The sequence below is a fragment of the Schistocerca piceifrons genome, chromosome 4, assembly GCF_021461385.2.
Source record: "Schistocerca piceifrons isolate TAMUIC-IGC-003096 chromosome 4, iqSchPice1.1, whole genome shotgun sequence".
Lineage (NCBI taxonomy): Eukaryota > Metazoa > Arthropoda > Insecta > Orthoptera > Acrididae > Schistocerca > Schistocerca piceifrons.
In genome coordinates, this window is record NC_060141.1 from 385190790 (window position 1) to 386288210 (window position 1097421).

Consider the following 1097421-nt stretch of genomic DNA (forward strand, 5'->3'; position numbering starts at 1 on the left):
CAAATCGCGCAATGATCACCATTCAAAGGTAAGGGAAATTAGAGCTCGTACTGAGGCGTTCAGACAGGCAATATGACTTTGGCGCGAATTGTGCCCTCCGCCACACACTGCTTGGTGGCTAGCGGAGTATATATGTAGATGTAGACCGATCTCCGATAGATCTTCTCTAATCCTCTGTTAATCCTATATGTCAAGTGTCCCAGACTGATGAACAATAATAAAGCATCGGTCGAATAAGTGTTTAGTGTGCCAGTTCTTTCGTTGATGAATTACACTTCCTTAAGGTTCTTCTAGTAAACCTCAGGCTAGGTTCTGCTATTCCTACAATTAACTTCATGTGGTTATTGCAATGTCCCTCCCTCCGGACTCTTACTCCTCAGCATTTGTCAGTTGTTCCCGTTTCCAGTGATTTCTCATCATTCGAACAGTACTGAACATCTATTTATGGGCAATATATTACATTTACGTTCAGAGTCAATGTCAGCCCCTGCATCAATCATCGATCCTCAGTAGGTCTTCTTGGATTTTGCTTGAGTGTTCTGGAGCTGTAACCTTCCTGTAGCCAATAGGAGCGTCTACAAAAAACATCATAGAACTTGCGACGTTTTCCACGATAACGTTTATCTAAAGAGTGGTTACAAATAGTCTGAATGAGTAGCTGGTAAGGATGTTGCAGGGGAGGCTGTGCTGGGGAATAACTGTCAAGAAAAAATTTCGATCCCTTGTGCCGTTTCCGAGTTATTTAGCGTGGAAGTTAGCCAATCAGGTCACTAGGCGAGCAAATTTAAGAAGTCTGCCAAATTCAGTTAGCGTCAGTTTTTCTCATAGCATAGATGATAGCGTACGTGACTACTCGGGTTCCAGCATTACCAGCGTTTCATGTCCAAATTCTGTATCGCTATCTTGTTCGCTTTTAGGAAACCAAACGAAGAGCACGTTTGGGGACACCGTCTCTGGCAGACAGCTTAAATTTGCGCACGCAGTTAGCGAATTTCAATGCTAATTAACTCGGAAACGACGCGAAATATCGAATTTTATCTTAACAATTTGTTCTATGTACAACCTACCGTGCAACACCATTACTAGTTTTTTAGGTGGTTTCTGAAAACCAAGTATGTTCTAAACAGTAGTGGCACTATAACACTCCGTTTGGGTTCTCCAGAAATTACCCTTACACCTGTCACTTCCATCCCGTTCAGAATGTACTATCGCGAGGTCTTGAATACAGCCTCAAATCTGGTCCGATATTCGGTAAGCTCGGAGTTTGCTCACTAGACGACAGTGAGTACCTACATCGAACGCATTCAGAAAATCAGGCAACGTAGTATCTATCTGGGCGTGTTTGTCTTTGGAGCTCCGGATTTCATGGACTAACAGAACGAGCCGCGTTTCGGAAGATCTCTGTTTACGGAATCCGTGCTGGTTTTTACAGAGGTGATTTTCGTAATACCGGAACGTCGTAGTGCGTGAGCACAAAACATGCTCTATAATTCCACAACTACTCGAGGTCAGCGATTTAAGTCCACGACCGTTTTTCGAAACTAGAATTAACTATGATTATATATTTATCCTACTCTCGACGTTCAGGTTTTCCTTTCATATCCCATCTCATAATCTATGAACTTGTCCGCCCCCGGTAGCTGAGTGGTCGCCGGCACGGTAGCTCAGCGTGTTCAGTCAGAGAGCTGGTTGGCCTCTGCAATATAAAAACTGAGTGAAAGGATCAACAACGATGTCATGTCACGTCCGCAACGACCAAACACAACAATCATCAACGAACAAAATAAAAAGAAAAGTGGTCAGCGTGACAGAATGTCAATCCTAAGGGCCCGGGTTCGATTCCCGGCTGGGTCGGAAGGGACTGGGTGTTGTGTTGTCCAAATCATGATCATTTCATCCTCATCGACGAGCAAGTCGCCGAAGTGGCGTCAAATCGAAAGACTTGCACCCGGCGAACGGTCTACCCGACGGGAGGCCCTAGTCACACGACATTTCTTCTTATTCATCTATGAACATGAGATGTCAGACAGAGTGTACAAGAAGCTTTTTCATGTCCGTCCTTTTGACTGGAGGTCTTTGGGACCACGGCCGTTCACTACTGTAAGAAAATGAAACGTCTACAACCGTCCTCGTGATCTTACTTATTGTGTAGCTACCGGTTTCGGTGCTTCAGTGCACCATCATCAGGCCTTCAGCATCAACTAAAGCCTGAAGATGGCCCACTGAATCACCGAAACTGGTAGCTACACAATAAGTAAGATCACGAGGACGGTTGTAGACGTTTCATTTTCTTACGATTGTACAATTTTTTTCGTATTTTTCTGAATTGTGTTCAGTGCCGGTTATTTCCACCCGTGTCAGTTTTAGCTGCTTTTTTACGTAACGTATACAGATCTTGCACTTGGACGCCCCACTCAGATTGGCGCCCCAAGTGGTCACTACTGACTGTGGTGTGTCCTGCACAGAAATCTTACAGTTATGGCACCTCTGGGAACCCTCTCATCTTAACGCCCCAAGCGCCGGCTAGTACCGCTTGCGCCTTAAATCGTCCCTGTGTGTGGTTTTCATGGCAGTGGAAGAGTACAGCGTCTCTGATAATCAGATGCTCCATTTCGTACCTGCAGTATTTCAGACGTTATTCAACTGCTTTTCCAGTTCCTGTAACTACAAGTGAATTCAGAAACTCAGAAAATATATTTACCTTCCTTGTAGTTTTAGGCTGAGTCTGTCAACAGTCTATTAAATTTAGACAATATGGGTAAATAGGGACAAGCATTGTATAAATCACAGTCTTCTTCTACTCCACTCGGAAAGTGTCCATGTGAGGTACGCTTGGCACTTTTTTTTTAAAAAAAAGGTGTTTGTGTTATCTTTCTGTAGCTTTTCTCTCTCCCTTGTCTTCAGAGATATCTAATGAAACTCTGTCCTTCGTTGTTGGCTATTGCCACTGTTAATCTTCTCCACTTTCATTATCGCGTCCGTTTCTGATGATAGCAAACACGGGGTCGAATGTACTATACTAATAAATGTCATTGTTATTCTTAATGTACTCTATTATTAATGCAAAATTTCGCTTGATAGTGCGAGATTCGCTTGATAGTTGGTTCCTCGATATTGTCTTTATCACTAGAACTCACGAGAATGACACTGAACACAATTGAAACAATTAGACAAGTTTAAATCTTATTACTGTAACTGTCAGAAGATCTAAGATCCACAGTGAATTGAGAAACTGAGAATAGCAGACACAATAGTGTAACTCCCAACTATACAACTACAGCTGACGACAGGCAGACGTCTCCACTTACAGCTGGAACTTCCGCTGCTACTTACATGATTGCTATGAGAATTAGGAATAACACCATTTGTGCTGTTAACAGTATGCCACTTACTGAACACTTTACCACCTTTATTTAAAAAAGTAAGAAAAAGTAGAGTACACTACTTGGTCCTTAACAGTCATGAAAATGATCGTTTCTAAGTTTTACCCCACGTCGCTGACTCCGTTGTGCTACAAAAATAGTGCCTGGTGGTAATAAATAAATGCTCGACCTAAATTTAGATAGCGTACATGACCCTGTAATCAGGTGGTGGCATGATCTCGTTATGTTACACTGATTGAAATGAAGTATCTTAGTCAAAAGTGATTAATTCCACGTGTGGGATTCTGAGTTAGTGGGCATTAAATTAAATTCTCTGTCCAAGACAAAATCAATAAACTGGTGCCTTATACGCGTCGTGAAACTTTACTCAAACATTCAAAAATCAGGATTAATAAAATTAAATAAGCACCATTCTCTAATATTAGATTTTCCACAAGTATATACTATCAATATTGTTGAATAATGAGTATGCATGCATCAAGAAATGCTCTCAGGCACTCTAAATACGAGTACTCTTAGTACACTGAGGAGCTCAGTCCCTACATTTTCTGCAGTATTGTAAACAAACCAGCCCTAAACACGTGTACATCAGCTGGCAAATTCGAATACAGCGTCATTTTGGAGCTCGACCAGTCTGTATAAAGAACATCTGTTATAGTTTCGCACACACGCCATATGATGTCGGTTTGCAAATCCGTCCACTTCACTATTCAAATTCTTTAACACATGATAAGTCAGAGCGGTTCTAGGCGCTTCAGTCTGGAACCGCGCGACCGCTACGGTCGCAGGTTCGAATTCTGCCTCGGGCATGGATGTGTGTGACGTCCTTAGGTTAGTTAGGTTTAAGTCGTTCTAAGTTCTAGGGGCTGATGACCTCAGATGTTAAGTCCCATAGTGCTCAGAGCCATTTTTTTTTAACATGAGAACTCAGAATCTGCGCAACGTGCCAAATATAGTGAATGACTGGCAGCGTGTGTACAAAATAACTGAACAATTGGATGAAAGGATGTGAAACAAACACTAAAGCTATATCTTAGTATTATTGTAGCGATTAGTGACAACGCTCTCGATGAAAGACAATATTACAGGTGGAACAAAATTTTATTTTGAAAAGAAAACACATAATATATATTTTTTGCAGTTGAGTCCCTGATCCTGTTTAGCAGTCTATTCAAAAACTTTGCGCTTTGGCTGTGTCTCACTTCATGGTACTGTGGCGACGACGACGCGAGATGCTATTTGACGATTCTGGGCTGTAAATAATGTCTCCAGATCCGTTATGTATCTGTTCCGAGAAATGATTTGCTTGATGTAGTGCTGCAACTGTCGCCGGGAGCTAGATTCGGTGGGATTGCAGTTTATGAGTGCACCCAATTTGAAACAAGCGGCTCTTACGTCCAGGGGATGGACAAAAGTATTGAAACACCGAAATCACGACACATGACCAAGCCTATTACGGTGTAGGAAAACCGCTGGCATTCAAAATACCTTCCATTTGTCTCAGAATGGGTAAATACAGGTCCTGTATTGCTTTTCAAGGGAATATTGTACCAGTTTTCCCGAAAAATAGTGGCAAGTTCAGGTAATGATGGTAGAGGTGGAAAGCGATTACGCACCCTTTTCTACAACGTAGAACCCAAAGGCTCTGTAATATTGACATTCTTTGACTCTGGTGGCCAGGGCAGATGCCACAGTTCATTCTCGTGCTCACAAAACCTGTAATGTACCTCAAGATGAGCATTGTAGAGGAATGTATTAAAACTTGTCCCAGTTTCCCAAGTGATTTATTATTTCCAGCTACAGTGCCCCCATTCCTCTCGGTCTGCATCACTGGGTCCTGCAGTGCTGAGGACATCACTTCGCTGTCTGCGGAATGGCTGCCTCAGCGGCCCGTGCAGCACACTGCTGTGTGTCGACCTAGAACGGCCACAGAGTTGTGACGACTTCAGGATGTGCCGGCAGCCGCCTCTGCGGCGCCCACTATGAGCTACAAGGCAGCCCATGGCGTGCTTCCTCACCGGCGCAGCTAAGATTGCAGCGACAATAAGCGCCTGCGATCCGGCGTCTGAATCTGTGGCCCTCACCTCGGGATGCCACCGGCGTGTGTTGGGAGCCAACAGGACTGCCCGCGGTAGCGAGCCGTGGCGTGGCCCGCCGCTGGCTGGCTGCGGACCCCACATTGGCCTCAGAGGGTCGAACCAGCGACCCGTCGTGGACTGGAATGCTGGCGCCCCTTGTGCTGCTGTGTGTAGCTGGTGGTGTAACACGCCCTGCCATCCAGGAGAGCTGTCACAACTGAATGCCTTGTTAGTGAACTGGCGGCGCCTATTTATACGCGGCTGTGTGCCTCTGTTTTGCTGACGTGCTGCTCCAAGTCATGTACTCATAACACCTGGGTTGCGCCAGTAGGGCCCCTTCTGCCTGTAACTTGCGCCATGCAAACTGCTATGTTTACTCTTTTCAGCAGACCTATAGCCCTGTGTCTTCTATTCTACTTACAAGGGAACCTCCCCATTGCACCCCCCTCAGATTTAGTTATAAGTTGGCACAGTGATTAGGCCTTGAAAAACTGAACACAGATCAGTCGAGAAAACAGGAAGAAGTTGTGTGGAACTATGAAAAAAAATAAGTAAAAGATACAAACTGAGTAGTTGATGTGCAAGATAGGCAGCATCTAGGACAATTTGAGTTCAGGAGTGGCGTGGTCCCGGGTTAGCGTGAGCAGCTGCGGAGCGAAAGGTCCTTGGTTCAATTCTTCCCTCGAGTGAAAGTTTTACTTTCTTTATTTTCGCAAAGTTATGATCTGTCCGTTCGTTCATTAACGTCTCTGTTCACTGTAAAAAGTTTAATGTCTATGTTTTGCGACCGCACCGCAAAACCGTGCGATTAGTAGATGAAAGGACGTGCCTTTCCAATGGCAACCGAAAACGTTTGATCGCAAGGTCATAGGATTCCTCCACAGGAAAACACGTCTGAAATATTCTATACGGCATGTGCGTCACATGACAGGAATATGTTGTCGACCCATCTAACTTGTACACTTGGCGAATGGGTAAAAAGATTCTTCTACCTTGCCCGACTTAGGTTTTCTTGTGGATGTGATAATCACTCCAAAAAAAGTGATGAAAACATAAGAGTTTGTCACATAAACTGCAACAAATTAACTGTCTGAAATTTAAAAAGTTAAACTTTTCACTCGAGGGAGGACTTGAACCCAGGACCTCTCCTTCCGCAGCCGCTCACGCTAACCACGGGACCACGGCGCTCCTTAGCTCACACTCTCCTTGATGTTGCTTATCTTGGGTATGGACTACTCAGTTTGTACATTTTGCTTATTTTTTTCATAGTTCCACACAACTTCTTCCTGTTTTCTCGATTGATCTGTGTTCATTTTTTCAAGGCCTATCCACTGTGCCAACTTATAACTAAATCTGAGGGGGGTGCGATGGGAAGGTTCCCTTGTTAGCAACCGCTGGTAGAGTAACTCACTGTCAACAGGCCCGCACCTGTCTGTAACTTGTGTGCTCAGAAACATTGCCCGAAGCTAACCTTTTCCCATCTTAAATGGTGGTGCTACTACAGTATCAACAGGGGCCCTGTCCTCTTGGAACGCAGTATACCATTAGGGAACAAACGTTGCCCCGTGGGACAGATCTGATTAACCTAGATGGTGACATAATCCTTGGCAGTAATGTGACTTTCCAGAGTAATCATGGGACTCATGAAATACCAAATCGTCACCGAGCCCCCGTCGTCTTTCAATCTTCGGACGTATACCCTGTCAGAATTTGGAAAAAATGTGTAAGATGACTCACCCGACCAAATGACTTCTTTCAGTTGTTCCATAAGCCAGGTTTTATGGGTTCGGCATCATGTTTTCCTGTTACGGGCATCACCATCACTGACGAGTGGTCCTGGAATTCCAGATTGCCTTGCAGTTCCCTTCTTATGGAACTCCCTCCATGTAGATTTGGTGCAAACAGAGTTCGCGAGTGTGACATTGAGTTCTGCAGTGACTTATGCAGCTGTCGTCTTCTCATTTTTCATCACAGTCCTCTTCAGTGACCAACTGTCACGATCACTCAACACACACTTTTGGCCCACGTTGCTGCTTAGTGGACGATATTTTACCGCTTTTCCTGTATGTGGTACAAGTCTTTGATATGGTGCCTCTTGAAACATCAAACACTTCGGCTACCTTGATTACGAAAGCAACCTCCATATGAGCACCAACAGTTTACCTACGTTCTAATTCACTCAGCTCTGACTTGCAACGTGTTGAGAGTATTGTTGTCACAGAACCTAAGCAGCACAGTCACCGTGGTCTAGTGGTTATGATACTAGACTGTTGCATAGTCGCATGGGGGGGGGGGGGGGGGTCGTGAGTCCAAAACCAGCTGGCACGGTAGCTCAGCGTGTTCAGTCAGAGAGCTGGTTTGCCTCTGTAATAAAAAAAACTGAGTGTAAGGATCGACAGCGAACTTAAACAGACGTCATGTGACGTCCGCAACGACCAAACATAACGATCAACAACGAACAAAATGAAAAAAAACCCTACCTGAACTTTAAAATTTCAATTTCTGTATTCGGTTCGAGTACATTCTAGAAGTAACCACAAATGTCAAGAATCATTGTACTGGAATGTTCTGTAACTGTATATATACCGTATGTGTTCTGGCCGGACGCAGTTCGCTCCGCGCTCTTGTATGTGCAAGTGCTGAATACACATTCGTTAAGTGAAGACAGTGTTCGTCATTCATCTAATTACACCTTCTACGTGACAATATTGTACAGGTGCCATTCGTGGTCAGTTACAACAACGCTACCTGCAGGCTTGCCTAGCATCTGCATTATGTTCAAGCATCTGTTTCACAGGGTGTTTCCATATTTTTGACTATCCTCTGTATTCAGAGAACGTATTAGTTCGTACGATGTCCAGCTCCGTGCCACCTGCTGAATTTCTTCAGTTCATTAAGAGACACGACACAGATCAAAGATTATTCACGTCAATTCGCAGTGCTTGTAATGTTCATATCTAATATCGTGCACAAGCGTTGTTTCACCAACGGCGCACTGATGCGGCTCCCTCACACACGCGGTAACTCATTAGTTCATCCACGAATGAAAGCGCAGTGCACAGCTCGCAGTTTACTCCGTAGTAATCACTGCCTTTCTGCAGTCCACATTGATATGTTGCACGTACTGGTATTAATTTAAATGTTTTGTCCGTTCTTTCAGTGTAAGCTTCCACTGCTGGTACTGATATCATTTAAAACTTCCGAGCTATTAGGACGCGGTCGAAGTACAAAACTGTCTCCTAACATTTCCGCTCCGACAGCTGGAGTCATCTTCAGAGTTTAAATGGCTAACTGCAACCAAAACTTCCGGGAGCGCCGATCATATGGACGCTGTAGAGAACACCAGTCTCTATCACGTGACGTCGGCTACGAGATTATAGCTAGTATCGCAACATTCTCGATAGAAAGTAATCGATCGTCATTCTTACCTTGCAATGTTGACATCCAAGTTTTGTCTATTTAACACCTTCCTCTTTTCTGTTAAATTTATTATGGTGTTTATAGATCTCAATAGCCTCTCTATACATACGCGCATGCTAATGGGATGTTCTCGATATGACACTCGTCTCAAATGGTACAAATGGCTCTAAGCACTACGGGACTTAACATCTGAGGTCATCAGTCCCCTAGACTTAGAACAACTTAAACCTAACCGACCCTAAGGACATCACACACGTCCATGCCCGAGGCAGGATTCGAACCTGCGACCATAGCAGCAGCGCGGTTCCGGACTCAACCGCCTAGAACCGCTCCGCCACAGAGGCCGGTGACACTCGTCTCAGTGGATTTTATTTCGTGACCACCCTCTTGGTAAAGATGTTCTGCTACGGCAGATTTATCGGTATATCCCAGGTGGCATTTCCTCCTGTGTTCAACGAGACTGGTGTTAACATTTCTTTTTGTGGTAACAATATAAACCAGCCCACAACTACAAGGAATTACATACACCCGGTGTAGCCAAATATGTCGTCTATCTTTTGCCGATCTTAAATATTCTTTTATCTTCCTGGTAGTCTGAATGTAGTTTCCACACCGTACTTGCTCAACACTTTCCCAAAGCAACCTGTAATCGAACTGATGAACGGAAGGAAAGCTTCCCCTTTGGGCAGCCGTCGTTCCTCATTGGTCTTGATTCCCTCCCTAGGCCGAAGTGTTCTATCTCTCTCCTTGTCACAATAACCATTCTTCATGAACGTCGACCGTAGATGTTCAAGCTCGTCTTTTAAGTAAGTCGGCCGGCCGCGGTGACCGTGGGGTTCTAGGCGCTTCAGTCCGGAACCGCGTGACTGCTACGGTCGCAGGTTCGAATCCTGCCTCGGGCATGGATGTGTGTGATGTGCTTAGGTTAGTTAGGTTTAAGTAGTTCTAAGTTCTAGGGGACTGATGACCTAAGATGTTAAGTCCCATAGTGTTCAGAGCCATTTGACCTTTTTTCTTTTTTTTTAAGTAAGTCGATTCACAAATTTTGTGCGCTGTATCTACCAACGTTGTAATTACTCCTCTTTCTGTCTAGGGTGGTGGTTGGAAACTTTATGCAGGTAACGGTCAGTATGACTGGATTTTCTGTGTACCTTATGGCCACCGTCCCGTACACTCGCTTCATGACAGACACATTCAAGAAATTCAGCTGTCCGTTATTCTCCGTCTCAATAACAAATTGTATTTTCGGTATGATACTACTGAGATGTACCAAGAAGGCATCCAGTTCTCTACACCGTATATCCATATTACCGAAGTATCATCAACGTGTCGGTACAACCTGCTGGTCTTTTTCTAGCAGTCTGCAACGCCTGTTCCTCAAAGTTTTCGATATACAATTTGGCAACAGCTGGACTAAGAGGACTACCCATAGCCATAAAAAGCATTATTGTGTTGAAAATAGGTCGTGGTGAGGCAGAGTGTAAATAATTCCACAATATGAACTGGAAAAATATCAGCCATACATGAGACAGCTTCGTTCACTGGAATCGTGGTAAATAACGATACAACATCAAAACTAACAGGAACATCACCTTGGCCTTTGGGCATTTCTTTTAATTTGTCAGTGAAATGACATGAATTTTTAATATGACTGTCCGTTCCCCCAACATAAGGTTGCCCTTTCAAGCGAGAATGTTGGCAGTATCAGCGATAATCTCGTAGCCGACGTCACGTGATAGACTGTGGTGCCCTCTACAGTGCCCATATAATCGGCGTGTCCTTGAGATCTGGTTGCAGTTACCCATTTTACCTTTGAAGATATCTCTCGCAGTCAGAGAGGAAACATTAAGAGGAAGCTATATACACCGACCACGGCCTAATAACCCGAAAGTTTTAAGTGAGGAGAAACGTTGCTACTTAACATCTCGAAAAATACTGATCGATTTACTGCAAAGTCCGATATACTTCAGATTGCTACATTCAGATGAAATAATGAAGAAAATTAATGACAAATTAAATGTCTCACACTCGAAATATATCCTGGTAAACTGACTGTAATTCCTATCGCGAGAATAAATTTCAGCTGCGTTGCCTATCTTGGAGATAGTACCGTCAGACGTCACTAGGTCGCGGAACGAGCGAAAACTCGAGAATTTGACAGAAACATGATTGAAAACTCTAATTTGTTGATTGGTTGCTGTTGTTACGTATCCAGCGCAAGGCTGCTCTTGAAGAACCTACTGGTCAACGTTATAGAGAGCACTATCACCACGACGTATGGCGCAGGTGAAGACGTATTCATTCATTGCATTCCGTTGATACCCAGTGATTTCAATAGGCCCTTCGATATAAAGTGATTGCAGTCTCCCATGTGCCTTGCATTCGCTATGAGTATCAACGAGGTACAGGGCCAATCACGTCGTGTGGCAAATACTAAACATCACGGGCAACGCCGGGTACTGCAGCTAGTAAATTATATTCACAAACGTTTCTCGTTGACCAGTGTTTTTAATAGTGAAAACCATGTCTAAATGCCTGCGATGGTTCCTAAGATTAGCCTTTACATACACACAGAAAACACGATATGGGAACTAATTTAGTAATATGTATAGATACACAAAAATACACTGAAACATCGCACAGATATATGGATTTGCAATATTTGAATGTTGATGTTGTGGTCTTCAGTCCTGAGACTGGTTTGATGCAGCTCTCCATGCTACTCTATCCTGTGCAAGGTTCTTCATCTCCCAGTACCTACTGCAACCTACATCCTTCTGAATCTGCTTAGTGTATTCATCTCTTGGTCTCCCTCTACGATTTTTACCCTCCACGCTGCCCTCTAATACTAAATTGGTGATCCCTTGATGCCTCAGAATATGTCCTACCACCAGATCCCTTCTTCTGGTCAAGTTGTGCCACAAACCTCTCCTCATTAGTTATGTGATCTAACCATCTAACCTTCAGCATTCTTCTGTAGCACCACATTTCGAAAGCTTCTATTCTCTTCTTGTCCAAACTATTTATTGTCCATGTTCCACTTCCATACATGGCTACACTCCATACAAATACTTTCAGAAATGACTTCCTGACAATTAAATCTATACTCGATGTTAACAATTTTCTCTTCTTCAGAAATGCTTTCCTTGCCATTGCCAGTCTACATTTTATATCCTCTCTACTTCGACCATCATCAGTTATTTTGCTCCCAAATAGCAAAACTCCTTTACTACTTTAAGTGTCTCATTTCCTAATCTAATTCCCTCAGCATCACTCGACTTAATTTGACTACATTCCATTATCCTCGTTTTGCTTTTGTTGATGTTCATCTCATATCCTCCTTTCAAGACACTGTCCATTCCGTTCAACTGTTCTTCCAAGTCCTTTGCTGTCTCTGACAGAATTACAATGTCATCGGCGAACCTAAAAGTTTTTATTTCTTCTCCATGGATTTTAATACCTACTCCGAATTTTTCTTTTGTTTCCTTCACTGCTTGCTCAATATACAGATTGAATAATATCGGGGAGAGGCTACAACCCTGTCTCACTCCCTTCCCAACCACTGCTTCCCTTTCACGTCCCTCGACTCTTATAACTGGCATCTGCTTTATGTACAAATTGTAAACAGCCTTTGGCTCCCTGTATTTTACCCCTGCCACCTTCAGAATTTGAAAGAGAGTATTCCAGTCAACATTGTCAAAAGCTTTCTCTAAGTCTACAAATGCTAGAAACGTAGGTTTGCCCTTCCTTAATCTAGCTTCTAAGATAAGTCGTAGGGTCAGTATTGCCTCACGTGTTCCAACATTTCTACGGAATCCAAACTGATCTTCCCCGAGGTCGGCTTCTACTAGTTTTTCCATTCGTCTGTAAAGAATTCGCGTTAGTATTTTGCGGCTGTGACTTATTAAACTGATAGTTCGGTAATTTTCACATCTGTCAACACCTGATTTCTTTGGGATTGGAATTATTATATTCTTCTTGAAGTCTGAGGGTATTTCGCCTGTTTCACACATCTTGCTCACCAGATGGTAGAGTTTTGTCAGGACTGACTCTCCCAAGGCCGTCAGTAGTTCCAATGGAATGTTGTCTACTCCGGGGGCCTTGTTTCGACTTAGGTCTTTCAGTGCTCCGTCAAACTCTTCACGCAGTATCGTATCTCCCATTTCATCTTCATCCACATCCTCTTTTATTTCTATAATATTGTCCTTAAGTACATCGCCCTTGTATAGACCCTCTGTATAGTCCTTCCACCTTTCTGCTGTCCCTTCTTTGCTTAGAACTGGGTTTCCATCTGAGCTCTTGATGTTCATACAAGTGGTTCTCTTATCTCCAAAGGTCTCTTTAATTTTCCTGTAGGCAGTATGTATCTTACCCCTAGTGAGATAAGCCATTAAATCCTTACATTTGTCCTCTAGCCATCCTGCTTAGCCATTATCACTTCCTGTCGATCTCATTTTTGAGACGTTTGTAATCCTTTTTGCCTGCTTCATTTACTGCATTTTTATATTTTCTGCTTTCATCAATTAAATTCAATATTTCTTCTGTTACCCAAGGATTTCTACTAGCCCTCGTCTTTTTACCTTCTTGATCCTCTGCTGCCTTCACTACTTCATCCCTCAGAGCTACCCATTCTTCTTCTACTGTGTTTCTTTCCCCCCATTCCTGTCAATTGTTCCCTTATGCTCTCCCTGAAACTCTGTACAACCTATGGTTCTTTCAGTTTATCCAGGTCCCATCTCCTTAAATTCCCACCTTTTTGCAGTTTCTTCAGTTTTAATCTACAGGTCATAACCAATAGATTGTGGTCGGAGTCCACATCTGCCCCTGGAAATGTCTTACAATTTAAAACCTGGTTCCTAAATCTCTGTCTTACCATTATATAATCTATCTGAAACCTGTCAGTATCTCCAGGCTTCTTCCATGTATACAGCCTTCTTTTATGATTCTTGAACCAAGTGTTAGCTATGATTAAGTTGTGCTCTGTGCAATATTCTACCAGGCGATTTCCTCTTTCATTTCTTAGCCCCAATCCATATTCACCTACTACGTTTCCTTCTCTCCCTTTTCCTACTACTGAATTCCAGTCACCCATTACCATTAAATTTTCGTCACCCTTCACTATCTGAATAATTTCTTTTATTTCATCATACATGTCTTCAATTTCTTCGTCATCTGCAGAGCTAGTTGGCATATAAACTTGTACTACTGTAGTAGGTGTGGGCTTCGTATCTATCTTCGCCACAATAATGCGTTCACTATGCTGTCTGTAGTAGCTTACCCGCATTCCTATTTTCCTATTCGTTATTGAACCTACTCCTGCATTACCCCTATTTGATTTTGTGTTTATAACCCTGTAGTCACCTGACCAGAAGTCGTGTTCCTCCTGCCACCGAACTTCACTAATTCCCACTATATCTAACTTTAACCTATCCATTTCCCTTTTTAAATTTTCTAAGCTACCTGCCCGATTAAGGGATTTGACATTCCACGCTCCGATCCGTAGAACGCCAGTTTTCTTTCTCCTGATAACGACATCCTCTTGAGTAGTCCCCGCCCGGAGATCCGAATGAGGGACTATTTTACCTCCGGAATATTTTACCCAAGAGTACGCCATCATCATTTAATCATACAGTAAAGCTGCGTGTCCTCAGGAAAAATGACGGCCGTAGTTTCCCCTTGCTTTCAGCCGTTCGCAGTACCAGCACAGCAAGGCCGTTTTGGTTATTGTTACAAGGCCAGATCAGTCAATCATCCAGACTGTTGCCTCTGCAACTACTGGAAAGGCTGCTGCCCCTCTTCAGGAAACACACGTTTGTCTGGCCTCTCAACAGATACCCCTCCGTTGTGGTTGCACCTACGGTACGGCTATCTGTATCGCTGAGGCACGCAAGCCTCCCCACCAACGGCAAGGTCCATGGTTCATGGGGGGGAGTGTAATAACGTATATTACCAAATACAGGGAGAACATTAATAAAACCGACAAACTGCAGGGGCGGATTCCTGACTGGAAATACAGCAAAATATGTTCTATGAACATGTGTCCAGAAATGCATCGTTGCCACGACTGATGGCACTGACGAACGAAAGTTCCTCCGACCACATACCGTGTATTGCTTGTGTGTTGCATGTTGCAGGCTGTGCGATTGACACAGCGTACTGTAAGCAACAAAATGTTCCCTTATTCTTGTCGGAAACAAGCCTGTGTACGGCCAAGCAGATGGAAACACTCGAGTGGCAGCACGACTGTACCAAAACACCACAGACATCAACCACATCACACAACGTTTCAAGCCCTTTTTAGGTGTTTGTGCGATCATAGATCCTTTAAGACAGGTGAACGCGCAGTGACTGGCGGTCAGGACGTACACCAGATTTGGAAGTTCGGGTTCTACAGTATACTGAGACGATCCCAAGTACAGATCCAGGCAAGTACCCACCAACATGGTGTAGGCCAAAGTAAAAATGGTTCAAATGGCTCTGAGCACTATGGGACTTAACATCTGAGGTCATCACTACTTAAACCTAACTAACCTAAGGACATCACACACATCCATGCCCGAGGCAGGATTCGAATTTGCGACCGTAGCAGCAGCGCGATTCCGGACTAAAGTGCCTAAAACGCTCGGTCACCGCGGCTGGCATAGGCCAAAGTACTATCATGTATATCCTGCGTGACATCCGCTATTATCCCTATCACCTGCAACGAGTGCAAGCATTGTCAGCAGCGGATTTACCTCTGCGGGAAGGATTTTGTAGACGATTTTTGTTCCATGTCGTCACAATTACCTCCTTACCAACGAAGCTACCTTTACCAGAACTGGCATCATCAATCTGCAAAATCGTCATCTGTGGGCAACCGACAATCCTCGGGGAACGGCTGAGGCGTCCCATCAGGATCGGTTCAGCACCAGTGTTTGGGCAGGGATTCTTGGCGACCACATACTTGGAATGGTTGCTACTCTACAAGGCCTCGACGGAGGAACGTACCTTGACTTCCTGCGGAATACTTTGCCTGGGCTGCTTGAGAATGTGCCTTTTGCTATACGACAGATTATGTGGTTTCTGCATGACGGAACACAACCCCACTTCGGTATTACAGTTCGCCGACACCTCAACATCTTCCCAGGACATTGGTTGGAACGCGAAGGCCCTACAGCATGACCTGCTAGATAACTGGTCTTAAACCCCCCGGGTTTTTATCTCTAAGTGCATCTGAAAGGCGTTGTACATGCTGAACCGATCCTAACTTGCAAATCGTTCAACTGTGTTCACGACGCTTGTGATATTTTTCGGAGAAAGGCCAGACCGTGGAAAAGAGTGTGGCAGTCCATGAACGCATACATTGCATCCCATGGATACCACTTTGAACGTCTTTTGTGACGTGTATGCTATTCAGCTCTGTACTCTGTCCCAGGACGAATTTTTTCCTCGTTCCACGCATGCCGTCCGTTTCCAGACACATGTTCATGGGACCTTTATCTTCGATTTCCAGCCAGTAATCTGTCCCTGCAGTTTGTCTGTTATGTTAACTTTAACCCTGTATAATGGGTAAAACAAAATAATGAAAGGAGATAAAAGTTTGCGTAGATAGTTACATGCTGATGATTTTTCTAACCTCAACACCGCAGAAAGTAGATGCAAAAGACAACTGCGCACACGATGACATTAATAAAAATTGGCACAAGCTCTGATTCTACCACAGGTAATACTGATGCAAGATTGGGTTTGGATTGTTTGGGGGGGGGGGGGGGGGGGAAGAGACCAAACAGCGAGGTCATCGGTCTCACCGGATTAGGGAAGGATGGGGGAGGAAGTCGGCCGTGCCCTTTCAAAGGAACCATCCCAGCATTTGCCCTGATGCAAAGTGCTTGACGCCTGCTCTGGGCAGCAGAGTTACCTAAAGAAGACGCCCTCTAAAACACTTCGTCGTGCCAACGATCCCACTTTTTAGTTCTCTGCCATCTCATTACGGTGTACATATTTTGTCTGACCTTGTTGGCCTCTTGGCAGGCAGCTTGCCGCGGGGCACAGCGGTCCGCAGCGGTGTAACTGCGTGCATCGGCTGTCGTGTCAGTGGCTGCCAAACGGGCTCTAACCCGCAGGCAAAGTCGGACGAAATCCGCATGGAATGTGGTGGCTATGTATCCGAATCCATTCGCTGCCATGGACAATAAGTAGAGGGCAGCGGTGGCTTTTATCGGTGATTAAAAAGTGGCCTCGTGCGTCAAATAGAGATCAAAAACGGAGGGAGTTCGAGTCTAGTGTTGAGGGTTGCATACATTAAAAATCGAGGCGCTGCTTTCTGATTCAGTGCTATGCTGGTTCAAATGGCTCTGAGCACTATGGGACTCAACTGCTGTGGTCATCAGTCTCCTAAAACTTAGAACTACTTAAACCTAACTAACCTAAGGACATCACACACACCCATGCCCGAGGCAGGATTCGAACCTGCGACCGTAGCAGCAGCGCGGCTCCGTACTGGAGCGCCTAGAACCGCACGGCCACCGCGGCCGGCTTCTATGCTGGCTTCCTGCTTTCCACTGCAGTGTCGCGAGTATGACGATTCCAGGAACGGTGGCGCTATGGTCACATCCTACTCATCGCCTTGTTCCCTCTTACTGAAGTGTGCTGGAGTGTGAGGCTAGTCATGACTTACTCGCAGTACGGAAATTGAATGTACGATCTTACTGTACTTACATAGCCCTGACACGGTGCAGATGACCGATTCCCGGGATCCAAATATGGTCTTTATGAAAGCTGTCTGCTGTGAGAATGTGGACGGCTAAAACGAAAATACAGTGGTGCAGCGCATACAATTGCAAATATGATGTGATATCTGGAAAAGAATTCGATGCTATAGTCCACGCTTAAGGCAGGTCGCGGCCAGAGTGGCCGAGCGGTTCTAGGCGCTTCAATCTGGAACCGCGCTACCGCTACGGTCGCAGGTTCGAATCCTGCCTCGGGCATGGATGTGTGTGATGTCCTTAGGTTAGTTAGGTTTCAGTAGTTCTAAGTTCTAGGGGACTGATGACTTCAGCAGTTAAGTCCCATAGTGCTCAGAGCCATTTGAACCATTTAAGGCAGGTCGCCCACTGACATTGGATGACAAGTGACGTGACCTATGACGTAGGAGATACATAGCAGCAGTGTGGTATTCACACAGCTCTACGCATTTGGAAGTAAGGTGACATGTCTTCTTCGGACGATGACGATGTTCCGACTTTCGTCAATTTAGCTCATATTTTATGTAGATGAAACAAAGCTTAATCCACTTCTGTAGATAGTAACTTCGTAAAACATTTACTTTCCACATAAAAAGTTAAAACCTCTCTTTTCGGCTTCGCGAGTGTTATCCGCTATTCATTTTCTCATTCAATTTTGAGAAAGCTATTGGATAAAAAATTTCGATTCCTTTGTACCTTGTAGTCTGATATAGCAAGGGTATGTTGATAATTTCTATGCATGATCCTTTGAATTTGTCCCTCTTGATTGTTGCTTGGTTGAACTTTGATGGGCAATTCGCATAGTTCCAGGGGTCAGAAATACACAAACTTTAATGTCAAAGTTGTTATACAGTATACATAGACATGACATGCAAGAATTTTAAAACACAGATCAAAGAACACATTAGGCGTTGGAAGTATGAAACAAAGCATTCCGCATTTGCAGAGCACTTAAAACCACCATCCCATAAACATGCAGTAAGAAATGAAAATAATCAGAATAAACAACCATAACAAATACCTGTACAAATGCAGGAAAACTACCACATCCAGATAGCCATTGTTGAGAAAAAACATGTAATAAACGAACAAATCCACAACAGTAGGAACTGTCTACTAAAGTTAATAAAAGAAACGATAAGATAAAAATTATTCCACATGTACAGCCATATTAAAAACAATACATATTCTCTCTCTCTCTCTCTCTCTCTCTCTCTCTCTCTCACACACACACACACACACACACACACACACACACACACACAGGTAAAAAAGACTCACTCACACCTAACAATAGTAAAGCCAAAGGCAGTTCACACACATACACCATTAAATAAAAATATTATCACCTAATAAAAGCAAAACACTACCATTACTCTCATAAATAAAACACACACACACACACACACAAGCAGATCACAGATATTACAAAAGCACTTTCAATAGTTGACAATAGCATTAGATATTTCAAATATTAAAAAATGTGTGTGAATTTCTAAGGGACCAAACATTAGATAGTTGGCAATAACATTCGACAGTTGGAAACATCAGTAAGAACAAAACATCAAAACGAATGTTTAGTTGCTAGTATTGTGAAGTCTGAAAACAAAATTTCAAATGGCAGTTATAAGAAGCAGAACAGCGATAACAAAGGAACAAAAACACAACATATAGATCAACATTCACGAAATATGTAAGGAGAACCATAAATTATTCCTACATCACAGAAAATCAAAAAATGCTATAACTGTCTCAACGTATAAATATATACAACGTCCTCAATGTAAACTAATTAGCCTAAACAAAAATATGTAAATATTTCAAACCACTGAAGACGCTTTGCGAAGAACAAAGGCTAAACACGTGTGACACAAAAACTGTGTTTCTTTCAGTTGCATTTAGAGGGCCCCAAAATAAAAATTATGAACATGCAGTAATATTATACGCAACTGAGGACGGCAGGACTACAAATGGGGTTTCAGGCTACAAAGAACCACGTAAAGATAACTGTTTATTTCTCTTTTCCTTCATCCTTCTCCCAAACTCTTTCTTCTTCTTCTTCTTCTTTCGATTTCGGCCATCTTTGGACCACGTTCAACAATTCACTTGCCCGGCTTTTTGATCTTTTTTTCTCTCTTCCCAATATTTCCTCATCATTTTCGAGTGGTTCCTCCTCCGCTCTTCCGACCATTTCCTGTTATTATTCTTTAGTTTCGTTTCTTCTGGAAAACACTTAATTTCGTTCACTATTTGTCTAAACTTTTCCCTGTCCCTGATTGACTCACGGGTGACATTAAAATAGGCCAAATCCTTTTTCACCATCTGTATCCATTTATTGTTGGTTTTTTCGTTCCTGTTACTATGTTCAAACACTTTTCTTGTTAGTCTGTTTCCATCCATCCTCGACAGGTGACCATAAAACGTTAGTCTGCGTTTACGCATTGCCTCACTCACTTTCTCAATAGTTTTGTATATTTCCTTATTACTCTTTAGCTTGTACTCTTCTCCAATCTTTCTCGGTCCTAATATTTTTCTCAAAATTTTCCTTTCTTTCTTTTCCATGTTTTCTATTTCCCCCTTTTTGTTAAGAGTTAGGCACTCCGATGCATACAGGCATTCTGGTCTAATGACAGTTTTATAATGTCTTAATTTAGCTTGAATCGAAATGTTTTTTTTTGTTATATATGTCTTTGGTTTTTTGAAAAGCAAATTCCATTTTCCTTGCTCTCGCCTGGTTTGCACTCTTGTCTAAACCATTCACTTGAATTATTTCACCTAAATACTTAAATTTTTCTACTCTCTTAATATTGCCGTATTTAGTAATAAGATTTTTCTTGTTATTTCTATGATTAGACATATACACGGTTTTTTCAAATGAAATCTGCAGTCCAGCTCTGGCCGAAACTTCTTGTAGTTTCTCCAGGTAGTTCTGAGCTATTTCTTCGTTTTCTGTAACTATTGCCAGATCGTCTGCAAAAGCTAAACAGTCCACTTCTATTTTTTCTTTTTTTGTTCCAATTCTGATGTCATTCTTGGTGCCTTTGAGTTCTTCTTTCCATATTCTCAATATCTTTTCCAGTACGCAGTTGAAGAGGATTGGGGATAAACCATCACCTTGTCTAACACCTGTTTTAATTTCGAACTTCCTTGAAATTTCACCCATAAATTTAACTTTGGCCTTACTGTTTGTTAGCGTCTGTTTGATAATTTGAATTGTTTTCTTATCGACCCCAAATTCTTCCAATACTTTCAGTAATGTTTCTCTATCTACCGAGTCGTATGCTTTTTTGAAATCTACAAATACTATTGCAAATCTCTGGCCTCTTGAGATTCTGTAACGAATTAGTGTTTTCAGGTTAAATATTTGTTCAACACAGGATCTACCTTGTCTAAAACCTGCTTGATATTCACCTATTTTTTTATCCAGAACTGGCTCCACGATTTGAAGTAATTTCCTTGACAAAATTTTGTATCCTACTGGTAGTAGCGAGATCCCTCTATAATTATTAACATTCATCTTATCCCCCTTTTTGTGTAGTGGGTGTATCAGGGCACACTGCCAGTCTTCAGGAATTCTTTCTTCGTCCCAGATCTTCTTAAACATATGTTCCAAAACTTGTGGGAGGTTGGTATCCATTATTTTTAGGATTTCTGGTACTATGGAGTCTTCACCTGGGGCTTTATTGTTCTTTAGACTGTGTATTATGTGTTTTATTTCTTCAGCGTCTGGAGGTTTTGACTCGGTATTAGTATTTCGGTGGTTTTCAAAACTCATTTTATCTTTGGGTGGTTCACAATTTAGTAGATTCTCGAAATATTTTGCTAATATTTCACAATTAGTCTTGTTTGTCAAACCTAGCTTGTTCTCTTCATCTTTGAAACATAAATTTGGGGATTGGTATTTGGTTAGCTGTTTTCTAAAAGTTTTGTAGAAATCTCTAGAATTATTTCTTTTAAAGTCTTCCTCAATCTGTTCTAGGTTATCCTGAAATTGTCTTCTTTTTTTATTACGGAAAAGCTTAGCTGTTTCTCTTCTCTGGATTTTAAAATTGTCAAGATCTTGAGGATCTTTTGTGGAGTTCCATTTCTGCCACAATTTCTGTCTCTTCTCCAGGTTCTCATCACATTCATTGTCCCACCATGGATGTCTTCTTACTCTTTTCACGAGACAATTTTCTTTTGCTATTTCAACTATTTCGTTTTTGATCTCCTCCCATCCCGCTTCCTTATTTATTGTGGATATGCCATCGCTATCTTTGTGCAATGCTCTTTGAAACCGTTGTTTAATTTCTTCATTTTTTAAAGTTTCTGTGTTATATTTTGGAATTTTGTAAAAGGTTTTCTTCTCTTTTCGAAATGGGAGTGGTCTGAATTTAATCGTAGTCAAATAGTGGTCTGAATCAACATCAAGGCTTTTCAGCACTTTAGTGTTTTGAATTTCTTCTTGACAATGAAGTGAGATAGCCACATGGTCAATTTGGAATTCTCCGAGAAATGGATTTGGTGATCTCCATGTTTTAGTTTTTCGGCTCAGCTTTTTGAAATGTGTTGTCATTATTTTCAAGTTGAAATGCCTACATACCTCTATAAGCCTTTCTCCATTTTTTGAAGTTCTTTTGTGACCTGGGAAGAGGCCTACTGTTCCATGGTATTTTTTCTCCCTTCCTATTTGTGCGTTAAAATCGCCTACTAACATTTTTATGTTCTTCTTTGAGCATCTATCCAGTTCCATTTCAAGTATCTCCCAAAATTCTTCAACTTTCTCCGGGTTATTTTTGTTGTCCTGGTTTATGGGTGCATGACAGTTGATTATAGAGTATCCTTTGTTTTTACATTTAATCTCAAGAATGGATAGTCTCTCAGAACTCGAGTAGAAGTTAGTAACTGAATCTAAAATTGAGTGATGTACCAGAAATGCTGTTCCCAGGTATGGCATTTGTTTCATTAAGATTTTACCTGGTTTTCCTTTAAATAAACGATAGTTTTCAAAATCTAAAGCAGTTTCATCTAAAAACCTTGTTTCTTGTAATGCACATATTAAAATTTCTTTCTGGTTCAGCTTTTCAATCAATAATTTCAATTTTCCTACTTTAATTAGAGAGTTTACATTTAGGGTTGCAAACATAGTTGCTTTCTTAAATTTCAGTGTTGAGGGCTGCATACATGTTGGTTGGGGTCCTCCAAAATCCTTTGACCCCTTTGCATTGTTTCTACGAACAACGGAGGATTTGCCATTCGGTCTACCTCTTGGAGTAGTGTCTATCTTTGACGACGTTCCCATCATGCTTTGCAGTAATTGTTGGATAATAAATTGGGGGATCGGGTTGCCCCGAATCCGAAATTAAAACCAAGGTAGTAAGCCCTGGAGTTAGCTCTTCCGCTCTCTCTGCCGTTGGGAAATTGTTCCTCTTCCGCCATTGAGACCGTTGGCTGGGTTTCACCTAGTAACCCTAGGCAGGGGCCCTATGACAGGGTGCTACCATCTGGAGCCGGACGGACCCTGGTTTTTTTACGAGGTTGTTACTCCTCCCCCTCCACACTTCCCCATCCTCTTGTTTTTAGATGGGCCCGGGCTTGGGACCGGCTTGCGGCGGTCTTTCATTTTATCTGAATGAGCTCTTTTCCTCTCGTCCGACTGTTTGACGCCAGTTGTTTTCCTGTCTGATTTTTTTCTTTTCTTTGAATTTCTTGACTTCTCGCCTGAATTTGTCTCCATTGAGTAAGTCCACAGTTCAGTCTGCACATTTTCTAACTCGTTTTTTGTCTGCCTCCCCACCCAGTTTGCAATATTTATCACAAAAAGTCTTATCAAAGCCGTGGAACATAACCTAAAGAAAAATTCAGAACAGGCTTTCTAAGACTCAGGTTTAAATTAGATGTTAAAATATTTGTCTTTTTCAATGACGCTTTTCTTGCTACAGCAAATCTGCGTTTCATATCCTCTCTTCTTCGGCCATCGACTATTACCTTCACTCAGCTACTACTTTCAGTGTCTCATTCACAATAATCTAGCAAACGAATCGTTTGTGGATCTGTGTTTACTGTCTTGTTTTTTGTTTCATTGTCGTACCCTTTAACCTTCTACAGATTTCGCTATTAATTATGGTACACCCCGTGCACAAATTTTGTATCCCCTCAACTTTGCATCCTAGGCGGTCGCTTGTGTCGCTTGGCCCTCGAACCAGTCCTGAACAGTGTAGACGCTGCCCCGCTCCTGGTTATGTTCGCGTCCTGTCAGCTTGGAGAGAAGAGAGACGTTGCTGGGAGTGGGTTGGTGCGGCGCGCTCTCCAGGCAGGGCGTGACGGCTGGCTGACCAGGGAAAGAACACGCCGGCCCGGCACGCCTCCTGCTCCACAATCGCCACTGCGCCTTCACCTGCGGGCGATGACGTACCCAGTTCCGCACTGCAGTCCTGAGCACTGCTGAATGCGTTGGCCTAGTCAGTCGTCGTCATTCGGTTCTTCCGTGTTTTTCTTGTGGGGCAACAGAAATTGCTGGGTCTCACTCCGTTTACGTCGCGTTCATCTCACTCAGCGCGAGTAGCGTACCTATGTAACTGACGCCTGCCAAATAGGCTTTGTAACACACAACACTATACACTTCCTACGAATAAAGCAATCGTTTAATTTTTTTCTTGTTCGTCCTAAAACGATTGTCATTAGTTTTAAATAGTTGTTTAAGGTATCTGATACTGCTAATATTACACTGAAGTGCCAAAGAAACAGGTATAGGCATGCGTATTCAATTACAGAGATATCTAAACAGGCAGAGTACGGGGCTGCGTCGACAGCGTCTATATAAGATAACGAGTTTCTGGGGCAAATGTTAGATCGGTTACTGCTGCTACGATGGCAGATAATCAAGGTTTAAGCGAGTTTGAACGCGGTGTTACAGTCGGCGCACGAGTGATCGGACATAGCATCTCCAAGGTAGTGATGAAATGGGGATCTTCCCGTACGACCATTTCAGGAGTGTACCGTGAACATCAGGAATCCGGTAGAATATCATATGTCCGACATCGCTGAGGCCGGAAAAATCCTGCAAGACGACAACTGAAGAGAATCGTTCAACGTGACAGGAGTGCAACCTTTCTGCAAATTGTTGCAGATGTAAATGCTGGGCAATCAACAATTATCATCGTGCAAACCAATCAACGAAATATCATCGATATGGGCTTTCGGAGCCCGAAAGCCCACACGTGTATCCTTGATGACTGCGCGACACAAAGTATTCCATCTCGCCTGGCCCCGTCACCAACATTGGACCTTTGATGACTGGAAACATGTTGTATCGAGCGGACGGACGTGTACGGGTACGGAGACAACCTCATGAATCCATGGGCCCTGCATATCAGCAGGGGACTGTTCAAGCTGGTGGAGGCCCTGTAATGGTGTGGGGCGTGTGCAATTGGAGTGATATGGGTGCTCTGATGCGTCTAGATACGACTCTGACAGGTTGACACGTACGTAAGCATCCCGTATGGTGACCTGCATCCATTCATGTCCATTGCACATCCCGACGGACTTGGGCAATTCCAGCAGGACGATGCGACACCCCACACGTCCAGAATTGCTGCACAGTGGCTCCAGGAACACTCTTCCGAGTTTAGACACTTCTACTGGCCACCAGACTCCAAGACGTGAACAGTATTGAGCACATCTTTAATGCCTTGCAACGAGCTGTTCACTCCCTCGTACTGTGACGGATTTATGGACAGCCCTACAGGATTCATTGTGTCAGTTCCCTCCAGCACTACTTCAGACGTTAGTCGAGTCCGTGCCATGTCGCGCTGCGGCACTTCTCCGTGCTCTCCGGGGCCCTATGCAATATTAGGCAGATGTACCAGTTTCTTTGGTTCTTAAGTGTAGTTTACTTTGAAAAGTCCAACCGTGAATGTTTTTTTTTCAGTCGTGCCTAGTTCAGGTGAGATACACGTTGTACCACATAGCTATGGCCAAAGTTTCAGGAAATATTCCTCACACACAGAGGAATAAAATGTATTACGAGGAACATTCAATAAACAGAGCAGCACATTTTTGTCTCCGACAATTTCGGTTGGAAAAATGCGGAATCTGTTGTGGTACATAGTAGAATATTCTCGCTTCAGCCCCTATAGTTTCATGGAGTTCCGGTACGTGGCAGCGCTACACGTACCCTTCAAAATGACGTTTGTAACGAAGGCACATTCCACGCAGAGAGATACCACTGAGTTTCTTTTGGAGGAAAACCACAGCATCACAGCTGTTCATAGGCGCTTGTAGAATAACGGCGAAGACCTGGCAGTTAACAAAAGCAGGATGAGTCATTGGGCGAGGCGTCTGTCATCATTGCAACAAGGTCGCGCAAACCTGTCCGATATTCCACGTGCCGGCCGTCCATACGCAGTTGTGATTGCTGCCGTTTTGGAACGTTCGGACACTCTCATTCGAGGTGATCGACGGATCACAGTCAGACACCTCGCTGCTCAGCTGGACGTTTCTGTTGGTAGTGCTGACACACTCTTCCACCAGTTGTTTTTTTTTATGAGGCTTAACATCTGAGGTCATCAGTCCCCTAGAACTTAGAACTACTTAAACCTAACTAACCTAAGGACATCACACACATCCATGCCCAACGCAGGATTCGAACCTATGACCGTAGCCATCGCGCGGTTCGAGACTGAAGCGCCTAGAACCGCTCGGCCACACCGGCTTGCCCTCCAGTTGGTATACTCAAAAACGTGTGCCCACTCGGTTCCTCACTGCCTAAAGGAAGACTATAAAGAACAATGAAGGACCATCGGTGCAATGAAGGATGCACTCGGCCGGAATCAGTACGTAGATGTTGGGGAGGTTATTGACGCAGCAAGACGTCGGCCAGTACTGTGGTACAATACCGGCATACAGGCCCTCCAAGTAAGATGGCTTAAGGCCATGGTCTTGAACGAAGATTATATTGGAAAGCTGGTTTTTGTACCTAAAAGATTGGAGGATGATATGGTGTATTGGAATCCTGTATAAAACCATCCTGTTTTCAGAAATAAAAGTGCTGCATTACCTACTGAAATCCCCTCGTATACGGACATGGATCCAGAAACTCTTTGTTTCCATGTTAGAGCTCATTTCATACCTCTCTTTATAAACACTTTAATCGTGGTATATATACAAAAACAGAATGTGCCAATTTTACGTGAAACGTTTCCTTACATGAAATGTACAGAATACTCTCTTGGTTACGTTTGCTTAGAATGTAGGGCCCTACGGTAAGTTATAATTCATAGGTTCACCGCCAGTGTTCCAATTGAACGAGATAATGTCGACATGTGACGCACTTCATTGTTTGTGTTGACATGCAGCTAACTTCATCTCTCTATTAGCAACAAACGTGTAGCGTCAATTGTTGAGTGTTCGGAGCGGACTTGGTTTCCTGTACAGTGCAACGGATGTGTACTCAAATGCGGAGTTGCCAGATAGCTGTTTTCTGTACGGATTAGCAGGTGGTAACGGCCGTGGCGCTCAATGTCTGTTCTGGGAGAGATTTCCAGAACGACGTTGCCCCATCAGGAGGACGTTTGGAGCAAGTGGTCATCGTCTTAGGAAGCATGGGACATTTAAGCCCACTACGGGAGAAGGGCTAGAAGGACCAGTGGAGGGATGATAAAGGATTCAATGCCCCGTCTAAGGCGCTCCCTCGGGCATGGGTGTGTGTGTTTGTCCTTAGGATAATTTAGGTTAAGCAGTGTGTAAGCTTAGGGACTGAAGACCGTAGCAGTTAAGTCCCATAAGATTTCACACACATTTTAAGATTCAGTGCCACAACGAGTTGATGCGTTTATCCTAGATAACAGAGGGCATTTAAACATCTCATTTAGAAACTTGTTTGATAATATGCTGATACCGTGTCTTCCTATGTGTTTCCCATGATTAAAGCGTTCAGGAACTGCATAAACTGAACCCTGATATGGAAATAAAGCATTTTAGGACCAATGTCCATGTGACATATTCTCTTCCTCTATGTGTTAGGAATGTTTCCTGAAAGTTTGGCCATACCTTTTTGTCACAGCCTATGTAACAAACTTGCACCACATAATTAATCTCTGAAAGACAGAACAGACAGACGGAGAGAAGCACGTACCTCAGGGTAAGTTGGCAAGGCGCTGCAAGCAGTCAGGTCCAGAACAAATTACCGGACAGCAGAACTTGAACGGAGCTCTCCCAAGCGCACCAGTGTTTTTATTGTGAAACTGGTGGAATGGTTCAGTATTTAAGGCCCACAGATACGCAGTGGTTCAAAAATGCTACCATTACATAATCTTGTTGACATTGCTAAACGTATCTATGTGTATGAGCGAGCGGAGAATGCTACAAATGCAGCTCTGAGTCGGGCAAAATTTACGACTGCCTGGTGTAAATCATCGCAACCAATGGTACTGCGACTTCTTTAGTTCTGTAAAAGGACGGGATTGGTGCATCATATTCTCTGTTAGTACAACAGTTAACTGAACTAACAATTAACTGAGCTTTTTAACGAGAATCGCTTTACTTGTATGAGGTTTCTTACCTGGTTCTTAAATGAAATGACGGTCTATCAAATTAATGTACCCGATTAATGATACACATTTCAAACAATTTGATGAGAGCAGTCGTTGCTATGGTACATTCAGCCTTGTAGTAAATGAAACGGTAAGTGTCTAAAAAATTGATACTTAATAATTTTTTCATAATGCGAGACCAGAGTCATAATATATTTCTTTAAAGTCAGTACCGCCATTATACTGTTCTTTATTTGCAGTGTTACATTTACAATTGCACAATCATGATTTCGGCCAATAGTGTATTTTAAATACGAGAGTATGCCATCTTAGGCACTATATAACACTTAAAATACTTGATAATGGCACTTTGAAGCCGAAATTATGATTGTGTAAGTGTAAATGTAACACTGCAAATAAACGACAGTATAACGGCGCTACTGACTTTAAAGTGATACTTATTAGGTTCTGCAGCTGTTTACTCACTACATGTAATTCAAATTCGGCATTTTTTCTGGTCTGGTGTGATGTGGAAATGTATCGAGGTTCTTTGTTGTTTCTTTTCTTATTCGAGTCAGAGGTACACTAAAATGAACACATATCCAATACATACAAAGAAAACAGTACAGTATTCATCCAGAATTGGGCAACTTTGATAGTACTGGGTGCTACAGCTGGTTGGGCATGAGTTACATTTGAAGAGATGCCGAGTTGTTTGCAATTCACAGTATTGTGTTGGCAGTTGGCAGTTGGAAGCTCCATTTAAGGGGATTGTCCGCCGATCTTGCGACTTCCGTAGGCTGTTCAAGGACTTCCAGATGACCCACTTCTCCATGTGTCCAGGCGGCATCTTTCTTTCCACTTGGTGAGTCGGGTAGCCGCAACTGATCATTCTAAAGGCTGTGACTTCAGTCTTGGCTTGGCAGGTTGTTATCCAAAGAGTGGATGTGAGGTCACTGTACTTGATTTATGCCTCTCGATGTTAGCGGCGACCTCTCTTCTGATGTCACATTGGGGGTTGGCCTTAGGCAGCCTGTAACAATCCTACAGTTGTCATTTAAGGCTACATCAACCTGCTTTGCATGTACTGAATTGTACCACACTGGGCTACCGTACTCTCCTGCAGAATAGCAGAATAGCTGTTCGTTCAAAATGGTACAAATGGCTCTGAGCACTATGGGACTTAACATCTATGGTCATCAGTCCCCTAGAACTTGGAACTACTTAAACCTAACGACATCACACAACACCCAGTCATCACGAGGCAGCGAAAATCCCTGACCCCGCCGGGAATCGAACCCGGGAACCCGGGCGTGGGAAGCGAGAACGCTACCGCACGACCACGAGCTGCGGACAATAGCTGTTGTTCTTAATGTTTGTGTATGTGTTCATAAAACAAATATTAGAGGTGAGACACCCCTTAACGTTTGTAAATGAAACTTCATTACAGTAAGTGACACTGCAGAAGTCTTATCACACTCATTAAATGACATGACGAGTAGTTGTTCGCGATCCGAATTTGAATCTACTGTTAACCGAACAAAGCTTGCACGTCTGATCGAGACTCGACTAGGCATAAAGAGACGTAAAATATCGAAGTGTTCACCAGTGTCACTTTACAAGACCGTATGTCCGAACCTGGAAATAAGTGACGTTACGTTTAGCACTGCACCAAGAACCCCATGAAGCTTATGTTGCCCTGAGAAGTAACCACTAAAGGTATGTAATAAAGTGCAAAGCACAAGTCTGAAATGCCATGAAGCAAAGGTGTGGTGGTGAACGAGGAGTAGAACCTAGTATCTGTATGAGTTGTTAATTAAGCACAGTCATATGTCAGATGTAAAATACACTGGTGTCGAAAATTAAAGCAACAAATCGCTATTTCCCCGTCCTGTGTCTATTCACAAGATAATCATCCAACTTTTCCTATGACGACATGACGAGTGTGTGTGTGAAATCTTATGGGACTTAACTACTAAGGTCATCAGTCCCTAAGCTTACACACTACTTAACCTAAATTATCCTAACGACAAACACACACACCCATGCCCGAGGGAGGACTCGAACCTCCGCCGAGACCAGCCGGGACAGTCCATGACTGCAGCGCCTTAGACCGCTCGGCTAATCCCGCGCGGCCGACATGACGAGTATTCTAGTATTTATGATGAGAGAGACGAATGGAAAGTTGCACTGACTACCGCAGTACATATGAATCCACTGAGTTGCAGATCCACGTCATTGATGTCGGCATGTAGCAGGACGTGTGAACTAATGCTTTGTTCGAACGTTATGAAATAGCCAGAAATATATTACTTACTGACATCAAACCAGCATGGATTCGGAAAGCGTCACTCTGGCGAGACTCAGCTGACTTTATTCGCACTGCGTACTGCGTCCAGGGACTCGCAAATTGACTCTGTATTTATAGAGTTCTAAAAAGGCTTTCGATATCACTCTTCATAAGAAGCTTCCAACTACATTACTTTCCTATAGACAATGGTCTCAGTTGTGCGACTGGATTCGTGATTTCCTGTCTGAAAGCTCACAATTCCCAGTAATGTCGGGACGTCACCTAGTGAAATGAAAGCGGTGAGAGTATTCCGCATGTAGAGTGATGTAGACCTGCTACTTCTAATATACATGTATAAAATATTTATCCTACAATCACAACATTTGTCTTAGATTTGAGGCATGTAATGCTGCAGTGTAGTAAACTCCTCAGAAGAGGAAAGCGAATTGCAAAATGATATCTTCACACCGCAAAACGTGAAAATTGGCACTAAACAATACAATTTGTGAGGTTCTCCACTTGAATACCAAAAGAATTCCCTTAAAGTTCGCTTACGCGATAAATCAGTCACATTTAAAGGTTGTGGATTCAACTTAACGACTTGGAGCCACGATCACGAACGACATAAATTGGAACCGACATATGAAAAATTTTGTGGGAAAGGAAACCCAAAGACCCTGTTTCACTGATGGAATACGTAGGAGACGCAACATATCAATTAAAGCGGCAGCCTACAACACATTTGTCCGCCCCTTCGTGAACATACTTGCGTGGTATGGGATCCGTACGAGGTGGGACTGACGGAAGATATCTACAAATTTTAAAGACGGGCAGCTTGTTTTGTTTTATCACGAAATAGGGAGATTGCGTCACGGATATGGTAAACTAGTAAAGATAAAATTATTGAAATGCAGGCGTTTGGTTCAAATGGCTCTGAGCACTATGGGACTTAACATCTGAGGTCATCAGTCCCCTAGAACTTAGAACTACTTAAACCTAACTAAACTAAGGACATCACACACATCCATACCCGAGGCAGGATTCGAACCTGCGACCGTAGCGGTAGTGCGATTCCAAACTGTAGCGCCTAGGCGTTTGACAACGCGGCAAGGTGTTTTTACCAAATTGTTTACCCCGACATACACACTAGACATGACCATTATGATAACTGACATCAGTGCTTGGACGGTAAGGTTTAGTTGTTCACTACTTCCACGCACATGTTGAGAGTGGAAAGGTAGAGACTTAATGTGACAGTGGTTCAAAGAACCCCCTGCGAAGCTCTTAATTGTGAATTGCAGAATATTCACTTAGATTTGGATTCAGATGTCAAGGAAGGGGTAACAGGAAGGCGGGAGGGACCTAAGAATGGATAGCAGAAGTGCAAAATAAAAGAGTGGAAATCTTGCAAAGTATTCCTTACTTAGACGAGTGCCACAGCTCGTTTTATCTTAGGACAGAGGGAAAAGGAAGGAATGTTTTCAGAACGAAGAATGAGGTGAGTGAATATAAAAGAATATGGTTTCATAGATTTTGAGAGGAATGGTAGAAGACAGTAAAGAAAGCAGAAATTAAACGAAAATGTATAGTTTCAACAGAAACCGCTAGACTTGTTTATAACGTTTTGGAAGAATGGAGTAGAAAGCCAATTGTAACATAAGAGAGACAGGAGAGAGAGAGAGAGAATGGAGGAGAAATTGGCAGTAAATAAATGTTCGACGACATCGTTTGCACAATTTTTGGAGGAAGTGTATTAATGAATGGAGGGGAAAAAAGAGAGCCGGCCGGAGTGGCCGTGCGGTTCTAGACGCTACAGTCTGGAACCGCGTGACCGCTGCGGTCGCAGGTTCGAATCCTGCCTCGGGCATGGATATGTGTGATGTCCTTAGGTTAGTTAGGTTTAACTAGTTCTAAGTTCTAGGGGACTGATGACCACAGCAGTCAAGTCCCATAGTGCTCAGAGCCATTTGAACCATTTGATTTGAAGAAAGAGATGTATTTGAAATAACACAAAATACTTTTAAAGCGTACATCTGAACTGATTACTTTGAAGTATCTAGACAGGGGTATAAATGAAATAAAAACAGCATACGTAACAAACTGTGCATTCAAAAGAAACTCACTTCAATTAAAAAGGTAAGATAAGAGAAAACTAACTCAAACTGTACCTATCTGTTGCCAAATGATCCTCCACTGGTTCTCAGTGAAGAAAAGGAAGAGTAAGGCGACAACATTAAATGTTTTAAGGCCTCTAATATTTTATGCAGAATCCCACACTATTTTGTACTTCTATTATGCGTCATGGCATAGAATCTATAAGCCATCAAACGTAACAGCCTGAAAAAGCATTTTCAAAGAGCGTCAGCTGTAGTTGATTGGTTTCGTGGCCAGTTATCTGTTAATGCTGTGGCCGACCACAGCCCAAATCTTTTCCATATGGTTCATATCAGCAGCCCTTAGTAGCCAGTCCGTGACGTTGACGTCAATTGTGGAAAGCTTCTGCTGAACGATTGCGTACAATGCTGTGGCCGACCACAGCCCAAATCTTTTCCATATGGTTCATATCAGCAGCCCTTAGTAGCCAGTCCGTGACGTTGACGTCAATTGTGGAAAGCTTCTGCTGAACGATTGCGTACTTGTGCACAGGAGAATGGTCCTCTTGCATTTGGAGTTCCCCTTCTCCGTACAGCTTTAGGAAGCGTCACATTTTCCAATATGTGGACGTACTGCTCGCTATCGGGAGTTCCTTCTATCCTGCTTCTGTCGCAGAAATACATCCCCAGCAGGAAACAGATAGCTGTCCATTTCTTCTCGTCAAGGTTACATATTCGCGTCGATGGCGGGTCCCTTGCTGTCTGTAAACGACTCTGTAATCGTCGTTACTGGTTTCCCACGCCGCACTCAAACGGAGCTCCTCAAATGCCAACCAGTATAAAACATCATATCTCTGAGCTCTTTTTTCATTACAGATCGTCGTGAGTGCAGTCCAGCGTCTCTCAGCCTTCAGCGAATCGTGTCACTGGAATCGAGGAACTTGGTCTCCCACCACAACTGCTTCACCTTCAGAAAGGGATTTTCTCTGCTCTTAGATACATCTGCATCTACATCTACATCTACATGGATACTCTGCAAATCACATTTAAGTGCCTAGTAGAGAGTTCATCGAACCACCTTCACAATTCTCTATTATTCCAATCTCGTATAGCGCGCGGAAAGAATGAACACCTATATATTTCCGTACGAGTTCTGATTTTCCTTATTTTATCGTGGTGATAGTTCCTCCCTATGTAGGTCTGTGTCAACAAAATATTTTCGCATACGGAGGAGAAAGTTGGTGATTGGAATCTCGTGAGAAGATTTCGTCGCAACGAAAAACGCCTTTCTTTTAATGATGTCCAGCCCAAATCCTGTATCATTTCTTTGATACTCTCTCCCATATTTCGCGATAATACAAAACGTGCTGCCTTTCTTTGAACTTTTTCGATGTACTCCGTCAGCCCTATTTGCTAAGGATCCCACACCGCGCAGCAGTGTTCTAAAAGAGGACAAGCAAGCGTAGTTTTGGTTAGCCTTCCCCATAACATTTTCTAGGTGTTCCTTCCAATTTGTTCGTAATTGTAATACCTAGGTATTTAGTTGAATTTACGGCTTTTAGATTAAACTGATTTATCACGTAACCAAAGTTTAACGAATTCCTTTTAGCACTCATGTGGATGACCTCACACTTTTCGTTTTTTAGGGTCAACTGCCACTTTTCGCACCATTCAGATACCTTTTCTAAATCGTTTTTCAGTTTGTTTTGATCTTCCGATAACTTTATTAGTCGATAAATGACAGCGTCATCTGCAAACAACCGAAGACGGCTGCTCAGATTGTCTCCTAAATCGTTTATATAGATAAGGAACTGCAAACGGCCTATAACACTACTTTGGGGAACGCCAGAAATCACTTCTGTTTTACTCGATGACTTTCCGTCAATTGCTACGAAATGTGACCTCTCTGACAGGAAATCACAAGTCCAGTCACATAATTGAGACGGTATTCCACGAGCACGCAATTTCACTACGAGCCGCTTGTGCGGTACAGTATTTGCTCCCTGTCCTGCTGTGAGTTCACTCTCTTCCTGTCTGATCCAGAAACTCTGTTGGTAGCGCGTCTTTCAAGGTACACTACTGCTCATTAAAATTGCTACACCACGAAGATGACGTGCTACATACGCGAAATTTTAACATCAGAAAGAAGATGCTGTGATATGCAAATGAATAGCTTTTCAGAGCATTCACATAAGGTTGGAGCCGTTGGCGACACCTACAGCGTGCTGACATGAGGAAAGTTTCTAACCGATTTCTCATACACAAACAGTTGACCGGCGTTACCTGGTGAAACGTTGTTGTGATGCCTCATGTAAGGAGGAGAAATGCGTTCCATCACGTTTCCGACTTTGATAAAGGTCGGATTGTAGCCTATCGCGATTGCGGTTTACCGTGTCGCGACATTGCTGCTCGCGTTGGTCGACATCCAATGAATGTTAGCAGGATATGGAATCGGTGGGTTCAGGAGGGTAATACGGAACGCCGTGCTGGATTCCCAACGGCCTCATATCACTAGCAGTCGAGATGACAGGCATCTTATTCGCATGGCTGTAACGGATCGTGCAGCCACGACTCGATCCCTGAGTCAACAGATGGGGACGTTTGCAAGACAACAACCACCTGCACGAACAGTTCGACGACGTTTGCAGCAGCACGGACTATCAGCTGGGAGACCATGGCTGCGGTTACCGTTGACGCTGAATCACAGAGAGGAGCGCCTGCGATGGTGTACTCAACGACGAACCTGAGTGCATGAATGGCAAAACGTCATTTTTCTGATGAATCCAGGTTCTGTTTACAGCATCATGATGGTCGCATCCGTGTTTTGCGACATCGCGGTGAACGCTCATTGGAAGCGTGTATTCGTCATCGCCATACTGGCGTATCACCCGGCGTGATGGTATGGGGTGCCGTTGATTACACGTCTCGGTCACCTCTTGTTCGCATTGACGGCACTTTAAGCAGTGGACGTTACATTTCAGATGTGTTACGACCCGTGGCTCTACCCTTCATTCGATTCCTGCGAAACCCTACATTTCAGCAGGATAATGCACGACCGCATGTTGCACGTCCTATACGGGCCTTTCTGGATACAGAAAGTGTTAGACTGCTGCTCTGGCCAGCGCATTCTCCAGATCTCTCACCGATTGAAAACGTCGGGTCAATGGTGGCCAAGCAACTGGCTCGTCACAATACGCCAGTCACTACTCCTGATGAACTGTGGTATCGTGTTGAAGCTGCATGGGCAGCTGTACCTGTACACGCCATCCGAGCTCTGTTTGACTCAATGCCCAGGCGTATCAAGGCCGTTATTACTGCCAAAGGTGTTTGTTCTGGGTACTGATTTCTCAGGATCTATGCACCCAAATTGCGTGAAAATGTAATCTCATGTCAGTTCTAGTATAATATATTTGTCCAATTAATACCTGTTTATCATCTGCATTTCTTCTTGGTGTAGCAATTTTAATGGCCAGTAGTGTAGTTTCTCCACCATCTCGTTGCAGCGGTGCATGGCACACCGTATCTTCTGTCATATTCTCTTATGAAACATCCTCCTTGTTCAACAAGAGCGACAACTCTACCTCGAGTTGCTCTCCCAGTGAGCCAGTGCAACAGATGGCCTGAAGTGAATTTCTGGTTGCCGATGCTATTCTGAGGCCAGGAGAGGAAGTAATCATATTTATGTCAAAACGAGTGGCAGAGGCAGCGCCATGCGGTGTGGCCGTGCTGGCCCGTCCCGGGCAGGAGGCCTGCGCCTGCCCCTCCCCCCCCCCCTCCCCCCCTCCGCTGGCTTCGGTCATGCGTCGGCACCAGGCTGTAGCTGGCCGGCCAGCCCGTCTGTTTCTCGCGAGCCGTGGCTAGTACAGGCCCAGGCTGCAAAGCCATGCTCACCCTTTGAATGATCAAACCCAAGTCTGCAGTTTAAACTCGAGCAGCTAGAGTTATTTTGCTGTAACATGAGCAGGCACATCTGCTTTTGACGTTTCATTCAAATATTTAACGAAAAATACAAGGTGTACAACTTTGCTTCCGCCGTTTTTCCCCAACATTTGAGGCTTTAATGAAACGAATTAGTTACACATGTATCATTCAAAGTATTTTCCATCGCTGGTCACTACTTTCTCCCATCTTTTGGGCAGTGTACGAATCCCGCGTCGAAAAAAGTTGTTCATCTTTTGAAGCGATCCACGAATAGTTCCAATTTGTGACTTCTTCGTGAGATCGGAAGTGTTGGTCAGCCAGGCCATGCGCCATTGATCTAAACAAGTGACAGTCAGAGGGAGCAATGTCTGGAGAATACGGCGGGTAGGATAGGAGTTCCCATTTTAACGTTTCCAAGTACTTTTTGATCTCTTTTTCAACTTGGGGTCGAGCGTTGTCCTGCTGCAAAATCACTTTATCGTGCCTCTCGCTGTATTGCGGCCGTTTGTCTTTTGATGCTCTGCTCAAACGCATTAATTGCGTTCGATAACGAGCACCTGTCATTGTTTCACTTGGTTTTAACACCTCATAGTACACGACGTCGAGCTAGTCCCACCAAATACAGACCATTATCTTGGATCCGTGAATATTCGGTTTGGCAGTCGACGTGGAAGCATGGCCGGGATATCCCCATGATTTATCGTAATGAACTGAGTTTTCATCCCCGGTCACAATTCGATGCAGAAATCTCTTCCATTTTTGCCTCTGAAGCAACTGAAGCAACTGTTCACAAACACACAAACGCCGTTCAACGTCTCTTGGTTTCAGCTGACACCGGACCCAAGTTCCTTCTTTCTGAATCATGCCCATAGCCTTGAGACGTTTTGAAATGGCTTGCTGTGTCACTCCTAATAATCGTGCCAGTTCTTCTTGAGTTTGACGTGAGTTTTTACTCAGCAGTGTCTCCAGTTCTGCATCTTCGAAAACATTCTCTCTTCCACCACTATGCTGGTCTACGACGTAAAATCACCGTTCTTGAAGAAAACTATTATTTCTTGTAAGCGCTCTGCATTAGATCCACCTTAAGAAAATATGTATTCTACCCAGATAAAGAAGCGTATTTTAAAAGTAAAGAGTTTTGGTGGCAATATTGCCAAATAATTTTGTGTACGTACTACATTATTCATATTTTGAGCACTTATAAAGTGTATTCAATGTCTTTGAAACAATAAGTGCTGCGCGACGGCAATTACGTTCTGCTGAGGCACTTTACATCACAATGATACACGATTACTCCGAAATTCACAGTTAAGTATTTCGTAAAGGGTTCGCAGAATCGCCTCAATTTCTCGACCATTCAATTCACGTACGAAGCTCGAGAAGGACGAACACCATATTCCTTATGTGCGAGTTCTAATTTCTCTTATGTTATATCATCCTTTCTACGACGGTGGCAACAAAACTGTTTGCATTCGGAGGAGAAAGATGATGGCTGAAATGTCGTGCAAATATCGTCGACGTATCACTGTCCTATAAGGGTGCCGCGGATGTCAAAATGGTCCTACTGTGAAATGAAATGGTACCCCAAACCATCACTCCTGGTTGTCGGACGTACGATGGGCAACACTCAGCTGACTCAATGAGTCAAATTTTACAGTCAAAGTGTGTACATGATTTACGACAGAGTATTTCACAGCGCACAGATTACCCAGTTTATTTCCATCCAATATTTCATAATGAGGGCACTTAGCAAATTCCAACAAACTTTACAGTTAATTCCAGATCTTTACGAAACCTTCTCATGGTGACATCCCATACAAAATGATGAAACGGAAACACATTTTCGCTGTTCATCCAGTAAGGCAATATCATCCGGCATGACATTTAATTATTACTTCTTCGCTACTAACTCTATTCACAACACATTTTTTAGGCGGTATCCACACAAACCACTGAATTTGCCTGCAAAATTATATCACTGTACGAAACATAATTCGGCAGATATCACGTTTTATACCCGGGATTTCGGTTCTTTAAAGAGTCTGGGCTGTTTCCTAAAACCAATGGTAGACGGTGGGCAACACTCAGATTGGTATCCCACCGCTGTAGGGGGCGTCTACAGACACGCCTTCGCTGGACATTGGGGCTCTATTCGAAGCAGGACCCAACACTGAAGACAATTCTACCCTAATGAGATTCCAGGCCGTAGACGAGTCTGATGGCGCCCCCGACAGCGGTGGGATACCAACCCGACTGTCCGACAGCCAGGAATGATGCTCTGGAGTACCTTTTCATTTCATAGTAGGACCCTTTTGATTCTCGTCCACGGAACCCTTACAGAATAGCGGTAGGACTAAGATATTGTGTGTCCCCTTCTGTTGCCCAATATGCCAAGTCATCCTGGGCTTACATTTCAGCAAGATAATGCCTCCTCACACAAGGCGAGAATTTCTACTACTTGTCGTGCTTGCTAAAACCTCCCTCGGCCAGAAAGGTCGTCAGATATCTCCCAAACTGAGAACATTCGGAGCATTATGAGCAGGGCCCTCCAACCGAATCGGGAATTTGATTACGTAACGCGCCAACTGGACAAAATTTGGCACGATATACCTCAGGAGGACATCCAACAATCAATCAATTCCAAGCCGAATAACTACTTGCATAAGGGCCAGAGGTGGACCAACGCGTTATTGACGTGTACAAGTTTTGAAGCTCCTTCTCTTGAATAAATCATCGTGTTTTTCTAAAACTGTAATTATTTGTTTGTCTGTACATGTAGTACATCGTATCTACCGATTTTCATCCCATTCGGATAATTTCTCCGTGGCTAGTCTTTTCCTTTTTTCTCTTACAGTCTATTAAAATGAGATTGGGTAAAAATATATCCCTGGGTTTATGCTTTGCTCATGCTTGATCATTACTTTCCGTCTTTATGCTTATGTAAGGCATCGATTCAGCCTTATCCTTAGGTAAAATCACGATTAAATATCAACACGGTCAGGTTAAGCAGAAAGACTGAAGAGCATTATAACTATCAACCAGTTTTTTATATATTCTTCAAGCCACTCTTCCTTTCAGTCTCCGTATTAGTTTGCTGTATTTGAATGCGTCAACAGTACAAGGGTAATTTTATTTCTGGAAATCTTTGGTTACCTGCTTCGACAAGAGGTCATCAGACTTCAGATTCCAAACTCCAAACCAGTCAAACTGCCCATGTTTGTAAGTTCATCATTATCCTGTGTATAAATTAGGCTTTGCTTGTTCCTTCTAGTTACACATATTAGTCTAAGTCTTTCTGTATGGATTTTGGTCTTTTTATGTTTCAGTGTGACTCATTAATTAGTTACTGGATTCTCTGATAACGGGAAACCTTAACATTTAAGGACCTTAAAAGAGAGAACTCGATGACATTCTATTTGTAAAATCTAATCATCACAACACAAAGAACGTAAAGTGAAAACTGATTCCTCCGTCGCTTCTTCGTAGAAAAATTTTACAATTAAAAACAAAAAGGACAACATTGCCATTTTCTACAGTTTTATTTTATTCTGTTAATAGGTTTTCAGCCTACAAGGTTATCTTCATATTATCATCGTCAAAGAGGATACAATATTGGTAAATAAGACTGGAAAGGGATTTACAGAGGGACAGCGAGGTACAAACACAGAGTAAATGTCATCTTTAATAATTCAGTGCTAATGTAACTGAAAATGTAGACAGAAATTAAATATAAAGGAAAGAAACTAGAATAACATAAACACTAAAGCTGAAAAAAAAGGGTATGGGTGCGGACGAAGATGAGGTGGAAAGGAGGAGGACAAAATTACCAAAGAATTACACTTAACAAAATCAAGGATCTACATACGGTAAAACAACTTAACAGCTTATATAATAATTGAAATTAAATTAACAATCACAGCAAAATAAAAGTTGGTTGGTTGATTCGTGGGAGGGGGCCAAACAGCGAGATCATTGGTCCCGTAGGATTAGGGAAGGATGGAGATGAAATCGGTTGTGCCTTTTCAAAGGAACCATCCCGGCATTTGCCTGGAGTGATTTAGGGAAATCACGGAAAACTAAAATCAGGACGGCCGGACGCGTGTTTGAACCATCGACCTCGCGAATGCGAGTCCAGTGTGCTAACCACTGCGCCACCTTTCTCGGTAAAATAAAAGTGATACAAGACAAGAGTACTTAACAGTAGCTTGAAGAGGTATTACACATGGAAGATGATGCAGAAACAGAGTAAAGGATAGGTCTAACAACTGCAACAGTGGATACGTGAGTTAAATATGTTTATCAGGAACGGGAAGAATGTTTCTTACTGTAGGAAAGTGTACATATTACAAAACAACAGGATGTGTGGAGCGGGTAGACAATAATACTAAAATAAATAAATACAAGAAAAACTGAAGAACAGAATCAAACAGATAGTATGGAAAGAAACAGAGAAATGTAATGATTATGTAAAATTTATGAGAAGTATTGATCAGTGTTTGGTCATTTAATATTTAAATCACGACTGTGGGCCAATCTTGGATTTCCAGTGCTTGAAACAGGTAAAATTTTTGGCGTTTGTTTACTAAGTGGAGGACATAGGACTGTGGCTGGCACCTGTGGCTCCGTAAGTGTGGAGCAAGAATTCTGCAAGCTACAGCTGCGTTGATAATCAGCCAACCTAGTTGCTATGTCTCCGAGTGATTTAACACTATAAAACTTATTTCACTGAGGCCAAGCAATTTTGTATACGCAATGTTGAGTAGTAACTGGCTCTTATCTTTGCTGCTGAAAGTACGCTCACATAGTAGGAAATCTTATAGTTAAAGAAGTGTTTTTCCTACGGTCTGTGATAACTGTTCTTGGTATGGTATAGTACACCACTTCCTGGAAACAAAGGAACAGCACATAGAGCATAGAGGAGGAATATTAATTTTCAATTTTTGTTTTCTATGTAAGATGTGGTCAATCAGACTGTGTTATTCATAACCACTGGTTGAGACAATAAATTTTATAGTGTTAACTATGATCTGAATTCTCTTTTCTAGACTGGGAACAGATACCAGACGGTGCTCCGTTGAGTGGAGTGTTGCACGTTTATTTTGTATTACATATTGTGAGAAAGATGTATCTGAAGTTGTAGTCTACAGATATCATATTCCGCAAGCCACCTGTGGTAGAGCGTACTTTTGTACCACTAGCTAAATATTCCAACCCTGTCACACTCGCGAATGGCGTGTGGGAAGAATGATTGTCGGTACCCCTCCGTATTGGCTCCAATTTCTCGAATTTTCTCCTCGTGATCATTACGCGAGATTTATCGAGATTTATGTGTGTGTGTGTGGGGGGGGGGGGGGGAGGGGGGGGCGTAATATGATGCCCGACTCTTCCCGGTAAGTGCTCTTTTGAAATTTCAATAGTAAATCTCTGCGTGATGCACAACACCTTGTTTTGTACCGTCTGCAATTGGAGTTTGTTGAGCAACTCCGTAACGCTCTCGCGCCAACTAAACGATCCCATGACGAAACGTGACGATCTTTATTGAATCTTCTCTATCTCTTCTATCAGTCCTACCTGGTATGGATCCCAGATAGATGAACAATACTCAAGAATCGGTCGAACGAGCACCTTATAAGCCACTTCCTTCGTGAGTCAATAGACGAGGTCGGCCTGTACGCTTTTGTGCTGTACGTGTCCCTTCACGTTTCCACTTCACTATCACATCGGAAACAGTGGATCTCGCGTACAGACATATGACACAAGTGACCCAATCACCTGACCACGTCCGAAGTCCGTCAGTTCCGCGGAGCGCCCCATTCTGCTCTCTCACAATATCTAATGACTACTGAGGTAGGTGATATGGAGTACCTGGTAGTAGGTGGAATCACAATGCGCGTAATATGAAAAAGTATGTTTTTGGGGGTGTCCGGATACTTTTGATCACATAGTGTAGATCTCAATACGTCTTAACTATATTGCTACATGACACACGACACAGGAAATAAAACTTGAACGAAACGGAAACTCGCTTTGTTTTTATGGAATTTCAAATCGATCAAAAGTATTTGTGTAGTTTTTTTGTGACTGAAAATTTCTTCGAGTCACTGTCTGCAGAATAAAACTATGAATCATATACCAAAATAGCGTCTTATTTTTGTCTTTTGCTCCTAGAAAATGCCACAAATTTCCCCAAAGTCAAACATACAACACATACATGTATTTATTCACATTAACTCACCTGGCGATGGAGATTTATACCTCTGAAATGGTAGCGGAAATAAAATAATTCGTGACTAGTAATAGTAAACTTGTTGTTCGAATCGATATCGATGAAAATCATGGTGAAGCCAAACCTAAAATTTTGGCATTCAAACTCACCCGCATAAACCGCATCATGAATCAACCCTACAAGCACAAATTAGAATTGTAAAACTACCGTAGGCTACCGTAGACCGTGATAGGTAAGGGTAGACTAAAGTAGTTTTCCTGGTAGCCTTTGTCTGTTAAGATCGTTATCATGTTAGCTGTAAGTTAGGTATGTTGCATACCTATCGGGCGTTACCCCCACTTCGATAGCTTTGTTTGCGTAAGCAATCGGTGTCTTACTGTAAGTATGAGTAGATTCCCCTAGAAACCGGAAGCGATGAACCATCTAGAAACATACTGAGGATATATAAAAGGCCGAATAATCTATGGAACATCTTTGTTCTACATAGTTATCCTCCTGTCGTTACTCAAAATTAAACACTATTTGTAGGAAAATTGAAATAGTCAGTGTACAATTCAAATTTTATTCGAAAATGTTTGATTTGAAACGTGAAGCAGAGCGACGTCGTAACAGAAGTAAAAGAATACACAGATTTAAAGCTAGAAAACGCAATTTTCTAAAAAAAATAAAATTAAGAAAAAAAACGCAAAAGAAAAACATATCAAACGTCGCTTAATACTTCGTCGAGCTCATATGAAACATGTTTCTGTTAGACGTAAACAACTTTCACACTTATCAGTAACAACGGGAAATTCTTGGCTTTGATCATGATGAAGTACGTTGTACTGAGTACAAAATAACAACAATAATTATATAGATTGTTTTATTTTTGTGCTTCCAAAATGTACATACATCAGAAGTAACTGCTTCGGTTACATAAAAGCGGAGACGTTAAACGTCAACTATTTTTTATTACTTATAAAATGCAGTTTATATTTTATTAGGCTATAAAATATGCAATGGACTTACATTGAACGATGTGCAGCTCTTATCATGTGAAAAACATACAAACAAAAAACAAAGTGAAGCCGTCGGCTTTCAGTTTTTCTCTTTCACATTTATTTATGTTTCTTTTCCTACCAATTCTACCAATACTACCGGTAATACTACTGTTTACTACAGCACTTACGTATTGTAACCGTAGTTGTGGTAAAGTGCAATTGTACCACAGATTCAATTTACGCGTAGTTCTTGTCAAAGAACAACATCTCTGGCGCTTGTGTGTTTGTGACCGCATACGCAGTGGCTCGCTCCTCGTCTTGACAAGGACGGAACGAGTGCTGAGAATCTATCGGGAATGGGATACGGCCGAAATATCAACTGAAAAAATGGGCCTACTGTAGTTCTATCCCCGAAATATAATGGATTATTCACTGCGGCCAGAAAATATGAAGATGCACATATAACTTATTTCATCTTCATCTTCAGCTGCAATCATTTCGTCAGTTCGCAAACAATAGACTACAGATGCTCTCATTTATTACTCGTAGCTTTTGAGTGCTACAACCATATATATTTTGAGAAACCTAAGAGAGATATAACGGCCTCGACTACCAGTGCAGGAGGGATCCTGTTCCAGATAATTCAGGCGTTGTGAAGAGTGAGTTGAGACGGAAGAGGACAAGTCGTTAAGCTGAAGTGTATCGATGAATATTTATAGTGTAGTAACAGTGTTGTCCAGAAGATTTCTGTATTTGCTTATCTGCAAACTGTTCCCCCGGAACAAACATGATCATTAATGAGCACTCTGACGAGCCGTTTGTCTCATCAGCTTATGTGTAACGATGACCAGAAAACTGTAATATCGACAGAGAAATGATTCTTTTTAAGAATTTCTCGTTGGTTTTAAGCCAGTCTCTGAATAAATCTATTGGCTACTCGTGTATGGGCAGCATCTGAATTTTTTGAAGGCAACTGTAAAACTAAATTACCTATGTATCCATTAAATGCTTCCGTAGTAATTATGAAGCCGATTACAAACATACGGTGAGTGTGTCACTCCGTGGAGTAGAAAATTTGAAGACTCTGATCTGAGTATTATTCATGACTCGAGTACAGCTTTGGTTTAGCTATCCTTCATGTATTCTGTTTGTATTGTGTATGTGGTTCATAGAATTTTAGAATATAATAATGTACTTTCAGGAACTTATTTCGATTATGAGAGTTCTATTTCCCGTCTGCACATGTTGTCAGGTCGTCTGTTGTCTACAGGGCGACAACGTATTACACCTTTTTCACTCTACTGATCCAGCCACGAATGCTATACTAATGAGATTACAGGTAAGTGGAAATTTGTCCCCCTGTTCCTCGTAGGCCTAATTGAACGTTTCACACGTGGTCACATAGGCAACAATTGAAGCAGAATTATTAGGGGACAATTTCATGCTGTCAGAAAAGTTGTGCAGATTAATTTTTTTGCTAAAGAATAATTAAATAATTCAGCTGCGACTCAACTCATTATCCTTAGTTGTTCCTCACGGCGAATTTTCCGTTTAGTGGTTAGTATTGTGTATTCTCTTGCGAACAAATGTGTACTGTACACGAGGTGACTAAAGCCACGAACAGCGATATACACATATGCAGATGTCGGTAACATCGCGTACACAATGTATAAAAGGACAGTTCACTGGCGAAACTGTCATTTCTTCTCAGGTGATTCATTTGACAAGCTCTCCGACATGATTATGGCCGCATATCGGCAATTAACAGACTTTGAACGCGGAATGGTAGTTGGAGCTAGGCGCATGGGTCATTCCATGTCGGAAATCGTTACAGAATTCAAGATTCCGAGATCCACAGTGTCAAGAGTGTGCACAGAACGCTAAATTCCAGGCACCACGAACAGGGCATTGGCCGACAGTCTTTACTTAACACCAGCCGGCCGCTGTGACCGAATGGTTCTTCGCGCTTCAGTCCGGAACCGCGCTGCTGCTACGGTCGCAGGTTCGAATCCTGCCTCAGGAATGGATGTGTGTGATGTCCTTAGGTTAGTTAGGTTTAAGTAGTTCTTAGGGGACTGATGACCTCAGATGTTAAGTCCCATAGTGCTTAGAGCCATTTGAACCGTTTTTTCTTTACTTAACGACTGAAAGCCGCGGCTCTTGTCAGTGGTAAGAGACAAGCAACACTGCGTGAAATAATCGCAGAAATCAATGTGGGACGTAAGACGAACATATCCGTCGTTTTGATGACAGCATGCAGCGCCTCTCCTGGGCTCGTGACCATATCGGTTGAACCCTATACGACTGGAAAACCTTGGCCTGGTCAGGTGGGACAACATTTCAGTTGTTAACAGATGATGTAGGGTTCGAGTTTGGATACACAGTGTTAAGAACTCAGTCCTACTAACTTTCAACACTGGAATCGAAAGCAGCCAACAACAATCGTGCGGGGAAAAAAAATACGGTTTCATGTTTAACCTGTAAGAGAGATGCTGGTGTAAAATTTGTGATCGTCTAGTTTGCTTTTGTTCTGGTTGATACCCAAATTTCTCCGCAGTGTCTCCCGGAACAAGGGCAAGTGACCCATCTGCTCGGGGACGTTAAGCTAGGCGGTTCCTTGAGCATCCTTCGTGACAAGTAGGCTATTTGCTGGCTGCAGCTTTCACCCTCTCTCTTCTCTCATCAACATAAACAAGGCAAACATGCTGGGACTCTATAAGCACAGCCACACGCACGAGACATTACAGGTAATATACGTGACACGCAAGCCTCTCACCTGGCGTCAGCCAGAAAGGTTTACACTACGCTGTGGGCCATTCCACTAAATAAAAACCCATCACGGCAGTGGTGCCCATTTTGCAGGTAAAAACAATCATTAATGTCCTTTTATCTTTCTAGCACATTTAATTTTTGTGTTACAAGTTTGCCGGACCTTGTGACCGAGCGGTTCTAGGCGCTTCAGTCTGGAACCGCGCGACCGCTACGGTCGCAGGTTCGAATCCTGCCTCGGGCATGGATGTGTGTGATGTCCTTAGGTTAGTTAGGTTTAAGTAGTTCTAAGTTCTAAGGGACTGATGACCTCAGATGTTAAGTCCCATAGTGTTCAGAGCCATGTTACAATTCTATTCACCATAAAGAAATGAGCAATGGACTCTGTGTGCAATCCTTACACCAGGTTCACTTGCTCTAGATAATCCTTGAAGATTTACTAATCACATAGTGGATGCATCAACTAAGCCTACAAAAGGAGTCACAGATTGTATGGTTGGGAGGCTCGGAGAGATCAGTTTAGTCGCCTCATATGACAGGTTTCTTCCTTCGCGCAGAATATCTTTCCTTGCCAAGCAGAAGAGTTGTTGCTCAAGTGTTAATATGAGCTGAGAATGAAAACGTGTTCCAAGTAGGGCGTATTCTTTTACTAGCTGTGCGATCAGCCGATTTCAACCTTGGATTATTTTCAAGCACGTGCCTTAAGCTTCCGATCATATTATATTGTAATACATCACTGATACATGATGACAGAAATACGCCTTTTTCTGTGCGTATGTGGTGTTTTTGTGCCACACACACACACACACACACACACACACACACACACACACACACACACACACACACACGCACACGCACACATACACAGTAGTAAGACGTTTTTATGTCCACATCTATCATAAGTGTATTAAAATTTAAAATGAAGCTGGAAGCTTAAGATACGCGCTTGAAAATGACCCAATGTTGGAATTGGTCGATAGATAATAAAAAGAATACAGCCTAATTGGAACATGTTCTCATTCTCAGAACACGTTGAGGCTGTGGACCGCCACGAAAATAAAATTTTAAAAAGTTAATGTGAGTGTAGGTGTCATAGACTTCCATCCCGACTCGCCATATGTTTAAATGGATGTGTTCAATCACACATTTAATTAAAGGCAAATCGAAGGCATGGGAGGGAAGGGCGGTTGGAGAAAGGAAAGAACTTATACAGGGTGGTCCATTGATAGTGACCGGGTCAAATATCTCACGAAATAAGGATCAAACGAAAAAACTACAAAGAACGAAACTTGTCTAGCTTGAAGGGGAAAACCAGTTGGCGCTATGGTTGGCCCGCTAGATGGCGCTGCCATAGGTCAAACGGATATCAACTGCGTTTTTTTTTAAATAGGAACCCCCATTTTTATTACACATTCGTGTAGTACGTAAAGAAATATGAATGTTTTAGTTGGATCACTTTTTTCGCTTTGTAATAGATCGCGCTGTAATAGTCAAAAGCGTATAAGTACGTGGTATCACGTAACATTCCGCCAGTACGGACGGTATTTGCTTCGTGATACATTACCTGTGTTAAAATGGCCCGTTTACCAAATGCGGAAAAGGGCGATATCGTGTTGATGTATGGCTGTTGTGATCAAAATGCCCAACGGGCGTGTGCTATGTATGCTGCTCGGTATCCTGGACGACATCATCCAAGCGCCTGGACCGTTCGCCGGATCGTTACGTTATTTAAGGAAACAGTAAATGTTCAGCCACATGTGAAACGTCAACCACGACCTGCAACATATGATGATGCCCAAGTAGGTGTTTTAGCTGCTGTCGTGGCTAATCCGCAGATCAGTAGCAGACAAATTGCCCGAGAATCGGGAATCTCAAAAACGTCGGAGTTGAGAATGCTACATCAACATCGATTGCACCCGTACCATATTTCTATGCACCAGGAATTGCATGGCGACGACTTTGAACGTCGTGTACAGTTCTGCCACTGGGCACAAGAGAAATTAGGGGACGATGGCAGATTTTTTGCACGCGTTCTATTTAGCGACGAAGCGCCATTCACCAACAGCGATAACGTAAACCAGCATAATATGCACTATTGGGCAACGGAAAATCCACGACGGCTGTGACAAGTGGAACATCAGCGACCTTGGCGGGTTAATGTATGGTGCGGCATTATGGGAGGAAGGATAATTGGCCCCCATTGTATCGATGGCAATCTAAATGGTGAAATGTATGCTGATTTCCTACGTAATGTTCCACCGATGTTACGACAAGATGTTTCACTGCATGACACAATGGCGATGTACTTCTAACATAATGGATGTCCGGCACATAGCTCGCGTGCGGTTGAAGCGGTATGAATAGCATATTTCGTGACAGGTGGATTGGTCGTCGAAGCACTTTCACCGGATCTGACGTCCCCGGTTTTATTTCTGTGGGGAAAGTTGAAGGATATTTTTATTATCGTCATCCACTGACAACGTCTGACAACATGCGTCACCGCATTGTCAATGGATGTGCGAACATTACGGAAGGCGAACTACTTGCTGTTGAGAGGAATGTCGTTGCCAAATGCATTGAGGTTGACGGGCATCATTTTGAGCATTTATTGCATTAATGTGGTATTTACAGGTAATCACGCTGCAACAGCATGCGTTCTCAGAAATGATAAGTTCACAAAGGTACATGTGTCACATTGGAACAACCGAAATACTGTAAAATGTTCAAACGTACCTATGTTCTGTATTTTAATTTAAAAACCTTCCTGTTACTACCTGTTCGTCTAAAATTGTGAGCCATATGTTTGTGACTATTACAATGCCATCTATCACAAAGCGAAAAAAGTGAGCCAACTAAAACATTCATATTTCTTTACGTACTACACGAATATGTAATAAAAAATATATCCGTTTGACCTATGGCAGCACCATCTAGCGGGCCAAGCATAGCGCCATCTGGCTTCCCCCTTCAAGCTAGACAAGTTTCATTCTTTGTAGTTTTTTCGTTTGATCCTTATTTCGTGAGATATTTGGCCCGGTCACAATGAGTGGACCACCCTGTAAACTAATAAGTATTGGAAGGTTAAAAACTGAGACAGTGTCCATAAAATGGTGCAAATGGTTCTGAGCGCTATGGGACGTAACATCTATGGTCATCAGTCCCCTAGAACTTAGAACTACTTAAACCTAACTAACCTAAGGACATCACACAACACCCAGTCATCACGAGGCTGAGAAAATCCCTGACCCCGCCGGGAACCGAACCCGGGAACCCGGGCGCGGGAAGCGAGAACGCTACTGTCAATAGATTACCTATATTTAAATAGAGCTTCATTATTCATTTCTTTTCATATAGATAATAGAATACTTTTTGTTAACATTATTCACGTGAACAAAGTATGTAAATGTAGTTACTGGTTGTCAGACAAGCATATGAACCATAAAAGTTCCAGCTCACAATCACGCTCATCACTATCGTTACAGTGTTACTTTCATTCCAGTTAGTGTGAAAAGGGAGTATTCCCATTGAGAAACATGAAAATTTGGATGAAACTTCATATGGAACAGTTACTGTTTCTACTCATCAAGTTGTGATTGTTAACTTTAACTACTAGAGCCACTTTAAAACCGAACACTACTAGTTTAATAACTCCTTATTGTCATCTTTTCCTCTACGTTACTAATTGATTGTCTTCATTGTACCACGTTTCCCCTACTTACCCGTCGTCGTCTGCATTAATTTCTCTTCTTATATTCGTTATTATTCCATGTAATCCCGTTCCGCAAATTTCTGACTGGCTCCGCTGATTCCAATGACCCATTTACTAGATGAAAACACACGCACTCGAACCCTAGATTTCCCGTTGTCAGTCATACAATCCCCATGGAATGTCCGTCCGCCGAAGAAGATGGCGCTGGTGGGTATGGCACGCATAAAGTGCGTCGTGTTGTGTCATGCGTTGTGCTGTACGGCGACGAGAGAAGGCAGGTGTCGGCAAATAGCCTACTCCCTCGAACGGCACCATAGGGGCCACCAACCTTAACGTCCCTATCCGACAGACATATGACGATCAAAACTGCCACATACCCTCAGTCCATGACGCATGCCAAAGTCTGGTTGCCAGAAACTGGATGCAACCTCCTCTCGTTCCCTTGCGTGCCAAATGAAGGCAATGAATATTCTTGCTGCCATCAGGATTCGAATCAGCCACAGCCGCGTACGAGCCTTGCATCGACACACAGCCGCGCTGCTGCAATTGAGCGTTGGCAAACACCATCAGTACGCACTCACTGAATGACTTTAAAGACTGAAACACGGAAACCCAACACCTCACTGGTGACGGACGTTCAGAACATACTCAGAGATGATACAGTACAAGCGGAAAACAAGACAGTAATTACCAGCAGAAAAACGTTCTATCAGAGCACAAAAAATGCGAAGATGTTCCTGTTTATTTCAAAGACTCTGCTTCATTCAACCTTACTCAGCGCCTATAAAAATTTTCCGAAAAATTGTCGCATGTAAACGTATTAGACGTATTAGCGTCTTTTTGACCAGGCAACTCACCCCAAACTGCCACCAGCTCCCCTAACTGCAACTCACTCACACTCACTAGTCCATCGCTGTAAGTTGTTCATACCCATCCACACGCAGTTGCTCTTTGTGTCTCTCTGTTACTGTCTTCTGTAACAGAGCCACAATCTCCTTCGTTCTGTCCTTCTCACTACAGTCTCCTCTCGCTGTCTCCCTCTTGCACTCTCTTACTCCTAATATCCCATTCTTTCCTACTGCTGCTGTCTCTTATCACTGGCTCTCACCTACTTCTTTCTTTGTTCCTCTCTCCCGCCACTTCCACCCCGCCCTGGCACCGACTCCTTCACTCTTTTCCTAGCATAGTTCTTCACTGCCAGCTGTGTTTCACTGCCACTGTGTCCCTCCCTTTCTCTCACACTGCCATTCTTTGTATAACACAACCACTGTCTACTATCTTCCAGTATTTATTACTTTTCCGTCTCCCTGCCATTGCCACTGTATTATTCTCTTTCAGCATAAGCAAGCACGAAAATGATCGCATGCCAAAATTTCGGGGAAAATTTTTAAAGGTGCTGAGGAAGGTAAAATGTGACCGCTGGTACCTCATCGGTCAGAGTCTTCTAAATAAACAGAAACAAATTTGAGTTTTTTTTGTGCTCCGATAGAAGCATTTTTCCGCTGGTTCCCTTCTTTTCCCTGGTGCAGCATGGTACGTAACTCATATGAAAAGAAACGTGTCAGTAAAATTTAGATAGTTTACTTGTGGAAATTGAAACAACGCAAAGTTAATCAAGCATCTTTCGCGCTCCACTGTTTTTCTGTACACTGGTTTACTTTGGTTAATTGTATGTTGCGAACAAATGAGATTAATTATCATTATGCTGGAACTGGCTTCTTATTAAATGAACAGTTTTGTTACTGTAACTCAATAGAATGCACAACATATCCATCTCTGCTACAACTATCGTAAAAATGTTATGAGATTATTTCTGTTACCAAAAATAATGAAGTTACCGTACACAATGCTTAAAGAACATCAAACCTTGCAGTGGATTTTTCGTCAACATTAATTATTAATCAGTGCCACGGCTAACACTAGAGCATGAGACTATCATTATTAAACAGAAAATGAATTTTCCATAACTGTTACCAGTCCAGAAAGTTTTCATAGCAAGGTTTCCTTTTGAAACATGAAAGTATTTTAACTCTGACACTGTTAAAGTTTACAATATTAGCAGCCCGCGTCCGCCTGTGAAACACAACGTAAAATCTGCTGCTTTGTACGCCGATCTCAAGCTGCTGTAAGAAATAATTTTAAATTCACTTTTTACCTGACCCCTTATTGCGGTATGATTGCCCTTATTATCAGATTTGAATCTGCCGCGGCGGCGGCTCGCATCGGCCGTGTCGCAGCCCTGCACCACGAACACTACTTAAAAAGCTGAAAATGTCTTAAATAAATGGGTAAAATACCAGGCAAGCTTTCAAATAATACCATACGACTTCTCATTAAATAACTATATTTAAAACTCGAATAATAACAAGTTCACACACCTTTCTTTATAATCAGCGCCTAATGGCGTCCAGCTTACAATCTTGACAAATGAAAGCTACCTATGCGTTAAACATAGCGCCACAGGTTCCTCCTCTCTGCGTGACTCCAAGAAGACGACAACGACATTATTATTCTTACACTACTGTTTATACAGTGGCGGTTTCAGAACTCGCCGACACAGATATTATTTCACAAATCCACTACTGAATCCTTTACAAATACAAAATATAACATAATTGTCTCTATTCTATTATTATTCAGAGTCCACAGACGTAATCAGTGCATATATATAAATAAAATCGTAATTGCATAGCTATAAAGCGAGTTTTACCGGGAAACGTTATACATCTCATACCGGAGTTAACGTGCAATGAATTTCTGCATGTTCGCTTTATAAACTATGTTTTTGCCTCACTCAGGATCTTAAGTGTGTATGTTACGGAAACCAGTAGGGTAACTTTGGACCCCTGCATTTTGGAAACAAAGATTTGTAGAAAATTTTCAAGATTGTTCGAGATCGGGATCCTAGGAAGACATTATAAAAATTGCAGCCATTTGCCGTGCATATCATGTCTCGGATTCAGTGGCTGGGATTTGGTACCCAAAAAAATAATTTTGGGGTTGTTTCTCGATAACGGATAAATAGTTTTGGAAACGGGGAGATGGCTTTTCTAGATAAATGCCTAGAGAATATAAAATTAATTTGAGCAATTTGCTGGTGTTATTTATTATTTAGATTTAATCTCCTACCGGTTTTTACATGTAGAAGTATCGTAGCTTTGAACCTCTGTATCTTGAGAAGCAATAAAGATATCAAGAAATTTTCGAGGTCGTCTGAGATAGGGATCTTAGGAGTATATGGTAAAAATTTCAGACACTTCTGTGTTTAGCCGTTTTGGAATCCCTGGATGGGTTTTGGTACGCTGGTGATGGCGAAAATATCGCAAAAATCACTTTTTTGGGGTTTTCCGGGAAACAATTAACGAACCAATGGTGTGGGATTTTCCGGGAAACCATCAACGAACCAATGGTGCCTCCATAAGTCCCATCAAGCCCACCGTAGACCACATCACATGCAAAAAGACCCAACCGATTGGCTCCACTTGCCTAAGCAGGAGGAAGTGTGATTTATTCATACTTTGACCGTCACTGTAGAATAGCGACACTGAGAGATCCTTTTGTTGGGTATAAAAATGGTCCCTAGCCAAAGGGCTATCCAAAACACTAGACCCTACCTTTCTATCACCAATAGAACCCGAAGTATGAGCACCGCAAATTCCCGTTTTTATCCACAGCGTTTTGGAACATAGTAGGTACGCCTGCTGTCGCATGTATACCGATAGGTAGGATAAGAGTTCTGCACCGGAGGTAGAAGGTGGAATGCTTGACCTGATGTAAAGCGCATAGTGTATTCCGACTTGAGAGGCGTGAAAGCAACAACACAAAATCGGTCGTGCTAGTCTAACAACCCACTTTTGTTTTTTCCTCTTTATATTCAAATTTGACCTTGAAAACGGGGCCGCGCTGAAGGGATGCCGAGCTACGCCCCCGTCAAGGTCACAGGCACAGAGAGGGCGAAAAAACCAAAAAAAGCAGAAAGAAAGACGGTTTAACAATTATCAGGGAGAAGCACGTGAGTTCTCCCACCCCTTGTGTTCCTATTCTCTGCCTACGAAATGATGCCTTTTTGTTTTAATAGGGCAGCTCGACAAGTCTAATTACCCACTGAGGTTTTTTATGTCTTTTAAACGTGACTTCCCGTGTACTCAAAACTGTTTTATATCAGTACGTTGTTTTAAATTTTTCTATTGTATTGATGTCTTTGATGGACAAGATCAATTGCTGGCTTCTGAATACTTTCGGCTATTACATTCCATTTATTTTTATTTTAAATGGCACCACGCAATGTTCTTAAAATGTTGACAATGGTGTTTGCCTGCTAAGAGATTAACACGGACGGCAGCATATGAATTTAACAGCTGTTATTTCAGTAAATTCGTTTTATATTTTGCTTGGTAGTCCAAAGTTTTGCTAAATTGGCGTCATACCATTTTCAAAGAAAACTTTGCATTTTTCTTTGTAAGCCAATCTGAAGATACCTTAGACAAGGCGAAACGAGTCATTGGCAAAATATAAAATGATAATGTCTGTTTTGCAGCCAAAGCTATTTATTATCTCAATTCATCAATCGAGTTCTTGCTGCTTGTTTGGTTCAGTGTAGTTGGATCTCAAAGGTCGTCGGTGGAGAGGGTGCAGAAGCAAATACGCTGATTGGCTTCTGACTTTTTACCGATTTCTGCTGAGCACTGGAGCAAGACGAGACAGTGGAGGAAGAAATCAAAAAGCCTCGGAGAGGATACATTATTTACTTGTGCCTCCAGGCAGTAGTTTTGCTGCTCCTATTTTCAATTGGTACCATCTGCTGTCTAAATAAAAAAGAATTCTGTGGCTGATTAATAACATTACGAGAGTTGTCAGTCGTTGCGCCTATAGACAGCCATACTCTGTTCAGCTAAGTTGCACTCTCGTGCCAATATCGACGTGTCGTTCGTATGTGCATATCTGAGCGGACCACATCGAGGTGGGCTGTGCTGTTGCAGGGCAAATACGCCGGCAATTAGCGGTTTCGTTCCATCTCTGCGTAATAAACATTAACATACATGTTTTGTTTTACATACGATTTTTACATAGTTTACTCAATTTGTAATTTATTTACAGTAATTATACATTTAATTCGTTGTGTGCAACATTTTTTATCAATGTAGTTCATTTACGTAATATTTTCAATAATGCATCATTTTTGTTAAACCTTCCAACAAAATTAGCTGCATTTGCACAGAACCAATTGCAAAAGGGAAGGTTTACGTTGAGGGGGGGGGGGGGGGAGGAGGGGGAATTCGCAGATTTGGCAGTAGTCCCAGGTGCGATGGATGATCGCTGACTGAAAATAATTATGGAAACATCTCAAGTTAGCTCGTAGGAAGGTTAAAATTGAATTCCCCGTCCACATATAAGTCTTTAGATCTGGGGGACTAGCACAACTGTACGATGAGGACATTAGAAAAGATTGAAGGAATCATCCCAGCATTTTTCCTAGTTTTCACACCACGCCAAATCCCAGCCTGAATTCCCTGTTCTGAATCGATGTATAGCGGATTTTCGTTCACTGAAGATCATAAATGAATTTGATGATAATATGTACAAAGCCAGTAACCCAAAATCTAAATAACAATACGGTATTAGAAATGCCACCGAATTATTGTGTACTTCTCTAATGAAGGAACAGCCATGAGATACGGCAAGCAGAAAACAGAGAAGTTAGTCAAAGTAATTAAATGCCTGCTGCATTTATATTACTCGAAGATTCGAGCGAGCAAAAGAATGTGTGACCTGTGAGAATGAAGCATAGATTAAACTGTCGAAGCAGCGCAGCTTCCTGCTGATTATTGCTGACATATCTAGACAGAACAGTTGCCGAGATGAGTGGTTTTTCCTTGCGAAATTTCAGAGACTGATGGAATGCCAGAAGAAAGTGCGCTTGGTGGTCCAGTTACGTGCTCAGCAGTGCACCAGCGTCAAAAACAGAAGCAAGATGTTAGTACGGTATGGGGTCGGCCGCGGTGGCCGAGCGAGGCGCTTCAGTCTGAAACCGCGCGACCGCTACGGTCGCAGGTTCGAATCCTGCCTCGGGCATGGATGTGTGTGGTGTCCTTAGGTTACTTAGGTTTAAGTAGTTCTAAGTTCTAGGGGACTGATGACCTCAGATGTTAAGACCCATAGTGCTCGGAGCCATTGAACCATTTACAGAACGGTATGTTTACAAAATGGACTGCCGACAGTGAAGCGTCAGAACGGGATGTGGCACTGCACTGAGTGTTTCACTATAGAACGAACGTGTGTTACCTAAAATTTTTTGTGATCATTCGTTGTGGAATATTAATTCAGTTTGTGTTTACAACTGTCAAACATTTTATAAAATATTCTCCGATTTTAAGAAATTTCGGGGCACCTGTAACGAACTTTGTCAGACCCTTATCTGTTCCAGTAAGATGTTATGCCTCGTTTTTGTTTCAGTGTAAATTCCTTTCTCACTTATTGGTTGGAGGACGTTGGCAGTTTACAGCTGGAGTGGAAGTACACAGTGTTAATCGTTTATGAAATTTTGTAAGGTGGAAAAGTTGTGGAATAGTGTTTGGGCGATGATTTGCGGACAAAAGTGTTAAAATAATTTCTTTAACTGTTTAGGATAATGTAGAGCTGGATTTGAGAGATGCAGAGTGATAAAAATAAGTATTGTGTCTTTGTGTAAAGGCCGTGTGTTAGCGCTCTTTGGCGAATTTTTATTAAACTGTCTTTTACTTGAAACATACAAGGACTTTGGATGTTTAAAGAAAGCCAGAGAAGAGGACAGAGAAGGTGAAGAGCGAATGCAGATATTTAATGCCAAAAATCCAAGAGCGGGAAGAGAAGAGCCGAAGGCATTTTGGAAACTTTCATTGCCGGATATCGTCTGCGTCAAGAAATGTTTAGATGCTAATAGGCACTGAATTAACAGGTGGATGTGGAAATGTGTAAAGAAACAGTTACCGTCAATCATACTGTTAGTGGGACACCAAACGTGCCTGTGAATGAGCTGTGTCACTGGCAAGATTAAAACACTACTTGAACGTCTGAGTCCGAGAACATAATTAGAACTGCTCAATAACAAGAAGAGCGTAGCTCGAATTTTGTCTGAATTCGAGTGTCGGCCCGGCACACAGTTTAATATGCCAGGAAGTTTCGATTAAACTTTAATAAAGTGTGCACTCCTTTGAACAAAAAAGAATACTGCAAGGCTTGTAGTTTTTACTAATGAAAAATTGTGCTTTCGTTTGAGTCCCTCATCTGTCCATAGGTTTCTCGCGGGGTTGTTTAACACTTTTATTTACGTCAAGTTGTGAACAGACTACCTTGCAGAGCAAGATTTTTATTGGATGATTTTATTTATCTTGGAGAATCGTGGGCAGCCATCTGTAGCAGATACCGACGATACGCAATGCCGTGAGACCACACAGCATCCAACTGTACCCTGTGACGTAAGAAAGCTACGATAAAAAATCGTTGGTGATGGAAATAGAAACAAAATGCACATACAAATGCGAAATTCGTGAATTCTATACAACCATTGCATTTGGTCACACTAGTGAATGTTACAACTACATCATATATATATATATATATATATATATATATATAAACAGAAAGTATTTTGACGAAATAGACGAGTGTCCTAACGCGATAGATTTTTAGAGTTGAAATCAAGGAGACCGTAATGAATTGGCATGTTCATTTCGATACAGTGAAAACGAGAAACATTCTCTCGGGCAGAGCTTTTATAAACCAATTTTTTCGGTCGGAAAAATATTTTTTGATTGGGAGAGGTCTAAAATTAGCCTAGTGAATTTTTTCGACTTCACAACTTCAAACTGACTTCCAAGCAGACATTGCAGAAACACCTGACTTAAGTAACACACGGCAGTTCAATAAAAACAGCAGCAGTTGGTTAACAAGAAAACTATACAAATGTCAACTGTTATTACAATTTGTTCAACGTTTCGTCTACTGACGGTTGACTGGACAGTACCAGATAGCACTGTAGCAGATTGCTATCTACCACTATGAGCTATGTAACAGCAAGAAAATGGATTAGAACGGTTAAAGATGGCCGTTCACCATGAAGCACGAAGTGGGTCACCATCTGGTATCACAGAAGACATGGAGCAGTAGGTTGACGAAATGTTCAGCGAAACAGATGTTTTATGGTGTTTTCCTTATCTAATGACTATCTCAAGTTTCAAGAAATGTTCTTTATGTAATTTTTACGGATTCCAAAAACTTGTGGAAACGGTGCTAACGCTGAGTGGTTGAAAAATAAGGTGGCAGATGCTTGTGAGAGTGGAATTCAGAAATTTGTTGATCGTTACTATAAATACTGTAATACTTTTTTATCAGAGTGAATACGCTCGTTCTTTACATAAAATGCCTTAATATTTATTTTTATAAGAGTGAAATAGTGGACCTAGCTGCGGTAGGGTGACTTGCGATCCTCGACGATACTGACAGTTATACTGTAGAAGTAACCAAACAGAGGGATATACATGGGGAGGCCAAACCAGCATACGGTTCCTGTAGAGGGGCAGCAACCTTACCAGTAGTTTAGGCCTAAGGGTCCAGATGACTCATTGATCTGTTCTTGTAACATTAGCCAACATGACCTTGCTTTTTTGACGCTGTAATCTTTCTATAAAACTTTGTTTGTAAATGAAAATATTCAAAACTCGTCAAAAATTTTTGGCCTCGTGTCACGTTTGCTTCAGATACCGTATTCAGGCGTTGGCCCTATGTTGGGCATGTGAACAGTGCCGTAAAACAACACTTTAAACTTAATGAAATACGGAAATTGAAATAATGAATACTAGTCTAATTAAAAGTCAAAAGTAACTAATTTTGTGCTCAGTGAAAACTATTTAACTGGAACTCTATTCTGATGTACATTATGAAAATTGAGTGACATGAAGTTCAATTTCCGACTTGTAATGTCCACAAAAATAAAATACCGCTCTATTCGGAAGAAAAAAACTGTTAAGATTATCTACACTGTTCACTGTTAATTAATTTGCTTGCTTAGCACAATACCTTATAATTCTGATTACGAACTATTTCCTCATAAGAATGTAAAGTGAGATTTTCCCTGAAATAAAAGTAACTTACCTCACGTTTAGCGTGTTGTTTTGTGTCTGGTGTAGTCACGTTCTCGAAAGCAAATAGAAATCAGCAGATGCAGCAGATAAAGAAAAAAATAAACTACTCACAACTTTTTTTATCAGAACAATCCGTGGATTCGTTTGGTGTAAGATAAAACGCACACACGACAAAATATTAAAAACTTTACTAAGAATGATGGAGAAGGGTTTTACGTTAAGGGAAGTCGGTCATGTAAAATTAAAATCTTTTTATTGCCAAAAAAGATTGTACAACATAGGAAGACTCTAACAATTACGGAATTCTCTCCGTCCAAAAATTATAGACATTCCAACCAACTGCGTTGTTTATGACATAGTGAAAACAGAGATCAAATTAACACTAATCATAAATGTTATTAGCTATCTGAGGAACAAAGATTTACTCCAGTTAATAGTTCTGATAAATAAACATTTAAATCTTAAGCGTCGGTTGGTTGCCTTGAAAAGTTCCTCCAAAAAATCTTCTCCGTCAATAGCATGAATTACATCTGTTTAAATGGATGTACTTCAGCTCCAACTCTGTTCAAAATCTATATAAAGGGAGCTTCACAAGAATGGAAAGTTACATGCCATTGCAAGTGAATTCCAGCTGGAAAGGAGACATTGTATGCATTACTTTCTGTGGACGACCAAGTGATCATCACAATAGATACTGAAGATGTGAAATGTATGTTTCGTAAACGCAGAGAACAACATGTGCAACGAGGTCTTTCAATAAATCTTGTCAAAACTGAATATCTCGCAGTGGGAGAATGTGAGGCAATGGATTTGGAAACTGAGTTTGGCAAGATATAAAAATTAAAGCTCTTAAATATTTTGGTATAACCTTATCTGTTAGTGGACAGATCACGTAAGAAATAAAAAATAATGTTGGACAAGGGAAGAAGGCAATCCAACAGTTAAATTCTGCTTTATGGAGTAAAAAAGTAATAGTCAAAATGGGAACAGTAATACATCACACAGTGAAACGTCCCCTTAGAAAAATTAATGAATGACTGTGCTGATAAACATCTTACGTTATTTGATTTTCAAACAGCTGAGCAAAACTAAACGTACTCAGACATTCACTAAAGTGACACACAATATTTTTAGCGCAACGCAATCTGACTTTCAGTAATCCCTACAAAAGAATGGCCCTGACTAACAATAACCTATACCTTTCATGAATTCTTACCTCACAAAAATCTTTGTTACTCGAACTACTGCAATACAGCGAGCGACAATACTGCCAGCTAAATAAAAGATTCTAACTACTGAAGGCACTAACTACTGATAGGCATAGTTAGCTAATGAAAGATTTTGATAGAGAACAAACAATGTATTTACCTTAATAGTGTTCAAAAGTCATAATATATATATCAGTTCATGGCATTCAGTCTTACAAATTTACTGTCTCTGTCCATATCATCGGCTCTCAAAACTCCGCCATCTCTCTCCCCACATCCACCACTGCGGGCGGCTCACCTCCAACTGCGCAACGCTACGCGCTGTTCACATCCGGCTGCCCAACACTACAATAGCAAACAACAATACAAACCAGCCACAGACTGCACCCAGCACAGACAGTGATTTTCATACAGAGCGTTACGTGGCGTTACCAATAAAAAAACCTGAACAGCCTACTTACAACAGTTGTGAAAAGTATTGCAACGTATGGGTCATAAACGTGGTGAAATTAATAAGAGAGATAAACAAAGGCTTATTGCAACGGAAATGGACTACTGGACAGGGAGTAGCGGAATCTCAAGATTTAATCGCACAATAAATGAGGAAATACGGAGGAAAATGGAACCCGAAAAGACTATTTTAGACACAATCGACACAACGACCAAATTCGACTGAAGAGAAACGAAGAGAATCTGCGAAGCCCATGCAATCCACGCGAGCGAAACAGCGGACGCTAAGCTAGTGAAAAATATATAATAGTCTTGAATACACTCCAAGTCACCGTCTAGTCCACATAGAATGCGTTGGGTTGGGTTGTTTCGAGAAGGAGACCAGACAGCGAGGTCATCGGTCTCATCGGATTAGGGACGGACGGGGAAGGAAGTCGGCGGTGCCCTTTCATAGGAACCATCCCGGCATTTACCTGGGGTGATTTAGGGAAATCACGGAAAATCTAAATCAGGATGGCCGGGCGCGGGATTGAACCGTCGTCCTCCCGAATGCGAGTCCAGTGTGCTAGCCACTGCGCTACCTCGCTCGGTTCACATAGAACGCTCCCTCTTACTTCTCACATTCAATTTTATAAATTTCAAAGTAAACAATCATCTTGCGTAAACGGCCAGAACGGTGAATTGGGGTGCTGGACTCGTCGCCGTGCACCGAGCTGCTTTCGCGCGAGAGGTCAGAGGCCGGCGGAACGGGACAGTGTGATTACTCATGACCCCCCACGTCCGTCGAGACGTGCAGGGACGCCAGAGTGGCACGCGCGACCCCAGAACCGCAAGCATCTGCGCGGTGTGCTGTGGTGCTGAGTGTGTGTGTCGCGAAACGGAAACGGCGCATGCAGGACCGTCCGCCTTTGCTGTATTCCCTTCACACGGCGGTAGTTACGCGCCACACGCCAATCACTGCCCGCTACCCAACAGGTCACCCGCTAACCAAAGGCGCCATCTCGACCTGCCACGGTACTTGGTGCCAGACGCCGCTATCGCGGGACAGACTTGCGACTGAGGTAGAGAGACGGAGAGCAACAGTAATACCGACACTGATTGACTGAGAACTAAGGGCGCCATATTTTTACCTGTTGTTGCGATCCGACGACTTCTTTAATGCAGCTTGTAAGGTTTCAGTTTATTTTTGGTGTTCAAAAAATGTGATGTGAGCTCTATATTTTCGTTTATCTATATCTGCATAGATACACGCAAGATACGATACTGTGCGTGGCCGAGGGTACCCTGTACCACTACTTGTTATTTCCTTTCCTGTTCCACTTGCAAATACAGCGGGGGAAAAACGACTGCCTATATGCCACAGTATGAACCCTAATTTCTCGTATCTTATCATCGTGGTATGTATGTTGGCGGTAGGAGAATCGTTCGGCAGTCAGCCTCAAATGCCGGTTCTCTAAATTTTCTCAGCAGCGCTTCTCCATAAAATCGTCACCTTCCCTCCAGGGATTCCCATTTGAGTTTCCGCAGCGTCTCCGTAGCACTTACGTGTTGTTCGAACCTAGCGGTAACGCATCTAGCAGCCCGCCTCTGAATTCCTTCCATCGCTTCCTTCAGTCCAAAGTGGTACAGATTCCAAACGCTCGAGCAGTACTCAAGAACAGATCGCATTCCTCTATACGGTCGCCTATACCTGTACAGGGTGTTACAAAAAGGTACCGCCAAACTTTCAAAAAACATTCCTCACACACAAAGAAAGAAAATATGTTATGTGGACATGTGTCCGGAAACGCTTACTTTCCATGTTAGAGCTCATTTTATTACTTCTCTTCAAATCACATTACTCATGGAATGGAAACACACAGCAACAGAACGTACCAGCGTGTCTTCAAACACTTTGTTACAGGAAATTTTCAAAATGTCCTCCGTTAGCGAGGATACATGCATCCACCCTCCATCGCATGGAATCCCTGATGCGCTGATGCAGCCCTGGAGAATGGCGTAATGTATCACAGGCGTCCACAATACGAGCACGAAGAGTCTCTACATTTGGTACCGGGGTTGCGTAGACAAGAGCTAACAAATGCCCCCATAAATGAAAGTCAAGAGGGTTGAGGTCAGGAGAGCGTGGAGGCCATGGAATTGGTCCGCCTCTAGCAATCCATCGGTCACCGAATCTGTTGTTGAGAAGCGTACGAACACTTCGACTGAAATGCGCAGGAGCTCCATCGTGCATGAACCACATGTTGTGTCGCACTTGTAAAGGCACACGTTCTAGCAGCACAGGTAGAGTATCCCGTATGAAATCATGGGGGTGAATCGAGGAGTACAGTACATACTGACGAAACTAAAATGAGGTCTAACGTGGAAATTAAGCGTTTCCGGACACATGTCCACATAACATGTTTTCTTTATTTTTGTGTGAGGAATGTTTCCTGAAACTTTGGCCGTACCTTTTTGTAACACCCTGTATACTCTTTCCTAAAATTTTCCTAATAAACCGAAGTCGTCCATTCGCCTTTGCTGCCACAGTTCTCACATGCTCATTCCACCTCATATCGCTTTACAACGTTCCGCCCAGATATACAAACTACTTGACTGTGTCAAGCAGAACAGTAGTAATACTGTATCAGTACAGGTCTGATCTTCCTCTTCATCAGCATTAACTTACATTTTTCACATTTAGGTCTAGCTGCCATTCATTACACCAACTGAAACTTTTGTCTAAGTCGTTTTGTGTCTTCCTAAAGTCACTCAGCCTCGACACCTTACCGTAACCACAGCATCATCGGCAAACAACCGCAAGTTGCTGCTCATCCTGTCCATCAAATCGTTCATGTTTATAGAGAACAACAGTGATTCTATCACGCTTCTCTGAGGCACTCCTGACTACACCTTTGTCTCTGATGAACACTCGCCGTCGTGTGCAACGTACTTAGTTCTATTATTTAAGAAGTCTTCGAGCCACTCACATATCTGTGAACTTATTCCAAATGCTCGTACCTTCGTTAACAGCCTGCATTGGGGCACCGTGTCAAATGCTTTCCGGGTTGGGGATGTTTGTGTTAGACTAGACAGCGAGGTCATCGGTCTCATCGGATTAGGGAAGGACGGGAAGGAAGTCGGCTGTGCCCTTTCAAGGGAACCATCCCGGCATTTGCCTAGAGCGATTTAGTGAAATCACGGAAAACCTAAATCAGGATGGACGGACGCGGGATTGAACCGTAATCCTCCCCAATGCGAGTCCAGTGTGCTAGCCACTGCGCCACCTCGCTCGATCAAATGCTTTCCGGAAATTTAGAAATATGGACTTTGCCTGTTGCCCTTCATCCATAGTTCTCAGTATATCATGTGAGAAAAGGGCAAACTGAGTTTCGCATGAGAGGTGCTTTCTACAACCATGCTGATTGGTGGACATAAGCTTCTCAGTCTCAAGAAAGTTTATTATATTCAAACTGAGAATATGTTCAAGGATTATGCAGCAAACAGAACAATTTCTGTAGTTTTGTGGCTTCGTTCTTTTACCCTTCTTATATACTGGAGTCACCTGCACTTTCTTCCAGTCGCTTGGGCCTTTGTGCTGCGCGTAAATGCAAGCTAGGTAAGGGGCCAATGCCGTAGAGTACTCATTGCAAAATCGAACAGGGATTCCATCCAGTCCTGATGATTTATTTGCTTTCAAATCGTTCAGTTGTTTCTCTACGCAAGGCATGCATATTACTATGTCGTCCATACGGGAGTCTGTCCGATCGTCAAATGACGGTATGTTTGTACGATTCTCCTGTGTGAATGATTTCTTGAACGTGAAATTTAAAACTACAGCTTTCGTTTTGCTATCTTCAACTGCCACCAGACTGGTCAACAAGGGACTGAATGGAAGCCTTAGACCCCCTTAGCGATTTTACGTAATACCAGAATTTTCTCGGGTTCTCTGCCAGATCCTTTACTGTGACAGTGGTAGTTGTTGTGCGCTTCACGCATAGATCTTTTCACAGGCACACGAATCTCTGCTAACCTCCGCTTGTCGCCATTTGTGCGTTTCCATTTGAACCAGAGTGCAACAGCCTCTGCTTCCTCAGTATCCGCCGAATTTCGTTATTAAACCATGGGGTGTCACACACCAGGGTGACAAAAGTCATGGGACACGTCCTAATATCTTGTCGGATCTCCTTTTGTCCAGCATAATTGTCGTTGACTCAACAAGTCGTTGATAGTACCATGGAGAAATGCCATCCTCCGGCCGGCCGGAGTGGCCGTGCGGTTCTAGACGCTACATTCTGGAACCGAGCGACCGCTACGGTCGCAGGTTCGTATCCTGCCTCAGGCATGGATGTGTGTGATGTCCTTAGGTTAGTTAGGTTTAATTAGTTCTAAGTTCTAGGCGACTGATGACCTCAGAAGTTAAGTCGCCTAGTGCTCAGAGCCATTTGAACCATTTTTTTTTTTATTTTTTATTTTTTATTTTTTTTTTTTTTTTTTTTTTGCCGTCCTCCGACCGATAATGCCGCCATAACGGTAGCATATTGGCGAGACAATCGTCTTCATGGACGACAATTCACGCCCCTATCTTGCACGTCTTGTGAATGACTTCCTCCAGGATAACGACATCGCTCGACTACGGTGGTCAGCATGTTCTCCAGACATGAGCCCTAACGAACATGCCTGGGATGGATTGAAAACAGCTGTTTATGGACAACGTGACCCACCAATCACTCTGAGGGATCTACGCCGAATCGCCGTTGAGGACTGGGAAAATCATGACCAACAGTGCCTTGATGAACTTGTGGATAGTATGCCACAACGAATACAGGCATGCATCAATGCAAGAGGACGTGCTACTGGGTATTAGAGCTACCGGTGTGTACAGCAATCTGGAACACCACCTCTGAAGGTTTCATTGCATGGTGGTACAACATGCAATGTGTGGTTTCCATGAGCAATAAAAAGGGCGGAAATGATGTTTATGTTGATCTCTATTGTAATTTTCTGTACAGGTTCCGGATCTTTCGGAACCGAGGTGATGCAAAACTTTTTTTGATGTGTGTATAATAGCAAAAAACTCTCCAATTGTTATGACATAAAAATTTAACACAATATAAAATCGGAGTGTATTTTAACCATTTTCAGTATTTTACATATCAATACGCTTGTGAACACAGTTCTCCAGACTTTGGCTATGCGGGCAAATAAATGAAGGGTATGCCACGTATTTCTTTCAGTCATTTCTATTTGCATTCAAGAGGCGAGACTTTCGGCAGGTGTTTCTTAGTGTGTGTGCGTGCGTGTGTGTGTGTGTGTGTGTGTGTGCTGTGAGTGTGTGTGTGTGTGTGTGGTGTTTGGGTGAGGAGGCAGGGTATTTTCCTAACTGCCTTACTGAACTTACTATGATTTGACGGTTCTACCCGTGTTGTGACAAACTGCGTCGGGGGGTCGTTGGTGACAGAAGGTACGGGTCAGTCTGCGAATGTGGGATTTTACCTGGCTGAAATGTTCAATGTTCTCCGTAGGCGGCTAGGACGCAAGTAGCCTGCGCTAAGCTCCGTTTCTAATTCCCTATAACTCCATGCCATTTTCTAGAGTCTTAAGTTTTGCGCTACTACACATCCGGAGGGAAAAATTTCAGCATCCTCAAAGACTGTGTTCAGTGCATATGTACATAGTGAGAGGCCGCAGTGTTAGAGGTTCATTTTTCACCGTCATCGGCTGCCATATGTCGCTCAGGAGGCCTGTGTGTGGGTTCTCTGTTTTGACTCTGCAGGCAGAGGATACAACCACGCCCCACCGACGAATACGTGTTCATGTTAAAGAGCTTCAGCCATTTGAGTGGGGTCGCATATTGAGCCTACGGGAAGCTGGAGTGGACGGATCGATGGATTCCTGCAAAAGACGGGCGCAATGTATCGGTGGTGTGTCGCTGCTTCCAACAGTGGTCTGTGGGACATTCCCACACTCGTAGATTAGGTTCTGGACACCCGCGTAGTACAGACGCACGTCAAGATCGATACATGGTGCGAACTGCTGTAGCTGACCGGAAATCACCCAGGGATAAAATCCCGGGCACATTTTGCACCTGCTGCATCATTAAGGACAATCGAGGATCATCTGCTTGCGCAGGATTAAAATCATGTGTGCCTCTGACCAGGATACCACTGACACGACGACATCTCCAAAGATGGCTACTCTGGTGTCCTGAAACAGTCGACAGGAGACTGGAATGGCTCTCTGTTGTCTTCAGTGATGAGAGTAGGTTCTTTCTGTATGCGAGTGATGGACGCACAAGTGTATGACGCAGACCTGGTGATATGTCTATTCGCCTACGGCCCCACCCCAGACGTCACGGTCAAAACTCGTGGTCAAATTATCTGTTTTTTGCGGGGTAAAGTAAACAGTGCTCGCTAGATTGCACAGGCTGATGTCCCAGTGCTCCTGTCGTTTCTTCGACAGGAAGGTGATGCGCTTTTTCAACAGGCAGGTCACGTCCACCTACGTCTGCCCTCTGTGTAGTACATAAACTGTCCTGACCAGGTGATGTCTTTAGGTTAGTTAGGTTTAAGTAGTTCTAAGTTCTAGGGGACTGATGACCACAGATGTTAAGTCCCATAGTGCTCAGAGCCATTTGAACCATTTGAACCATTTGTCCTGGCCAGCAAGATCACCGGATCTCTCGACAATTGAAAGCGTATGGGGCGTGATGAAGCGGGAAATACCTCGTTCTCCAGAACCTGCAAGGACCATTGCCGAGCAGCAACGAAAGACGCAAGATACACTACTGGCTATTAAAATGCTACACCAAGAAGAAATGCAGGTGATAAATGGGTATTCATTGGACAAATCTATTGTGCTAGAATTGAATGTGATTACATTTTCACGCAATTTGGGTGCATAGATCCTGAGAAATCAGTACCCAGAACAACCACCTCTGGCAGTAATAACGGCCTTGATACGCCTGGGCATTGAGTCAAACAGAGCTTGGATGGCGTGTACAGGTACAGCTGCCCATGCAGCTTCAACACGATACCATAGTTCATCAAGAGTAGTGACTGCGTATTGTGACGAGCCAATTGCTCGGCCACCATTGACCAGACGTTTTCAATTGGTGAGAGATCTGGAGAATGTGCTGGCCAGGGCAACAGTCGAACATTTTCTGTATCCAGAAAGGCCCGTACAGGACCTGCAACATGCGGTCGTGCATTATCCTGCTGAAATGTAGGGTTTCGCAGGGTTAGAATGAGGTAGAGCCACGGGTCGTAACACATCTGAAATGTAACGTCCACTGTTCAAAGTGCCGTCAATGCGAACAGGAGGTGACCGAGACGTGTAACCAGTGGCACCCCATACCATCACGCCGGGTGATACGCCCTGTATGGCGATGACGAATACACGCTTCCAATGTGCGTTCACCGCGATATCACCAAACACTGATGCGACCATCATGATGCTGTAAACAGAAACTGGATTCATCCCGAAAAAATGACGTTCTGCCATTCGTGCACCCAAGTTCGTCGTTGAGTACACCATCGCAGGCGCTCCTGTCTGTGATGCAGCGTCAAGGGTAACCGCAGTCATGGTCTCCGAGCTGATAATCTGTGCTGCTGCAAACGTCGTCGAACTGTTCTTGTTGTCTTGCAAACGTCCCCATCTGTTGACTCAGGGATTGAGACGTTACAGCCATGCGGATAAGATGCCTGTCATCTCGACTGCTAGTGATACGAAGCCGTTGGGATCCAGCACGGCGTTCCGTATTACCCTCCTGAACCCACCGATTCCATACTCTGCTAACAGTCATTGGATCTCGACCAACGCGAGCAGCAATGTAGCGATAAGATAAACCGCAATCGCGATAGGCTACAGTCCGACCTTATCAAAGTCGGAAACGTGATGTACGCATTTCTCCTCCTTACACGAGGCATCACAACAACGTTTCACCAGGCAACGCCGGTCAACTGCTGTTTGTGTATGAGAAATCGGTTGGAAACTTTCCTCTTTGTGTGAATGCTCTGAAAAGCTAATCATTTGCGTATCACAGCATGTTCTTCCTGTCGGTTAAATTTCGCGTCTGTAGCACATCATCTTCGTGGTGTAGCAATTTTAATGGCCAGTAGTGTACTTGGGACAGTCTATCGCAGATTGAAATTTAGCAACTTTATGCTCGTTTGGATGCGAGCATACACATTTGAGTACCCACCAGAGGGGGTACACTGAGTACTGATGAGACTGTTCGAGCGCCCATTCTTGTGTGTCTTTCATTTGATTTGAATTTGCTGTTATATGCTCCTACCCATCACCTCACTAATCAATAAAATGTCCTTGTGGGCGCTGAATTTTTTTTTCCGGCTGTGCGTATTCTCTGAAAGTTGGCTGATAGATTTGGAGGTTTACTGATGTAAAAGTATAAATACTGTCACTATAATGCTTCTCTAAATTTTTTTCTTTTGGTCTGTGTATAAGCCTAGAGACAACGTTGAGTTGAAGACTGCTGTTATCAGAATAAAGTTGAAGGCTGTTATTGATGGACCATGTGTATTTTTAGGTTGTCGATTTGATTTTACTACAAGTCGGCCTGGTGCTACTCCGCCTGGCAACCGTAGTGGTTGGTTAACTGCTGTGTTTGCTAGATGTGGAGGCATAAGTGAGTGCGGTGGCCTTGAGCGTTTTACTCGTTGAGATGTAATTTGTTATCGCACTTTTCATTTTAGTGAAGTTGTAGGTTGTAGTAGTTCTTATTTAGTTCCTGTGCAAGCTTGATTTACACATACTCTTTGTCGCAGGAACATATGTAACGTCCTCTTTGGAAAATCATAAATGACTGTGCTGGAAACCTCTTACGTTATTTGATTTTCAAACAGCTGAGCAAAACTGAACGTAATCAGACATTTCTCTCTTTACTTATTCTGATCAACACTAAACTGACACCATTTTTTTTTTGCTTTTTAGCGCAATGCAATCTGACTTTAAATAACCCCTACAAAAGAATGGCCCTGACTAACAATAACCTATACCTTTCATTAATTACTTACCTCACAAAAATCTTCGTTACTCGAACTACTGCAATACAGCGAGCGCCACTACTGCCAGCTAAATAAAAGATTCTAACTACTGAAGGCACTAACTACTGATAGGCATAGTTAGCAAATGAAAGATTTTGATGGAGAACAAACAATGTATTTACCTTAATAATGTTCAAAAGTATCAGTAATATGTTTAACATCAGAAGAGGCACCAATGTTAGCACTGAATAGGGGATCATGGAGGAAATTTATAAGGGAGCTATGCTCCAGACTGAACGCTGAAAGGCATAATCAGTCTTAAATCATGATGATGATGATATCAGTTCCAGTCTTACAAATTTACTATATCTGATGCACACACATCCAGATCATCCGCTCTCAAAACTCCGCCATCTCTCTCCCCACATCCACCACTGCTGTCGGCTCCCCTCCTACTGCGCAACGCTACGCGCTGTTAACAGCCAACTGCCCAACACTACAATAGGAAATTGCAACAATGCAAACCAGCCACAGACTGCACATAGCACAGTCAGTGATTTTCATATAGAGCGCTACGTGACGTTACCAACATAAAAACCTAAACAGCCTATTTACAGATAGATGATGATGAGGCTGTATACTTTTGGTGTAATGGACTTGGTTGCTGTGAACATGAATCGCTTTTTAGTGACTTAGCTCTGCATTGTCTAAAATAAAGTTTTGACCTTGAATAAAAATACTACACACTGATCTTGCCAAAAGCGAGAAGCGATTCTTCTTGGTGTTGTAGCTCTCTGGGGCACTCTGGGATGCTCTCTGCAACGCCCCTGTGCCTCTGTGAGAGTGTGTGTCTCTGTGAGCCGTAACTGGACATCAGAGTTAAAGACGTGTTTGGTTAAGTGAGGAAGCCGCTTAAAGAAGCTGTTAAGGTTACTTAGTTTCTGGCGAGGCTGGGCGTGGCACGGGTCCTAGTATTACTAGGCCCGTGACGGAGGAAAATTCATTTCCGGTTGTGCAACGGCAGGAGGCTGCGCTCTCCACGTGCCGCAAGAACACATAGCTGCACTGACGATGAGATTGGAAGAACAGTTCTCCACATTTACTTCAAGTCTTTAACAATATTCTTTCATTGTAACGTGCAGCTCAACAGTAGCCGAAAGCTGCTGGAACTGCCTGAATGCGCTGGTCATTCTTTGTAAATGAACTATTTTGATCCCTTCAGCATTGCCCTGAGTCCTTTGCTGCGTTGTGACAATTTTTTCAGCATACACATCCCCTCTTAAAATAAACAATAACACTGTATCTACAAAAAGGATTCGACAAAGTTTCAACGGAAGACTGAGCGAGACTTCATTGATAATCTCTAAACTGCAATAATGCTCCACTACAGACTGTTAACGAAGGTCCGAGCTTACGGAATATGTTCTTAGGTACGTGAGTGGGTTGAAGACCTTTTACGTAATTGAAACCAGCACGTTGTCCACGACGGCGAGTGTTCGTCAAAGACAAGAGTGACGTCAACAGTGCCCCAGGAAAGGGTGATATCAGTGCTCTCGTTCTCTTAACACATAAACGATGAGACACGTAGGGTGAGGAGCTGTCTGGGACTGTTTCCTAATAACACTGTAGTGTATAGGAAAGTGTCACCGTTAAGTGACTGGGGGACGATATAAGAGAAGCTAGACAGAATGTCCACTTGATGTGATGAATGGCAGCTTTCTGTACAAGTAGAAAAACTTAAGCTAGTGCAGATGTGTGATAAAAACAATCCTGTATTGTTCCAATATAGTATTAATGATGTGATGCTAGACACCATCAATTCCATTAAATATCTAGGGGTAACATTGCAAAGAGATATGAAATGGCCTCCCCTCATGAACCATGGACCTTGCCGTTGGTGAGAAGGCTTGCGTGCCTCAACGATACAGATAGCCGTACCGTAGCTGCAACCTCAACGGAGGGGTATCGGTTGAGAGGCCAGAAAAACGTGTGGTTCCTGAAGAGGGGCAGCAGCCTTTTCAGTAGTTGCAGGGGCAACAGTCTGGATGATTGACTGATCTGGCCTTGTAACACTAACCAAATCGGCCTTGCTGTTGTGGTACTGCGAACGGCTGAAAGCAAGGGGAAACTATAGCCGTAATTTTTCCCGAGGACATGCAGCTTTACTGTATGGTTAAATGATGATGGCGTCCTCTTGGGTAAAATATTCCGGAGGTAAAATAGTCCCCCATTCGGATCTCCGGGCGGGGAGTACTCAAGAGGACGTCGTTATCAGGAGAAAGAAAACTGGCATTCTACGGATCGGAGCGTGGAATGTCAGATCCCTTAATCGGGCAGGTAGCTTAGAAAATTTAAAAAGGGAAATGGATAGGTTAAAGTTAGATATAGTGGGAATTAGTGACGTTCGGTGGCAGGAGGAACAAGACTTCTTGTCAGGTGACTACAGGGTTATAAACACAAAATCAAATAGAGGTAATGCAGGAGTAGGTTCAATAATGAATAGGAAAATAAGAATGCGGGTAAGCTACTACAGACAGCATAGTGAACGCATTATTGTGGCGAAGATAGATACGAAGCCCACACCTACTACAGTAGTACAAGTTTATATGGCAACTAGCTATGCAGATGACGAAGAAATTGAAGAAATATATGATGAAATAAAAGAAATTATTCAGATAGTGAAGGGAGACGAAAATTTAATAGTAATGGGTGACTGGAATTCAGTAGTAGTAAAAGGGAGAGAAGGAAACGTAGTAGGTGAATATGGATTGGGACTAAGAACTGAAAGAGGAAGTCGCCTGGTAGAATTTTGCACAGAGCACAACTTAATCATAGCTAACACTTGGTTCAAGAATCATAAAAGAAGGCTGTATACATGGAAGAAGCCTGGAGATACTGACAGGTTTCAGATAGATTATATAATGGTAAGACAGAGATTTAGGAACCAGGTTTTAAATTGTAAGACATTTCCAGGGGCAGATGTGGACTCTGACCACAATCTGTTGGTTATGAACTGTAGATTAAAACTGAAGAAATTACAAAAAGGTGGGAATTTAAGGAGATGGGACCTGGATAAACTGAGTAAACCAGAGCTTTTACAGCGTTTCAGGGACAGCATAAAAGTACAATTGACAGGAATGGGGGAAAGAAATACAGTAGAAGACGAATGGGTAGCTCTGATGGATGAAATAGTGAAGGCAGCAGAGGATCAAGTAGGTAAAAAGGCGAGGGCTAGTAGAAATCCTTGGGTAACAGAAGAAATATTGAATTTAATTGATTAAAGGAGAAAATATAAAAATGCAGTAAATGAAGCAGGCAAAAAGGAATACAAACGTCTCAAAAATAAGATTGACAGGAAGTGCAAAATGGCTAAGCAGGCATGGCTAGAGGACAAATGTAAGGATTTAGAGGCTTAGCTCACTAGTGGTAAGATAGATACAGCCTACAGGAAAATTAAAGAGACCTTTGAAGAAAAGAGAGCCACTTGTATGAATATCAAGAGCTCAGATGGAAACCCAGTTTTAAGCAAAGGGGGGAAAGCAGAAAGGTGGAAGGAGTATATAGAGGGTCTATACAAGGGCGATGTACTTGAGAACAATATTATGGAAATGGAAGAGGATGTAGATGAAGATGAAATGGAAGATACGATATTGCGTGAAGAGTTTGACAGAGCACTGAAAGACCTGAGTCGAAACAAGGCCCTGGGAGGAGACAACATTCCATTAGAACTACTGACGGCCTTGGGAGAGCCAGTCCTGACAAAACTCTACCATCTGGTGAGCAAGATGTGCGAGACAGGCGAAATACCCTCAGACTTCAAGAAGAATATAATAATTCCAATCCCAAAGAAAGCAGGTGTTGACAGATGTGAAAATTACCGAACTATCAGTTTATTAAGTCACAGCTGCAAAATATTAACGCGAATTATTTACAGACGAATGGAAAAACTGGTAGAAGCCCACCTCGGGGAAGATCAGTTTGGATTCCGTAGAAATGTTGGAACACGTGAGGCAATACTGATCTTACGACTTATCTTAGAAGAAAGATTCAGGAAAGGCAAACCTACGTTTCTAGCATTTGTAGACGTAGAGAAAGCTTTTGACAATATTGACTGGAATACTCTCTTTCAAATTCTGAAGGTGGCAGGGGTAAAATACAGGGAGCGAAAGGCTATTTACAATTTGTACAGAAACCAGATGGCAGTTATAAGAGTGGAGGGGCATGAAAGGGAAGCAGTGGTTGGGAAGTGAGTGAGACAGGGTTGTAGCCTCTCCCCGATGTTATTCAATCTGTATATTGAGCAAGCAGTAAAGAAAACAAAAGAAAAATTTGGAGTAGGTATTAAAATCCAGGGAGAAGAAATAAAAACTTTTAGGTTCGCCGATGACATTGTAATTCTGTCAGAGACAGCAAAGGATTTGGAAGAGCAGTTGAACGGAATGGACAGTGTCTTGAAAGGAGGGTATAAGATGAACATCAACAAAAGCAAAACGAGGATAATGGAATGTAGTCAAATTAAGTCGAGTGATGCTGAGGGAATTAGATTAGGAAATGAGACACTTAAAGTAGTAAAGGAGTTTTGCTATTTGTGGAGCAAAATAACTGATGATGGTCGAAGTAGAGAGGATATAAAATGTAGACTGGCAATGGCAAGGAAAGCGTTTCAGAAGAAGAGAAATTTGTTATCATCGAGTATAGATTTAAGTGTCAGGAAGTCGTTTCTGGAAGTATTTGTATGGAGTGTAGCCATGTATGGAAGTGAAACATGGGCAATAAATAGTATGGACAAGAATAGAATAGAAGCTTTCGAAATGTGGTGCTACAAAAGAATGTTGAAGATTAGGTGGTTAGATCACGTAACTAATGAGGAGGTTTTGAATAGGATTGGGGAGAAGAGAAGTTTGTGGCACAACTTGACTAGAAGAAGGGATCGATTGGTAGGACATGTCCTGAGATAACAAGGGATCACAAATTTAGCATTGGAGGGCAGCGTGGAGGGTAAAAATCGTGGAGGGAGACCAAGAGATGAATACACTAAGCAGATTCAGAAGGATGTAGGTTGCAGTAGGTACTGGGGAGATGAAGGAGCTTGCACAGGATAGATCAGCATGGAGAGCTGCAATCAAACCAGTCTCAGGACTGAAGACCACAACAACAACAATGAAATGGAACGAAGGACAGTTGTAGGGAATGCTAATAGTCGACTTCTGTTTAGTGAGCGAATTTTGGGAAGTGTAGTTCATTTCTGTAGATGGCCGCATGTAGAAAACTTGTGCTCCATTTTTGAGTACTACTCCAGTTTTTGGAACCCCCAACAGGTTAGATTAAAGGAACGCGTCAACGCAATTTAGAGTCGTTTTGCTCCATATGTCACGGGTAGGTTTCCTGGAAGATGGATCAGCAGAAATGGTTACGTTTCTTGGACACAAAAGTCCCTGGACCTTACCTTCTAAGATGTTTGCCTGCAGGGATGATTGAAAGGTGAAGCCTAAAATAAAAAGTAAATAGAAGAGAGGACTTGATTGTTTGGATTATGAATACCGCAGCCCACGCAAACCAACGCCAAGACGGTGTCATAAGATTTACATGTGTTCTTGTCAAGAAAATTGGAAACTGTGTTGAAAGTGGAGATGGAACTGATGAAAATCAACTTTGAACTTAATCATTTGTCTTTGCTTAACACCTTATGTTCGTTTCTTATTTACATTCTAACAGCTATATCTCTATAACCAATAAAAATTTGACAGACAGATGGTACATGAAATGTTTTATTCAAATTATTCAACCTGCACCCGTCTTTGTAGCCAAGATCTCTAACAACTACCCGTTCAGTAGTGCTCGACTCAGAGGTCAACGAATTCCAAACTTGGCACTTCTGCTCATTCCTTCTAGATTTGCTTGTGTGTGTGTGTATGTGTGTGTGGGTGTGGGTGTGTGTGTGTTGGTCTGGGGTTGGGTCCAGAGGTGGAATCACCAGCGTTAGATCCAGGGTAGTCTTCATAGGTGGACTCACTTCGTTATGTTCGTAATAGAATTCGGAGATTGATCTTCACGCACTAGGTCTGGAGTAGTAATCAACTACGTTAGGTATGAATAGTGTTTGGAGGTGGATCCACAAGCGGTACGTCTGGGATAACGTCCTGAGGCGGATCCATCAACATTAGGTCTGTATAGGATCCGAGCTTGGATCCACCAGCGCTAGGTCAGTGTTGGCCACACACATCACACACACACACACACACACACACACACACACACACACACACACACACACGCACACACACACTCAACAGTGCAACTGGGTTTGTAGTTTACACTTGGACTGCATCAACAAGGAAATGTAGAAGATGTGGCCGGAAGTGACATCATGATAACATAACTGAAAGTGACACCATCTTGGATCTTCAGAATATATAAAAAGCTTTGAAAGTAAGTCTCTGTAACATAGTGGATGTCTGGCGTGTGGTGAGATAAACCTGTGTTACTAGATCTGTGATGAGTCAAATATTATACTTCGAACTGTTTCTTGTGTGATACTTGTAGCCTGTATAGAATGAAATACTTCTGCCTTTACCTCGTAAACCAAAGTCATAGTGAAGTTCAACGCATGATGAGTGAAACATTGTGTAATACTAAAATTAAAACTGATGTTGAATATTTGTAATATGGTGCAGTATGTCAAAAGACCTACAGTCTGCGCAGCGGGACAGCATGACACTTCCAGCGTGGCATTTTACTGGCCTGTTATAGAGTAACCGCCCACGTCATAGAAGCCTCCTCGCTTGCTCTTGTCTAGGCAGACCTGCACCATATATGGTAACACGAAATTTCCTTTGATGTGATTGGCTAAAATGCCCGACCTATAAGCTCCCTTGCATTGTCAGCAGAAACTGAATTCCGAGGGCCAAGTTGGATGACCGCGTCGGTTATGACTGAAAGGTTATTACGAAATACTGTTTTAAGAAAGATTCAGGCGCGGTTCGGATCTGAGTGCGGCCCCATACGAGAACAGTTATGTCGTGAGATAGTGTTAGTCGTATCTTAGAAGGAGCTGCGTGAACAGTTCATGTCGCTGCTTACAAGCTGTGAATCAGGTTAATAAATTGATACAGGCACAGGCCGGATATAAGTGCGTTCACGTAAATATTAGTAATAAACAGAGTTGAATTATCGTTATTTATGAGTGTGTGATACAGGTCAAACTAAACGAAATGCTGTGCAAAGATCATATGTAATGTCGAACGTTCAGTGTTTAAAATCGTAGCACTTAATAAAAGGCATCTCTTGCAACAATAACCGTGTTCTCGTTACTTAAAAGTGGTTAAGGATTTTCCTACGATTCTCGCGGCTACAGCGCTACTTCTAAGCGAGACCACAACCAAGGATATCCAGTGCAGCGAGAGGAACTTCTTTATAAGACACGAATGCCCCACAAAGATATACGCAGTTTACTTCCAAAGACAGCCTTCGCATCTACAACCATTCCGTTACCGTCGTATTCCATGGCATTTTACTATAACGAGTGCAAGGTGTTGTAAGTGAGTTAGCTCATCCTAAATGTAGAACGTATGATTCAAGGCTAGCATACTTCTACGGCTAGCTGTTAGCTATTAAGCAACATCCAGCCAAACTAAATGAAGCTCCATTGCAGTAGACGGTTGAAAGCTTGGGAAGAAATGCGCAATCCATGAGTTGAAGATGCTGAGTGGTTTTCCGAGTGTTTGTTTGTGATTCTTGTGAGGATTAAACTCTTTCAGAGAGACGGAAGAATTCAAACAATGCAGCTAATATTAAATCTTCAGAAAGCTGCTAAAGTTGTTATCCCAAAAGCATCATCGGAAAATCTTGTGACTGTCAGCGCTTTCTACAAAGTTTTCCTTTTTTTCTCAAACTTCTCCAATTTTTTTTTTCAAATCTTACTTTTAAACAGCGCTGTAAGGGTTGTAAAAGGAGAACAAATGAAATAATTTTTTCAGTGTATTGTGTGTGTTTCTCTTTCTTAAAATCCTTACAAAAATGCTTTATCAGTATAAATTGTCCAGTTGTCCAGATGGGTAGTAATGGGACTACTCTTTTTTGTGTAAACTTTTGGAATTACGGTAGTGGTTCACCTACAATGACTGGGCATCTACATAAACATCAGAAGTAAAAAAATTACCATGTTGTGGGAGGGGGGAAATAAAACAATTACATTGTGGAATATCAAGTGCCATCATTAAAATACAGTCTCTCTTCTTTCTCTTACATCAACACCTAACGCCACTTCGGTCAACAGTATGAGCATGAGATTACGATTCTTTTGAAAAAAAAGAAAGAAAAGGAAAAAAACTGACCAACATTAAGGAATCATGATTTTAGCATCAAAATATAGAACTGTCTGACACAAGTTGCGCAGTGCCACTGTCTGACGACATAGACAGACTTCCACAGGCTTAGAAACATCATTTTATTCCCTTCAGAGTGCTATTATTAAGACACTTAGACCTGTAGTGCACAGTTACGAATCATCCAGTAACGATTGCTTTATGATGTAGGAACAGCATGCCAAAGGCAGCCTGTGTACTCCGCTAATCTAGTAATCCAGTAATAGCTCAAGGTTGCAGCGAGACGCACCACACAACCACTCCATTGGATAACAGCAGGGTGTATCCAAATAATCACCGATTTAACACGTCTGTATTTCTGGAACTAATAAACATATACAATGAAGATTGTTTTTTGATAAACTGGAAACTCAAAAGGTTTTTTTAATATCTTTTCATAGGTGTTCAATACCCCCCCCCCACCCCTTTGCAGTGGGCGCACACTGCTGCTACCTAGCGGGAACCATGTAAAACTCGAGAGTTTGCTTTTTCCAACAGTACGTTGTTCACGCACATATCTCAAATAACATAATAGCTATGATTTTTTAAAATCGAATGATTGTTTTTGATACACCTTGTATTATTCGTTGCCTACACCCTATGTCAGAATCTTTCACAGTTCATACTTTTGTGGCAAACATTTAAGACAAAAGATTAAGACAAAAGAATAATCTCTTAAAGAAAGAGCCTGTCTATCATATATTATGTCTTCTTACAGCTAATGATAACTAAGGCAGATATTTTTTAATACATATTTTAACATCACATTCCTGACATGAGGTGAATTTGTAAATTTGGATTATATCACTGTATGTTGCATGAAAACTAAGCATCAATGGTAAATGCATGATTTAAAAAAAATAAGTCAGCATCACTCAGTTTCTTTGAGTAAGGGAGTCATAACTGTTTTTATAAACAAAAGGAATCAGTAGCATGATGACAATGCTCTTAAGTAATACAGTAGGAATGGTTTACTCCAGTTTCTGTAATTTTAAGTGTCTTACACAGTCTGGGACACTGATCTCTGACATTATACTCCACATAGCACATGTTCTGTAATGGTTCAAATGGCTCTGAGCACTATGGGACTCAACTGCTGAGGTCATTAGTCCCTTAGAACTTAGAACTAGTTAAACCTAACTAACCTAAGGATATCACACACATCCATGCCCGAGGCAGGATTCGAACCTGCGACCGTAGCGGTCTCGCGGTTCCAGACTGCAGCGCCAGAACCGCGCGGCCACTTCGGCCGGCGTTCTGTAATGACTGCACTATCCAGGAACACTTCACCCATCAGTCAATGGTCTTGTATGTGAGAGACATGTTTTGTCTACCCTCTGTTTATAAGATCAGTAAGATGGTTACCCAATCGTAAACAGGTTAGAGCCTGTGTAATCGATTTCGACATAGTTTAGATACAAGTTAATCACTTTTGAAAACAAATGATAGTTAAATATAGTAACAGGACGTTCTTAAAACTCAGCGAACTGTTTCCCAGCTTCTACAGCATACTATAGTGTTCTTGACACCCCAGTGGAAACTATTTCTGACCATTCCACACTCGCATATCATGTGGGAAAAAATGAAAACCTAAATCTTATGGTGTGGAGTCTGAGTTGTCTTATTCTATTACAATGTAGGAGGGGACCACCAAAATATTTACACATTGTTTTACTGATTGTCATCCAATTGAAATCTCTTCCCTTAAATGTACAGATGTTATTTGTACATTAGTAAGTTGATTATCATATTAAAATGTATTATTATGGATGGTTATTGCAGACCAAAAATTCCTTTAAATTTTGTATCAAAGTAATCAGTGTTATTTCCATGTTATTTTGTAGAAAAATTGGTTCTGCTAAAAACTATATAAATGTCTCCCATACTTTTAGTGACCCCCATGTAAGGCAAAGTACCGATGTTAACAGTTGGCTGTCATTATCTTGCTTTTTACTTTTGTTGTTGTATACAGTTACCTGGGTGTGACGTGGTGCCCACTTGAGAGAGAAATCGCAAATTAAAAAGACTTGAAACTTATGCTTTAATGAAGATACACCACCAAATTTTGTCCATAAGTAACGGTGTAGTCTAACACTATGCATAAAAAGGGAACTCGCATATTGCTTGCCATAATACAAGCCTATAATCACGATCTCTTATTGTGGAACACAATCGTAGGTACTATGACGGGTTACGGAAAGCGCTTACATTGAGGAAAGAAAAAGAGGTTCTCATACAATGCTATAAGAAACAGAATACCTCAAGATTCTGTTAGAAACAACTGAGTGAAATACCACCAATGGAGAATGAGTCAGCAGAAAGTTTTGTCGACAGAGTAAGGAAACTTAAAGCAAGTAGGTAAGTGTTGACAGAGAATGACGAAGCAAACAAGATGATTCTCCAGGAAGCGGAACACAGTGCATCAGATGCTTTTCTTGTGATACGATGGGGAGGGTATGAAAAGGAAACCTCAAAGGGCCTGGCTGCTGCCACCATGTTAGCTATGGAGCTTGAGCGGATAGATGTAGCAACAGCAGTACGTGCTAACATACGCGTCTTCTCAGTTGATGTAAGGTGTTGAAGATGTGGACGTTTGGGCCACGTACAGAGGTAGTGTATCAAACAATTATGGAGGAAATGTGGCATGCTTGGGCAACAGGAGTGCAGGAATGCAAAACTAAATGTGCGGAGGTAGAATAATCAAACGTTAAACATCAGCAGGACTCCAAATCCGCCAACGGACATTCCCAGTAAGTTTCATTGTCGCGAAAATGTATGTAGATGTTGTAAATGGTAAGAAACATGAATTTTTACTGGACACATGAGCATATATGTCAGTGGAGAGACTGGACCTCTTGGGTAAAAAGCTGTTGAATCCTCTATTTTATAGGATACGTGGGTTAGAGGGCAGTTTTGTGGCACCACTAGGTTCAGTATTATTAAGTTTTCCGGTTGGAAGTTGTGTCCAATGTAGCGTAAGAGTACTGCATGATTCTAGGGTTAGATTTTCTGTTTGATAACTGTGCTAAAATTGTCCTTCAGCGACTCACATTAGAACTAGTGACTTAATGTCGCAACATTTGTCCATCATGAACGACAAACAAGTTACATGACAGGAAAAATCACAGAGACTCGATTCAGATGATAAAGTCCTGCAAGCCACTAGTAAATTACTTTGGGTAAGTGTGGGAACAGAACTACCTGTTGACATGTGTATAGAACCACAAGAGGCGAACTGTATACTGAATGCGCCATGAAGATTTATACACAATAGAGGTTCCCAACAGTGTGGATAAATGTGGCGCCAATGAAGTAACTTTGTTAAAGGAGTTGTTAGTTGCTAATTTAGAGGTGCTAGACAGGTCAAGTAGAGGTCATAGACAGAAGCAACACGGCAGTACATCTGCTATATCTGCATAAAGGGGTGCATTTGATTGGAGCCAAGAAGGTAGCTGTGGAGAAGTTGTTGTTGTTGTAATTACGGGACCTGTTTCGTCCTCATGCCCTGTTGCTGGCGACACCAATAACACAATACAGAAATCTGACTGGAGATAAACGATATGCATAACGGAAACTGTATTGAATCCTCCATCACTTATAACTGATTGTGAGAAAAATTTGCCATCCCACAACTGTACGATTTCATCATGGAGCCGAGCACTAGTCACAGGGGAACTGCTACCATCATTGTACCAAAGAAGACACAGACAGATGGAGAAGTGTAGATTTCTTGCCGTTATTGCTACTTAAATATTATAATTTATAGAATAAGACGTTCGTTGCAAGTCACATCTACCACTAAAGGGGTAGATCTTATGACGACCACTATTAGACTTAGGCCTAAATTAACGGATTAAGTTTACCTAAAAAAAATTGTACTTTTCAACTCTGGTAGATGAAACAATAATAATTTTTATCAGAATTTTATAATATGAAATACCAATCTAAATTAAAATAATCACCAAAGGTGAGTGAACAGTATTCCCCCCACCCCGCTTTTCTCCCGCCCTTGGTACTGTAAAAGTTAATATGCGCCATCTTAATATGTTAAATAGTTTCAAAATGTAAGTGCAAATGTAGAAGTTTTTCGCCAATACAGAAGACGAAAGTCATGTGGTCCCTAGGTCTATCTCATTAATCCCGTCTCAGGTATAGTTCATCTCGTTAAGTTTAACAACTGTGTCGTTCTGTCACTATTGGGTGAAAAACAAGAAAAGCCCATATATACGGTCCTTGAAAATGGATCTGTTGCTCCGAAACGCTATGGACAGCAATTACAAAATGAAATTTGTGACTGACGACGGAATATTAGTAATTAATAATCCTTAACCTGTTAGTTGCAGAACACTTTTTTACTGTCCATTGTCAGTGACATATTGGCCCTAGCTGCGGATACCTGCGGTAGCAGCGAATCAGAACGCCACATACAAAAATTTGTGATCCTCTGTTGCTAACTAAACCGTCACGCAGATTGGCAGCGGGTCACCGAGCTGTACATGTTCTTGTAAAACGATTGTAGTACTTCCCTGTACCCTTGGGACCCAAAGAAATGGTCAGCTGCGTTCTCTTCTGCTCCAAAAGTCTAAAAAGGTCTCTCTACGATGTGCAGCCTGTGAAAAAGTTAATAGAAAAATCTGTGGATAAATCTGAGTCTGGCTATTAGAGACGCGAGTTACCTAGGCACTGAATTTGTATGTGATTTTGTGGAATACGGGAGAAAATGTAATAATAAAATAACGGAATGTAGTCAAATTAAGTCGAGTGACGCTGAGGTAATTAGATTAGGAAATGTGACACTTAAAGTAGTAAAAGAGTTTTGCTATTTGGGGAGCAAAATAACTGATGATGGTCGAAGTAGAGAGGATATAAAATGAAGACTGGCAATGGCAAGGAAAGCGTTTCTGAAGAAAAGAAATTTGTTAACATCGAGGCTAGATTTAAGTGTCAGGAAGTCGTTTCTGGAAGTATTTGTATGGAGTGTAGCCATGTATGGAAGTGAAAAATGGACGATAAATAGTATGGACAAGAAGAGAATAGAAGCTTTCGAAATGTGGTGCTACAGAAGAATGCTGAATATTAGATGGGTAGATCACATAATTAATGAGGAAGTACTGAATAGAATTGGGGAGAAGAGAAATTTGTGGCTCAACTTGACTAGAAGAAGGGATCGGTTGGTAGGACATGTTCTGACGCATCAAGGGATCACCAATTTAGTACTGGAGGGCAGCGTGGAGGATAAAAATCATAGAGAAAGACCAAGAGATGAATACACTAAGCAGATTCAGAAGGATGTAGGTTGCAGTAGGTACTGGGAGATGAATAAGCTGGCACAGGATAGAAAAGCATGGAGAACTGCATCATACCAGTCTCAGGACTGAAGACCACAACAACAACAACACGGGAGTAAAGAATCACCGAGTAGGAAATGTAGTGATTTTGTTCCCTATCAGTAGAAACGAAGTGGTTCTACGAGGAACGTTCATTTTTTTCTGAAAGCAGGTTGGTTTTATTCAAGGTCCAAATATACCATATTATTCCCCACTTTTTTTCTACAAACACTATTTTTCAGCATAATCTCCATGCAGTACGACGGCCTTACGCCACCTTAATGTGAGGGCCTGTATGCTGGCATGGTACCACTGTACTGGTCCACCCCGAAGCCAATGTCTTGCTGCATCAATGAACTCCACTTCAACCACCTATTGCTTCCCGCAAAGTGTATCCTTCATAGTACCAAACAGATAGAAGTCGGAAAGTGTGAGGTCCGGGCAGTAGGCTGGGTGAGGTAGAACAGTGGAATGACGTTTCGTAAGCTCCTGTCCTGTGCGCGCAACTGTGTGAGGTGTTGTTTTGTCATGGAGCAGGTGAAGTTTTGCGTTTTTTTGGGACGAACACACTGATGTCGATTCTTCAGTTTCCCGAGGCTAACACAATAGACTTCAGAGTTAACCGTTGCACCATTGGCGAGGACATCAAAAAGAATTTTCCCTTCAGAGTGCCAGAAGTCTTTACCGGCTGAGGGTACAGCTTTGAACTTTTACTTCGAAGGAGAGGTGGCGCAGTGAGACTCTGTGGATTGACGTTTTGTTTTCGGTTCACAGGCTGTGACGATGTTTGACAAAAAATTATCATGATCAGCCTCTAAGCACCAGTAATTCCGCACAGATGGTCCTTTGTTGCTCTTTACGGTCTTCTGTTAGGCGGTGAGGGACCCAATAGGGACACACGTCTGAGTACCCCAACTGGTGGATGAGTCCCTCAGCCCTGTCAGCAGAGAGTGGGGGAGATTAGCGTTTAACGTCCCGATTACAACGAGGTCATTAGAGAGAGGCCACAAGCTAGGACTAGGGAAGGACGGGGAAGGAAATCGACCGTGTCCTTTCAGAGTAACCATCCCGGCCTTTGCCTGAAGCGATTTAGGGGAATCACGGAAAACCTACACTACTGTCCCTTAAAATTGCTACACCACGAAGATGACGTGCTAGAGACGCGAAATTTAACCGACAGAAAGAAGATGCTGTGATACGCAAACGATTAGCTTTACAGAGCATTCACACAAGGTTGGCGCCGGTGGCAACACCTACAACGGGCTCACATAAGGAAAGTGTCCAACTGATTTCTCATACACAAACAGCAGTTGACCGGCGTTGCCTGGCGAAACGTTGTAGTGATGCCTCGTGTAAGGAGGAGAAATGCGTACCATCACGTTTCCGACTTTGATAAAGGTCGGATTGTAGCCTATCGCGATTGCGGTTTATTGTATCGCGACATTGCTGCTCGCGTTGGTCGAGATTCAATGACTGTTAGCAGAATATGGAATCGGTGGGTTCAGGAGGGTAATACGGAACGCCGTGCTGGATCCCAACGGCTTCGTATCACTAGCGGTCGAGATGACAGGCATCTTATCCACATGGCTGTAACGGATCGTGCAGCCACGTCTCGATCCCTGAGTCAACAGATAGGGACGTTTGCAAGAAAACAACCATCTGCACGAACAGTTCGACGTTTGCAGCACCACGGCTGCGGTTACCCTTGACACTGCATCACAGACAGGGGCGCCTGCGATGGTGTACTCAACGACGAACGTGGGTGCACGAATGGGAAAACGTAATTTTTTCTGATGAATCCAGGTTCTGTTTACAGCATCATGATTGTCGCACCCGTGTTTGGCGAACTCGCGGTGAACGCACATTGCAAGCGTGTATACGTCATTGCCATACTGGCGTATCACCCGGCGTGATGGTATGGGGTGCCATTGGTTACACGTCTCGGTCACCTCGTCGTTCGCATTGACGGCACTTTGAACAGTGGACCTTACATTTCAGATGTACCCGTGGCACTACCCTTGATTCGATCCCTGCGAAACCCTACATTTCAGAAGGATAATGCACGACCGCATGTTGCACGTCCTATACGGGATACAGAAAGTGTTAGACTGCTGCTCTGGCCAGCGCATTCTCCAGATCTCTCACCAACTGAAAACGTCTGATCAATGGTGGCCAACCAACTGGCTCGTCACAATACGCCAGTCACTACTCTTGATGAACTGTGGTATCGTGTTGAAACTGCATGGGCAGCTGTACCTGTACACGCCATCCAAGCTCTGTTTGACTCAATGCCCAGGCGTATCAAGGCCGTTATTATGGCCAGAGGGGGTTGTTCTGGGTACTGATTTCTCAGGATCTATGCACCCAAATTGCGCGAAAATGTAATCACATGTCAGTTCTAGTATAATATATTTGTCCAATGAACACTCGTTTATCATCTGCATTTCTTCTTGGGGTAGCAATTCTCATGGCCAGTAGTGTAAATCACGATGGCCGGACGCCATTCCAGTGTACTGATCACTGCACCACCTCGCTCAGTCTACCAACAGAGACGTTCAGTTTTTCAGCGAGGTTTTTGATTGTAATCCTTCGATGACTTCGAATGGGAGTGTTCGCACTTTTTTAACATTGCAGGAGTCACAACAATGTGCTGCCGGCCGGCACCCGGGGAATCGGACAGGTTTTCGGACCTTGTCACGATGGTGCCAGACGCCTCAACCAAAGATTCACCACGATTTTATTCACTATCAGATCTCCGTAGATATTCTGCAAGCGCCTGTGAATATCTGCGATGTTCTGGTTTTCCGCTAAAACAAACAATGACACATCTCTGGAACGCACCTCCGTCACAGACGCATTTTGAAGTTTACGTGCCGGCCATTGTGGCCGAGCGGTTCTAGGCGCTTCAGTCTGGAACCACGCGATCTCTACGGTCGCAGGTTCGAATCCTGTCTCGGGCATAGATGTGTGTGATGTCCTTAGATTAGTTAGAATTAAGTAGTTCTAAGTTCTAGGAGACTGATGACCTCAGATGTTAAGTCCCATATTGCTCAGAGCCATTTGAACTTTTTTTTTTTTTTTTAAGTACACGTATAGCACCGCCACCAATCGCAATTTCATGAAACTCTATGAGCTGAAGCGGGACTATTCCAGGATGTCCCACAACAAATTCGGCGTTCTTCCAACCGAAATTTGCCGAGAGAAATATTGACATTACTTACTGACGGCGCCTCATAGTATCGTAACAGTTTCCGCAGTCATGATATTCACCGCTGTTGTTATCTTGAATAGCCCAGACTTCTGCAAACATGATATACAATACACGCTTGCGACAGGGTCGCTGGTTCTGGTACCGTCAGTATAGACATATCCGGATATTGCTTTAAAAACTGTATAATTGTGAATGTTAGCTTCGTGGTCAAAGGAAACGCCAATTATTACGTTCATTTTAGACAATTTAGGTGGGAATGAGAAGCTAACACTATTTATCTATGTGCTATAATGATCTTCCTTGAAATCTTCTGAGTATCTAAATATGCTTATACTAGGAGTGAAAGAGCTCTAGCACCTGAATTGAAGCATGTTCGAGTACCACTGTGTAATGATATTTGACCTGCATGGATGAGGTAAAATGATTCACGTACCTTTACCTCTGAATTTGTAGAACCATCTTTTATTACTTGAACACAATGAAAGAGTTGACTTGACTGATCGAGCTCAGTAAATTTCCGCTTTTCCTTTCCATTTACATTTTTCCTTTCTTTCTCGTTCTCTCCGTCGTCGGGGGTCCCAGGGCTTTGCAAGAGGTTCCCCAGCCTAGTTGCGCCCTGGTATAACGCTGGATAATTATCTTAATAAGCTATAGTAATTTTCCGCACTTTCTCTAACAATAAACAGCGAATCGCGAAGAGCCGCATTTTTCAACAATAAAGGAGTCCGTGCAGCGGCCCACATCGTTGCGTAGCAACAGTTCGAGACGAGACAATTGGCGAGCAACATCAATGAATCAGAACGTAGTCACCAAAATCCTAAGAAGAGCGTATAGTGAAGTGAGAGCATGGAGCAACAACGACAGGCGGAAGGTAAGGCATCGAAAAACGTCTGAGTTCTACCGATTCGTCCGCACCTCGTGGTCTCGCGGGTAGCGTTCTCGCTTCCCGAGCACTGGGTCCCGGGTTCGATTTCCGGCGGGGTCAGGGACTTTCACCTGCCTCCAGATGACTGGGTGTTGTTGTGTCTTCTTTATCATCATCATTCATCACCATTACAGTCGGAGGAAGGCAACAGCAAACCACCTCCATTAGGACCTCGCCTAGTACGGCTGTGCGGGTCTCCCGCATCGTTCCCCTACGCTCTATCAAGAAGCATGGGACTTCATTTCCATTCCATCCTACCAATTTGTAGCACCCAAAACACAAATCCATTGTACCTTTCAGCGAGCGAACAATATAAATTCTAATAAGAATGTATGCGTAATGAATATGGATATCTTCCATATGGCAGTTATATTCAGAGAAATATGTTTTTGCAAACCACTCATTCGCGCTTTGTATCACTGGAGAAGCCTGAATGTTTATAAATCTTGTAAGAAAATCGGAATTCTACAAATTGAGCACTCTCCTGCTCTTATTCCGTGGTAAGGGAACTCCTGCATTCGCTCGCATTGGGAATGTACAGTAAGTTGATCGTATCAGCATGGTGTTTTGAAACGACGTTTTCCGTTAAGTATGTAATAGCAAATGATGGGTCAATGGATCGGTCTGATTCCACCCATCGGCTTTAATCCATGTCATCCTATGTGACGACAGGAGTTTACCATGCGAAGGAAAGAAGTGGCCTGTTATTAAATGTTATCTGCGGTTGTCCTAGCAACGCCGTAAATATTTCCTGTTTCTTTTCGTACTTGGCACTACTTACGAGGGCGGGGTTGGGCTGGAACTTAAGAGCATAACTTAAATTGTTGTGAGTGAAACGATTAGTGATTATAATTACAATGTTGTTTCTTATTATTTGGCTGTTTCTATAATGTGGCACGTTTGTTGAGGGTGAGGTTAGGCAGAACCCAAGTGCATAGTTCAAATGGCTGCGAGTGAAACGAGTAGTGATATTTTTCATAATCTCGTTGCTTACAAATGTTTGGCTACTTTCTCTCGAATGTGACATCTTGGAGGCGTGGTGTATTTGAAATGGATTCTTTTTCTTTGTGGAGGTCGTGTTGTTGTTAGTGATGGTCCACTTATTATGGTGGATGTTTGTGTTTTTGATATGGTTTTTAATAATGGTTCATTTGGATGGGATCGAGTCTTTGCTATTAATTGATTATCTATTTGTTTTTTATTTTTGAGCTGTTAGTTTGCTACACTGTTTGTTAGTTTTTTAGACTGAATGTTTGTGATTGTCGTTTGCTTTGGAGTTGTGTTTGACTATTTTGTTGTTTGCAATTCGGATTGTATGTGTGTGTGTGTGTGTGTGTGTGTGTGTGTGTGTTTGTGTTTGTGACTAGCCTTTGATTAGTTTAAAGTTGCCTGTGGTTCGTAAGTTTGTCTGTATGAGCTTTAACATTTATTGTGAGATTATAGTTCGTGGAAGCGAAATCTCTTTGAAACGACGATTTTCAAGTTAGTGACAGGCCAAGCGAAATATTCGATTCCAGTTTTTTTTTTTTTTTTTTTTTTTTTTTTTTTTTTTTTTTTTTTAAATCCTGGAGATTGCTCTGTGTGGTGTTTTTCGATTATGTGGTTTGACCGTGTGTGTGGGTGGGGGGTGGTGGAGGGGGGGGAAGGGGAGATGAGGAGGATTGTCAATTGTTTGCCTTCGTTTGAGCTACATAGATGAAGTGTTTTTGCATTTTTTCGTTCAGTTTATTCTAGAGAAATACGTGTGCATAATTTTTCGGATTTTTGGGTAATTTCAAATAATCTTAGATTTACTGTCGTTTCTTTAGTTTCTCTCCGCCCCAAATCACCTAATTCTTGCAGTTGTTCCGTTAACTTCATTTCATTAACTGCTCGAAATATTACCGTAGTGGTCTATCTTGTGCTCCTCATCTTGAAGGATCTAATCGGTCTGTTATTAAATGTTATCTCTGGTTGTCTTACACGTGTTAGTATCTCGCGTAGAACGTCTCTGGAGTGAGTATTGTGTTCTGTGCATGTAGTTAACATTCAACTGGAATTGTCACGAGGTCTCTGGACTACGCTATTTGTTTAAGGCTAACTAACGTTGGCCATCACGTCACTTCAAAACATTCTACACTGCATTCCACATGACGGCATTCACACAGGTCGTCAGCGGGCCTTCATGTCACATCACTGCCCGACATGTCAAGGTTTCTTGGGAAGAAATTATTGACGGTATCGTCATATGCTAATATTATAATTTAATCTATTTTCACTGCGTTCATTCGTGTTTTAGTAATAGATTGTGCTTTCGAGTTTTCATAATCTTTATTATTATGCTTTGTTTTCGCGACAAATTGCAAATGTTCCATAACGACTTGGATATTTTTTCCGTTGGTTATTCTGACTCATGCGAGGTCCGACATCGAAACTCGAAAAATTATTTAGGTTTTACAATAACAGAACAGAGCTGACGCACACAATGTGTATAAGTAACAACGTAAGTCCACGAAACAGTTTCTATTACATAACATTTTATTGAACAGGTCAGCTTTAATGAAGGAGACAAATGCAGTTGTTTATGAAGCTGTTAGCTGCATAAAAAAAGCTTAATGTTTTCCGTGTTTTTATGTATACATTTTCGCAAGCAGGTAAATGCCGATGTTTTAAAAGTTGTTTCACTTCTCAGCAATTTACCAAACAAAATTGATCAAGAATATTCGTTACGAAGTTTGCTTTGGCCATCAATATCAGTTCCTATACTCTGACTTTTTCTATCACGGATGGTGACTTATCGCCTCACTTTCGCACTTCGGTACTGGGCTACGCGAACTGACGTGACTGACTGACGTGACGAAATATGATGGACAATGTGAACAAACCGTGACGTGACGGCACCATGACGTGATGTCCATTCATTTTGCTCTTCAAAGCTAACATCCCAGTTTATTCCAGGTATCAAATGCAAAGTGTTACGATATCTACAAAACGCCAATATCAAATCCGTAGCACCTACGAAGGGAATCTGTATGTAGTAGCGATATGAAGACATTCGAAATTGATAGAACGCATTACAGACAAACCAACGCCATCCCGAGATCACGTTATCATCGAGGCAATGCATATTGATGACACAAAATCAATTCTGCGCATATGAATGCTCACTGCAGAGATATTTCCACTCTATGAATCGCGGCGTGCCGCATTTTCAATACAGGAGACCCTGCAGCAAGAATCCCTACAGTGGCCCACAGCTTTGCCTAGCAAGAGTTCGAGACGAGACGATTAGTGAGCAACATGAATTTATCAGGATCCAGTCACCGTATAGTGGAGAAGAGCACGAAGCAACGATAGAAGTCAGAGGGTAAGGCTTCAACAAACATCTCAATTCTGCCAACTCGTGGCAACCAAAACACAGATTCATAAAACATTTCAGCGGACTAACAATGTGAATGCTTAGAAGTTCACATGTGTAAAGAATATGGAGATCTTCGACGCACCAGTTACATTTAGAGTAATTTGATTTTGCAAAACACTTTTCCAAACTGTGTATCATGCCTGTGTCAAGCAATTTATGTTGGAGAAACCTGAATGTTTATAAATCTTGTAACTGCAGGAAAATCGGAATTTACAAATTATACACTCTCCTACGAATTTACCGTGCTAAGAGCACTTCTGCATTCTCTCATATTGGTAATGCACATTATCGTAAGTCGACTATATCAGCATGGTGTATTTAAACATACGTTTTCCGTAAATATACTATGACAAATCATGAGTCATGGGCACGATCCTGCTTTGACTCCATGCCGTGTGATGACATGAGTTTACGATGCGAAAGAAGTAAGCGGCCTTTTATTAAATGTTATCTGTGGTTCTCTTACTAACTGGTGTAAGCTATGATGTTTGTAAACTATGCTGTTTATTCCGAATATGTCGTGATTCATTAGCGTGTGGTTAAGGTGGAGCCCGAGAACATAGTTTAAATTGTCGCTAGAGAAATTAGTAGGCATTACATTTATAATCTTATTTCTGACAAAAATTTGCCTGTTTATTTCGGTATTTTGCACGATTTCCGAGCGTGAGATTAAGCTGGAAGCTAAAGCACAGCATAATTAAAAAATTGTTTCTCGTTATTTGGTTCTTTCCGTCACGTGGCAAATTTGTTAAGTATGGAGTCAGACAGAAGCCTAAGTGCGTAGCTCAAACGTTTGCGAATGAAATGAGAGTAATTTCCAAGAACACTTTTCGAAAGTGCCGTCGAGGAGGCGCGGTGTATTTGAAACGGACTTAAAGCACACTGCCATCTGACACACGTGAAGTGAATATCAGAAAATTGGTAAGACGAATTTTCGTGAATGTTCATATTCACAACGTAGGCCTACAGCGCAGATTAAGTCTGACGAACAACAACATCCACAAATGTCCGGAGCGTGAATATATGATACAGTCCCAACATTGGTAATGGCGTGCTTTAGGCCCTTATGGTTCACAGTGCCTCGATTAATTTTGTAGGAGTCGTGTTGTTGTTAACGGTTGCTCACTAATTGCGGCGGATGTTTGTGTTTGTGATATGGTTTGTAGTAATGGTTCAGCTGAATGGGATCGAGTGTTTGGTGGTTTGTGGTTTTTGAGCTATTAGTTTTCATTGAACTTTTTTTTTTTTTAGATTGAATGTTTGTCATTTGCTTCGAGTTGTGTTTGAATATTAGCTCTTTGCCGTACGGATTGTGTGTGTGTTTAATAAGTTTCGCGGGCGGCAGTCTTAATTTGAAGTTGTCTATGGTTCATAAATATGGTTTTATGAGCTTCATCATTTATTGTGAGATTTTAATTTCTTTGTGGAACGGGAATCTCTTTGACATGACATGAGGTTTTCAAATTTGTGTTTTGTCAAACTACATATTCGATTCCAATTGACCCTTTTTTATTTTGTTGTTCCGTTTATCCAGGAGGAAGTTCTGTGTTGTTTTTCGATTATGATGTTCCTGTGTGTGGTGGGGAGGGAGAGGGGGGAGGGAGAGGGCTGGTGTCGCTGTGTTCGTTTGAGCTGTATGGATTTTAGTTGTATAGATTATGTGAAATATTTGATTCCAATTTTGTGTTGTTTGTATGTTTTCGTTAGGTTTACTCTGCAGAAATTCGTGTGCGTGATTTTTAGGATTTTTGACTACTTGGAAATAATTTTAGATAATTGTCGTTTCTGTAGTTTGTATCCACCCAAAAGCTCCTAATCCTGCTGTTGTTCCGTTACTTTCATTGAGTCCTAAAAACTGTAGATATTAACGGCATGAAATGCAATTTGACACTTGCGATTTGAAACTTTTTTTTTTTTTTTTTTTGCTGACGTAGAATTAAACTTCGTTAATCAGCTTCAGCTTTGTGACACTGTAGTTCCTCAAACTCACTGCAGCGCACCCATATAGACCTGTAGTTGGTTCCTCGTCTCCCTGGCACTGAATCCGTTGTGGTTGCTGTAAACCGCTGTCCTAATATTTCGATTCGTCTCGCTGCCAATTTTGGGGATCACGTGATATGTTCGCAATACACCTTATAGTAAATTTTGATGATAAATTATTAACAGCTGTAAATATCACTTGCACATGACCTCTTACGAACTTGTGTGCCTGGTCTGACACATCCAATAGTCCCCTCGACGACGGGTTCATTTAAGAGCCAGCAATCGATATATCGCTGACAGTTTCGGCAACAACCGGCCATCTTCATCGACATCGCTACCTTCCAAGTAATTTAAACTATTATTTTGAATGTTCCGTGTCAGTAAGTTGTGTTATGGAACATTTACTGCTATCATGGAAAGCAAGCTTTCGGGGGCCGGTATTTTGCGTAACTGAAGATACTTCCCTCAGAGGCTATGATGACTGAGAAGGCAGTTACAGACGTATACTATGGAACTTGTAGAGGAAAGGAGTTGGAGGTGTTTCTTTTACTGAGCACTAACAGTAAGGTCAACAACCTAATTTTAGTCCTTCCTCTTTTTTGTTGAAACTGCTTTGAATTTCTTTAGAGTCTCTATACATCCTAGCGTAGAAATTATCAGATCTTTCTATAACCACATTATCTGAGAAACGATTTTGGTGATTTCCCAGTCCTAGTTGATGATGTGCTACTGCTGATTTAGCCTAGGTGACAATTGCTCTTGTATTCTTTAAGGCGGCTGTTACTGCTTGCTTCTTAATTAGGTGATGTCAAATGTGGAAAGTATTTTTGGAAAGGGAGTCGTAGATCTCTTTAAACATTGTCTGACATCTACTTACTTTCAATGGGACAACAAATTCTTTGAGCAGCCTCATGTGTATGGCCTTGGAGAACACACTGGGCGCAGTTGCTGCGAATTTTTATATGGAAAAATTTGAAGTCGCCCTTCAGACGACGAAGGAGAAACCCTCATACTTTCGTTAATGGCCTCATGGAGGAAAAGAAATCCCTGAATTCCTAAACTTTTTGAATAATATTAATTGTAATTGAAAGCACACTATGGAGAAGGAAGGTCAAATTTCATTTTTGGATGTACAGATACGTAGAAAACCCGACGGAACTTCAGGGCATAAAGCTTACGGAGAGTCCACCCACACGGATAGATACCTGCTCAGAAATTCCAATCACCATCTCAGGCAGGAAAGAGGAATGATCAAAATATTAGCGTACCAGTGTAAGAGAATCTACGAACCACAGTACTTGGAGAACGAGTTCGTCGTTTAAGAACGCCTACAGAAGAAACGGCTACTCTGACAAAGAGTTCAAACAGGGCATTACAAAGGTTTCCTTCCATTTCTAAAAACTGTCAAAGATCGCATCAACAAAGTATTCACAAAACACGGTATTCAGACTGTGTTTAAACCAACAAAAAAGATGTGTAAATATTTAAACACTGCAAAGGATTTACTCCCGTCGCTTGCCACAGCAGGATCATACAAAAGTCCTTGCACCTGCGGTCAAGTGTACATATGAACTACAAGAAGAAGTACACTGCTTAAAGGAATAGAAAATCAATTGTCGCATAGGCAAGAAGGATAAATCAGTAGTAGCAGATCACGCACTAGGACCGGGAAACCACCAAATTCGTTTCACTGGAACTGCGGGTTTAGCAAGATATAATTACTACTCTAGCATGAACGAAGAAACCATAACAATTCAAAAGCACAAAAACAATTTCAACACAAAAGAAGAATGATTGAAATTGGACAATTAGTGAGCCATAGTGGTAAATAAAACAAGCAGGGCCAATTCTTCTCCTCTTCAAGCTCCATAGCATACGTCGGCTCGGCTCCGCGATCTGGGTAGTGGTCTGATGACGTCACGAACCGAGCGTTGCGTGGATTGATATAAACCGTTCGGCTTGCTGAGCCTGCTCAAATCCTACCTAAGTGACCGCACCTTTCACGTTCGAGAGGTCGGTTTCAAAACCACAGCAAGACGAATCCGGGCGGGATGCCGCAGGAGTCCGTTCTCGGCCCCCTGCTGTACACTGTATACGTCTGACATGCCGAAAACTCTCAGAGTAGTGCTTGCACTTTATGCACGCGACTCTGTGTACAGTCTCAGCGCCCACATAATTAGGCGTCGTCTGCAAGAAGCAAGCGACAACCTTGGATCTTGGGCGACCAAATGGCGATTCAAGATGAATGCGGCTAAAACCCAAGCCCTGGTCATCATCAGGAAAAGCTTCCCGCGGATTTAGTACCGTTTCGTATCATGGTAGGCCCTATCCCATGGTCACGTACCGGAAAATACCTCGGCGTGGGCCTAGATCGGCACACGACCTGGGGATCATACGTCCGCGAAGCAAGACGAAAAGCGTTGGACCGCCTACGCCCCATCTTAAATCCAACTACGGCGCTATCCATCCAGTGTGGATTAACACTATATCTGGGACTTATTAGGCCCGTTGTAGAGTACGCTTCTGTGGTATGGGGCAATGCTGCCAATATCCACGCTGAAAAACTACAGAAAGTGCAGAACAAAGCTCTTCGCCGTGTCCTGCACCTACTCAGACGCTTCCCCACTTGGGAGCTTCACGGACAGGCTTTCCAGTGCTAAAGGACCGCATCAAACACACCTCCCACCAATTCTGTGAAAAGTCGCAGCGATCTGAAAACCCATTAATCACCAATCTGGGCAACCAGATACATTGGCGTCCGATCACAAGGTGGCCAGATCTACTGCGAGCATAAAGAGCGCAATAAGAGCAGACACATCGGAAAGAGAAGTATAAAAAGCCAAACAAATAGAGCAGTAGGCAAGGCACTACAAGTGCCAGAACTATGAAAGAGACGAGATCAAGAAATCTTCTAATGTAAAGTGAGTGAGTGAACGTGTTCAAATCTGAAAACTGCTTTCTGAGTCGTTAAAGCCTCTGATAATACCTGCGGCACTGGAAAACGAAATGTTGGGCAGAAAATTATGTCTTGGAGCACGACCTTATGCCCACAAACAAATATCAGCAATTACGTACACACCGGCCGTGAAAGTCTTCATTCAATGGTTAAACGCCTTTCTGGGGAGGACTCGTCGAGAAAAGGTACTTTTGGAAGACACATGGAAGATGAGGTCTCGTTTACTTATTTCTCTCACCTTTTTGCTACAATACGGAGACACCTCAACAACAAAGAATACTCTGAGGATGAAGAGAAACTTCATTTGGAAGCTGCGCATCGGATCTACGATTGCACAGAGTCAGCGCTTCTTCGAGCACGCATGTATTGCAGGCGACGCGAGCTGGCCGCTGTCTACTATAAGTGAATGGAGTCACAAAATCTTCACAGTAATAAGTTGTGACACGATATTTGTTACAAGAGCAATAGTTTAACTTACTGAAACATAGAAGTAGATTATGCCAAACCAGTTAATAGACAGAGGCAGAAATTCAACAGATTGCATGTGACGAAAGAAGTATTCCTGCCTTCAGATATGAGTCATACTGTCTGGCGGGGTCCTGTGTAAGAAGGAAATAGGCGTGCTGACCAAAGGAAGAAACTATGCTGTTACACCTTCTAGAATGCTAACGGAAGACATTGTTTGCTAATATCGGAGATGAAAACTGTTTTTTACCTATTCTAACTGCAGTAGAAATACGTGCGTAGCCAAGTCGGTCAAGTGCTCCGGCTTCCCCATCACTGCGCTATTTCTAGAAGGAGTGCTGGCGAAACGGATCTATTCTGAAAGTTGTACTCAAGGGAAATTTAGGAAGATGTGTTTGCAACACGGTGCCGCTACTTCCAGGAGGCGAATATGGCAGCATGCTCGTATAAACAGGATTTTATCACTAGAGTTTATTTTCATCATTTTATTTTTCTGCCAAATCAATAACTTTCCTACTTAATTTAAGTACGTTAGATAGTGCTAATACTGCGAGGAAATCTACAAGCATTATACACAGGTATTTAATATTATGTTGTGAAGTTTATAAATTTATACACATTTCGATTTTAGAGTCTATAATATGAGGGAGACCAAGAGATGAATACACTAAGCAGATTCAGAAGGATGTAGGTTGCAGTAGGTACTGGGAGATGAAGAAGCTTGCACAGGATAGAGTAGCATGGAGAGCTGCATCAAACCAGTCCTAGGACTGAAGACCACAACAACAACAACAATATATCTCGAACTATGGCTCGTAAAACAAAAACACACGGAGTTATGCAGATTAAAATCTGTTAAACTCGAACACTGACGGCACTTTGTCAATTTCGTAACAGAAAAAAATGTACACACACGTATGTTGAACCAAATATTCTGTTAACTTTAGTGGCTTGTCTCTGCAGTCGAAGATATTGCTCGTGGGGTAACATTTTATAAAAATGTTGTAAATTCGTGGATTGGGCAAATAGTTCGCTGGGGCAGATTCTACACTGTACACCTATCGCCTCAAGTTGGAAGTAATGAGGTACGTCAGCAGCCAAAAGCGAAGACCGTCTGACAAATAAATCGAAATCAGTCTTCAGTCGTGCAGAGTCCTGGAATCTTTTGAGAACTCACGCTGAAATGTTTGAAATACTGAAACTTAGTCAGTGATGTCTGGGCTACAAAGAGCTGTCCTGCGTTCCGGGAATTGTTCCATGTTATGAACCTGAAGCTGATTTTTCCATAGGATTAATTTTTGTTTGATAGCATCAGTCTTGTCCACCATATCTGTTACCAAATGATCCCCCCTTCCGTTAACAGATGCAGCGAGTTTAAACAATTGGTAATGTCGACTATAAAAGATTTTGCTACCACTATACTTACCCTTAACTGAAATTCTTTCTTAATGGCCGTTTTCAGCTTAGCTAGCGTTCACTCTCGATTGTCAGAAGGCAACTGCATCATATCATTTTTGTTGTTTGTAAAATATGTGCAGTATCAACACTATTGACTCCTGTTCGGATAACCGAGGGTTCAGATCACCCTCCGACTATCCGTACTTAACGGTTTGTTCTAATTTTCCTAATTCGCTTAAGGAGATCCATTTCCATTTTAATGTGTCTTTATTTTTACCTTTTTTCTCTTTACCTTGAGCGCCAGGGGGCCGTTATAGTTGGGTGGACCGTAGCTTTGTCCCAGCCTAGTTACTCCATTGTGCTCCATATTCTTGTGTGTATGTGGAACATCGATATGCAGAGAAATTCTACGTGTACTTGTCGAAGGAAGATCGCAGCAACATGTTGAAGAAGCAACTCTCATAAAATTACATTATCTGAATGTACCATCAACTTCTACTCCTGAAATTAAGTGGGTCATATATTCTCTCAATAATAAAAACTCTTCTAGTTTTGATGGTGTTTGCAATAGAGCACAGAAGATTTGTTCCCATATAATAAGTCCGGCATTATCCGAAATATGTAATGCATCACTAACTCAAGGTATTTTTCCAAAGTGACTAAAGTATGCCATTGTTAAACCCTTCCTTAAGAAAGATGATAAGAGAGACGGCAGTAACTACCGACCTATTTCACTGGTGACATTATTTTCCAAAATTTTTGAGAAGGTGAAGATTCTAGAATAGCACCTCGCCTTGCCAACAATAATATCCTCAGCAAATCACAGTTAGGGGTTTCAGAACGGTTGCTGTACTGAGAATGCCATTTACATGTTCACACACCAGATATTACAAGCATTAAATAACAAAATAGTACTGGTAGGTATTATCTGTGACATATCCAAGGGATTTGATTGTGTAAATCATAGTATACTCCTAGATAAACTGAAGTTTTATGGGATTGATACACTCCTGGAAATTGAAATAAGAACACCGTGAATTCATTCTCCCAGGAAGGGGAAACTTTATTGACACGTTCCTGGGGTCAGATACATCACATGATCACACTGACAGAACCACAGGCACATAGACACAGGCAACAGAGCATGCACAATGTCGGCACTAGTACAGTGTATATCCACCTTTCGCAGCAATGCAGGCTGCTATTCTCCCATGGAGACGATCGTAGAGATGCTGGATGTAGTCCTGTGGAACGGCTTGCCATGCCATTTCCACCTGGCGCCTCAGTTGGACCAGCGTTCGTGCTGGACGTGCAGACCGCGTGAGACGACGCTTCATCCAGTCCCAAACATGCTCAATGGGGGACAGATCCGGAGATCTTGCTGGCCAAGGTAGTTGACTTACACCTTCTAGAGCACGTTGGGTGGCACGGGATACATGCGGACGTGCATTGTCCTGTTGGAACAGCAAGTTCCCTTGCCGGTCTAGGAATGGTAGAACGATGGGTTCGATGACGGTTTGGATGTACCGTGCACTATTCAGTGTCCCCTCGACGATCACCAGTGGTGTACGGCCAGTGTAGGAGATCGCTCCACACACCATGATGCCGGGTGTTGGCCCTGTGTGCCTCGGTCGTATGCAGTCCTGATTGTGGCGCTCACCTGCACGGCGCCAAACACGCATACGACCATCATTGGCACCAAGGCAGAAGCGACTCTCATCGCTGAAGACGACACGTCTCCATTCGTCCCTCCATTCACGCCTGTCGCGACACCACTGGAGGCGGGCTGCACGATGTTGGGGCGTGAGCAGAAGACGGCCTAACGGTGTGCGGGACCGTAGCCCAGCTTCATGGAGACGGTTGCGAATGGTCCTCGCCGATACCCCAGGAGCAACAGTGTCCCTAATTTGCTCGGAAGTGGCGGTGCGGTCCCCTACGGCACTGCGTAGGATCCTACGGTCTTGGCGTGCATCCGTGCGTCGCTGCGGTCCGGTCCCAGGTCGACGGGCACGTGCACCTTCCGCCGACCACTGGCGACAACATCGATGTACTGTGGAGACCTCACGCCCCACGTGTTGAGCAATTTGGCGGTACGTCCACCCGGCCTCCCGCATGCCCACTATACGCCCTCGCTCAAAGTCCGTCAACTGCACATACGGTTCAAGTCCACGCTGTCGCGGCATGCTACCAGTGTTAAAGACTGCGATGGAGCTCCGTATGCCACGGAAAACTGGCTAACACTGACGGCGGCGGTGCACAAATGCTGCGCAGCTAGCGCCATTCGACGGCCAACACCGCGGTTCCTGGTGTGTCCGCTGTGCCGTGCGTGTGATCATTGCTTGTACAGCCCTCTCGCAGTGTCCGGCGCAAGTATGGTGGGTCTGACACACCGGTGTCAATGTGTTCTTTTTTCCATTTCCAGGAGTGTAGTATAGCCAACCAATGGATCATATCATATCTAACCAAAAGAATGCTGAAAGTTGTGCTTAGTAGTAATTTAACCAAATGAATCCAGGGACATAATTCTGACTCAGGAGAAATCATGTATGGGGTTCCCCAAGATTCAATCTTAGATCCACTACTGTTTCTCATATATGTAAATGATCTACCGTCTAATGTACAACAAATAGAATTAGTTCTTTTTGAAGATGACACCAGTATTGTAATCACTCCCGGCACACACACAGAAATGGAAGAAATGATGAACAAATGTCTCAAAACCATCATTGACAGGTTATCTGCGAATACTCTCACTCTGAAGACACATCATACTCAGTTCTGCGCCCCTAGGGGTACTGCACCAGTGATAAGTGTAACATGGTGATAAAATAATACATAGGGTAGAAACTTCAAAATTCTTAAGTGATCCTATTGATGAGAATTTAAATTGGAAAAAACACATTTTGGAACTCCTAACACAACCTAGTTCAGCGACATTTGCAATTAGATTCATAGCAAATTTTGGGAAGAGAGAAATCAGTATGTTGACATATTTTGCTTATTTTATTTCATTATTTTCATTCAGTAATGTCATATGGAATAATGTTCTGGGGTAACTCACCTTTAAGAAAGAAGGTTTTCATTGCCCAAAAACGTGCTGTAAGAATAATATGTGGTGCTCACCCGTGACCATATTGTAGACATCTGTGTGAGAAGTTGGGCATTCTGACTATTGCTTCGCAGTATATTTATTCCCTCATGAAGTTGTAAATAATCCACTACAGCTCAAAAGGAACAATGAGGTACATAATTACGATTCTGGAAAAAGAAATGATATTCATTACTCAATATTAAGGTTGTCTTTAGCACAGAAAGGGGTGCACAATGCTGCAACAAAATTTTTTAGCCACTTACCTAGTGACATAAAATGTCTAACAGACAGCAAGGTAAAATTCGAAAATAAATTGAAAAAGTTTCTCCTTGACAACTCCTTCTATTCCGTAGAAGAATTTCTGTTTGTAATGTGTAAAAGATGGTGTGTGGCAATTGCTAACTCAATTTATATATTTTGTTTTCATTTCGGAAAAAAAGAAATTATATAGTGATGTTTAGAGTGCATACAGATATACAAATTCATTAGCAATATGAATGTAAAATGACTTGTTCCTCATCATGACTATTTATTGTGCAAAATGATCCATGGAACATGAAAGTAACTAACTACGTTCTATTAGCTGAGTAATGTCTCCTGCTCCATCCAGAGTGTTGTTTAATTTTAAATATATGACATGAAAGAAATAATTTTTTTGTCATTTGATATCGGACATCTGACTTGAAATTAAAACAGTCTGAAAAGCCTTAGAATCCCTGGGACTGATATCATGCCAGTATCAATGTCGAAAACATACAAAAATCGCGGAAATTCTTGATTCCCGGAATTAACGAAATGTCTGTTACATAATTTATTTCGCACGTAACCCTCAGTGCGACAGCCCTACTCGCAACCTGGCCGGTTTTTTTATGTTTCACATTGGAAAAAATAAACTGTGGGGGAAATGTAAAAGACAAAACGATCTATTAGTGTAAATCTATAGATTAAAAAGATAGCTAAAACTTTTAAAATAACTTCTAGTACACAGAAAGATTAAATGGAAATGAATCGGAATCCAAGGTAAATCTTATTTTCTCGAGTTGTCGAGTAAAACAACGTGACGGTGGTGCTCGTCCTGTAAAACCTGATCTTATCCATTTCTCTTGTTTCATATGGGTACGAAATGGAGAGTAGAAGATTTGCTAAATGCAAAACCAGTAATTTATTCAGGTTTATTGATTAAGCAGACGGATAAAACTTTAAAAGTACCACCTGGCACAAACTGAGACTGATTCAAGAATGAAAATTAATCAGATTCGAAAGTAAGTCGCACTTTCTATCATGTTGTTGCCAAGTAAAAGCAAAAGTTGTAAAAAGAAATAATATTTTTTTATGTTTCAGATGGCTACAAAATATGCTGCAGAAGATTTGCAAAACTAAATTAAACTATTACTGCAGTTTCATAGATTACATAGGCAGCTAAAACATTTAAAATACCTTCCAGGATACTGCGAGACAGATTAAACGTTGGAAATGAATTGGACTTGAAGATTAGCCCCACTTTGTGTCACATAGTTGCTGAGTAAACCGACGAGGCAGCTTTCATCCTGCAAGAACTAATCTAATATCTTCTTTATGTTTTAGGTGGGTACAAAATTGCATGCAGAAGATTGGTTAAAGGAAAACCGCCTAGTTCTCCAGGATTATGACTTAAAGCCACCTACAAGTATTAAAATACCGCGAAGCACACTTTAACAGAGACCAAGGATTGGAAATCAATCGTACTTAAGGTAAATCCTACTTCGTATCACATAGTTGTGCAGTAAAGCACGTGTTGTTGCTCTTCCTGAAAAAACTGATCTTATCCATTTTTTATGTTTAGTATGGGTTGAAAATACACTGAAGAAGATATGCAAGTTGTCGATTAAATAGACAGGCTGAAAATTTTTAAATACCTCCTAACTCACTGTGAGTCAAATTAAACATCTAAAGTCAATGGGACTCGTATTTACGTCCAATTTTAAATCACATAGTTGTCGAGTAAAATTACTTGGTGGTGATACTCCTGTGAACAATGATGTCAACCATTTTTTGTGTTTCAAATAGGCATAAGTGGACTGCACAATATTTGCGAAAGGTAAAACAAGCAATTTCAGTAGAGTTAATAAATAAAATTGCAGCTGAATCTATTAAAATACTGCCAACTCACAGAGATACAGATTCAAGAGTTATATAAACCGAACTCAAAGATAAGTCCTACTGTGTGGAACATTGTTGACCGGAAAAATCACATTGTGGTATTCATCCTTTAAAAATTAAACTTATGTTATCAAAAAGGAAGGCAGAAGATTTATGGAATCCAAAACAAATTATTTCTGCAGATTTATCGATTGAACAGGCAGTTCAAACTTTCAAAACACCTACTAGTACAGTGTGGGACCGATTTAGTAGTGGAAATAAATCAGGGCGGAAGGCAAGTCAGACTTCGTGTCACAAAGTTCTCGTGTAAAATAGCGTGGTGGTGTTCGTCTTCAAACAACTAATCTGATCTATTTTTATGTTTGAGATGGATCAAAATGGATTGCAGAAGCTTTGCAAAACGTAAAACAAACTACCTCTGCAATTTATCCATTAAAAAAGCAGCTCAAACTTTTATAATACGTCTTAGCACATTCCGAGAAAGATAAAAAATTGGAAATGAATCTGACTCAGCGGTAAACCTATTTGTATCACATAGTTCTCGAGTAAAGCCATGTGACAGTGCTCATCCTTTAAAACTAAACTTACTTATTTTTTATGTTTCATATGGGTACAAAATGGACTACACAAAATTTCCAGTATACAAAACAAGCTGTTTCTACAGGTTTATCTGTTAAAACGGTAGCCCAAACTATTAAAATAATTCCTAGCCCACTGCGAGACACATGGAAGCGTGGAAATGAGTCAGAATCAATGGAACGTCATATTTTGTGTCACATAGTTGCCGAGTAAAGCCTCATCCTATGAAAAGTTATTTTATCCATTTTTTGTTTCAGATAGGCACGAAATGGGCTGCAGAAGATTTGCAAAAAGCAAAACAGGCTATTTCTTGAGGTTTATAGATTAAAAAGGCTACTCAAACATTTAAAATACCTCCTAGAGCATTGTGAAACACATTAAGATGTAGGGATTTTACTTTGTAGCACGGAGTCGACGAGTAAAACCACATTCGGTAAAAATTAATCTTATCTAGTTTTTATGATTCAGGTGTATACTAAATCAGCATTATGCGTAAGGTAACAAGAGTGGAAACAAATTGCATCCGGAGGTGAGTCCTGCTTCGTATGAAATAGCTATAAAGTAGAACCACATGGTGGCGTTCCTCCGACAATTAAGGATCTGAATCATTTTTAAAAATTTCAGATGGGTGCAAAACGGACTGCAGACCATTTGCGAATGCAAAGCATACTATTTCTGCAGGTTTATCGATTAAAAAGGCAGCTCTAACTTTTAAAATGCCTCCTAGATAACTGTGTTATCGATTAAACAATGGAAATAGTTCGGAGTGAAAAGTAAGCTCTACTTTGTACCACATAACTGTGAAGTAAAACAACATGGTGGCACTCATTCTGTTGAAACTTTTTATATTTGAGATGGCTGCGAATTACAATGCAGAAGATTTGCAACAGCCAAAACAATTTATTCCTGCAAGTTCATAGACTAAAACGACAGCTAAAACTTTTAAAGTACCTCCTAGCACATAGCGAGAAAGCTTAAGGGACTGTAATTGAGTGGACTCGGAAGTAATTCCTACTTTGTATTACGCAGTTGTCGAGTAAAACCAAGTGGTGGTTCTCATGCGTTAAAAACAAGCACCATCCTATTTGTAAATTGCATGTGGGCAAAAAATGAAATGCAAAAGATTTGCGAACGCAAAAAGTTAGTTCTACAGGTTTATCGTTTAATAATGCAGTTAAAAAGTCTAAAATACTAACAAGCGCAGTGCGAGGTCGAATAACGAGTGGAAATGAATCGCAATCAAAGATAAGTCCTTTGTATCCTAGAGTTACAGAGTAACACTGTATGGTTTTGCCTATCCTGCAAAAACTAATCGCATCCACTTTTATGTACCACATTTTGTTCAAAAAGAGCTGTAGAGAATTTATGGAAGACAAAAGAAGGCACTTCTGCACTTAATTACTTTACAACGATGTTGTTGGTGTTGTTGTCTTCAGTCCTGAGACTAGTTTGATGCAGCTCTCCATGCTACTCTATCCTGTGCCAGCTTCTTCATCTCCCAGTACCTACTGCAGCCTACATCCTTCTGAATCTGCTTAGTGTATTCATCTCTTGGTCTCACTCTACGATTTTTATCCTCCACGCTGCCCTCCAGTACTAAATTGGTTATCCCTTGATACATCATAATATGTCCTACCAACCGATCCCTTCTTCTAGTCAAGTCGTGCCACAAGCTCCTCTTCTCCCCAATTCTATTCAATACCTCCTCATTAGTTATGTGATCTACCCATCTAATATTCAGCATTCTTCTGTAGCACCACATTTCGAAAGCTTCTATTCTCTTCTTGTCTAAGCTATTTATCGTCCACGTTTCACTTCCATACATGGCTACACTCCATACAATTGCTTTCAGAAACGACTTCCTGACACTTAAATCTATACTCGATGTTAACAAATTTCTCTTCTTCAGAAACGCTTTCCTTGCCATTGCCAGTCTACATTTTATATCCTCTCTACTTCGACCATCATCAGTTATTTTGCTCCCCAAATAGCAAAACTCCTCTACTACTATAAGTGTCTCATTTCCTAATCGAATTCCCTCAGCATCACCCGACTTAATTCGACTACATTCCATTATCCTCGTTTTGCTTCTGTTGATGTTCATCTAATACCCTCCTTTCAAGACACTGTCCATTCCGTTCAACTACTCTTCCAAGTCCTTTGCTGTCTCTGACAGAATTACAATGTCATCGGCAAACCTCAAAGTTTTTATTTCTACTCCATGGATTTTAATACCTACTCCGAACTTTTCTTTTGTTTCCTTTTTTGCTTGCTCAATACACAGATTGAATAGCATCGGGGAGAGGCTTCAACCCTGTCTCACTCCCTTCCCAACCACTGCTTCCCTTTGAAACCCCTCGACTCTTATAACTGCCATCTGCAATCTGTACAAATTGTAAATAGCCTTTCGCTCCCTGTATTTTACCCCTGCCACCTTCAATTTGAAAGAGAGTATTCCAGTCAACATTGTCAAAAGCTTTCTCTAACTCTACAAATGCTAGAAACGTAGGTTTGCCTTTCCTTAATCTTTCTTCTAAGATAAGTCGTGGGGCCAGTATTGCCTCACGTGTTCCAACATTTCTACGGAATCTAAACTGATCTACTCCGAGGTCGGCTTCTGTCAGTTTTTCCATTCGTTTGTAAAGAATTCGCGTTAGTATTTTGCACCTGTGACTTATTAAACTGATAGTTCGGTAATTTTCACATCTCTCAACATCTGCTGTCTTTAGGATTGGGATTATTATATTCTTCTTGAAGTCTGAGGGTATCTCGCCTGTCTCATACATCTTGCTCACCAGATGGTAGAGTTTTGTCAGGACTGGCCCTCCCAAGGCTCTCGATAGCTAAACATATTATAATATCGCGAGAAGGATTATAGAGTGGAAAAAAAACTGCATCCAAAGATAAGTCCCTCTTTGTCTCAAACAGATACTAAGTAAAATCACTTAATGTCGTTCGTTGTACAAGAACTGAACTTATTCATTTTTTATAATTTAAGTGGTTACCAAGTAGATTGGAGATGGATAGGAAAAGGAAAAGAACCCATTTCTGCGGCCCTGATTAAATAGTGATTTAACCTCTTTAAAACTCTGCCCAGCACTTAGTGAGACAGATTAAAAAGTGAAAATGAATCGGACTCAAAGGTGAGGAGTACTACGTAAGAAATAGTCAAGTTGGACCACGTTTTGTTGCTCATGCTGTAAAAACTAATCTTACCCATTTTTATGTTTCACATGAGAACAAAACTGACTGCATAATGTTTGCAACAGACAAAACGCGCTCTTTTTGAAGATTTATCGATTAAAAAGACAGCTAGGACTTTCGAAGTACATACTAGCACAATGCGAAATGGTTCAAATGGCTCTGAGCACTATGGGACTTACTGCTGAGGTCATCAGTCCCCTAGAACTTAGAACTACTTAAAGCTAACTAATCTAAGGACATCACACACATCCATGCCCGAGGCAGGATTCGAACCTGCGACCGTAGTGGTCTCGCGGCTCCAGACTGTAGCGCCTAGAACCGCTCGGCTACCCCGGCCGGCCACAATGCGAGACTTGTAAACAAGGAGAGATGATATTCTCGAAGGTAGTCCCTATTTGTATCACGTAACTGTCAACTAAAATCATCTAATGTTGGTCACACTGCAGATTATAATATATTCATTTTTATATTTCATATTGGTAGAAAGAAGAGCACAAAAAATTTGTGAAATGCAATAGAAACTATTTCTGCTGGTTTATTGATTGAAATAGCAGCTTGAGCTTTCGATGTAACCGTGGCCCACTAGAAGACAAATTAAAGAGTGGAAATCAGTCGCAGTCGAATGTAAGTCCTTCCTTGTCTCTAAAAGCTGTGAAATAAACAACGTTGTGTGGACCATCTTCAACAAACTGACCTTATCCATTCTTTATAATTTATATGGTTACAAAATGGACTGCAGATGGTTTTCTGAATGCAAATGAACACATTTATGAGTCCTTGTATATTAAAAATGGATTAAAAAGTCATTTAAGATACTACCCAGCTCAATGGTCGATTTATTAAAAAGTGAAAATAAGATGTAGTCGAATATAAGTTCTATTTTGAAAGGCATTGTTGCCAAGTAGAATCACGTGTTGGTGCTCAGCTGTAAAAACTAACCTTACCATTTTTATTTTTTAAGGTGGGTGCAAAATGAACTGCGCAAAGTGTGTGAACATAGCAACCTAAGTTTTTCCTTCAGAATTATGTATAAAACATTGTTACTGATCAAACAGTCAGCTGCAACTTTTAAAACATGCCCTCCCACACGGTGTGTTCCATCAAGGTATGAGAATAAATCAAAGGCAAGTGTTGCTTTCTATTACATAGTTGACAAGTAAAAGCCCATGATGTTGCTCATTCGCTAGAAACAAATTTATCTATTTTTTGTATTTCAGATGAGAATAAAATTGACGGCAGGATATTTCCAACAGGCCAAACTAGCTATTTTTGCACGTTTTTTGATCCAAAAGACAGTTACAACTTTTAAAGCACACCCAGGACAGTGGTTATCGAAGGGAGTCCCTCTTCATATCGTATAACTTCCGGGGGTAATCACCTATTGTTGCTTGTCCTGTCGGCACTAATTTAACCATATTTTGTTTTTCAGACGGTTACAAAATGGACTCCAGAAAATTTGCGAAAGGCGAAAGAAGCTATTTCAACTGATTGACGGATTTAAAAGGCAGCTTAAACTATTAAAGTACCTCTAGAGAATTTCAATACAAATTAAATAGTGGAAAACAATTACATTCGGAGGTAGGTCCAAACACCTGAGTAAATTCACTTCATATCGTTATCCTCCAAAAACTGGTATTATTCGTGTCTTGTAACTAAGATGGCTACAAAATGGACTGGAGATGGTTTGCGAAAGGCAAAATAACACATTTCTGCTGTATTTTGATTAAAAAGCGATTTAAAAATACTACTCTGCACCTTGTGAGCCACTTAAACAATGTGGCCGTGCGGTTCTAGGCGCTGCAGTCTGGAACCGAGAGACCGCTGCGGTCACAGGTTCGAATCCTGCCTCGGGCATGGATGTGTGTGATGTCCTTAGGTTAGTTAGGTTTAACTAGTTCTAAGTCCTAGGGGACTAATGACCTGAGAAGTTGAGTCCCATAGTGCTCAGAGCCATTTGAACTTAAACAATGAAAATAAATTGGACTCGAACGTAAGTACTGTTTTCTGAAGAACTGTTCGGAAACAGGACCATATCTTCTAGCTCATACTGTAAAAACTGATGTTATCCATTCTTATCTTACAGATGGGTACAAATTGGATCTTTGATTAAAAAGGTAGCTACAACTTTTGTAATAGCTCCTAGCACACTACATATCGATTAAAGTGTGAAAATAAATCGGACTAGAAGATTAGTCCTACTTTGAATCACATTGTATAGCGTAAAAGCACGTGATGTTGCTAATGCTGTACTAATTTATCTATTTTTTAAGTTTCAGATGAGTAACAATTGACTACAGAATATTTGCAAGTAGCGAAATATGCTATTTTTCAGGGTTTTGGTTCAAATGACAGCTACTACATTTTACGTACTCCATTGCACAATGCGAGAAAGATAAAAGAGGAGAGATGGGTTATTCTTGAAGAGAGAGAAGCTTCGCATCATATAGCTTACACGAAAATCACTTGCTGTTCCTTATCCTGTGCATACTTATTTTTCCATGCTTTATTTTTTGCATTGGTTGGAAAGGAATAGCAGAAGATCTGTGAAGTGTGAAAGAAGCTATTTCTGCCACCTGATTTATTTAAATGAAAGCTTATACTTTTGAATTATTTCTAGCACACTCCTTGAGTTATAAAAAGTGGAAACAAATCGCACTGTAGGTACGTCTGAAACACCTTAGGAGTAAAACCACCTAACCTGGATTTGATTAAGAAAGCCAAAAGAATACATTTATGCTAGCTTTTTGATTGAAAAGGGATTTAAATCATTTAAAATATTACGCAGTACATTGTGAGGTAGCTTAAGCAGAGAAAATGAATTGGACTTCAAGAATAACTCATCTCCCTCTTTTATCGGTCTCTTGTCGTGTCATGGATTACATAAAATGTAATAGCTGTCATTTTAACCAAAATCCAGAGAAATAGATTGTTTCACCACTTGCAAATGTCCACCGCCAATTAATGTTCACCTGATACATAAAAAGTAGAAACATTAGTATGTTGCTTTTAATTGACAACTACGTGCTTTTTAATCAGAAATCCATACGAAATTGTTTCCTTGATCTTTAGCGCATCTTTTCGGCAGTCCATTTTGTACCTGTCTCAAAACTATAAGAATGGATAACATTAGTTTTTACAGCATGAGTACCAACATGTGTATCTGTTTCACAACTACTCTTCGCAAACAGGTCTTACATTCGATTCCAAGTAATTTTCATTGTTTAAGTGGCCTCTTAATGTGCTGGATATTATTTTAAATGACTAAATCACATTTTAATGGAAAAGTCTGCAGGAATGTGTTCTTCTACCTTCCGCAAATCACCTCCAGTCCGCGTATACACCCTGAAAATAGCTTCTTTCGCCACTTGCAAATATTCTGCAGTCAAGTGTTACTTATCTGAAACATGGAAAAACAAATAAACTAGTACCTAGTGCATGAGTAATATAACGTGCTTTTACGTAACAATTAAGTGATTGAAAGTAGAGCTAACCTTAAAGTCCGATTTATTTTCAGACTTCAGCGATCACGTAGTGTTGTAGGGGCTATTTTAGAAGTTGTGGAGGCGTTTTTAGTCACAAATGCTGAAGAAGGTGTTTGTTTGACCCTTTGAACATCATTTCCGCAAATCACCTCCAGTCCGCGTATACACCCTGAAAATAGCTTCTTTCGCCACTTGCAAATATTCTGCAGTCAAGTGTTACTTATCTGAAACATGGAAAAACAAATAAACTAGTACCTAGTGCATGAGTAATATAACGTGCTTTTACGTAACAATTAAGTGATTGAAAGTAGAGCTAAACTTAAAGTCCGATTTATTTTCAGACTTCAGCGATCACGTAGTGTTGTAGGGGCTATTTTAGAAGGTGTGCCGGCGTTTTTAGTCACAAATGCTGAAGAAGATGTTTGTTTGACCCTTTGAACATCATTTCTCAGCTCGATGTGTAGCAATCTGTAACATAAGAGTGGATAACATTGGTTTTTGCAGCACGAGTACCAAGACGTATCTGTCTTTCACAACTTTTCTTTGCCAAAAAGAACTTACCTTCTGGGCCAATTAATTTTAATTGTTTAAGCGGCCTCGCAATGTGCTGGGTAGCATTTTAAATGATGTAATTCACTTTTTAATAAAAAGGGCAGCGGAAATGTGTTCCTTTGCTTTTCGCAAACAAGTCCCAATTCATTTTTTAACATTAAAATTTAAGAAAGCACCAAATGGGTTTTAGGGGGATGAGTGGTTAAAAAAGGCTTTAAACCCCACCTCTTCGAGACATAGTAGGACTTACCTTCGTGTGCGATTGGTTTCCAGTTTTTAAATTGTCTTACAGGGAGCTAGAAATAATTTACATATTAAAGCTGCCACTCAAATCAATCAACCAGCAAAAATAGCTCCTTTCGATTCTGCTCTCTTGTTGTGCGAAGAATAATTGTGATATAGAACAATATGTTGCTACTCATGCTACTAAAACTAATGTTATCCATTCTGATATTAAATAGGTACAAAAGAGACTGGAAAAAATTGTGCGAAAACGAAAGAAACGCTTTCTCGAGGATTTCTAATTAAAGGGGCAGCTACAACTTTCAAAATAGTCCGTGCCACACTGCATGATCGATTATTGTGTGAAAATAAATCGGACTGGAACGTTAGTCCTACTTTGTATTCCATCGTTTTCTGTAAAAGCACGTGATATTGCTCATGCACTAAATACTATTTTATCTACATTGCTAATTTTTCAGATGAGTTACAACTGACGGCAGAAGTAGCGAAACAGCCTATTTTTCAGGATTATTGTTTCAAACGACAGCTACAACATTTGACGCACTCCATAGCACTATTCGAAACTGATAGAGGAGGAGAGATAAGCTATTCTTCAAGGTAGTATTGCATTGTATTACATAGCCATCGCTAAAAATCACCTGCTGTTGCTTATCCTGTTTTGTGATTAATAGTTATGAAATAGAACCACGTGTTTGCACTCGTGCTCTAAAAACTAATGTTATCCATTTGTATATTTCAACTGACTACAAAAGATATTGCCAAACGATGTGTGAAAGGCCAAAGAAACACCTTCGTCAGGATTTTTTGACTAAAAAGACCACTGTTGTTGTTGTGATCTTCAGACTAGAGACTAGTCTGATGCAGCTCTCCATGCTACTCTATCCTCTGCGAGGTTCTTCATCTCCAAGAACCTACTGCAACCAACATCCTTCTCAGTCTGAATACTGTATTCATCTCTTGGTCTTCCTCTCCGATTTTTCCCCTCCATGCTGCTCTCCAATGCTAAATTGGTGACCCCTTCATGCCTCAGAACATCTATTCAGTACCTCCTCATTAGTTACGTCATCTACCCATCTAATCTTCAGCATTCTTCTGTAGCACCACATTTCTAAAGCTTCAACTGCTCTTCCAGGTCCTTTGCCGCCTCTGCCAGATTACAATGTCTTCGGCAAACCTCAAACTTTTTATTTATTCGACATGGATTTTAATTCCTACTCCAAATTTTCTTGTGTTTCTTTTACTGCTAGCTCAACATACAAATTGAATAACGTCGGGGATAGACTACAACCTCGTCTCACTCCCTTTCAAACACTGCCCCTCGACTCTTATAACTGCCACCTGGTTTCTGTACCAAATGTGTAGCCTTTCACTTCCTCTATTTGACCCTGCTACCTTCATAATTTGAAACAGAGTATTCCAGTCAACATTGTAAAAAGCTTGCTTTAAGTCTACAAATGCTAGAAACGTAGGTTAGCCTTTCCTTAATCTACCTTCTAATATAAGTTGCAGGGACAGTATTGCCTCATGTTACCTTATCCTGTAGATTCTACTGTGACCCTGTTTTACTTTTCAGAACTGGTAGGAAATACTTTCCAAAGTTTTGTGTAATTCGAAATAAGCCGATTCTGCTGGTTATTTGATTTAAAAACCAGCTTTCACTTTCCATCTCATACATTAATGGGGATTTTCGCCTAGTTATACGCAGTAGGTTACACTTACTAATATTGAGAGATAACTGCCAGTCATTTCACCACGCACATATTTTCTGCAAATCCTCATTTACTTGTTCACAACTTTCGTGTGATACTACTTTCCTGTAGACTACAGCGTCATCGGCAAACAGTCTAAGGCCGCTGTCAATACCATCAGCCATATCGTTTATATAAATCGTAAAAAGAAGAGGACCTATTACGCTGCCCTGGGGCTCACCTGAAGTTACTCCTGTTTCTGTTGAAGTTACCCCGTTCAGGCTAAAGGCCAAATCGACACGTTACCTAGGACTTTGATAAAAAAAAAGACCGCAGCTACTTACAGCACAACCGGACATGAATAAAGGAGGTGAGATGAATTATTTTTGTTTCGTATAGTTGTCAAGTGAAATCAACTATATTTGCTTACTCTATTGATACTATTATATTTCTGTTTTACTTTTCAGAACTGGTAGGAAATACTTCCCAAAGTTTTGTGTAATTCGAAATAAGCCGATTCTGCTGGTTATTTGATTTAAAAATCAGCTTTAACTTTCTATCTGTCTGCTGCATACTGCAAGACCAAAATAATGTGCAAATGAAACACAATCGAAGGTATGTTCTATTATACCTCAGTTAGCAGATATATATTGGCCTTTTTCCAAATACTTCCCTTTCTTTCTCTTCATATTTCAGATAAGTACGGGATGGATTCGAGATGCTTCCAGAAGACAAAAAAAGACATTTCAACTACTTTTCTGAATGGAAAGAGATGTAAATGATTTCAAACACTATCCTTCCCACTGTGATTCCGCACATACATTGAAAAAAATTTCACTCGAAGGTAAAAGCTATTGTAGTGAAATTGGATCTCATAATTGAGCCCATGTTGTATAAACTAATGTGATCGAATCTTAACTTTCAGATAGGTACAAAAGATACTGTCAGATGATGTGCTACATCTACATCAACATATATACTCCGCTAGTCACCAAGCGCTGTGTGGCAGAGGGCACAATTCGCACCAAAGTCATATTTTTCCTCCTCTGTTCCACTCGCGGATCGCACGACGGAAAAAGGACTGTCTGAACGCCTCAGTACGACCTCTTATTTCCCTTATCTTTGAATGATGATCATTACGCGATTTGAAAGTTGGTGGTAATAATATATGCTCTACATTCTCGCTGAAGATTGGATGTCGGAATTTAGTGAGCAGACCCTTCTGTTTACCGCGTCGTCTATCTGCAAGTGTGTCCCACTTCAAACTTTCTGTGAGATTTCTAACGCTCTCGCGATGGCTAAATGTACCAGACACGAATCTTGTCGCTCTTCTTTGGACCTGCTTAATCTCTTGAATCAGACCCAACTGGTAAGGGTCCCATACAGACGAACAATACTCTAAAAATGGACAAACTAGCATATTGTAAGCTATTTCCTTTGTTGAACGACTGCATCGCTTCAGGATTCTACCAATAAAACGCAATCTAGAGTTCGCCTTGCCCGTTACTTTTGTAATCTGAACATTCCATTTGAGATCATTTCTATAGTCGTATCCAGATACTTGACTGATGTTACCGCTTCCGAAGACTGATCATTTACTTTGTACTCATACATTAATTGAGAGATAACTGCCAGTCATTTCACCACGCACATATTTATATAAATCGTAAAAAGCAGAGGACTTATTACGCTGCCCTGGGGCACAACTGAAGTTACTCTTGTTTCTGTTGAAGTTACCCCATTCAAGTTAAAGGCCAAATCGACACTTTAATCTAGGACTTCGTTAAAAAAAAGGCCGCAGCTACTTTTAAAATAGGCCCTTCTACACTCTGTGTTCGATTAAAGTGTGAAAATTTATCGGAGTATAAGGTCAGCGCTACTTTTTCTCAGGTCCAGCGTAGCAGTGTTTACTATTACTGATGCAGTATATACTTATTCATTTTTTCTTGTTTCAGATGAAAAGCAATGGACTGCAACGTATCTGCAATTGGTGAAACAAATTATTTTCTTAGGATTATTGGTTCAGGAAAGAGTTGCAGATATTTTGCGCACCTTGCACAATACGACACCAACAAAGGAAATGGCATCCGTTGTTCTAGAAGGGAGTTCTGCTTTCTATCATATTGTTGTCACGTTAAATCGCCTGTGTTTGCTTACTACGTATATTCTAATATATGCATGTTTTACTTTTCAGACTGGTATTAAATACTCTCGAAGTTATGTGTAATTTGAAAGAAGCTCTTTGTGTTGGACGTTTGACTTAAAAGCCAGCTTTTACTTTTAATGATTCTGAGCACACTGCGTGGCAAAAGAAAGTGGAAGCCACATGCACTCGAAGGTGCTTTGTACAATCTCCCAGTCAGCTTATATTTACACCAGATTATATTCCTCATGTTGGACCCCTTCTCTTACTTTCTCATCCTGTTTGAGATAACTAAGAATTTGACTGGAGATAGTTTCCAGAAAGCAAAAGCAGACATTTCTGCTAATTTTTGATTATAAATGGATGTAATGTAGTTCAAAAGCTACCTCTAGCACGGTAATACTGCTGCAACAGTACAAATGAATTTCACTCGAAGGTAAGACCAATCTTTCTGAATCATAGTTATGAAATAGGAGCATATGTTTGATCCCAATTTGTATAAAGTAATCTTATCCATCCTCATATTTCAGGTGGGTACGGAATGCGCTGTCAAAATAATTCTGAAGCCGAAAGAAACTAATTCCTTTGGATTTCTAACTAAAATTCCTCAAGAAATTATAAAATAGCCCTTTCTACACTTTGTGTTCGGTTAAAGATTGGAAACAAATCGGCATGGAAGGTTAGTGCTGCTTTGTCTAAGGAGTTACGTAATAGCGTGTTATATTGCTCATGCACTAAACAGTTATTCATCTGCTTTTTGTGTTTCAGGTGAGGAGCAACTTACTGCAAAGTATTTGCCAGTTATGAAACAATCTATTCTTCAGGGGTATTGATTCAGGAAAATATTTCAGATTTTTCGTCCTCTATAGCACAACCGGAGATGGATAAAGGACGTGTGATGAATTATTTTTGAAGGGAGAACCGCCTTGTTTCATATAGTTGACAAGTGAAATCAACTATATTTGCTTATTCTATTGATACTATTATATTTCTGTTTTACTTTTAAGAACTGGTAGGAAATACTTTCCAAAATTTTGTGTAGTTCGAAATAAGCCGATTCTGCTGGTTATTTGATTTAAAAACCAGCTTTAACTTTCGATCTGTCTGCTGCACTCTGCAAGACCAAAAAACGTGCAAACGTAAAACACTCGAAGGTATGTCCTACCATAACTCAATTAACAGATATGTAGAAAGAAGTAATATTCCTCATCTTCCAAAGCGTTCTCTTATTTTCTGTTTATGTTTTAGATAATTACAAGCTTGACTGCAAATGTTTCTCAGAAGTCAAAGAAAGTCATTTCAGCTACTATTCTGATAAGAAATGGATTTAAATGGTTTCAAACACTATCCTTTCGACTTTGAGGCCACTTAAACTTTGAAAATTATTTCTTCTCGTAGGTAAACAATTTTTTTCAGTAATTATTGTGAAATATGACCTCATGTTTGATACCATGTTATATAATCTAATGAGATCGAGTCTTATCGTACAGATGTGTGCCAAAGATACTGCTAGACGATGTGCTAAAGGCCAAATGGACACGTTAGTCAGGACTTTGACTAAAAAGGCCGCAGCTAGTTTTAGAATATGCCCTTCTACACTTTGTGTTCGATAAAAATGTGAAAATTTATCGGATAATAAGGTCAGCGCTACTTTGTCTGAGGTGCTACGTAAAAGCGTGTAATATTGCTCATGTACTATGCACTTAATCATCTTTTGTTTCAGATGGAAAGCAGTTGACTGCAATGTATTTGCAAGTGGTGAAACACATTATTTTTTAGGATTATTGAGTCAGGAAACAATTGCACATTTTTTGAGCTACTTGCACAATGGGAGACCAGGGAAGGGGGACGGATGCGTTTTTTTTTTAAGGAGTACCGCTTTGTATCATTTACTTTTCACGTAAAATCACAACATCTGCAGATTATTTTCATTCTGATATATCCTTGTTTTACTTTTCAGGCTCATTTTAAATCCTGCCGAAGTTCTGTGCAATTCGAAAGAAGCTGTTTCTCCTGGATGTTTGATTTAGAAGCCAGCTATAACTTTTAATAATTCTTAGCACACTGCAGACAAAAAGAAGTGGAAGCCGCACTCATTCGAAGGTACTTCATACAATGTCTCAGTCAGCTGATATGTAGAACATAATTAAATTGCTCATCTTCGAAATCCTTGTGTTATTTTATCTTTATATTTTAGATAATTAAAAATTTGACTGGAGATTGTTTCTAGAAAGCAATAGATGACTTTCCTGGCAAATTTTGGATTAATAATTGATGAAAACGGTTTCAAATACTACCTTGGCCACGGTGATGCTGCTTAAAGAGTGAAACTGAATTTGACTCTAAGGTAAGACCTATTTTTGCGAATCACAGTTATCAGTGGGACCACATGTTTGATCCCATGTTGTTTAAAATAATCTCATGCATCCTTATATTTAAGGTGGGTACGAAAAACACTGCCAAATGATGTGTGAAAGTCCAACGAAACTAATTCGTAAGGATATCTGTCTAAAAGGGCCGCAACAAATTATAAAATAACCTTTTACACCCTTTGTGTTCGATTAAAGTGTGCTAATGAATCGGCATGGGAGGTTAGCGCTACATTGTCTCAGGTGTTATGTAAAAGCACGTTATATTGCTCAAGCACTATATATGAGTACTTATTCTTCTGTATTTTGTGTTTCAAAAGAGTAGCAACTGACTGCAAAGTATTTGTAAGTGAAGAAAAAAAACTTTGCTTCAGGATTATTTATTCAGGGAAAGGATGCAGGTTTTTCGTGCTCCACAGCACGACGCGTGACCAATAAAGGAGGTGGGATCTGTTACTTTCGAAGCGAGTACCGCCAGGTGTTATATAGCTGTCGTGTAAAATCTACTACCTTTGCTTATCCTGTAGATAATCATATCCCTGTTTTAGTTTAAGAACTGCTAGAAAATACTGGCGAACTTTTGAATGATTTGAAAGAAGCTCATTCTGCTGGTTGTTTGATTTAACTTTCAATATGCCTGTTGCAAACTGCAAGCCAAAAAGAAGTTCAAATGAAACGAATTCGAAGGTATTTCCTACTCTATCTGAGGTAGCAGATATGCAGAAACCAATAATACTGCTCATGTTCCAAAGCTTTCTACTATTTTCTATTTATGTATTAGATAATTACAAGTTTCACAGGAGTTGTATCCCGGATGGCAACAGAAGGCATTTCAGCTACTTTTAGGATTAGAAATGGATGTAGATGATTTCAAATACTATCCTTCGCACTGTGAGGCTGCTTAAACTTTAAAAATAAATTTCACTCGAAGGTAAAACTTATTTTCGTCAATAATTGTTACGAAATAGGACCTCCTGTTTGATCCCAAATTGTTGAAACTAATGTGATCGAATCTCATCTTTTAGATGGGTACCAAAGATACTGCCAGACGATGTGCTAAAGGCCAAATGGACACCTTAGTCAGGACTTTGACTAAAAATGCCACTACTACTTGCAAAATAGGCCCTTCTACACTTTCTGTTCGATTAAAGTGTGAATATGAATCTTAGTACAATGTCAGCGCTACTTTGACTCAGGCGCTACGTAAAAGCGTGTAATATTGCTCATGCACTGTATACTTATTCATCTGTTTCTAGTGTTTCAGATGAGGAACAATTTACTGCAGTGTATTTGTAAGTGGTGAAACAAACTGTTTTTCAGGATTACTGATTGAAGAAACAGTTGCGAATTTATTGTGCTCCATTCACAATGCGAGATAAATAAAGGAGAAGGAAGTCATTATTTTAGAAGGGTGTTCCGCTAGTAACATGTATTTGTCACGTAAAATCACTTGTGTTTTCTTATCCTGTAGATGCTAATATATCTCTGTTTTACTTTTCAGAAGTGGTAGAAAATACTGCCGAAGTTTTGTGTATTGCGGAAGTATATGATTCTGATGGTTATTTGATTTAAAAACCAGCTTTAACTTCAAATCTGTCTACAGCACACTGCAAGACAAAACAAAAAGTGCAAACTAAACACACTCGAAGGTATGTCCTACTATAACTCAATGAACTAAATGCAGGAACAAATAATATTGTTCATCTTCCAAAGCCTTCTCTAATTTTCTCTTTATATTTTAGATAATTACAAATATGACTGGACATATTTCCCAGAAGCAAAAGAAACATTTCAGTTACTTTTCTGATTAGAATTGGATGTAAATGATATTGAATACTACCCTATCCTTTGTGAAGACGCTTAAACAGTAAAAATAAGTTTGAATCGATAGTGAGACCTATTATTCTGTATAATAGTAGCGAAATAAAATCACATTTTTCATCTCATGTTGAATAAACTATATTTCACTTGTGTACGTAAGATACTGTCAAACGATGTGTGAAAGTCCAAAGAAACACCATCGTCAGAATTTTTTACTTAAAAGGCCGCAACAACTTTTAAAATAGCCCCTACCACATTTCCTGTCGATAAAAAGCAGAAAATAAATCGGACTCGAATGTTAGTCTTACTTATGTATCAGAAAGGTGTTACGTAAAATCATGCAATATTGTTCACGCACTATGTACGTAGTCATGTGATTTTTTGTGTTTCAGATGCGGTGCAATTACCTCCAAAGTATCTGCATGTAGTGAAACAACGTATTTTTCACGATTATTGATTCAGGAAACAATTCGAGATTATCCTTGCACATTTCGGGTCCAATAAAGCAGAAGGGGTGAGTTATTTTTGAAGGGAGTATCGCTGTGTATCATATAGTTGGCGCGTGATATTACCTTTGTTTGCTTATATTGTGGATACTAATATAGGCATGTTTTACTTTTCAGACTAGTAGAAAATGCTGCTGAAGTTTTGTGTCATTCGTAAGATGCTGATTCTGCTGGTTATTTGATAAAAACAATGTACAGTTTTTTTTAGTACACAGAAATACAAATTAAAAAAGTCTCATTGTTAGGCCGCTTAACCACTGAAAATGTATTTGACCTATTTTGGTGAATAACAGTTATGAAGTAGGATCACATGTTTGAACCCATGTTGTATAAACTAATGTGATCTAATGTCATCTTTCAGATGAGTACAAAAGATACTGTCAAACTCATCTGTCAGTTCTAGTGTCCGATTACACTCTTCGGCTTTGAGCAATGACGTAATACCTATGGCAGAGATGCTACATAGATGCTATCTTTGATAGGAACTGATCATATTCATAAACAAACGAATGTAGCACACGATAAAATTACAAACACAGCTCACGTCGGCTAGTCCCGGCAGAGGTTCGAGTCCTCCCTCGGGCATGGGTGTGTGTGTGTTTGTCCTTAGGATAATTTAGGATAAGTAGTGTGTAAGCTTAGAGACTGATGACCTTAGCAGTTAGGTCTCATAGGATTTCACACACATTTCCACATATTTGAACAGCTCACGTGATTAATTGCTTGGCCACAATTTATACCGACAAGAAAGGTAACGAAAAGAAATAAGAACGGAAAAAGAGAAATATACATGTCTCTACTATGGTAATTTATGCGAGTAAGAAAAGTACAGAGAACTTTTAAATCTAGTAGAGCATAGCGCATGGCGAAGTCATAATATTTTGAATTAGCGTTAACTTTTAAGACAAACTGTTAAATCTAACGGAACGAGTACACATGTAACGAAAACTGACAGAAATTAGCGTCTAACAAATACTAGAATCGGTAACTGTAACTGACCTATATAAGTTAATTCTAGTTACCGAGACCAATCATTCGATGGTTCATTATTCAGATCGTTTTAACAACCAATGTATGCACTAAAGTCTTACAGAATTTCTATATATGGTATCACTATCTTTATTACTATGAAAATGAATTGGACTCGAAGGTAAGATCTATTTTTGTGAAAAACAGTCATGAAATAGGATCACATGTTTGATCCTATGTTGTATAAAGTAATTTGTCCTTATGTTTAGGTGGGTGCAGAGAATACTGTCAAACGGTGTGTGAAAGTCCAAAGAAACACCTTCATTGAGATTACTGACTAAAAGGGCCGCAACAACTTTTAAAATAACCCTTTCCACACTCCGTGTTCGATTAGAGTGTGGAAACGAATCGGTGCGGGAAGTTAGCCCTACTTGTATCGGGTGTTACGTAAAAGCATATAATATTGCTTATGCACTATACAGGGTGAAGCGAAATCCGAGCACTCGGAATTAGCAGCACGACTCCTCACATGCCAGAGATGAAAAAACGTCTCTCACAAAATTTCGTCCGGCGAGTACATCCAGCAGAAAAAGGCCGTTAAGGAGTGGCAATCTTTCAACACTGTAACCACATGTATGTTAACTACCTTTGTCATCATATTTTCTTCGTGCTGTGTAGTTGGTGTTGTGGAGAGAATTTTGGGTTCGCATGCAAGCGATGGTTCAATCCTGGGTTGAGGCATGTGTGTTTTATTCGTTAAATCTAGTCCAAGTGCTACGGCATCTGGCATATTAACCGTCAACAGCGATTGCAGTGGGTCCTATGGAAGAAGCATTTGCACTTACATACTACAATCGTAGAAATGGAAGATTAGTCAGTTTTGAGAACAGCCCTTTCCACATCGTATGCGTGAATTTATTCGCACCACTGCATCTACTAGATGCGAAACTTGTTTTCATATACCCTCCTCCAATGGACTGACAGATTAGGTGCAACTATTATTCGTGCCTCGTTCATGTCCATTACATTTCGTTAGGTCCCTACGTTACGAATAGGACTAGTAACGTGTTTTGCGAATAATGTCAAACTCGGTTACTATTTGTATGTGTTATCAACATGGTCCCACTAATTATGCCTTTGAACATTGAGTCTGGTAACTACATGCTGTTTAGTATGTTTATTTTTTATTTTATTTATTTATTTATTTATTGTTCCGTGGGACCAAATTAAGGAGAAGTCTCCATGGTCATGGAACGAGTCAATACATGAAATTATAACACGATAGTAGAAACAGATAAAATGAAATATAAGTAACATATTCAGGCGACAATTCGTAAGTTTAAATAAAGAAAATCAACAATGTAACACTTGAATTTGCTTAATTTTTCAGCTCTTCCAGGAGCTCCTCGACACAATAGAAGGAGTGAGCCATGAGGAAACTCTTCAGTGTAGACTTAAAAGTGTTTGGGCTACTGCTGAAATTTTTGAGTTCTTGTGGTAGCTTATTGAAAATGGATACAGCAGAATACTCCACTCCTTTCTGCACAAGAGTCAAGGAAGTGCATTCCACATGCAGATTTGATTTCTGCCTAGTATTAACTGAGTGAAAGCTGCTAACTCTTGGGAATAAGCTAATATTGCTAACAACAAATGATATTAAAGAAAATATATACTGTGAGGGCAATGTCAGAATTCCCAGACTATTGAATAGGGGTCGACAAGAAGTTCTCGAATTTACACCACACACACCTCGAACAGCCCGTTTTTGAGCCAAAAATACCCTTTTTGAATCAGAAGAATTACCCCAAAAAATAATACCATATGACATAAACGTATGAAAATATGCGAAGTAGACTACTTTTCGTGTTGAACTGTCACTTATTTCAGATACTGTTCTAATGGTAAATAAAGCAGCATTTACTTTCTGAACAAGATCCTGAACATGGGCTTTCCACAACAGCTTACTATCTATCCGAATGCCTAGGAACTTGAACTGTTCCATCTCGCTTATAATATGCCCATTCTGTCTGATCAAAATATCGGTTTTTGTTGAAGTGTGAGTTAGAAACTGTAAAAACTGAGTCTTACTGTGATTTAGCATAACATTATTTTCCACAAGCCACAAACTTATTTAATGAACTACATTATTTGATACTGTTTCAATATTACACACAAGATCCTTCACTACCAAGCTGGTGTCATCAGCAATCAGAAATATTTTTGAATCACCTGTAATAGAAGAAGGCATATCATTTATATCAATAAGAAACAGCAGTGGCCCCAGCACCGACCCTTGGGGAACGCCCCACTTAACAGTGCCCCATTGGGACTGAACATCACTACCACTCTCAATATTGCGGAGAATTACCTACTGATTTCTGTTCTTAAAGTAAGAGGCGAACCAATTGTAAGCTACTCCCCTTACTCCATAATGGTCCGACTTCTGCAGTAATATTTTGTGGTCAACACAGTCAAAAGCCTTCGTTAAATCAAAGAAAACGCCTAGCGTTCGCAACCTTTTATTTAATCCGGCCAAAACCTCACAGAGAAAACAGAATATAGCATTTTCAGTTGTTAAACCTGTAAGTAGGCTGTTTAGGTTTTTTTACTGGTAACGCCACCTCTGTATGAAAATCACTGGCTGTGCTGTGTGCAGTCTGTGGCTGCTTTGCATTGTTGTAATACTCGCCATTGTAGTGTTGGGCAGCGGCAGCTGGATGTGAACAGCGCGTAACGTTGCGCAGTTGGAGGTGAGCCGCCAGCAGTGGTGGATGTGGGGAGAGAGATGGCGGAGTTTTGAAATTTGTCATGAACTGCTATATTTATATATGGTGATATCAAGGTAAATACACTGTTCTTTCTCTATTAATATCTTTCATTTGCTAACTATCCCTATCAGTAGTTAGTGCCTTCCATAGTTTGAATCTTTTATTTAGCTGGCAGTAGTGGCGCTCGCTGTATTGCAGTAGCTTGAGCAGCGAAGATTTTTGTGAGGTAAGTGATTTGTGAAAGTTATAGTTTAATGTTAGTCAGGGCCATTCTTTTGTAGGGAATTTTGAAAGTCAGATTGCGTTGCGCTAACAAAATATTGTGTGTCAGTTTAAGGACAGTCATCTATAATTGTTCAAAGGGGACGTTTCATATGTCGACCCTTTGCCGAGGATACCTCACTGGAATCTTCTGATTTTTTCTTGTAGTTTGTGTAATTAGTGTAGCTATTGTTTATTGATAGCGCGTAATCATAGAGAGAATTTCCTTTGTAGTTGTAGTTTTTTCATTGTTGTACAGTAAAACAGTTGTGGCATGCATGTAGATTTGCACCAAGTATTTCGCAGCTGCGCTGGCAATTAAGTAGACATTATTTCCATTGCTATGTTATTTTATTTTGCTCTTCAAATTGCGCTTTTCTGTGTTATCGTGTGAAATATTGTGACAATTATGGCGTGTGAAAAACGTAATACTAGGCTCCAAAGTAAACTGAGAAATGACAGTGAAGACGAAAGCAGTGTGTTAGCGCCGCAGAGTAATGAATTAACTAATGTTCAAAGTAGTAATTTGGTAATTGCGCATAGGGAAATGGAGCGGGCGGCAAACAGTGGTGTAGACAGTGAAACAGGTAGTGAACAGGGAAGCGTTATCGATCGATTGGTCGGCAACAGCTCGCCTCAGGAATCGGGAATGACAGAACACAATATTGCAAATACTGCAGACTCAGGTTTTGGGTTCCCACCGTTTTCTCAAATGAGTCAAGACACATTTTCCACTTGTCAAAATGTGAATGTTGCCGGTGCAACTTCACAGCCGAAAAGCACAGAGGAACATGTTTCAGACACCAGTGCATTGTTATTACAATTAATGCAACAAATGGGACAAAAGCTTGAAAAGTTAGACACACTGGAACAAAATCAGAGACAAACACAGCAACAGCTTCAAAAGTTAGACTCATTGGAACAAACTCTTGAACAAACGCGTGAAGATTTAACTACTGAGCTACATAACATTGAATCGAAATGTCAAAAAGTCTGTAATGACGTAAAAGCTCAAATTTGTGAGCATTTTCAACCTATTTTTTCGCGGCATGAAAATGCATTACAGAATCACGAAGCAGCGATAAAAGAACTGTAAATTATTGTTCATGAAAATCATGAGACCTTGCAAGCTAAATTTGACTCAGTTGCATCTACCGATTCGGTTACGCAACTTGCAAAAACTCAGGAAAACTTTAAGGACACAGTAGATACTCTGAAACTTGGTTCAGAAAAACACACTGAAGAAATAAGTACACTATCGGAGAAAGTAGCCGAACTTTCGGATCAGGTCACTAACTTATCTACAAAGGTAGATGATGATCTGAATGACACAAGACCCGTAGCCTTCACTGACACAGAAGAGTATGAACAAATAAGAAAATTCAAACAAAATCAGAATCAAATTAATACACAACACCAAAGAGAAATCCGGGAAGTACAAGATCAGCTGACACAGGTAATACAAGAATTACGTATTTCAGAGGACACTCGCGCTCCAACACGGAAGAGGGACTTAGAAACACGGAAAAGCCGCAAAATAATAACACAGGGCATTTTGGAAGTTATGAAAGAAATTGGCAATGTGCACCAAATTTTGAGATGGAACGGCCGACACGACCTAACAATGACCGATATGCGACTCGCCGACATGATGATTTTGACTATAAGCTGTTCATTACTACACGTAAATTCAAAACATTTAAGAATTCTGGCAACGACATTCATCCACAAGCATGGCTCCATCAATTCTCTCATTGTTTTCCTCCCAACTGGTCGTTGGAACACAGATTAGAATTTATGTGTGGCTACTAAGAGAATGAACCAGCTGTGAGAATGCGATCGGTCATTCACGATTGCCACAGTGAAGGAGAATTTTACCATGCCTTCCTCTCAGCATATTGGTCTCAAGCCACACAAGACCGAGTAAAACATGGTATCATAATGATGAAACATTTCGAACAATCTGAATTCTCCAGTCTTGTGAAATATTTTGAAGACATGTTGCACAAGAATCAGTACCTGTCAAACCCATACAGCCCCTCAGAACTCATCCGCATTTGCTTAATCAAATTACCTGAACATTTACGGCATATTATTTTAGCAGGACGTTGCAAAGACGACATTGAAGCTTTTCAGGGACTGTTACAAGAACTAGAAATTGACACTGATAATCGCGGAACGCGAAAACAAGAACATAACAATTACAGGTCACATCCGTCACAATTCCGTGACGACAGAAACAATAACCGGACACGACTGGTCTATTCTTACAACGCAAATCGTGACCAAAATAGACACCACCCGTACGACAACCGTTGGCAGAGTAGTAATAATTACAGGGAAAGATCACTTCTCCGCGGTAGTGACTATCACAGAGACAATCAGAGAAACAGACAATATGGGAACCAAAATAATTATTATCAAGGGAGACAGAATAACTTCAGACGCAACAGTTCAGTGTGCAGTTACGATTCAGGGAGAAATTCTCCACCACTTAACCGACAAGAAAGAAACTACAGGAACTACCGACATGACGACGGACGATGTGATCGTAACGACAGACCTGAATTGCATCAGAACTGGCGGGATTCAAACAGAGCAGGGCCCTCTCGAGGAGGTGAATTTGTAGAAGTTAGGTCTCCAAATCCCAATAACGACGCGCGCCAACAAAGAGACAATAGGCAATGACTCACACCGCTGGCAGCCACAAAACGTTCTTATGACACTAACGACGCAGCTGCCGTAGCTAGTAATTACGTAAAAATGGAAGACATTAGGGACATGTTACTCCAAGAACACGACGTAAAACATAACAACATTGCATATCCGGTGATTCAAATTACAGTAAATGACATAAAATTTACGGCAGTACTTGACTCTGGCAGTCCCATTTCAGTAATCAGTGAAACAGCCTTTAGCAAATGCAACAAATCGAACGATTGCCCCACACTTCCGTTACGTAAGATTAAATTACAAGGTGCAATCTTTGGAAAAAGTGTAGATGTACGCCAACAAACCAATTTAGAATTCTTTTGTCAAAGCCACACCTTCTCTATGAACTTTCTCATTGTTCCATTATTGTCGACGGAAATTATATTGAGAGTAGACTTTTTGAATGAATACAAAGCAATCTTAAACTTTCACGATGCTGAAATAAGTTTAGAGAAAGAAGGTAAGTCAATAGCTTTGAAATTTGAAGATTGGCTCTCAAACCATGACGAGGAAATTAATCGGCTTTACCTTCTGTTAGACAACAGTTCGGACTTTTCTACGGAACTAGACACTAACAATCACTCTGCAAGTACTGACAGGGATGATATCGACGGCGCAATTGACACTAATAAGTTAATTCAGAATAAAATTCAAACAATTGAGAATTGTAATGACACTGATAGGCAGGACCTTTTTGAGATTTTACAAGCACATTCCACAGTTTTTACTCACAAAACAGGAACAATCAAGGGATTTCAATACCAATTTCGTGTTCGTGAGCATACTAAATTTTGTGTTAGACCATACGTAATTCCAGCACATTATAGGGACCGTGTTAGAACAGAAATACAATCTATGCTTGACGAGGGCATTATTGAGCCTGCAGTAAGCTCATACAACAATCCGTTACATGTTGTTGAGAAGAAAAATGGATCGATCAGGCTTGTCTTAGATTCGAGACAAATCAATACTATCATTATTCCTGAAACAGACAGGCCGCAGACGATGGAAGAACTTCTTCAAAATTTTAATGGTGTAAAAGTGTTGTCTTCCATTGATCTCAGATCCAGCTTTTATTAGATCGAACTTCATCCAGAATGTAGAAAATACACAGCTTTCCTTTGTTTCGGCGTTTGTTATCAGTTTCGGAAACTTCCTTTTGGTTTGAACATTTCTTCAGCAGCATTCATTCGCGGGCTAAATTCCATATTACCTGAATTCTTAAAACGTCACATCACCTTATATGTAGACGATATTCTGATAGCAGAAGCATCATGGGAACAACACAATCGCATCCTCAACAGCGTGTTACATATTTTTGCAGAATCTGGAATTACAGTTAACTTGGAAAAGTCTGAATTCGGTAGGACAAAAGTGAAGTTTTTAGGACATATTATTTCTTCTGAAGGCATTCAGCCGGATCCTGAAAAGTTAGAAGCAATCAGAGCCATTCCAGTTCCATCTACAAAAAGACAAGTCCGCAGTTTTCTAGGTCTCGTAAATTTTTACCGTCGTTTTCTGAATATGCAAATTCTTGTTACACCAAAACTTTGTTCTCTCACTGGAAAAAATACTATTTGGAACTGGGACGAACAAGCACAGTTGGAATTCAATTCTTTGAAAGAATCGCTACTTACCGCGCCAATACTAGCTCATCCAGATCTGTCACAAGATTTCTGCCTTAGCACGGATTCTTCTAAAGTCGGTCTTGGTGCCCATTTATTTCAAGAAGCCATAGAAAATGGCACTACCACTCAGAAAACCATTACTTTTGCTAGCCGAGTGCTAACAAAATCAGAAAAAAATTATTCCGTTACTGAATTAGAAGCTTTAGCTATCGTTTGGGCATTTAACAAATTCCGTTTCTTTCTTTCTGGTAAGCACGTAAAAGTATACAGTGATCATCGTGCATTACAATTTCTTATGTCTTCAAAATTAAATCATGACAGGTTAAAACGTTGGGCATTGTTTCTGCAAGAATTCTGCTTCACAATAGTCTACATTCCCGGCAAGGAGAACATTGTTGCGGACGCACTGTCACGCGCACCGGCTGGTCTTGAGAAAAGTACCACAGAAGGCAACCTCGAGAAAAATTTCAGTATTCTTTACATTCAGAAAGTCGCCTTTGAAAACTTCATCACCACATCTTTAAAGGACATTGCTCATGAACAAGATAAAGATCCGATTTGGAAAGACATCAAGAGCAAATGGCATGAAAAGACACACACACAGATTCGGCATTATTACCTGGTTAGAAACAGCATACTCTTCAAACGCTGCACTGTTGATGACAAGCTATGGGTACTTTGCATTCCAGAAGATTTTGTTAATAAGCTCATTTGGTACATTCATTTCAGCTACGCACATTTTGGTCCACGAAAATGTTATCATATTCTTCGAACGACTTGTTATTTTAACAATATGGAAAAGAGAATTCGAAGAGTCTTGTCTATTTGTAAACTTTGTCAAAAGGCGAAACCATCTACTGTCTCACATCGTGCTCCGTTGTTTCCTATCATTCCTTCTAAATTAAAAGAATTTGCTGCTGTTGATCTCTTGGGACCGCTTGTCAGAACATCCAATGGATTTTCGTACGTTCTAGTCGCTGTTGAACTTACTTCAAAATTTGTTTCTTTCACTCCGTTACATAAAGCCACTGGACGATCTGCATCCAACGCCTTTGTTAAAAATTTCTTACGTGAAGTTGGCCACGTTGCTAAAGTCATTTCAGATAACGGACCGCAATTTAGATCTGCTGTTTGGTCACGCACGCTTCGGAATCATAAAATCAAACCTGTTTTTATTTCATTGTACTCACCACATTGTAACCCGTCTGAACGGATTATGAAAGAAATCAATAAGCTTTGCAGACTTTATTGTCACAGAAAGCATCAGCATTGGGACAGATATTTACACTTATTTCAAAATGTGCTGAATGAAATGCCTCACGACTCCACTGCTTTACCACCTACTCTTGTACTAAAGAATGAAGAACCACCGAACAGAATCAGAGAGCTGGTACCTTTTCCGAATATACGTAAACTTCGACACAAAGACATAATTGATTTGGCTATTAAAAATATAAAGTCTGCAGCAGACAAAAGGAGAAAATTACACGGTAAAGCAAATGCAAAGAAATTATACATTGGTCAGAAAGTTCTCATTAAAGCTCGTTCATTGTCACATAAGAAGAAACACTTGAGTCACAAATTCTTTCTAGTTTACAATGGACCATACAAAATCCGACGTATACCACATGATAATTGCGTTGAAGTTGAAACTCTGCGTACTAGGAAGAGTAAAGGTTTACACCACATTTCACATGTAAAACCATTTATTGAGAGATAATCTGCTTTTTAACTTATTCTTTGGTATAAAACTTTTCACTTCACATTTCTAGTATGCTTTGTCAGACTTAGAATCTGTTAACATACAACAATGTTTGAAGTTAAATATCCAATCAAGAACCAAGAGAACTTATTTAAACAGAAATGGCGAATGCATTGTTATACTGAACAGACGCCGCAGTGTTATTGTGTGTGTACATTCTTGCTTGTTAGTTGCACGATTATGGAACGACTATAAGGCTTACATACTTAGAACATTTACCGGTACTGCTAATGAGATTTTAATGCAACATTTTGGTTGACCTGAAAATATATTCTGGATTTAAAGTACTTTCTGTGAGATACCAGATGACACAGTGTTAGTTTATGTGACAGTTACACGATTTTATCACGACGCTACTAATGAGTGACAATTTACAATGTTGCTTTTGTAGTGTTTCTGTTTTATTTCTGCACAGTTTTTCTATTTTATTCTGCAAAGTAAAACATGTTTTAGTAGTAACTTTTGTGGTATAGCTACAATGAGATTGCCTTTTCCGTAGCACAACAATACGTTACAGCACAGTACTTTCTTCATCATGGCAATAAGCGTAATAACTAAGATATCTATACATAAAGCATTTCACTTTTGTTTATCATGAGGTAAGTACATTGACTTCTGCAGAACTTAGCTTTCGGAGGACGATAAGTACGACACTTCCACAGAATTATCTTACAGCAAGACGCACATTTAGCGCTACAGGACACACATTTGAGTGATTAATTTTGTACTTAAAACATTTATTTTTAAAGATATTTGAAGTACAATGATACAAAGGTTTTCAGTGATACATTTCATTTCATTGCTGTAATCTGTAACACCTGAGGGTATAATTACATTAATCCTCAGGGGGGTACACACTTACTTTGTGTACCATGTGTGTGGCAACCACAAGGATCCCTAGCTAATATGGTATTTGCTTATACAACTTTTCACATCGGTACCATATTTCTCTAACACACAAATTACATAGCTATCTGATCATGTAACTGAGAGATAAACTTTTTTTACTACATCAGTGACAGATGTTTACGCAATTACACAGTTGGATAACTTCACACTTATGAAATTGTATTTTCTCTGTACTTTGTAAACTGTTCATATTTTTTTTGGAACCATTGTGATACTATGAGAGCTTTGAATGATGTATTTGGTATGAATTCATGATTTTTAAAGTACGTTTGAGGCAGATGACACTTTTGACATGAGCAGAGAATTTTTTTAATTATTGGAGGAAGCTACGACGATTTTGAGATTTGACTGAGGTGTTATGATGTTATTTTTACGACGACGATGTGTATTATGCTGCTGAGGTATGTTTATGATTAATAGGCTGAGGCTATATGAGTTATTTGATTATGCTTCATATTTATAATGACGAAATATTGACGAGTGTCGATGGATACGTATATGTGTAATAAGGTAAGGAGTAATGAATAGTGGGTAGGGACTCTTGACTTGTGAAACAGGATGTTAGAAACCAAGAATCGTACTTTAAGAGTTATGAAATGTGTGTAAATGCGTGAATGTATCACAATGCCGGCGAAAATTTTTTTGGACACTTATATTTATACGATTTTGTTTCTACAGATTTGCAACGCTAATTCTTGACCTGTGAAATATTTTTATGTGAGACTGTCACTGTAGCGGAAACTGCTGTCGTAAATATTTCCGTAAGAAAGTTAAGTGACCACCTGCACGTAATGCGTCGCGGGCACCCACCTGGGCGACAGCCGCCCGAAAAAAAAAAAAAAAAAGCCATTAGCCTTTCAGCGGCACAGGTAGAAAAAAAAAAGGGGAGGCCATTGTCCGTGCTACTGACATTTCCTTGTTGAAAGCATACTGTGGAGCTCGTAATTTATGATATTTACTGAAATGCCTAATAAAATGACAAGAAATATTTTTACATCTGCACACCTGATTACGACAAGCGTCTTTCTATGAGAGTTGAGAGAATTTCTACTAACTTATGAAATGTCACATGACTACTGAATGATATTTTTATGCTTTGCTTTTCATAGTTGCTTATTTCATTTGATATCTGGTTTCCAGCTGTGTTGCAGCATTGCTTTTATAAAATGAAATGCATTTGCTAATGTGAACACTTTCTGTCAACAGATCTATTAAATAATTATTTTATGATCCACATTCTTTAAAAAAGGAGCACTTGGAAAGGAAAGAACAATAAGAAGGAACTAGTAACAGTAACACATAATTTTCTTTTCAAGTACATGGTAATATTTTTTTTACAATAAGTTGTTGTGGTGCACCACTTTAATTACATAGACATTAAGATGTGAATATACATTTCCCTTATCTGCATTGTTGTGTTTACTGTAATATTTTTCTGCTTGAGCTATGTCATGTTTAGGTATAAGTTACTGCTGTTTGCCAGGCATAGTGCTGCTAAATTTAACTTTGTATTACTCTGTTAAGCTTGTTGCTGCACATTGGCTCACATTAGTTGTAATTTTGCATTTTTTCTGTTATTTAGATTTACTGTAGCTTGCTTTGCAATTTTCCATTTTTTTGGTCATTGCTGTTTGTGTTACTTGTTTTGTGCTGCTGCATTGCCTCGTCCCTTAGTTTAGCATCTGAGCTCAGTAGATTTAAGTTAGCTTAAGAGGGGGTAGCCTATAAGAGAATGAGTTGCGATGAATTTGAAGAAATGCACTGAGAGGCTATACGAGAAAAGTACAGAAAGCAGGTTTAGATAGGACTTTTGGAAATAATGAAGAACAAAGGGAGATCTCCGAGAAGTAAAGAAAGTTTTGTTTGCAAAATACTGCAGTAAAACAAACCCTGTCCTTTCCTATTGGTGTTATCCCACTATGTGTTTGTGTACCCTTGTGTATTTGTTTTCTTCCTGTCTCTGTGAAATTTCATAGAATTTTTTTCTTCTTTTAATATTAAGCTACATTCACTATGATGAGGAATACTGTTATCCTCGAATATAATTGGCATTAATAATATGTTATTTACTTTGTAAAGATGTTAGATATTATTAATTCTGTTCTGTTTAATGCTCATGTGTGAAGTTGATGTTTCGAAAGTTACTCTGATCTTTTATGTATGTACTCATGTCATAATTCCTGTAACACTGATGTATATGTTATTTCGATTCTTTTGTAAAGCCCATATTACTACAAATGTTATCTGTACTATTATGTTCTTTAATGATGTATTTGTACCTTTGTAATTGTATTCTTATGTTATTAAATTGTAATTGTCACCAGTTCATGATATTATTAACTTGTTAGTTACATTTCACTGCACATGTTTCTGTTGGTCATAGTATATGGACAATATGTGAGAAGTAGGGACTGTTAGTGTTTGCACGTGTGTTAATAATTCAGCAAGGGACTGGATAACAGCATTGCTGGTTCTAAGGACAATTTCAAAAACTTTGTGAGTGCACAAGTGGTGGTTTATGGACTTGCTATATCATCCGCAAGACTCTTCAATGGTGATTGTGCACCTGCACAGTCACAACAGATGGCTGCTGGCTATCTCTACAAGGACTACAGTGGGTCTGCATCTTTGATGACCCACTAGTACCATTATCTCTACAAGGACTACAGTGGGTCTGCATCTATGATGACCCACCAACGCCATTATTTCTACAAGGACTACAGTGGGTCTGCACCTCTGGTGGCCCACCAATACCACAATCTCTACCAGGACTCCAGTGGGTCTGCTCTGTGATGACCTACCTACCAATATTCTTCAGAACTTCGAATGACTCTGCTGTGGGTTTGCTCCATTGTGGCCCATTACCTGTCAGCATGTCAAGAGTCAGCACTGTCTTTCCATTGGAAGGACAACACTACTTCTTCAAGACTGCATGGAAATCCACTGTGTGCAATTTCTTTTACTAATGAGACTTTGCGAAAAAAACCTGTAATTACTATTATGATGAATGATCAGGACTATCTTTATGGACTGTGAGAAAATTTGAGCTTTTGACCAACATTGTATCAATAAGTGTGTGCCTTTGATTTCTTTGTTATTGTAATTGTGAAAAAAATTTTAACAAATATGTATTGGCCAGTGCCCAAAAAAATTTGTAAAATTTTTTGCGGGGAGCATGGGGGCTATGTAAGTAGGCTGTTTAGGTTTTTTTATTGGTAACGCCACCTCTGTATGAAAATCACTGGGTGTGCTGTGTGCAGTCTGTGGCTGCTTTGCATTGTTGTAATACTCGCCATTGTAGTGTTGGGCAGCGGCAGCTGGATGTGAACAGCGCGTAGCGTTGTGCAGTTGGAGGTGAGCCGCCAGCAGTGGTGGATGTGGGGAGAGAGATGGCGGAGTTTTGAAATTTGTCATGAACTGCTATATTTATATATGATGATATCAAGGTAAATACATTGTTCTTTCTCTATTAATATCTTTCATTTGCTAACTATCCCTATCAGTAGTTAGTGCCTTCCATAGTTTGAATCTTTTATTTAGCTGGCAGTAGTGGCGCTCGCTGTATTGCAGTAGCTTGAGCAGCGAAGATTTTTGTGAGGTAAGTGATTTGTGAAAGTTATAGTTTAATGTTAGTCAGGGCCATTCTTTTGTAGGGAATTTTGAAAGTCAGATTGCGTTGCGCTAACAAAATATTGTGTGTCAGTTTAAGGACAGTCATCTATAATTGTTCAAAGGGGACGTTTCAAACCATTTCTAAAACCAAACTGTACATTTGACAGCAAATTATATGAATTTAAATGCGCCAGTAACCTTGTATATACAACCCTCTCGATAATTTTAGCAAACACCGATGGCATAGAAATAGGTCTATAATTGTCAACATTATCCCTGTCTCCCTTTTTATAAAGTGGCTTCACTACGGAGTACTTTAATCGGTCAGGAAACCGACCAGTCCTAAAGGAGAAGTTACAGATATGGCTAAGTAATGGGCTAACATACATAGAACAATACTCCAGTATTCTGCTAGATACCCCGTCATATCCATGAGAGTTCTTGCTCTTTAGTGATTTAATTATTAACTCAATCACCCTCTTGTCAGTATCATGGAGGAGCATTTCAGGTAACAGTCTCGGAACACTTTTTTCTATGAGAGCTATATGATTCTCTGTTGGGACTAGGTTTCTATTTAGTTCACCTGCTATATTCAGAAATTGATTATTAAATACTGTACATATATGCAACTTATCAATAACACGGACATTCCCACTAAGCACTGATTCTACATCTTCGACCTGTCTGTGTAGACCAGCCACTTTCTTTACGACTGACCATATGGTTTTAATTTTATCCTGAGACTTAGCTATTCTATCTGCATACCACATACTTTTTGCCTTCCTAATAACTTTTTTAAGCACCTTACAATACTGTTTGTAATGGGCTGCTGCATTTAGATTTTGACTATTTCTAACGTTTTGATATAATTACCACTTTGTACTACAGGATATTCTTATCCCTCTAGTCAGCCACCCAGGCTGCCTATTTGTGCTAGTACCCTGTTTTGAACGTTCTAACGGAAAGCAACTTTCATAGAGCACGAGAAAAGTCTTGAAGAAAGCATTATATTTATCGTCTACTGTATCAGCACTATAAACATCTTGCCACTCTTGTTCCTTGATAAGGTTCACAAAGGTCTCTACAGCAACTGGATCAGCTTTCCTAAAACGTTGATAACTATATTTAACATGTGTTGCAGCACAAAAATCTTTTAGAGTTAAAATTTGTGCATCATGATCTGAAAGGCCATTCACCTTTTTGCTAACAGAATGCCCTTCTAGTAATGAGGAATGAACAAAAGTGTTGTCTATGGTTGTTCTACTGCTCCCTTGCACTCTCGTTGGAAAGAATACGGTTTGCATAAGATTATATGAATTAAAGAGGTCTACCAGCATCCTTTTCCTTGCACAATCACTTATACAATTAATATTGAAGTCACCACAAATAACTAACTTTTTGTATTTCCTATAAAGTGAACCAAGAACCTCCTCTATCTCATTGCATTATTATTATTATTATTATTATTCTATGGATGGGACTGTGGAAACATCACGCCTATTACCATTAAGGAAACAGTGTAATTCGAAACCGAACATTTCACAGTCAATGGTGTCGGAATGGCTCATGCAGAACAATATCTGTCAGAGGGGTACTGCGCTTTAGGTGGAATAGCGCGCAGGACGGTGTGTTCATACTATACTGGCAGTGCACCAGACAGGGACTACTTGCGAGTGGAGTAACGCGCCCATGACAGTCTCCAATGTTCATGTGTACACGTATCGAATTTTCTCATTGTAAACTTCTAAACCAGTGTGGCAGACGTATGGCATAGGCAGCCTTGAATAGGTGGATACGCTTTTGGGCTTTGGTGCATCTGATAACCGAGCTGACGTTGCCTCTCGTGAATATGCTGCTAGATATCCTCGTCGACACCATCCAGATAAAAGTGTGTTTTGTCGTCTGGAGCTGCGCCTATGGGAATCAGGTTCTCTCCTTCCACCGTCGCGTGACAGAGGTCGTCCACGGACTCGCCGTACTCCAGCTACTGAGGATGCTATACTGGAGGTCATACACCAAGAACCTCAGCGTAGTACACGTAGCATAGCAAGGCATCTGCGTGTCTCGTAATGGCCGGGCGGAGTGGCCGAGCGGTTCTAGGCGCTTCAGTCTGGAACCGCGCGACCGCTACGGTCGCAGGTTCGAATCCTGCCTAGGGCATGGAAGTGTGTGATGTCCTTAGGTTAGTTGGATTTAAGCAGTTCTAAGTTCTAAGGGACTGATGACCTCGGTTGTTAAGTCCCATAGTGCTCAGAGCCATTTGAACCATTTTTTTGTCTCGCAATGCATGGTCGTTAACGTGCTGCATGATCATAGGCTGCACCCCTAACATTATGCCTTCACGCATCACCCACATCCTGCAAATCGCCATCAGCGGATGGGATTTTGTGAATGGTTCCAACAACAACAGGAAGCCAACGATGACTTGGTGAACACCGTAATATGGTCAGATGAAGCAGCATTCACTCGTGACGGTATCTTCAATGTGCACAATGCCCACCATTGGTGTGAGGTTAACCTGCACTTCACCCGCGACAGTGGATATCAAGTTCACTTTGGTATCAGTGTCTGGGCCGGAATATTGGGCGACAGGTGTTTGGAGCCTTACATGTTGCCTGACCGGTTGACTGCACGAAGGTATCATGCATTTCTCTCAAACTATGTGCCTGATGCACTGGAATATGTTCCACTACATGTTCGGCAGAGTATATGCTTCCAACATGATGGCGCACCTCCATACTCTGGAATTAATGTGCGACAGTATTTGGACAGAAGATTTCCTGGGAAGTGGTTCGGACATAGAGGTCCAGTTGTATGGCCACCACGTTCACCTGATCTAAATCTCCTGGATTTCTTTCTGTGGGGACACCTGAGCGAGTACGTGTACTCTACTCCGCCGACGAATGTGGAAGAATTGGTAGCGCGTGTTCATGCTGCTCTTGTTACTGTGGATGCAGCATTGCTGCGAAGGGTCCAGAGCTGTATGATCCGGCGGGTTGAGCAATGTTTGGACGTGCAGGGAGGTCGCTTTGAGTATCTGTTAATCTGAGGACAACATATTCTGTTGTGAAGGTCATTTAGTCATTAATATGGACATTATTGTTGTCAGTGGTTGCTAATGTGCGACATCTGAGCGCTCATATTACATTAGTATAAATGATAAGTAGATGTTGTGTTATTGTACTGTGCTATGATCTTTAGCATCTCGAAACTGATATTGTTTTTGTAGTTATTCTGTCGTATGACAGGTCATTTGTTTGAACTGTCTATTTCTTATTTCTCTAACCACGTATTTCTTACGTTCAGCGTTACAAAATGTTGTAAATTTAGGATACATGTGATCTAAGAAACGGTGTATATTACAGTATGAAATGTCAGAATGAAATCGGCAAATAGAAAAAAAGCGCCCCAAACTAGGATCGAATCCTTGACCTCCTGTATGCCAACCCAAAAAGTCATCCACTGTCCCAACTAGACAGCAGAACTAGTAAGTGCAGACAGAGGTAGTTTGTGTATATGTGGTTACAGTGTTGACATTGCAACTCTTTAACATCCTTTTTCTGTCGGATGTACCCGCCAGACGAAATTTTGTGACAGACATTTTTTTATCGCTGACATGTGAGGAGTCGCGCTGCGAAGCCCGAGTGCGCGAATTTCGCTTGATCCTATATACTGGAAAAATTGTAAAAACGCTCTCATCCAGTGCTACAGGAAAAAAAAAATTGTTAAGATATTCGCTAGCACTCTTACTGCTGACAGATTCTTGTTTTCCTAGTTATTAGTAATAGAGTGTAAGTTAAAAGTACTTGTGCATTGAAATCATCGTTACGACTCAATTACATGCGTTCATCTTTTATATACAAATGTAAACCTGTTTTTACTAAATATGACATGCTCCCACTATTATTCTAATCTTTTTACAAGAAGGTGGTTTTACGTCTGGCATTTCGTGGGGAGCCAATATTTTTCGTAATTTATGACCAATTATGTGCTTGAAGTCCTGCAGTATATGTTAATGACATAAACTTAGTCACTTGAAAACGCCATAAAAGACCGAAACCTGGGTCGCAATTAAGAAAACAACGATACAGTCAAATGGCGGTGCGCTCATTTAAAAATTATTGTATGACTGTTGCTCAGTAACATCAAAAACTGTTTACACATTAGCATCATAGATAAAAAAATATATAGAATGGTTGCATGGGATTCCGCTTATCGTGTAGCATGAATTGGCTTATGGGAGCAGGAGGCATGTGACTGTGTCTGCTTCCAAAGACATATAGCAGATATGTCTAAAATTATATCTCCTGTGCTTGAAGAAAACCACAGACACAGTGTCAAGATATAACTGTATAGTATAAAATTGGGAATAGGGTGTAATCAGTAAAAAGAGTACACACGTATTATGAGATAAAAATTAATTTATTTCTCATACAACTTAAATGTAATTTTACATTTTCGTAAGCAGACACAACAACGCTAGTTTCGCATTTCTTCTTGAATCGATGGAGAGCAAGACACCCATAGAATTCCAGGTCTTGAATAGCAGCAAATTTGAAGATTCGATGCATCCAAGCAATTTTCTGCTTCCGCTTCACGTAGATGATGGTATCCGTGTGGTCGAATAATCGAAGCGACGTCACCATATCTTTATAGGATAGACAAGGATAATCCCAGTGAATTCTGTGGTAGAAATGTGTTAACCACTTTGCACTCTTCCGTGTTTTAACACACTTCACATCTTTCAAAGACCTCAATGATGCAATGTTTGCTGATACTCTATTATTCCGGCATCTTCTGTGTATGCTACGAATGCAACATCTTTAAATATGAACTGTACGCGCTCATCATCATAGAAAACCTGAGCCTCTGCAATGATATTCACACTTTGGGATGCCATTGTGCCATGCTCTGAGTATGGTGGAGCACCTGTTCATTTAGACAGTTCGTTGCACAACACCAATGAGTGGACAGTAATTAATCACATAGGCATATAGGACAAGATCATACGTTACAGTGTGTTCCGCGAAATATGCCGAAGATTCAGATTCAATTTGTACATCTATAGGTTTAGATTTAATTATCTTGTTCTTATTTGAGCAGTTTATTATGATGGCTGGCGCCAGCTCCTTGGGTTTCTGTGGTGTGAATAGACACCCCTCCTCTTCATTGTATGAAGCACAAATCCTCACACACACGCTGTATGCTAGACTGTATACATTTTCATCCCACTGCAGGTGTAAATTATCGTAAGGGTAGAATTCAGAGTTCAGATAGACTCTTGCATTAGGTAACTTGGACTTATCAAATTTGGTGGAATCATTTGCTATATATTCCTTTCGTTGGTTTGAAACGCAAGTATGATGATCCTGGGCGTCTCCAGCTGAGAGGAGGTTTCAGTAGACCACCTTTGTCTGCTTGCAGGTGTTAACAGTTTGTTGCAATGTTACACTCGATACGGATTGTACTGACAGGGTGTACACCCACTGACTGGTCGGATCTGTAGAATGTATTAGGATCGTTTTTTCAAAACCTGTCCTTTTGTGAAACCAAGTAACCGCCCTAGTGATCCTTTCTGATTAAAGTCAATCTTTCCACTCGTTGTCTTTATTTAAGATTTACGTGTACTGATGTTTGCACGTAGTACAAGCCCTCTTTCAGACTGTCTTAAAACATTGTTTAAATCGTCAATATCATATGCACCAGAATCTATTTCCACAATTTCTTTTCTACCATTAATTTCCAGATGAAGTTTATTGTTAGCCTGTGTAGTATTCGGAATGCTGTTGTAGATCTCCAGCCCAATCAGCGCAATACTCCACTCCCAGTTGCTTAAATCAATCTGTGGGAAGTAGTTCGATCGTATTACTAAGGATCGTTCTTTTAATGCCAGAGTATATTCGACTGACAGGTAGATGCTTAAACTATCTCCTTATATATATGCTTCTTCGTAAATGTTAGGAGGAACACGATGCACAGATGCCCACATAAGAAGGTATTAAAGCGATGAAAATTGTAGAACCCACATCTTCTGTCGATGAAGTATCGTTGTAACTCTCCCGGCGGCTACAAGTCTCCAAATGAGTCGAAATAGTAGACTTGATTTGTATTTTTCTTAACATGTGTCCCCAGCACCATCTAAATCCACAATTCCACATCTTCCGGATTTCCATTTACTCTTCAGTAACGTATCCCTCATAAACACACCACAGATTCTTGGAATGCTGAATTTTTTCCTGGCAAACTCGAGCTGATCTGTATTTGCAAGCGATCTACCCGGTAGGAAAGCTAGCAGGCTTTTCTTTTTGCTTGTGAAGAGACCTAGTCCTTTCTTGTTTGGTTTCAGAATAGTCCTTTTTTTATGGCTGCTGCTTCCCTCATGCGGTTATGTATTCTTGCTTTCTCTAGTTGCTCCTTGGAGTTGTGGTCACCCAGAAGGAATGGTGGACAACTAGTAGGGGAATGGTCGTAACCTAGGAGAGGAATGGTAGACAGCCTGTAAAATAACCATCTTTGTGTGTGTGTGTGCGTGTGTGTGTGTTTGTGTGTTTAAAGGTAAAATGATGTGCACATACGAACACACCCACATACATGCACATGCGCGCTCATGCACACACACCTTCTACTTTCAAAGAAACCTTGTATCTTGGCACTATTTGTATGCATCATAGTAATAATTTTGCACAAGAGATACATAAAAATATCTTTTAGAAATAATGAATATCTTTGACTTTAAAGGAAATAATGTTTATCTTTCACTTGCAAGTTGAAGTTTCGTAATTTTTTTACTGCGTATGTGGCGCATCATTTTAATACTACGCTTTGACTGGTTGGAGATAGGGAGGAGAAAGTATTACGTATAAAGCACAATTGATACCGTTCCATTCTCTTGAATTTTTTCATTTTAATAGTGCGCTATGATTGGCTAGAGATAGCGAAAGGCGGTTGGGGAGGGGAGAGTGTTTTTAATTTTCCACTAGCACAATTTTGTTATTTTCTAATACTATTTCTGACTGGATGTTAAGAGAAGACAGAGCGGTGTAAAGCACAATTGGTCTATTTCCATCATCATGTTTTTCTTTTCATTTGAATACTGAACTATGATTGGCTGGAGATAAGAGCAAGGGGGAAGAGAGAGAGCTTTTAGTTTTCCATTAATACATTTGTGTTAGCTGCACCATCTTGGATTGTTGTTCCTTTGGTTATTTCATTTTGATATTGTGATACAGGAGACAGGAGAGATGGGGGATGAAAGGGAGAGGGGGAGGGGACGTACTTTGCTTCTGATAAGGATGATGACTTCACTTATAAGAGTCATTATATTCCTGATAAGAGCGATGTTACTGATGAGGATGATAACATCACTGAGTCAGTGACCTCAGTCAAGTGACGTAAAGAGAGTGCTCCAAAATGTCCAAAGTAAACAAAGTGTTTCATGTTATATGTCATTCTGAGAATGAGATGCCCCACTTCCTTGCTCTCCGTTGGCCGATGAAAGATGTTCGCGAGTTAAGACAGTTAGTTAGTAGGAAGGGACCCACTTTCAAGTTTTTTATGGTCTGTGCAGATTAGAGTTGTGCCGATCCTGTGCTATCGACGAGGCGAGCCACTACGGGCGTTTCTACTTGCTGACTGGAGTCATCTGCTCCCTGGCGACGCGGGTGAAGGGGATGGAGAGAATATGATCTCCGTGACATAAGAGAAATGCTAGCCAAGGGAACAAATGATGTCTCAATATATTTATACAGGTTGTTATTGTCTTGATGCACTCTTGGTAGACAATACAGTCTCTTGCCTGACTGGAATACATGCAGATGTAGCCGATTTGTCATCATCTAGAATTGTATATTTGGGCAATACATAGAGTTCAAACTGTCTTGGTACGTTATTCCACTGGATACATCGAACAACAGGAATTTCTTTCAGCACCTTTAGACGCAAAAGGAAAGGTCCGCTGAGCAGAGATGATCCACGATTAACGAAGCACTGATTTGCAGGACCGTTTCAGCACAATAAATATGGCGGCCGGTAAATATAGTCTATTGCACGTACGTTGGAGAATTAACCTATGAAAATTCTATAGGCTGACAAATGAACTGACCCTTCGACTTACCTGAGAAGAGAGACCTACGTTTCTAGAACTTGTAGTTTTAGAGAGAGCTTTAACAGTTTTGACTGGACTACACTCTTTGAAATACTGAAGGCAGCAGGGATAAAATACAAGGGGTGAAAAGTTATCTACAACTTGTACAGAAAACAGAGTTGTAAAAGTCCCTGGGCACGAATATGAAGCAAGTTAAGAAGGGGACGAGAAAAGTTTGTATCTTCTCCTCTATGTTATTCAGTCTGTACATTGCGCATGCTGTGAGGGAATCCAAGCAGAATTTGGGAAGTGAAATTAGAGTCCACGCAGAAGAAATTAAGACCTTGTGGTTTGCCGATGACATTGTAATTCTTCCGGAGACAGTAATGGACATGGAAAAGCAATTGAACGAACGGATAGTGTCTTCAAAAGAGGTTACAAGGTGAAAACCTGAAAAAGTAAATCAAGGGTACCGAAATGTAATCGACGACGCTGAGGGAATTAGATTAGGAAACGAGGCACTAAAAGTAGTAGTTAAGTTTTACTTTTTGGGCAGCAAAACAACAATTGTTGGCTGAAGTTGAGTGCATATGAACTGCACATTGATCACTGATAGAAAACATTTCTGATAAAGGAAAATTTAATAACATGGAATATAACTTTAAATGTTAGGAAGTCTTTTCTGAAGGTATGTATAGTAACTTTATGTGGAAGTGAAAAACAGTTCAAAATGGAGGGAACAGATACGTTTGAAATGTAGTGCTACGGGAGAATTTTGAAAATAAGATGGATAGAACGAATAACTAGTGTAGAGGAATTGAATCGAATTGGAAGAAAAAGAATCTTCTGACACAACTTCTTGATCCGACAGATCTGATGCATCAAGGTATCGTTAGTTTGGTACTGAGAGGAAGTGAGGGTGAAGGGAGGGTGGAATAAAAATTATAGGAGGTGACCAGGGGACCAGTAAGCAGGTTCCGATGCACGTAGGTTGCAGCACTTACGCATATATAAAGAGGCTTGTATAGGATATACTAGCATGGAGAGCTGCATCATATCAGCCTTCGTTTTGAGTTTCACAACAAAAATACTTATTTACAGTCCAACATCTCAGAATTAAATAATCTATTAGACACACAAACGCAATTCCATTTTCTTATCAAAAACGGAATACTGAATGGTGGTGTGACGTTGAAAGCAATTCATTTATGAGGGTGGCGGTTATCTGTGCTGTTATTTCGCCTCCAGTGTACGGCACAAGTTTGTAAATGGCAGTATTTCACATGCCGGTGACTGCAAAGTGCAGGGAGGTACCGATACAGCGGTAAAGTACAAACAGGAGACGGAGTAGCTTACGTGGGTACAACATACGACGCGACGATTAACGGGACCTTCTAAGACGATACACCAGTGAGGAAGAGCGTTGCGTAAGCTCATTACGCAAACCGACGTTGCGATGAGCCGGTTCTCCAGCCAGGACACTACTGTTGACTTCATTATCTTAGCGGCCGTCCTGCAGGCGCCATTATAGCTGTTCCCAAAACGGCTATCAGATCGTGGGAACTTCCTGGTTGCTTCCATCTCATTATGGCTCCTGAGCTGTAGGTTCCTTATTTATTAGCTATGAAGTTCCGCTGCTCGCCCCACCAAGCAGAGTTAAATGTTTTCACTTAGCTTTCGACGATCATGTGTCACGTAACGTTGTTGTGGAAGAACGAATAACTCAGAGCGAAACATTCTAAAGGATTAAAAAGTTTTGTAATAACAGGTCCTAGAAACCTAACAACTTTTTAATGTTACCATCTGTTTGCAGTATTATTTAATCATAAAACAAACAATTATAATTAAAAGTTCTTGGGTTTTCGTACAGCGTCATACTTTCCAGATTCTTTCGATCCGATGTTTCGGCCTTCTTGCCGTGTACATCTTTTGGGACGTGACTGTACCCAAGAACTTAATACCACATCGACAACGATCGCAAAGGGTTATGTTCTCATGAAACATATATGTTACACGTCTTTATCCTTCTGCTGGTAAGGTAGTTAACTGAATCGACCTATGTTAAGTACCAGTTTGCGTGCGCACTTAACATTTGTACGCAAACAGTGGATAAATGCGCAATTAAACCACAGGGTCGTCATCAGCTCGTGTCCTTCCTAATACACAAGAAAAGATTGAACTGGAAATCATTGGACTACTTGTTCGAAAGAAAGGGTAATAAAATTTGAATTGGATAAAATAAGGGAACGCAATATCGTTAAATAAACTCAAAAATTAACCAACGGCTTGTTTTTGGGCAGTATGTGAAACCAGACTAGTATTTTAGAGAAAAAAGGCACTAAAAGCGTTAGCTTAAACATTAGGTAGTTATTTGGTGAGCTACAAAAAAAGGTAACAGGACACACGATATGAGCTTTCACTGAACGCAGTTACCCGCAGATAGCCACAAAGGTCCGCAGCTCGCGGTCGTGCGGTAGCGTTCTCGCTTCCCGCGCCCGGGTTCCCTGGTTCGATTCCCGGAGGGGTCAGGGATTTTCTCTGCCTCGTGATGACTGGGTGTTGTGTGATATCCTTAGGTTAGTTAGGTTTAAGTAGATCTAAGTTCTAGGAGACTGATGACCATAGCTGTTAAGTCCCATAGTGCTCAGAGCCATTTGAACCATTTTAGCCACCAAGAAACGTGGGTGGACGTTCTATCAACATTCTCAATTGATGCCTGAGCGTGAAATAAATGAATCTAAATCGCTAAAATGAACTTACACTGCCCAATTTAACTAGGCGTACATGAGGGGGAAGAGACGAAAAGGAACAGGAAACACAAGACTTCATTCGTCCAATCTAGATCCATACGAAAAAAGACGAAGTTTGGAGGAACAAACCACCATCATTACGTCCATGCACTAACAACAAAGAGGTTTCAAATCGTTCAAATGGCTCTGAGCACTATGCGACTTAACATCTGTGGTCATCAGTCCCCTAGAACTTAGAACTACTTAAACCTAACTAACCTAAGGACATCACACACATCCATGCCCAAGGCAGGATTCGAGCCTGTGACCGTAGCGGTCACGCGGTTCCAGACTGAAGTGAGTAGAACCGCACGGCCGCAACGGCCGGCTCAACAAAGAGGTTTATGCCGTTTGGAACATCTTGTCAACAAAAGTACACGCGGTGAGAATTCGCGTACACAACGTAGTATGAACCGAATGGACCACGTGGTGGACTAAGTCACACATTTTAACTGTTTCAAATTAAAATTAAAGAAAATCACGAAATATATAGAATCACTGAGGGAACACGGCTACAAGAACGAACATATCATGAATAACTGCGAACTGACACCAAACCCACCAAGGTGGAAGACCTCAATGGTTCGAGGAACACATGCTCCGCACTAAACAAAAGTGGTTACCAATGGTTCCCGTAAAACACGAAAATACGATAGCTCAGTTAATGCACCCGGCACTAGAAGAGACAACACATAGAGATGGAATAACGGAACAGAAGGCTCACGCAATAAAGAACAAGTGGGACAACACCAGAACAAGCACGCGGTATTACAGGTGAAATAAAAGTGCAATAAATGAATAAAAATATCGCACACACACGAAGTCATAATTACTCTCAAATTAACGCAATATTAAAGGCACCCTAACTCAGCCTGACCATATTCTGTGGAGCGCACTCCACAACGCCATGTTCCAAAAGAACAAAGCAAACTTCGACAATGGATAAAATCAGCAATACATAGTACATTCCGAAGAACTGACCGGAACACTTCAGTTAGGCTGAATACGTTAAGTGTCCTGACCGACTCAACACAAGAAGACCGCTGTTAAAGCGATGACCAGTCTCATCCCTGGTAGCATAAGGCTTACTTAAGAGCTATAAACCACACACATATAATTCGTTATAATGCCAGTTATGCAGTAGGTAGCAGAATATTGTTTTATTGTGTCCTGAAAAAGGCTTGAATATCAGTGAAATGTGAGTAGGTATTGCAGAGAATGATTAGAGAGAAAACTGTCTTAATAGTTACACAGTATTTTAAGATTCTGCTAAACGCTATAATTAATTCCTCCGCCTCTGTGTTAGAACAATTCATTGTGCCCTTGGACATAAATACCTCACACTTTTTGGAAACTGTGGCCGTACTATGTTCGAAGTACATTAGAAGGGAACAAGACCGTTGTTTTTCATGGACCAGATTATCCAGTTTTCGGTTACCGTTCTTTATTTGTTTAACAGTTGCCTACTGATTAGGTACGAATACACTAAATGGAGACATCCCGCAGAGAATACCCACCAGGATCATCGCGGGAAACTTCATCCGCTATAAATCCTTAAAATATACAGTTCTATTACATGATTTAATGATGATGGCAGCCTCTTAGATAAAGTACTTTGGAGCCAAAATTATTCCCCTTTGGGCGTTTGGACAAGGAAAGCTCAGCATTTTCCTCTTATCAGAACAAAATCTGGTGTGCTATGGGTCGTAGCGCGCGATGTTTAATCTTTTAATGGGGTAGCTAGATTAGAGAATTTATAAAGAGAGGAATTTGAAGTCTGAAGTCGAATATAGTGGGAATTACTGAACTGTGGTGACAGGAAGAAAAGGACATCTGTTCAGGTTGGTACACGGTTACTAGCGCAAAATCAAATAGAGGTAATGCGGAAGTACGTCAAACGATGGACAAGGATGTAGAGAAACAGGCAAGCTACTATGACCAGCGGCAGCATTATCGTAGGCAAGACTGACACTAAGCCAACCCACCACACTTGCACAAACGTACATGCATACTAGCTCCGGAAATGACGAAGAGATTGAAAGAATTCATGATAAGCTAAAAGAAATAATTCGGTCAGTTCAGGGATACGAAAATTTAATTGCGGCGAGGGATTGGAATTCAATAATAGGAAACAGATGAAAAAGTAAAGTAACGGGAGAAAACGGACTGGTGGAGAGGACAGAAAGGGAGAGCCACCTGGTAGACTTTTGCGCAGAGCACAATTTAATCACAGTTAACTTTTGCTTTTAGAGTTGCTAACGAAGGTTTTATACGTGGTAGTGACCTGGAGACACCACAAGGTTTCATATAGATTATATAATGGTAAGGCAGAGATACAGATTTTAAACTCCAAATATTTTCCCCAGGCAGAGGTGGACTCTGACAATAATTTATTAGTTATGCATTGCAAATTAATCCGAAGAAATTGCAGAAACAAAGGACGTTAAGGAGATGGGACCTGGATAAATAGAAGGAAGCAGAGGTTGTTGAGAGTTTTAAAAGGGAGCATTAGGTAACAATTAACTGAAGCAAGGGAAGGTAATAAAATACAGGACAAATGGGTACCTTTAAAATATGGAATAGTGAAGATAGTGGCTAAAATAAGCAAAAAGACACCTTTCTGTAGAAATCACTGGTTAAGACTCGGGATATTGAATTAACTGACAAAGGCGAAAATGAAAAATGTAACAAATGAAGCAGAGAAAAGGGAATAAAAGGGGGAGGTGGGGTGGCGGTGTAGTCATAAAGTCATAATTATTGCGAAAAAAATGAAGCTGCGACTGTGGAAACTAGAGGTGCTATTAGTCTTTCTTTATACGTTCACCCTCCGAGACTTCAAATTTGCCCCAAGAATGGATGACTTGGCGGAAACATTGGTTGCAGAAGTTTGCATTTGGTTGTTCAGGAAACGTTACACATAGAAAATCACCTTGCTGTCATACTGAAAATGCCTGCCATGGAACGATTTCCTCATCTGAGGAAAGCTGAAGGAATCGATGAGTGTCATGTCAAGAGATTACAGGGATGAGGCAAAATTTGATTGCACAAAGAAGCAGCGAGTGTGACCATGTTCTATGCACATTGATCTGGGTCATCATTGTGGAGCAAAACCACTTCCTTGGAACGCAATATCCGTCTTGACAGCCTCTTGTAGCCTTGGCAGGAGATTTCGGTAGTATTCTCCTGTGGCAGTTTGGCTCTTAACGAACATACTCTGTTGGCATCACACCATGTCAGTCCCCAAAAGCAGTCTGTATCACCTTTCCAGATGATAGTTTGGTCTTCACGTTTTTCATTGGTGGTGGATCCACATGTTTGTACTGCTGTCTTTGCTCCTTCGTTCCAGGGTCATAGTGATACACCCAGCATCCGTCCATAGCTGTTAGGTGGCTAAAGAAGTCTTCTCGATGCTATGTACAGGCCATTCGTCCTATAGACCAACAGCTCCCTCTCACAGCTGTGGTGTGCGAGTGGCCTAACCTGGTAGGCGCTACGTCAGTGAATGGCAGAGGCAAATGATGGAGTCACGCTGAAGCATGCTGACGTGGTCAGCAGGTAGCTGCATGAACACCACTAGAGGACACTGGCCCTGTTTGCTACTGTCGGCCACATGACTCCAAATAGTTCCTCTAGTACTGCTGTGCTGCCTGAATTTTTAGGCTGGTGCAGAGCCACTCTGATTGGACTTCCATCAAGTTTCTGGACCAGGTTCTGACACCACCTGCAGTTCTTCAATTAGAGTCTTGGTGGAAACTTAGCAACCTGGGACGCCATACCACGTGTCAGTCGACACTAACCAAGGAGGTCACTAGCGTCTGTCTCCGCCATCTCCAGGGTGTGGCCTGTACATCAGGACTACAAGGAATTTTTGATATACGCAATCGACCATACATCACGTTATATTTTTCTGATATCAAGTGAATCTCAAACTTGATTTATTCTGCACTAGGGCCATCAGCCTAGTTCAGACTAGTGTAAATTCAGTGCATGTTATGAACTTTCACAAGTAATTGTTATGATAACTTTTTCTCGAAGGAGGCATTTTTGGGTTTGTTTATTTATTTCTCAATAAAATTATTCTACATTGTTTACTTGTGCTGAACCGTTGTAACACTTATCACTTGACTGACACGACATAGCTGCAACATTTCTACCGTTGTCTCGATAAGGTAGGTTTGGCATATTCAAACTGTCGCACAAGATGCTAAAACTGAGTCAAGGTGGACCTTCATTTTTTCCACTACCCCTCGAATGTGATATGCTGATCTTCGAACACCAGGGCCTCCTCTTGAGATTCCGTTTCTTCACAGAGAGATAGTATGCCGCTTTGTCCACCATTCAGACTTGTTTGACCAGACTAGTAGCTTCTGCGTCACATAATCACTGTGTCACATGACGATGCGTTGTTGCCTTACACTTCCACAAACTCAGAACAGATATCAATTTGATTGAATATATTGGTCTGTAGCATACATCTTACAGCCAGCTTTTACTTCCATAAAATATGCAGGTATCGATACAAGATTTATGTTAGAATATTTGTTTATTTGAATTCCTACGCAAACTGTAGGCAGAACACACATAGTTACAAAATATTAGTCACAGAAGACTTTTGTGCAGTCCATTGTCTGTGACATGTTGGTCTTAAAAGCGGGTATTTCTGGCAACATTGAATCTGTACATCGCGTAAAAATGTCTGTGTTTCTGAGTTCCTAATAAGGCCGTCACGCAGGCTGGCAACAGATCACCAAGCTTCACAAGTTAATGTACAGGAATTGTAGTACTTCCATGTAGTCGGGGAACCCGAAGGAAAGGTGATGTGCGTCATCTTCTTCTTCACAAGAGCAGAAACGTGTCTCTAAGATGTGTAGCCTGTGAAGATGTTAATAGAAGCATGGCTAAATTTTGATCTGGTTCGTAGAGAGACGAAACAACTAGGCTAAATTTGTGTGGGATATCACGGAACAAGAACCGTCAGGTCAACTGTTGCGTAATTCTTGCCTTCGTGTTTTGTTGTTTCCTCACATTCCCACTGCCAGTTTTCTATCATGCGCATGTAGAGAACAAATCAGTAATAGAGCGTTGCAGTATTGTTATCCTTGGAATGCAGTAAACGAATTACCACACGATACTCTGCTTATCAATGGGCTGGACCATTTTGTTTTGTTTCCTCTAGGTGCGTGCTGAGGTATTGTGGGGTAATGATTTAAGTTTGTACCAGGGCTCAGACGTTTACGTGGAACCACCAAAAAAGTTTTACTTAAGTTAATTTTTGCGAGGTGATAGTTAAAACTTTATAACCCCCTTCTAACAGATGTCCAAAAAAATGGAATTGACGGGAAGACCAAACGGTAAACGAATATGGCTAAGAGAGAAATACAAAGTTGGAGTCCCGCGTGACTATAGGAAAGATCTATGCTGCCTATAAGAAAATTAAGGAAATATTAGGAGGGAAAGAAAACGGCTTTGTGAGTATCAGGAGCACAGCTGAGAACCCAGTGTTATGAAAACGAAGGAAAGGCTGAAAATTGAAAACACATATTGAAAACAGACTAAGTAAACCAACTTGAAGACAATGTTCTGGAAACTGAAAAGGAAGTAAATGAAGAAAATTTTATTGTATGCATGATATTGAAAGAAAAATTTGACAGAGCACTGAAATAGGTCGAGACAAGGCATCTGGAGTAAGGGTGACATTCTCTCAGAATTACTGAGATCCTCGAAAGAATCAACCATAAAAAAAACTATTCTATCTGGTATGCAATATGTATGAGACTGGCGAAGAATTTAATAACACCAGTTATAAAGAAGGGCAACAGATAATAGGTGTGAATACTACCGAACCATCAATTTATTAAGCCATGGTTGTAGAATACTGGCATTTAATGATCACGGAGGAATGGAAGGATTGTCAACAGCAAATCTCTGGAAAAATCTGCTATATTTCCGGAGAAACGTAAAAACATGCTAGGCAGTGCTGACACCAGACATCTCTCATGACATAGACTGTAGAATGTCAAACGAATACATCTTGGAAGTTCTGAAGATATCATTGATGAAATACAGGGGGCGAAATGTTTTTTACAACTTGCACAGAAGCCAGATTACAATTGCAAATGGTTAAGGGCATGAAAATAAAGCACTAGTTGAGAAGGGAGAGAGAAAGTGGCGTGGCTTATCCACAATTGTACAGCAAGCACGAATAGAAATTAAAGGGAAACTTACAAGGACAATACAGTTTCAGAGGAGGAAAAAATGAGAACTTTAACGTTTGTCGATGGTATTGTAATTCTGTAAGAGGCAGCAAAGAACTTGGAATATAAGTTGACCCAGAGGATAATTTCTTGAAAAGTCATTTTAAGATGTATATCGACAATGGTAAAACAAGGGCAATGTAGTGTAGCAGATCGAATCAAGGAATGTTGAGGGATTATATTTGGGAATGAGACACTAAAAGTAGTAGATGAGTTTTTCTATTTGGGGAGCAGCGTAACTGACGAGAGTAACAAAACTTTTTCTGAAAACGAGAAATTGGGTTACGTAGAATGTATCTTTTAGCACTAGGAAATGTTTTCCGAAAACAGTTGAGGTGTCGCCTTGTACGAAATAAAAACGTGGACCCTAGACAATAGAGACCAGAAGAAAATTGCAAGTTTTTGGAATATGATGCTACAGGAAAATGGTGAAGGTGGAATGGATAGAGTTGATAATTAATGACGAGCTAAAGAGCTTCACTTGGAAGAAAAGAAATGCTTGGTACAATTTGGCTCAATGAACAGATCAGATGATAGAACACATTCTGAGGTGTCGAGAAATAATAAATTGTAAAATTGTAGATGGAGACCATGGCTTGACTATGGTAAACATGTTCAAGTGGAAACAGGCTGCTGCACTTACGCAAGGATAAAGATGCTTGCACAGAAAAGACTAGCGTGGAGCACTGTAGGAAATCTGCCTTTAGACTGAAGACCACCGCAACAACAAGAGAAATGTTAAGTAGTAGCGTTCACACGACTACTTCATTTGTGCACAACAGTCGAACTATTACCTTCCTACATGATCTAGCCTCGGAGAGATCTACAGATCTGTCACTAGAACCAAGATGCTGCAGTTCTGATGATGTCATTAATGAGAATTACAATGTATCCAGTGAGAGTAAGAGTTGAATATGAAAAGTTTAATATGAGTTAAACGTAGAGGATGAAGTAAGCGACGACCACGGAATGCGAGTAGTTCACATTTCCCAGCATATGGTCGTCGAATGGTTGAGAGCTTGTTGTGGCTAGCACGTACCATCTTCCATTTCGCTACCAGCAACGCGACATGATGACGCATTGCTTTAACGTCTGCTCCCCAAATACTGCCCGTGGTCACCCCTTAGCAACATTTCCCAATATGGCATTTCGGTCTGTAGGCTCTTGTCAAGCTTACTTTAAATAATACAGTTACAATTAAGATATCGGACTCGCAGACCATTGAAGTAGGGTAGACCAGAAAGGCTTGCTGCGAGGGTTGCCCAGAAACTAATGCACCGCATTTTTTGCTCAGCCGAAAACAAGGTACGAATGCGAAACGCTACGTATGTATTATTTGAAGTCTCCTGAGAGAGCGCGCGAAGTTTCCGTTATTTACGACAGATAGCGTAGATGCAGTAGACTTTCAAAATGGCATCTGTAGGTGATGTACGTTACAAGCAGTTTAGTTTAGTTATGTATTTATATTATTATTTTATCGATATGATGTGGAGCAAGTCAGATTATGCTAATATTAATATTACTGAAATTTTTAGTTCTACACATGCAACTATATTTAGAGGTACAATTTTTTTATTATTATTTTTTTTACCAGTTCTGAAACAGAAATTCGTCCATGAAATAGAAGGAGTTGTCCAACAGAAATGATTTTAAGCTAGATTTAAAACTTGATCTGCTACCTGCCAGACACTTTATGTTGTGAGGCAAATGATCAAAGATTTTTGTTGCTGAATAATGTACTCCTTTTTGAGCAACTGACAGCTACAATAACGGATAGGAAAGGTCATTTTTCCCTCTACTGTTGTTCATATAAACATCACTGTTCTTCGCGAATTGAGATGGATTATTTATAACGAATTCCATTAGCGAATATTTATGTACTCCGATGGTGCAGTTAAAATACCTAACTCAATATGCTTCTTCCAGTTGAAGTTGTCATCAATGTGAACACTCAAAAATTGGGAGAAATCTACCCTGTTAACTGAGCCCTGTTCATATGCTACAACAGAACTGGATATAGTGAGTTTTTTTCAAAATTAAGGGAAAGTCCATTTTCTGAGAATCACTTAATAATTCTTTGAAAGAGATCCTTAACAATATCTTCAGCTTCTTTTTCTGGAATAGTATTTATTATAACACTCGTGTCATCTGCAAAAAGTACTAGTTCTGCTTGTTGAACATTAAGTGAGAGGTCATTCACGTGAATAAGGAACAGCAGAGGACCCAAAATTGAACCCTGTTGGACTCCCTTTGTGATAACTCCCCATTCACTAGAATTTGCCACCCTCCCAACATTATTTGTGTTATTCAGCACAACGTTTTGTTTTCTGTTCGTTAAGTATGATTCAAACCAGCTGTGTGTATAGCCTTCAATTCCATAAAACCTGAGTTTTTCTACGAGTGTGACATAATCCAAACAGTCAAATGCCTTGGAAAGATCACAAGAAATACCAACTGGCGATAATTTGTTATTTAGGGCTTGTACTATTTGATGGGTAAATGTGTAGATAGCATTCTCAGTCGAGTAACCCTTCCAGAATCCGAACTGTGACATGCTGAGTAAATTATTTTCACTTAAATGGGGGACTACTCTTGAATACATAACTTTTTCGAATATTTTAGAAAATGAAGTCAGCAATGAGATTGTTCTATAATTATTTAAGGCACTCTTGTCCCCTTTCTTATGAAGAGGTTTGATAATTGCGTATTTCAATCTGTCTAGAAAAATTCCCTGTGCCCGCGAAGCATTAGATATATCACTAAGGACTCCACTTATTAAATTAGTACAACACTTCAAAATTCTATTAGAGACTCCATCAACACCACATGAGCTCTTGTTTTTCAGTATATTTATAATTCCCTTAATTTCAGTGGGGGATGTTCTTGCTATTTCTAAAGGTCTAAAGTCCTGGGGAATGATGACATTTTCTTCATTTTTTTTTTTTTTTTTTGCTTCTTCAACTGAACCCTTTAACCCTATTTTGGTTGCTACATTCAGAAAGTGATTGTTAAAAATACTTGCAACTTGTGAATTATCACTCAGAACATCATCATTTAGCTTTATTGCTATTGTATGCTGTGCACTGTCAGGCTGCCACGTCTCCCGTTTGACAATATTCCATATAGTTTTAATCTTACTATCGGCGTTATTAATTTCTGTTAGAACACATAAGCCTCTCGACTTCTTAATGACTTTTCTTAAAATATTACAGTACCTTTTGTAGTAAGCTAGTAACGTCGGATCCTGACTTATTCTGGCCTGTCCATATATAGAGGGGTCCAAAAAAATGTATCCACTATTTAAAAGTCTATAACTTGCAAACTAATTTACGGAGTTGCCTCATTTTTGGTGAAAGTGTAGCTTAAAGTACAACTTAAAGATATCACTGTAGGTGTTCGAAATGGTCACCATTAACATCCACACACAAACAATGCCGCCGAACTGCAGCACGAACTACTGACTGCAACGTGTTCAGCTGGATATTTGCACATGAATGTACGATGAATTCTCGAAGTTCATCCAATGTGCTTGGCTTTTGTCGATAAAAGGCGTCCTTTAGTGTTCCCCACAGGTAAAATCCCAGAGGAGTTAGGTCAGGGGAACGTGGTGGATACTCCACAGCACCTCTACGGCCTATCCATCTTCCTGGTAGATTTTCGTCGAGATACTCCCTAACACGATTTTGGTAGTGGACTGGGGCACCATCTTGTTGCAAGTAAACTCTTCCGTCTCCATACAAGTCTCAGCTGGCAGGTAAAATGGATGTCTGAAGCTTCTCAAGGTACACCTCACCAGTAACTGTGCCGTCGAAGAAGAACGGCCCAATCAAGCCCCGGTAAGATAACCCACAGCGCACATTTACTCCTGCCAAATTCACGGCTTTGTCTACATGGACGATCGGAGTTTCGGTGGCCCAGTAGTTGCAAAAAAAATGGTTCAAATGGCTCTGAGCACTATGGGACTTAACTTCTGAGGTCATCAGTCCCCTAGAACTTAGAAATACTTAAACCTAACTAACATAAGGACATCACACACATCCAAGCCCGAGGCAGGATTCGAACCTGCGACCGTATCAATCGCTCGGTTCCAGTAGTTGCAATTGTGGCGATTTACTGTACCATTGAGTTTGAACTGTGCCTCATCAGACCACACAATCATCTCTGCAAACTCTTCATCGTTGCGCACCATGTTAGTGAACCACTAGCAGCACTCCATTCTAGGATCTGGGTCGTCGTCGTTCATTGGGTGTAGCAATCGTGGGATGTAGCACTTCCACTTTGCTGTCTTCAAAATTCGCCGAACACTTGAGTGACTCACTACAGTTTCACGAACACACTGTGTCACAGACTTCTGTGGTGAGCGAGTGAATTGTTGTAAAACACGACGGGAGTTAACTGGACTTGTTACTGTTACAGGTCGTCCAGATCGTTGTTTGTGTACATCTTTAACATAGCCTTCGGCTTCAAATTTGTCTCGAATGCGACGAATCGTTAAACGTGTCAGTGGCTCTGTTTGATACTCATTTCGCCATTGCCGTTGAACCTCATAAACATTTTCGTACTTTAATGAAATTAAATTTAAATAAAAATGAATGAATTGATTTGGGAATGTTGGGGGGATTGTAAATGTTACTTTTAAATTGTTTTTTGTTATTTTGCTCTTTCAGTACGAACTTTGTTGTAGAGCCCCTTATTTACGTGTGGTAATAAAAATTCATTTAGACAGAATTAAACACATTTAAAATTACGTGAACTTAGTCAACCCTCTCATGCTGATAAATTCATAATAACTGATTAAGAACATTTAGTTGAAAATTGTATAAATTAAATCTTTTTTACGTATTTCGGCCTTGGCACACATTTTCTAAATGCAGTGGTTTTTCTAAAAATATTTACTGAATCCTTTCCCGGCGTTAGCTATGAAACACAAGACTGTCTCTGTTAGCAGAAAATGGTTAAATGTTGCCAAGCCGACCTGAATGTTTAATTATCATTGATAAAACACACTTCACTATACGTTTAAGTTATTTGCTTTAGAAATTGAAAGAACCAACAGATTGTTAAACTTCAACGTTAATTATCCGCCTATGAATGCACAAATGTGAAACCAGTAATAAATTCCGTCAGTCTCAGGTCTGCTGTAAAAGAAAAATACACTCCTGGAAATGGAAAAAAGAACACAATGACACCGGTGTGTCAGACCCACCATACTTGCTCCGGACACTGCGAGAGGGCTGTACAAGCAATGATCACACGCACGGCACAGCGGACACACCAGGAACCGCGGTGTTGGCCGTCGAATGGCGCTAGCTGCGCAGCATTTGTGCACCGCCGCCGTCAGTGTCAGCCAGTTTGCCGTGGCATACAGAGCTCCATCGCAGTCTTTAACACTGGTAGCATGCCGCGACAGCGTGGACGTGAACCGTATGTGCAGTTGACGGACTTTGAGCGAGGGCGTATAGTGGGCATGCGGGAGGCCGGGTGGACGTACCGCCGAATTGCTCAACACGTGGGGCGTGAGGTCTCCACAGTACATCGATGTTGTCGCCAGTGGTCGGCGGAAGGTGCACGTGCCCGTCGACCTGGGACCGGACCGCAGCGACGCACGGATGCACGCCAAGACCGTCGGATCCTGCGCAGTGCCGTAGGGGACCGCACCGCCACTTCCCAGCAAATTAGGGACACTGTTGCTCCTGGGGTATCGGCGAGGACCATTCGCAACCGTCTCCATGAAGCTGGGCTACCGTCCCGCACACCGTTAGGCCGTCTTCCGCTCACGGCCCAACATCGTGCAGCCCGCCTCCAGTGGTGTCGCGACAGGCGTGAATGGAGGGACGAATGGAGACGTGTCGTCTTCAGCGATGAGAGTCGCTTCTGCCTTGGTGCCAATGATGGTCGTATGCGTGTTTGGCGCCGTGCAGGTGAGCGCCACAATCAGGACTGCATACGACCGAGGCACACAGGGCCAACACCCGGCATCATGGTGTGGGGAGCGATCTCCTACACTGGCCGTACACCACTGGTGATCGTCGAGGGGACACTGAATAGTGCACGGTACATCCAAGCCGTCATCGAACCCATCGTTCTACCATTCATAGACCGGCAAGGGAACTTGCTGTTCCAACAGGACAATGCACGTCCGCATGTATCCCGTGCCACCCAACGTGCTCTAGAAGGTGTACGTCAACTACCCTGGCCAGCAAGATCTCCGGATCTGTCCCCCATTGAGCATGTTTGGGACTGGATGAAGCGTCGTCTCACGCGGTCTGCACGTCCAGCACGAACGCTGGTCCAACTGAGGCGCCAGGTGGAAATGGCATGGCAAGCCGTTCCACAGGACTACATCCAGCATCTCTACGATCGTCTCCATGGGAGAATAGCAGCCTGCATTGCTGCGAAAGGTGGATATACACTGTACTAGTGCCGACATTGTGCATGCTCTGTTGCCTGTGTCTATGTGCCTGTGGTTCTGTCAGTGTGATCATGTGATGTATCTGACCCCAGAAATGTGTCAATAAAGTTTCCCCTTCCTGGGACAATGAATTCACGGTGTTCTTATTTCAATTAACAGGAGTGTATTTTCTTAATTCTCTGCTAATTTTTATCTGCTCCCGATTTACGGGTTTGGTTAATTTTTCAAAGCGGAACAATTTTTTAAATGTGCCGCCGCTGCAAATCGTTCGGTCGCGGCACAGCCCAGCAACACCAGCGATAATTGCTAAAAATGCTGAAAATTCTTTATAAAAATATTATAGATGACATGGGCAAGCTAATTTACATTAGTAATACACAATTTTGATAAATTATAATGTATTTAGACCATAACAATAATTCAACTTACATTAGTTTGTAATTTCTCCTCTAATGGCGGCTAAATCTAGATACAGACAGATGAAGTCTACTCATTCACAAAGTGCTACGTCACGGGTTCCTCTCTCTCTCAGCTCTCGAGGAAGACGACAAAGAATGCACACTATGTATTCCTATTTATACCACTCCCAACCGTTAATGTCTCTTTGCAATCTGCGGCTGTATTTTTCATTTTTCTTATCGCAGATATTGACACATTTCGTAATTACATTATGAGTATAGAAATATTACAATCATAAATACATCGAGAATATTATTACAGAAAATATTACAATAATAACGAATGTCCTTTATACAAAATTAAATAATATTTTTTGTTAAATAATTACAGTATATACAATTTGTTTCATAGCGGTGTACATAGTACAATTAAATTTTAGTTTATTAATAGTGTGTGTGCTGCCAGGGAACGTTACATTGCCCCCTGGCAGCATTTGGCAAAGAGTTTCTATACTTTGACACAATGGTGCCAGTAACGTTCTTTACAATTCTGTATTTTTTTTATGGAATGGCTCTTTTAATTAGTCCCAGGGTTATATATGTTCATGGCTCCCCCATTTGGGCGAAGGCAGACAGGAAACCTGGGCAAAACTGTGCCGGAGCCCAGCCATCCCAGTTGGTTCATGATTAATCTTGTCTCTTTAACAGTCATTCTTTTGAATTGATTTAGCAGTTTGTCATCAATGGTTACATAATATCACAGTCACATACAGTTCAACGAAAGTTTGTTGTGTGTGATTAACAACTCGTAATTATCATCTTTGCGATATACTGCAAGGTCACTTGTCCTAGGATATATCACTCAGTTTTTTGAAATCCTTTAGCACAACGTCACTTTTCATAATGTTCCCACTACCTACGTGTTACAAATCCACCTCCTACACTTGTTAGTGTTCATTTTCTCTCGTCAATTTACGGATATACATAATAAGTGTTCAATGTTTATCAAAAATGGAGTCATTGACATGTTATGCAGTTCGTGTAAATATTTTGGAAAATGCCAATAATGCTGTAGTTGGTGAGCGGTGCGGAGTAATTGTTGAGCGGCGCTTGGCGCGGCGCGTCGACTCCGTGTAGGTCACCGCCCCCGGTGTTGACAGCTACGGCGCGGAGAGGCGTGTGGCTGTCTGGTCTGCTACGGGCTGCTGCGGCCGCTGCATGGCTGAAGTTGCCGGATGCGCGTTGTATATCAGCTCGCCCGTGTGACATCTTCTTGCAGTGCTCCAGCAAACATGCAACAAGTTCACAAACAGTGTACTATCCTTATGGGCATTTTTCCTGCTGTGGAAAAAAACGCACACAGTTATTGGCAGTTATTATTCAGTAGGCCTTCACTAGTCTGATTTGCACAATGTTTCGTTGTCAAAGTAACACGTTTTATGGGCACACAATATTTTTTCACCATGTCATGACTTGTCATTAGTCACACGCAAATTTTCACCTTAGAACAAAACGTATCTCTGTAGTCAATGCGCTTTCCTGGCGTCCCTTGACACACAAAGAGTTATAGTTTGACACTAGCTTGGTCCACCGTCTGTTATCGGCTCACTGTTCGTGTAGTGCTAGTTCCTTGTCCACTTGCACACACGGCAATGATTCAGTTTCTTATTGCTTGTTCAAAACAACCTCGTGACGTATTGCTGCAGGTTTAACAGTCACTGTCTGTCTCTGCCACACAATACTGCACTTTTGTTTAAGTTTTTTCAGTTACAATGTCCGTTGTGTAATTTTTTGTAACAGCACATTCGTAACTTCTTTGTTCGCTCTTTATCAAGGTGTGTGATAATTGCGTACATGGTAACAACTACTAAAATTTCGTGTTAGTTTGCCCAAAAATCATCTATATTTATGTTCGAGTAGATTTTATTTGTGCATTCCAGCCGGATTCAGGCATATTGTTCAATAACTCCTTTGAAATTATGTCTCACTTTATTTGCAAGGTCCTACGTAACTACAGTGTAGTCTCTGTAGGCTAAAATTGACTTGGACTGTATCGGGCTAGTTCTTTTTTACTGATTGGATCTGCACATGCTTCAATTGAAGCTTCTTTGTGCGTAACTTTGCGTTACTTAAATTTGCAATAAGTTTGCCTCCCATGGTGCCCTCGGGTCACTACTGGGTGCATTATTCTCTTTGATAACACTGGTTTGAAAATAAAGTTCTCAGGGTCTCATATTATTGATATTATTCTGGGTTCGAATCTGTCAATCTGACAGCTCTATATATATATATATATATATATATATATATATATAATAGAAAAGACTGTACCAAGAAATATTTCAAGTGTGACACACATATAGAATATCATGCAGTACACAAACTAATCACTACTAAAATGTTCCTCCTGACTGATCTCTGTCACAATTTACACTATAAATAATTGCACTAATCAGGTTATTGGTGCAGACATTTAGAGCATGTTTAAGCTAACACTAATTAAAAGAAGATATAACACAAATATTCACAAACAAAAGAGAAAGTCAATCATATTCTTATAACTAAATACTTCTACACTAGTACATTATCTCTACAGATCACACATCATTAATGTTCATTCATTTTCAAAAGAATGGTGTCCCTTTTTTTCACACATAACACATAGGACTATTAGTCATTTACTGTAGGAATATTTTCACATCCTTACGCGGATACAGTCCCGTACTCTCCCTGATTGGGGATCTGCTAAGAGATAGCTACTATTTTCTTCTTGGACCAAGGAATGGAGTATGAGGCTCGACAGTAGGTTTTGTGAGGCTTCACCTCGATATTGTATTGTTATCCCTTAACAATTCCTGTTCGTTCTAAAAATACATCTGCATAGTTAGATAATAACTGTACCAAATCCTGCTGTTGCATTGAATTCAAATTTTCGGACTGTGATACTTTGTTCACAAGTGCGTCCACATTTGCTTTTAATTGATCACCTGGATAATAGAGATTTTTCCCTAGAGAATGATTGTCTAAATGTAGTATCCACTGATTCCTACATTTTATGTTAATAGCGTTACAATTAGGCACAGGTACCTCTTCAGATCTGATCATGGACAATTCTATCCTCCTACCCGCGTTCATCAAACTAAATTTTCCCCGAGAAAGATCGATTACTGCGACCCTTTCTCTCAAAAAATCTACCCCCAAAATGCAGGCTACCTTTAAACTCTTTACTACCAGGAATGAGCACGCTATGGCTTCTCCCCCTATATACATCTCTACCCGCACTTGGAGTTTAATTATTTGTCGCTGTGCACTGATGGCTCCAGTGACTTTGCAATTGTTCACAGGAAAAGTCAGCATACGCTTTTCTTTCCCCAGTACTCTGAATAAGTCCATACTCATGACACTGATAGTAGCACCTGTATCTACGATTGCTTGCACATCAGTATTGTTAATTTTGATCTCTATTATCGCTTGTATTTTGTCTTTGTGCTCCTTTATGCACGTGGGTGGTTCAGTTATTAATTCATGTCCCATCTGTACCCCGTCATTATACCTGAGGATACAGATTCCCGATGTTTTGTTCTGTGTCGGGCTGCTCTCACTCCAAACCTCAGCCGACGATGGAGAGCGTATCTCGGCTGAATCTAGTTTGTTGGATTATTACTGGTGGATGGGTGTGGCTGCGCTGTGTCGCTGATCTCCACTATGTGTAAGTTGTGTTGCGTCGGCCGCCACGGTTGCGCAATAGGCGCATTTTGTGGTGGCCGTCGGTTATTGTCATATCTTTCACTGTTTTGCCGGTCCGGACTGGGCCTCTGGTTCTGTGGCCAAGTTCGGTTTGCATCGTTATAGGTATTAGTGTTCCACGGCCACCTGGCATTTTTCCATCTACTATTGCTTGGTGGGCCTATTTCATATCGGTCATCGGACCTCCTTTTCCGGTCATTATTCACCGGCGGACTATTGCCGTTCCGGTCTCTACCTCTATTCCCGTTTTGTACATAATCTTGTCTCCTATTGTTACCTCCGCCGTTTCCATTATTTGGTGGAGGCGTGTTATTTCGACCATTTCTGTAACCGTTTCCGTTACTTCTAGCCTGTTCAGAGGCTGCCTTAACATCCTCCTGAATCAGGTCAATTGAGTCCAGAACAGACAAGAAATGTTCCATGTCGTTCTCCGGTACGTGTATAAGTTTTTCCTTTACGTGTATCGGCAAGTGTGATTTCAAAAGTCTGATCAAATCCCGGGATGAAATCCGCTCGTCCCAGTAACGGGTCTTATTAATGTATTTCTCAAAATATTTTCGCAAATTGCCTAATCGTGGAGAATACGGCTCTGGACTATATACCTCTTTCCGTAATCTCTCCTGAATACATGTTGACCAATATTTGGCCAAGAATGCCTTTTCAAATTGCTCATATGTGTCGCAACTGTCAGCTGCTTCGGTTGCCCATAATGCAGCATCTCCTTGTATGTATGACATAACGAACTGTATTTTCTGTGTATAACTCCAAACGCTGGGCAAAATGTTTCTAAATCCCTTGATAAATACTACAGGGTGAACAGATTTCTTCTCCGTTGTAAAGATCTGAAACTGTCGGTTTTTAATCAGGCTTTCTTCAGTTACTACACTCCTGGAAATTGAAGAAAGAACACATTGACACCGGTGTGTCAGACCCACCATACTTGCTCCGGACACTGCGAGACGGCTGTACAAGCAATGATCACACGCACGGCACAGCGGACACACCAGGAACCGCGGTGTTGGCCGTCGAATGGCGCTAGCTGCGCAGCATTTGTGCACCGCCGCCGTCAGTGTCAGCCAGTTTGCCGTGGCATACGGAGCTCCATCGCAGTCTTTAACACTGGTAGCATGCCGCGACAGCGTGGACGTGAACCGTACGTGCAGTTGACGGACTTTGAGCGAGGGCGTATAGTGGGCATGCGGGAGGCCGGGTGGACGTACCGCCGAATTGCTCAACACGTGGGGCGTGAGGTCTCCACAGTACATCGATGTTGTCGCCAGTGGTCGGCGGAAGGTGCATGTGCCCGTCGACCTGGGACCGGACCGCAGCGACGCACGGATGCACGCCAAGACCGTAGGATCCTACGCAATGCCGTAGGGGACCGCACCGCCACTTCCCAGCAAATTAGGGACACTGTTGCTCCTGGGGTATCGGCGAGGACCATTCGCAACCGTCTCCATGAAGCTGGGCTACGGTCCCGCACACCGTTAGGCCGTCTTCCGCTCACGCCCCAACATCGTGCAGCCCGCCTCCAGTGGTGTCGCGACAGGCGTGAATGGAGGGACGAATGGAGACGTGTCGTCTTCAGCGATGAGAGTCGCTTCTGCCTTGGTGCCAATGATGGTCGTATGCGTGTTTGGCGCCGTGCAGGTGAGCGCCACAATCAGGACTGCATACGACCGAGGCACACAGGGCCAACACCCGGCATCATGGTGTGGGGAGCGATCTCCTACACTGGCCGTACACCACTGGTGATCGTCGAGGGGACACTGAATAGTGCACGGTACATCCAAACCGTCATCGAACCCATCGTTCTACCATTCCTAGACCGGCAAGGGAACTTGTTGTTCCAACAGGACAATGCACGTCCGCATGTATCCCGTGCCACCCAACGTGCTCTAGAAGGTGTAAGTCAACTACCCTGGCCAGCAAGATCTCCGGATCTGTCCCCCATTGAGCTTGTTTGGGACTGGATGAAGCGTCGTCTCACGCGGTCTGCACGTCCAGCACGAACGCTGGTCCAACTGAGGCGCCAGGCGGAAATGGCATGGCAAGCCGTTCCACAGGACTACATCCAGCATTTCTACGATCGTCTCCATGGGAGAATAGCAGCCTGCATTGCTGCGAAAGGTGGATATACACTGTACTAGTGCCGACATTGTGCATGCTCTGTTGCCTGTGTCTATGTGCCTGTGGTTCTGTCAGTGTGATCATGTGATGTATCTGACCCCAGGAATGTGTCAATAAAGTTTCCCCTTCCTGGGACAATGAATTCACGGTGTTCTTATTTCAATTTCCAGGAGTGTATTTTGGAGTGACATTTGTTTGTTTCGCTAACATTGGTTGCCTGTTCTGTCTCGCAGTCGCAATTTTTCACTGCTATTTTTATATGCCTATCATTGTTGGACCTGGGTGGCGTGACACACGCCTGTGCGTCTCCGTGCAACAAGCTGTTTTCCAGCTCCGCAAGACGACGGTTGACATTCCGCTGCCACAGCAGGATGTCAGTGTGCACCGCCTTTTTTAGGTCCTGCACTTCCGCACTGGAGCCCAAGTCTTGGCCTCAATAGTGGCGTGCACCTTCTCGTCTATTTTTTTTTATAAATTCGTTTTCAATTTTGTGCACTTGTTCGGACATTTTCTGCTCAATTGCTTGACTTGTGTCAATTTCTAATTGTTCCATCCTGTTAGCCAGTACACTGATTTCATCTACGATACTGGCGTTAGCCACCTGGATATTATCTACTCTCTCGCTCAGTTCTTGCACCGCTTTGGGTATGGTTTCATAGTTTTGTCTCAAACTAACAATCTCACTTTGCATAGCTTCCAAAGATTACATTAACTGCAAGTCTCTCTCATGCTGGTATCGATCACGCTCTGCTTACTTAGCATCACGTTCAGTTTCTCGTTCTGCATGCATAGCATCACGTTCTCTATCGCGTTCTGCTTGCATACGTGCAAATTCAGCTACCAATCTCTGGTCACGCTCTGCTTGTTCATGCACAAATGTAGCTTGGAAATTGAGCATGCGCTCGAACATAACTCTTAATGATTGCACTTCTGACATCTCACCACTCTCTGGTCCGTGTCTAGTGCTTGTAGGTGGCACAGTATTTCTACTTTCAACTGAATCACTGGCTGGCAGTGGCAACATTTCTTGTCCATCTGTCCCCAGATTCTCACATTGTACTTCCTGAACTACGCCACTAACATTACTTTGTGCCCCACTTTCTAACTCGGTATCACTGCTTGCTAACTGTTGTTCATTATCCATGTTTATATTTTTCTGACTACGCAATCTAACCATAGTCAACAAAAGAAACAAAATCTGAACTAAATATACTAACACTCAGGTTTCACTGACATAATCACACAAGAAATGGTCATTTGTTGAAACACACTTATTATATACTACGATGACTAACTACTCAAATGTCCTGTTATTTTAAAACAAAGCACTAACAACAAGCACACCACTAATGATCCGAGAACACTGCACTGAGGCTACTTTACTACCCACAGGACAACTACACTGTAGCTTTACCTTTTGGTGATCTATCTTGGGTGCAGCTGCCCCCTGATATTGTGGTAGGTAATTAATTTTTCGAAATATTGAGCTCTCTTCTTCAGCTTCCCTCTGGGTATATAGTGTTCTCATGCAAAAAATCATATACAGGTATTACCACACAATATTGGTTAGGCAATACATACAATACATGAAAAAATTGTTAATTGTTCTCCAACAAAGTTCGACTACAATAATTCCCTAGTTATCTCATGGGTATTTTGTGGCCACTGCATATTCGGGCCACACGTTGGACGCCAATTTAATGAAATTAAATTTAAATAAAAATGAATGAATTGATTTGGGAATGTTGGGGGGATTGTAAATGTTACTTTTAAATTGTTTTTTGTTATTTTGCTCTTTCAGTACGAACTTTGTTGTAGAACCCCTTACTTACGTCTGGTAATAAAAATTCATTTAGACAGAATTAAACACATTTAAAATTACGTGAACTTAGTCAACCCTCTCATGCTGATAAATTCATATTAACTGATTAAGAACATTTAGTTGAAAATTGTATAAATTAAATCTTTTTTACGTATTTCGGCCTTGGCACACATTTTCTAAATGCAGTGGTTTTTCTAAAAATATTTACTGAATCCTTTCCCGGCGTTAGCTATGGAACACAAGACTGTCTCTGTTAGCAGAAAATGGTTAAATGTTGCCAAGCCGACCTGAACGTTTAATTATCATTGATAAAACACACTTCACTATACGTTTAAGTTATTTGCTTTAGAAATTGAAAGAACCAACAGATTGTTCAACTTCAACGTTAACTATCCGCCTATGAATGCACAAATGTGAAACCAGTAATAAATTCCGTCAGTCTCAGGACTGCTGTAAAAGAAAAATATTTTCTTAATTCTCTGCTAATTTTTATCTGCTCCCGATTTACGGGTTTGGTTAATTTTTCAAAGCGGAACAATTTTTTAAATGTGCCGCCGCTGCAAATCGTTCGGTCGCGGCACAGCCCAGCAACACCAGCGATAATTGCTAAAAATGCTGAAAATTCTTTATAAAAATATTATAGATGACATGGGCAAGCTAATTTACATTAGTAATACACAATTTTGATAAATTATAATGTATTTAGACCATAACAATAATTCAACTTACATTAGTTTGTAATTTCTCCTCTAATGGCGGCTAAATCTAGATACAGACAGATGAAGTCTACTCATTCACAAGTGCTACGTCACGGGTTCCTCTCTCTCTCAGCTCTCGAGGAAGACGACAAAGAATGCACACTATGTATTCCTGTTTATACCACTCCCAACCGTTAATGTCTCTTTGCAATCTGCGGCTGTATTTTTCATTTTTCTTATCGCAGATATTGACACATTTCGTAATTACATTATGAGTATAGAAATATTACAATCATAAATACATCGAGAATATTATTACAGAAAATATTACAATAATAACGAATGTCCTTTATACAAAATTAAATAATATTTTTTGTTAAATAATTACAGTATATACAATTTGTTTCACAGCGGCGTACATAGTACAATTAAATTTTAGTTTATTAATAGTGTGTGTGCTGCCAGGGAACGTTACAGTACTTAAAATACCACTTCAACTCCGTCAATTAGTTTGCCAGTTATGGACTTTTAAACAGTGGATACATTTTTTGGACCCCTCTGTATTTCCCTCTTCCTCTTACACGATATCTTAATTCCCTTAGTAATCCATGGCTTACTTGACTTTGTAATGGCTTTTTTGGATAACATTTCAGGAAAGCAACTCTCAAATATTGAGACAAATTTACGGTGGAGTAAATTGAATGTGGCATCAGCATCATTTTCTGTGTATACTTCATCCCATTCTACCTCTTCTAGGCTGCTCTTTAAACTCTGTACACTGTTCGCATCAATAAGCCTCCCTGCCTTGTATGAACCCGCCTGAAGGTGGTATATATGTTATTTCCATTAACTGTGCTTCATGATCAGATAGCCCATTAACAACTGGGTACACATTAATTGTTTTCGCCTGAGCACTGTCTATGAAAATGTTATCGATAAGTGACCTACTATCCTGCTGCACACGACTTGGAAAATTTACATCAGATACTAGAGTGAAACAACCGAACAAAGATTCTAGCTCATCTGTGCTATCCGTATCGTTTAAGAAATCTACATTAAAATCACCACACACCACTAACTGCTTCTTTTTGTCTGAGAGGTAGCTCAATGATGCCTCTATATTTTTCGTGAATAGCTGAAAGTACCTTGAGGGGATCTGTAGATTGTTACAATTACTATAGAAGTGTATTGCATTAGCAACTCATAAGCACATGCTTCAAGGATCTGATTTACACAAAAACTATTTGTTTCAATATTCTTGACTTTTTGTCCAGTTTTTATATAAGTAGCAACTCCTCCTTTTTTCATGTTGACTCTACATGAATAAGATGCTAATCTGCAATCCCTTAAATTTAACTTCTCCATCCCTGCGGTTACATGGTGTTCAGAGAGAGACACAAAACATATATACCTTCAGAATTTACCCCATTTTCTAGGGATACAAGGAGCTCATCTATCTTATTTTTCAATCCTCTAATGTTCTGATGAAATACACAAATTGTATTTCTTTTGATACTGCTACAGACATCGTGGCACTGTTCTGTTTTAATCTCTTTCAACGCTCTCTGTCTGTAATCTGACTCTAACCTAAAAAATGTGTCCCTCTGACTCCAGTAATCACAGGTATTTTGTCGTCATTGAATTTCTCACTGCCGAGAAAGAAACTATGGAAATTTTTCACAGATGCACAGTCTATGAAGCATCTGCTATCCACAGAAGTACTGTTAGTCGCTGGGGACGAAGGGTGTCATCAGAAGGCGGTTCGGCGGAGCTCCACGATTTGCAGCGGTCGGGGAGACCATCCACGGCTGTCACACCTGAGAGCCCTGACCTGACACCCTCGGACTTCCACTTGTTTGGGCCAGTAAATGATGCCATCCCTGCAAGACATTTTAAGGGCGATAAGGAGGTGATTCACAGAGTGAAGCACTGGCTCCGCCATCAGGACAAGGACTGGTACCGACAGGGCATACACTCCCTCGTTTCGCGCTGGTGGAAGGCCATAGAATGGGATGGATATTAAGTGGAGAAACAGGGAGTGTGAATAAAACACCATTCTTTTGTGTGTGTTATTGTTATTATGTTCAATAAAGAAATGCTGAAGAAATAATGCGGTGCGTTACTTTCTGGGCAACCCTGGTATATTTCGTGAGTTGCTAGATATAATCAAATTATCCTTCTGCATGCATAATCGATTCTTCCTGTATTTTTCTGCTAACCTGAGAACTACGCTAACGGCGACGTAGACTCTGTCTCATCACCCTTTGCAACTTGATGGAGAGCTGTAACCTACGAGGCAAGCGACTTGTTAGCATAGTCGTAGAGCCATTATTTCTGATCTTGACTCAGTTTAGCGGCGCTCGTGGACAGGCGATGACGGAGGTCGGCTGTGGGCGTAGCTTGGAGGCTTGTGGTCCGGACAGGTGGAGCAGAACGGGGCCGAGGTCCGAGAGGTCCAGAGTCCAGCAGTTCGGACCAGAGGCCGTTGCGACGCAGATATGAACATCCGTCCCGTCCTGCATCATATCTTTGCTCGGATTTCCGGAAAATCCTATGGCATACTGTCACCTGACCAACAGCGTACCGTATTTCCTATTATAACAATCAAAAAACAGTATAATCAGTTTTGGTGTTTATGCCACAAAGCGCGTCGTAATTTACACTACTGGCCATTAAAATTGCTACACCACGAAGATGACTCGAAATTTAACCGACAGGAAGACGATGCTGCTATATGCAAATGATTAGCTTTTCAGAGCATTCACACAAGGTTGGCGCCGGTAGCGACACCTACAACGTGCTGACATGAGGAAAGTTTCTAACCGATTTCTCATACACAAACAGCAGTTGACCGGCGTTGCCTGGTGAAACGTTGTTGTGATGCCTCGTGTAAGGAGGAGAAATGCGTACCATCACGTTTCCGACTTTGATAATGGTCGTATTGTAGCCTATCGCCAGTGCGGTTCATCGTATCGGGACATTGCTGCTCACGTTGGTCGAGATCCAATGACTGTTAGCAGAATATGGAATCGGTGGGTTCAGGAGGGTAATACGGAACGCCGTGCTGGATCCCAACGGTTTCGTATCACTAGCAGTCGAGATGACAGGCATCTTATCCGCATGGCTGTAACGGATCGTGCAGCCACGTCTCGATCCCTGAGTCAACAGACGGGGACGTTTGCAAGACAACAACCATCTGTACGAACAGTTCGACGACGTTTGCAGCAGCATGGACTATCAGCTCGGAGACCATGGCTGCAGTTACCCTTGACGCTGCATCACAGCTGCTGCGATGGTGTACTCAAAGACGAACCTGGGTACACGAATGGCAAAAGTCATTTTTTCGGATTTATCCAGGTTCTGTTTACGGCATCATGATGATTGCACCCGTGTTTGGCGACATCGCGGTGAACGCACGTTGGAAGCATGTATTCGTCATCGCCATACTGGCGTATCACCCGGCGTGGTGGTATGGGGTGCCACTGGTTACACGTCTTGGTCACCTCTTGTTCGCATTGACGGCACTTAGAACAGTCGACGTTACATTTCAGATGTGTTACAACCCGTGGCTCTACCCTTCATTCGATCCCTGCGAAACCCTGCATTTCAGCAGGATAATGCACGACCGCATGTTGCAGGTCCTGTACGGGCCTTTCTGGATACAGAAAATGTTCGACCGCTGCGTTGGCCAGCACATTCTCCAGATCTCTCCCCAATTGTAAACGTCTGGTCAATGGTGGCCGAGCAACTGGCTCGTCACAATACGCCAGTCACTACTCTTGGTGAACTATGGTATCGTGTTGAAGATGCATGGGTAGCTGTACCTGTACACGCCGTCCAAGCTCTGTTTGACTCAATGCCCAGGCGTATCAAGGCCGTTATTACGGCCAGAGGTGGTTGTTCTGGGCACCGATTTCTCAGGATCTATGCACCCAAATTGCGTGAAAATGTAATCACATATCAGTTCTAGTGTAATACATTTGTCCAATGAATACCCGTTTATCATCTGCATTTCTTCTCGGTGTAGCAATTTTAATGGCCAGTAGTGTATTTTCAGTGCACAATTACACTATCTGATCAAAAATATCCGGACACCTATTGCTGCATGTTAATATGGGTCTGGTCACCTTTCGTCTTTATGACGGCTTGAACTCCGCAGGGGATACTTTCAATGGGATGTCTCAATGTCCGTGGCGGAATGCCAAATCATTCTTCCTCAAGATCCGAAACCGGGAGATGTAGTAACGTATGATGTGGTGTGACGGAGCGAAGTCGACAATATAATTAAACCCAAAGCTTTTCAGTTGGGTACAGGTCGAGACTCCTGGGAGGCCAGTCGATTTCATGAATATTACCGTCTGCAGATTATCACTGCTTTATTACAGCGTGCATTGTGATGTTTATAAGAACAACCACCGTCTTCGAATTGTTCCTTTACTTTACGGTACACAGTGCTGAAGCACAACCCCCCCCCCCTCCCACCCTTCTCTAACACCACTTCCAGTGTACTGCACTGTGGGCATTTACGCTTGATGGCAGGTAACTTTCTCCAGACATTCGCCAAACCCAGAGTCTATAGCAAGATTCATCACTCAAAATTATTCGTTTACAGTCATCCACTATCCAGCGGCACGACTTTTTAAAACACCTCAAGCGTCGCTTAGCATCGATTACAGAAACATGTGGTTTATGAGTTGGTTCTCGGTCACTGTATCCCATTCTTTTCAACTTCCTAAGGACAGTCATTGTGCTGGCTGGACTGCTGGTTGTAGTTTGGAACTCACGAGTGACTCCTGCTGATTTCATGCGACTATAAGCACTTTGCATTATGCTCTACGGTCCCTGACGGTACACGAGGCCTGGCTGGTCTTGCTGTAGTTGTGACTGTTCATTCACGTTTCTGCCTCAGTCACGTCACCGACATCTGCTTTGGAAGGGTTGACATGTCCATGATGGATTTGTTTTACTCAAGTGATGTGACATACTGAAGTGATGTGACATATTGAAAGCTTCAAAGTCATTGAGATCTCCGGGCCGATATATTTTGTTGTTAACTGCCTCTCTGTTGACAACACAATACTCCTCGCCTCTCTTTGTTCCGGCGGGTCCGTCTCTTTGACATCTAGTGGTCAATTCAACATTACACAGAGGTGTCCGGACACTTTTAATAATAATAATAATAATAATAATAATGTTTATTTGTCCGTGTTAACTTGACAGTCTTGGACATCGTCATTTTTTGTACAATTATATCAATATCATGTCATTCCAAGAATGAATATATACATCAAGTGACACATTGTATAGCATTCCATGCAATAATGTTATAAACACATTAGCACATTATATATCACTCCATACATATAATGATTATATATATCAATTAGCCAATTATAACAATACCACCACTAATATACTGCAGTATGTAAAAGGATAAACTAACAGTACTGCAGCTCAGAATTCTTTTAGTGAGTCTAATTTTTCTACTTGCCCTTGTAAAGATTGCTTTGGAGTTGCTTTATATTTTTTGGCAACTAATTATAGAATTGTCTCCCAGTTACATATGGACTGTGGTCTGTAGCTTTATATTTTTTGGCAACTTATTATAGAATTGTCTCCCAGTTACATATGGACTCTGGTCTGTAGCTTCCTTGTTAGTCCGTATCCTATGATAGTCACTTTTGGCTCGAGTATTGTAATTATGGGTGTCTCTGTTCTTTACACTATTTTCCTCGTTTTCTTTTACAAACATTATGGCCTTAAATACATACAATGAGTACACAGTTAGTAATTTATAATTTTTGAAATAGTCCCTACAGGAATGGCGTTTGCTCATACTAGCAGTTATCCTAACTGCTCTCTTTTGAAGCCTGAAAATGCGATCCATATAGACAGTGGGTGCCCCTCCGCAGACCTCGATCCCATATTGCAGATGTGAGTGTATTAACCCATAATACACTTGTTTAAGGACAAGGGGAGCTATTATATTTGCAAGACTTTTAGTAAGTAAATATTGCTAGAAACCTTTTTACAGGTGGAGCCGATATGCTCTTTCCAAGAGAGATGTTCATCAACTAATATGCCTAAAAACCTATGTTTGTCAGATGTTTCAACTGTAGAAAGTGACTGAGTATGAGTATTATTAAAATGTAGCAAGAACTTTATTACTACAGTCTTGTCCTTATTCAGCGTAAGCTTATTCACTGTTAGACATTCTGTGATCATTTCAAAGTTCTCTTTGTTGCTTTGGAATGCTGCCCGCTCTGTACAGCCCCAGCTAATAAAAGATGTATCATCAGCATAGTTCACTAGTTTGGAGTTTTGTGGCTGTGTTATATCATTAATATATACTATAAACAAGAATGGGCCAAGTATACTTCCTTGAGGAACTCCACAATTGAGAGTTCTGTATGCTGACTTTACTGTTTGGATCTTACTTTCAGTCTTATAATTTAGTTTTGTGCACTGTCTTCTATCACGGAGATAAGAACTTAGTAATTTTAGACCTACTCCTCTTATCCCGTAATTTTCTAACTTGGATAACAGTACTGCATGGTTCACAGAATCGAATGCTTTAGACAGATCTAGGAAAGTCCCTATAACTTTGTTTCCTTCATCCAGGCTGTTCAGTAGTTCATGGAAAAAAGTTGCTAATGCTGTTATGGTAGATCGTCCGTTTCGAAATCCATGTTGTGTTTTGTTTAATAGTATGTATTTACAGAAGAAGGATTGCATTTGATCTAGAATTATTCTTTCAAGCAGCTTGCCAAGTGTTGAAGTCAAAGAGATTAATCCGATGGTTTATATTCACTGCTGTGGCTTTGCATTTCGGAAGAAATAGGCATGTCAAACAGTCGACTGTGACAGATGATCAAGAATATGGATCTGCAGAGTGAGAATGTTCGAGTCGGTAGGGGACTCTGTCCTTGAGTTACGGTACACCGTAGAAACTCCTTTATAAAAATGGCTGTAATGGTTATTGTTTCAAGTGATGGTAAGAAATAACCAAACTTATACTGACGTTACATATTTGCAATATTATTTATTGAAAAGGACTTTCGGATGGTAAACAGATTAATGAAATTAACATTACGATTGTCGGCGGAGATAGTCAACCTCAAACGCGGACAAGTGAGAAACTGCTTAGTCATTAAGCAGCCTTGCTCGGTACTCGGTTATAACACACAACTCCCCGTCGAACGAAAGGGTTATAGTTTTGTAGTAAAAAATGTTATAAATATTAAAGAGGCCTCTTAAATTATCCATCTTAAATGGCTTTCAAGAAAAGACAGCGGTAGGTTTAATAGTTAAGAAGCTCAATATTGTGATTAGATATCGCGATCGTAACATCGACTTGTGGATTTTTACCAGCGTTGATTTTATCACATCTCCAGATATGAAAGTTTCCTTATTTCACGCAGTTGGACAAATAAATAAAGCGGCATTCTTTTTTTCTCAAATGAAAGACTTTTAATATTGTTGGAGTGACAACAGAAGCGATGGCTATAATCACACGAACTTTCAGTAATGAAAATAGCTATGTTAGAAGCCACTACGTGCGGAGAATAATTCCAGTGGAGACAACGAGACATCTTCAGAAGACTTCAAATAAACATCTCTCTCTTTCAATAACCAGTGACCTATCGATTTCAGCCTATAAGAATTTACTCTCGCAGTTAGCCAACGTAACCTTTGCTACGTCATCTCACGTAGGGAACAGCGTACCGAGTTCGTAAATTCAGTGGCAGCAATGTATCGTGGCAGGCAGATTCCAGTTCTTTTATGAGCCCAAGAATCGCTACACAATTTGTGACAAACATGTAACTCCAAGAACTCACTTGTGACTCCAATAATTCACATGACAGTACTTGAGAACTTCGTGGTGAGGCAGCAAGTCTGAAGGCTGAAACTGATGTAACAGCCATTGAGAACAACGTAAAGCACGTTCTTGCTATATGACTGACTCTGGAGTCCACACTTAGTCGTACGCATTATTTTTTGGTTCACATTTCTCCACTGTGATAACTTTTTCCCGTCCTACATATGGATCACGTTGGTGCAAAATCCACAACTGTAGTGTTACTTGAAATCAGATGACAGCACGAACTGTTCTTTTACTTTAATTTTTGATTAATACGACTGGTTTTCCAATAGTTATCTGAAAAGTGTTGAGAAACAAGGTACGATGCAATAAGTTACATAAAAAAGTAACCAAAAACATCGTTGTCCTACTCATTCATGTACTCAAATTATTATTATTATTATTATTATTATGGCGGTCCTGTTGCTTCCCGTCTGTAGCCGTAACCTTAAAAAGCCCCACACGTGACCCCTGCGTGGTACTAACCAAGCGACAACACTGGCTGCTAGACAATCCTCGTGATCTCCTAGCACAACACATCACTATGGCTCCTAACACCAACAACGGTTCTTTTAAGGACTTTCGATCGAGTACTTGGATTTTAAAGACTTACGTAGAGAATAATAGCAGATCTAAATGGCAATATCAGTCGAATCTCTACCTGGAAAAAAAATTTTTTGACGTGATCGCTTTTCAAGAAATACATGCAAACGATGTAGAACAACTCAAGAGAAGGGCTAAATTCCAAGATACGACCTCCTCGATGTAACCTACCAATCACATCGCGCAATAACCACATATCTGTGTAATACAATAGATAATGCTTTCTTAATCTGAACGGGAACTTTTAATGGTATCTACTAAGGTGATGTAGAAACTGGAGATTTAAACTGAGGTGAGAAGAGTCATGGGATAACGATATATACAGATGGCGGTATCGTCGCGTACACAAGCTGTAAAAGGGCAGGGCATTGACGGAGCTGTCATTTGTACTCGGCTGATTGATGTGAAAATCTTTTCGACGTGATTATGGCCGCACGACAGGAATTAATAGACTTTGAACGGAGAATGGTAGCAGGAGCTATACGCATGGGACATTCCGTTTCGACAATCTTTAGGGAATTGAGTATTCCGAGACCCACAGTCTCAAGAGTGTGCCGAGTGTATCACATTTCAGGTATTATCTCTCAGCACGAACAATGCAGAGGCCGAAGGCGTTCACCTAACAACCGAGAGCAACGGCATTTGCGTAGAGTTGTGAGCGGTAACACACAAACAATACTGCGTAAAATAGCTGTAGAAATCAATGTCGGGCGTACGACGAGCGTATCCTTTAGGACAGTTTGGCGAAATTTCGTATTAGTGGGCTATGGCATGTGACGTCTCCCGCCAAGACATTTACAGAATCGTTATAATATATAAAAAAAATAATAAAAATAAACATTTATCTGTATTATTATTATTTCATTACTGTTTATGTATAAAAGGAAATAACAATTTTTCGTTTTTACGTTTGTGCAATATTTATGTATTTATATTTCACAAATAACGTCTGTGGTCGGCGAATGTATGTATCGAAGCAGTCAATGATAATTAGAAATAATTACAAAGATGCATATTAAATTGCCTATAAATAGCGGAGGTTAAAACATTATTCTCTCTGTCCTCTTGTAGCCGTTAAAGTTGAAAGAGCCTGTGACGCTCGCTTAAATGCTTATGTAGCCTTCGTTTGTCCTTTGATCGAGAAAGACGCCATTGGAGGCTGATATTTGTAAAAGCTGTGTACTTTCAATTTATGTTGATTTTTTGAATATAGAAATGGTCAAAATTATTACCTCTAATAATTTATTGCTACCTTGCCCAAAATTTCATTCCACACTCTTAGCCGTTTTCAGCATATTAGGAATTTTTCATGACGCAGAGCCGTGCAGCGATCGCGGTTGCCGCTGCCGCGGCAAATTCAAATTAAACTGAATGAAAGCAGTTTTCCAGAAAAATAGCGGGCAGGTAACGGTGCATTAAAATTCTCTCTTTCAGCTTCCTGGAGACTTCAGAGGGGAATTGTGGATATTATTATGTCATTCTCAGGTGAACATGGGCAGCTGCTATTATGTTATCAGTTACGTAAATAATTCATTAGTGACAAAATTTTACTTGTGTGTGATCAAGGACTGCTGTGCAAAACGTGTTCTGGCTAATAACATAAAATTCAGGTATCATCTTTTTTTAGTTTCATGCTCTGATGTTAGTCGTGGCAGTTCATAGTGTTCATATATTTAAAAAAAAAATCCACTGCAGCTTTTACGTTTAGTGAAAATGACATACTGTAACCTCCGTACAGGTAACCAGGTTAATTTTCAGTGCATTCAAGAGATGAAAGTAGCGAAGGGTACTTTTTCTTATTCCATAATTAGTTGCAATAATGATACCATGTTCCATATATAACGAGCCAGATCAGTGTTATATAGAAATAGTTTCCAAATTAAAGATCGTACGTCCACATCAGGAAATCTTTCATTGTTGTGCGTATCCCCACATAATAGGTCAAAGTGCGAAAAGCTAAAATATTTTCAAGTGCAGAAACTAATAGTGAGAATCGTATTTTATCTGTCGTGCTCGCAACAATAAGCAGCATAAAATTAATTAAAATATTATGACATATAAACTGCATATAAAGTAAAAAGGATGTGCGGTGGGGATTACGTGACAGGCAGAGGAGACCAATGCGAGTGCCTTTGCTAACAGCACGACATCGCCTGCAGCTCCTCTTCTGGGCTCGTGACCATAACCATTGAAAGGTGGCTACACTGAGCCACTGCGTCAGAGATTGCGCCAAAGAGTATTATTAAGCCGCCTCCACAGTGCTTGGAAAGAACTCGTAGAAGTCAGTGCCTGTTAAGAACTCGTAGAGGACAGTGCTTGGAGAGAACTCGTAGAAGTCAGTGCGTGGGCAGAGCTCGTAGTAGTAGTCAGTGCTTGGAAAGAGCTCGTAGAAGTCAGTGCTTGTCGACAGCTCGTAGTAGAGTGAGTGCTTGTGGAGAGCTCATTGTAGTCAGTTTGTGCCGAAGGGTGCTAGTGGGCACTGCTTGTCGTGAAGTCGGAGTGAGATGTGATAGTGGAGAGTGTTGTTCCATGTTTTATGCAGTTATTTGATGGGAGAGATAGCAGATGTTATTCTAATGGAAATACTGTAACGATCAGAGTGCTTTTCGTCAATATATATGAAGGTAAAATATTGCTTGTTTTTTTTCATTAATTCCATGTTTTAAATAATGCGTCATTACAGGTTCAGTCAACAAAGCATCTGGCGTGTGTTCTTGTATTAGAGTTTAATTCTGGTTTCCTTACGCAATTGTAGTATTTGTAATTTTCTTTTATCACGTCAGTATAATTGGTATTTAAAAATTCTTGTCTTATTGGAAAAGGACCGTGCCAGATGTGTACGTTGAGTCACACTCCCACATACAGAACAGTTATACTTGTGGTTTGGTTTCGTAGGTTTTATAGTTGCTGGGGACTTAATTAATTAACTGTGTTTACAAAAATTTTCTTTCATTGTTTGTTGCAGTCAGATTGCGTAATAATTCTAGTCAGGGCCAACCGTTTACGAAACAGCGTAATCGGACATACAGCTACTAAAAACTAAAAAACCAAAAGTATTTTCAAAGATATTTAATTAAGCCCCCATGCATGTGGCGACCGCTGCTTCGGATCGTCCCTTGGAATCTTCTGATTGTGAAAATAGTAGACTGTAGTATTGTTGTGGTAATTTGTAGTTCAGTAATTGTAGTCTGTATTGAATGTGTGGATTCGGTAACTGTCATTCTTCTAATGGTATTTTTTTTCTCAGAATTTGATTTGTTGTCTTGTTTACGCGTTTGACAGTGCAATTATGTCAATTGTTTGTTAATCGTGTTTGAGGGAAACATTTCATGTGAATGGTATTGTTGGAGATAAGGAGTCATTGTGTGTAATTTTAGTACAGTGACGAATTTTTTTATGTTTTGTAAATGATTACGCGATCAATGAAAAAGGCAAAAATGATGAATAGTGAGAATGACGAAATTGTTAACATGGCGAACTCGCCAACAGAGGAAAACAGTGCGATGAATAATGAAGTGGAAAACAATGTAATAAGTCGGGAAAATAGTCCGGAACCATTTCAAAATTTTTCTCTATCAGAAAATTCACAGGATACGAGATTAACGATAGAAGATTCTGAAATAGTATCGAACACAGATAGCTTTACAGCTATGACGAGGGAAACTGGTTTTGCGGGAAATGTTAGGGGCGAAAGGAGTTTCGAATCAGTTACCATGGGGCAGTTGATGAGTGCTATATTAAAAATGGAAACACGGTTTGGATCTGAGTTAAAAACAGAAATGGGAACAATGGAGCGGTTTGGATCTGAATTAAAAACAGTGGGATCAAGAATAGGAACAATGGAAACACGAATGGAAACTTTGGGATCTGAAATAAAAACAGATGGGGGAATAATGGAGCAGTTTCGATCTGAGTTTAAAACAGAGATAGGAACTTTGGAAACACGGTTAGATTCACGAATAGGGACATGTTTCAAAAATATGAAAGATGAATTAAAGAAAGAAATCAGAGAGGAAGTACAACCGATTCTGAATTCTCACAATAATAGATTAATTGCAGTAGAAATCAGACTAAGGGAACAGGATAGAGAACAGGAAGAAAGAGATCGCGTGATAGTACAGAATTTTTCAGAGTTAAATTTACAACGTGCAAAGGATAAGGAAGAAATATTTGAGAGAATCGAAGGATCCGTACCAAATGACAGATTAAATAACCTAACACAACAATATGAACAGCTAGCTACCAAATGTGTTAATACTGAAACCCGAGACACTTACGGAAGACGTAAATAAACAGAAAGAACAATTAGGTGACTTATCAGAAAGAGTTAAGGAAATTTCAGATAAATTGACAAATCTTAGTTTACATGGGGACAGAGATTCGGATGATACAGCTCCATTACCATTTGCAGAAACCGAAGAGTACCAGAACATAAATAAGCATGTTGAAAATCAGGGAAAATTTAATGAACGCGTTAAAAGGGAAGTTGAGGCATTACGAAAGCAAGTCAAACAGATCGAAGGCGAAATTGTAGGAAAAGACAGCAAAAGAAATTTAGAATCACAGGTAGCAGAGGGGCTTGAAGAAAATAATTTGTTTCATTTACGGGATGCAACAAGAGAGCGCCAGGCGCGCGAACTTTACAATAATCGACATTCGGACTGGGACAGACGCGGTAGGTCTTTGTCGCCACGAGGCGAAAACTTTGACTATAAACACTTTTTGACTGTCCGGAAATTTAAGATCTTCCGCAATTCTAAGAATGAGATACATCCATGTGCATGGCTAGATCAATTTATGTACGCACTTCCACCAAATTGGCCATTAAGTCACAAACTTGAAATTATGTGCGGCTATTAAAGTCCTCAGGGGATTCACTACTCTAAGTGAATATGTGCTGTAGCGAGCATAGGGCCCCGAGCTGTAGTGGTGCTATTTCTCTTTTAGTTTTCTGTACCGCTGCCTACTCTTTTACTATTCTTTGCATCTGTCAAACCAACTCTTCGACTATCAGTCTATCTAGTGAGTAAGTACACAATAACCGGATTTGACTAATTTACCCAAAAGTGATTTCGGAAATTACCGTTTGGACTTACTGTATTTTAGGCAACATTCATTCGTAGCTTAAACGAAATTTTACCTGTTTATCTTCGTGACAACATCACTTCATATGTTGCCGATATTCTTATTGCTAAACATTCTTGGAGTGAGCACAACAAAATTTTGGATTCATTATTACGTATTTTTGCACGAGTTGGCATTACAGTAAACTTGGAAAAATCTGAATTTCGTCGTTCTCAGGTGAAATTTCTCGGTCACATTATTTCTACAGAAGGTATTCTTCCTGATCCAGAAAAATTAGACGCTATTCGTAATTATTCTGTTCCTACCACAAAACGTGATGTTCGTAGTTTCCTTGGTGTCTGTAATTTTCTTAGACGCTTTGTTAGATTGGACAATTTGGCAACACCTTGTTTTTGCGATCTATCTGGAAAGTTCTTTTTAAACGAAAATCGGTCGACAACTCCGTTTGGTTAGTTTGTATTCCTGATGAGTGGGTTAATAAGCTGATTTGGTATACGCATTTCAGTTATACGCACTTTGGTCCCAGAAAATGCTTTCGTAAATTACGAGAAAATTGTTATTTCAGTAATATGGAAAAACGTATTCGATCTGTTCTGGCCAAATGCAAATTATGTCAAAAGGCTAAGCCGCCAACAGTTTCTCACAGAGCACCGTTGTTTCCTATCATTCCAGCGAAATTAAAGGAGATGGCTGCAGTCGATTTGTTCGGTCCAGTGGTTCGATCTACTAATGGTTTTGCGTACATTTTCGTAGCAGTGGAACTGACGTCAAAATATGTGTGTTTTACACCTTTACGCAAAGCAACAGCTCGTTCAGTATCTAACGCTTTCATCAAACATTTTCTTAAAGAAGTTGGTCATGTTGATAAGCTTATATCAGATAATGGATCACAGTTTCGTTCTAAAATTTGGCTTCGTACTCTACAGCGTCGTAAAATTAAACCAATCTTCATTTCACTTTTTCACCCTCAATCTAACGCTTCAGAGAGATGGATGAAGGAAATCAATAAATTGTGTCGTCTTTATTGTCATCAGAATCACAGAACGTGGGATCAGTATTTTCATATTTTTCAAAACATTCTGAATGATCTCCCTAATGATTCAACTTCTTTACCGCCTATATTGACATTAAAAAATAAAGCACCGACAAATCGCATTTCTGAAATCGTTCCTTTTCCGCCTTCACGGAAACTGCGGCATTCTGAAGTTGTCAACCTGGCTCTACGAAATATTGCATCTGCGGCTGCTAGAAGAGAGAGATCAGCTAAGCGTCCTGGTCGTTCAAAAATCTTGTCAGTTGGTCAGAAGGTGTTAATTAAGTCCCACCGTTTGTCTCACAAAGGAAAAGGCTTGTGTCGCAAATTTTTTCTGCTTTATAACGGTCCATATAGAATTCGTAAAATTATTCATGATAACACTGTCGAAGTAGAAACTCTTAAATCACGACGCTCTAAGGGAATACATCACATATCTAACGTAAAAATTTTTGTGGAATGACATACTTTTGAGAAACTAACAGCTAGATGTAAACATGCGGAGAGTACAAGGATACCGCGCTGTGTTTTGGCGGCGGCACATACTCAAAGCAACAGTCAAGTCTGCGCGCCGCACAAGGCAGTCTTTGACCGCGAACAATTGCTTCCTACGTCACGCGCCTACAGCTGATCGAGCGCTCAGTGCGAATGCACTGACAGCCGTAAACAAATACACAGTTTAATTTCTCCGATTAAATTCAGTGTAAAGCTATAGTGACTTGATGAATTATGTTATTAACATTCAGTATTTTTCAGGATACGGTTCTATAAAATATTTAAGAACTTCAGGTAAATTCTGTGTGTCTCCGACGTTAAGAGGACTTGCTATCGAGAAATTTTCAGGAAGAATGTCATTTCGAAGAAGAAACTAATAAACTAAAAAGGGTAACTATTAATTGAGTTCATTTTTGAGGTAACATATTTCCACTTAGGTACGTACTTTAGACGTAATTTGCTGCTCGCGATTACGTGATTCATACTTTGTGCTAATTTCATGTTCTATGAATTTACGTGTGAAGCGACGTGCTTGCGTACATTTGCTGATTTTTGTCAATGTTTTATTAATGAACAGGATTGTTATTTGTATATATTATGCATCGCTTGGCTGCACTGCTTTTTCACTGATGTCATATTTTTTTTATTATGTGCCTGCTGTGCTTATTTATTTAAATTATAATTGTCACCTGATTAATTGTGCTGATGTGGTTAGGTATGTAAGTTATACCTTGTGATTTATCTGCTTGCGCCTTCATGTTTACTTATTAAGATTACATATGAACATTTATTTGCTTATGCTGATATGATGCTAATGACCTGTTTGCTGCTATGCGTATGGATTGCATATTTATACATTTCTGTTTTGTTGTCATAACTACTCTTTAATTTGGTATATAGAAATGCTGATATACTGTGTACAAACATAGAGTTTAGGTCACACTATTGGATTAATTATAGATTGTTCGCTTGGCAGAGCCTCGTTGTAGGATTTGTGCTGCATCCACTTTTTGACATTCTGTTCACTACTGGTATATTTACTCGCTATTGCTTGTTTTGCTTACGCTCAGTGCCTTATATTTCTAAGATAAGAAAATGAACTGCTATAATTCGACGAACGACATTGGTACAAAGAACTTCATAGAAGTCACATGAGCTGGAGGTTTTATGGAAGCTGTATAACTTTATGCTAATAGGAAGGAAGCTAACGACATGACATACCATTACTAGGTTTAGATCATTAACAGTTATTACACTGCTTTTTTCGTGAGCAATTGAAATAGGAAGTGACACTTGATACAAGAAATACTCCACATGTTTGCTTCTGCCATAATTCTTGAAGTGGTGTACACACTGTGAAATATTGTGATCATTCACATTCCGTAATCGTACTTAATTACTGAGAGTTATTCGAACTAAGTCTGTTAGAGGTCATGCATGCATTTCTTTGTTTATAATTCATAATGAGTAGAAGATTGGGCTCAGATGGATTACACAGAGGTTGTGTGTTGACAATGTGTCTTCGGATTGTATGGGATGATGAGGTTTGCATTAGGATTTTATCTGTACTTGTTCGAGGAGACTGACTAGAGGAAAGAGTTGTGTTGGAAGTGAGATGATATTGGCAACAAGGTTCATATTTATCGACGTATTAAAGAAGTATTATTGAGGTATAGAGATTATATGAAGTTGATGATTATTGGAGGTTTTGTGGACAAGAGGTAAGGTAAATGATATTGATGATAAGAGTTATATGTATCGACGTAAGAAGTATTAGTGAAGTATTGAGATTATGTGATGCTGATGATTATTGGAGTTTTGGTGTATAAGAGGTAAAGTAAGTGAGGAGCATATTTTTTTTGTTGGTCTTAATGGAACAAGGAGGATGAAGATAGCAGACTAGAACACTGAAGTAGAAGGAAGATAGTCTATACACACACTTTGTTAAATCACTAAGCAGTATATACTTTTTTTTTGAAGAGAGGAAGTATTTGCATATCTTGGCTCACTGACAGTTGTTCAACAACAGTACATTTGATCTGGCTTCGCAAACATTGGTCTTGACGTGATGACTATGACGTTGACCTAACTATTATTGACTGTTGTACATTGTTGCCACTATTACTTGATACACATGATGAACATCAGATTTTGACAGAATTACATTTACACAGTTAACACCATTCAATTACACAGTAGTACTTAATGTGGATGAAAGATGAGTGAGTGTGTTTTCCTTTCCTAATCCTACCCACCTATCTCCTGAATATTATTTTATTTGTTTGTAGTGGCTTGCACTGACACCCATAAATATTATAGGTTTACTGATGTTTGTGTATTTGTAATAGTTACTATGACAATTATCTGACATTATTTGTGTGTTTATTAGAATTTGTATGTTTAGTGTAAGAGCATTGTAAAAGCATTTGTATGTGTATTCAAACTATTGTTCATGCCTGAACTGTCTGATTAGTGAAGGTAAATATTGTGAACTGTTACCTGCACTTTTTCAATATAATGTGTGACACTTAGGAATGATTAATTTCTGCTGATGAACTGTGTGATCAGTGATAGTGAATATTATGGACTGTTACTTGTATTTTTTCTATATGATTGGTGTCACTAGGACATGTTTAATTTCTGCTGATGATCAGTGTGATCAGTGATAGTGAATATCATGGACTGCTCTCTGGACCTGCTCATCATTGCTAGGTGCAACTGATGGACTACTTGTATGGAAATGAAGTCACTTCTTGCTGTCTGCACCTACTCAACATTGCTGGGTGCCACTGATGAACTGATTCTACTGAACTAATGTGACTTGTTGCTGTGTGTACCTCTTCAACATTGCTAGGTGCCACTACGAGCTCTCCACAAGCACTCACTCTACTACGAGCTCTCGACAAGCACTGACTTCTACGAGCTCTTTCCAAGCACTGACTACTACTACGAGCTCTGCCCACGCACTGACTTCTACGAGTTCTCTCCAAGCACTGTCCTCTACGAGTTCTTAACAGGCACTGACTTCTACGAGTTCTTTCCAAGCACTGTGGAGGCGGCTTAATAATACTCTTTGGCGCAATCTCTGGCGCAGTGGCTCAGTGTAGCCACCTTTCACCATAACGGTTGGACCATAGAAGGCCGGAAAACATTGGCCAGGTCAGACAAGTCCCAATTTCATTTGGTAAGAGCTGACCGTAGGGTCAGAATGTGGCGCAGACCCCACGAAACCATGGGCGTCGCAGGTTCGAATCCTGCCTCGGGCATGGATGTGTGTGATGTCCTTAGGTTAGTTAGGTTTAAGTAGTTCTAAGTTCTAGGGGACTGATGACCACAGATGTTAAGCCCCATAGTGCTCAGAGCCAAACCATGGGCCCAACTTGTCAACAACTAACTCTGCAGTCTGGTGGTGACTCCATAATGGTGTGGGCTGCGTTTACATGGACTGTAGTGGGTGCGCTGGTTCAACTGAACCGATCACTGACTGGAAATGTCTATGTTCAGCTACTTGGAGACCATTTGCAGCCATTCATGGACTTCATGTTCCCAAACGAGGATGGAATTTTAAACGATGACAAAGTGCCAAGCCACCGGGACACAGTTGTTCTCGACTGGTTTGAAGAACATTCTAGACAATTCAAGCGAATGACTTGGCCACCTACATCGCCCGACTTGAATCTCGCTGAAAAATTACACGACATAATCAAGAGGTTAGTTAGTGCACGAAGTCCTGCACCAGCAACACTTCCGCAATTATGGATGGCTGTAGAGGCGGCATGGCTCAGTATTTCTGCAGGGAACTTCAACGACTTGTTGAGTTACTGCCACGTCGTGTCGTTGCACGACGCCGGACAAAAGGAAGCTCGACACGATATTAGGAGGTACTCCATGACTTTTGTCATCTCAGTGTACGTATTGTACACATCTACGAGCTTCCAACAGGTCAGTGGCCATCTCAGTCCTTCACACACGCCCCCACAATCTGTTTTGATGGCTGATTTCAAAAATCACCATGGACAATTAAATATAACTGCAATGACTCCAATGGAGTAGCTTTAATTTCATAGGCAGAACTAAACAATCAGCGCCTAATTTTTGATGACAAGGACCGACACACATTCAGCTCAGCTGCGATGAGGTAAGAGTACAATCCTGATCTGTGTGTTCTATCTTCAAACGATAACCTCCAGCCATTAGCAATCACACGGAGAGTTCTGTCTGACTTCGCACACAATCAGCACCGCTCAGTAATACGGGAAGCAGGCTTGCAAAACCCACTGGCAAATTCCGTTCCCGGCCCACGCTGGAACTTTCAGAAAGCAAACTGGTCCGACTTCTCTAAAAGCCTTGATAAGATCTTGGGATTGATACCTCCCTTAGCAATTACTGTGGAAGATCTGTGGGTTGGAATCAAGAAAAGCAAGGGAGTTTATTTTCAGAGGTTACCAGAAGGAATATATTCCTGGATGGTCTGAGGTCAGTTAGAACCGTTTCCCCACTGTTGAACAACAAATGGCAGACGTTCTGCTATATAGTTTTGACGCCACATGCTGACAGGAATGGCTGGAAACTGTTGAAAAACGTGACTTCAAAGAAACAAACAGAAAAGCCTGGTCCCTGCTACGCAACTTGAGAGGTGCAAATCGAATAACGTGGAACAACAAACTCGTTAAATCGAATACAGTTAGTGCACACATCGTCTCAACATCAAAACGATATATTTCCCGACCTCTCGCCATCAAAGTGAAGCGAGAACCGAGAACCACGATGGCAGAGCGTTTACATCATAGCCCATATTCTCTACCATTCACTCCTGAAGACTTTTCGGCGGTTTCACAAGGCATTAAACCAGGTAAAGATCCAGGTTTTGATAGCATACACCCGGAATTCCTTCCGCACTTCGGTAAATATGCTACAAGACGGAAACCCCAATGTTTCTCCAACATTCTGAAAACAGGATCCAACCCACGACTTAAGAAACAGAAGAACATAATTGGTATATTAAAGCCAGGTAAACCCAACAACCTCATAATTATTGGTCTATTGTCATTCTGAGTAAGATGTAAAAATTGCTTGAGATACTATTTTATAACAGAATACGTATCAAGATACTTGGAAAGATTTCTGTTCAACCGACCGGGTCCCGATGAGACAGTAGCTGTGTGGATCAAGTAAATATGCTGGCTTCCAGAAACAACAAATGATATCTGATGTATTTATTTACCTGTCTGCGGTTTATGATATGTTGTCTATCAACTGTTCCGTGTAATACCCAGCAGAAGAGTAGCACAACTTTTAACAACATGCTGACTGACAGACCCTTTCTGACAATTAAAGGCAATACCACTAGAGATCGGAAGACACTCAACAATGGAATCCTTCAAGGCTCAGTCCTAGCTTCGCTACAGATACGCCAGCCGCTCAGTCCAGGAAGGTTGTTATGCTCAAGCAACATAGCGCAAACGACACAGAGGTCACTGAAGATATCTTAACGAAAGACCTAAGTACAATGCGACAAAACTTTCGTAAATGGGAACTCCAACCAAAACCTAACAAAAGTAAATCCACTTGCTTTCATCTGAGTAATATACTTGTCAACCGAGAATTGGACATAATTTTCGAGGGTAGCCGCCTGGACCATAACAAATATCAGTAGTACCTTGCAGATATACTTGGCGAACACTGTCATTTAAACTGCATCTAACGAAAGACTACAGCTCAATTGAGGTCAGGAAATAATATTCTGCAAAATTTATGTGGTTCTACGTGGGGTTCCGCAGCTTCACCTTACAATCATCTGCCGTTGACTTTATCAACTCAGCGGCAGAATATTGCGGCCCTATCTAGATAAACCGCAGCCACACGAAGCTGGTAGATGAGCGACTAAATCAAACCATGCGGACTGTTACTAGCAAAATCAAGTCTACTCCAGTACTCTGGCTATTTGCCCCGAGCCGCAATGCACCACCTAACTTGAGAAGAAAGAACATCCTCCTGAGGGAATATAATAAAATCTGCAACAACCAGGAGCTGCCAATTCACTAGGACATGCCTGCCATTCAAATCAGCAGACTCCGCTCCAAACACCCTGCACTCAGACCAGTTCTACCATAACTCCAACCTCTACGTAGCTTGGACGAGAGAAAGGCATAATAAGACACCACCAGAGCTTCCAGAGTAGGCGACAACAAATCATGGGAACTTGATATGACCCGAAAGACTTGGAGTGCACTTAAAAGGATCCGACCCACATGTGGGAGATGCGATGATGAACTACGCGGTTGGGGTAGGGCTACCTCTGCGGAGTGTACTTGTACGTTCCCAAGACAGAGTGTCAGACACATTGTGGAAGAAAGCCCTTAAAGTTCTTACCCTGGAAGCCTTAGGATCTCCCGGGTAATAGAACGGATGTGATAAACTGCATAAATAACATGTCTGTGAAATTGTAGGTTATGTACATTTTGAATTCGTTTGTCTAAAGTTATGAGTAACTGCCATAAGATTAATAATCACCATTATTTCTCATTGAAATATTTTATACGTTTCATAGAAATTAACACATTTATTTTTACTACATTTAAACAATTTATATACTTTATTATTATTATTATTATTAAAGTCATATACGTATTAAAATCATATATGTATTTAGCATTAGCATGTTAAATATGAGAATAACAGAAAGTTATATTTGGATGGGGGGGGGGGGGGGGCAAAGATAGTAACGAACTGTAACCCCACTCCCGGAACCCGAACCTTGGATCCACACTGTTCTAGCTACGAGCAATTGTGCAATTAACATTATTTACGAAAGTACTGACGTGTGTTTCACGTCTAATATCAAGTTGTATACTATCGGCTTAGCGCCAGCCATAGCTGTCCCCAAGGAAGGGGTTGGGTCGCAACAGGGGATACTTGTCCCATCTGGAATCAGGGGTACGGACTTTTCACACGGGCTGTTACGAGAAACGATGCATTTCGTTTTACACGCAGTGATTTCAGTGTTGTACTGCAGCCGGCCGGAGTGGCCGAGCGGTTCTAGGCGCTACAGTCTGGAACCGCGCGACCGCTATAGTCGCAGGTTCGAATCCTGCCTCGGGCATGGATGTGTGTGATGTCCTTAGGTTAGTTAGGTTTAAGTAGTTCTAGGGGACGGATGACCTCAGCAGTTAAGTTCCATAGTGCTCAGAGCCATTTGAAGCATTTTTTTGTTGTCCTGAATCCAAGACGGAAGTGTGCCAAATTGGAGTCGCCACACCATTGTGTCCCCTCCCCACAGACTCCTTGTCGAGTTCCAGAAAGAGACCAACACGCTGGCGCGCGATTTCTGAGGCCCGTTTCCAACATTAACGCAGCTGCAGTATACCTGCCCAAAGTCCATCCCTAATTCACACATGGGCGCCCCCTCCTCCTACCACTGAACATCTTACACACAACAGGAGCTTACCATTCGTCCGCGGTCAAAGAAGACCTGCCACGGCTTGCTGAAACAACATTCAGTTACACACTGATGTGGTGAAAGTTGTGGGACAGCTATATGCAGATACGCAAATGGCAGTTGTATCGCGTACACAACGTATAAAACGGCAGTACGTTGGCGAAGCTGTGATTTGCACTCAGATGATTCAGGGGTGAAAAGGTTTCCTACGTGATTACGGCTGCATGAAAGGAATTAACAGACTGTTAGACGCGTAGGACAGTCCACTTCGAAAATCGTTAGAGAATTCAATATTTCTAGATCCACAGTATCAAGAGTATGCCAAGACTGCCAATTTTCAGGCATTACCTCTCACTGGTCGACGGCCTCCACATAACGACCGAGAGCAGCGGCGTGTGCACAGACTTGTCAGTGCTAGCAGACAAGCAACACTGCTTGAAATAACCGAAGAAATCCACGTGGGACGTACGACGAACATATTCGTTAGGACAGTGAGGCGAAATTTGCTGCTGCTGGTGTACGGCAGCAGACGACCGACGCAAGTGCTATTGCTAACAGCAGGACATCGACTGCAGCACCTGTCCTGCGCTCTTGACCATATCGGCTGGACCCTACACTACTGGATAACCGTGATCCGTTCAGATGAGACCGGACTTCAATCGGTAAGAGCTGATGGTAGGATTAGAATGTGGTGCAGACCCCATGGAGCAATGGACCCAAGTTGTCCAGAAGGCACTGTGCAAGCTGGTGGTGGCTCCATAATGGTGTGGGCTGTGTTTACATGGAATGGATCGGGTCCTCTGGTCCAACTGAACCGGTCACCAACTGGAAATGGCTATGTTCGGCTACTTCGAGACCATTTGCAGCCATTCATGGACTTCATGTTCCAAAACAACGAAGCACCATGTCACCGGGCCACAGTTGATGGAGATTGGTTCGTAAAACTTTCCGCTCAGTTCGAGCGAATGATTTTGTAACCGAGATAGCCCGACATGAATCTCATCGAACATTTATGGGACATAATTGAGAGTTCAGTTCGTGCACAACATCGTGCACCAGCGGCTTTCGCAATTATGGACGACTATAGAGGCAGCATGGCTCAGTATTTTTTGTGGGGCTTCCAGGAACGTGAGCCCATACCACCTCGAACTACTACACTATGCCGGAAAAAAAAAGGTCTGGCTCGATATTAGGAGGTATCCCACGATTTTTGTAATTTGGGGTACGAACGTAGAGTGACTGAAACAGACTCTGAAAACAAATGGTTCAAATGGCTCTGAGGTCATCAGTCCCCTAGAACTTAGAACTACTTAGACCTAACTAACCTAAGGACATCACACACATCCATGCCCGAGGCAGGATTCGAACCTGCGACCGTAGCGGTCGCGCGGTTCCAGACTCAAGCGCCTAGAACCGCTCGGCCACCGCGGCCGGCCTCTGAAAACACTGTCTCGCTATACGGTACTGCATGTATATTAATCTGTACTTAATCGATGGACCCAAGTGCATCAGTTGTACAGAGGAAACGCCATTTTTGGCCAAAAAGTAAGGACAAAAGCTCAGAAAAATCAAGGTGGAGAGGATGTCCTACTCAAGAAATTGTATCTTCTCAAGTGCCATGATATGCGACACCACAGAGTATGCTGTCATACTGGTTCAGCCTTGATAGCTAAGCGTCGACTGTACCGGGCAATCTGTGATTGTTTTAGAAGATTTCCCACATTTATTCGTCGAATAGTAAAATTTTATGGAAGCTAACCAAAAAAGGAGTTTTAAAAACACATATTAGAGAATTTTAACTATGTCAATCAACTTTAAAGACTAGAACACATATACAAAAAATCTATCAACATTTTCAGATTTGAAGTTGTGTCAACATACAGTGTCATACGCGGTATAAGTTCAACAAACGTTTTTAAAAGTTCATTTCCTGTTTATTCAGTTTGAGGAGGGTATTTTTGTTCGTCATTTTTGTTAATAATTGACAGAAATTTCTCAAGATTTTTGGTATCAACAATGGCAATTTTAAATTTTTCTTGCCGCCTCTTGCAGAATTTTCTGCTGACGCCCATGGCGCCAGCTGTAACTAGCACGTTGGAGAAATACTGTGCGTGCACGAAACTGATATGAATCTGACAGCGTCCCCCTCACCAGAATGGGAGAACGCAGATCGCACGGTGCCACATGCGGGCGCGGCGACAGCTGCGCCGGGAAGTAGGCTTCAGCCGTCCTCCCTCCGGTGGGCAGGTAGGTGAAGCGCAGTGCGCATGCGCTCAGGCACTGCGCGTGGGACGCCGCGGCAGCTACAGGTGGCAGCGCGCCTCAGTTGTGCGGTGCACTCCAAAGGGTCAGCACGCGTCACAGGAGCGCGGGTCAGACCGGCGTCACATCACCAGCCAGCCGACATCACGACACGCGGCGACCCCTCGGCCGACCGAGCGTCACCTGCAGGTCAGTGCAGCGTGCCGGCGCCCGCTGATGCTCTGTAATCGACGCACGTTACGCCTGCTCATTGCTACACCAGGACAGTTGGTTATTTTTTCCCCTCTACTTCGTACAAATGTGTGCTACCTGGGAGAGAAGTGTGCATATCTAGGCAGCTAGTGGTTCGGATCGAACATTTGTGTGTAAATCTATTTCAGCACATGTGCGCCGACTTGACTGACGATAGCCGTACCACCTGAATACCTGCACTACTAGTTCTGTTACCGCTCTGTTGCCCAGGCGTGGTCACTGTATCGTTACACGTGACCTCCAGGTGACATCTGATTTCACGTAAGGATTCGAATCCATCCAAATGGACCAGAAACAGTTTATTACTAATATCTTACGAAATGTTTGTTGAAGAATTAGCACTGCGAAGTTCGACGATTTTTACCAGTATATTGCTAAGATCACCATCGTTGTCATTCGGACACTGTTCTATTAGAGGCAGCTTCATGCATATAAATCGCTACAACTCACACACATCTGAATCGTTTGGTACGTGTTTATAGTTATTTTGTTTTGTTTTATCTTGTAAACCTTAGTTTCCGTTAAAAACAAAAGACTTCTATCAACACGAAGCCGGCTTTTGAACATTACGCTGTTTTACAAGGCATAGTCATAATGGAAGTGGACTTACTTCCGACCCATAAATCATAACAACCAATTAGTTGTGAATGAGGTAGTTTAAACTTTGAAGTGTAACCTGAACAATTGCACTGCACAGTGCTTTTGCGCCCACGGGTAACAGCTAAGGTTTTGTCATACTAAGCAGCAGAAAAACACCAAAAGGTCTAATTCCATTTGAAACCAGTATCCTTAGATCAGAAGTACGATTTTTTAAACATGCCTACACGAAACTTATGTCCATTTAGCCGCATAAGAATTTCGTCATTTGCACTAAAAGCAATCGCATTTCCATTCACGTTTTGTCGTAATTGCCGTATTACGGCTTTATTCATTTCTGACGAGAATAAGTATATCGAAGGTAGTAACTTATTGCAAACTGTTCGCATAGGTCGGGTGTATAACAAAAAGTGTAATCGTTTAGCTGCAAGTTTGAATTCGATAAGAACTTTCTTCTAAAGAATCAGATTTTAATGCCGTGTCTGCTGCATTGCTACAGCCCAACTGAATCAATGATTGCTCTAGAAACTTTATCGATGTCGTTGCAGGGCACTATATCATACTTCATGCAGTCGCCCGTCGTTGAAGTACACCGACTGCCACAATTACGATAACGCTGTTCGTTCCTGGAGCTTAGCACAGTTTGCTTCACGGCACCTCGATTGATGACATTAGAGGGGGAACCTTCACTGTCGGATCTGACTAATGCTTAAACCGCAGCCTCACCGGTACCACTGTCTTTAGGAATTTAGAAGAGGGACGTGACACGTATACTGGTTTCGCACTGAGCAACTTCCGCATATTTGAACCTCTGAATTCATCGATCAGACGCGCGTTACTGTGTACTCTGCACGACTTCCAGTTGCCTGATGAGGCAATATCGCATGTGTGGTTGTTCCGGCAAAGATGAGCAAATACCAGACCCTGCAGTGCGTGTGGTTATGTGGTCTGCATTCTAGTGGATTACACGCTCGCCTTTGGTTCAGGGGGACACGAGGACGCGGGAGAGCTTCGTGTCCTTCGACGGACTGGGGCATCTGCCGGCTGACACTTTCACCCCTTACCGACTATCAGGCCAAAGCGAGGAGCGGTATGCATAATCAGCCGGTGTATCCACTGGCGTTCTCCAGGGTCAGAAGTTACCCATCCGGTCTCCTGCTTGATCATATGAGTAATTGCCACTGTATGTATAAATAGCGCCATAACATGCTCTGTCATTTTTCATGTAAATTTTTGTATAATTTCAAGCGTCCACTGGCTGTCGTGCGTATTACGACTTTTATCCGTAGATACTCCGTTTCATTCGAAGAAATACACTGAGGAAAATAGAAAGTATGGCACTGTAAAGTACAAGTAGGGGATTTATCAAACTTTGTGAATATGTATATAACATAACGGGAACTAATTGATTAAACTTTCGTTCCATTTGGAAATGATGTACATCATCAACATGAGTATGAAGCGTGAGACTCCACCTCCCTATGGGTCATGAATATGCTCTCTGATGTGGCAGCGAACACCCTCTGAACGAGGAATTTCTTACCATGCCGGTAACATACGCTGGGTCAGTCCATGAAGACTGATGACTGGTATGGAAGTTAATCTTTCCATTACATCCAAGACATGCTATACAGGTGACAGATCAGGGGACTGAGCAGGCCAGGTAAGGATCAGTACTTTCCTCAAATCAAAAAATGGTTCAAATGGCTCTGAGCACTATGCGACTTAACTTCTGAGGTCATCAGTCGCCTAGAACTTAGAACTAATTAAACCTAACTAACCTAAGGACATAACACACATCCATGCCCGAGGCAGGATTCGAACCTGCGACCGTAGTGGTCACGCGGTTCCAGACTGAGGCGCCTTTAACCGCACGGCCACACCGGCCGGCTTCCTCAAATCATTTGTGGTGTGAAGTGTGGTACAAGTTCTTGTGTTATAATGCTGGAGTATGCCATTTGGTATCCTGATGATGGAGGGAATGACATACTTTCCACATGCTTGCGAGCATTCAGCCTTTTTTCAGAAATTGCTACATCACTCCTTTGTCGTATTCTGTGCAGCAGTGATCCATCTTTCCGTCAGAGTCAGTAGAACGATCCTTCGATCGTCTCGTGGTGTACATCTTCAGGAAAGACCTGAACCTAGTCTTCCTGCAACGTTGTTGTCTTGACTTCATCTGGTCACACTTGTTCTGTATTTATCGCGCTACGGCCGACTGTCTTTATTCCCATGCCCCTCGACTATTCTCAGAGTCCGAAAGATAGCAACAAGTTGCACGTTGTAAGTTTTCTGCTTTACGAATCTCTCTCTCTCTGTGTAGTGTAGTGTAAGTGCACGAAACTCATTACTGAAAAATGTGATTACTGAAGCCTTGTATTGCTCAGTCGAGTTGGTTCAAATGGCTCTGAACACTATGGGACTCAACATCTGAGGTCATCAGTCCCCTAGAACGTAGAACTACTTAAACCTAACTAACCTAAGGACATCACACACATCCATGCCCGAGGCAGGATTCGAACCTGCGACCGTAGCAATCACGCGGTTCCGGACTGAAGTACCTAGAACCGCACGGCCACCGCGGCCGGCCTCAGTCGAGTGAATAGTGGTGTGTTGCCTGATGTCACAGTGATTGAACATCTCAAAAATACACCGAAATAAAACCAATAAAAATTGCACATCAAATGAACTACTTAACTTTGTGTCTGAATAAATTATCAAAATTACTTTAATAAAAGTTCACTGCTGATTTACGTAGCTAACTTTCGAAGCAAAACTCAGAAAACGAATAATGTTTCAGCCACGGATTTATCACACTATTCACTAAAATGTACTTTGTATACAAGAAAATAACTTCCAAACTGAATGTAAAGTATATGGCCTAATCACTGAAATGACGTTTTTCTGAATGTATATTGTAACTGTTCGGCCCTGAACTACACTGGCGGGAAAAAAAATCGCAACACGAAGAAACAAGTAATGTAGAGTAATGAAATTGTGGGAATTAATTTGTCCAGGTAACGTCTAGCTAACTGCCTTGCCGCAGTGGATACACCGGTTCCCGTGAGATCAACGAAGTTAAGCGCTGTTGGGCGTGGCCGGCACTTGGATGGGTGACCATCCAGCCGCCATGCGCTGTTGCCATTTTTCGGGGTGCACTCAGCCTCGTGATGCCAATTGAGGAGCTACTCGACCGAATAGTAACGGCTTCGGTCAAGAATACCATCATAACGACCGGGAGAGCGGTGTGCTGACCCCACGCCCCTCCTATCCGCATCCTCCACTGAGGATGACACGGCGGTCGGATGGTCCCGGTAGGCCACTCGTGGCCTGACGACGGAGTGCTAACGTATTTAAAAGATTAACGTTCCAACATCACAGGTTAATGTAAGTGCAAGATAAGCCATTGAAAATGTGAAACGCTGGTATGTGAATAACTAGTGCAACTGCCAAAATCTTGAACGCAAGCATGCAAATGTGCATGCATTGCGTCGTACAGGTCCCGGATGTCAGTTTGCGGAGTGGTGTTCCACGCCTGTTGCAGCTGGTCGGTCAGTACAGGGACGGTTAATGGTGGTTATGGATGAGGCTGAAGTTGTCGTACGATGATGCCCCATATGTGCTCGAGTAGGAGAAGGCAACATGACGACACTCTGTAGAGCATGTTGGGTTATAACAGCGGCATCTGGGCGAGCGTTATCCTGTTGGAAAACACTGTGTAATGCTGTTCATGATTGGCAGCACAACAGGTCAAATCAACAGACTGAGGTACAAATTTACAGCCAGGGAGCGTGGGATAACCACGAGAGTGATCCTGGTGTCGTACGAAATTGTACCCCTTCCATAACTCCAGGTGTAGGTCCAGTGTGGCTAGTCCGCAAACAGGTTGGTTACAGGCCCTCAACTGGCTTCCTTTTAACCAACACATGGCCATCACTGGCACCGAGACAAAACTATCTTTCATCAGAAAACACAACAGACCTCCATCCTGCCCTCCAATGAAATCACGCTTCACGCCAATCAAATCTCAAATGGCGGTGTTTTGGGATCAGCGGAATGCACGCTACATTGCGTCTGACTAGGAGCTGTCCTCGAAGAAACCGACTTGTAATGATCCGTTGTGTCAGTATGGTGTCAACTGCTGCTAAAATTGCTGCTGCAGATGCAGTACGATGAGCCAGTCGTACGGCGAATACGATGGTCTTCCCTCTCGATCGTACCACGTGTTGTCCGGAGCCGGTCTTCCCTCTCGATCGTACCACGTGTTGTCCGGAGCCGGTCTTCTTGCAACCACACATTCCCGTGACTGCTGTCGGCAGTCATGCGCAGTGTCTACATTCCTGCCAGGCCTCTCTGCAGTATCGCAGAAGGAACATCCATCATCCTTCTACTCGTAGCCCTTGTACGTGACCTCGTTCAGGCTCAACGAGGTGCTGATACTGGAGTCGTCGCCTTAAAGACATTCTTGACTAACATTAACTCACAACTTCAGGTTTCTAAGATAACTAGCGCTCATGACTGGTAAAGCGGTCATTTAAAGCAACTTGATCTGCATCCTCATAATGACGCTACAAGCGCCACTCTTATACGACTGGTACGAAATCTGAATACACATCATTTTTCAGATGTAGAAACACACCTACCAACCTTGGTTTATGTTGCACAACTGATTCTTCCGTCAGTGTATAAGACAAACAATAACATATGTGAAACTTCCTGGTAGATTAAAACTGTGTGCCGGACCGAGACTCGAACTCGGCACCTTTGCCTTTCGCGGGCAAGTACTCTACCAACTGAGCTACCCAAGCACGACCCACGCCCCGTCCTCACAGCTTTACTTCTGCCAGTAACTCGTCTCCTACCTTCCAAACTTTACAGAAGCTCTCCTGCAAACCTGCTTGGGTAGCTCAGTTGGTACAGCACTTGCCCGCGAAAGGCAAGGTCCCGAGTTCGAGTCTCGGTCCGGCACACAGTTTTAATCTGCCAGGAAGTTTCACGGTCCGCAGCTCGTGGTCGTGCGGTAGCGTTCTCGCTTCCCGTGCCCGGGTTCCCGGATTCGATTCCCGGCGGGGTCAGGGATTTTCTCTGCCTCGTGATGACTGAGTGTTGTGTGCTGTCCTTAGGTTAGTTAGGTTTAAGTAGTTCTAAGTTCTAGGGGACTGATGACCATAGATGTTAAGTCCCATAGTGCTCAGAGCCATTTGAACCATTTGAAGTTTCATGTCAGCGCACACTCCGCTGTAGAGTGAAAATTTCATTCTAGAAACATCCCCCAGGCTGCGGCTAAGCCATGTCTCCGCAATATCCTTTCTTTCAGGAATGCTAGTTCTGCAAGACGTAATGTTGTCTTACCGATGATCATGATGATGACGGAGGGGATAAAATTAGCACTTCCTTTCTCGAATAGCACCAGCAGGGAGCAGAGCTTAACCTCCACAACTTTCCTCTCGGTATTAATCAGTATCTGATGAATTTTTTTTTCCCACAGGATTCGAACAGGCTACCCCGCGTCGAATGTCGCAGTGCCATTATCTCAGCGACGTCGGCTGCACAGGTGAACAGACAGAGAAGTTGGCCGTTACTGATACTGCTCAGTGCTCGCGGTGCAGCAGCTTACAAACGTTATCATATCTGTACAGATAATCAATTAATCCACGAGCTGAAGGAGATGAATCGAGACGATGTGACTAATGTGATACGCTGTTTCCACGTCGTTCTAATTATGAAGCAGCAGCCGCCGTGTTAGCTTGCAGTGTCGATCCGTTTTGCTTGACAGGCATAAATCTGGCGTAAGTGTGTCACAGACCCTTGCTGCACTGAGTTAGGCATTCACGGATGGAATGTGAAAGAATGACTGCTTATACACCTCTATGCGAACTGCACGATCTCTACAGGACACTGACGTAGCGGCTCAAGAATATTCGTAGTCCCTGCCCGAAGAATGTTTCTTGAAGTTCATGAAACGTATTCGCAGTTGCGAATACAAACAACCGTCAGCTGTATAAGGGAATGCCGACAGTGAAAATTTGTGCTGTACCAGGTCTCGAAACGTAATTTATCTTTTTACGTGAGCGCTCGCCTCAACAGTTTTGGCTATCAAATGGCTCTGAGCACTATGGGACTTAACATCTGTGGTCATCAGTACCCTAGAACTTAGAACTACTTAAACCTAACTAACCTAAGGACATCACACACATCCATGCCCGAGGCAGGATTCGAACCTGCGACCGTAGTAGTTGCGCGGTTCCGGACTGAGCGCCTGAACCGCTAGACCACCGCGGCCGGCTTTTGGCTATCCTCGCACGAGTCACGGCCAGACCAAAACTTCTATATGTCGTCGTTCCAGCGTCACAACCTGTACTTTTACACACATTTTGTAATTCCCGTACGAGGGAGGACATTTTCATTGAAAGTCGCTGCCCGGTATCGGCTGATAAATATAATATTACAGTGCCTGTGTTATGAAGAAGAAGGATGCAATCTTCCTTCGGACATATATAGGCATCGCAGTATCGTTACGGTTCTTAAAGTGTTTAAACAAGTGGAACTCCTCTCAGATTTCGTGATAAAATGGCCCAGTGGATGGCCTGTCAGAAACTAAACTCATATCAAGCATCAAAACAGGAAGAAGGTGAACTGAACTTTGAAAAAAGAAGCAAAATACAATATAAACAGTGAACGGTCCAAGCTCAAGATGTGTAACATTGAGCGTATTCGGATAGTGTTGCCGTCGTGATTGTGTGCTCACGGTGTTTGAGTCTGAACGGGCAGATACGTGTTCAAATCTCACTCGTACCCATTATCTTTTTTGACAAATTTATGAACTGTCCGTCTGGTCATCTGAACTGTTCACTGTGTTAAATTTGTGTCTCTTCGTGGTCTAACGTCCATTTGGAACAGCGAGGTGTACCTAACGGTCCTCCAGAAGTTCATACCTCCTACTTCTTCCAAACAAGTACCACATTTTACGACTCGTCAGTTCCGATTTTTTAAGTTTTGACTCTTGAATTTCTTTATTGTAACATATTTCACACCCATTTATTTGTTGTATTCATTTATGTTAGAGGGCTATGCGGGACTCGTCCGTCCTGACTATTCATCACATTGATGCGACGGTATTACACTGAAGCGCCAAAGAAACTGGTATAGGCATGTGTATTCAAACACACAGATTTGTAAACAGGCAGAATACGGCGCCGCGGTCGGCAATGTCGATACAAGACGACCAGAGTCTGGCGTTATTGTTAGATCGGTTACTGCTGCTACAATGGCAGGTTATCAAGGTTCAACTAAGTTTGGACGTGGTGTTATAGTCGGCACACGAGCTATGAGACACAGCATTTGAGGTAGCGATGAAGTGGAGATTTTCCCGTATGACCATTTCACGAGTGTACCGTGAAAATCAGCAATCTGGCAAAACATCAAATCTCCGACGTCGCTGCGGCTGGAAAAGAGATCCTGCAAGAACGGGACCACCGAAGAGAATCGTTCAACGTGACAGATGTGCAAACCTTCCGCAAATTGCTGCAAATTTCAATGCTGAGCCATCAACAAGCGTCAGCTTGCGAACCATTCAATGAAACATCATCGATACGGGCTTTCGGAGCCGAAGGCCCACTCGCGCACCCTTGTTGACTGCATGACTCAGGGCTTTACGCCTCACCTGGGTCCGTCAACAGCGACATTCGACTGTTGATGACTGGAAACATGTTGCCTGGTCAGACGAGTCTCGTTTCAAATTTTATCGAGTGGATGGACGTGTGCAGGTATGGGGATAGCTTCATGAATCCATGGACCCCGTATTTGAGCAGGGGACTATTGAAGCTGGTAGAGGCTCTGTAATGGTGGTGGGGCGTGTGTATTTGGAGTAATATTGGATCCTTGATACGTCTAGATACTACTCTGACATGTGACACGTACCTAAGCATCCTGTCTGATCACCAGCATCCATCCATTCATGTCCATTGTGTATTCCGACGGACTTGGCCAATTCCAGCAGGACAATGCGACGCTCTACACGTCCAGAATTACTACAGAGTGGATCCAGGAACACTCTTCTAAATTCAAACATCTGGGATGCCTTGCAAAGTGCTGTTCAGAAGACATCTGTACGCCTCGTACTCTTATGGATTTATGGACAGGCCTGCAGGATTCATGGTGTCATTTCCCTCCAGCACTGCTTCAGACATTAGTGAAGTCCATGCCACATCGTGATGCGGCACTTCTCCGTGCTATCGTGGTCCCTACACGATATTAGACAAGTTTAACAGTTTCTTTGGCTTTTCAGTGTATATGTGCATACTGACTGCAAAATGCTTAGGAAATACAGTTAATAGTAAATAAATAATAAATTATAACGTCGTGCCTCATGCAGTGCTTGTACTGCATGAATAGCGGAATAGTAGTAAGCGATAAACTTTTCCTGTCGTCATTTTGTACGGATTGTCAGCGAGAAAAAGTTTCGTATAGGTTTTAAATTATGTGTAAAGTTTGTTACAAGACGTTAGGTGCTCCCGTTCTTAAATACTGGATAAAGTCTGTGAACTTACGCGGTACCGGCTACGCTTCTTTTTCACCGCTATCCTGACGTCTTTGATGGATGGTTCTTACGCTCACAACGACTCTTGCCTGACAGTAAAGTACACCAAGTTTTGTTGACATCGTTCCAGTGGTTTAGATGGAGATGTGGAACAGACACACACACACACACACACACATATCAATTTTTCTAGTACTCGTACGCATGGACTTGTTCATGCCGATCACGTTGAAGAATAGCGCATCTCCTGCAAATGTACTTTAACGGTATTAGCTTTAAAATCTGAAGAAAATTGCGCACAGCAGGAACATTAATCGTTAGACAGCTTCTTTAACCACGCACTAATTCGTTTCGTTCATTACACTGTATTTGTGAACCGCAGAATGAAAATGTTCGAAGCGAAGAGATCTCTGGCACCAGCTATAGGTTAGAAACCCCTTTCTTTGACACAATGGTTCAAATGGCTCTGACCACTATGGGACTTAACATTTATGGTCATCAGTCTCCTAGAACTTAGAACTACGTAAACCTAACTAACCTAATGACATCACACAACACCCAATCATCACGAGGCAGAGAAAATCCCCTATGACACAATGGACAAAGCTTGTTAACAACTTGAACACAGTAATGTGGTCGTGGCTTTCTTGTGTTTCGAACAGGTTTTTAAGTTAGATATGTGAATGAGTAACAATCGAATTTACCAAAACTACACTGGACTCACATCCGGGAGGACGACGGTTCAAACACGCCTCCGGCCACCCTGATCTAGGTTTCCGTGATCTCCCTTAATCGCTTCAGGCAAATGCCAGGATGGTTCCTTTGAAAAGGACACAGCCGACTTCTTTCCCCATCCTTCCCTAATCCGATGGGGACGATGATCACTGTTTGGCCACCTCCGTCAAATCAACCAACCAACGATCAAAACTGGATATACTTGTCAGTAGAGAGACATAAGCGATCCTTATTTATGGAAAATTCACTTATCTTCAATCCGTCGATCACTGTTCCACTATCTCAAAATTCGCACAGTTTCGCTCATCTTCCCATTTGTTAAAAAAAAGTAAATGACAGTTGAGTTCTATCCTGTGATTATAGCGTTACAAAGCTAAAAAGAATTTTCTATCTGCTTAGAATACAAACTTGGTATTACGTACCGTTCTTATAGTGACAGAGTAACCATTCTTAATAGAAACATTATCAGTTTTACTGTCATAAACTAAGAACGAACTTCTATCCTTTCACTTTGAAACATACCCTTAGAAAAATTAAGAATGACAGTGCTGGTAAAACTCTTGCAATATTAGATTTGAAAACAGCTGAGCAAAACTCAACGTACTCAGACAGTTTTCTCTTTACTTATTCTGATCATCACTAAACTGACACACAATATTTTTAGCGCAACGCAATCTGACTTTCAATAATCCCGACAAAAGAATGGCCCCGACTAACAATAACCTATACCTTTCATCTTCGTTACTCGAACTACTGCTATACAGCGAGCACCAATACTACCAGCTAAATAAAAGGTTCTAACTACTGAAGGCACTAACTACTGATAGGCATAGTTAGCAAATGAAAGATTTTGATAGAGACCAAACAATGTATATACCTTAATAGTGTTCAAAAGTCATTTTATATATATATATATATATATATATATATATATATATATATATATATATATATACATGTCAGTTCATGACATCCAGTCTTACAAATTTCCTTTTTTGGACGGACACACGTCCAGATCGTCCGATCTCAAAACTCTGCCATTTCTCTCCCCACATCCACCACTGCTGGCGACTCACCTCCAACTGCGCAACGCTACGCGCTGTTCACATCCAACTGCCCAACACTACAATAGCAAATATTCCAACAATGCAAACCAGTCACAGACTGCACACAGCACAGTCAGTGATTTTCATACAGAGCGCTACGTGACGTTACCAACATAAAAACCTAAACAGCCTACTTACAACTTTATATAAAATATTTAAAAAGTTTAATTCGTATAAAAACCCTGTAGTGGTTCTAAGTGCCCTCTTCGCGTGCTAACAGATTTAAAAATACTATCTTGAAATAATTAAGGTATAAAACATTCCAGAGCATTAAACATAAAAGATAACAGAGGATTTCTCAAATTAACGAATATATTTCAGTAAACTGAAACAGTTGTAAATTTTGTGAGATGTTCCCATTCCTCTTTTCCACCAAATCGTCGTACAGGAGCTGCTTTTCAGTTGCACAGCTTTTGTGGTGATTACCGGTTTCGGTCCAACAAGACCATTTTCAGACCTATACAACTGCCTATGTAGCAAGTTATAGCATATTGGTGACAGAGTAAACTCCGTTACAAAGTTTAAAATTTTAATGTACGTTGTAAAAGGATGTACTCAGTCAGCAACATGAATATGACTGAGTGCATAGGCTGCTGCGGAGATCTGAAGGTGGTCTTGTTAGTCCCAAACGAGTAACCACCATAAAACTTGTGCGACTGGCACACAGAAAATACAGAATACACTGCTGGCCATTAAAACTGCTACACCAAGGTGAAATGCAGATGATAAACTGGTATTCATTGGACAAATATATAATGCTAGAACTGACATATGATTACATTTTAACGCAATTTGGGTGCATAGATCCTGAGAAATCAGTACCCAGAACAACCGCCTCTGGCCGTAATAACGGCCTTGATACGCCTGGGCATTGAGTCAAACAGAGCTTGGACGGCGTGTACAGGTACAGCTGCCCATGCAGCTTCAACGCGATAACAGTTCATCAAGAGTAGTGACTGACGTATTATGACGAGCCAGTTGCTCGGCCACCATTGACCAGACGTTTTCAATTGGTGAGAGATCTGGTGAATGTGCTGGCCAGGGCAGCAGTCGAACATTTTCTGTATCCAGAAAGGCCCGTACAGGACCTGCAACATGCGGTCGTGCATTATCCTTTTGAAATGTAGGGTTTCGCAGGGATCGAATGAAGGATAGAGCCACGGGTCATAACACATCTGAAATGTAACGTCCACTGTTCTAAGTGCCGTCAATGCGATAAAGATGTGACCGAGACGTGTAACCAATGGCACCCCATACCATCACGCCGGGTGATACGCCAGTATGGCGATGACGAATACACGCTTCCAATGTGCGTTCACCGCGACGTCGCCAATAACGGATGCGACCATCATGGTGCTGTAAACAGAAGCGGGATTCATCAAAAAAAAAAAGTCGTGCACCCAGGTTCGTCGTTGAGTACACCATCAAAAATGGTTCAAATGGCTCTGAGCACTATGGGACTCAACTGCTGAGGTCATTAGTCCCCTAGAACTTAGAACTAGTTAAACCTAACTAACCTAAGGACGTCACAAACATCCATGCCCGAGGCAGGATTTGAACCTGCGACCGTAGCGGTCTTGCGGTTCCAGTCTGCAGCGCCTTTAACCGCACGGCCACTTCGGCCGGCTAGTACACCATCGCAGGCGCTCCTGTCTGTGATGCAGCGTCAAGGGTAACCGCAGCTATGGTCTCCGAGCTGATAGTCCATGCTGCTACAAACGTCGTCGAACTGCTCGTGCAGATGGTTGTTGTCTTTCAAAGGTTCCCATCTGTTGACTCAAGGGTCAAGACGTGGCTGCACGGTCCGTTACAGCCATGCGGATAAGATGCCTGTCATCTCGACTGCTAGTGATACGAGGCTGTTGGGATCCAACACGGCGTTCCGTACTGCCCTCCTGAACCCATCGATTCCATATTCTGCTAACAGTCATTGGATCTCGACCATAGCGAGCAGCAATGTCGCTATACGATATACTGCAATCGCGATAGGCTACAATCCGAGCTTTATCGAAGTCGGAAACGTGATGGTGCGCATTTCTCCTCCTTACACGAGGCATCACAACGACGTTTCACCAGGCAACGCCGGTCAACTGCTGTTTGTGTATGAGAAATCGGTTGGAAACTTTGCTCATGTCAGCACGTTGTAGGTGTCGCCACCGGCGCCAACCTTGTGTGAATGCTCTGAAAAGCTTATCATTTGCATATCACAGCATCTTCTTGCATCTTGCATCTTTCGGTCTGTAGCACGTCATCTTCGTGGTGTAGCAATTTTAATGGCCAGTAGTGTAGTTTTAATAGAGCTCATTTCATTGGCGAAGAAAGTCGGGTGGAATTTCCTTTTAGGATCGAATTTATTGCTGGCATGGTTGTCTTTCAGAAACAAGACCGAAGAATGGCAAAACGGATACATTCAAGTGCCTCGGTAGATGTTGTCGAGTATCTTGTTGCTGCGTTGAGGCTGTGCTGCCAGAGAATCTCGACAGGCACTTCTCGGTGCAGCGTCTAGAAATAGCTCGCCGTGGGCGCACCCACAGCACAGCACCGCACCGCACCGCCTCCCGAATGTTGACAAAACACTTTGTCCCGTTGCCCCGTGTACAAAAAGCCGGCAGGCAGCTGCTGCAGGAGAGTGCTCGCAGCGTCCTGAAGTCCAAGCCTCCATTACGGAGGTTCCACGTTTACTTTCGTGTCTGTCACAAGCGCTGACACGTAAGTGGCACTGCTCGAGAGAGGAATGACGGCGCCATATTACCGGCTGAGGCGTCAGGTGTATATACCGCTCTCGTGTTACGACTGTGCGTGCTGATTCGCGGAAGTAGTCGTACTAGCCGAAGGTAGAGAGCTTTTTGTCACAGTTTTGTGCACTGTAAGACAAAAAAACAACGCACTTATAACGAATTATTCGAATGGGACAGAAATCGCCACATGTGATGTACAGGTACAGACACACATATTACAATTTAAGAAAAAGTGGAATATTTATTCAAGAGAATGAGCTCCAGAAAATGACTCTTAGCACTATGGGACTTAACATCTGAGGTCATCAGGCCGCAGCCGCGCGGGATTAGCCGAGCGGTCTTTGGTGCTGCAGTCATGGACTGTGCGGCTGGTCCCGGCGGAGGTTCGAGTCCTCCCTCGAGCATGGGTGTGTGTGTTTGTCCTTAGGATAATTTAGGTTAAGTAGTGTGTAAGCTTAGGGACTGATGACCTTAGCAGTTAAGTCCCATAAGATTTCACACACATTTGAACATTTTTTTCATCAGTCCGCGAGAACTTAGAACTACTGAAACCTAACTAACCTAAGGACATCACACACTTCCATGCCCGATGATGATGATGATGATGTTTGGTTTGTGGGACGCTCAACTGCGTGGTTATCAGCGCCCGTACAATTATCCAATCTTTGCTCAGTCCAATTTCGCCACTTTCCTGGATGATGATGAAATGATGAGGACAACACAAACACCCAGTCATCTCGAGGCAGATGAAAATCCCTGACCCCGCCGGGAATCGAACCCGGGACCCCGTGCTCGGGTCCATGCCCGAGACAGGATTCGAACCTGCGACGGTAGCAGTCGCGCGGTTCCGGACTGCAGCGCCTACAACCGCTCGGCCAACGCGGTCGGCAATGAGCTCCACAAATGGAGCAAATCGGTAACGCGTAGGTTCACCTCCGGCCCATATGCAATCAGTTATTCGGCTTGGCATTGATTAATACAGTTGTTATATGTCCTCCTGAACGATATAGTGCCAAATTCTGTCCATCTGGCGTATTAGATCATCAAAATCCCGAGCAGGTTGGAGGGCCATGCCGAAAATGCTCCAAATGTTCTATTGGGGAGAGATCCGGCGACCTTGCTAGCCACGGTAGGGTTTGGCAAGCACGAAGACAAGCAGTAGAAACCCTCACTGTGTGTGGGCGGACATTGTCTTGCTGAAATGCAACGACAGGATAGCGTGCCGTGTGGGGCAACATAACTAGACATACATCGTCGATTTAATGCAGTGCTAGCCCGCCCGGCTAACTGCGCGGTCTACGCGCTGCTTCCCGACCCGGAAGGTGTGCCGGTCCCCGGCATGAATCCGCACGGAAGATTTGTGTCGAGGTCCGGTGTGCCGGTCAGCCTATGGATGGTTGTTAAGGCTGATTTCCATCTGCCTCGGCGAATGTGGCTGGTTGCCTTTATTCCGCCTCCGTTACAGTATGTCGGCGATTGCTGCGCGAACACTGTCTCCACGTACGCGTACACCATGATTACTCTACCACGCAAAGATATGGGGTTACACTCGTCTGGTATGAGACGTTCACATTTTTAAAACCAAACGAGGTGTCAACGATGTAAAATAGTGTGGTTATTCGGGAGAATGTGACGGATACAAGGCTGATATACCATGTAGCTAGGATGATTCGGTTACCTTTTGAAAAGACATCGCATTTACGAAAAAAAATCAGGACGGAGAGAATAGAATTATTTTACGCTCTATTTGAGATGCTGGTTTCTAAATATATTCTACGTCTTTTTGTGAGACAAACATTGTCCTACTGCAGACAATTCGCATTTGTCCTTTGGGATCTCCGTAGCAACTTTTTGATAGTCTAGGCCTCCTGGCAACAAAAATAGTTGGGTTCTTGAATATAGCAAAGTTGTTAAGACTGTATTGACATCAAATATATTGTGGCTCTCGGAATGCAGGAAGGAAAAAGTTGAACGTTTGTCCGAGATCGCTACCGTTAGAGAAAGCACAAGGTAGAAGAAGAAAATCAGCAATAGTCCATTCGAATGAAGTATCCAACCAGCTACTCGTTGGTGTGTTTGACGGAAACCACGAAAAGCAAAAAGTAATTCTAGTCGTGTGATTGGTGTGCTGCACCAGCACGTTCAGTTTCCCGTGCTTGAAAACGTTTTCGTAACAGATTGTGCGGCTGTTAACTGGTACTTAGACTTACTTCCGTATTACCATTCACAAAATATGGTGCAGAATACTAGCTGATACGTAGACTAAACGAGGAGCTTCACTCTATCACCCAAAATTAATTATTTGACTTTTACTTATAGTGACACTCAAAAAATATTCACATTAACTGCATTTTCAGACTTTTACTACGAGCATTTTTCTTCATTGCCTCTAAGTAACGTCAGACACGATTATAATTATTTACTCGTATGGTACCGCTGTAGTTGTTTAGACTATAATGATACCAACCATGTGCAAGCTTTCCCCAAGGGATCGCTCGCTAGCATTGAGAAATCTATTATTTGCTGTTTTTCCTGTTGAAAGATGTATTTTGGAAATCGTATGTACAATAACTTCTACAAGTGATCCATTAACCCGGATCTATAAGGGGCGACTGAAAGGTGATATAAAATGACTTTTTTTAATAATATCAATATTTATACATGTGTTTGGAAAGAGAGAGAGAGCGAGAGAGAGGGAGAGAGAGAGAGATTGATTTTTGATTGAGATTTTTACTTTAAGTCGTAACTGGTACCTGAATTTTGGTTGCTGCCTCCTTGAATGATCAGCTTCTGCATCAGTTGTTGACGTATTACAATTTGGAGGAAGTTATTGTTCTTTAAGGTTTAAAATACGACTCTGTTAGTTACTTGGCCGTATTGCGGATAGCTTTGAGCCCAAGTTTTCGTAGCTTTTCATACCTAAGGGACCACTGTTATAAGTAAGTAAGATCAAACAGCAATCTGCTTTTCGTGAGAAAAGGAGATTGCTTGGCACACAAACTTCCTTCAAACTACACGCCCTGCTACATCAAAATTGGTCAGTGGAGTTCAGCACCATACTATTGTACAAGAACATAATCCAATTACTGTAATTAAGAAATTATGAGAGGTTGTTACTCATTGAATGAAAACTATAGAGAATGCGTTTCTTTTCCGGTATTTTAGTGAACTTTTTACACTTACAATTCTGTCGATTGATAGACGGCAACGACAATGAAGTTTACCTCCTTTCCCAAAAACAAGATATTTCTATTGTTCACTTCCAGAAAATTTGTATACATAAATGTTTGGCAACTCTTACACATACTTCACTCGGTTTTATCACTAAAATATCAATTTTCATTAAATGTAACAATACGTTCTGAGCGACGGCCTAGCAGCACGTCCTCTTTCCACAAGATTCAGATTAACAGTCCTTTTTTTTAATAAATCAATTGTCTTTATTTTTAGAGTCCATACTCAAAGATTCACAACTACTATCGTTGCGGGGATTGCGTGCTAAAGAGTTTCTTGCTCTCCAGCTGCGCTTCACTTCACTTCAAGTACTTTTTGAAACACATTTACATTTACGGTATTTAAATACATTACTGAGCTTCTCAGAATAAAATCAGGCACAAATCAGTTAAAGAAAAAAAGCAGTGAGGCACACATAACATAACAGTAACCGTTTGAGTGTGTTGCTACAGCTTATATGCAACATAGGGCAACTACGATGCGGGTATATAAGCACCGACAAGTAGTCTTGCATTCGTGCCTTTCCGACGTGCGTGCGGTAAATGCAGAAACGTGAGCTATGACGAGTTATTACCAAATGCGTCGAAACAGGACCAACATGCTGTTATTCTTTTCTTGGCTGCTGAAGGGCCGACACCGGTAGATATCCATCGGAAAGTGAAGAGTGTGTATGGGGCAGCATGTGTACCGAAAACCACCGCTGTGGAATGGTGCGCCAGGTCCCGTGCTGGTCGCGGTTCGACACAGGACGCCGGTCGATTCGGGAGGCCGCCCTTATCGCCAACTCAAGCGTGGGACACTCGAGCGCCCACCCTACAGTCCTAATCTCCATACGATTATCACGCCTTCGGTCCCTTAAAAAAGATCTTGACGGGACGACGATACCTGTAGAACGGGGACGTGCAGCCGGCAGTTACGGAGTTTTTCATACCGAATCAGTATCTTCAACATAGTGCGTCGGTGGTATGATTGCCTCAATGCTTATAGCGCTTTGCCTGACTGACATACCGATCCTGGACTGTACGGCCTTCGAACGGAAACTTTTTGAACGCCAATTACAGATACTGTGAGACCAGTAAATTTTTTTCCTTGTCATCCAAATTTTTAACAGAAAACGTTTTGTGGCATGTATGTCAGGGCAATAAAACCATGATCCTGGGAAACGTACCAACTTTTACTGTATCAGCAACACGGTCAAAGGTATATGTATTTCGACATACCGCCAAAGCCGAGCTAACCCCCAACGTTGCCCACGTGCCCTTTGACTAAATATAAAGAAAGCACTATTATACGCCACTTTTTCAGCCATTATTCTGTTACCACACTCCTCTTACATTGCCTGTCCCTTCATTGTTTTTGCAGGCATTAATTATTTGATTTCTCCAACTGTCCTCAATTTCATTTCCTTTTGTTGTTCATAGTTATTTGCAAATATGAATGTTCGTGTTACGCTGCAATAGCTGAACATTATGCGGCTCGGCGGCTCAGTGGCTAAGTATTACACTGAGAAATGTTCGATGGAATTCATGTCGAGCGATCTGGATGGCCAAATCATCCGTCGAATAGTCCAGAATGTTCTTCAAACCAGTCGCGAACAGCTGGAGTCGTTCTTTGGGAACAAATGGTCTGCAGGTAGCCGAATATAACCACTTCCAGTCGAACATCGGTTCAGTTGCACCAGAGGACCCTTTCCATTCCATGTAAACAATAATTGACTATGAAAGCTTGGATTACGGAAACCATTGCATCTTCAAGAGCAAAATACAACAGAAGGTAGCCAAAGGCGTACCAATCTTCGGCATTGCATTTCTCGAACACAGATCTATCATCAACTACGTCAAAGAAATCACACCCATCAACAATCAAAAGCTTCAAATGGCTCTGACAAGGGAACCTCCCCATCGCACTCCCCTCAGATTTAGTTACAAGTTGGCACAATGGATAGGCCTTGAAAAACTGAACACAGATCAATCGAGGAAACAGGAAGAAGTTGTGTGGAACTATGAAAAAAATAAGCAAAATATACGAACTGAGTAGCCTATGGGCAACATAGGCAACATCAAGGACGATGTGAGCGTAGGAGCGCCGTGGTCCCGTGGTTAGCTTGAGCAGCTGCGGAACGAGAGGTCCTTGGTTCAAGTCTTCCCTCGAGTGAAAAGTTTAATTTTTATTTTCAGACATTTATCAGAGTTCAGGCACTCACAAATAATCAACTTCGCTCTCCAAAAATCCAGGACATGTTCAGATTTGCTTGGACATATGCAGGATTTGACGGTCTACACACGGAAAAATCTGAAAACGTTAAAAACATATGTTTTGACAGAGCACAAAGAAAACTGTACGACTGTGAAACTGTTGCATTCATTTGTTGCAGTTTATGTGACACACTCTTATGTTTTCATCACTTTTTTGGAAGTGATTATCACATCCACAAGAAAACCTAAATCGGGCAAGGTAGAAGAATCTTTTTACCCATTCGCCAAGTGTGCAAGTTAGGTGGGTCGACAACATATTCCTGTCATGTGACGCACATGCCGTCACCAGTGTCGTATAGAATATATCAGACGTGTTTTCCTGTGCAGGAATCGGTTGACCTATGAGCTTGCGATCAAATGTTTTCGGTTCCCATTCGAGAGGCACGTCCTTTCGTCTACTAATCGCACGGTTTTGCGGTGCGGTCGCAACACACAGACACTAAACTTGTTACAGTGAACAGAGACGTCAATGAACGAACGAATAGATCATAACTTTGCAAAAATAAAGTAAGTAAACTCTTCGCTCGAGGGAAGACTTGAACCAAGGACCTCTCGCTCCGCAGCTGCTCACGCTAACCACGGGACCACGGCGCGTCTGTGCTGACATCATCCTTGATGTTGCCTATGTTGCCCATGGACTACTCAGTTTGTATATTTTTCTTATTTTTTCATAGTTCCACACAACTTCTTCCTGTTTTCTCGATTGATCTGTGTTCAGTTTTTCAAGGCCTATCCACTGTGCCAAATTATAACTAAATCTGAGGGGGGTGCGATGGGGAGGTTCCCTTGTGAGCACTATGGGACTTAACAGCGGAGGTCATCAGTCCCCTAGACTTAGAACTACTTAAACCTAACTAACCTAAGGACATCACACACATCCATGCCCGAGGCAGGATTCGAACCTGCGACCGTAGCAGCAGCGCGGTTCCGGACTGAAGCGCCTACAATCGCTCGGCCACATCGGCCGGCTGCCACGCTTAGTAAAGCATTCTGCTTTTCATAGTTAAACCTTCAGAATTATCACGGCTTTACCTCAATGCATCCTGATTGATGATAAGCCAAAGGGTGAAACCGGGCCAGCATCACGTTTATAGGTTGAGTAGCCGTGTGTCCAACCTCAATGGAAAAAAAGAACTGAAGTAACACCCGTTTTCGAGAAATGTCACAAGCGGATACTTGGAACTATGCAAGTAGACCCACATCGTTGATGGTAGTATGATGTGGAGTTGCTGGGCATTTTTGTTGTCGAATGTGATGATTTTCCTTGAGATGGAGCAGCTCCTCTGCTGAATTCAACAAGAACTTTGAGACGATGATCGTGACAAAACGAAGTGATTGTTTTATTTACGATATTCAGAAAACTACACAGAATACTCTACGAGAAAATTCTACTGGGTCTATGATTTCTTATCTCTCAGAGCCTCATTTATAGTCGCATATGAAAATGCACTGTTTTTTAGCGGTTGCTATACAATGAGTACAGTTGTAGATTTCAAGCCAATACTTAAAAAATTTAACTCTTTCTGCTTATAGTGGGAGTTCTCTCTAAACATAAGTAAAGGGAGTGTAATGCCACCATTTTCTTTATGTTAGATTCCACAGTCGACAAGAATTTATTGACGGTTAAAACCGTGACTCCACAAAGACTGTAGAGTTTTCTAAAAATTTATTAATTCATCAACATCCTCTAAAGCCTGTTTTGGCTTTTAAGTCATTGTCTGCCGCGATGGCAACATTTCTGCTTGACAACGTATTGGTTTTGCTATACGTATCCATCAAGATAGACTTTTTCGCACGTACTTCAGTGGCATTTCTGCTACTAAGTTTTGACAACGGCTTAAAAGCAGAACGGGGTGAAAGCTATCTTTTTTTAAAATCTTGACAGAAGTTTACAGTTCCTGAGGAATCATAGTTTTAACCTTCAACAGCGTAATGCCAACAAGTAGACAAAATTCCTATGTTATTAGAATGTAGAATCAACGATAAATTATTGGATGAAGACATTCGAATGACTTAGAGTCTTTTGATGTAATACCGAGAGAAATAATGCTCAGCTATCGTACATTGGTCGCTTCTGGGCAAGAGTATATCTCCCTGTGAAAGCAGTGGCTTACAAAATAGTCATCTCCGTCCTGCATAACTTGGGAACGACGAAGAAAGTAAAATGTTCAAAGAATTGTAGAACTGTGTGAGGCGAGTGTACTTGGTCGAACCGATGACGAAACAGAAGCTTATAACAAACCAATGGAGAAGCATACTGGAAAGGCGTGATCATATCAAGTGCTGTTCTACAAGCAGTTGTCACCTAGCTTCACAAATCATGTTACGGGTCTATTACCATCTCAAAATCTGTATCATACAAAACCATAGTCATAAAATTTACTTACATCATATTCAGTAGCTACTCCGTAACCCCCCCTTCCTACAATAATTATAAAGGGGTAACGCAGAGGGATCAGTCCACTGAGTGCATAGACATCCTCTGCCATGCTCTGCACCATAGGCTTAGATTCAGCGAGTATAAAATTCTTTTATTGAGTTGTGCCCAAATAATGTGAGATCCCTGTAGAATATAGAAGAGATAACTTTAGTTGACGTTTCAACAAGCAATAATTGAGAATCTATAGGAACACAACTGAAATGTTTGCAACAGATATTTCCTCATTTCTGACACTGTGGTAGGACAGTATCTGGCGAACACCGTATCGATCGGAGATCGGCAACATGGCTATCGAAAGCCCCCCAAAAAGCAGGGCGATAACCCACTTATCCGTACTCCGTGGTGATAACATAAGAAATCCTCAAACAGACGTTACTGTGCTCTTGAGCTTACACACTGAGGCACTCTAAATGCTGTTGGACTAACCTGTTACAATTTCATGTTTGGTGTGTCTCTCGCTGCAATTGCGTAGTGTGCGAGAAACTGATCGGGACACAAGGAAAGAATATAAGATGACAGAAATCGAACACTATCGAATAGCTTATTTGAGGAAGATGATGATTTTACCAAGAAATATGGATGAGCGACACATAAAATTACGTGACTATCGAGAACAAATGAACTTATAATAGATGATGCTTTCTTCGAGATTTCTTCATTTGTTGCCTGTTGGCGCTAGTCTCGCAATCTACGGCCGACGGTCGTTTAGTGTTTTTTCTGGAGTTCCTCTAGCACAGCTCAAAGATTTACCCTCTGTTGCTGGTGGCGTATTTATGCAACTAACTTGGTCAGCAATTTCGCTTCAGAGACTAAAGAAGCTCGTCGCCAGTCGCAGGGGAATTTTCTTCGTCTGTGACTATCAAGGTCAGAATTAGCATCGGACTGAATGGCTTCTGAGATGCGCATGCTTTTCTGTAGAGATGATGAATCACGCCAGAAGAAAGTAGAACGTGCCTCTAATAGTTAACACAACAGGTCGCACCCTACCACACACGCAAACAGCACCCCAATAACCGCCTCCCCAGTCGAATAGCCCACACGAACAAAAACATTAGGCCACCACATAGCGTGACTCAGAAACCTCTTACCCGATCCAGTTTCCATACATGAAACTCCACGCAGCAGCAATCCACCGCTAACTGCTACGTACACTATTAAAGCAAATGTTTCTTTTTGAAGTTTGGGTCCCACAGCTCTTCAGAAATTAAAAAACGTCATAGGTCTCCACCAAGATCTGCTAAGAACGTTGTCAGTTACATTTTTGTTAATGACAGTGTAAAAGGGGACTTCAAAAAGTAGGTTTCACATATCGTTCCACAGTAGGATCATTGCGCAGCGAGGGTGGAGCATTTTCAGAAGAGGGTACACGTGCAGAATTTCCTGCGGACACACTTCTACTGCGGTACGAGTAATCCGTGCACCATAGTGTGGGAGTGAAATCGCGCAGCAATTGGAAACGTATTCCTAAGTTCTGGTTCGCGGGACATTACGATTCTTGTGGCAGTAATGTCTGAATTACATACAGGTTCACCGTGAACTTCTAGCGGTATATGGACCTAATGTAGTGTCGCGTTCACCCGTAGCGAAATGGTGCCAACAATTTGACCAAGGCTGCATAGACATGGGTGACGCCGATTGCGAAGGAAGGCCAGCGACGTCAACCTCATACGACAATGTCCAGCCAATCGAAGAAACGATTCGCACCAGTGGCAGATTTTTCAGAGACGAAGACGTTGATACAGTTGTCCTCGAATGGCTCCGTAACCGAGGATGAACTGAGCAATTGCTAGAACGTTCCAATCGTTATTTACGGACACTTTGTCACTTTGTTGAAAAATAACATCGTGTATCTGTGTCACTTTCAAGTATAATGCAGAAGCCTATAAAATTTAATTGTCCTGCCGTTGAAGTATGTTACTTACTTTGAAGTCTGCTCGTAATATAGTTTACTACTTGACAACAATGACTTTAGATGGATTTTGTGTTATGAGACGCCATAGACTTTATATCGCCATCGAAGATGGTTCAAATGTCTTAAGATATCATGGTGTGAGGACTGAAACCACTGGAATAAAGTCGTATTTATTAGCAGTTCCTGGCAGTAAAATAATGATATTTTTTTAAAGGAAAAGTCTTACAGCGCCCATCATTCCATTAAACATGTGAGCACTTGGAGGACAAATGTGGCAAAACAAACCGTAAATAAACGACATATCTTAGTGTGTTGCAACGCTGACTGCCATAGTACACATACACGTAACTTTGAACGTGAATGCTCAACAATAAAAGTTCAAGTCTGTAAAAAAGACGTAATTGTCGTTTTGGAGAATTCTTTGGTTGGTGTAATAATTTTGTTTTCCTTATTTAAATAATAAGGGAAACTTTTCCGAATTGAATTTGTGGTAAGGTCTTATGGGACCAAACTGCTGAGGTCATCGGTCCCTAAGCCTACATACTACTTAATCTAACTTAAACTAACTTACGCTATGGACAGCACACACACCCATGCCCGAGGGAAGACTCGAACCTTCGAAGGAGGGGGGGGGGGGGGGGGGGGGGGAGGAAGCACGGACTGTGGCAAAGCGCCTCAGCGAAAAGTTTTCGGGATAGTCTGACAGGAGAGTAGCATCAGCGAAAAGTTTTCGGGATAGTCTGAAAGGAGAGTAGCATCACTTTCTCCGTAGATGTTTAGAGCACAACGAAGATGAAATACAAAAGAATGGTCAAAAATACGAATTACTTAAATTCCTACGAGTGACCTTGATGTGGCGACGGATTGCTGCTGTGGTGTTGGAACTGGTTTTGTTATACAGCTTACATTCATGACTCAGGAGCTGTTGTGGTTCGGCTAAATGTTGTCTTCCGAGGTTTGATGCCCAACTCCAAGTAAATCGTGGGTGGAATGGTTGTGTAGGACGGAAAAATGGAGGGGCATTATTGGTGGGCAGCTGGTGTGGGAGTACAGTTTGGCGAATATTGTTTTTGAAATGAGTATTGCAGTAATGGGCTAGGACCTGGACGTGCTTACGGCTGTGGAATGTGAGCAGGACTCTAGGGGATGCTGCGCGGGGTTAGGCACGACTGGGGATTAAACATGGGCATCAAGACTGTAATATTTAGTGATTCTTGCAGTGTTTGCCCGTTCCAGATGTTATTTCAATATCATGTTACTTTTTGCATTCTTCACTAGCATTTAAAAGATGTTTCCTTTTATTTTATCGGAAGTCAGGGTTCCTGTGAACGTATGGCTCAGATTTTGTTCTAAGTACCGAAAAACACGCGTGTCTGCATAGAAGTCCTTTTACATGCTATGTTAACCCTACGTTTAGCGGTAATAAAATCTTTGTTATAATTACAATTTTCTTAACAGAGGTACAATCAAATAACGTCAAGTTAACGTAAGTGCAAGCAGTCGTGGAAAAAATGCTTAACAGTACTTTCATGGTCGCTTCACAGAGAAATCACTGATAAACTGGAAATTGCTCGCGGTTTGTGGTTCGCAGTATTACTCAAACAATATCCAATGCCACATATCTGGCACACCCATTTGGTAGACTACAATGTCGGTGTTTCACTGTGCAGCACAGTGCGCATCTTCCTGATGTTGCTTCTGCAGCTTCATCTACCAGTTTGCCTTGCCGACAGCATAGTTTGTCACGTCTGGTGCGTAGCGCTTTACTTGTTCTTGTAGGCGAACATACTGATGCTCCCACAAGTACTGCAATGACACCAACTCTAAACTGCTTCCGACTCAGTCTATCTACTGTATTAATTTCGGTGAAGATTACGCTTCCATTGCCTACAGCCACACCAAGCAAATGTCACATTATGTAGTGCCATCATATCACTTTCATTGGCGCGGTCGGAGGTTAACTGTAATTCACTCCGTACAGGGTGATTCAAAAAGAATACCACAACTTTAGGAATTTAAAACTCTGCAACGACAAAAGGCAGAGCTAGGCACTATCTGTCGGCGAATTAAGGGAGCTATAAAGTTTCATTTAGTTGTACATTTGTTCGCTTGAGGCGCTGTTGACTAGGCGTCAGCGTCAGTTGATGCTAAGATGGCGACCGCTCAACAGAAAGCTTTTTGTGTTATTGAGTACTGCAGAAGTGAATCGACGACAGTTGTTCAGCGTGCATTTCGAACGAAGTATGGTGTTAAACCTCCTGATAGGTAGTGTATTAAACGTTGGTATAAACAGTTTACAGAGAATGGGTGTTTGTGCAATGGGAAAAGTTCTGGACGGCCGAGAACGAGTGATGAAAATGTAGCACGCATCCAGCAAGCATTTGTTCGCAGCCCAGGAAAATCGACTCGCAGAGCTAGCAGAGAGCTGCAAATTCCACAATCAACTGTATGGAGAGTCCACATTGGCACTTATCTGTCCGTAACTACCTGAACGTCAACTACCCGAGGCGATGGATCGGCCGCCAGGCAGCCCGTGACAGAGCACTGGCCTCCAAGAAGCCCTGATCTTACCCCCTGCGATATGCCACAGAGAGTGTGGAACGAGTTGAAGTATCGGGTTGATATTGCTCGAGTGTCTGGAGGGGGCCATATTGAACATCTCTGAACTTGTTTTTGAGTGAAAAAAACCTTTTTAAATACTCTTTGTAATGATGTATAACAGAAGGTTATATTATGTTTCTTTCATTAAATACACATTTTTAAAGTTGTGGTATTCTTTTTCAATCACCCTGTACTTTATAAAGCACGACACTGGTCAGATCAACGGCATGCAGCTCCCGTTATTCCATGGATGGGTTAGAAGAGATGAATATATTTTTACTTCGCGTTGGCTGTAGACTGAAACCATAGACGATTGTATTGTTCAGTACGCAGCAGCGATCTACCCCGGCTTCGCACGGGTAGCACAAAGTATCTACGATCAGACGACTTCTCCGGCACAATGGCAATAAATTATATACACAAACCTTCCTCACGAATAAGTCCGTCTATAAGTGAAAAACGTATTCTAATTTACGTCTTACGCTAAGGAGAAAACACACACCTATGCCCGAGATAGGACTCGAGCCTCCGACGGGGAGGGGGGGGGGGGGGGGGTGAACCGCGCGAACCGTGGCAAGGCGCCTCAGCTCAGACCTCCCGGCTACTCCGCACAGCGGAGGATTTTAGTTCAGTAAAATGTATAGCTGTGAAGAAGCTTTCTCATACCAACTACTTGTGGCACATAAAACATAAATTTAAGTTAGCATCAACAGAAGCTGAAGTTCTTTCAGCTGTGTAATCATAAACAGGTAAAAACTTTCAGGCTGCGAATAACAGAAGGAGCATAAGCAACAGCAGTAACCCAAAGCCAGGAAGTTAAAATATGAGTGCTTTTCAACATCAAAAACAGGAGGTGACCTCTGAAGCTTAATAGTAATAAGTTTATTGCAACCAAATAGCCGTACAGATTCAAAGTACAATGATAACAACAAACGAAATTAGAAATTTTACATATTGTAATTTGTATAGTCCTTTTGGTACAGAGTTCTGTATGGTAACTTTAGATGATTTGATGACACAGTTTAGACTCACACAATGCGTTTGATTCATGATAAGACCTGTTGGCCGCCCGCTGTGACAGAGCGGTTCTAGGCGCTTCAGTCTGCAACCGCGCGACCACTACGGTCGCAGGTTCGAAACCTGCCTCGGGCATGGATGTGTGTGATGTCCTTAGGTTAGTTAGGTTTACGTGGTTCTAAGTTCTAGGGGACTGATGACCTCAGATGTTTAATCCCATAGTGCTCAGAGCCATTTGAACCATGACGTGTTGATGCAAATAAGGTGGATGAAACCATGGACTGCCATTGTGGTGATCACGTGTCTCATTTCCAAGTTTTCCTTTGTCCATGCTCGGTCAATCATGGCGCCCGTGCTGTAAAGTTCTGGAGGTACGTCTTCCCTTCTTTCCTTCAATGTGCTAAGTAGACTTTCCAAAGCGTTGCTGTTGGGTAGCATCAAGTTTGGCCGTAGGTCCTCAGTGAGGAAGGGTTCCCTCGCCAGCAGGTATCGTGCTGTTTTGGACACTTCTATGGCTTTCTTTATACAGGTCGCCTTCACTCTTTCTAGTGTCGCTAGGTTTTTCATTGTAAGATGTAGTCCGATAATCTGTGTGCCATATTGGGAAGATTTTTGCTCTGAATAGTGCCATTGTTGTATCTAGGTTAAGGGATCTGGTGTATTGCCATTATTGCTTGCATTGCTTTCTCTGTGACATGTTCTGTGCAACATTTTACAGTTGTTTGTATTGTGACCCCTAGGGCTACCAGTAAACCAGGTGGTCCGACTCTCACGCTAATGGTAAATCAGGTGGTCGACCTAGTAAAGGTGGCCATGCACCGTAACCAACAGTAACCGAAAACAATTCAAAGGATGCCTACTCACAAAACATCAAGATTTAAGTAAGGAATCATGGAATATACTGAAACCACCTAATTGATTTCGTAGGGATACCGAGCACAAGATTGGACTGCAGCGCGCACAGGGGCGTCTAAGCAATCATTCTTCCCACATTTCGTGTGTGAATGGAACGGGAAGAAGCCCTCATAACTACCAGAGTATGGACGTAGATGTACACTCCTGGAAATGGAAAAAAGAACACATTGACACCGGTGTGTCAGACCCACCATACTTGCTCCGGACACTGCGAGAGGGCTGTACAAGCAATGATCACACGCACGGCACAGCGGACACACCAGGAACCGCGGTGTTGGCCGTCGAATGGCGCTAGCTGCGCAGCATTTGTGCACCGCCACCGTCAGTGTCAGCCAGTTTGCCGTGGCATACGGAGCTCCATCGCAGTCTTTAACACTGGTAGCATGCCGCGACAGCGTGGACGTGAACCGTATGTGCAGTTGACGGACTTTGAGCGAGGGCGTATAGTGGGCATGCGGGAGGCCGGGTGGACGTACCGCCGAATTGCTCAACACGTGGGGCGTGAGGTCTCCACAGTACATCGATGTTGTCGCCAGTGGTCGGCGGAAGGTGCACGTGCCCGTCGACCTGGGACCGGACCGCAGCGACGCACGGATGCACGCCAAGACCGTAGGATCCTACGCAGTGCCGTAGGGGACCGCACCGCCACTTCCCAGCAAATTAGGGACACTGTTGCTCCTGGGGTATCGGCGAGGACCATTCGCAACCGTCTCCATGAAGCTGGGCTACGGTCCCGCACACCGTTAGGTCGTCTTCCGCTCACGCCCCAACATCGTGCAGCCCGCCTCCAGTGGTGTCGCGACAGGCGTGAATGGAGGGACGAATGGAGACGTGTCGTCTTCAGCGATGAGAGTCGCTTCTGCCTTGGTGCCAATGATGGTCGTATGCGTGTTTGGCGCCGTGCAGGTGAGCGCCACAATCAGGACTGCATACGACCGAGGCACACAGGGCCAACACCCGGCATCATGCTGTGGGGAGCGATCTCCTACACTGGCCGTACACCACTGGTGATCGTCGAGGGGACACTGAATAGTGCACGGTACATCCAAACCGTCATCGAACCCATCGTTCTACCATTCCTAGACCGGCAAGGGAACTTGCTGTTCCAACAGGATAATGCACGTCCGCATGTATCCCGTGCCACCCAACGTGCTCTAGAAGGTGTAAGTCAACTACCCTGGCCAGCAAGATCTCCGGATCTGTCCCCCATTGAGCATGTTTGGGTCTGGATGAAGCGTCGTCTCACGCGGTCTGCACGTCCAGCACGAACGCTGGTCCAACTGAGGCGCCAGGTGGAAATGGCATGGCAAGCCGTTCCACAGGACTACATCCAGCATCTCTACGATCGTCTCCATGGGAGAATAGCAGCCTGCATTGCTGCGAAAGGTGGATGTACACTGTACTAGTGCCGACATTGTGCATGCTCTGTTGCCTGTGTCTATGTGCCTGTGGTTCTGTCAGTGTGATCATGTGATGTATCTGACCCCAGGAATGTGTCAATAAAGTTCCCCTTCCTGGGACAATGAATTCACGGTGTTCTTATTTCAATTTCCAGGAGTGTATGTATCCGTATCAACGCAGGCTTTTATCTGCAAAGTAGTTATTACTGGGAATATCCCCTTTTGCTTAAGACATCTAACAATAGATTACTGCTGGAAACGGTAAGCGCGTAAGTTCTCGTATAATGGACAGCGAAATGAAAAGCAATCACTCTCCACAATGGGACCAAGGAGTGAATCCATTCAAAAGTAATCACTATATACACGCGTTAAGTTCCTGTTTCGTAGAACGCGGTCTGCCGCTAACGGACCCCCAACCGCTTCCACTCCCGCATCTCCTCGTCCGATTGAAGCCGTCGTCCAACCATGTCTTTCTTGAGGTAACCAAAGATGTGAAAAACGCACACCAAGAAAGACCTGGGCAGTGTTTCCCAATCAAACCGCTGAACCGTCCGTTTGGCGGTGAGGGAACCGGAGTTTTCATCGTGTGATTTTCACATCTTTAGCGACCTGAAGAAAGGAATTCGTGGAGATGGTTTAGGTCGGACAAGGAAGTGTAAGAATGGGTGCGATTGTGGATCCGTTTGAGACCGACTGCTCTCTATGAAACAGGGGTTGATTGCCACGTCTCCCACTGAAATAAATGTCTTGACGCGTGTGGTGATTAATTTTGAATGGAAACATTCCATGGGCCCGTTGTGACTGGTGTTCGGTTTTGTTTTGGTTGCCTCTCGTAAATACTCTAACTGACATCTGGTTAGAGGAAACTGAAAGCTTTTTGGAACTCAGCCAACCGATTTCCTGTACAGCAACATTACTGACTGACTCTTCTCTCCAGTATATCGTCTGTTATACGACTCGATTCGTAATTTCCTGTCAGGGAGTTCCCAGTTCGCACTAAGTGACGGGAAGTCATCGAGTAAAACAGAAGTGATTTCTGGCGTCCCCCAAAGGTTGCGTTATAGGCCTCTGCCGTTCCTTATCTTTACAAACGATTTAGGAGACTATCTGAGCAGCCGTCTTAGATTATTTGCAGAGGATGCTGTTGTTTATCTTCTAGTAATGTCATCAGAGCCAACGGCCTTGCCGCATTGGTAACACCGGTTCCCGTCAGATCACCTGCCGGGCTGGGCTAGCACTTGGATGGGTGACCATCCGGTCTGCCGAGCGCTGTTGGCAAGCGGGCTGCACTCAGCCCTTGTGAGGCAAACTGAGGAGCTACTTGACTGAGAAGTAGCGGCTCCGGTCTCGGAAACTGACATACGGCCGGGAGAGCGGTGTGCTGACCACATGCACCTCCATCTCCGTATCCGGTGACTCCTCAGGGCTGACGATGACATGGCGGCCGATTGGCACCGTTGCATCCGCCAGGGCCTGTGGACAGAGTTTACGTTTTAATGTCATGAGAAGATCAAAACCAATTGCAAAATTCTTTAGATGTGTTATCTGTATGGGGCGAAAATGGGTAATTGGCCCCACATAATGTAAAATTTGAGTCATTCACATGAGTGCTAAAAGGAATGCTTTAAACTTCTGTTATACAATAAATCAATCAAATCTAAAGGCCGTAAATTCAACTATGTACCTAGGAATTACAATTACGAACAGCTTAAAATCAAAAGAACCCATAGAAAGTGTTGTGGGAACGTGAACCAAAGACTGCGTCTTGTTGACAGAACACTTAGGAAATGCAACAGGCCTACTAAAGAGACTGCCTACACAACGCTAGTACCTCCTCTTTTGGAGCACTGTTAAGTGGTATGGGGTCCTTACCAGATAGGATTAACGGAGTTTATCGAGAAATTAAAAAAAAAGGGAGAACGTTTTGAAATACCGAGAAATAGGCCAAAGAGTGTCACGGATAGTCGATGGGCATCATTAAAACAAAGGTGTTTCTCGTGGTGGCGGAGCTTCTGGCGATATTTCAATCACCAAGTTTCTCCTCCGAATGCTAAATCACTACAGGCCATTAAAATTGCTACACCACAAAGATGACGTGCTACAGACGCGAAATTTAACCGACAGGAAGAAGATGCTGTGATACGCAAATGATTAGCTTTTCAGAGTATTCACACAAGGTTGGCGCCGATGGCGACACCTATAACGTGCTGACATGAGCAAAGTTTCCAACCGATTTCTCATACACAAACAGCAGTTGACTGGCGTTGCCTGCTGAAACGTTGTTGTGATGCCTCGTGTAAGGCGGTGAAATGCGTACCATCACGTTTCCGACTTTGATAAAGGTCGGATTGTAGGCTATCGCGATTACGGTTTATCATATCGCGACATTGCTGCTCGCGTTGGTCGAGATCCAATGACTGTTAGCAGAATATGGAATCGATGGGTTCAAAAGGGTAATACGGAACGCCGTACTGGATCCCAACGGCCTCGTATCACTAGCAGTCGAGATGACAGGCATCTTATCGGCATGGCTGTAACGGATCGTGCAGCCACGTCTCGATCCCTGAGTCAACAGATAGGGACGTTAGCAAGACAACAACCATCTGCACGAGCAGTTCGACGACGTTTGCAGCAGCATGGACTATCACCTCGAAAACCATGGTTACGGTTACCCTTGACGCTGCATCACAGACAGGAGCGCCTGCGATGGTGTACTCAACGACGAACCTGGGTGCACGAATCGCAAAACGTCATTTTTTTGGATGAAACCAGGTTCTGTTTACAGCATCATGATGGTCGCGTCCGTGTTTGGCGACATCGCGGCGAGCGCACATTGGAAGCATGTATTCGTCATCGCCATACTGGCGTATCACCCGGCGTGATGGTAAGGGGTGCCATTGGTTACACGTCTCGGTCACCTCGTCGTTCGCATTGACGGCACTTTGAACAGTGGACGTTACATTTCAGGTGTGTTACGACCCGTGGCTCTACCATTCATTCGATCCCTGTGAAACCCTAAATTTCAGCAGGATAATGCACGACCGCATGTCGCAGGTCCTGTACGGGCCTTTCTGGATACAGAAAATGTTCGACTGCTGCCCTGGCCAGCACATTCTTCAGATCTCTCACCAACTGAAAACTTCTGGTCAATGGCGGCCAAGCAACTGGCTCGCCACAATACGCCAGTCACTACTCTTGATGAACTGTGGTTTCGTGTTCAAGCTGCATGGGCAGCTGTACCTGTACACGCCATCCAAGATCTGTTTGCCTCAATGCCCAGCCGTATCAAGGTCGTTATTATGGCCAGAGGGGGTTGTTCTGTGTACTGATTTCTCAGAATTTATGCACTCAAACTGCGTGAAAATGTATCAGTTCTAGTATAATATATTTGTCCAATGAATACCCGTTTATCATCTGCATTTCTTCTTGGTGTAGCAATTTTAGTGGCCAGTAGTGTATTTTGTTGATGCCGACCTACATAAGGGAGAAACGATCGTCGTAATAAAGTAGGGAAAATCAGAGCTCGCGTGGAAAGATACAGGTGGAACAATAGAGAATTACTGTGGAGGTGATAGAGTAGCCATGTAGATGTAGTAGCATTTTGTGAATCCGTAGTTTACTGCTCTATCACGACTGGGTTTTGAAGCTATTACGTCCGGCTTATATCCAGTAGTATTAACCTGTACCACAAATTTAACTGTTCAGATCGAGATCAGTGCAAGAATAGTAGACGTGTAGTGGCCATGTAGCCGAGGGCGTATCTCATCTCATCCAGCAGTGCCGTCGTGGACGCTGTAAACAGGTTACGGCCTGAGAAAATGCGTTTGTAGTAGACTACGCAGGTCTACAGAGCCCGCCTGGGCACTCACCATGATTATACGACAGTGCGTCGTAATTCTGCGCTACGAAGGCGACGCCCTGAGCAGTTTGTTTACGTCACGGTGCGCGATCGTCGCTTCACGGACGATAAAACAATGGGTCCGCAGCTCTGCCCGCGGTAGGTCTGTTGGACTAGTTGTAGTGGCACTAGCGGGCAAATCGTGACGCATGGCCCGCTGCGGACCAGTGGATCGTTACCTTCGGGACGGCGACCGAAATAAACGGCGAGGGCGGGGCGAATGCACTGCGACCAGACAGTGGCCCCGAGGCCGCCGTTGCATGCAGATCTGCGACAGCAGCCGAAAGTCATATTCGACAACTAATACTTTTAGTTAACTGACGGAGAACAGCTTTATGTTGCGTTGTGATACACATTTGGTAGAGCATACGAAGTTGGGACTGCAGGTTCAAAGCTCGGTTCAGTGCAAAGTTCCTTCTTCTGCTCTTGTTCTTCTATAGCCTTACATCTAATAGCGTTCCTTGGCCATTCTAACAATTTTCCGCCAGTCATCACGATCCAGCCCTCGACCTTTCATCCCCTCAGCCCATTTTATGTATGTTGTATCACTAGCGGTACAAGTCCGACCCTTTTTATTAGGTACGATACCTAGAACCTAACTGCTGCTGCCATTCTTTAATACGCTGCCACTGTATGACAGTGATTTCTATAATATCCACTGACTGACCTATGGAACAATAGGACACCCTATGTATCATTTGACGTATCTGCCCACATTTTCCGCTGAAGTTGCAGCCTTGTATTGTTTCTTTCCACCTGCCGTGTGGTGTCTGTCTTGTGGTTCCCTGACCTCCTGGGGCTCTTTCAAACTATGTACGAGACTGTCTTTGGTTGAATAGTTGGCTATTCAACATACTTAATACAGCACGCTTTTTCTGCACATAATAGGCCTACTTTCATTCAGCCTTGTTTCTAGTGCTGAAGGCAGTTCAGAATTGATCAACAGTCACAAAAGACACGGAATCGGCACCATCACATTACCAGGGTAACGTACATATTTCTTCACCTAGCTTTATTCACACACATAGGGCCTATTCAGACCAAGTTGTGTTAAACTGACCGACATACACTGTTTGTGGAGGACGCAGTACGACTGCATTGCATCCTACATCCGATCCCTTTGGAGGCCACCTCTCCACTGCTTGAAGATTGATATCGTTACAAGTTTGAACTGAACGTTGTTCGTCTATGTAAGCTCGCGTGGGTGATCGATATCACAATAAGATCTTCATTCATTATGATACGTTCTATTTATTATGAATTATTATACCACTGTCGCGTCTTTTTATGATTACTGAGACTTTCACTGCGTTTTGGGTTTCTAAAGTGTTAACGTTTTTTAATATAATTGTATTTATGTCGCTAGCTGTTTTTAAGCTACAACAACTGTATGTGTTACGATCAGCGCTTGTTCTCCCAACGAACATTACTAAAGGGACCATCTGTTATCCAAGCCACTGCTACCTACCGCTCCACTGGCATTGATAGTTCTTTCCGTGCGAGACTTTTAAATGACTCGCTTGCTTGCGCTGAAGGAGACTTGACCCAGTGCGATAACTTTTAAGAACTATACTCGGAAAGGAACCCGTCGCTTCCGATGGAAACATCACAAGATCTTCCATCATTCCATCGATCCATCTGGTTCTCGGTCGACCCCGCCTTCTTTCGCTCTCTGGATTTCCATCTAATATCCTTTTAGTTACTTACGTAACGGCCATCCGTACTGCACCACGCCCATTTCAGTCTGGATAAAATAAATCTCGTGTGACTAGTGTCTCCCGTCGAGTAGACCGTTCACCGTGTGCAATTCTTTCGATTTGGCGCCATTTCGGCGACTTGCATGTCGATGGGGATAAATGATCATGATTAGGACAACACAACACCCAGTCCCTGAGCGGAGAAAATCTCCGGGAATCGAACCTGGGCCCTTAGGATTGATGTTCTGTCGTGCTGACCTCTCAGCTACCGGGGGCGATCTCAGTGTGGATGATTTCGCTATTCTTGTAATAGCGGAGCCTTATAAACATTGCACACCTCGTGAATGTACCTCCTCGTCCTATTCCTCTCCCATATCTACGTTCCTCTTTCGCAGGCTGGGCCGACGAATCCGCGAAGAATGCAAAGTTTCTGCACATGAAGAATTAGTGCTTCAGTATGGAGTCATCTTTTCATAGAAGTAAACAGCAAATAACATATTGAAGTTGTGGTATGTGACACCTTCTAGACAACTGTACATACTATAAATTTTATAGAACTTAGAAATTGCTGTAATGAAATATTTACGCATCCTGACTCTAGGAAAAACTTCTCTAAATGCGAAGATCATTAGTCACTGCACCACTTGAACTCTAGAGACCAGATGTGTTGTGCATTGTCAGTTACCATCTGATTGCAGTTCTGCATCTGGAACACAGATGGCATATCCTAGACGCTCTTCTGTGGAGAACTACGATCTGCTTACTTATTACTTTTACCTCGATTTTAACATGATTTTTTTGAGTTAAACACTGCCAAAAAAATTTAAAAAATGAGAGACAGTACTGAAATAAAATGAGAGACAGTACTGAAAAGCGTACTAAGCAGAGGGATATATCTTGTTGCAGTTTAGATTTTTTTCTAGTTTTGACAATGGTATTGCAAAGGTTTTAACTGCTACCTGTACATATTAAATAAGATTAAAAGAAACAGCTGTGTTTCAAATATCTTACTCAACGTCCTTGTTTGCCATCCCGCAGACGAACCAGCAGCCTGAATATAACGGCATTATTTCTCGTTTAACAGTTTACAGCATCTCGGAGGTAGTCCCAATATCATTCAGCGCTACCTCTGTTTCGTTTTAAACAGTCGCAGCCACTGGTTGTAGAAATATGCGTCCAATAAGAGGAACATCCGCCGACAGTCGTCATCTGCTGCAGTGCTTCCAACCAGCTTTCCATATTTCAGAAACATCTAAGTTTTGTGTCGAAAGAGAAATAAAAAGGTATTGCTACAAATTTCCGTCGTACGAAACGATTTTCAGTGCTGAAATGTGTAACGAGTTAACACAACCGTCAACATGTACGATAGAAGCTGTCGGCGTATAAAGCAGTTATCGACAGTGGCTGGTCAAGTCGTAGGTGAGGAAAGGTACAGTGCGGAAAATTTATGCCTAGGAGGATACTCTTAACTAATCTGTTATCGGACTGGACTCCACCTGTTGGTGCAAAACACAAATTCATGTTTTTTTCTGCCAAATATGTGTCAACACGTCTTTTGCCATCAACCGTGGGTTCTTATTTTATTGTCACTGGATTTACATGATTTGTGTGATAGTATTTGCAAATGAAAACGACACCTAAAACTCTTTATCTACTGCGATCTCTTACTTTAATTACTAGTTAGGGTTTGTCTGGCATTTATTGCCAGTAAGATAAGTTTTATCTGCAACAAAATGATGATTTTTGTGAAGGTAAGTGACATAACAGATGGACAGATACAAAAATAATTTCATGTCTCATTTTTTTCACAATTTTTTAACTTAAGCGTGTTGTATATTCAGATTTCAATAAAATAGGAACTCACTACAGGTGGTACAAATGAGCTGAAAGATGATTGGGCGAGGAAAGAAACATAAAAAAATTAGTGTTTTGCATAAACAGGCATAGCTCAGTCTTATAATATGTTTTGTAAACAAGGTTAATGTTGGGAAAAAAGAAACAGAAAAGGGATGATTAACCGACGGAGAGCCTCACTTTGACTAAAGGATCTGACTAGCGAAAGGCCACAGAAGTGTGCCAATGTCTCCGAGTATTTCCGGTGACACTTGACTTGTGTAATAGGCATTGTCCTGCTAGACAATGCTTCTGGAGGTCGCGTCATAAAAGACAACCCAGAGGATGTCCTCCTCAAGTCATTGAGCTCTCACCGTCACACGGAGTGCTACTGGGGATTGTTAGGAGTCATATACCATCGCTCGTGCCACCTCAGCAGTGGCTCTGTCAGAAAGAGGAAGTTGTTGGGTTTACGCCCTGTTGACATAGACGGAGGAAGAACAGAAGGAAAGGATGTTAAGGTTAAAGGCGCTACAGTCTGGAACCGCACGACCGCTACGGTCGCAGGTTCGAATCCTGCCTCGGGCATGGATGTGTGTGATGTCCTTACGTTAGTTAGGTTTAAGTAGTTCTAAGTTCTAGGGGACTGATGACCACAGCAGTTAAGTCCCATAGTGCTCAGAGCCATTTTAATGTTACGGTGTAACGTGCCGTCGACGGCGATGTTAGCGTGGAACACAAACTCTGAATGGGGAAAACTGGGAAAGGAAATCGACCGTCCACCCTGGCATACGACTCGATAGATTTATAGAATCCACGGGAAACCTAAACCTCGATTCGAGCCGTCTTCCAGCCGAATGCGCCACCTCACTCGGTGTAGACGGAGCACAAGCTGGGGTTACAGAAGAGCGGGGAAAATATTTGAAGGTGGCCTTCGTTAAGGAATCATCCGGCGTCAGAGATTTTAACCTCGCCTCACTCGAGAATGAGTGAAATGTCTTAACCACTGCGTCTTATCAGTTGGTGGTACTTCCCCTGAGAAGAAACAAAGGACTGATGTGCTCACGACAAAGCCTGCAGATATACATACAGTCACCACCAGCGCCCAGACAGAACTTATGTCTGCTTCTGAAGTCAGAAGTGGATCGCATTTGTAGCAGAACAATACATCCTGTTTACAACAGCACTTCAAATAGAAGCGGGGAAGGGAGGGAGGAAGAGGGCTTTGTCAAACCTACGTTTGATGAAAATACGTTTTACTGAGGCACCCAAACAATTAAGTTGAGCTATTTCTGTTTTTCGTATATAATTACGGGTGTAGCGAATCAGCCGTCTAACATATTTTGCACATTTTATCTCAATAATCTCTTACGGAAAAATTTTCTAGGGTAACTCATCACTTAGGAAGGCCGTATTGATTGCATAAAAGCGAGCAGCAAGAATAATATGTGGTGCTCATACGAAGTCTTCCTCTAGATACCTCTTCAAGGAGTTGGGCATTTCAACAGCACCTCCACAGTACATTATATTCACTAACAAAATGCCTCATAAATAGTCCATCGTAATTAGAAGAGAATGGTGATATCCGTACCTACAACATAAGAAGGAAAAATTATATTTATTACTCATTATTAATGCTGTCAGTGATTCAGAAAGAATTTTGTTATGCATCAACAAATAGTTTTGGTCATTTGCTAAATAACGTTAACTGCCTGACAGGTAATAAGGCAACTTCTTTCCTTCCATATACGAATTTTTGTTTAAAAACTGGTAGCCTGTAGAAGAAACTATGTTACTGTTAAGTGTTGTTGTGATATAAAATGCCAATTTCAATCGAACGTCAAGCTACAATTGACGAATCTAACAGTAGATGTATGTCAACTTGCGGAATGTTAAAAGTAGGAACTCTCACATTAGATAGTTTTTTGTCTTGTACTTAGCTGGTTTTGTATGTAATCTTCGTACTGTCCTGTACGAAGAAATCCTGGATTGCAAAAGTTCGATGAAGAACTAACTACGAAACAATTAATATTCACACTTATAACTTGTGTATTCTTGAACACTTCCGACAACTGGTTGACAGACCTAACTTCTGTCACTCCATGAGCTACCAACTACAGCTAAATACAAAACACGTCTATCTTCCACAAACGACTTCACACGACTATCTCTTACAACTACTCTTTCCACCAAGCGAGAAGAAACAGCGATTACATGTGAATGCAAATAATCTAATTATTTATATCACTGGCAAAGGCAGTATTTAAATTAACTCATACACATTCTCTACGTAAATGTTAACAAAATTTATTGGAAATGTTGTAAATAACTTTATAAATTAACTGTTATGGTTCATATCAAATGTAAGAAGTAAAACATATTATATGACACTGACATGCAAGTAGTTTTATATCAGAGTACTCTCGTACAAATGAAATTACGATACCCAATGGTATCAAGAGAGGTGATAATGTGCCTTAGGCTTAATTACGCCACGGTGAGTAGGAATGAAAAATAATACACTCCTGGAAATTGAAATAAGAACACCGTGAATTCATTGTCCCAGGAAGGGGAAACTTTATTGACACATTCCTGGGGTCAGATACATCACATGATCACACTGACAGAACCACAGGCACATAGACACAGGCAACAGAGCATGCACAATGTCGGCACTAGTACAGTGTATATCCACCTCTCGCAGCAATGCAGGCTGCTATTCTCCCATGGAGACGATCGTAGAGATGCTGGATGTAGTCCTGTGGAACGGCTTGCCATGCCATTTCCACCTGGTGCCTCAGTTGGACCAGCGTTCGTGCTGGACGTGGAGACCGCGTGAGACGACGCTTCATCCAGTCCCAAACATGCTCAATGGGGGACAGATCCGGAGATCTTGCTGGCCAGGGTAGTTGACTTACACCTTCTAGAGCACGTTGGGTGGCACGGGATACATGCGGACGTGCATTGTCCTGTTGGAACAGCAAGTTCCCTTGCCGGTCTAGGAATGGTAGAACGATGGGTTCGATGACGGTTTGGATGTACCGTGCACTATTCAGTGTCCCCTCGACGATCACCAGTGGTGTACGGCCAGTGTAGGAGATCGCTCCCCACACCATGATGCCGGGTGTTGGCCCTGTGTGCCTCGGTCGTATGCAGTCCTGATTGTGGCGCTCACCTGCACGGCGCCAAACACGCATACGACCATCATTGGCACCAAGGCAGAAGCGACTCTCATCGCTGAAGACGACACGTCTCCATTCGTCCCTCCATTCACGCCTGTCGCGACACCACTGGAGGCGGGCTGTACGATGTTGGGGCGTGAGCGGAAGACGGCCTAACGGTGTGCGGGACCGTAGCCCAGCTTCATGGAGACGGTTGCGAATGGTCCTCGCCGATACCCCAGGAGCAACAGTGCCCCTAATTTGCTGGGAAGTGGCGGTGCGGTCCCCTACGGCACTGCGTAGGATCCTACGGTCTTGGCGTGCATCCGTGCGTCGCTGCGGTCCGGTCCCAGGTCGACGGGCACGTGCACCTTCCGCCGACCACTGGCGACAACATCGATGTACTGTGGAGACCTCACGCCCCACGTGTTGAGCAATTCGGCGGTACGTCCGCCCGGCCTCCCGCATGCCCACTATACGCCCTCGCTCAAAGTCCGTCAACTGCACATACGGTTCACGTCCACGCTGTCGCGGCATGCTACCAGTGTTAAAGACTGCGATGGAGCTCCGTATGCCACGGCAAACTGGCTGACACTGACGGCGGCGGTGCACAAATGCTGCGCAGCTAGCGCCATTCGACGGCCAACACCGCGGTTCCTGGTGTGTCCGCTGTGCCGTGCGTGTGATCATTGCTTGTACAGCCCTCTCGCAGTGTCCGGAGCAAGTATGGTGGGTCTGACACACCGGTGTCAATGTGTTCTTTTTTCCATTTCCAGGAGTGTATATTCATTAATGTTACCGAGCGAGGTGGCGCAGTGGATAGACACTGGACTCGCATTCGGGAGGACGAAGGTTCAAACCTGCGTCCGGCCATTCTGATTTAGTTTTTCCGTGATTCCCCTAAATCGCTTCAGGCAAATGCCGGAATGGTTCCTTTGAAAGGGCATGGCCGAATTCCTTCCCAGTCCTTCCCTAATCCGATGGGAACGATGATCTTGCTCTTTGGTCCCCTGCCTCAAATAAACCAACCAATCAGTAATGTTAAATTTGGGTCAGAGAGTCGTTTAGAAACTTGTAAATGGCCAGCACGTAGCCATCTACTGAAACTAATCACTTATACATATCTTGCAAACAAAATCGTCTCTATCATTTCGATGAAAAAGAATCATTCGAGTGATGTCTAGAACAGGTAGCTAATAAACTTGCTGCAGTGACGTTCCACTACTGATCTGAACGGTCATTCCATACAGCTAACAGTGATAGCAAAACGCTATGTACAGGTATCCAGCTGCCGTAAAAAGGCTTCCAGGAGACATTTCCCAGCAGGCAATACACTGCCGCAAACACGTAGGTTATCATGGAATGCGTCTGTAGCATTTACATCCTCCAGTGGTGTGCCAGGTCGCTCAGCCAACAAACAACCCAGCCCGTGTACGATCAGGTAATGCGCAACATGCGGCTACCCAGTTTTGTACACTATGTAGAGATCCATCTATAGCAAAATAATTCAAATGGAAATTTGCAAGCTATCATACAGAACTCAAGTTACTCTGTGCCCGTCCGGAGCAGACACTGTATCGAATGAAAAACATTATTGTAACTTACAGAGTAAAGTGTCACGCTATAGAATGAAATTTCCCATAATCAGCAATTCGTTACCTGTACCTTTGCAGTACGCGCAGTACGTCCTCTATAAAGTTCAAGCGCTACTGACTGCTCTTAGGTGTCCAATGTTTAATTTATCTGTCTTGGCAATGAGTGTACTAAACTTTATTCGAAGAAAAAATACGACTAATAATCTAGCTGCTGAAGAAAATGTGGCGAATAAAGCGAGGATTGTTATCGGTGAAGGTATCTGGCGGGCTCTCGGTTAGTACATTTTGTAGCCTGACCGCTAAATACAAAAAACTGAAAATGTGAAAAGTAGTTAATTCAGTCAGTTCGTCAGTTGCTCGTTAAGCATGGCAGAGTAATACCACTTTTATTGGAAGGCTGTTGCTGCAATAGACACGCTTGCGATTGAGCCATAACACGTATTAACGCTGTGTTCATTAGATGAAGCGTGGGACGTACAGACCAGACTCACAATGGGTCGAAGTTGCACTAAGCCAATTACCACTTGTCATCCACAAAAGGGAAGCTGACACAGAAGTAATAAAAAGAATTGTATTTTTTGTTTATCCCCTTACTCGTGACCACGGCCAACTGGTTAGCCGTGCACGCTAAGGCGAGGCCTACGTAGCAGAAGGTTTGAGTCCTACTGTGGAACTCATCAAGTATGTGTACTAGGTGGCTGTCTCATCCTCTTCAGATTACAGAGGCTGCAGCATGTTTTCAGCTGCAATTTCGCAGCCGTGGGAGATGATGAAGTCAGTATGGAGAGACTACCAACTCGGACACGACAAGGTATTCGACTGTGTCCTTTCAAAGGAACTATCCCAGCAGTGACCTTAATCCGTTGCTGTTCGATTACCTTATTATCGATAAACCATGGGAACAGTGGCAAACGCAAAATTCCGAGGAGCGACTGAAAGTGAAATGACCACTAACTACACTCATGCTCATAAATTAAGGATAACTGCAGGATGTGGTGCCACACAACGTGGCACTACACAAAACTGGCGCTAATAGCATAGGCACAAAGGGAACATACACGACAGAGATCTGTAAGTTCACGGTATTGGTGATAAGTTGAGAAAATCGTCCCGAAACACATGTGCTACAAAACGCAACTGTTTCCTGCGCATGTACCCCGACATCAATATGGGATATGATCACCATGCACACGTACACAGACCGCACAACGGGTTGGCATACTCTGGATCAGGTGGTCGAGCAGTTGGTGGGGTATAGCCTCCCATTCTTGCACCAGTGCCTGCCGGAGCTCCTGAAGTGTCGTAATGGTTTGAAGACGTGCAGCGATACGTCGACCGAGAGCATCCAAGATGTGCTCGATGGGGTTTAGGTCTGGAGAGCAGGCAGGAGACTCCATTCCCCTGATATCTTCTGTTTCAAGGTGCTCATCCACGTTGGCAGCTCGGTGGGGCCGTTCGTTATCATCCATCAGGAGGAAGGTGGGACCCGCTGCACCCTTGAAAAGGTGGACATACTGGTACGAAATGACGTCTCGATACATCTGACCTGTTACAGTTCCTCTGTGAAAGACATGCAGGGGTGTACGTGCACCAATCATAATCCCACCCCACACCATCAAACCTCCATTCAGGTCCCTTTCAAGGACATTAAGGGGTTGGTATCTCGTTCCTGGTTCACGCCAGATGAAAACCGGCGAGAATCACTGTTCAGACTATACCTGGACTCGTCCCTGAACATAACATGGGGCCACTGTTTCAATGACCATGTACTGTGTTCTTGACACCAGGCTTTACGGGCTCTCCTGTGACCAGGGGTCAGTGGAATGCACCTTGCAGGTCTCCAGGCGAATGAACCATGTCTGTTCAGTCGTCCGTAGACTGTGTGTCTGGAGACAACTGTTCCAGTGGCTGCGGTAAGGTCCCGAACAAGGCTACCTGCAGTACTCCGTGGCCGTCTGCGAACACTGATGGTGAGATATCGGTCTTCTTGTGGTGTTGTACACTGTGGACGTCCCGTACTGTAGCGCCTGGACACGTTTCCTGTCTGCTGGAATCGTTGCCATAGTCTTGAGATCACACTGTGTGGCACACAGAGGGCCCGTGCTACGACCTGCTGTGTTTGACCACCTCCAGTAGCCCTAGTATTCTACCCCTCATAACGTCATCAATATGTGTTCTTTGAGCCATTTTCAAACACAGTCACCGTTAGCACGTCTGAAATCGTCTGCACACTTACTCGCTGCACCGTACTCTGACATGCACCAACACACCTCTGCGTATGTGGACTGCTGCCAGCGCCACTGCGCGAAGACCGTAGGTCAGATGCACCGAGCATGTATCAGAATTGTATCAGCATTATCCTTAATTTATGAGCAAGAGTGTAGTTGTAGGAAAACCAGATGACAGGCTGATTCACTGGAAGAATCTTAACGAAATCTATTCTATCCAGGAAAGAGGTCAGTACTAAACATTCGTTCGACCGATGCATTAGTATTGCTCGTCAGCCTAGGACCCTCACCTAGTTGAACTAATAGAATAGATAGAGAAGAACGGCACTTTCCATCTGTGGATCATTTAGTAAGCTTGGATACGCTCAGCAAACTCCAGTGGCAAACGCTGCAATACAGGCGTAGCGCATCACCGAGAGATTTATTGCTGAAATTCCGAGAGCGTACGTTCCAAGAAGAATTACCCCCCGCCTTCCTCCACATGTCTCACAAACTGCACGACGAGAAAGTGACAGTAGAACTTATACGGTTGCTTAACGAAGGTCGTTATCCGCTTGCACCATTCGCGAGTGGAAAAGGAAAGGGAGGAAATGATGTATCGAAAGTATCTTCTGCATAAACAAAAAGATAGCTTGCTGAATATACGAGGTGTGGCTAGAAAAAACCGGACTAGTACTGGTGAAACAATAAAACGAATGCAATAAGGCTGAAAGTCGCGTGGCCTGTCACGTGACTCTCGCTCCGCCTACTGCTCGAGTTTCATCTGCCTCCTGCACTCAGTCTGCCCGTGGCGTCTGTTTTAAGTAGTTGACGTTTTGTCTGTGCGTCGGAAAATGTTGAGTGTACAGAAAGAACAGCGTGTTAACATCAAATTTTGTTTCAAACTAGGAAAATCTGCAAGTGAAACGTTTGTAATGTTACAACAAGTGTACGGCGATGATTGTTTATCGCGAACACAAGTGTTTGAGTGGTTTAAACGATTTAAAGATGGCCGCGAAGACACCAGTGATGACACTCGCACTGGCAGACCATTGTCAGCAAAAACTGATGCAAACATTGAAAAAATCGGTAAACTTGTTCAACAAGATCGCCGTTTAACAATCAGAGCAGTGTCTGAGTTAACAGGAGTTGACAAGGAAAGTGTTAGGCAGATTCTTCATGAAAGTTTCAACATGAACAAAGTGTGTTCAAAAATGGTTCCAAAGTGTCTCACAATTGAACAGAAGGAACGCCGAAGAATGATTTGTTCTGACATCCTGGAAAACATTGAAAGTGATCCCACCTTCTTACAAAATGTTATTACTTGCGATGAATCGTGGTTTTTTACTTACGATCCCGAAACTAAACGCCGATCGATGCATTGGAAAACTCCTGGTTCTCCACGACAAAAAAAAAGCACGAATGTCAAAATCGAAATTCAAGGCAATGATGATTGTTTTTTTTTTTTTGACATCAAAGGGATTGTGCACATTGATTGGGTACCAGAGGGACAAACAGTGAATCAGCACTACTACATTAGCGTCCTGGCTACCCTACGTGAGCGAGTACGGAGAAAACGGAACGATTTGTGGAGAAAAAAGTCATGGATCCTTCACCAAGACAATGCCCCAGCTCACAGTGCGTTGTCAGTGAAGACGTTTTTGGCAAAACACTACATTCCCATCTTAGATCATCCACCCTACTCACCTGATTTGGCCCCCTGTGACTTTTTTTCTTTTCCCTAAAGTCAAGTCAGCTTTGAAAGGAACTAGATTTGAGACTGTTGAAGCAGTAAAAGAAAAAGCGACGGAAGTGATGTATGGACTTACCGAAAATGATCTGCAGCATCGCTATGAACAGTGGAAAATTCGTATGGAGCGGTGTAGAGACCGAGGAGGAGAGTACATTGAAGGAGATAACATGAAATTGTAAATAATTGTAAATAAATATTTTTTCCAGCATCAGTCCGGTTTTTTTCTAGCCGCACCTCGTATATGTAGAGAAACTGTGAAAAAAAAGAAGTCCTACCGGATGCGAGAATGGTTGGCTAACTGTTTCTACTGCCATGGTATTTTGATGCAATGTACCACTACATGAAGTGAGCAGATCTGTGTGCCACAATAGAATTCCGAGACGCCTTCCAGGTTGCAAGCTGTCGTGCCGTCGCTAAGATGCAAGACGGAAATCCCGCGCAGGCAGTTCGCGGTAATGGAGCAGGCGTACTACGGGGATGTGTGTGCAGTTGCTTAAACGAGTCGCTGGGAAATGCAGGACAGTGCCAGACCCCGCTAGAACGCAAGATGGACTGGGGTCGGCGCTGCGACGTCACTGGCGGAGAAGCGCCAATCTAATAACAAAATTGCTGTCGGACGGAAATTGTCTGTTAAGAAACGGGGGACCCGAATGTAATCTCTGCCCGTTAATCGTATTAAATGAACGACGCAGCCGCAGCGTTGGGCAACAGGTTAGCATGCTCCCTCTTCCTCCTCCTGAAATGGCAAGTTAATGTGCCAAAATTGCCGTGAATGTAGATGCCCAACTCGTAACTTGCTTTAGAGCGTTATCATCTAACTGTGAGTCACAAACTGACAGAACTTAAAATCTACAACTCAAATCGCTCGCTGCTGTATGCATTCGTCTTCGGTGCAATGAAATGTTGGACATACTTATGCAGTCGATAAAAAAAAGCAACGGCTTGGGTTAGACCAAATTGTTGAGTCACATTTACATGGCCATAAAAATTGCATATTGTCGACTATATAACGCGGAAATACTGTCCGGCGACTTCGCGGCCACAAGAACTGCAGCTACATACACAACATAGCCGACCACTGTTGTCTGGCAATGTTTGCGGGCATACATTTCCGAGCTGGAAGTGTTCACAAACCTTTTTGCCCATTGACGGAAATGAAAGGAAATTTACTCTACAATTCCTAGACTGCTGTTTCAGTTCGTAGCTATGTTGCAGCTTGTGAAACTATGCGACAGAATCAAAAGACTCGGTAACCTGAGACAACGAATCAGCACCGAAATCTGAAGATTGCTGGCCGAAACCGGTAGTCTAAGGACCACAAAATTTTGAGATCGTTAACAGAAATAAAAAGAAATGTATTCTAAAAGCAATTCGTCAGAGAAGTGGTGAGTGGGACCTGTAAATCAGGTTCACTCAGGTCGCCGATCAGCCTTCAGTTTTACCTAGTGGTGATTCATACAGGAGTTTAATGTGCGTCTTTACAGCGCATCTCTCATCGATACGTCTCTTGGAACAAGGCGCTTACATGGCTTTCGTGTAAGGAGCCAACGAATTCATTCAGGCAAATTGAAATAATACTCCAGTGTTCATTAATATTTTTGATGATGTTCACCAATACATTGAGATAAGTATTAATTTCATAAACGCGATACAACCAACTACTACCAAAGTTAAGGGGTGCTGAAAGTAATGTGTACAAGCACCACGATAAAAAAAAGACATTTGGGAAGTCGGTGCCCATGAAACTTCAAAAAATTTAGACGTCAAAAATGCTATGTCGCATAAAATAATGGCGCATTACTGCAAATCTTCAACTACGATATGGAAGCAGAGATAATGTAGTTTTCCAGATTTTGGTTTTTGCATTTACGGAATGAGTGGCGTAAGACGTAACACCCCTTTTTTTCATGAACGGTTCCCGGCATCGAAACGATGATTTTGGCAAATAATAGTACGCTAAGGGTCATGTACTTTGGTACGTGATAAAGTGTCTTACCTCCTGTATTGATCGAGATACTGAAGTAAACACGATTTTTTAAGTACAATCATGTACTTTTATTAACGGCATCCGAAAGTGCTTGATGGGAAGGGTGAAACTCTTCGCAAAATAATCCGAGAAAGGTACTAAAACTGGAAAGCATTGTGGGCAGTCAGCTATTGCGGCGTAAACACCGCCAAGCAGTCTTCATGCGACGCTGCCGGCCGGAGTGGCCGAGTGGTTCTAGGCGCTACAGTCTGGAACCACGCGACCGCTACGGTCGCAGGTTCGAATCCTGCCTCGGGCATGGATGTGTGTGATGTCCTTAGGTTAGTTAGGTTTAAGTAGTTCTAAGTTCTAGGGGACTGATGACCTCAGATGTTAAGTCCCATAGTGCTCAGAACCATTTGAACTATTTTTTTGAGTACCTCTACGCTCGTGCTCCAACTTTCGAAATGAAGCGAAATAATATTGTTTCACATGATTTGGCACTTCTGCGCTGACTTGCGAAAGAGGAAGCAACGCTAATTGTGTGAGTGAGACGGAAGGAATATATCGGCAACTACATGCATCAGCCTGTTCCGTCAGCAATATTGCCCTGTCGTACTATAGTACTGTTATATATGACCGCCACGTTACAGAAATGTTGACGGCAACACTATTGTCACCACACATTGACGTAAAATCTGGCCCTTGTAAACGCTACCTTTACTAAAACAAGGTCAATAGAGCGGCCAAAAGCCAAAGAAACGCTTGACCCATTTGAAGATGTGCCGAGTAAGACGCCCGAATGTCGCCGCTATATGCGGCATATCACGCTACTGTAGACGCAATATCTGGACAGTTTGTTACAGAAAGGTGTGTAAGTGAACACGACAGCACGATGTCCTGAGTTAACAGACTTCGGACATGGGGTGATAGTCGGTCCAAGGCGCATAGATAATGGCGTATCGGAGATTACGGCCGGTGTCTATGGAGGATTATGAGCATCACAGAGAAAATGTTTCCATGGAGGCCGCAGTTCAGTACGACTACATGTGATCGCGGAGCGATCAGCGGTCTACTGAGAGTCAGACAGCAGCCAATTTGAATGCCAGACGTCGGGAACGCCTTGTTGACAGTGCTACGCGGAGACAAATTTACCGCGATTGCTTCAGCATGCGACAACGGAAAAACCATTGAGCGCCGCTCAGTGTAAAAATATCGACTACTTGCAGTTTATTATCAATATATTATGGTATATGTTTCAGGATTCAGATCTTCATCATCAGCTATAAGCAATATCTGCGATTTTGTTTTCTCAATAAGAACTGAAACGGCAGAAACAAATAAAGCAGCGCAAGAGTATTTCAGATTTTTGCGATTTAAAAAGCCGTTGCACATCACATGTTATAGACCTACGCTTCAAACTGTTTTACGCTACTTGTGCTCTGTTTTCAGTACTGAGCATGAACAGCGTACGAGACCTTGATCCATTACATGCAGCGTTTACGACGTCGGAGATCCGATTATACGAGACGTTTAATCGTTCTAGACGTCGTCTTATGACTCATAATAATATGAAGTTTGTCTAAGTGGGCTAGCTATTACGTAAGTTGTTGCAGTAAAGAGCCGCTGTGCGTATGTTGTTATCGCTGCTACACTTCAAACGTTCGACAATTCCTTACCAAAAAAAGGAAGATATTAAAGAGTTGCTAGGTCTTGGTCTTTCAATAGAGATAGACACATTCACAATTAGAGGCGTCTATCACCATTTTGTGAAAATGTATTCGATTTATCTGGACAATTAATATCTGACGTGCTAGTTGTTCACCTACACTGAAGACGGGTGGAATAAAACTGTGGTGAGACTGATTTAGGCCATTAACTACTTTTCTGGAGATTTTTTGTTAAAATGTGCGTGAATTCCTAAGGGACCAAACTGCTGAGGTCATCGGTCCCTAGACTTACACACTTCTTAAACTAACTTACGCTGAGAACGACACACACACACACACACACACCCATGCCCGAGGGAGGACTCGAACCTCCGGCGGGAGGGGCAGCGCAATCCGTGACATGGCACCTCAAACCGCGCGGCGTTTTTAATCTGAGCATCAGTCCTTTTTCCGTTGTATAGGATTGTTTGCGCGGTACGGTATAAGTTGCCGGTTTACGGTAAATGCCTTAGGGCCTGCATTTTCAAAGACTATTTCATTTCGATTTCTGTTAGTAACGACTTGAAACTTGGCGCTAAGCATTAGTTGCGCAACCATACAAACATTGCACCGCACGTGAAATCAGCCACCAACCGTAAGATCTGTCTTCGAATTAAAACGTAATAATAAAAGAAATCATACCTTTGATTGAAAGTGATTTAGGAGGCAATGAATTTTTGTCAGATAATTTACTCGTCATAACAGTTTTAGCTCTGGTCAAGAGTCTACTGGTGCTTACATTCATCCCATCATGCTTTGAGCATGGAAATAGCTAACAAAGTTTCGTATTATATATTGTATATTCTTTTGAAATTGTTCCTGGCGTATAATCAACGTCAACGCAGTGACTACGGTGGTAGCTAGTAAACAACGGATGTGCATTCTTCCAGTCATTTGTGAGCAGGTAGTGTTGAGTAGTGGATATGCGGCCGTAGCGTGTCAAAGTTCTTGTGTCACAAATCACAATGGAGCGACATCTCTCAGTCAAGCGTTCAAGACATTCTCCAGAAGAGTGTGTGCAACGTTTGTCCCGCACACTTTGACCTCGGAACAAGAAAGAACGCATAGACGCCTGCCACGACTTGATTGAGATACAAAACGCAGAAAATTCTTCTCTGTGAAAAAAATCATCAAGAGTGACGAAGCCGCCGAAAAACGACAAAGTGCAGAAATTCACTTGAATGATTAACACTCTGATGACATAACTGACATTCAGGACAACGTGACCGCGAGATGAACACCATCCCAAAGATGGACTTTTTCTGGCAGCTTCACCTGGTTGTATGAATGTTCTGTGCGATATATTGAAGTGGGAGGGGGGGGGGCGAGTGGACAAACTATGTAGAACACACTGAAGCACTGAAACAACCATCTTAATTTTTCTCTTCTATTAATCCAGTCACGAAACTTTTTGGGCTGACGTATGTTGATGGTGACAATCCTTTCTCAGATATTCACCCTTCAGTAAGAGATTTTTTCCCCCAGCAGTGGATGACTTTGTGTAGATAGTAGTGGGAGCGTTCCTTTTGGCTGTTCAGGGAACGCTTCACCTCGAAAACTGTCTTGCCGTCATTCTGGAATCCCGGCGAAGAGGTCAGCGTCATTGACATGTGACATGCTGAACCATGAGTTACGGCCTCCAGTCTGGCTCACGCCATGTTTCATATAAATGATACAAACCTCTAAGCTGTAATGTGTGAAACAGTACTTTTCCTCAAGATAAAAATGTTAAATTTGTACGACAAATCGTGGCCGCCGTGTACAATGGGACTACACCTCAAACCAATTGCTGTGAAATAAATCAGAAGTATGTTTGACTGCAGTTTTGTCTTCAATGATTTTTTGTCTGTTGTTTTTCACGTCCTACATCTGTTAGCTATTGTTTATGTGAAAAATGCCAAGTTGTTTCGTGGTTCGGAGTCTGCATTAACTGATGGTCCCCTATAACTGTGTCGGTAAGTCATCTCCAATGGAACCATACCTAGTGAAGCACCGTTGTGTTCAAACCAACTCCATCTATTATGCAGGCAGATAACGCCTCTTTTAGTAGCGTAGCATTATTGGATGCCCCTTAATGTGGCCTTCTCTTAGCAGTGTTATGTTGGCCTGCGGTTCGTCAGGCAACGGGATCACGGACGCGAGGCTGCGAAACTACTGTGGGAGCTGCCGAGTTACCCAAGGTGGCGGGAGCTCCTGTAGCGTAACGCTTCGTAGTCGTGGATGACGAATGGGGAAACTGGCACACGCGGAAGTGAGAAGTATTCTTTCCTCGTTATCAGCGACCGAGATTTTTCTGGCCGGCACCTGGAAGATGCCAGGCCTACTAAATGGATCACTGTCACGGTTTAGGTCTGCATAATTTTGTTACATCCATATAAGCACTATATAAGGTTGGTTTTAATCCCGGACTCATTGCGTATTACTGTTAAAAACCTGTCCTTCTTGGACTGAAATCAGTCAAAAATTACGTCCAAATACGTAATCGCTGGCATCATTTCGAAGGCGGAAGCGCGTATGAAATTCGAATCTATAAACTGCGTCTGGCAGCGGCAGGTGTTTTTCGATGTTTCTTCACTACTAATCAAATAAAAAAATTATTTATTAGTCGGCCCCTGGTAGCTGAGTGGTCAGCGCGACGAAATGTCTTGCCTAATGGTCCAGGTTCGATTTCCGGCTGGGTCGGAGATTTTCTCCGCTCAGGGACTGGGTGTTATGTTGTCCTTATCATCATCATTTCATCCCCATCGACAAACAAGTCGCCGAAGTGGCGTCAACTCGAAAGACTTCCACGAGGCGAACGGTCTACCCGACGGGAGGCCATAGCCCCACGCCATTTCCATTTCCAATTATTTATTCTCTCAAAGGAAGGAAAATTAGAGTTTAACATCCCGACGACATCTAGGAAATTAGAATTTGGCAGCAACTTCGAATTATGAAAGATTGAGAAAGGAAATCGGCAATGTCTTGAGACATTCGGGCATTTACCTTAAGTGCTTTAGTCAAAAAAAAAAAAAAAATGGTTCAAATGGCTCTGAGCACTATGGGACTCAACATCTTAGGTCATAAGTCCCCTAGAACGTAGAACTACTTAAACCTAACTAACCTAAGGACATGACACACACCCATGCCAGAGGCAGGATTCGAACCTGCGACCGTAGCAGTCCCGCGGTTCCGGACTGCAGCGCCAGAACCGCTAGACCACCGCGGCCGGCTAAGTGCTTTAGTCAAACCGCGGGAAACGTAAATCTGGATGGCCGCTCGGGGATTTCTCCTCAATGCGAGTTTTGTGCCTCAGTCACTTCTCCTCCTCACGTGGCCATTTGCACGAACATACATTTTTTTTAAAAAGTCTTTTAAACACTTCTTGCAAATTGTTAAAAGTCTGGTGTAGACCTATTCCGCTTATTTTACGGCTTATGACTGAGTCTTTTTACAAGACATTCTGATTTTTCAAAACTTCTGATTAATGAAATCTGAAAATGATCATTAAGTGACCGACACTAGTAATCATTGGCGACCGTTAGCAACAAATGTTTAAAAATACAGTTGTGGCGCCTCTCATTATTACCAACGTTCATGTCGTCTATAAAGTGTAACAAGAAGACACCAGCAGGAAAATCTTATTAGCTGGGATATCCGCAACTACTTTTCAGTCGCCTTAAAGGGATTTTACAGACACACGTACTTGATGTGTCTCCTTTAACCGGTAAATATTTACATTGAGTTTCAAATGGACGTGTTCACATTAATTAATTGTTATGTATGGATATGACGTTTTGTCGAAACATCCTGGCAGATTAACCCTTTGAGCGGGCTGTTCCCACTCTGGACTCGCATTTGGGAGGACGAGGTTCAAACCCGGGTTCGCCCATCCTGATTTAAGTTTTCCATGATTTCCCTAAATCACTTCAGGCAAATGCCGGGATTGTTCCTTCGACGAAGGGTACGGCCGATTTCCTTCCCCATCCTTTCCTAATCCGAGCTTATGCTCCGTCTCTGATGCCCTCGTTGTCGACGGGACGTCAAACACCTCCGGTTTGTCCCTTGCGCCACTATCTCTCTCCGCCCACTGTGTAATTTTTTCCCGTGGCTCGCGGCGCTTTCTTGCAGCGCGGCGTAATCTGACATGTTTCAGTGTAGTCTGACACGTTTGAGTGGACTTTTCTCAAATAAAGTGATTGTTACCGGCCGGGTCACCCGAGCGGTTCTAGGCGCTACAGTCTGGAACCGCGCGACCGCTACGGTCGCAGGTTCGAATCCTGCCTCGGGCATGCATGTGTCCGATGTCCTTAGGTTAGTTAGGTTTAAGTAGTTCTAAGTTCTAGGGGACTGCCGGCCGGTGTGGCCGAGCGGTTCTAGGCGCTTCAGTCTGGAGCCGCGTGACCGCTACGTTCGCAGGTTCGAATCCTGCCTCGGGCATGGATGTGTGTGATGTCCTTAGGTTAGCGAGGTTTAAGTAGTTCTAAGTTCTAGGGAACTGATGACCTCAGATATTAAGTCCCATAGTGCTCAGAACCATTTGAACCACTTTTTCTATGGGACCGATGACCTTAGAAGTTAAGTCCCATAGTGCTCAGAGCCATTTGTTGCGATAGTAAGTTGTCAACACTTTGAAGCTTTTGGCAACAAAAATTGTACTATTAAAATAAGCAGGATACAATTTATTTATTCTGGCAGTCTCATAAATGTTTTTACTGGAGGGTCGAACGCACAATACTTTTCGGAAAACACATGTTTCAAAAAATCCTTTTCTCGAACAACACATGTGAAAATCGTGATACTGAACTATGCGTTGTAGGAATAACATTGCGAACAAAGAACACAAATCTCACCTGCTGATTGGTCCCCACCTGTGCCTAAGCGATCGCGGTTTCAGTGCACCCATACGTGCAATTACAAACTGTTCAGTATATTTGTTACTCTCTTTAATTATTGTTGCTAACAACCTGTTGTCAAAAACGAATGTGAAAATATCAGATGGACCCCTACGTCTGGTGTAAGACTCTAAATACACTTTGTAGAGCCTCTTGAACGTTGCCAACTGCGGGCCCGTGCGCCGTTCGTCGAGCACGCACAGCAGCGCCACCAGCCAGGCCGAACTCAGTTCGCTGAGCGCGGTCGAGGGGTTAAAACTGTGTGCCTGACTGGGATTGGAACCTGGGACATTTGACTTTCGCGGGCAATTGCTCTACTGACTGAGCTACCCCAATGCGACTCACGACCCACCCCCACAGCTTTTCTTCCGCCAGTATATCTCCTAGGCTCCAAACTTCACTCAAGTACTCTCGCATACCTTGCGGAACTTGCACTCCTGGAGGAAAGGATATTGTGGAGACATGACTTAGCCACAATCTGCGGGATTTTTTGCCAAATGAATTTTCATTCTGTAGCGGGATTTCAAACCAGCACACACTCCGCTGAGGGCAAAAGTTCACTTTGAATGAATTTTTGTTATTTTATGTTACAGATGGTACAGATGGAAGATATGATTGGTGCTGTGCTGACATGTAGCAGTTTTTCTCAACAATGAAACACACACGCACACACACACACACACAGACAGAGAGAGAGAGAGAGAGAGAGAGAGAGAGAGAGAGAGAGAAGGGAGGAGTTTAATCGTCGTCCTACTCACTAGAGATGGAGCACCAGTACACTTGTGGAAGAAAGGGACACAAGATACGTCGTAATCTGTTCTAGGAACCATGCATTCGTTGAGGTGTCTTTTACTAAACATGAATATCAAATGACTGTCGATCTTTTGAACTCTACCGTTCTCAAATATGTCCACCCTTAGTCCTTGCACCATCTTGTTTGACTGGAAAAAAAAGCTGCATTATCTTACGACCTCCCGCAATATTTGAATCGTCACTAACCGTGCCGTTTTGCCGTTACCCTCGTAAGACCTTTCATGTAGTTTTGACACTCATAGCACTACCATAAAGCTAATCTTAACTTCCTCATTTTTCGATGGATTTTTTGTGCGGGGATTTGTAAAAGCTTTGGTGCATTCCAACCCTGTTGACAGGGGTGATGAACTCTGGAACGAACTGTGGACAGTTGCAGTGCCTTGGGAACACAGCAGGGATTTTTGTAAAGTGTACAGGCATCGCTGAACCTGGCCTGACATCGCCGGCCGTGTGACCGAGAGGTTCTAGGCGCTACAGTCTGGAACCGCGCGATCGCTACGGACACAGGTTCGAATCCTGCCTCGCACATGGATGTGTGTGATGTCCTTAGGTTAGTTAGGTTTAAGTAGTTCTAAGTTCTAGGGGACTGATGACCTCAGAAGTTAAGTCCCATAGTGCTCAGAGCCATTTGAGCCTGGCCTGACATGAGTGGTGGCCATCTAAGACACTTGCAATGTATTTATTCTCTGCAGTTTGGGTCCTCATGGATTCTGATTTCCCCTTTCTTTTGTACCAATAATAATCGAACACACTTATTATTGCACGCCGAGTGAGATGGCGCAGTGGTCAGCACATTGTACTCACATTCGGGAGGACGACGGTTCAAACACGTGTCCAGCCGTACTGATTTAGGTTTTCCGTTATTTCCCTAAATCGCTTCAGGCAAATGCCGGGATGGTTCCTTTGAAAAGGCAGCCGACTTCCTTCCCCATCCTTCCCTAATCCGATGGAACCGATGACCTCGCTGTTTTGTCCCCTCTCCCAAATGAACCAACCAACCAAAAAACCAATTATTCCACATCTTTACATGTGAGACCAACATCCACCCGAGGCTATAATTCCGTGATTATTCTAGCCTCGCTTCCAAGCAGCAATGTGCACAGTTTGGATAACTACCGACTGGTACTTTGTTTTCAGTTGGTGCATTCTTCTCGCACTCCACTTTTTTCATTGCTACAATTTTGTCTCCCTAACATGGACTTCCCTCCAGCTTTCTGACTTATTGACTCTGTAGACAGTACGTGAAATCGACTGATGGCTCTGTAACTACTGTGGATCTGAAGATGCTCCATTAAGAATGCAACCAGTGATGAACATAATACGAGGGTGAGTCAAATGAAAACTTTAAATATTTTTTAAAAATATTATTTATTGTGCAGAAGGGGTACAAAGCTGTATCACTTTTCAACATAATCTCTCTCACGCTCAATGCAAGTCCTCCTGCGCTTACAAAATGCATAAATTCCTTTAGAAAAAAATTCTTTTGGTAGTCCGCACAACCGCTCATGCACCGCGTGGCGTACCTCTTCATCAGAACGGAACTTCTTGCCTCCCATTGCGTCTTTAAGTGGTCCAAACATATGGTAATCACTTAGGGCAAGGTCTGGTGAGTATGGTGGATGAGGAAGAGACTCAAAATGCAGGTCTGTGATTCTTGCAACTGTTGTACGGACAGTGTGGGGCCTTGCATTGTCATGTTGCAGAAGGACACCTGCTGTCAGCAATCCACGTCGCTTTGATTTGATTGCAGACCGCAGATGATTTTTTAGGAGATTTGTGTATGATGCACCGGTGACAGTGGTCCCTCTAGACATGTAATTCTCCAAAATGACGCCTTTTTCGTCCCCAAAAGAGAGTCAGCATAACCTTCCCTGCTGATGGTTCTGTTCGAAACTTCTTTGGTTTTGGTCATGAGGAATAGCGCCATTCCTTGCTCGCTCTCTTCGTTTCCGGTTGAACCCAGTTTCGTCCCCGGTAACGATTCTTGCAAGGAAGCCATCACCTTGTCGTTCAAAGCGCTGAAGAAGTTCTTCACAAGCATCAACACGTCGATCTCCCATTTCAGGAGTCAGCTGCCGTGGCACCCATCTTGCAGACACTTTGTGAAACTGGAGCACATCATGCACAGTGTGGTGTGCTGACCCATGACTAATCTGTAAACATGCTGCATTGTCGTTCAGTGTCACTCGGCGGTTTTCCTTTACTACGGCTTCAACTGCTGCAATGTTCCGTGGAGTCACAACTCGTTGTGCCTGACCTGGACGAGGAGCATCTTCCACCGAAGTCACACCATTTGCGAACTTCCTACTCCATTCGAAGACTTGCTGCTGTGACAAACATGCATCACAACACTGAACCTTCATTCGTCGATGAATTTCAATAGGTTTCACACATTCACTACTCAAAAACCGAATAACAGAACGCTGTTCTTCCCTGGTGCAAGTCGCAAGTGAGGCAGAAATCTTTATACTGATACTGGGACGGTATGTGTGCATCTGCACTGTGCTGCCACCTACAGGCGATTCTGCACGCTGTTTGTAGCACGCTTACCAACTTACAGGATAACGGCGTGAAATTTCGATTTGTTATTACAAATTTAAGGTTTTCATTTGACTCACCCTCGTAATAACAAGAGCGACAACAAGCTGCATTAAAAGACGTCTTATAATTCGGTTGTCACGGATTGTCTCCAATTGACACTATGTCATGCTTGCATAAAACTGCCAGAAAATACGCCCTTTCGTATCATTCCCCATCCGGAATCTGCTCACCGTTTCTAACGCGCTCGTCATTGGCTGGACGTTAGGCACCAGTGTTGCTTTCTTCCCGTTAGTGCGGTAGTTTCGGAGGCCCCGATGCACGTTTGATGGAAAAGAACAGGTATTCGCTACACGGACGCTGGCTACACACACTGTGGCAGTGACCATTCGGCAGGTGAACCGGTACCTCGCTACCTTTAATTGCAGCGGCGCGGCCGCGTCCACTGAGTCCCAACCCGCCCTCAGCATAGCTCCTTTGTCATACATAAAGGCTCACCGTCTCCGTTCAGGCGGCGACCCATTCACGCCGCCTTCTTTGTTTCCTGGATCGCCGCTGGCGCTCTGTGCGGGAGGAGCGCTATTGTTCGGCACACTGGAGCGAAGGCAAGGAACGTGGGAAGGAGGCCGTCTCAGACGGCGTCGGGTCGCCGTTCTTAACAATTGCGCTACCGGAACGCAATGCGGAAATTTGTACTGCCAGAATACTGCTTTTTAAGTGAGTTTGCCTTTGGTAGTGTGAAAGGGAACGTGACTGCAGGATTGCACGACAACAGATTCTCGTATCACCCTGTCCTTACGTTATCCATCACAGCTGGATCAACTGACTCAGCCTATTATGGCTTAAACTAACACTACTCCGTAGCTCCGATAGCTAACACGCGCTTGTGCAATGATGCTCGACTCCTATGTTGGACAAACGCACTGCCTGACAAAAAAACTGTAGTAGCCAGAAGGCATGGTCGGATGTCAATATACGAGGGTAAGTCAATTATTATCCGCTAAGTAGTTGACTCGGGTAGGCGCGCCGGCCCCGGATCGAATCCGCTCGGTGGATTAATGACGACGGCCGGGGTGCCGGCCACCCTGGATGTGGTTTTTAGACGGTTTTCCACATCCTACTGGGTGAATACTGGGCTGGTCCCCACGTCCCGCCTCAGTTACACGACTCGCAGACATTTGAAACTTTCACACTATTTCACGATTTACACTAGACGCAGACAGCTGGGGTACACTAATTCCGTCCTGAGGGGTATGGCGTGGCGGCAGGAAGGGCATCCGGCCACCCCTTCAAACTAACCAAGCCAACTCCGTTCTTAAGCCTGCCGACCCTGCGCACAATGCGGGATAATGGCAGTAGGAAAAGAAAGAAAGAAAGATTGTAATCAATCATTTTTCGACATAGTGTCCTTGCGTTTCAATGCACTTTGGAGGATGATCCAGTGCTTCAAATTTGAGTTTCTGGAGCGTTTCAGCAGTGTGGGCAGCAGTATGCGGACGGGCATTGTCGTGCAACAACACAACACTTTTTGACAGCAATCCTCGGCGTTTCCTTCGAATTGCAGGATTTAGCCTGGCAGTAAGCATCTCACTGTAACGTGCACTGTTTATTGTTGTGCACCTTCCCCATAATGTTCCAGTACTGGACGTTGTGCGTCCCAAAAACCCGTAAGCATCAGTCTTCCTGCGGACGGTTCGGTCTTGAACTTTTTCTTGCACGGCGAAGTTGGATGTTTCCATTCCATACTCTGCCGTTTACTCTCCGGCTCGTAATGATGGATCCATGTTCCGTCACCAGTAATGATCCTGTCTAAGAAGTTGTCCCCTTCGTTACCATAGCGATCCAAATTCTTTTTTTTTTTTTTCAGATGTCCAAGTGCGTTTGTTTATGCAACTGTGTGAGTTGTTTTGGGACCCATCTTCCACAAAGTTTATGAAACCCAAGTCTGTTTTGGATGATTTCGTAGGCTGAACCGTGACTAATTTGCAGACGATGGGACACTTCGTCAATACTTAATCTCTGTCTATGAGAATTATTTCACGTCAACGCTCAATGGTTTCTGCATTTGTGGCGGTAACGGTCGTCCGGCTCCTTCGTCGTGCGTAACACTTGTGCGACCATTTTCGGAATTTTTCGATTCATTCGTAGACACTCCGTTGTGGTAAAACACTGTTCCCGTACTGTACCGAATGTCTTCGATGAATTACGGCCCTGATACGCCTTCCGACAACAAAAAACGGATCACAACGTTGCTCTTCTTAGGTGCCAATAGACAGTGGAACAGCCAAATGGTTCAAATGGCTCTGAGTACTATGGGACTTAACATCTGAGGTCATCAGTTCCCTAGAACTTAGAACTACTTAAACGTAACTAACCTAAGGACATCACACACATCCATGCCCGAGGCAGGATTCGAACCTGCGACCGTAGAGGTATCGCGGCTCCAGACTGAAGCGCCTAGAACCGCTCGGCCACAACGGCCGGCCAATTTTAAGACTGTGTCAGTTTACGGTTCCCGTCAGATCACCGAAGCTAAGCTCTGTAGAACTGGGCTAGAACTTGGATGGGACACCGTCCGGGTCTCCCTAGCTCTGTTGGCAAGTGGAGTACACTCAGCTCTTGTGAGATCAATTCAGGAGCTACTTGACTGAGAAGTAGCGGTGCAGGTCACGAAAACTGACAATGGCCGGTAGAGCGTGACGACCAAGGACTGAGGATGACACGGCAGCTGGTCGGTACCGTTGGGCCTTGAAGGCCTGTTCAGACGGTTTTTGTTTGTTTTTATTGAACGAGCACACGTGGACGATCAGTGTATTTCCCCTGACGTAAACTGACACAGTCTTAAAATTGGCCGGCCGTTGTGGCCGACCGGTTCTAGGCGCTTCAGTCTGGAGCCGCGATACCTCTACGGTCGCAGGTTCGAATCCTGCCTCGGGCATGGATGTGTATGATGTCCTTAGGTTAGTTAGGTTTAAGTAGTTCTAAGTTCTAGGGAACTGATGACCTTAGATGTTAAGTTCCATAGTGCTCAGAGCCATTTTGAATCTCAAAATTGCTGATGCTACCGTCGAACGCTTCGAGATGTAGAATGTGTAGTGCTTCACTCTACATAAAAATCGCGCCGCAGCTGAGTTGCACGTGTTAAAATGGAGAGCGCAAAACGGCTTTCTTTGCTGTGTTACCGCCGTCTCGACTCTAAACACACGTCGGATAATGAACGAACGACCGAGGGACAGCGCTAGCTGCACCACGGAGACCCTTATCGACAAGCACATGAAGCGGAAACTTACAACGGGCTACAAGGTAAACGTTTAGTTAAAATTTACTCCAAGCTTCTATCTTCACTCAAGTAGAAGACACAGTCTTGTGAAATCGTATCAAACGCTTTGAAACACCCTATACATTATTCCTGATTCTAGTGCGTATTGCGTATATCCAAGAATGGTTTATTTCCGTGGAAATCCATACTACATACACCGAAAAAGAAAGTGCTTGACAACCGCGTATGATAGGGCACTTTCTCCCTAACGTTTCTTCATTTCACGAATGATTTCCATCGCGGACATCTACCTTGGCCGTTTATTCTCTGAAATAAAAATATCTGTTAATACCGTGTTCCAGAGCGATATTGACAGGCACGGAACCAAGAACTGTTTCCTGCAATATCCGAAAATACCAGCCGTATAGTAAACGCAGGGCGGAAACTGGTGGGGGAAGCTTGAGGTCTTTGCTTGTGGAATTCAGCTGTATTTTGTATTTCCGCGCATATACGCCAACGCAGCTTCACGTCTAATATGACTTATCGACAGTGTCGCAACCTCTTGCAGGGCGAAGGACGCCAGGTTGAGTTGCTGAACTATCAGAGGAAAGCAGCTGGAAATGCTTTGTGACCACCAATGCGTGTATGACAGTGGATACTAAGTGACAGCTACATGGATAATCTTTGTAGATTATCCACATTTCGTCTCACGCACGTTGTCTCTACGCTATGCTCAATAGAACTGACGACCGATCAATCACAAGGGTGAAGTAGTACTGTAATCATAATCTCAAATAGCATTCACCGATTTGGTGTTAAAAACCTCAGGACTGGATTTATAAAAAGGTAGTTAGTTTACAGTTGTTGCAGTGCAGCAAAAACCCTAAAATAGTGCACCGGTAGGATTTCCTACTATATGAGGAAATTTATTTTCAGTAGTAAAGAGAGGACCAAATTATTAGCCAACAGGAGGTACACTAAATTACTTGTTCTGATTGCGATAAGTGTTATAATGGTCAATCAGGCAGAGACATAGCCGCTAGGTTGGCTCAACCGGAATGCAGCTGGAAGTTGCATAAATATGATTCCACATTTGCTCAGTATGTCCTTAATGAGGGTCACAGCTACCAACCGCAGTCCACTTAGAAAACACAGGCCAAAAACTTAACCTGTTGGAAACACTGGAAATCAACGAATATTCGGTCCCCTCTGTTAACTTTCACTTACTCCTGCTTTACAATGTTTCCCACACTGTCTGCTACATTCTATTCCTCCGTTTTCACTGCATGTGTTAATTTTTTTTTTTTTTTATTTGTGGTAAGATCTTATGGGACCAAAGTGCTAAGGTCATCGGTCTGTAAGCTTAGACACTATGTAATCTAACTTAAACTAACTTACGCTAAGGCCGACACACACACCCATGCCCGTGAGAGGACTCGAACCTCCAACGGGGGGAGCCCCGCGGACCGTGACAAGAACCCTAGACAGCGCGACTACCCCACGCGGTTTAATTTTGTTGTTATTGAATGTGTACTCCATATACTCCATTGTTACATACCTCCATTTTTTACGGTATGTATTAATTTATTAATTTTATTGTAATTGTCTGAGTACTTCATGTACTGTATTGTTGCAATTGGTAGTTCCATCTTTTACTCTGTTTTTGTATCAAGATCCAAACGTAACATCTCTTGAAGCTGTTCTTCAGTATTCATATCAAGTGCTAATTTTATTTTATTGAGATTGTTAATTTAAATTAAATTGTAATACGTGTACTGATTTTCGAGTTTAGTGATATTTTTTTCTGATTTGCTACCTTTACATGTATTTACTATTTAAACTTCTAATCTTTCTAATTGCATTACCACTGCACTGTCAAAGATGACATTCACTCTTTGTTCGTGGGTCACTCTTGATGGGTGATATCTTATTCAGTGTTGTTCAGCCGGCCGCGGTGGTCTCGCGGTTCTAGGCGCTCAGTCCGGAACCGCGCGACTGCTACGGTCGCAGGTTCGAATCCTGCCTCGGGCATGGATGTGTGTGATGTCCTTAGGTTAGTTCGGTTTAAGTAGTTCTAAATTCTAGGGGACTGATGACCACAGATGTTAAGTCCCATAGTGCTCAGAGCCATTTGAACCATTTGAATGTTGTCCACAAATATTGTACCTTCTTTGACCACGAGATTCTGTTAAAATACACTCCTGGAAATGGAAAAAAGAACACATTGACACCGGTGTGTCAGACCCACCATACTTGCTCCGGACACTGCGAGAGGGCTGTACAAGCAATGATCACACGCACGGCACAGCGGACACACCAGGAAACGCGGGGTTGGCCGTCGAATGGCGCTAGCTGCGCAGCATTTCTGCACCGCCGCCGTCAGTGTCAGCCAGTTTGCCGTGGCATACGGAGCTCCATCGCAGTCTTTAACACTGGTAGCATGCCGCGACAGCGTGGACGTGAACCGTATGTGCAGTTGACGGACTTTGAGCGAGGGCGTATAGTGGGCATGCGGGAGGCCGGGTGGACTTACCGCCGAATTGCTCAACACGTGGGGCGTGAGGTCTCCACAGTACATCGATGTTGTCGCCAGTGGTCGGCGGAAGGTGCACGTGCCCGTCGACCTGGGACCGGACCGCAGCGACGCACGGATGCACGCCAAGACCGTAGGATCCTACGCAGTGCCGTAGGGGACCGCACCGCCACTTCCCAGCAAATTAGGGACACTGTTGCTCCTGGGGTATCGGCGAGGACCATTCGCAACCGTCGCCATGAAGCTGGGCTACGGTCCCGCACACCGTTAGGCCGTCTTCCGCTCACGCCCCAACATCGTGCAGCCCGCCTCCAGTGGTGTCGCGACAGGCGTGAATGGAGGGACGAATGGAGACGTGTCGTCTTCAGCGATGAGAGTCGCTTCTGCCTTGGTGCCAGTGATGGTCGTATGCGTGTTTGGCGCCGTGCAGGTGAGCGCCACAATCAGGACTGCATACGACCGAGGCACACAGGGCCAACACCCGGCATCATGGTGTGGGGAGCGATCTCCTACACTGGCCGTACACCACTGGTGATCGTCGAGGGGACACTGAATAGTGCACGGTACATCCAAACCGTCATCGAACCCATCGTTCTACCATTCCTAGACCGGCAAGGGAACTTGCTGTTCCAACAGGACAATACACGTCCGCATGTATCCCGTGCCACCCAACGTGCTCTAGAAGGTGTAAGTCAACTACCCTGGCCAGCACGATCTCCGGATCTGTCCCCCATTGAGCATGTTTGGGACTGGATGAAGCGTCGTCTCTCGCGGTCTGCACGTCCAGCACTTAGGCGCCAGGTGGAAATGGCATGGCAAGCCGTTCCACAGGACTACATCCAGCATCTCTACGATCGTCTCCATGGGCGAATAGCAGCCTGCATTGCTGCGAAAGGTGGATATACACTGTACTAGTGCCGACATTGTGCATGCTCTGTTGCCTGTGTCTATGTGCCTGTGGTTCTGTCAGTGTGATCATGTGATGTATCTGACCCCAGGAATGTGTCAATAAAGTTTCCCCTTCCTGGGACAATGAATTCACGGTGTTCTTATTTCAATTTCCAGGAGTGTATAATGATAGCCTTGTAAGCCGAAAACCTGTTTACAAAATAATGCTGTAGAACCCACACGGTATTGTCCTTTTCATTTATAATTATGTTTTTCTACGAAGAAACGACGGAAAAATCAATTAACATTTAGTTAATTTATTCTCAGAACGCCACAGGTGGTCACAAGCATGGTGTTGAAAGAAATATGTGTATTATTTGCTCAGTCTCTTTTTCTTAAAGTTTATAGGTGGTATCTTGAAGCACCTTGCATATGGAGAACTTAATCAGGAAGCTTAATGTAGTTACTCGCAGGCAGTGCAGTTATCTAGAGGAAGCTAGCAACACCAGGAAACTATAGCGAAATGTCGCAAGAACTGCAAAGTATCCGTGATTGGAGCGAGTACTGGCAGTTTATTGTGAACTTAAATTTCAAAAACTGGTTCAAATGGTTCTGAGCACTGTGGGACTTAACATCTGTGGTCAGCAGTCCCCTAGAACTTAGAACTACTTAAACCTAACTAACATAAGGACATCACACACATCCATGCCCGAGGCAGGATTCGAACCTGCGACCGTAGAAGTCGTGCGGTTTCGGACTGAGCGCCTAGAACCGCTAGATCACCGCGGCCGGCGAACGTAAATTTAATGTAAAATATTACACCTACCAAGATAACCATTACTGCTCGACTGCGCTATTAACGAAAAGCTACGGGAAACAGTAACCATCCTGAGCGACCTAAAGTGGAATGACCACAACAAATTAACAGTAGGAAAAGCAAGCACCAGGCTGAGATTCATTGGAGGAGACCCAAGAAAATATAATTCTTCCACGAAAGATATGGTGTTCGACCAATTCTTGAGTATTGCTCAAGCCAGCGCCTTTTACCAGGTTGGATTAATAGAAGGGATAAAGTAGATACAATGAAAAGCGGAGCATTTCGTCACGGGATCGTTTAGTCAGCCGCGGGAGCATTACAGAGTTGCTCAAGAAACTTGGATGGCAGACGCTACTTCGCAACACTGCCTTCACGGAGAAGGTTAATGAAATTTCGAGTGATTACGCTCTAGAAAATGTCGCTCGAAATATTATTTCCTCCCATATACGTCTCATGAAAAGACCATAACCAGAACAGTCAGAGAAATTAGACGACATAAGGGCGATACAGAAAATTATTCTTTCCATACGCCATTAGCGAATGGAGTAGGAAAGGGGAGAAAAGAGAGTGCTACCAGAAGTACTTTCCACCACACGCCGTAAAGTGGCCTGAGATGACAAAAGTCATAGCATAGCGATATGCACATATACAGATGGTGGTAGTATCGCATACAAAAAGTGTCAGAGTGCGGCGCATTGGCTGAGCTATCACCTGAGGGTGATCCATGTGAAAAGGTTTTCGACGTGATTATGGCCCCTCGACCGGAGTTAAAAGACTTTGAACACGGAATAGTAGTTGGAGCTAGACGCATGGAGCATTCCATTTCGGAAATTCTTAAAGAAGCAATTATTCCGAGATCCACAGCGTCAAGAGTGTGCTGAAAATACAAGATTTCAAATATTACCTCTGACCACGGACAATGAAGTGACCGACGGCCTTCACTTAACGACCGAGACCAGCGGCGTTTGCCTAGAATTGTCAGTGCTAACAGACAGGCAACACTGCGTGAATTAACAGCAGAAATCAACATGGGATGAATGACAAACGTATCTCTTACGCCAATGCGAAATTTAGCGTTAAGGGGCTATGGCAGCAGACGACCGACGCGGATGCTTTTGCTAACAGGACGACATCGTCTGCAGCACTTCTTCTGGGCTCATGACCATATCGGTTGGACCTTAGACGACTGGAAAACCATTGCCTGGTCAGCAGAGTCCCCATTTCAGCTGGTAAGAGCTGATAGTAGGGCTCCAGTGTGGCGCTGACCTGACGAAGCCATGGACCCAAGTTGTCAACAAGGCACTGAGAAAATTGGGGATGTCGTTCGCGACTGGCTTGAATAACGTTCTGGAGAGTTCCAGCTAATGGTTTGGAGATCCAGATCGCCCGACATGAATCCTATCGAACATTTAGGTATATAATCGAGGAGTCAATCCGTACACAAAATCATGCATTGGCGAGACTTTCGCAATTATGGACGGCATTGCTCAATATTAATGCAGAGGATTTCAAATGACTTGTTGATCCCATGCCACGTTGTGTTGCTGCCACTATGCCCGCCAATAGGAAGTCCGACACAATATTGGGAGGTATCCCAGGCCTTTTGTCGCCTCAATGTAGGTGTAGATCCAGACGACCGGGTGACTACTACAGCGCCGTTACTCTGAACGCTCCACTGACACAAGCGCATTGCCACCTCTCGCCTACGAGGTCCCAGTCTCGTCGACTGCCGCATCACAAATTGTATGAGAGCGCTGCAGAAACGGCCACACAGGACAAGGAGAACTACTCTACAACTAAAATTTATTCCACTGGGTGCAGAATCGTCAGAAGAACACCATCTCGTTCTCTGTAGACATTTATGAAGGCTAGTCTTCATGTTATACTTATCGACTGGAAAAAATTGAGTTACGTGATTACTTTTTTGTTTGTTTGCAGTCGCATGTCCACACTCCTGGTACACATCATTGAATACCCACGCCGCGCAGATAGAGATACCAAAAAACAAAAAGTTCACTTAGCATGTTTTCTCGAGTTGACTTGTGGTATTAGATATTGTATCTTGCAACTGGCGCATCATAACGCCACGGATAAGCTGCTACTGAGTGCGTAGGCTAAGGTAGCGCGGAAGCAGCCTGGGAGCGTGCCGTGAGCCCGCCAAGGCCAGCTGCTGCTGCCTGCAAGCGTGGGAGGCGGACCCGGCTCCGGCACCAAACGCGCCGCCATCTGCACTCGGGCAAACACGAGCCATACTTTTGGCAACTAACACACCAGGTGCGGGTCAGGAGGTGGCGGTAAGAGGTCGTACACTCTGACACCAGTCTCCCTCTCCTCCCCCTTCTCCCCCCCCCCCCCCACCCAAAAAATAGTAGACGCATCCCTGACAAAAAAGTTAAGCATCCAGAAGACTTGGTCAGATGTCAGTGTACCTCTGTACATGTACACATCATGGGCAGATATGTAAATGACAGGAGTTGTAATTCTCTGGGACAGGTAGAACGGCCGCCATAGTGCATTAGTGTTTTGACCAGGGCTGGTGGGACATATAAGGGGCGGGAACAGCGTCAGATCTTGAGTGATGTGACGTATACGGAAACGCCGAGTACTTGTGTGAGACAGCGTTATCAGCGTGCAACACAGTTTGAAAAGGGCCCCATTGTAGTCCTCCATTTGGCGGGCAGGTCTAGTCGCCCAGTATCCACATCTAGGGGCTTACGGATGTCAGAGTGACCCGACATTGTACAGCATGGAAACATGATGACAGGCTCAAGGTTTCGGCTGACCATGCCTGACCATCACACGGCAGGATCGCTGTATTGTGCACCAAGCAAAAACACCTCCACATCTGCGCCTGCCATCCGAGAACAAGTGATGGACTCCCTGCTGAAAATGGTTCAAATGGCTCTAAGCACTATGGGACTTAACATCTGAGGTCATCATTCCCCTAGACGTAGAACTACTTAAACCTAACTAACCTGAGGACATCACACACATCCATGCCCGAGGCAGGATTCGAACCTGCGACCGTAGCAGCCGCGTGGTTCCGGACTGGAGCGCCTAGAACCGCTCGACCATCCCTGCAACATTCTGTATCATCCTATCCCATTCATCGGACACTAACAGCACTCGGGCTGGGGAATTACTGCCCCAAACATAAAACCACAACAAAAATGCCTGAGTTCTGAGTGGTGCTGTGACTGGGAAGCACGAACTGCTGCTGAATGGCGTGGCTTTGTGTTCAGCAATAAATCGCGGTTCTGCGCTAGTGTGAGAACGTTGGCCACCTGTCAGTTGCTCACCCTTGATGGAACCACTGTGATGATTATGTGGGTTCCCGGTCACGTCGGCCTGACAGGAAACAAGGCCCCTGACGCTGCTGCCCAGGCTGCGGTTCTCCTCCCTCAGCCCGCGTGGTTCTTATATTCCCTCCAAAGATCTCTGTGTTGCCGCCTTTCAGCAGGTGGTCTTCCCTTCATGGGAACAAGCTGCGGGTTATTAAACCTCTCCCAACGGCTTCGACGACCTCCTCTCGGCCCTCTCGCCGCCAGGAGATAATTTTAACTAGATTGTCTTTTAGCGATCGCCATTTGTTAAGTGGTGCTCCCCCACCACTTTGTGCACTTTGCGCCCAACTTTTGAATGCCCGTTATTTAACCGCTTACGTTCCCATTTCTGTTTGCCGTGTGAGTTACCGGCCGTTTTAAAGAACGACGCGCGGGCTCTCGACCGCGTTTTACTTTTTATCCGTCGTAGCAATATGGCGAAGTCCATTTAATTTTTAGTTCTGGACCTCCGTATCTCTATGGTGTATTTTATAGACCTTTCTCCACGTCCCTGTTCTTAGCTGTCTTCTCTTCCGTCGATTGGGATTGACGTGTAGCCATGTTTAACTCCTCTCTTTGTCTTCGTGTTCTACAGCTTTGGCATTGGCGCGTATGACCCTAGTTGTTTTTTGTGTCTTAAAACCAAACTAAAACTAAAAAAAATTAGGGAGACATCCCATTGTACCAATTTTTTGGAGAGGCACAGCTATGTTACTGTTGGCGTCACGGTGTGGGAAGCCGTCGGGTATGACTTCATATCACGGCTGGTGGTGATTCAGGGGACTGTGATGGCACAATGGTACATCAAGCGCATCTTGCGTCTTCATGCGTTACTTCTCAGGTGGCGGTATCGTGGTGCCAGTTTTCAACATGGCTGTGCTCGTCTTATGTCTATGATTGTCTGTGTGACGTTCAGATACTCCCGTACTCAGCAAGGTCCGCAGTTCTGTTCCTGGTAGAACATGTGTGGACCAGCTCGAACGTCAACTCTGCCCCAGTGCCAGGATCGAGGATGTCAAGAAACATTTACAACAGCTCGGGAGAGGATGCGGTGGCTGTATGACAGCCTTCCCAACCGAATCAGTGCAAGCACCAAGGCCAGAGGCGACGCGACATCATACGAATAAGTGGGCTCATACTGGCAAGTATGACTCGATTTTGTAATTCTTCTGGGTGCTTCAATGTCTTATCACTTTCAAAATTTCACAGCTAATTTTCTCAGAATAAAGTAGCGTGGAAACTAAGTCTCGAAAATGTTAAGCAATTCTATAACTTTTTCATATGGACGGATTTGTGGCTTGACCGGTAGCATTCTAGCCGGGTAAAAATGTATAAGCCGGACGTGTACAAATTCCCCTTCCAGCCTGCCTGCCCATATCGCCGCCGCAACTATTAAAGTAACTTACCCTGCCGCAACGGAGATATTAGAATACGTGTGTACCGAAGCACAGTGGTTAAAGCAGTGGATCACCCGTTCAGCCTTCTGCACCTGGCAACACGTTGCACTACCAGTGCAACGTGGCTAGCCAGGTATATGTTTACGAAAGTAGTTTCAGTGTGGCTCATTTATCAACACGGTGGGATCAGCAGAATGAACAAACCAAAGTTAAAGGAGATTGAGGACAAATTAAGAATTGGAGAATATATACCATTCACGAAACAGAGCCCAAGTCCAGCAGGGTTAAAGTGATCGTGTGCTTATGAGGCAGTTTCAAAGAAATCGGTAGGTGCCCCGCAATGCAAATTGTGTAAAAAGTTATTAAATCTCATTCGGGAGCCTCGAATGTGTTACATGTTTGTAAATTTGACCTTCCGTTTTCTCACTCCCTAAGTATTTTGAAAGAAGACAAAAACTAAGTGGCTGACAAACGTGAGGAAGTGTGTGCTAGGGACTTGGTACCATTTAGCAGTACATAGGCTTTCTAAACTTAGCGTAAACATTTATTGCAACACACAAAAAATCTGGCACAGTGGCTAATAAAAACCACATTCTGGTGGTATGCAACGTCGTGCGAAGAAAGTTTAGTATGAAAAAAAGCTTCTTCTTTCAGACATGTACTTTTCAGATAAAAATAATATGAAAAACAAACTTCACGCTTGTTAAATTGCGTTTGGTGAATTTAGAATGAACTGTTTTGACCACTTAAAATGAATTCAACGAACTCACAATACACATCCTGGAAAAGGTGATTAAAATTGGTATATCTGAGGTCATATTTGGCTTAAACACTATAAGGTCACAAAACAAGACTTCCAAAACCTTAGCCGGCCGTTGTGGCCGAGCGGTTCTAGGCGCTTTAGTCTGGAACCGCGCGATCGCTACGGTCGCAGGTTAGAATCCTGCCTCGGGCAGGTTAGTTAGATTTAAGTAGTTCTGCGCTCTAGAGGACTGATGACCTCAGATGTTGTCCCATAGTGCTCAGAGCCATTTTGAACCAAATCCTTACCTTAGTTGGCGTTGCAGTATAACAGGCCTCTTCAGATTCTCAAGTTCAAAGGATCTCGACTTTCAGAGGTGATTCTGCTTAACACAGAGGACATATATTAGAGGTTGCCTGATGATGGCTCGAATTGAGAATAGCTAGTGTTAGTGGTAAGTGAGTGAAGTTGCAGAGAAAACCGTTCATATGCAGAAAAGGAAAAAAGGGCAACAAAATCCACAATTTTCTGGTCTGTAATGAGTCAAAACGAATGCATGTTAGATTGGGCCTTGTCGTGTAATAGTCGGGAAGAAGAAGGCTTTTCATCAACTTCCTAACCTTATTCATAACACTACAGTGAAAGCGTACAGAATAAACTGCTACGTAGCATAGAACCGCGGCAAGACGAGTTGGCAAGCAAGATACTTACAGACTGTTTGGGTTGAGCGTAGCTTGTCTTGCATGTGAGTAAAGCAGCCTGTCCCTTCGGCTAACATCGTGCGGCAGCTCGCCTGCCTGGCTAAAAGGCAAGCAGGGGCAGGTTAAAAGTGGAATGTGTACATCTCTGGTATATGCACGGGCTGACCTACCTGCTGCCAACAACAAATCCGACACGGTCGTGAATCCGCAGGCAGAAACGGGAAACCGCGTTGAGTGCAGGAAGACAGAAGGGAAAGATCTACTACCAAGAAAACAACTGAATATTTAATTTTATCCATATTTTGCAGCTGAAAAAGTGACTGTATTCAGTACACTGGAAGTATGAATTAAAAAATTCCTTCAGACACAATTTTTTTCCTGCTTTATGAAATAGACGATGCATTCGGACCACGTCGGTTCATCATCGGGTGTAAATCGTCTTAATACATGATTTATTTTTGCTCTTCAATGAGTTGAAGTGCATATTCCTGTCATGAAAACGTTTGATGTTAGGTTAGGAATTTCGTAAGTCAAATGTGGAAAATACGTGCAAAAAAGTGGAAAAATAAACGGTGTAAACTTACCACACAGTCCAAGGAAAGTGTTTTTAACTTTTTAACAGCATCGTACATTGGTTTCTCTATCCTGTACATGAATGTAACTTCACTAACAAGGGAACCTCCCCATCGCACCCCCCTCAGATTTAGTTATACGTTGGCACAGTGGATAGGCTTTGAAACACTGAACACAGATCACTCGAGAAAACAGGAAGAAGTTGTATGGAACTATGAAAAAAATAAGCAAAATATACAAACTGACTAGTCCATCTGCAAGATAGGCAGCATAAAGGATAGTGTAAGCTCAGGATCGTCGTGGTACCGTGGTTAGCGTGTGCACCTGCGGAACAAAAGGTTATTGGTTCCAGTCTTCCCTCGAGCGAAAATTTTACTTTCTTTATTTTCGCAAAGTTATGATCTGTCCGTTCGTTCATTGACGTCTCTGTCCACTATAATAAGTTTAGTGTCTGTGTTTTGCGACCGCACCGCAAAACTGTGCGATCAGTAGACAAAAGGACGTGCCCCTCCAATGGGAACCGAAAACATTTGATCGCAAGGTCACAGGTCAACCGATTCCTCCACAGGAAAACACGTCTGATATATTCTATACGACACTGGTGACGGCATGTGCGTCACATGACAGGAATAGGTTGTCGACCCACCTAACTTGTACACTTGGCGAATGGGTAAAAAGATTCTTCTACCTTGCCCGATTTAGGTTTTCTTGTGGTTGTGATAATCAGTCCCAAAAAAAGTGATGAAAACATAAGAGTTTGTCACATAAACTGCAACAAATGAATGCAACAGTTTCACAGTCGCTCAGTTTTCCCTGTGCTCTGTCAAAACATGTTTTTAACGTTTACAAATTTTTCCGTGTGTAGCCCGTCAAATCCTGCATATGTTCAAGCAAATCTGAACATGTCCTGGAATTTTGGAGATCGAAGTTGATTTTGTGTGAGTGCCTAAACTTTGATAATTGTCTGAAAATAAAAAATTAAAATTTTCACTCTAGGCGAGACTTAAACCAAGGTCCTCTCGTTCCGCAGCTGCTCACGCTAACCACGAGACCACGGCGCTCCTGAGCACAGAGTCTCCTTAATTCTGCATATCTTACACATGGACTACTCAGTTTGTATATTATGCCTATTTTTTTCCTAGTTCCACACAACTTCTTCCTGTTTTCTCCATTGATCTGTGTTCAGTTTTTCAAGGCTTATCCACTGTGCCAACTTATAACTAAATCCGAGGGGGGTGCGATGGGGAGGTTCCCTTGTAAGAGGCACTTTGGTATGTACATTTTTGTAATTACTTCACAAATGTTGCTCATCGTGGAATGATCAGAGATGAATAACTTTGGTATTCCCTGCATATGTCAATTGTTTAATAAATATATCTCTGGCACTACGAATAAATTAATCTTTGATCACACCACGTTGAACAACAGCTGGGAAGTATTTACAAAAATGTGCACACACTCTAGAGAGTGCATACACTCTAGAGAGTGAAGTGACATGCATGAATAGTATGGAGGAACCATTGTATGATGGTGTTAAAAAGTTAAAAACGTTTTTCTTGGATTGTAAGTGTGGTGTCCCCGCCAGACACCACACTTGCTAGGTGGTAGCTTAAATCGGCCGCGGTCCATTTAGTACATGTCGGACCCGCGTGTCGCCACTGTGTGATCGCAGACCGAGCGCCACCACAAGGCAGGTCTCGAGATACGGACTAGCACTCGCCCCAGTTGTACGGACGACATTGCTAGCGACTACACGGACGAAGCCTTTCTCTCATTTGCCGAGAGACAGTTAGAATAGCCTTCAGCTAAGTCCATGGCTACGACCTAGCAAGGCGCCATTAGCTTTACATAGTTTGATAGTTATCGTATGAAATGTCTCATCAAGAACGATGTATACAACAAGGATAAAAGTTAAGTATTAAAGCAGCTACGTACTTTTCTTGCTACCATTCATTACGTATCCTGTTTCAGACCTCTATCTAGCCTACGTGAGATTACGCGTGCCTTTCGGCTACTTCAGTGTGGCGTAGCAGTCTTGTTACGCCACAACAGTAAGTTTACACCGTTGATTTTTCCGCTGTTTCGCACATAGCACATTTTCCGCGCTTGACTTAGGAAGTTCATAACCTAACATCAAACCTTTTCTTGACAGGAGAATGCATTTTACCTCACTGAAGAGCAAAACTGAATCGTCTATTAAGACGATTTACACCTGATTATGGACTCAAAGGGTTCGAAATGTATCGTGTGTTTAATAAAACACGAAAAAAATTTGTAACTGAAGGCGTTTTTCAATACATTTTCAATACATACTTCCAGTGTAATAATAGAATAACTGGCTTCCCGAGCGTAGGCCGAAATGCCTCAGAGAAGCAGCATTCTCCTTACTCGCTCATACAGCCATAGTCTGTAGACCAGCGTTCCCAATAGGAGTGTACTGGTATGGTGAAATACTGATAATCCTAGATCCACACTTCGATTTTGTGTTGTGTCAATTACGAGATATCAAAATTGTCTGAGTCAGTTGCTATCACAGTTCTCAAATTAATTGCATGAGACATCTAGTTCTCAAATTTTCCGACTTCCGTTTCTCAAAGGCTATATTATTTCTGTTGGCCGTGGTGATCTAGCGAATAGAGCACTTATAGATGGCAGTTCTGGAGGTCCTGGATTCGATCGTGGGTGAGGGCGGGGATTTTTCCTCGTTCCAGTCCCTCTAAGACAACGCCAGCTTCACTCATTCCGCTGTCACATGAGTACCGGTGATCTTTTCCGGGTATAAAAGGCTGCCGCGGCGAGGGGTTCGCCACCCTCCCCTTCGTAGTGGCGCTTGCAGTTAGGCCAGTAGCCTTCTCACAGACTTCGGCCATAGACTAACTTTTGTATTTTTGTGAACAGCCCTTTCTCGGAGGATATGCTAAAGCAATGGTCAATTCAGTTATAAAAAATTATTACCTACATTGAAATTTTTAAAATGTTACATGATGTTAAAATTTTATTACTATTATATTAAAATATTTTAATTGATGTTATTATTAAAATGGCGCACATCTATGTAGCGTTTAAAGTGGTTCTGATGGCATGTTATAACGATGGCGGAGGTGGACAGAGAGTGTTGCACCCTCTGCCCTGAAACCACTCCGCAGAATCGAACCCTGTATTCACGTCCATAGCACACTGATTCTCAGCTTAATATCGGAAACGAGGTATCAGAGCACTGTTGTCGCTCACTTTTAGCAAGGTTGCCAAGAGGAAATGATTTCAGCCTACACCAAAAAGCAACGATTTAATCATTGGCTTATCTGCGGAATAGGTCATCAATCCTAGAACATGAAAACACAATCCATGGCCTCATTTACACTGTGACGTACAAATGTTGCACACTAGTCCCTGTTCGTCCCACATGCAGTAACTATGTAAACCAATAGCTCCTGATCGAGACGGTATACTACTTATGGTTCTGCAACATGCAACAGAAATTGCTGTTAAAAATGTCATCATGCCATCATGGTCCGTTCGAAAATCAAAACAAAGAGAATCGAGGCGTCTCAGGGGTGATGTTACAGGAAAATGCTGAAAATGAAGTGAACTGAGAAGATAAGAAATGAAAATTTTCCTCTCAAAGTCAGTGACAAAAGGAATACGTGGAAAACAAAATTTTAATCATCAGAAGGTACAGTATGAGAGAACATATAAAGACAGCAAGGAATAACATCCCTGGTGCTAGAGGGAACTGTAGGGGAAGACAGAGATTTAATTGATGACATTGGGTTTCGGTGCTAGAGAAAGATATTGTCGCCAGAGAGGAAATCGTGCTGCGCCATATTAAACCAGCCGAAAGAAGAAATAAATAAGGCTGTAACTACCTTTTTTGTATGGTTACAAAATTTGACCTTTGCAGAAGATATCCTCTATGCTACGTTTGTCGTTGAGAGCTCCACTACGCAGTGTTCTCATGGCAATAGCCGATTTCTGACGCCTTGCTTCTCAGATTCAGCTTATTTCTCGGATATTTTTGCGAAAAGTTTCAACGTCAACATTAACAAATTTTATATCATTGTGCTCGATTTTTCAAGAGCTCCCGAATGATGTACAATATTGCGCTGTTTCATTAAAAGCATGCTTGCTTCAGTATCTCGGTTGATGCAAAAGTTAAGTGGATCAAACTTACAACAAGATTATGTGCCCCTCTGCGTGCTATGATCTACCGAAAACCTCTTTTCGATATCTTGAAGGGGTTTCGTCTTACGTGACTCACGCTGTATAGCGCTATTTCTAGCAGCTCATCGGTTCCTCCTCCATTGTACAGAACAGTGCTCATAGTCAGCACTGGGTTCAAATGGCTCTGAGCACTATGGGACTCAACTGCTGAGGTCATTAGTCCCCTAGAACTTAGAACTAGTTAAACCTAACTAACCTAAGGACATCACAAACATCCATGCCCGAGGCAGGATTCGAACCTGCGACCGTAGCGGTCTTGCGGTTCCAGGCTGCAGCGCCTTTAACAGCACGGCCACTTCGGCCGGCCATAGTCAGCACTGTTGGTGTATTTACAACATTTACAACCTTTGTTTTCAACTCCTAACTCTCTGGCTGCACGAGGTGCAGTTTACAAAATGTCGTACATCAGTCGATGGCAATTACGAGGGCTATTCGGAAATAGAAACCACTGTGAAAATCAAAAATGTTTCATTTGAAATAGCTAGCTACACCTTCCAGCTACTTCTCTACACAGTCGACGCTCGGACTTGGACATCTATCGTAGCGTTGTACCAACTTCCCTAAATCCTCGTCATAGAAGGCAGCCGCCCGTGCTTTCCTCCAGTTCTCCACGCTGGTCTACAACTCGTTATCTATGCCAAAATGCTGTCTTCATAGCCAGCTCTTCATGTGGGCCAAGATGAAACTCAGAGGGAAGCCAATTACGGGCTGTACGGTGGGTGGCCAAACACTTCCCATCGAAAACGCTGCAGGAGCATCTTCATTGCCCGTGCAGAGTGCGGTCGAGAATTTTGATGAAGAATGAAATGCAGGACAGTTACGTTATGTGGGGTGGATGACATCAGGCGAAATCTCTCACCAGGTCACATACCAAGCGGGAGACAGTATTTTTCTAGGCACCTTTACGTGCTCATTGTGCGCTCAGAACTGAAAGAACGACGTGACACGATTGATGGGCATACTACAGACACTGCGCAACACATCTGTGCAAAACTTCGTCGGATTTTCATTTTGGTTTACATTTTGCACCCGATCGGACCTTACTTTCCGAATAGCCCTGGCAGCTTCTTAGTGCTACTCAAATACATGATCATTTCTTTGGACATTGCAACTTTTACTAGGAGTACCATTAGTGTGATCTTTATATAAATTGATTATGGTCGGCTTCAGACTGAAAACGGTAGTGTAACATAGTTTATTTCATCTGAACAACTTACTGACACTACCAAGACGTTAAAAAATTATTTAACAGCTCTTAACCACCGCCAATTACGATTTTTGAGGGTATTAATGACTCTGTGGATTCTTTCTGGAGTTAATCGACATGGATTCGCTTAAAACTAAGCTGTCCATTTAATTTGTAAGCACAGGCTGAACTGAATACGTCATCATCTGCCAGTGAGGTCATCCATAGGCTATGCTAGACTCTGCACGACATTTACTTGCTGCCGCCTTCCACGTCGTGATGTGAGTCAGCTATCACATCACTTGCCACTGCGGTCGCTGACATGTAATGCGAAGATGCAGTTCGATGCAAGGCTTTGCTAACGGATTATAATCAGCTTTTGGATGAGCCGGACTGTTTAAAATCATCAGTAAATTTTAATCACTATGAATTTTCTTTCATAAGAGTACTCAATTGTTTACGTATAGTAGATCTGTATCCGACACTACGTTTCTATTTTATCTGGTAATCTTAAATTCCATCCTGTGTAAGAAATGTTCGTTTCTCGAGTACACAACGAATGTGCAAAGAACACCAAATGTATCACATCACGAGCAAAATATTTCTTTTTACTAAATCCGTCAAAAGTGTTATGCAGTCAAAGTGATAAAACATTCTAGATATTTCGACATCGTTGGTTTCCCAGTTGCAGTGCAGCTCTGAGTTAATCATCTTATAATGGAGCAAAGCTCCCGAAACGCATCGTACATAAAAAAATTAAAATTTAATGGCTAGTTACGCGGGGTTTTAATTTATATTTGAAACAAGAGTCCTGAAAACAGCTTGTCAAACATGTTTGTATGTAAAGTAATTGTATATGTAATGAAAAGGAATGGGCGGAGCAAAAAACAAGGTGACAGGTTCGTCAATGGACTGAAGAAATACCTAACTGGATTACAAGAGATTAAAAAATGAATAAAACGACCAAATAGAAGGTGAGTACATGACACTGAAAAACATACTGGAGTAACAATGATCCGTGTAGATGAATACCGTAAAGTGTAGAGCAGTGTGTAATCCTTTATAGAGCCACGGATGTCAGATGGATGATGATGACTTACATCGGCGGTAGGTTTCAGTATTATGAATTGTATGAGTAAACGATTGCAGAACAACGAGTGGAAGTAGACACCGTCCATAAAATACATAGGAGTACGCTTACAGAGCGATTTAAAGCGTAACGACCGCATAAAAGCACAAAACCAATCACAGGTAAGACGGGTGCCATGCAGAGCTTCACAGGTTGAATTCGCAGGAAGTGTAGTCCATTCACGAGGGAGGTGACTTACAAAACCCTCGTTCAACCAATACTTGAACACTGCTCGTCAGTCTGCGATCCATGCGAGATAGGATTCATAGAGCAGCGCATTTCGTTACAGGTTCCTTTACACTGAAGCGCCAAAGAAACTGGTATAGGCATGCCTATTCAAATATAGATTTATGTAACAGGTGGAATACGACGCTGCGATCGTCAACGCCTATATAATCTGGCGCAGTTGCATCGGTTACTGCTGCTACAATGGCAGGTTATCAATATTTAAGTGGAGTTTGAACGTAATGTTATAGACGGCGCACGAGCGATGGGACACAGCATCTCCAAAGTAGCGATGAAGTGGGAATTTTCACGTACGATCATTTTAAAAATGTACCGTGAATATCAGGAATCCGGTGAAAGGTCAAATCTCCGACATCGCTGCGACTGGAAAAAGGCCCTACAAGAAAGGGACGAACGGCGACTAACAGAATAGCTCAATGTGACAGAAATGCAACCCTTCCGCAAATTGCTGCAGATTTCAATGCTGGGCCATCAGCAAGCGTCAGCGTGCTGATCATTCAACGAAACATTATCGACATGGGCTTTCGGAGACGAAGACCCACTCGTGTAACCTTGATGACTGCACGACCCAAGGCTCGCCTCGCCTGGGGCCGTCAACACCGACTTTGGACTGTTGATGACTGGAAACATGTTGCGTGGTCGGATGAGTCTCTTTCAAATTGTATCGAGCTGATGGACGTGACCGGGTATGGAGACAACCTCATGAATCCATGGATCCTGCATGCCAGCAGGTGACTTTACAAGTTGGTAGAGGTTCTAATGGCGTGGGTCGTGTGCAGTTGGAGTGATATGGGACCTCTGATAAGTCTAGACACGACTCTGACATAAGCACCGTGTCTGACGACCTGCATCTATTCATGGCCATTGTTCATTCCGCTGGAGTTGGGCAATTCCAGCAGGACAATGCGACACCCCATACGTCTAGAATTGCTACCGAGTGGCTCTAGGATCACTTTTCTTAGTTTAAACACTTCCACTGGCCACCAAACTCCACAGACATGAACATTTTGAGCATATCTGGGATGCCTTGCAGCGTGCTGTTCAGAAGAGATCTCCACCCCGTCGTACCTTCATGGATTTATGGACAGCCGTGCAGAATCCACGGTGTCAATTCCCTCCACCACAATTTCAGACATTAATCGAGTCCATGCCACGTCGTGTTGCGGCACATCTGCGTTCTCGCGGGAGCCCTACACGACATTAGACAGTTGCACCATTTTCTATGGCTCTTCAGTGCAGTAAGCGCGAAAGCGTCACGGAGATACTCAAGCACCTGCGTTGGAAGACGCTACAAGGAACGCGTCCTCCGTCGCGGTGTGGTTTAGTGTTAAAATTCCGAGAGTGTACGTTCGTAGACGAATCAAACAATATACTGCGTCTTCCTACGTATGTCTAGCGAAAAGACACAGAACGTAAAATTAGAGAAAGTCGAGCTTACACGGGGCTTTCAACAATCGAAGACTGGAAATGGGAAATGGTGACCGTGCCAAAATTAGATATTTTTATTTTTCTCGAGTAAACCGCGGAATGAGTCATGGATAATAACTTGAGATAGGTTGGAAGTACCACAGAAGCATTCTTGTACTCCAGCATAGCTTGACTAGATTTAGCAATGCGTAAGTTCCCTCGTTCGTGACATGAGAAAGCCAAGCATGTCAGGCCGCGGTAGTAAACATGTTATAACTTGTTCCTCACTCCCTTCCTAGAAGCAAGTATCAATTGTACTTCTTCCTTCATCTGAGTTGTTTTCGACTTGAATCTTTTGTGTCCAGTGCTTTACAATGGAAAGGAATAACAAGATTGAAATGTATAGAAGAATACCGAGCTAAATTAAGTGCTGGAGAACAGAAGGACCTATTAGCCATGATCGATTTCTCTTGAAGAAGATATACAGGAAATTTTAGCTCTCCTTGTGTCAATGAAATCAACATTTTATTCTCTGCTATTGTTCACAAATAAGTGAGGTGATGCTGGGCACATGCACGGTGTTTCAGTTGCACCTGCTTAAAGGTTTTATGTAACCTGCATCATCAAAAATTACGCTCGAGATTTTCATATTCCCTCACTCGCTACACACAAACTGTTAGTCCCAGAAAAAATGAATGGAACCTTTAGGTAGCATATTTAATGTAAGATACATATTGTATTTGGACATGTTTTCGCTGGACGCAACGGTTTTCGAGCTATTCAAGAAAAACGTTTGAAGGTCACTTTGTATATTTTTCTTCAACAATTCGAATACTACGGACTCTAGCGAAAACTTATCCCAGTACAAAATTGAACTACATTAAATTTCCTACTTAAAGATTCTGTTCATATTTTCTGTAAGACTAATAGTTTGCACGTATCGAGCAAGAGAATATGAAAATTATGCGCATGGTATTTGAAGGTATTAGCATAGCATAAAACTTATAGATAGGGGCACTTGAATCACCCTGCATTGTGATTCCTTGGAATGGAACCATCGCACCTCCGTCTTAAAGTTTAAATTTTCATCTTGTTTTAAATTCTAAACCTGATACACTGTTGCAATACCATTTATGTCAGATGTTACAAATGACGTCAAACGACCATAATTTGCATTCCTTCGAATAAAATGCTATGTAATGTGTTTATGTCATAATTTTCTCCTGTTTTCTTCCACTTTGACGTTGCACACATTCGGCGTTTCCTGTTTTCAGTCTACATATTCGTTCTTCCCGCGCACCATTCGCAACTGGAAGAGGAAAGGGAGTGACACTTCCTAGCGGTACACAAAGTATCCTCCGCCCCACACCGAAATATACTTGCGGATTATAGGCGTAGACGTTTTCTTGAGGTGCAGTCTCGTACTGAATAACGTCGGGATTACTGCCTGTCAGGTGTCTCATGTAATCTAGTTTCACCGATACCTAGCTATAATCTTATCAGATACGCGCTGCATTCAGTGACGTAATTTTATTAGACAATGACATGCTGTCAGCTGTAGCTGATTAGATTGTTTCCAGTAGCTCGCGGCGCCAGTCAGTAGTTACCGTTGCTGCTGAATGTGCGGTTGGTGGGCGTCCCAGATAAGCTGTACCTGGAAGGTTTTTTCTCTCTTCTCCTGCGCTCTCTCTTTCCTTTGTCGACGCTCCCACCTAAACCTCTCCCTGTAACAAAACTGGTAATCATGCATCGTAGGATTAATGCTTGAATCATAGTTTCTGGTTGTATGTGAATCTTGTAACCTTCATTTCATGTTGGGATTGTGCCCTGTGTTTGTGCAGTGCTGGCTGATCGTAAGGCTGTACGATACGTGTATGGTATGCATTGCGTCTGTCCTTATGCAATCTAGAAGCGTTACTTAATGTTTAAATCTTCGAGCTGAAACCTGACGTTTGCGTAAATCTCTGAAAAGTGGTTGCGTCTGTAAACCTAATTCTGCAGATAGCTCATATTTGATGTGTTATTCTACACAGAGCACAAAAAACATACGTGATTCCGCCACTCACTGTTTACATAAATCGCATTGTCAGATTACACTTGTTTTCCTGGGAAGTTAAGCTATCAACTAAAATAAACCCCATTTCCCAATTTTCTTTGTGTCTCCGAGATGAGAGTGATACGGAAATTTTTCGAAATTATTTCCTCTAGACTGGTTCAAATGGCTCTGAGCACTATGAGACTTAACTTCTGAGGTCATCAGTCCCCTAGAACTTAGAATTACTTAAACCTAACCAACCTAAGGACATCACACACATCCATGCCCCAGGCAGGATTCGAACCTGCGACCGTAGCGGTCGCGCGGTTCCGGACTGTAGCGCCTAGAACCGCTCAGCCACCCCGGCCGGCTTATTTCCTCTGCATAGGAGTAATATTAATGGTGGTCACAAATATGGTTGTAAAAGTTAGGGAAGCTCCTTAATTTGAAGAAGGAAGGCAGATACGCAGGGATACATATGTGACAGGAAGTTGGCGGTTAGTACGAGCCAGGTAATGTAACCGCTCTGAAGAGTTTCCACAGAACTCGCAGATAAGATAGACATTACTTTACAATAGAAACGGCCGCTTAGGGTGACACCATGAAATGATGCCTATCCTGATAGCCTGCCTTTCTCTTGCTGGAACAAAGTTTTTAAACAGGGCTCAATTCAGCTTCGCTTTTGTCGGCGTCGTGGAGTACTCTACACGTAACGTCCGTGTGCAACACAGAGGCCCTGGTGGACAACCGCCATTCGCCATTAGGACAACACCGAGAGATGCTACCGCCTACAGGCTGGGTAACGCGCCATATGCTCCATTGTTGCCAACATTTCTCTCGTTCGTCTCACCCTTATTGATTACATTTTTATAACGTTTTTTCAACTGACGTTTGATAACACTTGAACTTGATATTGAACACTAGCGCACTCTTTTCCTCCCGGTTTCACTACTTAATTTTCCTTTTCTGTTTCTTTGAAAATTTGAATGCAGAGTATAACACATCAAAGGAATCCAATTTGGTTTCTTCCCATTGTTATGATTCGGGCACTGCACTTCCTGGTCATCTACACCCCATGATTGGATTCGATTAGCCCGTGTTCAAAATGACTGCTTGATTCACACCTACAAGAAAGATCGAATCACATGCTTCCTAGGCAACCTGTATGGCATCACCTTCATTGGATTCCATTTATTAGCGGAAACGATGGGCAGTCGAGGTGCAATACCGCAGCTTCTGTCTATGAGAGTCTGCCTCCATGTCTCAAATCTACAGCGTTCTGCCACATAGAGAAACACAGTGTAGGAAGTCCACGTAGCGAGCTTCACCTCACAATGGTACGAATTCTTGCTACAGTCGTTTTACTGTCTCTGACGTGGAGCTTAATGAGGTGTCTTGAAACAGCGCACTATGCTACCGTGTCACGTACGTTCCCTGAGTCAGCAAGTTGTCGTTAGAATGTCCAAGTACTAACTGCTTCTTACGCTACACGCCATACCAGCTGCAAATTACGATATATGTTGCTGCAGTGCATGATAAAACAACCATTCTGACTCCACTGGCAGTATTACAACTGACGGTAGTTGTTTCTGCAACTTGCCAAACTAAAATCCCACTTGGCGGTCCACACGTACAAACCGAACGAGCCGACGCAGTGGTTAGAAACACTGTTCCCAGTTGTTCTGCAGGCCTTTGTGACCGAGCGGTTCTAGGCGCTCCAGTCTTGAACCGCGCGACCGCTACGGTTGCAGGTTCGAATCCTGCCACGGGCATGGATGTGTGTGATGTCCTTAAGTTATTTAGATTTAAGTAGTTCTAAGTTCTAGGGGACTGATGACCTCAGAAGTTAAGTCCCATAGTGCTCAGAGCCATTTTGAACCAGCCGTTTCCGTAGTTCACATAAGCCAAATGCCAGGATGGTTCCTTTCAAAGAATACGGCCGAACTTCTTCCCATCATTTTTTAATGTTTTGGAAAGCGTACAGGAAGCAGATGATGATGAGATTGGGAGGTATAATATCGCGAGAAGAATTTAACACTGTGCTGAAAGAAATAAAAATGAAACAGAGCTCCTGGAGTAGACGACATCGCTTGAGAATTATTGAGATCTCTGAAAGCCACAAATGAAAAAACTAATCGTGCTGGTGGGCAAGATAAACTGGATTTAAGAAGAACTTAATAATCCTATTTACAAAGACGTTGACTAGGGTCAATGTTTTGAAGTCAGCGGAGATAAAATATAACAATCCAGAATTTGTACATAAAACATATTTCATTACTAAGAGTTAAAGGTCATGAATGGGAAGCAGTAGCTGAGAAGGGAGTGCGATAGGATTTTAATCTATCCTAGATGTTATTTAATATCTACATTGAGCAAATTGTGTAGGAAACAAAACAGAAATTTTGATTGGAAATTAAAGTTCAGTGAGAAGAAATTAAAACTTTGCCGTTTGCCGATCAGTTCTCTCAGACAAGGCAAAGAACTTCAAATAACAAGTGAACACAATGAATTATATCTTGAAAAGGATTTATAAGATAGATATCAACAAAATCAAAACAAGGGTAATGTAGATAGGAGAATTCAGTCAAGCTGTGTTGAAGGAATTAGATGAGGTAATGAAGCACTAAATGTAGTAATGAGTTTTACTGCTTGGGTGTCAAAAATATCTGCTGGTAGTAAAAGTAGAGACGATAACAAATGCAGACTGGCAGTAGCAAGAAAAACATCACATAAAAAGAGAAATTTGCCATCGTTGAAGCTAAATTTTAGTGTTATGTATTCTTTTCGTCTGGACGGTAGCCTTGTACAGAAGGATTAAATAGACACTATGCAGTTCACACAAGAAGAGTACAGAAGCTTTTGATGCATGGTGCTACCGCATAATACTGCCGATCAGACGGACAGATCGAATAAATAATAAAGAGTTACCGAATCGAATTAGAGAGAAAAGAAATTTATGGCTCATCTTGACTAAAAGAAGGAATTCATCTTGAGGCTTCAAGGAGCCGCTGTAGAAGGGGTTGGGGTAAGGGGCGGGGGCAACGTTTGTAGAGAGAGACTAAGGCAAGAATCCAGTAAGCCGGATCAAGTGGGTGTAGGCTGTGTCAGGTACACAAAGATGCATTGGCTTGTACAGGGTATACTAGCGGGAAGGCCAAACCAGTCTTCCAACTGAGGACATCAACAACAAGAAAACACAGTAGGATAGGAGCTATATTATACATTTTGTGTAGTGTGCTGTAGTCATAAAATTTACTTGTATACAGTCGTAGGTCTTTTTGAGAATGTTTTATTTTGATGTAGCTACTGATGACACCTTTAAGTTGATATTGAGCAAAGAATGTAAAGAAATAGTGAGTAAACGGAATAAAAAGCGCCGAAATTGACCTAGAAAACACGTTCCTCATACAAGCATCCACCTCTTAAAAACGGTTCTTTTGTGATATACAGGGTGTTACAAAAAGGTACGGCCAAACTTTCAGGAAACATTCCTCACACACAAAGAAAGAAAATATGTTATGTGGACATGTGTCCGGAAACGCTTATTTTCCATGTTAGAGCTCATTTTATTACTTCTCTTCAAATCACATTAATCTTGGATTGGAAACACACAGCAACAGAACGTACCAACGTGACTTCAAACACTTTGTTACAGGAAATGTTCAAAATGTCCTCCTTTAGCGAGGATACATGCATCCACACTCCGTCGCATGGAATCCCTGATGCGCTGATGTAGCCCTGGAGAATGGTGAATTGTATCACAGCCGTCCACAATACGAGCACGAAGAGTCTCTACATTTGGTATCGGGGTTGCATAGACAAGAGCTTTCAAATGCCCCCATAAAAGAAAGTCAAGAGGGTTGAGGTCAGGAGAGCGTGGAGGCCATGGAATTGGTCCGCCTCTGCCAATCCATCGGTCACCGGATCTGTTGTTGAGAAGCGTACGAACACTTCGACTTTAATGTGCAGGAGCTCCATCGTGCATGAACCACATGTTGTGTCGTACTTGTAAAGGCACATGTTCTAGCAGCACAGGTAGAGTATCCCGTATGAAATCATGATAACGTGCTCCATTGAGCATAGGTGGACGACGAAACTAAAATGAGCTCTAACATGGAAATTAAGCGTTTCCGGACACATGTCCCCATAACATCTTTTCTTTATTTGTGTGTGAGGAATGTTTCCTGAGAGTTTGGCCGTACCTTTTTGTAACACCCTGTATAGGGTGTGAAAAATCTTCGTCCACAAAATTTTAGAGTGTTATGAGAAGAGGAAAAGAAACGCTTTTTTTATTTCACTGATGTAGCATTTACTCGCTAGGAGGTCCATGAAAGTTTTGGCATTGGTGATACTCAGGGACGGTGGTCTAACTTCCGTGTGATGAAACTGTTTTAGACGTGTTTGCTGGAAATGTAGTCCGTGTACATCAGTGCACAAGTGCCATCTGCTTGCCAATGATTGTCTAATACTGATAATGGCTTCAGGTTCAGCCAAACGGACAACCAGCTCTTTCGCGCCTCGTACACCAAACGCTTCATCTACCCCCACAAAAAGGAATCCATAACAGGTGAGCATCTCGAAACCAGTATTCTTCACACAATGGTCTGAATATCGTTTCTCCTCAAAACCTTCGTGGATCGCTAGTGGGGACATGTTAACGCTTAAGAGATTTTTATCCCATAAAAGTGTTTCTTTTTATCTTCTCTAAATAATATAAAACTTTATGTACATATTTTTTTACACACGACATGTACTTCTTACATATTTCTCCATTCTCAATGAAATTTTTTCAGCATCTTTCGTCATTAGTTTCATGATGATAGAATCGCGCGTATCTTGGTAGAATCATCAGGACTCAAAACACATTCAAGCTGGACATACAAATTTTATAGCTACTGCGATATAAAAGTATGTGCAGTACAATTTTCAATCGAACGTCTTGTTTTTTAAAGGTAGTCAACAGCTAGTGAAAAAGAGTACGTCATATAGTAGTGAAAAATCTCGCAGGTATTAAGCCTATAAATGTGGTAAATGTGAAGCACTGTTGGCGTGCTCTTAAACTGTGTATACATGGCAATGGAACGAAACTACACCATGCCGGCAGACTTCGATCTCATATTAGAACTTTTCGGGTTATGTTGTGAAAAGTTTGGCTGTAAATATTGTTGTCTTATCGGTGCGCCCTCTTTTACTTAACCAAGGAATACTTCCAGTGGAAGTAAAACTACATTTGCTTCTCTGTCTCGTGAAATAACGAAGTTCCTTGAATGAATATTACAGCAAAGCTCTCGTTTATTTGTACACTACATTTGCCGAAAAGCACATGGTGATATTGTGAACCGATTGTGCAGTATTAGGTATGTTGAGAGTTAAGTACATGCAGTAGAACGTCAGCATCACGCATCACGTGTCAAAGTACGACTTCTTTACTACTAAATCCATTCGCAACAGCTTTTGCAGACAGCATCCACATATTCCACTGACTGTACCTGCAAAATTATATCATTTTATGACAGATACTTCAGGTGACATCGTGTCATAAACACTGAGCTGCGTGAAAAACTAGTTTTTCTTAAAAGGGAGCGCAAATTATCCAAATTACACTCATCCAGTGTTTGATAATGAGAGTATTTAACGATTTCCAACGAATTTCAAAAACAATTTCAGACCTTTCCTGAACGTTTCCTTGCTTTGAGCCCCGTAAAATAATGAAAGTTGTTAAATCTGTTTTACAGGTGCTATTTAGATCCGTTACAGAATCAGGATGGTGGGGGAGGAGATACTGATTGACATTAGCTCGATAAGCTGAAAATTTAACTGGTGTGGGTGTTCATATTAATACGTTAGCGATTGCTATTCCTAAACTAGCCGCGTGACTATAATACTTTCTTTACGTTGCTGTCGAAAATTACTAAGTCGAATAATCTTGGGAAGTCGATCATCAGTAAGAAATGAAATGGACTATTCATAACAGCCTCAGAGTGAGCTTTCTAAAGCGTCTCTATCTCATACACACGATCACTGACGTCTAACTTAATTTCTGTCTTACACATAAATCCTCAGGAAGTGCTTTTTACTGCTAACTCCGGAAACAATTAGTTCCTCGAGGCCAAGACGCTCACATCTCTGAAACATAATTGCTGGGCTTTTAGTACCGCTCTAGAGCAATTTCCTGATTCCCACGGCACAAATATGCACTTGACACACATTACGTTAAAGAAGAGCAGACGACTCTTCTCTAAGGCACACAGCTAAGTCTGAATTTTCGAAATAACTGCAATCCCTTTTCGAAAGAAAGCTCAAGAATGGAATTTGATGGTTTATGAACCTTGAATAATCAGAAAGGAAGAAAACACTTTAAGTAGAAGCAATATTTCATTTGGAAGAAAAATATTGTGGGTGATTAAGTTGTGGCGTTTCCTTCTCCTACTTCTTCAAGAATGCAACATGTCCTACCCCCCCCTCCCCCCCCCCCTCCCTGTCTGAAATTACTTTGGTGTCCACGGGTGACTGAGCATGGTCGAAAGCCCCATTCGCGTTCGCAAGGGTGATCTCCAGCGCTTTCTCCGAAGGAGGAGGATTACTGGATAAAAGTTTCTCAGGCTCTCTCTTATAGGCTCATTGGTTATGGAACGATAGCAGCGGTAAGAACGGGGAATGTTTCCATAACACGTCAGTAACAAAAATATTATTAATGAGTTGTAGAAGTGGCTTCCCGGAAGACTTTTAAATTCCCTTCGTGTCACGTCCTGTGCAGAAGCGGAGGAGGACACGCAACTTCACGGGTTGAGAGGGAATGTGATGTTATTTCAGTGATTACAAAATCGAATTAAATTTACAAAGAACCTGGAAATATGAGCCCATGTATCAGTATGGCGTTGCACCCCATTGGCATGGACGCATGCATGGTTCGTTTGGGAAGTGTGTCAAAAAGCTGTAGTATCCTTTTCTGAGGCAAGCTGACCCTATACTATCGTAACTAGTCCTTGATATGCAGGATACTGGCAGCTCACGCCCAAACTGGAGCCAGCTACGTCCTATTGGGATCAGATTGGTGCTGGCCGTTGTGGTCGAGCGGTTCTAGGCGCTTCAGTCTGGAACCGAGCTGCTGCTACGGTCGCAGGTTCGAATCCTGCCTCTGGTATGGATTGTGTGATGTCCTTAGGTTAGTTAGGTTTAATTAGTTCTAAGTCTAGGGGACTGATGACCTCACATGTTAAGTCCCATAGTGCTCAGAACCATTTGAACCAATCAGATTGGTTGGTTGGTTGATTTGAGGAAGGGGATCAAACAGTGAGGTCATCATCGGTCCCATCAGATTAGGGAAGGATTACCAAGGAATTCTGGCGTGCGCTTTCAAAGCAACCATCCAAGCATTTGCCTGAAGTGATTTAGGGAAATCACGGAAAACCTAAATCAGGATGGCCTGACGATGGTTTGAACCGTCGTCTTCCCGAAAGCAACTCCAGTGTATTAACCACTGTGCTACCTCGCTCGGTTATTGGGGACAGTTCTGGGGATCTTGATGGCCATGGGAGTAGCTCTAAATCACACAGTGAGCTTACAGAGAAACGTGCAATGTGTGGACGAGTATTGTGTTGTTGAAAAATGGCACCACTGTACTGTCACATGAGAGGTAACACATGAGGATGCATGAAGTCCGTGGCGTAAAGTTGTGCCGTCAGAGCTCCCTCAACCACTACCATCCGTGACCTCAAGTCTTATCTTATGGCTTCCCACACTATGACACCAACACCAGCATCGCCGTATCTCTCAAAACACTGGAAGATGGGATTTCTCTCCAGGTCGCCGCCATGCTAGCTGAGGAGCGTCATCCGTGGTAACGCAGAACCACGAATCATCGCTGAACGCAATGCGACGTCATTCATCAGCTGCCCATGCTTCCCGGTCATTCCATCATTCCATACACAGCCGTTCGTGTTGTGGTGTTAACGGTAGCTTACGCAAGGGACGGGCACTGCTTAGTCAGGCTGGTGCTTGTCTCCCACTAATGGTGCGGGATGACATAAAATGTTGCCGAGAATCCATTACTTGTTCTCACACGGCGGAAACAGATGTAAAGGGTTTACAATACGCTTGGTGCTTAAAACAGCAATCCTGCTTTGTGGTGGTGATACGTGGTCAGCTGCAACAATGTCGAAGAGTGTGCCTGGCCTCACGTTGCCGTGCTGTCCAACATAGGGCGTCAGAAAGCCCCACAAATCTGGATCAGCACAATTCGACCAGCCTGCCAAATGGAGACCAACAATGACGCCCCTCTCAAACTCTGTTAGGCGCTGATTACGCTGTCAGTCTAGTACGCCGCATCTTCTTGTCCTTGAGAGTGATCATGTAACCTATGACGCTGTTCAAGCTTCTTTTGTACCATACCAGGCCTGGTTACAACACTAAAAACCACCAAAAGTAACGTACTCCGATGGCGAGTATGGCCGTTCTTCGTGTCAGTGAGATCTGCAACTCTGATCATTTACATATCTCCAATGCTGAGGACATGTACGTAGGTGCATTGACATCGGACCATGTCTTCTGGGGGCTTCATTTTCTCTTTCTTTCTTTCTTGGCTGTGTAGCATGCCACCCCTAAAATTTCACTACTCCTGACAACTCCTAGAATTCCATGTACCCTGCCTCGCTTCCCATAAACGCCTTCCTTCTCCTACAGGCATTCTCGAACAGCCTATAGAATTCATCTTTTCTCGTCATCTTCTTCGATCACCACTCCAAATAGTTTGTAATATTACCCTTCCACACATCACTGTTAAATTCACTGCCTTAGTATCTTCACTATTTTCAAAAGCTTCGAGAGGAGTCGAATTACAAAATAATAACTATTTTACTTATCTTGATTATCTCGTTGTTGTCGTCAATATCTCAAAGTCTTGTCTCGGGGTAGATTCTTGCTGCTAAAAATTTTGATTTAAGTTACGGGTTCTTGTTGCAGTAAATAACTATTGAAGATTTGCCTCTTGCTGTAAATATCTTTTTATTTCATCCCATTCTTCTAAATCACACCGACTTTATAATTTCCACGTTAAAAAAACCATAATTAATATTGTTGTTGACAAGTTTAGCAAAATACGTGCGTTTCCATCTGAGGCATGCCCACCAATAGTTACATTTTGCGCCACTAAGCACATTCCAAAGAGTTTACAAAACAAAAGAGTTTACAAACTTTCTTTACAACAGGAGAATCATCACCAAGATATAACATTATTTTACAGCTTAGTCCGGAAATAAATGTAATAATTAGCGTTAGATTGTGCAATTAATAATATGAATTTTAAGTATGCAACCAATTTTGTAATTTCAATTATTCTTAATGGAACAGTAATTTTAATTGTTAGTACATATCGATTGTAAAACATTAATTTCTTTTTTATACATTTTATCCTGAAATATAATACATCGTATAAAAAATCATATGAATTATTTTAATGAAACAGGTGAGATAATTTTAACCTATGCAAGAATCGATAGTTTACATGGTATCGGTTTCTCTATAAAAAAAATGTAATGTTAGAGGAGGATGATTCATGCAAGTTCACATCCGGCAATATCAAAATCTCATTGTCTCCTATATACTCTTCCGATCATTGGATTCAGTCGCGCCTGTACCAATATGTCTCTCTTGGACCGTTGCCCTCCATTATTTTGTACCACAGAAATTTCGTCAGACTCTTTCTTCTGGAGTCGGAGACCCGTCCTGAAATCTACCCTTCCCAACCGTCTCTAGCCCCCTTGTCTCTTCCTTAGATCAAGGCTCCAACATCCCACTCAGTCTCCTGACCACCATAAATCTACTTTAGCTCCATCGTGTTCTAACTCACTCTACCGATCGCACCTCCCAGCACTACTTACCGAGCGAGGTGGCGCAGTGGCTAGCACCCTGGACTCGCATTCGGGAGGACGACGGTTCGATCCCGTGTCCGGCCATCCTGATTTAGGTTTACCATGATATCCCTAAATCGCTCCAGGCAAATGCCGGGATGGTTCCTTCGAAAGGGCACGACCGACTTCCATCCTTTGCTAATCCAATGAGACCGATGACCTCCCTCTCTGGTCTCCTACCCCAAAACAAAATGGTTCAAATGGCTCTGAGCATTATGGGACTCAACAGCTGAGGTCATCAGTCCCCTAGAACTTAGAACTACTTAAACCTAACTAACCTAAGGACATCACACACATCCAAGCCCGAGGCAGGATTCGAACCTGCGACCGTAGCGGTGGCGCGGTTCTAGACTGAAGCGCCTAGAACCGCTCGGCCACAGCGGCCGGCACCCCAAAACAACTTACCCCCAACCTCTCCCCTTTCCCTCCTCTCTCCTAACCACCTGCTGCTCCCAGACCGATGCATCCAAAAGTATTACCCCTCATATCGCCATCATCTTTCCCTGCCTCTCACGCATTTACTGAGAACTGATCAAGTAATTGCCTGAAGCAGTGTCGTCATCCACGTCACACCACCAGTCTCGATATCGCCATCTGCGATTTTTGTAGTATATCATCTAAAAAGTCACTTTATAGTATTTTAATTATCTGGTTGAAGAGTGGCAATAGAACCGGTGGTAGTCCGAAATGAAACCTTGCTTACGCCAGCTTTCAACCACCTGTGAACACCAGAAGTTTCCTGAAGTAGATCCCAGCAAAGGGATCGAAACTTCGAGGTGTTGAAGAAGCAGAAGTAGAAAATGACGAGATCTGCTCAACCATAAGATTTTGCTTTGATTGTTAACGGCCAGGGAAGCCTGCAAACATATTTCACTGTTGTTAGCCCCAGTGTGCCCATGAGAAAGGCGGTTAACAACCCGTGCGAAGGTGACACGTGTCGGCCAGTGTCCGAGAAGGTGTAGGCAGCCGTGAGTGGCGGTTAGTGCTCCTCGTGGAAGGCTAGGCCGCGACCACACCTGGGAGACAGCCCCGCCGCGGCGCTCACGTCACCCAGGCCTACGCAGTCTCGCTACAATTGGAAGGGCGCCCGGGTGGGACTTAATGAACACTCGTACTTGTGGCGCCCATACGCGATCGCTGACAGTACTGTACGGCGTCCACTTGCTGTCCGCTCACACCAAGCGAGGAGGCGATAGGTGTGGGATATTATGACAAACCTGTCACTAAGTTATCACTCTTTCTATATTAACGCAGTTCTGGATCTCCTTCTATTATGTGCTTATCTTTTCATCGATAAATATCTACTGCGCTGATTCCAAATTTTGTCTCCTCCACAGTTTCTTCACAGATTCCTTAGGTGCCTCAGTCACCTTCTCAAGGTAAAGGTTTTCCCTTCTATAATATGTTCATTTCGAATTATATCATTATCATTAATTTTTCTTGCCCTTCTGTAGTCCCTTATCTCTTCTCCAGTCTGCAGCTCGTGGTCTCGCGTTAGCGTTTTCGCTTCCCGAGCACGGGGTCCCGGGTTCGATTCCCGGCAGGGTCAGGGGTTTTCACCTGCCTCGAGATGACTGGGTGTTGTTGTGTCGTCTTCATCATCATCATTCATCCCCGTTACGGTCGGAGGAAGGCAATGGCAAACCACCTCCATTAGGACCTAGCCTGGTACGGCGGTCTCCCGTGTCGTCTCCCTACGCTCTGTAAACGAGTATAGGATTTCATCATCATTTTCTTCAGTTTGTCTTTAGCTTTCATTTCACATCCGTCATCACCACCATCACACTGAGTAATGTGCCGCATCGGTAAGACATGGAACTCACAGTCGATGACTCACATCTTAGTCTGGCCATTAAGATTAAAGTTTTTCGGGATTTTCCTGAATATCTCAAGGTGCGCGCTGGGAGGTCTCCTTCAAAAGGGCACGACCGATTTCATTCCCATTCTTCCCCACTCTGAGCTTGTGTCCGCCATTAGCGACATACTTGAAACTTCCTGGCAGATTAAAACTGTGTGCCGGACCGAGACTCGAACTCGGGACCTTAGCCTTTCGCGGGCAAGTGCTCTACCATCTGAGCTACCCAAGCGCGACTCACACCCCGTCCTCACAGCTTTACTTCCGCCACTACCTCGTCTCCTACTTTCCAAACTTCACAGTTGGAAGTAAAGCTGTGAGGACGGGTCGTGAGTCGTGCTTGGGTAGCTCAGATGGTAGAGCACTTGCCCGCGTTCGAGTCTCGGTCCGGCACACAGTTTTAATCTACCAGGAAGTTTCATATCAGCGCACACTCCGCTGCAGAGTGAAAATCTCATTCTAGTGACATACTTGTCGATTCAAGGGTAATCACTAACCTTCCTGTAGCACCTCAAATATCCAGAGCTTTCCTTAAACAATAGTATCATTCAATTAATAAAAATTAAAGGGGGTAGTCTTAAAATTTAAATTTTGGTGTGCTGATTAGTTTAGTTTCAAGAAAACTTTACGGTCAAATGTTACATGTTTAATTACGTTGAAATGAGCAAGGAGAGCTATCAATAGTATCCCTGGGTACTGAGTCACTGTATCCAAAGTTCCAGTCTGATGAAATTAGTCGTTAAATCATTAAAAATCACAACATGACTACTAACGTGAAGCAGCCGTTGCTCGTTTGAACGCAGCTACTTCGTTGAAACTTCCCTCCGCCACGCACAGTGATTACCAACAGAATACAGTTGCAGCAGTCTCTCCCGGGTCCGGTGAATGGTTGTGAGTGCAGGTTCCATCGGCGAACATGGAGAGTCTCCTCTTTTGTGGAAGCCGAGCAAATGAAACTGCGCTTGCACCTTGCCTCACTATCATTCTGTACCTACGCTTTGTTCGGATTATATCTTTGTGCAGACGAGTCGTCCTGTGTAGCATAAACAAGATGAGCTGTTTGTAGAAGAACATTTAACGTAGGGCGTGCATCGTGGTCTTTTTCCGATACAGACTGATGGGGATGCAGGCATTCGTCTGCACATTAAGCCTTGTTTTATGGAGTATTAATTTTATCAACCCAGTCGCCGTAGCTGTCGTAACACCTGATGCTGCCGCCTAAACTCAGACTTTGCAGCCAAGCCAGGTAAAGGCTCTACGTCGGGAGCTCAATTCTCCGTATGAGTTCTCAACTTTGCGACGCCTACCCTTGCTCTTACCAACCACTTATCAGTACTTGAGAACTGGACTTGCTGTGTGTTAAAGTGTATTCTTCATGTCAGTAGTACGCTGTGGCCAGAGGCAATATTTGTTCTGCTCACTACCTTGCGCACGATAGTAACATACTTTTATTAACTATTGCTATGAATCATTGAGATGCAGTAAGTATTTTGTGCAGTAAACTGTAATGTATTTTATCAGTGTTTCCCTCGTTGTTTATGGAACAATACAAGCGTATTGCTTTCCGTGTGTCTGGCCTCATTATGTTAGTCTGGTGAACCAGCTGTCCTGGTGCTCCCTTATATCTGCTGTTGCCCTACATTTATTCCAACCACGGTCATATTCTGGGACAAAACACCCGCGCCTGTAAGTTCGTAATGGTTCCGACTGCCAATAGCCAGCAGTTTTACTAATTAACTGTAACTGCCAGCTGACCTAGCAAATTACGCGGGGTGCTCGAGCTGTACCTGCCGCTGTCGTTTTATGCAGCCCATAATGTTTAAAAGGGCTTCATTAACCATGCGCTAAGTTTTTAAATTCACTCGCTCGGTACGTATCCGTAACAGTCCGTTGTCGGTGTTGACGGGCCCAGGCGAGGTGTAAAGCTTTGTGGCTCCGAAAGCCCACAACGATGATGTTTCGTTGAATGCTTCGCTCGCTGACACTTGTTGATGGCCCAGCATTGAAATCTGCTGCAATTTGCGGAAGAGTTGCACTTCTGTCACTTCGAACGATTCTCTTGAGTCATCGTTGGTTCCGTTCTTGCAGGATCATTTTTAGGCCGCAGCGATGTCCTGATATTCACGGTACACTCCTGAAATTGTCGTACTGCAAAATCGCCACTTCATCGCTGCCTCGGAGATGCTGTGTCCCATCACTCGTGCGCCGACTACAACACCACGTTCAAACTCACTTAAATCTTGATAACCTGCCATTGTAGCAGCAGTCACCGATCTAACAACTGCGCCAGACACTTGTTGTCTTATATACTCGTTTCCGACCGCAGCGCCGTATTCTGCCCGTTTACGAATCTCTGTATTCGAATACCCATGCCTATACCAGTTTATTTGGCGCTTCAGTGTAGATGGGCAGCCGATCGTTGTGGCCGAGCGGTTCTAGGCGCTTTAATATGGAACCGCGCGACCGCTACGGTCGCAGGTTCGAATCCTGCCTCGGGCATGGATGTGTGTGATGTTCTTAGGTTAGTTAGGTTTAAGTAGTTGTAAGTTCTAGGAGACTGATGACCTCCCTTAGTGCTCAGAGCCATTTTTTTTGTAGATGGGCAATGTTTACTGGCATGCTGCTTTCAACAGTATCTACGTCCACAGTCAGCTGGGCAATGGTACGGCTTATGGCGGAGGATGCTTCGTGCAAAATTGTCACTTTCTCCCCTTTCCTGTGCCAATCGCTAATGGTGCAGGAGAATAAAGATTGTTGATACTCCTCTGTATGAACTCTAATTTTACCTAATTGCTCTTTGCGCGAGATAGAGGCCTAGACAGTTTCGGTTGACTCTTCTAGGAACATACGTTCTTCAACATAACGGAGACGTCGATAAAACGTAGTAAAATTATAATAATTTGTCACGGATATTTTTCGACTTTGCATATCAAGCTTTCATGTATGCCACTGCTTCGTGCGATTGTTCGACAATCGTATAATCAAACAATAACGAGGTTTTCCGCCCATGTATACGCAATACGCTACTTTTGTTTATGTTGAGGATCAACTGCCGCTCCCTGCATCCAGCGTCGGTCCCCTACAGATCTCCCTGCTATTCGCTACAGTTCTCTGGAAGTGCGACTTGTCTCTAGCGGCAGCACGCGCCACTGGTAATGAAGCACTAGTTACCAGAGAATCTGGCCGCTCGCTACGTGTGGTGGCTCACGCACTGTCGATTAGGCGGGCCTAAAGGAACTTCGGCGCGCTCCAAGTTCGGGAGGGGGTAGCGCGTGCACGCACTCCCACGCACAAACGCAGTGCACGCACAGTAAGGGCCACGCGCAGGTGAACGGCGCTCCAGTCGATGCCAAATTCGGGCATGTGGGTTACCGCGCGCCGCCGTCTGGATTTCTCCAGCCCCTGGCCGGATGTCCAGCCACGTGCAACAACCTGCTATACACATCGGCCTGCTGGGTGTCCATCTGCTGCGAAATTTGAGCGCGAGGGAAGCATTTCTCGGCCTGCGAGTGACATCTTCCTAATTTAGGCCTAAAAGAATTTTGTGCTCCACATTCTTCACGTCTGATGGCGTGGATATACAAATTAAACAGTATGTGAGTCGGGACTAATCCTTATGCACGCTATTGTTCGAGGTTCTCCGTCTGCTAGCTTTTCCAAGTTTTTCATTTTCTGAATGGAGCAACTAGCAAATGAACAACTCTGAACAATAGTCTACCTCAAGGATCAGTCATGACTTGCATTCTGTTTAATTTTTATACCCACATTACAGCACCCATCTCCAAGAAAATCTAATAAGCAGATGACGTGGAATTAATATGTTAGAACAAAGACATAGTGCTTTGTGAAAGAACTGTGTGAAGTTACCTCATTTCCCTACGTAAAATACGAATCTCTAAGGTGTAAAAAATAACGGCCCATAGCTGTCGAAACTTTTCATTCGACATAAACTGTTTTCTATCCATCAATTTCTTTAGGTATGGCAATAGGTGAAAGTTACAGATTGCAAATATGGTGAATGTGGCACCTTTTTGTAACTGTCGTTAGCTACTCAGCAATTTATAGGCGGATCTATAGTGTAACGTCGACTCCGAACGAAGGTGCAGGTGGCCGTTATTGGGCGCAATCAAGAACAAGCGTATTACATATTTACAGCTTCAGTGCTTCTGATGGGGTTGGACTGTCACAAGCACATCTAAAAATGCAAGTATACAATTTCTAAATCGAAAATGTGAATTAAATGCTGTCAGTAAAACAGCTGACTGGATTATCCAATAACAGCAAGCGAAGTGTGTGAGAAAAGTAAGGAGACTGATTTTTATCTACCAAATTTTTTTGGAACATTAATATTATTCCCTTCGGAGTAGTTCCTTTCGGCAGTTATACACCGGCGGAATCGCTGTTCCCAGTCTTGGTAGCAGCGCTGAAAGGCTTCAACTGATAGCGCCTTTAACATTTCGGTCACATTCTTTTGAATGTTCTCCAGAGTCCAAAAAGACATCCTTTTCAGACTTTTTCAGTTTCGGGAAAAGAAGTCACAAGGAGTCACATCAGGTCAATTGGGGGGGGGGGGGGGGGCGGAATGCCCTTTGAGATAAAAATTCCGTACTGGAACTGGCCGAGTGGCATGGAGCGTTACCATGAGGCAGCATCCACTTGTCTTCAATGTCTCGTCTCACTCGATTCACTCTTTCCCTAAGCATCTCAACGACATCTTTGTAGAACTCTTGGTTACCAATGTGTCCTGAAGAAACAAATTCTTTATGCACTATGCCCTGCTGTAATAAAAACAAATCAGCATTGTTATCATCTTAGATTTTCACATTCGAGCTTTTTTCGGTCGAGGAGATGTCTCAGTGTGCCACTCCTCGCTTTGCCGTTTTAACTCAATCGTACTCAAAAATCCATGATTCATCACCTGTGATTGCACGACTGAACTATTTGTGGTTATTGGCTATCCTCCCAAGATCAACGTACAAGTTTCGTCGATTGTCCTTCTGCTCAGTTGTGCGGTTTTCCGGCACTATTTTGGCTCACCCTTTCCCATGTGCAAATCTTCGGTCGAAATTTGATGTACGGTGAAACTGTTTAAATTTAACAGGTCATCCATCATCCTTATTGTTAAACGTCGGTCTGATCGCACAAGAGCACGCACAGGTTCGACGTTTTCTTTGGTTTCTGAATATGAAGGTCTCGTTGAGCGACGTTCATCCTCATATTGTTCTCGACCTCCCAAAAATAACTTCTGCCGCTAAAAACTTCTGCTCTTCGTAAGCAATATTCCCCATAGTCCTGTTCCAACTTTTCAAAAGTCACACACGCGGATTCCACAAGCTTGATTGCATAACGTTGATCTAAACTCCGCTATTCGATTTTCGTAACACACATCAAAAACATAACTTCATTGCCGACTTAAGTACAAGAAGACTGACTCTTCCAATTTTTTGTGGTTTGCTTTGAGCGTTTCCTGGGAGACCAGTATTAGATTCCGATGCACCACTGCAGCTTTACTGTATCCCTTGGACCTTCACATTGACGATGAAACACAGAAATTGCGTCGGGATTTAACACAAAAGGCACAATGCCGACTTAAGTACAAGAAGAGTAGACTGACTCTTCTAATTGTTTGTGGTTTGCTTTATGCGTTTCCTGGGAGACCAGTATTAGATTCCGATGCACCACTGCAGCTTTACTGTATCCCTTGGACCTCCACATTGACGATGAAACACAGAAATTGCGTCGGGATTTAATACAAAAGGCACAATGCCGACTTAAGTACAAGAAGACTGACTCTTCTAATTGTTTATGATGGCTGCATAAACTTAAATAATTACAGTGGCTCTAAGCACTATGGGACTCAACTGCTGTGGTCATCAGTCCCCTAGAACTTAGAACTACTTAAACCTAACTAACCTAAGGACATCACACACATCCATGCCCGAGGCAGGATTCGAACCTGCGACTGTAGGGGTCGCGCGGTTCCAGACTGTAGCGCGTAGAACCGCTCGTCCACTTCGGCCGGCGCATAAACTCAGACTGAGCATCTGGAAGGGGTCAATACACCGATCTACTCATGTAGAACAACACCTCATTGCCAGATCGCAGTGCTGTCAATCTCATTACTTTTCCCACATACTTCGTATTAATTAAAGAATCTATGTACATTTCATGTGCCAATTATAAGAAAAGCTATTTCGTGTACCATGAAAATGTGGAAAGGAAGGAAAGGAGATTAAGAGTTTACCGTCCCATACATTACGACTTCATTAAAGACGGAGTAGGGGGTGTACCGTGTCCTTTGAAAGGGCCTAAACGAAGGGAAATCGCGGAAAACCTAAATGTGGAGTGCCGAATACGAGTTCAGTGTCTTATTACTGCAACATTTGTTTCGCTGAATGAAGATGTGATGCATAAGGATGAAATACAGTACTTGCGGTGTACTCAAGAACCATGGACTCAGAGAGAAATTGTGCAGCTGCCGCTATCGATAGTACGTACGAATTGAGGAAGGCATGCTTGCATACCATCTGCATTCAAATGAACGGACAACAGACTTCAAAGTCCTAAATACTGTTTGAGGTTAAAAATGGAAAAGTCTAGCACTTCCATTTGGTGCCAAAGAGAACTGCTTAAGATAAGCAAGTCTTAATTGTGGTGTACACAGCATATATATCACGGTCAAATAAAATGGTTTAAGGAAAAGGCGTGTGGAAATGACGAAGGATGGGAGCAGCATACGAAAGAGACATACAGAGAAGTTCCTCAAGGACGTGGGAAGCTCCGAATTCAAGGCTAGCGCTATCGCGTGCGTGAAGAATGATCGTGGGTGGCTGAACAATTACGAGCTACCTACGTGACAGTACTGCCTAAAGGACAATACAGTTATACAAGCGTTGTGTAGCGCCCATTCCCTACGGAAAACAAAGACGATATTTAAGTTCGAAATGCCGGTTTTTCTGGATTCGTCGTATTCATCAGTTATTCTTCAGGTGAACTTTCGATGAACGTTACAACTTCTGGATGCCACGAGGAAGCAACTCACTCTCTGAATCTAAGCTGCAGATCGGCTTCCTTGGGCGCGAAAGAGAATCGCTGCTTCTAAATCAGGAGTGCCCAACCCTTTAGCATACCTGGGCCACATTGTAAAGAAGAAGAGTATTTATGCGGCAGCACATAATATACTCAACACTATTAACAATAACAGCTGAAAAAAAGATAATGATGGAAGAAGGATGGGCCTATGGGAGAATATCATCGCGTGGTGGGAGTTTCAGATTGAAAATATTCAGTTTCTCATAACTTTTTCTACGTTCTTGTGATACATGCTCACTTCTTGGGCCACAGTGACGGTTGCTTTGGGGCCGCGTGGGTCCGGCGGACGCGGGTTGTGCACTCTTGCTCTAAATGCAGAGGTGCCGGATTCGAATCGTGTCTCTGACAGTACTGTGAGTTTCAAACGTTACATCTGAAAAGTTAATTTCGCTGTCTATTCTGTAGTAAATGCAACTTTGTACGCATGTCAATAAATTTTGCATCTGATGTTCTATTTCAGTATTGATCCCTCATAAATAACAATAGAATCGCCAACATATTGTTTGTAACTGGTTATGTTATCTAGGATGTCATTATAGACCCGAAACAAATGCGTTATCAAGATGGTTAATATAAATCTGTGATAAGGTTCCGGCTAAGTATTGTCCCATGGTTAGGCTTTCATACTATCTACAACACTATATATTATTGTAGACCGGAACGAACTGTAACGTTTGATTTACTGAACCGTCCGCCCCGGTAGCTCAATAGTTGCCGGCACGGTAACTCAGCGTGTTCGGTCAGACGTTTAGCTGCCCTCTGTGATAAAAAAACTGGCTTAATGGATCAACGACGAACTGAAACGGGTGTCTAGCGACGTCCGCCCCGAGCAGATACAACGAACGAAAACGAACAAAATAAGATTTAAAAAAATTAAAAAAAGGCAGCGTGACGGACTGCTGTACTAAGGAGCCCGGGTTCGATTCCCGGCTGGGTCGGGGATTTTCTCCACTCTGGGACTGGGTTTTGTGTTGTCTTCATCATCGTTTAATCCCCATCCGGCGCCCAGGTTGCCCAATGTGGCGTCAATGTAATAAGGTAATAAGACCTGCACCAAGGCGGCCGGATCTGCCCCTTAAGGGGCCTCCCGGCAATGACGCCAAACGCTCATTTTCCAATTTTTTTATTTTTTTTATTTATTTTTCTTTTCTTTTTGCTGAACTCATGTGAAACTCAATTTACTCTTGCGTTAAAGGCATACTTGGGTCATAACTTTCAAACGGTGTTGGTCTTTGTCTGAAAAATACAAATTCAAGTTATCTGTTTTGTTATTTAACTGTTGTGTCTTGGTTGGATTTTCCTTTTTCCAAATTCTTTTCTTTAAAAAAATATGTTTTTCATATATATATATATATATATATATATATAACGCTCGTCGTCGGCTACAACAGATATTCGTTTCTTTTTCTTTTTTAGTTCTGATGATGAGCAATAGTGGCCAATACCGGTTAACTGTACTTGGTGAGTGGTTTTATACAGCCTGCAACGCCTTCAAATACTATGTACAGGATTATCATATTCTCTCGCTTACTACGCGCAAGCTATTAGTCCTACAGAAAAAATGAACATGACCGTTCCTTAATTTAATCACTTTTGTATGTTTTTTTTAAATAATTCGAGAACTACTGTCTCTAACGAAAACGCATCCCAGTACAACATTTAACTATATTAAATTCCTCACAAAAAGGTCGTGCTCATTTTTATGTGTGTAGCAAGCGAGAGAATATGAAAAACTTGCGAGTCATATTTGAGGGTGTTGTGGGTTGCATAAAACGCAGTGGTAGGGTCAGCCAAATCATCCTGTATAAAACATTTTCTGTTATTGCGTCAAAGAAAATATTATGTGTCCAATTAAAAAGTTACTCACTATCAAAATGACGAAATTTTGTTTTTTCCCAAAAACTTGTAGGGGTAGGATCTGAAGCAAGACCAAATTTAAATGAAAAACCTCTTAGGGAAGACTATCCAGGAGTGACAGTTAAAGTGGTTTGGATATATTCAGCGAATGTCCCAAGGTCGAGTGCTATGGTTAACAAAGACGGTAAGGATAGGTAGCAAGATGGTAAAAATAAATTTAGAAGAATGAAATCGAAGAGGCAGTGCATCGAAAGGTACTGTCGATGACAGAGGTAATAACAGCGACGATAGACAGCAAGAGAGTGGTAGCTTTCGTATCCTCTTCAATCTAAGTAAGTAAATACTTTCAAAGCGTTTTCTAAATTGATGCATAATCGCCTGCAGATAAATCCATTACGTCCTTCCTCTGCCCCTCCCCTTCTTGCTCTGTCTTCACCTTATGTTTACACGTAGTAACACAGGGAACTACACGTGGACATTACCAAGACATCATGAACTGTCGCATACTTCTGAAACACAGCAAGCTACCTTCGAATGAACTAATCGAAATCTTCGTAAACATGTACAGAAATAGGTTTCTGCAGGTAACAGTACTGACGCAGCATTCATCATCTTTGGTCACGCCAAGGACAACAGTAAAGCAATGACGGTTTCAATGTGATGCAGACACAATTGCCTCAGAAAAAGAAGGTTAATACATTCGTGTCGCCAAAGTGTTGGGGCTTGCAGAAGCGTAACAGGTACCCCACGGCTCGTTACTGAGCGCACAACAAACTATACTACAAGGTTACCATAACGGAAGGAAGTCTCAGTGTGGAACTAAAGTAGCGTGCGCATCGCGAGGCCAGTAACCAGCAGCTCATCCGGTGAAAGCGTCGTAACGCCACGTCGAGGATACGCCTATTTCATCAGACGGCTATTCGGTACGTAATCCACTATCGACTTTCTCTATATCACACACTTTCTAAAAGGTTTCACTCCCTTGCAATTATCGATAGATTATTCCGAAGTCACTTGCACGTCTATTTTTGTACGCTGTAAATCACTACTTTGTGTTTCGAAGGATACTTTTATCCAATGTGATCTCGTTCTCCTTTTGCTCTATTCATCACGGGATCTTGTGCACCATGTCTCTTCAAATAGTCTTCTCCCATTCACATTAACAACATCTGTGCAGAAAAAACAGGAAAGGAAAACAACTTTTGATTATTTTAGAGTTGAAAAAGAGAAGTGAACTATTGTTTTGATAGAGGACAGTTCCTGCAGACAGCAAAATGCCTACGCGAGCAGACCAGGGAAAATTAAAGACGGTCTGCAATATTATCTTTCTTCAGACGTGTTATGGTTTTTTACTGGCATTCCTCCCGGAATAACTGTTTACTGAAATTTCTTTATGATACTGGTCTGTAAGATAAAAACTGTATCAGTTACAAATCATCACACACATCCATGCCCGAGGCAGGATTCGAACCTGAGACCGCAGCAGCAGCACGGTTCCGGACGGAAGCGCCTAGAACCGCTCGGCCACAGCAGCCGGCTGTATCAGTTACCACGTAGCCATTCTTTGTTTATCTGAATGAAAAGAGGAATATGAGAATGTGACGTGTTGGATATATTAAGACGAACAGGGAAACATGTTCATATGGTCAAGACTATAGCAGGATACTGATGGCAGAAAACTTAGATCAGAACGTTTGGTCGACGACTTAAGTGTCGCTCTGCCGAAAAACGTATCCACTGTCTTAACCTATGCGTCAGTTTGCCCGATTTTAGCCGTCTGCTCTGTTAGACAACGATCTCTCGGTAATGTTTACCATCTTTCTTTTCTCTTGAGGTAAGCTGTCCTAAACCCGAAGTTTGGTTTGAAAACCACAGAACTTGCTTGGCATGGTCATATTGGAGTTACTGAGACATTGTCTCTTCCGACCTTTGAAAATTTGAAGGGACTTTTAGTTGAACCTGAACTCCGAAGAACGATGCCATTAGGTGTTTTTCTTGTCAAAAAACATTAGCATTGGTGAATGAACTGATAACTGACAGTTAAAAAGCGTAGAACTAACCAGGGATCCCACCCGAGATTTATGGATCCGTAGACTGGCGCTTACATACTGATCATCATTCCATACCTTTCTGTCTTGTGGCCTAAATACATTAAACACTGAGCAACGTCAATTGCTGGGTTAGTCACTGTGTCAAGTCACAAAGTTCTTGTAACTCAGTTATAGTCACGAAAATTACACCTCAGTGTCAAATTAAAGAGCATTGCATTGTGCAGCTAGTACATCAGATAAACTTGTTGTAAATACAAATTATACCACCAAGGATACTCTACATTATTCTTAGTAAGAATATCCTTGGATTTATTATTAAGATTTACAATAAACTGCACAACTTTTTAAATGACATCATATTCACCGACGGCTGCAGTATTTATTACAATTTCCACGACCGCAATTTCACCCTGAGGTGATATTCAAGTGGTTAGATGCAGTCAGTGTGTACACCAAAGTTAGACATACCACTGACAAAAACACATACGTGTTTCACAGTACACCCGTGAAAAATCTGTCTTAAGAATCAATCAAAACTTAATCACGTTCTGAAAACGTAGCAGTAATCCAAATAAATAAAATGGATGTGAGGCTCTATGGCTTTTGTTAGCATTCGACATATAAACCATCTTTATAAAAAGCACCATCTCCTTACGAGAACATGTCATGAAACAAGCAGGTAAATGCAGCACTCTTAACTAATTTTACCGGTACATAACGAATAGGATTAAAGCTCTTGAAACTGGATTCGTGCATATTCCACATGTCAGTAATGAACACTGTACTGATCAAAAATAGCCGGACAGTAATTGTTAATAAAGCAGAAAAATGTTGTGTATTCACTAAGAAAAAACTCTGTTCCTGTAACTTGAAGGCTTTCTGTAAGCACGTTAAATCACCACGTATAACTATGAGCGATTCTGCCAGAACTGAATTCCCACACGTCCATCGTGACAGATTTAGAACTGCTCCGGCACAGACTGCTTGCTATTACAAGTTTATTCCCGTTGCTGTGGTCACCGCAGGAGGCCAAAAATATTGAGTGAGGCAACCACACCTGTCTCGAGGCAAACATTGACGCAGAATGTAGCCGTGTAAGTTGGGAGCGACGACATCTTTGACCTCGATCTTGTCGCATCCTATGTATTGGGCAGTCACTGTACTTCGTTTTGCTTATACACTGAAACTACGGTTGACAGCGCTTGTTGCCGTGATGGTTCAGTACTTCGCCATGTCCAGATTTAAATAAATGCCTACTACTTTGTCTCATGTGTTGTGTTTTGTGGTAATCTATTTTTCCGTGGAAGAAACGAGAGCTCTATAAGGAACGAGTTCACTCAAAACACAGCTCCTCTTGCACGTTGCTTAGGATTGAGAAATTAAGTGTGGGAAGAGCTCACTCATGTGTAAAACCGGTTCATTATTGGCTCATCTCTTGCAGGTGTTGGGAAATAAATGAGGCGTACATTTTCACCACATTTTCTAAACACCTGAAATAGGCTTGAGGCTGCATAAAGCACACCACGCGATTTACCCAGGCTATATTCATCCATTATTTGACAATGAGAGCACTTAGCAGTTTCTAATAAGCATTACTCAAAATTTCAGCGGCGCGGTTTGGCCGCGCGGTTTGAGGCGCCATGCGCGGATTGCACGCCACCTCTGCCGGAGGTTCTATTCCTCCCTCCGGCACGGGAGTGTGTCTTGTTCTTAGCATAAGTTACCTTAAGTAGAGTCTAAGTCTAGGGACCGATGACCTCTGCAGTTTGGTGCTTTAGGAATTCACAGACATTTGAACATTTTCAAAATTTCAAAATTTTTCTCGCTGGCATCCTCCAAAGAACGATGGAAGGAAAAAACTTCATCTCTTACTCAATTTTCGCGGTTAAAGCAACAAAACTTCAGCATCAGGCTTGGCGTTTTAACTTGTTACTTGTTAACTATTAAGGCTTCTCGCAGCACATTTCGAACAGAATACTTACTTCTACTACTGAATGTACTTGTGAAGTTACACCTTTGCACAAAGCATAGTTCAGGAGGTATGACGTAATAAACATTGAGATGCGTGAAAAATTAGCTTTTCTTGAAACGGAACACAAATTACCCAGGTATACTCATCCAGTGTTTAATAACGAGAGCACTCAGCGATTTCCTACGAAGTTTAAACATGCTGCTGTCTTTAAAGAATCGGGGGTGCAGGGCTGCTCGCTATACCCAGAATAGCGTATATTAAGAGACATAATAAATCAACAACTGCGTCGGCTCCATAAGATTTCCGCGAAATTTTGATTCAGCCCTTCGTAGTACAGAGGAAGGAAACAAGACGTGTTTCTTGGAGCCGAAGGCGGCGCCTTTGTGGCAGACTGTGATGTGAGTCGGCTAGCCGTGGATTCTCGGCGGGGCGCTATTTTGTTGGCGCTCTACTGCAGCGCCGACGTTGGCTCCTTTCCAGACTGGAAATTTGGCGCGCGAAGCGCTCATCTGTTTCCTCGCGCGACGTCGTTTCTTTGTATTGCCTCCCTACACTGCACACTCAAGCATGCCGTTACTCGTGGCTGGGTGCTCTGCATATGCAGTCTGCGAACCGCTGACAAATGTCTGGTGCAGTGTACTTATTATTTGAATTAACTATCGTGTGTTCTCATCCCACGTACTAACGTGAGAACATGAAGAAGAACGATAACATAGGCTCCTTCGCGGGTACTTTTTGTTTCTGTAGTTTTCTCCGGCAGCGAGAGACGCGATGTCTCGTTCGGCCGCCGTTCATGAAGACTGAGCAGCCCTGTTCTATCAAAACATTTCCTGGAGTGTACCAACAAGGAGAAGGTGATTGTGGTGCAATGGGTCTATGCAGTAGAACAAGTTATTATTCAATGCCCAATAATAAGATTTCAAAGGGACTGGTTCGATGTGAAGTCTGATGCTTAGTTAAGTTCCCTGGACATTGAGCCATTTTTGAGCGTAACCGCAGCACCTAACATCGAGCCGGGTTTCCACGTGCAACAAAAATGACGCCACTTGATCGCCACTCCAGTTTCGTCACCAAAGTTGCGTGTGGAAACAACCAAGTTCCTGTAACGTCGCTGCTAGCCATACCACAAAAGATAAACACGCTTCAACTTTGTGACTCGATTATCCTTCTCCCACCACTGATTAGTGTCAGAAGGGACCGACACCATCGAAGCTAACACGCCGTATCTGATGCTTTTCATATTTATACTTTTGTATTACGAAAATATATGGTTTTATTGATACACCAAGTTAAGGGTCTCTTCAAAATGCGTTGTTTTGAGTATGGTTTGTTATGCTACAGTAGTAGGATTGCGATTTTGGTGTATACGGGCTGTACCATTGCGAATACGAGCACGTAATGGCTAATTTACGTGGTGGAAGGGTGTGTTGCATAGATATGCATAGATAAAATTTGTGTCTGAGCAAGCAATTATTATTCAATTAGTGAAAAGTAATTTGTGGTTTCAAAGCATCCATTACTCCAAAAATAGTGAAAATTAAAGCAATGATAGCAGTTTATTAACATAATCAGATTCTTGCACAGCAAACTTCAGTGCTCTTTAAATATTTACCCATTGGATTTGAGAAACAAAGTAACGAAGTTTCTGGTAAAAGTATTGTTTCAGATTGAGTGTAGCTTTTAGTAAAGGAAATCAACTATGTTAAAATGTCTTTTAGTGAACTTGCATGAAGCGTGGCTTCAAGATTAGGTATTGAATAAATTTAATATTTCGTCGTATTTAACTGGTGGGAGGTACAAGTGTGAGAATATTAGCTTTTAAATGAGCCTTTAGCGTATCATTAATAGCGTCCAACATAACACACAAAAACTTCGAAACAGTATTTTTGAGAACGTTGTACAGGCCTAAATATTGGAAAGATGTAATCACCAAATGTCAGATATCAAAATGTCACTTCTAGTTTTAAATGGTTCAAATGGCTCTGAGCACTATGGGACTTAACATCTGAGGTCATCAGTTCCCTAGACTTACAACTACTTAAACCTAACCAACCTAAGGACATCACACACATCCACGCCCGAGGCAGGATTCGGACCTGCGACCGTAGCAGCAGCGCGGTTCAGGACTGAAGCGCCTAGAACCTCTCGGCCACAGAGGCCGGCGTCTAGTTTTAGTTGAGCCAAGACTGCACCTGTAATGTGAATAACAAAGTTTTAATTGAGCTCGAATCATATCTCTACAAGTACTCAAAATTAATCATCGTTATCCGAAAGTGTTTCACGTATGGATCTTAGTTTACAAGTCGTACGTCCGTTCCTTTTTTATAACGTCATTGTGCTACCTGTGGGTGCATTCTGCTTCCAAATGCAACATCTGTGCTTTCTCTTCGTCTTATTGAAGTCTTGGATTAATTATAAAACCGTATTGAAAGCAGTGCCACGATCATTTTGACAGGAGCGTGTGAAAAAAGCAGCACAAGGCACTACAGCCGTTTACTTGTTATGTGTCTCGGTGTGGCGTCACTTTTGTTGTAGGTGGAAGCCTGGCTTTGACTCGTTGTCTCCGTAGTTACGCATTCCACTCCATTACACCAACCGTAATGTACCCTACAGTGGATAAGTAAATTCATCATACCTAAAGATGATGCTAAGATCGATGCTAAATGTTCTAGGCCCACTTCGCAACGCGTGCAACGGACAGACACGTGAGAATGACGCTATTGGCTGGAGAGCGACGTGATACACTGCCTCTTGCCACTGAATTTCGCTGACCAGCTGCCGTCTTACATGTTTCGTTCAGAATGTTCGAAGACTGATTTTATTCCTCGCGTGTAAGCGATGTCAGCGCAATAACTACGGCAGCAGCTTGAAGTAACAACCGTAAACAACACATGTGCATTCAACGAATGTGTTCTGAGCAGGCAGCGTTACGCAGCGGACGTGCGGTCCAGTGTGTCAATATTGTTGTCTGAGAAATGGCAATGGAGCAACTGCTCTAAATCAAGTGGTCAATACATTCACCAGAATATTCTGAAGAAGAGAAAAATTTGCGGAAAGTTTGCCCGCAAATCTTCAGTCCCGAAAACAAACGACGGGTTGACGCCTGCTGCGACTTGACTGAAAAGCAAAACGCAGTCAGTTCCTCTCTGGAAATATCATCACAGGTGAAGAGTCATTGTATTATTAATACGACCTTACCACAAAATGACAAAGTGCAGAAATTCAAATGAAGCGTCAACGCTTTGACGACATAACGGACATTCAAACCACTGTATGCGCAAATTGAACAGCAACATAGGGAAGGACTTTTTCGGCAATTTAACATAATTCTATGAACGTTCTGTGCATTGTACGCAAGTGAGGAGAGGCTGTGTGGAACACCTGAAGATTTAATACCACCATCTTGACTTTCCTCTATCTTTTTTAATCAAGTCTCGTAATATTTTGGACTGAATGTGGTGCATTTCGCTGTTGTTACATACGAGAAGCTTTTATAATTAAGGATTTATAATGTCGGGAGTGCAAACACAAGCATGCATCCCTTTCTAAAGTTAAAATTTTTTAAACAATGCATGGGTATTTTAGATGTGACAACCAAACAAGTATACGATTAGTTCATGTAGTAATTCCATTTTTTTTCTCTTTTGCAGGTATGTCTCGAATGTAGCTGCTGTAAAGGTAATATATTGCGTCATTTTGCTACTTAACTAAACAGAACTCTGAAAAGGATTATCAAGTGATGAAAACTTGTAATTATAATCAAATGCCGGTTTCCTGAAATTTTTGAATAGTGTTTCGCGAAAAGAACGTCTTCTTCCTCCATTAATCCCCATTTTAGTTCACGGGTGTTGGGCGAACCTGGTGCTAACAAATCGAGCACCATGCTTCTGAATTACTTCGACGTCTTCCTTTAATTATTTAAAAAATAAAACACTGCACCAGTCACTTTTCTTTTTTCTTTTCTTCATGCATAGCGCAGTGCGTTTCAGGAATTTATTCCTACATTCAGTAGCAGCTATTTACATTGGTAGACTCCGTGTGTGTTGTTCTGCCTCTGTTGTCCCGCAGACGTCACATAAAATACCAAGGTAAATACTTTCACCTCAATATATGAGTAAATTGCTGAAACGCATCCTGCTAAGCCCGAAACGGAACGTATCTTGCAAAGTGTTCTATTATTTAAATCATTAATACTGCATTTCTAACAACATCGACGATGATGACGATTGGCTTCCTTTAATCACACCTTGTGAGGAATCCAAACACTCCAGCTGTACTCAAGGATGGGTTTGCGCGAGTGTTTCTTAGGCTGTCTCCTCCCGTACTAGATTAACTACACTTTCCTAGAATTCTCGCGATAAACAGAGTCGAACATTGGCCTGGTAAGTTCAGTTCCATGTCAGTTGTAACGTTAAGCCTAGATACGAGGGGACGCCACAAAGTAAATTACTCATTATTGTGGCAGGTCAAATAGCTGTTGTTGAATGCCGCACTACTCTTCAAAGTGACACAGATGTACGACCGTAAACAGAGGTCGGAACGTTCAACCAGTTTTTCTATTCCTCAATGACAGAAATCCGTTCCTTGGTCGCGGAGCCATTAGAGAACCACTGTGTGAACGACGCTACCGTTGGAAAATCTCTTTGCGCCCCAGAGGTGCTTTTCACTTGTCGACAAGAAGGAAACCGCATGGTGCAGCGTGTGAGTGGCCTTGGTCAAATCGTTGGCACCGTTCCACTACGCATGGGCGCGACGTTCCATTGGGTCAAATGGTTCAAATCGCTCTGAGCACTATGGGACTTAACATCTCTGGTCATCAGTCCCCTAGAACTTAGAACTACTTAAACCTAACTAACCTAAGGACATCACACACATCCATGCCCGAGGCAGGATTCGAACCTGCGACCGTAGCAGTCGCGCGGTTCTGGACTGAGCGCCTGAACCGCTAGACCACCGCGGCCGGCATCCATTGGGTCATATACCGACAGAATTTCGTAGTGAATTTGTGTGTAGTTTAGACGTTTTGGCCACAAAAATCGTACTCACCCGCGTACTTCAAGTCTGGAGTACATTTCCAGTTACCGCACCAATTTACTCCCGCACTGTGATGCTCATGTCATCCGTTTCTTGGAGTCACAGTTCTGCTCGAACTGTGACTCCAAGAAACCCTTTTTGGCAATGAGCCACTGTTGTTGTGCAGAGGTCTTAGCGTGGGACAATACGTGTGGCTTACTTTCCGAAGTCACCTTTATCATAGCATTTCCTAGTCGTACACGTGTGACAGCACTTTTCGGTATTGCTGTCGCTTCAGTGAGTTTCTTGCGGCAGGCGGAAGGGGTTTTTATTCGGCTTGAAGACGATGGGTTGTATTTTCCGTACTCAGATGTATACGGTTGAAGTCGACAAGTCTGAGAGAATGGGCAATTATCTCATGACGGCTATTCCAGAAAAAATTCTTTATGTCACGCCAGGAGGTAGCAGCTTGCAGAAGTGCTGTGTGCAGGAGCAGGAACTGTCCAATGATAATGACAATGCTCACATTCCGCTCGCGATACTGATTTGTTGTAAAGCCTATAATATGTTGAATAATTTCGTGGACCTCTTGAAAAGGAATCGGGCGGCAGTCCTGGTCATATTAAAGTAGCAAGTTGTGAATCCTCTGGAGCGCAGTTTGTGTTTTAAAGTAGTGATCATTTCGGAAATCTGGAGTTACTGATCCTTCGGGATCAACAAATAAATTTTTCCAGTACAGAAGTCTACGAAGTATTCGAAAGTGTTTCTGTCCTGCTTAGGCACCTTTTTGCTGTTATCTGCAAGTGTTGCGGGTTAATGAGTGTGGAGATATTGGGTAAAAGAAGAGCTTCCAGAAGAGTTACAATGACCGTAGGGGCTAGGCGCCGAACAGCAGTTTGAGGAAGTGTTGCACTTCTGTCACTTTGAACGATTCTCTTCAGTCGTCGTTGGTCCCGTTCTTGCAGCATCTTTTTTTCCGTTCGTAACGCTGTCGGAGATTTAATGCTTTACCGGATTCCTGATATTCACGGTACGCATGTGAAATGGTCGCACGGGAAAATCCCCACTTCATCGTTACATCGGAGATGCTGTGTCCCATCGCTCGTGTGCCGACTGTAACACTTACGTTTAAACTCACTTAAATCTTGATTACCTGCCGTTGTAGCAGCAGTAACCGATCTAACAACTGCGACAGACAGACAACTGCGATGACTTGAAACATGTTGTCTGGTCGGACGAGTCTCGTTTCGAATTGTATCGAGTGGATGAATGTGTACGGTTATGGAGACAATCTCATAAATCCAAGGACCCTGCATGTCAGCAGGGGACTGTTCTAGCTGGTAAAGGCTCTGTAATGGTGTGTGGCGTGTGCACTTGAAGTGATATGGGACCCCTGAGACATCTCGATACGACTCTGATAGGTGACACGTACGTAAGCATTCTGTCTGATCACCTGCATCTCTTCATGTCCATTGTGCATTCCGACGGACTTGAATAATTCCAGCAGGACAGTTCGACACCCCACACGTCCAGAATTGCTACAGCGTGGCTCGAGGAACATTCTTCTAGGTTCAAACGCTTTCGCTGGAGACAAACTGTCTCGGCATGAACATTATTGAGCTTATCTGGGATGCCTTGCAACCTGCTGTTCAGAATGGTTCTCCACCTCTCGCACTCTTACGGATTGATGGACAGCCCTGCAGGATTCATGGTGTTCCCTCCAGTACTACTTCAGACATTGATCGAGTCCATGCCTCGTCGTGTTGCGGCACTTCTGCGTACTCGTGGAGGTCTTCACGATATTAGGCAGGTGTTCCAATTTCCTTGGCTCTTATATGTATGTGTGTGCGTGTGTGTCTACATTTTCGAGATTTCTGTAAATATACAACCATTTTGTTTGCATTCGTCTAAAGGGTGCCCTATAGTACCGACCTTTCACCAGACCACGCTCTTCCTTTTGTACACACTATTACTTAATTTTCGTCGAACACCACCACCAGCCCCTCCAAAGTCTTACAAAGCACAGCTTCGTTAGAGGGTGGTCCCGAAGATCGGCCACGTTAGCCGTGTGACTGCTTCACTTCAGCATCAAGATCGTGTGCTCAACTTCCGCGTCACGTCACGGCTTTACGTTTCTGCACGCTTTTGTAACAGAAAACGCGTCGATGACTAAGCAGCGACCGCAGCACCACCGTTCCCAGACTCGTCATAGTCGCGGAGCAGCAATGGAAAGGAAGGAAGCCACTAGAGTAATGACGTAACAGCGTCGCCTTGAATTCTAATGTATGCAACCCTCACCATTAGACTCGTAAATGCGTGGACAAAAATACCGAAACACGAAAAACACAAAATATTAAAGTGCCTAATACGGTCGAGGAAAACGGTTGACATGCCAAACAGATATCACTCGTTTCGAAATGGATACATTCAGGTACTGTATAGTTTTCTAGGGAATCTTACATCGTTCTTCTTGCAAATGAGTGGTAGCTTCAGGTAATTTTGATGGAGGTGATTAGCGATCAGGCATACTTCTGTCCAAATTGGACCATATAGACTCAACAGCTGAACAATATTGAGAAGTAGTGACTGTGGTGGCCTGGGGAGATGCTGCAATTCATCCTCGTGCTCCTAAAACTAGTCCTGCACGATGCGACTGTCTGAGCAGGGCCCCTGCCGTCCTGGAGCACAGCATCACCACTTTCTTTCGCTTACGCCATAGTCCCGCAGCGATCGCAGGGTCGGCGTGGTTACAACGCATTTTACAGTGTTAGTGTTAGGGATGGCCGGATGCCCTTCCTGCCGCCACCCCGTACCCCCCAGGACGGAATCAGTCTGCGTCTAGTGTAAATCGTGAAATAGTGCGGACGTGTTCCAAATGTCTGCGACGCGTGTAACTGAGGCGGGGCGTGGGGACCAGCCCGGTATTCACCTAGCGGGATGTGGAAAACCGCCTAAAAAACACATCCAGGCTGGTCGGCACACCGGCCGTCTTCGTTAATCCGCCGGGTGGATTCGATCCGGGGCCGGCGCACCTACCCGAGTCCAGGAAGCAGAGCGTTAGCGCGCTTGGATATCCTGGAGGATAGCACAGCATCACCACTGGAGAACAAATATTGTACCACGGGCTATAAATGTTCAGCAAACTTGGTCAGATATCCTTGGCAGTAATGCGACCATGCAGAGTAACCATGGGGCCTATGGAATACCATTACATGGCTGCCCAAATCATCGACGAACGCTTGGCAAGTAAACTGGACCAGAAGTAGGAAACAGCGTGAGACAAGACTCATCCGTCCAAATGTCTTTCTTCCATTGCTCCACAGTTCAGTTTTCATGGCTGCGGCACCACGTTGTCCAGTTAGGGGCATTTTAATCGCTGACGTGTGATTTTGGGATTGCACCTCACCGTGCGATTCCCAGCTTATGTAGCTCCCTTCGTGTTGTTTTGATGCTCACATGGTTTGCGAGTGCGACATTCAGTTCCGCAGTGCCCTTTGCAGCTGTCATTCTCTTATTTTTCTTCGCAATGCTCTTCAATGGCTCACCGCCGCTATCAGTCAGTATACAGGGCGGTCCATTGATAGTGACCGGGCCAAATATCTCACGAAATAAGCATGAAACGAAAAAACTACTAAGAACGAAACTCGTCTAGCTTGAAGAGGGAAACCAGATGGCGCTATGGTTGGCCCGCTAGATGGCGCTGCCGTAGGTCAAACGGATATCAACTGCGTTTTTTTAAAATAGGAACCCCCATTTTATTACCTATTCGTGTAGTACGTAAAGAAATATGAATGTTTTAGTTGGACCACTTTTCTCGCTTTGTGATAGATGGCGCTGTAATAGTCACAAACGTATAAGTACGTGGTATCACGTAACATTACACCACTACGGACGGTGTTTGCGTCGTGATACATTACCCGTGTTAAAATGGACCGTTTACCAATTGCGGAAAAGGTCGATATCGTGTTGATGTATGGATATTGTGCTCAAAAAGCCCAACGGGCGTGTGCTATGTATGCTGCTCGGGATAGTTACGTTATTTAAGGAAACAGGAAGTGTTCAGCCACATGTGAAACGTCAACCACGAGCTGCAACAAATTATTATGCCCAAGTAGGTGTTTTAGCTGCTGTCGCGGCTAAACCGCACATCAGTAGCAGACAAATTGCGCGAAAATCGGGAATCTCAAAACGTCGGTGTTGAGAATCTAAATGGTGCAGTGTATGCTGATTTCCAACGTAATGTTCTACCGATATTAATACAAGATGTTTCACTGCATGACAGAATAGCGATGTACTTCCAACATGATGGATGTCTGGCACATAGCTCGCGTGCGGTTGAAGCGGTATTGAACAGTATGTTTCATGGCAGGTGGATTGGTCGTCGAAGCACCATACCATGGCCCGCACGTTCACCGGATTTGACGTCCCCGGATTTCTTTCTGTGGGGAAATTTGAAGAATATTTGCTATCGTGATCCACCGACAACGCCTGACAACATGTGTCAGCGCATTGTCAAGGCATGTGCGAACATTACGGAAGGCGAACTACTCGCTGTTGAGAGGAATTTCTTTACACCTATTGCCAAATGCATTGAGGATGACGGAGCATTTATTGCATTAATGTGATATTTACACGTAATCACGCTGTAACAGCATGCTTTCTCAGAAATGATAAGTTCACAAAGGTAGATGTATCACATTGGAACAACCGAAATAAAATGTTCAGACGTACCTACGTCCTGTATTTTAATTTAAAGAACCTACCTGTTACCAACAGTTCCGTCTAAAATTGTGAGCCATATGTTTGTGGCTATTACAGCGCCATCTGCCACAATGCGAAAAAAGTGGTCCAAATAAAACATTCATATTTCTTTACGTACTACACGAATATGTAATAAAAATGGATGTTCCTATTTAAGAAAAACGCAGTTGATATCCGTTTGACCCATGGCATCGCCATCTAGCGGGCCAACCATAGCACCATCTGGTTTCCCTCTTCAAGCTAAACAAGTTTCTTTCTTTTGTAGTTTTTTCGTTTGACGCTTACTTCGTGAGATATTTGGCCCGGTCACTATCAATGGACGACCCCGTATACTTTTGTACGCGTTGCGACTTAACGGATGATGTTTTCCCGCTTTTCCTGTATGCGGCGTCAACCGCCGATACAGTGCGCCTTGAAACACCAAACACTTTGGCCACCTTGGTTTGTGAGGCACGAGCACCAAAAATTTGCACAGAGTCAAATTCACTTAGCTCCGACATAGTGCACTCGCAACTACACAGAACACTTGTTCTGACTACGATGGTCACTTTTGACGTATTGGGAACATTGCGCAGGTGCAGTTGGTGGTCAAATACGGCAACGCCACCTGCAAGCTTGGCTAGCATCTGCATTTATGCTCAAGCACGCATTTCTCGCGGTGTTTCCGCATTTATATCCGACCCCTGCACTCGCTCCGTTTCCGGGCTGTAGCCGGCAGTAGCCGGCGCGGTCCCGCGGGCACCTGCGGCGTCGTGTCCGCTGCCGGCAGTCGGCGCCGCTGACCCACTAAGCAGCGCGTGCTCGCCGTGGTGGGCCCGGGCCGAGCTGTGGAGCGCGCCGTTACCCACCTGCCAGCCGGCCGGCCAGGCGCGGGACTCGGGACCCTTATCGCGGGTCAGGGGGTCGCCTCTCGTTTCCGGAGCGCCCCTGCAAACAAGGAGCAGTCGACCGCGAATGGCAGCCCCGTCAAGTGGCCGCCAACTTTTATGGTCCGCAACAGATGCCTACGAGGCCTCTTTCTCTTGCCCCATTTTCCATGCACTCGGACCAACGGCACTCGCAGCAGGGTAACGTACATACCGCTAGGGATCCAATTCTTCTACGCAATGACGTGGCTCAGCTGTTAACTCTACGGTCGCAGGTTCGAATCCTGCCTCGGGCATGGATGTGTGTGATGTCCTTAGGTTAGTTAGGTTTAAGTAGTTCTAAGTTCTAAGGGGACTGATGACCACAGATGTTAAGTCCCATAGTACTCAGAACCATCTGAACCATTCAGCTGCTAATGCACTGGGTTCGGATTCGAGAGGAGCGTGATTCTGTTCTGCCTCCAGATTTGGGTTTCGCATTTAGCTGCAACAGCACTTCACTTGGATAGTGGACTGATTGCTCTGAAAGGGTCGCAGGCAAATTACCTAGCATGTGCTACGTCTCTATTAACGTCGTTGTCGATGGAGTATTAAACTCAAAGCTCCCTTCATTCCTTTTTGTCTTACTCTTTTCGTAGAAAGGGAACTGGTGGACAGATCTGGAAGAATGGCCAGTGTCTACTGTGCCCAGTAAAACGGTCGTGTGTAATCCAATTCGTTCTGTTAGTCTGCGAGAATCATAAAGCAGCAGATACCGGTACCCAGGTTGATGCTGTGTGCCTTGACTTCCGGAAGGCCCTTAATTAACAATATACAGGCGTACGGAATATCAGACAAAACTTGTACTGAAAATATTGCGGAAATGGAAAGTGCTGTTGAAGTGCGGTTTTCGCTGAATGGATTGGTAGTCAGGGGCTCATATAGTTAGCTAATCAACAGATAGTAATAATGCTTAGAAAATCTTTTTGTGCAAACATGCCCCTTTATAAATGGAACAATGCCTTCTGACATTAATAACTAAAAGTATGGTAAATTAGAATGTCAGTGGACTTTGTTGCAGGATCGTAGTTTGGAAAGTTCCCACACCAACACTTGAACAGTATACTACCGGTATGCTATATCTTGTAAAGGAAGATAAAGGCCAAACATCCCGTCGTCATCAACGTATATAGAGACGGGTCTCTAGTGAAACCTGCCTGAACTGTAAATAAAATGCAGGCTCTGAACTGCGGATCTTCGACAGCCCTCATCTCAACGGGTATTGGTTCCCAGACATATCATAATACTAACTTTTCTTTTAGTTTATACTTCTTTTTAAACATCCTGTATATATAAATGACCGATTTCATAACGTCGGACGTTCCATCTGACGTTTCGCGAATGATGCTGTTACATACAGAGACGTTTGCAACGCTACAAAATTGTAGCGAAATGTAGGAAGAAAATCATAGCTTGTTGCAAGGATTGGCAGTTGACCCTTAGCATAAACAAATGTAAACGTAATGCACGTACATACGTAGATAGAAAGACTCTGTATTGTATGATTACACAATTACGCAACGATCATTGGGAGCAGTAACATACAGTAATCATCTATGACTTCGCGTATGGAGTGATTTAAAGTGGAACGCCCACATAAAACAACTACAAATAAGGCATATACCAGATTGACATTCATCGTAAGAATCCTCAGAAAACGTACCCACAAAGGAGGTAGCTTACCAAAGCCTCGTTCCACCAATATTTGAATACTGGTCGTCACTCTGGGAACCATACCAAATAGAATCGATAGCGATATTGGAGAAGATCCAAAGAAGAGCAGAGCGTTTAGTTACAGGCTCATTTAATAAGCGCGAAAGGGTCACGAAGACGCTCAGCCGACTCCTGTGGAAGACACTATGAGAGAGGTATTCCGCATCACGGTATGCTTTACTGTCAATATTCCGAGAGCGTGTTTTCCTAAAAGATCCAATCAACACATCGCTTACTCCCACGTATATCTCATGAAAAGATCATGAAAGTAAAATCAGAGAGATCTGAGCCCACACGGAGGCTTACCATCAGTCGTTCTCGCAGCGGACTATTCGCAACCGTGACAAAAAAGGGGAGGACGTGACTGTGGTAAACGAATACCCTTCGCTACGCAAGTGGCTCGCAGAGTATATATGTCGATTTACGCAGTTGTCCGCAGGAGACGAGTCAGATGTAACAGGCTGAGTTTTGACGTAACTGTTCATTCTCCAGGAGGTTTGTACCACTCAGCCACTTACTTCTTTGTGGAAAGGAAGACAAGAGACGAATAGTGAGTGGCTAATTAATTTCTTTTTTGCATTTCGTTCCATACCCAACTGGACAGCGCAGGCTGCTATAAATAGAGGACATGAGAACTATTTTGACAGCCTAGGGACGTGTTTCCGTGTGCAAGACATCAGAGATGCGAATGAGTTCATTGGAGCGCACCTATGTTACTGAATCATGAACAGTCTCCAAGACAGTGACGGTGTACAAGTATCGCCACACACGTTGTTGTTTTGGAGATTTGACAGCGATGTAACTGAACAGTTTCATCAACTTTTCGTTGGGAGTGGGCTTCATAGACAAGAAAAGAGTTCAGGCCAGAAAAATTGGGGATTTCATAATGGTCGACCCAACTTTCTAACAGATGTTCTCAGTTGGAGTGAATTCACTCGTTCAAAACAGTTATTCGGTCGTCTTCTGTATAATTCACGCGATGTGCTGAAACCATTTTACAGTGGGCTTTTTCCATAGCACTTTATTTTACTATAGTTCGGTTACGTCACTATGGACGTGGAAAGAAAATTTGCTTTAGATTCCATCTTCCTGGGTCAGTCCATTACTTGTTCACTCTTCCGGAACTGTTTTTTTTTCGGACGTTTGTTTTCCACATCGTTTTTTCCAGAATTCCAAGGTTTCGTCGCTACTATTCCTACAATTTCGTGTGTTGGTCACTGGTTGTGCCCAATGTTTTTTCGCTCCTTGTCCTTGAATTTCTTAAAGTTATTAATGTGTCTTTATCTTGCTCTCCACCTACTTCATAATTCTTGTACTCATTGCCTGGCCAAATTCTGACATACTATCCAGAGAAGCACATTCTTTTCTTAAAGAATATTGTGATTTTCATGTATTTTTAAAAGTTCATCAGCTGATCTCAAATCACAGACTTGTTACTTTTATTTTCTTTTTTCTTCATTTTAAATCTAAGTAGCCGAAAGAATGATGAATGTTATAGTTAGATTCGTACACGTGAAATGCGGTGTTTTATGTTTGATAATGTAAAATATTCAACGAAACATTTAGTTGGATTAGCTCTTCTATGAGCTGAGCCGACAATGTATTCTGCTACTAATTACTGCTCTCTACTTTTATATTGCATAAGGAGACCGAGTGAGTATGTTATACATTAGAGCACCCACTACTATCAGTGCAGGGCTGCCAACGGTCGGTAAACAGCGTCGACTGCCCCTTTTAGCTGCGCCCATTAGCTGCTCCCCGTCGATCGGAAGTCCCTTTCTCTTGTAGCCCGCTGTGGCATGCGATAGCAGCTGCTCACACAGCTAGGCAAACACTCGCCGTTCGTGGCACGCAAAGTGCACGTATAACGATGTCAAATGAACGTAAGTAGTATTTGAAAAACCTTGTACTACATATCCTAAGCCTCGGTTCTCTGACTGTATTTGCTGAGCGAAAAAGCACAGTTCTTATGACACTAAATGTGTAGGACGTAAAAGTAAACATTTGAGTATCTGGTTCTGTCGGCGTCAGTGTCAGGGATATTAAAATATTTGTTGCATAAGTATGGGACAGGATACTAGATGTGGTCTTTCTGAATACACCAAACCAAGTTTTCTCTTTAACAACTTAAGGTAACCAAAGAGGACCAAATGGCTCTGAGCACTATGAGGCTTAACATCTGAGGTCATCAGTCCCCTAGAACTTAGAACTACTTAAACCTAAATAATCTAAGGACATCATACACATCCACACCCGAAGCAGGATTCGAACCTCCGACTGTAGCAGTCGCGCGGTTCCAGACTGAAGCGCCTAGAACCGTTCGGCCACATCGGCCGGCACAGCGGACCAAAACCGGCATTACGTAATGGAGAGTTGAAACTTCGACCAATCCTAAAACGACTCCAGCACCTCAACCGTGGAGCCACACTGATCGATCACTGGACACTCAGTCGGGAGGAAAGAGTTTCAGATCTGCTTATATTCATCCTGGGTTACTTCTTCTGTGGTTTTATTAAATCACTAAATGTCGGTGCGATTGTATAACAAGTTTACGGGCGGCATCTATCTACATTTTTAATGACCTGTGTGGTGAAACTGGTCTCTTCTAGATGTATTAATTGTCAGCAGAATGAATTTTACTCCACAGCAGAGATTGCGCTCATTTGAAGCTTCGTGACAGATTAAAACTGTGTTCCGGACCAAGGATGGAACCAGCGATCTTTTCCGTTCGCGCCAAGTGCTGTACCGACAAAGATATCCAAGTACGACTTATGAGTCGCTCTCGTAGCTCGATTTCCAGCAGAATCTCATCAGCTACCTTCAAAACTTCGCAGAAGTTCGCGTGCATAACTTGCGGTACTAGTACCCATGCAAGAAAGAACTGTATTGATAAACATTCCACAAGGAAATAAAAATGAGGAAGTTTGAATATTAACTGTAACAGAAGACTCACGTAAAAAATAAAACAATAATTGGTAAAGTATATGGACAACAACTGAAATTTTGTTTTAATTTTTGTGCTTCAGTTACTAATAAAGTATTTATAAGACATGAGATCTAATTTTGTAAAATATCCTGACGTTATGGAAAAAAAGGAAAGTAATTTCCAGAGTCAGCACTATAAATTGATGTAAGAACATCAGGTTTTGAGAAATTCTCTAACAAAAATTTTAAAAACGCGGGACCGTCATTACCATCATTCTTCGTTTCCGAAGAAATATATACTGCTGTTTGTAAAAAGGAAAACACTGGTCTACAACACGCCACGATAAGAGGACGTGTAGAACAGCGGAGCTATAATAAGTCATTTAAATGGAAGAGATGTGGCGTACAAGTAGTCCCAACAGCGCCCTCTTGTGTGACAGGATAGGTCATTGTTACTCAAGGCTCAGTCGCCGCGGAGCCGTCATACGAAGTGGAAACATGTAACCAAGTAGCCGGCCGAAGTGGCCGAGAGGTTATAGGGGCTTCAGTCTGGAACCGCGCGACTGCTACGGTGGCGGGTTCAAATTCTGCCTCGGGCGTGGATGTGTGTGATGTCCTTAGGTTAGTTAGGTTTAAGTACACTACTGTCCATTAAAATTGCTACACTAAATTGCTGCAGAAATGCAGTTCATAGACGAGTAATCATTGGACAAATATATTATACTTGAACTGACATGTGATTACATTTTCACGCAAGTTGGGTGAATAGATCCTGAGAAATCAGTACCCAGAACAACCACCTCCGGCCGTAATAACGGCCTTGATACGCCTGGACATTGAATCAAACAGAGCTTGGATGGCGTGTACAGGTACAGCTGCCCATGCAGCTTCAACACAATACCACAGTTCATCAAGAGTAGTGACTGGCGTATTGTGACGAGCCAGTTGCTCGGCCACCATTGACCAGACGTTTTCAATTGGTGAGAGATCTGGAGAGCGTGCTGGCCAGGGCAGCAGTCCAACATTTTCTGTATCCAGAAAGGCCCGTACAGGACCTGGGACATGCGGTCGTGTAATATCCTGCTTAAATGTAGGGTTTCGCAGGGATCGAATGAAGGGTGGAACCACAGGTCGTAACACATCTGACATGTAACGTCCACTGTTCAAAGTGCCGTCAATGCGAACAAGAGGTGACCAAGACGTGTAACCAATGGCACCCCATACCATCACGCCGGGTGATATGCCAGTATGGCGATCACGAATACACGCTTCCAATGTGCGTTCACCGCGATGTTGCCAAACACGGATGCGACCATCATGATGCTGTAAACAGAACCTGGATTCATCCGAAAAAATGACGCTGTGCCATTCGTGCACCCAGGTACGTCGTTGAGTACACCATCGCAGGCGCTCCTGTCTGTGATGCAGCATCAAGGGTAAACGCAGCCATGGTCTCTAAACTGATAGTCCATGCTGCTGCAAACGTCGTCGAAATGTTCGTGCAGATGGTTGTTGTCTTGCGAACGTCCCCATCTGTTGACTCTGGGATCGAGACGTGGCTGCACGATCCATTACAGCCATGCGGATGAGATGCCTGTCATCTCGACTGCTAGTGATACGAGGCCGTTGGGATCCAGCACGGCGTTCCGTATTACCCTCCTGAACCCACCGATTCCATATTCTGCTAACAGTCATTGGATCTCGAGCAACGCGAGCAGTAATGTCGCCATACGATAAACCGCAATCACGATAGGCTACAATCCGACCTTTATCAAAGTCGGAAACGTAATGGTACGCATTTCTCCTCCTTACACGAGGCGTCACAACAACGTTTCACCAGGCAACGCCGGTCAACTGCTGTTTGTGTATGAGAAATCGGTTGGAAACTTTCCTCATGTCAGCGCGTTGTAGGTTTCACCACCGGCGCCAACCTTGTGTGAATGCTCTGAAAAGCTAATCATTTGCATATCACAGCATCTTCTTCCTGTGGGTTAAATTTTGCGTCTGTGGCACGTTGTCTTCTTGGTGTAGCAATTTTAATGGCCAGTAGTGTAGTTCTAAGTTCTAGGGGACTGATGACCTCCGCTGTTGAGTCCCATAATGCTCAGAGCCACTTGAACCGTGTAACCAATTACCACCATGCCTCGCCGACATTACAGGATCAAACATCGGCATGTGAGTGCTTTCGAAATAGCCAGAATGATTGGTCTCCGGAAGGCGGACCTGTTATTCCGTGACATTATCGTTCGTGTAGGGCACGCTGTTGCAACAGTGAGGAGTATGTGGAACCAGTGGAGAGAAGAGAGCCATACACAGCGCCGAGAGGGTACTGGACGACACAGTATGACCATAGCACGATATGATCGCTATTTGTCCGCTTGGCCGTAACGGGATACGGCGCGACGCTGGAACACTGCGAAGAGTGTGGACATGTCTACGTCGACGGTTGGACGCCGTTGGAGTGATGGCACTCATGCCATTGCGTCGACTTCCATTGACCAGAACCCTCGAAAGCATCAGACTGCAATGGGAACGCGATCACCGACACTGGCATGCTGAACGGAAAATGTAGTGTTTTAGGACGAGTCCCACTTCAACTTTTTCCTACAGCCATGGTTGCATATGCGTTCGACGCCGTGGTGAACGCAGTCGGGCAGACTGTATTGTTCAGCGGCGTAGCGGACAAACGCGAAGTGTGATGGTTTGGGGCGCCATCGCCTATAACTCGCTATCTCGCCTCCCACGTCTTCAGGACAATCTGAACAGCTGCTGCTACATCTGGGAGGTTTTACAGCCCCAGGTAATGCTCTCCCGCAGGTCATATTTCAGCAGTACAACACCTGGTCGTATGTGTCGAGGAATATGCAAGCCTCCTTCGAAGAACGACGGGTACCACTGATCCTAGGCCTGCCCGATCGCCTGACACGTCGCCCATCGAACATGTCTGGGATGTGGTCGGTCGGCAACTTGTTCGTACAGGTCCTCCTGTTGTCGGAGTTGATGGTTTGTGAACGCGGCTACAAATCGGGTGGCAGAGTATTTCCCAGCAGCACATTCAGGGCACTTTGATTTCAAGCCACGACGTCTAGTGGCTCTGATTGTAGCACATGTGGAGCTACTCCATACTGAATCTCCACAGTCACAGTGCATGTACAGACCAGTAAATTTAACCATTAGTGTAGTGTCATGACCGTAATCGGTGGAATAAACTTCATTGTTATCACATCTCTCGCTCTTGATGTTTCACTTTCTCCAAACATGGTGGAAGTTTGAAAAAATGACGTGACTCGAACGAAGTACGAGCAGACTTCTACTCGCTTCTTCCGGTTGTGGTAATACCGCCGTCAGTCAACTGGCGCTCTGATATACACTGAAGCGTCAAAGAAACTGCGTATTTAAGTATAGAGATATGTAAACAGGCAGAATACGGCGCTGCGGTCGGCAACGCCTGTATAAGACAACTAGTGTCTGGGGCATTGTTAGATCACTTACTGCTGCTACAATGACATTATCAAAATTTGAGTCTGAACGTGGTGTTATAGTCGGCGCACGAGTGATAGGATGCAGCATCTCCAGCTAGCGATAAAATGGGGATTTTACCGTAGGACCATTTCATGAGTGTACTGTGAATATCAAGATTCCGGTAAAGCACCAAATCACAGACATTGCTGCGGCTGGAAAAAGATCATGCAAGAACGGGACCAACGAAAACTGAACAGAATCGCTCAACGTGATAGAAGTGCAACCCTTCCGCAAATTGCTGCAGATTTCAATGCTGGGCCATGAAAAAGTGTCAGCATGCGAACCATTCATCTAACCATCATCGATATGCGCTTTCGGAACCGATGGCCAACTCGTGTACCCTTGATGACTGCACGACACGAAGCTTTATGCCTCGCCTGGGCCCGTCAACACCGACATTGGACTGTTGATGACTGGAAACATTTTGCTTGGTCGGACGAATCTCGTTTCAAATTCTATCGAGTGGATGGACGTGTACGTGTATGGAGACAACATCGTGAATCCATGGACCCTGCATGTCAGCAGAGGACTGTTCAAGCTGCCGCACGCTCTGTAATGTTGTGGTGCGTGTCCAGTTGGAGTGAAATGGGATAAAAAAAATGGTTCAAATGGCTCTGAGCACTATGGGACTTAACATCTCAGGTCATCAGTCCCCTAGAACTTAGAACTACTTAAACCTGACTAACCTAAGGACATCACACACATCCATGCCCGAGGCAGGATTCGAACCTGCGACCGTAGCAGTCCCGCGGTTCCGGACTGAAGCGCCTATAACCGCACGGCCACCGCGGCCGGCGATGTGGGATCCCTGATATGTCTAGATACGACTGTGACAGGTGACACGTACATATGCATCCTGTCTGATCACCTGCATCCATTCATGTCTATTGTACATTCCGACGCACTTGGGCAATTCCAGCAGGACAATGCAACACCCCACACGTCCAGAATTTCTACAGAGTGGCTCCGGAAACACTTTTCTCAGTTTGAACACTTCCGCTGGCCACCAAACTTCCCAGACATGAACTTTATTGAGCATATCTGACATGCCTTGCAACGCGCTGTTCAGAAGAGATCTCTAGCCCCTCGTAATCTTACATAATGGACAGCTCTGTAGGATTCATGGTGTCGATTCCCGCCAGCACTACTTGAGATATTGGTCGAGTCCATGCCACGTCATGCCGCGAGAGCCCTGCACGATATTAAGCAAGTGTACTAGTCTCTTTGGCTCTTCAGTGTAGTACTCAAGAGCATCCGAAGTTTGAAGTCCGATTTCTTGAAAACTCTTGAGAGCAGAATCGTGCTGGAGCAGCAGTCTGTATATTAGAACCGCGCGCAAAAAAAGCTAGATTAATGGGTCTTTGTATGTATGGTTGCGTTCTACATCTACATCATACTGCGCAAGCCACCAAATGGTGTGTGGCGTAGGGTACTTTCGGTACCACTATCTGATCACTCCAACCCTATTCCACTCGCGAATTGTTAGGCCACTAGAGTAGTCGCTGTCTGGTTACGTAAATGGAGAAGCGTTGGCAGGGTGAGGGCGGAAGCTGGGCAGCGGCGTTCCCAGCAGGTGCCGGCCGCAAGACACCCAAACCGCCGCCGGCTAGTGGCGGGGGGCGTGTGTATTCGCTGTCGTGTGAACGCTTCCACCGTGCCGGTAATTGCGGCCGTCCTGTTTCCCACAGCGACGCACGCATTGGCCAAGCAGCCGTCGTGGCCGGATGTATCAGCTCCGCGGTAGCGCGTCCACCATTCGCTGACAGAAAAAAAGTTCGTTCCCCGCTGGATTCCTGTTAATTAGACTCGCTACGCAGAGCAGCAAAAGGGACTGGAGCGAGTGAGAGCAGCTACGATCGATAACGCGACACGTAAGCACGAATGTAGCTCCATTACATCACTTTCTCAGGTTGAAATTCACTTAGGGAGGGGTCAAACGTTATGCTAACTGTTCGCTCTGAAACAAATGGCAAGAAGAACAGGTTAAAATCGATCCTTTTAGTTTATGAACCGACCGTGTGCTGCCCTGTCTCCACCACAACTTCTTCTGATATTTAATGCTTTTTGACTGTATATCGTTGATGATATGAATGTTTGCCACTTTATTTGAGAGTAAAGCTGTAAAACTACTGTAGGCTGTTGTAGACTATCATAAGTAAGTATCGACTAACGTAGCATTGGTCAGTTAAGTCAATAAACAGCATTACTTGTATGTTAGGTGTGTTGCATACCTATCAGGCATTACTTCATTTCGATCGCTTTGTTTGTGTATGTAGTCAGTGTCTCACTAAACACCCCTAGAAACCAGAAGCGATGAACTGTCTAGAAACTGAGGATATATAATGGGCGACTTAACGTTCGAACGATTTAGGACTTCATAATTACGCACTAGTCTGTTACCTAAAAATAAACAGTATTTATAGCAAAATTGGAATTTTCGATGTTTGGTTCAGATTTTAATAGAAAAATATTGACTTGCAAGATGAAACAGAGCCATGTTGTACTAAAAGTAAAAAACGATACAGGTTTATCAAATAGCGGAAGAAAATGCAATTTCCACAAAGAAAAGATGAAATTAAGAAAACGCACAAAATAAATACGTATCAAATATCGCTTCAAAACTTGGTAAGGCTTTTAAAAAAAAGATTTCTGTTATTCATAAATTACTTTCGCACTTAATAGTAAGAGCTAACTCTTGCCTTTGATCATAATGTGATAGGCACAAAGTAACAACAATAATTATATAGGTTTTTATGTTTTTGCATGTAAACCAATTTCTTTGGTTACATAAAAGCGCAAAAGTTACGTGAGCAACTAATCTAATTACTTATAAAATGCAATTTATATTTTATATTTTGTATGGACATGAAATACACAATGCACTAACGCCGAACGATGTGCTCTTCTAATTGTGTATAAAACAAACAAAGGGAAGTGGTCGACTCTCAGTTTCATTTACATTCATCTTGGGTATTAATAAACCGCATCAGTTGTATTTAGTCATTTGTAATTGTATCACTACCGGTTTCACGGCACCAAAAGTCACATCTTCAAGTGAACATATAACTAAATCATTAGAGCGGAAAAGCTCGGAACTTTGTACCCAACATTCGTTGTCCGTCAGAACAAAATACCGCTATGCCATAGGATAAAACAGCCGGATTTCAACATCTCGGATGGGTCCGCTTCTTCGATCTATACGGAACCGCGAACAGGGATCGCAGCCGCATCTGATGGACAACGAATGTTGGATACAAAGTTCCGAGCTTTTCCGCTCTAAGTTGTAGTTGTATGTTCACCTGAAGATGTGGCTTTTATTGCCACGAAGCCGGTAGTGCCCCAAGACTAAATACAGCTGAAGCAGTTTATTAATACCCAAGAAGACTATTCGTACCTGTGGTTGCCCTACCTGCAAGGTTACCATTTACATTAGGTGAACCGCTGGTTTCTGCGCTAGCAGTTACGTTGTACCGTCTTCGAAGTAGAAAGCTTACCATGAAGTTGCTTGAAGATGTTTAATTGCCTTTCCAAAAGCGACTAATATGAGTCAGTGGAAATATTTTCGATACATTCACGATGTATGTATTTGCACTAGTCCTAACGTATTTTCCGTCTGACAGTGTCACAACGGTAATTTGGGTAACCAACAGAACAGGCTATTTTATAACGGGTCGCTGGGACCAAGGACTCCATTATGAAAACATGCAGCAAGCAACCCTGATCAGTCTCAGAAAGTTTATCCGTATACCTCAGACTCAGATATCGTAAAACTGAAATATTGTAATTTAAGCCATAATGTCTACTGGGTTGTAGCGAGCGATTTTTTAATAAGTTAATGCAGTACATATAGATATATCCCCCAATATTGTAGTTTCATTACAGAAAACTAGCAACTACCCCAGCTTTTCAAGGGTAACATTCAGTATCTACAGCCAGGCGACCTCTCTATAATATGTAATGATGTACCCAATCCTTCCTCGTGAATGAGTCTATATATTAGTGAGAACCGTATCAAAATCTCTGCGGTAGTGCCTGGGACTAGCCTTCACATACAGAGAGATAAACGTGGCAGAGGACTCTATAATATCTACAGATTCTCTATAATATGTAATGATGTACCCAATCCTTCCTCGTGAATGAGTCTATATATTAGTGAGAACCGTATCAAAATCTCTGCGGTAGTGCCTGAGACTAGCCTTCACATACAGAGAGATAAACGTGGCAGAGGACTCTATAATATCTACAGATTCTTGTAGTGCGTCAGCTGTTTCCGGCAGATACCGCCTCCTCTTTAGCTAACCAATTCGTATCTCCGATCATAGCTAAACACCCATTAAAAATGGAACAGATAACAATACATTCATCATACACTCATTATTACTGTAAACAAACCCTATATGTAAAATGAAATGTCATGTTTGACTGACTGACTGATCGTCGGTCAGACCAAACCGCTACGGATAGGAACTTGAAATTTGTAGATGGTGTTAATCTTATACTGTAAGCAATGTTTACTAGGGGATTGTTTGAAATTCCACCTCCAAGGTGGCGAAATAGGGGATGAAAAGTTTTTTTGAAAATATGTCGTTCTTAAGGCAATCTTGAAGCTGGAGCTATGAAAAGTGTTATTTGGTTCCCCGGTCAGCAATAGAGAAATACATGTTTCAGCACTTTTGGTAATTCAACGCCTAAGTAGCTGAATTAGTGGATCAAAGTATGTTTTGAAAATAAAGCATTTTTTAAGCTACATCTATGAAAAGTGGTATTTGATTTCTCGGTTAGAAATTTGAAAAAATGCGTTTTTCAGTGTTTTTAGAAAATTCAATAGCTAAGGGGGTGAAATAAGAGATGAAATTTTTTTTTTTGAAATATTTCATTATGAAAGCATTTCTTAAGTTAAATTTATGAAAATTTCATTTTCCTTCTCGGCTGGAAATAAAAAATTACGTGTTGCAGTGTTCCTGGAAATTCAGTCCCTAACGGGGCGAAACAGGGCCACACTGATTCACTGACTCAGCATTTCCCAGTTCAAACTGCTAAGGACAGAAACGAGAAATTTGGAGGGGGTGTTGATCGTATACTGAAGGCATCGTTTACTGAGCGATTGCTCGAAATGAGACTGCTAAGGCGATGAAGGAGGGGATGAAAGGCTTCTTTAAAATATGTCGCTATGACGAATATTAGCTACGAATATTAGTACTTAGTTTCTAGGTCAAAAATAAAAAAATGTGCTTCAGCGTTTTTGGAAATTCTGTCACTAAGGTGGGTGAAAGTTTCTTGATAATAAATCATTACTAAATTACTAATTAAGCATTTTTAAAGCTACAACTATGAAAATAGGTATTTGACTTCTCAGTTAAGAGTAAAAAATTACGTGTTTCCGTTTTTCGGAAATTCAGCCCCTAAGGGGATGAAACACGGGATGAAAATGTTAATGAATATCTTTTGTTACCGGTGTATCAAAACATTTTTACAGCTGAATCTGTGAATATTGGTATTGCACTTTTAAGGAACTGTCTGTTAGAGGATAAAAGTTTCTGTGGAAATACCACCACAAGATCTCAAAAGGCAGGATTAACAAACATCTCGGACTCCAGCTACCATAATTGCTTTCTGTTCAGAAGTAGATTCAGAAAAGACCATACTTCTATGGCCTTAATCAGCGTGAAAAGTTTAGAAAATGTTGCAATTTGTAAGCAACTTAAAAATTCGATTAAAGATAAACAAAGAAACTGTGCAGACCATATAGTTAAGCAGCGGGCACTAAACTAGCAAATTATACGAGTATACACAAAACTTCCCCGTGAATCAGTCTGTGAAAACCATATCAAAATCCCTACAGCTGTCCCTGACATTAGCCATGACATACAGGCCGGAAAACGCAGCGGGGAACCGTAATTCATAATACGTATAGATACTGACCCACGTTCAATCAAAGAAGGGAGTCAAGAGGTCTATGAATGACTGTAAATGTCGTATGCGTTCGTATTGGCTCGCTGAGGAACCTTCACTGCCGAGGTCGTAAGGAGTCCATTCACCGTCAGCGCAACCCGTGCGGAGTGCGCGACGTACAGTAGGTACGTACCCCTGAAGGCCAGCCGCAGCGTGCTGCCACTTTCGCCGTAACACAGACATGGGCGAGGAATCCCGTGAGGGCGGTGCCCACCCACAGCAGCCGAGCCGCTGCTGCTAGTGGGACTGTTACCACATCGCGCTCGCCACACCCACATACCACTGGCGGCTTCTGAAGCGGCTTACTAGGCTATCTGTGAGCTCTATGTGTTTTTGGGGAGGGCCGAGTGAGTTCAACCAAAGAAAAACCTGTTGCACTATTTCGCTATAGTGTCTGTGTCCGTACAATTAAAATTTATATTTATGGATTCCAAAAGACATGCTAGTGTGTGGGAAACAAAACATTAGAAACAGATACTATCGACACACGCAGAATATTTGCCAATGACATTAAGTGAAAAATGTCAGACTGAGAGCTCGTCACCCGTGTCGTGCAAGAAGTACACTACTGGCCATTAAAATTGCTACACCAAGAAGAAATGCAGATGGCAAACGGGTATTCATTGGACAAATATATTATACTAGAACTGACATGTGATTACATTTTCACGCGATTTGGGTGCATAGATCCCGAGAAATCAGTACCCAGAACAACCACCTCTGGCCGTAATAACGGCCTTGATACGCCTTGGCATTGAGTCAAACAGAGCTTGGATGGCGTGTACATGTACAATTGCCCATGCAGCTTCAACACGATACCACAGTTCATCGAGAGTAGTGACTGGCGTATTGTGACGAGCCAGTTGCTCGGCCACCATTGACCAGACGTTTTCAATTGGTGAGACATCTGGAAATGTGCTGGCCAGGGCAGCAGTCGAACATTTTCTCTATCCAGAAAGGCCGTACAGGACCTGCAACATGCGGTCGTGCATTATCCTGCTGAAATGTAGGGTATCGCAGGGATCGAATGAAGGGTAGAGCCACGGGTCGTAACACATCTGAAATGTAACGTCCACTGTTCAAAGTGCCGTCAACGGGAACAAGAGGTGACCGAGACGTGTAACAAATGGCACCCCATACCATCACGCCGGGTGATACGCCAGTATGGCGATGACCAATACACGCTTCCAATGTGCGTTCACCACGGTGTCGCCAAACACGGATGCGACCATCATGATGCTGTAAACAGAACCTGGATTCATCCGAAAAAATGTCGTTTTGCCATTCGTGCACCCAGGTTCGTCGTTGAGTACACCATCGCAGGCGCTCCTGTTTGTGATGTAGCATCAAGGGTAACCGCAGCCATGGTCTCCGAGCTGATAGTCCATGCTGCTGCGAACGTCGTCGAACTGTTCGTGCAGATGGTTCTTGCCTTGCAAACGTCCCCATCTGTTAACTCTGGGATGGGGACGTGACTGCACGATCCGTTTACAGCCAAGTGGGTAAGATGCCTGTCATCTCGACTGCTAGTGATACGAGGTCGTTGGTTCAAAATGGTTCAAATGGCTCTGAGCACTATGGGACTTAACATCTGAGGTCATCAGTCCCCTAGAACTTAAACCTAACTAATCTAAGGATATCACACACATCCATACCCGAGGCAGGATTCGAACTTGCGACCGTAACGGTTGCGCAGTTCCAGACTGAAGCGCCTAGAACCGCCCGGCCACCACGGCCGGCTTGTATGAATGCTCTGAAAAGCTAATCATTTGCAGCATCTTTTCCTGTCGATTAAATGTCACGTCTTTGTGGTGTAACAATTTTAATGGCCAGTAGTGTATATTAAATGGCAGTGTTAAAACTACAATTTAAAAGACAAAGTATACAGAGCGATTTTGCTAAGTGGGGACAAACTTCAGGAAAGCGTCACTCAGAGAATAAGGAGCAAAAATGGTCGTGCGGACATATGGCCCAAAATGCTTTCCAAGGGAGGTACACACTTGAAGACGGAGATAAAAAGTCTTTGAGGTTTCAGTTATCCAAAGCACACATTAAACACTCCAGACAGTAGAGAACGAGTCACTGCGACAAAGGGGTCCTCTTCCAAACTGTTCAGCAAACAACCCTGATAAGACCGAGCAAGGTGGCACAATGGTTATAAAACTGCACTCGCATTCAGGACGATGACGGCTCAATTCCGCGTCAGGCCATCTTGATTTAGGTTTGTCATGCTCTTCTTAAATCGCTCCTGCCAAATGCCGAGATGGTTCCTTTGAAAGGACACAGCTGACTTCCTTCCCCATCCTTCCCTAACCCGATGGGACCGATGACCTTGCTTTTTGGTCGCATCCCCACAAATCAACCAACCAACCCTGATTAGCCTCTGACATTTTATCCGTATATATTACACTCAGCCGCTGTAAAAGGGAAATTTTGTGATCAAGTCATTATGTCCATTAGGTTGCAGCCAACTGTTTTAATTCTACGCTCGTATAAGTAAGAACAGACGGTTACTATGCAGTCAACTACCCAAACTACTTTTCAAGGTCACGCAACTACCCACTTTCAACCACTTTTCAGCGTTACCCTGACAAAGATCCTACAAAAAGGCTCCTGTTTATTAAAATCTGCATGTGTCTTTTGGACGTTATGTTCTTATGTGTGTGCCGCGCGGGATTAGTCGAGCGGTCTAAGGCGCTGCAGTCATGGACTGTGCGGCTGGTCCCCGTGGAGGTTCGAGTCCTCCCTCGAGCATGGGTGTGTGTGTTTGTCCTTAGGATAATTTCGGTTAAGTAGTGTATAAGCTTAGGGACTGATGACCTTAGCATTTAAGTCCCATAAGATTTCACACACATATATACTTCTCATGTGTGCTTTCTACCTGCACTGTCCGCCTTCAAATGGGAGTACCTCCCTTGGAACTCACCTCCGGCCATATGTCCGTGTGACTTTTCTTGCTCCTTATCCTCTCAGGGATGGTTTCCTGTAGTATAGCAAATTACCCACGGTACAACGAAAATTCACAAAACTAAAGTACTCAAGTTATATGAATGTACTGCTGAAGGCTGTAACGAAAAAGCAAGGTATAAGAGCAAATCAATTTTGGTACAAGTTTGTGAACATCTCCTTGATGCTCTCCCGTGAGTCAGACATTGATTTTAGCTTCTTGTTACGTACGTTACTAAATACAGAACACACACTGGGGTTGAGGAAGGAAGGCGCAGGAAATAGCAGACGTCCTTTTCAAAGGAACCGTACCGGCATTCGCGTTAAACGATATACGGGAATCATGGAAGGCTTCAATTTGGATGGCCGGATGGGGATTTCAACCGAATAAACATCCAGAGTCTCACCTATGCACCATATAGATTCGTCAAAGTCTGCACCTACATCGTTACTCCGCAATCCGCCTTACAGCACGTGGCGGAGTATACCCCGTATCATTACTAGTCATTTCCTTTCCTGTTCCACTCGCAAACAGAGCGAGAAAAAAACGACTGTCTATATGCGTCCGTATGAGCCCTAATTTCTCATATCTTCGCTGTCTTTAGGCACAATGTATGTTGAAGGCAACACAATCGTTCTGCAGTCAGCTTCAAATGCCCGTTCGCTAAATTTCCTCATTAATTTTCCCCGGAAAGAATGTCGTATTACCTCCAGGGATCCCCATTTGAGTTCCCGATGCATCTCCGCAATAGTTGTCTGTTGTTTGGACCTACCGCTAATAAATCTAACAACCCGACTTTCAACTGCTTCGATGTCTTCCTTTAATCCGACCTCCAACGGATTCCAAACACTCGAGCAGTACTCAAGAACAGTTCGCAATAGCGTCTTATATGCGGTCTCCTCTACAAATGAACCACACTGTTCTAGAATTCTCGCAATAAACCGAAGCCGACCCCTCGCCTTTCCTACCACAGTCCTCATATGCTCATTCCATTTCATATCACTTTGCAACGTTACGCCCAGATATTTAAACGACGTGACTGTGTCAAGGAGCACACTACTAATGCTGTATCCGAACATTTCGAGTTTGTTTTTCGTACTCGTCCGCATTAACTTAGATTTTTCTTCAGTTATAGCTAGCTGCCATTCATCACACCAACTAGAAATTTTGTCTGGGTCATCTTGTATCCTCCTACGGTCACTCAACTTTGACGCTTTGCCGTAGACCACAGCATCATCATCAAACAACCGCAGATTGCTGCCTACCTCCCTCCGCCAAATAATTTATGTATGTAGAGAGTAACAGAGCCTACTACACTTATTCTTAATCGATTTGCAGGACACCTTTTACTGTGGTTCTACTGTATTCTTATTTGATTAATAATGTGCAGAACATCAGTGTGTGTGGCGGGTGTGGCTCAAATGTTCAAATGCGTGTCAATTCTGAAGGGACCAAACTGCTGAGGTCATCGGTCCCTAGACTTACACACTACTTAAACTAACTTAAATTAACTTATGCTAAGAACAACACACACACCCATGCCCGAGGGAGGACTAGAACCTCCGGCGGAAGGGGGCGTGTGACTGTGTGTGTGTCTGTGTGTGTGTGCGTGTGTGATTGTGAATATGCGAGCCCTTTCACAGACTATGCTGTTGCCTGTACGAAAGATGCAACGCCAGAAGACTGTTACGAAATGCTGATGATGACCTATGGAGGATCGATGACTGGTGCAGTGACCGGTAGTTGGCTCTCAGCGTTAATGTAAACGCAACGTATGCCCATAAAGAGGCGAAGAGGTTCATCATTGCTGCTGTATGCTATTGGTGAAAAATCGCTAAAAACAGTAGCTACCGTAAAAAAAAAGAAACTAGGAATAACAGCTGTGAGCAAACTAAAGTTTTTTACGTACTCGTTCCTCATAAAACAAATTGTAGGGAAAGCAGATGCCAGGCTGAGACCCATGGAAGAATCTTAACTAAGTGTAATTCGTTCACAAAAGAGGTGGCTTCCGGAACAGTTGTTCGGCCGCTTCTTGAGAGTTGCTCATCTGACTGGACTCTCATCAGGCTGTATGAATGCAAAAGAGAGAAAAAATCCAATTCAGAGGTGCACATTTCGTCATGGAATAGTTTAGTAAGCGGGAGCGCATTACAGAGATGCTCAACATGTTCCAGTGGCAGACACTACAAGAAAGGCGTTGTGCATTACGGAGAGGCTTGCTGTAGAAATTCAGATCGCGGCCGTTCGAAGAGCTTCGGGCAACTTATTACCATCTGGCCCATACGTCTCGCAAATTGACCGCGATCGTTCAAGTATACTTACTGGATGGCTATAATTAAAGTGCAGCTATTCACAGTCCAGCGTCAGTTGTAATTATCACATGGCAGCAAAACTTGGTAGGTATTCTCATGTGTTAAATGCGGAACAGGGTTACTCTGTTGATTAGTTCCACTTTTGACCACCTGGTGCTAATCCGACGTTGTACAGCATCTCGTAAATGTCTCTGTTGTTCATATTGAACAAACTGTGTACTTGGCGTTAACAGTAAGTTAAACATTATGTCTTTCCCACTTGTTTGACGTTTTCTGCTCACGTCCCGTTCCTAATCCATTACATATGGAAATACTACTGTACATGATTCTTGCATTCGCAGCGGCAGAATTACACCTGGTGGTCAAAATTGGAACTAATTTTTCTATCGTAAATCGGTTCCGCATTAACGCATTAAAATATCTACCAAGTCTCGCTGCCACACAGTGGACGTCCGTGAGTACATTTACATGTACCGGGTAATCAAAAAGTCAGTATAAATTTGAAAACTTAATAAACCACGGAATAATGTAGATAGAGAGGTAAAAATTGACACACATGCTTGGAATGACATGGGGTTTTATTAGAACAAAAAAAAAACACCCCTTATTGCTAGACGCGTGAAGGATCTCTTGCGCGCGTCGTTTGGTGATGATCGTCTGCTCAGCCGCCACTTTCGTCATGCTTGGCCTCCCAGGTACCCAGACCTCAGTCCGTGCGATTATTGGCTTTGGGGTTACCTGAAGTCGCAAGTGTATCGTGATCGACCGACATCTCTAGGGATGCTGAAAGACAACATCCGACCATAACTCCGGACATGCTTTACAGTGCTGTTCATAACATTATTACTCGACTACAGCTATTTTTGAGGAATGATGGTGGACATATTGACCATTTCATGTAAAGAACATCATCTTTGCTTTGTCTTACTTTGTTATGCTAATTATTGCTATTCTGATCAGATGAAGCGCCATCCGTCGAACATTTTTTTATCGTTTGTATTTTTTTGGTTCTAATAAAAGGCCATGTCATTCCAAGCATGTGTGTCAATTTGTACCTCTCTATCTGCATTATTCCGTGATTTATTCAGTTTTCAAATTTATACTGACTTTTTGATCACCCGGTACATCTGTATGGATACTCTGCAAATCACATTCAGGTGGCTGGCAGAAGGTTCATCGAACTACCTTCACAATTCTCTATTATTCCGATCTCGTATAGCGCGTGGAAAGAACGAACACCTATATCTTTCCGTACGAGCTCTTATTTCCCTTATTGTATCTTGGTGATCGTTCCTCCCTATTTAGGTCGGAGTCAACAAAATATTTTCGCAGTCGGAGGAGAAAGTTGGTGATTAGAATTTCGTCGCAACGAAAAACGCCTTTCTTTTAATGGTGTCCTGCCCAAATCCTGTGTGACCCTATCTCCCACATTACTCGATAATACAAAACGTGCTCGGACGCCGAATAACAAATAGGACGTGTCCACTCTTGTCTTATCTTGCTGAACGTGAGTTCTGGATGGTCGTGAGCCCCGCCCTCCAGCCAGCGAGCGGCCAACGCCAAGTGTGCCGCTACAGAGTGACCGCAGCGGTGACCCAGACCCAGACCGCGAAACGAAAGCCCGGGCCGCCTCCCGCCACGCCCTCACGCGCTTTCTCACGCCAGCGGCGAAAGTGAGAGCCGTGCGACGAAAAAAATAAAAAACCGCAGACTGGCGCCAAAAAAACATGCGGCGCCGCCCGTCGCCACGCACCGCCGCTGCGATCGGCACGCAACCCACGGGAACTCCAGAGGTGCTGGTGGTGTCGACCCACCACTTTGCGAGCGTTTACACCTGCCGGTGACGAGCTGCAACCGATTGAAATTGTTCAGCCCCATCTAGTTCTACTAGGGTCATTCAATATGTAACCCCCCCCCCCAAATACCGGGTGATCAAAAAGTCAGTATAAATTTTAAAACTGAATAAATCACGGAATAATGCAGATAGAGTGGTACAAATTGACACACATGCTTGCAATGACATGGGGTTTTATTAGAACCGAAAAAATACAAAAGTTCAAAAAATGTCCGACAGATGGCGCTTCATCTGATCAGAATAGCAATAATTAGCATAACAAAGTAAGACAAAGCAAAGATGATGTTCTTTACAGGAAATGCTCAATATGTCCACCATCATTCCTCAACAATAGCTGTAGTCGAGGAATAATGTTGTGAACAGCACTGTAAAGCATTGGCGTCGGATGTTGTCTTTCATCATCCCTAGAGATGTCGGTCGTTCACGATACACTTGCGACTTCAGGTAACCCCAAAGCCAATAATCGCACGGACTGAGGTCTGGGTACCTGGGAGGCCAAGCATGACGAAAGTGGCGGCCGAGCACACGATCATCACCATACGACGCGCGCAGGAGATCTTTTGCTAGTCTGATAATACAGCTTCACTAAAAGCGCCTTTTCAGGTAACGTCAACATGCGGCGACTGCTGGCGCATCTGATTCTCTTTCACATTACAGCTCCTTTTATACAAGATTGTCATGCGCAGTCACTGACGTTTTGCTGTCCAGCGCCATCTGTCGGGCATTTTAAGAAATTTTTTTTTATCTAATAAAACCCCATGTCATTCCAAGCATGTGTGTCAATTTTTACCTCTCTATCTACATTATTCCGTGGTTTATTAAGATTTCAAATTTACACGGACTTTTTGATCACCCGGTATTTTCTGCAGCCCTTAATACACTGAAGAGCCAAGGAAACTGGTACACCTGCCTACTATCGTGTAGGGACCCTGCAGGCACGCAGAAGTGCCGTAACACGACGTGGCATCTGTTCAACTAATATCTGAAGTAGTGCTGGAGGGAGCTGACACCATGAATCCTGCAGGGCTGTCCATAAATCCATAAGAGCATCCCAGATATGCTCAATAATGTTCATGTCTTGGGCGTTTGGTGGCCAGCGGAGGTGTTTAACCACAGAAGAACGTTCTTGGAGCCACTCTGTAACAAGTCTGGACGTCTGGTATGTCGAATTGTCCTACTGGACGCACAGTCGACATGAATGGATGCAGGCGATCAGACTGGATGCTTACGTATGTGTCACCTGTCACAGTCGTATCTAGACTCACTCCAACCGTACACCACACCATTACAGGCCGTGCAGCAGCTTGAGCAGTCCCCTGCTGAGATGCGGGGTCCATGGATTCATGAGGTTGTCTCCATACCCGTACACGTCCATCCGCTCGATACAATTTGAAACGAGATTCGTCCGACCAGGTAAGATGTGTCCAGTCATCAACAATCCAATGTCGGTGTTGACGAGCCCATGCGAGGTGTAAAGGTTTGTGTCGTGCAGTCATCAATGGTGCACGAGTGGGCCTTCGGCTTCGAAAGCCTATATCGATGATACTACGTTGAATGGTTCGCACGGCCAGCATTGAAATCTGAAGAAATTTGCGGAAGGGTTGCACTTCTGTCGCGGTGAACCATTCTCTTCAGTCGTCGCTGAAGGATCTTTTTCCGGCCGCAACGATGTCGGAGATTTGATGTTTTACCGGACTGCTGATATTCACGGTAAGCTCGTGAAATGGTCATGCGGGAAAATCCCAACTTCATCGCTACCTCGGAGTACCTGCGCCCTATCGCTGGTGCGCTGACTATAATACCACGTTCCAACTCACTTACGTCCTGATACCTGCCATTGTAGCAGCAGTAACCAATCTAACAACTGCGTTGTCTAATATAGGCGCTGCTGACCGCAGCGTCGTGTACTGCCTGTTTACATATCTCTGTATTTGAATACGCATGCCTGTACCAGTTTCGCTGGTTCTTCAGTGCATATACTTTGAGACAACCAATATCACGAAAACCACGCATCGTACGAAGAAAAAATTCTAGGTCAAAAGTTAATATTAGTAAATGGGCATCCGTGTGTGCTACAACTGGCCACCTCCTAAACACGCCCCCTCGTGGGCGGGTCAGCTTGGTGTTTTCAAATGATATTCCCCGTTTTTAATGCATATTCGTATTCTACGCCAAAAAAATACCTACTGGTTACCAAACCATTGTTTTCCATTCTTAGTAGATGGTGCTGTAATCGACAAATATCAAGTGTGCCTATTTTTGCAATTCTCCATACCTTGCAAATTGAAACATTTGTGTTCTGACGATTGACATTTATGTTCGAAATTTACTTTACTGTTGCATATTTGCTTTACAGTACAATATGGCTATCCATTTCAATGTCTGGCTACAAACTGCGTTAGCATGATCCAGGAACAACGGTGTGAATATAGTGCTTTTCTGTTCCATCGGTACGCTTGATTGTCGTTGAGCCCCTTGTCTCTCACCTTTGCGGTGCTTGATTTTGGCGAGTATCCACAGCAGATCCGCCTGTCACTATCACTTCAAGGGCACTTTACTTTCTTACAGTGGTTGTGGTTTGTATTCCGCCGGTAGCCGCGTAGAGGCCAGCGCGAGAGTTACCGCTGTTGGATGGAAATTCACAGCGAAATCAGTCACCCTGATGTGCTTGTACTCAGTTTCTAATGATCTTGATGTCGGTCAGACGTTAAACCCCATCTTCCTTCCTTCCTTCCTTCCTTCCTTCCTCCTTCCGTCCCTCCCTTCCTTCCTTCTTTCCTTCGTTCCTTCCTTCCTTCCCTGGATCAAAGATTCCGATGGTTCGACATAGGGAACAGAAAACTACGTTACCATACAAGTAGCTTGTTTGCCAGAAATATTAATGTGTAACCATATTATTTGTACTCTACAGTCACATTTGTATCACTCAAGTACCGTTTGAACATCAGTATCGGCCTCAAAACACAAAGGTTTGCATTTACACTGTAAATGGAACGTAGAATGAAATGCGTCGACTCTTAATTGCAAAAACATGCTCACTTGATATTTGTCGATTACAGTTCCATCTACCACGAATGGCAAACAATGGTGTGGTAAAACATACGTATTTTTTGGCGAAGAATCCGAATATCCAATAAAAATGGGAGGTTCACATTTGAAAATACAAAGTTGACTCTGCCCACTTAGGCTGGCTGGTTGTAGCAGAGATAGATGTCCACTCTACTAATATTAACTTTCCACCCACAACAGTTTTTACGTACGAAATCTTTAGCAGTCTGAAGTTAAAACAAACTCAGTGTACATAAAACGACTTTTTACGTGCTTTTAATGTTTCTTCGACTGAATTTTCTCATTTTGCGAGAACTGTAGGGTTATTTTTTTAATTGTTAGAAACCATTCAACAGACAAAATCGCATAAAATATTTTTTTGTTTACGACAACTGGTTTCAGCAGACTATGCTGTCATCTTCCGGTCTTAAAATCTTTTGTCGTAAAATATGTTCATTTTGCTCCGACCTTAGCTGTTAAATGATTTTTAATGTTTCTTCCTCACATGAGCGAACTTTCCGACACTTCCGACAATGGCAGACTTGTAGTGAATCATCAGAATGGTGTCTAAGCAAGACCTTCGTTACAAGCAACGTGCTGTAATTGAATTCTTGGCTGCGAAAAACAGCAATCATGGCGAATGTCCATTAACTTTTGTGTGCAGTGTTTGGTAATGATGCAGTTCACAGGAGCACTGTTGGGCGATGCGTAAAGACTGATAACGCGTCAGGAAAGGTAAGCCTATGCTCTCTCACCTTCGGGACGTCCTGTCACAACTACTGCTCCCGCCATGGTGCTTCCACAAATACACACACATATGATGTTATTTTGTCTAGCCCTGCACAAAATTGATTCGCACGCTCAAACATGTAGTTTTTCCATTGCTTGTGAAAGGTTGTTTTATTGAAAAATCTATGAAACCTCATAACGCATCCACATTTCAGTTGTGCAAAACTGCTCTACACATGCTGAGACAAGCTCCCGCACAGAGATTCATCGTGCACGCTTTTCGTTTTTCAAGGTTGTCAGTTGCGATAAACGTTCTGTCTCCTGAAGCGGCTGTCGCCCGCTTTGTACATGCAGCTGCTACAACCATGCCTCACGCGACATTGCTAGCCGACAAAAGTGTCATCACCTGAAATAAAACAGCCAGCGGAAGACTGTTTGTACTCACGAACCAATTATCATTCAATGCGGCTCGCGATTTACGACTGGCGACATGTATGCGACTGGCAGAAGCCATGCAGGTGTCGTGCTGCACAAAGAGTTATTTTGGTGTGGCAGCACTGTCGCGGCATTGTCCCAGGTACCAACTGCAAGACCTAGACGTCAAGCTGAGGAGCCACAATAAGTATGATGCACAACTTCCGCGACCTGTCTTCACGGTACAGGCACACAAAGCTCGCAGTATCTATGACGGATGCTCTCTCATAAAGTTTGTGGTACAAACACACACCTATCCACGATAATTTAAGCTGCAGCAGTCATGCATTTAATTATATCCCCCACCCTCCCCGTCTGTGGAACACAGGTATCGCCTTCTTGTTGATTGTTTGTGTGCTCATATCGCAAACAAAGAGACATGAAACACAGCACGTACAAAAATATTCTCATACGTACCAGGCCAAAAAACTGTCTGCAGTTGTAGCTGGTTTCCCTCTTCATTTTTGTACGAAATGCGAGCCTATAACTATAAATAAATCACTATGTATTCAGGCTTGTGGAATGATTTTAAACATTTTGACAGCAGTAATGGACGGAAAATGCTTTTCATGTTCATAAATTGTTCTTCATTTCTATTTATTACATGCAAGCACTTTAAGAAGTGTTACTGGAAGCAAAACATGGTCGGTTCCCGAAGGAACAGTTTCGCATATTTTAGAGCCGTGACATTTCGCACTTGAGGTTAAATATTGGCCATTCTAAAAACGAAACGTTAGAATCTGTAGAAGCATAATCTACGTCACTTATTGAAAATGTAGAGCAGAACTATTTCCCCTTCCGGTGCTAGAAACAGGGATACACGAAAGTTCCCGAACGAAATGTTGATGCTGTTACTGAGAACTGATCATATATGCTACGCAGAACATATCGAATATCAAAGTTAGATTAGGACACACAACAACGCAGTTTTATAATGTAATTTTGTAGGTTTCCTGCAGTCCACTTTGCCGAATGATAGCAGTGATCTTAATGATGGCACTGGTGATGCTTACGTTTTCCAACACTCTTTCTTGGTAAAAAAATGAAATGGTTGTGTGACATTGTTGTCCGGGAGGCCTCATCCGGGAGAAGTTCCGCCGCTGTATTGCAAGTCTTATTTCAGGTAACACCACATGGGGCAAGTTGCGCGTCGGTGATGATGATTAGGACAACACATCACCCAGTCCACAGGCGGAGAAAATCTCCATCCCGGCCATGAATCGAAGCCGGGCCCCCTGCATGGTAGGCAAGCATGTAACCAGTCAGCTAAGCAGGAGGACTTTCTGTCTCACAGACATTGCTGTTCACACCAAGGCTCTGTAACGTGTCGGGCTGAATCCTTGTATTAGTGCCACTTAAAGTTCACGTCACAACCGGATGTAGTGAAACATTTCCTCACCCAGTAGATAGTGCGCAGTGTTCCTGATCTACCTTGCTTTGCTTATTCAATATTGTCTTCTCGGTAGCTGCGTCCGTCTCACCTAAATCACACTGCAATTAAGAAGCCAGGATCCTAGATTATGTTTTCCAAAATGGAAAGTCAAGACCGTATTCATTGTTGAACACTTATGACAACCACAGTGCGATTTATTTGTTATCACTCACACACACAATATTCATGTGACCAAGCCTCTTACATATAGCCGCCAGAGTGGCCGTGCGGTTCTAGGCGCTACAGTCTGGAGCCGAGCGACCGCTACGGTCGCAGGTCCGAATCCTGCCTCGGGCATGGATGTGTGTGATGTCCTTAGGCTAGTTAGGTTTAATTAGTTCTAAGTTCTAGGCGACTGATGACCTCAGAAGTTAAGTCGCATAGTGCTCAGAGCCATTTGAACCATTTTCTTACACTTAATAATCGTCACATTAGGTAGGTCAAAAACTTCCAGTCTTTAACAATGTTCACAATACGCATTAAATGTTCAAAGCCGAATACAACTACACTTTTTTGGTAACGACCGGAAAAGTTAAGCTTCTGTTTCAAGTATTATCACATCACATTCCGGCACCGACTTGCCCCACTTTTGCTCCATGAGAATCTGACCGAGAACCAACTGAGAATTGCACCAGCTCGGACCTTATATAGACGAGTGCTTGAATATTTATTTCTGTTAATACATTACAGTTTATAATTTCCCAGAGTTAAAATGATTCTTTCTAATTGGTTTTGAAGTTAACTATTGGGTTTTATTACCTAAATAACATGAGTGAGCTGTATCAGTTTAAATACGCAGAACTAACTTATGCATCCGCAGTGGGAATTCCCGACTTATAACCATGGCAGCCCTCTTGAACAATAATTTTTACTTATTCAAATTTACTTAATTCTTAATTAATGCACTTACAAAGTTGAGACTGGAGTCATTTTACGTAGAAAAATACAGGTAGCAAAAGTATCAAAACAGATCTCTGGATTATTCAGTAGTTTGGTCACAATTGGCACTGAAAGTAATACAGGCTACAGATTTCAAGTCTCAGTATCTATTTATCTAATAGACTTTAGGTTAATTTAAACAGTAAAATTTAGGCTTTCTTTTGGATGCAGTCTTATAGCTCAATTCGATCTATTAGTTCACTCGAATTTTACTTAATATGTATTGCACAATATACGTCATTGTTCATAACTTTTAATAGGATGCATTTCCAATAAAACTAATTAGCTCATTACTTTCAGAATAGACATTAGAATGTACTGAAATAATAGATTTTACTAGGGGAATTTTATTTAAACTATTTCTGAATTCTGTGCTATGAAGCTGAAGGCCACAGAATCTGTAGTCGGAATCTGAGTAGCGAAAATAAAAAAAAAGTTCATTGCTTAACTAAGTTACTGAAGGAGTGTAAAACCAAAACAGGATAGCAGTGGGCAACTCTGCTTCGTTACAACTCACTCTTCCTTAAGTGATTGCTCTAACGGAAACTCCTGTCAGTGGCGAAGATTTACAAGTATTCGAATATTACAGCCGTTAGTCTCCTTTCTTGTGAACCATTAAAGTAGATCAATCATACATAATGTTCTGTATTGATGTGAAAACGTCTATCCTCTCGTAGGTCAGACTTCCTAGTATGGCAAAATACCGTCAGATTTGAGTCGCTAATAACTACGAAACTGATAATGAGCAAACAATGGTTGGACACGCGAGGGCTAGATGATATCTGTATGTCTTTGTCGCGCAGTATTTGTTTTGCCTGTTACGTCATCGTACTGGCGCAGGCACATGCGCGTGATTGAGACGAATTAGCTTTGTGTATTTGCAGCTACACGATTCCGCTGCAATTCACAATCAAGTGCCCGGCAGAGGGTTCATCGAACCACCTTTAATCTACTTCTCTGCCGCTCCATTCTAGAGCAGCGCACGGGAAAAACAACGTTTAAATCCTTCCGTGCGAGCTCTGATTTCTCTTCTTTTATTATTATGATCATTTTCCCCTCTGTACGTGGACGTCAACAAAAAATTTTCCCACACTGTTGAGAAAATTGGTGATTGAAATTTCATGAGAAGATGCTCCCGCAACAGCGTTGCTTTAGTGATTGCCACTCCAATTCGCGTATCGCATCCATGGCATTCTCTACCCAATTTCACGGTAATACAAAACGACCTGCCATTCTTTGGACTTTTTCGATTCCCTTCGTCAATCCTCAATTATGCTGATCGCACACTGCACAGTAATACTCCAGAAAAGGGCGGAAAAGCGAAGTGTAAACAGTCTCTTTAGTAGACCTGTTGCATCTTCTGATTGCTCTGCAAATAAAACACAGTCGCCGGCCGAAGTGGCCGTGCGGTTAAAGGCGCTGCAGTCTGGAACCGCAGGACCGCTACGGTCGCAGGTTCGAATCCTGCCTCGGGCATGGATGTTTGTGATGTCCTTAGGTTAGTTAGGTTTAACTAGTTCTAAGTTCTAGGGGACTAATGACCTCAGCAGTTGAGTCCCATAGTGCTCAGAGCCATTTGAACCATTTTAAAACACAGTCTTTGGTTTGCTTCCATCCACAACATTTAAGTTATAAATTGGTGTAGCAAGGATACGCGTTTAGGTAGGACATTGATTGGGGTGTCACTGTAAGACCATGCGGAGAGCACTGCTAGAATCGAAAGTGAAACAATATAAATATTCGCCAGAACATATGTGAAAATCGGCATTAAAATAAAAATTACAAAATAAAGACGACGTCTCATGTATCTCGTAAATACTCTCAGAACTGTATAAAACGCTGCTCAGAGGAAAGCTCGCGTCGATAGGAATGCAAAGAGGCTAAAATGTCCAGCGGTCAGCGACAGTCCAGATTTGTGATTTTTCCTTTGTATAGCCCTTATCCTATTATGTATAACCATTGTATTAAAGAGTTTGATAATTAAATTACGTATTAATACGAAATGCTTGTTGCGCGTTTATTCCGATGTTTTCACGAGAAAAAAAACTACAGCGCAGACCCGAACCGCGCAAAGCATTTTTTTTTTTTAATGATCAGTGCTGAATAACATCTTTCAAAAGGTAACTGGTACCGGTTCCAGAACTTTTAACCCAGTGATCTCTTGAGTATCCCGTCTGGGTGACTAAGCTCTGAAACAGAACCGAAAACCTACATTGATGGTCACAGATGAAAATTAAGTATTAAGTGCTTATCAAAAATTTTTCGTTATACTTCCTAGAACCGCCCATTTTAATAAAACTTTTTCGTACTCTGTGGTCGTACCCGCATGTCAGACTCCACATGAGATCGGCCGGCCGGTGTGGCCGTGCGGTTAAAGGCGCTTCAGTCTGGAACCGCGTGACCGCTACGGTCGCAGGTTCGAATCCTGCCTCGGGCATGGATGTGTGTGATGTCCTTAGGTTAGTTAGGTTTAATTAGTTCTAAGTTCTAGGCGACTGATGACCTCAGAAGTTAAGTCGCATAGTGCTCAGAGCCATTTGAACCATTTTTTCCACATGAGATCATGTAATTTCTCGTGAAACCGACTGCGCCTGTAGAACGAGTTGAAATAATCGTATAACATAGGTCGACTGAGTTCACTGTAATAGGAGCCTTGTGCATTAACTGAAACAGAACTGCTCTGAATCAAAAGGCGTTGGTTCCATCCTACTCGCAAGGGTAGACATCAGTATTGTGACTATGGGTCGATTGGAAGGCAGCAAATGAATGGTCTATTATTTGGGGTGGTCATGTAAAATAATTTATAAACACAGGTATCATGGTAAAAATTGCAGATATTTCCAAGACATTTCAAAAATGGTTCAAATGGCTCTAAGCACTATGGGACTTACATCTGAGGTCATCAGTCCCCTAGAACTTAGAACTACTTAAACCTAACTAACCTAAGGACATCACACACATCCATGCCCGAGGCAGGATTCGAACCTGCGACCGTAGCAGCCGCGCGGTTCCGGACTGTAGCGCCTAGAACCGCTCGACCAAAACGGCCGGCAATACAGTTCAAAGTACAAGTAAGTTGCAGTGATAAAAATGCACAGAAATCCAATGAACAAGGCACGGAAAGTTTACATGCAATACCAAAACTTTGTTTGGTGCTGCTACAGTGACCTCACTGGCGCACGGACATAGCATCGGAGGCACAGGCTTACCCTTCATGGAGACGGCTGCGCATCTCATCTCTAACACCGTCCATCTACGTGTGGTCTCTTGTACTTTCCCGATAGCCGTTGACCTTTCTTCGGTTTCTTAGTTTAAGAGAATCTGCTGCAGTAGACCCCCCACCACATTCCCTCTCCCCCAGCCCCCACAATACGGGTTGCCAACCCTATTTGTTACTTGAGCACGTTCCTCCCACAGGCACGAGCAAGGAACTTCCCTCTGTAAGATCGGTTTTAAAGGAGGCGTGATACTAACAATATATCTTCTCCTCTGAGTTTCAACATAGCGGCCACGCTCTCACTCCCTGACCCAAGAAGGGGCCGTTGTAGAACATTCCACATAACACACGACCGTGAGCCATGTCTCGCTAATGTGACTTGTGCGCCATGCTGTTCTTCTGTTGTCTCCGTTGGTCACGTCATAGGTAGTTTAAAACATACTCTAAGAAAAAAAAATGTAAAGAGCACCAAGAAGGAAATATCCGAATGAGACGAAAATCAGTAGATGTGATACACATGTACCAGACAAACAAGTGATTATAATTTCAGAAAGAAATGGATGATTTATTCAAGAGAAAGAGCTTCACAAATTGAGCAAGTCCACAGAGCGTTGGCCCACCTTTGGCCATTATGCAAACAGATATTCTGCTTGGTATTGATTGGTAGAGTTTTTGGAACGTCACCAGACACATCTTCGTTGGTCGCCGTTACTCAGTTCGAAGTGGGAGTCGTCACTGAAGACAGTTCTATTTCTGTCAGTGGGATTCGAGGCCGAAGACGTGTCGGGAGATACGCCGGGCAGCGGTGGGTTGCCAATCTGATTGTCGCCCGCCATACTCCCCGACAACCGGGAGCGATGGTCTGAGGTGACATTTCTTTTCATAGCATGACCCCTTTGGTTGTCATCCGAGGCACCCTACAGTACAGCGGTATGTCGACGATATTCTACGCCCCGTTACGTTGTCCTTCATTTGAATCCATCTTGGGTTTATATTTCAGCAGAGATAACCCTTCCCCGCACACGGCGAGAGTTTCCACTGATTGTCTTCGTGCATGCTAAACCCTACCTTGCCCAGCAGGGCCTCTCCCCAAGTGAGAACGTTTGGTGCATTATCGGCAGGGCTCTCCAACCAGCTCTGGATTTTCATGACCTGACGCGCCATTTAGGCGGAATTTGGCACGATATCCCTCAGGAGTATATCCAACAACTCTATCAATCAATGCCAAACCGAATAAATGCTTGCATATGGGCCAGAGGTGGACGAACACGTTATTGACTTTCTCAATTTGTGAATTTTTTTCTCTAAGAATTATGCAATTTTTCTGAAACTGTAAACATTTGTTTGTCTATACATGTATTTCACGTCTACCGATTTCCATCCCACTCGGACGTCGTGGTGCGTCTTAGATTGTACATGTAACTACGTAACATTGCTTCAGTATCACACGAAATATTCGCATCTGCATGGTCGTTCGCCACAGAGACCACACCAAGCGTGTCTGTTCGTGGAATGAAATTTTCACTCTACAGCGGAGTGTGCGCTGATATGAAACGTCCTGGCAGATTAAAACTGTCTCCGCAATATCCTTTTTTCCAGGAGCGCTAGTTCTGCAAGGTTCGCAGGAGAGCTTCTGTAAGTTTGGAAGGTAGGAGACGAGGTACTGGCGGAATTAAAGCTGTGAGGACGGGGCGTGAGTCGTGCTTTGGTAGGCCCCAGCTCAGTTGGCAGAGCACTTGCCCGCGAAAGGCAAAGGTCCCGAGTTCGAGTCTCGGCCCGGCACACAGTTTTAATCTGCCAGAAAGTTTCATATCAGCGCACACTCCGCTGTAGAGTGAAAATTTCAGTCTAGAAACATCCCCCAGGCTGTGGCTAAGCCGTGTCTCCGCAATATCATTTCTTCCAGGAGTGCTAGTTCTGCAAGGTTCGCAGGAGAACTTCTATGAAGTTTGGAAGGTAGGAGGCGAGGTACTGGCGGAATTAAAGCTGTGAGGACGGGATGTGAGTCGTGCATGGGTAGCTCAGTTGGCAAAGCATTTGCCCGCGAAAGGCAAAGGTCCCGAGTTCGAGTCTCTGCCCGGCACACAGTTTTAATCTGCCAGAAAGTTTCATATCAGCGCACACTCCGCTGTAGAGTGGAAATTTCATTCTAGAAACATTCCCCAGGCTGTGGCTAAGCCGTGTCTCCGCAATATCCTTTCTTCCAGGAGTGCTAGTTGTGCAAGGTTCGCAGGAGAACTTCTGTGAAGTTTGGAAGGTAGGAGACGAGGTACTGGCGGAATTAAAGCTGTGAGGACGGGACGTGAGTCGTGCATGGGTAGCTCAGTTGGCAGAGCACTTGCCCGCGAAAGGCAAAGGTCCCGAGTTCGAGTCTCGGCCCGGCACACAGTTTTAATGTGCCAGGAAGTTTCGTGTCTGTTCGTAGTTTGTCGGCTGTCACCAGAGATTCCTAATACCGCCGCGAGAGGCAGCTACACGGCAAACACGGCCGCCAACGGACTACCGCCCTGTGGTCGCGTACCTCTCGCCCGGCGCAGGCAGCGCCGCTATCGATGTGGATAAAAGGCCACCGCAGACACCCATCAGGCCCTCGTGAGTATTGTGATCGACGCCTGCGAAAACACAGACTCTCTTAGTCGTGACTACAGTACTACGGCTATGGACTGTTCCTCAAAACTGCACCTTGGATCTGATTGCGTTTGTGTTCAGCAACTCATGAAGTAGAGTAAAAGATTCTTATCTAACACTTGTGTCTCTCGATTCTCTACTTTTTGACTTTAGAACCCGTGCATCGCTACAGGATTCAACAGTATCATTACATGGTGACAGATTCTCTGAAGTGAGTTATTTTCGAGTTGCAGTCGATACGACAACCAGTCTCACCGAGTGATAGAGAAACCAAGGTGAAACCCATTCCGTTCTAAGACCAGAAGCCTCGACTAAGAAGTAGCACGTGTCACGACGTCGTCGCCTGCGGTTGCGCGGAACTGGAGAATCCAGTCGCAATTGCCAGGAGCGAAAGCTGTGGCTAGCGATACGAACACAGGCTAAGAGGATGAGCCGTGAGCAGGTGGGAAACGGGGACGAACGTCAGCTGCGGCTGAACCGAGAACTGCAAGTGGCACACTGTTGGCCGACTCTTACAACACGACAATGTTTACCCGTAATCACCTGCGTAATAATACGGCCGGTTTCAAGTGGTGGCTGATTTCCAAGAACTCCTCGAATTCACAGTATAAAATTAAATCAGACGCAGAAAATTAAGCATCTACGTCGCCTACATAGTAAGATTCATTTAACACTAAAGCAGCGTGTAAAAATTTGAATATTTGTATACCATAAATATTTAAGAAATATTTAGCCTATGTCTGTCCAAAAGTTTATTAGGGTATCATGTAGAAACAGAAATTAAATCGGTAAAGAACGTTTCGAGATTTTTACTAACAACGATTCACCTCTATATATTCGCTATATATTTGTGTACAATGTAAAAATTTTGAGCCCATTTCAGCTCCAACGTTTATTAGAGGATCGTGTAAAAAAATGAAGAAAATGGATCAAAACTTTTTCGAGTGTTTGCAAACAACGTTAACTCTCTACGTACTATATATAGATTCATACACCACCTGTATTAAAAAAAAAATATTTCATCTATGTCCAGTAGAAGGTATGTAGAGTATCATGTAAAAACTTGAAATGAATTGGTCAAGAACTTTTAGAGAGTCTTGGTAACAACATTCCCTCTTTCTGCATTGTATATAGATTTGTATAGCATATATATTAAAAATTTGTAGTCTGTGTCTGCCCGAACGTTTATAAGAGCTTCGTGTAAAATTTTGAAGGAAATCAGTCAAAAAGTTTTCGAGATTTTTGGTAATATCCTTTGATATTTGTATAGTGTATGTACATACTTATTAAGATATATATTATAAATGTGTATACTAAATATTTGTATCCTATGTCTGTCCAAACGTTTATTACAGGATCGCGTAAAATTTTGAAGTAAATCGGTCAAGAACATTTAAAGACTTTTGTTAATGATACTTGTCTTTTATATGATAAATGCATATTTATATACCTATGTATTTTAAAAAACGTAGAGTATCTCCCACTGTGCGTTTATTAGACTATTGTGCAAAATTCTGAAGTAAACCGAGTATCAACTTTCCGAGATTTTTGGTAACAACCTTAAACCACGACTTCTCTTCATATAGAAGTATAGACTATATATATATATATATATATATATATATATATATATATATATATATATATATATATCGTACATAAAAAATATGTAGCCTATGTCTAGCCGGATGTTAATTAGAGCATTTGATATAAATCGGTAAATAACTTTTCGAGATTTTTGGTAACAAAGTCAAACTATGACCTGTCTTTATACAGTAGTATAGATTTCAAATTTATTTCGCTGGACCTGTGAATGGCATCATGTCCATCTTCAGCTGCACAGTTTACGTTTTAATACATACAGTACGTACTGGAACAGTTTTGACACGATAATTATCATATTTAAAGTCTCTTATCGTTTAGATACTTACGCAGTCTATACTGCATGTAATTATCTTGACCATCTTGAGATCCAAGGCTGATTCTGGTCACTGTTACTAACATCAACCACAGCTGTATTGATACACATTTATTATGTCACGAGGTTTCGTTCAAAGGAGCGTTGTCAGGTTATGCTGCCAACACTCTTGATAAGAGTCATGGCTAAAGAAGTCTAGTTGTCTTGCATAACATTAAAGGCAAATCAGCACTCCATCGGCTAACGTTACGTAAGGTAACTAGACATATTAAGCCTTAATACTGGCACAATTATATATTAATTACTTTTGAATTCGTTCGGATTGTTAATAACAAATTTCATAAGTGAATATATATATATTGTGAGGCTACAGTGAAGACTTCTAGCTCTTTAAATAAGTGTCTGCAGGATGATCTTGGATGAGCTCCAGCAATTATTCTGATTACACGCTTTTGTGCAATGAACACTCTTTTACTCATTGATGAGTTACCCCAGAATATGATGCCATACGCAGGCAGAGAATGAAAATAGGCGTGGTAAGGTAATTTACTCACATGTATGTCGCCAAAATTTGCAATGACCCTAATAGCATAAGTAGCTGAACTCAAACGTTTCAGCAGATCCTCAGTGTGTTTTTTCCAGTTCACCTCTCATCAATGCACACACCTAGAAATTTTGAATATTCTACATTAGATACCGATTTTTGATCGAAGTCTATATTTATTAATGGTGTCATTCCATTTACTGTGTGGAACTGTATACACTGTGTTTTGTCAAAGTTTAATGAGAGCCCATTTGCAGAGAACCACTTAATGATTTTCTGAAAAACATCGTTTACAATTTCACCAGTTAATTCTTGTCCATTGGGTGTGATAGCTATACTTGTATCATCGGCAAAAAGTACCAGCTTTGCATCTTCATGAATATAGAATGGCAAGTCATTAATGTACGAGGGTTATTCCAAAAGTAAGGTCCGATTGATTGCCAAATTGAAACCACAGTGAACATCAGAAATGTTTTACTTGTAACAATTAGCTACACCTTTCAGCTACTTCTCTACGTAGTCGCCGTTCTGACTTAGACTTTTGTCATAGCGTTGTACCAACTTTTCAATAGCCTCATCATAGAAGGCAGCCGCCAGTGCTTTCCGCCAATTCTCCACGCTGGCCTACACCTCGTTGTCTGTGTCAAAATGTTGTCTTCAAAGACAGCGGTTCATGTGACCAGAGATGAAACTCAGGGGGAGACAATTGCGGACTGTATTGTGGGTAATCTAACATTTCCATTTGAAAACGATGCAGGAGCATCTTCATTGCCCCTGCAGAATGCGGCTGAGAATTGTCGTGAAGACGAAACAGCACGACAGTTATGTAATGTTGGCTGCATAGCTTCAGGCGAAATGTCTCACCAGGCCCTCGTACTTGGCGGCAGACACTATTTTCTAGACATCTTTACGCACTCACTGCGAGCTCAGAAATGAGAAGAGCGACGTGATGCTAACTGGGGTTATACTAGAGACACTACCCAACAATCTGTGCAAAGCTTTATCGGATTTTCATAGTCGTTTCCATTTCGCGACCGATCGGACCTTACTTTTGGAATAACCCTCGTATATTAAGAACAGCAGAGGATCCAAGACCGAACCTTGCGGCACCACATTCTTGATTGTTCTCCAGTTTGAGAAATCACCATTTTTTTTTGCATATTATGTGAACTGTTTATTTCAATTAAGAGTGTATGGAAACTGTAACTGAAGTGGATTCAACCACTGACTAATATGAAGTATCGGAAAGTGACCGTAGAGGAAAGGAAGCTTGGGCAAAATTGTACGTATTACGAGGAAACAACTAGTATTGGAATATATGCAGGTCACAGGTATGATTGGTGGAAGAATTGTAACAAGCGACATTCATACTAGTTATATGGCGCCGTAAGCTTTACTAAGACAGTGCCGAACTGGTGCAGGGATGTCCACAGCGTCTTAGCAGCAGATGCGGCAGCGCAAAGAGCGCTCGTGTTGCACACACACACACACACACACACACACACACACACACACACACACACACAAATACTGCAATTGGTCAGGCTGCACGTGACCGTTCCCCTCCGTCACGAAGCAGTCAACTGCGGTCTGGCGTGAGTGCAGCGTGAAGAGGACATTGTACTGCCACTTCTCCCAGTCATTGAATTCTCCTCCAACCCCCCCCCCCCCCTTCCCCACCACCCGCTCACATTCCGTCCTCCTCAAGCAACAGCGTCCGAGCAAGTCACTGCCGCTAAGCACAAAGCGGCGGTACCTGCCTCCCTTTTTGCCTATTGGTAGCCAGTGTGGATGGCAACAACATCTCTTTCTTATTTTGTTTTATTTTTACGGAGGTGATGCGCTAGGGAAATCTCATTAGGGCGAGCGCCCGCGGGCTGCCTGAGCGTGGTCCATCGCCATCGCCATCGTCGGCGGAACGCGTTTCCCACGGCCGTGTTGTCTTTGTTGCAGGTGAGTCACGGCACGCATCCGACCTTGGCGCCAGTGAGTCACTCCAGAGGAGGAGCGCCCACCACGCCGCACGCGGAACCTTCTCCAGAGCTGGACCCCTCTCCTGGAGGACACCGAGTTCGTAGCGGCGGAGTATGTGCGCTCCACCCTTCTTATGATGCGTCGAGTGGGTTGCAGTGAGTCTTGACGCGTGTAGTGGTGACGAAACCTTCGGAATGAGAGCGCTGGGCTATCTACCCACTGTTGACTTCCGTCAGTAGTGCTAAAATTGCACTGCACAGCCAATGTTACCACTCGCGATATTTGATTATTTTGTTTGCAAACTATTTCGGCCAATTGGCCTTGTTATATGGACTCTTTTCGAAGCATCTCGAGTGCTACTAAAGCAATGTGTCCTTTCAGAATAACATTTAGTCTTCAGCTGCAGAATGAGTTATTTTGCGTTACAGATTTGGAGATTTGTGGTATATTCCTGTGGGACCAAAGTGCTGAGGTCATCGGTCCCTAGGCGTACACACTACTTGATCTAACTTTAACTAACTGACGCTAAAGACAACACACACACCCGTACCCGAGGGAGGACTCGAATCTCCGACGGGGGGAGCTGCGCGAACCATGACAAGGCGCCATTAGACCGCATGGCTTTACCGATTTCAACAGATTAATATGTCGCCTTGAGAAGCCAATACAATTTATTTATTTATCGTCTGGCAACACATATACAAAGATCACGAAACTACTACATGTCAACATTTAAACACAGCTCTCCAGCATAAAGTAACACAAATGACAACAACTGTACACTGATCAGCCAGAACACTATGACAACCGATATACTATCGATAGAAACCCGTCCATGCGATAGTAGCAAGCAGCGCCACTTGGCGCGGAATGACTGCTAGTCAAAGACACCTACTATGCATGTAGTATCAGTGAGTGTGCTGTCCGTGCGTAGAATGGGGAACGCGCGCGATCTATCTGCGTTTGACCGAGGGTAGATTGTGATGCCCGGAGGTTGCACGAGTTGTCGGCGGGTGTTCGAGGAGTGCAGTGGCGAGTATCTTCAACATGTGGCGAAACCAAGGTGAAACCACGTCCAGACGCAATGCGCTTGGGCGGCCGCCCCTCATTACAGATGCCGGACATCGTAGGCTGGGCAGATTGGTAAAACAGGACAGGCGGCCAACGCCGGAGGAAATTCGGAGGATTATCAAGTATAGCAAACACACCTCACCTGGAACAGATAGAATCAGCAATTCGGAATTGAAACACCTACCGAGAAAGCCTATTGTGCTTCTCACCCGGATAGTGAACAGCTGCCTCAGGACTGGATACCTCCCAGAGGCATGGAAGATTGCCAGAATAGTGCCAATACCAAAACCGGGCAAGGATCTCTCACACCCTGACAGCTACAGACCCATAAGTTTACTGCCGACGCTGGGAAAGGTACTGGAACGTGTCCTACTGAAACGCATGCTGGACATCCTTGTGGCACACAACATCATCCGACCAGAGCAGTTTGGCCTCCAGGCGAAGCTATCGGCTGAGTTACAACTACTGCGCATCACGGAATCTATCCAAGACAATTTCAACAAGAAAAAACATACCATTGGAGTCTTTCTCGATATAGAGAAGGCTTACGATAAAGTATGGCGACGCAACTTGATCGTCAAGCTCCGACGTACCACTCCCCTACCAGACTGCTATTTGAAACTTCTCGACAATTTTCTTCAGGATCGCCGATTATATGTTGACAAGAATTCAACAACACGGCCTGTCCTTGAAGGACTTCCACAAGGATCGGTCATATCTCCACTGCTGTTTAATTTATACATCAACGACCTCCCGACGGTGCCACATGTTACTGCCAGTTTCTATGCCGACGACACAGCGCTCCTGACTGCAGGCACCAGAATGGACCACCTCGTCACACGGATGCAGCGCCAACTAGATTTAGTGGACCACTGGACCCACAGGAACAAAATAACGGTCAATGCAGAGAAAACCAAAGTTATTGTCTTCACACATCGGAGACCCATTGTCAATGAACGCCTACGGATATCAGAGCAGCCACTCCCTTGGGCAACAACTGTAAAATACCTTGGAATGCATCTGGACGCCAAACTGCTGTATAGTCATCACATTATGGAGAAGAAGACGTCTGGCCTCAAAATGCTGGGAGCTCTCCTCCCATTTCTGAAGAGCTCGTACCTCAGCCAACGCACGAAACTCCAGTTGTACCACGCCACAGTCGAACCATCTATTTTGTATGGATCGACCTCTTGGGGTGCTACGTGTGCCACTAACTACAAGAAGTTACAGGTTGTACAAAGCAGATGCCTACGATGGATCACTGGAGCCCAATGGTGGATCCGGAATTGCGATATTCATCGAGCCTTAAGCGAATCTTACCTCTCAGACAATGTCAAGGAGAAGGCACGAACCTTATTTCGGAAGTTGGACATGATACGTGACAGTACACCACAACTCACCACAGTAGCTACGGTAGAACCCTTACGTAACCACAAATATAAAGTACCGAAGGCGATAGTATTTGAGCCTCCGTAAATGATATCCCTACGTAATTCTCCATAATTTAAGGACATAAAGTCCTTTAGCACTTCTCCACACATGTTTTCAAACACACGCCAAAAGCAGCGAGTTAAAGGACCTTTCTGTGTGCCCAAACTAAAGCTGAAAGAAGAATAAATAAATAAAGAGAAAATTTTTACCCTTTCCTTTCCCTACAGAAGTAAAAATCAACGAATTTGATCAGACAGCAGCACCACCACCACCAAAAAAAATAAGACAGGCGGCGATCTGTGGCGGAACTAACAGCAGACTTTTGTGCTGGGCAGAGTACAAGTGTGTCCAAACGCACAATGTACCGAACTCTACTAACGATGGGTCTCCACAGCCGACGACCCATGCATGTGCTAATGTTAACACCATGACATCGGCAACTACGACTGAAAAGGACACATGACCATCGGTCCTGGACCTTGGCGCAGTGGCAGAGCGTTGCATGGTATGATGAATCCCGAGATACCTTCTTCATCATGCTATGGGAGGGCGCGAATCCGTCGTCTTCCAGGGTAACAGGTTCTTAACACCTGTGCTGCGGGACGGAGACAAACTTGCGGCTGCTCCATTTTGCTGTGGCATCCACGGATCCAGCCGAGATCGTGCATGGCACAATGGCGGCCAAAGACTGTGGTACACGGGCTGCATACCACGTACACCCCTTTATGATGATCATGTTTCCCGATGGCAGAGGCATTTTTCAACAAGATAATGTGCCATGTCACAAGGCCAGCAGTGCGGTGGTGTGGTTCGAGGAACACAGCGGCGAGTTTCAGTTGACGCACTAGCCCACAACTCGCCAGATCTGGGATATGATTGAATGTGGCGTCAGAGCTTATCGCCCCCCTCCCCAGAATTCGATTTGTTTGCAGATACGTGGTGCCAGCTCCCTCATGTGACCTACAAAAGCCACATTGTTTCCATGCTACGGCACGTCGCCGCTATTATCGGTGCCAAGGTTGGACATACCGACTATTTGGTAGGCGGTCATAATGTTCTGGCTGATCAATGTGTACAGATATCAAAGTCTTTCATGTATTGTATCGCACCACTCGTTACGTCGGAATATCTTGGAAAGGACCCTTGTAGGCACGTGCGGGACATGTTGATACAACATGAGCAACCTCTGGCGTTCAACAACACAGATTTGTCCCAGTTGTGGAGAGTGTCTGCCAATCATCCGTGGCCCGTTCGGCTGCTATTCAGAGTTGTCAAAACTGTCCGTGGCTGCTCAAGTCCATGTGGTTTCCTCTGAATGCAGGGCAGTTTCAGGCACTGCAGAGGATAGTTTTGTTGCCAGCAATGTTTCCATTCGTCGATGGTACTGAATTCCATTTCTGTGGTAGTCCTGGCTGTGATAAGAGTGGGATGTCTTTTCCGCTCCGCAGGAAATTCAGCGTTTAGTATTGGAAGATCGGTGTTATCAGCAATCTTGTGGTATTCAAACAGTAACGCGCTCTTCTGTTGGTATCAGGAGGTTGAATGGGGCTCAAGACAAGTAACCAGTACGTGAGAGTAGATCGTATTGACCCACCAACAACTCACAATTCTTTTAAGTTCAAAAATGGTTCAAATGGCTCTGAGCACTATGGGACTTAACTTCTGAGGTCATCAGCCCCCTAGAACTTAGAACTACTTAAACCTAACTAACGTAAGGACATCACACACATCCATTCCCGAGGCAGGATTCGAAACTGCGACCGTAGCGGTGGCGCGGTTCCAGACTGTAGCTCCTAGAACCGCTCGTCTTTTAAATTGTACATCTATCTTTTTTACTTGTGGGCTATTAAGCCAGACAGGTATAAGGTACTCAGCTGATACTCGAACAGTGTCTGCTGTCGATCCGCACAGACTTGATGGAGAATGTTTTTTTCTGATTTTGAGCTTAGCAGTGCCATGTCTAATGTGATACCAAGGTATTTTAGATGCACGTTATGACGAAATTTGTCTCGCTCAAAATAGACGTCAAGGGCACTGTGTGCCAGTCTATTTGACAGGTGAAAACATGCGACTTCGATCTTGTTTGAGTTTGGTTGTAACATCAATTTACGTAAACATTGGTTTGAGATGTTTGGACCAGAAATTAGGATTTCTTGAGTTGTTTCAAAGGTTTGGTGTTGGTTGGCTATTGCGCAATCGTCTGCCTAGCCAAACTTACTAGACTGTGTTGGAGGAATAGCATTATACATATACGACAGGTATCCGTCCTCTCCCCCATATACACTCCTGGAAATGGAAAAAAGAACACATTGACACCGGTGTGTCAGACCCACCATACTTGCTCCGGACACTGCGAGAGGGCTGTACAAGGAATGATCACATGCACGGCACAGCGGACACACCAGGAACCGCGGTGTTGGCCGTCGAATGGCGCTAGCTGCGCAGCATTTGTGCACCGCCGCCGTCAGTGTCAGCCAGTTTGCCGTGGCATACGGAGCTCCATCGCAGTCTTTAACACTGGTAGCATGCCGCGACAGCGTGGACGTGAACCGTATGTGCAGTTGACGGACTTTGAGCGAGGGCGTATAGTGGGCATGCGGGAGGCCGGGTGGACGTACCGCCGAATTGCTCAACACGTGGGGCGTGAGGTCTCCACAGTACATCGATGTTGTCGCCAGTGGTCGGCGGAAGGTGCACGTGCCCGTCGACCTGGGACCGGACCGCAGCGACTCACGGATGCACGCCAAGACCGTAGGATCCTACGCAGTGCCGTAGGGGACCGCACCGCCACTTCCCAGCAAATTAGGGACACTGTTGCTCCTGGGGTATCGGCGAGGACCATTCGCAACCGTCTCCATGAAGCTGGGCTACGGTCCGCACACCGTTAGGCCGTCTTCCGCCCACGCCCCAACATCGTGCAGCCCGCCTCCAGTGGTGTCGCGACAGGCGTGAATGGAGGGACGAATGGAGACGTGTCGTCTTCAGCGATGAGAGTCGCTTCTGCCTTGGTGCCAATGATGGTCGTATGCGTGTTTGGCGCCGTGCAGGTGAGCGCCACAATCAGGACTGCATACGACCGAGGCACACAGGGCCAACACCCGGCATCATGGTGTGGGGAGCGATCTCCTACACTGGCCGTACACCACTGGTGATCGTCGAGGGGACACTGAATAGTGCACGGTACATCCAAACCGTCATCGAACCCATCGTTCTACCATTCCTAGACCGGCAAGGGAACTTGCTGTTCCAACAGGACAATGCACGTCCGCATGTATCCCGTGCCACCCAACGTGCTCTAGAAGGTGTAAGTCAACTACCCTGGCCAGCAAGATCTCCTGATCTGTCCCCCATTGAGCATGTTTGGGACTGGATGAAGCGTCGTCTCACGCGGTCTGCACGTCCAGCACGAACGCTGGTCCAACTGAGGCGCCAGGTAGAAATGGCATGGCAAGCCGTTCCACAGGACTACATCCAGCATCTCTACGATCGTCTCCATGGGAGAATAGCAGCCTGCATTGCTGCGAAAGGTGGATATACACTGTACTAGTGCCGACATTGTGCATGCTCTGTTGCCTGTGTCTATGTGCCTGTGGTTCTGTCAGTGTGATCATGTGATGTATCTGACCCCAGGAATGTGTCAATAAAGTTTCCCCTTCCTGGGACAATGAATTCACGGTGTTCTTATTTCAATTTCCAGGAGTATATATATATATATATATATATATATATATATATATATATATATATATATATATATATATATATGGGGGAGAGGACGGATACCTGTCGTAAGCTTATAAAATTTGAGATACTATAAATCATTATATCTCAGCCATAATTTTATGTGAAGTATAACAAGTGTGCTATAAAAACGTACTTAGAATTGCTTTAGCAGATGTCAAAATCTTCTTCACAGTAGCATAACGCCATGACATCTCCAAAAATGTACATATTGTGTGTGATAATTGTAAACACAGACTGATAATTCACAGCAAATAAATCACATTTATGTACATAGTCATGTTAGCACTATGGAAATAGCGAAATAAAATTAATTCTAAAATTGAAGACTAAATTTTATTCAGAAACATATACGGCACTTGCTAAGAAAATAACAGGTATGAATAAAACCACAATGTGCTATAAACGCTTGTCGCGTCAGCATTTCGATGGATCAAAATGTTACACGAATTAAATATTAAACAAAAACCTCTTCCCATTTCGCACTAGAGCACGTCCAGCTGGCGGAAATAAGGAAAACGGCTCTAAGCACTATGGGACTTAACATCTGAGGTCATCAGTCCACTACACTTAGAACTACTTAAACCTAATTATCCTAAAGACGTCACACATATCCATGCCCTGCGACTGTAGCAGCAGCGCGGTTCCGGACTGAAGCGCGAACAGTTCGGCTACAGGGGCCGGCCCACGTGAATGTTTTCTGTTTGCTGAAGAAGATAGTTTTTAGTCGAATTTCTTGTTCGATTCGAACTGAGATGAGGCGGATCTCTTTGCAGGATCTGCACATTAGAGCAATGAGTCAGGGCTACGGACTTATCGTACGGTTAAACTCGCAGTGAGTTACTCAAAAAAGGCAAAGATCCAATCTTGTGGTGCAGTTCTTCCTGTTATGTCCGTGCTTGCTACGAAATGGGATGAGAAGTTCCGCCTTATGCGAGATATCTTTTTTTCTGTCTTGTTTCACCCATACATGTTTCAGCACTTCTGTGCATCATCAGTGGGTTTAATTTTTATTTTTAAGTGTATAATTATTGTTACACATTAACATTTGTTCTATTTATAACATTATGCCTAAGTTCCACTTACAGCTTAATTGGCGAAAAGTGGATGTATGCATTAGTTAACATACCTTACATGATGCTGTTGTCCATTTATTTTGGTAGCTATTCTGCTACACAATGTACAACTTCTCATCTGCAAACAGCAGAACGTAATTTATTTTTCTGTTTCTTGTGCATTTACGAACGGAAATTAGTCTGTATCACGTTTTTTGTGTGTAACTTACGGCTTTGAAGTTGTGGTGCGTTCTCCTGTGCTGTTGGCGAAGTAAATAGGCTTACTTCGTGATCTATGGTCGCTTGGCACGGCACTTTTTCGATTTCCCAAAACGTAGGCGGTGTTTTCGCTGCTATTATGTGTTGTTGTGGCTGTGTGGTGTTCATTTGTTTCGTAACGTGTTTGCTGGGTGAGGCGCTCGAGTTTGAATTGTATTTGGCGTCAGTGGTTTATGATTTGTGTGGGTTTGCGTGTGTGTGTTGAGTACTGGGGCAGAGACAGAGACAGAGAGAGAGAGAGAGAGAGAGATAGGGAGGGAGAGATAGAAAGATTTTTATTTTAATTTTATATTATTTATTTATTTTTCCCCCTTGAGTAGTTTTGGTGTGGGTGATATTTGTATAGTTCTTCTATTGTGGCGAAGAGGGTTTCATTGCACAGGGATGTGTACTCATTGAGTACTTTCTTTCCTTGGGCTACTGATTTTTGGATGTGACAGTTTTCTTCTACAGCTATTTTTTGTTAAAAGCTGCTGCCAGTTTTTAGGATGTGTGAGTCAGTTTCAATGTTTGTTGGGTGGTGATTGTGTGCTATCAGGTGGTCTGCAAACGTTGAGTGTGAGTTATTGATTTTCAGTGCTCTGAGGTGTTCTTTATACCTGGTTCTGAAATTGCCAATTCGGCAAGATCCAGTTTCGTCCTGCAAACGATTTCGATTAATCAAGAAGTTATTGATCATTGGTAACAGCTCAATATAAAACGACCACGAACCAATCTGTATTATGTCACAATTAACGGCGGATAAATCTACTTCTGGTCGTATTGTTCTCACTATGTCGGACACTGTAGTCCCCGTGGGTAACTGGTAGTTTTTGGCTGCGTCATGTGAAAATTCGCACTTTCACAGCGACAGGCGGAAAATCTGCTCGCGCCCTACTTGCTTCCCGCATCGACAGCTGACGATAGCCCTGCTGCGTCGTTCAGAGACCGCTGCAGATTGCCACTTTCCAGCCTTTGTCGTTCGTCCCAGATCACGTGCCAAGAGCGAGTGGTCTCTCAAGGAGGTTACGGCGCAGCGGAACAGAAAATCACATCCGCCCAATGAACATTTTGTGCTAATGGCTTATTGTTTCCCACTGCTGACGCTGTTGTATAAACTGACTGACGATGACACGTTTCGTATACATTCATACCGCTTTTTTCTGCTAGTACAGATGATAGTAACGAACAAGAGTTCGCTACCTATCTGCGCTTGCCAAACTCCTTGTCACAAGCGGAGAGTTTCTTTGTCAGATGAATTACCAGCAATAGCCTCCTGACAGCAGAATACGTTTCAGGCGGTCGTCGATTACATAAATATATATGTTGCAGGATATGCTTGACCAAGGAATTATTGAACCAGCAGTTAGTCCGTACATAAACCCGCTGCATAGTGTAACCTCCCCACAAAATTTTGAATGACAATAATTAAATGTTAACGAGAATAGAACCTAGTGTAACCTCCCAGCAAATAAAATAATTTATGGACAAAGACAATTAAATGATAAATAGCAATCTGAGCCAAGTGTAAGCTGCCCACAAAAATGTAAGTCAGTTCAATGATAATGAAATCTCAGTGACAATGAAAATGCAAATAGACCGAAATGTCGATCTTTTGGCCCTGTGCAATAATCCGAATTCTTACCTCAGTAAAACTGCATGTCTAAATTCTGCTCTTATTCTTCGCCATATCTTGGAGGAAATGCATCGCAAATATTCTTTGAATTTAACTGAAACTTTTGTTTAAGGAAATGCAAGGGAAATATTCTTTCAATTAAATGATTGTTTTCTTAAAAAATTGCTTTGAAAACAAAATTATTATTGGGGCGATTCTTGGACAAATTAATTACAATAAATATACATTACATTCTCATATGTGCGCAATGCTGCTTCATTACCTTATTTAAAAAATATAACTCGTCCTGAATCTTGACCAGAGGCCCATGTCGACGCCCGCCGACTCCTCACATACTCCGACTGTCTCTCGCGCGCTAGTAGCACTGACTATGTCATCTCATATGCGCTACTACTCTCGAACTGAACTGAACTCTCGCGCGGTCAAGCGCAGACTAGCAACGATAAATAACTCTCTTGTCAGAGATTCTGTCATGGCTCGCCATCGCTGGTACTGAATACCCTGCATACATACGTGTTTCACATCATACCACTAAAGGCGGGGACTGACGCAGAACACTTACTTCTGCCATGACTCTACAATGTATATCAAACTTGGTAATAAGTCAATGCCACTCTCAAGCAGTTACAAAGTGAAGGTCAGGCCCTGTTATTTCGCCCGTGCTCTTCGAAGGCATGTCACCAACACGGTGAGAATAAAATAAATTTGCTGTTGACGTTAGTAAATAAATGTTTCAACTTCTGCGAGTTCCATTGGAAACTTTGAGGGATTATAGCAACTGTGCCTTCAATCATACTTGATTTTAAGACCGCTGCATCTAAACCACGCGCCCTTGCAAGCGCTGCTGACAAATTATTGGCCTAAGGAGACCTGGACAGTAAAAATGTCAGACAAAAAGCGAAGTACTTTGCAGAAGGACATCAAGTATTAGATGGGTAGATCGGAAACTAATGAAGAGATATTGAAGCGAATCGGAAAGGAAATAAAGTTGACTAAAACAGGGGTTGGTTGATAAGACACATCCAGAGGCATAAAGTAACAGTTAATTTAGTAATGGAGCTAAGGGCGAGTTGCAAAAAGTTTTGAGGGAGTCGACAGCTTGACTATTGTACGCAACTTCAAAATGCAGACTGCTGCAATTATGCAGATATGAAAATAGTTGCACAAGATTGACTACAGTGTAGAGCTGCATCAAAACAATTTTCGGATTGTGAATACAGCAATACTTTATTACTGTAATTTTTGTGGTAATATTTTAATATATTGGCATTTTTTGTGTTAAATGTCCAGCAATAGAGGTTCAAGAGGGCAGGGCTTGAGCAAACTGCAATAAATAACACTTTTTGATGGATTCTCTTACAGCAGGAGACGAAACGTTAGCCAGAAAACTGTACCGAAACTACTCAAAATAACATGTCAGGAAAGATACTTATGAGTCCTATGTCTACATGTACATGCATAGTCTGCAAGCCAGCATAGGTCATTTCCAATACTCTTCGACGCGCATAGCAAGGAAAAATGACTGTTTATATACCTCCGTGTGAACCTTAATTTCCCGTATCTTATCTTCGTGGGCCTTACGTGAAACGTATATTGGCAGCAGTATAATCGTTCTGCCGTCAGCTTCAAATGCCGGTTCTCTGAATTTTCTCGGTAGTGTTCCTCGTAAAGAACGTCGCCTTCCCTCCAGGGATTCCCATTTGCGTTCCCGAAGCAACTCAATCATACATGCGTGTTGTTCGAACCTATCGGTAACAAATCTAGAAGCGCGTCTCTTAATTGCTTCGGTGTCTTTAATTAGAAATTTGGGGATCCCAAACACACGTGCAGTACTCGAGAATGGGACGCAATAGTGCTCAATACCCTTAAAGATTAGCTACTCCTCCTCCAGAACAGGCCATGAAAGCCCAAAGGTACCGACCGGCCGCCGTGTCACCCTCAGCCCACAACCGTCACTGGATGCGGATATGGAGGGGCATGAGGTCAGCACACCGCGCTCCCGGCCGTATGTCCGTTTCCCAGACTGGAGCCGCTACTTCTCCATCAAGCAGCTCCTCAGTTTGTCTTACAAGGGCTGACAGATATAGCGCTTTGCAACATAACGCCTAAATATCTGATCATTGCGACTGTGTCAAGCAGCACATCACTAATGCTGTATTTAAACATTAAAGGATTGTTTTTCCTACCCACCCGCATTAACTTACATTTTTCTACATGTAGAGCTGGCTGCCATTCATTACACTAACTAGAGATTCTGTCTAAGTCACCTTGTTTCTTTCTACAGTTACTCATCTTCGACATCTTCCCGAATACCCCAGCATCATCAGCAAACAATCGCAGATTCCTACCCAACCTGTAGGCCAGATCAGTGGTCCTATTACACTTCCCTGGGGCACTCCAGACGATACTCTGGTCTCTGATGAACATTTGCCATTGAGGATAACATACTGGATTCTATTACTTAAGAAGTCTTCGAGTCACTCACATATCTGCGAACCTGCTCCATTTGCTCTTACCCTCTTTGGCACCGTGCCAAATACTTTCTGGAAATCTAGAAATATGAAATCTGCAGGTATATACAGGGTGATTCAGTGATAATGTTGCAAACTTCCAGCGATAGTGGAAAAGGGTAACTGTATGGTTGGGGCAAGGAACATACAGTGAGTCCAAAAAGTATTCGTCTAGCTGAATATCTTTTAGAAAACAAAGTCTGTGTAACATGAAAAGAATTGTATACAAAATCTAAAGATCCAGTCATGTAAGAAGTACCTCGGTAAGTCAATTTTGTTGAAAATCAAGGAAAGAAATACATCCAAATCGACAGCAAGGATAACAAAATAGAAAATGCAATACAAGAGCTAGTTCATAAAGTATTCGTCCACCATCTTAACGTGCCGAAATTCTGCGCGCAGTGATTAAACTATAACGCTGACCCACGACACACACTAGATTCTGTTATGGTTCTAAACGGCGCCAATACAGAGCAATTAGCGCCATGGGCCGTAAGGGTAGTGAGACGACGCTGATCAAAAGGAAACTTATTCTACGCTTACATAATGAGTGCAAATCTTCTTACGAGACTGCTAAAGTAGTCGGTAGAGCTAGATCGACGGTTCAGTCGATAATAGGTCGATTTTGCGCAACAATATCATTAAGAAACCAACCACGTACCGGACGCCCTCACACTTTGATGCATGCGTGTGATTTATCATGAGGGAAATGAAGAAGAAACCTAAAATCAGCGTTCCTAATTCGTCTGGGAAGTTAAAGAGTCTAGGGGAAAGAAGGTATGTGCCAACACAATCAGAAATATCTTCAAAACGTATGGGTATCACGGCCGGGTAGTGCGCAAGAAATTTTGGGTCAGTGAACAGAGTCGAAACAAACGTCTTTATTTTGCGATTGAACATAGATTCAAAAAGGATGACTTCGGGATAGAATAATATTTTCTGATGAGAGTAAATACAACATATTCGGGTCGGATGGCAGGTGAATGGTGCGGCGTAAAAGAATGCGGAGATGTTGCCACGCAATCTTGTGCCAACGGTTAAACACAGTGGTGGCTTCCTGATGGTGTGGGGCTGTATGAGTGCTGCAGGTGTCGGCAAATTACATTTCATAGGAGTTACAATGGATCACCATATGTATATTAACATTTTAAAGGACAATCTGAATCCTAGCGCCGAAAAATTAGGTCTGCAAGGATATTAAATTTTTCAGCAAGATAACGACCCAAAGCATACGGCTCTGTATACAAGACTGTGGCTCCTGTACATCTTAACACCCCTCCTCAGAGCCGAGGCATTAATTCTATTGAAGACCTTTGGAAAGCACTGGAAGACAGCATCGGGAGAAGATACATTTCTAAGAAGTGATACTTAAAAGAATCACTGCAAGACGAATGGAACAAAATACCAGCCTGTCTGACGGCAAACTTGTTCAAGTCGATGCCCAGACGACTACAAGCAGTAATAGCTGCAAAGGGAAACCCCACTAAATATTAATTTTTGTAATTGAAATCATATTTTCAGATTGAAAGTTTAAAAAATAAGTGAACGAATACTTTTTGAAGTAGCCCTTGAAAAAACTCTCCATTTTGTCAAATTTGTTATCGCTATGGATGTATTTATTTCCTTGTCCATCAATAAAAATGACTTACCAGGGTTCGTTGCATATGACTGGATGTTCACATTTTACGTTCCCTTCCTTTCACGTGACATATACTTGGTTTTTTTAAAAAAATTACAATTAGACGTATACATTTTGGACTCACTATAGGTCCGAAAACGACCGAGTGGAAAGTTGCAGCGAAAATCTTTCTGATATTTCTGACAGTGGTACACTTGTACTGGTACTGTTGTTGCTAAGATTGTAGGGTAGGCAACTTCCAGAGGTGGTAGTATGAGCCAAAACAAGAAAAAATGTCTGGGAAACAGAGGTCCAAGATGCAGACCTAAGAGCTATAAGCACTCGTTCATCTTCGATACTATGAAACATATCTCTTCTATTGAACAACTGCCCATAGCTCTTAAGATATGCATTTTAGAGGCCATATTTACTACACACTTTTTGTTGTTTTGTTCCATGTTCCACCTCTGAAAATTGTCTACCCGATAATCATAGCAACAACTGTACCGATACATTCCAACGTCAGAGATTGGAGAACAATTTTTGCTTATAACTTTAGACTCGGCCGTTTACATTTCGGGGACCGTTACCTCGAATTCACACGTTTATCCTTCTCCAACGGACCTGAAAGTTTGTAACATCTTCATGGAATGATACTGTATATATTTTCGACTTGTTTACAGCTAACAACGTTTATTGCTTTTCAAAAGCGTATTTACGTTCTTGTCAATCCCCGGCAATCAATCTCGTTTCTTCTTTCCCTCCGGAACGTACATCCATAACACCTTTCACTATCTCTTATGATCCATACGTCTTAAATTGCCGTGTCATAATATCCACTTCTCAATAGAATCCATTATGTTCCCTTCCACTTCCGCCACATCTTCATTTCTGTTGTGGTCAAATCATCAGACTACAGCACTTCGTATTCAGTAATACATATTCAAGGCTAGTTGATCTTTTTCTGTCATTCCTATTTTCCAAAATTGTGATCCATATATAAATACGCATTATACTTTCCTTTGTATCTAGCATTTTCGGTTTGTTTATAATCTTGTGATTTTATAATTGTAAAGTAACACGTATCCCTTGTTCAATCTTGTTTTTAATGTCTTGTGCGTTCTTTCAGTTTGCGGGTAAAGTTCACTCTAAGTAAAAGGATCGACAGCATTTAATACTAAAACTGTCAGCACGTAAGTCATACTGTTTGTCACCATCCACTGCCATATACACTGAAGCGCAAAAGAAACTGTTATAGCCATACGGATTCAAATAAAGAGATATGTTAATAGGCAGAATACGGCGCTGCAGTCGGTAACGCCTACGTAAGACAACAAGTGTCTGTCGCAGTTTTTAGATCGGTTACTGTTGCTATAATGGCGTGTCATCAAGATGTAAGTGAGTTTGAACGTGGTGTTACAGTCGCCGCACGAGCGATGGGACACAGCATCTCCGAGGCAGCGATGAAGGGGGGATTTTCCCGTACGACCTTTACACGAGTGTACCGTAAATATCAGGAATACTGGAAAACTAAATATGCTACCGGAAAAAGATCCTGCAACAAAAGGGACCAACGACGACTGAAGAGAATCGTTCAACAAGACATAAGTGCAATCCTTCCGGAAATTGCTGCAGATTTCGATGCTGGACCATCAACTAGTGTTAGCGTGCGAACCATTCTACGAAACATCATCGAGATGGGCTTTCGGAGCCGAAGGCCCACTCGTGTATCCTTGATGACTGCATGACACAATGCTTTACGCCCCTCCTGAGCGCGTCAACACTGACGTTGGACTGTTGATGACTGGAAACATCTTGCCTGGTCGGACGAGTCTCGTTTCAAATTGTATCGAGCGAATGGACGGGTAAAGGTATGGAGACAACCTCATGAATCCATGGGCCCTGCATGTGAGCAGGGGACTGTTGAAACTGGTGGAGGCTCTGTAATGGTGCCGGGCGTGTGCAGTTGGAGTGATATGGAACCCTTAATACGCCTAGATACGTCTCTGAGAGGTGACAAGTACGTAAGCATCCTGTCTGATCACCAGCATCCATTCATGTCCACTGTGCATTCCGACGGACTTGGACAATTTCAGCAAGACAATGCGACACCCCACACGTCCAGGACTGCTGCAGAGTGGCTCCAGTAGCACTCTTCTGAGCTTAAACACTTCCGCTGGCCACCAAACTCCCCAGACATGAACATTATTGAGCATATCTGGGATGCCTTGCAAAGTGTTGTTCAGAAGAGATCTCCATCCCTCGTACTCTTACGGATTTACGGTGAGTCCTGCAGGACTTTTGGTGTCAATTCCGTCCAGCATTACTTCAGACATTATTGGAGCGCTGCACTTCTGCGTGCTCGCGGGGGCCCTACATGATATTAGGCAGGTATGCCAGTTTCTTTGGTTCTTCAGTGTACATAATGGATGTGCGAGCACAGGATGTAGACACACTGTTGGTGACATACGGAAGTTTGGATCTGGCCGTGAGTCGTCTTCTGATAGTCAAAAAGCAGGTGACCGTTCGCGTAAAGGGGGGAATCCGGGGTCGAGTGCCGGTCCGGAACAAATTTTCATTGTCGTCATTCCAGCTGATGGTTGTCATATTCGCAACAGAGAATACATGTCTTGAAATGAAACTTCCTGGCAGATTAAAACTGTGTGCCGAACCGAGACTCTAACTCTGGCCCTTTGCCTTTCGCGGGGAAGTGCTCTACCATCTTAGCTATCCAAGCACGACTCACGCCCCGTCCTGACAGCTTTACTTCTGCCAGTACCTCGTCTCTTACCTTCCAAACTTAACAGAAGCTCTCCTGCGAACCTTGCAGAACTAGCACTCCTGAAAGAAAGGATATTGCGGAGACATGGCTTAGCCACAGCCTGGGGGATGTTTCCAGAATGAGATTTTCACTCTGAAGCGGAGTGTGCGCAGGAGAGCTACTGTAAAGTTTGGAAGGTAGGAGACGAGGCACTGGCAGAAGTGAAGCTGTGAGTACGGCTCGTGTGTCGTGCTTGGGTAGCTCAGTTGGTAGAGCACTTGCCCGCGAAAGGCAATGGTCCTGAGTTCGAGTCTCGGTCTGCCATACAGTTTTAATCTGCCAGGAAGTTTCATATCGGCGCACACTCCACTGCAGAGTGAAAATCTCATTCTGCCACGAAACAAAACGGCTTTGGGACAGCATTTGGCTGATACTGGTCATTCCATAGGGAGCATTGAAAATTGTATGCGTATTCTTCACAGGGTGGAAAAGGACCGTGCTCTTAATTTGTTGGAGGAGCTTGAAATTAATAAAGCAAAAAATAGAGAGCCAGATAAACTGCTTAACTGGCAGAACAATTTTGTGCCCAATGCCTACTTTGCTTTATTTGACAATGTTTGACCCTAATCACTCCACGCCTCTGTTATATATAGTGTGTTCGCAAGTTCTCCTAGTATTGAGTATATTACATATTTACTTCGTTTTCATGACTCTAGTAGGTTCTTGTTCCTTCTTTATTCATTTCATAGACTACATTAATCAGATAATGTAGATCATCCACTGTTATGGAATTTTATCATTCTTTTCTTGCAACGGAGTCCCGCAGGGTATGAGGGGCCCTCTGCCGGTCACGTTCCTCCAACCACTTCCCGCCTGTGCGGAAGTCTAGAGTTAGCGCTAACAGAGGGTGCTGATTATGTGCAGCACTATATTTCCTTTCATTTGTGGCTCCTTTAGCGATTTGTTGTATGTTGTTTATATTACCCGGTGCAATATCAACGGTGTTTAATATTTATGTTATTGCCTAGAATATTGGCACTAGAGCACATGTCAACCACTGTTTTTTAACTCTTCGTCTTTTTAACAATATTACTTTTGCCGTGTTCTTCTTTTTATTGCTTTTTACTACTGTAACACTTTTTATACTTTATAAGCTTATTACAGACTTTAGCTATTGTACCCCCCTTTTATTTTCGCTGTTTCAATTAATTATTGAAAACTAGTGTATGCTGACATTAGCGACATCTGGTCAACTTACTACACAAACATCTTGTGGCTACTGTACGGCAGCTTGTTTTAAACAGTAGTTTTACTGATAACATGACTCGTGCATGTGATGTAATTTATATGTATTGCTGATTCCGCATTTAACAGTTGACTATGCCACTATGGCTGCAGTGCATTAGGACTTTGTTTTTATGAGACAGGTATGCCTCTTCACATTTAAAGCGCACAAATCTAAATTTTGTCAGTAATACTTTTCAATATGCTCTATGTATTGTTCTTAAGCTGTATACAGTTTGCGAGTGTATTTATATTTCTCCCATTTTTGCTGCTGATCTGATGATGATCATTAAAGACCGAAACCGGTAATCTGTTAAACAGAAAAGATTGTGACCATAGACGTAAATTAAAGGAAACTCATTCTGAATACATTTCTTGTATTTCATAACGGCTATATTCGCCACAGTGCCTCTTCCTTCGGACCGCATGCATGTCCAAATGAACTGTGCATAGTAACGCAGCGCTGCAGTATCGTATGAGCGGGAGTCGGTGGATCTTAGCTCGAGATCAGTGGCCGCTAGGCGCCACGGAGTGGCAGGCAGCCGCGGTCGCGCTCCGCTGCCCGCCCGGAGCTGGAGGAACCGTAGCAGTCGTGACAACAGAACAGAACAGAGCGCGGCCGGGTCCCCTTCCGTTGTGCGCCGAGCCGCTCGGCGCCGTTCACCGCATCGAGATTAATGGAGCGGCCGGCCGCCGGTGCCGTTACGTGCGGCGCTCTGCTATCGCCGCCAAATTGTCCCCTAATTCACGCTCGCCGTGGGAAGATTGGCGCCTGGAGGCTAACTGTAGACGCTCGGCAGGTGTAGATTTGCTCGTTAAGATTACGCGGTTCGTGCCGACCTTTGCTTGCCCAGATGCCGACCGGTCGAGAGTGGTTATTAAGAGTATCTCCACACACTGGCGATCTTCATGCTCCACTTCATCTACCTCGATACAAACAAACAGAAATAAAAATGGAAATGCGCAGTCACGTAGACAGGGAGATAACACATGTTTTTCCGAAATGTGTTCCAGCAGAAGAATGCTGAAGATTAGATGAGTTGTCCGGATTGCAAATGACGAAGCACTGGATCGAAGTGGGGAGAAAAGAAGGGATCGGACACATCCTGAAGCATCAAGGAGACGTTCATTTGGTAACAGATGGAAGTACAGGGAGTAAAAATTGTAGAGGAATAGCAAGGGCTGAATACGGTGAGCAATTTAAAATGGATGTAGGTTTTAGTAGTTACTTAGAGATGAAGAGGTTTGCACAGTAGAGAGTAGCGTGTAGAGCTGCATTAATTCAGTAATCTTAGAGAACATTTCTTCTGGGGAACCGGCCGCAGTGGCCGAGCGGTTCTAGGCGCTTCAAAAATGATTCAAATGGCTCTGAGCACTATGGGACTTAACTTCTAAGGTCATCAGTCCCCTAGAACTTAGAACTACTTAAACCTAACTAACCTAAGGACATCACACACATCCATGCCCGAGGCAGGATTCGAACCTGCGACCGTAGCGGTCGCGCGGTTCCGGACTGTAGCGCCTTTAAGCGCTTGGCCACCACGGCCGGCTAGGCGCTTTAGTCCGGAACCGCGCGACTGCTATGGTCGCAGATTCGAATCCTGCCAGGGGCATAGATGTGTGTGATGTCCTTAGGTTAGTTAGGTTTAAGGAGTTCTAAGTTCTAGGGGACTGATGACCTCAAATGTTGAGTCCCATAGTGCTCAGAGCCATTTGAACCATCTTCTGGAGAACAGCGTCTGGCAAAAAGTACTTTAAAAATGGACACAGCTGTAACTCCACGAAGTGAAGTGAAGAGCAGTGAGTGTTACAGCTCCACGAACGTTAACTGCCCAGCAGTTACAACACCCGCTCCATTCACCACCACAGCAACCATTATGATACGAGGGTCTGAAGATGGTCAAAAACAGACCGGTTACCACAAAACAACTGTTTGTGTTCATTTTTAATGCATCCAGTCAGTCGTCGGCTGAAAAACCACATCATCATCCGAAAATGAAATTGGTGGTGTGTTGACCAGCTTCATAGCCTGAATAAGTTTCTTAGTTTATAACTCAGTAATACCACAGGTTATAGGAAGCTTTTGCAAGTTAAGAATTCTTAGTAAATTTGAACGCAGAGGTTATCAGTCAGTGGTCGCGTATGTTATTGGTTAGACTGGTTTCGACGCTCATTCCCAATAGCCGTTAACCTTCTAGACGATATCTGCACGGGTAGGACCGAACATCTTCTACAAGAGTCAATGCTCTAGTACGAGATTTGAAATGTACGCTCCTACTTCATACAGAATCAGATCAGAAGTAGGCAGACACCTATCAGTGGAAATTAATGCAGGATTTGTCCGCCCTTCACCTTTATGACGGCTTCAAGGCTTGAAATCTTCTCCAGACACTTTCAATCAGGTGTTTTAATGTCTGTGATGATGATGGTCATTGAGGCCTGAAGCGAAGTCGGCGTTATAAATCGCCCTAAAGATGTTCCATTTGGTTCAGATCGGGACTCCGGGCAGGCCGGTACAGGTCAGGAATGTTATTGTCCACAAACAGTTGCTCACACATGATCCCTGTTGACAGGGTGCATTGCTATGCTGCTACATTCACCTTCTCCGAACTGTTCTTCTACTGTACTCAGTACACAACGTTGTAAAATATGTTCGTATCCTTCCACATATAGCGTTTTCCTAAGCGCAATGACGGGACCACAACTCTAACAACCGAAAACACTCCACACCGTACCACCACCAATACCTCCTTCGTAGTCCATTGTACCCTTACGTATGATAGCAAGTAAAGTTCTGCACGCATTTCCCAATTTCAAACGCTCCCACCGGATTTTTCTCAAGGCATATCGTGATTCATCCCTTCAAATCACTGGTTTCCAACTGTCCACTGTCCAGTGGTGTCGCTTTTAACCACCTCAAGTGTCGCTTAGCACTGGCTACGGCAATGTATAACTTACGAGCAGATGTTCCACCATCGTACCCCATTCTTTTTAAGTCTATCTGGGCCGCTGGCAGCAGTCCGAGTAATTCCTTCCGCCTCTGGATGTCACCTGAGTACCAAATCCATCAGGGAATTTTCAAACCTTATAAAACTGCCCAAGTCGACTTCTGGTGAGGTAAGTGTGAAGTGGAAACGCGAAGGACCAGTCACAATCGAACCAATATCACGCAGAGAATGTGTACGAAGAGGGACCGTTGTGGTTGTAAAAAGTTGCATAAAATCAGCGGGATGAACCACTCGCGAGTTTCAAAATCCTATCAGCAGTCCAGCTATTACCATGGCTGTCTGATACAGTGGTCAAGCATCTACACGTAAACAACAGATTTATGTAGTCAATGTTAAGCGGCCGTAACGTGGTTGACAGTAGATGACTGGAAAAGAGTGATTTGGAGACCTGACTCACGCTATACGCCTACGTAACCCGATGGAAGGGTTCGAGTTTGGCGAAAGCCTAGAGAACATTACCTGCCATCATGTATAGTGCCAACAATGAAGTACAGACGAGGTGGTGGTATGGTATGGGCAGCATCTTTCGTGATTAGGGTGTGCAAAAAACGCTGAATACGGAAGGATATGAACACGTATTACAGCATGGTGTAGTGCGTACAAAACAGTAAGCGCTCAGAGAAGATTGTTAATATTAGCATGACGAGACACCCTGTCATAAAGTAACATTTGTTCTGCTATAGTCTGTAGACTGTAGCACTCCTACAATGGACTGACCTGACGAGAGCCCTGGCTGAACCCAGTGGAGCCCATTTGGGATGAGTTAGAACGTCGACTTCGTTACAGACGCCAGCGTCCAATATCGTTACCTTTTCTGGTCTAAGACCTAATGGGCAGCCATTCCCTCATAGACATTCAGACACCTCACAGAAAGTGTCCAAGGCAGGTTTCAAGCAGCCATAAAGACGAAGGGTGGACACACTCCAAATTGATGTCCACTAATAGCTGTCCGGATACTTTTGGTTAGATAGCGTATATAAGTGATCTAGTGAACAGAGTTGGAAGCTTCGTGGGGCTTTCTGCAGACGATGCTGTTGCCTACAGAAAAGTGATAACGCCAGAAGAATGATATGCATAAATGATCTGGCGCACAGAGTGGCCATCATTCTGCCGTTGTTTGCTGATGGTGCTCTGATGCACTGGAATGTGTCGAAGTTGAGTGACTGTAGCGAGAAACAATGTGGCTTAAACAGAATTTCTAGTTGGTGTCATGGATGACACCAGCTCTAAAAGTTGAAAAATGTAAGTTGAAGCGGGTGAGGAAAAAAAAAAATCCGTAATATTCGGATACAGTATTATCAGTGTCCTGCTTGATACTGTCTCGTCGTTTAAATATCTGAGCGTAGCGTTGCAAAGCGATATGAAACGGAACGACCGTGTAAGGATTGTAGGAGGAAAGGCGAATAGTCGACTTCGGTCTTCTGGGAGAATTTTAGGAAAGAGTGGTTCCGCTGTAAAGGAGACCGCGTATAGGACGCTAGTGCGACCTACTCTTGAGAACTCATCGAGGGTTGGGGTTCGTATCAGGTCAGATTAAGTAAAGACATCGAAGCAATTCAGAGCCAGGCTGATAGATTTGTTATCGGTTTGTTCGAACAGCATGCAAGTATTACGGAGATGCTTTGGGAGCTCAAATGGGAATCAAGGGACGCTATTGAGAAAACCGGCATGTGAAGCTGACAGCTGAGAGATTCTACTGCCACCAAGATACAGTTCTCGTAGCGACCACGAATATAAGACACGAGAAATGAGGACTCATACTGAGGCATATAGACAGTAATTTTTCACTCGCTTTGCATGCGAGTGAAGCGGTAAAGGAAATTGTTATTGGTACAGGACATCTTCCGCCACGCACCCTAGGGTGGCTTGCGCAGTATGTAGATGTAGAAGACTGTAGCGAAATGCGGGGAGACATGTAGAGGACTGAGGATTGGTCAGGGACTGGCATTGACCCTGAACGTGAAGAAGAGTAACGTATTGCTCGTAATGAGCAAAGATCCACTACTATTCGATTAATTTATTGTTGAAAACTCAGTGGTAACAATACCGACAGTTGTTTATGTAAGAGTAACTGCCCTGGATTGATAACATAAAGTTAATTGTAGGAAAAAGATCTACTGGATCACAATTGTTGGCCCGATTTTTGAGTAATGTGCATCGGTCTGGGAGCCTTACCACATAGGGTTAACAGAAGAGAAGCTCCAACGAAGAGCGGCACGTTTCGTGATGGGTTTTAGTCGGCGCAAGAGCGGTTAGGAAGATCTTCAATTAACTCCAGTGGCAGACGACATGAGAGGTGTTATTTATCTCGCAGGGTGGCTGTGAAATTCCGAGAGCGTACGATGAAAAACCAGTCATGTATCATATTACTTCCTCTCACACAAGTCTCACGAAATGACAATGACCAGAAAATGAATGAAATTTGAGCTCATACGGAAGTCAATAGACAGTCGTTCATCCCATGGCAGTCATGTATCATATTACTTCCCCTCACATAAGTCTCACGAAATGACAATGACCGGAAAATGAATGAAATTTGAGCTCATACGGAGGTCAATAGACAGTCGTTCATCCCATGGACCATTCTGAATTGGAACATAAATAGGGGGGGGGGGGATGATGATGATGATGTTACCAGAGGTACCCTCTGCCACACCGTGACGTGGCCTTCGGAGTACAGATGTAGACGAGTGGCAATTTCAGCGGAAGTTGTCGACTTAAGTGTAGATCAGGGCCATGGGTATCCTCGGCGACGTTTCTCTATTGCTCATAGGTTGGCTACGCGCCAAACTACGTGTAGCCCATGGCATGTTACTGTCACGTAACCACTGAAACTCCGTTCTAAACATTTACCCAGACAAGGAAGTGTGTGAAATGCGAAGCAGAAATGGCTCTTAAGGATTCGCAAGTCTGTATTGATGGTTTAATTTGGAAATGTAGCAAAAGCCGGCACTTCTTGAAGTGCTCGACCAGGAAGAATTAGTGGTTTGTAGGGAGTAAAATGAAAATGTCTACGATTCTGCGGTTGACTTACTTACGGATGAACGAATGTAAGTCCTAATTTATTGCCCGTGAACTTGATTCGGCGAAAGGAACTGTCGTCGATTGGTGAAAATTGTGTCGTGAGGTTTGTATGGAAATGTGCCTCCGACAGAACGACAAAGGTTGTCGAGATAAACGAATCCCAGTTTAAGAAGAAGAAATTCGGAAGAGGCGACAAGAAATCGAGAAAACTGGTGTTTGGCGCCATGCAAAGGGGCACTTATAAATGTTTCAAATACGAAAGTACCACTGCTGCCTTTGTTTTAGACTTCTACATACAGCGTTCAGTGCTACGACTGAAACGAGCACCTGTGTCAGAAATACTTTGCTGTTTTCTACCACTATGGCACTACCGTTGATGATGTGGTTAGATAGGTTAATACTAGCACAGCTTCGGTTACCGTGAGTGAAGCGAGCAGCAATCATATTCATAATCTGCCTTGTTATTACTTTCGGTGAGCTGGTACATTCATGTCAAAATCTCATTGGCTATTTCTTCCCGTATGCCAGCTGCTCCACTGGCTGCGTACAACGAACAGCTGACATACTTGTTTACTTCCCATCGTACTTCACGGCAGGCGGTGACAACATTCCTGCATGAAATACGCAAGTACTGCTGTCGCCTCTATTCTAGAAGTTCATCGAATTTGTCGCTGAATATCCGGACGGTGAAATCCGCCCACCTCTAGCACGATGAGGGTATCCTCATACGAGCTTCGGCTACGAAGTAACGACCTCCTGGTAAGAGAGCCCGGATACGACAAGGCATTGTGGGCCCGGGTGAGGCGTAACTGCGAGCGGGTCCCGTTGCAGCTCCTGTGCCGGGCTGCTGAGGACACGACGACGGGGAAGGCGTGCGAGGCGAGGCGAGGCGGCATCTGTGCTCACCGTTAGATGGCCGGCCCTCGTGGACCCACATCCCACACGCGTGGCCGGCGCGCCCACAACCGACAGGTGCTCGCGCCGTCTCCTGGCTAGGAGCTGCAATAGGCGCGGCTCACTACCTGCCTATGTGCGCCTGTTCACACGGAGGAAACCAGTTCTGAACGACAGACTCCACATAGCCGACCAATTTATCCCATGGTGACCGGGAGTGAAGTATCTAGGTGTCTACCTTGACAGAAAATTACGCTTTACGCGGCATATTGACGACAAGAAGACGGCAGCCCAGAAGATGGCCAGGCCATTGATTCCGTTCCTGAAGAGTGAGGTTCTCAACCCTAAGACTAAACTCCAATTGTATAAGGCAACGGTGGAACCCACAATGTTGTATGGCTCCACTTCGTGGGGAACTAGTGCGTCTCCAACTACAACAAACTCCAAGCGCTGCAAAACATTTGCTATCGATGGATCACAGGAGCTCCATGGCGGACAAGAAACGTCGACATCCGCACCGCACTCCACGAGACCTCTATACAAGAGAAGGTCCATGACAAGGCTCTACGAGTTTTTGACAAGATTGGTGCCCTTAGCGACGAAGTTCGACAATTAGAATCGGTAGGAATGGTAAACCCTGCAAGATGGCACAAGTATCGAGTACCGAAGTCAATAACGTTTCATCCCCCATAGGCAATCTGTCATAACACGAGGAAGCAGTCACACATAACAGCCTTGACACATTTCACCCTCCACAGGAGATAGACATCACCAAAGACAGCAGGCTAAAGGACCCATTGCGTGCCCAAGCCTAACTGAGTGCGTAATAAATAAAGTATTTTCCTTTTATCCTTACATCCCATCCTAGAAGAATAAGTCATCAAGGATGATCTCTTCAGTCCACACTACACACTATATATATATAAAAAAAATAAAAAAAAGCCTATGTGCGCGGCAGCAGGCTGAACCAAAGAGCGCGTCATTTATGACGGCTGCCGAGTTTAGGTTCGTTCTGCGCATCTGACGTCACAAAACACAGTCAGCCAATGAACAGAGAACGACGTTGCCAGAGCTCGAGTGAAGTGCAGAGCACAGACGAGTGTCTTCAGTTTTAGAAACGTTCAGTCATAAATAAAGTAATAGAACAAAAGCAATGTCTTGATAGCAGACTTTCTATAAAAGAAAGTTTGGAAAAAGCATTCTTTATACCAATTGCTTCATATTCTATTAATTAATTAAACCAAACAAGCAATAAGCCTCCTAATTAAGGCGATAGCAAGGAAAGGTGTTTGTATCATTCTCACTAACCGCTTTTTCGCAATAAAGAACAGCAGTAATTGTTTATTTCCTATTGTACTTCGACGAAACGTGAGTAATTCACAATCATACCAACAGTGTTTGTCGGTAATTTGCGTGATATTTAAAAGTCCTCCAGAATATGTATTGAATGAGGAGCTGCGTTAGCGTAATGGTTAAAGTGTACAGCTGTTCAGCGAAAGGTTATGAGATCAAACCTTGCTTGGTGCTTAATATTTTCTTTATTTTAAAAACAATATCGAAGTGTCTTACTTCTAGAATTTTATTCATTTGAATGCAATTTTTTTATATTTCTAGTGGCAACTAAAATCGACCATACGGAAAGTATACGCTATGGACTTTTACCTCTGCAAACTCTTCAAAATTTCGTGCAATGGTTTACTACATCTAATGCTGCACAATAACTGCGTTGAACATCGAAACAAAATTAAGTCATTTATGGAGGGAAGGTATCAGTCAAGAATATGTGTAAAAATCAAATTTTTGGGCCAAATAGTTTTTGTGAAATAGAATGATATAGTGTGTCAAAGCAGTCGGAACACCATGTGTCTGCACAGGCGAACAGTGCAATGATGACAAAATCGCGCACAGCGCGGAATGCGGGGAGCGCATCTCTGTAGCAGCGAAAGGGTTAATGCGGCCGTGGTGGCTTTACTTCATAAACTGCGCGCTCCCCTCTAAACGTAAGTTTGCGAACTATACTGTACTATGGCGCTGCTTCTCTTGGCGCGTACAACTGGCAACGCAGCAATCTCCCGCATCTGGGCCGGCATGCGCGAACCGCCAAGATAAAAGAATTGAACTATAATAACGACCTACCGTGCCCACACACCACGTTTTCTTTTTTTATTATTCATGTAAAGAAAGGATTCATTAGGACAGTCATTAGGCCTCCTCCATAGCCGAATGGTCCGAGGACACGGTGTTGAGTACGCCTTTCACAACGGTCCACATATGTTCGTCGACTTCTGGTATCGGGTTGTGATCGCGCACAGTACGCCAACCCAGTCGCCTCATAACCGACGAACCTCGCAAGATATCTCCACAGCGTCTTTCTTGACAACCCCCTCCCCTGTATTTGGGGTGTACCCTGTCTCCCCATTTCATGATGCATCTGTGATCAGCTTCCACAGTACGGTGCACCGACACGTACAAGCCAACGAACGGATATTTAAAAAAAAAAGGTCGTTGTTTTATGGTTATTGGGATCTCCTGTCCCTCATTCCTATCGCTCTTAGCGATTGGCGATCTTAATTTCCTTAGTTGGGAGGGGGTTGGGGCAGGAGGTTTAGATGAAGTTAGGATAGCAACAGCCGGCCGGTGTGGCCGTGCGGTTCTAGGCGCTTCAGTCTGGAACCGCGTGACTGCTCCGGTCGCAGGTTCGAATCCTGCCTCGGGCATGGATGTATGTAATGTCCTTGGGTTAGGTCGGTTTAAGTAGTCCTAAGTTCTAGGGGACTGATGACCACAGATGTTAAGTCCCATAGTGGCCAGAGCCATTTTTAGGATAGTAACGCGTGAACAGGGATCAGTCTACTTTAGTTTGGTAGGGTCACAAGTGGCGGTGCCCTGTGCGATTAATCCAGCTTTTCTTGTTTATTTTGCTTGGTACCTTCAACGCGCCGGTACAGAAGAGTTTGTTTTGCTGCCCTTGGTGCAGAAGGACCTGTGTTCGGTTCCCAATGCCTGCTTGGATATTTTTTTTTTTTTTTTAAGATAGCATGGTGTGGAACTGGCTCCACTTTGCCTCGCCAGGCCAAATGAGAAGCTGATTTAAGAAACAAGCAGCGGCATCATCAGGATTCATCTACCGGCAACAACGGCTGGAGGAAATGCCGACAAGTTGATAACATGCATCACGATCATAGATCGCTCCTCGTACTGTCTTGTAGCCAGGAATCGGCCAATCGGAACAGTCCTAACGCCTAATTCGTGGGTGATATTTACGTTTACGTAAGAGAAGGTCAATTAGAGTTAACTCTCGTCGAAAACAAGCTCGCTTGAGAAGGAGCAAAAGCTAGGATTGGTGAAGGAAAGGGAAGGAAATCAGCCATGCCCTCTCAGAGGAATGATCCAGGCACTCGTCTTAATTGACTTAAGGAAAGAACTAGAAACCAGAAACTGGATCCCCAAAACCGGGATTTGAACCGCTGTAATTCAGAATACGAATCCAGTATCTTAGCTCTGTCTTACGGGAGGACCTATGGGAAACTAAATTTTTTGTGTGTCGGGCAAAGATTTGAACGTCATTCCTTTCTAATGCGAGACCAGTAACCAAAGCATTGAGCGATCCCGCTTCCTAAACTTAGTTATACTCTGGAGACAATCCCATATACGTAAATTATCTGGAACATTCAATGCGAGTTTGACTGTTCTCTCTACCTTAGGCATATTTCATTTGAAGAGTGGAAACCTCAAACGTTCCAAGTGCCCAATGTCACATTTGTCACGACAATCATAACAACAATGTACATAAGTTACTCTCATCACAGCAAAAAATAATGCGACAAATTTCAAAGTAAATAATTGGTTAAGAACATTCTAAATACCATACAAGGGACATGGCTGTGTACAAATAAAATGTTTTGTTTCAAATGCCATCAATACTGAGGCACTAAGTATTATTTGTCAGCAGCGATGTTTTAACTAGCAGGACTGTAGACAACAAAAATCATTTCTCATATCTTTTAAATTTTTCACAAGGCTAACAAAACTAAATTCAAGAAAAAACTTTCATTACTTGCTTTTGTATCTTACACAACTGCATTTTGGGGTCAGATGTTGCAAAGGTTACTGCAGAACTTCTTGTCTGCTGAGAAAGAAATGGCAACATCGTCAACAAGCTTTCCTGTTTGCAACTGATAAACTTGCCTGGTATTTCAGTTGAAGAATCGCATGGAACACATCAGCCATGGTCTTTCCTCTTTTGAACACATTGAATTTTTACATGCTTCTGTTTCGGAGTATAAATTTTTAATAGCTATTTCAGATGCAGAAGTATACCACGCATGACCATGCCGCATTTGGAGATCGTACACGCCTGTATTGATAACAGTATTTCAGCATCTTTAAAAATTAAAAAAGTCAGCTGTATGCACTGGAATAACATGGAATCGCATCGTAGCTTTAGGTGACTCAATAATCTTGTGTTAGTCTTGCGGGACGAAAGCCTTGCTTCATTTCTTCGCTTCTCTATAATTGCAAAATCTCTTTCACACCTCAAAAAGTTGTCCATGTTCCCACTCACCAAAAAAATGTGTAGTTTCCTGAGACCACCGCAGGCTAAATGGAGGAGACCTCGATGCCTGGCAGCTGGAACTCCACTTTTCCAACGTGAATGAATGTGGATGGTTTGATTGAAAATCATTAATTGGTGCGTAGTAGAGGGTATTTGCTGTGGGGACATTACAAGGGGAACACTTTTTTCTTCTTTGGCCTCCAGAGTTTGTACTCTGTTTAACCATCTACAACACGTGGTTAGGTCTCACAATTTAGTGCACAACAAAATTTTAACAAACAGAAGTATAAGTAAAGTTTACATTTTTCATTTATCAGTTCACACCATTTCTGAAATTTAATAATAAACAAACCATAAAAATCAAAAAGGCGGACAATTAAAGCCTACAGTTTTTTCCCTGTGCCCTTAAGGCAATTAATGATCACTTTATGACGACGAATGTCTTTAGTAAACAAAAGAAAGGAAGCTGATCGAGGCCAGCCGGAGTGGCCGAGCGGTTCTAGGCGCTACAGTCTGGAACCGTGCGACCACTACGGTTGCAGGTTCGAATCCTGCCTCGGGCATGGATGTGTGTGATGTCCTTAGGTTAGTTAGGTTTAAGTAGTTCTAAGTTCTAGGGGACTCATGACCGCAGCATTTAAGTCCCATAGTGTTCAGAGCCATTTGAACCATTTGAAACTGATTGAGGGAGGAGGAAACCATATTTATCATAGCCTTCATAACTTCCAATCGTCCCTAGTCAAATTTGGGACACGAAAACAAGCTGTTGGGTTACATCAGTATCCGACACAGAACCACGTTTCACATGAAGTAAACCGCGAACGTTGATTCTGTGTACGATTTAGAGGAAAATAGGCGTGGTTAAAGCAGAGTCGAATGATGGTGGAAATCGTTGATTAGTTCAAATGTGACCTCGTAAACCACGATCTCGTGGGAATTTGTGGTTGCAACAGCGCATAACAACCATCTTTCGTTTGCTGGGACACGATCCACATCTCTTTCCAGTGACGGTGAGCACAGTTTGGCACACAGTCCACGCGCCATTTAGTAACGAATGTCTGCGACATTTTCTACGTGATTGTGCGCTTTGGAAAAGTCTAGCGACGTGCAACAGAGTACCGGGAAAACACGTTTTGTGAAGAAGTGGCACTTGAACGTTTGACATTTCCTCTCTGCAATTGTTCTTGTGGATACAGACACAGGAGCAAGGCTATAAATCCGTATTTCTCTGTTCTGCCTGGACTAGAAAATAAACTCAAGAAAACGTGCCTGTGTGAAAGTCCCCTCTGCGTCTAGTGGACCTCCGCTGGCAGTACTGTTTTGTCTACGTTTGTTAGCCCTGTTTTCCTTCCGAATAGCGCCGCTGTCGCACGTAATGATAGGAACTTTCTAATTTTTACAGCGTCTAATATGATGCCCAGAGCTAGCAGGAGCCACTCTCTACTAGAAAGCTGACATACATCGATGCTTGACATTCGGAAGACGTTTTCCTCGCGTTTTGTATTCAGCATTTCTAACGCGACTTGGGCGCAGAGTTTACACCGGAATCGGAAGTAGGACACCTGTTTCCTTGCGGACGGAACAACTGCTTCGATGTCCCCGCTGAGATGCCGGCGAAATAGAGCCATCGTCTTTCAATTCACGTACTGGCGCCGTGCAACCGGTTCGTATGGCAGTGATGTAAACAGATGGTTGGGCAACAAGTCGTTGGCCGTGACAGACGCGGCCTGGTTATGCAGCGCGGATCGCTTTCTTCGCCGTACTCTAGACGCTAGACGGGTCATGAAGGTTTCTGGCCAGGACACCGGAATCTGTACCGTCTTTTGCAAAGCACTTCACAGCCCAGGTGAACATTCCTTTCAATGACTAGCTTTTCCAATGGACTACTTACATCTGGGTCTACACTCTGGGAATCACACTGAAGTGCTTGCTAGTGGGTACTTTTCGTCGTTCGGTATAACAGACTGTCTTCCCGTTTCATTCATGGATGGGGCGAGAGAAGAACGACTCCTTATACGTGTCTGTGTGAATTGTTATTTACCTCATTTTCTCCGAGCCATTTTTGCTGCTTAGAAAAGCAATGTGCTGAACAATATTCTTTGTTACTGCCTTGAAAGACAGATCCTCTTCACTTTTGCTGTAGGACTAATAGTTTATGAGTTTTTCAAGGCCAGATATAACTGTTCTAGATGCATAAGCATGGGGCCATTGAATCGGCGTATATTGATAATAGACCACATTTCTCCAATAATATGATTATTTGACAACGTAGTCAAATGTTTCTCATAAGTAACTACAGGGTTTTGAAGGTCACATTTCTGCATTTTTCTTGTACAACTGGTAAACTACAGTGCATTATACTTATATCATACTAACTATTTGACGATGGCTTCGACTGCGTATGCATACATCACATCATTTCACACACGCACACACACATACATACAAATACGTATAAATACGGGGTGTCTCTCCTAAGAGTCGTCGGGCGCATTTTCTCTGTTGTTTCTGCAGTCATTTTCAATGTCGCTTTTTGCGATATTCGTTTTTTCGATATGTATTGATAGGAATTGAAAAAAAGAAGAATAACCAGTGGCCCGTGGAGACTGTTACCGCCATACAGCAGCGCTACTCAGTCGCTCCTGGAGTACTGATTATTCATGTCCTACCGTCCCTGTTAATAAATACTGAAAAAACGAATACACCAGTAGACTAATTTGGGATTGGTCTGTTGATTGTGCACGTAAAAATTCGCGTTAAAATCATTTTGCCTGTAATGGGAAACAAACGGACGCTTTCCATCGACGGTGCACGTCTCATGAAAGGCGTAATGAACAGTTTTTGTTTGGACTGACGCCAACTACACGTTGCAAATACGAAATTGCAAATATCTGCCGAAACACCGAGAAAATGCACCTGACGATCTGTAGGAGAGACACACAGTATACAGGGTGTTACAAAAAGGTACGGCCAAACTTTCAGAAAACATTCCTCACACACAAATAAAGAAAAGATGTTATGTGGACATGTGTCCTGAAACGCTTGATTTCCATGTTAGAGCTCATTTTAGTTTAGTCAGTATGTACTGTACTTCCTCGATTCACCGCCAGTTGGCCCAATTGAAGGAAGGTAATGTTGACTTCGGTGCTTGTGTTGACATGCGACTCACTGCTCTACAGTACTAGCATCAAGCACATCAGTACGTAGCATCAACAGGTTAGTGTTCATCACGAACGTGGTTTTGCAGTCAGTGCAATGTTCACAAATGCGGAGTTGGCAGATGCCCATTTGATGTATGGATTAGCACGGGGCAATAGCCGTGGCGCGGTACGTTTGTATCGAGACAGATTTCCAGAACTAAGGTGTCCCGACAGGAAGACGTTCGAAGCAATTGATCGGCGTCTTAGGGAGCACGGAACATTCCAACCTATGACTCGCGACTGGGGAAGACCTAGAACGACGAGGACACCTGCAATGGACGAGGCAATTCTTCGTGCAGTTGACGATAACCCTAATGTCAGCGTCAGAGAAGTTGCTGCTGTACAAGGTAACGTTGACCACGTCACTGTATGGAGAGTGCTACGGGAGAACCAGTTGTTTCCGTACCATGTGCAGCGTGTGCAGGCACTATCAGCAGCTGATTGGCCTCCACGGGTACACTTGTGCGAATGGTTCATTCAACAATGTGTCAATCCTCATTTCAGTGCAAATGTTCTCTTTACAGATGAGGCTTTATTCCAACGTGATCAAATTGTAAATTTTCACAATCAACATGTGTGAGCTGACGAGAATCCGCACACAATTGTGCAATCACGTCATCAACACAGATTTTCTGTGAACGTTTGGGCAGGCATTGTTGGTGATGTCTTGATTGGGCCCGATGTTCTTCCACCTACGCTCAATGGAGCACGTTATCATGATTTCATACGGGATACTCTACTTGTGCTGCTAGAACATGTGCCTTTACAAGTACGACACAACATGTGGTTCATGCACGGTGGAGCTCCTGCACATTTCAGTCGAAGTGTTCGTACGCTTCTCAACAACAGATTCGGTGACCGATGGATTGGTAGAGGCGGACCTATTCAATTGTCTCCACGCTCTCCTGACCTCAACCCTCTTGACTTTCATTTATGGGGGCATTTGAAAGCTCTTGTCTACGCAACCTCGGTACCAAATGTAGAGACTCTTCGTGCTCGTATTGTGGACGGCTGTGATACAATACGCCATTCTCCAGGGCTGCATCAGCGCATCAGGAATTCCATGCGACGGAGGGTGGATGCATGTATCCTCGGTAACGGAGGACATTTTGAACATTTCCTGTAACAAAGTGTTTGAAGTCACGTTGGTACGTTCTGTTGCTGTGTGTTTCCATTCCATGATTAATGTGATTTGAAGAGAAGCAATAAAATGAGCTCTAACATGGAAAGTAAGCGTTTCCGGACACATGTCCGCATAACATATTTTCTTTCTTTGTGTGTGAGGAATGTTTCCTGAAAGTTTGGCCGTACCTTTTTGTAACACCCTGTATAACATACAGGGTATTAGGCTGTATGGGTGTAGACATCGTGACCATAGGTACCTTAACACGCACCCACCGCAGTGTCTAACCGTCTTGCCGAAAACACGTCACATAATTTAATACCTGATTATTCGTGCATGGTAGAAGCTGTACAACGAGGTAGGCGGTAATGATCAATCTGATTAAGTTAATACTGATGTAACGTTGTTCCGTATACTGTCAGCAGTCATCAATAAGGGTATCTGCACTCACACATCTAACCTATATACGTAACACTATTCCAGTACAACTAAATACTGGAAAGAAATACCAACGGAACATTTTTCATCATTTTTATATGTCACGCACACGAAAACCTCCAGGGGTGGTAAGGGTGTTTTACTCCCATACAATTCTTACACAAATAACGAGTATACCAAATTTGGTAGGAAATTTTCCAGACATTCGTAAGCTACACTTATATGTCATCCCGTTTTTCCATCAGTCACTGTAGTAATTTTTTTCATGTGACAGGTGTTGCGCGTGCCAAGTTCGGTAAAGTTACTCCCGGTGCTACAGAGATGTGCTTCGCAATCCCGTCCCTTCCCGCACCAGTAAAGGTTCATCGTCATCGGGACTGTCAGCAATGATCTATGGATACGAGGCTAATGTCCGTCGTTACCAAATATTTTATGTTTTTATTAAAAATGAAACACCTCCATTTGTACTTACGATTCGACGTGGAGCATGTATTGGTCTCACCGCGGACTTCTAGTACTCAGCCACACACGATTGATATCATCAAAGTGTACGGGTCTGAAGATGGCGTTGACGCAATGTCAAAACTAGTAGCCATATAAATATGAAATCTTAATTACAGCTGGAGGACTTACATTTTTAATAAAAATTATACACTACTGGCCATTAAAATTGCTACACCAAGAAGAAATGCAGATGATAAACGGGTAATCATTGGACAAATATATTATACTAGAACTGACATGTGATTACATTTTCACGCAATGTGGGTGCATAGATCCTCAGAAATCAGTACCCAGAACAACCACCTCTGGCCGTAATAACGACCTTGATAGGCCTGGGCATTGAGTCAAACAGAGCTTGGATAGCTTGTACAGGTACAGCTGCCCATGTAGCTTGAACATGATACCATAGTTCATCAAGAGTAGTGACTGGCGTATTGTGACGAGCCAGTTGCTCGGCCACCATTGGCCAGACGTTTTCAATTGGTGAGAGATCTGGAGACTCTGCTGATCAGGGCAGCAATCGAACATTTTCTGTATCCAGAAAGGCCCCTACAGGACCTGCAACATGCGGTCGTTCATTATCGTTCTGAAATGTAGGGTTTCGCAGGGATCGAATGAAGGGTAGAGCCACGGGTCGTAACACATCTGCAGTATAACGTCCACTGTTCAAAGCGCCGTCAATGCGTACAAAAGGTGACCGAGACGTGTAACCAATGGCACCCCATACCATCACGCCGGGTGATACGCCAGTATGGCGATGACGAATACATGCTTCCAGTGTGCGTTCACCGCGATGTCGCCAGACACTGATGCGACCATCATGATGCTGTAAACAGAACCTGGATTCATCCTAAAAAATGACGTTTTGCCATTCGTGCACCCAGGTTCGTCGTTGAGTACAACATCGCAGGCGCTCCTGTTCGTGATGTAGCATCAAAAGCAACCGCAGCCATAGTCTCCAAGCTGATAGTCCATGCTGCTGCAAACGTCGTCGAACTGTTCGTTGAGATGGTTGTTGTCTTGCAAACGTCCCCATCTGTTGACTCAGGGATCGAGACGTGGCTGCACGGTCCGTTACACCCGTGCGGATAAGATGCCTGTCATCTCGACTGCTAGTGATACGAGGCCGTTGGGATCCAGCACGGCGTTCCGCATTACCCTTTTGAACCCACCGATTCTATATTCTGCTAACAGTCATTGGATCTCGACCAACGCGAGCAGCAATGTCGCGATACGATAAACTGCAATCGCGATAGGCTACAATCCGACAATTATCAAAGACGGAAATGTGATGATACGCATTTCTCCCCTTTACACGAGGCATCACGACAACGTTTCACCAGGCAACGCCGGTCAACTGCTGTTTGTGTATGAGAAATCCGTCAGCACGTTGTAGGTGTCGCCACCGGCGCCAACCTTGTGTGAATGCTCTGAAAAGCTAATCATTTGCATATCACAGCATCTTCTTCCTATCGGTTAAATTTCGCGTCTGTAGCACGTCATCTTCGCGGTGCAGCAATTTTAATGGCCAGTAGTGTACCAGCTGATGTCCCACCATCATCCAATTTAAATACGGATGTACGAAGATTAAATATTTTATGTGTCATGGCTTTCCATCCTCATCTCTATCCCCAGTGGTGATAAAGTTATATTACACCCACACTATTTTTAGACAAACAAAGAGTCATATGTATACAAAACTGGTTGAAACTGCTCCAAACGTTCCTGACTTACGCTTCTGACACCCACTTTTCGTCCACACCATCACTATCTGAGACGCTTCTGGCATGCACTTTTCGTCCACACCATCCCTATGTGAGTCAGTGAAGACTAGAAAAGGTGGAATGTGGGAAATAATTCGTGCGTTCGCAAATTTTTGTACTGCGGTGGGAGGAAGTGCCATGATCAGCGTAGCAGAAATCCCGACCGGTGGGCACTGAGTGAACGAGTGAGGGTGCTTTTGAAGGTCACATTTGTGTATTTTTCTTGTATAACTGGAAAACTACAGACTAGCGAGAACATCCCAGTATAAAATTTAACCACATTAAATGTTCTAGAAACAGATCCTGTTTATTTTTGCTGTAGGACTAGTAGTTTATGCGTAGTAATTGGGAGAATATAAAAACCTTGCGCTTAGTTTATGAAGGCCAGATATGACTTTTCGGGTTGCATAAGCACACATCGTTTGGGACTGTTGAATCGCCGTGTACTGGTAATAGACCACATTTCTCCAATAGTATGATTATTTGGCAAAGTAGTCCAGTGTTTCTCATGAGTAAGTCCAGGGTTTCAGAAGACGACAGTACGAAAGTTACAAGACGCAGAGAAAACTGACACATATCAGTGGATAGAGCGTCTCTCCAGGTTGGGTTTGTAATGCACGCCATGGCGTAGTTGCCGTGTGCACCATTAGGAGGCAGGAGTGTGAGAACATGGGGAATAATGGAGTTATACGTGCGTTTTGTGTTCTTGAATCCACTAAATGTGCGTCAGTTGTGGTGGTTAAGCGATTTCGTACCAAATATTAGGCAAAAGTTTAAACAGACAAAACAATTCAATACATATCGTGAGAGTGTCTGCTTATGTCGTGCGAAGGTAACAGGCCTGCCTGTATAATTGACAGAGAAGTTGGAGCGTGTGGCGGAAGCATTCGTTAGGAATCCGAAGAAACCGTATTACGAATTGGAGCTTGGAGGGATGTTATATGTAGTGATGCGTGTCTGTTTTCTGTATAACTTCTAGATACAGGTTGATGAAGTGTTCTGAGCTATTCTGGGCATGTGTTCGCGAGATATACAGCGTCTTCCTTCGAGTTAAGATGTTTAAACATTGATTTTCCACTCTGTGGTTCGTCAAAGAAACCTGCGACCATTCGCACTGCATTCGCATAAGCTCGATGTTCTCTGGTAATCTGACCTGATATGGGTCCCATACACTTGAGCGTTGTTCAATTGTTGGCCGTAGAAGTGTTATGTAAAAAAACATCATATGTATACAAGCTGCAGTTTCCTGTATCCTACCAATAAACTGCAATCTGTCATTTGCTTTATCTTCAGCTGAGCGTATGTGGTCGTTCCTCTACATATCTCAACAAATCGTTACTCACGAATAGTTATATGACATGACGGACTCTGGTTATGATTTATTAATCCAGGTGTTAAAGTGTACCTCGCTTTTACTTTTAGTGAAGTGCATAACTTTGCATTTATCTACATTACAACCTACTTTCCAGTTTTTGCACCAGTATGACATACGGTCGAGATCGAATGGTATTTTCACAGGACAGAACATCCTGCTAGATAACTGCATCGTCTTCGAAAAGCAGAAGATTGTGATTTATACTATCTGCTACATCAGTTATGTATTATATAAATAGCCCTTCTGCATTCTCCTGTGACACATTCGATATTAATTCACTGCATAAACCCAAAAAAACCGTATCCCAGAAATAAACGTATCAAAAAAATCGGATTTTTCTAAAAATATGAACAGGGACTGTATATTCATCCAGTATTTGAGAATGAAAGAGCTTACCGACATCCAATAAATTTTGTACATGATTTCATACCTTTTCAAAACTTTTTCTCGCTGAAATCCCTCACAGAATAATGAAAGAAGAAAAGTTTTCGCTTGCATTTTCGCTAAACATGCTGTAGAGCTTCAATCTCAGGTATCACGTTTTAATGCATTACTTCTTTAATACCAGTCCTATTCGCAGTCAGTTTTGCAGACAGGATCCACATATGCCACCGAATGTTCCTGCAAAATTATATCATTGTACGAAACTTTGTTTAGGAGGTACGAAATATGGAATACGTGAAAAACTAGCTTCTCTTAAAACGGAGTTCTACTGTTTAAAGAACCATGGGTGGGGGGGCCTGCTGATTTTTCCTTAGAAAGCTTCAGTGTGGTACTGAATAAAAAGGTTTTCGAAACCCTAGAAACATGAAACAAATCCGATTTGCTCTGTCCTTAGCGGTAAGTATTCATATGTGAAGAGCGTGCGCCGGCCGGTGTGGGCGAGCGGTTCTAGGCGCTTCAGTCTGGAACCGCGCGACCGCTACGGTCGCAGGTTCGAATCCTGCCTCGGGCATGGATGTGTGTGATGTCCTTAGGTTAGTTAGGTTTAAGTAGTTCTAAGTTCTAGGGGACTGATGACCTAAGATGTTAAGTCCCGTAGTGCTCAGAGCCATCTGAACCATCTGAAGAGCGTGCGAAGTTGTCTGTTAGTTTCATGTGTAGGCGGCAACCACACAAAGTGCTATGGGTGAACATTAGGTGTGTATCTAAACGCTTAGACTTCAGAGCGTTGACTGGCAGTGAAGGGGAGCCATACTCGGATCGAAGCCGCGTGTCGGATCAACGACCGCTGGGTGTGGTTATTAGACGGATGCCCACACCCTTTCGCTGGCTGCCCATCGCCTGTGAAACATAACACCCAGACAGTTAAACGTGAAAGTGTAAAACTTATTTATGATACCGAAATATGTATATCTCAGTGCGGGGCAACAGAACTAGGTGACAAGGTATTTTAGAATGGAAATATGTGGAACTTATGCTACACGATGCGAAATCCAGACTAGCCTGTACATCAAGTAATTCGTCTGCGAGAAAGCACTCCTTTTTTCGATGAAATTTACATATGCTACTTTCTGCAAAATAAAATGACTCAGTTTAAAATGTTGGCCTGAATGTTGCTAATCTTTAGTCTTGCAAACATTCACTGTATCAGCACTACTTACAGAGCAGACGTATGTAACGCATATGACGTTCTGATAGAATCTACTTGAATATTCACAAAATAGTACTTCACTGAAATCTTCTACTGGTATTAAGCCTCTGAAACGATATGATATTATTTTCACAAATACATTCTGACAATCACTGTGCCTTACAGTGGACATGAACTTTGTGGTAATTATATTGACCTACCTGTGGTCGTCTACTCTGCAATCTGTTGCTATAAGGAATAATGATGTGACTTTCCAAAACCAACTTTCATTTGCTGTACTTGCGATGTGCAATGCAAAACGGTATTTTGCCAATTTTCACAAAATGCTTCTCAGTATACAACTCACGATGTGCAATGCGAGTGTGCGAACAACCATGAAATAAAAATGAAAATGGGGAGCTAATCCTAACGACTGATACATGAGAACAAGGGATCCAAGTTTAACTGCGTGTCATTAAGCCATGACAACAATACAGCTTTTGCTGACGTTCTCAAACCTAGACAAATTTTTTAATAATTCTGTTGTGTACAGTTCCCTTCCGCGACACTTGTTTCAACTATAAGACAAAACCGTATGTTACAGTATAAAATTTCTACAGGAAACTTCAACCATACACAATGTTCTAACAATAAGAAACTACATCGTTACAATTATGAAGAAAACTGGATTACCTTAAATGGTGGCTTTTCTCATTCTTTCATTAATATAATCTCATCAGTCTCTTTCCTCAAAACATATCATTGCAAAATCCGTTTTTAAATAATGGTGCCTCCACTACACGGCAGGCCAGCTTCCATCCTTTCAATGCCAAGTACATTGCCAGAGTGTCCAACACGCACTACTACTCTCTGACTTACGCTGACCAACATCTCTGGTCTTAGTCTTACAAAGAATATGATTACACCCGCACTACAGAGGTTTAGTACATTTATCAAATTCGCAGATTCATTCCCCCTTGCTGTCAGTTATCATGGGAAATAGGATAGCCTTTTTCAAACGCGAGTCGCTCAACAAATTTGCGCCATGTAGCAATACAATATTGTTAAACCTCTTTATTTGTCCATCAGCCAGATTTCGATGGACTGCGAACCAATCAAAATGATGGGTGTTTACGGAAAGAATGGCGTATATAAGTTTTACTTTCGGTTAAAACGACGTAGCAACGGCGAAACTATCATGCAGCCTCACTGTTGTAAGGGAAGAGAGAGGTGTCAGAATTTGAAACTCTTAGGAGCACTGTAGTCGCCTCGCGGATAATTATTTTGGTGAAGGAAGCGTGGAGGCGGTGACGCTGTAAACTTCCTAACATTGACCAGTCTCGTGTTATTTGCTTAGAAGTCCTGCCGGGGAGCTATTTCATTTTACCTTATTATTTCGATATGAATCAATTCCATTTTTTATATTTTAAGGTGGCTAATCTTGTTTAAGGTGCATCTCGTCACTGGCAGTACCGTGGTGGGACGAAGATGTACAGGAATTTCACTTTGGAATCTTTTTCGAGAAACACATTATTTCGTGGTATTCTACTGGAAGCTCTAAGACGGTCAAACTCTGCAATCTTCCTAGTTGTAGCCGCCCCATTCACCCTGTCAAATTACGTCCAAGTAGGACCATCAGTTCCAGTTTTTTAATTTTTTTTTATTTCTTTATTTTGGGTTTTGGGTAAAGGTTGTAAAGTGTCCAAGAAACATAACTGCAAAAAAGCAGAATAGAACAAAATTACGCAGCTGGCAGACAAACACATTTGTAAAGTAAAATAAAAACGAAATTAGAGAAACACCAGACAGCTGGCTGCAGTGATAACAATGACATCGGAGCAGAATTACAAACAGCACTATACAACAACATTATGACAAACATGCATGTGCTCTTAAAGTAGAAGACAAAACAAACATCATACGATAAGTACAACACTAAGAGCAATATTGCAAATAACAGTATGAGAAACGTAGCATACAGATAGACGTACTTAAAATAAAAGAAAAAGCCAAAATAACAAACACAGTATGACCAACTTTATGTACAATACTGCCAGTAGCATCAGTCCAGTACCACTAGTAAACAGGCAAATCCGATGTCATTTTCATATGCAAATGATACACTTATAAAGAAACGAAAATTCCCGATTTTAACACATATTCAATGCTTTTCAGGTCCAGTTTTGACAGAAGCTATTGAAATACGTTTGACGAATGACGAAATTAAGGGCAATGACGGTTTTAAAATTGATAAAATGCAGAATACGGCACTGGGGAGCCTTAACTCCCGTAGACGACGCTACTGTCCCTCTGTCGACCAGTATTCGTGAAATAACATCCTTCGCAGAGACGCCACGGTAGCGTATGTCACTGATGAGAACATTAAAATTCGTAAGATACGTCTTGATGTATGCTAATTACAAAGTGCGTGTATTTCGAAAGCCACACCAGGAAACTCATCACGTTTACCAGAGCCTCTTGAACGCCTGTTGTTCACCATAAAACTATCTTGTGCATGCAACCAGCATGCGGCTTGTACCTTTAGTTAGGCACTGCACCATTCTCCCGCTACGGACAGCATGGAGCCTTTGTGCTCCCACAAGTCTCCTGATCTCAGTCTTAATTATCACTTCTGGGACGCCATCGACCGCGATGAAAGTCGTGTGTGACGAATTAATTTCTACAGAATGTATTGACCCCTAATTTCTCCTTCGCCTCTCCCCCTCCCCCCCCCCCCCCCCACACACACATACACACAGACACACAGTTTGGGTGTACTATGGACTTCATGCCAATACGGGTTGCCGCTGTAGGAAGGGGTGTCTAGCTGTTCGACAGTTTATTCTGATGGCTGAATCTCAGTTGCGGAAGCTACAACCCTCGGAGAGCATATGAGATCGCGTCGGCCGCTCTTCCGAGTCTTCGGGTGAGTTCCAAATCTGAGTGAGGAAGAGGGAAAAGCGCTCGGCAGGCTGCCTCCCCCACCTCCCCCGCAGCCAGTGACCCGTCTGTGACCCGCGCCGTGCCCTCAGGAACTCTCCCCTCATCGAGCAGCCGGGGATCTCAGATCGTGACCAGATTAACATCGTCTGCTTTCCAACCGGCGCTTCCCGTTCACAGAATTCGCCATTTCTTCTTTCCTGTCAAGAGATATTCTACTCTCGGCAGATGGTATCGGGGCGAGTCGTGCTGCGATCGTGTGCTTCGAGATGACGGACAGACGCTGACATGGTCGCCGCCTATAAATTTGCAGTCGATACTCATCTTTCAAGCTGGACCATTGTCGCTTAGAATGTACCAGCAGCTGGTTGGCAGAACATGGGATTACAAATAACCCTCAGTTAAAGAGTTAAATAAGTCGTGATTGCAAAATACTGACATCAATAATTTACAGATTGGAAAAAGATTAGCTTGGATTCCAGAGATATGTGGAAATAGGCCACGCAATATTCCGGAGAAATGTAGGAACAGGCTGACCCTACGGCTTATCTTAGAAGATACGCTGAAGAAAGGAAAATCTACGTTCACACTGAGGTGACAAAAGTCATGGTAAACCTCCTGACATTGTGTCGGACCTCCGTTTGCCCGACGTAGTGCAGCAACACGACGTGGCATGGACTCAATAAGTCGTTGGAAGCCCTCTGCAGAAATATTGAGCCATGCTGCCTCTGTAGCCTTCCATAATTGCGAAAGTGTTGCCGATGCACGAACTCATCTCTCGATTATGTCCCATAAATGTTCGATAGTATTCATACCGGGAAAACTTGGTGGCCAAATCATTCGCTCGAATTGTCCATAACAGTTGTGGCCCGGTGACATGGCGAACTGTCATCTATAAAAATGTTTGGGAACATGAAGTCCATGAATGGCTACAGATGGTCTCCCAGTAGGCTAAAGAAGCCATTTATAGTCAGTGATCGGTCCAGTTCGACGAGAGGACCCAGTCCATTCCATGTAAACACAATCCACATCATTATGGAGCCACCACTAGCTAGCACAGTACCTTGTTGACAACACGGGTCCATGGCTTCGTGGAGTCTACGCCACGAACATTACCATTAGATCTTAAGAACTGAAATCGGGACTACCTGGCCACGCCACGGTTTCCCAGTCGTCTAGGGTCAAACCAATATAGTCAAGATGTCGTGCTGTTAGCAAAGGCACTGACGTCAGTCGTCTGCTGCTATAGCCCATTAACGCCAAATTTCGCTACACTGTCCTAACGAATACGTTCGCCGTACGTCCCACATCGATTTCTGCGTATGTTTTACGTAGTATTATTTGTCTGTTAGCAATGAGAACTCTACACAAACGCCGCTGTTCTCAGTTGTTAACTGAAGGCTGTCGGCCACAGCATTGCCCGTGGTGAGAGGTACGCCTGAAATTTCGTGTTCTCGACACGCTCTCGACACTATGGATCTCGAAATATTGAATTCCCGAACGGTTTTCGAAATGGAACGTCCCATGCGTCTAGCTCCAGCGACCATTCCGCGTTCGAAGTCTAATTCCAGTGGAGCGGCCATAATCACGTCGGAAACATTTTCACCTGAATCACCTGAGAACAAATAACATCTCCGCTTATGCACTGCCTTTTTACACCTTGTGGTATGCGATACTAATGTCATCTGTACGTGTGCATATCTCTACTCCATGTCTGTTGTCATCTCAGTGTATGGCATTTGTAGACTTAGAGAAGACTTTTACAGTGCTGGCTGGAATACTGTCTTACAAATTTTGATAGAAGCACGGTAAAATACAGGGAACAAAATGTTACAACTTGCCTAGGAACCAGGTGAGGTTCTAAGAGTCAAGGGGCCTGAAAGGCCAGCATTGTCTGAGAAGGGAGTGAGCCAGGGCTGCAGCCTATTCCAGATGCTATACCAGCTGAACATCGAGCAAAGAGTGAAGGACACCAAGGAGAAATTCGTCAAGGGCATCAAAGTTCAGGAAGAAGGAATAAAGACTTTACGGTTTGCCGATTACATTCTTATTCTATCAGATAGGGCAAGAGACTTTCAAGGTTGGTTAAAGAGAATGGATAGTGTCTTGAAAAGAGGTTCTAAGACGAACGTCAACAAAAGTAAAACAAAGGTAATTGAATTTAGCCGAACTGATTCAGATGATGCGAAAGAATTCGATTAGAAATGAGACACTAAAGATAGTAGGTGTATTTTGCTACTTGGGCAGCACAGTAACTAACGATGGCCAAAGTAGAGAGGACATAAAGTGCAGACTAGGTATAGTAAGAAAATCATATCTAAAAAGAAGAATTATTTAACGTCTAATATAAATTTTGAGGCAACGACCTTGCCACAGTGGATACACCGGTTACCGTGAGATCACCGAAGTTAAGCGCTGTCGGGCGTGGCCGGCACTTGGATGGGTGACCGTCCAGCCGCCATGCGTTGTTGCCATTTTTCGGGGTGCACTCAGCCTCGTGATGCCAATTGAGGAGCTACTCGACCGACTGGTAGCGGCTCCGGTCACAGAAAACCATCATAACGACCGGGAGAGCGGTGTGCTGACCACACACCCCTCCTATCCGCAACCTCAGCTGAGGATGATACGGCGGTCGGATGGTCCCGATGGGCCACTTGTGGCCTGAAGACGGAGTGCTTTTAATATAAATTTTAAGCGTTAGAAAGTCTTTTCTGGATATATTTGTCTGGACTGCAGTCTCGTACGGAACCGAGAAGTGTCTCGTACGGAACCGAGAAGTGTGCAATAAGCAGTTCAAACATGAAGAGAATAGAAGTTTTTGAAATGTGGTGCTATAAAAGAATACTAAAGATTAGGTAGGTAGACCTTGTAACTAATTTGGAGGAACTGAATTGAACTGGTGAAAAAGAAATGTACTGCACCACTTTACCAAAAGAAGGTATCGGTTGACGGGGCACATCCGAAGGCATCGAGGAATCCTCAATTTAATAATGGAGGGAACTATGAGAGACCAAGGGATGAGTACGGTAAGCCAGTTCATAAGAGGGTAGGTAACAGTAGTGACTCGCTCATGAAGGGGCCTACACAGAATAAACTGGCGAGGAGAGATGCGTAAAATCGGTCTTAGGGCTGAAGACCACAAAAACAACAGTACAAGGAAGTTACTTCCTCCTAACTTTATGCAGTAAGCTGTATTTTTAACGGAGCCTGTATATGGACATTGAAAGAATGTCTACTGAAACGAAATATTGGTTCATTTCTGGAAAGGTTGGAAGAAATTTTCGTCAGTGAACCTCTTGGAGGAATCACTTCAACTTTATCATATTTCTAAATTCAAGATGCTGACCACATAAGTGAATCCATGTTCCCCTCGTTATTACGAAAGTGAGGTTAATGTTATCAACCTGTCACCGAAAACGCGTTGCTACCAAGTAAATTTTGTTTTTGATATTTTTATAAGGAGTCTTCTCTTTCGTATTCGATAGTTCGAACGTGGCCTTTCCTTCACTGTGAAATATGTGAAAAAGATCCCAAAACTGCAGTTACTGACGAACAGGTCGATACAGGTAAGGAAAGAAAGCAGTGTGAAGTCGATTTTATCTGGCAGAAATTTTATGGTCTGAGTTTTCTGTACCGTACTGCAAGAGAGAGCCTACGTGTTAAAGGTAAACCAATAACTGGCGAGTAGTCCTCCCGAGCAAATTGGTCAAAAAAAGATTTGTGAGTAGCAAAGTACTTCATCAGGACAAAGCACAGAACATCTAACATTTCATTTGCAATGGAGAGCCTGAAGAATTTTGCATCACCTCCTTGCGCCTACTGTAGCACCTAAATAAATTTGTCTGGAGAACGTTTAGAGCCCAATGAAGAAGTTCTGTAACCATAGACGTTCCAAAATCACGCTTCAGGGATGGAATCCGCTAACAGAAAAGGTGTTGGACAAAGTTAACTGACCATAAAAGTGACCAGATCGAAAAATAAGTACATTTTTGTTCTAAAAATTGTCTTTCACTATATACTTCTCGTATACTATTACTATTATGTATCGATCGACGCTTTTTGTAACAGCAGGAACACAGTGTTAATCAGTACAGCAGGACAGTGCTTCATTTAAGTTTCTATAATAGTGCGTGATATCACCAGCAACTTTAATCTTTGCACAATTAAGTGCACCTTTAACCCATACGGACACAGACTCTGATTCATTTACTTTACGACGATTCCTTGTGCTATCTGTCTTTATCCGTCTGAACTGGCGTGACACAGCTGCCAATTTCCTCTCCTGCAGAAAACTTTATCCATGGCAAGTGTTGTTTTGTTTCTTCTGACATTTAGTTAAGGTACTGTACCGCAGGGATTGCAGTGTGCACAAGGGCTGTAGGCATGTATCTGCAAAGAAACAAACAAACAAATAGTTGCATAATATTATTGTTTCCAGGTGTTAATTAAAACTTTATGACTAACTCTTGTACGTTTGTGGAGTTTGCTAACCCTTACCCCTTACCCCTTCCCCCCCCCCCCCCCCCAACCCCTCCCCCCCCCCCCTCGAGATGTGCTCCTACATAGTAGCTGAGTGTCCCTATAGCACAATGTTAATAACTATGAAGATACTATACTGTACAAACAACGACTTATAGGTTATGTGACTGAATTTGTGATTTCCTATCAGAGAGGTCACAGTTCGTAGTGATTGACAGAAAGTCATCGAGTAAAACAGAAGAGATTTCTGGCGTTCCCCAAGGCAGTGTTATAGGCCCTTTGCTGTTCCTTATCTATATAAACGATTTTGGAGACAATCTGAGCAGCCGTCTTCGGTTGTTTGCAGATGACGCTGTCGTTTATCGACTAATAAAGTCATCAGAAGATCAAAACAAGCTGCAAAGCGATTTAGAAAAGATATCTGAATGGTGCGAAAAGTGGCAGTTGCCCCTAAATAACGAAAAGTGTGAGGTCATCCATATGAGTGCTGAAAGGAACTCGTTAAACTTCAGTTACACGATAAACCAGTGTAATCTAAAAGCCGCAAATCCAACTGAATGCCTAGGTATTACAACGTAAATTGGAAGGAAAACATAGAAAATTTTTGGGTAAGGCTAACAAAAGACTGTGTTTTATTGGCAGGACACTTAGAAAATGTAACAGACCTACTAAGGAGACTGCCTACACTACGCTTGTCCGTCCTCTTTTAGAATACTGCTGCGCGGTGTGGGATATTTACCAGATAGGACTGGCGGAGTACATCGAAAAAGCTCAAAGAAAGGCAGCCCGCTTTGTATTATCGCGAAATATGGGGAAGAGTGTCACAGAAATGATACAGGATTTGGGCTGGAAATCATTAAAGGCGCTTTTCGTTGCGGCGGAATCTTCTCAAGAAATTCCAATCACCAACTTTCTCCTCCGAATATGAAAATATTTTTTCGATACCGTCCTAAATAGGGAGGAACCACCACCACAATAGAATAAGGGAAATCTGAGCTCGTACGGAAAGATATAGGTGTTCATTGTTTCCGCGCGCTATACGAGATTGGAATAATAGAGAATTGTGAAGGTGGTTCGATGAACCCTCTGCCAGGCACTTGAATGTGATTTGTAGAGTATCCATGTAGATGTAGATGTAGATAGGTACCAGTATTCCACTGGCACAAATATTTCTGGTCACTCTTAGCTTTCAGGACAAAGGATCTGTATATCAAACCTATGCACTAGTCTTTCTTCATAATGCTCGTACGCTAGTAACATTGTCACGGAAAGTACCTGCATGTCAAGAAAAACAATGTACGTGAATAGACCTTGAGAACACGGTAGCTATCGGGACATGCGATGTTTGCCCACGTCTGGCACACACGAGCTGTGGCCCTTCTCGTGAGAGCGTGCTGTTGGAGATGCCAAGTGGCTCGCGACTCTCTCGCGTATGCGCCAGGTCAAACCGCGCCCGCACGCATATGGCACAGCACAGCCCAGCCCGACAGCGTTTCCGGATTTTCACGTCTCTTCCCAGGAGAAATTGCGGTCGTCGGTTGTGTCTTCTGCCGTCTACCGGCACACTGGGAACTTGGCCCAGCGGGGACCACAGCACGCGTGGTACCGGCGTGAGAGCTCTATTGCGCAAATGCCTATTCCTCTCTCCAATGCATATGGGCGAGCACTGAGATGGATCAGCACGTTTGTCAGAGCAGCCGTGCCTCTTGTTTTGAACGGCTCGTCGTAGTTTTCGAAGTGTTTGTCATTGACAATCATTGTTCGCTGTTTCACCTCTGTGCAGGAAGGCAGTGAGCAGGATGTCCTTCCTGTCCGTGAACACCGTGCAGAACTTTTTTCGCATCGACACAGTCAGTTTCGAGTTCGTCTTGACCGGCGATCCACTGTGACGCCAATGTACAGACTGCTGCTTGTTTTCCTGGGTAAAGTGAGCAACCCACGCCTCATCGCCCGTGACAATCCTATAGAGAAACTCGTCACCGTCATCATGGCACCGCAGCAAAAACGTCACTGGTGCTCCTAAACGGTTTATTTTGTGTTCGAGTATCAGGTCTTTCGGCTCACATGTGAACAACAGGTGGTTAGTGGCAATTTCGTGAAACAAGAATCGCAGTATCTGCTGAGAACCATAGTTGTCAAGCAAAGTTTATCCACTCTGCGCTACCGCATCAGCTCCACGAGGTGGTCGTTGATGGGCAACGATCGCCCCACGGCCTTCTACACTTTGGACATTTCGGGAAATTGCCTACACCAGCGACGCATCGTATGTTTTCCGTGACCTTCTGCCTGTACACTTGAAACAGATGATGATGAATTTCGATCAAAACTGTGTTTTGTGCATTAAGAAACTTATCACAGACCGAAGTTCGCAGTCTGCAGAAGAATACGAGCAGCCATTTTCCAGGCACTCCGCAGCGCTACTGACAATAGTGGAGACTTGTCCGGCAGTCACATTATTGTTGCGCCATAGTCTTTTCATGGACGCCAAATTTTTCAGCTAAAGATGTTTACTTTAAAAAATACCGAAATTTAATTTGTACGTGATCTTCGAGTACCCGGGAGTTTGACTCTCATAGGTAGAAACAAAAGAGGTGAGTAGAGAATAACGAAACAAACAAATATACCTAATAAATGTAGGCGGATATACTGCCTGCACAAATGCAGTCACGCCGATATTACAACACTGTCAATATCTATGTTTTGATTGATATTCCTTATGGTGAAAGGATGCGTGTGTGGTGGGCCACAAGCTTGATGGTGCACCCACACACCTTCCTGCGGCTGTTTGGTAATACATAGCACGAAGTTGGTTTAAAAAAGCTATCTGGCTGTGTTTTCAACTGACCAATCAGGGTCTGAATGTTAACCTTAAGCTCTGCCTACAAAATTCTGTCTATCCAATGAGAAACGTTATACTTTTCGTGGTGGGGCAATGTTTTTAACGTTTGCAACGTGACAGAGACGCGAAAAAATCTCACGCTAAAACTTGCAGCTGGTGTGGCCCTTTTAGTGTTATCGTAAGATCTATACTGTTCTTCTGAAGGGCTCTATCTTTTAACATGGGCGGGGGGGGGGGGGGGGGGGGATTGGCGCTCGGCTGGCGACGTGGGTGCCCGTCCCTTATCGTAGGATCTCCTAGCCTACACGATTCTGCTCTCGGCTTCTGTTCTCGTTTCTCCCCTCAGAACTGCGTCTGTTTCACGGTGGGAAGGTATGACATGCATTTAGGCGTTCTTGTGTTAGTCTTTGTGTTAGTCTGTGGTATTCCATCTGCTCACTCGTTGATCGTATTACTTTGGTTAATTTAATGTCTGGATTTATTTGGAGCTATGTGACATACTGCCGGATTTGCTTTCATGTCAGGGTTTTCATGGAAGGTGTTGGATTTGCCTGACGCCTTACATAATCACAGAAAACATACAAAATAAAAGGGGAAAAAGTACTTAGGTAGTGATAATGGTGTTGTAGTGACTGCCTTGGAGACGAGCTTGTCCGTGAGATGCTTCTTTACTGAAGAGTCCAAAAACTCGCTCCTGAAACAAGTCTCTAAGCCCGTATCCCCCTGAGAAGGCGGCTGCTGGCCCTGTGGTGCAGGGCTCCAGTGGACGAATGAAACCCGATCGCGGTCCCATGCCCAGCAGCGGGCGCGATTGGGTGTCGGGTTTCCCTGGCGACACGTGAGGGTGCCATCAAGGCCGGCGCGCTCTCGTGACACACAGCGCAGCTCGCACCGGACGGCCGACAACCTGTTGTGGGAGACTCGTTTAGTGCCGCAGCGTCTGAGTTCAAGAAACCCGCCGACAGGGGACGGCTGTTCTGTGGAATGTCAAAGTGGGTGCGTTCTAGCGCAGCCGCCTTAACGTTTCACCTACACCAGATGATTCTTTAGCATTTTCCACGGAAACAAGTGGAAAGAAGATGTGTTGTTGTTGTTGTGGTCTTCAGTCCTGAGACTGGTTTGATGCAGCTCTCCATGCTACTCTATCCTGTGCAAGCTTCTTCATCTCCCAGTACCTACTGCAGCCTACATCCTTCTGAATCTGCCTAGTGTATTCATCTCTTGGTCTCCCTCTACGATTTTTACCCTCCACGCTGCCCTCCAGTACTAAATTGGTGATCCCTTGATGCCTCAGAACATGTCCTACCAACCGATCCCTTCTTCTAGTCAAGTCGTGCCACAAACTCCTCTTCTCCCCAATTCTATTCAATACCTCCTCATGAGTTATGTGATCTACCCATCTAGTCCACAGCATTCTTCTGTAGCACCACATTTCGAAAGCTTCTATTCTCTTCTTGTCCAAACTAGTTATCGTCCATGTTTCACTTCCATACATGGCTACACTCCATACAATTACTTTCACAAAAGACTTACTGACACTTAAATCAATACTCGATGTTAACAAATTTCTCTTCTTCAGAAACGCTTTCCTTGCCATTGCCAGTCTACATTTTATATCCTCTCTACTTCGACTATCATCAGTTATTTTGCTCCCCAAATAGCAAAACTCCTTTACTACTTTAAGTGTCTCATTTCCTAATCTAATTCCCTCAGCATCACCCGACTTAATTCGACTACATTCCATTATCCTTGTTTTGCTTTTGTTGATGTTCATCTTATACCCTCCTTTCAAGACACTGTCCATTCCGTTCAACTGCTCTTCCAAGTCCTTTGCTGTTTCTGACAGAATTACAATGTCATCAGCGAACCTCAAAGTTTTTATTTCTTCTCCATGGATTTTAATACCTACTCCGAACTTTTCTTTTGTTTCCTTTGCTGCTTGCTCAATATACAGATTGAATAGCATCGGGGAGAGGCTACAACCCTGTCTCACTCCCTTCCCGACCGCTGCTTCCCTCTCATGTCCCTCGACTCCTATAACTGCCCTCTGGTTTCTGTACAAATTGTAAATAGCCTTTCGCTCCCTGTATTTTACCGCTGCCACCTTCAGAATTTGAAAGAGAGTATTCCAGTCAACATTGTCAAAAGCTTTCTCTAAGTTAGAGAAGATAAGAGTTTATTTTCCCGTCGATGACGAAGTTATAAAATATGAAGCACATACTCGGATTGGGGAACGAAATCAGGCGTGTCCCTTTGAAAGGAACTACCCAGGCATTAGCGTAACTTAAGGAACTCTCACAAAACTTGAATTGAGGATGGCTGGGCGGGGATTTGAACCACCGTGCTTCACAGTGTGAGTCCATCGTGTTAACACTGTGCCACCGCTCTCAGTATTCTCCCACGAATATATTTTTTTTAGAAAAAAAGTTTACTTCGTTAATTCAGATAAATATGGAGAACCGTTACCCGAAGAAAATTGTGAGACAGTTCTGCCGTCCCACTGCATATCTCACTTAGGGATCGTGAGAATAATGTAGGAAGATTATGGCGCATGTGGAGGTATATAAAGAGTGAGCTAAATATACGAGGGTAATCCCAAAAGTAAGGTCTCCTATTTTTTTTATAAGTACATAGACCTGTTTATTTCTACAATGGTTTACATCAGTTTACAGCTTGAACATTTAGCTATTTTTCGACATAATCACCATTTCTGTCGATGTAGTTTTGTAGACGCTGTGGCGGTTTTTGTATGCCCATGTCATACCAGCTCGCCGCCATGCTGTTCAGAAAGTTATGAACCTCTTCTTTCACCTCGTCATCGGAGCTGAATCGCTGGGACCACAATTAACGCTGACTGGTACTGTGAGACTATGAGAAAACTCAAACGGGCAATTCAGAACCGGAGAAGAGGAATGTTGGACAAGGGCGAACACATTGTCCATGACAACGCTCGCCCACACATCGCTCGGCAAACTGTTGCTCTCCTGCAACAGTTTCAGTGGAACATAATCACCCACCCACCCTATAGTCCGACTTGGCACTCAGTGACTATCACCTGTTCCCTAGGTTAAAAGAACATTTGGCCGAAAGCGATTCAGCTCCGACGACGAGGTGCAAGAAGAGGTTCATAACTTTCTGAACAGCATGGCGGCGAGCTGGTATGACTTGGGCGTACAAAAACTGCCACAGCGTCTACAAAAATGCATCGACAGAAATGGTGATTATGTAGAAAAATAGCTAAATGTTCAAGCTGTAAACTGATGTAAACCATTGTAGAAATAAAAAGGTCTACGTACTTATAAAAAAATAGGAGACCTTACTTTTGCGATTAGACTCGTAACAGTATATAAATAAATACGAAAAATATTTTCCCTCTTTCATTATACAATCGGGATATGATATAAATTCGCTAGTATTTGAATGAAATAATCTCCGCCCCTCACTGTATATGTTCATATGTATCTTGTCACTAATGATCATAAACGGTGCGATTACGAGTGACATGTTGCGGGTTGCATACTTCACAAGTCAAGGCGCCGCTGTTACATCAGTGCTGACGGGCTTCCTTTGTTCCCGTTGTAATTCTGCGAATATGACGAGTCTGAGAACTGTGGCCGTGCGTTCGCTTCATACTCATCAACTCGTTGTCTCACAGTGAAGCATGGAAAAGTGTAAGGCTAATGGTGAGTTATTTTTAGTGCAGAAGATTAGTGTACCATCTTGCTGCTGTAAAGAAGCAGAGACAATGTGAAATGATCGATTGTATCTCTTAGGTGGCTCTTAAGGAGGCTGTGTTGTGTGAGACTGTGGAGGTTGTAAGACGAAAATTAATTGATGCAAAGTACACAACTGCAAATGTGTTCCCCTAGTGGAAGATTGATATCTCGAATACGTTTCACGCTACAGTCCACACTTCAGACGAAAAACATACAAATTTTGTCCAATGCCAACAAAATAGTTGTATTCTTGTTTACTCCACCTCCACTATGCGAAATCATATGTGCTGTTTTAAATTAAAACTGGGCACAATGCAACGTGACTGTTGTACCACTGCGTCAAAAAAAGCGCACTGTTTCTGTATTCATTTAGTCAAGGCAACTTGTGTTTATGGGGTAACAGTGAGTTGTGTAGCTTCTCATTCATTTTTGTAATTTATTTTAATAGTTACTAACTATTTAGCAATTGCGCTTCACCTCGTAACATATTTTCTGGTACTTTCGTTACACACTCGATAACGTCTCGAAAGTGTGTATGGTTCAAATGGCTCTGAGCACTATGGGACTCAACTTCTGTGGTCATAAGTCCCCTAGAACTTAGAACTAATTAAACCTAACTAACCTAAGGACATCACACACATCCATGCCCGAGGCAGGATTCGAACCTGCGACCGTAGCGGTCGTGCGGTTCCAAACTGTAGCGCCTTTAACCGCTCGGCCACTCCGGCCGGCGAAAGTGTGTATGTCAACGTAATTGGTAGACAGTCTGTGAATAAATATTAAATATTAAAATAGATTTACAGCGGTTTCTGGAAGAGTTTCCTCTATACACACGTATGCATAAACAGAACAATATTCACTGCTAACCAGCCGGCCGCTGTGACCGAGCGGTTTTAGCGCTTGAGTCCGGAACCGTGCTGCTGCTACGGCCGCAGGTTCGAATCCTGCCTCGGGCATGGATGTGTGTGATGTCCTTAGTTAGGTTTAAGTAGTTCTAAGTCTAGGGGACTGATGACCTCAGATGTTAAGTCCCGTAGTGCTTAGAGCTATTTGAACCATTTAAACTGCTAACCGATCAGTAATTGTATTGGTATATAACTTTTATGCTGATCGAACATTTTGTGACACTTCAACTTGCACTCGAGAATTGCTACAAAGCCGAAATCATGAAACTGTATGAAATAAATGAATAGTAATTCACAGTTTAATCGACGGAGATTTCCTCCAAACCGATTGCAATGTAGCGGGCATACCGCGAGTCCACGGTTACTCTTGCGAATTCGTATAATCGGTCTACTTTTTGAGCGACTCGAGTCCGCTCGTACCCGACAACACAAAAAATTTGTGGAAAGGACTATGGTACCAAACTGCTGAGGTCATCGGTCCCTAGGCTTACGCACTACTTAATCTAACTTAAACTAACATACGCTAAGTAAGGACACCTCACACACCCATGCCCGAGGGACGACTCGAACGTCCGACGGGGGGAGGCCTCGCGAACCGTGACAAGATGCCTGTGACCGCATGGCTACCCCACGCGACCCCCGACAAAAGACTCAGGTGGCGAGTGGGCTTCAGTATACGGGTATACGGAGATGGCGAGTCATGTGATGACCTCACAGGACTAACTAGCGAGTGTAAAGCGAGTATATGGAGCTCATTTCTGCCTCTACTGGACATGCGTATGCCGTGTGCAACTGACAACTAAATGTCACGAGGTAGACCCACCAATATAAAAGGAGGTGCGGAGTTCATTTGGCTCTGTGCACTATGGGACTTGACATCTGAGGTTATCAGTCCCCTAGAACTTAGAACTACTTAAACCTAAATAACCTAAGGACTCACACACGTTCATGCCCGAAGCAGGATTCGAACCTGCGACCGTAGCGGTCGCGCAGTTCCAGACTGTAGCGCCTAGAACCGGTCGACCACACTGTCCGGCGGAGTTGCGGAGTATTGTGTTGTCAGCAGACAATCTGTAACAGCAGATTTCGTCGCCCAGGAAAGCTCAGTGGCTTCGAACGTGGGCTAGTCACTGGATGTCACCTGAGTAACAATTCCGTCAGGGATATTTCAGCGCTTCTAAAGCTGCACAAGTCGATTTTTGGTGATTTTACTGTGAAGTGGAAACGCAAAAGGACAACCATAGCCAGACAAAGACCGGGCAGACATACTGACGGGCAGAGACCTTTGAGCGTTGCCGATGGTGGTTGTAAAACTTGCAGGAACTTAGCAGAAGGACTCTCTTGTCAGCTCCAAAGTGGCTCCAGTAGTTCAGCTAGTGTGTGTAAAGAGTTAGAGAGAAAGTGGTAGAATAATACAAACAATTTAGATGTGGAAATATTTTATTTGGGGCTTCATTGTACCTCGCATCAAGTTGCAAAGTACGAAGTTTGCTTGTTGCCAAGTGCAGTTTAACTTGTGAGTTACATCAGTAGTGTCACATGTATTATGATAAATAATACAGATATTTTAGAAGTGAAAACACTGTACAGTTATTGCTATATTGTCCATACCTTTTCATATTAGTGATAAATAATTCAGTCATGAACATGACCAAGATAGCAACTCTGGGATTTCATTCTGACCGACTGTTTTATTTACCCAATTCCGGTTATTCAGATAGTTTTGAACGTGGTACCATTTTGCTCAGTTCTGGTCATTCGGATACTTGGCGACACCTTTGAAATTGACGTCAGAGGAGTTGCAAAGCACAAGTGAGCCAGTTCCGACAACGTGGATTTTTTAATTTCCCGTCATCGTCTTGGATTGTGAGGTCATTGCCCTGCTCCTGCATCTCGGTAACCTGCATGTTGGATGCCATAACAAGTGTGTTTGACATTATAAAAAGCGCCTGATAGTAGATAGCTGTACTACGTTATTTTATTTCATGTTGTTTTATGTAATTATATTTCTAACGTTGTGATTTAATTCTGCATTATATATTTGCAAAAGTTGCTACCTCATCAGTTTGTACGGGGTGTCCTACTCGTTAGGGACCTCGGGAAGAGTGTTATAGAAATCTTAATAAAAGAGGATATAAACGAAATTTGTACGCAGGCTACCTTTATGGTTGAGAAATGAAGGTATATTGTAAGAGGTGCTGGAAGTCACGTCACCTCTCCCTGTATACAAAGTTCAGCACGGCGCTGCGTGTTCGTGAATGTTGCTGAAAGAGTACTGGATCTCACGGCAGATGTTTTCACGTAACTAGCCAACATGGCAGCGTCTGTGAAAAATGGTAACAACGGCGATCCGGGAGTTGTGTGTGGGTCTCGGTTGTTTCAGTGCAGCGTGGCTTACTATTCGTGGTGTTCCATGCGAGTTGCTTCTTTCGGTGATGTTCGATTGTGACGATGTATCGATATTCTGTGGAAGAACGCGCGCTTCTTGTGAATCAGCACTAGAAAGTGATTCCTTTAAGACACGTCACGTACTGTTCTTACAAGGGAAACTCCCCTTCGTATCTCCCTCAGATTTAATGGTAAGGCGCCCCATTGGATAGCCCGTCACAAACTGAACACAGATCAAGCTGGAAACAGGATGAAGGTGTATTGAACGGTGAAAAAAGAAGCAAAATAGAAACAGCAAACGGTTCAAGATAAGCATGTGCAACAACTGAGTAGCACTCAATGACCGTGCCGCCGTGGTCATGTGGTCACGGTGTTGGACTGCGAAGGGTGACTATCCGAGTTCATGTCCTACTTTTTTGTCACAAAACTATGAACTGTCCGTCCGGTCATTGACTTGTCTGTTCGTTGTATTCAAATCTGTGTCGTTGTGGAATGTTCGTTTGTGACAGCCACGTGTAATAAAGGGACCTCCAGACGTACGAAATGGTTCAAATGGCTCTGAGCACTATGGGACTCAACTTCTGAGGTCATTAGTCCCCTAGAACTTAGAACTAGTTAAACCTAACTAACCTAAGGACATCACTCACATCCATGCCCCAGGCAGGTTTCGAACCTGCGACCGTAGCGGCCTCGCGGTTCCAGACTGCAGCGCCTAGAACCGCACGGCCACCTCGGCCGGCACCAGACGTACGTATTTCGTATATGTTCTACACAGGTACCACATGTTACACCTCTTGTATTCCGTTTTGATAGTTTTTCCTCTTGAATTCCTTCGTTGTAGTATGCTGCACCCGTTTATTTGTTGTTTTCATTTCTGTGAGAGGCCTATGCGGCATCTCGCTTGCTCTCACTATTATCGGGTTTACTTGCGAAATGTTTTGTACCTAGTGTATAACATGACAGTTGCTAAGCCTACAGGAGGGGAACAGACACGTCAGTGACCGGACAGACAGTACATACATTTGTGAAAAAAAATGACACGAGGGAGTGTTTGAATATGGATCGCCCGCTTTGCAATCCAACACCGTGCCCACACAGCCACGACGCCGAGGTTCTTGCAAGTCGCTTGATGTCGCGTATCTTAAGCTTGATCTTTTTACTGCCTCTATTTTTCTTTTTTTTTTTTCAAAGTTCAATAAATCTTCTTCTTGTTTTCATGCTTGATCTGTGTTCAGTTTTTCAAGGGCTATCCACGGGGCCAGTTTACCACTAAATGTGAAAGGGGTATGATGAGGAGTTTGTCTTGTTAGAATGTTTCGGTGGTTGACGTAAACTATTAAAACACTGAATTAAACTGTTCATGCAGGCCGCCGGTGCGGCCGAGCGATTCTAGTCGCTTCGGTCTGGAACCGCGCGACCGCTACGGTCGCAGAGTCGAATCCTGCCTCGGGCGTGGATGTGTGTGATGTCCTTAGGTTAGTTAGGTTTAAGTAGTTCTAAGTTCTAGGGGACTGATGACGTCAGATGTTAAATCCCATAGTGCTCAGAGCCATTTTTTTGTTCATGAAGAATCTGGACGTCGTTAAACCTGCTCGGATGGGGGCGCCCGAAAATAACAGAAGAAAGCGTGGCTGAGATAAAGACACGATTGCTGGTGTCGACAACAAAATCTTCGTCTTTTGCTTGTGCCTCTATCCCGCATCGGCGCAGAGTCGGCACGGTTAGTAACGGATTTGGCACAGTTAGTTCAAGGAGTGGCAGGACGCCTTTCCATCCCATCAATGTGCAGTTTGATGTGGTCGTCAAGTTTCCATCTAATCGCCGGCACGGTAACTCAGCGTGTTCGGTCAGAGGGTTAGCTGCCCTCTATAATAAAAAAAAAACTGAGTTAATGGGTCAACGACGAACTGAAACGGGTGTCTTGCGACGTCCGCACCGAGCACATACAACGAACGAAAACGAACAAAATGACACTACACACAAACACAAAAAAAAGTCTCATGCTGGTGCGCCGTCCATAAGTTACGGTAAGTGTAATATTGGTGTCCCACACCACATTACACCAAAATGTCATCCTCTTTGCCTTGTATTTTGCGAGCGACTGGGCAGTGGTCGTGTAACGTCGAGTGCTGTGCGCACTGACAGCAGTAAACCGTGCAATAGACACCCATGTCCTCAAAGGCGGCAGACATTTAGGGAGCAGCTGGCAGGCCCTAGCGAGCGGTGCAGTGTTTATGTAACTCGGGCGCGTCTACCGCAGTGTTCCCCCGTGTTTACAGCCGGTTCCTCCTTGAACGCCGCAGTGACACGCGGGCTTGGCAAGGCGCCTCGGCTGCTGCTGCTGCTGCTGCTATTTCTCACCGCCGCCGCTGAAATTAACTGCTCGCGCCTCAGGCAGCACCCCAGGCTCCCCGGAGGTTCAGTGCGCTTCGCGTCTCGAGGACTGTAAACGCCTCTGACGCTGAGAAACAGTACTCCTGCACACTTCCTTTTTCGAAGAGGTGGAAAAAATCAGCCGACCAGCTGCAAACCAGAGATTTATTTAGCCCTTGACCTAGGGTTCGATATTTCTAAAAATATCTTCTTCAGAAGGACTGGGACCTAAAAATGTATACAAACGTTTACAAACTATTTTTACATAAATAACAAAATTCTACCAATAGAAAAATACATGTTGGGTAAGCGTGCTCACTCGTTAGAGCAAATGTTGGTGGTAAAATACATTAACTGAAGCCGAGCGGCTCTTGCCGTACATAAAATTGGTATACATCTACATCTACATGGATACTTCAAAAAATGGCTCTGAGCACTATGGGACTTAACATCTGAGGTCATCAGTCCCCTAGAACTTAGAACTTTTTTTTTTTTTTTTTGTCATCAGTCTACTGACTAGTTTGATGCGGCCCGCCACGAATTCCTTCCCTGTGCTAACCTCTTCATCTCAGAGTAGCACTTGCAACCTACGTCCTCAATTATTTGCTTGACGTATTCCAATCTCTGTCTTCCTCTACAGTTTTTGCCCTCTACAGCTCCCTCTAGTACCATGGAAGTCATTCCCTCATGTCTTAGCAGATGTCCTATCATCCTGTCCCTTCTCCTTATCAGTGTTTTCCACATATTCCTTTCCTCTCCGATTCTGCGTAGGACCTCCTCATTCCTTACCTTATCAGTCCACCTAATTTTCAACATTCGTCTATAGCACCACATCTTAAATGCTTCGATTCTCTTCTGTTCCGGTTTTCCCACAGTCCATGTTTCACTACCATACAATGCTCTACTCCAGACGTACATCCTCAGAAATTTCTTCCTCAAATTAAGGCCGGTATTTGATATTAGTAGACTTCTCTTGGCCAGAAATGCCTTATTTGCCATAGCGAGTCTGCTTTTGATGTCCTCCTTGCTCCGTCCGTCATTGGTTATTTTACTGCCTAGGTAGCAGAATTCCTTAACTTCATTGACTTCGTGACCATCAATTCTGATGTTAAGTTTCTCGCTGTTCTCATTTCTACTACTTCTCATTACCTTCGTCTTTCTCCGATTTACTCTCAAACCATACTGTGTACTCATACCGTTCAGCAGATCATTTAATTCTTCTTCACTTTCACTCAGGATGGCAATGTCATCAGCGAATCGTATCATTGATATCCTTTCACCTTGTATTTTAATTCCATTCCTGAACCTTTCTTTTATTTCCATCATTGCTTCCTCGATGTACAGATTGAAGAGTAGGGGCGAAAGGCTACAGCCTTGTCTTACACCCTTCTTAATACGAGCACTTCGTTCTTGATCGTCCACTCTTATTATTCCCTCTTGGTTGTTGTACATATTGTATATGACCCGTCTCTCCCTATAGCTTACCCCTACTTTTTTCAGAATCTGGAACAGCTTGCACCATTTTATATTGTCGAACGCTTTTTCCAGGTCGACAAATCCTATGAAGGTGTCTTGATTTTTCTTTAGCCTTGCTTCCATTATTAGCCGTAACGTCAGAATTGCCTCTCTCGTCCCTTTACTTTTCCTAAAGCCAAACTGATCGTCACCTAGCGCATTCTCAATTTTCTTTTCCATTCTTCTGTATATTATTCTTGTAAGTAGCTTTGATGCATGAGCTGTTAAGCTGATTGTGCGGTAATTCTCGCACTTGTCAGCTCTTGCCGTCTTCGGAATTGTGTGGATGATGCTTTTCCGAAAGTCGGATGGTATGTCGCCAGACTCATATATTCTACACACCAACGTGAATAGTCGTTTTGTTGCCACTTCCCCCAATGATTTTAGAAATTCTGATGGAATGTTATCTATCCCTTCTGCCTTATTTGACCGTAAGTCCTCCAAAGCTCTTTTAAATTCCGATTCTAATACTGGATCCCCTATCTCTTCTAAATCGACTCCTGTTTCTTCTTCTATCACATCAGACAAATCTTCAACCTCATAGAGGCTTTCAATGTATTCTTTCCACCTAACCGCTCTCTCCTCTACATTTAACAGTGGAATTCCCGTTGCACTCTTAATGTTACCACCGTTGTATTTAATGTCACCAAAGGTTGTTTTGACTTTCCTGTATGCTGAGTCTGTCCTTCCGATAATCATATCTTTTTCGATGTCTTCACATTTTTCTTGCAGCCATTTCGTCTTAGCTTCCCTGCACTTCCTATTTATTTCATTCCTCAGCGACTTGTATTTCTGTATTCCTGATTTTCCCGGAACATGTTTGTACTCCCTCCTTTCATCAATCAACTGAAGTATTTCTTCTGTTACCCATGGTTTCTTCGCAGCTACCTTCCTTGTACCTATGTTTTCCTTCCCAACTTCTGTGATGGCCCTTTTTAGATATGTCCATTCCTCTTCAACTGTACTGCCTACTGCGCTATTCCTTATTGCTGTATCTATAGCGTTAGAGAACTTCAAACGTATCTCGTCATTCCTTAGTACTTCCGTATCCCACTTCTTTGCGTATTGATTCTTCCTGACTAATGTCTTGAACTTCAGCCTACTCTTCATCACTACTATATTGTGATCTGAGTCTATATCTGCTCCTGGGTACGCCTTACAATCCAGTATCTGATTTCGGAATCTCTGTCTGACCATGATGTAATCTAATTGAAATCTTCCCGTATCTCCCGGCCTTTTCCAAGTATACCTCCTCCTCTTGTGATTCTTGAACAGGATGTTCGCTATTGCTAGCTTAGAACAACTTAAACCTAAATAACCTAAGGACATCACACACATCCGTGCCCGAGGCAGGATTCGAACCTGCGGCCGTAGCGGTCGCGCGGTTCCAGACTGAAGCGTCTAGAACGACTCGGCCACACCGGCCGGCGTGCTGCCTTTCTTTGAACTTTTTCTAAAAGAGGACGGAAAAGCGTAGTGGATGCAGTCTGCTTAGCAGGTCTGTTATATTTTCTAAGTGTCCTGCCAATAGAACACAGTCTTTGGTTAGCCTTCCCCACAACGTTTTCTATGTGTTCCTTCCTATTTAACTTGTTCGTAATTGTAACACCTAGGAATTTAGTTGACTTTACGGCTTTTAGATTACACTGACTTATCGTATAACCGAAGTTTAACGAACTCCTGTTAGCACTCATGTGGATGACCTCACACTTTTCGTTGAACTGCCACTTTTCGTACCATTCCGATATTTCTTCTAAATCGTTTTGCAGTTTGTTTTGATCTTCTGATGACTCTGTTAGTCGCTAAACGACAGCGTCATCTGCAAACAACCGAAGACGGCTGCTCACATTGATTCCAAATTCGTTTATATAGATAAGGAACAGCAAAGGGTCTATAACACTACCTTGGGGAACGCCAGAAATCACTTCTATTTTACTCGATGACTTTCCGTCAATTACTACGAACTGTGACCTCTCTGACAGGAAATCACAGATCCTGTCACATAACTGAGAAGATGTTCCATAAGCACGCAATTTCACTGCGAGCCGCTTGTGTGGTACAGTGTCAAAAAACCAGAAACGTCACATGCCATGACTTAAGACAGCAGCCAGATTACATTCATGGTACGTCAGAATAAATGCACAAATGTATTCGCCCACCTATCATCCAGTCCCTTCTTACTCTCAGTGTTATATATATATTCCTTTCCTTGCCGATTCCGCCGAGAACCTCCTCATTTCTTACCATATCGGTCCACCTAATTTTCAGCATCCTTTTGTAGCACAATATCTCAAACGTTATCTTCTCCTGCTTTTCCTCCATGCTCATCCCATTTTAGATTTTCCGTGTTTTCCAATCATTTCCCAACAAAACATCAGCTAACCCCCGCATCCAGACTACAAACACGCACCCTCCCAGATGTAAGACGCTTTTCTTACTTCTCCTCAGTCGGGCTCATATTCTTTCTCATTAAGCTTTTCTCCGCGATACTTTTACACAATGGATTCTCATTCAGCGAAACGAGACTGAGACGTCTGTTTCGCCATTCAGGTTTGGTTTTCCCGTCTCTAAGGCGAATATCGAGATGGTTCTTTCGAAGAGATACGGTCACACTTTCCTATCCATGTGTTTGAGCTCCGCCTCTAATGACCCTGAACCTAAATTTTTCTGTGTGCTTTTATTTTTCCGATCATTGTTTCCCATTTTTGAATCTCTCCTCGTGATCCACATCTAAGTACATTACCTCCTAACCAATTATCATTTGATTACACCAGTTCCTAAATAACACACGCATACACAACTTACTCGTATATTCTAGACATGATGTTCTGTGCTGTTTAACTCCACACTAGCTCACGATTCTACGCCCGAAATAAATCTGCTCGACTATATGTAATGCGAAGCATGATTCACATTCAGCAGGGTGTCGTAGTGAAGTAGTTTAATTTTTATATTTTTAATGTAACCATCGAGTGAAAGAATATGCACTACTTGCTAAGTACTTCTAAAAACTAAACTAAACTCCTCCCGAACAGGCCACGAAGGCCCAAAGGTACCGACCGGCAGTCGTGTCATCCTCAGCCCACAGGCATCACTGGATGCGGATATGGAGGTTCATGTGGTCAGCACACCGCTCTCCCGACCGTATGTCAGTGTCCGAGACCGGAGCCACTACTTCTCAGTCAAGCAGCTTCTCAGTTTGCCGCACAAGGGCTGAGTGCACCCCGCTTGCCAACAGCGCTTTGCAGACCGGATGGTCACCCATCCAAGTGCTAGCCCAGCCCGACAACGCTTAACTTCAATGATCTGACGGGCACCGCTGTTACCACTTCTAGGCCACCATTTTTAATTAGTCATACATTATGTCTGCCTTTAAGACTCCATTTCTTACGTCACATTTTTTGTGTTTCCTTTCAAACGTGATTTTTACACCTCAGTCATATAGGAGATTTGGTCTAAAATGTGCTTTACGGGCCGGTTGTTTCTGGGCGTGGAACTGGCGCCCGATAGCGTCACAGGTGTATCCCATCAGCGTCATATCAGACGAGTTTGGAGGCCAAGACATCACTATTATGCTAATGAAACCACTGTAGTACGATTATGGCCTTGTGGCACTGACAATCCCCCTGCTGGAAGATTCCAACGCCGTCGAGGAAGGCATCAAACGTGAAGAGATGTAGGTGGTCCATAACAATGTTCACGTAGTCCGCAGCGGTCGTAGTACCTTCGATTACTACCACAGGTTCCTTGGAAGTCTAGGTGAGTGTTCACTATAGCATAATACTGCCCCTGCCGGCCTGCGTCTGTGGCGCGGTGTATGTTTCGAGAAGCCATTCGTTGGACGAGCGATCATTCCACGCCCTCTGAAATCGTGATGGTTGATGTTGTTGGGTCTAAATGGAAACACGCAGCCGTCGTCTGCTGCGGAGCCTCATGTTCGACAGTGTGGGCTGAAGAGTGTGTTCGGAACACTTGCGCCTGCATCAGCGTTTTACTATGTCGTCAGATCTGACACAGATCACGGTCTGTCCTCCGACAAGCCAGCAGCATCGAAGATCTTTGATGAGTTGTCGACGTCGAACCCTTGTGGCCTACTCGTAGTTTCAGAGTCGTTCAACCATTTCTCATAGGTCCAGAATGAGATTTTCACTCTGCAGCGGAGTGTGCGCTGATATGAAACTTCCTGGCAGATTAAAAGTGTGTGCCGGACCGAGACTCGAACTCGGGACCTTTGCCTTTCGCGGGCAAGTGCTCTACGAACTGAGCTACCCAAGCACGACTCACGCCCCGTCCTCACAGCTTTACTTCTGCCAGTACCTCGTCTCCTACCTTCCAAACTTTACAGAAGCTCTCCTGCGAACCTTTCAGAACTAGCTAGCACTCCTGAAAGAAAGGATATTGCGGAGACATGGCTTACCCACAGCCTGAGGGATGTTTCCAGAATGAGATTTTCACTCTGCAGCGGAGTGTGCGCTGATATGAAACTTCCTGGCGGATTAAAACTCTCGAGTCTCGGTCCGGCGCACAGTTTTAATCTGCCGGGAAGTTTCATTTCTCATAGATTCTCACGTCAGCAACCAGCGAACAGCCAAGCAACTTCGCCGCTTTCTAGATGTTACCAGGTGCCGATGAGGCTTTTTGCGGATGATGCTGTGGTGTATCGAGAGGTTGTAACAATGGAAAATTGTGCTGAAATGCAGGAGGATCTGCAGCGAATTGACGCATGGTGCAGGGAATGGCAATTCAATCTCAATGTAGACAAGTGCAATGTGCTGCGAATACATAGTAAGATAGTTCCCTTATCGTTTAGCTACAAAATAACAGGTCAGCAACTGGAAGCAGTTAATTCCATAAATTATCTGGGAGCACGCTTTAGGAGTGATTTAAAATGGAATGATCATATAAAGTTGATCGTCGGTAAAGCAGATGCCAGACTGAGATTCATTGGAAGAATCCCAAGGAAATGCAATCCGAAAACAAAGGAAACAGATTACAGTACGCTTGTTCGCCCACTGCTTGAATACTGCTCAGCAGTGTGGGATCCGTACCAGATATGGTTGATAGAAGAGATAGAGAAGATCCAACGGAGAGCAGCCCGCTTCGTTACAGGATCATTTAGTAATCGCGAAAGCGTTACCGAGATGATAGATAAACTCCAGTGGAAGACTCTGCAGGAGAGACGCTCAGTAGCTCGGTACGGGCTTTTGTTAAAGTTTCGAGAACATACCTTCACCGAAGAGTCAAGCAGTATATTGCTCCCTCCTACGTATATCTCGCGAAGAGACCATGAGGATAAAATCAGAGAGATTAGAGTCCACACAGAAGCATACCGACAATCCTTCTTTCAACGAGCAATACGAGACAGGAATAGAAGGGAGAACCGATAGAGGTACTCAAGGTACCCTCCGCCACACACCGTCAGGTGGCTTGCGGAGTATGGATGTAGATGTACAACAATATGCCTTTTGCCAAAGCCTTCTACGTCAGTAGAATTTCTGCATCTGCAGTTCGCATCGTCGATAGAATGACTCCCCATTCGCTTGTGCCCCGCTTATAAGCTTTCTTTGCCGCGCTTCGAGCCCGCGAAGTTGTCAAATTCATTCCTGCGCTGGAAGTGGTCATTATGTTTTGATTCGTCTGGGTATGTTGTAGGTATTGGTTACAGATGGGTGAGATAAAACAAGAAAAACAGTGTCGCTGCGACTTATTTATCTGACGGCTCTCGGATATTCACCAACAAAATCCGAATCACTCTTACTTTGGTACCTACCGCTGCATAAGCCGTGATAGTGCTTCATGGGTGCCACGTACATTGAGTGTGCTGGCAACTGCAAAAAATGTTCAAATGTGTGTGAAATCTTATGGGACTTAACTGCTAAGGTCACACTACTTGTGGTGTCACCGCCAGACACCACACTTGCTAGGTGGTAGTTTTAAATCGGCCGCGGTCCATTAGTACATGTCGGACCCGCGTGTCGCCACTGTGTGATCGCAGACCGAGCGCCACCACAAGGCAGGTCTCGAGATACGGACTAGCACTCGCCCCAGTTGTACGGACGACTTTGCTAGCGACTACACTGACGAAGCCTCGCTCCTTTGCCGAGCAGATAGTTAGAATAGCCTTCAGCTAAGTCCATGGCTACGATCTAGCAAGGCGCCATTAGCCTTACATAGCTTGTATCTAAAGAGTCTCACTTGTATCATCAAGAGCTATGTACCACAAGGATGGATTAAAGTTAAGTATTCCAGGAGCTACGTACTTTTCTTTATAGCATTCATTACGTATCCTGTTGCAGACCTATCTCTATTCTGCGTGAAAGTAAACGCGTGCCTTCCGGCTACTTCCGTGGCGTGGCTGTCTTCCTACGCCACAACACTACTTAACCTAAATTATACTAAGGACAAACACACACACCCATGCCCGAGGGAGGACTCGAACCTCCGCCGGGACCAGCCGCACAGTCCATGACTGCAGCGCCTGAGACCGCTCGGCTAATCCCGCGCGGCTGGCAACTGCTGTTCTCAGCCAGTATGGCGTGTTGTCACATTGCAAGTGTGTCCGGGCACCAGTACATACTACTTGTTGTTTTGGGCAGCTCTTGTTTTGTGGGCGTATCGTGTGTCACAGGCAGTCACAATGACGCCACGCAGGAAAAGCTGCAGCGTACTCGCCTGGGAACTTCACAGTGCAGTCCCGAAATAACGGCCGCTCACCCACGTGACTGAAGCGGTAGCTCACGACTGCAGTTATTTTATCGACGCGATCCGTCTTCCTCAGGTTACAGCTGACGTAATAAATGCAGCTGCAAATTTCTCTTTCCCCTGTCAGGTTATCTGTCGAAAATCAAGAGTTTCCGACTGGTCCAACGAATGCGGCAGTTGAGTATTTAAAGCCCCGTCGACGACGAGATCATTAGAGACGCAACACGAACTCGAGTTGGATAAGGAAATCGACCCGGCGTTTCACTCGTGGGTCATTCCTAAGGCAGTTAGTAGAGGTGAATAACGCAGCATTGCACTAGACATGGTTCTAATGCAACTGATATGTTTCCGCCTTGCCCCAATCTCAAATTCGGTTGCAGTAATACGAATATTCACAGTTTCATACAGAACCCGATCGGCGGTGCAGTTTGATGTTTGTCATACACATAGAGGCATGCAAGGCGCTAGAAATAACATTCTGAGAAGTACCTTTATCTGTAAATTTGGAAGATCATAATGAAAGCTAACTACTGTTTCCAACTTTGCCTACGACACCATTAGAAAGAAGGAAGTCTGTCGATCAGATACAAAGTTTCCTGTCTCGTATTTCAGACAACTCACAGTACTGAATCGTTGCATGCAAACACAGGCGATAACGGGATTCACGTTGTTTTCTTTTTCTAAGTTTTTTTTATTGTGTGCGTTTTCATCTCTTACTCTTTTTTTCATCTCCTTCTTCTTCCCTTCGTCTTCAAGTAAATTGCTGCTTTTACTGTGTACAAACGCGGAGCCGCACCAGAACGGCTGGAGGTCATTGCGCTTCCCGTGGGGGAAGTAGCATCTGGATTTTCTCTGGGTGACGGGCCGAAACCCTCCCAGCAGATACCGTCCGTTCCACGCAGCTAAGACGCGGCCGTGCAACGGAACGGATTAAGCGCTAAGCACGGCACTTCAGGGGCTTCACGCACGGCGCCACTCTCGGCTGCTGGAGACAAGTTTCCTCACGACTCATTACTTCGGTCCTTTTCATGAACAGTTTGGAACAAAATTATGGGCGTTCATAGTATCAGGGCGACTCAGTTCAGTTGGATTGAATAAGAACTTAACTTTGTTTTCGTTAGGATCACTTTCAGAAACATTGTCTTTTTCCTCTGTTTATCCAGATGGCAGACACAATTTTTAGATACGCAGTGTCCGCTTTTAACTATAGACTTCAAATCGACAAACAAGGAAAGCCAAAATAGGCAACACTGCTGTTGTTGTGATCTTCAGTCCGAGTTTGAAGCAGCTCTCCACGCTGTTCTTTCCCTTGCAAGACTCTTCATCTCCGAATAACTATTGCAACTTATATCCATTTGAACCTGTTTACCGTATTCATCTTTCGCTCTCCTTTTACAAGTTTTGTTCCCCCCCCCCCCCCCCCCCACACACCCACACACACACACACTTCCCTCCAGTAGTAAATCGACACTTCCTTAATGCCTCAGAATGTGTCCTGTCACCCGATCGCTTCTTTTAGTCAAATTGTGCCACAGATTTCTTTTCTGTCCAGTTCAGTTCAGTACCTCCTCATAAGTTACGTGATCTACTCGGCTCAACTTCAGCATTCTTCTGTAAAACCACATTTCAAAATTTCCTTTTCCCTTCTTGTCTGGATTATATATCATTACTTTTCACTTCCGTGCCAAAGCTACACTCCAAGCAAATGTCTTTCGAAAAGACCAGCCAGTATGCATTTTACGTCCTCTCTACTGTAGCCAACATTGTTGTGTTGCCCAACTAGCAAAGCTCACCCGCAATTTTTAGCATTCATTTCCTAATCTAATTCCCTTCGCATCGGCTGATAAAATTCAACTAAATTCCATTAATCTTCAGGTTGGATTCCATTAGAACCGTTGTGCATAGCGACTGTGAAGTAATTCAAACAGGAAGGAAGTCAGCAGCCAGTCTGTACTTCATTGCAGATATAGATTTCTTACGGTTACAGATCTGGAACAAAATACAGACTGAATCGTGACTGATTGCTGACTTCCCTTTCTTGTTTTGCTTTTATTGGTGTTCATCTTATATCGTCCTTTCAAGACACTCTCCAATCCGTTCAACTGTTCTTCCAAGTCCTTTGCTGTATCTCACAGAATCACGATATCATCAGCAAACCTTAAACTTTTTATTTCTTCTCCTGAACTTTAATCCCTTTTTTAAGTTACTCCTTTGTTTCTCTCACTGCCTGCTCACTGTACAGATAGAATAATATCGGGAATAGGCTACAACCCTGTCTCTCTGCCTTTTGAACTACTGATTCTCTTCCATGTCCTTCGCCTCGTAGAACCTCATCTGGTTTCTGAACAAGTTCTGAATAACCTTTCGCTCCATGTATTGTACGTCCCCTGTATTCATAATTTTAAAGAGTGTGATCCGCCAACATTTCTTAAAGCTTTTTATAAGTCTAAAAATGCTATAAACGTTAAGTTTTGTCTAAGTTAATCTAATGTTCCCTATCTTTAACGAGTCTTACGAAAGCAAGACTAACAAACGAGAAAAAAATATTATAAAAGGAAATTATTACCAATATCATACCGAATATAGTAACATAAAGAGCAACGTAAACCCTAACGTGCATGTGTCGTCATATTGTAAAAGAGCTTGTGTACAGGTCAGCAGGTGAATGGCGGACTGCTAATACGAAGATACGTGGTCTCTTTCCTTACATTTACCATTTCTGTCAACTCTGAAAGTGACGTGTTAACGTGCAGAATACCAAGTTCCTTACTGGTACCGAGTCTACGATAAATTATAGATTCCGTACAAGCGGCCCGGTAAACTACTTCAGAGTTGGAGGAAGGAAAAAAGACATGTAACTCCATTCAGGCGTCTAACTCCATTTAGCCAAACTAAGCGACGGATTGCGGACAACTTTAATAAGGGAAAAGCGACATTTCATAATAAATGATACCTTATAGTGATAAAACTATAATATCATTACATACGCTGTTTCTACTGTTTTTATAACAACTTACATGAAAAAAGACAAAAGTGCACTATAAATAAATTTTAGTTTTAGCTTTAAGTAAAATGAAACAAATGGAAGGATCGACTACTGAAAAGCGATGAAAAACGTAAGAAATTATAACCTTCACCTAGAATTTGTTAACAGTAGAAAACAAGATATCAGCATGCCGTATTTTATAATAGTAGTAATATACTTTCAAAGAACATATCGTGAACACTGGAGGGCGATTCCTACTATTGTCATTACTTTTCCTGTGCCACTCACGAATAAAATAGCCATTAATGGTATTGTTCTGGGTGGTCATTTATTGAGTAGGTAGAAGGTGGAAGGGTTGGGGAAGAATCGGACGCTGTGTATCTAAATACAAACTCCGATTTTCCTCTGAAGAGGTTTAAGAAACTACTGAAAACTGCGATTGCTAGACGAAGAGTAAAAGACTCGTTTTGAGCTTAACGATGCAGTGTTTTAACCACTGTCGTTTGATGCTGCAGTGTAGCCCCAGTTGTCAATCTCAACGGGGAGCCATACAAATGGAAAAGTTTTGTTACCGTTTCGCTCCTCCTTAAAATATTATTTCCCACACCCAGTCGCTTTAGCCAAGTACACGTTGAAAGCTGTCGGGCCATTCAGCATTCATCCTCTGCCATGTGGCCTCGTGCGGATGCCGTGTGTCAGCACACCACTTTCCCGGTCACTGCGAGCTTCCCAGACCTTTGAACCCTTACATATCACTCAAGTAGCCCCTCAGAGACATCACGGGGCTGAGTGCACCACTTTGCAGCCCTCCTAGCGAGACCAAATCAGCAGCACTGCCGGGAATGGAAAACGGATCCTCTGCATAGCAGACGCGCTGGCCATTGGGCTGCGGAGGACGAAGGTAAGCAGACGTGTCACTACACGAATGCTGAATTGATCGATCATAGTCTCAGGGCTTTACAGAGCCTGTACGAAGACGCGGCATAGTCCCGGTTTCTTGTTATAATCAGTCAGGAGACGTGGAAGACTGGTCACGTGACTGACTGGGGATAGGCGCTTCCCAGTTCACAATCTCTTATGCTTTAGCTCCAGTCCAGGGCCGCCGCCGGTCACGCAGCCGCGTTCCTACAGCCGCCACAGCGCCCCGAGGGCGCTGCCACGAACGCTTACGCCCCTGTCAATGATATGCAAGCATCTACTCTCCGGAGCTCCAGCGGTGTCTCTGTTGAAGTTGAAACGTCGACGCACAGAGCCAATTTTGTGCATTTGCTATTTCATAACATTTTCGGACTTTCGTAAAGGTCAGAGCTCATCATTTCCGGAATAGTCACTGTATTGAAGAGCGGCTGAATTGTAAACTTCTGCATTTCTATATACACTACTGGCCATTAAAATTGCTACACCACGAAGATGACGTGCTACAGAGCTGAAATTTAACCGATAGGAAGAAGATGCTGTGATATGCAAATGATTAGCTTTTCAGAGCATTCACACAAGGTTGGCACCGGTGGCGACACCTACAACGTGCTGACATGAGGAAAGTTTCCAACCGATTTCTCATACACAAACAGCAGTTGACCGGCGTTGCCTGGCGAAACGTTGTTGTGATGCCTCGTGTAAGGAGAAGAAGTGCGTACCATCACGTTTCCGACTTTGATAAAGGTCGGACCGTAGTCTATCGCGATTGCAGTTTATCGTATCGCGACATTGCTGCTCGCGTTGGTCGAGATCCAATGACTGTTAGCAGAATATGGAATCGGTGGGTTCAGGAGGGTAATACGGAACGCCGTGCTGGATCCCAACGGCCTCTTATCACTAGCAGTCGAGATGACAGGCATCTTATTCGCATGGCTGCAACGGATCGCGCAGCCACGTCTCGATCCCTGAGTCAACAGATGGGGACGTTTGCAAAGACAACAACCATCTGCACGAACAGTTCGACGACGTTTGCAGCAGCATGGACTATCAGCCCGGAGACCATGGCTGCGGTTACCCTTGACGCTGCATCACAGACAGGAGCGCCTGCGATGGTGTACTCTACGACGAACCTGGATGCACGAAAGGCAAAACGTCATTTTTTCAGATGAATCCAGGTTCTGTTTACAGCATCATGATGGTCGCATCCGTGTTTGGCGACATCGCGGCGAACGCACATTGGAAGCGTGTATTCGTCATCGCCATACTGGCGTATCACCCGGCGAGATGGTATGGGATGGCATTGGTTACATGTCTCGGTCACCTCTTGTTCGTGCAGACGGCACTTTGAACAGTGGACGTTACATTTCAGATGTGCTACGACCCGTGGCTCTACCCTTCATTCGATCCCTGCGAAACCCTACATTTCATCAGAATAATGCACGACCGCATGTTGCAGGTCCTGTAGGGGCCTTTCTGGATACAGAAAATTTTGACTGCTGCCCTGGCCAGCACATTCTCCAGATCTCTCACCAATTGAAAACGTCTGGTCAATGGTAGCCGAGCAACTGGCTCGTCACAATAAGCCAGTCACTACCCTTGACGCCGGCCGCGGTGGTCTAGCGGTTCAGGCGCTCAGTCCGGAACCGCACGACTGCTACGGTCGCAGGTTCGAATCCTGCCTCGGGCATGGATTTGTGTGATGTCCTTAGGTTAGTTAGGTTTAAGTAGTTCTAAGTTCTAGGGGACTGATGACCGCAGATGTTAAGTCCCATAGTGCCCAGAGCCATTTGAACCATTTGAACTACCCTTGATCAACTGTGGTATCGTGTTGAAGCTGCATGGGCAGGTGTACCTACACACGCCATCCAAGCTGTGTTTGACTCAATGCCCAGGCTTATCAAGGCCGTTATTACGGCCAGAGGTGGTTGTTCTGGGTACTGATTTCTCTGGATCTGTGCGCCCAAATTGCGTGAAAATGTAATCACATGTAAGTTATAGTATAATATAATTGTCCAATGAATACTCGTTTATCATCTGCATTTCTTCTTGTAGCAATTTTAATGGCCAGTAGTGTATTTCAACATTCAGATCTACTGTTAGCAACTGACGCTGCAACTACAGCAAACAAAGTTATGTATCACTTTTACTATTTGATATTAAATGTAGAATAAATTAATATCTGATTTCTCTGACCGCAAACCGCATCTGTTCCTCGCTCCTGTACCCAGTAAAGAACCACAAAGCGTGCAATGGAAGTTATAACAGTAATTAGCGTCAACTTGCACTTCTCTCTATTCTCCCACATTCGTCCTCAAATGTTGCTGTTCCTTTCGAAAATCTTAACATTTGGCCACCCACCCTGTTGCCAATGAAGCTGACGTGGTGTAAGTACGAGGGTAAATGGATCTAAATAGGAGTTTTGTTCCTGAGCGCGTTACGGTTGGTAAGACTGGTCCTGCGCTTCTAGTATGCTTAGGATGAGCCATTATCGGTGGCTACAGCCGGCCATTCCACGCTTCCAACTAGTTCGTCACGATATCAAAGAAAAAGTTGCCCCTCTCCACTGCGCAACGCGCGATTATAAAATTTCTTGCTTGTGAAGGAGTCCAAGTGACGTATATTTTTCGAGGATCAAACGTTGTCAAGGACTCATATGTTCTCCTGCCATAAAGAGTGCAAGGAAGGACGGCAACGATTGGAAGGTCAGGAACCCGTACGCCATCCTCGGACCAGCATTAAAAACGAAAACATTCGTGCAGTTCCAGACACTCTTGAATAATATTGACGGGTGAATGTATCCGAAATTGCAGAACAGATTGGAATAAGTTATGGAAGCTGTCAAGTGATCATCACAAATGACCTAAAGTTTCGTAATGTTTGTCCCAGACGGTATCTTCCTGTGCAGAAGCTGAGACATTTGGAGTTCTGTCAGAAGCATGCAGCAAGTTTCGAGGAAGAAGGTGACGCAGTTTTGAGTCGGATCATCGCGTGGAACGAATTTTGGTTCAATCACTACGCTCACGAGTCGAAACAAGCCAGTATAGAGAGGCGGAGGTAAGGGGAGAAAAGGCCGCAGTGAATTCCAAGACTCGACTATCGCCCGGCAAATTTCGTGCAACCGTGTTCTTCGACTGGCGGGGCATTTTGCTCATTGATCTTTTGAGTGAGTAAAGCATAATCAGTGCTGCTTACCACTGTGAGCTGTTGAAGCAAGTGAGGAGCGCATATCGCCGCAAGAAACGAGTCCCACCGATTCGAGAGTCCATCCTTCTCCACGACAACGTAGGGTCCCCTAATAGCTCTACTGACCTCAAAATACGGAGAAATGCTTTGGACTTAACTTGATCAGTCTTCCTACAGCGCAGACCTATCACTCTGCGATTTTCATTTGCTTGGGCCACTAAAAGAAACTCTAATAGGGTAATGGTTTGAATATGGCGAGGGCGTGGAGGAATTCGTGCATAATTGGCTTCTGGCACAACCAGCTTCAGTCTACGATGCTGGAATAAAAAACCTTCCTTCTCACTGAAAAAATATCTTTCCAATGGAGGAAACTATGAAGGAAAAAATTATATTTATCGTTTACTTTCCAATAAATACTTTTTAAAATAAAATCTGGTTATATTTGATTAACCCTCGTACTGGGTGGTCATAATCTACAGCTATTCACAGATGTCCAGTGTGGGCTGTAATTATCGTATGTAAGCGTAACTTTGTAGCTATTCCAATCGTTAAAGCCGAACTGATTAACGCTGAAAAATTTAGTTCCAATTTTGGCCACCAGGTGTAAATCAGGCGCTGTGAATACGATGTATATAAATGTTTCCGTATGAAATTGATTGGGAGCGGAACGTGGGCAGAAAAGGTGAGACAAGTGAGAAAGGCATAATCTTGAGTTTATTATTAACCGCCCCTTACACAGTTTGTTCAGTATGAACACCGGAGACGTCGGCAAGTTGTTGCATCCGTAAAACGGCGTGATTAGCAGTTGCAACAGTTCTGCTGGAATCTGAGCAACGTGTTCTTGTATAAATGTCTTCAGATCATTTAGAGACCAAAGGCGTACCTGGTAAAGGCGTCCTTCCTGGTACCGCTAGTGCCAAAAGCCACATGAATTCAGATCAAATGATCTTGGAGGCCATGCGCTTGGAAAACGTCTGTAGATAATACGTTCGTTTACGGCTGCGTTAAGCATATATCTCCATAGGCGACCGAAGTGTGGTGTTTCCTCACTTTGCAAAGAAAACTGTGTTTTCCACACAGCTGCGCTCTCCCGAAGAGCATGAATGGCATGCTGTACAAGAAGATTTCGATAAAGTGCAGACGTCACAGGACACCCATGAGGCCCTCTGAGTGTATTCTTTTCAAAGAAGAACGGATCGAGAATATAGGTGCTTGTGAATCCCTATCACACAGTCACATACAGCGAGTTCAGTGGCTCTCCGTGCAAGTTCGACAGTTCTTTGTATTCACTGCACCCTGGAGTGTAAAATGTGCCTCGTCATTCCTTAGAATATTGTCCGGCCACTTGTCATCGACTTCGATCCGTGCCAGAAATCGAAGAGCAAATTCAGAACGTTGCTGCGGATGATAAGGATTCGGTTGCTACCCCATGTTGATCTTGTACGGGTACCAGCGTAATACAGAACGCAAAACTTACCGTAGTGTTGACCATGAGATGACATTTTCTTGTGACACAGCAACAGCACCTGCACTAACTTACTCGGGGTCGTGTTGGGTGGTGAGTTACAGCAACAGCAACCTCGTCAGTAACTTCCACAGAGATAGGACGCCTTTCTCTTCCAGATACCACATCAAGCTCACCCGTATTTTGCAATTTAATTACCATATTCTTTAAACCATTTAATGACACCGGGCCTCTCCTCAGAGCTTTCAATCGGCGATTCTCTCTCAATGCCGCGGTTCACATAAAACAGTGTCACTAACAGTGCACGGTCTCATTTCTCGATAGCCGTAAAGCTCACTTACTTTATGGCTTGTCAGATGACAGTGCGAATTTCGTACCGTCATACAGATAGCGTACAGTGCCAGAGTTGCACCTGGTGGTCAAAGTTGGAACTAATTTTTTGCAGTGCAAATCAGTTCCGCATTAATGCACGTTTTGCTGCCATACCATAATTACCGCCGACATTCGACCTTCGTGAGTAGCAGCACTACAAGTATAACCTTTCGGCGTATTCACCCCAGAGGATTGCAATGTAAACGCCAACTTGCTTCAAACGCAGTCGTTCGTTTCATCATATTTATGAGTTTCAATCGCTCGTGACAACCATTTCTTCCACACAGTCCCCAACCCGCCCGCCGCCCTATACGCCGCCTCTGCTCGTGAGCGCACGCTGCTCGCCCCAGCCGGCGGCCCACACATCGTCTGTTGCGAAACACCGGCCGCCCACCGCTGGAGCCTGTGCCGGCGCTATTTCTGGCGCCCCCAGGCGTGACCCGACCCCGCGACCATTGCCCCTGCCTGGACACAAAAGTCTGGGGGCGCCGCCTACCGGCTCTAATAAGTCATTATCTGCTCATGAGCGTCCACGAACCGTAGGTAGCAAAGAGAAAACTGTAATCACAGTTTTTTTCTCATATACAATGACCCTATGATTTATCGTAGAAGCTGGACTGCAGAAAGGCAAAAGCACAGTTATAGCATTTGTAGATTTACAAAAAGCTTTTGACATAGTTGACCGGAACAAATAAGGTAACGGGGATGAAATACAAGAGCGAAAGTTATAGAAAACAATATTCCTTGGCCGTCCATATATGCTAGCCCTGACAGCTAATGAAGTCACCTATACCTGCATCTGGATACATACTCCACAAGCCACCATATGGTGTATGGCGGAGGGTATCTTGTACCACAACTAGTCATTTTCTTTCCCGCTCCATCGCAAATGGAGCGATGGATAAACAACTGTCTATGTGCCACTCTCATCTTATCTTCGTACGTTGGTGGAATCGTGAAAAGAACGTTGTCTTCCCTCCAGGGACTGCTATTTGAAGTCACGAAACATCTCCGCATGTTGTTCGAACCATCCGATAACAAATCTAGCAGCTGGCCTTTGAATTGCTTCGATGTCTTCCTTTAATCCTATACGGTCGGCATCCAAAACAGTTCGAGCAGTACGAATGGCTCGCACTAATGTTCTATGTGCGGTCTCGTTTACGTATGAACCACACTTTCCTAAAATTCGTCCATTAAACAGAAGTGGATCATTCGCCTCTTGTACTACTGTTCTTACGTTCTCGCTCCATTTCATATCGCTTTGCAACGTTACGCGTAGATATTTAACCGAGTTGACTAGGTCAAGCAGCACTCTACTACTACAGAATTGTTTTTCCAACTCATGTTTTTCTGCATTTAGAGCAACCTGCCATGCATCAAAACAACTATACATTTCGTCTAACTCATTCTGTATCCTCCTACAATAACACAACGACCCCACCTTCCCGTACACGACTGCATTATCAGCAAACAGCCGTAGACTGCTGCTTACCCTGACCGTCAGATCACTTACGTATACTGAGAAGAAGCGCGGTTCTGCCACACTTCCCTGGGACACTCTTCGGGCAGCTCACTTATCTGTGAACCTATTCTGCACGCTCGTATCTTCGTTAACAGTTAACAGGAAGGCGATTTGTTTTCTGCGTGAAGTAGATGAATCGATCTCCCCATATTCCTCCTAAATGCGCGGTGGTGTGAGCCTCGTTGATTGTAGGAGTGCGTAATTTTCCCAGGACGGTCGGTGATTTACAACATCCACGACAGAGAAACTTGTAAAAGTGCTGCCGCGAAGAAGCACCTTACGGCAGTGCTAGAAGTGGGAGTAAAAAAGACCCAGTGAGAATCCCAACATTCTGCTCCTGATTCGGATTCGCTGGAAGGCTTAAATGTTAAATAACTTCGTTTAGCTGTGATTACAAAGGCTTCCCCGGCGTAATAATTGATAATATTCTTCTCGGGTGTGCAGCCGGATCAAAACGTCATCCTGACACAATATTTCCGCGTTCCAACTGGCCGCCATCTTCAGGTGAGAGTGCTGGTACACGATCTCGCCGGAACTGACTTCTCAGCGCAAGCGGCGGCCCCTATAAAGGCCGCAGAAGGCCCACAACGCGTGAGCGAGAAGGTGCCGTAACTGCCCGCTAGCGCAAGTAAACATACCGCGCCGCCAGTGGTGGAAACAGGCGAAATCGAGATACCGCTATCAAAAATTAAAAATTATTCCAACGATCGAAACACAGACCATTGTTTTTTAATGTCTGATAACACCGGGTTCCAAGTCTTACTTAAAAGGTAACCCTTATCTCTATTAATAAGATTATCAGATAAACGAATCTCTATGGATTTTTTTAAAACACAGTCCCAATAGCGAGATGCAGGGGCAACCATTTGTGTCTCGTCATACAGCATCCTGTGTCCCTCGGTGAGACTGTGCTCCGCCACTGCAGATTTCTCAGGCTGAAGCAACCGTGTGTGCCGCTGGTGCTCAACACATCGGTCCGGATTGTCTGACCAATATAAGACTTCACACAGTGGCAAGGGATCTTGTACACACCGGGCTTCCTCAAACCCAGGCCATCCTTAACAGAACCAAGAAGCGTTCTAATCTTGGCTGGCGGACGAAAAATGCTTTTGATATGATATCTTTTTAGAATTCTTCCTATCTTCGAGGAAATGCTCCCAGCAAAAGGTAGAAAAGCCACCGATTTGCAGGCATCTTCTGGTGGTTCAGGCGAAGGTCTAAACTGGAAAGCACGACGGATCTGTATAGCCATTCCGCTTGAACACAACCTTAAGATGGTCCCATTCTTGTGTCAAGCTTTCTCCATCTGAAATGGCATAAGCTCTTCTCGCCAACGTCCGCAGGACCCCCGTACGCTAGAACGATGGACGACAGCTAGAAGCATGTAGGTAACGGCCCGTGTGCGTAGGCTTTCGATAAACACTGTGTCCTATCATCCTTTCCGTACACCAGAACATCCAGAAACGTCGACGATACGTTTATGGTGTGGCCTCATGGGAGAGAAGCTCTTGACCGCCTCCTAGATCATTTTAATTCCCTGCATCCTAGCATCAAGTTTACCATGGAGGTGGAAAGTGATGGAAAGCTTCCATTTCTGGATGTTCTGGTGTACAGAAAGGATGATGGGACACTGGGACATAGCGTTTATCGAAAGCCTACGCACGCGGCCGCTGTTCAGATGTATTTGTATTCTAACAGTGCCATCCCCATACATAACGGGATTTGTTGTTGACAATTCTGATTCATTCACAAGAAATTGCGACATACATTCAGTGAAAACACTAGAGGGAAAATAGAATGTGCGCTTAGATAACACTTCCTTAAGCAGTGTGCAGAAAGATGTGCGCTAATCAGCATGTTTCATTTTCAATAGAACCGAAAAAATTGAGTGCTAAACCTAAGGTATTCAAATCAAAGTTGAAAGCTTTCCTCGTGGCAGATTCCTTCTATTCTGCACAGGAGTTCTGCCCAATAGTAAGAACGTTTCTCTATTTGTATTTTTTATTCTTAAACTCTCAAACAATTCATAATGTTTGTTGGTTTTCTACTACTTTCTAAATCTGCATTCTATAAACTATCTGCTGATTCGTTCCGTGAGCAAGTAGCTTTGGTTCGCATGGTGCGACGGAACCTGATAAATAAATAAAAAAGAAACAAATTACTAAAACTTTTAATGCAGTTATCGTAGAAGCCTGTATTACTACTGTATCGACCGCTCCCAGCGTTAGTGCAAAGTAGTACACCTGCGATTCCAGCGGCCTCCAAACTCGCCAGAGTCCATGAATCGGAATCACATGACGGAGGCTACCGTAGTACTCCGATACTCTGGGCTCTCGGAGCGTGAAGGTAGCTGACACGACATCGGACACCCGTCCCCGGCTGGTGCACTGCTTGCTGCCATGCTGCGGCCGTCTGTCCGTCGTTCCCTAGCAGGAGAACTCGCTGCCACTTTACAGAACAGTCATACTAAACTATGATTGTTATTGAAGACTTTCCCACAAAATTAACAGCTCTAAACGCCGGAACGGTTTTGCGGGAGACCGCAATGCGATTGTTCGTTCTGACATTTGCCGGCGATGCTCACCGCTTGGTTTCGTAAGTATCTCTCTGTCGTTTGCGGTGTGGGAGCCAAGGACTGCGATATCAGTTTACGCGGGCTTCTGTAGGCGGCAAACTTCCCGTTCATTTCCTGCTGAGCGTTTCAGAATCGATCCTGCCACGGGCGAGTTCACACAGGGAGCGCATGTGTCTTCGCGGTTGTCTCTTGGGGGCTACAGACACGAACTCACGAAATGTCACTCGGACTTGCAGCAAATGTGTTTCATTCGAACTTCATTTCTCTGAACAGCACTGACAGATAACTTAGTTACTGTACGAGGGTTCTCTATGTGGTACGTGGATTACTTTGTTACAGTTCCGTAAGGGCCACCTTCGAGCCCAATTATTCTCGAATAATTCCAAAGAGGTTTTGAGCTTAACATCGCCAGCCGACGAACTCATCGCCGTCAAAACTTTTTCAAGCCTATGTGTAGATCTGAATTTTTTTTGCATATTTTATTCGCAAAGAGTCTGTTTTGGAATACGCATGACTGTGCTAGTTTCTTTGGCGCTTCAGTGTGTGATAGCCGAACGGGCATTTACAGGACACTCGCTGTGATCAAAGAACCTGATTAAATATTTGCATTTTGATTTTAACATTGTAATATACTGACAGAAGAAACGCTTGCGGGATAAGATGTTATAAGAACGAAGTACACGTAAGCTGAATGGGAGTAAAGGTATTTCCATGAAGACATGTTCTAATAATAGGGAGTATCTGATCAAAGTATCTGGACACTCGTATGTACTACGGAATTGACCACTAAATGTCACGAAATGTGGACCGGCAGGGAGTATTGTGTTGTGAGCAGAGCAGTAACAACAGCAGAATGGGCCGGACAGGAGAGTTCGGTGATTTCGAACGTGTCACCTGAGTAACAAATCCAGCAGCGACGTTTCAACTCTTCTATTGCTGCCCTAGTCCACTATTGGTGATTTGACTGCGAAGTGGAAAAACTAAGGAACGACCACAGTTAAACCAACATCAAAATGTTCAACAACAAAAAAATGGTTCAAATGGCTCTAAGCAATATGGGACCTAACATCTGACGTCATCAGTCCCCTAGACTTAGAACTACTTAAACCTAACGACATCACACACATCCATGCCCGACGCCTGATTCGAACCTGTGACCGTAGCAGCAGCGTGGTTCCGGACTGACGCGCCAAGAACCGCTCGGCCACAGCGGCCGGCTCAAAATGTTCAAATGTGTGTGAATTCTGAAGGGACTGAACTGCTGAAGTCATCGGTCCGTATACTTACACACTGTTTAAACTAACGTAAACTAACTTAACCCTAAGTTGTGCGATGGAGGACTCGAACCTCCGGCGGGAGAGGCCGCGCAATCCGTGACATGGCGCCTCAAACTGCGCGTCCAGTCCGCGCGGCAAATCAGGTAGACCTCTTATACCGACGGAAGGGACCGTCGAACATTGCGTTGGGTTGTAAAAAGTCGCATGGAATCGCTCAACGTGCTACCAATAGCCCGACTAGCACAGTAATTGTGCGTAGGGACTTAAAAAGAACGTAGTTCAACTGTCGAAGAGTTCCTCATAAGTCACACAATTCTGTAGTGATTGCTAAGTGCCACTGGAGATGATGTGAGGAACGGTGACACTGGACAGTAAATGACTGCAACGAGAGATAAATCACGCTATACCCTGTGGCAATCCTATGGGAGGGTTTGGGTTTGGCGAAAGCCTGGAGAATGTTAACTGCCCATCTTGTGTGGTGCCACATTGAAGAACAGAACTTTTCGCGGTGTTATGGTATGGGGGTGTTTTCCGTGGGCCGGCCGGAGAGGCCGAGCGGTTCTAGGTGCTTCAGTTTGGAACAGCGCACCCGCCACGGTCGCAGGTTCGAATCCTGCCTCGGGCATGGATGTGTGTGATGTCCTTAGGTTAGTTAGGTTTAATTAGTTCTAAGTCCCATAGTGCTCAGAGCCATTTGAACCATTTTTGTTTTCCGCGGATAGGATGCCGTTCCCCTATTGTTCTTAAGAAAACACTAAATAGTGAAGGACCATTGTATACTGCGAACACTAGGGGAATAGTTGAGAGACGATATTGTCTGTTTCAGTATAACAGTGCATCCTGCCATAAAACAGCATCATTTGAGATGAATTAGAAGGTCGAGTTCGTTCCACATCCCAGTGTCCGATATCACTACCTTCTCTGGTTTCGGCCTTCGGGGAAGAATAGACTATCATTGCTCTACGGACATTCAGACACCTCATTAAAATTGTCATAAAACTGTCATTCGCCGTCAGAAAGTGAACAGTGGACAAATCCCCTTTAATGTTCACTAGTAGGTGTCCTAACACTTTTGATCAGGTAGCACATGTAAGTTGTGACACCAATACATTTGTGTGTGCCACGCGGGCTAGCCGTGCGGTCTTGGGTGTCTTGTCACGGTTCGCGCGGCTTCCCCCGTCGGAGGTTCGAGTCCTTCCTCGGGCATGGGTGTGTGTGTTGTCCTTATCGTAAGTTAGTTTAAGTTAGATCAATACATTTGTGTGTGCCACGCGGGCTAGCCATGCGGTCTTGGGTGTCTTGTCACGGTTCGCGCGGCTTCCCCCGTCGGAGGTTCGAGTCCTCCCTCGGGCATGGGTGTGTGTGTGTTGTCCTTATCGTAAGTTAGTTTAAGTTAGATCAAGTAGTGCGTAAGCGTAGGGACCGATGACCTCAGCAGTTTGGTCCCACAGTCCTTACCACAAATTTCCAATTATCATACATTTGTGATTAAGAACACGTAACTTAGGGTTTCCCCGATCCTTCCGTGTTTTGACGAGCTCGCCGAGTAGACGCACCGGGTAAATATATTACACATTTACAAGACGTTGTATTGATAAATCTCGCTACTGTTGCATACAAGAAATATAATAAAGGATTTTTAAGGTATGAGTACAAACGCAAGCATTTAACCCTGCAGTGTTTATTATTAGTGGCTGATGACTGCTGTATTTAGCTAGTGTGGCGATGTTTTGACTCCTTGCTCAAGGTCTGTTCTAGACCTATTCCTCCATGCACCTGCACCTAACATAACCGCCTAAACGCTTCCTTATTAGAAAGGTGTAGATTTTCAGCCTTGCAACTCTTGTGGTTTACCTCAGGATCCAGCTATGCTGTGCCGTGTCCTTCCTCGGCATCGAACTTCTTTCCTCCGTGCAAATTTCTATATGTGAACTAGGTATGAAACAAAACACTGCTGTCCGAGCGGTTCTAGGCGGAACCGCGCTGCTGCTACGGTCGCAGGTTCGAATCCTGCCTCGGGCATGGATGTGTGTGATGTCCTTAAGTTAGTTAGGTTTAAGTAGTTCCAAGTCTAGGGGACTGATGACCTTAGATGTTAAGTCCCATAGTTCTTAGAGCCATTTGAACCAAAACACTTCTTCTGAACGTAAATAAAGTGAAGATTGGTTCCAATTAACTCTGTATATAGTCACAATTTTTTTCAAATGGTTCACGTTACATGGGAACCAACTAATATTACTGTCTCAAAGACGTCTCGTTAAACATTCTGTGAATAGTACTTAACAACAATCGCTTATATACATCATATTGGTCTTCCCTGGTGCCGGATATCGTCCATGGCAGCAGAACTCCTTCATTCCTCCTTTCTCCACGGAGGTCGCTAACGCTCTCCAGCAGATAGACTCCGCACCTGTTGAGTAACACGTTCCCGCAATAAGTGGCCCGATGTTTGCAAAATAATTGCGATCGCGCACATTTTTACTCTTAGCTCTATATTTCACGTACGTGATACATGCCCTTCCATAAGTGGCATGGATCACTACAATCCTTTGTAATCTTAAAATGTTTCGTGGAAATGTACAGGTATTTTAGATGTAATATGCAAACTAGTATATTCTAAAGTGATGTATTAATTCCTTTTTTCTCTCTATTCCAGGTACGTTTGTAACTTAGCAGCTGCAAAGGTAATATATTGCATCATTTTATTGCTTATATAAATGTAATACCTGAATAAAGAAGAGTGTGAAGTTATTCACATGATTACTAAAAGAAATCCGCTAAATTTCGATTAAGCGATAAGTCACACAAATCTGAAGGCTGTAAATTCAACTAAATACTTAGGGATTACAATTAGAAATACCCTAAATTGGAACGATCACGTAGATAATGTTGTGGGTAGAGCCGACCAAAGACTGCGATTCATTGGCAGAACACTTAGAAGGTGCAACAAGTCTACTAAAGAGACTGCTGTGTACCACCCTATTCTGGAGTATTGCTGTGCGGTGTGGGATCCGTATCAGATGGGATTGACGGATGACATCGAAAAAGTACAAAGAAGGGCAGCTCTTTTTGTATTATCGCGAAGTAGGGGAGATAGTGCCACAGACATGATACGTGAATTGGAGTGGCAATCATTAAAACAAAGGCGTTTTTCGTTGCGACGTGATCTTCTCATGAAATTTCAATTAACAGTTTTCTCCTCCGATTGCGAAAAAATTCTGTTGGCACCCACATACATAGGGAGAAATGATCATCACGATAGAATAAGAGAAATCAGGGCTCGCACAGAAAAATTTAAGTGCTCGTTTTTCCCGCGCGCCGTTCGAGAGTGGAACGGTAGAGAGACAGCTTGAAGGTGGTTACTGAACCCTCTGCCAGACACTTTATTGTGAATAGCAGAGTAATCACGTAGATGTAGATGTGGAATACGGGCTGAAGTAACGAGCCTTGTTTCTCGGTAAATGAGCTGATAGTTGAAGGCAAATAAAAGTGCCACATAGCCCAGCTTCAAACGTTCAGCTAGAAGGTGATATTTACAGAAAATATTCCCATAGAAACGACAACAATTGCACTGCACAAGAGTGACGCAGCTGTTGCGAAGATGACTAGCAGGTTTCCAACAGAAGACAGTCCAGTGTTTCTTGCGCAACACCTAATCGGGTTTCGCACGTAACCTTCGCTAGTACTCTCCAGCTATAGAATGCCTCCTGCACTGTAGGTATATTTTGTTTACAACGTTCTGAACTAGGGGTCCCTAGTTGTGAATCGGCTGAAGCGAGTTCAGGCCACGAGTATTTTGCGTCCGGCTGTTACCCACGTTGATAATCGAACAACATACAGGTAGTACCTGTGTTTACCGTAACTGTTACTAAGTGACTGTCGTGCCGCGCCATGCCACACTAGTAAGCACGTGCCCCGACGCACCGTCACTCCATCCTTTGTCGCCAATGAATTGGGCTTCGAGAGGCGGAGCTTGTTTCCTCCGCTCCCCGCCCTCCATAAAACTCAGCTAGGACGCCGTGAACAAATTGTACGTGATTTTTTCCCCATGTTCCAGTAGCATCGGCAGGCACGGGGCTGGAATACTCTTGCGTCGCATCTCTCAACACATGGATCTTGCGGATGACACTAAGGCATTCTGCTGGAAGCAGTGGGAGATAAAAGGTGCCTGACATCGGAAGGGAGGATCTGGCACATTCAGTCATCTCTGGAGATGGCTGCGAATGAGCTGTCGATCGTTCTTTCAGAGATACAGAGCACAGTCGTGCCAGTAACGGAGTTTGCAGTTTCCGTTTCTATCATTCTCGAACTGATCTGTGGTGTGAAATCACGATGAAGTCTGGCATGAAGACGGTTCTCCCCACCTAACCAGATGTGTAAACAAAACTTGGAACGATTTAGTGGGGAGACTCAAGCTGGCAGGCAGTTATGTTCAGCGATGAATGTCTCTTCTCTCTAGGTGTGAGTCAACAGCGGATCTGTGCGTTGAGGCACGCTAATTCATTTGTGCGCTGCGGCGTATTGCGATATGCGATTACCAACACTAGCAATTCATCCTTGGTAGCTTTCTCTCAAAACTTAAAATGGTTCAAATGGCTTTGAGCAAGGGGACTTAACATCTGAGGTTATCAGTCCCTTAGAACTTAGAACTACTTAAACCTAACTAACCTGAGGACATCAAACACATCCATGCCCGAGGCAGGATTCGAACCTGCGATCTAAACTTAAAACTACTTAAACCTAACTAACCTAAAGACATCACACACATCCACACCCGAGGCAGGATCTGAACCTGCGACCGTAGCAGCAGCGCGATTCCGAACTGAAGCGCCTCGAATGGCTCGGCCACAGCGGCCGGATAGTGATTCAGAACAATCAGCCCGACCTTCATTTGTGACAGGTGGCCCCAAATTAAGGACTGAGGATAAATTTAGCAGGATAGACGTTTCATTATTGATGTACCGACATTATGCTTGCTGAAAATTTCACTATTGTCACTGGTGAGGGTTGAGCTATATAAAAGTGTGTTTCAGGCGGATTCCTACTCGGTACGAAAAGGATGGTAAGGTGTTTCTGAATTAAATTGTTAGTGGTGACGAGACCTGAGTTTCGCATAAAAAGCCAGAAACAAAACACGATTCAATTAAGATGGTGATATTTACGGTATCCATAACACCCCCCCCCCCCCCCCCTACAAAAAAAAAAGAAAAAGTTTGAGCACCAGGAGTGATTGGGGGTCGAAAGGGCGTTCAGGTCATCGATTTCATGCCTAAAGCAGAGACTCTGAATGCAGCGGCCTACCCTCAGACCTTTCGTTGACTACGTATTTAGCGTTGTCTAGCGGCATTGCCGTGCTTCACGATAATGTTCACCCTTATTATGCTGCGTTGACGAAGGCAGTTTAAAAGGGATTTTTGGACATCTCCTTGATAGACTGGGTTTGGCCCCGAGTGATTACCATCTTTGTTCCCAAATTGGAGTACTTTTCGAATGGAAAGCACTGTGGCAATGACAACGTGTTGAAAGAGGGCTTTAGTGACAGGTTCCACAACTCGGGCGGCGATTGAGCATGCTGAAAGCATAGGAAAACTTGTAGAGCGTTACGACAGTTGTTTAAACTTCTACAACGTAGAACAATATCTAGGATATCAACACACTTTTCTAAGTTTCCTTTCGTTATCTTGAACAAAAATGCCGGGAGAAGCAAACATTCTTTACTTTTAAACTGGCCCTCGTATACCCTTAGTGTACGCTGTCACTTCACGCGAAGATGTTGGCAGAGGATACGCCACGGAACGTGTCAGCAATGCAAACCGGTGCTCGAGACACGGATACGACGGTAAGGGAGTGGTGGAGAGGCGGGGGGGGGGGGGGGGGGGAGGGGGCAGCAGGCTGACCTCTGGGCCAAGACGGGCTCGCTCCTCGGCGGAGGAAAGTACGCCAGCGGGCAGAAGCTCGCCATGGCGAAAGCGGAGGCTGCGAGGAATAATACCATGCGTGACACGCGCGCCCGCGGAATCAGGTCGCTGGCTTCGATTTCCTTTGTCACGCTTTTTAAAAGAGGACACAGGACGCTCGCTCTGCTTCTCTTACGCAGCGACATCAGAGCGACAATGAGTGTCAGACGGCGAGGAAGCCACTACCGACATACAAAAGACATCAGTTACTTACCTTTCTTCGCTTTCTGTACATCTGCAGCATCCGTCTATTTGACTTTGTCAGTGTTTCATACGCCCAGTTAAGATGATTTCGGCCAGAAAAGTTACGTAACAAGAACACGTTATGTCTGCTTCGTCGACTTCTTAGTGTGCACATACGCCAATACCCCACATCAAAAATCTCGAACCTGTCATCGCATCACACTCGCAATGTTTCACTTAAGTAGTTTGTTAGCTGTGCTCGTTTATAAACACCATTTCTGTATCGACGACCTGCAGCTTTACCCAACTACCACACCTGAAGATATCAGTAGTAACATCGACCATATGAATGACGATCTGCTTCAGTGTTGAGATGGGCGAAAATCTGGGAGTTACACTAAATGCCAAGTCCCAAATACTTTCACTATCTCGTTATAAATTAATTAGCTCTGAACTCTATGAACAATTGCCTCCAACTCTCCTCGAAGGTATCCCAATATCGTATAACAATACAGTGAAGGACTTGGGAATAACTTTGCACGAGTACCTCAACTGGACAGAAAATACTGCTTGGCACTCTGCGCTCCAGAAGTTCCGGAACATATTTCCACAGGAATGTGATTTCACTCATTCTTCCGAATCTCCACTATTGCGCTGTAATCCAACTTGCCACAAGTAATGACCGTGAAAACGCATCATGCTGCTTTGTTTTCGTTACATCTGTCTCTTTGACACTGTCATTGATCCATATGCCCAGTTAGGACAGCTGCAGCTAACAAACCATGCAACTGCTGTAGGCTTAGCCTACTTCATCGGCTTCTCAGAGCTCCTATACCAAAGTAGACATTAAGTACCAGTCATCCCATCGCAATCACAACACAAGGTCTAATTTATCTAGTATCCTAGCTATAACCATCCCATAAAACAAAAACATCCGCTGACTGTCTGTTGCTGCTGCCCACCTCTGCAACAATGTACCCTGTACTCTGTGCGCATTTCAACATCGTGCAGCATTATTTAAAATGCTGAAGCACTTCCGTCAACTTCATACTTAACATATTTGACAAGTTTCCCTCTGTCAAAAAGTAAAGCAAATGCTCCCATCTTGTCCCAGTTACGTTTATTTCTCGTTTCTCAGTCATTCCCGTCATTTTCTTCCATCTCCCCATTTTGTCCTTCCTGTCTCTCCAAAAATGACTTCTATACATAGCTTCGCACACTATCTTCTTCAACGTTTTGTTAAAGTGTAACATGTAATACTCCTCTTCAAAGTAACATAACATCCACAATTCCTGTTCGAAATAACAAATTTCTTTTCAGAACACAAGCGTGATACCTTTTCCAAAACCGACAAGACTCCTAAAGCAAACAGGGCTTCCCTTCTTTGCGTAAAACAAGTGAGCCTCCTCGTTTAGATCAGAGCTTGAGAGACTTCTTACATAAACAAAGGCTCACTTCTAGAAGAGCTGGAACTTCTCTCTTGCGACTACGAGGTTTCTCTTGTAAAACAAGCAAATTGAAACATCCCCTCAGAAAAATTAAGAATGATAGTGCTGGTAAACCTCTTACGTTATTTGGTTTTCAAACAGCTGAGAAAAACTGAACGTACTCAGAAGTTTCTCTCTTTACTTATTCTGATCAATAGTAAACTGACACACAATGTTTTTTTTTAGCGCAACGCAATCTGACTTTGAATAATCCCTACAAAAGAATGGCCCTGACTAATGATAACTTATACCTTTCATGAATCACTTACCTCACAAAAAATCTTCGTTACTCAAACTACTGCAATACAGCGTGCGCCAAGATTGCCAGCTAAATAAAAGATTCTAACTACTGAAGGCACTAACTACTGATAGGCATAGTTAGCAAATGAAAGATTTTGATAGTGAACAAACAATGTATTTACCTTAATAGTGTTCAGAAGTCATAATATATATATCAGCTGAGGACATCGAGTCTTACAAATTTCCTTTTTCTGACGGATTCTCGTCCAGATCATCCGCTCTCAAAACTCTTGTCATCTCTCTCTCTCCCCACGTCCACCACTGCTGGCGGCTCACCTCCAACTGCACGACGCTACGCACTGCTCACATCCAACTGCCCAATACTACAATAGCGAATATTCCAACAATTCCAACCACCCACAGATTGCACACAGCACAGCCAGTGATTTTCATACAGAGCGCTACGTGGCGTTACCAACATAAAAACCTAAACAGCCTACTTACAAAATATTCTCTTAAGATGACAAACGAACTAACGATCTTCTCTTCTAAAGAAGACATTTCTCCTTATTATAAAACAAACAAGCCACCTCCTTTAAAATCAAGAAGGCTAGTTCTAAATCAGAGAAGGCTTTTCTTCTGAGACAAATAAGGCCCATCCTCCAGAGCAATCAAGACTTTGTCAACGACCGTGCCGAAGTGGATACACCGGTTCCCGCCAGATAACCGAAGTTGAGCAACGTCGAGTGTGGCCAGTAGTTGCGTGGGTGACTTCCGGGTATGCAGCGTGCTGTTGACTATCTTCCCTTTGCCTTTACGGCAGAAGACAGGAGGCGTAGTCTTTGCGCCAATATCCTGGATTCAGTTCCGCCGTGTCTCATGAAGTAAGGCGTGTGACACGGCTGACGGTGATCGATCCGTCGGATGCGGACGTTAAGCTCGGCGGCCACTTTAAATGCTATTCGAGAGGAGCAGGCTATGTGCCGGCACCAGATTTCGCCCTCTCCTTTCTCTCAACATCTCCAATAAGAACATGATACCACACATATACACACACACACACTTCAGTCAGCTGCACTTACAGATAGACAGACAGCTCTTACACTTCGCGAAGGAAGAATGCCTGCAAACGAGGAGGATAGGGAAAATATTTTCAGTTAGGCTGCTGAACCTGCCCTTTAGGGTTTCTGAGCAGTTCACGCCATAAGACTTATCTTTACTTTATTACTTCTCTTTTAAAACTACAACGCAGCTCGTTTAACCCTTTCGGACCTGAATTTTTTTGTGGAAGAATGAATTTTTTATGCGGTAATGCTTTTAGGTAATTTTTTAATGATTTTAGATGCAAGATTTATACAAATATATGTACCCGTTCTCAAATCATACTTGGCTTCATTTTATGAACTAAAATAACTAATAACGAAATATTCTCTATTGTAATAAATAGTAAATCGTCATTCAATAATTACCATACAAAATAACAGTAACAGTGTTCAATTATACGGTGGAATATGGCGAACCAACCAATCCGTGTATTCTGATGGTGCACGAGCTGCTGCGCACTGCTATGTTGACTTGCTGATATTTTCGTAGTGATGCCCAACGTTTGGCAACACTTGCGCACGCTGAAAATATTGAACATTCACAAATGTGTACTTCAGGTTTCCATTGAAAAAAAAAACTTCTGTTGTAACTAACAGGCAGTAAAAGAAGTACACAGCTGTACTCAGAGGGTACGAAACGCTTAAAACAAACAGGATCTCTCTTGTAACTTTAAAACTAAAATATCCTTCTCGTGCAGATCGTGGGGAAATTTACTGCGTGACTTCACCCTAATGCGCTGCCGTCTTTCACTTCTTTCGAATAGTGTTAACATCATTCTGTCCCGTATCATTTGTTATCGTGACCGTACAGGGTATTATGAAAGTATTTTGAGCTCCACTGTCAATCAGTATGAGTAATCTTCGAGACTGATTCGTGTTTTCTTAATAACCGAGGCAAATAAACGCGCTGTTTTCCGATTTTGGGTAAAAGGACTTGTACGGGAATATACTTTTTACTGGAGTGTATGTTGATGGCGAAAATCTCGATATGACTGCAAGATTTTGCCTCTACCACTGCCAAATTTCAGCTTTTTCACAGTGTGTTAGATGGTGATTTATCGCGTCCTGTATATTACTGCTAGTATACAAAAAATAGTTCAAAATGCTCTAAGCACTATGGGACTTAACATCTGAAGTCATCAGTCCCCTAGACTTAGAACTACTTAAACCTAACTAACCTAAGGACATCACACACATCCATGCACGAGGCAGGATTCGAACCTGCGACCGTAGCAGCAGCGCAGTTCCGGACTGAAGCGCCTAGAACCGCTCGGCCACAACGGCCGGCGCTAGTATACAGTGAGCCTTCGAGCGACACTTTTAATCTGCTGGTGGTTCTATTAAAACTGAATAGTGCCAGAAAGCCTGGAAGAGAAATGCGAGGTTGCAGACGCATGTATGACAATGGAACAACAGATGCAGCATATAGAAAAACTGAAGAGACTTTTGGGGAAAAGAGAAGTACCTATATGAATATGGCAAGCATGTTCAAAGCAAACCACGGAAAGCTGAAACTGGGAAGGAATAATAGAGGGTCTATACAAGAGACACAAACTTCAGAACAGTATGATATAAAGAGAAGAGGAATTAGGTGAAGAAGAGATGGGAGACATGATACTGTGAATGGAATTTGACAGATCTGTGGACGACCTAAGTCGAAATAAGTCCTCTGTAGTACACAGTATTGCGGAGCAAAATAACTGATGATGGTGGAAGTAGAGAGGATATAAGGAAAGCATTTCTAAAAAGAAACGTGAGAAGTTCATGCTTTGAGGAGCGATAGTAATGGCGATTCTGAACAATAACCTTCAAGTGAACGTATATCCTTTCTTCCAGGAGTGCTAGTTCTGCAAGGTTCGCAGAAGAGCTTCTGTGAAGTTTGGAAGGTAGGAGACGAGGTAATGGCGGAATTGAAGCTGTGAGGACGGGGCGTGAGTCGTGCTTGGGTAGCTCAGTTGGTAGTGCATTTGCCCGCGAAAGGCAAAGGTCCCGAGTTCGAGTCTCGGTCCGGCACACAGTTTTAATGTGCCACAAAGTATCAGCGCACACTCCGCTGCAGAGTGAAAATCTGATTCTAAATTATGAGATATGAGATCGACTCATAGCACAACCCTGACGCATGAAGGGATCGTCTTTATGGTAATAGGGGAAGAAAATCCTCAGATGTGTGTGAAATCTTATGGGACTTAACTGCTAAGGTCACCAGTCCCTAAGCTTACATACTACTTAACCTAAATTATCCTAAGGACAAACACACACACCCATGCCCTAGGGAGGACTCGAACCTCCGCCGGGACCAGCCGCACAGTCCATGACTGCAGCGCCTCATACCGCTCGGCTAATCCCGCGCGGCCAATACGGGAAGTGTGGAAGGAAAAAATTGTAGAACGATACCAGTGCTCGAATACGGTAAGCAGGTTCAAATGAATGTAGGTTGCAACAACTGTGCAGAGATGAAAAGGTTTGTACAGGTGGGGAAACCAGTCTTCGGACAGAAGACCACAACAGTGTCAGAATATTCTGCGTGTTAACTGAAGTGAAGTCAAACTCAGATCTAATTTGGGTGGCTGAGGATAGCCAAAACTGGGAAATGGACACGGCGAGTGTGGACGGAGAACCAGCTGACACGGTGGCCCAGAGAGCGGAGCGGGCGGCGGTCGGTGCCAAGCGCGGCGCGGCAGCCGCTTTCACTGGCTGCGAGTGGAGCATACGCATACGCAGATGCGCTGTGCGTGCGTGCGTGAAGGCGCGTGCGGGATCGCTTGGCCGCGCGCGCGAGATCAATGGCAGTAGCGCCAACAGGGTCAGCGGAACGCAAGCGGCGGGCTGGTGCATTGCGGGCGGCGTCCGCGCAGCGCCAGGGGCGTGGTCGCCGCCGACACCTGGCGCTTCCCGCTGCCATTTCCAGGCCATTACCGGATTGCACGGGCAAACACGCCGCGCCCAGGGGCGGCCAGCCCGCTCCCTCTGTGGCGAGGCTCGTGGCTCGCGTCACCGTGCGAGCTTTACCGAACTCTCAAACATGTATGCTTCGACTCTTCTTCTGCATGTTCTGTATATGTAGATGAATAACACGAATATACGGGTACGCGTTTCTGAAAATACACTGATCAACCAGAACTATTACGACCATCTACGAAACAGCCGGTTTGCCCACCCTTGTCACGGATAATAGCGGCGACGCATCGTGGCATCGAAGCAAAGAAGTCTTGAAATTACAATGAAATCAATACCATTAGCTGCTGATGGGCGTTGATATACATCAACGGGGACAGTTTGAAAATGTGTGCCCCGACCGGGACTCGTACCCGGGATCTCCTGCTTACATGGCAGACGCTCTATCCATCTGAGCCACTGAGGGCACAAAGGATAGTGCGACTGCAGGGATTTATCGCAGGCAAGCTGTCCGTGAGAGCCACATTCTCAACTTATAGTCCACACACTACATTCGTAGTGCCCCTGCCATTACACCCATTGTATTGTATTGTATTGTATGTTAACCGGGGACCTAGAAACGACGGAGAGGCTCCATCCCCGCCGCAGCCGCAGTGGTCCACAACCCCACGACGACTACCGCAGTGCACTTCACCCCTCCTCAGCCGCACACCGAACCCAGGGTTATTGTCCGGTTCGGCCACCGGTGGACACCCCCACCGGGAACGTCTCACACCAGACGAATGTAACCCCTATGTTTGCGTGGTAGAGTAATGGTGGCGTACGCGTACGTGGAGAACTTGTTTGCGCAGCTATCGCCGACATAGTGTAACTGAGGCGGAATAAGGGAACCAGCCCGCATTCGCCGAGGCAGATGGAAAACCGCCTAAAAACCATCCACAGACTGACTGGTTCACCGGACCTCGACACAAGTCCGCCGGGCGGATTCGTGCCGGGGACCAGGCGCTCCTTCCCGGCCGGAAAGCCGTGCGTTAGACCGCACGGCCAACCAGGAGGGCATTATACCCATTACTCGCGGCAGACAATTCACCGAGTCCCGTAAGAGTTCAGGCAAATAGTGAGCATCCACACTGAAGAAGGTCATCAGCCGGTTAGCCTTAAACGATATGAAGATGGCATCTGTTCTTTCGGACATGTCCGAAAGAACAGATGCTATCTTCATATCAAAGAAGTCTTGGTCGCTGAAGATACCTGGCACCACACCTGCTCACACAAGCCACATAATTCCTGTAAATTTCGCGGAGGGGGGGGGGGGGGGCGATGAACTCAGACGTCACTTTCAATCGCATCCCATATGTGTTCGATCAGTTTCAGATCTGGTGAGTTGGTGGCCAGCGCATTAACTGGAACTTGCCATTGTCTTCCTCAAATTGCTACATCACACTCCTGGCCTTGTGACATGGCGCATAATCTCGTTGAAAAATGCCACTGCCGGCGGAAAACATGATCGTGTTGAAGGGGTGTACGTGGTCTGCAACCAGTGCACAATACTCATTGGCAGTCATAGTGCCTTACACGAGCTCCACAGGAGGCCCACGTGAATGTTCCCCAGAGCACAGTGGAGCCTGTGTCAACTAGTCTCCGTCCCGTAGTTCAGGCGTCAAGGAGCTGTTTCCCTGGAAGATGACGGATTCGCGCCCTCCCATCCGCATGATGAAGAAGGTATAGGGATTCATCAGATCATACAATGCTGTGCCACTGCGCCAACGTCCGGTGCAGATGGTCACGTGTCCTTTTCAGTCGTAGTTGCCGATGTCATGGTGTAAACATTAGAACATGCATGGGTCGTCGGCTATGGCGGCCCATCGTTAGGAGAAATCGGTACATTGTGTGTTCGGACACACTTGTACTCTGTCCAGCATTAAAGTCAGAAGTTACTTCCGCCACAGTTCGCCGCTTGTCCTATTTTACCAGTTTGCGTAGCCTACGACGTCCGGAGTCTGTAATGAGGGGTGGCCGCTCAACCCCACGACGTCTGACACCTTTTGTTGAAGACACTCACCACAGCACTCCTTAAACACCCGAAAAGTCGTGCAGTTTCCGAAATGCTCGTGTCGAGCCTCGGGGCCATCACAATCTGCTCTCTGTCAAACACAGATAGATAGCGCACCTTCACCGTTCTACATACGGACAGCACTCTCACTGACGTTACATGCACCGTGCGTGTGTCTGACTTGCAGTCATTCCTCGCCAGGTGATGCAGCTATCACCTGGACAGGTTTATATCGATAGCAAGTCGCTGGTCATAATGTTGTGGCTGATTAGTGTACGTAACAGCATCATCCGGAAGTTTAGTGGCGAAACACGGGGAGCTTCGGCAAACACATTCCGACATTAGTACTAGCAGAGAAACCCTTGAGTGCGAGTTAGGAAGAGGCCAATTATGTTTACGACATTCATCGCTCCACGTATTGTCTACCATATAGTCACAATATTGGCTGTTAATGGCAACAGGGTACGGGATTGAAGGTGTCTAATAGTGAGCACAGCATGAGGCTACGGAGCGTAGTTGAGTAAGGCAACGATAAACAAAGCAAACACTTCATTATATATACCGGAACGGTTTCCGAAGCTCACGTTTCGTGAGAAAGAAACAAGCAGTTTCGCAGAGTGAGAAAGAAGTGGCAGATGAAATGTAAGCGTTACTTCAAGATGAGTCAGTGGAATGTGTGGTGTCGTATACGCCCGACTGTATATGAGGAGTACCATGATGACGATACATGGTTGACAAGGTGTCCGCTTTGTAGTTCATCATGCTTGTAGGACAGGGAGCCGCAAATCTCGTTTCCAGCGAAATGTAGTATAGGAAAATCGTTGTACAAGGAGCGCTTACTAAACGTAATTACGTACAGGGCTATTACAAATGATTGAAGCGATTTCATAAATTCACTGTAGCTCCATTCATTGACATATGGTCACGACACACTACAGATACGTAGAAAAACTCATAAAGTTTGGTCGGCTGAAGCCGCACTTCAGGTTTCTGCCGCCAGAGCGCTCGAGAGCGCAGTGAGACAAAATGGCGACAGGAGCCGAGAAAGCGTATGTCGTGCTTGAAATGCAGTCACATCAGTCAGTCATAACAGTGCAACGACACTTCAGGACGAAGTTCAACAAAGATCCACCAACTGCTTACTCCATTCGGCGATGGTATGCGCAGTTTAAAGCTTCTGGATGCCTCTGTAAGTGGAAATCAACGGGTCGGCCTGCAGTGAGCGAAGAAACGGTTGAACGCGTGCGGGATAGTTCCACGCGTAGCCCGCGGAACTCGACGAATAAAGCAAGCAAGGAGCTAAACGTACCACAACCGACGGTTTGGAAAATCTTATGGAAAAGGCTAAAGCAGAAGCCTTACCGTTTACAATTGCTACAAGCCCTGACACCCGATGACAAAGTCAAACGCTTTGAATTTTCGGCGCGGTTGCAACAGCTCATGGAAGAGGATGCGTTCAGTGCGAAACTTGTTTTCAGTGATGAAGCAACATTTCTTCTTAATGGTGAAGTGAACAGACACAATGTGCGAATCTGGGCGGTAGAGAATCCTCACGCATTCGTGCAGCAAATTCGCAGTTCACCAAAAGTTAACGTGTTTTGTGCAATCTCACGGTTTAAAGTTTACAGCCCCTTTTTCTTCTGCGAAAAAAACGTTACAGGACACGTGTATCTGGACATGCTGGAAAATTGGCTCGTGCCACAACTGGAGACCGACAGCGCCGACTTCATCTTTCAACAGTATGGTGCTCCGCCGCACTTCCATCATGATGTTCGGCATTTCTTAAACAGGAGATTGGAAAAACGATGGATCAGTCGTGGTGGAGATCAAGATCAGCAATTCATGTCATGGCATCCACGCTCTCCCGACTTAACCCCATGCGATTTCCTTCTGTGGGGTTATGTGAAAGATTCAGTGTTTAAACCTCCTCTACCAAGAAACGTGCCAGAACTGCGAGCTCGCATCAACGATGCTTTCGAACTCATTGATGGGGACACGCTGCGCCGAGTGTGGGAGGAACTTGATTATCGGCTTGATGTCTGCCGAATCACTAAAGGGACACATATCGAACATTAGTGAATGCCTAAAAAAACTTTTTGAGTTTTTGTATGTGTGTGCAAAGCATTGTGAAAATATCTCAAATAATAAAGTTATTGTAGAGCTGTGAAATCACTTCAATCATTTGTAATAACCCTGTACATGGAAAGTCGTCTGCAGCATAGTAAAAAAAGAAAGATTATGAACAGATTTCGAATGGGTTCACAGCAGTATGACCGCGTAGTGCGTAAGAAAAACTACGGATATTCAAGGGAGGACAAGGGTACTTGTTGCAAAAACTGGTATTTGCGCGTTTCCAGGATGCTTGATACAATTCACAGGAAGTACCTGATTGTGACCTACAACGATATTGACATCAAATTGCGCGCGACATAAATTACAGCGGTTTCAAGAAAGCATGGTTGCATAACTTCAAACAGTGCTATAGAACTGGAAGACGTAAGGTGACGAAATTTCAAATAAAGTGTCAACTTGTAGTCGGCCCCAAAATTTGTAGATGACATAGACTTATACCATTGTTCAATAAGGAACCGGAATTTGAAAAAGAAATGGTTTTGAAAGGAACCCTGGAAATTAGAGGTACCAAGAGAGTTGTACCAAGATCGGCTAACATCAAATGCCTTAATACATTCAAATGCAATTATGCCGACTGTTAATATGGATAGTAAATTGGCTGGAAAGTTATTTATTGAGCTGCGAGAAGTTGGAGGTGCTCTGCCCTTACGATTCTTTCTAGTGTCGGAGATCTTGCAAGGGTAGTAGGAAATATGTACGTCACAGCAAGCAAGAGTGGGAAAATGCGGGTAAGATAACGACAACTACGGTATGAGCAATGTTTTTGGCCAATAACTGGTCAAAATACCTTGCTTTTGCTTGATTCCTGGTCTACGTATAAAAATCATATTCCTTTAGAGCAAACTATCCCTCCTGAAAAGAATGTGACATTGCTGTTCATATCACCTGAAACCACTGAACAAATTCAGCCTCTGGATGTCTGTTTTTTCCGTGTCTATAAAGCATATTATCGCATTATCTGCAGCTACGACTTAAAGGATGGCCAGTTTCACGATAAGCTTCACAACTGACTGTTTCGCATCCGGTTGCATGCCATGACATTCCATCAGTTGTCATCACCCCGTTACACCAGTATGATTCTGTATGGTTTTTTAAGAGTGGATACCTGGCTGAACGTCCAGTTAATTTGCTGTTGTTATTCTAGTCTGATATAAAATTTTAAATCAGCTGTTTAACTGACGGTTAATTTGCAAGGCTTCGCGTTGTCGCGACAAGTATTCTCTGCATGCAGCCACCAACATTCTTCGCAACTATAGAACAGCGCTATGGATCGCGATGAGAAAAAAATGAAGGCTCGTTCGGAAGAATAGAGACAATCGTTTTCCCTAGCTCCATTTGCCAGTGGAACAGGAAAGTAAAGGAGTAGCAGAGGTACAACTGACCCATCACCACGCAGTGTTTGGTGGATTGGGTAGTATGTATGTAAATGTACATTACTGGCCATTAAAATTGCTACACCAAGAAGAAATGCAGATGATAAACGGGTATTCATTGGACAAATATATTATACTAGAACTGACATGTCATTACATTTTCACGCAATTTGGGTGCATAGATCCTAAGAAATCAGTACCCAGAACAACCACCTCTGCCCGTAATAACGGCCTTGATAAGCCTGGGCGTTGAGTCAAACAGAGCTTCGATAGCGTTTACAGGTACAGCTGCCCATGCAGCTTCAACACGATACCACAGTTCATCAAGAGCAGTGACTGGCGTATTGTGACGAGCCAGTTGCTCGGCCACCATTGACCAGACGTTTTCAATTGGTGAGAGATCTGGAGAATGTGCTGGCCAGGGCAGCAGTCCAACATTTTCTGTATCTAGAAAGGCCCATAAGGGACCTGCAACATGCGGTCGTGCATTATCCTGCTGAAATGTAGGGTTTCGCAGGTGTCGAATGAAGGATAGAGCCACGGGTCGTAACACATCTGAAATGTAACGTCCACTGTTCGAAGTGCCGTCAATGCGAACGACGAGGTGACCGAGACGTGTAACCAATGGCACCCCATACCATCACGCCAGGTGATACACCAGTATGGCGATGACGAATACACGCTTCCAATGTGCGTTCACCGCGATGTCGCCAAACACGGATGCGACCATCATGATGCTGTAAACAGAACCTGGAGTCATCCGAAAAAAAATGACATTTTGCCATTCATGCACCCAGGTTTGTCGTTGAGTACACCATCGCAGGCGCTCCTGTCTTTGGTGCAGCGTCAAGGGTAACCGCAGCCATGGTCTCCGAGCTGATAGTCCATGCTGCTGCAAACGTCGTCGAACTGTTCGTGCAGATGATTATTGTTTTGCAAACGTCCCCATCTGTTGACTCAGGGATGGAGACGTGGCTGCGCGATCCGTTACAGCCATGCGGATAAGATGCCTGTCATCTCGACTGCTAGTGATACGAGGCCGTTGGGATCCAGCGCGGAGTTCCGTATTACCCTTCTGAACCCACCGATTCCATATTTCGCTAACAGTAAATGGATCTCGACCAACGCGAGCAGCAATGTCGCGATACGATAAACCGCAATCGCGATAGGCTACAATCCGTCCTCTATCAAAGTCGGAAACGTGATGGTACGCATTTCTCCTCCTTACACGAGGCATCACAACAACATTTCACCAGGCAACGCCGGTCAACTGCTGTTTGTGTATGAGAAATCGGTTGGAAGCTTTCCTCATGTCATCACGTTGTAGGTGTCGCCACCCGCACCAACCTTGTGGGAATGCTCTGAAAGGCTAATCATTTGCATATCACTGCATCTTCTTCCCGTCAATTAAATTTCGCGTCTGTAGCACGTCATCTTCGTGGTGTAGCAATTTTAATGGCCAGTAGTGTAGGTATATTGAGGGAAAAGAGGTAGCCTGAGGAGTTCTGTGGAACAAAGGTGTTTAGTTTGGCTATTTTTATTCTGACACTGTAACTATTACCGCGAAACTTCAGGTATGAGGAAGCTGCAAGCAAAGTACCACCGTTATGTAGGTTATGTAGAGACTTTTGGCTGTGTCCTTCTACCTGCGCAGTGGACAGATGAGGACGGTGCGTGAGTTCAGATTGCTGTAGGGCTCGTATCATGTGTGGGGAAACCGTGGTGGCTACTTAATTTCGGATCGCGTGAAAAATCGGGGCTGCTGATCGTTATCATACCTGTTTCAGAAGCAGATGAGACCTGGAAGCTGATTGTGGTCAGCTGGGTAACCATCTCCCCTTCGACAGGTGTGTAATGGCATTGTATAGAGGAACCGCGGCCATCGCTCACCGCCTGCGCCGCGCGGAGGCGACTGCGTACATCCTTAGCCCAGGTTACTACACGCATACTGCAGCAATATATTGATAAAATAGCCACAGAGAAATATCGTTCTACTTCTATGTGGCTAACTGCTCCAGTACCTACAAATACAGTACACCAACGAAAAGACTCACCGTGCTGTAGAGTGGATCAGCGGACAGAAGACGTGATATAGTAGATGGCTGCAGAGGGGTGTTGCTCGGTTTCCCAAAGAGGAGACGCGGGGACACGTGAGTTACGAGGGGACGGAGCGGCCACGCCCTGCCCTGGCTGAGGGGTGGACAACGGCGGCGCCGAACTGCTGGCACTCCCGTAAGCACTCGGACAGCGACACCTTTCTACTGAAACCTTCTATAAAATTCTACATCTCGTATCCTCTGGTATTTTACCTGACGAGTCAGTCACAAAATAACGGAATTTTGTCAAAGCGCAAATGCAGCGAGATAGCTTTGTACAAGAAAATTTAAAACATCTATGTGCGAGGCACATACTGAAAGACAAGACACACGCACATATACACATACACACACACGCACACACACACACACACACACACACACACACACACACACACAAACACACACAGCACGCACACCGTAAACTCTAGTGTCACCACGCAACCAAAGATGATCTACGCCAGAGGTAGAGAAGGAAGTTTGTTAAAATTCTGCTTTCAGTCTTGTTCTCTTCCTAGTCAAGCAACAGAGTGTCAGAGTTAACGAGACCCAGTTGTAATTAAAACATTTACTATCGATAACGTCTGACGTTGGTCATTGTGGTGATGCTAGCGTTCGTTTTGTGTTTGTGTGTGTGTGTGTGTGTGTGTCTGTGTGTGTGTGTGTGTGTGTGTGTTATCCACCAGCATGTGCCCCGCATACAGAGGTTTTAAATTTTCTTGTACTGCACTTGCCGGTTGCATTTGATACTTCAAAATACTCCTGCTAAAATATCAGCGGTTACCGAAGAAGTCACGCAAATGCCTTCCCGTCGGCTTTTGCGTATCATGTTGGCTGTGCATTAGTATACACTGATGACAAACTTAATTAGAGAGACCTAATTAGTAACTGGATAAAAGCTATAAACGGGAAGCATATGAAATGATGCAGCAAACAACCACTGTGCAGAAAATCAAGACTGTGGGCTCGACATGTGGCTCACATTTCTTAACACTGTATGGGAAGAGCAGCGCTAGAGGTATGACGTGATGGAAAACGTCGGCTTATCAGATACGGGAAGCGATGGGTAGACCAGTTTACAAAAGACCTACGACATCTGGGGGTTGAATGAAACTGGATGGAAACAACTCAAGAGCGCACTCTCTGCAGGCAGGTCCTGAAGTCGGTACCTCGTCTTCAAGGCAGAGAAAATTCGGTTAAGACGACTTAAAAGGTCGATACGAATGAGGAGGGACGAGGAATGAAGGAGAAGAACCAACAACAAATGGAAAGAGCATAGAGCGATACATCCTGTGATTGCAACAACTCACTGCTGTGTGAAGAAATCGGCGTAAAGCTGATTTTGTATAACCATTGCACGTATGAAATTCAGTCGACCGGAAAAAAGGAAAAAAGCGCTTGCCTCGATGGGATTGATCGACAACCATCTTTGTACTTGTGGAGCAGAAGAAAGGGAAGAAGAAGAAGAAGAAGATGACATGGACCATATAACAGTATTGTGTCCCGAAAGACAAATGGGTCACTAAATCAGCTGAGTGCCATGGAGCGCAAGTGCCCCGACTGTGGTACCTATCTTTTGGGAAGAATAGACGTTAATCGGCAACATGAAACCATATGCGAGAGCGACCATACCGAGTGGAGTAAAGCTGAAATGAAGAGTTGCATTGCCCACAGGACGAACCCCAGTTACTCAATATGTCAGAAGACAAACGATACACACTGTCGTGTTCTGAGAGGGAAATAGAAACATGCCTTACAGAAGACAGGGGATCTCACCTCATTCAACACACTCGACGAGAAAAAGTAGCGTGCGCTACTTGCAGTACTCCGACAGCGGCTTGGCAAAGCACTGAAAGTATTTCAAAGTACGGAATTCAGCGTAATTTTCGAGGAAGCAGGATATAAGTCGGAATGGATTCATGACAATGGAACTCTACTCCAGGCTAAGATCGCGTCAGAAAGTTCTATAATATAAGTTTGCTAACTATTCCTCAGAGTCCAACTCGTTAGCAGCAGTGGCATACTGAGGCTAACAACTGTTCTGTCTGAAACCGGGCTACGAGCGACACGGGGCCAGTGTCTCTTTGCTACTGCCGTCCGGTTCTCCCCTGGATCGTAGACGGACGTGTATTTATGTTATTCACAAAAGTCATACCATATGAAGAAGCCTCCTAGAACACCTTCTCGACATCTATTTGCGTTTGGAGTGGCTGGAATTACCTATTCAGCGCAAGCCTCCATTCTTTTGTGTGTACAAGCCGTGTTTGTCGCTCGGCGCCAGGGTGTTGGCAGCGTGTATATGCTTGTCCTAGATGTAGCATGGGGACAGTTTCTGAGTTTGATACTTTTTTAGTTTAACATGGAATCCCAATTACGTGTCGTTTCTGGCCACTCTTCAAGTTATTGAGGGCTGAATGGTAGGTAAAAGCAGACTGAAAAAGCAGTGGTCCGCCGGTGATTTAATCCTGCGACTATTCGGTTTCCAGGTACGCGCTTTGCCGCAAACCACCACGTCCGACTCATTTGCTATAAAGAGATTTAAATATTGTACGTGGATAATGGACAGAAATCACTGTTGTTACTTATATGTATAAACTGTGATTGGCTGTATGAAACAAAAGTCAAATAAAGAAAACGTCCTCCACCCGCCCCCACTTCCCCCTCCACCACCTCCGGACGCTTGTGATTATGAGGTACAGAGTTTGCATCACTTGGTCACTTGGCTTTCCTAGCAAGTAAGTGTCCTGTCCGTGCAGTTAAGGAAATATCCTGTTAACTCACGTGTTGACTGTGTTTGGCATTCGAGCAGAGCTCACGATCTAGGCGGGACGGCTACACCTATTAGGGAGTAGCCTAACATGGACGAGAAGTCGATAGCTGCATTTCTACTGCTGTTTGTGCAACTGAGCTTTTTTGCTGTTGTTTTTAACTTAGTACCGACACGAAGTGCTCGGCTTCGAAAGGAAAGAGGGGACTGCGGTTGAGTCATTGAGTGGCCACAAGGACCCAGCGGGACGCCTGCTATGTATTCTAAAATGGCTCTGAGCACTATGGGACTTAACAGCTGAGGTCATCAGTCCCCTAGAACTTAGAACTACTTAAACCTAACTAAACTAAGGACAGCACACAACACCCATACCCGAGGCAGGATTCGAACCTGCGACCGTAGCGGTAGCGCGGTTCCAGACTGTAGCGCCTAGAACCGCTCGGCCACCCCGGCCGGCTGCTATGTATTCTACCGGGTGTTTATAGCTAAAGTGTGGCTACTCGCGGAGGTATAGCGTGGTCTGTAGTTATCGTACTGGAGTGAAATTTGGTTGTTGTTGTTGTTGTTGTTGTGGTCTTCAGTCCTGAGACTGGTTTGATGCAGCTCTCCATGCTACTCTATCCTGTGCAAGCTTTTTCATCTCCCAGTACCTACTGCAACCTACATCCTTCTGAATCTGCTTAGTGTATTCATCTCTTGGTCTCCCTCTACGATTTTTACCCTCCACGCTGCCCTCCAATACTAAATTGGTGATCCCTTGATGCCTCAGAACATGTCCTATCAACCGATCCCTTCTTCTGGTCAAGTTGTGCCACAAACTTCTCTTCTCCCCAATCCTGTTCAATACTTCCTCATTAGTTATGTGATCTACCCATCTAATCTTCAGCATTCTTCTGTAGCACCACATTTCGAAAGCTTCTATTCTCTTCTTGTCCAAACTATTTATCGTCCATGTTTCACTTCCATACATGGCTACACTCCATACGAATACTTTCAGAAATGACTTCCTGACACTTAAATCAATACTGGATGTTAACAAATTTCTCTTCTTCAGAAACGCTTTCCTTGCCATTGCCAGCCTACATTTTATATCCTCTCTACTTCGACCATCATCAGTTATTTTGCTCCCCAAATAGTAAAACTCCTTTACTACTTTAAGTGTCTTATTTCCTAATCTAATTCCCTCAGCATCAACCGACTTAACTCGACTACATTCCATTATCCTCGTTTTGCTTTTGTTGATGTTCATCTTATATCCTCCTTTCAGGACACTGTCCATTCCATTCAACTGCTCATCCAAGTCCTTTGCTGTCTCTGACAGAATTACAATGTCATCGGCGAACCTCAAAGTTTTTATTTCTTCTCCATGAATTTTAATACCTACTCCGAATTTTTCTTTTGTTTCCTTTACTGCTTGCTCAATATACAGATTGAACAACATCGGGGAGAGGCTACAACCCTGTCTTACTCCCTTCCCAACCACTGCTTCCCTTTCATGTCCCTCGACTCTTATAACTGCCATCTGGTTTCTGTACAAATTGTAAATAGCCTTTCGCTCCCTGTATTTTACCCCTGCCACCTTTAGAATTTGAAAGAGAGTATTCCAGTCAACATTGTCAAAAGCTTTCTCTAAGTCTACAAATGCTAGAAACGTAGGTTTGCCTTTCCTTAATCTTTCTTCTAAGATAAGTCGTAAGGTCAGTATTGCCTCACGTGTTCCAGTGTTTCTACGGAATCCAAACTGATCTTCCCCGAGGTTGGCTTCTACTAGTTTTTCCATTCGTCTGTAAAGAATTCGTGTTAGTATTTTGCAGCTGTGACTTATATTTGGTATATATGCTAATTAGATTATGCGGAACTGATTTATGCTGGAAAAATAGTTCCAGTTGTGGCCACCAGGTGCAAATCTGGCGCTGATCACTCTTTGTACGGGAGTGAAATTTGGTATATATGCTAATGCGATAATGCGGAACTGATTTATGCTGGAAAAAATAGTTCCAATTGTGGCCACCAGGTGCAAATCTGGCGCTGTTCTCTCTTTGTATGAGAGTATGACATCCACGCTGACATTTGGCAAGCCATTACGTGAGTGAACAGTATGGCTATCGAGAAGAGAGACTGGTAGGGCAAATGTTTTATGTAAACGGCAGAAATTACAGTACTCCATTGAGAAAGAACCGATGAATGGAAGGTCTGAGGACAGACCCGATGTCATTAAATGGTTTAAACAAGATGATAATGAAATTCCAAAACAGGGGCGGCCTTGGTGTGGCACCCGGAAGAGGAAGGCGTCGTATCCCATTGAAAGTTACTGGCGATGTTCCTTCCTGTTGCTGTTAACTGACCATGCAGCACGTATCACGGGTAGTGGTAGTGAGCACGCAGCGTCAAGCGAATTGTTCACCCCAAGGTCAGCAGTACGGAAAGTTTTGAGATCTATTTTACACTGGTGCCCGTACAAGATCCAGACGATGCAGAAACTGAAACCTCGTGATCCGCAACAACGTTATCAATTCTGGCGCGAATGGAAGTTCATGACATATGGAGCGACGAGGAACGCTTTACACTACAAGGTGCAGCGAAAATACAGAATTGCCGAATTTGAGGTGCTGTTAAATTGCGTATTGTGCACGAAGAGCCCTTGCACTTGCCGTATGTCACTGTGTGGTGTGGATTGACAAGCATCTTTATTCCCCTTCCCTTCTTCTTTGAAGAGAACACACCTAGAAGTCTTGTCATGTGTACCCTGTCGTCTGCATGTTATCAATACCTTGTACAGCATGTGATTCCTGCTTTGGAAGAGCGCAGTTGTGTGGAAACGACTGGTTTCGTGAGAGATGGGTCAATACCTCATGTAGCTCGCCCAGTGAAAAATCTGCGTAATGCAGCCTTCCTCGAGCGTGTTATCTCCAGAGGTTTTTCAGGTGCATTGCCTGCAAGATCTGATCTGAACCAATGTGACTTGTGGCTCTCAGGATATCTAAAACCGCGTTCGGTATCTGCCCGATCTGAAGGCTAGTACACAGGAACACGTTGTTCACTGATAGCAACTGTTGATCATGTCCTTTTACAAAATTCAGCATTTCGTCGACGCCTGTGGTGCTCATATTGAACAAACTGTGTAAGTGGGTGTTAATAATAAAATAAAAAATATGCCTTTCCCACTTGTCTGACCTTTTCTGCCCATCCCGTTCGTAATCCATGGCATATGGTGACATTTCTATACATCTTTATTGCGTTGACGGCACCAGATTTGCACCTGGTGGCCAACATTAGAACTAATTTTTTCGAGCGTAAATCGGTTCCACAGTAACACTTAAGCATATCTACCAAGTTTCGCTGTCAACGATAATTACAGCCCATAATTGACCTCAGTGAGCAGCTGCACTTTAATTATAAACAGCTGGTGCAGTGCATAGGAGGCAGGCAATCGACTCGACGGCTCATCTGACGAGGATAACACATGTGTCATCACCCAATTTCCCAGAAATTTTGCTCGGTAGAAGAGAAGTCAAAATAAGCGAACATATGTCTCGGCTTATCCGTAGATACCTCGAGCTTGCTTGAGAAAACGATGGTCAAAGTTTTCGACGTAATGTGTATGTCTTTTAGCGGGTGGTAACTTCAGCCGGAGTGATAGCACAGTAGTTACCATCTCGGCGTAACACTTTGCGATCCGTGTTCTAAATCCGGTTGTTGTTCATATTTTATTTTTATTCTTTTTTTTTTGTTTACCTAGCCACGTTCGTAGAAGATTACTGTACGACTCCTTATCAAATTAGGGGATACAGAGGCGTCATATCTATTGTAAAATTACAACTGGGTTTCACAATATGTGCCTTACATTACGTAATATATGTGTTTATGGATTTTCAGGGGTTACAATCTTTTTAAATTATCATACTCTTATATTTCATTCTTGTATCAGTTCTTATGTCTTACCCTTTTTTTGTTACAATTACTATTGAGGAAGATTTAGTGCGTTCGCATGAATGTTACCGATCATAGAAACATTGTAAATAAACAAATTCCAAATACCACGAGCATGGTGCGAAAGCAGGTTTACCACAGCAACATTTCTTCGTATGAATCTCGCTCGGGAAATAAATGTCGTTAACACTGCTGCAGATTTCGCCCGTTGGCAATAATTTCGTGGCAAACGCGCATAACGGATCAGTTTTTTCCGAAAACTGACGCTTGCAGCTGATTATCAATCGAGATATACTACACAACTTTCACTGTAAGGTTGCGAAACCTGATTATTGTTTTTCACTTGTCTACCCGTATGCATAGAAGAGCCGCACGCAGTGGCCGCGCGGCTTAAGGCCCATTGTCACGGATTGCGCGGTTCCTGCCGCCGGAGGTTCGACTCCTCCCTCGGGCATGGATGTGTGTGTTGTTCTTAGCATAAGTTTGTGTAATCAGTGTGTAAGTCTAGGGACCCATGACATCTGCAGTTTGGTCCCTTAGGAATTCACACACATTTGAACATTTTTTTCAATAGAAGATTACTAAACGAATGTTTTCCAGTGTATGCTGAAACAACGTTGCCCTTATCGTCTACTAACTGTCTGGTGAACGAATTAAACAAAATTAATTCGAAAATTATTTGAAATTGTTTTCGTTGAAATTCCTGTTGTGTATCTTGATTCATAACCAGTTCCAAACGCCAGTTTTCGGAAAAATAACCCTCCATGAGTGGTTTGCCGCGAAATTATTGCCAACTTTTCAAATCTTCAGCAATGTTAACGACGTTTCAAAAAAAAAAAATGGTTCAAATGGCTCTGAGCACTATGGGACTTAACTTCTGAGGTCATCAGTCCCCTAGAACTTAGATCTACTTAAAACTAACTAACCTAAGGGCATCACACACATTGCTGCCCGAGGCAGAATTCGAACGTGCGACCGTAGCGGCCGCGCGGTTCCAGACTGTAGCGCCCAGAACCGCTCGGCCACCTCGGCCGGCCAACGACATTTCTATCCCGAGTGAGATTGATACGAAGAAATGTCTCTCTGGCAAACTGGCCTTCGCGCTATGCTTGTGGTGTTCTGAACTTGAATGTTTCCACTGTTTATATGGCCGGTTCATCCAAGGGAATGAGCCAAATCCTCCTGAAAAATAAACGTAAGAATAAAATGTAAGAATTAATATAAGAACTGATGTAAGAATTAATATAAGAACTGATATAAGAATGAAATATAAGGATACGATAATTTAAAAAGGTTAAAAGGTTTTAACCCCTGAAAATACCATACACACAGTCATTACGTAACGTAAGGCACATATTGTGAAACTCAGTTGTAATTTTAGAATCAATATAATGCCCTTATATCCCCTAATCTGATAACAAGTACTCGTGTGCTAATCTTCTACAGACATGGGAGATACGCGAAAAAAAAGAAACAATAATGTTTCGAACACGGGTCGCAAAAGTGCTATGCTGCGACGATAACCACTGTGCCACCGCTTCGGTTGAAGTTACTTTGTGCATAATGGCCTATAAATTACGGCGGAATCTTAGATCGTCGTTTGTACAGAAACGATCGGGTACCTATGGGTAAGTGGAGACACATTTTCGGTTATTTTGACCCTCTTTAGGGAGCAAAATTTCTGTGAATTCGAATGATGGCACTCGCCGTGTTCTCCTCGAGAGGTGCTCCCTGGCACAGCGGCTCGACGACCCCGCACTGTCGCCGCCGCCGGTGCAGCCCGCCGGCGAACCTTATTAAGGTACGTTGTCCAAGGCGCGACGCACACTAGCGACTGCGACGGGTCGCTACGTGACGTCAGAAGTTGTCCGCTGGCGCATGCGCAGTTCGAGTTTGGGATGCGACGCGCGACTGTTGCGGCAGCTGTCGCAGCACTGCACCAGTGAGCAGTGTTGCGACGGAAGTCGCACGACACAAAGCAAAGACGTACGGCTGCGAGAAAGATGTCGAGCCAGTCAAGGAAAACTGAAATGAGCCACTCACAGGATGTGATGCTCTGTGAGCTGGTCTCGCAACAGCCTTGCCTTTACGATTTGAAGAACCCTAAATATAGAGACACTATGTTCAGAGACAGAATTTGGGAAGAAATTGGTGCACAGTTGAAACTGGCAGGTGAGTGAAATATATAATATTTTCCCATTAATGCAAATTTTTCAGGCCTGTTATGAAAATCAGTATAATCCATGCAGATGTAGAATTAGAATGATGAAAATGAACTTGAAGGTCAATTTTCGCATTACTCTTTTTTGTGACGCTAAAAATTGAAAACGGCAAATACATTATAAAATGAACAATCTAAAGTACAACGAGAAAGTTACATTTTACAATACCTTCACTTTGAAAGTAAACGGTAGATTGGTGTCTTGATGATACCTTCTAGTTGTGAAAAACCACCACCAGATTGTTGTACAGCTTTCTGTAATCAATAGATGTTCGTTTTTGAGGAAGGCGTTTCTCAACAGATTGCGCAAACAGTATGCTGCAATAAGTAATTTGTCACATTCACTTCAATTCATTGGTAGAAGATGATGCTCAAAAAACTTGTGCCAAAAGTGCACTACTGTTTTACAAGGCCCTTCTGGTCTGACACAGTTCACAATTGAAATTCGTCTTTTGTAAATCCTGGAGTCATCTTTTGAGTGCAGCTTGGCAAGATTAAATGTTGATGTCATTCATAACGATGTATGCTGTCAGAATACAAGAATATGGAAGTTCATTTCGATGGGAATAAAGATTCAGTCGGCTATGAAAGTTGCCTTAGCTTGTTCCAAAAGTTTCTGCATGGGAGAAACTGACAAGTATAATTTCGGGAAATTTTGTGAACAAGCATGGACATTATTTCTTCCACATTTCTGCCAGTGTATACTGTAGACGTTAAGAATCAAAATTCTAGAGATGTTTAAGGTGTAACCCTATCTTGTCAAGAACTTTAAATAATGCAATGAAGCTAGCGTGCGCTTATTGTTAATAAACTTATCTTTCATTGGAATTTTAGGTGAAATGTGCAAAAACAGATGGAGGAATATTTGGGACTCGTATCAGAGAAATAAACGAGATAGAAAGCTTGGAACAGGTTCAGATGCCTCAGCAAAACCAAGAAAATGGGTTCTGCTTGATCACTTGGCTTTAAGAAACCTACGTTTCGTGGCATTTTAAATGAAATTGTCAAGAGCATATGAAGAAATATTAGTAACTCATACCGGAGGAATATGACATAAAATGGTTTCATTAGGTCCAAATGTGTCAGCGAAACAAAACAAATGCATTCTCTATCGTGTGATGACCACACGATTCTCGTTGCGCGTCGACAGAACTGGCGGCTAGTCGCGACGCTCCCGGAGATATATGAGCCCAAATCTCGGAAACGGAGATCGATATCAATCTGATCTCAACTTAAAAAATAATTTCGATATGTTAGCTTCTTTTCATCGGCAACGATGTATGACCTAACGTGAACCATACGTAAAGTAGCCAGTGCTAGACTGCGAGATGTGGAAGTAAGCGAGAGTCGGAGCGTTGGCGCACGTTGCTTTAACGACCGTTGACCTGGTACGCCGGTCAACTTGGGTGTGATACTTTGGCGGTTGTCCCTTCCCGTTTAGGTGAATGTCGGACTTGTTCTCCGCTTACGTCTGTGACACACGTATGCAGTGAACGAGACTCGCCTCCTTACGCCGTCCTCATATGGGACATGTTTCTCAACGTGAAGCACGCCGAGGGTGGTTTCCATCGCGCTTGGTGTGCGCTTAGAAACGAGCTCGTCCGTCATGCGGAACGTGCTCCCTGTCGTGAGTCGCTACCGCAGCGCCCTCCAGCGGCAGTACACATTTGTTTGTTGCCCATGTTCTGTCCGTAGCATGCGCTGCATGTGTTGCGAGGAAATCAGATCCTGGTGTACACAGTGGTACATCACTGCTATTGCAATTGTGTGTGTGTGTGTGTGTGTGTGTGTGAGAGAGAGAGAGAGAGAGAGAGAGAGAGAGAGAGAGAGAGAGAGAGAGAGAGAGAGAGAGAAATCTTATGTGGCTTAACTGCTAAGGTAATCAGTCCCTAAGTGTACACACTACTTAACGTAAATTATCCTATGGACAAACACACACACCAGTGCCCGAGGGAGGACTCGAACCTCCGCCGGGACCAGCCGCACAGTCCATGACTGCAGCGCCCTAGACCGCTCGGCTACTCCCGCGCGGCTGTTGCAATTGTAGTACAGTTATTTATTTATTCTTGACCATGTTCAGCTCCACAGCTCATTGACACACAGAATGTCCTTGTAAATCTCAGGCTAAATACGGTTGCAGAGAAGCGTATAAAGATGATAAACGAGAAATTATGTATTAGGAAGGAAAAAAGAACCGGCTGAAGGTAACCTTAAATAAGCAAGATATAAAGGAAATAAAGATGTTAGCTGCCAGTAGGCATTGACTTAAATCAATGGGAAAAGTTAAAAATTTGTGCTGAACTCGGATCTCATGTTTACTAGACAGATTTGCTGATCACTTCGCCATCCGGACACAGTGGTTATCGAAATCGCACGGACTACCCTAACACGCCTTCCGTCAGACCCAAATTCTCAACTAATCCACGCACTAGTGATGTAGTGCCCCCTGCCAATCATCCTCATTGCTCACGGCAATTCGCCGATTCCCGTAAGAATTCGAGCTTGGCGTGCATCTGCACTGAAGAGATCGTCGGCCATCCTCGCCTTAATTATATATGTGGTGTCTGCTCTTTCGGACAAGTCCGAAAGAACAGAAAACACATATATTAAATAAGCGGTTGTACCTATCCTACGTAGACCTTGGAAAAATTAGGTCCCCTTCTCCCTACCTCACCTTTCCCCTGGGATTGATGCAATGGTTGGCTCATTCATGTTTCTTGTAAGAGGTCAAAAAATGGTTCAAATGGCTCTGAGCACTATGGGACTCAACCGCTGAGGTCATTAGTCCCCTAGAACTTAGAACTAGTTAAACCTAACTAACCTAAGGACATCACAAACATCCATGCCCGAGGCAGGATTCGAACCTGCGACCGTAGCGGTCTTGCGGTTCCAGACTGCAGCACCTTGAACCGCACGGCCACTTCGGCCGGCTGTAAGAGGTCATCCACTCATATTTCCCTGTGAAGTTATTTTAGCTCTTTTTCGTGTTTCACTTGTGTTTTCATTACAGTTCTAGCACATTTTACGGATTTTACGTTACATTAATGGCTGTGAGGTAGAGTGCTTGTCAGGTGACTCTGAATGAGGTTGGGAGAGTTTGACTGTAGTTGTGTGGGTTTACTGCTCCTTGTCTGCCAAATTTTTAGCCAATTGAGCCAGATTCGTTCCTATTAATTTTCGTATTGCCGCTGAAACTGCGAGAAACATGCGTTGGATGAGACAAACGATCTCGTCTCGCTACGAAATTCCATGTCCTTGCAGGTACGAAAGCGCGTAGTGATTTTGGCAGTGTCATACCTAATTTTGTCTACTGCTATAGTGGTAAATTTAACTAACACGTATCTTTAACGGTAGGAGGCAAGTTTTTAGACAATGTGCTCAAACGTAACGGTGTAAGGCGCCTTGTCACGGTTAGCGCGGCTCCCACCTTCGGAGATTCGAGTCCTCCCTTGGGCATGGTGTGTGTGTTGTCCTTAGCGTAAGTTAGTTTAAGTCAGAGTAAGTAGTGTGTAAGCTTAGGGACCGATGACCTCAGCAATTTGGTCCCATAAGACCTTACCACGTATTTCCATACGGTCTTACCACGATTCTCATTAATAATGAATTTATTTATTCACTTCTCACAAACAATATACAATGAAACGCCAAAGAAGCTGATATAAGCATGCGTACTCAATTACAGAGGTATGTAAACAGGTAGAATACGGCGCTGCGGTCGGCAACGCCTGTAGAACAAGTGTCTGGTGCAGATGTTAGGTCGGTTATTGATGCTCCAACGGCAGGTTATCAAGATTTAAGTGAGTTTGCAGGTTGTGCTATAGTAGGCGAACGAGCGATGGGACACAGCATCTCAGAGGTAGCGATGAAATGGCGATTTTCCCGTACAACGATTTCACGAGTGTACCAAATGGTTCAAATGGCTCTCAGCACTATGGGACCTAACATCTGAGGTCATCAGTCCCCTAGAACTTAGAACTACTTAAACCTAACTAACCTAAGGACATCACACACATCCATGCCCGAGGCAGGATTCAAACCTGCGACCGTAGCGGTCACGCGGTTCCAGACTGAAGCACCTAGAACCGCTCGGGCACAGCGGCCGGCACGAGTGTACCGTGAATATCAGGAATACGGTAAAACATCAAATCTTCGACATCGCTGCGGCGGGAAAAATACCCTGCAAGAACAGGAAAAAACGACGACTGAAGAGAATCGTTCAATGTGACAGAAGTGCAACCTTTCCGCAAATTGCTGTAGATTTCAATGCTGGGCCGTCAGCAAGCGTCAGCGTTCGAACCATTCAACGAAACATCATCGATATTGGTTTCTGAGCCGAAGGCCCACTCGTGTACCCTTGACGACTGCACGACACAAAGCTTTACGCATCGGCTGGGCCTGACAATACCGACATTGGACTGTTGATGACTGGAAACATGTCGCCTGGTCGGACGAGTTTTGTTTCAAATTGTATCGAGCGGATGGACATGTGCAGATATGGAGACAACCTCATGAAACTATTGACCCTACATGTCAGCGGGGGACTGTTCAAGCTGGTGGAGGCTCTCTAGTGGTGTGGGGGGCGGTGTGCAGTTGGAGTGATATGGGACCCCTGATACGTCTAGATTCGATTTGATAGGTGACACGTACCTAATCATCCTGTCTGCTCACGTGCATCCATTCATGTCCGGGTTGTGCATTCCTAAGGACTTGGGAATTTCCAGCACGACAATTCAGAGGTCATCTCTACCCCTTCGTACTCTTACGGTTTTGTGGACAGCCCTGCAGAATTCATGGTTTCAGTTCCCTCCAGCACTTCTTCAGACATTAGTCGAGTCCATGCCTCGTCGTGTTGCGGCACTTGTGCGTGTTCGCGGTGGCCTTACGCGATATTAGGTAGATGTACCAGTTTCTTTGGATCTTCACGGAATGTATGTAGCTTGGGCGAGGTTGACATTATATTTGTAGTAAATTGAATTATCAAGTTTATTATTTCCTTATTTGACGGACATGCTGTACTCTACACTCACTCTCTCTCTCTCTCTCTCTCTCTCTCTCTCTCTCTCTCTCTGTCTATCTCTATCTCGTACATACATCACTCTGTGTGTGTGTGTGTGTGTGTGTGTGTGTGTGTGAGAGAGAGAGAGAGAGAGAGAGAGGGAGAGAGAGAGCGAGCGAGAGTGTAGAGCACAGCATGTACTTTTTTTCGCGAATGTTTTAATCAGTACACCATCCTATTTAGTTACTCTGTAATGTTTGAACGCGCGTTTACTCTGTTTCTGTACGGCGTTGTAGCAAGCAGTTGCACTTACCTATTTCTGTGAAGACTGGCTCCCTAGATATCTTAAACTGCTAAAGCACTCGAAGCGCACAGTGACCAAGTGATTTACAGTTTTGCTGGTACGTCACGGCTCGTCTCAAGGATTTGTTCCATTTTCAGTTGACTATCGTGTTCTTAATTCTCGAAAGATTTGAACCGCCGCTACTGCAGCGTCGAGCGCAATGGCACTTGCATGAGAAGGCGGCCTCAGGCAAGTACGTAGGTTTTAGTAATACTGGTATGATTAACAGTTGTGATATATAGATATCAGTTTCTAGACGGTTCACCACTTCTGCTTTTTAGGGGAATCTGGTAAGACACTTATCACATACGTATAGAAATCGATTGTTATATGGTAACACCCGATAAATATACAACACTGACCAAAGCTGCCACGAAAATACCGTAGTCTAAGGCTATTTATGATAGTCCACTGTACCCTACGATAGATTTACAAATCTAGTGAGAATACACTGAAGAGTAACTGTCTAAATACCCAGCTCTTGTGCATGATGGGCGAATTTCTTGTGCATGGTGGACGAACTCTCTCACAAACTGCTGCATTATTTGTTTCTGAACGACCACTACGAGCTCCTGTCCTTTGTTTTCTATCAACAACTGAACCAATACTTGGAATTTTTTGGTTGTTCTTTCTGCAATTGACCAGTCTGAAATATTACTTCTACAGAAAACTTGACGCACTTTGCGAATCAAAACAACCAAACTTTCAGTATTTTAATGTCTACATAGTCACTGGTAGGGAAAAATAAAATTGGCACAGAAAAATACTTCATGCCCCTTAAGGTAGACAATTCTACTAACATCATGTGGCCCCATTGCATATTTCATGCACCTTAAGTTAGGCAGCCCAGCTTACATCATCACCTGGGGCATATAATGTAAGTTGGGTTGCCTAACTTATAAATGCACAATATACACTACTGGCCATTAAAATTGTTACACCAAGAAGAAATACAGATGATAAGCGGGTATTCATTGGACGAATATATTATACTATAACTGACGTGTGCTTACATTTTCACGCAATTTGGGTGCATTGATCCTGAGAAATCAGTACCCAGAACAACCAACTCTGGCCGTAATAGCGGCCTTGATACGCCTGGGCATTGAGTCAAACAGAGCTTGGATGGCGTGTACATTTACAGCTGCTCATGTAGCTTCAACACGACACCACAGTTCGTCAAGAGTAGTGACTGGCGTTTTGTGACGAGCCAGTTGCTCGGCCACCATTGACCAGACGTTTTCAATTGGTGAGAGATCTGGAGAATGCGCTGGCCAGGGCAGCAGCTGAACATTTTCTGTATCCAGAAAGGCCCTTACAGGACCTGCAACATGCGGTCGTGCATTATCCTGCTAAAATGTAGGGTTTCGCAGAGATCGAATGAAGGGTAGAGCCATGGGTCGTAACACATCTGAAATGTAATGTCCACTGTTCGAAGTGCCGTCAATGCGAACAAGAGGTGACCGAGACATGTAACCAATTGCACCCCATACCATCACGCCGGGTGATACGCCAGTATGGCTATGACGAATACACACTTCCAATGTGCGTTCACCGCGACGTCGCCAAACACGGATGCGACCTTCATGGTGCCGTAAACAGAACCTGGATTCATCCGGAAAAATGATGTTTTGCCATTAGTGCACCCAGGTTCGTCGTTGAGTACACCATCGCAGGCGCTCCTGTCTATGATACAGCGTCAACGGTAATCGCAGCCATGGTCTCTAAGCTGATAGTCCATGCTGTTGCAAACGTCGTCGAACTGTTCGTGCATATGGTTGTTGTCATGCAAACGTCCCCTTCTGTTGACTCAGGGATAGAGACGTGGCTGCACGATCCGTTGCAGCCATGCGGATAAGACGCCTGTCATGTCGACTGCTAGTGATACGAGGCCGTTGGGATCCAGCACGGCGTTCCGTATTACCCTCCTGAACCCACCGATTCCATACTCTGCTAACAGTCATTAGATCTCGACCAACGCGAGCAGCAATGTCGCGATACGATAAACCGCAATCGCGATAGGCTACAATCCGACCTTTATCAAAGTCGGAAACGTGATGGTACGCACTTCTCCATACACGAGGCATCACAACAACGTTTCACCAGGGAACGCCGGTCAACTGCTGTTTGTGTATGAGAAATCGGTTGGAAGCTTTCCTCATGTCAGCACGTTGAAGGTGTCGCCACCGGCGCCAACCTTGTGTGAATTCTGTGAAAAGCTAATTATTTGCATATCACAGCATCTTCTTCCTTTCGGTTAAATGTCTCGTCTGTAGCACGTCGTCTTCTTGGTGTAGCAATTTTAATGGCCAGTAGTGTATTTCCTTGGCAAATTTTATTTTGCGCACCTCATCCTAGAGCCAACATCCTCTGCATGTTCTAGCCTGTGTCTGCACCACTGGTTTCCTCTTCACTGTTGCTTCCAGCGCCAGGTTGACTTCAATATTGCAGCGGATGTCAGATTAATTTGTCGCTTCCTATGCTAAGGGTCTTCCATTGAGTTACTTTCCTACTTATTCTTTTTAATACCGCTTCATTTCATATTTTATCTTTGAGCCACATCTTTAGAATTCTTTTTTAGCACCATATTTCAACTGTTTGCAGAGTCTTCTCCAGATTCATTTAGAATTGTTGAATCAAAAATTCTGCAACTCATCGCGCAATTGAGGATGCATTTCGTACGTTCAGTCGACACCTTTAGTCAATCTAGAACTTACCTTCTCGCTATCGTAATGAACCGTGCTACCAAACTCGTATGTTAATGCGGCAGAATGACGAGGCAGAATCGAGGATTGCAGTCGACGTGTGCAGAGAGGCTGTGTGCTGTGTCAGAGCGCGTTACAGAATTGTGACTGGGAAGAGTGGTGGCAGTTCCGGGAAGTGTCTTGTCCATCCATCGGCGCTGCTCCGGTTCTTGCAGCGGCCGGGTCCTGCAGCCGGCGGCTCCTTATACGGAGGGCGGACGAGCTTCTTGTGTCCTCTGCCGGCCGCCGCAGCCATCTGAATGGCCGAGAGGCCGGACGTCGGCCGTTGGCCGGTACGGAGCGACTGCTGCTCCATTCAAGTCGGAGCCGGCCCCGGCGTTCCTGTTTACTGCCCGGTAGCCCCACACACGCCAGCCGATACAGACTTACTGTCTCGCCGGGTTAGACGCCTGTCTGACTGCAGCAGATGTGCGGTCCAGGTAGTTGCATATGTTCGGAACAACATTGTCACCTCCAAATCTTGAGAGAATTACTCTTTAATTATGTAAATTGAAGGTAGGGGGGGGGGGGGGGAGAAAATAAAGGAAAGGGAAGGAACTGATGATATCAGCTGCAATAATGATGGTTTGGTTTGTGGAGCGCTCAACTGCGCGGTCATCAGCTCCCGTACAAATTCCCAATCTGTACACAATCCAGCCTAGCCACTTTCACGAATGATGATGGAATGGTGAGGACAACACAAATACCCAGTCCCCGGGCATAGAAAATCCCCAACCCGGCTGAGAATCGAACCCGGGACCCGTGATCCAGAGGTTACAACGCTAGCCAATAATCACGAACTGCGCCATCAGTTGCTGTGGTACTGTATGCGGAATCAGTGAAAATGTGTAACAGCCGGGCCTCGAACTGATGATCACCTGCTTACTGGGCAGTTTCGTTAACCATTGCACCACCTGGACACAACGTTAATCGCAACTGTGTATATTATCTTGACACTCTCCACAGCTGAGTCACATTCCCATCTGGCGCCCCACTTCTCCATGTCCTCCGTGATCGATAATTTTAGATTCCCGCACTCCGTCTCCAGGCCACAAGTGGCCCATCGGGACCATCAGACCGCCGTGTCATCCTCAGTTGAGGATGCGGATAGGAGGGGCGTGTGGTCAGCACACCGCTCTCCCGATCGTAATGATGGTATTCTTGACCGAAGCCGCTACTATTCGCCTCAATGGGCATCTAGAGGCTGAGTGCACCCCGAAAAATGGCAAAAGCGAATGGTGGCCCGGATGGTCACCCATCCAAGTTCCGACCACGCCCGACAGCACTTAACTTCGGTCATCTCACGGGAAGCGGTGTAGCCACTGCGGCAACGCCGTTGCCTTAAGATTCCTGCAGGAACGTAAATGTGTATCTCCATTGATGGTTATGGATTCATACCCCATTGAGGCATATCAGTTATATGAATGCATGGTGTCTGTTTTTTCATCCATGTCTGAAAGAACAGATACCATGCATTCATACACTGAAGCGCCAAAGAAACTGGTCTAGTCATGTTTATTCGAATACAGAAATATGTAAACGGGCAGAACACGGCGCTGCGGTCGGCAACGCCTATGGAACACAACAAGTGTCTGGGGCAGGTGTTAGATCAGTTACTGCTGCTACAATGGCAGGTTATCACGATTTAATTGAGTTTGACCGTGATGTCATAGTCGGCGAACGAGCGATGGGAGACAGCATCTCTGAGGTAGAGGTGAAGCGGGGGTTTTCCCGTACGACCATTTCACGAGTGTGCCGTGACTATCAGGAATCCGGTAAAACATCAAATCTCCGAGATCGCTGTGGCCGGTAAAAGATCCTGCAAGAAGGGGACCGACGACGACTGAAGAGAATCGTTCAGAGTGACAGAACTGCAATTCTTCCGCAAATTGCTGCAGATTTCAATGCTGGGCCGCCGGCCGCGGTGGTCTCGCGGTTCTAGGCGCGCAGTGCGGAACCGTGCGACTGCTACGGTCGCAGGTTCGAATCCTGCCTCGGGCATGGATGTGTGTGATGTCCTTAGGTTAGTTAGGTTTAAGTAGTTCTAAGTTCTAGGGGACTAATGACCACAGCAGTTGAGTCCCATAGTGCTCAGAGCCATTTGAACCATTTGAACCAATGCTGGGCCACCAACAGGCGTCATCATACGAAACTTTAAAAGAAACATCATTGATATAGCTTTTCGGGGCCGAAGGCCCAATCGTGTACCCTTGATGACTGCACGACACAAAGCCTTACGCCTCGCCTGGGTCCGTCAACATCGACATCGGACTGTTGATGACTGGAAACATGTTGCCTGTCGAACAAGTCTCGTTGCAAATTGTATCGAGCGAATGGACGTGCACGGGTATGAATCCATGGACGCTGCATGTCAGCAGGGGATTGTCAAGGTGGTCGAGGTTCTGTAATGGTGTGGGGCGTGTGTGGTTCGAGTGATACGTCTAGACACGACTCTGACAGGTGTCACGTACGTAAGTATCCTGTCTGATCACCTGCATCCATTCATGTCCAGGTTGTGGATTCCTACGGACTTGGCCAGTTCCAGCACGACAATTCAGAAGAGATTTCCACTCCCTGGTACTCTTACGGGTTTATGGACAGCCCTGCAGGATTCATGGTGTCAATTCCCTCCAGCACTGCTTCAGAGCCGTGCGGTTCTAGGCGCTACAGTCTGGAGTCGAGCGACCGCTACGATCGCAGGTTCGAATCCTGGATGTGTGTGATGTTCTTAGGTTAGTTAGGTTTAATTAGTTCTAGGCGACTGATGACCTCAGAAGATAAGTCGCATAGTGCTCAGAGGCATTTGAACCATTTTTGAACTGCCTCAGACATTAGTCGAGTTGCGGCACTCCCACGTGCTCATGGGCCCCCCTACACGATATTAGGCAGGTATACCAGTTACTTTGGCTCTTCAATATAATAAACGCTCTTTAATTTGTTAGTCTCATATTTAGAAGAGATGTGCGGCCAGGTTTCCTGATTTACGTGTGTTTTCCGCAGACGATTGCCTGGATGGTTATTTCAGTGAGTCCAAAGCTCATGTTGCAGCTTAGTGTGTGCATGTTATTGTCCTCTTATTAGATTGTTGGAGCTATAAGTGACCTGGAGGTTTTATTAAATCTATTGAGCTACATTTGTATCGGCAAAAACATGAAGTTCTAAGGTGGTCTCTTGGCCTGGAATTTTTAACTGTTTTCCTGTTTTCTCTTCGTAATTATTGCGGAATTTGGATGGAACGTGCTCGAGGTGGCTTAATGAGTGCTAGTGACGCATGTTTTCTAATTCAGCGGTTGGATACTGGAAGTTTTCTGAGAGTATTGCATTGTTATAGGTCTTATTTTGTTGGAGCAGAAGCGGTGACTAATTTAACTCTATGTGATAGGTCGAAGTGAGCCTGACTCTATTTACAAATGGTATTCAATAAATGCAGCAGTACCAAGAATTCATTTGTGTCCGTTGAGAAAAATTTTCTTGTTTATCATAAATGAAGAGTAAAATATTGTATATCTTCTGTAGTATTAATTTATTATGTTAACCGGTGCTTGGTTTACAAGACCATCATCGGACATTAAATGTCGTCGTCAAAGAAGCTATAATATTTGTGTACAATACTGAAAAAGACACACACATCAGGAATGAGGTATGAATGCTGGGTAACTATCATCCTTCACAGCACAGCAGTACGGCAATTAAAATGTTAAACAGTAAATAAATGTAAAGAAAACAAACCAAAAACATCAATACTAAACTCGAAAAAAACAGTGCCTATATAACCATTTAAATTAAATTAAAAATATTAATAAAACAAAATTAGTACATGACAAACGTACTGAAGAATAGCTTGAAGCATTATTACGTATGGAAAGGGAATAAGAAAGAATGTAAAAGAACTGACAATTGTAACAACAGAACATATGGAGTACACATATAATCACAAAAAAAAGAAAAAAATGCAGGGAAAATGGAGGAATAGAATGGGACAGACGGTGTGGGAGGCGTTGAAAAACCGATAGCATTAAGTGAGTGGAAGAATGGACCTGTGATGGGTCATTTAGTGCTAAAACAGGGCTGTAGGCCAGATATTTATTGATTTACAGAACTTTCAAAAGATTTCATTTCTGTTTTTTGTCTGCCATGTGGAGTACATGGGACTCTGGCTAGTAACTGTTGCCCCTATTCAACATATGCTCAGCAAATACGGAATCAGAATTCTGCAACCTCCAACTGCGTTCAGATCCAACCTAACGAGTTGCTTTATCTCTGCCTGATTGACCAACATAAAACTTATCACAATGAGATAATTTTGTATAGCTCGCTGTTGGCTACTGGTTAGTATTATTAGCACCTCAGATTAATGTCAGGATTAAGTGTTAGATTTAGAACTATGTCGTAATACCTCGTTGAAGTAAACTATTGAACTGAGAAATTTGTTTTTGATACAATGAAAGTTTGCCAGTCTTCTTCTTACTGCTAAACATCATTGTCCTTACAATCACAACTCAGAAAAGGAACAGACAAATGGTTAATATTTTATAGTTAGTATCATCTGAATCATCAAGAATTAAACCAAGTTCAATTATATGTCATCTCTCTAGGAAAAGAGCTCGATTTGAAGCAAGTAAGGAAGTTACTGAAGGAACTTCCATTAATGATGTCAGCTACTCCGAATTTTCTCTCTGTTGCTTGAGTAGGAGCTTAGGATGAGCATACGGGTAACCTAATGATAATGAAGTCGAGAAGTCCGTGGAACCGGGCTGCGTGGAGGATCATTTAGGACGAAGGGACTGTCAGCGCCGCCCAGCGCGCCCAGCCCCGCTTTGTGTGGTAATGACGCCGCCGGAAATGCCATCAGGAGCCCGTCACAACTCGGGCGAGGCACCGGAAGTCTGCTGTCGAAAGACTCCCTCCTGTCACGGTCGCCAGTTTCGCTGTGGACATCTGCCTGAGAAAGGACAGCAACAAATGGTCAGGCCGCTTCACAATAAGTGAGATGTACACTGCTTGTCTATTGCTGAGGGGTTAAGTCTATTGCATCACTGTTTCTGTTAACAGGGGTTGCAAGAGATTAAAATATCGTACGAACATCTAAAGAAAATTCAAATATTAGTACTGTCATTCGACACGGCTCTCTGCCATAGGCCGGTACACGACCGCTAAGAACTGTTGGAGCAGAAATGTCCAGTAATAAGAATACCAATGTAAGATCCATGCTAGCAAATTAGAAAAGAGAACACGAATAGCAATGCTAATCTTTCCAGTAGTACACACATTTGAGACGATACGGGGTCTCAACGTTGATATTGGATTTTCGAAAGGTGACTTCTTAGGTATGAAAAGCAGTCTACATTCCGGTCAGAGAAGGCTCTCTTTTGACTCACCAATCATGGTTTCGTGGCATTGTTTAGTGTGTAATGTGGGCCTCCCCAATGTGAAGCTTGAGTCTCAGCTCGTGATATAAGAATGCTTCTGGAATGCTGAGCAATAGTGATGGTCAGAGTCTAGAATTTAAAGGTATTGAGAACTCTGTTCTGAAGAAAATAAATGAATATGCATCTTAGAACGTTTGCAAGAACAACGTACAATTGTTCTCGTTCTGGCCTCGAATGATACCAGCATGACTCCATCCGCAATATGAAATGGGAGGTCTTGTTCTCGGATATGGTATTAGAACATTCCACGTCAGTCCTCGTGAGCACAGAGAACATTTTGGAGGCGAGAACTTCCAAATTCTCATTTATTGGATTGCCCAGTTGTCGGGGGCTCATCTTATTATCTCTGCCAACAGTATACTTAGGCTGTAATCCAGTCTCTGATCAATGTCTACTAGCTCAGTATCTGGTGCTGTCTGGGTATATAGTTTATATTTCTCTCTCACCCCTTCCACCTGCACACCCTGACCCTACTTCACCTGTCTACTCACACCTTGCAACTTTTCCACCTGCCTCCTTACACCCTGTCCATCTCACACCCTCTCCCCCCCCCCCCTATCTCCTCACACGCTATACCTCTTCGAATCTACCTCCTCACGATCTGCCCCTCTTCCACCTGCCTCCCTACACTCCCTACCACTTCCATTTGCTTCCTCACACCGTCGTCCTCACCCACCTCACACTCTCTCCCACTTGCCTCCTCAAACCCTTTTTTCCACCTGACCACAAATTCTCTCCATCTTTCGCCAGCTACCACATCTTGCCTTTTCTTCCTCTCTCTCTCCATCTTCTGTCCTCCCCCACTCTCTGTTCATCACCTCTTCCCCCTCTCTTTTTTCCTCATCTCTTCCCCCTATCTCTGTCTATCTCCTCCTTCCTTTCTCATTTTCTGTCTCCTACACTCCCCATTTTCACCTCCAAACGAATGGGACGTAGCTGGTTGTCACCCCCACAGTGTTTCTTTGCAGACAGTAAGTGATTTGTCTGTATATCAGAGTTGGATGAAATCCATCCAGTGCTTTAGGAGATGTGAAACATACATTCATGCATATTTGCATACATACATACATTTTTACAATATATATAGAGTTGGGATTGTGCTCCCATAACAATAAAAGACATGGCAGCACAACATGTCTGTCTTGCAGGCTTCACTCGGCTAGGCCTCCCACAGACAGTCCCAGACGGCAACCCCTGTGCCAGTCGCCCACGGCGCGCCCGCCTTGTGCATTATTTGCGGGCTCGGGGTCGATACCAGCCACCGCTGCACGCGATGCTCGTTCATCTAACTGCACGAACCTAGGAAACTTCCATTAAACTACTTGGCGGACTTTGCTTTTGCCAGCCGATGGTTTCCCGCTGTCTTCCACTATTTGTATCACACAAAAAGTGACCTTGACCTTCGGCATTGTAGCTGGGCTCTGACGTATGTGTTCTGTGCAGTAACGGTGTCTGAGGAACAATAATAAAAACAAAAGAATTTCTTGGGTAGTATATTGTCCATGACGAGGTCATTAGAGGCGAAGCGAAAACTCGCGAATTACGGTAATCACGGAAAACCTACAACTGGATGGTCGTGTGCCGATCTGAACCGCCACCCTCCCGTATACGAGTGTGGTGTTTTACCACTGCGTAAGAAACATGAAGGAACAGCAAGTATCTATGTTCGGCGCTGTGAAGCTGAACGACTTCGTACACCCGGTTGAATAGACTAGTAGAAGCTAGTTTCGAAGTAGCTCCATTCAACTATCGTTTATTTAAGAGACTTATAAAGTTAACTGTTTACAGCCGTCAGATGTTTGAAGTGAAGCGTCTGGAGCCTTCAGCTGCACGTTTGCAACTTTGTCAACCGGTTTCACTTATTACAAACATCATTATTGGAGGGTTAGAAGTAAAATAAAGGGAAAATGTGTGGTATACACAGTCAAATAAAAATATAAATATTGTATGTATCAATAGAGAATCATCTACAGCACTTAAAAAGCTATACAGTGAAAACCAAAACGAAGTTAGCATCAAAAAGGGCGTTATCATATGTACTCTATAAATAAACGTCATGATGAAGTGCATAGAAACAATAAATCTGACTTCAGTGCAATCTGTATAATTAATAGAAAATAGCAAACAAGTATATATTGAAAATATAACACGAAAGATGGTATAATGAAAGAATATCAAAAACAAAGGCACATCTATCATCACAGGCCAACGACCCAATTATCAGCCCAAAGGTTGCCAGCAGTTAAAGATAACATCAAAAATGGAGTCGAAAACATCGATGTGTATCGGTGTCCAAACAGTACTTACCTTAATCATAACAGTATCCAATAACAAGTTCTTATTATCAAATATATAGTAATAATTTGTAAATAAAATGGAACTAAACATAATAAGTAAGTAATAACACACTGTGTCATGTTTTATGGACCGCATCTTTACATGATAAAATCAGACTATGGTCCCTTTTAAGAAAACCTTACATTCATATTTTTAGCTTAGTAATACAACCGTTTTATATGCATTACGAACTGAGAGTAACACAAAATTGCTTCTGTAACAGTGAACATTTATCGGGCAAAACCGATATTACATTATCCTAACAACATGTTTAAAGTGTTCACTCGTTAGGTGATTCTCTCTTGCTACATACAATATTTATATTTTTATTTGGCTGAATGTACCAGTCATATTTTTCTGTTTATTTTCCTTCTAGTCCTCCAGTGGTGATGTTTGTAACAAGTGAAATCGGTTGATAAATAAACATTCACGTGTACAGCAAAAGATTCAAGATGCTTTACTTCAAATATCCTTTATCTAGTCTTGTTTTTCTCCTTCATCTTGTCCTAAAAATCTCGAGAGTAGGCACTAACGAAGAGGTTTTCCTTGAGAGTTGTCCAGCAGTATTCCAGATTAACCGATTACCCCATCTAAAAATCACCGTGGTCGCTTCGGAGCGCTGTATATGATGCAAAACTGCTACTATGCTCACGTGACTCTCTGCGACTGACGTAAATTACGGCAGCAAGGTAATGTGTATGTGCCACTCATTTGTGTGGAATCAGCGCAGTGTGGAGACGCCACAATTACAGAAAAGAAATATCGTGTTTGGACGCGTCCTTGACTAAACTGTGAGTAAAAATTGGAAATTTGTGGTGAGGTCTTATGGGACCAAACTGCTGAGGTCATCGGTCCCTAAGCTTACACACTACTTAATCTACCTTAAACTAGCTTACGCTATGGACAACACACACACCCATGCCCGAGGGAGGACTCGAACCTCCAATTGGGGGAGCCGCACGGGCTGTGACAAGGCGTCCGAGACCGCACGGCTACCCCGCGCGGTTATGAATAAAGATGCCTGATATGTTGGTGTATCGTCACGGCCCCTCGAATGTGCCTACAGAAAAACGTGTATCACTCCCAGACATGTAACAGAGAGTAAGAATAGCGGTCGTAAAATGAAGCTAAGCGATAGCAGTGTCACACCTTGTCAATGGCTCTCGATTTCGAAACAGCTAGGTATTGCTACTTCAGTAAATGCTGGTCCATATCAGTCGCATCACGAGTAAAACTCGCAATGGGAACTGAATACAATGAACGTTTGTAGTCGGGTATCTCAAAAAATACCACTGCAGACAGCGCCACATAAAACTGCACTGCTGCGCGGAGTAGCCGCTAGGTTTTGGGCGCCTTGCCACGGTTCGCGCGGCTCCCTCCCCCCTCCCCCCCACCGTCGGAGGTTTCTAGTCCTCCCTCGGGCAAGAGGGTGTGTTGTCCTTAGCATAAGTTAGTGTAAGTTAGATTAAATGGTGTGTAAGCCTGGAGACTGATGACCTCTGCAGTTTGGTCCCATAAGACCTTTTTTAAAAAAAGACTGCACTCTTCAGTGGGTCAAACAATAGACACCGGACAATGGGGGCATATACTGCGATCAGAACAGTCGCCGTTTTGCTTCTTTTCAAATTACGTGAGGCATCGACTGTGCGATATCAATGAAAGGTTTAAGCCCCAGTGTGAGCAGGATGTACGAGGGCTATTCCGAAGGTAAGGAACGATCGGTCGCGAAATGGAAACCACAGTGAAAATCAAATCTGTTTTATTTGCAACAGCTGACCATACCTTTCAGCTACTTCATAATCGCCCCTCCGACCTGGACATCTGTCGTAGCGTTGTAGCAACTTTCCAGTACACGCGTCATAGAAGGCAGCCTCCTCTGCTTTCCGAAAGTTTTCTACGTTGGATTGCAGCCCGTTGTCTGTACCAAAATGTTTTCTTCATAGCCTGTGGTTCATTTGAGCAGAGGTGAAAATCAGAGGGAGCGAAGTCCGGGCTGTAAGGTGGGATGTCAAACACTTGCCATCGAAAATGCTGCAGGAGCGTCGACATTTCCCCTGCACTGTGCGGCCTGGAACTGTCATGAAGAAGGAAACGTATGGCAGTTGCGTCATTGGGGTTGCAGGAAATCAGGCAAATCTCTCGGGCAGTACCTATACTTGACGGGAGATTCTACTTTCTAGGCATCTTCACGCTCTCGCTGTGCGCTCAGAATTGAGAAGAGCGACGTGACGCTATCTACAGACATACTAAGATACATTGCCCAACACATTTGTGCAAATATTCATTGCATTATCACTGTGGTTTTTCATTTCACGACCGATCCTTTGTTACTTTCCGAATAGCCTTGTAGGGCAGATCAGAGGTGGATTTGAAATGTTTTCAGAGTGTTTATCGTACCGTGACGTGGGCCCATTCATTCAAGCTATTGTAAACACCAGTCAGGACGTTTATACCAACATTATCGGTGGCCAGGTGTTACTGTTTCTTTAAGATGAGTGGCTGCGTACACGCCCATCTTCCAAGATAAAATGAGCCGTGTTCGCAAGGCTGCATGCATAATTTCCTGCTTTGACAAACGCTCAGGCAGCCTATCCCATATCAAATATCTTCTGAATCACACGATTCTAACGCCACAGAAAATGTCCTGCACTATTAGGAGCACAAGTGAAAAGTTTCAGTCAACATTCGCCTCCCCCCCCCCCCTCCCCTGTCTGGTAGCTCTACGAAATCTAATGATCTAAGAGTGGCTTCAGATGGATGTGGCATATCTGTAGGAAGTTTGTGAACTCTCTTCCTCGTCAAATTGTAATTTCGTTTAGTAAACTCATGAGAAGATCAAAACCAATAAATAATAAAATGAATGAGGTCTTTCACATGAGTACCAAAAGCAGTTAGTCAAATTTCAACTGAACACCTAGGAGTTACAGTTACGAATAATTTAAACTGGAACCATCACACACAAAATAATGTCAAGAAGACAAACAAAAGAGTGCGTTTTACTAGCAACAAGTCTACTGAAGAGACTGTACATACCACTCGTCTCCGTTCTCTTCTGGACTACTGCTGCACAGTATGGATCCCTCACCAGGCAAGATTGACAGAGGACATAGAAATAGTTCAAAGAAGGGCAGCTCCCTTTGTAGTATCGCGAAACAGGAGAGAGAGTTTCACGGATATGATATGTGAGTTAGGGTGGCAATCATTAAAACACAGGCGGCTTTTTCCGCATTGTAGGGACTGCAGCGTAATATATGTGACAGTATGATATTTTAATAAATAGTTAATTCCTATTGGTTGCTTAGAGTATATTATTATTTCGTATTGTAAGCTGATTTCGGCGTTATTGCCATTTCCTAGTAGCAACTGCAATCATTATACGTAGTATAGATGTCAGAACTGAACCAACTGTCAGATCCTACGAAAAATACGTAATTATTCGCAATTTAAGACAGCTAGAAAATTACAACCACGTAGAAATCCAGTACACAAATACGTTATGACAGCGTAAGTAAACCTGGATCAAGTTAACAATATAATTATTCACAGTGTAAGACAGCAAGAAAATAGCGACCAGACATAGATGCTGTATGCACATACGTTATGAAAAACTTAACGTAAGGGTACCTTTGTACATATTCTATGTAAACTACCATCTGAAGACATCTATACTATGTGTAACGCCGAAATAAGCTTATAGAACGAAATAATGATAAATTATAAGCAGATAACAGAAATTAAATCTTCGTTAAACAGGTGAGTATTGTTGCAACGAGACATTGTCACAAAAATTTCAATCTAGAACTTTCTTCGCCGAATGCGAAAATATTTTATTGACGCACATCAGCATGGGGAGAAATGATCTTCGGCACAATACAAGAGAAATCAGAGCTCACGTGGAAAGATTTAGTTGTTAGTTTTTCCCAGGTACAGTGGGACGGTAGAGACATAGTCTGAAAAAGGTTCGATGGCCCCTCTGCCAAGCAGTTAAATGTGAATTGCAGAGTACTCATGTAGGTATAGATTTAGACGTGTACGTGGATGCAAATACGTGTCTTGCAGCCCATTTCCTGGCTCAAGATATGTGTCGTGGAGTCAAGAGAACAACGTGTTGGTCGGATGGACCACGGTACTGCCGCTGTCGAATGCTGGCACACATTTCTCCTTCTTAGACAAGGTGGAAAATGATCTTCTTACAAACAAACAGCATTCAAATGCAATTTCTGAATGAGAAACCTTCTGCGTAACATTTCTTTATAAGCAGTGTAGAAGGCGCTGAAGTGCTAATCGTTTGTGTATCCAACCATGTAGCTTCCTGACAATTTTACGTTCGGCCGACTGTGGTCAAAGTTCGCCTAAAACTCTTAACTGACCAGCACCTGTGCGATCGTTGCTAAGGCAGTGTTTCTAGTCCAAACACACTATCTCATCATAACTATCCGGAAATCCCAAGGTAATGTGGAACTGACTTCCAAATTCACAAGAGATGGCCACGCCAGTATAAAAGGAGCCAGAGAGTACTGTGTTGTCGGTAGAGAATCAGTAGCAGCAGAAAAGGCCAGGAAAACACAGTGACTTCGAATATGGATTGCTATTGGATGCTACCTGCGTACAAATTCATCACGGTCTCTTGAACCCTCCTAATGCTGGCCAGGTCGACTGTTGCTAATCTGACTCAGGTGTAAACGCGAAATGGACTGACCCTCCCAAATCCCAACCTGAACCCAATGGAACACGTTTGGAAAGAGGCAGAATGTCGACTTCGCTCCAGACACCAGTGCCCAACATCGCTAACTTCTCTGGTTTCGGTTGTTCGGAAAGAAGGGGCTGCCATTGCTCCATAGACATTCAGACAACTCACTGAAAGTGTCCTCAGCAGAGTTAAAGCCGTCATTATGGGGAAAGGTGAACGCACCCCGCTAACAGATGTCGAATTACTTTGGATCAGATAGTGTATGTTGTTCTGTAGAGAAATGTTAGTATGAAGTTTCCTAACACGATTGTTATACCGGACCCAAGGTAGCCCCTGAGGGCCGGCAACCCATATTACACCACAGAGGACGAGGTTGTCTATGTGCAAGGCGTACGAAAAGCATCATGGTAAACACCGGCTATTTACATACAAGATCATGGAAACAGACATTCCGAGCACTACTTCCTGCAAGGGGAGCTCGAGCCACGGCCTGCAGGAAGTATCACTACGCCAAACCCTGATTGGCTGGAGACAGCTATATAGGGGCTAGAACCAGCCCCGAACTACAGTTCACGCCGGATGCCGACCTTGTGTAGTGCGACCATTGCAGATTACGTCTACGTCTCGGAATTGGACTGTTGCTAGTGTGTGAGTGTGTTACCACGAGCCTTTGTGGAAAATTAGAAGTGAACTTTTGTTTGCCTCAATTAGGATACTTTCGCTGGCATCGTTATTGTTACCTTTCGTTTGTATGTTCAGTCATCAACCTTGTGAACTTACATCAATAAAAGTTGTGTTTGTGAAAAATTGCGATTTGTCAGTCACAACAACGATGAAGCTGGGTTTGGACACAGGGTCTCCTGGTCTTGTTGATGGACAAATGCCGGTAAGACAACAGAGTTTTAATCTGGAAAGTTTCCTAATGTCTTCAAGGATCAGTCTGAAATGTATGGCCGAAATCGATTTAGCGAGGAGTGGGTCTTCGGGCGCGGTTCCTGGGCCTCGAGAAATGGCTCGTAATTTCCGGCGCCGGAAGTGCCGATTGGTCGAGAGTCGACTCCGCCGCGCTCTCGGCGTCCGCCGGATGATTAGCACACAATGCTGCCACTGCCAAGGGCGTGCGACGCCTCCTGCCACTCATTTCCCGTGCTGCGAGGCCGGCCGGGCAAAAACAGACGTTTTCACGATCGGGAGGCATCGGCGCCTCACAACAGCTACGTGCTCCCCATACGCTCCGAGTGGAACACACACCGTGAGCAAACGCCACAAGATCGTCTAATATGAGGCCCGTAGCACGAAGAATGGGGAGAATAATGAGGAGCATCAAAAAAGGACAGTCGATAAGTTTAACATTAGCATTTCGGACCACGAAGTAGACGATGTGATGTAAAGTGCTTCTACTACTTTTGAAGCAAATTAACACGACCCGAGAAGCAAGGGGGACATAAAAAACCGGACTAGTACAGGCGAAGAGGCCGTTTACGGTCAAGAGTAATTTGCCAACATCAAACATCGGCCTTTATTTGAGAAAGAAATTTCTGAGAATGTACGTTTGAAGCGCAGCGTTGAATGGAATAATGGACAGTGGGAGAAAAAGAAAAGTTGAGAATCGTAGAGTTTGAGATGTGGTGCTATAGAATAATGGTGATAATTGGATGGACCGATCAGATAAGAAATAAGCAGGTAGCTGTAATGGCTTTTGGCTTCAGTCTCCCGATATTCGGTCGACGTCAGGAGTGGCTGCCATTGCCAAACATTGATCGTCCACTGCTGGTGGTGGACTGGAGTCAAGCCCGTGGCCAGAGGTTACACACTATCTAATTAAAGGTATTCGACACCTGTTAATGAGAGGTGTCTCCACCCTTCGCCTTTATCACTTCTTGGACGCTGCTAGGGACGTTTCAGTGAAGTGTCTGAAAATCTGAGGAGAAATGGCAGCACATTCTTCCTCAAGAGCCGGTACCAGAGAAGGCAGCATGTTGGATTCTGGAGTTGGAGCGATCGACAATCTAACTCATCCCAAAAATTCCTACATATGTGTGTGTGGTGTCTGTTCTGTGGTGCGCTCCTGCCCAGTGGTGGTGCCGGGGACACCGTGGCCAGGCCTCATCACTCTGCCCCCGCAGGAGGATGCCTGCAAGTCCTATCCTGTCCCCGTCCCTTCTTCCCTTCTCCCGTCTTCACACCTCTCAACTTAATTTCAGTTTTCCTTGTTTACGTATTGACGTATATTTATTGTAATTTGATCCACATTTTGCAGCTTAAAACGTGACTGTATTCAAAACACTGAGGATATGAATTAAACAACGCCTAAGTCACAACTTTTTCGTGTTGTATTAACTACACGATGCATTTCGGACCCTGCGTGTCAATCGTCAGGTGTAATTTGTCTTAATGCATGTTTTATTCAGGAGAAGAAATAAAATATGTATTAAGACAAATTACGCTTGACGGTGAACCCACACGGTCCGAAATGCATCGTGTAGTTAATAAAACACGAAAAAGTTGTGACTGAAGGCGTTGTTTAATTCATACCTCCAGTATATTTACTGTCCTCATGTCTTGTTAGTAAAGATTTTTGTATGTCTTGTTTCCAGTTTAAAAAAAGCAAAAAAATGTTGGTTAAATACGACTGCTTTAGAGGCAATGGTTCTGTGTTGGACCTCAAAAAAATTGTAACGCGCTCAAATTAATGGCGGTTAAGGTGACAGCTTGTGTAATATCGTCCCTAAGGTGCTCAATTCGGTTCAGGGCTGGGCTCTGGGCAGGCTATTGTCATCCCAAAACTGTTCCATTCTGTTCAAGGCATACCTCTGGACTGGCTAATATCACCCCAAAGGTGTTCCACTCGTGAATACACGGTTGAAAGAACATAAAAGTCTTTGCCGACTAGGGAAAACAGACAAGTCAGCTTTGGCGGAACATGTTCTTCAGTCGGGTGATCACGTAGTGAAATTTTCGGTAACTTAACTTTTATGCAGTATGACGAACTATTATCCACCACTATATAGAGAAGCCTCCGAAATATACAGGGCTATTACAAATGATTGAAGCGATTTCATAAATTCACTGTAGCTCCATTCATTGACATATGGTCACGACACACTACAGATACGTAGAAAAACTCATAAAGTTTTGTTCGGCTGAAGCCGCACTTCAGGTTTCTGCCGCCAGAGCGCTCGAGAGCGCAGTGAGACATAATGGCGACAGGAGCCGAGAAAGCGTATGTCGTGCTTGAAATGCACTCGCATCAGTCAGTCATAACAGTGCAACGACACTTCAGGACGAAGTTCAACAAAGATTCACCAACTGCTAACTCCATTCGGCGATGGTATGCGCAGTTTAAAGCTTCTGGATGCCTCTGTAAGGGGAAATCAAAGGGTCGGCCTGCAGTGAGCGAAGAAACGGTTGAACGCGTGCGGGCAAGTTTCACGCGTAGCCCGCGGAAGTCGACGAATAAAGCAAGCAGGGAGCTAAACGTACCACAGCCGACGGTTTGGAAAATCTTACGGAAAAGGCTAAAGCAGAAGCCTTACCGTTTACAGTTGCTACAAGTCCTGACACCCGATGACAAAGTCAAACGCGTTGAATTTTCGGCGCGGTTGCAACAGCTCATGGAAGAGGATGCGTTCAGTGCGAAACTTGTTTTCAGTGATGAAGCAACATTTTTTCGTAATGGTGAAGTGAACAGACACAATGTGCGAATCTGGGCGGTAGAGAATCCTCACGCATTCGTGCAGCAAATTCGCAATTCACCAAAAGTTAACGTGTTTTGTGCAATCTCGTGGTTTAAAGTTTACGGCCCCTTTTTCTTCTGCGAAAAAAACGTTACGTGACACGTGTATCTGGACATGCTGGAAAATTGGCTCATGCCACAACTGGAGACCGACAGCGCCGACTTCATCTTTCAACAGCCGGCCGAAGTGGCCGTGCGGTTAAAGGCGCTGCAGTCTGGAACCGCAAGACCGCTACGGTCGCAGGTTCGAATCCTGCCTCGGGCATGGATGTCCTTAGGTTAGTTAGGTTTAACTAGTTCTAAGTTCTAGGGGACTGATGACCATAGCAGTTAAGTCCCATAGTGCTCAGAGCCATTTGAACCATCTTTCAACAGGATGGTGCTCCACCGCACTTCCATCATGATGTTCGGCATTTCTTAAACAGGAGATTGGTAAACCGATGGCTCGGTCGTGGTGGAGATCATGATCAGCAATTCATGTCATGGCCTCCACGCTCTCCCGACTTAACCCCATGCGATTTCTTTCTGTGGGGTTATGTGAAAGATTCAGTGTTTAAACCTCCTCTACCAAGGAACGTGCCAGAACTGCGAGCTCGCATCAACGACGCTTTCGAAATCATTTATGGGGACACGCTTCGCCGAGTGTGGGAGGAACTTGATTATCGGCTTGATGTCTGCCGAATCACTAAAGGGGCACATATGGAACATTTGTGAATGCCTAAAAAAACTTTTTGAGTTTTTGTATGTGTGTGCAAAGCATTGTGAAAATATCTCAAATAATAAAGTTATTGTAGAGCTGTGAAATCGCTTCAATCATTTGTAATAACACTGTATAAACATGAGGATAATTTTAACAGAGAAGAAGAAGCCATGAAACTCAGCGATATGTGGATAGTGGCGCTACAGAAACGATGAGACGTTTTTATCTTTGACGTACTATGATCGATAGTCATATTTTATCCTTGACAAGGTTTATCTCTGCTATCACGTGAAATCCAGGCCACGCCCACTTTCCGCGGCTTTTAGGCAGTTCTCCAACGTCCGACTCGTCAGTCGGCAAGACTCACCACAACCAGGAGCACCTCCGAAGATGTCCAACGTAGCTTTGGACGAAACGTCAGCGATAGAAGAGTTCCATGGACAAGAGTTCCATGGACTACGGCCATACCATCCGGAAGAATTCTCGGCAGTTGAAACATCCGGCCGTGAAAGCCTTCATTGTATGGTGTTTCACTCGGTTCAGGGTATGACTCTGGGCAGACTAATGTCATCCCAAAGGTGTTCCATTGGGTTCAGGACTGGACTCCGGGCAGGTCAGTCCTTTTCGGGAATGTTCACAAACTACTGCGTCACAGATGTTGCTTTATGGCACGTTGTATGTCACGCTAATACAAAAATCATAGGCTCCGAACTGTTCCTCTGCTGCACGCAGTAACAACGCCGTAAAATGTGTTCATATCCTTCCGCATTTAGCGTTTTCTAAAATGTAATAAGGATGCCACATCCTAACCACGAAAACTACCTCCTTAGCGTAACATGAAGTATTCTGTACTTCACCGTAGGTGCTGCACACGTAGGCAAGTGACATTCTCTAGTCTTTTGCCAAATCCAAACGCTTCCACCGGATTGCCACAAGATTTACCGTATTCGCCAGAGTGAAACTCTTCCGTCAGATTGCCACAAGGTATAGCGTGATTCGACATTCCAAATCACTCGTTTCCAGTCAGCAACTGCCACTTGCGTCGTTCCTTACACCACCTCAAGCGTCGATAACAGCTCGCTACTGAACTGTGGGGCTTATCACAACCAGCTCTCCCATTGCACTCCATTCTTTTTAACTCCTTACATACATCACTATGTTACTTGACAGCTAGTAGCACTTTAGAAGTCACGCGTGATTTCTCCCGCTGGTTCCACGTGACTTTTTGCAACGACCCGCACCGTTGTTCGACGGACCTGTCCGTCTGCACATTAGGTCTGCCTGGTCTTGATATATCTGTGTTTGTTCCTTTCCACTTTGCAATGACACCACCTTCAGTCAACCTGGGTGGCTGAACAAGGGCTGAAATGCCCCTGATAGATTTGTTACCTAGGTGATATCCAGTGGCTAGACCACTTTCTAAGTCTCTGAACTCTGCTGACCAAACCATTTTGCTGTTCCTGATTCTTTTCTGAAACACTACCCATACTTCCAGCCTTCTTTTATACTGGCGGGGACCACCTCTTGTGACATTCTAGTTGTTAATTACGCTTTGCATTGGGGTGTCCGGATACATTTGATTAGATAGTGTGTACTGAGAATTTGCGATAAGGCCCTCTACATAGAGGTTTTGCGTGTATTTTCAGAGGACTGTCTGCTACTAATTTCATGCAAGTACACCTAAACAATTGAACTGTAGATAGGTGTCGAGTTGAAGCGAGAGCGCTCCTGTCACAATAGCGAGTGGAACAGTGTCTACGCATCACGTGACTTTCATGATGTCAGGCTTTGTACTAGGTATCAGACTGACAGTTTACCGTAAAATGGGAATTAGAATTATATTAATACCGTCAGCTGCTCACGGGCGTTGATATATATCAACGGGGACAGGTGAAAATGTGTGCCCCTACCGGGACTCGACCCCGGGATCTCCTGCTTACATGGCAGACGCTCTATCCATCTAAGCCACAGAGGCATAGAGGATAGCGCGACTGCAGGGACGATATCGCGCACGCCTCCCGAGACCCACATTCTCACCTTGTATGTCCACACAGTACATTCATAGTGTCCCGTCCCAGCACACTCATAACTCATGGAAGACATTCTTACCAACTCCCGTAAGAGTTCGAGGAATATGTGGGCATCCGCACAGAAGAAGGAGGTCATGGCCAGTATTGCCAGAACTATATACTTATATGGATATGGTGTCTATTCTTTCGTGCATGTCCATATCCATATAAGCATGTAGATGGGAAAGACGCGAGATGTTATCGCATTTGACCCGGACGCATTGTGTTCATCGCAAGGGCCACTACAAATCGAAGTTTGTAAGGGGACAAATGATTCAAGAACGATCATCGGAAGTTGTAACAACGGATAGACGGACCACAGACTACTCCAATTCTGGCGAGCAACCGATGAGGAGCCATACAACCCATTAGAGACGCCACTGGCCGAGCTCTGGACCTTTGTTCGTCGCACGTCTCGGTACACGTACTTTGGTATGTGTGCGGCATGAAAAGTATACAAAAGTAAGCAAAGAGGTCACCTGGGCCACTGAGTCGCGATGCACTATGACACTGCTCCGTATAGTGTACGATTATGTCCCCTCATCTGATAGAAGCCACAAACCTCATCTCAACTATTTCGATTTTCTTTCTCTCCTTTCATTCTTTTGGCGCATGTGTTACACCCCTGGATAACAATAGGGATATAGTCGGCATGATAGTATACTAACAACGATAAATGTCTCTTTTACACTCCAATGGCAACATCTTTTTCCAAATAAAATCTCTAATAATGCAGAATAAATTTTGACGTTGGTAGCCGCCCGGAGTGGCCGAGCGCTTCCAGGCGCTTCAGTCTGGAACCGCGCGACCGCTACGGTCGCAGATTCGAACCCTGCCTCGGGCATGGATGTGTGTGATGTCCTTAGGTTATTTAGGTTTAAGTAGTTCTAAGTTCTAGGGGACTGATGACCTCAGATGTTAAGTACCATAGTGCTCAGAGCCATTTGAGCCATTGACGTTGGTGAGAACCAGAGTGAAACTTTCATACTGCAGGAGAATGTGCAATGTTTTGAAAACTTCTGACTTAGACCTGGAAACGTACTTTCGGGACGGTCATCTTCACGACTCAGCTGTTTTATCATGTAATCATAACATACCCACGTAGCGCCACGTGATGTTCACGCTTTCTCAATACTGCTCAAGAAATGCATCGAAAATTAGTCGCTAGAGCTGAAATTTTACTTTAATTTGCATTTCAATAACACGAGGAAATTGATTTGGAAGCACGGAAGTCACAGGTACTAAGAGAAATCCGGCGTACATAACATGTCAACATCGCCCGCAGCTCCCGCATCGTGTAGAAAGCTGTCTCTGTGCCCGCCATTGCGTAACGCGCACTTGTCTGCCCAGCTACAGTCATTAAGCTCCCGGAAGCCCTTTTCGGTTACTGCTGCTTTACAGATACAATGGACACTTCCGCGTTGTTTAATCGTGCCACTGGAGAAACAAGTTTTGCACTCTGTATAGAAATTGTCTCACGTTATGAAACTTCACTCTTGCCATAGAGCGATAACTGTCACCGAGAGGTACGGTGCGAGAGTTAAATTATGTATTCCAAAGTGAAAAACTATTATTTACTAACATTTTTGTTTGTCTGTTATATTACCTGGTTTATTACTAGTGATGGAAGCCAGATTAAGTTTGGAAAACATAGGTAATTGGAGATCGGATATGGCCATGGTAGAAGGAAAAGAGAGAGGGAGTAGTGCAAGGGGACAGAAGCAGGCGATGTTATTTTTCCAGAGTACGAAGATCTCCGTCTCTAATGCCCTAGATATCGACTCGACGTTGTATTCTTACCATCTCTCCCACTTCATCGAGACATGAATACAGTGAAAAGCCAATAGGCTATTTGCATGTGTTTACTAAAAATCACATACAGAGAAAACTCATGATCCATACGGCCCTTCCAACAATAGCGAAAGTCACAGACCTAAAGTTTGGATGTCTTCAGTATCCACCGCATTTTCCAAACATTTCTCCGAGCAGTTATCATATGCCTGGATGACTTAAAGAAATACTGGGATGAAGCGAGATCCGTTGCGACTAAGAGGTACGCCACGTTGCGCACAAACAGTTGCCCACACTTCTAATGACGTCAGACACTTTGTGTGGTGAAACTGAATTGGGCGTGGGGCTGTATGTGCACAATTATTTGAAATAATAGTATTGTAGCAGGAAATGACCTCCTACCACAGAATACTTGATGCTGTACAAGGGATCTGGCTTCCACGCTTTGCAAAACATAGGATCAAACGACGTAATATTTAAAAGAGTTAAAATGGACAACATTATATACATACTGGTGTAATGTTGTTGCATTAAATTGAGGTGTAAGCGGTGCTGATATTCAAGACCAGACTAACGTTAATTATAATCTTTTAGTATTCATCTTACGATAACCGGTGATATATATAAAAGAAATAAATCAGTTTATATTTGGACATTTATTTTAACATTGATCATTGTTGCGTTAAAATTTCAGCACATCAAACTTGATTCATAACTAAACTGGTGCCTTATTTAGGATTGTGAAAATGTGAGTTTTTAATCTTACGGAACACATCAGATAGGGAGCCAAGATTGGGAGACTACATACAACACTGCATTCATAAAATAACACACGAAGAACACGAAGAACGTTGAAACATATGCAAGAGGAAATTAACCACAACCAACCGATTCAATTTTCACCCAAAGAAGTTACGTTCGTAGCGCAATCCTGTCCGTCATGAAATTACCACACACTGGTATAGTAAATTCATACTAACTCTCTTCCCGAAAAGAATAGCTGAGGGCTACTTTGATGATTACACCACATACTTCACGTGGTCAACTTGGTTTACACAAAGAGTGTAACTCCACAATAATTTTGGTAATTAAAATAAATTAGGTCGAAAACCAGTTTACAAAAGAAAAACCTCGAAGTGGTTACTGTCGTCTTACTATTAACCTGATGGGTCAAACAATTGTATAAGCACGTGGTACTGGTCTCACAAAGTACAGCCCACGTGGGTTGAACATAAAGAAAAGTTGCTATATTGAAAAATATTGTCAAGACGAGACGTTATAATCTCACGCACATTCGCATTTAAGATTGATGATCTTAGTTAGAGTTACTGATCAATACGTGGTTCCACTTTACCCACAAAGTAGTGACAAAGCAACTAGCGGAAGATATTCCGAACTTCACACTCGAAATACACTGCGTTGCAATTTAAGATAACATTAGATATTTTAGAGCTAAACCTGAAATAAAGGTGATTAAATTTTCAGTTAGGCTGAACTTAAGAAATCCATTGTCCTACAGACTTAGCAGACACGTGCTTAGCGGGAGATCTTACCACTTCAGACGCTCGCCACGGACAGACTGACCTGTGATCCTACCGAGCGTGCTTAACAGATACAAACGGAAGTGACCAGAGTGGCAGCTCCCTATACCAACATGACAAGGGACGGACAGGACCATACTAAGAATAGAAACCTCTCTGCTTTTAGAAAGCATAGCTACCTGTTCCGACGTTGGTCCTACTGTTCTCTAACAGACAGGCTTGTCTGCTACCATCCAGCATGCAACTAGAAATACATTTGCTCATTCATCCCCTCACACAGAAGGGAAGGGGGATGACAGTATCTTATCATATACAGTATAAAAAAGAAAGGGGATGTAGGTTCCGTATGAGACTGTGTGACATGAATTACATGTAAACTGTGTTTGAAAATGTAGTAGTGTGACAGATCGTTCTTGTTTATGTGTAAAAGTAACACGTTTCACTGCTCAGTCTCCTCCCAGATAGTCAGAAACACCACAGTAGCGCGAGGGAGGACTCGAACCTCCCACGGGGCTGGCCGCGCGAACCGCGGCAAGGCTCCTTAGACCACGCGGCTACCCCGCGCGGCTCGTCTTCGAATATTGGTATATAATGATTTCATAGTCCCCAGTGGAATGTCACGCCACTCTTCGATCAGAACCTCTTCTAACTCCTGTAGTGACGAGGAAGGCGGAAATCTGCTCCGGAGTTGCGCTCCAATACTGCCCCCAAGGGTACGATAATGTTCAAATCCGGGGACTGTGCTGGCCAGGAAAGACGCTGCAGTTCAGTTGCACGCTCCGCATGCCACGATTGTTCTGTCCTGGCTGTGTGAATGGGTGCATAATCGTCCTGAAATATGGCATCATTGTTGGGAAACAACATTTGAATCATGAGGTGCACCTGATCACCTAAGTTGTTCAGATAATCGTTGGCTGTAACACAGCCTTTGAGAGTAATGATGGGACCAGCAGAATACCATGATATGGCTGCCCACGCCATGACACTTTCAGCTCCATGCTTAACCATGGAATCAAGCAATCAGGATTGTAGGCTTCTTTTGGGGTTCTCCACTTTGGCGGCCTGATGTTGGAAATAACGTAAACATTGACTCGTCGGACCATATTACGTGCTTCCACTGATCAGCTGTACAGGATTTATGCTTCTTTGCGTTGGCTGTCGTCAGTAATGATTTCGGTATAGCAGCTCGTCCATGAATAATCACTTTATGGAGTTCTCGACAGACAGTCTCGATAGATATGGGGTCTCGAAGATGGTTATTTAGCACTGCAGTCACTTTAGGCGCCGTAGTTTTGTGTTGTCTTGTCCCAATTCATGTTAGCATACAACGAGCTCCGTCATTCAGTTTTAATCTGCGCCCACTATTACGTTTACACGGCAATGTCTTTCCATGTTTTGTGTAGGCTATCATGACTGTTAAACAGTTGCTCTTCAAACATTCAATAAGTTGGCAGTCTTGGTTACTGATGGTCCTGCTAATCAGGCCCCCACAATCTGCTCTCTTTGGAAATAACTCTGTTAGGTCTTTCGTTGCACATCGACCTCGGCATCTGAATGTAGACACGAGATGTGCCCTACTCGTAAACAACCTTCACTGATGCCTAGTCCGCACAGAACACGCATAGTCCAGAGCGACACGTGTCTTACATGCGTTGTTGACCGTCAAACACAACCGACCTATTACTATCGCTGTTCACATTATTTTGCCTATCCCCTGCATATGAAACCTGGACCCTACATAGAAATAACTGCTACAATATAGTACAGAAGGTAACTGGAAGAAATACCCAATGAAACGAACAGAAATGACACTTTTATTCAAAGACAATAATTACGTTGAAGTATCCGCGATTCATGATGGTCATCTGGACATTACAAAATTCGGGACATGGTTCTTGATGGGGTGTGTCACCACCAAGGACGGCAATGCATCTCTGCAACCTGTTCCAATTCTCGCCACAAGGTCGGTCAGGAATTTTTGTGGTAGGAGGTTCCATTCCTCGTCCAGCGTGGTTAGCAACTGTTGGATGATGGTTGGTGCATGTGGGCCGTGCCGCAGTACGTTTCCCCAACGCATCCCACACATCCTTGAAGGAATTTAAAGCGGGGGAATTGGCAGGCCAGCCCATTCACTGAATATCCTCTCGCTCTAAGGGCTCCACCACCTACACAGTTCGCCGGCCGGAGTGGCCGAGCGGTTCTAGGTGCTTCAGTCTGGAACCGCACGACCGCTACGGTCACAGGTTCGAATCCTGTTTCGGGCATGGATGTGTGTGATGTCCCTAGGTTAGTTAGGTTAAACTAGTTCTAAATTCTAGGGGACTGATGACCTCAGATGTTAAGTCCCATAGTGCTCAGAGCCATTTTGAACCTACACAGTTCGATGAGGTCGCGCGTTGTCATCCATAAAAATGGAGTCAGAGCTGAATGCACCCCTGAAAATATGCACTAGGAGAAGAAATACAGAGTCGCAATAAAGTTGACTGGTGAATGTTACGTGTTCAAAGATTTTGAGGTCAGTATGCCCATGCAACATCGTGCCTCCCTACACCTTGTAAGATGTCGTGGTCTCCTGACCTTCATTGCTTACATATTCCGCCCTCACAATCATATTCCGCACATCAAGACGGTTAATTCGAACCCAGACTTGATAAGGTAAAGTCAATGTTGTATGAACTCATGTAAACAATATGCAAATAACTAGTGAATCGTAAGTGCGCACCGAGATTGAAATACTCGAGGCTGGCGTACACGCACACATTCAAGACACGATGGTCTCAGGGGCTTTTAGTTCGGGAGAGGCAAACCGCACCCCGGGGGTCTGGTCCCTTCAGAGGACGAGTCAACCTATCTACGTCGGCCGGCGACCGCCCGTAGAGCAGACAGCGTTTGCCCAAGTGAAAGGGAGAACGACCCCGTGTTCGGCTTAAAAGCAAATTCCGCTACATTGTGTGGGAGCGCCCAGCCTCCGCATTCTTTACAAACATGGCATGCAGTTTCAGAGGATTTCGCAGGGAGACAGCAAACGCCAAACGCCGATCTATCCATGCCCGAGGCAGGATTCGAACCTGCGACCGTAGCAGTCGCGCGGTTCCGGACTGCGCGCCTAGAACCGCGAGACCACCGCGGCCGGCTGAAATGTGTGAAATCTTATGGGACTTAACTGCTAAGGTCATCAGTCCCTAAGCTTACACACTACTTAACCTAAATTATCCTAAGGACAAACACACACACCCATGCCCGAGGGAGGACTCGAACCTCCGCCAGGACCAGCCGCACAGTCCATGACTGCAGCGCCCGAGACCGCTCGGCTAATCCCGCGCGATATACCCCTTCATGTCTGGCGTGGAGAGGGGCCGTTCCGTTGTCGCTCTTGGAGCGTGTGCGCTCGTGCGTGTACTCAAAGAGCGAGGAACAAGTCTCTCCTCAGTACTTCACCTCTGTCGAGAGTGAATCAGAGTGCGACTCTATACTGAGTCCTTGCGATTAAGCATTGTTCACTGTGTCGGCCATCACACTTATTGTGCAGTGTGAACCGTCAGAGTTATAGTTAAACGCCTGCGAGCGAATTTTTGAGTCGCATCGCGGTGGACTGGTTATCCGACCGGTGTACCACGCCAATAGTTAGACTAGGGGCGAATAGGAGGCCTTCACTTCATCAAGGCGTAGGGAGAGTTTGATTGGTGAAGGTCAATCCAGATAGAGCGAGAGTTATCTTATTTGTCAGCACCGAGCGGCGCAGACAGCAGTCATCGCAGCTTATGGTATTGTGCGCTACGGCTCTTGCGAGCCCCATATTTCCTTCACAACATTACACTTCACTGCATTTCACACGCGACAGCCTCGACCGTACCTAGCAACATTCTAACGGATAATTATTCAAGTTGAGTAGGCGCGGCTCTTAGCCATTATGCCAAGTCAATAACAATCTTAAACTTTGTATAGAAATTTCATTAGCGAATCCTATCCTTAAGAGGTAACTTCACATTCCGAAAAGAACCCGGAAATAACTTGTTCAGTTCATAACTAAAAGTGCCATAGTGATTTCTGAGAATTTTTGCAAAATAAATAACAATTTTCGTTAGTTTCATGTTTTTCTTACATTAACTAGCACTACTCTAGTACCAAAGTATCCCACTATTTGCGTAAGAAATTTTGTGAATGTTTGTGTCATTTCCTTACAGCGGACGACTCCAGAAGATATTTATTGCTGAAAGTTTTTCAGGCATTTCTCTTTAGAACGTTAGGAGCGTCTGTCTGACTTCTGTAGAAGTGTGTGGGTGGAAATTGCATCTTGCAGGAGCCACAGGGTAAAGGGAACATCTCAGATTTATCCGTTGCGCAGAGTGACAGAATAGCACCCACACGTCGCTCACAACCTTAATACGTGGATCTCAAATCTGTGTGCCTGTCTGGGACTGGAAGCGAGATCCCCATCAACGACATGTGAATGGTGATGTGTACCTGGATAGCTCCTTTGTTTACGAGCATTGCCTGCGAAAGGCAGGGGATCAGGTTATGGTTTAAATCAGCTAGAAATCTGACAGTGGTCGCGCAAAATTAAGTGGCACCAGCATTGTCGTCCTGAGCGCTGGAAGATCCCATTCCTCCGAAAGAGCGGCCACCTAGTTGACACTTGCCTGCCGACCGGAGTGGTTGGAACGTTTTCATTGCTGTCTCTTCACTCCATATAGTCATCACGCACCATAGTTGCGGAGTTACGTACTTTGTCATGAAATTTATGTCCGAAGAGACAAACGTGCGAAGAGACAAACGTGGAAGCAAAAATCTCATCGAGAACGAACTTGAGAGGGCTCCCGAAACTGCTCGCTATTCCAGTCACTTAATAAATCTGATAAAGGAAGGAAGATTAGTGTCTAGCGTCCCGTCGCAGCGCGGTCATTAGAGACGGAGTACAAGCTCGCATTACGGAGGGGTATGGAAGGAAATCGGCCGTGCCCTTTTCAAAGGAACCATCCTGGCATTTTCCTCAAGCGATTTAGGGAAATCACGGAAAACCCAAATCTTGATGGTCAGTTGTGGATTTGAACCGTCGTCCTCCCGTGTGCTAACCACTGCGCCACCTCGCTCGGTGACTGAACGAAGAAAGCGGATGCCGTTTTCTATATCACAGATGTGAAGGCGACTTTTAGATAAGCCGAAACTAATAATCAATAAAATTATATTTACGATCTTGACTGTTAAGGTTTTTTCTGAAGCCACAGCTTTAACACAACATATCGCTTATCTCCAAATTTCGCAATGTCAGATAATAAAGAAGGGGGAAATAGCCAAAAGTACTTCCCAAGGTTTCGCTGCTTCGGAAAGACGCGAAAGAAGGAGAAGAAAATTTTATTTTTGGATAATATCGCCCAACAGGGGACTGACGCACAATTTCCACATGGCTCGTCTTCAACATCTACATCTACATTTATACTCCGCAAGCCACCCAACGGTGTGTGGCGGAGGGCACTTTACGTGCCACTGTCATTACCTCCCTTTCCTGTTCCAGTCGCGTATGGTTCGCGGGAAGAACGACTGTCTGAAAGCCTCCGTGCGTGCTCTAATCTCTCTAATTTTACATTCGTGATTTCCTCGGGAGGTGTAAGTAGGAGGAAGCAATATATTCGATACCTCGTCCAGAAACGCACCCTCTCGAAACCTGGCGAGCAAGCTACACCGCGATGCAGAGCGCCTCTCTTGCAGAGTCTGCAACTTGAATTTGTTAAATATCTCCGTAACGCTATCACGGTTACCAAATAACCCTGTGACGAAACGCGCCGCTCTTCTTTGGATCTTCTCTATCTCCTCCGTCAACCCGATCTGGTACGGATCCCACACTGATGAGCAATACTTAAGTATAGGTCGAACGAGTGTTTTGTAAGCCACCTCCTTTGTTGATGGACTACATTATCTAAGGACTCTCCCAATGAATCTCAACCTGGTACCCGCCTTACCATCAATTAATTTTATATGATCATTCCACTTCAAATCGTTCCGCACGCATACTCCCAGATATTTTACAGAAGTAACTGCTACCAGTGTTTGTTCCGCTATCATATAATCATACAATAAAGGATCCTTCTTTCTATGTATTCGCAATACATTACATTTGTCTATGTTAAGGGTCAGTTGCCACTCCCTGCACCAAGTGCCTATCCGCTGCAGATCTTCCTGCATTTCGCTACAATTTTCTAATGCTGCAACTTCTCTGTATACTACAGCATCATCCGCGAAAAGCCGCATGGAACTTCCGACACTATCTACTAGGTCATTTATATATATTGTGAAAAGCAATGGTCCCATAACACTCCCCTGTGGCACGCCAGAGGTTACTTTAACGTTTGTAGACGTCTCTCCATTGATAACAACATGCTGTGTTCTGTTTGCTAAAAACTCTTCAGTCCAGCCACACAGCTGGTCTGATATTCCGTAGGCTCTTACTTTGTTTATCAGGCGACAGTGCGGAACTGTATCGAACGCCTTCCGGAAGTCAAGAAAAATAGCATCTACCTGGGAGCCTGTATCTAATATTTTCTGGGTCTCATGAACAAATAAAACGAGTTGGGTCTCACACGATCGCTGTTTCCGGAATCCATGTTGATTCCCACATAGTAGATTGTGGGTTTCCAAAAACGACATGATACTCGAGCAAAAAACATGTTCTAAAATTCTACAACAGATCGACGTCAGAGATATAGGTCTATAGTTTTGCGCATCTGCTCGACGACCCTTCTTGAAGACTGGGACTACCTGTGCTCTTTTCCAATCATTTGGAACGTTCCGTTCCTCTAGAGACTTGCGGTACACGGCTGTTAGAAGGGGGGCAAGTTCTTTCGCGTACTCTGTGTAGAATGGAATTGGTATCCCGTCAGGTCCAGTGGACTTTCCTCTGTTGAGTGATTCCAGTTGCTTTTCTATTCCTTGGACACTTATTTCGATGTCAGCTATTTTTTCGTTTGTGCGAGGATTTAGAGAAGGAACTGCATTGCGGTCTTCCTCTGTGAAACATCTTTGGAAAAAGGTGTTTAGTATTTCAGCTTTCACGCATAGCCCTCCATACGCTAACTTTGACATCGTTTAGCTTCTGTTTGTCTGAGAGGTTTTGGCTGCGTTTAAACTTGGAGTGAATCTCTCTTTGCTTTCGCAGTAGTCTCCTAACTTTGTTGTTGTACCACGGTGGGTTTTTCCCGTCCCTCACAGTTTTACTCGGCACGTACCTGTCTAAAACGCATTTTACGATTGCCTTGAACTTTTTCCATAAACACTCAACATTGTCAGTGTCGGAACAGAAATTTTCGTTTTGATCTGTTAGGTAGTCTGAAATCTGCCTTCTATTACTCTTGCTAAACAGATAAACCTTCATCCCTTTTTTTATATTCCTATTAACTTCCATATTCAGGGATGCTGCAACGGCCTTATGATCACTGATTCACTGTTCTGCACATACAGAGTCGAAAAGTTCGGGTCTGTTTGTTATCAGTAGGTCCAAGATGTTATCTCCACGAGTCGGTTCTCTGTTTAATTGCTCGTGGTAATTTTCGGATAGTGCACTCAGTATAATGTCACTCGATGCTCTGTCCCTACCACCCGTCCTAAACATCTGAGTGTCCCAGTCTACATGTGGTAAATTGAAATCTCCACCTAAGACTATAACATGCTGAGAAAATTTATGTGAAATGTATTCCAAATTTTCTCTCAGTTGTTCTGCCACTAATGCTGCTGAGTCGGGAGGTCGGTAAAAGAAGCCAATTATTAACCTAGCTCGGTTGTTGAGTGTAACCTCCACTCATAATAATTCACAGGAACTATCCACTTCTACTTCACTACAGGATAAACTACTACTAACAGCGACGAACACTCCACCACCGGTTGCATGCAATCTATCCTTTCTAAACACCGTCTGTACCTTTGTAAAAATTTCGGCAGGATTTATCTCTGGCTTCAGCCAGCTTTCTGTACCTATAACGATTTCAGCTTCGGTGCTTTCTATCAGCGCTTGAAGTTCCGGTACTTTACCAACGCAGCTTCGACAGTTTACAATTACAATACCGATTGCTGCTTGGTCCCCGCATGTCCTGACTTTGCCCCGCACCCGTTGAGGCTGTTGCCCTTTCTGTACTTGCCCAAGGCCATCTAACCTATTTTAGTGTCAGTATCGTGTAAACATTATTGTCTTCTACGGTACCCATTTTTCATTTGATGAGATTTCCTTCTGGCAATGCTTGGCCGATGATGGCAGAGAGTGGTCGCTCTTGTTCAGTTGATCCTTCGTTTATGCGACTACTTCTTTTTCGGTATTCTAGCGAGAAATTTAGAAACTATGGACTTTGAATGTCAGTATTTGTCGAATTATTGTTCGTAGCGATATAACCTGTTAATACGATTGTTTTCAGCCTCGCTAGCTGTAGCCTACAAGTTATGCGAGATACACGTTTGTGCATAAACTTCTGCTGTCGAACTCCGAGCAAGTAGAGGCCGTATTACATTATGTTCACTCTACCGTACATTGCAGAGTGAAATTAGTGTTCTGTCTGGAAGCTAACCTTGTACTGAATTGTATTAAACCGGGGACATAGAGACGTAGAGGCTTCGTCCCGCCATAGCCCTCAGTGATTCACAACCGCACAACAGCCTACAGCAGTCGACCCACCCCACCGCCGCCCCGGACCGAATCCAGGGTTATTGTGCGGTTCGGCCCCCAGTGGACCTCTCTGGGAACGTCGCATACCGGACGAGTGTAACCCCAAATGTTTGTGTGGTAGAGTAATGGTGGTATGTGTGTAAGTGAAAACGGTGTTTGCGCAGCAATCGCCCACAGTGTGTAACTGAGGCAGAATAAGGGGAACCAGCCCGCATTCGCCGAGATAGATGGAAAACTGCGTTAAAAACCATCCACAAGGTGGCTGGCGTACTTTACCTCGACACTAATCCGCCGGGCGGATCCGTGCCGGGGACCGGCACGCCTCCCCGCTCGGGAAGCAGCGTGTTAGACCGCGCGGCTAGCCGGGCGGGCAAGCTATCCGTTCTCCGCAACTTTGTAAATGATTGACACTGGACTTCTTTCGTGGCGATAGGTAGCGCTGTTAGCGAGTTTTATCGAGCTCTACTTAGACAGCTCCTGGAGTGCAGGTTCTCTGCAGGAGGTCGGATATAGTGAACGGCCGATGCGACTGCACGTTCAGCTTCCGAGGCGAGAGTAACCTTGGTGCTAGTTTACTGCACCCCATAGAAGGCCCGGCAATGAAGTGTGTGTTTAATCGTCCGACGGCAGCCGCCACACCTCGTCTGACGTGAGTGACTTTATTCCACGGCGGCGCGACAACGTAGCTCGGCGGCAATAAACGCATCCTACACCCGCCTGCTGTCACCCAGGTGTCTGTGTGTTTGCTGAGCAGATGTTGGCTCCCTGTTACCATTCTCCTTTTCCTACTACCCCTCCTTTTTCCTACCTCACTCCTTCCAGGAACCCAGGACGTCTACTAGTAGCTATCGGATCAAAATACATTAACAGGGGAGGTCTCCACCCTTCAGCTTTATGGCGACACATTCAATGAGGTCTCTGTCATTGGATGAATGATAGCCCATTCTCCCTCTAGAGCCGAAAGCAGAGAAGATAGTAAGGGTGGACGCAGGGGTGGAGGGAAGCCAATGGTCTCAGTCATTCCAAAGGTGTTCCATTGGATCCAGATCAGGACGCTTACTAGATAATATGTTTCAGGAATATTATTATCTTTGAATGCGAACATTTTAGGTTAGGCTTTACCGTGACTGCTATTGATATTAAATGAAACAAGTTTACTGTTATAAGAACGTAGGCTTCCGCGACCGGTATCATAGGGCACGAGGAAGGCCGTTGCAATTCGGCTGAAACGTCGGTTTTAGTTTATTATTGTTGTTAGTTTTTAGCAATGACGCGGCATAAGAAGAATTTTAATCACTAAATTTACTGTTATCAGTCACCATTTTATTTATCTCCACGACGCGTTTCAAAGATTTAAACCTCCATCATCAGGTGGATTTCCATTAGTTAGTATGACATTTGTGTGTGTGTTGTGTTACGATTTTGGGAGGAACTTGTGGCACTGTGTAGTGGAGAAACAAGACACTATTTCAGAACAGGTTCAGCAATCAAAGGATTACTGAATGATGTATCGGACGCACTCGAGCAAATGATTCAGCCTTACATTACTGGCCTCCAAGGTCACTGGACCTGAATGTAGGTGATTCAAACTGCTGACGTCATCGGTCATCGGCCAACTTATGCTAAGAACAATACACATATGCATGCCCGAGGGAGGACTCGAACCTCCGGCGATAGGGGCCGCGCAACACGTGACATGGCGCCTCAAACCGCGCGGCCATTCCACGCGGCAACCATCAACAACAACAAATGAACTAAGACATCACATAACAGCAGCTTTAGAAGCTGTAACTCAAGAGACGCCCGATGCAGTGTGAATACAATTTGAATACCGCATTGCCATATGCTGTGCATCTCACGGGGGACATATTGAGCACCTATGAAAAGGTATGAAAAAAAACTTTTTGTGTTTCCCGTTCATCAAAAAACAAAATTCATTGTATACGGGCTATTTACAATTTGTACAGAAACCAGATGGCAGTTATAAGAGTCGAGGGGCACGGAAGGGAAGCAGTGGTTGGGAAGGGAGTGAGACAGGATTGTAGCCTATCCCTGATGTTATTCAATCTGTATATTGAGCAAGCAGTAAAGGAAACAAAAGAAAAATTCGGAGTAGGGATTAAAATCCATGGAGAAGAAATAAAAATTTTGAGGTTCGCCGATGACATTGTAATTCTGTCAGAAACAGCAAAGGACTTGGAAGAGCAGTTGAACGGAATGGACAGTGTCCTGAAAGGAGGATATAAGATGAACATCAACAAAAGCAAAACAAGGATAATGGAATGTAGTCTAATTAAGTCTAATGATGCTGAGGGAATTAGATTAGGAAATGAGACACTTAAAGTAGTAAAGGATTTTTGCTATTTGGGGAGCAAAGTAACTGATGATAGTCGAAGTAGAGAGGATATAAAATGTAGACTGGCAATAGCAAGGAAAGCGTTTCTGAAGAAGAGAAATTTGTTAACATCCAGTATAGATTTAAGTGTCAGAAAGTCGTTTCTGAAAGTATTTGTATGGAGGGTAACCATGTATGGAAGTGAAACATGGACGATAAATAGTTTGGACAAGAAGAGAATAGAAGCTTTCGAAATGTGGTGCTACAGAAGAATGCTGAAGATTAGATGGGTAGATCACATAACTAATGAGGAGGTATTGAATGGAATTGGGGAGAAGAGGAATTTGTGGCACAGCTTGACAAGAAGAAGGGACCGGTTAGCAGGACATGTTCTGAGGCATCAGGGGATCACAAAATTAGCATTGGAGGGCAGCGTGGAGGGTAAAAATCGTAGAGGGAGACCAAGAGATGAATACACTAAGCAGATTCAGAAGGATGTAGGCTGCAGTAAGTACTGGGAGATGAAGAAGCTTGCACAGGATAGGGTAGCATGGAGAGCTGAATCAAACCAGCCTCGGGACTGAAGACCATAACAACAACAACATTGTATATGTTTATTAGTTTGAGAAATATAGACGTGCCAAATCGGATGGCTCTTTTTTATACACCCTGTGCTTCTCTGCAATGACTTACATCACCGGTGAAGGGCCACGTGACCGCCCGGAACGAGTCTTTCACCATCCCCAGCGCTCCAGTGTGTTCTTTCAAGTTGGTGACTAATACTTCGTCCGGTGAGTTTATCCTCAGACCATGTGTAGACACTGGCTGCTGAAAGCATGACTTCAGCTTTGCAGAGAAGCGACGCAGTTGTCTGAGCAAAGCGACTTAGCCGCAAGTAAGTGTCACCTGCGGGGCTCGCATTGACATTCAGGTGCGCCAGCTAGTGGCAAGTGGCGCTGGGCTGGCAAACAAAACGGCGCCGACCGCAACCCACGGCGGCGCAGCGCACACAATGGCCCGCTTCTTACGCAACGCTGCGGTCGTTCCGTGCTCCCCGCCCTGGCGCTCTCGCTCCATTCTGAAGCCGGCGCCTCTGCAGTCTGCAGCCAGGTGGCCGATTGCTTCCGGCGGCGCGTGCCTCCTCTGCAGTCGGCAGCCCGGCACTGTCGTTTATACACTACTAGCCATTAAAATCGCTACACCAAGAAGAAATGCAGATGATAAACGGGTATTCATTGGACAAATATATTACACTAGAACGCACATGAGATTACTTTTTCACGCAATTTCGATGCATAGATCCTGAGAAATCAGTACCCAGAACAACAACCACCCCTGGCCGTAATAACGCCCTTGATACGCCTGTGCATTGAGTCAAACAGAGCGTGGATGGCATGTACAGGTACAGCTGCCCATGCAGCTTCCACTCAATACCGCAGTTCATCAAGAGTAGTGACTGGCGCATTGTGACGAGCCAGTTGCTCGGCCACCATTGACCAGACGTTTTCAATTGGTCAGAGATCTGGAGAATGTGCTGGCCAGGGCAGCAGTCGAACATTTTCTGTATCCAGAAAGGCCCGTACAGGACCTGCAAAATGCGGTCGTGCATTATCCTTCTGAAATGTAGGGTTTCTCAGGGATCGAATGAAGGGTAGAGCCACGGGTCGTAACACATCTGAAATGTAACGTCCACTGTTCAAAGTGCCGTCAATGCGAACAAGAGGTGACCGAGACGTGTAACCAATGGCACCCCATACAATCACATCGGCTGATCCGCCAGTATGGCGATGACGATAACACGCTTCCAATATGCATTCACCGCGATGTCGCCAAACACGGATGCGACCATCATAATGCTGTAAACACAACCTGGATTCATCCGAAAAAATGACGTTTTGCCATTCGTGCACCCAGGTTCGTCGTTGAGTACACCATCGCAGGCGCTCCTGTCTGTGATGCAGCGTCAAGGGTAACCGCAGCCATGGTCTCCGAGCTGATAGTCGATGCTGCTGCAAACGTCGTCGAACTGTTCATGCAGATGGTTGTTGTCTTGCAAACGTCCCCAACTGTTGACTCAGGGATCGAGACGTGGCTGCACGATCCGTTACAGCCATGTGGATAAGATGCCTGTCATCTCGACTGCTAGTGATACGAGGCCGTTGGGATCCAGCACGGCGTTCCGAATTACCCTCCTGAACCCACCGATTTCATATTCTGCTAACAGTCATTGGATCTCGACCAACGCGAGCAGCAATGTCGCGATACGATAAACCGTAATCGCGATATGCTACAATCCGACCTTTATAAAAGTCGGAAACGTGATGGTACGCATTTATCCTCCTTACACGAGGCATCACAACAACGTTTCACCAGGCAACGCCGGTCAACGTCTGTTTGTGTATGAGAAATCGGTTGGAAACTTTCCTCATGTCAGCACGTTGTAGGTGTCGCCACCGGCGCCAACCTTGTGTGAATGCTCTGAAAAGCTAATCATTTGCATATCACAGCATCGTCTTCCTGTCGGTTAAATTTCGCGTCTGTAGCACGTCATCTTCGTGCTGTAGCAATTTCAATAGCCAGTAGTGTACCTGCGGACCTTGTATTCCGCGCCGTTATCCGCAAAACTATGAACAATTCGCCTATTCAGGACTCCATCGACAATGCTGAAATCAGATAGCCGCGTGGGATTAGCAGAGCCGTCTGGGGCGTGCAGTTATGGACTGTGTGGCTGGTCCCGACGGAGGTTCGAGTCCTCCCTCGGGCGTGGGTGTGTGTGTTTGTCCTTAGGGTAACTTAGGTTAAGTAGTGTGCAAGATTAGTGACTGATGACCTTGACTGAAGTCCCATAATATTTCACACACATTTGAACTATTATTTTTTTTTTAATCAGTTATCTTCCGCGAAAGCCGCTGGTACTGCCTACTATGGATATTAAGAGCTGTCTTTTACCGGAGTACTGCCCGGACACATGGAAGTTTGGCCACGTTATCCCAGTTCCGAAGCCTGTAACAAAATCATTCGCAACCAGACAACTATTCCCCCATAAGCTTACAGCCTACTATGGCGAAAGTGCTGGAGCTAATTCTCCTTATCAGGAACACCGCTCGATTGGAACAACATAACATCACACGCTCAAAACAGTGTGTTTATATATTTGACGCGTTTCAGGTGCAGCCCATCTTCAGAATGTCTGCCAAACGAAATACAGTGTCATGAGAGCACAACACTCAAATGCGTTAAAAACTTTCGAAATGAAATGCACACACCACCCAAAATGTTTTCATACAAAGTATAGTCTCTTGTACGTACGTTTTCACCATCAGCGCTCAACTGACGGCGGGTCGCCGTTACAAAACATAACTATCGAAATGTGCCAACAGGTGGCGCGGTTGTGACATTAGAGGAGTTAATAGCAGTCACAGAGATAAACGAAGAAATTCCCGGCCGGAGTGGCTGAGCGGTTCTAGGCGCTTCAGCCTGAAACCGCGCGACCGCTACGGTCGCTGGTTCGAATCCTGCCTCGGGCATGGATGTGTGTGATGTCCTTAAAGTTAGTTAGATTTAAGTAGTTCTAAGTTCTAGGGGACTGATGACCTCAGCTGTTTCGTCCCATAGTGCTCAGAGCCGTTTTCAAATTGGCGTTTGGAAATTATGAAGCAAATAGGAACAAATACCTATACATAAAGCAAAATACAATACTTCAGTCGTATACAGTAACAGATCGTATAAGTAAAAAAAATGGCTCTGAGCACTATGGGACTTAACATCTGAGGTCATCAGACCCCTAGAACTTGGAACTACTTAAACCTAACTAACCTAAGGATATCACACACATCCATGCCCGAGGCAGGATTCGAACCTGCGACCGTAGCGGTCGCGCGGTTCCAGACTGAAGCGCCTAGAACCTCTCGGCCACATCAGCTAGCTACCAGTTAGGTGTCAGTTTCGTTACTTACCTCCATGAATGCCACAACCACGCCACCTGCTGGCATGTTTCGATAGTTATGTTTTGTAACGGCAACTCGCCATTACTTGTGCACTGATGGAGAGGACGTATGTACGTGAGGCTATAATTTGTAGGAAGACATCTTGCGTGGTGTGTTTACCTTATTATCAAAGTTTTTGTAATGCTTTTGATATCTTTATTTTTCGTGATTACTGTACTATATACGTGTGCTCTCGGGATTTTGTATTTCGTTTCGCCGTCATTCCGAAGACGAATTACACCCCAAATGCGTCAGATATAATATTTTGAACTGATCTGTTCATTTCAAGCGACCCATTCAGTCCTGGTACAAGTACTGTCGATTTACTTTACGGTGGCAGGCGTCCTATGCGTGTTTTGTGTCGCAACGTCAGTTCGTTCAGTTCATGCCTCTCTGCTCACGACGGGACCTTCTGGGAGGTGCATCGAGTTATGAGCTCCCACTTCGCCTGCTTATAGTGTGGGTAGGCACCTATCACATCCTACTGTCAATGCGGCCTCGTTTTTGAAATATTGCCTGTTAAAGTTTGGGCAGCTCTTTATATACAGAAAAGTTTCACATTTGTGTCAAGTGAGCGAGTAGCCGAGTGGCAATCGAGAGACTCCCGTCCAGGAGGCTCTGGTTCGAGACCCGTCTATGCTACTTTTGTTTCCTTTTTTTCAAATGCCTTTTTCTAATTCATAATTAATCACGAAAATTCCGCAAGGAATTGATTAAAAGAATTACAAGTCGCTATAAATCAAAATCACACATTGAATGTCAAATTTTGTTTCAATCTTTTGCGTTTTTTTTATTTTAACAGTATTCCATAACGTCAATGCAGTGGCGTTTCCTGCGGACTTGAGAAAATACGGATGCGATTGGGACGAAAATGAATGTGCGTTCGTACAATGTTCGTGGTTCCAAAAGTACAAATATTTTGTTTGTTTTTATAACAAGTATCATACGTCGGAATGTACTCTTCAAAATATAGGAAATATCGATTAACTTTCCATTAAATGAAACCTATTTTGAATCCCTCATTCGGTGGTATTTTTTTAATATTCCCTACCTCAACGGGACAAAATTAAAAAAACAACGAAAAAATTTGAACAATAATGAAATATTTCAAGAAATTATGTTACGGCTAATTTCCTGTTAAAATAGAAAAAACGCAAAAGATTGTAACAAAATTTGACATTCAGTGTGTAATTTTGATTTATAGGGGGTTATAATTCTTTTTAATCAATTTCTTGCGGAATTTTCATGATTAATTATGAATTGAAACAGAAATTTGAAAAAAAAAGAACCAAAAGTAGCATAGACGGGTCTCGAACCAGAGTCGCCGGGACGGGAGTCTCGCTCGCTTGCCACTCGGCTACTCGCTCACTTGTCAGAACAGTGAAACTTTTCTGTATGTAAAGAGCTACCCAAACTTTAACAGGCAATATTTAAAAAAAAATGGTTCATATGGCTCTGAACACTATGGGACTTAACATCTGAGGTCATCAGTCCCCTAGAACTTAGAACTACTTAAACCTAACTATCCTAAGGACATCACACACATCCATGCCCGAGGCAGGATTCGAACCTGCGACCGTAGCAGTCGCGCGGTTCCGGACTGAGCGCCTAGAACCGCTCGGCCACCGCGGCCGGAAATATTTCAAAAACGAGGCCGCATTGGCACCTACAATTTTAGGATGTGGTACGTGCCTGCCCACATTATAAGCAGCCGAAGTGGGCGCTCATAACTCGATGCACCTCCGAGAACGTCCCCTCGTCAGCAAAACGATGGCGACAGAAATTATCGGTTGACTCTTGAAGGGGGTCAATCCCGCGTTCGGCCATCCTGATTTAGGTCTTCCGTGATTTCCCTAAATCACTCCAGGCAAATGCCGGGATGGTTCCTTTGAAAGGGCACGGCCGACTTCCGTCCCTGTCCTTCCCTAATCCTATGAGACCGATGACCTCGCTGTTTGGTCTCTTCCCCCAAACAATCCAACCCAATCCCGAAGGGGGAGAGCTTGGCGGACGTTGGTGTGCTTCTGGCGACCCTTTACTGGAGTCAGGCGGAACCGACAGCAGGAAAGGAAAACAATGGCTTGCTGAGGACTCCGAGTGCCTAGGTAATTGCGGGTGCTCCGGAGGCCGCTCTCATGCAGGGACCTGGGTGGGTGTTGCGCTGTGCCAGGCCGGTACGTATTGTTCACACGAGCAGAGAAGCGGCCGCATTCCTAGGGCGGTGCGTGGCGCGACCACCTCGCGTGGCAAGCTGGCCGGCCTTACAGCTTTGTCTCTCCCGTGCAGGGCGCGGCCCGCATTGTGGCTGGCGCCCAGCTGCCGACAACCCCTTTCACACCTCACCAGCTTCCAAAACACGAGGCTCTAACAACGCGACCACAACAAAGGTAAAATTCAATTATGATTGTAGTGTTGCTCACGCTGCTAAATATAGCATTTTCGGGCTACAACAAAGTTACATTACGTGGCAGGTGTCACTAGAGCACAGTTAATAAAGTCATTTCATGAAATAATGGATAAACTAGGCACTCATCTTTTCGTGTTTCTCACGCTGGTCTCGTTGTGAACTCACGGCTCAATCGTCGAAAATCTAGGTAGTGATGATTCCAAGCTGGGATGTAAAGAGGCCTAGGTGTTATTCTGCGATATTCAAAAGTTTTGTAGATGCGCTTCACAAACCATTCTTGAAGATTAAACTCTTGCAAGTTAGGACAATGGTGATGTAAAATAGTAATCAGCACTCCGAAAACATCGTTCTTGTGCAACGCAGCTAGCTCTTTATTCGCACGAAGTAATGGCCGCTACCGACAGGGGATCTCAGGTTGATTCCGTATTTCTGGATTTCCGGAAAGCTTTTGACACCGTTCCTCACAAACGACTTCTAATCAAGCTGCGGGCCTATGGGGTATCGTCTCAGTTGTGCAATTAGATTCGTGATTTCCTGTCAGGAAGGTCGCAGTTCGTAGTAATAGACGGCAAATCATCGAGTAAAACTGAAGCGATATCAGGTGTTCCCCAGGGAAGCGTCCTGGGACCTCTGCTGTTCCTGATCTATGCAAATGACCTGGGTGACAATCTGAACAGTTCTCTTAGGTTGTTCGCAGATGATGCTGTAATTTACCGTCTAGTAAGGTCATCCGAAGACCAGTATCAGTTGCAAAGCGATTTAGAAAAGATTGCTGTGTGGTGTGGCAGGTGGCAGTTGACGCTAAATAACGAAAAGTGCGAGGTGATCCACATGAGTTGCAAAAGAAATCCGTTGGAATTCGATTACTCGATAAATAGTGCAATTCTCAAGGCTGTCAATTCAACTAAGTACCTGGGTGTTAAAATCACGAACAACTTCAGTTGGAAAGACCACATAGATAATATTGTGCGTAAGGCGAGCCAAAGGTTGCGTTTCATTGGCAGGACACTTAGAAGATGCAACAAGTCCACTAAAGAGACAGCTTACACTACACTCGTTCGTCCTCTGTTAGAATATTGCTGCGCGGTGTGGGATCCTTACCAGGTGGGATTGACGGAGGACATCGAAAGGGTGCAAAAAAGGGCAGCTCGTTTTGTATTATCACGTAATAGGGGATAGAGTGTGGCAGATATGATACGCGGGTTGGGATGGAAGTCATTAAAGCAAAGACGTTTTTCGTGGCGGCGAGATCTATTTACGAAATTTCAGTCACCAACTTTCTCTTCCGAATGCGAAAATATTTTGTTGAGTCCAACCTACATAGGTAGGAATGATCATCAAAATAAAATAAGAGAAATCAGAGCTCGAACAGAAAGGTTTAGGTGTTCGTTTTTCCCGCGCGCTGTTCGGGAGTGGAATGGTAGAGAGATAGTATGATTGTGGTTCGATGAACCCTCTGCCAAGCACTTAAATGTAAATTGCAGAGTAGTCATGTAGATGTAGAAGTTACACTTCTTTTTTATTACTTTTGTTGCAATATCACGTAACTCACAAAACATCACTTCACAATATAAAACATACTTGAAAATATCTTCCTCGCTGTTAAAGTTCACATTTCATAAACTGACTACAATTTGCGTCTTTTCAACATGACGACCAAGACTTGACTCTCTAATAACCGCTTACGAGCCCAAAAATCAGAGTTACAAGTACGACAAATATCATAGTGACAAAAGAAAGAATACACATAAGAATAATATCATTGCAACATAAACCTATCACAAGGTCCATAGTCCAAAAGTAAGCTAAACAGTTCATTCTCGCCTAAGGTGAATCAGGTTCCTTTTCTCAGGTGTTTCGGAAGATTTATTTGCAGCTTCTATTTCGTAAGTCAGGGTAGAGGCAGTCCAAACGAAGAACAGCCATTGTTTCATGTTACGATTCGTGTGAGCGGAAAACGCTCATTTCGTTCTCATTACAAGCGGAAGGCTGTTTACACTGCATCTTTAAGCACCCTGTGGATAGAACGAGGTCGGTGAACAACTGATTATTTATTACAGTCACTGCTGAAATGCACTGAGGTAACAAAAGTCATGGGTCACCTCCTAATATCGTACGAGACCGTCTTTTGCCCGGCGTAGTGGAGAAACTCGACGTGGCATGCTCTCAACAAGTCGTTGGAAGCCCCCTACAGAAATACTGAGCCATTCTACCTCTATAGCAGTCCATAATTGCGAAGGTTTTGCCGGTACAGGATTTTGTGCACAAACCTACCTGTCGTTATGTCGCATAAACTTTCGATAGTTTTCACGCCGGACGATCTGGGTGGCCAGAACGTTCTTCAAACCACTGACGGATAACTGTGGCCCGGTAGCATGGTACATTGTCATCTACAAAAATTCCATCGTTGCGTGGGAATGTTAAACCCAAAAATGGCTGCAGAAGTTCTCCAAGTAGCCAAATACAACTATTTCCTGTCAATGATCGGATCCTTTTGACGTGAGAACCCAGTCCATTTCATGTAAATTCAGCCCCCACCATTAAGGAGTCACCACCAGCTTGCACAACTCGGATCCGTGGCTTCGTGTGGTCTGCGCCACACTCGAACCCTCTCATCAGGTCTTACCAACTGAAATCGGGTCTCATCTGACCAGGCCACGGTTTTCCAGACGTCTCGGGACCAACTGATGTGGACTCGATCCCTGGAGAGGCGCTGCAGGCCATGTCTTTCTGTTAGCAAAGGCACTGGTGTCGGACGACAACTGCCATAGTATATAACCCCAAATTTTGCCACTCTGTTGAGACGGTTACGTTCGTCATACGTTCCACGTTGATTTCTTCGGTTAATTCAGGCAGTGTTGCTTGTCTGTTACCACCGACAACTCTACGCAAACGCCGCTGATCTAGGTAGTTAAGTGAAGGCCGTCAGCCACTGCATTATCCATGGTGAGACGAAATACCGGAAACTTGGTATTCTCGACACATTCTTGACACTTGATCATCGAATATTGAATTCCCTAACGATTTCCTTAATGGAATGTCCCGTGGCTCTAGTTCCAACAAGCATACCGTGTTCAAAATCTGTTCATTCCCATCGTGCGGCCATAATCACGTTGGGAACCTAACTCGTGACTCATCTGAGCAGCCGCGCGGGATTAGCTGAGCGGTCTGAGAGCGCTGCAGTCATGGACAGTGCGGCTGGTCCCGGCGGAGGTTCGAGTCCTCCCTCGGGCATGGGTGTGTTTGTTTGTCCTTAGGGTAATTTAGGTTCAGTAGTGTGTAAGCTTAGGGACTGATGACCTTAGCAGGACTGATGACCTTAGCAGTTAAGTCCCATAAGATTTCACACACATTTGAACATTTTTTCATCTGAGTACCAATGGCAGTTCCGCCAATGCACTACTCTTTTATATCTTGTGCACCCGATACTACCGCCATCATATGCATGTCACCCCAGTGTATTAACTAAATGCAATGTCGCATCCAGCCGTAGTGAAATGGTACCAAGAATTTGACCAAGGCTGCACAGACGTGTGTGCTGCTGATCCGTCATATAATCCTAATTTTGTACCATGTGATTTCCATGTTTTGGGGAGAAAAGAGGTTTTCAGACGATGAAGACCTAGACCTTCACACAGCGGCACTTGAAAGGCTTCACGACTAAGGAGCATATCTCTACAGTCGAGGTACTGAACGACGAAGAACGTTCCAACTACTGTTTGCAGAGACTCAGTGCCTAAGTTGAAAAATAGTGCCATGTATCTGTGTCACCATGAAAGTTACTTGGCCTGCCATAATAATGTGAAACTTACTTTTACTTATTTTTTAGAGTCCTCTCGTATGTTAGGGTACCTTGGCGCTTACTATATATTTGCTTCAGTTTTGTTGATCAGTAGAGGCCTTGTAATCAAGTTTATTACATCGGAACTGCCTCTTTAATGAATAATCAGTTTGTATGTCTCTGAATAGATGTCTGCCACTACCAAATTAGCCGTTACGCTATTCAACCAGAGAATAACAAGCGGCAATACTGTGTTTCTCAGTTTAAAAAAAGATGAAAAGTATTATGGTGGGATTAGAAACCATTTACAGGACCGCAATGTAGATAAAACAAGTCTTCTATAGGTCGTACACTCGTACAGCATCTCTCACGTATGAAATTATTTTTCGTATGCTTCAGAAATGATGTTTCCCAAATGGATTAGGTCAAAAAACGGCAATGAAAAAGATCATTTCTGTGTAAGTGCTTTTATCTTACGAGGCTCTTCCATGCGGCGCCGACGTCGTACCTCTTAAGAAACGAAGATTAATGGCTTACAAGAAAGTAATTAGTGCTTCTCAGCAGATGATAATGGATTATCGATGAGAAACAGTAGGTCGCTGACCCAGTTGAATACAGCTAATTCAGACTTTAATTCGAAGGACGCAGTGGAGACGAACGTGCAGTATCTGATTCAAAGTATCCGGACACTCCTACATAATGTAGAATTTACCTCTAGATGTCACAAGAGGCGGATTCGGCAGTGTGAACGGAGGCAGGAACACTGTGTTGTCAGTACAGAAGCAGGAACAGTAGAATGAATGTTTCAGGAGAGCTCTGTGACTTCGAACTTGGGCTAGTCGTTGGATGTCACCTGAGCAACAAATCAAATGCTTCAAATGGCTCTGAGCACTATGGGACTTAACATCTGAGGTCATCAGTCCCCTAGAACTTAGAACTACTTAAACCTAACTTACCTAAGGACACCACACACATCCACACCCGAGACAGGATTCGAATCTGTGACCGTAGCGGTCGCGTGGTTCCAGACTGAAGCGCCTAGAACCGCCCGGCCACACCGGCCGGCAGCAACAAATCCATCAGAGACGTTTCAGCCCTTGTAAACCTTCCTAAGTCGGCTGTTGGTGACGTGGCTGGGAAGTGGAAATGCGAAGGAACAACCACAGCTAAACTCACAGACCCCACGTACAGATGGACAGGGACCTTCGAGCATCTTGGAGGGTGGTTGCAAAAAAATCGCGTGAAATCGGCAGAAGGAATCACTCGTAAGTTACAGATTGTTACCGGCAGTAGTTCTAGCACAGTGACTGGGCTAAAATAATGGGTGCAATGGTCGAGCAGCTTATCTGAGCTACACATTTCGGGAGTCAGTGCTAAGGGATGCTTGAAGTAGTGTAAAGACAGTGAATGACCGGAAACAACTGATTTGGGGAGACGAATCATGGTATACCCTGTAGCGATCCCATGGGAGGGTTTGAGTGTGGCGAATGCCTGAATAATGTTGCTGCCATCATCTGTAGTACCGACAGTGAGGTACGCTATGGTGGTCTTTTTCGTTGTTTGGGTGTAGCTTCCCTATTGCGCTTAAGAAACCGCTAAATGCGGAAGGATATGAACACATTTTACAGCGATGTGTAGTGTGTACAGTAGAGGAATGGTTCGGAGAGGATGAGTGATTGTGTCGGTATAATGATGCACCCTTGCATAAAGCAGAATATTTGGGGCAATGGCTTATAAACAATAATTTTCCTGAAATGGACTGACTTGCCTAGAGTGCGGACCTGAGCTCAACGGAACACCTTTGGGATGAATCAGAACGTCGACCTCGCTCCAGACCCAAGCATCCAACATCACTCTTCTCTTGTTTCGACTCTTTTGGATGAATAGGCTGCCATTCCTCCACAGAAAGGATACAGAGCCGAGTTTAAGCCGCCATAAAACCGAAAGGTGGACACCCCTCATATTAATGTCGGCTATAAAAAGTGTTCAGGTACTTTTGATCGTATAGTGTACACGCGTATATGGAACAAGGTTCAAGTTAACGCTTCCCCTACATTTCACTGGTCCTCATTAAATGGTACCGAAGTTAACGCTACTCATTTGAATGATGGCTGAATCCTGAAACCAATGTTCTTCACTACCTTGCCTACACATCTACGGGCACAAATCGCTGGACTCGCCTTCGCCTTTATCAGGCGTTAGTTCTGTCGTGTCTGGACTAAGCTTGTCACGGTGATGGCTTAGCTGCCACTTCCACACTGCTCCTCTTAGACCCAGTCCACCATAGTGGTATCTCTTTCGCCACTGGTGCCTTTCACACTAGCCCTGTCGATAGTCTTTTGGTTGACGGTGGGATCTTTCCGTCCCCTACCCCTCCTCCACCTCTCCCTTCTGGCGGTCACCGTTTCTTGTTTCCTATGCCATGGTGTCCCCTTGTTTGTTCCGCCCACTCTTACAAGAGTTTCGGAATTTTTTGTTTTTACGCCGATGGCTTTTAATCCGCCGATCAAGTGGGATATGCCTTTCCCTGCTCACATCTCGTATTATATTCTTTTCGCTTATTTCGGGAAGTCACCCGCCCTCTGTCCAACCTCAGATGGGACTACTGGCTGGCCTCCGCCCAACTTCTTTCCGCCGCGATTTCCATCTTCCCTCTTTGGCCTGTTCCCACCTTGGATTCCGGGGTCCAAAAGCCCATATCGCTCCGATGGTGTTCCGTTGTTTGATCCACCCACTCTTACAAGAGTTTCGGAATTTTATTCTTTTTACACCGCCGGTCACGTGGGATATGCCTTCACGACTTCCGTTGGCATGGAACACGATCTCTTGCCTGCCATATGTGGCTTGTTTACTGCAGTACTGATGAGACCCAGAAAATATTAGATACAGGCTCCCAGGTAGATGCCATTTTCCTTCACTTCCGGAAGGCGTTCGATACAGTTCCGCACTGTCGCCTAATAAACAAAGTAAGAGCCTACGGAATATCAGACCAGCTGTGTGGCTGGATTGAAGAGTTTTTAGCAAACAGAACACAGCATGTTGTTATCAATGGAGAGACGTCTACAGACGTTAAAGTAACCTCTGGCGTGCCACAGGGGAGTGTTATGGGACCATTGCTTTTCACAATATATATAATTGACCTTGTAAATATTGTCGGAAGTTCCATGTAGCTTTTCGCGGATGATGCTGTAGTCTTCAGAAAAGTTGCAGCATTAGAAAATTGCAGCGAAATGCGGGAAGATCTGCAGCGGATAGGCACTTGGGGCAGGGAGTGGCAACTGACCCTTAACATAGACAAATGTAATGTATTGCGAATACATAGAAAGAAGGATCCTTTATTGTATGATTATATGATAGCGGAACAAACACTGGTAGCAATTACTTCTGAAAAATATCTGGGAGTGTGCGTGCGGAACGATTTGAAGTGGAATGATCACATAAAATTAATTGTTGGTAAGTCGGGTACCAGGTTGAGATTCATTGGGAGAGTTCTTAGAAAATGTGGTCCATCAACAAAGGAGGTGGCTTACAAAACGCTCGTTCGACTTATACTTGAGTATTGCTCATCAGTGTGGGATCCGTACCAGGTCGGGATGACGGAGGAGATAGAGAAGATCCAAAGAAGAGCGGCGCGTTTCGTCACAGGGTTATTTGGTAAGCGTGATAGCGTTACAGAGATGTTTAGCAAATTCGAGTGGCAGATTCTGTCCAGGTTTCGAGAGGGTGCGTTTCTGGATGAGGTATCGAATATATTGCTTCCTCCTACTTAAACCTCCCGAGGAGATCACGAATGTAAAATTAGAGAGATTCGAGCGCGCATGAAGACTTTCCGGCAGTCGTTCTTCCCGCGAACCATATGCGACTGGAACAGGAAAGGGAGGTAATGACAGTGGCACGTAAAGTGCCCTCCGCCACACATCGTTGAGTGGCTTGCGGAGTATAAATGTAGATGTAGTAGATGACCTTTTACTGGGTCCTCTGCTTTGCTAAAAGGTCCTCTCTCACCTAAGTTGTATGGACTCGACGAGTGGTCCGAGGGCTATCGGTGTTTCTTCCGTCATCCCTTTGTCTGCCTTCCACGACCTCCTCAGTTATACTGTTCGGTTGATCGGGTTCCCGACCATGTGGGTATTCCGGGTAATGAGCTTACCGTTCGTCTGTCTGGGACGGGGGGGGGGGGGCATCCACCTACCCTTCGTTCTCCGTGACCCCTCGGCGGGCGCATTTGTGCCTTTTCCATCGACTGAACTGGACTGTTGGAGTTTTTCCTCCCCAGTTTCTGCCATCTTGGATCATGGGACTGACGACCTAAATGTTTGGTCCCATCGCCCCATTCAACCAATCAACCAGATGACTGAACAGCAAGCCAACTACATACACCGGAGCATGCGGAATCACTGCGTAACACTCTTGGGTGATAAATCAAGACATAAATGAGCTACTGGTGCACCTCTATGAGGGTTACGTAGTGCAGTAAGTTAGGGGTTGAGCGGTGCAGCCGCCATCCGTGGGAGCGGCGTGTGGCAGTGGGAGTGCAGCGCCCCGCGCACCTCTCGGCTCGCCTCATTAGGGACGCAAATCCCGCGCCAGGCACCGGCCGCGAGGAGAACGACCCCGGCACGTATGACGCCGCACACATACAAGCACGGCGCCGCACTTTCAGTCGGCGAGAGACGGTCCTATTCGCTTTCTCCGCATCACGCTGCGGCCACCTGAGTCTTCACACGGGACACCGAGACACGCGCCTGTGCGAAAATCACCAGCACTTCATCGTTGCTGCACAATATACGAACACACTTTTTAGCATACAATCAATCTACCTTCCAATTTGGAACCAAAACACAGGTGTATGGAAACAATTCGCATTTACATCTACACCTGTCCGTCCGAGTAGTTGAGCAGGTTGCGATTCCCAGTAAAGCAAGAGACTTTTCCTTGGTGGGAGGACTGTATTGGGGTCCAGTCAGCCTCGTGATGCCGTCTGAGGAGCTACTTGTATGCGAAGAAGAAGCTCCTAGCTCTGCAAAACCAACAACGGCAGGACAGTGTGTACTAAGCCCAAGCCACTCCTTAACGCATCCAAATGACGTCTCTGGCAGAGGATGACACGGCGGTCGGTCAGTCCTGATCGGCCTGATTGCGGCCGGATCGGCGGAAAAATCCATATCTGTACTCCGGAACATAACTTGCCGTGTTTGGCGTATGGCGGACGGTGCTTCCGGTACCACTATCTCTCTCTCTCTCTCTCTCTCTCTCTCTCTCTCTCTCTGTGTGTGTGTGTGTGTGTGTGTGTGTGTGTGTGTGTGTGTGTGTGCGTGTGTGTGCCCCTCTCCTTTTTCCCCCTCTTCCTTTAACGACTGTCCGCAGCTCGTGGTCGTGCGGTAGCGTTCTCGCTTCCCGCGCCCGGGTTCCCGGATTCGATTCCCGGGGGGGTCAGCGATTTTCTCTGCCTCGTGATGACTGGGTGTTGTGTGATGTCCTTAGGTTAGTTAGGTTTAAGTAGTTCTAAGCTCTAGCGGACTGATGACCATAGATGTTTAGTCCCATAGTGCACGAATGACGCGAGAATAATGACAGTCGGTAAATTTCCCTACTAGCTCTAATTTCTTCGATTTTCCCGTTGTGTTCATTTTGCAAGACGTACGCTACTGGCCATTAAAATTGCTACACCACGAAGATGACGTGCTACAGACGCGAAATTTAACCGACAGGAAGAAGATGCGTTGATGTGCAAACGATTAGCTTTTCAGAGCATTCACAAAAGGTTGGCGCCGGTGGCGACACCTACAACGTGCTGACATGAGGAAAGTTTCCAACCGATTTCTCATACAAAAACAGCAGTTATCCGGCGTTGCCTGGCGAAACGTTGTTGTGATGCCTCGTGTAAGGAGGAGAAATGCGTACCATCACGTTTCCGACTTTGATAAAGGTCGGATTGTAGCCTATCGCGATTGCGGTTTATCGTATCGCCACATTGTGCTCGCTTTGGTCGAGATCCAATGACTGTTAGCAGAATATGGAATCTGTGGGTTCAGGAGCGTAACACGGAACGTCGTGCTGCATCCCAACGGCCTCGTATCACTAGCAGTCGATATGACAGGCATCTTATCCGCATGGCTGTAACGGATCGTGTAGCCACGTCTCGATCCCTGAGTCAGCAGATGAGGACGTTTGCAAGACAACAACCATCTGCACGAACAGTTCGACGACGTTTGCAGCAGCAAGGACTATCAGCTCGGATACCATGGCTGCGGTTACCCTTGACGTTGCATCTCAGACAGGAGCGCCTGCGATGGTGTACTCGACGACGAACCTGTGTGCACGAAAGGCAAAACGTCATTTTTTTCGGATGAATCCAGGTTCTGTTCACAGCATCATGATGGTCGCATCCGTGTTTGGTGACATCGCGGGGAACGCACATTGCAAGCGTGTATTTGTCATCCTCATACTGGCATATCACCCGGCGTGATGCTATGGGGTCCCATTGGTTACACGTCTCGGTCGCCTCTTCTTCGCATTGACGGCACTTTGAACAGTGAACGTTACATTTCAGATGTGTTACGACCCGTGGCTCTACCCTTCATTCGGTCTGGAATCTTGACGTCGGCGGCCGGCCGGTGTGGCCGTGCAGTTAAAGGCGCTTCAGTCTGGAACCGCTTGACCGCTACGGTCGCAGGTTCGAATCCTGCCTCGGGCATGGATGTGTGTGATGTCCTTAGGTTAGTTAGGTTTAATTAGTTCTAAGTTCTAGGCGACTGATGACCTCAGAAGTTAAGTCGCTTAGTGGTCAGAGCCATTTGAACCATTTTTTTTCTTGACGTCGGCGTTCTGTTGATAAAGTGTGTGTATACTATGCGCACAAGTGGACAGGCACAACTGCAGGATGTGATGGACTGAAAACCTTCATTCTCCTGAATGTGTGGTGCTACCTGTTCTTGTATTTGGGCTTTATTACTCGACATACGGTACTTTTCTTGAGAATTGCTATTTTGCTGCTTCTAACTTTTCAGTTACAATCTATTAATGTTGAAGTCACGTTCCCAAGGTCAGAAAGTCCTACACGTACATATAGCAATCACACTAACGTCTCTTTCCGGTACTTTGGTACCGTTAGTTTCTTGTTCGGCCAGAGTACGAATCGAAACCCCACTCCATGACGCAATGACGCACTCAACCGGCACCTACAGGAAGTGAAGAGCAATCAGGGTTGCGCCCAACTCAGATTTTGTATTCACAGTGGTCAGTCGTGAATGATCCGGTCAACAATACCAACATAGTGTCTACGTTGCCTATTAGGTGGTGCTTTCGGTTTGTGTAATATTAGCATCTCTTTCCATTATCGCAGACTCATTCAGGAATGTAAGATTAAAAAATTCAGTGTTGTGAAAATAAGAAATGCAGCTGTCCTCAGATGAAGACGGTGAGGCGTAATGTGTTGAGAACGGCATACTTCCTGTTCGCTGGGAACATGAAGACATTGAGAGGCAGTCACAGTTTTCGGCTGACTCACTGCCACCGGAAATAAATGGTTAAGCTCTCCGACAATCAGGATGCCATCCATGTTATTTGGCTAAACTTGGTGACTTGTTATGATAGCATGGTGATTTGTGTTTCCAACATTCAGAACCTCATCCGTTCCATGGCAAAGCGAACTGCAGCTTCAGCATGGCACGCTACAGAAAGATTAGTATTATTGTACGCCGTAGTTATTTGTTAGATGTGTATCAAACTCTTTTGTGTAAGCAGAGAGTTGTAGGGAAGTAGCTATCCTTTTCTGTCATCGTCTCCCTGTCCGCCCCCGGAGAACACGTGGGCAGCGGTAAACATGGCCGTCACTCATGTCGTGAATTAGGAATCCTGCGAGGCGAGAAAGCGCAAGTGTCCGTGAACTTTGGCGCAAGAGGTCGTGCTGCCTATTAAAAGAGCGAACCCACGCGCCCTCTGCGTTTCCGTGACGACCCGTGTCCTTTATCCCAAGGCGCTAATGTCCGCCGTTTTTCATACGCCCTGTGCTGAATTCGGTAACTGCGAAACAATGGGACAGTTCGTCACTTCATATGGGGCGACCCAGGTGTCGTCTCTGCTCCTACAAGCCGAAAGCTGAAGTTACGAAAACGCGCCAGCTCCAATGCCGTAACAAGTTAGTGATTCAGCCTCAATTTCACTTTCACCGCGCAAATGCAGAAGCTGTTGTAACAGAGAAATCTGTGTGACGAGGGTTTTAGACACAATTGACTTTGCTTTTCAATTTACCCAGTAGCCTCTGCACGACCAACGTCATTCAGCAAAATGCTGTAGTGAATTCTTAATCTACCGCAGGCAATAGCTATTGACCCAGCTGAGTACACAAAATATCCCGAAGAAGATGCCAGCAAAGGGCTCGAAACGTCGATTGTGCGAGAATAACCTGAAGAGCAATACGATGTGGCCTAACAATCGAGAATATTTTGCCTTCATTGACAACACCCATGAAATCTTGCAAACTAAATACAGGGTCCGTTTCCGGACACATGTCCACATAACATATTTTCTTTATTTGTGTGTGAGAAATGTTTCCTGAAAGTTTGGCCGTACCTTTTTGTAACACCCTGTATGAACTTGAATTTCCACTGCCGGATAATGTTTTGTTTCTCGACCCTCCTGAGTGCAAGTCCAGTACAATACCCACTACATTACCTATCGGTAATTTTATAGTGAACGATGTGTCGTGATGGACGTTTTATATTGAGGCAATGTGCTGAAGCGCCAAAGAAACTGGTATAGGGATGCGTATTCAAATACACAGATACATAAACAGTCAGAATGAGGCGTTGCGGTCGGCAACGCCTATATAAGACAACAGGTGTCTGGCGCAGATGTGGGCCTGAGAAACCCCAAAAAAAAACTGATTGTAAGTAATGACAAATTTGCACTGATGCAACAAATAAAATATAACAGAATAGCAGAGCCTCAAACAGCCCGCCCTTTCCCCTCAGAGAAGGGAATGAAAAGTGGAAAAAAAAATGGCGCAGATGTTAGATCGGCTACTGCTGCTACAATGGCAGGTTGTCAAGATTTAAGAGAGTTTGACGTGGTGTTATAGTTGGTGCACGAGCGATGGGACACAGCATGTCCGAGGTAGCGATGAAATGGGGATTTTCCAGTACGACTATTTCACGAGTGTGCGTGAATGTCAGGAAAGCGGTAAAGCATCAAATCTCCGACTTCGCTGCGGCCGGAAAGAGATCCCGCAAGAGCGGGACCAACGACGACTGAACAGAATCGTTCAACGTGACAGAAGTGCAACCTTTCCGTAAATTGCTGCAGATTTCAAGGCTGGGCCATCAACAAGCGTCATCGTGCGAACCATTCAACGAAACATCATCGATATTGGCTTTTGAAGCCGAAGGCCCTCTCGTGTACCCTTGATGACTGCACGACACGAAGATTTACGGCCCGCGTGGGCCCGTCAACACCGACAATGGACTGTTGATGACTGGTAACATGTTGCCTGGTCGGACGAGTCACGTTCCAAATTGTATCGAGCGGATGGACGTGTGCGGGTATGGAGACAACCTCATGAGTCCATGGACCTTGCATGTCAGCAGGAGGCTATTCAAGCAGGTGGAGGCTTTGTAATGGTGTGGAGAGTGTGCAGTTGGAGTGGTATGGGACCCTTGATACGTCTAGATTCGACTCTGACAAGTGACACGTACGTAAGTAATTTGTCTGATCCCCTGCGTCCATTCATGTGCGTTGGGCAATTCCAGAAGGACAATGCGTCACCCCATACGTCCAGAATTGCTACAGAGTGGCTTCAGGGACACTCTTCTGAGTTTAAACACTTCCACTGGCCACCAAACTCCCGAGACATGGACATTATTGAGCATATCTGGGATTCCTTGCAACGTGCTGTTCAGAAGAGATCTCCACCCCCTCGTACTCTTACGGATTTACGGATTTGTGGACAGCCCTAAAGGTTTTATGGTGTCAGTTCCCTCCAGCACTACCTCAGACATTATTCACGTCCATGCCATGTCGCGCCGCAACACGACGTGTCTGGGGTAGTGCTGAAGGGAATTGACACCACGAATCCTGCAGTTATTTCAGCTCACTGTACAGGCGCAGTTGGTGCCATGAGCAATTAATTGATCTCAGTGGCAGATCTGCAGATGGGTACTACTGTACTTCAGGTGGATCAGCAAAAGAATTATTAAATTTTTATAGAGATGAAACAAGTGGGAAGAAAATTTCACCTTGTATACAGCAGGTGGGTGTACGAAAAGGTCAAAATACAAATAGGTTTCGGATTACTTCAGAACAGAAACCACAGATTTAAGAGAATATGAGTCTATCTTTGCAGGCAGCCACATTTTAATTGAAAATAAAAACTGTTAAAACTTTCACAATACGTTAGATTTTCTGATTTTTGATAATTATGCTATAAAATGAATAGTCTACGCTAGATAGTTCCTCTTGAAATTTCTACTTATTTATGAACAAATATTTTTAATGCGTGATTTGTAAAGACGTTTATGAACCACGTCCAAATTATTTTTAAATGTTGTTTCTTGGAGTTAACATTTTAGGATATCGTCTAGTCACTAAAAATGAAATTTGTATTTGAGCTTGAGTTTGCTACTTTTCAGTAGCGTATTTCATAAAAGGGTAAGATATCATCAATCATAAGGTTGGTTTCAGCGATACGCTTCACTAAGCGTGGTCGTACTGGTCGTTGTATGCTGTTGCCTTCCTCCAATCTTTGGACTGACTTACCCGACCTGGTATGGGCAGATAGGAGTCTAGAGTTTATCGTGGACTTCGAATCACTGTGTAATCCGGGGTTTTTCTTTTTACAGGCACTGACATAGATAAAAAGTTGTACGTGATTTACCTACATCGTCCGTCCAAGAAGTTCCGAGGCTATCTTTTTACTGGCGTACAAGCGGTGTCAGCGCATTAACTACAGCGTCAGCTTGAACTAATAACTGTAAACAGTAGATGAGCATTCGACCAGTCAGCTGGGAGCAGGCGCCCGTAGTGTCTCAACCTTGAGTCACATATCGCAATGGAGAAACATCTCTAAATCAAAAATCCACGATATTCTCGATCTAAAACGTAGGCTGTTGAGTTTTTTGTCGCCATCTAAAACGAGGCACAAGTAACACCGATACCCATAGCTGTAAACCACATTGCATTTGTGTCTAAGTTCCAATAGATGTGACTTCTGCTGCCTTACAAGGAAACATCACTAACTTGACCTCATATTTATGGTGAAAAAAGGACACTTGTAAGAAATCAGTCCTAGCAGTCGATGCCGCGAGAAAATTTGAGCCATAATTCTGACAGTACGCAGTTACGACCTTGTGAATGTACAGCTTCTAAACTTCGCGAGCACCGGCTGTTTGTCACTCGCTCCACGCAGCTGCAGCCTCATAATACCCGAGCACGAAACGTTTTACAGCCGAGTGTGTAAGAAGTTCGTGAATTACTGTTTTGATATTAGTAATACGCTTTGTTTACCGTGTCACAGTGAGCGGTTTGCAACCTGTGCTGGTGCCAAAGATATCGTTGCTTTGAACGTTTTTGTGTTGCGCTTGAAAAATGTACTGCAAATGAGTGAAACGAATTAGTATATCATCAAAGAAGTAGTATAGCGCTATTTAATTATTAACATCGCTGCTGTGCATTATTTTGTTTGGAACATCAGAATATTGCTAAAATAATATGTTGGTGGGGTTGACGTATTACGTACTCATATTTCTCGAGTAGAATAACGTATGTTCTCGAACTGGATTTCAAAACACGTTGGGCAGACGAGACCCTCCCTCCCCCTCCTCTCCCCGCACCACAAAGATACAGCGAATAAGAGGGCTCTGGTTGCCAATCTGCTGTACAGTACTTCGGCTGTGCCCGAGCGGTTCTAGGCGCTTCAGTCCGGAACCGAGCTGCTGCTGCTGCGGTCGCAGGTTCGAATCCTGCCTCGGGTATGGATGTGTGTCATGTCCTTAGGTTAGATAGGTTTAAGTAGTTTTAAGTCTCGGGGACTGATGACCTCAGATGTTAAGTCCCATAGTGCTCTGAACCATTTGAACCATTTTTGAAGAGTACTTCGCGGTCGGGCATAATGCGGCTGCAGTGGGAAGGAGCGAGTGACAAACAGTTGTACTTTCAAAAGGTCATAACAGCGCTTTGTCAGAATTATGGGACAAATTTTCGAGCGGGATCGACTGCTAGGGCTGATATCTTGGGACTGTACTTTCCTCTCCTTAAAATATGAGGTCAGGTTGGTAATCTTTCCTTGTTAGTCAGAGCTCTTAATGATGTGTGAGAATGGTGACTGCAGAGAATGTTGGGCACTGTCATGTTTTATAGATGATACGGAAATGAAAGGAGTGTGGGGAGGGGGGAATCGAACTTGGTGCTGTTAACTAGTATGCTCCTCTAATATAGTAGCATAAGGACCACCGAGCTAAAATACGCGGTCCAGCGAACGTACCAGAGTCATGTGCAACATCTCGCGTTCATATTTTATAGTCTTCAAAGAGAAGTTTCTAATTTGTCACGGAGAATTTCCGCATAACCGACTGAAATCAAGAACTGAAAAAATGTTCAAATGTGTCTGAAATGTAATGGGACTTAACTGCTAAGGTCATCAGTCCCCAAGCTTACAAACTACTTAACCTAAATTATCCTAAGAACAAACACACACCCATGCCCGACGGAGAACTCGAACCTCCGCGGGGATCAGCCGCACAGTCAAGAACTGAAATGTTCTGATAAGAGAACTTGTAGAGACTTCATTACTGAGCACGGGGGCGGGGCTGCGGCAGTACGCTTTTCAAATTCATTGTCGCAGGTACCCGATGAACAGCAATATCTGCAGTTAATAACACCATCTTTAATTAAGTCGAAACAGAGTCTAGTTCCACAGTGGGAAAAGACCTCAAGGCTCTGCTAGTCTCTGAGTGACTCGATCGAGATGTCAGAGAGTAACTGTTAGTTACAATCGCGAGCAGTAAGCTAACTGAGAATTGCAATGAGCTTTTCTCCTTAACGAGGAAGTTAAATATTAAAAGGCTATTGTAAATACCTGCGTAATCACTTGCATGTTTGTCTTCCTCATTTAAATACTCAATTCGCAATAACGGTGCTTGCTGAAGGTCACTTTCACATCTTTCCGCTTCTAGCATATTGCCGTCATTGCTATAAGCGTAGTTGGAGAAACCTTCACTTCGTCAGACATATGGTAAGGTCACCGCTCGTCGCTGCACGTTCTAATGTTGTCACGCAAATCAGTAGCTGACTATAAGTTTTGGTACAACTGCTGTTTTTGTTTGGACTTCACTTACCACACAGACGAGGAACATTTACTTTTGCTCCTTCTTAATCTCAAGAACTAGAGCGTCACGATAAAATTAAGAATATAGATTAATCCGTTTAGCACATTAGGGCCATTAGTGATATCTTTTCCTACTACTACTACTACTTCTACTATGACTATTTCTACGATTATTGCTGGCATGCACTTCCTGAAAAAATATTCTCGTTGCTGCTACATCTCAGCTATTGCTACCTTTGATAATGTTATTACCACCTTCTACTTAGATTACTTTGAATTTCTATTGTAACGACTACTGCTACTTACACCTACTACTACTTGCTGTAATTACTGCTGTTACTACAGGTTGGGTAAAATAACGACCCGGAAAATATTTCATGCACTTCAAGGTAGGCAACCTAGCTTACGATATCCGCCCCAGATACAGACCATGTGAGTTGGGTTGCCTTCCTTAAGATGCATGAAACATTTTCTTGGCTCAAATGGCTCTGAGCACTATGGGACTTAGCTTCTGAGGTCATCAGTCCCATAGAACTTAGAACTACTTAAACCTAACTAACCTAAGGACATCATACACATCCATGCCCGAGGCAGGATTCGAACCTGCCACCGTAGTGGTCGCGCGGTTCCAGACTGAAGCGCCTAGAACCGCTCGGCCACCCCGCCCGGCGAAACATTTTCTAGACCGTTACTATTTTGCCCACCATCTACTACTACAACTTTATGTCGTTCATGTTCGACTATCATTTGGAATTGCGACCATTTATGATATAAAAATTAAAACAATTATATGTATCAGTCACTTTGATTTTTTTTCCACAACGAGTCTCGAGGGCTTCAATCCTCACCTTCAGGTGAACTAGTGTTTGCACTACAAGTTCTTTTCTTGAGCTCGTTGCCAAAACCATGAAACCTTCACTATCAAATAAATACGGTGAAATTTACGTCTATAACTTTCTTAATAAGGCTATGTTTATGCAAAAAGTTCTTAAGACGTAAAACAAATACACTACTGGCCATTAAAATTGCTACACCAAGAAGAAATGCAGATGATAAACGGGTAATCATTGGACAAATATATTATACTAGATCTGACATGTGATTACATTTTCACACAATTTGGGTGCATAGATTCTGAGAAATCAGTACCCAGAACAATCACGGTCTTGATACGTCTGGGCATTGAGTCAAACAGAGCTTGGATGGCGTGTACAGGTGCAGCTGCCCATGCAGCTTCGGCACGATACCACAGTTAATCAAGAGTAGTGACTGGCGTATTGTGACGAGCCAGTTGCTCGGCCACCATTGACCAGACGTTTTCAATTGGTCAGAGATCTGGAGAATGTGCTGGCCAGGGCAACAGTCGAACATTTTCTGTATCCAGAAAGGCCCGTACAGGACCTGTAACATGTGGTCGTGCATTATCCTGCTGAAATGTAGGGTTTCGCAAGGATCGAATGAACGGTAGAGCCACTGGTCGTAACAAATCTGAAATTTAATGTCCACTGTTCAAAGTGCCACCAATGCGAAAAAGAGGTGACCGAGACGTGCAACCAATGGCACCCCATACCATCACGCCGGGTGATACGCCAGTATGGCGATGACGAATTCACGCTTCCAATGTGCGTTCACCGCGATGTCGCCAAACGCGAATGCGACCATCATGATGCTATGAACAGAACCTGAATTCATCCGAAAAAATGGCGTTTTGCCTTTCGCGCACCCAGGTTCGTCGATGAGTACACTATCGCAGGCGCTCCTGTCTGTGATGCAGCGTCAAGGTTAACCGCAGTCATGGTCTCCGAGCTGATAGTCCATGCTGCTGCAAACGTCGTCGAACTGTTCGTGCAGATGGTTGTTGTCTTGCAAACGTCCCCATCTGTTGACTCAGGGATCGAGACGTGGCGGCACGATCCGTTACAGCCATGCGGATAAGATGCCTGTTATCTCGACTGCTAGTGATACGAGGCCGTTGGAATTCAACGCGGCGTTCCCTATTACCCTCCTGAACCCACAGATTCCATATTCTGCTAACAGTCATCGGATCTCGACTAACGCGAGCAGCAATGTCGCGATACGATAAACCGTAATTGCGATAGGCTACAATCCGACCTTTATCAAAGTCGGAAACGTGATGGTACGCATTTCTCCTCCTTACACGAGGCATCACAACAACGTTTCACCAGGCAACGTCGGTCAACTGCTGTTTGTGTATGAGAAATCGGTTGGAAACCTTCTTCATGTCAGCACGTTGTAGGTGTCGCCACCGGCGCCAACCTTGTGTGAAAGCTCCGAAAAGCTAATCATTTGCATACCACAGCATTTTCTTCCTGTCCGTTAAATTTCGCGTTTGTAGCACGTCATCTTCGTGGTGTAGCAATTTCAATGGCCAGTAGTGTATTTGCGTGTTGGCTCAAATGGCTCTGAGCACTATGCGACTTAACTTCTAAGGTCATCAGTCGCCTAGAACTTAGAACTAATTAAACCTAACTAACCTAAGGACATCACACACATCCATACCCGAGGCAGGATTCGAACCTGCGACCGTAGCGGTCGCTCGGTTCCAGACAGTAGCGCCCAGAACCGCACATTTGCGTGTTATCTGTGTCTTCTATCTAAGCTGGCGATTCTCTTTAAGATGCAAGAGACTATATTGTTACACTCATACGATTACAGAATTACTTTATTTTTTATTTTTTGTGTGATTGTGTACGATTCAGTCATTCAAACGTGTATTTTAACGATCCTCATTGTACTTCATGCTGGAACATCTTGTAATAAGCTTTGTCGTTGTCGTTGACGGTCCGTTCACTCCACTCACAGATGGCAGGTGACAGCACCAACAGTGCAGGGAAGATAAGGAGTGTCGAGAGGGCGCCGTAACAATGCAGTCGTTGTCGTAAAGAGGGAACGGAACGGTTTACGTGAAGTCAAAAAAAGGCATGATCACTGGGTTTCAGACCAAGGGCGGAAGCATTTCCGAAACGGTTAAGTCTGTAAATGTTAGCGTGCTGCCCTGGTGAAAGTATACCGTGCATGGCAAAAATGACGCTTTCCAGAACTGGTGCAATGCAGTCGTGGTCCACCGAGGGCAATAGATGAAAGGGGTGAACGACTGCTGCGGAGACAGTTACTGGTGAATATACGTGCAACTGTTGAGCAGTTGACAGCCCAGGTGAACCGAGGGATACCAACAGTGTCTCCTCAACGACCATTCAGCGAAAGTTGCTGCATGTGGTCCACCGAAACAAGCGCCTGGTTCATGCAACCACTCTGACTGCAATTGATCGACGACGAGGGCTGGAATTTGCATGACGGTACAGCACTGGACGTCCGCTGAATGGCGACAGGTAGCCTTTCCATCGGACAGATGGTCGTTGGCATGTACGGCCCAAAACGTATGAAAGCAATCGCCCTGCAACAATCGTCGGAGGTGTCCAAGCAGGTGGATGGAGCGTTATGTTCCGGGGAAAGTTTTCGTAGCATTTACTGGTTGACCTCGTCATTCTGGGTGGAATAATGGATGAACACAAGTATGCACCTATCCTTGCGGAGCAAGTCCACCCCTACGTGAAGTTTGTTTTTCCCCGGCACGATGGCATCTACCACCAGGACAATGAAACGTATCACACATCTCGCAGTGTTCTTGCGTGGCTCGAAGAGCACCAGTGTGAGTGAGTTTATCATGCTCCTCTGGCCACCAGACTCCTTTGCCTGAAACCCAGTCGATAATCTGTGCGACCACGTCGATCGGGCTGTTCGTGCCATGGATTCTCAACTGAAAAACTAAAGGCAGCTGGGCACAACACTGGAGTGATGGTTCCTCATCCCTGTCGGTAACTCCCAGAACCTCATTGACTCCATTTCTGCATGTTGTAACGTTATGTGATTGCCTTATCATTTTAAATCATTCACTAATCGAGCAGTCGCTCGGCAACAGCTACAGTTAGCAAATAACGTTGCAAGAATGAAAAGGTGAACGACCTGTGACGTAACTCGTTTATTGTCGAAGCACCGTCAGAGATGCAGTGAGTTATTGACTTTGAAAACCGCGGCGCGAAAAACGGATAGAAGAAGAACACCTTTAAACACTTTTTCTTTTTTTGTGTACGAGATATTCTCGATGAACAGTTACTCATTTTTTTGCTCTAATCTCTTGTAACTTGTGTCGGATTCAAATGGTTCAAATGGCTCTGAGCACTATGGGACTTAACATCTATGGTCATCAGTCCCCTAGAAATTAGAACTACTTAAACCTAACTAACCTAAGGACAGCACACAACACGCAGTCATCACGAGGCAGAGAAAATCCCTGACTCCGCCGGGAATCGAACCCGGGAAGCCGGGCGTGGGAAGCGACAACGCTACCGCACGACCACGAGCTGCGGACTTGTGTCGGATGCGCATGTCTTGCCGCCGTATTATTATTGTTAAAAATAATATTATTTTAGTGTAAAGTAAAAGTGCAATACTAAAAGTGCAATACTGCACAGCAGTAGATTTATTGTGCGACGTGTATGTGAAAACGTCAAAGGAATTATTTTCATTACGAGAAGCGCCAGTCAAAACGGCATCCATGTTAAAACCTTCATTGCAGTGTAAGTTCATCTATTAATTGCCATAAATTCAGTGTTAAATGGAACTGGTGTATGGACTATTTATTTAGTATATAGTCTATGTCTCACTCCTTCATGAAGTTATTTAATTTTCTTTATGTTTCTGCCAAATAGAGAGTTCACAGTCACGAATTCTTTCGTCGAAATCGAACGGAAGTTGCATGCGGCGAGACATTTTCTCCGCGCCATATTTTACTGGTAAATGCATGATAAACTACGGTCCCTTAGGAAATTCATGTTGAGCTATCCATAAATAATTATATTTTGTATAGGCATTTACTCTCCTCTGCAATGCAACCTCCGACTGATCAGACAATCCAACAAGAAACAGCCGCACACGGTCGGCGTTCGCAAATATATTTCCACCGCTGATTATAGCTATATGTTACAGCACAAAAGTAAACATATTGTTATAAATAGCGACTACGAACGGGGACATTTTTAACTGTATGTTTATGTATACACATTACGTAAACATATCGTTATAATGTCTTGCAGCAGACGGTTGAATTCGGGAAAAGAACTTCAATTTAATCCTCTGATCCACTTAAAGATGAAGGTGTAGCCCTCTAAACACAGTATGGAGACAATTTACCGACACAGACAATTGTTTTTTTTTTAATTTTATACTATTACTGCTGCTACAAGTCATTCGTTGTTGTTGTTGTTGTGGTCTTCAGGTCGAAGACTGCTTTGATGCAGCTTTCCACGCCAGTCGAGCCCGTGCAAGCCTCTTCTGTAACCTACATCTAATTGAACCTGCTTGTTGCATTCATCGCTCGGTCGCCCTCTACTATTTTTATCCCCTGCCTCCCATTCACACTTCCCATGAACACCATATTGCGCAATCTGGAACCGCGCAGCTGCTACGGTCGCAGGTTCGAATCCTGCCTCGGGCATGATTGTGTGTGATGTCCTTAGGTTAGTTAGGTTTAAGTAGTTCTAAGTTCCCGGCGACTGGTGACCTCAGAAGTTAAGTCCCATAGTGCTCAGAACCATTTGAACCAAATTGCGGGTTCCTTTATGCCTCACGATGTACCCTGCCAACCGATCCCATTTTCAGTCAAATGGGCCATAAACTTATTTTTTCCCCAGGTCATCCCAGTACCTTCTCATTAGCTATTCGATGTAGGCGTATAACTTTTTACTTTCTTCTGTAACACCACAACTGAAAAGTCCTATTTTTCCTTGTATCAACTGCTTATCGCCCACGACTCCCTTCTATACAATACCTTCCGAAATAAATTACTAACACTTACATTATATTCACTGTTAATAAATTTCTCTTTTTCGGAAATGACAGTTTGCATGTTATATCCTCGACTTCGGCCGTCGATAGTTATTTTGTTGCCAGAATAGCAAAACATACCGACCACTTTTAGTTCAAATGGCACTGAGCACTATGGGACTTAAATTCTACATCTACATCTACATCCATACTCCGCAAGCCACCTGACGGTGTTTGGCGGAGGGTACCTTGAGTACCTCTATCGGTTCTCCCTTCTATTCCAGTCTCGTATTGTTCGTGGATAGAAGGATTGTCGGTATGCCTCTGTGTGGGCTCTAATCTCTCTGATTTTATCCTCATGGTCTCTTCGCGAGATATACGTAGGAGGGAGCAATATACTGCTTGACTCTTCGGTGAAGGTATGTTCTCGAAACTTTGACAAAAGCCCGTACCGAGCTACTGAGCGTCTCTCCTGCAGAGTCTTCCACTGGAGTTTATCTATCATCTCCGTAACGCTTTCGCGATTGCTAAATGATCCTGTAACGAAGCGCGCTGCTCTCCGTTGGATCTTCTCTACCTCTTCTGTCAATCCTATCTGGTACGGATCCCACACTGCTGAGCAGTATTCAAGCAGTGGGCGAACAAGCGTACTGTAAACTACTTCCTTTGTTTTCGGATTGCATTTCCTTAGGATTCTTCCAATGAATCTCTGTCTGGCATCTGCTTTACCGACGATCAACTTTATATGATCATTCCATTTTAAATCACTCCTAATGCGTACTCCCAGATAATTTATGGAAAAAATTGCTTCCAGTTGCTGATGTGCTATTTTGTAGCTAAATGATAAGGGATCTATCTTTCTACGTATTCGCAGCTCATTACACTTGTCTACATTGAGATTCAATTGCCATTCCCTGCACCATGCGTCAATTCGCTGCAGATCCTCATGCATTTCAGTACAATTTTCCATTGTTACAACCTCTCAATACACCACAGCATCATCTGCAAAAAGCCTCAGTGAACTTCTGATGTCATCCACAAGGTCATTTATGTATATTGTGAATAGCAACGGTCCTATGACACTCCCCTGCGGCACACCTGAAATCACTCTTACTTCGGAAGACTTCTCCCCATTGAGAATGACATGCTGCGTTCTGTTATCTAGGAACTCCTCAATCCAATCACACAATTGGTCTGATAGTCCATATGCTCTTACTTTGTTCATTAAACGACTGTGGGGAACTGTATCGAACGCCTTGCGGAAGTCAAGAAACACGGCATCTACCTGTGAACCCGTGTCTATGGCCCTCTGAGTCTAGTGAACGAATAGCGCGAGCTGGGTTTCACACGACCGTCTTTTTCGAAACCCATGCTGATTCCTACAGAGTAGATTTCTAGTCTCCAGAAAAGTCATTATACTCGAACATAATACGTGTTCCAAAATTCTACAACTGATCGACGTTAGAGATATAGGTCTATAGTTCTGCACACCTGTTCGACGTCCCTTCTTGAAAACGGGGATGACCTGTGCCCTTTTCCCATCCTTTGGAACGCTACGCTCTTCTAGAGACCTACGGTACACCGCTGCAAGAAGGGGGGTAAGTTCCTTCGCGTACTCTGTGTAAAATCGAACTGGTATCCCATCAAGTCCAGCGGCTTTCCCTCTTTTGAGCGATTTTTATTGTTTCTCTATCCCTCTGTCGTCTATTTCGATATCTACCATTTTGTCATCTGTACGACAATCTAGAGAAGGAACTACAGTGGAGTCTTCCTCTGTGAAACAGCTTTGGAAAAAGACATGTAGTATTTCGCCCTTTAGTCTGTCATCTTCTGTTTCAGTACCATTTTGGTCACAGAGTGTCTGGACATTTTGTTTCGATCCACCTACCGCTTTGACATAAGACCAAAATTTCTTAGGATTTTCTGCCAAGTCAGTACATAGAACTTTACTTTCGAATTCATCGAACGCCTCTCGCATAGCCCTCCTCACACTACATTTCGCTTCGCGTAATTTTTGTTTGTCTGCAAGGCTTTGGCTATGTTTATGTTTGCTGTGAAGTTCCCTTTGTTTCCGCAGCAGTTTTCTATCTCGGTTGTTATACCACGGTGGCTCTTTTCCATCTCTTACGATCTTGCTTGGCACATACTCATCTAACGCATATTGTACGATGGTTTTGAACTTTGTCCACTGATCCTCAACACTATCTGTACTTGAGACAAAACTTTTGTGTTGAGCCGTCAGGCACTCTGTAATCTGCTTTTTGTCACTTTTGCTAAACAGAAAAATCTTCCTACCTTTTTTAATATCTCTATTTACGGCTGAAATCATCGATGCCGTAACCGCTTTATGACCGCTGATTCCCTGTTCTGCGTTAACTGTTTCAAATAGTTCGGGTCTGTTTGTCACCAGAAGGTCTAATATGTTAACGCCACGAGTCGGTTCTCTGTTTAACTGCTCAAGGTAGTTTTCAGATAAAGCACTTAAAAAAATTTCACTGGATTCTTTGTTCCTGCCACCCGTTATGAACGTTTGAGTCTCCCAGTCTATATACGGCAAATTAAAATCTCCACCCAGAACTATAACATGGTGGGGAAATCTACTCGAAATATTTTTCAAATTATCCTTCAGGTGCTCAGCCACAACAGCTGCTGAGCCAGGGGGCCTATAGAGACATCCAATTACCATGTCTGAGCCTGCTTTAACCGCGACCTTCACCCAAATCATTTCACATTTCGGATCTCTGTCAATTTCCTTCGATACTATTGCACTTCTTATCGCTATAAACACGCCTCCCCCTTCACTGTCCAGCCTGTCTCTGCGGTATACATTCCAATCTGAGTTTAGGATTTCTTTACTGTTTACTTCTGGTTTTAGCCAACTTTCTGTCCCTAGTACTACATGGGCGTTGTGACCGTTTATTAATGAGAGCAGTTCTGGGACATTTCTATAGACGCTCCTGCAGTTTACTATTAGCACATTAATATTGTTATTCCCTGTTGCATTTTGCCTACTCCTACCTTGCCGCGTCTCAGGAGGCGTCTTGTCCGGCCTAGGGAGGTAATTCTCTAACCTAAAAAACCCCGTGTGCACTCCACACGTACTCCGCAACCCTTGTAGCCGCTTCCGGCGTGTAGTGCACGCCTGACCTATTCAGGGGGACCCTACATTTCTCCACCCGATAGCGGAGGTCGAGAAATTTGCACCCCAGATCTCCGCAGAATCGTCTGAGCCTCTGGTTTAAGCCTTCCACTCGGCTATAAACCAGAGGACCGCGATCGGTTCTGGGAACGATACTACAAATACCTATAGTTAGCTCTGATTCCACCCCGCGAGCGAGGCTTTCCGCCTTCACCAATTCCGCCAACCACCTGTACCAACTGAGGATGACCTCTGAACCCAGACGGCAGGAGTCCATTGGTGCCGACATGAGCAACAATTTGCAGTCGGGTGCACCCAGTGCTCTCTATCGCCGCCGGCAGGGCCTCCTCCACATCTCGGATCAGACCCCCCGGCAACCAGACGGAGTGAACACTGGCCTTCTTCCCCGACCTTTCCGCTATTTCCCTAAGGGGCTCCATCACCCGCCTAACGTTGGAGCTCCCAATAACTAATAAACCCCTCCCCCCGTGTGCCTGCTCGGACCTTGCTGAAGGAGCAGCCGCATGTTCACTCACAGGCAGAGCGGGCGATGCCACACGGCCAGCCTCCACATTTACCCTCCGCCTCGTGCGCCGCGAACGCCGCTAAACCCGCCACTCCCCTTGGGGAGAGGGTGGCCCAACCACGCGAAGATGTCTCGACAACAAGGACAGTGGGTGAAGCATGTAACACCCGGGGTGTACCTTGCAACGCATCAGACCCCCCACTGCCGCTACACTCCGAGGCAGTAGCCTGAAGACGGCTGACCGCGGCCATCAACACGTTCAGCTGTTCGCGAACAGTGGCCAGCTCCCCCTGCGTCCGTACACAGCAGTCACACATCCTATCCATCCTAAGGAATCAATTTACTCAAGAGAGTTAATCAACTTTTAACTAGACTGCTAATTCACTAAAGGCGGCTGATTATTGTCTAAACTGCGATTGCTAGCCACTTCTTGTAGAAAATAATGAAAATAGCACTACCAGTCTCTGGACTGTATTGAAAACAAACACTAGCACTACTGGCACTATGGTTGACTAAAGGGACTCTCTCTGATTGTATTCAAAACAAACACGAAATCTATGGAACACTTAATAGCACTCGACAATTAAAGCTTCCTAAAAGCAAAAACACACGGAAGAAGAAGTGACAAGCAAGAAAAATACAGTTAATGCTTAAATTAAGGTAGCTCGCTGCACAGCAGACGTGAAGCAGATGGCGGATAGGACGACACTGACACTATTCTGAGGTCATCAGTCCCCTAGAACTTAGAACTACTTAAACCTAACTAACGTGAGGACATCACACACATCCATGCCCGAGGCAGGATTCGAAACTGCGACCGTAGCGGTCGCGCGGTTCCAGACTGTGACGCCTAGAACCGCTCGGCCACTCCGGCCGGCCCACTTTTAGTGTCTCATTTCCTAATCTAATTCCATCAGAATCGCCTGATTTAATTGGCTTGCATTTCATTTTGCTTTTGTTGGATTCTTCTTGTAGCACCTTATATCCGTTGCATTCAACTGCTCTCGCAAGTCCTTTTCCATCTGTGACAGAATTACAATGTCCTCAGCAAACCTCAAAGTTAACATTTGCCTCCCTGAATGTTAATTTCTTCTCCAAATTTCTCCTTGGTTTCGTCCACTGCTTGCTCAATGTAAACAGTGAATAACATCGGGCATCGGCTACAACCTTGTCTCACTCCCTTCTCTACCACGGCCTCCCTTTCATGTCCTTCGACTCTTTTAACTGCCGTGTTGTGTCTGTACAAGCTTTTAAATAAAGTTTCGCTCCCTGTATTATACTCCCGCTGTCAGTCAATAATGTCAAAAGCTTTATCTAAATCTACAGGTGCTATAAACGTAGATTGCTTCAAACTATCTTTCATGATAAGTCGTAGAGCCAGAGTCGTCCACGAGTTTTTCCAAACTTTGGTACATAATTCGTGCCACTATTTTGCACCCGTGAATTTTTAAGCTGACGGTTTGGTAATTTTCACACATGTTAGCATCTGCCTTATGTAGGGTAGGAATTATTACATTGTTCTCGAAGTTAGACATATACTTTGTACTGTATAAGTGATATACACTAATGGCCATTAAAATTCTTACACCAAGAAGAATGCGGGTATTCATTGGAGAAATATATTATACTAGATCTGACATGTGATTACATTTTCACGCAATTTGGGTGTATAGATCCTGAGAATTCAGTACTCAGAACAACCACCTCTGGCCGTAATAACGCCTCGGTATTGAGTAAAAAAGAGCTTGGATGGCGTGTACAGGTACAGCTGCCCATGCAGCTTCAACACGATACCACAGTTGATCAAGACTAGTGACTGGCGTATTGTGACGAGCCAGTTGCTCGGCCACCATTGACCTGACGTTTTCAATTAGTGAGAGATCTGGAGAATGTGCTGGCCAGGGCAGCAGTCGAACATTTCCTGTATCCAGAAAAGCCCGAACAGGACCTGCAACATATGGTCGTGCATTATCCTGCTGAAATGTAGGATTTCGCAGGGATCGAATGAACGGTAGAGCCACGGGTCGTAATACATCTGAAATGTAACGTCCACTGTTCAAATTGCCGTCAATGAATACAAGAGGTGACCGAGACGTGTAGCCAATGGCACTCCATACCATCACGCCAGGTGATACGCCAATATGGCTTTGACGAATACACGCTTCCAATGTCGCAATGTCTCCAAACACAGATGCGACCATGATGCTGCTGCAGACAGAACCTGGATTCATCCGAAAAAGTGACGTTTTGTCATTCGTGCACCCAGGTTCGTCGTCGAGTACACCATCGCAGGCGCTCCTGTCTGTGATACAGCGTCAAGGATAACCGCAGCCATGGTCTCCGACCTGATAGTCCACGCTGCTGCAAACGTCGTCGAACTGTTCGTGCAGATGGTTGTTGTCTTGCAAACGTCCCCATTTGTTGACTCAGGGTTCGAGACGTGGCTGCACGATCCGTTACAGCCATGCCGATAAGATGCCTGTCATCTCGACTGCTAGTGATACGAGGCCGTTGGGATCCAGCACGTCGTTCCGTATTACCCTCCTGAACTCACCGATTCCATTTTCTGCTAACAGTCATTGGATCTCGACCAACGCGAGCAGCAATATCGCGATACGATAAACCGCAATCGCGATAGGCTACAATCCGACCTTTATCAAAGTCGGAAACGGTGAGGTACGCATTTCTCCTCCTTACACGAGGCATCATAACAACGTTTCACCAGGCAACGCCGGTCAGCTGCTGCTTATGAGAAATCGATTGGAAACTTTGCTCATGTCAGCACGTTGTAGGTGCCGCCACCGGCGTGCCAACCTTGTGTGAATGCTCTGAAAAGCTGATCATTTCCTTATCAGAGCATCTTCTTCCTGTCGGTTAAATTTCGCGTCTGTAGCGCGCCATCTTCGTGGTGTAGCAATTTTAATGGCCAGTAGTGTACGTATAAGAGACATACTTTGGACTGAAGACTGCGAGCTAGTTGCGTTCGCTCGGGTCAGCATGGGAGCCGTGAAGGCGGCAGCGGAGGAGGCGGACGGATCGGGTGACGAGCGGTTTGTCGGAGCGACCGCACCGCGCCGCGCCGCGCGCACTGGCCAGCGAAAGCTCCGGCTAGGTTTTCGGGGTACCCACGGGTATCCTGTTAGCCAACGCTCCGATCGCTTTGCTACCGGCTCCCGCTGAGACTACACTTTCTCGCGCCGGCTTCATTTCCATACGAAACGTGTGAGATAGACAAGTTCCGCTCGCGCCGCGGTATTTATGAGCGTGTGTGACGTCACTGGTGCGAAAGCGAGGAACTAGCAGGTACAAGGGACAGGGCTACACGACGCCGCTAATTGCCGGACGAGTTTTAGCTCGTATAGTTTATACGCGAACGCGGAAGAGGCAGGCATGCACATACTTTACTGAAGCTGTTAGTGGACTCTCAGCTTTATCGTCGGCCGGTATGCCTAGCTTGAATTCTGCTTCGTGTATGCCTATCTTCGTCTTTAGAGAGACATAGGTAGTTTCAGTGAAGTTGCTGGTGTCTTAATTGTGCAAACAGAGACACAACTCAACTTAGTGCGAGAGTCCCTCTTAACTACCATCTGCCTAACACAGGTATTTAATCATTTTTTCATAATGTGGGGCCACAGTCATAATATATTTCTTTAAAGTCAGTACCGCCATTAGACTGTTTTTTATTTACACGATCATGATTTCGGCTTAAAATACCATTATCAAGTGTTTTAATGTTATACAGTGCCTAAGATATTACATCGGTTACTGCTGCTACAATGACAGGTTATAAATGATTAAGTGAGTTTGTATGTGGCGTTATAGTCGGCGCACGAGCGGCGGGACACAGCATCTCCGAGGTAGCGATGATGTGGGGATTTTTCCATACGACCATTTTACGTGCGTACCGTGAATATCAACAGTCCGGTAAAACATCAAATCTCCGACATCGCTGCGGCCGGAAAAAGATCCTGCAAGAACGGGACTATCGACGACTGAAGAGAATCGTTCAGCGTGACGGAATGGAAACCCTACCACAAATTACTGCAGATTTTAATGCTGGGCCATCATCAAGTGTCAGCGTGCGAACCATTCAGCGAAACATCATCGATATGGGCTTTCGTAGCCGTACTCGTGTACCCTTGATGACTGCACGACACAAAGCTTTAAGAATCCTCTGGGCTCGTCAGCACCGTCATGGACTGTAGATGACTGGAAACGTGTTGGCTGTTCGGACGAGTCTCGTTTCAAATAGTATAGAGCGGATGGACGTGTCGGGGTATGGAGACAACCTCGTGAATCCATGGACCCTGCGTGTCAGCAGGGGACTGTTGAAGCTGGTGGAGGCTCTGTAATGCAGTTGGAGTGATGTGGGACCCCTGATACGTTTAGAGACGAAACTGAAAGGCGACACGTACGTAAGAATTCTGTCTGATCACTTGCATCCATTCATGTCCATTGTGCATTCCGACGAACTCGGGCAATTCCAGCAGAATAATGGGAAACCCCACTCATGCAGAATTGCTACAAATTGGCCGGCCGAAGTGGCCGTCCGGTTCTGGGCGCTACATTCTGGAGCCGAGCGACCGCTACGGTCGCAGGTTCGAATCCTGCCTCGGGCATGGATGTGTGTGAAGTCCTTAGGTTAGTTAGGTTTAATTAGTTCTAAGTTCTAGGCGACTGATGACCTCAGAAGTTAAGTCGCATAGTGCTCAGAGCCATTTGAACCCTTTGCTACAAATTGGCTTCATCAACACTCTTCTGACTTTAAACACTCCCGCTGGCCACCAAACTCCCCAGACATGAACATTACTGAGCACATCTGGGATGCCTTGCAACGTGCTGTTCAGGTGAGATTTCCATCCCCTCGTACTCTTACGGATTCATAGTGTCACTCCCCTCCATCACTGCTTCAGACATTAGTCGAGTGCCTACCACGTCGTGTTACGGCACTTTTGCGTGCTCATAGGGGCCCTACACGATGTTACATGGTGTATCAGTTTCTTTGGCTCCTCAGTGTATATACACTAGATGAAACACCGTACAACCGCGGCGGAGAAACAGTGCGATATTATCGCTGTGCCCATAGGTGGCCAGTCCGTATAGTGGGAGGCGGTGCTTTCGCGGTGTCAGGTTTGCGCGCTGCTGTAACGTTCAGACCACGGCGGCGGTGTCGCGGAGCAGAGACCTGGCGACGAGCCTGGGCGACCCATTGTTCAGCTCATTGTGCCTCATAAACAGACGCCCCCGCCCTGCGACGGAATTAGATCTGCAGCGGGCCCCTCCCGTGTCCGTGCCCTGTTGCCAGGTACTGTCTTCAGTTGAGGTATGTATCGCGTCGTCTCTGCTGCCGGGTACTCTACTGCACCGCACAGCGTCACGTCTGCACTACTGTACTGAGTCAAACTCTACCACACCACTAAAATTTCGGAGGTTGTCAGGGATACTTTCTGAATATTTGGTCGCCGGTAAAATTGACTGTAATTGCGATTGCCGCGCGGATTAGCCGAGCGGTCTGCGACGCTGCAGTCATAGACTGTACGGCTGGTCCCGGGCGGAGGTTCGAGTCCTCCCTCGGGCATGGGTGTGTGTGTTTGTCCTTGGATAATTTAGGTTAAGTAGTGTGTAAGCTTAGGGACTGATGACCTTAGCGGTTAAGTCCTATAAGATTTCACACACATTTGAACATTCTTTTGGAATTGCGATAGAGAAAATAAATTACTGTGGCAAGACCCGTCGTGGAATTGTAAATGTCATTTGATATTGTTGGCTGGGATCTCGCATGGGCTGTGTTATGATTTATTCGGTGTGCTACCTCAATTACGTTACTACTCATGATATCAGATAACAGAAAATAAATGCGTATTCTTAAATAAGTTTTTATGCTGATTTCAAAACTGTTCTTAGTTTTCTCCTCTCACATACAGTTTTCTTTTTACTGGAACGAAGTTAATTTTTAGTTACAGTAATCTTATTGGGAAAGCAAGCTGGGTGCACGGAAAGGCTGCGCTCTTTATGTGAGTGAGGTAGCTAGACAAAAAGCTATGGAATGTGAATGTTTGACCAAATCTCAGACATTTTGAGCCTGGGGCTAAAAGCATCTAACATTCGTCGACTGTAGACAAAAAAAATATTGCTTCCACCATTATGAATGAAAAAGGGACTGATTAAACCAGTATGTGAGGGTCCTTCACCAAGGTGGATCCTGCCTTATCTTTGTCTGAAATTTTCATCTGTCAGTCAGTAATAAAAAAAATTAAAACAGAAAATTTTCGAAATTTGTCGTCAACAGTAGACGACATACACACACAAACACACACACACACACACACACACACACATACACATGAAAACGCAACTTATACACACGACTGTAGTCTCAGACAACTGTGGTTTCAGTTGCCTGAAACTGCAGTCGTGTGTGTGAGTCGCTTATGTGTGTGTGTGTGTGTGTGTGTGTGTGTGTGTGTGTGTGTGTGTGTGTATGTCATCTACTGTTGACGAGGGCATTGATGACTGAAAGCTTTATTTGTGACAGTTGTGCCTATCTGCGATTCAGCATCTCCACTATATGGTGAGTAGCACCTTTCCTTTTCATAATATTGTTACAAACCTACAGTATAAATACGCGTACGACACAATTCTGGCAAATAAAGCTACCAGTGCGCGCGGAAGAAGAGCGCCCTTTCTCACTAGCGGCTGATCCCACTTGGTGAGATACCCCAGCCGACAATGCCATACGGCATTTACATTTCCACGATGGGTGTTGCCGCAGTAATTTGTTCTCTTGATCGCAGTTACAGTCAGTTTGATATGATTTATTTTGTGTATTACGTATCTAGTTGTAGACTAATTTTCTTCCTTGTTTCGTCCTATTGTTACCATACGTTTCCAAGCTCATTAAAAAATGGCTCTGAGCACTATGCGACTTAACTTCTGAGGTCATCAGTCGCCTAGAACTTAGAACTAATTAAACCTAACTAACCTAAGGACATCACACACATCCATGCCCGAGGCAGGATTCGAACCTGCCACCGGAGCAATCGCTCGGTTCCAGACTGTAGGGCCTAGAACCGCACGGCCACTCCGGCCGGCAGCTCATTAAAAGCTAGCAGCTTTTTACCAGTCATTCTAATGCGTCAGCACGGACTGAAAATTTGCAGAATGCTTGATAAATCGTTATAGTGTCTAATAACCACCGTATTTTGTTGACTATAAGCCGCTACGGACTATAAGACGTGCCTTAACTTTTAAGCAATATTTATTTAAAAAATAACCGAAGTGATCATTAAAATTCCTAAAAATCATCATCCGAACTTTCTTCTTCGTCCTTGTCCTCTTCATATATAAGACCGTCTATGGCCACGGTTATCCACGGACACACTCGTTTGATTGCACATCTTTTTAAAGCTCCCTTCGGTGTGAATTCATGTTGGGTTTCATCTATCACCCATTTGTTCCATTCCTCTCCCATAGCTACTAACAAAAGTATTGTACCGCTACCGATAATCAAACACTGGACCTTTTATATTAATTTAGAGTATAAGACGCACTTTAGTTTTGGAGGCAATTTTTCGAAGAAAAAAGCCCCCCAATAGTACGTAAAATGCGGTAAATAAAAATAATGTACTGTGTTCTGAGTCAAGTAATACTTTTAGAACGACGACATTTTCGCCTTTGAGCGTTTTCTTAAAAGTCATCGTAAATGTTTTTATCCATAAACACTTCATGAGATCTCTCGCTGCAAATGTGGTCAAAGTAAAGCTATTTTCTCTCGCGTTTTGCGAAATTTTAAGCATAACTATAGCTCCCTGTGGTTAGTTCGTAGTTTTCGCGCAGCCTGCAATTGTGCAGTGAATCGTCACGTGACTATTGGAGCATGCTCGATACCATATTGAGCTATGCGACGTATCAGATTTACCGAGCTCGATCGAACGCGAGCACCGTTTGAGCATGGGGAGTCGATTGCCGTCCTTCTGAATGCGAGACCAATGCCTCAGACACTGTGTCCTCATTCGGTGATCACGGATCGTCTCATTCTTTTGGTCGATGAACTGCTCCAGCGCTAGATCTGAAATAGAATCGTCTTCATAACGAAAAAAAAGAGCCGACGCGCCAAGAGGACTGCTCCCTTAATTGTTCATCGACGTGACCCAGAATGCGGGCTCTTGACAAAGGACTGGGGCTCGGTGCCAGGAGATACGAGAGCCGAAGTGCAGCTTTTAATACTCGCTCGCAGGCTCGGACAGGAAGTGTTCTGGCGCGTACTCTCCTATTTTCGAGGCCATAAAGCGGAGAGTGACTCCGCTAAGCGCGCCCCATATCTTAGAGCCGTTCGACTGTATAACACCAGCTTTCCAGTGGAACAGCCTCTTCGTGAACTGCAACCTCCGTCTGCAGCGCAGCCGCATTCCGGAAGGGAACTCATGTCACGCGAAGAGTTTTAAACCGAATGCTTTGTTCAGTCGTCAAGTATGACGGAACTTGAACCGCAAGACGTAACAAATGTCGCTCAAAGGCTTTGTGCGTTGTGTAGAGCACTCCTCTCGACATTCCCATAGCTCACGTCCTACTATATGTCAAGAAACCCATTACTTCCTGCAACACACGCCTCGCGTAATGATCGTGTCGGCAACATGAAGAACTGGGCCTTATACAGGTGTACTGATTGTGAAGCAGTGGCAGACTCTAGAATAAGATTAATTAAACAAGCCTCTGAGGCTAGCTGTGATATTATTACTAACTATAATTTGATCTTGCTTTTATGTGTCTTGCGAGCGCTGACGAGAGATACAAACAGACAGTAACAGTGCCTCCGTGTGAAGGTATTGTCCATAATTTTTGCTATTCTCAGTTGCATTTAATTCAGACGTCAGTAATTTTCGATATCACAGCGTTTTCCGTTGTAAGGGATCTTTTTGTGCTATGTCTGACCGGTCGCCCGCGCATGAACGCACCAGAGAGTGACCAGAGATATGGTTCTGGCTATCAGAGGAGGTCAGTGTTCAGCAATCTAAAGTAACTAAGCAGCCCGCCAAAAACTGGACAGATAAGTATAGTCAGGCAGGCTGTGAGACGTAAGAACCCGCGGTGCAGTCGGCCGCTTCCTTCGAAACCCGAGGTTTTAAATAACCCCCACGAAAGAGCTCTGCCTCACTGGCACCCTAGTTCTCCTACCATCAAGATGCGTTTCCGTGGCCATGTTGAAGCAGTTTAACTGAGAGTTACAGGTACCAAAAGGTCGATAAAGCTAGTCAAAGAAACTAGTAACGACCATGTTGCTCGCTAGTTGCGACAATCAGATTATCTGGAATTACGATGGTAACTTGTAATTACTATCACCGACGCCTTCCTGCCGCAGCTCGGGTCATTTGCCACGTTCTATTCCCACGTATCATCATTAGACTGTATCTCCCTCGTCTGCAATCAGTTACGTGCTTTCTTTCTTCATTTTGTACATGTCCTTAGTTACTTACGTGTGTGATTTTTCTTGATTGACCGAACGTCGTCTCCAGGCACTTTAGCATCATATTTGCAGTGCCTTTCTACCCCGTTCAGTCGTTTGAGTGACATTATAAGTATATTTCACGGTCTTTCACAAAATATATGTATTTACTTGAGACTTTAGTTGCTTAAGTAGAATTGTGCCACACGCTTCTATTCTTAATGTGTCATCATTCCTGGTCTACTCCATTATGATTGTGAAGACAAGTTCAAACCACACCTGTAGTAGGAGATGAATTCGATACTTTAGGCAGGGTCAGGGTAGGAAGAAGGGTAGTGGGTGCTCGTTTCCAATCCACACTACTGGGAATGCTATTTCACTTTTTCACACAACTCTGCTTTACCTTTACCATCTGCGAATCGATGGACGGTATTTGTTTGGAAATTTGTGGTAGGGTCTTATGGGACCAAACTGCTGAGGTCATCGGTCCCTAAGCCTGCACACCATTTAATCTAACTTCAACTAACTTACGCTATGGACATCACACACAACCATGCCCGAGGGGGTATTCGAACGTCCGAGGGGGGGGGGGGGGGGGGGGGGGGGGAGCCGCACGGACCGTTGTCCTGGTGTACTAACTATCTTCCATGACGCACCGTACGGTAGGATGATTTCTGGAGTAATAATAATAATATTAATAATAATTCAGTATTGTTCTACAGCCTGGTGCAAGTCTTTCAATTGGACACAATTGAGCGACTTGTGTGTCCCTAACCCACCTCATTAATCTTACAAGGGGCCTACAGTTTAACGTGGAATCCGAACCACGTGTCATTCCTGGCGAATCGTCACATCATCGACAGAGTAAGTTATCGGGCAACTAAAAAGTCGGTAGACCGACTGGGATTCGACATCGCGACTTTTCAGTTGTCAGGCACTTGCTTTACCACTTTTTCTTTATGATTATTTTATTTAAAATTATCATTTAATACATTTCAACATATTTAAACAAACAAAGTAAAATAAACAGCATTATTTTAATATATATAATATACATTAACAAAAGCAAAACGAGGATAATGGAATGTAGTCGAATTAAGTCGGGTGACGCTGAGGGAATTAGATTACGAAATGAGATACTTAAAGTAGTAAAGAAGTTTTGCTATTTGGGGGCAGAATAACTGATGATGGTCGAAGTAGAGAGGATATAAAATGTAGACTGGCAACGGCAAGGAAAGCGTTTCTGAAGAAGAGAAATTTGTTAACATCGAGTATAGATTTAAGTGTCAGGGAGTCGTTTCTGAAAGTATTTGTATGGAGTGTAGCCATGTATGGAAGTGAAACATGGACGATAAATAGTTTGTACAAGAAGAGAATAGAAGCTTTTGAAATGTGGTGCTACAGAAGAATGCTGAAGATTAGATGGGTAGATCACATAACTAATGAGGAAGTATTGAATAGGATTGGGGAGAAGAGAAGTTTGTGGCACAACTTGACTAGAAGAAGGGATCGGTTGGTAGGACATGTGTTGAGGCATCAAGGAATCACCAATTTAGTATTGGAGGGCAGCGTGGAGGGTAAAAATCGTAGAGGGAGACCAAGAGATGAATACACTAAGCAGATTCAGAAGGATATAGGCTGCAGTAGGTACTGGGAGATGAAGAAACTTGCACAGGATAGAGTAACATGGAGAGCTGCATCAAACCAGTCTCAGGACTGAAGACAACAACAACAAAATAGTAACGATTGAAATAAACTCATCACCGAACTGCAAGCTCTGTCCTTCCGAACCATAAACTGCCACCATCCACCACACCACACAAACAGTCCAGTAAGAGAACAAGTGCTCGAAGACGTAGGTGGAGGTTTAAATCTTTGATGTGAGGGCGTTTATCAGTATCTTCCTCGATCCACAAATATCGCTACAATATTCTGAACAGTTAAAATGGCTATCGCAGTGCCGTAATTCCGTACACGTCTTGCTTCTTGACCAGCCAGAAAAAAGATTTAATCAATATTCAGACATTAAAACAGCTAATGGGTTCTGAAAAAATGACAGGCTGCAGAGAGAACAACCCGCGGCGAACGCAAAAGGCCGCTGCCACGCACACAGTATATACTCTGGTGAACAGAAAACACGTAACAAAAAATTATGCACATTAGTACTGTGACAAAGTACATCCTGCCACGGTTACAATTTCTGGAATATTTTCCATTTTAGCCTCTGAGTTTCCATCATTAATGCCTAAAATATTCTGACGTCTGGCCGGCTCCTGATCACACCATTCTCTCTTCTAGTGACTACACAAACTTTGGCCAACTTCATTTTGGGAAACGGAAGCTCCGGTAAGCCAGTAGCCTCAGCACGGGATTCAAAACTGTTTATTTAACATATTAATGAATGTTAAAAATTTCATACTAATGTCGAAAAATCCGATCACAACAAAGAACAGTGAGTAAACGAGCTACTTGATATTAATTCCATATGATTCAACGGCTTCGTACACGTCTTTCAATTTGACGTCACTTCATCGACTTGTGTGTCCTTAACCTACCCCGCAATCCTACCGAGAAAAGGGAACGTACAGTCTAACGAGGAGTCTGAACTACGTGTGGTTCCTGGCATCTCCACGTTATTGAGAAGTGAAGTCTACGCTAAAGGCGGATTGCAAATGCCGTCGTTCGGTCGGAGAATCGATCCTGCAGTTTCCTAGCACGAGTCTTACTATCAGACCACCAGGCCCGACGATCTATGAGTAAAGTGTCTGCGTGAAACGTTCCTTCGTATCGTCATCGGTGTTTGGGTGATGTCGCGCTAACATCTCAAAGACAACCGCGACCTGAACCGGTACTCTGAACTCACGCGCTTTGCGTGCGAGACAACTTACGCGACGCATTGCCCCACAGATTAAATAGGAAATGTTTACTAGGGGACCTTGATCACCTCTTTGTACTCGTACAATTGCAAAATAGTCTTTACTAATGTCGTTTTCCCAACCTTCCTTTCAGCCGCGACGCAGGTTTACCGTAACACATAATACATGGATCCATTGAATAATAAAGGCACCTGAAACGATTAAATCAAAGTCTCTCACAAATAATGAAATTCCAGAGACTATGCGGAAGAACTTGCTCATCTTCTCGCAGTAGTGAATCGTCCGTCGATGGTACAACGAAGCAACTGCAAGAAAGCGCAGGTCATTTCCGAATGAATTTGCACTCTGCAACAGAGTGTGCACTGATTTGAAATTTCCTGACAGATTAAAACTGTGTGCCGGACCGGGACTCGAAGTTGGGACCTTTGCCTTTCGCAGGCAATGCTCTACTGCGTGAATTGTCCAAGTTCGACCCACGACCCGCCCTCATCAGCTTACTTTCGTCAGTACCTCATGTCTTACCTTCCTGCATACTTTGTGAGACTAGCACTCTTGGAAGAAAAGATACTGCGGAGACGTGGGTTACCCACAGCCTGGAGTCTAGTATTGTAATATTTATGGCTTTACAGCCATCATATTTAGGTTCAATAATTTCTTCGTAGAGCGGTTGAGAAGACAGCAGTGTCAAGATGACGTAATGTGGTGTGAGGTACCAATTACAGATGGTTTGCACGGTACGGATATCGTGAGAAAGACCGCTTAAATTGTGGTCCTTCACCGCGATTGGTTGCTGCGTTCGGATGTTGCGCGGCAAAATCATAATCTTCTGTTATTAACATTGGATAAACGACACACCGTATTTTCTTGCATTTCATATTAAAGCATCTCACACTACCGCGTTATCATTCCATTATTTCACAGCAGAATCATAAACAACTGCTAAACGAAAAGGCAGACGAAGTACTTCGGCGATCTTCTGATCGCGCCTAACTTGGATGGCGGGTGAAGTGGTTCGGCTGTAAGATTGGAGCTGGTTCGGCAGTCTCGGAGGACAGACATGTTGTCTGCCGCTGTCGGTGTCAATTAAGACTTTATTTGCAATCTCTGGTTTGTAAATGTGAGAGCTGTAACGGCAGTGTCGGAGGGCGGATATGTTGTCTGTCCCAGTCGGTATTGGTTAAGGACTTAATTAGCAATGTCTTGTTGTTTGAATGAGTAATTCAGAACAATTTGATAGTAATTACAAGTACGCAGTTCATCGGCTTGTTTTTATGGAAGTGTGAATATTGGAAATTGTTTGTGATTCATAAAGTAGAACATAATTGTGTAGTTTATCGTATTCTACTAATGAAAAGCGAGTGGCATCTCGTATAAACCAATTAACTGGAAATTTAACTACTTATTAAATATCAGTTCCTCACAAAGAGTTTATTACAGTCTCAAGATAACGGATTCACGACCTAAGTGCTGTTTTCTGTGTAGGGAACATCGAATATAGAAGACTGCAGGTTGGCGAACATTAATTAGAACTTATGCGTTCCACTCAGGGCAGTGGAATCAAATAGGCGCCTCGTGTGCAATGAAGACTCTGTATGAATGAAATGAGTAAAATGTCATCTGTGGTAACACTAAGGAGGTATGAACGAGAGAAATTTTCAAGGGAGTAGGTTTATATTACGCTCGTATATATCACCCTTTCTCCCGCCCTCCCTTTTTCAACTTGTCGTACTATACAGAATGAATGAGGGCGGAATCTTTGAGGTACTCGGACTGCTAGAGGGCATTGATCTATGGTACATAAGCTGTGAGTAAACAAAAATGGTCTCGCGGGTCAAAGCGAGGCAGCTGACTCTTATTTATCATGAAACACTGAAGAGCCAAAAAGAAAAAAAAAACTGGTACACCTGCCAAACATCATGTAGGGCCCTCGCGAGCACGCAGAAGTGCCGCAACACGACGTGGCATGGACTCGACTAATGTGTGGAATAGTGCTGGATGGAACTGATACCATGAATACTGCACGTCTGTCCAGAAGTCGTAAGAGTGTAAGAGTACGATGGGGTGGAGGTCACTTCTGAACGGCATGTTGCAAGGCATCCCAGACATGCTCAATAATGTTCATGTCTGGGGAGTTTGTTGGCCAGCGGAATTGTTTAAACTCAGAAGAGTGTCTCTGTAGCCACTGTGTAGCAATTCTGGTGGGGTGTCACATTGTCCTGCTGAAATTGCACAAGTCCGTCGAAATGCACAAGGGACATGAATGGATACAGGGTGCTTACGTACGTGTCACCTGGCAGAATCGTATATAGGCGTACCGGGAGTCCCATACCACTCCATCTACACACGCCTCACACCATTACAGAGAGCCTCCACAGCTTCAGCAGTCTCTTGCTGACATGCAGAGTCCACAGATTCATAAGATTGTGTACATAACTGTACACGTCCATCCGCTCGATACAATTTGAAACGAGACTCGTCCGACCAGGCAACATGTTTCCAGTCATCAACAGTCCAATATCCGTGTTGACGGCTCCAGGCGAAGCGTAAAGCTTTGTGTCGTGTAGTGATCAAGGGTACACGAGTGGGTCTTCGGCTCCCAAAGCTCATATCGATGATGTTTCGTAGAATGATTCACATGTTGACGCTTTTTGATGGCCCAGCATTGAAATCTGCTGCAATTTGCGGAAAGGTTGAACTTCTGTCACGTTGAACGATTCTCTTCATCGTCGTTGATCCAGTTCTCGCAGGATCTTTTTCTGGCCGCAGCGTTGTCGGAGATTAGATGTTTTACTAGATTCCTGATATTCACGGTACACTCGTGAAATGATAGTACGGGAAAATCCGCACTTCATTGCTACCTCGAAAATGCTGTATGCCATCGCTCGTGCAACGACTAAAACACCACGTTCAAACTCGCAGAAATCTTGATAACCTACCATTGTAGCAGCAGTAAGCAATCGAACAACTGCACCAGACACTTGTTGTCTTATACAGGCGTTGCCGACCGCAGCGGCGTATTCTGTCTGTATTTGAATACGCATTCCTATACCGGTTTCTTTGGCGCTTCAGTGTAATATACGTGCAACAGTACATAGAAATAATCAGAATCCGCCAACAGACGTTTCCTAGGAAGTCTATGAGCTATACGTTGCGTCATTTTCCCCGCGTACCGCACCGTGTTAAAGAGTCAGTGGACTCTCTCCGCGTCCGCGAATGGGACTTCGACTGCGCCACTGAAGCTCCGATACGACAGACGGGAAAGAAGATTTCGTGGTAGTAGAGGAGGAATCGCGAAAGTCCCAAATGTTTGCAGCATCAGAGCTGGAACGCTGCCGACAGTTGCGCCTGGAGTGCACCCAGCAAGTGCCGAAACAGGCGGTGCGTGGCACGTAACGCGGCCCATTAACCATTAGCATGCCCGTAGTCGCGCACGACGCCGCTGGCGGATTAGAGGAGCCATTACCGCAGCCGACAATTAGCAGGCGCTCTTGGCGCGCCGTAGCTGTCGCCTTGAACCCGTAGACCTTGGGGAGAAAGGTGTGGCGTGTCGCGACTTGGGGACAACCGTCAACTGGCACGGAGCCGGCCGCGTCGCGACGCAAACCTTCCAGTCTGCCGGGGGAGTGTGGTGGGAGAGAGAGGCAGGTGTTCTGCAGCCAAACAGTCCGTGGCGGGGATGCATGATACGCCGGCCGTGCAGCGCGAGAGTGGACTTTGCGATCGTTGGCTTCTTATACTCTTCCTTAAATTCGCCGGCGGGTCCCGTCGTATCACCTCCGAACTCGCTGTCTCCGTGTTGTCGGGGACGCGACCCGCCAGTCTCAGCCGCTGCCCACTTAACAAGTGGTGAGGTATTCGCAGTTGTAACAGCGTTTAAAATTTTTTAAAAGTAATAGTATTTTTGATATTCTTATTGTTATTGCTATTAATATAGCCTATCCCCGATGTTATTCAATCTGCATACTGAGCAAGCAGTAAAGGAAACAAAAGAAAAATTCGGAGTAGGAATTAAAATCCATGGAGAAGAAATTAAAACTTTGAGGTTCGCCGATGGTATTGTAATTCTGTCAGAGACAGCAAAGGACCTGGAAGAGCAGCTGAACGGAATGGACAGTGTCTTGAAAGAAGGATATAAGATGAACATCAACAAAAGCAAAACGAGGATAATGGAATGTAGTCGAATTAAATCGGGTGATGCTAAGGGTATTAGATTAGGAAATGAAACGCTTAAAGTAGTAAATGAGCTTTGCAAAATAACTGAGGATGGTCGAAGTAGAGAGGATATAAAATGTAGACTGGCAATGGCAAGGAAAGCGTTTCTGAAGAAGAGAAATTTGTTAACATCGAGTATAGATTTAAGTGTCAGGGAGTCGTTTCTGAAAGTATTTGTATGGAGTGTAGCCATGTATGGAAGTGAAACTTGGACGATAAATAATTTAGACAAAAAGAGAATAGACGCTTTCGAAATGTGGTGCTACAGAAAAACGCTGAAGATTAGATGGGTAGATCACATAACTAATGAGGAGGTATTGAATAGAATTGGGGAGAAGAGAAATTTGTGCCACAACTTGACTAGACGAAGGTATCGGTTGGTAGGGCATATTCTGAGGCATAAAGGGGTCACCAATTTAGTATTGGAGGGCAGCGTGGAGGGTATAAATCGAAGAGGGAGACCAAGAGATGAATACACTAAACAGATTCAGAAGGTTGTAGGTTACAGTAAGTACTGGGAGATGAAGAAGCTTGCACAGGATAGAGTAGCATGGAGAGCTGCATCAAACCAATCTCTGGACTGAAGATCACAACAAAAAAACATGTTATTGTTTACGATTATCCAAGTAACAGCATTGTTATTCAAATATCTTACGGGAATGCATCTGGGTGACGTTGTCGACGATGGCAACCGGCTCCATTCCCGTAAGTATTTGAACATTACATACGCCAAGAGAACTCAAGTCTCACAACTGTATTGTTGTTATTATTATAATTGTTACTATTGTGATCGTTGTTGTTATGGTGTCATTGTCTACGATGGTCCATTATTTCGTCACATCACGCCCTAGTAACACACTGAATAACGTCGTGTACCGTCCAGTAAAGTTGTAAGGTGCAAATTTTGTGGTTTATTTATTCTAGGATTGAAGACAATTGTGTAAGTTGAAATGACATCTTTAATGTCGCATTATTAACACAAAAATACACGCTTGTACACACTTTTCAGTGTGGCAACAAAAACAGGTGTCAGGATAACGCATCTCGTCAACATAAAATCATTCTAAACACAACAATATTAAATATTAACACTCAGAAGGTTAAATTATCCTAAAAACGACAATGTTAAAGTTTAACTAGATGTTTCTTTACAAAATGGTTCCTACACTTACGTAATTACGTTGATCAGTACTACGAAAATCGTCCCACTCCGGTTCAAAGTTCGGTACTATTTTTAGGATGACAATCATGTCTATAGTGAATGGTTAGCTATATGACAAATTGACCTAAAGATTAACGAAGGTCGCTCGAGTTTACAGTGGACGCAAGCTGGTAACCAACAAGTTTACACCTCTGCACGCGGTATTTACCTTAAGCTGCGATGAGCTTTCGTCTGATAGGCCCCTCTCTTCCACTGAAATTCCTATAAAACTAATTACACCTTTGCTGAATTTTCCAGCAGAAACTTTACCTATGTTTCTCGTTATGTGAGAGAACAATTACTCATCCCTAGTCTTAGAATGTGGCGATATACACACGCATGGTTGGAGCAGTGTGCATATTATAATGCCCTCTCAGTTCTCACAAGAACAGTTAACTAATTGACTGGTTCGTTTCTCCACAGTTGGAGCTAAACGATGCTACAGCTAATTTCTAGCTGGATATGAGCCACTGTGAACGCAGTGTTCTCACAAATTACTCCTCTGCATCGTACAGAGCATTATGCACATCGTTCTGCGCTTCCAGTTCACAGAAGAGTCCCCAAAAATTTCTGTCTTGTCTTATTCACAGCCGAACTGTCTCCCAACCTGGATTCTTTCATTCTTCATGTCATGGCTTTTTCGACCAATAGGAGCGTTCCTCTTATTTTGTGGAAACTCTCTTTACCAATCACAAGGTCCCTACCATTAAATTGCGTCGAAACTTTGGCTCTTTTCTCCTTTCTAGCGCGTTTCCGCCAATCGGACGTTTTGTGCCCATTCCAGACGCCTTAATGGGTACATTGTACCACTCACTGGACATGTGGTCGAAAATGTGTCACGGGTCTCGTTTTGTGTCCATTTGGAATTCCGAAACGCAGTTTTCTAAAAGCTTTCTTTCCTGTCCTCCCTCAGATGGGCCGTTATACTCGCTCTCCCCGTCTGAGTCACCTGGTCGGTCGTTGACTTTCTGGCAGGGACACCCCTTTAAGTGGTTTCTGTGGTACCCCCTGTAGTACAGCCTTGCCTCTGTGTCTGGCCCTCTGAATTCCAAACTAAAACACCTCTCACTGCTTGTTTCACCTTCTGCTCAAACATGCATTATAGGAATGGTGTGTTAATTACTGTCAATTGAATGTCATCCCTTTTTGCATTACACACTGCTAGACAAGTTTGCTCATTACCGCCGAATTAAGTTAGGTGCCATATTCACTATCCCATTGTGATGTATATAGCTCTCATCTAAGGTGTGAATCTGATCTGCATTTATTCTGCCACCTTACAAAATACAAGGCCCAGCCTCATAATGATTAGGCCTACTGAGCGATACCGGATACTCGGAAAATATTGTTATTGTATCTGCATGAGTAAGGAATATATTAAAAGTTCTGGTACTCAAATTTTGTTTATATGTAAGGTCGATTCTGCGATCCTCCCTTGTCGAAAACTTCAATCACGGAGTCGTAGATGGCACTCGTTGCATCAAAGATGTGAGCAAACATTTCTCAACGAACAACAAAGCAAGGTGAGAAAGTCTGGTTTGCGATTGTGTGTTTTTAGGATTAGTTTTTAGTCTCTTCATCTCCGAAAATGACCTCCCTGTCGGAGCAGTGGTTTCAGGAATGGTTAAAAATAATTTGATTGGATTTGATGCTTCAGGTACTGTTTCACAGAGATCACAGGAGGTGAGACACTTTGTCTAAATACAACACACATGGCCAATGGTACAATTTTTGTGTCTCTTAATAGCCACATAACCATTTATAACTTGAAAATGTCAGGCATAATTTTTAGTTTCTGAATTTAAATGTGGAAGAGTTGATGTAGGCCGTCCCTGTTTGATCACGTCACTTCTCCGCTCGAAACTTAGTCCTCCAAATGGAGTTCCCACTAACTTATTTACAATTTGATACGTCTGTATCTCTGGAGGAGCCCGCAACTTCGCCCACATTGGTTCAGCAATCCAACTTTACACTTACGTGGGAACTAATTTAAATCATTAAAAATATAATTGTTATCTAACAGTATAATGAATAAATAATAGCCCGCAGCTCGTGGTCGTGCGGTAGCGTTCTCGCTTCCCACGCCCGGGTTCCCGGGTTCGATTCCCGGCGGGGTCAGGGATTTTCTCAGCCTCGTGATGGCTGGGTGTTGTGTGATGTCCTTAGGTTAGTTAGGTTTAAGTAGTTCTAAGTTCTAGGGGACTGATGACCATAGATGTTAAGTCCCATAGTGCTCAGAGCCATTTGAACCATTTGAATAAATAATAATATGTACTAAAACACAATGAAACATTTAAATATGTGTGCTGATTGATATCTGAAGACTTTCATCACTGTAGCGCGCGAAAGAGTAGCACATGTCTCTTTAGAAGAGCTAGAGAATCGTAGGCGATACACGATTATTAGCTACCTTTAAGAGCTGCATAGTCCTCCTCTTTCTCTAGCGGAAGCGACAGAGGAGATGGAACTTGTAATCGCTGTTGCTGGGAAGTTACAGCCCCTGTCGCCTTCAAAACTGGCGCCTGTCGCCCCAACAGCTGTTTATGTCTTAAATGCCCCCGGGTTAGAAGTGAGTTTTACAAGTATGAAGAACGCACGCAGCTGAAACTGTGGAAAAAATATATATGTACTAAGACTGTCTAAACGTAAAAAAACGCGTCTTGTCGTTACTGTAACTGATTACAGCAGTTACTAACATGCCGTGCCCTTGCATTTAACCGAAAATTCGTCGCTTTAGTCTCTTGTCGCGTAATAAGGGAGCAACTGTAACAGAGGACACGCGCCATTGCTGCTACCTGCTAGTTGTAATTAAAACACAGCTACTCACAAAGGTCCAGTGAGGGCTTTAATTACAGTATTGCAGCCCTAAGGCAGCGAAAGATGGTAGATAACTTAAAGCGACAACGTGGGACAGATTTACACTGGGAAAAAACTGTTCCAATTATGGCCAATTTACGCTGGAAAAAGTTGGTTCCAATTTTGACCGCTAGGTGAAAATCTGGCGCTGTGAATGCAAGAAAGACATATAGAAATGTTCCCAAATGTGATGGACTAGGAACAGAATGTGGGCAGAAAAGGTCAAACAAGTGAGGAAGGCATAATTTTGATTTTATTATTAATTGCCGGTTAGACAATTTGTTCAATGCGAACATTGCAGACGTCGACGAGATGCTGTACAGCGCCAAATATGTCCCTGGTGGCCAGAATTGCAACTATTTTTTTTCAGCGTAAATCGATTCCACATTAATGAATCAGCATATTTACTAAGTTTCGTGGCCATACTTCAATTATTACCACCCGGTACTTTCCGGTTCATTAGTTCTCTAAATGACCTGTTCTGTCATAAGAGAATGTACACCATATCGATGTTGACCTTGATGCAAAGTTCTAACACTGCACTTACTTAATCACATTTGAAAGTCTTCCTACTATACTAATGTAGGGGCCCACAGACACTAATACTTAATATTTACTTTTCTTTTGTTTCAGGAGGTGATGCAGCGAAAGATCACACAAAAACTGGTGAGTATTTCTTTTTTGTTTTCTTGTTTATCCGTGAATTACGCACCTACCAGCATAACTGCTACAAGTAAAGATCAGTACCTTTCACGTAAAGGTAATGTGGCACTTTTCTATTACTTCGTGAAGATTTCACGAGCAAAACGTTAGAGAAGACCAGTATGCAGAACCGGAAATAGATGCTTTTCTTCGTCTGTATTTTCTCCTAGTTATATGTTGATAGGTTACAGCGTCGAGCTATTAGCCATTATTTTATCCTTAAAAGACCCATCCTCCTTTTGTCCTCCTTCGCCAAACCGAATATCCGTCCGTAGTTTGAAGCATACTGAAATAAGATAATAGGTCTTTCAGTGCAATAATTGGAACCGTTGGCTTTTAATTAAGCTATACGATAGATGCCAACTGTTTTATGAAAGCCTACTTGAAAAGTTGTAAGAATCAGTATTACGTGAGAAATCTAAGAATATACTACAGACCTCTGGGTCTCTCATCCGTAGCGACCACAAACGCAAGATTAGTCTAATTACAGCGCCCACGGAGGTATTTAAGCAGTCATTCTTTCTGCTGTCCACACTTGATTGGAACGTGAAGGAACATGTGGGACAATGCCAAGTACCCCCTGCCATGCACTGGCGAGTGCATGTTCTACAACGTATGCGGTTTCTCAGTTTATCAGTACTCTAAATGATACGTTCTGTTGCGAGACAGCGTACAGCATGCCGATGATGACCCCGATGCAGTTTGTTACAATGCTAAGCACCCCCTGCCATGCACTTCACAGTGGTTTTCAGAGTATAGATGTAGATGGTTGACTGAGGACTAGCCAATAAATTATGAGACCGATTTCTTTCGTGTAGTGTCCGTACGACGGCGAAATATTGTTCCATTTGTAGAACCGGTCACGCAAGATCCGCAATACAAATAAGAAACACGTGTGCTAATGTCTGTGACGGCATTGCCAGAACAAAGAGTCGCTTGTGAAAAGGCAGGCGGTCCGCGTTAGTGGTATGTGAGCAGTTTATTAACGAACTTACGTGTCACGGCATCTGCTGCAGCAACACAGTACTTGTCTCACCGCATCAAATTTCGTGTATATAGTCGTTAAATATCCATTTCTAAGGATATTTTTCATAATCATTCTGCGCACAGAATCTCGTGTTAAATTCTCTCCTGACGTTTTTACTACTTGTATACCATGACGAAAGACAAAAATTCAAATTTGAGTCGTTGATCCATCTCGATCAACCAGAGCTCTTCTTTGTTTTCGAGTTTTTATTTCTCTTCAAGTGCTTCGTTTTCTTCTGCCACTGATACGTCCTAACCAACGCTCCGTCAGGTTTTGCCTTCCATGTGACGTGGCTGGAAGTCTTTTGATAATTTTAAGTACCGAAGGAGAGAAAATGCGAACACTGCAACAGCACTCTGTCGTTATTCTTCTGTTTTTGTATCTTTTTCTTGCCATTATTTCACTGCTGTGGTTTATTACGCTTTCGTTTCTGGTGTCTTAAGTCAGTAGTCTTATAGCCGAACTCTTACCCAACAGAACGTCTGCTTTGCGGTGTTTAGATATTTTGATGCCAGAGATTGGAGTCATTATACTGTTACTTCCGCGAGTACGATCGTGCTGGCGGCAGCCGTTGCTTGTTATAAAGTAATCCGCCTCTGCCGCAGTCTTTGCTCATTAACGACTTCGAAGCTGTTGTAATCTTCAGTCGATTTCACAGTGGTGTTTCATACTGGCGGAAGCCCCATAAACCGATTCACTTCCTCGTTCCCAACACCAAAGGGAAAAAAGGATGTGCAATAAAATGTCCTGAAATGCACCGTGTTTCACTTGTTGGCACTCTAAGTTTACTGTTGTCAGTCATCGCTTATTTTATTTCCAGTACGCATTTCAGAGACTTGAACCTCTAACATCAATTATCAAATAGTGACTGGTAACAGCAAATTTGTAGTTTCACTCGATCTCAAGAGCGGCCATAATAAAGTTTAACTTAAAATGTTCGCATTTACAGTTTTCACTTGTCATTAAAAACATAAAACGCATTGCTACTGAAAAATGTGAACCTGTTGATCAATTAGATTGTTACTAGTTAGTGCCCCGTACAGTAAGAGAAATCATGTGGGTAGTGAGGATCGAGAATCACGACGATTTTTGATTATTATAGACATCTGTACTGGGAAGATATCGTTCCAAGGGATTCAAAGACTTTCGAGAATGTTTTAATGTCAAGGTAGACGTTCGATAACAAGTGACAAAAGAAGAGTTTTTGTCGTGTGATATAATTACAAATTAACAATATTCTGATTTTTTTTCTTTACCTATACACTGAAGAGCCAAAGAAACTCTTACACCACCCTAACCTCGTGTAGGCCCCTCGAGCACGCAGAAGTGCCGCAACACGACGTGGCACAGACTCGACTAACGTCTGAAGTAGTGCTGGACTGAACTGACCCCATGGATCCTGCAAGGCTGTCCATAAATCCGTAAGAGTACGAGGGGGTGGAGATCTCTTCTGAACAGCACTTTGCAAGGCATCCCAGATACGCTCAATAATTTCATGTCTACGGAGCCTGGTGGCCAGCGGAAGTGTTCGAACTCAGACGAATGTTCCTGTAACCACTCTGTAGCAATTCTGGACTTTTGGGGTATCACATTGTCCGTCGGAATGCACAATGAACATGAATGGATGCAGGTGATCAAACAGGATGCTTACGTATCTGTCACCTGTCAAAGTCGTATCTAGACTTATCAGGGATCCCGTATCACTCCAACTGCACATGCCCCAAACCATTACAGAGTCTCCACCAGCTTCAGCTGTCCCCTGATGGGTTCATGAGGTTGCCTCCATAGCAGTACACACGTCCATCCACTAGATACAATTTGAAACGAGACTCGTCCGACCAGGTAACATATTTCCAGTCATCAACAGTCCAATGTCGGTGTTGACGGGCCCAGGGGAGGCATAAAATTTTGTGTCGTGCAGTCATCAAGGATACACGAGTGTGCCTCCGGCTCCGAAAGCCCACTTTGATGATGTTTCAAAAATGGTTCAAATGGCTCTGAGCACTATGGGACTCAACTTCTGAGGTCATTAGTCCCCTAGAACGTAGAACTAGTTAAACCTAAGTAACCTAAGGACATCACACACATCCATGCCCGAGGCAGGATTCGAACCTGCGACCGTAGCGGTCTCGCGGTTCCAGACTGCAGCGTCTAGAACCGCACGGCCACTTCGGCCGGCGATGATGTTTCGTTGAATGGTTCGCACGCTGACACTTGTTGATGGCCCAGCGTAGAAATCTGCAGCAATGTGTGGTAGGTTTCCACTTCTGTCACGTTGAACTATTCTCTTCCGTCGTCGTTGGTCCTGTTCTTGCAGGATCTTTTTCCGGCCGCAGTGATGTCTGAGATTTGCTGTTTTACCGGATTCCTGATACTCACAGTACACTCTTGAATGGTCGCACGGGAAAATCCTCACTTCGTCGCTACCTCGGAGATGCCGTATCCCTTCGCTCGTGCGCCGACTGTAACACCACGTTCAAACTCAAATCTTGATAACCTGCCATTGCAGCAGCAGAAACCGATCTAGCAATTGCGTCAGAACTTGTCTTATACAAGCGTTGCCGATTGCAGCGCTGTATGCTGCCTGTTTGCATATCTCCGTATTTGAATACGGATGCCTATACCAGTTTCTTTGGCGCTTCAGAGTATATTGTGAATCCTTACTTCTTGCCAAATTCCATGATTCAAAACCAACTCGTAGTACCATACACGTGGTTCTGATGGGTATGTTTCTGTTGAATTTATTCAGAAACTTATATTTATCATCCCGCTGACGGACTACAGACCTTAGTATGTGACATAAATTTCAACATACGTCAACGAGTTCCTGAGAAGAAGGTTTTTAACAATCGGACACACAGACATGCTGACAATAAAGTGATCCTATGAAGGTTTTGTGTTCACCTACTGAGGTCCGGAACCATAAAAAAAAGACCCGCCTGGATAGCCGCGTGCGTTAGCACGCCACTTCCGCATTCGGGGAAGGGCACCGGCACCGGGTCGACTCCGCCCTTTGGATTAACGACGAGGACCGGTGTGCAGTCCAGCTTGGATATGATTTTTAGGCGGTTTCTTATGTCCAGCGAGGCGAGTTCCAGGTTGGTACCCACGCCACGCCTAAGTTACACGATTCGTAAACATTTCGAAATCGTTCGCACACTCTCATATGGGATAACACGAGACACAGACAGGTGGGGTAATCAAATTCCACCATGGGGTGGGGGGACGAGGGGGGGTGGGGGAAGCGGTGACAACAGGAGGGGCATTCGTCCTTTCTCTGCCAATGAGATTGCCAAAACCATAAATTAACATGCCGATCCCTCAAAGATACGGGATAAAAGACGGGAAAAAGAAGAAAAATAAATTGTAAAAATGTAAATGGATCATGGCTGGTTGGGCCACCCCACAGAGTGGTCACAACCGTCTGCTGGAAACTGTGTTCTTTCTTCGCCCACATTGACCTCTTATAACGTGAGAGTTGTGTTTATTAATAAAATGTAGGTAAGCGTAATAATTGACACGTGAACTAGACCACAATGTAGCAATAATCAAGAGTAGGTTGAACTTAAAAAGACTAGTCAGGAAGAGTCAATGAGCGCAGAAGTGGGATACGGAATGTGAAGGAATGAAGAGACACGCTTGAAGTTCTCTGAGTCTATAGTTACTGCGATAATGAATAGCTCAGCACGCAGTTCGATTTAAAAAGGGCAATCAGAGAAGTTGGAAAGAAAATTTGGATATTTGTGGTAAGGTCTTATGGGACCAAACTGCTGAGGTCATCGGTCCCTAAGCTTAAACACTACTTAATGTAACTTAAAGTAAATTGCGCTAAGGACAACACACACACCCATGCCCGAGGGAGGACTCGAACCTCCGACAGGGGGAGCCTCGCGAACCGTGACAAGGCGCCCCCCCCCCCCCCCCCCCCCCCGAACCGCACGGCTACTCCGCGCGGCTGGAAAGAAAAAATATAGGTAGAAGGAAAAAACTGCGAAGAAGCCAGGAGTAATAGAAGAAATACTTTACGAACGAAGGGAATACAAAAATATTCAGGGAAATTCAGGAATACAGATACAAGTCACTTAGGAATGAAATAAATAGGAAGTACTGGGAAGCTAAGGCCAAATGGCTGCATGAAAAACGTGAAGAAATCTAGAAAGAAACCATTACCGGAAAGTTCGATTCAGCATATAGAAAATTCAAATGAGCCTCCGGTGAAATTAAAAGCAAGGGCAGAAAAGAGTGCATTGTATGCCTCTACGAGTGGGAGGACTTGTCTGATGTGATAGAAGAAGAAACAGTAGTCGATAAGGATGACATAGGGGATCCAGTATTAGAATCAGAAGTTAAAAGGGCTTTGGAAGATTTAAGATCGTATAAGGCAGAAGGGATACATAACATTCCATCGGAATTTCTAAAATCATTGTGGGAATTGACAACAAAACGAATATTCATGTTGGATGGTAGAATGTATGAGTCTGGCTATATACTCAAACTTTCGTAAAAAACATCATCCACAAAATTCCAAAGATTGCAAGAGCCGACAACTGCGAGAATTATTGGACAACCAGCTTAAAAGCGCATTCATCCAAGTTGCTGACAAGAATAATATACAGATGAATGGAAAATAAAATTGAGGATCTCTCAGATGATCAGTTTGACTTCATGAACGGTGATGGTAGCAGAGAGGCAGTTCTGACGTTGCGGTTGATACTGGAAGCAAGACTGAAGAAAAATTAAGACACATTCATAGGATTTGTCGACCTAGAAACAGCATTCGACAGTGTCAAACGGGTGAGCTATAGGGAAACACGGGTAATATAAGATACGTACGAGAACCAAGAGGGAAGAATAAGACTGGAGGACCAAAAACGTAGCGCTCGGATTAAAAAGGGTGAACGACAGGGATGTAATCTTTCACACCGTACTGTTCAGTCTGTACATCGAAGAAGCATTGAGAGGAATAAAACGAAGGTGGAATTAAAATTCAGTGTCAAAAGATGTCAGTGATAAAATTTTCCTATGGCGTCGCTATCCTCAATGAAAGTGAAGAATTACAGGATCTGTTCAATGGAATGAACAGTCTAATGAGTACAGAATGTGGTTTGAGAGTAAACTAAAGAAAGATGAAAGTAATGAGAGCAGCAGAAATGGGAAAGGGAGAGACTTTGCATCAGAATTGAGAATCACGAAGTAGGTGGAATTAAGGAAGCAAGGTGGACACAAAAAGCAGACTAGAACTGGCAAATACGTCGTTCCACCAGTATGAAACAAAGGCATTAATTTGAGGTAGAAATTTGTAAGAATGTGCGTTTGGAGCAAAACATTGTTTGGTAATGAAACATGGGCTGTGGGAAAACCAGAACAGACGAGAATCGAAGCGTTAGAGATGTGGTGCTACAGAAGAATGTTGAAAATAAGATGGACTGACAAGGTAAGGAATGAAGAGGCTCTCCGCAGAATTGGCGAGGAAAGCAATATACTGGAAACATTGACGAGAAGAAGTACAGATAGTGTTGAGGATCAGTGGACGAAGTTCAAAACCGTCGTACATTATGCGTTAGATGAGTATGTGCCAAGCAAGATCGTAAGAGATGGGAAAGAGCCACCGTGGTACAACAACCGAGTTAGAAAACTGCTGCGGAAGCAAAGGGAACTTCACAGCAAACATAAACATAGCCAAAGCCTTGCAGACAAACAAAAATTACACGAAGCGAAATGTAGTGTGAGGAGGGCTATGCGAGAGGCGTTCAATGAATTCGAAAGTAAAGTTCTATGTACTGACTTGGCAGAAAATCCTAAGAAATTTCGGTCTTATGTCAAAGCGGTAGGTGGATCAAAACAAAATGTCCAGACACTCTGTGACCAAAATGGTACTGAAACAGAGGATGACAGACTAAAGGCCGAAATACTAAATGTCTTTTTCCAAAGTTGTTTCACAGAGGAAGATTGCACTGTAGTTCCTTCTCTAGATTGTCGCACAGATGACAAAATGGTAGATATCGAAATAGACGACAGAGGGATAGAGAAACAATTAAAATCGCTCAAAAGAGGAAAGGCCTCTGGACCTGATGGGATACCAGTTCAATTTTACACAGAGTACGCGAAGGAACTTGCCCCCCTTCTTGCAGCGGTGTACCGTAGGTCTCTAGAAGAGCGTAGCGTTCCAAAGGATTGGAAAAGGGCACAGGTCATCCCCGTTTTCAAGAAGGGACGTCGAACAGATGTGCAGAACTATAGACCTATATCTCTAACGTCGATCAGTTGCAGAATTTTGGAACACGTATTGTGTTCGAGTATAATGACTTTTCTGGAGACTAGAAATCTACTCTGTAGGAATCAGCATGGGTTTCGAAAAAGACGGTCATGTGAAACCCAGCTCGCGCTATTCGTCCACGAGACTCAGAGGGCCATAGACACGGGTTCACAGGTAGATGCCGTGTTTCTTGACTTCCGCAAGGCGTTCGATACAGTTCCCCACAGTCGTTTAATGAACAAAGTAAGAGCATATGGACTATCAGACCAATTGTGTGATTGGATTGAGGAGTTCCTAGATAACAGGACGCAGCATGTTATTCTCAATGGAGAGAAGTCTTCCGAAGTAAGAGTGATTTCAGGTGTGCCGCAGGGGAGTGTCATAGGACCGTTGCTATTCACAATATACATAAATGACCTGGTGGATGACATCGGAAGTTCACTGAGGCTTTTTGCAGATGATGCTGTGGTGTACCGAGAGGTTGTAACAATGGAAAATTGTATTGAAATGCAGGAGGATCTGCAGCGAATTGACGCATGGTGCAGGGAATGGCAATTGAATCTCAATGTAGACAAGTGTAATGTGCTGCGAATATACAGAAAGATAGATCCCTTATCATTTAGCTACAAAATAGCAGGTCAGCAACTGGAAGCAGTTAATACCATAAATTATCTGGGAGTACGCATTAGGAGTGATTTAAAATGGAATGATCATATAATGTTGATCGTCGGTAAAGCAGATGCCAGACTGAGATTCATTGGAAGAATCCTAAGGAAATGCAATCCGAAAACAAAGGAAGTAGGTTACAGTACGCTTGTTCACCCACTGCTTGAATACTGCTCAGCAGTGTGGGATCCGTACCAGATAGGGTTGATAGAAGAGATAGAGAAGATCCAACGGAGAGCAGCGCGCTTCGTTACAGGATCATTTAGTAATCGCGAAAGCGTTACGGAGATGATAGATAAACTCCAGTGGAAGACTCTGCAGGAGAGACGCTCAGTAGCTCGGTACGGGCTTTTATTGAAGTTTCGAGAACATACCTTCACCGAAGAGTCAAGCAGTATATTGCTCCCTCCTACGTATATCTCGCGAAGAGACCATGAGGATAAAACCAGAGAGATTAGAGCCCACACAGAGGCATACCGACAGTCCTTCTTTCCACGAACAATACGAGACTGGAATAGAAGGGAGAACCGATAGAGGTACTGAAGGTACCCTCCGCCACACACCGTCAGGTGGCTTGCGGAGTATGGACGTAGATGTAGATGTAGATACTAGTGCGAGCTGTGGAGAGTAAAAGCTATAGAAGAGTGAGATTGGAATACATCCAGCAAATAAGGGAGGACACGTGTTGCGAGTGTTACTTTGGAATGAAAAGTTTGGCACGAGAATAGAATTCGTGGCGGGCCGCATCAAACCACTTACAAGAATGATGACGCAAAAAAATGATAATTGTAGTGCTTGCGTATATGGTGCAGGGTTATATTTATGTTTAATAATGATCAAGAGGGGAAACCCGTTACCGACTCATGGCCTTTTCATCTGGAATCGCACCAGGGGGACTTTGAGATTAAAGTCCCCATCCGCCGGAAGGATCAACATCAACAGTGTCGCATTCCCTCATTTTATGTGACATTTGGGAGAGATTTGGAATTTAGTGATTAGGAATTTTCCGCCACCAGTTCTCTTGCCATTGCTGGCCGTATACTGGCAGTGAAAATTCCATCAACTAGAAGGATTCGATCCGGCTTACCTCCGAGTCCAGCGCTACCGTACAGGTGTGCATTAGCCATCTCGGCTACAAAGGTGGGTTGGTTTGTACATGGTAGCGTTTCCAATAACTTTTTTTTAATAATCTGATGTATAGGAACGGCAAGATAATTTCCTTGGATCTCCACGTTCGTCCAACGTAAGTCCTATGCAGTTTAGTCTGTGTAGGCACCAGACGGAATTTGCTTTTGAAAGGGATATCTCATATGTAAAATGCCTCGTCAACATGAAGCTAATGTAAAAGTACCGGCGAAAAATGTCCAGTGATGCTTGTAGGCCTTGTGGCTAGGCCCTCAGCGTTATTTTCCGTCGCCCAGCGGTTCACAGTTGTCACCAATTCGATTCTACACAGAGTACGCGAAAGAACTTGCCCCCCTTCTAACAGCCGTGTACCGCAAGTCTCTAGAGGAACGGAGGGTTCCAAATGATTGGAAAAGAGCGCAAACAGTCCCAGTCTTCAAGAAGGGTCGTCGAGCAGATGCGCAAAACTATAGACCTATATCTCTTACGTCGATCTCTTGTAGAATTTTAGAACATGTTTTTTGCTCGCGTATCATGTCATTTCTGGAAACCCAGAATCTACTATGTAGGAATCAACATGGATTCCGGAAACAGCGATCGTGTGAGACCCAACTCGCCTTATTTGTTCATGAGACCCAGAAAATATTAGATACAGGCTCCCAGGTAGATGCTATTTTTCTTGACTTCCGGAAGGCGTTCGATACAGTTCCGCACTATCGCCTGATAAACAAAGTAAGAGCCTACGGAATATCAGACCAGCTGTGTGGCTGGATTGAAGAGTTTTTAGCAAACAGAACACAGCATGTTGTTATCAATGGAGAGACGTCTACAGACGTTAAAGTAACCTCTGGCGTGCCACAGGGGAGTGTTATGGAACCATTGCTTTTCACAATATATATAAATGACTTAGTAGATAGTGTCGGAAGTTCCATGCGGCTTTTCGCGGATGATGCTGTAGTATACAGAGAAGTTGCAGCATTAGAAAATTGTAGCGAAATGCAGGAAGATCTGCAGCGGATAGGCACTTGGTGCAGGGAGTGGCAACTGACCCTTAACATAGACAAATGTAATGTATTGCGAATACATAGAAAGAAGGATCCTTTATTGTATGATTATATGATAGCGGAACAAACACTGGTAGCAGTTACTTCTGTAAAATATCTGGGAGTATGCGTGCGGAACGATTTGAAGTGGAATGATCATACAAAATTAATTGTTGGTAAGGCGGGTACCAGGTTGAGATTCATTGGGAGAGTGCTTAGAAAATGTAGTCCATCAACAAAGGAGGTGGCTTACAAAACAGTCGTTCGACCTATACTTGAGTATTGCTCATCAGTGTGGGATCCGTACCAGATCGGTCTGACGGAGGAGATAGAGAAGATCCAAAGAAGAGCGGCGCGTTTCGTCACAGGGTTATTTGGTAACCGTGATAGCGTTACGGAGATGTTTAATAAACTCAAGTGGCAGACTCTGCAAGAGAGGCGCTCTGCACCGCGGTGTAGCTTGCTCGCCAGGTTTCGAAAGGGTGCGTTTCTGGATGAGGTATCGAATATATTGCTTCCCCCTACTTATACCTCCCGAGGAGATCACGAATGTAAAATTAGAGAGATTAGAGCGCGCACGGAGGCTTTCAGACAGTCGTTTTTCCCGCGAACCATACGCGACTGGAACAGGAAAGGGAGGTAATGACAGTGGCACGTAAAGTTCCCTCCGCCACACACCGTTGGGTGGCTTGCGGAGTATCAATGTAGATGTAGATGTAATTTGTAGACTGTCGCGGGCCTACCGCTGGGTCCACACACACACACACACACACACACACACACACACACACACACACAGTCAGCCTCGTGTCAAAACAGTTTCCTGTTTTAACAGACTACGACCAACAGAGGTTACGAAAGGGGGCGTCTGCAAGCGCCTTGTTGCCGTGTTTTCTCCGCTTTGGCAATGTGTCCCGCACGCTGGAAACAACCTGCCATTGTGCCCCTCATTCGGCTGGTAACGTACTGACAAGCGGGCACCTCGGTTGCTGTCGCTTTCACATTCTCACGGGAATTCCGTAAAACGTGCGAACCAGCAAACGTTGAGATCACGACCACTGCATCCAGCTGTTCTGAAACGTTCGTTTTGTCTACTGTTCACAGATTACTGGTCAAAAGAAGTTCGTAGAGCAGAAACAGACACTACTGCCTTCGTTCACTTGTGAGGGGAAAACAGATTAGGAAGACGATAGTAAGGAAGGATATAAGATACTAATATTTGACATCACGTCGCTGACGATAAAGACTGAGCTTAAACTCACACCTCGCAGTAATGGGAAAGGAAATCGGCCCTGATCTTTTCAAAGGCATCCTTTCAGATTCACCGTAAGTGACTTAGGGAAACGATGGGAAATCTAAAAGTTGTGGGGGTTGGAAATCCAACGAAAGAGGGGTCAGTCTCTACCCACTGCGCTGTTTCGTTCCGTGTTAGTATGCATAGTGCTCCGAAACTATTCGTTGAAATCAATACGGGAGGTAAAGAACATCACGACAAATATATTAGCTGTGGCATTTATGGTCCCTGATGTCAATTTCTGACGCTAGAGACGATTTACACAGAAGGTAGTTTAGCATGCTAATTATAGCAGAGGCGTTCACAAGAACTGTTCGAATGAGCGACCGTTGGCTTGTATGCACGCAGTACATCGCCGGACCATTGGTCTCGTGTCCGTTTGAAGACTTCCGGCACATCCGTAGTGCCATCAGCGACGACATTTCAAGCGACGAGGCCTTCTTCTACTTCCACAACGGTTTCATACGCCAGCTGCTTCATTTGCTCCCAGAGGAAGAAGTCCTGACACGTGACGCCTGGCCTCGGCAGACCCATCGATTTCCGAAGGTGGCTCTCAGGTAATTCCTCACAGCAATGCTAACGTGAGCCGGGGTCCAGCCGTGCTGCAAGTACATCCTTTTAATAGGTGTGTTTCCAGGCGGACCTCACAGATAACCATCCATACACAGCAGAAAATGAATATCTCCTCTATAAAAATCAAAGTGGATTTAGCAAACAGAAATGCTGCGAAACTCAGCTCACTCTGTTCCTCCATGAGATATCAGCGCAGTGGACAACGGCGCTCAGGTTGATACCGTGTTCCTTGATTTCAGTAAGGCATTTAAAAACGTTCCGAACTGCCGTTTAACGAAAAAAATACGAGCTCACGTATTATCGGAGCAGACTTGCGATTGGATTCAAGACTTCCTTGCAGAAAGGACTCAACACGTCGCTCTTAACAAAACAAAATCGACAGATGTAAAGGTAGTACAGGAATACCACAGAGAAGCGTGATAGGACCATTGCTGTTTACGTTATATATAAATGATCTCGTAGAAGTTGTCGGATGCTCTTTAAGGTTAATACCAGATGATGCAGTTGCCTATACCAAAGTAGCAACGCCATAAGATGGTAAGAATTTGCAGAACGACCTGCACAGAACTGATTAATGGTGTAAGCTCTGGCAGTTGACCCTGAACGTAAATAAATGTAACATATTGCGCATACATAGGAAAAGAAATCCACTGCTGTACAGCTACACTATTAATGACAAACAACTGGAGACAGCGTCAGCTATAAAATATCTAGGGGTAATTATCCAGAGCGACCTTAACTGGAAAGACCACATAAAACAGATAGAGGGAAAAGCAGATACCAAACTCAGATTCACCGGAAGAATCTTAAGGAAATGTGACTCATCCACGAAAGAAGTGGCTTATAATTCGCTTGTTCGCTCGATTTTTGAGTATTGTTCCTCTATCTGGGATCCCTATTAGTTAGGACTGATAGAGGAGATAGAGAAGATCCAACTTAGAGCTGCGCGTTTCGTCACGGGATCGTTTAGCTGGCGAGAGGGCGTTACGGAGATACTAAACTCCACTGGCAGACGTTACAAGATAGACGTTGTCCATCACGAGGAGATTTACTATTGAAACTTCCGGACAGCACTTCTCAGGAGCAGTCGGACAACATATTACTTTCCCCCCCCCCCCCCCCCCCCCACACACACACACACACACAAACATCTCGCGTACTGACCACGAGGAGAAAATTTGAGAAATTAGAGCCAATACAGAGGCTTACCGACAATCATTCTTCCCATGCACTATTCGCGAGTGGAACAGGGTCAGAGGGATCAGACAGTGGTACCGAAAGTACCCTCCGCCACACAAACCATTAGGTGGCTTTCGGAATATGACATAGCCGGAGATGTTTTGAATGCCAGTCCTCATTGCCAGTCAGCGACACATACACAAGAACTTACTCACACGACTACATTGAAAGTTAACTTCAGAGACCGTATGTTCCTTATCAAAAAGTGTTTTGATGTTATCGGCTTCCTGTATTAATTTGAACGAACAGTTTCGGAACACTCTGTAGGACGTCTTTCTATTGCACCGCTGGTGTTACGAACGTTTGCATAACGTTCGGGGTGGGGCGTAATCTACATCAGCATGTGTATTCCGTAAGCCACTGTACAGTTAACGATGCGGAACACTTCGAATCGGTGTTCACTATTCTCCGTCTTGTTCCACTGTCATAATTTATGGTGTGGGAGTAAACCGGCTGCACAATACGTCCAGTTCCAGTACAGCACTCGTGGCTGCAGCATCGCGGTCGCGAAGTGGGGCCAAGGCAGTTTCAGATAAGTTTTTACAGTCCGACGATAATTTATGGATTTGTAGTTTTAGCTTGACGATGTCCACTATGGACAAACTGTTGTTACTGCTATTCTGAAGAAGGTTGGGTTATCCCGACTGAAACCTAGGTAAATTCTAGGTAAACGGTGCAACTGAGGCTGTTGGTTATTAAAATTAAAATTAGCATTTAAGAAAACCCTAAATGTGGAAGGATATGAAGACTTTTTACAGCATTGTGTACTGCGTGCAGTAGAGGAACAGTTCGGAGACGATGATTGTACCAGCATGCCAATGCATCCTGTCGTAGTGTAGCATCTTGGAGGCAACGGTTTGCGGAAAATAACATTTCCGATATGAACTGGCCTGCCCAAAATCCTGATCTGAACCCATTGGAGCACCTTAGCTCAAGTGTTCCCAACAGAGCTCAAACTGTCACAAAGACGAAGGGTGGACACAGCCGGTGTTGATGTCCCGTTAGAGATCTTCGGATACTTTTGATCAGATAGTGTACTTTTATCTATCGATCCCTACATTAGAAACACAATTCAGGCCGTGGAACAGTTGCACAAGCTACGCCAATACGGGATGTATAAATTCATCGAGCAGATATCCACGGTGGTGGTTGTTTCATAGGCATTAGGCCGTAGTCGAAAGCGTGTTTATCTGTCTAATGTTTCGTCACCTAATGCTGGAGAGATAGAAAGAGACTATATAGACGCTATTAGTTAATTTTCAAACTTAAACAAGCTCAGAGCCGAGTTTCACCGAAACAATTTTGACTACTTTGAGTGTGCCGGGCTGGTTAGCCGCGCGGTCTGGGGCACTTTGTCACGGTCCACGCTGCTTCCCACCCGTCAGAGGTTCGAGTCCTCCCTCGGGCATGGGTGTGTGTTTTGTCCTTAGCGTAAGTTAGTTCAAGTTAGATTAAGTAGTGTGTAAGCTTAGGGACCGATGACCTCAGCAGTTTGGTCCCATAAGATCTTATCACAGTTTTCTACTTTGAGTGTTGCACTGTGAATAGGAATTGTTCCATCGAAATATTTGGACCTTTTCGTAAAAAGTATATACGTATCTGGAACTCATAACATCCTGTTTATGGACTGCATAGGTTGGTCCTTGGCTATCATTTCAAAATGGCCCTGAGCACTATGCGCCTTAACTTCTGAGGTTATCAGTCGCCTAGAACTTAGAACTAATTAAACCTAACTAACCTAAGGACATCACACACATCCATGCCCGAGGCAGGATTCGAACCTGCGACCGTAGCGGTCGCTCGGCTCCAGACTGTAGCGCCTAGAACCGCACGGCCACTCCGGCCGGCGGCTATCATTTCAATCTGTGAAATCCGCATATCAAATGTGCCTTCCATTACCGAAATCTTTGTCGTGCAAGTTTATTTTTATCTCCATCTTCCGCATCTTGCCGACGTAGTAAAGACTTGGGAAATAATTGTAGAGTGCCTATACATGGTGCTACAAAAAGATACGGCCAAACTTTCAGGAAACATTCCTCACACACAAAGAAAGAAAATATGTTATGTGGACATGTGTACGGAAACGCTTATTTTCCATGTTAGAGCTCATTTTATTACTTCAAATCACATTAATCATGGAATGGAAACACACAGCAACAGAACGTACCAGAGTGACTTCAAACACTTTGTTACAGGAAATGTTCAAAATGTCCTCCGTTAGCGAGGATACAAGCATCCACCCTCCGTCGCATGGAATCCCTGATGCGCTGATGCAGCCCTGGAGAATGGCGTATTCTATCACAGCCGTCCACAATACGAGCACGAAGAGTCTCTACATTTGGTACCGGGGTTGCGTAGACAAGAGCTTTCAAATGCTCCCATAAATGAAAGTCAAGAGGGTTGAAGTCAGGAGAGCGTGAAGGCCATGAAATAGGTCCGCCTCTACCAATCCATCGGTCACCGAATCTGTTGTTGAGAAGCGTACGAAATGTGCAGGAGCTCCATCGAGCGTGAACCACATGTTGTGCCGTACTTGTAAAGGCACATGTTCTAGCAGCACAGCTAGAGTATCCCGTATGAAATCATGATAACGTGCTCCATTGAGCGTAGGTGGAAGAACGAAACTAAAATGACCTCTAACATGGAAACTAAGCGTTTCCGGACACATGTCCACATAACATCTTTTCTTTATTTGTGTGCGAGGAATGTTTCTTGAAAGTTTGGCCGTACCTTTCTGTAACACCCTGTATTTCCCAGTTCTTCTTTATTCTCTTTACTAAGATAATGGAATAGCTAGCCGTTTCTTCAGACTTCTCGGGTATAGTTTTACTGAGATTTATGCTTCCTGATTTGTCTCTGCTGGCAACACTTCTATTTTATTCCATATAATCACACGTGCCTATGGCGCGTGAAGACGGCGGTGCCGGGTTATGTCCTATAGGAGTAGCAACCAGAACGCACGAAGTGTACAGGTCCCGCGGGCGGCAGTCTTTAAGGCGGACACCCCTTGCGAATAGCGGAATGCATCGTCCTGCGCTCAGGACGAGAATGCTTTCCTGACGGGTGCGACGTTATTCTGCGCAAGCTGTACGCTCGGTTTCGTCACCAGCAGCAGGTTCTTCGCGGGCCAGACGGTGGCACCTGAAGCTGGGACTACAGAGGGTGCGTGGTGGGGCCGATGACCGCCGCTCTGTCGGCACGGCGTGAAAGCGGCCGTTGCTGGTCCAGCCGCATTGCACAAGAGCCGCCGCCGCCCACGCGCCTCAGATCTCTATCCGACCTGCCGCCGCCGCCGCCGCCGGGCTTCCGATACCAGTCAGCCGAGTCATAACTACGGCCGTTCTGGAATTTACTTTCCTCCACGTATTTCTAGATTATTCTCCGTTTGCCCCCGAGCAGAAGTATTGGAAGCAATATCCCCAAGACTGTTCTTTTTACTGCAGAACCGATAGCGAAATATCTTTCTCAGATCAAGGTCTATGTCTGACACTAGTAGACTGTCATCGTTATTTCGGCCTTCACGTGTGTTTTTACGTGAAAATATATGTTTCCTCGTTATCCGAAATTTTGTGCACGACAAAATACCAAGAGATCTGATACGGTAATAACTTCGAGACAAATAACGCATAAACAGTGGTTGAGCGCACAATGGATAGAACATGTCTGTACGTGTTCGTCGATCAATATTTGTTTCGTCTTTGGCGTCATCGTAACAGTGTAGGCATATGCGCGTGATTGTTACGAATTAGCTTTGTGTATCGTTATACATTAATGTAGCGTGGAAACGCTTTTAGCTAGGACATTGATTCGGTTGTCATTCTGAGGAGCTTTCGAAGAGCACTCGAAGCTTAATAAAAGTGCTTCCTTTTGTTGACTACATCTTCTGTGTCATCTCCAGGCGTGATTTCAGGATTTATTTGCTTCTCCGTCAGAAAACGCTAAACACTTGGCACTGAAACTTGCTCTCTAGCACAGGTGATTCAGAACGACTTGTGAAACTCATTGCATAACGTGCAGATAAGTATACAGAAACAGGAACTCTTTTTATATAACAGGGAGGAATTTTCTCAAGTGCAAATGCAAAACACAAGAAATATTCGATAAACAGCACATACGTGAGAATCTGCTCATCATAAAAATAGGTGTTTTCAAAACAAAAAACAAAAAACTGCCCAGGGCAGCGTGAAGAAGTGGAAACACCATTGGAACAAATGCTTGGATGTATGGTGAAAATGCTTTACGAAAGACAAAGACCGAACATTTTTAAGTTAAATAAAGATAGTCTCAATGAATATTTTAGCAGACTTCATATTTATAAGTACTCAGCACTAATTACCCTAGCATGTTTTAGAGATTCTGCGCTTCAGATATCGTCTTTATTCATATTTCTGGTTCCAAAACATTCGCCAGGAGAGCCCCTTCCTTTTCCTGCAACACGGTTATGGCAATGCAACCAAAGAAGAAGAAGAATAAGAACAAGAACAAGTGATGTGCTGACAAGTATTCCAGGGACGATAAACATAAATGTTCCATTGGGAAGAATGTCCAGATTTGCTGAAAATTGAAGTTCGCACCCTTTGTCGCACGGATCTAGACATAAGAAGGAATGATGAGTGGAGTTTAACGACCTTCAAATGGCTCTGAGCACTATGGGACTTAACTTCTAAGGCATCAGTCCCCTAGAAGTTAGAACTAGTTAAACCTAACTAACCTAAGGACACCACACACATCCATGCCCGAGGCAGGATTCGAACCTGCGACCGTAGCTGTCACGCGGTTCCAGACTGTAGCGCCTTTAACCGCTTGGCCACACCGGCCGGCTTTAACGACCTTCCTGCGGCAAATCTATTAGAGATGAATCACAAGCTAGGATTCGGGAAGTGCATCAGCAATTCTTTCCAAAGGAATCATATCTGCATTTGAGTTAGGAGATTTACGGAAACGCAGAAGTCAATGCGGAACGTACTACAAACATATCCGTTACCACAGTGACGTTAGTGGGCAATGGCAGCAGACGAGTGCCTTTGCTGAGAGCGTGACATCGGCTGCAGCGCCTCTCGTGGGTTCGTCGCCATATTGGTTGGACCCTAGGTGACTCGTCCAGTGCCGATAGTTGTGGTCGAGTGTGGCGCAGCCGGCCGCTGTGGCCGAGCAGTTCTAGGCGCTTCATTCCGGAACCGCTCTGCTGCTACAGTCGCAGGTTCGAATCCTGCCTCGGGCATGGATGTATGTGATGTCCTTAGGTTACTTAGGTTTAAGTAGTTCTAAGTTCTAGGGGACTGATGACCTCAGATGTTAAGTCCCATAGTGCTCAGAGCCATTTGAACCATTTGAGTGTGGCGCAGACCCCAAGGAGACACGGAGCCAAGTACTCAACAAGTCACTGTACAAGCTGGAGGTAGCTCCATAATGGCACAGACTGCGTCCTCTGGTCCATCTGAACCGATCACAGAGGGGAAGTGGTTATGTTCAGCTATTTTGAGGCTATTTGCAGCCATTCATGGACTTCACGTTCACAAACATATCACCGGGCCACAACTGTTTGCGATTGGTTTGGAGAACATTCTGGACAAATCGAGCGAATGATTTGGCCACTCAGATTGCCTGACATGAATCCCATCGAACATCTATGGGACATAATCGAGAAGTCAACTCGTGCACAAAATGCTGCATCGGCAACGCTTTCGCAATTATGGACGGCTATAGAGGCAACAAGCTTCTGTATTTCTACAGGGGACTTCTGAAGACTTGCTGAGTAGATGCCACGTCCAGTTGTTGCACTACACTTTGCAAAAGGTCCGACACGATATTAGGTCGTACCCCATGACTCTGCATCTACATCTACATTTACATACATACTCCGCAATCCACCATACGGTGCGTGGCGGAGGGTACCTCGTACCACAACTAGCATCTTCTCTCCCTGTTCCACTCCCAAACAGAACGAGGGAAAAATGACTGCCTATATGCCTCTGTACGAGCCCTAATCTCTCTTATCTGTGGGGTCTTTCCGCGAAATGTCAGTTGGCGGCAGTAAAATTGTACTGCAGTCAGTCTCAAATGCTGGTTCTCTAAATTTCCTCAGTAGCGATTCACGAAAAGAACGCCTCATTTCCTCTAGAGACTGCCACCCGTTTTCCTGAAGCATTTCCGTAACACTCGCGTGATGATCAAACCCACCAGTAAAGATCTAGCACCCCGCCTCTGAATTGCTTCTATGTGCTCCCTCAATCCGACCTGTGAGGGATCCCAAACGCTCGAGCAGTACTCAAGAATAGGTCGTATTAGTGTTTTATAAGCGGTCTCCTTTACAGATGAACCACATCTTCCCAAAATTCTATCAATGAACCGAAGACGACTATCCGCCTTCCCCACAACTGCCATTACATGCTTGTCCCACTTCATATCGCTTTGCAATGTTACCCCCAAATATTTAATCGACGTGACTGTGTCAAGCGCTACACTGGAGTATTCAAACATTACAGGATTCTTTTTCCTATTCATCTGCATTAATTTACATTTATCTATATTTAGAGTTAGCTGCCATTCTTTACACCAATCACAGATCCTGTCCAAGTCATCTTGTGTCCTCCTACAGTCACTCAACGACGACACCTTCCTGTACATCACAGCATCATCAGCAAACAGCCGCACATTGCTATCCACCCTATCCAAAAGATCATTTACGTAGATAGAAAACAACAGCCGACCTACCACACTTCCCTGGGTCACTCCAGATGATACCCTCACCTCCGATGAACACTCACCATCGAGGACAACGTACTGGGTTCTATTACTTAAGAAGTCTTCGAGCCACTGACATACTTGGGAACCAATCCCATATGCTCGTACCCTAGTTAGGAGTCTGCGGTGGGGCACCGAGTCAAACGCTTTCCGGAAGTCAAGGAATATGGCATCCGTCTGATACCCTTCATCTATGGTTCGCAAGATATCATGTGAAAAAAGGGCGAGTTGCGTTTCGCAAGAGCGAGTATACGTGGCAGCGACTCCGCCGCAAGCTCTCGGAGGCCAGCTCGAAATGAACGGCCATGCTTGAGGAATATGACGCGCTACGAATTTCTGCTCGCGAGCCACGTCTCGTCCGTCAGGCACGTGTGAGCCGCCGCGTGTGGTGCGTGTGACGCGGCGGTCCCACGGCTAGTGGGAGGGGCCTGGCGGAGAGAGCTACGCGCCGGGCGTGCGTTGCCCTGCGTGGGCGGGCCGCGCAGCGCGCAGGTCCCGGCCCGCTCATTTCCATAACTGGAAACGCCGCAGCATTCCCACTGCCAGAGTGGCGGGGCGCCGTCGCGACAAGCCGCGGTTAAATCTCCGCCGACCACCGTGCTGCTCGTTATCGCCGTGCGAAGAGACACGGGGCGCGTTTCCCAAGTCATGGCCGAGCGACTAGAACATATGTCTAGAGTTGTAACCCTGCGCGTGCGCCGTGACAAGTGGACATACTGCCTTCGCGAGTAACATATAAAAGTCCCGCGTGTGTGATACACAAAAAAAAATGGTTCAAATGGCTCTGAGCACTATGGGACTCAACAGCGGAGGTCATCAGTCCCCTACAACTTAGAACTACTTAAACCGAACCAACCTAAGGACATCACACACATCCATGCCCTAGGCAGGATTCGAACCTGCGACCGTAGCGGTCTCGCGGTTGCAGACTGAAGCGCCTAGAACCGCTCGGTTACCCCGGACGGCCTGTGATACACACCTTATATGAAAACCTCCATAGAAATCAGGTCTGGTTATCATATTGACCATACGACATCTCTCTGGTTGGTTGGTTGTTTTGGGGAAGGAGAACAGACAGCGACGTCATCGGTTTCATCTGATTAAGGAAGCACGGGGAAGGAAGTCGACCGTGCCCTTTGAAAGGAACCATCCCGGCATTTGCCTGGAGCGATTTAGGGAAATCACGGAAAACCTAAATCAGGGTGGCCGGACGCGGGATTTAACCGTCGTTCTCCCGAATGCGAGTCCAGTGTCTAACCACTGCGCCACCTCGCTCGGTCGACATCTCTTTCCATTCCATCTTTGAAAGCATTTTTTTTCCAAATGATACTGCTGCCATTTGATTGTAATAATTTTTACTTTATTGTTATACGATCAGATTTCTTCCTTGGGCCATTTTCAAGTACAAAAACTTATTTATGCATCAAAAGACGACTGGTACGAAATAGAAGTCCTTTCATACCAGTATCATTTACCATGACTCTGGATCCCGTCAAAATAAAAATTATCATTTGAGAGTATCTTGTCTTTCGGTTGTTCACATATCTCTGCGTCCGAAGAGGTCTCGGAAAGCTCAACGTTATCACACGACCGCCGCCCGCCCGCGGTAGCTGAGTGGTCAGTACAACAGAATGTCAACCCTAAGGGCCCAGGTTCGGTTACCGGCTGGTTCGGAGATTTTCTCCGCTCAGGGACTGGGTGGTGTGTTGTCCTAATCATCATCGTTTTCTCCCCATCGAGGAGCAAGTCGCCAAAGTGGCGTCAAATCGAAAGACTTGCACCCAGCTAATGGTCTACCCGTCGGGAGACCCTAGTCACACGACATTTACATTTTTTGCCCGACCGCCGCGTCATCCCTAACCGATAGGCGTCCCAGGATCCAGGTGTGGAGGGGTAACTGGCCGGGATACTGCTTTCCCGTCGTCAGTTTTCGTGACCGGAGCCGCTACTTCTCTCTCAGCTACGTCATCATTTGGCATCACAAGGGCTGAGTGCATCTTTCTTACCAACAGCGCTCGGCAGTTCCGGACAGTCACCCATCCAAGTGCCAGCCAAGCCTGACAAACTTCGGTGATTCGGCGGGAACTGGTATTACCATTGCGTCAAGGCCGTTGGTTGCTCACATATAGGATGGCTATAATTAAACTTTCGCTACTTGAGAGGGCCGTCATGACGAACGAACGGTCATAGGATTTCGTGGAAACGTTTGTAAGGACGTGCGGAAGAGAAATAAACCATTAAAAGAAACCACTGAAAGAAACGCATTTCCATTCCCGCTTGAGAGAGTAACCTTTGTTAGCTGATCCCCCATGTTTACGTTCTAGGTTACAAATGTTGCTCAAGGTAACGACCGCATGCATCCAAGACAGCCTGGAGGAGCACTAGAGATTTCCCCACTCTTGCCGAAACAGCGGTGGGCCACGGAATATTCAGCTGTCGTGACACAGCTCGTGCGATGCGTCCAGCATGCTATTCTAAGCTATGGTAACAGTAACTTCTTCAACAGTTTGTGGCGAAATTGGCCATCACAGTTTCCCAGGAACAATTCCCAAATCGGCAGTTAATTCGAACTTCCGGATCATGTTCTTCATTCCCGGTGCAGAAAGATGACCTCTACGTGTTCCTTTAACGCGTCGATACTTGCAAAGAGCCGCAGCACTATTGCTGTTGTTTCGATAAAACATCATACGACTAAAGCCCTCCTCGTCTTTTCCAGACCCATGTTGACTGTCTGCACCTGTAATGCACACTGACGCTAGTGTTTCAGCCCCACGCCACCATTGCAGTACCGGCGCACAACAGCAGGTCATGACACTGTCTGTATGTAGACTGAAGAGACGAATGAAAATTTTTACCAAGGCCAGGATTCGAAGCCAGGCAGATGCCCTAACCAATACGCCACCCCGGCTTTGTGGTTTTTGCACAACTACACGGACTAGCCTAGCACGCTTCCCTTCTCAATCAAAATTCCCATTCGCACCTCAGCCCACTTGGTACTCCCCTCTAAACTCGAAGAGCATTGCAGATGCTCTCCAACTGTATTGGTACCGCACCTCAGCATCGAACCAAACGGGGAATCCTGCCTAAAACCCAGGCTTAGGAGTTTTAATCAAATGAAACTATATGGTTCCACAGACTTTTTTAAAGACGCAAACATCTGTGACGTCTGAGATTGCAAAAGGTCTCTGACATCATATAGCTTCATTTGATCATGACACTAACACTACTAACAGCGCAACACACAGTGTGAGCACCAGTCCCATAAGTTCAGTACACACACGGTAAAAAATTTTCCGTCTACACTGACTAAAGTAGCGAAAGTTTAATTATAATCACCGTGTGTATTCATATCGAACTAGGATGGTACACCGTTGCGTTAATGCCACCCCATCCCGCAAAGATCAAAGTACGAAGTTGTTGCTTCATGCTTTCACAACCAGCTGTTTCTTGTATGAGGGTAAATTTCATGAAATGACCGACGGAATGACAGTGGATTCTCCACTGTCTACAGCAGCTACTAACTTCTTTATCGAGTATGTTGAATAACGTATTAAATTTGACTCCATTCCGCTCATCTTCATTTTATAGGATATATTTACGGCACATTTACAGTCTGGTCGCGTGACATCGACCACATGAACAGCATGCGTCTGAACATCCGGTCGATTGTTGAGACAAAGAGAAAAGGGAAGCTTCAACTTTTATCAATTGGCATAAAGTCCACGGTCATATTTGGAACTTGATTCATAATTGTCCGTCTTGATCACACATATACAGGATGTTTCAAATACTTTGTCTTAAACCTCTAGGGGTGATGGAGCAGGTTACGGGGAACAACTTAGGTTAGAAATAAAATGTTTGCTGATACCTCCCAGAGACGCTAGGCATCCTTTAGTATTCGCCAGCCCGGGGACAACGAGTTTTCATCTAATTAGCAGCGTCTACTAACCAGGTATGCTGCATGCTACCTACCCCAGTTAATTGATAGAATGACTTTCGACAAGAAAACCTGAAGAATGATTGTCTCTAATCGGAGAATATTTTAGAAGCGAATCAGGCGCTTTAATTTTGCTGTGTCTCCCTCCATTTCATATGGAGCAGATGACTGGATTATAAGCAACACACAAAGCCTACGCACACAGCAGAGAGCCTATTCCGTGCTATCTCTCAGGGGCATAACGACTACAAAAATACTCTTAATGATCTGATATAGGGCATCTTGTGAATTACCATAATAACGTGCGGTCAAGATGGACAATGAAAAATAAACTGCCATTTTTAGATGTTGCGGCTGATAGAAAATCGGATGGGCGGCTCGGCCACTCTTGTACACCCCAAGCTGAGGCACACTGATTTATCTGTAAGCACACACAGTTTCTAGCCCTATCTACAAGCGAGCTGCTTTAAATACTTTTATATACTGATCTACAACGTCTGTGACAAGGATTATCTGGATTCTGAGATTAATCATCTGACGCACATGTTCCGGAAGAATCGCTGTGGGGTTTTAGATATAAAGTCAGCGCTCTCCACCAAACGAAATCGTGAGAACGGTGAAAAAATACATTACGCTCTGCCTGGCTTTCTGTGACGCTACATACAGCAAAATAGGTAGGCTCCAGGGAAGAAATAAGGAATATCTATTTTCCGACCACCCAAGAAGATAAAAGGATGTGCTGCGCCCCGTTAAAGACAGTCTCGGTCTCAGCGTAGATGGAATTCTTAAAATTCCTTGTGAGTAAGGAAGCAACTACATCGGTCATTCAATCTATACCGTCACCGATCCTGTTCAGAACACCTAAGGCACATTAAAAATCGAGAACTTGAGAAATATGTTGATGAAATTGTGTGTCTCACGTTTCTATATACTGGGACTCTGCTATCAATGAAACAGTAGAAGTCAGACTGTGTGACAACGAATTTAACCGGAGCAGGAGCTTTGTTAAGCAGTGTGCGGAAACGGGCTCTCGGCACTGAGGTAAGAAGACACAGATAAATACGCTGAATTGTTTACTTCATACAGCAGCCTTCTGGCACCACGACGTAATAATGACGTACGCGGACCAATCATATGCCCTCTATGTGGTGTACATGATCACCCCAACAGCAACGACGATAGACAGTTTTTGCTGGAGAAGAGTAGGGAAGATTTCGTCGAAGGCTCTAGATTTTACATAGATTTCTCGCGACAAGTAAACCGCGAATGCTTTGTAAAAGAGGAAAAGTGTCCTACAACTGTGTCACCACATCTCGAATGAATGCCAGGTGATAACGCTCTACAACAATTCCTACCTCCCAGCTGATAAAGGATCTTTGCTAGTGAGAACACCATCATGGTTGACAGAGGCCTCATCAGCGAATACAAATTACAGAACATTATTTGCTACCATCCAGTCTGAATGGAGCACGTTACCTGCCGTTCATTCGGGGAATACTGTCAGTTGTTCAATACTGAACCTCTTGTTGGCCCCGAGATCGGATGGTTTAGACCCTATGGTGCATCATCACATCCCGGTATTGGTGTCTATGAGTACGTAAGCAACAGATACCGTAATAGTTGGATTGGAAGGAGAAGTGCTGTCCCATGACGAATGTCATAACGGGAATTTACCCCCTCACTCCAGTAGAGGTTTTCCTGTGGAGCTACTCGAAGTCGTTGGAATGTGAAACCCCCGAGTAGCGATTGAACAGGAACTTCAAATGGTTCAAATGGCTCTGAGCACTATGGGACTTAACTTCTGAGGACATCAGTTCTCTAGAACTACTTAAACCTAACTAACCTAAGGACATCACACACATCCATGCCCGAGGCAGGATTCGAACCTGCGACTGTAGCGGTCGCGCCGTTCCAGACTGTAGCGCCTAGAACCGCTCGGCCACCCCGGCCGGCGAACCGGAACTGGTTGACTCGTTATATAAATCGGATATTTGCGAGAGTGCATTAAAACATTTATGGAATATTCTGTCTGTACTTAGAGGAACGTAAGACACGCACTGAGATGACAAATGTCATGGGATACCTCCAAACACATCGTGTCGGACCTCCTTTTGCCCGGCGTCTTGCAACGACACGACGTGTCGTGGACTCAACAAGTCGTTGGAAGTCCCCTGCAGAAATACTGATCCATGCTGCCTTTACAGCCGTCCGTAATTGCTAAAGTGTCGCCGGTGAAGGATTTAGTACACGGATTGACCTCTACATTACATCCCATAAATCTTCGATGGGGTTCATGTAGGGCGGTTTGGGTAGCCAAATCATTAGCTCGAATTGTTCAGAATGTTCTTCAAACGAATCGCGAACAGTTGCTGCCCGTTGACATGATGCATTCTCATCAGTAAAAATTACATCGTTGTTTGGGAACATGAAGTTCCTGAATGGCCGAAAATGATCTCCAAGTAGCTGAACATAATGTCCAGCCAGTGATCGGTTCAGTTGTAGCAGATGACCCAGTCCATTCCGTGTAAACACAGCCCACATCCTGCCAGGAAGTTTCACAGCCCACATCGTTATGGAGCCACCACAAGCTTGCTTAGTGATTTGTTGACAACTTGGGTCCATTGCTTCGTGGGGTCTGCGTCACACTCGAACCCTACCGTCATCTCTTACCAACTAAAATCGGGATTCATCTGACCAGGGCACGGTTTCCAGTGTCTAGGATCCAACCGATATGGTGACGAGCCCAGGAGAGGCGCTGCAGGTGATGTCGTGCTGTTAGCAAAAGCACTCGTGTCGGTAGTCTGCTGCCATAGCCCATCAATGCCAGATTTCGCCGCACTGCCCTAACGGATAAGTTCGCCGTACGTCCCAAATAGATTTGTGTGGTTATCTCAAGCAGTGTTGCTTGTCTGTTAACACTGATAACTCTATGCAAACGCCGCTGCTCTCGATCGTTAAATGAAGGCCGTCGTCCATTGAGTTGTCCGTGGTGAGACATAATACCTGCAGTGTATATTCTCGACGCACTCTTGACACGGCAGACTTCGTAATATTGAATTCCCCAAGGATTTCCGAAATGAAATGTCCCATTCACCTAGTTCCAAGTATCATCTCGCGTTCAAAGTCTGTTAATTCTCGTTTGCGGCAATACTCACGTTGGAAACCTTTTCACATGAATCACGCCGGCCGTTGTGGCCGAGCGGTTCTAGGCGCGTTAGTCCGGAACCGCGCTGTTGCTACGGTCGCAGGTTCGAATCCTGCGTCGGGCATGGATGTGAGTGATGTCCATAGGTTAGTTAGGTTTAATTAGTTTTAAGTTCTAGGGGACTGATGACCTCAGATGTTAAGTCCCATAGTGCTCAGAGCCATTTGAACCATTTTTGGAACATGAATCACCTGAGTATAAATGATAGTTTCGCCAATGCACTGCCCTTTTATACCTTATGTACGCCATACTACCGCCATCTATATGTGCATATCACTATCCCATGACTTGAGTCATATCAGTGTTTTGAAAACTGAAACACACAACGTAATTGTTCCAAAATAATATTTGTTCTATATTTTTTATACTTTCTGCTATTTACGCCATGATCACACAACATAAGACTGAAAGTTCACACAACATCAGTAAGAGCATATAGCTGTACAAAGACTATTCTTTTCAGAAGTATGTCAGAGAATATACAACTATACGAAAACCACATAATTGCAGTGCTTTGATTTGATATGGGTACAAATGGGACATATTATGTAACGATGCGTTGGACGTTTTAGACAGTAATAATAAGAGTATCAACTCCGTAAACCCAACGTTTGTCTGACCTAACTTAAATTTATTGTACTTCACAAGTCAAGCAGGTATTAGGCTGGCTCTAAACTGAGAGATTGTCATAAGCATAAACTGAGAGACTGTCGTAAGCACACTGAAATACGCCAAAGAACATACGTGACAATAAACCTGATATTACATTGTACACAAAGATCAAATCTGTATTAACATAAAAGGCATCTTTGATTAGAATGTAATATAAGGTTTAATGACATATAACTTCTTTGTGTTTCAATATGCTCATGGAAGTTTCTCACTTTTTGTATAATTTAGAGCCGCTTTTCTCAACCTTTTCTTCCTTTACGTACGTTTCAAACTTTCGCGACACCTCTGCATGTTATTTTTTTCCTAGATGAAAAAAAACAAATAAAGTGCATAAAATACAATTTTTAATTATTACTCGTATAATCATGAATAAAGATGGGTCATTTCTTGAAAATTGGGTTACTCGAAGAAATTATTTGACGATAATTTGTTTCATGTTTTAGATATTTTATTTGAGGAAGATTAGAAGACATTAAAAATCTCGCGACAAACCTGACACGTATTCGCGACACGTTAATGTGTAGCGACATGGCGGTTGAGAAACCCTTATTGAGAGATTTAACTAATACGTGTATAACTGAATGATGTATACTTTCCTCCTCACAAATATCCATCTAGTGCTAGAACGCTATTTCTTTCTCAGACGCAGCGCTAAGACCATGGGATCGCATTGGGGAGAACTTTGGTTGTCCCCGTTCGGCCATCCTGGTTTCCAGATTTTTTCCCCCCTCTTAGTTTTCTGCGTCACGAATTCCTTGCCTGTGCCAACCTCTTTATCTCAAAGTGCCACTTGCACATAACGTCCTCTGTTATTTGTTGGATACGTTCCAATATCTGTCTTCCCCTACACGTTTGTGCTATCTACGGCTCCCATTAGCACCGTGGAAGCTGATATCCTAACAAATGTCTTGTCATACTGTGCCTTCTTCTTGTCAGTGAGCCATGGTTTTGTTAAAGGGGCCATTCCAGTATTGGCCTATAACGTTATATTGGCACTGCTACACATTAAATCAGTGGAGAACCACTTCATTTCTTCTTATCTTTAATTTCATCCATAATTCTTCTATATGGCCATATCTAAGCTCTTAAATTCTCTTCTTTTCCGGTTTTCCTACTGCCCATGATTCATTTCCGTACAGTACTGTGCTCCGAATGTACATTCTTAGAAATTTCTCTCGTACATTCCCGAAACTGCTTATCGTAAATGCCAGGATGGTTTCTTCCTAAAGAACACGACTGATTTCATTCTCTATATTTTCGTAATCCGAGCTTAAGCTCAGCTCTAATGTCGCCATAGCGTACGGGAATTTAAAGCCTAAGTTCCCCTCTTTCATTCGTTTTTCTTAGAAACTCAACCGAATTATTCTCAAGAGGACACCTTACACGAAGGTAATCGTACTATCGCTTGCTTAGATATCTTCTACGTAGGTTCTTAACTATCTCGTTTTACTGTACTATATCGATTACACAGGGAAACGGGCAATCTTGATGACTTTCCGATATTCTCTTGTAGTTTTATGTGCAATGTATAAGATAAAGTTCTCAGTCATGGGACTTTGTCAGAAGACAGTATTATATCAAGAATCTGTTAAACTACGCGACTGGACGATGTTCGACAAATCAGCCACGATCTAAATCCCTCTGCTGAAAATTCAGTTTCGGCGTTTTAATATTCTCAATGGGTGCCTAATTTTCACCAAAGAGTTCATCAACATGTTAATTTCTTCAGTTGTAAGTGATTGGCTAAGAAACAATGAGCCGTGGTTTTGTTAAAGGGACCATTCTAGTACTGACAGGCCTATAACGTTATAGGGGCTCTGCTACATATTAAATCAAATATCTGTGTCGTAATCTAAACACACATCAAAAATGAAAGGTATAAGTGATTGTGAGAAGCCACGGTAAATAAGTTTCTGTAAGACTGAACGAAGATTTGAACCAGCCACTTCCGAACACGAGTCCACTGCCTTAATCACTGCACCGAATCTGTACCGGCGGGACTACACCGACCGTCCAAAACGTTCCGAGAGCGATTTTATTCCTGGTATACAAGCGACGTCAATGTAGTAACTACAGTGGCAGCGTGAACTACCAGCTGTAACCAACAGATGTGCATTCGACCAGTCAGTTGAGAGCAGGCAGAGTTAAACAGGGGGCGTACGACTGTAGTGTGTCATTGTTCTTGTGTCAGGGCGTACGACTGTAGTGTGTCATTGTTCTTGTGTCACACACAAATCGCAGTGGAGCACCATCTCTACATCAAGTGGTCAAGACATTATCCATAATGTTTTGAAGAAAAGTCTGCGCAAAGTCTGTCACGCACACCTTGACTCCCGAACAAAAACAATGACGCGTGGACGCCTGCTGCGACTAGATTGAAATGCATAACGTGGAGAATAACTATTTTCTGAAAAAAAAAATCATCACGAGTGGCGAGACTTGGTGCTATCAATACGAACCTGCCACAAAACGAAAAAATGCAGAAATTCACGTGAAGGGTCAACGTTCTTACGGCATAAACAACATTCAGTCGCCGGCCAATGTGACCGAGCGGTCCTAGGCGCTACAGTCTGGAACCGCGCGACCACTACGGTCGCAGGTTCGAATCCTGCCTCGGGCATGGATGTGTCTGATGTCCTTAGGTTAGTTAGGTTTAAGTAGTTCTGAGTTTTAGGGGACTGATGACCTCAGTAGTTAAGTTCCATAGTGCTCAGAGCCATTTGAACATTCAATCCAATGAGACGCACGAGTAGAACAACACCTCAAAGAAGTACTTTTCCTACAGTTTCATGTGGTTGTATGAACGTTCTGTGCGTTGTACTCAAGTGGGAGGAAACTGTGTAGAACAACCCAAGACATTAAAACCACCATCTTAACGTTTTTATACTTTTTGTTAAGTCAATCTCCAAACTTCTTCGATTGGCGCGGTATGAGTCCAGGCAAGTGTTTATAATATGGCTGCAAGCAGAAAGAGAAACTTCTTCCTGGTCTATGCCCTCCTTTGTAAGAAATTACGTTTGTAATTACGAAATCTGAATGCACTTTACAAGATTTCGGTACGTGTGAGACTCTACAGTAATGCGCTTTCCGCTGAGGTATGATGGAGGTCTTCTGCCAAGGGAATTCCGCTTGTGACACTGCCGCTGTGCCACATGCGCGCTGCTTTCCCTGCAAGCGAAACCGGTCCTCAATTTAAATCGACGCAGACTGCTATCTGTACACGACCTGTTAGGGGCAGGAGGGAGATTCCCGGTTTCTCATTAGGCCGTCGTCACTGCCGGCAGCAAGTCCGCAGTTCTCCGGCCGGCAAGCTAATTTCTCCAGACGTCCCTACCGGCGACTAATGATCTCTCGCGTACGAAGCAAACTCGGGAACTGGAGTCTGCTACGCCCGACTATTAAGCAGTCCTTATACAGAACGTGAAAGCTAACGTGGACGTGCTGTGGGATGCGTTTTGTGGCGTCGTAACATGGAATTTTGCGCAGTGAAGTAAAACGCGACAAAATCCGCGTTGGACTTTGGCATATAGGCCTACCTACTACGGTCGTTCAGTAACACAACAATTTTTTTTTCTGAAAGAAGGTAGGTTTTATTCAAGATTGCAGTACACCATATTATCCCCCACTCTTTTGGCTGCAAAACCCTCTATTTCATCTCCGTTCAATGCGACGGCCTTACGCCACCTTACTGCGAAGGGCTGTATTTCTGCATTGTACCACTCTACTGGTTGACGTCGGAGCCAGTGTCTTGCTACGTCATCAGTTACCTCCCCATCATCCACGTACTGCTTCCCACGGAATGCATCCTTCATTGGCCAGACAAATGGAAGTCGGAAGGGGCGAGGTGTTGGTTGCAGAGAGGATGAGGAAGAACAGTCCAATGAAGCTTTGTGAGCCCCTCTCGTGTGCGCAGACTTGTGTCATGGAGAAGGAGAAGTTCGTTTGCATTTTTGTGGCGGCGAACAGGTTAAAGTGGTTTCTTCAATTTCCTGCGGGTAGTACAGTACGCTTCAGAGTTCATCTTTCCACTATGAGGGAGGACATCGAACAGAATAACCCGTCCAGAGTCCCAGACGACCGTCGCCCTGACGTTACCAGATGAGGGTGCGGGTTTGAACTTTTTCTTCGGAGGAGAAGTGGTGTGAGCCACTCCATGGATTACCGTTTTCTTTCCGGTTCGAAGTGACGAACCCTTGTTTCGTCGCCTGTGACGATGTTTGACAAAAAATTGTCACGCTCTGCCTCGTAATATGCAGGCAGTTCCGCATAGATTGTCCTTCGTCGATTTTTATGGCCTTCTGGTAGGCGGTGGCAACGGCCTTGCCGCAGTGGATACACCGGTTCCCGTGAGATCACCGAAGTTAAGCGCTGTCGGGCGTGGCCGGCACTTGGATGGGTGACCATCCAGCCGCCTTGCGCTGTTGCCATTTTTCGGGGTGCACTCAGCCTCGTGACGCCAATTGAGGAGCTACTCGACCGAATAGTATCGGCTCCGGTCAAAGACAACCATCATAACGACCGGGAGAGCGGTGTTCTGACCACACGCCCCTCCTATCCGCATCCTCAACTGAGGATGACACGGCGGTCGGATGGTCCCGATCGGCCACTTGTAGCCTGAAGACGGAGTGCTGGTAGGCGGTGAGGACCCCAGCGGCACACATCTTTGAGTAACATAACTTGTGGAGGCGTGTGTCAGCTCCACGAACAGAGACGTCAGTTATGCAGCGAGATGTTTGATTGTGATCCGTGGATCACCTCGAATGAGTGTGTCCGCACGCGCCAACATTGCAAGAGTGACAGGCTTTTGCAGCCGGCTGGCACATCCGAGACCGAACAGGTCTTCGCGACCCTGCTGCGATGATGACAGATGCTTCGCCCAACGACTCACTGTGCTTTTGTTAACTGCCACGCCTCCGTAGACATTTTGAAGCGCCTGTGAATATCTGGGATGCTCTGGTTTTCCGCCAAACGAAACTCAATAACAGTTCTGTGCTAGGAACGCATCTCCGTTACTGAGGCCATTTTGAAAGCTATCTATCGGAACTTCATGAAACTATACGGTAGAAGCGGCAGTATTCCACAATATCCCACAGCAAATTCCGCATTTTTTCAACCGAAGCGTCCCAAAAAAAAAAGTGCTGCATTACTTACTGAACGCCCCTCGTACAAAGGAAACGGTGTACGAGAACATTTGTACGACCCATTCTTGAGTGCTGCTCGATTGTTTGGGATCCTCGTCAGGTCGGATGATAAGCAATTCAGAGGCATGTTGCTAGATTTGTTGGAGTTTGGTGTGATCGACAGGCGTGTGTTACGTAAATGCGCTGCGAACTCAAATGGGTATCCCTATAGGGAAGAAAACGTTCTTTCCGCTACTGCATTGCGTTCCAACGGTGGACCGGTATGCTGTAAAGCACCTGGTTGTAACGTTTTGTCTCATCAGCCTTGTTTAAACATGAAGTCGAACTCCGTCCGCCAAGCGAAACAGATTACTGTATACAGTAAAATATTTGAACAATCGGTAACCAGGATAGCGGGCAAAAGCACCTGTATCCGAAAGTAAAAGCTAGTTTACTATAGGTAATGTAATGTTCAGTGCAGTTAAGACCAAGATTTCACGAGAAAGACTGTTTTGATTTCAAAACTACAATGGTGGCAGATTGCAGAACAAATGCGTAAGCAACTTTTGAAAAATGTAATTGCATGTTTCGCAATATACGCTGGGAGGCCATAATTACCACTGATAAATCGGCAATACCACAATACAAGTCACACTTGCATTCAACTGTTATGAGATGTATTTTGATTGTAACGTACTTGGAGAATAGACACCCAATTACCCCTCTCTTTGAAGAAGAAAAAAAAATTGTAATTGGCCCACGTGTAGTGCTATGTGTAGTCCTTTTAAGGTATTTATTACTTACATAGCCAACGGCCTTGCCGCAGTGGTAACACCGGTTCCCGTCAGATCACTGTAGCTAATCGCTGTCGGGCTGGGCTACCACTTGGATGGGTGACCACTCGCTCTGCCGAGCGCTGTTGGCAAGCGGGGTGCACTCAGCCCTTGTGAGGCAAACTGAGGAGCTACTTGATTGAGAAGTAGCGGCTCCGTTCTCGGAAACTGACATACGGCCGGGAGAGCGGTGTGCAGACCACATGCCCCTCCTTATCCGCATCCAGTGACGCCTATGAGCTGAGGATGACACGGCGGCCGGTCAGTACCGTTGGGCCTTCATGGACTGTTCGGGAGGAGTTTAGTTTTTTAGTTTTAGTTTAATTACTTACATAAACAGCAAACTCCGTAAATTATTTCTTCCATAATAATCGTGAGTTATTTAAAAAACGTAGCAGGCTACAATCTGGATACTGATAAAATAGAGGTATTTCAAAAAACTTACAATCTATTCTAGGATCCAATAAATTACCATACATTCCGCTATTTACTTACTATGGTAAACAGGGTTTTTGCATCACATCTTCATTTTCACACTTCATTTTTCACGAAATCATTTGTGTATGAATGTTACCATATGTTTATCAATTCAGGAAAAACCAGAACATCTCCTGTTCTAAAAGACAACAGAAAACGTTATAATCCTATTGTTGAGTAGGTAAAGCAAAGAACATATTTTGCTAATTATAATTTCACGCCCCCCAGCTTACATTTAACCCTCGCTTGACTATTTCCAAGTTTATGTTATTTGCTGATAGATGGCTCTCGCGCTGAATGTCAGTCGATTTTCTTTCAAGTTCTCTTTACTCACATCAGATGGCATTCGCCTTGCCTATCGTTTAAAGCTCTGTGTAAGGAAAATAAGGCCAAGGTGGGCCATAGTGGGCTCTTCTGGGCCTATCTCGTTGCTGATTATACGTCGCTTCAGTGTATTTAGCTATTTTTCTATATTAAAGTAGCGCGCTCAGGTACCTGACGCATAGCTAAGGTAGAGAACGTGTTTCAAACTGAACTGTGAGTCGATTTCAGCCAAATTACAAACGGTGGCAAGCGGCGCGGAAAAACATGGCCATACTTTCTGTCGCAGAGCGTTTCTTTCCTTACAACGTAATATTACGATTTTTTTCTTTCTTCACAACGTAATATTATCATTTTTTTGCGGAATGAGAATTGAAAAAACAAAAATAAACTTCTACTCCCTCTTTTTCTACATAGCTTAAAAAAATATTTTATTTAAATTAAACGCCGGCCGGTGTGGCCGAGCGGTTCCAGGCGCTTCAGTCCTGAACCGCGCAACTTGTACGGTCGCAGGTTCGAATCCTTGCTCGGGCATGGATGTGTGTGATGTCCTTAGGTTAGGCCGGGATTACACTATCAAATTTCTTTGTCAAAGATTTGATCAAAGATATGGTCAAATATTCCGTCAAATATATTTGGAAAAGATGTTTGACTTAGCGCTAAAAAGAGTATTACACTGCCATCATATTTTTCGTCAAAGTTCAAGATGGTTGACCACAACAACTTGTTATTAACTGCAGCAGTTGCATGTGCCACAATTGCACTGTGTGCACATGCGGAAGAGAAGCGGCGGAAAAAAGGAAACATACCTGGGTGAAGCCGTGGGTTTTTCGACGACACGATGAAAGCATCAACAAAACTTGTTACGTGAGGTTATAGTGGAGGATGACAAGTCGTACATCAATTACTTAAGAATGGATCAGTATACATTTCTGTATGTGCTCAGTGAAGTGTATCCTCATATCACAAAGCACAATATTCACTCAAGAACTGCTACATCTGCAGAAGACAGGCTCACTGTAACACTCCGATTCCTTGCTACAGAAGAGGGTTAGGTAAGGTTAGGTTAGGTCAGGTCTCCAATCTTCTTAATCTATTTTTGTATTCAGGGTGCCTCACGTTGTAAAGCGCCTCATCAGCTTCATACATCTCTATTGATTTTGTAGTTGTCGGCACACACCAATTGTATTTACCGGCAATGTTTATAAAAACACTACAGACGACAGAACGCTGCAGCGATCCTAGCGCTCAATGTGGTAACATGTCACATTGCAGTGAACAGAAGACAAGCGACTTCTTTGATCAAATCTACAGCGAGGCCCTAGATTTGATCAAATATTGGACGACATTTGACAAAGTGCCCTATTACACCATCAAATATCTTTGACAAAGATTTTTGACAAAGATATTTGACAAAGAAATTTGATAGTGTAATACCGGCCTAGGTAGGTTTAAATAGTTCTAAGTTCTGGGGGACTGACGGCCTCATCTGTTAAGTCCCATAGTGCTCAGAGCCATTTGAACTATTTAAATTAAACTTCATTTGAGTACCGCGAAAATTATCTGTATTTTTAGGGACAAAAAACACGCAGCAACTGAATTCGATTATCTTACCAGTGAAAATCTACACGATAAAACGTTACATTAAAACGCTTGTGAAACGTCGAAGATAAGCATCATTTCACGAGACCGTGCGCAAGAAAGGCGAAGCTCCCCTGGGAACAGCGACTGGAGGAGGTAGACATTGGTAGCCAGACTGGCTGGACAGGATGTGTCCAAATACGGAGGCAGCTGAGCTCGCGGAGTAAGTCACGGCGGGAGGTGGTCCCTCTGGGCCTCGGAGACAGCAGCGGCAGCGCAGTGAGACTGCGTCCTTGACCGGCGCGTGGCCGGTGCGTGGCTCGCCTGCACCTCTGGTGGCCCTCCAAGCCGCGTGGGCCGCTCTGCACCGCTGCCAAGCGTGGCTCAAGTCCTGTCGGCGTGGGGTCACACGTCCACTGCGGACCGATAAACTGCTTGCGCCAGGTTTTTTCTTTTTTTTTATTAATAGGCTAGCCACATGGAAATCACACTCTCTCTCTCTCTCTCTCTCTCTCTCTCTCTCTCTCTCTTTCCCACTGGTATTCTGACTCATTTTATACAGTCGGCCAAATATTCCTCTCCTGTATCAAACTTTTCATTTCAGAGTATCACTTGTACTCAACATCCTCACTTACCGGGTGATCAAAAGGTCAGTATAAATTTGAAAAATGAATAAATCACGGAATAATGTAGATAGAGAGGTACAAATTGACACACATGCTTGGAATGACATGGGGTTTTATTAAAACCAAAAAAATAAAATACAGATGTTCAAAAAATGTCCGACAGATGGCGCTTCATCTGATCAGAATAGCAATAATTAGCATAACAAAGTAAGACAAAGCAAAGATGATGTTCTTTACAGGAAATGCTCAATATGTCCACCATCATTCCTCCACAATAGCTGTAGTCGAGGAATAATGTTGTGAACAGCACTGTAAAGCATGTCCGGAGTTATGGTGAGGCATTGGCGTCAGATGTTGTCTTTCAGCATCCCTAGAGATGCCAGTCGATCACGATACACTTGCGACTTCAGGTAACCCCAAAGCCAATAATCGCACGGACTGAGGTCTGGGGACCTGGGAGGCCAAGCATGACGAAAGTGGCGGCTGAGCACACGATCATCACCAAACAACGCTCGCAAGATATCTTTCACGCGTCTAGCAATACGGGGAGGAGCGCCATCCTGCATAAACATCGTACGCTCCAGCAGGTGTTTATCAGCCAGGCTGGCGATGATGCGATTCTGTAACATAATCAGCGTACCTCTCACCCGTCACGGTAGCAGTTTTGCTGTCCAGCGCCATCTGTTGGACATTTTGTGAACTTTGTTTTTTTTTTCTCCTAATAAAACCCCATGTCATTCCAAGCATGTGTGTCAATTTTTACCTCTCTATCTACATTATTCCGTGGTTTATTAACTTCTCAAATTTATGCTGACTTTTTGATCACCCGGCACTTATTACATGTATTCCAATTTCTGTCTTCCTCTGGAATTTTTGCCCTCTACAGCTCCTTCAAGATGCCCAGGTCCTGTGGCAGACGGTGCAAGAGAGGCGTTCTGCATCACTCTGTGGTTTACTGTTCAAAAATTATTAAAGCGTACGTTCCTAGAGGAGCCAACCAATGTGTTTGCTTCCTCTGAAAATGTAAAATCTGTGACATTCGAGCTCACACGGAAGCTTACCAGCAATCGTTCTTCCCATGAACCAAAAGGGAGAAGTGACAGTGGTACACAAAGTACCCTCCGCCACACACCATAAGATGGTTTGCGAAGTATTTCTTGCAAGTGTTTTCCACATGTACCTTTCTTCGTCGCTTCTGTCGAGAAGCTCCCGATTCTTTATCTTGTCAGTACATCTAATTTTCAGCATCTTCTATAGTGCCACATCTGAAACACTCTTACTCTTTTCTTTCCCATTTTTCCAACAGTCCATACTCACTTCCATACAATGCTGTGTTCCAGACGTACATTCGAGAATTCCTCAAATTAAAGCTGATTTTCGATAATAGTAGACTTTTTTTGCCAGGAGAACTCTCTTTCCCTGCATTATTCTGATTTTTATGCCTTCATCTGTGATCCACTATTTTGCTCCAAAGATATACGAATTCCTTCACTTCCACTTTGCCGTCCCCAATTTTGATCATACGTTTCTCGCTAATCTAATTTCTGTTGCTCCTCATTACTTTCGCCGTTGTTCCATTTACTCTCAATCCATACTTTGTGTTCAATAGACTTCATTCCATTCAGTGGAGTCCTTCCTCGCTTTGATGGGAATAGCAATGTCACCAGAGAATCTTACCATTGATACGCTTTCGCCCGAATTTTAATCCCATTCCTGAACCAATCTTTTATTTCCGTGTATAGATTGAACTGTAGGGGCGAGGGAAAATATTCCTGTTTTACAGCAGTTCTAATCCGAACGCTTCATTCTTGGCCTTCCATTATTACTTCTCTGTCTGGGTTCTTGTACATATTGTTTATTACACATCCTTCTTTACAGCCTTGTCCCATTTATCTGAGACTTTTGAACTTATTGCACTAATTTACATTGTCGAACGGTTTTTCTAGGTCAACGAATCCTATGCCAAATAGAGGGCCGTTCCGCGTCATTGATGGAGATCACAACCATTTCCTCTACAAGGATCAGCATTAGGAGTTAGGGATAAAGGAGGAAGTGTTACTAGGGGATGATATCAGTTTCTTAAGCCCGTCTCACACGAACGAGTTTCTTGTCAAAATATGTTCTGTTAGGTGCGCGTCACGTTTTTGGGTTAAATCAGCCGCCAACCATGTCACTACTTGGTTAGTGACGTCAGTGATCAGTTGTTTGTACCGGATATCGAGTTATAAAACCCTAAATATGCTGGAGACTGCGCGTGTATGTAATGTATTCTGTGTCTTCTTAACTATCATTTTATTGTTTATTTTGATTTTGTAAAACTTGCGAAGTTTGCACAAGGATTTCATATTTTTACTACGAGTGTTGTCACTTAAGGGAGACCAAATATCTGAAAGAAAACTATCGAGTCTTTACAATATTCGGACAATGAGATAGGCTATACTGTATATAGATAAAAAACGTAAGTAGATAAAGTCTCCGGTGATCCAGTGTGGTCGTGGCACAGCGTCTAGTCAAATATTCAACAAAAATCTCACCAAACAGCTGTGAATATTGAGAAGTTATTTTATTATATATTCGCCACCAGTTTCTGCAATTCATATGCCATCTTCAGGCCCCATATGTACGTCTCAAACATTATCGATATTGGCATACTGGGGCCATCTGTTTCTCGATGACGTGCTTTCTTCGATGACTTGACTTGAGAATTCACGACATCCAGAAACAGATGGCCCCAATATGCCAATATCGATAACTTTTGAGAGGTACATGTAGGACCTGAAGATGGCATATTGAATTGCCGAAACTGTAGCAGAAATAAAAATAAGATAACTTCTCAATGTGCACGGCTGTTTGGCGAAATTCCTGGTTAAATAAGTAGATAAAACTTTTTGCTAAAAACTCACTCAACAGAGAAAAAGTCCGCTCTATTTGCGGAGAAACATATTTTCAGATATTAATTGGTGCTAAAAGAAAACAAGACACCGTGGATACAGTACACAGGTGCTATGTACTGACTTCCAAACAGTATTTTGTGTGTATGTCTCTATTTATTTTTTCGAGCAAATAAATGATGATCTTTTATGATATCTGAACGACACTTTCCGTATATTTCAGTTGTCAGCAGATTGGAGAATTTACCGTACACGTTTAACAAAAATATCCATTGCGAATTTTGTCATTAATAAGCATAGCGAGTTCCTTCTTACTGTTACTGTATTAAAACTTTTTGTAAGGAGAACGTTCTCTCATAACCGCGGTTTCACAGCTGATAGCGCCCGTAACACATGGACTTTTGGCGACAATATCTAAACAAAACCGACCAATCGTGACGAGCGAATCTCAGTACAGAAATAATACGTCAGGGGTACTGCAGTAGAATGACTTGCTACGAGCAGTCCATTGAGATAAGAAATTTGTTAAAATACATCTTACTGTATACCATGAGCTGCATGTAAAATTTTTGTCACACTGGCCCATCGTCCGCGGCATATATTGTGCACGTCCTTGTGAAATTATGTCAAAATTGCTGTGGATCTCTCCAGCAGATACGTCGTCCTGTCTACATGTTACAGATGTCAAAAGCTAAACGGTCACACTTCCTGGTAACACTGGATGCTAGAAGAGAGTTGCTCGTTTAAAGGGGATTTTACAGAATACAATTTAAAGTCCACGTATGTAGAATTACGCTGTTTCTGAAGATTAGCACAGAATTCAATATCCGTCGACCACAAAAGGAAGGAACGACGAGGTCATTAGAGACGGCGCATATGCTCGGGTCAGGAGAGGATGAGGAAGAAAAACGGCCGTGCCCGCTAAAAGGAGAGTTATTTGGGGAGATCGCGGAAAACATAAATCTGAATGGTCGTAGACGGGGAATGACCATCCTCCGAATGTGAGTGGGACACCACACTGACATCTAAGACAAGGTCACTAGGCGCTGATGGAGTTTTTCCGGGTTGTATGGCTGTAACAGTGAAAATTTTTTGTTAGTAACGTTTCGTCTAGAGCAACGTTGGACATCTTCGGAGGTACTCCTGGTTCTGTTGAGTCGGCAACACTCAACGGAACCAGGAACATTTCTGAAGATGTCCGACGAGGCTCTGGACGAAACGTTACGAAAAATAAGGTTCAAGGACCACGACCGTACAACCATGAACATTTACCAGCAACTAAGACAACTGGTCGTGAAAGGCTTTATTGTGTTGAGAGCATTAGCGAGGAAGTATAAGTTTTGTGTTTGCTCCTGACGCCAGTTCATTGCAACTGCAGTGTAGAAGCTTCGGAGGAGCAGATACAGACATAAACTATGGTACGAGTAGCTCTACACAGCAGTCATAGGCTAAAGTGAAACCTGCTCTGGGAACGTTCCAAGCAAAACCAGTTCGTAGATCAAGTTTAAATTCCAGATATACAGGTAAATAGCTGAAGAGCAGTCGAAGAGAAAACAAGAATTAGAAAGGATCCGATAACTGGTGTAGCGAGGAGGTATTTATGACATCTACTGTGAACACAGAAATCACTGTACACCTTGTTTTCATTCTGTAAGTAGTGCTTGAAATCCGACTCATTACAGAATTCTGGCTCTATTCAGCCGAATGCCATGCGATTTAGCAAGGAGGTTGAGGTTTTCTCAATTGTAAATGAGTGGCAGACGATTACTAGTTCCAGAATTTACCTTACAATCCAAGGAAAGTTTCCAAACGCGTTGGTCGGAACGTGAGGATTGGAAGTATTTATACAATGAAGGCTTTCACGACCGGATGTTTCGGCTGCCGAGAATTCTTCCGAGTTGTATGGCCGTGGTCCATGGAACTCTTCAATCCCTGACGTTTGGTCCAAAGCTACGTTAGACACCCTCGGAGGTGCTGAGTCTTGCCGACTAACGAGTCGCACGTGATAGCAGAGATAAACCTTGTGAAGGATAAAATATAACTATCGATCATAGTACGTCAAAGATGAAAACTTCTCATCGATTCTGTAGCACCACTGTCCATATATCGCTGAGTTTCACAGCTTCTTCTTTTCTATTAAAATTATCCCCATGTTTATGTATTTCAATGGCTTCTCTATATAGCCGTGGATAATAGTTCGTCATAGTACATAAAACTTCAGTTTCCGAAAATTTATGTACTAAGACCAACTATTATCCACGGCTATATAGAGAAACCATCGAAATATATAAACATGGGGATAATTTTAATAGAAAAGAAGAAGCGAAGAAACTCAGCGATACATGGACAGTGGCGCTGCAGAATCGATGAGAAGTTTTCATCTTTGACGTACATGATCCATAGTTGTATTTTATCCTTGACAAGGTTTATCTCTGCTATCACATGAAATCCAGACCACGTCCACTTTCCACGGTATTTAGGCCGTTCTTCGACGTCAGTCGGCAAGACTCAGCACAACCAGGAGCACCTCCGAAGATGTCCAACGTAGCTTTGGACGAAGCGTCAGGGGTTGAAGAGTTCCATGGACCACGGCCATACAACCTGGAAGAATTCTCGGCAGCTGAAAGTATTTAGTTTTGTTCTGGGACAATGTTGCCTATTGCATTTATCAACCGTGTCTGATCAAAAGTATCCGTACACCTCTAATTAATCTGGAACTCATCTCTCCCTGTCATGTGGGGGGAACCCACCAGAATAAAAGGAAGCGGGGAGTTCTGTGTTTTCAGTAGAGAAGCGGTAACAACAGGCCAGGAGAGCTCAATAACTTCAAACGTGGATCAATAATTGGATGTCATCTGAGTAACAAATCTATCAGCGACATTTCAATCCTTCTAAAGCTCCCCAATTCAACAGTTGGTAATGTGACTGAAATGGAAACGCGAAGCGCGAAGGGACAACCAACCACAGCTAAACTAATAGCAACTGAACCAGGTGTACTACTGGACAGAGACCGTCGAGCTTTGCGGAGTTTGCTTGTTAAAAATCTTATTAACTCAGCGGAAGGAGTCACTCGTGAGTGCCAAAGCTCTACCAGAAGTCGAGCTCGCACAACGACTACAAGGGCGAGCAGCTCCTCATAAGCACCTCATAATTCTGTTCTGTTAAGCGACGCTTGAGGTGCTGTAAAGAGCGGCGCCACTGGACAGTGGATGACTGGAGAAGAGTGATTTGGAGTGACAGATTCACGTTGTACGCCATGGCAGTCCGATGGAAGCGTATTCGTTTGGCGAATTCATGGATAACTTTAGCCGTCATATGTCATCTTCGTAGTGCCAGTAGTGAAGAAGAGAGAGGTGATGTTAGTGTGGTGATGTTTTTCACAGTTAGGGTGTTCCAAATGGCTCTGAGCACTATGGGACTTAACATCTTAAGTCATCAGTCCCCTAGAACTTAGAACTACTTAAACCTAACTAACCTAAGGACATCACACACATCCATGCCCAAGGCAGGATTCGAACCTGCGACCGTAGTGGTCGCGCGGTTCCAGACTGTGGCGCCTAGAACCGCTCGTCCACCCCGGCCGGCAGTTAGGGTGTGGTCCCCTTATTGCGCTTAAGGAAACGCTGAATCTCGAAGAAAGTGATCACATTCTACAATATTGTGTACTACATACAGTTCAGAATCGATGGCTATTGTATCTGCATGACAATGCACACTCTCATAAAACAGCATCTATGAGGTAGTGGTTAGTGGACAATATCATTCCTGAGATAGACTGGCCTGTCCACAGACCCGACATGAATCCAATGGAACACCTTTGGGAAAAGTTAGAAAGTCGACTTCCTTCAAGACCTCAGCGTCCAGTAATAGGTGTCGGGATACTTTTGATCAGATAGTGTACATATTCTCGGATGCGTACCAGATTTAATATTAAGCGCGTTCTGGGGTGCTTCTGGGGACCTTCGATTTAAGTTTTACCCCGAGTCGACAGGGACCAGTGCAAAGACTTCTGGGCACATAGTGTAGCTTCCAGACGGGACTGTGACGAGGTGATGAGTTCCGCGCTACACTGGCGCTGCGGCTCCGTTAGGATCAGCGCCTGCAGGTATCGCCTAGCCGGCCAGCGGGGCACGGGGCCACCGCTAACATCGCCTCCAGCTGGGCTGCGCCTCATTCACTGCTATTTGTTCTGAAATATCTGCTCGCGCATCGCGCGTGCAGCTGTGCCACACGTTAGCTAATATCAGTATAAGAGTATAGAGTTTCACGGCAGCAACATTGAATACATCTACATCTATGTCATTACTCTGTAATTCACAATTAAGTGCACGGCACAGTATTCATCGAACCACCTTTAAGGTACTTTTCTACCGCTCTGCTCTTGAAGAGCGTGCGGGAAAAACGAATATTTAAATGGTTTCGAGCTTTGGAGTGTGTTGCCGGACATGGGGGTTGAACCCCTCTACCATAAAAAAAGTGGTTCAAATGGCTCTGAACACTATGGGACTTAACATCTGAGGCCATCAGTCCCCTAGAACTTAGAACTACTTAAACCTAACTAACCTAAGGACATCACACACATCCATGCCCGAGGTAGGATTCGAACCTGCGACCGTAACGGTCGCGCCGTTCCAGACTGAAGCGCCTAGAATCGCTCGGCTGCACCGGCCGGCCCTCTATCATCCTCCACACCTACAAATCCTTAATCCGTCCCATCCTCTGTTGCAAGTCCCACACCACCCAAATTCTTTACGTCCCTCCATATCCTCGAGCGCCATGCACTGCGCCTCGCCTTCCATATATGTCTCCCGTCCCCCAACACGGATCCTCTATGACCTGATTCCTTTCCCCCATCTGCTCCTTTTCCTCGAACATGTCCGCGTCCTGTACACCTTCCGCCGACTTGATCTCCCTCATCCCCTCGTTGCTCCTCTCCTCCCCAACCCCTGCCGTGCCTTCGCAGTTGTGTCCCCCCTACCCTCCATCTCTACACCATCTCCTTTCCCAAGGTGACTTCCATCAACTCCCCCTCCCAGATGATGCCCTCTCTCCCTCTCCACTCCTTTCTCGCGTCCACCCTGCTCCCCCCATCGGCTCCCCCCTTCCCCCCCCCCCTCATCTCTCCGTGTCCTCCCCCCCAATACCCATATGCCTTCGCAATCACTAGTGCAGTTTTTCCGTGAGTGTTCAGTGTTGTGTGTCCCCTTTTTCAAGTGCTGCGAACGGAAACCACACTGTCGCTGAGTTTTTTGTGTCTGTCTATTTTCTAAGTGTTTTTAATCAGCATCACTGACCTCTTTGTCTTTTTTCTTTTCATCACAACTTTTTCGCCATGTACTAGTTTTAAGGAGTCACCGCTTTATCACCTCTTTTTATTGTTATGTCTCCTCATTATTTACAAATCTCTAATGCAGCGCTTCAGCAACCATAAATTGTTCAGTCAGTAAGAAATGCAGCCTTCAGTTTCAAGGTAATTTTTTTTGGTTTACCTAGGTTTCGATGCCAATAATGGTATCTTCTTCAGAACAAATTCTACATAGGTAAACAAAAAAAAATTTACCTTGCAACTGAAGGCCGAATTTCTTATTGTCTCCTCATCATGTTTTTTAACTTTATCTGTAGACTGCAGAGCGGCGTATTACGCTGCTGCCGCCCCCCCCCTTCTGGGGGGAGGGGGATCGAAATACAATAAACAAAAAAATGAGTGTGTCAGGTGGTTGAAATGCCACGAGCTTTCGACTAATTACTTGGCCATTGTCGAGTGAAATGACTGCTGGTGGGCTTCTGGGTTCGCTCTTATATCCTCTAACTGCCGCGAGGCCTACCCGAAAGGCAGGCCGCGGCGCATACGTCACGGAGGTACGCCTGAGCTCGCTCGTTCGATCAACTCAGCAGACAAATTACGTTTACACACCTGTTCACTCGTAACTAGGTGTGTACTTACAAACGAGAATTGCATCTTCTACTGGAATCCGCTATTATGGAGTCTTATTGTTATTAGTCCTACATTGACTGGAAGTCCATAGGCCTACTTATAATTTGTTACGGCTGTAATGGGGTACAATAAAATTAAAATCATGCCAGAATGATTATCAGCTGCATAAGGCACTACTTCTTGTATGAAATGAGGACTGTTGAGCAGAACAGACAAAATGCTATAAACAAGCCGTTATACCATTTGTATCGAGTATTGATATTAAATTAAATTTTGTTGTACTACTCTTAACAGTAAGGCTTCACAATAACACATCCCAGTAGAAGATGCGATTCTCGTTAGTACGTGCAAGCCCAGCTTCGAGGTAACAGATTTAGAAACGTATTTTGTCAGCTGAGCTGAGCTGAGTTGAGCGAGCGAGCGAGTTCAGGCATACCTTCGTTACGTACGCGCCGCGGCTTGTCTTTTCCGCGGGCCTCGTTACTGCCGGCTGTGACGTCCCTGGCCCCCCACTGCGACCCCGTATTCGATGCGCCAGGTCTTAGGATATTTTGGGTCTACAGAATACTCCGCGAATGTAGGCAGACTTACTGCAGACAAACAGTGCGCGCTGTAGGACAACGCAAGAAGAAGCACGAGAGGTTTCATGGTCTACGCTACCTTGAAAAATGTGCTTCAGCTGAGCATGCTCTAGAAATTGGCAAATGTATCACATTTGACGAAGACTCTGTCGTGACTCGCACTAACTGCTTCTGCGACAGTATAATCAAAGAAGCCATTGAAATAAAACTTACTTACCATACCTTCAGTAGAGACAGCGGTTTGCAGTTCAGCGCGGCGTGAGGTCTAGCGACCACGAGATTGAAGCGGCGCATCGAATGCGGAGTCAACGTATACCCACATATGCAGATACCGCGAGCACTAGTGACGTTGCAGCCAGCAGTTAAAGTATATAAGTGCGTATCAGCAGCCCATCCATCAGCAAGGAGTACTTGATCGACAGCTCGTGGTGCTTCAATAAGAACGTTTTAGTTAAGTTGCACGAAGTCTTTCACTTCTCTCGATCTTATACACACGTTCGTACGGCACTGTTATGGATTTCTGGGCTGCCAGCTGTTGCGAGATGTATAGCGCTCCAGTTGCGACACAAAGTGGTTTCTTTTGGACTGAGGAAGCGCCATATTGTGAATGTGAAATATCAGTCCCGCGACTCACGAAGTAAGCCACATCTACATTACATTTCACAAGCCACCTTACGGTGTGTGGCAGAGATTAGCACAATCATCTTCCCCCTACTTTATTCCATTCTCGAAAAAATGTGTCAATTTTCTAGCCTTGATCATTTCGTGGAACATATCCGGCAAGAAATAATATGTTACCCGACTCTTCTTTGCACTTACGCTTTCAGAAAATCGACAGAAGCCCTCTTCGTGATACACAGCGTCTCTACTGTAGTGACTACCACTCAAGTTTGTTCTGCATCTCCATAACGCTCTCTCACCGACTAAATGATCCTTTGACGAAACATGCCTCTCTTCATTGGATCTCTCTCTCTCTATCTCTCTCTTCCGTTAGTACTTGGGGAGAGTGTAGTACCAAGAGGATACTGTACCTATCAATACGCGACGTTTCTTGTTGGTACTTCAGTCTAGTGACTGATTTTAAAATCATATGAAGGAATGCGCGCTAGAGAGTTTCCACGATTTCCTACTTTTTCTGGCATTGTTAGGTATGAGGTTGTGTTTTGTGCAACATTTGCAAATATTTCACGTTCTACACATTAAAGTGCTGTATAATATATTAAAGGTATTTCGAATACATTGTTAACTCTTTAGATACATAATTTTACTGTGAGTAAAGTGCTATATGTTTTTAAAACGATTTGCGTAACGTGCAGATGACCAAGCCATACTTCGTTGGTCGTGCACCATCTTGACCCTTGAAACAGAAGGTATTTTACCAAGAAACGTGAGAGACTTTCAAATGAACTGAGTTCCTTTAATGACTCAACAGTTTTATCTATCTTGACAACTGAAATTTGTGTTAGTTTCCAATAGTTTCTACTTCAAAATATATGTAACTCGTAACTGGTTTTTGTTCATACATCTGCTTAATTTGATTTAGCTTACTGATTATTGGTGTGTAGCACAATGATAATGTAACACATAGACAATTCAATACACTGTCGACAATTTTTCTCGATGGTGAGGCTTTTAAATTTCAGCTGAATATTTGTTCCTAGATACATCACCGATTTGTACCTTGGAACATCTTGCCACAGTTGGAAGTACCTTAATTTTCTGGAGTAATGTTTGTAATTTCAGAAAAAATGCTTCAGCACATAAGAAAATTAATTTCAGCATTTAAAAATAGAATAAGAAAACATATTAAACTTCTATTACAGGGCTAGCTAGAGGCGAAAGGTGTACAAAGGTACAACGTTCTCCTCTACTCGGTAAGAGAACCAGACTGAAAAAACTATATTCTGCCCTACGGCAGGTCTTGTCATGGGGGAAGCCTCGTTAGAGAGGTCCACCGCATGAGCGTCTAGGGAAGTGATTCCAGTGGTGATTTCCCGTTGCCTTCCACTGATGATGATGAAATGATAATGAGGACAACACGACATCCAGTCCCTGAGCGGAGAAAATCTCCGACCCAGCCGGGAATCGAAGCCGGGCTCCTTGGCGTGAAAGACCGCCGCGCTGACCACTCAGCTATCGGGGCGTACAACCAGACTGATGAGCGGTACTAATGAATCGGTCGAACGAGTGTTTTATGTCACTTCTTTCGTGGACAATAACATTTCCTTAAGATTTTTCCAATGAATCTCAGCATTGAGTCTGTTTCTTCCTTTAATGTGTTTTTTGCGGTCATCCCACCTTGTTGCTCCGAATAGTTAGGTTACTTCTAGGTATTTTACGGTAGTTACTGTTTGCAGTGATTTGTCGTCAATAGTGTGATAGGGCAGTTTTGCGCTTCTTCACTTATTTAAGCGCATTACGTTACATTTATTTACGTTCAGAGCCAACTGTCAGCCGCTGCAACTGTCATCGATACTCTGCAGGTTTTCCTGCAATTCGTCGACAGCCTTCTGGCGTTGCTACCTTCTTACAGAAAACAGCAACATTTTTGATCAGCATCATGGAGCTTTCGACATTGTCCACTAGATCATTTATAAATATTCTAAACGGTAACGGGCCTACCACACTTCTTCGATTGGTTTGTTGATTTGGGAGAGGGTACCAAACAGCTAGGTCATCGCTCCCACCGGATTCGGAAAGTATGGAGAAGGAAATCGGTCATGTCCTTTCAAAGGAACCATTCCGGAATTTGTTTAAAGTGATTTACGGAAATCACGGAAAACCTAAATCAGGATGACTAGACGCGGGTTTCAAGGCGAGTCCAGTGTGTTGACCACTGCGCCACCACGCCCGGTACACTTCTTCGGGGTATCCCTGAAACTACCTCTACAACTGTCGATTTTGTTCTGTTAAGAGCGACGTGTTAGTTCTACCTACAAGAAATTCCTGAATCCAGTAATTTTATAATTTCATCAACTGTTGCTCGTGCCTGATGTTATGCGTTAACAGCTAAACAATTCATGTATTCATAGAACGTAATGTATTCAGCAGTAGATTAAAAGACCAATTGAGGATTCTAGTCGCATGGTGCCGCAGAGCTCGCTGTCTGTGGTACCTGCACGGTAACTAGCACCCGAAAACATTCCGTGAGAGGAAAAATCGTTCCCGTGCCTTACAGAAATTAAATATAATTCCATTTCCCACTAACGTTCTCGGGTCATTTATCTTGCTTGTAAGGCAGATGGTGTGACTGGAAGTCCAAAATAATTTCCATCGACAATGCCAACGCCTCACTATCAGTCAGCCTAGTACCTAATTATAAAAAACCTAGCTCTATAGTCGACTGAACTGGAAACTGATCGTTTTCACCACATAGTCATGGGATGGGAAATTTAAAAAAAATAAATAAATAAAAATCGTATCACATTGCTTAGGCATGTGATAGTATTTCGACTTCGCACTTTTACACACACAAGGACGTATATTACCATATGCTTTGGAAATTCTCTCTAACATTCCCAATTGGGAAAGCCTTGTGCCATTTCCATTTCTATGGGATCCCAAACAGCTCGTCTTTCAATTAGAGCATGAATGAATACTAAACCAGAGGAGTATCAAAACAGATAAGTCGGAGTTAGGCTGCGTTGAAACTTTATATACCGTATTCTCGAATTGCAAAACAACCTGTGAAACAGCAACAGTTCCTAACCACTGCGTCTGAGAAAGAAATGCTGTTGCAGTACTAGATGAACGTTTGTAGCATGGTCCTTACTCCGGACAAGACATTTGGTGAACATCTTTCTTATTCCTATAGGAATTCATTACGCTATTAACAAAACTTTGACATTTTCAAAATCTTTTTCGGCCATAGATATTCTGTTTCTTATTATCTCCACACAGCTTACAATTTCTGTTCCCAAACTGCCTAAAAACCTAACAGATTATAAGCACGAAACAATTAAGCTAGTTAATGAACAGGAGATCTGCTCGTTAGGGATAAAGCTGGAAAATGGCCACCGTTTTCGATTTCCACTGCTGTCACAAAATGCCGAAACTATTTATGGATAAAGTTTTAATTTGGCGACCTGTAGTTCTCACTATAATCAACCATCGACTCGATGTGGCTCATCACCGTTATTAGATAATAAATGCATCCAGACTAGTGCCCATGCAGAAAACTAACACCATTGTGCGACATACTGATGTCCAGAAGTACTTGGAGGTCGATTTTTGTTTTGTTTTTTAATTCGCAAATCTTCCGATCCACTCACTGAAAGATCAGTACGGTACCAACCTTTGTCGGAGTTCAGATGTTACTTCAGACCGATTTGCAACCTTTGCGTTTTACGTTACTTAGTGTTTCATCTGTTTTCATTAAGAGTGACCGTATTTGTTGAAAAAATCTGCAACTAGATACAAAAAAGGAATTTTATTTCTTTACCCTGCTTCAGAATGTTAGAATTATCGTCTTAATAACGAGCGTTAAAAATAAGGAAGTGTATGAAGGTGTATGCAAACACCTTATTTTTGGGGATGGCTAATAGCGCGATATTTCTAATTTAATGTTATATTATCTTACATTTTTCTGGAGATGATATTGGCTATGAAAGGATCGTATCAAGCTTATACAGAAACAGGTCGGATAAACGCTGAACTATTCAACTTTCCCCAAAGTATCTCTGCACTACACAAAGAAACTCAGTGGAGACTTCAATGCACGGTCAGGACAGTAACTCTTGTAATAGCATCCCAGAGTAAGGAACGGATACAAAACACCTACAGATTCCATTCCGAACTGAATCTCCGTTGCCTTAATCTGATATCACCGTTAAGCACTTACCGTACTACACGTTGTCAGTTGTCAAGAAAACTCTCTCTCTCTCTCTCTCTGTCTCTCTCTCTCTGTGTGTGTGTGTGTGTGTGTGTGTGTGTGTGTGTGTGTGTGTGTGTGTTACAGTGCATCCGTGGCGCCTCCATCGTGAGTCAGCACTCTTCGTGTACGTGCCGCTTGGCTAACGCTTCTGGCCGCAATTTTCCGCGCTGCTCACTCGTTTGCGCAGGCGTGTCGGATGACTGACGTCGATTCCCAGTCAACTACTCAGCAACAAGCGGAGGGAGCTGAGTCACAACTTCGCTGTTTGTCGTCGCATCCTATCATCTGCATCTCGTGCCAAGCGTGAAATTATGCTCGTCTGATTGCAAGATCTGAATGCCAGCTATGTCATTTGTGCGGTCATGCTAGGTGCACGCATTGAATCTCTGTTGCTTGACGTTCTCTCAGAGTGAGAGCACGCTGACATAACGATACGCAAAGGAAAAAGAAAAGGATTTATGTTAGCTTCATTCTGTGTGATTTCATGCCGTGAATATCATACCCGCTAAATCTTCCGCCACAACAATAACGTCACCATCCTCGTATTTTATTTCCTACAGATCGGTTTGTTCCTCTTGTCCTCTGGACAGAGAACCAATCAAAAACAAATGTTTCCAATGTCATGTCATTTACATTATTCTTGACATAGATTCATGTAAAAATGTATCGTATTTTGTATTTAGGCATTTTTATTAACTGAATGTCACAACAAATGTAGAACAAAAAAGAAAGTTATGTTAGACATTTTAGTCATAAAAATGAACGCCCATATGACAACAACAAATATGTATCTATTCTAAACTGTTATAGCCAAATTGAAGGCACTTAGTGTTGCGGAATGTCATATAGACATCCAAAACTTGTGTAGATGTCTAATCGTTACACCAAAAACTAAAGCCACCTGGATTTCGTCAAAAATGTTCCAAAGGCCAGTTCACCAACAGGTCTGTCATTGTTTGGAAATTACAAGCTGCATTGACTTTGTTTAATAAATTAGCCGTGTCACTTAGTAAACACGCAAGTTTATGAAGATCGAGATAACAAGGCGTTTCGTAGAAAAAGCTTGCTTCTGCAAAATATTTATATTACAGGGTATTAAAGAAAAGTATTCCATATTCTGAGAGGTGCTAGTATGGACCAAAACAAGACAAAATGTACAGTCAATATGGGCTCTAAAATGCATACCTTAAGAACTATGTGCACTTGTTCAGTGGAAGAGATGTATCTAACAGCACTAAAGATGAACAAATGCTCATAGCTTTTAAGCTTTAGGGAAAATGCTTACTCGACGACATTTTTTTTCTTGTTTGTTCCATGCTATCACCTCTCTAAATACGGAAAACAAAGAGCTTGCAGTAGACGAGAAATGTTTCACTGATATAAAAATAAACAAGTGCTCATAGCTCTTAATATACGCACTTTGGAGCCCATGTTTACTACAACTTTTCTTCTTGTTTTGGTCTATAGTACCCGCTATCAAAATATGGAATACTTTTTATACGTCCAGTGTGTCAGAGAAAATAGAAGTTTGGATATGGAGGCATGAACATAAGTTGAATCCGGAACAATTACAACCATGAACCAAGTGCAGAAAGTGAACCTTACAACTGATCAGAAGGAAGAAAAATATAACATATAGGTTATAGTCCCATATAAAATGTATTAATCACAAACTAGGTGTAAAAATATATAAATATTGTAAAAATTCCTTAATGACCTGAAAAGGAGGCTCAGATTCTAAGATTACCGTAACGCGAAAACTGGAGCAATACGCAAAAAGTAATGTGCGCTGAGAAAAAACTTGACCTTCGACCATGGTGTTCGAAACGTCCTTTTCACTTTTTTTTATAACATTTCACGACAGTATGAAGCGTTTCTGTTTTTCGTGATGATCAGTACCGTAACAAATTTTCTTACGGTATTGATCATCACGAAAAACAGAGACTTTTGAAAGGGTTTTCACTACTTCTGTTACTTGCGTCCGTTGTGACTTCGAAATGTGTCAGCGACGAACATATACTCACTATAAAGCCTGCTGACCTCCCGCTCGTGGACTGACGGGAATTCAAAATCTACAGTAACAAATGCATGATTCTGAGTGAAAAATCGACTAATAACTGCTCACAATCGCCACATTAAGAAAATATGGTTTATAATGCTCTTTAATATGTTGTTAATTCCCATGCAGCGCTACAAAAAATTGTTTGAAGGTACGCCGATCACCCAGAGCATTATAAGTCTCCTGCTTAAATAGCGTGTTTGTGCGCCTTTGAAACGCCGTACAGCGGAGATTCTGCCCGGCACGGATTCGATACCTCATCGGTAGGTTTCCGGAGGTATGTGGCACCAGTTGCCTACGCACAGCGCACATAATTCCGGTCAATTACAGACAGGTGCTTTGTGAACAGTGAGCTAGCGCTCGATAGCGTCCCAGATGTGATCGATTTGGTTCAAGTTAGGCGAGTTTGGTGGTCAAGATATAAACGTGAGTTCACTGTATAGTTCTCAAATCACTGTAGCACGATTCTGGACTTGGAACATACACTCCTGGAAATTGAAATAAGAACACCGTGAATTCATTGTCCCAGGAAGGGGAAACTTTATTGACACATTCCTGGGGTCAGATACATCACATGATCACACTGACAGAACCACAGGCACATAGCCACAGGCAACAGAGCATGCACAATGTCGGCACTAGTACAGTGTATATCCACCTTTCGCAGCAATCCAGGCTGCTATTCTCCCATGGAGACGATCGTAGAGATGCTGGATGTAGTCCTGTGGAACGGCTTGCCATGCCATTTCCACCTGGCGCCTCAGTTGGACCAGCGTTCGTGCTGGACGTGCAGACCGCGTGAGACGACGCTTCATCCAGTCCCAAACATGCTCAATGGGGGACAGATCCGGAGATCTTGCTGGCCAGGGTAGTTGACTTCCACCTTCTAGAGCACGTTGGGTGGCACGGGATACATGCGGACGTGCATTGTCCTGTTGGAACAGCAAGTTCCCTTGCCAGTCTAGGAATGGTAGAACGATGGGTTCGATGACGGTTTGGATGTACCGTGCACTATTCAGTGTCCCCTCGACGATCACCAGTGGTGTACGGCCAGTGTAGGAGATCGCTCCCCACACCATGATGCCGGGTGTTGGCCCTGTGTTCCTCGGTCGTATGCAGTCCTGATTGTGGCGCTCACCTGCACGGCGCCAAACACGCATGCGACCATCATTGGCACCAAGGCAGAAGCGACTCTCATCGCTGAAGACGACACGTCTCCATTCGTCCCTCCATTCACGCCTGTCGCGACACCACTGGAGGCGGGCTGCACGATGTTGGGGCGTGAGCGGAAGACGGCCTAACGGTGTGCGGGACCGTAGCCCAGCTTCATGGAGACGGTTGCGAATGGTCCTCGCCGATACCCCAGGAGCAACAGTGTCCCTAATTTGCTGGGAAGTGGCGGTGCGGTCCCCTACGGCACTGCGTAGGATCCTACGGTCTTGGCGTGCATCCGTGCGTCGCTGCGGTCCGGTCCCAGGTCGACGGGCACGTGCACCTTCCGCCGACCACTGGCGACAACATCGATGTACTGTGGAGACCTCACGCCCCACGTGTTGAGCAATTCGGCGGTACGTCTACTCGGCCTCCCGCATGCCCACTATACGCCCTCGCTCAAAGTCCGTCAACTGCACATACGGTTCACGTCCACGCTGTCGTGGCATGCTACCAGTGTTAAAGACTGCGATGGAGCTCCGTCTGCCACGGCAAACTGGCTGACACTGACGGCGGCGGTGCATAAATGCTGCGCAGCTAGCGCCATTCGACGGCCAACACCGTGGTTCCTGGTGTGTCCGCTGTGCCGTGCATGTGATCATTGCTTGTACAGCCCTCTCGCAGTGTCCGGAGCAAGTATGGTGGGTCTGACACACCGGTGTCAATGTGTTCTTTTTTCCATTTCCAGGAGTGTAGATAGTGATCGTGCTGGAAGATGCCGTCATCGTGGACAAGGTCATCAAGCGTGAAGGGTTACATGTTGTCTGCAGTAATTTCACAGCTCCCTGGTACTTGGAATGGTGCCTTGAATTACTATTACAGGTCCCATGAAAATGCAGTTGGGTGGCCCCCACTCCTCTCCCACATAGCAAAATACGGTCCCACCGGCCTGTATCTATGGCGCGGTTGATGTTTCGAGCAGCAGTTCGGCTGGATGATTGCGTATCAGAGCACAACCATCAACCTGGTTTAACAGAAAACTTCATCCAGGCGATGCGTTTCCATTGACCCACTGTCCAGTCTGGATGGTTCTTTGTGACTCCTGATTCATCACTGCTTTGCTCTATCATGCTGACAAAATTCGTGCCGAATCCTGTCTGCGTAAAACCAGTCGTTCACACCGTGTTCATTCTCAATTCTGTAACTAAGACCCAGTGGCGGCTGCTGTGTAAAAGCACAAAAGCACGAGAAGTTTCTATGTAAATTTAAGGGGGAAACTGCTGTCAACTGCAGCGGGATATTACGCGGAATCAGCACGCATTCATATAACCTTGCAGGTTTGTTGGTTATTTTTCTTGAACGCTGTTAAACGTAACGTAATTGCGGTAATCTGAAATGTGCGGCACTTACATCTACCGCGCTGTGCTACATTATTGTTCCTCTAGACTCCGCATGAAGGTCTCGAGCACATCTTCAGTTGTACACGTTTTAAGGAGCTTTTGCGCATGCGCAACTGGCGTGATTTAATTGCCTTATGGGTCAAATACATACGGATTTGATAAACAACGTGCACGGTTCGTGGCGTATACAGTTAGACTTTACCACTGAATTATAAGTTTACATCAATGACACTATGTGGTAGCACACTGCAGCAGACTTTAACCATCGTTCGCTTGGCATATATCCTGCTCGACTGTTGCACAATCCTCAGATATGCCAATTCACTCACTATACAAAGGTGAATACTAATAAAAGCGATAAACAGCACTACAGATTCCTGACTGTAAATGGAGAATCAAAGGTTCTATAAACATGTGTCCGAGAATGGACGATGTGGTATCAACAGCAACAAATCGTCCCGCAACACAGTACCGAGGTGCATCGCATCCACGTCACAACGGATGTGAAAAGTGGCCTCCATGGGTATGCAAGTGACAGGGTACTAGCGGTTGTCGTCCTAGATACACATAGTCGTATTTTGTCTCACAACATGTTGGCAAGCCACTTGTCTGGAGCTTGTACTAGAGTTTGTCTCAATATCCTTTAGAACCTGGTCCACCAAATCTGGTGGACGCACAGTCCACCGTCTCCCTGCACGTTCGTCTGAAAGGATCCATGATCGCACAAACGCCCAAAAAGGGCTTGAAATGCTGTGTGATGTGGCTGGTCTCTGCCAGGGAATTTGTTTTGGTATAGCCGTGCTACCACTTGACAGTTTCCATCTCCTCGGCGTACACAAACATCATCTCGACTTGTTCCGGACATGAACACCGGACCATTCTGTTGCTTCAATCAGACAGCCTGCAACACACAAGGTACACACGGAACGTGATCAGAGGAACTGTCATTCGTCAGCGTGGCAGCGATGGTTTTCTGGACATATGTTCATAGGATCTTTCTTCCACGCCGCGTGGAGTGGCCGCGCGGTTAGAGGCGCCATGTCACGGATTGCGCGGCCCCTCCCGCCGGAGGTTCGAGCCCTCCCTAGGGCATGGGTGTGTGTGTTGTTCTTAGCATAGGTTAGTTTAAGTAGTGTGTAAGTGTAGGGACCGACGACCTCAGTAGTTTAGTTTAAGTAGTGTGTAAGTCTAGGGACCGTTGACCTCAGTAGTTTGGTCCCTTAAGAGCTCACACACTTTTGAGCATTTGAACCCTTCTTCCTCCAATTCCAGTCAGGAATCCGTCTCTGCAGTTTGTCTAGTTTATTGATGTTCACCCGTGTAGTAAAATTAGGTCGGACATCAGTATACGAGTATGTTATTCTTATACTGATAGAAAACCTATTTTGTGGGTTTCTGACCGAGTTATAGTAAATTTTCGCTTTGTATCATACAGTAATCCATTTGTATTCTAGTCAAGTGATCGTGTTGGTAGACATTACAGCATAAATTTAACCGTTTCCACAAACGGCACTTCGTGTTTGAAGTTGGCTGGTTATTGTACGGGAATCTGCTTGTGTGTGGAGTGTCAACAAGAACTCGGTTGAATCTACTTTGAGAGTTAGTATAAAAGTAAATCACTAGGAAAAGTTAGCCGCGAACGAACTAAGGCCGCATAGATCAGATCCGTTGATTGAGAAACTGACGAAATTAAATAAGCGTAAGTACAAGCGAACATTTAACAAAGAAGTGTACAATAAGCGTAAATGGTTGTGCGAGTGCAACATAAGAATGTCTAATACACGTGCATTTTTTAAAAAAAAAACAAAAAGGCACGAAAACTGCCACTTACACAAAAATGCGAAACAGAGAGTAGTGACAACTTACACATTATTTCGCTCTTGCCCGAAATTGAACTTAATTATGTACAAAAGAACAAAATTTCATAAAAAAAAATTTTCTTTTGTGAGAAAAGTTACGCACATTATAATTATTACTGTTATTATTGTTGTTATTGGCAGTGGCAGCAATTGTATAGATTTGTTCATAAACGTAACTGTTACAATAGTGTCTCGATTATCCGACCTAAACCGGCCGCGGCGAGGTCGGATAAGCGGGAAGGTCGAATAACACGGAAAATAATACAAAAAAACACAAAAATTAAACTAAATTAGGCCAAATGAGTTAAACATTTAATACAATACAAATCAAATTAGATTGCGAGTGATCAACTGTCATATAAAAGCCTTTCACACTATTTTCGTAACACATAACTGATGCAAATCTATCTGCATCCGATACAGGCTGTGATATACATAGTCAACAACAAGGAAGAAAACCAGCAGAAGACATCGCTGACTTCGATTTCTAGATATACACTGCCCTCCCCCCTTCCCCCCAAATACCACACCAGCAGCTACAGTAAAAAACAAAGTGTTCTAGATTAATCTAGGTTAAGACTGTCTATTTTTAAGTAACATTTCTCGATGTATGTATGTATGTACAAGCGCTTATAGATGAACAAAACATGTTCGAAACGCGTTGCATTATGTTAGATTAAGCATAAAATAAAAAGTGACTGGTAGCAGAAACTTGAAAAAAATAATTTTCCCACACAGTCACGGTTCACAAACATAGCGATTATGGCTGAAAATAATTAAGACTGAATAGATATTTACTGTGTGAAGAAGTTAGTGATTGTCTTTTGTTTGCCTGCTGTTTTCCGTTTTCTTTTTTTTTTCGCTAAATCACGTAATATCTTAAGAAGTAAAACCTCGATAGAAGATGTTTCCTCCAGTTGCTCTACATATTTACGATACAATAAACAAAGTGCAACACGTCCACTCCAATACAGATCTAAGTTAGCACTGAGGAGTGAGGAGTAGCAGACGGCGACAATGAACTGAGTATCAACAAACAACACGTTAGTCCCTGACCTGTCATCGGCTGGCGCACTGCCGCCGCGGTGAAAGGATCGGATGACACAGAAGGTCGGATAACCGAAGACCGGATAATCGAGACTCTACTGTATACAGGGTGTTACAAAAAGGTACGGCCAAACTTTCAGGAAACATTCCTCACACACAAAGAAAGAAGATATGTTATGTGGACATGTGTCCGGAAACGCTTACTTTACATGTTACAGCTCATTTTATTACTTCTCTTAAAAAATGCAATGGAAACACACAGCAACAGAACGTACCAGCGTGACTTCAAACACTTTGTTACAGAAAATGTTCAAAATGTCCTCCGTTACCGAGGATACATGCATCCGCCCTCCGTCGCATGGAATCCCTGATGCGCTGATGCAGCCCTGGAGAATGGCGTATTGTATCACAGCCGTCCACAATACGGGCACGAAGAGTCTCTACATTTGGTACCGGGGTTGCGTAAACAAGAGCTTTCAAATGCCCCCATAAATGAAAGTCAAGAGGGTTGTGGTCAGGAGAGCGTGGAGGCCATGGATTTGGTCCGCCTCTACCAATCCATCGGTCACCGAATCTGTTGTTGAGAAACGTACGAACACTTCGACTTTAATGTGCAGGAGCTCCATCGTGCATGAACCACATGTTGTGTCGTACTTGTAAAGGCACATGTTCCAGCAGCACAGGTACGAAATCATGATAACGTGCTCCATTGAGCGTAGGTGGAAGAACATGGGGCCCACTCAAGACATCACCAATAATGCCTGCCCAAACGTTCACAGAAAATCTGTGTTGATGACGTGATTGCACAATTGCGTGCGGATTCTCGTCAGCCCACACATGTTGATTGTGAAAATTCACAATTTGATCACGTTGGAATGAAGCCTCATCCGTAAAGAGAACATTTGCACTGAAATGAGGATCGACACATTGTTGGATGAACCATTCGCAGAAGTGTACCCGTGGAGGCCAATCAGCTGTTGATAGTGCCTGAACACGCTGTAAATAGTACGGAAACAACTGGATCTCCCGTAGCACTCTCCATACAGTGACGTAGTCAATGTTACCTTGTACAGCAGCAACTTCTCTGACGATGACATTAGGGTTATCGTCAACTGCACGAAGAATTGCCTCGTCCATTGCAGGTGTCCTCGTCGTTCTAGGTCTTCCCCAGTCGCGAGTAATAGGCTATAATGTTCCGTGCTCCCTAAGACGCCGATCAGTTGCTTCGAACGTCTTCCTGTCGGGACACCTTCGTTCTGGAAATCTGTCTCGATACAAACGTACCGCGCGACGGCTATTGCCCAGTGCTAATCGATACATCAAATGGGCATCTGCCAACTCCGCATTTGTAAACATTGCACTGACTGCAAAACCACATTCGTGATGAACACTAACCTGTTGATGCTACGTACTGATGTGCTTGATGCTAGTACTGTAGAGCAATGAGTCGCATGTCAACACAAGCACCGAAGTCAACATTACCTTCCTTCAATTGGGCCAACTGGCGGTGAATCGAGGAAGTACAGTACATACTGACGAAACTAAAATGAGCTCTAACATGGAAATTTAGCGTTTCCGGACACATGTCCACATAACATCTTTTCTTTATTTGTGTGTGAGGAATGTTTCCTGAAAGTTTGGCCGTACCTTTTTGTAACACCCTGTATAGTGGATACTATATCAATTTCAAATTTATCAGAAGCTAAAAATTTGTGAATACCCAGAATGTATACTCCCGAGCTGCCACTGGTAAGAACGGAAGCCAAGGAGAAAGGAAAGAAGACTGCTTGGATTATTAACTTAAGACCATACCAATTGGTACTTTTCTCCCGACGCAGGACTTTCAGGCAGAACAAGTTTATGTGTCTAAGGTTTCTCTGCAATCAACAGCTGCGCGCTCACGGGCAGTTGAGCAGTATGGGAAGAGGAAGAGCAGGAGGAATTCGGCTTTCACCGTGTGTGCAGTGGGCAGGTGGCGCGCGCGAGCGAGGCGGTCTGGCGAAGGGCACACTACACAGTCGGCGTCCCACTTGACGCGGTCGCCGAACCCGCGGCTCGCATCCCATCCCGCGTCCCTGCCTGCTCCACCGTCGGCGCCGATTTCTCCTCTCGCTCATGTGCGCCCGCTACAGGTGTATGACCCTTGTCATTTGACGTAATGGTGACACACGGAAGTCTGAAACATCGCGAGACGTGAGGGCGTGGCTCGATGTAACAACCTAACAGTTCACGTGCGAGTTTCAGTTTGATATGTTCACGTTGGGCATCGTCTTCAAAAGTTCTTGTTGCCCGCCTTGCGTCTGGACGTCCGCTAGGGCCGTAGTCGTCCGACTAACAGATTGTCCGTATGGTCGTACGACTACGGCCGACCGATGAAGCTCGGCCACCGCAGCCGAGTAACATCCGACACAATGTCGGCAAGCAGTCAGTTGCGAGGCAACTGAACTGAAGGCTTACCTGATAACATCATTCCCAGTGTCACAATTCGTACCAAAACAAACTGCTTTCAACAGGCGTCTTTCTAAAACACGATAAGTGATAGAATATGCGTTTGGAATAATAACTAGCAAACAGAGATTACTGTAAACAACCACTAAACTGATAAGCCTTGACATACTCAAGTTTATATGCTGATTATACCAACAACTGAGGAGGAAGAAGAAGAAGAACCAGTAGCTGCATTCACGTACCAGCTGGTGCAATCGGTGTTCAATACGAGATAAATTTACGCACGGTCGTGCACGAATGCTTAGTAGTACAGCTGTATAATGTTGGTACGAGAAACGCTACTTCTTGTTCCACAATGCTCTGACCTGTCGCCGCACATCTTGGAGAAGGTCTGTGTAAGGTCTGTGGACAGCTCGCGTAGAGAAGGCGCCAACTATTTCGTTCCCCCTAATACTTCAGTGCCCCTTTACTCACAACATGACGATGTTCTTGTTATGGCGCTGTAGTTCTACAATCCGGTCTACAAAATGGTAGAGTGGGTCAGAATAACGATTGTACATGCGTCAACATATTTAAGGGATCTGAACTCACGCCGCCCCTTGCGCCGATTACCGTTGACCTCTGTACACCAACAAGCCCGTGTGCAGTGGTGTCGGGCACATTCGGTCTGGAATATCACTGACTGCAGTAGAATTGTCTTCAGTGACGAGTCCTGCTTCGAACTGACAAGGGGACCCTCCATACTGTAAATCACGGATTTTCATGCATTTCAAATATGTTGTAGAGGCACTTACCCTGAGTACCTGGCTATCCGGTTTTTTAGCGATGGGCCTTGGTTTTTGAGAAAATCGATTTTGAAGTTCATTGTGCGCTTTGTATACCCGTAACATTACATATATTCCGAGCAAGTCAGCGTAGCGCACCGGTAAAAGTTCACGGCTACAGCGCTGGAGGTACTGTGTTCGAACCCTGTCCCATATGTTTTTTTATGTACGCAAGAACCGTCCGGTGAATTTGATCCTAACGTTCAAAAACGAGTAGACGAATTAACTGGGAAACACAGAAATCCAGGAAGTTCAGGAAATTACTGTACAAAGAATTTTTGGGTTCTTTAATTCTTCCGTACGTGGGACAGAAAATTTTTTTGTACATTATCGATTCGTGGGGAGAGCAAACCGATTCAACTTTTTACGATCATCTATCCACTGATGAAAGGAAAGCGAGCACCTGCACCCTAAAAGTGGTCCCACCAAAGCCCTGCGATGTTCATTTTTACCGACAGGTGAAAATCTTCACGAAAATTATTCAGAATGCTCCCGACTTGATGAAAGACAATGAGATCGCTTCTAGGGAAGACTCGATAAAATTACATTCGCTAATCCTGCATCAGTTCAGCGCACCTAATTTTGAAAGCATGATTAAATACGCTTGGTTCGCATCGAAATTAACGGATGAAAGAAAAATCTTTTTGAATGCAAAAGAGTTGTGTTTCCCGGTATCGCTCAGGAAGAAACCGTGCGCCTGCAAGTCGGTTGCTTTCATAAAATGCGCGTGGTGCTGCGAAAATTTGTGCTTCGGTTGTTTCTATAATAAGTGTAACCCACAATATTGTTCTGGCATATCAAGCAATGTGGACGATGAAAAATAAGATTTCGTGATATTGAATGACAGAAAAAATTAATAACTGAATACACCTTTATAATTTCGCACACCTTACACTGTTTGTTGATATTCTTTGATATAAAATTGAAAAATTCGGTCAATTTTGAAAAAAACAGTACAAGAGCAGGATTTGAACGCAGTACCTCCAGCGTGGTAGCCGTAAATCTTCACCGCTGCGCCACGCTGACTTGCTCGGAATATATGTAATGTTACGGGTATACAGAGCACGCAATGGACTTCAAAATCGATTTTCTCAAAAACCAAGGCCCGTCGCTAAAAAACCGGATAGCTAGGTACTCAGGGTACGTGCCTCTACAACGTGATTTACAGTATGGAGGGTCCCCTTGTGAGCCCCGATGATCGCCCGCCATACGGCTCAACAAGCAAGAATGATGGTCTGGGGTGTCATTTCATTTCATACCAGGACCCGTTTGGTTGTCATCCACAGCACCCTTACAGCATAGCGGTACGTCGACGATATTGTACGTTACCTTTTGTTACCCGTCGTGCCAAGCCATCCTTGGCCTACATTTCAGAAAAACAATGCCCGCCCGCACACGGCGAGTGTTTCTACTGCCCGTCCTCGTGCTTACCAAACCTCGCCAGAGCCAGCAAGATCTCTCCCCAGTTAAGAACCTTAGGAGCATTATGGGTAGGACCCTCCAACCAGCTCGGGATTCTGACGACCTAACGCGGCAGTTGGACAAAATTTCGCTCAATACCCATCAGGAGGATATCCAACAATTCTATGAATCAATGCCAAGGCGAATAACTGTACGGATAAAGGCCATATCTGGACCAAGACGTTATTGACTTGCTCAACTTCCGAAGCTCATTCCCTTGAATAACTCATCCAGTTTATCCGAAATTGTAATCATTTGTTTTTTTGTACGTATACATCGCAACTACTGATTTCCGTTCCATTCGGATAATTCCTTCGTGGTGCGTCGTTGTTTCTTCTTCCTTTCTTTTCTAGAGTGTACGCAGTTGAAGTTCCGTTCATCCAGATCTGAACCAAACACCTGTATTGTGCTATTCAAGCATAATTTTCAGTGCAATTTGTTGCAGAGATGCGAAGCGTGATCCTACAAGGTGCAGTAATGACACATTCAAGTCACAGACTTTCGCCTCTTCTCCGGCGTCTCGGGCGCAGGGTGTCATTCGTTGCATTGATCGTGAGACAGCGAAGTAAATAATACTTGCTTTCTCCGCGTACGTAACTGATGCTTTTTGTCAACGCGGAGGCCAGCGTCGTGTAATTACCGTACCTGCGGCTACTCTCGGATGTCTGCGTGAAGTGAATGGCGGCGGCAGCTCGAACACGCTGCGGGAAGACTGTAAATGTAGACGCGGGTCATATGACTTGGGCAACGGCTCGCCTTTCTGCAAAGGTCGCCAACCTGTTTCACTCGCCCTGCTACCCCATTAAGGAGCAACCTCTCTGCTGCAACCTCCCGTTAATTTTCATTCGCTGTACATCTTTCACGTTCTGCAAAACAGTACTTGTGTTAACTGTAAGGTGTCTTGTTAATGAAAAATTCCTACGATAGTATGAAACTGCAAATATCTTCGGTCTCAATCCAGTAGCAATTAGGTCAAGGAGCGGCTCAAGAGCGAGAGTTGTCATTTATTTACTGCTCCAGTAATACTGGCTGCTTGTACGCAATGGACGTTTTCAACCTACCCACAAAGGTCCTCATTGCTTCCCTGACATAATGAGATGTTCTTAACTTACCGTTTCACAGTTTCGTAAAACTAATTTCCCTGCATCACAGGGAATTGCTCTAATATGCTCCTAACTGTTTATTCTTTTATTATACACTGGCGGAAAATAAATCGCAAAGCTGAAAATTAATTAACGTAGAGTAATGGAATTTCGAGAATACATTCGTCTAGGTAACATATATGATTAAGACTACAAGATCATAGGTTAATGTGAGCGCTAAATAAGCCGTTGCACATGTGAAACGCTGGTACATAAATAACCGGTGTAACCGACAGAACGTTGAATGCAAGAAGGCAAACGTGAATGCATTATATTGTACAGAGATGGGGCTCGAGGCTTGTTGCCCTTGCTCGATCAGTACAGGGGCTGTTAATGCTACCTTTCGATGACGCTGGTTGTCGTCCGATGATTTCCCACATGTACTCTATTGGAAACGGATCTGGTGATCGAGCAAGCCAACGCAACATGTTGACACTCTGTTTGTCAAGTTGGGTTACAACAGCGGTATGGGACGAGCGTTATTCTATTGGAACACACCCCCTGGAATTTTGTTGATGAGTGGCAGCACAACAGGTCGAATCAGCAGATTGGCGTACAGATTTGCAGTTATTGTGCTTGGGACACCCACGAGAGAGCATGAAATCGCACGCCAGACCATATCTCAAAGCCTAGGTCCAGTGTGTCTAGCATGCAGACAGGATGGTTGCAGGCCCTCAACTGGCCTCTTTCCAACCAACACACGGACATCACTGGCAACGAGGCAGAACCTGCTTTCACCAGAAAACACAATAGACCTCCACACTGCCCTCCAGTGTCCTCTCACTTGACACCACCGAAGTCGCAAATGGCGGTGGTCTGGGATCAGTAGAAAGCGTGTGCAGGGCGTCTGGCTCGGAACTGTCCTTGAAGTAACCGATTTGTAACAGTTCTTGTGTCACTGTGATGCCGGCTGCTGCAGATGCAGTATAATGCGCCGGAGCTAAACACCGAACACGACGGTCTCTCGGTAGTGCCACGTGGCCGTCTGGAGCCCGATCTTTTAGCGACCACCGCTACCAGCAGTCATGTACATTGGCTACATTCCTGGAAAGTCTTTCTGCAGTATCACAGAAGGAACATCCAGCTTCTCGTACCGCTATTATACGACCTCGTTCAAATTCAGTGAGGTGTTTATAATGACGTCTTTGTCGCCTTAAAGGCATTCTTGACTAACATCAACTCACCTCGTCCAGTCTCAAAGGAACTAACGCTAATGATCGTTACAGCATGTACTTGAAGAAAACTTGATTTTCGTCCTTATAGTGGCGCGCGCTACTAGCGCCACTCTTATGAGAAAACTGAATAGACATCATCTTTCAGATGTAGAAACATGCCCAGCAACTTTCGTTCATGTAGCAGAACTCCTTCGTGATGATGTGATTTCTTTTCCGTCAGTGTTTTATTACCTGAAGTTGGCCAACTCAGGACGTCGTTTCCCATTCCTTGTTTTGCCTTCCCAATACTTCTTCAAACTAAAACTCTGTTGTTCTCTTCTTTCCATGCCCCTCCTCCCTTCTTTTCTGTTTACACATGGAAACCCTTGACTTTTTGTACCTTATCCCTGAATTAATGTCTGTTTTCTATGTCTTTATTTGTTATTGCCAACTCCTATAGACCTTTCCCAATCTCTATAAACCAAGAAATTTGGGTTTTTGGATTTTTGACAAAGAACTTGAATATTTTTTGTCAGCCTCTTTTTATCCATTCTTTTAAGTGGCCATAAAATGTAATTCTGCTTTTTTGTTATTTAATTTTTTAAATTCATCAAGGAATGGGTCACTATGTAATTCATAAATTCTAATAACATAATCTAAAAACTAGAAGAGAATACTACGAAAATCACGGTAGTATGTTACAATAAATAATACGAACATATTTTGGGAAAATGGTGCCCAGTAGCTTGCAATTATTTAAAAATCGCCAAGATCTGATAACAAACAATTTGACCAGTTTCAGTCGTCAAGCCATCACCATTTATGTTGTATCTCCATAAGTGCCTACACAGGTGTTACATTAAGAGGACAAGCATGTGAACATGTATCTCGAAAACGGCGAAGCTGGTCGAATGATCAAGTGCTACTCTCGTGACAATCTACTGAAGGAGGTAGAAGGATAGCGAAACTACACCAGGAGCTAAATGATTGGACGCCCACGACACTTCACGAAACGTGGGGTTCTGACACATGTGTGCTATGTTAAGTAGGATAGCTGGTGATCTGTGGCATCTATGCTGAGAAAGCATAATGCTAGAGCACGCACAAGTGTTTCGGAGCACATCGTACATCTGTTTTTTGGGGGTGGGGGGGTGGGGGGGGTGGGAGGGGGGAAGGGAGGCAAAAACCTATTTGAGGTGCGGTCAAGTTAAACGTGACGCCCTGTATTCAAAGACTTGTAGAGAAGGATAGCAAAGTTCCAACAGTCGTAGGAGATTGTTATTAATAATTCAGAGGCAGCCAATCAAGTAGTTTCACGGTAGGAAGTGGGAAGCGGGTGACTGTTGAAGGAGGGTGGAAAAGTGTGGGGAGAGGGGAGAGAGGACAGGAGACGAAATGCGGCGGTTGTCAAGTGTGCGTGTTGTGCTGGTGGCTGGAGGACGCAAGCGCGAGAGAAGAGAGCAAAGAGCGCAGACTTCAGCAGCGAGGCGCCATTAGACCGCCACTGAACCCTTACATGGTTTATAGGAAAATTCTAAGACATTCTAATTTAGGGAGACACGCAGTAATTGAGAATGAACCCGTAAACCCCCATCCCGAACTCCCGTGTATAAAACGCCAAAAAAAATGGTTCAAATGGCTCTGAGCACTATGGGACTTAACATCTTAGGTCATCAGTCCCCTAGAACTTAGAACTACTTAAACCTAACTAACCTAAGGACATCACACAACACCCAGCCATCACGAGGCAGAGAAAATCCCTGACCCCGCCGGGAATCGAACCCGGGAACCCGGGCGTGGGAAGCGAGAACGCTACCGCACGACCACGAGATGCGGGCATAAAACGTCATATATCCCAAACTATGTGTTGTACAACGATATAGTTCAGTGGTGTACCTGTGTGTGGGTACTATCTGGCTCGCGAATAAGCTCAGTAGTAAAGAAGTAATAAATTAAGACGTCACGCCTGATGCTGCAGGTTTACTGCATGAACAACGGAACTATAGTATGCTGTAAACTTTACTTCTTTCATCATTTTGTGTGAGGTGTCAGCGAGAAAAAGTCTCTAGAAGGTCTGAACTTATGTGTAAAGTCTGTCGGTAGTCGCTAAGTGGTCTTATTCTCAAATACTGGATGAATATGATCTGTGTATTTGCGCGCCTTCTGTTACGTTGTCTCAAGACAAACACACAGTTTCTTAGTGTAATACGTATCTTATTGTGTTAAAATTTTAAATAGTATTATACCTCTTAATGTGCAGATTATCAGCGCATTTAATTTTTTTAAAAAGTCAGTAACTACATTAAATACAGAAAATCAGATTTTTGTTGCTCATTGAAACCCGTTAGACGGCAACCTGCAAACTGGCACTGTGTCCCGGTTTAACCACTCAATTTCGTGCGGGGGTGGACGAAAATATGGAAACAACGCGAGAAATGCATGCTTGAACATAAATGCAGGTGCTAGACAAGCATACATGTTGCCATCTACATCTACATCTGCATCTACATATGTACTCCACAAGCCACCGTACGGTGAGTGACGGAGGGTAGCCTGTACCACTACTTTCCCCTCCTGTTCCACTCGCAAATACAGCGAAAGAAAAACGACTGTCTATAAGCCTCCGTGTTATTGTTGTTGTTGTTGTTGTGGTCTTCAATCCTGAGACTGGTTTGATGCAGCTCGCCATGCTACTCTACCCTGTGCAAGATTTTTCATCTCCCAGTACGTACTGCAGCCTACATCCTTCTGAATCTGCTTAGCGTATTCATCTCTTGGTCTCCCTCTACGACTTTTACCCCCCACGCTGCCCTCCAATGCTAAATTGGTGATCCCTTGATGCCTCAGAACATCTCCTACGAAGTGGTCCCTTCTTCTTGTCAAGTTGTGCCACAAACTCCTCTTCTCCCCAATTCTATTGAATACCTCCTCATTAGTTATGTGATCTACCCATCTAATCTTCAGCATTCTTCTGTAGCACCACATTTCGAAAGCTTCTATTCTCTTCTTGTCCAAACTATTTATCGTCCATGTTTCACTTCCATACATGGCTACACTCCATACAAATAGTTTCAGAAACGACTTCCTGACACTTAAATCTATACTCGATGTTAACAAATTTCTCTTCTTCAGAAACACTTTCCATGCCATTGCCAGTCTACATTTTATATCCTCTCTACTTCGACCATCATCAGTTATTTTACTCCCCAAATAGCAAAACTCATTTACTACTTTAAGCGTCTCATTTCCTAATCTAATTCCCTCAGCATCACCCGACTTAATTCGACTACATTCCATTATCCTTGTTTTGCTTTTGTTGATGTTCATCTTATACCCTCCTTTCAAGACACTGTCCATTCCATTCAACTGCTCTTCCAAGCCCTTTGCTGTCTCTGACAGAATTGGGGACTGATGACCTTCGCTGTTTAGTCCCCCTTAACCATCCCAACAACCACCACCACCATCTGACAGAATTACAATGTCATCGGCGAACCTCAAAGTTTTTATTTCTTCTCCATGGATTTTAATACCTACTCCGAATTTTTCTTTTGTTTCCTTTATTGCTTGCTCAATATACAGATTGAATAACATCGGGGAGAGGCTACAACCCTGTCTCACTCCATTCCCAACCACTGCTTCCCTTTCATGCCCCTCGACTCTTATGAACCCAAATTTCTCGAATCTTATCTTCTTCGTCCTTACGCACAATGTACGTTCGCGGCAGTAGAATAGTTCGGCAGTCAGCTTCAAATGACGGTTCTCTAAATTTTTTCAATAGTGTTTCTCGGAAAGAACGTCGGTTCCCTCCAGGCATTCCCATTTGACTTCCTGAAGCATCTCCATAACACGTGTTGTTCGAACAAACCAGTAACAAGTCTAGCAGCTCGCCTCTGAACTGCTTCGATGTCGTCCCTGAATCCGACCTCCTGCGAATCTCAAACACTCCAGCAATACTCAAGAATAGATAGTACCAGCGTACTATATGTCGTCCCCTTTACAGGTGAACCACTCTTTCCTAAAATTCTCCCACTAAACCGAAGTCGACCATTCCTCTTCCCTAACATAGTTCTCACATGCTCGTTCCATTTCATATCGCTTTGCAATGTTACGTCCAGATAGTTAAACGAGTTGACTGTGTCAAGCCTACTAATGCTAAAACCGAACATTACTGGTTTGTTCTTCCTCCTCATCCGCATTAACTTACATTTCTGCACATTTTGTATTTGATCACGAACGGCCCTTGTGTACGTCCTCAATACGTTTCAAAACCACTCAATAATGATGCAAATTCCCATAACGGGGAAACGGGGTGCCGAAGCCGTAGACCCGGGACTACAGAGCAAAGGAAGAATATAGTTTGGTCGCATGACTTTTGCTTGACATTGTTTCCATTTTCTGTCCGTGTTTACCTCCCAACAGGAAACATGTCGGGGTTTGGTGATAATTTGGGCAGGCATGTCGTGGCATTTCATGGGCACCATGGTTGCATTACTGCCGAGGATTATGTGACCATTCTGGCTGATCAGGTCCATCTTATGGTACAATGTTTGTTTTCCCAGTGGTAATGCTGTGTTCCAAGACGACAGGGTGCATGATTCCTATCTAGCTTCATCATATTTACCAGGATGTGTCGTTATTATGCTCGAATAATGGTATAACATTCACTTGAAAATCATACAGGACCTGTATTTATGCATTCCGAGACGACAGGAAGCTGTTATGAGTTCCAGTGAATTTACCAAACCGTATAAGGCATGATAATATGTTGTGTTTCTGACTTTTCCTTATTTTTGTCCAACCACTGTGGATGCAGGGATTTCGACCGCAATTTAGAGGGCTGGGCTGCAACTTAGTTGGGTTTCTAGTGGCGTTCGTAAAGTGGCGAACTTGATTATATTTTGCCACGTGAACAAAGAAACCAGTAGTTTTTAAATGAATAAAGGTTACTCTATAGTTCTAGTTCGATTCATGTGTTCCTTCGCTGTAGTTAGTCTATCTTGTTCACTTTAGTGTTTTTTTAAGTCCTGTAGCGGGCGGACGTGTCCGAGTGATAATCTTATTTTTTATGTCACCGAAGCAGCGAACTGCAGATTTTCGACAGTGAAGGAGTCAGAGAGCCTGAGAAAGCTTAGCGGGTTGATAGCCCTTATCGTTCGGTGCTGTGTGTATCTACCGAGATTGGCGCCGCTAATATGCAATCTATGAGATATGAAGTATGTTGAACAGTCATACAATAGTTTGCTTGTTTAGTATAGCCTGCGAGTGGTGTTGAGAAATAATACATGGGATAGAAGAGGCATATTATAATGCCACCACCACTAATAAAATAACGAATTAATATGGAAGTAATGTCGTCTTTTGTGATTGAACAAAATCTTATTTCGAGCACACGTGCTTCGCTTCACGTAAAACATAGGGTGGTCACTGTAATAATTGTGGTTTTGTGTACAAATCGGTTTAACGAGCTCATAAACAGTTCTCATGTTTCACATTACTTTTTTAATAGTCGTGTTTCTTGGCTCCTACTTTATTATCATGCTTTCTTCTGTATCCAGGCATTCGGTGTGTAACGCACTGCACTGCAGAGTACATTCTCAATTGCAAGTTTTTATTTTTCCAATTGACTTCGTTCATTTTATGTACTTTGTTCGTCTTTTTTGTGGGTCCTCCCTCGGGCATGGATGTGTGTGTTGTCCATAGCGTATGTTAGTTTACGTGGTGTGTAGGCTTAGGGACCGATGACCTAAGTAGTTTGGTCCCACCAAACAAAAAGCAAATAAACAAAAGAAAAAAAAAAACATGAGAATTGTTTTGATCTCGCTGCACTATTTTGTAAACAAAACACAGTTGTTACAGTGACCACTAAAGACACTTTAAAAGGACGAAACGCGTTTGGTGCAAATAAGACCTTCTGTTGTCGCAAAAGAAGCGGTATTTCCATATTACTTGTAAAACTACGACTGCGTCAAAGACGCTTCAAATAACTTCATGCCGGCCGCGGTGGTCTCGCGGTTCTAGGCGCGCAGACCGGAACCGTGCGACTGATACGGTCGCAGGTTCGAATCCTGCCTCGGGCATGGATGTGTGTGATGTCCTTAGGTTAGTTAGGTTTAAGTAGTTCTAAGTTCTAGGGGACTGATGACCACAGCTGTTAAGTCCCATAGTGCTCAGAGCTATTTGAATCATTTTGCAAGGTCCAGTCACGTTAATGCGACCACCGCCTATGTTCGATGTCCACGTGTAATAACCACTCACAGACGGCGGGTAGAGGGTGAATGAAGCGTGTCGGGTGCAAACGGTAAACGGTGCACTCTTTGTCGTAACGCGGAAACGGAGCGATTTATCTGGCGTCCAAAAGGGCACGCTCATTGGCTTTCGGGCCAAGGGTGCAAGCTTTTCACATGGGTTAGTGGTTAAGCAATACCGTGCAGGGTAAAATGGCGCTATCTAAAACTGGCGCCGGGGGGGACTGTGTTACAGCATGGGTGAACGATGGCTGCGGGGATGCGTACGGGCGAATAGATATGCAACTGTTGAGAATTGACCGTCCAGATGTACAAAGAGGCCATCAACAGCGACCCCAGACAACGAAATCCACCCTCATTTTTTTTATCTTGAACATTTTGTTATTAATTGAAAACAAACCAAGTTAACGAGCAATTTGGCTCTGAGCACTATGGGGCTTAACTGCTGAGATCATCAGTCCCCTAGAACTCAGAACTACGTAAACCTAACTAACCTTAGGTCATCATACATATCCATGCCCGAGGCAGGATTCGAACCTGCGACCGTAGCAGCAGCGTGGTTCCGGACTGAAGCGTCTCGAACTGCTCGGTCACAGCGGCCGGCTCCGAAATTCGTAACTGGTACATTAATTCCTATAAAAGAGACGGTTAAAAATTTACAATTTGGAACTTTACTATATAATTTTAAATGTATTTCAATAACCAGTTATGAATTTTAGTCATATGTGTGTTAATGGCTGTAAAAGTGCCGGATATTTGCTACGGGTGAATATTATCATTGCTTTTTGTATTGCATTAGTCTTAATGAGGTAGTTTTCCACCAAAATGTAGATCTATAGAGTTCTCGCCCTCTCAACAAAAAATCGTGTGTCATGCTGGTTTATCTATGAATCTAGTTGACCATAGACTTTCGAGAACTGTAACACAGCCATTTTACTCCATTTTATGTGCGGCGTCGCCGCTATACACAGCCAGATACTCGTATACTTAACGTACGGCCGTTAGCTACTAAATGTAAAGTATTACGTTCTAAATTGAATTTTTGCTCTTATTTCATTTTTGTTGGTATAATAGGTTGTAATTTCTCGCATTTATGGAGATGCTCGAGTCTGACGAGTGAAGGATGTCAATAAAGGAATGTTGTTGGCGACTTGGGGCTACTTGTGAAGGTACTCCGTATGATGGTATGTTGACCATGTGGTACAGCGTCGAATGCCTTATAGAAGTGTAGGAACGCGGAAACTACCCGTTCACAATAAAAACATTCTCAGGTGTGACTGCAAAGTTCGGCAATGCGTCAGATGAAACACAGATGCCGCGCATTAGTAAAGCCTCTTCAGCTGCTTGTGTTAACGCTGTACATAAAATCAGTTGAAAGTTGTCGTTAAGATGCGACGACGCGTTACACGCATTTACAAGCCTGCCGCTGGCCTGGATGACGAAGTTGAAGGTGCGGCCCAACTGCGTGGTAACCCGGCACTCGGCGCTGCGCTGAGTAAGGGGAGGCCCGCCACACACGTCGCTTTCGGAGAAGCCGTCCCTTTCACCCGATCTGCCGCCCACAGGCAAAGAAAAGACATCTGAGCTTCCCGCTCGCTCCTACGCACTGGACTCCCCGATAAGGCCGCTCTTTCAGTCGACTAGGCGCTGCTTGCTTCAGCTCGCAGGTGCACGTTCATCTCAGTGCTGATCTACTAGCAACGCTGGGGGCTCTCGGGTCACCTGCTCAGTAAGGCAGCCCAGCACCGAGCGAAAACATTAAAAGGGATACATTTCAAACAGCGGCGCAATTAAAGTTGAACATATAGGTCAAATGTCGTGGGGATCACTGATATGCAGTCAGTTTACCACTCACCATCATTACATTTGGTACGGTCGCACGAGTGAAGTTGTAACTCTTTTTTTTCTTCTTTTTCTTACATTAACAGAACCAAGGCACTTCAGATCCACAGCTGCAATACCTGCTCTTTGTAAGAGAAATATTGTTGAAATTTTTCACCCATTTCCTCTGTCGGTTTAATGAATTTCTGTGTAAGTCTTACAGCCATCACTAACGGGCTGTAACGAAGGGTTTGGTGCTCTAGCGATACGACACTTGAACTGCAATTAAAGTTGCATCTTGCATCCTTTGTAAAGCTGATGTCGAAGCCTTTCACCTCCTTCAATAACTCCGCTTTCTACCCGTGAAGCATAACGGGTAGAGCGCTAGCTTATTACTCAGAGAGCCGAAGTAAACCTGGACGAAATTCTCCCATTATGGGTGCCTTTTTTAGGCTGTCTTCCACCCTTGTGTAAGTAAAAACTGAGTTTATTCTTTATTCATACTCCAGAAAACATTATACGAATTAAAGTACTTAAGTACACAGATCGCACGGCTTCCACCTCAACTTGAGGCTAAGGTGACTTTGCAGCGTCAAGATGGGCATCCGACCGTAAAACAGAACACTCGAAACACAAAATGAGTACATCAGCTAAGCCCCCCGTAGTTCAGATTTAGTAGTCACCTTGAATTACATGACGAAGGAATCAGTGACTGTTCTGCTGAACTTGACCGAAAAGTGTCCAGTAAACAAATTCTACCAAAACTAGTGCCAATCAGTAGGATAATTCAAAGCTAGAATGAGATTTTCACTCTGCAGCGGAGTGTGCGCTGATATGAAACTTCCTGGCAGATTAAAACTGTGAGCCCGACCGAGACTCGAACTCGGGACCTTTGCCTTTCGCGGGCAAGTGCTCTACCAACTGAGCTACCCAAGCATGACTCACGCCCCGTCCCCGCAGCTTTACTTCTGCCAGTACCTCGCCTCCTACCTTCCAAACTTTACAGAAGCTCTCCTGCGAACCTAGCAGAACTAGCACTACTGAAAGAAAGAATATTGCGGAGACATGGCTTAGCCACAGCCTGGGGGATGTTTCCAGAATGATTAACTCTGCAGCGGAGTGTGCACTGATATGAAACTTCCTGGCAGACAAAAACTGTGTCCCGGACCGAGACTCAAACTCGGGACCTTTGCCTTACGCGGGCAAGAGCTTTACCAGCTGAGCTTCCCAAGCACGACTCACGCCCCGTCCCCACAGCTTTACTTCTGCCAGTACCTCGCCTCCTACCTTCCAAACCCTACAGACGCTCTCCTGCGAACCTCGCAGAACTAGCACTTCCTGAAGGAAGTAAAGCTGTGGGGACGGCGTGTGACTCGTGCTTGGGTAGCTCAGTTGGTAGAGCATTTGCCCGCGAAAGGCAAAGGTCCCGAGTTCGAGTCTAGGTCCAGCACACAGTTTTAATCAGCCAGGAAGTTTCAATTCAAAGCTATTTGGAAAATATTTAATCGTTTATATGATCGGGAAGAAAGTTTGGGTCTACAGTATTGTACTACCATGAGCCAAAACATTATGAAGAGCTGCGTAATATCGTGTTGGTCCACATTTAGAACACAATACAACAGAGATTCTGGGTGGCGTTGATCTAACAGGTCTTTGGTAGGTTTTGAGAGGTATGTGGAACTAGATGTGCGCGCATAGGTCACGCAGCTCTTTTACTCCCCGACCGGTGGTTTGTGGGCTCGGACCTGGCGTCCGATAGAGTCACAGATATGTTCCATTGGCATCAGATCAGGCGAAATTGGTTGCCAAGACATCAACGTGGATTCAGTATCATTCTCTTCAAGCCGCTGTAGACTATTTTGGTCTTGTGTCACGGATCGTTATCCCGCTGGAAGATGCAATAGCCGTCAGGTAAGATATCAAGCAAGAATGGAGGCAGGTGGCTCCCAGTAATATTCGCGTAGACCACAGCCTCACAGAGCCTTCGATTACTACTACAGGTTCCACAGATGCCCAGGTCAATGTTCCCTCACAGGCCTGCGCCCGTGAATTGGTGCATGCATCGACACGGTGTAACAACAAACGTGATTCCATCGATCCACGGTCCAGTCTCGATGATCCCGTGACCACTGCAGCCATAATTGACGACGACCTAGGATCAACATGGGAACATGTAGAGATCGTCTGCTGCGGACCTCCGTGTTCAACAGTGAGCTATGAAACACTTATCGCTGCACCAGTATTCTACTCTGGTGCCAGACCTGCTCAGATCGGTGCTCAGCCTGTCTTACACAGTAGGTATGCATCCTACCCTCCATATTCTGTGACGATGCGTGGACGTTCAGACAGCAGACCTGCTTCACCGTTTTTGAGCTGCTCATTCCAAGGTCGGGGAGGGGGACCGGGGGTGGAAGGGTGGGTGCACAATAATGTGTCAGTTGTTTTCTCCATTTGCAGCCCGTATCGTTGCTAGAATGATTCTCTATTCGCCTGTGCTCCGCTTGTACAGTGAAGCGCCAAAGAAACTGGTATAGGCAAGCGTATTCAAATACAGAGATACGTAAACAGGCAGAATACGGCGCTGCGGTCGGCAACGCCTGTAAAAGACAGTTGTTAAATCGGTTACTGCTGCTAGAAGGGCAGGTTATCAAAATTTAAATGAGTCTGAACGCGGTGTTATAGTCGGCGCACGAGCGATTGGGACACAGCAACTCCGAGGTAACGATGTAGCAGGGGTTTTCCCGTACGACCATTTCACGAGTGTACCGTGAATATCAGGAATCCGGTAAAATAGCAAATCTCAGACATCACTGCGGCCGGAAAAAGATCCTGCAAGAACAGGACCAACGACGACTGAAGAGAATAGTTCAACGTGACAGAAGTGTAAACCTACTGCAAATTTCTGCAGATTTAAGTGCTGGGCCATCAACAAGTGTCAGCGTGCGAACCATTCAACGAAACATCGTCAAAGTGGGCTTTCGGAGCCGTAGGCCGACTCGTGTATGCTTGATGACAGTACGACACAAAATTTTACACCGCGCCTGGGCCTGTCAACACCGACATTGGACTGTTGATGACTGGAAACATGTTGCCTGGTCGGACGAGTCTCGTCTCAAATTGTAACGAGCGGATGGACATGTACGGGTATTGAGACAACATCACGCATCCATGGACCCTGCATGTCAGCTGGGGACTGTTGAAGCTGGTGGACGCTTTGTAATGGTGTGATGTATGTGCAGTTGGAGATATGTGGGACCCCTGATACGTCTAGATACGTCTCTATCAGGGTACACGTACATAAGCATCCTCTCTGGTCACCTGCATCCATTCATGTCCATTGTGCATTCGACTGACTTCGGCAATTCCAGCAGGACAATGCGACACCCCACACGTCCAGAAATGCTACAGAGTGGCCCCAGAGACATTCTTTTGAGTTTAAACACTTCCGCTGGACACCAAACTCCCCAGACATGAACGTTATTGAGCAGATCTTGGTTGCCTTGCAACCCCCTCATACTCTTACGGATTTATGGACAGCCCTGCTGCATTCATGCATTTATGGTGTCAATTCCATACAGCACTACTGCAGACGTTAGTCGAGTCCATACAACGTCGTGCTGCGGCATTTCTGCGTGCTCTCGGGGGCCCTACACGATATTAGGCAGGTGTACCAGTTTCTTTGGCTCTTCAGTGCATATAGGGTTGTCAGAAACAAAAATGTTCAAATGTGTGTGGAATCTTATGGGACTTAACTGCTAAGGTCATCAGTCCCTAAGCTTACACACTACTTAGCCTAAACTATCCTAAGGACAAACACATACACCGATGCCCGAGGGAGGTCAGAAACAAAAATATTGTAAGGATGTTGCAGGGGAAGTCGTCATGTGACATATGGTTAAGAAAAATATTTTATGCGCGGTGCCGTTTCCGAGTTGCGGCTAACTAGACGCACGGCCCTAGTTGCAATTAGCCAATCCAGGGCAACGAAAATTTGATTTTCAGTTTTTCATATAATTATCCACCATTTTAAAAAATTTAAAATGTTGTCGTAACGGCCTCTTTAAGAAGTATTATCTTACTTTGAAGGCTTAACGCAATGAGTCAAGTGTTGAAGTTAGAAACTGCGTATATGTCTTTTTGGCAGTGTAACACACGGAGCGCAAATTACCCAGACTATATGCATCCAGTACCTGAAAAAGAGAGCACTCAGCGATGTCCAACAAACTATACACATAGTTTCAAATCTTTACAAAACTTTTCCTCGTTGACACCCCCCAACAAAATGATGAAAGGAAAAAAAGTTTACCGCATACTACATTTTATATGTTCAAGCAGTAAAACTGCAGCACCAGGCATGACATTTTAATTCCTTACTTCTTAACTTGATGCCTCAGAATATGCCTCTAGTCAAGTTGTGCCACAAACTTCTCTTCTCTCCAATTCTATTCAATACCTCCTCATTAGTTATGTGATCTAACCATCCAATCTTCAGCGTTCTTCTGTAGCACCACATTTCGAAAGCTTCTATTCTCTCCTTGTCTAAACTATTTATTGTCCACGTTTCACTTCCATACATTACTACACTCCATACAAATACTTTCAGAAACGACTTCGTGACACCTGAATCTATACTCGATGTTAACAAATTTTTCTTCTTCAGAAACGCTTTCCTTGCTATTGCCAGTCTACATTTTATATCCTCTCTACTTCGGCCATCATCAGTTATTTTGCTCCCCAAATAGCAAAACTCATTTAATACTTTAAGCGTCTCATTTCCTAATCTAATTCCCGCACCATCACCCGACTTAATTCGACTACATTCCATTATCCTCTTTTTGCTTTTGTTGATGCTCGTCTTATATCCTCCTTTCAAGACACTCTCCATTCCGTTCATTTGCTTTTCCAGGTCCTTTGCTGTCTCTGACAGAATTACAATTTAGTATTAGAGGGCAGCGTGGAGGATTAAAATCGTAGAGGAAGAACAAGAGATGAATACACTAAACAGATTCAGAAGTATGTAGATTGAAGTAGGTACTGGGAGATGAAGAAGCTTGCACAGGATAGAGTAGCATGGAGAGCTGCATCAAACTAGTCTCTGGACTGAAGACCACAACAATAACAACTTCTTAACTACTTTATTCGTAACACATTTTACAGACCTGAAAAATTTATGAATGTGCGACACATACTTCAGCAGATATGGCGTCATATACATTGACATGCGTGAAAAACTATCCTTTGCGTAAAAGGGAGCGCAAATTCCCCTGACTGTACTCATCCAGTGTTTGAGACAATACAGTGTTTGATAATGACAGTACTTAGAGACGTCTAACAAACTTTAAACATAATTTCAAACTTTTTTAAAACTTTTTCTCTCTATATCTCTTCCATGCCTATCCTCAAATATTTAACAGATTAATTAATGATTAAAGTTTTGAAATTATTTTATACATGCGAGTTCGATTCTTTAAGAAATTTGGCGTGGCGGTTGTGTCTAAAGGACCATTCCGTAATGTTGCTTGCAACGTAGCAGGAAACAACGCTGAAAATGGAATTCGACTGCGCACTACTGAATGCTCCAGCCAGGTTTAAAATGTCGTCAAGGGGCGATGGCTTGTTCCTAAAAACCCGACAGGGTAGCCACCCATGTGGCATTCAGGTCAGGTCTGTAGCGGACGGGCGCCTGTGGAGACGTGCAGCCAGCGTGCGTTGTGTATCTGACACAGAGCGTAGCGCGTGCGGCCCTGCATTCAAGCCAGCGACACACGCCCAGCTATTGCGTCACTGCTCGGGAATGGCGGCTGTTCAACCGCGGATGCTGAATGCTGGATGTCGGTTTTCCCACAGCGAGCGAGGAAGCGGAGCCACGCCCGCAGTCTCAACAGCGGGGCACTCCTCTTATGGGAAGTGAGTGATAGGCGCTCTAATACGAGAAAAAGCGCTGCATTTAATCCTGAGTTACATTGGCTTATTTCCAAATGAATGGATCAAAAGAAAAAAAAGAAAAACTGGACAAGTGCTAGTAGAACTAGCATTCCGAAGGTTCCGAAAAAACTGGATTATGTATGTAGACAGTTATCCACAGGTTTTGATGAGTGAGTTTGCGAGTATCAAAATGTGTGACATTAACGGTCGAGTCTACTGATTGTATTGACTTATAAGCTTAAATATTTACACCACCTCAGTACTTGACATAAATTTCAACTTGATATCTCTATCCGTCCCGGAAAAAGAGGGGATCTTAACAGACGGAAAACAAGGTTATCCACTCCTCTGTAGAGTGAAAATTTCATTCTAGAAACATCCCCCAGGCTGTAGCTAAGCCATATCTCCGCAATATCCTTTCTTCCAGGAGTGCTAGTTCTGCAAGGTTCGCAGGAGAGCTTCTGCGAAGTTTGGAAAGTAGGAGGCGAGGTACTGGCGGAATTAAAGCTGGGAGGACGGGGCTTGAGTCGTGCTTGGGTAGCTCAGTTGGTATCAGTTGGTAAACCACTTCCCCGCGAAAGGCAAAGGTCCCGAGTTCGAGTCTCGGTCCGGCTCACAGTTTTAATCTGCCAGGAAGTTTCTTATCCTATAAAGGTACCGTTTTCACTGACTACAGTATGGACCCTAAAAACTGCAAAGTTTCGGATCATTAAAAGGAAAGAAAAGATTTCTTGGAAACTACAACGTGTTTCAAGGTCTGAGGCGCCTTGTCACGGTCCGTGTGGCTCCCCCCGTCGTGGGTTCGAGTCCTCCCTCCGGCATGGGTGTGATTGTTGTCCATAGCGTAAGTTAGTTTAAGTTAGTTTAAGTAGTGTGTAGGCTTAGTGAACGATGACCTCAGCAGTTTGGTCCCATAAGACCTTACCACAAATTCCCAATTTCCAGTTTCTCAAGACGTGAATTAAGATAGAAACTTTGGATAAACTTTAACTTATGGATAGTATTACAACGATTCTATTTTAAAAACAAACATCCGATTTTATTAGGATATTTATTTTACTCACATGCTCCTACAGCCTTTAGGTACTGTTTATCCATACGTTTAGGATCAAAGTACTTTTGCGTTCTTAAAATTACCTATTTTAATCTCTTTTTTTCTATTCAGCCAGACATGTTTCGACACCTATGTGTCACGTTCTGTGGGTGTCGATTTATTTCCGCAAAAATATTACAGAAAGTTTTTCCGTTTTAGGCCTAAATAGTACATTGGCACATTTTATTTTGTTTTGCTTGCTCGCCTAGTACTATACTAATTGTGAAACTGGATTTGTACAGGATGGACTTGCTTTCATACCTTATTAAGGCTTGACAATGTGTCAACTATAGAGTAGTCGGAAGAATTTTCTTAAACAGTTGTTGTGTCTGAATACGTTTTCTGAGAGGAGTAGATTGGGCTACGTTTTGTATTTACGTTTTGTGACGTATTGCACATCTTTCGTGTGTTTTCTTTGTCGGTTGTAATCAGATACACAATTTTCCATTTATAAGGGGAAGTCAAATGAAAATGAGACGTAGGGAAAAAGTATTGCCGGCCGTTGTGGCCGAGCGGTTCTATGCGCTTCAGCCTGCAACCGCAACCGCTACGGCCGCAGGTTCGAATCCTGGCTCGGGCATGGATGTCTGTGATATCCTTAGGTTAGTTAGGTTTAAGTAGTTGTAAGTTCTAGGGGACTGATGACCTCAAATGTTAAGTCCCATAGTGCTCAGAGTTATTTTTGAACCTTCATGGAAATATTGTGGTTGCGTACGGAACGAAGATTCTGTCCAGGCGTGTACCTCTTCGTCCGAAGCCAACCGACGGCCAGGAATGTCTTTCTTCGGGGCTCCAAAAACAAAAAGTTCTCATGGCGAGAGATCGGAACTGTGTTGAGGATGTGTAAGAGCTTCCCTGTGAATCTTCTGGAGCGTAGTTGAAACAATCTTGGCAACGTGTGGGCCTGCCCATATGTTTGGAGCCCTGAAGAAAGACATTCATCACCGTAGATTTGCTTCGGACGAGGAGGTACACTCCTGGGTACAGACATGGTTTTGTAGACAACCAGAAACATTTTTCCAAGAATGCATAGACCGTCTTGTCTCGCAGTGGGATATATATATTAAAAGCTATGGCGATTACTTTCGAAATAATAAACAGTTTGCTTTCTTTTTTCTCTTCATCTGTTTCGTTTTGATTTGACTGTACCTTATACATTTCACAAACGTTCAGTGTTCTCTTGGGTACGCCTCACAATAGTCAAACTCGTTCCGTAGTTTTACGAACGTGTCTCAAGATACTGCATTCACTGCTGTTGATATCGGCGCCGCAGGTCATCCAAAATTGGTGGAAGGGGGAGATCAGGCAACATTGGATGCCAGCGGTGCAATGCGGGATCTACACAATCCTTAAGACCCAGCTCACTGTTAAGAAATTCACTTAAATGCAGGTGCCAACGGAATGGGACGCCGTCCTGTTGAAAAATTAAACTTTGCACAGTTGTGGGAAAACCCAAATGAATGCTGACGCTGTGGTAAATGCTTCGTTTCGATGCGTAAGGTAAAACTTTCCGGAAGTTTCTACTGGGTGGGTCACTGAGTGTTTCAAATGGCTCTGAGCACTATGGGACTTAACTTCTGAGGTCATCAGTCCCCTAGAACTTAGAACTACTTAAACCTAACTAACCTAAGGACACCACACACATCTGTGCCCGAGGCAGGATTCGAACCTGCGACCGGAGCGGTCGCGGGGTTCCAGACTGTAGCGCCTAGAAACGCTCGGCCACTCCGGCCGGCTGAGTCGCTAACTATTGCCACCTATAATAACTACGAAAGTTTGTGGGACAAAAGTTGCATGGGACAACGGGGGCCATAATATGACGTTGGTTTTTTGTTGCTGGGTGGCGTCGCTTCAGAGATATGAATGTCAACTTGATTCTTTTAAATGGGATGCTATTGTTTGGTATCTATTTTCTGACAGCGGCTGTCGAGACGAATCCAGTGGTGTGTAACAGTAAGATCTTTGAAGATCAACGAAGGTGGCACGAAAGTCCATTTACAGAAGGTGTTCGAAGTGATGACCATTGGTATCAATGCAGTGCTGCAATCTTTTAATCAATGTTTGAGTGGTATTCCTTATCACATCACCACTTATCGAAGCATATGCTGTGAAAATTCTCTCTCACATATCTTCAGGTGTGTTTGGAACGTCTTTATAAACAATGTCTTTTACGAATCCCCACAAGAAAAAATCCAGAGGCGTCAAGTCTGGCGAACGAGCCGGCCACGACATATCCGCTCCGCGTCCGATCCGACTATTTGGGAATTGTCCCTGCAACTCATTTCTAGCTATCAGGCGAAAAATATGCCGATCACCCATCGTGTTGTGCCACATTCTGTTCCTTGTTCCTAAAGGCATTTCTTCCGATAACAGACCTAATGTTTCTTGCAGGAATGTGGTGTACTTCCTACCATTAAGATTTCCTTCTATGAAGTAGGGGCCTATAATTCTGTCCTCCAGAATCCCACACCATACATTCACCGACCACGGTTTCTGGTGTGCAACTTGCCGCAGCCAAAATGGATTTTCAATTGCCCAATAATGCATGTTATGCAAATTAACTTTTCAATGACTTGTGAATGTAACCTCGTCAGTAAATAAAATCAAATTAATAAATGTGTCATCCCTCTGAATCTGAATTTGAGCCCATCGGCAGAATTCAGTGCGACACATACAATCCGCACCAATTAATTCTTGATGGAGGCTGATATGGTAAGGATGATATTTATGGCGATGCAAAACACAAACTACACTACTCTGGCTCATGACAGATTCCCTAGCGATTTTACGCGAACTAACACAAGGATCTCGAAGCACAGTGGCAAAAGTACCAATTTCCGTTTCCTCGTTAGTAACTTTCATTTGCCGGACATGTTTCCGATGCGTTAAAGATCCAGATGTTCCCAATTTGTCATACACACATTTAAATGTACGATGTGTGGTGTGAGTACATTGACGATATCTTTCAGCGTATAAGTCTGTAGCTCTCATTGAATTTCGTTGGCATCCTCCGTAAATGGGAAGCATATCGACTTGTTCTTCGAAGGAATACATCATTCACATCCGCTTGACTCGAAGATACTAGTCTTACCGTTCCTATTAGTGTTGTACTGAGAAACCGTCGAATGGCGTTTACATGTCAATGGCACGTTACATGGATACGCCGTATACGGCGAATACTTACTTTTTGCACTATATACGAGAGAGAAGTGTTAGAGCACGTGCTTCGATAAGTGACAAGGAATATCACTCTATCCATGATAAGAAGAATGCAGCACTGCATTGATATCAATGGTCAACACTTCGAACACCTTCTGTAAATGGACGTTCATGTCACCTTTTTGACCTTCATTGGCGTTCAAAGACCTTACTGTTAAACATCATTGGATTCGTTTCGATAGCCGCTATCAGAAAATAAGTACCAAACTACAGCATCCCATTAAAAAAAAGTTGACTTTTATATCTCTGACGCGAATTCACCTAGCAACAAAAACCAGTGTCATATTACAACCCCCGTTGTCCCATGCAACTTTTGTCCCACAAACTTTCCAGCTACTATCATACTTTCGGAGTTATTCTAGGTGGCAATAGTTAGTGACTCACATAGAAGACATAGTCTTGTGTAAGCGGATAAATCTTTTCTACATCTACATTTATACTCCGGAAGCCACCCATCGGTGTGTGGCGGAGGGCACTTCACGTGCCACTGTCATTACCTCCCTTTCCTGTTCCAGTCGCGTATGGTTCGCGGGAAGAACGACTGCCGGAAAGCCTCCGTGCGCGCTCGAATCTCTCTAATTTTACATTCGTGATCTCCTCGGGAGGTATAAGTAGGAGGAAGCAATATATTCGATACCTCATCCAGAAATTCACCCTCTCGAAACCTGGACAGCAAGCTACACAGCGATGCAGAGCGCCTTTCTTGCAGTGTCTGCCACTTGAGTTTGCTAAACATTTCTGTAACGCTATCACGCTTACCAAATAACCCTGTGACGAAACGCGCCGCTCTTCTTTGGATCTTCTCTATCTCCTCCGTCAACCCGATCTGGTACGGATCCCACACTGATGAGCAATAGTCAAGTATAGGTCGAACGAGTGTTTTGTAAGCCACCTCCTTTGTTGATGGACTACATTTTCTAAGGACTCTCCCAATGAATCTCAACCTGGTACCCGCCTTACCAACAATTAATTTTATATGATCATTCCACTTCAAATCGTTCCGCACGCACATTCCCAGATATTTTACAGAAGTAACTGCTACCAGTGTTTGTTCCGCCATCATATAATCATACAATAAAGGATCCTTCTTTCACTGTATTCGCAATACATTACATTTGTCTATGTTAAGGGTCAGTTGCCACTCCCTGCACCAAGTGAGTATCCGCTGCAGATACAGAATACATACTGTATTCTCCAACTAGCAATATGTGCTGCTCGCTTCCAGACAAATTATAGTTATTATGCAAACAATGCCTTGTATCAGCAGTGCCGGAGTGGCTCGTATGGCTCGTAACAGAACTTCACACGCGAACGATACCCGCCGGTCTTATTGCGGTCACCTCTGGCCCTCCTGATTGAATGGTTGTGTAGGCACGACACGGACAGAAGGAAGGCAGTCTGGTTAGGGCAGGTGAGCGAGCGAGCGGTCGACGGCCGCGATGGCTCGTACATAGCTGCGGGCGTGCGAGGGAGTTCCCACGCGCCGTCTTCCGGCCGCGACGCCCGGTTGCATCCCAACGCCGGCGCCCACCGACCACTGTCTGCTCCGCTCTGCACCACAGTAGGTGTCGCCGGATACTCGCGCCTCTGTGTCTGTTTCCAGGCGCAGTAGGCGCACATATAGGGTTAGGTTCTGGGGGGGGAGGGTCACATTTTGTTTTGTCCCCGCTCCCTTACTCTTGCTCCTCGGGGCAGTTAAAAATTGCTGCCGCCCCAAATTTTTACGTCCTCCAGACGCCTAGGATTTTAATAATAATAGCAGTAAAATACACTACCGACAAAAAGTGTGAAGCATCAAAAGGACGTGGTCGACGTCAGTGTAGCTTTGTACACGTACGCACTGTCGCTGGGTATGTAAGTGACTATAGTTGCAATTCTCTGTGACAGTTTGGACCGCAGCCGAGCTACTTAGCGTTTTTCGTGTTCAGTATTTTAGCAGGCCCGGTAGCGAGTATAAAGGGGGGGGGGGGCGTATAGAGTTAGGTGGTGTTCAGTGATAACTGTGAAGAACGCGGAGATGCCGCGTACTCGTCTGAGACGGCGTTATCAGCACCTAGAACTGTCACAGAGGCTTTGTCGTGAGTCTCCGTTTGGCAGCCTTGTCGAATCGTGCAATATAAATATTTATGTGCGAGTATATTCATTGTCAAGGTTTCCGGAATGAGATTTTCACTCTGCAGCGGAGTGTGCGCTGATATGAAACTTCCTGGAAGATTAAAACTGTGTGCCGGACTGAGACTCGAACTCGGGACCTTTGCCTTTCGCTGGCAAGTGCTCTACCAATGAGCTGCGCAAGCACGACTCACACCTGTCCCCACAGCTTCCCAACTTCACAGAAACTCTTCTGCGAACCTAACAGAACTAGCACTCCTGGAAAAAGGCAAACACCCCCAGGCTGTGGCTAAGCCATGTCCTCGTAATATCCTTTCTTCCAGGAGTTCTAGTTCTGCAAGGTCCGCAGAAGAGCTTCTGTGAAGTTTGGATGGTAGGAGACGAGGTACTGGCAGAATTGAATCTGTGGGGACGGGTCGTGAGTCGTGCTTGGATAGCTCAGTGGTAGAGCACTTGCCCGCGAAAGGCAGAGGTCCCGAGTTCGAGTCTCGGTTCGGCACACAGTTTTAATCTGCCAGGAAGCTTCACCGTCAAGGTTCTGGTCATCCACGTCTGACCACCACAAAAGAGGATGACCATGTTGTACACCAAGCACATCGTAACCCGTTCACATCTGTGCCTGTCTTCCCAGGAGAAGCACAGTATTCTTTGTCATACCGCACCATTGATCGGAGACTAGCAGCAGCCGTTGTAGGGAATTGCCATTCCATATGTAGGCTGCCACTAGCACCACAGAACAAACGGCTGCGACTGGTGTGGTACTGTGACCGGAAAGTATGGGTTGCTGATGAATGGCGTCGCGTTGTGTCCAGCGATGAGGCACCGTTCTGGATTACCCCGCATGACCATCGCCGGCGACTATGGCGGCGATCTGCTGATGGGTCCCGTTCTTTCAAGGCACAACTGTGTTACTTTTGGCTTCATGGTGCGAGGAGGCATCGGATACGACTTGAGTTCGCGACTGGTAGTGATTGAGGGAACTGTGTCAGTCGGCAAGACTCAGCACAACTAGGAGCACCTCCGAAGATGTCCAACATAGCTTTGAAGGAAACGGAAGGCCGGTGTGGCCGAGTGGTTGTAGGCGATTCAGTCTGGAACCGCGCGACCCCTACGGTCGCAGGTTCGAATCCTGCCTCAGGCATGGATGTGTGTGATGTCCTTAGGTTAGTTAGGTTTAGTTAGTTCTAAGTTCCGCTGTTAAGTCGCATAGTGATCAGAGCCATTGGACGAAACGGCAGGGATATAAGAGTTCCATGGACCACGACCATACAACCAGGAAGAATTCTCGGCAGCTGAAACATCCGGTAGTGAAGGCCTTCATTGTATGATGTGACTGCACAACCGTACGCCACGGACATCCTGCGTCTCCGTGTGTTACCTCCAATGAGACAGTGTCGTGGCGCCATTTATCAACAAGGCAACAGCCGACATGGCACGTGTGTCTATGAACTATCTGCGTCATGTTGACGTATGCCTGAGGCCAGCGAGATCCACATATCTGTCCCCGATGGAACCTGTGTGGGACCAGCTCGGAAGTCAACTCCATCTGTTTCTCAGTATCCAGGATATTTTACAACAGTTGTTGGTCATCTTGCCTCAGGAGAGGATATAGCGGCTTTACGACAGCCTATCCAACAAAATCAGTGCAAGCTGTCAGCCAAAAGTTGGCAGTACATCATGCTGATAAGTGGGCTCATATTACCAAGTACTTTGTAAATTTTATTCGATATTGTAGTTGTTGAAATAACATCACATCCCCCTCTAAATCCGTGAAGTTTCGTTATGTTTCCTCTTTCCCTTGTGAGTGTTCTTCTTTTTTTTTTTCTTTTTCAGGCAGTGTGTACAATGATGTTGCCTCAGTGGTAACGCCAATTCCCATTCAGATCACACCAACATTAAGTGCTGTTGAGCCTATCGCTTGCATGGGTGACCCTCCTGGCCTTCCGAGCACTGTTGGCAAGCAGTGCGCAGCAGTCTTTGTAAGACCAGCTGAGAAGCTACTTTACTAAGAAGTAGCGGCTCTGGCCAGCAAAGCTGCCAATGGACGAGAGACCGCTGTGCTGACCACATGCCCATCCATATCCGATGCCTATCAGCTGAGGATGACACGGTGGTCGGTTGGTACCGTTGGATCTTCCGAACCTGTTCGGACGCAGAGAGAGAGAGAGAAAGTAAATCAATTGTCATAATACACTGCCATAAAAGAACGCAACACCCTCAAGGACTGTGTTTTGTAGCAAAATGGTGTATGTGCGTACTGAGGACTACAGGCAGTAACTGTGCTGAGTTAAAGCATTGGTTACAGACATTCATTCTAGGGTAGAACCATGCTCCACCAACGATTACTATTCGAAGAACTTCAGCCATTCGAATGGGGCCGCATTGTGGATGGACTTATCAACGAATTACTGCACACGTTGGCCTCAGTGTATCGGTGGGGTATCGCTGCTGTTGAACTTTCCCACATCCATAGTCCAGGTTCTGGACATCCGTGTAGTAAAGATGCATGCCAGTATCGATGTAGTGTGTGAGAACGTGGTGACTGACCGAACATCATCCAGGGGAGAAATTCGAGCACATGGTGCACTGGCTGTTCCACCGTGATTGGCTGGTTCAAATGGCTCTGAGCACTATGGGACTTAACATCTTAGGTCATCAGTCCCCTAGAACTTAGAACTACTTAAACCTAACTAACCTAAGGACATCACACACATCCATGCCCGAGAAAGGATTCGAACCTGCAACCGTAGCAGTCGCGCGGTTTCGGACTGAAGTGCCTAGAACCGCTCGGACACCACGGCCGGCTCCACCGAGATTATAATAAGATAAGAGCACCTATACTCGACACATGAAGAGAATTTTTTTTCTACCTTCTAATACTATTAAATAAATGTAGGCTTCAAAATTATTTTCTGAAACTTCAAAGTCTCACCTTTCATCTAATATATATATATATATATATATATATATATATATATATATATATATATATATATATATATTTATTTAAAATGATAGTTTAAACTTTTGTAAAAATAGTAGGAACTGAACCTTTCAAGTGCACCTAAAAGTGGTACTCTAAAATGGACCTGCTCCTAAAGTCGACAATTTTGGCACCTATAGTTGACATAATTCCCATATCCTATTTTCTTTTATAAGTGACGAGAGCTCAAAACGCGGCGAATCCAATGTTTAAAGTTTTGACACGAGCCCACTCTTACTGTTTAAAAGAATTTTAACGACGTTTTACTTTAATTGATAGTTTATAAGAATTTCGTCCCGCTGCCCACCAGAGGGGCGTTCGATGTATTTGTTAGATTTTGGTACTGTGAACAAATCCAGGTCAAATGTAGTTCTGACATAATTTTTCGCAAATAAAAAAGTAATTTTTGTTGGAAGCGTTTGGCAGTCAATTGAGAAATGTGGGTAAAATACGATACAAACATAGGATGGTAGACCGCTGATTTGAAATCTCGCCACGTTTTGCTAACAGTCATGTGGTTTATGTTGGAGCCACACCAGCCCTACTGCTTCTGCACAGCAAGGCCAGGCTACTAGTATCTATGGTCGAAGCCCTACACTGACGGCTAGCACCATCTATAGGGTAATTCCGGTTTCGTACTTCTATACCTGGTACGTGCATGTCGCCATCCCATGACTTTTGTTTACTCAGTGTAATTTGTTTACATCAGAGTTTAGTACATTACGTTTTGAGAGGAATATAGCGTGAGCAAACCGAGGTGGCACCTGCGAGCTGGTGGCTCTCTCGGCGCTGACGCAACGTCGCCGGCCCCCTGTGGTCGTCCGCTCCCGAGGTCCCCAGCAGCGTCTGGCGCACCTTGCAGCGGCTTTCCCCGGCTAGCGCTTCCTTACGCAAGCTCAGCCACTGGCTGCCCTTCCTTCCCGGGCGGCATCTTCCTCGGCTGGCCCACCGTTTCTCTTCCTCGCCGTCGAAGACTCGGAGCGGCCGTTCCCAGCTCTGTTATGGACTGGCGCCTGATGTTTACACCCAGCGTTCATTTGCCGAGGGGCGTCCTGCCCTCGATCAGCGAAAGCGCCGACTCGTTGATTTACGAACTGAGCATTTCTTAAGCCTGTAAGTGTGACGGGTTACGAGTCGAGGTAAGAAGAAAGCGGCTCTTCTCCGGCGGCCGTGAACCACTAAAAACTGTTGCTTCCTGGAACGCTCTTACACGCTAATACATCACCGTACGCGTTTCTCCTGAGCTCTCGTACGCCCTCGCCACTTCCTCGTCTTGTAGAATGCCAGGGGTCACGGGGCGTCACAAAAAGAGTGCAATGTCGTCGTCAATTATACGGAGAAGCAGCAGAAATGCAAGGGGGCACAGATGCCAGTCATAAAACACGCATATGATGTAACACTTCTGTCTGGAAATATGGAATGCTCTCAAGAGCTGTTTAGCATTTTGAATGAGTTAATTAGAGCAGAACCTGTGTTAATTATGAGAAAAGGAATACCAATAGTTACGCAGGTTAACAGGAAATGAAGTAGTATGCTAAAATGAGGCCGAGTAAAGAATACCTATACAAGGGTAGACAAAATATGGAAACACCAAACGCACAACACACTACTATGCCTAAAACGGCGTAGGAAACCCGTTGACATTCAAATCAGCTCCCAATAGTCTGAGAGAGGATAAACACAGGTACTGCATGCAAAATGAAATTTTCACCCTGCAGCGTCTAACATTACCACCACTTGCAAAGTAGGTTATAAATCAGATTAATAATGTTGCTCACGCAGCATATGTTCGCTTTATCGGGCAACAACAAAGTTATTGACTGGAAATAATGAAGTCACTCTAAAAGTGATTAATTTTGGCACTTATCTTGAATGGATTCCCACGTAGATTTCGTCGAAGTTGCTATGGCTCATCTTGTTGATTCTAGGGTGATTCCACTTTGACTGCTAGAAGGTCCAGATCTGTATTTTAGGAATATTTAAAGATCTAACAAATGCGTTTTTCAGGAAATTCTTAGTGATCAAACAATGCCAGATCAGAACAATAGTATGGTAGAAATAATTTTTGACTTGGTGTTCATGATCCACATTTTTATTAAACTTCTTGTAAATTCACATATACTTCTTCTTAATAGTCACATCATCAAGAAAACAGTTTTGTTTCAATCTTCATATATTTAATTTCCACTTTAACCAAACACAAGACTTGACTGTTCTTTTACAAAGCGAAATAACAACTTCTGCAAAGTGAAACAAAGACTGCTCTGTGCGCATTCGCGTCAAAACGGTTACAAGTAAGTCAAAGATTATGACAGTCTCACAGAAATGAATACACACAAGAACCATATCACTGTAATATATCGATACATCGGAGTACCTATATATTAATAAAACCAAATGTGAATATTGTCACAAAAATATGTTTGTTACTTCGCAGAAAAGTAGTACGATATTACTGGCATCGAGAACTGGGGTTGGAGTGCCATAATGGTCACGTAAATAAAGAACCATTACAAGCGGAGTGTCCGCTGATATGAAACTTCCTTGCAGATTAAAATTGTGTGCTGGACGGAGACTCGAACTCCGGACATTTGCCTTTCGCTGGCAAGAGCTCTATCGACTGAGCTACCCAAGGCAAAGGTCCCGAGTTCGAGTCTCGGTCCGGCACACAGTTTTAATCCGCCAGGAGGTTTGAGGTTCTGCATGATTTTAGCAGGAATCTTACGCCATTCTTTTTGCGAAATGGTGACAACTCCTGGTAACAATTATGGGGTGGGTAGCAATCACGCACCATTCTCTCTAAAGTAGACCACAAAAACTCAACAATGTTGAGATCTGGTGACTGTGGTGGCTAGACGAAATGCGGCAGTTCAACCATCTTCTCACCAGATCAGACGTTGGCGACGCCAGGTGTGTGGACAGGGGTCCTCTCGTCTTCGAACACAACGTCACCATTGGGGAACAAACATTGTACCATGGGATAGACTTAATCAGCCAAAATGGTCGCATAATCCTTGGCAGCAACGGATCTTGCAAAACAACCAAGGACCCATGGAATACCACGGTATTGCTGCCCAGATCATCACCGAAAATCCGACATGTTTCACTCTTTGGACATAAACTTAGCCAGACGATGGAAACAGCGTCAAACAAGTCTCATCCAACCAAATGACTTTCTTCCGTTGCTCCATAGTCCAGTTTTTATGGCTTCGGCACGGCGATTTCCTCTTACGGGTATTTGCAGCACTGACGAGTGGTTTTGAAGTTCCAGTTCGCCCTGCAGTTCCCAGCGTATGGAGCTCCTTTCGTATTGTTTTGGCGCTGACAGTGTTCAGTGCGACATACTGTTTAGCAGCAACTTTTGCAACTGTCGTTCACTTGCTTTCCGGTTCGGTCATCTTCAAAGAGTGTCCGTCACTTAGCTGATGATGTTCTTCCGCTTTCCTTGAATGCGGTATAAATCTTCGATAAGGTGCCTCTTCAAACATCAGACATTTGGGCTGCCTCGGCACCCACCATATGAGCACCAAGATGTCCACAGACTCTGTTCTGACCACCAGTGACACCTGAAATGTACTGAAGAGATTGCACAGGTACCAAAATGGTTCAAATGGCTCTGAGCACTATGGGACTTAACATCTGATGTCATCAGTCCCCTACAACATAGAACTACTTAAACCTAACCAACCTAGGCAGTAACGGTCGCGCGGTTCCACACTGAAGCGCCTAGAACCGCTAGGCTACAGCGGCCGGCACACAGGTACCGTTCGTGGTCAGATACAACAGCGCAAGCTGTGCCGTCAGGAAGATGAACATATGGACCCCTCGAAGATACGGGATATGGACTAGGGAAAAGAAGGAGAAGCTATTTATAGACTGAAAACAGTTTTCTTTATATATCTGGTGTACAATTAATTACAGTGTTTATTCCCCTTTTTTGCATGTTCTGAAGTCGACAGCCTTTTCCTTCATGGATAATGGATGTTGAAGTCGAAAATAAACTTGATTGAACTTTTTACCTTTCGCGATTTTTCAGCTCTTAGGAACCTGCTTTTCCTTTTGTTGCATTTGCTTTGTGTGCACTTAACTTTTGCGAAACTTCATAGTCGGTGTCTGGATGCAAAACTGATGAAATTACAGTTATACAGAGTGTTGGGTGTGTAAGTGGGAATGTTTTGGGCAGTGGTACCTTAAAATGTACCCACTTCAGTGTGCTAGTTATTTTTTATCTGCATCTAACAGTCTCCCCGCAAACGCGTCACATAATTTACTACCCGATGTTTTCTGTACGGTCCTAACTGCACCACAAAGTTGACTAAGCCTGTCAGTATAGACTAACCATGTTGCGTCCACGCACGCATACTTCAACATCTAATCTGTTGCTCGGGGGAAACCAGCTATTGGATTGCTCTTGCCATATGTTCTTGATACTAACCAACCGAAAAACATACTACTCCTAATATCTGTTATTATTAGTCTGCAAATTAATTAAGTACTGATGTAATGTTGTTCAGTGGGTCGTCCTCAGTCAGTAAAACGTCTCCACTTGTTCCCCAAACACCCTCTACATTTACTAAGACCATGTTCACAAGGATGCAAGTAAACGCTCCTGAATTGACCAGCACTTGAATTAGCTTATCGCACCTCTTAATACCTTAAAAATTGTCTGCAACTGTCTAGAATAGTGGGTGCAATGTAGCAATCAATATCGGCGTAATTTTGTGGTTCAGTGGGATCTAATAATCGAGAGTGGAAAGAAACTTGGAGACCATCTTCCTCGCTGAATTATAGTCATTGTCGAGGTTAGAGACCGGCTTACACGGCATTAGCGTGATGTCTCCTGAGGAGTGACTAATTTTTTTGATCTGTGTGTGACCATCTTAGCACACAGGGTTAATGCAGATTTCTTTGAGGCAGTTTTTCTAAAAGTTTTTCCGGTGTATCAAATGTTCCATCATTTTTCGGGTGTCCATCCGGAATATTTTTAATTCTTCTTCCGATATTTCGGCTGAAGGTTTTTCAGCCATTCTCAAGGTGTGCAGCTTGCAAGTTTTTAGATCATTTTACACACTGTGGAGATAACATTGTTAGTAACAAGTGCGTAAAATAAAGCAAGCGCAGAATCAATGAATCCACACTGCTTACGAAGTACGTTATTGATTATTATGAATGGTATATGTTGGAATGCCAGGCAGTATAGACGTAGAACAATATTTCCTTTGAGAAATATTCCAATATATCACATTCATGATAATCGGGAACATACCTCGTAAGCACAGTGGATTCGCTGATTCTGCGCTTGACTTTTTTCACTCTCAGGCGCATGAAAGGTAGTCAACCGAAATATCGGAACAATAATTAAAAAATATCCAGCATACACGCCCGAAAACGGTGGAATATTCCACTTGGGCGTCCAAAACGCATTGTACATTCATAATTAATTATTATGCTGTACAGGGTACAAGTTCAGATATTGCGATCCTTAATTCCTTAAAATGTACCCATTTCAATGTGTTAGTCGTTTTTTCTCCGCATCTATCAGTCTTCCCGCAAACATGTCACATGACTTTCTACCAGACATTTTCTGCACAGTCTTAATTGCACCACTAAGTGGACTAAGCCAGTCAGTGAAAACTAAGCGTTTTGCATCCACGCATCCACACTTCAACACCTGATCTGGTGCCCAGAGAAAAGAAAAAACGTTAGTGGCCTGCTCTTGCCACTTTTCCTTGAAACTAACCAACCTAAAAACATACTACTCCTATCAGCTGCAGTTATTAGTCTGCAAATGAAGTAAATAGTCCTGTAATGTTGTTCAGTACACTGTCCTCAGTCACCAATAAAAATATCAGCACTTATAACCCCAACACCCTATATTATTCGTTTTGGTCTAGTGTAGCCAGTGTCATAACACGCCTTCGTTACTAGAACTCGAGTACATCCTACACTTGATTCGGCATATACCAGGTGCAACTGGCCTTGACATCGCTTTCTGCATTCCAGTAGCCTCTCTGTTCGTATTTTACGAGGCTCCGGCCTCTCCCGATAGGCTTTTCGCGGATGATGCTGTTGTGTACAGAGAAGTCGCAGCAATACAGGGCTATTACAAATGACTGAAGCGATTTCATAAATTCACTGTAGCTCCATTCATTGACATATGGTCACGACACACTACAGATACGTAGAAAAACTCATAAAGTTTTGTTCGGCTGAAGCCGCACTTCAGGTTTCTGCCGCCAGAGCGCTCGAGAGCGCAGTGAGACAAAATGGCGATAGGAGTCGAGAAAGCGTATGTCGTGCTTGAAATGCACTAACATCAGTCAGTCATAACAGTGCAACGACACTTCAGGACGAAGTTCAACAAAGATCCACCAACTGCCAACTCCATTCGGCGATGGTATGCGCAGTTTAAAGCTTCTGGATGCCTCTGTAAGGGGAAATCAACGGGTCGGCCTGCAGTGAGCGAAGAAACGGTTGAACGCGTGCGGGCAAGTTTCACGCGTAGCCCGCGGAAGTCGACGAATAAAGCAAGCAGGGAGCTAAACGTACCACAGCCGACGGTTTGGAAAATCTTACGGAAAAGGCTAAAGCAGAAGCCTTACCGTTTACAATTGCTACAAGCCCTGACACCCGATGACAAAGTCAAACGCTTTGAATTTTCGGCGTGGTTGCAACAGCTCACGGAAGGGGATGCGTTCAGTGCGAAACTTGTTTTCAGTGATGAAGCAACATTTTTTCTTAATGGTGAAGTGAACAGACACAATGTGCGAATCTGGGCGGTAGAGAATCCTCACGCATTCGTACAGCAAATTTGCAATTCACCAAAAGTTAACGTGTTTTGTGCAATCTCACGGTTTAAAGTTTACGGCCCCTTTTTCTTCTGCGAAAAAAACGTTACAGGACACGTGTATCTGGACATGCTGGAAAATTGGCTCATGCCACAACTGGAGACCGACAGCGCCGACTTCATCTTTCAACAGGATGGTGCTCCACCGCACTTCCATCATGATGTTCGGCATTTCTTAAACAGGAGATTGGAAAACCGATGGATCGGTCGTGGTGGAGATCATGATCAGCAATTCGTGTCATGGCCTCCACGCTCTCCCGACTTAACCCCATGCGATTTCTTTCTGTGGGATTATGTGAAAGATTCAGTGTTTAAACCTCCTCTACCAAGAAAGTGCCAGAACTGCGAGCTCGCATCAACGATGCTTTCGAACTCATTGATGGGGACATGCTGCGCCGAGTGTGGGAGGAACTTGATTATCGGCTTGATGTCTGCCGAATCACTAAAGGGGCACATATCGAACATTTGTGAATGCCTAAAAAAACTTTTTGAGTTTTTGTATGTGTGTGCAAAGCATTGTGAAAATATCTCAAATAATAAAGTTATTGTAGAGCTGTGAAATCGCTTCAATCATTTGTAATAACCCTGTACATGGAGAGTATCGACGCTTGGTGCGCGGGTTGGCAGTAGACTGTCAACGTAAATACACGTAGCGTATTGCACCTAAACAAACATAAGGACCATTTACTATTTGATTACACGATTGCAGAACAATCGCTGGGAGCAGTTGCATCCATAAAACATTTAGGAGTAATACAGTTCGGTTTGGACGACCACATAAATTAACCGAGGATAAGGCAGAGGCCACGCTGAGATTCATTCGAGGAATCCTCAGGAAATGTAGATCGTACACAAAGGAAGTAACTTACAAAACACTCGTATGACCAATATTTTGTTGCTCGTCAGTCTGGGATCCGCACCAGATAGGACTGACAGAAGCAGTAGAGAGAATATCCAAAGAAGAGCTGCACGTTTCTTTACTGGTTCATTTAGTGAGCACGAAAACGTCACTGATATGCTTAGCCAGCTCCAGTGGCAGACGGAAAAGAGAGGCATTCTGCATCACGGTATGGCCCACTGTTAAAATTCCGAGTGTGTTCGTTTCTAGAAATATCAACGTATTGATTCCTGCTATGTATATGTCGTGAAAAGACCGTGAATATCAAATTAGACAGATTCGAACCCACACGAAGGCTTACCAGCAATCGTTCTACCCGCGAATGGTACAGGATTGGAACAGGGAAAGGGGCAAGTGACAGTGGTACACAAAATACCCTCCGCTACACATCGTAAGATGGCTTGCGCGGATAGATGTAGACGTAGTGTAGTTGTCTCCGGGCTCAGCTCTCCGGCAGGAAGCCGTTTTCGGTGACGAGCCGGCGGCGTCCCGTTAACACCTGCTCGCTCAGCTTCCTGCGAGTGGTTGCGTTTTTTGTGCTGCAGCGGTCCATCCTCGCCATACCCATTAGGCACGAAATAAAAGCAGCATCACGTTACAGTTCACATCCTGCCCTGTAGTCGTTCGGTGGTCTCAGCATCCGGACAACAGTTAAACCAGTTCTGCTAACACGAACGTGTTGATCGTGTCAGTTCGCCGTAGATAAATCGCGGTCTGCGCAGATTGCAGACTGCAGCATGTTAATTTCATCGAAAGAATGACGCTTCCAGTTAGCAACGGGTATAAAATTAATATGTGCATTGAGAGGAAGAACAGCATAGGATATGAGAAAAGTAATTTCCGTTTTGTGCAAAGTAGTATCGTTTTTCTGGATGTCGAACGTGTGTTGCATGGACTGTATGGAACTGCTTTCAAGGACATTTCTGAGGATAGTTTAGCAGCTGTGTTCATTTTAGTAGATCTTTCTTACTGTACCCAGCTCTTCTCATGAAGCATTAGCGCAGTCGCTAAAGACCAGGCGTTGGTACCAGCTCTGCGCGCCTGCAGAATCCTCTCTCACCTCTGGACCAGAAAAACGTTTAACATTTTAAACTGATAGGAACGGCTTAAATATTTATATTATTACGTTGTTTTTTTAGGCCTCCCTTGCGCAGTCCCAGTTTTTATGATTGTAGGAAATCTTATTTGCATCAGAAGCATTTCGACTTATTTACAGTTCTCACGCTTAAAACTACTATTTCACTACCAACTCACGGTTTTTTAGTCCCCGCATTGTTTACGTGCATTCTTTTATACGCAGGCGTTCGAGTATTAGCACAATCCGCTTTAATGACACAATATTTTCCCCTTTGCATGGCTTTATACATATATCCATGTTCAACTCATGTACTTCGTTTTCATCACGCGGAATGCGATCATATATTGTTTTGTTTCTGCGGTTGCGACAGTGTCTTCTACTTCGCTGTGTGTTCCTGTGTCTGTGTGTTTCTGTCTCTGTATCCTTTTACGTCTTCATCTTTCTATGTCTGTGTCTTTCTATGTCTGTGTCTTTCTAGGTCTGTATCTTTCTAGGTCTGTATCTTTCTAGGTCTGTATCTTTACTATGTCTGTGTCTTTCTGTGTCTGTCTCTTTCTGTGTCTATGTCTTTTTATATCTGTGCGTTTCTATGTCTCCAACTACGTTTGTGCTTTATGTATGTTGCGTGTAAATGTAGGGGGGAGGGATTTGCAAAGGAGAGGATGGGGCTGACATGTCCCCTCCCTCCCAACATCACCCTCAAACGAATAAACACACACACATACACGCGCGCGCGCGCGCGCGCGCGAAAGGGAGAGAGAGAGAGAGAGAGAGAGAGAGAGAGAATCGGAACCATAAACACCAAGCAGAATAGTGGACGCTGCCACATGTACAAAACAAAACACGATCACATTCTACATGATCAGAACAAGGTATATGAGGTGAATACATAAAAATACGCGAAGGAGAAAATATTTTTGATAGTGCAGTGCACTTTGCTAAAAAATGGCTCTGAGCACTATGCGACTTAACTTCTGAGGTCATCAGTCGCCTAGAACTTAGAACTAATTAAACCTAACTAATAACCTAAGGACATCACACACATCCATGCCCGAGGCAGGATTCGAACCTGCGACCGTAGCGGTCGCTCGGTTCCAGACTGTACCGCCTAGAAACGCACGGCCACTCCGGCCGGCGCACTTTGCTAAAACTCGAAGCCTGTGTATAGAAGAACTCATGGAAATAATGTAGGAGAAAAAAGGAGAAAAAGAAGTAATTTTAAATATGAGACTGAGTGAGTGGCGCAGTGGTTAGCACAGTGGATTCGCCTTCGGGAGGACGACAGTCCAAACCCACGTCCGGCCTTCCTGATTTAGGTTTTCCGCGATTTCCCTAAATCGCTTCAGGGAAATGTCGGGATCGTTCCTTTAAAAGGGCAGGTCCGACTTCCATCCCCATCGTTCCCTAATCCGATCGGACCCGTGACCCTGCTATTGCTCCCCTTCTCCCAACAAAACACCTAACTTAAATATGAGAAGTATTTGCTATCTCATTTAAACCGACCTGTAAACCACAATTCTTGCAATGACTATATGTTTTAAATAAAGCGAAACGCTTCCTTTTTTCTTTGTTTATTTCATTCAGTCGCGAGAGATGGAATAACTGCTGTATTACGAATGTACACTACTGGCCATTAAAATTGCTACACCACGAAGATGACGTGCTACAGACGCGAAATTTAACCGACACGAAGAAGATGTTGTGATATGCAAATGATTAGCTTTACAGAGCATTCACACAAGGTTGGCGCCGGTGGCGACACCTACAACGTGCTGACATGAGGGAAATTTCCGACCGATTTCTCATACACAAACAGCAGTTGACCGGCGTTGCCTGGTGAAACGTTGTTGTGATGCCTCGTGTGAGGAGGAGAAATGTGTACCATCACGTTTCCGACTTTGATAAAGGTCGGATTGTAGCCTATCGTGATTGCGGTTTATCGTATCGCGGCATTGCTGCTCGCGTTGGTCGAGATCCAATTACTGTTAGCAGAATATGGAATTGGTGGGTTCAGGAGGGTAATACGGAACGCCGTGCTGGATCAAAACGGCCTCGTATCACTAGCAGTCGAGATAACAGGCATCTTATTCGGATGGCTGTAACGGATCGTGCAGCCACTTCCCGATACCTGGGTGAGCAGATGGGGACGTTTGCAAGACAACAACCATCTGCACGAACAGTTCGACGACGTTTGCAGCAGCATGGGCTATCAGCTCTGAGACCATTGCTGCGATTACCCTTGACATGGAATCACAGACAGGAGCGCCTGCGATGGTGTACTCAACGACGAACCCGGGTTCACGGTTGGCAAAACGTCATTTTTTCGGATAAATCCATGTTCTGTTTACAGCATCATGATAGTCGCTTCCGTGTTTGGCGACATCGCGGTGAACACACATTGGAAGCGTGATGGTAAGGGGTGTCACGTCTCGGTCACCTCTTGTTCGCACTGACGGCACTCTGAACAGTGGACGTTACATTTCAGATGTGTTACGACCCGTGGCTCTACCCTTTATTCGATCCCTGCGAAACCCTATATTTCAATAGGATAATGCACGACCGCATGTTGCAGGTCCTGTACGGGCCTTTCTGGATACAGAAAATGTTCGACTGCTGCCCTGGCCAGCACATTTTCCAGATCTCTCGCCAATTGGAAACGCCTGGTCAATGGTGGCCGAGCAACTGGCTCGTCACAATACGCCAGTCACCACTCTTTATGAACTGTGGTATCGTGTTGAAGCTACATGGGCGGCTGTATCTGTACACGCCATCCAAGCTCTGTTTGACTCAATGCCCAGGCGTATCAATGCCGTTATTACGGCCGGAGGTGGTTGTTCTGGGTACTAATTTCTCAGGGTCTATTGCACCGAAATTGTGTGAAAATGTAATCACACGTCAGTTCTAGTATAATATATTTGTCCAATGAATACCTGTTTACCATCTGCATTTCTTCTTGGTGTAACAATTTTAATGGCCAGTAGTGTAGGTAGATGTTCTACCAATGGGATGCTGGCACACCGCAGTTCAAAGCGCTTCAGCGTCGGTTTTATGCTGATACGAAATCGAAGAGGCGGTCAGTGAGATATGGGTGAAGCAGCTGTCGACGCGGTCGCTGTGCAGCGGTGTCCGCAGGCAGCGACAGTGTGTGGGGAGAGGCGGACAATGGCCCAGCGCACCAGCATCCTCGGCCGGCGCGCAGTTGCAGCCGCCACTACCATCGGTATTCGCGTCGCCTCCCCCGACCTCTGTTGTGTATGCCGGTGGCTCCGCAGCCGCAGCGGCTCGACGCCGCGCGGCAAACGGCTTTTTTCCTTTCACTGCCCTGTCGCTCTCGACGTTTTTAACGGAGTAATGCCGCGTCACACGCCGGCGAAGGTACACAGTAGCGAAAGTGGCCGCTCGTCGTCGCTGCGAAGCTAAAGAAATTTCTCTTGCGTGAGTAGCAGTTCGCATTGCGATCCCGTGGCCGTTTCTTTCTGAACCGAGACCTGTAGTCGACATGTGTTGTGAAGACTTCATGGTAGAGCCTGTCAAAGCTAATACGAGGTATGGTCGTCAAGTTTTGATCATCGCCTCAAGAATTAAAGAGATCATAAACGTGACGGTGATGTTTAGACCTTCTCCGTATATTCACCCTTCAATGCGACATATTTCTGTCAAGGATGGAGCACTTGGGGGAGACCTTGGTTGTACAACTATGCATTTTGGCCGCTCTGGAAACATTCGACCTCGCAGTCATTCTGGGATATCTGCTACGCCCTTCTTCGTCCAAGAAGAAGAAATCACTCCGGGTGCTACATCGGGACAATATGGAAGGGGAAGGGGGATGAAGGCTGTACAAAATTTAATAGCCCAAAGAAGCAAGATGTGTAACTGTTAAATGAAATTATCGTACGGAATTGGTGGCCGGGAATCCTCACCTGGGTAAGTTCGGCCGCCGAATAGCAACTCTTTTTTGCCGGCCCTTGTGGCCGAGCGGTTCTAGGCGCTTCAGTGTGGAACCGCGCGACCGCTACTGTCGCAGGTTCGAATCCTGCCTCGGGCATGGATGTCCTTAGGTTAGTTAGGTTTAAGTAGTTCTAAGTTCTAGGGGACTGATGACCTCAGATGTTAAGTCCTATAGTGCTTAGAGCCATTTGAACCATTATTTTTTTTTTTTTTTTTTGCAACTCTTTTCAGTTGACGCCACACTGAGCGACTTGCGAGTCTGTGATGATGAAGTGATGATGATAGCACAGCAGCCAGTCCTCGAGCGGAGAAAATCTCCGACCCGGCCAGAAACGATGCGCTGCATGGCAGTCAGACGCGCTGACCACACGGCACAGTGTGACTGTGTCCATTACAAAGAAGTGGAGCCCCTCACGCCCGCACTAGCACGGTGATCAACACAAAAATGTCGCCTCTACGAAAAGCGTTAATACTCTAATCGAGGAGTCACAGAATGCGGGTCTGGCATTTTGTACATACATCTGGCTGCGATCACCCGCTAGTACGGCCCCATCGAGAAGATAGTAGACTGAAAGCGGTCGAAGGTTAGCGTTTATAAGGGCAGATGAGGAAAAAGTGCCACGACAAGCGGACGAGGGGCGGGGGGGGGGGGGGGGGGGGGGGGAACTCTGCAGCAGTCTTAGCGGATATTAGGGCTACCGGTCTATTTATGCCAGAAGCGACAGCTGATGCATGGGTATTGGGAAACGCTAGTAGATATGTGTTACGGTTATACGTGGATTCCGACAATATCTCTTGGGCCAGCTACAGCGTTAACGTACCTGCAACATACCGAAGACGTCATCAGCAAGACCAGTCTATATAAATAAAAACATAAATGTTGGGTTTTTGAAAACCGTTAATCTTCGAATGTTCTAGGCCGATTGCTGCGAAATTTCGATACAACATTCTGCTGGTGTACGTGTGTGTTTTATTTACGTTATTTTTAAATATATATAACAAATAAATTATATAATTTTAATAATAGGAAAACGTTATAAAATTTACAATAGTGAAACGTTGTTAGTAAACAGGAAAGTTGTATTTATGGCTTCTTGTGTGATTAAAATACTGCTACAGAAACTGAATTTACAGTAATAATAAACTTGGTCCAAGGTCAGAGAGAGAGAGGGGGGGAAGAGGAGATACACAGAGGGATGGGAGAAAATGGACATAAAAGACGAGGAGGATATGGACAGAGAGAGGGAGCAGAAGGAGAGGGGGAGGGGAGGAAAAGTTGGACAGAGAAAGGGGGAGGAGATCTACATCTACAGCTACATTGATACTCCGCAAGCCACCCAACGGTGTGTGGCGGAGGGCACTTTACGTGCCACTGTCATTACCTCCCTTTCCTGTTCCAGTCGCGTATGGTTCGCGGGAAGAACGACTGTCTGAAAGCCTCCGTGCGCGCTCTAATCTCTCTAATTTTACATTCGTGATCTCCTCGGGAAGTATAAGTAGGGGGAAGCAATATATTCGATACCTCATCCAGAAACGCACCCTCTCGAAACTTGGCGAGCAAGCTACACCGCGATGCAGAGCGCCTCTCTTGCAGAGTCTGCCACTTGAGTTTATTAAACATCTCCGTAACGCTATCACGGTTACCAAATAACCCTGTGACGAAACGCGCCGCTCTTCTTTGGATCTTCTCTATCTCCTCCGTCAACCCGACCTGGTACGGATCCCACACTGATGAGCAATACTCAAGTATAGGTCAAACGAGTGTTTTGTAAGCCACCTCCTTTGTTGATGGACTACATTTTCTAAGCACTCTCCCAATGAATCTCAACCTGGTACCCGCCTTACCAACAATTAGTTTTATATGATCATTCCACTTCAAATCGTTCCGTACGCATACTCCCAGATATTTTACAGAAGTAACTGCTACCAGTGTTTGTTCCGCTATCATATAATCATACAATAAAGGATCCTTCTTTCTATGTATTCGCAATACATTACATTTGTCTATGTTAAGGGTCAGTTGCCACTCCCTGCACCAAGTGCCTATCCGCTGCAGATCTTCCTGTATTTCGCTACAATTTTCTAATGCAGCAACTTCTCTGTATACTACAGCATCATCCGCGAAAAGCCGCATGGAACTTCCGACACTATCTACTAGGTCATTTATATATATTGTGAAAAGCAATGGTCCCATAACACTCCCCTGTGGCACGCCAGAGGTTACTTTAACGTCTGTAGACGTCTCTCCATTGATAACAACATGCTGTGTTCTGTTTGCTAAAAACTCTTCAATCCAGCCACACAGCTGGTCTGATATTCCGTAGGCTCTTACTTTGTTTATCAGGCGACAGTGCGGAACTGTATCGAACGCCTTCCGGAAGTCAAGAAAAATAGCATCTACCTGGGAGCCTGTATCTAATATTTTCTGGGTCTCATGAACAAATAAGGCGAGTTGGGTCTCACACGATCGCTGTTTCCGGAATCCATGTTGATTCCTACATAGTAGATTCTGGGTTTCCAGAAATGACATGATACGCGAGCAGAAAACATGTTCTAAAATTCTACAAGAGATCGACGTAAGAGATATAGGTCTATAGTTTTGCGCATCTGCTCGACGACCCTTCTTGAAGACTGGGACTATCTGTGCTCTTTTCCAATCATTTGGAACCCTCCGTTCCTCTAGAGACTTGTGGTACACGGCTGTTAGAAGGGGGGCAAGTTCTTTCGCGTACTCTGTGTAGAATCGAATTGGTATCCCGTCAGGTCCAGTGGACTTTCCTCTATTGAGTGATTCCAGTTGCTTTTCTATTCCTTGGACACTTATTTCGATGTCAGCCATTTTTTCGTTTGTGCGAGGATTTAGAGAAGGAACTGCAGTGCGGTCTTCCTCTGTGAAACAGCTTTGGAAAAAGGTGTTTAGTATTTCAGCTTTACGCGTGTCATCCTCTGTTTCAATGCCATCATCATCCCGTAGTGTCTGGATATGCTGTTTCGAGCCACTTACTGATTTAACGTAAGACCAGAACTTCCTAGGATTTTCTGTCAAGTCGGTACATAGAATTTTACTTTCGAATTCACTGAACGCTTCACGCATAGCCCTCCTTACGCTAACTTTGGCATCGGTTAGCTTCAGTTTGTCTGAGAGGTTTTGGCTGCGTTTAAACTTGGAGTGGAGCTCTCTTTGCTTTCGCAGTAGTTTCCTAACTTTGTTGTTGTACCACGGTGGGTTTTTCCCGTCCCTCACAGTTTTACTCGGCACGTACCTGTCTAAAACGCATTTTACGATTGCCTTGAACTTTTTCCATAAACACTCAACATTGTCAGTGTCGGAACAGAAATTTTCGTTTTGATCTGTTAGGTAGTCTGAAATCTGCCTTCTATTACTCTTGCTAAACAGATAAACCTTCCTCCCTTTTTTTATATTCCTATTAACTTCCATATTCAGGGATGCTGCAACGGCCTTATGATCACTGATTCCCTGTTCTGTACATACAGATTCGAAAAGTTCGGGTCTGTTTGTTATCAGTAGGTCCAAGATGTTATCTCCACGAGTCGGTTCTCTGTTTAATTGCTCGAGGTAATTTTCGGATAGTGCACTCAGTATAATGTCACTCGATGCTCTGTCCCTACCACCCGTCCTAAACATCTGAGTGTGCCAGTCTATATCTGGTAAATTGAAATCTCCACCTAAGACTATAACATGCTGAGAAAATTTATGTGAAATGTATTCCAAATTTTCTCTCAGTTGTTCTGCCACTAATGCTGCTGAGTCGGGAGGTCGGTAAAAGGAGCCAATTATTAACCTAGTTCGGTTGTTTAGTGTAACCTCCACCCATAATAATTCACAGGAACTATCCACTTCTACTTCACTACAGGATAAACTACTACTAACAGCGATGAACACTCCACCACCGGTTGCATGCAATCTATCCTTTCTAAACACCGTGTGTACCTTTGTAAAAATTTCGGCAGAATTTATCTCTGGCTTAAGCCAGCTTTCTGTACCTATAACGATTTCAGCTTCGGTGCTTTCTATCAGCGCTTGAAGTTCCGGTACTTTACCAACGCAGCTTCGACAGTTGACAATTACAATACCGATTGCTGCTTGGTCCCCGCATGTCCTGACTTTGCCCCGCACCCGTTGAGGCTGTTGCCCTTTCTGTACTTGCCCAAGGCCATCTAACCTAAAATGATGGACTGTGAGGGGGAAGGAGGGGCCAATATGAGATAGAGAGAGGAGAAGGAAGTGATGTGCAGAGAGAGGGGGAATGACAAGGAGATGGGCAGAGACGGGGGAGAAAAAGAGATTTGGACGTATAGCTAATGCTTTCTTTTCCATTTAAGCAGACTGAGCAACAGAAAAGTGTGACTGGGTGCAGCTAGTTTGATTATAAAGTCGGCCGCTCGTTATGTAGAGCCGTGTCGGGTTTGTTTTTGTTTCATGTGCTCGGCATTCCTGTTTTCGCCGATTAAGAGTCTGTATGAGCGCAGCTGGCGGTGCCAGTCAGTTTTCCTTTAACACCGAGTTTCGCCTAATTTGTGTTGTTTGTGTGCTTAGCTTAAGCCAATCATAGGGTGCTAATTTTCCCTAAGAAAAAGTGTTTTTTTGGGTGGTTGTGCTTACATCTACGGAAGGTTGTAGTTCCCCAGATTAAGACGAAGGGGGTCGAGTATCTCGAATATGGTGAGATTCTCGAGTTATCGAGATGTACGTGTTGGAGCTGCGTTACCCTCGATTGGAGCTGTTTAAGATGTAACAGGCGTCATGTGACTGTGTCCTGTGTAGAATGGCCTGGGGCCTTGTCGTGAAGCAAAAACACGCCTTTGTACGGGTTCGCAGGACGTTGATAGCCAGCCGCAGGGTCGTCAGCCCATATCGACAGTATGCTCATGTGGCGGTTTTCATTTGTGCCTTACGAGCATAACCAGATAGCTCCACATCATGGCATTCCCAAGCAAACACTCAGCATTACTTTGCCCGATGATGACCGAAACTTCTTCTTTCTCGTCGTTGGTGAATCCACATGTCTCCACTGCTAGCTTTGCTCCTTGCTTTCAGAGTCATACCGTTAAAGAATCGGCGTATCTTCGCCTGACACATATGCAAGATTTGCGCAGCAGCTTCACTTCGGCGGGTTTTTACAGTGGGTGGTGCGCAGTCACGGAGCCCAGCGGCCGCGACCTTTCTTATGTTAAAAATGTTGTGCAAGAAGTTGAACACTGATCCATGACTGCTTTTTACTTACTTCTTTAACGAAATTTAATCTGGCTGCGGACGCAAACTTGAGAAGGCCAAAGCCAACTGTGCACCTGTAAGGCAATAGTGAATCTCGGAACAAATTAAGCTACGATTTTGTTCCTTTTTTCTGTTTTCTTCTCCACGAGTAGACTAATATGGGCTTTAAATGATTTTATATAAAGCTCTAATGGTTCTAAGCAGTTTGGGACTTAACATCTGATATCATCACTCCCCTAGACTTAGAACTAATTAAACCTAACTAACCTAAGGACATCACACACATCTATTCCCGAGGCAGGATTCGAACCTGCGACCGTAGCAGCAGCGCGGTTCCGGACTGAAGCGCCTAGAACTGCTCGGCCACAGCGGGCGGCTTTTATATGAAGCTTCTTATTTACTTTCTTCAGAGTGTACAAATGCTGTAATACGTCAGAGACATAGTTCCGCCTTCATTCTTACTCTTGCGTAGGCTATAGCCATCAGATGAAGAAAACAATTCACTTTTAAATTAAATAAAAAGGTTACACAGGATTTGTCCGAGGAAAGTTTAGATTGGATCAAGGTTTTGAAGGTGTGGAGGATCGTGGAGGGGTGCTATCCTGACTTCGGCCACTCAGTAGCTTCAGTATGCCATCCGCCGTATGTTGATTATCAAACTGGAGTTCGCCTCCATAGAAGAGTGGTCAGTACGGCAGACTGCCATGCAGGGCGCCCAGGTTCGATTCCCGGCCGGGTCGGAGACTTAATCTGCTCGGGGACTGAGATTTGTGTTGTCATCATCATCATTTCATCATCGTCGACGCGCAAGTCGCCGAAGCAGTGTGAACTAAAAAGACCCCAAATGTCGTATCCCGGCCAAAACCGCCATACAGTCATTTCATTTCAGAAAACTGGAAGGTTTTAAATCGAAGGAGTGCTGCCACTGAGGAAGGATAGAATGGGAAGCGAATGTTTGGAGGCTCTGTTGGGTCTTAGCGTTTGAGTATAAAGATACAGGTCAGATGGGTTGCACTGTGGAGGTGAGGGAAGATGAAAGAAATGGAGTGTGGGACTGGGGTGCGGACGAGGCTGTCTTATGAGAAGGAAAGGTCTAAGAGAAGGTGGAGAGGAAGGGAGCCACGACGAGGAGTAGGGCAGGGAGGGAAGAATCAGAGCTAATAAGGCGGAAAGATATCTGGACAGGTTTCATTGCCCTGGAGAGTGTCTGTTGAAGCTTCATTGGAACAGCGCATGGAGTGTGTATAGGTATCGGGTTGATGGGGTGAGCTGGTACACGAGAGGCGACGTACCAGCGTTGGAAATTAGAGGGGAAACAGTGGAGTTATTGTCGTTGGGTCTGCTGATAATATAAAACAGGGATTCTCATGTTACTGGTCCGTGATGTCCACAAACGAAGTTTTGAATATCAATGGCGGCCGAATAATACATTTTCTCAGTAGTTAAAGAGAGTATTACGACGAAATTTTTTGCTATTTTTATCATAAATGAAATATTCAGTGAAAACCTCAGGTATCGTTATTACTCTAGTATACTCTAGTGAAAGGGATGAAATTTCGAATTCAAAATTGTTTCAAACTGTGGCTCAAGCTTAATTTATTTTATGAGTAAAATGTCTCGTAAATGTTCGTCACTCAGTTACATATGAATTTAGAGTTTGCAAAAAAATGTTCAAATGTATGTGAAATCTTATGGGACTTAACCGCTAAGGTCATCAGCCCCTAAGCTTACACACCACTTAGACTAAATTAACCTAAGGACAAACACGCACACCCATGCCCGAGGGAGGACTCGAACCTCCGCCGTAGATTTGGCAAGGTAAGTGTTTGTTCACACCTGTAGATAGTGCCAGATACAGATAACAAACCTGGTGCAAAGTCTTTGAACTTGGGATAATTTTCTTCTGACAGAAACTGAACCGTGCTCCCTCCTTCAAACGTGTCGTTCATAGCGTCGTCAGCTTCAGGACCAGTTATGTCCATTTAGAGTGTTTTCTAAGCATCGTTCCCTTTACAAAAACAGGGGTTCTGGAAAATACGGAAGACCATCTAAATCCGAAAACCTGCAAGAGAAATCTTTCTTCATAGCACCAAGGAACTCCCTTGCAAACAAGAGTGGAAAACTTGAACCATATTCACCCTTCAACGACTGCCAGCTGGCGAAGCTTGAGAAAATTTTTGTCTGACGTAGTGCTCAAAAAGTATCAATTTTTGTCTGAAATCTGTAACACGTGCGTAAAGATCACATATAATACTGTCCTCCCCTTGAAGTTTTTCATTCAGTTCAATCAAATGGAGAGCAACCTCATCCAAGAAAGCTAGTTTCCATAATCATTCTTTGTCCGACAGGACTTCCAAATGATCTCAAAGGAAAGAAGCTTGACAAAATTAAGTGCAGGTCGTATTAAATCCTTCGCGGGCTGTATGCGGCCTGAGGATCATATTTTGGAGTATACAGGACTACAATATACAGAGGTTCCAATGTCGGCGAGCAGAGGCGAGAATTTGACGAGGTGGTAAAGCTCCAAATGGGTGAAGTTAAACAGATGCGAAAGTGAGTTGGAGTGAAGTGCATGAAGTTCATGAGTTTCAAGTGAGTGGCAGAATTTTGGTGAAGCAGATATCTAGGCCACATTGCCGTAGGGGCTCTCAGGTCAGAAGAAGGTTTTGAAGGTGTGGAGGATCATGGCGGGATGTAATCCTCACTTCGCCCCCTTGTTAGTTTCGGTCTGTATGTGGGGTTTCTATGTTAGTAGCCGGTCAGTCGTCGTTAATTTTAGTTGTTTTAGTTAGTTAACTGGATAAGACAGTTGACGGTTGCAAACAGCTAAGTCATGTGCACCCAGAGTGCGATACGACACGTTCTATAATTATTTCCTGCGTTTTTAAAGAGTTTGACCTCAGGATCCATTCGTTACGTCAGGATAATGTGTGGACTATGCCGATAAATAAATGGAAAAGGACTGTGTCATTCAGTCTGACGACAGCTGTACGTTTATCCGACGTTCGCCATCTTGCCGTCGGCAGCAAGTAATAGATTACATATTGTGCACCTGCAGTGACGAGCACACCAGGGCGAGGTGGCGGTGCAGTGGGAATGAAGGGCGACGCGCCAGTAAGTCAGTCGGTTATCGGGTTGAACGACACGGCGCGGAGAACCGGTTCCCGGGAAACAGGGGAGATGCGACCAGCCGGTGAGCAGGTTCCCACATCTGCCGCTACGCGGCGCGCTGCGCAGTCCATTGGAATCGCTGCCCGCTGCTAACCCAACTCTGCAGTTTACCTTACCTGTTACCGATGACAATGTAGGTTAAAATCAAGAAATGAAAGCGTGATTAACCCTCAGTTTATCACCTTCATTGTCCGATATATTCTTTGAAAGAAAGTAGACGTTATTCCCGCAAAATCCTGAAGGTTTAGGGAACCGGTATTTCATCGAGAGCGTGCGACGGTCTGATGGCATTATCGTTACGAAATACTCCCCGCAATGCACTGTACAGTGGCTTGCACAGTGGGAGAGTAGATGTAGATATAGTTGTAGGTGCAGAAGGCCTCTTCGTGATTTCTCCATACCTTTTCAGGTCTACGCAGGCAAGTTTGTCTTTTATTACGGAATCATATTTCGTCGCCGAAGTCACCGACCTGCGCTTGCGCCGTGATCGAGTGAGCGGTAGCCGGTTCAAACGCTGGTGCTGAAAGAATGATCACAATTATTTAATATTCGTTAAGAGGAGAAGTAATGCCGTGAACTTTTTTTTTCACGTGACTGTGAGCCAATTATTTGAGTTAAGTTGTAAATTGCCCTGCAGTCTCTCTGGGACTGAGGGCGTCTGCCATTGTTGATGGCGATCCTTATGTCAGTTAATTGCGTTAAGCTCGGCGGGCCATTGTGATGCCATTGGAGAGGAGTAGGCTATGTGCCGGAGCTGCGTTTCAGTCTCTCTCTTTCTTACATTTCTACGGTCTATCAACTGACGTACTGATATTTAAAATGGGCTTTCATTCGCAGATTGAAAGTTGCTAAACTGAAGCGTGTATGGAAGTCTATAATTCGATTTCCAACTAAAATTATCATTATGCGCTATCAGAATTTTTGCAACGTTTTGTTTCATTTATTTCCTCTTAACCATGTTCTACTGTTGGTTGTCGAAAGGTATTAGGTTGGCGCATAAATTCGTAGCATATTTCCGTAAGTTTAATAAACACAACAGAAACACATAACATCTGGTCATCAACAATATATTCGCCTTCACTATTTACAACAGTCTGCCAACGTTGCGGTAACTTTTCGATTCCGCGCCTGTTGAAATCACGTGGGATGGCTGGTCAGCAATAAAGCAGCAACTCCTCATACAAGAACCTGCGCGCATCCACAAAAAATGTTGTTATGCATCTGATGGAACAACGACGCTGTGGTGTACCGCATCCCCGAACGATGATGTTATACTTCTCATGGAACAGAGACAGTGTGGCATACTACAAATTGTTTCCCCGCGATGTAACCGTCACTGCTGACTTTTATTGTCAACAACCGAGACGTCTTGAAGACGCAATCAAAGAACAACAATTAGGAAGACTGAGTGAAGTGATGCTACTCCACAATAACGCATTCTGCTAGTCTGACAATTGTAATAAAGGAGTTGGGTTGGGAAGTCATTCCCCACCCATGTTATTCACCTGATCTGGCGCCCTCAGATTTTCCCTGAGGAAAATAGACCAACAAATACAAATTCAAACGTACCCGCACAAGTCAAATTCCTTCACGGACGCAACTTCGGACTCCACTCCTACTAAACCTACAACTTCCAAGATTCCTACCTCAAAACTAACTACTGCTAAGCCATCACAGACAAAACTTTTGGAAGAAGTATCACCTGTTCCATCTATTGATAAAATCATGAATGCTAAAAGGAAGGCAACAACTGTGCCCGAAAGCCTAGACTCTGCTGACAGTCTTGATACTGTCAAGGAAAGGAGGGATAACAAAATAAAGAAAGCAGAAGAAGGGGAGAAAAAGACCAGGGAAATACAAGTGAAGATAAAAACAGACTGAACAAGCTAAAAAAAATACTACAAACAGCTCACTGAATTCATCAGATGCAGACATTGTAGAAGACTACGAGGATAACTTTGATATATGGAACGAAGATGAATGTGTTGGGTGTGGTGAAATCTATTGCGAAACTAATAAAAATGACGATTTGATTCAGTGTGTTTCCTGTTCACAATGGCCACATGAATGTTGTGGTGAGAGAAAGACAGGCTACTGTTTGAATAGAACCAACAACTCATTAGAAAACATTCAATCAAGATTTATAACAAATTGATAAAAGTATTTTGTGCTAAAATATACAAAAGTATAATTGGGAATTCATTACGACGTATTCCAAATAAAAAAATGAAACTGTAATTGACTCGTTTATTCATGTATAGCCACTTTTATGTGGTCTATCTCTCCCTATACACTAGTCCATCTCACACATACACCTATGGATGAGATGGACCACTCATGTATATTTTCATTGTATCATATCGCTTGTATTTTAAGTGGCTTACATATGTTGTACTCAAGTTTATATGATACTCTATACGAACATGCTGCCAGAGGCAAAAATTGTTGAAAAACACACAAATTTTTTGCTGAAAAAAGGAGTTCAACTCTCTCTGATTTACCCTGTATTTTGTGTAACTGGTGTACGTGAAACATTTTTCAGAGTTATGTGACAGTGCGTTTTCATAGATAATTTTAGAGGATATTTCGTTTATCTTTCTGTTTATCTGTAGATTTATGGAGAACTTCATTATAATGCCCGTCTCATCGATGAATACCTTCTAATAATTTTATCTCTAAAGGTCGTTCAGTTAAGTCGCCCTCATGTGAAGGCGACAAGTCCCGGGTCAAAAATTTGTGAATAACAGCGATATTTCTTACACAGCGCGGCAAACATGCTGTCCAAGGAGAATATATATTCTGAACAAAATTATTTTATTGCATTTTTTCAGCCTCATGTCGCACAAATTATATCATAATGGATTTCGACTTCTTAGGAACTCATAATCTGATAATTTGTTTGGAATTGAAGAAAAAATGGAAATTATAAAATACAGTGAAACTACATTACAAACGCAAATTACTTGCATATACGGCAACACACCCTTCACTGCGTTACACAGTAAGTCGTCACAATTCAACTGAACAGACCAGGAGAAGCATTCGCAATGTAAACATATCAGTGCCCTAATTTGTGGAACTTAAGGATAATGTAACTGGACAATAAAGCTTTTTTACTCTTGAATCGTAAATACAAGAATAAAAAATTCACAATATTATCGGTTGTAATATACTGTGATCAAAATACCCTGTGGCAATCGGATGGAATGGTTTTTATTTAGCGAATTCATAGGGAATGTTACCTGCCATTGTGTGTGGTGCCAAGAGTAAAGTACGGAAGGGGTGGTATCACAGTATTGGGGGTGTTTTTTCATGGTTAGGTTGCAGTCCCATTATCGCACTTAAGAAAACGCTGAATGCGGAAGGACATGAACACATTTTAAGTATTGTGCACTGCGTACAGTAGAGTCACGGATCGGAGACGATCACCGTATCGGTATGAGATACACCCTATCGTAAAGCAGCACCTGTGGGGCAGTGGTCTGTGGACAAAACATGACTGAAATGGGACACAATGAAACACCTGTGGGATGAATTAGAACGTCGAGTTCGCTCCAGACGCCAGCGTTCAAGATAACTATCTTTTCTGATTTCGGCTGTTTGGGAAGAATGGGCTGCGTTTCCAGCACAGACATTGAAAGTGTCACCAGCAGAGTTCAAACCGTCATAAAGTAGGTGGACACACCCCATATTAGTGTCCACCAACAGGTGTCCGGATACCCATCTTAAACTAAAACTACAGTAGAAAATATTACGTAACCATTGGTGTGGGTAAGCTACACTTGCATTATACGCGGGACGTGTGACAGCAATATTCTCAATAAAACAACTTTTTTTTCTGGCTGGACTGTGTGACGTCCCTTCCCTCCTTCTACACACGACGGGAAGAGACACGACTCGTAACGATGTTCGTCCCCGTCGGTGTGACGTGGAACAGCACCTGTAACTCTCGTAAGAACACAACTCCTCGCGTGGTTTAGAAATATTCTGTTATCTGTCCCCAACAGTCTTCTCAGTTTGTGCAAACTGGTAATAGTTTATTTTTATTTTTATGCCCGGTTAGTTCCGTGATGAAGTAAAATCTTGGTTCTTGATTTCATCATTACTGTCGTTCTCACATCATACATAGAGAGGATGGAATTTGTTGTCTACTATTCCGTTGCTATGCCGATACTACGTCCAGTTATTAACAACAGTCCGACTTAACTCCAGAGATAACTTATGTAGGAGTAAATGTTTTCTTCTTAATACGCCGTAATACTGGTTTAAACTAATCACTCTTCACTGTCTGTTATTCATGTAGCCACTTAGTCACTTAAAATTTTTAAAGAGTTAGGCGACATGTCAGATTTACCTTTTGATTCAGATTTCATTGTTCTTTCCGTAATTAGTTGTTTGGCCCTACAACACACGCACACCGACATGTCAATCAAGATTAACTTCTCTTCAGTTCAGTAATCGTGACGCTGACAACAACTTTTGACTAATCGGTGTCTTGTCTTTCTTCGTGTCTTCGTTTTATTGTGTCCTACTCGAGACTAAGAATTGTTTTTCTGTCGTTGATCCATTGCTCTCAAGGTTTGTAACTGTTCATCAGTACGCAGGCTAAGTCCGATAAACCAATATCACTCAATCGAAGTCTAACACTCGTCTTACTATACCGTCGCGTTCAGAGTGGTAAAGATCAACTTTCATCAGTCGAATGACTGAGCAATACTTCAGTCTCTACCTCACGAATTATCAGACTTCCAAAACTGAAACAATATAATAGCGTTTACGTCCAGACAACTATCGCAAAAGTACTCTACAGCGACTCAAGAGCAACTAACTAACTGAACATTTCCGTATCCGAGTTGCATTGTAGTCGCATCGAATTTCCTTTTCTATGCAGCTACAACTCTCTTCCATGGTAAATGTTATCTTTGATTGAATTACTTACTTGGATTTAACCTTCGTTCATATGATTTTGAATTTATTCTATATTTTTTTTATTTTATTTAGCGTATGGCTAATACAGACATATCATGAAATTACATATACATATGTACATATTGACACACAAGAAACTTAAGTTTGTCTTTACAACTGAATATCCAGTCCTTCAATCCAGCGCACTGCATCTGGAGTTGCTAGCAGGAAGTCCTCTTTGACGCCGTGATAGGCTCGAATCCTGCATTCACTGACAATGTGGTGAACAGTCTGGTATGGAGCCCCGCAGTCACAAGCTGGATCAGGCAGCTTCTTCCACTTAAAGAGAGCATCCCTGCATCGCCCATGGCTGGTACGGATTCTGTTGAGAGTAGACCACGTCTTGCGTGGTAAGTCGAATCCACTTGGAAGTTTAGCACCTGAGAAGATGTTATGCAGGTGCACATCTGTCACTGCTTCCCACCGACCTTTCCATTCTTCAAGAGGTTTGAAATTCTTAGCAACCATGTCAGCAGCATCGCACAGAGTTGGACGACGTGATTTCAGTCTCTTGCGATTTAAAAGTGGCAGGTCGCTATGCACGGGTAGGTTGGAATTCCTGGAGATCTTGTGGAATTCTCTCATAAGGGCAGTACATCTGCGTAGATCAGGAGGCATTATACCGGTTAACAGTGGAAGCCAATAAACTGGAGTAGATCTGATTGTGCCAGATATTATGCGCATTGTCGTTTTCAGCTGGGTATCAACAAGCCTTGTATGATGACTATTCATCCAAACAGGTGCACAATACTCAGCACTTGAGTATACCAACCCCAGAGCTGAAGTTCGCGTTCCAGTTGTGACGAAGACTTGTTAGATGTTGGATAAAGAATCTATGATATTCATTTCCTTTTATCTCTCCTTTTTGTGTGCTATTCTCAGTATTTGAATGATATAGGTGTTAATCAAAATATTTCCAGTGTAGATGTTATCGTCAATAGTTGCCGTCACTGTCAAGATGTATCACTTCCCTACTTTAAGTTTCCCCAAATTCTGTCCTTGGGGCGCTACAACTGCGGTTTAGTTGACGTGTTCCTATTTTCTTGTTTCTAATCTTAGGCGTTATTTTTAACGAGAGCTGTATTACAGTAATGCAACAATTTCTGTAATATCGCCGTTTGTGTTTGTGGTAGTTGGCATATAACCTTAATTTTCCTCAGGTCGCCTCTCGATCGCATCACCTGCGTTCGTCAGCGACACAGCTACGCTGTCAGCTTCGAATATGTCACCGACTTTACTTTTTGTACATGTGAAAATATTCAGAATTTTGATTCCCTCTGCTCCACGACCAGCTCACCAGATATTTGGCTGAAAAACTCCTGACTCTACGATGAGTCAGAACTCGAACGTCTGGTCTGCCTTCAGGGGTAGAGAATGGAAAGTATATGGAAATAGATGGAAGGCTTTCAGGATCTTGAGCAGAAACTGAATGTTCCCAACTTCACTATAAGAATGGTCTCCGCTATCTCGCATATTATGCTTGCTTTCACTCTGTTGTCTCTCATAGCGTCGTGTTGTTGGGCGACTTTTGGCACTCACCAAGAATCTTAGCGCAGAAAGGAGCGCTCACACTGATTCACCTGCCTCGAGATGAGTGGGTGTTTGTGTTGTCTTCATTTCATCATCATTCATGAAAGTGGCGAGTCTGGACAGAGCAGAGGTTGGGAATTTGTACGGGCGCTGATAACCGCGCCGTTGAGCGCCCCATAAACCCATCATCATCATCAGACTGATTCGCGGTATCAGTTCGCGAACTACGAGTAAGCCCTTGTTAAGGTGTCCCGGAACTGTAGCTCTGCCATCCCTGCATGAATGTTCCATCATGGGATTCATTGTTGACGATACTGGCTGCACCATTCATATAGTGAAAAACTAGACGGAAAACTTATATGTATTAGAATAATACTTCCTTAAGCATTTTACGGAATGCTGTGTCCTATTTAACATGTTTCATTTTCAATATGATTAGTGATGAGCTCAAGTAGGGAGGTGTCCTTGGGACACACTCCTTCCATTCTTCACTGGAGTTGAGAACTTTGCTCTGTAGGGTGTTATTTATTCGTACACTAGCTAACAATTCTTTCGTGCTCTAAAAGCTCTTTTACTAATTTCTTTATAATTTTTCTAATCAGCATTATGAAAACTACGCTGACGTAACAAAAGTAATGGGATACCTTCTAATATCGTGTCGCACCCCGTTTTGCCCTGCGTAGTGGAGCAGCTCGACCTGATATAGCCTCAACGACTCGTTGGACGTCCCCTGCAGAAATACTGTCCCATGCTGCCTCTATAGCCGTCATTAATTGCGAAAGTGTTGCCGGTGAAGGATTTTGTGCACGAACTGACCTCTCGATTATGTCTCATAAATGTTCTGGGTGGCCAAAACACCAAAGCATTCGCTCGAATTGTCCAGAATGTTCCACAAACCAATCGCAAACAATCCTGGCCAGGTGAAATGGCGCATTGTCGGCCATAAAAAAGTCCATCTCTCTTGAAGTCCATGAATGGCTGTAAATGAACAAACATAACCATTTTCAGTCAATTATCGGTTCTGTTGGACCAGAGGACCCAGTCCATAGCGTGCAAACACAGCCCACACCATTATGGAGCCACCACTAGGTTGCGCAGTGCCTTGTTGATACTTGGGTCCACAGCTTCGTGCGGTCTGCGCCACTCTCGATCCCTGCTGTCAGCTCTTACCAACTGAAATCGGGACTCGTCTGAACAGGTCACGATTTTCCAATCAGCTAAGGTCCGACCATACGGTCACGAGCCCAGGAGAAGCTGTTAGCAAAGACACTCAGGTCGGTCGTCTGCTACTATAGCCCATTAACGTCAAATTTCGCCACAGTTTCCTAACAGAAACTTTCGTCGTACATCCATATTGATTTCTGCTGTTATTTCACACAATGTTCCTTGTCTGTTAGCACTGACAGCTCTACGCAAACGCCACTGCTCTCAGTAGTTAAGTGAAGGCCGTCGGCCACTACATTGTCCGTGGTGAGCGGTAATGTGTAGAGTGTGGTATTCTCGACACACTCTTGACACTGTGGATCTCGAAATATTGAATCAGAATTTGGAGGTATTGCGCCAGAAACTAGTAAAAAATATTAAACATGGCCGCGAAGCAGCAACAGTGTACATATGAAGAGGTTGAAAAAATCAGCCAACCAGTTACAAAACAAAGGTTTATTAGCCCTTGACCTAGACTTTGATATGTCTAAAAATATTTTCTTCAGAAGGAGTGGGCCTTGTTACTTCTTCTGAAGAAGATATTTTTAGAAATATCGAAAACTAGGTCAAGGGCTAAGAAACCTTGGTTCTGCAACTGGGTGGCTGATTTTTGAACCTCTTCTAATCAAAAATAGGCACAGTAGCCTGGTCCTATAAAACTCTTCGGGTGGTTTACCGTAGTCACAATGCAAATGCCGCAATTCGGAAATGTTTCAGATTTGGTTACCCTCTGGCCCATTCGCAGCTGGTTGGAATCTGGTTGAAAAAACAAATCGACCTCTGCAATGAGTCAGATCTGAGACAGTCTACCCTACCCTAGGATACTACTCTAGGATAGGTAATGTGCCGTACTAAGTCAATTTTTAAAAAAAGTAACCATCCTTTCTGTTGCAGGAGTCTGACTGTGCAACGGTACAACTCTGAAGCCGGCACATTCGACACAAAGATGAGGCAGTTCCACTACCGAGTAAGTTACACACTCTTGTACGGCTTGCGGTTTCTTTTTTGTTTTAACGATCTTAGACGCCAGCAGCGCAGTTCTCCATTCATGTGAGCACTTTTTATTTAAAAGTAAACTACTTTAAATTTAGTCTATGCAAGGTGTGGCCAGAAAATCCGACCGGTTCTGAAGGAAACAAATCGACCCTCTGCGAGTACGTCACACAGGACGAGGCTTGAAACACGGAGTTCCAATTAGGACCATTAATGGATGCACCGTGAGGACATCTGTCTTGCTTGTGGCTGAATAGGGACTGAAACTTCCTGTCCGATAAGACTGTGTGCCTGACCGGGAACCGAATGGACGACTGTTGCCTGTAATCGGCAAGTGCACTACCGATTGAGCTATACTAGCACGACGACGCCCGTACCTCATCACCTACCTTCCAAACTTCACGGAAATTCTCCTGGATATCTTCCCGGAGAAGCAGTTTTGGATGCAAAAGAATACAGCCGAGAAAACGATCAGCTAGAGCTTGGGTCGTGAATCGTCCTTCGATACCTCAGTCGGAGATCACTTGCCCGCGAAAGGAAAAGTTCCTAGGTTCGAGTTCCTCTACGGCACACAGTTTTTATATGGCACGGAGTTTCAATTTAGCGACTACTCCGCTGCAAAGTGAAAATTCATTCTAGAAATATTCGTAAACTGCGTTGCTCAACATCGGTTAGCAAGTATCCCGCCATTCAATATGTTCCAGGGTAGCACTGAATAACTAGTGTTTCCCAAATTAAAGGCAAAGCTTTAAGATAAATAAACAAGTTGTAATAGTTGATGACCATCGTAAAAAATGGCTCTGAGCACTATGGGACTCAACTGCTGTGGTCATCAGTCCCCTAAAACTTAGAACTACTTAAACCTAACTAACCTAAGGACATCACATACACCCATGCCCGAGGCAGGATTCGAACCTGCGACCGTAGCAACAGCGCGGCTCCAGACTGGAGCGCCTAGAACCGCACGGCCACCGCGGTCGGCACCATCGTAAAAACTGATTTCTCACTGATCAAATGTTATAAGTGTGCGCTGTTAAGGGAACGACTCTGAAAAAGAATGAATTGTCACATTTCTCAACTACAATCGTTTAAGATTTATAGGTCATGGTCGGATACTTCCCGTATAGATATCGTATGCACATCCTAAATCACAATAACACCAGACTTAGAAGTTGTAATTTATTTTTTCCTCCGCTTACTTGTTCATAATTTTTATATTTTAGTACAGCACTAGGTGTTAGAATTCTTCGCCTTTCGTTGCGTATGTTTGTGGCGTAATTATTGAAGGAAACTGAACCTTGGAGGAAGGCAGGTGCTAGGTACAGTCGACAGAAATAGTCTTTTAAACATTTTCTAATTTCAGGTGTTTCGTTTTGTTCAGTTAAAGCTACAAATTTGTGCAAGCACACGTAAATAGAGAGCTAAGAAAAATCGGAATCCCTTTTAGTACAACTGATATGATATGCATGTTAAAACATTAAATGAAAGTATCATTGCTTTATTAGATGAGAGTATTGAAAACTGTCACACATTTTAATAAAAAGATTATGATAACGAAAAATTCAATTATAACTCCGATATTGATATTATGGGTATGAGTAAGAACGCTAATAGCCGCGCTGTTAAGCACCCTGATCACGGAAAAATTACCTCCCTGCCGGCCGCGGTGGTCTAGCGGTTCTAGGCTCTCAGTCCGGAGCCGCGCGACTGCTACGGTCGCAGGTTCGAATCCTGCCTCGGGCATGGATGTGTGTGATGTCCTTAGGTTAGTTAGGCTTAAGTAGTTCTAAGTTCTAGGGAACTGATGACCATAGATGTTAAGTCCCATAGTGCTCAGAGCCATTTGAACCATTTTTTTAACTCCCTATGAACGTAAAATTTGGAAAAGATGCACAGTCTCTCACAGATTCTCAGAAGCTGCCCTGTCGCAGTTCTTCCTGGATTATTCTCATAAGAGTTCGGCGGACAACACGTCACATGTCTGAGAACAGCTGTAGAAGGACGGGCGATATATTTAGATACAGCAGACCTGTTCCTTGAAGCAAAACTGCATCGCAAAACTGCTTCGCTCCAACTTTGGTTCTTTGGGAAGCGAAACCAGTTACTACATTACAACCTGAGGAGAGAATGCGACACAGAGCTACTTCAGAAGCAAGAAACGCCTGATTGTGAGAAGGGCACAGTTGATTGTCATTTCCCATCTTCGTTATACGACCCATTTGAGAGCGCCATCTAGCAAGACAGTGGAGTGAAAGCTGCTGGCCTCTTTGAAAGAGCCAAAATTCGCCTGTTGTGAGCCTGGAATGCCCAAAAAACCTAAATAAAATTAACGATAACATTAAAGACTGTTTTTAGAAAAGGAATTGTTCCGTAAATATAGTTACAGAAATTTTTCTTCTAGCTTTGGCCTATATTGCCTCCAGTAGGAATATATGAGATGTTTTTTTATACACCGTGTGTATTTCTGACAAGTATAATGCGTTCATTGCCTACTTGAAAACCTACAAGCACTTGTACATTAAATTTGCTGCCACAGAAAGTCTACATAAAAACCGATTGGTTGTTTTTCTTACGAATATGAGTTGCGACTTTTGACTGCTGTGTCCCCTCACACGGTAACAGTAAAAAGAGTTGAAAATAGCACTGCAGGCTGAAACCCAAGGACACACGGCACCTAGGCAAGCCCGCTGTACAACAAAGACGTTTATGTTGCCTAACGAGAAGGCGTAGAGAGGTCTCGGAAGCTACACGTAGTTAAGAGGGTAGCCCTTTTTGAACGCATGAAACTTACGTGATTTTCGTGACCTTATTTTTTAAGTAAAATAAAAAATCATACTGAATCTGATGATATAGTTTTATTTCTTACAATTTTGTCTTTACCCTCCCTGTAATCCCCACACCAGGTAAAGGAACCCTTGCAGCAGGAACATTGGTCACCGGCGGGAATTGCCAAAGCCCTCCTACTGAACCTGTACCAAAATAATTTGGTATAAGTCATTTTCAATAATTTTTTTATCAGTATACATAGGATCACTGAAAGAATTAAGAACTAACAAAATGGTGACATCAAACAAATGTAACTTTCTTCGTCCATAAAATCGAGACAAAAGCGTGTTCCGAAAATTGACTTTTGAAGATATCGCAAAGCGGCTGCGTACTCTGATAGAGAATTCAGTTTAGAACACGAGGTTAAATTGAACATATCTCTAGTAAGCAATTCCTGGACTATAAGCTATTCTTGAAGACTGAAACAGAGGGAAACCTACATCTTCTTCATGGCCACGGTGGTCCTGCCGGCCTCTTTGGCAGCTTCTGTTATCCGCTGCTCTGCTTGCTTCATACGCTTTTCGTCCACTTTTGTGCAAAAGTTGTAAAAGGCTGGTGTGATCTCAAGTTATAGCATGTTTGTAATTTCCGATATGTCTAATAGGCCGTTATTGAAAGTATATGTCGACTATCTTTTCCCGCTGTGAATGGCTTTCGCTGACACTTTTCTACAAATCGCCTTGCGATTCGATAACGGATTTTCTGGAGAACCTGGTATGAACACTACAATAAAGTAGACCTCCCAGCGTACAGGATGCTTACGTACGTGTCACTTGTCAGAGTCATATCTACACGTATATCACTCCCATATCACTCCAATTCCACATACGTCACAACATTACAGAGCCTCCACCAGCTTGAACACCCCCTGTTGACATGCAGGGCCCATGGATTCGTGAGGTTGTCTCCTTAGCCGTACACGTCCATCCGCTCGATACAATTTGAAACTAAACTCGTCCGACCACGCAACATGTTTCCAGTCATCAACAGTGCAATGTTGGTGTAAACAGACCCAGTCGGGGCACAAAGCTTGTGACGTGCAGTCAACAAGGGTACATGAGTAGGCTTCGCCTCCGAAAGCCCATACCGATGATGTTTCGTGGAACAGTTCGCACGCTGGCACTTCTTGATGGCCCAGCATTGAAATCTGCAGTAGTTTGCGTAAGGGTTGCACTTCTGTCATATTGAAATATCAGTCGTCGTTGGTCCCTTTCTTGCAGGATCTTTTTTCGGCCGCAGTTATGTCGAAGATTTCATGTTTTACCGGGTTTCTGATATTCGCGGTACACTCGTGAAATGGTCGTACGGAAAATCCCCACTTCATCGATACCTCGGAAATGCTGTGTCCCATCGGTCGTGCGCCGCTATAACATCACATTCAGACTCACTTAAATCTTGATAACCTACTATTGTAGGAGCAGTAACCGATCTAATAATTGCGCCAGACACTTGTCTTATATAGGTTTTGCCGACCGCAGCGCCTTATTCTGCCTGTTTACATATCTTAGTATTTGAAAGCATGCCTATGCGAGTTTCTTTGGAGCTTCAGTGTAGTATCGTAATCAGTCTAAACTTATGTACAGCAATAGAAGAAATGATAAATAATGTTCTGAACAGCATTATTGAGAGATTTTCTGCAAATAGTCGCACTCACAATTTTAAAATGTCATCCAGAAACACCAAACCAATGACAAATGTACAACATGACGAGGAAATAATATCAAGGCTGATAATTATATGTATCGAGAATTTAAACGGGGAAACTTTTTGGATCCCTAAAACAACTCATTTCAGACACATTTGCACTTTGAATCGTTGCCTATCTTGGGGAGAGCAACACACTTAGTAACTCATTTTGGGTATTTTCATTTAATAATTGCGTATGGAATAATGCTCTGGGGTAACTCATCATTAAGAAACAAGGTTTTCATTGCTAAAAAATATGCTGGTCGGATGATATGTGGTGCTCACCCACGACCATCTTGTAGACATCTGTTAAGGAGTTAGGCATATTGACTACTGCTTCATACTATATAGATTCCCTCATGTAGTTTGTTGTAAATAATTCATTATACTACAAAAATAATAATAATTACAGTAATTCTGAAGAAAAGATATCAGAAGTGCCAAATTGTATTGTGCCGTTGGAGCAGTTTATGTGTCAAGTGTCTCGTGTGTAACTGTCTAGTGTTGATAACTATGAGTACCTGTATTTACCGGAGATAACATCTTGGACCTACTGATAACAAACAGACCCGAACTTTTCGACTCTGCATGTACAGAACAGGGAATCAGTGATCATAAGGCCGTTGCAGCATCCCTGAATAGGAATATAAAAAAAGGGAGGAAGGTTTATCTGTTTAGCAAGAGTAATAGAAGGCAGATTTCAGACTACCTAACAGATCAAAACGAAAATTTCTGTTCCGACACTGACAATGTTGAGTGTTTATGGAAAAAGTTCAAGGCAATCGTAAAATGCGTTTTAGACAGGTACGTGCCGAGTAAAACTGTGAGGGACGGGAAAAACCCACCGTGGTACAACAACAAAGTTAGGAAACTACTGCGAAAGCAAAGAGAGCTCCACTCCAAGTTTAAATGCAGCCAAAACCTCTCAGACAAACAGAAGCTAAACGATGTCAAAGTTAGCGTGAGGAGGGCTATGCGTGAAGCGTTCAGTGAATTCGAAAGTAAAATTCTATGTACCGACTTGACAGAAAATCCTAGGAAGTTCTGGTCTTACGTTAAATCAGTAAGTGGCTCGAAACAGCATATCCAGACACTACGGGATGATGATGGCACTGAAACAGAGGATGACACGCGTAAAGCTGAAATACTAAACACCTTTTTCCAAAGCTATTTCACAGAGGAAGACCGCACTGCAGTTCCTTCTCTAAATCCTCGCACAAACGAAAAAATGGCTGACATCGAAATAAGTGTCCAAGGAATAGAGAAGCAACTGGAATCACTCAATAGAGGAAAGTCCACTGGACCTGACGGGATACCAATTCGATTCTACACAGAGTACGCGAAAGAACTTGCCCCCCTTCTAACAGCCGTGTACCGCAAGTCTCTAGAGGAACGGAGGGTTCCAAATGATTGGAAAAGAGCACAGATAGTCCCAGTCTTCAAGAAGGGTCGTCGAGCAGATGCGCAAAACTATAGACCTATATCTCTGACGTCGATCTGTTGTAGAATTTTAGAACATGTTTTTTGCTCGAGTATCATGTCGTTTTTGGAAACCCAGAATCTACTATGTAGGAATCAACATGGATTCCGGAAACAGCGATCGTGTGAGACCCAACTCGCTTTATTTGTTCATGAGACCCAGAAAATATTAGATACAGGCTCCCAGGTACATGCTATTTTTCTTGACTTCCGGAAGGCGTTCGATACAGTTCCGCACTGTCGCCTGATAAACAAAGTAAGAGCCTACGGAATATCAGACCAGCTGTGTGGCTGGATTGAAGAGTTTTTAGCAAACAGAACACAGCATGTTGTTATCAATGGAGAGACGTCTACAGACGTTAAAGTAACCTCTGACATGCCACAGGGGAGTGTTATGGGACCATTGCTTTTCACAATATATATAAATGACCTAGTAGATAGTGTCGGAAGTTCCATGCGGCTTTTCGCGGATGATGCTGTAGTATACAGAGAAGTTGCAGCATTAGAAAATTGTAGCGAAATGCAGGAAGATCTGCAGCGGATAGGCACTTGGTGCAGGGAGTGGCAACTGACCCTTAACATAGACAAATGTAATGTATTGCGAATACATAGAAAGAAGGATCCTTTATTGTATGATTATATGATAGCGGAACAAACACTGGTAGCAGTTACTTCTGTAAAATATCTGGGAGTATGCGTGCGGAACGATTTGAAGTGGAATGATCATATAAAATTAATTGTTGGTAAGGCGGGTACCAGGTTGAGATTCATTGGGAGAGTCCTTAGAAAATGTAGTCCATCAACAAAGGAGGTGGCTTACAAAACACTCGTTCGACCTATACTTGAGTATTGCTCATCAGTGTGGGATCCGTACCAGATCGGTCTGACGGAGAAGATAGAGAAGATCCAAAGAAGAGCGGCGCGTTTCGTCACAGGGTTATTTGGTAACCGTGATAGTATTACGGAGATGTTTAATAAACTCAAGTGGCAGACTCTGCAAGAGAGGCGCTCTGCATCGCGGTGTAGCTTGCTCGCCAGGTTTCGAGAGGGTGCGTTTCTGGATGAGGTATCGAATATATTGCTTCCCCCTACTTATACCTCCCGAGGAGATCACGAATGTAAAATTAGAGAGATTAGAGCGCGCACGGAGGCTTTCAGACAGTCGTTCTTCCCGCGAACCATACGCGACTGGAACAGGAAAGGGAGGTAATGACAGTGGCACGTAAAGTGCCCTCCGCCACACATCGTTGGGTGGCTTGCGGAGTATAAATGTAGATGTAGATGTAGATATCTAGTGTCGAAACTAGTTGTTTAAGTTTTGTTGTTGTTGTCATTATCGTAACCGTAATGGTAGAAAGAAGAAATTGAAACTCATTGTGACAAGCACATCCCTCAAAGACCGAATTCTGTGTCCCGTTTAAACTCATTCACTTACTGATAGTGTACCTTTCAATGCATACGTTGATTGTTAGTACACAAGACACTCTTCATTGGCCAAACTTATCTACCCCTTGTTCCTTCCCCTTTGCCCTATATGGGCGGTTGAGGGGGTGGGAACGATGTCTGCGGTTCAAACAGCCCATCCTTCGGCTAATAGGTCTAAAATACATATAGTCGTAACATTGTAATTAAAAGGCGAAACATTTACGAATGTTTTAAGATAATTTTTTTGGCAATTGAAGGTACTGGCGCCGGCCGAAGTGGCCGTGCGGTTCTAGGCGCAGCAGTCTGGAACCGCGAGACCGCTACGGTCGCAGGTTCGAATCCTGCTTCGGGCATGGATGTGTGTGATGTCCTTAGGTTAGTTAGGTTTAACTAGTTCTAAGTTCTAGGGGACTAATGACCTCAGAAGTTAAGTCCCATAGTGGTCAGAGCCATTTGAACCATTTGAAGGTACTGGCGCAGTAACCAGATATGTCGACTTTTGGCCGAAAATGAGGTTTTACTACCATTGCACAGTTTTAAAACTGCTCTATCGTTTGGTATAGGAACTTGCTCATGGGTCCCGTTCGGAATAACGCAAAGAATGAGCTTGGGGACGTCAGGTATCTGGAGCAAGAACGAGACATTTTCGGCATTTGCGAAGTAATTGCACAAAACAGTAGTCACATAACGGCATGTGATCGAGTAGTACATAATCAAGGTATTTCTGCAGTGACATCACTGTGTGCAGAACGTGATGCTTAAACAAAAGGTATTTACCTCTTTTGTTTAAATGGCTCTGAGCACTATGGGACTTAACATCTGAGGTCATCAGTCGCCTAGACTTAGAACTACTTAAACCTAACTAATCTAAGGACAGCACACACAACCGTGCCCGAGGCAGAATTCGAACCTGCGCCCGTAGCAGCAGCGCGGTTCCGGACTGAAGCGCCTAGAACCACTCGGCCACAACGGCCGACCCTCTTTTGTTGAGTTGATATAACCTAGCAACTTATAAGCAATTTCCAGCTCAGGTAAAAGTTATTTCTAGCTATATGGTGAGACATGAGAAGAAAGGATCAAGGGAAATGATAAATTGTCTGCACGATTTCATGAACTTGACAAAAACGTGGAACATTTGCATATAATTACAAACAACTGCAGTGGCCAAAACAAAAAGCATAGCATGGTGCAGTATACTTACATAAAAATCTTCAAAGCATCTTTCAAGATAAATAACTCGTGCATTTCCTGACCCCGATCACAGCTTTTTACTCTGTGACCCCAGCACTGGTTTGGATGAAAAGGAAAGCATAATGGATTTATTAAAATTCCACTGACGTTTATTAGGGTATCCTTTTGTTTGTAATTAGCAGAATCGTCTTAATATTCAGTAACCTGTAAAGTGCTAATATTTGCTGTTTCTTTATTTATTTGTTTATTCATTTCACAGCATATTCATAGAAAACATTGTTGGGTGCAAGAGAAAGATAAGTCCATTTTTTAGAAAAATTCAATAAATACCATAATAAATATTTGTTTAATCATGTAATAAGGTATTGCAATGTCTTATTGGCCTAAATAAAGGTTAGGATAAGAAACGACCGATTAAAATCTTTTTCCCAGTTTGTGGACAGTTTGTCGTATTAACTAGAAATTTATAAACGTGACTTGTTCGTCAACTGGCCGGCCTTGGTGGCCGAGCGGTTATAGGCGCTACAGTCCTGAACCGCCGCTACGGTTGCAGGTTCGAATCCTGCCTCGGGCATGGATGTGTGTGATGTCCTTAGGTTAATTAGGTTTAAGTAGTTCTGAGTGCTAGGGGACTGATGACCTCAGCAATTAAGTCCCAAAGTGCTCAGAGCCAAATTGCTCGTTAACTTGGTTTGTTTTCAATTAATAACAAAATATTCAAGATAAAAAAATGAGGGTGGATCTCGTTGTCTGGGGGAGGGAAAAGGTTGAAGTTTCGTTGAGACTGAATGTGAGGAATCTGTAGGTTTAAGGTTGAATGCAATGTGTCGGTTTAGGTATCGGAAGTTAGAGGGGAGGCAATATGGTTGTTGGAATCGAGCTTGCGGGTAGTGTAGAATCTACGGAGGTATTCAGTATGTGAGTAAGGAGAGGTGGGAATCTGATGAGATGTACTTTCACTATAAGACAGCTGGTTTTTTTTAAAAGTCCGACTGGTCGCGAAATGGAAACCACTGTCAAAATCAAAAATGTTTTATTTGCAACATTTAGCTACACCTTCCAGCTACTTCTCTACGTAGTCACTGCTCCGACTTAGTCATTTGCCGTAGCGTGGTACCACCTTTCTAACACCCTCGTCATGGAAGGCAGCCGCCTGTGCTTCGCACCAATTCTCTACGCTGGTCTGCAGTTCTTTGTCTGTGCCAAAATACTGTTCTCATAGCCAGCGGTTCATGAGTGCAAAGAGATGAAAATCAGATGGATCCATGTCCGCGTTGTATCGTTCAAATGGCTCTGAGAACTATGGGACTTAACATTTGAGGTCATCAGTCCCCTAGAACTTCAAACTACTTAAACCTAACTAACCTAAGGACATCATACACATCCATGCCCGAGGCAGGATTCGAACCTGCGATCGTAGCGATCGCGCGGTTCCGGACTGTAGCGCCTAGAACCGCTCGGCCACACCGGCCGGCTGATTATATGGTGTATGATGAAATATTCCCCATTGAAAAACCTGCAGAAGAGTCTTTGTTCCAGCTGCAGTGTCGTAAAAAGAAGGGTAGTGCCCGATGACGACATTCCTTTTCGCTTGTTCTAAATTGCCCTTGGTAGACAATTTTCTGTAATCGCCTGATCCATTCGTTGAGCAGGTTCGTCGGTTGACACTCGCTTTCTTTTGTGTCCGCCAGGAAGGTTTAAGACCCAAGGGACACAAGCCACCACTTGGGGTCGGCAAGCTGAGAGGGAGCCCCAGAGGTGCAACAAATGCAAGATTTCTATAGAAGTATCACAGTAGCGGCCGTTTGGGGCGCCGAGCTGGGGACAGAGACTCCCAGCTAAAAGATTTACATACAGTGCTTATCACAATCAGTAGCAAACAGGTGAAAGTGTTCGAGGGAAAAGAGGAGAAGGGGGTGGAGCTACAAATGATATGTCAAGGGGGTGGGGCGACAAACGATATGTCGCGTAAGTGAAAAAATGTTCTTGACCCGCCTGTTGAGCGCCTGCATCACGCATCTACACGTTATGATTGAAAGTTCTTGCATTCGGGGGGACGATGGCTCAAACCCGCGTGCGGCCATCCAGATTTAGGTTTTCCATGATTTCCCTAAATCGCTCAAGGCAAATGGCGGGGTGGTTGCTCCGAAAGAACGCGGCCGATTTTTTTCCACATCGTTGACAAAATCCGAGCTTGTGCTCCATCTCAAATGAACTCGATGTCGACGGGACGTTAAACACAGTCTTCCTTTGGAAGCTCTTGCACCATTGCCGCATTTTGCAATCACGCATGACAGCTATGTTATGTGGGATGCATGAAATCAGGCGGAACCTCTCATCGTGGAGAACTTGACAGGAGATTCTATGCCTCTGTACAATCAGAACTATAAACATTGTGACGTGACACAATCGACGGGCTTACTAGAGGCACTGCGCAACTCATCTGCTCAAACCTTCATTGGATTATCCTGCGGTTTGATTTCGTGAGCGATTGGACCTAGGGAGAAAAAAAAGCTCTCGTCTGTAAATGATATTCAAATACAAGGAGCGTAGTTACTCCCCCACATTATTATTAATATTTTGTGTCGCAGTTAGCAACTGACAGAAGGCTGCAGGTGAGGTGAGGTGTGCTGTGCCTTGTTCGCAGTTTATGGAGCTGGAGCCAGTGGCTGAGGAGGACGAGCCCCAGTCACTGCCGCAGCAGCAACAGCAGCAGCATCAGCCGGAGGAAGAAGCAGCCGCCGCTCCCGACAAGCTGTGCTGGCCGCGCCTCGGACCACAGGTCAGCCGAGTCTGCCACCTATGCATGCGTTACACTGTGCGAGAGTCATATATTAAACATCATTCAGAAATGGGTCAGCTCTAAGCTTGTAGATTCCATTCAATGCTTGTAGTTTCTGTCATTGGGTCGTAGGCAATAGTTGGCGTTGGCTACAACAACAACAGTATCAGATCCTGAGAAAGCATTCTGTTTACAGAAATTTGTGTCACCATATGTTATGAAGGCCGACGGCCTTGCCATGATGGTAACTCCGATTCCCATTCGATCACCGAAGTTAAACACTGTCGGGCTTGGCTAGAAATCGATGGGTGACCGTCTGGGTGTCCCGAGCGTTGTTAGCAGGCAGGTTCCACTCAGCATTTGTGTGGCCAACTGAGGAGCTCCTTGACTGAAAAGTAACGGCTTCGGTCACGAAAGCTGACAGTGGCCAGGAGAACAGTGTTTTGATTACATGCCGTTCAATAACAGCATCCAGTGACGCTTATCGGTGAGGATGACGCGACGGTCGGTCGGTGACATTTCGCCTTCCGTGACCTTTTCGGACGGAGGAGAAGGAGGAGGAGCATATGTTATGAATACGCTCACCACTAGGTTAGGATGAAATACTATAAGAAGCCTCTAACCAAAGATTTGTTGTAAGAAATTCATACCTACAAATAGCCTTTATATGGGCACAAACGTGAACCTCCAGAGTGGCAGCTCTCAGCTTCCACATATACTGGAGTGCTAGTTGGTGCTATGTTGTTCTACAAAACATTACTAGCCCCCTATGTAAATACACTACTGGCCATTAAAATTGCTACACCACGAAGATGACGTGCTACAGACGCGAAATATAACCGACAGGAAGAGGATGCTGTGATATGCAAATGATTAGCTTTTCAGAGCATTCACACAAGGTTGGTGCCGGTGGCGACACCTACAACGTGCTGACATGAGAAAAGTTTCCAACCGATTTATCATACACAAACAGCAATTGACCGGCGTTGCCTGGTGAAACGTTGTTGTGATGCCTCGTGTGAGGAGGAGAAATGCGTACCATCACGTTTCCGACTTTGATAAAGGTCGGATTGTAGCCTATCGCGATTGCGGTTTACCGTATCGCGACATCGCTGCTCGCGTCGGTCAAGATCCAATGACTGTTAGCAGAATAAGGAAACGGTGGGTTCAGGAGGGTGATACGGAACGCCGTACTGGATCCCAAATGGTTCAAATGGCTTTGAGCACTATGGGACTTAACATCTTAGGTCATCAGTCCCCTAGAACTTAGAACTACTTAAACCTAACTAACCTAAGGACATCACACACATCCATGCCCGAGGCAGGATTCGAACCTGCGACCGTAGCGGCCGCGCGGTTCCAGACTGTAGCGCGTAGAACCGCATGGCCACACCGGCCGGCACTGGATCCCAACGGCCTCGTATCACTAGCAGTCGAGATGACAGGGGTCTTATCCACATGGCTGTAACGGATCGTGCAGCCACGTCTCGATCCCTGAGTCAACAGATGGGGACATTTTCAAGACAATAACCATCTGCATGAACAGTTCGACGACGTTTGCAGCAGCATGGACTATCAGGTCGGAGACCATGGCTGCGGTTACCCTTGACGCTGCATCACAGACAGGAGCGCCTGCGATGGTGTACTCAACGACGAACCTGGGTACACGAATGGCAAAACGTTATTTTTTCTGATGAATCCAGGTTCTGTTTACAGCATCATGATGGTCGCATCAGTGTTTGGCGACATCGCGGTGACAGCACATTGGAAGCGTGTATTCGTCATCGCCATACTGGAGTATCGCCCGGCGTGATGGTATGGGGTGTCATTGGTTACACGTCTCGGTCACCTCTTGTATTCACTGACGTCACTTTGAACAGTGGACGTTACATTTCAGATGTGTTACGACCCGTGGCTCTACCCTTCATTCGATCCCTGCGAAACCCTACATTTCAGCAGGATAATGCACGACCGCATGTTGCAAGTCCTGTTCGGGCTTTTCTGGATACAGGAAATGTTCGACTGCTGCCCTGGCCAGCACATTCTCCAGATCTCTCACCAATTGAAAACGTCTGGTCAATGGTGGCCGAGCAACTGGCTCGTCACAATACGCCAGTCACTACTCTTGATGAACTGTGGTATCGTGTTGAAGCTGCATGGGCAGCTGTACCTGTACATGCCATCCAAGCTCTGTTTGACTCAATGCCCCGGCGTATCAAGGACGTTATTACGGTTGTTCTGGGTACTGATTTCTCAGGATCTATGCACCCAAATTACTTGAAAATGTAATCACATCTCAGTTCTAGTATAATATATTTGTCCAATGAATATCCGTTTATCATCTGCATTTCTTCTTGATTTAGCAACTTTAATGGCCAGTAGTGTATGTCTTCTTCCAAGGATTTCCATTTAAGTTCTCCGAACATTTCTGTTACATTTTCGTATGGGCTAAATCGACCTTTTGTAAAAAAAAAAAAAAAAACAAGGACAAATCACTTAAAAGTATGCAGAACCTTGAAGGTGATAGAACTTAGGTGGCTATCAAACAGCTGAGAATAACCATCAATCAAAGAAATAGAGTACACAAATCTACAGTACCTAGCAGAAAATCCCTAAATGAACGCCAAGTAATCATATTAAGGGAGTAAATGATGACATTAGTTTGAAATTTTGCAACAGTACTTCAGTGAGTTAGGGCTACTCTAAACAGTGAGGTATGTGGGCACACCCAGCAGTCGAGGAGGGAAGCAGTGGGTTGGGGCACTGATCCCACCCAATTCAGAAAAGATAGCTCTTTGAAGAAAGACAGTACATGTTATGGATACCGACTAGTAGCAAGTGTACCGAAAATCACTTGTGAAATCTCAAATCTATTTCGCCATTCATAACGAAACTATCATGAGTTGCCCCACCCACTTCCCACACACTCCATCTCATATACTGGGTAAGCTCTGTCGAGTCAAAGTTACCATAATTACATAATGCTGATGGCGTAAATAAACTTGATTTAGCCATTCCAGATACATTTGGTAGGAAAGACTTTCACTGTTAAAATTTGCCTGATAAGAAAAGAGGAGACGGAGATTTCCTACTTTTGGTGTCTACTTTGTCTGCCAAGAAGTATGGTTAGTTCTCGCACGTCCTAATGATTTGTAATCAAAATTTTCGTTAAAAAATAGTTACTTTATCGACTTTCTGTGTGCAAATGTAATATTTAGTGCCTTTATGATTGTGGTTTGGTTTAGAATATGTGGATTGTGTGCACCAAAACTCATTGTGACCGGAAGTGTGCCTATATTTACCACATTTTGTGACAGATAGACTGTGCGCCGGTGCACAATTTCTGTCTTTTTATTTCTCTAATCGTTCATAAGAACACGAAAAAGAATACTGCATTTAAGATGCAGTGATTAAAATCTTCCACTGTATGTAAATTACGCATTTGAGTACCATTCTTTAAGGCCTGAGAAATCAATAGAATGAAAGTAACATTTGTCCGAATATTGTTGTGTTTGTATTGCAGGTGAATGAAGATGGTGCCGGCGACAATAGCGAGGAGCGTGTACAACGATTAGAGGACGAAGTAGCTGAGTTGCGTGAGCTGAATGAGCTCCTAGAGTTTCGTTTACTAGAGATGGAACACTCTGATACGGTATGTACATCATATATTGACCTCAAAAATGCCTTAATTTAAGAAAGCATTAAAAATTTAAAACATGTTTGTCACTGCAACCACATTTTAATGTGTTAATTAAGGTATTCCAAGTTCTCAGAAAATTTGAATTTGCAGCCACTATGGTTTGCTTTATATAATTTTGAACTTATTTCGACTGAAAAGTAGTGTCGTGAATTATCCAATACCATGCATAAATGGTTTTTCAAAAATGGAAATATTTATCAGATCACACATGACCCATAGACGTCGGTGTACATAAAGTTACAGACTGTGAAAGTGTAGAGGCCACCATATAGTTTGGCCACGATAACTTGTCGATTTCGCTAGTGCTGCCAGGTGCAGAGGAAATCGGCACTACCTGAAGATATTAATTTGTCTCCGAGCGTCAAGCTGGGCCTAGATGCGGATTCTTACGAAAGGCTTGCGTCCATTAGCAAATAAGTTCTGTAAGCAGTTGCTGGGATGTTTACATTAGAACAGAAATTTACTCTAATTTAGTTCAAGTCATTGGGCAAGTTTTCTTCAGGAACTCGCCGCAAGCACTTGTTACAGCAGTGGAGTTACTCTAAAAAGCCAGAGCAGTCGCCACAGTTGTTGCATTATTATTAGTGAATAAAAATCGTGACGAAACACAAAAATAAAAAATTGAAAAAAATTAGAGGAGTACACATCGATGTTACCAAGAAACACTATTCGATTAACTAAAATCAGAGGACTTTACTTAGATTAAAAATTTAGAGGGTGTCGTACGCAAATTTAGAACATCTCTTGTCTACTGTATAGTCAAGTATGTGATAGCAGGAAACAAAAATGCGGCGCGGTATCTCACCAAGAGACTGCTTTTTTAATTACTCTTCGATTTTTGGGAGCAGTATTTACTACTTTTATCACAAATGTAATGCATTTATGCTTACAATAACATTAAAAAATTAGCTAAAATTTAAAGACGTCTGTACTGCCCTTCTGCTTTCCCTTCTGGTGAAACAAATTGGTTGGTAAAATCATTTCGCAGTTCCTTGACTGGTGATGCTAACTGTGTGTGTTTAAAGGTTCGAACGGTACATGTGTTTCGGCCCCCCTGTCTTTGTACCGTTCTCCTTTTCGACAATGATACTTTGGCTTCAAATGGTTCAAATGGCTCTGAGCACTATGGGACTCAACTGCTGTGGTCATCAGTCCCCTAGAACTTAGAACTACTTAAACCTAACTAACCTAAGGACATCACACACATCCATGCCCGAGGCAGGATTCGAACCTGCGACCGTAGCAGTCGCACGATTCCAGACTGCGCGCCTAGAACCGCGAGACCACCGCGGCCGGCAATGATACTTTCGCATCGGTAATGAATACCCACATCTTCTACAAGTTTGAGAAGTACTTCCACGAGAAGACAAATTGGAAATTGGGCAAGTACATTCAGCAAGACGCAAGAAACTAGAACTAATTTTCACTCAGCAGCGGACAGTGCGTTGATTTCAAACTTCCTGACAAATTAAAACTGTGTGCCGGACCGGTACTTCAACCTGGGAACCCGATGTGGCACGCAGTTTTAATCTGTTAGGAAGTTTCATGCAGGAAACTGATTTCACTAACTTGCGAACTTCTTGAATTTGACGAACCTAACAGACGTTGAGGGGGGGGGGGGGGAGAGGCTGGTGCAGATGTGGTGGTTCCTAATATCCCACACAATTTTGTGATTGTATAGATAACGCGGTATACCACAGCAAGAAGTTCGACAGAATATCAAATAAATATGATTTCAGGATAACAATCTCACAGTGTTTACAAGGCGGGCAAATAAACAGTTATCTTTAGTGAACATCATTTTGACAGTTCTTTCAAGCACAGTTAATTACACGTTGTGAACATTACTGCTGTGTTGCGTTTAGTAAATGCAATGTGCGAGCAGTTTCCAAAAATAAGTTTTTTTTTTTTATTTCCGATTCATAGTGTCGGATGTTGCACATTCATCTACTTTCATTTTTCATTGTTTTCGATACATAAGTTATAAAAGTGTTCAAATGTGTGTGAAATCTTATGGGACTTAACTGCTAAGGTCATCAGTCCCTAAGCTTACACACTACTTAACCTAAATTATCCTAAGGACAAACACACACCCATGCCCGAGGGAGGACTCGAACCTCCGCCGAGACCAGCCGCACAGGCCATGACTGCAACGCCGCAGACCACTCGGCTAATCCCGCGCGGCCATAAATTATAGATAAAACTCTCGACCATAAATATGTCAACAAATTAGGAGGTCTCCGATCCGACGGAAGTGTTACGCGGGCAATATTTTCGCGAGTGCCGCCTCCGGTTTTGTATTAACCGCAAAACACGTATGGTAGTGCAGGCGCTGCTACAAGCAGTTGACGCCGACTTCCCCTCACTGCTGCTGTCCCCTCAGCAGCCTAATGCGGGGGCACGGCCATTCCCGACAGCCACCACGCCAATCATCAACTTGTCATGGACAAACAGTAGATATACATGACTCTCTGGGCGTAGAGTTTTCCGACTGAAACTAAGTGAACGACCTTCCACTGCAATGAAGGACAGTGAAAGCTGCAGACATAGGTGGGTTTACCTGTAACCCCTATGCGGGGCAGTTCCAAGAAATATATGAACATTTTTAATGCTGTCTTCTTGGACTCTGAAAAACTTGCATATCAAATACAATCAGTTTGGGGAATATTTGTTCACTAGACACAGAATGTAGCTTAAATATGAATAAGTCCCAAAGTGCCACTGCTGCCAAGTGTGCTCATTACGCCTCTCTTTCAACATTGTACATTGCTGTGTGAAAGTTCCTGGAAGATTAAAACTGAGTGCTGGATCAGGACTCGAACCTGGGAAACTTTGCTGGCTGAGCTATCCAAGCACAGCTCACAACCCACTCTCATAACTTCACTTCCACGAGTACTGACCAATGTAAAGCTGTTAAGGTCAGTCATACGTTGTACTTGGAAACGTCAAATGGTTCAAATGGCTCTGAGCACTATGGGACTTATTGGAAACGTCAATCAGTACAGCAGTCGCCTGTGATAGGTAATAGTCCAAGGTTCGAGTCCTAGTCCGGCACACAATTTTAATCTGCAAGGAAATTTCAAATCAGAACACACTCCATTGCTGAGTGAAACTTCATTCTTTTCATATGTGATTTGGAGCACATGCTTGGCTAGTGTTGGATGTTTAGGATTTGTGCTTTCCACTTAACATGCAGACATGACTGTATGTTGTACACCTAGGAATTAAAATCCTGAAATTTACCAAAAACTGCTCTGACGTTAGTAAGTTAATAATGTCAGGATAATAAATATTTATACATTTTATGGCATTTACACTGTAGGTGACATTTCTAATTATTTGGATGTGATCTGTCAGGGAAGAGAGATGTAAGAAACAATGAAGCAGGAGAGCTTCCTTCCTCTTTGTCCAGTAAAACTGACTTGTTGCACGTCATAGCAACGGATCACAGTTATGACACATGGAACAAGCAAATAACGTAAAATTGGAATTAAATTTTCGCTCTGCAGTGGAATGTGTGCTGATATGAAAGTTCCTGGCAGATTAAAACTGCATGCCAGACTGATACTCAAACTCAGTATGTTTGCCTTTCATGGGTAAGTGGAAGGTAGGAGATGAGGTACTGGTGGAGGTAAAGCTGTGATGATGGCTCATCAGTCATGCTTGGGTAGCTCCGTCGGCAGTGTGTTTGGCTGTATACTCTACTGTAGAGTGAAAATTTCATTCTGGAAACATCTCCCAGGCTGTGGCTAAGCCATGTGTTCATAATATCCTTTCTTCCAGGGTTGCTATTCTTGCAAATTTTGCAGGTGAGCTTTTTCGAAGTTTGGAAGGTGGATACAATGTACTGGCAGAAGCGAAGCTGTGAGGATGAGTCGTGACTCATGCTCGAGTAGCTCAGTTAGTGGAACACTTGCCAGTGAAAGGCAAAGGTCTCAGGTTCAAGTGTCAGCTGCTTTCACACGTGGCCCGGCCCCTAATGGAGTAGGATAAACCTGTGACAGGACTGGAAGAGGAAATGCTGGCTGTGTGAACTGGGATCTTGCACCTGAGTTTTTCACAGGGATATGATCCTTGTAGCAAGGGTCTGGGACTGGGAGTGGCACAGGGATGGACTAGGATGTTTTGGAGGTTGGGTGGGCAATGGAACACCACTTTAGGAGAGTGGGAAGTATCGTGGGCAGGGTGTCTCTTGTTTCAGGCAATGAAGATAGGTAATCGAAGTCGTGGCAAAGGATGTGGTTCAGTTGTTCTAGTCCAGGGAGGTACATGGTGACGAAACAGACACTCCTTTGTGGCCGTACAGAAAATTCCACATGTTATTTACCAGCTCTGCTGAAATTATTGTGCAGCTTGTTATATTGGTATGGCTAACAGCCACGAATACGAATGGCCACCACCAAACTGTGGCCAAGAGCAAAGTAGACCAACTTGTGGCACAACATGCAATTGAATGTAACATGCTTGATTTCAGTGGCTGCTTCACTTCCTGAGCCATCTGGATAGTATCCTCCAACACCAGCTTCTCTGAATCATGCAGATAGGAGTTATCCTTACAACACATTCTCTGCTCCTGTAGTTATCCCAGCCTCAACTACAGTGATATACTGTCCCCACTCTCTCCACCCAACAGTTACCACCCCTCTGTTCTATCATCTCCTCCCCATTTTTGCCTCCCACCCTTTTGGTTTTTTTACTGCCCTCTGCCAACACATACACCCATCTTTGCTCACTCCTCTCCTTATTCACGCCTTTTTTCCCCATCTTCCTGCACCACAACCTCAAGATGCTGTGCCTGTTGACATTCTAGTCCTTGACACACCGCCAGACAGCATTCATGTCTCTTCCCTACCTATACACTACTATCCCTCCTACTTCTTCGCCCTTACCCGATTGCTGCTTGTGTCCCATGTCATGGCTGCATTCCAGTCTGAGATGCTGGAGTTGGCGGTCATGCGTGTGTGAGATGTGCTTGCTTGTGTGTATGAATGGTGTGTGTTTTTCTTCTACTGATGAAGGCTGTGACTGAAAGCTTTCCATAAGGGTCTTCTAATTGTGCTTGTCGGGAACTTAAAAATTTCTTATCCGTAGATATGTACTCTCATGAAACAAAAATAATGAAAAAGTAGAATCTAGGTTACTGGATAGCAACTCAAATGCAGAGTTTCTATTCTGTAAAGTTACAATCTTTAAACTATATGTTGGATGGACTGCTAATGACTGCTGATGATGTTGCAGGGTGGGTCCCATCGCTGCTGCTGTGGTCCTGTGTGCATGCGGTCACAAACAGACAATACGCTTGTAAGTGCATCTAGAATTTGTAAGTAGTACTTATGGCACTGTCGTGCATTTGGAAGAAATATAACATCATATATCTGAAACTAGTTGAAGATTAACAGGATTTTGCTTATGATTGAAACAGGAAGTAGGTAGCATTTCCTAAACCGAGCAGTACCCTCAAAACATGACTTAGATGAATAAAATGTCATATTGGTGTGGGTTTATGTTTTTAATAAAATTTACTGTCTAACCTATAAGGTCAGAGACATTACACAGCAACAATTCTGTTACAGAGAGTTGAGTGTCATACTTGCTCCCAATGATAAATATATCTTTGAGTTTATTTTCATGTAGTTGTAGGTGTCATTGTGACAATGACTTAATCAAAAACCAATTTTTTTAACTGCTGAGAATAAGTGAAAGGTTTTTAACCATGGTTAATTAATTCACAGCATTTGGATTAATTGAAATGGTTCAAAGTTACATGCTGTTGACTCAATGCAGAAATTATGAAGTTGGTTTTTTGTGTGTTTGATGGTGTGGTTTTGTATAGCTAATTAAGGTGGTTTATGTTAGTATGTATACCACTTTAGCCGTACATCTGCAACTTTTAAAGTCTGTAGTAGCATCTGCTGAGGTAGAGTTCCAACATTGTAAGGAGTGTCTAAAGAAAACTGCTCCACAGTGCTGAACATTAAATCAGTTGTGGATCTTCCTACAATCATTCATAGTTGTATAATTAATATCTTGGTATAATATGTAAGATACGGAAAGGCAACCACTCATTTATAGTGGACTGCTGTGCAGCACATAGAAACATGCAACAGAAAACAGCATTCACACTAGCTTTTGAGCTCTTGATCTTTCTCTAGCAAAAGTACACACATCCACATACACAACCATACAGAAACCTCCTGCAGCCATGACCAAAACTTAAATGTTGCACTGGAGGTGTAAGTCCTTTTCTAAGCTATACTCTTGGATGCCTACAACAGTGTTGCAGTATAGTCTACTTGCAGAGTATGACAAACACATTGTCTGAAATCCATATCTCTGCAAATTTAGGACTAAGAGACCTGCGAGGAAAAGTATACCGACAAATGTGCAACAGATATTATTTTTCAATTTCCTTTGTAAGTGTATCATAAACATAATGTACAATATTATGAATGTGCTCAAACTAAGTTTATAGTTAATTATTCATGAGGAAAAGTATTTATACATTCAGATCAATGTTACAGGACAAAGCTGTGCCCGGCAGCCGCATTGTGGCAACCGTGCTGCCCTTCACGGCCGAGCAGAGGTCGCCACCACCCGTGCGCCCTAAGCTTAGTGACAGCAGCCATGAGAGCGGCATCTTCGATTCTGACGACCACGATGATGAAGACCGACTTAGCGACGAAGTTGAAATAAACGACCAAGATGATGACCGTGGAGATGACGATGACATAGATACTGATGACGGCTTTGATACTGGCTCTTCTCCTCGTGCTTCACCACACCGCCGCCTCTCCCGCAACAAACACAACTACCACAGATGCCAGGTATAGAAATACATTTCATAAAAGTTGTAGGAAAAGTTCCACATTTTCAATTAGTTTTTTTTTTTCATTGTTGGCTTATATGTAATATTAAGTTATGTAACATGAACTTTATGTTGACCTGTAGATCCTGAGAGTTACATTTTTGTTCTTAATGGTGATGTAAGACCACAACCCTTACCCAAAATAATGTCGTTATAGCCACAATTTCCAATTTTTAAAACTCTACTATTTGACCAGTGTCATAGGTAGTTTAGTTAGTCTTACATTAGTTGATGAAGAAATTGATGTCGCAATAAATAAACATGTATTGCTCAGAAGTTGGTAAATGTCACCAGTTAAAAAAGCTTCATTATTTACGCATTTTCAGTATGCTTTTCATATCTAACCCCATAACTCAATGAGAATTTAATGCACTTCTGTTTTGAAATTATCATCATTGCATAATTTAACTGTCATCTCAGCAAAATCTTCAAGGATAAGTCTGACTATTTTGCACTGAAATTTCGAGAAAGGCTGTGCATAATGTCACAGGCATGATTCACCACATGTATTCTGGAGAACAATATACAGTTATTAAACTTTTAGGGTAAGATGTCATACATTTGTTTCATTATGGTGTCCACATCTTAAAGGCTTGAAATTTCTTGGTATAAGAATGTCCAAAGTTAAGTTTACACTTAGCTGTTCTTGCTGATGGTAGCTTGTACCTACTGAATATGCAGTCTGTTAAAAAGGCTGTAGAAGGACTACCCGTTACTGTAGTTGGAAATTGAGTATCATGTGCATATTCACAGTGCAGCATTTCACCCTCTTTATTAGTGTGATATTCCCTTTCTTAATTTATGGGTGTTTGGGCTGTAAAATTTGTTGCTGTAGCAGCACTGAAAGTTGTTAAGAATACTTGTATTTCACTACAAAAGTAAGGAAGCCAGATTTAAAATGACTGATCATGCGATGCCCTGCTTAGGTTATGCAGAGGGAGGTGCCAGCAGCAGCATGCTCACAAGCCACACAGACAGATTTGCTGTGGCCTGCCGAAACTATTAGCTGTGCTTCACAGACTGATGAACCTGTGGGCTGTGGAGCACTCACAGGAGAAATACAGAAGCTGGCACTGATTCGTGAGCACATGGAGCAACGCGCCCGCCTTGAACAACGCTGCCAACTGTAAGTGTCTGGCAAAAACACTCTCTTATCTATATGCAAATTCATTATTTCTCAATGAATTGCTCTAATTTAATTCTTTTCAGGAAACAGATGAGTAATATATTCATTTTGTAGTGACATTTGAACAAATTTATTATTTGTCACCTTCTGCGTTGAAAATTACAAGTAAGAAACTTATCTAAATGTCACTCTGAAAGCATATTACATGGCTTATTTCCTCAGAAGGATTCATCACTCTTATCACGAATTTCAGTATCTTCTGTTTAATTTCAGAACAAAACAATACACACAACCCATGGTCGATATGTTCTGAAATAATCTTAAATAGGAAACAGTTTCAAAAGATGACTACACAAAATCCACAGGACATGCAGAAAAAAACTGCATGTCAGTGGATAGAGCGACCATTTTCAACACACATTACAGGTGCTTATTGTGAGCACCATTAGTGATGTGGCAAATGACAATATGACAGTCCAACTGTTGCCTCGCACATTCCATCATGTCATGGTGAATATCAATGACTGCATTAACTATCCTTCCTTGAAACTCTTTCAAATTAAGTGGCAGTGGAGGCAGGGATGCACCATCTTTGACATTATGCCATAAAATGTAATCTCATGGAGTTAATTCAGGTGACTGTGGTGGCTACTGAATAAGTCATGATGGAAAGCACTGCCATTCCTACACTGAAGCAGTTTGGGATTGAGGCAATCATGAATACTGGAAAGAAAGTATGGTGAAATACAATCTTGTCGCAAAATGAAGTCTGCAATATCTTGCTAAAATCATGGCATAAGTATTGCTGCAGCATGTCCTGGCACATGAAACCAGTCACAGTCTTCTCCCTAAATAAAAGCTGCCTATAAACTGTGGAAGGGGACAAAGCATACAAGATGTTAACTTTAGGTGAATTATGAATGTGTTCCACAATCTTGTGTGGATATTCTGTGCCTCAAACATGCATGTTGTGGCAATTCACCTTTAGAGACACACAAAATATGATGTTGTTCTTGAAAGCCAACTTCTATGCCACAGAAAGTCATTGCAGATGTCAGAATGAAGCTAGTGGTCAGTTCACATAACAACTGCAGTCAGCATGGTTTTACATGCAAGAGCGCATCAGACAGTTGACTGTTGAATCTGCATTTCTACGCTCCCACATGTCATCGATTTCTCTAAGCTCCTTGTGAATGATTCCCACACACGCGCTATCTTTTCTGCTGATGGTCCCAGCTGTCTTGTTTTTTCCTCACCTCATAAGCAACCAGTGACTTGAATGCACTGTACCACCCATGCATTGTTTTGTCTGATTTAGCTTTTACCTGATATTTTACATGAATTCATCACTTAGCCATCACAACTGATTCCCATTTAGGGATGTCAAGGGCAAAAAACATGCACTGTTCCATTTTACACCATGTTCCGATATGCTTTCCCTCTAATGATGCACTTTGCAACTATGCCATGACACATGTTATTAATCAAACTTGGAGGGATGCTCTATCCACTGATATGGTTCATTTTGCTATGTATTTTGAAACCCTCAACATACTTAGGAATAAGCCTTTATTAATTATTTCAACTGACTTTCAGTTTCTTAGGCTGTTGTCAAATGACAACTGAAGAGACCTAAGAGACCTAAGAAGCCAAAAGCTGATTCATGATCAAATATGCAATATTTTGTGGAATATCAGGAAAGTTTTTTCTATTTAACATTGTAGTCAAGTTACAATTAACCAGGGTGTATATGACCCGGGAAAACCGGGAGATCTGGGAAAAACCCGGGAGTTTTTTCATCCGGGAGAAAATCAGGAAAAACCCGGGAATTTTTTTAGAATTCCAGAAATTTTTCATTGTTTTAGTTTTTAGTTAAATTTTTGTAATTTTGACTGGTAAGAACCCATACTCTACCAAAGGATATTACTGCATCCCCGTACTGCAGAATAATACTTCAACAATCAAACATAAACGAGAGAAAAAATGAAAATAACTTAAATTGAAAAGGAAATGCGCCACATACAACAACGACACACAGTGCTCATGCAAGCGTCTGCCAACAGCAAAATGTGTCAAAGGCTTTAGGAAGATTATTTAATGTTTCATAACAACAAATTGCCTCCGCAGCTACTTTTAAAACAAAGCACTTCTCCTCTTCTTACATCACTCAACATTATATAAAGTTTCAAACTAAAACATTTATGTGACTTTATTGATTTCAAAGAATGCCATCAACTCAGTATACTGAAAAAGTTAAAAACTGTTTAATACGAACATTAATGTTACCTGGTATTTCCATCCTCTAGTCCAAATATTTTGTTGAATTATAGAAGAAATAATAAGGTACCATATTTTCTTTTATATTTCATTATTATCTGAGAACTCTAGTTTTCTGCCTCATGTCTGTCAGCAACTTGTTAAAGTCCATAAGAAAATATTTTCACTTCTAGTTTTGTGAATAGTATTGTTCACCATAAGTTCTCTTTTGTTAGTTACCACAAATGCCTTATCGAATAAATGTAAAGACACATGAGTGTAAGAATCCAGAGGTCACTGATGAGGCTCTTGTAAGATGGCACATTATTGACAACTTAACACAATATTTTTGCTAAACATGTATGTAAAATAAATACTTTTTCTTAGCTCCAAAAAATAATTCAATAGGACCTTACTGAGTGAAAGTAAGTAATCCTGCCTGCAGGTCAACAAAATGTGCTTTTAAAATGCAAATCAGGCAGAAATGTGGTTTATAATATATTTATCCATGCATGTTGCAACATCAGTTTGTTATCCTTCAGGATACCTTGGAATTTCACAGCGTGCATGCCTTGATCTCTATTTCTGGTGTCAGTAAGTCATTTTAATTTGTCTGAAATTGTGTTGTAAGAGGTCTTTTACAGCTAAACTGTTAGGAGTGAACATTTTGTAAGCCACAGTTTTTGAAGAGTCCTCCAGTATCTTTTATAAATCATTTATGTAGGCCAAGAACAGGAGTGGCCTAAGAAGTGAACATTGTGGTGTATCCTAAGTAATATTTCCCCATTCCAAATTTAACTTTATACCTCTGTGTTCCCATTGTTAATTTGTTTTCCGCTGTTAAAATATAACATGATTAATGTATGGGAGATGCCTCTAATATCATAATTTTTCATTTCCCTAGCGAAATTTTATGATATTAGCATTCAAATGTATACAATTGTTAAAGTACCAGAAAATATCAAGAGAGTAATTTTTCTTGTTTGGCTTGCCAGAATTGAGTTTTTGGGATCATATATTGCTTTCTCTGAATTTCTTCATAGAAGCCAAACTGATCAGCATTAATTAATTATTACTGAATGACTACTGTTAGCCAAAGATTTAAGATCTAAATTTTCCAGACAAAACAGCTGGAAACAAAAGTTTCAGCTGTGACCACAAGTACCAGGAATGCTTTGTTTATAATGTAATTTATAGGGTAAAAGTGATCTCAAGACATGTGCCTACGGATGACAATGTGGCAGAAAGTTTACTTGTTTAGTATTTTTTTTGTTGTGCCTGTCTGTGAATTCCACTATATGGTGAGCAGCAATCTGTCCTTTTCATAATGTTGTTATTAAAAATGAAATTTGTTTTAAATATGACTATCACTTTCATTATATCATGAAATGTCACATAGCCTTTGATGATTATCTTTTTAAGTATGAGTAATTGTCTCTTGAATCTTTTAGGAAGATAAGAAGAATTAATGTTTACATTACCTAAAAACTGGGAAAGCTTGTAAAAGCCATAGAATAATGGCAATAAGTGGATATACATAAACATTTGTCGCAAAGAGTGAACTAGCTAAAAAACCATTATTACATTTTACAGTGATCAAATACAGTGTTCTCCTTCTGCACTTCAAGGTTTAGGCTCTTGTTACTGTTCAGTCTTCATTTTTCATTGCTATCTCATTCTGGGTCTTCCTATGCCCCTTCTTTCTCTTGGTTGGTATAGCATGGCTCGATGTGGGATTCTGCCTACACTCCTTCTTTCAAGATGATGTTTCCATAATGTTTCATTTTCTTCAAGAGAAAATATAGTGAATTCTGTAATTCTGATGTACATAAAATAAATGAGCTATATGAACTTGCGAGAAAGAAAATGGTGATGAGAAAGTAAACTTATTCCAGGCAGACTAAAATGGTGTACACAGTGGAAAACTGAACCAACACTTGTGCTTTTTATGGTCAAGTTTCAATTATTTGAGTTATAAGAGCACACTTTTTGGTCCACCTCACAACTTTAGTCTGCCTTCTCCTACCATTCGTAACCTCACAAAAGCTTTCTGCTCAAACAATGGAATTGTCACCTTGAGAGAATGAATATAGCAGAGGCCAGATTGTCTGAAACTTTAGGTTGATTTCTGAGCTGAAAATTTCTTGCATTTGTAGAGTGTTTGGAGAAATCGATCACAGAGTTTGAAACTGCATGTGAAAAATGCTGGCAAACTGAAACTGTAAGTGATCTTAGATGAGTTAATTTATATATTAGTGCAATTAAAATGCAATAATCTGGATTTGTGTTCTGCTGTTGCACAGTTTTTACTCCTAGGAAGATTAATATCACTAAACATACTTCTAAGTAGTGGAAGTTTCAGTGCATATAAGATAATCTCTTTAATATTTAATCATCAGATTGTCAACTTACTTGTTCTTTTTCTACTGGACTGAGCAGATCACTGTAAAGTTTTACTTCACATATGTAGTTTGGTTTTCACACCATTCAATTTGATTTATTCCAATCAGCAACTCTTTCTATGATAGTGAAAGGACATGTAAAAGCTCATAGAAAATGTAGATTATGTAAAGAAAAATTAATAACAATCTTTCAAATGTTGAAATTCAAATAATGAATATTACCAGAGGGAAAAAGGGATCCTTCCCTGATCAGATTTGTGCAGTTTCATTTACATGTCCACCCCTTTTCCCACTTCAGAATAGGTAAACTGCGTTTATATAGAGAGATGTATGGCAAAATAAAAGAGCTTTGCTTGCAGGTTAGAATCCCGACGACAAGAGGAGCAAAGGCTACTGCGTCTCTGGATGCCTGCAGCATTAGCCTGGGCACTGTGGCGTGTACTTCAAGCTACCAGTCCAAACACACAGCGCAGCCTCACGTTCACACCACAGCCTGTCGCCACTGCTGATGGTTAGTACATACTTGTACCTACTGTAAAAGAGATAGTTGTAATAATAACACAGAGCTATAAAATCATTCTAGTTGCATCTAAAATACTAACCAGACAAATGTTATGAAAACGTAGACAAATACTGTCACAACGTGTTGAGCTTACAGAAAAACTTAACTGCAGAATATCACCATACACAAATTTATTGAACGTACACAACTACAAAGAAAAATAAAATAGCTTCAGTTTATCCAGGTAAGTGTTTTGTGTCGTATGACCAAACACAAATGAGACCAATTACTACCACTGGACATCTCACATTAATGGTGTAGGTGAAAGGGACTGCCAAATGCTAAGTTGCTTGTGCAGAAAAATTTTCTTGGGCCAGGCCTGTATACAATCATAATACAAGAATTAGTAAATAAAAAAATTGAGATCTGCTTGTATTTTATGATAAAGTATGATACTCTTCTACAGAATCAGCAAGCTGTAAATGCTGCGAGCGGCTGCAAGTGGAACATGAGAATGTGATGCGGTGTGCAGATGAAGTTTGGAGTGAGTTGGAGCAGCAGCATGAGAGGGAGCTTCGGCACTGTCATGATCAGCTACAGCAGCGTGAGGAGCAGCTACAGCAAGCCGAGCAGAGGCTGCATGACACAGAAGAGCAGCTACGCACTGCAGAGGCAGATAGGTGGGTGCTGGTTTCTTTGCAATCTTTACTGTATTGAACAGTCAACAAATTGCGTTGTCTGTTCCGTATCTTCTCAGTGGCTAAAACTAAGATTGCTTGCAAATGATAATTTTTAAGAACATACTTAACCTCAACTTATCATGTTACCTTGTAGTTAACACAAGTTATTGCCAACCAGAAGTTTGCATATTCAAGTTTTGAAGAGGATGTTGTTGTGAGATTCCATTTTTCATTCTTATATGTGATTCTCTGGGTTTGCTTCTTGTGATACATATCCATGATGTTGACCCCGATTGCATCAAATATTTTGTGTGATCTACAGAAGATAGTAAAGTTCTTCACAGAAAATGGTATAACATTTGAAAAATCAATACTCAGAAAAAAGATGCAGGGTCTCATGCACCTCAGTGTTTGAAGTCCACTTACAAGGCAATATGTTTCCGGATTTTCATTAGTATTTGTATCCCTTTACCAATGATAATAGAAAAGTTATTCTATTTTATTATTTATTCATGTTCCATTGATCCAGTATAGAAGAGAACTACATGGATAGAGAACGAGTCATAATGATACATGAGAACAGTATTTGCAGATGCTAACTGATACAAATTCTAATATGTGTATAGGAATAAAATATGCGAATAATTACAAGCTTAGGCGTTTCTTACAGTGAACAAAAATAATGAATTACAATTGTGCCACATTGCAAGCTGCAAATTTGATACAACTGAAGTATTTCATAAGCCTGAGTGAAAATTTTTGTGTGAACATAGGCTATTGTGGCAAAAGCAAATATTTCAAGTACAATGTGTCATACTTAAGTTGCAGCATAGAAATGTTTATATTAAAGAATTTGTTAATAGAGTAAAAAGTGTTTTCCACAAGATAATCTTTTAATTTACTTTCAAACTGTGGCATTACGCTGGTAAGATTTTTTATGTCGAATTGAAGTGTATTATACAGCTCCATGCTTGAGTAGTGTACACCACTTTTGTACTAGACTCAAGTTTTTTCTATCAGCATGCGAGTTGTGTTTTGATCTTGTGTTGCAGTTATAAATGAGCTATTGGTTTTCTGCATGGGGAGGTTCTTAATTAAAAAACAATAAAGGGATACACTGTATTGTGAGGTCATTGTTAATATTTTATGTATTTTAAAAAGATTTCTGCATGAATTATTTCTGCTAACTCCTCTCAGAATTTTGATTGCTCTTTTCTGAGTGACAAATACTTTATTTACCATTGGTTGGTTGCTCTAGTATTGTAGCAGTTGCTGCTATAATACATAGAGCATAAGTTGCTGAACTAAGTCTTTTTCTCAAGTCCAGAATATGGCAAGTTTAGTTTATGGTCGACATGGAAACCAACGTATTTTGAAGGAAAAAACTTGCTGTATATCTTGATCATTACAGCTTAGACTTATGTCCTCATGAACTTCCTTAGATCCACAAAAATGAATGTACTGTTTTGAGATCATGGAGCACAAAGTTGGCATATGTTGCAACGTCATTGTGAGGTATTTTTTAAACTAAAAGAGGTGTACCATCTGCAAAGATAGTAAATTTACTTGTAGCTTTTGCATGAAGTGGGAGGTCATTAATAAAAATAAGAAAGGGCAAGAGGCCCAGCACAGCACTTCTGTACTTACTGTTTCCAAATCAGATGAAGCTCTTGTGCTACCTCCACGATTAGGCAATACCCTCTGCTTTCTATCAGTCAGGTACAATCGAAACCACATTCCCCACTATGTCACTTATAATATATTGCTTTCGAAAGGAGGGTTTCATTGCTCGCACACTTGAAGGCTTTGATTAAATCACAAAATATACCAACTGGAGCCAGTCTATTGTTCAGTGCTTCTAAAACAGTATTGGTGAAGAAAATATAGCATCATTAGTTGGTAGGTCTCTTTGGAATCCAAACTGACAATGGGTAAGAGCTTTGTGGATGTTCAAATGTTCCACAATTCTCTTATGTATAGATTTCTCGAGAATATTGGAGAAGCACGTCAAAAGGGAAATTGGGCAGTAGTTTGAAGCATCAGTTTTATTTCCTTCTTGAATAGTGGTTTCACATTGACACACTTCATATGCATATGCCTGTGGCACTTTATCATTTTTGACTTTTCAATTAGTACTGACACTCTTTATCTTGGCATATGCATCTGAAAATTGTCCACCATGAAGACTTCCTATCCGCTCTGGTATGAGTTAAAATTTGTTTGGTGTCACTAGATAATGGAAAGTGATTTTAATTTGTAATACCACTACTAGTAGTACCGAGAAATTTGATTATACCTTTATAAGCTTTTAGAAGTGTTAAAGTCTAAGTAATAGAGGTAAGTTATTTTCAAGATGCAAAATAGTCATACAAACAATATCACAAAAAGAACAGATTGCTACTCACCGTAAAGGTGAGAAGTTGAGTTGCAGATAGACATCATAGAAAGAATGTTACATATTAGCTTTCAGCCAAAGCCTTCTTCGGAAAAGAGGAGGACACTCATACACACATCACCGCTACCTTCAGCCACTCCAGCCAGACTGCGACAGACACATGTTGAATAGGAGTGATAATCTGGGGTGGTATTGGGAAGGAGGAGGGATAGCAGGGTACAGGTTGGTGAATAGGAATTGGTGCTGCCTGGCATGCAGAGACTAGAAGTGGCATGAAAGGCCTGACACGAACAGTGTCTGGAGGCTGCGGGAGAGGGAGAGAGGGTGGGCAAAAGATGGGGCAGTGGTAAGATTAGGAGTAGAGAAGGGGAAAAGACCAATGGAAGCACTAGCCAATAGCAGCACATAATGCGAGTGAGTGGAGGAAAATTGTTAGGAGATAACAGGAGAGAAGGGGTGAAACAGTTGGGTGGAGGGTGTGGGAAACTATGTAACTGTAGGTTGAGGCTAGGATGATTTTGGTAGCAGAGAATGTGTTGTAAGGATAGCTCCCACCTGCACAGTTCAGAAAAACTTGTGGTGGAAGGAAGGACCTGGATGGCCTGTGTTGTGAAGCAGCCATTGAAATCAAGCATGTTATGTACAGGTGCATGTGTGCCTTAGGATGGTCCACTTTTCTCTTGGTTACAGTCTGGTGGCAGCCATTCATCCTATGGGCACCTGGTTGGTAGTCATGCCAATATAAAATGTTGAACAATGAATGCTAGTATATCACATAGCTGCTTTCACAGGTGGCCCAGCTTCTGATGGGGGGAGGCTAAGCCCATGACACTAACTATATCCTAACACCTACTACCTCATTCCTCATACACCTTACTAACTACTTCCTAAACATCAAAGATACCAATTTATTGCCCGAGATTCAGCTGCCCACATCAAAGATACCAACGACTTCCTTCACCGACTTAACATGTCATCTTTATGGTGAGTAGCAATCTGTCCTTTTCACAGTGTTGTTAATATTCCAACCTGAACTTTCTATTGTCTGAAAATGGTCATGTGAAACTACAGATTGTAAATTTTGGATTGTTAAAGAATAAGTCACAATCTCTTGGGTTTTTCAGTGTAACTGGTTAATGGTGTACACTATTGATAAATCACAATTGTTCAGTTTTTCTATACAACAAGCAAAATATGTGTTATACAATATACAGGACCATGTACTGTGATACTCAGGTCGTTAAATCAAACAGTGGAAAATTAGGGATGGAATAACAACAGTATGAATTAGGACAGTGTGCTACTCACCACATAGGGAAAGTGTTGTGTAGTAGACAGAACATTTAAAACTAGATTAACCTACCAGACAGTGTCCTCCTTCAGATTTACAAAAACGTGCACACATTCATACATGCACAGTCACATATTCATGGCCTCTGTTGCATATGGGAACCAAGCCCTGACTGCAGTGAGAGGCAATATCAATTGGGAGGGGTATGGGGCATACAGAAGATGTGCTGGGTGAGAAGGGAGAGGGATAGCACAATAGGAGTGAGAGAAATTGCTGTAGTGCAGTGGGAGTGTGCAAAGATGAGATAGGGACAGGATGATGAGCTGTATGGTGCAGTACTGAGAGGCTGTGCCAGTTGGGTGGAGGGGAGAGGGACAAAAGAGAAGCAGAAGTGAAAAGAACTATGCATGTACATTTGCTTGAGGATAGAGAGCTTGTGTAAGGTTCAAGGTGAAGCAGGCAGTGGCATAGAAGCAGATGGAGGACAGGAACTGGTGAAGATTGTGATCGGGGGGGTGGGGGGGGGGGGGGGGGGAGGTACCAGGAATGAAAGATGTACTGTAGGGTTCCCACCTGTGCAGTTAAGAAAAGCTACTGTAGAAACAGATGGCAAGGACTGTGAAGCTGTCCTTAAAGTGAAGCAGATCATGTTGTGCAATATGGTCAGCAATTGGATGATCCAGCTATCTCTGAACCACAGTTTGGCAATGCAGTGGTCATTTATGTGAACAGGCAGCTTGTCAGTGGTCATGCCTACATAAAATACCACATAGTGACTGCAGTTAATTTGGTAGACCAAATGGGTGCTTTCACAGGTGGCCCTGCCTTTGATGGTATAGTAATGCCTGTCACAGGACTCGTGTAGGTGGCAGTGGGAGGATGATTTGATTTGATTTGATTTGATTTGATTTATTTCGTGTTCCATAGGTCCAACTGTGTTGGATACACAAGGACGTGGAACGAGTCAGTTTTTTACAAATACAATCTGATAATCTTATAGCATATACAGAAATTTGAGTACATAATTATATAAAAATTTATACAGTAAATTCTTTGGGCAGCAATATAGAAAAAGAAAATACATATTTTCTTAGAATCATTAAAACACTACAGAAAACAGATACGGAGCACACACAGTTACAGAGCTCAGGTTAAATAAAATTCATAGTGGCATTATGTCAACTCGTATTATATAATATTAAAATATTACAATTTATTTAGTTAAAAATTCATCTAGACTGTAAAAAACTTTTTCTAGCAAAAATATTTTTAGAGCTTTCTTAAACTCACTATTGTTGTGAATCTTTGTCTTTATTTCGGGAGGAAGAGCATTGAAGAGTTTTGCTCCAGTGTAGTGGACACCCTTTTGTGCCAGGCTCAAATTTCTGAGTTCACTGCGTATGTCATTCTTCTTCCATGTGTTATGCTCATGATAATTACTGTTCGATTGAAATATATCTATACTTTTACAAACAAAACATATGAGAGAAAAAATATATTGGCATGCAGTTGTGTATATTTTAAGATTACGAACACTATTTCTACAAGAGTCTCTTGGGCGCAATCCACATATAATTCTTAAAGCTCACTTCTGTGCAATGAACACTTTCCTTGCTAATGGCTGGTTGCCCCAAAAAATAATTCTGTACTCAATGAGACAATGAAAATAGCCATAATATGCCACTTTTGCAGTGTTAGGTTCAACACATGTAGTGACAACCCGTAAAGCATAGGTAGCAGAGCTAAGCCTCTTACAGAGATCAATAATATGTGAAGACAGGCCTTGTACCTAGGTCTTTCACAGGGATATGAGCTGTGGGGGTAAAGGATAGTATAGTGCATGGGTTGGATGGGGTTGGAACAGGCCTATCACTGTGGGAGCAGTGGGTAGAATACTTCTTATTTCAGAAGCATGACAAGAGGTACTCAAAACCCTGACAGAGAAAGGGAATCAGTTGCTCCAGTCCTGGGTGATACTTAATCACAAGTTGTACACTCCAGTGTGGCCACTGACAGATGGTAGGTGACAGGGGAGGCAAGCCAAGGGATATCTGTTCCTGGACAACTTGTGGTGGGTAAATTCCAGTCTGTGACGACCTCAGTGAGACTCTTAGCATATTTGGAGAGGGAATACTCATCACTGCAGGTGTATTTTCAAACTATATGCAGGTATGACTTACACTTGGAAGGTGAAGAGAAAGTATTTACGCGGCCTATGTGTTTCTAGCATTTATTACATTTTAAGCTTCTGTACAGGGAATCACTTCAGATGGAGCGGACGCGATTGCGGAGGCAGGTGTCACAGTTGCTGGAGGCAGTTTCAGCAGCAGATGCATCATTGCAGCAGCTGCAGGCAGAGGTGGATGACGTGCTTCGGCCAGAGCTGCGAACATCTAGGCAATTGCACGATCAAATGCGTGATGCACTTGCTGCTGCAGAGTTGCGTTTCCAAAATGAGGTAGGTATGCTATGTGCAAATGTCCTGTAGGCAACTTTTTGTCATATGCCACTCTATGGCTGACACTCAGAACAAATATTTCACTTATTGTCAATGGATCTCCAAGTGAAGTTTGCCATAATTGGTCACAGCCTGGTTACTGTGTATGTATTATTATGCTCATCTCTTCCTCACTATAAGTCTTGGATTGCTTTAGGCTGTTAATTTGAAGTTGTGCTTTTACTGCATTGTTGTTAGAACTATGCTATAAAAATTATTCTTATGTATAGCTATCTAGCAGGATTAAAACTCAAGCATGATAAGGCATTCTGTGACTTATTCATTGTTGCAAGTAGATATGCCATCAGCTAGTTCTGAGCAGAAGTAACCTATTTCACTAAAATCACATGTAATGAAAAAGCTCCTGAGTTTCCAGTTTGGTGGCAGTGTTGAAATACTGTAGAATTTCTATTTGTAAGTCAGTCTGCTGCCCTTCCACCTCGATGTGGCACCAGGGTCTTTAGTAGCCAGCAGCAGAGGGGTTGGGATAGGCCAGAGGCTGTGCTGAAATCTGATCAAGGGCGTTCTTGAGAGTACCAGGTTGCTATACTATTGGGACAACATAATAAAGGAATAAATAGAGCTTAAAGGGATGAAGGTTATCAACTAAGTTTAGTGTGGAAACACATGTGGGCAGCTACATGCAGAAGTTGTGTACAGCAGTGGCCAGCATGTGAGACAGATCAAGGATGCCCATGCAGAGATCCAAGAACTGTCCGATCACTTTGCCTCCCAACCCACTACCCACCCACTGACCACACAAGTTGCTGATGCCTGTATCTACGTGGAGGGGACTGCTATCCCTTGTATATAAATATATGGACATCTGCAATCTCTCACCACTTCACCAGAAGATGATGAATATGACATTTGTTGAAACATCATGGTATCTCAACAATGACACTCAGCTTTCAACCCAATAGCTTTTTATCAGTAGTATGTTCTGTGAAAGTCTACATTCACAAGATCACACGTCTGCTTCTTTAACACTTTATGCTACTTAATTGTGGTAGAAAAATATGAACAAAGGTTTATACTATTTTTCATTATCTCCTAGAGTCACTATTGCCAAACATCTCACAGACATTAGTAATCTGTACCAACCGGTAACTGACAATACACTTTTTATGATTTCTGAGGTTGCTGTTTTCGACTGCCCTCCATATAAAAATGTCTCAGTGAATTCAGTTTTTCCTTTACCCAATTCATTTTTAAATCACAAGTATTCATCTGTTACCAATGTTCTTTTATGGTTGTGCTCAATTTCGAACATCATGTGTGATAATGGATAGAATGATGTGATAATATGTGAAAATGGAAAATTATGCCAGAATTCTTAAAGCTATATTGTGTTGCGTGATTTTTAACATCTGAGGAACTATTCCAACTTAATACTTGTTCAAAGCTTTTTTTTGTATCGCAATAAATAAACTACAGATGGTCATTTCATTGTTATCCTGACAGAGAACTGTGTCATCTACTTCTGTTCATGGAAAACAGCCATGTACCTGCAGTTATGAAAATGTCATGCCACTAGGAACCTGTTTTAGCACCAACAAACATCCCAGTCATGGTCATGTTTGTTTTATTTTTTTTTTTTTTTGCAGATTCTGTCTGTGCATCTATCTCTGACTTACATATTAAATGTCTGTGCTCAAATAAGTAATTGGAATAGATATTCTGGGTTAGATTAATGGATGGACTTCACTGAGGAAACAGTGCACTAGTAGTATTGAGTACTCAGTGGGAGACGAAACATTCAAGAAAAATAACAATATATACAAACAGATTTTAAAAGTTGAGGTTGAGGTAGGGAGTGTTGTGGAACAAAATGATGTGCTAGAGATAAGCTTCATGCAAACAAAATTCAAGGGAGGCTACTATTGGAAGGCGTGGAGTGGCACATGGCACAGGTTACAATGCAGCATCTGAAACTGATATTGTACAGACCAGTGCGCTGGGAAACACTGATTACACAGTGCGATGATTTGTTATTGAGAGCTGTGAATATAGTCACACAAAATCATTCTTCAGTATCATAAAAGTTAATTAAAGTGGTGACAGCTTATGAAACTATTCTCCATCATCAGATTATCAGTGAGGAGTAAAAAGCACAAAAAGTGGCCTCATGTTCAGGCCTATTAAGGCTGATAAGAATTAAACACAGAATTTATTGTGAGAAAAAACTTCATAAACAGCATGAAGGGGGAAAAGATGGTGGTTTGTTTTTTCAGTAGGTTTCTGTCAACAAGTCAGGGAGTTATTTGACAGTTTTAAAGGTGGTAGAATGTGGACCTGTAATTAAAACCATGAAAAAGATTCAATATTGGGCCTGGTACTCATCTACCTATCAAGAACAAAAAATCAATGTCCTTTATTACACAATATTAGAGAAGGACAAGTTGCCACTCACTACATAGTGGAGATGCTGAGTCGCAGATAGGCACAACAAAAAGATACACACAATTATAGCTTTGGACATTAAGGCCTCTGTCAACAATAGACACACACACACACACACACACACACACACAATGCAGTATGGTTTCAGTTACCTGAGACTGCAGTCGTGTGCGCGAGTTGTGTTTTCATGAGTGTGCATGTGTGTGTATGTGTGTCTATTGTTGACAAAGGTGTTAATGGCTGAAAGCTATAATTGTGTGAATCTTTTTGTTGTGCTTATCTGCAACTCAGCACCTCCACTATATGGTGAGTGGCAACTTTTCCTTCTCTAATACTGTTACATTCCATCCTGGATTTTCCATTGTTTGAGCCCTTTACTACACAATGTCACTGTAACCAAAAGCTAAATTACCTGGTTCTCATCCCCAGTTACATATGTGATTAGAATAACTGTCAATTTTCTCTCTCATCAGGCAAAAGCTCTGTCCCAGAAGCTAGTGGAAAACAGGGACAAGCTGTATTTTATTAATTTAAACTGGAATCAGTTTGCAACTTTTGCTGCAATTATGAAGAGTAGGAGCAATTTTGTTCGATGCCATGAAAGCTATTGAAAATTAATTGAGAATTCTACAAAACCATATCAGTGCTTTATTTCCACACTGTCATGAATCCACTCTACTGTGCTGGAAAGGTTATCTCAACAAGGACACCGTTACAGTGTGGCTGATGGCTGTATAGTACTTTGGTAGAGACGGCCATGTTGTCTCCTTTGTTGATGCTGCAGAGTCTGCGTTGTCCATGTGGCTTCTCATTGTCTAGACGATGATTCCTTTGCTGCTCTGGGTCCAAGAAAAGGTGCGGGTTTTTTAATTATCACTGGGCTACTGAAATCATGATGCAGTATTCCACATTTTATTTGTAACAAAAATACATATTTATTGCCAAAACTCGAAAAACAACACAACTGCGGCAAAACTACAGTGGCCAAAAATCTGATGTAGACCAAAGATCATGGTCACAAGCTACAAAGAACATAAAATTTCAATATTGATTATTGATCACAATGCCTAACCTAGTATTATATTAAGCAAATTGCTTTCTAACACAACTTTAGTGTATAATATAACAAAATGAGGTCTATTTGACAGTTCCATTACAACACACACATCAAGTCTTATCTTTCAACTGCCATGATAATTAAAAAACCTTGTAGTAGATTAATATACATTTCACCTCACTGTTATTTACCATGATCACTAGTGCACTGTAGTAATAATAGTTCATAGCTTTTTTAACTTGAGACGATTTATAAATGTGATTTGCGTCTTAGTATTCTTAGATGGTACTTGAAATGTAATTCTCCTTCACTTCTTTAGAGAGAAAACATGATTTGCATGATAATCTAATAACTTGGATTGCATGTACAAAATGGTTATAATTACACTAGGGAAAAGACACATGTATGTTTCATTAACAGTTAATCTCACAGACTATACTCTATTCAAAATTACCTTAGGAATGACACTTTGGCAGGCGCACATGGAGGCGTGGAACAGAGTTGCCACAATCCACGCATAACTAGTGTGTAATCTAATACTTCATTCAACTCGCTCAAATTTGCAAACCATTCAGTGTACAAAGATGGAAGTGGCATCAGTGTTTATGGAAGTGATGCACAATATTCTCATTTCAGTTTTGTTTATAACAGTAAATTTTTTAAGATGGTGTACAGAAATGAACGAAAATTTATTTATTGATGACGGTATTGAATTTTTGACAAGCAAGATACTTTTTTGTTATTAAAGATAAATGATCACACTATGTGACTGAAATTTTAAGAATAAATTAAATTTTCATCTGCTGCAAACTAGAACTCAGTCAGTGATCTATTATAACACAAGATAACTGGCATTAAATGTGATACATAATGCTCCCTTCACCCATCAAAAACCAAGTGAGTGCCATATGGTTTTAGTATGAGAAACAGATTTCTATCTTTATAATTAACTTGTCTTTATTGCACAACAAATAGCAGTAACAACAAAATAAATTACAGCTCCCACTGCCATAATAGGAAGTAAAACAAATTACATTGAACAAACACATGGGACAGAAAACTGCCTGGAATCGGAACACAGTACAAGTGCCAAGTGTAGTAGTGAGAGTGAAGGTTTGGCAACTGTGTGTAGTTGCTGTGACTGTATGTCTTGTGCGATTGGCAAAACATGTGCCAGGCCTTCCACATAAGCCTCGCCCTTCCTTTGTAGCTGTCAATCCTAAAGTAATTCTGTACAGAGTATAGTATGCTGTAGAAGAGCACAGCGAATAATTTAATCTTCTTGCATTTAGTTCAGATGTGCATGCTTCCATTCTGCAGGTGAATGAATCAAATTCCAAACTACAGCAGGTGACCAATGAACTGAATGAAATTAATTGTGAATGTGAGCAGCTGCGAGAAGAGGTTGAAACTCTTGAAGTAAGTAACCATGAAATTATTTGTTAGTTTTACTTATTTGTGAGTTTGCTACTTCATCTTCTTCTTTTCATTATTAAAATAATGTACTTGAATCTACATTGACTTTGAAAATGTCCTATTTTAGGTTATAATGACTCCCAAATTTTAAAAAATACTGCACAAAACCTATTCTGACTAATGTCAAATAAATGTGAATCACACATGGAAAACAAAAATTGTAGGGAATAAGACTGACTCATGGTTTCACAACTGGTAAAATTGTTCTACAATCATAATATACAAATAAAATTAAATAACTAATTACAAATTAATGTCTCAATTTGTTTTAGTAGTTCTAAACCTGCATGTAAACTCTGTGTTGTCGTGATGAGATTGTATCTATGATCTTGTAATATTTTCCAGAAGACTGATTCTTGATATTATCCTTTCAATAGTTCATGATTAAATACTTGGCATCTGTTTGTTCCCACACAGGCTTCAGTAGACCTACAAGAGACACAATTCTGAAAACCAACTTCCATCACTCCAAAGTAATCCAATATTCCTGATAATGGAGCAGTCTCACTTGAAAATTAACTTTGTGCAAATATTTCTTTCAATCACAAAAAGGGACCCAGGACAATCGGCACCGCCAAACAGTATAAATAAGATATATAACAAAATAAAATTCTCACTTTTAACCAGTGAACAGAAAATTAAGTATGGCAAAGTACAAAAAAATACACTTGATATAATCAAAACTATGTAGGCCTACTAACTTCCAGAAACATATTCAGTTACGTCACTAAACTACATGAAGGCATGTGCAACACACAATATACATCAACAACTTCATGCAAGTGACTACATTCGTAAATGCTTTTCTTTGTATTATGATTTTCTTTGGAAAACTGATGAAATAGTATTATTTGTTACTTACAATAAACTGTCAGTCATCATCCTATAACAAGTGGTTATTGACTCCTCACTGACATATTTAGAAATTTTCAGTGTGTTAAAAGACGCATATGAAAAATTAATCCAATAGAAAGCACTTTTACTGTTAAGTCAATTGACATTGCATTTTTGTTTTGAAAAGTACGGAGATGGCTGTCTCCTGATATCATCAACAATAAAATTACATTTTCACAGTTTTTCATTGTTTTACATTAGTAAGTATGCCAACAACATTTAATGTTCAAAAGTTAATTATAATTTCAGCTTACTGCCTTAACAAAAAAACACAAGCAAACAACCATAGCTGAAATCATTTTATGAAAAATACATCAAATTCCATCCTGATTCTTCATAAACCTTTTGTTACAGTTTCAAACACTCAAGACACCCACTTCTTCTCATCTCAACAGTCCCCTCACCCCCATCAACCCTTCTGTAATCCCGAGTTGATCACTTTAGTTTGTTGTCTGGTGTTGCCCTCCAGTGATACAAATTGGAATTCATCCAAGAAGACAAAGTAAATATTCCAGAATTTGAACCAAGAAGAGCTGCCAACATTAGTAACTTAGAAGTCAATATCCTCAGAGTAGTGAAGCAACTTAAATCACTTAATAAAAACAAGTCTTCTGGTCTAGCCTGTATACTAATTAGGTTCCTTTCAGAATATGCTGATGCAATAACTCCATACTTAACAATCATACACAACTGCTCGCTCACCAAAAGATTCAAACTCAAAGCCTAGAAAGTTGCACAGGTCACACCAATACTCAAGAAAAATAGTAGGAGTAGTCCACTACATTACAGATCCATATCCTTATCATCAATATGCAGCAGGATTTTGGAACAGGTATTGTGTTCAAATATTATGAATTATGACAAAGAGAAGTCTACTGGCACACAGTCAACACGGATTTAGAAAAACATCGTTCTTGTGAAACACAGCTAGCTCTTTACTGACATGAAGTATTGAGTACTACTGACAAGGGATTTTAAGTTGATTCCATATTTCTAGGTTTCCAGAAGGCTTTTGATACTGTACCTTGTAAGCAGCTTGTAATCAAATTGCGTGCTTATGGAATATTGTCTCAGTTATGCGACTGGATTCGTGATTTCCTGTCAATTCATTTGATGGACAGTCATCAGGTAAAACAGAAGTGATTTCTGGCATTCCCCAAGGTAGTGTTATAGGCCATCTGCTGTTCCTTATATATACGATTTAGGAGACAATGTGAGCAGCTGTCTTAGGTTGTTTGAAGATGATGCTGTTGTTTATCATCTAGTAAACTCATCAGACAATCAAAACAAATTGCAAAATGATTTAGAAAAGATATCTGAATGGTGCGAAAACTAGCAGTTGACCCTCATCCAGATGAGTGCTAAAAGAATCCATTCAACTTTGGTTACACGATAAATCAGTCAAATTCAACTAAATACCTGGAAATTACAATTACAAAGAATTTAAATTGGAAAGAACATGTAGATAACGTTGTGGGGAAGGACTGCATTTTACAGGCAGAACACTTAGAAAATATAGTATATCTACTAAAGACGCTGCCTACACTATGCTTATCTGTCCTCTTTTGGAGTGCTGCTGCATGGTCTGGGATCCTTACCAGATAGAATTAACAGAGTACATCGAGAAAGTTCAAAGAAGAGCAGCACACGTTGTATTGTTGCAAAGTAGGGGAGAGAGTGTCATGGACATGATACACGATTTGGGATGGATACCATTACAACAAAGGCATTTTTTGTTGTGGCAGAATCTTGACACAAAATTTCAAGCACCAACTTTCTCCTCCAAATGCGAAAATATTTTGTTGACACCAACCTAAATAGGGAGAGATGATCATCATAATAAAATAAAGGAAATTAGAGCTCACACAGACAGATATAGGTGTTCGTTTTTTCCGTGCACTGTTTGAGAGTGGAATAATAGAGAATTATTGTGAAGCTGATTCGATGAACCCTTTGTCAGGCAGTGAAGTGTGATTTTATTATTTTTTTCTTTTTTTTTATGAGTATCCATGTAGATGTAGATTTAAATGTAGATGTATGTATTCCATTATAAAACCTATCATCATCATTTGTTTCAATTTGTGTATTCACTATTCCTTACTCACAGTTAAATGATTTACCAGTACTATCATTCAGCATGATATATAGTATTTGCTTCAATTTGACATTTTAATAGCTCTTGATTTTTTTTTTTTTTTGCATTAGATTAGTTTAACTGCGAAGCAGTATAACACATTGGATATATATTTCTGTATTCAATGTATTTTCAAATATTTTAGGTACATGTTTAAAGGAAACCAAACTATCATTTTTTTAAAAATTTGTGTTTTCAGGCTACTGTGCGGGATCTGCGAGCAGAGATTCAGATTCAGAAAGACCACGAAAAGGCAACAACTGCAACACTTAACAGACACATTGTGAGTCTTGAGCAAATGCTGAATAATGCTCAGAATCACACGTGTGGAACAGAAGAGCCAGCAGTCAGTAAGTATTCAACTAAGGTGTTCTACCTCTTTATTAGCATACACTTGCTGCAATAACAGAGTTAGTTGAGGTGAAAATGTATTTACATAAAGGAAGTCTGATAGATTTTGAGATAACATCTTCCAAGAACGCCTTGTCATTAGTGTATGTGTTATTTGGATCGAAAGTAAATTAAAATTTAGTCACTAAACACTGATATCTGTATGCTTTCTATAACTTAAGGAGAGAGGAAGCACACAATAAAAAGACTGCATTTATTTAGCAAAAAATTATGCTCAGACATAGTACTGATAGTAATATGTCATATGTAAGGACAGTGAGCATTTTATTTTGTGGCTAATTTCGGTGTTATTTTTTACAAGCTTTTTTAAATTATTTTCTGCCAGTTTTAGTGGTCTTCTCTTTTGCCAATTTTTATATTACTTTCTGATGGCTTATTTGTGAAGAGCCAAACGTTTCATATTTTTGTCCTATTTCATTGTTTTTTAGTGTCACATTAGAAATGAAAATATACCCATCAATTATATTATATTTATTGACATCACAGATTACATTTATTTACATTATTAAAAAGATAAATCATTCATATTAAACCCGTTAAATTTGAACAGATAAAGAAAAAAATATCTTTGCAACCAAATGCTGTTAATGTCTGCATAAACTGCTGGCAATAAAAATTGCAACTTTAGTAACTTTTGAAAGGATTTGTATCATTTCAGAATATCGTTCACAGCTGAGACTCGCCATTCTAGCTACACATAACAGACTCTTTGCCATGTAAGCATTTATAGAGTTTGTTGTCATCCCATGACTCAAACAAGAACCTACAGCAGTGAACATAGACTTAATACATGAATCTGTGACCATAATAGTTGTTAGCCTAATTTGCAGGTGCAATCCAGTGTGATATACAGGACATAATATCCTGTCTGAGGCCTGCAATCATTTTTATGTTAATAATTGGCAACCAATGCTGTACAATCACAATAAACCCATGAGATGTTCAATTGACTCTTTTATAAGAAGATGTTACGCGTTTCGAGATTACACCCATCTTCAGACATCTGTTACAAAAAAGTACAAAACATAAGTGAACAGCACATTCAACACATCCCAACATTACAGAAAATGAGATTGGATCATATGAGTTACATACCACAAACTTCAACTCCTTCTTAACCAACCAGGTGTACAGCCTTGACAACTCAAAGAAAGTGTCCAATAACATATGACTATAATTGCGACACAAGAAGTCGTAAAAGCAGAGTGTATACTGATGCTAAACAAGTCAACTAGCAGCGAAGCACCCTCGGTAGGGGGTGCTGCATGGTCATATGCTACATGTGTTCACATGTAATTTAATAATAATATACTCAGCATGTAACATGTAACAGGGTGTAATTACGACTAGCAACTGGAATGGTACTTCTGTACATGTTAACACTACAGGATTTTAAAAAAAAATTTTAAACCCAAAATTTTTACATTGCCATGCTATACCTATAGCCAGTAGTGGCACTAAGCACAACTCAAACCATATGTCAATATAAAATAAATAATGGGGGGGGCTTCCTTCATGAATAAACCTTTCAACCTCCCAAATTTCTGAATGAACACCACCAAATTAAGTATAACCAGCAGTATCCATCATAAACTAAAACCTGTAATCAGATCACATACAAAAACGTCTTAGGCGCCATGTGTTAAAGCAAATGGCAACCATGTCGGTGGCAGCCATCCGCCTATCGAAATACAGCCAAGTAATATTCATGGGCCATGATTGCCCAAATAGGAGCCTTCAAACAACAACCTACACCCCTCTACCACATGGAAAAAAGTTTATTCGTGAGAGGAAGAACATTTTCATAAAATCCCGAAACACACATGTGGTTCATACCTCATACATTTCTTATATAAACTAGTGGCATGACAATTGCCCAAGTCCTACCTATCTTATTCGGGTACTGGAAAGCTCTACATTTTTAAAAAACTAAAACAGAGCATTAAGTCTAAAATCGATAAAATAAACCATTGTGTCACCAAGGACCACGCAAAGGGTACGGTGGTGAACAAATGCGTATATGCCAATCTATCTACCCATGACCACAATGAGAGTGATGTTGATAGAGTTTTTTCACTCTCCACATGATAAGATATGCAGGTGGATTCAGCACAATGTTTGTCATGCAGTTTAAACACTGCACAGCAAAATTATGATTTGATAAGTTTTGACTATTAATAAGAAGCAGTTATCTGCCACAGAGTCCAAAAGAAGTTCATCTCAGGAACTCAGCCTTAATCACACAAAAAGAAATCACTCTCACTTTTTCCATTATAATTGTTGCTTTACTGAGGTAGAGGTATTTTGCTATCACAGTTATTATTTCTTCCAAGCCGAGAAGATAAGTTCTCTTGCTTCAATTAATAGACATAACTTTTCTGTTTCATTACAAATAAATAGAAAGTTCGACCAGAAAATGTAATAACAATTTAATTATAAACTGAGCACACAGTTTCTCTCAGTGAAATGAAACGGGCCAACAAAGAGGCTCTGTCATACAAGTGCAGCATTATGCATCACAGTTAATTCAAATTATATCTCAATTCAGTAACAAGAATTTTCCTGCATGTCAAAAATCTGATAACATTTTCAAAAAATGTACTTTCATACACCTTCTGTATATCATTCTCAAAATTCTTTCCACAGATAAAACTAAAATGGAAACATAATGTAGTTCTTCCGCAAGACACTGATACCAGTTCCATCTCTGTACAGTGAATAGTTTACAAGTTTGAGCAAGCTGAGTGAAATGTAAGATTATGTGTGTGTTCTAAGTGGAAAGTTACAACTCAGTTCTGAACCTCAACATGTTTCTGCCTAAGTGTCAATCCTAAAGAAATTTCAAATAGACTTACAGAGTAGAGTAGTAGTAGAGGGGTTTTTTGGGCGCACGACAGCAAGGTCTTCAGCGCCCGTTCAGTAACATAGTGAGACGGGTGTCAAGAAAAATCCCAGAACAGGAATGTAAAACAGAACATAAAACACGGGTAACAATCGTTGAGAAATATGTGCTCACCCACACCGAAGTGTGAGATGAAGCAGGGTGTCAGCAGTAAAACATGGACAACACAGGAAGAAAATAATAGAGGGAGCTAAAACAATGTAGCAGATGGAAGTGGCTGGCTGACTGCAAGGAAAAAAGGGGAGGAGTCAGCCACTCTGCAATACACTAAAACCTCCAGCCTAAAAGTTTAGGCCAGAGTCCAGACACATCACAAAACTTAAAAACCCTAGACACACACGTCTCATCATTAGCCAAAACAGAAGGGAGATCCCCATCAACTTGTGCTTCTGCCCATGCATCACGGTATAAAATGCAGTCTGTTAAAATGTGCTGGAGAGAGATGTGCACACCACAAGCATCACAAAATGGAGGATCCTCCCGCCGTAATAAAAAGTTATGTGTGAGAGGACAGTGCCCGATCCGAAGATGTGTGAGGGCCACCTCTTCCCGCCTGAGCAACTGGCAGGAGGAACGCCACGGCCGAGTGGTTGACTTTACCAACCGCAGTTTATTGGCCATCACCGCCAGCCATTCGTCCTCCCACAACGCCATGCACTTCCTGTGGAGTGCAGCGATGACTGACTGCAAGGGGATAGGACACTGGACCACATCCTGCTCTCTGCAGGCCTCCTTGGCAGCCCGATCGGCCTGTTCATTGCCCCATATTCCGACATGACCAGGCACCCAGCAGAAGGATACCTCTTTACCCCGCCGTTGGAGCAAGTGCAGTTGGTCATGTATCGGCTGGACCATTTCCTCAGTCGGGTACAGGTTCTGCAGTGATTGTAAGGCACTAAGAGAATCGGAGCAGAGAAGAAATCGATCACCCCGAGCACGATTCATCTGCTTCAGTGCCTTCAGGATCGCGTGGAGCTCCGCTGTGAAAACGATATATTCAGCAGGGAGGCGAATCCGGGTAACTTGATCAGGGAACACTACAGAACAGCCAAGGAAATTCTCCTGTTTGGAGCCATCAGTGTAAACGACAGTGAAACCGTGATGCACATCTAAAATGTTAAAAAACAGACACTGGAATGTAAAATCTGGTGAAACAGACTTACAGAGCCATAGTTCTCCAGGTGGGAAATAAATTGTTATTTTGAGATTATACACATTTCTCAGAGCTGAGGAAAAAAAAAGCCGATAAATGATTTCCGTATTCAGTATCTATCACTTACCAATATAGGTAAACTGGCGCCCTCAGAGTTACAAGATTTCTACACGAGAATCAGGAGAAACACAAAATTTTTATGACTTTTTGCAAAAACTGATGATTTCGTGTAATGTCAATAAAAAGTGCTGACTTTGCTTTTTTTATTTGTTTATAGCTAATGCAATTTTTCCTGTCCCTAGCCATATGATGTAAACACTATTATTTGAAATTACAGAATTATCAGAGGAAAATGTAGAAGATTTTGGTGTATAATGACACACTCTTAGTTCTGGACAAAGTTGTTTTTTGTTAAGGCTGAGTCATTCTGATAAGACTCTCTGAACACTGTCCCACATTCTTTATACCAACTGTAATTGCAAGAGGTGTGAAACAATTATATAAAATAATTTAGGGAACAAAATTTATTATCTGTGTATCTTGTGTGCTGCGTGTATTTCAGTCAGTAACTCATCATATTATTTCATCTCCAGTGTGTAAAAAGCATGAAGGTCAGAACATGAAGACACTTGTACAAACTGCATACCAGCAAAAGGAAGAAACTCTTGAGGAACAGACATCTAGAATAATTAATGGCACATTTCCTAATCTTGAGGGACCCATTGATGAATTGACCAAAGTTGTTCGCAGCCTTGACAGCACATTGGAATACATTAAGGTAAGGAATAGTTGATTTCCTTCAGGCAACAAATCTGGAAAAGGAAATGGAAGCATTAGCATTAACTTCTCTTCTATCTTGTTGAAGCACAATGTTTTGTAGTTTAATTGGGTGTTTCTTCTCTAGCTTGAACGATCCTTTCCATCCTCTTGTGTTTTCCCTGTAGATGTACAACTTTGTGTCTTCCAGATTTTCAAACAAAACATCATGAATTACTGGAATATGTAATAGGAAATTATTTAATATTTCTTTCTGCCTCATATGGGATTTGTGCAGCCAGACTGACATTTTTATATTTTGAATTTATGGGCAGTGTCTTTACTAGACTATAAGCAAAGAGAAGCTGCAGTCAAACCCATTTCAGAAATATTTTTTTCCCATAATTGCTTGATTCAACTTCACAAAAAAATTCCAGAAAACAACTGCACTTCCTGAAATGTGCTGCACTGCACTGTTCCTGAAATATGAAAACACTGTGTAGTTGAGAATCCTCAAACTATCTTAACATTCATTCAAGCAATATTTGCAATTATGTATCTTTTCTTTATTGAAAATGTCATGTGACTAGGATCTCCCATTGGGTAGACTGTTCGCCGGGTGCAAGTCTGTCAATTTGAAGCCACTTCGGCGACTTGTGCATCGATGGGGATGAGATGATGATGATTAGGACAATGCAACACCCAGTCTCTGAGCAGAGAAAATCTCTGACCCAGCCGGCAATCGAACTCGAGCCCTTAGGACTGACATTCTATCACACTGACCACTCAGCTACCTGGGGGGGGGGGACTCTTTTCTTTATTGATGTAGTTTGACTGTAGGGTGTCCTTTTATATTTTTCACAGTGGGCCAACATCATGTCAATTCAACTGTCCCAAGCTATGTCCTGTTGTGCATATATTAACATTTCAGTATTCTCAAACTATAAAGGAAAAAAATAAAAAAAAATAAATACAGATATAGAACCATGTCTTGTAATAGAATTTTGATGTTTGAACCAATCTTTGGGTTGAAAACTTATACTGTACACAGGGCTGAAATAGAGCTCCTGGTTATTAATTACTTACAAGAAATGACTAGAACTGGGACACAAGTACTATTGAGAAGGAGCTAATGGTTGGCTGTGCATTCTTTGGCAATAGCACTAAATACATTCCAGTAATATCTTTTCAATTTTCTTGCTGTGTTTTCTTCCACTGAGGAATTTCCAATACTAAAATTTAGAAGGTGTTGGTCATTTTCTACCTGAGTCATTGTTTTTATGCTACATGTCTTTCAGTTTTGTAATGAGCTTTCCAACACACTATTACCTTCAACCAAAATGGGTTCCAAAAACTTCAGCCAAGCGAAACCCAATTTGCGTGTTTCTCACATGATACCACCTAAATAAAACTGCAAAAATATTCCATTGGATCTTAATAAGATTTCAAATTGGTGCAAAGACTGGTAACTTGCTTTAAATGTTCAGAAATGCAAAATTGTGAAAATCATAAAATGAGAAACATAGTACCCTATGACTAAAATATCAGCAATTCCCAACTGGAGTCATTGGAATCACTCATACGAGCACCTGGGTATAACAACTTCACAGTGCTTTGCAGAGTATGGATGTAGATGTAAATTCAGATGACTGCTCAGATATTTTGACTGCTTGTAGGTGATATTTTCTAGAGAATCCATAAAACTAGAGAAAGTATTGTGTCGGTGCAGATATAAGAGCAGTGAAATTGATTTTGCTGTATTGAAATTCCCCAAAAGAGATACTGGTTGAGAGACTGTTAATGTACACTGCTTTAATGTAAGTTTATACAGTGTTAATCAAGTATGTTGTGTGAACTAATGGAAGGAAAATGGGGGCAGGGGATGTTGTAGTAGGTTTAAGTGCAGCACATTCTTCTCCAGCAATAAGGTTTTCAAAGAAATAATATCTACTGAAGTGCTGCATCTGAATTTTTGAATGGCTTACTACTAATAATATCATTTTCATTTTTCCATAAACATATTTCAGAATAATACAAACAAAATAATCATCCATTTCACATTTTCAACCGCCTGTAAAACTGCATATTATTATACTTGCAGGAAATTAAAGAAACAGACGACGACAACATTCCATTGAAGCAAGACAAGAATAATCGCAATTTACAGAAGCCTGAAGTTCCACCAAAGGTAATTTGCAGTATGGGATCTAGATACAATAGTCAATTAAATCCTCTTAGACCCACTGCATTTTCTCTTTTTTGCTCTATTGATGCAGTTCACCACTAATTATAATTGTGGAGTTTAACCCTATGGATAATGTATTCTGATAAACAAATGCTACATGAATTAGCATCGTGCCAGTAAACACAGCTGATACAGTACAGGATGAAATAACAACTATAAGGAAAGGACACATTGCTACTTCCCACATAGAGGAGGCACTGAGTCACATAAAGGAACAACAAAAAAGAAAAACAGTTCTAGACATTTATTTGAAATTGCAGAATCACTCTGACATTTGCAGTGTTAGGTATGATGATATTATCTATTGGTGATACCTGAAAATATGTGCCGAACCAGGACTCAAACCCAGATATCTGCTTGGTGAGAGTGGTTGCCTTAACAACCCCATTGCTTGTGACATTACTTGATTTCAAGGATTCAGATAGCCAACACCTGAGAAATCCAGGTTCGAGTCCTAGTCCAGCACAATTTTTCGTGTATCACCAGCAGGTAATATCTTCATACCTAACACAGATCATGTCAAAAAGATTCGGCAATTGTGAATAAATTTCATAAATTTAGTACAGCTGCAAGACCGACACCAATGTCTGTTTCTTCACACATTGTTAAAAATACTAGAAATATTAAAGCTTTTGAACAAAGTCCTTCCTCAGAAGTATGACTATCACTCATTTACACTGTAGCTCACATGCTCATGGCTACTGTCTCTGGGCACTATGGCTTAGCATCATGAGATAGTAGCCATGTGCCTGTGAGTTATTGTTGTGCGAATGAGTAACAGTTCTACTTCTGAGGAAAGAATTTGCCCAAAAGCTTTTTCTTTTGCATTGTGCCTTTCTATGACTCAATGCTGCCTCTACGTGGTGAGTAGCAGTCTATCATTTACATATTGCCATTGGTAGTTTCTTTTTTATGAATAAAAAGAATCATAAGGAAGCATATAGAGTATCATGTTAAACAGTGGAAAGTCCAGGGTGGAGTAACAACAATATTATGAAGAGGATAGATTTCTACTCACCATATATAGGAATTGCTGAGTCTCAGAAAGACACAATGAAAAAACTGCTATACATTTTACCTTTTTGGTGAAAGGCCTTTTTCAGAAGTACAAAACGTACATCACACTTTCACACTGGCACAACTCACACACACATGACCACAGAGTCTGGCTGCTGTGGTGCAACTGACTCATAACTGTGCCTGATGGGAACAGAAATCCAGTGTGGGTGGTGGGAGTAAGGTGAAGGTATTGGGCGGGGAAGGCAGGAGGATGTCAGAGTGGGGTGTGAGACAGTGTAGTGCTGATTACAGGAGCATGCAGGGGTGTGGTGGGAGGGGACAGGGTATGGCTGCTATGTGTAGTCGTGAGGCTTGGGAAAGGGGGGTGGGGGGTGGCAGTGGGAAAGGAGAGAAGTACAGAAGGGGAAAACAACTAGTGGGTGTTTGACAGAACTAAAAGCTGTGTTGTGCCAGAATGGGAACACAAAAGGGCATAAGTAAGTGGAAGACAGGGACCAATGAAGGTTGAGGGCAATGGTATTTATGGGAATGTCGGATATATTACAGAGAGGGTTCCCTCCCGTGCAATTCAGGAAAGCTGAAGTCAATAGATTGCACAAGGTGTGAAGCAGTCACTGGTGTGACGCACATTGTGTTGGGCAGCACGTTCTGCAACTAGGTGGTCCATCTGTCTCTTGACCATAGTTTGTCAATGGAAACTCTCCCTGCAATATGTTCCATGTCATCGTAACCCCCTGGCCTCACCCTTTGCCAGTCTCTGTCCCCACTTACTTATCCCCTCCACTGCTCCCACTCCAGTACAACACAGCCTTGTATTCTGTCAACTCACCCATTAATTCTTCTCTACTTCTCTCCTATTACATTACATCTCCCCCCTCCCCGCAAACCTTTCAACTGTATCTAGCAACCCTACCCTGTCCTTGTCCCCAACATGTTCGTGCAAGCTCCCACAAGCAATACCACTTCTTCCCCCCACCCTTAAATTGCTACCCCCCCCCCCCTTTCTCTCTCCACGCCTGGTATGTTTCTTCCCTTTTACTCATACCTACACTACTGCTCATTAATTTCAATACACCCTGGTATTTCAGAGTTACAACACAAATCAAATGTTATTTCTCACAAAATATAATTATATTAGCTTCCACATATATAATACAATCACAATCATGATGAAGTATTTTCCTTTGGATTTAATGACTGCCTCACAAACTCGAGGCATGCCGTCAGTCAGGTTTTGTAGGTATTGTGAATCTATATGATTCTACACATCCTTAACAACTCTCCAGAGATGTTCCTTGCTGGATATATTAACTTCCCTAATATGTCTGTCCACTTCATCCCAGACTATTTCAATGGGATTACAATTAGGGCTTTGGGACGGTCATACCATATCATTAAGTGCTTTGTGTTTTTCCTTTGATGCAATGTAGTTTGTACAGTATGCCGACCAATGTTTTGGGTCATTATCCTGTTGTAAGGAGAACCCTTTCCCTATTAAGCGCAATCCACTTTGTATTGCATGATACTGAAGTCCGCAGTGGTACTTCTTCTGATCCATACTTCCTATTATTTTCACAATGTCACCAAATCCATCTCCGGCACAACATTCCCAAACCATAATAGAACCTCCACCATGTTTAACTGGAGGTAGAACACACTGCTGGGCTACCCTTTCCCCTACAAATTGGCGAACAAATATTCTCCTTCTGGTTCCAACATATCGAACTTCAATTCATTGGTGAATAGCACCTTCATCCACTCTTCCAATGTCCAATTAAAATGTTTTCTAGCCCATTCAAGTCTCTTCTGCTTATTTATGGGCCTTAGAATGGGGTCCTCCCCCCATGAACCATGGACCTTGCCATAGGTGGGGAGACTTGTGTGTCTCAGCGATACAGGTAGCCGTACCGTAAGTGCAACCACAACAGAGGGGTATCTGTTGAGAGACCAGACAAATGTGTGGTTCCTGAAGAGGGGCAGCAGCTTTTTCAGTAGTTGCAGGGGCAACAGTCTGGATGATTGGCTGATCTGGCCTTGTAACACTAACCAAAACGGCCTTGCTGTGCTGGTACTGCGAACGCCTGAAAGCAAGGGGAAACTACAGCCATAATTTTTCCCAAGGGCATGTAGCTTTACTGTATGGTTAAATTATGATGGTGTCCTCTTGGGTAAAATATTCCGAAGGTAAAATAGTCCCCCATTTGGATCTCCGGGTGGGGACTACTCAGGAGGACGTCGTTATCAGGAGAAAGAAAAGTGGCATTCTACAGATCGAAGCATGGAATGTCAGATCCCTTAATCGGACAGGTAGGTTAGAAAATTTAAAAAGGGAAATGGATAGGTTAAAGTTAGATATAGTGGGAATTAGTGAAGTTCGGTGGCAGGAGGAACAAGTCTTTTTGGTAGGTGAATACAGGATTATAAATACAAAATCAAATAGGGGTAATGCATGAGTAGGTTCAATAATGAATAAAAAAATAGGAGTGTGGGTAAGCTACTACAAACAGCATAGTGAACGCATTATTGTGGCCAAGATAGATACGAAGCTCCCGCCTACTACAGTAGTACATGTTTATATGCCAACTAGCTCTGCAGATGATGAAGAAATTGATAAAATGTATGATGAGATAAAAGAAATTATTCAGATAATGAAGGGAGACGAAAATTTAATAGTCATGGGTGACTGGAATTCAATAGTAGGAAAAGGAAAAGAAGGAAACGTAATAGGTGAATATGGATTGGGGATAAGAAATGAAAGAGGAAGCCGCCTGGTCGAATTTTGCACAGAGCATAACTTAATCATAGCTAACACATGGTTCAAAAATCATTAAAGAAGGTTGTATACATGGAAGAAGCCTCGACATACTAGAAGGTATCAGATAGATTTTATAATGGTAAGACAGAGATTTAGGAACCAGGTTTTAAATTGTAAGACATTTTCAGGGGCAGATGTGGACTCTGACCACAATCTGGTGGTTATGAACTGTAGATTAAACCTGAAGAAACTGAAAAAAGGTGGGAATTTAAGGAGATGGGACCTGCATAAACTGACTAAACCAGAGGTTGTACAAGTTTCAAAGGGAGCATAAGGGAACGACTGACAGGAATGGAGGAAAGAAATACAGTAGAAGAAGGATGGATAGTTTTGAGGGATGAAGTAGTGAAGGCAGCAGAGGATCAAGTACGTAAAAAGACAAGGGCTATTAGAAATCCTTGGGTAACAGAAGAAATATTGAATTTAATTGATGAAAGGAGAAAATATAAAAATGCAGTTAATGAAGCAGGCAAAAAGGAATACAAACGTAACAAAAATGAGATCGACAGGAAGTGCAAAATGGCTAAGCAGGGATGGCTAGAGGACAAATGTAAGGATGTAGAGTCTTATTTCACTAGGGGGGAGATAGATACTGACTACAGGAAAATTAGAGACCTTTGGAGAAAAGAGAACCACTTGTATGAATATCAAGAGCTCAGATGGAAACCCAGTTCTAAGCAAAGAAGGGAAAGCAGAGAGGTGGAAGGAGTATATAGAGGGTCTATACAAGGGCGATGTACTTTAGGACTATGTTATGGAAATGGAAGAGGATGTAGATGAAGATGAAATGGGAGATATGATACTGCATGAAGAATTTGACAGAGCACTGAAAGACCTAAGTCGAAACAAGGCCCCAGGGGTAGACAACATTCCATTACAACTACTGACAGCCTTGGGAGAGCCAGTCCTGACAAAACTCTACATCTGGTGAGTAAGATGTATGAGACAGGCGAAATACCCTCAGACTTCAAGAAGAATATAATAATTCCAATCCCAAAGAAAGCAGGTGTTGACAGATGTGAAAATTATCGAATTATCAGTTTATTAAGTAACGGCTGCAAAATACTAACGCGAATTCTTTACAGACGAATGGAAAAACTGGTAGAAGCCGACATCGGGGAAGATCAGTTTGGATTCCATAGAAATGTTGGAACACATGAGGCAATACTGACCCTACGACTTATCTTAGAAGATAGATTAAGGAAAAGCAAACCTATGTTTCTAGCATTTGTAGACTTACACAAAGCTTTTGAAAATGTTGAGTGGAATACTCTCTTTCAAATTCTGAAGGTGGCAGGGCTAAAACACAGGGAGCGAAAGGCATTTTACAATTTGTACAGAAACCAGGTGGCAGTAATAAGAGTCGAGGGGCATGAAAGGGAAGCAGTGGTTGGGAAGGGAGTGAGACAGGGTTATAGCCTCTCCCCGATGTTATTCAACCTGTATATTGAGCAAACAGTAAATGAAACAAAAGAAAAATTTGGAGTAGGTATTAAAATCCATGGAGAAGAAATAAAAACTTTGAGGTTCACCGATGACATTGTTATTCTGTCAGAGACAGCAAAGGACTTGGAAGAGCAGTTGAACGGAATGGACAGTGTCTTGAAGGGAGGATGTAAGATGAACATCAACAAAAGCAAAACAAGAATAATGGAATGTAGTTGAATTAAGTCAGGTGATGCTGAGGGAATTTGATTAGGAAATGAGACACTTAACATAGTAAAGGAGTTTTGCTATTTGGGGAGCAAAATAACTAATGATGGTTGAAGTAGAGAGGATATAAAATGTAAACTGGCAATGGCAAGGAAAGCATTTCTGAAGAAGAGAAATTTGTTACATCGAGTATAGCTTTAAGTGTCAAGAAGTCATTTTTGAAAGTATCTGTATGGAGTTTAGCCATGTATGGAAGTGAAACATGGACGATAAATGGTTTGGACAAGAAGAGAATAGAAGCTTTCAAAATGTGGTGCTACAGAAGAATGCTGAATATTAGATGGGTAGATTACATAACCAATGAGAAGGTGTTGAATAGAATTGGAGAGAAGAGGAGTTTGTGGCACAAATTGACTAGAAGAAGGGATCAGTTGGTAGGACATGTTCTGAGGCATCAAGGAATCACCAATTTAGTATTTGAGGGCAGCATGGAGGGTAAAAATCGTAGAGGGAGACCAAGAGATGAATACACTAAGCAGATTCAGAAGGATGTAGGTTGCAGTAGGTACTGGGAGATGAAGAAGCTTGCACAGGATAGAGTAGCATGGAGAGCTGCATCAAACCAGTCTCAGGACTGAAGACCACAACAACAAAAGAAGGGGGTTTCTTGCTGTGGCACATCCTTTGAAGCTGGCTTCAGTCAGTCCCCTTTTTACTGTTGCAACAGATATTGTTGTCATGTTCATTTCTACTAATTCTGTACGAATTTGGGACACTGTTTTGAATCTATTTCTCTTACTGGTAATTCTGATATATTTATAACCACTTTCAGTTGTTTTATAAGGTTGTCCTGGTTGTGGTATATCCTTATTGCTACCTGTTGTCTTCTGGTGGTGAAGGGTGTATTGCACACCCCCTATAGACACACTACACTGTTTCACAATTTGGCGAATAGATAAACCTGCTTGGTTAAGTGCTACATTTGCAGCACATGTTTCTATGGATATATTCACTCGTGGAGCCATACTAGCAATGTGCACACTTCAATGTCACTAAGGAACTGACATGCAGGAACCACATGTTAAGTATCGTAGCAAAGCTTGCCCTTCGCTGTGGACATCACAGGTGCACCAAATGCGGCATCTGTCAGCAAATAGGTAAACAATCAGAGAGGTATATAACGTTTATGTACACAACATTGTTTGTTGGATACTATTGTATCTCAATGACCACAAACAAAAATCACGACATGTGTACAACTGTTGTACTATTCCTTTGCTCCCTCAACGTGTCAGGTATACCTGTCAACTATCGTGCCAAAAGTTAACTGTATTTACCGTGTAGTATTATTCACAGCCTTGCATAATTGATCAAATTGTTGTGTTATTAGCTGTTCCTTTCAAGTAGAAGTTTCATGTTATCTGTCACAGTTTTAAGGTAAAAAATATTACAAAATGAAAACCAACTGCCTAGTTTGATGCAAGAATGAGAACCAGTAACAGAAAAATTCTCTTGTTTGTTGATTGTTGCCCGAGTGACAGTACAAATTTATGAAATGAGCAGTTAAGAGTTCCTGTCAACAAATTGCAGCTCTTGGATTTGGGCATTAGCCGTACCTTCAAAACTTGTTATAGGAAAGCCATTATACAGAAGGTATTAAGTGATGGATGCTGGAAAAGATCCATCCTCCCTTAAAGGAACAATTTTAGATGCATTGCACCTTATTGCCAATGCATGGACAAATGTTAAGGGGTCCACTGACTCTGACTGCTTTTGAAAAGCGGATTCACTGAAGCAGAAAAAGTAAATTGATCTGACATACCAGATCAGAGTAATAATGATGACACCACAACTCTTTTTTCTTCTATGTGGTAAAAGTTGCAGTTGGATCATTCAGTGCAAGATTTCCTAGAAGTTGATAGCAATGTTGTCACTGTTGAAAGTATATATGTTGAACATATGGTTGACTTTCATATACAGGGAAATGGCGACAGTGCAGGAAGTGATACTGATAGTGGTGCTGACAGTTGGCTTCCTGCAACAGTGAAGGTAATAAAAAATATATTTCTTGTATTGGTGTCAATGTTTTCCATTGTGTTTACAACCTGGAAATCCATACCGAAAAAAATTGTGTGTTGTGGCAACAGACTGCTCCATAGCACAGCCCAAAGACTAGGTTAGATAGAAAGTGACAGTTTGGTTGTGAGTTGGTGAAGCCCCAATGAATGTAAATGTGAAATATAGGCTGAGAAGACAGACTGCAATGTAGCATGCACCAACCTCTACATTTGTGCATCATATTTAATCCCTTAATGCCTGAATAAATTTCTAGATGAAAGATAAAAATAAAAAATTGTGGCACTTTAGAGGTACCCATAACACTCAGGAGAATGCACCACTTGTCAGAAACGTTAGTAGCTTCAGGCAGAACCAGCAACTACCAGTACTGGTACTCGAAAACAGTTAATCTTCCGATTATTAGCACAGCATTGGTATGATGCAAATTTGCAACACTCTTAAGAGGTTAAAGCATTTTGTAAAATTTCACACACTTTTTGTTATAAAATATAAAAGGCTGTACACATTCAGGGTACTGTTAGCAGTTCCTTTGTTTCCCAAAATTTCTTCATTCACTGTAATCTGGCTGCTCGTTCTTCTTCAGATATGACATACTTCTTCTGTTCTGATGGTTTGAATGTCAGCTGTGTATATTTGTTCTTTAGAAGCAGTTTCTCTTCCCTGTGTTGAATTTGGTGCATGGTGATGTTCAATTCATCCAGATCACTTGGTACTTCTTTAAACCAGATGTTTTTGGTTTTACTGTTCCAGAAGTAGTTGGAAAGTTGCTTCAGGATTCTAGTATTTGGTAGGCGAGATATGTGGCCGAAAAATGCAATCCTTCTTTTCCGCATTATATCAATAATGGATTCACTTTCTTATACATTACTGAATTGGGCAAAAGTCTCCACTGCTGATTAACTTGATGTTTTTTACTGCAATTGTTCAGAATATTCTTCTACCAACTTTCTGCAATTTGTCAGTTGTTGCTTCCAGTTTAATGACAGAGGAGTAATGTGGAAATTTAGCATTTAGTGAGAGAGATCGTTTTTTGTAGGTTGGCCATGTGGTTCTCTGTGCTCGCTGTAGTTTTAATGTTCTACTATCTATTGATGCTCTTTCATTATCATCCAGGTAATAATCTCACCAAGATATTTAAACTTTTTTACTGCTTTAATTTTTTGACCACTATGGAGTATGATATGGGATGTGTCAACTGGGAAGCTGAGCATAATTTCTGTTTTCTCAAATGAAATTTTCAATCCAACCTTTCCCGCTAATCATTCTAGTTGTTCTATCTGAACCTTTGCTTCATCAATATTGTTTGCTAACAGCGCCAAATCATCTGCAAATGCAAGGCAGTTAAGTCGAATCTTTCTTCCAATCTTAACAGGTGGTGGGCATATCTTGTTCCATTCACACATGATTTTTTTCCAGCACACAACTGAACAATAACAGAGACAATCCATCGCCTTGTCGAAGGCCAGTATGAATCTCAAAACATTCAGAGAATTCATTTCTGAACATTACTCTAGCTTTGGTATTTCGAAGGGTGACTGCAACGAGGTGGACAAGTTTCTGATGTAAACCAGATTCTTTAAGAATTGACAGTAGATATTCATAATGGATACTATTGTATGCTTTTTTAAAATTGACAAAGGTGATCACTAGCTTCTTGTTCCTGACCCTTTGATGTTTCATTACCCATTTGAGACTAATAATTTGATCAGGACAGCTTCATCCTGGACAAAAACCTCCTTGATATTCGCCTAGTTCACCACCAAGCTGTTCACGAATTCTAAAATACAGAACCTTGGAAAAATTTTTATAAGTAATGTCCAGCAGGGATATACCCCTATAATTGTTTGGATCTTATCTATTTCCTTTTTTGTGTAGTGGATGGATTATTGCAACATTCCATTCCTCTGGTAACTTCCGAGTATTCCAAATGTCAGTAAGATGTTTGAGGAAGTCCAGAATAGTTTGTATATTTGCATATTTCCAATAATTTCGAAGTGAGATAATCGCTGCATTACATCATCAGGATGAGGTGGTATAACTCTTTCTAAATGTGTTTTGTTTCCTGGATAGGGGTCAAATTCCAAATGATGTTCAGGTTCCACACTATTTAGTAACTGTTTGAAATATTTAGCCAATATCGTTGAATTGCCATAAATGTTACGTGCTACCTTTCCGTTTGTATCCTTCATTCATACTATGTTCACATATCACGCAAAAGAGGTTGCTGCTGTATAACTTTTATAACTTAAAAAGTAATTTCCCACCTTTTACATTTTCCAACATTTTACACTATTTTTTTAAGTTCTCTTGAAAAGTGTAAAAGCTGGGTTTCACTAATATCTTCATTAACCCAAGTAACAATACAAATACAAGAAAATACCCCACACATTCACAGAGATATGAAGGATCGAAACAGAAGAACTCAGATTAGAAAGGTTGTAAGACTGTTCAGTTTGCACAAACAAAAAGAACAATGACAGAAATAAAAGATTGGTTCAGTAGTGGAATTAAAATTTAGTGTGAAAGAATATCAATGATAAGATTTGCTGATGACATTGCTATACTCAATGAACAGTATAATTACTACAAAATACGGAGTGAGTATAATGACTACAAAATACGGAGTGAGAGTAAATCCAAGAAATGTGAAAGTGATGAGAAGTAGCGGAAATGCGATTAGCAATAAACTTAACATTAAAATTGGAGTCCACAAAGTAGATGAAATGGAGGGATTCTGCTACTTTTGATGTAAAATAATGCATGCCGGACAAAGAGAGGAGGATATGAGAAGCAGACTTGTCTAGTCAATTGGGGCAGTCCTTACTAAAAGGTAGTCTACTTTTATCAAAAAATAGTCCTCACTTTGAGGAGGAAACATACTTATGGGGCAGAGAATTGCATGGAAATGAATCATTGACTGCGAGGAAACTGGAAAAGAAGACAACTGAAACATTTGAGTTGCGATGTTACAGAAGAGAGGACTGATAAGATAAAAAATGAGGTGGTTCTCCACAGAATCAGTGCAGAACAGAATATGTGCAAAACACTGTCTAGAAGAAGGAACAAGATAATAGGACATTTTTTATATGTCAGAGAATAACTTTTATAGTGTTAGAGGGAGCCACAGAGGGCAAAAAGAAAGAAGAGAGATTGGAATATAGCAGTCAAAAGCCTAGGATTTTTGGTATTAGTGTTACTCTGAATGAAGAGTTTGATCCAGGAGAGGAAACTGTGGTGGGCTGCATCAAACCAGTCAGAAGACTGATGACAAGAAGAATGAACTAAGGGAAACTGTGAAACCTTTACTAACAAATAACTCAAGGAGCATCAATTTTAAACATTAGACAAATAATCTACAAAAAGCTTCACTGGTCTGGCAACTCATAGTAACAAACATTTTGAACTTACGTATCTTTACATAGAAGGTAAGCATTCCATGAAACAACAGAAGAGCAGACAAATGGAGTTGCTTGGAGTATTTGTACCTTCTCCCCTCAGTTTATAGTGCTTCAGCTAGTACAAAATCCATTATACTAAGGATTAAATCACTATTTTACAAGCAAATTTAGTGCTTTTACCTTAGGATAGAATGTCAGCTACATATTGAGCATTCAGAGAAAAATATCAGATAAAAGACAGAGTGTATGACATGCTGAGATATGACAAATAAACTTCACTATAGTGTACCAAAGGCAAACCTTCACTATAGTGTACCAAAGGCAATAATGAAAAACAATTAAATAACAGAAATAAAGTGGCTTATCACTAAAAGTCAAGTTACACAGCAAATAGTCAGTAATAAATGTGAAACATATGACACACTTTCATAGAAATGTAGTAATATTCTTATATTCCATTCTGGATTTTCCATTGTTTGGCTTTCATAGAAATGTAATAAATGGACTGCACTTTTTTCTTTAATTTTTCTCCATCATATTCTCAGCTATGAAGCAAGTACAAGTTAAGCAAAGGCTAAAGAAAACGTGATTAGTTCAGTGTTAAATTCACAGCTTTCAAATTTTCATATAAGGCAGTCCATTATGTAAACTAAAAGTGAGTGCACAATCAGACCCAGAGGACGACATGATGTTGACATGCCACCATGTCATGCCATATGGCATCACTTGGATGTGGAACAGAGGTGCATGGTGTTAGAAGACCATTCCCCTAGCAACTATCAACTGTACACACCTTGGTGCCCTACTTCCCATTGAAGTAGCTCCTTAACTGGTACCAGGGGCCTGACTGCACCCTATTCCAGTCCTTTCACAAATGAGAAATCTCTGGCAGTATCAAAAATTGAACCCAAGTCTTCCTCACGGCAGTCAGCTATGGAGATGGACAGCGCCTTATGTAGTGTAGAAAATATTTTGTTGTTATTAATACATCTTTTTCTATTTTGTTACACAGAAATTCCTATTGGGGAACAATCTGATGTCTACAGCAAAACGAGGCATTGTGTACTGGAATGACATATCTTGTGCAAAGGTAAGCATGTTTGAAAATGCATATTAGAAATAATTTGCTAAACACATAAATAAGTGACCCATAAACAACGAAAAATTGAGCTGTCATACAGTATTTTTTCAAAAAAATTTGTTTTCTGAACATGGTAACATATGAACATTATCGCTGATGTCTAAAAGTTGGAAACAGCTGCATAGAACTTTTTTTTAATTTTATTAATTCAGTCCAGTATAAGACCACATGCCCATCTTCAGTAACACACTGTAAGTACCATTTCTGCATAAATATTCTCTAAAACAATACTACATAATTAAATCATAGCATACATAATTACATATATGGCAGTATATGTCTCATGCTATTAAGAACAAACAGGGCTAACCACACAAATGTCAGCAGAATAATTCATTCAACATATCAATACTGACAGTATGCTGTGAAGATAGCCATGTGGACTGATTCACTCCAACATAATAAAATTTTAAAAACAAATACTACGCCAGCAATTTCAATTATTAGTCATCAAAAGTGAACTTCTTGAGACATAATAAATACTTCCTTGTCTTAGACCATGTATGAAAACATTCTCATAGTAACAAAACATCTAACTGCTAGATTTGTCTTATTTAACATTTTTATTATGCATTATTTGTCACTCATAAATGAAAATAAGAATCACCCTCAGAATACAAAGATGTAAGTCTTTGGAATGCATCATGAAGAACATAATATTGTAAAAATGACTGTGACTCTGAAAGCAGAATACACTATGAAATCTGTCATCCAGAACACAGATAATAGGAAAAAATAGTTAGACTTGGTTAGAAAGCTGTAGGTTTTGATTTCAGTTGATTTGATTAATACGGGGAGGTAGCCCGCTGTTACATATATCAAAACTTAGTTTCTTTTGCACTTTTGCTCCCTATGATTCTATTGAACCCAACCAGTACCCTTAAAAAGTATTGTTGTTGTGGTCTTCAGTCCTGAGACTGGTTTGATGCAGCTCTCCATGCTACTCTATCCTGTGCAAGCTTTTTCATCTCCCAGTACCTACTGCAACCTACATCCTTCTGAATCTGCTTAGTGTATTCATCTCTTGGTCTCCCTCTACAATTTTTACCCTCCACGCTGCCCTCCAATACTAAATTGGTGATCCCTTGATGCCTCAAAACATGTCCTACCAACCGATCCCTTCTTCTGGTCAAGTTGTGCCACAAACTTCTCTTCTCCCCAATCCTATTCAATACTTCCTCATTAGTTATGTGATCTACCCATCTAATCTTCAGCATTCTTCTGTAGCACCACATTTCGAAAGCTTCTATTCTCTTCTTGTCCAAACTATTTATCGTCCACGTTTCACTTCCATACATGGCTACACTCCATACGAATACTTTCAGAAATGACTTCCTGACACTTAAATCAATACTGGATGTTAACAAATTTCTCTTCTTCAGAAATGCTTTCCTTGCCATTGCCAGCCTACATTTTATATCCTCTCTACTTCGACCATCATCAGTTATTTTGCTCCCCAAATAGCAAAACTTCTTTACTACTTTAAGTGCCTCATTTCCTAATCTAATTCCCTCAGCATCACCCGACTTAATTAGACTACATTCCATTATCCTTGTTTTGCTTTTGTTGATGTTCATCTTATATCCTCCTTTCAAGACACTGTCCATTCCATTCAACTGCTCTCCCAAGTCCTTTGCTGTCTCTGACAGAATTACAATGTCATCGGCGAACCTCAAAGTTTTTATTTCTTCTCCATGAATTTTAATACCTACTCCAAATTTTTCTTTTGTTTCCTTTACTGCTTGCTCAATATACAGATTGAACAACATCAGGGAGAGGCTACAACCCTGTCTTACTCCCTTCCCAACCACTGCTTCCCTTTCATGTCCCTCGACTCTTATAACTGCCATCTGGTTTCTGTACAAATTGTAAATAGCCTTTCACTCCCTGTATTTTACCCCTGCCACCTTTAGAATTTGAAAGAGAGTATTCCAGTCAACATTGTCAAAAGCTTTATCTAAGTCTACAAATGCTAGAAACGTAGGTTTGCCTTTCCTTAATCTTTCTTCTAAGATAAGTCGTAAGGTCAGTATTGCCTCACGTGTTCCAGTGTTTCTACGGAATCCAAACTGATCTTCCCTGAGGTTGGCTTCTACTAGTTTTTCCATTTGTCTGTAAAGAATTCGTGTTAGTATTTTGCAGCTGTGACTTATTAAGCTGATAGTTCGGTAATTTTCACATCTGTCAACACCTGCTTTCTTTGGGATTGAAATTACTATATTCTTCTTGAAGTCTGAGGGTATTTCGCCTGTTTCATACATCTTGCTCACCAGATGGTAGAGTTTTGTCAGAACTGGCTCTCCCACGGCTGTCAGTAGTTCCAATGGAATATTGTCTACCCCGGGGGCCTTGTTTCGACTCAGGTCTTTCAGTGCTCTGTCAAACTCTTCACGCAGTATCATATCTCCCATTTCATCTTCATCTACATCCTCTTCCATTTCCATAATATTGTCCTCAAGTACATCGCCCTTGTATAGACCCTCTATATACTCCTTCCACCTTTCTGCTTTCCCTTCTTTGCTTAGAACTGGGTTGCCATCTGAGCTCTTGATATTCATACAAGTGGTTCTCTTCTTTCCAAAGGTCTCTTTAATTTTCCTGTAGGCAGTATCTATCTTACCCCTAGTGAGACAAGCCTCTACATCCTTACATTTGTCCTCTAGCCATCCCTGCTTAGCCATTTTGCACTTCCTGTCGATCTCATTTTTGAGACGTTTGTATTCCTTTTTGCCTGCTTCTTTTACTGCATTTTTATATTTTCTCATTTCATCAATTAAATTCAATATTTCTTCTGTTACCCAAGAATTTCTATTAGCCCTCGCCTTTTTACCTACTTGATCGTCTGCTGCCTTCAGTACTTCATCCCTCAGAGCTACCCATTCTTCTTCTACTGTATTTCCTTCCCCCATTCCTGTCAATTGTTCCCTTGTGCTCTCCCTGAAACTCTCTACAACCTCTGGTTCTTTCAGTTTATCCAGGTCCCATCTCCTTAAATTCCCACCTTTTTGCAGTTTCTTCAGTTTCAATCTGCTGTTCATAACCAATAGATTGTGGTCAGAATCCACATCTGCCCCTGGAAATGTCTTACAATTTAAAACCTCGTTCCTAAATCTCTGTCTTACCATTATATAATCTATCTGATACCTTTTACTATCTCCAGGGTTCTTCCATGTATACAACCTTCTTTCATGATTCTTAAACCAAGTGTTAGTTATGATTATGTTGTGCTCTGTGCAAAATTCGACCAGACGGCTTCCTCTTTCATTTCTGTCCCCCAATCCATATTCACCTACTATGTTTCCTTCTCTCCCTTTTCCTACACTCGAATTCCAGTCACCCATGACTATTAAATTTTCGTCTCCCTTCACAATCTGAATAATTTCTTTTATTTCATCATACATTTCTTCAATTTCTTCGTCATCTGCAGAGCTAGTTGGCATATAAACTTTTACTACTGTAGTAGGCGTGGGCTTCGTATCTATCTTGGCCACAATAATGCGTTCACTATGCTGTTTGTAGTAGCTTACCCGCATTCCTATTTTCCTATTCATTATTAAACCTACTCCTGCATTACCCCTATTTGATTTTGTGTTTATAACCCTGTAGTCACCTGACCAGAAGTCTTGTTCCTCCTGCCACCAAACTTCACTAATTCCCACTATATCTAACTTCAACCTATCCATTTCCCTTTTTAAATTTTCTAACCTACCTGCCCGATTAAGGGATCTGACATTCCACGCTCCGATTCGTAGAACGCCAGTTTTCTTTCTCCTGATAACGACATTTCGCCATGTTTTTGTTTTTGGATTGTTGTCCAATGTTCTGCATGTTGCCTTCTGATCCAGCCACAAAGTTTTGATTTTACCATTGCCTTATTGATAATTAGGACAGGTTCCTGTCCAAAAAACGGAGTCATCACACATGTGCTCGCAACTCTTATCAGCTTTTTGTTGCCACTAATTCCTGCATGACTAGGGAACCACAGCAGGTTTACAGTGCCACTTTCCCCTAGTCTCCCAAGGGTTTCATAGAAATCCACAATGATCTTTGACCTCATTGCAGGGGCCGATCCACTGCTCCCTTCTTCCAATTGTTGGACTGAAAGGTTTATTGAAACAGCTGGAAGTTATTGTACAGTAAGTCAGCATTTACCCAATGATTCCTATATTCACCATGTTATGTTGGTGTGAGATTCTGGAGATCCTAAAGGAATCCAGTTATTTCCTGTTTTTAACCTGTATGCCCCTGCCGCAACATCCTTTGTAACCCAAAGGTGTATATGTCCAGTGTGATCTCCGTCCCAGCAGGGGGTGTTCTGGCTAGCAGGCCAAGCTCTGCACCTTGCCAAGCTTCTTAGCACTACTTTCTGTTCTTCTTTATTCCATAACACTGTAGCCCCATAAAATACAGTGCTGTATATCCAGTACAACTCCTGGGGCTCAGACCTCAGTTTTTACCACCGGCCCTTCTAGTACTCATAACAGTACTGTTTGCCTTGAAATATATACTCTTCATATGAGGAGTCCATGGTAGTTTCACAGCCAGAGTTACCCCTAGATACTTTATTAGCCCCTCTAATGACAGAGTTTCATCAAAGACCTTGACATCCCAGTATGTGTCCTCAGTATGCTTCCTTGTAATTGTATTATAACAGTTTTCTTGGGACTGAACCTTAGGTCCTGTTTTCTGCACCAGTTTTCCACAATATGTAGTGCACATTGCGCCATTGTTCACATATACATTGTTCTACTAGCAAATTTGCCAAAAATTTCTGTAACTAAATCATCAGCATATCCTTGGCAAAAATAGCTTCTAGTATTTAACTGTTCGAGTTCATTCACCACTAGGTTCCACAGTAGGGGGGGGGGGGGGGGGGGGGGGGGCAAAACTCCCCTTATAGACACCCCATTGTGGTGTTGATTGCCATTTTCTCATCCATCATGATGGTTCCTTCCTTTATTTTACCTAGCTTGGTCTTAATCCACTTGTATATGGTGGTCCCACTGCCGTGCTCTCCTGCAGTTCTAACAGTGGATTTGTAGGTCATACTGCTAAAATCCCACTCAATATCCAGAAAGGTGCAGAGAGCTTTTTCCTGACAGTGTAGAACTAGCTACAGGTTTTACTTTTAATTCCTCTCTTTTTAAAGAAAAGATTATATCTTTAACCACAGGTGTATGATAACATGGGTTCATAGTTATAGTTTGTTAATTTTTTTTATGTTCCAGACTACTAGAAGCATGCAGTCATGGAGTTTCACTAATGGGACACTGGGAAATCGACAAGAAAAACATCTAGTGCAGCAAAAGTAGTCTCAGAAGAGGAGTGTCAGTCACAGCAAGCAGTGCACATGGTAATTATTTACTCCAACAGGGCAATGCCTCAATGTATGAGCACAATTTTTAACTTTCAGTGATGCAAAATCTAAACTGGGGCCAGCAATGGTGTGTCAAACAGTATGTGAGCCTGATGTGTGGGCCAAAGCTCAGCCTGTCTCTGCTTTGTTCAGTGCTTCTTGGAAGTATCTGGTACAGTGCGACATTTCATTTAGTATAGTGGTATACTGGTATGGCTTTTTCTGTTGGCACAACTAACTTCAGTTCCGGAGAATCAGGGTGTCATCACTGTTTACACTTTGCTGTTTGTTGATGATATGAAGGACATCCACAGTTCTAGTGGCTGTTTGCACAAAAAGTGGCAATCTAGTTATCTATTACCATAACCCTTTAAGAGTGAATGGGAATGATAGAAGAGTGGGATGAGAACTTTTAATATCTATTATACAGTCACGTAATCGATGGGTACTGCAAATCTGCTACAGAATGACATTGCAGTACCATGCAGAAAGAATTTAAAGATTTAGTTGACAATGAAAGAGCAAAAAATTACAATGCTCAAAAGACGGCATTCATTGTTCTGTACATCAAGAAGCATTTTGTGCTCAATTTGCACGCATGGAGCAGGTGATGAAATTGTTGGTACCAATAGTAAAATTTCTGAAATTGCACACATTATTCCACATGGCTTGCAACAGTTTTGATGGAACTGAATGAAGAGTATGGAGACTTCATATATTACTGCAAGTACATTGGTTAAGTCAAAGGGTATGCCTGGAACAATTTTTTTATTTAAAACCTGATATAGTTGAATTTATGAAGGAAAAAGAAGTGCAGGAATGAAAATTAAAACTTCCAGAATGGATTGCAGACTTCACATTTAAAGTGGACTTGACTACACACTGCCCACTGTAAGACACAGCAAGGTGTGAAACAATTTACTTCTGGTTTGATTGGGATGCACACAAAAAGAAACTTGCATTGTAGAAGGGGCAAATTGTGACAATTCCCTCACTGACTTTAAAGAAAATGTGAGGTCTGAAGAATTAATTGTAGCCTATAAAGAATTACAAGGATAGTTTTCTAAACACTTTGAATATAATGCCAATCTCACATTTGTTTTTGAGCTGTTTTCAAGACTGTTTGCCATTGCAGTTGAAAGTGCCCCTGTGCATGGGCACATGTAACTGTTGATCTGCAATGTAATTCACATTTTAAAGACAAATTCTTTTAAATTACAAACAATGGAAAATCCAGGATAGAATGTACCAATATTATGAAAAGGATAGTTGTTACCCACTTTATAGCATAGATGCTGAGTTGCAGAAAGGCACAACAAAAAGACTGTCAGAAAGATAGCTTTTGGCCAACAAGGCCTTTGTTGTGCCTTTCTGCAACTCTGCATCTCTGCTATATGGCGAGTAGCAACTATCCTTTTCATAATATTGTTACATTCATCTTACATTACAACTGTCCAGGATGTCTACATTGTTTTCCTCAGGGAGAGTTTCCCAATACCCATAATGAGGTTGCAAAAGTTCTACAATATTTCAATCAACATATGTGTGCAAAAGATCTTTTCTCAATAATGAAAATAAATTTGTCACCATTATGTGACAACCCGAGTGTGAAAATCTGTGATACTGTCTGCATCTGTCTGTATGCTGACAGTTTGTACCAGGAAAAAATTATGTCTTCAGATTGCCAAAAATAATTAAATCGTACTGAAACTTTGTTTTGCTTGTGATCTATGTAGTTGATAAATGTGAAATATGAAATCAATTCGTATGCAGTGTGGCTGCATTACCATCTAAATATGGTACATTTGCAGTTTCCCCCCTCTTCCTCTCCTCCCACTTAGGCAGAATAAGGTGGTGGTGGGAGCTGTGTGCAGCCAGGATGAGCACTATGGCATTCAAGCCAGGGCACGGTTTGTGAGCCAAATTCTTGGCTGCCTCTGATCTAAGTAAAAATGCTGTGTTGAAAGCTATTCTTAAAATCACAGCCACATATCATTTTCCAATACACAAACATCATCACAGTCTAATTCAGGAATTATCTGATGAATAATAAGGACTAATGAATACTGAAATCAATGCTGAAATGTTTGCTCTTTTATGAGGTTAGAGAGAAGCAACAGAGAAAGGGGAAAAAGTAAAGACAGCTGGGGAAATGAAGAACGCACAAGTTGAATGTAAGATCAAGAGCCACACAGGGGCAAAGAGAGGAATAAGCTAGACTGATTAAACTTGCGACATATTTCCATTCTGTGACTGTCAAATAGGTACTAAACTTTAAGATAGTAACAAAACAGAAAACATGTACAGAAAACAATTGAAACATACCTCTGGAAAACATTAACTGATCAAAAAAATGGGTCTAAAATTGAGAAACATGAGACAAGAAAAGGACTAAGGGACTACAAGATGGTTAAGTACAGGAAAACACACTGAGGCAAATTAAAGGGCAGCACACTACTTGTCAATTGGGAAGATTCCATATTTATGTGAATTGTTATAAGAATGAGAGTGAGTCCTATAAGGGCCTGACAAAAACGCTATTGATTACTGCTACATTGCATAATATATTACGCAGCAGCAAGTGGCTGTATTGTTGGTCCTAATCATCAGGCAGTGCTGATAAGATCTTGTGAATAGTTATATGGGAACTGTGAAAGTCTATATCAATGATTTCCCTTCCAGTATATCTCATGATGGCCATTATCACACTTCCCAACTATATGATAGAAACAGAAGCCAGTGGATTTAGAAGTTTCCATTCTATGTCATTTTATTTCTTCTTATTTACAGTTGTGGGCCTCACTCTACTGGCTAGAGGAGAAGCTACATCACCATCAGCAGGATGCAAACTGTGACGTTGTGGTGCCAACATTTCATGTGTTACATGGCTTTGAAAAAGCTTATTTCTTGTATAAAGAATAGCATTTGATGTTACACATTCATTTTGTGTGAGATATGACCAAACATTACTGGAATTTTCTAAAATGCAGATTGTTATCTTAGTACATCAATTGTAGTTGTATATAATACCGGTTTCTTATTAAAGAGAGATAAAGCTTTGAAGAAATTTTACACTGAGATATCTGGTTGTAGAATTTGGCAGTGAACAACTGCAAAAGTAACTATATTCAGAAAAGCATACCGTCACTGCTGAAGTGCCATTCAACACTCTTATTCAGTCTCAGTCCATGAAATTGTGACATAAAGCAATAAAGTTCTGCCTACTGGTCAACCATTCTATGGCGGTGTATTCATGAATCTTAGTGCGGAGCAGTGACATTAAACAATGGTTCAGTTTCATATATGAATGTTCCTGCAACAGCTGTGATCACAAGTTGTGGGCACATGTCATGACCTTTCTAGCTTTTGTCTAGCTTTGTCCACCACACGACTTGAGAATCTCATGACAAACGGCCATATAAGATTTTGCCCAACTTTTTTAAAACGGTGAGCTTAGTCACCATTTCTGAATGTCACGTGCAGAATTTACAGCAGATTCTCAGAACTGCTAAGGATTTTTCTTCAGCTGGAGTGCTAGAATTGAGTACATCAGAACAACTGAGGAACTACTTAATGGAGAAGCTAATTGTAACAGCTGGGAGATTTAGATGCTGGCAATAAGCCTCTCCTGATTTTGCCATCCTGGAAGTGTTTCTTCTTGCAAGTCAATTACCTGTAAGATAAGAGCTGCAAGGAATTTAGTTCACAGTTCATCCGGCACTATAAGATAAAACAGGAAAATAGGAGAATATTACAAACTTTCTTAGTGAATCATATTGGAAAAGATTTTTAATTTGTATTATGAATCTGGATAATTTTTGGTCATATCTCATAAACTGTTTCCAAGCCATAAGGCATGTGTTATAGGATGCCACATTTTAATAGACTGCTTCAGCACTGCAACTTCAGGCTCATAAAGTACAGTGCTGAAGAAAAATTGTAAATATGTAATTTTTTTATTTGTTGACTTATAAACATAATTATTTTGATAATCACCATTTCACAATGTAAGTGTACAGTTAAATGTAAATGATCATTTCATGTAACATTGAATATATAGTGCAAAAATTATTAGGTGCCAGCTTACAAACTATGCACATTTTATATTGTGTTATTCTCAAATATGTAATGCTGTCTCCTATAAAACTGTATCATTCTGCTGAAAAAAATGAAAAATACAAATCAACCACAAGATCCTTGATATTTTCTTGACTTTTATCACCTGCTTCATATTTCTTAGATATTACATAGAGTGAATTTTCAGTACACTGATTATTTCCTAGATCCTTTCAATTTCTCACTGTAAAATGTACAAAGGCATTTAATACCTAACTATTTATGTGATCACCAGTATGCAGGGTGACGCAGCTAAAATAAGGGACCATAAATATCTCCATCATGAGTAAATATTTTGAGGTGTGGTTTACACTAAGCTATAGGAGACACTATGGTGAATGTCCGGATGTATGCAAGTAATTTTTAATGTTAACAATTGCCAAATTATGAAAGTGGCTTTGTTTATTTCAAGTGTCACTATCAAGAAATACAGCAGACATGCATGTTTTGTATATTTTTATTTTATGCAAGGACACATTTCAGGCTTTCATCCATTCAGCTTGCATAACATATTTAGATCTTCTTCAGTATAATGATTTTCTTGCACACATTTTGTGCCACAGCTGCCTTCTGTGCTTCAATTAGAGGCACTTTTACTGCCTTTGGTATGAACATAAAGGGGAGGACAGGAGCCACTAATTACAGAACAAAAGGCAGCAGCACCATTCAAAATGCAGCCAGGAAAATTATTATACACATGTACATGTAAATTTATTATGCAAACTAAAGATGAGTGAAAACTCAAATTGACTGTTTTGCATCTACATAGGGCATGACAATGGCAGAACCATCCCTGTTGGTGCAAATGTACTCTAGCTAACGAGACAATGATTAGACATGAGTATGGAGGAAAACACAATGTGACAACCACAAATAACTTAACAATTTGGCGCACAAAACCTGGAGCACAGTGTGATGTGAGGGCTCTGGTCCAAGTATACTGATGATAGCATAATAACTACCAAACCAAGCCTATTGCCACTGGCAAGTAAACATCTGGGTAGCGTTTCAGCATTCTGTTCTGTTGTACTATGATATCCATGACAATTCATCTGCAGCCACCTCAGTGTCTACTGGCAGGAGTACTAAATCCCTTCCCCCTGAAAACGCCACATAGGGCAAAAATGGCCTGACTTTTCCTGCAACCTCCATCACAAAAGCAAAGAGGGGACAAAATTCCCCAGCAACAGATCAACCACAGAAGGAGACAATGCTGATGCAGCTGGCCCTGCCAGAGGGGCAGAAGACTGTGGAGGCTGTTGTACCAGTTGATCCCCCAGCTACGGTGGGTACAAGGACTCATCCACTGGGGAGTGGGGGAGGAGGGCACCAGTTTAAGTTCCATGGGCTTCGCATCAGCAGTTGCAGGAGCTATCCACACCAGTGCCCTACTTTGCAGTCAAAGGTAGGACAGCAGAGAGTGTGGTGGGGACAGCAGTAGCTGAGCCCACAGCTGCAATTGTGTGCCTACAACTGTAACAATGCCATGAGCGGCCCCTTCAACCAGCTGGCTTGGAGAAAGCGACATCGAGGGCCCAACAGATTGTGGATGCAACTGATGGAATGACAGGTCAGCTGCTCCCAAGCAGCATCCACCAAAACCAAATGTTGACCTTTTTGGCCCACCACTACACACCGCAGCCATCCCTATTGCTGGCTGAAAGACCAGGCTGAAATGGCAATCCAATGAGGAAAATGTGGTGGGCCGCAATGGTCCAGGTCATGCAACTCAGATTTGCAACAAATCTAAAAGGCTCTGCTGCTGGTGCGTGTGCAAATATTTCACCTGGCTTCACCCAGTAATCAGTGTCACCCAGAACATGGCAAGAAAACTAAACAGGGAATTGCTATGGGAAGACACGGACTTCTTCATTTGAGTTTTGAAAGTTTGCATGAATTGCTCCACCTCAGAATTAGAAGCTGGGTGAAACGGAGTGGTAATTAGATGCTGAATACCATTTGAATGCAAATATCTGGAAACTCTTATGACACAAATTTCCAATCATTTTTTTGATTTTTGATTTTTGTGCAGTAGTCACACACCAACAGAGATGAATGTGCTGCAAGGGCCATAAATTGTCCGGTCACATTTGAGGCTGTTTCCTTCTCACATTTTCTTGCAGGCATCACAACACGTCCCAATAGTACAATTGACTAACAGTTTGTCCCTGTGGCATGTACTCATAATGAACTGCTCCTTCAAAGTCAAAGAAAACTAACAGCAATGCTTTGACATTTGATCTGATCTGATGAGCTTTTTTTGGTCTTGGAGAACTTTTACTGGCCCATTGTGAAGATTGAACCTTAATCTCTACATCATAACTGTAGACTCACATCTCACCATCAGTTATGATTCTCTTAGGGAACATCTCGTTCTCATTTGCATGATCCAAAAGCTCTTCACAGATTGCAAGGGAAGGTCTTTCTGGTCATGAGTCATGAGCCGTGGGATGAAATTGGAGGCAACATAATACATTTCAAGACGCTGTGTCTGGATTTCATGACATGATCCAACAGAAACGTTACATTCCTCTGCAACCTCTTGGACAGTCAGTCTTCGACTGCCATGCACAATTTCATTGACATTCCTGACATGAGTGTCTTTGATAGACGTCAAAGGGCATTCTGAACAAGAGTCATCTTTAACTTTCCTCTTGCCATTTTTTAAACCATGTGAACTATTCATAACACCAAGTACAGCTTACGCACTCATCACTGTAGGTTTCTTGCATCATTTTGTGTGTCTCTGTAGGAGCTGCACACAAAATTTAATGCATACATGTTGCTCCTCTAACTCTGCCATCTCAAAATTTGCAAACTGTGCTGCACAACATTCTACTCAATACAGCACTGAAAAATAAACAGCACACATAGAACAATGAAACTTCAGGAAGTTACACAGTAAACACAGACATTTCCAGGGATGCCAACCCCATTTCACTCCAACACACCATTGGCATGAAATTATGAATGTTCCAGAATTTTTTGAACATACCTCGTATAGCACCAAGATTATAGTTGTCCCAGACAGGCAATTATAGACCTTTTCAAATTAACCCTCTGACAAGAGGACCATCAAATCTGTTAATAAACAATTTTGATGAGTCTTGGGTCTGTTGTAGAGAGACCTATCCTGAGTGTCTGGCTGGTGGCTTTTCCTGCAGTCGCTCCTATCTTCCTAGAAAATCAATGTTGAAGTTCTGTGCACATCTCCTGTACCCCTAACATTAGACATTTTGTGATAAAGCTAAGGTTTGCGGCTAAGGTACACAGCTATCACACTGAAAGTACAGGTTAAATTCCAGCCTGCATACTAATTCTCCTTTTTTTCTGTTTCTTCGAATAGAATGTCATTAATTAGTATTTCAGGCAAAATTATTCAAAAATAGTTGTTTTCTCTTTAGTAATTTCATTACTAAATCAACTATTACAACAACCTTTCTTCGAATGAGTATTCCATGTGTTAAAGAATAGATAACAGAATCATCTTTCTCACTATCACTTGTAGTGCTAGAACAGAATTCCAGGTGGTATTTGTTGTAGAAGCAACTGATACACAAATTCATAGAGGACTTTGCAAATTTAATAAGAGCTCCTGCCTAGGAAGCACACAGAATCTTCAGAAGTGATACCAGAAAATACATCTCATTTATATTCAAAACGACTGTCCTTTCTTCAATCAACTTTGATGTGTACCACCGGTATTTGATCATTCCAGTGAAAGCAGGTGCACTAAATAGATGCAGAATTAAAGAACATATTTTTAGAGATTCTTTCCTGGAAGTGATTTCTTGATTAGTCTTTAGCAACTTGGGAACATTTTGCATTTCTTCCATGAAAATTTTAACCTGACTAAAATTAAATATCACAAGATTGGCAATGCGGAGTACATTTGAATGGGATAATTTTTATGGTGCTGGTGGGTGCTTTCCTTTCAGCTACAAAAATTTGTTGATAAAGTGTCTGATCAGGTGAACAGGTGAACATTATCCAAATATTTACCATTTTAACTGTGAACCACGAAAAGAACACACATTTGCAGACTGTTTGCTGTAATGACTGGTATGTTAATGAATTTATTACAGCAAAAATTACTGTTTTTGAAAAATCTTGCATGACATATACTATTTAACGATATTCTTTGTGATGAAGGAGAAAAAAAGGAACGAAGAAAGAAAAGTAAACCGATAGCATCTGAATCTGCACTGCCAGCGTGATAGCCATGAATGTTAGCTACTACACTACTTTCACTTGGACATAGTAGCACAAATGTTACAGTTACAGGAGTTATGCATTACACTTAAAGCTCACTTTTATTGGAAACCTTAGGTCATCGTGTGAAATGCGCCTAGCTAGGCAGTCAGAAGAGGTTCCTCTACAACATATCTAAAACTCCTTGAAATCTGTGATTACATGTTTTGTGTTGGCAGAAGAGCCAACACCGTGTTATGAGTGGAGGCCAAAATGCACACATTTTAGCTCACGCAGGCTGGCATGAAGAGGGAAGAACTATACTGATGTGATGTCTGGAACATGACATGGAATGAGAATTCGGAAAGTGGACATAATTAGTTTGATACTTAACTTTAATCCATTAATGATGAACGTCACTCTTGACGGTACATGATTCACAATATTATCTGTTCAGAATACATTCTTGAAGTAATTATAGGAACTGAATATGGTGCCTTGCTAGGTCGTAGCAAATGACGTAGCTGAAGGCTATGCTAAACTGTCGTCTCTGCAAATGAGAATGTATGTAGATAGTGAACCATCGCTACCAAAGTCGGCTGTACAGCTGGGGCGAGTGCTACGGAGTCTCTCTAGACTAGACCTGCCGTGTGGCGGCGCTCGGTCTGCAATCACTAATAGTGGCGACACGCGGGTCCGACGTACACTAACGGACCACGGCCGATTTAAAGGCTACCATCTAGCAAGTGTGGTGTCTGGCAGTGACACCACATTCCTCCCCCGCAAATCGGTGTATGGTTGTGGTATAAGGCCTCCGTCCGCTGTGGGGAGGACCCCATGTTGACATATGTGACGAGGTGGTGAGTCTAACAACAGGCGAGGCTGTGCCACCCGCACCCTGCCATTCGGACCATGGGGAGCTAGGGAATGCCTGAAAACCTACTCCAGGGTGCATGCCAACATGCGGTGTATACGCCCGTAGAGAGACAGGGGCGGCCGAAGGGCTGACCTCCATCAGGCCAGGGCACCCGACTGGCGAAGACAACATATGGTCTGGAGTGGGCAAGAGTTCGATGTCGGAGGACAAATGGTCCCGGGGAGCGATTGGCAGCACGTGACCCAGGGGGGCGCCCGGCGGCTGCAGCGATGCTTCCACTGCAGGCGTCGCTGGCGGGAGAACAGGCAGAGGCAGCGGTGCATCGCCATAGGGCAAAATGGAAGGCAGCGTCAGCAACACCTGGGGCGGAGGCGAGCCAGTAGATGGGTCCCCAGGGTGCTGACCAGACGGCACCGTCGCTGACAGCAGACGGGGAGTGGCAGATCCCATGCGATGACAGAGGTGCAGCTGATTGAGATGCCGGCGCACCTCGCCAGAGGCCCCCAAAAAGCAGATACATTGCGCGTCCGATGCAGCGAAGAATGTGGCCTCCGAGCCAACGCCGTGAACCTCGATAGTGGCGGTAGTAGACATCATTGTCCAAGGCAAAACCAGGTGTCTGCCGCTGCACAGGAACCTGATGCGGTGGATGTAGCAAAGACATCAAGGTTCAATGATGGTGACTGTGGAGCAACTCAGCCGGTGAGCGACCATCTCAGGGCTCAGAGTGATACGAGGACAAAAAGAGCAATAACGAGTCCTCCCAAGAATGCGACTCTTTCAACTTCAACATCTGTCACTTGAAAGTCCTGACCAATCGTTCAGCTGCACCGTTTGACTGTGGCGAAAATGGTGCAGACATCAGATGTTGAATGCCATTGGCCTTGCAGAATGACTGAAATTCTGCGGACATGAATTGTGGGCCATTGTCAGAAACAATTGCCTGTGGAAGACCTTCAATGCAAAAGATAGCAGATAACACTTGGATGGTGGCAGATGATGTCGTGGAAGACATCCGGACAACAAAAGGAAAATTACTGAATGAATCTATCACAACCAACCATCGAGCATTCCAGAATGGACCAGCAAAATGGATGTGTAATTGTTGCCGAGGGAAAGTGGCTTTTGGCCATGCAAAGAATTTCCACGGTGGTGCTTATTGTTGTTTGGCACACACCATGCAAGAAGAGCACATATTTGTAATCGCGGCATCGATTCCGAACCAAGTACAGTGCTGACGAGCAAGTTGTTTCGTTCTCACTATACCCCAATGTCTCTGGTGGAGAAGCTTTAAGACAGAGGACTGTTATGAACATGGGACCACGACTCTGGACTGATCATTATCAGAACGCAAAAGCAAAACACCACGTCGAACAAAAAGTCTCTCCTTGTGAGCAAAACATCGGCGAACCAACGGGTCCTCGATCCATGACTTTGAAAAGGGCCATTTTGTAGCAACAAAATGCAGAATGGTAGCAACGACAGGGTCGGCAGTTGTGACTGTAGCTACACAATGAAAATCAATTGGAAACGATTCGACCACGACATCGGTTTCCGAATCAATGAACATGCAAGCAAGTTCGGAGGAATCGAATGTCCTATCCTCAGCAACAGGCAAACGGGACAATGCATCGGTGTTTCCATGCTTAGCAGTGGACCGATACAAGATATCGTAGCAGTACTGCGAGAGAAAAATAGACCAGCGAATAAATTTCTGCACTGTACGTGGAGGTACAGGCTTGTTCGGATGAAAAAGCGATGTCAAAGGTTTGTGGACTGTGATTATGGTAAAGGGACGACCATACAAGAAGTTATGAAGCTTTATAACACCAAATACGAGAGCCAATGCTTCCTTCTCGATATGTGAATAATTTCTTTGCACAGACGAGAACAATTTGGACGCAAAGGCAATAGGACGATCGTGCGAGCCACCTTTGTGCACAAGCACAGCACCAATCCTAAAATCCGATGCATCCACCATCAACAAAAGGGGCTTCTGTGGATCGAATGGCGTAAGGCAAGTATTGGAAAGCAACGCCAATTTCAACCGGTGAAAGGAGCGTTCGCATTACATCGTCCAGACGAACGGAACACCTTTACGGCATAAGCGATGAAGCGGAGCTGAAACGGAAGAGGCATGCGGAACATATCTGGGATAATAGTTGATTTTTCCCAGCACATTCTGTAGCTGCTTCAAATTCTGTGGCGAAGGCAAGTCTTGTATGACACGGAGGTGCGTGGGATGTATGCCTTGGGCATTGAGTACATGGCCCAGGTATGGCAAGCCGTGAGCAAAAAAGACACATTTGTCCTTCCGTAAGCGAAGACCATTTTGCTGCAAGACCTGAAATAACGTTCTGAGATTGGCTAAATGTTCTTCTTCCATCTTTCTGGAGATCACAATATCGTCCAGATAGTTTGCTGCAGGAGGGACTGACGCACAAGCAGTTTGTAGGTATTGCTGAAACAATGCAGGGGCGGATGCACATCCGAATGGCAGTCGTTTGAATTGATACAAACCAAGATGCGTGTTAACCACCAAAACGCGCTAGGATTCTTCGTCCACTGGTATCTGCAAGTATGCATCTGCTAGGTCCAACTTCAAAAAATATGTGCCTGGGCACAGCTTGTCAAAAAGATCTTCTGGGCGGGGTAAAGGAAAAGCTGCAATCACTAGTTGTGAATTCACTGTTGCCTTGAAGTCCACACAGAGTCTCAATTTTCCCGAAGGTTTTGGCAAAATTACTAAGGGTGATGCCCAGAGAGAAGCCTGCACACATTCAATTACACCTTGTGATTCCAAATCGTGTAATGTTTTTGCAACTTCATCACGCAATGCGTGGGGAACATTGCGCCCTCTGAAAAATTTCCGTTGCCCGTTTACTTTCAGTTCCAAATGTGCTTTATAGTTCTTAGCACAACCGAGGCCTGGTGCAAAAATGTCTGTAAATTCTTCACATAGACGAGAAACACTGTCTGAAGGTACAGTCTGGTTCACTGATAGGACCTGATTTACTATAGACAAGTTAAACAACTGAAATAAATCGAAACCAAACAAGTTCACTGCAGAAGAAGAATGAAGGACGTAAAATGACACAAGTTTTGTTTGTCCTTTGTATGTTGCACGAAGGCTGCACTGTCTTAAACAGGGATCTCTTGACCTGAATAGCTAGTTAACATTTGCGGCACGCAACGGAGGTGTGCCCAGCGGTCTGTAAGTGTCCTGACTGATCAGTGAAACTGCAGCTCCGGTATCAAGCTGGAATGGTATCACTTTGTCATTAATGTCCAAGTCTACAAAACGTTTATTGTCCTGCTGACGACAAGAGTGACTGTCTCATGCAATGTGAACTGACACTGGTACAAAATCACTTGCGACTTGACGGGAGTTCCGGCAATGTCAACGCACACTACTTGTGGGATGAAAACAGTCACTGTTAGAGAGAGTGGCACTGTGCGGAGTGGAATGAATGACATGAATATCCATGGGAGAAGTTTTGCGAGCCTGAGTATCCTTGGTTCGAGTCTGATACCGGAGCGAAGCAAAGGGCCTGGAATGGTTTGGAGTTTCCGATCTGAGCTTTTTCTGGCAAACACTCTTAACATGTCCTTTTTTATTACAGTGAAAGCAAATAGCTTGGCATGACGGGCAATTCTCACGCGAATGTTTAGTAGCGCACTGCTGGCATGATTTAAAGCACTGCATTTGCTTGTTGGCGAGGCACAAGTGGCTGCAAGCCTGGCGGCAGCGGCACGGTCGGGCGCGAGGATTGTTTACTGCTTTGTGCAGCTCGCCCGGCAGGCCAGTTAACCTGACACACGGCTGGTGAAGTTTCAAATGATTCCTGAGCAAAGTCAAGTGTGTCCTGCCGATCCAATATGTCCATCACTTGTTGAAGGGAGGGACTGACTAGTTTCAAAATCTGTTCCCTTATACGAACATCAGAAAAATTCTGTGCAATTGCATCACGTACCATAGTATCTGAATATGGGAGTCCACATTGACACTCAAAAGCCCAATGCCTAGTAAGGCCTTGCAAGGTTGCAGCTCACTCCCTATTAGTCTGACCTGCCATACATTTTGTTCGCAACTACATTGACGGATTGTTTGAAATATACATCTAATGCAGACAAAATTTCTTTGTAGGACAGAGTTACTACATCGCGTCAGGGGAAATAATTTGACTATCACACGGTAGGTTTGCACACCAACGGACGACAAAAGAAAAGGCTGCCACTTGTTACCTTGAATTCTGTAGGTGGCAAGATGGAATCCAAAAGTGGCGTGACCACTCCGTCCAGCTTTCCAGTGCAGCATCAAAAGGTCTGAAGGTTGGTGCAACTGCGTGTTGTGGCTGCATTTGCGGTGTCTGCCGCATCATTTTGCATTGCACTTTGACCCTGGACGAGCTGTCCAAGGGCATCCAGTAATGCCTGTGTCTGCTGATTCTGTAAGAGACAAAATTCGGACAGTACATCTGGAGATTGTGGCAAAGCCATTACACAATTAAATCAGGGCAGTCTCAACGACATATATCAGTATAGTTAAGAACACCATTTTTACTGCTCGTCACCAGTTTTGTGTTGGCAGAAGAGCCAACACCGTGTTATGAGTGGAGGCCAAAATGCACGCGTTTTAGCTCACGCAGGCTGACGTGAAGAGGGAAGAACTATACTGACGTGAGGTCTGGAGCACGACAAGGAATGAGAATTTGGAAAGCGAACATAATTAGTTTGATACTTAACTTTAATCCATTAATGATGAATATCGCTCTTGATGGTACATGATTCACAATATTATCTGTTCAGAAAACATTCTTGAAGTAATTATAGGAACTGAATAGGGCGCCTTGCTAGGTCATAGCAAATGACGTAGCTGAAGGCTATGCTAAACTGTCGTCTCTGCAAATGAGAACGTATGTAGACAGTGAACCATTGCTAGCAAAGTTGGCTGTACAACTGGAGCGAGTACTAGGGAGTCTCTCTAGACTAGACCTGCCGTGTGGCAGCGCTCGGTCTGCAATCACTGATAGTGGCGACACGCGGGTCCGACGTATACTAACGGACCGCGGCCGATTTAAAGGCTACCACCTAATAAGTGCGCTGTCAGGCAGTGACACCACAACATGTCTGATGGTCCCCTTGTGCGATCAATGGATCAGTCATTCAGGAAACACACAATGGCCTACATACTCACTTGTGGACTTTTGATTGTGAGGAAAACTGAAACAGGAGTTCTACTAAGAAACACTGATGACTTCTGAAGACACAAAATGCCATTTTATGCAACCCTGTTCTACAATATGCGCAGATGGAATTCAATATGCAGCATAACCTGTCCAGAACCGCTTTATAGTATATATCAGTTTTCATGGTCAGTATATTGAGAAATTTATATGATCATCATTAATAATAAACACACAAACATTACCTGAGCTGTATGTCTGTTTCCTTATGGTACGGCAGGACAGACATTAGTGGGAGCCTTTCTCCTGATGACAGGACCGCTGTTTGTGGAGCTACCTTGTTACTGTTTAATCAAGTTCCACACATGTAAGGTGAAATCTTCTTCAAAGACTCTTTCCAATGCTGCAGAAAAAAGTATATGGTTCCATTTTAAAACGTCTGTGCCATAATTTATAAGCAATAAAAATTACTTGCATTTGTCAGAAAATGTACCATGTTGCCTGCTATAACCCAGTGAAGACTGTACGTCAGTGCATTTATCCATTCTGAATATATTCAAGATGATCTGTCTTAGGTGTCTCATGCTGTGCAGTGCTAACATATCAAAAATTACAATCAGTTGTCAGAAGGGTCTGAATTTGCTAAACTATAAACCTATACGGCAAGAGTGTATGATAGTATTTGTCATAGTGGTAGGTAGTCCAGAGATTGTGTATTGGCATAATCTGTATCATTTCAGGCATGGGGGTTACCTTCACAGTCTCAAATGTTATTGAATTTTCCATACGTTAAAATTCAGGAGTTTAAGTACAAAACACCTATCTTTTTGTTTTCTCCAAAAATATTCCTGCCCCGAGATACAGGCCTCCAAAGATGACATTGCAAACACCATTTTGAACATGTGAATCTCAGAATTTTTTTAAAAATGCTGTATCTCTGTAACAGTTCTAGATTTTTACTAGAGTTTTTATATTTGAAGGATAATTGCTTTATGATTACAGTGGTATCCTCAGTTTGGACATATCTGTCAAAGTTCTTTCACTGTTGCCTTTCGAATTTTTTTTATAATTTACAGATTTTTCTTTTTTTTCCAAAGATGCCAATCCAGAAAAGATAGATTTTTTCTGTTTTTTAGTACCATGTAATACTATATTCTCTGTAAAGGAGAGCTTCCACGTTTATGTTGGACAGGTTTTTTTAAAAAAAGTATTATTTTTTGCTTAGGGTAATATATGTCTTCACTGAAGACATTTCTGACTAATTTCTTTGTTACAATGTTTATTTCTATTGTCTTTGTTGCAGTTATTTCTTATCACTTTCTTTGTTGCTGTTGTCAGTTTCTTTGTCATGGTTTTTCATTGTAGATTTCTGTATTGTAGTTGTTCAGTGCTAATTTGTTTACTGAAGAGGCTTCTAAGAAATCTGAGACCATCCAGTGAGTTTTGTGTTTTCGTGAGGAATTTGCCAGTTGACACAGTTGCAGTGTGTTTTGTGAAAAGGACTGTTTGAAATGTCTTCTGACTGGGGCCACAGGAATGTGAAGTGTGCTGACTATTGCATAACCACAAAAGAGTGATATATAATACAAACAAAAAAACAGACTTTATTCAGGTTGAGAATAAGTGTTCTCATTTGAAGACTCTGTTTCAAAGAGAAGATGCTTCCAGTGACGACTTTTTGTATTCTAAATGTTTTGACAGAATAACAACAATGATGGTACTTGAAAAAGCAGAAGCCTCCCATGGTGTAGATGATGAAGATTTTGCATCAATAGAGGAAGAATTAAATACCCTGAATCAGTCAACTACAGAGGTAGGAATTAGTCCTGTTAAGAAACCATGGTCAGTGAAGTCGAGTCATAAGCTCTATGCATCAACAAAGTGCAGAGAAATTACTAAAGTTATGGATGAACACACTGCAGCAAAACTGACCACACTCTTCAAAGTAGAAATTCCATGCGCATGAACTTCGTGTGGTAACTTTGAAGAACTTACTGGAGCACATGACATATGACACCTTGTTTGGGCATGTGAAGTCATTAGTAATCTGTGACGTAAAGCGAAAGACTTGTTTGTTTCAAGAATGTGGTGACTGCCATGGAAAGGGAGGACTGTCTTTACAGACACTTGGCCAGGAAGACGTAGCAGATAACTCTGCAGAAATTACATATGCAACATGGGAGGAAAATAAACTACTTAAGAAAACTGTTGCCTTCAACAGTTTCATTGATGAACTTGGTAAATGGTCACTGAAAGCAGCAACACACCAGCATCTGAAGAAATTGCAACAAAAACACATAGCAGAAGTGAAAGGGTGAGTACAGGCTGAAGAACTATGTTTAGTGCTTCACTGTGATTTCGCTGAGAACTGGTCTGTAATTCTCCCACATGAAGTACACGGGTATCATTGGAGTATGACGAGGTTTCAATTTTTACAGGAGTGGCATATTTTCAAAACAAGACCACAAGTGTTGCAGTTATCAGTGATGTTGCAGGACATGACTCAGCATATGCTTTTCTAGCAATGCGCTTGAAGATGAAAATGTGAACTTGAAATACAGTGAACAGTTGAAAATAGCCAATAGTGTGGAATTAAACACTTCGTTTCAAATAAATTGACTGCCTCAGCAGAAAAGATTAATAAAAGTCAAATTTCTTTTAAAAAATCAACAAAAATAACTTCATTGTTCTGCAAGGCGATTAACACTTGACCGTCAGAAAGGTGGAAACAAAATAAAATCTGAAACTAATAACATATTTTGATGATGATGATGATGAGAACCCATACTCCGAAGTGCATAGGGAACGATGCCGGAGACCCTTCCGTAATTATGTGAATGTATTTTAATTCACTTGATACCTCCCGGCCACAGAAATCTGTTTTGTTTTCATTTGACATGAGAGCAACAAACAAAGAGAAAACAGCAAAATCACTTAACGTAAACACGGGACACGTGGAGACTACCACCTCCCCACCACAACTCAGACTGCTTTTTGCTTCAGGTCCAGATCTATGATATTTCTGAACTGCGGCAATATGAGATAGTGGTGCTCCCCCTCCCTAGAGCGATTAAGGTAGGACGCCAAAAATTTAAAAAATAGACTTTTCAAAAATATCTTCATTTGGTAGCGCACATCTTTCTGAAGAGTCTGATACATAAAACATATATGTTCGAGGGAACATGTTATTTGGTCTTAAGTGTGCCGAAGCGCAGTGCCACGCCTCTTCACTCAGCATGCTTCCATCGCACGTCTCTGTATTTCGCTCTGAGGAATTCTAATGGGTACCATCAAACTATATTCGGGCCAAAGGAAATTAAAATCTCCTGTGGTGCCTCTCCTACTCCCAGTCAGCCGGTTTAACATCCTGCCCATCTTTAAACAAATCTCACAATTAATACTGGATGGGATTATTTGTAACCGGCAGAATAAGAACTCTTCAGAAAATTTGCAGTCTTTACTGCCTATTAGCTAAAAACTTGCTGTTTTGTGTGTCATAAAATTAAATATAGGATACATAAAACCAGTAAAGTCAAGAGACAAGCAAGACAGTACACATTTCTTCAATCCTGAAGTCCTTGCTTTTCTCTCTCTCTCTCTCTCTCTCTCTCTCTCTCTCTCTCTAATGTTGCCACAGCTTTATATGGCATAATTTCCTTTCTGGGAAAGAATCTATTAACTCATCAAAGTTCCTCAACATTTTGCTACATTAAAAAACGAAATGTCGTTGTCTAACACTAGAAAAGCTGTTTATACAAATAGTACACAAGACTGGTGTGGTTTCTCGATCTGATTACGTGTATTTTGTCACTGTCTGCTAGATAAAATGAAATAGGCCTGCCTAATATTGGAGCAATTGTTACACACACCAAATAAACGACTCTGTTTTGGCACAAATGGTCATTTTTATCACACGACAATATAATTCACGAAGTACCAATATCAAATGCCTATCAGGCCTACTACAAGCAAAAAGTTTTATGTTTAGAAGTAGTTTCACGTTTCAATCATACTACCTAGCTTCTGCATCTACATCTACATCCATACTCCGCAAGCCACCTGATGGTGCGTGGCGGAGGGCACTCTGAATACATCTATCGGTTCTCCCTTCTATTCCAGTCTCGTATTGTTCGTGGAAAGAAAGATTGTCGCTATGCCTCTGTGTGGGCTCTAATCTCTCTGATTTTATCCGCATGGTCTTCGCGAGATAAACGTAGAAGGGAGCAATATACCGCTTGACTCCTCGGTAAAGGTACGTTCTCGAAACTTCAACAAAAGCCTGTACCGAGCTACTGAGCGTCTCTCTTCTGAATCATGAGATCGAAAAATAGTAATACGAAAATTTTAAATCGTCATATTTTTTCGTAATTTGTGAGTCCCCGTTTCTTCTCCGTCCTCGTTCTAACAAATAATCTTGTCATCACTAATCCTGTAACTATTCTTGCCCGTGTCAAAACTTATTCTCTGGTTAACTACACTAACCCTGCCACAATCACCGTTTAGTTATCCCACATTTATTCTCCGTTTTTTTTTTCCTTTATTAAAACAACCATATATGTACACAAGCACAAAAACAAAGTAATGAAGTGCTGGAACTGTTTCAACACGAATTGCATTCTACAATAGACTGAAGAACACATTTCAATGTAGTGCCATTTGTAAGCTTACAAAATAGAACAAAAATAGTAAACTGACAATAGCCTCTCCAGTCCAGACAGAGATATAGAACCAAAACGCGGACATATATATAATTGACTCTCTTAACCGTCCAAGCTCAAAGTCATTTGGAGCATACAAACGGATACCAAGAGATGCACAGGAAACATAAATTAATGAAAACGTCATAATGAAGTTAATAACACCATTGAGAAGTCGGGAGCAGTCCTAGGAACGGGTGTAACCCCTTGTTCGTTGTGTATTTTGTTCGCTACATAGTCTTGCATGTGGTTTGTTTCCTTACCGGTATCGAGAATTACCCTACGCCTTGTTTTTCAAAAATTATGTCTAACATGTTAGCAAACATCTTCCTGAAATTTGGGTAACGTTTCGTCTTCCAACGTGCCGTTCTCATGTAAGCCTCGAAACTAATGAGATTATCTTCACTATTGTGGATTATGATATATGTCACAAACCGTCCTAACATCCATATCACGGTGTTGTTCTTGGTAGCGGGAAAGTGTTTCGTGTCCGGCCAGAGCAGGATGTCGGTGCAGTGGCTGGCTGGGCTGCTGCGGGTAATCAGGCCCAGCCTAGGCTGCACCCATTTCCAGTTAATGAGATGACCGCCACAAGTGAAGCGATGGTGTAAGGTGTCGACCAGACCACAGCGGACGCATTCATCACTGTCACATAAGCCAACTCTATGCAACCTTTCATTAGTGGGCATAACATCGTTTACCACTTTATACCGTGTGGACGCCATTTCAGCAGTGTGGACGGTTAAACTTATGTTGTCCCAAACTGCCTTCTAATGAACACTCGAGTATTTAAGTTCAATGGGATTCCGGACTATTGGAGATGCCCATCTTTTTAATAACAGGTGCGTCGTCGGTAAATCCTGCGTGAAATAATGTCCATCAATATAGCTTACTTCAAGAAAAAACTGCTTGACATGTCGTAGTTTGTAATGTATTTTACCTACATCAATGGGTGGGTGCATATCGGTGGGTTGTAAGGTTCGGAAGAGCCAACTGGTTACGCTAAGAGGTTCCTTGTCCAACAAATGGGTGATTCGTTTAATATATAACGCAGTACACTTTCGGTTAATGTCAGGCATGTTGAGTCCGCCGGCCTGTCTGGAAGACGTCAGCGTGGTGTATTTCACTTTGAACAGATGCCCTTGCCAGATAAATCTATTAGAGAGTTTCATCACGTGTTTGGCCTGCACCTTGGGGGCTGGAAATAGTTGAGCCATATAGTACGCTTTACTGAATATATAACTGCTGAGGAGTCGTATGCGTTGGAGAATGTTAACGGACCGTCAATTGTTTTCATAGATGGCACCTTGCACTTTATTGGTGACCTGCTTCCAATTTTTTGCATTCATTTTTAGCGGGCATTCGTCGATAATCATCCCCAGAGTGGTGTGGGCTTCGACACGCTTCGCCCAAGGTATAATAGCTGCGTCGAATCCTCGAATGTTGACAAAGGTGCACTTACCGGGGTTGATTTTAGCACCGGAAGCACGACAGTACTCGTCTACCGCGGTCTTGAGGGTTGTTACATCTCCGTCGTTGCGCAAAACACTCCGACGTCGTCGGTGTAAGCACGAACCACGAAGGACGTTCCGGCGATCGAAAGGCCTGCAAGTTTGTCATGAATAGAGCGTAAGAGCGGCTCGAGCGATAAAACAAATAACATCATGGAGAGAGGGCTCTCCTGCGGCACTCCTCTTTGGACCTCGATGGGTTCCCGTGGCAAACCATCAGGGCCGGGGGATTTATTCGATGGCGAGCCAGAAATCAGTTCAAGGACTTCGTCTGGAGCAAAATCGTGTACGACCGCCGAGTTATCCGCAGGCGTGACTACGGTGGGCAGAGCACGCACGATATCGCCGCCGTCATCACCATATGTACGCACTGCGAGTACAGATCCGTGAAGTACCGGTAAACTGCAGTAAGAATATCACTCTGTCGGGTCAAACGGAGTCCATCATCTGTGTCCAGCTCCCCGATAAAAGCTCGCTTGCGATGGGCACGATGTTTTATGAGGTGATACAGCGATGCAAGTTCGTCCTCTTGAAGCGATTTTGCTTTGGATCTGATCTTCAGTCCTTCAAGCTGCGTTCGCTTTATGCCTATAAGCTTCGCCTTTATTTGTTTGATGGTCGTCAGCTGTGTGTTGGTTGGTGTCGTAGTCGCATACAACTCTCGCAGAACTGTCTGGTAAAAATCAATCGTACGTTTGACATCTTGCGCTCGTTGCCAACTGTAGTTTCTTAAGGATAATCGCATTTTCCGTTTGACCACAGCATTCCACCAGGCTATCTTGCTCGGATATCTGCAGCATTGCTTGAGACAATCCGCCAATGTCGTGGAGATGACATCTTGTAGCAAGGCATCGGCGAGAATAGAAACATTTAGGCTCCACGGAATCCTATGCCATTTAGTGTGCTGTTTGGCCAGATTTATCGTGACACAGAGGGCGCAGTGGTCGGAGAAACTAGCCGGAATGACATCGGCGTCCAGAATATGTTGGCAAATGTTCTCAGAGATGTACAAACGGTCTAGACAGCTACATGCGGTGGTGGTCAGGTATGTGTACTTTACCAGGGTAGGAAAGTTTAGTTCCCGCACCAGATCATGTAGTTCCCTACAGTAATTAAAGTTTGGCGATTGGTCTTTCCTGTGGACCACACAGTTGAAATCACCACTAATTATCAACTGGGTTGGGTTGCGGCGTAACAAGTATATGATGTCTTGTTTAAAGAAGTTAGCTCTTTCTGATTTTAAGGTCGTTCCAGATGGAGCATAGATATTGACGAGGGTGACGTCAAAATTTGGCAAGCTATGCCTCTACCGGAGTCCAACATTTCGATATTGCTCACTGGGATTCCGTCTCGCGGTAGAATGGCCGTACCTGTACCCCCGTCCGCCACGGTGTTTACGATTGTTGCAAATCCTGATACATGAAAACTTAAGATAGACACTTCCTGTAACAGAACTATATATTAGCGTCGGACTCATAGATAAACTGCCGTAGCATTGCTAATTTTATATCTGTCCTAACTCTATTAATGTTCAGGGACAAAAACTTATAAGCTTGACTCATGATCGTCCGAGACCTGTGGGTGACGGGAAGCGTAGGAAGCGCAGTCCATCTCACCGTCGGACTTCGAACCTACATCCGCAGGTTTTGTACTAGTTTTTGCGCTGACTTTACTTTTTGAGTTACTTCCAGCCACGGAGTCCTTTGGTTTAACTTTATTTTGCCGCCGCACAGTCGTCCGAAGTGTCATAGAAGACGGCGGAATCGACGAGTCATGGCTGTAAGCAGTATGTGAAAGTCCTTGCTTCGGAAGGGGTGACGGCAAGTCCGAAGACGCGGCTTCAGTAGGCTCACTGTATTTGTTTGGAGCCGCACTGGCTGTTTGTATACAGCTGTCCGGGTCCTCGTGTTTGGGAGCAGTTTCGAGGTGGCGGCTGTTTATGTTATGCCCTACGCCGGGTGCTTCATCTGCTGTGTTTACGAGTTGCAGTTGACTGACTGCCGCCTCTTGTGTGTTGGCCACCTGATGCGAGTCGAGAAGCGGCATCGGAACGGATTGCTGTAAACACTCGACTGGCCTCGTATTGTCAGTTTCTGCGTCGGGCAGTTGAATGGGAATTTGGCGGGTCGTAACTGAGCCATCCGACACATGCGTGTCCTGTGTGGAGGCCCGTGGCTCCGCGTCATCGGTTTGATTTTTTACTACCTGGTCGCCGGAACCACTACCGTCACTATAGTTCAATTCTTTTATCTTGGCGGCTCGCGCATGCCCGCCCAGACGCGGGAGATTGCTGCGTTACCAGCTGCACACAACGCACGCGCCAATAGAAGCAGCGCCATAGTATAGCATTGTTCGCAAGCTTACGTTTAGGGGGGAGCGCGCAGTTCATGAAGCAAAGCCATCACGGCCGCGTTAACCCTTTCGCTGCTACAAAGACGTGCTCCCTGCATTCCGCGCTGCACTGCTCGCCTGTGCAGACACATCGTGTTCCGACTGCTTTGACACTCTTATCATTAGATTCCACATAAATTATTTGGCCCAAAAATTAGATTTTTACACATCTTCTTGACTGATACCTTCCCCCCATAAATGAGTTAATTTTGTTTCCATGTTCAACGCAGTTATTATGCAGCATTAAATATAGTAAACCATTGCACGAAATTTTGAAGAGTTTGCAGAGGTAAAACTCCATAGAGTATACTTTCCGTATGGTCGATTTTAGTAGCCACAATGTTGAGAATGAAATGTAGACAAGATACCTAAATTTCATATAAAATTTACTGTATAACAATATCTCATTTAAGTACCACATAGGTGTCGTATGTAATATTGAGAAATATTCCGTCTTTCGCGACTGTAACAAAAGATTTATTTACACTGAGCACGTTTGGCTTTATTTTAAAGCACTTCAATCAATCAAAAGGAAGTACACAAAATACATTAAACAAAACTGTGGACTTACAAAAACATTAGGACTTGAATATACCGTCTATCAGTGAAGTACTCTGAGCTATGTCAAATATAATTTTTGTGTGTGGCACACACAAACATCATTTATTTGCTAAAACACTGATCAGCCAACACAAACGTTGAATATTGTGTTACCGCAGAACAAAACTACGAAAGGTGACTTGGCAGTGGAGGAGACAAAATACTGTCCACTGAAGGTGCTTCAAAAGAGAAAAACGCGTCTGGTCTAAATAAGTCGCTTATTACAGTTGCAGAAGAGGAATATATTTCAGTACCATTGGTAAAACTGCGACTGTGGAGCAAAAACAAGAAAGAGAACATGAGTACCATTGTGTATGTGCCATACCTTTCATTAATTGAAGTGCTTTTAAATAAAGCCAAACGCGTCCGGTGTAAATAAAACTTTTATTACAGTCGCGAAAGACGGAATATTTCTCAATATTACATACGACACCTATGTGGTACTTAAATGAGATATTGTTATACAGTAAATTTTGTATGAAATTTAGATATCTTGTCAACATTTCATTCAACATTGTGGCTACTAAAATCGACCATACGGAAAGTATACGCTATGGACTTCTACATCTGCAAACTCTTCAAAATTTCGTGCAATGGTTTACTACATTTAATGCTGCATAATAACTGCGTTGAACATCGAAACAAAATTATGTCATTTATGGGGGGAAGGTATCAGCCAAGAAGACGTGTAAAAATCAAATTTTTGGGCCAAATAGTTTTTGTGAAATCGAATGATAATCGTGTCAAAGCAGTGGGAACACCATGTGTCTGCACAGGCGAGCAGTGCAGTGATGACAAAATCGCCCACAGCGCGGAATGCGGGGAGCACGTGTCTGCAGCAGCGAAAGGGTTAATGAAGAGACAAAGCACTAGAAAGTTCAAAAAATTGCATTCAAACGAACATAATTCGTGAAGTAAGGCACTTCGATATTGTTTTTAAATAATGAAAATACTAAGCATCGCACAAGGTTCGAACTCATAACCTTTCACATAGAAGCCAAACACCTTATCCATTACGCTATCGCGGCTCGTCCATATAGAGGATGCCATGAGGACTATAACATGTCACGCAAAATACTGACAAACACTGTTGGTATAACTATGAATTACTCACGCTTCGTCGAAGTACAATAGGAAATAAACAATTACCGCTGTTCTTTATTGCGAAAAAGCAGTATAAAAGAAAGTCTGCTATCAAGACATTGCTTTTGTTCTATTACTTTATTTATGACTGAACGTTTCTAAAACTGAAGACACTCGTCCATGCTATGCACTGCAGTCGAGATCTGGCAACGTCGTTCTCTGTTCATTGGCTGACTGTGTTTTGTGACGTCAGATGCGCAGAACGAACCTAAACTCGGCCGCCAACATAAATGACGCGCACTTTAGTACGCCGTCGTTTGTTGCCGACAGATAATGCAACACCGGTGGCTAAGGGGTGACTGGCCACGGGTTTTTGAGGCAAGGGTGGGAAGGTGACATTACCGAGATCGTTGTCCTCTGACACAGATGCACTCGGTTGGGAGTCAGTCACAGAAGGCGTCTGATTTTGAGTTAGGACATCAGCCAATGTTAATCTCTGTCGTTGTTGCAGATTATTTCGAAGTACAACACGCCGTGGGCAATCCTCTCGTAAGTGGTCCTCGTGTTACAGATAAAACAAGTGCCTACTTGTCCCTCGTAAATGACATGAGCCTTATAACCACAAACCATTATATAGGATGGGATATTGACTTTAACGGCCATGTCAACTGAGCGAACCCCACTATAACATTGGAGTTTGTGACGGCTCGACCATTTTTCGTTTCTAATCTGTCGGATGTTACCGTATTTGGCGAGGACATCTCTAAGAAAACAATTCTCAACCTCAGGTGGCAAATTGAACACTCACACTTGTTTATGCTCAATGTCAGCGTTAGTTATTGGAACTGTACTCACCGACTGATCACGATGTCGGAACTCTGCTTTCCCACCAGTATTCACCAAAATTTTCTCCAGTTGTATCTGGTCTAAAAACTTCACAAAGAAACAGTATTCCGCCATGTCACAATATGCTAAATAGCTCAAATATGGCGCCGAGTGAGGATCGCGAGTGTGTAGAGGCCGGAAAAAAGTGTAAAAATAACGAGGAAAAGTGTTTATCGTGCAGTATAGTCAGAGTGTATTGTGAAAACTTGTGCATGCCATGCTACATAATAAAGAAAGTCGCAGAAAAAAACTGTGGAACCACAAGAAGTAATAAGGAGAATTACACATGTGGAGCATCTACATCGTCTTTCGGGGAAACAAGTGTAATATTAAGTTCGGATCCCTGCCACTGCAAGAAACGTGCGGTTAAAGGTGTAATGTGCACGATATGTAAAACTGTGTTTCCTTATTCATGTGTTAACGTAAATCCTAAACGTAAGATTTGGTTCTGCGCAAAATGTAGCAGAGAAGATCCTGTGCAAAAACTTCATAAGGTGGATTACACAGACAATATCACTGCAGTGTTAGTGTAAGAGATACGCGTTTTACAACACGAGTGCAACAAATCCCCGCAGCTCAACACAACGGGCGTAAATAAATCGTACAGTGAACTCCACTCAGCAACCATTAACTATAGTAGCAAAAATATAAGTCGTAACTTGTGTAAAAAGTACCGGAGAGTAGGCAGTAATGGCGTATGCGTAACAAAGTTCCGTTCTTGGCGTGCAAAAGTTGATCCGTCGCCGAAAACACATGAAAATTCATCGTCAGAAAGGAAATATGATACCAATGTCTACAGGGCCAGACTAAACCCACCTATTCAATTACGAAACAGATACGAAGTGCTAAGTGAAATAAGTGATGATAGTGCTTCAGAAAATATTTTTGAAAATACGCAAGTACATGTTTCAGCCGTTGCTGCTCCCCTGAATAGGCCTACGAGCAATTCATGTCAACATATGCCTAGGTCACAGCAAAAAGTACATAATCACATGGGAAAACTGCACATTCTAGCTGATAGCCACGGGCGCGGAATAGCCTCTCTTGTTAATGAGGCATCAGTTGTGAAATCTACGAGTTCTGTCAAGCCTGGGTCTTCCCTTTCGGAGGTAATTAAGAATGTTTACACCGATGAAATTATCAAGTTGACTTCAAAAGACTTTGTAGCTTTGTTTGGTGGTTCTAACGATGTATATAAAAATGAAACCTCTAAAGCCTGCTCAGAAATAAAAAAAGCATCTGGCTCTTTTGTCTCATACAAACATTCTCTTTGTCAACATTCCACATCGCTATGATCTGCCACGCTGGTCTTGTGTGAACAAAGAGATTAGTGCTGCTAATGAGAGTTTTTCCAGTATATGCAGTCAATTCGAAAATGTTTGTGTTGTTAATATTAGTGGCATTGGTCGGAGATTCCACACTTCTCATGGCCTTCACTTGAATGGCCTAAGGAAGAAAATTGTAGCACAAAAAGTATTGGATGAAATAAAAAGGCACCAGCAAACACCTGCAGCACCATCAACGACAGTAACAGTAACACCACAAAATTCAATAACAGCAGGTTCATCACAAGTAGCAACAACAGAAGCAACAGCAACAGCAACAACAAAATCATCATCATTAGCAGCAGTAAAATTACCACAAATGGTCAAACCACAATCAGTAACTGCAACTAAACCTTCGGCAGAAACAACAGCAAAACCAACAGATACTACAACAACAGATCCACCATCAACAGAAATAGTGCCAATAAAAGAATCAAAGGCAGCAACAGCACGAAGAATCCTGTCAGCACCACCACCACAACCACTACCACTACCACCACCACCACCTCCGGCCACAGAAACAGCAGCAGCAGCAACAACAGCAGCAACTGAACCAACAACAACAGTAGCAGCAGCAACAAAACCATCAACAACAGTTGCAGCAACACAACACTGCCTAAGGAGGAGTCAAAGACAAGGTACATCTACATCATTAAATAAGGATTTTTTATGCCTTCAGACAAAGAAAAGGAAAAGATTGTGACAAATCAGCAAGAAAATTTGCAGATAAGTCACAACTACTATGGAAAAAGCAGCACATTACCAGGTAATGACAAAAGAAAAAATACTTGCAAAACAGTCAGGATAATGTGTCAGAATATTCAATGCCTCAGAAACAAAGTGCTAGATCCAGAAGTAGCTTTAAATAATCTTGCTGATGTCTCTTGTATTTGTTTATCTGAACACTGGTGCAAGGCTAGTGAATTAAGTCTCATAAATATAAGCAAGTTTAATTTAGCATCACATTATTGCCGAAGTGTTTTTAAAAATGGTGGGGTATACATTTACTCTAGAGTAGAACTGCAGTTCAAAGTGAAAACAGAATTGGACCATCTAAATATAGAAAAACATTTTGAATCATGTGCCATAGAGTTAAAAACTGAGGAGAAGAGTGAAAAACTAGTTGTCATTACAATATATAGATCTCCACTGGGTGACAAAAACATATTCTTCAAAAAAATAGAAGCAGCATTAAACACTTTTTATAGTAATGAAGTGAAATTATTTTTATGTGGAGATTTTAATATTAACCTGTTAATTGAAAGTGATGAAAAAAGACAGCTTTTGAGTATACTCAGCAGCTTCCACATGAAACCACTCTTTACAGATGCCACCAGAATAACAGAAGTGTCATCTTCTCTTTTAGACAATATTTTCACAAATATGGAGAATGGTATCACTGAGCCACTAAACGTAAACTTAGGTCTTTCGGATCACAATATACTATTAACATACATAAATTACTCTATCCCCAAGGCAATAAAATATAAGTGGGGATACAAAAGGCACTTCTATACAGAAAAAGTGAATACTTTCATCCAGTTGTTAGCTAATGAAACCTGGGAAGATGTCTTTGCACAAACAACAACCGAGGAATCTTTCGACACTTTTTCTAGTACATTCATGTCCCTATTTGAGATGTGCTTCCCAAAAAAGCTCACAAAGATCTATGTCATGCCTAGGAACACAAGCCAGTGGATAACACCTGCTATTAGAGTATCTAGTCAAACACTAAAACATATCAGTCAACTCAAAAAAGATAACAAAGATGAACACTTCACAGATTATGTTAAGACATACAAGAAAATTTACAGGAAGGTGAGCAAAAAAGCCAAGACAATGCACAATGACAGTGTAATTGCTGGGTCAGCAAACAAATCGAAAGCTATATGGAATGTAGTAAAAAAAGAAATAGGCCAAAGCAAAAATGTTAGAAATCCAGATGACTTTGTTTTAAAAGATGATCAAGGTGTGCTAGTCAGAAATCTTACTTTAGCAAATTACATTAATGACTACTTCATAAATAGTCCAATCAATCTGAGTAAAAATTGTTCTAAGATTAGTAGAACATCAATCCCAGAAGAACAAAGTGTTAATTCATTATTGCTACCTCCCACGAACAAATTGGAAGTTAATCGAATAATAAAAACAATGAAGAATAAAATGTCCTCAGGGATTGACGAGATACTTTGCTCAGTCATGATGAGATGTGCTAGTGTCATATCAGACTCACTCTCACACATCATAAACATATTATTTTCAGAAGGTGTCTTTCCACAACGATTAAAAATTGCAAAAGTAAAACCATTGTATAAAAAGGGCAATATACATGAAGTGGGAAACTACAGACCAATAGCTTTATTATCGGTATTTTCAAAAGTAATATAGACAGTCATGAAAAACAGAATTACAAATTACCTCGAGAAATTCAATCTATTGTCTGTAAACCAACACGGCTTTCGCAAAAGAATGAGTACAGAGTCAGCCATCACCCAATTCATTGAAAATATTGTAACGGGGCTAGATAAGAACAACAGTACAATAGGAATAAATTTGGACCTCTCAAAGGCATTTGATACTGTACAACATGATATCCTGCTAGACAAATTAGAATATGTCGGTATACGAGGAGTAGCTAAAAAGTGGTTTCAGTCATATCTCCATAATAGGACACAGGTAGTAGAAATTGCAACAACAAGTGTTCTAGGACCTCTCCTATTTCTTATTTACATAAATGATATCAAGATTCCAGTAAATGGTACTCATATAACCCCGTTTGCGGATGACACAAACATTGCAGTAACTGACATAAACCGGGTATTGCCAACATCTGCAACCAGAGTTATAGAATATTTGCAAAATTGGTTTGAAGTGAACAAATTAACCACAAATATCTCTAAAACTAATTATATCCATCACAGGAAAGCAAAGTCACACTCTGATCTAGATCTCAGAATACAAAATAAAGAAATTGTGAGAGTCACTACCACAAAATTCTTAGGTGTACATATAGACGAAAATTTAGACTGGAAATCCCATATCCTGTATCTCTCGCATAAGTTAAGCTCTGCTTGCTTTGCTTTACGTGTTATTAGTTTTGTATGTAGTGGGAAATGTAGCAGAGCTGTTTACTTTGCTTATATACATTCTGCTGTTATCTATGGCCTCACCTTCTGGGGTCATAGTAAGAAAAATCTCAAAACCATCTTCACTCTACAAAAACGAGCTGTTAGAATAATTACCAACAGTTCAAGGCTAACTCCTTCAAAGCAATTATTTAAACAGCTGAATATTCTACCCCTACCGTGCCTCTATATACAGAAAAGCGTAATTAATTGAAAAAGAAATATTAACAATTTCCAATCCAACTCAGATCTACATACTTACAATACAAGAAAGTGCAATGACATTCATATAAGAAGAGTTAACAAGGCTTTGGCGCAGAAACAAGCAAACTACAAGGAAGCAGATTGTATAACAAACTACTGGTAAAGATAAAAGAAATAAAAAAAATTGTCTTCATTTAAAGAAGCAGTATTCAAATTTTTAATGACCAACTGCTATTATAGTGTAAAAGAATACCTGGAATAGCTTCATACTAAACAATTATACTTATGAACTCTGTGCCAAAAGTAATTTTTATCTGACTGTTGCTATGATCTAAATAAATAATATGTACAAAAGTGCTAGAATTGTATGTGTTATATCTAAATATCAACTGTGTAGTCCATGTAAAAAGTCTTTCTCATACATCAATGTAAATAATCAAAGTTGTACATGCTATTTCAATGTGGTCTGATGTTATGTAGTCTACTATGCACATCTGTGTTTTGTATAGTATTGTTCACCCTATATATATATATATATATATATATATATATATATATATATATACTATGTATTTTTTGACGAAACCCTTGCAATATACATTGTCTCTGGATGAATAAACTACTACTACTATGCTGTGTGGACCTGATCGGATGTGATGCCAATAATATCTACTATCCAGTCATGTATTTCTAGAGAACTCGGTTGCACATTCCTGGAAGATTTCTCAAATGCAAAACACAAGGGTATTCTTATGAGGTACACTGGGAGCCATAACTGCACTATATGAGCGGTCGAGACCGCTGTGAGTGAATGAAGAAGCTTGTGTACGACGGTAGTGAGGATGCACAGAGAATATCACAGGTCACAATCCAAGAATTTCTATAACACGGCTTACGGCGCTACGACTACGCAGAAGTACCGACACGTCCGATCGCTGTCGCGTCCCAAGCGGAACTGAACGCCGGTTGGGCGTTATCAGCTGCTCGTGCAAGGCATTTTCCGCGCTACTCCCAGAATAGAACTTTAGCGGCTGCTAGCTGGGGACTGCATAACTGGCCCTTAGTAGTGTAGTGGTCTGGCCAAACATTTTCTGTCAAAATTTCATTTTCTTGGATACACGGAGAAAACAATACATAATCTTTGTTGCCTTTATTCCTGTTAGTCGTTTATTTCCACTCTGGTAGTCTGAATCTATTGAATTCGCTAGTAATTATAACAACACTGATCATTTGCGAACCCAGTCAACCACATAAACAGCGATTGGCATTCATCCGTGTGGCTTTATTCCACTCAGCTCGTATAGACCCATCCCCATTTGTCAGCAGGAAAGTTTACTTCTAGATGCGACGGCGATTTCCCTGGTAGACACATCACGTACAATATGCACGCAATCAAAAATCATGATTCATTCAGAAATCAGCATAGAATTTTTTCAAAAATGTTCAAAAACCAACAGGGATGCGTTCAAAATCATATGAGTAATCAATAGACCAACGTGCGCTGGATGGTAGGCACTTTGCGAAACAAGGTCTTTTTCCTCAATAATGTGAATTTGCCCCCCCCCCCCCCCCCCTGAAACTGCCACCCTGGGCAGATACCCCGGTTTGCCCCAGCCCCCTAGTTCCGGGCCTGTTGCGCATACGTGAATCTGGCAGCTTAGGCGCACCAGTAAAATTTTGCCGGACAGCATCTGGCTGCTTGCTGCTTTTGCTTATACAGCTAACTGCCACAATTTTGTAGCCAGAAGCGGGAGAAGGTACATGCGCATCTCACCCTCAACCGCTAAAACGAATCTAATGTAAACAACTGTGACGTCACGCTCATCGGAGGCAATTTGTTGTTATGATACATTGCATAGTCTTCGTAAAGCCTTTGACAAATTTTGCTGTTGGCAGACGCTTGTACTGAGAACTGTGTTTTGTTGTATATGGGGCATTTCCTTTGCAACTTAAGTTTTAGTTTCGTCTTTTTTTTCTCTCTCTCTCTCTCTCTCTCTCGTTCGTGTTTTATAGCTGCAGTATTATTCTGCAGTAGCGAGGTACAGTTTGAGTATTGGTTCTTACCGGTCAAAGTTACAAAAATTTAACTGAAAACTAAAACAATGAAAAATTCCGGGTTTTCCTGGTTTTCTCCCTGATGAAAAAATTCCCGGGTTTTTTTCGGATCTCCCGGGTCGTATAGGTCTACACCCTGACAATGGATGTGGCGCATCCAACTAGTGTAGCAATACCAAGAAATCACAAAGAAAATTAATTCAGTTTTGTCTCGACCGTCAACACTTAGCGGTGCTGTAAAGGCAATTGATAACTGTTATGAATATTAAATGAGTTGCAAATTTGTGTGTTTAGTAACTGTGAACAATTTTGTGAGAGGAACTATGAACAGTAACTAAAATTCCCTTTACAAATTACTATCGAACAGAGCCATGTTATGTTTACCAATGTGCCAACAACCAAGGATATATGTCCGCTACGTTGCGCACATGCTGTCTGCTGTAGCTACCTGGTGAGCTACAAATCTCGCAAATTTTACTTCTTAAAAAAAATCATTTGCAATGTGTCTTGGCAGCTAAAATTTTGACATTGTGCTCCTTTCAGTGTATTCACCGTGTATAAAAAATTTCAGGGCAGATCGACGTGTCAGACTGGAAGGTTCCTTTGTACGGGTGCGAGTGCCCATAGTCTCATTGCCAGTAACTGGTTCTCAACAGTTCATGTTGATACGTTTGTTCTTCTCTGCCACTCCCCCCTCCCCTCCCCCTTGCAATATGATTGTCTGGGGAGGCATGGTACTGTGTGGATGTTCAGATCCTCCTCTGTGAGCGGATGTCCATTGTTACATGCATCACTGCACAACTGACGTGGCACATCCAACTAGTGTGGCAATGCTCTGAAATGAGAATCCTGCCACTTAATAGGCCACAATTTGACTCCTCTCGAATCGCTAAGTTGATTGTAGGGAGCGTAGGTGTGTCTCTGTGGCATGGAGTCTGTTTGCTCTATATGTCTGCACAACAAGAGCCTTATAGACAAGGGCATTTCCTTCAAAGGGTAGAGACGGGTGGTGCTCACGTAGTTACGCAGCAGATGATGTTGATACCATTACCAGTATGTGTATCATCTGCCAGATCGGATTGTCATCACATCAAAATTAACAAGAGTCTTTCAAGCTGTTCTAATTTTTTTTCTCTGGCACTGTATCTCGAATCATGCTGCCACACTCTTGGTGGTGAGCTCTTGTAGAACTCCATTTTCTTAAAAAGGGAAAAATGCTGTTGTTACAACAGCTTATGAAAGTGCCTATTGCCTTTAGTCATATACAGAGTATAAACAAAATTCATGTTGCTGGCTGTCTCTTTCACTTGTCAGCTTGTAGCCAATGGTGGTTTGAAGAACAGCTACTAAAAGGAAACCGAAATATGTATGCTTCCTTTCATTACATCATTTTGCGCATAAAATATTAATGTTGACACAAGAAAGAAGTGCAAGCTATCAGTATACAAAGTGTGCTAATGTGAAGGTGGCGAGAGCAGATGGCGAACTGTAAAGTAATTTAAAACTTACAAATAACTAGAGAGCTCAGCTGTTCCAGTTACTTAATATTCACGTGTCCTTAAAAACACTTAATGATAATTTTTTTACGTAAATTAACAGAAAAATGTGCAACAGCTGCTGAATACCAGTAAGTCATCCAGCACGCACGAAATACATATTTTCATAAAATCCTCAATTGTATTGTATTAAAAATGTTTGTACCGGTCAAAAACACCATCATCGTGAAGAAAATGCACAGGAGTGGCTATACAGCATATCGTATCAATCAGTTCCTCCAACTCCTTCCAGTCTTTACGGCTAATTCACACTGTCTGCTACATTGAATTTGGTGTATTGTATGCATTTCATATTAAATGTCAAAGTTCGGGAATTTTTCTTGGAACATTTTGTTCAATACGTTCACCGAAAGTTTATCTGAGATACCAGCTCTTGGTCTTGTCACTATTGTAATGACTTGATCCACCCTTAAATGAATGAATGTGATTATAAACTGCCATTCCTACTTCTTCCCTAATTTTCAGTGACCTATTTCCATGATTCTCTCTTCCAGCACGAGGAGAGTTGCTCAGCTTCCAAAATTTCCAAACTGTCGTTAATCGTCGTCTTGTTACCCCATGTACTGGCATGAAGGCTTTTCCGTATGTAGGAGTTTCATGTACAATGTCATCACCTTTTACTGTTACTCTGTAGTTGAAAGAACGCTGTCAAAGCTGTGCTTCATCTTCATTGTTCCCTCATCGCTCTCTGTGATGGCCTGTCAGATACAATTGCTCATTCCAGTCTCCCAGATCACTAAATATTCGTATAATATTTGACCTTTCTTCCGCACTTTCTTCCTCAAAACACATTAACTTCCAGTTGCAATCTTCTCCAAGTTCGTGCAACTGAACCCTTAATTTTTCCATGACTGCACTCATTCAGCCTTGTACTCGCCTCTTCGTAACACCGAGAATCTGGAGGTCTCGATCTTTAATCTCATATGAAGTACTCTTCATTCAATATAGATAATAAACTATTAAATATGAAATGAATCGCTTACACCTGTGTTAGTACACACAATACCTCAAACTAAAGCAAAGGATTTTACTTGTACCAACAATGCACAATAAAAGAAAATTCTCTGTTTCTTGCTTCAACACTTAGCCAACCCACAAGGAATCTAAAACTTACTACACAACATTAGACAAAGCACATTTATTCCCTGTAGCGGGAGACATTTTCACATTCTTTCCATGCATGCCTAATCTAAAATGGGGCATAAAAGTGGACTATTCATATCATCACACTGGTCGATTAACAAATAGTAAACAACACGAAATCCTACATCTCATGATATGCATAACCCATTTTTGAAAAAAAAAAAAAGAAAGTGAACAAATTACGTGCTGTCCTGTATTCTTCAGTTGTTATTGTACGTCTTCGTTATTTGTTGTAAATTGTTTCGTTTCGTTATTTTTTTCGTATAGAATTTATAATTTTATAATGAATGACGAAAGGCTGAGGCAGCAGTCTGCACTGTACGAGTGTGTAGTAAATTATTTGCCCACTACTACATTAAGTAGACTTTCATAGATAATGGTACTGCATTTAATATTTCACAACGAAGTGGAATGCAATATGGCTGAACGAGAAATGAAAAAAGTGTTGTGGGTACAATCAGGTTGATTGATAAATGAAAATTATTTGTATGACAGGCATTTGTAAAGTTTGATAAAGAAGTTGACTAAGCCCATCGGATACTGCAACAAGGGGAAAATTTTACCAAGTAATCTATTAGAGTTATTTGTTCGAGGAAAGCATATTTATTGTCAAGTGCACTTTAAGATTGTCTGGAACCGCGTGACCGCTACGGTCGCAGGTTCGAATCCTGCCTCGGGCATGGGTGTGTGTGATGTCCTTTGGTTAGTTAGGTTTAAGTAGTTCTAAGTTCTAGGGGTCTTATGACCTCAGAAGTTAAGTCCCATAGTGCTCAGAGCCATTTTTTCAAGATTCATACAATTTCACTCGCAAACCCCAGTACAAATAATGCACTTGAACTATTAAAAGCCAAATACAAGACGTGCAGAAAACCTATAAAATTTGACGGGAAAGTTATTGAGGGACATATGACTACTGCAGAAGAATTTGCGTTGGACTCATAACGAAACTTAACCTTAAGTAATCCAATTTTTCACGAGGTGTGGTGGCATCTCGTAGCACTGTGTTCCTTTTAGTAATTCTGGGTGCAATTTGACATAACAAATTAAAAAATGGTGCTTCGACAGTCTGAAATATTTAGCAAACGCAGATTCCTCTCTTCGAGCTCCTTGTAGAGTGAGTGAAATTTCCATTCTATATTACATGATTTTTTACATACCCACACTCTTTCTTCCGTTGTTTCGTACTTCTGTCTTCCTTCTCTAATATACAAGCTACCCCAGCAAGCTACAAACTGTTTGAGTCCGAAAAAAAAAGGCCAAGACAAGACACGAGCGTAAGGCCCTCGCGGGCCGCGGCTGTGGATAACCGAAAGTCACGTCATAATGACGTGTACGTGTGCAGAATTCCTTTCCGAATGAGTTGGGAGAGTGACACTGACACCATCCTTGTCACGTGGCTGAGTGGTCCCTCGGAAATCGCAGAAACAACTACTAAATATTTCCATTCGCAGGAACTTGGTCCAATAGGGAACGTAAGGAAGACGATAAATTTCATTATAGATGCCTGCAAAAGGCAAACACGGAGTGAATAATCACAAGCTTTTATCAAAAAAAAAAAAAAAAAAAAAAAAAAGGAAAAGCACAATCAATTTCCGCAAAGTAAACAAGTGAGAATACGTATCTATTATGCTGATTAAAATTAACAATATACAAAAGACCAGACCACTCTCGTTGTGTATGTTCATGCTATCTGGAATTACAAGCCTCATGTATCACTGTAATGTTAGAGATTTTTATGATAAATATAAATGGTTTACCTAATAACACTTTATGGAGCCACATGCCTATTCCACATTTCATTAATGATATTGTATTGACGTTATCCTCCTGATACGTAATTTACTTTAATAAAATCCCTGAATTGCTTCGCATACCCTGCAGGCATCAGAAACTTACCTCTTGTGTAGCCAACTGTAATGCAGACCAGTCACTAAAGTAAATGTCTCCGGTTGCTAATAACCAGAATCTTAATGCCAGTCTTTCTTCAGATTACGTTGGTCGTCAGTAACCAGTGTTCTGCTTTTAAATTTCCTCCTCAGTTGTAATGAGAAGTCAGCAAAAAGTGTCAACCTACATATCTTCAATGCTAAGCTGTAACTTCAGTTCAGTGTTCAGTGCACTGCCTCCACACATTTAATGCTTACGTACATTTCCACACTTTAACAGAACAAAAAAAAAAAAAAAGGCGACTTTTGGAGACATGTTTAATGCGATATATCACTAAAGCTGCGTACCGATCTTTATGTAATACCCAAGTTTAAACATGGAGACCATCAAATATGGCTTGTTAGTTTCGCACAAGGACGAATACACTATGACTGTTGGTTCCAGAATCTGTTACAAAATGCGAATATGGGCGCGGACCTGCGTACTTCTGACACTGGAACTGGATGCCTTTATCCACTTGGTCACGGTGAAAACATACTACAGTTCTCAATGTTTTAAAATGAAATGAAAGGTTTTACTGCCGAAGTGTCATTAATAGACATTTGATTATAAGAATTCGCACCAAGGGTGACGTGTTTGTGACACATCATCAATCGGCCGTTACCTCCAAACGGTATCTCTGCAAGTTATAATACTAAAAAGCAAAACGTCACGAAACCAATATAGCGGATGTCATATCGTGTGACATAACTCTAAAAAAGTTTCTGATACAAGGAGAATTTTATAGTGTAGCTGACTACATTAGCAAACAGTGATTAAAAGTTCATCCTTTGAGTGATAAATCTCACGCATCATAAAAAGAACTAGCAACAGAAATCAATGTTAAAGAAATTAACTATAATTAGGAACCACTGATGTACACTGCTGGCCACCGTAAATGCAACACCAAGAAAGACAAGAGGTAGCACATCAAAATTTATTTTGTAGATAACATGTTGACCAAGTATCAAATGATTGCGTTTACAGACGTCTGTGACATGTGGTTCCTGCCAGAATCAGTAGCCAGAGTAGCCGCCATTGTTGGAGATCACCGCTGCCACACGTCTCGGCATTGAGTCAAAGAGACGTTGGATGTGTTCCTGGGGTACAGCAGCCCAAGCAGCTTCCACACGTTGCCAAAGATCATCTGGTGTGGCAGCTGGGGATGTAATCTGAGTCACTCGTTGAGCAACCATGGACCACATGTTTTCTATCGGCGAAAGATCCGGAGAGCGAGCCGGCCAGGGAAGCAATTCAATCTGGTTATTGACGAAGAACCTTTGGACAATGCGTGCCACGTGTGGTAGCGCATTATCCTGTTGAAATATGGCTGTGGCCGAGCCCTGAAGGTAAGGAAGGGCAACTGGCTCCAGCACCTCGGATATGTAGCGCCGGCTATTTAAAGTACCGGCAATGCGTACTAGAGGCGTGCGAGAGTAATATCCAATACAGCCCCATACCATAATACCCGGTGCAAGACCAGTGTGGCGGTGCATAATGCAGCTGTCCAGCATCCTCTCTCCACGGTGTCTCCACACTCGAATCCGACCATCGTGGTGCTGCAGACAGAAGCGTGCCTCGTCAGTAAAGACAACGTCATTCCATTCTGCCGTCCACATCCGTCTGTCATCACACCATTGGCGACGGGGACGTCTGTGGTTCTGCGTCAATGGTAGATGAAGCAATGGACGTCTTGCGAACAGATCACTCTGCTGTAAACGGCATCGAATGGTACGCGCAGACACTGGATGATGCGTTACAGACGCAATGTGCTGTACTATGGTTCGGGATGTCACTGAGCTATGGTTCGGGATGTCACTGAGCGATCCGTCACTGCCATGCGCACAATTTGCCTATCAGCACGTGCAGTGGTGCACCGAGGTGAATGCGATCGACCACGTCGGTCCGTCGTGCCCTCCTGCATCCAACGGTCACATATCCGCATTACAGTTGTTTGGTTTCGTCCAACACGACTAGCGACTTCTCTGTATGATAATCCACAATCTCGGTAAGCCACTATCCTTCCTCTGTCGAACTCGGATACTTGATCAAAAGATGTTCGCTGTTGTCTACGAGGCATAACTGATCGTCTTGTGAAGCAACCACAAAGTAAACACACGTGCCGAACGTACACTCGTCGAAATCGCCAAGCCTTAAATGGCGCTATGAGGTGGCGCCACAGGCGCGCGTGATGAGCGTCTGCGCTGAAATTCTAATCAGTTGCATATCTCATCGCTGCAAACTCATGGTGTAAATTTCACTCGATTCGGATGCTTCCTTCAGGGTGTTGCATTTACGGTGGCCAGCAGTGTATAATATAAGCTAATTATATGTCACAAAATTATTATTATTTCTGTATGTCATTTTGTACCGTGTAATATTATGAATATACTGCATCATAAGTCATTGTGTACGATGTATGGTAATATTATATATATACTGTGAAAGCTCCTAAGTATTTTTAATGTGTAAGCTATTTTATATACTTTTATATTTCATATTATCTAGACTGTAAGCCTAATGGCCTGCCCTATGTTTACAAGTACATATCTATAATAAAGGTAATTTACAGGAACAATAAAAATCACAAGCACTTCCCACAGCGGCGCTGGGCCCGTGGCAAGATGCGTGAGTGGGTCCCTTTCCAAACATAGCAACCCAATTTTATGATTATTTTAAAGAGGGTTTGACATGATTTAAACATAATGCATTTCGGGGAATATTGGCGATACACCAAAAATTACTATTGGGATAAAATACAGAAAAACTATAATTTCTTATTAAGCGCTAAACAAATCTTAACAAATGCAATTGGAACATATCAGTACCATGAACTATCGTGTACGGTACCAATGTTCTAAAATGCCGCGCACGAAATTGCGTTAGTCCCCCTTAAACATCCCAACAACCACCACCACCACGAAATTGCGGTCTTTCAGCGGGCCATATCTCGGGTTACATTCATAACGAAGATAAGGGGTCAAATGTTTTAGATAACCCTTCACCTAGTGGCCATTTGTATATCTAACGGAGAGATAGGCATACTGAAGCTACCCTACAGTAGGGCCAGGCAAATTGAGTAAATCGATTGATTCTTTTGCATTAGGTGTGGCCTGGGGTGAACCTCATCTTACAAAAGCACCACTTGTTCATCGACGATTCTTGAGAATACCTCAAAAAGCTAGGAGCTTTGGGTACGAAAAGACCCAATTGTGGGGATGGCAATTTCTATTGACGGCAGATCGTCGAAAATTTTACCGTATGCTCTTAAGATGACATTCTCGGAGAACTTTGAAACTTTTTTCGGTGTCATTATCCGTTACCGACAACCAGACGGTCAAAGTTAGTGAATTTATCCAGAAAACCGCAAAAACCGGTTTTTAGCCGTTTTAGTACCATGATGTAGGGAAGCAGCCTACTCACGCTGTAGTAAATTCACATCGGTATCATTGCTACAACCAGCCTCGGATGCCGTATAGTGTTAATTCTGGGATGGTTTTCATTAACTAGCTTCAGTTTGCGTATTGTTGTATTTTCACGTGCCGTCGCGGGACAGACATTCTACCAAATATTTAGCGTGGCGTTTGATGAAATATTTCATCAAATTATGGCAAGCATTCTTTTTAACATTTAATTCGGACATTTATAGTTGCATCAGCGCATTAGACTCTGAACTGCTCTGTTAGTTAGGTTGTAGGGATACTTGTGTTTTTTATCAGTGAATTTCAGAATATACTCAACTATTTTGGAAAATCGTTTTTTATTAGAAATCCCGGACAATCTCCTAATTCCTCAGAGCTATAAGCTGCAGCTATAATGGTATTCTCAGATGAAGTGGGCACTAGGAATTCTAATTACAGGCTTCACGTTTTGTTAAATCACTTTCTGGGTGCTAAAAAGTAAATAGAGAGCCAGTGTTGAGAACGGCGAAAGACAGCATTAACAACATTCTAAAAGCCAGAAACTGATTCAACATGCAAGCATTTATACAGCAATATATTTTTACAACTTATTCGCCGCCCCACATATGGTGCATCGGCCGGGAAATCAACTAAGTGAAAGTGATTTTTTAACTATTCGGATTCGCGAGTGAAATGCGACACGCAACTGAGTATAGAACAGTGAATGTGTTACGTGTGTATGTGGACGACGCAATTGGATTAACAACACATCTGGATTGACGGAGCTGGCACTGAGTCTAGCGGTGCTGTCGACATCGCGAGAAGCCAGTCTCGCCGCACCGCAGTCGTCCGCTGAAGCAGCCGGCGCAGCGCCTGCAATTGCGGGCCACGCAAACAAACAGCCGTCGGAGAGCCGTCTGCAGTTCAACGTGCCACGTCGCATCAGGAATCCTGGTACGCCGCGCCGGCAACGCCATACGTCGTGCAGAAGAAACTAAGTGAAAAGCTGTTAAAAATTTTACTAACCTGCACTAAAAGACTGTCGGCGATGGAACCGTCAAAAGAAACCGAGTTTAAACTTAAATTAGAACCTATGTCTGTTGAGGGAGCTGTAAATTCAGACAACGATTCAAGTGTAAATATGCATAAAAGTTGTAATGTTAAGGTGAAACATGAAGTATTGTCTCCTGACAGTAGTGTACAATGGGGCAATGATTCAATAATAGAAACCCCTGTAGTAAAGCAGAAATTAGAAATTGTAAATTTATTGGATGATAGTTTCTCTGATGAATTAAAAATGAAACAGTCATCAGAGATGGTAGAGTTTAAGAAGGAGAAGTTAGATAGGACTAATCAATCAGAAGTTTCAGTTAGTTTTGATGATTCTGGTGTTGGAGCTAGTTTTTCGTCACCTGAGTGTGATAAAAAGCCAGCTAGTGAGCAACCCAAAGATGCTAGTGGCTATGGTATAGCTGTGGAGATATTCCAAGTAGAAATAGAGAACGAACAAGAAGTGCACAAGACTATAGCTTTCGCAAGTCGATCTTTACAGGCAGCAGAGAGAAATTATGGCATCTCAGAACTGGAAGCATTAGCAATTGTATTTGGGGTACAGAAGTTTGAGCAGTATTTATTAGGTCACAAGATAATTGTTTACAGTGACCATAAGGCGTTGACCTTTTTAAAGACCTGCAAGTTGAGGAATTCTCGTTTGGTAAGATGGTCATTGTATCTCCAGCAGTTTGACCTTGAGGTTAGATATATTCAAGGGAAAGACAATCTGGTAGCTGATGGGTTATCTAGAAGTGCGGAGCTCTGTGATGACGCGGGAATTACAGCAACAGACCTAAATGAAGTTCGAATGTTTGCATTGCACGAAGTAAAGGAAGAAAGTGTATTAAAGAGAGTGATTAAGAACTTGAGACGTGAGCAGAATGCAGATGACCAACTGAAATGAGTGAAGAGCTATTTAGGAAATGCGAACTATCCTAAGGTTTCGCAATATTATTGTTTGCATAAAGGTATTCTGTTTAGGAGGAAAAAGATAGGTGTTTCTGAGTGGAAGCTGTGCTTTCCCTCACAACATGTAGACTTACTAATCGACTATGTACACCTGAGGTATGGGCACTACGGTGCAAAGAAGTGCATTGCAAAGTTAAAAGAGAAGGTTGTGTTTGACAACATGTACCGCCGTGTGGCCAAGCGTCTAGCATCTTGTGTAGTGTGCCAGAAAGTCCGTGCTGCTAACACCAGAATACAAGGGGATATGCATTCAGTAGAGCCAACTGAAACCCTAGAATTACTGGCTTGTGATTTGTTTGGCCCTCTTCCTGTTTCGAGAGGTGGTTGTACCCATGTTTTTGTTGTTGTGGATGGATTCAGTAAATATGTTAAGCTATACCCAATTAAAAGAGCAAATGCAAAAACGTTGGTTGAAAAGTTGGAAAAAGATTTCTTTGTGAACGTTGGCGTTCCGAAGAATTTGCTGTCACACAATGGGCCTCAATTTACTTCTGATAGATTTAAGGAATGTCTAGATAAGGCCGGCGTGAAACATCTGAAAATATCTGCGTATTTCCCCCAAGGAAATATTAGTGAACGTATTATGAGGGAATTGAACCATTCTATCTACCGATTAGTGAAGAAAAATACCTAATGTGACAAATCTAATAGTGACAAACAATAGTAACAAGTATGTATAGAACTCTGGTAATATTATAAGTACAAAGTGTTGTTTTATTGGAAATGGTCCACCAACAGTAATTTAAAAAGATATATGAATTCATGTACAAGCAGGATCTGAAGTGGTAGTGAAACCTAGTGTATGCATTAGAGCTAACTAAGAAATAGTAAAAGAGATTGCTTAGTGTTATGGAAAAATATGCAGATAAGTTGTAAGATTAAACTCACCTGGTGTAGCAAGGAAAGGCAGTGTAATAGAATTGAGCAGTGTTTGTGGTTGAGACGTGAAGGACACGTCCCTGAAGTATTTATAAGGTTGGAGCTGGCCATTATTTTAGTGTAGTGTGTGACAGGTTACACCTACACGTATTGAGGCTATGAGTTGGAGGCGTGAATGCGACCATAGGTACCCTTATGTTAGATGAGACAGAGCAGCTCATGGTGTCCTATAGGTTTAAGGAATTTAGCATTACGCTCGTCCATAATTACTTGATGCATTTTAGCGGTAGGTCTGAGAGAGACTACCTGAGGTTTCAGCGTCCGATCGAGTGGAAATGGATTGCCACGTGAGCAAACTAATCAGCTGCAATACACTATGAATATGAAATAAATGTGCTATCCTATGCTTTAAATGTTAATAGAGTGAGTGTTAAATAAGTACATACACTAGCAAAATAAATAAATAACATACTGACAGACGTGAAACATTATTTTAGCTCAGCATAAATACACTTCAAAGTAAGTAAGTACCTAATTGCAGATGTGGAACTGACAACAGCAGAGGACCAATAAGTGGATTTAGTAGTCAACTAAACGTAGTGTGTTTTGAACACTCACAACTGTACTATTACCAAAAGTTACTCACATGTACAAAGAAGCTGAGAAAACCACTAATCATACTCATACTATCTCTAAGAATAAGGTAATCAAAGATGAGTCAGTTAAGTAATAAAAAGACAGATTTGTCAAGAATGTACCGAGCATTGATTCAGTGTTCCGGCCCAGAAATAATAAATTGAGATTAAATAAGATTTATGATTGTATGCCTTGAGCATAAATTTTCTCTAGTAAGTGACTAACGGCGTTTTGAGCCATTTGTTTACCGATTTTATGACAATTAAGTAACCGTGGGAGTAAAATTGAAAAAGGTCTGTTGACTTTGTTCCAACGACATATTAAAGGATAAAATGTATATATCCCCATTTCATTGTGACCCACCCATAGATATTAAGTGAACAGAGTCTGAGGCACTCTTTTTGTTTGTTCTACAGGACAAACCAGATAATGGCAGCCTGGTAGCTCCGTGAAAGCGTGGAGTGACTTGGACACAACTCACAGTGACCCCTCCCCTTTCGCCCATGTAATTTAGAGAGAACGTGAAGGACGCACACCATAGCAACTTCCCCTCCTCTACCCTTGTGAATGGAAGTGTAGGACGCCAGCCAAAGCGGCTACAACCACGTGTGTAAAAATTATTTGTGAACTTTTCTTTCAGGTTTAGAAAAGACTGCTAAAAGATAATCATCTGTTTATGTATCATGTTATTTTCTTTGAATTTGTGTATGTAAACATGTATTTAATGGATCTAAGATTTTCATAATTTTTCAATTTGTATGTGTTTGTTTGTCTAAGGTAATATGTATGCCAAAATATTTCATTGACTTTGCTTAAAATTTTGAGTAATGACATTGTTTAAAAGGCAGTGAACATGCCCACAATTTAAATAATTAATGTAGGTAATCAGTTTTCTTTAATGTTTCTACATGTTTACATTTCAATTTTGATTTTTCATAGGAAGTTAAACTGTACTCTTGCTTCCCTTTTTGCAATTAAATTTTTTTTTCATTCATTAACATTCATAAACAAAAAATTTAAGTAGAGGGTGATGTAGGGAAGCAGCCTACTCACGCTGTAGTAAATTCACATCGGTATCATTGCTACAACCAGCCTCGGATGCCGTATAGTGTTAATTCTGGGATGATTTTCATTAACTAGCTTCAGTTTGCGTATTGTCGTATTTTCACGTGCCGTCGCGGGACAGACATTCTACCAAATATTTAGCATGGCGTTTGATGAAATATTTCATCAAATTATGGCAAGCATTCTTTTTAACATTTAATTCGGACATTTATAGTTGCATCAGCGCATTAGACTCTGAACTGCTCTGTTAGTTAGGTTGTAGGGATACTTGTGTTTTTTATCAGTGAATTTCAGAATATACTCAACTATTTTGGAAAATCGTTTTTTATTAGAAATCCCGGACAATCTCCTAATTCCTCAGAGCTATAAGCTGCAGCTATAATGGTATTCTCAGATGAAGTGGGCACTAGGAATTCTAATTACAGGCTTCACGTTTTGTTAAATCACTTTCTGGGTGCTAAAAAGTAAATAGAGAGCCAGTGTTGAGAACGGCGAAAGACAGCATTAACAACATTCTAAGAGCCAGAAACTGATTCAACATGCAAGCATTTATACAGCAATATATTTTTACAACTTATTCGCCGCCCCACAATGGGTCGCCAGAATCTAAATAACTAAGCATAGCAAATGGCTCAGACTTTTACTGTACTTTATTTAGATGTGCATCTATAAAGCCTATTTATATCGTTTTCAAAAATCTGTGTCCATTATGAAGATACACCTGAAAAACCATGATTTTTAAGTAGCAAAAGTACCAATTGTGGGGTGGCCACTTCTGTAATTTATACTCTTGGCAGATCGTCGGAAATTTTACCATATGTTCTTCTCGAGGAATTTAGAAACTTTTTTCAGTATCATTAGCCGTTACACTAGCTTTAGAGCACCAGCTCTAACAGCACGCACATTCACACACATAACCACACAGACACCCAAATGAACACTCACATGACCACAACAAGACTAATTATCGATACGCAAATATTGAAAACAGTTGCCTGAGCTGCTGGAGGTGGGATGGACACAAGGAGGTAGGGATGGACGCAAGGAGTGGGCAGTGGCATAGACAAATGTTACTCTGTGGTAGTGGGAAGAGGCAGGTCTTTGAATAGATGACTTCCCAGCCGAAAAACGAGAAGAAACAGTTGACTTTGCAGCTGCAGGACAAGAGTGCAAAGGGTACAACAAAAAGAGTTGTAGGAAAAGAGTGATATGGGGGGGGGGGGGCTGAGATGGAAAATTGGAAGGGGAGGAAGAGATGCAAGAGAGGTTGAAAAGAGGGGAGGGGGAGAAAGAGAGAGAGAAGGGGGGGGGGGGAGGAGGAGGAAGGAGAAGCCCCGCAAGAGTGGGTGGGATGGGATGGAGAGAAAGATTGGTGGAAGAAGGCAGTGCATGAACTGGGCAGAAGAGGAGTAGTGTGGACAGAAGAGAGATGGGAAAAGGCAAGGTGAGACAATGGGAACAGGTTAGCGGAGGTTTAGGCCAGGGGGATTGTGAGAGTGCAGGTTCTGATCGAAAGACAATTCCCATCTGTGTAGTTCATAGAAACTTATGCTGGAAAGGAGTATCTAAATGGCCTGCATAGTAAAGCAGCTGTTGAAGTAATTTGTGTTGTGATCTGCAGCATGTTCGGCAAATGGATGGTCAAGTTTGCAGTTTGCCACGATTTGGTGGTGGCCATCCATGTGAGGAGACAATTGATTATTGGTCATGCACACACAGAATGCTGTACAATAACTGCATCAACTACTGTACAGTAATTGCTGCATTGCCTTACAGCATTCTATGTGAGCATGACAAGTAGTCAAAATGTCTACTCACATGACTGGCCATTGCCAAACTGTGGCAAATCACAAACTTTATCATCCAGTTGTCAAACATGCTGCAGACTACAACACAATGACTTCAATAGCTGTTTCACTGCACAGGCCATTTGGATACCCACTTCCAATACAAGTTTCTCTGAACTGTGCGGTCCCCTGGCCTAAATCTCCACTAACGTGTTCCCACTGCCTCCCCTTGTCTTTTGCTACCTCATTCTGTCCACACCACTACTTCTCTGTCCAGATAATGCAGTACCAGCTGCCCCCCCCCCCCCCCCCTGTATGGGGCTCTCCCTCTCCATCTTCTCATCTCCCTTTCGCCCCCCTCCTCTCCCCACATCTCCTTTTGTTGTACCCTCTGAATTCTTTTCATTTCGTTGTGTAGTTGTGGAGTCATCTGTCTGCCTGGGTGGAAGAAACTGAGGCTCTACCAAATATTCACCAACAATGCCGGACCAAACATTGGGATAAAATCTTTGTTGATGACTTGCTTCAACAGCTGTGTGAGGACTGATGTCTGCCCAAACATGCTGATTGTGAAAATTTACAATCTGACCTCTTTCAAATACACCTCATCAGTGTAGAGCACTACTGCACTACAATTAGGATAGACACTTTGTTGAATAAATCTTTTGCAGAAGAGTACTGTGTGGGAAAAGCAGTTGCTGACCAAGCAAGGTTGCACTGTGGTTAGCACACTGCACTCACATTCGGGAGGACGATATTTCAAACCCACCTCCGGCATTCTGATTTAGGTTTTCTGTGGAATTCCCTAAATCGCTTCAGGCAAATGCTGGGATGGTTCCTTTGAAAGGGCATGGCTGACTTACTTCCCTTATCCTACGGGACAGATGACCTCGCTGTTTGGTCCCCTATCCCAAATCAACCAACCAATCAGCTCCTGATAGTGCCTGCACATATTGTAAATGGTATGGGTACAGCTGGTCCTCGTGTAACATGTGCCAGAGAGTCATATGGTCAACATTCAGTGTTGCAGCTACATTTCTTGTACTGAAACTAGGGTCATCGTCAACTGCGTAAAGCATTGCCACCTCCTGTTGTGGTGTCCTCAGCCTTCTAGGCCTCGCCCAGTCATGAGTATCAGGATTAAATGCCCCATGTTCCCTAAGAGGATGATGCATAGCTTCAAACATTTTCCTGTTGGGGCACATTCACCGTGAAAATCTCTCCTGTACAAATGCTGAGCACAAGTGCCATTGCCATCATCTAATCTACTAATCTAAACATCAAATGGGCATCTGCCATCTCTGCATTCATCTACATTGCCATTGCACAAGCCAAGTCTTTGATAAACCCTATGTCATTACCTATGTGTCTGCAATGGTCATATTGATCAATGCAACAGTTGATGTTACCTGTAAACAAGCCATGATGAACATGGCATGGCAACAGTGACATGTAAAACAAAACACTGACAGTGCACAATGTAACCAGATGTCACGAAGAGCACATGTTCCCCATGATTTTAATGATCTGTTCTTGTGAGTTTCCCATGATTAATGAGTTGGAGAAAATGAGTTGTAACGTGGAAACAAAGCGTTTTCAAACCCATGTTCATATAACCTAATTACATCATCTATGAGTGAGGAATGTGTCCTGTAATTTGTGCTGTACACTTTTGTTACACCCTGTATATATTTGTGGTGTCTGCTCTATCGGACATGTTCGAAAAAATGGTCACAATTTTTTGATCAAGCAGCCATTATGAATTAAGACACAAAGGAATTACAGACATTGGCTATGAGCAGGCATTGATTGAAATCAATGGAGAAAGTTGAAAATTTGTGCTGGACCAGGATTCAAAGCCGGCTCTCCTGCTTACTAGGCAGATTCTCTGACTACTGAGCTATCTGGGCACAGCTGCATGGACCACCCTAGCATGCCTTACATCAGTAAGCAGGGAACTGGGTTCAAACTCTGGGTCTAGCACAAGTTTACAGCTTTCCCCATTGATTTCAGTCAATGCCTGCTTCTAGACATTATCTGTAGTTCCTTTAGGTATCTTCAAAGCTGCCACTTTCTTTAACAGGAATAAGGCCATATTCTATAGTTTCTTTACATTTATCTGCTGTAACTCTCGTCCATAATGATTTTATTTTATCATCTGAGTTGTGAATTTCAAACAAGGGCTAAGTACTCCTGGACTTCTTTTGCAATTTTTCTTAATATGTTATCGTACTATTTATAATAATTATGATACTACTTCCATAATTTAAAAAAATGTAAGCATACTAGAAAACTAACAAATAAACCTTGGATAGCAAGTATTACAGTGCCTTCAGAAAAATGAATCACATATAAAAATAATCAAAAAATTGACGAGGGAAAAAATATGCAGAAAACACTAACAAGAAGAAGCAGCAAGATTATAGGACTTGCGTTAAGACATCAGGGAATATCTTCCATAGTACTAGACATCAGCCTATTGTTGCATCAGTTAGACCCATCACCCGTCACTATTCTATGGCCGCATGTGCCTTTTTTACTTCACAAGCCACTTTACCGTATCTGGCAAAGGTTATATTGTCTGTTACTATTAACTTGCCTCTATTGTTCCATTCATGATTGGAGTGCTGGTATAATGACTGCTGGTGAGTCTGTGTGTAAGATCATATTTCTTTATTACCATGGTTATTTCGTGAGATATATGTTGGAGGAGTAAACATTCTCGGAATTTCAACAGAAAGCCTCTTCTTCGTGCACAACACTTCTCTTGTAGAATCTGCCACGGGGTTTGCACAAGCATCTTCGTGGCACTCTTGAGCTAATAAAACCAATTCATGACCAGATATAGAACTCTTCACTGAATCTTCTCTACTAAAGCTAGATGGTAAGGGTCCTGAACCATGGAACAATACTTAAGAGCTGCTCAAATGAGCTTTTGAGAGCTGCTTTTTTTGTGGATGAAAGACTTTTAGGTGTATAAATTACATAACGAAAAAGTAGCATGAATTTATGTAACATTAAATACACAGTTACTCTGACAAACACACTAAAAATGCTTCCCAAAATAAGTTAAGGATGTAAAAAATTTCGCAGACTGTTACAATTCTTAATACAGAATAACCAACACAAAATCAAAGCCATAATGAACCCACCACTCGACACTATTTACGAAAGGCTCTGACACAACTAGCACATGAGCAAGGTGTCCATAATTAAAGTTCCAGTTTCAAAATGCTGTAGAAAGAGAACCACTGCTCAGAATAATGTCAGAAAAAAAATCACAAAAATTTTGCCAGTAAATGGCACTGTAAGCATCAGAATATGCATGCCAACACACACACAGTTGTTCCTCAGTTAGTGTCCGACACACCCAACATGACTGTCTCCATGAACAATCACCTGCTCCTGGTAAAGCTCTTTTACACAAGAATGATGGCTGAGTGCCAGTAGCTCTGCAGAAGTTTTGGGCACTCGCTGGTATGAAAAAAGGAATTGGTCCTATGTCTGATAACGTCCTGGAGAAAACAACTACAAAATGCAAACAAACAGGTTTTAATGTAATGTGGTAGAGGGAGGAAAGCAGTTGATCCAACATCTGTCAAAGATGTGGCCACAGCATTGTAAGAAGGACCGAGAGGAGGTGTACATACATACAATGCATGGGGAATTGTCCAAGTGTTGGACATGCCTGTGAGCACGGTGCACAAAATTCTATGAAACATCCTGCAAGTTGCTTCCTGCTGGCCTACCAACAAGACAAATATTTGCTCGGGAATTTCTTGCTCACATGAACTGGACAATTAATGTCCATGGGACATTCTGTGGACAGATAAAGCCCATTTCCATTTCCATGGATATGTCAATATGCAGAACTGCAGAATATGAGCAACGGAAAACCCACACAACGTCAACAGGTACTATTTCATTCTGCAAGGTGACTGTGTGTGAGTTGACAGCATCGTTTATCATAGGGCTGTACTTTTTCGAGGAGATGAGTCCTGCAGGTTCTGTTATCTGTACCATCACTGATAAACACTATGAGAGTCTTTTGTGCACCAATGTCATTCCAACTCTTCAACAGCATGGATGTGTGAGTAGGATAATTTTTATGCAAGATGGCACACCTCCATACACTGCGCAGCCAATGAAGTATCTGCTGTAGTGGCATTTCAGAAATTCTAGAATTATTAGCAGTCATATCCCAACGGCCTGGCTGTCCAGATCACCTGGATCTTAATCCACTTTACTTCTGGCCACGAGGTTACTCGAAAGATGTATTCAGTGCTCCAATTATGAACATAGCTGAATTGAAGGCATGCATTGCACAATGCATTCTGAATGTGACCACTGAGACACTCCGATCTGTTATGGAACATGCTGTTCCTTGGCTTCAACTTGTGGCAGAAAACCATTGACAGCAAATGAATATGGTATGCCTTGTGGCAGTCTCACGGCAATTTAGCTTTTTATGTGGTTTTTTTGGCCCCAGGACAATTAAAAACAGATGTCTTTTTGCTTTTAATGCAGTTTTTGGTCTCATACAAAGTGATATGATTTTGTGTTGGTGGATGGGCTTACCTAATTAACATTGCCACAACTGTTGACAGCCAAAATTGTGCAGTAATACACATTGAACAGTGTGGATGCTGTTATGTCTCGTGGTCTCGCGGTAGCATTCTCCCTTCCCAAACATGGGGTCCCGGGTTTGATTCCCAGCGGGGTCAGGGATTTTTCCTGCCTCAAGATGACTGGGTGTTGTTGTGTCGTCTTCATCATCATCATTCATCCCCATTACGGTCGGGAGAAGGCAATGGCAAACCACTTCCACTACGACCTTGCCTAGTATGGCGGTGCGGGTCTCCCGCATCGTTCCCCTACGCTCCGTCACAGAGTATGGGACTTCATCATCATCGACACATTGAACAGTGTGGATGCTGTTATGTGAAACTCAAATCATGGCCATCACATTGCGATTCATCTGTCATTTGTAGCTGATCCCATTTACGTTAAGAGGCTTGCAGCACCATCTATTGATAAAATATTTGTTCATTTTTTTGTGTTCCAAGACATTTCCCTCTGCATCAATAATGTGCTGTTCAAATTTAATGTCATTTTGAGCAGTTATTCTCTTTCTACAATCTTTTTTAGGTGGATCTACAAATAATAGTTTGACATGATCATCAAATGAATCAGTGTACGCATCCAGACTATACGGGGTACAATATCATACAGATAAGTAGTCACACTGTCAAGTTCTTTGAAAATTTGTCTCGAATTTGTAATCACTGAAATAATGCAAAATCCAGGATGGAATGTAACAATACCAGAGAAGGAAAGTTGCTACTCACCATATAGCGGAGATGCTGAGTCGCGATAGGCACAACAAAAGAGATTCACACAACCATAGCTTTCGGCCATTAAGGCCTTTGTCAGCAGTAGACACAAGCTCACACACACTCACGCAAACGCAACTTTCACTCATGTCTGCAGTCTCAGAGAGCTGAAACAACACTGCGGGCAGCAGCACTAGTGCATGATGGGAGTGGCGACAGGGTGGGGTTAAGGAGGAGGCTGGAGCGGGGAGGGGGAGGGATAGTATGGTGGGAGTGGCGGACAGTGAAGTGTTGCAGTTTAGATGGAGGGCAGGAGAGAAGGTGCGGAGGGGGGAAGGGTTAAGTAGCGAAAAGGAGAGAAACAAAAAGAAATTAAAAGACAGGGTGTGGCGGTGAAATGACGGCTGTGTAGTGCTGGAATGGGAACAGGGAGGGGGCTGGATGGATGAGGACAGTGACTAATGAAGGTTGAGGCCAGGAGGGTTATGGGCACGTAGGATGATTATTATTGTAATCACTGAAATAACATCATTTAACCTCTCAAACCATGAAATATGTCTGCCCTGGTAACTGAGTGGTCAGAGCAACTGATTGTCATGCCAAGGGGCCCAGGTTCGATTTCTGGCTGGGTTGGAGATTTTCTCCTCTCAGGGACGAGGTGTTGTGTTGTCCTAATCATCATCTCATCCTCATTGACACACGAGTTGCCAAAGTGGTGTCAACTCAAAAAACTTGCACCAGGCAAATAGTCTTCTAGGTACTTCACCTCTTTGGACAGGCAGTGTATTATCTAATCCTAATGCAAAAAAGAAAATGCATGGTTTTGGTTATATGAGTATGAACAGCATCAAGATGAAAACTGCTTGTGTACTTTGTGGGGAAGATGGCAGTAAGAAGGTAGAGTGTGGGAAATGGAAACAGTATCCAACAAGCATACCACGATTGAGAAGAGGAAGAACACATAATGCAAAACGAAATGACTGCCCAACACATCAACTGCTTCTGGTTCAAATGGCTCTGAGCACTATGGGACTTAACATCCGAAGTCATCAGTTCCCTAGACTTAGAACTACTTAAACCTAACTAACCTAAGGACATCACACACATCCATGCCTGAGGCAGGATTCGAACCTGCGACCATAGCAGCAGCACAGTTCCGGACTGAAGCGTCTAGAACTGTTCGGCTACAGCGGCTGGCAACTGCTTCTGGACAGAACTATTCTACACATCAATTATGGCTAAAACACTAACATGATATGATGATAAAAAATTGTGAATAGAGAAAATAACTTTACAAATGTGTAGGTGGCACATACAGGAGAAGGTGCAATGTGAAGTGGACATGAAATTTCCAAATTTTTGGCAGAAAAAAAGTTATACTTGAAATGTAGGCACTGAAATTGAGGACAGTCATTCACACTCAAGTCATAAAAATGACAGGAGTTCGTAAACACATCTGGAAGCAAGCATAAGTAACAGGTAAAAGGAGGGAAACATATTAAGAACGAAGAATAAACCCACCACAAAATATACGAAGGATGTGAAGAAGCAGCCTGCCACAACAGACTAAAAGAATCATAAGCCTGTTAACAGCACTGAGATCATATTTAATTGGAATCAAAAAACCTAACTATTTACTCTCAGACTTAATACATAAAGTTCTCCACAGAAGAAAAACAGTAGATGGTCCTGAAGAGCAAACAAGCAATTCTTTACATGACATGGTAGACTAGCATTTGATCTTCTGCAACAATGGCCACACAGCTACATTCAAAAACACTGTCCTTAGGTAGGTCAAAAGTGTTTAAAACTAGTGCAATTAAATTGTTTGAGGAGTCAAGATATCACGCATAAAGCTTCCAAAGTAGCTCAAGAAATGAAGATTAACACTATATACTTACAGGAATGGTATAAAAAAAGGTGGAAAAATCACCGCCCACTTTCAGTGTAAGTCTTCACACAGGGTCAGAAACTGATGAAATACACACATTCAGTACCAACAAGAATATTTAACAAGTCAGGGGTCTACAGACTACTCCAAGATGAAGATCATAAGAAGGTAACTTATAAACTAACCCTCAAAAAATGTAAGCAAGACTTTGAAAATGAACTTGTTAAGAGAGGGATGTGAAATATAGCATACAGATGCTTTTTTTCAAGAGGTAATACTGGCACATCATTTTCTAAGAATTGGTTTTATATGAAGTTAGAAATGGCGAGAGAGTTTTGTGGCCACAGAGGTTGTATTCCTCTGTGAAACATGCTAAATATTGCTTCCCTTGCTTGCTTTAAAAAAGATAAAGGGAGGAGTTGTTTTGTACAACCGTATGGTTTTAAAATAAGGAAAAAGCTTAACCTTGAAATATTAGATAATAAAAAAGTTGTCACACTTTCAAACCATTTAAAATTGGAAACAGCATGAAATCATACTGTAGAAATGGAAACAACTGATAATGCTGTTCCATTAGAACAACGTAAGTTATTCGAGAAGTAGAAAGCTGTATTAATAAGGATTCTTGATTGTGTGTTGTATTTAGACAGACAATCCTTACCCTTGCTTTGCCACTCAGACCATCTTTGTGGAAACTGCCTTGAAACTTTCAAGCTACTTGACAAATATGATCCCATTGCAAATCATCATGTTCACAACGTTCAGCAGACAGACGACTTTGCTGTTTCTTATCTTTCATTGTGAAGCCAAAACGAATTCATCCAACTACCTGGTAAATACAAGTTGTCCAATGTTTCCCAAGTTTTTTGATTACATCAGAAAAAAGGTTTTTGGTTGCAGCTGTAAACAATTTTGCACTGCATCAATGACCTCTGCATTGGTTGCAAATCTTCTTCCCCTTAGCACTTCCTTCAATAGTCCAAATACACTGGTGTCCAAAATTAAAGCAACAAACTGCTACTTCCCTTTCCTGTGTCTAATTCATGATTATAATCGTACAAACTGTCAACAGGTGTCCGTACGATTGTGTTCTGCATGGAAGATGGCATTTTGGACAAAGGAAAACCACGCCAATGATGACATCGGGGCACTTGTCAAACGGGGTAGTATTTGCTGGGTAGTCCCACACCCACAATTGCTCTGTACACAGTCACAGACAGTGCTGTATGGCACAGAGAAGACACTTACCAGACTCTTTGTGGTGGAGGGATATGATAGCAATAATAGAAGCAGTAATGGAAGCAGAACAGTCACAAACTCATGTGGCCATGGCTTAACATGAATCATTCTGTTGTTTCTAGGATGTGGCAACAGTTTATAGAGACCAAAGCTGCATCACAAAGACTAGGGCAGAGCTGACCATGTGTGACATCAGAAAGAGAGGACTGTTATGTGGCTGTAAGGGCACGACAGTACCACAGTAACTGACATCTGTCCCCCCAGCATCCACTGGATGTACTGTCTGAAGGAAATTGGTGTAAAGAAGGCTTTGACAGTGTGGCCTTAATTGTTGGGGACCTGCTGTATGTGTGCCTCTGACGCATTTTCACAAAAGGGAATGTCTAGAGTGGCGTCATCAACACGCCACCTGTGCAGCTGAACAATGGACCAATGTTCTTTTCACAGATGAGTCCCGATTTGGTATGGAGAGTGGTTCTCAATGGATTCACATCTGAAGGGAATGTGGAACACAATTTCAAGACCCGAATATTGTGGAAAGAGACTGATATTAAGGAGGATCACTAATGGTGCAGGCAAGGATAATGTCGATCACTCAAACATCTCTTCACAAAATTATACAGGTGAATCAGAAAGGTTTAACTGCTGACGGGTATCATGATGAGATCTTGGGGTCTCATGTATGGTTGTTGCAAAGTGGTGTTCACCCAAACTTCATACTGCAGTTTGATAATGCTTGACCTCATAAAACACGAGTGGTTGGTGTTTTCTTGGCAGTGGAAGATATTGCATGTGTGGTGTGGCCTGCTCACTCTCCCAATTTGAATCTCATAAGCACATCTGGGATGCACTAGGGCAACAGGTTGCATCATGCGGTATTCACCAATCACTCTCCAAGACTTGCGAGCAGCTCTGCAGGGAGAATGGGTGTTATTATGTTGCAGTTGTTTATGTTCTGTATTCTTTACATTGTTTCTGCTTTGCTATCACTTGTTTATACTGTTTTGAGGCAAAATAAATGCAACCTTGCAAAATTTCCATTTGTTGCTGTAATTTTGGACACCATTGGATATGGAAATCACTTGGAGCCAGGTCCGAACTGTATGGTTGGTGTTCCAGAAATATGAATCCCAGCTCCTTTATTGTATCAGTCATCCATTTGGTACAATGTCGAGCGTTATCTTGCTGCAGGACGACATTGTTTTGCAGTTTTCCATGATGTTTGGATCTGATTGTAGGTTTCAGTTTAGTTCGCAAAACATTACAATAGTTGTCACTGTTCACAGTTTTGCCTCTTGGGGTGTAATGAATGGCTACCAAACCTTCAAAGTCCTAGAATAGTGTTAGAATAATCTTACTCATTGACGGTTGATGTTTAAATTTCTAAACTTCTGGTGATGATGGGTGTTTCCAAACAATGCTCACAGCCTTACTTTCTGGCTCGTCATGATGCACCCACATTTTGTCTACAGTAATGATCTGCTGTAAAAATCAATCTCCCCCACAATGATAACAGCCAAATGTTTATGAGATGTCCATCCTTTGTGCCTTATGGTGTGCTGACAATTCTTTTGGTACCCACATTGCATACACTTTCTGAAAATTTAGCCTGTCATGTAAGATGGGATACGCTGAACCATGATTGATATGTAGAGTATTGCCGATTTTGTCCACTGTGATTTGTCTGTTTTCCATCACCATACGCTCAACAATGTGTTACCAAGTCCTATGGTGGGAAATTGCAAAGATCCCTTTACTTTTGGACTCCCCCAAATTCATTGAGTACATATACATGGTTCAGAAGTCAGAGTAGAGGATTCCTTTATTGATTTCATTCTGTTACATGGGAAATCAGCTAATGAAATTAAAGAACAAACTCGTGATGAGGTGCAAGATGGCGGTCTAAAATTGGAATACTGTCATGGATACGAATATGAAAATGCTATGACCATTGCTCGACACATATTTTTGATATAAAGACCAAAGCAGTGTTTGTGCCTAGTAACAATCACTCACTCACTCTTGCTGGTGTACATGAAGCTACTACAGGAACAAAATCGGTGACTTCATTGGTGCTGTGTAAAATGTGTACACATTTTTCTCAAGCTTCACACATAGGTGGGTTGTTTTTAAACGTGTTCCGATTAATGTGAAGCGATCCTGTGATTTGAGCACATTGAAACCATAATAGAAGCTTTGGAAATCTTGAGATATGGATCAGAAGAAACTGCAGAAACCAAAGGAGATACATGCAGTTTGTTGATTTCCACTATTGCCTGTCCTTTCTTTGTATTCCTTTATCTTTGGAGCCAAGTACTTACTGAAGTGAACGATGCTGAGATATACTTACAACAAAAGGGACTTGGACTTGATCAATGTGTTCTATAGCTGAAAGCACTACTTTGTGAGGAAAAATGTGACTCTCTTAGTCACAAAAGCAGAGATCCATGGAGAAATGCAATATTTTTGATATTTTGATAGAAAAAAGAATCAGAAGACGGAAGAAAATTTCTGGCAAGAAAAGTGTTGACTCTGGCTTAAATTTAATTCAGAAAACTTGTCAGGAACAGCTTGAGGCAGTGCATAAGCTAACATCAGGATTAAAAGAAGTATGTTACAAATTAATATATTTTACGAGCTACTTGCCTTCCTTCAAATTCAGATACTCTTGGATACAGAAAAAGATGAATTGATTGTTCAAAACATTCAGTATGCATGTGAAAAATATTCAGAATTGAATTTTGATCTGTGATTGCTGAAGTACATCATATTTCTTTGTTTAAAGAAGTTCACCCAGAAAAAAACATTTTTGCATAGACAAGTTTATAATTATTAATCTGGATAATTAAATCAAAGATGCATGAGAGTTTAATAAATATTGTCCTGACACTAAAAATTTTTGTGTCAAATGTTACCAATGAAAGAAGTTTTTTTCCAAATTAAAGTTAAGAAAGACATATAAGAGATCAATTACGAGCCAGGAAAGGTTGAGTAAACTTGAAATCTCATCGAGTGAAAGAAAATAAATGCCAATTTAAACTACATAAGTGAAGAATTTGTAAGATAAAAATCCAGAAGACTTCCAATAAATGCGGTTTATATATGGAAATGTGTAACATTTAATGTTTTCTGTTTTCCTATTTTGTTATTCTTATATTGGCACCCATAAAATATTACAGTTCAGAAGTAAACATTAATGAATTTAGAGAAGTAATTTTATTTCTTGATCATAAATATAAATTTAGAAAATAAATAGATTTAAAACTTGGAGTTGTAACAGCTTATGACAGAGCACTCAAACTCCACAGTACATCACTGCTAGAACCATTGTGTGTGGCTTTGTAGATTAAAGTAGAATGCAGATGTTAATTTGAAACTATATATTAGTATCATTATTTAAAATTAGTTCCCCTGCACCGGATAATCAAGCAGAAGCTGTTTCAATTATCAACTTACAGCTGAGTAGCTTGTTTTAAATCATTTCTTGTTTTTAAATTCGACATGGATGTGCTGTTGCATTTCTTCTCTTTATATCTTCTGCTTTCACCATGTCATGTAATTGCATTTTGTGAAACACAAATTATAAAAGAGCTTTAAATGTGCCAATGGCCCCTATGATGCTGTCTCTGAACTCACCATCTCCATACAACAGCAACTCAACTCGTTAGTCTCCACTGCTGCCAATTTAACTGAAAATTTGTTACCTGGAGTCTTTTGTTGAGTACAAGTGGTCCATACCAGCATAAAAATAGAATGAATACACTTGTTCGAAAGTACAACCGATGACTTACAGTATTGCCACTACATATACAACTATTGGGCATGACGATTATTATATAACAACACAGTGACTGATCGGTTAGCGCCCAGGAACAGTGTAAAGCACAATTGTTTTGGTGAACCAGCTGTTATGATGTGGGGAAGTATAATGTTGCATGGGTGTACTGACTTCCAAATATCTGAACATGGTACAGCCACTGATCAACATTATTGTGGCACTGTAATCCTTCCTTATGTGCATCTTTTGTCCTGACATTTTATGGATGACAATGTGTGACTGAATCAAACTGCACACATGGAGGAGTATATGGAACAAGAGGTTATTCGGTAAACGGATTGGCCTGCCAGTTCCCTTGACTTAAATCTCATCACGAGCAAGAGGGATGTATTGGGATGTACTGTAGCACGTCCACATGTACCAATGACTATCCAGCAGTTGTCCTGTCTTTTGCAATGTCGAAAGGACCATCATAAATCACAGTGGCTTCAGTGTAATTATTGTCTTTGAATACAAGTGTCATTTCTGTTCATCCCATTGTATATTTCCTTTAGTTACCTTTTGGACTATAGTGTAGCTGTTCTTTCTATGTACAGTCAAATTTCTTTGAATTACGTTACTTTTCAGTAACACATCATGCAAAAGTTACTTTCATGCTTAAGTATTGCACACTAGTGTACACATGCGAGCAACAAGAACTTATCCTAACTGAAATAATGGAAACCTGTATGATTAGTTTGGCACACATATTCCTGTTCATAACATCATCACTGCCAGTTATGGCATCACTATATCAAAATGGAATATTACATGGGTGACAGGGGCTTTTGGTACTGTGTCAGTTGAGGCACTGCAGTAATACTTGGAATCTGTCCACCCAAATGAAAGTAACAATGTGTTGCTTGAGGACAGAAAGATACCATCAGTTGCAGAAAAAAGTGGAAATGTCGGTTGTAACTAAATGGGAAATTCACAGTCACATTCCTCTCCTGTGTCAGAAATGCGGGGACACTACTGACAATTGGGTACATGTACAGCTTGCTCACCAACACAAAACAGTGGGAGGGATTGAGGCACATGAAGCTCTCAAGGGGACTCATGTACCTCGAACTATGGCCCTTATGCCACCTACAGTTGTCAAATTGAGAGAAAATAAATTACAAATGTGCATCTAGTGAAGAAGGAATGCCACAACACATTTCTGGGATGTCCATGACATGCAGATGTAGTTGACGTTTGCCTGGCACCACCTAAACTGACTTAGAAGACATAACATCAAGGAGATGCTGCACCACAAGACAACATGGCAGATCCTGGATAATATTGCTGACACCATTTCAAGAAAATCTTGGGTAGTGCAATGCCTCATCAATCAATCCCCGACTGCTGTACTGTGGGAGGATGACCAATTCAGCAAAGACAGTCGAGGTCAACAACCAGATGGACAGCTAACAGTGTATTACTGCTGAACATAAATGTAACATAAGAATGGAAGTATAGCCATAGGCAAGCCTCTTGCCACCTACGGAGCCAGGACTGAGGTGACATGTGATGGTGTTCTTCACTGAAACTATGATACTTCCTCAGAACAGTGAAGTCATCATCTGCAACCAATTTTCTGGTCAATTATTTGTCAACAACCAACAGCAATGAAGTCTTCTTACTAGCAGTTTCCCTTCTCTGGACTCTTTTTTCACTGGTGTATGCTGCAGTATTGGAGCAGTTGCTCCATTTTGACGCACAATGTCGGTTCTGTTTCACTTCAACAATGCAGTGATTTGGTTATCAATAAAACATTGTAACTAGTACAAAGCCATTTTAGACTGCAAAATGCATTTACATTCTTTTTGGATAATTTAATCATTTGTTATGACTGACTGAATATCAAGTACTACTTGAGACATTGCAACTGATTGCCATATTTTATAGAAATTTTATAATTTTAGGTGTGTTATAATTGACCATGGCTTCCTTCATCATGATGAATAATCTTCTTGGTCCAAAACATGTTGAAGAAATCCAAAAGATGTCTTCTGAAGAGGATACTAATTAAGTTCAAGAGGATTTTGAAGACAAAGTGGACACACATTGTGACGATGAAGTTGAAGTTCGACAGAAAGATTCAGAAACCAGAAAAGGCAACATTAAAGATAACAAGGAAATACTGGAGAAAAATGACAATTTCTATATTGGAAGGAATGAAAGGTTCAAATATAACAAAGTTCGATGACCACATAGAATCATTTTGGGACCACAGTGTTATTTGAAAGTTGTTGGAACCTATATGTATTGTGAGAGTAATGAGAACACCTTTGAAATGCTGGAACTGCCTCACAGATGATAATATTTTTTTTCCATTATAGTTGCACATACAAATCACTATATTGAGTGTGTCAAAGATTCATTTCAGAATGAGAGAGATGTACAATCAGTAGACATTATCGAACTGAAAGCCTTAATCAATTTCTTATTTTTAGCTGGTGTTAACAAAAGTATCAAAGCTTACAGGATCTGTGGGAAATTGATGAGGACAGTATTGAAATACTTCACGTCGCAATGAATGTAAAACATTTCAAATTCATCATGCAGTAGATTTAACAACTATGTAACTCTCAATGAAAGGAAACAATCTGACAAGTATCAATGATTCAGGGAATATTTTCTATTCTTGTGCAGAACTGTCATAAATCCTATACACTCAGAGAAAATATTACAGCAGATGAGAAACTGTAAAGATTCTGTGGATGGTGCATCTTCCATCAATTTATACATAGCAAAGCAAACAAATATGACGTTAAGCTATACATCCATGTGGTTTCCAATGTATTTTACTTTTATAATTTGGAAATATATGTTAGGATGTGGCCAGAAAAATTATACCACATAAGTGACAAACCTTTGGATGTTACAGTCAGGTCCAAATATGGTGGCAAACAACTGGTTTACCATTGGCTTGATTGAAAAGTTAGCAAGAAAAACTCTTTCTTTTGTTGGGACAATGAAGAAAAACAAACATGAATTTCTCTGTAGTTTACAACCATTAAATGAAGGGCTGTTCACAGTTCACTTTCCAGCTTCATGAAAGGTTGTATTTTATTTTCCTGTGTTCCTAAAATGGAAAGTGTGTGATCCTTGCATGCACAAAAATAATTCAATACATACAGACACAGGGGATAAACAATTGCCATTTGTTGTAACATTTATAATGGCATCACAGGTGGAGCTGGCATTATGGATAAATTAGTCACTTTGTAAAATATTACAAGAAATGTGCTTGGTAGTATCATGATCACATTTTTTTGCAGTGATCAACATGAAAAAATAAACACACAAGAAATTTACTTTTGCAATAATGAAAATTGTATCAGGAGAAAAGAATTACTTGAACAACTCATTTTGCCTCAATTGATTTGAAGAAGTTTGGACACCTCAGGAATTCACGGCTAAAACATTACAGACTAGCTTTTGTAGAAGAAGCATAAGACAAAAGCAAAAATACAGAAAATTTAACATGTGGCAGATGAAAAGGTTTAATATCTGCTCAAAACACTGTTGCAAAATGTGGCAAATGTCAGTCGGGTTGATGCATACTGAAGTTTTCTGCTCTGACTGTTACCACAGTCCAATGGTGATGACAGAATAATTAAGTGATTAATATTTCTGTTGTTGTTGTGCCCTTATGTCACCTTTTTCTTCCTGAAAAGCTGTGTTCTAATGTGTATAACGAAACTTTCTTTTTTTTTTAAAAAAAAAAAAAAAAAAAAAAAAAAGCAAGTGATAAAATGATGTGATCAATTTAGTACACCATGCCTTATCTTGTTGTCGAGGTTACGAGAATTATGTTCCTCCATCACAGGTGAGTATTGCTCTAACTTTTTGGTACTTTAGAAGATTTTTAGTTTGTTAATGTGTTATCTCACTGATCAGTGCACAATTTTGAAACCCTTCCAGAGTTACAAATCCAAAAATAAATTTAAGTGTTAGGAAGTCTTGTTAACTTATTTGTTTGGAGTGTGATCTTATATGAAAGCCAATGAAGTTGTAGACTATAAACAGTAAAGATAAAAAGAGGACAGATGCTTTGAAATGTGATCTTTCAGAAGAATGCTTAAATTAGATGGGTAGAATGAGTAACTAATGAAGAGGTCCTGAATCAGTTTAGGGCAAAAAGAGCTTTATGACACAACTTCACAAAAAGAACAGATAGATTGATAGGACACATCCTGCGGCATCAAGGAATAGTTAATTTGATAATGGAGAGAATTGTTTCTCTTGAGTGGTGGGGGAGGGGGGTTGTGGTGTGGGTGAGGTGTAGTAAAAATTTTTGATGATAAGGTCACTAGGGAGAAAGCACAAACTTGAACTGTGGAAGGAAATCAGCCTTCTCCTTTTGAAAAGAACCATCCCAATATTTTCTGTTAACTGGTTGAGGATAACATAAATCTGGACGGCTTGATGCAGATTTAAACTGTCATCCTCTTGAATGGGAGCCCAGTATTTTATCACTGCATTGCCTCACAGAGTCTGTAGATTCAGTACAGTAGGTACAGGGGATCCACAATATATGGGAACACCACAAACAAATACGCTGCTGTGTCTAATACAGTGTAGGAAAACTGCTCGTATTCAAAGCAGCTTCCAATCATCTTGGAATGGATAAATACAGGTCCCGTATGGTTTTCAATGGAATCTTATACCAGGAATCCCTGCCTTGTTTAACTCTTGGGACATAAACTCAGCCAGAAGTTGAAAACAGTGTGAAGCAGGACTAATACAACCAAATGACATTCTTCCATTGCTTCCTAGTTCAGGTTTTATGGCTTCGCCACCTGGATCTCCCTTCATGTTGTTTTGGTGAAGACAGGATTTGTAAGTGTGGCAGTCAGTTCTGCAATGACTTTTGCAGCTGCCATCCTCTTTATTTTTCATCATAATCCTTTTCAATGAGCAGCTGTCAGGACTAAACAAACACTTTCGTCGACACTATGGCTTAGCGAATGAGGTTTTGTCACTTTCCCATTAAGCGGCATAAATCTTTGATATGGTGCCTCTTGAAACATCAAACCCTTTAGTTACCTTGTTTACAGAAACACCCATGTACTAGCACCTACAGTTTTCCCACGTCCGAATTCACTTATTCCAACACAACGCACACACAACTACACAGAACACTGACTGACACCTGCAAAGCATTGAGCACATTGCACAGGTGCTGTTCATGGTCATATATAACTTCACTACCTGCATTTACATTCAAGGATGCACTTTTCCCAGTGTTTCCATATTTTTGCCTCTGGAGATTGCACTGGCATTTGATACAGTAGTTACGCATATATATGAGCCTACAGAAGACAGACTAGTGTGGAGAGTTGTATCAAATCACTCTTTGTACTGATGATAACAGTGAGAAATTTTAAGGACTTCTAAAGGTACACTTGTAGGATTTTTGAATGTCCCATCTTCTATTTAATTACAATAAATACACTGTGGGACACATGAACCCTAGTACTATGGACACTTCTAATGTCACAGATAGACTGTTATGTAGTACTGACCCGTAAATTCCTCTTTGCTGGTTGGGTGGTAGTTCTGAGTGGTCCACTTTTATCTACTGGAAAGTTTTTGGTTGAGAGACATGTCCATTTTCTTAACCCCAGGAGCTTGGGAAATAATCAATGCAGTCTGATTAACTAGGGTGTGGCAGTTGCCCCAGAAGTTGTCTGCTTTTCACTGTTTCACCCCATTCACCTCATCATCATGTAGCACACTTTGAAGACAAGTTTTCTTTTTGAACAGAGGTATCTATCATTGTCAATAGAGACCTCTATCATCCTCACAATCTGGATTGTTAAACTATGACACACACTTCCCTGTAGCACACAATATTCCACACACACTCTACGCAGTGATTGATGAACCATGCCCACAGCTATCAGCTTGGCATGTTGGGTTCACCAAACCAATATCCGGCTAAGTACCCAAAGGCGCTCACCATTTATCAGGAATCGGGGCATGTATGAATAAACAAATGCCATGAACATGGCGAGAGTTACCTCCAAAGAGTCACAATATAACTAAAGAACTGTTTTTGTGCTTGGCTAAGTCAAGACTTCATTTGTTAGAACATATATGGCCCTCTCTGTAGAGAATCATTTATGAAAACCGCACTGAAGGCAGTTAACAGACTATTCTGATGACAAGATTCGAAGCACTAGAATAGGCACTATGTCAGAATTTTAGGAAACATTGAAAGGAGTATCCATATTTATAATTAATTTGCATTTTTATAAAAGGGAACAATAATGCATACTTCTGTTCATCAGTTACTATGCCTCATGTCATTTTTAGTGACAGGTTTGGTCATTTCCTTTGTGGTTGTATTTTTCAAACCAGTGATTGTTGGTGAAGTAATTAGTTTCTATCTGAGTCAATCTAATGCATCTGTATTTGGATAAGGAAGATTAAGGTTTAATGGCCCATCAACATTGAAGTCAGAGATGGAGTACAAGCTCGGAATGTTTCAAGGATGGGGAAGGAAATCAGCCTTGCCCTTTCAAAGGAACTATACCAGAATTTGCCAGGATAAATTTAGGGAAATCACAGGAAACCTAAATCTGGATAACCGGATGTGGATTTGAATTGCAGTCCTCCCATTTGCTAACCACTGCACCACCTTGTTCACAATCTGATCTCAATGATTATTAGTAGGTACAATGTTTACTGACACTACAAGGAACTTGTAATTGAATTTGGTGGCCAATGAATCCATTTAATCATCACTTCTGCAACATCTATTACCAGGGATATCAATTTCATGGACCTCAATGTTTTATTTATTCTTTAAAATAGGCTGCAGATATAACCATTTGTTCTCTTTAAATATAATGACTGCACAGTCAGTTACCATTTTTTACACAGTGTTTTGTCTTTTACAACATAAACCCAACTGGTCAGTGTTTATTGCTGACATTTGATAATCATAGTCAGAAAAACCATTCACAATCACTTTCACATCCAAATCATTGAAGGCAAAGAAGATTAAAGACTATTACCTTCATTACACATCAAAATAACCAAAAACTAGATGATGATGATGATGATGAGTGGGTTTTGGGGCGTTCAACTGTGCGGTTATCAGCGCCCGCCAAAAACTAGTAACTAATAGCTATATGTGTCTTTGAACAGTACAATAAGGCAGAAAACAAATATTAAAACCATTACAAATCTTCCACATTAAGCCTGCATAATCTTATCAGTACTCTGATGAAACAATTAAGATATTTCCTGCTCATTGCTTGCAAACTGGAGTACTATCACCCTATGTGTTTCCAGATCTACTGAAGCAGTTTGTGTGCAGTCAGATAATATGTTGAAATGGAAACAGTGCACTGATAAACTAATCACAAAGCTTAGTTTGGCATGTTTTGCACTTTGTAGTATCTCTTACCATATCATTGCAAGAAAAAGAAAGAAAGAAAGAAAGAAACTGGTAGCTTTATGTGAATAGTTTAACTTCCTATTATCATGAAGAATTATGTACTGCGGTAGAGCAGTTAAAAACAATTAATAAAAGTAGGCATTCTGAAAAAGTGTCTAGTAAGAAAACTGTGCAAATACTTTGAAGAAACCTCTTCACAGATCTCTGATTTCATGGTCTCATTCAGCATCACATTTACTCCTCAACTGGTACCTGTGGCCACTAATAAAAATAAGTTTCAGATCAACTGTGACTTAAACTATCATTATCACATATAAAAATAATTTCAATGTATTATTTGCCTTTTTGTCCAAGGTTCAGGATGAGGATCTACATTCTAATGCTGGGATCTTGAACAAGGTTACATTACATGTAAAGAAAGAAAATGGTTATTACTGCAAATCCAAAATAGAATTTAAAATGTCTTATTAGTCATCCTTTCCAAAAATTATCTGATTACATAGATTTCAAGACAGAGACCTAAAATCTCAAACAAAAATGTATATAGTAAACAGGTCATTGTTATAGCACATAAATATTACTCATTTGTGGTTATAAGTATAAACATATATAAATACAAAGATGAGGTGACTTACCGAACAAAAACGCTGGCAGGTCGATAGACCACAAACAAACACAAACATACACACAAAATTCAAGCTTTCGCAACAAATTGTTGCCTCATCAGGAAAGAGGGAAGGAGAGGGGAAGACGAAAGGAAGTGGGTTTTAAAGGAGAGGGTAAGGAGTCATTCCAATCCCGGGAGCGGAAAGACTTACCTTAGGGGGAAAAAAGGACAGGTATACACTCGCACACACGCACATATCCATCCACACATACAGACACAAGCAGACATGTCTGCTTGTGTCTGTATGTGTGGATGGATATGTGCGTGTGTGCGAGTGTATACCTGTCCTTTTTTCCCCCTAAGGTAAGTCTTTCCGCTCCCGGGATTGGAATGACTCCTTACCCTCTCCTTTAAAACCCACTTCCTTTCGTCTTCCCCTCTCCTTCCCTCTTTCCTGATGAGGCAACAATTTGTTGCGAAAGCTTGAATTTTGTGTGTATGTTTGTGTTTGTTTGTGGTCTATCGACCTGCCAGCGTTTTTGTTCGGTAAGTCACCTCATCTTTGTATTTATATATAATTTTTCCCACGTGGAATGTTTCCTTCCATTATATAAGTATAAACATATAAATATGAAGCAAGCAGTAGCAGATAAACTGCAGGTGTTCTGTATAACTAAGAGAACAGCAGTTTTTCCCCAGCTACAACTTATATTTTTTCCATTTATAATCTATACAAACAGAAAGAGAATGTAGTAGTTTGATAATTAATTATTAATACAGCATCTGATGGCTACTTCTTTTTGTTAATGCATACCTCGACTGCTTCTAATGTCACATTGAGGTAGCAGTGTTTTTGTAGCTTATTCTTGAACTGGTTGAGAAAGTTTAGAAAGTACAGTTTGAGAAAACAAGGTGTACAACATATGTCGTGTGCAATTCTGTCTTTACTGAAAAGATAGCACTAGGAGAGATTCGCATGCATAACCACCACTGTGCCTTTAAGTCAATTTGGTACCATTGTGTTGCATTGCTAGTCACAATGCATTAACCAGCTGAAAGTAGATCTATAAGGCAGCTTCCGATCAGTGTTTTTTAAAACACTGAGACACATCCAAATTCACAGTGATACCAAAGAAAGCAATTGTAAGCAGCAGATACCCTTTTAACTTCAAATGTGGACTATAATTGAATTCTGAGTAGATAACAACTGAGGCTCCTTCACCACTTCTAATAGTCAAACATTCTTGAAACCTGCAGCAATTTAAGAGTATATACTACTGTACAGATGCTGATTCTTTTATTTCAAGGCTAGACAGTATGCTGTCAACTGACTGCAAACGTTTATGACACAAAGATTCTTGCATAAAACGACAGAGGTGGCTATTGATGTAGTCTCACCGGTATATAATAAGTGTGTTAGTAAGTGCAGTGGGTACCTTTTTCTACTATTCTCCCGACAGGTTTTTTAGCAGCTACTGTTGCTGAGCCCACAGCCTGCTTTTTGTCATCCTGATAATTTTCTTCCAGTATGAATTTGTAGAATTAATGAGTGAGAAGAATTAGAAATTAAATGTCAAAGCACTGTTATTTATTTATTTATCTCTTTTTCAGTACATATATGGTCACAAGGATATTGGTTTTTCAAACATCAAACATACATTATTTAAATTTTTATAACAAATTGGATCTATACATTTAATAATTACAATTTTTTTAAATAGTGTATATTTTTAACTTATTTCTACACTTAAAGAAAAAAATACATTTTTCTTGCATGAGATGCTGGGGGATTGAATAGTAGCAGTTTTTCAGAAGGTAGGTTGTCACAGACTTTTTAAAGCTCTGTAGTTCAGGAAGAGATTTTGTGTGTCTTGGTAATCTGTTGTATAGTTTTGTTCCTGCATGATATACACCTTTTTGGCATAGTGTGGTGTTATAATGAGTAACATGTATGTAACTGACCTGGTACTGTAATCATGGACACTTTTGTTTTGAGCAAAAAGGTTTTCTTTCTCAGTATACTTTTTTTGACATGCCTGCCTACTTCCAGTATATAAATGCAGTGAAGGGGTAAGGTCTTAAAGATCTTTAAAGAAAGGTTTGCATGGTTTTCTGCTGCTCACTTGTTTCACTATTCTTATAATTGCCTTTTGTTTCCTGAAAACTGTTATGGCCTGGTGTACATTTCCCCAGAAGACGATACCGTACTTCAGTATTGGATGTACACGAGCAAAGTATACAGCCCTAATCGTTTCTGCACTAGTATTGTTGTAAATAATTCTTACTAGATAGCTCATTTTTGCTAGTTTTGAATTTAGGGGTGTGATATGAGTGCTCCATTTAAGATTTTCCTGGATATGAATCCCAAGAAATTTAGTTTCATTGACAGCACTAATGATTTGGTTGTCTATACATATTAAGGGTTGTGCTGCATTTTTCTTTTGATGTGTGTGGAAATTCATGAGCACCATTTTTTGGGGATTAACTATTAGCCTGTTTCTGGTAAACCACGCAGACACTTCTTTTGTGATATCTTTTACAGATGCAGTGAGATTTTCTTCTTTATTTCCTTCAATTGACAGTACAGGTTCAGAATCCCTAACATGTGATAGGAAATCGTTACTGTATACCAAAAAAAGAAGGGGACCTAAAATAGAGCCCTGTGGAACACCATGAATAAGTCCACATGGTTCTGAAAGATGTACCTGGAGTTCATTTCGTTCCATATACTTAATTTCAGTTACCTGAGAACGATATTTCAAATATGATTTAATCCACTGATTTGGCACACCTCTTACATCATACCATTCAAGCTTCCTCAGGAGCACAGAATGATAAATCACATCAAAAGCTTTTTTTAGGTCCAGGAATAAACCTGAGATATTTCTGTGGTTGTCCACTGCATTTAAGACATGGTTTATCAGGTTGAAAGCAGCTGTTTCAGTTGATCGCAGAGGTCTGAAGCCATGTTGACACCCAGAAATAATATTATTCTTGACGAAGAATGTAGTTAGTTGTGAAAGGAACACTTTTTCAATAATTTTTGAAAACCCTGAAAGCAGAGACACAGGCCTATAGTTACCCATACATTGCTGATCACCTTTTTTATATAGGGGAATTAGTTTTGCCATTTTCAGTTGCTGTGGGAAGACATCACATGATAAGGAAGAATTGCATAGTCTAAAAAAGGAGAGAGTATTTGTCTTGCTGTTATTTATATAATATAAACTGGAATATCATCAATACCAGTTGAATAATTACTCTTCAGTGAGTTAATGGTATTTATAAGTTCTGTTGGGCCTATTGGACTGAATAGCATGGATATATTAGTAGTTTCAATAGATGAAAGTTCGTTCCATGTCTTATTAGGTGGATTTTTCTTTCACTAATTTTCCAGCAACAGTTGCATAATAAGAACTGAAGCTGTATGCAACTGCACATCCAAATTCAGTGTGATACCAAAGAAAGCCATTGTATGCAGTAGTTCCCCTTTTAACTTAAAGTGTGATTGTAACTGAATTCTGAGCAGATAACAATTGAGGCTCCTTCACTGCTTAGAAAATAGTCAAAAATTCTTGAAACTTGAAGCAAATTAAAGTGTATACTGCTGTCATATGGCTTTTCTGCAAGTACAATAATGGACCAGAACTTGGCCATTCTCAAAACTAGTTTTGATCAATGCAATTTCCATGACCTAGTTAATTACTTGTATGTTCCATGGGTCATAACTGCAATCCCTTGCTATGATGTGGCCCTACTTAGTTTATAATAGGCTAGCTTAAGTGAAATATATGTCAACAGGCGGGTGTTTAGACAATTATCTTTTACATTCATCTCTCTCTCTCTCTCTCTCTCTCTCTCCTCCTCACACACACACACACACACACACACACACACACACACACACACACACACTAACAGTACATCATATTCAGAAATTCTTCTATAGAGAGAGAAGTGCAAAGCAGATATAATTTCAGTTAGTTTTTATAAGTTTATTTAATTTTATTATCTATTACATTCTTCACATCACAGTGTAAATGGTCAAAGATTTACAGCTGAATACCTTACTCCTTTTTGTGACCTACCATGGCCAAGTGATGAACAGTGTAAATCATTATCCTTCACACATTATACGAGGGATAGTCAAATTTTTAATTATCACCTCAAAAAAGTAGGTTACAAAATTATTTTTTTGAAGCTTCCTGGCGGATTAAACCTGTGCTGGACCGAGATTCAAACTGAGAATGCAGGAGATGAGGTGTTGGTGGAAGTAAAGCTGTGAGGAAGGGTCGTGAGTTGTGCTTGGGTAGTTCAGTCGGTTGAGCACTTGCCCGCAAAAGGCAAAGGTCCCGAGTTCAAGTCTTGGTCCGGCACACAGTTTTAATCTGCTGGAAGTTTCATATCGGCAAACACTCTGCTGCAAAATTAAGTGACAATTTCATTCTGGAATTCATTTTTGGTTTGGATGTAAATGCCTGTATTTCTGGTTGACACTGAAACACCAACAGCACAGTATTGCAACATCCTGCTACAGGAGTGAAAACAAAATGGCACACCCCACCAATCAAGTGGAGTATTGTACTGTAATTCATTTTCCACACCTGAAACAATGCTGAAAAAATAAAACAAATTAAAATGCTGCAATAAACCATGCTGATTTAGAGGATGTATGCAGCAACAATGTACCATCAAATGACACAGTGGTTAGGTGGAGCAGATGTTTGCAATGCAGTCAAATAAGTTGAATGACAAAGAATGAAATTCCAGACTACCAGACCATCTCTTGAAGAATCAGGGATCACATAAGAAGTGGAGGGCCCAGGTGTTCAAAGACAAGCATATCACAATCAAGACAATAGTGAAAAAAGTGAAAATCAGTCATGCATCTCTTTTATCTTGCACGTCATTTTGAATATGATAAAAGCTGCTGCCCACTAGGGTTTGTTACTGCCCACATCCACTTGAAAAGTTCGCTGAACGGAGGCAGCAGTTGCTGTGTTGCAGCTGTGTTGGTCCAGTCCTGTTGAATTCTTTAGCAGCCTAATAACCACGGATGAGTGCTGGGTGTATTACTATGACCTCATGAAACAGGAGCAAAGCAAATGCTGGAAAAATGGATTCATCATTGTCAAAAGAAACACAGACTATCATGAGGCAAAGCAATCCTGAAAGTATCTTTGGAACTGCCACAGTGAGGTGCTAAAACATTACATTTGTCAGGAGGCAAACCACCACAGGAGCATACTACTGAAATCTGACAAAATTTATGAGAAGATATCCAAAGAAGTCCTACCCCCATGAACCATGGACCTTGCCGTTGGTGGGGAGGCTTGCGTGCCTCAGCGATACAGATGGCCGTACCGTAGGTGCAACCACAACGGAGGAGTATCTGTTGAGAGACCAGACAAACGTGTGGTTCCTGAAGAGGGGCAGCAGCCTTTTCAGTAGTTGCAGGGACAACAGTCTGGATGATTGACTGATCTGGCCTTGCAACACTAACCAAAATGGCCTTGCTGTGCTGGTACTGCGAACGCCTGAAACCAAGGGGAAACTACAGCCATAATTTTTCCCAAGGGCATGCAGCTTTACTGTATGATTAAATGATGATGGCGTCCTCTTGGGTAAAATATTCCGGAGGTCCCCCACTCAGATCTCCGGGCAGGGATTACTAAAGAGGACGTCGTTATCAGGAGAATGAAAACTGACGTTCTAGGGATCGGAGCATGGAATGTCAGATCCCTTAATCGGGCAGGTAGGTTAGAAAATTTAAAAAGGGAAATGGATAGGTTGAAGTTAGATATAGTGGGAATTAGTGAAGTTCAGTGGCAGGAGGAACAAGACTTCTGGTCAGGTGAATACAGGGTTATAAATACAAAATCAAATAGGGGTAATGCAGGAGTAGGTTTAATAACGGATAAAAAAATAGGAGTGAGGGTAAGATACTACCAACAGCACAGTGAACGCATTATTGTGGCCAAGATAGACATGAAGCCCATGCCTACTACAGTAGTACAAGTTTATATGCCAACTAGCTCTGCAGATGATGAAGAAATTGATGAAATGTATGATGAGATAAAAGAAATTATTCAGGTAGTGAAGGGAGACGAAAATTTAATAGTCATGGATGACTGGAATTCGAGAGTAGGAAAAGGGAGAGAAGGAAACATAGTGGGTGAATATGGATTGGGGGAGAGAAATGAAAGAGGAAGCCGTCTGGTAGAATTTTGCACAGAGCATAACTTAATCATAGCTAGCACGTGGTTCAAGAATCATGAAAGAAGGTTGTATACATGGAAGAATCCTGGAGATAGTAGAAGGTATCAGATAGATTATATAATGGTAAGACAGAGATTTAGGAACCAGGTTTTAAATTGTAAGACATTTCCAGGGGCAGATGTGGACTCTGACCACAATCTATTGGTTATGAACTGTAGATTAAAACTGAAGAAACTGCAAAATGGTGGGAATTTAAGGAGATGGGACCTGGATAAACTGACTAAACCAGAGGTTGTACAGAGTTTCAGGGAGATAAGGGAACAATTAACAGGAATGGGGGAAAGAAATACAGTAGAAGAAGAATGGGTAGCTTTGAGGAATGAAATAGTGAAGGCAGCAGAGGATCAAGTACGTAAAAAGACGAGGGCTAGTAGAAATCCTCGGGTAACAGAGGAAATATTGAATTTAATTGATGAAAGGAGAAAATATAAAAATGCAGTAAATGAAGCAGGCAAAAAGGAATGCAAACACCTCAAAAATGAGATCGACAGGAAGTGCAAAATGGCTAAGCAGGGATGGCTAGAGGACACATGTAAGGATGTAGAGGCTTATCTCACTAGGGGTAAGATAGATACTGCCTACAGGAAAATTAAAGAGACCTTTGGAGAAAAGGGAACCACTTGTATGAATATCAAGAGCTCAGACGGAAACCCAGTTCTAAGCAAAGAAGGGAAAGCAGAAAGGTGGAAGGAGTATATAGAGGGTCTATACAAGGGCGATGTACTTGAGGACAATATTATGGAAATGGAAGAGGATGTAGATGCAGATGAAATGGGAGATACGATACTGCATGAAGAGTTTGACAGAGCACTTAAAGACCTGAGTCGAAACAAGGCCCCGGGAGTAGACAACATTCCATTAGAACTACTGACAGCCATGGGAGAGCCAGTCCTGACAAAACTCTACCATCTGGTGACCAAGATGTATGAGACAGGCGAAATACCCTTAGACTTCAAGAAGAATATAATAATTCCAATCCCAAAGAAAGCAGGTGTTGACAGATGTGAAAATTACCGAACTATCAGTTTAATAAGTCTCAGCTGCAAAATACTAACGCGAATTCTTTACAGACGAATGGAAAAACTGGTAGAAGCAGACCTTGGCGAAGATCAGTTTGGATTCCGCAGAAATGTTGGAACACGTGAGGCAATACTGACCCTACGACTTATCTTAGAAAATAGATTAGGGAAAGGCAAACCTACATTTCTAACATTTGTAGACCTAGAGAATGCTTTTGACAATGTTGACTGGAATACTCTCTTTCAAATTCTAAAGGTGGCAGGGGTAAAATACAGGGAGTGAAAGGCTATTTACAATTTGTACAGAAACCAGATAGTAGTTATAAGAGTCGAGGGACATGAAAGGGAAGCAGTGATTGGGAAGGGAGTGAGACAGGGTTGTAGCCTGTCCCTGATGTTATTCAATCTGTATATTGAGCAAGCAGTAAAGGAAACAAAAGAAAAATTTGGAGTAGGTATTAAAGTCCACGGAGAAGAAATAAAAACTTTGAGGTTCGCCGATGACATTGTAATTCTGTCAGAGACAGCAAAGGACTCGGAAGAGCAGTTGAACAGAATGGACAGCATCTTGAAAGGAGGATATAAGATGAACATCAACAAAAGCAAAACGAGGATAATGGAATGTAGTCGAATTAAGTCGGGTGATGCTGAGGGAATTAGATTAGGAAATGAGACACTTAAAGTAGTAAAGGAGTTTTGCTATTTGGGGAGCAAAATAACTGATGATGGTCGAAGTAGAGAGGATGTAAAATGTAGACTGGCAATGGCAAGGAAAGCGTTTCTGAAGGAGAGAAATTTGTTAACATCGAGTATAGATTTAAGTGCCAGGAAGTCGTTTCTGAAAGTATTTGTATGGAGTGTAGCCATGTGTGGAAGTGAAACATGGACGATAAATAGTTTGGACAAGAAGAGAATAGATGCTTTCGAAATGTGGTGCTACAGAAGAATGCTGAAGATTAGATGGGTAGATCACGTAACTAATGAGGAGGTATTGAATAGAATTGGGGAGAAGAGGAGTTTGTGGCACAACTTGACAAGAAGAAGGGACCGGTTGGTAGGACATGTTCTGAGGCATCAAGGGATCACAAATTTAGCATTGGAGGGCAGCGTGGAGGGTAAAAATCGTAGAGAGAGACCAAGAGATGAATACACTAAGCAGATTCAGAAGGATGTAGGATGCAGTAAGTACTGGGAGATGAAGAAGCTTGCACAGGATAGAGTAGCATGGAGAGCTGCATCAAACCAGTCTCAGGACTGAAGACAACAACAACAACATCCAAGAAGTGTTTTTTCTCCACAACAATCCCCTGCTCTTTCTGCATAGGACACACTCAAACATGCTCCCTTCTTTGGACAGCCAAATTTTGCTTCAGTCCTAGTATTCCTGCATGGCATCTAGCAGCTTTTTCCCCTTTCCCCAGATGAAGAAACCATTGTGTGCAACACATTTCCAGAATGACAATATGATTTTAAAGGTGGAATGTTTCTTGAAGAGCTGAAATGCAGACTTCTACAACCAACTTCTCTGTGGAGTCATCCATCAATGGGGAGGATGTAATAATGCACAGAAAGTTCTGCTTGAAGATTATGAATTATTTAGATATAAAGCAGTTGACTCACCAAAAGGCAAACATGCTGCGTTGTCGACAGGCACACAAACAAAATGTACAAAGCTTGGCTAGCTTTCAGAATGCACTTCCTTTTTCTACCTGTAGGAAAAAAAAAAAAAAAAAAAAAAAAACGCAAAAACACACACACACACACACACACACACACACACACACACTGACCCACAGTGAGTGTACTGGGGTGAGGTGGGGATGTGGTGTGTGTTGTGTGGTGTGGTGTGGTGTGGTGTTGTGTTGTGTGAGGTTAGGGATGGTGAGAGGTCGGAGGCAGGGAGGGTTTTAGGGAAGTGTCTAGCAGCTTGTGGGAGAGTAGGGAGCCATCTATGAGCTAGTTAGTGGTGCAGATAGAGGGGCAGGTGGCAGATGGCTGGGCACATGATTTCATAGACAATAACACACAATCAGCTGATGTGGGGACAAAAACTGGGCAGAAGGATGGTGTGTACACACACACACACACACACACACACACACACACACACACACACAAAACCACCACCCCCACCTCCCCCAGTATTGGGGGCAGTGTGTTAATCTGGTTTATGCCAGGAAGCTTATGGGATCAAAGGATGTGCTGTACAGATGGCTCCAATCCTCACAGCACAGAAAAGCTGGTGGTGGTGGGGAAGGTCCAGATGGCAGGGGTCGTGAAGCAGCCATTGGAATCCCACCTGTTGTGCTCAGCTGCATGTTGTGCCATTTGGCAATACACCTTGTTTTTGGCAACAGTTTGGCAGTGGCCATTCATTCTAGTTGACAGATGGTTGGTTGTCATACCAATGTCAAACAATGTGCACTGGTTGCAACAGATATGGTATATAACATGGCTGCTTGCATGAGTGGGTGGCTTCTGATGGAGTGGGATAAGCCTTTGAGGACTGCAGTAGTTTGTGATGGGTTTGGTAGATCGGGCAGGTCTTGCACCTGGTTCTTCCACAGAGATATGATTCCAACCCCTGCCTGACCACAAAAGAGCCTTGGAGAATTCTTCAACCAACATAACATACCACTATGTACTCAGGAGAGAGCTGCAGAAAAACAACTGAACATGGTTGTAAAATGCCTGCCTGCACAATTCACTGCTGCAAAAGTGAAAGAAGAGTTAGTTGATCTAGATTTTAAAGGCGCAGATATCTACCAATACAAAAAAATAGGACCTCTACACTGAGCAGTTGTGTTTTGTCAGCCTACCTAGAGGAAACTCCAATGAAGTAAGAACTTAAGACAATGAAGACAAAGATGGACTCATACAATTTAAACACCTTCAGAAATTCAGTAACACAAAATATTGCTGCACAATGCCAACATGCTGTGTAGGTGGAGATCAGCACCAATCTGGAAACTGTTGACTTCCAACATCATACCTGTGGTATCGATAGCAACGATGCCACAGAATAGTTTCTCAAGTTGGCACTACGTGAGACACAGATGACAGCGCCCTCTAGCCGGTGCTGTCAAGGTCTACGAGCTCCGCGACTATTTCAGCCCATTTCATCAGGTGCAGCCAGCCAGGACACTTCGCTTCAGCATCACACCTACGTACAGAGTTATGTAATCATTAATCACCTTGCTTTTGCACCAGTAAACCACATTCTTGCAGCACTGACTTGTATTACCTCTTCCCGTTCCTACGCACCCGCCGCCTCCCAGGCGCGATACAAAAATAGCTGAAATGTGCAACTTGCAATGGAGGAGAACACCGTGTCTCTTAGAGGGGCTGCACAACCTTCCAAGAACCAATCAAAGCTTCTTGAGCTCAATACCTAGAGACACACTGAACATAAGAAAAATGAAGAAACAGCTCCCACCACGATCACTGTATCAACTTCCAGTTCATCATCTCAGGACCTACTTCTTCAGCAGAGAACACTATATAGAAACCAGAGAGGAACACCAATTTCAGCAGTGCAGTTTGCTAACAAAATACAGAAACCAAACATGTTCCAACAACAAAACAGGATGATTTTTTCAGAAATCACAAAGGGTGCTGGCCAATTTAGAAAGCTCACTGCCATCCTCAAACAAAAAACCAAAACCCAGATCATCAAGAATATAGGAAGAATACTGAACTAGACATCATGTCAAAAATTACAACTTTGATCAGAGGGCCTGTGGAACTTTATGAAACAATTTATGGCAAATGGACAACAAAACACGACAAAATCAGATTTTGCACATTTTATGCTGAGGACATAATGAACAAAAAACCTGCAGTAAACAAGTTCGTTGAGAAACATAAAATCAATGTTTTATTTTCGACAGACAATCATCTCAGACTACACAGATCTTCAAACTATACAGCATGGTTGCATACTAAAATGACCACCCGGACAGAAGAGAAGGCAGTGCAGCAGTTTTCATAAAGCTAAATCTATCACACAGCAGTGAGGAAACCCCCTCAACTTCTACTACCATGGAAGCCACACCTGTCACCATAGGCACACTGCTTAGTAGTTAAGTCCAGGAAGTAACTTACGATAAAGCTTGTTCATCCCACATGACAACATTCTCCTATGATAAGATAATGTACTTTTTGTTACAATTGATTCACTGTGAGGAGATTCTTTAGGAAGCAGAACACATCAAAAAAACTAGAATACCCACTAAATATTAAAATAATGAGAGATTGCTAATGTAGCTTCCACACATCTCAAAAGAAATTGCCCTTGTGGATGTGGAATTGGTGTGTGTGTGTGTGTGTGTGTGTGTGTGTGTGTGTGTGTGTGAGACACACACACACACACACACACACACACACACACACAGGGTGTCCCATTTATCTTGACTGCCCTAAATAACTGTTTGTCCAGATGCAAATTACAAAATGTTTCAAGCAAATGTTCTTTAGTCATCAGAGAGACATCAATCAGCATGATTGCCTTCGTTGTACCTTCATTTATTACAAAGATATGAACAGCGGTATGACTTTTTTCAAATGGCACCATCTACATCTACATCTACATCTACACCCATACTCCGCAAGCCACCCAATGGCGTGTGGCGGAGGGTAACCTGAGTACCTCTATCGGTTCTCCCTTCTATTCCAGTCTCGTATTGTTCGTGGAAAGAAGGATTGTCGGTATGCTTCTGTGTGGGCTCTAATCTCTCTGATTTTATCCTCATGGTCTCTTCAGAGATATACGTAGGAGGGAGCAATATACTGCTTGACTCCTCGGTGAAGGTATGTTCTCGAAACTTCAACAAAAGCCCGTTCCGAGCTACTGAGCGTCTCTCCTGCAGAGTCTTCCACTGGAGTTTATCTATCATCTCCGTAACGCTTTCGCGATTACTAAATGATCCTGTAACGAAGTGCGCTGCTCTTTGTTGGATCTTCTCTATCTCTTCTATCAACCCTATCTGGTACGGATCCCACACTGTTGAGCAGTATTCAAGCAATGGGCGAACAAGCGTACTGTAACCTACTTCCTTTGTTTTCGGATTACATTTTCTTAGGATTCTTCCAATGAATCTCAGTCTGGCATCTGCTTTACCGATGATCAACTTTATATGATCTTTCCATTTTAAATCTCCCAGATAATTTATGGAATTAACTGCTTCCAGTTGCTGACCTGCTATTTTGTAGCTAAATGATAAGGGAACTATCTTTCTATGTATTCACAGCACATTACACTTGTCTACATTGAGATTCAATTGCCATTCCCTGCACCATGCGTCAATCGCTGCAGATCCTCTGAATTCGAGTACAATTTTCCATTGTTACAATCTCTCGATACACCACAGCATCATCTGCAAAAAGCCTCAGTGAACTTCCGATGTCATCCACAAGGTCATTTATGTATATTGTGAATAGCAACGGTCCTATGACACTCCCCTGCGGCACACCTGAAATCACTCTTACTTCGGAAAACTTCTCTCCATTGAGAATGACATGCTGCGTTCTGTTATCTAGGAACTCTATTTTTTATTTGGTAATTCATTTCATCTCCTAAAGACTTACTCAAATATGTATCACAGTGTACCATTCACTGAAACACAACATTATTAATTACATAACACAACACTGACTTTGAGCTCGGGATCACAAACTCATCCACTGCTGGAGTTGACAGAAAACAAATGAAAACCAAGTAAAAACATAACAAAAAATTGACTTTGACTCTCCTGTACCATTGCCCAGGAGTGGAACATTCAAAGATGCTCAAAGTGGTGACCCTGGACACCGATACATTGGTTCACTCATTGAATGAAAGAATCATTTACTGCTTCCAGTGTTGCCGGCTGAAGAGAATTACAAGCAAACATGATACGTTCCTTCATGTCCTCTGGAGTTGTTGGAATATCGCGATAGACAACGTCTTTAATGCATCCCCAAAGAAAACACAACAGAGGATTTACATCAGGAGATCTAGCAGGCCAAGTAACTGTTTCTCCTCGACCAATCCATCTGGCAGGATACCTCCGGTTCTGAACACGACGTGCACGCCCATCCATTGTGTTGATACCACATAAGCATTCTGGTTCTTGGCGGCACTTCATCCAGAAGACGAGGAAGAATTTATATGAGGAAGATGGCATACGCTGTGCCATTTAGACTACCACTGATGAAATAAGGGCCAATAATTGTAGTACGAAGCATCCCATAGCAGATGTTAATTCTCCACTGACGCTGATGTTCCACCTGGCTAAATCATCATGTGTTGTCACTGGACCAATAATGCATGTTCCTTGTATTTACCTGTCCTTTGTTGGGAAGGAACACTCATCGGTAAATAGAACATTGGAGAAGTAGTGCGGGTTGGCGAGGATTTGCTGCTGTGCCCACTGACAAAAACTGTACACGATTCTGGAAATCATTCCCATGCAATTCTTGATGTAGGTGTACATGGTAAGGATGGAACCAGTGATGTGTAAGAATACGATGTACAATGGTTTTAGGAATACCAATCTCATGTTCCAGCTGTCGCGTGCTTACATGTGGTTTCATAGCAACGGAAGCGAGAACATTAACTTCGGCAGCTTCATCTGTGCGAGTGCTACGACAATTGTATTGTCATGGGTTGAAACTTCTGTTTGCTGAAGCGTCGCAACAAGACGAGAAAACATTGGTTGGAAAAGTGGGTTCTTGTCAGGATATCGCTCTCTGTACAGTTCTGCTGCCTGCATAGCATTTCGCTTACCTTCAACAACAACAATAAAAGAAACATCATGTCGGTGTAGTTTGTAGGAAGGACAGCCTTTACTGTATGCCCACTTTACGCAACAGTATTTAAAAGGACTAAACTGCTGTACTAAATGTACCCGTACATAAGAAAACAGTACTGCAATTACTGTTCTGCTAATTTACATTGCCCATTGATGAATAGCATTTCTACCTTCTCTTCATTGGTGGATATTCTACTCACACAACGCTTCAACTGACGATGGTTAATGGAATGACGGGTGTGCATTCTACTTATGTTTACATTTGTCCTCTGTCAACATCAGCACGTGGATGTGTTCCGTTACCCCGAAGTACCTGCACTAAGTGCTGGGAGTGTCAATGTCAATGTTTTGTTACATAATTAATAATGTTGTGTTTCAGTGAATGGTACATTGTGATTCACTTCTGAATAGGTCTTTACGAGAGGAAATGAGATACTGAATAAAAAATAAAGGGTGCCATTTAAAAAAGTCATATTGCTGTACACATCTTTGTAAAAAAACAAAGATACAACGAAGGTAATCATGCTGATTGATGTCCCCCTGATGGCTAAAGAACATTTGATTGAAACATTTTGTAATTTGCATCTGAACAAACAGTTAATTAGGGTGGTCAAGAGAAATGGAACACCCTGCATATAAAGGATATAAAACTTGACACCAAATATTAAATGTTCAATGCACTAAGGTGCATACGATAATTCTTAGACTATTATAGCCATGTGTCATCCAATAAATTACCAAACAATTTATAGCACTTATTTACAATGATCGCATTACTGCACAAACTTTGTACAGAAGTCAGATTGTATGTAATATTCACATTATGTGATATTATTGATAATATACAAGTCAGTTCTGCTAAGAAATTCAATGGAGTAGAAAGAGCTGGCCACCAATAAATCCTTTATACTCTTCTGAAACGGAACTTAGTTAAACTTTTTATGGCTGCTGGCATGTCACTGAAAATTTGCATTGCTGGACAGAGGACACCTTTCTGGTTCAAAGTGACTGACTTTAAAGTATTGTAAAAGTTATTCTTATTTTTCATACTGAATCTATGAACTGTATTGGTTTGAAAAATAGATATTTTTAATGACAAATTTCATTAAGGAAAAAATAAATTGGGAAGGAGCGGTTAGTACCCCAAGTTCCTCAACAGTCCTCTGCAGGATGTTCTTGAGTTCACACCATCAATAATTTGTATTGAACGTTTTTGGGCTAAGAAAACTTTAGCTTGGCTTGACAAGTTACACCAGGAAATAATTCTGTATCACATTAGGAATGAAAGTAAGCATAGTAAGGTAGCTTTTTTTATTTTTATATCACCTATGTCTGACAACATTCATGTAGCATGTAGAAATCTATTTAGACTCTTTGGTAGTTCTGTGGCTTGCTCCTTCCAGTTAAATTTATTATCAAGTTGTAATTCCAAGAACTTAACACATCAACTACTTCTGTCTGATTCTTGTCACATATTGGGCATCTACTAGCTGGAAACCTTTTACAAGTTCTGAACTGCATATAGCACATTTTTTCACAGTTTAGTGACAGAAAATTGACTACAAACCATTTATTAATGTCCATGAAAATTTAATTAGCTGACCTCTTTAAGGCTACAATTGATATTGTATTTATTGAAATGTTTGTATCATCTGTAAACAAAACAAACTTGGAATCTGGTAATGTTACTGATGACAGGTCATTGATATGCACAAGAAAAGGTAAGGACCCCAAGATGGAGCCTTGGGGGATCACCACATGTTTCTTTTCTATTGACATTCTTTATTTTCTGTCAGAGATACAGGATTTGAAACATTTTGCAGCATTTCCTGTTACACCATAACATCCTAATTCACTTAAAAGGATGTTGTGATTTACAGTCAAATGCCTTTGACAGATCACAAAATATACCAGTAATCTGTAATTTATTGTATAATGAATGAAGTACATTCACACTGTATGTGTAGACAGCCTTCTCAATATTGGAACCCTTCAGAAACCCATATTATGACTTGGATAAAATTTTATTTGTGGTCAGATGGTTAAGAAAATGACTGTATATTGTTGTTGTGGTCTTCAGTCCTGAGACTGGTTTGATGCAGCTCTCCATGCTACTCTATCCTGTGCAAGATTCTTCATCTCCCAGTACCTACTGCAACCTACATCCTTTTGAATCTGCTTAGTGTATTCATCTCTTGGTCTCCCTCTACAATTTTTACCCTCCATGCTGCCCTCCAATACTAAATTGGTGATCCCTTGATGCTTTAGAACATGTCCTACCAACCGATCCCTTCTTCTAGTCAAGTTGTGCCACAAACTTCTCTTCTCCCCAATCCCATTCAATACCACCTCATTAGTTATGTGATCTACCCATCTAATCTTCAGCATTCTTCTGTAGCACCACATTTCGAAAGCTTCTATTCTCTTCTTGTCTAAACTATTTATCGTCCACATTTCACTTCCATACATGGCTACACTTCATACAAATACTTTCAGAAATGACTTCCCGACACTTAAATCTATACTCGATATTAACAGATTTCTCTTCTTCAGAAACGCTTTCCTTGCCATTGCCAGTCTACATTTTACATCCTCTCTACTTCGACCATCATCAGTCGTTTTGCTCCCCAAATAGCAAAACTCCTTCACTACTTTAAGTGTCTCATTTCCTAATTCCCTCAGCATCACCCGACTTAATTCGACTACATTCCATTATCCTCGTTTTGCTTTTGTTGATGTTCATCTATATCCTCCTTTCAAGACACTATCCATTTCGTTCAACTGCTCTTCCAAGTCCTTTGCTGTCTCTGACAGAACTACTATGTCATTGGCAAACCTCAAAGTTTTTATTTCTTCTCCATGGATTTTAATACCTACTCCGAATTTTTCTTTGTTTCCTTCACTGCTTGCTCAATATACAGATTGAATAACATCGGGGATAGGCTACAACCCTGTCTCACTCCCTTCCCAATCACTGTATATTATCTTTTCTAAAATTTTTGAGAATGTTTGCACAAGTGAAATTGGACGGAAGTTTGATGGTATTTCTTTATCTGATCTGTTATACAAAGGCTTAACTGCAGCATATTTCAACAACTCAAGAAATGTTCCACTGATAAAAAACTGGTTACACAAACAACTTAAAATGTCTCGTAACTCAGAGGCATACTGTTTAATCAACTTTGTTGATATATCATCATAATTACTAGAATTTTTTGATTTTAAGGATTTTATCGTGGACATTACTTCTACTGGTGCTGCGAGGGTCACACTCATATTACTGTAGTTATTTTTCGTGGTAGGTCCGAGATATTCCATGGCAGCATCCACTGAACTTGACAACCCATATTTTCAGTAACAGTTGTTAAGTGCTTATTGAAAAGTACAGCAAACTGCATGTATTCATTATGCATGTACCCTTTACTTTTAAGGCTGTGTGTTCCTCTTCATTTCTGGTTCTACCAGTCCCTTCCTTCACTATATCGGTATTGTCTTTATTGTGTTATCTGATGAGACTATCCTTTTCTGATAATGCATTTGATTTAATGTCTGTATTACTATCTTCAATATCTCTCAATATGTTTTGTAATGATCTATAGCATTTACATCAGAGCTGTTTCTGACTGATAGATACAATTACCTTCTTGTCTTACAGGATACGTTCATTCCTTGAGTAATCCATGGCTTTTTCATAGACTTTGGTCCAATCTGGGTTAGTTTTGAGGGAAAACAGTTTTCAAATAAATTAAGAACATTATAATAAAGTGTTGTATTTCTCATTCATGCTAAGAGCATTGTACACATCACTCCAATTGGCTTACTGACTACCCTCTTGAACTCAGGTTATAAGATTTTATATCCTGATCAGTATTAACACTTAGCAAAAGGAACTGCATGTCATTGTCTGAGAGGCTACTTATTATTGGTTTTATAAAATAGTTTCGTTCATTAGACATTTTTATAAAGAAATTGTCATAGGCATCTTTGAACCCTTAGCCATTCTAGTTGCAAAGTTAACAGTAGGAATTAGGTTCTATGACAATGCTACTGACTGCAATAAGTTCTTACTGGAAGACTTCTCAAGAAAATCTACATTAAAATCACCAGAAACCACTAGTTCTTTCTCTTTTGTTATTAATATGCCAACAGAAATTCAAAGTAATTTACGAACAGATTAAAATTACCTGTTTGCACTCGGTACACACTTACTATTGTGAATGATTCATTACATAATTCTACTTCTGCTGCACATTCTTCTAAATGTTGATCTTGACAAAACTTATGGATGTCTATGTTATCAAATTTATGGCAATTCCTGATGACTGTGGCAACTCCTTCATCCTCCATTCCTGCCCTACAAAAGTGAGACATTAACCTAAATCCTGTAACATTTAACCATTCATACCAGTGGTCAGATGACTAATTCATCAATGCTGATAAGTAGTTCATTTCTTAGCCCTCGACTATTTTGATGCACTCAAGATAGCTGGCATTCCACATTGACAGAGATAAAACTAGGAGGAAATAAAATTTACGTTGATTGGTGAAAATTTTTAACCAACTGCTGTGTTTCTTGATCCAATGTGCCAGAATTATGCCGTTTAGTTTCTTTCTCAAACAGAAGGTTCATTTCAATCCTTATCTTTTTTAGAACTACTTCTAACTCTTCTACCTATAACGAAAAAGTTCTGCTCCAACACCTGTAACCACTGATGTCTTACAAGAGTAGCAGCCGTTCCAACTCCTAATTAACTTTCGTTACAGAGGAGTTCAAATGAGGTCAATCATGGCATTTGAACAGACACAAACTCCACACTGGTATGTCTCAATACAGATAGAATCTGTAACAGGTCACACTTTATATAGTATCCAATATGTGTATCAATAATGTTGGCCCACCCACGCACCAGTTTTTTCCTTGGTAAAGTATTTACAAAGTGAACCTAAATCCTCTGCCATCTGTTCAGACCAGCAGTAGGTTTAAAAATATTGGTGACCTTGTATTCTGATCCTAATTCATCCTGCAGAAGTTGGCCTACACCTCTGGCATGGAACTACCTAAAAACAAAACTAACTTCCTCCATGCTGACTTCCCCCACATTCTTGCTCAATTTTCTACTGGAAGTTTGTTGTGTCCTTTCTGCACCTACTTCTGCCAGAGGGGACTAAAAAAGCAAGAACTCAATTTGGAACAGTATGAAAACCAGGCAGAATGTTGAACAACTCCACAACCTGGAAGAAAGGCTTCAGGCAGTTACAATAGGCCCTTGAGAAACAACATACAACCCATACATCACTAACCATCAACCAGATATTGTGGACATTGCTATTTTGAAGAGCCTAGATTCTGACATTGTGATATGTAGGGAAACAGAGGTAGGTTGTGTGTGTGTGTGTGTGTGTGTGTGTGTGTGTGTGTGTGTGTGTGTACGCGCGTGTGTGCGGGCGGGCGGGCGTTTTCCCTATAAGCTTCAAAAATGGAAGTGCATCCTGAAAGCTAGCCAAGCTCTGTAACTTTTGTTTGAAATAATTGGTAATTCTCAACCACATCTTTCCATAGTAGTTTCATTCATCTGTAGATATCCTTTACAAGAAGACTGGACATTTCATGTAATTTTAATAATCATCCAAAATGCAATATTTGCAGAGCATAGTTGTTCAAGACCTATAACATGATTTCCAGCTCAGGTTCTTATTAACACAAATACCAAAGAATTTACAATATTCAATTTTATTTACTATCCCCCCCCCTCCCCCCAACAATGTGGTCCAGCATTCTGCACTACAAAATTGTTAGAACTTTGTTCCTAAGCTCAGTGACCGTCCATTTGCAGCAAATCAGTTACAAATATTCAAATGGTTCAAATGGCTCTGAGCACTATGGGACTTAACATCTGTGGTCATCAGTCCCCTAGAACTTAGAACTACTTAAACCTAACTAACCTAAGGACATCACACACATCCATGCCGGAGGCAGGATTCGAACCTGCGACCGTAGCAGTTGCGCGGTTCCGTACTGCGCGCCTAGAACCGCGAGACCACCGCGGCCGGCTTACAAATATTCAAGTAAACTTTATTTACATTACCAAGTGCTCAAGATCTTCCAACAGGATTGACTATAACACTTTGTATGAATACAAAAGAGATCATTGTCTGAAGATGATTCTCAGATCAGAAAGAACATTCTCTAAGAATGTTTTCAATTTTGTATGAATAAGAAAGTCACAGCATATTCTCTGCCGAGGGAATTACTTCTCGTTACCTACTCGCCTTCTTGTGAAGATTCTCAGTGTATGTTGTGTACTATGTCTGGCACAGAACCCATGCATATCTTACACTTCATTCAACTTGCTCAAGCAGGCAAACCATTCAGTGTACAAATATAGAACTGGCATCAATGTGGTCTCAAAGAGTTAAACTACGTTTCAATTTTAGTATTATGTGCAGGAACAAGATTATTACAGGCAGTTTAATAAACTGCATTTCCTAACGATGTTGCTAATTTTGAACACGAGGTAAACATTTTTGTTATTGAAGTTAGGTGAACACATTATGCGAAATAAATCTTAGAAATACATCATATTTTATCCACCCCAAATCAGAGATCTGTCACAGTTTTCTAATATGAGATAATTTCAATGCACAGAGATGGGCATGGACAACAGACCTTCACAACGAACTGAACATCCAAACAGAAGAAAAGTAAATCAAAGATTGCATGACTATTAATTAGATAAAATTTAATGAGTTAGACAAAATTTCGGGCACCTAGAAATGTTTTGCTAAGAGTACCACATGGGAGAAAATCAGTAAGCAGGATAGAGTATTCTAAGTTATTTGGTGTTTGTATTGATAAGAACCAGAGATGGAAATCATGTAATAGATCTGGAAATATTGCATTTTGGATGGTTATTAACCCTCCCAATACTGGAGGGGGTGGGGGTGGGGAGTGAGTTAGCACAGGGTACTTGTGTTTACCTTTCGGAAATATTACAATCTAATCAGTTACTTCATATTTTAAAATTTTGAAAAAAAAATTATTGTCTTTAGTGAATTATTCTACCAGATCCCACAACTATTTTAAATTTATCAGGCAAACTTAACCCAAACAATTAACTCTAAGTAGTTTATGTCACTTTCCCCAATGAATGTTATATTCAGTATTTTCAAGTTCAGGCCCTTCCTTACACATCAATATCACTTTAAATGTTGTGAGTATAAGCCAACAACAATGAACAAAATTTGTATTAAAAAATTTTTTTTAGAGTGGGCATAAAATGACTCCCCCTGTCATATGACACAGTATTGAAATTGCATCTGCTTGGTGTGTGAACCGATGTATCTTAACATTAATGAGCCATGTATGAGCAATGAAAGTTATGTTGCAGAATGTCTAGCAAATAAGAGAGTGACCCAAGGTGTCCGAGGAATTTTTTCCAGACGAAGTAGCGAATACTTTACAGAACAAAGCAAAATCTATGCTTGTCAACACAACAACGTAAACTTTCTTCCCGCCAAAGAAGAGCTAAAATCCTTTTTAGGCATACTACTACTGAGTGGGTATTACAAGCTTCCCCATGAGAGTATGTACTGGGAACAACCAACACTTGGCACGCATATCAAATTGCTAAGCCAAATGAGAAGCTCTCATATTTGGATGTCCGAAGGAGAATTGTAACGCAACTTTCAAAGAAAATAGGATCAACACTGAAATACAGAGGACCACAAGCAAGCAAAGTGATGGGAGGACAGGTGAGCAAAGATATATGGCTAGATCCAGGAACCCACTTTTTTGTGTCAAGTAAAACACAGGGGGAGAAAAATATGTGATGGGTGCAATATAGACATACATGGCAATTGTTTTGTGTCATTTTATACTGAATGGACGCTCAATAATATTAAAAACAACAATTTTTATTTTGTTCATGATATTTCCTATAGTTATCTGCGTTTGTGCAGTTTAATAGCTAACTGTGTCAATGTCTCAAAAATGGGATGGTCTAAAGTTACCGTACTATCACAGTTTCTCTCCCCCCTCCCCCAAAAAAAATTACAGTTTTTTCTTTCATTTATCAATCACATGGTTAAAAATTGTTGAAAAATATAATAATATAGTTTTGGCAAGTAATTGGTTTAACACTTCTGGCAGTTTTAAAGACTGATTCTCAACTTATGATGTCCTTCCTGCTCACCTTAATCAACTTTATACTTACCTTTGAGGGGCAGACATACAAACAGATCAGGGGCATGACCATGGGAACCAGGATGGCTCCTCCCTACGCCAATCTTTTAATGGGTTGCTTGGAGCTGACTTTCCTGGGATCCATTCTTCTTCAGCCCATGATTTGGTTTACACACACCGATGACACCTTTGTCACATGGACTCATAGTGAGGTTGACATCTTAAATTTTTTTGAATCCCCAAGTAATTTTCCCAACTAAATTTCATATCAGCATATTCACAATCCCATGTCATTTTCCTTGATGTTGACCTCATCCTCACTAGGTGTCGGCTACATACTTCTGTTGACATTAAATCTACTAACAAACAATACTTACATTTTGATAGTTCCCATCCTTTCCATATCAAGCATTCCCCCCTCCCCCCCCCCCCTCCCCCCCAAACACACATATAGCCTTGGCATTCAAGGTAAACATATTTGTTCAGATACAGACTCCTTACAGCAATACACCATCACCCTCACCTCCATACAAAATCCTGGTAATGATGGTCTCTCCAAAAAATAACTTAGCGATCTCCCCCAAAAACAATTTGGGATTAAACCAGTTGCCCTCAGTACTATTATTTTCTTGGGTGTATAAATCAGCTACTTTGACAAGACTATGACCTCCTAAAATCGAGCCCTGAAATTAGGTTTATGCTGTTTCACATTTTGTCCACCACACCTAGAATAGCTTTCTGTTTCCACCCCCCCCCCTCCCCACTCCCTCCCAGCCTCTGCAATATCCTGGTCAGACCCCATGATTCTTCTGCATCCATTTCCCTATGCTATTGCTCCTGCCCCTGTGGCTGTCCCAGCAGTAAGACTTGCACTGTACATCCTCCTACCACCAGCTAAACCAGCCGTGTAACTGGGAAACCATATAGGTGCTATAAAAGGGGAGCCACTTGTGAACTGTCATGCCATGTACCAGCTGATATGTAAATATTGTTGGGCCTTCTACTTTGGTGTGACTACCCCCAAATTATCAGTTAGGATGAGCGGGCATAGATACAGGATGTATACTGGCAATACAGAATATCCTGTTCAATAGTATGCTCTACAACATGACAGTTATAACCTCGGTGCCTCTTTCACTACACATGCCATCTGGATTCTTCTTGCTTACTCCAGTTTCTCAGAACTACACGGGTGGGGAACTGGCAGTAATTGTTCTTGGTTCTTGACAACCACTTCTGGCCTTAATTTACTTTAATTTCTTTGGTCTCCACATTTCTTTTCAGTAATTATTCCCCTCCTCACTCCCTTTTAGTTTCCTATACCTTTTATTTGCTGACCTGTCTACCCCCCCCCCCCCCCCCTCCCCTCGCACTTTATCTGTCTACCAACTATATCTTACACAATATAGTCATTGTTCATTGCATTTTCTTCAGTACCTTCTTTGTCTGCTATTCCATCTACATTGGGTGGAATAATTAGAATTCTTTACTCATTTCGTAGCTCTCAAGTTTTTCTAGAACTTCTTCCATTGTTAAGTCTTCACGGCAGTTTTATCCAGTTGGAATCATAATATGTCAAATGGAATATTTCATTCTAGTACCTAACCCTGGAGGAAATCTCATACAATATAAAGAAACCAGATCTCAATAATGTGAACAGTAATTTTTGTTTACAAGATATGTACAAATAGGCACAAAGCAGTGATATGTAACATGTCATTGTCCCATAATTGGGACACACAAAATAAATTGATATTGCACTTACTTAAGGAAGTCGGAAATATATTGAATGTTACATGGATATCCATATGTTCATAACAAACACACCCACATAACTAAACCACAATTCACTGCTATACAGAAACTACTATCAAGCATACTAAATGTGAAGACATAAAATAGACAAATTAATTCTTTTCTTAAAATAAGCTAATTAAAGGAAAAATATTTCTTTACAATTTTCTGGCATTACAGCGGTCAGTTCAACCTTAAGACGCAACAATCGAAGCTAAAAGTTTCATTGCTTAAGCAGAAATAAATAAAACATTTGACCCCCAAAAAAGGGACAATGGTAAATAATGGGTTTAAAAGTCTACGCAGTTCTGAAAATAGATATTTCCAGTCTTTCACATACTGCTGTGAGCTGTGGCGCTCGCACAGTGGCGTATGGATTAGCGTTGCTGGCTGAAATATTGCAGGTCGTCAGTTCAAACCCGACCAGCAATTATTTGTAATTGTATTTTTCATTTCTGGAAGATTCTCGAAATATCTTCTGTCTGTATATTCTGGTATATTTAATGTTTGTAATAAATTAGCTTTCAGTGACAAGCAGTGTGTTTTGTTGACCCTGCTTTCCGATTTGGACGTTGGTTATGATGTGACAGTGTTTTGAAGAGATACCAGATACTTCAAAATATCTCCAAAGCCATTTTCTACATGTACGTAGGGCTATTGCATTATTTCTACATCTATGTGGACATGTTTTCATTTTCACAGTTTAATGTAACATCCGCATACATTTTTACAATTTCTGTTAATGTTCACATTTTTCAGTTTTGGGAATTAAGATCTTAAGATTTTTGTTTGCATCTTGTATCATCAACAATTTACATACTTCCTACTTTAGTTATTGAACTTCCATTATCTCTTATTTGCTTACAATCAATCTGTCATGCTAGTAAAACTTAACGTATTGATTTACGAGGTCTGTTCAAAAAATCCAGAACATTCATAATTTTGCGTCAGTGGTGTGTTGGAGCAAAATGCAGTTGGCATACCTGCATAGGCCTGCGTTTAATGTGTGATTGCCGGAAGTTTCACTGCTGTATGTCTGTTGGTTATTGTTCAGTGCTGTATTGAGCGGAACATTGTGTCGCACAGTTTGCACATTTCGAGATGGCAAAGTTAGAGGAGCAACACGTTTGCATTTAATTTTGCGGGAAACTTAAGAAAAACTTTAGAGACACACCACATGATGAAGGAAGCCTACAGTAATGAGTGCTTAAGCCTTACTCAGTGTTACGAATGGTTCGCACAGCTTAAAAATGGCCGGACGGAAGTGAGCCTCATTCAGGATGCCTTTTGACATCTACCGATGATGATCATGTCAGGAACATCAATGAAATTGTGCTTGCCAATCTAAGAGTGACTGACTGAGAGACTACAGAATTTAACATTTCAGTTGAATCATGTCATGAAATCCTGACACACCGTCTTGGAATGTATCTACGATAACATACCCACACATTCATTCATATTGTTTCTTTTCTTTCTTTCTTTCTTTCTTTTTTAAAAAAAAAAAAAAGAAGTCGAGAACATCATTGAAAAGGTGAAGATTTGCAATGATAGATGAGATAAAAGAAAATTTGGAGACTGCTTCCGGAAGTGGAAACTGTATTGGGAGCAGTGTATCAACTGTAGAGGAGGGTATTTCAAAGGAGACTATGCACAATAAGTAAAAGGTAAGTGTAGAAAAATTTTATGGACAATTTTCTGGATTTTTTTTGAACAGACCTCATACATATGTTTTGACCTTTTTACATTAGAGATAGCTGTGATGTCCATGTTCCTTGCCTGTGGTATGATGGAAAATCTGAACAAAGCCAGAAGGAATGGTGCAAGTACATAAGCTGTGTAGCAGTGAGGAACACTTAGGAGAATTAATTAAAACTGTGCAGTTCTTCTTTGCAGTGCCAGCCCATAACACTTGTCTTGAGAGGTGGTTTTCATACAGGCACAGTTGAAAAAGGAGAGAACTGAGTCAGTAAAATGGATTGTGAAGGTGAAATTTAATCTTAGACATGTAGCAGGAAAAAAAAATTAATTAAATGTGTGTGTTAAAAAAAAAAGGAACTTTTAAAAAAAGTTTGGTTAAATGAAAAATACACATAGGACATGGGTCTTTAAGTAATGTAGTTATGTGTGAAGTGTATGTATAATTTTTTTCTGTTTTTGCAACAATGTAGGCTATTCCTCCCTGGAGTTTCCATGGTTTTTTGTTGTTTGTGCAATAAATTTAAAATATGCAGTCTCCCCTTTTTTTAATCCTAAAATACAGAAAATCTGCTCTTTTTTGCATTCCAAAATATGGTAACCCTACACATACAGGGACCAGAAGTCAAACAATACATTGTTCCTATGATCTACATATTCAGGAGACAATGGATTCTAAGCTGGGCTTCAATGAGTGTTTTCTTGAGATGCTGGTCAAGAATGAGTTACGTATTTACTCGAATCTAAGCCGCACTTTTTTTGTTTTTGTAACCCAAAAAACCGTGTGCGGCTTAGAATCGAGTGCAAAGCAAGCTCAAGTTCTGAAAAATGTTGGTAGGTGCCGCCTGCCGTCTACTATATGTAGCACTACACATGCATGCTTTGCAGGCACAAAGATAAATACTAGCGCCAAAACCTATCCGTCAGTAAATAAATTAAAAGAAAAGGTTGAAGAATGTAAACATTATACCGCGTATTCTTTCGTGTTTGCTGATATCTCATTTAAATCCTGTCTGCGTAATAAACTACGAAACTAGAGTGAGACAACAGCAAACGCGGAAGAATATACATATAATGTCATGTTTATATTCGTATTATTCTTATGCTGAATAGTGATACAGTCATAAATGAAGCACGAATCTAAGATGACTAACATCTGTGCAGCATGTAATGTACTAAAGAGGCATCTGCAAAGATTTTCAAACGGATAAAAATTTTCGCCAACTCTCGTTCGGAACAAATTCTATCATACGCCGTCTATTATTTGGTTCTTGTTGATCATTATCAAAGAAAGCAGCAGTGTAAGTAACAACAAATGGCAGTCTCTTGCCGATGTTTCGGTTAGAGACAATTCCTCTCTTTTTTTTATTGTAAGCTGTGGTAGCGCGCACAAAAGCAAGCCGTGCCGCGAGCAGCAACAGGCCGTAAACACGCACTATCAGAATGCGACAAACAATGCACGACACAGTACAATAATGTATTTTCAGCGTAGAGTGACCCAAACACCTATAACAAAGAGAACGGCACTTATCAGGTCAAAGCAAAATAAGCAATCGATTCAAACCAGACGAAGCACGTGAAAAAGTGAGGGTACCCGTATAAATACGGACGGAGCACCTGGCAAAGCTTAACTGCTAAGCTTACGACTCGAACCAAACTACTGTAACTGTATCGTCATTCACTCGTCCTAAATTGTGTCTCGTATTACAATGGACCAACTTTGTTTCCATTTGGAGGTGCGGCCTAAAACTTTTCTCTCCCCTCGAATTTCGAGTCTCAAATTTCACGTGCGGCTTAGATTCGGGAAATTTTATTTTCCTTTATTTCGAGTCTCATTTTTCAGGTGCGGCTTAGATTCGAGTAAATACGGTAAGTGGTTAAAAGGATTCAACTGAGTCACCAAATACAACCAGTGGGATAATGTGACTTGTTTGATAAATGTGTACTTTTACATGGATGGCACAGCCCAGCAGTGATTTGAAAATAATGAAGAGAATAACTGGGAACAGAAGAGGCATCAATCAACAGCAAGTCTGCTTCATGAAAGCACAGCTGAAGAATGGCCCAGTGTCACACAGAAATGAAATGGTACATACAGAAAGTTTTGGCAGTATGCCAGAAGCTGACAAAATCTCACACTTGATGAAAGGAGTTGCAGAACACACATACCATACTGTTTTGGTAAGGCTGTCACAGCAGCCAAGGAACTGATCAAATGATGCCAGCACATCGAGGAAGTGCAATAGCATAAAATCAGGCAACAGAAGTACGACAGTCTCCTGAATGTGATTCCCAAGGCTGTTGTGGAAGACCACCAAGAACTTGCTTCTTGCTTATGCCACCAGGTAGTGAGAGACGACATGCAGCATTTTCCGGCAACCAGAAGTGTCAGATCAAGTCACCAAGAGATAGCAGCCATGACTATCAACCCAATACACCAGGAGGTAAGGGTAATAAAGAATACTGAGGTGTTTTAGATCTTTAGCACCAATCTCTGCCATCAGATGAATGACCTCTGTCATCGTGTCCTTATGTTGCAGCTGTCAAACGACGACAAAGCATTCAACCAACGCATGTACAGCCAACTCTTATGCCAAGTATAATGCACCACAGAAGAACAGACATTAATAGGACAGTTGACAACACACTGTCGTGTTTCCACTGTGGACGAGCTGGGCATGTTGCACACTACTGCAGAGAAAAGGCGAGTCTCTGGTGAAACAGTCAACGGTAGAATGAAGCCCATCGCCACACCCTGGACGAGGTCGCTCCACAACTTGCCGTAGCAATTATCTGTCACCTCACAGGGTACCAGTTGCTTGCCTAGGTGACAAATTGAATAAAGCTGTGGAAGGTGATCATCTACAGAGGTGAGGCCACCATAGATGCAAATCCTCCCTGGATGACAGTCACCAGGATGTCAGGAAATCTTGTCCATGTCATCATCAATGGTCAGCCTATCTGGGCATTAGTCAACTCGGGAGCTTCCTTTCCTGTACTGTTGGATACCTATTGTCATCAGCTAAAGAAGACTGTGTTCCTTCATATGGAGTTGACTGTGCTGAAAGTCATAAATAGAAAATATGTCCAACCAACAGGAACACTTATTAGAAGAATAACTATCAACAACAGAACACAGCCCTTCGAATTTGTCACTTTAACACAACACAGTCATTATATTATTTGCAGATGGGACTTCCTACAGGAATCACAAGTAGTCACAGACTGTGGAGATTGCAGAAGAATGTAACATTTCAGTTGAACCATGTCACGTAAACCTGACGCAACATCTTGGAATGCATCGTGTTGCGGCCAAGTTCGCGCCTTGGCTCATAAGTCAAGACCAGTAAGACCTTTGCCCCACAATCTATGAAGAGCTTTTGGATCGCGCAAATGAGAACAAGATGTTCCTTAAACAGAATCATAAGTGGTGATGAGATGTTGTCTACGGTCACGATGTTGGGACCAACATTCAATCTCCGTAATGGGTCAGGAAAGGTTTTCCAAGACCAAAAAAAGCTCGTCAGATCAGGTCAAATGTCAAAGCCACGTTAATAGTTTTCTTTGATTTTGAAGATCAGGATGTGTTGTGAAGACCGCAAGGAAATGTGAGAAGGAAACAGCCTCAAATGTGGCAAGACAATTCATGGCTCTTGCAACATGATAACACACCTGCACATTCATCCCTATTGGTGTGTGACTACTGCAAATGAAATCATTGTGTTGCCTCATCCTCTGTACCCTCCAGACTTGGCCCCTGTGGACTGATTTTTATTTCTGAAGTTGAAATCCCCATTGAACAGATAAAGATTTGCAATGACAGGTGAGATAAAAGAAAATTCACAGATCGTGCTTCGTGCAATCCAGCAGGAGGTGTATCAAAACTGCTTCCTAAAGTGAAAATGGCGCTGGGAACAGTGTCTCAATTTTGGAGGAGAGTATATTGAAGGAGACTATGCACAATAAGTAAAAGGTACGTGTAGAAAAATTTCGTGGACAAAGTTCCGGAATTCTTTGAACAGGCCTATTATAAAATCATGGTATTTTAACACTGCTTAGGGCAATTGCAAACCCGAGAGCTTTTCGCCAGATTTTGTGTTGTCAACATAAGGCAGCACCCTTGTCATGTGATACCTGAACCACAAGTCTGCTTTGTTGGCACTGCAAAACGACTTGACAGGAACCCTCTGGCTTTGAAAGTGTCCAGAAAAACATCACATTTGTCAAATATTCATGACTCCACCGTCAACTTCTTCAACACATTTTGCGCGCGTCTTTAATTTTGCTTATGGGTAACAGAGGCCTTTTTATTTTTTAAAATTTTTTTTTTAGCAAATTTTATGTGCAAGCTCCCACATCATCACATAAGGGAAAAAAACAAATGACTGGAACAATGTACCTCTAATTAATAACATGTATGACACATTTCATCCACCTGCGTGCGCCCACGTGCGCGCGTGACACACACACACACACACACACACACACACACACACACACACACACGGGGAGGGAAGAGTTTACATGAACTTACAATACAGTTGCCAGCAAAAGTTAAGCAGTAGTGTGATCTTGCATTTCTCATAATTTATGTTCAACATTTCCATTCAATGGAGACTTTTCCAATTCACATGTTTTCTGGAGTTTTTAATTTTATAATGAAAAGTGTCTATATGGCACAAGAGCAGATATTAGGCTGCAATAAAGATCACAATTTTACCACAAACTTTATTTTACAGTCATATTTGTTGCCTTTGCCAAGTCTCAACAAAATAATCACCTTCTAATCTAACATAGACTTCAGGTGACACTACAAATTGGTTTGGCACCACAATCAAGATTTCAGGAAGGCCACAATCATACCCTAGCCAAGTTGCCTTTTGTAAGATTTATTTTAGCCCTTCCAGCTCATCTGTTGAGTCACAGCGCAATGCAGCTCCATCAGGGGAAGTGACAATATGAGAGACAAGAGGGAGTTATCACAAATTGGGTAATGCCATTTTATGCTGCTAAATCAAATGAGGAAAAACTATGTTTGTGTTGCTCTCATTTTGTTTGTACAATTCTCGTTACCCATTATTATGACATACGTTTAATCTTTTGCTTTTGTACTGACTTACTTGAAAAGCAGAACATACAGCTTAGGTTTCAGAATGCGAGTATTGTCATAAATATAAAAAAAAGAAGTTTTCCATACTAGGATAGTGCTGAAAACATATTTAAGATTCCTGCAGTAATTTTGCACAATACAACAACTCATATTTTCCAGCTTTTATTTACATCTGTGATCTTAATTTCACACTGCTCTTGGCACATATTGAAGTTGCTATTTACTTTCAGTTTTCTGTGCTGTAATGAACTGTTGCTAATTTAACACCACCTCCCCTCCCCACGTTTTTCCTTCCCTACTATGAAAAACATCCTTCCAGAGAGGATTGAAATATTTCACAAACATTTTGCTTTTGAATAAAACACAAAAATGTTTCCTCATGTTACAGAGTACCTTTTTTAATTTTCATCAGTCTTCTGACTGGTTTGATGCGAACCGCCATTAATTCCTCTCCTGAGCCAACCTCATCATCTCAGAGTAGCACTTGCAGCCTATGTCCTCAATTATTGGCTGGATGTATTCCAATCTGTCTTCCTCTACAGCTCCCTCTAGTACCATGGAAGTCATTCCCTGATGTCTTAACAGATGTCCTATCATTCTGTCTCTTCTCCTTGTCAGTGTTTTCCACATATTCCTTTCCTTTTCAATTCTGTGGAAAACCAACACATTCCTCACCACATCTGTCCACCCAATTTTCAACATGCATTTGTAGTACCACATCCTTAATGCTTCGATTCTCTTCTGTTCCAATTTTCCCACAGTCCATGTTTCACTACCATACAATGCTGTGGTCTAGATGTACATTCTCAGAAATTTCTTCCTCAGATTAAGACCTACATGTGATACTGGTAGACTTATCTTGCCCAGGAATGCCCGTTTTTCCAGTGCCCATCTGCTTTTGATGTCCTCCTCGCTCTGTCCGCCACTGGTTATTTTGCTGCCTAGGAAACAGAATTTCTTAACTTCATCTACTTCGTGATTATCAGTCCTGCTGTTAAGTTTTTCGTGCCTTTCTTCAATTTGCTCTTAGTCCATATTAAGATCTCATCAGACTGTTCATTCCAGCAGAGCATGTACTACTTCTTCACTTTCACTCAGGATAGCAATGTCATCAGCAAATCATATCATTGATATCTTTTTACCTTAATTCCACTCCTGAGCCTTTCTTTTATTTCCTTCATTGCTTCTTCGATGTACAGATTGCAGTAGGGGTGAAAGTCACCTCCTGTCTTACATCCTTTTTAATCCGAGCTCTTCATTCTGTGTCGTCCACTCTTATTATTCCCTCTTTGCTCTCATACATACTGTATATTACCTGTCTCTCCCTATAGCTTACTCCTATTTTTCTCAGCATTCTGAACATCTTGCACCATTTTACACTGCCGAACACTTTTTCCAGGTCAATGAATCCTATGAACATGTCTTGATTTTTCTTTAGTCTTGCTTCCAATATCAACCACAATGTCAGAGTTGCCTCTTTGGTGCCTTCACCTTTCCTAAAACCAAACTGTTTGTCATCTAACACATCCTCAATTTTCTTTTCCATTCTTCTGTACATTATTCTTGTCAGCAACTTGGGCACATGACATGTTAGGATCATTGTGCAATAATTCTCACACTTGTCAGTACTTGCAGTCTTTGGAATTATGTGGATGATATTTTTCCAAAAGTCAAGACGGTATGTCTCCAGACTCATATAATCTACACACCAATGTGAATATTCATTTTGTTGCGACTTCCCCAATGGTTTTAGAAATTCTAATGGAATGTTCTCTATCTCTCATGCCTTGTTCGATCTTAGTCCTTCAAAGCTGTCTTAAGTTCTGATTCAAGGTTGTTTTGACTTTCATGTATGCTGAGTCAGTCCTTCCGACAATCATTTCTTTTTCGATTTCTTCACATTTTACAAGCAGCCACTTTGTCTTAGCTTCCCTGCACTTGCTATTTATTCATTCCTAAGCGATTTGTATTTCTGTACTCCTGACTTTCCCTGAAAATTTTTGTAGTTCCTTCTTTCATCAATCAACTGAAGTATTTCTCATGATACCCACAGTTTCTTCGGAGTTGCCTTCTTTGTACCTATGTTTTTCTTTCGAATTTCTGTGACTGCCCTTTTTAGGGACGTCCATTCCACTTCAACTGTACTGCCTACTGAACTATTCCTTATTGCTGTATCTATAGCCTTAGAGAACTTCAAGCGTATCTCGTCATTCCTTAGTACTTCTGTATCCCACTTCTTTGCGTATTGATTCTTCCTTACTAAACTCTTAAACTTTAGCCTACTCTTCGTCACTACTAAATTGTGACCTCAGTCTATATCTGCTCCTTGATATGCGTTACAATCTAGTATCTGATTTCAGAATCTCTGTCTGACCAAGATGTAATCCAACTGCAATCTGCCCCTGTCAGCTGGTCTTTTCCAAGTATACATCCTACTACTGTGGTTCTTGAACAGAGTATTCTCTACTACTAGCTGAAATTTATAGCACAAGTCAATTAGCTTTTGTCGTCTCTCATTCCTTGTCCCAAGCCCATATTCCCCTGTAACATTTTATCCTACCCCAGCCCCTACAACTGCAGTCCAGCCCCCAGGATTGTTAGATTTTCATTTCCCTTTACGTACTGTATTACCCTTTCAATATCCTCATATACTTTCTCCTTCCCTTCATCTTCTGCTTGCGACGTTGGCATGTATAGCTGAACAATCGTAGTTGATGTTGGTTTGCTGTTCGTTCTGATAAGAACAATACTACCACTGAACTGTTCACAGTAACACTCTTTCTGCCCTACATTATTATTCAGAATGAATTCTACTCCTGTTATACCATTTCTCCTGTTGTCGGTATTACCCTATACTCACGTGTCCAGAAATCCTTGTCTTCTTTCCACTTCACTGACCTCTACTCTACTATAACTATACTGAGCCTTCGCATTTCCCTTTCCAGATTTTCTAGCTTCCCTACCACGTTCAAACTTCTGACCTTCCAAGCCCCTACTCATAGACCATTATCCTTTTGTTGGTTATTCAATCTTTTCCTCATAGTTACCTATCCCTTGGCAGTCCTCTCCCAGAGATCTGAATGGGGGACTATTCCAGAATATTTTTCCAATGGAGAGATGATCATGACACTTTTTCAATTGCAGGCTACATCCTGTGGATACACATTATGTGTCTTTAATGCAGTGTTTTCCATTTCCTTTTGCATCCTCATGCCGTTGTTCATTGCTGATTCTTCCACCTTTAGGGCAGTTTCCCACCCCAAAGATACGAGAGAGCACTGAATCTCTGTCCACTCCTCCACCCTCTTTGACAAGGCCGTTGGTGAATGAGGGCGATTTCTTATGTCTTCAGCCGTCAATGTTACAGAGTACAATAATGTTAGTATATTTCACAACAACAAAACCTTAAATAATGTAAGTGCAAGCTATCAGGAATGAACCTAGAGGGAAAAAGTCAAACTCATACACAGTCTTAAGTTTTACTATCAAAGAAGATGGGCATTTTTAGCTGTAGAATTCCTTTGTCTTGTGTGTTTCCTTTGTCTTTGTGTGTGAACATCAAAATGTATACATGGTTTTTGCAAATGGCCAAAGACTTTGCTCAACAATCCCACACCTTTTGCACATATAACAACACATTTGAAACATTTATTCAAAATGCAACCAGAACATCACAACAGAATCATAAAACACAAGCTTTTTCTCCTTTCACATATTTCCCTTTGCATCTGTTGCAACAGCAGTAATTCATCACTGTTTTTATGATTAAAAAAATTGCACAAACTCAACTAATACAGCTAATATTAAATTTTTCAACTCTGCAGAAATTTTTTTTTTGTTTTTTTTTTGTTTGTTTGTGGTTTTAGGGCGCAAAACTTCTATGGTCATTAGCGCCCAAACTCTGCAGAAAGATTATACAAACAGTGGGATCTCAAGATAACGTGTCAGTCCCAGTTTAATGTTGAAAATATGCACACTCCAGAGAAATTTACTCTACGGGTCTCACAGGTGAAAATCTTATCTCTTTATTATAGGTTTGCAACTTGCGAAAGCTGGAAATATGTGCTGCATTTATGAACAGAAACCAATAATCAAACAAAATAGCCATTTGTGCCACAAGCAAAATTACTTTCAATTTGTTCTATGTACTGGTCACTCATCATCTGTATGTTGTTAATACCCTAATTTCTTCCACAAACCATATATTGTTTACAGTGAATTGTTAATGACAGTCATAATAACAAAAAAATCTACAAAAGATCAAAATGTGTGCATTCTGTAAAGCAAGTGCTACATTTTACTATCTTTGTTGCATAACAGCATATTCTGTGTGAAGGTTGTTATGTAAGGCACTATTTCTGAACTTTTTCTATTATTAGCCCACATTAATATAAGAACCTTTATAACAATGGTACCATACTTGCAAAACGTTTCAAAAATAACCACAACATTGGTCGATTGCATTGGTGATGCAGAGAACGTCGGTAAATGTTATAAACCAGTGAACTTCTCTCTAGCTTAAAAAGAAAAAGTAGAAGAAAATTTAAATATTATACTTGATACAAACTGTTGCATCAATATATCAAATATAATAATGGCATAACAGGGATCTAGGTGATTACACAAGTATCTAAATTTTTGTCAGTTCTAATATTTCATTAGGTTCTTTGTGATTACTTAAAAAGCATAAAAGGTAAGCAAAAAGAATGTAAATAAATTTAAACGGTAGAAAGATTCATCCGACATACACTATAAAATGTTTGCACAGTATAAATGTAACTGTTGACAGGTACATCTAATGAAAACACAGCTGGGATCGATATGTTTAAAATAAAATGAAAAAAATGCAGATTCTCTATCATCAATTTTTTTTTATTTTGAAATCCAGTGTTACACTTCAAGCAATACTCAGAATAATAGAATAGTAAATGGTAGTAACTCCATCCAAAAATTACACTTGACCTGAATTATAAACAGGGCTGGCAGAACCATTACCTTAGAATTTCAAAGTACACTGTTTTAAAATGTTCTATATACAGAAAACTCCCTAACATTGTGCAAGGGCAAACTGGTGAGACTTATCAGGTTTTTATATTTGACATCTATTGAGATTTTAAAATTCTCTTCTTATGTACGCTACATTCTGAGACTTTGATTCAGTTATAAAATAAGTTTCTCTAAGAATACTTTAGACACACTCCATAATGCCAGGTGATGAATAAACTCAAAATTCTAGTAATTTTGATAAACATTTTTGTATCGTAACCAATTATTGATTTAAGTACACATTTCTGGTTTTTGATGTTAAGTAACCGAGTCATCTGATAATTACTATTGACTAATAGACTATAAGAGCTTTCTTCTTCCCATAACACAAATACTTTGTGCTGATATAGGTGTTTTGAGCCTGCACATTTGTGGCATAATTAGTTTTATTTTATTGAGATCTGAAAACACAACATGTTTTATGAAATCATTCCTGTGCAAGAAATTAGGCCTCAAACATGTTTTATCTATTGTAATCTTTACTTTAGCCTCTAGAAGGTTAGACCTTTTAGTACTTCTATTAAATGGTCAGATAGCTTGTCACCTGTAAGAGTATGTTGTTTTTGTGGAAGTAACTAGAGTTTTAACAGAATCGCTATTCCTTTTACTGTAATTAAGTGAAAAAAATGTGAGGTTCCTTACAGTTTTGTACCACTGTCCTTGTCATTATATAGTTGATGTCTTCAAGTAGACCAAGGTGCGGAAGTGCATCTCACATTTGTGTGAATAGTACTCAAGTTACGCCAACAAACAAAATATTTTGATGAAACAAAATTACTGTGAAAGAAAAGTGCTTTTGTCAACCAGTTAACTACCTTCACAAAAACATAATGTTCTTGCTGACACCATTTAATGAATGCACGACAAAACAAACTTCTAGTGACTAAAATAAAAATTTCAAAAAATAACAAAAGTTTCAACTTTAATTATTCACCCAGGAATTATTTCATATCACACACACACACACACACACACACACACACACACACACACACACACACTTGCTTAATAAAATATGATGCTCTGGTCATGGAACAAATGGGCAATTAGAAGATTTGTGGTTACATAAACAGAAGAAGAAGAAGAAGAAGAAGAAGAAGAAGAAGAAGCTGCTGCTGATGATGGATGTGGTGGCACTGTAAGTCATCACACAAATTGAATGCAAACAATGCTTTTAAAAATTTAATGGGAAACTAGACAAGTGTATTAGTACTAATGGAGAGCACTTTGAAGAGGATTAAAGGTTTATGCTTAAAATATGAATAAACAGATTTTTTAAAAAGTTCGCTTCTTTTGGGTACCCCTCATATATTCTATTACTTAGGTAGCCTACACTGGACATCTTGCAAATAAGATGTGAGGAACAGATATGAGTAGGGCAACAAAAAGAGTTGCCTTATGTATATCAGTATATAAATTCTGAATCACTGAAACAATTCACAGTTCCATAAGACATTAGATGCTCAAAATGTGAAATATCTATCTCTGACAACCAATAAGTAGTACGTGACTGGTGCTCACTTGCTAAAGTGGGAAAAAGACAAGTAGTAATATTATCAGTAAGTACTGATAAAAAATGCCTGTAGCATAGGTATGCTCATAGTATATATAATGTAAAAGACTAACATCTAAATTAAAAACTGTTATAAAAAAATAGGGTCATTCCACACCAAGTGGTCTAAAACTGAAAAAAGTTCCCACCATCATGGTCTCCAATTTTCGTCAAATTTTAACTGTAGCTTTAGTCAAGTGTTGAAGTAAGTTTCCCAAGATTTCAGGCCTCTAGCTGCAATAGCTGCTGATCTAGACCCCCTTGTCTGAAGTGTACTTAGTCCGTGTGCATGCAACATAAAAAAAATGTCATATTTGGAGTCTAATAAAATCGAAACTAATTCATAAGAATGGTTAGTAAGATGCGACCCTGTACAGTTTTTTTTGCTGATTCCAACGAAATTATGTATAACATTACTCATGCAAACCCCGGTCAAATAACTCGACTCAAAGTATACTTCAAAATTTGTCGTGACACAACGCGACAAATTTTGACCAATATTAAGACTGCAATGATTTCCTTGCAGTTGAAGATATGGACTTGAACTTTTGGCCAAGCTTCATGCTTGTGCTAGACATAATGCAGCCGGATTTGCAATGATCCAGGCCATATGGTCGCCCTGCAGTATCTCTTCAAATTAGGCAGTGTCAGCACAAACGGTAAAATTTACCAAAGTTTCAAGCCAATTACTAAAAAATAGTTGGCCTGAATCTGCTTGTGAATAGTATCACCTAAAAGAGAAACTCTTGCTCTACAAGACTGACATTTGTTTTTTTTGCAACGCGACCATTAAGTACTCATTAACTCACATCAAAGTTGTTATATTTTGTATGCGCGATGCACTAATTTTTCTTCATTTCTAGGAATTTGAATCTTAATAGTCGCTTAGAATTACTGATATAATTGGATATTTCATTCGTGTTTTATTCAGTGATTGGCCAGTGAGAGATGTCAGAAGTTAATGAAGAAGAAGAATCGTTGGCCCCCTGTTCAATTGGAAAAGATGCTGCTGCATCGAAGTGCCATGTTATCTTCTATGCTAAGAAGACTGGATTCAAAGCGTTTAGTGATTTCACAGAATGTGACCAGAAATTGCTTGTTTCGCGTTCAGAAGCCAAACTTGACGAAAATTCCATCATTTGCTTCCACCATGAAGCCCTCTTCCTACATGAATATCAAGCGATGCAAAAGAAATGTTGCAATCCATTCAAGAAGAGGAATCACAATGTAAAAGCTGGACTTAGACTGCTTGATAATGAAACAGCTGCCAAACTTTGCCTGTTAAAGAAAAAAGAAGTGATTGATATAAAACCTGGTCAGAAGCTTTGCCCTCGCTGCATGTCGGCACTGAACCAAAAGCTAGAAGATTCATCATCACTATCAACCCAATCTGAACAAGATTTCACAACGGATGAAACTGAACCAGCCATCAACAAAAGTTTATCATTTATTGGTGCTTCACCATTGAAAAGAAGACAACTAAGTAAAAGAGATAAGCAAAGCTATGCAAAAAGAAAGATCTTGGATGCACAAAGTTTAATTGGGAATCAAATTGCTGCTGCTGTAGGAATCAATTACGATGAACAGCCAAGTTCAAGTAAAAGTCGCCCATGCAATAATTGTGCAGATCTTGATAATCTTATAGAAGAGTTGAAAGAAAAATGTAAAGTGTCAAATCGTAGGACAAAAGTTCAAATATTGACCTTGGTTCCAAGAAGCTGGACAATTAAAGATACGACAACAGCATTTAATGTATCAGAAAGAATGGTAAAGCAAGCGAGAAAACTGAAGAATGAGCAAGGTGTTCTAGCTTTTCCAGCAAATCGGCAAGGAAGGAAGCTTTCAGATGAAGTTGTCCAGAAAGTACATGACTTTTTTCAAGATGACGAATTCAGCAGACTTTGTCCAGGGAAGAAAGACTGTGTGCCTGTGAGAATTTCAGGAACAAAGGTGTACAAGCAAAAGCGGTTGTTGCTTTGCAATTTGAAGGAACTGTACGTGTCTTATCAGAAGCAAAATGGACCAGAAATTGGCTTCTCAAAGTTTTGCGAGCTTAGACCAAAATGGTGTGTTACAGTTGGCTCTGCTGGAATGCACTCAGTTTGTGTCTGTACAATACACCAAAATGTCAAGCTTATGCTCACTGGTGCATCAATCAATGAAGACTACAAGGAAATTCTTAGCAAAGCTGTTTGCAGCTTGGAAAACAAGGATTGTATGCTTCATCGTTGTGAAAACTGCCCTGGTCCAGAAGGTGTAGAAGCAGTTATTGCAACATATTTTGAAGATAATGACCCTGAAGAACTGATTGAGTACAAACAATGGATTCATACCGACAGGGATACTTTAGAAACAAAGCAGCTTTCAACAGAAGAGTATGTTGAAGATATTGCAGCAAAAATTTGGAACCTGTCTTGTCATCACTACATTGCCAAGCATCAAAGCCAGCACCTGAAAGCTCTCAAAACTGATTTGAAAGAAGGCGAATTCATAATACTAATGGATTTTGCTGAAAACTATTCATTTATTGTTCAAGATGCAGTGCAAGGCTTTCACTGGGAAAACAGTCAAGCAACAGTTCATCCATTTGTAGTCTACTACTGTGAAAACGAAGAGGTGCAATGTGTGAATCTTTGTGTTATTAGTGACTGCCTTCGACACGATACGATTACTGTCCATGTTTACATTGGAAAAGTAATCAATTACCTGAAGATGCAATTTTCCAAAATAAGCCACATCCACTACTTCAGTGATGGTTCAGCTGCACAATATAAGAATTTCAAGAATTTTCTCAACTTATGCTATCACAAAGAAGATTTTGAAATAACAGCAGAATGGAATTTCTTTGGAACAAGCCATGGAAAGTCGCCTTGTGATGGCATTGGAGGCACAACAAAACGGTTGGCAGCAAGAGCAAGTTTGCAACGTCCATATGAAAACCAGATTCTAACACCCAAAGATCTTTTCAACTTCTGCAATGATAATATCAATGGAATCAAATTCTTTTTCATCAGCAAAGAGGAAGTTGAAGAAGAAAAAGCTTCTCAAGAAGAAAGATTCCTGCAAGGGCACACTCTAGCTGGCACAAGAGAAAACCACCATTTTTTGCCCATTGATATGACGACAATTAAGGTCAGTAGAGTTTCTAATGATGCGACATCTTTTTTGGCCAAAATTAGTGCTGCTGAAGTAGTAGTTCAAGTCATGGATCTTCAGCCTGGGCAGTATGTTGCTTGCATTTATGAAAAGAAATGGTGGATTGGAAACATCGTTGAAATCTCAGTCGAACAGAAAGATGCTTTCATAAGCTTTATGCATCCTCATGGTCCTGCAAGTTCATTTTATTGGCCCTTAAGACGTGATACTTGCTGGATTCCAGAACAACTTATCATTGGTGTTATTCCAGCTCCATCAGTGACATCATCTGGTCGGCAATACAGTTTTCCTGAAAGCATTCTCTTGCAAATCAACGATGCTTCCAGAATGATGAAGTAACTGAGGAAGACAGGCTTGGGAACCTGCATAAAGAAACCCACAATCAGGCTTGGGATCCTGTGGTAAAGACACCCTGTAATCAGGCTTGGGAACCTGCAGTAAAGATACCCACCCGTGGCTGTTACTGCATGGCTATCGGGCGTGGCCCCTATGGCGATGGGGATGCTGGTTTTATTGTGATAACCAGTAATGGCTCAGCCATCATGGACCAACGCAGGGCACTGCGCACACAAAATATAAGATACTTTGACCTGAGTAAATAAGCACTTAATGGAAGCGTTGCAAAAGAAAAATATATCCATCTTGTAGAGCAAGAGTTTCTCTTTCAGATGATACTATTCACAATTAAATCCAGGCTGACTATTTTGTAGTAATGGGCTTTGAACTTTGGTAAATAAAGCCATTTGCGCTGACACTGCCAAATTTGAAGAGATTTTGCAAGGCGACTATAAAGCCTGGGTAGTTGGAAATCCAGCTGTATTATGTCCAGCACAAAGATAAGACTTGGTAAAAAGTTCAAGTCCATATCTTTATCTGCAAGGAAATTATTGCAGTCTGAATATTGGTCAAAATTTGTCGCATTAAGTCACGACAGAATTAGGGGTACACTTTGAGTCGACTTGTTTGACCGGATTTTGCATCAGTAATCTTATAATTAATTTCGTTTGAATCAGCACAAAAAACTGTACAGGGTCTCATCTTACTAACCATTCTTATGAATTGGTTTCAATTTTATGAGACCCCAAAAATGGCATTTTGTCTGATGTCGCGCGCATGCGAACTTACTACCCTTCAGACAAGGGGGTGTAGATCAGCAAGTATTGCAGCTAGAGGCTTGAAATCTTGAGAAACTTAATTTAGCACTTGACTAGTGCTACAGATAAAATTTGAAGAAAATTGGAGACATGATGGTGGGAAGGTTTAGACCACTTGGCATGGAATGACCCAATATGTATATCCTTACGTTCAATGGATAATTGTTAGAATACAAATCTTAAGTTTTATAATTCAATCTCTAGTCATACCAACTATTTTTTCTACCACTTATAACTTCTTTAACTTATGGCCATGATTAGTTAATGGAAAAAATGCCAAGTACTACTCTGGTTTGGAGTTAATATTACCCTGAATATCAACCTGACAGCTTCCAATTTTTTAAAAAAATCAGTGTTTCAAATCTTCCTTCATAATGGTTCTAATCAGGCTGATCACAATCTTGTTTACCCGAGCAACTGGATCACCATGTTTTGAAACTGAAGAATATATTTACAATAAACACTACCTGTTAATTCACTGTTTTATAAGGTTTTATGATGCACATCTGCAGGGGGGGGGGGGGGGGGGGGGGGGGGGGGGGGAATAGGGAACCTTCCTGAGTAGAACTGTGCTCACTGAGAGGAGGTATCTCTTTACATGAAATGAATGCTTACCTGCTGCACTTTGTCCTAACACTGTTGACTCATTAATATAAACATTAAGAATTTTTTTTACTCTTAACCATTTGTGATAAATTTCACAAAAGTATTGTTTCATGGAATACACAGCGTGCTTCAAAACGAATGTATGGGTTCTAAGGCTTTATAGCATTTATTACATTCAACTTACAGCTATAAATAATACATCAAATGAAAGGGCAGCTGAAACAGTTTTTCTTACAAGTGTTCACTTAGGTGAAATGTCAAGTCATCACTGAAGACCGCACAATCCAGAATATTTTCATCGTCACGCAGCAACATTTCTTTGCAACGTTGACTCAAAAACTGTATGCTGTAGGCTTTTTACAGCTTGTAAGAACTGCAGACGATAAGGACGTAGTTATAAGTGTCTCCTTAAAGGTCTCCACAGACACATCACTGGAAATGCTAAATCACAACTAGACATCCAAGCTGATTTCTTGGTGCTATGCGTGAACAGCTCTCACTCGTTCAGCACGTCCTACAGTTACTCTTGGTCGTTCCAGTCTCTTCCCTTTGTGTACAGGCACACAAACAAAATCGTTTGAGTTGCTCTTTCATTTACTGTATTATTTATATTTGTAAGGTAAACGTAATAAATGCTACAAAGCCTTAACACCCATATATTCACATTTTGAAACACCCATTATTTGTTCACTGCCCAGGAAATTTAACTCCTACTTACGTGCTCCTCTTGTAATACACACCTTTCTTTTATTTTGCTATCATCATCCCAAAACATTAGCTTGTACATCTGTACAGGCAATGCTCTCAATGAGGCATCAGGTGCAAACACTTCTATAGAATTTCCCAAAAGCAGTTGCTTCATATAGCCACAATATATTATTTCCTGTCTTTCTCTACATACAGGTACTTATGCAGCAATCTCTATTAATGAATTTTCAAATTTTAATTCTGTCCTGCTCTTTCCTTGCGATGTTTTGTATACACTGTTCAAATCGTGTGGTAACGTACATCACATTTGCATTAAAAATCTTCATCTGAGCTTAGTTTGTACGGAAAAAGCAATTTTCAGACTTCAAAAAGGAACTAAGTCTCCTGAAATCCAGATCTTAAAGAGAACTCAACAGAACCTATTTTCTTAGTCCACCTCCCATCCCCCCACCCCCCCCCCTCTTTCCAAGACTGCAAACTTTCTCTGTCAAGACTGCAAACTTTCTCTGTCAAAGCGGTTTTGATGTTACTGTTCTGAACTGCTGCCTGTACTGCATCTGTTGCCTCCACCAGTCTGCTGTTTATATCAACAGGGATCCCTCAATATGATTGACTTAATGATAAACAAAAGCTGTTACCTTCTGTTCTCTTAAGCAGTCTTTACCATTCTTCTCATACACTTCAGTTATGGAAACAATGCACAGCACAACATTTCAAATATGATTACTTATCTCTAACACAATTTTTATCATTATGGGGCATTATACATACCAATCTTATGTTTTACTTTTCCTTGTATTGTCAATCATGGTTTGCTAAGCATGCTTTATGTTCTTAACACCACTTCTTTCAAATACTTACACAATCTTCCTATCAGCTGCTGCACAAAAAGTATCAGATCAGTAACTGGTTTTATCTCTCAATTAATGTTATTCTTATCTGCAATTCTCTTCAGTTTTATCTTTCGTGCCATAAAAGACACATAGTAAGAAAATGTGCATTTAGGAGATGTATCTACAATGCTGATAAAAAGTTTCTCTTATTGACATGAACACAAAAACTGTTTTGATAAATTCAACAATAAAGTGAGGATTATTTTCAAATGGCTCAAGTGTAAGGATGTGCCTGTATATAAAAAAGGTAACGAGAAATGGATCTACTATCGCAGCATTAATTAAATTTGCAGCTCTCATAAATTTGATATTAGACGAGCAATGAAAAACATATAATTTGTTTCAGGATCTTTCAAAAACCTTTTACCTCTATTTGCCATTGCCACACCAATCTAAACAAAAGTGTAATACTCTGGAACACACAACCAAGCACACGACGACTTGAAATTGTATGTAGGATGGGGAAAAAAGCGTTAGTGTAAACATGTGCTCTAATTTGCAGCTGATCAAGAACGGCATAACTCATGGTTCACAACAAGGATCAATTCTTTTTTGTGTATGCTTCCTGCATAGTGACAACAGACTCAACAGAAGAATTGGGAATGTAGAACTTTTGTGTGAATAAAGGAACTCTCAGTCCAACGAGAATAGTGTGCTTGTATATGCAAGGTCTACCTCCCTAGCCGAGTGTTTGGTGAGCAACTGCCATGTGGAAGACCCGGCTTGAATTTGTGCTACTGCTAGGATTTTACCTTGCTAGGACTGGAACTAGATGCACTTAGCCTAATAATACCAACTGATTGAACGAAAAGTAGCGGCTCCAAGGTCTGGAACGCTGATAATAGCAGCAAAGGTTTTACGCTGACTCCATGTCCCCCCATACTGCATCCAAATGACACCATTGGCACAGGATGACCCTGCAGCCAGTCAGCACTGCTTGGTTCTCAGGGCCAGAATATGGATGTTGTAAGTAAACAAAAAAAGACATAAAAACATGTAAATTTATGCAAACAAAATTTCTCAGACAAATGATTCTACATTAAATTTACAGATTTCTAATGTCAGTTAATAAATTCTTACATTTTACAGTTTAAAGGCACATAATAAGAGGGAATATAACAATAACGTTTGCTCCAAAAAGAGTCAGCACATTTCTAATAAGGAAGCTATCCTGAGCAGTAAATGCAAGTACATAATCAATTATGATGTATTATGTATGTATGTATTATGATTAGACTGAAGATTTTTAGGTGCTGCACCTTGAATTTTTTATTATTTCAACAGTTATAAATGGCTTATCATAGAAATAAAATGTGAAATAAACACTGCCAACTGTGATTTTGTTGCATCTTTTTCCAATGGCAGCATATTTTTTCAGCAGTAGTATCTCTTCCAATTCTTCTGCATCCAACTCTTTCACTACTGACTTTTTTTTACCCTATTTTTCAGACACACTGATGAAAGTTTGGGTTTTGGCATGAAAGAATTTCTCATGAAAGACATGTATTTAAAAGTTAGCACATGATTTTAGATTCTGAGAAATAGTGAGGGATATGACTCAATGGATGTCAAAGTGGGCTGTTATGTGGCTGGTTGGTTGAGTTAGGGGAGGGGACCAAACAGCGAGTTCAACAGTCCCATTGAAAGGACAGGGAAGGAAGTCGGCTATGCCCATTCACAGGAACCATCCCGGCCGAGCTCATCAGTCCCATTGAATTGGGAAGGACGGGAAGGACGGGAAGGAAGTTGGCCATGCCCTTTCATAGGAACCATCCTGGCATTTAGCTGAAGTGATTTGGGTGATCATGGAAAACCTAAATCAGGATGGCTGGATGCTAGTTTGAACTGCCATCCTCCCAAATTCGAGTCCAATGTCCTAACCACTGCACCACCTCGCTCAGTGCAGTTGTGTGACAACTTCTCTGAATATTTACTTTATCTCATAAAAAATAAACATTTTTAATCATCACAAATGAACTTCAAATTTATTAATACTTTACTGACTCCTGCTTTATTTACTACCCACTTCCCTCCCCCTCCCCTGCACTCCAAGATTATTGCAAAGCCTCCACTTATCTCCTAACCTGTTTTCTGGATAATTACCTTTCTTCTTGATCACATCCTGAAGTAAGTAGCACCATGCCATATCTCCAGGCAATTCAAATAATTTCTCATGCCACTGAGATTAATCTTATGTTTTCACAGTTTCATCTGAAATGCTTATACATCCCTACCAGGGATCTTCAGCCTTATCGAACACATGAGTTAGCACTTGCTGCATAAAAGCTCATCTACTATCTTCTCGTCACATTCCAATTTTTCTAGCATCATCATCTTGCTGTGGCTGGAAGCTCATGTTGCTGCTTTTGCACATTTAAAAATTCAATTTGAGTTTTTAAGACTCCACCTTCTGCAAAACACAACATTCTTCCTTTTTATTATTTAGCCAAACATGTTTTGATGTATTTTACAGAAATAAAATGAGTCCCACTGAGGATGATACAGAGATGCTGAAACATGTTTGTATAGCTGACCATATCTGTTTATAGAATAAAACAGGAAAAATATTGCATTTTGCAGAAGACAGAGTTCATTCACAGAACGAGAGACCTATCATCTCCAGCCTGGAGATGACAGGTCGGTCTCTCCACCGTGGACGGAAGCTACTATGATGGCTCAAGGGACAGTAACTTCCAATGGCTGGTATGTTTCAGTACCTGTTGGAAACATACTTTTGAAAACTCCTGACAGAAAGTAGAACTGTGATGAGGACTGCTGTTAGTGGGAGTAGGAAATCAAATTTGGGGAATTAGCTTATGCTCTAATGGATGTAGGAGATGAATCGTAAGCCCTATGCAGTGGAGGTGAAAGTTCGGAGTGAGAAAGCCTCAATAAGACAAAGTTATTATACTGAACAGCAAGCACTAAAGCACTCACAAGGGCAGTATCTTCTGTGGATATTGAATTATGCTCAATTTAACAGGTTTTTAAAGTACTGCAGTTTAGTGTATGCGCACTTCCTCTGTACAAAGACGGTGTATAACAACAGTGTGTGGGGATCCATACCACTACAGAGAAGGGATGTGTATCCCGATGCCTTCCTAAAGATGAATAATAATTGCAGCCGAACGTTGCTATATAAGAAAAGAGAAACATAAAATAACATATCGAGTATAAATGTAGAGATACTGTTCATTGGTTTTCTCTTTAATTTGCACATGGTGAGCTACTTCGTACATTGAGGGACAACGTGCAGCTTCAGTGAGAGATAGCGATTACAGCAGCTTTAAAAAAGAAAATACCTGTTCCATGGGTTGCTGGCCTGACCTATAGATGCAAAAGAGGAGTATCTCCCACCATACCCTGCTACCCCCCCCCCCACCCCCACCCCCAACTAGATTGCTGCTGCTACTCATCATGCCTCAATGCATTCTGGATGGAGCAGCTGGAGATAGCAGTAATGTGTACGCAAGATGTGCCTGTGTGTGTGAATGTGGTGTGTGTGTGTGTTTTTCCTTTCTCAAGACTTTGGCTGAACACTCCATATCTAACAGTTTCTTCTTTGAGCCTGTCTGCGACCCAGTGTCTCATCTTTACAGTGAGTAGTAATCAATCCTTTTCAAAATATTGTTGATATTCCAACGTGGCCTTTCAATTGTTCACTTTTACAAAATGAAAACATGCCTCAAAATAATCATTCACTGAAATGCTGAGCGTAAGCAAATAAATAGGAATGTAACAATAATAAAATCTACCAATAATCTGACTTGACTGTCAGCTAATATTCTGTGTGTCATACATATAACACAATGGCATGTGTGTATTCCCTATTTTTTTCACTTGCTGATTGTGATCGTATCATTTTCACAAACATTTGAATATCATATTTTTAACCTATGCCATACGGATTTTACTTCCTTTATTTCCTTCTTATGATGTTAATTAATAACAGAGAAGGTTAAAAATATTTGCATTAACCACTGTAAATGGCTAGAATAAAACCGTAACTGTAATGACAGCTGTGTTAAAATAACTTGTTCATTTAACAAAAGAAACCCCAAAGCAATCAGGCTTGTGAGCTACTATGTGTCTAGGAAATTATAAAGCCAGAAAAGAAGCCATCTTTCAGTTGACAACTTGAAGGCGAAATCACTCAGAAGAATATCTTAGCATACTGCCTAACAAATGAACATACAGCATAAACACACATTATCAGAAATGGAATTTAAAATATAAATCTAAAGGCCTATGATTGTTAATTTTCTGTTTAACAAATAGGATTTTCTGTTTAACAAATAGGAGAACGGAGGACAAGGAGTAAGAGGTAGTCATTACCTTGCCATCTGCTATTTCAAATACAATAGTGGAAAGTAAAGAACAATAAATTAAAGTACATTAAAAATACAAAATACTTGCACAGCTAAGTTCATAATATTCTAAATTTAATTTATTTCCAGGTATCCAAGTAAAACAAAAAAGGAGAAAATTATTACAGAATTTAATTTTAAAAAATATTTCCTGCAGCTGTATGGTATAATCGAAAATTTTTGTGTTACTTCATTTGTATGTAATCTGCGAATCTGAGTATTGGGAATGTGATGGCAACATGACAACAGCGCTTCATTGAACGGAAGAAAACCAAATACCTTGATAGCCATGGCTTGCATGGAAAACAATCAGTAATGTTGGACTGGAAAAGGGTTAGACAGACAATGTCTGTCAAACATAAGAATTTAACATAATTTAATTGTATGTTTTATTATAAATGCATTAATCAATGCTAAAAATATACTTGTTGTAAGAAACATCATCTTGCAAATAGTTCTGAGAGAAAAATAATTATTAACGCAAGAATAGACCACATGCCTCACAGAATAACAGTGCAAAATGTGTTTGGCTTCTTCTAAGCTACAGAGGCTAAACATTATATGTATTCTTTGAAATGTAGAACACTTACTTGTGTCACACCACAGTGCTGCCATCAAGGTGTAACACACTAAATTAAAAATGTATACAACCAATCTGCTGAAGATGAGATAAGTAGACTGGATAATGAATCAAGAAGTACTGATCTATGAGGAAATGTGGAAGGAATCGGTTGATACAACAAATCTTGAGGCATCAAGGAATGACTAATTTGGTAATGTAGGACAGTGCAAGTGGTAAAAAACAGTGATGGGAGACAAGGGTGAACCAAAAAAAGTAGGTATAAGTTGATGTAGGTTGCGACAATCAAGCAGAGACAAGAAGACTTGCACAAGATAGGCTAGTGGGGAGAGCCACATCAAACCAGTCTTCAATCTGAGGATGACAGCAAGAACAACAAATGTCTGTTGCAGAAAGTACAGCTACAGAAGTACACCGTTTTACGTTCATAAGGAAATATTATATGTTCTAGTAAAAACAGTCACTTGCCAAGATCTGAAAGTATTTGATCGGTGTGTCAGCATTATTAAATAGACAACTTTTAAAATATCTGTTGTCATTTATTTTGGTGGTTGCAAGTCAAATGAAATAAATTTGTGATTAAAACCCAGGTGAATGAATTACCTAAACTCAATTACAAGACAAGGTTTTTTTCTTCAAATTCGTCATTCAAAAAATTATGGAGTTGTCTTATACCCACATATTAAACTATTCCTGCTGAGGACAACATTTTTACATTCATATAGGTGTCATCTTACATTTACTAACAGAGCTTGGGCTAGTGAAGGTAGGGCAAACAATACTCGTGCTCAAACAAGTTCAAGGTTTCCTGATACGTCAAACACTTGATATAGTATCGACCTCGGTTGACAATCACGTGACCTTTGACTCGCGTGGCGCTAGTGCAAAGAATAAGTGAAAAACTATCAATTAGCCACCTCAACAATCTATTGCTCTGCTTATGATTTGAAATTTTGTGGCACACAGGAGGACATGGAATTTAATGCTATTATCTTACAAATTCTTGTTGCATTTGAACAGGTTGGCAATAAAAGTTCTCACACATGTATGGATACCGTGCACAAACATTTATGGTATTTGTTACATGAAGTTAAAAACATTGATAGGCAAAAATGTTGCCTTTCAAAAACCATCAATTGGTTCTGAACGCAAGTCAATATTTCATTTGATTATGAGATACTGTAATGATTTCTCAGGTGGGTTGCAAATAAGAAATTCGGTCCCTGTTCATGTGTTATAACACCGGGTAAAAACATTACAAACTTTTAATCAGATTTTGATAAAGATGGTGACATTCAAATGAAACAAGAAAGTAAATTATTCCAGAACTGAATGTAAAAAAAAAAAAAAAAAAAAACAGACCACATTAAACTAACAACAATTTTTATCATAAGAATTAATTGCAGCGGCAAGACCCGTCGTGGAGATAGTACCAACCTCGTTGTGGACATAGTACCAACAGGTACCATTAGAATGCCAGGACGAGCAAAATTTTAAAATTTTTACTGAAGCATGATCGCAATCTTTTATTTACGTGTTAGTTGGTGGTGTTACATATGACCTGGACCCTAGCAGATATTGCAGTCCATGTTTCAAAGCTGCTCAGCACAGAATTATGAAAGGGTTAGAGAGGGAACAGTGATCGGCCTGGCTGAGAATTAGGATGGGTGTGGTGAGGGGAGCAGTGAACACACAGCAAATTATGTCAAGCTGCCAACTGTGGGAACCTATAATGCCACAGTTCGCCTGAATTCATTTGAATTAAATTTACAATTGGACAAATGAACAACAATGGTATACATTTCTGCACAAGACAGTAAAAGTCCAGGTAGGATGAGAGGCATACTTATGTGTTCCCTGCAATAATGTTGTCTATGCACACTGTGAAGTATAATGGGGACGAATATGGTATGGAGGGGTCAGTTGCCGCAGCCAAAGAGAGAGCAGCGAGTAGGCAATATGTTTGGAAGGAAGAAACACACTAACATTCTGACATCAGTATAGAAGTAAAATCTGATATGAATATTTGCAATCTCAGTTTTCACTGTAACCAATAACCAATAACCTCAGATATAAATTTCAAAACTGTGCTATTAGGACGATGATGATTAAAAGTAATGATACCACAGATGACAGACTTCGTACACAAAAAGACAGTGAAGATTTTATTTCTTCTTATATCATGAAAATGAACGAATTATTAAATGGCCTGAACGTCCCCTCCCCACACCCATTCTAGTTCTCAGCCAAGCCAGTATGATTGTCACCTTATATTCAGGGTCATCTTATACTTGGGTAGATACAGTATATCATAGTCATAAAACAAATAACTTCCATTACAAGAAAAAATTAAAAAACTAAAAAAACCAAATCTGCAAAAAACTTTTCAAATAATATGTTCACAAACAATATTAAAATGTTGTCCGCAAAGTGTCACCAGAAGTCAATTAACAAATTTAAAAGGTGTGTGTTCCCTGAATCTTTAGTTTTTCCTGCTAACACTGTAGAAAACTGCATATTGCAATTTTCTCCATTTCACATGCTCGTATACTCACCTACCACTTCAGTATATGAGAAAAAATAAATTAAAACCTTCAAAAAGAGTTAAAAGAAATACCTTGGGATGCTTAAACTTGGTCTTTGCCAAAGAAGTAAAATGGTCTGCATCCGTAAATCTTCATAACCAAGGAGTCGTTATGCTAGAAAAGAAAGTGTGAATTAGTAACATGATTTCAAAGACTGTGGCATACCGTAAGGGCACTCTTCACCCTATATCTACAGAACCTCTATAGATTACATTATAAATTGCACAACTGCAAAGCAAGCCAGCATAAAAACTGAAGAAATAATTTGTAGAAAACAAAAGGAAAAACTTATCACTAGCAAGTGTTCTCTGAGCTAATAGTATTTAATTTACATGTATGTATATGGAATTTATCCTTTGTTTACTTCAATTTGCATCTAAAAATGTTACTAAATAGTTAACTACAATAACTTCAAAACTATAATTTAAAAATAAGACTAGAATTAACCTAATATTGTGGACATAAATGAGTATGACTGGTTAGGAATAAAGGTACATGGCAAACCCTGACCTATTTAAATAATACCTACCAATTATTTACAATTCAATGTAGTTGCATGCAAGTACAAAATGTCATAAATCTGCTAGCTTTCTGAACCAGAGGTTTCTCTTCACCTGGCAGGAAATAAGAAAGGGTTGTCAGAAACGAGATTAATCAGGAATTAATGAGGAAAAGTGGTCCAAAATTCTAAGTCAAGGGAGCCTCAGCATGTAGCGAAATATGGAAATGACACAATATAACTGCGCCATGAGTGTTCCAGGATTACCACCATATATTAGATAAACAAGAATTTAACATAGTAAAATGACAGATGCAGAAAATAGTAGAGAAGCTGCAATAAAACAAATATATTTTCTGCAACAAAAATACATATAAATCCAGGAGGTAAAAAAAAAAAAATGGGGCAAGAAATGCAAATCGAACAGAGAAAACACACTCAGTTGTGGTAACGATGTGAGTGGGGCACAGAAGTGAAAAAGAGTAGACAAAAACAACAGCCACTTGCAAAAACTGAATAAATGTGCATCATTAGACAATAAATACACTTTATAATTTTTTGTGACCTACAAAGCTGTCGGTGTTAGGAGGAAGAACCCCAACTCGACAGATGGTGAAAAGGCACCAAGGCCATGACCATTGGGTTGTATAGTACACATTGTGACAAGTTACAACATGTTACCACTTTAGAAAACACTGGCTGCAAGTACAGATCTCCACTGGAAACTCTGGATGTCATGATAACTTTATTTTAATATAAGTTACATGCCTACTGGTGTATGGAGTTGTTCATGTAACATGTGAATCCAATTTGAACAGTTTGTCCCAATGACAAAGCTTAAAAACAAATGATAGTGTGGCAGGAAGAAGGAGAAGAAGAAAATCCTTCCAAGTAGGGTTGTCAAGATTGTGGGCTTCATATCAAGGAAATCACAGTCTTGTGAACCAACAGGCTGAGGACTTTCTGGATAACATAGTATGGCAACATGATATCAAGTGTAGGAGTATGTCATCTGATGCCCACAAACAATTTGTCTATTCCATAATAATTATTGCTTAGCCCACTATATAACTCAACAATGATTTGAAGCTCCAACTTACTGCTAACATGAATGGCCTGTGCTTGCACTCAAGTAGTTTAAAGATGGGTGCTTGTTCTGAGGAAGGTATTAGGCTCTCACCATCAACCCAGTTTCAATCTAGGACAGTACTTTCATTTTTGACTTCTTCACTGTCCTCTACCTTCCTCCCTATTACAATATGCATTATTGATCCTGTGTGTGTGTGTACACAACCATTTACTATATTTTATTTTCTCTTTTCATGTATTCCACAATTTCCCCTTTCCATTTATCTTTCGTTTCTATTTGTAAATGGTATTTTATTTTAAATGTGGATATTAATTTTAACCTACAAATCATCAATGACGCATGACCAAGGCCAAGCATACTGGGAGGATGACCCCTCTCCCAGCTCTTAGGGAAAGGAAAAAAAAAGTGTAGTCAGCTGTATTCTTTTTCTTTTTTCAAGAAAATGATTTAAAAGTCAGTATCGCGCAGGTTTTTAACAGGGCCAGAACTGGATTTTTTTTATGGCTACTTAAAAGTCACCATTCATCTTCTAAAATATTAAAATACTCTGTACACCCCCCACCCTCCTCACACACACACTATAGTTTTGTATGGGCATCCTTGCTCATTTCTAATAGTATATTGGAATATGAAGTTTGGTGAGCCTTAGTTCACTGTTATTTTCACATTATTTCCAGAGTCTTGTGCCTCTCCCAATTTAAAGCATTGAGTTAATTTTGTACCATCTAGGATCAGCATATTTTCAGATGGAGTTTTTGTTTTTTGGAGTGGAATTGGGAGAATCAATTGTGTTATTTAATTTGTGTAACACTCACTCCATTTGTTCCTACTTTAACAGCTGCAGAACAGGCTATATATGGATTACAGATACTCATATTTTGCTGATTGTCATTTAAATGCACATGCCTACCCATATTTCCCTGTCCATGGTGACACTGTCAGTTGATTTTTTGTAACATGCCACAGATATGACAAAATAAAAAAGCTGAGCACCATTAATGTGAAAACACTGATAGGTATTATATTTTAAAAGGGATTTTGGCAAAATTATGAGGTTACCAACAATATTCTGACAATAACAGAAGAAATGAGCCTGATGTCAACAAAAGAAATATTAATTAGTTACAGCACTATTAAAATATTAAGTTTGACATGCTCAGAATGATTTGTGGGAGTAAAGAACAGTCTAGCTTGTTTCATTGAAATATTTTTGGAAACTTGCTAGGTTTCAGAGTACTCCGAAAGCATACAAGTTTTCTCTCTTTTTGCGTGTGCCTATAGACAACTCAATGCTTCTCCCTTTCATTGTATGATCTCTCTTAATCCAAAAGTATTTACATTCTACCAGAAATTTCCTACAACAGTTGTCCCACTAAAAGTTACAAGAGACAAGAATTGTTTAATGTCATTACATAAAGTTCAACATTTTTCTTGAGGTGAGTATTATTAACAGAAGGAATCCACAAACTGGATTATATTGGGTTAGGTATGTTACTTTAGGGAAGATTCTGGTCTAGTATAATTCCTCCAGTTATTAACTATCTTACATATTTTGTTCTTTCTCATTACACCCACGCCTTTCTCACTAAATATGTGCGTGTGCGTGTGTGTGTGTGTGTGTGTGTGTGTGAGAGAGAGAGAGAGAGAGAGAGAGAGAGAGAGAGAGAGGAGCACATGTAGAGGAGAGGAGAGGAGAGGAGGGTAGCGCATACACTGGGAGAAGTGTTCATCAGAGCTGTGTTCTGCATTATTCAAATGGTTATCTAATTTCAGTACATGCACACATTTCACACCATCCATAGTAAGCAAACTCCTGATTATTGCTGAGGTGTTCCATTCTATAGTTTCATCAATGAGACCCTTACATTTCATTTACATTACTGCTTCAAAGGTGCAGTACAGTAGTTAATGACAAATTTGTATCAAGAATCTAACTATAACATTCTGCCTCCTAGTCACATTCATCTTGAACATAATTATGAGAAAACAACAAACAAAACTATTTTCATCAATTACTTTTGCACAGAGACTCCTATCTGTTATTACAATACATAATTAACACATTGAAATCACTTTTAAAAAATTTTGGAGTGTTTAAGCACAATGCATTGAAATTGAAATGTCTAGCCTTCCGGTTCATTGTCAGCTATACCTTGAAACTGTTACACGTCTGAAGATACTGCACACCCCAGACATGAGGCCACATTCTGCCCTTGCCAGAGCAGCCCTCGATTCTGCTCTATTCTGGAACAAGAAGCACCACAATAACAGTTTCACAGTGTATTTTACTATCACAATTTGCCTACCGATATAAATTTTCCAAATCTTCTCCTTTACAAATTACATCAACACATATTTTATGCAAATGAGTGATCAAGACTACTGACTCTTTTCAAGGCATTTACACATTATCAAAATGAAACACTGAAATTTTTGTATGCAATCACATGTGCAAAATAGTAAAATATGGTATTAAATCAGTACTGAATTTGTTGTCCTGTTTCCAAGACAATTTCCAAATTTATTGACATACTATTTCATTGTTTCAATTTCTAATGTTTATTATGCTTGTGGCAAAAGGATACAATTGAAACACTACATATCAGCAGCTGCATCAACCATTATCAGACACCAATAAAAGAAATTAAAAAGGGGGCCTGGAGATTGTTGCACAAACTTCTGCTGAAATAGCTGAGTGAATCTACCAGGATGTATTGAAGAAAATTTTACAAGATGTTGGAAACACATATCTGTTCATAATGTACATATGAGTACATTGCTGAAAGGACAGGCAGAAGAGAACACTGTAGCTTGCTAAACACTTAACTGTTTCTTAGCATTCACTTTCCTGATCTCTAGGTTTATGTGAGAATTACTGAGGAAATATTGCTCCTTGAAGTATGTGAAGAGGTGACATGAAAATTTTTTGGATATGTGAATATGTACATTTTGATTATATTTATGGATGTCCATTACTAAATATTCTTGCCTAATTATGTAATACAACAGCCGAAAAAAAATCTAGAAAGTGAGGGATCCACACTGTGAAAAACAACTTCAATAAACACCAGTATAACTTAATTATTTGAAGATAAAAGCACAAAATCTGGACAAATTCCTTGTACAACGTATTTTAAATAGTAAATAGAATGTGTAAAAGATAGCCTGGCAATTGAGAAAATGAGATGACTGTAGTTTTAACAATAAGAGTATCACTAGTGTGGTATCTGCCTTAGTACAACTGGTAAAAGAAGTTCCATAAATAAATTACCTCCATAAAACCTACTTAAATCAACATGAACAATAATAAAGCACAATGCATATAAATTTTTAATTACTGCACACTGAAAGCAAAACTGAAACTCAACTAACTCTCCACCAAGTTACAGGTCTGCCACAATTTTTTAAATGTAGCAAACATGGGTAGTGATTGAAAGGGAAGACCTTTAAAAAGAAAGTAATGATTGGGGTCAGAAATAAATCAGAAGATAAATTACAAGTATGTGACATTAAATGAAAAGTTTTCAAAGTGAAAACAAAATTTTATAGGTATTTATCTTCCAGAAGCAATATGATCAGAGAAACTATAGCAAAAAATTCTAGATATGAGTGTGTTGCATTACTGTATATAATACTGGAAAAGGACTTTTCATTTCCATCTTTCATAGACCAATTTTATCTAGAAGAAGGAACTAAGAATTTGTGTTGAGGAACATCTGCAATCCAACGACTAATAATACAACCAAGGAAATGTGGGCAAACACAGTGATAGCATATACAACCATACAAAGCATAAGTGGGAAAGGAACTTGGAGAAAGGAAACTAAGGACAGAGGAAAAACACTGTGTATGCTTTCTAAATAATTCGCAGACTACCTACGTACTATTACTGCAGTGAATAATTCCACTAAAAAACCACACAATATCTGTTTCAGAATTTCCACATATGACATTTCACATGTAGGAGTCTAACAATTTCCAGTGAAACAAAAAGCTCAGGTCATAAACAGGTGAGGCAAGAAGTCCACAACTTACTGAAATAAACAGAAGCACCAGATGAAAATAGCAGGAATGTAAATATAAACAAAGGGCTATTACAGAAATGTCAATTGTAGAGAATTCTTGAAACTTTAACTGCCTCATCTCCACTAGTAATTAAAATACAACACCTCTGCTTCTTTCTGCAAGTTTTGTCCTTCTGCCAGAAACAATGCAACAGGTGTTGGTAATGAATACCAGGTTCTACATGCATTTTAAGTTTTATGTACATTTATTAATTTTTATTTTTGTTTCGACATTCAACAAATATTCTATGAAACAATTGCTTTAAAATATATAAAAATATAATTATCTAATACTGTGTAATACTTAAAAAAAACTCTATAAATGAAAGCATCACTCATGAAAACAATGTTGAAAAGAATAAATAGAATTCTCCAATAAAAAGATGAGTGAAATTTCTTATTAATGCCTTTAATTATCACCCAAATATAGTATTAAAAATATTCAACATGTCCATCACTGTCATAAATGCATCACAATAATTTAGGTCGCTTTTCCTATGCAAGTAAAAAAAATAACACCTTTTCAACTACGCCACTGAATTTTTTTTTTTAATTACATAAAAATCTATGAAAGTTCCAAATATGTAGCTTCTTACGCGTTTCACAATATGTAAGTCTATTTACAAATCAGTTAAACAACTGATCTATAGGACTTAAAATGAAACTAACACCCCTTCCCTTTGAAATACGGGGCCACACCGGAGGCTTTTAGTTACCTCTCTCAACAACATTTCAACTTGGTCTCAAATGAGTACAGCTCATATCTTCTCCTGGATGAATGGGTGAGTCAAAGCTTGGTTGATTGCAGCACGTTTTGAGGAGTCTAACATAAGAATTTTCTCAAGCAAATCCTTCAGCTGGTTTACTTTTCTCAATTGGTCCTCTGGAAGATTCTGATTACCAATCAGTTCTGAGAGCAGATCTCTAGTAGGATTAATCGTTGACATGACCACTACTTTCTCCTGCAAACAGAAGTAAGAAAACTATTTCAAGCATAACACACAACATATTTAACGAGTAATGTAATTTCTATGAAGTAAACTAACACATCCATTATTTATTCAAAAAATTAAAAATGGCTATTCAATAAACTTAAAACATGATACCGCAATTTCAGAGACAATGGGAAGCACTACACACACACACACACTCAATGCATTATACAGGTGCAATTTTCTTATATTGGCACAAGAAAAAGAGACTTAGAAAAGTATATCAAAAATATTAAGAGAAAAAGTACGGCTACAGAATGCACATGTGATAAGTATCATCTACTACAGTTCTGCGAATTCTTATTGCAGCATATTTCTCATCATGGAATGGATAATCTCTCATTTGAACAATACCATGAAGTGTTCCTCGAGGTCGTAATATTTCCATTTTGCTTTAAGCACAAAACTTGTAGGACACATTTCTTTCACTGTTCAATGAATGCTAAGCCATCTGACAAAACTTCATTTCTTCTTACGTTCCTTCGATTATATCTCTCCACGCATGATATCACTCATACATTCTGGCTCTCCTTCCAACCTTATCAATCCACTCCAACACATTTCCCTTCCTACCAATAAAAAAAAAATTCCTTTATTTCTTTTCTTCTGCAGTATTTATTTCCCTTATTCCTTTACTTGACTTTTCTCTATCATAAACTCCAGTCTCTGTTTTGAATTGCATATCCACTTTCAGTAACTGCCAGTGGCCAATGAAATTTAGTCACTTTCCAGATGCATTATGGAGTATGAGAGGATGATGATAACTACTGTCCTCCAAATGCTGTCATGGTCACAATTCAGTGGCAGTACCATTCTGTTAATTCTTGTCTGCAGCAACACTTTGTAGAACTTATCAACACAACTGGGCTTATATACACTTCACCTCTGTTCGATTCAACATGGCATCCGGTACAGTTGTTTATAGTGAGAAAGTGAAGAAAAGTTATAGTTGTGTGGTGAAAAACGGAACATACGTAAATTATAACAGTGAAATAGTGAAGCTAAATGAACGTGTATCAAGCCTGCAATTAATTGTAGATGTACTAAGGCGGGACATTGCGCATTTAGAAAATGAAAATGCCGAACTGAAAAAGGCGCATAATATCCCGATTGCCAAAGCAAGTAAAACACGGAACTGGGAGCACAGGACTAGCATGATCACGGAAGAAAGAAGCGAAAAGGTGATAAATACAACGAATGGAACGAACCGCGGCAATAAAAGCAGTTTCAGTGTCCTACCTGCAATAAACGAGTGCTCTGAAGTGGATATAGGCCTAAAGGCAAAAACAACAAGGCAACATATGTTTACTAGGCCAAAAAGGGTTGGTCGTGTGAAACTCAGTGACTGTAGAATTACTGTGGTAACAAAAAACCGTTTTCATGCACTAGATTCAGATATAAATGTGGAATCCACGGAAAACTGTGACGACAACAACACGCCGAATCTACATAGTGACGAGCACATGAGCAGAAACTTCCGCAATAAACGTGAAGACAAACTCAAAGTGAAAATATTCTCTGATAGCCATGGACGTGAGATCGCAAAAATACTACGTTACAGTCATTGTATACAAGCAACTAGTATTGTCAAACCAGGTTCACCCATCCAAGAACTCGTTAGAAACATAGAAACTGAAAATGATTGTCATATTGTCGTCATAGCAGGAGCCAATAATGTATATAAAAACAACCTCCACAGTGCAACACGAAACCTTAAGGCAATACTAAATTCAACAGGAGAGAAATCAGTTTTTGTAGTCTGAATTCCACATAGGCATGACCTTTCGGAATGGTCATGTGTGAACGTGGAAATCATAAAAGCAAACAGGCAATACTCAAAGATTTGCAGGGCCTACCAAAATGCATATTTTATAAGTATGGACTCCTTGCAAAGAGACTGTTACACGAGACATGGCATGCACCTTAATATCAGAGGCAAGAAGATTCTGTGCCAAAACATCAGCATGATACTGAAAGCATCTGACAACCAAGAAGTAATTGCTGCTCTTCCAGTTCCTTGCTTGACGCAAGCAGAGCCTGAAGAAATGGTTACTTCTATTGCAGCAGTAGAAGTAGAGGTGGAAGCAGCAATTGTACCTACACACATAACAAATGCTGCAGCAGCAGTACCTACCACACTTCATCTACAGGATTCAACAGCAGCAGAAGATGACGCAACATCCAAATCTCCACTGTCACCAGTTGCCACAACAATGCCTACAGCAGCAGCAGCAGCAGCAGCAGCAGCAGCAGCAGTACCTATCACACTTCACCAGCAAGATTCAACAGCAGCAGAAGAAGAAGCAACCACCTTATCTCCTCAGTCACCAGATGCCACAACAGTGCCTCCAGACACCATAACAGCAGTTACATCAATTCCTCTAGTAGCAGCTTCATCTACAATATCATCACAAGGAGGGAAGAGTAGGTATACAACAGTAGATGTGCTACCACTCCAAGTGAACAATTTTTTAGTAAAAGGCAACAAGAGGCAGAAATCCAAAAGATAAGCCCTGAAAAACGTTTGAAAACCAATCGCCATAGTGTTCAGTGTGTAAGCAATAAGAGCACGGATCTTAAAATATATTACCTTAACGTTCAAGGACTGAAAGATAACCAGTTTGATATTTTTTGTCTGAGTGAACACTGGGCTAATGAGAATGAACTTGCAGTTGCCAAATTTGACAATTTTAGTATAGTAAATAGCTACTGTAGGAAAAAGCACATTAGAGGTGGTGTGGCAATTTATTCCAACCAGTCACTCAATTGTACAATAACCAAACTAGACCTAAATTCCTTGTGTGATGAACAGCACTTTGAAGTTACGGGTATAGTCATTAATAGTCATAAGCTAATAGTAGTATCCATGTACAGATCACCAAAGGGAAGCATTAACATATTTTTAGAAAAAATGGACATGCTATTGAGTAAATTAAGTAATATTAAATGGCTACATTATGATATTGCAATAGGAGGTGATTTGAATGCTGATTTTGATGCTACTAAATGTAAGGGTAGTGTTGCAGATCTGGAAAACTTACTAAGACAATACAATTTACATCATGTTAATAACAGGCCCACAAGAAACAAAGCATGTTTAGATAACATCTTTGTAAACTTCAAGACCACTGAAAACACATGCGAAGTTGTAGTGTTCCCATTCTCTGACCATGACTCCGTATCTCTAAATTATGCAAGTAAAATTCCCCTCAATAGGAGCAATGCAAACAGACCTGTCCCAACAGTTGTGATTACCAGACCCATAACTGAGGATAAAATTAACACATTTCGTAATTCCCTTGCTGACAGATCCTGGTTTGGCCATTGTAGTGTCGATGGACATTACACATCAAGTAATGACCTGCCAGCCAAAATAATATTTGATAGATTTTTTAATGCATTCTTGACCCTATTTAACCATAGTATTCCCATAAAGAAAATCAAAATAATGGACAGCAGCCACAAATCCAGATTTCAAAACAGACAAAATATATGGTACACTAAACAGCTGACAGATCTAAAGAAACAAGTTTTGTTACTGTACAACATATACAATAGTATGAAGTCTGACTGTGCCAAATCAGCCTATGTGGAATGCAGGAATGAATACAAAAAAGCCATCCTGCAAGCCAAAAAAACCTACAATGCCAACAGCATACATAATTCCACCAATAAATGCAAAACCGCTTGGAAAGTAATTAACAGTGCTGCCACAGATACTAAAAAAGACAAAATTAATATCCCGCCACAAACACTCAATGAGTTTTTTATTAATTCAGTGAAAGAAATAGGAGACACAATTATCAAACCAGACATTAGTCCATCAGAGTTACTCTCCCAAAATTGGGGTAGACAGTCACTAAATACAAGCATGGTAACCTTCTCCAAAGTATCGCCTAGATATGTACAAGGGGTCATAAAACAACTGAAATCATCTGATAGCTTAGATATATATGGCATATCATGCAACCTGCTAAAAAAAGTGTGTGACCGCATTCTCTACCCCTTAACCCATAGCATAAACAAGTGCTTACTTGAGGGATATTTTCCTGATGAGTTAAAACTGTCTAGGATCGTCCCAGTATACAAAAAGGGAGATAAAGACTCTCCATCTAGCTACAGGCCTATTTCAATAGTATCCGCATTCTCCAAGGTAATAGAATGCATCATGTACCAACAATTATCATCTCACTTTGAGAATCTAGGAATAATTAATGATACACAATACGGGTTTAGGAAGAATCTGTCGACCATTGATGCAATCAACACGGTAGTCAGTTACATCCTCAAAGTTTTTGAGAACAAAGGCTTTGCTCAGGTCTCATTCTGTGACCTAAGCAAGGCCTTCGACTGTGTTGAGCACATGCCACTACTAGAGAAACTAGAATTCTACGGCATCAAAGAAAACAGTCTCAAACTATTAAAAGCTTATCTCAACAACCGTAAACAGGTAGTTTGTGTTGGTAAGGAAATGTCAAACATAGAAAATGTTAAAGTAGGTGTGCCTCAGGGATCTGTACTGGGGCCCTTCCTGTTTCTGATAATGATCAATGACCTCCCCTCGTTTATTAGATCCAGCACTGTATTGTATGCAGATGATACGACTTTTCTCCATAGCAGTAACAGTCTTAATGATCTTAAAACCTGTGCTGAAAATACACTCACTCATGCAGCATATTGGTTCAGAGCAAATGGTTTCCTGCTAAATGAAAATAAAACTCAGCAGATAATCTTCACCCTAAGAGACAAGCCACTATCTGATGACCCTAGTTCTGTTAAATTCCTGGGAGTTTATTTAGACGAAAAGTTATCCTGGGGCCAACATGTAAACTATGTTAGTAGTAAACTATCTAGAGTAATTTATTTATTAAGACAACTCAGAAATTGTGTACCTGAAACATACATCAGATCATCTTATTTTGCATTTTTCCAGAGTATAATATCCTATGGCATTATCTTGTGGGGTAACTGTAGTCATATACATGACATCCTATTATTGCAGAAGAAAGCCATTAGGATAATTACAAATTCTTCACATAAGGCTCACTGCAAACCCTTATTTACTAAACAAAAAATTATGACTGTAATAAACCTCTATATATACAATGTCTTAATCTTTATGAAGAAGAACCTACAAGATGTGAAACATAGAGAAAATGTACATTGTTACAACACAAGAAGCATCAAACACATATACACGCCTTACCACAGACTATCAAAATCAATAAATAGCTATGAAGTCACAGGGCACAAGCTATTTAATAAGCTGCCACATGCCATACAGGATCTTCCTGAACATACATTCAAAGAAAGACTGCATGAATGGTTTATTGCCCACCCGTTCTATGATATCAATGAATTCTTCAACTGTAAAATGCAGTAATCCAACAGATGACCCACTGTACATTTATTGTAATATAAGCTAAAATATTTCAGTAGTCAATAACTTATCACACTGTATTATAAATTGTAGCTTCATTTGACGTTGTCAATTGCTGTAATGGCCTAAAGACAATAAAATCTTTATTATTATTATGCCCAGTTTTCCAGATATTCAGTTTGCTATTGGCAACTGCTACCACAGTTATTATTTTGTAACAAAGATAAAACTGAAGCATGAAGTTCTCTGTTAATAAATACTTTTCAGAGCATACTAAATGTCACTCTTCGTCTACGAAAAAAAAATTGACTATCCTTCAAAAACTTGACTCAGGTGTCGTCTCTGGCCAAAGAAAATGAAATACAGAGAAGCTATACCAGTCATGACAGTTAAGAACCATTATAGCTTCAAGCATCCCAGATCCATCAAAATCCTTTGAAATGTACACACTGTGTGCTTCTTTGTTTCCAGGTTACACATATTTTGGACGAACTAAAGACAACATTTTTCCCCACTCTTTCTACTGCCTGTGGAACTAGCAAACCACAGGCAAAGAAATGTGTAATTACCATGTAACTACCTTCTAAAAAATTCAATGTGTTTCTTGTGAACTACCTGGCCACAAAATAAGTGAGTATGTAATCATTAGTGGTAGCAGAGTAACAACAGAATAAAAACAAGGAAATGCAGATGACTGTTGCACTTGTTGCCCTATCAGGAATGTGGAGGCTAGAGTCTCTGCATTTGGACCATGTATGTTTAGCTTTGCACATCTACATGATATGAGCAAGACTCTTAGGTGCATGAAAAGTCGCACAGGCCTAACTAAATGCACTCTTTCTCCTCTTATACACTTTTAACCAACTTACCACCGAAGCCTTTCCTCCTTTTGCTGCCACAGAACTTTGAAATTATAAAACATTACATTCCAAATAGCTTTTAAGCTTATTGGATGTAAAAATAATGTGCAACTTGTCTGTTGGAATTATGTTATAAGAAAGTGAGATGAGGAGTTCTTGATCTAAAAGTGAAAGTCTTGCCAGGATGTATACATGGACAAGGAAAAAAAATTCCCAGATTAGTAAAAAATAAACTTTCTCCAGAGTGAAAATACACTTTTCCGTGTAAAGTGGCAGTATACTATTCCTCAAAACTGTAAAACTTATCAATCCTTTGAATGGTTATGGTTTTATATGCCGATGTAGAATTTCCCGGCACTTTGGGAAACTAAATTCAGGGAAAAAAAAACACGTATTGGACAGATGTATGATGCGCACTGTATATTTTTGTGTTACGAAAGTATAAATTCGAATTCCACCAAACACCGCATGTTACTTTCTGAAGCACTGAAATCGAGATTGTGACACACTTTTGTAAGCCAGTCATAGCTCATGTCATGTGATCTCACCAGCCTATGACAGCAGATATTCAGAGCACAGGACACGTGATGTAGTCAGCCAATAGGAATATCACTGTTAAGTAGTGCGACCACACAAATAGGAAACGTTAACGGTTTAAATTAATATGCATAGTGTTGCTACAATAAAAGAAAAGTTTTCACATATTACTCTCGAAGATCAATAAGTTGCAAGAGAAGTTAAGCTTTCACATATAATGTTGATCTTTTATGCGCGTGTCACACTTTAAGATACATTAGACAAATGTGCTAGAAAATTTTTAACAATGACATAAATGTCTGATCACCTGGGCTCGAAATTATGCTAAATGGTCATCCTCAAAGAGTTGATTTTTAAATGAGAGTCAAATGCTCTGTGATTTAAGAAATTCATTGTACATTCTAGCACATAGATCATCTTGCGTAAAACGAAATTTACTTTGAAAGTAACGCTTTTCAAATAATCATTCTCAATATTTTCCCATGACCTGTTAGAAATAGGTTCGTTTAGAAGATGCAACAAACCCACTAAAGAGACAGCCTACATTACACTTGTCCGTCCTCTGCTGGAATATTGCTGTGCGGTGTGGGATCCTTACCAGGTAGGATTGACGGAGGACATTGAAAAAGTGCAAAGAAGGGCAGCCCGTTTCGTGCTATCGTGCAGTAGGGGTGAGTGTGTCACTGATATGATACACGAGTTGGGGTGGCAGTAACTGAAACAAAGACGGTTTTCTTTGCGGTGAGATCTATTTACGAACTTTCAATCACCAACTTTCTCTTTTGAATGTGAAAATATTTTGTTGACACCCACCTACGTAGGGGCAAATATTCATAATAATAAAACGAGAGAAATCAGAGCTCGAACGGAAAGATTTAGGTGTTCCTTTTTCCCATGCGCCATTCGAAACTGGAATGGTACAGAAGCAGCATGAAAATGGTTTAATGAACCCTCTGTCAGGCACTTAAGTGTGAATTGCAGACTAACCCTGTAGATTTAGATGTTGCCAGAGAGTAACAGATAACACGTCACCATGACTGCGCAGCTACGATGACACAGGAACCCTGAATGTTCGTATGTGTAAAACATTAAAAGATCTGACATTATGGCATAAAAGAAAAAAAAGATATTAGAGGATACTGCAAGAGCATCGGAATTTCGTGAACCATACTACAATGCATAATTAAGCTTAAAGTGCACATTCTCATGTCCAGATTCGGTTGTAAATTTTCTTAGAGTACCAGTACTGTATTATCTCATGTTTGATTCTTTATTACGGCATAATGCCAAGCATGCTAGAAGATGAAAATGTCCACTTGGAATTCATCAAACCGTTAAAAGTAGCCAGTAATGTGGAATTAAAAACTTCATTTCCAATACACTGACTGCCTCAGCAGAAAAGATTAATGAAAAACCACATTTCTTTAGCAAACCGACAAAAATAACTTCATTATCCTGCAAGGCGATTAATGCTCGACTGTCAGAAAGGTGGAAATAAAATAGTCTGAAACTAATAACAAATTTTAGCCTTCCGTAATTATGTGAATGTATTTTAATTCACTTGATAGCTCCCTGTCACAGACATTAGTTTTGCTTTCATTTGACGTGAGAGCAATAGATGAAGAGGAAACAGCAAAATCACTAAATGTAAACACGGGTCACATGAAGACTACCCACCTCTCCACAACAACTCAGACTGCTCTGTGCACCAGCCCCGGACCTACGATACTTCCGAACTGGGGCAACACAAGATAGTGCCCCCCCCCCCCCCCCTCCACCCCCCATCGAGTGTATGAGGTAGGACGCCAAAAATTAAAAAAAAAAAAAAAAATGACCTTTCAAAAGATGTTCAATTTGTACCACACATCTTTCTGAGAAGTCTGATACATAAAACTTAAGTTGTCGTAAGTGTGTCAAAGTGCAGTGCCACGCTCTTCACACAGCATTTTTCTATCGCATGTCACTGTATTTCACTCTTTGGAATTCAAATGTGTAATATTTTGTAATGGATGCCATCAAACTATATTTAAGACGGGAAATTAAAATGTCCTGCGGTGCCTCTCCTGCTCCCAATCGGCTGGTTTGACATCCTGCACCCCTTTTTCTTAAAAGAAACAACAACAACTCACAATTAATATTGGATGGGATTATTTGTAACCAGAAGAACAAGAACTCTTCAGAAAATTTGCAGTTTTTATTGCTTATTAGCTAATAACCTGCTGTTTTGTGACATAAAATTAAATATAGGATACATAAAACCAGTAAAGACAAGAGACAAGCAACAAGCATGACAGTACACATTTCTTCAATCCTTAAGTCCTAGAATTTATTTCTCTCTACTCTTGCTACAGCTTTACATGGTGTGCTTTCCTTTCTGGGCAAAAATCTATTAACTCATCAAAGTTCGTCAAACGTGAAAAATTGAAATATCATTGTCTAATACTGAGAAAGTTAATACAAATAGTAACCAAGACTGGTGTGGTTTCTTGATCTGATTACATGTATCTGTCACTGTCTGCTAAATAAAACGAAATAGGCTTGTCTAATATTGCAGCAATTGTTATACACACCAAATAAACGAGACTGTTTTGGCATTTTTTATAGCACCACAGAATATAATTCACGAAGTACCAATATCAAATGCCTATTAGGCCACCTACAAGTAAAAAGTTTTATGTTAGGAAATAGTTTCACATTTCATTCATGCACTCCAGCTTCTCAAGCATGAGATTGAAAAGTAGTAGTACGAAATTTTTATATAAACTTGGAATCGTCATATTTTTCCATAATTTGTGTGATGTCCCAGTTTCTTCTCCCTCCTCGTCCTAATAAACAACCTTGTTATCACTAATTCTGTAACTATTCTTGCCAGAGTCAAAACTTATTCTCTGGTTAACTTCACTAACCCTGCCACAATCATCGGTTTAGTTATCCCACGTTTATTCTCCGGTTAGGTGTTGTTACATGTACGTACAACGTGTTTTCCGCACTACTCCCAGAATACAACTTTACCGGCTACTATCTGGGGACTGTACAACTGGCCCTTACTAGTGTAACGATCTGGCCAAAACTTTTCTGTCGAAATTTCATTTTCTTTGATGCACCGAGAAGATAATACATAATCCTTCTTACCTCTTATTCCTGTTACTCGTTTATTTCCACTCGAGTAGTCTCACCCTATGGATTTCACTAGTAATTATAACAAAGCTGATCATTCGCAATCTCAGTCGACCACATAAACAGTGATTGGCATTCACGGGTTCGGCTTTGTTCTGCGCAGCTTGTGTAGCCCCGTCTCCTTTTGTCTGCACGGAAGTTTATTTCTAGATGCAATGAGGAATCCCCTGGCACAGACATCACGTACACTATGCACGCATTCAAAAAATGTACTTGTGATTCATTCAGAAATAAACTTAGAATTTGTTCAAATATGTTCAAAATCCTACAGGGATGGGATTCAAGATCATATGAACAATAGAGAGACCAACGTGTGCTGGATGCTAGGCACTTTATGAAACAAGGTCTTTTTCGCCAAGGATATGAATGCCCCCCCTCCCCAACTGAAATTGCTGCCCGGGGCAGATATCCCGATTTGCCACCCGTCCCTTAGATCCGGGACTGTTACGCACGCGTGACACTGCCAGCTTAGGGGCGTCAGTAAAATTTTTCTGGGTAGCATCTGGCTGCTTGCTGCTACTGCTTATACAGCTAACTGCCACACTTCTGTAGTCAGAAGTACGCAACTCAACTGCGCATGAGATCGCTCGCAACTGCTCAAACAAATCTAATGTATGCAGTTGTGACGTCACGCTAATCAGAGGCAATTTGTTGTCATGGAGCACTGCACTGTCTTCCTAAAGCCTTTGACACATTTTGCTGTTGGCAGACGCTTGTATGAGCACTGTGTTTTGAATCACTTAAGTTCCTGCCACATGGTGATACCAACACAGCTGCAGTAAATCTTATTGTTAGTTAAGGCTGATAAATATTACATTGGCAGAGGCCACAGCCACAGGTGACTTCTTGAGAGAGCCTAAAGTATGCTACGCACAATATAGTAGGTGGTGTAACAAGGCACAATCAGTTTACTTTTTACAAAGCCTCCAGTTTCTCTTGGTTGACAATTAGTCTGTTATTTTTAGGGTCCTGGTGAACTACTCTCTTGTTTCTGGTTGGATATTGGCCCACAAAGAATTGAAAATATTGTTCTGGAAACACTGCCTGAAGTACCATTGTGATTCGATCATGGGATAACAAGTGTAGATGAGAAATGGGTCATTCCATGTCAACTCAACCAGGGGCTCCAGCTCATAGTCTCAGTACACTAATTCTACCATGTGTGGAACACTCGTGCACAAAGTATTAGTTTCCCCTGCCAATTAGTTCCAGAATTATGACTTGTGAAAGTAGGTGGCGTGACCCGGAAATTGCAACCCGCATATGGCAATTTATCTTCAGACCCAACTTTAGGTCTTAATAACTTTGGAACTATTCCACACAGTCCAGTGAAATTTTTACAACCCAGTAACATCCATTTAGAGAACACAGTCCATGAATCAAAACACCAACAACATGTTTCTGAGGGAAAATAAAAAATTCCAAAATGCGATTCAAAAATGTAATACATTAAGAACATATTGTAGATGCCCTCTATGCCAAATATAACTCACTCAAAAAGGGTACAAATTTTTTGTGGTAAGCTTAATGTGGCCTAAACACACACAGAACTCATCATGCCCATATCAGTCTCAAAAACCGAGTTACATGCACACAAGAATACAAAAATTTGAAAAATTACCCGAAAAACATGGATTTTCGAAGTGTGGTAGCACAAAAGGGACAAGTGGTATCCAAGCCAAATTTCACACACTGCATAAGTAGACCATAATGATATATATCTCAAAATTTCAGCACGTTATTGCAAGACATTTATGTACAATGAAAGTTGACAGACATTATTGGTGATGTGGCCATTGTTCCACAACACAATTTTGTAAAAACATATCGTAAACTGTTCTGCCTCTTCTTATCCTCTCCCACAACTGTTTAATCACTAAGCAACATCATACAGACAGATTAACACAACCTATCATTAATGTTTACTGCACCTTAACTGCTAAAAACCAGTCTATTTTACTTCGAACAGAAGTTCCCCCACACTTTAGCTACTGTACTCTGTACATTGAGTGGCAAATTGTACTGTCTTCTTGACACTGTGGTAGGAACTGTAACTGTCATAAGAATATGTTCAAAAGGAATCAAACACCTGTCTGCCAAACGTGGCCAATGAAATGATCTTGATGGTCCTGCTGGTGCCATGAAGTTCACAAATACATCACTTTCTGCTTCACAGCACTCTGCAACACATCCTAAGTACTATTTGTCATCATAAACAGCAATAACATAGCAACCTGGTTGTATGTTGCTGCTTTTGCTTCTGAATCCTGAGTCAGACACACTGTGAAGACACGTGTTGTGCATGAACCTACAGTTATAACCGGACAGTCTGCTCATCTGCACATTGTGAGAGTTCGCTGGAGAGAAGTGATGATGGCTCCTTGTGCCTGCAACAGTTTTAACGTGTTCTAGTCTGCTTTTTAGCAACTCTTCGACTGATTTTACCTCATCTTTTGAAACATAGAATGATTGTATGCCAAAGATATTTTTCTGTACCCAGGTAAATAATGAAGAGATGTTAGAATGTGACCTCCTGTAGGGTGCTGCAGATTAGCTCGTGATGCCATGCACTTAATGGTAGCACCAATACCATCACATACAATACCATCACATACAATACCATCACATACCATGACTTGTTGCAAAAAAAATCCATTCTGCATGAATCTGAAAATCATGGTAATGCATGCATAAATTTTTTTAGATTTTTACAGTTTTCGTACTGACTAGCTGCCCCATCACTGAAGTATTTCGCAAAATATATGTGAGGCAGCTTGTTTCTCACATATTCCATGACAGTGTGAATGTGGGCATGAACTGCAACGGCATCATGAATTAAACAGTCACTAAAAATGCACATGTTCATGACAGACACATCACCTGATTCACCTCTATAGTAAATCGCAAATGGCTGGAGAGTTGCTTGACTATTGTCCGAATGATATCCTTGGATGACATCTTGAACTATAAACGCATAATTTTCAGAAAAGTCTAGTATTACTATAATTTCATCTTGTTTCAAATTATCCTTACAAAACTGGAGATAAGCCGATTGTGTTGTTGCTGTGAAGCTGTGTGTGGTCAGTTTGTCCGTTTTTTGACAACACATTTTAACAAAATCTTCCACTGTACTTTGCTTTGTTTCAAGACTTGTGCGATCCATGTGTGTCCATTGTTTACAAGAAACAAGTTCATCGTCATCCATAAGGAGTTCACCATACAGTTTGTTATTCATGTGTTCTGCAAGATTTGCCTTACCAGGAAACTTTTCACACCTGTTTATCATGCACGGGTAGGAACTGATGTCACACACTAGCAGTTTCATTGCACCTTTGTAATCCAGACCAGAATCCTTTATAGCAGCAAACATCAGCTTAGCATTTTGATGGGTCTCACATATACAAACATTGTGTGTGCCCCTTGCACTTACAGGCACAACCCATTTTGGCCGAACATTGAAAAAAGATGATAAACCTACTTTGGTACTGGGATACTTTTCTTTGAATTCTACATATAGAGTTGATATGTTGCATAGCAACAGTCTGTTTTGCATCTGTACATGTACATTTCCCATTTTCACCGTTACATAGTTTTTTTTTTTGTTTTTTTTTTCAGGCATTATTTGGCTGTAGTCATTATTTTCATAAAACTCCAACACTAGCACCTTTATTTCTGAATTCAATTGCTTACCCTGAGCCTGCTGAAGTTGTGGAAGCACTCCTTGGATTGCTTTTATTTTCCTAGCTTACTTTACCATATATGTAGAAACATTGAATTCCTTTGCAGTGTAGTCAATAGACCAGCTGGAAAGTGCAAGGGTAAAAATAGCTACTTTTTTCTGGCGTGTGGATATGGCACATTTTTCTTTCAAATCATGCACAATTTTGTCCAAATCAGAGCATTTCTGGCATGATTTCTGTTCCTTTGGACCAGATAGTTCTTCCTCTTCCACCATTAGCGTGTCAGCTATTTTGTGTTTTAATTCCATTTGAGATTCTTGTAGTTTTCTTCTACCATAGCTGGGCCTGTCTCTTTTCCCAACTTTGTGTGTCTTCCATGGGAGGCAAACTAAGAGCAGTCACTGACGTATTTAAATGCTCATCCGCTGTGGTTGTAGTTGGCTGATACTCTTCACCACTGTCACGTAAATTATCAGAATATTCTTCATTTTTTAGCAGTATTAACATACCTGGAACATAACTTTTGTCCTGGTTTCATGTTAAGTCCCATGCACTGATTCACTTTCAATACTGATTTTATATCAATTTCTCTGAGGCTACACTTCACTGTCTTCTTATGAATCCAAAATGGATCAAAAGAACTTCTTTGAAGGAAATAATACGTATCCAGAAACATTTTCATATGACGATAACATACACTAAAGTTTCCTGGAACTGTACTTCTTGTGCCCACAGGGTGTATCCCGGATCTCCATAGCAACAAATCTTGGCCCGATTCATCCAGATCATACAGTACAAAGCAAATGCCACATTTTGTTCCATATGTTGTTTTATGACAATCAGATGCTTGTGTTCTACCAATACTGCAACTTGTTTGAACAAAAGTACTACTAGTACACTCTTCTGCCTCCATACTGACTTCCCACAACAGTATTGACCAGTCTGAACTAGAATCTTAAAAATGTGAGTAACCTGTAATTGTTGCTTGTTTCCTTTGTTGTTCCTGCCTAACAATGACTCATTCTGTCCCTGAAAACTACCATTGTTTAACTTTCTGTTGCCTAATGGTTCCCAACAATTGCTGCAGCTTTATCTGAAACAAGTTGTCTGCATCATCAATATTACTTGCTAAATTGTGTTAAAAGAAACCTAACATCTCTGTCAACTTTTATTGTACACAAATGCCTTGCAATAACAAGTTGAAATTTTGCCACATATTATATTATGGTCCACTTATGCAGTGTTTGAAATTTGGCTTGGATATCACATGTCCCTTTTGTGCTATCACACTTAGAAAATCCATGTTTTTCAGGCAATTTTTCAAATTTTTGTATTTTCGTGTGTATGTAACTCTGTTTGTATGACTGATATGGGCAAGATGAGTTCTGTGTGTGTTTAGGCCACATTAAGTTTACACCCCCCCCCCCCCCCCAAAAAAAAAACTCTTTTTGAGTGAATTATATTTGGCATAGAGGGCACCTACAATGTGTACCTTTTAACGTATTAAATTTTTTTAATCACGTTTTGAATTTTTTTATTTTCCCTCAGAAATATGTTGGTGTTTTGATTCATAGAGTGTGTTGTCTAAGTGGATGTTACTGAGTTGTGAAAATTTCACTGGACTGTGCGGAATAGCTCCAAGTTATTAAGACCTGAAGTTGGGTCTGAAGATAGATTGCCAGATGCGGGTTGCAATTTCTGGGTCACACCACCTTCTTTCACAAGCCATAATTCTGGAACTAATTGGCAGGGGAAGTTAAAATTTTGTACATGAGTGTTCCACACTTTGTAGCATTGGTGAGCTAAATTTCAGCCAAATCTGAGACAATCAGCTGGAACATCATCTCAAATTTGATGAAATGACATGGAATGACCCAAATGTATCCCGCGTAAATTATCGATTATTTCATTGCATAACCAAAGTTTTGGAACCATGACAGCAGCAAAAACTCAAGTATGAAATCTCTTAGTACAACCATCTCTTCCTCTGTTAAAAAGTGAGTTTAAGAAGAGTTTGGAAGTTTACAGTCAGTCTTTTATAGTGTAATGCCAGACAAGTGACCCTATTCACAAAGGTGGCATCTTCTAGTAGTGATTCATACATGGCAGTACAAAAGTTAGCCTTCTTAGATACACCAGTATGCTGAACACTCACCGTTTTCCCTAAACTCGTGTGGTGGCCACCCAATTTCAATTCAGTCAATGTTATAAGAAAGTTGGTCATTACAAATTAGCCTGAGCTGCTGAATTACACAGCCTACGCAACAGAGCAATTTTAAAAACCAAGCTTGTGAAGTGTTTTATGTAGAATCACTCAACAAGATGTGTGAGCATGTATAGCACCTGATCATGAAGTGTATCCAAGGCAAGAAGCAATTCAGAACAAAGTATCAATGACACACTAAAATGTGCCTAACTTTTAGAAGTGGTGTTGGCAGTGCAAATAGGGTTTGCCAACGATTCTGTATTTTACAAATTTGAGACAGTGTTGTCTACCAGCTAGTCACCATCTTCCATAGTAGACATGCAATTACAGCAACATAAGAAAACCAACAGTATATTGAAAAGCAGTTAGATATATGACCTAGTGCCCATGATAAAAAGCACTTAGTTTGCCATCACTTAATCTCAGCCAGTACAGCAAATTCAATAGCCATCTGTGCTACAGTCAGCAAGTACCTTCTCCCATCCTTTACTCAAATGTATAATTGGTTATGAAAATCTTGTCTGTACTGATATCACCTTCATAGCTGTAACTCATGCCCGTTCACAGTGACAATGTGTGTTTCATCAGGAACAAGTCTTGACTCTTGGCAACTATGTTTCAGCAATCAGTGCCAATGCCTGATAACTGTCTATCAGCCCAAGGGAAAAAAAAAAAAAAAAAAAAAAAAAAAAAAAAAAAAAAAAAAAAAAAAAAAAAAAAAAAATGGGCAAAATTCAATCTGGGCTAATACACATCATTAGTAAAGAGGATCTAAAGTTTCAAGTTGATATGGGTGCCGCCGTATTCTTAATTAATGCACACACATACTGCTACAATGGTTTCACTTGCTACACAATGCAATAGCAAAAGGTATCACAGAGCAATCAGATTATTCCACAGCAGGGTGAAGGCACCCTCCTTCTAAGTACAAATACATTTATACAAAACCAACACTTTTTGTTTAATTTTGACAGTAGCAACAAACATTTTCCATACAAGGGAGACCTTTTAATTGAAAAGCCACTTGCCAGTGTCAGTAGATACAATATTGCAGTGGCTGTGTTGTTCAGAAGTACAATGCAGTGTTCCTTCGGACAGGCATGCACATCCAAAGGAACAGGTATATACATGACAACATCTGCAACTTTGGGTCTGTCCACAAAATGTGCTTAGACAACCCAATGCTAAGGCAACTGCTCATGATAAACTGGAAATTCAGGTTTGAATCCTGGTCCGGCACTAATTTTTGTTGTGGTCATTCCATTATACAGCTGATGGCTGTCCATATTCAGAACTGGTAATGCATATCCTGTGTTTCACAACGGTTGTAGTCCCCATCTGTTCCTCCAGACATCTACATCATACTCTGCAATCCACCATACGGTGCGTGGTGGAGGGTACCTCGTACCACAACTAGCATCTTCTCTCACTGTTCCACTCCCAAACAGAAAGAGGGAAAAATGACTGCCTATATGCCTCTGTACGAGCCCTAATCTCTCTTATCTTTGTGGTCTTTCCGCGAAGTGTAAGTTGGCGGCAGTAAAATTGTACTGCAGTCAGCCTCAAATGCTGGTTCTCTAAATTTCCTTAGTAGCGATTCACGAAAAGAATGCCTCCTTGCCTCTAGAGACTCCCACCCGAGTTCCTGAAGCATTTCCGTAACACATGCGTGATGATCAAACCTAGCAGTAACAAATCTAGCAGCCTGCCTCCGAATTGCTTCTATGTCCTCCCTCAATCCGACCTGATAGGGATCCCAAACGCTCGAGCAGTACTCAAGAATAGATCGTATTGGTGTTTTATAAGCGGTCCCCTTCACAGATGAACCACATCTTCCCAAAATTCCACCAATGAATCGAAGACTATCCGCCTTCCCCACAACTGCCATTACATGCTTGTATCACTTCATATCGCTCTGCAATGTTACGCCCAAATATTTAATTGACATGACTGTGTCAAGCGCTACACTACTAACGGAGTATTCAAACATTACGGGATTCTTTTTCCTATTCATCTGCAGTAATTTACATTAATCTATATTTAGAGTTAGCTGCCATTCTTTACACCAATCACAAATCCTGTCCAAGTCATCTTGTATCTTCCTACAGTCACTCAATGACGACACCTTCCCATACACCACAGCATCATCAGCAAACAGCTGCACATTGCTATCCACCCTATTCAAAAGATCATTTATGTAGATAGAAAACAACAGCGGACCTACCACACTTCCCTGGGGCACTCCAGATGATACCCTCACCTCCGATGAACACTCACCAACGAGGACAATGCACTGGGTTCTATTACTTAAGAAGTCTCTGAGCCACTGACATACTGGGGAACCAATCCCATATGCTCGTACCTTTGTTAGGAGTCTGCAGTGGGGCACCGAGTCAAACGCTTGACATGCATAAATGTCCAAAGGAACATAACATAGTTGTTCTGAACAACACGGGCACTGCAATGTTGCATTATGCACCACCTTTGTATGAATTTTCATAAGAAATAAAATATCAAATACAAAAGATTAAATGATATTACAGTATTACACTTTATTCATTTGAACAAAACACACACAATCCAAAGACTTACAAATCTGTACAGGCAAAACTATTTTGCAGATTGAAATGACAAGTAAAAGCTGATGTGGTAGGAGAAGTAGGAATACCATAAACATTCAGTAGATGTAATTGTTCAGATTAAGAATATCTGATATACTCACCCTTTCAGTCACTTTATCAACTTCATGATATAGGAAATTACAATTACTATCAAAATGCTGTTCTTTGAATGATCCTTTTCTGATAAGTTTATTTGGCATTTTGCCCTTGAGATCCATAAAAAATTTTAACATCTGCAAAGAAAAAATTACATAATTTAATTTCAATTACAACACAAACACAAAAGGCATAAATATTAAAAATTACATAATTTAATTTCACACACACACACACACACACACACACACACACACACACACAGAGAGAGCAGGATTTCTACCAATTTTCAGAGGATCAAATTCACTTCTAAAGTGCATGGCTGACCAAAAAGTGAACACTGGTGATGTACTGGGAGAGGACCAAATTACATATTTAGTTTTTTCTACTTGTTTCCACAGTCAAGGTGTACACGCGGACAAGGAAAAAAAATTCCCAAATTTCCCGGTTAAAAATAAACTTTCTCCCAGGTGAAAAAACACTTTTTCCATTTCTCTTGAAACTGCAAAACTTATCAATCCTCTGAATGATTATGATTTTATATAAGGACGTAGGATTCCTGACATTTTAGAAAACGAAACTCAGGGAAAAAAAGAGACGTTTTAGAAATATCTTTGATGTGCAGCAACACGTACACTGCGTATTTTTGTATTATGAAAGTATATATTGGAATTCCACCAAACACCGCATGTTACCTTCCAAATCACTGAAATCGAGATTCCGATGCACTTTTGTAAGCCAGTCATAGCTCATGTCACGTGATCTCGCCAGCCGATGATAGCGGATATTCAGAGCATAGGACACGTGATGTAGTCAGCCAACAGTAACATCACAGGGAGATTTAATAGTTTAAATTAATATACATAGGGTTGCTACAAGAAAAGCAAAGCTTTCACATATAGTATTGGTCTCTAAGGTTAATAAGCTGCCAGAGAAGCTAAGCTTTCGCATAAAATGTTGACCTTTTCTGCACGTGTTACACTTTTAAGATATATCACACAAATATGCCAGTAAAATTTTTAATAATAACATAAATGTCTGATCTTCGGGGTTCAAAATTCTTCTAAATGGCTCGTCATCAAAGAGTCGATTATTAAATTAGAGTCAAACACTCTGTGAATTAAGAAATTCATGGTACATTCTCGCACATAGTTCAACTTAAGTAAAAGGATATTTACTTTGAAAGTAATGCTTTTCAAACTACCATTCGCAATATTTTCATGCCACTTGTTAGAAATAGGTTCGTTTCAGCATTTGCCAGAGAGCACAGATAACAGGTGACACCGTGCTTGCGCAGCTATCATGACGTAGGAAGCCCGTATGTACATACGTGTAAAATATTGAAAGATCACACATTATGTCATAAAAGAAACAAGACATCAGAGGATACTCCAAGAGCATCGGAATTTCATGAACCACACATAAATGTGCACAATTGAAGTGCATACTTAAAGTGCACATTCATATTCCCAGATTCCCAATTAAGTAGACCTCAACCTGATATTAAGCTTTTCAGTGTGGTTTTCAGTATGTAAATTTTCTTGGAGCACCAGTGCTGTATTATATCATGTTTGGTTCTTTATTATGTGCTAGAAGATGAAAACGTGAACCTGAAATGCAGCAAGCAGTTGAAACTAGCCAGTACGTGGAATTAAACATTTCGTTTCAAATACATTGACTGCCTCTGCGGAAAAGGTCAATAAAGGTAAAAATTCTTTAGCAAACAAACAAAAATAACTTCATTGTTCTGCAAGGCGATTAATGTTAGACTGTCAGAAAGGTGGAAATATAATAAAATCTGAAACTAATAACATATTTTAGCCTTCCGTAATTATGTGAATGTATTTTAATTCACTTGATATCACCCAGCCACAGATTTCCGTTTTGTTTTCACTTGTCATGAAAGTAAACGAAGGGGAAACAATAAAATCACTAAATGTAAACACGGGTCACGTGGAGACCACCCACTAAAACGCCGACAGCTCTGCGCATCCGCCCCGGATCTACGATATTTGCTTTAAAAAACACCCACACGCAGTGCCACACCTCTTCACACAGCATTGTCAAAATTTGTTCGCCGATTAACTTCACTAACCCTGCCACAATCATAGGTTTAGTTATCCCGCAATTATTCTCCGCTTAGGCGTTGTTTCACGTTCGTACAACGCGTTTTCCGCGTTACTTCCAGAATAGAACTTAAGCGGCTGCTAGCCAGGGACTGTACAACTGGTCCTTATTAGTGTAGCGATCTGGCCTAAAATTTTCTGTCAAAATTTCATTTTCTTGGATACACTGAGAAGATAATACGTTATCTTTCTCACCTGTTATTCCTGTTAGTCATGTATTTCCATTCTGGTAGTCTGAATTTATGGATTTCGCTAGTAATTATAACAACGCTGATCATTTGCAAACCCAATCTACCACATAATCAGACAGTGACTGGCATTCATCCATTCAGCTTTGCTCTGCACAGCTCGTATAGCCCTGTCTCCTTTTGTCTGTGGATAGTTAATTTCTAGATGCAACGATGATTCTCCTGACAGACACATCACGTACACTATGCACGCATTCAAAAATCAACTAATAATTCATTCAGAAATCAACTTAAAGTGTGTTCAAAAATGTTCAAAAACCAACAGGAATGCGTTTCAAAAATCATATGAACAATCGATTTGACCAACGTGCGCTGGATGCTTCGCGGTAGCATCTAGCTTCCTGCACAACCAACAGCCACATTCCTGTAGCCAGAAGTGGGAGAATCTACTACTCAAACACAACTCAGCTGTGCATGCGCATGAGCCCACTTGTAACTGCTAAAACGAATTTAATGTAAACAGTTGTGACTTCACAGTCATCGAAGGCAATTTGTTGTTTTGAAGCATTGCATAGTCTTCCTAAAGCCTTTGACACATTTTGCTGTTGACAGATGCTTGCATGAGCACTGTTTCTTTGTTGTATATGGCGCATTATCTTTGCAGTTTAAGTTATTTTTTGTTTTTTTCACTCATTTATGTTTTATTGTTGAAGTACTATTCTGCAGTAGCGGGATACAATAATATCCTTTGTTAGAGTATCAGTTCTCACCAGTGAAAATTACAAAACTAACAGAAAACTAAAACAATGAAAAATTCCCAAATTCTAAAAAATTCCCAGGTTTTTCCTGGTTTTGTCCCATATGAAAAAATTCTCATGTTTTTCCTGGATCTCCCGGGTCGTATACACGCTAACAGTTCAATGCTTAAGATAGTAGCAGCAGGATGAACAGGATGTGTACATGCTGTGTGGAGACGCATGAGGAGCTGCCTGCAATTCGCGAGCACCTGAAGACACTTATGGTCAAAGTCAGCCACCTGCAGGCTGCCGCCTCAGGGTATAGTGGCCATAGAGCATTTGGCATGTCACATGGGACATTTCAGGAATCACTTGTTTCGCACAAATACTCTACGGCCGAGGCACCTTGCAGAGTACCCATCACAGGGGATTCCACTTTCTGCAGGCTGAGTGGTGCGTTGTAGCGAGTTTGCATCATTTGAAGTGGAGAGTCATATGAAGTGGAGGGGTTAACTGGTTACCGGCAGCTCCAATTTTAGGCATGTTAGGGAGGCCATTAGAGAAATAGTGTCCAGTACTGGAAAGAAATGTAATGTGCACTCTATGTGTCTGTTGGAGGGGGTGGTAGGGAAGGCCCTCATCCAAGATGTGGAAGAGGCCCTGCCTGCAGCTACTGAATGTGCAATCATCTGCATGCTGTAGCTCATGTCGGCACCAATGAAGACTGTCTCCTGAGTTCCGACACCATCCTTAGTTCATATGTACAGCTGGCAGAAGTGGTTACGACTGCTGCCCTCATTCGCTGGGTGCAAGCAGAACTCACAATCTACAGCATTATTCCTAGAACTGATCGGGGTCCTTCCGTTAGGAGTCAGAGTATAGGGTATCTGCTGACTGTGACAATCTTCTCTGTAGATTTCTGGGCCAGCATTATGGGGTGGAGAATTTTAGGACTCTCCTTGACATGTCAGTGCACTACATGAAGGAAGTAGCTACTTGGGTAGCATAGTACTTTTGGAATGCACACTTTTTCTTAATAGGTTACGCAGTAGTTCGAGATCCCCTCATGAACACTCACCAATCAATACACAGAGAAAGGAAATGGGCCACATATAAAGAAAAGACAGTTCGACTATAAAAATTTAACAGTAAACTGTAGAAGTAACAAAGTTCTTGAATTTACTGCCCTCCAGGAAAGTTAGTGAGAGCGGGCTGAAACCCCAAGTAGAAAGTTCTGAAATATTTAATGAAGCAAGGAATGTTTAACATGACAGGATATACACCATAGGAGGTGGAGTGTTCACAGCTGTTGGCAAAAATATTGTGTCCATCAAGGTCGAAATTCAGTCTGAAGTTATCCAGGCATGGGTAGCAGGCCTAGATAAACTGAAGTTTGTTATCGGATTATTTTACCAGCCACACAATTCCATCAGTTATAAAATCATTCCAAGAAAGTCTTATGCTCAGCAGTGTGGAAATGACCAGATCATGCACTATCAGTTAGAGGCGACTTTAATCTAATGAATATAGACTGCAATGTCTATTGGATTCATTGCAGACAGTACATACACAAAATTTTGTGAAATACTTTTGAATAAGTTTTCTGAAAACCGTCTTGAAAAGCTAGCTACACAACCCGCATGCAAAGGGAATAGTCTAGACCTTGTGGCTGCAAACAGGCCCGAGCTTATCAACATCATAATGTAGAGACAGGGATTAGCAATTACCACATCATACGGAAGATGGTTACTTAAGTTAATAAAAGCCATTAAGAAGGCTAGGAGGGTATTTATGCTAGACAGAGCAGATATGCAATTTTTAGCACCCCACTTAGAAAATGAATGGACATCATTCAGTTCCAATATGACAGACATAGAGGAATAATGGGCAAAGTTTAAACAGATTGCAAATTGCGCAATGGGTAAGAATGTTCCTTTGGATTAAGGATGACAAAGATCCAACATGGTTTAATAATAAAATTCGGAAACTGCTGAGGAAGCAGAAACTGTTGCACTCTCAGTTAAAAAAAGATTGTGATACAGAAAATATTCAGATCCCTACATGAAGATTGATGTCTGAAGTTTACAACTTGAACAGTCATACCTTAGTGAAAGACCTTGCCGAGAATTCGAGAATATGATGGTCTTACATAAAATCGCACAGTGTGTCAAAGCCTGCTTCATTCATGCTAGAGGATCATACAAACATACCATTGTTTGACCATCACACAGACTCCTACATGGGGGACAAAATAACAGGCATCTCTGGCGAAGAGAGGAAACTGAAAGAATTGTAAACAAATAGCTCGCCAGGTCCGTATGGAATACTATTTCTGTTTCACAGCAAGTACCAAAGTCCAAAGTGACTGGAAAAAAAGCACAGGTACCTCATGCATATAAGAAGGGTAAATAAATGGACCCACACAATTATAGACAAATACCCTTAACATGGGTTTGCTGCAGAATTCTTGAACATATTCTTAGTTTGAATATAGCAAATTTCCTTGAGACGGAAAAGTGTCTGCCCATGAATCGGCATGATTTTAAAAACATCTTGCGAACTGTGGATGAAGGGCAACCGGTAGACTTTGTATTCCTAGATTTTCGAAACGTATTTAACACGGCACCACATAGCAAACTGTTTACGAAGGTAAGAGCATACGAAATAGGTTCCCAGATATGTGAGTGGCTGGAAAGCTTCAGAAGTAACAGAACCCAGTATGTTGTCCTCAAAGGCGAATGTTTATCAGAGACAAGGGTATTGTCAGGAGTGCTCCTGAGATGTGTGACAGGACCGTTATTATTCTCACCATACATAAATGATCGGGTGGACAGGGTGGGCAGCAACTGGAGGTTGTTTGCTGATGATGCTATACTGTCGTTGAGTGACTTTAGGGAGGATATGAGATGGCTTAGAAAAAATTTCTAGTTGGCCTCATAAGTGGCAGCTTGCTGTAAATGCAGAAAAATGTACATGATTAGGGAAAACAATCCCATGATGTTTGAATACAGCTGTGCCCATTAAATATCTGAGTAACACGCAGAGCGCTATGAACTGGAATGCGCGTGTAAGGACAATATCACACAAAGTAAATGATTAAGTATTGTTTATTGGCAGAATTTTAGGAAAGAGTAGCTCATACTTAAAGGAAACAGCATATAGAACACTACTGCTATCTATTTTTGAGTACTGCTCAGATGTGAACTCAAATGGGAATCCCTGGAAAGATGACATTCTTATCATGAAGCACTATTCAGAAAATTTCCATAACCACCATTTGAGGCAACTACTGAACAGTTCTACTGCTGTCAATGTACATTTTGCTTAAGGACCATGGAGATAAGATAAATTATGGCTTTTATGGAGACACATAAACGGTCATTTTCCACTCACTCTATTTACACAGGAAAGGAAAAGGCTGGTATTGGCATGAGGTACCCTAAGCCATGGACCAATATGCAGGCTCAAACAAAAGCGTTGGTACATTGATAGAAACAATAACAAACACACACACACACACACACACACACACACACACACACACACACACAAATTTCCAGCTTTTGCAACTCACGGTTGCTTCATCAGGAAAGAGGGAAAGACGAAAGGATGTGGGTTTTAAGGGAGAGGGTAAGGAGTCATTCCAATCCCGGAAGCGGTAAGACTTACCTTGAGGGGAAAAAGGGACAAGAACACACTCGCGCGCGCGCGAGCACGCACGTACACACACACACACACACACACACACACACACACACACACACAAACACACACACACAACAGACACATATATATAGAGGGAAACATTTCACGTGGGAAAAATATATCTAAAAAGAAAGAAGATGTGACTTACCATACGAAAGTGCTGGCAGGTCGATAGATAGACAAACAAACAAACGAACACAAACAAACACAAACATACACACAAAATTCAAGCTTTCGCAACCAACGGTTGCTTCATCAGGAAAGAGGGAAGGAGAGGGAAAGACGAAAGGATGTGGGTTTTAAGGGAGAGGGTAAGGAGTCATTCCAATCCCGGGAGCAGAAAGACTTACCTCAGGGGAAAAAAGGACAGGTATACACTCGCACACACACACACACACACACACACACACACACATATCCATCCACACATATACAGACACAAGCAGACATTTGTAAAGGCAAAGAGATTCGGCAGAGATGTCAGTCGAGGCAGAACTACAGAGGCAAAGATGTTGTTGAAAGACAGGTGAGGTATGAGCTGCGGCAACTTGAAATTAGCGGAGGTTGAGGCCTGGCGGATAACGAGAAGAGAGGATATACTGAAGGGCAAGTTCCCATCTCCGGAGTTCTGACAGGTTGGTGTTAGTGGGAAGTATCCAGATAACCCGGACGGTGTAACACTGTGCCAAGATGTGCTGGCCGTGCACCAAGGCATGTTTAGCCACAGGGTGATCCTCATTACCAACAAACACTGTCTGCCTGTATCCATTCATGCGAATGGACAGTTTGTTGCTGGTCATTCCCACATAGAAAGCTTCACAGTGTAGGCAGGTCAGTTGGTAAATCACGTGGGTGCTTTCACACGTGGCTCTGCCTTTGATCGTGTACACCTTCCGGGTTACAGGACTGGAGTAGGTGGTGGTGGTGGGAGGGTGCATGGGACAGGTTTTACATCGGGGGCGGTTACAAGGGTAGGAGCCAGATGGTAGGGAAGGTGGTTTGGGGATTTCATAGGGATGAACTAAGAGGTTACGAAGGTTAGGTGGACAGCGGAAAGACACTCTTGGTGGAGTGGAGAGGATTTCATGAAGGATGGATCTCATTTCAGGGCAGGATTTGAGGAAGTCTTATCCCTGCTGGAGAGCCACATTCAGAGTCTGTTCCAGTCCCGGAAAGTATCCTGTTACAAGTGGGGCACTTTTGTGGTTCTTCTGTGGGAAGTTCTGGGTTTGAGGGGATGAGAAAGTGGCTCTGGTTATTTGCTTCTGTACCAGGTCGGGACGGTAGTTGCAGGATGCGAAAGCTGTTTTCAGGTTGTTGGTGTAATGGTTCAGGGATTCCGGACTGGAGCAGATTCGTTTGCCACGAAGACCTAGGCTGTAGGGAAGCGACTGTTTGATGTGGAATGGGTGGCAGCTGTCATAATGGAGGTACTGTTGCTTGTTGGTGGGTTTGATGTGGACGGATGTGTGAAGCTGGCCATTGGACAGATGGAGGTCAACGTCAAGGAAAGTGGCATGGGATTTGGAGTAGGACCAGGTGAATCTGATGGAACCAAAGGAGTTGAGGTTGGAGAGGAAATTCTGGAGTTCTTCTTCACTGTGGGTCCAGATCATGAAGATGTCATCAATAAATCTGTACCAAACTTTGGGTTGGCAGGCCTGGGTAACCAGGAAGGCTTCCTCTAAGCGACCCATGAATAGGTTGGCGTACGAGGGGGCCATCCCGGTACCCATGGCTGTTCCCTTTAATTGTTGGTATGTCTGGCCTTCAAAAGTGAAGAAGTTGTGGGTCAGGATGAAGCTGGCTAACGTAATGAGGAAAGAGGTTTTAGGTAGGGTGGCAAGTGATCGGCATGAAAGGAAGTGCTCCATCGCAGCGAGGCCCTGGACGTGCGGAATATTTGTGTATAAGGAAGTGGCATCAATGGTTACAAGGATGGTTTCCAGGGGTAATAGACTGGGTAAGGATTCCTGGCGTTCGAGAAAGTGGTTGGCGTCTTTGATGAAGGATGGGAGACTGCATGTAATGGGTTGAAGGTGTTGATCTACGTATGCAGAGATACGTTCTGTGGGGGCTTGGTAACCAGCTACAATGGGACGGCCGGGATGATTGGGTTTGTGAATTTGAGGAAGGAGGTAGGAGGTAGGGGTGCGGGGTGTCAGTGGGGTCAGGAGGTTGATGGAGTCAGGTGAAAGGTTTTGTAGGGGGCCTAAGGTTCTGAGGATTCCTTGAAGCTCTGCCTGGACATCAGGAATGGGATTACCTTGGCAAACTTTGTATGTGGTGTTGTCTGAAAGCTGACACAGTCCCTCAGCCACATACTCCCGACGATCAAGTACCACGGTCGTGGAACCCTTGTCCGCCGGAAGAATGATGGTGGATCGATCAGCCTTCAGATCACGGATAGCTTGGGCTTCAGCAGTGGTGATGTTGGGAGTAGGATTAAGGTTTTTTAAGAAGGATTGAGATGCAAGGCTGGAAGTCAGATATTCCTGGAAGGTTTGGAGAGGGTGATTTTGAGGAAGAGGAGGTGGGTCCCGCTGTGACGGAGGACGGAACTGTTCCAGGCAGGGTTCAATTTGGATGGTGTCTTGAGGAGTCAGATCATTAGGAGTAGGATTAGGATCATTTTTCTTCGTGGCAAAGTGATACTTCCAGCAGAGAGTACGAGTGTAGGACAGTAAATCTTTGACGAGGGCTGTTTGGTTGAATCTGGGAGTGGGGCTGAAGGTGAGGCCTTTGGATAGGACAGAGGTTTCGGATTGGGAGAGAGGTTTGGAGGAAAGGTTAACTACTGAATTAGGGTGTTGTGGTTCCAGATTGTGTTGATCGGAATTTTGAGGTTTTGGAGGGAGTGGAGCTGGAAGTGGGAGATTGAGTAGATGGGAGAGACTGGGTTTGTGTGCAATGAGAGGAGGTTGAGGTTTGCTGGAAAGGTTGTGAAGGGTGAGTGAGTTGCCTTTCCGGAGGTGGGAAACCAGGAGATTGGATAGTTTTTTGAGGTGGAGGGTGGCATGCTGTTCTAATTTACGGTTGGCCTGTAGGAGGATGCTCTGGACAGCCGGTGTGGATGTGGGAGAGGAAAGATTAAGGACTTTTATTAAGGATAGGAGTTGACGGGTGTGTTCATTGGCTGAGTTGATGTGTAGGTGAAGGATTAGGTGGGTGAGGGCAATGGATTGTTCAGTTTGGAACTGGTATAGGGACTGATGGAAGGAAGGGTTGCAGCCAGAGATGGGAACTTTAAGTGTAAGGCCTTTGGGGGTGATGCCAAATGTCAGACAAGCCTGAGAAAATAGAATATGGGAGTGTAATCTGGCTAGGGCGAAGGCATGTTTGCGGAGGGAATGTAAATAAAACTTAATGGGGTCATTGTGGGGGTGTTGTGAGGGTGACATGGTATTAGAAGGTGGAAAGTGTTAACATGAGGTGAAATGAAAATGAAAATTATTATTTTTTTTTTTATTTTTTTTATTTTCATTTTCATTTCACCTCATGTTAACACTTTCCACCTTCTAATACCATGTCACCCTCACAACACCCCCACAATGACCCCATTAAGTTTTATTTACATTCCCTCCGCAAACATGCCTTCGCCCTAGCCAGATTACACTCCCATATTCTATTTTCTCAGGCTTGTCTGACATTTGGCATCACCCCCAAAGGCCTTACACTTAAAGTTCCCATCTCTGGCTGCAACCCTTCCTTCCATCAGTCCCTATACCAGTTCCAAACTGAACAATCCATTGCCCTCACCCACCTAATCCTTCACCTACACATCAACTCAGCCAATGAACACACCCGTCAACTCCTATCCTTAATAAAAGTCCTTAATCTTTCCTCTCCCACATCCACACCGGCTGTCCAGAGCATCCTCCTACAGGCCAACCGTAAATTAGAACAGCATGCCACCCTCCACCTCAAAAAACTATCCAATCTCCTGGTTTCCCACCTCCGGAAAGGCAACTCACTCACCCTTCACAACCTTTCCAGCAAACCTCAACCTCCTCTCATTGCACACAAACCCAGTCTCTCCCATCTACTCAATCTCCCACTTCCAGCTCCACTCCCTCCAAAACCTCAAAATTCCGATCAACACAATCTGGAACCACAACACCCTAATTCAGTAGTTAACCTTTCCTCCAAACCTCTCTCCCAATCCGAAACCTCTGTCCTATCCAAAGGCCTCACCTTCAGCCCCACTCCCAGATTCAACCAAACAGCCCTCGTCAAAGATTTACTGTCCTACACTCGTACTCTCTGCTGGAAGTATCACTTTGCCACGAAGAAAAATGATCCTAATCCTACTCCTAATGATCTGACTCCTCAAGACACCATCCAAATTGAACCCTGCCTGGAACAGTTCCGTCCTCCGTCACAGCGGGACCCACCTCCTCTTCCTCAAAATCACCCTCTCCAAACCTTCCAGGAATATCTGACTTCCAGCCTTGCATCTCAATCCTTCTTAAAAAACCTTAATCCTACACCCAACATCACCACTGCTGAAGCCCAGGCTATCCGTGATCTGAAGGCTGACCGATCCATCATCATTCTTCCGGCAGACAAGGGTTCCACGACCGTGGTACTTGATCGTCGGGAGTATGTGGCTGAGGGACTGCGTCAGCTTTCAGACAACACCACATACAAAGTTTGCCAAGGTAACCCCATTCCCGATGTCCAGGCGGAGCTTCAAGGAATCCTCAGAACCTTAGGCCCCCTGCAAAACCTTTCACCTGACTCCATCAACCTCCTGACCCCACCGACACCCCGCACCCCTACCTTCTACCTTCTTCCTAAAATCCACAAACCCAATCATCCCGGCCGCCCCATTGTAGCTGGTTACCAAGCCCCCACAGAACGTATCTCTGCCTACGTAGATCAACACCTTCAACCCATTACATGCAGTCTCCCATCCTTCATCAAGGACACCAACCACTTCCTTGAACGCCTGGAATCCTTACCCAATCTGTTACCCCCGGAAACCATCCTTGTAACCATTGATGCCACGTCCTTATACACAAATATTCCGCACGTCCAGGGCCTCGCTGCGATGGAGCATTTCCTTTCACGCCGATCACCTGCCACCCTACCTAAAACCTCTTTCCTCATCACCTTAGCCAGCTTCATCCTGACCCACAACTTCTTCACTTTTGAAGGCCAGACATACCAACAATTAAAGGGAACAGCCATGGGTACCAGGATGGCCCCCTCGTACGCCAACCTATTCATGGGTCGCTTAGAGGAAGCCTTCTTGGTTACCCAAGTCTGCCAACCCAAAGTTTGGTACAGATTTATTGATGACATCTTCATGATCTGGACTCACAGTGAAGAAGAACTCCAGAATTTCCTCTCCAACCTCAACTCCTTTGGTTCCATCAGTTTCACCTGGTCCTACTCCAAATCCCATGCCACTTTCCTTGACGTTGACCTCCACCTGTCCAATGGCCAACTTCACACGTCTGTCCACATCAAACCCACCAACAAGCAACAGTACCTCCATTATGACAGCTGCCACCCATTCCACATCAAACGGTCCCTTCCCTACAGCCTAGGTCTTCGTGGCAAACGAATCTGCTCCAGTCCGGAATCCCTGAATCATTACACCAACAACCTGAAAACAGCTTTCGCATCCCGCAACTACCCTCCCGACCTGGTACAGAAGCAAATAACCAGAGCCACTTCCTCGTCCCCTCAAACCCAGAATCCCCCACAGAAGAACCACAAAAGTGCCCCACTTGTGACAGGATACTTTCCGGGACTGGACCAGACTCTGAATGTGGCTCTCCAGCAGGGATACGACTTCCTCAAATCCTGCCCTGAAATGAGATCCATCCTTCATGAAATCCTCCCCACTCCGCCAAGAGTGTCTTTCCGCCGTCCACCTAACCTTCGTAACCTGTTAGTTCATCCCTATGAAATCCCCAAACCACCTTCCCTACCCTCTGGCTCCTATCCTTGTAACCGCCCCCGATGCAAAACCTGTCCCATGCACCCTCCCACCACTACCTACTCCAGTCCTGTAACCCGGAAGGTGTACACGATCAAAGGCAGAGCCACGTGTGAAAGCACCCACGTGATTTACCAACTGACCTGTCTACACTGTGACGCATTCTATGTGGGAATGACCAGCAACAAACTGTCCATTCGCATGAATGGACACAGGCAGACAGTGTTTGTTGGTAATGAGGATCACCCTGTGGCTAAACATGCCTTGGTGCACGGCCAGCACATCTTGGCACAGTGTTACACCGTCCGGGTTATCTGGATACTTCCCACCAACACCAACCTATCCGAACTCCGGAGATGGGAACTTGCCCTTCAGTATATCCTCTCTTCTCGTCATCCGCCAGGCCTCAATCTCCGCTAATTTCAAGTTGCCGCCACTCATACCTCACCTGTCTTTCAACAACTTCTTTGCCTCTACACTTCTGCCTCGACTGACATCTCTGCCCAAACTCTTTGTCTTTAAATATGTCTGCTTGTGTCTGTATGTGTGGATGGATATGTGCGTGTGTGCGAGTGTGTACCTGTCCTTTTTTTCCCCCTAAGGTGGGTCTTTCCGCTCCCGGGATTGGAATGACTCCGTGCCCTCTCCTTTAAAACCCACTTCCTTTCGTCTTCCCCTCTCCTTCCCTCTTTCCTGATGAGGCGACAGTTTGTTGCGAGAGCTTGAATTTTGTGTGTATGTTTGTGTTTGTTTGTGGTCTATCGACCTGCCAGCGTTTTTGTTCGGTAGGTCACCTCATCTTTGTATTTATATATAATTTTTCCCACGTGGAATGTTTCCCTCTATTTTATATATATATATATATATATATATATATATATATATATGGTTATAATAGAGGGAAACATTCCACGTAGGAAATATATATCTAAAAACAAAGATGATGTGACTTACCAAATGAAAGTGCTGGCAGGTCGACAGACACACAAACAAACACAAACATACACACAAAATTCAAGCTTTCGCAACAAACTGTTGCCTCATCAGGAAAGAGGGAAGGAGAGGGGAAGACGAAAGGAAGTGGGTTTTAAAGGAGAGGGTAAGGAGTCATTCCAATCCCTAAGGTAAGTCTTTCCGCTCCCGGGATTGGAATGACTCCTTACCCTCTCCTTTAAAACCCACTTCCTTTCGTCTTCCCCTCTCCTTCCCTCTTTCCTGATGAGGCAACAGTTTGTTGCGAAAGCTTGAATTTTGTGTGTATGTTTGTGTTTGTTTGTGTGTATGTCGACCTGCCAGCACTTTCATTTGGTAAGTCACATCATCTTTGTTTTTATATATATATATATATATATATATATATATATATATATATATATATATATATATATATATATATATATATATAAAATAGAGGGAAACATTCCACGTGGGAAGAATATATCTAAAAAGAAAGATGATGAAACTTACCAAACAAAAGCGCTGGCAGGTCGATGGACACACGGACAAACACAGACATACACACAAAGTTCTAGCTTTCGCAGCCAATGGTTGCCTCGTCAGGAGGGAGGGAGGGAGAGGGAAGGACGAAGGGATATGGGTTTTAAGGGAGAGGGTGAGGAGTCATTCCAATCCCGGGAGCGGGGGGACTTGCCTTGGGGGGAAAAAGGGACAGGTGTGCACTCGCACACACGCACATGTCCATCCACACATACACGTTTGTGTCTGTGTATGTGTGGATGGATATGTGTGTGTGTGCGAGTGTATACCTGTCCTTTTTTCCCCCTAAGGTAAGTCTTTCCGCTCCCGGGATTGGAATGACTCCTTACCCTCTCCCTTAAAACCCATATCCTTTTGTCTTTCCTTCTCCTTCCCTCTTTCCTGACGAGGCAACCATTGGTTGCGAAAGCTAGAATTTTGTGTGTATGTTTGTGTTTGTTTGTGGTCTATCGACCTGCCAGCGTTTTTGTTCGGTAAGTCACCTCATCTTTGTATTTATATATATATATATATATATATATATATATACCTACGATGGATTTTGGTTTTTTGAGATATATTTATCATTTCATCAGTTAAAATACAAATTGTTTTAACACAGCAAGGTAGCGAAACCATACAATTTTCCTTAAGAAAATTCAATAATTATGAAAGCACAGAATTTATGTCAAATGTTAAATTTCACATTTAAAGGTTCATTGCTTAAGTTTTCAGCTGAACAAGAAGTTCCAATATCTACACTTCCAGCTTCTTTCCTTGCTTTTTGTACACATTCTTCTTTTCTCTTTCAGCTCATATTTCCTAAACTGTTGTCCTTTTATGACTGGCCGCTTAATTTTCACCAGATTTTTTTTTCTTTTTAAAGGCTTCTATTCTTTTTGATGAAGCATTCTTCAAACATAATTCATTTTTTAATGTTTATTCTGTTGTTTCTCATTATTAAGTAAACCACCTAACGACTGACTGCATTGTAAACACTTCTTTCTCCAACAACTGTATCTTATTTCAAGTTTTCAATCAAAACTTCTCTGTTTGTAAAGAAGTCCCTTCAAACTACAGCATTTCCAAGAAACTTGTGTAACTGTTTCTATATGAACGTGATGAAATCATGGTTCAAACTTCGCAGTAAATTCATCAGAAAGTGATGACAAAGATCACCATCTCTCCTACTTTGTAGAGCGGACAAGCTTCTGAACCCCACAATCTGTGAAGACTCTTAGACATCAAACTATTTAGCACCGAGTGGTAGTTTCACTGTCCTTCTACCTCTTTCCGTTGATGCCCATGACAGTAGCATCTGTACATTCAACCAGGTTTGCAGTTTTTGAGATACTCATTCACAGGCTCAGCATAATAATAGTCTGTCCTTTGTCAAAGTCACTTATCTCAATGGATTTCCCCATTTGCAGCCCATATCTTCGCTATGCTGATCCTCGTCTGTGTCAGTTCCACTTTCATTCTTTTGTTACCACATCATGTTCGTGCAACGCCACCAGGTAGCACCCAATGTCGTGGTGGGCAGTGGTCACGTCATGTTCGTGCAACGCCACCAGGTAGCACCCAATGTCGTGGTGGCAGTGGTCATAATGTTCTGGCTCATCTGTGTACATAACAGGCGTCAAAATACTCATCAGGCACTTGTTTATTATCTAACAAAGGCTGTCTGAAATTTGTACTACATTTCGCCACCAACATAACTGGAACTGATAACTGCTTGGGAAGTAGAAACGTTTAACTTAATTTTATTAATCATAAATGATGCTTTTGGAAAGGCTGCAACTGTGTCATTCATTTTTTAAATAATGAAACACTGTACCAGTTATGTACTTTTTCACGTTTTGAGAATTTATTCTCATTGTAAAGTGCAAATATTATTATAAGTTTTTTGTGTGATGTTTGCAAGTGTGTTTTTCTACTTCTCTTGCACTCTAAGTCATCTTTCCGAGTTCATAAGGTATACTGTGCCGCCTCCATTATGCAGAAAATCACACACACATACAAACCATCATTCACCCTGATTGTATGTCAAACATCACAAAAAATACCTACATAGATATTTGCAATTGACAATGAGAATAAAGTCTCATCACAGAAAAAATATATAACCGGTGCAGTATTTTATTACTGAACCAGAAACTTAGAGGAATGCAAAGAGAGCAAAGGTGTCAACTAATACTACAAGCGGACTAACAATGAAATATGTATTTGAGTCCTGATCGCCATCAAGTTGTGCATGCACGGTGGACACATTTTGAAAATGGTTATTATCAGTCAAGACACCTTTATTCGAACAAACCTAGTCACTTCCATCAGCCAAAAGTAGAGGTTGGTAATGGAAGGAGACAAAGCATGAATTGTTCGGACTTTTACCGATTCAGATCTGCTCAGTAAAGTGCCCTTGTCTCAGTAAACTTAACAGCGTAATGTTTGTAAATGCTACTTTAAGGATAATGCCATGCCAGTGTCATTTTTCTCCTCTACAACCATTGTTTCATAGTGCATAATTCCTGGAAAAACACGTGAATGCACAATCGGGTATAAATTAATAGTGTGGATACTGGAAATTTTATGAAAGCAATAAAAATGTTGTAAACTCTGGGAAAAACATTAATTCTAGGAACATAAAATCCAGTTATAGACTAATTCCTTCAGCGTGTTTGCTAACACATCATTCTATAACTTCATTTTAATACAAACAAGCAAAAATTTAGTGTTACTTCTCATTCTGAAGGTATTTCTTTCACATTCGTCTCAATCTGTAGAACATAAATCATTCATAACTAAGTTGTGGCAAGTTTACATGACATCGAAACTTCTGTAATACTGTAGCAGCTTACACTGGTAGCGGCAATCATTTCTTATGATATTAACAAAATCATTACATTCTGTAATTCAGCAAAATGTGGAACTGTCTACCTGTGATATTTTCATGAGAGTAAGTGAAGAAAACATACTATTCAACAAAACAAGATGATGTATATAATCATAATGGTAAACTCCACAACACTGCAAAATAACATAATCTGGCACCACCTTCTTTAAAGGTGCGGTGTACTGAAAGAAATTTCTAAATGCTGAAAATAATAGTTCTTCTGCACTGTAACAAAAAATATTTGTGGAACATCATTCAGAGTTTACACTGTCCTAAAATGGTACCATAAAATAAGCAGTGAAAACATTCTTTCAGGCTGAAAAGTATTCTGAGAAAAGACATAAGAAATCACACTGGGGATTGGAAACATTGAATTTCTGGCTAGTTTGGTTCAATTATCATCATAAATTTAAGTGGAGAATGTGAGGCCATGGAATACAAGAAGAACAATACCTTGCTACGACTAATACAAGGACACGGGTCCAGAAACATTTTCAGTTCCAACAGCACTTGGGGGGGGGGGGGGGGGGGGGAAGGTGCTTTTTACAATTTAGTTCCTTCAGGAAACTACTATTGTCATAAAGGGAATTTACGACTGAGGCAAAATTGACAGTACTGTTACGTATAATACTGATGAAAATGAAAAGGCGCTGCCATTAACAAAACAATGGGTGGCATAAAATCAAGTGCTCTAAGAAAGTGTAAGTACTACAATGCACTTGAGATTCAACAGCAGTTCCCTCAGAAAGATTGTTTGTATTATTGCTTTATCGGGGATGCTAATGTATTGTTTTTGCTGCTACCATAACTGTAGAAGTCACCTGCACTTCCGAACTGGACATAATTCAATATGTGTAAGCAAAATACAAAATGGCTGTTATGCTGGGCTGAATTTCATTCATTGAGAGATAGACAATAATGACAGACAATTCTGGCTTTGACACCATTTTTGTAAAGAAGGACAGAAAGTCTGACAGATGTATTAGTAATTGAGATATTTCAGGACTGTTTCCCTTGACAACAGCTTGACTTTTAAACCCTAGTTGGATGTGAGAGTCTATTGCGAAGAAACACGCTAAAATAAATTATGGTGCAGATGGTGACACTGAGGACGATGATGAAATACATATTTCACTAGCTTTATAAGGATTTGATGGAATAAGGAGCTACTTTTTATCAGTTCAGTCAGTTACTGCAGCATCAATCAGCTGAAGTGACAACACTTGTCAGTTGGAAGAAAACAGCAAACTAGTCTCACTATTTTTTCATAGAACGAGAGACATTATTTAAGGCATATTCTGAAATTTTCCTATCATGCTCATTCTGTATCAATACTCCAATAAACAAATATTTACATAAAATGTGTGTAGTTTATTTTTTGCTCTTTCTTTAAACAACAACCATTGGTAATTTTACATGTAGCTTAAAAGTGGATCCCTGTTGAGTTCAATATAAACTAAACTTTAATTTCCAGCACACAATAGCCTGTGATTAATAAATACTATATAAAGGTGGACATTACACTCCCTGTCAATCCTTCTGTGTAAGTGAGATAACTCCAAACCCTTATTTAAGGAAAAAAAATTAAGTTCTCATAGATTCATTAAAAAGAATTTTTGTTGGAGAAGGATAGATTGAAAGAATTCTTTCGCTGATGGGTGTGAAAGAGCAGAAATAGGAAATTCAACAGATGAATTACTTTCTCTAAGCAATCTACGAACATCCACCACAATTACCATTTGATGTGAACACACTTTGTTGTCCATTATGCAGTAGTCTGCAGTGCTTTCCATACACACTCATTTATCACTGATCTTTCTCCCTCTCTCACACAGAGCTTTCCGTTCCAACTGCATGACACTGTGCTGGAACTCCAACATGAAGTCAAGCGGTGTGTACAAATTGGAATGGACTTTCTTTTCCCCTTCACTCTCTTGGTCACAGGAGCCTGAACTGCGACTGCTGGCTGTACCAAATGAAGGTGAAGGCAGGAGTTATTTGGAATATACTTTATGGTTATTTTGCTTCAGTCATTCAGTCAAAGGAGCCTCAATCATGATCGCACAACATGTCGATCAAGTCAGGAGTTAGTTGGAATATGCTTCATGGTCAATCTACAAAAGTTATAAATGCAGATTTGTCTTTCTTCAAAGATAACTCATAGGGTCAGTAGTACTGTGTCAGTACTGCTTCATGTGTTCATATGTTATCTGTAACAAAAACAATCTCCACCCAAGTTGGCTTGTAACTTTCATTCCACGGTTCTTCTGTAATTTGTGTTAGTATTTTGCAATGATGTTTTATCAAAATGATAGTTTGGTAACACACCTGTCAGCACACCTTCTGTGGTACTGGGATTAATACATTATTCTCAAGTAGGAGGATATTCCACCTGTATCTTATATTCTAATAGCACAATTTTGCCAAAGTTCGTTCTCTCAAGGATCATAGTTATTCTGACTGAAAATCTTCTACTCTAGGTGTTTTGTTTTGACTAAAGTTATGAGTGACAAAAAAAAATTACCCCCCCCCCCCCAACACACACACACACACACACACACACACACACACACACACACACACACACGATATCTTACCAAATAATGCTATTCCTGGTCAACTACAATTATTTGCATTGGGCAGTTCCTTTCTTTAAAGACATGCACAATGCTACATGTCAAGTAAATTTTTCAGTGTGAAATGTGTACAACACGAAAAGTACTAAAGCCATCTTTAATTTTCATTACAATAAGAAGTAGTAACATGTTCAACATTGATTTTATTGTCAAAATATTTCATACCTGGTTATTTGTTTTTCCAGCAAACATGATTTTTCCTGTATACAGTTCATATATGGTGCAACCAGCTGACCACATATCAATCCCAAAATCATATGGTATGCCTAGAACTAGAAAAAGCAAAAATTTTCAGCAATATTAAATTGAAAGCATATTGGTCCAAAATCTTAAGAATAAGAACTTACTTATTTCAGGTGCTCGGTAGAACCTGCTCACTAAGTAAGGTGTAATTTCATTTTCAGCCACATGTGAAGCAGATCCAAAGTCACACAATTTTAATACTAGTTTACTCTCACTAACCTGGGAAACAAAGAAGAGATGATTACCTTTACTGTAACGTAATTTTACACGCAATATAACACGCTTCAACTGATTGTTCTGTTACTTACTAAGATATTGTCAGGTTTAATATCTGCATGGAGAATGTTTGCCTTCTTTAAAAGTTTCAGGGCTAAAAATAACTGCTGGCTATAAGAACGAACTGCTTTTACATGAAGCCCAACATCTTTTCCGTATTTCTTCAAAACCTGTGAAAATTTTTAACAAATTTTTGTGGTTTCCGTATTTACAGCAGCACATACAAAACATGAGCAGACAACATGTAACTGCACAGCACAGTGCTTGTTTAAACTGTAATATGAAGCTCACCTCTCTCAAGTTCATACTCAAAGGTTCAAACACCATGCACAAATGGTTTTTGTGAAAAAAATGCCTGAATAGTCTCAAACAGTGGAATTTGTCATCAGGATCTGCATCATTCAGACGCCTCAGAACTTCTAGTTCCTTTAATCCTGTTTTATGCCTGAAACAGCGTACCAAATATTTATTAAATGTGATTGTATCATGATGAAATAACCAGTTATTGCCCAAATAAACAAGAACTTATTTCATCACCATACATGACTAACATAATCAGAGAATTAAATGCAAGCTCTTTCTGACTTGGCTGTTCCAATTCTTTACATCATGCAAGAGACCAATGACCATAGCCGACCCATGGCAACTCATGCCCCTTGCTTTTTTGATGCGCGCACACACGCGCGCGCGCGCACGCACACGCACACACACACGCACACGCACACAGAGAGAGAGAGAGAGAGAGAGAGAGAGAGAGAGAGAGAGAGAGAATGAATTTCCTTTCACATACAGCAACTGAATGTGTACATACAACTCATCAATTCAAACATCATAAGAGTAATCTTAGGAAGTTGACCATTTATCAGTTTTTACAGTCCAAGGTATGACAACAGTTATTTAAACAGAATGTATTCATTGCAAATAATGACAATGTTTTATGACCTTCGATGTTTTGTCTGCAGTTTGTCTTGTTGTACTGTACACATTCTGAAAACAGCACTGAACTGAAACAAGAGTACTAATGAAAAATTGCCCAGAATTCCTTAGACAAGATACGTCACTCATTCTAGAATACCACAGATTGTCTGAAGACAAGTCAAAATAGAGTAATTATTTCAGTAATAAACTTCAAGAAGTGACAAGTAGGTAAATTTCACAATGAGCCACATGGTATTTTGCTACTTCTTTATTATTTAGAAACATTTTATATGCACTTATATTTTGTTAATAAATTGCCAAAACACAATTTACAAGTAGATTAAATGGGGGAACCAAACTGATTAGTGTCTATGTGTCTTACTGTGCAGATCATATCCTTCACTTCCAGTTTTTGGCTGAACCAACGTTCTGAAGTGTAAATAACAGAACCTTTGCTCATATTGTATCAAACAATTTCTACATATGCATTTGAGCTGCACAAACCATTGTACACTGGAGAGTACAAATACACCACTAACACAAACGCTTCCTGATTCATTGGAAAGAACAACTGTCAGTAAACCTCTCAAAAAGCTTGAATTTCTCTCATTTTTAATCATTGAAATTTCATGAGATATATGTGGTATGAAGTAATACATTGCTTAACTCTACTTGGAACATGTTTTTCTAGGAATTTCAACAATACATCTCTGATGCACAATGTCTCTGAGATGCGCTCCTGTGCTGACTAAATGAACCACCATGAACACCATCTCCTCCATTATTTCTACCTAAGTAAGGGTCCCAGGCTGATGATCAATACTTAAAAATTGGTCAAATGGGGACTCATACGCTCTCTCTTTTGTGGTTTTCCTTACTTTTTTTGTTCTACTTGCACTGAATTCATTCTACTATCCCTCTAAGTACATACTTCATTTTCCCCGAATTTACTGCCAATGTAATCACACTCATGCATAATCAAATTTTACAACTATTTGCAATCTTAATTTAAACACACTTTGCACCAGTATTACTTTTCAGAATATCTCTATAAATTTAATCATAATGTCTTGGACATTATGGTGATAGCTACAGAAATATCCACAATCTTACAGAGGAATGAAGTCCTATGCAGCCTTTATTTACAAATTGGGCTAACCTTCTCTCTTTAATATTTATTTTTTGATCTCAGATATCAAAACACAACAATAACTACTTAACTGAACAATTTCTTTGGCTAGATTTATTTGAAAGTCTGAAAAGATGTAGTTCCTATAAATTAACATGATGAAAAACAATATACATCTACATCTACACCCCCAAGCCCCTTACGGTCTGTGATGAATAGTACTTTGTGTACTGGTGTCACTTCCCCCTTTCTCCTGTTCCAGTCACATATGGCTCACAGGATGAGCAACTGCTAGTAAGCTTGCATGTACGCTTGAATCTCTCTAATTCTATGTTGATGGGCTTTTTGTGAAATACATGTGAAATACACATAGGAGCAAACAATATATTGGTTGACTCCTCTACCAATATATGCTCTCAGTACTTTTAGCAGGAGACCATACCATAATGCAGAATGTCTCTCTTGCAGTGTCTGCCACTAGAGTTGACTGAGCACCTCTATGACACTTTCTTGCTTACTAAATGAATCTTTAACAAAAAGTGCTGCACTTCTTTGGGACTTCTCTATTACCTCGACCAGTCCTATCTGGTACAGGTCCCATATTGATGAGCAATATTTAAGTTTTGGTCAAAGAAGAGGTTTGTAAGTTACTTTCTTTGATGATAGTCAACATTTTCTGTGGATTGTTTCAATGACTCTCTCAGTTTGGCATCTGCCTTACTCGTGATTAATTTTATGTTGTCATTCCATTTTAAATTAATCCATACGCAAACTGCTAGATATTTTACAGAAGTACCTGCTTCTAGAGATTGTTCTGCAATTGCATAATCATATAATAAATGGTCTTCCTGTCTGTGTATTTGCAATTTGTTTACATTGAGGTTCAACTGCTACTCCCTGCACCAAGTGTCTATCCCCTGCAGGTCTTCCTGCAGTTTGCTACAATTTTCTATCATTGCGAATTCTCTGTATATAACAGCATTATCCGCAAAGAGCCTCAAGAAATTTCCGACATTATCTACTGCATCATATATATTTTAAAATTTGCAATTAAAACAGATATTCATCGTCAGATTTATTTCTAGTCCCCCGCACTCACCTGTACAAAGAGGGAATGAACAGTCATTTGGACAACAATAAAATACATACTGTTCCAAGTCTGTCACATGTGTCATCAGGATTGAAAATATAAGTGTCGAGCTTTTAGCACAAGGGCTACTGCATTTTCTGATGTATACTCCCACATAAACCTAAATCTGTCACTGGCTTATAACCAATACTTGAAACAAGTCGATAAACACAGTGCTTATCAAAATTTTCCTAGTATGAATATTTCAAATTAAAGACTTGCCACAAATAACTGTGACCATCTTTTTGTTGTGCGTATCTGTAACTCAGCATCTCCTCTGTATGGAGAGTAGCAACTTTCCTTGTCATAATACTGTTATGTTACATGCAGGATTTCCTATTGTCAAATTATATATCTTAAGATTAAGAGCTACAGATTTCTTATTTTGTACTTCTGAACTTGGTGCTCCTAAAGTGACTCTTGAGAACCAAATGTAAGTATTCCTCTTGTTGTACATCATCAAAGAAAAAGTCACTGAAATATGTAGAGTATAAAAAAATTCAAATTTCAAAGAAGAGCCATGAAGCATTATTTTCAGCTGGAATGCTGCCATCCTGTTCTGTGAAGTAAAAGGCCTACACACTAACTTCACTGCACTCTTGCCAACTTTTACTAAGTTCCAATGATAAACTTATAGAAGTAGCTAGACAGCAGAAATTTTTTTTAACTTGGCTACAGCTTCGAAGATAAAACATCTACACCTACATGGATACTCTGCAAATCACATTTAAGTGCCTGGCAGAGAGTTAATTGAACCTCCTTCACAATTCTCTATTATTCCAATCTCGTATAGTGCACGGAAAAACAAAAACCTGTATCTTTCCGCGTGAGCTCTGATTTCTCTTATTTTATTATGGTGATTGTTTCTCCCTATGTAGGTCAGCATCAACAAAATATTTTCGCATTCGGAGAAGAAAGTTGGTGATCGAAATTTTGTGAGAAGATTCCGTCGCAATGAAAAACGCCTTTGTTTTAATGACGTCCACCCCAAATTCTGTATCATTCAGTGAGACTCTCTCCCCTATTTTGCGATAATACAAAACATGCTATTCTTCTTTTAACTTTATCAATGTACTCCGTCAATCCTTTCTCGCAAGGATCCCACACCATGCAGCAATATTCTGAGAGAGGAGGGACAAGCGTACTGTAGGCTGCCTCTTTAATAGATCTGTTACATTCTCTAAGTGTCCTGCCAATAAAATACAGTCTTTGGTTTGCCTTACCCACAAATTATTTGACTTTAAAAAGAATTAAAACCTGAAACTGTGTGATCAGATGACAAAAGTGAGTGAGTGTTATTTCAAACCTGGGTAAGAGAGAAACAATTAAAATGGTATCAAAGCAGTTGAAGAGTTTATAACCTTCCACACATTCAATGTGCACAATAATTTGTTTGGTCATCCTTCAGTACTTAATTCTTTACTTTTGTCACTACTGATATACTTTCATTCTTCACTGCTCATTTCTCATTATACAGGTATATATTTTCACAGCCCCCTCCCTGCCCCTACCCTATCCGCTGAAAATTATTTCTGCTTTTGAGAGCTGTTACAGAAGTGTTTTGTAATTAGAAATTCTGCAGCCTAAGTTTTAGGGCTGTAGCCCGATTCCAGCTCATGGTTTGGATGGTATAAATAAATGACAACTTGAGAATGGGGTCACGGCCCTGAAAATAGGAGCGAAAGAAATCAAATACAAATAAATCAAAATGTTAGTGTAGAACTATTTCCAAAACAAATATTTCATGAGTTATGCAACCACAAACTGAATTATTCTTTGAAAGTAATACGAGGTCATCTTTCATAAGTAATATTAACTTGTTCAAAACACTTCTGTTGTTCTGAAACAACCTTTAGTTACCTACAGATCCTTTACTGCATTGACAGATAGCCAACCAGCTCCCCCCCCCCCCCCCCCCTCCCCTGCAAGATGGTACTTCTCAGTCTGAAAACTCAATGTTTACCAATTATTTTTATGCCTGTTAGAAGTTCCCGAACATTTCATTTGAAAATTATGGTCTTTTTACACATGATGCTTAAATTATTCAAGTTTTTATATAGCATTCACAACAAAAAATATTTAGGAGACTAAAGACTATTTCTGCATTGGCCTGCATAAAGTCATGCAAATGTAAATATTCAGACTACGAACAAAGAGATAGCGATTCCGCATAAGGTGTTAAATTCATCAACTTCTAAACATTTGCATTCTAACTTATCTTGTCTCACGAGATTCCAAGTGTTGTTAAGTGGAGGTCTTCACTCTACTATCCAGCTACACAGTGAGAGACTGCCACTGAGTGAGATCAGCCTGGAAAGAATGACAGACACAGCCGGCAGGCTAGATTAAAAATGCTTTACATACATTTCATGAAGTGAACATTCCCTGAATGAAAATGTTCACTCTCTTGTTATAAATTAGCTATGGAAGAGAATGATTCAAACAAGTCTTAGATACTATTAATCTGAACATAATGTAAACAACATATGCAGGCCAATACAAAACTTACCTTCCCACATGATACTGTATGCTCGAAACAGCCAAACAAGTCTTCTCTCTCAAATTAAAACCTAAGGAAATAATATTCACGTTTGAAATATTCAATATCTAAAATTTTGATTGAAATGAAACTTTATGATCTGCTTTAATTTCACACAAAGGTTTAATTGGCCACAAAATTTCAACCAGTTATACCTAATCCCTTCACTGACACAAATGATTTATAGAAATCGCTTTTTTTTTTACTGCTGTTACAAAAAACTGATTGCTGTTACAGCTCCAAATAGGAAATAAAGTGTAAATTTTATGCATAGGGACAGGAAAAATTATTTCATGAAAAAATTCGGTATTGTTTTTTGCCGAATTTGGTGCTGGTATTTCTTTTCAACGAAGTTCGGTGTTGGCTTTTTTGCCAAATTCGATGTTTTTTTTGCCAAATTTGTTTTTTGCCAAATTTGGTGTTGTTTACTGTGTTTTTTTCTACGAAATTAGGTGTTTTTTACTGAATTCAGTATTTTTTTTACTGAATTCAGTGCTTTTTTAATACGGTGTTTTTTTGCCAAATTCAGTGGTGTTTTTTGTGTAATTTAGTTGTTTTTTTTTTAATTTCGGCACAATTTATTCATCAAATCAATGTTCATTGCACACGAAATGAACTGTTATTTTAAGACCATTCACGAACCCCCAGCCTTGAGGAGATTAGAAGCCAAAATGCAGTTTTAACATTCAGTAACTATCAGTTAAGAATATTCGTAAAACTGCAATCTTTGTTTTTATAGTTGTTTTATACATTGCAAAGTTACAAATTTCACAATATGTCAAATATTACAGATTTCACGTTATTTTGCTAATAACTGCTAATTTCTAGTTATTGTTTCCATGAAATTTTCCTGTCCCTAGTTAAACAACTTGTAAATGTCATAAAACACTAACTGAAGCAAAATGAACAAAATGTTCCACATGCAGGAGCGAGAAATACCCACTTTTTTTTAATACCTACAGAATAAGCACCCACAGGACCTGTTAAAAACCCTGTATCTAATTATGCTTCCTGGATGAACAGCTGTAAAGCAAGGCAAACGACGATTTAACCTACATAAGAAAAAACTGTGTTGTTGTTGTTTGTGTGTGTGCGTGTGTGTGTGTGTGTGTGCGCGCGTGTGCGCGTGCACGAACGAACGCGTGCAGCATATGGCGCCGGACTTAAATCTACTGAAGGGAGAAATAAGTGGGCACGCATGCCTGACTCAAATCCCCTGAGGTGCGAAATTAGCCAGAATAAAAGGCTGATAAATCAAGACTGGTAACCAATGGCAACTTAAAATTTTAAATTAAGTTCTCTTTCTAACTAACAGAAATAACTGAAAAGTCAATAGAGGGTCTTATATCAGTAGTTCGTCCACACTGCAACAGAACGGGAAAACAACAAATTTTCAAAACGCAGCCAAGACCAAACTTGTGGTTAAACCTCTGCATTTATGCTACTGCTGACTGCTAAGACAATAAGCATGTAACTAAAAGTATACAGATCACTGTTTTGCTATTACTACAGCATTCTACCTCCAGGAAAGAGTGTCCAATATCTATGAGAGACTTCCCACTAATTTCTAATATACTTAAAGCAGAACATGGTCTTATTCATGAAACATGGTGAATAATTTGGCTGGATTTTTTTGTGAATTGATTAGCCGCATAACAGCCATTCTAATTAATATGAAATATGGTCAATGAGTTCAAGCAGTAGCTTTGAGCCAGTTGATCATGTAAATCCACCCAATTTTCTTCAATTCATTGACCTAAGTTTGAAACTCTTAACACAGATTGGGAAACACATTGATGTCTAAATCAGTTTCATAATCACCTTTATCCATTTTAGTCAAAACTAATTGTCCAAGCCTATGACAGGAAAAACAGACCCGGACCAACACTGCACCTGCATAACCCACCCCAAAATAACTACCGGTTGCCAAGAGACATCTGTCTCATCCACACACTTTCATCATGCACTTTGACACATTATTCCTAGGGACCTGAAAGTGTAGCTTTTTTTTGGCAAAATTAGCATTATTTTTAATGAAATACTCATCTATTTTTGGCGAATTTCATTTATAATTTATTTATTTACTTAACCCTTTGTTGCCTGACGGTACTTAAAAGTACCAGGAAGTTTTGACTCTAATTATTTTCTCGTGGTGCAGTTTCGTGATCTGAGAGCCCGTCGGTACGTAACAGTAACTCTGCTCTACTGTTTCATAGATGTTATTGCGCAATACATAGACCTCTCTGACGGTCAGAGCTTGAAATTATTTTTCGCGCGCTGCTGTGAAAACAGAAGATCGTATGTGCTTGTTTCCATGGTGTTGCCTGAATTTGTGCGCAATTTATTGAAACTTCCGTTGAGTTTTCCATTGTACGTACTTACCTTCTTTGTTTTTTTATAATAGTTTGAAGCATTACGTTACAAGTGAATGAGATAAAGTGGAAAATATAAGGCGGACTTATTAGTACCGTCAGGTTGTGCGAACACTTTATTGTAGCAACAATGCGTTACCTCTCACTAGTTGTTCTGTCCACTTTTTCTCACACAGAAATCGGTAAATACATTTGCCTGTGGAACAATTAGAACAAACAGGAAAGGTTTGCCAGGGAATTTACCTAAAGAAAAATGTCTAAATCAAATCACAGAGAGTCATCTTTAGACCTAACAGTATTTCAATGGAAGGAAAATAAAGTAGTATATTTTGCGTCAAACTTCCATGGCATTGAACAGAGCGTAGTGACAAGAAAACAGAAAGATGGAACTAGTATGACTATACCATGTCCAGTTATTGTATGTGATTACAATATAAACATGGGTGGTGTGGATCATGCAGACAGATTACATTCAACTTATGGTCTTGACAAGCGATCAAAGAAATGGTGGTACCGTCTCTTCTGGGGAGCAATAGAAAATGCTTCGGTCAATGCTTACGTCATTTTCAGTTATCTACATGGGGCAGCAGCCTTTTCAGTAGTTGCAGGGGCAACAGTCTGGATGATTGACTGATCTGGCCTTGTAACATTAACCAAAACGGCCTTGCTGTGCTGGTACTGCGAACGGCTGAAAGCAAGGGGAAACTACAGCCATAATTTTTCCCAAGGACATGCAGCTTTACTGTATGATTAAATGATGATGGCGTCCTCTTGGGTAAAATATTCCGGAGGTAAAATAGTCCCCCATTCGGATCTCTGGGCAGGGACTACTCAAGAGGACGTCGTTATCAGGAGAAAGAAAACTGGCGTTCCACGGATCGGAGCGTGGAATGTCAGATCCCTTAATTGGGCAGGTAGGTTAGAAAATTTAAAAAGGGAAATGGATAGGTTAAAGTTAGATATAGTGGGAATTAGTGAAGTTCGGTGGCAGGAGGAACAAGACTTTTGGTCAGGTGATTACAGGGTTATAAATACAAAATCAAATAGGGGTAATGCAGGAGTAGGTTTAATAATGAATAAAAAAATTGGAGTGTGGGTTAGCTACTACAAACAGCATAGTGAACGCATTATTGTGGCCAAGATAGACACAAAGCCCATGCCTACTACAGTAGTACAAGTTTATATGCCAACTAGCTCTGCAGATGATGAAGAAATAGATGAAATGTATGACGAGATAAAAGAAATTATTCAGGTAGTGAAGGGAGACGAAAATTTAATAGTCATGGGTGACTGGAATTCGTCAGTAGGAAAAGGGAGAGAAGGAAACATAGTAGGTGAATATGGATTGGGGGGAAGAAATGAAAGAGGAAGCCGCCTTGTAGAATTTTGCACAGAGCATAACTTAATCATAGCTAACACTTGGTTCAAGAATCATAAAAGAAGGATGTATACCTGGAAGAATCCTGGAGATACTAGTAGGTATCAGATAGATTATATAATGGTAAGACAGAGATTTAGGAACCAGGTTTTAAATTGTAAGACATTTCCAGGGGCAGATGCGGATTCTGACCACAATCTATTGGTTATGAACTGCAGATTGAAACTGAAGAAAATGCAAAAAGGTGGGAATCTAAGAAGATGGGACTTGGATAAACTGAAAAAACCAGAGGTTGTAGAGAGTTTCGGGGAGAGCATAAGGGAACAATTGACAGGAATGGGGGAAAGAAATACAGTAGAAGAAGAATGGGTAGCTCTGAGAGATGAAGTAGTGAAGGCAGCAGACGATCAAGTAGGTAAAAAGGCGAGGGCTAATAGAAATCCTTGGGTAACAGAAGAAATATTGAATTTAATTGATGAAAGGAGAAAATATAAAAATGCAGTAAATGAATCAGGCAAAAAGGAATACAAACGTCTCAAAAATGAGATCGACAGGAAGTGCAAAATGGCTAAGCAGGGATGGCTAGAGGACAAGGATGTAGAGGCTTGTCTCACTAGGGGTAAGATAGATTCTGCCTACAGGAAAATTAAAGAGACCTTTGGAGAGAAGAGAACCACTTGTATGAATATCAAGAGCTCAGATGGCAACCCAGTTCTAAGCAAAGAAGGGAAGGCAGAAAGGTGGAAGGAGTATATAGGGGGTTTATACAAGGGTGATGTACTTGAGGACAATATTATGGAAATGGAAGAGGATGTAGATGAAGACGAAATGGGAGATAAGATACTGCGTGAAGAGTTTGACAGAGCACTGAAAGACCTGAGTCGAAACAAGGCCCCGGGTGTAGACAACATTCCATTAGAACTACTGACGGCCATGGGAGAGCCAGTCATGACAAAACTCTACCATCTGGTGAGCAAGATGTATGGGACAGGTGAAATACCCTCAGACTTCAAGAAGAATATAATAATTCCAATCCCAAAGAAAGCAGGTGTTAACAGATGTGAAAATTACCGAACTATCAGTTTAATAAGTCACAGCTGCAAAATACTAACGCGAATTCTTTACAGACGAATGGAAAAACTGGTAGAAATGGACCTCGGGGAAGATCAGTTTGGATTCCGTAGAAATATTGGAACACGTGAGGCAATACTAACCTTACGACTTATCTTAGAAGAAAGATTAAGAAAAGGCAAACCTACGTTTCTAGCATTTGTAGACTTAGAGAAAGCTTTTGACAATGTTAACTGGAATACTCTCTTTCAAATTCTGAAGGTGGCAGGTATAAAATACAGGGAGCGAAAGGCTATTTACAATCTGTACAGAAATCAGATGGCAGTTATAAGAGTCGAGGGGCATGAAAGGGAAGCAGTGGTTGGGAAAGGAGTGAGACAGGGTTGTAGCCTCTCCCCGATGTTATTCAATCTGTATATTGAGCAAGCAGTAAAGGAAACAAAAGAAAAATTCGGAGTAGGTATTAAAATTCATGGAGAAGAAGTAAAAACCTTGAGGTTCGCCGATGACACTGTAATTCTGTCAGAGACAGCAAAGGACTTGGAACAGCAGTTGAACGGAATGGACAGTGTCTTGAAAGGAGGATATAAGATGAACATCAACAAAAGCAAAACGAGGATAATGGAATGTAGTCAAATTAAATCGGGTGATGCTGAGGGAATTAGATTAGGAAATGAGACACTTAAAGTAGTAAAGGAGTTTTGCTATTTAGAGAGTAAAATAACTGATGATGGTCGAAGTAGAGAGGATATAAAATGTAGACTGGCAATGGCAAGGAAATTGTTTCTGAAGAAGAGAAATTTGTTAACATCGAATATAGATTTAAGTGTCAGGAAGTCGTTTCTGAAAGTATTTGTATGGAGTGTAGCCATGTATGGAAGTGAAACATGGACGATAACTAGTTTGGACAAGAAGAGAATAGAAGCTTTCAAAATGTGGTGCTACAGAAGAATGCTGAAGATAAGGTGGGTAGATCACGTAACTAATGAGGAGGTATTGAATAGGATTGGGGAGAAGAGAAGTTTGTGGCACAGTTTGACTAGAAGAAGGGATCGGTTGGTAGGACATGTTTTGAGGCATCAAGGGCTCACAAATTTAGCATTGGAGGGCAGCATTGAGGGTAAAAATCGTAGAGGGAGACCAAGAGATGAATACACTAAGCAGATTCAGAAGGATGTAGGTTGCAGTAGGTACTGGGAGATGAAGAAGCTTGCACAGGATAGAGTAGCATGGAGAGCTGCATCAAACCAGTCTCAGGACTGAAGACCATAACAACAACAACAACAACAACACATGGGGCACTGCCACTGCTGGAATTCAGGTGTGCTGTGGCACTAGGGCTAATGAATGAACAGCAAGTGCCAAATCTCAAAAAGAGAAACTCTGGTAAAGATGAAATAACTCTCCCAAAGAGAAGGAAGGATAACTTTTCTGTTCCGAAGGATGTACGTCTTGGCAACCGAGGAAACCATTTTGTAGTGTTCAGTTGTAAAAGAGGACGATGCGAAATGTGTGCGAAAAATAAAATTCAGTCGAGACCACATTCACAATGTAGTACATGTAAAGTGTATTTGTGCTGCAACGAGAAAAAGAACTGTTTCCTACAATTTCATGAGGTATCAGTAAATATGTGATATGTATATACTGTCAAAAATGTATAGCTAAGTTACTATGTATTGTGAAGTTGCTCTAGAATAAATTAATGCGAAATTTAAAAAAAAAAAAAATCAGAAATATCATATTTCGGTTAATAAATTTTCTAATGTAAAAATATTTAATATTTATGTGGAATAAGGTACAAGTTATAAAAATTGGAGCTTTTTTCTGTGCATGTTGTGATTCTGTACATGGAGTCTGACGGTATTTCTAAGTACCGGGAGAGAAAAAAGTTGTGAAAAATAAAATAAAATTTTACAAATAATCCTACCATCCTTTGAGGCCACAATAGCATAAATTCTGCAAAGAAAATGTTAAAAAGTAAATTTTTTCTTATGTCAGGAAACAAAGGGTTAAAAAATTAGACACACAAATTTAAAAGGTTGTCATGTTATGTGCCTTACGACAAAGCCTTTGCGTGAGGAAACTGACTATTAACAGAAAGAAGATTTTTCTGAAATAAGCTTTTCTTATTTTCCTGTTTTGGCTATGTTTATCTTCAACCAAATGATCATGTTGAGAATCAGCAGCATTTACTCACTAGTAAACACTGTTGTTGTCTCATTTAAGGTATTTCTCAACATTTCTCTTTTCGCATCCACTCTATAATTACAAAATCAGCAAAATGCTGATTTCAACCCATTTGTGACCACCTACAGCTGTCCGACGCATACAAGACAATGCTACAAACGGAAATGACAAAGTACTTAGCATAGAAGTAAAATTGAAAATAGCTCTATTCAGATATTAGGGGAAGACTTCCGGCGTGGTTGAAATACAATGACAAGGTTTTTTTCCGGTCTCTATAGTGCAGACTTTAGGAGAATACAAGATGATTTAGGGAAAATTTCTAGTTGATGTGATGAGTGGCAATTTATTCTACTGTAGAAAAATATAGGTTAATGCAGACGAGTCGGAAAAACAATCCCATAATATTCAAATACACCACTAGTGGTGCACTGCTTGACACAGTCGCACTAATTAATGCTGCAGAGCGATAAGAAGAGAATCAGTGAAAAATGGTTTCCAAAATTTAGTTTTCATATTCTGGAAGCTGTGCTGCACGTGAATGTGTGATTATACCAACTTTTAATCTTTAGCCAGCAAACAAATATACATACTTTTTCGTTCAAAGATACTACCCCTGACGGATGAGTCCTACACTACATTACACGGCTTGTATAGAGACCATTCAACCACCCATAACTGACATGTTAACAGAGCATTGAGAAACTGATACACCATTGTGTCCATACCCTTTCTGCTTTGGAAACACATCCTTACACATATTATCTTTCCAACTGGGTTTTGCCAGATGATATGCAATAACAGCAACCAAAAATTCATTACATTTTGATAATTATACACAAAACATAACTATTCTGAATTATCTCTGATAAAATATTTCATCTGGATACATTTCACTCAGTAATAACATTTATTACGTAATCTTGCATTTCATATTCTGAAGCATAATTTGCAACTATATTCGCATTTATCACAAAATGCAAATTTTTCAGGTCCCTAAGCATACCAAAGTATTTACTTTTACTACTAAGCAGACCAATGGCAGCATTGTGCCAATGTTGCAACAGCACGCATTAGTTCTTATGATCTGTGGCTTCTGGGCAAAAATACAACCATGAAAACAGAGTCCTATCACTTTTATCTCTAACATGGTACATAATTTCTGTTTGCTGCAATTTCTGTCAGCCTTGAAAACTATGTAATTATGCAAAACTGCAAGAGATACAAAATTCATCGAAATCAACGAAGTTTCCGTAAAGATTGGCAAGTACTTACTGATCATATGTGATGCCACTGAGCTGTATTACTCCTTGTTTGTTAGTTCCTTAACCATAATGTTTATTAAAATGACTATACAGGGTGTCCCAGAGGGAATGGTCAATAATCAGGATACGACAGGAATGATTGTTCACAGCAAAGAAGTCTAGTAAACACAGGCAATAAAATGTATGTCTTAAGAGCTATAAGCACTTCGATACTACGAAACAAATCTCTTCTACTGCAAGCTCTTTGAATCTCATATTGTAAGAGGAAATAGTATGGATCAGAACAACAAGTTGCTTAGTAGAAGTGAGTTCTAAAATGCATGCCTTTAAGAACTATGAGCACTTGTTCGGTAGAAGTGATATGTTTCACAATGGTGAAGATGATGAAGTGCTCGTAGCTCTTAATGTATGTATTTTAGAAACCATGTTTATTAGACTTTTTTGCTTTGTATGGCGATCCCTGTCCTATGCCTGAATATTCACCATTCCTTCTAGGACAGCCTGTATGAAACATATAAAACAATAATTTGTGTAAATAAATAAAAGTACAGCTATCTTAAAATATATATACCAGGTGGTCACTGCCTTCATGTACACTCATGCCATGCTCTTCGTAATGCCTCGAGAATTTCGGCATAAATTGCAGAACCACTCGTCCTTCTACCATCTCGAACACACAATATTTTAAAAATGAGTGTGGGAGAACATACATACTGCACTACACAGGTTTGTATGTGCAGAATGGAAAGGAGTCACGAGCAGCAACAGTCAAACGGCATTGACAAGGGTTTGCCACTCGCGCCACGGAAGCAGTATTGGAAGAGCAAGAAGTAATCATGTAGTATTCCTTGCTGTTTTAGAGTCTTTGATTATTGTTAAAGAAAAATGAACACTTGATTATAGACAGTTAATTGTACTTCATGTGTTGGACTTGCTAGAAGTAAGACATGTTCATAATTATGTGGTTGCCAAAACTATGCTAAAAAATGTATTTAATCGAATCTAATGCTAGACGACTCAGTTTGCTTGAAACATTCAAATATTTATGTGAGAAGTGGTGAATTTGTTCTTTGTGGAAGTTGAAATATACCACGGCTAAATTAAAAGTATTCTGTGAGTACCCACTTATTTCGAGAGAGAGAGAGAGAGAGAGAGAGAGAGAGAGAGAGAGAGAGAGAGAGAGAGAGAAATTCCTGTAACCAGCATTATTCTTCGGAGGAGGTGGTTTTGGAGATCAACGTAGCCGGCTATCCAGAGAAGAAGATCGGCTGTGCATGTCAAGTGAGTCAACTTATGTGAAAGGGGTGTGGATTTTAGTTGCAATCCAAAGTCACACTACTTCTTACTGTCGCACAGTGTTAGAACGTGGCGACCAGCAGGCCGAGGGAGGGGGTGGGGTGGGGTGGGGTGGGGTGGGGTGGGGGTGGGGGTGGGGGGTGGGGGGTGGGTGGGTAACAAGACAAGGGAACTGTTTCACGGAATTGGCTCAGAATGAAACTCTACAAATTCAAACGTTGAATATAGGTTCATTAAATGTCATAGACGTTCAAAGCAAAGAATCTAGTAATCTATGCAAAGGCATGGATGCTTTAAAAACTGAATTCGATGCCAAATGTAATAATGTAGAAGCAGAACCCATTGAAAACTTAGAATCTTTGGAAGATGCGTACAATAGTGAATAAAATAATGTAAGACAGGGAATAATTACCTTGAAACAGAGTATAGATCAGCCTAAGGAATTAATACCGATTATTCAATCACAAATGGTGAAAAGTAATAAATGCAATAAAAGGGAAGACATAAGAAAGATATTATGCTAAAAGAAAAGAGAGAAGATTCCGACATATTAGACTAAGAAGAAATACAACGAGAATTATTCATCAAAGAAGATTCGGTGTGGGGAGTAAGTGGCTCTCACCCACATCGCGGGGACGCAGACGTGGAAACCAGCCTAAGGCCGCCGGCGCCGACGCCAGTCACTGATCACCGGTTCTGATTCCACATTTGCTCACCGACGCCGAAAACAACATTTGACACCGCCGGCGCCAGTGCTGTTCACCAGCGCTGATTACGCATCCGCTCACCAACGCAGCTAGAATTCTACGCCAGGTGAGCGTGAAATAGAAACTTTATTACTCTAATAAGAAATGTTACAAAATACTGTGGGGTGAACTTTGATTGTGTAATTGGTATAATTATAATTAGTACTAAATGCTCACAAGAGCTAAAGCCTATGGACAGTATACAACAAGTTGGAGAGAAGTCAGAACCAGCCATGGCTATGAGAATTACTAAAGAAGGGCCTGACTGGTCTGATTTAGTAAATCTGATCAAAACTTGAAATGCTAAATTAGACACTCACTTCAAAGCCCAGAGTGAAGCTTTAAGTGCTCATTTCAATGCTCAGAGTGCAGCTTTAGATGTGAATTAAAAAACACCTAGACCTAATAAACTCAATAAATTCTAAATTAAATGCTCGAGGTGAGATTCTAAATAAAGGACTAGACTTAATAAATTCTCAATTAAAGGCTCAGAATGAAACTCTACAAATTCAAATGTTGAATATAGGTTCATTAAATGTCATAGACGCTCAAAGCAAAGAATCTAGTAATCTATGCGAAGGCATGGATGCTTTAAAAACTGAATTTGATGCCAAATGTAATAATGTAGAAGCAGAACCTATTGAAAACTTAGAATCTTTGGAAGATGCACACAATAGTGAATAAAATAATGTAAGACAGGGAATAATTACCTTGAAACAGAGTATAGATCAGCCTAAGGAATTAATACCCATTATTCAATCACAAATTACAGGTCTCAGTACTCAAGTGGATAATGTCGGTAAATACTTCAAAGAGAATACATCTAACTTTGATATTATAAATATATGTAGTTTGGAGGAAACATTTGAACAAATTGTAGATCGAAAAGCTACCGAGAGTATAACCTCTGACAATGTTTAGACTATTGCTTCTTCCAAACTTAATGATAATAGCAAGGTCATAGATGACATGTGGAAAGAATTCAAGCTTATCCAAAACAAAGTAGAAGAAAATGTATCGTCACCTAATCTTGTGTTACCTAGAAAAGTGGTGATTGTTTTGCAGTGGGGAGACTTTCAAACAAAATTTAATGAGAGGTACTTGTCTGCACTTGTTCAACTGAAGTTAATATCAGATCCATGGGACGCGGGTGGAGTCATCTATCCCCCAGGGACGTTAATGTTCTGTGTTAACCGGCGGAGGGACGACCGTCAGATCCCTTGTTGTTTTCGGTGTTTCTTCAAACTTAGTTTTCCTGCACGGAATCCCCTTCAATTCTTAAACTATTCTATAATCTACTCTTGAATTCTTAAACTATACTATAATGTTCGTAATTAGTTAACCAGATATGACTACAATATTAGGACCAATTTAAGAGAATCGCAGATGAACAATGATCTCTAGACATGAAATGTAACGAACAAAATATTATTTGAGTGAAAGGTATAAAATCAAGTAATGTTTAAACTGAGTGATGTCTAGAAGACATATACTGAACAGAGTATTTTACGTGTGTATAAGATATAGTGTAAAGTAATTAACTGAACAACTATTTGATTGCAGTGTATAATTTTCTATTTTTATAGAACATTTTATACCTTTTATGAGATGTGATGTAAAGGGGAGGGTTTGTATTGGTTTTGGAAGGGGTGGGTATTGTAGATTAAAGCATGATTCACACTAACTAATAAATCATGGCTATCACACAACACACACACCACACCTTCCAGACAACCCTCGCAGACAAGTGTGAATGATTCTTCACCATTTGCCGTTCAATAGGGGTTGCTAAGATTTTCTTCGGGGCTTCATGAGAATATCCGTTCTGTAGGAGACGTTTAACATAATACCTCCTCTGGCTTCTCACTCAAGTACCGGCGAAGTAGGGATCCTGGGTAAGGGGGGTGGGAAGGGTTTCCTGTCTTTGGAGCTATCTTCTTTCTCTTCTTCGATCTTAGCAACAATTTCAATTTTTCCTTTCTTACTTCTCTTTTGAGTACCTGCCTATTTTTCCTTCTTTCCATATTCATCTACTTCTATCGCAGATCCACTTCTATCGCAGAAGTCCTCATTTTATGTTGAGTCCAATAACCTATAACTTATTTTATATAAGTAGGCCAAAGAATCAGGTTACACAAACACACATCATCATACAGACAAATATACACGAGTACACAAACAATAAAACTACTAACTAGAAGCCTGTCGAGAGGTATGAACTGTCAAGTGTTGTAGGGGGAAGGTACATGTACATCGGGAAATATGCACACATTGTTGTTTATTGTGATGGTTCTGAGAACTATGATGATTTTATGAGTATACATAAGGAGGAGGCATGAGTAATGAAGGAGAAAGCAAGCCAGATTGGAATTAATTATGATGCTTAATTAAGTAAAGTCGGTGTAGCAAATACTCTGATGGAGTGATGAGTCAGAGAGTAGTGGGACGTGATCATTAGGTGCAGACATAGTACCTACTATGAGTTGAATAATATGGGGAGACAACGTATCTACTAAAGATTTCAGAAGTTGAAAAGTAGAGAAGGAATCTAGGGTATTAAATGAAGTAATAAGAAGTGAGTGTGAAATGTGAAATAAATTTTTATTTTTTCAGGAAATATTGAATTATAGTGTACATAAAGATGTATACTAGGGCAATGAACCATGAGGCCTACTCGGGGAATATAAGGGGGGTGCACCCAGCATTTATTGAATATAAAAGGCAGACAGGCAGACCTAAGAAAGGCTGACCTATTCTTTCCAAAATCTAACTACAAACCAATGTTGAGGAGCTAGCTCTATAACTTTGTGGATTGGTTCATTAACTTTTTAGTGAATTAGTATGATTTATGCAGTTTTTCAGTTGTTAGACGTAGGTCTTTCATCAACTGAGTGGTTGTTTATTAAAAGTAACCTAATGGGTGTGCGATCTACATCGGAAGACTTTCATTTATTAAGTGACAAGCAGACTGGTTACACACAAATGGACCCTAATGTTCAATTCCGAAACCTGTGGCAAATAATGCTGCTTTCCATTACACTACCTTTACTATGACAGTGAAGCTACTGATTTTCTCATGCAACACATACCTTATCAAATCCAAAATTGAAGACTGGATTAATAAACATATTCTGAGCACCAATGCAATAAATCTCCTAAAGAATGAAAGGTGTATGTCCATGAATCAGCACAGTTTTAGAACGCATCATTTGTATGAAACTCAACATGCTTTTTTCCCAGATGATATTGTGCGATCCATGGACGAAGGGCAACAGTCAGATTCCATATTTCTAGATTTTCAAAAAGCATTTGACATGGAACACCACTGCAGAATGTTAACAGATATGCGAGTGACTTGAAGACTTATTAAGCAATAGAACCCAATATGTTGTCCTTGACAGCCAGTGTTTATCGGAGACAAGGGTATTGTTATGAGTGCCCCAGGGAAGTGTGATACATACGCTGTTATTCTCTAAATAAATAAATAATCCAAATATAATAGAAAGAAACATTCCACATGGGAAAAATATATTAAAAAATGCTGTGACTTACCGAGCGAGAAAGCGCTGGTAGATAGACACGATAAAAACAATATAAAACACACAAATTTCAAGCTTTCGCAACCCACGGTTGCTTCATCAGGCAGGGGGGAAGGAGAGGGGAAGACGAGAGGATGTGGGTTTTAAGGGAGAGGGTAAGGAGTCATTCCAATCCCGGGAGCGGAAAGACTTACCTTGGGGTAATCACACACACACATATCCATCCACACATATGGATGTGTGCACACGAGTGTATACCTGTCCCTTTTCCCCCCCAAGGTAAGTCTTTCCGCTCCCGGGATTGGAATGACTCCTTACCCTCTCCCTTAAAACCCACATCCTTTCGTCTTTCCCTCCAAAAATTTAACTGGTAACTGAAACAATGAAAAATTCGCGAAATTCTAAAAAATTCCCAGGTTTTTACCGGTTTTCTCCCAGACGAAAAAATTCCCGGGTTTTTCCTGAATCTCCAGGGGCGTATACACCATGAAAGGAAGACATCAAAGTGATTCAGAGGCATGCTGCTAGATTTATTACCAATAGCTTCGAACTTCACACAGGTATTCCGGAGATGACTTGGGAACTCAGAAAGGAAGGCCTGGAGGGAACACAATGTTCTTTTCGAGGAACAATACTGAGAAAATTGAATTGAATTTGAAGCTGCGTGCAGAATAATTCACAAATTTTGTCTAAGGACCATGAAGACAAGATACCAGCAATTACGGCTCATACTGGGGAATATAGGCAGTTGTTTTTTCCTTGCTCTGTTTGCAAGTGAACAGAAAAGGAAATGACTAGTAGTGGTATGGGGTACCATACGCAATGCACTGTATGATGACTTGCAGAGTATGTATGTAGATGTAGGTTTCCTTTAAAAAAATAAGAATGATGATAGTTTAATGCTTTGTGTGTCCTACAAAGTCTCCCTCTCCCCCCGTTTGGGGTACAATGCACAGAAGGTTCATACCACCAAGTGAAACTGCGTGAAAAGTTTTTCTTTGGGATGTTGTTCAACTCGCGATAACATTGGCTTGAATGTCGGTTAAGCTGTCATAGTGCTGATCTTTCATTTGAATTTCTGCACTTGTCATATTGTGGTTGGTTTGTATCAATACTGGCAAGTCTCATCACCACAGACGACTTTCTCCATAAAAGAACTGTCCAAGATTTGCTTTTCAATCAAGTCATGGCAAGCATAGACATGTCATTATTTTTGTTCATAAGTCAACGCATGCGGGGTGAACTTCGCAAAGGCAGATTTTCTTCAAAACATTCTGGAGGGTGTCTTCATACTACGGTAAAAGGTCCAGTAGTTAACACTGCCTGCTAATGAGTACTGGTTGAATGCTACAGTTGTTACTACAAGCTGCCACTGTAGTTACTGCACTAATGTCACTTATAGACCGAGAATAAAATGTCTCTGAGCATTTTCTATAGACGGTTTATAGTTTGAACTTAGCCAGTATTTCGTTGGATTTTCTGCTAACTTCAAGACACTGTTCCATTGCAAAAACCGTTAGCTTCATCCAGTTGATAATGCCCTCCATAAAAAACCCAAGTATCACTGAATGATATGATGCACAGATAACATCTGTGAAATTACTCTGATGGAATGCTTGAACGTGTGGGCCACAGTTGAACACAATATATTTCCTAAATAGACCAAATCCATCAGAATAGAAGGTTACAATACTGATTATAACCTCAAACACACAGCCTGAGTATTCATGGTGTTTCAGAAGCCTGTATGGAGACTTCCGGCATTTGAAAGATGACTGAAATCATCGATGATACAGTTTTGTATTTGTTTCCTCTCATACTCAACAAAAGACGAGTCCGCCTAGTCCTGTGATCTTACTGACTTTCCTCTTCTTTCTAACCTTACCCAACTTTCCCTCTTTCATAGTATGAAGGCTTTCACGACCGGATGACATATCTTCTGGTAAACCTTGCGGGATGTAAGGTCGTGGTCCATGAAACTCTTCAGCTCCTGACGTTTCGTCCAGTGCTTCGCTGGACATCTTCAGAGGGGTGTTTCTCCTCCGGTGAGTCTTGCCGACTGACGGGTCGGACGTCTGAGAGCGACTTATGTATCGTAGAAAGTGGGCGTGACCAGAGTTACACGTGATATGCAGAGATAACCTTTGTCAGAGATAAAGATAAACGCGCTCCCCTATCAGCCAGTGGCGCATATAAAATTCCGTGTACATGTGGTAAAGTTTATGTTGGAACAACAAAAAGAAGCGTAAATACACGGTTAAAAGAACACAGAAGTCTTTGCCGATTAGGAAAAACAGATAAATCGGCTGTAGCAGAGCACGCTTTTCAGCCAGGAAATCATCAAGTGAAGTTTTCCGAAACAAAAATTTTATCTACGACGACGAACTATTACCCACGCCTTTGTAGAGAAGCAATTGAAATATATAAACATAGGGATAATTTTAATCGGAAAGAAGAGACCATGAAACTTAGTGATATTTGGACAGTAGCACTACAGAATTGCTAGACAGTTTTATCCGTGACAAGATTACGATCGATAGTTAAGTTTTATCTCTGACAAAGGTTATCTCTGCGTATCACATGTAACTCTGGTCACGCCCACTTTCTACGATACATAAGTCGCTCTCAGACGTCCGACCCGTCAGTCGGCAAGACTCACCGGAGGAGAAACACCCCTCTGAAGATGTCCAGCGAAGCACTGGACGAAACGTCAGGAGCTGAAGAGTTTCATGGACCACGACCTTACATCCCGCAAGGTTTACCAGAAGTTATCCCTCTTTCCTCCCTGTGGCAGAAACTACTAGGAGTTCTGAAAGTTAGGATTAGTTTTTTCACTTTTAAATTTACTGATATTTTGCTTCCTGAAGGTAAGTACAGGCAAATCATTCTTTATCGTTGTAATTTTATAACAACATTAACAAGCTTTGCAGGAAAAAAAAGAATTGATTCCAAGTAGGTTTGAAGTAACAAGAAAAGCACAGTTCTGCAAACAGCCCAAAGTTAACTGAAACATCCGTTATCACAATGGCAGTGTAACAACTGTTCTACAGGGTGTCTCAAAAGAAAATTTAGAAAAAAAGTCCATAGGGACTCAAATCTGAAGCGCATGGGGGCCAATTTGTCACCCCTCCTGGAGATCAATTTGCCACAGAAAATTTCATGAACTCACAGTACAGACTCACTGGACGTTTATGCTGTGCCTCTGTCTTGCCAAAACCATATTCTTTGGTTATAATCAGGTAAGTTCCGCAATCCAGGCACCAAAAACTCATTTAATATTGTCACATAATGTTCCTAATTCACTGTAACAGCATGGCCGCACTCACCCTCGCCTTGAGCCGACATTGCAGCCCATACAGTAAGGTGTTTCTCACGCTTCTTTTTATGATTTTCTGCATTCCAGTAGCACTAATTTTACTTACTGACGTGACAATTTAGGTGAAAATGAGCCTCGTCAAAAAACAAGATGATGTTAAATGAAGGACACTCAGTCACATCATTAACCAACAGCAGCCTTGTCTGGCATCCTGAGGCTTTAATTCTTGCACCAATTGGATCTTGTCAGGGTGTAGTTTATGGTTTTTTTGCAGAATTTGGTGCAGTGATGGTCTATGCACATTTACAGAACTTGCATGCTTACAAATGGAGAGATCAGGATTGTCACACACAGACAGATTTACACTCTCGTCGTATTTGCCTGTTCTTGATGACCTTGTTCATCATGATTTTGGTTTGGTCAGTGTTGAACTGGTCAAATGTTTCGATCCATTTCTGGATAAGGAGCACACTAGGAGCATCAATTTGTTGCGCATCTGCAGAGAGGTCCTCAAACATAAACTTTCTTTTGAGATACCCATAGTCCTAGTGCACGATCTCAAGAATATGCCTATAAAATTGTAATTAAATGTTAAACAAATACTAACAAAGAGATAGAGGTGAGGTTGACCCTTAGGAATTTAGTCAATGTGGAATGTTTCCTGAGAACAGACTGCACATTCTCTATGTGAGAATTTTACAAAAGCAATGATTTGGTGATTGTAGCACGGAGGAAATTTTGCAGTGATCATGGATTGTGTAATGTAAATGATGCTCCAAGTGTTCTCCTTATCCAGAAATGGATCGAAACATTTGACCACTTCAACACTGACCAAACCAAAATCATGATGCCCAAGGTCACAAAGAACAGGTAAATACGAGGAGAGTGTAAACAGGGAGACCCTCCCTGTTTACCTTTCCCCTGTTGCTTCGTAACCTGGGTTGTGAGTAACTGAATCCACTTTCCCTTCTTCCCCTTTTTTCCGAAAGCTAGGATACATAAATCTTCTGTTCTGTTTTATGTATCTATCGGCTGTACTGAGCTGACTTAAGTACTGGCCAGCCCCTCTATCTCTTTGTTAGTATTTGTTTCACATCTTTATACGAGATTTTCCATTAATCATTTAATTAAATGTTAAGCATGCCAGTGGCAAAAGAATAGATACTGAGGCACTTGCTGAAGATATGGGCATCAAAGCTGTTAACAATGGGAAAAAAATTTGTAATCTGCTTCCAATGCAAACACACAAACAAAAGTTAAGGAGCATATTAATTGCTGTAGCATTGTTGAGATGAATTATATAAAATCATCATCAGTAGTGTGTAAAAACAGCTGCTATTGCTCAAAATTACCAAGACCACACAGGATCCAGTAGAATTTATACAAAATTTACAGGTGTAACATCTGCATTTCAAAATAAATTTTACTACAGTTCTCTGACAGAATGTAATACTCAGGGATTGGGTGGAAACATGTCCTACCTTTGTGCATGACACGCAGTAAAATTATCACCTATGAATCAATGACACCTATGGAGATTTCTCAAAATTCGAACATAATACTTCATCCTGAACAATGTATTTTCTACGAGACAGCACACAGGGATTCCAAAACATCAATTACAATCAAAGGAAAACACACATGTTAATTGCCAGGAAGCAATATAACCATATCCTTGTCTCCACTGAATTTTGAAAGCATTCAACTCAGTACCTCACTAACATGCAGACAAGAAAATTTGTCCATTAGGAGGGCTACCTAGCTGGGTTTGGTATTAGGCAAAGTATTCTTGACATGAAGACAGCATACTGTCCTGGATATGAAGAGTAACAAAGTCATGGCAAGATTTCAAAAACCTTGGGCCAAGTTTAATGTGCTGTATTTCAATGAATAATTCTGGCAAAGCTGCAAAACTTGGCAAAATTATTTCGTAATTTGAATTATGCGCATTCTGAAAGGTCAATGTATTTTAGTTCACTATTTTTATGTTTATTAGTAGAACGTCATAAAACCAAAGCTTATGAAACATCTCACTTGTGAATATTTGTATAACTAGTACTGAAATAATTTAAAGCTATAATGGTTTTTAATCAACAATGACTGTTTTAAAAATATGGAAAGGTTTTGCAAATACTGCTACCAGTCACAAAATCTGTTCATTTCTTAAATTATTTAATTAGCAACACGTTTCAAGGTTGACATCATCAGGCTGCAGTGGGAGTACAAAAAAACCTTTAACATAAGTGTGTGAGCACGCACACGCACACAGACAAATAGATAAAAAAGTCACTAGGTACAATGGGTCACTGTTCACATGAAAATTATTTTAAAATAACATTCACTTTGTTCTTTTGGTGTGGCAGGTTTCTTATGACATGCTGAGGTCCCTTTATTTCTATGGCTTTTTTTTACCTTGTTAGCTGCTGTTCAGAAACTTTTAAAGTTATCTTTAAACATGATATCACAAACACATCAACAGTGCAGAAAACAAGGTGGCGGTCAAAAGAAAACTAATTTCGATTTGAGTATTGATATGTCAATCCTGGTGTCAAATTGAAATAAGTTTTGTTTTGACTGCCATCTTGTATTCGGCACTATTGATGTGTTCGTGATACGGTGTTTCAAGGTAACTTTAAAAGTTTCTGAACAATGACTATCAAGAGCAAAAGAGGCATAGAAATAGAGGGACCTCAACACAAAATAAGAAGCCTGCCACATAACAAGAACAAAGTGAGTGTTTGTTTAAAAAAATTGTCATGCAAACAGCAGCCCATCATACAAAGTGACATCACCTCTTATTAGGGTATATCCTCTTTCTCCATAGGATGACCAGGGCACATACTAAGACTATAGTAAGAAGCTTCAATATATATGTGCACTTGAGTTAAATTTTTTTTGCAATGCCACTGTAATCTGATGACAATGATGTTTGGTTTTGTTGGGCACTCAACTGCGCAGTCATCAGCGCCCAGTAATCTGATAAGGTCTAACCTCTAAACATGTTGCTAATTAAATAATTTAAATCTTCAATCAATTCTACTACTGGTAGAAGTATTTATAAATCCTTTTCATAGTACTGAAATGTTGATTAAATCTATCACATTCATAACATGGATACCAAGCAAATATTAAAAAGGTAATGGAAAGTCCTTATGAAATGTAAACTTTGATAGATTTTGGACGAATCCTTTTTCCAGTTGTAGAGTATGCAAAAGATGGGCGTGAATGTGTAACCACCTTCCCACCAACCCACACACGCTTGTATGGCTACATTGTGCTAGCATAATGTGGCCACTCACGTGTGTGTGTGTGTGTGTAGCTTATAAAAGGATTTGTCCAACAGCTACCCAAGTCTTTAGTCGTGTATATGTGCCTTTCAATGACTACGAGAGAGAGAGAGAGAGAGAGAGAGAGAGAGAGAGAGAGAGAGAGAGAGAAAGAGGGGGGGGGGGCGGGGGGGGGTTGGAGTAGAGAACCAACTAGAGAGGGGGCATATGCTCAAAAGAAGTCCCTTGATAGCTGATCACATTCTACTTACAAAATTTCATATTAAGCTACAAGTATTATAAGTATTCAGTTATCTGCACAGCATACTCACATAATTTCATTGTTGCGTATTATTTTCACTGCCACATCCATATTACCTCTTGCACTATCTCTAGCTCGTATTACATTTGAAAATACGCCTTGACCAGTGTATCCATAAACAACATATCGACCATCCATGATTTCCCCAATTCTGACCCTATAATATCCTTCCGCATCATCCCAGTTATCAGTGAGACTAGGATTTTCTGGACCACCATGGGCTTTATCAACTGTACTTGGACTCTGTAAATTCAAACAATTTAAAAAAAATTAATTAGCAGCTTTTACCAAATTAAAGAACACAAGGAAAAACTGGGAGAGGGGGGACAGGGAGAGGGTAGAGATAGTAGTTTTACATAAATTTTCAAATCTCGCTAAACTGTAATTCATATGTAAGCTCCCTACAGGTATAGGTCTACATAATTTAATTTTTATAACACAGTTGCAATGTGGCTGGACATTTTTTTAAAATAGTCTTTTTTTTAATAGTGCTATGTATCACTCATCCTTCCCATGTTCTTGAAAAAGGTCAATCCATCTTGACCTGGGTTTGAAGAGCCTTGTTCCTTCTTTCTAATCTTCCAAAACTGTCCCCCCTGAGAAACAACTGTATTTCCAGAAGCTAAGACAGTATTGTGTATTTTTATGTGTGTATCAGCAGAAGGGATATTCTGTCTCCAGAAGCTAATTGTGTCTCATAATTTTACAGTTTCATTCATTTAAACTAAACTATGCTTGTGCATTTACTGGTGACATAGTTGGATATATAACTGCGGCTCATTTTATCAGGTGTTTTAATTATCCCAGCTACTCACACCTGGGAATACTTGTAACTTACATGTAGCTGATACAGTCTATAAACATTCTCATGAACAGTGGAACTTTCACACAGTAGCGTGGAGGATGTAAGGCCCACCTTCCATACAGTATGCAACCACTAAACCTCTGTTTCTGCCTCATAATGTAACATCTACCCTCAGTTTTGACTGTGAGCTTTATTTTACTAGGACATGTAAGTAATGTCCACAAAGGAGTAGGAAGTGCTTCAATAGTCATTCTAGCACAAATAACTGAAATACAACACAGTAGCATGAAATATGGCATGCAAGAACTACTATTTTAGTGCTATCGCAGCATACAGTACTGCTTACTTGCTACTGTTGGCAGAGGCCAAACACAAAACACAGAGAACTCAAAACCTCTTCGGAGACACTGACCTTGGGAGTCAAGGATTAAACAAAACAGTTACATACTGTACTGATTATCATAATGTTCTATTTTTGTCTGCATTCAAAGATTATTGATTTATCCCTATAAAAAAAGAAAAAGAAAACTTACATTTAGTGCCTCTAAATTGTCACCCTCAGCAAACATATCCCATTCATTTTTCTTCCCATCTTTACGATCTTTCCTTTCTTGCTTATTTTCTTTGTCATCTTCTTCTTCCTTAACAGCAGCTGGATCATATGATGTAAAGCGTGATTTTCTTTTCTCCTTTGGTTTTGAGTCCTCATTATCATCTTCTGTTTTAATTGTCTCAGTTTTTATTTCAGGTACATTTGGTTTGCAATTGTCAGGACAGTTAACTGGTTTCTCACAAACACTGCTTTGCCCAGACATGTTCATATTCGAAGCATTAGAATCTTCACTTAATGCTCCCAACCTCTGCAAAAAAAAAAAAAAAAAGCAAATACTAATTAATTAATTAATATTATTAACAACAAATCTCCTACACAGAAAACTTTAATTTTGAAACCAAACCACTTGTAAAAAATCATTTACGCTATGGTTGATCAGCCAATAAGGTTTTTTCGTACCTATCATACATGCACTATCACTGAACTAATTCTTATTAGAAGGATGCACCAAATCTTCATTCACGACAGACTGTTTCAGCATTTCCAGCCATTGTCATGTAACTGTGAATAAAATTTGGGTGAGAATACGTATAAATGTGAATGTCATTCATATTATAAAATGATTATATATTACTCATGTCTAGACTGATGTGATGTCCATGTTACGCTGTTAGTGAACTGTCTTTAACTGCCACTGTTTTGATAAGATCGTCAAAAATTTTGGTTAATAAAATAATATCAATATTCATCTGTATAATCTTTGTAAACATATAGTTTCATAAGAGTTGAACAGTCAAAATACTGCCAAACCACAATTAACATTTTTTTCGGTATATTTACATCATTTACCATCTTATCAAAACAGTGGCAGTTATGAGACAGTTCACTAACACCGTAATATGGAAATCACATCAGTCTATATGCGAGTACAATACTGTTATTTTAACATAAATGACATTCACATTTATACAAGTTCTCACTAAAATTGTATTCGCCAGTACTTGACAATGGTGATAAAATGCCAAAACAATCTGCAGTGAATAAAGATTTATTATAAGCAGCTACTCTGGTGTATATTTATATTAAATCATATCATAGACGTACTGTGTATTCTGCTGCTGGTCCCAAAGAAGAAAAATTGAACTAATTCTTGTTTTTCAAGCATTTCAGTCTACCTGCTACTGGCTTGGAAGACATTCCATATCCTAAACAACAGCCTCAATATTCACTATTTTTTAAGATGTCAATCTTAGCCTAGCTCACCTTTTCTTCTGTGGCCTACACAATACATCCCCAGTATATCCCATTCTCTTTATAAAATTACTATTAATTTCACAGTATGGTTTGAAAAAGTTTTCCACAAACCAGTCCATCTTAAACACCATAAAATGAGATGAGAAACATTCCTTCAATTTGTGATTACACAGTTTGATTAACAGCTGTAATTGGGTAAGCCAAATGACATTTCTCACAAATAAATGTAAAGGAAGAGTGTGTGATCACAGCAAAGAGTAGGGTGGTGGTGGTGGTGGCGGCGGCATTATGTTTGTTCAGAACTTCCTGGGATGAAGATGAAAGACTGTAATGTAAGCAATTTTTCAAAAGGAAGACGGCAAATTTAACAACCTGAGCATGCAACAGAGAGAAGAAGTGTTTTGTTGGTGCTGCACATTTTTGCCATTTTGACCGAGATAAAACTAATGCTGCAGTGTTCTTTTTCAGCACGTCAGAGTAGAAGTTGGCACAGAAACATCAAAGTGAAAAATCTGTACAAATCACGTGTTTATTTACATATAAAAGCTGACTTCAGAATTTTACTTTGTGTGAGAAAAGCATGTGCAAGATTCATCTGCCAATCTGAAATTCTAGATTCACATATTTAACAATTTGTATTGCTCCTGCAAAATCTTTCATTGACTGTATCAATACCCAGATGTATCACAATATATTGTGAAATTTCAAACATTTGTGTTATTATCAATCGTAGGCTTAAATTTGTTTGTGCTCTTTTAAAATTTTTGACAACAGCAAGAGGCTATTCCAGCAGCCACTGAAGGAACAGGGTGCAGCCCAACTGCTGGTTGTGGCGTATATTGGAACAAACGATGCCTGTCACCTGGGCTCCAAGGTTGTATTTGGATCATTCCAGCGACTGGTATAGAAGACCAGCCTTATGCACAGTTTCAATGAAGCTCACAATTTACAGCATTGTCCCCAAAACTGAACATGGCCCCTTGGTTGTAAGTTGAGTGGAAGGACTGAACCAGAGACTTTGAAGGTTCTGTGACAAGCTAGGCTGCGACTTTGTCAACTGTAGGGCTCCTTTATATGGGACAGATATGCATTACACATCAGAGGCTGCTACTCACGTAGCTTACTGTTTGTGGGGTGCACATAAGGTGGTGGTGAAGCATTTGGAATACCAGAGTTTGAAGTGCTCATGAAAAGCAATGAAGCTCACATTATACCAGCTACAGAAAGCTGGTTTAAAACCTGAAACTGACAGCAATGAGATTTTTGCGGAAAATTTAAGTGTATATCAAAAAACAGATTAATGGGAAATAGAAGTGGTGTATTTGTGGCAGTAGCCAAGAAAATCAAATGTACTGAGGCAGAAACTGAAGCTGCATGTGAGCTTGTTTGGGCAAGATTCAGTATCAGGAATGAGCTTAAAATGATAATTTGATCTTCTATTACCCACCACAATCATTTTCTGAAGTAACAAAAACTTTAGAGAAAACCTCAGTTTGCTTGTACGTAAGTTCCCCAATCATACTGTAATCATTGGTGGAGACTTTAATCATCCAACCATCAACTGGGAAAATTACAGATTTGTTGTTGGTGGGGGGTGATAAGACATCCTGTGAAAGATTACTAAATGCCTTCTCTGAAAACTACCTAGAACAGATAGTTCATAACCCCCTAATGACAGTAGTATTTTGGTTCTAACAGCAACAAACAGACCTGACCTCTTGAGGACATCTACATCGAAACAAGTATCAGAGACCATGACACGTTTGTGGCAACATTTCAATGAGGAACTTAAAACTTTCAGCACAGGGCAGGAATATGTAGAGGAACTATGGGTCAAGTTTAAAAGAATAGTTGACCATGCACTGGATTGATACATAACCAGTAGAACACTTCATACTGGGAAGAACCCTCCATGGAACAGTCACTGTAAAGAAACTTCTGAAGTAGTAGACTCGACTGCATAATAAGTGTAAAACAAAGTGTAGGACTATAGACAGAGAGATGCTAACAAAACACATTTGGTTGTCAGGAGAGTAATTCATGAAACCTTCAATGATTACCATAGCGGTAAACTGTCAAAATGATCTATCACAAAACCCAAATAAATTTAGTGAATGAGACAGGATCTGAAATTGAGGGTAGCAAAGTAAAAGCTGAAATGCTTAACTCCATAAAAACAAATACAATTCTTCTAACTATAATCCATCACAGAACCCTTGAACAAAAAATTGTGCCAAATTCTCAGAAGAAAGCACAGGCCACACCTATCTCTATGGCTGTGTGCGCCGCCTTATAGGCGGGTGACCTTGAGCGGGACTTAGCCGTTTAGCGAGGCAGCCAGCGAGACGCGGCCCCTAGTATTACTAGGGCCGCGTCGGGCAAAAATCAAACCTTATCAGCGGAAGTGACGTAGCGATAAGACGCTAGTGAATGGAGCGCTCGGCGCGCTTCCTGTTTCTGCGTCAGTCGACTGCAGGCAGCAGCACGCAGCACACAGCCATGCCGTACCGCCGTAGGAGATACACTAGGAGGAGCAGAATGCCAGTTTATAAAACGGTGTTCAGTTTTGATGAGACACCAAGCCCTGTTTCTCAACAGGAGATACTTTCTGGTCCAATAATATTTGTTGGATGTAAAATTACGTTTTCTTGTACCACAAATGAAGTTGTTCCAGGTAATTCATGGATGACACTTGCTTTGGTGAGAGGAAGTGAAAAGCCTTTACAAGGATTGGAAGCTTACTATGACAGAGATATTATCTGTTATAAAACATTTTCTATTGGTGTTGTTGGAAACAGTAAAAATGATCCACAAAACTACAGTCCAATATCCTTGACACTGATTTGTTGTGGAATCTTAGAACATATTCTGAGCTCAAACATAGTGAGGTATCTTGAACAGAACGACCTCCTCCATGCAAACCATCATGGAGTCCAAATACTAAGATCATGTGAAACCATTACTGTTCATGTTGTATATTAATGATCTTGTGGACAATATTAATAGTAGCCTCATACATTTTGCAGATGATGCAGTTATCTAAAAAGAAGTACCATCTGAAAGAAGATACATAAATATTCAGTCAGATCTTGATAAGATTTTGAAGTGGTGCAAAGATTGGCAACTTGCTTTACGTGTTCAGAAATTTAAAACTGTGCTCTTCACAAAACAACAAAATGTAGTATCCTATGACTACAATACCAATACGTCACTGTTGGAACTGGCAAACTCAAACAAATACCTACAAATACCTGGATGTACACACTGTAGGGATATGAAATGGAATGTTCACATAAGCTCAGTCGTGGGTGAAGCAGGAGGTCGACTTTTGTTTATTGGTAGAATAATTGGGAAGAGCAGTCAGTCTACAAAGGAGATTGCTTACAAATCACTTGTCTAACCCATTCTAGAATACATCTCAAGTGTGTGGGAGCTGTACCAAATATGACTAACAGGGGATAATGAACATATACAGAGAAGGGCAGCACAAACTGTCAAAGGTTTGTTTGACCCATGGGAGAGAGTCACAGATATGCTCAAGAAACTCAACTGACAGACTCTTGCAGACAGACTATCCCAAGAAATTCTACTAAGAATGTTTCAAGAACTGGCTTTAATGATAACTCTAGTAATATACGACAATCCCCTACGTATCACACACAGAGGGATTGTTAGGACAAAATTTGAATAATTACGCACATAAACACGTGTTCAAACAATAATATTCTCAAGTTTCATACATCAGGGTGTATACATGGACAAGGAAAAAAAATTCCTGGTTGAAAATACACTTTCTCCCGGGTGAAAATACACTTTTTCCCTTTAAGTGACAGTATACTTTTCCTTGGCACTGTAAAACTTATCAATCCTTAGAATGTTAATGGTTTTCTACACAGACATAGAATTTGCCGGCACTTGAGAAAACGAAACCCGGAGGAGGAGGGAGGGGGGGGGGGGGGGGGGACACATCTTTTCGAAAGATCTTGGATGTGCAGCAACATGTACGCTGCATTTTTTCGTGTTAGGGAGCTATAAATTCGAATTCCACCAAACAATCCATGTTACTTTCCGAAGCAATGAAATCGAGATTGCGATGGGCTTTTGTAAGCCAGTCATGGGTCATGTCACGTGATCTCGCCAGCTGATGACAGCATAGGACACGTGATGTACTCAACCAATAGCAAGATCACTCTTAAGTAGCGCGTACACACAAAAAAGAAAAGGTAATGGTTTAGATTAATACACATGGTGTTGCTACAAGAAAAACAAAGCTTTCATAAGTAATATTGGTCTCTAAGATTAATAAGCTGCAAGAGAAGCTAAGCTTCCATTTATAATGCTGATCTTTTTGCATGTGTTACACTTTAAGATACATCACACAAATGTGCCAGCAAAATTTTTAATAACAACGTAAATGTCTTATCTTCTGGGCTCGAAATTCTTCTAGATGATCGTTTTTAATTGAGAGTCAAATTCTCTGTGATTTAAGAAATTCATCGTACGTTCTCGGACATAGTTCATCTTGTATAAAAGGATATTTACTTTAAAAGTAACAATTTTCAAGCTACCATTCACAATATTTTCCCGTGACCTGTTAGATATTGGTTCGTTTCAGCAGTTGCCAGAGAGCGCCAGATAACAGGCGTCACTGCGCCTACGCAGCTATGACGACGCAGGAAGCCCGCATCTTCGTACGTTGTTGTTGTTGTTGTTGTTGTTGTTGTGGTCTTCAGTCCTGAGACTGGTTTGATGCAGCTCTCCATGCTACTCTATCCTGTGCAAGCTTCATACGTGTAAAACGTTAAAAGATCTTGCATTATGTCATAAAAGAAACAAGACGTCAAAGAGCATCGGAATTTCGTGAACCATACTAAAATGCATAATTCGGCTTAAAGTGCACAGTTGTTATGTACAGTACTGTATTATCTCATGTTTGGTTCTTTATTATGGCATAATGCCATACAAGCTAGAAGATGGAAAACGTGCACTTGAAATGCAGCGAACAGTTGAAACTAGCCAACAGTGTGAAATTAAACACTTCGTTTCAAATAAATTGACTGCCCCTGCGCAAAAGATTAACAAAAGCCAAATCTGTTTAGCAAACCAACAAAAATAACTTCATTGTTCTGCAAGGTGATTAATGCTTGACTGTCAGAAAGGTGGAAATAAAACCTGAAACTAACAACATATTTTAGCCTTCTGTAATTATGCGAACGTATTTTAATTCATTTGGTAGCTCCCAGCCACAGAAATCTGTTTTGTTTTCATTTAATGTGAGAGCAATAAACGAAGAGGAAACAGCAAAATCACTAAACGTAAACACAGGTCAAGTGGAGACTACCCACCTCCCCACTACAACTCTGACTGCTCTGTGCATCAGCCCCAGATCTACGATATCTCCGAACCGGAGAAATTTAGTTAGTGGCGCTCAGCCACAATTGTAGCCAGAAGCGGGAGAAGGTGATACTCATACGCGACTCAACTGCGCATGCGCAAGAGCCCGCCTGCAACCGCTCAAATGAATCTAATGTAAACAGCTGTCACGTCGTGCTCAGCGGAGGCAATTTGTTGTTAGGAAGCACTGCATATTCTTCCTAAAGCCTTTGACACACTTTGGTTGGCAGACGCTTGTATGAGCACAGTGTTTTGTTGTTGCCTATGGCGCATTTGATTTGTGACTTAAGTTCCCCCCCCCTCTCGTTCACGTTTTGTTGCTGCAGTACTATTCTGCAGAAGCGGGATGCAGTAATATCCTTCGTTGGAGTACTGGTTCTTACCAGTCAAAATCACAAAAATTTAACTGGTAACTAAAACAATGAAAATTTCGCAGAATTCTAAAAAATTCCCGGGTTTGTCCGGTTTTCTCCCGGACGAAAAAATTCCCAGGTTTTTCCCGAATCTCCCGGGTCATATATACCCTGCACATGGATGGGATAACAGGAAACCTTATTATCTGGTACAATGGGACAACCCTCTGCCATGCAATTCCCAGTGGTTTGCAGAGTATAGACGTAGATGCAGACACAAGACAATCAGATAACACACACTAAGAATCTGTTGTCCCTACTGGCAAATGTATGTGTTCTTCAAGCAGTTTACGAAACATTCCACACATTTCTCAAGAGAAACATTTCAGTTACAGGACAAAAATTATTACAACAAACAATTAATATAATTAAAGACAAGAAAACTATACCACTATGATGCTAATTCTTACAATCCTTGGCCAGACACATCTTAACCAGTCACAAAATGTTCACAGACAGACGGCTACTAATTAGTACCAAATATGTTGACAAATAGAACTCTTAAAGCATGAGCTATTCCAAGGCCAGTCTTGAATTAATTCAATGACAGCTACAGTAAATTCTCCGTTACAAGTGGGTAGTTATATATATATAAACAATACTAAGTCCACGCCACAGCTGTCGAAGAGAATGGTAATGCAAGTGTGAGGCGTGCGTACTTGTGTGTGTGTGTGTTTGTGTGTGTGTGTGTGTGTGTGTGTGTGCGTATTTTTCTTTTCTGAAGATAACTTTTGGCCAAAAGCTCAGAGAGTAACAGTCTTTTTATTGTGCCTGTCTGCAAGTCAACACTTCATCTTTATAGTGTGTGGTAATCTATCCTTTACAGAATATTTATGATTTATGTTTAATATCTATTTAACAATGAAGTCATTAGAAATGAAGCATAAATTCAGGCTGAAGATGGATGAAGAAAGAATTATAATCAGAGCAGATTTCATTGGAAATTGTATGGTGTTTGCATTACTAGATTCAGGGAGATTACAGAAAGCCTAAATCTGAATGATCAGATGGGGATTTAGCCCTGGCCCTCCTGAATTTAATTTCAGTGTCTTAACCACTATGTTCTTCTTTCAATGAAAAACTTACAGCTCTGAAACTGACCTCTGGTACATTTCTGATACAACTCCAGAATTATTTTAGAAACACCATGCACAACTTCTTAGGCTTAGACAGCACTAATCATATTTATTACTTGTACCACAATAATAATAATAATAATAATAATAACAACAGGTACCACATCGTGTAAGCAAGAGAGTGCTCTCAAAAAAATTTTCTCATCTTAACTAAAGCACTGAAAACAGACTAAAAACCACATTCAGGCTGACCAGAACACCAGCCCTCATAATTAATCGGTGAGGCGCATTCTAACTGGGGCAAGTATACCTTGCCACGTCCTATAATCAGGTACTTTAATATGCTTGGCTACCTGGCTGGGTCTGCTGACATTTAATATAAGGTAATCTCCGAATAAGATTTTACTCACTCTTAGTAGTTCCTCCCGCTGTTTCCTTCTCTTTTCAATAATTTGTTCTTCATCTTCATCTTCTTCAATGTCAAAATCACAACTGTAAATAGCAAGAAAATGTGTTAGGACCACAAAAATTCAGAATTTCCTTTGTAAATACTAAGTACATATTCATATACATCTGTTGCAAGTAGAAGTACACATACATCATGCTAGTTAGTATACAGAATGCCATCATGGCTGTTACTTATACTTTTTCCTTACACATACATGCCTGACCCAATACATTGGGAGGGATGGGCTTGGAACAATAAGCTAAAGAAAGGGAATGTAGAATTAATGGCAGAGGTTGGAGAGCCCTAAGTGGAAGACATAGTGTAAGAGATGGAAATGGAAGTGTTAAGAGATAACTGGAAATGGGAGAGGCACAAGGAAAATGGAGAAAGAAAGGACAGACCGTACAGGGAGAGACAAAGGGAGAGGTGGGAAAGAGAAGGGGAGACAGGAATGGAATGTTGGAAAGGGAAAGAGACAGCAAGACAGGAGGGAGAGAGGGAGAGAAGATGGAAACATGTGATGGCAGACATATACTCAAGAAGATTATTTTTAGTCATCAGTCTTCCGAGTGGTTCAATGACGTCCGCCATGAATTACTATCTTGTGCTAACCTCTTCAACACAGAGTAGCACTTACACTGAACATTCTCAATATAATTCTCAATTATTTGATGGATACATTTCAATCTATGTCTTTCCCTACAATTTTTAACCTTCACAGCTCATTTTAGTACCATGTAAGTTACTCCCTGGTGTCTTAACACAAGTTCTAACATTATGATCCTTTTCAGTGTTTTCCATAGTTCATTTCTTTGCCAATTCTGCAGCAAACCTCCTCATTTCTTATCAGTCCATCTTATTTTCAATGTCCTTTTATAGTATCAAATTTCAAACACTTTAATTTTCTTCCTCCTTGAGCTACTATTCAATCCTGTGCTGCAAACAAATATTCTCAGAAATTTCTTCCTCATAATGAGACTGACGTTTGATATTAGCAGACTTCTCTGTGACAAGAATGCACTCTTTGTCTGTCCCAATCTGCTTTTAATGTTGCCCTTGCTTCTTACAGCATGTGTTATTTGATTTCCAAAGAAACAGAATTCCTTTACTTCGTGGTCCACAATTTTTACCTTAAGTTTATAGCTATTTCATTTCTGCTACTCCTCATTACTGCTATCTTTCTTCCATTTACTTTTAAACTATGTTCTGTATTCAAACTGTTAATTCCATTCAACACACCCTGTTATACTACTTCATTTTATTGAAGACAGCAGTGCCATCAGCAAATCTTATCATTAAAATCCTTTCAAAATGAATTTTAAAGAAACTCTTGAACTTTTTTAAAATGTCTGCCATTGCTTCTTTGATGTGTAGATTGAATAGTAGGGGCAAAAGATTACAAACTTGTCTTCCACCTTTTTTTACCCTGATCCCTTCATTCTTGGTCCTCATTTTTGTACAATCTCAGTTCTTGAACATGTTATATATTATCCGTCTTTCCCTTTAGCTTACTCCTGTTTTCCTCAGAATTTCCAACATCTTGCACCATTTCAGATGTTTGCTTTTTCCAGGTTGAAAATGTGTGTCAATTTTTCTGAAGTCTTCGCAACGTCGGACTTGCCTCCCTGTGGCCTTAATTTTCTGAATGTGAAATTGATCATCTAGCACATCAATTTTCTTTTTCATTCTTCTGCATATTATTCTTGTTAGCAATTTGGGTGCATGAGCCATTAAGCTCACTCTGCAATAATTCTCACACTTATCTGTCCTTGTTATATTCGGTATTGTGTGGATGGCATTTTTCTGAAAATCCAACTCTGTCTCCAGACTCTCAAATTCTACGCACCAAATTAAATAGTCACTTGGCTGCCACTTTCCCAATGACTTCAGAAATTCCAAGGGTATGTTACCTATCCCTTTGATCTTATTTGATCGCAAGTCTTACAAAGCTCCAGTCAACTCTAATTCTAATACTGAATCCTGTATGTCTTCCATACGAATCCCAATTCTTCCATCAATCACATCATCAGACAAGACCTCCCCCACATAGAGGCCTTCAATGTACTCTTTCCACCTACCCACCCTCTTCTCTGTGTTTAATGCGGAAATTCCTACTGCACTCTTAATGCTGATAACCTCGTTTATTTCACCGATTACTCTTATGACTTTTCTACATGCTGAATTGGTCCTTCCAAACAATCACTCCTTTTACAGTACCTTCACATTTTTCCAGCAGCTATTTCACCTTGGCTTCCCTGCACTTCCTATTTATTTCATTTCTAAGTGACTTATATTTTGACACGCTGAATTTTCATAAACATTTTAGAACTTCTTTTATTCGTCAATCAACTGAACTACTGCAAACAATGGAAATTCCACACAGAAATACCAATGATGTAGGACCAGATAGATTGCTACTTACCATAAAGAAGACACATTACTCTCCAGAGAGGCACAATTAAAAGACAGTCACATAAAGCTTTCAGCCACAGCTTTGTGTAAGTGTCTTAATTGTGCCTGTCTGCAACCTAATATGTCTTCTTTATGGCAAGTAACAATCTAATTGAGCTATTTCTTCTGTTGCCCATGGTTTCTTCAGTTATCTTCCTACTTCGTATGTTTGTATGTCCAGCTTTTGTCACTGTCCTTTTTAGAGACATCCACTCCTCTTCAACTGAAATGCCTGCTTTGGTACTCATTATCGCACTATTTATAACCTCAGAGAACATAACCCTTATCTTAGCACTCTTTAGTATCCCAGTTCTTTGTAAATTGATTCTTCTGAACTCATCTCCTAAAATTTCAGGCTACACTCTATCATTGGGGTCAGAAGTCTATTTCAATACCTAAGTACGAATTAAAATCCTTATCCGATTTCAGAATCTCAGTCTGATGAAGATGTAATCCAGCTGCAAACTTCCCATATCACCAGGTCTTCTGCAAGTGTACCTCCTCCTCTTGTGATTTATGGAAAATGTATTACTGGCTGAAATGTATTGCAGGACCATATTAGTCTTTTTCTTCTCTCATTTCTACCACCAAGCAAATATTCTCCTGTAACCCTTTCTTGTATTCCTTCCCTCATGATTGTTAGATTATCTTCTCCATTTACGTACTGAATATCTGTTCGGTGTCTTTATGTACTTTCTCTAACTCTTCATCTTGATTTTGTGATGTCAGCATGTACACCCAAACTATTGGTTTGCTGTTGAGTCTGATAAGAATAACCCTAGCACTGAACTGTTCACAGTAATTATCTGCCTTACTTTCCCATCCATAACGAATCCTACTACCATTATACCATTTTCTGTAACTGTTGACATTACCCTATATGTATCTGACCAGAAGTCCCAATCTTCTTTCCACTTCATTTCAACCACGATATCTAGCCTGAGCCTTCGTATTTCCCTTTTCATATTTTCTATTTTCCCTATCCCATGCCTAAAATTTCATACTCTGACTTGAAATATTGTTAGCCTTTCATGAATTATTCGTATGGACAGGAAAATTTCATGGAAATGATAGCGTGACAAATATTGCAGTTTTTAGTGAAATAACCAATTTTTTATGAGATGTTGTGGAATTTGCTGCATAAAAATGTTATAAATCTAAAGACAGCATTTACTATTACAACTGACAGTCACTGAATGTCAGAATTGTATTTTGGATTCCGATCTCCTCAGGCCGTGGTTCAGGTATAACCTTAAACTGACAGCTCATTCCTGCATCACAAACTTTGATGCAATGAGGAAAACACCACTGAAATTATTAAAAACACACAGAATTTGGCAAAAAAAAAAAAAAAAAAAAAAAAAAAAAAAAAAAATCAAATTTAACAAAAAATAAAACTATGTGGCAAAAAATCACTAGATTTGACAAAATAATTAAATTTGACGAAAAATGCAAAATTTGGCCACAAACCCACTAAACTTGGTAAACACGAACTTAATTTGGCAAAAAAGACACTAAATTTGGCAAGAAACTGCTAAATAAAGCAGAAAATGACACCAAATATTTGAAAAACACCACCACCTTTGGCAAAAAAAATCATCGAATTTGGCAAAAACTTACACTGTTTTTGGCAAAGATGAGACGGACTGAGACAGAAAATGATACCATATGCGGAAAAAAAGGACACCAAATTTGACAAATAAATAATAACGAAACTGTCAAAAGTGTCAACTAATTTGCAAAATATAACACCAAATTTGACAAATAAATAATAACGAAACTGTCAAAAGTGTCAACTAATTTGCAAAATATAACACCAAATCTGGCAAAGAATAACACCGAATGTGGAAAGAATAACATTGAATGTCCCATAAAATAAAATGATTTTCTTTTGTCCCTAGTTATTCAATCTTTTTCTCATGGTTATCTCCCTCTTGGCAGTATCCTCCCGGAGATCAGAGTACTGGATTAATACCAAATCTTTTCTCAATAGAAAAATCATTCTGACACATTTCTGATTTTAGGCCACATGACCTGTAGCTACACATTGTGTCTTTAATGCAGTGGTTTCCATTATCTTCTGCATCCTCATATGCTTGATCACTGCTGATTTTCCTGCCCTTTAGGAACAGTTTCCCAATCTAAGGATGCCCTGAAACACTTCACTCCTCTGCTCTCGATATGACTGTAGACAGAATGTAGGTGACTCCTTATACCAGGAGTCTATGGCAGCCATTGCTGTTGACTTTTATTCAAAATTTAAGCAGTGGCTGGTTCAAATCTGGGACCCAGGACATTTAGGTTACTAGCGAATGACATTACACTATTAGGAAGACACAGTCAGCTAAATAGCTGTCTTGGCATTTTAGAAGTTGCGAGTCAATTAAGAGTACACTTCTGATAATTTTACGAGATGTGAGTATAGACTGGACAGACAGAAGACAAAAAGTGACTGTGAAGGAGATGAGGAGGTGGAGGAGATGAGCTTTGGAAAGAGTGTGGTCACTGTCACCAGAGCTATTCAACATAAATGGGGAAGAACTGATAGGTAAGGACATAGATGATGCAAGAGGCATTTTAATTGGGGGATAAAGGATAAGGACTAAGAACTCAGCAGATTATAAAGTAGTGGTGGCTGAATCAGAAAATGAGCTACAAAAGATGCTGAAGCAGGGGCAAAGAGTAAGGAATGAACATAAATATAGAACAGTCAAAGGTGATAAGAGTAAGGAAGGAAGCTCTACTTAACATATATCTAGATGGACAATAAGATAGAACATGTAAAATCATTTCTGTATCTGAGAAGTTTAATGACATAGAAAACGTAAAGAATAAATAATGAAGAGGACGTCTATTGGAAAGAGAAAATTTGAAAAGGTGAAGTAGTTATTAACATCTACAAGAATTCCAGTGGAGCCTAGGAAAAGATTTCCCGAATGTTATGCCTGGAGTATAGTGTTATACAGCAGTGAATCAGGTACAGATAAAAAGAGAAAATAAAGATATTTAGAAAGCTCTGAAATGTACCTATGGAGAAGAATGCTTAAGGAGTGGACTGGCGGACTCGAGAATGAAGTAGTATTGAAGAAAATTATCAGAAAAAAAAAAGGATTCTGAAAGGAATCAGGAAAGGGAAAAAATGTTGGCTGGGACAGATACTATATAGGACTTGTCTACAACAAAGAATTATAGAAGGAAAAGTGGAAGGAATGAGAAGAAGAGGCAGGAAGAGAACTGGAATGATAGGTGACAACAGAAGAGGAAAAATATACAAACAGATGAAGAAAGATGCTCAGAACAGGACACGATGGAGAGCCTTCACAGTTGAAACATGTCATAAGATTTCCCAGTTAAAAATACACCTTTTCCTCACTGATAACACACTATACTGCAGATGAAAGTATGCCCGCCCCCTCCCCATGCAACTTTTTTTAATTTCCAAAGTTGAGAATCCCATTGAAAGGATGAAGATTTGCAATGATAGACGAGATAAAAAGACAATTTTCTGATGGAACTTCACGCATCCCAGCAAGGGGAGAACCAAGACTGCTTCCAGAAGTGGTGTGTCAATTGTGGAAGAGAGCATTTCAAAAGATAGACCATGCATAATACGTAAAAGGTAAGCCTAGAAAAAATTTGTGGACAAGGTTCCAGAATTTTTTGAACAGATCTCATATATAAGTATAAAAACGAATTCCACCAAATAAAGCTTGGCAGCTTCCAAAGCACTGAAACCGTGATTGTGATGTGCTTTTGTCAGTCAATCACAGCTCACATCACGTGATCTCGCCAGCCAATGACAATAGATATTCAGAGCATAGTACCCATGATGTAGTCAGCCAATACTGACATGATTGTAAAGTAGTGCGAACACACAAATAGCAAAAGTTAATGGTCTAAATTAATATACATACAGTATAGCTACGAGAGAAGCTAAGCAGTCACACATACTATTGGTATTTTTTAGCATATGTTGCCATTTAAGATACATCAAACACAAATGTGCCAGTAAAGTTTTAAATTATGGCATAAATGTCTGGTCTTCTGGGCCCAAAATTCTTCTACATGGCTGTCCTCAAAAGTTTGTATGAGAGTCAAAACACTTCACGATTTAAGAAATTTACCACACATTCTCAAACATAACAAAATACATCTAGCATAAAAGTAACGCTTCTCAAACCACAAATTGCAATATTTTCCCACGACCTGTCAGAAATTTAAACAGTTGTGACGTCATGTTCATAGAAAGCAGTTTGTTGTTACAAGGTATTGCAGTCTTCGTCCCACAGCCTTTGACACATTTTGCTGTCGGTAGACTCGTGTGTGTATACCTCCTGGAAGCACTGTATTTATGACGAAAAACAAAAGTTTATGTTGGCAGAGAAGACTGTACAAGCTCTCATGACTTTTTTTTTAAAAAAAAAAATTATAGTTCAAGAGATGATGTTCAGGAACAAATCCTAGCTGAAATGTATTGGAACTTTTGAGGGCCGAAGAAAGAACTGGACTCTGATGACAGTGTTCCTATGGAAGTGTTTAAACTGGAAAACAATGCAATGCAATAAAAATTGCAAAATTGTTTACAAAATATCTACAGAGGAAGACAATTCCCCAATACTGCAACAATTTTTCACATACACAAACCACTGCCACAGATGAAAGAAGTGAGAATTGATAGGGAAATATAAATCCTAGGACCAATGAAGGAGCAAGCCTGAAGCCAGTAAGTCACATGGTGTAACGTTTCTTGTGGAATCGTTTGGCTTGACAACAGATGTCAGAAATGTGTTGCAGCTAACGGTAAAAGTATTTTGTTTGTAATTCTTGTTCCCTTTATTTTCTGAGACCAGACACCATTCACAGGACTTTTCTGATGCACCTTGTATGAGAGGAGTCAAATTAAAACCTTAAACTTTTCTTTAATTTTTTTTTTGTACACTCATGCCTCTGGATATAAAAAAAAAGCAGCCACTTGTGCAACTCCTGCCGCAACTCTACATTGGAATGAAATTTCTTTCCTCCCTTTGCCTCTGAGTGGTCAAAACGTGCGAGGGAGATCTGGTGGGTACAGTGGATTGTACAGGCAGTGTGAGGCTTAGCACTGTGATGTTTGGGGAAGGAGGGGTGGGTGGGAATCTCATTCATCCAAAAAGAGAGTCAGCAAAACTCTTTTCCTGCAGATGGCTGCATACGGAGCATGGAACATCTTGGATAGTGGTGATGAGGAATGGCAGCATTCCTTGCTGCTCTATTTGTTTCAGGTTGATGATAGTGTACCTTGGTTTCGTCTCCTGTAATGATTCTCACGGTGAAGTCATCACCTTCTGCTTCAAAGCACCACAAAAGTTCTTCACAGGTGTAAAAGTGCCATTCTTTCAGTTCTGAGGTGATCTGCAGTGGAAACTATCTTGCAGGCACTTTGTGAAACTTAAGAACTTCATGATGTCGTGTGCTGAGCCATAACTAATGTTCATATTTGCAGGAATTTCAACCACCATCACACAGTGATTTCCCACCACTATGGTTTCAACTGCTGCAGTAGACGCTGGAGTCACAATGCGGTGCACCTAACCTGGGCACTGAGTGTCTGTCACAGAAGACACAACATTTCCGAAATTCCTACTCCACTCATACACTTGCTGCAGGAATAGATGTGCACCACCACCGTGGATCTTCCTTCATTCACCATTGGGTCTCAATAGGCTTCATACCTTCACTGCTCTGGAAACATGTGTCAGAACACTGTTCTTCCCTTGTGCATGTCGCAAGTGGGGCAGCCATTTTAAACTGGTATTGTGGCCGTGTTTCACATATCTGTAATATGCAACACCAGTAGAGCATTCCTTATATCGCTGGTAACAGTACTGCCAACTTACAGAGAATGGCACAAAAAGTTAATTTTTAATTAAACTTTTAGGGTTTTCATTTGACTCTCTCATATGTGCATCAATAATACAGCTTCCATTAGACTTCATCATCGTACTGAGAAATAACAACTGAAAGTAGATAGTCCATATATGACACATGGCATAAATCACCATAATCAACCAATTACCATCTAAAGATACAATCACGCCACATCTGTAAACAAATGTCCCTCTTTCAATTACGTATCTCACCCAAAACGGAAAAGTAAGTATTTTAATATGTTGTTAGTATCTACATTTTAACATGATACAATGAATTGTTCTATAAGTTAATAACAACGAAGGGGAAAATAAACTACATGTGAAAACCTCAAATGTTATCCAACTGAGCCGTTAAAAAAGACATAATTACAAGAGTTTGCACTTACCACTCTTCTTCAGACGAAGATTTTTCAGCTTTCAAGCCTTCCGACAGACTGTCTTTGTACTTATCATTTCTTTCTCCTCTCCCTTTACCATGACGGGACCTAACACCAGAGAAAAATTTAAAAATTCATTTCAGGTTTGCAGCAACAAAAACAAAAGTATCAATAGTTTAAATTTATTGCTAAAACAGAATATTTACAGAAGCGCATCTGTTTATAAAATGTGTCATTGGAAATTTTTACCCATTCTATCATCTTCCCTGCTATTAAAAAATCTTTAGTTTGCACATCACTGAAGATAATTAAGTTTGGTTTAAAAACAGAAATCACTGTGTTGCTATTTATTACTGAAAAGTGTGATTTTTCTGAAGTGTTACTTGTTTGTTATATACTTATGCAAGTAAAGGAAGTGAGGAAGGACTTTGTAAGCGAAAAAAATATATGTATAACGCTACAGTCTGACTAACATTAGCGCTCTCCAACTAATTTGTCACACAACTTCTGAAAACTACTTTTTTTTGTACTGTTCAGCAAAACTTGACACTGATAGCATGGAATATCTGACAGAAGAAGCAACGTTATCAAATAAGAAACAAGTTTTACTAAGTGTTTTACAATGTTTGCAACAAGTCAAAGGGCAAGCTATTGATTTCTAAACAGCACCTCTACTGTGAGTTTTCCAAATTGCACCACAACCACATCCAATAATGTAGTCAATTCCAATGCAAACACCGTTGAATATCTATAAAAAAAAATAGCAACACAAGCAGTAAGAATATCAAACTGCAAATACACCTCACAATGACAGCATGAGAATATTCACACTGTTGCAAGTAAAACCATTAAGCACATCTTATAATTTTATTTCAGCTCTAGAAAAATTTGAATATTCAGATTCCACCTCTGGTTGCATCCCCCCCCCCCCCCCCCTCCAAATTAAAAATTGTTATCTTCATTGAGTGGCATGGCAAGAGCCTACAAAGGAGTATTACAGTCGATGAGTAAAAACATTCTAAAAAGAAACATAACAAACATAAACCTAATGATAAGAGGTCTATTAAAAAAGTAGACATTTTTAGTACAACAACAACAACAACAACAACAACAACAACAATGCACTGTCCTTGTGCTAGCAGTACTGTTTCAGTCACAACCTCATGAATAATCACAATAAGTTATTGAGTTTCCAAGTCATTATTTGTGTGAAAAGTGGTGGCAGTTTATACACTGACTGATTTATAGAAGCACTTATGCACTGTTAAATCTTGTTTGAATCTGGGGTAAAACTTCTGAACATTTGAAGTAAGCTTACAGAGATGCCAGTTTCAAAAATCATTGTTAATCTGTTTAATATTATCCTTGACTAGCAAGTCCTCCAAACTCAAAAAGTGGCACTCTCTCTATTAAAAATTAAGGAACTGGTAGGACGTTGTAGGTTTGGAATTCATTGGGCACCGAGAAAGATAGTGTTCAAAAGCAGCAAGGCCATGGGCATTAGGGATGTTAGTGAAAGGAAGATGGCATCACTAGGGACGAGCAGAGCACTGTGTGGTAAAGTAAGAACTGTTGGGAATCAGAGGAGGAAATGGTTGGTCTTTTATATACAAGAGTAGGATGCAGGTAACAGGCTCAAGGTGTTGTTCTATGAGAGCAGAGATTTGTCTCCGTGGGGGCACAGTAACTGGCCACAATGTGATGTCATGGGTGGTTGATTTTTTTTTTTTTTTTTTTTTTTTTTTTTTGTTTGTGGTTTTAGGGCGCAAAACTTCTATGGTCATTAGCGCCCAGCCCGTGACGTAGAAAACAGGAAAAAAACGAAATTTAAAATCAGCAGCAATGGGAACAAAGTCATAAAATTTGAGAAACTAAAGGCAGAAGGAATGCTTAAAAATCCACTATAGAAAGGGGTTGGTTGTCCCCCAAAAAAAAGGCTTCAAATGACTGACGTCATTTCACTGTCACTAATAAACTGTAGAATGCGGTCAGCTGAGCGCGTGTCATCTGCTAAAATTGACGATAGATCAGGCGATAGCTGTAGACGGGAGCGTAACGGATTAAAATAGGGGCATTCAATTAAAAGGTGTCTGACCATCCACGGCTGAGAGCAGTGGGGACAGAGTGGGGGAGGATCACCGCTTAAAAGATGTCGATGACTAAAAAGACAGTGCCCTATCCGGAGTCTAGCTAAAATTACCTCCTCCCGACGACGCGATCGGGAGGAAGAGGTCCATGCGCAAGGGGGGGCTTTCACTTCCCGCAATTTATTATGGGGAAGTGTTGACCAATGCGCATGCCATAAATGAGCAACTTGGCGACATAAACCGCTCCGTAGATCGGTAAACAGAAGAGACTGAATAGCTGGCCGAGGAAGAGAGACTGCAGCCTTGGCCGCTATATCGGCCGCCTCATTTCCACAGATACCAGCGTGTCCTGGGAGCCAGAGGAACGCCACTGAGACGCCCCCCAGGTGGAGCAAGCGCAGACAGTCCTGAATCCGGTGGACCAGAGGGTGCACAGGGTAAAGAGCTTGGAGACTTAGGAGAGAGCTGAGAGAATCTGAGCAGATTACGTACTGTATCCGCTGATGGCGGCGGATGTAGTGGACAGCCTGGAGAATAGCGTAAAGCTCCGCAGTATAAACCGAACACTGGTCGGGAAGCCGAAAGTGATTTGGGGTGTCGCCAACAATATAGGCACTCCCTACACCTAACGATGTTTTCGAGCCATCGGTGTAAATAAATGTGGCTTCCGTCATTTGTGCACATAGAGCAGCAAATGCCTGACGGTAAACAAGTGTAGGGGTACCATCCTTGGGAAATTGACATAGGTCTCTGAGCAAGTCGATCCGGGGACGGAGCCAAGGCGGTGCTGTACCCCAAGTTGTCAAGATGGTTTTAGGAAAGCGGAAGGAAAGAGAATGGAGCAGTTGACGGAAGCGGACTCCCGGGGGTAGTAGGGAGGAGGAGCGGCCTGCATACCCGACATCAAGGGAGGCGTCGAAAAAAAGGTCATGGGCTGGATTAGCAGGCATGGAAGACAAATGGCTAGCATAACGACTCAGAAGAACTGCCCGCCGATTGGATAGCGGAGGTTCAGCAGTCTCAGCATAAAGGCTTTCCACAGGGCTGGTGTAAAAAGCTCCAGACACTAAACGTAATCCACGGTGGTGGATAGAGTCGAGACGCCGAAGAATAGACGGCCGAGCAGAGGAGTAGACTATGCTTCCATAATCCAATTTCGAGCGGACTAAGGCGCGATAGAGGCGGAGAAGGACCACTCGGTCCGCTCCCCAAGAGGTGCCATTCAGGACACTGAGGGTGTTAAGGGAACGCGGACAGCGAGCCGAAAGATAGGAAACGTGGGAGGACCAGCACAGTTTTCTGTCAAACATAAGACCCAAGAATTTAGCGACTTCGGAAAACGGAAGGTTGACAGGACCTAGATGTAAGGAGGGCGGAAGAAACTCCTTACGTCGCCAAAAATTAACACAAACGGTCTTACTGGGTGAGAAACGGAAGCCGGTTTCGATGCTCCACGAGTGGAGGCGATCGAGACATCCTTGAAGACGTCTTTCAAGAAGGCTGGTCCGTTGAGAGCTGTAGTAGATCGCAAAATCGTCCACAAAGAGGGAGCCCGAGACATCAGGAAGGAGACAATCCATAATTGGATTAATGGCAATGGCAAACAGTACAACACTCAGCACGGAGCCCTGGGGTACCCCGTTTTCTTGGGAGAAAGTACGGGATAGAGTAGTGTTCACCCGCACCCTAAATGTGCGCTCTGCCATAAATTCGCGAAGAAAAAGGGGCAGCCGGCCTCGAAAGCCCCAAGAGAACAGTGTGCGGAGGATGCCTGTCCTCCAACAGGTATCGTATGCTCTCTCCAGATCAAAAAATATTGCTACCGTTTGGCGTTTCCGGAGGAAATTGTTCATGATATAAGTGGAGAGAGCAACAAGATGGTCAACGGCAGAACGATGTTGTCGGAATCCGCATTGGGCTGGTGTTAAAAGACTGCGGGATTCCAGCCACCAAGCTAAACGGTAATTCACCATACGCTCCAAAACCTTACAGACACTACTCGTGAGAGAAATGGGGCGACAGCTAGAGGGGAGATGTTTGTCCTTTCCAGGTTTCGGAACGGGAACGACAATAGCTTCCCGCCATCGCCTGGGAAAGGTACTGTCGGTCCAAATTCGATTATAAAGGCGAAGGAGGTAGCGCAGGCTATGGGTTGATAAATGCAGCAACATTTGGACATGGATACCATCCGGTCCTGGGGCGGAGGAGCGAGAAGAAGAGAGTGCATGTTGGAGTTCGCGCATGGAGAAAACAGTATTGTAGCTTTCGCGATTTTGAGAGGAGAAAGCAAGATGTCGCACTTCCGCTGCACGTTTCTTCAGGAGAAACGCTGGCGGGTAATTTGAAGAGCTCGAAATCTCAGCAAAGTGCTGACCCAATGAGTTAGAAATTGCGACGGGGTCCACTAAGGTATCATGCGCGACAGTGAGCCCAGAGACCGGGGAGAAACTAGGCGCGCCTGAGAACCGTCGAAGCCGACTCCAAACTTCCGAGGAGGGAGTGAAGGTGTTAAATGAGCTAATAAAGAATTGCCGCTTGCCTTCTTGCTATCGCGGATGACGCGACGGCATCGCACACGGAGCTGCTTATATCGGATACAGTTGGCCAAAGTTGGATGGTGACGGAAAATGCGAAGAGCACGTCGCCGCTCACGTATTGCGTCACGGCATGCCTCGTTCCACCAAGGAACTGGGGGGCGCCAGGGCAATTCGGAGGTGCGTGGTATTGAACGTTCCGCAGCTGTGAGAATAACGTCGGTAAAATGTGTGACTTCATCGTCGACGCTGGGAAAGCGACGGTCATCGAATGTCGCTAGAGACGAAAAAAGTGTCCAATCGGCTTGGGCAAACTTCCAGCGTCGCGAGCGCATATATGGCAGTTGAGGCTGCAGGCGAAGGACACATGGAAAGTGGTCACTCGAGTGTGTATCATCAAGGGCGAACCATTCGAAGCGCCGGGCTAGCGGAACAGTACCGACCGCAAGGTCCAAATGAGATAAATTTGCCGTGGAGGCAGACAAAAATGTGGGGACCCCAGTGTTGAGGCAGACTAGATCCGCTTGGTGGAAGACGTCTAGCAATAGTGAGCCACGTGGACAAGGATGTGGAGATCCCCAAAGCGGGTGGTGGGCATTGAAGTCCCCAACCAGCAAATAGGGGGGTGGAAGCTGATCAAGAAGATGAAGGAGATCAGCTCGTGCCAGTGGTGTAGACGATGGAATGTATACCGTACATAGAGAGAACGTGTATCCAGAAAGGGAAAGACGGACGGCGACAGCTTGGAAGGAAATGTTTAAGGGGATTGGGTGATAATGGAGAGTATCATGGAGCAGAATCATGAGTCCTCCATGGGCTGGAGTGCCTTCAACAGAGGGGAGGTCATATCGGACGGACTGAAAATGAGGGATAACAAAGCGGTCATGGGGACGCAGCTTTGTTTCCTGAAGACAGAAGATGACCGGCGAGTAGGATCGTAAGAGGATCGACAATTCATCCCGATTGGCGCGAATGCCGCGGATATTCCAGTGGATAATGGACATAGGGTGAACAGAAAATGGAGAAACGTGATCAAGGGTGCTGTCAACTCAACGACTGCTCAGAGCTTGCGACCGACAGCATGGAATGGCATTCAGTCGAAGGCAGAAGATCCTGATCCATAGGTTGGTCAGGAGCAGCTCCTGCCACCAACGATCGGCCAGTTGACCGGCCACCAGCAGTGCGCCTCGGCGACACGGAAGATGGCCGAGGGCGATTTCCGCCAGGTGGTGCTGTAGTTGGGACACGCCTTGGCGGAGAAGGAGAGGAACTGTGTTTCTTCGTAGCCTTCTTTGAGGTATGATGTTTAGATAAAGGAGGAACCGATGGTTGTGAAGTTGCAGTACGTAAAAACTCTTCACGAGAATGCCCTTTTTTCGAAGACTTGGCGTCTGACTTTTGGGCTCGAGATTTAGCAGAACCCGACGAAGGGTGAGCCATAGAGTGGGCAGGCGAAAGTGGTGAGGTTGAACGGGCGATCTTTGCGCTGGCCGATCTGACGACCGTGGTACTAAATGTGAGGTCGCAAGTCTGCGTGGCCGCCTCCTTTGTTGGCCGAGGAGAAGCAAGGACAGTGCTGTATTTTCCTTTCTGAGGCACGGTGGGCTGTCGACTGGCGAGTAACTTTCGAGCAGCAAAGGTCGACACCTTTTCCTTCACTCTTATTTCCTGGATGAGCTTTTCATCCTTAAAAACGGGGCAATCTAGAGAGGAAGCAGCGTGGTCACCCATACAGTTGATGCAGTGAGGGGATGGAGGTGGACAAGCACCCTCATGGGCATCCTTGCCACACGTAACACATTTGGCCGGATTGGAACAGGACTGGCTGGTGTGATTGAACCGCTGACATCGATAGCAACGCGTAGGGTTTGGGACATAAGGGCGAACGGAAATTATCTCATAGCCTGCTTTGATTTTTGATGGGAGTTGAACTTTGTCAAATGTCAAGAAGACAGTGCGGGTTGGAATGATGTTCGAGTCAACCCTTTTCATAACCCGACGAACAGCGGTGACGCCCTGGTCAGACAGGTAGTGCTGAATTTCTTCGTCAGACAATCCATCGAGGGAGCGTGTATAAACGACTCCACGCGAGGAATTTAAGGTACGGTGCGGTTCCACCCGGACAGGGAAGGTGTGGAGCAGAGAAGTACGCAGCAATTTTTGAGCCTGGAGGGCACTGTGTGTTTCTAACAACAGGGTACCATTCCGTAATCTGGAACAAGACTTTACAGGACCCGCAATTGCGTCGACACCTTTCTGAATAATGAAAGGGTTGACCGTGGAAAAGTCGTGACCTTCGTCAGACCGAGAAACAACAAGGAACTGTGGCAACGATGGAAGAACCGTCTGTGGCTGAGACTCAGTGAACTTACGTTTGTGAGCAGACATAGTGGAAGGTGAGGAAACCATTGCGGAAGAATCCCCCATGATTACCGGCGTCTCCGATGGCGCGCTCCTCCCTTGTGGGGGCCCTCACCGAGGGCACACCCGCCTTAGGTGATTGTTCACACCTCCGGTCACACCTCCCGACAAACGGACGGAGGGACCAATCGGCACTTTCGGAAGGTATCAGCTCGGGTAATCACCCCTCCCTGGGCCTGGCCTTTACCAGGGGGTACGTACGTGTCCTACCTGTCTACCCGGGGCGGGGAATTACCCGTTACCCCGTCACCGGCTACGCATGGAAGTGCGTGGGTCGGCCTTCAGACACGCACAGGGAGGAAGAAAGAGAAAGGGAAAGGAAAGAAGAGGGGGTCTCAAACGCTGCAGCAGAGAAAAGGGTAAAGAGAAGAGGTAAGGAAAGGAGAAGGACAAGGGAAGGAAGAAGACATACAAGCAAGGAAGAAGAAGAATGTGGTACATTTACAAGCGTCCGTCTCCGGACGTAGGCGCAAACCATACTCCCAGAGGGGGAGAAAGTGAAGGAAAGAGCCAGAGGTGGGGGGGGGGGGGTGAAGACAGGGGATGGGGAAGGATGCGGAAAGGGAAGGTATGCAGCCCGGAAAGGAAGGAAGGCCACATTAGCTCGGGGCCCCGTGCTCGCTACGCACGTATCCACAAAAGAGTTGTGGATCCCCTGGGGGGATGGGTGGTTGAGTTTACGGCTTTAGGAAGCATGTAGAAGGTAAGGGTGCAGGGGGTGGGGGTGGGGGTGGGAGGTGGGAGATGGGAGAGAGAGAGTCTCAGGGAAGAAGTTCTGGGAAGGGGTTAAGGATTTGAGGCGAGACTGGAGATCTTTCTCAATGTCTGGAAAGCGGTCATTGTGGTAGGGTTTGTAGATGGGCAAATAAGACAGCTGGTGAAGTCCTTCTGCCAAGTAATCCTTCCAGTTCGAAAACACTGAGGTATAGACTTTGTCAGCAGGTAAGCTCAGAAGATCAGGATCAGTTTTCAGGTGGTGGATTGTAGTTCTTTCTGTGGATGTAAAGTTAGCTTGCATGTTGATGGATTTGGGGAATGATGGTGACGCAAGGTTTGAGTTTAGGAAATTCTGGAATGTTAACAGGGGGTGATTTGGGGGTAGCTAGGGTGGATCACAGTTGGATGGAGGAGTGAACCGAGTCAGGTTTGGTTCAATTTGGCTTTGGGTTGAGTCTGGTTGGTTGGGCTCGTGGCGATCAAGTGTTTCCACTGTAGGGACCTGGATAAGGAAAGAAGTTATTTAACAAGTCGAGTATGATTGAATTTGGAAATGGGGAAATAGGTAAGGACTTTGGAAAGAAATGACTATATTTCATGTCTGTTTAGGTTCTGAATTCTGTATGGTGGTGGGAGTGACTTTATGAGGGTGGGGTAAATTTAGCAGTCTGCGAGCCAGGTTTAGTCAGCTATGGGGAGGGGTTGGGGATGTTTGGAGATTGTTGTAGAGGTGGTGGATAGTGGTAGTCCAAGGCGGGAGTAGGAAGTGAACAGGTTGGACAGTTTTTTGAGGTTGGATTGTGCATGCTGCTCTAGTTTAGGACCTCTAACCGTCTCAGACCTACCAACCACCAGCAATACTTCCACTTCCAACAGCTGCCACCCGTTCCCTACCAAGAAGTCCTTTCTTTACAGCCTTGTCACCCATAGCTGTCGCACCTGCAGTGACAAGCAGTCCCTCTACAAATACGTCCAGGAACCCACCGAGGCCTTCACAGGCCAAAATTACCCTTCCAACCCTGTACAGAAAAGATTTCACACACCTTATCTCTCAAATCACCCACCAACTCCACCATCCAGCCAAAAAGGAACACTCCTCTGTGACTTGGTACACCCAGGACTGGAGAAACTGAATCACATTGTCCAACATGGTTTTAACTACCTATCGTCTGACATGAGGAATATCCTACCAGCCATCATTTCCATTCCCGTATTATGTCACCATCAAACCTACACAATATCCTCGACCATCCCTACTCCATCCTTGCTCTCAAGCCCTTGCCTCATGGATTACATTCCAGTAACACACCTAGATGCAACATCTGCCCCATACATCCTCCTGCCACCACCTACTCTAGTCCAGTCACGAGCATCAATTATCCAATCAATGGCAGGGGTAGCTGTGGATGCAGTCATGTGATTTACAAGATAAGTGGTAAATATTGTGCTGTGTTGGCGTGACATCCAAGAAGCTGTCTGCATGAACGTCCACCAACAAATTGTGGTGTAGACACAGCTGGACAACCTAGTTGCATGCATCATCTGAATCCTTCCTATGACACTAGCTTTTCTGAACTGCGCAGGTGGGACTCTCACTGCAATAGATCCTAATTTCCCAACCCCCCCCTACCCCCCACTGGCCTCAACCTTCATTAGTCACTGTCCTTCACCCATTTATACCCTACCCCGCACCCACTCCCAACACCACACCACCTTCTATTCCCCCACTCAAGCAAAGTCATTTTAGTTCTCTCCTCTTCCTCCCCACTCCCCTACCTTGCCTTGCTGCCTTACCCTGTCCTCAACACTTCTCTGTATACTCCCACAAGCAGCACTTTATACTGTATCACACCTCTACCCTGATACCCCTCCCCGCCCATAGCCTTCTCGTTACCCCACCACCTAGACTGCTTCTCTAACCACACGCAGTTGCTCACAGACCGGCCCCGGCAGCTGGAGACTGTGGTTGTGGTCGTATGTGTGTTATCTACTTTAGAAGAATGTCTTTTGGCCGAAAGCTTAGTCGTTTAGCAGTTTTTTTGTTGTGCCTGTATGCACCTCAACAACTCTACTACATGGTAACCATAATACTTTGCAAATCACTGCCATTATTCCCTCCTGAATTTTACATGTTCCTTTTAGTGCACAGTAAACTTGCTGCCCCCATCTTGCTGTTGCATGTTGTACAGAACAAAACACAAGTCTATATGTGTGTGAATGCACATATGAGGTTACACAAATGGTGCCGATAGAAGCCGAAGCATACACTGGCACTTGCTTTCAAGCGGTAAGTCTGCACCTGTGCACTTCACAGCATATAAAGTGGTTTCCACAAGACAGAAGGTAGAATATGACAACTTAGTGCAATGAACACAAGAGTAATTGACTCTGTGAACTGAAGGCCTGTTTTTTTTTGAGACATCGGCAGTAGAAGTAATCACTACATGAACAAATATGATATACCATCAAACAAAACATACTGCTCATTAGAAGAATACATGGCATAGTCAACAGTCACACTACTGCAGAGAAAGACATGTCACTGAGACCCTGAAGAGAAGTGGAACTTGAAGTGAGAATGCTGAAGTACCCAAGTATCAAAAGTATAGTTTTTTGGCAGACTTTATTTCACAAGTAACATGGGATCTTAAGAGTAGCCAGTAACTTCTCGGAAGTGACAACTGCTGTTCTCATCACAATGTACTGCTTCATTAATTTCTGTTACACAGAGTGCAATTTGAAGGTGCAATTATACTCCTCATCTTCAAACAGTTTCGTCATATACTTGTCCTCTCAAAGAAGGCTCCCTCCCACCAAGAAATGTCAAGTTCCCAATCTTTTACTGTTTGCTCATGCATTTTTTCACTCATAATGAGCATTCTCTTCTTTCATGTTGTTCACTGTGTGGTATATAATGCAACAGTCATAGAAAAAGCAAGAATTGCTTATTTCCTTTTAGTAGTAACACTTCACATAGTATTCATATGTCTGCTCCTGCAATAATTGCCAAAGTGTGAAAATGACGGGTTCAATTTAAGTCACCCATCTCTTTCCCAACCAAACACACCTTTGATGTTGTCCACAGAAGTGATTTTTGCCTCAAACAATCAAATACCATCATCTACTTCTGAACATTTCTGTTAAGCAAGGTCGAGCCCGCTCCTATTTATACATTTGAAAATATGGAACTTATGTGTAACATTTTTTCTCACAAAAGGTATATCTGGGCATATAACAAAGAAAATTTCCAACCTTGTTTTTATACTTCATCTGGTAGTCAGTTTTCAATAATAATGAAATATACTGTCTTAATTCTTATGTGATGTATCAAGAATGTGAGACAGAAAGCTGAATCTATTTTTTTGACTTTAAATTTCAGTTCACTAATCTCCAAGCTATGCAAGCATGATCTACTGCAGCTATCTCAGAACTAGCATTGCCAGGTATGCTATGAACAGCCTGATATACCTCTGCATAAACCAGTTTGCACACAGCTGTCAAATATATGCTGGGTGCAACATTAAGCAGTAGCTGAAGTCAAATTTCAGAGCAACCCAAAGAGTGCCTGGAATCAACAGGCTAAATTTATGGGAGACTGAAGCTGCCACATCATGAAGAGGCCTCAAATATTTCAGACAGTTAATGGGTTGATGTCTTGAGCTGGCCTCTACAATATGAAACATGTATAATTGCAAATTCAAAGAGATTAGTATATGTATGATTTTGTGTAATAAGTTCTGTGATATATATATCTTCACTGAGACTGACATACAGCAATATACAGAAGACAAGCCAATCATGGCTCCACTTATTTAGAAACAACTATCAGATATTTACTTGTCATTGTGGTTTCACAGAACTTGAATAACTTCTGGAATACAGACTGGTTTCATACTGAGATCTAGTATTACTTATCAAAACACAATGACACAAATACTACTGAATTTTTCACAGCAGCCTACGAATTACTTAACTCAAAGTTCACAACACATCTCTCCTTTTTCCAACATAACATATATCACTTACCTACTGGAGTGACCTCTGGATGAATGATGTCGATCCCTACTCCTGGAACGGCCATGTCGTCGACTGTGGTCACGATCGTGATCTCTGTCATGATCACGATGACGCTCACGTTCTCTATCACGTTCAAGTCTAAGTCTTTCTCGCTCACGTTCCCTTTCACGTTCCCTATCACGTTCCCTTTCTCGCTCTCTTTCACGTTCACGTTCCCTTTCCCGCTCACGTTCTCGGTCCCGTTCCCTCTCACGTTCTCTTTCTCGATCACGTTCACGATCTCTGTCCAGTGAGCGGTGACTGTTCGCTTCTCGAGTTCTGCTATATGAACGTGATGAACCATGATCTGCAAGCATAAAATTTATTTGACATTTTAGTACAGTAACATGGAAGATCTATTTTCATAATAATTGGCAGGCACAACAACAAAACAAGAGAAATTCTCCATACAGCTTTATGTTCTTGGGAAACTATAAGGAAAAATGTGTATCATGATATCTTAACATTTAATGGATCTCAAGTAGTGACAGCATTAACGTTCTTTAGTAATCCTTGAAAACCCACAGAAATTATTTTACCTAATAAATCTGCAATGCATAGTTTCTTTTGCATACTCACCAAGTTGTATGGAATGCCACAGGACAATATGGTTTATTTCCTTTCAGACACACGGTACATGAAATCTAGCATTTCTGCATCCACACACTACACTGGGTTTTCAGACATACAAGGTGATTTCACTTTTCTCTAGTCGTAAACACCAAAATCTTCTTCAATTTAGAAACAACATAAAAAAATTTGAAGCTTTTCTAGGTAATGATTTTAGTAGACTCCATATTATACGAGGATCATTCAAATGAAAACCTAAAAAATACCATAAAATTTTGAAAAGTTGTGTGATATGAGTTGGCAGGTGGCAATTGTGTTCCTTGAGGATCAGAAGTGACTGACAGGTGGCAGAAGGATGTTACAACGCAGGGGAAGACAGCAGGTTCCACAACAAGATGGCTGCCCTGCTGTCAAGATGCGTTTTTTGTGTAATTAGGTGTCAAACCAATCAAAATTCATTACAAAGTGACAGTACAGTATGGTGATTTGTGTTTGTCATTGCAGCAAGTGTATTAGTGGCGTGGTGTAACTTCTGTGGAGGATACCCCAAGACCAGGGCAGGCTCACTCTGCAGTGACGGATGAGACCATTGCATTAGCGGAGGAGCTTGTAAATGAGAGTAGATGAGTAACTCTGAACAAAGTAGTCATAAGCTTGAAGACTGGTATTGGTACAGTGCAAAATATTGTTCACAATGTACAGAATTTCAGTGCATTATCTGCGAGATAGGTGCCACGTTAGTTGACTGCCGAACTGAAATATGATCATGTCGATTCCTGTGAAGAACTTTTGTGTCATTTCCACGTTGAAAGTGATGCATCTCTGCGAAAAACTATTACAGGCAATGAGGCTTGGTTCCACTATCACCAACCAGAAATGAAAAGGTCAAGCAAGGAATGGCATCATAACTAATTACTGACACCAAAAGAATTCTGCATTCAACCATCTGCTAGAAACATCATGCTCATTCTCTTCTGGGACGCAAATGCAGTAATTTTGAAGCATTAAATGGATAGCGGAATGACAGTAACCAACACTTCTTATTCAGACGTGCTGAAAAATCAATTTCGTCCTGCAATCACAAGTAAACAACACAGACTTCTGAATTCAGAGTATTGCTTCAATAAAACAATGCCCGGCAACATACAGCCTGTAAGGCAGCTGAGATTATTCAGGAAATTAAATCTGAATGTGTAAGCATTCAAAGAAGCAATGGGAGGCAGGCATTTTAGAAGTGAGGAAAAAGTGAAAACAGTGGCGCACAACTGACTATGCACATATGACCAAAATATTTCCTTCACTGTAGTATCTAGGCATTTCTGAAGTGGTGGAATACATGCATTCAACGTCATTGTTGCATTTAAAAATATTACAGTAATTTGAGGTTTTCATGTGAATCACCCTCCTCAGAAGTTTGTAGAATTACTTTACTGAAACATAATCCCTAGCCAACACAAAACTAATTTTTATGGATCCATACAGATTTTTATCTTTGATATCTAAGGTAGGTGCCACTACTACTTATTGTCTCCATTTGGCTCTGTATTCGCTTTGCCAGAGAGAAATATTGTGAACTTGCTTTTTTGCTAGTGAGCAATACTTTTAAAAAAACACACACACTTTAAGACTCCCTGAAAACCATTCTGCTTTGATCAACATTTCTGAGCCTAATAGAACACACTATCTCGCCAGTCATAAATCTTTCTTTACCACTTGTGCTTTCAGAGCCCTTAGCAATATTCACTTTTCTCAACGAGAGTTCAGTTACTGTTCAGCATATGAACTAAATTCATTATTCATCTAATAATGTCTCTGATCAGTGCCTGTAGATATTATGGTTCAGTCAGTTGTTTGCTCTTTTAGTACTTCGGACAGCCGCTAGATGGATGTTCGTGCTTCTACAAAACGCTACATGACTTGTGAAACACATTAGGAGGTGTGATCCATTCCCACATATTCATTGTTGCAGTGTACTTCCATGGTTGGTTTCATCGAAAAAGCCTGTTGCAAAATGAGGGTCAGTTTGACTGATGAAAATTTTGGTGGTGCATTAAGAATCTGCTTACAGAATTGCCAACAGCAGTTTTGAAATCAATGACACTATTTTTGAAACAGACAATCTGCTTTTCTCCTTTATCTTGTAAGTAGGAGCCACACAAAGAAGTCAAAAACATTTAAGACTTTTGGGATATTGCAGCAACTACTGTGGCCCAACTAAAATGTGTTAAATAATGGAACTCGCTCTAGAAATTTACCACTAACCTTGTAACCAGACACTCAGGTTGTTTCCTCATTATTATGGGCTTTACCTGATATTTATTGACACTTAATGAGCTCTGTCATTCTGTCTATCCTTTGGGAACACTGTATAAGGCATTCTGCATTTTATCCCCCAGGTTTCTGAGCATCATTGATTAATGGTGTTCTTTCAAGTGTACAGTCAGGGTGTCAATTCTATTTTATTCACAATATTTTGATGTGTGATACAGCTGTATCTATTACTTTTTGCTTACCATATGTCCTTAAATTAATTCATTTCCTGTTTGGTGGAGAATATTATGAACATACCAATAGTGTGTTGTGTTGCAGTCTGTTATTACCCTGTCACGGTAAACCTATACACGAAACATTATGAACCAAATGCACTAGAAGCCACCAAATACAAACAAACTTGCTTCTATTGAAATGTGGATGATACATTTGTGGTGTAGCCACTTGGGGAGGGGCGGATAACAACAACTTTTTAAATAGTTTCTAAAACATATAAACTCTATCTATATTAATATAAAATTCACGACAGAGTTTTAAAGAGGGCAGCTACCTTTCTTTGGTAAGTTAAGAGAACAATGGGCGGATCATTGGGGCACATTGTACATAGAAATCCCATCCACAATGGTCTCTATCTCCACACCTCAAGCCACCGACATCTGTGCTAAAGACTGATCCACTAAGTTTGAATGCTGTCAGATAAGGTGAGCCTTGTCAAAGAAATACAACACCTACGGACAATATGCTGAATGAATGGGAACTCAAAATGTCAAACTAAGCGGGTGTTGCAGTTAAAATCGATAACTTCTGAGGAATAGATTAGCACTGATAAAGAAAAAGCCAAAAGTCACCTGCCTTACACAGGCCCAATCACTAGAAAGATCGGTAGGCTCCTACACAAACATGGCATCTGGTGTAGTTTGCACCCATAATCAAAGACAAAAAGTTTCTTTTGTGATGTTATAAATAATCTGTCTTCAAAACCCAGATGTGTACCACATTCCATATGAATGTGGCTTGTCTTGGACCTCTCACATTCAACATTTATGGCGCAATAATATTGTGTCAATATACTACGTAAAAGTGTGAGGCCAAGAGCAGCAGAATATTATTGCACATTATTTATGAATAGGTTGTGACAGAACTGTGCCTTCATAAAAAACGTATCAGCCATCAACAATGTGGAACTCTTATATAGTGCAATTCAGTTCCTTTCCTTGCAAAACACAAGCAGAAGTTATACAGAATGGACAAAGCAAATCATAAAAACTTCCAGTAAATATTTCAGTGACCCAGGGACTCATTCACTGCAGCACAGATTCATAAATAGCAACGACTAATCACAAATTAAACTGACAAACCGTGTAATTTGTCGTGTACATGTGTTGTTACCTATGTATTTCTGTATGGCAACAACAGCTGCAAACAAAAATTTATTTTACTAGTTACTGCCTGTAAGCTTATGTGATGTTATGCCTATGGTGTAACAACTGTTGGGGAAAAAAAGCATGTATGGTCATACGAGAGCTGACCATACCTTATTTGCCAATTCTGAAAACTACTGTTACGTAAAATACATATTTCTGCTTACTGTCATAACACCATGATCTTCACTTTCCTCTGCTATTACGGACTGAGGTATCTGGTGTTTCCTAAATAGTCAGGAATTTCATTTCTATAAGCACCGCATGGTACTTTAATATGCATCCCCTAGTACAATCCCTGAACTTTTGTCACTTACTTTTTTCAGCTCTTTGCATTAATTAATTTGGAGTGAATTGAATTTCTCTTAGACTCAGAAGGAACTGCCGTTTATTGTGTAATGCTACCCTCACATGGTACAATATATTGCACAATATTATAATAGTGGCCTCCTTTGTGAACACAACTGTAGTTGCAAAATTTGAAGATTTGTCTGTTAACCTCAGTTTGTGTCAGGAGCTTATACACAAGAGACAGGATGGAAGGTCTGAATAACTTTATCGGCTTAGCAAAGGATTTTGTGATAGATCTTTCATAAGATCTGATAGCGGAAATTATTGTAAGCTGCACACACGTATGCTACAGTTGCTCGACTCACTGTTGCATTTTATCAGTGACCATGATTTCATTTGTAGCGTGTATAACAACCTCAGTTTTGCAACAGTCACCAATGGCAACATGAAACCAGGTTTGGTTTTTGCCACCTTGTATTAATTTTCTGGTACTTATTTAACTAGAGTGCTATTTACAAAAAGTATTTCAGCCTTAACCACAAATGTATAAATATCAGATGTGAATTAAATATTAACAAAGAGATAGAAGGGCTGGCAGTGCTTACCTTAGCTCAGTACAGCCGATAGATACACAAAACAGAACAGAAAATTTACATTCCTAGCTTTCGGAACTTTGTTCCTTCGTCAGGGAGGGGAGAGGGAAAAAAGGGAAGAAGAGAAAGTGGATTCAGTTACTCACAACCCAGGTTATGAAGCAACAGGGAAAGGTAAGCAGGGAGGGTAGCAAGGATGGAGGCATGGTTGTCAGAGTGAAGCCAAAGATATTCTGTTGCAAATTTCCTCAGCCACTACTTTGGGTTTCAAACAACTCTCCAATTGTAATATTATGTAAGGGTGAGTGCTTTCTTGCAAAAGTTACAAGTTCTTGATTTTGCAGTGAACGCATCAGCAGTTGACTACCTTGCAGTCGATATTTTTCTTTGGTAAGTCAGAAATAAGAAATTAAACATATCGGCACCTAAATATAACCCACACATATTTATTTTTACAGTTTTAGAAACACAATTACTTACAATTACTGTGGGTTCAAAAGGCTGAGTCAGACATATAAGGTGGGAGCTACACCTTCCCGACCATACTCGTAACATAGTTATCATCTGGCACAGCAGCACGCCACAGTTATTGTGGCTGAAGTGTGGAATAAATCATTTTTTAATTGAGACAAGCATGTGGTGGAGGGTGGGCAGCTCAATGGCTGTGGTTTGGAAAGGTCGCACCAGAAATGTTATTAGGGAAGCAACAACGAATGGCATAGTACAGCAACGCAATTTTTAAGCTCGGATTGGAGTAAACAGATCTAACAGAAAGCAGCACTTATCAGAGCAAAGCAATATAAGAAACTGATTTAAAATGAGTGTAGAAAGCAAATTGAGGAGTACCCTATTTACTCGAATCCAAGCCGCACTCGAATCTTAGCCGCACCTGAAAAAAAGAGACTCGAAATCAAGGAAAAAAAATTTTCCCGAATCTAAGCCGCACCTGAAATTTGAGACTCGAAATTCAAGGGGAGCGAAAAGTTTTAGGCCGCACCTCCAAATTGAAACAAAGTTGGTCCATTGTAATATGAGACACAATTTAGGTCGAACAAATGATGATACAGCTACAGTAGTTTGGTTCAAGTTGTAAGCTTAGCAGTTAAGCTTTACCAGGTAGCCATTGCTATGCGTCAGGCGCTCCGTCCATATTTATACGGGTACCCTTCCTTTTTCATGTGCTTCGTCTGGTTTGAATTGATTGCTTATTTTTCTTTGATCTGATAAGTGCCGTTCTCTTTGTTATAGGTGTTTACGTAACTCTAAGCTGAAAATACATTACTGTACTATGTCGTGCATTGTTTGTTGCATTCTGATAATGAGTGTTTATGACCTGTCGCCGCTCGCGGCATGGCTTGCTTTTGTGCGCGCTCCGCCGCTTCCAATTAAAAAAGAGAAAGGAATCATCTCATTAGCAAAACAATGGCAAGAGACTGCTATTTGTTGTTACTTACACTGCTGCTTTCTTTGATAATGATCAACAAGAACCAAATAATAGACTGCGTGTGATAGAAGAAGTGAAGGATAGTTTAGCGAAAATTTTTCTCCGTTTGAAAATCTTTGCAGACGCCTCTTTAGTACATTACATTCTGCACAGAACTTAGAGTCATCTCCATCTTAGATTTAAAAATCTAGTCAGTTGTCGTGCTTCATTTCTGACTGTATCATATTCGGCGTAAGATTAATACGAATATAAACATGGCAGGAGATGTATATTCTTCCGCATTTGCTGTTGTCTCTCTCTAGTTTCGTAGTTTATTAGGCACACAGGATTTAAATGAGATAGCAGCAAACACGAAAGAATACATGGCAAAATGTTTATATTCGTATTATTCTTATGGTGAAGAGAATACTGCATGTGGTTCACAATTGATAAAAAGTTCCTATTAGCAACCATCTCTCGTCACAGGTAGGAAAAAATTCAGAACGTAGAGTTGGCCATATTGAAAAACATCCCAAACAGTCTTGCCAGCCGGATTTTCGTAGTACATTGAAAGGCTGCTACATTCGAAGATGAACAATATGGAATTTGTATTTACTTCGTTGGATAATGTATGAAAATGCAGTGGTCGAAACTCGGGGTGGAGAAAAAAGCTCGTCTTCCACTGTTTTTTTTAATTTATTTACTGATGCAGAGGTTTTGGCGCCAGTATTTATCTTTGTGCCTGCAAAGCATGCCTGTGTAGCCCTACATATATTCGACGGCAGAAGTTAGTTGTGGCGGCACCTACCAATATTTTACAGAACTTCCGCTTACTTTGTACTCGATTCTAAGCCGCAGGCGATTTTTTGAATTACAAAAACCGGAAAAAAAGTGCGGCTTAGATTCGAGTAAATATGGTAAACCCATACATGTACAAGCATAGCACCTGGCGTGTAGCAACTGCCACCTGTACATGTACAGACACAGCAGTGAAACGGCTGAGCTTTACAGCAGACTGTGACTTGAACCTGAATTCCTTGTTTTTCACTGAGAAGCCATCATAACCATTACGCCATCTCATAAAGCCTCTCGGCCTGATTCAAACTTTCATTATCATTCTCACTGATGTTTCTTCCTGTAACTTGTACCTCATTTCACGCAATCGCATTTTGTTCTATTCGTCTTCCTTGATACCATACATTTCCTGTCAGTGAATTCAATTCAATTAATACTTCAATGTTCATTCTCTCCATAATCGATATCTGATTGGATTTAATGTATTTCCCAAATGATGGGTTTTCTGTGCAGATCTCAAAGTTGCACGCAACTGCCTAAAAACCACCATATGCAATCTATATAAATATTGGCAGTGACCTAAGAGACAATACTGTTCATTTAACACCTTCTGAATGAAATCCAAGTGGCTGAGAATAAATGAAAAAGTGCAACAATAATTTTACTTTTGGACCAATGACGGCACACAACATTGCACTGATGAATATTTTTAGACCACAAGTATCTGTCCAGAAGCCAAAATAGGCTAATATTCACAACATTCTAGGGAATACAAACACATCAACAATAAATTATTTGGAACACTTAACAAGCCAATTCTTTTACTCTCCATGAGTACTCTGGACACCTTGTTAACACTGGAAGTCAGGACCCCATCAATCCCACTTATTTCCATACGAAAATCCAATTATCACTGTATTACATATTTGTTCATTTGTTGACATAAACAATGATGATGATGATGATGATGATGATGATGAGTCCCATACTCCTTTACGGAGCGTAGGGGAGCGACGCAGGAGACCTGCGCCGCCTTACTAGCCAAGGTCCTAGTGGAGGTGGTTTGCCATTGCCTTCCTCCGACCATAATGGGGATGAATGATGATGATGATGATGATGATGATGATGATGATGATGAAGACGACAACAACAACACCCAGTCATCTCGAGGCAGGAAAAATCCCTGACCCCGCCGTGAATCGAACCCGGGACCCCGTGCTCGGGAAGCGAGAACGCTACCGCGAGACCACGAGCTGCAGACCACATAAACAATATGTTGTTCAAATGACTCACATACCCTTCCTAACCCTCTTTTTGATTCATTTCTTCCTGGGAATCTAGCTTGAAAGAACCACAAACTATTGAGCTTTTGTGGGGTGAGAACATGCTTGCTAGATGTCAATTAGAACAAGTTTTAGTCTTATCTCTCAAGAAAAGTTATGATAAGTTTCACCACAGCGAAATGCTAAAACAATACGAAAATGTGCAACTGAAAAAATATCAAACGATGAACACAAAACAAAAATAAGAGTTTTAAATTAAAAAAAAAATCAAATATTATTAAACATTGCAGTGAACAAGACAGCAGAAAAGAAAAATATTTTAAATATAATGTTTTGCTACTAATCTATGCAGATCTAAATGTCTCTTGTCACAATGTACACAGTGCTGCACATACGTGTATACACAACATTTCTTAATATATGTTACTAAAACATACTGTTGCATTCCATTGTTCAACAGCTTATGCTCACAATGCTCTTAGCTTAATAGAGAATGGTAATATAGAATGATATAATTTTTGACATTTTTAATAGCCTACCAAAGAAGCAATCAACAGCAATGACACATTTATGCACTTACTGGTTGACACGTAATGAAATTATGCTACAATACCAATTAAATAAAGTCACTTACGAACTGGAGAACGGCTTCTGCTGCTTCTTCTTCTTGAAGATTCCTTGGCAATACCAGTTCTTCTACAAACATCATCCCTAATTTTTCTATCTGATGATCTTCTTCCATCATATGACCTAAGAGGAGATCTATCAGCAGATTTTCGTCTGGATGAACTATGACTCTCTCTGATTCTCTTCACATCTCGCAATACATCTGATGTGCTCCTTTTCCTGTCACGGTCTCTCTCTTCTCTGGTTTCTTTCCGTTTATCATCTCGTTTATCTTCTCTATGTCTGCTCTTGCTCCTGCAATGAATTCTAACATCAATACACAATTCATCAGTTTAGACATGCAATAACATTTTAATTTCAACAAAATGTTTGGCTCAGGGGTAAGCGCAGACAAAAAATCGAAACATCTGTGGTTCAATAACGTCTGGTCCAGGTAAGTCACTTATTGTTACTTTCAATTTTGGCAGTGACTTGTTAGTGTGAAACATGCCAAGTAGCATCTTGGTTTGAGTTCAAATTAAACTATAGGGTTCAAAAGCTAAGTTGGAGGAAGGCAAGGGCATACCGCCGCCTCTAAGGTCTGCCCAGCAAAGAATTAAATTTTAGCTCTTATCATCACACTCTGGAAAAAATCGTATTGCAGCTGAACAAAAATTTGTAAATATAATGTAGACAATAGTGTGAGAAATATTTTAAAAACATTCTGATCAAAAAGTGTTACTGAAACTAAAGAGGAAAATACCATAAAACTTGCTACAAGAGAAATTTCATAGGCAGTTGAACTTATACAATGTATTATGGCAAATGGTACTCATTATTTTTCAATATAGTCTCTGTTTGAACATTTAGGACTTTCTACACCATAGGACTGAAGTCCGCATGAAAGAAACACATGAATAGTATTCATAGGCAAATCTTGACAGCAATTTTGAATCATCTGTTATGAAGGGGTGCTTTGAATGAACCATATGTAACATAGTGGGTATCATTCCTGTATGGAGGGACGTTCAGTAACCCTCGCCCACAGGGCCACAACTATGGCACTTTTCCTATTTCTCTGACATGGCAGTTAGTGATAACATTTTTTTAGAGCATTCAAGTGTTTGGGTTATATGTGACACATAGCTGACATGGGCTATAATCATGCACAGCACAATGGGGCTGCACATGTTTTACACAAATTTCTCCAATGTGTGCATCAATGCTCTGTTGTACAAACACCCACTTCATTCAGTAGGAATAGAATGGATTGAGGATATTTGTCATTTGTAACATTCTTTTTAACTGTTCTAAGATGCATCACTGTCTCACACTTGATCCAGTTGTAATTTACTCATTCTTACTCTATTAGCCTTAAATGCATGTCTGCCCCATAGGATGGAATATTGTGGATTGAAATAGCAAGGTGAATACAGATGCACCTTGACCATAGGGAAACTTAGGAAGTACCCACTTTCATACATTCAAAAAGAAGTGGAAGTGAATCACACGATGTAATTCTCTCTGAGATATTGAATTAATAGAGTCACGGATATTATCCTCGAGTTCCTCTATTGTGTGATGATGTTTTTGAGTACACTTTGTCTTTCACTGCACCCCACAAATAAAAATTGTGCGAGTTAAATCACGACTTGTAACAGGTCAGATATTGTTACTAACCATTCTTTCATTGAACACATAAATTGCATTCAAAGAAACATTGGCCATATGAGCCCTTGCCAGATTCTATTGAAAAAATGAGAAGCTTCAGTCTCTTTCACTCAGTTTCATTAAAAAACGGTCACAAAATGTTTTGCACGTATCTTTCACCTTTAACTGTGCCATTAAAAAAAATGGGCCTGTTATTCTGTCACTACTAACTGCACACCACACCTCTGTTTTCTGATCATGATGGGGTTCCTCATGAAGCACAACAGGTCTATCTGCACTCCAATGTCGACAGTTTCGGGAATTAACATACCTGTGTAAATGGAATCAAGCCTCGTCTGAAAACAGAATGAGGTGAGGATCTATTTCACTGTAATGCACTTGTTTTAAAGCCCATTTGCAAAACTTAACCCTCTGCACAGGATCACCAGGTCAAAGTTCTTGTACTACTGATACTTTATAAGGCCTCAGCCCAAGCAGCTTAGCACCTCTTTGTACATAGGTGCACAATATTTTTGTCTGCTGAGAAAGATGTAACAGAGACTTTTAGGGGAATTTTCCAGATGGTATGCAATGTCATCAACATGAGCTTCTGTGAGCATTGTACGTCAGTGTTTAAACTTCTTGTCTTGAATTGTACGTCGTCATTTACACTTCTTGTCTTGAACACTTTCCGTTTGATGAAATTTATTCACTAATTTGTGAACTGCATCATGACTTGGAACTTGAACATCTGGAAACTTCTGTTCAAACGATCTCCGAACAGTAAGCGGACTCTGTATGCACTCAGGAATTGTAAATAAACAATCGTTGTGGAATTGAATAATTTGCTCTTGTTATTGTTGCTTTCACAAACTTCACTATTGCACTCGTGATGCCTATTTCACTGCTCGAATGACACTGGCCGAAAAGGCATGTACGTTTGTATGGCCTTCCGGCTAAAACCCAGAAAAAAAAGAGCGGAGGCATAGTGTGGTCCTGCAGAACTCATTCAACTGGCAGGTGCAGCTTTCATGGCCGGTCTGCAATACCCCGGGCCTGCAGTCATCAGATAAATGGAACACCCTACACTTAGTCCTACTGCCACTATTTTCAGAAATGCAAAAATCTACTAAGCTGTAAAATCGCAGAGCTACCTGCAACATGACATAATTTCATAACCTGCATCATCACCTGTCCTGCCCAACGAAAGATGATGTTGTTGTGGTCTTCAGTCCTGAGACTGGTTTGGTGCAGCTCTCCATACTACTATATCCTGTGCAAGCTTCTTCATCTAACAGTACCTACTGCAACCTACGAGGGTTGTTTTTTAAGTACGGGCCATTTTTATTTTTTAAAAAAAGATACAAATACTTTTGTAAAAAAACTTTTATTTTCTGATTCTACACACTTTCACCTATTTTTCTACATAGTTGCCTTGTTTATTTAAGCACTTGTCATACCGTACAACTAAGTTTTTAATTCCCTCTTCAAAGAATTCGGCCGCCTGCTCCGACAGCCAAGAGTTCACGGCCGCTTTTACTTCATTGTCGTCATTGAAGCGCTGCCCGTCAAGATGGTGTTTCAGGTACCGGAAAAGGTGAAAATCGCTAGGAGCAAGGTCGGGGCTGTATGGTGCATGGTCCAAAACTTCCCAGCCAAAAGAATCAAATCCCGAGTCTTTTGAGAGGTGTGAGGCCTAGCGTTATCGTGCAGGAGCAAAACTCCTTTTGTCAGCATGCCGCGCCTTTTGTTTTGAATTGCTCTGCGGAGTTTCTTTAGAGTTGCACAGTGGGCATCTGAGTTGATTGTCGCTCCTCGTGGCATAAAGTCCACTAGCAAAACACCGCGCCGGTCCCAGAGCACAGTTGCCATAATCTTGCGCTTTGACAGCGTTTGTTTGGCTCACCTTGACGGGTGAGGTTGCGTGTAGCCATTCCATCGATTGTCACTTGCTTTCGGGAGTGATATGGGATACCCATGTTTCATCTCCAGTGACAATTTGACTCAACATGTCATCCCCTTCTTCCTCATAACGAATCAAAAAGTCCAATGAAGTGGCAAATCTCTTCCCTTTGTGGTCTTCTGTGAGGAGTCTGGGTACCCACCGAGAACACAGTTTCTTTAAGTTTAGGTTTTCAGACACAATTTTGTACAAAACCGATCTTGAAACTTGTGGAAATTCCAAAGAAAGAGTGGAAATTGTGAATCTTCTGCCCTCACGAATCTTTGTTTCGACTGCAGCCACCAAATCATCAGTGATCACAGAGGGCTGGCCTGAGCGTTCTTCGTCATGGATGTTTTGATGGCCATTTTTAAACTCTCTAACCCATTGATGCACTTTACCTCCACTCATTGCATTCAAGCCATAAACATCTGTTAACTGACGATGAATTTCTGCAGCTGATAGGCTTCTCGCGGTCAAAAAACGTATCACTGACCATATCTCACACGCGGCAGGCGATTCAATAATCGTAAACATTATAAAGTAGCACAGCGATGCGTACACGTCAGCTAAAGAGCTGCAACTTGCATCAGTGCGAATGGGAAGGATGCCGGCAAGTGGCGCGGTGGCTTGTTGCGGCATCCGCGCGAACTACGGGCCTATGCGCGCGAACGGCCCTTACTTAAAAAACAACCCCCATACATCCTTCTTAATCTGTTTAGTGTATTCATCTCTTGGTCTCCTTCTACGATTTTTACCCTCCGCGCTGCTCTCCAATACTAAATTGGTTATCCCTTGATGCCTCAGAATATGCCCTACCAACCGGTCCCTTCTTCTAGCCCAGTTGTGCCACAAACTCCTCTTCTCCTCAGTTCTATTCAGTACCTCCTCATTAGTTATGTGATCTACCCATCTAATCTTCAGTATTCTTCTGTAGCACCACATTTCGAAAGCTTCTATTCTCTTCTTGTCTAAACTATTCATCGTCCACATTTCACTTCCATACATGGCTACACTCCATACAAATACTTTCAGAAATGACTTCCTGACACTTAAATCTATACTCGATATTAACAGATTTCTCTTCTTCAGAAACGCTTTCCTTGCCATTGCCAGTCTACATTTTATATCCTCTCTACTTCGACCATCATCAGTTATTTTGCTCCACAAATAGCAAAACTCATTTACTACTTTAAGTGTCTCATTTCCTAATCTAATACCCTCAGCATCACCCGACTTAACTCGACTACATTCCATTATCCTCGTTTTGCTTTTGTTGATGTTCATCTTATATCCTCCTTTCAAGACACTGTCCATTCCGTTCAGCTGCTCTTCCAGGTCCTTTGCTGTCTCTGACAGAATTACAATGTCATCGGCAAACCTCAAAGTTTTTATTTCTTCTCCATTGATTTTAATTCCTATTCCAAATTTTTCTTTTGTTTCCTTTACCGCATGCTCAATATACAGATTGAATAACATCGGGGAGAGGCTACAACCCTGTCTCACTCCCTTCCCAACCACTGCTTCCCTTTCATGTCCCTCGGCTCTTATAACTGCCATCTGGTTTCTGTACAAATTGTAAATAGCCTTTCACCCCCTGTAGTTTACCCCTGCCACCTTCAAAATTTGAAAGAGAGTATTCCATTCAAAATTGTCAAAAGCTTTCTCTAAGTCTACAAATGCTAGAAACATAGGTTTGCCTTTCCTTAATATAGCTTCTAAGACAAGTCATAGGGTCAGTATTGCCTCACGTGTCCGGATATTTCTACAGAATCTAAACTGATCTTCCCCGAGGTCGGCTTCTACCAGTTTTTCCATTCGTCTGTAAAGAATTCGTCTTAGTATTTTGCAGCCGTGGCTTATTAAACTGATAGTTCGGTAATTTTCACATCTGTCAGCCCCTGCCTTCTTTGGGATTGGAATTATTATATTCTTCTTGAAGTCTGAGGGTATTTCACATGTCTCATACATCTTGCTCACCAGATGGTAGAGTTTTGTCAGGGCTGGCTCTCCCAAGGCTATCAGTAGTTCTAATGGAATGTTGTCTACTCCCGGGGCCTTGTTTCGACTTAGGTCTTTCACCGCTCTGTCAAACTCTTCATGCAGTATCATATCTCACATTTCATCTTCATCTACATCCTCTTCCATTTCTATAATATTGTCCTCAAGAACATCGCCCTTGTATAGACCCTCTATATACTCCTTCCACATTTCTGATTTCCTTTCTTGGCTTAGAACTGGGTTTCCATCTGAGCTCTTGATATTCATAAAAGAGGTTCTCTTTTCTCCAAAGGTCTCTTTAATTTTCCTGTAGGCAGTATCTATCTTACCCCTAGTGAGATAAGCCTCTACATCCTTACATTTGTCCTCTACCTCTAGCCATCCCTGCTTAGCCATTTTGCACCTCCTGTCGATCTCATTTTTGTGACGTTTGAATTCCTTTTTGCCAGCTTTATTTACTGTATTTTTATATTATCTCCTTTATCAATTAAATTCAGTATCTCTTCTGCTACCCAAGGATTTCTATTAGCCCTCGTATTTGATCCTCTACTGCCACTATTTCATCTCTCAAAGCTACCCATTCTTCTTCTACTGTATTTCTTTCCCCTATTCTTGTCAATCGTTTCCTAATGCTCTCCCTGAAACTCTCTACAACCTCTGGTTCTGTTAGTTTATCCAAGTCCCATCTCCGTAAATTCCCACCTTTTTGCAGTTTCTTTAGTTTTCATCTACAGTTCATAGCCCATAGATTGTTGTCAGAGTCCACATCTGCCCCTGGAAATGTCTTACAATTTAAACCCTGGTTCCTAAATCTCTGTCTTACCATTATATAATCTATCTGAAACCTGTCAGTATCTCCAGGCTTCTTCAATGTATACAACCTTCTTTCATGATTCTTGAACCAAGTGTTAGCTATGATTAAGTTATGCTTTGTGCAAAATTCTACCAGGCGGCTTCCTCTTTCATTTCTTTCCCCCATTCCATATTCATCTACTACATTTCCTTCTCTTACTTTTCCTACTATGGAATTCCAGTCACCCATGACTATTAAATTTTCATCTCCCTTCACTATTTGAATAATTTCTTTTATCTCATCACACATCTCATCAATCTGTTCGTCATCTGCAGAGCTAGTCGACATATAAACTTACACTACTGTGGTAAGTGTGGGCTTCGTATCTATCTTGGCCATAACAATGCGCTCACTATGCTATTTGTAGTAGCTTACCCACATTCCTATTTTTTTTATTCATTATTAAACCTACCCTTGCATTACCCCTATATGATTTTGTATTTATAACCCTGTATTCACCTGACCAGAAGTCTTGTTCCTCCTGCCACCGAACTTCACTAATTCCCACTATATCTAACTTTAACCTATTCATTTCCCTTTTTAAATTTTCCAACCTACCTGCCCGATTAGGGGATCTGACATTCCACGCTCCGACCCGTAAAATGTCAGTTTTCTTTCTCCTGATAACAACATCCTCCTGAGTAGTCCCCGCCCGGAAATCCGAATGGGGGACTATTTTACCTCCGGAATATTTTACCCAAGAGGACGCCATCATCATTTAACCGTACAGTAAAGCTGCATGCCCTTGGGAAAAATTACGGCTGTAGTTTCCCCTTGCTTTCAGCCGTTCGCAGTACCAGCACAGCAAGGCCGTTTTGGTTAGTGTTGCAAGGCCAGATCAGTCAATCATCCAGACTGCTGCCCCTGCAACTACTGTAAAGGTTGCTGCCCCTCTTCAGGAACCACACATTTGTCTGGCCTCTCAACAGATACCCCTCCGTTGTGGTTGCACCTATGGTACAGCTGTCTGTATCGTTGAGGCACGCAAGCCTCCCCACCGACGGAAGGTCTAGGGTTCATGGGGGGGGGGGGGGGGGGCGAAAGATGTATAAGATATATAGTACAAAACTGAATAAGACTTATCACGAACACATCCACCACAAAAAATATTTGGGGGAGGCATGGAATCCACTATGAAAAGATGTCAATAATTATTTATGTAATTCTTTGCTGTGATGCATGGTGATACATTTGTGAAACAGTAGCTTGGGAAGCCTTCATACAATAAATTCTTTGGGCTAAAAATATAATGATTTTGTATTGTAAACAGTTTCTTCTTGGATGCAAAATTTACTCCAGCTGAATTTGTCCTTGGCATCATTTTGTTTTTATATTTTAGTGACTCAAAAACTTGAAGGAGAGCCCTAAACTACTGATTACTGAGGTTTAGGGAAACCACAAGTTTCCGTGCGGCATACAATGTTATTGAATTTAGCATATGTTAAAATTCAGGAGTAAGTAAGAAACATGTATTTTTTTGTCTTCTCAAAAAAATAAAAAAAATAAATAAAAAATAAATCCTGCACTGAGATACAGGCCACCAAAGACGACACTGCAAACACCATTTTGAAGATGCAAATTTTGGAAAATTTTTTAAAATGCTGTATCTCTGTAACAGTTCTAGATATTTTGTTAGAGTTTTTTTTTGTGTGAGAGATAATTGCTTTATGATTACAAGGGTATCCTCCATTTGGACATATCTGTCAAAATTCTTTTAGTGTAGCCATTTGATTTTTTTTTTAATTTACAGAATTTTTTTCCAAAAGTGCCAATCCAGAAAAGTTAGATTTTTTTCCTGTTGATTAGTACCATGCAGTACCATATTCTTTGTAAAGGAGAGCTTCCACTTTTAAGGTGGACAGGTTTTATTTTTTAAAAAATCATTTTTTTTAACTTTCAAGGGTAATGAATATCTTCACTGAAGTCGTTTCTTACTTAATTTCGTTGTTACAATGTTTATTTCTATTGTCTTTGTTGCAGTTATCACTTTCTTTGTTGCAGTTATTTCTTTTCACTTTCATTGTTGCAGATATTTCTTACACTGTGTTATAGTTCCTCGTCAGTTTCTTTGTCATGGTTGTTCATTGCAGGTTTCTGCATTGTAGTTGTTCAGTCCTAATTTGCTTACTGAAGAGGCTTCTAAGAAATATGACACCATCCACCAAGTGCTGTGTTTTCGTGAGGAATTTGTCAGTTGACACAGTTGCAGTGTGTTTTGTGAAAAGGACTGTTTGAAATGTCTTCTGACTAGGACCACAGGACAGTGAAGTGTACTGACTATTTGCATATCCATAAAAGAGTGATATGTAAGACAAATAAAAAAAAACAGACTCTGTTCAGGTTGGGAATAAGTGTTTTCATTTGAAGACTGTTTCAAAGTGAAGATGTTTCCAGTGACGACTTTTTGTGTTCTAAATCTTTTGACAGAACAAGGCGAAACCTCCCATGGTGCAGATGATGCAGATTTTGCATCAATAGACGAAGAATTAAATACCCTGAATGAGTGAACTACAGGGGTACGTGTTTAGTGCTGTTAAGAAACAGTGGTCAGAGACGCCGAGTCATAAGCTCTATGCATCAAGAAAGCGCAGAGAAATTACTAAAGTTATGCATGAATACACTACGGGAAAACTGACCCACACTCTTCAAAGCAGAATTTCCATCTTCAGAAGAAAATGAACCAAAGCAATCTTGCACCTCTTGCCAGGAATTTTCACAAATATCAATTCAGCTGTTGAATATTGTGCATCCTACAGTGAAAACATTTAAGTTGTAACTATTATTCCAGAGACAATTTCAAAGAAAACAATTTTGAGGCACGCTGTATCAGTATCAAAGTACATGGTAGACAAATCAAGAAATGTGAGGTCTGTAACAGGAGCCTTTGGAAGACCAGATCCCTATTATGGTCATCCTGTAGGAGCAGCTCAAGTTCAAATAGTGCAGTCATTTTATCTGGAAGATAAATGGGACTGTACTCGCCAGAGTGCCAACAAAAAAGACACTATAAGTGTAACAGTTGAAGGTCAAAAAGTTTTGAAAGTGAAGAGGTACATGACTCGCAGTATTAAAGAAACTTTTGCAATTTATAAGAGCAACTATACAACTTCACATATTGGAAGATCAAAATTTCATGCACTACGACCTAAGGGGGTGGTTCCACACACACCTACAGATCTCTGTGTGTGTATGCAAATTTTGAACTTTTGGTGGTAACCTTTAATAACTTACTGGAGAACGTGACATACGACACCTCGGTTGGGTGTGTGAAATCATTAGTAGTCTGTGACGTACAGCGAGAGACTTGTTTGTTTCACAAATGTGGTGACTGCCATGGAAAGGGAGGACTGTCTTTACAGACACTTGGTCTGGAAGACGTACCAATAACTCTGCAGAAATTACATATACGACATGGGAGGAAAATAAAGTAATTAAGAAAACTGTTGCCTTTGACAGTTTCATTGATGAACTTGGTAAATGGTCAGTGAAAGCAGTAAAACACCGGCATCTGAAAAAATTACAACAACAACACGTTGCAGAAGTGAAAGGGTGTGTACTGGCTAAAGAACTATGTTTAGTGTTTCACTGTGATTTTGCTGAGAACTGGTCTTTAATTCTCCCACCAGAAGTACAAGGGTATCATTCGAGTAATGACCAGGTGACCACAAGTGCTGCAGTTACAAGTGATGACACAGGACGTGAGTCAGCACATGCTTTGCTACCGATGTGCAAAATTCTTCAACTACAAAAAGGAGCAGAGTAGATCATCATCATTTCCGTTGGTGCTCCTAGTCATTTTAAAAATTGTTACCAGTTGTTTGAATTGAGTTAAGTTGCTGGTGACAACTGACTGGGTATACAGTGCTACTGGTCATGGGAAGGGGCCTTGCGATGATTTAGGCAGCCTGATGAAGCACCATGCTACAAAACAATCGTTCGAGATCAAATACAGCTATAATTCAGATGCTGAGGACGTTACGAGAGTCGCGAAATCTTACACATTCACAGCCCTCACTCTTCTGTCCAAAGAGGAAATCGAAGAATTCTGTGAGCCGAAAAAAGAAGAATGGTCCAATCAAACCATTCCTGTGAAAATCAAACCATTCCTGTGAAAGGAATTCAGAAGACACATTTTTGGACTCAAAGTGATGGGTGAACTCATATTGCTCGCACTTAACAGAGCACGAAAGAAGAAATTTCATTCGTTCAACCAACACTTCAGAAACAGCAGGAAATATTCAAATTCACAACCACAGAAGTGGGATGTTTGTGGCGTGTGTGTATGACTGTGACTGGTGGATTGCAGAGATTATAGACACCGGTTATGAGTTAAACGAAATTGTAGTGAACTTTATGCTACCACATGGATCAGCTGCTGGATACAGGTTTCCAGCTGAAGGACAGCAACAATGCCATCAGTGCTCACTTCCTGTTCACAATGTTTTGAATATAGTAAGTACTCCAGTTCCTATTGGTTTAACAGAAATGCATCACTCTATAGCAAAGGAAGGTACTGAAGCAGTAGTTCATTGACTGTCCACAGAAGTTGTTTAAATTGAACCCTTTACGTCTTTTGACCTTTCACATACATTTTGGAACCATTTAAAATGCTTGAAAAATGAGTCTCTTACTCATCTTCCAAAACTAACATTATGTTACGTTTTGATTTTTATGAGCCTGTTACACGACAGTGTGGTAATAAAACAGCTTTCATGTTTGGCAAAAATTTCAATTTTTTATAAAACCTGTTCAATCTAAAAGTAGAAGATCTCCTTTTCAGGGAATGTAGAACTACATGGTACTAATCAACAGACAGAGAGAGAGAGAGAGAGAGAGAGAGAGAGAGAGAGAGAGAGAGAGAGAGAGAGGGGGGGGGGGGATGGAGGGAGTGAGGGAGAGAAAATCAAAATTTTATGGACTGGCATTTTTGAGAAAAAAATTTTCCCACAAATTATAAAAAAAGTCAGAATGCTATAGTAAAAGAACTCCAAATGGAGGATTTCCTTGTAATCATAAAGCAATTATCTTTCAAATAAAATAAAAAAAGAGAGAGAGAAACAAAATATCTAGAACTGTTGCAGAGATACATTTTAAATTTTTTCCCAAAATTCGAATCTTCAAAATGGTATGTACAGTGTCATCTTTGGAGGCCTGTATCTTGGAGCAGAAATTTTTTTGGAGAAAACAAAAAATACGTTTTCCTTACTTAGTCCTTCATTTTTACATATGCTACATTTAATAGCATCTGAGACTATGAAGGTAAGATTTTTTTCCTAGCCTGCCTGAATTGACATGGACTATGCGCTAAGTGAAATTCCCTGATTTCCAGACAAGTTTTAATATTTCTTCCCGACAAATTTTGAGATCTCGAGGGTATGTAAAGACATAAGTTGACAAAAAGATGTAAGGACTTCTGTATTTCTCCCCCATGTGAGCAAAAATCTTAAGTACTAACATCATCTTTTGTAACGAGCTGTTTTTAGATGGAGAAAGCAAACCAAATGGTATATGTGTATCATTAGACCACTGTTGTCATTTTATTTCAATAAAAAACATCTCATGACAAAAGTGCACATTTCCTTGGAGCACAAGATGGATTTAAAATACCTTCACTGATTTCAGAAATATCCTCAAATTTACTTGTGGTGAGACAGTTGCAATTTCTGTTATCCATCGCCCATGGCCTGTGGCCCATAGAGGAGCACATCGGTCCTGGGTACATAAATAAACCACGAAAATCCTCCACATTATGCCACACAAACAGACCCATCCTGCGGGCAGATAGGTGAGACTAGTTCTGACAGGCAGGGCCTGCACATTAGTGGGGAACAATGAGCTTCCGGCCTATGGTTTTGGCCTGTAATGGAAATCCACTCATATGGCCAACTATTCACGTGTCACAGACATCATGTTCACGAAATGAGACTGCTGTGATCAATCCATGCAACAGATAACTGCACAAATACTGTGAGAATCAATACTAATGAGGATAGGTAGCAACTTACCGTAAAGATGATTGCTGAGGCGCAGACTGGTGCGTAGGAAAGACAATCACAATATCACAACTAAATTTTCGGCCATAGCCTTTGTCAGAAAATGAGATCGCACACACATCCACAGAATCACTCATATGCAACTCATGCACACATGACTGCCTTCTCTGGCACTGTGCAAACAATCTCTCAGAATCAGATCCAAACAAACCACTCCTCATGCCTCCCTGCCTCTCGTCGGCAGCTGCTAGGCTAGTGGCAAGAAGTCATGGCAGCTCTGACTGCAAGCTGAGGGGAGTGGTAGGAAGGGGAGAAGCAGTAACAACGAGGGAGCAGGGAAGCTGCGCACATTCTCAGCTCTGCCCAGCCAGTGATGTGTGACATCTCAGTAACAAACCATTTCATATACTGAGACAAAAATGAGATTTTTCCAGAACTTTTTTTCAGATTTCCCTGATATTTCCCTGGAACATTTGAAATTCATGATGCTTCCTGATTTCCCTTGTGACAAGCCTGTGTAGACATCAGTGCCCAAAACTAGACATTCACGCTATGCAACTGTTAGTACCTGTAAAGTAACAGTTTTGGATAGATCATTTCATGGGGAACAAATATGGGTGGGCTGCTCACTAACTCTCACTTTAGACTGAGTGGTTACTCACTTTAGACTGGGTGGTAACTCTACGTCTGAACTAAAGATATTATGGGTGACACAGTAACTTCTACATGACATGACAGGCAGGAGACTCAAGTCACCATTGGTATGTGAGCCATTACAAACTGTACATCTTGATCTCAGGCTCTAAGGTTTATAAGCACTAAGATCTGCATTGAGACTATTATGATTACAGCTCTGCCAAAGATTAGCATTGTTCATGTGTCTCACCAGACTCTTTGAGCAGCAACTGTGCTGCAAGTAGGGCTGTCAGAGATTCTGCTGCCACATTCAAATCCTTGAGACAACAACATTCCACCTCAGAGGAAAGAATATTGCGAGTAGTAGACAGAGTGAACTCAGGCAATGGTATCAGGCCATGGGGCATGCCTAGCTACTTCTGATCCTGCACTTTTCTACATGAAGTATGGCAAAAAGACACCAACATGGATCTTAGGAACTCAACTACTCCTATCACTATTTATTCAGTTATGATCTGCAGATGAGGGTGTAGAGTTGGAAGATGACTTACATCAACCCTTCAAAGCCAGTAGTTTCAGGGCGCATGCCTAGCCTACTGGCGGTAGTTTATATGGCTGGCTGGCCCCAAAATGCAGCGTTTCAGTGAAATTTCTCTAGGATGGGAATTACTTGTCCAAATGTTACGAAAATTTCAGGAATTGGTATCAATACATATTAATTATGATTAAAACATACATTTTCACTTAAAATGAATTTTGAGTGTGGTATATTTTGAAACAATCTTCAAAACAAAGTCCTACACCACAGTCCTTGCACCACAACGATGTTTCCTTACGTTTCCCTGTCTTCTTGCAGCAGCCTGCACATCTCTTTGTAGGCTTACTCTTCTTCTCTGTTGGTGGGATCTTCTCAATGAAATGCCTTGCTGTAAGCCGTTCAGGCACAGGAGTTTTTGAAGGTCGCCCACATCGAGGTGAAGTTACATTCTTCCCGTGAATTTCCAGCATTGTGTTATGAGCAGAAGCCTGAAATTTATATGAGTTTCTTCTGTTGTTTTTTCGCTAGCACTGTAAACAATAAAAGCATTGTGCACCGCAACATTCATCAGCCTTCTAAACATTTTCATATACCACTTTACACCTTTCATCCTTTCCATGAGAAAAGGTTGTAGTTTCTGATCCTTCAAATCTACACCATCCATAAAACTATTGTACTCTTTTATGCACTGAGGCTTTCTTACCTCGTTGCCCCTTTTGGTTGCTGTAACAATTGCACCATTATGAAATGTAGAAATAAAGGCAACCTGCTTTTTATCCACCCATTTCAGTACCATTACACTGTGTGAATGATATGCTACGAGTTCATCTTTCTTCAGTTTTGCACGTCTCAAGGCATCAAGTACATTCTTACTATTCAGTCGAAATGTGCCAGCTACATTCATACCTCTTTCCTTCAAAACGTGGCACAAAAGGATGCTGTTATAACAATTGTCCATCCCAAGCGTATGGCATAAGTTGAAAAGAAGCTCAACAAGCTTCACTACAATCCAACTGGTTTCCAGGGTATCTGCAGAAAGATATTTAGTTTCTATTTCTGTGGAACTTCGTGCATAAATAATAAATTGCCATAAATAACCTGTGGAAGATTCGCAGATCTCAGAGGACTTTATAACAAACTTTGCTGATTTGAGAGATAGATAGGTTTTTATTGCCAGCCTTCCTTTCCATAACGTAAGAGATTCATCAACAGAAATGTTTTCTCCCATGTTGTATGTTGTATGTATTTCTAAATGTATCATTCAAGTGCTCAATGATGGAACCCAACTTGAACAATCTCTTATTGCCTTCAAATGTATTCAGTTCTTCATTGTTTACAAAATGAAGGAATCTGCAAAGTAGATCAAACCTGTCTTGTTGCATACTCTGGTAAAAAATCAGCATGCTCAAAAGTGGATACTTGCTGAAATACAACTTTATGGATGGCTTCTGAATAATCGAAAAACACACAAAGCTTATCTTTGTCAGTATCTACCCAGTTACGTAGTCTAGAATGAGGTTGTAGATCAGTCTGTTTTTGTATACAATCTGCAGCATAACGGTTAGTTTCACACACTACTGTTTCTACGATGGTTTCACTGAAATACAGCTTGAACGCTTCAGGTGCAGAATTTACCTGTATCACAGGTTCACATTTACCAACGAATGGTGTTTTCAAAGAGACATAAGAACTGTCAACCTCTTGCCATTTCCAGTCTTCTTCATTCTGTGCGCGTTTCACTGGTGCACCTTGTTCGATGTCATCATTACTGTCCGCCATTTCTTCTTCACTTCTTTCAGGTGTTTCTTCCAAACAGTCAAAATCACTTTCATTGTCAACATCTAGATCACTCCCGCTGTCATTTATACTATCTAAACAATTCGTCGGTTCATTGAGAACTGTGAGAATTTGCTCTGAAGTAAGACTGCGCAAAGTGTTTCGCTGCATCGTTTTGCATTCAAGAGTGTCGCTCGTACTGTAAGACACAACACGTTATTTCTCCCGACTGCCTCACTTCGTGACAAAGATCTTCGAAGAAGAGCAGCACAAATATGTCTATAGTTAGCTGACAAAGTAGTATCGGATGTCATCAACAGATGGCAGAGCAATACAGTTTTACCTCCGAGACTGCAACTGGCGAGTACGTGGTCAGGATGCCGCCAGTGCGGACATTCGCAGCGCGCGTGTACGTACTCGGGCACCCAGCCTGAGGGGTTAAGAAACCTCATAATTTCAAGCAGTAGCTGATGATTTTTCATGCCTGGTTTTAATTTGAAGTTTATAATGATTGTGTTAATAGGGGTACTCAATGAGTGATACGTAGGATTAAGTAATGTTGGGCAATATGTTGCCACTGAACTGTGAGAGAGAGGGTGGTAAATAAACTAGGGACAGAGAGTGTCCTGCACAGCATCTCTGGTGATGTGGCATTACATCAGCCACGTAAGAAGACAACCATCGGTTGACCCCAAAAGGCAACACATACATATAGGTAACAGCATTTCACTGAAAATCTTAATTGATTTGCTGGTAAGTCCTTTTCTGTTAACCTGGGTACACAGTGAAAATGCTACGGAAAGTTCTGCAAGAATGTAAGTAAGTTAGGATTAAAGGAGGCCACACTCTGAGTAGTAGAAGTGTACAACCATCAACAGGCAAACAAAAAAGAATGGCCGGCCGGTGTGGCCGTGCGGTTCTAGGCGCTTCAGTCTGGAACCGCGTGACCGCTATGGTCGCAGGTTCGAATCCTGCCTCGGGCATGGGTGTGTGTGATGTCCTTAGGTTAGTTAGGTTTAAATAGTTCTAAGTTCTAGGGGACTGATGTTAAGTCCCATAGTGCTCAGAGCCATTTGAACCATTTTTGAAAAAAGAATGAAAAGTTTCCTAGGTTTTAGACAAATCCTTTAATGAGCTAGAGTACATGTACATGGACACCACTGCCGGTGAGTTTGTACATCACACAATGGCGATGACATAAAGGTGTGGACTGGGAGGGGGTGACAGTACAGAGGAAGGGGAAACTTGGATGGATAGTGTGGATGCAGTGGGTTTACTGAGATTCTCCACTAACCAAATGTACACACACCATTCACCCAACTGTCCCCCCTTCCTCTGTCCTGTCATGCAGTCCCAAAACCGTGCCTCCATGTCATTGTCATCACGTGCTGGACAAACTCAAGGCTCTGATACCCATGTGTTGTCATATTCCCATGCCATGCACATGCTGCCTTTTCCTCCTGCATTACTATCCCATACAGCTGCTGCTTGCCTCCATTCTGCCAGCTACCCATCCTCGCACTTTTGGCCTCTTTCTCCCTCCACCAACTTTACTCAACACAGCACAACCCCATGCCTCAGTCTACACACCGAAATGCAGTCTCAGCATATTCAGCAAGATTCATGAACCAGCTGTTACTGATAGTTAATAGCACAAAGCTGCTAAGACAAGAGTATTCTCTCATATTGTGGACTAAATGGTCACAAAGGCTGATTTATGTCATGTGCATTCCATCATTTCACATGGATTTTTTTTTTTTTTTTTTGGGGGGGGGGGGGGGGGGATTCTTCTCTTGCTCTAAATATCTCCCATTCCTCAGAAAAGAGTGATTCTAATCATTTGTAGTTCAAGAACCTCTGTTAATAATTGTTTAACCAGATGGGAATACTTATCACACATTACCAATTCACATTTTCACTTGTGTGTTTCATTACAAAGAATCCCACTCTTTGAAAACAATTCTCCAGTCACTATGCAAGACGCTACATCTAAGAATGACATACACTACCAATAAAAAAAGCTGTCCCTGGTTCAGAGTGGGGCTAAGTACACTGACAAGATTTGTGACTGTCAAATGTTAATAATATTTTATGCAAATCAAGTATTTTCACTGTATAGTGTAAATATGTATTTTTTATTATATACATTTTACTGAAATGATTGCCCAGTATTGTAATAACTATGTCTGAGAGCTGTTCTGAATGTCACCTTTAAAATGTGTAGTGACAGTCATATTTGGTTTTATTTTTAATATGTAGTATCTATTTGTAAATCTGCTGAGAAATAAACTGCAATTGATTATTTACATAAATATGTGTAATAATAATAATAATAACAATCTGTACAAGATACCAAGGATGGGATTGTGAGCATCAAAAGGGACGAGACGAAATAAAAAGAGTTATTTAAAGAAAACTAGGGATATATTCTCAATTACAGAATACAAAAAGGGCTAGCCCTAGAGGTGTAGGTAAAGACTGACTGCCAGGGTCAGATTTGAACAAAATAAAGGAATAAGAAATGGGAAAGATGGCAGTTCACACTTGTGTGATTGGTGGCCAGTCCTAGAAAACAGGATCAGAGGCAGATCATGCAGCCTCAAGTTTGTGGATGCATGCAAATATTTTGCGAAGTTTCTGCACTGTTTATGTTTTTTATCATTATGTTTTAAATGCATATTAAGGCTTGTTTGCACACACAGTATTACACATATGTATTAAGATGTTAAACTACAGCTGCCTTTAATCTGAACATTGGTATGAGCACTGCAGTGCTACACTAGGCATTGTGGTGGTACGATCATGTCTTCCTTTGACCTTTGAACTGACTTACCCACCTAGTTAACAAGTGGGCCACTGTTTGAGGTAGACTCTGGTCCAAGGCGCAACTTGGCATTTTTCACATCAACAAACACTGCTTGATGTGAAAGAAATGTTAAGTGCATACAAAAATCCTCGGACAAATCAAATTTCCAGCCGCTGATCTTTACATCCATCATCTCGAATTAAATGCTGAACAACACTAACCTGCCAAACACTACTGCACTTAGGGGGACCTACCACTACAGTAGTCTTTAAGTACGAGACTGATGCAGTTGGTCCATAGGTAAACACAGAAAACTTACCTGCTATGCCGACGTCTCTTCCTTTCATGTTTTCTCTTACTTGAATGCCCTTTTACGTCAGAGTCATCATCACCTAAAGTTATTATTTCAGGAACTGGTTTAGCATCTCCACGGAGTTCAGATCGATCATCATCATCATCTTCATCATCTTCTTCAGACATATATGCTCCGAGTCTCGCTTGAAGCAGTGCCTGAACCAAAATTGCAAAAGATAGAATTTATTCCACAAATTTCCTCAGCTAGGCATTTATACCAAAGATAGGTTAAGAATAGAGACTGTGCTACGGAAGACACTACATTTAAAAGATCACCACTACAGTGAGCATATTTAACAACTTTGTGTTATCTGACCACTATTTTTTTCCAAGCACAATAAACATCCTGAGTAATATTTTAACTGGGAAATGAATTAGTTGAGAAATTAACTTCAATCTACCACAACAATTGACATATACTTGCTACGATAAACCTCGTTTCTTCATGAGTGCAACGTTTTGGCTTTGCATATATTTTTTATTATTGTTGGGTTATTTCTGCATAATAAAGTACGTGGTCCAACAATGTACTTCCATTAAACGTCCATGACACACAGTTTTAATCTATCAGGTAAGTACAAACAGCATGAATGATTCATTTTAGTTTCTTAGTTTTCTATGATTGAAAATGCCTACATCTGAACACACCAAGCGAAATTAAACACTTTACCAAGCAGCACAGTCCAGTAATAGAAGATATACTGAATAGCATACATTCATGTCTTTTGTCATCTGTCGGTTAGCACCCGAAACATTTGAACCTGCTTACTGTATTCAAGCCTTGGATTCTCTTTAGAAATTTTACTCGTCTCCCCCCCCCCCCCCCCCCATCCATTATCTTCCATTACCAAACTGACAGTTCCTTGATGCCTCAGGATGTGTCCTATCAACCAATCCCTTCTTTTGGTCAAGTTGTGCCATAAATTCATTTTTTTTCCGTAATTCAGTTAAGTACCTTTTCATCTGTTATCCAACCTATCCATTTATTCTTCAGGGTGGTTCTATAGCACCACATTTTGAAAGCCTCTATCTTCTTCTTGCCTGATTTGATTATTATCCATATTCCACTTCAAGATTGATGTACTCCAGACAAATATTTTGAGAAAGGCTACCAAACACTTAAACTTTATATTACATATTGACAGATTTGCAAATATGCTTCACTTGTTTCTGCCAAGTCTGCATTTTTATATCCCCCTCTACTTCAGTCATCATCAGTTAGTTTACAGTCCAAAATGCAAAACTTTGGTGTCTCATTTCCTAACCTAAATTTAACAGCCTTACCTAATTTAATTTGGCTACATTCCCTCTGCCTTGTTTTACTTTTGTTAAGGTTCCTCTTGTAATCCTTTCAAGAGCGATCCATTCTGTTCAACTGCTCTTCCAAGACCTTACCCATCTCTGACAATCACACCATTGGCAAACCTCAAAGCTTTTATTTCTTGTCCCTGAACTTTAATTTGCTATAGAAAATTACTTCTCAGTTTCATTCACAGTTTGATGAACATACAGAATGAATAATATGAAGGATAGGCTAGAAGCCTGTCTCACCCCTTCTAAATTTTGGTTTCCTCTTCTTCATGTTCTTCAACTCGTATAACTGCAGTCTAGTTTCTGTGCAAGCTATAAATGAACTTTTAGTACTATAAATATAATTATCCATATTTTAATAAATTATAAAGAATCTTTCAGTATTTAATCCTTGCTACCTTCATAACATCAAAGACTGTAGTCCAGTTCACAGTGTCAAAAGTTTCTCTGAATTAACAAATGTTATAAATGCAGGTTTGCCTTTCGCCACCTTATCTATGTCAGCCCCCAGTAGCTGAATGTTCAGCGTGTCAGAATGTCAATCCTAAGGGCCCAGGTCCGATTTCCCAGCTGGATCAGAGATTTTCTCCCGCTCAGGGAATGGGTGTTGGGTTGCCCCTAATCATCATTTCATCCCCATCGCCGCGCAAGTCGCCAAAGTGGCGTCAAATCGAAAGACTTGCACCCGGTGATCGGTTCTACCCGACGGGAGGCCCTAGTCACAAAACATTTACTTTTTATTTTATTTACCTTATCTACGATGAGTCATATGATCAAAATTGCCTTGCGTGTTCCTGCTTTTCTCCAGAAGCCAAACTAACATTCGCCAAGTTCGGCCTCTACCAGATTTTCCATTCTTCTATATATAATTTGTGTAAACATTTTTGCAATCACGAATTATTAAACTGAATGTTTGGTAGCATACACACCTGTCAGCACCAGTCTTCTTTCAATTTGCAATTGTTACATTCTTTGTGAAGTATGGTAGCACTTTACCTCCATCATGTAATCTTGCACACCAGGTAAGAATTAGTTTTTTGTTGCTGGCTCTCCCAAGAACCTCAATAATTCTGAGGGAATGTTATCTATGCCTGGAGCCTTGTTTTCACTCAGGTCTTTCAGTGATCTATCAAATTTTTCTCACAGTATCATATATACCTGTATCATCTTCGCCTACTTCCTCTTCCCTTTCTATAATACTGCCCTCAAATCTGCCCCCCTGATATGGAAATCTATATATTCCTTCCAACTTCCAGCTTTCTCTTCTTTGCTTAGTACTGGCTTGAAATCTGAACTCGTTGATATTCATATTATTACTGCTCTTATTTTCCAAATGCTTCTTTAATTTTCCTATACACAAGATATATCTTGTTGGATATATCTTTCCCCTAGTTATGCATGCTTCTACAGCCATGCATTTGTCTTCTATCCACTCCCGCATAGCCATTTTTCGCTTTCTGTCAATCATATTTTTTAGGCATCTGTATTTCCTTTCACCTGCATCATTTGCTGCATTTTTACAATTTCTTCTTAAATCAATTACATTTGGCAATCCAGAGTTATCTGAGGATTTCTACTATGCCTTGTCATTATACTTATGTGATCCTGTGCTGCCTTCCCTATTTAATCTCTGAACAACACTGTAACGACGTTCGCCCAATTTCATTTCTTCTTTGTTTGTTGTCCTTGGTGTCGACGTACTGGCTGAAAAAATGGGGGGTGGAAGTGCAGTACTGTCTACTGTAAACGATGTAGCCAACAGGTACACATTTGCGTTTCACAGATATTTACTTTCACTTTCCACAACCCCCTCCCCTCTCCATATACAAACTTAATATGGCCAGTGCACAATTGTTTCACTATCGATAAGCCTCATTAATAGTTTTCAGGCGAACCTCCACATACTGCTACAATAGATTACTGTTGAATATCTATGAGCAGTAAAAACATAACCACGTAACTCACAGTTCTTCCGGAATAATCAGGTACATATGAAACAGACACTGTCATTGTTTCAACACGCGGCCTAATTGTGTTACACATATTTCAAGGTTACATTGATACATTGTTGCTGTTCTAACCAACATAGGTTTCTTGTCTGAAACTCAACTGTGGACTGACTGTCTCGTGACCAAAAATGGGGCCGTTATATATATCCTCACAATAATAGGTACCAAAGCTACACCTTGTTCAAAGTTAAATTTACAGAAATTACAATTAAAACTTAACTCATTAAATTAAATCAATACATCAAAAAAATTCTGTCTTTTTAATAGTTTCTTCTACTACAAAAGTTAGGCTGAATTATCTGTTTTAATCATGAAACTGACAAATATAAGCATGCAAACAATAGTTTGGACAAAACTGTTAATAACTTTGGAATTAATTAAAGAGCCACCTTTGCTAACATACTACAAAGAGGTTGAAATTATTACACAAGCTGACAAAGCCAAGGCACAGCAGCAGCCAAGCTCACTACCAAATAAGACAGGTCAACCAGAAAGAAGAAGCTTTTAGAGTAGTAGGGTGGCAAAGAAGGTTACACTGACTATGCTGCTGGGCACTTTTGAGCATTAATTTAAAAATATGAGAGAGTTTTTATCATTTTAAATGTGATATAAAAAGCTATTTGTGATGGCTACATAAAACATGACCCGTTTTATTACAATATACTACCGTATCTACTCGAATCTAAGCCGCACTTTTTTTTCCGGTTTTTGTAATCCAAAAAACCGCCTGCGGCTTAGAATCGAGTGCAAAGTAAGCGGAAGTTCTGAAAAATGTTGGTAGGTGCCGCCACAACAAACTTCTGCCGTCGAATATATGTAGTGCTATACAGGCCTGCTTTACAGGCACAAAGATAAATACTGGCGCCAAAACCTCTGCATCAGTAAATAAATTAAAAAAAGGTGGAAGACGAGCGTTTTCTCTGCCCCGAGTTTCGACCACCGCATTTTTCATACAATATCCAACGTAGTAAATACAAATTCCGTATTGTTCATCTACGAATGTAGCAGCATTTCAATGTACTACGAAAATCCGACTGGAACGACTGTTTGGGATGTTTATCAATATGGCCAACTCCACGTTCTGAATTTTTTCCAACCTGTGAGAAGAGATCGTTGCTAACAGGAATTTTTATGAATCACATGCAGTATTCTCTGCACCATAAGAATAATACGAATATAAACATTTTGCCATGTATTCTTTCGTGTTTGCTGCTATCTCATTTAAATCCTGTCTGCCTAATAAACTACGAAACTAGAGAGACAACAGCAAACGCGGAATAATATACATATGTCTTGTTTATATTTGTATTATTCTTATGCCTAATAGTGACACAGTCAGAAACGAAGCACGGCAATTGACTAGATTTTTAAATCTACAATGACTAATTCCTGTGCAGAATGTAATGTACTGAAGAGGCGTCTGCAAAGATTTTCAAACGGAGAAGAATTTTCGCTAAACTCTAGTTCAGAACATCATCTACCACACGCAGTCTATTATTTGGTTCTTGTTGATCATTATCAAAGAAAGCAGCAGTGTAAGTAACAACAAATAGCAGTCTCTTGCCATTGTTTCGCTAATGAGGAGATTCCTCTTTTAAGCCATGGTTGCGCGCACAACAGCAAGCCATGCCGCGAGCGGCGACAGGCCGTTAACACTCATTAACAGAATGCGGTAAACAATGCATGACACAGTACAATAATACATTTTCAGCTTAGAGTGACGTAAACACCTATAACATAGAGAACAGCACTTATCAGATCAAAGAAAAATAAGCAATCAATTCAAACCAGACGAAGCACGTGAAAAAGGAAGGGTACCCCGTATAAATACGGACGGAGCGCCTGACACATAGCAATGCCTACCTGGTAAAGCTTAACTGCTAAGCTTACGACTCGAACCAAACTACTGTAGCTGTATTGTCATTCATTCGACCTAAATTGTGTCTCATATTACAATGCACCAACTTTGTTTCTATTTCAAGGTGTGGCCTAAAACTTTTCTCTCCCCCTTGAATTTCGAGTCTCAAATTTCAGGTGCGGCTTAGATTCGGGAAATTTTTTTTTCCTTGATTTCAAGTCTCATTTTTCACGTGCGGCTTAGATTCGAGTGCGGCTTAGATTCGAGTAAATATGGTATACCTATAGCCCACTGACTTTAATACGTGTGAAACCGGGAGCTTATATGTACAAATATTCACTATAACAAATAGCATATGTACACACACACACACACACACACACACACACACACACACACACACTAGGTGTGATTCAGAAGTTTCAAGACTGATTAGTTGGGGAGCACGCACGGACCAGTTCCGCCGAGTGGGAGTAGTAGTGGGGGGGGGGGGGGGGGGGGGTTGAGGGATCAAACTGAAATTGCGGCAGTTGCCTCCGGAACCCTACAGAGTGCCCATCGTTTGCAGCATGAATGCGTGTCATTGACCTCGGTCGAAGAGGCGGAAATGGAGCAGCATTTAGAGCAGTGTTATGCGATTAAGTTTTGCATGCGATTGAACGAAACCGCCACGGAGACTCTCGGTATGATTCAAGAGGCCTTTAAAGAAGACGCCATGTCCCGTGCAATGGTTTTCAGGTGGCACAAATGTTTCAAAGACGACCACGGGAATGTTGAAGACGACAAGCGCTCTGGGAGGCCTTCATCAAGCCAAATGGATCAAAATGTGGAGAGAGTGCGGGAACTTTTAAACAGTGACCATCGTCTTAGTTTGAGTGCTCCGCTGCTTGAGAGATTGATTTTGCCACGTCCGCCCGGCGATCAAAGGCGACTGGATTCTCCACCACGACAACACGCCCACGCACATATCGCGCGCCGCCGCCGAAGTTTTGGTCAAGTTCAACGTGACAACACTCGCGCAGCCACCCTAAAGTCTCGACTTGGCTCCAAGTGACTTTTTCCTCTTCTCCCAAATCAAGACAGGTCTAAAAGGGAAGCGATTTGACTCCATCGACGCCATCCAGCAGGTTTTGATGAGATCCCTTGACAGCATGAAGCCAGAGGCCTTCCAGAAGGGCTACGAACAGTGGAAGATGCACTGGCAGTGCTGTGTCGATGCTGAAGGATCATATTTTGAAGAATTTTAGTCCCCTGTACTTAAATGTCCAATAAATTTGTAGTTCTGAGTTAAGTCTTGAATCTTTTGTATCACACCCTGTGTGTTTATATGTTTCTTTTTAAATTGCCTCTTAATTCAGTTACTTCAAACACAAATAACATGGATAAGTTACCTGCAAAAATTAGAGACTTATCGACATTAGTTCCACAGATAAAGGTACATAAACATGGCCTATTTAATACTGACTGCATAGGGCCTTCAAACTACCCTTAAATTGCTTACCATTCTACAGTTTCATCAGTTTTAGTCTACAGTTCACAAACAATAAAGTTTGGACAGCTACATCTGCTGCTGGAAATGGTTGGCACTTTAAAGTTCAAATTCGAAATCTTGTATTTCAATTATATAATTAATCTGAAAGCATCTAGTGTCTCGAGGTACCTTCCACACATACAACCTTCTTTCATGATTCTTTAGGCAAGTGTTAGCAATGATTAAATTATGCTCTGTGGAAAATTCTACTAGGTGACTTTCTCTGAATTCAAATCACTGATCAAAATTAAATGTTCATCTTCTTTAGCTATCTATATAATTTCCTATAGCTCACCATATTGTTTCAATCTCTTACTTGAATATGAAGATAGTTGGCATACAGACTGAACTACTGTCTCAAATGTTGGCATCGTGTCTACCTTCCCAGCTACGGGATCCACCTGTAGAATGTCTGCCTTGCTTTTCCTGACACTTATCCCCAGCCTGCTGAAACATGTCACTTCACGGTCATTCCACAAATGCCTTAAAGTTGGCAGTATGACTGATGAACAAACAAGGAACATGAGGCACTGTGTCCTCTGAACCAACTAAAGAACAGCAACATAAGCCAGTTCTGACACTGGCACTACCATATTGCAGACTTCTACATAAACACTGATTGCTAGTGTATATCACCTGCTTCTATTTAGAAGTGTTGTGTCATTGCTTCAACTACAGTTTTTATTTATTAAAGAATGTCACCAAAATGACATCACTTAAATAAACTTTAGAATTGCTACAAAGGACATGAGAGTTTTAGAAGCACAAGGAAAAGAACTGGGCACTCTACAACCTAGTGAAAGGACTGAAGTAAGCAGTGTTGAGCAAAGATCCTGCGTAGAAAACTGTGTTTTTAAGCACCCCTGGGGAGGGAGGGAGGGAGGGAGGGGAGGGGGGAGGGAGGGAGAGGGAGAGGGAGAGGGAGAGGGAGAGAGAGAGAGAGAGAGAGAGAGAGAGAGAGAGAGAGAGGGGTGCAGCCTTGCCTAGTTACAGATCCACATTCATTCCAAATCGCTGCAGTCCACTGACATATTTATGGAAAGACTGCCCCACAACAGCAAAATTGCTCATTTCCATTGGCATATTTATGGAAAGAATGTCCCAAGTTGCTAATTTCTTTAAGAGATTGTGAACTTTTTTTCAGGGGAGGGGCATCAATTAAAATGGTGTATGGTATATGGGCTTTGACTTTAAAAAGTTAACTCCAGTTTGGTGTTCTGACAATGTTAGTAATGGATAATGCACCTTACAATTCGGTGATATGAAACAAAACAATGACTAGTGGCCATAAAGAAACTACGGTGCTGTGGTTCCTCGCGAGATACATTGCTGCAGACATGAGAGTGACAAAGCTGATCTCATATTCACTTGTGAAACAAAATAAGCTTGTGATGTCTATTTATGTACTTATGATGAAGTTGCAAGGGAATGGGTCATTTGGTAATTAGGCTACTTCCTATTGCTGCCATTTCAAACTAACTGAATTGGTTTGAAGTGAGTTTAAGATTTACATTTGAAATAATAAGTCTTTTACTAAAACCAAAATGGACAGGCTATTACACGAAGGTCTTGCTACTGTAGATGCCACATCATGGAGGAAGAAAGTAGAACATTTTGGCGAGATTATGAGAAGCAGACTGTAGATGAAATTATAAAAGACAATCTACAGTTAATGGTTTCTCTTGTTGACGATGATGATGACTAGTTTTGGCACCAATTCAAACACTAATACTGATGAGGGGCAGTGTGAAATTGCACCACTGACTCGATAAATTGGTGAGAGTAAATGTATCCATAATTAGTTCTTTCACTGTGCAACAGGGTATGCACGTATTTTTTTATTTCATTCAACAAATGCTGATTGTGTGTTCTTTGTTAGGTTTACACTATTAGACAATGTTTTATATGCAGCTATTACAGTAATGATTTGGAATGACTTCTCATAGACACTGTCATTACCCTTTGTTGTTATTTATCTCTTGGTTTCATGCATTATCAAACAATTTTTCTCTGTAATTGCTTTTTCCATTGTCAGAAACATGTTCTTTGTTATAATGCATATACGTTATTATGCATTTGCAAAACATACTTTGGCACTATCAGTGGAGCTACTGTAACCTCACAACTCCAGTATAGCTACCTAGACACAAGCTGTCAAGTGACATATTGCATCAGATCAGATACACATTCTTCTGAGTAGTCCCTATCCGAAGATAAAAATGGGAGAAGAGGATGCTAACATCATTCAGCCACACAGCAGAGTGACGTGCCCTAGGAGAGAAAGATCATGGCTGTAGTTTCCCCTTGTTTTCAGTCATTCACAGTACCAGCACAGCAAGGCCAAATTGGCTTATGTTAAGAGGCCAGGTCAGTCAATCATCCAGACTCTCCTGCAACTACTGAAAAGGCTGCTGCTCCTCCTCCTCCTCAAGAACCACATTTTGGCTGCCCTCTCCACAGATAACCCTCAATTGTCGCTGCACTTATGGTACGGTTACATGTATCATTGAGGACACAATCCAATGCAACTCGACAAGGTCCAAGGTCAATGAGGGTGTTAACGAGACCTACTTTCAAAACTGGTTCGATATGCTTTCTTGCTTTCATTAATGCTGTTTAGCCTATAGCTTAGCTCCAGCTAATTGGAGGAAAGGAAATAGAATATGTTTTGAATGACAACTGTGAAATCAATGGACTTTTTGTTCAGTGTGTTGTTTGGAATTTACTGAGTATGCTCAAATATTTTGTTTGGTGTCTTCTGGAGAAGTTGTCTGCTGTACTGTTTTGCAGTTTATCTCCACATTATGGGTTGTATTTCGAATGTATAGTTATGGTCAACAGATCTGTACTGTGCCTCAAGGTCTATGTTAAACTAGCTGGTGAATTTGGTTATGTGTCTGTAAAATGAATAAATACATTGAGGAACCAAAGAAGCTGGTACACCTGCCTAATATCGTGTAGAGCCCCCACTAGCACACAGAAGTGCCGCAATACGATGTGGCATGGACTCGAATAATGTCTGAAGTAGTGCTGGAGGGAACTGGCACAATGAATCCTGCAGGGCTATCCATAAATCTGAATGAGTACAAGGGGGTGGAGAGCTCTTAGGAATAGCACTTTGCAAGGCATCCTAGATATGCTCAATAATGTTTTTGTCTGGGGAGTTTGGTGGCCAGCGGTAGTGTTTAAACTCAGAAGAGTGTTCCTGGAGCCATTCTGTAGCAATTCTGGACATGTAGGGTGTCTCCTTGTCCTGCTGGAACTGCCCAAGTCCGTTGGAATACACAATGGACATGAACAGCTGCAGGTGATCAGACAGGATGTTTGTGTACATGTCAGCTTTCAGAGTCTTATCTAAAAGTATCAAGGGTCCCATATCACTCCAACTACACATGCCCCACAACAATACAGTGTCTCCAGAGCCTCCACTGGCTTAAACAGTCCCCTGTTGACATGCAGGGTCCATGGATTCATGATGCTGTCTCCATACCCGTACAATTTGAAATGAGACTCATACGACCAGGCAAAATGTTTCCAGTCATCAACAGTCCAATGTCAGTGTCAACAGGTCCAGGTGAGGTGTAAAGCTGTGTGTCATGCAGTCATCACAAGTACAAGAGTGGGCCTTCGGTCCTGTATGCCCATACCAATGATGTTTTGTTGAATGGTACACATGCTGACACTTGCTTATGGCCCAGCATTGAAATCTGCAGCAATTTGTAGAATGGTTGCACTTCTGTCACATTGACTGATTCTCTTCAGTCGTCATTGGTCACATTCTTGCAGAATCTTTTCCCGGCCGCAGCGATGTCAGAGATTTGATGTTTTCCGGATTCCTGATATTCATGGTACACTTGTGAAATGGTCATACAGGAAAATCCCCACTTCATCACTACCTTGGAGACGGTGTGTTCAATCGCTCGTGCGTAAACTATAACACCACATTGAAACTCACTTAAATCTTGATAACCTGACATTGAAGCAGCAGTAACCGGTCTAACAAATGTACCAGGCACTTGTTGTCTTCTATAGGCATTGCCCACCGCAGCCTCGTATTCTGCCTGATTACATATCTCTATATTTGAATACACATGCCAATACTAGTTCAGTACATGATAAAAGTAGCAGCTAAGCCAGAATTACCGAACACTTCAAGTAGAGTTTTGGAACATAGTAAACTTTCCAGCAGTTACACGCTACCTCTTGGATAGCCAGTGTCCACAGACTACATGTATTGCTACATTTATTAAGACCTTCAAACAGTTAAAAAAATGAAAATAACCATAAGAAAATAGGGACTCACAGCAGGGATGAAAATATAACTATGGAATGCACACTGCATAAAAATAAAGTTATTAAAGGACACATTCTTGGCTTGAACTGTTTACTTCATCAAAATCTGATTGGGGGGAGGGAGGGGAAAAGGGAAAGGGGGGGGGGGCGGGAAGGAATCATGATTAAAAGTTTTATCAAAAGCTATCATTTCTGGCTGTCGTAATGTACTAACCTCTTTCATGGGGTTTTAACAGGTAACTTTAGCATAGGTTGGGGCACCATATAGGCTTCATTTCATCAAAATCATATTGAGGGGGAAAAAAGATATCACAGTTGAAAGTTTTATTCATACCAAAATATAAATGTGAAAGAAATTAACTTTGTCAAGTTTTCGAAAGTAACCTGCAGAACCAATTTCAATGAAATTTGGTATGGAGACGGCTTGAACCATGAGGAAGAATGTACGCTACTTTAAAAAGTGTATAGCCATTTGGTAGAATATTACGCGATTTAGGGAAAAATATTTACTCTTTGAAAAGCTGTTTACTCTCTGATTTTGGATCCTTACAATATTTGGGAACATGCTTGTATTAGTTGATACGTGCTATGTGGTATAATTCAAGGTAATGAATATAATGTTTAGACAATCTTCAATGTGTGTAATCCATACTTCCACACTATTTGCTGAATAATGTACACACTGTATAATGTATAGCTACTTCACTAGCACAATGCATGGATGTGTACTCCTGGCAACACCCTTCTGTACGCATTGCTCAGCAATGATGCTATGGATGCCAGTGTACCATACTTTGGGACACCTTGGAGCAGGGCAGAATGAGATGCACATCACGAGCTATGCTTACTGAACAGGCAGATACGTGAGAGCAGCTGATGTTATTGCAAACACAGTAACATGAATAAATCTTGTCAATGACTAACAACTGAAATACATTATATATTTAAGTATTTATTTACTACAACATATGAAAGCTACACTAATCTCTTACCTTTTGTCGCATGAGATCCTCAAGATCAATGTCATCTTCTATTACAGTAATGTCTATGTCAGACTCTGAGTCTTTAGCTCTAATGTCATTATCTTCAGATGAGTCTTCACTCTTTGTACTTAAATGTGTTTTAGCTGGTGAAGGTTTCAAGACTGTTTCTTTGTTTCCTTTATTCTTACTAACTATATCAACCACATGTGATTCTTTTGAATTATGATTCTTCACAACTAAGCACTTCTCACCATTTTCTTTAGTTCCTAAACTTTTGACACTATCATCCTTCCCCACAGTAACTTTTACACTGGCGTCTTTTACACTTTTGTCTTTTATCTCATTTTTTGTATCACCATTTTTACTGCTGTCATGTTTCTTCTGAGGCTCTACACTCTTGACTTTCTGCTCTACTTTATGAGCCGTGTCACTCCCGTTCAACATTTTGGTCTCTTTTGATTCAATTTTTTCCTCACTTTTTGGTTTACTTGCTTCTCTGACTTCTCTCTTTGAGCCATCAGATGATATTTTAATAGATATGTTTTCCTTTGGCTTAATTTCTTCAGCAGCATCAGGGACTTCGGCAGCTTTCTTGTGCTTCTTTTTCTTGTGGTGTTTTCTGAAACAAGTGCCATACTCACAGAATCCAAAAATAAATTACAGAATTATGTTATTGCATTTTTATAGGCTCTCCAGAAATATCTGTCTGACAGGATTAGACAAGGGACAAGGTCCCCAAGGATGGGGGTATGAAATGAACTGCTGTAAGAGGATGCAAAGATGCAGAGATGGGAAGAAGGGAAGTCAATACAAAAGGGTTTTATAGAGGAATGTTCAATATTTAGGGATATGACAGGAATGATAAAGTGAAACAAGAAACTTACATGGAAATATACTTTATTCTGAAAGATTTCTGAGATGGAAAAAGGTTTATATATGTACAACAGTTAATAAACATTTAAACGTGTTTTACAAAGTATAAACCGAAAATTACATCTATCAGAAAGATCTGACAGTATTCTTCAACACCAGTAGGAACACTACCTTTGCAGAAGCCGTAAACATACACCATACCTGCATATTTTCATTAGTGTTGCTGCGTGGCATTTTAGCCAGAGCATTTAAGAACACAGTTAACTGATGCTTCTCTATGATACAATCTCTCCCCTCAATACTGTTTCACTCACAGAAGTGTGTACAACGGGCTAGTTTAATGGCAGAAAAACATCCTACACAATTACGTTGTAAGTAGCAAGGCAAGTTGGGTAGAATGAAATGTCAAAGACGTTGGGTGGGTAAGACACACACATGTATGCCTCTAGCTCAAAAACAAATGTACACTGAATGGGCTCTGTTCTGTCCCAGAAAGTATTCACAATAGGGAATTCATCAACATGAAGTTTTCTGCTTCATGTGAATGTTCCCGTCACATACCTAGATAATGACCATTCTTCCTGGAACGTCCTGTACAGACCTAACTGGTATTATTACTGAAAAGCATCTTACTAAAAATTAGCAAAGGCTTAGAATGTCACAGATTTCTGTAAGCTGTGCACAACTAATCCCAACAAGAATATCTTATGCTTTTTCTCACATCCTGCTTGGTAACTTTCACTAATTAATCAAGACCAAAGAGAAAAAGTCTCCCTTTTCACATCAAATTATGACTTCTGTAATGCATACATCCTGATTTTTTTTTTAAAAATCCACTAAATAAAATCAAACATTTGAAAGTTTAGTAAGCAGACTTCATTGCCAGCCATCATTGCAAGTTTTCCTTCTGCAACTTATTTTATACAATGTTGCTATTTATTTCTGCCACCGTGAATCATGAAACTTGTCAAGGTGGTGTGGCTTGCATGCCTGAAGGATACAGAGATCCATCCCAAAGATGCTGCCATAACAAAGCAGTAACTGTGGTGATGTCACACACAAGAGGTGTCGCAGAACTTTTAGTAGCTCAAGGAGCTTGTACTGTGAACAGCTGAAATCAAGAAGAAATTACAGAGTTTGGTTTCCCCGAGGTCATGCAGCTCTACTGTATGGCTTAATGATGATGGCATCCTCTTGGGTAAAATATTCTGGTGGCAAAATAACCCCTCATTTGGATCTGCAATTGGAAACTACTCACGATAATCTTATCAGAAAAAACCTGAATTAGCAGTTTGTGGAATGTTATATTCCTTATCGCATAGGGAAGTTAGAGTATTTAAAAAGAAAAAGGGATATGCTGAAGTCAGGTACAACGAGAATTAGTGAAATAATGTGGCAGGAAGAACAGGTTTTTTGGTCAGATCAGAAACAGGCTATAAATACAAAATCATATATAGGGATAATGTGAGAGTAGGTCTAATAACGAATAAGAAAATAATAATGCAGAGAATCTGCTTTCAACAGTATAGTGAACATATCATCATCCACCACATTTGTACAGTTTACATACCAACTAACTCTGCAAGTAATGAAGAGATTGAAGAAGGCATACTGAGGTAAAGGAAAGCATTCAGATAGTTAAGGGAAACGAAAATTTAATTGTGACAGGGACAGACATTTGAAAGTACGAAAAAGAAGAGAAAAAAAGTAGCATGAGAATGTGGGCTAGGGAAAAGGAATGCAAGGGGAAGCCGCTTGGTAGAATTTTGCATAGAGCATATATTAATATATCACTAAAATTAACAGTAACAGATGCGTTTTGTTATTTGGTCAGCAAAAAACTGATGAGGGCCAACAAGAAGAAACTGACAATGATAAGACAGGCACTTATGAAAAAGAGGAATTTCTTAATATTTAATATAAGTTTAAATGTTAAGAAGTCTTTCCTGAATGTAATTATCTGTTTGCAGCCTTGTACAAATGTGAAACATCAGTATAAGCAGACAGAAAAAAAGAGAACACAAGGATTTGATATGTGTATGTGATGCTACCAAACATTGCCAAAGATTAAATGCATAGATTGTGTAACTGAATTGGGGGGCGGGGGAAGCAAGCCATGGCACAAATCGACTAAAGGAAGGAATCAGTTGACAGGACACATCTTGAAGTAACATGGAAATGTCAATGTGGTAATGGATGTAGGGTGTGCCTGTTATGCAAATATGAAGAGGCTTGCACAGGATAGACTAGTATAGCATTTGGAGTGACATCTCATCTCATGGCAAGGATGGGACCTTAGAGCTGACCCACTGCCCAGTCCATTCAACTGCACCATCAGTGGCAGGCTTTTTAAGACAACTTGGTGGCCACTCGATTGCAGTGCCCATATAGTGCAGTCTACATGACACAGCTGCTGGCCACACGAATCTATTGCCTGTCCAGCGCAAGCTACAGTTCCTGTGAGACCTGTTCCCACATTTCCCTCCACATCCTTTAAATATTAAATATACACCAATAAATCTGTTCTTATCAGCTCCTGTGACCACACACCTTCCTTGTGAATCAGTCTATCTAAGAGTTAAAACTATCAAAATCCCTACAGTAGTTCCTGAGATTAGGCAAAACACACAGACAAAACCTGTGGTGGCGGATTTTAGTTTATATATGTACGTGGTACTTTAAAATACTTATGCAGGACTTTATATATGTATACAATCTTACAAATTCAGCATATTACCATCATTACTAGGGACCAGAAAATTTAGCACTTATTTTTGGCAAAATTTGCAACTATTTTTCCCAAATTTCACGCCAAACCTTTTGCTTGTAAATAATTAGAAACACAAATTTAAAAGGTTGCCACACTACATGAGAGAATACAAGCAAAGCCTTCATTCTCTGAAAATGACTTCTTTTTTAAAAAAAAAAGATTCGGACTCTGAACTTTCTGATTTTTTGATAAGAATGTTTGGTTTTGCAAGAACTTCGCCAGCCGTTTTTTTAAATCTGAAATGCCCTTTGTTTCCTTCATTTGGCTGTATTTAAGCATTCAACAAATGATGGTTCTATTGAAAAGAGTAGCATTTTCCCACCACTAAACTGAATGTATCTCTGATTTAAAGTGTTTCTGGACATTATTTGCCTTTTCCCACTCAATTTAAAGATTATAAAATCTGTAGAATATTAAGTTTGACCTTTAGTGTGCATTTATTGCTGTGCATACCACGCTTGACAAAGCTACAGATGGAACGGACGAGGTACTTAGGGTAACAGTAAAACTGAAAGTAACTGTATTGTAACGTTAGGGAAAGAATTTTGACACTATCAAATAAACTTGACAGACTTTGTTATCCAATTGCTATAGTGCAGAGTGTGAACACTATGTAGTAACAGATGGCCGCAAGTGAAAACAAACCAGATTTTTTGCTGTCATAGGGGAAAGGAGCAGTGTGGGAAACAAGCCCTGCCTTCCTCTCGGAGGGAAGCAGCCTACATCCATGTTCTGCAAAAGCAGGACTGACAAGAGAGATCACAGATCACCCACCTCTTCTGGCACTGTAAGGGTTGTACTTTAAATCCAACATGTACCAGGATTAGTCATCTCACTCATTTCAAAATAAGGAAAGAAAACAATGAGAAAAGCACAACACAAGGCATCTGGGAATAGCCACCTCGCAACTACTCATTGAGGTTGGCAGAGTATTGTTAACAACGTAGTTCAAGCCTGACCTCTAGAAGTATTTGACGCAATCACAGACCAAACCACGGGCACCTAAATCACCATATTAATGTGTCGAATCATAACAACTTTTGAAGTTAAGCTAACAAACATGTGTTTCTCTGTTATAAATTGCTAGGGCCCAAGGCCTAGAACTACACTGTATTGCACAGAATGTTGACGCAATCACAGACCAAACCACGGGCACCTAAATCACCATATTAATGTGTCCGAATCATAACAACTTTTGAAGTTAAGCTAACAAACGTGTTTCTCTGTTATAAATTGCTAGGGCCCAAGGCCTAGAACTACACTGTATTGCACAGAATGACCCTTAAATAAACCATTCACAATTGCCATGGCACCAGAGCATCAAACAAAATGATACATCATTGCATTTGTGCACTTTTAATTTTGCAAACAGGTTCTTATGCACATTATCTTTACATATTGGGCTTCGTCATAGGATGTACAATACCAATAAGTAAAAACTGGTTACATTTTCGATATTTATATGCAGAAAATAAAGCTTTTTCAAACTATCTCTGATACAATAGTTCACCTGGGTACAATTTGCTGTGTGTTTTTGGATTTTGAGGCAGAATTGGCATATATTTTGCATTTGCCATGAAACGCAAATTTTTCTGGTCCCTAATCATTACTCCCCCACATTGCCTTCATTTTACAATAGCATAAATGTTGTCACAGACTTCAATTAAACGTAATAAAATAAAATGACAGAAATAGCAGTATAAAAATATATGTAAGGAAAACAGAAAAGAGGGTATCAACAGGTCAAAACATGGTGTAAGAAGAATGCATGTCAAACAAAAATTAAAATCAGGAGGGAAAGGGTAAAAATAAAACAGCCAAGAGCAATAAACAAGATAAAAAGACATCACAGAAACAAAGAGACAAGTACAATGAAAATTAACTTTCATGTTACACCAAACAGGTACAACAATAAACAAAAGACCAAAACCAATGAAAAGAACAACATGATTGAAGAAGAGAAAAATTAGTCATTAGAGACACAGATTTGGGAAGGAAAATGACTATGCCCTGCCAAAGCAACTATTCCCACATTTCCCTCTCACGTGATTTAGTGAAAATATGGAAAGTCTACATCTAAAATTTGAATGACAGTTATTTGAGCCACAGTCCTCCAAAATACAAGTCCAATGTCTCACAACTGCATACCTGAGTTGTGAACACACTGTAGAAAACTGCTCACCTAAAGCCACTAAGTTGGCAAAGAACACAAATTCTTAACAGCATTAAGAATTACGATTGAAAATCATTATTGAAAAATGCACTAATCAAGTGTTTCATTTCTTTTTTGTCACACCACATAAATATCTTTCTAATGTTATTTTATGTAATCTATGGCATACAGATGTAAGTTTTGTGTGTAGGAAACAGTTCATATTACTTGTTAATTTTTTGTGGAATTTCAGATTTGTGCATAGGTTTTCCTGCATTGTTCTATTAGACGAGTTAGTCAAAACACAGGGAATAGTATCAATATGCTTACACTCTGATGCACTTTCTGTTTATATAGCAGCATAACATTTGCCAATACTCTCTTGTTGGCAACACTTAATTTTTTAAAGGTTGTTGCTATCATCTTTTGCAAGTCTTAAATTTCAGAGTGGAGTTTGACACGCATAATGGCAGACAAGAAAAGGAAAATTATGCATAAAAGAAAAGGGTGCAGATTGGGGGGGGGGGATTGAATATGTTGGTGAGTATTTGTAGCTAGTTTCAGCAATTGATATGTCCATTTCTATCATGTATTTCTATTTTCTGTTACTATTTGGGATGTGGTAGTTTTCATGTTGTTAATTTCTGCTGTAGCCATCTATCCGGCTGTTTACATGTGTTAAATTACAAACAGCACTTAAGAGATCAGGAGAGAACACTCCTCACTGCTATCACACAAAAGAGGACCAAAAATGAAAGTTTTCATTTACATGAGGAGAGAATTCTATAGATTTAGTCTGTGAAAGCACAGACATTAACCAGTTAGCTATGTGCATATCTTGATATGTTAACAAATGTAATAGATATCTCTGTTGCGCAGAACACCAATGCACATTTGTAATGGTACCTGAATTGGGAGTCAGTCAGAAATTTCAAAAAGCAGTATTTGGCGGGCAGTGGAATAAGAACTGGTGATTTAATGTTCTAGATCACTTGAACATTGGCTATTGTTCTATGTTACACTTCTTGTACAGCCAGGATGTGCACATTGTTGCTGGTATTCCACTAAAATATTTCGTGACACTGGTTCATTATTTGGGGATGATTAGTGAGTAAGTTATGTGTTGACAAATGATTCCATACTTTTCCTTCCATCAATAACAATAAATCTGGTATTACACAAACTCGTCAGTCATCTTCACAACAACAATTAACATGTTCAGAGCTCTAATACAGGAGCTGTCAAAGTGACCTCAATCAGGAAGTTTCACATCATGCTGTGAGTAAAATACCATTAAAAAAGTGAAATTTTTTATGATCTTCAGTAGCCATATAAATAACAGCTGTTTTTTGTGAAATTTGTCAGATGTCAGGATATATGTTGCTTGTTCCAAAATATTAAGCCACATCTCGGCTGTATACTATCTACTTCAGTTAAGGAGATTGAAGAGGACAGAATTAAGTGATCAGCTGTACAATATTTTAAAAGGATTTGGGCAAACGTTCATAGCGCCCCCTTTCATTTTTCGTAGTTATTGTGCAAGATATACAGAGGGGTCCAGAAGAATGTAGACACTCTAACAGCCAATATTAATGGAAAAAAATGACATACCATCATAAATGTTATTTTGTGTATTCAAAGTGACCCCATTAACAGCCAAAAGACATTGATGCTGCAGAACTGACTGAACTACTGCCATCAGTGTTGTGGTGTCGGCCTTATAACACAGGTAGATTCTCATCCAAGTATGCTTTGACATTTCTGTGGTAGTGAGGTGGAATATCATCTTGTTGTAGGAAAAATCTTTCATTCTCAAACACCTCTCCGATGGCAGGTAAAGTCGATGTTTGCAGCATATGATGACACACCGCACCAGTTAAGGTACTTTCAAAGAAGAATGGGCCAATCAAACCGCACAATGGCAGACCACACCATACATTAACACCCGGTAGACTTAACATGTCTGTCCATGGGAACATGAGGATTTTCAGGAGCACAGTACGTGCAATTGTGGCATACAGTACCATTCAGTTTGAATTGCACTTTGTCAGACCAGATAACCACGGTCCCTGCAAACCATTCATCATCGCAAAGCATGCCTTCAAACCACACCCAGTATTCCATCCTTCAATCTGGATCACTTTGAGATGATCTTGTAAAATGTTGCAACACAGCAGTGCTGGAAGCTGGACTTGTTGTTTTTGGTGGGCCAGACCTTTCCTTAAACACACCCTGAACAGAGTCAACAGCTTCAAATTTATCTTGAATATGATAAACTATTGTGTGTGTTCATGGCTGAGTTCTATACATATCACGCCTTTGCCATTGTACATCACATTTTTGTACTTCCAGTACCACTTCAATATAGCCTTGCATTGCTCAAATGACAATCTTACTTCATGCACTGCTTCATTGTCATCTGCTGGAAAACGTGCCCCAAAACCTGTTGAGAAAACACTGGACTATGCTACTGCGCTAAATGCAACAATATGTCACTTTGTTCCAAAAATATTAACTATCAAAGAGTGTCTACATTTTTTCTGAACCTCTCTGTATATATCCACTGATAAGGTGAAACGTTATGACAACTGTTCACCGCAAGACTAAATCTTTCCTGGTGGTGTAGCGGGCAAGCGACGCAGCTAGGAAAATATGTAAATGGAACAGTGATGAATGAGGAATCATTCTAATGAAGATACTGCCCACAATGGAAAAATCCTCAGACATAAATGTCTTTCACAAAGTCCAGACTGTTATGGTTCAGCACCTGGCATGTGCATCTCGAAAACAGCAAAACTGTTTGACTGTTCATGTATTACTGTCACAAGCATCTATGACGAGAGTTGGAACGATGGTGAATCCATGAGCATTGGACATCCATGCTTCATCACAGAATATGCAGGGTGGAAGCATGCATGTTCTGTAACGAAGAACAGGCAGCAATCTGTGGGAGATGTAATGACAATGCAATGCTAGTGTAGACGCAACTGTTTCAGAGCAAACTGTTCAGCGAACGTTGTTGAACATAGGGGGTCCACGGCAGATGACCCCTATGTGTTCCCACGCTGGCCTAGTGGCACTGTCAATTAAGACTGCAGTAGGTATGGTATCACAGAATGGACTATGGATCAAAAGGAAACAAACAGCCTTGTCAGATGGATTACATTTTGTTACATCACATTGATGTTCGTGTCTAGATACATCATCACCCATGTGAATGGCAGTTCAAAACATGCACTGTGTCTCACAAAGGAACCTCCCCATCGCACCCCCCTCAGATTTAGTTATAAGTTGGCACAGTGGATAGGCCTTGAAAAACTGAACACAGATCAATCGAGAAAACAAGAAGTAGTTGTGTGGAACTACGAAAAAAGTAAGCAAAATATACAAACTGAGTAGTCCATGTGCAAGATAGGCAACATCAAGGACCGTCTGAGCTTAGGAGAGCCGTGGTCCCGTGGTTAGCGTGAGCAGCTCTGGAACGAGAGGTCCTTGGTTCAAGTCTTCCCTCGAGTGAAAATTTTATTTTCGCAAAGTTATGATCTGTCCGTTCGTTCATTGACGTCTCTGTTCACTGTAATAAGTTTAGTGTCTGTGTTTTGCGACCGCACCGCAAAACCGTGCGATTGTTATTGAAGTCGCGAGCTATATTTGCTGGATTCATATTGCCCACGGAATACATCTCACGTATTTAATGCACTCTCGTCCAAAGTAGTGAACAGTCAACTGCCAGCTAGGGAGCCTCGTTAGCAGGAATACTCTCTCTTCCGCGCGTTGTAGTCGACTGACGTCGTGTGTTTCGATGTTTGTTTAGGTGTGGCGTCCCCATACCACGGCGCAGCTACCTCGCATCGGAGGATGGACAGATAATAATTGTCTGAAAATAAAAAATTAAACTTTTCAGTCGATGGACGACTTGAACCAAGGACCTCTCGTTCCAGAGCTGCTCACGCTAACCACGGGACCACGGCGCTCTAGAATTTACATTCTCCTTGATGTTGCATATGTTGCGCATTGACTACTCAGTTTGTATATTTTGCTTATTTTTTCATAGTTGCACACAACTTCTTCCTGTTTTCTCGATTGATCTGTGTTCAGTTTTTCAAGGCCTATCCACTGTGCCAACTTATAACTAAATCTGAGGGGGGTGCGATGGGGAGGTTCCCTTGTCAGACACAAGCTGGTGAGTGCAGTATTATGCTATGTGGGAAATCGACCTGGGTTTCTGTGGGATCTTTTGTAGTAATCAAGAGCACTACGGAAGCTCTGGCCTACATAAACATTACTGTGGACCACATGCATCCCTATTTGCTCGAGGTCTTCCTTGACAACAATGGCGACATCCAACAGGATAATTGTCCATGTCACAAGGACAAAATCATGCTACAATGGTTTGAAGGGAGTGGTATCTTGGCCACCAAATTCATCTAATATGAGCTGAAGTGAAATCATCTGGAACCTCACTTGGATGGACAGAACACGGGCCTGTAATTTACGGGAACTGAATGACACATACGTCTGAAAATCTACTAAGGACTTGTTAAATCTATGCCAATGAAAATCACAGTGGTATTGTGTTCCAAATGTAGATTAAACAGGTGGTCATAATGTTTTGGTTCATCAGTGTGATATGCATAAAATTACTAATATGACAATTGTCTATAATGTTAATTCAGTTTTCCCATGCAAACTTAGCAGTTTTACTTCTTTATAAAGAAAATTGTACAGCTATATGCTCTCGGGAAAACAAAATTTGTGGCACAACCGGACTAGGAGGAGGAATCAGTTAACATGACACACTGTGAGACATCAATGGATCATCAATGTAGTACTGGAAGGGAGAAACAAGGGCGACCAAAATTGTAGAGGGAGACCAAAATGAATACAGTAAGCCAAAGCAAATTAATTCAGAGGTGAAGAGGCTTGCACAGGATTTGTTAGCAGACTCTGGTTTCAGCTGCCAGAGACTGTGGTTTTGTGTGTGTGTGTGTGTGTGTGTGTGTGTGTGTGTGTGTGTGTGTGTGTGTGTGTAGCACTCTAAAAGCAGTAGTCTATGATTACATTGGTTGGGACTGCGGGGCACTTGTAAGCAACAGGAAGATGGATAAGCCTATTAAAATTATGAGTACTGTATAATTATGTGAACTAACTAGAAACATCACATTAACGTATCTTAACTTCCACACATCGGAACCTTGAATACCTACCATGCCATACACAGCATGCAAGTGTGTATGGCACCAGTGTAAACTATACTGATGAGTCTTTATTATGAATCATGTTTGCACGGTGGATAGTGCATCTAACTTTTGCACTATTACACATTATACAGTCATTAGGAATTTTTATTTCTGTAAAAACATTCATAGTTAAAAACAATTGAAAACCCTGAAAAGCCTGGCTAACAACATGATTTTTTGAATGCTCTATTTGTAGAACCTGCAATCATGTAGCATATCCATTGTATTGCATGGCATATAAAGAAGTATCTTTAAAAAAACGTCCAATAGAAGTCCTACAAAATCAGTTGAGAATAAAACTAAATAAAATCACTTCTCATGAAAACAAGAACCACAACAAAGAATAATACTGCCCTGTACAGATGCATCAGTTAGGTGTGTGGAAAGGCTAAATATTATCTAACTAGGCAATCAAAATTGGATAGCACACCTTTGTGGAACAGCACGGTCTGTGCATTAAAGAGTAATTTTGGGAACATTTTTAGTGAAAGATAAATTTCAACCTCCTCTAAAATGTTGCACATAGTACCCTTATTTTCATAGTGCATCATCATATGTAACTTTGACTGGAGGTTAGTTACTGATAGCCTATTTCATGTAAATGGGCACTTAGAGCTGACCTTGAGCCAGAGTTGTTACTATGCTCTCTAAAACGGATCTCAAAGATGCTTCCTTCCTGGCCTATACACCTGGAATCATAAATGATGCAATACACACACCTGGCGACTAATTTTTCCCACCTTGTCTCCTTCCTCTGCCTAAGTTTTAGGCCATTATTCTTTGGGACAAAATAGGCTATTCTCAAGCCACTGCAATTCTGTAATTTTTTAATTACTGAATAGACAACTTGCAGATGTATCTCTATTGATGCGAAACCATTAGTGACTTTTAAAGAAAAGTATTTTACCAGCCAGTGCAGAAGATTTTATTCAGAACAAAAACACATCACACTGCACAGTAATTGATTGTGATCCTATTGGGGGGGGGGGGGGGGGGAATCCATGGGCAACAGTCCACACGAATGGACATCATATACGTGCTACAAGACTAAATGCTATCACTTTAATTTATATCACAATAATGAGCGATTAGGACTGATTCATTTCTATAGGCCAGGTACAAAAATGCCAAATTACTTGTCAGCTTGTCAAGGCAATTGTATAATATGTTCTAAAAGATTTTCAGTCTACTCTGGATAAAATTACAAGATTTCAATTATACCTTACATCATCATAAATGTGATGAACTAGAACAAAAGCTAAGTGGCCGAGTTCGAAGTGCTCCTAAAAAGCAGTGGAGCTCACATACTACCACCTCAGAAACTTGGCTAATACCCGAAAATGAACAGTAGTCAGAACTTTAATGAAAGGAAAAGATAATACAAACTGGAGATGGCATATCTGTTGTAGTAGAAAAGAAACTTGCATCCGCCAAGATATAAACTAAAGCTGCACCTGAAATTGTTTGGGCAAGACTAAGTATCAGGGGTGGGCAGAAGAATGGATTTTTCTATTGACTTTCTGATTCAGCCCCAGATGCAACTGCCAGCTTTAGAGAAAACTCTCAGCCCTCTATCGCAAATGTTTGACAATCATATTGTCATCACTGGCAAAGATTTTAATTATGCAACAATAAATTAGGATAATCATAGTGTTGAAAGTGGTAATTGTGAGAAAACATACTGGAACATAATACTACATGGTTTCTCTGGAAACTATCTAGAACAATTAATTCAGAAGCCCTTTCATTACGGAAAATATTTTAGATCTAATGACACCAAACAGACCGGAAGTCTTTGAAGACAATAAACTAGATACAGAGGAAGTACTGTAATATCTCGAGCAGGAACTTCTAAACATTTAGCACTGGGCACAACCATGTAGACACAATGTGGCTAAGCTTAGAAAAATGTTGACCAAACACTAGAGCTATAAGTACCTAGAAGAACAGTTCATGATGAGTGACCCTCTACGGTCATATAGGATATTCTAAAGCAGCAAATAACACACAAAAAGTGTAAAATGAAGCATGCAGCTATACATAGAGGGGTCACAACTCCAGTGCTTGATACTACTCATCTGCTTTGACCTATGACATAATTCTGTTGCACTATGCGATGACATGGTACTGCAGCATGTTTGAAATGGATTGTTTTTGCAGAAGGTATGTTGCAAGTATGTGGTGTTGCTCTCTAGTGTAGGATGTTTATGTTTCTAAATTGCTAGAGAGTACTGTTAATGATATTAAACTCCTCACATGTGCAGCGTCAGTTTAAGGCTTAATGTGACACAAATAACCGCTTGGGGTGCCAGAGGCACCATAACAGTAAGATTCCTGTACAGGATGTAAGACAATTAGTAGCAGCCCCTTGGGGTGCCAAGCTGAGAGGACTGCAAGGGAGACCAACTGCAAGAATTTTATACAATCCATATCCCAACTAACAGCAAAAACTAACGCAGTGGGGCAGGGAGGAGGGGACACAGCTAAATGGTAAGTAGGTTGTGTGTAAAAATGTTCTCAAACAGGACCTGCTCACATGCTGTTAGCAGTAAGAGTTTGTGGCGGATTATTAATGAGTTACTTTGATGCTGACAGTAATAGGTAGTAAATTCACTTTCAGGTTTGGAATTTTTAGTGTGGTGTGTTGTTTGTGTTTGGAGATTTAATTTTATGTTTCATTTTTGTTAGTTATAGATGTAACGATTTTCAAAAGTACAACACTGCACACCACAATGGGGGACAACATGTAGGGATTTCATTGTCCTCTACAATTATTTGGTTTAATAGTTGAATATGTGAAGTGTTATGTTTGTAGAGAAGGTCTGAGATTGACCAAACTTGCTGCACCTGTGACCAGGGTAGTAGTGATGTTGGCTGGACACCTTGTGGTGTTCTACCCAGAGAAGTTCCTGGTTTGGGATGTCTACACTTGCTATTCCAGAGTTTGTGTTGACTCATTATTTTTGCTACTGCTAGACTGCTGGACGATTTCGTCTCAGCTCATAAAAATATTTTCCAGCTATGGGCTTTCCTGTGACTGATAAATTTGCAAAGAGAACGCAAAAATTTTGTTAGTGCTAACTTTTATATTACGTCATACATCTGATGTAGCTGTTAACAATGCCTTCTCTGCACCAACTACAGTATAAACCCATTTTTACATTCCCGAAATTAACGTTTACCTGCTGTTAATGACATTTTTTTATCACTCCTGTCAAATTTCCTATGTCCACAATGTTAATTCATACCTGATTTTGCGTCAACGTATTTATAATTTTCCCGTGATTTACGCTTTATGAAAAAAGGTTTGTGGAAAAATAAAAAAACTGAAATAAAATGACACTGGCATTTGTTGGCCATCGAGTAGTGTTTACAAACATTACTTCGTTAAGTTTCTTGACATCAGGGTGCTCTACATGGCAGATTTGAACTGGCATATGTGTAAAGTTGGAACAGTTCATGCCATATCTCCTGCCACTGTCAAACTCTACTCTGCATGGTGGCTGATATGAATAACTAGGTTCGTACGAATAAAGGTATCGTGACCAATCACAACCACTTCCAAACTCTCTCTACTGCACATGCACAGTTTTGTGATTGTTGTTAATTGTCACCACACACTGTTGAACCATATTTATACCCGGGCTGCTGAAACATGTCACTTCAAGGTCACTCCCCAAACGCCGTAGCGTTGGTAGTATAACTAACAAACAAGTGAGGAATGGGAGGCGCCACATCTACTGAACCAATAACAGCACAGAACAAAAGCTGGTTCCGATGTCGACGCTACCACATTGCCGGCTTCCGTGTAAACATTGTATGTAAGTGCGCGAACGCCTGCTGTTGTGTTGTGTTACCGCCTCGACTAGTTTTTGTTTGTTAAACAATGTCTCCAAAACGATGTCGTTCACCAAGTGACAATCCGTTGGGCCGTGGAGTGCCATTAAATAGTCAGGCTTTGGAATTACTATGGATACGCATGAGTTTTACGAGCAAGAAAAGGAATTTGTTTCTGTTCATGGGCATGCGTCGATTCCTGCCGATAAAGTTTTAGAGCGTACCTTGAAAACGCTAGGACTCAGTGAAAGAACAGTTATAAGAAAAGGGGTGCTATTTCAAGACTTACAAGACAGTGGAATAAACAGTCTGGAAGAAATCCCCTGTGGAAGAAACTGTGTGTTTTTAACTACTCCGGGCAAGAAAAAGAAGCAGCCTCGTCCTATCAGAGATATTGATCCTTTCCAATCCGACGCAATTCGTCGGCACATATACAGATACTATAAAAGGAAAGATTACTCCACAATAGCGAAATTGCTAATTTCTTTCAAAGAAAGTGAACTTTTCTCAGGGGGGAAAACGTCACCTAAGACAATATTAAAAAGTGTGGGCTTTCGATTTAAAAAGTTAGATGGACGAAAACTGTTACTAGAAAAAGCTCATGTCATTGCAGCTCGTTCCATTTTCTTACACAAAATTGTAGGAAAGGACATCCACTCAGTCATATGGTTAGACGAAACCTGGGTCAATGCTGGAGAATTAGTTGAGAAATGCTGGACAGACGATATTCTGAATAGCAGCGGTCATCAGCCAACAGGAAGAGGATCACGATTATCCGTGGCCCATGCAGGATCTTCAAACAGCTTTGTGCCTGAAGGACTTCTGGTTTTTCGATCGAAGAAAACCGTTGACTATCATGAGGATATGGACCACCCATGGTTTCTGCAGTGGTTTAAAAATTTGTTGCTCCCGTTTAGTGTTCCAACAGTTTTTGTGATGGACAATGCACCGTACCATTCCATGATTTTAGATAAAGCTCCCACCACTAGTGACCGTAAAGAAACTATGGTGCAGTGGTTGCAGGCGTGAAACATTGCTGCGGACAAGAGCATGACAAAACTGCTGTTATACTCGCTTGTGTGACAAAATAAGCCTGTGACACCTAAATACGTTGTAGATGAAATTGCAAGTGAACAGGGTCACTTGGTAATTAGGCTACCGCCTTATCACTGTCATTTTAATCCAATTCAACTGGTTTGGTGTGAAGTCAAGGCATACATCAGAAGTAACAACAAGACTTTTACTATAACAGAAATGGAAAGATTGCTACGTGAAGGTCTTGCTACGGTAGACGCTACCTCATGGAGGAAAAAAGTAGACCATGTTGCTAAACTGATAAGAGAAGCACAGACTATAGATGGCATAATACATGAAAATGAACAGTTAATGATTTCTCTTAATGATGATGATGATGGTGATGGTGATGATGATGATGATAACGAAGACAACAGTTTTGGCGCTGATTTCGATGACAGTGAAGGAGAACTGGATGAACTGCGCCACTGACATTGTAAATTGGCGAGTGTAAATGTATACAGAATTAATTCTTTTTCTCTCTGCAATCGGGTAGGCTATGTATGTTTTGCTTTATTTCTTTCTATGAGTGTGGATAGAGTGTTATTTGGTATCCTTAGTTTTGCATTATTATACGACGTTTTACATGCAGCTATTACTGTAACAATTTGGACGACTTTTCATAGATATTGTCATTAACTTCAGGTGTTGTTATTTCCCGGTTTAATATACTATCAAACGCTTAGTCTCCATCGTCGATCTCTCTGTTGTTAGAAAAATGTACTTTGTTGCACGGCGTGTGCGGTGGCAGCTATTGTAACTTCGCAATCGCAATGTAGCCAACCACACGCGAGCTGTCAAGTGACACGTTTCACCGGCCCAGGGATAGAGTGTTTCGTCTTTTGGCGGCTTGTAGTGCTAGTTGATACCTTCATTCAGTTTGCGTTGCTCAAATATTTTTGGTTTAAACACAATGCGAATCATGTGTATTCTCATGCTGAGCAAAACGTGTTTCAAGATTTACTCTCGTTAAGTGAAATATTTACATATGTATTTTTTGGATGTTACACAAAAAAACAATACCGAGAAATAGTTCGCGTGTGTGTGGTTTTCTACATCACTAAGGAAGCACACTAATGGATAACCTCAAAAAGATGACTACAGTTCAAGAGAACAGAACACCACATATGCAGACACCAAACAAAATTATGTAAATATATGCACTTGACTTCAAGAAAAAATTCTCAAAACACATGGTGCTATGCATGAAAAAATATGTAACTGATGCAGTGTTTCATTATTTAAATAATTAATGACAGCTGCAGGCGTTACAAAAACACTGATAATGGCGTATGAAATTGAGCCAAACATTTCGCCTTCCCAATTATCAGTTCCCATTATATCAGTGGTTTTTATTAGATAGTGAACCATTATTAGATAATAAAACATGTCTCTGACATGAGTATTTTGATGCCTATTATGTGCACATACATAGAGGGAAAAAACTAAAGGGGTATCCCATATACAACTTTTACAGCTTAAAACATTATTTCCAACATTTTACATTATTTTTTTGAAGTCCCTTGAAAAGTGTAAAAGTGGGGTTTCACTGAATCTGTATTAAGTACATATTTATTAATAAAAATCTAAAAAGTCACATTTTAAAAATTATTCACTCAAAAACCCACATCACAAAATTTACAAGAACTGCAGTGTATATTATTTGGTTATTGTTTGGTATTTAGTGCAATCAGAGTGGAAAAATTTTTTCGTACATTATGTGAAGTGTTAGAAATTTTCAACATTTTTCATAAAGCTGATGTGTTGAATGTTAGCATTTCTGCTACAGCAACTAATATATTCCCCTTAAATTCACTGGCATTGTAAGAAGCACCAGAAGGAAACAGTATATAAAAAGATAAGTGGAAGAACTTGACATAAGACTTACACAAGCAACACATTCAAAACTTTGTGAAGTGTAGAATGTAGATGCACCTGGTGCAGAACCTGAAGACAGTGACATGCACCCAACGCAATGTATGTGCTCCCTATGCACTGTATGATTTCAAAACCTAACCACGCAGTATCCATATCTACTTAACCTGAGAAGGTGCAATTACTGACAGGGAATTACAAACTTCCTCAAATTACTTATTTCAAAAGCCCGTAAAATAAAGGTGGTACAAGGTATTTGAGCATGCCCACATTCCTACTGTGGATGTCCACTGCAAGATGATACACTTCATGCTGCTCTGGAGTACTACCTCAATAATGACGAAGATTGTAGTAGGCAAAGTGCTAATCAGGTTGATGGTACGTGAAACCAGTGAACAAGTTAAAAAATTAGGCAATTTTAATTCACGAAAAGTCATGAAGTAAATCATGACAGAAGACTACAATAACTTATGTATAATATCATAAAAATGGATATAAATATTCTATATTTCATTTTTGTTATAAAATGCTTTCTAACATAGTTGTGAATCGTTTTCCCACTCACTTATAATGTTGTTAAGTAATTATTTTGATTCAGAAATACCAGTTTTGCATGATATTTACTTAAAATCAGGGATCAGTTTAAATATTTAAGTGTCAACGATTTTTTGACCTTGAGAGTAAAGCTAGGTATACCTAAAAAGAAAAATTTCATACAGGCAAGTACTGTCCACTCTGATTGTACATTCCCTAAGTACAATGACCAACACATCATGAAATTTTTAGAACATTTAGGATGGGCGTTTTGGAGAAAATAATGTCTAAATAAGCAAAAAATTTCAGATTCTTTCATCTTTATGTACAAATATTTTGACAGTTTCAGAATTTCATGCATCAACGTTAAGAATTTCATGCATTAATGTTAAGAATTTCACGCATTAATGTTAAGAATTTCATGCATTAACATCACAGCTGACAGTTAACAGTCCTTCCACTTTATCATTTCTCAAGACAGTTAACAGCCTGTGACGTGACTATTCGAATATTTTCAGAACATAATTTTGAAATTCACAAAAAGTAACAAATTTTCATAATGTATTTTTCAAAAAATAAACAAACAATAAAAAAATGAAAAAGGTCCAAAGCGTACATGTACTAATCATGTCTCATAGAACTGGGAACAAAGTATTTATTGAAAATAAATTCAGATATCTATCACTTTTGGTTTCCTTATTACAATTTTCCCTTTTGTTACGACACTTTCACAAAGATGCACATTTAGAGAAGTCTTTAGTGTTTTAACAAATCATCAGAAAACCAAAATAACGTAGGCAAATTTTGAAGAGGTATCACGTGGAACTTCAACATATGTTTTATTGAACTAACTATGGAATACTGATGTGTGACATTTTCTCTTGACCTATACAAAATTTGAGATGGAGTCACCCTGCAGGGGATGCTGGAAGCCACCATCAATTTTTCTGCAAATTTCACAGTTCCCAGCACCCCTACATAGTGTGTCAAGTTAGGCTGCATGTATAGCAGTGGGCACAGGGCCTCTTTTGAAATTACACTTTTCTGTTTTTCTGAACTCAAATATGCAGGCTAGGGAACAAGAAACAGAAAAGCAGTCTCTGAACCCTAAACAACAATGACAGATTGCTGAATCATTCATGAAAGATGACTGCACAAGAGATAACATAGTTTCTCAAGAACACTAAATGACACAGTATCATAAAACATAATTACGAAAAATTACAACAGCAGGCACATGCTGAATCTCAAAGACATATGATTGTGAGTGGGTTTAGAAGGGGAATAGGGATATTAAAGTGAATGTATTAGGAATTCTTTCACACACACACACACACACACACACACACACACACAGAGAGAGAGAGATTTCGAAGTCATTTTACTAAAAATTGAAAATTTGATACAAACTTTTCATGTTTCCCGTCTTTATCACTTAGGTGTTTCTTGTGCTTATGATGATGCTTATGTTTCTTTTTCTTAGATTTCTTTACAATATCGGCCCCTTCATTCTCTGCTACTTTCTTGTCATTTAACACTTCAACAGAGGCATCGGAATGCGAGTCAACTGGGCTGCAACAAAAAGATTTTATCATAGTTTCGCTTCAAACAAAAGTAAACAGCGCACAGTTTTGAAACTAGCGTTCCAAGAAACCCGCAGCAAATATTACATTAACAACATCGGTTACATAGCAGTTACATGAAAGCTACCACCACGACATAGCATACCTATAGTTTACATATTGAGATGGAGCAAACAATAACGACTATAGCGCGTCGCGAACGTAAACGGGCAATGCGATCCACAAAACCGAAGTCGTAAATGCTGTTTGCCTCCCATCTTTATATTTATGGGCAAAACCCATTCGGCAACGACCCAAACAGCTAACACCAAATTCGTTACAAAAAAAATCTCGGCACTCATCTCGTGACTTTCCATTTGTGAGTATATACTACACTGTACTACGTTAAATTACTTTCGTGTCCCTTAACTCAATGTAGGGCTCATTACTCTCAAAACATAGTTTCAATGGCTCTATACCATATTTTTTTGACTTTTAACACGGACTTGCATAACAGAACAGCTTCATAGATGCGCGGAGTCCAACTAGTAATGTTCTCGCTGTGTAAAATGCTTCGTGAGACTCACCTCATCTTTAATTAAAGTTGTTAAAATCTGTACTTTAAATTATTAAATAGATATTACACGTATTCCACAACTACAGCACAAGTTTTTATGCCGCCATCTTGAACAGCAATTTCTCGAATTACGAGTCGCTTGTGTTCCTCCTTGCCACTGTCGATATAGAGCGTATCGCAATCTGTTATTTAATTCCTCGATTTTCATCAAATTTCATTTCAGTAACATTAAGTTACCACGTAGTAAAATTTGATGGGTAAAAACAAATGATGCTTCAAACTGTGCTAATTACTTTGTAAACTTTATCTTTTCATGCCAATTCACAATGGCCCTCAACGCACAACACACGGCGCCACCGTTACATTTAGGCTTATTCACACTGTCCGTCACGTCATGTTACATCTAGTCACGTGATCTCAACTTGTACAGCTGTTCTCAACTGTTTTCAATATATGCAAATAACAAAGAACGAATAAGAAACACAACCTAACAAAAAGCACTAAGAATGGAGGATGAGAGCATGGCTGCATATGGGGAGCAAGCAAGTTTGGTGTCATGTGATCAACAATGGACGATAACGTCAGATAACCTTGCTCACGAAAAATATTGATTGGTGACGTGACGTAAAATGAGGACCACTATGAATGCCGCAATTTGAAAGGTCCGTCCACGTGTAACGATCTGTCTGCGCAAATATCTGCAGACATCACATCGGCGCAGACAGATTGTTGCTTGCGAACAGGTGACTGGAGCAGATATGAGATTGAAATGTGCAACCTGGAAGTTGGAGTTGGAGGATTTGAGCGAAATTGCTCATATCTGTTGGTTCAAATCACTTCTGTGCAGACAAGCTGGATCGTGTGGCCAGGAGATCGCCGGAATCTGGTGCTACAACGCGTTTGAGTCAGCTGTTCATTCAGGCGTTTCATTTATGTATGTGTAGATTGAATTTTAAAATGACAGATACGTACCAGCATTTTAGATACCGGTAAATCGTTGCCGAATTTATCGTAATCTATAGGAATCATACACTCTTATGGAAAATTAAAAGTAGAGAATACAGCTATAGGGATAAGAAGGCAGTTCCTTATAACACTTTAACAGAGATATATTAGGAGTAGTTTTGACTGTATGACCTTTGCCTGCTATTATTTTCCCAGACACCCCATTTCCCTCGGCCCGCGAGCAAAATGTAAATCAATGAATACTTCGGAGTTAAGTCCGTTTTACATGGGACACGAGACACGAACAAGAAAGTCATCATCTGCCGCAGCGCTCCATGCGACACACGGTCGAACTACAACTAGTCGTCTGCTGTGAATTTTGAAATAGTCGTCTGCTCTACGTGACTGCTGATTTTGTTGTCAACGTCTAGCAAGTGAACCAACGGTTAAATTCACTTTTCGTGACTATCAAGTACTTTATGTCGTTTTGTAATGATTACTGTATTTAACTGTATTTCTGACGGACACTGTGACGCTGTATTTAGTTGTTTCTGTGCAGTTTGTGTGAAACGAAGTCGCATGTGTAAACAACCTCTCTACAAAATCTGGAAATCATGGACAAACCAATAAAAATGTTGCTTTTCTGTTGCCAATTTTAATTTGCTACACTAACTCGCGTTTTTCCTTTAGTGGAAGACACTTTAAGGCTCACGCGCGAATGAACAAGAACAAACTTTTAAGAACAGTTTCAGGTAGACCCGGATTACTGATTTACATTCACTTCCTCGTACAGGCGTGTTGTCATTTAAATTCCAGTGAGCGCTTATAGCAGATGTTCCGTCCGTTAACTGTTCATGAGATGAACGAACTACAATGTACCGCCGAGCAGGAGAGATATTTCACAAAGAACTTCGCGGTTTGTCAGTTCCGTTACTCACTCAGTCGGTTAGCATGCGTTAAGCACTATAATACGCGTGAGAATAGGATCCATCCTATTCCATCGAACAGCGATCGTATGCGTGAATCTTGCGCAAGTGATCCCGTCTGCACGTCATAGGTTGTCGGAACCACCGCGTCATGAGTAATCTTGCAAGCTCACATGTCCAGGGTAGAACAGGCTTTACCACCTTGGGCACTGTGGTGCTAGTGGCACGCAGTTGACCTGTGCTGGACAAATATCAGAAACAACAGCGCAAACAGACTAAAAACATAGTGCTTTGTCGTTTCCCTGTTTAGATATGTGAGAATATACGTAGTGTACATAAAGCCTGGGAACACTATCAGGTATTTACTGCCCAAGAACCAAATATTGTACCGACATTATACATATTATGTCATTTTGAAGTGAAACCCTGGAAGCTTTTTTCCATGTATACCACCACTGAGTAGTTTAGTAATTTGCCGATAGTTAGCGCTAGTAGCAAACGTGGCGAGTTCAAGTGCGGAGGGAGCTTTCTGTGTGTTGGAGTGCGACAAAAACAAGTGTGCTACAGCTGTCCAACGGATGTTTGGAACCAAGTATGGTAAGAAGCCACCAACAAGGAAGGCCATTTACCACTGGCACAACAAATTCGTTACGACGGGTTGTCGGGACCTGGCAAAGGCAAGCGGACGTCCAGTGTGAGTGAAGTGAATGTGGAGCATGTATGAGAGACATTCATAAGGAGTCCAAAGAAATCGGTGTGTCGTGCATGCCGCGAACTCGAAATGGCCCTGATAACAGTGTGGAAATCCTGCAATAGAAGCTGTCTATGAAACCATTCAAATTGGAGCTAGTGCAGAAGCTTAATGACGACAACAAAGACAAGGGTTTTGAATTTTGTTCGCTGTTGCAACAACTGAATAAGGATGGGGATGGCGTTGTTGATCGCTTAATTTTTAGCGACGAAGCCACTTTTCACACTAATGGAAAAGTGAACAGGCGTAACTGTCGAATATGGGGTACAAAGCATCCACACAAATACATTGAATTTGAGCGTGATTCCCCAAAGGTAAATGTTTTTTGTGCCTTGTCATGTCAAAAACTGTTCTCGCCATTCTTCTTCGCCGAGAGCACTGTCACTGGATATTCCTACTTGGACATGTTGCAGCAATGGCTGACGCGTCAAATGCAATTGGACTCTCTGTTCATCTTTCAGCAGGATGGGACTCCACCCCATGTTCGTCGTGAAGTTCGTGGGTACCTGAACACAGAGCCACCGCATCGATGGATCAGCCATGCTAGAGAACGGGACAGTTCAGTTCTCAGGTCAAGTGACTTTCTTCTATGGGGACACATTAAAGATCTGGTGTGCATACCGCCTCTACGACGTGATGTAGCAGAGCTCCAGGAGAGAATATGGGAAGCGACTGCCACAGTCGACGATGCCATGCTGGGGTGGATAGGGTAAGAAATCGATTACTGTATCGACATCTGGCGGTTCACAAAACGAATGTTTGTAAAAAAAAAAACTTTCAGACTTTCTCTTCAAAATGCAATCTGTTTGACATCTGTACAATGTTTAGTTCTTGCGCAATAAATAATTGAAAGTATTTCCAGACTTTATGTACACCCTGTATTATCGAGGTGTTATAAAGGAATTACAATGAGTTTATTTCATTATAAGGAGTATGTAACAGTAGTAATTTATTAAAGAAAACAGTACAGAGCTCGCATAAATCCGATGTATGTTTTGTGTTTCACATGCCCTATCTATTTTGTCACTCTATCAGCACCTCCCCCCCCCCCACCCCCCATGAACCACAGGCCTTGCCGTTGGTGGGGAGACTTGTGTGCCTCAGCGATACAGATAGCTATACCGTAGGTGCAAGCACAATGAAGGGGTATCCGTTGAGAGACCAGACAAACATGTGGTATTTTGACTAAGGTTCAGTGTTGATAACACCATTTATGTTTCAATGAGATAGGTAACCGGTTTCGGTTATTTTTACATAACCATCATCAGACCCATGGCTCCCTTAGGATGGTAGGCGGAGCTCTCCTCAGCTGCTACAAAGTCAACTGACTCTATTGATCACTGTATTCCAAAAATGTTTACTAAAATTAAACATGTGGTTCCTGAAGAGGGCAGCAGCCTATTCAGTAGTTGCAGGAGCAACAGTCTGGATGATTGACTGATCTGGCATTGTAACACTAACCAAAATGGCCTTGCTGTGCTGGTACTGCGAACGGCTGAAAGCAAGAGGAAACTACAGCCGTAATTTTTCCCGAGGGCATGCAGCTTTACTGTATGGTTAAACGTTGATGGCATCCTCTTGGGTAAAATATTCCGGAGGTAAAATAGTCCCTCATTTGGATCTCCAGGCGGGTATTACTCAGGAGGATGTTGTTATCAGGAGAAAGAAAACTGGCGTTCTATGGATCGGAGCGTGGAATGTCAGATCCCTTAATCGGGCAGGTAGGTTACAAAATTTAAAGTGAAATGGATAGGTTAAAATTAGATATAGTGGTAATTGGTGAAGTTCGGTGGCAGAAGGCTCAAATGGCTATGAGCACTATGGGACTTAACATCTGAGATCATCAGTCCCCTAGAACTTAGAACTACTTAAACCTAACTAACCTAAGGACATCACACACATCCATGCCCGAGGCAGGATTCGAACCTGCGAATGTAGCGATCATGCAGTTCCAGACTCAAGCATGGCAGGAGGAACAAAACTTCCGGTCAGGTGAATACAGGGTTAAAAATACAAAATCAAATAGGGGTAATGCAAGAGTAGGTTTAATAATGAATAGGATAATAGGAATGCGGGTAAGCTACTACAAACAGCATAGTGAACGCACTATTGTGACCAAGATAGATACGAAGCCCATGCCTACCATAGCAGTGCAAGTTTATATGCCGACTAGTTCCGCAGATGACAAAGAGATTGATGAAATGTATGATGAGATAAAAGAAATTATTCAAATAGTGAAGGGAGACGAAAATTTAATAGTCATGGGTGACTGGAACTCGATAGTAGGAAAAGGAAGAGAAGGAAACGTAGTAGGTCAATACGGAATGGGAGTAAGGAACGGAAGAGGAAGCCGCCTGGTAGAATTTTGCACAAAGCGTAACTTAATCATAGCTAACACTTGGTTCAAGAATCATAAAAGAAGGTTGTATACATGGCAGAAGCGTGGAGATACTGGAAGGTGTCCGATAGATGATATAATGGCAAGACAGAGGTTCAGGAACCAGGTTTTAAATTGTAAGACATTTCCAGGGGCAGATGTGGACTCTGACCACAATCTACTGGTTATGAACTGTAGATTAAAACTGAAGAAACTGCAAAATGGTGGGAGGAGGAGGAGGATATTAGTGTTTAACGTCCCGTCGACAACGAGACGGAGCGCAAGCTCGGGTGAGGGAAGGATAAGGACGGAAATCGGCCGTGTCCTTTCAAAGGAATCATCCCGGCATTTGCCTGAAGCGATTTAGGGAAATCACGGAAAACCTAAATCAGGATGGCCGGAGACGGGATTGAACCGTCGTCCTCCCGAATGCGAGTCCAGTGTGCTAACCACTGCGCCACCTCGCTCGGTAAAATGGTGGGAATTTGAGGAGATGGGACCTGGATAAACTGAAAGAACCAGAGGTTGTAGAGAGTTTCAGGGAGAGCATTAGGGAACGATTGACAGGAATGGGGGAAAGAAATACAGTAGAAGAAGCATGAGTAGCTTTGAGAGATGAAATAGTGAAGGTGGAAGAAGATCAAGTAGGTAAAAAGACGAGGGCTAATAGAAATCCTTGGGTAACAGAAGAGATATTGAATTTAATTGATGAAAGGAGAAAATATAAAAATGCAGTAAATGAAGTACCCAAAAAGGAATAAAAACGTCTCAAAAATGAGATCAACAGGAAGTGCAAAATGGCTAAGCAGGTATGGCTAGAGGACAAATGTAAGGATACAAACGCGCATATCACTAGGGTTAAGGTAGATACTGCCTACAGGTAAATTAAACAGACCTTTGGAGAAAAGAGAAACACTTGCATGAATATCAAGAGCTCCGAAAGAAACCCAGTTCTAAGCAAAGACCGGAAAGTAGAAAGGTGGAAGGAGTATATAGAGAGTCCATACAAGGGCGATGTTCTTGAGGAGAATATTATAGAAATTGAAGAGAACGTAGATGAAGATGAAATAGGAGATATGATATTGTGTGAAGAGTTAGACAGAGCACTGAAAGACCTAAGCTGAAACAGGGCCCCGAGAGTAGACTACATTCCATTAAAACTACTAACAGCCTAGTGAGCAAGATGTATGAGACAGGCGAAATACCCTCAGACTTCAAGAAGAATATAATAATTCCAATCCCAAAGAAGGCAGGGGCTGACAGATGTGAAAATTACCGAACTATCAGTTTAATAAGCCACGGCTGCAAAATACTAAGACGAATTCTTTACAGACGAATGGAAAAACCGGTAGAAGCCGACCTCGGGGAAGACCAGTTTGGATTCTGTAGAAATATTGTGACACGTGTGCCATTACTGACCCTATGACTTATCTTAGAAGCTATATTAAGGAAAGGCAAACCTATGTTTCTAGCATTTGTAGACTTAGAGAAAGATTTTGACAATATTGACTGGGATACACTCTTTCAAATTCTGAAGGTGGCAGGAGTAAAATATAGGGAGCGAAAGGCTATTTACAATTTGTACAGAAACCAGATGGCAGGTATAAGAGTCGAGGGGCATGAAAGGGAAGCAGTGGTTGGGAAGGGAGTGAGACAGGGTTGTAGCCTCTCAAAGATGTTATTCAATCTGTATATTGAGCAAGCAGTAAAGGAAACAAAAGAAAAATTCGGAGTAGGAATTAAAATCTATGGAGAAGAAATAAAAACTTTGAGGTTCGCCAATGAAATTGTAATTCTGTCAGACACAGCCAAGGACCTGGAAGAGCAGCTGAACGGAATGGACAGTGTCTTGAAAGGAGGATATAAGATGAACATCAGCAAAAGCAAAACAAGGATAATGGAATGTATTCAGATTAAATCGGGTGATGCTGCTGGAATCAGATTAGGAAATGAGACGCTTAAATAAATGAGTTTTGCTGTCTGGGGAGCAAAATAACTGATGATGGTTGAAGTAGAGAGGATATAAAATGTAGACTGGCACAATGGCAAGAAAAGCGTTTCTGAAGAAGAGAAATTGGTTAACGCCAAGTATAGATTTAAGTGTCAGGAAGTCGTATCTGAAAGTATTTGTATGGAGTGTAGCCATGTATGGAAGTGAAACATAGACGATAAATAGTTTAGACAAGAAGGGAATAGAAGCTTTCGAAATGTGGTGCTACATAAGAATGCTGAAGATTAGATAGATAGATGACATAACTAATGAGGAGGTATTGAATAGAATTGGGGAGAAGAGAAATTTGTGGCCCAACTTGACTAGAAGAAGGGATCGGTTGGTGGGGCATATTCTGAGGCATCAAGGGATCACCAATTTAGTATTGGAGGGCAGCATGGAGGGTAAAATTCGTAGACGGAGACCAAGAGATGAATACACTTAACAGATTCAGAAGGATGTAGGTTGCAGTAGGTACAGGGAGATGAAGAAGCTTGCACAGGATAGAGTAGCATGGAGAGCTGCATCAAACCAGTCTCAGGACTGAAGACCACAACAACAACAACATCAGCACCTCCTTTCAGATTAGTTATTTCTTATGATCTTGCTATGCGTTACATTATCTCAATAATGTCTCGTTGCAGGTTCCACTTTACCAACAGCGATGGTTTATTGCTGTGTGCCTTTTGGCATGAGCCAAGGTGGTAAAGCGAAAGGGGTTTCATTTCACGAATTTCCAGCCAAAGTGGCCTCAGAGAACAATGACTTAAAGCAATACCAAGAACAGATTTCACACCTAATCTCTACTCTAGATCTTATGCTGTATTTAGTCTTCATTTTCGAGCATGTGACTAACGACCTGGATTAAAAATTAAGAAACTGCAGGACTCTGTTGTTCCCTCGGTTTTCCCATATATCCAGCTTACTAAGTCGCAAAAGTCAAACAAGAACAGAGTCTTATTGAAAGGGTACAGTACCGCCCAACATTGAAAATAGGTACGAAATTCTTGTCAGAACAACACATTTTTTGTGTAAAAGTAACTCAATTTCAATTAATACAGCGAAGCCGGATACCAGTGTGGGAAAGAATGACAATTTATTTATTTAATTGATCACATGTGCACTCCCTCAAAATAAATCCCTACGTCCAGTTTGGTGAGATCTGTGAAAGGAATGAATGTATGGTCGTCTGCTAACCACAGATAGTGAATCGGAATATATGATCATCTTTGAGTCGATCCTTTGGCTACCTTTGGTGAGACCAAAGAGATGGAAGTTACCAGAGCTTTGAGCGTCTGAAATGTGGCTGACCAATAAGGTAGCAAGGTGCTTCTCCCACTTCGAGAGAGGTGCGAGAGAATCGGAATACGGCCATGTTTCAGCACTCTGCCGCTGAACCTTCTGCTGTAAAGACCTGTTTTTTTTGTTGTGCTCCGTGATGAAAGAGTGGAGGCATGGTATGGATGTGGAATATTTAAGAGTAGTTAGAATTAATACTTTCTCTTTCACAGGACCTTTTGTGGGGAAAATTACAAAGTGAGGCAGGTAATTTTAAGGGGATTGTAGTAAACCAACGGTCACAAAGAGCCCACGTGTAGTTATAAGTTGAGATACTTCCGTGAGCTTAAGCTGAAATATTTAAGAATTAATAGCGTGTGTACAATAAGCTGAAATATTTAAGAATTAATAGCATGTGTACAATAAGCTGAAATATTTAAGAAATAGCATGTGTATCATAAGTTGAAGTATTTAAGAAATATCATTCCGTGTGACGCTGAATTTAAACTCTGAGAGAGAATCAAGGTGAGTCGGCCGTTTTTCCAGCAACGCCACTTGGCTTGCATTGCACAGGAAGACGTGCGTTTATCTCCAGAGTTCACAGTAGGAAAGTAGAATTACGAAGTGGGGCAGTGTCGTGTGAAACTGGGATAAATATTGATTGAAGTGGGAAAGCGGAAAGTGATGAAGTTGTAACCGTTCTTTGTGTAATATTTCATATTGTTGTGTTGTGTATGTCTTGTAATTTGGGTATGTGTGTTTTGCATGGGAGTAGCAAGGTAGTTTCGAAAGATTTGTGGGTATGCCTGTTCCTTCTGTATCGCTCGATCTGGAGGAAAGTTTCGTGAGGATAATTGTGAGAGGCGAAGTGTGAGGTATAATAAAAGATCCACCATCCGATCCAGGGAGTGCACTGTTGCGGTAAATAGATTACGAGACCATAGTATAGAGATTCACTAACGTAAAGCCATGCCCACTGGGCGGAATTTGTTGTAGGTTGTAGAATTTGTGTGTTTAGGAATAAATCAAATAGTGAAAAGAAAGAGATTGGTGGCCTTTTTTCATTAAATTGTATGTTATTGTAATGTCCCGAATTTATAAAAAAGCCGTTAAATCAAAGACAAAAGGTAAATGTGGTATTGCCAGTGCGTAGTGTACAGTCAGAGTTCTATAAATCACTGATAGTCAGATGCGTGTTTCCGTTGCGTACTATTCATACAGGAGGATAATTTGTAACTAAATAGTAAGATACGAGAATTCATGTTGCTCGATAAATTAAGGAAGATTCCACTCGCTTGGCAAACCACTCATCTTGCAGGCCTGACTGCTTGATGCCACAGTATGAGAAAGGCAAGTGGGTGCCTCTCATAATTTCGACCCTGCCAGGATCCCGTTTTTTGCCACGATAATTTTGTTACCAGGATATTTAATTTGTTGCCAGGATTCCGTTTTTTGCCACGATAATTTTGTTACCAGGATATTTAATTTGTTGCCAGGATTCCTTTGCCAGGATCGTTTTTGTTAGGATATTTTGTTGTTAGGGTTTGCTGTTAAGATTTTTTTTATGGAATGTATTGTGATAGCGCTAAGAAGTAAAATTTTTTCTGTTTGCAAATTCTTTCTGGATTGGTGAGGATCTTTTATTTTATTTTATGTAATTAATTGCTATATCGCACAAGGCTGGAAGATCGTTTCATAATTTTTTTGCGTAATGTCCGTAGTAACTAGGTCGCAGTCGAAAAGTGTAGCCACCATGGAGAATAGCGATTCTGGGGTGGACGTAGCAGTGCAGCAGGAAGTGGCTGTTGACCATGGGTTAATGAGCGAGAAAGACAAACGCTCCGAACGGGCTGTATTGTTCAGTGGACCGCTGCAAGGGGAACCTTTATGCGGTGGGCTTTGTCCACAAACGCGGGCTTTTCCCGACGACGCGGGCGAGCCGAGACTAGGCCAGGTGTGCGGTGAAAGTGCAGCTACCCTTAGCGAAGCTACGGTTTCTCAGGCGAACGAGGTGAGCGCGTCGAAAGTAGGAAATAACGATGTGATACTGCAGTTTTTACAAGCGATGAGTAGGGAGACTAAGGAAAGATTTGAAGCAACTAACGAAAGATTAGAAGCAATCAATAGAGATAATAAGGAGAGAGATAGGGAGAATAAGGAGAGAGATAGGGAGGCTAAGGAGAGATTGGAAGCAATGGATAGGGAGACTAAGGAGAGATTGGAAGCAAATAAGGAAAGATTGGAGGCAATTGATAAGGGAAATAAAGAGGCAATGAGGAAGCTACACACAGTTATCGATGAGCGTCTGTCCGCAGTTAATAATCGGTTAGATGAGGGGGAGAAGAATCTGGATGCGGTGCAGCAAGAATGTGATGCTGTGAAAGAAAAAGCCAATAATTTGGAGGTACGAATAAGTGCAATAGAAAGCGATATTACAGAACATAGGGGCGTGTGGCCGGATGAGCGAATCAAAGAGATAGTGGGGGACTTACTGGCAGATAAACAAGGGGCATTAGACAGCGTGGAAGCTCAAGTCACACGGCAGGAAATGGCGCTAAATAAACACAGGGATGAAGTTGCGGAGGTAGTGGTCAGAATGAATACGATTAGCGCAGATGTAGAAAAGATCAGTATAAGAGGCGAAACAGGCTCTGACAGTACGCAGCGAAAGGTTTATGCCGACCAGGAGGAGATACAATCACTATTACAGTTTAAAGAGGCACAATTGGAAACAAATAGGAAACATAGGGAAGAACTAGCACAGTTGCAATTAGCGTGCAGTAGCGAAGGTGACACACCACCAGGTGGATTGCAGAGGGAGAGTGAGATAAACTCAAAAAGCGAAAATAGGCAGAAAGAGCAAGACGAATTCAGAGAGTCAGAAGAACGGTTGTGTCGGATAAAACAGGTGGCAAACCCAACTGGGTATAGCCCAAGGTCGGAAAACATAAATGCGGAAGAAGAATGTAGGAGACACTTCGTGTCGGTACAAACGTACATTTGTTTTCCGGATCCTGATAATTACCAACATCCATGCCTGTGGCTGTCTCAATTTCAAGATTCATTACCTTCATCGTGGGGACCGCTCCTAAAAATGAAGTTTGTGTGTAACCATTTGAGGGACGAGGCTAGAGCGAAAATGCAGGAAGTTATTAAAGACTGTAGTAGCTACAAGATGTTTTGTGACAAATTTTTAAATGAATTCTGGTCGAAAAATAAGCAGGACCAGGTTAAGCAAAGCATATTGATGATGCCAAATTGTAACGAAGGTGGTATAAGAGATCCAGTGTCGTGCTATCAGAAAATCCTGAGAGGAAATAGGTATTTGGATGTGACATACGAACCTGGGGAGCTCATTAGGATCTGTAGAGCGAAGTTGCCAGTGAAATTGCGCAGAGATATAGTGATAGCAGGCAGAGGCTTAGACGATTCTGCGTCATTTCAGCACTTGTTACAAGAATTGGGTAATGAGAGCAATATCGTGAACGGAGACACGACTCATAGGTCAGACAGAGTCGAGGATAGGAACGGCAGAAACTATCAGAATGACAGGAGAGCATGGAATCCTGGTATTTCTTTCTTGTCGTAATAGATTGATGGATAGGAGAAACAAATCCAACATATCAGCCCTTAGCATCTTGCCTTAAAACACATGCAGCTGGCACTGAAAATTGTCTATGTAGCAGACATACTCTACTGATATGTAGGAATGCAAATACCATACTTCTGATCAGAGAATAAACCACCAGTAATGGCATCTGTTAGGCTGGTCTCTCAGAGCAAAATTTGCAAATTTTTATTTCGAACTGTAAAGTAAAAGAACTGTTTCTTCAAAGAAACCAGTTGCTAAAATGTTATGTAATAATGCCAAGGAGTCCAGTATAATTACTGCGATTTTACTATTGCAGGTACTTAACACGTAATGTAAAAAGTAAACATTGTGATCTGTATGGAATAGGGTACGCTTATACTGCTGTTACAGGTAACATCAGTAATGTGATCGAAGTTTTTAAATTAGATGCCATCTGATCTATAGTATGTCATAGTTGTGGTGACAGTTATAATTAGGTGCTGTGTATGGTTGTTCGGATTCTGGTGTTAGTGAAAGAGGCTACTAGCACCAAAGTTTCTAACACTTGGGCTGTCCCATTTCTCCCAGCTTGTATATTCTCTGCATACATTTAATTTTCATGTAAGCTTAGATTCCTAACTAGCAAATTCTTTATAGTGGACCATTCAGAGCGAGGCGGATTGTCCATGAAAATGCTGTACTGATTGAGACGATCAAGGGAAAACAGTCTCGTGGGCTTCATCACATTTCTAACATCAAATTATGGAAAAGTTAAGGATAGATCTAAAGTAGGCAATTTATGGTAGATAGTCAGTGTATTTATTTGTGGTGTGTAACGTTGTGCAGGGTCAAATCGAACATAAGAATTTTCAGGCGGGATGTCAGGAAGTATGACGGAATAGACTGGTCAAATGAGTCATGAACAGGAGTCGACAGAGTGGTGTATGTACGTATTTTTTGTCATATGAATAAGGATCAAGCAGAAACGACGTGATGATTTATGAGGGAATAAAGATGGTAGATAGAGAAGCGACGTGATAAATAGTAGTGGATAAAGGTGATAGGTAAGGGAAGAAGCGACGTGAAGCAGTGTGATTAATAAATAGAGATTCGACGTGATGAAACAGTGGTAAATAAAGGTGAGTAGAATTGAATAATGTGGAGATGTCTTAGATGTATGTTACAGAGAGACCTGTGTATGCTGCAATAGAGATTGATGCGAATGGCGAAGGAAGACCAGGAAATGATGGAGTAATGGACGGACGGAGAGCCGAAATACGAATGAAGAGATGAGGACAACTGCACAATGTGAAAGGACATAAAGGGAGTATGAGATCCAGATGGTGAACGTTGTGGAACACTGACGTAAGATGTAATATAAGTGTAAGATCTAATTCTTAGCATAACATTTGCGATTTGGCAAAAATAATATTTATTGTTGTTGTTGTTGAAGCCTGGTACCAGGATAACTAATCAAAACGGTACCAAGAATGTGTACAGTTATTTTGCAGGTTGAATAATTTGTGTATTTTTTTCTTAGATGAAATGTCGCAATTCTAAGTTGATATTTAGCATGAAGTGAATGCGGAGGCAAGCCGATGGAGAGAGGTGCCAGAGTGAAAGGACGAATTCGGAGACTGGAAAGCTATCTCCGGAACAGCTTCATGTGTTATGTGGTTGAGTATAAGGGAGCAAAGGTATGGTATGTTGTCGTGAGTGTGGTGGTGTTATAAGTATAAGGGAGCAAAGGTATGGTATGTTGTCGTGAGTGTGGTGGTGTTAAGGTTAACTGACTTCTAGACCTATTCTGTTAGTGTATTAATGGATTGAATGAGAAGGAAAATGTGATGTCTGGTGAGTGAGAGTCGTAGAGTAGTGTGATCAATGCGCCCACTCCTGTAAAGGGGATCCTACCGATCTGTAACTAAAACATTATTGTGTATTGTTTGATTTGGATGAACCTCGATGGCAGGTCAGGATTTGACATCATGTGGATGGTTCATACATGTCCTAGAAATGTTGTTATATATAATAAAATGTAAAATGTATAAAGAGATACTAATTTCAGTCTGTCACAAACACAAAGGTGCATTGTATGTTGTAGATTTAGAGTCACCAGTCTCTAAAATGTTTATTGTCTTAGGATGTTAAAGTAGTTTAATATTTAATAACCTGTGGTAGGTAATTGTGAGCGGTATAGATTATTTCTTATTTTTTTGTTAGAACACTTTCAAGTGGTATTAATTTCAATCTGTCACAAGCACAAAGGTGCATTGTATGTTGTAGATTTAGAGTCACCAGTTTCTAAAATGTTTGAATGAGAGGGAAAATGTGATGTCTGGTGAGTGAGAGTCGTAGAGTAGTGTGATCAATGCGCACACTCCTGTAAAGGGGATGCTACCGTTCTGTAACTACAACATTATTATGTATTGTTTGATTGGGATGAACCTCGATGGCAGGTCAGGATCTGACATCATGTGGATGGTTCATACATGTCCTAGAAATGTTGTTATATATAATAAAAAGGTAAAATATATAGAAAGATACTAATTTCAGTCTGTCACAAGCACAAAGGTGCATTGTATGTTGTAGATTTAGAGTCATCAGTTTCTAAAATGTTTGTTGTGATAGGAGGTTAAAGTAGTTTAATATTTAATAACCTGTGGTAGGTAATTGTGAGCTGTGTAGATTATTTCTTATTTTTTTGTTAGAACACTTTCAAGGGGTATTAATTTCAGTGTGTCACAAGCACAAAAGTTCATTGTATATGGTAGTTTTAGGATAAAGTTTATAATATTTTCACTGTGATAGGATGTTAGAGTAGCCTACTATTTGATATTGTAATTATGAGCTGTATAGATTGTTTATTATTCCTTTTGTTTTTTTTACACTTTCATGTTTTGTATGAGGGACGACAGGTACAATGAATAGAACGTGTGGGCTGTCTATAGAAAAGAGATAAATGTTGATGTTGTATGTGTAGAAAACTAGGGTGTATAATTTTAATGTAAGAATTTCCTTTTGTCTGTAATGTTGCGAGATGCACGGAAGGCTAACTGATTGGGTGTCGTAACGCCCATACCGCTAGCGGGCCGAGCTGACGATGCCATGGCGACAGGCGACAGAGCCGCGGCACTCCCCACTCCACTGTCGGACGGGGTACACTCCACGCGCCCGCTACAGCAGGTCAACGGCCTGGGGCGACACGCAGGTACCACTGGCCATTCATGAGTTCCGCCACCCTTACGACTGGGGAAGGTATCCCGCGGAGGCAACAGCGGGTGGTTTCTTCTGCTCAACGGCGCGCGCAGCGGCGCTACTGCAGAATGGACGAGGCGCGGCAGAGCCCGGCGAGCATTTTTTTTTACCAGCAGCTAATAACTAGTACTGGACTGCGGAGCCGTGAAACAAGATGACTGCGACTTTCCATAATGTGGAAAGTGAAGGACTGGTGTTTCCACGTTGTGAGTGGTGGAAAAGATTTTGTCTTTAGCAGACAGGACGATCGTTTTGTTTTGTCTTGACCACTGAATGGTGGGATCCATAAACTTTTGGCAGTGACTTGTTAAGTGTGCTTTGTGAATTGCACGTGGGACACTTGGTATACTTAGAGGACAGTTGTCGTTTGGTGAACAATTATTGTATGAAGGCAAGAAACTAGAGTGGGACATTGACATTTGCGTCTGTAGTAGGAGACATTTCTTGAACTGGTGCGGGAATAAGTGCTGTTTGTTGAAACTTACGACTTTTAATTACACCATGAACTGAAAGGACAGAACCGTGGGTAATAGTAGTTGTAGGGCCATTTTTTTGGACGAACAGATTCGTGTGGATGGTACTCTGACAGTGACTATGACATTTGTGTTTAATGTGAGATACAGTTTACTGTCCAGTGCGTGTTCAAAATGCCGATTTGAGTGACTCAAAGACTTTCGTCCGGGTAACCATGGGAGAGCTTTGACACCGAGACAGTGGTTCTAGGAAAACTATCAGCAACTTTTTGACCACAAGAAAATCACAGAATGAAAGGTTTCCGTGTGACTCGCAAGATAGGGAAAAATGTATTTGTGATTGTGTAAATGTTTTTTTTGTGTGTTTCATTCTTGAAGGGACAGCAAGTGTAATTGTATTTCATCAACATTTGTGTTTAGAATAGTTAGTGTTTGTTTTTTGTCTGTTCTGGGTTATCAAGTTCACGTAGCATGTTTATTAGAATATTTGGTACAATGATGCTCTAATTATAAGCCAGTGGCGTAATACTAACGTAGCGGTTCATGTAGCATTGATCAGTAAGATTGTCACAGGGGACAAGAGTTTGCATTGCACAACAAATATCGGAATTAACTGATGTATTTTGATGTCGTCCATAGTAATAATCTTGTTGGTGTTTTGACTGAAGCCACTTATTTTTATTATCACAGTGGTGACATTTCACATTAAAGTGTAACGAAGGCTAGTCGAAATGCAAGTTCTTGTCGTCTATATGTGTGACAACAGAGAAAGTATTTTTTATTTGTTTTAGAATTATTGAAAGTTGGATTACTCATAAAAATAACGAAGATCCCAGTAACTAAAGCAAAATTTTATCTCAAGATTATTTTTTCATCTCTATGATGTGATGTTTTATTTGTCATGTAGATTGTTGTAAATTAGTATGTGTACGTTACTCCGGATTGTGGAGAGTACAATAATGCAACAACTGCCAATTTGGTAAAGTAACAACATTTGGTCGTCAATTGAGGTCACCAGGGGCTAAGGTCTCCTCCTGGTTATTTTGATGAATTGCTACGTTTGTTTTAATACAGTTTTCTTAAAAAAATGTTCGGAACTACCCTCGCATTGCAAGGATAGTACCGTGCCATTTTTTTCTGCATGGGTAGCCGGTGGTGAAAGGGTACAGTACCGCCCAACATTGAAAATAGGTACGAAATTCTTGTCAGAACAACACATTTTTTGTGTAAAAGTAACTCAATTTCAATTAATACAGCGAAGCCGGATACCAGTGTGGGAAAGAATGACAATTTATTTATTTAATTGATCACATGTGCACTCCCTCAAAATAAATCCCTACATCCAGTTTGGTGAGATCTGTGAAAGGAATGAATGTATGGTCGTCTGCTAACCACAGATAGTGAATCGGAATATATGATCATCTTTGAGTCGATCCTTTGGCTACCTTTGGTGAGACCAAAGAGATGGAAGTTACCAGAGCTTTGAGCGTCTGAAATGTGGCTGACCAATAAGGTAGCAAGGTGCTTCTCCCACTTCGAGAGAGGTGCGAGAGAATCGGAATACGGCCATGTTTCAGCACTCTGCCGCTGAACCTTCTGCTGTAAAGACCTGTTTTTTTTGTTGTGCTCCGTGATGAAAGAGTGGAGGCATGGTATGGATGTGGAATATTTAAGAGTAGTTAGAATTAATACTTTCTCTTTCACAGGACCTTTTGTGGGGAAAATTACAAAGTGAGGCAGGTAATTTTAAGGGGATTGTAGTAAACCAACGGTCACAAAGAGCCCACGTGTAGTTATAAGTTGAGATACTTCCGTGAGCTTAAGCTGAAATATTTAAGAATTAATAGCGTGTGTACAATAAGCTGAAATATTTAAGAATTAATAGCGTGTGTACAATAAGCTGAAATATTTAAGAAATAGCGTGTGTATCATAAGTTGAAGTATTTAAGAAATATCATTCCGTGTGACGCTGAATTTAAACTCTGAGAGAGAATCAAGGTGAGTCGGCCGTTTTTCCAGCAACGCCACTTGGCTTGCATTGCACAGGAAGACGTGCGTTTATCTCCAGAGTTCACAGTAGGAAAGTAGAATTACAAAGTGGGGCAGTGTCGTGTGAAACTGGGATAAATATTGATTGAAGTGGGAAAGCGGAAAGTGATGAAGTTGTAACCGTTCTTTGTGTAATATTTCATATTGTTGTGTTGTGTATGTCTTGTAATTTGGGTATGTGTGTTTTGCATGGGAGTAGCAAGGTAGTTTCGAAAGATTTGTGGGTATGCCTGTTCCTTCTGTATCGCTCGATCTGGAGGAAAGTTTCGTGAGGATAATTGTGAGAGGCGAAGTGTGAGGTATAATAAAAGATCCACCATCCGATCCAGGGAGTGCACTGTTGCGGTAAATAGATTACGAGACCATAGTATAGAGATTCACTAACGTAAAGCCATGCCCACTGGGCGGAATTTGTTGTAGGTTGTAGAATTTGTGTGTTTAGGAATAAATCAAATAGTGAAAAGAAAGAGATTGGTGGCCTTTTTTCATTAAATTGTATGTTATTGTAATGTCCCGAATTTATAAAAAAGCCGTTAAATCAAAGACAAAAGGTAAATGTGGTATTGCCAGTGCGTAGTGTACAGTCAGAGTTCTATAAATCACTGATAGTCAGATGCGTGTTTCCGTTGCGTACTATTCATACAGGAGGATAATTTGTAACTAAATAGTAAGATACGAGAATTCATGTTGCTCGATAAATTAAGGAAGATTCCACTCGCTTGGCAAACCACTCATCTTGCAGGCCTGACTGCTTGATGCCACAGTATGAGAAAGGCAAGTGGGTGCCTCTCATAATTACCAAACATTCGTTGAATGTGACATACAAAAACACCAAACTATGAAAGCAAACCAATGATCTAAGCATTACATCAGGTGCAGTGATCTCTACACAACCTTGATGTACAAGTCTGGCCTCTGAGAGAGAACTGCAGCGTGTCTACAGATTCATGCGCTTTGCACCATCTGCCATGTTGTAGTTTGGCAAAAAAATTTCCATCGGTCTGTACGTGACAAAGAATTGCAGACTGATTTCCTGTATCGAACATTATGTCTGCATGTGATGTTATAGAGTGATGTGGGAGCGAAATCGGAAAGCATATTCTTTTTGGGTCCTAGTGAAATTTCCTAGCAGCCATGCTGTACTTTGGCAAGAAAGGAAATATGAGCATCTATGGCTGGCGCGATCAGACAGCTGAAGTTCAACATGCAGATAGTATAGAGATCACTGGTTAAGTGATTCCCTGCACGAATATCACGGCAATAATTATTTCCATTCTTTCTTTCACATCCAGTGTGACATTTTAGACTAAAAGGTGATCAAAACAAAGCAAAATAAAGTGCGACTCAAACTTTAGAGAGCATAGGGTAAACTTTTACACCTTGAAAAGAAACTGAATGAAACCACTCTTGAGTTGTCTTTTGACAGCAATTACCAGAAAGCTTTGTCACATATAATTAAAACAGCAGACCAACATTTCTCGCAGTTGCCTTCTATGAGAGCACTAGCCCAATATTTGGATGATACTTCATGTGAAATAGGAGTAACAGATCTTGTAAATGGGAGATTAATCTTAGAAGCTAAACGTTGAATGAGGTTGAAAGAGTTTGTTCCTTGATAGTGGATGAAATAGCAATAAAACAACGATTGCAATATGATAGAAAGCTGGATACTTTCTTTAGTCACAAAACGACACCTGTTAACAAAAGCTATCAGAATACTTGCGATAATACATCTGAAGTTAACGACAAGAATGTGAGCGAATGTGAAATTCACGCCAACAATTTACTACATTTCATGATAGCATGTTTACGCACTAAGTACAGGGTGGGCGCTGCATACTTTTACACCAAATGAATCTCAGGCAAGGAACTACACAATTTGATACTGTCTGTTATCAGAGAGATTAAGGAGTGCAGATTTCTTACAGTATGTCTAGTTACTGACAATCATAAGACAAATGTAAATATGATGAGACATCTGTTCAATTGTAACATTTTGAAGTTATAAATCACTCACCCAAATGATCTGAACCAACCAGTACTTCTTGCGTTTGATCAATGCCACATTTTATAAAATATAAGAAACATGTTTTTGGAGAAGACAGTGTTTGATGAAGAAGTGGTTCTCGCGTGAAAAACTTCTATGAACTGCTCTAGAATATCTCCAAATACCTTCTAGGCATCCGAAAGACCATTTGTTCCAGGACTGCACAGCATCTGCATATTTCATGAAAATTATTTAGAAATTGGTCCAACACCCATGATGTTAACTGTTACAACAACGCTAAGTTTTGTCCTCACGAGATCCATTTTTTCGACACAGATGATGACAGGCTTCATTGGCTGGTAAATGAGTTGCTTGCATATCTTGACGATGTGAAAAACATCATGATATGAGCAAGAATTGGTTTTTCTCAGTATTGAGACTTACAAGGCATTTCAGTTGACCTCATGTTCTACAGTACTGTGTGTTCGATACTTATTGTTGACGGATTTTCATTTCATGCTAACAAGAGTGTTTAACAGCGATTCTGTAGAAATGTTCTTTACCACTTTGAGGAGAAGCTCAGGCAACATTGACGTACTGGATTCAAGAGCTGTAGCTCATGCCCTCAACAGAATCTTGAAGATGGAACTCCTTTGTAACAACCAAATCATCGTGTTTATGAGATGAATGTTACTAGCTGTGACAAGCCATTTGAGCCAGTTTCATTGGAAGTGATACCAAAGATCCCAAGCAAACAATCTCAAAAATTCTGCAGATACTTAATGGGCCCAAGGTATGCATAGGCTCTTCAAAAAATTTCTTTGCAGAGAGTTGTTTGAGAATGATGTTACAGGTCTGGGGACAGAATCTATTATACTTGCATCAATTCCTTTTCTCTGTGGTTTCGCTGTGAAGGAAATTAGATAAGGAGTTCCTTACGAATCGTGTTGTAGCCTAATTCAACAAGAAAAATGTAATTCTCCATTAATGGGCATTATTTTAAGATGAGTGTTACGTTTTCTTCCGCGTTTCAGAATTATTGGTGTGGATAATAAATATTGTATATGATTTCGTGTGTGAAGTTACACATTTGTCAGTACCCAAGCTTGCACAATTTTAGCTACATTAGTTTTGAAAACTTCAGAGGTTCTAAAGTGTGATGTAAGTGAGATTTTAGAACATGCTGAGAAATTAGGCCAGGTAATCTGCAAATTTGTTATAACAGTCGTCTTAAAAAAAAATACCATTGGAGACGAAGTAACTGAACATTTTGTAAGGGTGAAATATTTAAATAACAAGCTAATCAACAGAAAAATACTCCAACTGCAACAGAAGTGATTAAGTGCATGTAGTGCTACTCGGGCAGACTACTGCACACTCACAGCACTCTGGTAGCGAATGCGAGTCCTTCCTGTGTTTGTGCTGTTTCTGAGAGTGGGAAAGCTTGGAGAACAGAGTCCATGCAGAATACCACGGCCAGTAGATGTGCAGTTGGAAGGGCATATGAGGGGAAAGTGGTAGTGGTGAGGGTTAGGGGCAGGCATTGTAAGGGAAATGCAGAGTGCTGGAGGGCAAGTGCTGCTCTAAATCGAGGCCTCCACTCACATTTTTTGTAAATATTAGGTGGAGCTGCTCAACGCCCTCACTTGCATGGTGACCATTCAAAAACACTTGTCACTTCTACTTTGATTAGTATCTAAAAAAATTCCACTGACAATGCTGCGATTCATTTTCGCTTGGATTGTTAACTATTTGTAACTTTCAGAGAAGTGTCATGAGTGGAGAATTTTGATTAAATCCTACACAATTCTCTTGTTGTCATGTTAAAATTTGCTTCTTCTGCCAAAATACAGCGGAGTCCATATGGTGTTACCTCTCTAACATGCTGTGCAGAAGCAACTGCGACAATATCCTGAAACAGTTGTTTATTAAGTGAAGAACTAAAGAAAAGTAAGATCAATAGCTTATTAAAAAAACACGTCCTCTGTACGAAATGAACGTTTAATGCCTTCACTTATGTTGTTCAAAAGCTCACAGAATTTCGCTTTTCATCCACAATCGATGACGCCTAAAAATTACATTGTTTGACTGAGAAAGTCTGTAGTTAATAGAAAAACACGGTAGATAATAAAGTTTTGCATAATAGCAATATAGTAAAATACTCTCCTCTTGATCTGCTATCATTGCCAAAATCTCTTTTCAATATCTCAAACCGTTTATGAAATATGAGGAATGCTGTGGATATTTAAGTCTGGCTTTATGGCTAGCATGGAGCGATGGCAAATGAGCGTGCAACATCAGATCAATTTTCTCGAGATTGGCGACAGATGGAGACAATCACGTCTAAAGAAAAATTCAACACGTTAGCTAAATTTCATACAGAGCAATATTTTATGTAATTTGCATCATACGCATAGTGGCCCCTTGTTTTTCATCGCAAGTTTTTTCGAATTTCCCGCAGTGTGTTATCTCCATGTAAATATAACAATAACTATTACCACTAACGAAATGATGGGCACAACATCACGCACTTGACACATAAAGCTATAAATAATGCATAAATGATTTTTTTTTCGAATAGTTTCTGTAAAATCGTTTGGGAAAGACAGCAGCATGTGCGCCTCGATTCTGTCATCTTCGACCAGCCGAAAGGTGGGGAAAATTGTTGGCCCTTCCTTTCAAACAGAGAAACGAACTCGCCCAGCGTACTGAACGAAAACTGGTAACTGTGTATTGGCCGCCTTATCCTGCATGGACTCTACTATAGCTCGCTTCACGTAAGACGGCGCTTCCGCGCATAGAGGCCTATGGCACATTGTATTATACGTTCAAATCCATTAGGGGAATAATATATGTTAAAACCAATTTCGATTAGTCGTCATGAGAGAAATATTAATTCACATCTTGATGACGTTGTGTCCACTGCTCCACAGATTTACTCTGCATGACATCTGGAGGCGAGAACAACTCACACAGCTTTGTGAAGACGTTAAGTACAATTTTTCTGAAAATGATAATTGTCCAACTATAAGATCATTGAAACTGCTCTCAATAATTATCATTTATTGCTGTTTGAGCTGTATTATAAGCAAAAATTTAATACACAACAAATTTCTAACTTCAAGCGCAAAGTGAAATCATTATGAAACTTCCTGGCATATTAAAACTGTATGCCGGACCGAGACTCGAACACGGGACCTTTGTCTTTTTTCGTTATAGTTCGTTGCAATTGTTTGTGTCGGTCGTTCCTGACGCCGGTTGAAGTTAATTATTGATCCATTCACTCAGTTTTTTTTATTACAGAGGGCAGCTAACCCTCTGACCAAACAAGCTGAGTTACCATGCCGGCAAACCATCTGAGCTACCCAAGCACGACTCACCCCCTGTCCCCACAGCTTTATTTCTGCCAGTACTCCGTCTCCTACCTTCCAAACTTTACAGAAACTCTCCTGTGAAACTTGCAGAACTAGCACTCCTGAAAGAAAGCATATTGCAGAGATGGTAGAGCACTTGCCCGCTAAAGGCAAAGGTCCCGAGTTCCAGTCTTGGTCCGGCATACAGTTGTAATCTGCCAGGAAGTTTCACATCAGTGCGCACTCCGCTGCAGAATGAAACTCTCATTCTGAAAACATCCACCAGGCTGTGGCTAAGCCATGTCTCCGCAATAACCTTTCTTTCAGGAGTGCTAGTTCTACAAGGTTCGCAGGAGAGCTTCTGTAAAGTTTGGAAGGTAGGAGACGAGGTACTGGCAGAAGTAAAGCTGTGAGGACGGGGCGTGAGTCGTCCGTGGGTAGCTCAGATGGTAGAGCACTTGCCCGCAAATGGCAAAGGTCCCAAGTTCGAGTCTCGGTCCCACATACAGTTTTAATTTGCCAGGAAGTTTCACATCAGCGCACACTCCGCTGCAGAGTGAAAATCTCATTCTGAATTCATTATATTTGCTTGACAACTGCTTCTACTCAATAGAATTTTTGAAAACGTGTGTAAAGTGTGTGTGGTGACGTGTTTGACTGCAGTTAAGTGTAATCTGTGCGCATAAAAAAGAATTATTGATAGAAAAGACTAATGAAAAGACTATCGTAAAAATGGTCAGTAAGTTTTCATATTTTTCGCTGTAAACGGGCATTGTGAGTTAAACTAACTCGTTCGACATTACAATAAGAGACTGAATTAATAGTGCATTGAACAAGCAATCAGTTAACCATCATCTGCGAATAACTCCAGGGAATGATGACCGATAACATCGAAAACCACCGATATCTCGTCCAGTAGCAATTACTGTCGTTTTAGGGCCATATTCGGTTAGTGCCTTGAAAATGACAGGGATTCACATGTGGTAATATCTAACTTTTGACGAATTTATCCAGCTGCATTCTCATGTGTTATTAGAGCATAAAACATGGTGCAAGAAGCTTAACATCTCCTTGGGCAATATGTTGAAAATTATAGTCTGCATATTTCAAAGGATAAAGTGTCATAATCAAAAAACATAGGAAGTGCTCATTATTATGTATGCAACTGATATGTTGACAAACACATTTTTTAAACCATGAGTCTTTAAAACTAAGAAATATTATTACTTTGCTCCAAAGTCTGTATCGTAATACCACTGTCACTTCTATTTGAGTCTGTTTCTGAACAATCTGATCGTAAATTTACGATGATAGGTTCATGGCTTATATCCATCATCACTTCCCTGTCTAATTATTCTTTCTGAAACTTTTCAGCATGCCACACAGACTGTGCCCACACTACAGGTTGGATGTTGTCTATTGCCCCATGCACAAGCGAGTCAGTGAAAGTTATCTTGAATGTTTTTCCCCCCTCCCATATAGCCTTATGTTTTGCCCAAATTAATTCGATAGGGCTACACTGACAGTGACATGTGGGTAAACGCAAAACTGTGTGACCCCATTCATGTGCAAGGTTGTCAAATTTGTATGTTGGCACATGACTTGCATAAATTAACAAGTTACAGGAGAACGGCACGAGTCTGGTTTATACTGTGCTTAATATTTTTATTTTTAAGCCAGGGAAAAATATCCTCTTTTCTGTTGAATATACTTAGTGTTTTCTCTGTGACAGTTGAATTATAACTGGCAATGACCAACTTCGAAGCAAGGTATGACAAGAATTGTGAATCACATCACGAATCTGACAGCGTTCATTTCCAAATGGTAATCACTGCTGTTTTTCTTCCACGTAAATACAAGTTAACTCTCAGAGACAAAACCAGAAGAAGAGTCAGCAAATAGAATAATTATCTGAGAACCTATTCCTATAAAAACTTTACAATCGCCATATCATAACTCATTTTCCAGCAGATCTTCCTGGAGTGATTCTAACTGGCCCACGCTCCATCAAGGTAATACACAGTTGATTTACCTCCTTCACTTGTATCGTGAATCTTTACATGGCATGTAGTCCGTGCTGCACCTATGTCACATCTTCGAACTAGAAACTCTCTTCTTGACACATCAGGAACCAAAGTCTTTCAAATTGCTTAACATTAACGAAGCACTTACCATTGAAGCTAATTTTCTTGTGCACAACTGTAACTCGTTTTTGTGATGTCGGGCATTCATCATTCACATGGAGCACTTTAAAACATCGTTGTTAAAACCATTCATTTATGTTACAGGTTCATTGCGATTTCGATGCTTTCCAGGCGACACAAAACCAACTTTTTCTACAGTTCCTACGGCTCTGACACTTTCATTTACAGTTCTCTTGCTGACACCACATGGTTCTGGAGTCCATTCTTGTGTTTTCAAATGTCAACAGTAGGAGACCTGCTTTCACATTCATGCTTGAAAAAGTTATAAATGCGGTAAATAATCCCCGTCGCCTGCTTGTGAAGCACCTCACATTTATTGTCGTCACTTGGCTTTTCTTTTAAATCGCACTTCAGCATTTGCAGATACTAATTCACACCTACACCTCAACAGGAAAAAAAGGAACAAAAAAACTGTCAGTCGAATGAATAATTGGGTTGTCGCGAAGTACGGCAACAGTGCAGCATGTACGAGCCAGATTCTCGCTGTCTGGCTGTAACTCGCTGCTAGCCGCTCCTGAAAGAGAATGAATATTATTGACTGCCAGTGGCTCGTATAGGGGGATGCACAGTACGGCTGCAAATTAGGCCGCCTTCCAACATGATGCTGACTTCAGCGGGCTATGCTACAGAAACAGGGAAATGATAATTGACCAAAAAAAAGTTGGTTGCGGGCTGTTTACCGCAAAATGAAATCTGTTCAACTTGTGACAGGAACGGCTACCACACTTTCATTCAGTAGTGTCCTATACCATAATCTAATGTGAATTATGACAGCGTAGCGTAAAAAAGTAGGCCCTATTTTTTCTAAACGTGACTGCAGTCAGAACATTGTGTTAAAATGACAATGCAAGATCTTGGAACAGTTCCCTCACGTACACAGTTATTCCTAATATAATTTGTGGTTCATAAAAAGACTGATTACTGGTGAACTGTAGAATTCACTACCACAATACTACAAGTAAAACTTTCCAGACATACTGTGAATACCCGCCTATAGTTCAGAACGGAATTTTATTTTCTGGTGCAAAAGTTTCTGGTATATTTCATGCAGGGAATTGAAAATCTTGACTTAGAAGCAAACTGAACTGTAGCTCATCGGCCACATACCCAACTTCCAAGAATATACTGTCTCAAGCACGTCTAAAACTGTTAAAATATGATCTGCAACTTGTCAGAACCGAGGTACAGTACTTTATTCGCCATCATGAAATTATCCTTCAGGACAGCGTCAGTAGCTCACGTATGTTGTGCACGATTTCACTCAAAACTTGCTTTGAAACTGCAGTAGCAAATTTTGGATCCTTGTGGCTCTTACTGCCAGGAATCTTAACATCACCACCAACAACTGATATGGAGGTATTGCTCTCCTGACACAAGCTTTTTCCGTATTATACTAGGAGTTACGAGCGTCAAAAGACAATTGCATGTTTCTAAATCCATCCTCAAATAATTACTCCAGTCGTTGAGTTCGCGCCACAACTCGTGAAGTAAATTATGTGCGAAAATTGCCTTTGGTTAAACAGCCACTATGTAGACCATTTTGACCTGTCTTTCTGTTTCTGGAGTTTTGTTTTCTTTCTGTTTTTTGCAACAGAAGTTGCGAACACAGACTGTAATAGAATTTTCCCAGTTTCTGAAAAAATTATATAAAAATTGAGATTACTGTACAAGATTGGCCACTTGCCACTGAAGTTTCTTTGTGCACCGACAGACTGAGGGTGAGCAGTAGATTGGAAGTTGTATCATGTGAACATTTGCAGCGATCTACTGCATGCAGACATTTTGACAGATATCTGCACAGACAGATCATTGCATGTGGAAAGGGGTGAAAAGCATTGCGGAATGTTTCAACGAACCATGACGTGATGTGACAGCCAGCGTGAATTGTTATTTATGTCTGGGAAAACCAACATGTATTAGCACAATTTAGCAAAAAAGAGCATTTTTCCAATCACCACCTTATATTTAGGTAAAACTCGGCTTATTCATTCTCCCTACAGAGATCAATATAAATACTAAATTTTAGTTTTTTAAATCCTTCCATTCTGTGACATTTCACAACTTGAAAGTTTTGAGAGTTTTAACACTTCCATAGCGCAAAACTCGGTTACTATCCAATCTATGTGAAATTTGTCAGTTAAATACCCCAAAGTTCAGGAACTGTAAATAATGTTATCTAATACCTTTGAGCAAAACAACCAAGGCAGGAAAAAAGTATACTTATAATTATGTATTTAATTTTGTCAAAAAAAAAGTTTCAGTCTTACATTGAATATCTCAGGAACGGAAATAGTTAAACCCATAATCTTTTTTTCCAAATCAGCTCTCAAAATATGAGATATCACACTATAAAATAAAATTAGTGTGGTTGTTGTTCCTATATGATACGTTTTCTGTTATGCTGATGAAACTTTTAGATAACTTTTTATTTGGTTGCCTAACAAAATCTGGTATTGTTCAAACATTTGTTTTAGATATTTTTTATATTTTGTTTTAAAACCAAGGAACAAATGGCAAAAAAGTTGACATCCCCAGCAAAAAACTGCATATATTTTTGTTGGTACACAATAGAATAGTATCTTTATTTATCTTTCAGTGTGTATGCCATTAAGTTGGATTTGTCAGTGTGTGCAGTACATAAAATGATGCAATAATGATTAGTTAATTAAGTAATTGATGCTGTTTCTTCTCTCTTATACTCAAATTTATACACATTTACTCACTTTCTGGTACACTCCGGTGATAGCGCTCTTTCTCCTCTTTTTGAGAACACATTGTCCATTTTTATAAAATATGTAGCTCAGAAGTTCCAATAAAAACAATGTAACAAATAAATTTGTGTCTTTGTGGGTCAATTATTATTAGTTAAATGTAGGAAACAGTGGGTATATACAAACTGTTCATTATTTCATAAGATGCTATATGCAGGTATGATGCCACAGGACAGTCACACACTACAAGGGGTGGGGGTGTGGAAGGGGTGACCCACCCCCAGCCTATGGTCCAGAAGGACATCCAAATCTCGAGCACCAGGTCATTTTTAACTCCATATAAGGCCAAAATACGTCCAATAAGTAAGACGCATTGGGGAGTTCGAGGCCCCATACATACGTGAAACACAAACATAGGTATCTACTTACCTGTTATCAGGCCATTGTAGCTGTCAATGGGTGTGTACATTATTTTCAGAATTTTTTGTAAATCGTTGCATGAACTCAAAAAAATTGTAGGATGATGAGCAGTTGCCCGCTAAACACAGTGGTTATAAATGAAACATTTTTTGCTACCTACGCCACCCCCCCCCCCCATGTGTACTGTAAGTGCAGTTCAGAAACACGAACATAAATTAATGATAAGACCAAGAAATAGAGAGATATTTTACATCGTTTTTTAGATATTATATTACTTTTAACACAACATAACCTTCCTTTCCCCAGTCATTGTGAAGGTGCTTCATGGGAAAATAGACGTAATTTGTTAGATTTGATGCAGCTGGTGGTGAAATATGAGCCGGTACTGATAGAGTGATGTTTAAAATCAGGAGAGTCTGCTAGCAGGTCAACGAGAGTACCTTCGTTTTTCCAATATAATCAAGCCTTTGATTTGTGACAATAAGGTAGTTCAGCAAGTATGTGAAGAACACTCTAAAGAATATATAAACTAATTACTTTGAAAACCCCACCGACTGATGAGATCCTCATCACAGATGAAATTGCCAGAGCGATACAGAAAATGAGGAATATTAGAGCACCAGGAGCAGATGGAATAAGAAACGAACACTTATAACAGACAGTACAAGAATATCTGCCAATATCGACCTCCATTTCAAGTAAATGTTAGAACTAGGAACCATACCAGACTAATGGAGAAAATCAACAATCAAACTACTATATAAAGGAAAAGGAGACGCAGGGAACCCAAAGAAGTAGAGAGGAATAGTGTTGGAATCCATGCCACTGAAACTCCTAGCGAAAGTCCTCTCCAAAAGGCTGACAGAGAAGCTTTAACCCCTTCTACCAGAGGAGCAGTTCGGTTTTAGGAAGGGACAGTCCACGACCCTGGCAGTAGAAAACCTGCTGGGAGAAATAAAACAGACGACAGGAATACCCAAAGAAAAACTATATGTGGTTTTTGTCGAGCCTTCGACCTGGCCAACAGAAAGATTTTAATAGAAAAACTGGAGGGACTAATTGGAAGAACGAGTACATCGATGCTGATATCGAATATACTGGCAGAAAATCACATACAGACTGGCTGCCACAGACGAACTGCGTCCTCCAAGGCGATCCACTCAGCCCTATTCTACTTAACGTCCTCACGCACGATGTCACGAAAGGAATGGCAGGAACAAGCACATACATACAAGCGGATGACATGGCCATCACAGCGACAGATATAGACAAACTACAAGTAGGGCTAAACACACTAAGCGAATGGGCAGGAGAAACGACATCGAGATAAACGAAGAGAAGACAGAGTTGGTAGTGTTCAGGTAAGGAGGAAGACTCACTGAAGCAGAGAACGTCAAATGCAATTGAAAACTATTCAAGAGGGTTAACAATTTAAATATCTAGGCATCACAATCCGAACAACGGGAAAAATTTTCAGACTGCATATAAGATCTAGAGCAGTGGCGGACACTAGAGCTATGAATGAAATCATAAACATCACACAAATATCGATCAGCACAGCTAGAGACCTGTTTAGGCTAGAGGAACTACCTGTTCTGACATATGGCCTAGAATCAGTGGGAGAATACGTCACCCACAAATAGCTGGAAGAATTGGAGCAAATAAAGGCTAGATACCTGAAGAGGTATGAGCTTACCAGGGAGACCTTCCTGATAGAGGATCTAAGATGCAAGCTCATACTGCCAGCTAATGCCGACTTCAAACAGCTTCTACAAGATCTGCATGAGAAGAAAAACATACTGTAAGACTTCTATGCAACGTTTGCTATGCAGTAGAGGACCTGGATGGAAGCTAAACATGAAATGCGACAACTGACAACTCACGGTTTTCATGACAAGGTGTCTTGCAACAAATTATTTCACGAACCAAATGACGAGTGTGTGTGTGTGTGTGTGTGAGTTGTACATGGAATTTTGTGATCGATATCATATTATAAAATGCAGGAATAGACAGAAATCCATCGTACCTTGTAGCAAAGACAAGTATTGTGAATGTAATCCTTTGCACAGCGTGTGTGCATTTCCAATAAATAAAAAAAATTAAAACCTTATACTTGATGAAAAAAGGTTTTCAATGTGTTGTACTATGTACACTTGCTATTGTTTAAATATTAATGATAATAGAAGAATACATACAATGGTATTTTGCAGTGTTAATATAATAATTCTAAATATATATATATATATATATATATATATATATATATATATATATATATAATTCTAAAGGTGGCAGAGGTAAAATACAGGGAGCGAAAGGCTCAGATGGCAGTTATAAGAGTCGAGGGACATGAAACGGAAGCAGTGGTTGGGAAGGGAGTGAGACAGGGTTGTAGCCTCTCCCCGATGTTATTCAATCTGTATATTGAGCAAGCAGTAAAGGAAACAAAAGAAAAATTCGGAGCATGTATTAAAATCCATGGAGAAGAAATAAAAACTTTAAGGTTCGTCGATGACCTTGTAATTCTGTAAGAGACAGCAAAGGACTTGGAAGAGCAGTTCAACGGAATGGACAGTGTCTTGAAAGGAGGATATAAGATTAACATCAACAAAAGCAAAACGAGGATAATGGAATGTAGTCGAATTAAGTCGGGTGATGCTGAGGGAATTAGATTAGAAAATGAGACACTTAAAGTAGTAAAGGAGTTTTGCTATTTGGGGAGCAAAATAACTGATGATGGTCGAAGTAGAGAGGATGTAAAATGTAGAGTGGCAATGGCAAGGAAAGCGTTTCTGAAGAAGAGAAATTTGTTAACATCGAGTATAGATTTAAGTGTCAGGAAGTCGTTTCTGAAAGTATTTGTATGGAGTGTAGCCATGTATGGAAGTGAAACATGGACAATAAATAGTTTGGACAAGAAGAGAACAGAAGCTTTCGAAATGTGGTGCTACAGAAGAATGTTGAAGATTAGGTGTGTAGATCATGTAACTAATGAGGAGGTATTGATTAGGATTGGGGAGAAGAGAAGTTTGTGGCACAACTTGACTAGAAGAAGGGATCGATTGGTAGGACATGTCCTGAGGCATCAGGGGATTTAGCATTGGAGGGCAGCGTGGGGGTAAAAATCATAGAGGGAGACCAAGAGATGAATACACTAAGCAGATTCTGAAGGATGTAGGTTGTAGTAGGTACTGGGAGATGAAGGAGCTTGCACAGGATAGAGTAGCATGGAGAGCTGCATCAAACCAGTCTCAGGACTGAAGACCACAACAACAACAACAATATAATAATAATAACAATGATAATAAAACATTACAATTATCACATGTACAATAACATCACACAAAATTGTGTTTTAACTTAAATATCCATGTAAAAAACAGTGTAAATCAACTCTGCTCATAGAATACTATCACAAAAGTATAAGCATAATACATAAAATAGCACACACTGTAGTTATTGGCTACTTATTGCATATCTGTTGTATGTCACTATTAAGTAACTTGTCAGTTAAGTAATACAGTGTACATTTGAACCTCTATTTTATAAGTTGTTTAAAGTAATTCAAGAGTAGATTGCTCACTGCCTTTGGGAGGTTGTTATAGAATTTATAACTTAGGTACTTATAGCTCTTATGTGTTAATATCTGCCTTTAGAATGAAAAAGATATGTTCCTATTATTTCTGGTATTATCGAATGCACTTTGGATCTTATGTTAAAAATCTCTATGTTTCTTACAATATACTTGTATCAAACAATTATCGACATACATGCTAGGCTGTGTTATTATCTTAAGTTCTCTAAAGTTATTTTTGCGACTTTGTCTTGCTGCTGGACCTAACATACATCTAACTGCTTTCTTATGCCACTTGAAGGACGTATGTGAACTCACTGGATTACTCCAAAGTAGTATCCAATTTAGTTGGGAGTGAAAGAAAGCAAAGAACATAAAAATCAATAAGTTTTTGCAAGTAACATGTTTCAACTTCTTAAGTAGGAAAGCAGTAGGAGCAAGTATGCAAGATAGTTAAGCTGTTTGCCTACCCAATGTAAATTTTTGGTCTATGTCAATCCCAGTAATTTGATATATTTCATATCTTGTTGAGAATGTCTCCATGATGAAGAAAATATATTCTATTTTTATTTTACTTACAATGAAATATTGGGCTTCCACCAGTCACTGCTGATTTCAGTTATTACTTTATTGCATTCTAAGACATCTCGTACATTTTCTCCTACTGTTTTATGTCATCAGCATGTTGTACATTGTGTAATGTCATGTAATTTGAAAAGTCATTGATATGCACAATGAACAGGTAAAACTCAAATCCCAAGCCTTGTGGGATTCCACTATAGACTTTTGGTTATTTGCAGATATTAATTGTACCCTGTTGGTTAAGTGTGACTGAAATAATTATAACAGCTTATCTACAACACCATAAAGTTCTAACTTTTTTTATCATTATATCACATGTGACAGAGTTGAAGGCTTTGTTTAAACCTGAAAGTGCTGCATATATGAGTTTCTTGGTTTGAACCACCCTCTCTCTTCTCACAAATCTTTATGTTTTACTGAAGCAAAAGTTCAAAACGATGCCCACCTGTGCAGTTCACATTGCAACCCCATTTCTGAAAGACAATCCTATATCTTTAAGCGTCCTTCACTAATTTTTGTACATTCAGTGATAATTCCCTGGTGCATATTTGCAGGAGTTGTTGGTACATCCATTTAACTTTTCTCTTGTAGCATTTCCCACATGAAAAATTCGGGAGACGTCAACTCGGCTATTCATGAGGACCGCCTCGTCCAGTACATCGACCAGGACAGTGTCGATTAAGAACTTGTATAACTTGAATAATGGACTGGACAGCCATCGTGTTAAAACCACATATCCATCCTTTTTGAAGTGGGACATCTTCCAGTAGTGTCGGCAACATAATATCTAAAAATTCGCCCTATATTTGACCATTCACATTACCGTCTATGAAGTGTGGGCCAATTATCTGGGTACCTAAACACCACTCCAAACATTGACACCCCAGGGGCGTTGAAGCTCGGCTTACCTTAACCACTCGGGATTCTCCGCCATCTAATAATGCGTATAATGCCGATTCACATGACCACGATTCGTAAACGTTGCGTCATCAGAGAAAAGCACCTGCGAATGAAAATCACCATTGGTTGCTAGTTGTTGTTGAACCCAATTGCAAAAGATCCAGCGGCTTTGAAAATCGCCCCCATGTAGGGCCTCATACAAGGACAGGTGTGTAGAATACTTCGTCACGAAATTCCTATACCTCGTGTGATTTGCCACGAACCAGTTTGAGGATATACAGCAGTTGCAGCTAAAGCATCCAATGTGGCATTTTCATTCCTCGCAGGCCGTAGTCAGATTCTTCGTGTGGATTGAACACTTCCACTTGCAGTAAACAGTTGGATAATACAGCAGCATGTCGTTGCAGAAGGAACATTCCTCTCAGAGAAAAGTTTTGCATCCCGTCAACGAACTTCTCCTACATGCCCATATGGCACAAAGTATGAAGCGCAATCGTCAACATCGTTGCACACGCAGGGAGAGAGTTTGCGGTCCGAATGTTTGCAGTAAAGTACTTCAAGCCGTCGTTTCCTTGTCCGTTGTTCGCGGTACGGCCACAGTCGCGCTCGACTCAATACAAATGGTTCAAATGGCTCTGAGCACTATGCGACTTAACTTCTGAGGTCATCAGTCGCCTAGAACTTAGAACTAATTAAACCTAACTAACCTAAGGACATCACATACCTCCATGCCTGCGGCAGGATTCGAACCTGCGACCGGAGCGGTCGCTCGGCTCCAGACTGTAGCGCCTAGAACCGCACGGCCACTCCTGCCGGCGACTCAATAGAATTATATCCTCGCACCTAGAGGTGGACACCTACAGCGAGAGTCTGACCACGAACGGTGACGCGTGTTCGCCAACCGCGCATCACAGACGGTTATTTGAATGGAACAAAATGTATCATATACAATGATTAACATATCGAACATTCCCTTATCACTTTGCAACGGTTTGTAACCCATTTTCATTTGTGTCGATTACAGCGCCATCCATCAAGCAACAATAAAATTCTTCCATACAAAGTTATGTATTTTTTCGGAGGATCTGAATCCGCAATAAAAATTAGGGGTTCCTATTGACGGTTTCATAGTGGACTGTCCCTCCCATCCCCTATGGGGTGGGTTGAGGGGTCGAGTGTAGTATCAGTGGAAGTCCCTTTTCGAGACGAACAACTTTTGTTATAATTTTTTTTCACAATCAATTTTAAGCACCCCACACTGTATATTACTGAGCAGACTGTGTAACCTTATCCTCCCACACATCGCTATTAAAATTTTCTTTTATAAAAGTTTCTAAACCTTCTAGAGGCATACGATATACATTGTACAAAAGATAAACTTTTTATTTATATTCATTATCTCGTTATTGTTGTTAGCTATAATTCTTGTTGTGTCTAGGGGTACATTCTGGAGGCTGTAATTTTTATAACGTTGCAGGTCCCTTAAGACGAAATAGCTGATGAAGATTTGCCTGTTGCTATGAATATCTTTTATTTTACCATATTCTTCTGAAAATGAAATGAAATGTCGTGTGGCTAGGGCCTCCCGTCGGGTAGACCATTCACCTGGTGCAAGTCTTTTGAGTTGACGACACTTTGGCCACTTGTGTGTCGATGAGAATGATATGATGATGATTAGGACAACACAACACCCATCCCTGAGTGGAAAAAATCTCCGACCTGGGCCCCTTGGCACGACATTCCGTCGTACTGACCACTCAGCTACCGTGCGGACACCCCATTCTTCTAAATCACACCGACTTTACAATTTTCACTTCCATCTCCGCAAATTACATTATTAATGACACAATCAAATACATGTCTGATTCCAGCTGAGGCATGCCCACTACTTCTTACATATTGCGGCACTCCCAATATTCCAAAGACTTTACAAAGCAAAAGAGTTTACAAAACAAAAGATGAATCATCTCTAAAATATATCATTATTTTATAAATTAGTCCAGAAATAAACTTGATAATTTGTATTACATTGTGCAATTAACAATATGAATTTTAAGTATGTCAGAAATTTCAACTTTACATACAGTGTGTAACAAATCAATTTCTTTTTATACATTTTAGCCTGAAACATAACACATCGTGTATAAAAACATATGAGGTCCATTCAGTTAGACAGCTGATGTAATGTTCACCTATACAAGAATCGATAGTATACATGGTATCGGTTATTTCTATAAAAAAAGGTAATGTTACAGGAGGGTGACCTACCATAACTGTCAACTGCTTACATTGTTGATAGTTTGAGAGCTCAGTTTGAAAACCAAACTCGCTATCTCTCAATAACTTATCAGTTTCAAAGCGATTCTAAATTTTCATATGTATGCTGTCTCCCACGACTTTTGATAAAATGAGAACTGTTGACTTGTGTCTATAATAGTTTGGGTTTTTCATTTATGTTTCTTATAGACTGAAAGTGTAATAGTCTTTTTAGGCATTCAAGGAATACATTAATCAAGAATACGATTTACGAGATATCTTAGTGGTATTATAATTTCAAAGGTCATGTATTTAGTAATATTGTCACTAAACCCATAGAATCTTGTGTTATTAAGTTTAGTTATAGATTTAGTGGTGTTATCTGAGATGATTTTTTGTTCGTTGTTTCTTGTAGCTTAAGCAGAGACAAAGCAGCTGAATAATTATCAGTACACATGTGACAGCATGTGTCCATTATGTGGAGGAGGCCCTGCCGAGGAGTATCGAGCGCACTGGGTGAAACTCGCTGCATAAGTGGCTCTTGTCGGCACGAATGACGCCTGCCGCTTGGGTTCTAAGGGCACCCTTGGCTCCTTTCGGCAGATGGCCGATTTGGTGAGGCAACTAGCACTGCTAGCAAGGTGCACGCTAAGCTGTCTATTTGTAGCGTGGTACCTAGTCGGGTTGACCTCGGTCCTCTGGTTTGGAGCAAAGTTGAAGGTCTAAACCAGAGGCTCAGACAACTCTGCGACGGTGTCGGATGCGAATTTCTCGACCTCCGCTATCGGGTGCAGAATTATGGGATTCCTCTTAACAGGTAACTACACCCAGGAAGCGGTTACTGGGATAGTGGAGTACGCATGGAGTGAACCTGAAGCTTTTTTAGCTTAGAGAAACTCTCCCTTAGTATGAAAGACGATTTGTCTGATAAATTGGCCCCAGTGTTCTCAGAGATGTTCGTCGTCGCAGATCAGAGATAGAAGAGATTAATATGATTTTAGTAAACTACAGGAGCAATCAAGGAGAGGTCCCAGAATCTATATCGCTTAGTGAAGAGTATAATGCACAGACAGTATCAGGAACAGAAAGTTCGTTGAGAACAGGCGTTAATGACAACGAAATCCAAATTCAGACTGAAATACTTATCGTAAGATAGCTCAGTCGCCGATTGTGGCGACGTGTTTATTGTAGTAAAGAATTCGACAAAATCTAGCGAGGTTAGCACGGATTCCGATTGTGCATTGATCTGGGAGATGTTAAGTGTCGAAATCGATTAAAAATGGTAATCGGATGCTTTTATAGACAGCCAGTGTCAGGAACTCTCGCGGTAGAACGCTTCAGACACAACTTGCAGAATATTGTTAGTACTTTTCCTGATCCTGTCGTTGTAATAGGGGATGATATCAATTTAACCAGGTGTCATGCTATCAAAACTGGTGCCAGAGACAGGGATTCTTGTGAGATTGTTCTGGATGTCTTGTCCAAAAATTACTTTGAGCAGGTAGTTAGAGAACCAAATCGTGAGGGTAACGTCTTAGACCTCCCACCAACAGACCTGAACTTATCGAATCAGTTAATGTAGAGGAAAGTATCAGTGAACATAGGTCTGTGATAGCAAACGGAAGAAATTCCAAGACATCTAGCAATATGCCCCAGACAAGTATGTTCCGAGTAAGGTCTTAAGAGATGGGAAAGACCCACCATGGTTTAATAGCTGACAAACAAAAGCTGAACGAAGCGAAAATGAGCGTAAGGAGAGCAATGAGAGAAACGGTCAATAACTTTGAAAGTAAAACTTTGTCAACCGAGCTGAGTAAAAACCCTAAAAGGTTTTGGTCAAATGTAAAATCAGTAAGTGGATCAAAATCATCTATTCATCCGCTCAGTGACCATACTGACATCGAAGCAGAAGATAACAGAGAGAAGGCCGAAATACTGAACAAGGTCTTCCGAAATAGTTTTACCGCGTAAGAGCCCTTTCCCTCCTTTCAGTCGCCGTACCAACGTCGAAATGGCAGATATTGAGATAACCGATCGCGGAACAGGAAAACAGCTACAATCGCTTAGTAGTGGAAAGGCGTCACGACCAGATGAGATACATATAAGATTCTACAAAGATTATGCGAAAGCACTTGCTCCCCTTCTAGCTTGAGCAACGAAGGGTACCTAGCGAATGGAAGAAAGCGCAGGTCATTCCCATTTTTAAGAAGGGCCTTAGGACAGATGCTCGCAGTTGCAGACCTATATCGTTGAATTACTACGTTCTTGGAGATTGAAAATCTCTGTAAAATTCAACATGAATTCCGCAAACAGAAATCCTGCAAAACTCAGCTTGCTACGTTCCTCCATGAGATTCACAGCACCGTAGACAACAGCCCTCAGGTTGATGCTGAGTTCCTTGACTTCAGGAAGGCATTTGACACCGTACTGCACTTCCCTTTAGTGAAAAAAATACGAGCTTATTGAGTATCGTATCAGATTTGCGACTGGATTCAGGACTTCCCCACCGAGCGAGGTGGCGCAGTGGTTAGCACACTGGACTCGCATTCGGGAGGACGATGGTTCAATCCCGTCTCCGGCCATCCTGATTTAGGTTTTCCTTGATTTCCCTAAATCGTTTCAGACGAATGCCGAGATGGTTCCTTTGAAAGGGCACGGCCGATTTCCTTCCCAATCCTTCCCTAACCCGAGCTTGCGCTCCGTCTCTAATGACCTCGTTGTCGACGGGACGTTAAACACTAACCACCACCACCAGGATGGAACAAAATAGACATATGTAAAGGTAATTTCCGAAGTACTCTAGAAAGTTCTATAGGACCGTTAAGGTTTACAGTAAAGTATATAAACGACGTAGTAGAAAGCGTCGGATGCTTTTTAAGGCTGTTTGAAGACGATGCGGTTGTCTATAACAGGGTAGCAACACCAGAAGGTAGTAACGATTTGCAGAATGACCTCCATAGAGTTGATGAATAGTGCAGGCCCTGGCAGTTGCCCCTGAACGTAAATAAATGCAGCATACTGTGCAGACATAGGAAAAAAATTCCAGCACTGTACAGCTACGCTATTGATGACAAAGCGGTGGAACCAGTATCTACCGTGAAACATCTAGGAGCAACAACTCAGAGCGACCTTAAGTGGAATGACGACATAAAACATTAACTCATCCACGAAGAAAGTGGCTTATAAGATGCTTATTCGAACGATTCTTGAATATTGTTCATCTACCTTGGATCCCTACAAGATAGGACTGGTAGAAGAGACAGTGAAGATCTAACGAAAAGCGGCGCGTTTCCTCACGGGATCGCTCAGCCGGCGCGACAGCGTTACGGAGATGCTCAACAAATTCGATTGGCGGACGTTACAAAAGAAGCGTAGTGCATTACGGAAAGATTGAAATTTGGAGAGATCACTTTCCGAGCAGAGCCTGACAACATATTACTTCCCCCCCTCCCCCTCCCCTACCACATACACACACATATAAATGTCTCACGTAACCACGACGACAAAATTCGAGAAATTAGAGCCAAGAGGAACAGGGCTGGAGCGATTAGTTAGTGGTTCAAGAAGTATCCTCAGCCGCACACATGTTCCAAAACACCACGCATAAAAACGGGATTCTTCCAGGGCTCATACCTTGGGTCCTACCGGAGATAGAAAGGTTGGGTGAAGTTCTTTGGATAGCCCATAGGCTGGGGACCGTTTGTATGCCCAACAGAAGAACTGTCTTAGTGTCACTATCTTAACAGTACATAATCAAAGTAGGAGTATTACTCCTCTGCTTTGTCAAATGGGGCTAATTGGTTGGTTGTTTTTGCATTTGTTCTGGTCTACAGAGGATCTTAAGGGACAGCAAACAGTTGTAATTTTTACAATATGTAGTCAATCAGGGTAACTTTTCACCAGTCAGGCTATTTACGTATCAGTTACTACTTTTGTTTTAAGTGTGTACTGCTCCACCTACTTGGATTATTTTGTACCAAAAGTAATAGTTTTATTACCTCTGCGGTTACTACTTCGTATTTCACTTGTCTTTCCACATTCTTACAAGCACTCAGGCTTTATGCTATTTTGCCAAACACTGACATGGTGAGACCGTAGCTGTGTACAATTAACGTAGGTTAATTCTTACAAAGAAGAAAACAGCAACCAGCCACTATTAATAATGCTATTTATTTAGGTAAATAGCGCCGTTACCGGTTTCGAATTGGCAAGTTCATCATCAGACGCTGTTCACATGATTTTCAAGATACACTTTACATTATCGTCCGTTTTAGATTTTTTGTTATTCTACCGTGGCGAAGCATTTTTGGTGTGTTGTTGCCCTACGGTGGAAAACAGTGTTAGAATCGTCCTATGTGAAAATAACTAACCTCCAAACGATGAAATACAGCGTAAATAAATATGTGAGGTTAAGTGGTTATACCATATACTAAAAGGAGCGTGAGGGGTGCACTTCACTTTGATTTTTGTAAGATATTCAGCAACAACATTGGCAATATGCGGCCGCGCATTATCGTGGTGCAGCATCCAGCCTGCTTCACGGAAATGTGGTGTTTTGCGCCTGATATGCACTTGCAATGTTTTCAGGACATCCCTATTGTATTTTCCACTTACTGATGTGTGTGCAGGTACAACATGCTGATAAACCATTCCATGAATATCAAAAAATGAGATGACCATAACTTTCCCAGCAGAAGCAACCACTTCTGCTTTTTTGGGGTTAGTGATGAAGGAGATTTCCACACTGAGATTTTTTGTTCGCTCTCAGGATCAAAATGATGTACCCAAGTTTCATCAGCAGTGATTACATTTGAAAGAAACCCCGGATCTTCCTCTAAAATCAATTTTAACTGCATGCAGATCTGCGCGCGAATATCCTTTTGTTCGGATGTCAACAGTCTTGGAACCCATCGTGCACAAACACAATGTCACGTGTAATTTTTCTGTCACCAACGTGTGAGTGGCACCCAATGAAATGTTCAGTATTTCATGAAGTGATCTTAAGGTAATTCGATGATCCTCTCTCACAATGACAACAGCAGTGTTGATGTTTTCTTCCGTAAGAGCAGTAACTGGTGCACTGGGTCCACCTTCCTTTGATATCGATTGTCTCCCCTCTTTAAACATTTTAAACCACCTTCGAGCTGTGCTGTAGAGAAGAACAGACTCTCCATAGGCCTCACCTGAAGATTCGTAGGGACGAAAGCAGAATTTCAAAGCCGCATATTGTTCCTCACCTATTCCCTCCATTGCAGCAGTAGGCGATACTGAATATGAAATTACAATGAAATGAAAACCCTTAGCTGCTTATAGGCGTTGACATACGTCAACGGGGACAGATGAAAATGTGTTCCCCGACCGGGACTCGAACCCGGGATCTCCTGCTTACATGGCAGACGCTCTATCCATCCTTTTTTTCGGTTGATTTCATTTTGTTCTAATTTCTTCGTTGTATATGTTCGGGGCGGACGTCTCAAGGCACCCGTTCAGGTTGTTCGTTGATCCGTTCACTCAGTATTTTTATTACAGAGGGTAGCTAACCCTCTGACCGAACACGCTGGGCTACCGTGCTGGCTGAGCCACCGAGGACACAGAGGATAGCGCGACTGCAGGGATTTATCTCTGGCACGCCTCCCGCGAAACCTACATTTCTCATCTTATTGTCCCTCACTCCTTTTCTAGTGCCCCCGCCCACTACACTCATTACTCGCGGCGCGTTGCCGATTCCCGTTAGAGTTCAGGCACTGTTTGTGCATTCGTACAGAAGAAGAAGATGGTCAGGTGGCCGATGAGCCTTAACTATATATACACTAAGATAGTATCTGTTCTTTCGGACATGTCCGAAAGAACAGGTACCATCTTAGTGGATACTGAACATGTCTGACCTCGTCTGCCTCTCACAGGCGGGAACCAGGAGTTCCAACAACGAAACTATTACGGCGTGTTTGTTGCACATTAAGCTAACAGAATATCATAAGATTTAATTTTAGCGCAAGAAATTATGACCATAAAAAATTATGATAATTCTTTATTGAACAGTCCTCGTATAAACACCTGATTTCCCTCTGGCACGATCTGAATTTACCCAGAGTATTAGATACAGAAAAAATTCTACGTTTTTGTCAAAGGCTGGTCGTAAGTCACCTTAAATGATAGTGCAACTTTGCAGAAGTATTAAATAGAAATTTTACTCTAACACAGCCTAGTTACAGTACGTTTTCACTTTCCCAAGCACTCAGTAAATATAGATGTAAAATGTTACAATGTTGGTTATGACGTGTAGCTTATTTTGTGTGCAGTATTTTGAAGATATGGAAAGAAGTGATACAAAATTACCCCAACTGACTGTATTCCTAAGATCCCAATCTCAAACAACTTTGAAAATTTTCTTGGTACCTTTATCCGTTTCCTAGATATAGAGGCTCAAAGTTACCCTACAAGTTCACAAAAAATCCGCACGTAAAATCCGGCGTGAGGCAAAAACGTAGTTAATAAAAATGACATAGCACAGAGAAAATGTTGTAAAGTGTCTCCGTTAATGTCAAAAGGGTTCTGGGAACCTCATGTACAGCAGCACATGTAAAATTTTTGTGTGCATAGAATCTGGCCTGAGGTGAGAACTTTTGCGTTATTTCAATTTTACATAAATAAACTAACAAAATTTTACTGGCCCATAAAGATTTTTCCATATAAGTATTGGAACAACAGGCTTTCTACCCCAAAGTACCGCTATCCAAGATGGCGGCGATGACGTCATCAAAGATGGCGGATTTTGGCGGGAAGTTTGAATTTTGGTTGGAAAGTGCCACGCTCCCCTCCCGCAGAAAAATGGCGGGAAGTTCAACATGATAATACGTCACACCTAAGAAAATAGCGGGAAAAATGGACATGTCTTCAATATGTAACAAATTTCAAGCATGTGTGTTCACCACAAGCTCTAGAGCCCAACTGGCTTAGTTCATATCGTCGCCACCAGAGAGCGCCACTGTGACGTCATCCAAGATGGTGGATTTTGGCTGGAAGATACGACACTTGGGCTACCTCCACTAGCCTAACTCCCCTCCCCCCCCCCCCCACCCCATAAAATGGCGGGAAGCTCAAAGTCCAGTATGATAATGGCGAGAAAAACGGACTTGTCTTTATTATTTAACCAATTTCAGGCCAGATGTGTTCGCCACTGAGTCTGGACTCCAACTGACTTAGTTCATATCATCATCACCAGAGAGTGCCACCGTAATGTCAGATCTTGAAGCAAGTACCATTATTCAAGATGGCTGCAGCCAGTGTATCCACCACGTGGTCTAGGTCTAGTTCCTATCAGTGCAACCAGAGCGCGCTCTCCTGATGTCAGATCATGACGCAAGTACTGGTATTCAAGATGATGGCACTCAGTGTACACTGCGAGCTCCATAGCCCAACTGACTTAGTTCATAACGTGCCCACCAGAAGGCGCTACCGTGAAGTCACATGATGACTCAAGATCATCTGTTCTCTCTCTCGTGTGAGTTAGAACCGGACATGCACCGCGCCACCAGCCCACGGGCGTCCGACCGCTTACGTCACACACCCTCGGTCGCCACCTCCATACACACGATGGTCGTAGTCTTCTGTAAATGTGCTAACTAAAGTAACATTCACATTGTGCATCTAACCTATCAGTTACCTAAGTACTTAATTCCATTTCAATTTTAATCATATTCAAGAATTCAAATTACAATTTCAATATTCAATGATCAAATGAGAAGCTCCACATTTTCCCACCATCAGCACGGTGTTCATTCATGACCTAGCACCCCCACCCCTAGAATGTTGCACTCCTGTCGGCCACGTGATTCGACTTCATATAGGTATGAAAAGGTGTTCACTATACTTTCAACTATCTACTATCAACTACTTTTCAAGGTCCAGACCGCTACCTCTTCCTAGGAACAGGCGCCGAGTTTGAATTCTGGCAGCAAAGAAAGGTTACTTGCGCTTTCGCTACCGACCTAAGAAAAGTGAGGGAAAGAAAGTACACTTGTACTAACCTCAGCCACAAAAATGGTTCAAATGGCTCTGAGCACTATGGGACTTAACTTCTGAGGTCATCAGTCCCCTAGAACTTAGAACTACTTAAACCTAACTAACCGAAGGACATCACACACATCCATGCCCGAGGCAGGATTCGAACCTGCGACCGTAGCGGTCGCGCGGTTCCGGGTTGTAGCGCCTAGAACCGCTCGGCCACCCTGGCCGGCAACCTCAGCCATCTGACCGCCACTTCCTCCTAGGAACCGGCGCCAAGTTTGAATTCCGCCAGTAAACAAAGCTCACTTGTGTTTTCGCTAGCAATGTAAGAAAATTGCTGCAAACGAAGCTCACCACCACCACTAACCTAAGTCGCCAGACCGCCACCTCTTCCCAGGGGCGGGTGGTAAAAGGACTCAGCCCGCACTAGGCTGATGGAGAGAGGAAGGAATGTACTTTATTTATTTGGGAGCAGTTTATTTAGGGATGGAGTATATGTATCACAGAACACACGCTCTGACATGCCCCATAGCATACAGACCTGTAAACTACTCCTACATAACTCATCTATAAAGCCCTACACACACTCTTGCTAATTGTAAACCGTCAAAAATAACACATTCCACAACCTACAGACGTGCGAACCACTCATAAACAATGCAATACATTTACGTCCAGATAGCCAAACAACTCCTAAATTTTCAAAATAATAATCCATCTAAAAGACTCTGCTTGCTAATCGTCAACTGTCGAAATCATACACCAGCCTTTATTTAAACAATTAGAGGCAGCACCACGACCAAATGTATTCGCCACTGGGTCCATAGCCCAACTGACTTAGTTCATGTCCATGCCACTAGAGGACGCTGTAGTGACGCAAGTACTGTAATCTAAGATAGATCCACCTAATGGGTTCACCACGAGCTCCAGACCCCAACTGGCTTAGTACATTTCGTCGCCACCAGAGGACGTCACCGTGACACCTGCCTGATGATACAAGTACAGTTATCCATGATGGCGGCAAACAGTGTGTTCTCCATGAGGTCTAGTACTCAGTACCACCAGCAGAGGACGCTGTCGTCCGTTTCCTGACGTAAACCAAGATGGTGAGGGAAAAGGACTCAGGCTGCTCTGGGCTGCTGGGGACAGTAAGGATTGACAGCAGTCTATTTACTTTGAAACAACTTATTTAACGATAGAGTATATCTGTCACACTATCGCTAAACACCCACCCTGATGTGTCTGGGGCCATGTCGCACAGCCCACAGATACGCAACCAATTCGTAATTTCATTACACAATAGCAAACTGCTTCTAAATAATGCAGTACACACATCTGCAAATGCGCTCAGTACTCGTAAACTGTCCAAGTAACGCATAGCATGGACTACAGGGCCGCTCGCAAAACAATGCAGTCAACGTGCGCAAGCACCCTCCGCCACGCCCTGTCCACTGGATCGCGATGTGACGCGTTCGTTAGCTGTCAAACCACGCACAGGCACCTGCTCAGGTCCCGTGGGCATGAAGCGACCACGTCCCTTTTATACATCATTTCCAAGAAATTCCTATCCAAATGCGTGTTCACCTAGACACAGCTTCTGGCGCTACCGGCCAGAGACGCGCGCTCCGTCGAACCCGCCAGCCGCCGCCCCCGAACATCGGTGAAAGTTGCATGCCTCTATACAGTCATCGTTATACAGTCATAGCATTCCAAAGCGCGTTCACGCCAGTCTCATATTCGAGGAATCTCCAGGCGTCACTTGTCTTTACCATTGAAGAGAGAATAGCACAGAGCGTGTTGACACAAGCGTTCAAACGCACGTACCTGCCCCAGGTTGATTGACACACCGCCATCTAAAAGAATGCTCAGTGTTATTTTTACGTCACATGGCTTTGTGGAAAAGTCCCATGCTTCTTGACAGAGCATAGGGGGACGATACGGGAAACCCGCACCACCTTACTAGGCAAGGTCCTAGTGGAGGTGGTTTGCCATTGCCTTCCTCCGACCGTAATGGCGATGAATGATGACAATGAAGACGACACAACAACACCCAGTCATCACGAGAGCGCTACATGGCGTTACCAACATAAAAACCTAAACAGCCTACTTACATAGCCCCCATGCTCCCCACAAAAAATTTTACAAATTGTTTTGGGCAGTGGCCAATGCAGATTTGAAGAAATTTTTCATAATTACGATAACAAAGGACCATGTTTTGACCATTCGGCGGACATTCACGAATTGTGGTGCGTTCAAAAACTACATACAAGTACTACAGATCCACATCTATCAGCCCAACATGCAATCAGCATTATTCTCTACCCCACCCTCCCTCCCAACAGAGAAAAATTAAGAACGATAGAAGCTAAAATAACTTCACCCGATACAGAACTCACATGCCGTATTTGTACAATATCTTCCAGATTGACTATGTTCTAGACTTAAAAGCATGGAAGGCTTCCTTCGAAGTTTCTTCAGAATAATTCCTTTATGTGTTTGCCCCATGGGGATGTTCATATGTTCTCCCCATTCTGGAAACCTGAAAGCGAATTTATCGTCAGGGTTACTTTGGACATTTGCAGTTTCATAAGTTAAATGCATTATTAATGCTTGGGAAGTAACTTTGGGACAGGAAGAATTGATGTTTTATTTTTTTAAATTTAAATATCAATGAGAAAGGGCTATACAATTTTAATGAAAATATTAAAGTATGTCATTTTGAAACTACCTCTTTAATTATTTTTTCAAACACTGACCTACAGAAGTTTCCCTTATAAAGACAACTCAAACTTAACCTATTCATTTATTACCCACAATAAACAAGCCCAGCGCAATCTGACTGCTATACATTGACAACATGACTTTCAGTAATTAACACAAAAGAATGGCTCTGAATTGCAAGAAATCCTAATAATAATACAAATCCAAAAAATATGGAATTAAAGAGATATGAAACTACCTTCAACTCTGTTAATTGCCTAAACTCATTTCAGTCATGAATCCCAACAGTGCAATCCCCATTCTTTTTCATAAGTCACTTACCTCACAGAAAATCTTCTTAACACAAACTATAGCAACTACAGCAAATAGCAACTACAGCCAGCTAAATAAAAAGATTCTAACTGCTATAGACTCTAACTACTAGGAGGCATAAGGGTAGGGAAAGAAAGATTTTGTAGAAGCGCAAACAATGTATTTAGAAAATTTTACCTTATTCATGTGATATCCAGTTACAGAAAATTTACAGTTGTCAATAATTCCACTGCCCAAACATTATCAAACTAACATCCATCATCAATGCCTATTTTCTCAGTGTGAATTTTCTTCAGAGATGCAGCTACACAAATCATGGAATGCACCTAAACAGAAGAGGCAAAAGACTGCTCAGTGAAAAAATCAGTGAAACTTTAGACAAACTCAACATGCAAGACGACTTTTTAACTGAAACTGTTATGCCACTGGACTTTCATGTAGAAAGCAATGATGACCAAAACACACATTCAAAGGAGGTTACAGCAGAATTAGCCGCCATCCCAGGCTATCCCAATAGCAAAAACGATGAAAACTCAACACTAGTAGAAGTAAGAGTAACATCAACAAAAATAGAGGCAGAAACACCAGCAAAACTGCCACCAGTGTCACTAAAAGCAGCAGTACCAGAAACAGCAGACACAGCACCATCAGCAGCAGCACAATCAACAGAAGCAGTACAGACAGCAGGAGCAGCAGCAGTTCCAACATCAGCAGTGGCAGAAAAGTACACAACCTCACATGGAGCAACAAGCAGATGGAAGAGAGTGCCTCCCTCCCATCTGCAAGATTTTTTAGTCACAAGCATGATGAAAAAGAAACCTCCAAGATAAGTAACATTAAATCTCTAACAGTGCTTCACCAAAACATTCAGAGTATAAAAAGCAAAGTGCAACAGCTAGAAGTTGAGTTACAATCCTTAGACAGTCCAGTTATCTGCATCACAGAGCACTGGTGCAAAGTCAATGAAATTCAATACATAAATTTGCCCTCATATGTACTAGCTTGTTCTTATTGCAGAAACTCAATGAAAGGTGGAGGATCATGTATTTTTGTTAAGAGTGGTATTTCATTTAAAGTCAGGAATGATATTATTCTACTAAGTGTAGACAAGCATTTTGAAGTGTCAGCAGTAGAGATACCAGCTGTAGATATGCCCAAAAAACTAATTGTACTATGTGTATACCGTTCTCCCAGTGGTGATTTAGAAACATTCTTTTCAAAACTTATGCAAAGCCTAGAACAAGTGTCATCCCTGAAAAGTAATATACTCTTGTGTGGTGACTTAAACATTAACACAGCTAAGGCAGATGAAACCAGTAACACTTTTCTGAATATTCTGAATAGTTTTGGCATGTCCTCTTTAGTTAATTGTGCAACAAGAATAACAAAACACTCAACATCTACCATTGACCATGTAGCTACAGATATAGGTGGGGAAAACTGTGTCATAACTGTCAAAAATCTTGGACTGTCAGATCATTTATGCCAAATCATAAAAGTAAAAGCTTCTGTAGAAAAACCAGTAAACCTCCACATGTTTAAAAGAGTCTACTCAGACGCAGCAATACAAAAATTTTGCTTACAATTAAGACATGAAAGATGGGAAAAAGTATATTCAGAAAATAATGTGAATCAGAAATTCTCCAAATTCATGTCGGAGTTTAAGATAATATTCGAAGAAGCCTTCCCCAAAGCACTAAGTTCTACTGGAACATCCACCAAAAATAAGTGGATTACCACAGGAATTAGAAAATCTGCCCAAACTTTTAAATACCTAAACTCTATAAAAAACAACAACAGTGATCCAGATTTTCTTCATTACTACAGAAACTACAAAAAAATCTATAGGAAGGTGCTCAATGTTGCAAAAAAAAAAGGCCAATGATAGACTAATAAATCTAGCTAAAAATAAAAGTAAAGCTACATGGACTATAGTGAAACAAGAGACAGGAACAGCAACACAAAGGCAAATAAACACCCAAATCAGGAACAAAGAAAACCTAACAAGTACCCCAAAAGAACTAGCAAACTTTGTTAATTCTTACTTTAGTAGTATAGCTACAAAGTTACAGGAAAATTTTTCAAAATCTCATAATCCACGAACACGGGAATATACATCAAATTCAATGGTATTGCTACCCACTACTGAGGAAGAAGTATGTAATGTGGTAAGGAAATTAAAGAGCAAAAATTCAGCAGGTTTAGATGAAATTCCAATGTCTGTGCTGAAAAAATGCATAAATAGTATCAAAGCCCCCCTAACCAATATCATAAATGAATCTTTCAAAGCCGGTTGTTTCCCTGATTATCTGAAACATGCAAAAATTTTACCTCTACACAAAAAAGATGATGTAGAAAACATTGAGAACTACAGGCCAATTGCCCTACTGTCATCATTTTCCAAAATAATAGAGTCCATAATGAAGAACAGACTTATGAGCTATCTAAACAAATACAACCTTCTTTCAAATGACCAATTTGGTTTCAGACCAGGCAGAGATACAGAAATGGCAATAGCACATTTCACTAAAGTGGTTCTAGAAGCACTGGATGAAGGCAACTATGTATCTGGCATATTCCTTGACCTGTCAAAGGCCTTTGATACAGTTGACCACCAGAATCTATTACTTAAGTTAGAAGCACTAGGAGTAAGAGGGGTAATCAACAAATGGTTCCATTCATACCTTAAAAATAGAGTACAGTGGGTAGAGATCTCGCATGTCTCCAGTAGATCAAAGTTCATAGAAAAACACCTGTCAGATCCACAGCATATTAATATTGGGGTCCCTCAGGGAAGTGTGCTGGGTCCGGTGTTGTTCTTGATTTATATAAATGACTTTCCACAATATATCCGACATGGAGAGAAGATATTGTTTGCCGATGACAGCAATATTATAATCACCAGTGAGACATCAGCACAAATGTTGGAAAATTGTAATGAATCACTGAAAGATGTCTACAGAGAATAAAGTGACCTTAAATATTAAGAAAACAAATAGCATACGCTTTAGAATAAACAGAAAAAACAGTCCCCTAAAGTTAAAGCTACATAACACCTCTGTAGACGAAGTGCCCACCACAGAATTCCTAGGGTTGCATATTGACAGCCAGCTTAGGTGGAGTGAACATGTTAAAAAACTCACAAAAAAGATATCTACAACGTGTTACGCACTTAGAGTTCTCTCCTCAGTATGCAGCGATGAATGTCTAAGAACTGTATATTTTAGCTATGTACATTCAGTCATAAGCTATGGGATAATTTTCTGGGGAAATAATGTACTCAACTTACAAACAGTTTTTAAAGTGCAGAAGAGAGCAGTGAGAATTATAACTAAAAGCAGTAAGTGGGCTCACTGCAGAGAACTATTCAAAATACTTGGTATTCTAACTGTTCCCTGTTTATTTATGTTCCACACTATAGTATATATAAAGAAAAATATAGTGAATTATAGTACAAACAGCATTTTACACAGCTATAGCACAAGAACAAGCCACTGCCTTCATCTAGATAGGAGAAACAAGCATAAGACCCAAAAAAGTTTCTTGTATCAGGGTGTAAAATTGTATAACAAGCTGCCACAGGAAATCAAAGAAATTAACAGCATGTACTGTTTCAGAAAAAATCTTAAACTGTATTTTCAGGAACACTGTTTTTACACAGTAAGTGAATATTTAAATGTTTGAATGTAATTTAAGTGACATAATGACATTGTATTGTATATTCTGTAAATGTATAACAAGCTGCACAGGACATCAAAGAAATTAACAACATGTACTGTTACAGAAAACCCTTAAACTATATTTTCAGGAACACTGTTTCTAAACAATAAGTGAATATTTAATTGTTTGAATGTAATTTAAGTGATAAATGTCATTGTATTTGTATACTCTGTAAATGCATATAAAAGTGTCAATGTATCTGTAAAAATCACTGTATCCAAACTGACAACATCCATACATTGCAAAATGTCTACGGATGGCTAATCAAATAAATAAGTAAATAAATAAATAAATAAATCATACTTTCCTTGCGCAATTTCTTATAAACACATCATTTCATCTCACTTTTCAATGCATGTCCTACCAACACAGAGTCTCCCCTCAGAATATCATGTCCATACCCACTAACCACTCGCTAACTGCTAGCTAGTCCTTCCAGCCAATCTCTTGCCAAGGGCGCAGAGCACTGTCAGCAATATTAACACAGTCTATAGTGCTGCCAACATACAGACAGGCTACTTACAATTTGAACGCAACTAACATTGCATGGAAGACAATAATGTTTATAATCTGGCACTTTGGCATAACCTTTAACATTACTCTAGACTACAATTTATTTTGCATTTTAGTCATATGGTATGTCTAGAGGAAGTGCACCTGTAACATACATTCAGAAATGTCGAGCTGTTGAGCAAACTAGGCATTTAAGTGATACTGGGAAACTCAGTATTAAAAATAACACAACACAAAGATAAGGAGAGGTTACTTTGGGAAACTTCTGATTTTTCACAAATTTGTGCATTGTAGCGAAGTGTTAGATAATAATTTTGATTTGAATGCCCCAAAGCTGTGTCATGACATACATAACGTAATGTACCTACCTGGCAGCTCTCTTAAAATAGCAGCTTTTGTCCCACCAAAGAAAGTAAACACAACACATCAGATCAGAAAAAAAGACAGAGAAAATAAATGCGCTGTGTATGATCGGTAGTAGGTAAAAAGATTTCAAATGGCAGCTCAGACCAACAGTCCACTCACCCATTAAAAATGCGACAATCGGTCTATTAAGTGGTGGAGGGAGATTTAAAAATAAAATGTTGCAATGAATACCAAAGTTACCCCTATAGTCCCAAAGTAACCCAACTCTATGGTACATCAATATACAAGGTGGGTGAAAAACGACTTTGGAATGATATAGAAATTTATTGAGACCCCTTACAGAATCAGTAGATATATCATGTTGTAACAAACAATCTCATGTTTCACATAAAAGTGTCAAGTGTCGTTTTCGTTCGATATGGCTACCATTCGTGATGCAACAAACATCCCACTGATAATCAGTTTCTGTTAATACTCATTGCAGCAAATTGGGAGTAACTTGTGCAACTGCATCATAAGATTCCACTTTCAGGTCAGCTAAATTGTTTGGTAGGGTAGGAAGATACACACCAACTTTAATGAAACCCCAGGGAAAGAAATCCGGTGTCTAGGAAGCGAGGTGGCCATTTGATTGGCTCTTCATGGCCAATCCACCAACCTAGGAAGCGATTATTGAGGAAAAATCGAACTTTTGTGAGTAACGTCTTGCTTGTAGTAAACCACCTGACTCAGTTATCTTCAACAATCTGTGGAATTTAAAAAAAAAGTTTTCATGGAAAAAAAAAACACACAGTGAGCATGCTCTGTACCAATGAAAGTAGCTACATTAACTGTGCACTACACTGGCGCTCCTGGTGGTGGAATGAAGAACTGATGCACTACATGAATCAAATTGAAGGTTATTTGCTACAAAATACGGCCTTGCCACAGTGGATACACCGGTTCCCGTCAGATCACCGAAGTTAAGCGCTGTTGAGGGTGGATGTCACTTGGGTGGGTGACCATCAAGGCCGCCATGCGCTGTTGGCATTTTTTTGGGTGCACTCAGCCTCGTAATGCCAGTTGAGGAGCTAAACGACCGAATAGTAGCGGCTTCCATCAAAGAAAACCATCACAACGACTGGGAGAGCAGTGTGTTGACCACACACCCCTCCTATCCGCATCCTCAGCTGAGGATGATACGGCAGTCGGATGGTCCCGATGGGTCACTTGTGGCCTGAAGACAGAGTGCTTGCTACAAAACGACACATCTACTGATTCTGCAAGTTACCACAGTAAATTTATATATCATTCCACAGTTTTAAAGTTCTTTTTGTCTCACTCTATATTTTAAATATACACCCATGATATCAACATCTTCTTCCAGAGTGTGCTCTTTAAAATACACTATCATTTCTTCTCTTCTATCTTGAATAACTAATCCACTGCTTGCAAAATCAAATCTACAATTATTTCCGTAAGCCAGTCAGTGCCAATGTAATTATCAATATTCTGTGTTCAAATTTTCTGCCGTCGATGGAAAATTTCAAAAATATCTTCCTACTTATAGATCTAGATATTACTTCTAACTGCACTAGTAAATTCTCAAACTTTTTAGTGGAAACCTCATTACACTGAATAACTGCTGATAAATTTCTGCAAAATTTCAGTCAGTTGACTGCCACTGTCCAAAATACATTCTAAATTCAATCCACAGATTTGAAGTAGTATGAGAGGCATTAAGACAGTGTCCATAATTACTTCAAGCTCCTGAAGTAAATCTTCTCTTATGTCGCAGTCATCTTCATATGAGAGCAATAACATCATCTTCTGACCCCGTCTCTGGCTGCATATATACGCAAGCATCTGTTGATCACAATTCGATGTTTCAGGTGACCCATAGTGCTCTCGCTTTTCATTCTGCGACCGATAGTGTTCTTCATAATGTCGCCGTTGGTCGTTCACATACTGATTTTCTATCTGCTTACGATTTTCAATTTTCCATCAGTTCCAATTACGCTGCTGATTTTTATCATTGTAGTATTATCGAGTGCCTGAATTTTGATCGTGTCAATTATTTTGGTTTTCTTCTTATCTACATGACCTTCATGTGATGGAGTGTCAACAATACTTCTTCAGGATCTTGGTGTGGTATCACAGCAAATTTTCACACACAGCAAACAGCAGTCTTTTAATTAACACCTGAATTAAATGTTGATCCTTTAATGGATGGTGAACATATGTATTTTTATCCAAGTGAGATTGAAAACGACTGTGCATTGTGCTTTCATTTCGATAATATAGCGCAGCGACTTTAAGTCAGTTCTAATTATCTGCTGGAATCTCTGAGACCAATATTTACGTAAAACGCCTCCTCAAATTATGGAAGGGTTAAATGTTTTTGAAGCTTTGCTTCCCGATATAGCCTATATGCTCCATCTTTCAAATAATTTACGCTTAATTTTGATTTTTGTCCTTCGGGACATTCAGCTTGGAAATCATTACGAAATTGTTCCATTAAAGTAACCAAATGTTTTCCTCTTCCTGCATGGAATTCTTGCGAATTATAGTAACCGTTAACTCCCTGATGTAATGCCAGTGCAAGAAAATCATGCCTTCTTTGTTCCAAACAGCTACTTAATTTTCTGTCCTAATGTTTCACGGTCAAACCCTTTCATATTCGTGTCTCGTCAATGCCGTTAAATTCAGTGTCAAGCTCTGAGTACTGCCTCTGAACACCCGTAAATAATTTATAAATTTCATTATGTTTTGCTACACAGTAGCGTTTCAGTTTAGCAGCCTTGGTGTTTTGTTGAGTAACAAGATAAGCTGTTAGCTGACTGCTAGCAATGTTCTTTCTATACAGCTAATTCCCTTTCTATAGTTACGATTTCAATTTCAGAATATCTGCGTGTGCGTAACTTCAGTGATCTCATGAGAACCAATAAGGCACTGTCTATATAATTCATAAAATCCTGTCCAACGAAGATCTTTATCATGCATCTAAAAACCATTTTCTATTTTTTTTATTTTTGCAGTAGATAAACTCGTTTAATTTAGTTAATATATTCAAGGTCTAAAAGGAACTTTGACATCTGAGTGAAGATAGGTAGACGTCACGATCGGGTGTGTTCTCTTTGACAACAGTAACCACAAACTTCCACATTATAATATTTGATAGAAATGCACTATTAATATTGTGGTCTCTGCTATCTGATTTTTAATGTAGCTAATTCATGTGACGCATGCAGAAGCACGCATACATCTTACCCGAAAGCAAGCTCACCAGCCAGTTACTATGTGTGGCTTAAACAGCCACTACCATGCTGTACATTGTTCTGTCAGACTATACTAAACCTTACATTTGGCAATGTTAGTGATGCAGCATAGCTGGATGCCCTTCCTGTCACCAGCACTCCCTCCCTCACCCGGAAGAAATTTGTGTACCCCATCCTTCTGCATCTACACTGACGGAGAAAAATCGCAGCACAAACAAATCATTAATTTAGAGTAATGAAATCTTGGGAATACAATTGTCTAGTTAATGTATTTAAGTGATTAACATTGCAAGATCACAGGTTAATGTAAGCATGAGATAAGCCATTGCAAATGTGACACTGGTACATTCATAACTGGTGTAAGCACCAGAATGTCGCACGCAAGGATACAAATATGTATGCATTGAGCTATGCAGTTGCTGCACGTCAGTTTGTGGGATGGAGTTGCTTGGCTGTTGCACTTGGTCAGTCAATACAGGGATAGTTAAGGCTGACTGTCGATGACACTGGAGTTATTGTCTCATGATGTCCTAGATCTGCTTGAATGAGGATAGATCTGGTGATCAACCAAGCCAAGGCTGCTTGTTGAAATTCTGTACAGCATGTTCAGTTACGACAGTAATGTGTCGACGCGCATTAGCCAGTTGGGAAACATCACATGGAATGCTGTTCGCGAATGACAGTACAACAGATCGAATCACCAGATCGACATACAGATTTGCAGTCAGGGAATGTGGGATAACCAGAAGTGTGCTCCTGCTGTCTTATGAAATCGCACACAGACCACAACTCCAGATATATATCCTGTGTGTCTACAGGTTGGTTGCAGGCGCTCAACTGGTCTTCTTCTAACACACAGCCATCACCGGCACCAATGCAGAACCAGCTTTCATCAGAAAACACCACAGACCTCCACCCTACCCACCAATGACAACACTGAAGTCGCAAATGGCGGTAGTCTGGAGTCAGTGGAATGCACACTACAGGGCGTCTGGCCTGAAGCTGTTTTTGAAGTAACACATTTGTAACAGTTCGTTGTGTCACTGTGGTACCAACTGTTGCTCCGATTCCTGCTGCAGGTTGCGGGCTTACAAATATAAAATGTGATGTGGTGGCACTCAACTACGTACCCTCCCACTCAGAGTTGAAATATTAAAAGTTCTGACTGGTTTCGTTGTCTAGGGGCTGGGATACGTAGTTGCCACATTACAAGCCAAATACTGCTGAGTCTATAGTATACAATATGAATATACACATAAATCGAATGGTCGAAGGTCCCTACCTATCAGCAATTGCGAATTTTGAATGTTACATAGAAATTTATAAATGAAAGATTGCAATTAAATAAAATATGCAGATAATATTTTAACGACTTTAAATGATGAGTACGACAGCAGAAGTACCTTTTAAAATGCCTTTATTACCGTAAAACACTTACTGGTGTCGATGGTCCAGCAATAAAATATAAGTTGAATAACAGGGAAACAATAGATTCCCACTTCATGTAATTAGTTATGAGCAACACCATAGCTCACGAGATATTTACTTCTCAACGCATACTATGTATTCACTGTAGAAGCCATGGAAATCTCACAAGTGCACAGGTCAGCACTACGAAATATTTATATCTCTCGTCACCACGTGCAAACTGTTTCACTTTCCAAGTCTTTGCCGCGACCATGCGTCCGTCCAGGACTCTCTCGTGTCCTCTCCCGTACTGTCCCTTGCCCTGCACTGTTCAGAACAGCCCCTGTCCAGGACTCCCTTGTGTCCTCTCTTGTACTGTCCCTTGCCCCGCACTGTTGAGAACAGCCCCTGTCCAGGACTCTCTTGTATAGTCTCCCGTACTGTCCCTTGCCCCACACTGTTCAGAACAGCCCCTGTCCTGGACTCTCTTGTGTCCTCTCCCGCACTGTCCCTTGCCCCGCATTGTTCAGAACAGCCCCTGTCCAGGACTCTCTCCATGAATCTCTCATGTCCTCTCCCGTACTGTCCCTTGCCCTGCACTGTTTAGAACAGCCCCTGTCCAGAAATCTCTCGTGTCCTCTCCCCTGCTGTCCCTTGCCCCGCACTGTTCTGAGCAGCCCCTGTCCAGGACTCTCTAGTCTCCTCTCCCGTACTCTCCCTTCCCCCGCACTATTCAGAACAGCCCCTGTCCAGGAATCTATCCAGGACTCTCTCGTGTCCTCATCCATACTGTCCCTTGCCCCGCACTGTTCAGAACAGCCCCTGTCCAGGACTCTCTCGTGTCCTCTCCCGCACTCTCCCTTGCCAAGCACTGTTCAGGACAGCCCCCGTCCAGAACTCTCTCGTATCCTCCCCCGTACTCACATGCCCTGCACTGTTCAGAACAGCCCCTGTCCAACACTCTCTCCAGGACTCTCTCGTGTCCTCTCCCGTACTGTCTCTTACCCCGCACTGTTCAGAACAGTCCCAGTCCAGGACTCTCTTGTGTCCTCTCCGGTAGTGTCGCTTTCCCCACACTGTACAGAACAGCCCCTGTCCAGAACTCTATCCGGGACTCTCTCATGTCCTCTCCCGTACCGTCCCTTGCCCCGCACTGTTCAGAACAGCACCTGTCCAGGACCCTCACGTGTCCTCTCACGTACTGTCCCTTGCCCCGCACTGTTCAGAACAGCACCTGTCCAGGACCCTCACTGTCCCTTGCCCCGCACTGTTCAGAACAGCACCTGTCCAGGACCCTCACGTGTCCTCTCACGTACTGTCCCTTGCCCCGCACTGTTCAGAACAGCACCTGTCCAGGACCCTCACGTGTCCTCTCCCGTACTGTCCCTTGCCCCGCACTGTTCAGAACAGCCCCTGTTCAGGAATCTCTCGTGCCCTCTCCTGTACTGTCCCTTGCCCCGCACTGTTCTGAGCAGACCCTGTCCAGGACTCTCTCGTGTCCTCTCCCGTACTGTCCTTTGCCCCCCACTGTTGAGAACAGCCCCTGTCCAGGACTATCTAGTATCCTCTCCCGTACTGTCCATTGCGCCGCACTCTTCAGAAGAGCCCCTGTCCAGGACTCTCTCGTGTCCTCTCCCGTAATGTCCCTTGCCCCGCACTGTTCAGAACAGCCCCTGTCTAGGACTCTCTTGTGCCCTTCCCATACTGTCCCTTGCCCTGCACTAGTGAGAACAGCCCCTGTGTAGGACTCTCTTGTGTCCTTTCCCGTACTGTCCTTTGCCCCGCACTGTGCAGAACAGCCCCTGTCCAGGACTCTCTCCAGGACCCACTCGTGTCCTCTCCCGTACTGTGACTTGCCCCGCACTGTGCAGAACAGACCCCATCCAGGACTCTGTCCAGGACTCTCGCATGTCCTCTCCCATACTGTCCCTTGCCCACACTGTTCAGACAGCCCCTGTCCAGGACTCTCTCTTGTCCTCTCCCGTACTGACCCTTGCACGGCACTGTTCAATACTCTCTCAAGGACTATCTCGTGTCCTCTCCCATACTGTCCCCTGCCCTGCACTGTTCAGAACAGCCCCTGTCCAGGACTCTCTCCAGGACTCTCTCGTGTCCTCTCCAGAACTGTCCCTTGCCCCGCTCTGTTCAGAACAGCCCCTGTCCAGGACACTCTCGTGTAATCTCCCATACTGTTCCTTGCCCCGCACTGTTCAAAACAGTCCCTGTCCTGGACTCTCTCGTGTCCTCTCCTGTACTGTCTCTTGCCCCGAAGTGTTCAGAGCAGCCCCTGTCCTGGACTCTCTCCATGACTGTCTCGTGTCCTCTCCCATACTGTCCCTTGCCCCGCACTGTTCAGAACAGCCCCTGTCCAGGACTCTCTCCAGGACTCTCTCGTGTCCTCTCCCGTACTGTCCCTTGGACTGCACTGTTCTGAACAGCCCCTTTCCAGGTCTGTCTCGTGTCCTCTCCCGTATTGTCCCGTGCCCCGCACTGTCCAGAAAAGCCCATGTCCAGGACTCTCTCGTGTCCTCTCCTGTACTGTCCCTTGCCGCGCACTGTTCAGAACAGCCCCTGTCCAAGACTCTCTAGTGTCCTCTCCTGTAATGTCCCTTGCCCTGCACTGTTCAGAACAGACCCTGTCCAGGACTTTCTCGTGACCTTTCCCGTACAGCCCCATGCCCCGCACTGTTCAGAACAACCCTGTCCAGGACTCTCTCCAGGACTCTCTTTTCACATCTCCCGTACTGTCCCGTGAAGTGCACTGCTCAGAACAGCCCTTGTCCATCACTCTCTCCTGGACTCTCTCGTGTTCTCCCCCGTACTGTCCCATGCCCCGCAGTGCTGAGTACAGCCCCTGTCCAGGACTCTGCCAAGGACTCTCCCCTGTCCTCTCCCGTACTGTCCCTTGCCCCGCACTGTTCAGAACGGCCCCTGTCCAGGACTCTCTCGTGTCCTCTCCCTTACTGTCCCTTGCCCCGCACTGTACAGAACAGCCCCTGTCCAGAACTCTCTTGTGTCCTCTACCATACCGTCTCTTGCCCCGCACTTTTCAGAACAGGCCCAATCCAAGACTCTCTCCAGGACTCTCTCGTGTCCTCCCTCGGACTGTTCCTTGCCCCGCACTGTTCAGAAAAGCTCCTGTCCAGGAGTCTCTCGTGTCCTCTCCCGTACTGTCCCTTGCCCCTCACTGTTCAGAACAGCCCCTGTCCAGAACCCTCTCGTGTCCTGTCCTGTACTGTCCCTTGCCCCGCACTGTTCAGAACAGACCCTGTCCAGGACTCTCTCGTGTCCTCTCCCGTACTGTCCCTTGCCCGCACAGTTCAGAACAGACCCTGTCCAGGAATCTCTCCAGGACTCTCTCGTGTCCTCTCCCGTACTGTTCCTTGCCCCGCACTGTTCAGGACAGCCCCCATCCAGGACTATATAGTGTCCTCTCCCATATCGTCCCCTGCTCCGCACTGTTCAGAACAGCTCCTGTCCAGGACTCTCTCATGTTCTGCCCTGTACTGTCCCTTGCTCCGCACTGTTCAGAACAGCCCCGTCCAGGAATCTCTTGTGTCTTCTCCCATAGTGTCCCTTGCCCCACACTGTTCAGAACAGCCCCTGTCCTGGAGTCTCTCGTGCCCTGTCCTGTACTGACCCTTGCCCCACACTTTTCAGAACAGCCCCCCTCTAGGACTTTCTCTTGTCCTCTCCCGTACTGTCCCTTGCCCCGCACTGTTCAGAACAGCCCCCGTCCTGGACTCAATCCAGGACTGTCTCGTGTCCTCTCCCGTACTGTCCCTTGCATTGCACTGTTCCGAACAGCCCCTCTCCTGGACTCTTTCCAAGACTCTTTCGTGTCCTCTCCCGTACTGTCCCTTGCCCCACACAATTCAGAACAGCCCCTATCCGGGAGTCTCTCATGTTCTCCCACGTACTGTAGCTTGCCCCACACTGTTCAGAACAGCCCCTCTCCAGGACCCTGTTGTGTCCTGACCCGTACTGTCCGTTGCCCCGCGCTATTCAGAACAGCCCCTGTCCAGGACTCTCTCCAGGACTCTCTCGTGTCCTCGCCTGAACTGTCCCTTGCCCAGCAGTGTTCAGAACGGTACCTGTCCAGGTCTCTCTAGGACTCTCTCGAGTTCTCTCCCATACTGTCCCATGCCCCGCACTGTTTAGAAAATCCCCTGTCCAGGACTCTCTCGTGTCCTTTCCCGTACTGTCCCTTGCCCGCACTGTTCAGAACAGCCCCTGTCCAGGACTCTCTCCAGGCCTCTCTCGTGTCCTCTCCCGCACTCTCCATTGCCCCGCACTGTTCAGAGCAGCCCCTGTCCAGGACTCTCTCGTGTCCTCTCCCATACTGTCCCTTGCCCCGCACTGTTCATAACAGCCCCTGTCCAAGACTCTCTCGTGTCCTCTCCCATACCGTCCCTTTCCCCGCACTGTTCACAAAGCCCCCGTCCAGGATTCTCTCGTGTCTTCTCCCAACGGACCCTTGCTCCGCACTGTTCAGAACAGCTCCTGCCGAGGGCACTCTCGTGTCCCCACCTGTACTGACCTTTGATCCGCACTGTTCAGAACAGCACCTGTCCAGGGCTCTCTCCAGGACTCTCTCGTGTCCTTTCCCGTACTGTAACTTGCCCCGCTATGTTTAGAAAAGCCCCTGTCCAAGACTCTCTCGTGTCCTCTCCCGTAATGTCCCTTGCCACGCACTGTTCAGAACAGTCCCGTTCCAGGACTCTTCCGTGTCCTCTCCTGAACTGTCCCTTGCCCCGCACAGTTTAGAACAGCCTCTGTCCACGAATCTCTCATGTACTTCCCCGTACCGTACCATGCCCAGCACTTTTCAGAACAGCCCCTGTCCAGCAATCTCTCGTGTCCTCTCCCATACTGTCCCTTGCCCTACACTGTCCAGAACAACCCCTGTCCAGGACTCTCTCGTGGCCTCTTCCGTACTGTCCCTTGCCCCGCACTGTTCAGAACAGCCCCTGTCCAGGACTCTCAACAGGACTGTCTCGCGACATCTCCCGTACTGTCCCTTGCCCCGCACTGCTCAGAACAGTCCCTGTCCAGGAGTGTCTCATCACCTGTCGTGTACTGTCCCTTGCCCCGCACTGTTCAGAACGGCCACTGTGCAGGACTCTCTCGCGACCTCTCCCGTACTGTCCCTTGCACCGCACTGTTCAGAACAGCCCCCGTCCTGGTCTCTCTCCAGGACTCTCTCGTGTCCTCTCCCGTACCTTCCCCTGTCCCGCACTGTTCAGGACAGCCCCTGCCCAGGACTCTCTCGTGTCCTCTCCCGTACTGTCCTTTGCCTCGCACTGTTCAGAACTGCCCCTCTCCAGGACTCTCTCGTGTCCTCTCTCGTACTATCCCTAGCGCCGCACTTTTCAGAACAGCCGCTGTCCAGTACTCTCTCCAGGACTCTCTTGTGTCCTCTCACATACTGTCCCTTGTTTTGCACTGTTCAGAACAGCCCCTGTCCAACACTCTTTCCAGGACACTCTCGTGCCTCTCCCATACTGTCCCTTGCCCTGCACTGTTCAGAACAGCCCCTGTCCAGGACTCTCTTGTGTCCTCTCCCATACTGTCCCTTGCCCCGCACTGTTCAGAACAGCCCCTGTCCAGGACTCTCTCCAGGACCTTCTCGTGTCCTCTCCCGTACTGCCCCTTGCCCCGCACTGTTCAGAACAGCCACTGTCCAGGACTCTATAGAATCCTCTCCTGTACTGTCCTTGGCCCCGTACTGTTCAGAAGAGCCCCTCTCCAGGTCTGTCTTGTGTCCTCTCCCGTACTGTCCCTAGCCCCGCACTGTTCAGAGCAGCCCCTGTCCAGGACTCTCTTGTGTCTTCTCCCGTACTGTCCCTTGCCCCGCACTGTTCAGAAGAGCCCCTCTCCAGGACTGTCTTGTGTCTTCCCCCGTACTGTCCCTTTCCCCGCACTGTTCAGAGCAGCCCTTGTCCAGGACTCTCTCGTGTCTTCTCCCGTAGTGTCCCTTTGCCCGCTGTGTTCAGAACAGCCCCTGTCCAGGACTCTCTCGTGTCCTCTCCCGTACTGTCCCTTGCCCCGCACTTTTCAGAACAGCCCCTGTCCTGGACTCTCTCGTGTCCTCTCCCGTACTGTCCCTTGCCGCGCACTGTTCAGAATAGCCCCTGTCCAGGACTCTCTCGTGTCCTCTCCCGTACTGTCCTTTGCCCCGCACTGTTCAGAAGAGCCCCTCTCCAGGACTCTCTCGTGTCCTCTCCCGTACTATCCCTATCGCCGCACTTTTCAGAACAGCCACTGTCCAGGACTCTCCCCAGGATTCTCTCATGTCCTCTCCCATACTGTCCCTTGTTTTGCACTGTTCAGAACAGCCCCTGTCCAACACTCTTTGCAGGACACTCTCATGCCTCTCCCATACTGTCCCTTGCCCTGCACTGTTCAGAACTGCCCCTGTCCCGGACTCTCTTGTGTGCTCTCCCATACTGTCCCTTGCCCCGCACCGTTCAGAACAGCCCCTGTCCAGGACTCTCTCCAGGACTCTCTCGTGTCCTCTCCCATACTGCCCCTTGCCCCGCACTGTTCAGAACAGCCGTTGTCCAGGACTCTATCGTATCATCTCCCGTACTGCCCCTTGCCCCGCACTGTTCAGAACAGCCACTGTCCAGGACTCTATAGAATCCTCTCCTGTACTGTCCTTGGCCCCGCACTGTTCAGAAGAGCCCCTCTCCAGGTCTGTCTTGTGTCCTCTCCCGTACTGTCCCTAGCCCCGCACTGTTCAGAGCAGCCCCAGTCCAGGACTCTCTTGTGTCTTCTCCCGTACTGTCCCTTGCCCCGCACTGTTCAGAAGAGCCCCTCTCCAGGACTGTCTTGTGTCTTCCCCCGTACTGTCCCTTTCCCCGCACTGTTCAGAGCAGCCCTTGTCCAGGACTCTCTCGTGTCTTCTCCCGTAGTGTCCCTTTGCCCGCTATGTTCAGAACAGCCCCTGTCCAGGACTCTCTCGTGTCCTCTCCCGTACTGTCCCTTGCCCCGCACTTTTCAGAACAGCCCCTGTCCTGGACTCTCTCGTGTCCTCTCCCGTACTGTCCCTTGCCCCGCACTGTTCAGAATAGCCCCTGTCCAGGACTCTCTCGTGTCCTCTCCCGTACTGTCCTTTGCCCTGCACTGTTCAGAAGAGCCCCTCTCCAGGACTCTCTCGTGTCCTCTCCCGTACTATCCCTATCGCCGCACTTTTCAGAACAGCCACTGTCCAGGACTCTCCCCAGGATTCTCTCATGTCCTCTCCCATACTGTCCCTTGTTTTGCACTGTTCAGAACAGCCCCTGTCCAACACTCTTTGCAGGACACTCTCATGCCTCTCCCATACTGTCCCTTGCCCTGCACTGTTCAGAACTGCCCCTGTCCCGGACTCTCTTGTGTGCTCTCCCATACTGTCCCTTGCCCCGCACCGTTCAGAACAGCCCCTGTCCAGGACTCTCTCCAGGACTCTCTCGTGTCCTCTCCCATACTGCCCCTTGCCCCGCACTGTTCAGAACAGCCGTTGTCCAGGACTCTATCGTATCATCTCCCGTACTGTCCTTTGCCCCGCACTGTTCAGAAGAGCCCCTCTCCAGGACTGTCTTGTGTCCTCTCCCGTACTGTCCCTTTCCCCGCACTGTTCAGAGCAGCCCTTGTCCAGGACTCTCTCGTGTCTTCTCCCGCAGTGTCCCTTTGCCCGCTGTGTTCAGAACAGCCCCTGTCCAGGACTCTCTCGTGTCCTCTCCCGTACTGTCCCTTGCCCCACACTGTTCATAACAACCCCTGTCCAGGACTCTCTCGTGTCCTCTCCCGTACTGTCCCTTGCCCCGCACTGTTCAGAACAGCCCTTGTCCTGGACTCTTTCCAGGACTCTCTCGTGTCCTCTCCCTTACTGTCCCTTGCCCCGCACTGTTCAGAACAGCCCCTGTCCAGGACTCTCTCCAGGACCTTCTCGTGTCCTCTCCCGTACTGCCCCTTGCCCCGCACTGTTCAGAACAGCCACTGTCCAGGACTCTATAGAATCCTCTCCTGTACTGTCCTTGGCCCCGTACTGTTCAGAAGAGCCCCTCTCCAGGTCTGTCTTGTGTCCTCTCCCGTACTGTCCCTAGCCCCGCACTGTTCAGAGCAGCCCCTGTCCAGGACTCTCTTGTGTCTTCTCCCGTACTGTCCCTTGCCCCGCACTGTTCAGAAGAGCCCCTCTCCAGGACTGTCTTGTGTCTTCCCCCGTACTGTCCCTTTCCCCGCACTGTTCAGAGCAGCCCTTGTCCAGGACTCTCTCGTGTCTTCTCCCGTAGTGTCCCTTTGCCCGCTGTGTTCAGAACAGCCCCTGTCCAGGACTCTCTCGTGTCCTCTCCCGTACTGTCCCTTGCCCCGCACTTTTCAGAACAGCCCCTGTCCTGGACTCTCTCGTGTCCTCTCCCGTACTGTCCCTTGCCGCGCACTGTTCAGAATAGCCCCTGTCCAGGACTCTCTCGTGTCCTCTCCCGTACTGTCCTTTGCCCCGCACTGTTCAGAAGAGCCCCTCTCCAGGACTCTCTCGTGTCCTCTCCCGTACTATCCCTATCGCCGCACTTTTCAGAACAGCCACTGTCCAGGACTCTCCCCAGGATTCTCTCATGTCCTCTCCCATACTGTCCCTTGTTTTGCACTGTTCAGAACAGCCCCTGTCCAACACTCTTTGCAGGACACTCTCATGCCTCTCCCATACTGTCCCTTGCCCTGCACTGTTCAGAACTGCCCCTGTCCCGGACTCTCTTGTGTGCTCTCCCATACTGTCCCTTGCCCCGCACCGTTCAGAACAGCCCCTGTCCAGGACTCTCTCCAGGACTCTCTCGTGTCCTCTCCCATACTGCCCCTTGCCCCGCACTGTTCAGAACAGCCGTTGTCCAGGACTCTATCGTATCATCTCCCGTACTGCCCCTTGCCCCGCACTGTTCAGAACAGCCACTGTCCAGGACTCTATAGAATCCTCTCCTGTACTGTCCTTGGCCCCGCACTGTTCAGAAGAGCCCCTCTCCAGGTCTGTCTTGTGTCCTCTCCCGTACTGTCCCTAGCCCCGCACTGTTCAGAGCAGCCCCAGTCCAGGACTCTCTTGTGTCTTCTCCCGTACTGTCCCTTGCCCCGCACTGTTCAGAAGAGCCCCTCTCCAGGACTGTCTTGTGTCTTCCCCCGTACTGTCCCTTTCCCCGCACTGTTCAGAGCAGCCCTTGTCCAGGACTCTCTCGTGTCTTCTCCCGTAGTGTCCCTTTGCCCGCTATGTTCAGAACAGCCCCTGTCCAGGACTCTCTCGTGTCCTCTCCCGTACTGTCCCTTGCCCCGCACTTTTCAGAACAGCCCCTGTCCTGGACTCTCTCGTGTCCTCTCCCGTACTGTCCCTTGCCCCGCACTGTTCAGAATAGCCCCTGTCCAGGACTCTCTCGTGTCCTCTCCCGTACTGTCCTTTGCCCTGCACTGTTCAGAAGAGCCCCTCTCCAGGACTCTCTCGTGTCCTCTCCCGTACTATCCCTATCGCCGCACTTTTCAGAACAGCCACTGTCCAGGACTCTCCCCAGGATTCTCTCATGTCCTCTCCCATACTGTCCCTTGTTTTGCACTGTTCAGAACAGCCCCTGTCCAACACTCTTTGCAGGACACTCTCATGCCTCTCCCATACTGTCCCTTGCCCTGCACTGTTCAGAACTGCCCCTGTCCCGGACTCTCTTGTGTGCTCTCCCATACTGTCCCTTGCCCCGCACCGTTCAGAACAGCCCCTGTCCAGGACTCTCTCCAGGACTCTCTCGTGTCCTCTCCCATACTGCCCCTTGCCCCGCACTGTTCAGAACAGCCGTTGTCCAGGACTCTATCGTATCATCTCCCGTACTGTCCTTTGCCCCGCACTGTTCAGAAGAGCCCCTCTCCAGGACTGTCTTGTGTCCTCTCCCGTACTGTCCCTTTCCCCGCACTGTTCAGAGCAGCCCTTGTCCAGGACTCTCTCGTGTCTTCTCCCGCAGTGTCCCTTTGCCCGCTGTGTTCAGAACAGCCCCTGTCCAGGACTCTCTCGTGTCCTCTCCCGTACTGTCCCTTGCCCCACACTGTTCATAACAACCCCTGTCCAGGACTCTCTCGTGTCCTCTCCCGTACTGTCCCTTGCCCCGCACTGTTCAGAACAGCCCTTGTCCTGGACTCTTTCCAGGACTCTCTCGTGTCCTCTCCCTTACTGTCCCTTGCCTCGCACTGTTCAGAACAGCCCCTGTACAGGAATCTCTCCAGGACTCTCTCATGTCCTCTCCCGTACTGTCCCTTTCCCCGCACTGTTGAGAACAGTCCCTGTCCAGGACTCTCTCGTGTCCACTCCCGTACTGTCCCTTGCCCCGCACTGTTCAGAACAGCCCCTGTTCAGGACTCTCTCGTGTCCTCTCCCGTACTGTCCCTTGCCCTACACTGTTTAGAACAGCCCCTGTCAAGGACTCTCTCCAGGACTCTCTCGTGTCCTCTCCCGTACTGTCCCTTGCCCCACACTGTTCATAACAGCCCCTGTCCAGGACTCTCTCGTGTCCTCTCCCGTACTGTCCCTTGCCCCACACTGTTCATAACAACCCCTGTCCAGGACTCTCTCGTGTCCTCTCCCGTACTGTCCCTTGCCCCGCACTGTTCAGAACAGCCCTTGTCCTGGACTCTTTCCAGGACTCTCTCGTGTCCTCTCCCTTACTGTCCCTTGCCTCGCACTGTTCAGAACAGCCCCTGTACAGGAATCTCTCCAGGACTCTCTCATGTCCTCTCCCGTACTGTCCCTTTCCCCGCACTGTTGAGAACAGTCCCTGTCCAGGACTCTCTCGTGTCCACTCCCGTACTGTCCCTTGCCCCGCACTGTTCAGAACAGCCCCTGTTCAGGACTCTCTCGTGTCCTCTCCCGTACTGTCCCTTGCCCTACACTGTTTAGAACAGCCCCTGTCAAGGACTCTCTCCAGGACTCTCTCGTGTCCTCTCCCGTACTGTCCCTTGCCCCACACTGTTCAGAACAGCCCCCTGTCCTCTCCAGAAACGATGCGTCTTCGCATCCTCCATACGTCTCTCCATGTCTCCTTTTTGGAATCGATCGTGTCATTGGCTAGAGTGCTCCCTTTGTGTCTCAAAGCCAATACACACTCACAAACAAAATGAAACAAATTCCAAATACTGGATTTACATTTAAATAACTTGAAATTAAATAAATATTCCTACGGCTGGACCTTAAACACGCTGTAACACATATTATTATATGCATAAACAAATTATATAAACATATATATGAAAGGAATAGCAATAAAAGTTAGGCCAGTAGCCTAATGTCTCTGTGCTTTCTAAAAGACAGTTAATATTTAACTAATTTCTTCATGTATAGTATATATCGGATATAATCAAAGACATAGAGGAACAAATATATTTATAAGCATGCTGCTACCGTTTTTTCGTGTAACTGTGGAGTACATATGGCCTGACATGATCGATAGTAACCACCCAATTTGACCTCCAATAACTCATGTACTGTTCAAATTACATGATAGTAATTCATACCAATTTTGGTTTACACTAATATCTTTCTAAAGACATGTTGATCGACAAAATCGGATGAACCGTTTAGATTTTGGAAACACATTGCTGGGTGTTACTTGTATAATTTATCGCCAGATACTAAATTTTAAACTAACAAAGATATTGAAAATCTGATTACACCCTCAGAAACGTCGTGCAAATAATGGTAATGTACATGTTTATTTTTGAGGTATCATGATTCATCTGGCTACTATTAATTTCTATACGAACTTTGAAATGTCTGCGTTCATGGTTTCAGAAAGTCCGCCATCTTTGGCACTCTCAGCATACAGGGTAGCATTCATCTCACGCTAGGTGAGGAGAAATCTACATCATAGTGACGTAACACTACGTGATCGTGACGCATAGAACCTAAATCGACTACATGAGTGCGTATATTGATATTTGCGATTGTACCGATTACGTCAAAGCTAAATGTAAATACATGTGGACAAACGAAGTGACAGGAATTATCTGTTACGCTCATCCCAGTTGAATTAATTATTAAGCTGTAATCCCAACTATTTGGGATTGTATTATGTGTTTCAGGAACATAATGAATGTCTAAACGAAGGAACCATAACGAAAGTAAAAAAAAAAAGCTTTAAGTCAATTTTTTTTAAATCCTATGAACCGTGCTTAAATCGTGTGGATAGAAACGTGAAATAATTAATTATTAAGCTGCAATCCAAAGAATGTAGGATGTTACTGTGTTTGTCATGAACATAACGAATATCTGAATGAAGGAATCATTACCATAACGAAAGTGTCTTGTTATTTTTCTAGCCTGAAATGAATGCTACCCCAGTAAAAAAAAAAAAATCCGATGAATCGTGCATAAATCCTGTGGATAGAAACATGAAATAATTAATTATTAAGCTGCAATCCAAAGAATGTGGGATGTTATTGTGTTTCATGAACATAACGAATATCTGAATGAAGGAATCATAACAATAACGAAAGTGTCTAGGCATATTTTAGTCCGATTAATCGTACATAAATCATGTGGATAAAAATGTGAAATATGGAGAAATTAAAGTGTTTCGTATTTTTATTAAAGCCAATGAATTGTACATAATTCTTGTGGACAGAAACGTTAAACTGAGAAACTGAAGTTCGAAGTAATTCCGAATTTTGCTGGTAATATTAAACCATCTAGTTCCATTTAATTTTGCCTTCATGTTGTAAATCAACTAAGAACAGTGAACAGTGCAGATTCAAGACGCACTCAACAGTCGATGTATACAGAATGCACACAACAGTCGATAGGACAACTCGTGAAACTCATAATGATGCGTGTCTACGTCACGTTAACGTAGGGCTCTCTTCACCTAGCGTGAAATGAATGCTACCTCAGCACACAAGTCTCTTTCATCGACACAGCGTCACCAAGGAATTCCCAGCCACATGGTCGGCCTGGACCTCGGCTAACGTTTGGCACCACGCGACACGCCAAAAGGCCCCAGTGCATCCAAGCCAACTCAGAACTTAGAATATTTTCAGGGCGCCACAACTCGCACATTACCTCACAAGGTGCAGCACAACGCACCGGAGCCATATCCGAACATGATGTTCTTCCCTCTTTGTAGTGTCACAAGACCATCTGGAGCCAGTCTTCTTGCATCCGTATATTCCCACGACCACTGCTGCCAGAAATTGTGTACAGTAGCCACATTCCTGCTAGGTCTTTCTGCAATATTGCAGAAGGTACATCCAGCTTCTCATTGGCCTATTACTTGACCTCTTTCAAATTCAGTGAGGTGTTGATAATGGCATCTTTGTCGCATTAAATGGATTCTTGACTAATTTTAATTCACTAGGTCAAATCTCAAAGGTAACTAATGCTCACATCCGTTGCAGTGTGTATTTAAAGCAAACCTGATTTGCATCTTCATAGTGGGGCTACTAGAGCTACTATTATGTGACTGATGCAAAATTTGAATAGATATCATGTTTCACATGTAGAAACACGCCCACCAACTTTCGTTTATGACGCACATTTCCTTTTTGGCGTTGCAATTTTTATCCTTTTGTGTAGTATTATCCATGTGAAAGTGTAAGAATAGAATTTCACTACCACTGGTGGAAAAAGTAGCAAATAACAATGGTGAATATTTATATCAATGAGAAAAGTGAAACTCCATTGATGCTCTCCCCATCTTTTGTGGGTGTGTAATCAAAAGGGCTACAGCAAAGTCAGTGAAAGAAGAGCCCTGACAGCTGCAGTGGGCTTGGGATGGCTGCTTTGTGTTTCTATCTCAACCAATCACATAACACGATTTTGTAAATGTGTCTACAGCGACACCCCAGTGATGTCGCACTTCTGTAGACAATTACTGTTTCCACCTTCTTCAATGAATTGGCATTCACTGTTGCATCAGTAGTTGTTGTAATGCAACATGCCTTCTGGAAATATGTGGCCTCAACAGCAATATTCTATAACACCAACTTAATTGTAACTTAACACTTCAAATGTCTCGCTCTTGCGGTTATATGGAATCGCACTGATCATCGCCTTATGTATCTGTTTGCCCACTATCATAACCCCTTGCTAAAGGGGCATCATCCTAAAATGATGTGAACATCCTCCTACTTTAAGAAGTCTGTTGTGAAGTTATTTATCAAGGACACGCTCCTTTTCTATCTGGATCCTTCCCTCATCTGTCTCCCATATTCTTAAGTAGTACGTTCTCATTAGTAGAGTGGTTGACCCATTTCTTTGTAGTGTGTCTTCAAGTCCAGGGGTTTCTAGTTTTGCCTTTGCAACCACATTTATATGTACGTTCAAATGTTCTGCTATGAATTGGAAACGAGAGTGCATTGATGGGAGAGGACTTGTGGCAGTATGAATAATTTGTTTGCAAAAGGCAGTTTGAATAATTTGTTTGCAATTGGCAGTGTCACGATATAATCCGCTTGTGAATTTTGATATACAGGGTGTAAAGAGCATAAGCTGGAAAAATTATACAGACAGTGCACCTCAGTGTGCTTGGCAAAACAGTATAATGAAATATCGTTGTATAATGTTCTTCATTTTTGTATTCCTAGAAAACAGATATTTCTAGGTTTGATAGTAGACACATTTCTGTTAACATTGTCAACTGACGGCACACGACCTTACTTGTGTATTAGTGGCATCGGCGCAGCGGTCAGAGAAAGGTAACCGACGAACCAGAGCAATGTAAACATTGGACGTGTACAATGACACGGTGCAGCAGCTAGGTGCTACTGAAACATGCATTTAAACAGTCATTGGGTTGTGAAGAATGTGTAATTCATTTTACACAAACAATGAATTAAATACAACCAGAAGTTTTCTCTTTTAGAACATTACCATGACAAAGGTCGTGGTAGTAAAGAAAAGCTAACATCAAATAAAATGTGTTTCCCTTAGCAGGAAATCAAGCAATTACCACAAGTTTGTTGTGCATTGATTACAAATAGCTGTTTCCTCTTTTTTTATAACAATATCATGACGGTAATTAAATTCAGATTATTTCCCTTTTCTACAACAGTGCCGTATCAAAAATGAAGCTCATATTACTTTGTTTCCTGTTACACCAATACTACAGTAAGTGTTCAAAATGCCCATCATTCGATTCTATACATGCTTGATTACAGCGAACCTAGTTTCGTCACACTCATTCACACACTTGCACGTTTGCCTGTATGGTATTTGCAACGTCAAAAATCCTCTGCATGAGTTCGTCCACATTATTTTCTGATTGAGCATAAATAAGTTCATTCAAATGGCCCCGAACTAAAAATCCAATGGCCATCGGCGTGGACCAAAACGTCCTATCCATCGCTCTGGAAATCGTCTTTTCAAAAACCTTCATATTCCGTGAGCAATGTGGGGGTGGAGCACCATCGTGGAGGAACCATATATTATGATGTTCGACTAATGGAATATTTTATAATAAAGTTGGTAGCAATGTCTCCACTAGAAAGGTTTGGCAATTGTTGCCAGTCAACCGTGCAGGTAAAGCGTAACGAGCAATAACTTTATCATCGATTATACCCACCCATAAAAAAAGCAGCACTCCATCGTCAGGCCACAAGTGGCCCATCGGGATCATCAGACCGCTGTGTCATCCTCAGTTGAGGATGCGGATAGGAGGGGCGTGTGGTCAGCACACCGCTCTCCCTGTCGTTATGATGGTTTTCTTGACCGGAGCCGCTACTATTCAGTCGAGTAGCTCCTCAATTGGCATCACGAGGCTGAGTTCATCCCGAAAAATGGCAACAGCGCATGGCGGCTGGAGGGTCACCCATCCAAGTGCCGGCCACGCGCGACAGCACTTAACTTCGGTGATCTCACGTAAACCGCTGTATCCACTGCGGCAAGGCCGTTGCCTATACCCACCCATACATTTACGGAAAAGTGACGGGGAAAACGTGTCGCTACTATTTGGCGCAAATTGTGTACACTCCACGTGTGTGTGAAATTAGTTATTCCATCGCCAGTGAAACACGCTTCATCTGTGATGAGTATTTCGTTTACCAAATCATGCTGTGCGCTTTGTAAAAACCACTGAAAGAATTCTCGTCGCGGAGGGAAATCTTGCTGTTCCAACTCTTGTACGCGTTGAATGTGGCAAGGCCGCAGACGCTCCTCTTTCAAAGTGCGATGAATCGATCAGTGATAGTAAATCTCCCTTCCATCCTAGCGTTTAACAGAACTGCAACAATGTCTGCACAGGTGTATTACAGTGACTCAATCACGCAGGCCTTTGTTGCTTACGTGTCTTAGATTCGTGCTCGCGGTGTCAATATGTGCGGCGGTAAATAACAAGAACCGATTTCTTACGTAAGTGTACATTTGTTGGAGGAGGGTGGAGCAGCCACCCCGTAATCTATTCACTCATTTAGGGAATTCTTCCAGTTTATTGTGCATAATGTTTCCTCAGATCACGTCTGATCCGTGTGCGCTGTCTAGTGTCTACTTTTCCAAAAACATTGTCCCGAGATGAGCACACAGTTTTAACCTGCCAGGAAGTTTCATATGAGCGCACACTCCGCTGCAGAGTGAAAATCTCATTCTGGAAACATCCCCCAGGCTGTGGCTAAGCCATGTCTCCGCTATATCCTTTCTTTCAGGAGTGCTAGTTCTGCTAGGTTCGCAGGAGAGCTTCTGTAAAGTTTGGAAGGTAGGAGACGAGATACTGGCAGAAGTAAAGCTGTGAGTACCGGACGTGAGTCGTGCTTCGGTAGCTCAGTTGGTAGAGCACTTGCCCGCGAAAGGCAAAGGTCCCGAGTTCGAGTCTCGGTCGGGCACACAGTTTTAATCTGCCAGGAAGTTTCATATCAGCGCACACTCCGCTGCAGAGTGAAAATCTCATTCTGGAAACATCCCCCAGGCTGTGGCTAAGCCATGTCTCCGCAATATCCTTTCTTTCAGGAGTGCTAGTTCTGCAAGATCGCAGGAGAACTTCTGTAAAGTTTGGAAGGTAGGAGACGAGGTACTGGCAGAAGTAAAGCTGTGAGTACAGGACGTGAGTCGTGCTTCAGTAGCTCAGTTGGTAGAGCACTTGCCCGCGAAAGGCAAAGGTCCCGAGTTCGAGTCTTGGTCGGGCACACAGTTTTAATCTGCCAGGAAGTTTCATATCAGCGCACACTCCGCTGTAGAGTGAAAATCTCATTCTGGATGTTACTAGATGATTTAAATCAGTTACTTGTGTTCAACCAACAGAACTTTTTTGGCAGCGTAAACCGTTTACACCGCGTATTTTGTTCAAGTGAAGTTTTTGAATTCCAAGCACCTTGTCAGCTAAGTGGCGACGATTATGTACATTTCATTACCTGTATAACTCCATGAACTGAGTAGCAGAAACAAGGCATGTTTATTTTTGGTTTTGTGCATTGTATATTTACTATTGGCTGTGCTGAGGTGAACCGTCTGGGAAAACAAAGCTTACGTAGAGCTGTACACCAACAGGCAGCAGACGATCAAGAGAACTGAGCTTGGGGGCAGGGTGGGAGATGAACGGCAAAACAGTTGTGAGACTGCACGTGTCTCCAATTTACATTTTGGAAACAAACTTTAAAGGCTTTAATACTGTCTTCAATTTATTGATCTGACTATTTTCCTATGGGGCTGAGTTTTACTCTGGCAAATATTCATGTCATTAATAGTAAGTCTGTGAACTGAATCTGAGGTGCAATGTGATTCACAAAAATAATTTTAGTGTGTACTTTGCCCTCTTGCATGTTTACATAATATTTTAGAAAACAGCATACACAAAGCAATTACAAAAGTTGACTTGCATATAAGGGCTACCTCTCTTTACATGAAAGGCATATGGATGGTTAACTGTAAGTTAGACAAACATTACTGTTCTGTTGACATCCACACAATCTGCAGCAATTTCTGTCCTGGAGATTTAACTAAACAACAGCCTAGTTTACAATTTGATCTATTGGTAGTCCTTTGCAGATGAAAAAAAAATGTTGTATGCTAAACACTAGTTCACATGTGGTAGATGTAAGAGCCATTCAATAATGATGAGACAGCTTCGGATGCATTACGTATCACTTTTCCATTTGTGAGCTATACATCTATCAGTTACTCATTCTCAGCTACGATTGGAGTACTAATGAATAGGCAACGTCACTGAAACTTGATGTGATAGTGTAAGAAACAAATGAAATTTGTCATTTGCCTGTAAAATTCTTTTTAAGGGCATGGACACTAGCTGCGATATCGGATTACATGACGGTAGTGTGTGCTTCATAATGCCCTGGCAACCATCATTTGCTTTCCACTTCAACACATTGACTGCTACTTGCTGTTCGGTGGAACCCTGGGTTCTGTGGAGATCACTCAATGGTTCTCTTTTCCTCATATAGGGCCTAAGTAAAATTAACAGCTCCACAAAACTTAAAAATAGACCATCTTATTAACTTCATTAGTCAGTATGAATGTGACACCTGAAGCAAATAAGATTGTACTTATGAGACCAGACGCAACGTTGCAAACAGCAAACTTAAGGGGAGTTGGAACATCCTATCCCGATAAAGTCAAATTTAGTGAATTGGCTGCCCTGTATTTCAGGAACCACTGAAACCATTGACATGAAACTTTTACAGGACATTAAACTGTATGTTCCGAGTCTACTGAACTACAATAATTGCGTTTCAGCCACTGCTTTCGGAAATATAACTTATTACTTACATGGTTAACATTTTGTGTACTTTTTTTGTACGTTGTCCTAAACAATTTTAATTATACATAATATTATGTTGTTCTTTTAGTTCAGTAGATGGGATGTGTATGTTATTACTCCCTGAAAATTTGAATACTCTACTCGAAGTGGTTTCTGAGATTTAGGGAAAAATGCAACAGAAAACGTAAATTTTCAGGAACGGCTTCTAAAGTTTCAGAAGATTTTAACTCCCCCGATATACGCTTAAATGGTTCAAATGGCTCTAAGGACTATGGGACAGCTGAGGTCATCAGTCCTCTAGAACTAAGAACTACTTAAACGAAACTAACCTAAGGACATCACACACATCCATGCCCGAGGCAGGATTCGAACCTGCGACCGTAGCGGTCGCGCGGTTCCAGACTGAAGCGCCTAGAACCGCTCGGCCACACCAGTCGGCATATATGCTTAATTTTTTATTTTTGGTCACTCAGAAGCACCCTACACCATACTGTATATCATCCTCTTGATCTTTTTCCAAGTTTTTTCTTCTTTCTGGACTCCTTAGCGGCCAACTGTGCTGATACTCTGCTTTATCAATGCGTACCTTGTTCATCCGTTCAAGTTCTCTGATGTAGTTTTCTCCAGGATTAATTCCCATGCACTGTAGAACTTTTGCCACATCAATGTTGCCGTCATGAAAAGCAATAACAGCATCAGTGACACCCAACTTTAGTGTCTTCATTCTAAAAAAACATTTTTTGGTAAGCGAGTCCATAAATGATTATTGAATGACTCATTGGGATTTTGAGTTTGACAATGCAGACTCTTCTTCAGTAATTCAGGATTCGCCAGGTCTTTGTAAATAGGTTTTATGACATCCATGACTGCTGCTGTGATGGAATGTTTATGGCTGTATGAACTGTTTGAGTACTGGGCATTGTGGTAATTGCACCATGAATCAGGTCCAGGAGGGCAACAGTCGTGTACTGGTTTAAAAGAGGGGCGGGGGGGGGGGGGGGGGGAAGGGACCAAATTGTCATTGGTCGCTGGTTCTGATTAAAACAAATGAGACTTAAAACACAAAATAGGGAGCAAGGAAAAACCACAAGAATGACAGAAGTGCAACAAATACTACAATAGACAAAAGAGGAGAAGAAAACCAAAGAGAGACGCAAGAAAAAGGTAGAAGAGGTTAAAACAAGAAAGCAGATTATCGTGGCTGGCTGGCAAAGAGAATAAACACATTAAAACCTCCAGCCTAAAAGCACTAGGGTAGAGGACACAGAGGGACAAAGGACATGTGCTAAAACTTAGATCAAATGATAAAACCAACCCCCCACATATAAAACTTAAAACCAAATCAGCTGATGAGGCGTTGTCTGCTAAAAATCAATGATAACGAGTCCAGCAACTGAAGACAATGTCGCAGGGCAGCCAAAATAGGACAATGCAAAAGAATAAGGGCTACTGTCAACCGCGCACTGCACCGACACTGATGTGGTTCTTCGCAGTGCAGGAGGTAGCTGTGGGTTGCCCAAGCATGGCAAATGCGGAGCTGCCAGAGAACCACAGAGTCCCTGCGAGACTCCGCAGTTTGTTGTTTATACTGTTATGCCATTCCGTCTCTCAAAGCCGAAAAATCTTGTGGCATAATAATGAATGCAGATCAGTTACAGGAATGCCAATTTCTATAAGTGGTTTCTTTGTAGCCTGGGGTGCCGATGTGTCCTGGGGTCCAGACAAACACCACTGAACGACTGGACCGTTTTGGGGCATAGATGGACTCCTGGATGGTCGCTACCAAAGGATGGTTAGGGTAGCACTGGTCGATAGTTTAGAGACCTCGCAAGGAGTCAGTACAGAGAAGAAATGACTCTCCAGGACATGAGTGAATTTGCTCAAGGGCGCGAGATATGGCCACTAGCTCTGTAGTGAAAATACTGCAGCCATCTGGCAAGGAGTGCTGTTCAATACGCTCTCTGTGACCATAGGCGAAGCCAGCATGACCATCAGCCATCAAGCCGTTGGTGTAAACCACTTCAGAGCCCCAGGACATGACAAGAATCGAGAGGAAGTGACTGCAGAGAGCTGTGGGAGTAATTGAGTCCTTAGGGCCATGTGAAGCGTCCAGACGAAGCTTCGGCCTAGGTTTACACCATGGAAGTGTACGTAAATGGACCTCAAGTAGAGGTGGTAAAGGGAAGGACTCCAGTTCAGAAAGAAGGGCTCGGACATGAATCGCCATTGTAAGCACTGACCTTGGCCACTGATGCGGGAGATGAACCGCCGTGATTGCGAAAAGAGACGGTAATTTGGATGGTCAGGAGACCTATGAATGTGTGCAACGTAACTGGCGAGCAGTTGTCCACATCTGATCTGCAAGGGAGGGATCCAGCCTCCAGCAGTACGCTGGTCACTGGACTCGTCCTAAAAGCTCCCATCGCTAGACAAACTCCACTGTGGTGCACTGGGTCCAGTAACTGCAATGCTGAGGGCACCACCGAACCATAAACAAGACTCCCATAGTCAAGGCAGGATTTAACAAGGGCTCTGTAGAGTTGCAGCA

At 42.3% G+C, this 1097421-nt stretch overlaps 2 protein-coding genes, 2 non-coding genes and 1 pseudogene across 5 annotated transcripts; 3 read left to right on the plus strand and 2 right to left on the minus strand.

Moving 5' to 3' along the window:
* The first annotated feature begins 191515 nt into the window (after positions 1-191515).
* On the plus strand, positions 191516-743316 carry LOC124795142 (centlein-like). The gene is made up of 18 exons (XM_047259020.1): positions 191516-191632; positions 552223-552255; positions 671028-671100; positions 682381-682515; positions 686039-686167; positions 691454-691516; positions 692737-693039; positions 694007-694206; positions 699224-699375; positions 699833-700046; positions 705989-706190; positions 711010-711108; positions 714393-714543; positions 719253-719437; positions 721517-721603; positions 733638-733715; positions 738995-739119; positions 741913-743316. Exons 3-17 carry the CDS (start codon positions 671080-671082, stop codon positions 739076-739078), a joined length of 2103 nt encoding a protein of 700 aa, XP_047114976.1. The 5' UTR covers positions 191516-191632; positions 552223-552255; positions 671028-671079; the 3' UTR covers positions 739079-739119; positions 741913-743316.
* Trnat-ugu lies at positions 483520-483593 on the minus strand. The gene has a single exon. It is a non-coding gene; the product is annotated as a tRNA-Thr (tRNA).
* On the plus strand, positions 584383-584499 carry LOC124797023 (annotated as a pseudogene).
* Positions 638698-638771, plus strand: Trnas-cga. The gene has a single exon. It is a non-coding gene; the product is annotated as a tRNA-Ser (tRNA).
* Positions 743317-856421: 113105 nt separating the features above from the next.
* LOC124795116 (serine/threonine-protein kinase PRP4 homolog) lies at positions 856422-1020423 on the minus strand. 2 transcript variants are annotated; one of them, XR_007016646.1, is made up of 18 exons: positions 1020278-1020423; positions 1019539-1019700; positions 999783-1000392; positions 987754-987944; positions 969268-969554; positions 959957-960293; positions 948181-948279; positions 939397-939478; positions 930830-931156; positions 929502-929734; positions 903313-903466; positions 903054-903191; positions 902850-902964; positions 902668-902774; positions 882797-882928; positions 863959-864204; positions 861331-861422; positions 856422-857703 (listed from the first exon to the last, which is right to left on the minus strand). XR_007016646.1 is itself a non-coding variant. In XM_047258972.1 (16 exons), the coding sequence occupies exons 1-16, from the start codon at positions 1020280-1020282 to the stop codon at positions 864001-864003; spliced, it is 3183 nt and encodes a 1060-aa protein (XP_047114928.1). In that variant the 5' UTR covers positions 1020283-1020423; the 3' UTR covers positions 863548-864000. The 2 variants fall into 2 exon arrangements, 1 of the variants encoding a protein (XP_047114928.1); XM_047258972.1 differs by lacking the exons at positions 856422-857703; positions 861331-861422 and having other exon boundaries at positions 863548-864204.
* Positions 1020424-1097421: the final 76998 nt, after the last annotated feature.

Excerpts from the sequence above, each read along its gene's own strand:
- LOC124795142 (XM_047259020.1), top strand. The coding sequence starts at position 671,080 with ATGAGGCAGTTCCACTACCGA. Across the intron at positions 699,376-699,832 it reads GCCTGTCGCCACTGCTGATG|AATCAGCAAGCTGTAAATGC; the intron begins GTTAGTACATAC and ends ACTCTTCTACAG. Across the intron at positions 714,544-719,252 it reads AACAGAAGAGCCAGCAGTCA|TGTGTAAAAAGCATGAAGGT; the intron begins GTAAGTATTCAA and ends TTTCATCTCCAG.
- LOC124795116 (XM_047258972.1), bottom strand. Across the intron at positions 903,192-903,312 it reads TGAGTATGAACTTGAGAGAG|GTTTTGAAGAAATACGGAAA; the intron begins GTGAGCTTCATA and ends AAATTTTCACAG. Across the intron at positions 864,205-882,796 it reads TTGATAAAGTGACTGAAAGG|GAGAAAGTAGTGGTCATGTC; the intron begins GTGAGTATATCA and ends TTCTGTTTGCAG.